This window comes from Heptranchias perlo, chromosome 28 (assembly GCF_035084215.1).
Source record: "Heptranchias perlo isolate sHepPer1 chromosome 28, sHepPer1.hap1, whole genome shotgun sequence".
In the NCBI taxonomy this organism is placed as follows: Eukaryota; Metazoa; Chordata; class Chondrichthyes; order Hexanchiformes; family Hexanchidae; genus Heptranchias; species Heptranchias perlo.
In genome coordinates, this window is record NC_090352.1 from 1,102,169 (window position 1) to 2,016,565 (window position 914,397).

At 45.3% G+C, this 914,397-nt stretch overlaps 3 protein-coding genes across 7 annotated transcripts in view; 2 read left to right on the forward strand and 1 right to left on the reverse strand.

Moving 5' to 3' along the window:
• The window catches only part of LOC137344771 (collagen alpha-1(XXVI) chain), a 579,410-nt gene extending 548,323 nt beyond the window's left edge, over positions 1-31,087 (forward strand). For all 4 annotated transcript variants that reach the window (XM_068007902.1, XM_068007904.1, XM_068007903.1 and 1 more), the window contains 4 exons: positions 3,022-3,066; positions 13,646-13,690; positions 16,674-16,758; positions 21,636-31,087. In XM_068007902.1, coding sequence (XP_067864003.1) covers positions 3,022-3,066; positions 13,646-13,690; positions 16,674-16,758; positions 21,636-21,766 — 306 coding nt within the window. In that variant the 3' untranslated portion in view covers positions 21,767-31,087. The remainder of the gene's footprint in view (positions 1-3,021; positions 3,067-13,645; positions 13,691-16,673; positions 16,759-21,635) is intronic.
• A 54,875-nt stretch (positions 31,088-85,962) lies between these two features.
• On the reverse strand, positions 85,963-108,417 carry LOC137299242 (myosin regulatory light chain 2B, cardiac muscle isoform-like). The gene is made up of 7 exons (XM_067967904.1): positions 108,376-108,417; positions 108,053-108,142; positions 107,633-107,708; positions 107,376-107,480; positions 100,674-100,752; positions 92,169-92,217; positions 85,963-86,335 (listed from the first exon to the last, which is right to left on the reverse strand). The coding sequence occupies exons 1-7, from the start codon at positions 108,376-108,378 to the stop codon at positions 86,231-86,233; spliced, it is 507 nt and encodes a 168-aa protein (XP_067824005.1). The 5' UTR covers positions 108,379-108,417; the 3' UTR covers positions 85,963-86,230.
• A 285,405-nt stretch (positions 108,418-393,822) lies between these two features.
• LOC137344772 (protein CASP-like) lies at positions 393,823-895,111 on the forward strand. Of its 2 annotated transcripts, XM_068007906.1 has the most exons (23): positions 393,959-394,087; positions 501,418-501,528; positions 577,578-577,625; positions 621,753-621,831; positions 635,419-635,556; positions 646,456-646,579; positions 649,648-649,724; positions 652,341-652,407; positions 731,049-731,097; positions 732,587-732,691; positions 741,844-742,032; positions 742,622-742,680; positions 751,357-751,405; positions 754,085-754,181; positions 849,894-850,030; positions 851,207-851,270; positions 855,688-855,800; positions 869,394-869,510; positions 882,989-883,072; positions 885,775-885,831; positions 885,921-886,001; positions 887,825-887,889; positions 893,766-895,111. In XM_068007906.1, the coding sequence occupies exons 1-23, from the start codon at positions 394,025-394,027 to the stop codon at positions 893,824-893,826; spliced, it is 2,034 nt and encodes a 677-aa protein (XP_067864007.1). In that variant the 5' UTR covers positions 393,959-394,024; the 3' UTR covers positions 893,827-895,111. The 2 variants fall into 2 exon arrangements, with proteins under 2 accessions (XP_067864008.1, XP_067864007.1); XM_068007907.1 differs by lacking the exons at positions 849,894-850,030; positions 851,207-851,270; positions 855,688-855,800; ... (4 more) ...; positions 887,825-887,889; positions 893,766-895,111 and adding exons at positions 754,843-755,514; positions 773,242-773,343; positions 775,444-776,258; ... (3 more) ...; positions 823,897-824,161; positions 827,133-839,534 and having other exon boundaries at positions 393,823-394,087.
• The last annotated feature ends 19,286 nt before the right edge of the window (positions 895,112-914,397 follow it).

Sequence of the window (914,397 nt, forward strand, 5' to 3'; positions counted from 1 at the left end):
CTGGCAAGGCCGGCATTTATTGCCCATCCCTAGTTGCCCTGAGGAGGAGTTGGTGGGCCTTCTTATTGCAGTTTGATACAACTGAGCGGTTTGCTAGGTCACTTCAGAGGGCAGTTAAGAGTCAATCACATTGGTGTGAGACGGAGTCGCATATAGGCCCAGACCGGGTAAGGATGGCAGGTTTCCTTCCCTAAAGGACATTAGTGAACCAATTGGGTTTTTATGACAATCCGACAGCTTCATGGTCACTTTTACTGAGCTTTTTATTCCCAGATTTTTAAAACTGAATTCAGTCTCAAACTGCCGTGGTAGGATTTGAAGTCACAGTCTCTCTATTACTAGTCCAATAATATAACCACTTCACTACTGTACAGTACAATGGATAATTTTACTCCAATCTACAAATTTAAGCTACAGGTTTAACGCGACCTGTGCAGAGCCCACTGCCCAATCCCAACCCTGCTTGTTCTGTGTTTTCACCTGTTCTCTTTTGAATGGCTGGGACTCTTGATTTCATGTACTCCTGGATTCCTCTGTCATCAGGACTACACTGGCCGCATGACTCTGCTCTGGCACTCGATCTGGTCAAGTTTTAAGATGTGCCCATTCCCCACCTGCTGCTGTTGCCTACTGACCTTCAGGTCGGTACCTCAGTCCACTGCTGGGTTCTCAGCTTCACTCTGCTGCTGTGATATAGAGTCCTGGACAGGAATCGTCTATCCCCTGGGTTGAATTCTATAGCTCCGTTGGCCTGTAGGCTACTGTGACTGTATTGTCTACTGGACTGTCTCCATTCCAGTACTTGGTTTGCCTCTGTAGACTCAGTTTTCTGCTCCTCCACTGAGTATTTTTCACTGTACACTGACCTAGCTTGGATCTGTACCTGCTGGTTCCCACCCTGCTCTGGATTTTTCTCCCTTGCTGCCGAATGATCTCTGCTTTCCGTTTGCTTTCCGTCCTTCACAACTCCTCCGTCACTGGACTAGTTTAGACTGGCTCTTCAGGTTCCTGCTACTTCCGATCCTGTGTGCTCCACACCTCCCTGCTCCCTGCTCCTCTACTGCTGCACCGGATGCTCTAGTCCACACTGCTAACACCTGAGGACACAACCCACCTCCACTGGGCCTTGGATCAACCTCTGTTGGCCCACGGTTAACTCTCCATTTCTGATTCCACTAGACAACCTCCAGCAGTCCGCCCACTGACATTCTTCAAGTAGAACAGCTTCTGGATACATTCCTCTCCACAATTGTCTCCAAACCCCCTCACTGGTTCACTGGCTCCCAGCTGACTCCTCCCTGTCTACAAGTCAACTTCATCCCACCACAGGACCTTAGATTTTGACTTTGGACTCGACCACATAATCTCCTCCCTGTCTGCTGTTTATGATCAGGACATGTCTCTCCTAATCTTCACTATTTAACCTGTGTTCATTCGTATGTTCACTTTGGCTGTCTCTCCGGATCTGAACCCATTACTTCGACCTCCCTTTTTGTTCTCTTGACCCCTCTTGGGCCCTTCTCCACTGTCCCCTCCCCTCTTGTCACCCACTCATGCCATCTTTTGTTTCTCCCATCTCGGGTACTTTGCCCCCCAAATCCTAATTCCTATCCCAACCCTTGATCACTCCTCTGCCTTCCTAATTGTCTGAATCCCCCTTGAATAAGCCCACAGTTCCCGCTAAACCTCTTAGCATTCTCGACAGTGCCCATTGAGGCACTCGCCGCTGTCTCCTTACAAACCCGACAGCCCCATCCACCTCTCACACCGACTGTCCCACCCTGCACACCCCGCTGGGTTTAAACTCACCAATCTCCACTCCGACACACCCCACCACCCCCCCACCCTCCAGACTCTGCCAGCAGATCAACAATCACCGCTCGTCTCCACATTTCTCTCCGAGATGTCTATTCATTCTTGAATAAGGACCCTTGACATCGATAACCTTATTGTGGTTGATTGAATTGATGTCCTGGCTTTGACTGATGCTTGGATCGTGGGAGGCCACACGCTGCCCTGACCAAACTATTGCAGCCTATCGCACCTTGCTCTCCACCCCTCCAGCTCCGTCCAGCACCTCACCTTGTTCCCTTTCACCTCTCCTATAAAATCCTCATTGTCTACTGTCCCCTCCCCTAAGCATCACCCCAACTTTATCACTGAGACATCCTCCCTGCTTTCCTCCCTCATCTGGTGCACTGAGCGACTCCTTATCCTCAGTGATTTCAATCTTTGCTCCCCTTTCCCTCTTTCCTCTGATTTCCTCCCTACACCTCTCCCTCCATATAAACTCTGCTACCCATTTTCACAGCCACCCCCTCGACTTTGCTCTCTCCCATGGCCTCTCTGCTCCCATGGTCTCAATCACAGATTAAACCACCTCCAACCACTTCCTTGCAACCCTCACCACCCACAGCCTCCTTCCCCCTTCCAATCCCACTTCCTTCTTCATCTGTCCCTGGAAAACCTCTCCCCAAAGTCACTTACTGTAGTACTTGGTGTCGTCAAGTTCAAAATTCTGCTTCTGTCAAACGTCAAATTCAAAGTCTTTCAGATTCTCTCCTGTGGCTTCCACGACACTTCACCTTTAAGACTGCTGCTGCCTTTAAGATCCAGGCATTGGATGGATTTCCTCTCCCTTGCTTTCTTGTGCCCAAGAGTGCAACCCTCACACCCACCCAGTGCATGCTCGGAATATTCGAATTCAGACAGATAGAAAGGTCAGGTGCTGAAATCATTGACCCTTCCGATTGAACAGCAACTCCCAGGATAATCCACCCCATTAACTTTTAAAATGCATCCTTGTTTAAATTGCTGTTTGTTGAAGTTTTCACTATTACAGCTTCACAGAATATCCTCAGTCACATGGGGCACATGGCTGAGTACTTATTGTTACTTCTGCTTATTTTACAATGTTTTGTGGTCTTTAAAAAGATGTAAATTAGTGACCTCTCTTGTCTTTATCTGGTAGCTTTGATAGCAGTGCCGCTTCACAAATCTATTATTCCATCCTATCAACAGGGACAACCAGGCCTGAGAGGCGAGAGTGGTTTCAAAGGTTTAATGGTAAGTTCATCTCTAGTTATAATCACTAACCGATATGAACATGTACTGGTCTTCGGATGATGGCGCCAAGTGGGCAGCAGGTAGAAGAGGAAGAGGAGGGGGCCTAGGTTAGATCCCTGGGGAACTCCAAACGTAACAAAGCAGCGATGGGAAGAAAAGCCATTGCTGGAGACGCTCTGACTACGACTGGATAGGCAAGAGTGGAACCAAGTGAGGGCAATCCCATTGAGCAGGACTTCAGAGGAGAGGCATTGGAGGAGTGTAGTGTGGTCGACCGTGTCAAAGTCTACAGAGAGGATGAGGAGGAATGGTGCACCATGCGGCCAGTCACAGAGGATGTCATTTTGTGACTTTGCTTAGGGCCGTTTCGGTGCTGTGTCGAGGTATTACAAACTCTTCACAGTGGTACAGATGGCCTGGCAAAGCAAGAATGACAGTTGCAAGCTCACGATAGTTTTAATGGCACTGACCAGCCTCCTGGTAAAATAAATAAAACTGATCCCACCATTACCGCTCCAGGTCTAGCAACAGGACGAACATGAAATGTGAGGTTTGACGAACATTAACATAGATTTAACCGGCTCAGGAGTGTGAGTGCCAGATATCGGGACTTTGAGTGTAGATGCCAGCAGGGCTTGCAGGACTTTCCATCGTTAATATTAATGGTTAGAGAATTCTATGGGTCCAGCTGACCTCTGCACCCACTCACAGTTCTCAAAGCTCTGTGCATTCGTTCAATCTTCCCAAATATACCTGGGACGCTGGGCCAGTAGCTGCACAATGCACGACTGTGAGATATAATAAACTACCTGCACTGTCGGTCTGAGAAGCTAATTAGAGTGAAAATACCTCCAGTACAAAGTCAGTGTCTGGTCCCAGTGCTCCAGCCCACCAATAGTCACAGGTATCAAGACTTTCGAAGATTTTACCCTGCCATTGGCCCTGATCTAGTTGATTCTCATCTTTTCTGTGCATTGCATTGAATACTGTCCTTGGGACTTCCAGTGAAGATATGATCCCAATGATCCCAGCAGTGTCTTGAGGAGAAAGAGCTCCAGGTCCTGAAGCCAAGTCTTGTATCAGACCTGGCTTCCCCCATTCACTGCCACAGGAAAAAGGTCAGGCCAGGTATTTGCTCCCAAATCCCAGCCAACAACCCACAGCACACCGCTTCCCTGACTCTGCCACGCCCTTGTCTGAAGTCCACCCCCCTCCTGCCCACCTCTTCAGAAAGACCCACTCCCTTCACCCCCTGCCCCGTCTCCCAAAACCTACTCCCAGCTTCCAGACCTGGACCCAACCACAAACTCTCCAGTCGTGCATCTCATGAAGCCTCCCACCGACTCCCCCACTCAGCCCTCCCACTAGCCAGCAATATCAGCAAACCCTACAACAGCTGATCTGCCGGCTTTAAGTGTTCAATCCCACTCCCCCGGAATAACTGGAAATCTCCCACAGTGTTGGCAGGAATGCTGACTGTAGCACTAATCCAGCCTGCCAACCGGCTCACTGTTCCCTGCTGGTTTACATTAAGGTTTCCAACCAGAGAGTCTGGCTGGAAGTATGCTGTGCAAAGAGAGCATATATCATAAATCCAAGGGTTTGCTATAGACCATCAAATAAACAGGCGGTCAGGTTACTCTATGAAGAGACAAGAAAGGGATGTACAAATGGAAAAGGGGTGCTAATGGGGAACTTATCTAACCTATAAAACTAAGACAAAAGCAAAATACTGCAGATGCTGGAAATCTGAAATAAAAACAGAAAATGCTGGAAATCCTCAGCAAGTCAGGCCGCATCTGTGGAGAAAGAAAGAGTTAACTTTTCAGGTCGATGACCCTTCATCAGAACTGGAAGGAGTAAAGATTTAATAGTTTTTAAGCAAGTATAGAGCCAGGGAAAGGAAGGAGGAGGCGGAGAGGAAAGAACAAAAGGGAAGGTCTGTGAAAGGGTAGAGGGCAGGAGTGATTAAATGACAAAAGGGATGACGGTGCGAGGCGAGGAGGGTGGGAATGGGACAAGTAAAGAAACAAAAGATGGGTCTAGAGGAGCTGAAAATGACAACAGCAGAACCATAACCAGCACCTGCTGACCGAAAAAATGGGAGCAGAGGGAATGATCTGAAGTTATTGAAATCAATGTTAAGTCCGGAAGGTTGTAAAATGCCTAATCGAAAGATGAGGTGCTGCTCCTCGAGCTTCTGTTGAGCTTCATTGGAACAGTGTAAGAGGCCGAGGACAGAGAGGTTAGTGGCAAGCTCAGGAATGTCCAATCAGCCTGAGCTAGTGAATGCAATGCCTGGCTGCTATAGACTCAGTGTATTAGGGATGCCACAAGAAGTAACCACCATCCCTGCCTGGTAATGCCAGGTGACCCAGACATAATGGCATCTCCTGGGCAGCAGTGACCATAATATTTTTTTTATTCATTCATGGGATGTGGGTGTTGTTGGCGAGGCCGGCATTTATTGCCCATCCCTAATTGCCCTTGAGAAGGTGGTGGTGAGCCGCCTTCTTGAACCGCTGCAGTCCGTGTGGTGACGGTTCTCCCACAGTGCTGTTAGGAAGGGAGTTCCAGGATTTTGACCCAGTGACGATGAAGGAACAGCGATATATTTCCAAGTCAGGATGGTGTGTGACTTGGAGGGGAACGTGCAGGTGGTGTTGTTCCCATATGCCTGCTGCTCTTGTCCTTCTAGGTGGTAGAGGTCGCGGGTTTGGGAGGTGCTGTCGAAGAAGCCTTGGCGAGTTGCTGCAGTGCATCCTGTGGATGTTACACACTGCAGCCACTGTGCGCCAGTGGTGAAGGGAGTGAATGTTTAGGGTGGTGGATGGGGTGCCAATCAAGCAGGCTGATTGAATTTGGTACAATCCTCGATAAACCAACATCATAAACCAATAGCTCAGGTATTTGGTTTAAAGGGGGCAACCTGAAGATAATGAGGGAAAAGTCCAAACAAATCAGAGGGTAGTTCTCAAGAAAGCTCCAGTCTTTTTTATTCTCAGGATATGGCAAAGTGATGGTGGGCCTTCTCTTTGACCCACTGCAGTCCTTGTGCAGATGGTGCTCCCACAATAGTCGGGAATCCAGGATATTGACCCAGCGCCGATGAAGGAACGGCGACATATGTCCAAGTCAGGACATTGTGTGATTTGGAGGGGAAGGTGTTCCCACAACTTCTCCTTGGTGGCAGAGGTTGCAGGGGAGGGAGGTGCTGTTGAAGTAGCCTCAGTGAGATCCTGTAGACCGTTTACACGGTACAGGAGGTTAATATTGAGTCCAGTGGCAGGGGCACCAATCAAGTGAACTGCTCCGTCCTGGAGTACAAACAGAATACATTGGAAGATCTCCTTCTCATCATGCAGGAGAAGGACACACTTATAGAACAGAACACAGGAGGTGCTGACTGATGCAGCACGGAGAAACATGAGAAAGAGAAACAAATCAACATGATCTCTTTCAGCAATTCATGGGTTCGATGGTTCATCCTGCTTAAAATCCCAAAGGAGTTGAAGAAACTAAAACATTGACAAGACAGCTTTCAAAATGCAAGTTATCTTCTGTCTGTCTGGTTGAAATTTAGTTCTCTGTGGATTTGAAAGCAAAATACAAATGAATTTGGTAAGCTCACTTCAACCACAGCTGAAGAACCTGAAGGGGCTTTGCCGTATATCTGACCAGCAGCTCACCTGCCCAAGAAGTGCTGGGGATGGCATTGGTTGGGAACATTAAATTATGCAGACTGCCATTCATCATGTGATCTGAATACAAACACAGAGCACAATCTGAGCAGTGATAATGAACCCAGAGCCATCTACCCAGCAGGAAGTTAAGATCATAGATGATAAATTACATATAATTTGTTAATATCAACTGTCCAGACTAGTAACAGTCTGGAAATATATGAACAAGCTATCTCCTGGCATCGCTGTGGTAAATGTGTTTTGTAAAGACAGGAGTGTTATCCCATGTAATGTGCGGCTTATTATTCTGCTGCTCAGTGGAGCTGTGTTTAACCTGCCTGTCTCTTTAATATCACGAAATTCTAATTGCTGTAAATAGATACCCATGAGGTGAATCGGAGGCTGTTGTTGTTGGTCCATTGCTTGCTTTCTTCCTTTTTTATAAGATGTTACTTGTTCAAGTTCTGTACCTGTGATGTGTTACCATTTTATAGAAACAGGGGGCTAGAAATTCGGCTGTCTAGCGCCCGTTGTTTTGATGCTAGGCGGCCTCTTGAAGTTCCAAAGTGGCATCCGGGATGCACGCGCACGCTTCTAACGTGACGTGCACCAGACGCCATCTTGGTAAAGGGGTTTGCGCAGGTGCAGATAACGAACGCCGGCAGCATGTAAAGTAAGGAGAATATGCATTAGATCAGTGTGCAACGCTGATTTAAATGCGTAGACACCATTTTGGCACTTAACGCAACAACCAATGCACTCTCTTAACCATGACCAGCTAAACATGTCCTAGACGGCCTGGAGGACCCCTGACCAGCGCTATTTAAAGGGACCATGCAGGATTTACAGGTTAATTGCTGGATTATTGCTTCTGGCTGCTGAGACATTTGTAACTGTTTTTGGAGGTCTCCTATACTTGAATACTAGGACGCGGGGACATAGCCTAAGATTTAGAGCCAGGACGTGCAGGAGTGAAGTTAGGAAACACTTCTACACGCAAAGGGTGGGAAACGTTTGGAACTCTCTTCTGCAAACGGCGGTTGATGCTAGCTCAATTGTTAATTTTAAGTCTGAGGTTGATAGATTTCTGTGAACCAAGGGTATTAAGGGATATGGGGTTAAGGCGGGTATATGGAGTTAGGTCACAGGTCCACCAGGATCTCATTGAATGGTGGAACAGGCTCGAGGGGCTAAATGCCACTGCCACTTGCTGCCTCCTGTTATGCGCCACCTTCTCCTGCAAGAAAGCAGGACATGTGTCGGTGAGTATCCTGCAGGATGTCTGGGTGATGTACCTGTCATGGTTGAGTAGCTGCCAGTGTGTGTGGCCTGTGAGTTGTGGGTGGGCAGCTTGCAACAGTGTTAATGTGTGAGGGTGAGAGGAAGCATCTGATTGGAAGAGTTGAGTATTGATTGAAAGAGTTTGTTCGTATGTGGGTGATGTGGGGTGTAGTGCATGGAGCAGTGGATGTGGCTAGTGGTGCAGTTGGTAGGAGACACCACATGACATTTGACCTCACTCACCTTGACCACTCATGTCAAAGCATTGAACTTCTTCCTGCACTGCATCCATGTTCATGGTGCTATGCGCCTGGCATTGACTTCATCCCCTACTGCCTCCCACTGCCTCGGGAGCATATGTCTGGAGGGTCTCTTGCCCCTCTGTGGATATAGGATGCCCCTCCACCTTTTGCATGAAGGCTGCTTGTGGGCCATCAGAGAACCTTGGTGCATGCTCTCTCACAGGCCTGGTACAAACTCAGATCGGCAGATTGGTGGGGTCTGGCGTGCAGATTGGAGGATGTGGGATTTAGTAGTGCACAATCTTTATTCAATGTTTTAACATAACTCATCAGTATATAAACATAGGGACAGGACCTGCTTCTGTGTTTTACATGTGCGATGTCTGATCTCTGTTCAGACTCCATCTTATTTTTGCAATTAAGAGATGCAGTCTGCCTTTAAGAGGTGCAGGCTGCCTTTAAGAGGTGCGAGCAACTGACCCGAGATTTGGCCCCCTCCCCCCCATTGGTGAGAAGTGGAGAGAACGGAGAAAATGAAGAGAGATACGCAGCTCAGGCTTCACGCTACGCATCTATCAGGTCAATAAAGTTGCAGCACCAATCCAACATGCTGGTTGCGCAGGATAATCACGCACCGCGATGCCCGCACCCGGATTCGGGTGTTAACACAGCAGGAATCCTTTCGGCCCTTCCTGCCCGTGCTGAATTCTCTCGGGGGCTGATTGCACACGGTCATATTTCATATTTAACAGGATGGATTTCCCTGGCCCCGAGGAGCGCCCAGTTCCCTGGCTGCGATGGGAAGAGACCCTGATTGGCAGACAGTCTGCTCCACAGCTTTGTCATACAAAGAGGCAGACGCACGGTGCAGGTGGCGGAGGAGGGCGAGGATACGCACCCCAGCCAAGAGCGGAGAGAGACGAAGCTGAGCAGCCAGGAGGGGTTCCTGCTGACCTCCATTGCAGGCTGCAGGAGCCGGACGGCAGGGTCCCAATCACGAGACCTAGACCTGAATGCCTCACCCAATGCACGGGGAGTCCTCCACCCGTGCACAGTGCAGTGGCCCAATCACCTGCACTAATATTGGCCTCTTCACTAACTCACCTGCCATTGAGCCCATTCCTCTCATCTGCTGCAGTTTTATTCTTCACCATCGAAGAAAACTCTCTGAATACAACTTAATAATGAAATGCAACTAAATTCATTGCCCATCGCTGATTCAGGTATGTACACGGTGTTTTTTGGTGACAGTGTATGTTGTGTGCAGTCTAGAACCTGCCTTAGTGCACCTTCTAGTCGTTGCTTCCCCAGTAGCAGAAGCTGACCTCTGGGTGTCCCTGGGAGTCTCTTAGGATTGAGGCAGTCGTCTGCCTCCTGGCACTGGGTCATGAGATTCCCCTCCAACTGGTGCTGCCACATCAGCTAAGGTGGTTCTTCCTGCCTGGATTTTCCTGCTTTCTGCCACAGTAGGTGATGGGTGTGGCTTTAGCCTGAGAGGTAACAACAACAACAACTTACATTTATATAGCACCTTTGATGTAGTAAAATGTCCCAAAGTGTTTCACAGGAGCGATTATCAAACAAAATGTGACACCGAGCCACATAAGGAGATATTAGGTCAGGTGACCAAAAGCTTGGTCAAAGAGGTAGGTTTTAAGGAGCGTCTTAAAGGACTGGGGGAGAGAGAGGTAGAGAGGCAGAGAGGTTTAGGGAGGGAATTCCAGAGCTTAGGGCCTAGGCAGCTGAAGGCACGGTCGCCTATGGTGGAGCGATTAAAATCGGGGATGCGCAAGAGGCCAGAATTGGAGGAGCGCAGAGATCTCGGAGGGTTATAGGGCTGGAGGAGGTTACAGAGATAGGGAGAGGCGAGGCCATGGAGGGGTTTGAAAACAAGGATGAGAATTTTAGCAGCAATCCAGCCAGTCATGGCCTTGCTGTGGGTACACCCTCAGTATGGTCTGGGGTCTGCTTGGAAGAAAACCAGACGGCAGTAAAGAGGCCCTGTGTAACAGCACTCTCCGTCCAATCTCCCAGCGTGTTAGTGGCCTCAACAGCAGCAGTTTGAGCATTGTTGACAGATACTGCGAGTGGACTTTGGACCTGTTACAGGAGTGTGTTCTGCCTGAAGTTGCCATATGATCCCTGCTGGACTGCGGTTCTGTTACATGGTCACGCACGACTACACAGATGTGGGAAGTGGCTCCTCTGTATTCTGCTCTAGGCCATGCAGAATGCTTGGTGTACCCTGTAATGACTGAAGAAAAAATGCTGCACAGATAGTTCCATGAGGTCCGGATCCCAGGACTCTACAACTGAGAACAGCATGACGTAGTCCTGCCGAGGTCTGGCATTGCTACAGCATTAATGATGGGATGTCCATTGGATGACGTATTCCTGTCAGTAACACCTAACTTGTGTATTTGGTCAGACCTAATAAACATTCCTTGTCACTTCTGGCAGGAGATCACAGAAATAGCAACAGTGTCCAGGGAGCTGGCAGAGGGCTTTGCCAGTCCATCTCCCATACCAGCCTACACCAGGATCTGGATAACATCCAGGCTAGGGCTGACAAGCAGCAGGTAACATTCGTGGCACATAAGTACCAGAGTAATGGCCCTCACCAACGAGAAAAGGCCCAATCACCTGCCCCCGACTTTAAATAGCACCACGATTCCAAGTCCTCCATCCTGGGAGTGACCTTTGACCAGAAGCTGAACTGGACCAGCTATAAACATAGTAACTACAAGAGTAGGGCAGAGGCTGGGAATTCTGCAATGAGTAGCTCACCTCCTGACCTCTCAAAGTATGTCCGCTATCTACAAGAATCAGGAGTGGATTGGAATACTCATCGCTTGCCTGGATGGGTGCAGCCGCTACAACACTCAAGGAACTTGACACCATCCAGAACAGAGCAGTTCACTTAATTGGCCCCAGCGTCACTGAACTCAACATCCACCCCCTCCAACATTAGCACACTGTGGCTGCACGATATAAGATCTACAGGATACACTGCAGCAACTCACTAACGTTACTCCGACAGCACTTCCCTCCTCTGAAAACCTCCGCCACCGAGAAGTGCAAGAGCAGCAATGTCGTAGCAACACCATCCCCTCCAAATTCCCCTCCAAGGCACACACCATCCTGACTTGGACAGATATCGCTGGTCCTTCAACATCACTGGGTGAGTATCCTGGGATTCCCCACCTAACACCATCGTTAGAGCTCCATCAGCAGCGTTTCAGGAAGATGGTGCGACATCACCGTCTCAGAGCAACTGGACACGGGCAATCAATGGAGCCGTGCCAGGATAACCAACATTCCAAATCAAATAATAAAATGTTAATGAATGCCAAAAGCATCTTTTGGAGCTAAAAGCCAGTAATCGGGTTGGTTTTATTCTGGATTATTATATTTTTTCTTGGACGGTTATTCCCTGACGCCCCTTCCCTGTCCTGTAGCAAAGGCTATGGGCCCTGACAACATCCCGGCTGTAGTGCTGAAGACTTGTGCTCCAGAACTAGCTGCGTCTCCAGCCAAGCTGTTCCAGTACAGCTACAACACTGGCATCCACCCGACAATGTGGAAAATTGCCCAGGTATGTCCTGTCCACAAAAAGCAGGACAAATCCAATCCGGCCAATTACCGCCCCATCAGTCTACTCTCAATCATCAGCAAAGTGATGGAAGGTGTCGTCGACAGTGCTATCAAGAGGCACTTACTCACCAATACCTGCTCATCGATGCTCAGTTTGGGTTAAGCCAGGACCACTCAGCTCCAGACCTCATTACAGCCTTGGTCCAAACATGGATAAAAGAGCTGAATTCCAGAGGTGAGGTGAGAGTGACTGCCCTTGACATCAAGGCAGCATTTGACCGAGTGTGGCACCAAGGAGCCCTCGTAAAATTGAAGTCAACGGGAATCAGGGGTAAAACTCTCCAGTGGCTGGAGCCATACCTGGCACAAAGGAAGATGGTAGTGGTTGTTGGAGGCCAATCATCCTAGCCCAAGGACATTGCTGCAGGAGTTCCTCAAGGCAGTGTCCTAGGCCCAACCATCTTCAGCTGCTTCATCAATGACCTTCCCTCCATCATAAGGTCAGAAATGGGGATGTTCGCTGATGATTGCACAGTGTTCAGTTCCATTCGCAACCCCTCAGATAATGAAGCAGTCCGAGCCCGCATGCAGCAAGACCTGGACAACATCCAGGCTTGGGCTCATAAGTGGCAAGTAACATTTGTGCCAGACAAGTGCCAGGTAATGACCATCTCCAACAAGAGAGAGTCTAACCATCTCCCCTTGACATTCAACGGCATTACCATCGCCAAATCTCCCACCATCAACATCCTGGGGGTCACCATTGACCAGAAACTTAACTGGACCAGCCATATAAATACTGTGGCTACAACAGCCGGTCAGATGCTGGGTATTCTGCAGCAAGTGACTCACCTCCTGACTCCCCAAAGCCTTTCCACCATCCACAAGGCACAAGTCAGGAGTGTGATGGAATACTCTCCACTTGCCTGGATGAGTGCAGCTCCAACAACACTCAAGAAGCTCGACACCATCCAGGACAAAGCAGCCCGCTTGATTGGCACCCCATCCACCACCCTAAACATTCACTCCCTTCACCACCGGCGCACAGTGGCTGCAGTGTGTACCATCTACAGGATGCACTGCAGCAACTCGCCAAGGCTTCTTCAACAGCACCTCCCAAACCCGCGACCTCTACCACCTAGAAGGACAAGAGCAGCAGGCACATGGGAACAACACCACCTGCACGTTCCCCTCCAAGTCACACACCATCCCGACTTGGAAATATATCGTCATTCCTTCATCGTCGCTGGGTCAAAATCCTGGAACTCCCTTCCTAACAGCACTATGGGAGAACCTTCACCACACAGACTGCAGCGGTTCAAGAAGGCGGCTCACCATCACCTTCTCAAGGGCAATTAGGGATGGGCAATAAATGCCGGCCTTGCCAGCGACGCCCACATCCCATGAACGAATAAAAAAAAATTCTCGAATTCACAGTCGTTCAGTCTAATAGTTCCTTAAATGAATGGAATTTCCGTGGGAGTTCTCCCAATTGGCTGCTGTAAAATGGGTGGAAACCCCAGAGAGAGGAGTAAATGGGGCTCTGTTCGATCTCCCACCAACTTTACCGCAGCCGATCAGGAGAACACCCAAGGAAATTCCAGCGGCTGATTGGGAGATTCCCAAGGAAATTCCCTGCAAAACTGCCTTACTATATTTCAATCAGGATTTGATCTCATTGAATGGCCGTATTTATACATCTGGTTGTGGGATCCAAGGATATCTAGATGGCCACAAGCCCTGACTGATTGGTGATTACTATTTCTCTTTGTTTATTAGGGTGAACCAGGACAGAAAGGTGAATCTGGTGACAAAGGATTGGAGGTGAGGCCCTGTTTGTAGGTAAAGGATTGTAACACTCTTAAAATTATCCTCATCCATATCGGTAAAATAAACAAACTGTGCAGGAACAGGAGTCGTATGTGAAAAGCTGTGGGTCTATAGTCCTTGTATTTCACGGTCAGACATGCCTTCTTGGATTAAAATATATGAACTATAATTTGTTTCCAATTTGCTTGCTGCTTTTCTTGGAGCTCGTAACATGCTATGATCCAGTACCGGGTGTAGCCCCCTGGTACCCCACCCAATGGTCCATTGATGAGGCAGCCAGTATCTGCTGGGAGGTCACAGTTGAGTCGAATCCTGTTGTCCCCAGGTAAGTGCTTTCCAGCAGAGGTTCTTTCATAACAACATACCCAGCCGCAGCACTCGACTGCCTCCCTGGCTGAGATCAGCTAACTCAGTCCAGACCAGGTGTACCGGGTTTGAAGAATATGAGACTAAAAATCTGTGCATTGCCGTTCAGCACTCATACCCAGGGTCAGTGAGAGGGCACCCCATTGGCAAGGGGCACATGGGTGCATCTCTGGCATTCACCTGCCCATGGCAGTGGGAAAGTCTGACACCCACCTACACCTGGGCGGGGATTGACCATTCCCACACAACCCTGCCCATTCCCACCCCAACCCAGCCCATTCCCACCTCAAACCTGCCCATTCCCACCCCAACCCTGCCCACTCTCACCCCAACCCTGCCCATTCCCTCCCCAACCCTGCCCATTCCCACCCCAACCCTGCCCATTCCCACTCTGACCCTGCCCATTCCCGCCCCAACCCAGCCCATTCCCACCTCAACCCTGCCCATTCCCACCCCAACCCAGCCCATTCCCATCCTGATTCTACCCATTCCCACCCTGATCCTGCCCATTCCCATCCCGACCCTGACCCTGGCCATTCCCACCCTGACCCTGGCCATTCCCACCCTAACCCTGGCCATTCCCATCCCGATTCTGCCCACTCCCATCCCGACCCTGACCCTGGTCATTCCCACCTTGATCCTGGCCATGTCCGCCTTGGCCCACAGTGTTATAGAGCCGACCTTCCTTATTTAAAAAAAAGTTGGGTGGTATTTCTTCAAGGATCCAAACCATTTCCCTGAACTGATGCCACCGGTAGGGTCCACAACTGTATAGGTTGGAGGCCAGATGCCTGATCTCACTCGGTGCCCCGCTCTCCGCTGATACACCAGGTCCCAACTGAGCCAAAGCAGCAATATTTGCAGAGAATGTAAATCAGAGAGAGAGCGACAACACGAGAGCACAGATTCTCCACACCATGTCCCTCTGAGTGTGGCTCCATGCTGGGAATGTGGGATCGGTGAGATTACCCTCCTAAAGAGAGTCGATGAATAATTGAAATGGAAAAATGTAAAAGGATGTGGGGAAAAGGCAAGGAAATGGGGCTGGAGTAGATAGCTCGAGTTGAAGAGTTAACATCAGCACAGGCCTGGGCCAAATGGGCTCCTTCTACGCTGTACTTTCTATGATTTTTTACTGGGAATGAAGTGCAGAGTTCTCCTGATGTCCTGGCCAACATTCCTCCCTAAGAACAACAACAACTTGCATTTATATAGTGCCTTTAATGTAGTAAAATGTCCCAAGGTGCTTCACAGGAGCGATTATCAAACAAGATTTGATACCGAGCCACATATGGAGATATTAGGACAGGAGCTTGGTCACAGAGATAGGTTTAAAGAAGCGTCTTAAAGGAGAGGTAGAGAGACGGAGAGACAGAGAGACGGAGAGACGGAGAGACAGAGAGGTTATGGGGGGGAGTTCCAGAGCTTGGGGCTAAGGCAGCTGATTGACAGTCATTCATCTTATCGTTGTTGCTGCGCTAGCACAGCTGCCACATAACAGGTCATTGTACTCCAAAGTTACTCTTTGGTCAAATACGTTGATATGTTTCAACATAATAAGACACTATACAGATTAATGTATTGTCCTTAACAGGATTTGTGTTCAAAAGTATAATTTTCACATAATACCAACATTCTGTTCCATAGACTCACTTAAGTTGCTACTAACTGGTATGTTTGGAATATAATTCAGCTTATTTCATGGATATGAGTAATAACTTCACTTCTCTGTAACATAGTAACTCCCTGCTGCTCTTCTTGGCTCATGGGTCAGTTGCAAGAGGCATTAACACTTTCAGATGAATCAACCACAGAGTAAGTGTAGGAAATCAGACCATGTAATAACTTATCATAGACAGTCGTTCACTTGTGAGAGTTTTGGGTCTCTTATGTTCAACAGGTACCGGCTATGATATCCAAAACTTCAAGTGAAACTAAACAAGGAGTACTGGGGGAAGGGTGAGGAGTTGGGTTGACAGTAGATGCCTCCAGCTGAAGAGCTAGCACCGACACAGATACGTGTGGCCAAATAGCCTCCTTCTGATCTATGATCTGTTCAGCCAGGATATAACAGCACCACTTACAAAGCAGAGTTTAAGGAATCTTACAACACCAGGTTATAGTCCAACACCTGACGAAGGAGGTAAACTCTGAAAGCTTGTGATTTTCAAATAAAACTGTTGGACTATAACCTGGTGTTGTAAGATTCCTTATATTTGTCCACCCCAGTCCATCACCGGCATCTCCACATCAAAGCAGAGTTTGTTACAGAGCTCCAGTATCCAGCGCTGTAACAGTTCGGATCCTGAACTGACACCTCTGATAGATGAACAGTTTGTCTCAGCCAATTCACCTGTAATCTATAAATAAAAATAATTGTAACTGGGGCTTCAGAGGTATTCTACTCTGTCAAAAATGTTTCTGCTTAGCTAGAGGCAGTGAGAGACGCCCATCTTCTCAAGCATTAGTATCTAAATACCAACCTAATGACAACTGCACGATTATCAACAAAGCTAACACTACTGCAGAAATGTGGTAAGGGACAACTATCAGAGACTCTAACTCAAAGGCTATTCAGGCATTCCTTTTACAGCTGCACTTTTCTCAACAGGGAGAAGGAGTTCATCAGCTTCGGGAGGCTTTGAAGATATTAGCCGAGCGAGTTTTGATTTTGGAACACATGATCGGAATCCATGGTGAGTGAGGTGGAATGGTGAATGGTTAGAGATGCTGTTTTCCAGCTCAATGTTGGTCCCACTTGGTGCAGTGTAAGAGATCTGCATCTTGTGGGGGGAGTCAGGAGACATCATTTGTCTACAAATTGTAACCTGTTAATCGGATATGGTAGATAGAGAATGACCATAAGTCCAGTTTATTAACTGCGCATCTTGTTAGATCTATCGTAATTGGCCCCATTTCCTGTGCTTTTTCCCACCCATTTTGGGGCGGTTATTGACGAATTAGGTAATCTGCCCCTTTTTTTCCATTCCTGGAGGTTTCATCACATGACCTGCCTCCAATCACCCCACCCCCACACTCTCACCATTGGTCGCCCAACACGTCCGTCCTCATGGTGCACAGCTTCCCGACGTCATTGGAAAGTGAACAGGCTCCTCATTACCCGATTGGATGATTCTTGACTGTCAGTCAAACAACATTTTCTATGTCCAATATTTTTACAGCTAGTAAACAAAAGTGTTCAAAGAAATCTTTTTTAAAACACTTTTTTTATTGCCCCAGCGATTTTTCTCCTGAGTTGCTCGCAGCAGTGTCCTGGAGATTAGACTTTCATTCCTGGAGACCCAGGGCAACCTTGGAAGGTTGACAACCCTACTACACTGGGGTAAGGGTCACAGTGATTCCCTCTCCTCTCACCAGGTGGGACCCGAAATACCAGCGGGGACCTACTACAATTATGATATTTAGCCTTCCCCTGGATAATCCACCAGGGTCAGGGTGGAGAGAGACAGGTGGGTGCAAAGCCCACCTCACCCCCAATCCGACAGTGGTCCTGCCAGGCCAGACGCCCCAGGTCATAATGTTACAAGCAGCTATCCTGTAGCTCAAGTACCTTTGGGTATTGACGACTGGAACACAGCAGCAGCTAATCATCGCAATCAGCATAAAAACAGACTCCACAATGAATCAAAAGTAATGGTTCAGGAAGTAATGATAAATGTTACAAAACCATTTGCTAGACCACAGTTAGAGTACTGTGTGCAGTTTAGTGCACCATTATAGAAAGGACATGAAAGCCATAGAGAGCGTACATAGTAAATTCATCTGGTGATGCCAGGGATGGGAAACTATAGTTAAGTGGAGAGACTTGAGACACTGGGACTATATCCACTGGAGCAATAAAGGCGAAGAGGGGATTCAATAGAGTTTTAAAATTATGATGGGTTTGATCGAGTGAATGGGAAAAGATTGTTTCCTCTGGTTGGGGAGTCAATGACGAGGGTCATCAATTTAAAATGATCACTGAGACTGGGGAGAGGGGTTGGGAGAGATGTCTTCATACTGTGGGTTGTTGGGATGTGGAATGTTTTATCACGGGGAGTGGTTGAGGCAGAGAACATTGCATCTTTTAAGGGAAGATTTGAAAAATATATGAAGCAGAGGACAATTAAGGACTACGGGGAGAGAGCAGAGCATTCATGCTTTTCTTGGTGACACAAAAATCTTCCAGCGCACTACTGGCCCATCCACGCCTCTCCCCCACCCTCACCGCGATAGCCTCCGCCGCCCCCCCCCCCCCCCCCCCGTCTCACCCATCTTCCACCCTCCCGAGCGGCAAGCTGCCTGTGAGGGCTGGTTCTGGGCTCACAGTTCGCTATTGATAATGAAATGAGACCCAGCTCTCAAAATGCTCAGGGCATTCCCCAGTGACTTTGGATGGGCAGTGTGAGTGCACCGCCTGCTTCCTCACCATAGTCAGCCCGCCCAAAGTAAGAACTTTTGAGTACAGGAGCAAGGATGTCTTACTGCAGTTATACAGGGCCTTGGTGAGACCACACCCTGGAGTATTGTGTGCAGTTTTGGTCTCCTTACCTAAGAAAGGATATACTTGCCATAGAGGGAGTGCAGCGAAGGTTCACCAGACTGATTCCTGGGATGGCAGGACTGTCGTACGAGGAGAGATTGGGTCGACTCGGCCTGTATTCACTAGAGTTTAGAAGAATGAGAGGTGATCTCATTGAAATGTATAAAATTCTGACAGGGCTAGACAGACTGGACACAGGGAGGATATTTCCCCTGGCTGGGGGGGGGGGTCCAGAACGAGGGGTCACACTCTCAGGATATTGGGTAGGACATTTAGGACTGAGATGAGGAGAAATTTCTTCACTCAGAGGGTGGTGAACCTGTGGAATTCTCAACCACAGAAGGCTGTGGAGGCCAAGTCACTGAATATATTTAATGATGTGGAGATGCCGGTGATGGACTGGGGTTGACAATTGTAAACAATTTTACAACACCAAGTTATAGTCCAGCAATTTTATTTTAAATTCACAAGCTTTCGGAGATTTTCTCCTTCCTCAGGCAAATGTTTCAAGATCTCCTTGAAGCCTACGCATTTATACATATTGAACAATAAAACATGGTGTTTACAGACTGCCCCTGCAACTGCCCGTTGCCAAGGCAATCACCGTGTTCAGACAGAGAGGTGTTACCTGCAGAACCTCCGAATACACATTCAACAAAAAAACAAACAGGGAAAAAAAACAGAGAGAAAAAAAAAAACACAGAGAGAGGCAGAAACATCCGGAAGGCAGAGAGAGCCAGCAAATGACCCATTATATTAAAAACAGATAACATTTGTTCGCTGGTGGGGTAACGTGTAGCGTGACATGAACCCAAGATCCCGGTTGAGGCCGTCCTCATGGGTGCGGAACTTGGCTATCAATTTCTGCTCGACAATTTTGCGTTGTCGTGTGTCTCGAAGGCCGCCTTGGAGTACGCTTACCCGAAGGTCGGTGGATGAATGTCCATGACTGCTGAAGTGTTCCCCGACTGGGAGGGAACCCTCCTGCAAGCCCACGGACAACCTCACGATGCTCCACTTTTCCAGCTTCCACCCTAACCACGTCAAAGAGGCCATCCCCTATGGACAGGCCCTGCGAATACACAGGGTCTGCTCAGACGAGGAGGAACGCGATGGACACCTACAGACGCTGAAAGACGCCCTAGTAAGAACGGGATATGACGCTCGACTCATCGATCGACAGTTCCGACGGGCCACAGCAAAAAATCGCATAGACCTCCTCAGGAGACTAACACGGGACGCAACCAACAGAGTACCCTTTGTCGTCCAGTACTTCCCCGGAGCGGAGAAACTACGCCATGTTCTCCGCAGCCTTCAACATGTCATCAATGAGGACAAACACCTCGCTATGGCCATCCCCACACCTCCACTACTCGCCTTTAAACAGCCACCCAACCTCAAACAGACCATCGTTCGCAGCAAACTACCTAGCTTTCAAGAGAACAGCGTCCACGACGCCACACAACCCTGCCACGGTAACCTCTGCAAGACATGCCAGATCATCGACACAGATACCACCATCACACGAGATGACACCACCCACCAGGTGCATGGTTCATACTCCTGTGACTCAGCCAACGTTGTCTACCTCATACGTTGCAGGAAAGGATGCCCCAGAGCATGGTACATTGGCGAGACCATGCAGACGCTGCGACAACGGATGAACGGACACCGCGCAACAATCGCCAAACAGGAGGGTTCCCTCCCAGTCGGGGAACACTTCAGCAGTCATGGACATTCATCCACCGACCTTCGGGTAAGCGTACTCCAAGGCGGCCTTCGAGACACACGACAACGCAAAATTGTCGAGCAGAAATTGATAGCCAAGTTCCGCACCCATGAGGACGGCCTCAACCGGGATCTTGGGTTCATGTCACGCTACACGTTACCCCACCAGCGAACAAATGTTATCTGTTTTTAATATAATGGGTCATTTGCTGGCTCTCTCTGCCTTCCGGATGTTTCTGCCTCTCTCTGTGTTTTTTTTTTTCTCTCTGTTTTTTTTCCCTGTTTGTTTTTTTGTTGAATGTGTATTCGGAGGTTCTGCAGGTAACACCTCTCTGTCTGAACACGGTGATTGCCTTGGCAACGGGCAGTTGCAGGGGCAGTCTGTAAACACCATGTTTTATTGTTCAATATGTATAAATGCGTAGGCTTCAAGGAGATCTTGAAACATTTGCCTGAGGAAGGAGAAAATCTCCGAAAGCTTGTGAATTTAAAATAAAATTGCTGGACTATAACTTGGTGTTGTAAAATTGTTTACGAATATATTTAAGAAGGAGCTAAATAGATTTCTAGACAGAAAAGGCATTGAGGGGTATGGGGAGAGAGCGGGAATATGGTATTGAGATAGAGGATCAGCCATGATCATATTGAATGGTGGAGCAGGCTCGAAGGGCCGAATGGCCTACTCCTGCTCCTATTTCCATGTTTCTATGTAATGTGCCAGATGGTGGCAGGACTCAGATTAGTGCCTATAATTCATTCCTTAGGGAGGGAGGAATAAAGAGTAAATTAGTGGCTGAGAGAGCCCAGATTGTCCTTGTATATCTCTGAGAATCTATATAATCTAAAAATTACAGCCAAGTCTTTTAGGAAGCACTTCATCACACAAAGGGTAGTGGAAATCTGGAATTCTCTCCCCTAAAGGCTGTGGATGCTGGAGGTCAATTGAAGCTTTCAGGACTGAGATCAATAAATTTTTGTTAGGTAAGGATATCAAGGGATATGGGTCAAAGGTCGGTAAATGGGGTTAAGGTACAGATCAGCCATGAGTTCATTGAATGGTGGAACAGGCTCGAGGGGCTGAGTGGAAATAGGCTGTTTTTTGTTCAGCTTGGGAAAGGTCCTTTTGCTAAACTCACAATCCGGGAATGAATACCAAGCAGGGAAAAAACCCACAGGAAACCCATAGGATGTCAGATGGGTAATCTGAAATAGAAACAAGAAATGTTGGAAACATGCAGCAGGCCTGTTAACAAGTAAATGATAAGCTTTGTCTCAGAACTTACTCAATGACTTTTTTTCCAGATACTTCCACAGCACTGGAGTCTGGGTCAGGATTCGAAGCATTCCTTCCAAACATAAAGATCAAGAGGGAGGGACACCTACATCATCCACTCTCCGCACTGCTGGCTGGCCAGGAACAGAAGCGGAAGTAGGGACAGACAGTGGTGGGGAGGGAGGCTGGATAAACTATTGGAAGCGTGGTTATCAGATCATTAAAGGTGCAGCATTCATTGGCCTACACTGCCTTGAGACCACAGGACCTCCTACAAGAAAGTGAATTGGTTTCTCGTTGAAGCAAAAAGCCAAAACACAGCAGATGCTGGAAATCTGCAACAAAAGCAGAAAATGCAGGCAACACTCGGTAGATCAGATCCCATCCATGGAGAAATCAGAGCTTTAAGATTTCAGGTGTTGACCTTTCGTCAAACAAAAGTGACTCATGAAGTCATCTGTTCTCTCCACAGACGCTGATTGACCTGCATTTCCTGATTTGCCATTCAGTTTGTTCGCATAAACTCCGCTGTACAGCGGATCTGAAGAAAGCTGTTCCAGAATGATTTGACCTACGTGTAGCATAGTATGTTACAGCACAGAAGGAGGCCATTCAACCCATCATGCCTGTGCTGGCTCTTTGAAAGAGCTATCCAATTAGTCCCACTCTCCTGCTCGTTCCACATAGCCCTATAAATTTTTCCCTTCAAGTATTTATCCAATTCCCTTTTGAAAGTTATTATTGAATCTGCTTCCACCACCCTTTCAGACAGTGCAGGCAACACGTCAATGCGTAAAAAAATGTTTCCTCATCTCACCTCTGGCTCTTTTGCCGATCACCTTAAATCTGTGTCCTCTAGTTACTGACCCGTCTGCCACTAGAAACAGTTTCTCCTTATTTACTCTATCAAAACCGTTCATGATTTTGAACACCTCTATCAAATCTCCCCTTAACCTTCTCTGTTCTAAGGATGACAACTCCAGCTTCTCCAGTCTCTCCACATAACTGGTCCCTTATCCCTGGCACCATTCTAGGAAATCTCCTCTGCACCCTCTCTAAGGCCTTGACATCCTTCCTAAAGTGCCCAGAATTGAACACAATACTCCAGCTGAGGTCTAACCAGTGTTTTATAAAGGTTTAGCATAACTTCCTTGCTTTTGTACTCCTTGCCTCTATTAATAAAGCCCAGGATCCTATATGCTTTTTAACAGCCTTCTGAACTTGTCCTGCCACCTTCAAAGATTTGTGTACATACACCCCCAGATCTCTCTATTCCTGCACCCCCTTCAAAATTGTACCATTTAGTTTATATTGCCTCCCCTCATTCTCCCTACCAAAATGCATCATTTCACACTTCTCTGCTTAAATTTCATCTGCCCATTTCACCAGTCTGTCTGTGTCCTCCTCAATTCTGTTACTATCCTCCACATTGTTTATTACATTCCCGAGTTTCATATCATCAGCAAACTGTGAAATTATACCCTCTATACCCAAGTCCAGGTCATTAATATATGTCAAAAAGAGCAGTGGTCCTAATACTGACCCCTGGGGAACACCACTATATACTTCCCTCCAGTCTGAAAAATAACCGTTCACCACTACTCTCTGCTTTCTGTCCCTTAGCCAATTTTGTATCAACGCTGCCACTGTCCCTTTAATCCCATGGGCTTTAATTTTGCTAACAAGTCTATTATGTGGTACTTTATCAAATGCCCTTCGAAAGTCCATATGCACAACATCAACCACACTATCCTCATCAACCCTCTCCATTACTTCATCAAATAACTCAATCAAGTTAGTCAAACACGATTTTCCTTTAACAAATCCGTGCTGACTTTCATTTATTAGCCCATAGTTTTTCAAGTGCCAATTAATTTTGTCCCGGATTATTGTCTCTAAAAGTTTCCCCACCACCGACGTTAGACTGGCTAGCCTGTAACGTTGGAGCTGAACGTTTCGGGAGGAGGGTAGGAGGTATGTGATTTACGTGTAGCCAGTAAAGTTCTGTGAATGAACAACACTGGAAGCTGGTAAACGTCAATAAAAATTCTCCTGTGTAAGAGTTAAGTATCAATCACAAGTATCGTATCACAGTAACTAGGTTTAGTTATTCGTTAGACACCCTTAGATGATATGGGTGGTAAAAATTGCTCTGCTCATTGCATATACAGTATTAGTGCCATAAATCTGTTATTATTTGTTCCTTTCAGTATACCTAGGGACACCCTAAATTCCATTATTTAGACTGTCGTCATATTTCACTTAAATACCAAAAAAAATCATGAACCTACTTACAAGAAAATTCTTAGCCCATGCTTTGCTGGTGAAAGAGTTAAGACAGTGTGATATATAGCACAGTTGACCAACATCCTGACTTTCCAAGTGTAGGGTTTGGGTTTGAATCTAGCAGCGACTGATTGAATCAAAGTCTCCTTTCTATTGGCTGTATAATTCCCCAGAAATCACCGACACATTGTGTTCCTTTATAAACCTACAGTAGTGACATCACAACCATTAACCTCTTGTGTGGCTGCCTCATCAACAATGGTAGCGAGCAGTGCATCAGTAGTTGGAACCCGCACCACCAGCCCATAAACAGACTAAATTTCAAACCATAGGGATAACGTGCCAGGAACCTTACCCACCACCAATGTTTACTTGAAAAGTTCAGGCTAAAGGGTCCAATTTTCCAATCCCAGCAAAAATGGGCTTGAGCTGCCCCATGCCCGGATTCATTCATGCCCGGAGTGGGGAGCAGGCAATACCCAGTTTTCCAATATAAGCTCCATCCCCTATTTTGACCAGGCTACAGGGGAGCCTGGCATGCAGCAGACTTGGCTAAGGATGCAGGAATCATAGAATCATAGAACTTTATGGCACTGAAGAAGGCCATTCGGCCCATTGTGTCTGTGCCAGCCGAAAAAGAGCTATCCAGCTTAATCCCACTTTCCAGCACTTGGTCTGTAGCCCTGTAGGTTACGGCACTTCAAGTGCACATCCAAGTACTTTTTAAATGAGTTGAGGGTTTCTGCCTCTACCACTCTTTCAGGCAGTGAATTCCAGGCCCCCACAGGAGAGCTCTTCAAGGGGAAGTTGTAGTACAGACAAAAAGGTTGATTTATTATTCACAATGGCACTTTGTAGGTAACACTTCCCTTTGATGCTTAAGATTTAGGAGTCCTGCTGCAGATATACACCAAAGAACTTTGTCACTCCCTCTGGAGTGAAGTGAAGCAGCTATCCTCAGACACTCCAAGCCATGCATGTCTCTTGTAGATAAGGGAGGGTCCAGGCAGTCCCCCTCTGGTGCATTTGGGCCTGGTTTGCATTCTTTTTTCATCCTCTTCCTCCAAATAGTACAGAAATAGAGCAATCCTCATGCAATGGCCATTTTCAAATTATAATTGTACCAGCTGAAAGTGTGGGTCAAAAACCCACAAACGAAAACAGGTAAAAAGTAGAACTGAAAATAACACCTGGCAGAAATTGTAAGAGAAATTCCACTTTCAGATATTCTTTTCAAAAGGTAGCAGGTTCCCCTATCAATACTGACTAGATGCCAGCCCAGAAAGTATCTTCAGCTTATAAAAAACTCTGCTGCCCGTATCCTAACTCGCACCAAATCCCATTCACCCATCACCCCTGTCCACGCTGACCTACACTGGCTCGCGGTCCAGCAACACCTCGATTAAAATTCTCATCTTTGTGTTCAAATCCCTCCATAGCCTCACCCCTCCCTACCTCCTCCAGCCCTACAAACCTCCGAGATCTCTGCGCTCCTCCAATTCTGGCCTCTTGCGCATTGCTGATTTTAATCGCTCCACCATTGGCGGCCCTGCCTTCAGCTGCCTGGGCCCTATGCTCTGGAATTCACTCCCTAAACCTCTCTACCTCTCTCACCTCCTTTAAGATGCTTCTTAAAATCTACCTCTTTGACCAAGCCTGTCCTAATATCTCCTTATGTGGCTCGGTGTCACATTTTGTTTGATGACACTCCTGTGAAGCACCTTGGGATGTTTTACTACGTTAAAGGCGCTATATAAATGCAAGTTGTTGTGTCTGTCAAGACATACACTTCCCTGGTGAGAATCTCTGGAAATTTCCTGTGTGGTCTTAAGCATCTTATTGTAATACATTAACGCACTGATGGGAAGATCGTGCCTGCTCTCACTTAGGGTTCCCAAGGTCCACCTTATGATATGACTAGAAGCTCATGTGTGACGCAGTGTAGGTGGACATCTGACCAGATGGATTTCCATTGGACTTTCCAACTGCGGCAGTGCTCTGCACCTCCAGCAAAGGCAACCGGGAAATATTCCCTAATTTTTTTTAATATCAGGATGAAATTGTGCCCTAATTATTCCCTGTGGATGGGGAATATGAGGTTCTTGATTTACCCAAAGTAGGCCAACATAATCAAAATGCTGCACATTTAAACAGATCTTTCTATTAAAATATGAACATCTAGATGTTTGTAAAGATAATTCCTGATTATTTGGAAGGAAATCTGTAATAGTTCAACATGTTTTGAAGCCTCATGCAGAAAATAAGATTGTTTAAATCTCTCTAATTAAGGCAGGTGTTACATCACCATGAATCCTTATACACAAGTTCATAAATACTGTAACAGCAGCTGTATTTTGTAAATTTAATATATATATAAGACATTTTAGATGTAGGTTTTGCACCAGGCTATTGCATTTTAATTTTCTTTAACATTAGCTCAGATCTTCTGGTTGTAATTTATATGCCAATACAACATTTGCAACTGATATTAAGAAACTTTGATATAACTTGTCTGCCCTTGCATGCTAAAGTATAAGGTTGACACATGGAGATGATGTTGGGCATTGGCTTATCACACAAAACTTACCCTAATTTGGAAGGAATTGGTCATCTCACTTAGAGACACCACAGGGTGGGAAATGGAAAATGTAACAAGGAAGCTTCACTCTGTGTTACCTCACCTGGCATTGCTTGATGCTGACACTGGGTGCCTGGAATGCAAAATGCTTCATTGCCCAGCAAACATCCTTCATGCAAAATTTAACTAAAAGTAGAAACTGATTTTTACAGATATTCATCCACTGGATGTGTTGACCTTTCAACACTGGATGTGTTGACCTTTACCCACTGGATGTGTTGACCTTTACCCACTGGATGTGTTGACCTCTACCCACTGGAGAGGTTGACCTTTACCCACTGGATGTGTTGACCTTTATCCACTGGATGGGTTGACCTTTACCCACTGGAGAGGTTGACCTTTACCCACTGGATGTGTTGACCTTTACCCACTGGATGGTTGGCCTTTACCCTTTACTGTTTGCATTGATATCTCTTTTTTCATATTCCTTTTTGTAGTTCTTCCAGTCCGCTGGATTTCCACTTTTCTTTGCATTTGTGTAAACTTTTTTAGCTTGATACTATATCTTACTTTGTTAGTTGACCATGATTGCTTAACTTCACAAGTGGAGCTTTTGGCTTTTAGGGGCACATACTGATTTTATATTGTACCAAATTGTTCTTTGAATACTTCCCACTGTTTATCTGTAGGTTTAACCATTAACATTTCAGCCCAGTTTACTGCGGTCAATTTATTTCTCATCCCTTCGAAGTTTGCCTTACTTAAATTTAAAACCTTGTGTGACTCTCCCTTCTCCCTCTCAAATCTAATATCAAATTTGATCATATTCTTGTCATTATTCACAAGATGTTCCCTTATAGTCAGATTACAGCCTAATTCAGGCTCATTACTCATCACTAAATGTAGTATGGCCTGTTCCCTTGTCGAGTGAAAAAAAAAATTGGATAAGGGCCGTTTTGGGGCGTAGGTAGCGTGATGTGCAATTACCCCACGCCCAATGACCCCGGCACAGGCAGGACACAAGTTTCAGCCCATCCCAGGACTTACCTGCAATCAGCGTTCCATCCCAGGCCTTGCACATGGAATCAGTGCAATTCACACTTTCCACCACCAGGAGGGAGCTCAATCTCTTAAAGGGAGGATGTTTCTTAGAAATCTCTTAAAGGTAGCTGGTACCTGTTATTTGCTGAAAACAACAGTCTACTGTCTGCACGGAGTCTGAACGGAGATCAGACATCGCACACGTAAAACACAGATGCAGAACCCATTCTTAGATTTACACACTGATGAGTTATGTTAAAACATTGAATAAAGGTTGCGCACTACTAAATCCCACATCCTCCATTCTGCATGCCAGACCTCACCAATCTGCCGAACAGATTGACCTGCGAGAGTGCATGCACCAAGGTTCTCTGCTGATATACTAGAGACCCTGGTTGCAAGAGGTGGACAGAGGAGGGACATCCTATATCCGCGGGGGGAGGGGGGGCAAGAGGCCCTCCAGACATATACCCGGGAGGCAGTAGAGGACGAAGTCAATGCCAGGCGCACAGCATCATGAACATGGATGCAGTGCAGGAAGAAGTTCAATGCTTTGACATGATTGGTCACGGTGAGTGAGGTCAACTGTCAAGTGGCATCTCCTGCCAACTGCACCACACACTACACCCCCATCACCCACATACCAACAAACTCTTTCCATCAGTACTCAACTCTTCCAACCAGATGCTTCCTCCCGCCCTTACATATTACCACTGTTTCAAGCCACCCACCCACAAGTCACAGGCCACACACACTGGCAGCTATTCAACCATGACAGACACATCACCCAGACACACGTCCCGCATTCTTGCAGGAGAAGGTGGCGCATATCAGGAGGCACCAAGTGGCCGTGGCCTTTAGCCCCTCGAGCCTGTTCTACCATTCAATGAGATCGTGGTGGACCTGTGACCTAACTCACACTGATTGAAGCCATTTTCTCCCTACTTTACATGATTCCAGCATTCATTACCTGCGCCAGTGCTAACTCCTATACCATGATGGCGTCCGGCGCATGACACGCTGCAAACATGCATGCGCATCCAAGATGCCATCTTGGATGTCAGGGAGGCCGCATGGCACCGAAACAATGGGCGCTACACAGCCCAATTTAGCGCCCAATGGTCCAGACAACTGTCCCGAATACACTCTAGAAATTCACTGCCTTTACTACTTGAGCTGTTCGGCCTCTCCCAGATCATGTGAAAATTAAAATCTCCCATTATAACCACATTGTTTTTGCTATATGCTTCCCTGATCTCTGTATTTATACACCCCACCGCCTCGCTACATCACTACTATCAGGAGGTCTGTAGACAACTCTTACAAGAGTCTTGCATCCTTTGCTGTTCCATAATTTTACCCAAAGTGTTTCCACTTCCTGGTCACCCTTTTTTCTACTGCTGTGATTGTGTCTTTTATTAATATTGTTACTCCTCTTTCTTTCCCAATTTCCCTATCTTTACTAACAATCCTATAGCCTGGAATATTTAGCTCCCAATCATGTGCAGCTTGTAGCCAGGTCTCTGTAATAGCCACCACATCATACTATTTAAGCTGAATTTGTGCTTCTATCTCTATCAAAACCCTTCATGATTTTGTTTGTTTTATTTCTTCTGTTATGTATATTCGTGAACTGAGCTCTTTTTGGGTAACTGGTCCCACCCTGCCCATATACACTGATGGTGTGTTTCTCACACTTTTTGACCTATCACACCTTTTGTTGCTGATGCTCTGTACATTATCACTGGCAATTTAATATGTTTTTATTTTTCAACACTCCTGCTTTATTTTTAACAGATATTTTATTATTCCATTCTATAACCGTTGCTGTACCCAGAGTATTCATATTATCTTTATCACTTTTTGTACCCCGAACTTTGCTCGCATTCCTTCTTTTTGTTATCTTTAGGTTACTGTTACTTCTACCTGAACCTCCACCCTCCCCCACCCTTTATTGGTTTAAAGTCCTTGCTACAGGCAATTTATCCTTCTCGCTAGGACCTTGGTCCCAGCCTGTTTCAGGTGCAGCCCGTCCCCGTGGCACAGCTCCTTCCTGTCCCAGCACTGGTGTCCATGTCCCATGAAATGGAAGCCCTCTTTCCCACACCAGTCTTTCAGCCATGCATTTAGTTTCCTGATCTGCTTATCCCTCTGTTAATTAGCATGTGGCTCAGGTAGTAATTACCACCTTCTATAATTTAGCTCCTAGCTCCTGATATTCCCTTAGCACACCCTGTGCTGATCTATATCCACTGGATGTGTTGACCTTTACCCATCAGATGTGTTGACCTTTACCCACTGGACGTGTTGACCTTTACCCACTGGACATGTTGACCTTTACCCATTGGACATGTTGACCTTTACCCACTGGACGTGTTGACCTTTACCCATTGGACATGTTGACCTTTACCCACTAGATGTGTTGACCTTTACCCACTGGATGTGTTGACCTTTACCCATTGGACATGTTGACCTTTACCCACTGGATGTGTTGACCTTTACCCACTGGATGTGTTGACCTTTACCTATCCAATATGTTGACCTTTACCCACTGGATGTGTTGACCTTTACCCACTGGATGTGTTGACCTTTACCCATTGGACATGTTGACCTTTACCCACTGGATGTGTTGACCTTTACCTATCCGATATGTTGACCTTTACCCACTGGATGTGTTGACCTTCACCTATCAGATGTGTTGACCTTTACCCACTGGATGTGTTGACCTTTACCCACTGGATGTGTTGACCTTCACCTATCAGATGTGTTGACCTTTACCCACTGGATGTGCTGACTTTTACCCACTGGATGTGTTGACCTTTACCTATCAGATATGTCGACCTTTACCCACTGGATGTGTTGACCGTTACCCACTGGATGTGTTGACCTTTACCTATCAGATATGTTGACCTTTACCCACTGGATGTGTTGACCTTTACCTATCAGATATGTCGACCTTTACCCACTGGATGTGTTGACCGTTACCCACTGGATGTGTTGACCTTTACCTATCAGATATGTTGACCTTTACCCATTGGATGTGTTGACCTTTACCTATCCGATATGTTGACCTTTACCCACTGGATGTGTTGACCTTCACCTATCAGATGTGTTGACCTTTACCCACTGGATGTGTTGACCTTTACCCACTAGATGTGTTGACCTTTACCCACTGGATGTGTTGACCTTTACCCACTGGATGTGTTGATCCATAACCAGTTTTATTTTACTGTATGTACCTTTGTAATGTATCTTAAATGTATCAAATTGATAAGACTAATGCAGCACTCAGTATGCATGTTTTGTATGCCGTTCACTCTCTGTAATTATATAGCAGCATCATTGCATTTATATACACTGTTGCATTTTTATGTTCTTTATGTCTGGGCAGGCAATGTCGGTAGGAGGCCATATCAGCCATTGTGGTTTGCTAAAAGCAATACCCAAATCAGAGAACATGCATTGCACTGAGGTTATTTAAAATGGTGACATTCTGCAGTACAGCCACCATATTCATTATGTACACTTTGTGCTGTCCTTTTTAACTAGGCACATAATTAAAGACATTTCTAACTAGGTTGCTGCTGGTGTTGAAGTTGGTGGTTAAATGCTGTGATTGACTGGACATTTATCTAATTTTCTGTTGTGGGATCTCCCTTTGTACTAATTGGCTGCTAGGTTTACCTACTAACAGCAGCAACTGCACTTCAAAAAGATGTCATCAAAGCTCTTTGGGATGTCTTCAGGATGTGTTAATGTGCGATATAGATCTCTTTGTATTCCCACCAAATGGGAGGGTATTTAAACACAGCATTAAACATACCACATTGCCAAATCTTTTCATGGAAGAAAAAAATGATTGAAAATCCAAAAACTTGAAATGTGCCTTCATTTCTTCAGTTTGGCTCCAACTCCCCCGCACCCACTCTTCGCTGGGGTCTATGAGCGGGCCATAATGTCAGGTTCTGACAAGTAGCCCAATGTTGGGGCGTCCAACAAGCAGATCCTGAGGAAGATAAGGCAGAAAGCCAGGAATGCACCCTGCTGCTCTAGCCCTGCTCCTACTATAGGCCCCTGCCCAATTTCTGTTTGTGGGGAAGTCCCAGGAAATCCCAGAGCAGCGCAATGGAGGTGGAGACCTGATGTAATGGATCTCCACCCCTTTCTGCTCCACCCTGAATAGAGTAGAGGAAAGCCGACTCCAATGTGTCCAGTTTTAGACACCTTATTTTAGGAAGGATGACAAAGCCATGGAGAGGATGCAGGAGAGATTCACTAAGATGGGACCAGGGATGAGAGGCTTTAGTTATGAAGAGAGACTGGAGAAACTGGGGCTCTTTTCATTAGAGCCATTAAGGGAGAGTTAAAATGTGGTATGTCCTGCCAGAAACAGTGCTGGAAGCAGACGGTGCTGGCAGATGTGTTGTACCTGCTGCCACGTCCCAGCTGATGGTCATTCCTTCAGTTTGGCTTTCATTAAGAGTATGAAGACCACCATAAAGATTCTTTCTATTCAATCTGAGATAGATAGATTTTTGGGCTCTAGGGGAATCAAGGAATATGGGGATCGGGCAGGAAAGTGGAGTTGAGGTCGAAGATCAGCCATGATCTGATTGAATGGCGGAGCAGGCTCGAGGGGCCGAATGGCCTACTCCTGCTCCTATTTCTCATGTTCTTATGTTCTAACCCCCAGCTTGTTGAATCCAGAACTTAGAGCCTTCAGTAAATTGGAGCTCCAAGGTCTCCATATTATAAAAAGGATAGAGAGACACTGGAAAAAGTGCACAAAAGAGTCACAAGGATGATACCAGAACTGAGAGGCTATAACTATCAGGAAAGACTAAACAGGCTAGAGATCTTTTTCATAGAATCATAGAAAGTTACGGCACAGAATGTTGATGTTCAAAGGGACCTGTGTGTCCTTGTTCATGAGGCACTGAAAGCTAACATGCAGATGCAACAAACAATTAGGAAGGCAAATGGTATGTTGGCCTTTATTACAAGATGATTTGAGTACAGGAGTAAAGATGTCTTACTGCAGTTATACAGGGCCTTGGTGAGACCACACCTGGGGTATTGTGTGCAGTTTTGGTCTCCTTACCTAAGAGCAGAGGAGGCTGAGGGGGGACATGATTGAGGTGTACAAAATTATGAGGGGCACAGATAGGATGGATACTAAGGAGCTTTTTCCCTTCGTTGAGGGTTCTATAACAAGGGGACATAGATTCAAGGTAAAAGGCGGGAGGTTTAGAGGGGATTTGAGAAAGAACTTTTTCACCCAGAGGGTGGTTGGAGTCTGGAACTCACTGTCTGAAAGGGTTGTGGAGGCAGGAACCCTCACAACATTCAAGAAGCATTTGGATGAGCACTTGAAATGCCATAGCATACAAGGCTACGGACCAAATGCTGGAATATGGGATTAGAGTAGACAGGGCTGATGGCCGGCGCGGACACGATGGGCCGAAGGGCCTCTATCCGTGCTGTATAACTCTATGACTCTATGACTCTAAAGGATATACTTGCCATAGAAGGAGTGCAACGAAGTTTCACCAGACTGATTCCTGGGATGGTGGGACTGTCGTATGAGGAGAGATTGAGTAGACTAGGCCTGTATTCACTAGACTTTAGAAGAATGAGAAGTGATCTCATTGAAACATATAAAATTCTTATGGGGCTCGACAGGGTAGATGCAGGGAGGATGTTTCCCCTGGATGGGGAGTCTAGAACCAGGGGTCAGTCTCAGAATAAGGGGTCGGCCATTTAGGACTGAGATGAGGAGAAATTTCTTCACTCAGAGGGTGGTGAATCTTTGGAATTCTCTACCCCAGAGGGCTGAGTCATTGAGTACATTCAAAACAGAGATCGATAGATTTCTAGATATTAAAGGCATCAAGGGATATGGGGATCATGCAGGAAAATGGCGTTGAGGTAGATGATCAGCCATGATCTTGTTGAATGGCGGAGCAGGATCGAGGGGCCGGATGGCCTACTCCTGCTCCTATTTCTTATGTTCTTATGTTCTTAGAAGCAGGCCATTCGACCCATCATGTCCGTGCTGGGCGGAAAAGAGCTATCCAACTTAATCCCACTTTCTAGCACTTGGTCCGTAGCCCTGTAGGTTATCACTTTCGCTAAAAATGATAAGGCTGAGAAGTGACCTGATAGAGGTCTTTAAAATTATGATAGGATTGACGTAGAGAAGATGTTTCCACTTGTGGGGGAGTCCAAAACTAGGAGCCATGAATACAAGATAGTCACTAATAAATCCAATAAAGAAGTCAGGACAAACTTTTTTACTCAGAGAGGTGTTAAATAAACCATTAACGATAAAGTTTGCACTGTAGTTTCTGAATGTCACATTGAATAAACACAGTCTGATTATTTTTTGTTTCTAAAGAATAATTGTGTTAACATCAAAAAGATTCCAGATTCACTTGTCCATCTTACTGATAAGATCCAGTTGACTGCAATCAGATAGAGGTGTCTGGAAATCCTTCCGAAAGAATTTAATATCCACTTTTTCAGCTTGCTTACCTTTTCAAATCAAATGGCTTCCAACAGTGACTGTCAATTAAGTAAACGTCACAATTTGTATAATTTAAACATGCTTGTTCTAATACTGTCCAAAATACATAACAGGAAAAAATCAATTGCACAGGGGAAATATGCAGATGTACGGTAATGTGACATATTAAATTGAGATAAAAATATAAGTAAATATGTGTAAAAGTATAAAAGATAATTCAGCAGCCCTAGTTTACCCTTTTTTTTCTTGGATTTAATGTACACTTCTCAATTGATCGTGTCTCAGGAAACAAGCCAGAGCCTTGCCTGGTTATAAAGCCCAAAGCATAAATTGGGTTTAAATGGTCTCCCTGGTTGTCATGTGTGTTCTTCACCTCAGTGTGATTCATGGAGAATAACAAAAGCCAATTATCGAGAGGAAATGCTGGTCTGATCAGTGCTGACTGGTGTGGAATATTTTAAAGTCCCTAAGATCAGAATGACAAGAAGTGCAGTATAAAATGAAACACGTTCCAGTACAGCTACAACACTGGCATCTACCCGACAATGTGGAAAATTGCCCAGGTATGTCCTGTCCACAAAAAGCAGGACAAATCCAATCTGACCAATTACCTCCCCATCAGTCTACTCTCAATCATCAGCAAAGTGATGGAAGGTGTCGTCGACAGTGTTATCAAGCGGCACTTACTCACCAATAACCTGCTCACCGATGCTCAGTTTGGGTTCCACCAGGACCACTCGGCTCCAGACCTCATTACAGCCTTGGTCCAAACATGGACAAAAGAGCTGAATTCCAGAGGTGAGGTGAGAGTGACTGCCCTTGACATCAAGGCAGCATTTGACCGAGTGTGGCACCAAGGAGCCCGAGTAAAATTGAAGTCAATGAGAATCAGGGGGAAAACTCTCCAGTGGCTGGAGTCATACCTAGCACAAAGGAAGATGGTAGTGGTTGTTGGAGGCCAATCATCTCAGCCCCAGGACATTACTGCAGGAGTTCCTCAGGGCCGTGTTCTAGGCCCAACCATCTTCAGCTGCTTCATCAATGACCTTCCCTCCATCATAAGGTCAGAAATGGGGATGTTCGCTGATGACTGCACAGTGTTCAGTTCCATTCGCAACCCTCAGATAATGAAGCAGTCCGAGCCCGCATGCAGCAAGACCTGGACAACATCCAGGCTTGAGCTGATAAGTGGCAAGTAACATTCGCGCCAGACAAGTGCCAGGCAATGACTATCTCCAACAAGAGAGAGTCTAACCACCTCCCCTTGACATTCAACGGCATTACCATAGAACCATAGAAACGATACAGCACAGAAGGAGGCCATTCGGCCCATCGTGTCTGCGCCGGCTCAAAGAACAACCAGGTGCCCATTCTAATCCAACCTTCCAGCACCCGGTCCGTAGCCCTGCAGCTTAGGTGCAGGTCCAGGTACTTTTTAAAAGAGTTGAGGGTCCCTGCCTCTGCCACCAATTCGGGCAGTGAATTCCATACACCCACCACCCTCTGGGTAAAAAAGTTTTTCCTCATGTCCCCTCTAATCCTTCCGCCAATCAGCTTAAATCTATGTCCTCTAGTTCTTGAACTCTCCGCAAGGGGAAACAGGTACTTCCTGTCTCCTCTATCTGGGCCCCTCATAATTTTGTACACCTCAATCAAGTCTCCCCTCAGCCTCCTCTGCTCCAAGGAAAACAACCCCAGCCTATCCAATCTCTCCTCGTAGCTGCAATTTTCAAGCCCTGGCAACATTCTTGTAAATCTTCTCTGCACTCTCTCCAGAGCAATTACCTTCTTCCTGTAATGTGGTGACCAGAACTGCGCACAATACTCCAGCTGGGGCCTTACCAGTGTTTTATACAGTTCCATCATTACATCCCTGCTTTTGTATTCTATACCTTGGCTAATAACGGAGAGCATTCCGTATGCCTTCTTCACAACCTTATCTACCTGTACTGCCAACTTCAGGGACCTGTGCACATGCACTCCAAGGTCTCTCACTTCCTCTACCCCTCTCAATATATTCCCGTTTACTGCGTATTCCCTTTTACTGTTTGCCCTCCCTAAGTGCATTACCTCACACTTCTTTGGGTTGAACTCCATTTACCACTTTTCCGCCCACTCCACCAACCCATTGATATCTTCCTGGAGTCTACAGCTATCCTCTTCACTATCAACTACACGGCCAATTTTTGTGTCGTCTGCAAATTTGCCAATCATGCCCCCTACATTCAAGTCCAAATCATTAATACATACCACAAACAGCAAGGGACCCAACACTGAGCCCTGTGGCACACCACTGGAAATGGATTTCCATTCGCAAAGACATCCATTGATTTTTACCCTTTGTTTCCTGTTACTGAGCCAATTTTGGATCCAATTCGCCACATCTCCCATGTGGAGAATTTTTTTTACTCAGCAAGTTGTTACGATCTGGAATGCGCTGCCTGAAAGCAGATTCAATAATAACTTTCAAAAGGGAAAAGGGTGTCTGCTTAAAAAGGAAAAAAATTCAGGGCTATGGGCAAAAGAGCAGAGAGTGGAACTAATTGGACAGCTCTTCCAAAGAGCTGGCACAGGCACGATGGGCCGAATGGCCTCCTCCTGTGCTGTGTGATTCTATGACTCTATGATTCTAAGAGCATTTAATAGAAATGGAGTTTGACTCACGCACTCACTGTGGCCTTGATATTATCACCGATACGACATTAACACTTTATTGCTGGAAAACAGCGACTTCTGCGATTCACAGTGAGGAACCTCAGGGGATGCTAACTAGTTTGTTTTTCTTTTAAAGTTTGCTGTTCATTTAAATCAGTACAGCTGTAACGTCTTTTTTTAAAATTCATTCATGGGATGTGGGCATCGCTGTCGAGGCCGGCATTTATTGCCCATCCCTAATTGCCCTTGAGAAGGTGGTGGTGAGCCGCCTTCTTGAACCACTGCAGTCCGTGTGGTGAAGGTTCTCCCACAGTGCTGTTAGGAAGGGAGTTCCAGGATTTTGACCCAGCGACAATGAAGGAACGGCGATATATTTCCAAGTCGGGATGGTGTGTGACTTGGAGGGGAACGTGCAGGTGGTGTTGTTCCCATGTGCCTGCTGCCCTTGTCCTTCTAGGTGGTAGAGATCGCGGGTTTGGGAGGTGCTGTTGAAGAAGCCTTGGCGAGTTGCTGCAGTGCATCCTGTGGATGGTACACACTGCAGCCACTGTGCGCCGGTGGTGATGGGAGTAAATGTTTAGGGTGGTGGATGGGGTGCCAATCAGCGGGCTGCTTTGTCCTGGATGGTGTTGAGCTTCCTGAGTGTTGTTGGAACTGCACTCATCCAGGCAAGTGGAGAGTATTCCATCACACTCCTGACTCACTGTGGCCTTGATATTATCATCGATATGACATTAACATTTTATTGTTGGAAAACAGCGACTTCTGTGATTCACAGTGAGGAACGTCAGGGGATGCTAACTAGTTTGTTATGTGCCTTGTAGATGGTGGAAAGGCTTTGGGCAGTCAGGAGGTAAGTCACTCGCCACAGAATACCCAGCCTCTGACCTGCTCTTGTAGCCACAGTATTTATGTGACTGGTCCAGTTAAGCTTCAGGTGAATGGTGACCCCCAGGATGCTGATGGTGGGGGATTCGGCGATGATTCTACATGGATTTTAGTAAGGCATTTGACAAGGTCCCACATGGCAGACTGGTCAGAAAGGTAAAAGCTCTGGCTTCCTTCTGGGATTTTTACTGGTGCTTTGGGGATTGAATCCCACAACTCTGTCCATTATTTTGGTGAGAATTGTGAATGAGTGCCCTTTATTATTTTCTGTATATTCCTTTACTTATGTATTTAATTTCTATCCCTTATAATTTTTAATGTTGAGATTACACCAGCAGGATTGGAGGTGAGGAGCGAGGGCCACAAGATCCTCTGCATTATCTGAGTGTGTGGGGGAGACATTTAGGCAACACTCCTTTGCACCAAGTCCCTGCACCTTTTTATGTCTGCTGGACATTCCAGGGGCAGTGGGGACGGGTGCAGGAAGTGCCTGTGAGCATGTGCAGCTCAGGTGCTATTTGCCCACAGGGCAGACACGGGACCAGAGGCCCTATCTTGGTGCTGTGAGCCCCACAGAGACAGGCCGAGAGAGGCACTGTGATATTTCAGCTCCATCATGGTTCTTGCAAGCTTGCAGTTCGGATTACAATCCAGCTTTGCTCTGCTGGGCAAACCTCTTTGGACAACATCTGGAAGCACTGGGAAGCCACGTGACTGGTGGGCGAAGGGGGTTCCGACATAGGTTTCATGTGGACAGAAGATGAGCGGGAAGACGGGGGGGAGGGGGGGAGTGCTATTGGATGCAAACAAGGTAGGCAGCACCAGACTTTTAAGGCCAGTACCTTTAAGGCATTACCCTGATTGCAGATTGTCCAAGGATTTCTCTGCACCTCAGTGAGGAACAATACTTATGTAGGCAGAGGCCCAGCAGGGAAGCAGTGAGAGAGCTGGAGGACCTTTTGGGGACAGCCTACATCCACAATGTACGGGAGCACAGCCAAGGACACCATGGCTGTGAATTTTTTTACTGTGCAGAACCTTTGGTGATTCGTAGCCTGAATTAGCTGGCCGGCAGTGAGTGCTTTCACTAGTGCGAACTTCACCCGGGATAACCAATATATTGATTGCCCACGGAGGACAGGAAGTAGCAACCACGGACACCAGGATACGATCACCTTCCAGCGTTTCCCAGAGTTCATGGTGTCACTGATGATGTGTATCATGCCCTTCAAGCTCCAATCAGAGGAGTGTACCAATATAAACAGAAAGGAGTTGTTCCTCGATCAGGGCCCACCTGCTGCCCGAGTTCATCCCAGTTAATCCTGGAAATCTCACGGTCTCTTCATCTTCAGTCAAACTGTCGCGGTATTTGAAGACAGCTCATAAAGGCCGGGTTATGGGGGAACCTCGATATTGTACACCAGACCCATCCCTCCGTGATACTGTACATCAGACCCATCCCTCCGTGATACTGTACATCAGACCCATCCCCCAGTGATTCTGTACACCAGACCCATCCCTCAGTGATATTGTACATCAAACCCATCCCTCAGTGATATTGTACACCAGACCCATCCCTCCGTGATACTGTACATCAGATCCATCCCCCAGTGATTCTGTACATCAGACCCATCCCTCCGTGATACTGTACATCAGACCCATCCCTCAGTGATATTGTACATCAAACCCATCCCTCAGTGATATTGTACATCAAACCCATCCCTCAGTGATACTGTACATCAGACCCATCCCCCAGTGATACTGTACACCAGACCCTTCCCTCAGTGATACTGTACATCAGACCCATCCCCCAGTGATTCTGTACACCAGACCCATCCCTCAGTGATATTGTACACCAGACCCATCCCTCAGTGATACTGTACATCAGACCCATCCCTCAGTGATATTGTACACCAGACCCATCCCTCAGTGATACTGTACATCAGACCCATCCCCCAGTGATATTGTACACCAGACCCATCCCCCAGTGATATTGTACACCAGACCCATCCCTCAGTGATATTGTACACCAGACCCATCCCTCAGTGATGTTGTACACCAGACCCATCCCCCAGTGATATTGTACACCAGACCCATCCCCCAGTGATATTGTACACCAGACCCATCCCTCAGTGATATTGTACACCAGACCCATCCCCCAGTGATACTGTACATCAGACCCATCCCCCAGTGATATTGTACACCTGACCCATTCCTAAGTGCAGCAGGCAAGATTCCCCACTGCGTGCCACAGCATCGTCCCTTCTGCCTTCTCACCTCAGGTAGTCATGATGTGGAGATGCCGGTGATGGACTGGGGTTGACAATTGTAAACAATTTTACAACACCAAGTTATAGTCCAGCAATTTTATTTTAAATTCACAAGCTTTCGGAGACTTCCTCCTTCCTCAGGTGAACGCCAGACCCATCCCTCGGTTATATTGTACACCAGACCCATCCCTCGGTTATATTGTACACCAGACCCATCCCTCGGTTATATTGTACACCAGACCCATCCCTCGGTTATATTGTACACCAGACCCATCTGGCGTTCACCTGACGAAGGAGGAAGCCTCCGAAAGCTTGTGAATTTAAAATAAAATTGCTGGACTATAACTTGGTGTTGTAAAATTGTTTACAATTGTCACCTCAGGTAGGCCCACTTATCAGTGATGTAAATAGTTCCAGAGCCCCCCCCCCACCCAACCATATGTTAGTAACCTTGACCCTTGGAAATGGTGGGGTCAGGGCAAAAGGCAAAGTGCAAAGGGCAGTTGGAATCGTGCCTTTCCAAATACGGTCCATATCGGAGACTCCTGGAAACTCCAGGCCTGGGCACCTTTGAGTATTTTAGATGTTGCTGACTTACTGTCCACTGTGTGGAGCTCTTGTAAAGGAGCTGATTCTGGAGTGGAACTGAAGGGCTGATTCAGCAGCTCAGCACAGCCTTGCATTCCCAGCATCCTGCCTCTCAGAATTGGCCGAATGGGCCCGTTTCTGCAGCCTGCCTCTCTGAATCATCGGAACATAGGAACAGGAGTAGGCCATTCAGCCCCTCAAGCCTGTTCTGCCATTCAATTAGATCATAATAATTCCCTAACCCATAATACCCTATCCCCGTAGCCCTGCAATTTTTTCCTTTCAAGTACTTACCCAGTTCCCTTTTGAAGGCAATGATTGAATCTGCCTCCACCACCCCCTCGGGCAGTGCATTCCAGATCCTAACCACTCGCTGCGTAAAAACGTTTTTCCTCATGTCACCTTTGGTTCTTTTGCCAATCACCTTAAATCTACATCCTCTGGTTCTTGACCCTTCCACCAATGGGAACAGTTTCTCTCTATCTACTCTGTCTAGACCCTTCATGATTTTGAATATCTCTATCAAATCTCTTTGCAACCTTCCCTGTTCCAAAGAGAACAACCCCAGCTTCTCCAGTCTACCCACGAAACTAATGTCCCTCATCCCTGGAATCATTCTAGTAAATCTCTTCTGCACCCTCTCTAAGGGCTTCGCATCTTTCCCAAAGTTCAGTGCCCAGAACTGGACACAATACTCCAGTTGTGGTCGAAACAGTGTTTTATAAAGTTTCATCATGACCTCCATACTTTTGTACTCTATGCCTCTATTTATAAAGCCCAGGATCCCGTATACTTTTTTAACCGCTTTCTCAACCTGCCCTGCCTCCTTCAACGATTTGTGCACATATACCCCCAGATCTCTCTGTTCCTGCACCCCTTTTAGAATTGTGCCCTCCAGTTTATATAGCCTCTCCTCATTCTTCCTATCGAAATGTATCACTTTGCATTTTTCTGCGTTAAATTTCATCTGCCACGTGTCTGTCCATTCCACCAGCCTGTCTATATCCTCTTGATGTCTATCACTATCCTCTTCACTGTTTACTACCCTTCCAAGTTTTGTGTCATCTGCAAATTTTGAAATTGTGCCCTGTGCACCCAAGTCCAAGTCATTAATATATATCAAGAAAAGCAGTGGTGCCAGCACTGAGGGAACACCACTGTACACCTCCCTCCAGTCCAAAAAACAACCGTTCACCACTACTCTCTGTTTCCTGTCCTTTAACCAATTCTGTATCCATGTTGTTACTGCCCCCTTTATTCCATGAGCCGCAATCTTGATGATAAGGTTATCATGCGGCACTTTATCAAACGCCTTTTGAAAATCCATATGCATCACATCAACTGCATTGCCCTCAACCACCCTCTGTGTTACCGCATCAAAAAACTCTATTGGGTTAGTTAAACATGATTTGCCTTTAACAAATCCATGCTGACTTTCCCTAATCGATCCACACTTGTCCAAGTGACTGTTAATTCTGTCCCGAATTATCGTTTCTAAAAGTTTCCCCACAACTGAGGTTAAACTGACTGGCCTATCACAGGTCCCCGTCCAAAATCAGCCATCATTTTCACAGGGCCGCATTAACGCACGGGACTACGGGACCTGTGCTGAGGGTCCCCTGACAAATAGGACCTCCTGCCAAATAGGTACCACCAAATCGAGTGAAGTACAGGGGCCAATACGAGCCCTACCCCGTGGCCTCGTGGCCAAGGCTCAGCAATCACCCGTCGATAAACACAAACAGCGCTGCCGGCCGGTGCGTTAATTCCGACAAGCAGTGACTGTTATTGGAGCACCGGGGCCCACAGCCTGGGGGACGGGGGCTCTAGTTACCGGACTATGGTTGGTCCGAGAGGCCCACGGGTGATGCCAGCAGCAGGGAGACAGTCCAAAGCCCGGCACTGTCGGTAGAGCAGGAAGGATCAGTGGAATCAGAGAGCAAGTTATTATCTCAATGGCGAGAAACTGGAAAGTACTGCAGTACAAAGGGATCTGGGGGTCCTAGTGCAAGAAGATCAAAAAGTTAGTATGCAGGTGCAGCAGGTGATCAAGAAGGCCAACGGAATGTTGGCTTTTATTGCTAGGGGGATAGAATATAAAAACAGGGAGGTATTGCTGCAGTTATATAAGGTATTGGTGAGACCGCACCTGGAATACTGCATACAGTTTTGGTGTCCATACTTAAGAAAAGACATACTTGCTCTCGAGGCAGTACAAAGAAGGTTCACTCGGTTAATCCCGGGGATGAGGGGGTGGACATATGAGGAGAGGTTGAGTAGATTGGGACTCTACTCATTGGAGTTCAGAAGAATGAGAGGCGATCTTATTGAAACATATAAGATTGTGAAGGGGCTTGATCGGGTGGATGCGGTGAGGATGTTCCCAAAGATGGGTGAGACTAGAACTAGGGGGCATAATCTTAGAATAAGGGGCTGCTCTTTGAAAACTGAGATGAGGAGAAACTTCTTCACTCAGAGGGTAGTAGGTCTGTGGAATTTACTGCCCCAGGAAGCTGTGGAAGCTACATCATTAAATAAATTTAAAACAGAAATAGACAGTTTCCTAGAAGTAAAGGGAATTAGGGGTTACGGGGAGCGGGCAGGAAATTGGACATGATTTTAGATTTGAGGTTAGGATCAGATCAGCCATGATCTTATTGAATGGCGGAGCAGGCTCGAGGGGCCGATTGGCCTACTCCTGCTCCTATTTCTTATGTTCTTATGTTCTTATGAACCGTGGAAGACACCAAATACGATCAGGATTGTGCTGTGAATGGGAAATACCCTGACCGTACAGTGGTGCGACTTTCACCATGGACAATAACTGGATCTCCACAACAACAACTTCCATTTATATCGTGCCTTTAATGTAGTAAAACATCCCAAGGTGCATCACAGGGCCGTTATCAGAAAAAATTTGAGACCGAGCCACATAAGGAGATATTAGAACAGGTGGCCAAAAGCTTGGTCATAGAGTCATAGAGTTATACAGCACGGATAGAGGCCCTTCGGCCCATCGTGTCCGCGCCGGTAAGTTTTAAGGAGCGTCTTAAAGGAGGAGAGAGAGGCGGAGAGGTTTAGGGAGGGAATTCCAGAGCTTAGGGCCTAGGCAGCTGAAGGCACGGCCGCCAATGGTGGAGCGATGAAATCTCAGTGTGCAATTAGATGATAAAAGCACAAAATAATATCAGTGGAGAGAAAATAAAACAGCACGTGGGGCAGCAGCTGCTCTCATATATCACTGAGCCCCTCCCAATAATCACAGGGAAGAATTTAACAAGAGCAAGACATTCCTATTAGTTTAATTGCTTCAAATCTCAGAGACAGCAGCATTAGTCTCAGAGTTTGTGACAAAATTCAGCCATTTCACTTAAGTATATTACATTATATGATTTGCTGTATTATTAATGCAGTGTGTAAATATTCTCTGGGTCTAGATCTTCAAGCATTTTACTACATGTTTGTGTTTTAATGTATCGGAGAGGGGTGTATCTGTGTGCGGGAGGGACCCCCAAATAAGAACAGAAGAACAGAAGAAATAGGAGCAGGAGTGGGCCATTCGGCCCCTCGAGCCTGCTGCACCATTCAATCAGATCATGGCTGATCTTTGACCTCAACTCCACTTTCCTGCTCGATCCCCATATCCCTTGATTCCCCTAGAGTCCAAAAATCTATCGATCTCAGCCTTGGACATACTCAATGGCTCAGTATCCACAGCGCTCTGGGGTAGAGATTTCCAAAGATTCACAACCCTCTGAGTGAAGAAATTCCTCCTCACCTCAGTCTTAAATGGCCGACCCCTTATCCTGAGACTATGCCCCCTAGTTCTAGAATCTCCAGTCAGGGGAAACAACCTCTCCGCATCTACCCTGTCAAACCCACACATAATCTTATATGTTTCAATGATATCACCTCTCATTCTTCTAAACTCCAGAGAATATCGGCCCATTCTACTCAATCACACTTCATAGGACAACCCTCTCATCCTAGGAATCATTCTAATGAAGCTTGGTTGCACCCCCTCCTTCCTTGCATATCCTTCCGTGGATAAGGAAACCAAAACTGTACACAGTACTTCAAGAGAGGTCTCACCAAAGCCCTGTACAACTGTAGTAAGACTTTTACTCTTGTACTCCGACCCCCTTGCAACAAAGGCCAACATGCCATTTGCCTTCCTAATTGCTTGCTGTACCTGCATACTAACTTTTTGTGTTTCTTGTACACCCAAATCTCTCTGGACACTAACATTTAATAGTTTCTCACCATTTAAAAAATATTCTGTTTTTCTATTCTTCCTACCTCATATTTACTCCATCTGCCACCTTCTTGCCCACTCACTTAACCTGTCTATATCCCTTTGCAGACTCTTTGCACCCTCCTCACAGCTTACTTTCCCACCTAGCTTTGTATCGTCAGCAAACTTGGATACATTACACTCAATCCGTTCATCTAAGTTATTAATGTCGATTGTAAATAGCTGAGGCCCAAGCACCGATCCTTGCAGCACCGCTAGTTACAACCTGCCAACCCAAAAATGACTACTCTCTGTTTTCTGTCCTTTAACCAATCCTCAATCCATGCTAATATATTACCCCCAACCCCACGAGTCCTTATCATGCGTAACAGCCTTTTATGTGGCACCTTATCGAATGCCTTTTGAAAATCCAAATATACGACATCCACTGGTTCCCCTTTATCTACCCTGCTAGTTACATCCTCAAAAAACTCCAGTAAATTTGACAAACACGATTTCCCTTTCATAAAACCATGTTGACTCTGCGTAATCATATTATGATTTTCTAAGTGCCTTGTTACCACTTCCTCAATAATAGATTCCAGCATTTTCCTGTAGTTCCCTGTTTTCTCTCTCCCTCCTTTCTTGAATAGCGGGGTTACATTTGCTACCTTCAATCCACTGGGACCTTTTTAGAATCTAGGGAATTTTGGAAGATCACAACCAATATATCCACTATCTCTGCAGCCACCTCTTTTAGAACCCTAGGACGTCAGCCATCAGGCCCAGGGGATTTGTCGGATTTTAGTCCTATTAGTTTGTCCAGTACTTTTTCTCTACTGATATTAATTACTTTAAGTTCCTCACTCTCATTAGACCCCTGGTTCCCCACTATTTCTGGTATGTTTTTTGTGTCTTCCACTGTGAAGACAGATACAAAATATTTATTTAACATTTCTGCCATTTCCTTATTCCCCATTATAATTTCTCCTGTCTCAGTCCCTAAGGGACCCATGTTTACTTTTACTGCTCTCTTCTTTTTTACATATTTGTAGAAGCTCTTACAATCTGTTTTTATATTTCTTGCTAGTTTACTTTCATATTCTATTATCTCGCTTTTTATCAATTTCTTGGTCATCCTTTGATGGTTTTTAAAACTCTCCCAATCCTCAGGCTTACTACTCTTCTTGGCAACATTATAGGCCTCTTCTATTAATTTAATACTATCCTTAACTTCTTCAGTTAGCCACGGATGGATCACTTTACCCGTGGAGTTTTTATTTCTCAATGGAATGTATATTTGTTGAGAATATTGAAATATTTCTTTAAATGTTTGTCATGCTTATCTACCATCATATCTTTTAATCTAATTTCCCAATCAACCTTAGCCAACTCACCCCTTATACCTACGTCAATGGCTTTATTTAAATTTAAGACTCTAGTTTCAGACTTAAGTATGTAACTCTCAATCTCAATGTGAAATTCAATCATATTATGATCACTCTGCCCAGAGGATCCTTTACTGTGAGATTACTAATTAACCCTGTCTCATTATACAATACAAGATCTAAAATAGCCTGTTCCCTGGTTGATTCCATGATGTATTGCTCTAGGAAACTGTCTTGAATGCATTCCACAAACTCGTCCTCCAGACTACCTTTGCCAATTTGATTTGTCCAGTCTGTAAGAAGATGAACGTCTCCTACGATTATCGCATTCCCTTTGTTTTTGGTGCCCAGGGCCACAAGAACTTTTAATGCGGCCATTTGTTTTAATCTGTTGCAGTGCTGCTCGTCCATTTAGAACAGGTGCTGCTGGGAATTCCAGCAGGAGTTTGTTTCTTAAAGGGCTGAGGGACAGATTAATATTGTGGTTAAAAGTTCAGTTCCTTTGTTCTTCTCATACAGCTGGATCAGCATCACCACTGGAGCATTACTCGCTGCTGCTGTTTGCTGCTGCTGCATTTCTGCATTTGCGAGGTTCCTTTTGCAGGTCCCTTCTCCCATAGCACTGTTGCTGCTGGCAGCATCTTCAATAACAGCAAACACGATGTTCAGCGGTGGCAATTCCACTGGGCAACCCCAGAGCGGTCCTGGATTTGGAAAAGGAAGAGGAGTTCAGGCCCCGGGAACAAAGGCAGCTCAGGAATGTGGTGTCACTCAGCCTGATCTCAGGTGCTGAGGCTCCAGACCGAGGCACATGTACGTGGGGGTGTTTGCAGAAACTGCCTTTGCCATTTAAACTTAACAAGAGAGGCTTTTATAGAGTCATTTCATCCACTCAAGCCTGACCTGGAGACAGGATCTTCCACAGGGACATTAACGCAACCGATTCCTTCCACGCCACCTCCGGTGACATTTGCCGAGTGAGTCAGACTTTGATCTACGGATCATAATCACCGGAACAGGTGTTCGACCAGCACACTGCCCCGGCCCGGAGCCCAAAACTCAAAGTTCGTGCTTGACAAAAATGCAACACTGTAATCAGTAAAAAGGGCGGACCTCACTGAATCTGACGAGGTTAGCTCCCCTCTCCACAACGTCCAGCTTGTCTTAGAATCATAGAATCATAGAAAGGTTACAGCACGGCAGGAGGCCATTCGGCCCATCGAGTCCACGCCGGCTCAACGAAAGAGCAATCCAGTTAGTCCCACTCCCCCGCCCTTTCCACATAGCCCTGCAAACTTTTTCCTTTCAAGTACTTATCCAGTTCCCTTTTGAAAGCCATGATTGAATCTGCCTCCACCACCCCCTCGGGCAGTGCATTCCAGATCCTAACCACTCGCTGCGTAAAAAAGTTTCTCCTCATGTCACCTTTGGTTCTTTTGCCAATCACCTTAAATCTATGTCCTCTGGTTCTTGACCCTTCCACCAATGGGAACAGTTTCTCTCTATCTACTCTGTCTAGACCCTTCATGATTTTGAATACCTCTATCAAATCTCCTCGCAACCTTCTCTGTTCCAAAGGGAACAACCCCAGCTTCTCCAGTCTATCCACCGTAACTAAAGTCCCTCATCCCTGAAATCATTCTAGCAAATCTCTTCTGCACCCTCTCTAAGGCCTTCACATCCTTCCTAGAGTGTGGTGCCCAGAACTGGACACAATACTCCAATTGTGGCCGAACCAGTGTTTTATGGCTTTATGAAGGGGAAGTCATTTCTGAAAAATTTGCTTGAGTTCTTTGAGGACATAACGTACAGGGTGGATAAAGGGGAACCAGTGGACGTAGTGTATTTAGACTTCCAGAAGGCATTCGACAAGGTGCCACATAAAAGATTATTGCTCAAGATAAAGAATCACTGGATTGGGGGTAATATTCTGGCATGGGTGGAGGATTGGTTATCTAACAGGAAGCAGAGAGTTGGGATAAATGGTTCATTCTCGGACTGGCAACCTGTAGCCAGTGGTGTTCCGCAGGGGTCGGTGCTGGGTCCCCAACTCTTTACAATCTATATTAACGATTTGGAGGAGGGGACCAAGTGTAACATATCAAAGTTTGCAGATGATACAAAGATGGGAGGGAAAGTAGAGAGTGAGGAGGACATAAAAAACCTACAAGGGGATATCGACAGGCTGGGTGAGTGGGCGGAGATTTGGCAGATGCAATACAATATTGGAAAATGTGAAGTTATGCACTTTGGCAGGAAAAATCAGAGAGCAAGTTATTATCTTAATGGCGAGAAACTGGAAAGTACTGCAGTACAAAGGGATCTGGGGGTCCTAGTGCAAGAAAATCAAAAAGTTAGCATGCAGGTGCAGCAGGTGATCAAGAAGGCCAACGGAATCATAGAATCATAGAATCATAGAAGTTTACAACATGGAAACAGGCCCTTCGGCCCAACATGTCCATGTCGCCCAGTTTATACCACTAAGCTAGTCCCAATTGCCTGCACTTGGCCCATATCCCTCTATACCCATCTTACCCATGTAACTGTCCAAATACTTTTTAAAAGACAAAATTGTACCCGCCTCTACTACTGCCTCTGGCAGCTCGTTCCAGACACTCACCACCCTTTGAGTGAAAAAATTGCCACTCTGGACCCTTTTGTATCTCTCCCCTCTCACCTTAAATCTATGCCCCCTCGTTATAGACTCCCCTACCTTTGGGAAAAGATTTTGACTATCTACCTTATCTATGCCCCTCATTATTTTATAGACTTCTATAAGATCACCCCTAAACCTCCTGCTCTCCAGGGAAAAAAGTCTCAGTCTATCCAATCTCTCCCTATAAGTCAAACCATCAAGTCCCGGTAGCATCCTAGTAAATCTTTTCTGCACTCTTTCTAGTTTAATCATATCCTTTCTAAAATGTTGGCTTTTATTGCGAGGGGGATAGAATATAAAAACAGGGAGGTATTGCTGCAGTTATATAAGGTATTGGTGAGACCGCACCTGGAATACTGCACACAGTTTTGGTGTCCATACTTCAAAAAAGACATACTTGCTCTCGAGGCAGTACTGTCGAAAACTTAATTACCTATTATATACAATGCATTAACTCCAAACACTTATTTTCAGACAAGTAAGAATTTTAATTAAAAGACACTTGATATCAAAGGAAGACGTGTTCTAAACAATGGTCAGAACAACCTCTTCACTGAACAAAGGAAAACAGTTCACATTTATACAGTTTAATTAGTAATGTCTGTCTATCATAGAATATGGGCGTACATGTACATTCTTTATTAGTTCAAGTGGTTAGTCAATCAAAATAGGGAACCCACCCTTTGGTTCCTCGTGACTGCCTCGTGATTTTTTTAAACACTGTCTGGGAAAGTATGTTTCCTTAGTGACAGTTTTTCTTATCAGTGGGTCTGTACCTAGTCTCAAGGCTATATGGTCATTCATTTCTGTTAGTCAGACAATTATCTCATAAGCAGACAATAGCTCTTCTGTGTGTCTTTGGTGAGAACTAAAACATAAGCTTTCTATTATATTCAGCTGGTCAGTTAACATGGTCAACTTATCCATCATGCATTTCTTCTTTTTTTTGGTTTTAAGGGTATTAGGAAATTAATACCATATTAGAAAGTTAACATGGTCAGGCCTCTCTTTATGGTTTAGGTGTATTAGAAAGTTAATATGGTCAGGCATTTCTTTATGGTTTTCCACAGTACAATCCCGGGGATGAGGGGGTGGAGATATGAGGAGAGGTTGAGCAGATTGGGACTCTACTCATTGGAGTTCAGAAGAATGAGAGGCGATCGTATTGAAACATATAAGATTGTGAAGGGGCTTGATCGGGTGGATGCGGTGAGGATGTTCCCAAGGATGGGTGAAACTAGAACTAGGGGGCATAATCTTAGAATAAGGGGCTGCTATTTCAAAACTGAGATGAGGAGAAACTTCTTCACTCAGAGGGTAGTAGGTCTGTGGAATTTACTGCCCCAGGAAGCTGTGGAAGCTACATCATTAAATAAATTTAAAACAGAAATCGACAGTTTCCTAGAAGTAAAGGGAATTAGGGGTTACGGGGAGCGGGCAGGAAATTGGACATGAAGCTGAGTTCGGATCGGTCAAGGCCCTGTGGGTGGCGGAGAGGGCCCAGGGGCTGAGTGGCCGGGTCCTGCTCCTACTTCTTGTGTTCTTTAGATTTGAGGTTAGGATCAGATCAGCCATGATCTTATTGAATGGCGGAGCAGGCTCGAGGGGCCGATTGGCCTACTCCTGCTCCTATTTCTTATGTTCTTATGTTCTTATAAAGGTTCATCATGACTTCCATACTTTTGTACTCTATGCCTCTATTTATAAAGCCCAGGATCCCGTATGCTTTTTTTAATCACTTTCTCAACCTGCCCTGCCACCTTCAATGATTTGTGTGCATATACCCCCAGATCTCTCTGTTCCTGTACCCCTTTTAGAATTGTGCCCTCTAGTTTATATTGCCGCTCCTCGTTCTTCCTATCGAAATGTATCACTTTGCATTTTTCTGTGTTAACTTTCATCTGCCACGTGTCCGCCCATGCCACCAGCCTGTCTATATCCTCTTGAAGTCTATCACTATCCTCCTCACTGTTTACTACCCTTCCAAGTTTGTGTCATCTGCAAATTTTGAAATTGTGCCCTGTACACCTGAGTCCAAGTTATTAATATATATCAAGAAAAGCAGTGGTCCCAGCACCGACCCCTGGGGAACACCACTGTACACCTCTCTCCAGTCCGAAAAACAACCATTCACCACTACTCCCTGTTTCCTGTCCCTTACCCAATTCTGTATCCATGTTGCTACTGCCCCCTTTATTCCATGGGCCGCAATCTCAATGATAAGCCTACCACATGGTGCTTTATCAAATGCCTTTAGAAAGTCCACATACACTACATCAATTGCATTGCCCTCATCTACCCTCCATCAAAAAAACTCTATCAGGTTAGTTAAACACGATTTGCCTTTAACAAATCCGTGCTGGCTTTCCCAAATCAATCTACACTCGTCCAAGTGACTGTTAATTTTGTCCCGGATTATCGTTTCTAAAAGTTTCCCCACCACCGAGGTTAAACTGACTGGCCTGTAGTTGCTGGGTTTATCCTTACACCCTTTTTTGAACAAGGGTGTAACATTTGCAATTCTCCAGTCCTCTGGCACCATCCCCGTATCTACGGATGTTTGGAAGATTATGGCCAGTACCTCCGCAATTTCCACCCTTATTCCCCTCAGCAACCTAGGATGCATCCCATCCGGGCCGGGTGACTTATCTACTTTAAGTACAGCCAGCCTTTCTAGTACCTCTTCTTCATCAATTTTTAGCCCATGCAGTATCTCAACTATATCTTCCTTTACTGAGACTCTGGCAGCATCTTCTTCCTTGTTAAAGACAGATGCAAAGTACTCATTTAGTACCTCAGCCATGCCCTCTGCCTCCATGAGTAGATCTCCTTTATGGTCCCTAATCGGCCCCACCCCTCCTCTTACTACCCATTTACTGTTCACATACCTGTAGAAGACTTTTGGATTCCCTTTTATGTTGGTCGCCAGTCTATTCTCAGACTCTCGATTAAAAAAGAATAAAGGAACCGGCAACGAGCCATGGTGTGAGAGTTAGGAGACTGACCGCAAACTTGGTTGAACACATGGGTTTTGAGAAGAGTCTAGGGGTGAACATCCAGTGGGAATGGTGGGCAGGAGTTTGGGGCGGTTCCTCTTTCGGTCGTGTTTCCCCCTCTTTCGGGCAGCAGTGAAATTTCCGACAGAGTGGAGCAGCCATGAGAGACTTTTGGGGACGGGACTGGTGTACACAGATGTATGTGTGAGGTTGTTTGTATCTGCGGCAGATGTTGGATGGTACTGTGAGGTCAGATGCCGTGTCATGGGGGATAGCCACAGTCTCCCGGCAACCACCCCTTAATTCTAACATTACTCTGAGACTAGTGGGAAGAATGGGCTGCCTGGGCACGAAGGCATCGTGTGAACTATTTACCCACAGGCTTCATACTGGGGCTGCAAACAAGTTACACATTAATTGAACAGAAGCTCTTCCAATTCATATCAATGGCACTCCTCTCCTGGGATATTGCCCCAAGACCTTTGGTGAATCTTACCATCCTGTGGTACCACACAGCTCATACATACTGCTCCTGGGCCTCCATGGGAAGGATCTGTCTGCCTTTGTGAACGGTATATCTGTGATTTGCCTAATGCTTGGTCCCCACAGTGTTGGACAAGTCACTTGTCACCCCCTGAAAACTTCTGGTTGAAAAAAAGTTCAGAGTGATGGTCACTTTAACTGTGACAGGGCGATCAGTTCCCAACCTGCAATCAGGCTCCTGTCATAGAATCATAGAATCATAGAAAGGTTACAGCACGGAATGAGGCCATTCGGGCCATTGAGTCCATGCCGGCTCTATGCATGAGATATCCAGCTAGTCCCATTTCCCCGCCCTATCCCCATAGCCCTGCACATTTTTTTGTTTCAAGTACTTATCCAGTTCCCTTTTGAAGGCCATGATTGAATCTGCCTCCACCACTCCCTCAAAAGCAGTACATTCCAGATCACAACCACTGTCCTCTGTGAGCACGTTGCAGATCTCTCTCACTGCCTCTCTGGTAAGTCAGGTACCTTAGGCACTGTTGCTATCATAGACTACAAGAGCAGGTCAGAGGCTGGGTATTCTGCGACAAGTGACTCACCTCCTGACTCCCCAAAGCCTTTCCACCATCTACAAGGCACAAGTCAGGAGTGTGATGGAATACTCTCCACTTGCCTGGATGAGTGCAGCTTCAACAACACTCAAGAAGCTCGACACCATCCAGGACAAAGCAATTTGCTTGATTGGCACCCCATCCACCACCCTAAACATTCACTCCCTTCACCACCAGCGCACCGTAGCTGCAGTGTGTACCATCCACAGGATGCACTGCAGCAACTCACCAAGGCTTCTTCGACAGCACCTCCCAAACCCGCGACCTCTACCATCTAGAAGGACAAGAGCAGCAGGCGCATGGGAACAACACCACCTGCACGTTCCCCTCCAAGTCACACACCATCCCAACTTGGAAATATATCGGCCGTTCCTTCATCGTCGCTGGGTCAAAATCCTGGAACTCCCTTCCTAACAGCACTGTGGGAGAACCTTCACCACACGGACTGCAGCGGTTCAAGAAGGCGGCTCACCACCACCTTCTCAAGGGCAATTAGGGATGGGCAATAAATGCCGGCCTCGCCAGCGATGCCCACATCCCAAGAATGAATAAAAAAAGGTGTAACTCTGTCCCCCATGGTCAGTATATTGTGTTACTCGCCCTCCTCCACTGATGACCTCCCTGCCATCACCAACAGCTTCCCCTCCATCCTCCTCCTCTACCTCCTTCAGGTTGCACAGGTTGGGGGAAACCTATAATGGTTTTTGGGCTGTCGAAAAGAAAGATTCCCTTCTGCGAACTGCCAACAGCATTTAAGACCAACTGACGTTCAAATAATGGTTCAAGTTTCAAAATCACCAATCGGCAATGACTCCCTCAATGTCGACAACTAACGCTGACTCCACTGGCCAACAGCACACAGCGGAAGTACGGGGAGGATGATGATATCAGGTTCTAATTAGCATAGTGTTTTAATAGCAACATCTCCCTAAGGTGCAACATCTACAGGCCATAATAAATTGGCCCAGAAAATGGCAACAGTGCTAAACAGGCATCGTGGGAAAGCACCTTATTTACAATGGGTTGTGCCGCTAATCAGCATTATACCCGAGAAACTATACCCTTCATAATACAATGTCACTGCCTTTCTCATTACCAATTGGTCATCCCAGCTCCTTTAAAATGATGGTTTATTCCTTTTTCCACTCAGTAATCAGCAGGAGCCAATCCAAATAATGAATCACGATACCAAATGTCACATGGGGGAGGAGGCACATCAACAGGAATCTGCTCGGTTCCAATGGATACTCGACATTATTGATTACTTTTCCTTTAAATACACCTGCACTTCTCTCTCACTCTCACTATCACTCTCACTCTCACTATCACTCTCATTCTCACTATCACTATCACTATCACACTCACTCTCACTCTCACTCTCATTCTCACTCTCACTTTCACTCTCACTCTCATTCTCACTCTTATTATCACTCTCACTCTCATTATCACTATCACTCTCACTCTCATTATCACTCTCACTCTCACTATCACTCTCATTCTCACTATCACACTCACTCTCACTATCACTCTCACTATCACTCTCACTCTCACTCTCACTCTCACTCTCACACTCACTCTCACTATCACTCTCATTCTCACTCTCATTATCACTATCACTCTCACTCTCACTATCATTCTCACTCTCGCTCTCACTCTCACAATCATTCTCACTCTCGCTATCACACTCACTCTCACTCTCACTCTCATTCTCACTCTCACTCTCATTCTCACTCTCGCTCTCACTCTCACAATCATTCTCACTCTCGCTATCACACTCACTCTCACTCTCACTCTCATTCTCACTCTCACTCTCATTCTCACTCTCGCTCTCACTCTCACAATCATTCTCACTCTCGCTATCACACTCACTCTCACTATCACTCTCACTCTCATTATCACTCTCACTCTCACTATCACTCTCACTATCATTCTCACTATCACTCTCACTCTCACTATCATTCTCACTCTCACTATCACTCTCACTCCCTATCCCTTTCTCTCTCTCAGTTTCCCTCTCTGTCTCCCTCCCTTTTTCTTGCTTTCTCAGTCTCACTCTCTATTTTGCCCTCTCACTCTACCCTCTCTCCATCCCTCCCTCTCCCTTTCTCTCTCTCCCACTCCCTCCCTTTTCTTCGCTTTCTCACTCTCACTCATTCTCGCTCTCAGTCTCTCTCCATCAGACACAGGAGCAGCTTTCAGCATCAACAATTTTTACTCATCACAGAAGTACTTTTACTGACACTGATCACATTACAATTATTGAATAAACAGATTGTTCGAAAGTCGGCATTTTCTCTGCGAACAAAATGTCTGATATTAAAAAAATCTGCCTCAAAATTTCTTCTGTGTGTCCTGTGCGGTTAAAGGTATAGAGATATGTCTGGAATTTCTATGGAGATTCTCCTGTTCTCCTGTTGTAATTTCAACAGAACTCCTGGAGAAACAGAGTAAATGGTCATTCCCCCCGGGCTTCTGCTGATCTTCTGCCAAAGTTACAGCGGGAGATCAGAAAAGCCACGTACAGAAATTCTCCTCAATAGTATTCTGAGCAAAACTGATGCAAATTATAATTCACTTCAGAGACAGAAATTGATCCAACAGCCTAATGTGATAGAGGCCAACCGAAGCTGCCTGGAAGGACCTAGTGGCAAAATAAATCAAGGCAGCGGTCACTTTATCTGCTACAGGCAGGACTGGTCTCCTGATGGAAGTGGGGTGCAGGTCTTCAGCCAGCAATTGACATAGTTCCACAATAGATTAGGAGGGGGCATGGGTGAAGGAGTGCAGCCTTCTGAGGCACTGAGCAGCAGAGACATCTAAATAAGACTTTCTAGGTCTGTAAAGCCTGTGGAGTGGCATCAACACATCAGAAACAAACATCTCCTGTGATGCTTGACTCTAAGAGCCTCCAATCTACCACCTTCCATATCCTCAATCTTCTCCTCGTCATAGGAAGAGGGGGATTCCTATCAGGAATCCATGGCCCCAGTCCAGAAATGTAATTTCTCCATTGTCCACAGAACCTGCCCAGAGAAGTTCCAGAGCAAGAACGAACCGAAAATCACGGTGTAGGTAAAGTTCCTGCAAACTTCAGTCACAATGTAAAAATAGCCTCCGCCATGTGAAGATGACGTTCTTTATGTCATCTTCACTGCTTTCAGGTGAGTATTCACACTGACATCCACATCTGTGATAGTTCCATGCACCTGTGCTCCATTCTTCAGCTCGATGGTCACAGTCTCATGGCTCAACTTCATCAAAAATCGGACCAGCTTCATGATGGCGATGGATTGTTCCGGAACCATGGAGCCAGGCCTCTGGGATCCTGCTGTGCTGTTCACATCACTATGGTGGTGTTCTCAGAGGTCGGGTTTGGGGCTCATACTGGGGGGAGTATTGTGGATGTGTTGGCAATGCCCACCTACATTTAGAAGCAGTGGGGCAGGTTCCAGGTTCACGGGACTGCAGCCTGGCAGGTTTCCAGGAGGAGAATCTCGGAGCAACCTTTTGGAGTGTTATTGTGGCGTTTGGTCACCCTGTCCCTTCATATTGACTTTAGTGCCTTAACGCCACCTGGAAACGGGCGACACAAAGAAAGAAAATGCAGCCTGAATGTGGAATGATGCGTCACGAGTGGTGACCTGTGTTAAACTGATTCAAAACAGGTTGTGGATAATTACTTAAAGAAGGAGAATATAAAATTGGCAAAGCAGAAAAATGGGATTAGTTTGACAATATTTAGAGGAGAGATTGTATTTGAGGGACTTAATAGACTTAATAGGCGACGCAGACTTTCCTCACCTCCCTGCTGCTTCTCTGACTCCCACTAGCTTCCCCTCTGTGCCCAGCAGCTCCAGGCCTTTCTTCTCAAACGGAGTGAGAGGCTGGACCCTTGGGGATTTATCAAAAGATCGACTTTTGTTGGGTAAAGGAATCAATGGATATGGATCAAAGACAAGTAAATGGAGTTGAGGGACTGATCAGCCATGATCTAATTGAATGGTGGTGGAGCAGGCTCTATGAGCTGAATGGCTTCCTCCTGTTCCTATGCAACAGGCCCAAGGGGCTGAATGGCCTCCTCCTGTTCCTATGTATAAGGCCCGAGGGGCTGAATGGCCTCCTCCTGTTCCTATACTTTTAAGTTTGCTGCATGTCCACCTCAGACCCTGACTATCACTAAAGATTAAGTCACTGACTAGCCATTGATTTCAATTGATTGAAAAGCAGGCAGGTTCCAGGGGCCCAGGTTAATGCCCAGGTGGTGAAGGAGAAAGTTACCCCCCTTCCTCCCCCTGTGTCCTGGCCAACATTCATCCCTCAATCAATGCCATCAAAACAGATTAACTGCTCATTCATCCTATATGCTGTTTGTGGGACCTTGCCAAACTGGTTGCCACATTTTCCTACCAAACAACAATGATTCTGGAAACACTCAGTGGGTCAGGCAGCATCTGTGGAGAGAGAGACAGAGCTAACGTTTCAGGTCGATGACCTCTTGTCAAGTCAATGACCTTTCACCGACCGTCTCTTTTCTCTTCCAGCAATGCCCACATCGAAGGGCTCCTGCTCTTCTCTCCGACCCGATTTTCATTTCTCTCTTCTATTCCAGTGATTGTAATTCATTGGCTGTGAATCACTTTGGGACATGTAATAATGTGCTGTAAAAATTCAAGTTATTCTCTTTACTGAGGGTTTTTAAGGCCATTGGAGCGAGAGAGAGACTCTTATCACATCAGCATGTGCTGGGTTTGAAACCAGGGCTTAAGAGGATGATGAAGCATCCCACTGTACTGTCCTGCCACTGACTATTCCTGATTTTAAAATTGGTTCAGTTCCCTTTACATTTTATTTTCAGTTTTTAAAAATTCATCTCCCGTGACCCTAAAACAGAAATGTTTGAATGTGCGGCTTGGTGCTACAGTGCTCGTGTGTCCTGATAAAGTGAGCTGTGTCTGAATCCTGCCCTTGTCTATTATTTCCACACAGCCATTCTCTAGGGAATAAATTCCACTCAGATTATTGTAAACAGGGGGAGATGGAGATGAAACATTCCCAGACTGTGCAAACATAGGACCAGGTGAGTCAACCAGAGAGCGGTATTAATGGCATCCAAAACTCTGATTGCACATTGGACACCACTGGGACTGAAGAAGATCAGAGGAGTGGGGGGAGGGGGTGACAGCGGGGGAGAGAAACATCTTATTCCTTTTGTATTGTTTCTGCTTAGTGATCTCAGTTGAATAACTCACCCGTTGCTCTTTAAAGGAGAGTACGTGATAGTTGAAAGCAGCAGACCTTGCAGTTATGACGAATGTGACAAATATATGGCATAGTTTGTGAGCTGGGTCAGTCAGGCTGTATTTCGAATGGTGAGCCTGTCAGTGCTGCATTCTTTCACAGGCTCCACTCTTGTTTTCCACAGCTGTATTTAGTTAAATTTGGGGTCAGTTTGTGACTTGCTGCAGCAGTTGGCTCCAACACAGTGTTAATGAGACCGTTTCAAAGAGCTGCACACTGAGATAAAAACTCACAGGAAATTTAAAGTACTCGATCTGTTTGGGAAAGATGTGTTTGATGGTTTTGATCTCATGCTTCGATGGATGATTGAGGAGCATGTTATCGAGATTTGATGACACAGAGTTTAAATGTCCAAGCAACTGGCCAGCTTTTCTGAGATTTCCTTGAAGTTATTTGATTGATTTTGTCACGGTCTCTCTGTGCCACACACCCGACTGCAGTCAAAGGGACAAGCAGAATGTTGGCCAAGGCATCTGCTGGATTCCCTCTGTAATTGGCTGCTGTTAGGGGGAGTGTGAGAGAGGCCTGTTGGAGGACTTGGACTCACCTGGGGCTTGTGTAACTTCTCCCCACTGCAACATGGCTCAGCACAGGGTCTCAGTGTGTGGAAGAACCACTGCCGATCACAGAGGGTACAGTAATGTAGGGGTTCTGATACTAAACCAGCATCAGGGGTTGTGAGTTCAAATCTCCCCCATGGCAAGTTGTGAAATTGAATTTAATAAATCTAGTGCCAGAAAATGTCCATGAAATATATAGGCCCTGATATTAGCCGGGAGGCGGGGCAGCAGCGGGGAGAGATTGGGCGCTTGGCAACCCGCCCAATAAAATCTATCTGTTCCCCACACGATCGTGGAAAATTGGAGCCACTTAATGTGGCTTCCGGGTTTGCCGTCCGAAAGCTGCGCAGCGGGCGGACTGCGCACCCACATCACAGGCTGTCAGCTGCAGGAGCTCTATTTAAAGGAGCAAACACTCAAATAGAACAATGGAGCAGCACAGGGGAAAGGCTGCTCCTAGATTCAGTGATGCCTCACTCCAGGTGCTACTGGATGGGGTGAGGAGGAGGAGGGATCTGTTTCACCCGGCGGACAGGAGGAAGTGGCCTGCCTCTGACACCAAGAAGGCCTGGCTCGATGTGGCAGGCGAGGTCACCAGAAGCAGCAATGTCTCCCGCACCTGGATCCAGTGCAGGAAGCGTTTCAATGACCTAACTAGGTCAGTCAAAGTGAATAAACTTACTGATTCCCCTACACTCCATCTTCCACATCACCGCCCCCACCCCCCAACTCATTCTGCACTGCCAACACTACTCTATCACATCACTCCTCACACCCACTCAAAGCTCATCCTCAGCTTACCTGCACTTCCTCGCCTCCCCATTAGTCACCCCATCACTACCACTCAACCCAATCCTCATACAATGTCATGGCTCTGTCCTCATACTCACCCTCTGTTGCATCTCTTTCATGGTCAGCCTCACCCAAAACAATGCATTCATCGGTTGGCCACGTCACCATCCCTCACTCACGCCTCTGTACTTTCTCCCCTTATAGGAGAAGGGAGCCCAGAATGCACGGGAGAGGACGAGGACCAGAGGGGGGCCGCAGCAGATAGTCGTCCTCACAGAGACGGAGCAGGAGGCACTGGAGCTGAGCCGCACCCTCGAGTGCCTGTCCGTCGGGGACGCCGAGACTGGCACCCGACAAACGTCTGGTGAAAGAACTGTAACATTCATCACACACAATATGAATTGATGTTAACATGCCTTGCCATCTTCAGCACCTCAACATCTGCGATGTTGCTTAATATTGCCTTCTGTTCTCTTACAGGGCCTTCAGCGACCGCTGTGATGGTGGAGGACAATTCCTCAGAGGACCTGCTGGCCTCTGAGGGGGCACCGTCACATCTGAGCGAGCCATCCACCAGCACAGATACACACACCTCGGTGGGTCCCCGTCCTCAGTTAGTTGGGGTCGCACATGGTGAGTCACCACACACATGTGAGCACGAGCAGACACTGGTGGCAGGGGCAGCTGTGGAGAGTCCGTGTCGGTGGGAGCACTCCTCTCCAGGCTCTGCTCAGCTGGACACAGATGCTGAACCCTGGGGGCCATCCTTTAAAAGGAGAATGATCGAGGGACAGCAGCACATTTGCGAGGTGCTGGAACAGGTGCCACGCGCACTCTCCACAATCGTGCAGAGGATGGAGGAGTCCAACTCCTGCATGAGTGGAATGGTGGCACAGGTACAGGAGGGGATCTCTGAGATACTGTCACAGGGACATGAGGGCATCTCTGAGATAATGTCGTGGGTAAGTGTGGGAATGTCTGCGATGGAGGGAAGGCGAGCCTCCATCGAGCTTCAAGCACAGCTCACAACTGAATACATTCAGGACCTGACAACGGCCCTTCGGACTCAGGGTGAGCAACTTTCTGCAGCCTTAAACAGGAGGCAGATACACTAGCACTGGCCTTACAAGGTTTCACACATGTCCTCCAAACTGTTGTCCAGCAGAGTGGTAGGAGTGGTGTGGACCTGGCCCAGGGGAGGGATGATGGCGAAAGGGGACATGGAAGTGGGGACGCCACTCAAAGCACGCCCACGTCTCACCCATTGCCCCCTCTCAACCAGTACCCGCAATGCTGCCTCCTCTCCAGGTGGCCGAGTCTGCCCCTGCACAGGTGCAGGTGGAGCAGTCTTTGGAGGGGCCCTCACGGGCACCGAAACCCAGAGGGCATAGGCCCAAAGCATATAATCGGTCAGGGCATGAACAAGAGCAACCTGCCACTACCTCTGCTGCAGCCATAGGGGAGGCACCACGTAGAAGTGGTCGGAAGAGAAAGACGAAGGTTTTGTCAGCACAAAGGGGACGCACAACGGTCGTTTGACGGTTGCAGGGTACAACACACGACTATAATGCCCCCACTCTGTCTGGTGCGTATTGAAGCACTCCCCCAGAATTATCAAAGCACCTGAAGTGCATCTTGAGCAGCCCTATAGCTCAATTGTAGACCTGGCAGCGATGTGGCTGTCGTTATATTGACGCTGTTCCTCAGAGGTGTCATGAGCCACGTGTGCAGGGGGTCTCCCTTGTCCCCGGGGAGCCAGCCCTTGCGGGTGTTCGGTGCGTGGAAGAGGGGTGGGATGTTGGATTCCCGGAGGATGAAGGAATCGTGGCAGCTGCCAGGGAATCTGGCGCACACGTGAAGGAATCTCTTGCGGTGGTCACAAACGAGCTGAGTGTTGATGGAGTGATAGCCCTTCCTGTTGAACAGTCCTGGCTCGTGTGGAGGTGCTCCTATTGCTATGTGGGTGCAATCAATTACACCCTGTACCCGTGGGAAGCCAGACACAGCGTGGAATCCCACTGCCCTTTCCGTCTGGCTGAGGTCGTCCATGGGGAAGTTGACGTAGTGCGAGGCCCTGTGAAACAAGCCATCGGTGACCTGCCTTTTGCACTTGTGTGCCGAAAACTGAGAAGCCCTGGCGATGTCCCCAGTGGCACCCTGGAATGATCTGGAGGTGAAGAAGTTGAGGGCAGTGATGACTGACAGCGACAGGTAAGGAGATGCTGCTCGGGCCCAGCCGGGAACAGCTCGGCATGAAGGAGGCTGCAGATGTCTGCGACTACCTGGTGACTCACACTGAGCCTCTGTATGCACTGCTCCTCAGAGAGGTCCAGGAAGCTGAGCCTCGGTCTGTAGACCCTGTGGCGAGGGTAGTGCCTCCTGTGATGTCGCTCTCTCTGTTGTTGCCCTCCGTGCTCTTGTGCAGGTGCCCATGGCGCAGCACTGTGTTGTGGAGCTCCACGTGGCGGAGGTGGACGCCTTGCCTGGCGAGGCTGGTGATGTTGCTCGTCCTCGGATATAGTGGTGAATGCAGTCATGGCGGCCCCCACCCTGACGGTGTGAGTTTGAGGGGGTCCGCAAAGTAGTTAAGTATGTTTGCACAGCAGAGTTTTGGGTGTAAAGTGATAATTTTGAGTGAAAACACAAAGGTGTTGCAGCCAAAACTTTGTCTGAAGTGACAGAGTGCCCTGCTGTAATAAATGAGGTTTTCCCCCACCTGTCAAATAATCCTTTGCATCTCCCACTGGCTGCTGACTGAAACACGTCTGCTCCAACAGGGAGTGTTTCCCACAGCACGAGAAACACACTGAGGATCCTTCAAAATCGCACCCCTGACAAAGTGTCTACTCAATCAGGTATCTCAAGTACTTTAACTGTCTGTCAAAGTATGGAAATTATCATCCCGCCGGCTTTAATTGCCGGTGGAACTCCCACATTCGGAAGGTGGGCACACCCGAATGCAACACTGGGGAACCTGGAAGTCAGCGGGTTGGAGCCGGGCTCCGGACCCACTCCGGATTTCTACAATTTTAGGAGCCCCCCCACCCCCGGCCCCCAACGCACCCACTCCGCCATCTGAAAATTGGCCCGATTATGTGTGAAAACCCAACCGGTTCACTGATATCCTTCAGGGAGAGGACTTTTCCCCCTACCTGATCTGGCCGAAAAGTGACTTTAGTCCCACACGACTCAGTTCACTCTAATGCCCTCGGGGCAACTAACAATGGACAATAAATACTGCCTTGTCAGTGTGGCCCACATCCCAAGGACAAGTTTGAAAAATATTCAATCCTAACCATGTCCTTGGTCTCTCGCAGTGGCTGAAGGTTTGGAGGTGGCTGCCTGGTGCCTTCCAGTCGGAACAGGTTGTAAAGGGCAGGTCCCAGTGGGGGAGAGGGAATTAAATCCAGGCACAGGGTGGGCAAGTCGTGGCTGCCCTTCATGTCCCATAGTCCCCCCATTCCCACCCATAATCCCACCCAACTTCAGGCGAGATCTCGGAGGGAAATCCATCCCATCATGCCAATCTTCCAGTGCTTCCCTGCATGTGCGGCTGTGAGTGGAGGAACACATGGAGGGGAAGGAAGGGGGTGTGAAGGGGATTGTGGGCTCGCCTGCACCTTGCTGGTAAATTGTCTCCTCCTCCTCCACCAAGGCTGCAGGCAAACCTTTGTTTTTATTTATTAATTCTCGGGGTGTGGTTGATGCTGGTAAAGCCGGCATTCATTGCCCTTCCCTAGTTGCCCTGAGAAGGTGGGGTGGGCCTTCTTCTTGAACTTCTCCAGATAACAGCTTGATACAACTGAGTGTCTTGCTAGGCCACTTCAGAGGGCAGTTAAGAGAGGCCAGTGTGGGACTGGAGTCACATATAGGCCCAGACCGCATAAGGACGGCAGGCACCGATAGTGTCAACATTCAGCAGGAGATCAGCAGAACCCTGTTCGTATGTAAACTTCACCAATTGGAAGTTCTACCCTTATAAATCAGCCACAACTAACTGAAGTTACCGTGACTCAGTGGGTAGCACTCTCGCCTCTGAGTCAGAGGTCGTGGGTTCATAGTCTCACTCCAGAGACTTGAGCACAAAGCCCAGGCTGACACTCCCAGTACAATACTGAAGGAGTGCTGCACTGTCAGAGGTGCCGTCTTTCGGATGAGACATTAAACTGAGGCTCCGTCTGCCTTCTCAGGTGGATATAAAAGATCCCATGACACTATTCGAAGAAGAGCAGGAGCATTCTCTCCGGTGTCCTGGAAAATATTTATCCCTCAACCAACACCTAAAAACAGATTATCTGGACGTTATCTGATTGCTATTTGTGTGACTCCATTTGGGATGTCCTGAGAAGATAAATTCAAGTCTTTCTTTTTGAATTCACATTTTGCAGCTTATCTAAAGTCATCTCAAAAATCACCTGCTGCAGGAATGTCCCTGTTTGAAGTATGACACCGTTTGTTTTTGTCACATGGCTCCTCCCCCTCCCTCCGGACGACAGTTACATACGCAACATTTGACAGGACCAGTCTGGAATCTTCCTTGGCCCGGAATCATGCCAACATGTATTCCAGATGATGATCAGCTGTTTAGTGGGAATGGGGTCAAGGGAGCAGGAGGTGCATCTCATGGATGAGATGAGCTTAGAGAGGGAATGAAGAAGATAGGAGAGAAACCCCACAGTGAGACACCCTCCTTCATCCCTGAATGATCTTACCCTCTCTTGCAATAGAGGCATAGAGTACAAAAGCAAGGAAGTCATGAGGAACCTTTATAAAACACTGGTTCGAACACAACTGGAGTATTGTGTCCCGTTCTGGGCACCGCACTTTAGGAAGGATGTGAAGGCCTTAGGGAGGGTTCAGAAGAGATTTACTAGAATGATTCCAGGGATGAGGGACTTTAGTTACATGGATAGACTGGAGAAGCTGGGATTGTTCTCCTTGGAACAGAGAAGGTTGCGAGGAGATTTGATAGAGGTGTTCAAAATCATGAAGGGTCTAGACAGAGTAGATAGAGAGAAACTGTTCCCATTGGCAGAAGGGTCAAGAACCAGAAGGCATAGATTTAAGGTGATTGGCAAAAGAACCAAAGGTGGCATGAGGAAAAACTTTTTTACACAGCGAGTGGTTGTGATCTGGAATGCACTGCCCGAGGGGGTGGTGGAGGCAGATTCAATCATGGCCTTCAAAAGAGAACTGGATAAGTACTTGAAAGGAAAAAATGTGCAGGGCTATGGGGGTAGGGCGGGGGAGTGGGACTAACTGGATTGCTCTTGTATAGAGCCGGAGCGGACTCGATGGGCCAAATGGCCTCCTTCCATGCTGTAACCTTTCTATGATTCTATTCTATGATTATTCTATCACTTTTTATATGCTTATAAAAGTACTCACTGTCTGTTTGTCTTTTTTCATATTCCCTATTAGCCTGTCTAATCTCCCTTTTCACTTCCCCACTATATTTTCTATATTCGGCATGATTTTCTTTTTATTGTTAGTCCTAACTAAATATGTCTCCCTTTTACATTTCAGTTCAGTTTATTCTCTCTAGCCACAGAACTCTACACTTTAATGCATCCCTTTTTCACCTTATTGGAATATATTTTGTATTCTATCCATCTCATATTTGAAGGTTTACCACTGCTGACCCAACGACCAGTTGCTAACTTCTCTGTCTGGTTAATTTGGGCCAAATCTCTTCTCATCTCATTGAACTTTGCCTTTTTCCAGTCCCACGCACTTATCCTTTGACTGTTTATTGTCCTTTTCTAGTCTTATATTGAACCTAACTATGTTGTGGTCACTATTTCCCTGTTGCTCTCCTACTTCTCAAATTGGTTCTTTGCCCTACTTCATTTCCCAGAACTAAATCAAGCAATGCTCTTTCCTTGTTGGATTAGGAACACAATGATCTCGGAATCAGTAATGAATCCATTCTAAGAGTGTTCCCCACTTGACCACATGTGTTACCTTTATTCCAGTCTATCTTGGGATAGTTAAAATCATCCAATATTTATTGCCCAGTTGTCCTTACACGTCTCTCTGAAACAGTAGAATTCCCCCTCTATCTTATCTCCACTTTTTGGTTTGTAATGCACGCTGAGAATTTCTCCATTTCCCTTCCTTTTCCTTGTTCTATCTATATGGATTCTGCCTTAACACAATCCCCTAAGACATCCTTGCGTTCTGGAGCTCTGATAGAATCCTTCACTAACACTGCCATTCCCCCTCCTCCATTCCCCCTCCTCCATTCCCCCTCCGTATCTATCCTGAAAATATTGTAAGCAGGAAGTTCCCAGTCCTGCCCAAACCCTGTTAAAGCGACTGGATTGTATGCTTCCACTTATTGATGCCTCTAACTCTCCTGTTTTATATTCAATGCTTTGTGCAATCAATCCTGACTCCATTTTTTTGGAATGTTGCCCCTATTCCTAGATTTCTTATTTAAGAGGGTGTTTAATCTCTCATTATCTTATAACCTATTTCTTTTCCTCTCTCCTCTGATTGTATTTTCTCACTATACGAAAATAAACAAAAGACCAGCCCTGCCCATTGAGCCTGCCGTACACTGTCCTGGTGTAACGACAGCACATCACAACATCCTCCACACCCCCCCGCCCAACCAACAATCCCCCCCCGCCCCCCCTCCTCACAATGTAAATCTCTGGGGACAGGCAAAAACAGAGGAAAAAACCTTAGGCCAATTCAGGGAAAAACTCAAAGAAATTCCTCTCCAACCCCCCAAAGGAGATCAAATAAGTGACACAGTGACACATCCCCAATGCCCACCAACCTTCTTATCTTGGCCACTCATTATAAATTGTTACCTCACCATTTAATTTAGTGAAGCTGCAACATCTACAACTGCTTTTGGTTTTCTCAGTGTTGAGAACCATTTTTTTCTTGATTTATGCAAAGTTGAAATTTCTCCACATGAAATCTCCCAGGTTTTTCACTGGAAGCAAAATTTACCAAGAATTCAGGTAGTCCAGCCCGGGAAAAATGGCTGGTTCCCAATTGCCTTTGATGTGCTGGTTTCACATTTCTCGACGAGCTTATCAACCATTTAATTAGGTTGCATCTGCAACAAGGTTAACAGCATGGTTAGCAATGAGTTTAACAGCATGGTTAGCAATGAGTTTAACAGCATGGTTAACAATGAGTTTAACAGCATGGTTAGCAATGAGTTTAACAGCATGGTTAACAATGAGTTTAACAGCATGGTTAGCAATGAGTTTAACAGCATGGTTAGCAATGAGTTTAACAGCATGGTTAACAATGAAGTTAACAGCATGGTTAGCAATGAGTTTAACAGTGAGTTTAACAGCGTGGTTAACAGTCAGTTTAACAGTGAGTTTAACAGCTTGGTTAACGGTGAGTTTATCAGTGAGTTTAACAGCGTGGTTAACAATGAAGTTAACAGCATGGTTAGCAATGAGTTTAACAGTGAGTTTAACAGCTTGGTTAACAGTGAGTTTAACAGCGTGGTTAACAGTGAGTTTATCAGTGAGTTTAACAGTGAGTTTAACAGCGTGGTTAACAGTCAGTTTAACAGTGAGTTTAACAGCGTGGTTAACGGTGAGTTTATCAGTGAGTTTAACAGTGAGTTTAACAGCTTGGTTAACAATGAGTTTAACAGTGAGTTTAACGTGAGTTTAACAGTGTGGTTAACAGTGAGTTTATCAGTGAGGTTACCAGTGAGTTTAACAGCGTGGTTAACAGTGAGTTTAACAACAAGTTTAACAGTGAGTTTAACAGCGTGGTTAACAGTGAGTTTAACAGCGTGGTTAACGGTGAGTTTAACAGTGAGGTTATTTTTTTATTTGTTCATGGGATGTGGGCATCGCTGGCGAGGCCGGCATTTATTGCCCATCTCTAATTGCCCTTGAGAAGGTGGTGGTGAGCCGCCTTCTTGAACCGCTGCAGTCCGTGTGGTGAAGGTTCTCCCACAGTGCTGTTAGGAAGGGAGTTCCAGGATTTTGACCCAGCGACGACGAAGGAACGGCGATACATTTCCAAGTCGGGATGGTGTGTGACTTGGAGGGGAACGTGCAGGTGGTGTTATTCCCATGTGCCTGCTGCTCTTGTCCTTCTAGGTAGTAGAGGTCGCGGGTTTGGGAGGTGCTGTCGAAGAAGCCTTGGCGAGTTGCTGCAGTGCATCCTGTGGATGGTGCACACTGCAGCCACTGTGCGCCGGTGGTGAAGGGAGTGAATGTTTAGGGTGGTGGATGGGGTGCCAATCAAGCGGGCTGCTTTGTCCTGGATGGTGTTGAGCTTCTTAAGTGTTGTTGGAGCTGCACTCATCCAGGCAAGTGGAGAGTATTCCATCACACTCCTGACTTGTGCCTTGTAGATGGTGGAAAGGCTTTGGGGAGTCAGGAGGTGAGTCACTCGCCACAGAATACCCAGCCTCTGACCTGCTCTTGTAGCCACAGTATTTATATGGCTGGTCCAGTTAAGTTTCTGGTCAATGGTGACCCCAGGATGTTGATGGTGGGGGATTTGGTGATGGTACTGCCATTGATTGTCAAGGGGAGGTGGTTAGACTCTCTCTTGTTGGAGATGGTCATTGCCTGGCACTTGTCTGGCACGAATGTTACTTGCCACTTATGAGCCCAAGCCTGGATGCAGGGCTCGACACCATCCAGGACAAAGCAGTCCGCTTGATTGGCACCCCATCCACCACCCTAAACATTCATTCCCTTCACCACCGGCGCACTGTGGCTGCAGTGTGTACCATCCACAGGATGCACTGCAGCAACTCACCAAGGCTTCTTCGACAGCACCTCCCAAACCCGCGACCTCTAACACCTAGAAGGACAAGAGCAGCAGGCACATGGGAATAACACCACCTGCACGTTCCCCTCCAAGTCACACACCATCCTGACTTGGAAATATATCGCCGTTCCCTCATCGTCGCAGGGTCAAAATCCTGGAACTCCCTAACAGCATTGTGGGAGAACCTTCACCACACGGACTGCAGCGGTTCAAGAAGGCGGCTCACCACCACCTTCTCAAGGGCAATTAGGGATGGGCAATAAATGCTGGGCTTGCCAGAGACGCCCACATCCCATGAACGAATTTAAAAAAAGATCTAATTGAAGTGTTTTAAATGATGAAAGGGTTTGATAGGGTCAATACAGGATGCTATTTCCTCTGGTGGGGGAATCCAGAACATAGGGGTGTAATCTTAAGATTAGATGCCCGCCCTTTAGGAGTGAGATCAAGAAGCACTTTTTCATACAATGGGGAGTGGAAATCTGGAACTCTCTCCCACACATGGCTGAGGATGCTGGGGGTCAATTGGAATTTTCAAGACTGAGATTGATCGATTTTTATTGGGTAAGGGGTATCAAGGGCTATGGAGCAAAGACGGGTAAATGGAGTTGAGGTACAGATCAGCCATGGCCTAATAGAATGGCAGAATATCTTCGAAGGGCTGAATGGCCTCCTCCTGTTCCTATGTCACCACCTCACAGGTGGCAGTGTTGGCAGATAACTGAACACTGTGCCCCCAATAGTCTATGGGCATGGGATAAGATTCATAAGAGTTAACACCAGATTCAGACAAAGGAAAGATGATAGGTCAGTCAGGGACTGTGGGCGCTAAATTGGGCCGTGTAGCGCCCGTTGTTTCGGCGCTACACGGCCTCTTCGACATCCAAGATGGCGTCTTGGATGCGCACGCACGATTCCAGCGTGACGTGACCAGACACCATCTTGGTATAGGAGTTAGCGCAGGCGCAGATAACGAACGCTGGAATCATGTAAAGTAGGGAGAAAATGGCTTCAATCAGTGTACAACGCTGATTTAAAGTGACAGACACCATTTTGGAACTTAACGCTCAACTCAACGCACAGTCTTAACCCTGACCATCTGAACGTGACTTAGAGTGCCTGGAGGACCCCTCACCAGCGCTATTTAAAGGGACCATGCAGGATTTACAGGTTAGTGGCTGGATTATTGCTTCTGGCTGTCCAGACATTTGTAACTGTTTTTGGAGGTCTCCTATACTTGAATACTAGGACTAGGGGACAACTAACATTTAGAGCCAGGACATGCAGGAGTGAAGTTAGGAAACGCTTCTACACACAAAGGGTAGGAGACGTTTGGGAAGCTCTTCTGCAAATGGCAGTTAATGCTAGCTCACTTGAGAATTCGAAATCTGAGATTGATCGATTTCTGTTGTATTAAGGGATATGGGGCTAAGATGGGTATATGGAGTTAGGTCACAGGTCCACCCTGATCTGATCGAATGGTGAAACAGGCTCAAGGGGCAAAATGCCACTGCCGCTTGCTGCCTCCTGATATGTGCCAGCTTCTCCTGCAAGAAAGCAGGCCATGTGTCTGGATGATGTGCCTATCATGGTTGAATAGCTGCCAGTGTGTGTGGCCTGTGAGTGGTGGGTGGGTAGCTTGCAACAGTGATAATGTGTAAGGGTGTATAGAACCTTAGAATCATAGAAAATTACAGCACAGAATGGGGCCATTCGGCCCATCATGTCCGTGCCGGCTCGAAGAACAACCAGGTGTCTTTTCTAATCCCACCTTCCAGCACCCGGCCCGTAGCCCTGCAGCCCACAGTACTTTAGGTGCAGGACCAGGTAATTTTTAAAAGAGTTGAGGGTCCCTGCCTCTACCACCAATTCGGGCAGCGAATTCCATACACCCACCACCCTCTGGGTAAAAATGTTTTTCCTGATGTCCCCTCTGATCCTTCCGCCAATCAGCTTAAATCTATGTCCTCTAGTTCTTGAACTCTCCGCAAGGGGAAACAGGTACTTCCTGTCTACTCTATCTGGGCCCCTCATAATTTTGTACACCTCAATCAAGTCACCCCTCAGCCTCCTCTGCTCCAAGGATAACAACCCCAGCCTGTCCAATCTCTCCTCGTAGCTGCAATTTTCAAGCCCTGGCAACATTCTTGTAAATCTTCTCTGCACTCTCTCCAGAGCAATTACCTCCTTCCTGTAATGTGGTGACCAGAACTGCGCACAATACTCCAGCTGGGGCCTTACCAGCGTTTTATACAGTTCCATCATTACATCCCTGCTTTTGTATTCTATAGCTCGGCTAATAACGGAGAGCATTCCGTATGCCTTCTTCACAACCTTATCTACCTGTACTGCCACCTTCAGGGACCTGTGCACATGCACTCCAAGGTCTCTCACTTTCTCCACCCCTCTCAATATATCCCCGTTTACTGCGTATTCCCTTTTACTGTTTGCCCTCCCTAAGTGCATTACCTCACACTTCTCCGGGTTGAACTCCATTTGCCATTTTTCCGCCCACTCCGCCAACCCATTGATATCTTCTTGGAGTCTACAGCTATCCTCTTCACTATCAACTACACGGACAATTTGTGTGTCTTCTGCAAATTTGCCAATCATGCCCCTTACATTCAAGTCCAAATCATTAATATATACCACAAACAGCAAGGGACCCAACACTGAGCCCTGTGGCACACCACTGAAAACGGATTTCCATTCGCAAAGACATCCATCGACTTTTACCCTTTGTTTCCTGTTACTGAGCCAATTTTGGATCCAATTCGCCACATTTCCCTGTATCCCATGGGCTTTTATCTTTCTGTCCAGTCTGCCGTGTGGAACCTTGTCAAATGCCTTACTAAAATCCATGTGGACAACATCCACTGCACTACCCTCATCAATCCTCCTTGTCACTTCCCCAAAGAATTTAATCAGATTTGTAAGGCATGACCTTCCCTGAACAAATCCATGCTGACTATCCCTGATTAAACCATGCCTTTCCAAGTGACAGTTTATCCTATCTCTCAGTTTTGATTCTAATAGTTTGACCACCACCGAGGTAAGACTGACCGGTCTATAATTGTTCGGCCTTTCCCTCGTACCCTTTTTAAACAATGGTACTACGTTTGTAGTCTTCCAGTCCTCCGGTACCTCCCCTATATCTAGTGGGGATTGGAAAATGATCCTCAGAGCATCCGCTATTTCCTCCCTGGCTTCCTTCAATAGCCCAGGAAACAATCCATCCGGCCCTGCTGATTTATCAACTTTCAAGGATTCCAGTCCCTCTAGTACTTCCTCTCTCGTTATGTTTACCTTATCCAATATTTCACACCTCTCCTCTTTAACTACTACGTATGGATCATCCCTTTATTTTGTGAATACGGAGACAAAATATTCATTTCAAACCCTACCCACATCCTCTGCTTCTACACACAAGTTACCCTTATCATCCCTGATAGGTCCCACCTTTTCCTTAGCTATCCTCTTGTTCTTAATGTATTGATAAAACATCTTTGGGTTTTCTTTAATCTTACTAGCTAACATTTTTTCATGCCCTCTCTTTGCTTTCCTTATTTCCTTTTTTACATCACCCCTGTACTTTCTAAACTCCTCTAGGCTTTCTGCATTATTTAGTTTTCTGTGACAGCCATAAGCGTTTTGTTTCTGCTTTATCTTGTCCCGTATACTTCTAGACAAACAGAGGCCTCTAAATTTGGCAGTGCCACCCTTTTTCTTTGAGGGGACGTGTCTGCATTGTACCCGTAGAATTTCACTTTTTAGTGCCTCCCACTGGTGTGCCACTGATTTCTCCTCAAGTAGTTGTGTCCAGTCCACTTCTGCCAAATCACCTCTTAGTTCTGTAAAATTTGCCTTCCCCCAATTTAAAACGTTTACTCCTGATTTAACTCTGTCCTTTTCCATAATAATGCTAAAACTAACTGAATTGTGGTCACTATCCCCAATATGGTCACCCACTGTCACTTCACTCACTTGCCCATCTTCATTTCCCAGGACTAAATCTAGAATTGTATCCCCTCTTGTTGGGCTTGTCACGTACTGGCTAAAAAAGTTCTCCTGGACACTGATCAAGAATTTTGGGCCCTCTGTGCCCCTCACACTGTTTGAATCCCAGTTGATGTTAGGGTAGTTGAAATCCCCTACTATTATTGCCCTCTTATTTTTGGACTCAGAAATTTACTACATATTCATTCTTCTATCTCCTTTTCGCTATTCGGGGGTCTATAGTACACTCCTAGTAGTGTGACTGCCCCTTTTTTATTTCTTAGCTCAACCCATATGGCCTTGAATGATGATCCATTTCGCATATCATCCCTTCTCACAACTGTAATTGATTCTTTAACCAATAATGCTACCCACCTCCTTTTTTATCACCCACTCTATCCTGCCTGAAAACTCTATATCCAGGGATATTGAGCTGCCAATTATCCCCCTCTTTAAGCCAGGTTTCCATTATAGCAATGATATCGTGCTGCCATGTGTCTACCTGTGCCCTTAGCTCATCTGCTTTGTTTGTAATACTCCTTGCATTGAAGTATATACCCTTTAACCCCGTCAAATTCCTGTGCTGAACACTATTTAACCTTTGCTTTTTTTGCCTTTCTGAGTTGCTAACTATGCCACTAACTGCTTTTCTACTTTCCATTTCCTGGTCTGAATTTGTCCTATCTGTACCTGCCCTTTGGTTCCCATCCCCCTGCCATACTAGTTTAAACCCTCCCCAACAGAACTAGCAAATGCCCCCGCGAGGATATTGGTCCCAGTTCTGTTGGGTGCAACCCGTCCAGCTTGTACAGGTCCGGCCTTTCCCAGAATCGGTCCCAATGCCTCAGGAATTTAAACCCCTCCCTCCTGCACCATCTCTCAAGCCGCGCAGTCATCTGGTCTATTCTCCTATTTCTGCTCTCACTGGCACGTGGCACTGGGAGTAATCCTGAGATTACTACCTTAGAGGTCCTGCTTTTCAATTTATTTCCTAACTCCCTATATTCTGCTTGCAGGACCTCATTCCTTTTTTTACAATGTTTTAACATAACTCATCAGTATGTAAAAATAAGGATGGGACCTGCATCTGTGCTTTATGTATGCGATGTCAGATCTTCGTTCAGGCTCTGTGCAGACAGCAGGCTGTTATATTCAGCAAATAACAGAGAATTAGCAGAGAATATAAAAACCAGTGTAAACAATGTGTGGAACATACATGATATTCCTTTTATGTATGAAAATTAAAGTTTCAAACCATCATTTATGCGCATTAGGCACAGCGTGTTTAAGAAAATGCAACTGTGGAAGTTTTTCAATTTTTAATGTGACTCATTCCGGTGCCATAAAAATGTATTCGAGGTTCCAGAAAATACAGAGCAGGTCTCAGTGAGGAGGAAGAAAAAAATCAATTGAAAAATTCACCGTAATACACCAGAAATGTGACTTTCAATCCCGCTGGGTGTAAATTTACAACCTATTCAGAATTGGCGTAAATTCAGGAAACTTGTGTTCTCTGGTCTTTCACAATAGGAGGGTGGAGTTTTGTTCATGAGTGGCAGAGGGTTTCGGTGGAGGTTTCGCTGAATCGATGCAAAGGATCGAGGAAACTCGGGCGTAGCATGAAAACCGGGGTAAGTCATTTACCCGCAAATTTCCTCAGACTTTTGCATTGAAAATTGACATTACACCATATTTACACCATTGGTTCAGTACATGTTTTGAGGAAATTCCAGAGCCCTTTGGTGACGGAAGTTTCCAGTAGAATACTGTGTTACCCTGCAAATCACATTTAGTGGAGTTGATCAGGCTTGAGATCATTTTAGTAAGAGGTCTCCTGGAGATAGGTGGGGAGCCTTATGGTGAACGAGGAGTCCCACGGTGAACGAGGAGTCCCACGGTGAACGAGGAGTCCCACGGTGAACGGGGAGTCCCACGGTGAGAGGGGAGTCCCACGGTGAGAGGGGAGTCCCACGGTGAGAGGGGAGTCCCACAGTGAACGAGGAGTCCCACGGTGAGCGAGGAGTCTCACGGTGAGAGGGGAGTCCCACGGTGAGCAGGGAGTCCCACGGTGAGCAGGGAGTCCCATAGTGAGCGGGGAGTCCCACGGTGAGAGGGGAGTCCCACGGTGAACGAGGAGTCCCACGGTGAGCGTGGAGTCCCACGGTGAGCGAGGAGTCCCACGGTGAGAGGGGAGCCCCACGGTGAACGAGGAGTCCCACGGTGAGCAGGGAGTCCCATAGTGAGCGGGGAGTCCCACGGTGAGAGGGGAGTCCCACGGTGAACGAGGAGTCCCACGGTGAGAGGGGAGTCCCACGGTGAGCAGGGAGTCCCACGGTGAACGAGGAGTCCCACGGTGAGCAGGGAGTCCCATAGTGAGCGGGGAGTCCCACGGTGAGAGGGGAGTCCCACGGTGAACGAGGAGTCCCACGGTGAGCGAGGAGTCCCACGGTGAGAGGGGAGTCCCACGGTGAACGAGGAGTCCCACGGTGAACGAGGAGTCCCACGGAGAGAGGAGAGTCCCATAGTGAGCGGGGAGTCCCACGGTGAGAGGGGATTCCCACGGTGAACGAGGAGTCCCACGGTGAGCGAGGAGTCCCACGGTGAGAGGGGAGTCCCACGGTGAACGAGGAGTCCCACGGTGAGAGGGGAGTCCCACGGTGAGAGGGGAGTCCCACGGTGAGCGAGGAGTCCCACGGTGAGCGGGGAGTCCCACAGTGAGAGGGGAGTCCCATAGTGAGAGGGGAGTCCCATTCTGAGTGGGGAGTCCCACGGTGAGAGGGGAGTCCCATGGTGAGCAGGGAGTCCCACAGTGTGAGGGGAGTCCCACAGTGAGAGGGGAGTCCCATAGTGAGCGGGGAGTCCCACGGTGAGAGGGGAGTCCCACGGTGAGCAGGGAGTCCCACAGTGAGAGGGGAGTCCCACGGTGAGAGGGGAGTCCAACGGTGAGCAGGGAGTCCCACAGTGAGAGGGGAGTCCCACAGTGAGAGGGGAGTCCCACGGTGAACGGGAGCCTCACGATGAGTGGGAGCCCCATATGCTGAGAATAGTGTACACGTGGTTAGTGTCACATAGATTAAGGCACTAAGTACTTTCATTGTCACACATTGGCAATGTGCTCTGTCCATTTGACACATTGCCTTCACAGATGAAGCTTTGAGAATTCCAATCCAGTCAGTGAGCCCTTTGAGGGTCATAATGCAGAGCACAGAGAGGAGCACTCTCCTCCTTACAACAACACTACACGCACACATCACCCACTTCAGAGATAAGGGATGTAAAGAGGTTCATCAGGTGAGGGTAAGAGCACTGTTGGTGGCACCAAAAGATTCTTCCAAGTGGCTCAGAGATACTCAGCTGAGGCCCAGCCATTCAGAAGCCTCTCCTGATATGTCTGAGAGAGTCGGTATATCAGGTATATCAGGACCCCTGATACGTGGTGTGTCCGTTGACTCTGTAATGAGAGGTGTGAGTTGCTGCCTGGATCTTCTGAAGGAGTTGGAATCTCGATCAACCTGAATAAGGCAATTGAGGAAAACTCCTCCTGCCTGAGGCCCAATCCCACACGATGAATGAGACACAGTGCGAGTCTCTGGGGACAGGGCTCCACTCTTGAGGAACCACACTGCCGGAGGGATTATAGCAGCTTGTGCTGGTGGACCATTCTGTGCCACAGAAGACCAGTAATACCTCATGAGTCCATGCCCTTGAACAAGGTGAGGTACGAGAGCAGTCAGAGTTTGTTGGTTGACTGTCATGGCATGCAGTCATCCTAGACCAACACCAAGCCCAGCACACGTGTTAGTGGAACACACCTCCGACCTCCTGGATATTAGGATGGCAACATCTCGGGGGGTTCCCAAAACTGATACCGTTGTACCAGGATTCATCATTGCTAAAGACACAGGACCTTCTACATCCTCGGAACTAAACAGCTGCAATTCACGTCCACCAGCAACCAGAGCTGTTATGATACACAAGTTTCAGGAGTATAGGACCAGAGGATCACGATTGTACACACAGACATTGGGTCATTTCACCCACTCGCTTGGCGTGACCCATTCTGTAGATACGGACAGAAATATTAGCGCACTGAATGTACTTGTTCACTGTGTCAGGGGGCAGGACTAGACATTACATGGAGATACTAGTTAAGTAGTGCTGTGGGTGAGATTTTAAACTAATTTGGCAAGAGGAGGGGAACCAGTACGGAGCAGTAGAGGGAAGAGACAAGGTGTATAGAAAACTAGGAGGGCCAAACAGCAACAGAATAAAGAACAGTGCAGAAAGAGCAGGAATTAGATGGAGGGAAGAAGCAAAGCAGACTGGAATGGTGAGGGAATGCATGAGTGTTAATGTGAGGAGTTACAAATAAGGTTGATGAGCTGCAGGCACAAGCTGCCACATGGGGTTATGATCTAGTGGCTGTAACGGAGACCTGGCTCAAACAAGGAGAGGAACGGGAACAAAACATTCCTGGCTACAGTGTATTCAGGAGGGATCAAGAAGGAAAATAGAAAGGAGTGGGGAGGCTGGGTGGGGGGGCAGTGGGGGGGTGACAGTATTGATCAAGGATAAGATTAGAGTTCTACAGAGGGACGATATACTCAATGGTTCAAAGACTGAATCTATTTGGTTCGAGTTAAGGAACAGGAAAGGAGCTGTTACATTGCTGGGTGTTTATTATAGACCCCCAAATAGTGAGAAGGAGAGAGAGGAGCAAATCTGTAGGCAAATTTCATAGAAATGTAAAAATAATAGAACAGTAATAGTCGGGGACTTCAATTACCCGAATATAGACTGGGGAAAAGAACAGCGTAAAGGGTAAGGAGGGTGAAGAATTCCTTTAATGTGTACAGGAGAACTTTCTTAATCAGTGTGTTTCTAGCCCAGCGAGGGAGGAAGCAGTGCTGGATCTAGTTCTGGGGAATGAAGTAGGGCAAGTGGAGTGTGTTTCAGTGGGAGAACAATAGCACTAATACAGATTATCTGATCATTTGTCTCATTGAGAGACCTTGCTATGCACAAATTGTCTGCTGAGTTTGCCTACAAAACAGTGACTGCACTTTAAAAATAATTCAGTGGCTGTAAAGTGCTTTGGGACGTTCCTGAAAGGACATGAAAGTTGCTCTATAAATGCAAGTTATCGTTTTTTAGGTCATAGTGATCATAATATAATTAGTTTTAAAGTAGTTATGGAAAGGGACAAAAAAAAATCAAAGGTGAAAATACCCAGCTGAAGAGAGGCAATTTCAGTGAATTGAGAAGGGATCGAGCACAGGTGGACTGGGAACAAAGATTGGCCGGGAAAACAGTAAATGAGCAATGGGAGGCCTTCAAGGTGGAGATAGTCCAGGTACAAACCAAGGAGGAAAGACGGGACATCCAAAGCTAGAGTTCCCTGGATGGGAAAGGAAATAGAGGTTAAAATAAAACAGGAAAAGGAGGTTTCTGACAAATGTCAGGTACTGAATACAATAGAAAACTAAACAGAATTTCAGAGAGTGCAGGGGAAATTGAAAAAGGATATAAGAAGGGAAAAGAGACAATATGAGAAAAGATTAGTGGGTAATATGAAAGGGAACCCAAAAATCTTTTATAAATATATAAAAAGTAAAAGAATAGTTAACGGAATGGTGGGGCCGATTAGGGACTAAAAAGGAAATCTTCTTGTGGAGGCAGAGGACACGACTGAGATACTGAATGGGAACTTTCCATCTGTCTTCACAAAAAAGGATGAAGTTAATGTCACAGTAGAGGAGGGGGGAGTGGGGATATTGGATAGGATCAAAATAGATAGAAAGGAGGTGCTAAATAGGTTGGCATCACTCAAAGTGAACAAGTCACCTGGTCCAGATGGGATGCATCCTTGGTTGCTGAGGGAAGCAAGGGTGGAGATATCTGAAGCTCTTCCAATCCTGCTTGGATATGGGAGTGGTGCCAGAGGACTGGAGGATTGCAAATGTTACACCCCTATTGAAAAAAGGGGAGAGGATAAACCCAGTAACTACAGGCCAATCAGTCTAATGTCAGTGGTAGGAAAACTACTAGAGACCATTGTCAAGGACAAAATTAATTCTCACTTGGAGAAACTTGGGTTAATAAGGGACAGCCAACTCGGATTTGTTAAAGGCAAATCATGTCTGACTAACTTGATTGAGTTGTTTGATGAAGTAAAAGAGGGTTGATGAGGGTAGTGGAGTGGTTGTGTATATGGACTTTCAAAAGGCATTTGATAAACTACCACATAACAGACTTATTTGGAAAATAGAAGCACATGGGATTAAAGGGACAGTGGTAACTTGGGTATGTAATTGGCTATGGGATAGAAGGCAGAGAGTAGTGGTGAAGGGATGTTTTTCTGACTGGAGTATGCAGTGGGGTCCCCCAGGGATCGCTATTAGGACCATTGCTTTACTTGTTATATAGAAATGACCTGGGACTTGGTTGTAGGGAGTGAAATTTCCAAGTTTGCGGATGATACAAAACTTGGCAATGTAGTAAATAGTGAGGATAGTAGCAGACTTCAGAAGGACATAGACCGACTGGTGAAATGGGCAGACACATGGTAGATACAATTTAATATGGATAAGTGTGAAGTGGGAGTACTTTGGGAGGAACAACGTGGAGAGGCAGTAAAATCTAAATGGTCCTATTTTGAGGAGGGTGCGAGAGCAGAGAGATCTGGGGGTGCATATTCACAAATCTTTGAAGGTGGCAGGGCAAATTGATAAGGCGGTTAAGAAAATATATGGGATACTTGGCCTTGTAAATAGGGGCAATACAAAAACAAGGAAATTATGCAAAACCTTTACAAATCACTGGTTAGGCTTCAGCTGGAGTTTTGTGTTCAATTCTGGGCACCACACTTTAGGAAGGATGTCAAGGCCTTGGAGAGGGTGCAGAGGAGGTTTACCAGGATGATACCAGGGATGAGGGACTTCAGTTACATGGATAGACTGAAGAAGCTGGGGTTGTTCTTCTTAGTGCAGAGAAGGTTAAGGGGAGATTTAATAGAGATATTCAAAATTATGAGGGGCTTTGATAGAGCATGTAGGGAGAAACTGTTTCTTCTGGCAAGTGGATCAGTAACCAAAGGTCACACGGATTTAAAATAATTGGCAAAAGAACTAGAGGGGAGATGAGGAGAAATTTCTCACAAAAAGAGTGTTGTCAAGATCTGGATCGCATTACCTGAAAGAGTGGTGGAAGCAGATTCCATAGGAACTTTCAAATTTCAATTGAATCATAGAATCATAGAAAATTTACCGCACAGAAGGAGGCCATTCGGCCCATCGTGTCCGCGCCGGCTGAGAAACGAGCCACCCAGCCTAATCCCATTTACCCGCATTTGGTCCGTAGCCCTGCAGGTCACGGCTCTTCAGGGGCACATCCAGGTATTTTTTTAATGAATTGAGGGTTTCTGTCTCTACCACCCTCTCAGGCAGTGAGTTCCAGACCCCCACCACCCTCTGGGTGAAAAAAAATTTCCTTATTTCTGCTCTAATCCTTCTACCAATCAATTTAAATCTATGCCCCCTGGTTATTGACCCCTCCACGAAGGGAAACAGGTCCTTCCTATCCACTCTATCTAGGCCCCTCATAATTTTGTACACCTCAATTAAATCTCCCCTCAGCCTCCTCTGTTCTAATGAAAACAACCCCAGCCTATCCAATCTGCCATCATAGCTAAAATTCTCCATTCCTGGCAATATCCTCGTAAATCTCCTCTGCACCCTCTCTAGTGCAATCACATCCTTCCTGTAATGTGGTGACCAGAACTGTGCGCAGTACTCAAGCTGTGGCCTAACTAGTGTTTTATACAGTTCCAGCATAACATCCCTGCTTTCATATTCTATGCCTCGGCTAATAAAGGAAAGTATTTCATTTGCCTTCTTAACCACCTTATCTACCTGTCCTGCTACCTCCAGGGATCTGTGGACATGCACTCCAAGGTCCCTCACTTCCTCTACACCTCTCAGTATCCTCCCATTTATTGTGTACTCCCTTGCCTTTTTTACTCTCCCCAAATGCATTACCTCACACTTCTCCGGATTGAATTCCATTTGCCACTTTTCTGCCTGTCTGACCAGTCCATTGATATCTTCCTGCAGTCTACAGCTTTCCTCCTCACTATCAACCACACGGCCTATCTTTGTGTCATCCGCAAATGTCTTAATCATGCCCCCTACATTTAAATCCAAATCATTAATGTATACCACAAAAAGCAAAGGACCGTGTGAAACACCCTTCCAGTCGCAAAAACACCCATCGACCATTGCCCTTTGTTTCCTGCCTCTGCGCCAATTTTGGATCCAATTTGCCACATTCCCTTGGATCCCATGGGCCTTTACTTTTATGTCCAATCTGCCATGTGGGACCTTGTCAAAAGCCTTGCTAAAATCCATGTAGACTACATCAATTACGCTGCCCTCATCGATCCTCCTTGTCACCGCCTCGAAAATTTCAATCAAATTCAATTGGACATGTACTTGAAGAGGACTAATTTTCAGAGTTATGGGGAAAAAGCTGGAGTGTGGGACTAAATTGGACAGCTCTTTCAAAGAGCTGGCACAGACACGACGAGCCGAATGGCCTCCTTCTCTGCTGTAAGATTCTATGATTCTATGCCTCTATGTGTAAGGGCTTGACTGCCTTGTCATCCTCGACTAAGTCAGGTAATGTAGGAGGATGGGAGGAATCAACATTATTAACTTTAATCAGTGATTAACTTTGACTGTTCCTCTGTTCACACACCTTTCCACATTCTCATGTTGCAGGCAGGTCTTTATGTAAATGTAAAAATAATTTGATCTTTACAAATAGTAATCTTCTAAAGGATATGTTTACAACCTCCAAATGGAGTTCCTTTGTCTTCTGCACAATGGCTAATTAGGGGATGAATAGAATGGAATTCTGTTGAAAGATTTCCTCCCGGTAGCAGCGAAAGGGAAGCTTAAAATAAACCTTTATTCAGCTGAGGCCTGGGCCTGGAATTTCCTATCTAAAACCCTAGGTTTTCAGGCAATCTCATGGGGTTAAAAAGAGAAAAATTCAGACAGTGCGATTGTATTATAACATGTAATAGCCTCCCTCCCATTAACAGAAAGATTAAAACCATAAAATATTTCCCTTGCAATACAATGAACGTTGACATAATTGGATAACAGGTTTGATCTATTTTCAGCTAGGTGTTTGTGAGGAAATGTAATTAACCTTGTCAGATGTATGGCAGACAGCTCCGAAACTGTCACCTCACAACTTCAAGACTCCACTCTCCGCCTGCTATTTATAAAACCGAGCAGTGATGGGTAAGGAACACGCTGCAGAAAATTGAGTCTCAATTGTTTTTATTACATCACCCACTTCAGTAGAAACCAGTTCGCACCGGTCTGTCTTCCGCGCTGGGAGATAACAGAGTGTCCGATTGTATTGGGCGGAAGATGGGCCATTTTCGTGCTCAGGCCTCATTTGAATAATCTTGGCGAGCTGGAGGCACTGAACCGGGGCTGACAGGTAGCTTGCTGATCTGGGGCGGGAATTGGGGGGAAATCCAGTGTTTCCACCATTGCGTCGAGCCAGAAGCGGAGAGAGATTGCCAACTCTGGTTGAATGTAATCCTGGGGGTTTCATCACATGACTCGCCACCACACTCCTGCCATTGGTCACCCAACACGTCCATCCTCGCAATGCTCAGCCTTCCTAGGCCAATTGGAAAGCAAAAAGGCTCTTCATTACCCAATTAGATGATTCTTGACCATCAGTCAAACAGTCTTTCTTCCTATCTCCAATATTTTTATAACTGGCAAACAGAAATGTTCAAAAAAATGAAAAAAACATAATCGTTTTTAATGCCCCTATGATTTTCTCCCCCGGGGTTGCTTACAGCAGTGTCCTGGAGATTAATCTTCAATTTCTGGGGACTCCTGGCCAATCCTGGAGGGTTGGTAACCCTAAAGTGGAGCCTTCAAGGTGAAGAGGATTTACTGGGGTACTTGCATCCCTAGAAAGAAAGAATGAACTTGCATTTATATAGCGCCTTTCACAACCTCAGGACGTCCCAAAGCGCTTTACAGCCAATGAAGTATTTTTGAAGTATGGTAACTGTTGTAATGTAGGAAACGTGGCAGCCATTTTGTGCACAGCAAGATCCCACATACAGCAATGAAATAAATTACCAGATAATCTGTTTTAGGTGTTGGTTGAGAGATAAATATTGGCCAGGACATTGGGGAGAACTCCCCTGCTCTTCTTCGAAATGGTGCCTTGGGATCTTTCATGTCCACCTGAGAGGGCAGATAGGGCCTCAGTTTAACATCTCATCTGAAAGACGGCACTTCTGACAGTGCAGCACTCCCTCAGTACTGCACTGGGAATATCAGCCTAGATTATGTGCTTTTTTTTTATATTCGTTCACGGGATGTGGGCGTCGCTGGCGAGGCCGGCATTTATTGCCCATCCCTAATTGCCCTCGAGAAGGTGGTGGTGAGCCGCCTTCTTGAACCGCTGCAGTCCATGTGGTGAAGGTTCTCCCACAGTGCTGTTAGGAAGGGAGTTCCAGGATTTTGACCCAGCGACAATGAAGGAACGGCGATATATTTCCAAGTCGGGATGGTGTGTGACTTGGAGGGGAACGTGCAGGTGGTGTTGTTCCCATGCGCCTGCTGCCCTTGTCCTTCTAGGTGGTAGAGGTCGCGGGTTTGGGAGGTGCTGTCGAAGAAGCCTTGGTGAGTTGCTGCAGTGCATCCTGTGGATGGTACACACTGCAGCCACAGTGCGCCGGTGGTGAAGGGAGTGAATGTTTAGGGTGGTGGATGGGGTGCCAATCAAGCGGGCTGCTTTATCTTGGATGGTGTCGAGCTTCTTGAGTGTTGTTGGAGCTGCACTCATCCAGGCAAGTGGAGAGTATTCCATCACACTCCTGACTTGTGCCTTGTAGATGGTGGAAAGGCTTTGGGGAGTCAGGAGGTGAGTCACTCGCCGCAGAATACCCAGCCTCTGACCTGCTCTTGTAGCCACAGTATTTATATGGCTGGTCCAGTTCAGTTTCTGGTCAATGGTGACCCCCAGGATGTTGATGGTGGGGGATTCGGCGATGGTAATGCCGTTGAATGTCAAGGGGAGGTGGTTAGACTCTCTCTTGTTGGAGATGGTCATTGCCTGGCACTTATCTGGCGCGAATGTTACTTGCCACTTATGAGCCCAAGCCTGGATGTTGTCCAGGTCTTGCTGCATGCAGGCTCGGACTGCTTCATTATCTGAGGGGTTGCGAATGGAACTGAACACTGTGCAGTCATCAGCGAACATCCCCATTTCTGACCTTATGATGGAGGGAAGGTCATTGATGAAGCAGCTGAAGATGGTTGGGCCTAGGACACTGCCCTGAGGAACTCCTGCAGCAATGCCCTGGGGCTGAGATGATTGGCCTCCAACAACCACTACCATCTTCCTTTGTGCTAGGTATGACTCCAGCCACTGGAGAGTTTTCCCCCTGATTCCCATTGACTTCAATTTTACTAGGGCTCCTTGGTGCCACACTCGGTCAAATGCTGCCTTGATGTCAAGGGCAGTCACTCTCACCTCACCTCTGGAATTCAGCTCTTTTGTCCATGTTTGGACCAAGGCTGTAATGAGGTCTGGAGCCGAGTGGTCCTGGCTCAAGCCTCTGGAGTGATATTTGAACCTGTGGCTCTACTGATAGCTACTGACACCCAGCACCTATCCACCTCACTTCCCTCTCCCACTGGGGAAACACTTTGAAGGAGCTCACAGTTGGGAAACATACACTGTACTATTTCACTAAAGGCAACACAGACCTGAAGCAAACAAAATGAAGAAAATAGCAGTGCCAGCTGTTACTGGAATACCACCTGATAGCTCTTTGTATGTGAAGCACATACAGTTGTTGAGGGGAAATGATGTGTGTTCATAGCTGGTACTCATAGGGGCGATGCTTAATGTGGCAGAGATATTGTGCATGTGTGGAGATGATAGTTATACATGGGACTTTTCAGTCATTTCTTTGAATGTTTGATGTATTACAGCCTGCCTGATGATTCTGAGTGAGTGAGCTGTTGGTGATGCAGACGCGTCTTCGAACTCTGGTCTGGGCCATCTTCTCCCTCTTGCTTGCTACTGCCTTTTTTCTCCTGCCTGCTCCGTTGCTGTACTCGTTTATAGGGCAAAATTGTGCAGGACACGCCAGGCTGCAAGAATCGCCCGCACATTGGCTGCACTGTACTGCAGCCCTCTCCCCGATCTGTCCAGAGATTTTCTCAGCTTGTGGGCAATGCAGCTGTGGCAAGGTGGCAATTCTTGCCCACCCCTAGTTGTCCTGAGAAGGTGATAGTGGGCCTTCTTCTTCAACATCGCAGCCATTATTTTTACAACATTAATAGTCAACCATGTCATATGGAAGTGGAAGCCAGGCTGGGTAGTGGTGGCAAGTTCCCTCTGCTGAAAGGACTTTAGTGAACCAGTTAGGTTTTTATGACAATCTGGCAACTTCATGGTTATTTTGTTCCCTGGTGCCAAATTTATTGACCTCAATTCCTCAGCTCATCCTGGTAGGATTTGAACTCATGATATCTAGGTTGCTAGCTCAGTACCAGGACCATAGGGACATAGAAACAGGAGTAGGCCATTCAGCCCCTTGAGCCTGTTCCGCCATTCAATTGGATCATGACTGATCTGTATCTTAACTCCATCTACCTGCCTTGGTTCCATATCCCTTAATACCCTTAACTAACAAAAATCTATCAATCTCAGTTTTGAAATTTTCAATTGACCCTCAGCCTCAACAGCCTTTTTTGGGGAGAGAGTTCCAGATTTCCACTCCCCTCTGTGTGAAGAAGTGCTTCCTGACATCACCCCTGAACGGCCTAGCTCTAATTTTAAGGTTATGCCCCCTTGTCCTGGACTCCCCCACCAGAGGAAATAGTTTCTATCTACCCTATCAAATCCTTTAATCATCTTCAACACCTCAATTAGATCACCCCTTAATCTTCTATATTCAAGGGAATACAAGCCCAGTCTATGCAACCTAAGCTCGTAATTTAACCCATTTATCCCCGGTATTATTCTGGTGAATCTGCGCTGCACTCCCTCCAAGGCCAATCTATCCTTCCTGAGGTGCGGTGTCCAGAACTGAACCCAGTCTCCAGATGTGGTCTAACCAGAGCTTTATATAACTGGAGCAAAACTTCCACCCCTTTGTATTCCAGCCCTCTCGAGATAAAGGCCAACATTCCATTGGCCTTTTTAATTCTTTTTTGTACCTGTCCACTAGCTTTTAGTGATTTCTGTACTTGGACTCCTAAATCTCTCTGCTCCTCCACAGTTCCTGGCTTGTCAACATTTAGAAAATACTCTGATCGATCTTTCTCGGGTGGATGACCTCACACTTCCCCACGTTGAACTCCATCTGCCCCAGTTTTGTCCACTCACTGAATCTATCAATGTCCCTTTGACCAATGACCAGCACACTCCCATGCCCTATATGAATCAGTGCTTTAGGATGGCAATTATGGGCTCAACTAAACCCCGGCTTTGCATTGTACCTCTCCTCAGCTCTTTCCTCCGATATTATTGTTATATATTCATATTGAATCCACTGACTTGCAGAACATACACCTGCATCAGTCAACTGGATTGAAATAAAATATATTGTAGCAACTTCCAGTTATTTTAATGTAGTTGCACACAACACCCAGGAATAAGTTAATGATCACAATGATGCTAACGGAAGGTATTTGTTTACAGCTGAGTTGGGTCATGATCAGGGTATAATTCTATTTACAACACACATGTTGCACAATCAGAACAGTGAGTCAACATCAGGATATTGCAAGTTAACATTCGAAGGTGGGTTGAGATATAGGTTGAGGTTTCTCAAGTTATCTCTTAACTCCTGAGTTGAATGACATCACTTCTGATCATTCCCGTCACCAGGCAAGAAGAGTTGCATCGCTCACAATCCTAATCTGCATCCTGCACGGTGAGTTCCATCAATCCTGATCCTTCTCTTCACCGTGTGTGATGATATAGCACAGGTTTTTATAGTCGAGATTGCCCGAAACATCAGGAGGGAACGCAGTAAACATCTGCTCACACTAGAGGCAAAAGAGTGAAAAGGACAGGATGAAATTCACAGTAATCACAGACGCAGCAACCAGGACTTTAGTTGGTTGATGGAATTTTAAATCTTTCAAGCCCAGTGTAGTGTAGTTCATTTTACCATGTGGGGATTCTCACTAAGAACTTCTGCCCTGAACATCAGAACCCCCAGACTGGTAAGATTATTACCCCATTGTCCAAAATACTCCAGGCAAGGAATACATGGGAGTATTTATACACCAATGCTACAATCATAATGGGAATGCAATCTAAACCAAAAGTTAGGACCTGACCTGATACCGAAGCAAAGCAGGCTCTTAACTCCAGATTTATATTACACAAGTTTAGTGTCAGTGCAAAACAGCTTCTGACACTAAACTTTTAGTGTAAATGCACATTGCATGCATGCGTGCATTGTGTGTGCATAGTGTGTGCATATGTATATGTGCACATGTAGGAGTGCATATCTGTGTGCATGGTGTGTGCATGTGTACATGTGTGTGGGGGTGTGTGCATGTGTACGTGTATGTGTGGGTGTGTACATGTGTATGTGTATGTGGGGGTGTGTGCATGTGTACGTGTATGTGGGGGGGTGTGCATGTGTACATGTATGTGGGGGTGTGTACGTGTGTATGTGTATGTGTGGGGGTGTGTGCATGTGTATGTGGGGGTGTGTGCATGTGTACATGTATGTGGGGGTGTGCGCATGTGTACGTGTATGTGGGGGGGGTGTATGTGTATGTGGGGGTGTGTATGTGTATGTGGGGTGTGTATGTGTACGTGTATGTGGGGGGGTGTACGTGTATGTGGGGTGTGTATGTGTACGTGTATGTGGGGGGGTGTACGTGTATGTGGGGTGTGTATGTGTACGTGTATGTGGGGGGGTGTACATGTATATGGGGTGTGTATGTTTACGTGTATGTTGGGGGGGTGTACGTGTATATGGGGTGTGTGCATGTGTACGTGTATGTGGGGGGGTGTACATGTATGTGGGGTGTGTATGTGTACGTGTATGTGGGGGTGTGCATGTGTATGTGGGGGTGTGCATGTGTACGTGTATGTGGGGGAGGGTGTACGTGTATGTGGGGTGTGTATGTGTACGTGGGGGTGTGTATGTGTATGTGGGGGTGTGCATGTGTGCGTGTACGTGGGGGGGGGTGTATGTGTATGTGGGGTGTGTATGTGTACGTGTATGTGGGGGGGTACGTGTATATGGGGTGTGTGCATGTGTACGTGTATGTGGGGGAGGGTGTACGTGTATGTGGGGTGTGTATGTGTACGTGGGGGTGTGTATGTGTATGTGGGGGTGTGCATGTGTGCGTGTACGTGGGGGGGGGGGTGTATGTGTATGTGGGGTGTGTATGTGTACGTGTATGTGGGGGGGTACGTGTATATGGGGTGTGTGCATGTGTACGTGATACTAAGAATATCCCAACACTGGACAAACAGGGGGCTCTACGGGGGGAGGAGCTAAATACGATTAAAATCACTCAGGAGATGGTACTCAGTAAAATAATGGGACTCAAAGCGGATAAATCCCCTGGACCTGATGGCTTACATCCTAGGGTCTTGAGGGAAGTGGCAGTAGGGATTGTGGATGCTTTGGTGATAGTTTTCCAAAATTCCCTGGACTCAGGAGAGGTCCCGGCAGATTGGAAAACTGCTAATGTAACACCGTTATTTAAAAAGGGTAGTAGGCAGAAGGCTGGAAATTATAGGCCAGTTAGCTTAACATCTGTGGTGGGTAAAATTTTGGAGTCTATTATTAAGGAGACAGTAACGGAACATTTAGATAAGCATAATTTAATAGGACAAAGTCAGCATGGCTTTATGAAGGGGAAGTCATGTCTGACAAATTTGCTTGAGTTCTTTGAGGACATAACGTACAGGGTGGATAAAGGGGAACCAGTGGACATAGTGTATTTAGACTTCCAGAAGGCATTCGACAAGGTGCCACATAAAAGATTATTACTTAAGATAAAAAATCACGGGATTGGGGGTAATATTCTGGCATGGGTGGAGGATTGGTTATCGAACAGGAAGCAGAGAGTTGGGATAAATGGTTCATTTTCGGACTGGCAACCAGTAACCAGTGGTGTTCCACAGGGGTCGGTGCTGGGTCCCCAACTCTTTACAATCTATATTAACGATTTGGAGGAGGGGACCGAGTGCAACATATCAAAATTTGCAGATGATACAAAGATGGGAGGGAAAGTAGAGAGTGAGGAGGACATAAAAAACCTGCAGGGGGATATAGACAGGCTGGGTGAGTGGGCGGAGATTTGGCAGATGCAATATAATATTGGAAAATGTGAGGTTATGCACTTTGGCAGGAAAAATCAGAGAGCAAGTTATTTTCTTAATGGCGAGAGACTGGAAAGTACTGCAGTACAAAGGGATCTGGGGGTCCTAGTGCAAGAAAATCAAAAAGTTGGTATGCAGGTGCAGCAGGTGATCAAGAAAGCCAACGGAATGTTGGCTTTTATTGCTAGGGGGATAGAATATAAAAACAGGGAGGTATTGCTGCAGTTATACAGGGTATTGGTGAGACCGCACCTGGAATACTGCATACAGTTTTGGTCTCCATACTTAAGAAAAGACATACTTGCTCTCGAGGCAGTACAAAGAAGGTTCACTCAGTTAATCCCGGGGATGAGGGGGCGGACATATGAGGAGAGGTTGAGTAGATTGGGACTCTACTCATTGGAGTTCAGAAGAATGAGAGGCGATCTTATTGAAACATATAAGATTGTGAAGGGGCTTGATCGGGTGGATGCAGTAAGGATGTTCCCAAAGATGGGTGAAACTAGAACTAGGGGGCATTATCTTAGAATAAGGGGCTGCTCATTCAAAATTGAGATGAGGAGAAACTTCTTCACTCAGAGGGTGGTAGGTCTGTGGAATTTGCTGCCCCAGGAAGCTGTGGAAGCTACATCATTAGATAAATTTAAAACAGAAATAGACAGTTTTCTAGAAGTAAAGGGAATTAGGGGTTATGGGGAGCGGGCAGGAAATTGGACATGAAGCTGAGTTCGGATCGGTCAATGCCCTGTGGGTGGCGGAGAGGGCCCAGGGGCTGTGTGGCCGGGTCCTGCTCCTACTTCTTGTGTTCTTTAGATTTGTGGTTGGGATCAGATCAGCCATGATCTTATTGAATGGCGGAGCAGGCTCGAGGGGCCGATTGGCCTACTCCTGCTCCAATTTCTTATGTTCTTATGTTCTTATGTACGTGTATGTGGGGGTGTGTATGTGTATGTGGGGGTTGTGCATGTGTACGTGTATGTGGGGGTGTGTACGTGTATGTGGGGGGGTGTATGAGTATGTGGGGGGGTGTGCATGTGTACGTGTATGTGGGGGGGTGTACGTGTATGTGGGGGTGTGTACGTGTATGTGGGGGGGTGTATGAGTATGTGGGGGGGTGTGCATGTGTACGTGTATGTGGGGGTGTGTATGTGTATGTGGGGGTGTGTACGTGTATGTGGGGGTGTGTATGTGTGTACGTGTATGTGGGGGGGTGTATGTGTATGTGGGGGTGTGAATGTGTATGTGGGGGTGTGAATGTGTATGTGGGGGTGTGCGCATGTGTACGTGTATGTGGGGGTGTGTACGTGTATGTGGGGGTGAGTATGTGTATTATGGGGGGGTGTACGTGTATATGAGGGTGTGTATGTGTATGTGGGGGTGTGTACGTGTATTATGGGGGTGTGTATGTGTATTATGGGGGTGTGTACGTGTATATGGGGGTGTGTATGTGTATTATGGGGGGGTGTACGTGTATATGAGGGTGTGTATGTGTATGTGGGGGTGTGTACGTGTATTATGGGGGTGTGTACTTGTATTATGGGGGTGTGTATGTGTATATGGGGGTGTGTACGTGTATATGGGGGGGTGTATGTGTATATGGGGGTGTGTATGTGTATATGGGGGTGTGTATGTGTATGTGGGGGTGTGCGCACAGTTTCCACCATGGTCAGCTTCACCAAAAGCAAAATATTGCAGATGCTGGAAATCTGAAATAAAAACAGAAAATGCTGGAGAAGCTCAGCGGGTCAGATAGTATCTGTCTTCGACCTGAAACGTTAACTCTGTCTCTTTCTCCACAGATGCCGCCTGACTTGCTGAGTGTTTCCAGCATTTTCTGTTTTTATTTACAGTCGGCTTCACGGTCAGGGCAAAACTATCCTGGTCTGGGATCTAGGTGAAAATTTGGGAAATAAAAGGCTGATCTTGAAGTTCAGAGGGCAGAGGCTGGGACCTTTAACACAGAGGGGTTGATTATAACCTGAAGCAGGATCAGGACAGTGAGGACACATCCAATTGTAACTCCCCGCACACCCCACTCACGCCCAGTGGGGTGAGATAAGGTCGCCCCCAGTATGTCTGTGCAGAAATATGTCCTGTTGCTGGAATGTGAAAATGAGAATACACTTTAATGGTGAATTTTCAGAGGCTCCAACCCTGACACAGCACCTTGCTCAAAAGTGGTTGGCCTTGATTTTAAGTCAGGGTGGGATCGGTCTATGCGGGGGGCCAGAACGAGTGACAAACTCAGCCCCAACCCGGCAAGGAATCGCTGCCTGGCCGGTGGGCGGGTCGGGAATTTGGGCAGCAGGAGGCCGCTGCCAGGGTGCCACGGGAACGGTCCCCGGCAGTCAGGTCAGTGATGGGGGGAGTGCGGAGTGGGACCAGAGGTGATCGCGATCAGGGGGAGTAGAGTAGGGTGGAGCCTGGGACAAGAGAGGCCCATGATTTCCTTGTTGTGCCCAGAGGAGTTCTCCTGCCCCTCCTGGCCCACAAGGAAATTTTTAAGAATTAAAAACTTACCGTGCTGGGCTCTTCAGGCCCTCGATCCAGTTCCCAGCAGGTTTGGCCCAGTGGGGAAGCCACCACTGCTCCCCTATTCGGGCCTTGAGCTAAAATAGCAGATCAGATCCCGATGACAACATCAGAGCTTGATCTGCATAGATAAAGAGGACTTAAAATTGCAGGCGGTCAGATCAGGGCATTAAAGGAGTGAGTAAAGCACGGTTTCTGCCACATGGAGGGAGTTAAAAAAAAGTCCATTAACTTTAATCCCTGGTAAATCAGGAGTACTGTGAATTGGGTGTGTTAGCCTCTGCCCAACTCTCCAGTCTGACTCCCTGCCTGCACCAAGAGCTGAGGCTCTGTGATTAAGTGTAGAAGCAGTTGTGTTACTTGAGCTACATGAGTTCTTAGTTAATTGTCAAATTTTAGTAAGAAATGGCCAATCAAAGAGGATTGATTTCTGCCAGTCCAGGGTCATTTAATGTTATATAGTTAGTGGTTCTGTTCAGGGATTAGATCATGACTGCACAATCTATATTTCATATAAAACCCTTATAGCTCCTGACTGGACTCAAGTCACAAGAGGTGAAAGAGTTCTATCTGGGCTGGGATTGAAGAAATTCAGATTTAGTCATTGCCCTGTGATTCTCTGAGAGGGCAACGTTCTTCAGTCAGTGACATCAGAAGACAATGACGTTGCTTGATTACTTTTGACATCTGCCTTTCCAATGAAACTAATGCCAGCTGCATTACCCACTGAGCTGGCTTAACATGAATTAGGTAAGTGGAATTTCAAATCATTTTGCTCTACTGCAGAATGGCGGCAGGGAAAATGGCCACAGAGTTTGAGAAAAAAAAGATGCTGGTCATAGTTAAGAACTGTTGGGCTCAATAAATTACATTGGAAGTAGTAACTCCTGCCATGTGCCTGTGAGTTTAGAAAATGTTGATGATAATGTATAATGATCAGTGCTAGAATCCAAGTAAAACCTGAGATATAAAGGTTGAACATGAAATCATTACCTCTGCTTCAGAAAATCTGTCAGCTTGGGTCATCAACGTTTTTTTGATGCTACAACAGAAAAGAGATAGTTTAGAATACATAGTGCAGATAGTTAGATAGTTAGATAGATAGTTAGATAGATAGATAGATAGATAGATAGATAGATAGATAATAGATAGATAGATAGTTAGATAGATAGATAGTTAGATAGATAGTTAGATAGATAGTTAGTTAGATAGATAGTTAGATAGTTAGATAGATAGTTAGATAGATAGTTAGTTAGATAGATAGTTAGATAGATAGATAGATAGATAGATAGATAGATAGTTAGTTAGATAGATAGATAGATAGTTAGATAGATAGGTAGATAGATAGTTAGATAGATAGATAGTTAGATAGATAGATAGTTAGATAGATAGATAGATAGTTAGATAGTTAGATAGATAGTTAGATAGATAGATAGTTAGATAGTTAGATAGATAGTTAGATAGATAGATAGATAGATAGATAGATAGTTAGATAGATAGTTAGTTAGATAGATAGTTAGATAGATAGATAGATAGTTAGATAGATAGTTAGATAGATAGATAGATAGTTAGATAGATAGTTAGATAGATAGATAGATAGATAGTTAGATAGATAGATAGATAGTTAGATAGATAGTTAGATAGGTAGATAGATAGATAGATAGATAGATAGATAGTTAGATAGATAGTTAGATAGATAGTTAGTTAGATAGATAGTTAGATAGATAGATAGATAGTTAGATAGATAGATAGATAGATAGATAGATAGATAGATAGATAGATAGATAGATAGTTAGATAGATAGATAGATAGTTAGATAGATAGATAGTTAGATAGATAGTTAGATAGGTAGATAGATAGTTGGATAGTTAGATAGATAGTTAGATAGGTAGATAGATAGTTGGATAGTTAGATAGATAGTTAGATAGGTAGATAGATAGTTGGATAGTTAGATAGTTAGATAGATAGTTAGATAGATAGATAGATAGATAGTTAGATAGATAGTTAGATAGATAGATAGTTAGATAGATAGTTAGATAGGTAGATAGATAGTTGGATAGTTAGATAGTTAGATAGATAGTTAGATAGATAGTTAGATAGGTAGATAGATAGTTGGATAGTTAGATAGTTAGATAGATAGTTAGATAGATAGATAGATAGATAGTTAGATAGATAGTTAGATAGATAGATAGTTAGATAGATAGTTAGATAGATAGATAGATAGTTAGATAGATAGTTAGATAGGTAGATAGATAGATAGATAGATAGATAGATAGTTAGATAGATAGATAGATAGATAGTTAGTTAGATAGATAGTTAGATAGATAGATAGATAGTTAGATAGATAGTTAGATAGATAGATAGATAGATAGATAGATAGATAGATAGATAGATAGTTAGATAGATAGATAGTTAGATAGATAGTTAGATAGGTAGATAGATAGTTGGATAGTTAGATAGATAGTTAGATAGGTAGATAGATAGTTGGATAGTTAGATAGTTAGATAGATAGTTAGATAGATAGATAGATAGATAGTTAGATAGATAGTTAGATAGATAGATAGTTAGATAGATAGTTAGATAGATAGTTAGATAGGTAGATAGATAGTTAGATAGTTAGATAGATAGTTAGATAGATAGTTAGATAGTTAGATAGATAGTTAGATAGATAGATAGATAGATAGTTAGATAGATAGTTAGATAGATAGTTAGATAGATAGTTAGATAGTTGGATAGTTAGATAGTTAGATAGATAGTTAGATAGATAGTTAGATAGTTAGATAGTTAGATAGATAGTTAGATAGTTAGATAGATAGATAAAAAGAAAAGAAAGTCTTGCATTTATATTGCACCTTTCACGACCTCAGGATGGCCCAAAGTGCTTTACAGCCAATGATAGGTAAATAGATAGATAGATTGGTGTTGACTCATTGTTAATATTCAGCAATGTTAGAGGCATTGAATATCTATAAAGAACAAGAGACATCTGGAATGCTCCAGAGAACTATGCTTGAACGGGTTTAGAAAGTATTTTTGAACAATTCATGCCAGGATTGAAACCCTTCCAGTTTGTAGCAACCTTCCAATACACTTCCTACGGGGATAGGGTGGGGGAGTGGGACTGGCTGGATTGTTCGTGCATAGAGCCGGCGCGGACTCGATGGGCCGAATGGCCTCCTTCCACGCTGTAACCTTTCTATGATTCTATGATTCTGATTGTTACTTGCTTGTTATAATATACAAAGATCCCGAAGGTGGTTTTAGAATGTCCTCTTTTCCATGTTTTCCATATTTCTGCCACAATTTATGCACTTTAGGAAGGATGTGAAGGCCTTAGAGAGGGTGCAGAAAAGATTTTCTAGAATGATTCCAGGGATGGGGAACTTCAGTTACATGAATAGACTGGAGAAGCTGGGGTTGTTCTCCTTAGAGCAGAGAAGGTTACGAGGAGATTTGATAGAAGTGTTCAAAATCATGAAGGGTCTAGACAAAGTAGATAGAGAGAAACTGTTCCCATTGGTGGAAGGGTCAAGGACCAGAGACACAGATTTAAGGTGATTGGCAAAGGAACCAAAGGTGACATGAGGAAAAACCTCTTTACACAGCGAGTGGTTATGATCTGGAATGCACTGCCCGTGGTTATGATCTGGAATACACTGCCCGTGGTTATGATCTGGAATACACTGCCCGTGGTTATGATCTGGAATACACTGCCCCTGGTTATGACCTGGAATACACTGCCCGAGGTTATGGTCTGGAATGCACTGCCCGAGGTTATGATCTGGAATACACTGCCCCTGGTTATGATCTGGAATACACTGCCCGAGGTTATGATCTGGAATGCACTGCCCGAGGTTATGACCTGGAATACACTGCCCGAGGTTATGGTCTGGAATGCACTGCCCGAGGTTATGATCTGGAATACACTGCCCCTGGTTATGATCTGGAATACACTGCCCGAGGTTATGATCTGGAATGCACTGCCCGAGGTTATGATCTGGAATACACTGCCCGAGTTTATGGTCTGGAATACACTGCCCGAGGTTATGGTCTGGAATACACTGCCCCTGGTTATGGTCTGGAATACACTGCCCGAGGTTATGGTCTGGAATGCACTGCCCGAGGTTATGATCTGGAATACACTGCCCCTGGTTATGATCTGGAATACACTGCCCGAGGTTATGATCTGGAATGCACTGCCCGAGGTTATGATCTGGAATACACTGCCCGAGGTTATGATCTGGAATACACTGCCCGAGGTTATGATCTGGAATACACTGCCCGAGGTTATGATCTGGAATACACTGCCCCTGGTTATGATCTGGAATACACTGCCCCTGGTTATGGTCTGGAATACACTGCCTGAGGTTATGATCTGGAATACACTGCCCGTGGTTATGATCTGGAATACACTGCCCGAGGTTATGATCTGGAATACACTGCCCCTGGTTATGATCTGGAATACACTGCCCCTGGTTATGGTCTGGAATACACTGCCCCTGGTTATGATCTGGAATACACTGCCCCTGGTTATGATCTGGAATACACTGCCCGAGGTTATGATCTGGAATACACTGCCCGAGGTTATGATCTGGAATACACTGCCCGAGGTTATGGTCTGGAATACACTGCCCCTGGTTATGGTCTGGAATACACTGCCCGAGGTTATGGTCTGGAATACACTGCCCGAGTTTATGGTCTGGAATACACTGCCCGAGGTTATGGTCTGGAATACACTGCCCCTGGTTATGACCTGGAATACACTGCCCGAGGTTATGGTCTGGAATGCACTGCCCGAGGTTATGATCTGGAATACACTGCCCCTGGTTATGATCTGGAATACACTGCCCGAGGTTATGATCTGGAATGCACTGCCCGAGGTTATGATCTGGAATACACTGCCCGAGGTTATGATCTGGAATACACTGCCCGAGGTTATGATCTGGAATACACTGCCCCTGGTTATGGTCTGGAATACACTGCCTGAGGTTATGATCTTGAATACACTGCCCCTGGTTATGATCTGGAATACACTGCCCGAGGTTATGATCTGGAATACACTGCCCGAGGTTATGATCTGGAATACACTGCCCGAGGTTATGGTCTGGAATGCACTGCCCCTGGTTATGGTCTGGAATACACTGCCCGAGGTTATGGTCTGGAATACACTGCCCGTGGTTATGATCTGGAATACACTGCCCGAGGTTATGATCTGGAATACACTGCCCCTGGTTATGGTCTGGAATACACTGCCCGAGGTTATGGTCTGGAATACACTGCCCGAGGTTATGATCTGGAATACACTGCCCGAGGTTATGGTCTGGAATACACTGCCCGAGGTTATGGTCTGGAATACACTGCCCGAGGTTATGGTCTGGAATACACTGCCCGAGGTTATGATCTGGAATACACTGCCCGAGGTTATGATCTGGAATACACTGCCCGAGGTTATGGTCTGGAATACACTGCCCGAGGTTATGGTCTGGAATACACTGCCCGAGGTTATGATCTGGAATACACTGCCCGAGGTTATGATCTGGAATACACTGCCCGAGGGGGCGGTGGAGGCAGGGTCAATTGTGGCTGTGCCATAACCATTCCATGATTCTGTGATTCTATGATTCTGCCCCCATGTAAAATTGGGCCTAAATTCCTGACGGGTGGAGAAAGCACATCTTCCACCTCCTCCCCCTACTTTGGGGTGGGGGGTCTGGGGAGTTCCATTGCTAACCTGGAAATTCCTCCTCTTACATCAACCCTGTCGAACCAATAGCAGCCGGGAACTGGCATGGAGTCCTTTCTGGGCTTTCGGAAGGCCCCAAAACTGCTCTAAACAAAATTAATCATAGAATCGTACAGCACAGAGGTAGGTCATTCAGCCCATCATGGCTGTGCTGGCTCTTTGAAAGAGCTGTCCAATTAGACCCACTAATCATTCACAGATGAGGGCAGTGACCTTCAAACTGATGGCACTTTGCTGCCTTCAGAACTTTCTAAAACTCGCTCCCTTATATCAGTGGGAAATCAAAGATTACAGACCTGAAAACAAATGTTAAAATTGACAATTGCTATTTTCTCATACTAAGAAAAGAGAAAAGGGAAGGGTCGTCCATCACTAATTGTAAGTACACGGTGTCCCAAATATTTTTCATTTATACTGATCCAGTACTCAATATCCCACATTATTCAGGTCAACTATGGTTCGAAGGAAGGGGGTGGGGAAGATGGAATGGTGGAGAGAGGACAATGAAAAATGGGTGGGGACGGGGAGAAGGAAGGAAACGAGGAGAGGAGAGAAGAAGGATGAGGAAAGGGATGGGAGTGGAGAAGGGGTAAGGAATGGTGGATGGGGGTGGTGAGGGAGAGTGACATGGATGGAGGGAAGAGGAGGGGAAGGGGATGGGGAGGTGGTCAGGGAGGGTAAAGAGAATAGGGGAAGAGGAGGACAGGTGGGGCAGAAGGAATGGGGGCTGTTTGGGTGATTATTGATTAGGGAAAATAGTTTCCCAAGGCTCTGTGAAAGAGGGGGGCAATGAGCCCTGATCAGTGGAGAGGGAGTGAGTCAGAGTGTGGAAAGGTTGATTTCCTATCCCAGTGGGAGTGGGTTGAACAATAAAACATTAGCAATTGTCTGTACTTGTGGATGATGGACTGGCAGAAGGACAGGTGGACAGGCCACAGAATTGGATAGTGTGTGAGGACCTGGGGGAGGCAATGGGCAGAGGGAGGGAATGGGCAGGTGGAGGGAGTGAGCAGGCGGAGGGAGTGAGCAGGCGGAGGGAGTGGGCAGGTGGAGGGAACGGGCAGGTGGAGGGAGTGGGCAGATGGAGGAAGCGGGCAAATGGAGGGAGTGGGCAGGTGGAGGGAGTGGGCAGGCGGAGGGAGTGGGCAGGTGGATGGAATGGGCAGGTGGAGGGAGTGGGCAGGCGGAGGAAGTAGGCAGATGGAGGAAGCGGGCAAATGGAGGGAGTGGGCAGGTGGAGGGAGTGGGCAGGCTGAGGGAGTGGGCAGGTGGATGGAATGGGCAGGTGGAGGGAGTGGTCAGACGGAGGGAGAAGGCAGGCAGAGGGAGGGGGCAGGTGGAGGAACAGTTTATTGTGTGAAACCGATAAGGGGAACGATCCGGGGCAAGTGAATGTGCGGATAATAAATTAAAGAGATCTGTGGCATCAATGATTGATTGTGGAGGGACCTGGAGGTGGGAAATCTCTCAGAAAATGCACACAATGGGGTATTGAGGGGGAAGTCTAGTTGAGCTATAAAGGGTCAAAAAGATTCCTGACAGGTTTACATTTAAATGTCAATACTTACCTTCTTTACGTACTTATAGCAACATGAGACAACAAAGGCCCAAAAATTTAGGCAGCTCCACAATGACACTTAAAAGCCTGTAAATTCATGCAGATTATCAGTTTATTTGGCACTTTCAATATGCTATGCAGGAATGTTAGCAGCTAACGTTATGTGACATTTAACATTGAACAACCCTATCACAGGTACCTTGCAGATAAATTTTTGACAATCCATTGAGATAGTATGACACAGGACTTTAGTGCATGGAATGTTGTGACCCACTCAGCAATTTTAGTATATAATAGTTGGTATAAATCTTCACATTGATGGGGGCTCTGGTGTGGATCTTTCTATCTCTACATTTCAGTGGGTGAGCTCAGGCAAGAGAGATCCATTTCTTAGCGGTCCTATCAGTCTGTTTTCAGGTTAACCTGAGTTGACTGTTCCTTTCCGTGGTCCTTAATGAGTTTTTACTGTGTTCATGAGAGTGAGGTCAAACTGCTCTGCACCTTCTCCATGGACATAGATAAATATAGGACTTCACAGAGGAATACAAGGCTTTATTTTATTTTTAATTTTTTTTTATTCGTTCACGGGATGTGGGCGTCGCTGGCAAGGCCGGCATTTATTGCCCATCCCTAATTGCCCTCGAGAAGGTGGTGGTGAGCTGCCTTCTTGAACCGCTGCAGTCCGTGTGGTGACGGTTCTCCCACAATGCTGTTAGGAAGGGAGTTCCAGGATTTTGACCCAGCGACAATGAAGGAACGGCGATATATTTCCAAGTCGGGATGGTGTGTGACTTGGAGGGGAACGTGCAGGTGGTGTTGTTCCCATGCGCCTGCTGCCCTTGTCCTTCTCGGTGGTAGAGGTCGCGGGTTTGGGAGGTGCTGTCGAAGAAGCCTTGGCGAGTTGCTGCAGTGCATCCTGTGGATGGTGCACACTGCAGCCACAGTGCGCCGGTGGTGAAGGGAGTGAATGTTTAGGGTGGTGGATGGGGTGCCAATCAAGCGGGCTGCTTTATCTTGGATGGTGTCGAGCTTCTTGAGTGTTGTTGGAGCTGCACTCATCCAGGCAAGTGGAGAGTATTCCATCACACTCCTGACTTGTGCCTTGTAGATAGTGGAAAGGCTTTGGGGAGTCAGGAGGTGAGTCACTCGTCGCAGAATACCCAGCCTCTGACCTGCTCTCGTAGCCACAGTATTTATATGGCTGGTCCAGTTCAGTTTCTGGTCAATGGTGACCCCCAGGATGTTGATGGTGGGGGATTCGGCGATGGTAATGCCGTTGAATGTCAAGGGGAGGTGGTTAGACTCTCTCTTGTTGGAGATGGTCATTGCCTGGCACTTATCTGGCGCGAATGTTACTTGCCACTTATGAGCCCAAGCCTGGATGTTGTCCAGGTCTTGCTGCATGCAGGCTCGGACTGCTTCATTATCTGAGGGGTTGCGAATGGAACTGAACACTGTGCAGTCATCAGCGAACATCCCCATTTCTGACCTTATGATGGAGGGAAGGTCATTGATGAAGCAGCTGAAGATGGTTGGGCCTAGGACACTGCCCTGAGGAACTCCTGCAGCAATGCCCTGGGGCTGAGATGACTGGCCTCCAACAACCACTACCATCTTCCTTTGTGCCAGGTATGACTCCAGCCACTGGAGAGTTTTCCCCCTGATTCCCATTGACTTCAATTTTACTATGAGGTCATGTATTATAGAGGAATACATGACCTCATAGAGGAATACAGGACCTCATAGAGGAATACATGACCTCATAGAGGAATACAGGACCTCATAGAGGAATACATGACCTCATAGAGGAATACAGGACCTCATAGAGGAATACATGACCTCATAGAGGAATACAGGACCTCATAGAGGAATACATGACCTCATAGAGGAATACATGACCTCATAGAGGAATACAGGACCTCATAGAGGAATACAGGACCTCATAGAGGAATACATATGTTCACACAGGAATACAGATGTTCACACAGGAATACAGATGTTCACAGAGGAATACAGGTATTTATAGAGGCATGCTCTAAAGGTGAACACTCACAACCAAAGAGAATGTTAAAAATATTAGTACTTGGGACACACTGGGGGTAAGTGATTTCCTGCTGTGCTACATGCCCTGAATGATGCCTCTGCTTCAATCTACAACACGTGGAAAGAACAGCAAGTTTGTTTGTTTTACACTTACTCTTCTGCTTTGATGTGTCCATTGGCCTCTGGGTCAAAAATCTTAAAAGCATTTAGAATTGTTTCTTCTGGATCAGTACCTGGAGAAAAGCACAGGAAGAAATCGATCATTAACAGTCACAGTTGGGATTCAGGACACAAAATGTAATGCTGTGGTCACTATCTACAGATACTCTCTCTTTCTGCCTCAGGTACAATCTATGGTTGTAAGATCTGTTCAATATTTTGGGGCTGGTTTTATGATGCCACCTTTCCTCTGCCTTCTTTCAGCACCAGTAAGTAACAATCGTTAATCCACTTTGCACTTCAGTGACGGTTTCACCTCCAGTCCAATACTGGTCATTTTATAGTAGCATTTACTGATAACCCCACTTCTAAACTGAGAGGAATGCAGAGGCAATAATATATTTCTAATTGATTGAATTGACCTGAAATTGACACTAAAGCATCAAGTGAAGAGGAGCTCAACTTCGAAAGAACAGGACGTGTTTTATCATCAGATTCATCAGACTGCGTAATGCTTTGGAAGGAAGTATGTCACTGTAGGCAAATGATGGCCCTCTCAGCATCACTCAACATTGATGGGCTCAGCTAAATAAACACATCGTGGTTTCACCTCTGGGACCTGGCTTTTAGAGACAGTTCATCTCCCTCTGCCAGCTGTACATAATGATAAATTTGTACAAAACATTGGTTGGGCCACAGTTTGAGTTCTGAGTGCAGTTTTTGGCACCCCATTATAGAAAGGACCCGAAAGCCACAGACAGCGTACAGCGTAGATTCACAAGGATGATGTTGGCGATGGGAAACTATAGTTATAAGGAGAGATTTGAGAAACTGGGGCTATTTACACTGAACAAGAGAAAGCTAAGAATCGTAGAATCATAGAATCATACAGCACAGGAGGAGGATATTTGGCCCATTGTGTCTCTGCAGGTTCTTTGAACACCTCTATCAAACCTCCCCTTAACCTTCTCTGCTCTAAGGAGAACAACTCCAGCTTCTCCAGTCTATCCACGGAACTGGTCCCTCATCCCTGGTACCATTCTAGTAAATCTCCTCTGCCCCCTCTCTAGGGCCTTGACATCCTTCCTAAAGTGTGGTGCCCAGAATTGAACACAATACCCCAGCTGAGGCCTAACCAGTGTTTTATAAAGGTTTACAATAACTTCCTTGTGTTTGTACTCTATGCCTCTAGTTATAAAGCCAAGGAAGAGATTAAATAGGGTTTTTTTTTAAATTATGATGGGCTTTAATGGCGTGAATAGAGAAAGACTATTTCCTCTGGTTGGGGACTCAGTGATGAAGGGTCATAAATTTGGAACAGTCACTAAGAGAGTGAGGAGATAGGTTAGGAGAAATTTTAATCAGAGGGTTGTTGGAGCATGGAACAATTTGCCACAGAGAGTGGTTGAGGCAGAAACCACTGCATCTTTTAAGGGAAAATGGGATAAATATTTGAAGCAGAGAAAGATACAAGGCCATGGGGAGAGTGTGGGGCAGTGCACAGACCCATTCGCCTCTTGTGCTGTAAACTTCAATGGTTCCATATGATATAAGTTTGTGCGTCTCAGCTCAGTTTATACTGAGCACAAGAGGACCAACGATTCACAGCAATTTGACACTAGAAATTACTTGCGGCAATATCAGTGGCCCAATGCTTAACATGTTTGTAATGACATCCCACTTCCAACTATTTAAAATAAACAGGTTAACCCGTCCCTTAGAATAATACACAGGAAGGTCACATAAACCAATTGCTAACAGTGATTTTCTGGGTAATATCACTCAGTCAGGATGTCAGGTCCCAGAAATGGAAACATTCACAATCCTGCCCTTGGGATATTCTTCCTGACACTAAGACTATTTATTAGACCAGAAAATAGGAAGCTTCATTCTGAATGGAGTCAAACTGGCAGCGGGTGGCAAATCTTAAAAATGCTTAATTTCCAACACCTTTGAGCAAAAAAAATGAAAAAAACGAGTGAAATGGAGAGTTTGTATCGGGCAGCAGGCGGGTACAGACACAGCTAGTATTATGGAAAGGACAGTTAGTATTATGGAAAGGACAGCTAGTATTATGGAAAGGACAGCTAGTATTATGGAAAGGACAGTTAGTATTATGGAAAGGACAGTTAGTATTATGGAAAGGACAGTTAGTATTATGGAAAGGACAGTTAGTATTATGGAAAGGACAGCTAGTATTATGGAAAGGACAGTTAGTATTATGGAAAGGACAGCTAGTATTATGGAAAGGACAGTTAGTATTATGGAAAGGACAGCTAGTATTATGGAAAGGACAGTTAGTATTATGGAAAGGACAGTTAGTATTATGGAAAGGACAGTTAGTATTATGGAAAGGACAGTTAGTATTATGGAAAGGACAGTTAGTATTATGGAAAGGACAGCTAGTATTATGGAAAGGACAGTTAGTATTATGGAAAGGACAGCTAGTATTATGGAAAGGACAGTTAGTATTATGGAAAGGACAGTTAGTATTATGGAAAGGACAGTTAGTATTATGGAAAGGACAGTTAGTATTATGGAAAGGACAGTTAGTATTATGGAAAGGACAGCTAGTATTATGGAAAGGACAGTTAGTATTATGGAAAGGACAGTTAGTATTATGGAAAGGACAGCTAGTATTATGGAAAGGACAGTTAGTATTATGGAAAGGACAGCTAGTATTATGGAAAGGACAGTTAGTATTATGGAAAGGACAGCTAGTATTATGGAAAGGACAGTTAGTATTATGGAAAGGACAGTTAGTATTATGGAAAGGACAGCTAGTATTATGGAAAGGACAGTTAGTATTATGGAAAGGACAGCTAGTATTATGGAAAGGACAGTTAGCATTATGGAAAGGACAGCTAGTATTATGGAAAGGACAGTTAGTATTATGGAAAGGACAGCTAGTATTATGGAAAGGACAGTTAGTATTATGGAAAGGACAGCTAGTATTATGGAAAGGACAGCTAGTATTATGGAAAGGACAGTTAGTATTATGGAAAGGACAGTTAGTATTATGGAAAGGACAGTTAGTATTATGGAAAGGACAGTTAGTATTATGGAAAGGACAGTTAGTATTATGGAAAGGACAGCTAGTATTATGGAAAGGACAGTTAGTATTATGGAAAGGACAGTTAGTATTATGGAAAGGACAGCTAGTATTATGGAAAGGACAGTTAGTATTATGGAAAGGACAGTTAGTATTATGGAAAGGACAGTTAGTATTATGGAAAGGACAGCTAGTATTATGGAAAGGACAGTTAGTATTATGGAAAGGACAGTTAGTATTATGGAAAGGACAGTTAGTATTATGGAAAGGACAGCTAGTATTATGGAAAGGACAGTTAGTATTATGGAAAGGACAGTTAGTATTATGGAAAGGACAGTTAGTATTATGGAAAGGACAGCTAGTATTATGGAAAGGACAGTTAGTATTATGGAAAGGACAGCTAGTATTATGGAAAGGACAGTTAGTATTATGGAAAGGACAGCTAGTATTATGGAAAGGACAGTTAGTATTATGGAAAGGACAGCTAGTATTATGGAAAGGACAGTTAGTATTATGGAAAGGACAGTTAGTATTATGGAAAGGACAGCTAGTATTATGGAAAGGACAGTTAGTATTATGGAAAGGACAGTTAGTATTATGGAAAGGACAGTTAGTATTATGGAAAGGACAGTTAGTATTATGGAAAGGACAGTTAGTATTATGGAAAGGACAGTTAGTATTATGGAAAGGACAGTTAGTATTATGGAAAGGACAGCTAGTATTATGGAAAGGACAGTTAGTATTATGGAAAGGACAGCTAGTATTATGGAAAGGACAGTTAGTATTATGGAAAGGACAGCTAGTATTATGGAAAGGACAGTTAGTATTATGGAAAGGACAGTTAGTATTATGGAAAGGACAGCTAGTATTATGGAAAGGACAGTTAGTATTATGGAAAGGACAGTTAGTATTATGGAAAGGACAGCTAGTATTATGGAAAGGACAGTTAGCATTATGGAAAGGACAGCTAGTATTATGGAAAGGACAGTTAGTATTATGGAAAGGACAGCTAGTATTATGGAAAGGACAGTTAGTATTATGGAAAGGACAGTTAGTATTATGGAAAGGACAGCTAGTATTATGGAAAGGACAGTTAGTATTATGGAAAGGACAGTTAGTATTATGGAAAGGACAGCTAGTATTATGGAAAGGACAGTTAGTATTATGGAAAGGACAGTTAGTATTATGGAAAGGACAGTTAGTATTATGGAAAGGACAGCTAGTATTATGGAAAGGACAGTTAGTATTATGGAAAGGACAGTTAGTATTATGGAAAGGACAGTTAGTATTATGGAAAGGACAGCTAGTATTATGGAAAGGACAGTTAGTATTATGGAAAGGACAGTTAGTATTATGGAAAGGACAGTTAGTATTATGGAAAGGACAGCTAGTATTATGGAAAGGACAGTTAGTATTATGGAAAGGACAGCTAGTATTATGGAAAGGACAGTTAGTATTATGGAAAGGACAGCTAGTATTATGGAAAGGACAGTTAGTATTATGGAAAGGACAGCTAGTATTATGGAAAGGACAGTTAGTATTATGGAAAGGACAGTTAGTATTATGGAAAGGACAGCTAGTATTATGGAAAGGACAGTTAGTATTATGGAAAGGACAGTTAGTATTATGGAAAGGACAGTTAGTATTATGGAAAGGACAGTTAGTATTATGGAAAGGACAGTTAGTATTATGGAAAGGACAGTTAGTATTATGGAAAGGACAGTTAGTATTATGGAAAGGACAGCTAGTATTATGGAAAGGACAGTTAGTATTATGGAAAGGACAGCTAGTATTATGGAAAGGACAGTTAGTATTATGGAAAGGACAGCTAGTATTATGGAAAGGACAGTTAGTATTATGGAAAGGACAGTTAGTATTATGGAAAGGACAGCTAGTATTATGGAAAGGACAGTTAGTATTATGGAAAGGACAGTTAGTATTATGGAAAGGACAGCTAGTATTATGGAAAGGACAGTTAGCATTATGGAAAGGACAGCTAGTATTATGGAAAGGACAGTTAGTATTATGGAAAGGACAGCTAGTATTATGGAAAGGACAGTTAGTATTATGGAAAGGACAGTTAGTATTATGGAAAGGACAGTTAGTATTATGGAAAGGACAGTTAGTATTATGGAAAGGACAGCTAGTATTATGGAAAGGACAGTTAGTATTATGGAAAGGACAGTTAGTATTATGGAAAGGACAGTTAGTATTATGGAAAGGACAGTTAGTATTATGGAAAGGACAGTTAGTATTATGGAAAGAACAGTTAGTATTATGGAAAGGACAGTTAGTATTATGGAAAGGACAGTTAGTATTATGGAAAGGACAGCTAGTATTATGGAAAGGACAGTTAGTATTATGGAAAGGACAGTTAGTATTATGGAAAGGACAGTTAGTATTATGGAAAGGACAGCTAGTATTATGGAAAGGACAGTTAGTATTATGGAAAGGACAGTTAGTATTATGGAAAGGACAGCTAGTATTATGGAAAGGACAGTTAGTATTATGGAAAGGACAGCTAGTATTATGGAAAGGACAGTTAGTATTATGGAAAGGACAGCTAGTATTATGGAAAGGACAGTTAGTATTATGGAAAGGACAGTTAGTATTATGGAAAGGACAGCTAGTATTATGGAAAGGACAGTTAGTATTATGGAAAGGACAGTTAGTATTATGGAAAGGACAGTTAGTATTATGGAAAGGACAGTTAGTATTATGGAAAGGACAGTTAGTATTATGGAAAGGACAGTTAGTATTATGGAAAGGACAGTTAGTATTATGGAAAGGACAGCTAGTATTATGGAAAGGACAGTTAGTATTATGGAAAGGACAGTTAGTATTATGGAAAGGACAGCTAGTATTATGGAAAGGACAGTTAGTATTATGGAAAGGACAGCTAGTATTATGGAAAGGACAGTTAGTATTATGGAAAGGACAGTTAGTATTATGGAAAGGACAGCTAGTATTATGGAAAGGACAGTTAGTATTATGGAAAGGACAGTTAGTATTATGGAAAGGACAGCTAGTATTATGGAAAGGACAGTTAGCATTATGGAAAGGACAGCTAGTATTATGGAAAGGACAGTTAGTATTATGGAAAGGACAGTTAGTATTATGGAAAGGACAGTTAGTATTATGGAAAGGACAGTTAGTATTATGGAAAGGACAGTTAGTATTATGGAAAGGACAGCTAGTATTATGGAAAGGACAGTTAGTATTATGGAAAGGACAGTTAGTATTATGGAAAGGACAGTTAGTATTATGGAAAGGACAGTTAGTATTATGGAAAGGACAGTTAGTATTATGGAAAGGACAGTTAGTATTATGGAAAGGACAGTTAGTATTATGGAAAGGACAGCTAGTATTATGGAAAGGACAGTTAGTATTATGGAAAGGACAGCTAGTATTATGGAAAGGACAGTTAGTATTATGGAAAGGACAGTTAGTATTATGGAAAGGACAGCTAGTATTATGGAAAGGACAGTTAGTATTATGGAAAGGACAGTTAGTATTATGGAAAGGACAGTTAGTATTGGTGATAAATATACACGATGTCAGCAATTTCATAAACATTTATGCGCGGTTCTTTGTCACATCCTGTAATTTATCTCGCCACCTCCAATCATTTCTTGCTCCTTTTACCTTTCAGTTTCTCACCGAACATGGTGAGGAAGACGGTGAAGTTTATCGCTCCCGGTGCTTCCTGCAGCATCGCTTCCAACTCCTCGCTTTTCACGTTCAGTTGGCCTGAAACCAATTGTAATGCACAAATTATTAAAAACTTTAAAGAATGAATTCACTCCATGTACCCAAAACCCACCCATGTATAAAAACTTCCCTGAAATGCTTCAAACTCTGTGAAGCCTTTCTGAAGTGTAAATGACCAAACGTTTCCCTACCCAGAGCTGCGAAGGTGTCTCTCAGGTCCTCCTTACCGATGAAGCCGTCTCTGTTCTGGTCCATGATAGTGAAAGCCTGGAGGAGAAAGGGTGGATTGGAGTTTGAGCTTTACGTTATGTGCGACCAGATAGCTCCTTCAGGTAACTGATAGATACATTCTTTCTTCGCTGGGTAAGTGTTACGGAGATTGACACTTTTTATATTTTATAGCACCAATATTGTAGCTCAGAGTTTTAGTCTAGTTTTTGTTACAATGTTAAATTTAGTATGTTTATTTTCATGTCTAATGTTTAAGGTAAAAGACTACAGGGCGCTGGTTTCTAGATTCTGGTTGGACACCGTTTGATGTTGGAGGGTAAATTGACTGAGGAAGTTAGTCCCTAGATTTGGGTTCTGGTTCTGGTCAGTGCCACACTCACCTCTTTAAACTCTTGGATCTGAGTTTGGTCAAACATTGAGAAGACATTGGAACTTGCTCCCTCTACCTTCTTCTTCGCCTTCTTTGGGGACTAAAACAGATCAAAAGACGGACAACTTCAAACTCTGAGATAACAGGAAGAGGAGCAAAGTACAGGTCATGGAGAATAGAGAAAAGGCGAGGAGAGAAAAACCAAGGAAAGAAAAAAAATTATGTGCTCTAAAATTATGACTTCCAACAATTGCCATCTTTACTCTAAGGTAGTCACTGTAACTTAAATGAATCCGTGCATTGCTGGAGGACTTCAAGGTCCTGGCTTCCTACCATCTCGATGCTGATTCCTGTATCCCCTCAACAGACAGACAATCCAGACAAAAGAAGGTGTGACCATTCTCTTATATATAGATTCGGCGGGGAGTAAAAATATACATGCTCCAAGTTTAGATACGGGAACTAACCATGGCAAGTGTTCAGATCGGTAATCTGATAGGCTTGCTATCTGAAACACGCCTGACCTTCAGGCCACAGAGGGAGAAGGTTAGAGCCTTTTAGATAATCCAGGAGATCGGGTGGTCCCGGGACACCGGCTCGACATGTGCCTCCAACAGCTTGTGACACCCACCCCAGCCTTTAGGCTGAGCAGACGAGGCGGGGTCAGGATGAGAAGCGCCACAGACTCGGCCATTCACTTACAGGCAGCAATCGCTCTGATTGGTGGGGTGGAGGGGCTAGACTGTAAGCTGCCCCCATGGGCACCGCAGGCTGATGGAGAACACCATTCCTTTATTCATTGAACCTTTCCTCTCTCAGTCCCTTCAATTCCTCTCTCAGATCTCAAGCTGAGACTATGTAAATATCATCACATTCATATTGTGTGGGCCGAGGTTTTATAGTAAATCTGCGACCCCCCGCCTCCATCTATTTCAAATTTAATTTTACAAACATAATATTTATTTCACTTAGCCGAAGAGGGATGATTGTTAGCATCTCCTACTGAGCTGGAAAGAACAACTTGAAGCTTAAAATAGTGCAACAGGAATGAACCGTATGCCGAGCGTGTAACATAATATCTGTTAGGGATTCCATTAGATTGTTCCTGGAAGGATGAGAAGGCTTTTGTTAGCGAGTCCTTGACCTGATCCCCAGGGGAATGGTGCCACGGGCCCCATATCCAACGCCTAATATAGTCAGAATAGGGACGGTCACTGTGTTTGCAAACTAACTATGTCGAGATGATGTGATTGGTATAACATGTAGACAGACTGGCAAAGTCAAGATCTAAATGTGAAGATACATCAACAGCCATCAATTAACTGTGCAGTGCCAAATTATACAGCATTGACCGGGCTTTTAAATCTCTCATACTTTGGCTTGAGATTTCCTGAACAATTCCCTGATTGTCTCCTCGCATAAATCCAGCTCACGGTTTCATTCTGCAATGATGACATCCCATTGCCCGCAGTCTGCTACCCAAGGCTGCTATTAACTGACATTGAGCTAGCGTTTCATTCTTTTGAGACCTTACTATATCCTGTAAAAGTGTCATTTTTCTTCAGGATTTAGATGGTATCCCATAAACTTCCTGGATTTTTGATTTCATAGTTTATGATGTCATCTGACCCTTCAATGAAATTAAAACTTCATTAGTCTCTGTGGACCATTCACAGTTCTATATACTGTTTAATGTAAAGCACAGAGTGCTTCAATGGGTTTTGAATTTAGAATAACAAACGATTTTGCAAGAAATTCATATTTTCTTCTTCCCACTTCCTCATTCTCTCCTCTCTCCAAAGGGGAGGCTTGTTCCCTGGACACTGTCTGACCTCCAGTACCCCAGCCAAGTGCTCATTCTTTAAATCTGAGCCTGCTTAATGGGGCCTCAAACATCTGCATGTGTCATAAGAACATAAGAAATAGGAGCAGGAGTAGGCCATACGGCCCCTCAAGCCTGTTCCCCATTCAATCAGATCATGGCTGATCTTCGACCTCAACTCCACTTTCCCGCCTGATCCCCATATCCCTTGATTCCCCTAGAGTCCAAAAATCTATCGATCTCAGCCTTGAATATATTCAACGACTCAGCATCCACATCCCTCTGGGGGAGAGAATTCCAAAGATTCACAACCCTCTGAGTGAAGAAATTCCTCCTCATCTCAGTCCTAAATGTCCAACCCCTTATCCTGAGACTATGCCCCCTAGTTCTAGACTCTCCAGCCAGGGGAAACAACCTCTCAGCGTTTACCCTGTCAAGCCCTCTTAGAATCTTATATGTTTGAATGAGATCACCTCTCATTCTTCTAAACTCCAGAGTGGATAGGCCCATTCTATGCAACCTCTATTCATGTGACCCTCGCATTCCAGGAATCAATCTAGTGAACCTTCGTTGCACCGCCTCTAAGGCAAGTATATCCTTCCTTAAATAAGGAGACCAAAACCGTACGCAGTACTCCAGGTGAGGTCTCACCAAAGCCCTGTACAACTGTAGTAAGACTTCCTCACTCTTGTACTCCAACCCCCTTGCAATAAAGGCCAACATGCCATTTGCCTTCCTAATTGCTTGCTGTACCTGCATGGTAACTTTTTGTGTTTCTTGTACGAGGACACCCAAGTCTTTCTGAACACCAACTTTCAATAGTTTCTCAACATTTAAAAAATATTCTGTTTTTCTATTCTTCCTACCAAAGTGAATAACCTCACATTTCCCCACATTATACTCCATCTGCCACCTTCTTGCCCACTCACTTAACCTGTCTATATCCCTTTGCAGACTCTTTGTGTCCTCCTCACAGCTTACTTTCCCTCTTAGCTTTGTATCATCAGCAAACTTGGATACATTAGACTCGGTCCCTTCATCTAAGTCATTAATATAGATTGTAAATAGCTAAGGCCCAAGCACCAATCCTTGTGGTACCTCATTAGTTACAGCCTGCCAACCTGAGAATGATCCGTTTATCCCTACTCTCTGTTTTTTGTCCTTTAACCAATCCTCTATCCATGCTAATATGTTACCCCCAACTCATGAGCCCTTATCTTGCGTAACAACCTTTTATGTGACACCTTATCGAATGCCTTTTGAAAATCCAAATACACAACATCCACTGGTTCCCCTTTATCCTCAATTACATCCTCAAAACACTCTAAGATATTTGTCAAACACGATTTCTCTTTCATAAAACCATGTTGACTCTGTCTAACCCTATTATGATTTTCTAAGTGCCCTGTTACCACTTCCTTAATAATGGATTCCAGCATGTTCCCGACGACTGATGTCAGGCTAACTGGCCTGTAGTTCCCTGTTTTCTCTCTCTTTCCCATCTTGAATAGCGGGGTTACATTTGCCACCTTCCAATCCACTGGGACCGTTCCAGAACCTAGAGAATTTTGGAAGATCATAACCAATGCATCCACTATCTCTACAGCCACCTCTTTTAGAACCCTAGGATGTAGGCTATCAGGCCCAGGGGATTTGTCGGCTTTTAGTCCCATTAGTTTGTCCAGTATTTTTTCTCTAGTGATATTAATTGTTTTACGTTCCTCACTCTCATTTACCCCTTGGTTCCCCACTATTTCTGGTATGCTTTTTGTGTCTTCTACTGTGAAGACAGATACAAAATATTTGTTTAACGCATCTGCCATTTCCTGATTCCCTGTTATAATTTCTCCTGTCTCAGCCTCTAAGGGACCAATGTTTACTTTTGCTACTCTCTTCCTTTTTACATTCTGGTAGAAGCTCTTACAATCCATTTTTATAGTTCTTGCTAGTTTACTTTCATATTCTATTTTCTCCCTTTTTATCAATTTTTTTGTTGTCCTTTGCTGGTTTCTAAAACTCTCCCAATCCCCAGGCTTATTACTCTTCTTGGCAACATTATAGGCCTTTTCGTTCAATCTAATACTCTCCCCAACTTCTTTAGTTAGCCACGGGTGGATCACTTTTCCCGTGGAGTTTTTATTTTTAATGGAATGTATATTTGTTGAGAATATTGAAATATTTCTTTAAATGTTTGCCATTGCTTTTCAACTGTCAAACCCTTTAATTTAATTTCCCTTTCTACCTTTAACAACTCACCCCTCATACCTATGTAATTGGCTTTATTTAAGTTTAAGACTCTAGTTTCTGACTTAAGTATGTTACTTTCAAACTCAATGTGAAATTCTATCGTATTATGATCGCTCTTCCCCAGAGGTTCTTGTGAGATTACTAATTAACCCTGTCTCATTGCACAATACAAGATCTAAAATAGCCTGTTCCCTGGTTGTTTCCATGACATATTGTTCTAGGAAACCGTCTCGAATACATTCCATGAACTCGTCTTCCAAACTGCCTTTGCCAATTTGATTTGCCCAGTCTATATGCAGATTAAAGTTCCCCACGATGACTACATTACCTTTGTTACAAGCTCCTATTATTTCGTGATTAATACTCTGTCCAACGGTATAGCGAATATTAGGGGGCCTGTAATCTACTCCCACCAGTGTTTTCTGCCCCTTGTTATTTCTTATTCCCACCCAGACTGATTCTACTTCCTGATCCTCCGAGCCAAGATCCTTTCTCACCACTGTACTTATGACATCCTTTATTATCAGGGCTACCTCCACCCCACCCCCCTCCCCCTTATTAGGGCTCCTTATCCATTTTGCCTGCTTTTCTAAATGTCATGTACCCTGGAATATTTAGTTCCCTTGGTCATTTTGCAACCACGTCTCTGTAATGGCTATTAGATCAAACCCACTTATCTCTATTTGTGCAATTAATTCATCCATCTTGTTATGAATGCTCTGTGCATTCAGATAAAGAGCCTTTAATTTGGACTTTTTACCATTTTTTCCTGCTTTAAGCTTACTTGCTGTTGCACTATTATTGGTAAACTCTCTCTCCCTTCCTGCCACACTGCTTATCTTTACCCAAGTCACTACACTGTTCTATTGTCTTAACCTTTCTCATTAGATTTCTAAATTTTCCCTCACCTGACCCCTCCCCCCCCCCTTTTTGGTTTAAAGCCCCATCTGCCGCCTGAGTTATTCGATTCACCAGGACACTGGTCCCAGCCCGGTTTAAGTGGAGCCCGTCCCAATGGAACAGCTCCCTCTTTCCCCAGTACTGGTGACAGTGCCCCATGAATTGAAACCCCTGTCTCCCACACCACTCTTTGAGCCACACATTTAACTCTCTGATCTGTTTGTCCCTGTGCCAATTTGCACGTGGCTCAGGCAGTAATCCAGAGATTATTACCTTTGAGGTTCTGCTTATTAATTTGGATCCTAGCTCCTCAAACTCCCTCAGCAGAACCTCATTCCTAGTTCCACCTATGTCGTTGGTTCCTACGTGGACCACAACAACTGGATCCTCCCCTTCATGCTCCAAGTTCTTTTCCATCCGTGAGGAGATATTCTTAACCCTGTTACCGGGCAGGCAACACAACCTTCAGGACTCCCGGTCATGGCTGCAGAGAACAGTATCTATCCCCCTGACTATACTATCCTCTACAACTACCACATTCCTTTTCACTCCCCCATTTGAATGGCCTCCTGTATCACAGTGCCATGGTCAGTTTGCCCATCCTCCCTCTCATCCATGCAGGTAGCAAGTACCCCATACCTGTTGGACCAGGTCAAGGGCCGAGGCCCCTCCGTCACTACACCCTGGGTCCCCATACCAGCCTGACCTGCCTGTGTTGTGGCGAGTTCGGAGTGCAACGACAAAGCAACGATGCATTTGAGGGGAAGCTAGATAAATACATGAGAGAGAAAGCAATAGTAGGTTATGCTAATAGGATTAGATGGAGAGGGGTGGGAGGAGGCTCGTGTGGAGCATAAAGACTGGCATAGACCAATTGGGCTGAATGGCCTGTTTTTGTGCTGTAAATTCAATGTTATGTAACACAATTTAGAGGCTCATAACTCCTTGCAAGGTCCTTTTCCTCTATTGTTCCACCTGTTTTGCATTGCCCTGAAGTATCCGGTCCCGGGAGTGGGAGGTCCCGATCTCTAGACCCTCCCCCTTCACTGACACCACATCTAAATGAATTGGTTAGCTCAAGAGTTGGGGTTTCTGGGATGTACACCTTGTCCATTGAAATAAGTTACACAAAGAGGCGACCAGCAGAAGTTAACCACTTAAAGGAGCTGACAGTCGGGAATCCATTTGTCTACTCCTTTTGAGAACTTTTTCTATTGTGGGGACCTGTCAGAGATGGTCACCAGCAGATTTTCACCCCCACCCACGGAAAAGGATACGACACTGCAGCATGGGTTTCCCTATGGGAATTCCCCTATCTGCTCTCTTAATGGAGATGGGGAATAGAAGGAACAAAGGAGTGTGAGGCAGTATTGAAGGAGAATGAAGCTAACCTGCTATTATTACTTCTATCCCTCTCTACAATGAGTATATAAGCCTTACCGATCTTATGAGGGACTGAGTAAGGATCTTTGCCTTTAGGGACTTTGCTTCACTGAGGAAGCCCTGGAGCAGCAATGCCACCTTCTGCACGACGACCTCCAGCTCCAACCAAGTAACAGCTGTCAAAGTCAGCAATGCTCTCAACATTTGCACCACAAGTACCTTCTAAGCTGCAACTAAGAGCATCAACCTGGGAGCCCTGCATTAGGGTTAGGGTTAGGTTTAGTGGTGCAGGGAGCTGTGTTGCCCAGGGAGCCGTGCTGTCCAGGGAGCCGTGCTGTCCAGGGAGCCGTGCTGTCCAGGGAGTTGTGTTGCCCAGGGAGCCATGTTGCCCAGGGAGCCATGCTATCCAGGGAGCCGTGCTGTCCAGGGAGCCGTGCTGTCCAGGGAGCCATGCTATCCAGGGAGCCGTGCTGTCCAGGGAGCCGTGCTGTCTAGGGAGCCGTGCTGTCCAGGGAGTCGTGTTGTCCAGGGAGCCCTGTTGTCCAGGGAGTCGTGTTGTCCAGGGAGTCGTGTTGCCCAGGGAGCCGTGTTGTCCAGGGAGCCCTGTTGTCCAGGGAGCCATGTTGTCCAGGGAGTCGTGTTGTCCAGGGAGCCATGTTATCCAGGGAGTCGTGTTGTCCAGGGAGCCGTGTTGTCCAAGGAGTCGTGTTGTCCAGGGAGTCGTGTTGTCCAGGGAGTCGTGTTGTCCAGGGAGTCGTGTTGTCCAGGGAGCCGTGTTGTCCAGGGAGTCGTGTTGTCCAGGGAGCCGTGCTGTCCAAGGAGCTGTGCTGTCCAGGGTGCTCTGTGGTCCAGGGAGCCGTGCTGTCCAGGGTGCTCTGTGGTCCAGGGAGCCGTGCTGTCCAGGGTGCTCTGTGGTCCAGGGAGCCATGCTGTCCAGGGTGCTCTGTGGTCCAGGGTGCTCTGTGTCTGGGGAGCCTCCCAGCTCTATTCAGGGAAAAGTTTGAGGTGTCAAGATGGCTTATGACCCACTTTGACTGCAGTTTTCACCAGCAGAACATCACTACAATGAGGTTTATGCACCCACTCCCTCCTCCTCTGGTTCTCTTGTACTCATCCCTACTATCTAGGTCCCCCCAGTGTAGGGAACAGGTAAGGCAGGTGATGAAGGTGGAGATGGAGAGGAGACAGGGGCAAAAGAGATGGAAAGACAGGATGGTCTTCATCATCTTCCAAGTCATCAGACAACATTATCATCATCTTCCCTCAACAGGTAAGGACTTCCTTCTTCTCTTCATTATCTTCATCACCATCACCCTCTTCCTCTTCTTCTGCCCCACCCACCCTTACTATGCGAGATCTACTGAAGAAGAGGACATGAGGCAAGTATGGGTGTGCAGTACCCAGGCGTGGTGATGAGATACAGCCAGCCTGGACTTCCATGGCAGTTTGGTCCTTTAAAGTGGTTTGGAGGAGCAGGTACTGCAGAGCACCCACTCACCTGAACCTGGGCCAACAACAACTTTCACAGCCATTGACCTCCCCTGGAACGTGAACGCCTGGTCCTTGAAATCTGTCCTCTCCATATGTCCAGGGACCCCCACCAGTGATATGCCTCTCTCGGGCAGTGTGTGCCAGTTTCTCCTGGAGGAATATTAACAACAGTAGGTGAAGGGAAGCTGCTGAAGAGAATGTCCTAAGTGACAATGGGCAGCTGATGTTACGGGGATGACGAGTGTGAGAAGGACCCTGTAACATGAGAGGATGGGAATGGATGCAAGATATGATTGTGAGGGGCGTTCCAAACAATGGTCCCAGATGGAAGAGCTAGACATTAAACCATGATGCAGTGTGAATGAAGACTTGTCATTCCATTTAAGGAGTGAGAGCGATTAGGGCAGGAACTCTGAAGTGTCGGCCTTGGCTCAGTGGGCAGCACTGTCTCTCACCTCTGAGTCAGAAGGTTGTGGGTTCAAGCCCCACTCCAGAGACATGAGCAGATAATCTAAGTTGACATTCCTGTGCAATTCTGAGGGAGCGTTGCACTGTCAGAGGTGCCGTCTTTTGAATGAGACATTAAACCGAGCCCACTTCTGCCCTTTCTGGTGGTGTAAAAGATCCCACAGCATTATGCAAAGAAGATCGGGGAGTCCTCCCCGGTGTCCTGGCCAATATTTATTCCGCAAACAACATCACTAAAAAACACAGTTTATTTGGTCAATTATCTCACTGCTGTTTGTGGGATCTTGCTGTGCACAAATTGACTGACGCATTTCCTACCTTACAACAGTGACTACACTTCAAAAGTACTTAATTGAATGTAAAGCGCTTTGGGGCATCCTGAGGTCGTGAAAGGCGCTATATAAATGCAAGTCTTTGTTCCAAAGTGACAGTGGGGATAGTGGCAGTTCTCTTACCTTGCCTGCCGAGCACTGTTCTGGTGCCCTGGGGGCGTGAGGTGGCAATCTGCCACTGCCACCACCATGGCTCTGGTGACTGCTTTGAGTGGCCTCCTTCCCAGAAAGCTCAGTAGGTGGTTTCTCCTCTGTCTGATCTCATCAAGGAGGATCTGCAGATTAGCACCTGAAAAATTCTGGCTGCACTCCCTTCTCCTGCCACTTCCTTGTGAGCCAACAGAGCATGAGGTATTCCACGTCTTAGGTAGGCAGGAGGTAGTTAGCAGGTATTGCATGTAGCAGTACTGGGAATGTACAGCTATCTCATTTGGGAGGATGTTCCTGGTGTATTGGGTGGTGGATTGTTGAGCTTGACATTAGTGGATAGGTTTGGGAGCAGTGTGGAGGGGGATCCTTAGTGTGGGACTATTGGGAAATCTGAGCATATTGGGAGCAGTGTGTCAGAGTGTTGAAGTGTTGGGACGGGAGTTCTGAGTTATGGCAGTGCTGCAGTGTGATGTGGGAGTGCTAGGAAGGCGGCCTCAGGGTCTAATTTTAGTGGGGAGGCTGGGGTCTGGAAATATTAGGAGGAGGGTTTATGGACTGTGGGAGCATTGGGAGGATGCAAGGGTCTGGGAACGCTGGGAATCCTGGGAGGGGTGGAGGGCATGGTATTTGGGGGCATGAGGAAGGGGTACCAGTGTCTGGTTGGCGTGTGAGGGCTGTTGGAGCGTGGGACCACCAGAGGGAGCCGTAGGGAGCAGGAGGAGTGTTGGAGAGGGTCCAGTGGTGTCGGGGTAGGCAAACTGGGCAATGGCCATGATAGGTCAGAATATTTTCTAAATGATGAGAGGGTAGGAACTGTGGAGAATCGGAGAGATTTAGGGGTTCAAGTACAGAAATCACTAAAAACTAGTGGATAAGTGCAAAAAATAATGACCATGGCCAAGAAAGCTGGAATACGAAGGGATGGAAATTATGCTTCAGTTGCACAGAGCTCTGGTTAGACCCCATCTGGAGACTGGGTTCAGTTCTGGGCCCCGCACCTCAGGAAGGATAGATTGGCCTTAGAGGGGGTGCAGCGCAGATTCACCAGAATAATATTGAGACTAAATGGGTTAAATTACGAGGACAGGTTGCATGGACTGGGCTTGTATTCCCTTGAATATAGAAGATTAAGGGGTGATCTAATTGAGGTGTTGAAGATGATTAAAGGATTTGATAGGGTCGATAGAGAGAAACTATTTCCTCTGGTGGGGGAGTCCAGAACTAGGGGGCGTAACCTTAAAATTAGAGCTAGGCCGTTCAGGGGTGATGTCAGGAATCACTTCTTCACACAGAGGGGGGTGGAAATCTGGAACTCTCTCCACAAAAAAGCTGTTGAGGCTGAGGGCCAATTGAAAATTTCAAAACTGAGATTGATAGATTTTTGTTGGGTAAGGGTATTGAGGGATATGGAACCAAGGCAGGTAGATGGAGTTAAGAGATAGATCAGTCATGAGCTAATTATAGAATCATAGAATCATAGAAGTTACAACATGGAAACAGGCCCTTCGGCCCAACATGCCATGTCGCCCAGTTTATACCACTAAGCTAGTCCCAATTGCCTGCACTTGGCCCATAATTGAATGGTGGAACGGGCTTGAGGGGTTGAATGGCCTCCTCCTGTTCCTATGTTCCTAAGGATGGGCTTGGAGTGCAGGATGGCTGTGGCAGAATGTGGGTTGTGACAAAAATGGAACATTTTGTCCAAGATTTAGCTTAGTATTGTCTTTTTTAATCTGTCATGGTACAGAACAGGTTAAAAACCAGCTTTTGTTCCAGGACTATGCTCTAGCTTACTTTTTGTTGCAGTAATTAATTAATTTGTCTGAAAAAAAGGCCCATGTGAGGTCTAAGCCATTCAATTCAAATACAAACATTCCATTTGTTTTGTTCAAAACAGTTTTTAAAATTCCCACGGTCTCAATAACAGTTCCAAACATAATTACCAGTCTGTTTTTTTTTCAAGTGAGTTGATCTGGATCTTTCAAAGACAAAGACTTTTTCGGGAAGAGAGCGGGTGGGTAGATTTTTGCGAGGAAAACCCGGAAATAAAGTGACTGCGCGGAATGTGTGATCACAACTCAATTGATTGCAATTAACTTTTGTTCCCGGGTTTCGCGTCTCCAAGCTGCGCAGCGGGCGTACTGCGCACCCGCACAATGCGATCTAAAGGCCACTATTTAAAGGGCCAATGCAAAAATGGATTTTGGAGGAGAAAGGAGGAATACAGGACTTGGTGCAATGCAGGAGGTGGTTCAGGAAATATGAGTATATTTGCTCATTCACCCACATCCAGTGAAGTGCAACACCCCATCTCACTCTGTGTTACCATGCCGACTCCATCACAATACTCCTCACACCCACTTAAGTATCACCAGTAACCATCCTTCACTTTCTGTGCACTTCCTCACTTTCCCATTTGTGCACCAACCACTGCCACTCACCCCAATCCTAATGCAATGTGATACATCTTTCTGATAGTTACCCTCTGATGCATCTGTATGATAGTCAGCCTCACCCAATGCACTGCATCCATCGGGTGAATACATCACCTTCATTTACTCACAGGTCTATACTTTTGCACCTTGTAGGAGAAGAGAGCACAAAACGCAAGGGAGAGGACAAGGACCGGAGGTGGACCACCACAGATAGTCCAGCTCACAGATGCGGAGGAGGAGGCCACGGAGATAATTGGCACATCTGCATCACTATCCATCGGAGATGGAGAGACTGGGAACTCGTAGATGGCTGGTGATGGAACTAAAACATCTTTCACACACATGATGACTTTATTTCATCAATGACTGAACTATGAGAAACCTGAGTATTGTGATTGGCAAGATTGTTACTTTGCCATGACCAATTCACATCGCTTTCTGTTGTCTTCCAAGGCCTTCATGCATACAAGAAGATTTTTTTTTTATTCATTCATGAGATGTGGGCATCACTGGTGACGCCAGCATTTATTGCCCATCCCGAATTGCCCTTGAGAAGGTGGTGGTAAGCCGCCTTCTTGAACCGCTGCAGTCCGTGTGGTGAAGGTTCTCCCACAGTGCTGTTAGGAAGGGAGTTCTAGGATTTTGACCCAGCAACGATGAAGGAACGGCGATATATTTCCAAGTCGGGATGGTGTGTGACTTGGAGGGGAACGTGCAGGTGGTGTTATTCCCATGTGCCTGCTGCCCTTGTCCTTCTAGGTGGTAGAGGTCGCGGGTTTGGGAGGTGCTGTCGAAGAAGCCTTGGCGAGTTGCTGCAGTGCATCCTGTGGCTGGTACACACTGCAGCCACTGTGTGCCGGTGGTGAAGAGAGTGAATGTTTAGGGTGGTGGATGGGGTGCCAATCAAGCGGGTTGCTTTATCTTGGATGGTGTTGAACTTCTTGAGTGTTGTTGGAACTGCACTCATCCAGGCAAGTGGAGAGTATTCCATCACACTCCTGACTTGTGCCTTGTAGATGGTGGAAAGGCTTTGGGGAGTCAGGAGGTGAGTCACTTGCTGCAGAATACCTAGCCTTTAAACTGCTCTTGTAGCCACAGTATTTATGTGGCTGGTCCAGTTAAGTTTCTGGTCAGTGGTAACCCCCAGGATGTTGATGGTGTCAAGGGGAGGTGGTTAGACTCTCTCTTGTTGAAGATGGTCATTGCCTGGCACTTGTCTGGCGTGAATGTTACTTGCCACTTATTAGCCCAAGCCTGGATGTTGTCCATTTCTTGTTGCATGCGGACATGGACTGCTTCATTATCTGAGGGGTTGCGAATGGAACTGAACACTGTGCAATCATCAGCGAACATCCCCATTTCTGACCTTATGATGGAGGGAAGGTCATTGATGAAGCAGCTGAAGATGGTTGGGCCTAGGACACTGCCCTGAGGAACTCCTGCAGCAATGTCCTGGGGCTGAGATGATTGGCCTCCAACAACCACTACCATCTTCCTTTGTGCTAGGAATGACTCCAGCCACTGAAGAGTTTTCCCCCTGATTCCCATTGACTTCAATTTTACTGGGGCTCCTTGGTGCCACACTCGGTCAAATGCTGCCTTGATGTCAAGGGCAGTCACTCTCACCTCACCTCTGGAATTCAGCTCTTTTGTCCATACTGCAAAAAACTAAACCAGTTTGGTACAGAAGTGTCTGGCATTAATGATAATACCTTGTGCTATGAAGTGCTGGGATGTGCAGCAGGAATGTTACGTATAAATCCAGAGACAATAAGCAGGTGTACCGTTTGCTCAGGACATGCCTTCCCAGATTACTTCCTGCACTGGTCACTTTCAGATTGTAGGGATTGATAGTCCTTGCTTATGGGAACAGGCTTTTGTATTAAGTGCAGGAAAAGCACCAATTAAGAGCTCAAGCTTCAAACTCAGTCAATCTAGATTGGAGTAGCTAGATTTATTAAATTTCTATTATATTATTCATATTTAATAAATCCTGATTTATAGCTGCATCAAGATTAGATTGTGGTTTTAAGTTTGATCACGACCCCTTCTACCTTACGTTGTACTGTTTTGCAGTGTATTTCATCATCCTCTTGGTTTTCTTGGTTGCTCCTCTGCATTGGATGGGCATATTTACTGTTGAGTTTACTAAAACTCCTAGATCTCGTTCAACTTCACTCTGAGCTATTTCATGGAGTATGTGTTTTGCCCATTTCCCCTTCCTATGTGCAAAACCTTACACTTGTCTGATTAAATTTCATCTGCCATTGTTCACCCATTTACATATCCCATTCAACTCATTCTATAGTTACTGAGTCTCTCCTTCGATCTCGGTGACCCTCCTCGTTTGGCACCATCTGTAAATTTGACCACTTTACACTGAGTTTCAGATCTAGCTCATTGAGGCCCCCCCACTCTACCTGTTGCAAATGCATCTGTCCATGACAGTATTGGTAGGAGTGACCACCACACAGCATTATCATCGCCGAATCCCCCACCATCAACATCCTGGGGGTCACCATTGACCAAAAGCTTAACTGGATCAGCCATATAAATACTGTGGCTACGAGAGCAGGTCAGAGGCTGGTCATTCTGCAGCGAGTGACTCACCTCCTGATTCCCCAAAGCCTTTCCACCATCTGCAAGGCACAAGGCAGGAGTGTGATGGAATACTCTCCACTTGCCTGGATGAGTGCAGCTCCAACAACACTCAAGAAGCTCGACACCATCCAGGACAAAGCAGCCCGCTTGATTGGCACTCCATCCACCACCCTAAACATTCACTCCCTTCAATACATCCATTGTGCCTCCCCTCTCCCCTCCATCCTGATCTTGTCAGTTTGAGAGGCTCCATAGTTTTCCTAAAGCTGAGTCAACACAAGAACTCTCAGTCAAACATTTGCCTGAGAGAGCTGAGACTAGCTGCAATGCCTGAGCTTTTATTGAGCTGTGTCAATCACAGGTTTAAAGGTCCACATCAACTTCTGTGTGAATCTCGCCTCCGTTTCATTGATGAGATTCAGAAGCCATGGGAAACCCGTGCAGGTGAAGTAGAGTTTGTTTTTGGTTCAGAATCAATAAAAAATGACCTACCTCAAGCATTTCAAGTAGATAAATTGTCCTGTTAACGATCTGCCCGCCGGCATTAATTGGGGATGTCACTTTCGGATTTCAGCTGCACTTGCACATCCAAACGCACCCACGTTAAACCCGAAAGTGGGCGTGTTGAAGCCGGATTACGGTCATGATCTAAAAAGCTGTTATTTTAACCTCCCACCCACCCCCAACCCATCCGTTCTTTTGCGTTAAAATTACCCCCAGTTTGCCTGTAGCCTCCAAAGCGAGCCTGTCTGGAATCTTCGAAGAGAGTTAATTAAGCCATATAATTTACACTAGTAGGTGAAAACAGGAAAAAAAATAAGAACATTATAATTAGCTCGACATTAGTATTATTCTATTATAATGAGGAGCGAGCAAAACTTAATCACTGCTCTAAAAATATATATTATGCTACTATTAACTTGTTTTATTACTATTTAATAAATGCATTCATTGGTTAAAGCCTTAAACAAGGTCCAGTGTAGTGTTAGTCCCTGCCTTTCAAAGACAAGGAAGGCACAAGATTGAACCAATAGCTGAAATAATCTGAAAATGTTCATTACTGGGGCACGTTACAATATTTTACCTTGATATCGGGGCAAGTAAAACAGCGTTCAGGGTGTGGGGAGGTGGGGCTCATCGATGAGGCTAGTCTGAAACACAGAAGCCAAAATATCTATAATAAAAAAAAGGAAAAAGAAATCCAAAGAGATATCAGGAGTGTTTGAGTGTGGGAGTGCTCGAAGGGCTCGAAGGGAGTTTCAAGAGAACAGTGGGAGAGGGATTGCAGGTTGCCATCAAGAAAAGTGATCGTTTGGGGGACTGGGCCTGCAGTTAGAGGGGGGAGGTCGGCAGGCATGGGTTCTTGGAGCGGGGAAGGGGGACAAAAGCAGTAATAGGCAATTCAAGGAAGTGAAGAGCAGCAAGTAGGGAAAAAGTGTAGGCACATCTCCGGGCCTGAGGTGGTGAAGGCTTTTTTTTTTATTCGTTCATGGGATGTGGGCGTCGCTGGCGAGGCCGGCATTTACTGCCCATCCCTAATTGCCCTTGAGAAGGTGGTGGTGAGCCGCCTTCTTGAACCGCTGCAGTCCGTGTGGTGAGGGTTCTCCCACAGTGCTGTTAGGAAGGGAGTTCCAGGATTTTAACCCAGCGACGATGAAGGAACGGCGATATAGGCTGTGTCACTTAAAGTAGATACTGAGATTATATTTATTGTATTATATTATACATTGTTTCATATAATATATATATTGTATATTATGTTATAGTATTGTATTATATATTGTATTATATTATAATATATATAGTATATTGTATTATATATTGTATTATATATTGTGTTATATATTGTATTCTATGTTGTATAATTGGGACTCCCATCTTTGTCTACCCTCAACCCATCACTGAGACAAGTTGCATTCCCACTGTGACTAGCAGCTGCGGTTAAGTTGATTAAGCATTTTCTGAACTTTCAAAAGTCACAAAAGAGGTGTTTTAAAAGTGCTGAGTCCACTTTCACTGAACATGTGCACTCCTGCACCAGTCCCAGCAAACCTCTGCTAGTCTTTAAAAGTTTTATTAATTATGGAAGGAACCATTCCAATTCCTCCGCCTGGAATCGAGCCAGTCCAGGAAGCTGCAGTGAAGTGTTTCCACCCCTAACCTGACCCCATTTCCCTGTCTGTGCACAATACATGAATAGAAGCAACAGACTCATGATTGCTTCTGCACCTCATTCTGTCAGGGCTCATCTCCACAGCTAAAGTGGTAAATTCACTTTTTAAAATCTGAAAGGTACCCTCCATAAGAGTGAAGTTCCACTCCCTCCATCATCGGGACACCGTGGCTGCAGTGAGTACGACCTACAGGCTACACTGCAACAACTCATCAAGGTTACTTCGACAGCATCTCCCTCTCCTGCTAGCTCTATCACCCAGAAGAACAAGAGCAGCAATGTTGTGGGAACACCATCATCTCCAAGTCACACACCATCCTGACTTTGTGTACCTTGACTTGCAAAAGGCTCTTGATAAAGTTCCAAATGAAAGGCTATTTATTAAACTCAAAACTGCGGGCATTCAGGGTAAACTCTGGATAAGAAACTGGCTGAAGGGTAGGAAATGAGAACTCGTTCGAGGAGTTGGGTCAGAATGGGGCAGATGTACTGAGTGGGGGGGCCTCAATGAGCTAGATCTGAAACTCAGTGTAAAGTGGTCAAATTTACAGATGGTGCCAAACGAGGAGGGTCACCGAGATCGAAGGAGAGACTCAGTAACTATAGAATGAGTTGAATGGGATATGTAAATGGGTGAACAATGGCAGATGAAATTTAATCAGACAAGTGTAAGGTTTTGCACTTAGGAAGGGGAAATGGGCAAAACACATACTCCATGAAATAGCTCAGAGTGAAGTTGAACGAGATCTAGGAGTTTTAGTAAACTCAACAGTAAATATGCCCATCCAATGCAGAGGAGCAACCAAGAAAGCCAAGAGGATGATGAAATACACTGCAAAACAGTACAATGTAAGATAGAAGGGGTCGTGATCAAACTTAAAACCACAATCTAATCTTGATGCAGCTATAAATCAGGATTTATTAAATATGAATAATATAATAGAAATTTAATAAATCTAGCTACTCCAATCTAGATTGACTGAGTTTGAAGCTTGAGCTCTTAATTGGTGCTTTTCCTGCACTTAATACAAAAGCCTGTTCCCATAAGCAAGGACTATCAATCCCTACAATCTGAAAGTGACCAGTGCAGGAAGTAATCTGGGAAGGCATGTCCTGAGCAAACGGTACACCTGCTTATTGTCTCTGGATTTATACGTAACATTCCTGCTGCACATCCCAGCACTTCATAGCACAAGGTATTATCATTAATGCCAGACACTTCTGTACCAAACTGGTTTCGTTTTTTGCAGTAGTAAAATGGACAAAAGAGCTGAATTCCAGAAGTAAGGTGAGAGTGACTGCCCTTGATATCAAGGCAGCATTTGACCGAGTGTGGCACCAAGGAGCCCCAGTAAAATTGAAGTCAATGGGAATCAGGGGTAAAACTCTTCAGTGGCTGGTGTCATACCTAGCACAAAGGAAGATGGTAGTGGTTATTGGAGGCCAATCATCTCAGCCCCAGGACATTGCTGCAGGAGTTCCTCAGGGCAGTGTCCTAGGCCCAACCATCTTCAGCTGCTTCATCAATGACCTTCCCTCCATCATAAGGTCAGAAATGGGGATGTTCGCTGATGATTGCACAGTGTTCAGTTCCATTCGCAACCCCTCAGATAATGAAGCAGTTCATGTCCGCATGCAACAAGAAATGGACAACATCCAGGCTTGGGCTAATAAGTGGCAAGTAACATTCATGCCAGACAAGTGCCAGGCAATGACCATCTTCAACAAGAGAGAGTCTAACCACCTCCCCTTGACACCATCAACATCCTGGGGGTTACCACTGACCAGAAACTTAACTGGACCAGCCACATAAATACTGTGGCTACAAGAGCAGTTTAGAGGCTCGGTATTCTGCAGCAAGTGACTCACCTCCTGACTCCCCAAAGCCTTTCCACCATCTACAAGGCACAAGTCAGGAGTGTGATGGAATACTCTCCACTTGCCTGGATGAGTACAGTTCCAACAACACTCAAGAAGTTCAACACCATCCAAGATAAAGCAACCCGCTTGATTGGCACCCCATCCACCACCCTAAACATTCACTCTCTTCACCACCGGCACACAGTGGCTGCAGTGTGTACCATCCACAGGATGCACTGCAGCAACTCGCCAAGGCTTCTTCGACAACACCTCCCAAACCCGTGACTTCTACCACCTAGAAGGACAAGAGCAGCAGGCACATGGGAACAGCACCACCTGCACGTTCCCCTCCAAGTCACACACCATCCCGGCTTGGAAATATATCGCCTTTCCTTCATCGTTGCTGGGTCAAAATCCTGGAACTCCCTCCCTAACAGCACTGTGGGAGAACCTTCACCACACGCACTGCAGCGGTTCAAGATGGCGGCTCACCACCACCTTCTCAAGGGCAATTAGAGATGCGCAATAAATACCGGCCTCGCCAGTGACGCCCACATCCCATGAATGAATTAAAAACAAATTAAAGCCAATTACCAAAGTCAGCTCAATAATACAGTAGTTGAGCCAGTTACTTGAATGAGTTAAACAGACAAACTAGTCAGGTTTGTTCTTTCGAAAGGCTTACTTGGCAACTTTTCATGTTGTAGATGGTAGACTCTTCTCAGCAGTTGAGTCGCATCGTAATCCCTAATGGGGGTTGTGGTCATCTTCAGAATTACACTGGTGTGCCTACATTTGAAGTTCACATTTTCTCTCCACTCTCACTACAGCTCAGTATGAATCATAACTAATGGGAATATCAGAAATGTCCAAAACTTGTATTTCTTGCATTCTTTGAAATCTAGCCTTGTCATTTGAGAAGCCAATCGACCAGTCTAAGGTAATTATTCAAATAATGGTCTCCAATTACATTAAACGGAGATACAAAGGGTCTGGCAAAGCTAAGGTTATCCAGAATAAATTGTGATGTCTACTAATTGTTCTATGATAACAGGCTTCGTGTTTCGAGCACTTGGGCCATAGTTATTCCTCAGATGCTATAGCCTAGGTTTTCCAATTGGACTCAATCCCATTGGGAAGCATGAGCAGAGTTCACCTGACATCTTAATATTCGATGTGGAAGACCTTCACTCTATCCAGCCCACCTGTCAACACTATTTCCTTGGTGCATTTCTAATAACCCTGAATCTCATTTGTTGACAAGAACCTGTCTCGTTCCCTCTTGAAACCCATTAATGTTTCTTGTTCCATCCCCCATGCTGATAATCTGTTCCACATACTCACCACTGTTTTAGTACTCACCACTGCCCTGCGTTTAGTATTTTCTTTTGTTGTCCTTAATTTATGACTATGACTCCTTGTGCTTAAATTCTGTACATGACAGAAAAGATACTTGGATCCAATTTGTCCAAATCTTCTATCATATTCCATCTCGGTCATCTCTTTCCAAGAGAGAATAGACCCAGGGTCATCAATCTTTCCTCATGTATCGTTCCCTTAAGTTCTGGGATCAACATGTAGCCCTTCTCCGGAACCCCTCAAATAACTCAATATCCTTTTAGAACTAGGGAGATCAGAACTGCATGGAGTACTTCAGATGTGGTCCCACCAGGAACAAGCACAATTTTAAAATGACCTCAGTTCTGATGAAAGGTCATTGACCTGAAATGTTAACTCTGTTTCTCTCTCCACAGATACTGCCTGACCTGCTGAGTTTTTCTGTTTTTATTTCAGATTTCCAGCATCCGCAGTATTTTGCTTTTGTTTAATATGACCTCTCTGGATTTATATGTTATATTCCTTGCCATGTATCCCAATATACTGCTTGCTTTTTTAACAGCGTAGGAACATTGTGCTGATTGTTCAGTGACCTGTCCACCAACACCCCGAGATCTCTCACCTGCTCCCATACCTCAAGTACAGTCCCATTTATATAATCCACATCAACCTTCCCTCTGCCAAATCTCATAACCTTATATTTTCCTGCATTAATCTGCATCTGCCATTTCTCCACCCACTGATGGAGCTTCGCAAGGTCCTTTTGAATTTGTGCTCACTGATATTCATCATTTGCCACTGCTCTCAATCTGGTATTGTCTGCAAATTTGGACACTTTGGACATAATTCCTTCCTCTGAGTCAGAAGGTTGTGGGTTCAAGTCCCACTCCAGAGACTTGAGCACAAAATCTAGGCCGACACTCCCAATACAGTACTGAGGGAGTGCTGCACTGTCAGAGGTGCCATCTTTCAGATGAGACGTTAAATCGAGGCCCTGTCTGCCCCATCAGGTGGATGTAAAAGATCCCATGGCTCGATTCAAATGACAGCAGGGGAATTGTCCCCAATGTTCATCCCTCAATCAACATCAATAAAACAGATCATTAATCTCATTGCTGTCTGTGGGATCTTGCTGTGTGCAAACTGGCTGCCACATTTCCTACATTACAATAGTGACTACACTTCAAAAGTACTTAATTGGCTGTAAAGCACTTTGGGACATCCTGAGGCCATGAAAGGCACTATAGAAATGCAAGTGTTTCAATCTTTCAAAAAAGAAACAATTTTTCAAGTATTTCTTCATATTAGTATATCTTCATACCAGGCAGCATCTTAGTGAATCATGTTGTATCCTCTCTAAAGCCTCAATATCCTTCCAATAATGTGCAGCCCAATGCTGCACACAAAATTCCAACTGAGGTCTTAAGATTTTATATAGGCTCAACATTACCTCTTGGCTCAGGCCTCAGGGGTCAAGGCTCAGACTCAGGCCTCAGGGCTCAGGCTCAGGGTAAAGGCCTCAGGCCTCAGGGCTCAGGATCAGGCCTCAGGGCTCAGGCTCAGGCTCAGGCCTCAGGGCTCCGCTCAGGACTCAGGGCTCAGGCTCAGGACTCAGGGCTCAGGCCTCAGGCTCAGGCCTCAGGACTCAGGGCTCAGGGCTCAGGCTCAGGACTCAGGGCTCAGGCTCAGGACTCAGGGCTCAGGCCTCAGGCTCAGGCCTCAGGACTCAGGGCTCAGGGCTCAGGCTCAGGACTCAGGGCTCAGGCTCAGGACTCAGGGCTCAGGCTCAGGACTCAGGGCTCAGGCTCAGGACTCAGGGCTCAGGCTCAGGGCTCAGGCTCAGGGTAAAGGCCTCAGGCCTCAGGACTCAGGATCAGGCCTCAGGGCTCAGGGCTCAGGCTCAGGACTCAGGGCTCAGGCCTCAGGCTCAGGCCTCAGGGCTCAGGCTCAGGACTCAGGGCTCAGGCTCAGGGCTCAGGGCTCAGGCTCAGGGCTCAGGCTCAGGCCTCAGGGCTCCGCTCAGGGCTCAGGCTCAGGACTCAGGGCTCAGGCCTCAGGGCTCAGGCTCAGGCCTCAGGGCTCAGGCTCAGGACTCAGGGCTCAGGCCTCAAGGCTCAGGGCTCAGGCTCAGGCCTCAGGGCTCAGGCTCAGGCCTCAGGACTCAGGGTTCAGCCTCAAGGCTCAGGGCTTAGGCCTCAGGGCTCAGGCCTCAGGGTTCGGCTGAGTTCCCCCCTTCCCCGCTGTGGATGAGCTGAGACTCACTGCCTCAGCTTACACATAAAGTGTGTCCACTGGGATGAGGCAAACCAGTGCCCATGGAATCACACTCCAGGAAAAAGGCAGCACTTCCACAAGAGAAGGAGTGGAAACATTTGACAGAAAAATGGAATAAAGAAAAAAAACTGCCACAAATAGCCACATCTCATCTTCCAGTCGAAGACCCAGGAATTTATCCATAAATGACTAACCTTATGTTGAGCAGTGATTGGAACGTTTCACAGTCCTGGCTGGAAATCCTGACTCTTGAAATGGTGAAACCAGCAAAGACAATGTAAAACAATCCATCCGAATTGCTCAACTATATAATGATGAATAAAGTCAACCCAGAGATGCAGCAGCTACTTGTTGAAACGTTTGCCCACAGCTTCTTCAATGAGTCTGCTGATAAGTTGATTGCCAACATTAGCATCAACACCCCTGGACTACAGAATGGAAAAGGCAGCTTGGGTTCTCACTCCGAACTGTTATCCAGTGAATCCTGCTCGAAACTGGACATCTGGGGACATCTGGTGGCTGTAATGGCCCACCCTCGAACATTGCTATGCCATTCAATTGAGGTGGAAGTGGAGGAGGGGCAGAGGGGAAGGATGGGTGTACATGGAAGATTGAGTCACCCTCTGCTGCTCGCGTGTACTCTCTACAAGCCAGTTACAGAGTGGATTCAGCAAACTCTTGGGCCAGATCACCAGCCACTCTAATTTGTGGAATGGAGCATGCAACAGAAGAACATACAGCAGGGAAAGAAAAAGAAAACTCTTTTAAAAATATATGGAAAAGATGATATATTGTTATTTCAATATTACTGAAAGAAAATTTCCTGGTGTTTGATGCGATAAAATTTCCTGGTGTTTGATGCGATAAAATTTCCTGGTGTTTGATGCCACCCTACATCTCCCCGTAGTCCGGCAGCGAGAGCAGGATGGCCTGTACAGTCGACTTCTCCCATGGATATCATTGTTCCCAGTCTGGTCAATGGCAGTTTTTTATCCAGTGAAATTGCAAAGTCTTTCCTCCATACATGTTTGAATCAGAGAGAAATCTGTTATCAAACCATACTCAAAAACAACTGGGAAAAGCTGATCAAAGTATCACCACCATAATGACAAGAATCAACTACGGGGCTAAATGGTGATAATGAAAAGATTACCACCATGGATGGGAAGATGAATCAAACATCCCCAGGAAGAGAACTGATCCACATCCAGCTATCGATCAAGGGATTCACCTGGACTGTGCAGCAGGATTACAGCCACACAACTAGAAAGATATCAAAGATTTTCTGACTGAAACTTTGAACTTTCCTGTGGATGGTGGAGCTCCAAGTCATGCTGAAATAATCACGTCCAATAACACTAAAGACAAAAAAACACTTTGAAATTATATAAATGTGGTCTGCAGGTGCAATTCAGCATTGGAGGAGTTCAAAGCCATATCCCCTTTGTGTAAATGAGAGTTGTTCATTTTCCTAGTGAGGGAAACGTGATATTTGGAAATGTGCCAGGAAAGTAGGATTTCCTGAGAACATCAAATGTTCCAATTGTTCTGTCAGATACTTTGATCTTGAAATCACTTTTCAATTGCCTCAAGTCCATGATGCAAACCTAATATTCCAACAATTGCTTTATTCAAGCAAATCAAAATTCATGTTACCTGTAAACAGAACCTGCGCTTTTGATTGTAGGAAGCTCCACACTGCTAGTCTTGTTCATGCAAAATAATCCACTAGATGGAACAGGAGATGTTACAATCCCTCTGTACTTCTGTTTTTAATCATTTTAACCATAAAACATAAACATCACAGCCATCTTTCTCACTAGAAAATAAAGACTACTCTTACTGTCCCCTTCCAATTTCAGATGTCTGCTGTAAATGTGGTGAAAGTTCATCATTGTTTTATATGAATAAATAATTGTCTACAGAGCATTATTGTAACTCCCCTGGGTATGCTTTATAGTCATGAAAATGATGGCAATTATGAATGGTCAGTTACTGTCCAACTATTATTAGAACAAATTACAATTGTTAGTAGCAGTCTATTGAAATTGTTTCATTATTTCAATGTGTCTCTCCTGTTAAGTTTCCTGCTTCATTATTTTGCTTCATTTTTCTCAGTATCATTGGTTGAATTCCAGTCCATTTCACTCTAAACAAATGTTCTTTTTTTGTGACAGAGGGAAGGTTGTGGTGTGTTGTAATTAAAGGAATCACACAAAAGGCCAACGTCCACAACTGAGCATGGTGAGTACTGGAGAGAAGGCTTTTCCAGAATCGCAGCAGTGACGAGTGATGTCGTAGCCGCATTGTGCATTCCCATGTGGTTATGGGACACAGTGCACACCCAGGTCCAGAGTTAACATTCTCAGCTAATCTCTGCCCACCCCCTCCTGACGTGTGGCCTCACCAGAGGCGACCTCACCAGATGTGTGACCTCACCGGATGGTGACCTCACCTGACATTTGACCTCACCTGACGTGTGGCCTCACCAGAGGCGACCTCACCAGATGTGTGACCTCACCGGATGTGTGATCTCACCTGACGTGTGACCTCGCCGGACGTGTGACCTCACCGGATGTGTGACCTCACCGGATGGTGACCTCACCTGACATTTGACCTCACCTGACGTGTGGCCTCACCAGAGGCGACCTCACCAGATGTGTGACCTCACCGGATGTGTGACCTCACCGGATGTGTGATCTCACCTGACGTGTGACCTCGCCGGACGCGTGACCTCACCGGATGTGTGACCTCACCGGATGCATGACCTCACCTGATGTGTGACCTCACTGGATGTGTGATGTCACCCAATGTGTGACCTCACCAGATGTGTGATCTCATCTGAAGTATGACCTCACGGATATGTGACCTCACCGGATGTGTGACCTCACCTGACGTGTGACCTCACTGGATGTGTGACCTCACCTGATTGGCCCAGAAGCTGCCCAACTTTATGTTTACAGGACCAAAGAAACGACAACAATCAAAAGCTCCTCAGTCTCCTTTTGAATTCTGTAACGAGCTCATAATCCATCCTGTAAATGAGGAAGTGTCCACACCAGCTTTACTTATTGGGATTCCACACCTGCTTCTTTATCATCAGGTGGCAAGGCACAAAATTAAAAGCACCCAAATTTGTGTTCGGCTCAATCTCTTGAAACATATCCCATGAAAATCACCCAATTTGCAGTCTATTAATCGAAATGAAAGGTGGTTTGAGTGTCCCGGGATTTGGATAGAACTATTGGCAGTCTTTCTGTCACAGCTGTAATTGAAGAATGCTCACTGAGTGAGTCTAACCACAGTCTGAGAACTGTCAACATGCTCTTATCTGCATCCTGCTGTATAATCTCTCAGATCCAGCAGTTATCTGCTCCTTTTTGTTCTAAAGCAAGACTTCCTTGGGCTAAGCAGCCCCTTCAGATAGAAAGCCGCCCAAATTAGGCATTTGTTGCTTCGAGCCCAGTTCCTGGGGGCAGAAAGTCCGGAGCTGTGAAAGCCTCAGTGGAGGAGTATGTAGCTCAAAGGATGAGCATTTAGCAGGGAACTTTCAATATTGTGATCAGAACTGAGTCTTCCTTGTGATCTTAAGTGATTTTAATGGACTGATTCTCGACTGAGGTAAATCAGGATTCTTTGATTATGTGATATTATTAAGAGTTTTTTTAATGCGATTATAATGATAGCTTTATTGCTTTATTCGATTTGAAATCCTTCCATAAGTGCAGAAATCTATGAATACAGAAAGAAATGTATGAATATACATGGATTGCTCTTATGTTTGAATGGAAAACACAAATTGATATCTACACTATCCTGTTTAAGGCAATTTTTTTCAAGACAGTCAACTCAGTTTGCAGAAATGTCACGTATTTTCAAATTTTCCACCTTTTTTTGGATTTGGTACCAATACCAATTTACCCTAATTGAAAGAACCATCGTACTGAGCCGTGAACTGCCAGTGTCAACCATCAATAATTTACACCACACGCATGTAGCTTTAATGAGAAGCAGCAGCTCAGCTCTCCAATATAACTCATTAACGGGTTAGTGACTCCCAGCCCGGCCCAATCACTCCATGCACAGGAGCTGGGCTGTAACACGTGAAAAGATAGAGCAAATGGGGGGTAATTTTAACCCCCAAGTACGGGTGGGTTGGGGGCAGCTGGGAGGTTAAAATAACAGCTTTTTGTAGCGGGACTGTATCCCGGCTCCAACACCCCCGCTCCCGGGTTTGACCCAGGCAGGTTAGGATGCACACACGCAACAGACACCAGGAAGTCCCGCCTCCACTTAATACCCGGAAATGGGTGGCGGGCCAAAACTTAAAAGGACAATGTACCTGATTGAGATGGTCGAGGTGCTTAAACCTTTGTGTATTGCAAAAGTTGAATGAATTTAACCTCACCTGTTGGGGTTTCCCATCGCTTCCGATTCACGCCAGGTGAAAGCAGGTGGGAAGGGCCAGATCCATGAGGTGAGTGAGGGCCTTTATTGCACTGCCTGTGGGCCCGGAGGAGCAGGAGAGCTTCATCCAGACCCAACAAGCTCACCCGGCTGACAGGACCCCATGATCGGCTGATCCCCCCACCGATGCTGGACCCCCCCTGTGCTGGACACCCCTGATCCCCGACACTGGAAACCCCCCAACCCCGCCCCCCGATCCTGATGCTGGCTGGACCCTCCCGATGTCGTCCATGTCCCCCCAACTCCCCCCCCACCCTGATTTGTTCCAAGGCCCATGATCTCTCTCTCCCCCCGCCCCTCACTCCGATTCGCGGCTCCTTTCCCTTCCGACGGGCAGCCAGCCTGTCAATCTGTCTGCCTGCTGTGTGGGAAACTCGGAAGCTCAAATACTCACCTTCAGTTGAGTTGCGATTGCAGATTGCAGCGCAGTCATTCCCCACGGGAATATCCAGGGACTGGCTGGGTTCCCAGCTCCAAGTTAAAATCTTGCCCATTCACTCTCACACACACTCTCCTCTCGCACACACTCACACTCATACACTCTCCTCTCACACACACACACACACACACTCTCCTCTTGCACACACACACACTCACACACTCTCCTCTCGCACACACTCACACTCACACACTCTCCTCTCGCACACACACACACTCACACACTCTCCTCTCGCACACACACACACTCACACACTCTCCTCGCACACAAACACACACAAACACACATGCTCACACATTCACACACACACTCTCCTCTCATGCACACACACACACAAATACACACACACTCACACACTCTCCTCTCATGCACACACACACACACACTTTCCTCTCATGCACACACACACACAAACACACACACACTCACACACTCTCCTCTAATGCACACTCACACAAACACACACACTCACACACTCTCCTCGCACACAAACACACACAAACACACATGCTCACACATTCACACACACACTTTCCTCTCATGCACACACACACGCAAACACACACACACTCACACACTCTCCTCTCATGCACACACACACTCACGCACACAAACACACACACTCTCCTCTCGCACACTCACACACAAACACACACACACACACACTCACACACATTCTCCTCTCATGCACACTCACACACACAAACACACACATTCACACACATTCACACACACCCACACACACCCACACACACATACACAGACTCACTCACACATTCACACGTTCTCACACATACACTCACTCACTCACACACAGACACACACAATTGCACACACACTTGCACATACAAACACACACATGCACATACATACACTCACACACTCCCCCTCATTCACACTCACACACACTCATACACACACACCCCCCCACACCCACACAGATACACACAGATACTCACAGACACTCGCACACACACTCACACACAGAACAACAACTTGTATTTATGCAGTGCCTTTAACGTCGTAAAACGACCCAACACACTTCACAGGAACGATTATCAGATAAAATTTGACACCGAACCACATAAGGAGATATTAGGACAGGTGATCAAGCTTGGTCAGAGAGGTAGGTTTTAAGGAGCGTCTTCAAGGAGGAGAGAGAGGGAGAGGTTTAGGGAGGGAATTCCAGAGCTTAGGGCCCAGGCAGCTGAAGGCACGGCCGCCAATGGTGGAGCGATTAAAATCAGGGATGCGCAAGAAGCCACAATCGGAGGAGCGCAGAGATCTCGGAGGGTTGTTGGGCTGGAGGAGGTTAGAGAGATAGGGAGGGGCGAGGCCATGGAGGGATTTGAAAACAAGGATGAGAATTTAAAAATGGAGGTGTTGCTGGACCGGGAGCCAATGTAGGTCAGTGAGCACAGGGGTGATGGGTGAATGGGACACACACTCAAACACACTCATAATGCTCACACACACGCAAACACACTCAAACACTCACACACACACTCACACACACATACACACATACACATTTTGCATTAAATAAGCAGACATTATAGCTTGCTAGGTTCAATATGTTGAATGCTAAATACCTTGGTACCTGCAGTTAGAATACAGAGCACATTAACATTTCCAGCTCTGTTTGTGTATACAGGATGCACTGCAGCAAATCGCCAAGGCTTCTTCAGCATCACCTCCCAAACGTGCAGCTCCACCACCGAGAAGGACGAGGGCAGTGGGTGCATGGGAACACCATCACCTCCCAGTCTCAGCTAATCTCGGCTTTAATAGATGCTATGGACAGCTTTTGCTGGTCTTTGAAGCAGGCAGCTAGGTAATTTCAAGATAGAAGAACATAAAACATAAGAAATAGGAGCAGGAGTAGGCCACAGGGTCCCTGGAGCCTGCTCCGTCAGAAGTATTCTTGTGTGGTGAGGGGCTGTGAATTTTAGGATGTCCCAGAATGTACAAAGAATCTGACAAGTTATAAATTCAATGAACCGACACATCAAAGTTCCAATCATTTTAAGGTAAGTTTTAGCAGGCTTCAGGCGATCAGACCCCTTTTCTACATTTAAACCTCACTAAATTTGGATCCCACTGTACAGGCTGTTTACATTATGTAAGTCTCAGCAAATACCCAGCACTTTCAGACAGTTAAACAAAATGTTTCTGTGAAATAATATCCCTGCATTTATTTTCACAGACTGGTACGTAACCAACTGGTATCGAATAGACTGGTATCAAAGAGACTGGTAACTAACAGACTGGTATCAAAGAGACTGGTAACTAACAGACTGGTTTCAAAGAGACTGGTAACTAACAGACTGGTAACTAACGGACTGGTATCAAAGAGACTGCTAACTAAAAGACTGGTAATTAACAGACTGGTAACGAACAGACTGGCAACTAACAGACTGGTATCAAAGAGACTGGTAACTAACAGACTGGTATCGAACAGACTGGTAACTAACGGACTGGTAACTAACAGACGGATATCGAACAGACTGGTGACAAACAGACTGGTAACGAACAGACTGGTAACTAACAGACTGATATTGAACAGACTGGTGAATAACAGACTGGTAACTAACAGACTGGTAACTAACAGACTGATATTGAACAGACTGGTGACGAACAGACTGGTAACGAACAGACTAGTAACTAACAGACTGATATTGAACAGACTGGTGAATAACAGACTGGTAACTAACAGACTGGTAACCAACAGACTGATATTGAACAGACTGGTGAATAACAGACTGGTAACTAACAGACTGGTAACTAACAGACTGATATTGAACAGACTGGTGAATAACAGACTGGTAACGAACAGACTAGTAACTAACAGACTGATATTGAACAGACTGGTGAATAACAGACTGGTAACGAACAGACTAGTAACTAACAGACTGATATTGAACAGACTGGTGAATAACAGACTGGTAACGAACAGACTAGTAACTAACAGACTGATATCGAACAGACTGGTGACTAACAGACTGGTAACGAACAGACTGGTGACTAACAGACTGATAACGAGCAGACTGATGTCGAACAGACTGGTGACTAACAGACTGGTAACGAACAGACTGGTATCAAACAGACTGGTGACTAACAGACTGGTAACTAACAGACTGGTGACGAACAGACTGATATCGAACAGACTGGTGACTACCAGACTGGTAACTAACAGACTGGTATCGAACGGACTGCTAACTAACAGACTGATATCAAACAGACTGGTGACTAACAGACTGGTAACAAACAGACTGGTAACTAACAGACTGATATTCAACAACTGGTGAATAACAGACTGGTAACGAACAGACTAGGAACTAACCGACTGATATTGAACAGACTGGTGACGAACAGACTGGTAACTAACAGACTGATAACGAGCAGACTGATATCGAACAGACTGGTGACGAACAGACTGGTAACGAAAAGACTGGTGACCAACAGACTGATAACGAGCAGACTGATGTCGAACAGACTGGTGACTAACAGACTGGTAACTAACAGACTGGTATCAAACAGACTGGTAACTAACAGACTGGTAACTAACAGACTGGTGACTAACAGACTGATATCGAACAGACTGGTGACTAACAGACTGATAACTAACAGAATGATATCGAACAGACTGGTGACTAACAGACTGGTAACAAACAGACTGATATCGAACAGACTGGTGAATAACAGACTGGTAACGAACAGACTGGTAACAAACAGACTGCTGACTAACAGACTGGTAACTAACCGAATGATATCGAACAGACTGGTGACTAACAGACTGGTAACAAACAGACTGATATCGAACAGACTGGTAACTAACAGACTGATAATGAACAGACTGGTGACCAACAGACTGGTGACTAACAGACTGATATCGAACAGACTGGTGACCAACAGACTGGTAACTAACAGACTGGTATCGAACAGACTGGTGACCAACAGACTGGTAACGAACAGACTGATATCGAACAGACTGGTAACTAACAGACTGATATTGAACAGACTGGTGACTAACAGACTGGTATCGAACAGACTGATATCAAACAGACTGGTGACTAACAGACTGGTAACTAACAGACTGGTAACTAACAGACTGATATCGAACAGACTGGTGACTAACAGACTGATAACTAACAGACTGGTATCGAACAGACTGGTGACTAACAGACTGATAACTAACAGACTGGTGACTAACGGACTGATAACTAACAGACTGGTATCGAACAGACTGGTGACTAACAGACTGATAACTAACAGACTGATATCGAACAGACTGATATCAAACAGACTGGTAACTAACAGACTGATATCGAACAGACTGGTGACTAACAGACTGGTAACGAACAGACTGGTATCGAACAGACTGATATCAAACAGACTGGTAACTAACAGACTGATATCGAACAGACTGGTGACTAACAGACTGATATCGAACAGACTGGTGACTAACAGACTGATAATTAACAGACTGGTATCGAACAGACTGATATCAAACAGACTGGTGACTAACAGACTGGTAACTAACAGACTGGTAACTAACAGACTGATATCGAACAGACTGGTGACTAACAGACTGGTAACTAACAGACTGGTATCGAACAGACTGGTGACCAACAGACTGGTAACGAACAGACTGATATCGAACAGACTGGTAACTAACAGACTGATATTGAACAGACTGGTGACTAACAGACTGGTATCGAACAGACTGATATCAAACAGACTGGTAACTAACAGACTGATATCGAACAGACTGGTGACTAACAGACTGGTAACGAACAGACTGGTGACTAACAGACTGATAACTAACAGACTGGTATTGAACAGACTGATATCAAACAGACTGGTGACTAACAGACTGGTAACTAACAGACTGGTGACTAACAGACTGATATCGAACAGACTGGTGACCAACAGACTGGTAACTAACAGACTGGTATCGAACAGACTGGTGACCAACAGACTGGTAACGAACAGACTGATATCGAACAGACTGGTAACTAACAGACTGATATTGAACAGACTGGTGACTAACAGACTGTTATCGAACAGACTGATATCAAACAGACTGGTGACTAACAGACTGGTAACTAACAGACTGGTAACTAACAGACTGATATCGAACAGACTGGTGACTAACGGACTGATAACTAACAGACTGGTATCGAACAGACTGGTGACTAACAGACTGATAACTAACAGACTGATATCGAACAGACTGGTGACTAACAGACTGACAACTAACAGACTGGTATCGAACAGACTGATATCAAACAGACTGGTAACTAACAGACTGATATCGAACAGACTGGTGACTAACAGACTGGTAACGAACAGACTGGTATCGAACAGACTGATATCAAACAGACTGGTAACTAACAGACTGATATCGAACAGACTGGTGACTAACAGACTGATATCGAACAGACTGGTGACGAACAGACTGATAACTAACAGACTGGTAACGAACAGACTGATATCAAACAGACTGGTGACTAACAGACTGGTAACTAACAGACTGGTAACTAACAGACTGATATCGAACAGACTGGTGACTAACAGACTGGTAACTAACAGACTGATATCGAACAGACTGGTGACTAACAGACTGATAACTAACAGACTGGTATCGAACAGACTGATATCAAACAGACTGGTAACGAACAGACTGATATCGAACAGACTGGTGACTAACAGACTGGTAACTAACAGACTGGTAACTAACAGACTGATATCGAACAGACTGGTGACTAACAGACTGGTAACTAACAGACTGATATCGAACAGACTGGTGACTAACAGACTGGTAACTAACAGACTGGTATCGAACAGACTGGTATCGAACAGACTGATATTGAAAAGACTGGTGACTAACAGACTGGTAACTAACAGACTGGTAACTAACAGACTGATATCGAACAGACTGGTAACTAACGGACTGGTAACTAACAGACTGATATCGAACAGACTGGTGACTAACAGACTGGTAACTAACAGACTGGTATCGAACAGACTGGTGACTAACAGACTGATAATTAACAGACTGGTATCGAACAGACTGATATCAAACAGACTGGTGACTAACAGACTGGTAACTAACAGACTGGTAACTAACAGACTGATATCGAACAGACTGGTGACTAACAGACTGGTAACTAACAGACTGGTATCGAACAGACTGGTGACCAACAGACTGGTAACGAACAGACTGATATCGAACAGACTGGTAACTAACAGACTGATATTGAACAGACTGGTGACTAACAGACTGGTATCGAACAGACTGATATCAAACAGACTGGTAACTAACAGACTGATATCGAACAGACTGGTATCAAACAGACTGGTAACTAACAGACTCGTGAATAACAGACTGGTGACGAACAGACTGGTGACGAACAGACTGGTAACTAACAGACTGGTAACTAACAGACTGATATCGAACAGACTGGTGATTAACAGACTGGTAACGAACAGACTGGAGACTAACAGACTGGTATCGAACAGACTGGTGACTAACAGACTGGTAACTAACATACTGATATCGAACAGACTGGTGACTAACAGACTGGTAACTAACAGACTGGTGACTAACAGACTGGTATCGAACAGACTGGTGACTAACAGACTGGTAACTAACAGACTGATGTCGAACATACTGGTGACTAACAGACTGGTAACTAACAGACTGATATCAAACAGACTGGTAACTAACAGACTGGTAACTAACAGACTGTTGACGAACAGACTGGTAACTAACAGACTGATATCGAACAGACTGGTGACTAACAGACTGGTAACTAACAGACTGATATTGAACTGACTGGTGACGAACAGACTGGTAACTAACAGACTGGTGACTAACAGACTTTTAACTAACAGACTGATATCGAACAGACTGGTGACTAACAGACTGGTAACTAACAGACTGATATTGAACTGACTGGTGACTAACATACTGGTATCGAACAGACTGATATCAAACAGACTGGTAACTAACAGACTGATATCGAACAGACTAGTGACTAACAGACTGGTAATTAACAGACTGATATCAAACAGACTGTTGACTAACAGACTGGTAACTAACAGACTGATATCAAACAGACTGGTAACTAACAGACTGATATCGAACAGACTAGTGACTAACAGACTGGTAATTAACAGACTGTTATCAAACAGACTGTTGACTAACAGACTGGTAACGAACAGACTGATATCAAACAGACTGGTATCGAACAGACTGGTGACCAACAGACTGGTAACGAACAGACTGATATCGAACAGACTGGTGACTAACAGACTGGTAACTAACAGACTGATGTCAAACAGTCTGGTGACTAACAGACTGATATCGAACAGACTGGTGACTAACAGACTGGTAACGAACAGACTGGTATCGAACAGACTGGTAACTAACAGACTGGTGACTAACAGACTGGTAACTAACAGACTGGTGAATAACAGACTGGTATCGAACAGACTGGTATCGAACAGACTGGCGACTAACAGACTGGGAACGAACAGACTGATATCGAAAAGACTGGTGACTAACAGACTGGTAACTAACAGACTGGTGAATAACAGACTGGTATCGAACAGACTGGTGACTAACAGACTGGGAACGAACAGACTGATATCGAAAAGACTGGTGACTAACAGACTGGTAACTAACAGACTGGTAACTAACAGACTGATATCGAACAGACTGGTGACTAACAGACTGGTAACGAACAGACTGGTGACTAACAGACTGGTATCGAACAGACTGGTGACTAACAGACTGGTAACTAACAGATTGATGTCGAACAGACTGGTGACTAACAGACTGGTAACTAACAGACTGATATCAAACAGATTGGTATCGAACAGACTGGTGACCAACAGACTGGGGACTAACAGACTTGTAACTAACAGACTGATATCGAACAGACTGATTTCAAACAGACTGGTAACTAACAGACTGATATCGAACAGACTGGTGACTAACAGACTGGTAACGAACAGACTGGTAACTAACAGACTGATATCGAAAAGACTGGTGAATAACAGACTGGTAACTAACAGACTGGTAACTAACAGACTGATATCGAACAGACTGGTGACTAACAGACTGGTAACGAACAGACTGGTGACTAAAAGACTGGTATCGAACAGACTGGTGATTAACAGACTGGTAACTAACAGACTGATGTCGAACAGACTGGTGACTAACAGACTGGTAACTAACAGACTGATATGAAACAGATTGGTATCGAACAGACTGGTGACCAACAGACTGGTGACTAACAGACTGGTAACTAACAGACTGATATCGAACAGACTGGTGATTAACAGACTGGTAACGAACAGACTGGAGACTAACAGACTGGTATCGAACAGACTGGTGACTAACAGACTGGTAACTAACAGACTGATATCGAACAGACTGGTGACTAACAGACTGGTAACTAACAGACTGGTGACTAACAGACTGGTATCGAACAGACTGGTGACTAACAGACTGGTAACTAACAGACTGATGTCGAACATACTGGTGACTAACAGACTGGTAACTAACAGACTGATATCAAACAGACTGGTGACTAACAGACTGGTAACTAACAGACTGATATCAAACAGACTGGTAACTAACAGACTGGTAACTAACAGACTGTTGACGAACAGACTGGTAACTAACAGACTGATATCGAACAGACTGGTGACTAACAGACTGGTAACTAACAGACTGATATTGAACTGACTGGTGACTAACAGACTGGTAACTAACAGACTGGTGACTAACAGACTTTTAACTAACAGACTGATATCGAACAGACTGGTGACTAACAGACTGGTAACTAACAGACTGATATTGAACTGACTGGTGACTAACAGACTGGCATCGAACAGACTGATATCAAACAGACTGGTAACTAACAGACTGATATCGAACAGACTAGTGACTAACAGACTGGTAATTAACAGACTGATATCAAACAGACTGTTGACTAACAGACTGGTAACTAACAGACTGATATCAAACAGACTGGTAACTAACAGACTGATATCGAACAGACTAGTGACTAACAGACTGGTAATTAACAGACTGTTATCGAACAGACTGTTGACTAACAGACTGGTAACTAACAGACTGATATCAAACAGACTGGTATCGAACAGACTGGTGACCAACAGACTGGTAACTAACAGACTGATATCGAACAGACTGGTGACTAACAGACTGGTAACTAACAGACTGGTGACGAACAGACTGGTAACTTACAGACTGATATCGATCAGACTGGTGAGTAACAGACTGGTAACTAACAGACTGGTAACTAACAGACTGATATCGAACAGACTGGTGATTAACAGACTGGTAACGAACAGACTGGTGACGAACAGACTGATATCGAACAGACTGGTATCGAACAGACTGGTGACTAACAGACTGGTAACTAACAGACTGGTGACTAACAGACTGGTATCGAACAGACTGGTGCCTAACAGACTGGGAACGAACAGACTGATATCGAACAGACTGGTGACTAACAGACTGGGAACTAACAGACTGTTGACTAACAGACTGGTAACTAACAGACTGATGTCGAACAGACTGGTGACTAACAGACTGGTAACTAACAGACTGATATCGAAAAGACTGGTGACTAACAGACTGGTAACTAACAGACTGGTGTCTAACAGACTGGTATCGAACAGACTGGTGACTAACAGACTGGTAACTAACAGACTGATATCGAACAGACTGGTGACTAACAGACTGGTAACGAACAGACTGGTGACTAACAGACTGGTATCGAACAGACTGGTGACTAACAGACTGGTAACTAACAGATTGATGTCGAACAGACTGGTGACTAACAGACTGGTAACTAACAGACTGATATCAAACAGATAGGTATCGAACAGACTGGTGACCAACAGACTGGTGACTAACAGACTGGTAACTAACAGACTGATATCAAACAGACTTATTTCAAACAGACTGGTAACTAACAGACTGATATCGAACAGACTGGTAACTAACAGACTGGTAACTAACAGACTGGTAACTAACAGACTGATATCGAACAGACTGGTGACTAACAGACTGGTAACTAACAGACTGGTGACTAACAGACTGGTATCGAACAGACTGGTGACTAACAGACTGGTGAATAACAGACTGGTATCGAACAGACTGGTATCGAACAGACTGGTGACTAACAGACTGGGAACTAACAGACTGATTTCGAAAAGACTGGTGACTAACAGACTGGTAACTAACAGACTGGTAACTAACAGACTGATGTCGAACAGACTGGTGACGAACAGACTGGTAACTAACAGACTGATATCAAACAGACTGGTATCGAACAGACTGGTGAGCAACAGACTGGTGACTGTCAGACTGGTAACTAACAGACTGATATCGAACAGACTGGTGACTAACAGACTGGTAACGAACAGACTGGTGACTAACAGACTGGTATCGAAAAGACTGGTGACTAACAGACTGGTAACTAACAGACTGATATCGAACAGACTGGTGATTAACAGACTGGTAACGAACAGACTGGAGACTAACAGACTGGTATCGAACAGACTGGTGACTAACAGACTGGTAACTAACATACTGATATCGAACAGACTGGTGACTAACAGACTGGTAACTAACAGACTGGTGACTAACAGACTGGTATCGAACAGACTGGTGACTAACAGACTGGTAACTAACAGACTGATGTCGAACATACTGGTGACTAACAGACTGGTAACTAACAGACTGATATCAAACAGACTGGTGACTAACAGACTGGTAACTAACAGACTGATATCAAACAGACTGGTAACTAACAGACTGGTAACTAACAGACTGTTGACGAACAGACTGGTAACTAACAGACTGATATCGAACAGACTGGTGACTAACAGACTGGTAACTAACAGACTGATATTGAACTGACTGGTGACGAACAGACTGGTAACTAACAGACTGGTGACTAACAGACTTTTAACTAACAGACTGATATCGAACAGACTGGTGACTAACAGACTGGTAACTAACAGACTGATATTGAACTGACTGATATCAAACAGACTGGTAACTAACAGACTGATATCGAACAGACTAGTGACTAACAGACTGGTAATTAACAGACTGATATCAAACAGACTGTTGACTAACAGACTGGTAACTAACAGACTGATGTCAAACAGTCTGGTGACTAACAGACTGATATCGAACAGACTGGTGACTAACAGACTGGTAACGAACAGACTGGTATCGAACAGACTGGTAACTAACAGACTGGTGACTAACAGACTGGTAACTAACAGACTGGTGAATAACAGACTGGTATCGAACAGACTGGTATCGAACAGACTGGCGACTAACAGACTGGGAACGAACAGACTGATATCGAAAAGACTGGTGACTAACAGACTGGTAACTAACAGACTGGTGACTAACAGACTGGTATCGAACAGACTGGTGACTAACAGACTGGGAACGAACAGACTGATATCGAAAAGACTGGTGACTAACAGACTGGTAACTAACAGACTGGTAACTTACAGACTGATATCGAACAGACTGGTGACTAACAGACTGGTAACGAACAGACTGGTGACTAACAGACTGGTATCGAACAGACTGGTGACTAACAGACTGGTAACTAACAGATTGATGTCGAACAGACTGGTGACTAACAAACTGGTAACTAACAGACTGATATCAAACAGATTGGTATCGAACAGACTGGTGACCAACAGACTGGGGACTAACAGACTTGTAACTGACAGACTGATATCGAACAGACTGATTTCAAACAGACTGGTAACTAACAGACTGATATCGAACAGACTGGTGACTAACAGACTGGTAACGAACAGACTGGTAACTAACAGACTGATATCGAAAAGACTGGTGAATAACAGACTGGTAACTAACAGACTGGTAACTAACAGACTGATATCGAACAGACTGGTGACTAACAGACTGGTAACGAACAGACTGGTGACTAAAAGACTGGTATCGAACAGACTGGTGATTAACAGACTGGTAACTAACAGACTGATTTCGAACAGACTGGTGACTAACAGACTGGTAACTAACAGACTGATATGAAACAGATTGGTATCGAACAGACTGGTGACCAACAGACTGGTGACTAACAGACTGGTAACTAACAGACTGATATCGAACAGACTGGTGATTAACAGACTGGTAACGAACAGACTGGAGACTAACAGACTGGTATCGAACAGACTGGTGACTAACAGACTGGTAACTAACAGACTGATATCGAACAGACTGGTGACTAACAGACTGGTAACTAACAGACTGGTGACTAACAGACTGGTATCGAACAGACTGGTGACTAACAGACTGGTAACTAACAGACTGATGTCGAACATACTGGTGACTAACAGACTGGTAACTAACAGACTGATATCAAACAGACTGGTGACTAACAGACTGGTAACTAACAGACTGATATCAAACAGACTGGTAACTAACAGACTGGTAACTAACAGACTGTTGACGAACAGACTGGTAACTAACAGACTGATATCGAACAGACTGGTGACTAACAGACTGGTAACTAACAGACTGATATTGAACTGACTGGTGACTAACAGACTGGTAACTAACAGACTGGTGACTAACAGACTTTTAACTAACAGACTGATATCGAACAGACTGGTGACTAACAGACTGGTAACTAACAGACTGATATTGAACTGACTGGTGACTAACAGACTGGTATCGAACAGACTGATATCAAACAGACTGGTAACTAACAGACTGATATCGAACAGACTAGTGACTAACAGACTGGTAATTAACAGACTGATATCAAACAGACTGTTGACTAACAGACTGGTAACTAACAGACTGATATCAAACAGACTGGTAACTAACAGACTGATATCGAACAGACTAGTGACTAACAGACTGGTAATTAACAGACTGTTATCGAACAGACTGTTGACTAACAGACTGGTAACTAACAGACTGATATCAAACAGACTGGTATCGAACAGACTGGTGACCAACAGACTGGTAACTAACAGACTGATATCGAACAGACTGGTGACTAACAGACTGGTAACTAACAGACTGGTGACGAACAGACTGGTAACTTACAGACTGATATCGATCAGACTGGTGAGTAACAGACTGGTAACTAACAGACTGGTAACTAACAGACTGATATCGAACAGACTGGTGATTAACAGACTGGTAACGAACAGACTGGTGACGAACAGACTGATATCGAACAGACTGGTATCGAACAGACTGGTGACTAACAGACTGGTAACTAACAGACTGGTGACTAACAGACTGGTATCGAACAGACTGGTGCCTAACAGACTGGGAACGAACAGACTGATATCGAACAGACTGGTGACTAACAGACTGGGAACTAACAGACTGTTGACTAACAGACTGGTAACTAACAGACTGATGTCGAACAGACTGGTGACTAACAGACTGGTAACTAACAGACTGATATCGAAAAGACTGGTGACTAACAGACTGGTAACTAACAGACTGGTGTCTAACAGACTGGTATCGAACAGACTGGTGACTAACAGACTGGTAACTAACAGACTGATATCGAACAGACTGGTGACTAACAGACTGGTAACGAACAGACTGGTGACTAACAGACTGGTATCGAACAGACTGGTGACTAACAGACTGGTAACTAACAGATTGATGTCGAACAGACTGGTGACTAACAGACTGGTAACTAACAGACTGATATCAAACAGATAGGTATCGAACAGACTGGTGACCAACAGACTGGTGACTAACAGACTGGTAACTAACAGACTGATATCAAACAGACTTATTTCAAACAGACTGGTAACTAACAGACTGATATCGAACAGACTGGTAACTAACAGACTGGTAACTAACAGACTGGTAACTAACAGACTGATATCGAACAGACTGGTATCAAACAGACTGGTAACTAACAGACTGGTGAATAACAGACTGGTATCGAACAGACTGGTATCGAACAGACTGGTGACTAACAGACTGGGAACTAACAGACTGATTTCGAAAAGACTGGTGACTAACAGACTGGTAACTAACAGACTGGTAACTAACAGACTGATGTCGAACAGACTGGTGACGAACAGACTGGTAACTAACAGACTGATATCAAACAGACTGGTATCGAACAGACTGGTGAGCAACAGACTGGTGACTGTCAGACTGGTAACTAACAGACTGATATCGAACAGACTGGTGACTAACAGACTGGTAACGAACAGACTGGTGACTAACAGACTGGTATCGAACAGACTGGTGACTAACAGACTGGTAACTAACAGACTGATATCGAACAGACTGGTGACTAACAGACTGGTAACTAACAGACTGATATCAAACAGACTGGGATCGAACAGACTGGTAACTAACAGACTGGTAACTAACAGACTGGTGACTAACAGACTGGTGACTACCAGACTGGTGACTAACAGACTGGTAACTAACAGACTGATATTGAACTGACTGGTGACTAACAGACTGGTATCGAACAGACTGATATCATACAGACTGGTAACTAACAGACTGATAACGAACAGACTGGTGACTAACAGACTGGTAACTAACAGACTGGTGACTAACAGACTGGTAACTAACAGAATGATATCGAACAGACTGGTATCAAACAGACTGGTAACTAACAGACTGGTGAATAACAGACTGGTATCGAACAGACTGGTATCGAACAGACTGGTGACTAACAGACTGGGAACTAACAGACTGATTTCGAAAAGATTGGTGACTAACAGACTGGTAACTAACAGACTGGTAACTAACAGACTGATATCGAACAGACTGGTGACTAACAGACTGGTAACTAACAGACTGGTGACTAACAGACTGATGTCGAACAGACTGGTGACTAACAGACTGGTAACTAACAGACTGATATCAAACAGACTGGTATCGAACAGACTGGTGACCAACAGACTGGTGACTAACAGACTGGTAACTAACAGACTGATATCGAACAGACTGGTGAATAACAGACTGGTAACGAAGAGACTGGTGACTAACAGACTGGTAACGAACAGACTGGTGACTAACAGACTGGTATCGAACAGACTGGTGACTAACAGACGGGTAACTAACAGACTGATATCGAACAGACTGGTGACTAACAGACTGGTAACTAACAGACTGATATCAAACAGACTGGGATCGAACAGACTGGTGACCAACAGACTGGTAACTAACAGACTGATATCGAACAGACTGGTAACGAACAGACTGGTGACTAACAGACTGGTGACTAACAGACTGGTAACTACCAGACTGGTGACTAACAGACTGGTAACAAACAGACTTATATTGAACTGACTGGTGACTAACAGACTGGTATCGAACAGACTGATTTCAAACAGACTGGTAACTAACAGACTGATATCGAACAGACTAGTGACTAACAGACTGGTAACTAACAGACTGATATCGAACAGACTGGTGACTAACAGACTGGTAACTAACAGACTGGTGACTAACAGACTGGTAACTAACAGACTGATATTGAACAGACTGGTGACTAACAGACTGGTAACTAACAGACTGATATCAAACAGACTGGTAACTAACAGACTGGTAACTAACAGACTGGTGACTAACAGACTGGTAACTAACAGACTGATATTGAACAGACAGGTGACTAACAGACTGGTAACTAACAGACTGATATCGAACAGACTGGTGACTAACAGACTGGTAACTAACAGACTGGTGACTAACAGACTGGTAACTAACAGACTGATATTGAACAGACAGGTGACTAACAGACTGGTATCGAACAGATTGATATCAAACAGACTGGTAACTAACAGACTGATATCGAACAGACTGGTGACTAACAGACTGGTAACTAACAGACTGGTAACTAACAGACTGATATTGAACAGACAGGTGACTAACAGACTGGTATTGAACAGATTGATATCAAACAGACTGGTGAATAACAGACTGGTATCGAACAGACTGGGAACTAACAGACTGATTTCGAACAGACTGGTAACTAACAGACTGGTAACTAACAGACTGATATCGAACATACTGATGTTGAACAGACTGGTGACTAACAGACTGGTAACTAACAGACTGATATCAAACAGATTGGTATCGAACAGACTGGTGACTAACAGACTGGTGACTAACAGACTGATATCGAACAGACTGGTGACTAACAAACTGGTAACGAACAGACTGGTGACAAACAGACTGGTATCGAACAGACTGGTGATTAACAGACGGGTAACTAACAGACTGATGTCGAACAGACTGGTGACTAACAGACTGGTAACTAACAGACTGATATCAAACAGATTGGTATCGAACAGACTGGTGACCAACAGACTGGTGACTAACAGACTGGTAACTTACAGACTGATTTCGATCAGACTGGTGATTAACAGACTGGTAACGAACAGACTGGTGACTAACAGACTGGTATCGAACAGACTGGTGACTAACAGACTGGTAACTAACAGACTGGTGACTAACAGACTGGTATCGAACAGACTGGTGACTAACAGACTGGTAACTAACAGACTGATGTCAAACAGTCTGGTGACTAACAGACTGATATCGAACAGACTGGTGACTAACAGACTGGTAACGAACAGACTGATATCGAACAGACTGGTATCGAACAGACTGGTAACTAACAGACTGGTGACTAACAGACTGGTAACTAACAGACTGGTGAATAACAGACTGGTATCGAACAGACTGGTATCGAACAGACTGGCGACTAACAGACTGGGAACGAACAGACTGATATCGAAAAGACTGGTGACTAACAGACTGGTAACTAACAGACTGGTGAATAACAGACTGGTATCGAACAGACTGGTGACTAACAGACTGGGAACGAACAGACTGATATCGAAAAGACTGGTGACTAACAGACTGGTAACTAACAGACTGGTAACTAACAGACTGATATCGAACAGACTGGTGACTAACAGACTGGTAACGAACAGACTGGTGACTAACAGACTGGTATCGAACAGACTGGTGACTAACAGACTGGTAACTAACAGATTGATGTCGAACAGACTGGTGACTAACAGACTGGTAACTAACAGACTGATATCAAACAGATTGGTATCGAACAGACTGGTGACCAACAGACTGGGGACTAACAGACCTGTAACTAACAGACTGATATCGAACAGACTGATTTCAAACAGACTGGTAACTAACAGACTGATATCGAACAGACTGGTGACTAACAGACTGGTAACTAACAGACTGATATCAAACAGATTGGTATCGAACAGACTGGTGACCAACAGACTGGTGACTAACAGACTGGTAACTTACAGACTGATTTCGATCAGACTGGTGATTAACAGACTGGTAACGAACAGACTGGTGAATAACAGACTGGTATCGAACAGACTGGTGACTAACAGACTGGTAACTAACAGACTGGTGACTAACAGACTGGTATCGAACAGACTGGTGACTAACAGACTGGTAACTAACAGACTGATGTCAAACAGTCTGGTGACTAACAGACTGATATCGAACAGACTGGTGACTAACAGACTGGTAACGAACAGACTGATATCGAACAGACTGGTATCGAACAGACTGGTAACTAACAGACTGGTGACTAACAGACTGGTAACTAACAGACTGGTGAATAACAGACTGGTATCGAACAGACTGGTATCGAACAGACTGGCGACTAACAGACTGGGAACGAACAGACTGATATCGAAAAGACTGGTGACTAACAGACTGGTAACTAACAGACTGGTGAATAACAGACTGGTATCGAACAGACTGGTGACTAACAGACTGGGAACGAACAGACTGATATCGAAAAGACTGGTGACTAACAGACTGGTAACTAACAGACTGGTAACTAACAGACTGATATCGAACAGACTGGTGACTAACAGACTGGTAACGAACAGACTGGTGACTAACAGACTGGTATCGAACAGACTGGTGACTAACAGACTGGTAACTAACAGATTGATGTCGAACAGACTGGTGACTAACAGACTGGTAACTAACAGACTGATATCAAACAGATTGGTATCGAACAGACTGGTGACCAACAGACTGGGGACTAACAGACTTGTAACTAACAGACTGATATCGAACAGACTGATTTCAAACAGACTGGTAACTAACAGACTGATATCGAACAGACTGGTGACTAACAGACTGGTAACGAACAGACTGGTAACTAACAGACTGATATCGAAAAGACTGGTGAATAACAGACTGGTAACTAACAGACTGGTAACTAACAGACTGATATCGAACAGACTGGTGACTAACAGACTGGTAACGAACAGACTGGTGACTAAAAGACTGGTATCGAACAGACTGGTGATTAACAGACTGGTAACTAACAGACTAATGTCGAACAGACTGGTGACTAACAGACTGGTAACTAACAGACTGATATGAAACAGATTGGTATCTAACAGACTGGTGACCAACAGACTGGTGACTAACAGACTGGTAACTAACAGACTGATATCGAACAGACTGGTGATTAACAGACTGGTAACGAACAGACTGGTGACTAACAGACAGGTATCGAACAGACTGGTGACTAACAGACTGGTAACTAACAGACTGATATCGAACAGACTGGTGACTAACAGACTGGTAACTAACAGACTGGTGACTAACAGACTGGTATCGAACAGACTGGTGACTAACAGACTGGTAACTAACAGACTGATGTCGAACAGACTGGTGACTAACAGACTGGTAACTAACAGACTGATATCAAACAGACTGGTGACTAACAGACTGGTAACTAACAGACTGATATCAAACAGACTGGTAACTAACAGACTGGTAACTAACAGACTGTTGACTAACAGACTGGTAACTAACAGACTGATATCGAACAGACTGGTGACGAACAGACTGGTAACTAACAGACTGATATTGAACTGACTGGTGACCAACAGACTGGTAACTAACAGACTGGTGACTAACAGACTTTTAACTAACAGACTGATATCGAACAGACTGGTGACTAACAGACTGGTAACTAACAGACTGATATTGAACTGACTGGTGACTAACAGACTGGTATCGAACAGACTGATATCAAACAGACTGGTAACTAACAGACTGATATCGAACAGACTAGTGACTAACAGACTGGTAATTAACAGACTGATATCAAACAGACTGTTGACTAACAGACTGGAAACTAACAGACTGATATCAAACAGACTGGTAACTAACAGACTGATATCGAACAGACTAGTGACAAACAGACTGGTAATTAACAGACTGTTATCGAACAGACTGTTGACTAACAGACTGGTAACTAACAGACTGATATCAAACAGACTGGTATCGAACAGACTGGTGACCAACAGACTGGTAACTAACAGACTGATATCGAACAGACTGGTAACTAACAGACTGGTAACTAACAGACTGGTGACTAACAGACTGGTAACTTACAGACTGATATCGATCAGACTGGTGAGTAACAGACTGGTAACTAACAGACTGGTAACTAACAGACTGATATCGAACAGACTGGTGATTAACAGACTGGTAACGAACAGGCTGGTGACTAACAGACTGATATCGAACAGACTGGTATCGAACAGACTGGTGACGAACAGACTGGTAACTAACAGAATGGTGACTAACAGACTGGTATCGAACAGAATGGTGCCTAACAGACTGGGAACTAACAGACTGATATCGAACAGACTGGTGACTAACAGACTGGGAACTAACAGACTGTTGACTAACAGACTGGTAACTAACAGACTGATGTCGAACAGACTGGTGACTAACAGACTGGTAACTAACAGACTGATATCAAAAAGACTGGTGACCAACAGACTGGTAACTAACAGACTGGTGTCTAACAGACTGGTATCGAACAGACTGGTGACTAACAGACTGGTAACGAACAGACTGGTGACTAACAGACTGGTATCGAACAGACTGGTGACTAACAGACTGGTAACGAGCAGACTGGTGACTAACAGACTGGTATCGAACAGACTGGTGATTAACAGACTGGTAACTAACAGACTAATGTCGAACAGACTGGTGACTAACAGACTGGTAACTAACAGACTGATATGAAACAGATTGGTATCGAACAGACTGGTGACCAACAGACTGGTGACTAACAGACTGGTAACTAACAGACTGATATCGAACAGACTGGTGATTAACAGACTGGTAACGAACAGACTGGTGACTAACAGACTGGTATCGAACAGACTGGTGACTAACAGACTGGTAACTAACAGACTGATATCGAACAGACTGGTGACTAACAGACTGGTAACTAACAGACTGGTGACTAACAGACTGGTATCGAACAGACTGGTGACTAACAGACTGGTAACTAACAGACTGATGTCGAACAGACTGGTGACTAACAGACTGGTAACTAACAGACTGATATCAAACAGACTGGTGACTAACAGACTGGTAACTAAAAGACTGATATCAAACAGACTGGTAACTAACAGACTGGTAACTAACAGACTGTTGACTCACAGACTGGTAACTAACAGACTGATATCGAACAGACTGGTGACTAACAGACTGGTAACTAACAGACTGATATTGAACTGACTGGTGACTAACAGACTGGTAACTAACAGACTGGTGACTAACAGACTTTTAACTAACAGACTGATATCGAACAGACTGGTGACTAACAGACTGGTAACTAACAGACTGATATTGAACTGACTGGTGACTAACAGACTGGTATCGAACAGACTGATATCAAACAGACTGGTAACTAACAGACTGATATCGAACAGACTAGTGACTAACAGACTGGTAATTAACAGACTGATATCAAACAGACTGTTGACTAACAGACTGGTAACTAACAGACTGATATCAAACAGACTGGTAACTAACAGACTGATATCGAACAGACTAGTGACAAACAGACTGGTAATTAACAGACTGTTATCGAACAGACTGTTGACTAACAGACTGGTAACTAACAGACTGATATCAAACAGACTGGTATCGAACAGACTGGTGACCAACAGACTGGTAACTAACAGACTGATATCGAACAGACTGGTAACTAACAGACTGGTGACTAACAGACTGGTAACTTACAGACTGATATCGATCAGACTGGTGAGTAACAGACTGGTAACTAACAGACTGGTAACTAACAGACTGATATCGAACAGACTGGTGATTAACAGACTGGTAACGAACAGACTGGTGACTAACAGACTGATATCGAACAGACTGGTATCGAACAGACTGGTGACTAACAGACTGGTAACTAACAGACTGGTGACTAACAGACTGGTATCGAACAGAATGGTGCCTAACAGACTGGGAACTAACAGACTGATATCGAACAGACTGGTGACTAAAAGACTGGGAACTAACAGACTGTTGACTAACAGACTGGTAACTAACAGACTGATGTCGAACAGACTGGTGACTAACAGACTGGTAACTAACAGACTGATATCAAAAAGACTGGTGACTAACAGACTGGTAACTAACAGACTGGTGTCTAACAGACTGGTGACTAACAGACTGGTAACGAACAGACTGGTGACTAACAGACTGGTATCGAACAGACTGGTGACTAACAGACTGGTAACGAACAGACTGGTGACTAACAGACTGGTATCGAACAGACTGGTGACTAACAGACTGGTAACTAACAGATTGATGTCGAACAGACTGGTGACTAACAGACTGGTAAATAACAGACTGATATCAAACAGATAGGTATCGAACAGACTGGTGACCAACAGACTGGTGACTAACAGACTGGTAACTAACAGACTGATATCAAACAGACTTATTTCAAACAGACTGGTAACTAACAGACTGATATCGAACAGACTGGTGACTAACAGACTGGTAACGAACAGACTGGTGACTAACAGACTCGTAACGAACAGACTGGTGACTAACAGACTGGTATCGAACAGACTGGTGACTAACAGACTGGTAACTAACAGATTGATGTCGAACAGACTGGTGACTAACAGACTGGTAACTAACAGACTGATATCAAACAGATAGGTATCGAACAGACTGGTGACCAACAGACTGGTGACTAACAGACTGGTAACTAACAGTCTGATATCAAACAGACTTATTTCAAACAGACTGGTAACTAACAGACTGATATCGAACAGACTGGTGACTAACAGACTGGTAACTAAAAGACTGGTAACTAACAGACTGGTGACTAACAGACTGGTAACTAACAGACTGATATCGAACAGACTGGTATCAAACAGACTGGTAACTAACAGACTGGTAACTAACAGACTGATATCGAACAGACTGGTGACTAACAGACTGGTAACTAACAGACTGATATCAAACAGATTGGTATCGAACAGACTGGTGACCAACAGACTGGTGACTAACAGACTGGTAACTAACAGACTGGTAACTAACAGACTGATATCGAACAGACTGGTGATTAACAGACTGGTAACGAACAGACTGGTGACTAACAGACTGGTATCGAACAGACTGGTGACTAACAGACTGGTGACTAACAGACTGGTATCGAACAGACTGGTGACAAACAGACTGGTAACTAACAGACTGATGTCAAACAGACTGGTGACTAACAGACTGATATCGAACAGACTGGTAACTAACAGACTGATATCGAACAGACTGGTGATTAACAGACTGGTAACGAACAGACTGGTGACTAACAGACTGGTATCGAACAGACTGGTGACTAACAGACTGGTGACTAACAGACTGGTATCGAACAGACTGGTGACTAACAGACTGGTAACGAACAGACTGATGTCAAACAGACTGGTGACTAACAGACTGATATCGAACAGACTGGTGACTAACAGACTGGTAACTAACAGACTGATATCGAACAGACTGGTATCGAACAGACTGGTAACTAACAGACTGGTGACTAACAGACTGGTAACTAACAGACTGGTGAATAACAGACTGGTATCGAACAGACTGGTATCGAACAGACTGGTGACTAACAGACTGGGAACGAACAGACTGATATCTAAAAGACTGGTGACTAACAGACTGGTAACTAACAGACTGGTAACTAACAGACTGATATCGAACAGACTGGTGACTAACAGACTGGTAACGAACAGTTTGGTGACTAACAGACTGGTATCGAACAGACTGGTGACTAACAGACTGGTAACTAACAGATTGATGTCGAACAGACTGGTGACTAACAGACTGGTAACTAACAGACTGATATCAAACAGATTGGTATCGAACAGACTGGTGACTAACAGACTTGTCACTAACAGACTGATGTCGAACATACTGATTTCAAACAGACTGGTAACTAACAGACTGATATCGAACAGACTGGTGACCAACAGACTGGTAACTAACAGACTGGTAACTAACAGACTGATATCGAACAGACTGGTAACTAACAGACTGATATCGAACAGACTGGTAACTAACAGACTGGTAACTAACAGACTGATATCGAACAGACTGGTGACTAACAGACTGGTAACTAACAGACTGGTAACTAACAGACTGGTATCGAACAGACTGGTGTCTAACAGACTGGTAACTAACAGACTGATATCGAACAGACTGGTGACTAACAGACTGGTAACTAACAGACTGGTGACTAACAGACTGGTATCGAACAGACTGGTGACTAACAGACTGGTAACTAACAGACTGATGTCAAACAGACTGGTGACTAACAGACTGATATCGAACAGACTGGTGACTAACAGACTGCTAACTAACAGACTGATATCGAACAGACTGGTATCGAACAGACTGGTAACTAACAGACTGGTGACTAACAGACTGGTAACTAACAGACTGGTGAATAACAGACTGGTATCGAACAGACTGGTATCGAACAGACTGGTGACTAACAGACTGGGAACGAACAGACTGATATCAAAAGACTGGTGACTAACAGACTGGTAACTAACAGACTGGTAACTAACAGACTGATATCGAACAGACTGGTGACTAACAGACTGGTAACGAACAGTTTGGTGACTAACAGACTGGTATCGAACAGACTGGTGACTAACAGACTGGTAACTAACAGATTGATGTCGAACAGACTGGTGACTAACAGACTGGTAACTAACAGACTGATATCAAACAGATTGGTATCGAACAGACTGGTGACTAACAGACTTGTAACTAACAGACTGATATCGAACATACTGATTTCAAACAGACTGGTAACTAACAGACTGATATCGAACAGACTGGTGACTAACAGACTGGTAACTAACAGACTGGTAACTAACAGACTGGTGACTGACAGACTGGTAACGAACAGACTGGTGACTAACAGACTGGTAACTAACAGACTGATAACTAACAGACTGGTATCGAACAGACTGGTGACTAACAGACTGATGACTAACAGACGTTTATCGAACAGACTGGTGACTAACAGACTGGTAACTAACAGACTGATGTCAAACAGACTGGTGACTAACAGACTGATATCGAACAGACTGGTGACTAACAGACTGGTAACTAACAGACTGATATCGAACAGACTGGTATCGAACAGACTGGTAACTAACAGACTGGTGACTAACAGACTGGTAACTAACAGACTGGTGAATAACAGACTGGTATCGAACAGACTGGTATCGAACAGACTGGTGACTAACAGACTGGGAACGAACAGACTGATATCTAAAAGACTGGTGACTAACAGACTGGTAACTAACAGACTGGTAACTAACAGACTGATATCGAACAGACTGGTGACTAACAGACTGGTAACGAACAGTTTGGTGACTAACAGACTGGTATCGAACAGACTGGTGACTAACAGACTGGTAACTAACAGATTGATGTCGAACAGACTGGTGACTAAAAGACTGGTAACTAACAGACTGATATCAAACAGATTGGTATCGAACAGACTGTCTGACTAACAGACTTGTAACTAACAGACTGATATCGAACATACTGATTTCAAACAGACTGGTAACGAACAGACTGATATCGAACAGACTGGTGACTAACAGACTGGTAACTAACAGACTGGTGAATAACAGACTGGTATCGAACAGACTGGTATCGAACAGACTGGTGACTAACAGACTGGGAACGAACAGACTGATATCAAAAGACTGGTGACTAACAGACTGGTAACTAACAGACTGGTAACAAACAGACTGGTGACTGACAGACTGGTAACGAACAGACTGGTGACTAACAGACTGGTAACTAACAGACTGATAACTAACAGACTGATATCGAACAGACTGGTGACTAACAGACTGGTAACGAACAGACTGGTGACTAACAGACTGGTATCGAACAGACTGGTGACTAACAGACTGGTAACGAACAGACTGGTGACTAACAGACTGATATCGAAAAGACTGGTGAATAACAGACTGGTAACTAACAGACTGGTAACTAACAGACTGATATCGAACAGACTGGTGACTAACAGACTGGTAACGAACAGACTGGTGACTAACAGACTGATATCGAAAAGACTGGTGAATAACAGACTGGTAACTAACAGACTGGTAACTAACAGACTGATATCGAACAGACTGGTGACTAACAGACTGGTAACGAACAGACTGGTAACTAACAGACTGATATCGAACAGACTGGTGACTAACAGACTGGTAACGAACAGACTGGTGACTAACAGACTGGTAACTAACAGACTGATGTCGAACAGACTGGTGACTAACAGACTGGTAACCAACAGACTGATATGAAACAGACTGGTGACTAACAGACTGGTAACTAACAGACTGATATCGAACACACTGGTGATTAACAGACTGGTAACGAACAGACTGGTGACTAACAGACTGGTGTCGAACAGACTGGTGACTAACAGACTGGTAACTAACAGACTGATATCGAACAGACTGGTGATTAACAGACTGGTGACCAACAGACTGGTGACTAACAGACTGGTAACTAACAGACTGATATCGAACAGACTGGTGATTAACAGACTGGTGACTAACAGACTGGTATCGAACAGACTGGTGACTAACAGACTGGTAACCAACAGACTGATGTCAAACAGACTGGTGACTAACAGACTGATATCAAACAGACTGGTATCGAACAGACTGGTGACCAACAGACTGGTAACTAACAGACTGATATCGAACAGACTGGTAACTAACAGACTGGTAACTAACAGACTGGTGACTAACAGACTGGTAATTAACAGACTAATATCGAACAGACTGGTGATTAACAGACGGGTAACGAACAGACTGGTGACTAACAGAGTGGTATCGAACAGACTGGTGACTAACAGACTGGTAACTAACAGACTGATATCGAACAGACTGGTGACTAACAGACTGGTAACTAACAGACTGGTGACTAACAGACTGGTATCGAACGGACTGGTGACTAACAGACTGGTAACTAACAGACTGATGTCGAACAGACTGGTGACTAACAGACTGGTAACTAACAGACTGATATCAAACAGACTGGTGACTAACAGACTGGTAACTAACAGACTGGTGACTAACAGACTGGTAACTAACAGACTGATATCGAACAGACTGGTGACTAACAGACTGGTAACTAACAGACTGATATTGAACTGACTGGTGACTAACAGACTGGTAACTAACAGACTGGTAACTAACAGACTGATATTGAACTGACTGGTGACTAACAGACTGGTATCGAACAGACTGATATCAAACAGACTGGTAACTAACAGACTGATATCGAACAGACTGGTGACTAACAGACTGGTAACTAACAGACTGATATCGAACAGACTGGTATCGAACAGACTGGTAACTAACAGACTGGTGACTAACAGACTGGTAACTAACAGACTGGTGAATAACAGACTGGTATCGAACAGACTGGTATCGAACAGACTGGTGACTAACAGACTGGGAACGAACACACTGATATCTAAAAGACTGGTGATTAACAGACTGGTAACTAACAGACTGGTAACTAACAGACTGATATCGAACAGACTGGTGACTAACAGACTGGTATCGAACAGACTGGTGACTAACAGACTGGTAACTAACAGATTGATGTCGAACAGACTGGTGACTAACAGACTGGTAACTAACAGACTGATATCAAACAGATTGGTATCGAACAGACTGGTGACTAACAGACTTGTAACTAACAGACTGATATCGAACATACTGATTTCACACAGACTGGTAACTAACAGACTGATATCGAACAGACTGGTGACTAACAGACTGGTAACTAACAGACTGGTAACTAACAGACTGATATCGAACAGACTGGTAACTAACAGACTGATATCGAACAGACTGGTAACTAACAGACTGGTAACTAACAGACTGATATCGAACAGACTGGTGACTAACAGACTGGAAACTAACAGACTGGTAACTAACAGACTGATATCGAACAGACTGGTGACTAACAGACTGGTAACTAACAGACTGATATCAAACAGATTGGTATCGAACAGACTGGTGACCAACAGACTGGTAACTAACAGACTGGTAACTAACAGACTGGTAACTAACAGACTGATATCGAACAGACTGGTGATTAACAGACTGGTAACGAACAGACTGGTGACTAACAGACTGGTATCGAACAGACTGGTGTCTAACAGACTGGTAACTAACAGACTGATATCGAACAGACTGGTGACTAACAGACTGGTAACTAACAGACTGGTGACTAACAGACTGGTATCGAACAGACTGGTGACTAACAGACTGGTAACTAACAGACTGATGTCAAACAGACTGGTGACTAACAGACTGGTATCGAACAGACTGGTGACTAACAGACTGGTAACTAACAGACTGATATCGAACAGACTGATTTCAAACAGACTGGTAACTAACAGACTGATATCGAACAGACTGGTGACTAACAGACTGGTAACTAACAGACTGATATCGAACAGACTGGTGACTAACAGACTGGTAACTAACAGACTGGTAACTAACAGACTGATATCGAACAGACTGGTGACTAACAGACTGGTAACTAACAGACTGATATCGAACAGACTGGTATCGAACAGACTGATGACGAACAGACTGGGAACTAACAGACTGATATCGAACAGACTGGTGACTAACAGACTGGTAACGAACAGACTGGTGACTAACAGACTGATATCGAACAGACTGGTGACTAACAGACTGGTAACGAACAGACTGGTGACTAACAGACTGCTATCGAACAGACTGGTGACTAACAGACTGGTAACGAACAGACTGGTGACTAACAGACTGATATCGAAAAGACTGGTGAATAACAGACTGGTAACTAACAGACTGGTAACTAACAGACTGATATCGAACAGACTGGTGACTAACAGACTGGTAACGAACAGACTGGTGACTAACAGACTGATATCGAAAAGACTGGTGAATAACAGACTGGTAACTAACAGACTGGTAACTAACAGACTGATATCGAACAGACTGGTGACTAACAGACTGGTAACGAACAGACTGGTAACTAACAGACTGATATCGAACAGACTGGTGACTAACAGACTGGTAATGAACAGACTGGTGACTAACAGACTGATATCGAAAAGACTGGTGAATAACAGACTGGTAACTAACAGACTGGTAACTAACAGACTGATATCGAACAGACTGGTGACTAACAGACTGGTAACGAACAGACTGGTGACTAACAGACTGGTATCGAACAGACTGGTGCTTAACAGACTGGTAACTAACAGACTGATGTCGAACAGACTGGTGACTAACAGACTGGTAACCAACAGACTGATATGAAACAGACTGGTGACTAACAGACTGGTAACTAACAGACTGATATCGAACACACTGGTGATTAACAGACTGGTAACGAACAGACTGGTGACTAACAGACTGGTGTCGAACAGACTGGTGACTAACAGACTGGTAACTAACAGACTGATGTCAAACAGACTGGTGACTAACAGACTGGTATCGAACAGACTGGTGACTAACAGACTGGTAACTAACAGACTGATATCGAACAGACTGATTTCAAACAGACTGGTAACTAACAGACTGATATCGAACAGACTGGTGACTAACAGACTGGTAACTAACAGACTGGTAACTAACAGACTGATATCGAACAGACTGGTGACTAACAGACTGGTAACTAACAGACTGATATCGAACAGACTGGTATCGAACAGACTGATGACGAACAGACTGGGAACTAACAGACTGATATCGAACAGACTGGTGACTAACAGACTGGTAACGAACAGACTGGTGACTAACAGACTGATATCGAACAGACTGGTGACTAACAGACTGGTAACGAACAGACTGGTGACTAACAGACTGCTATCGAACAGACTGGTGACTAACAGACTGGTAACGAACAGACTGGTGACTAACAGACTGATATCGAAAAGACTGGTGAATAACAGACTGGTAACTAACAGACTGGTAACTAACAGACTGATATCGAACAGACTGGTGACTAACAGACTGGTAACGAACAGACTGGTGACTAACAGACTGATATCGAAAAGACTGGTGAATAACAGACTGGTAACTAACAGACTGGTAACTAACAGACTGATATCGAACAGACTGGTGACTAACAGACTGGTAACGAACAGACTGGTAACTAACAGACTGATATCGAACAGACTGGTGACTAACAGACTGGTAATGAACAGACTGGTGACTAACAGACTGATATCGAAAAGACTGGTGAATAACAGACTGGTAACTAACAGACTGGTAACTAACAGACTGATATCGAACAGACTGGTGACTAACAGACTGGTAACGAACAGACTGGTGACTAACAGACTGGTATCGAACAGACTGGTGCTTAACAGACTGGTAACTAACAGACTGATGTCGAACAGACTGGTGACTAACAGACTGGTAACCAACAGACTGATATGAAACAGACTGGTGACTAACAGACTGGTAACTAACAGACTGATATCGAACACACTGGTGATTAACAGACTGGTAACGAACAGACTGGTGACTAACAGACTGGTGTCGAACAGACTGGTGACTAACAGACTGGTAACTAACAGACTGATATCAAACAGACTGGTGATTAACAGACTTGTGACCAACAGACTGGTGACTAACAGACTGGTAACTAACAGACTGATATCGAACAGACTGGTGATTAACAGACTGGTGACTAACAGACTGGTATCGAACAGACTGGTGACTAACAGACTGGTAACCAACAGACTGATGTCAAACAGACTGGTGACTAACAGACTGATATCTAACAGACTGGTATCGAACAGACTGGTGACCAACAGACTGGTAACTAACAGACTGATATCGAACAGACTGGTATCGAACAGACTGGTAACTAACAGACTGGTGACTAACAGACTGGTAACTAACAGAATGGTGAATAACAGACTGGTATCGAACAGACTGGTATCGAACAGACTGGTGACTAACAGACTGGGAACGAACAGACTGATATCAAAAGACTGGTGACTAACAGACTGGTAACTAACAGACTGGTAACTAACAGACTGGTGACTAACAGACTGGTAAGGAACAGTTTGGTGACTAACAGACTGGTATCGAACAGACTGGTGACTAACAGACTGGTAACTAACAGATTGATGTCGAACAGACTGGTGACTAACAGACTGGTAACTAACAGACTGATATCAAACAGATTGGTATCGAACAGACTGGTGACTAACAGACTTGTAACTAACAGACTGATATCAAACATACTGATTTCAAACAGACTGGTAACTAACAGACTGATATCGAACAGACTGGTGACTAACAGACTGGTAACTAACAGACTGGTAACTAACAGACTGATATCGAACAGACTGGTGACTAACAGACTGGTAACTAACAGACTGATATCGAACAGACTGGTATCGAACAGACTGATGACGAACAGACTGGGAACTAACAGACTGATATCGAACAGACTGGTGACTAACAGACTGGTAACGAACAGACTGGTGACTAACAGACTGGTAACTAACAGACTGATAACTAACAGACTGATATCGAACAGACTGGTGACTAACAGACTGGTAACGAACAGACTGGTGACTAACAGACTGGTATCGAAGAGACTGGTGACTAACAGACTGGTAACGAACAGACTGGTGACTAACAGACTGGTAACTAACAGACTGGTAACTAACAGACTGATATCGAACAGACTGATGACTAACAGACTGGTAACTAACAGACTGATATCGAACAGACTGATGACTAACAGACTGGTAACTAACAGACTGGTAACTAACAGACTGATATCGAACAGACTGGTAACTAACAGACTGGTAACTTACAGACTGATATCGATCAGACTGGTGAGTAACAGACTGGTAACTAACAGACTGGTATCGAACAGACTGGTGACTAACAGACTGGTATCGAACAGACTGGTAACGTACAGACTGGTGACTAGCAGCCTGGTAACTAAAAGACTGGTATCGAATGGACTGGTAACTAACAGACTGGTAACTAACAGACTGATATCGAACAGACTGGTAACTCACAGACTGGTAACTAACAGACTGGTATCGAACAGATTGGTACTTATCAGCCTGGTAACTAACAGACTGGTAACTAACTGACTGGTACTGAACAGACTGGTAACGAACAGACTGGTGACTAACAGACTGGTGTCGAACAGACTGGTAACTAACAGACTGATACTCAACAGACTGGTAACTAACAGACTGGTAACTAACAGACTGATATCGAACAGACTGGTAACTCACAGACTGGTAACTAACAGACTGATGTCGAACAGACTGGTGACTAACAGACTGGTAACCAACAGACTGATATGAAACAGACTGGTGACTAACAGACAGGTAACTAATAGACTGATATCAAACAGACTGGTATCGAACAGACTGGTAACTAACAGGCTGATATCGAACAGACTGGTGACTAACAGACTGGTAACTAACAGACTGGTAACTAACAGACTGATATCGAACAGACTGATGACTAACAGACTGGTAACTAACAGACTGATATCGAACAGACTGGTGACTAACAGACTGGTAACTAACAGACTGGTAACTAACAGACTGATATCGAACAGACTGGTAACTAACAGACTGGTAACTTACAGACTGATATCGATCAGACTGGTGAGTAACAGACTGGTAACTAACAGACTGGTATCGAACAGACTGGTGACTAACAGACTGGTATCGAACAGACTGGTAACGTACAGACTGGTGACTAGCAGCCTGGTAACTAAAAGACTGGTATCGAATGGACTGGTAACTAACAGACTGGTAACTAACAGACTGATATCGAACAGACTGGTAACTCACAGACTGGTAACTAACAGACTGGTATCGAACAGATTGGTACTTATCAGCCTGGTAACTAAAAGACTGGTAACTAACTGACTGGTACTGAACAGACTGGTAACGAACAGACTGGTGACTAACAGACTGGTGTCGAACAGACTGGTAACTAACAGACTGATACTCAACAGACTGGTAACTAACAGACTGGTATCGAACAGACTGGTATCGAACAGACTGGTAACTAACTGACTGGTATCGAACAGACTGGTATCGAACAGACTGGTAACTAACTGACTGGTGTCGAACAGACTGGTATCGAACAGACTGGTACTGAACAGACTGGTAACTAACAGACTGGTGAATAACAGACTGGTATCGAACAGACTGGTAACTATTAGCCTGGTAACTAACAGACTGGTATCGAACAGACTGGTAACTAACTTACTGGTGACTAACAGACTAGTATCAAACAGACTGGTACTGAACAGCCTGGTAACTAACTGACTGGTGATTAACAGACTGGTAACTAACAGACTGATATCGAACAGACTGGTGATTAACAGACTGGTAACGAACAGACTGGTGACTAACAGACTGGTATCGAACAGACTGGTGTCTAACAGACTGGTAACTAACAGACTGATATCGAACAGACTGGTGTCGAACAGACTGGTAACGTACAGACTGGTGACTAGCAGCCTGGTAACTAAAAGACTGGTATCGAATGGACTGGTAACTAACAGACTGGTAACTAACAGACTGATATCGAACAGACTGGTAACTCACAGACTGGTAACTAACAGACTGGTATCGAACAGATTGGTACTTATCAGACTGGTATCGAACAGACTGGTGACTAACAGACTGGTAACTAACAGACTGATGTCAAACAGACTGGTGACTAACAGACTGGTATCGAACAGACTGGTGACTAACAGACTGGTAACTAACAGACTGATATCGAACAGACTGATTTCAAACAGACTGGTAACTAACAGACTGATATCGAACAGACTGGTGACTAACAGACTGGTAACTAACAGACTGGTAACTAACAGACTGATATCGAACAGACTGGTGACTAACAGACTGGTAACTAACAGACTGATATCGAACAGACTGGTATCGAACAGACTGATGACGAACAGACTGGGAACTAACAGACTGATATCGAACAGACTGGTGACTAACAGACTGGTAACGAACAGACTGGTGACTAACAGACTGATATCGAACAGACTGGTGACTAACAGACTGGTAACGAACAGACTGGTGACTAACAGACTGGTATCGAACAGACTGGTGACTAACAGACTGGTAACGAACAGACTGGTGACTAACAGACTGATATCGAAAAGACTGGTGAATAACAGACTGGTAACTAACAGACTGGTAACTAACAGACTGATATCGAACAGACTGGTGACTAACAGACTGGTAACGAACAGACTGGTGACTAACAGACTGATATCGAAAAGACTGGTGAATAACAGACTGGTAACTAACAGACTGGTAACTAACAGACTGATATCGAACAGACTGGTGACTAACAGACTGGTAACGAACAGACTGGTAACTAACAGACTGATATCGAACAGACTGGTGACTAACAGACTGGTAATGAACAGACTGGTGACTAACAGACTGGTAACGAACAGACTGGTGACTAACAGACTGCTATCGAACAGACTGGTGACTAACAGACTGGTAACGAACAGACTGGTGACTAACAGACTGATATCGAAAAGACTGGTGAATAACAGACTGGTAACTAACAGACTGGTAACTAACAGACTGATATCGAACAGATTGGTGACTAACAGACTGGTAACGAACAGACTGGTGACTAACAGACTGATATCGAAAAGACTGGTGAATAACAGACTGGTAACTAACAGACTGGTAACTAACAGACTGATATCGAACAGACTGGTGACTAACAGACTGGTAACGAACAGACTGGTAACTAACAGACTGATATCGAACAGACTGGTGACTAACAGACTGGTAATGAACAGACTGGTGACTAACAGACTGATATCGAAAAGACTGGTGAATAACAGACTGGTAACTAACAGACTGGTAACTAACAGACTGATATCGAACAGACTGGTGACTAACAGACTGGTAACGAACAGACTGGTGACTAACAGACTGGTATCGAACAGACTGGTGCTTAACAGACTGGTAACTAACAGACTGATGTCGAACAGACTGGTGACTAACAGACTGGTAACCAACAGACTGATATGAAACAGACTGGTGACTAACAGACTGGTAACTAACAGACTGATATCGAACACACTGGTGATTAACAGACTGGTAACGAACAGACTGGTGACTAACAGACTGGTGTCGAACAGACTGGTGACTAACAGACTGGTAACTAACAGACTGATGTCAAACAGACTGGTGACTAACAGACTGGTATCGAACAGACTGGTGACTAACAGACTGGTAACTAACAGACTGATATCGAACAGACTGATTTCAAACAGACTGGTAACTAACAGACTGATATCGAACAGACTGGTGACTAACAGACTGGTAACTAACAGACTGGTAACTAACAGACTGATATCGAACAGACTGGTGACTAACAGACTGGTAACTAACAGACTGATATCGAACAGACTGGTATCGAACAGACTGATGACGAACAGACTGGGAACTAACAGACTGATATCGAACAGACTGGTGACTAACAGACTGGTAACGAACAGACTGGTGACTAACAGACTGATATCGAACAGACTGGTGACTAACAGACTGGTAACGAACAGACTGGTGACTAACAGACTGCTATCGAACAGACTGGTGACTAACAGACTGGTAACGAACAGACTGGTGACTAACAGACTGATATCGAAAAGACTGGTGAATAACAGACTGGTAACTAACAGACTGGTAACTAACAGACTGATATCGAACAGACTGGTGACTAACAGACTGGTAACGAACAGACTGGTGACTAACAGACTGATATCGAAAAGACTGGTGAATAACAGACTGGTAACTAACAGACTGGTAACTAACAGACTGATATCGAACAGACTGGTGACTAACAGACTGGTAATGAACAGACTGGTGACTAACAGACTGATATCGAAAAGACTGGTGAATAACAGACTGGTAACTAACAGACTGGTAACTAACAGACTGATATCGAACAGACTGGTGACTAACAGACTGGTAACGAACAGACTGGTGACTAACAGACTGGTATCGAACAGACTGGTGCTTAACAGACTGGTAACTAACAGACTGATGTCGAACAGACTGGTGACTAACAGACTGGTAACCAACAGACTGATATGAAACAGACTGGTGACTAACAGACTGGTAACTAACAGACTGATATCGAACACACTGGTGATTAACAGACTGGTAACGAACAGACTGGTGACTAACAGACTGGTGTCGAACAGACTGGTGACTAACAGACTGGTAACTAACAGACTGATATCAAACAGACTGGTGATTAACAGACTTGTGACCAACAGACTGGTGACTAACAGACTGGTAACTAACAGACTGATATCGAACAGACTGGTGATTAACAGACTGGTGACTAACAGACTGGTATCGAACAGACTGGTGACTAACAGACTGGTAACCAACAGACTGATGTCAAACAGACTGGTGACTAACAGACTGATATCTAACAGACTGGTATCGAACAGACTGGTGACCAACAGACTGGTAACTAACAGACTGATATCGAACAGACTGGTATCGAACAGACTGGTAACTAACAGACTGGTGACTAACAGACTGGTAACTAACAGAATGGTGAATAACAGACTGGTATCGAACAGACTGGTATCGAACAGACTGGTGACTAACAGACTGGGAACGAACAGACTGATATCAAAAGACTGGTGACTAACAGACTGGTAACTAACAGACTGGTAACTAACAGACTGGTGACTAACAGACTGGTAAGGAACAGTTTGGTGACTAACAGACTGGTATCGAACAGACTGGTGACTAACAGACTGGTAACTAACAGATTGATGTCGAACAGACTGGTGACTAACAGACTGGTAACTAACAGACTGATATCAAACAGATTGGTATCGAACAGACTGGTGACTAACAGACTTGTAACTAACAGACTGATATCAAACATACTGATTTCAAACAGACTGGTAACTAACAGACTGATATCGAACAGACTGGTGACTAACAGACTGGTAACTAACAGACTGGTAACTAACAGACTGATATCGAACAGACTGGTGACTAACAGACTGGTAACTAACAGACTGATATCGAACAGACTGGTATCGAACAGACTGATGACGAACAGACTGGGAACTAACAGACTGATATCGAACAGACTGGTGACTAACAGACTGGTAACGAACAGACTGGTGACTAACAGACTGGTAACTAACAGACTGATAACTAACAGACTGATATCGAACAGACTGGTGACTAACAGACTGGTAACGAACAGACTGGTGACTAACAGACTGGTATCGAAGAGACTGGTGACTAACAGACTGGTAACGAACAGACTGGTGACTAACAGACTGGTAACTAACAGACTGGTAACTAACAGACTGATATCGAACAGACTGATGACTAACAGACTGGTAACTAACAGACTGATATCGAACAGACTGATGACTAACAGACTGGTAACTAACAGACTGGTAACTAACAGACTGATATCGAACAGACTGGTAACTAACAGACTGGTAACTTACAGACTGATATCGATCAGACTGGTGAGTAACAGACTGGTAACTAACAGACTGGTATCGAACAGACTGGTGACTAACAGACTGGTATCGAACAGACTGGTAACGTACAGACTGGTGACTAGCAGCCTGGTAACTAAAAGACTGGTATCGAATGGACTGGTAACTAACAGACTGGTAACTAACAGACTGATATCGAACAGACTGGTAACTCACAGACTGGTAACTAACAGACTGGTATCGAACAGATTGGTACTTATCAGCCTGGTAACTAACAGACTGGTAACTAACTGACTGGTACTGAACAGACTGGTAACGAACAGACTGGTGACTAACAGACTGGTGTCGAACAGACTGGTAACTAACAGACTGATACTCAACAGACTGGTAACTAACAGACTGGTAACTAACAGACTGATATCGAACAGACTGGTAACTCACAGACTGGTAACTAACAGACTGATGTCGAACAGACTGGTGACTAACAGACTGGTAACCAACAGACTGATATGAAACAGACTGGTGACTAACAGACAGGTAACTAATAGACTGATATCAAACAGACTGGTATCGAACAGACTGGTAACTAACAGGCTGATATCGAACAGACTGGTGACTAACAGACTGGTAACTAACAGACTGGTAACTAACAGACTGATATCGAACAGACTGATGACTAACAGACTGGTAACTAACAGACTGATATCGAACAGACTGGTGACTAACAGACTGGTAACTAACAGACTGGTAACTAACAGACTGATATCGAACAGACTGGTAACTAACAGACTGGTAACTTACAGACTGATATCGATCAGACTGGTGAGTAACAGACTGGTAACTAACAGACTGGTATCGAACAGACTGGTGACTAACAGACTGGTATCGAACAGACTGGTAACGTACAGACTGGTGACTAGCAGCCTGGTAACTAAAAGACTGGTATCGAATGGACTGGTAACTAACAGACTGGTAACTAACAGACTGATATCGAACAGACTGGTAACTCACAGACTGGTAACTAACAGACTGGTATCGAACAGATTGGTACTTATCAGCCTGGTAACTAAAAGACTGGTAACTAACTGACTGGTACTGAACAGACTGGTAACGAACAGACTGGTGACTAACAGACTGGTGTCGAACAGACTGGTAACTAACAGACTGATACTCAACAGACTGGTAACTAACAGACTGGTATCGAACAGACTGGTATCGAACAGACTGGTAACTAACTGACTGGTATCGAACAGACTGGTATCGAACAGACTGGTAACTAACTGACTGGTGTCGAACAGACTGGTATCGAACAGACTGGTACTGAACAGACTGGTAACTAACAGACTGGTGAATAACAGACTGGTATCGAACAGACTGGTAACTATTAGCCTGGTAACTAACAGACTGGTATCGAACAGACTGGTAACTAACTTACTGGTGACTAACAGACTAGTATCAAACAGACTGGTACTGAACAGCCTGGTAACTAACTGACTGGTGATTAACAGACTGGTAACTAACAGACTGATATCGAACAGACTGGTGATTAACAGACTGGTAACGAACAGACTGGTGACTAACAGACTGGTATCGAACAGACTGGTGTCTAACAGACTGGTAACTAACAGACTGATATCGAACAGACTGGTGTCGAACAGACTGGTAACGTACAGACTGGTGACTAGCAGCCTGGTAACTAAAAGACTGGTATCGAATGGACTGGTAACTAACAGACTGGTAACTAACAGACTGATATCGAACAGACTGGTAACTCACAGACTGGTAACTAACAGACTGGTATCGAACAGATTGGTACTTATCAGACTGGTATCGAACAGACTGGTGACTAACAGACTGGTAACTAACAGACTGATGTCAAACAGACTGGTGACTAACAGACTGGTATCGAACAGACTGGTGACTAACAGACTGGTAACTAACAGACTGATATCGAACAGACTGATTTCAAACAGACTGGTAACTAACAGACTGATATCGAACAGACTGGTGACTAACAGACTGGTAACTAACAGACTGGTAACTAACAGACTGATATCGAACAGACTGGTGACTAACAGACTGGTAACTAACAGACTGATATCGAACAGACTGGTATCGAACAGACTGATGACGAACAGACTGGGAACTAACAGACTGATATCGAACAGACTGGTGACTAACAGACTGGTAACGAACAGACTGGTGACTAACAGACTGATATCGAACAGACTGGTGACTAACAGACTGGTAACGAACAGACTGGTGACTAACAGACTGGTATCGAACAGACTGGTGACTAACAGACTGGTAACGAACAGACTGGTGACTAACAGACTGATATCGAAAAGACTGGTGAATAACAGACTGGTAACTAACAGACTGGTAACTAACAGACTGATATCGAACAGACTGGTGACTAACAGACTGGTAACGAACAGACTGGTGACTAACAGACTGATATCGAAAAGACTGGTGAATAACAGACTGGTAACTAACAGACTGGTAACTAACAGACTGATATCGAACAGACTGGTGACTAACAGACTGGTAACGAACAGACTGGTAACTAACAGACTGATATCGAACAGACTGGTGACTAACAGACTGGTAATGAACAGACTGGTGACTAACAGACTGATATCGAAAAGACTGGTGAATAACAGACTGGTAACTAACAGACTGGTAACTAACAGACTGATATCGAACAGACTGGTGACTAACAGACTGGTAACGAACAGACTGGTGACTAACAGACTGGTATCGAACAGACTGGTGCTTAACAGACTGGTAACTAACAGACTGATGTCGAACAGACTGGTGACTAACAGACTGGTAACCAACAGACTGATATGAAACAGACTGGTGACTAACAGACTGGTAACTAACAGACTGATATCGAACACACTGGTGATTAACAGACTGGTAACGAACAGACTGGTGACTAACAGACTGGTGTCGAACAGACTGGTGACTAACAGACTGGTAACTAACAGACTGATATCAAACAGACTGGTGATTAACAGACTTGTGACCAACAGACTGGTGACTAACAGACTGGTAACTAACAGACTGATATCGAACAGACTGGTGATTAACAGACTGGTGACTAACAGACTGGTATCGAACAGACTGGTGACTAACAGACTGGTAACCAACAGACTGATGTCAAACAGACTGGTGACTAACAGACTGATATCTAACAGACTGGTATCGAACAGACTGGTGACCAACAGACTGGTAACTAACAGACTGATATCGAACAGACTGGTATCGAACAGACTGGTAACTAACAGACTGGTGACTAACAGACTGGTAACTAACAGAATGGTGAATAACAGACTGGTATCGAACAGACTGGTATCGAACAGACTGGTGACTAACAGACTGGGAACGAACAGACTGATATCAAAAGACTGGTGACTAACAGACTGGTAACTAACAGACTGGTAACTAACAGACTGGTGACTAACAGACTGGTAACGAACAGTTTGGTGACTAACAGACTGGTATCGAACAGACTGGTGACTAACAGACTGGTAACTAACAGATTGATGTCGAACAGACTGGTGACTAACAGACTGGTAACTAACAGACTGATATCAAACAGATTGGTATCGAACAGACTGGTGACTAACAGACTTGTAACTAACAGACTGATATCAAACATACTGATTTCAAACAGACTGGTAACTAACAGACTGATATCGAACAGACTGGTGACTAACAGACTGGTAACTAACAGACTGGTAACTAACAGACTGATATCGAACAGACTGGTGACTAACAGACTGGTAACTAACAGACTGATATCGAACAGACTGGTATCGAACAGACTGATGACGAACAGACTGGGAACTAACAGACTGATAACTAACAGACTGATATCGAACAGACTGGTGACTAACAGACTGGTAACGAACAGACTGGTGACTAACAGACTGGTATCGAAGAGACTGGTGACTAACAGACTGGTAACGAACAGACTGGTGACTAACAGACTGGTAACGAACAGACTGGTGACTAACAGACTGGTATCGAACAGACTGGTGACTAACAGACTGGTAACGAACAGACTGGTGACTAACAGACTGATATCGAAAAGACTGGTGAATAACAGACTGGTAACTAACAGACTGGTAACTAACAGACTGATATCGAACAGACTGGTGACTAACAGACTGGTAACGAACAGACTGGTGACTAACAGACTGATATCGAAAAGACTGGTGAATAACAGACTGGTAACTAACAGACTTGTAACTAACAGACTGATATCGAACAGACTGGTGACTAACAGACTGGTAACGAACAGACTGGTAACTAACAGACTGATATCGAACAGACTGGTGACTAACAGACTGGTAATGAACAGACTGGTGACTAACAGACTGATATCGAAAAGACTGGTGAATAACAGACTGGTAACTAACAGACTGGTAACTAACAGACTGATATCGAACAGACTGGTGACTAACAGACTGGTAACGAACAGACTGGTGACTAACAGACTGGTAACTAACAGACTGGTGACTAACAGACTGGTAATGAACAGACTGGTGACTAGCAGCCTGGTAACTAAAAGACTGGTATCGAATGGACTGGTAACTAACAGACTGGTAACTAACAGACTGATATCGAACAGACTGGTAACTCACAGACTGGTAACTAACAGACTGATGTCGAACAGACTGGTGACTAACAGACTGGTAACCAACAGACTGATATGAAACAGACTGGTGACTAACAGACTGGTAACTAACAGACTGATATCAAACAGACTGGCATCGAACAGACTGGTAACTAACAGGCTGATATCGAACAGACTGGTAACTAACAGACTGGTGACTAACAGACTGGTAACTAACAGACTGGTAACTAACAGACTGATATCGAACAGACTGATGACTAACAGACTGGTAACTAACAGACTGATATCGAACAGACTGATGACTAACAGACTGGTAACTAACAGACTGGTAACTAACAGACTGATATCGAACAGACTGGTAACTAACAGACTGGTAACTTACAGACTGATATCGATCAGACTGGTGAGTAACAGACTGGTAACTAACAGACTGGTATCGAACAGACTGGTGACTAACAGACTGGTATCGAACAGACTGGTAACGTACAGACTGGTGACTAGCAGCCTGGTAACTAAAAGACTGGTATCGAATGGACTGGTAACTAACAGACTGGTAACTAACAGACTGATATCGAACAGACTGGTAACTCACAGACTGGTAACTAACAGACTGGTATCGAACAGATTGGTACTTATCAGCCTGGTAACTAACAGACTGGTAACTAACTGACTGGTACTGAACAGACTGGTAACGAACAGACTGGTGACTAACAGACTGGTGTCGAACAGACTGGTAACTAACAGACTGATACTCAACAGACTGGTAACTAACAGACTGGTAACTAACAGACTGATATCGAACAGACTGGTAACTCACAGACTGGTAACTAACAGACTGATGTCGAACAGACTGGTGACTAACAGACTGGTAACCAACAGACTGATATGAAACAGACTGGTGACTAACAGACTGGTAACTAACAGACTGATATCAAACAGACTGGTATCGAACAGACTGGTAACTAACAGGCTGATATCGAACAGACTGGTGACTAACAGACTGGTAACTAACAGACTGGTAACTAACAGACTGATATCGAACAGACTGATGACTAACAGACTGGTAACTAACAGACTGATATCGAACAGACTGATGACTAACAGACTGGTAACTAACAGACTGGTAACTAACAGACTGATATCGAACAGACTGGTAACTAACAGACTGGTAACTTACAGACTGATATCGATCAGACTGGTGAGTAACAGACTGGTAACTAACAGACTGGTATCGAACAGACTGGTGACTAACAGACTGGTATCGAACAGACTGGTAACGTACAGACTGGTGACTAGCAGCCTGGTAACTAAAAGACTGGTATCGAATGGACTGGTAACTAACAGACTGGTAACTAACAGACTGATATCGAACAGACTGGTAACTCACAGACTGGTAACTAACAGACTGGTATCGAACAGATTGGTACTTATCAGCCTGGTAACTAACAGACTGGTAACTAACTGACTGGTACTGAACAGACTGGTAACGAACAGACTGGTGACTAACAGACTGGTGTCGAACAGACTGGTAACTAACAGACTGATACTCAACAGACTGGTAACTAACAGACTGGTATCGAACAGACTGGTATCGAACAGACTGGTAACTAACTGACTGGTATCGAACAGACTGGTATCGAACAGACTGGTAACTAACTGACTGGTGTCGAACAGACTGGTATCGAACAGACTGGTACTGAACAGACTGGTAACTAACAGACTGGTGAATAACAGACTGGTATCGAACAGACTGGTAACTATTAGCCTGGTAACTAACAGACTGGTATCGAACAGACTGGTAACTAACTTACTGGTGACTAACAGACTAGTATCAAACAGACTGGTACTGAACAGCCTGGTAACTAACTGACTGGTGATTAACAGACTGGTACTGAACAGACTGGTAACTACAGACTGGTATCGAACAGACTGGTAACTATTAGCCTGGTAACTAACAGACTGGTATCGAACAGACTGGTAACTAACTTACTGGTGACTAACAGACTGGTATCGAACAGACTGGTACTGAACAGACTGGTAACTAACAGACTGGTGACTAACAGACTGGTACTGAACAGACTGGTAACCAACAGACTGGTAACCAACAGACTGGTACTGAACAGACTGGTAACTAACAGACTGGTAACCAACAGACTGGTCCTGAACAGACTGGTACTGAACAGACTGGTGACTAACAGACTGGTGACTAACAGACTGGTACTGAACAGACTGGTAACTAACAGACTGGTATTGAAGAGACTGAAATTTTCCAGAAGCTGGGATATTGCCGTGGTCTTCTGATCCCTTCATGTTCAGTCATCACTCCCATGACACATTGCTTCGATATAAAGTATCATTTTTTCTGATGTGCCTGAGATCTTTTGGGTTTTCGAAGTTGAGGCTAAAGCCATTTACCGACAGAGTTTTTTGATGTAAAATGAATCTCAAGATGATTGGAAGACAGAATGAAACAAAACTTGTAAACAACAGCAGCAAAGGTGATCTTGGTGAGGTGCGAGGGGATGTCAGTGCAGACTCTGCTGAATTTAATCCTTATTGATTCCACAGTTACGACAATGTTATTGGAATCTCGATAGTGCTCCACAGGCTCCTTTTCAATCGTAACAAAGTTTTACAACCACCAACAATGGGGTAGCATTGATCCTCTGCAGATCTGAATTATCAGCTCACACTAGGACTAAATGTTTTGGGTTCACACTACGACTAAAGGTTTTGGGGCTCACACCAAGAGTAAAGGCTTTGGGGCTCACACTAAGAGTAAAAGTTTTAGGGCTCACTCTACAACTAAATGTTTTGGGGCTCACACTATGACTAAATGTTTTGGGGCTCACACTATGACTAAATGTTTTGGGGCTCACACTAAGAGTAAAGGTTTTGGGGCTCACACTAAGAGTAAAGGTTTTGGGGCTCACACTAAGAGTAAAGGTTTTGGGGCTGTACAACGAAATGTTTTTTGGCTCACACTATGAGTAAGGGTTTTGGGACTCACACTATGAGTAAAGGTTTTGGGACTCACAGTGTCACAAAGTTTTGGGGCTCACACTATGACTAAATGCTTTGGGACTCACATTAGCTCTAAATGTTTTGGGGTTCACACTGTGACAAAATATTTTGGGGTTTACATTATGACTAAAAGTTTTGGGGCTCATACTACAACCAAAGGCTTTGGGGCTCAAGCAATGACTAAAGCACGGTGTGGAGACAACGCAGTGTGAACTGCTGAGAGTTTGGTACGTGTGGGAGTTCGGTGAAGTGGGGGAAGGAGGTGCTGCTTTGCCTTGCTTTTCCTAACTTTTTCCCCAGAGCGGCAGTGGACCTGAGAGTACAAGACTAAGATTGGGGAATAAAAGCAGCAGCAGACCTGCAAAAAGAGACAACTACTGTGCGACGTCACAGGTGAGGCAGGAGAGTCAGAGAGGTGAGCACAGTATAAAAGGAGAGACCTAAAGCAGGAAGAGAGTCTGAGAGTCCAAGGCAAGTCATGGCAGCACAGCTCGCACCCGTGATATGCTCCTCCTGCACTATGTGGGAAGTCATGGACACCACCAGTGTCCCTGGCGACCATGTGTGCAGGAAGTGTGTCCACCTGCAGCTACTGGCTAACCGTCTTTCGGAGCTGGAGCTGCAGGTGGACTCACTGTGGAGCATCCGCGATGCTGAGACTATCGTGGATAGCACGTTCAGTGAGGTGGTCACACCGCAGGTAAAGATTACGCAGGCAGAAAGGAAATGGGTGACCGCCAGGCAGAGTGAAAGGACTCGGCAGGTAGAGCAGGAGTCCCCTGGGGCCATCTCCCTCTCAAACAGATATTCTGCTTTGGATACTGTTGGGGGAGATGGCTTATCAGGGGAAAGCAGCAAGAGCCAGGTTCGGGGCACCACGGGTGGCTCTGCTGCACAGGAGGGGAGGAAGAAGAGTGGCAGGGCTATAGTGATAGGGGATTCAATTGTAAGGGGAACAGATAGGCGTTTCTGCGGCCGCAAACGTGACTCCAGGATGGTATGTTGCCTCCCTGGTGCTAGGGTCAAGGATGTCACGGAGCGGCTGCAGGGCATTCTGGAGGGGGAGGGTGAACAGCCAGTAGTCGTGGTGCATATTGGTACCAACGACAGAGGTAAAAAAAGGGATGGGGTCCTGCAAGGTGAATTTAAGGAGTTAGGAGATAAATTAAAAAGCAGGACTTCAAAGGTAGTGATCTCAGGATTACTACCGGTGCCACGTGCTAGTGAGTATAGGAACAGGAGAATAGACAGGATGAATGCGTGGCTGCAGGGATGGTGTAGGAGGGAGGGATTTAGATTCCTGGGACATTGGGAACGGTTCTGGGGAAGGTGGGACCTGTACAAGCGGGACGGGTTACACCCGAGCAGGACCGGGACCAATGTCCTCGCGGGGGTGTTTGCTAGTGCTGTTGGGGAAGGTTTAAACTAGAGTGGTAGGGGGATGGGAACCTGAGCGGGGAGTCATAAGGGAATAAAGTTGAGAGCAGCAAGAGAGGGGAAGACCCAGGGGAAATCTACAATACAAATAGTACAAACAGTTGTTCAAGAACAAGTGAAAGGGAAAAGCGTAGAGCAGTGGAAAGAAAGTGTACTTTAGACACGACAGATAAAATAAAAACTAGAAGGCATAAGGCGATTAACCCAGCATCAAAGCTGTGGCAGGGGGTTGGGAACCTGAGCAGGGAGACAGAGGAAAGCGTGTCAGGAAGGGACAGAAGGTATGGAGTAAAAGGTAAAGTGTTAAAAAAGGAAAAAGCAGGAACTAAGTGTCACAAAACATATTTGAAAGTTCTTTATCTGAATGCACGTAGCATTCGTAACAAAATGGACAAGTTAACGGCACAAATAATTACATATGGGTATGATCTTGTGGCCATTACAGAAACATGGCTGCAGGGTGACAACAACTGGGAATTAAATATGCCAGGGAATTTAACAATCAGGAAGGACAGGCAGGAAGGAAGGGGAGGTGGGGTGGCTATGTTAATAAGGGAAGGAATCACTGTAATACAGAGAAAAGATATTGGGACAAAGGATCAGGATAATAAAACAGTTTGGGTAGAGATAAGGAATAATAAGGGGAAAAAAACAGTAGTGGGCATAGTATGAAGACCTCCTAATAGTTGCAACTCTGCTGGAAGAAGTATTAATCAGGAAATAGTCGGGGCATGTAATAAGGGAACAGCTATAATTATGGGGGATTTTAACTATCATATTAACTGGACAAATCAAATTGGGCAGGGCAGCCTTGAGGAAGAGTTTATTGAGTGTATTAGGGATGGATTTCTTGAGCAGTATGTAACTGATCCTACAAGGGGGCAAGCAACCTTGGACCTGGTCCGGTGTAATGAGCCAGGATTAATTAATAATGTCCTAGTTAAGGATTCCCTTGGAATGAGTGACCATAACATGGTTACATTCCATATCCAATTAGAGGGTCATGATGTGGAGATGCCGGTGATGGACTGGGGTTGACAATTGTAAACAATTTTACAACACCAAGTTATAGTCCAGCAATTTTATTTTAAATTCACAAGCTTTCGGAGATTTTCTCCTTCCTCAGGCAAATGTTTCAAGATCTCCTTGAAGCCTACGCATTTATACATATTGAACAATAATACATGGTGTTTACAGACTGCCCCTGCAACTGCCCGTTGCCAAGGCAATCACCGTGTTCAGACAGAGAGGTGTTACCTGCAGAACCTCCGAATACACATTCAACAAAAACACAAACAGGGAAAAAAAACAGAGAAAAAAAAACACAGAGAGAGGCAGAAACATCCGGAAGGCAGAGAGAGCCAGCAAATGACCCATTATATTAAAAACAGATAACATTTGTTCGCTGGTGGGGTAACGTGTAGCGTGACATGAACCCAAGATCCCGGTTGAGGCCGTCCTCATGGGTGCGGAACTTGGCTATCAATTTCTGCTCGACGATTTTGCGTTGTCGTGTGTCTCGAAGGCCGCCTTGGAGTACGCTTACCCGAAGGTCGGTGGATGAATGTCCATGACTGCTGAAGTGTTCCCCGACTGGGAGGGAACCCTCCTGTTTGGCGATTGTTGCGCGGTGTCCGTTCATCCGTTGTCGCAGCGTCTGCATGGTCTCGCCAATGTACCATGCTCTGGGGCATCCTTTCCTGCAACGTATGAGGTAGACAACGTTGGCTGAGTCACAGGAGTATGAACCATGCACCTGGTGGGTGGTGTCATCTCGTGTGATGGTGGTATCTGTGTCGATGATCTGGCATGTCTTGCAGAGGTTACCGTGGCAGGGTTGTGTGGCGTCGTGGACGCTGTTCTCTTGAAAGCTAGGTAGTTTGCTGCGAACGATGGTCTGTTTGAGGTTGTGTGGCTGTTTAAAGGCGAGTAGTGGAGGTGTGGGGATGGCCATAGCGAGGTGTTTGTCCTCATTGATGACATGTTGAAGGCTGCGGAGAACATGGCGTAGTTTCTCCGCTCCGGGGAAGTACTGGACGACAAAGGGTACTCTGTTGGTTGCGTCCCGTGTTAGTCTCCTGAGGAGGTCTATGCGATTTTTTGCTGTGGCCCGTCGGAACTGTCGATCGATGAGTCGAGCGTCATATCCCGTTCTTACTAGGGCGTCTTTCAGCGTCTGTAGGTGTCCATCGCGTTCCTCCTCGTCTGAGCAGACCCTGTGTATTCGCAGGGCCTGTCCATAGGGGATGGCCTCTTTGACGTGGTTAGGGTGGAAGCTGGAAAAGTGGAGCATCGTGAGGTTGTCCGTGGGCTTGCGGTAGAGTGAGAACGGGATATGACGCTCGACTCATCGATCGACAGTTCCGACGGGCCTCAGCCAACGTTGTCTACCTCATACGTTGCAGGAAAGGATGCCCCAGAGCATGGTACATTGGCGAGACCATGCAGACGCTGCGACAACGGATGAACGGACACCGCGCAACAATCGCCAAACAGGAGGGTTCCCTCCCAGTCGGGGAACACTTCAGCAGTCATGGACATTCATCCACCGACCTTCGGGTAAGCGTACTCCAAGGCGGCCTTCGAGACACACGACAACGCAAAATCGTCGAGCAGAAATTGATAGCCAAGTTCCGCACCCATGAGGACGGCCTCAACCGGGATCTTGGGTTCATGTCACGCTACACGTTACCCCACCAGCGAACAAATGTTATCTGTTTTTAATATAATGGGTCATTTGCTGGCTCTCTCTGCCTTCCGGATGTTTCTGCCTCTCTCTGTGTTTTTTTTTCTCTGTTTTTTTTCCCTGTTTGTTTTTTTGTTGAATGTGTATTCGGAGGTTCTGCAGGTAACACCTCTCTGTCTGAACACGGTGATTGCCTTGGCAACGGGCAGTTGCAGGGGCAGTCTGTAAACACCATGTATTATTGTTCAATATGTATAAATGCGTAGGCTTCAAGGAGATCTTGAAACATTTGCCTGAGGAAGGAGAAAATCTCCGAAAGCTTGTGAATTTAAAATAAAATTGCTGGACTATAACTTGGTGTTGTAAAATTGTTTACAATTAGAGGGTGAGAAGGTTGGTTCTCAAAAAAGCGTACTGAGCTTGAATAAAGGAGACTATGATGGTATGAGAGCGGAATTGATTAAAGTGGACTGGGAAAATAGATTAAAGGGTATGACGGTACATGAACAGTGGTGTTCATTTAAGGAGTTATTCTACAACTTTCAAAAAATATATATTCCACTGAGGAAAAAAGGGTGTAAAGAAATGGCTAAGTAAAGAAATTAAGGATAGTATCCGACTAAAAACAAGGATATATAAGGTAGCCAAACTTAGTGGGAGGATAGAAGATTGGGAAGTCTTCAAAAGACAGCAAAAAGTAACAAAAGGATTGATTAAGAAAGGGAAGATAGATTATGAAAATAAATTAGCAAAACATATAAAAACAGATAGCAAGAGTTTCTACAGTTATATAAAAAGAAAAAGGATGGCTAAGGCAAACGTAGGTCCCTCAGAGGATGAGACCGGGAAATTAATGGTGGGAAACATGGAGATGGCAAAAATGCTGAACAAATATTTTGTTTCAGTCTTTACGATAGAGGACACTAATAATATCTCAACAGTGAACAAACAGGGGGCTCTAGTCGGGGAGGAGCTAAATACGATTAAAATCACTGAGGAATTGGTACTCAGTAAATTAATGGGACTCAAGGCGGATAAATCCCCTGGACCTTACATCCTAGGGTCTTGAGGGAAGTGGCAGTAGGGATTGTGGATGCTTTGGTAATAATTTTCCAAAATTCTCTGGACTCAGCAAAGGTCCCGGCAGATTGGAAAACTGCTAATGTAACACCCTTATTTAAAAAGGGTAGTAGGCAGAAGGCTGGAAATTATAGACCAGTTAGCCTAACATCTGTGGTGGGTAAAATTTTGGAGTCTATTATTAAGGAGACAGTAGCGGAACATTTGGATAAACATAATTTAATAGGACAAAGTCAGCATGGCTTTACGAAGGGGAAGTCATGTCTGACAAATTTGCTTGAGTTCTTTGAGGACATAACGTACAGGGTGGATAAAGGGGAACCAGTGGACGTAGTGTATTTAGACTTCCAGAAGGCATTCGACAAGGTGCCACATAAAAGATTATTGCTCAAGATAAAGAATCACTGGATTGGGGGTAATATTCTGGCATGGATGGAGGATTGGTTATCTAACAGGAAGCAGAGAGTTGGGATAAATGGTTCATTCTCAGACTGGCAACCAGTAGCCAGTGGTGTTCCGCAGGGGTCGGTGCTGGGTCCCCAACTCTTTACAATCTATATTAACGATTTGGAGGAGGGGACCGAGTGTAACATATCAAAGTTTGCAGATGATACAAAGATGGGAGGGAAAGTAGAGAGTGAGGAGGACATAAAAAACCTACAAGGGGATATAGACAGGCTGGGTGAGTGGGCGGAGATTTGGCAGATGCAATATAATATTGGAAAATGTGAGGTTATGCACTTTGGCAGGAAAAATCAGAGAGCAAGTTATTATCTTAATGGCGAGAAACTGCAAAGTACTGCAGTACAAAGGGATCTGGGGGTCCCAGTGCAAGAAAATCAAAAAGTTAGTATGCAGGTGCAGCAGGTGATCAAGAAGGCCACCGGAATGTTGGCTTTTATTGCTCGGGGGATAGAATATAAAAACAGGGAGGTATTGCTGCAGTTATATAAGGTATTGGTGAGACCGCACCTGGAATACTGCATACAGTTTTGGTCTCCATTCTTAAGAAAAGACATACTTGCTCTCGAGGCAGTACAAAGAAGGTTCACTCGGTTAATCCCGGGGATGAGGGGGTGGACATATGAGGAGAGGTTGAGTAGATTGGGACTCTACTCATTGGAGTTCAGAAGAATGAGAGGCGATCTTATTGAAACATATAAGATTGTGAAGGGGCTTGATCGGGTGGATGCGGTAAGGATGTTCCCAAGGATGGGTGAATCTAGAACTAGGGGGCATAATCTTAGAATAAGGGGCTGCTCTTTCAAAACTGAGATGAGGAGAAACTTCTTCACTCAGAGGGTGGTGGGTCTGTGGAATTTGCTGCCCCAGGAAGCTGTGGAAGCTACATCATTAAATAAATTTAAAACAGAAATAGACAGTTTCCTAGAAGTAAAGGGAATTAGGGGTTACGGGGAGCGGGCAGGAAATTGGACATGAATTTAGATTTGAGGTTCGGATCAGATCAGCAATGATCTTATTGAATGGCGGAGCAGGCTCAAGGGGCCGATTGGCCTACTCCTGCTCCTATTTCTTAAGTTCTTATGTTCTTATGTTAAGGACTTGCGGGCTCACATTAAGAGAAAAGGTTTTGGGGCTCACACTAAGAGTAAATTTTTTGTGGCTCGCACTAAGAGTAAATGTTTTGGGGCTCACATTATGACTAAAGGTTTTGGGGCTCACATTATGACTAAAGGTTTTGGGGCTCACACGATGACTAAAAGTTTGGGGCTCACGCTATGACTAAATGTTTTGGGGCTCACATTAAGAGTAAATGTTTTTTGGGGCTCACAATATGACTAAAAGTTTTGGCCTTCGCCAAGTGTAATGATTTTGGGAGCTCACACCATAACTAAAAATTTCAGGAGCTCACACTGTATCTAAAATTTTTGGGGCTCACACTATGACTAAAGGCTTTGGTCCTCACACTAAGAGTAAAGGTTTTGGGGCTCGCACTATGACTAAAGGTTTTGGGGCTCGCACTATGACTAAAGGTTTTGGGGCTCACACTGTGACTAAAGGTTTTGGGCCTCACACTGTGACTAAAGGTTTTGGGGCTCACACTATGACTAAAGGTTTTGGGGCTCACACTATGACTAAAGGTTTTGGAGCTCACACTATGACTAAAGGTTTTGGGGCTCACACTATGACTAAAGGTTTTGGGGCTCACACCAAGAGTAAAGGTTTTGGGACTCACACTATGACTAAAGGTTTTGGGGCTCACACTATGACTAAAGGTTTTGGGGCTCACACCAAGAGTAAAGGTTTTGGGACTCACACTATGACTAAAGGTTTTGGGACTTACACTATGACCATAAGTTTTGGGGCTCACTCTATGACAACACTTTGAGGCTCACGTTACGACTATAGGTTTTGAAGCTCACACTGTGACCAAGCATTTTGGGGCTCACACTATAACTAAATGTTTTGGGGCTCACACTATGACTAAAGGTTTTGGGGCTCACAGTACGACTAAAGTTTTCCGGGCTCACACTATAACTAAAGGTTTTGGGGCTCACACTGTGACTAAAGGTTTTGGGGCTCACACTATGACTAAAGGTTTTGGGGCTGACACAAAAACTAAATGTTGTGGGCCTCACAGGAAGAGATGTTTTGGGGCTCACACACGATTAATGCTTTGGGCTCACCTTAGGACTAAATAACACCAGTGGCTGGAGTCTTATCTAGCACAAAGGAAGATGGTAGTGGTTTTTGGAGGTCAATCATCTCAGCCCCAGGACTTCGCTGCAGGAGTTCCTCAGGGCAATGTCCTAGGCCCAACCATCTTCAGCTGCTTCATCAATGACCTTCCCTCCATCATAAGGTCAGAAATGGGGATGTTCGCTGATGATTGCACAGGGTTCAGTTCCATTCGCAACCCCTCAGATAATGAAGCAGTCCGTGCCCGCCTGCAGCAAGACCTGGACAACATCCAGGCTTGGGCTGATAAGTGGCAAGTAACATTCGCACCACACAAGTGCCAGACAATAACCATCTCCAACAAGAGAGAGTCTAACCACCTCCCCTTGACATTCAACGGCATTACCATCGCCAAATCCCCCACCATCAACATCCTGGGGGGGGGTCACCAGTGACCAGAAACTTAACTGGACCAGCCATATAAATACTGTGGCTACAAGAGCAGGTCAGAGGCTGGGTATTCTGTGGCGAGTGACTCACCTCCTGACTCCACAAAGCCTTTCCACCATCTACAAGGCACAAGTCAGGAGTGTGATGGAATACTCTCCACTTGCCTGGATAAGTGCAGTTCCAACAACACTCAAGAAACTCGACACCATCCAGGACAAAGCAGCCCGTTTGATTGGCACCCCATCCACCACCCTAAACATTCACTCCCTTCACCACCAGCGCACTGTGGCTGCAGTGTGTACCATCCACAGGATGCACTGCAGCAACTCGCCAAGGCTTATTCGACAGCACCTCCCAAACCCGCGACCTCTACCACTCAGGAGGACAAAAGCAGCAGGTACATGGGAGCATCACGACCTGCCGTTCCCCTCCAAGCAACACACCATCCCGACTTGGAAATATATCGCCGTTCCTTCATTTTCGCTGGGTCAAAATCCTGGAACTCTTTCCTAACAGCACTGTGAGAGAACCTTCACCACATGGACTGCAGCAGTTCAAGAAGGCGGCTCACCACCACCTTCTCAAAGGCAATTAGGGATGGGCAATAAAGGCTGGCCTCGCCAGCAATGCCCAAATCCCATGAACGAATTTTTTTTTAAATGCTTTCGGGCTTACACTATCACTAAAGGTTTTGGGGCTCACTCTAGGACTAAACGTTTTGGGGCTCACGATCTGGCTAAATGTTTTAGGGCTCACACTATGACTAAAGGTTTTGGGGCTCACATCAGGGCAACATTTTGGGGCTCACACTAGGACTAAATGTTTTGGGGCTCACGATCTGGCTAAATGTTTTAGGGCTCACACAATACTAAAGATTTTGGGGCTCACATTAAGAGTAAAGCTTTTGGGGCTCACCCTAAGAGTAACAGTTTTGGGGCTCACACAATGACAAGGTATTGATGCTCAGACTGTGACTTCGGGTTTTAAGGCTTACACAATGACTAAATGTTTTGGGGTTCACTTTATGAGTAAATGTTTCTCACGCTACAACTAAATGTTTTGAGGCTCAAAGAATGACAAGATGTTTTGGGTCTCACTCTATAGAATCATAGAATCAGTATATCATAGAAAGGTAACAGCATGGAAGGAGGTAATTCGGCCCATCAAGTCCACGCCTGCTCTATGCAACAGCAATCCAGCTGGTCCCACTCCCCCACCCATTCCCTGTAGCCCTGCAAATTTTTTCCTCTCAAGTACTTACCCAGTTTCCTTTTGAAGGCCATGCTTTAATCTGCCTCCACCACCCCCTCGGGCAGTGCATTCCAGATCATAAACACTAGCTGTGTAAAAAAGTTTTCCCTCATATCACCTTTGGTTCTTTTGCCAATCACCTTAAATCTATGTCCTCTGCTCCTTGACCCTTTCGCCAATAGGAACAGTTTCTCTCTATCTACTCTGTCTAGACTCTTCATGATTTTGAACACCTCTATCAAATCTCCTCGCAACCTTCTCTGTTCCAAGGAGAACAACCCTAGCTTCTCCAGTCTATCCACGTAACTAAAGTGCCTCATCCCTGGAATCATTCCAGTAAATCTCTTCTGCACCCTTCCTAAGGGCTTTCACATCTTTCCTGAAGCGCGGTGCCCAGAACTGGACACAATACTCCAGATGTGGCCGAACCAGTGTTTTATAAAGGTTCACCATGACTTCCTTACTTTTGTACTCTAGGCCTCTATTTATAAAGCCCAGAATCCCGAATGCTTTTTTAATCACTTTCTCAACCTGCCCTGTCACCTTCAATGATTTGTGTACATATACCCCCAAATCTCTCTGTTCCTGTACCCCTTTTAGAGTTGTGTCCTCTAGTTTATATTGCCTCTCCTCATTCTTTATACCGAAATGTACCACTTCGCATTTTTCTGTGTTAAATTTCATCTGCCACGTGTCCGCCCATGCCACCAGCCTGTCTCTATCCTCTTGAAGTCTATCACTATCCTCCTCACTGTTTACTACCCTTCCAAGTTTTGTGTCATCTGCGAATTTTGAAATTGTGCCCTGTACACCCAAGTCCAAGTCATTAATATATATCAAGAAAAGCAGTGGTCCCAGCACCGACCCCTGGGGAACACCACTGTACACCTCCCTCCAGTCCGAAAAACAACCGTTCACCACTACTCTCTGTTTCCTGTCCCTTAGCCAATTCTGTATCCATGTTGCTACTGCCCCCTTTATTCCATGGGCTGCAATCTTGATGATAAGCCTACCATGCTGCACTTTATCAAACGCCTTTTGAAAGTCCATATAGATCACATCAACTGCATTGCCCTCATTGACCCTCTCTGTTATCTCATCAAAAATCTCTATCAGGTTAGTTAAACACGATTTGCCTTTAACAAATCCGTGTTGGCTTTCCCTAATCAATCCACCTCATCCAAGTGACTATTAATTCTGTCCCGAATTATCATTTCTAAAAGTTTCTCCACCACCGAGGTTAAACTGACTGGCCTGTAGTTGCTGGGTTTATCCTCACACCCTTTTTTGAACAAGGGTGTAACATTTACAATTCTCCAGTCCTCTGGCACCAAGTTTGGAAGATTATGGCCAGTACCTCCGCAATTTCCACCCTTATTTCCCTCAGCAACCTAGGATGCATCCCATCCGGACTGGGTGACTTATTTACTTTAAGTACAGCTAGCCTTTCAAGTGCCTCTTCTTTATCAATTTTTAGCCCATCCAGTATCTCAACTATATCTTCCTTTACTGAGACTCTGGCAGCATCTTCTTCCTTGTTAAAGACAGATGCAAAGTATACATTTAGTACCTCGGCCATCCCCTCTGTCTCCATGAGTAGATCTCCTTTATGGTCCCTAGTCGGCCCCACCCCTCCTCTTACTACCCGTTTACTGTGTACATGCCTGTAGAAGACTTTTGGATTCCCTTTTATGTTGGCCGCCAGTCTATTCTCATTCTCTCTCTTTGCCCCTCTTATTTCCTTTTTCACTTCCCCTCTGAACTTTCTATATTCTGTCTGGTTCTCACTTCTATTATCAACCTGACATCTGTCATACGCCCCTTTTTTCCGTTTCATCTTACTCACTATCTCTTTTGTCATCCAGGGAGCTCTGCCTTTAGTTGCCCTACCTTTCCCTCTCATGGGAATGTACCTAGACTGTACCCGAACCATCTCCTCTTTAAAGGCCGCCCATTGTTCAATTACAGTTTTGCCTGCCAATCTTTGATTCCAATTTACCCGGGCCAGATCTGTTCTCATCCCATTGAGTATTTTTACTTTAGAGTGGTCCGTGTCCTTTTCCATAGCTATTCTAAACCTTATGATACTATGATCACTGTTCCCTAAATGCTCCCCCACTGACACTTGCTCCACTTGGCCCACCTCATTCCCTAGAACCAAGTGCAGCAATGCCTCCTTCCTCATTGGGCCGGAAATGTACTGGTTAAGAAAGTTATCTTGGACACATTTCAAAAATTCCTCCCCCTCTGTGCCCCTTATATTATAATTGTTATCCCAGTCTATATGAGGATAATTGAAGTCCCCCATTATCACTACTGTAGTTCTTGCACCTCTCTGTAATTTCCCTGCAAATTTGTTCCTCTATATCCTTCCCACTAGTTGGTGATCTATAGAATACACCCAGTAGTGTAATGGCACCTCTATTGTTTCTTAACTCTAACCAAATAGATTCTGACCTTGACCCCTCCAGGACATCCTCTCTCTCCTGCACTGCAATATTCTCCTTAATCAATACTACCACCCCCACCACCCACCCCCTTCTTTCCTTCCCTATCTTTCCTGAACACCTTGTATCTTGTTTTGGGGCTCATATTAATAGTCATATTTTTGGGAGCTCACACTATGTCTAAAGGTTTAGGGGCTCAAACTAACGGCTCAATTTTCGGGTCAAGTAGCGGGTGCGTTGAGGGCGGGGAGGCTCCGAAAATCGCTGAAATCCCGAGCGGGTTCAGAGCCCGGCTCCAGCCCGCTGACATCCGGGTTCCCCAGTGACGCGTCCTGGTGCGAGCGCGCCTCCCGAATGCGGAAATCCCACCGGCAATTAGAGCCGGCGGGATGATCATTGACACAGCTGCTGAGATAGTTGAAGTACTTGAACCACTTAATTTTCTCCACATTTTGTCAGGGGTGCGATTTTGAAGGATCCTCAGTGTGTTTCTCGTGCTGTGGGAAACACTCCCTGTTGCAACAGACATGTTTCAGTCAGCAGCCAGTGGGAGATGCAAAGGATTATTTGACAGTTGAGGGGAAAACCTCATTTATTGCAGCAGGGCATTCTGTCACTTCAGACAAAGTTTTGGCTGCAACACCTTTGTGTTTTCACTCAAAATTCTTACTTTACACCCAAAACTCTGCTGTGCAAACATACTTACCTACTTTGCGGACCCCCTCAAACTCACACCGTCAGGGTGGGGGCCGCCATGGCTGCATTCACCACTATATCCGAGGACGAGCAACATCACCAGCCTCGCCAGGCAAGGCATCCACCTCCGCCACGTGGAGCTCCACAACACAGTGCTGCGCCACAGGGACCGGCACAAGAGCACAGAGGGCAACAACAGAGAGAGCGACGTCGCAGGAGGCACTACCCTCGCCACAGGGTCTACAGACCAAGGCTCAGTTTCCTGGACCTCTCTGAGGAGCAGTGCATACGGAGGCTCAGAGTCAGTCGCCAGGTAGTCGCAGACATCTGCAGCCTCCTTCATGCCGAGCTGTTCCCGGCTGGGCCCGAGCAGCATCTCCTTACCTGTCGCTGTCAAAGTCACCACTGCCCTCAACTTCTTCGCCTCCAGATCATTCCAGGGTGCCACCGGGGACATCGCTGGGGTCTCTCAGTCGTCTGCGCACAAGTGCATAAAGCAGGTTGCCGACAGCTTGTTCTGAAGGGCCTCGCACTACGTCAACTTCCCCATGGACGACCTCAGCCAGACGGAGAGGGCAGTGGGATTCCACGCTGTGGCTGGCTTCCCACAGGTGCAGGGTGTAATCGATTGCACCCACATAGCAATAGGAGCACCTCCACACGAGCCAGGACTGTTCATCAACAGGAAGGGCTATCACTCCATCAACACTCAGCTCATCTGTGACCACCGCAAGAGATTCCTTCACGTGTGCGCCAGATACCCTGGCAGCTGCTACGATTCCTTCATCCTCCGGGAGTCCAACATCCCGCCCCTCTTCCACGCACCGAACACCCGCAAGGGCTGGCTCCCCGGGGACAAGGGAGACCCCCTGCACACGTGGCTCATGACACCTCTGAGGAAACCCATCACCGAGCAACAGCGTTGATATAACGACAGCCACATCGTCACCAGGTCTACAATTGAGCTACAGGGCTGCTCAAGATGCACTTCAGGTGCCTCGATCATTCTGGGGGAGTGCTTCAATTCGCATCAGACCGAGTGGCAGCATTATAGTCGTCTGTTGTGCCCTGCACCAGATGGTACAACAGAGAGGGGTGCCGCTTGAGGAGGCCCCATCCACATCTGCCACCCACATTGAGGAGGAAGAGGCGGAGGATGAGGACAAGGCGGAGGCGGAGGCGGAGGAGGAGGAGGAGGAGCAACCCATGGGCAGAGCAGCGGCTCACCTGGCTGCTCGTGAGGCCAGGGAGTCACTGATATGTGAACGGTTCTCCTAACATCAGACAGTGTGAAGAGTCCAGTCCTCACACCACCTGGACAGAGCAGCGCCCACACCAGCCCCCCCTCCCCCCGCACAAAACAGTCCTGTAACTACACATACACCCACTGTAGAGTGACCCAATGGGTGGCATCAACTGTCACCGTTCATGGTGAACCTCATGAAAGGGCCAGTCAAGAATGGCCAAGACGTGGCAGTAGTGGTGTCAATAATAATATTTAATGTGAGTTTAACAAAAAGCAAATATAAATAAAAAACATGACCAACCGTCAAACACCCTTGTCCATCCCCTTTGTGTTTACAAAACCTTCGCCTTTCGCTTCCGACTACTTCTACGTGGTGCCTCCCCTGTGGCTGCAGCAGAGGTAGTGACAGGTTGCTCTTGTTCATGCCCTGACTGATTAGATGCTTTGGGCCCTATGCCCTCTGGGTTTTGGTGACCGTGAGGGCCCCTCCAAAGACTGCTCCACCTGCACCTGTGCAGGGGCAGACTCGGCCACCTGGAGAGGGGGAAGCATTGTGGGTACTGGTTGAGAGGGGGCAACAGGTAAGATGTGGGGGCGCTTTGCGTGGTGTCCCCCCTTCCATGTCCCCTTTCGCCATCATCCCTCCCCTGGGCCAGGCCCACATCACTCCTACCACCCTGCTGGACGACAGTTTGTGTTGTCGACAGTGCGATCAAGCGACACTTACTCACCAATAACCTGCTCACCGATGCTCAGTTTGGGTTCTGCCAGGACCACTCGGCTCCAGACCTCATTACAGCCTTGGTCCAAACATGGACAAAAGAGCTGAGTTCCAAAGGTGAGGTGAGAGTGACTGCCCTTGACATCAAGGCAGCATTTGACCGAGTGTGGCACCAAGGAGCCCTAGTAAAATTGAAGTCAATGGGAATCAAGGGGAAAACTCTCCAGTGGCTGGAGTCATACCTAGCACAAAGGAAGATGGTAGTGGTTGTTGGAGGCCAATCATCTCAGCCCCAGGACATTGCTGCAGGAGTTCCTCAGGGCAGTGTCCTAGGCCCAACCATCTTCAGCTGCTTCATCAGTGACCTTTCCCTCCATCATAATGTCAGAAATGGGGATGTTCGCTGATGATTGCACGGTGTTCAGTTCCATTCGCAACCCCTCAGATAATGAAGCAGTCAGAGCCCGCATGCAGCAAGACCTGGACAACATCCAGGCTTGGGCTCATAAGTGGCAAGTAACATTCGCGCCAGACAAGTGCCAGGCAATGACCATTTCCAACAAGAGAGAGTCTAACCACCTCCCCTTGATATTCAACGGCATTACCATCGCCAAATCCCCCACCATCAACATCCTGGGGGTCACTATTGACCAGAAACTTAACTGGACCAGCCATATAAATACTGTGGCAACAAGAGCAGGTCAGAGGCTGGGTATTCTGCAGCGAGTGACTCACCTCCTGACTCCCCAAAGCCTTTCCACCATCTACAAGGCACAAGTCAGGAGTGTGATGGAATACTCTCCACTTGCCTGGATGAGTGCAGCTCCAACAACACTCAAGAAGCTCGACACCATCCAAGACAAAGCAGCCCGCTTGATTGGCACCCCATCCACTACCCTAAACATTCACTCCCTTCACCACCGGCGCACAGTGGCTGCAGTGTGTACCATCCACAGGATGCACTGCAGCAACTCGCCAAGGCTTCTCCGACAGCACCTCCCAAACCCGCGACCTCTACTACCTAGAAGGACAAGAGCAGCATGCACATGGGAACAACACCATCTGCACGTTCCCCTCCAAGTCACACACCATCCTGACTTGGAAATATATCGCCGTTCCTTCATCGTCACTGGGTCAAAATCCTGGAACTCCCTTCCTAACAGCACTGTGGGAGAACCTTCACCACACGGACTGCAGCGGTTCAAGAAGGCAGCTCACCACCACCTTCTCAAGGGCAATTAGGGATGGGCAATAAATGCTGGCCTCGCCAGCGACGCCCACATTCCATGAACGAATTTAAAAAAAAGTTTGGAGGACATGAGTGAAGCCTTGTAAGGCCAGTGCGAGTGTATCTGCCTGCCTGTTTAAGGCGGCAGAATGTTGTTCACTGTGAGTCCGAACGACCGTTGTCAGGGCCTCAATGGACTCATTTGTGAGCCGTGCTTGAAGCTCAATGGAGGCTCGCCTTCCCTCCATCACAGACAATCCTGCACTTACCTGTGACAGTATCTCAGAGGTGCCCTCATGTCCCTGTGACACTATCTCAGAGATTCCCTTCTGTACCTGTGCCACCATTCCACTCATGCAGGAGTTGGACTCCTCCATCCTCGGTACTATTGTGGAGAGTGCGCGTGGCACCTGTTCCAGCACCTCGCAAATGTGCTGCTGTCCCTCGATCATTCTCCTTTTAAAGGATGGCCCCCAGGGTTCAGCATCTGTGTCCAGCTGAGCAGAGCCTGGAGAGGAGTGCTCCCACCGAAGCGGACTCTCCACAGCTGCCCCTGCCACCAGTGCTCACATGCATGTAGTAACTCACCATCTGCGACCCCAACCAACTGCGGACCAGGACCCACCAAGGTGTGAGTATCTGCGCTGGTGGATGGCTCACTCAGATGTGACGGTGCCCCCTCAGAGGCCGGCAGGTCCTCTGAGGAATCGCCCTCCACCGTCACAGCGGTCGCTGAAGGCCCTGTAAGAGAACAGAAGGCAATTTTAAGCATGATCACAGATGTGTCATGTTGCGATGAGCATACTGAGGTGCTGAAGATAGCAAGGCATGTTAACATCAATTGATATTGTGTGTGCTGAATGTTAAAGTTCTGTCACCAGATGTTTGTCGGGTGCCAGTCTTGGTGTCCCCGACGGACAGGCACTCGAGGGTACGCCTCAGCTCCAGCGCCTCCTGCTCCGCCTCTGTGAGGACAACGATTTGTTGCGGCCCACCTCCGGTCCTCACCCTCTCCCGTGCATTCTGGGCTCTCTTCTATAAGGGGAGAAAGTGCAGATGCGTGAGTGAGTGATGGTGATGTGGCCAACTGCTGAATGCATTGGTTTGGGTGCGGCTGACCGTGAAAGAGATGCATCAGAGGGTGAGTATGAGACAGAGCCATGAGATTGTATGAGGATTGGGGTGAGTGGTAGTGGTGGGATGACTAATGGGGAGGTGAGTAAGTGCAGGTAAGTTGAGGATGAGCTTTGAGTGGGTGTGAGGAGTGATGTGATAGAGTTGTGTTGGCAGTGCAGAATGAGTTGGGGGATGGGGCGGTGATATGGAAGACGGAGTGTAGGAGAATGAGTAAGTGTACTCACTTTGGCTGACCTAGTTAGGTCATTGAGCACAGGAATTTGACGGGGTTAAAGGATAGATCCTTCAATGCAAGGAGTATTACAAAGCAGATGATCTAAGGGCACAGATAGACACATGGCAGCATGATATCATTGCTATAACGGAAACCTGGCTTAAAGAGGGGGATAATTGGCAGCTCAATATCCCTGGATATAGAGTTTTCAGGCAGGATAGAGTGGGTGTTAAAAATGGAGGAGGGGTAGCATTATTGGTTAAAGAATCAATTACAGTTGTGAGAAGGGATGATATGCTAAATGGATCATCAATCGAGGCCATATGGGTTGAACTAAGAAATATAAAAGGGGCAGTCACACTACTAGGAGTGAACTATAGACCCTCGAATAGCGAAAAGGAGATAGAAGAATGAATATGTAGACAAATTTCTGAGTGCAAAAATAAGAGGGCAATAATAATAGGGGATTTCAACTACCCTAACATCAACTGGGATTCAAACAGTGTGAGGGGCACAGAGGGCCCAAAATTCTTGATCGGTGTCCAGGAGAACTTTTTTTAGCCAGTACGTGACAAGCCCAACAAGAGGGGATGCAATTCTAGATTTAGTCCTGGGAAATGAAGATGGGCAAGTGAGTGAAGTGACAGTGGGGTGACCATATTGGGAATAGTGACCACAATTCAGTTAGTTTTAGCATTATTATGGAAAAGGACAGAGTTAAATCAGGAGTAAATGTTTTAAATTGGGGGAAGGCAAATTTTACAGAACTAAGAGGTGATTTGGCAGAAGTGGACTGGACACAACTACTTGAGGAGAAATCAGTGGCACACCAGTGGGAGGCACTAAAAAGTGAAATTCTACAGGTACAATGCAGACACGTCCCCTCAAAGAAAAAGGGTGGCACTGCCAAATTTAGAGCCCCCTGGTTGTCCAGAAGTAAATGGGGCAAGATAAAGCAGAAACAGAACGCTTATGATTGTCATAGAAAACTAAATAATGCAGAAAGTCTAGAGGAGTTTAGAAAGTACAGGGATGATGTAAAAAAGGAAATAAGGAAAGCAAAGAGAGGGCATGAAAAAATATTAGCTAGTAAGATTAAAGAAAACCCAAAGATGTTTTATCAGTACATTAAGAACAAGAGGATAGCTAAGGAAAAGGTGGGACCTGTCAGGGATGATAAGGGTAACTTGTGTGTAGAAGCAGAGGATGTGGGTAGGGTTTTAAATGAATATTTTGTGTCCGTATTCACAAAATAAAGGGATGATCCATACGTAGTAGTTAAAGAGGAGAGGTGTGAAATATTGGATAAGGTAAACATAACGAGAGAGGAAGTACTAGAGGGACTGGAATCCTTGAAAGTTGATAAATCAGCAGGGCCAGATGGATTGTTTCCTGGGCTATTGAAGGAAGCCAGGAAGGAAATAGCGGATGCTCTGAGGATCATTTTCCAATCCTCACTCAATACAGGGGAGATACCAGAGGACTGGAAGACTACAAACGTAGTACCATTGTTTAAAAGGGTACGAGGGAAAGGCCGAACAATTATAGACCGGTCAGTCTTACCTCAGTGGTGGGCAAACTATTGGAATCAATACTGAGAGATAGGATAAACTGTCACTTGGAAAGGCATGGTTTAATCAGGGATAGTCAGCATGGATTTGTTCAGGGAAGGTCATGCCTTACAAATCTGATTAAATTCTTTGAGGAAGTGACAAGGAAGATTTTAGTAAGGCATTTGACAAGGTCCCACATGGCAGACTGGTCAGATAGGTAAAAGCCCATGGGATACAGGGAAATGTGGCGAATTGGATTCAAAATTGGCTCAGTAACAGGAAACAAAGGGTAAAAGTCGATGGATGTCTTTGTGAATGGAAATCCGTTTCCAGTGGTGTGCCACACGGCTCAGTGTTGGGTCCCTTGCTGTTCGTGGTATATATTAATGATTTGGACTTGAATGTAGGGGGCATGATTGGCAAATTTGCAGACGACACAAAAATTGTCCGTGTAGTTGATAGTGAAGAGGATAGCTGTGGACTCCAAGAAGATATCAATGGGTTGGTGGAGTGGGCGGAAAAGTGGCAAATGGAGTTCAACCCGGAGAAGTGTGAGGTAATGCACTTAGGGAGGGCAAACAGTAAAAGGGAATACGCAGTAAATGGGAATATATTGAGAGGGGTGGAGGAAGTGAGAGACCTTGGAGTGCATGTGCACAGGTCCCTGAAGGTGGCAGTACAGGTAGATAAGGTTGTGAAGAAGGCATACGGAATGCTCTCCGTTATTAGCCAAGGTATAGAATACAAAAGCAGGGATGTAATGATGGAACTGTATAAAACACTGGTAAGGCCACAGCTGGAGTATTATGCGCAGTTCTGGTCACCACATTACAGGAAGAAGGTAATTGCTATGGAGAGGGTGCAGAGAAGATTTACAAGAATGTTGCCAGGGCTTGAAAATTGCAGCTACGAGGAGAGATTGGACAGGCTGGGGTTGTTTTCCTTGGAGCAGAGGAGGCTGAGGGGAGACTTGATTGAGGTGGACAAAATTATGAGGGGCCCAGATAGAGTAGACAGGAAGTACCTGTTTCCCCTAGCGGAGAGTTCAAGAACTTGGGGACATAGATTTAAGCTGATTGGCGAAAGGATTAGAGGGGACATGAGGAAAAACTTTTTTACCCAGAGGGTGGTGGGTGTATGGAATTCGCTGCCCGAATTGGTGGTAGAGGCAGGGACCCTCAACTCTTTTAAAAAGTATCTGGACCTGCACCTAAAGTGCTGTAAGCTGCAGGGCTACGGACCGGGTGCTGGAAGGTGGGATTAGAATGGGCACCTGGTTGTTCTTCGAGCCGGCGCAGACACGATGGGCCGAATGGCCCCCTTCTGTGCTGTATCTTTTCTATGGTGCTATGGTTCTATTGAAGCACTTCCTGCACTGGATCCAGGTGCGGGAGATGTTGCTGCTGTCGGTGACCTCCTCTGCCACCTCGAGCCAGGCCTTCTTGGTGGCAGAGGCAGGCCACTTCCTCCCGTCTGTCGGGTGGAAGACATCCCTCCTCCTCCTCACCCCATCCAGTAGCACCTGGAGTGAGGCATCACTGAATCTTGGAGCAGCTTTTCTCCTGGGCTGCTCCACGGTGCTGTGTGGGTGTTTGCTCCAGGAGCAGCCAATGGGGGACTGCCCCTTTAAATAGAGCTCCTCCAGCTGACAGCCTGTGATGCGGTTGCGCAGTCCGCCCGCTGCGCAGCTTTCGGACGGCAAACCCGGAAGCCACGTTAAGTGGCTCCAATTTACCTGCGATCGCGTGGGAAATGGACAGATTTTATTGGGCGGGTGACCCACGCATCGACTCGCCACCCCTCCCCCGCCGCTATCCTGCCTCCCCGCTAATATCGGGACCTAAACGTTTTGGGCTCACACCATGACTAAATGTTTTGGGGCTTAGAGTATGACAAGATGTTTTGGGACTGACAAAATGACTAAATGTTTTGGGGCTCATGCTACAAAGAAATGTTTGAGGCTCACATTATGACTCGATGTTTTGAAAGTCACACTACACCTAAATGTTTTGGGGCTCACAATAGGTCTGAATGTTTTGGGGCTTATATTATGAGTAACGTTTTTGGGGGCTCACACTATGATTAAAGGTTTGGAGACTCAAACTAAGAGTCGAGTGTTCGGGACTCACACCGTGACTAAAGCTTTTTTTGGCTCACACTATGACTAAAGGTGTTGGGTTCACATTAAGAGTAAAGTTTCTGGGGTTCACCCTAAGAGAAAAGGTTTTGGGGCTTGCATAATGACAAGGTTTTGATGCCCACACTATGACGAAAGGTTTTGGGGCACATACTAAGAGCAAAGAGTTTGGGGGCTCACACCAAGAGTAAAGAGTTTGGGGGCTCAGACGATGACTAAAGTTTTACGGTCTCACACTAAATGTAAAGGTTTTGGGGCACACTAAGAGTAAAGGTTTTGGGGCTCATACTATGACTAAATGATTTGTGGGCTCACACTCTGACTAACGGTTTTGAGGCACACACTAAGAGTAAAGGTTTTGGGGCACACAGTAAGAGCAAAGGTTTTGGGGTTCACACTAAGAGTAAAGGTTTTTGGGCACACAATAAGAGTAAAGGTTTTGGGGCACACACTAAGAGTAAAGGTTTTGGGGCTCACACTAAGAGTAAAGGTTTTGGAGCACACACTAAGACAGCCATTCAGTATGTGGATGGCCCGACTAGAGAGGGGGCAAAACTTGACCTCCTCTTGGGAAATAAGGAAGGGCAGGTGACAGAAGTGTTAGTGAGGGATCACTTTGGGACCAGTGATCATAATTCCATTAGTTTTAAGATAGCTATGGAGAAGGATAGGTCTGGCCCAAAAGTTAAAATTCTAAATTGGGGAAAGGCCAATTTTGATGGTATTAGACAGGAACTTTCAGAAGTTGATTGGGAGAGTCTGTTGGCAGGCAAAGGGACGTCTGGTAAGTGGGAGTCCTTCAAAAATGTGTTAACCAGGGTTCAGGGTAAGCACATTCCTTATAAAGTGAAGGGCAAGGCTGGTAGAAGTAGGGAACCTTGGATGACTCGGGAGATTGAGGCCCTAGTCAGAAAGAAGAAGGAGGCATATGACATGCATAGGCAGCTGGGATCAAGTGGATCCCTTGAAGAGTATAGAGATTGCCGGAGTAGAGTTAAGAGAGAAATCAGGAGGCCAAAAAGGGGACATGAGATTGCTTTGGCAGATAAGGCAAAGGTGAATCCAAAGAGCTTCTACAAATACATAAAGGGCAAAAGAGTAACTAGGGAGAAAGTAGGGCCTCTGAAGGATCAACAAGGTCATCTATGTGCGGAACCACAAGAGATGGGTGAGATCCTAAATGAATATTTCACATCGGTATTTACGGTTGAGAAAGGCATGGATGTTAGGGAACTTGGGGAAATAAATAGTGATGTCTTGAGGAGTGTACATATTACAGAGAGGGAGGTGCTGGAAGTCTTAACGCGCATCAAGGTAGATAAATCTCCGGGACCTGATGAAATGTATCCCAGGACGTTATGGGAGGTTAGGGAGGAAATTGCGGGTCCCCTAGCAGAGATATTTGAATCATCCACCGCTACAGGTGAGGTGCCTGAAGATTGGAGGGTAGCAAATGTTGTGCTTTTATTTAAGAAGGGCGGCAGGGAAAAGCCTGGGAACTACAGACCAGTGAGCCTGACATCTGTAGTGGGTAAGTTGTTAGAGGGTATTCTGAGCGACAGGATCTACGGGCATTTGGAGAGGCAGGGACTGATTAGGAACAGTCAGCATGGTTTTGTGAGAGGAAAATCATGTCTCACGAATTTGATTGAGTTTTTTGAAGGGGTAACCAAGAAGATAGATGAGGGCTGTGCAGTAGACGTGGTCTACATGGACTTTAGCAAAGCCTTTGACAAGGTACCGCATGGTAGGTTGTTACATAAGGTTAAATCTCACGGGATCCAAGGTGAGGTAGCCAATTGGATACAACATTGGCTTGACGACAGAAGACAGAGGGTGGGTGTAGAGGGTTGTTTTTCAAATTGGAGGCCTGTGACCAGCGGTGTGCCTCAGGGATCGGTGCTGGGTCCGCTGTTATTTGTTATTTATATTAATGATTTGGATGAGAATTTAGGAGGCATGGTTAGTAAATTTGCAGATGACACCAAGATTGGTGGCATCGTAGACAGTGAAGAAGGTTATCTAGGATTGCAACGGGATCTTGATAAATTGGGCCAGTGGGCCGATGAATGGCAGATGGAGTTTAATTTAGATAAATGTGAGGTGATGCATTTTGGGAGATCGAATCGGGCCAGGACCTACTCCGTTAATGGTAGGGCGTTGGGGAGAGTTATAGAACAAAGAGATCTGGGAGTACAGATTCATAGCTCCTTGAAAGTGGAGTCACAGGTGGATAGGGTGGTGAAGAAGGCATTCAGCATGCTTGGTTTCATTGGTCAGAACATTGAATACAGGAGTTGGGATGTCTTGTTGAAGTTGTACAAGACATTAGTAAGGCCACACTTGGAATCTGTGTACAGTTCTGGTCACCCTATTATAGAAAGGATATTATTAAACTAGAAAGAGTGCAGAAAAGATTTACTAGGATGCTGCCGGGACTTGATGGTTTGACTTATAGGGAGAGGTTAGATAGACTGGGACTTTTTTCCCTGGAGAGTAGGAGGTTGAGGGGTGATCTTATACAAGTCTATAAAATAATGAGGGGCATAGATAAGGTAGATAGTCAAAATCTTTTCCCAAAGGTAGGGGAGTCTATAACGAGGGTACATAGATTTAAGGTGAGAGGGGAGAGATACAAAAGGGTCCAGAGGGGCAATTTTTTCACTCAAAGGGTGGTGAGTGTCTGGAACGAGCTGCCAGAGGCAGTAGTAGAGGCGGGTACAATTTTGTCTTTTAAAAAGCATTTGGACAGTTACATGGGTAAGATGGGTATAGAGGGATATGGGCCAAGTGCAGGCAATTGGGACTAGCTTAGTGGTATAAACTGGGCGACATGGACATGTTGGGCCGAAGGGCCTGTTTCCATGTTGTAAACTTCTATGATTCTATGATTCTATAAGAGTAAAGGTTTTGGGGCTCACACTAAGAGTAAAGGTTTTGGGGCTCACACTAAGAGTAAAGGTTTTGGGGCTCACACTAAGAGTAAAGGTTTTGGAGCACACACTAAGAGTAAAGGTTTTGGGGCTCACACTAAGAGTAAAGGTTTTGGGGCTCACACTAAGAGTAAAGGTTTTGGGGCTCACACTAAGAATAAAGGTTTTGGGGCTCACACTAAGAGTAAACATTATGTGGCACTTACCATGACTAATGATTTTGGGATCCCTCCAATGGCTCTGTTGGTAATTGCTGAGCCTGGTGTTGTGATAAGCCACAGAGCAGGAAGGCTGGGGTTTTGATTCCTGGGCTGTTCTATGTTAGCTGACCTCAACTGAAGTGCCAATAGATGGAATATAATTGGCCTCATGTCCTTTACTAGGGATCAGCTACAGTTCCCACTCCTGGTGACTATCCAACCAGTCATGCTGGAAGGTTGTGCTTCTGTTGACACCCCATGAGTTTGAGGATTGCTTTCTGCCGTGATGCCCCCATGGTCAAATAGGCTACTGACGATCACTGTCCAGGCTCACATATGAACAGCGCCACTTCACTGCCCATGGCTCTGTACCCTGCTACAAATCAACGCCTCAAGAAAGGAGGGCACGAAACTAAAGGGGCGGGGGAAAAAACAACTGAAAGAAAATGAGAAGTAATCCCGAGTGATAAACACTGAGGCCTTTGAGGGTGGAAACAAGTCTGTGGAGATCGAGCGTTTGTTAGTCGTCATTACTTGCTTCAGTGAGCGTGCAGTGTTTGGGAAGTAAACCGTTCATGGAGCTGCTGTTAATGAGCTCTGGAGGAAGGTTCAATGACAAGTGAAGTACAGACCACTAGGTGGAGATCTTTGAATGGAGGGAAGTGCAGTGATCTACCGTACAGGCAACTTTCTGAATAACAAGAATATATTGCAGTGACCAAACTGTCCGCAGGACAGAGAGGGATAAACTGCTCTTTAGTGCATAACTGTCTTTCCACAATTTGTACACACATAAACAACAAACTTAATGGTCACTTTTAACTGAACTTAAAAGGGAATAACCTGCATTTCTATAGCGCCTTTCACGACCTCAGGACGTCCCAAATCACTTTACAGCCAATTAAGTACTTTTGAAGTGTAATCACCGTTGTAATGTAGGGAAACGTGATATTCGAGTTGCGCACAGCAAGATCCCACAAACAGCAATGAGATGTAAACTGTAATTAATGACCAGATAACCTAGTTTAGTGAGGTTGGTTGACAACAACAACAACTTGCATTTATATAGCGCCTTTAATGTCGTAAAAACATCCCAAGACGCTTCACAGGAGCGATTTTCAGACAAGATTTGACACTGAGCTACATCAGGAGATATTAGGACTGGTGACCAAAAGCTTGATCAAAGAGGTGGTTTTAAGGAGGGTCTTAAAGGAGGAGGAGAGTGCAGAGTCCCAGAGGGTTGTAGGACTGGAGGAGGTTACAGAGTTAGGGAGGGCCGAGGCCACGGAGGGATTTGAACACAAGGATGAGAATATTAATAGAGCTGTTGCCGGATCAGGAGTCAATGTAGGTCAGTGAGCACAGGGGTGATGGGTGAATGGGACTTGGTGTGAGGATACACGCAGCAGATTTTTGGATGACCTCGTGTTTATGGACGGTGTAAGGGGGAGGTTTCAGCAGCAGATGGGCTGACGCAGGGACAGAGACAGGCGATATTACAGAGATGAAATCCTGCTCTTGATTTCTATCCATTATCTCCTGCTGGAAAGTACTCAGTGTGTATATTCAGTGAGGACACGGCCAAGGTTCCCAGTAATAGCCTCCATGGTAGAATAGCTGGTCAACATTCACTGTCTTGTCTCACAGGTGAAGAATTGACCAACACCCCGAGGAATTGACCAGAACCCGAGGAATTGACCAGAACCCGAGGAATTGACCAGAACCCGAGGAATTGACCAGCACCCCGAGGACTGTGCCCCTGCGCCCCGGGGACTGTGCCCCAGCGCCCTGAGGAATGTGCCCCAGCACCCTGAGGACTGTGCCCCTGCGCCCCGGGGACTGTGCCCCAGCACCCTGAGGACTGTGCCCCAGCACCCTGAGGACTGTGCCCCTGCGCCCCGGAGACCGTGCCCCAGCACCCTGAGGACTGTGCCCCAGCGCCCCGGAGACCGTGCCCCAGCACCCTGAGGACTGTGCCCCAGCACCCTGAGGACTGTGCCCCAGCACCCCGGAGACCGTGCCCCAGCACCCCGGGGACTGTGCCCCAGCACCCTGGGAACTGTGCCCCAGCACCCCGGGGACTGTGCCCCTGCGCCCCGGGGACTGTGCCCCAGCACCCTGAGGACTGTGCCCCAGCACCCTGAGGACTGTGCCCCTGCGCCCCGGGGACTGTGCCCCAGCACCCTGAGGACTGTGCCCCAGCACCCTGAGGACTGTGCCCCAGCACCCCGGGGACTGTGCCCCTGCGCCCCGGGGACTGTGCCCCAGCACCCTGAGGACTGTGCCCCAGCACCCTGAGGACTGTGCCCCAGCACCCTGAGGACTGTGCCCCAGCACCCCGGGGACTGTGCCCCAGCGCCCTGAGGAATGTGCCCCAGCACCCTGAGGACTGTGCCCCAGCACCCTGAGGACTGTGCCCCAGCACCCTGAGGACTGTGCCCCAGCGCCCTGAGGACTGTGCCCCAGCGCCCCGGAGACCGTGCCCCAGCGCCCCGGGGACTGTGCCCCAGCGCCCCGGAGACCGTGCCCCAGCACCCTGAGGACTGTGCCCCAGCACCCTGAGGACTGTGCCCCAGCGCCCTGAGGACTGTGCCCCAGCGCCCCGGAGACCGTGCCCCAGCGCCCTGAGGACTGTGCCCCAGCGCCCCGGAGACCGTGCCCCAGCGCCCTGAGGACTGTGCCCCAGCGCCCTGAGGACTGTGCCCCAGCGCCCCGGAGACCGTGCCCCAGCGCCCCGGGGACTGTGCCCCAGCGCCCCGGAGACCGTGCCCCAGCGCCCTGAGGACTGTGCCCCAGCGCCCCGGAGACCGTGCCCCAGCGCCCTGAGGACTGTGCCCCAGCGCCCCGGAGACTGTGCCCCAGCAAAATTCAGAATCTTCAGGGCACAAGTAAAAAAAAAACTTTTAAAAAAATACGACTTTAGTCCAAAACCTGAAACCAAAATATTCTGGTCCAAAGCAAAACCTTCATTGGCTCCTGAAACTCATTAGTGGCTTAAACTTCAGCAAACAAGAATGTACAGAAATGGCTGGAAGGAAGGATCATTTATAAACATGGATCCAATGATCAAACTTCTCAGTGACTTCAGGTGCAGGTTTGTTCCTGTTGTTAAGATGAAAGTTGTTCAGTTGCTCAGGAATGTAGCTCTTTCTATGTCGAGTGCCCAGTGTCAACATCGGGCACAGCTCAGCTTCAACCTCAGAAAGACATCCCATACTGCACCAGCAAAACACTTTCCATTTTGGACACAAACCGGCCTATGGTCTCTCTGGGTGCGATTTAGGGACAGTTTTGTGCTGTGGAGTGTTATCTGTGCCTGTAGAATTGAGACTGTCTCAACTCATCTCCTGTTGGATTCTTCGAGTGAGCAGATTATTTTATATTTGGTGCTTGGCGTGCACAGAAAGTTACCATCGAGCTTCAAGGAGCTTTGGGTGAGCTAGAGCTGTTACCTCTAGGGAACAAAGGCATGGATGAGGGTTTCAGCAGCAGATGGGCCGAGGCAGGGCAGAGATGTGTGCGTTTACGGAGGTGGATGTAGACGGTCTTGGTGATGGAGCGGATATGGGGGCAGAAGCTCAGCTCAGGGTCAAATAGGACACCAAGGTTGTGAACAGTCTGGTTCAGCCTCAGACAGTGGCCAGGGAGAGGGATGGAGTCGGTGCCGAGAGAACGGTATTTGCAGCAGGGCCGAAGACAATGGCTTCGGTCTTCCTAATGTTCAATTGGAGGAAATTTCTGCTCATCCAGCACTGGATGTCAGACAAGCAGTGTGACAAATCAGAGACAGTGGAGGGGGTGAGAGAGGTAGTGGTGAGGTAGAGCTGGGTGTCATCAGCGTACACGTGGATTCTGACGTTTTTGTGGATGATGTCGCCAAGGGGCAGCATGTAGATGGGAAATAGGAGGGGGAGAAGGATAGATCCTCGGGGGACTCCAGAGGTAACGGTGCGTGAGCGGGAAGAGAAGCCATTGCAGGTGATTCTCTGACTATACCTGGATAGATAAGAATGGAACCAGGAGAGCGCAGTCCCACCCAGTGGACGACGGAGGAGAGGTGTTGGAGGAGGATGATGTGGTCAAACATCTGGTTGATGTGGCGAGAGCAGGGAGAGAGCGGTGAGAGCAGGGAGATAGGGCAGTGAGAGCAGGGAGAGCGCGGTGAGAGCAGGGAGAGAGCGGTGAGAGCAGGGAGAGAGTGGCGAGAGCAGGGAGAGAGCGGTGAGAGCAGGGAGAGAGCGGTGAAAGCAGGGAGAGAGTGATGAGAGCAGGGAGAGAGCGGTGAGAGCAGGGAGAGAGCGGTGAGAGAAGGGAGGGAGCGGGGAGAGCAGGGAGAGAGTGGCGAGAACAGGGAGAGAGTGGCGAGAGCAGGGAGAGAGTGGCGAGAGCAGGGAGAGAGCGGCGAGAGCAGGGAGAGAGTGGCGAGAGCAGGGAGAGAGCGGTGAGAGCAGGGAGAGAGTGATGAGAGCAGGGAGAGAGCGGTGAGAGCAGGGAGAGAGCGGTGAGAGAAGGGAGGGAGCGGGGAGAGCAGGGAGAGAGTGGCGAGAACAGGGAGAGAGTGGCGAGAGCAGGGAGAGAGTGGCGAGAGCAGGGAGAGAGCGGCGAGAGCAGGGAGAGAGTGGCGAGAACAGGGAGAGAGTGGCGAGAGCAGGGAGAGAGTGGCGAGAACAGAGAGAGAGTGGCGAGAGCAGGGAGAGAGGGGTGGGAGCAGGGAGAGAGTGGCGAGAACAGGGAGAGAGTGGCGAGAGCAGGGAGAGAGTGGCGAGAGCAGGGAGAGAGTGGCGAAAACAGGGAGAGAGGGTTGGGAGCAGGGAGACAGTGGCGAGAGCAGGGAGAGAGTGGCGAGAACAGAGAGAGAGTGGCGAGAGCAGGGAGAGAGGGGTGGGAGCAGGGAGAGAGTGGCGAGAGCAGGGAGAGAGGGTTGGGAGCAGGGAGAGAGTGGCGAGAGCAGGGAGAGAGTGGCGAGAACAGAGAGAGAGTGGCGAGAGCAGGGAGAGAGGGGAGGGAGCAGGGAGAGAGTGGCAAGAGCAGGGAGAGAGTGGCGAGAACAGAGAGAGAGTGGCGAGAGCAGGGAGAGAGTGGCGAGAGCAGGGAGAGAGCCGCGAGAGCAGGGAGAGAGTGGCGAGAGCAGGGAGAGAGTGGTGGGAGCAGGGAGAGAGTGGCGAGAGCAGGGAGAGAGGGGTGAGAGCAGGGAGAGAGGGGTGGGAGCAGGGAGAGAGTGGCGAGAGCAGGGAGAGAGGGGTGAGAGCAGGGATAGAGCGGTGAGAGCAGGGAGAGAGCGGTGAGAGCAGGGAGAGGGCGGAGAGAGCGGTGAGAGCAGGGAGAGAGCGGTGAGAGAGCGGTGAGAGCAGGGAGAGAGCGGTGAGAGCAGGGAGAGAGCGGTGAGAGCAGGGAGAGAGTGATGAGAGCAGGGAGAGAGTGATGAGAGCAGGGAGAGAGCGGTGAGAGCAGGGAGAGAGTGATGAGAGCAGGGAGAGAGCGGTGAGAGCAGGGAGAGAGCGGTGAGAGAGCGGTGAGAGCAGGGAGAGAGCGGTGAGAGAGCGGTGAGAGCAGGGAGAGAGCAGGGAGAGCAGGGAGAGAGTGGCGAGAGCAGGGAGAGAGGGGTGGGAGCAGGGAGAGAGAGGTGGGAGCAGGGAGAGAGAGGTGGGAGCAGGGAGAGAGTGGCGAGAGCAGGGAGAGAGGGGTGGGAGCAGGGAGAGAGAGGTGGGAGCAGGGAGAGAGGGGTGAGAGCAGGGAGAGAGCGGTGAGAGCAGGGAGAGGGCGGTGAGAGCAGGGAGAGCAGGGAGAGAGCGGTGAGAGCAGGGAGAGGGCGGTGAGAGCAGGGAGAGAGAGGGCAGTGAGAGCAGGGAGAGCGCGGTGAGAGCAGGGAGAGAGCGGTGAGAGCAGGGAGAGAGCGGTAAGAGCAGGGAGAGAGTGATGAGAGCAGGGAGAGAGCGGTGAGAGCAGGGAGAGAGCGGTGAGAGAAGGGAGGGAGCGGGGAGAGCAGGGAGAGAGTGGCGAGAGCAGGGAGAGAGTGGCGAGAGCAGGGAGAGAGCGGCGAGAGCAGGGAGAGAGTGGCGAGAACAGGGAGAGAGTGGCGAGAGCAGGGAGAGAGTGGCGAGAACAGGGAGAGAGTGGCGAGAGCAGGGAGAGAGTGGCGAGAGCAGGGAGAGAGGGTTGGGAGCAGGGAGAGAGTGGCGAGAACAGAGAGAGAGTGGCGAGAGCAGGGAGAGAGGGGTGGGAGCAGGGAGAGAGTGGCGAGAGCAGGGAGAGAGTGGCGAGAGCAGGGAGAGAGCCGCGAGAGCAGGGAGAAGTGGCGAGAGCAGGGAGAGAGTGGTGGGAGCAGGGAGAGAGTGGCGAGAGCAGGGAGAGAGGGGTGAGAGCAGGGAGAGAGGGGTGGGAGCAGAGAGAGAGTGGCGAGAGCAGGGAGAGAGGGGTGAGAGCAGGGAGAGAGGGGTGAGAGCAGGGATAGAGCGGTGAGAGCAGGGAGAGGGCGGTGAGAGCAGGGAGAGAGCGGTGAGAGCAGGGAGAGGGCGGAGAGAGCAGGGAGAGGGTGGTGAGAGCGGTGAGAGCAGGGAGAGAGCGGTGAGAGCAGGGAGAGGGCGGTGAGAGCAGGGAGAGCAGGGAGAGAGCGGTGAGAGCAGGGAGAGAGCGGTGAGAGCAGGGAGAGGGCGGTGAGAGCAGGGAGAGAGCGGTGAGAGCAGGGAGAGGGCGGAGAGAGCAGGGAGAGGGTGGTGAGAGCGGTGAGAGCAGGGAGAGAGCGGTGAGAGCAGGGAGAGGGCGGTGAGAGCAGGGAGAGCAGGGAGAGAGCGGTGAGAGCAGGGAGAGAGCGGTGAGAGCAGGGAGAGTAGGGAGAGAGCGGTGAGAGCAGGGAGAGGGCGGTGAGAGTAGGGAGAGAGCAGGGAGAGAGCGGTGAGAGCAGGGAGAGAGCAGGGAGAGCAGGGAGAGAGTGGCGAGAGCAGGGAGAGAGGGGTGGGAGCAGGGAGAGAGAGGTGGGAGCAGGGAGAGGGGGGTGAGAGCAGGGAGAGAGCGGTGAGAGCAGGGAGAGAGAGGTGGGAGCAGGGAGAGAGTGGCGAGAGCAGGGAGAGAGGGGTGGGAGCAGGGACAGAGAGGTGGGAGCAGGGAGAGAGGGGTGAGAGCAGGGAGAGGGCGGTGAGAGCAGGTAGAGCAGGGAGAGAGCGGTGAGAGCAGGGAGAGGGCGGTGAGAGCAGGGAGAGCAGGGAGAGAGCGGTGAGAGCAGGGAGAGAGCAGGGAGAGAGCAGGGAGAGCAGGGAGAGAGCGGTGAGAGCAGGGAGAGAGCAGGGAGAGAGCAGGGAGAGAGCAGGGAGAGCAGGGAGAGAGCGGTGAGAGCAGGGAGAGGGCGGTGAGAGCAGGGAGAGAGCAGGGAGAGAGCAGGGAGAGAGCAGGGAGAGCAGGGAGAGAGCGGTGAGAGCAGGGAGAGGGCGGTGAGAGCAGGGAGAGCAGGGAGAGAGCGGTGAGAGCAGGGAGAGAGCAGGGAGAGAGCAGGGAGAGCAGGGAGAGAGCGGTGAGAGAGCAGGGAGAGAGCGGTGAGAGCAGGGAGAGAGCAAGGAGAGCAGGGAGAGAGCGGTGAGAGCAGGGAGAGAGCAGGGAGAGCAGGGAGAGGGCGGTGAGAGCAGGGAGAGAGCGGTGAGAGCAGGGAGAGAGCGGTGAGAGCAGGGAGAGAGCGGTGAGAGCAGGGAGAGAGCGGAGAGAGCAGGGAGAGAGCGGTGAGAGCAGGGAGAGGGCGGTGGGAGCAGGGAGAGAGCAGGGAGAGAGAGGTGGGAGCAGGGAGAGAGCGGTCAGAGCAGGGAGAGAGAGGTGGGAGCAGGGAGAGAGCGGTGAGAGCAGGGAGAGAGAGGTGGGAGCAGGGAGAGAACAGGGAGAGCAGGGAGAGGGCGGTGAAAGCAGGGAGAGAGCGGTGAGAGCAGTGAGAGCAGGGAGAGCAGGGAGAGAGCGGTGAGAGCAGGGAGACAGAGGTGGGTGCAGGGAGACAGAGGTGGGAGCAGGGAAAGAGCGGTGAGAGCAGGGAGAGAGCGGTGAGAGCAGGGAGAGAGAGGTGGGAGCAGGGAGAGAGCGGTGAGAGCAGGGAGAGAGCGGTGAGAGCAGGGAGAGAGAGGTGGGAGCAGGGAGAGAGAGGTGGGAGCAGGGAAAGAGCGGTGAGAGCAGGGAGAGAGCGGTGAGAGCAGGGAGTGGGCGGTGGGAGCAGGGAGAGAGCAGGGAGAGAGTGGCGAGAGCAGGGAGGGAGCGGTGAGAGCAGGGAGAGCGCGGTGAGAGCAGGGAGAGAGCGGTGAGAGCAGGGAGAGCGCGGTGAGAGCAGGGAGAGGGCGGTGAGAGCAGTGAGAGGGCGGTGAGAGCATGGAGAGAGAGGTGGGAGCAGGGAAAGAGCGGTGAGAGCAGGGAGAGAGCGGTGAGAGCAGGGAGAGAGCAGGGAGAGAGTGGTGAGAGCAGGGAGAGAGTGGCGAGAGCAGGGAGAGAGTGGTGAGAGCAAGGAGAGAGTGGCGAGAGCAGGGAAAGAGGGGTGGGAGCAGGGAGAGAGAGGTGGGAGAAGGGAGAGAGCGGTGAGAGCAGGGACAGAGATGTGAGAGCAGGGAGAGAGCGGTGGGAGCAGGGAGAGAGCGGTGAGAGCAGGGAGAGAGGGGTGGGAGCAGGGAGAGAGTGGCGAGAGCAGGGAGAGAGGGGTGGGAGCAGGGAGAGAGCAGGGAGAGAGCGGTGAGAGCAGGGAGAGAGCAGGGAGAGGGCGGTGAGAGCAGGGAGAGAGCGGTCAGAGCAGGGAGAGAGCGGTGAGAGCAGGGAGAGCGCGGTGAGCGCAGGGAGAGAGGGGTGGGAGCAGGGAGAGAGCGGTGGGAGCAGGGAGAGAGCGGTGAGAGCAGGGAGAGAGTGGTGAGAGCAGGGAGAGAGGGGTGGGAGCAGGGAGAGAGTGGCGAGAGCAGGGAGAGAGGGGTGGGAGCAGGGAGAGAGTGGCGAGAGCAGGGAGAGAGGGGTGGGAGCAGGGAGAGAGTGGCGAGAGCAGGGAGAGAGAGGTGAGAGCAGGGAGAGGGCGGTGAGAGCATGTAGAGAGCAGGGAGAGCAGGGTGAGAGCAGGGAGAGGGCGGTGAGAGCAGAGAGAGAGCAGGGAGAGCAGGGTGAGAACAGGGATAGAGCAGGGAGAGGGCGGTGAGAGCAGGGAGAGAGCAGGGAGAGAGCAGGGAGAGAGCGGTGAGAGCAGGGAGAGAGCGGTGAGAGAGCAGGGAGAGAGCGGTGAGAGCAGGGAGAGAGCGGTGAGAGAGCAGGGAGAGCAGGGAGAGAGCGGTGAGAGCAGGGAGAGGGCGGTGAGAGCAGGGAGAGGGCGGTGAGAGAGCAGGGAGAGCAGGGAGAGAGCAGGGAGAGCAGGGAGAGGGCGGTGAGAGCAGGGAGAGGGTGGTGAGAGCAGGGAGAGCAGGGAGAGAGCGGTGAGAGCAGGGAGAGGGTGGTGAGAGAGCAGGGAGAGCAGGGAGAGAGCGGTGAGAGCAGGGAGAGAGCGGTGAGAGCAGGGAGAGCAGGGAGAGAGGGGTGAGAGAGCAGGGAGAGCAGGGAGAGAGCAGGGAGAGCAGGGAGAGGGCGGTGAGAGCAGGGAGAGGGTGGTGAGAGAGCAGGGAGAGCAGGGAGAGAGCGGTGAGAGCAGGGAGAGAGTGGTGAGAGCAGGGAGAGGGCGGTGAGAGCAGGGAGAGCAGGGAGAGGGCGGTGAGAGCAGGGAGAGCAGGGAGAGAGCGGTGAGAGCAGGGAGAGGGCGGTGAGAGCAGGGAGAGCAGGGAGAGAGCGGGGAGAGGGCGGTGAGAGCAGGGAGAGCAGGGAGAGAGCGGTGAGAGCAGGGAGAGAGCGGTGAGAGCAGGGAGAGCAGGGAGAGCAGGGAGAGCAGGGAGAGAGCGGTGAGAGCAGGGAGAGGGCGGTGAGAGCAGGGAGAGGGCGGTGAGAGCAGGGAGAGAGCGGTGAGAGCAGGGAGAGGGCAGTGAGAGCAGGGAGAGCAGGGAGAGAGCGGTGAGTGCAGGGAGAGAGCGGTGAGAGCAGGGAGAGGGCGGTGAGAGCAGCGAGAGAGCGGTGAGAGCAGGGAGAGAGCGGTGAGAGCAGGGAGAGAGTGGCGAGAGCTGGGAGAGAGCGGTGAGAGCAGGGAGAGAGTGATGAGAGCAGGGAGAGAGCGGTGAGAGCAGGGAGAGAGCGGTGAGAGAAGGGAGGGAGCGGGGAGAGCAGGGAGAGAGTGACGAGAACAGGGAGAGAGTGGCGAGAGCAGGGAGAGAGTGGCGAGAGCAGGGAGAGAGTGGCGAGAACAGGGAGAGAGTGGCGAGAGCAGGGAGAGAGTGGCGAGAACAGGGAGAGAGTGGCGAGAGCAGGGAGAGAGGGGTGGGAGCAGGGAGAGAGTGGCGAGAACAGGGAGAGAGTGGCGAGAGCAGGGAGAGAGTGGCGAGAGCAGGGAGAGAGTGGCGAAAGCAGGGAGAGAGGGTTGGGAGCAGGGAGAGAGTGGCGAGAGCAGGGAGAGAGTGGCGAGAACAGAGAGAGAGTGGCGAGAGCAGGGAGAGAGGGGTGGGAGCAGGGAGAGAGTGGCGAGAGCAGGGAGAGAGGGTTGGGAGCAGGGAGAGAGTGGCGAGAGCAGGGAGAGAGTGGCGAGAACAGAGAGAGAGTGGCGAGAGCAGGGAGAGAGGGGAGGGAGCAGGGAGAGAGTGGCGAGAGCAGGGAGAGAGTGGCGAGAGCAGGGAGAGAGGGGTGGGAGCAGGGAGAGAGAGGTGGGAGAAGGGAGAGAGCGGTGGGAGCAGGGAGAGAGTGGCGAGAGCAGGGAGATAGTGGCGAGAACAGGGAGAGAGCGGCGAGAGCAGGGAGAGAGTGGCGAGAACAGGGAGAGAGTGGCGAGAGCAGGGAGAGAGTGGCGAGAACAGGGAGAGAGTGGCGAGAGCAGGGAGAGAGGGGTGGGAGCAGGGAGAGAGTGGCGAGAACAGGGAGAGAGTGGCGAGAGCAGGGAGAGAGTGGCGAGAGCAGGGAGAGAGTGGCGAAAACAGGGAGAGAGGGTTGGGAGCAGGGAGAGAGTGGCGAGAGCAGGGAGAGAGTGGCGAGAACAGAGAGAGAGTGGCGAGAGCAGGGAGAGAGTGGCGAGAACAGGGAGAGAGGGGTGGGAGCAGGGAGAGAGTGGCGAGAGCAGGGAGAGAGGGTTGGGAGCAGGGAGAGAGTGGCGAGAGCAGGGAGAGAGTGGCGAGAACAGAGAGAGAGTGGCGAGAGCAGGGAGAGAGGGGAGGGAGCAGGGAGAGAGTGGCGAGAGCAGGGAGAGAGTGGCGAGAGCAGGGAGAGAGCGGTGAGAGCAGGGAGAGAGGGGTGAGAGCAGGGAGAGCAGGGAGAGAGCGGTGAGAGCAGGGAGAGAGTGGCGAGAGCAGGGAGAGAGGGGTGGGAGCAGGGAGAGAGTGGCGAGAGCAGGGAGAGAGAGGTGGGAGAAGGGAGAGAGCGGTGGGAGCAGGGAGAGAGAGGTGGGAGAAGGGAGAGGGCGGTGAGAGCAGGGAGAGGGCGGTGAGAGCAGGGAGAGCAGGGAGAGAGCGGTGAGAGCAGGGAGAGAGCGGTGAGAGCAGGGAGAGGGCGGTGAGAGCAGGGAGAGCAGGGAGAGAGCGGTGAGAGCAGGGAGAGAGCGGTGAGAGCAGGGAGAGGGCGGTGAGAGCAGGGAGAGCAGGGAGAGAGCGGTGAGAGCAGGGAGAGAGCGGTGAGAGCAGGGAGAGGGCGGTGAGAGCAGGGAGAGGGCGGTGAGAGCAGGGAGAGAGCGGTGAGAGCAGGGAGAGCAGGGAGAGCAGGGAGAGCAGGGAGAGAGCGGTGAGAGCAGGGAGAGAGCGGTGAGAGCAGGGAGAGGGCGGTGAGAGCAGGGAGAGGGCGGTGAGAGCAGGGAGAGCAGGGAGAGAGCGGTGAGAGCAGGGAGAGAGCGGTGAGAGCAGGGAGAGGGCGGTGAGAGCAGGGAGAGCAGGGAGAGAGCGGTGAGAGCAGGGAGAGGGCAGTGAGAGCAGGGAGAGCAGGGAGAGAGCGGTGAGAGCAGGGAGAGGGCGGTGAGAGCAGGGAGAGAGCGGTGAGAGCAGGGAGAGAGCGGTGAGAGCAGGGAGAGAGTGGCGAGAGCTGGGAGAGAGCGGTGAGAGCAGGGAGAGAGTGATGAGAGCAGGGAGAGAGCGGTGAGAGCAGGGAGAGAGCGGTGAGAGAAGGGAGGGAGCGGGGAGAGCAGGGAGAGAGTGGCGAGAACAGGGAAAGAGTGGCGAGAGCAGGGAGAGAGTGGCGAGAGCAGGGAGAGAGCGGCGAGAGCAGGGAGAGAGTGGCGAGAACAGGGAGAGAGTGGCGAGAGCAGAGAGAGAGTGGCGAGAACAGGGAGAGAGTGGCGAGAGCAGGGAGAGAGGGGTGGGAGCAGGGAGAGAGTGGCGAGAATAGGGAGAGAGTGGCGAGAGCAGGGAGAGAGTGGCGAGAGCAGGGAGAGAGTGGCGAAAACAGGGAGAGAGGGTTGGGAGCAGGGAGAGAGTGGCGAGAGCAGGGAGAGAGTGGCGAGAACAGAGAGAGAGTGGCGAGAGCAGGGAGAGAGGGGTGGGAGCAGGGAGAGAGTGGCGAGAGCAGGGAGAGAGGGTTGGGAGCAGGGAGAGAGTGGCGAGAGCAGGGAGAGAGTGGCGAGAACAGAGAGAGAGTGGCGAGAGCAGGGAGAGAGGGGAGGGAGCAGGGAGAGAGTGGCGAGAGCAGGGAGAGAGTGGCGAGAACAGAGAGAGAGTGGCGAGAGCAGGGAGAGAGTGGCGAGAGCAGGGAGAGAGTGGTGGGAGCAGGGAGAGAGTGGTGGGAGCAGGGAGAGAGTGGAGAGCAGGGAGAGAGTGGCGAGAGCAGGGAGAGAGGGGTGAGAGCAGGGAGAGAGCGGTGAGAGCAGGGAGAGAGGGGTGAGAGCAGGGATAGAGCGGTGAGAGCAGGGAGAGGGCGGTGAGAGCAGGGAGAGAGCGGTGAGAGCAGGGAGAGGGCGGAGAGAGCGGTGAGAGCAGGGAGAGAGCGGTGAGAGCAGGGAGAGGGCGGTGAGAGCAGGGAGAGCAGGGAGAGAGCGGTGAGAGCAGGGAGAGAGCGGTGAGAGCAGGGAGAGCAGGGAGAGAGCGGTGAGAGCAGGGAGAGGGCGGTGAGAGCAGGGAGAGAGCAGGGAGAGAGCGGTGAGAGCAGGGAGAGAGCAGGGAGAGCAGGGAGAGAGTGGCGAGAGCAGGGAGAGAGGGGTGGGAGCAGGGAGAGAGAGGTGGGAGCAGGGAGAGAGGGGTGGGAGCAGGGAGAGAGAGGTGGGAGCAGGGAGAGAGTGGCGAGAGCAGGGAGAGAGGGGTGGGAGCAGGGAGAGAGAGGTGGGAGCAGGGAGAGGGGGGTGAGAGCAGGGAGAGAGCGGTGAGAGCAGGGAGAGAGAGGTGGGAGCAGGGAGAGAGTGGCGAGAGCAGGGAGAGAGCGGTGAGAGCAGGGAGAGGGCGGTGAGAGCAGGGAGAGCAGGGAGAGAGCGGTGAGAGCAGGGAGAGAGAGGTGGGAGCAGGGAGAGAGTGGCGAGAGCAGGGAGAGAGCGGTGAGAGCAGGGAGAGGGCGGTGAGAGCAGGGAGAGCAGGGAGAGAGCGGTGAGAGCAGGGAGAGAGCGGTGAGAGCAGGGAGAGGGCGGTGAGAGCAGGGAGAGCAGGGAGAGAGCGGTGAGAGCAGGGAGAGCAGGGAGAGAGCAGTGAGAGCAGGGAGAGCGGTGAGAGCAGGGAGGGAGCGGTGAGAGCAGGGAGAGAGCAGGGAGAGAGCAGGGAGAGCAGGGAGAGAGCGGTGAGAGCAGGGAGAGAGCGGTGAGAGCAGGGAGAGAGCAAGGAGAGCAGGGAGAGAGCGGTGAGAGCAGGGAGAGAGCAGGGAGAGCAGGGAGAGGGCGGTGAGAGCAGGGAGAGAGCGGTGAGAGCAGGGAGAGAGCGGTGAGAGCAGGGAGAGAGCGGTGAGAGCAGGGAGAGAGCAGGGAGAGAGAGGTGGGAGCAGGGAGAGAGCGGTGAGAGCAGGGAGAGAGAGGTGGGAGCAGGGAGAGAGCGGTGAGAGCAGGGAGAGAGAGGTGGGAGCAGGGAGAGAGAGGTGGGAGCAGGGAGAGAGCAGGGAGAGCAGGGAGAGGGCGGTGAGAGCAGGGAGAGAGCGGTGAGAGCAGTGAGAGCAGGGAGAGGGCGGTGAGAGCAGGGAGAGCAGGGAGAGAGCGGGGAGAGGGCGGTGAGAGCAGGGAGAGCAGGGAGAGAGCGGTGAGAGCAGGGAGAGAGCGGTGAGAGCAGGGAGAGCAGTGAGAGCAGGGAGAGCAGGGAGAGAGCGGTGAGAGCAGGGAGAGGGCGGTGAGAGCAGGGAGAGGGCGGTGAGAGCAGGGAGAGAGCGGTGAGAGCAGGGAGAGGGCAGTGAGAGCAGGGAGAGCAGGGAGAGAGCGGTGAGTGCAGGGAGAGAGCGGTGAGAGCAGGGAGAGGGCGGTGAGAGCAGCGAGAGAGCGGTGAGAGCAGGGAGAGAGCGGTGAGAGCAGGGAGAGAGTGGCGAGAGCTGGGAGAGAGCGGTGAGAGCAGGGAGAGAGCGGTGAGAGAAGGGAGGGAGCGGGGAGAGCAGGGAGAGAGTGACGAGAACAGGGAGAGAGTGGCGAGAGCAGGGAGAGAGTGATGAGAGCAGGGAGAGAGCGGTGAGAGCAGGGAGAGAGCGGTGAGAGAAGGGAGGGAGCGGGGAGAGCAGGGAGAGAGTGGCGAGAACAGGGAAAGAGTGGCGAGAGCAGGGAGAGAGTGGCGAGAGCAGGGAGAGAGCGGCGAGAGCAGGGAGAGAGTGGCGAGAACAGGGAGAGAGTGGCGAGAGCAGAGAGAGAGTGGCGAGAACAGGGAGAGAGTGGCGAGAGCAGGGAGAGAGGGGTGGGAGCAGGGAGAGAGTGGCGAGAACAGGGAGAGAGTGGCGAGAGCAGGGAGAGAGTGGCGAGAGCAGGGAGAGAGTGGCGAAAACAGGGAGAGAGGGTTGGGAGCAGGGAGAGAGTGGCGAGAGCAGGGAGAGAGTGGCGAGAACAGAGAGAGAGTGGCGAGAGCAGGGAGAGAGGGGTGGGAGCAGGGAGAGAGTGGCGAGAGCAGGGAGAGAGGGTTGGGAGCAGGGAGAGAGTGGCGAGAGCAGGGAGAGAGTGGCGAGAACAGAGAGAGAGTGGCGAGAGCAGGGAGAGAGGGGAGGGAGCAGGGAGAGAGTGGCGAGAGCAGGGAGAGAGTGGCGAGAACAGAGAGAGAGTGGCGAGAGCAGGGAGAGAGTGGCGAGAGCAGGGAGAGAGTGGTGGGAGCAGGGAGAGAGTGGTGGGAGCAGGGAGAGAGTGGAGAGCAGGGAGAGAGTGGCGAGAGCAGGGAGAGAGGGGTGAGAGCAGGGAGAGAGCGGTGAGAGCAGGGAGAGAGGGGTGAGAGCAGGGATAGAGCGGTGAGAGCAGGGAGAGGGCGGTGAGAGCAGGGAGAGAGCGGTGAGAGCAGGGAGAGGGCGGAGAGAGCGGTGAGAGCAGGGAGAGAGCGGTGAGAGCAGGGAGAGGGCGGTGAGAGCAGGGAGAGCAGGGAGAGAGCGGTGAGAGCAGGGAGAGAGCGGTGAGAGCAGGGAGAGCAGGGAGAGAGCGGTGAGAGCAGGGAGAGGGCGGTGAGAGCAGGGAGAGAGCAGGGAGAGAGCGGTGAGAGCAGGGAGAGAGCAGGGAGAGCAGGGAGAGAGCGGTGAGAGCAGGGAGAGAGGGGTGGGAGCAGGGAGAGAGAGGTGGGAGCAGGGAGAGAGCGGTGAGAGCAGGGAGAGAGAGGTGGGAGCAGGGAGAGAGTGGCGAGAGCAGGGAGAGAGGGGTGGGAGCAGGGAGAGAGTGGCGAGAGCAGGGAGAGAGGGGTGGGAGCAGGGAGAGAGTGGCGAGAGCAGGGAGAGAGGGGTGGGAGCAGGGAGAGAGAGGTGGGAGCAGGGAGAGGGGGGTGAGAGCAGGGAGAGAGCGGTGAGAGCAGGGAGAGAGAGGTGGGAGCAGGGAGAGAGTGGCGAGAGCAGGGAGAGAGGGGTAGGAGCAGGGAGAGAGTGGCGAGAGCAGGGAGAGAGAGGTGGGAGCAGGGAGAGAGTGGCGAGAGCAGGGAGAGAGCGGTGGGAGCAGGGAGAGAGCGGTGAGAGCAGGGAGAGCAGGGAGAGAGCGGTGAGAGCAGGGAGAGAGCGGTGAGAGCAGGGAGAGGGCGGTGAGAGCAGGGAGAGCAGGGTGAGAGCGGTGAGAGCAGGGAGAGCAGGGAGAGAGCAGTGAGAGCAGGGAGAGCGGTGAGAGCAGGGAGGGAGCGGTGAGAGCAGGGAGAGAGCAGGGAGAGAGCAGGGAGAGCAGGGAGAGAGCGGTGAGAGCAGGGAGAGAGCAGGGAGAGCAGGGAGAGAGCGGTGAGAGCAGGGAGAGAGCAAGGAGAGCAGGGAGAGAGCGGTGAGAGCAGGGAGAGAGCGGTGAGAGCAGGGAGAGCAGGGAGAGAGCAGTGAGAGCAGGGAGAGCGGTGAGAGCAGGGAGGGAGCGGTGAGAGCAGGGAGAGAGCAGGGAGAGAGCAGGGAGAGCAGGGAGAGAGCGGTGAGAGCAGGGAGAGAGCAGGGAGAGCAGGGAGAGAGCGGTGAGAGCAGGGAGAGAGCAAGGAGAGCAGGGAGAGAGCGGTGAGAGCAGGGAGAGAGCAGGGAGAGCAGGGAGAGGGCGGTGAGAGCAGGGAGAGAGCGGTGAGAGCAGGGAGAGAGCGGTGAGAGCAGGGAGAGAGCGGTGAGAGCAGGGAGAGAGCAGGGAGAGAGAGGTGGGAGCAGGGAGAGAGCGGTGAGAGCAGGGAGAGAGAGGTGGGAGCAGGGAGAGAGCGGTGAGAGCAGGGAGAGAGAGGTGGGAGCAGGGAGAGAGAGGTGGGAGCAGGGAGAGAGCAGGGAGAGCAGGGAGAGGGCGGTGAGAGCAGGGAGAGAGCGGTGAGAGCAGTGAGAGCAGGGAGAGGGCGGTGAGAGCAGGGAGAGCAGGGAGAGAGCGGGGAGAGGGCGGTGAGAGCAGGGAGAGCAGGGAGAGAGCGGTGAGAGCAGGGAGAGAGCGGTGAGAGCAGGGAGAGCAGTGAGAGCAGGGAGAGCAGGGAGAGAGCGGTGAGAGCAGGGAGAGGGCGGTGAGAGCAGGGAGAGGGCGGTGAGAGCAGGGAGAGAGCGGTGAGAGCAGGGAGAGGGCAGTGAGAGCAGGGAGAGCAGGGAGAGAGCGGTGAGAGCAGGGAGAGGGCGGTAAGAGCAGCGAGAGAGCGGTGAGAGCAGGGAGAGAGCGGTGAGAGCAGGGAGAGAGTGGCGAGAGCTGGGAGAGAGCGGTGAGAGCAGGGAGAGAGCGGTGAGAGAAGGGAGGGAGCGGGGAGAGCAGGGAGAGAGTGACGAGAACAGGGAGAGAGTGGCGAGAGCAGGGAGAGAGTGGCGAGAGCAGGGAGAGAGTGGCGAGAACAGGGAGAGAGTGGCGAGAGCAGGGAGAGAGTGGCGAGAACAGGGAGAGAGTGGCGAGAGCAGGGAGAGAGGGGTGGGAGCAGGGAGAGAGTGGCGAGAACAGGGAGAGAGTGGCGAGAGCAGGGAGAGAGTGGCGAGAGCAGGGAGAGAGTGGCGAAAACAGGGAGAGAGGGTTGGGAGCAGGGAGAGAGTGGCGAGAGCAGGGAGAGAGTGGCGAGAACAGAGAGAGAGTGGCGAGAGCAGGGAGAGAGGGGTGGGAGCAGGGAGAGAGTGGCGAGAGCAGGGAGAGAGGGTTGGGAGCAGGGAGAGAGTGTCGAGAGCAGGGAGAGAGTGGCGAGAACAGAGAGAGAGTGGCGAGAGCAGGGAGAGAGGGGAGGGAGCAGGGAGAGAGTGGCGAGAGCAGGGACAGAGATGTGAGAGCAGGGAGAGAGGGGTGGGAGAAGGGAGAGAGCGGTGGGAGCAGGGAGAGAGAGGTGGGAGAAGGGAGAGAGCGGTGGGAGCAGGGAGAGAGTGGCGAGAGCAGGGAGAGAGCGGCGAGAGCAGGGAGAGAGTGGCGAGAACAGGGAGAGAGTGGCGAGAGCAGGGAGAGAGTGGTGGGAGAAGGGAGAGAGCGGTGGGAGCAGGGAGAGAGTGGCGAGAGCAGGGAGAGAGCGGCGAGAGCAGGGAGAGAGTGGCGAGAACAGGGAGAGAGTGGCGAGAGCAGGGAGAGAGTGGCGAGAACAGGGAGAGAGTGGCGAGAGCAGGGAGAGAGGGGTGGGAGCAGGGAGAGAGTGGCGAGAACAGGGAGAGAGGGTTGGGAGCAGGGAGAGAGTGGCGAGAGCAGGGAGAGAGTGGCGAGAACAGAGAGAGAGTGGCGAGAGCAGGGAGAGAGGGGTGGGAGCAGGGAGAGAGTGGCGAGAGCAGGGAGAGAGGGTTGGGAGCAGGGAGAGAGTGGCGAGAGCAGGGAGAGAGTGGCGAGAACAGAGAGAGAGTGGCGAGAGCAGGGAGAGAGGGGAGGGAGCAGGGAGAGAGTGGCGAGAGCAGGGAGAGAGTGGCGAGAGCAGGGAGAGAGCGGTGAGAGCAGGGAGAGAGTGGCGAGAGCAGGGAGAGAGGGGTGAGAGCAGGGAGAGAGAGGTGGGAGAAGGGAGAGAGCGGTGGGAGCAGGGAGAGAGCGTTGAGAGCAGGCAGAGAGCGGTGAGAGCAGGGAGAGAGGGGTGGGAGCAGGGAGAGAGCAGGGAGAGCAGGGTGAGAGCAGGGAGAGGGCGGTGAGAGCAGAGAGAGAGCAGGGAGAGGGCGGTGAGAGCAGGGAGAGGGCGGTGAGAGAGCAGGGAGAGCAGGGAGAGAGCAGGGAGAGCAGGGAGAGAGCGGTGAGAGCAGGGAGAGCAAGGAGAGAGGGGTGAGAGAGCAGGGAGAGCAGGGAGAGAGCAGGGAGAGCAGGGAGAGGGCGGTGAGAGCAGGGAGAGGGTGGTGAGAGAGCAGGGAGAGCAGGGAGAGAGCGGTGAGAGCAGGGAGAGGGCGGTGAGAGCAGGGAGAGCAGGGAGAGGGCGGTGAGAGCAGGGAGAGCAGGGAGAGAGCGGTGAGAGCAGGGAGAGAGCGGTGAGAGCAGGGAGAGGGCGGTGAGAGCAGGGAGAGCAGGGAGAGAGCGGTGAGAGCAGGGAGAGAGCGGTGAGAGCAGGGAGAGCAGGGAGAGCAGGGAGAGAGCGGTGAGAGCAGGGAGAGAGCGGTGAGAGCAGGGAGAGGGCGGTGAGAGCAGGGAGAGGGCGGTGAGAGCAGGGAGAGCAGGGAGAGAGCGGTGAGAGCAGGGAGAGAGCGGTGAGAGCAGGGAGAGGGCGGTGAGAGCAGGGAGAGCAGGGAGAGAGCGGTGAGAGCAGGGAGAGGGCAGTGAGAGCAGGGAGAGCAGGGAGAGAGCGGTGAGAGCAGGGAGAGGGCGGTGAGAGCAGGGAGAGAGCGGTGAGAGCAGGGAGAGAGCGGTGAGAGAAGGGAGGGAGCGGGGAGAGCAGGGAGAGAGTGGCGAGAACAGGGAGAGAGTGGCGAGAGCAGGGAGAGAGTGGCGAGAGCAGGGAGAGAGCGGCGAGAGCAGGGAGAGAGTGGCGAGAACAGGGAGAGAGTGGCGAGAGCAGAGAGAGAGTGGCGAGAACAGGGAGAGAGTGGCGAGAACAGGGAGAGAGTGGCGAGAGCAGGGAGAGAGGGGTGGGAGCAGGGAGAGAGTGGCGAGAACAGGGAGAGAGTGGCGAGAGCAGGGAGAGAGTGGCGAGAGCAGGGAGAGAGTGGCGAAAACAGGGAGAGAGGGTTGGGAGCAGGGAGAGAGTGGCGAGAGCAGGGAGAGAGTGGCGAGAACAGAGAGAGAGTGGCGAGAGCAGGGAGAGAGGGGTGGGAGCAGGGAGAGAGTGGCGAGAGCAGGGAGAGAGGGTTGGGAGCAGGGAGAGAGTGGCGAGAGCAGGGAGAGAGTGGCGAGAGCAGGGAGAGAGCGGCGAGAGCAGGGAGAGAGTGGCGAGAGCAGGGAGAGAGTGGCGAGAACAGAGAGAGAGTGGCGAGAGCAGGGAGAGAGGGGTGGGAGCAGGGAGAGAGTGGCGAGAGCAGGGAGAGAGGGTTGGGAGCAGGGAGAGAGTGGCGAGAGCAGGGAGAGAGTGGCGAGAACAGAGAGAGAGTGGCGAGAGCAGGGAGAGAGGGGAGGGAGCAGGGAGAGAGTGGCGAGAGCAGGGAGAGAGTGGCGAGAACAGAGAGAGAGTGGCGAGAGCAGGGAGAGAGTGGCGAGAGCAGGGAGAGAGTGGCGAGAACAGAGAGAGAGTGGCGAGAGCAGGGAGAGAGGGGAGGGAGCAGGGAGAGAGTGGCGAGAGCAGGGAGAGAGTGGCGAGAGCAGGGAGAGAGTGGCGAGAACAGGGAGAGAGTGGCGAGAGCAGGGAGAGAGGGTTGGGAGCAGGGAGAGAGTGGCGAGAGCAGGGAGAGAGTGGCGAGAACAGAGAGAGAGTGGCGAGAGCAGGGAGAGAGGGGTGGGAGCAGGGAGAGAGTGGCGAGAGCAGGGAGAGAGGGTTGGGAGCAGGGAGAGAGTGGCGAGAGCAGGGAGAGAGTGGCGAGAACAGAGAGAGAGTGGCGAGAGCAGGGAGAGAGGGGAGGGAGCAGGGAGAGAGTGGCGAGAGCAGGGAGAGAGTGGCGAGAGCAGGGAGAGAGCGGTGAGAGCAGGGAGAGAGTGGCAAGAGCAGGGAGAGAGGGGTGGGAGCAGGGAGAGAGAGGTGGGAGAAGGGAGAGAGCGGTGAGAGCAGGGAGAGAGCGTTGAGAGCAGGGAGAGAGGGGTGGGAGCAGGGAGAGAGCAGGGAGAGCAGGGTGAGAGCAGGGAGAGGGCGGTGAGAGCAGAGAGAGAGCAGGGAGAGGGCGGTAGGAGCAGGGAGAGGGCGGTGAGAGAGCAGGGAGAGCAGGGAGAGAGCAGGGAGAGCAGGGAGAGAGCGGTGAGAGCAGGGAGAGCAGGGAGAGAGGGGTGAGAGAGCAGGGAGAGCAGGGAGAGAGCAGGGAGAGCAGGGAGAGGGCGGTGAGAGCAGGGAGAGGGTGGTGAGAGAGCAGGGAGAGCAGGGAGAGAGCGGTGAGAGCAGGGAGAGAGCGGTGAGAGCAGGGAGAGGGCGGTGAGAGCAGGGAGAGCAGGGAGAGGGCGGTGAGAGCAGGGAGAGCAGGGAGAGAGCGGTGAGAGCAGGGAGAGAGCGGTGAGAGCAGGGAGAGGGCGGTGAGAGCAGGGAGAGCAGGGAGAGAGCGGTGAGAGCAGGGAGAGAGCGGTGAGAGCAGGGAGAGGGCGGTGAGAGCAGGGAGAGCAGGGAGAGAGCGGTGAGAGCAGGGAGAGAGCGGTGAGAGCAGGGAGAGCAGGGAGAGCAGGGAGAGCAGGGAGAGAGCGGTGAGAGCAGGGAGAGAGCGGTGAGAGCAGGGAGAGGGCGGTGAGAGCAGTGAGAGGGCGGTGAGAGCAGGGAGAGCAGGGAGAGAGCGGTGAGAGCAGGGAGAGAGCGGTGAGAGCAGGGAGAGGGCGGTGAGAGCAGGGAGAGCAGGGAGAGAGCGGTGAGAGCAGGGAGAGGGCAGTGAGAGCAGGGAGAGCAGGGAGAGAGCGGTGAGAGCAGGGAGAGAGCGGTGAGAGCAGGGAGAGAGCGGTGAGAGCAGGGAGAGAGTGGCGAGAGCAGAGAGAGAGTGGCGAGAACAGGGAGAGAGTGGCGAGAGCAGGGAGAGAGGGGTGGGAGCAGGGAGAGAGTGATGAGAGCAGGGAGAGAGCGGTGAGAGCAGGGAGAGAGCGGTGAGAGAAGGGAGGGAGCGGGGAGAGCAGGGAGAGAGTGGCGAGAACAGGGAGAGAGTGGCGAGAGCAGGGAGAGAGTGGCGAGAACAGGGAGAGAGTGGCGAGAGCAGAGAGAGAGTGGCGAGAACAGGGAGAGAGTGGCGAGAGCAGGGAGAGAGGGGTGGGAGCAGGGAGAGAGTGGCGAGAACAGGGAGAGATTGGCGAGAGCAGGGAGAGAGTGGCGAGAGCAGGGAGAGAGTGGCGAAAACAGGGAGAGAGTGGCGAGAGCAGGGAGAGAGGGGTGGGAGCAGGGAGAGAGTGGCGAGAACAGGGAGAGAGTGGCGAGAGCAGGGAGAGAGTGGCGAAAACAGGGAGAGAGGGTTGGGAGCAGGGAGAGAGTGGCGAGAGCAGGGAGAGAGTGGCGAGAACAGAGAGAGAGTGGCGAGAGCAGGGAGAGAGGGGTGGGAGCAGGGAGAGAGTGGCGAGAGCAGGGAGAGAGGGTTGGGAGCAGGGAGAGAGTGGCGAGAGCAGGGAGAGAGTGGCGAGAACAGAGAGAGAGTGGCGAGAGCAGGGAGAGAGGGGAGGGAGCAGGGAGAGAGTGGCGAGAGCAGGGAGAGAGTGGCGAGAACAGAGAGAGAGTGGCGAGAGCAGGGAGAGAGTGGCGAGAACAGGGAGAGAGTGGCGAGAGCAGGGAGAGAGGGGTGGGAGCAGGGAGAGAGTGGCGAGAACAGGGAGAGAGTGGCGAGAGCAGGGAGAGAGTGGCGAGAGCAGGGAGAGAGTGGCGAAAGCAGGGAGAGAGGGTTGGGAGCAGGGAGAGAGTGGCGAGAGCAGGGAGAGAGTGGCGAGAACAGAGAGAGAGTGGCGAGAGCAGGGAGAGAGGGGTGGGAGCAGGGAGAGAGTGGCGAGAGCAGGGAGAGAGGGTTGGGAGCAGGGAGAGAGTGGCGAGAGCAGGGAGAGAGTGGCGAGAACAGAGAGAGAGTGGCGAGAGCAGGGAGAGAGGGGAGGGAGCAGGGAGAGAGTGGCGAGAGCAGGGAGAGAGTGGCGAGAACAGAGAGAGAGTGGCGAGAGCAGGGAGAGAGTGGCGAGAGCAGGGAGAGAGCCGCGAGAGCAGGGAGAGAGTGGCGAGAGCAGGGAGAGAGTGGTGGGAGCAGGGAGAGAGCGGTGAGAGCAGGGAGAGAGCGGTGAGAGCAGGGAGAGAGGGGTGAGAGCAGGGAGAGAGCGGTGAGAGCAGGGAGAGAGGGGTGAGAGCAGGGATAGAGCGGTGAGAGCAGGGAGAGGGCGGTGAGAGCAGGGAGAGAGCGGTGAGAGCAGGGAGAGGGCGGAGAGAGCGGTGAGAGCAGGGAGAGAGCGGTGAGAGCAGGGAGAGGGCGGTGAGAGCAGGGAGAGCAGGGAGAGAGCGGTGAGAGCAGGGAGAGAGCGGTGAGAGCAGGGAGAGCAGGGAGAGAGCGGTGAGAGCAGGGAGAGAGCAGGGAGAGCAGGGAGAGAGTGGCGAGAGCAGGGAGAGAGGGTTGGGAGCAGGGAGAGAGAGGTGGGAGCAGGGAGAGGGGGGTGAGAGCAGGGAGAGAGCGGTGAGAGCAGGGAGAGAGAGGTGGGAGCAGGGAGAGAGTGGCGAGAGCAGGGAGAGAGGGGTGGGAGCAGGGAGAGAGAGGTGGGAGCAGGGAGAGAGCGGTGAGAGCAGGGAGAGGGCGGTGAGAGCAGGGAGAGCAGGGAGAGAGCGGTGAGAGCAGGGAGAGGGCGGCGAGAACAGAGAGAGAGTGGCGAGAGCAGGGAGAGAGGGGAGGGAGCAGGGAGAGAGTGGCGAGAACAGAGAGAGAGTGGCGAGAGCAGGGAGAGAGGGGAGGGAGCAGGGAGAGAGTGGCGAGAGCAGGGAGAGAGTGGCGAGAACAGAGAGAGAGTGGCGAGAGCAGGGAGAGAGTGGCGAGAGCAGGGAGAGAGCCGCGAGAGCAGGGAGAGAGTGGCGAGAGCAGGGAGAGAGTGGTGGGAGCAGGGAGAGAGTGGCGAGAGCAGGGAGAGAGGGGTGAGAGCAGGGAGAGAGCGGTGAGAGCAGGGAGAGAGGGGTGAGAGCAGGGAGAGAGCGGTGAGAGCAGGGAGAGAGGGGTGAGAGCAGGGATAGAGCGGTGAGAGCAGGGAGAGGGCGGTGAGAGCAGGGAGAGAGCGGTGAGAGCAGGGAGAGGGCAGAGAGAGCGGTGAGAGCAGGGAGAGAGCGGTGAGAGCAGGGAGAGGGCGGTGAGAGCAGGGAGAGCAGGGAGAGAGCGGTGAGAGCAGGGAGAGAGCGGTGAGAGCAGGGAGAGCAGGGAGAGAGCGGTGAGAGAAGGGAGAGGGCAGTGAGAGCAGGGAGAGAGCAGGGAGAGAGCGGTGAGAGCAGGGAGAGAGCAGGGAGAGCAGGGAGAGAGTGGCGAGAGCAGGGAGAGAGGGTTGGGAGCAGGGAGAGAGAGGTGGGAGCAGGGAGAGGGGGGTGAGAGCAGGGAGAGAGCGGTGAGAGCAGGGAGAGAGAGGTGGGAGCAGGGAGAGAGTGGCGAGAGCAGGGAGAGAGGGGTGGGAGCAGGGAGAGAGAGGTGGGAGCAGGGAGAGGGCGGTGAGAGCAGGGAGAGCAGGGAGAGGGCGGTGAGAGCAGGGAGAGCAGGGAGAGAGCGGTGAGAGCAGGGAGAGGGCGGTGAGAGCAGGGAGAGCAGGGAGAGAGCGGTGAGAGCAGGGAGAGGGCGGCGAGAACAGAGAGAGAGTGGCGAGAGCAGGGAGAGAGGGGAGGGAGCAGGGAGAGTGTGGCGAGAGCAGGGAGAGAGTGGCGAGAGCAGGGAGAGAGGGGTGGGAGCAGGGAGAGAGAGGTGGGAGAAGGGAGAGAGCGGTGAGAGCAGGGAGAGGGCGGTGAGAGCAGGGAGAGCAGGGAGAGAGCGGTGAGAGCAGGGAGAGAGCGGTGAGAGCAGGGAGAGGGCGGTGAGAGCAGGGAGAGCAGGGAGAGAGCGGTGAGAGCAGGGAGAGGGCGGTGAGAGCAGGGAGAGCAGGGAGAGAGCGGTGAGAGCAGGGAGAGCAGTGAGAGAGCAGTGAGAGCAGGGAGAGCGGTGAGAGCAGGGAGGGAGCGGTGAGAGCAGGGAGAGAGCAGGGAGAGAGCAGGGAGAGCAGGGAGAGAGCGGTGAGAGCAGGGAGAGAGCAAGGAGAGCAGGGAGAGAGCGGTGAGAGCAGGGAGAGAGCAGGGAGAGCAGGGAGAGGGCGGTGAGAGCAGGGAGAGAGCGGTGAGAGCAGGGAGAGAGCGGTGAGAGCAGGGAGAGAGTGGCGAGAGCAGGGAGAGAGTGGCGAGAGCAGGGAGAGAGTGGCGAAAACAGGGAGAGAGGGTTGGGAGCAGGGAGAGAGTGGCGAGAGCAGGGAGAGAGTGGCGAGAACAGAGAGAGAGTGGCGAGAGCAGGGAGAGAGGGGTGGGAGCAGGGAAAGAGTGGCGAGAGCAGGGAGAGAGGGTTGGGAGCAGGGAGAGAGTGGCGAGAGCAGGGAGAGAGTGGCGAGAACAGAGAGAGAGTGGCGAGAGCAGGGAGAGAGGGGAGGGAGCAGGGAGAGAGTGGCGAGAGCAGGGAGAGAGTGGCGAGAACAGAGAGAGAGTGGCGAGAGCAGGGAGAGAGTGGCGAGAGCAGGGAGAGAGTGGCGAGAGCAGGGAGAGAGTGGCGAAAACAGGGAGAGAGGGTTGGGAGCAGGGAGAGAGTGGCGAGAGCAGGGAGAGAGTGGCGAGAACAGAGAGAGAGTGGCGAGAGCAGGGAGAGAGGGGTGGGAGCAGGGAGAGAGTGGCGAGAGCAGGGAGAGAGGGTTGGGAGCAGAGAGAATGGCGAGAGCAGGGAGAGAGTGGCGAGAACAGAGAGAGAGTGGCGAGAGCAGGGAGAGAGGGGAGGGAGCAGGGAGAGAGTGGCGAGAGCAGGGAGAGAGTGGCGAGAACAGAGAGAGAGTGGCGAGAGCAGGGAGAGAGTGGCGAGAGCAGGGAGAGAGTCGCGAGAGCAGGGAGAGAGTGGCGAGAGCAGGGAGAGAGTGGTGGGAGCAGGGAGAGAGTGGCGAGAGCAGGGAGAGAGGGGTGAGAGCAGGGAGAGAGCGGTGAGAGCAGGGAGAGAGGGGTGAGAGCAGGGAGAGAGTGGCGAGAGCAGGGAGAGAGGGGTGAGAGCAGGGAGAGAGCGGTGAGAGCAGGGAGAGGGCGGTGAGAGCAGGGAGAGAGCGGTGAGAGCAGGGAGAGGGCGGAGAGAGCGGTGAGAGCAGGGAGAGGGCGGTGAGAGCAGGGAGAGCAGGGAGAGAGTGGCGAGAGCAGGGAGAGAGGGTTGGGAGCAGGGAGAGAGAGGTGGGAGCAGGGAGAGGGGGGTGAGAGCAGGGAGAGAGCGGTGAGAGCAGGGAGAGAGAGGTGGGAGCAGGGAGAGAGTGGCGAGAGCAGGGAGAGGGCGGTGAGAGCAGGGAGAGCAGGGAGAGAGCGGTGAGAGCAGGGAGAGAGCGGTGAGAGCAGGGAGAGGGCGGTGAGAGCAGGGAGAGCAGGGAGAGAGCAGTGAGAGCAGGGAGAGCGGTGTGAGCAGGGAGGGAGCGGTGAGAGCAGGGAGAGAGCAGGGAGAGCAGGGAGAGAGCGGTGAGAGCAGGGAGAGAGCAGGGAGAGCAGGGAGAGACCGGTGAGAGCAGGGAGAGAGCAAGGAGAGCAGGGAGAGAGCGGTGAGAGCAGGGAGAGAGCAGGGAGAGCAGGGAGAGGGCGGTGAGAGCAGGGAGAGAGCGGTGAGAGCAGGGAGAGAGCGGTGAGAGCAGGGAGAGAGCGGTGAGAGCAGGGAGAGAGCGGTGAGAGCAGGGAGAGAGAGGTGGGAGCAGGGAGAGAGAGGTGGGAGCAGGGAGAGAGCAGGGAGAGCAGGGAGAGGGCGGTGAGAGCAGGGAGAGAGCGGTGAGAGCAGTGAGAGCAGGGAGAGAGCGGTGAGAGCAGTGAGACAGAGGTGGGTGCAGGGAGAGAGCGGCGAGAGCAGGGAGAGAGAGGCGGGAGCAGGGAGAGAGCGGTGAGAGCAGGGAGAGAGCGGTGAGAGCAGGGAGAGAGCGGTGAGAGCAGGGAGAGAGAAGTGAGAGCAGGGAGATGGCGGTGAGAGCAGGGAGAGGGCGGTGAGAGCAGGGAGAGAGAGGTGGGTGCAGGGAAAGAGCGGTGAGAGCAGGGAGAGAGCGGTGAGAGCAGGGAGAGCGCGGTGAGAGCAGGGAGAGAGTGGTGAGAGCAGGGAGTGGGCGGTGGGAGCAGGGAGAGAGCAGGGAGAGAGTGGCGAGAGCAGGGAGGGAGCGGTGAGAGCAGGGAGAGCGCGGTGAGAGCAGGGAGAGAGCGGTGAGAGCAGGGAGAGCGCGGTGAGAGCAGGGAGAGGGCGGTGAGAGCAGTGAGAGGGCGTTGAGAGCATGGAGAGAGAGGTGGGAGCAGGGAAAGAGCGGTGAGAGCAGGGAGAGAGCGGTGAGAGCAGGGAGAAAGCAGGGAGAGAGTGGCAAGAACAGGGAGAGAGGGGTGAGAGCAGGGAGAGAGTGGCGAGAGCAGGGAGAGAGCGGTGAGAGCAGGGAGAGAGTGGCGAGAGCAGGGAGAGAGGGGTGGGAGCAGGGAGAGAGAGGTGGGAGAAGGGAGAGAGCAGGGAGAGGGCGGTGAGAGCAGGGAGAGCGCGGTGAGAGCAGGGAGAGGGCGGTGAGAGCAGTGAGAGAGCGGTGAGAGCATGGAGAGAGAGGTGGGAGCAGGGAAAGAGCGGTGAGAGCAGGGAGAGAGCGGTGAGAGCAGGGAGAAAGCAGGGAGAGAGTGGCAAGAACAGGGAGAGAGGGGTGAGAGCAGGGAGAGAGTGGCGAGAGCAGGGAGAGAGCGGTGAGAGCAGGGAGAGAGTGGCGAGAGCAGGGAGAGAGGGGTGGGAGCAGGGAGAGAGAGGTGGGAGAAGGGAGAGAGCAGGGAGAGGGCGGTGAGAGCAGGGAGAGAGCGGTCAGAGCAGGGAGAGAGCGGTGAGAGCAGGGACAGAGATGTGGGAGCAGGGAGAGAGAGGTGGGAGAAGGGAGAGAGCGGTGAGAGCAGGGAGAGAGCGGTGAGAGCAGGGATAGAGCGTTGAGAGCAGGCAGAGAGCGGTGAGAGCAGGGAGAGAGGGGTGGGAGCAGGGAGAGAGTGGCGAGAGCAGGGAGAGAGGGGTGGGAGCAGGGAGAGAGCAGGGAGAGCAGGGTGAGAGCAGGGAGAGAGCGGTGAGAGCAGGGAGAGAGCAGGGAGAGGGCGTTGAGAGCAGGGAGAGAGCGGTCAGAGCAGGGAGAGAGCGGTGAGAGCAGGGAGAGCGCGGTGAGCGCAGGGAGAGAGGGGTGGGAGCAGGGAGAGAGCGGTGGGAGCAGGGAGAGAGCGGTGAGAGCAGGGAGAGAGCGGTGAGAGCAGGGAGAGAGGGGTGGGAGCAGGGAGAGAGTGGCGAGAGCAGGGAGAGAGGAGTGGGAGCAGGGAGAGAGTGGCGAGAGCAGGGAGAGAGGGGTGAGAGCAGGGAGAGAGTGGCGAGAGCAGGAAAGAGAGGGGTGGGAGCAGGGAGAGAGAGGTGGGAGCAGGGAGAGAGCGTTGAGAGCAGGCAGAGAGCGGTGAGAGCAGGGAGAGAGGGGTGGGAGCAGGGAGAGAGCAGGGAGAGCAGGGTGAGAGCAGGGAGAGGGCGGTGAGAGCATGGAGAGAGCAGGGAGAGCAGGGTGAGAGCAGGGAGAGGGCGGTGAGAGCAGAGAGAGAGCAGGGAGAGCAGGGTGAGAACAGGGAGAGAGCAGGGAGAGGGCGGTGAGAGCAGGGAGAGAGCAGGGAGAGGGCCGTGAGAACAGGGAGAGAGCGGTGAGAGAGCAGGGAGAGAGCGGTGAGAGCAGGGAGAGAGCGGTGAGAGAGCAGGGAGAGCAGGGAGAGAGCGGTGAGAGCAGGGAGAGGGCGGTGAGAGAGCAGGGAGAGCAGGGAGAGAGCAGGGAGAGCAGGGAGAGGGCGGTGAGAGCAGGGAGAGCAGGGAGAGAGCGGTGAGAGCAGGGAGAGGGTGGTGAGAGAGCAGGGAGAGCAGGGAGAGAGCGGTGAGAGCAGGGAGAGAGCGGTGAGAGCAGGGAGAGCAGGGAGAGAGGGGTGAGAGAGCAGGGAGAGCAGGGAGAGAGCAGGGAGAGCAGGGAGAGGGCGGTGAGAGCAGGGAGAGGGTGGTGAGAGAGCAGGGAGAGCAGGGAGAGAGCGGTGAGAGCAGGGAGAGAGCGGTGAGAGCAGGGAGAGGGCGGTGAGAGCAGGGAGAGCAGGGAGAGGGCGGTGAGAGCAGGGAGAGCAGGGAGAGAGCGGTGAGAGCAGGGAGAGAGCGGTGAGAGCAGGGAGAGGGAGGTGAGAGCAGGGAGAGCAGGGAGAGAGCGGTGAGAGCAGGGAGAGAGCGGTGAGAGCAGGGAGAGGGCGGTGAGAGCAGGGAGAGAGCGGTGAGAGCAGGGAGAGGGCGGTGAGAGCAGGGAGAGCAGGGAGAGAGCGGTGAGAGCAGGGAGAGAGCGGTGAGAGCAGTGAGAGAGCGGTGAGAGCAGGGAGAGGGCGGTGAGAGCAGGGAGAGCAGGGAGAGAGCGGTGAGAGCAGGGAGAGGGCAGTGAGAGCAGGGAGAGCAGGGAGAGAGCGGTGAGAGCAGGGAGAGAGCGGTGAGAGCAGGGAGAGGGCGGTGAGAGCAGGGAGAGAGCGGTGAGAGCAGGGAGAGAGCGGTGAGAGCAGGGAGAGAGAGGTGGGAGCAGGGAGAGCGCGGTGAGAGCAGGGAGAGGGCGGTGAGAGCAGGGAGAGGGCGGTGAGAGCAGGGAGAGAGAGGTGGGAGCAGGGAAAGAGCGGTGAGAGCAGGGAGAGAGCGGTGAGAGCATGGAGAGAGAGGTGGGAGCAGGGAAAGAGCGGTGAGAGCAGGGAGAGAGCGGTGAGAGCAGGGAGAGCAGGGAGAGCAGGGAGAGGGCGGTGAGAGCAGGGAGAGCAGGGAGAGAGCGGTGAGAGCAGTGAGAGAGCGGTGAGAGCAGGGAGAGGGCGGTGAGAGCAGGGAGAGCAGGGAGAGAGCGGTGAGAGCAGGGAGAGGGCAGTGAGAGCAGGGAGAGCAGGGAGAGAGCGGTGAGAGCAGGGAGAGGGCGGTGAGAGCAGGGAGAGCAGGGAGAGAGCAGTGAGAGCAGGGAGAGCGGTGAGAGCAGGGAGAGAGCAGGGAGAGCAGGGAGAGAGCGGTGAGAGCAGGGAGAGAGCAGGGAGAGCAGGGAGAGACCGGTGAGAGCAGGGAGAGAGCAAGGAGAGCAGGGAGAGGGCGGTGAGAGCAGGGAGAGAGCGGTGAGAGCAGGGAGAGAGCGGTGAGAGCAGGGAGAGAGCGGTGAGAGCAGGGAGAGAGCGGTGAGAGCAGGGAGAGGGCGGTGGGAGCAGGGAGAGAGCAGGGAGAGAGAGGTGGGAGCAGGGAGAGAGCGGTGAGAGCAGGGAGAGAGAGGTGGGAGCAGGGAGAGAGCGGTGAGAGCAGGGAGAGAGAGGTGGGAGCAGGGAGAGAGAGGTGGGAGCAGGGAGAGAGCAGGGAGAGCAGGGAGAGGGCGGTGAGAGCAGGGAGAGAGCGGTGAGAGCAGTGAGACAGAGGTGGGTGCAGGGAGAGAGCGGCGAGAGCAGGGAGAGAGCGGTGAGAGCAGGGAGAGAGCGGTGAGAGCAGGGAGAGAGCGGTGAGAGCAGGGAGAGAGAAGTGAGAGCAGGGAGATGGCGGTGAGAGCAGGGAGAGGGCGGTGAGAGCAGGGAGAGAGAGGTGGGAGCAGGGAAAGAGCGGTGAGAGCAGGGAGAGAGCGGTGAGAGCAGGGAGAGCGCGGTGAGAGCAGGGAGAGAGTGGTGAGAGCAGGGAGTGGGCGGTGGGAGCAGGGAGAGAGCAGGGAGAGAGTGGCGAGAGCAGGGAGGGAGCGGTGAGAGCAGGGAGAGCGCGGTGAGAGCAGGGAGAGAGCGGTGAGAGCAGGGAGAGCGCGGTGAGAGCAGGGAGAGGGCGGTGAGAGCAGTGAGAGGGCGTTGAGAGCATGGAGAGAGAGGTGGGAGCAGGGAAAGAGCGGTGAGAGCAGGGAGAGAGCGGTGAGAGCATGGAGAGAGAGGTGGGAGCAGGGAAAGAGCGGTGAGAGCAGGGAGAGAGCGGTGAGAGCAGGGAGAGAGCAGGGAGAGAGTGGCAAGAACAGGGAGAGAGGGGTGAGAGCAGGGAGAGAGTGGCGAGAGCAGGGAGAGAGCGGTGAGAGCAGGGAGAGAGTGGCGAGAGCAGGGAGAGAGGGGTGGGAGCAGGGAGAGAGAGGTGGGAGAAGGGAGAGAGCAGGGAGAGGGCGGTGAGAGCAGGGAGAGAGCGGTCAGAGCAGGGAGAGAGCGGTGAGAGCAGGGACAGAGATGTGAGAGCAGGGAGAGAGAGGTGGGAGAAGGGAGAGAGCGGTGGGAGCAGGGAGAGAGGGGTGGGAGCAGGGAGAGAGCAGGGAGAGCAGGGTGAGAGCAGGGAGAGAGCGGTGAGAGCAGGGAGAGAGCAGGGAGAGGGCGTTGAGAGCAGGGAGAGAGCGGTCAGAGCAGGGAGAGAGCGGTGAGAGCAGGGAGAGCGCGGTGAGCGCAGGGAGAGAGGGGTGGGAGCAGGGAGAGAGCGGTGGGAGCAGGGAGAGAGCGGTGAGAGCAGGGAGAGAGCGGTGAGAGCAGGGTGAGAGGGGTGGGAGCAGGGAGAGAGTGGCGAGAGCAGGGAGAGAGGAGTGGGAGCAGGGAGAGAGTGGCGAGAGCAGGGAGAGAGGGGTGAGAGCAGGGAGAGAGTGGCGAGAGCAGGAAAGAGAGGGGTGGGAGCAGGGAGAGAGAGGTGGGAGAAGGGAGAGAGCAGGGAGAGGGCGGTGAGAGCAGGGACAGAGATGTGAGAGCAGGGAGAGAGAGGTGGGAGAAGGGAGAGAGAGGTGGGAGAAGGGAGAGAGCGGTGAGAGCAGGGAGAGAGCGTTGAGAGCAGGCAGAGAGCAGGGAGAGCAGGGAGAGAGGGGTGGGAGCAGGGAGAGAGTGGCGAGAGCAGGGAGAGAGGGGTGGGAGCAGGGAGAGAGCAGGGAGAGCAGGGTGAGAGCAGGGAGAGAGCGGTGAGAGCAGGGAGAGAGCAGGGAGAGGGCGTTGAGAGCAGGGAGAGAGCGGTCAGAGCAGGGAGAGAGCGGTGAGAGCAGGGAGAGCGCGGTGAGCGCAGGGAGAGAGGGGTGGGAGCAGGGAGAGAGCGGTGGGAGCAGGGAGAGAGCGGTGAGAGCAGGGAGAGAGCGGTGAGAGCAGGGAGAGAGGGGTGGGAGCAGGGAGAGAGTGGCGAGAGCAGGGAGAGAGGAGTGGGAGCAGGGAGAGAGTGGCGAGAGCAGGGAGAGAGGGGTGAGAGCAGGGAGAGAGTGGCGAGAGCAGGGAGAGAGCGTTGAGAGCAGGCAGAGAGCGGTGAGAGCAGGGAGAGAGGGGTGGGAGCAGGGAGAGAGCAGGGAGAGCAGGGTGAGAGCAGGGAGAGGGCGGTGAGAGCATGGAGAGAGCAGGGAGAGCAGGGTGAGAGCAGGGAGAGGGCGGTGAGAGCAGAGAGAGAGCAGGGAGAGCAGGGTGAGAACAGGGAGAGAGCAGGGAGAGGGCGGTGAGAGCAGGGAGAGAGCAGGGAGAGGGCCGTGAGAACAGGGAGAGAGCGGTGAGAGAGCAGGGAGAGAGCGGTGAGAGCAGGGAGAGAGCGGTGAGAGAGCAGGGAGAGCAGGGAGAGAGCGGTGAGAGCAGGGAGAGGGCGGTGAGAGAGCAGGGAGAGCAGGGAGAGGGCGGTGAGAGCAGGGAGAGCAGGGAGAGAGCGGTGAGAGCAGGGAGAGGGTGGTGAGAGAGCAGGGAGAGCAGGGAGAGAGCGGTGAGAGCAGGGAGAGAGCGGTGAGAGCAGGGAGAGCAGGGAGAGAGGGGTGAGAGAGCAGGGAGAGCAGGGAGAGAGCAGGGAGAGCAGGGAGAGGGCGGTGAGAGCAGGGAGAGGGTGGTGAGAGAGCAGGGAGAGCAGGGAGAGAGCGGTGAGAGCAGGGAGAGAGCGGTGAGAGCAGGGAGAGGGCGGTGAGAGCAGGGAGAGCAGGGAGAGGGCGGTGAGAGCAGGGAGAGCAGGGAGAGAGCGGTGAGAGCAGGGAGAGAGCGGTGAGAGCAGGGAGAGGGAGGTGAGAGCAGGGAGAGCAGGGAGAGAGCGGTGAGAGCAGGGAGAGAGCGGTGAGAGCAGGGAGAGGGCGGTGAGAGCAGGGAGAGAGCGGTGAGAGCAGGGAGAGGGCGGTGAGAGCAGGGAGAGCAGGGAGAGAGCGGTGAGAGCAGGGAGAGAGCGGTGAGAGCAGTGAGAGAGCGGTGAGAGCAGGGAGAGGGCGGTGAGAGCAGGGAGAGCAGGGAGAGAGCGGTGAGAGCAGGGAGAGGGCAGTGAGAGCAGGGAGAGCAGGGAGAGAGCGGTGAGAGCAGGGAGAGAGCGGTGAGAGCAGGGAGAGGGCGGTGAGAGCAGGGAGAGAGCGGTGAGAGCAGGGAGAGAGCGGTGAGAGCAGGGAGAGAGAGGTGGGAGCAGGGAGAGCGCGGTGAGAGCAGGGAGAGGGCGGTGAGAGCAGGGAGAGGGCGGTGAGAGCAGGGAGAGAGAGGTGGGAGCAGGGAAAGAGCGGTGAGAGCAGGGAGAGAGCGGTGAGAGCATGGAGAGAGAGGTGGGAGCAGGGAAAGAGCGGTGAGAGCAGGGAGAGAGCGGTGAGAGCAGGGAGAGCAGGGAGAGCAGGGAGAGGGCGGTGAGAGCAGGGAGAGCAGGGAGAGAGCGGTGAGAGCAGTGAGAGAGCGGTGAGAGCAGGGAGAGGGCGGTGAGAGCAGGGAGAGCAGGGAGAGAGCGGTGAGAGCAGGGAGAGGGCAGTGAGAGCAGGGAGAGCAGGGAGAGAGCGGTGAGAGCAGGGAGAGAGCGGTGAGAGCAGGGAGAGAGCGGTGAGAGCAGGGAGAGAGCGGTGAGAGCAGGGAGAGAGCGTTGAGAGCAGGGAGAGAGAGGTGGGAGCAGGGAGAGCGCGGTGAGAGCAGGGAGAGGGCGGTGAGAGCAGGGAGAGGGCGGTGAGAGCAGGGAGAGAGAGGTGGGAGCAGGGAAAGAGCGGTGAGAGCAGGGAGAGAGCGGTGAGAGCATGGAGAGAGAGGTGGGAGCAGGGAAAGAGCGGTGAGAGCAGGGAGAGAGCGGTGAGAGCAGGGAGAGAGCGGTGAGAGCAGGGAGAGCAGGGAGAGAGGGGTGAGAGAGCAGGGAGAGCAGGGAGAGAGCAGGGAGAGCAGGGAGAGGGCGGTGAGAGCAGGGAGAGGGTGGTGAGAGAGCAGGGAGAGCAGGGAGAGAGCGGTGAGAGCAGGGAGAGAGCGGTGAGAGCAGGGAGAGGGCGGTGAGAGCAGGGAGAGCAGGGAGAGGGCGGTGAGAGCAGGGAGAGCAGGGAGAGAGCGGTGAGAGCAGGGAGAGAGCGGTGAGAGCAGGGAGAGGGCGGTGAGAGCAGGGAGAGCAGGGAGAGAGCGGTGAGAGCAGGGAGAGAGCGGTGAGAGCAGGGAGAGGGCGGTGAGAGCAGGGAGAGAGCGGTGAGAGCAGGGAGAGGGCGGTGAGAGCAGGGAGAGCAGGGAGAGAGCGGTGAGAGCAGGGAGAGAGCGGTGAGAGCAGGGAGAGGGCGGTGAGAGCAGGGAGTGCAGGGAGAGAGCGGTGAGAGCAGGGAGAGCAGGGAGAGCAGGGAGAGAGCGGTGAGAGCAGGGAGAGAGCGGTGAGAGCAGGGAGAGGGCGGTGAGAGCAGTGAGAGCAGGGAGAGAGCGGTGAGAGCAGGGAGGGAGCGGTGAGAGCAGGGAGAGGGCGGTGAGAGCAGGGAGAAGGCGGTGAGAGCAGGGAGAGCAGGGAGAGAGCGGTGAGAGCAGGGAGAGAGCGGTGAGAGCAGGGAGAGGGCGGTGAGAGCAGGGAGAGCAGGGAGAGAGCGGTGAGAGCAGGGAGAGGGCAGTGAGAGCAGGGAGAGCAGGGAGAGAGCGGTGAGAGCAGGGAGAGAGCGGTGAGAGCAGGGAGAGGGCGGTGAGAGCAGGGAGAGAGCGGTGAGAGCAGGGAGAGAGCGGTGAGAGCAGGGAGAGAGAGGTGGGAGCAGGGAAAGAGCGGTGAGAGCAGGGAGAGAGCGGTGAGAGCAGGGAGAGAGAGGTGAGAGCAGGGAGAGAGCGGTGAGAGCAGGGAAAGAGCGGTGAGAGCAGGGAGAGAGTGGTGAGAGCATGGAGAGAGAGGTGGGAGCAGGGAAAGAGCGGTGACAGCAGGGAGAGAGCGGTGAGAGCAGGGAGAGAGTGGTGAGAGCAGGGAGTGGGCGGTGGGAGCAGGGAGAGAGCAGGGAGAGAGTGGCGAGAGCAGGGAGGGAGCGGTGAGAGCAGGGAGAGCGCGGTGAGAGCAGGGAGAGAGCGGTGAGAGCAGGGAGAGAGTGGCGAGAGCAGGGAGAGGGCGGTGAGAGCAGGGAGAGAGCGGTGAGAGCAGGGAGAGGGCGGTGAGAGCAGAGAGAGGGCGGTGAGAGCAGTGAGAGGGCGGTGAGAGCATGGAGAGAGAGGTGGGAGCAGGGAAAGAGCGGTGAGAGCAGGGAGAGAGCGGTGAGAGCAGGGAGAGAGCAGGGAGAGAGTGGCGAGAACAGGGAGAGAGGGGTGAGAGCAGGGAGAGAGTGGCGAGAGCAGGGAGAGAGCGGTGAGAGCAGGGAGAGAGTGGCGAGAGCAGGGAGGGAGGGGTGGGAGCAGGGAGAGAGAGGTGGGAGAAGGGAGAGAGCGGTGGGAGCAGGGAGAGAGGGGTGGGAGCAGGGAGAGAGTGGCGAGCGCAGGGAGAGAGGGGTGGGAGCAGGGAGAGGGCGGTGAGAGCAGGGAGAGAGCGGTGAGAGCAGGGAGATCGCGGTGAGAGCAGGGAGAGGGCGGTGAGAGCAGTGAGAGGGCGTTGAGAGCATGGAGAGCGCGGTGAGAGCAGGGAGAGAGCGGTGAGAGCAGGGAGAGAGTGGCGAGAGCAGGGAGAGGGCGGTGAGAGCAGGGAGAGAGCGGTGAGAGCAGGGAGAGCGCGGTGAGAGCAGGGAGAGAGTGGTGAGAGCAGGGAGTGGGCGGTGGGAGCAGGGAGAGAGCAGGGAGAGAGTGGCGAGAGCAGGGAGGGAGCGGTGAGAGCAGGGAGAGCGCGGTGAGAGCAGGGAGAGAGCGGTGAGAGCAGGGAGAGAGTGGCGAGAGCAGGGAGAGGGCGGTGAGAGCAGGGAGAGAGCGGTGAGAGCAGGGAGAGCGCGGTGAGAGCAGGGAGAGGGCGGTGAGAGCAGTGAGAGGGCGTTGAGAGCATGGAGAGAGAGGTGGGAGCAGGGAAAGAGCGGTGAGAGCAGGGAGAGAGCGGTGAGAGCATGGAGAGAGAGGTGGGAGCAGGGAAAGAGCGGTGAGAGCAGGGAGAGAGCGGTGAGAGCAGGGAGAGAGCAGGGAGAGAGTGGCAAGAACAGGGAGAGAGGGGTGAGAGCAGGGAGAGAGTGGCGAGAGCAGGGAGAGAGCGGTGAGAGCAGGGAGAGAGCAGGGAGAGAGTGGCAAGAACAGGGAGAGAGCGGTGAGAGCAGGGAGAGAGTGGCGAGAGCAGGGAGAGAGCGGTGAGAGCAGGGAGAGAGTGGCGAGAGCAGGGAGAGAGGGGTGGGAGAAGGGCGAGAGCAGGGAGAGGGCGGTGAGAGCAGGGAGAGAGCGGTCAGAGCAGGGAGAGAGCGGTGAGAGCAGGGACAGAGATGTGAGAGCAGGGAGAGAGAGGTGGGAGAAGGGAGAGAGCGGTGAGAGCAGGGAGAGAGCGGTGAGAGCAGGGATAGAGCGTTGAGAGCAGGGAGAAAGCGTTGAGAGCAGGCAGAGTGCGGTGAGAGCAGGGAGAGAGCGGTGAGAGCAGGGAGAGAGCGGTGAGAGCAGGGAGAAAGCGTTGAGAGCAGGCAGAGTGCGGTGAGAGCAGGGAGAGAGGGGTGGGAGCAGGGAGAGAGTGGTGAGAGCAGGGAGAGAGCAGGGAGAGCAGGGTGAGAGCAGGGAGAGAGCGGTGAGAGCAGGGAGAGAGCAGGGAGAGGGCGGTGAGAGCAGGGACAGAGATGTGAGAGCAGGGAGAGAGAGGTGGGAGAAGGGAGAGAGCGTTGAGAGCAGGCAGAGAGCAGGGAGAGCAGGGAGAGAGGGGTGGGAGCAGGGAGAGAGGGGTGGGAGCAGGGAGAGAGCAGGGAGAGAGCGGTGAGAGCGGGGAGAGAGCAGGGAGAGGGCGTTGAGAGCAGGGAGAGAGCGGTGAGAGCAGGGAGAGCGCGGTGAGCGCAGGGAGAGAGGGGTGGGAGCAGGGAGAGAGCGGTGGGAGCAGGGAGAGAGCGGTGAGAGCAGGGAGAGAGCGGTGAGAGCAGGGAGAGAGGGGTGGGAGCAGGGAGAGAGTGGCGAGAGCAGGGAGAGAGGAGTGGGAGCAGGGAGAGAGTGGCGAGAGCAGGGAGAGAGGGGTGAGAGCAGGGAGAGAGTGGCGAGAGCAGGAAAGAGAGGGGTGGGAGCAGGGAGAGAGCGGTCAGAGCAGGGAGAGAGCGGTGAGAGCAGGGACAGAGATGTGAGAGCAGGGAGAGAGAGGTGGGAGAAGGGAGAGAGCGGTGAGAGCAGGGAGAGAGCGGTGAGAGCAGGGAGAGAGCGTTGAGAGCAGGCAGAGAGCGGTGAGAGCAGGGAGAGAGGGGTGGGAGCAGGGAGAGAGCAGGGAGAGCAGGGTGAGAGCAGGGAGAGGGCGGTGAGAGCATGGAGAGAGCAGGGAGAGCAGGGAGAGAGCAGGGAGAGGGCGGTGAGAGCAGAGAGAGAGCAGGGAGAGCAGGGTGAGAACAGGGAGAGAGCAGGGAGAGGGCGGTGAGAGCAGGGAGAGAGCAGGGAGAGGGCCGTGAGAACAGGGAGAGAGCGGTGAGAGAGCAGGGAGAGAGCGGTGAGAGCAGGGAGAGAGCGGTGAGAGAGCAGGGAGAGCAGGGAGAGAGCGGTGAGAGCAGGGAGAGGGCGGTGAGAGAGCAGGGAGAGCAGGGAGAGAGCAGGGAGAGCAGGGAGAGGGCGGTGAGAGCAGGGAGAGCAGGGAGAGAGCGGTGAGAGCAGGGAGAGGGTGGTGAGAGAGCAGGGAGAGCAGGGAGAGAGCGGTGAGAGCAGGGAGAGGGCGGTGAGAGCAGGGAGAGCAGGGAGAGGGCGGTGAGAGCAGGGAGAGCAGGGAGAGAGCGGTGAGAGCAGGGAGAGGGTGGTGAGAGAGCATGGAGAGCAGGGAGAGAGCGGTGAGAGCAGGGAGAGAGCGGTGAGAGCAGGGAGAGGGCGGTGAGAGCAGGGAGAGCAGGGAGAGGGCGGTGAGAGCAGGGAGAGCAGGGAGAGAGCGGTGAGAGTAGGGAGAGAGCGGTGAGAGCAGGGAGAGGGCGGTGAGAGCAGGGAGAGCAGGGAGAGAGCGGTGAGAGCAGGGAGAGAGCGGTGAGAGCAGGGAGAGGGCGGTGAGAGCAGGGAGAGAGCGGTGAGAGCAGGGAGAGGGCGGTGAGAGCAGGGAGAGCAGGGAGAGAGCGGTGAGAGCAGGGAGAGAGCGGTGAGAGCAGGGAGAGGGCGGTGAGAGCAGGGAGTGCAGGGAGAGAGCGCTGAGAGCAGGGAGAGCAGGGAGAGCAGGGAGAGAGCGGTGAGAGCAGGGAGAGAGCGGTGAGAGCAGGGAGAGGGCGGTGAGAGCAGGGAGAGGGCGGTGAGAGCAGGGAGAGCAGGGAGAGAGCGGTGAGAGCAGGGAGAGAGCGGTGAGAGCAGGGAGAGGGCGGTGAGAGCAGGGAGAGCAGGGAGAGAGCGGTGAGAGCAGGGAGAGGGCAGTGAGAGCAGGGAGAGCAGGGAGAGAGCGGTGAGAGCAGGGAGAGGGCGGTGAGAGCAGGGAGAGGGCGGTGAGAGCAGGGAGAGAGCGGTGAGAGCAGGGAGAGAGCGGTGAGAGCAGGGAGAGAGAGGTGGGAGCAGGGAGAGCGCGGTGAGAGCAGGGAGAGGGCGGTGAGAGCAGGGAGAGGGCGGTGAGAGCAGGGAGAGAGAGGTGGGAGCAGGGAAAGAGCGGTGAGAGCTGGGAGAGAGCGGTGAGAGCATGGAGAGAGAGGTGGGAGCAGGGAAAGAGCGGTGAGAGCAGGGAGAGAGCGGTGAGAGCAGGGAGAGAGCGGTGAGAGCAGGGAGAGCAGGGAGAGAGGGGTGAGAGAGCAGGGAGAGCAGGGAGAGAGCAGGGAGAGCAGGGAGAGGGCGGTGAGAGCAGGGAGAGGGTGGTGAGAGAGCAGGGAGAGCAGGGAGAGAGCGGTGAGAGCAGGGAGAGAGCGGTGAGAGCAGGGAGAGGGCGGTGAGAGCAGGGAGAGCAGGGAGAGAGCGGTGAGAGCAGGGAGAGAGCGGTGAGAGCAGGGAGAGGGCGGTGAGAGAGAGGTGGGAGCAGGGAGAGAGCGGTGAGAGCAGGGAGAGAGCGGAGAGAGCAGGGAGAGAGAGGTGGGAGCAGGGAGAGAGCGGTGAGAGCAGGGAGAGGGCGGTGGGAGCAGGGAGAGAGCAGGGAGAGAGAGGTGGGAGCAGGGAGAGAGCGGAGAGAGCAGGGAGAGGGCGGTGGGAGCAGGGAGAGAGCAGGGAGAGAGAGGTGGGAGCAGGGAGAGAGAGGTGGGAGCAGGGAGAGAGCGGTGAGAGCAGGGAGAGGGCGGTGGGAGCAGGGAGAGAGCAGGGAGAGAGAGGTGGGAGCAGGGAGAGAGAGGTGGGAGCAGGGAGAGAGCGGTGAGAGCAGGGAGAGAGCGGTGAGAGCAGGGAGAGGGCGGTGGGAGCAGGGAGAGAGCGGCGAGAGCAGGGAGAGAGAGGTGGGAGCAGGGAGAGAGCAGGGAGAGAGAGGTGGGAGCAGGGAGAGAGCGGTGAGAGCTGGGGGAGAGAGGTGGGAGCAGGGAGAGGGTGGTGAGAGCAGGGAGAGGGCGGTGGGAGCAGGGAGAGAGCAGGGAGAGAGAGGTGGGAGCAGGGAGAGAGCAGGGAGAGAGAGGTGGGAGCAGGGAGAGAGCGGTGAGAGCTGGGGGAGAGAGGTGGGAGCAGGGAGAGGGTGGTGAGAGCAGGGAGAGAGCGGTGAGAGCAGGGAGGGAGCGGTGAGAGCAGGGAGAGAGCGGTGAGAGCAGGGAGGGAGCGGTGAGAGCAGGGAGAGGGCGGTGAGAGCAGGGAGAGAGCGGTGAGAGCAGGGAGAGAGAGGGCAGTGAGAGCAGGGAGAGAGTGATGAGAGCAGGGAGAGAGCAGGGAGAGAGCAGGGAGAGAGCGGTGAGAGCAGGGAGAGAGCAGGGAGAGCAGGGAGAGAGCGGTGAGAGAGCAGGGAGAGAGCGGTGAGAGCAGGGAGAGAGCGGTGAGAGCAGGGAGAGAGCGGTGACAGCAGGGAGAGAGAGTGAGAGCAGGGAGAGAGCGGTGAGAGAGCAGGGAGAGCAGGGAGAGGGTGGTGAGAGCAGGGTGAGGGCGGTGAGAGAGCAGGGAGAGGGCGGTGAGAGCAGGTTGAGGGCGGTGAGAGAGCAGGGAGAGCAGGGAGAGGGCGCTGAGAGAGCAGGGAGAGGGCGCTGAGAGCAGGGAGAGGGCGGTGAGAGCAGGGAGAGAGCAGTGAGAGGAGGGAGAGAGCAGGGAGAGCAGGGTGAGAGCGGTGAGAGCAGGGAGAGGGCGGTGAGAGAGCAGGGAGAGCAGGGAGAGGGCGCTGAGAGAGCAGGGAGAGGGCGCTGAGAGCAGGGAGAGGGCGGTGAGAGAGCAGGGAGAGAGCGGTGAGAGCAGGGAGAGAGCAGGGAGAGGGCGGTGGGAGCAGGGAGAGAGCAGGGAGAGAGAGGTGGGAGCAGGGAGAGAGCGGTGAGAGCAGGGAGAGAGCGGAGAGAGCAGGGAGAGAGAGGTGGGAGCAGGGAGAGAGCGGAGAGAGCAGGGAGAGAGCGGAGAGAGCAGGGAGAGAGAGGTGGGAGCAGGGAGAGAGCGGTGAGAGCAGGGAGAGAGCGGAGAGAGCAGGGAGAGAGCGGAGAGAGCAGGGAGAGAGAGGTGGGAGCAGGGAGAGGGCGGTGGGAGCAGGGAGAGAGCAGGGAGAGAGAGGTGGGAGCAGGGAGAGAGAGGTGGGAGCAGGGAGAGAGCGGTGAGAGCAGGGAGAGAGCGGTGAGAGCTGGGGGAGAGAGGTGGGAGCAGGGAGAGGGTGGTGAGAGCAGGGAGAGAGCGGTGAGAGCAGGGAGGGAGCGGTGAGAGCAGGGAGAGAGCGGTGAGAGCAGGGAGGGAGCGGTGAGAGCAGGGAGGGAGCGGTGAGAGCAGGGAGAGGGCGGTGAGAGCAGGGAGAGAGCGGTGAGAGCAGGGAGAGAGAGGGCAGTGAGAGCAGGGAGAGAGTGATGAGAGCAGGGAGAGAGCAGGGAGAGAGCAGGGAGAGAGCGGTGAGAGCAGGGAGAGAGAGGGCAGTGAGAGCAGGGAGAGAGTGATGAGAGCAGGGAGAGAGCAGGGAGAGAGCAGGGAGAGAGCAGGGAGAGCAGGGAGAGAGCGGTGAGAGAGCAGGGAGAGAGCGGTGAGAGCAGGGAGAGAGCGGTGAGAGCAGGGAGAGAGCGGTGAGAGCAGGGAGAGAGCGGTGAGAGCAGGGAGAGAGGGGTGGGAGCAGGGAGAGAGTGGCGAGAGCAGGGAGAGAGGAGTGGGAGCAGGGAGAGAGTGGCGAGAGCAGGGAGAGAGGGGTGAGAGCAGGGAGAGAGTGGCGAGAGCAGGAAAGAGAGGGGTGGGAGCAGGGAGAGAGAGGTGGGAGAAGGGAGAGAGCAGGGAGAGGGCGGTGAGAGCAGGGAGAGAGCGGTCAGAGCAGGGAGAGAGCGGTGAGAGCAGGGACAGAGATGTGAGAGCAGGGAGAGAGAGGTGGGAGAAGGGAGAGAGCGGTGGGAGCAGGGAGAGAGCGTTGAGAGCAGGCAGAGAGCGGTGAGAGCAGGGAGAGAGGGGTGGGAGCAGGGAGAGAGTGGCGAGAGCAGGGAGAGAGGGGTGGGAGCAGGGAGAGAGCAGGGAGAGCAGGGTGAGAGCAGGGAGAGAGCGGTGAGAGCAGGGAGAGAGCGGTGAGAGCAGGGAGAGAGCAGGGAGAGTGCGTTGAGAGCAGGGAGAGAGCGGTCAGAGCAGGGAGAGAGAGGTGGGAGAAGGGAGAGAGCGGTGGGAGCAGGGAGAGAGAGGTGAGAGCAGGGAGAGATGGGTGGGAGCAGGGAGAGAGCAGGGAGAGCAGGGTGAGAGCAGGGAGAGGGCGGTGAGAGCATGGAGAGAGCAGGGAGAGCAGGGTGAGAGCAGGGAGAGGGCGGTGAGAGCAGAGAGAGAGCAGGGAGAGCAGGGTGAGAACAGGGAGAGAGCAGGGAGAGGGCGGTGAGAGCAGGGAGAGAGCAGGGAGAGGGCCGTGAGAACAGGGAGAGAGCGGTGAGAGAGCAGGGAGAGAGCGGTGAGAGCAGGGAGAGAGCGGTGAGAGAGCAGGGAGAGCAGGGAGAGAGCGGTGAGAGCAGGGAGAGGGCGGTGAGAGAGCAGGGAGAGCAGGGAGAGAGCAGGGAGAGCAGGGAGAGGGCGGTGAGAGCAGGGAGAGCAGGGAGAGAGCGGTGAGAGCAGGGAGAGGGTGGTGAGAGAGCAGGGAGAGCAGGGAGAGAGCGGTGAGAGCAGGGAGAGAGCGGTGAGAGCAGGGAGAGCAGGGAGAGAGGGGTGAGAGAGCAGGGAGAGCAGGGAGAGAGCAGGGAGAGCAGGGAGAGGGCGGTGAGAGCAGGGAGAGGGTGGTGAGAGAGCAGGGAGAGCAGGGAGAGAGCGGTGAGAGCAGGGAGAGAGCGGTGAGAGCAGGGAGAGGGCGGTGAGAGCAGGGAGAGCAGGGAGAGGGCGGTGAGAGCAGGGAGAGCAGGGAGAGAGCGGTGAGAGTAGGGAGAGAGCGGTGAGAGCAGGGAGAGGGCGGTGAGAGCAGGGAGAGCAGGGAGAGAGCGGTGAGAGCAGGGAGAGAGCGGTGAGAGCAGGGAGAGGGCGGTGAGAGCAGGGAGAGAGCGGTGAGAGCAGGGAGAGGGCGGTGAGAGCAGGGAGAGCAGGGAGAGAGCGGTGAGAGCAGGGAGAGAGCGGTGAGAGCAGGGAGAGGGCGGTGAGAGCAGGGAGTGCAGGGAGAGAGCGGTGAGAGCAGGGAGAGCAGGGAGAGCAGGGAGAGAGCGGTGAGAGCAGGGAGAGAGCGGTGAGAGCAGGGAGAGGGCGGTGAGAGCAGGGAGAGGGCGGTGAGAGCAGGGAGAGCAGGGAGAGAGCGGTGAGAGCAGGGAGAGGGCAGTGAGAGCAGGGAGAGCAGGGAGAGAGCGGTGAGAGCAGGGAGAGAGCGGTGAGAGCAGGGAGAGGGCGGTGAGAGCAGGGAGAGAGCGGTGAGAGCAGGGAGAGAGCGGTGAGAGCAGGGAGAGAGAGGTGGGAGCAGGGAGAGCGCGGTGAGAGCAGGGAGAGGGCGGTGAGAGCAGGGAGAGGGCGGTGAGAGCAGGGAGAGAGAGGTGGGAGCAGGGAAAGAGCGGTGAGAGCAGGGAGAGAGCGGTGAGAGCATGGAGAGAGAGGTGGGAGCAGGGAAAGAGCGGTGAGAGCAGGGAGAGAGCGGTGAGAGCAGGGAGAGAGCGGTGAGAGCAGGGAGAGGGCGGTGAGAGAGCAGGGAGAGCAGGGAGAGAGCGGTGAGAGCAGGGAGAGCAGGGAGAGAGGGGTGAGAGAGCAGGGAGAGCAGGGAGAGAGCAGGGAGAGCAGGGAGAGGGCGGTGAGAGCAGGGAGAGGGTGGTGAGAGAGCAGGGAGAGCAGGGAGAGAGCGGTGAGAGCAGGGAGAGAGCGGTGAGAGCAGGGAGAGGGCGGTGAGAGCAGGGAGAGCAGGGAGAGGGCGGTGAGAGCAGGGAGAGCAGGGAGAGAGCGGTGAGAGCAGGGAGAGAGCGGTGAGAGCAGGGAGAGGGCGGTGAGAGCAGGGAGAGCAGGGAGAGAGCGGTGAGAGCAGGGAGAGAGCGGTGAGAGCAGGGAGAGGGCGGTGAGAGCAGGGAGAGAGCGGTGAGAGCAGGGAGAGGGCGGTGAGAGCAGGGAGAGCAGGGAGAGAGCGGTGAGAGCAGGGAGAGAGCGGTGAGAGCAGGGAGAGGGCGGTGAGAGCAGGGAGTGCAGGGAGAGAGCGGTGAGAGCAGGGAGAGCAGGGAGAGCAGGGAGAGAGCGGTGAGAGCAGGGAGAGAGCGGTGAGAGCAGGGAGAGGGCGGTGAGAGCAGTGAGAGCAGGGAGAGAGCGGTGAGAGCAGGGAGGGAGCGGTGAGAGCAGGGAGAGGGCGGTGAGAGCAGGGAGAAGGCGGTGAGAGCAGGGAGAGCAGGGAGAGAGCGGTGAGAGCAGGGAGAGAGCGGTGAGAGCAGGGAGAGGGCGGTGAGAGCAGGGAGAGCAGGGAGAGAGCGGTGAGAGCAGGGAGAGGGCAGTGAGAGCAGGGAGAGCAGGGAGAGAGCGGTGAGAGCAGGGAGAGAGCGGTGAGAGCAGGGAGAGGGCGGTGAGAGCAGGGAGAGAGCGGTGAGAGCAGGGAGAGAGCGGTGAGAGCAGGGAGAGAGAGGTGGGAGCAGGGAGAGAGCGGTGAGAGCAGGGAAAGAGCGGTGAGAGCAGGGAGAGAGCGGTGAGAGCAGGGAGAGAGAGGTGAGAGCAGGGAGAGAGCGGTGAGAGCAGGGAAAGAGCGGTGAGAGCAGGGAGAGAGTGGTGAGAGCATGGAGAGAGAGGTGGGAGCAGGGAAAGAGCGGTGACAGCAGGGAGAGAGCGGTGAGAGCAGGGAGAGAGTGGTGAGAGCAGGGAGTGGGCGGTGGGAGCAGGGAGAGAGCAGGGAGAGAGTGGCGAGAGCAGGGAGGGAGCGGTGAGAGCAGGGAGAGCGCGGTGAGAGCAGGGAGAGAGCGGTGAGAGCAGGGAGAGAGTGGCGAGAGCAGGGAGAGGGCGGTGAGAGCAGGGAGAGAGCGGTGAGAGCAGGGAGAGGGCGGTGAGAGCAGAGAGAGGGCGGTGAGAGCAGTGAGAGGGCGGTGAGAGCATGGAGAGAGAGGTGGGAGCAGGGAAAGAGCGGTGAGAGCAGGGAGAGAGCGGTGAGAGCATGGAGAGAGAGGTGGGAGCAGGGAAAGAGCGGTGAGAGCAGGGAGAGAGCGGTGAGAGCAGGGAGAGAGCAGGGAGAGAGTGGCGAGAACAGGGAGAGAGGGGTGAGAGCAGGGAGAGAGTGGCGAGAGCAGGGAGAGAGCGGTGAGAGCAGGGAGAGAGTGGCGAGAGCAGGGAGGGAGGGGTGGGAGCAGGGAGAGAGTGGTGGGAGAAGGGAGAGAGCGGTGAGAGCAGGGACAGAGATGTGAGAGCAGGGAGAGAGAGGTGGGAGCAGGGAGAGAGAGGTGGGAGAAGGGAGAGAGCGTTGAGAGCAGGGAGAGAGCGGTGAGAGCAGGGAGAGAGCGTAGAGAGCAGGCAGAGAGCGGTGAGAGCAGGGAGAGAGGGGTGGGAGCAGGGAGAGAGTGGCGAGAGTAGGGAGAGAGGGGTGGGAGCAGGGAGAGAGCAGGGAGAGCAGGGTGAGAGCAGGGAGAGAGCGGTGAGAGCAGGGAGAGAGCAGGGAGAGGGCGGTGAGAGCAGGGAGAGAGCGGTCAGAGCAGGGAGTGAGCGGTGAGAGCAGGGAGAGCGCGGTGAGCGCAGGGAGAGAGGGGTGGGAGCAGGGAGAGAGTGGCGAGAGCAGGGAGAGAGGGGTGGGAGCAGGGAGAGAGTGGCGAGAGCAGGGAGAGAGAGGTGAGAGCAGGGAGAGAGCGGTGAGAGCAGGGAGAGAGGGGTGGGAGCAGGGAGAGAGTGGCGAGAGCAGGGAGAGAGGGGTGGGAGCAGGGAGAGAGTGGCGAGAGCAGGGAGAGAGAGGTGAGAGCAGGGAGAGGCGGTGAGAGCATGGAGAGAGCAGGGAGAGCAGGGTGAGAGCAGGGAGAGGGCGGTGAGAGCAGAGAGAGAGCAGGGAGAGCAGGGTGAGAACAGGGAGAGGGCCGTGAGAACAGGGAGAGAGCGGTGAGAGAGCAGGGAGAGCAGGGAGAGAGCGGTGAGAGCAGGGAGAGGGCGGTGAGAGCAGGGAGAGGGCGGTGAGAGAGCAGGGAGAGCAGGGAGAGAGGGGTGAGAGAGCAGGGAGAGCAGGGAGAGAGCGGTGAGAGAGCAGGGAGAGCAGGGAGAGAGGGGTGAGAGCAGGGAGAGCAGGGAGAGCGGTGAGAGCAGGGAGAGGGTGGTGAGAGAGCAGGGAGAGCAGGGAGAGCAGGGAGAGGGCGGTGAGAGCAGGGAGAGCAGGGAGAGAGCGGTGAGAGCCGGGAGAGAGCGGTGAGAGCAGGGAGAGGGCGGTGAGAGCAGGGAGAGCAGGGAGAGAGGGGTGAGAGAGCAGGGAGAGAGCAGGGAGAGCAGGGAGAGGGCGGTGAGAGCAGGGAGAGGGTGGTGAGAGAGCAGGGAGAGCAGGGAGAGAGCGGTTAGAGCAGGGAGAGAGCGGTGAGAGCAGGGAGAGGGCGGTGAGAGCAGGGAGAGCAGGGAGAGGGCGGTGAGAGCAGGGAGAGCAGGGAGAGAGCGGTGAGAGCAGTGAGAGAGCGGTGAGAACAGGGAGAGAGCGGTGAGAGAGCAGGGAGAGAGCGGTGAGAGCAGGGAGAGAGCGGTGAGAGAGCAGGGAGAGAAGGGAGAGAGCGGTGAGAGCAGGGAGAGGGCGGTGAGAGCAGGGAGAGGGCGGTGAGAGAGCAGGGAGAGCAGGGAGAGAGGGGTGAGAGAGCAGGGAGAGCAGGGAGAGAGCGGTGAGAGAGCAGGGAGAGCAGGGAGAGAGGGGTGAGAGCAGGGAGAGCAGGGAGAGAGCGGTGAGAGCAGGGAGAGCGTGGTGAGAGAGCAGGGAGAGCAGGGAGAGCAGGGAGAGGGCGGTGAGAGCAGGGAGAGCAGGGAGAGGGCGGTGAGAGCAGGGAGAGCAGGGAGAGAGCGGTGAGAGCAGGGAGAGGGTGGTGAGAGAGCAGGGAGAGCAGGGAGAGAGCGGTGAGAGCAGGGAGAGAGCGGTGAGAGCAGGGAGAGAGCGGTGAGAGCAGGGAGAGGGCGGTGAGAGCAGGGAGAGCAGGGAGAGGGCGGTGAGAGAGCAGGGAGAGCAGGGAGAGAGGGGTGAGAGAGCAGGGAGAGAGCAGGGAGAGCAGGGAGAGGGCGGTGAGAGCAGGGAGAGGGTGGTGAGAGAGCAGGGAGAGCAGGGAGAGAGCGGTGAGAGCAGGGAGAGAGCGGTGAGAGCAGGGAGAGGGCGGTGAGAGCAGAGAGAGCAGGGAGAGGGCGGTGAGAGCAGGGAGAGCAGGGAGAGAGCGGTGAGAGCAGGGAGAGAGCGGTGAGAGCAGGGAGAGGGCGGTGAGAGCAGGGAGAGCAGGGAGAGAGCGGTGAGAGCAGGCAGAGAGCAGGGAGAGCAGGGAGAGCAGGGAGAGCAGGGAGAGAGCGGTGAGAGCAGGGAGAGAGCGGTGAGAGCAGGGAGAGGGCGGTGAGAGCAGGGAGAGCAGGGAGAGAGCGGTGAGAGCAGGGAGAGAGCAGTGAGAGCAGGGAGAGGGCAGTGAGAGCAGGGAGAGCAGGGAGAGAGCGGTGAGAGCAGGGAGAGGGCAGTGAGAGCAGGGAGAGAGCGGTGAGAGCAGGGAGAGAGCGGTGAGAGCAGGGAGAGAGCGGTGAGAGCAGGGAGAGGGCGGTGAGAGAGCAGGGAGAGCAGGGAGAGAGCGGTGAGAGCAGGGAGAGGGCGGTGAGAGAGCAGGGAGAGCAGGGAGAGAGCAGTGAGAGCAGGGAGAGAGCGGTGAGAGCAGGGAGAGCAGGGAGAGCGCGGTGAGAGCAGGGAGAGGGCGGTGAGAGAGCAGGGAGAGCAGGGAGAGGGCGGTGAGAGCAGGGAGAGCAGGGAGAGCGCGGTGAGAGCAGGGAGAGGGCGGTGAGAGAGCAGGGAGAGCAGGGAGAGAGCGGTGAGAGCAGGGAGAGAGCGGTGAGAGCAGGGAGAGCAGGGAGAGGGCGGTGAGAGCAGGGAGGGAGCGGTTAGTGCGTTGAGAGCAGGGAGAGGGCGGTGAGAGAGCAGGGAGAGAGCGGTGAGAGGAGGGAGAGAGCAGGGAGAGCAGGGTGAGAGTGATGAGAGAGCAGGGAGAGAGCGGTGAGAGCAGGGAGAGAGCGGTGAGAGCGTTGAGAGCAGGGAGAGGGCGGTGAGAGCAGGGAGAGAGCGGTGAGAGCAGGGAGAGGGCGGTGAGAGAGCAAGGAGAGAGCGGTGAGAGAGCAGGGAGAGGGCGGTGAGTGCAGGGAGAGAGCGGTGAGAATAGGGAGAGAGCAGGGAGAGAGCGGTGAGAGCAGGGAGAGAGCAGGGAGAGGGTGGTGAGAGAGCAGGGAGAGCAGGGAGAGAGCGGTGAGAGCAGGGAGAGAGCGGTGAGAGAGCAGGGAGAGGGCGGTGAGAGCAGGGAGAGGGCGGTGAGAGAGCAGGGAGAGAGCGGTGAGAATAGGGAGAGAGCAGGGAGAGAGAGGTGGGAGCAGAGAGAGCGGTGAGAGCAGGGAGAGGGCGGTGGTAGCAGGGAGAGAGCAGGGAGAGAGAGGTGGGAGCAGGGAGAGAGCGGTGAGAGCAGGGAGAGAGCGGTGAGAGCAGGGAGAGAGAGGTGGGAGCAGGGAGAGAGCGGTGAGAGCAGGGAGAGAGCAGTGAGAGCAGGGTGAGGGCGGTGAGAGAGCAGGGAGAGCAGGGAGAGAGCGGTGAGAGCAGGGAGAGGGCGGTGAGAGAGCAGGGAGAGCAGGGAGAGAGCGGTGAGAGCAGGGAGAGAGCGGTGAGAGCAGGGAGAGCAGGGTGAGAGCGCTGAGAGCAGGGAGAGAGCGGTGAGAGCAGTGAGAGCAGGGAGAGGGCGGTGAGAGAGCAGGGAGAGCAGGGAGAGAGCGGTGAGAGCAGGGAGAGAGCGGTGAGAGCAGTGAGAGCAGGGAGAGGGCGGTGAGAGAGCAGGGAGAGCAGGGAGAGAGCGGTGAGAGCGGTGAGTGCAGGGAGAGAGCGGTGAGAGCAGGGAGAGCAGGGAGAGAGCGGTGAGAGCAGGGAGAGCGTGGTGAGAGAGCAGGGAGAGCAGGGAGAGCAGGGAGAGGGCGGTGAGAGCAGGGAGAGCAGGGAGAGGGCGGTGAGAGCAGGGAGAGCAGGGAGAGAGCGGTGAGAGCAGGGAGAGGGCGGTGAGAGCAGGGAGAGCAGGGAGAGGGCGGTGAGAGAGCAGGGAGAGCAGGGAGAGAGGGGTGAGAGAGCAGGGAGAGAGCAGGGAGAGCAGGGAGAGGGCGGTGAGAGCAGGGAGAGGGTGGTGAGAGAGCAGGGAGAGCAGGGAGAGAGCGGTGAGAGCAGGGAGAGAGCGGTGAGAGCAGGGAGAGGGCGGTGAGAGCAGAGAGAGCAGGGAGAGGGCGGTGAGAGCAGGGAGAGCAGGGAGAGAGCGGTGAGAGCAGGGAGAGAGCGGTGAGAGCAGGGAGAGGGCGGTGAGAGCAGGGAGAGCAGGGAGAGAGCGGTGAGAGCAGGGAGAGAGCAGGGAGAGCAGGGAGAGCAGGGAGAGCAGGGAGAGAGCGGTGAGAGCAGGGAGAGAGCGGTGAGAGCAGGGAGAGGGCGGTGAGAGCAGGGAGAGCAGGGAGAGAGCGGTGAGAGAAGGGAGAGAGCAGTGAGAGCAGGGAGAGGGCAGTGAGAGCAGGGAGAGCAGGGAGAGAGCGGTGAGAGCAGGGAGAGGGCAGTGAGAGCAGGGAGAGAGCGGTGAGAGCAGGGAGAGAGCGGTGAGAGCAGGGAGAGAGCGGTGAGAGCAGGGAGAGGGCGGTGAGAGAGCAGGGAGAGCAGGGAGAGAGCGGTGAGAGCAGGGAGAGGGCGGTGAGAGAGCAGGGAGAGCAGGGAGAGAGCAGTGAGAGCAGGGAGAGAGCGGTGAGAGCAGGGAGAGCAGGGAGAGCGCGGTGAGAGCAGGGAGAGGGCGGTGAGAGAGCAGGGAGAGCAGGGAGAGGGCGGTGAGAGCAGGGAGAGCAGGGAGAGCGCGGTGAGAGCAGGGAGAGGGCGGTGAGAGAGCAGGGAGAGCAGGGAGAGAGCGGTGAGAGCAGGGAGGGAGCGGTGAGAGCAGGGAGAGCAGGGAGAGGGCGGTGAGAGCAGGGAGGGAGCGGTTAGAGCGTTGAGAGCAGGGAGAGGGCGGTGAGAGAGCAGGGAGAGAGCGGTGAGAGGAGGGAGAGAGCAGGGAGAGCAGGGTGAGAGTGATGAGAGAGCAGGGAGAGAGCGGTGAGAGCAGGGAGAGAGCGGTGAGAGCGTTGAGAGCAGGGAGAGGGCGGTGAGAGCAGGGAGAGAGCGGTGAGAGCAGGGAGAGGGCGGTGAGAGAGCAAGGAGAGAGCGGTGAGAGAGCAGGGAGAGGGCGGTGAGTGCAGGGAGAGAGCGGTGAGAATAGGGAGAGAGCAGGGAGAGAGCGGTGAGAGCAGGGAGAGAGCAGGGAGAGGGTGGTGAGAGAGCAGGGAGAGCAGGGAGAGAGCGGTGAGAGCAGGGAGAGAGCGGTGAGAGAGCAGGGAGAGGGCGGTGAGAGCAGGGAGAGGGCGGTGAGAGAGCAGGGAGAGAGCGGTGAGAATAGGGAGAGAGCAGGGAGAGAGAGGTGGGAGCAGAGAGAGCGGTGAGAGCAGGGAGAGGGCGGTGGTAGCAGGGAGAGAGCAGGGAGAGAGAGGTGGGAGCAGGGAGAGAGCGGTGAGAGCAGGGAGAGAGCGGTGAGAGCAGGGAGAGAGAGGTGGGAGCAGGGAGAGAGCGGTGAGAGCAGGGAGAGAGCAGTGAGAGCAGGGTGAGGGCGGTGAGAGAGCAGGGAGAGCAGGGAGAGAGCGGTGAGAGCAGGGAGAGGGCGGTGAGAGAGCAGGGAGAGCAGGGAGAGAGCGGTGAGAGCAGGGAGAGAGCGGTGAGAGCAGGGAGAGCAGGGTGAGAGCGCTGAGAGCAGGGAGAGAGCGGTGAGAGCAGTGAGAGCAGGGAGAGGGCGGTGAGAGAGCAGGGAGAGCAGGGAGAGAGCGGTGAGAGCAGGGAGAGAGCGGTGAGAGCAGTGAGAGCAGGGAGAGGGCGGTGAGAGAGCAGGGAGTGCAGGGAGAGAGCGGTGAGAGCAGGGAGAGCAGGGAGAGCAGGGAGAGAGCGGTGAGAGCAGGGAGAGAGCGGTGAGAGCAGGGAGAGGGCGGTGAGAGCAGGGAGAGCAGGGAGAGAGCGGTGAGAGCAGGGAGAGGGCGGTGAGAGCAGGGAGAGGGCGGTGAGAGCAGGGAGAGCAGGGAGAGAGCGGTGAGAGCAGGGAGAGAGCGGTGAGAGCAGGGAGAGGGCGGTGAGAGCAGGGAGAGCAGGGAGAGAGCGGTGAGAGCAGGGAGAGGGCAGTGAGAGCAGGGAGAGCAGGGAGAGAGCGGTGAGAGCAGGGAGAGAGCGGTGAGAGCAGGGAGAGGGCGGTGAGAGCAGGGAGAGAGCGGTGAGAGCAGGGAGAGAGCGGTGAGAGCAGGGAGAGAGAGGTGGGAGCAGGGAGAGCGCGGTGAGAGCAGGGAGAGGGCGGTGAGAGCAGGGAGAGGGCGGTGAGAGCAGGGAGAGAGAGGTGGGAGCAGGGAAAGAGCGGTGAGAGCAGGGAGAGAGCGGTGAGAGCATGGAGAGAGAGGTGGGAGCAGGGAAAGAGCGGTGACAGCAGGGAGAGAGCGGTGAGAGCAGGGAGAGAGTGGTGAGAGCAGGGAGAGAGCAGGGAGAGAGTGGCGCGAGCAGGGAGAGAGTGGTGAGAGCAGGGAGTGGGCGGTGGGAGCAGGGAGAGAGCAGGGAGAGAGTGGCGAGAGCAGGGAGGGAGCGGTGAGAGCAGGGAGAGAGTGGTGAGAGCAGGGAGTGGGCGGTGGGAGCAGGGAGAGAGCAGGGAGAGAGTGGCGAGAGCAGGGAGGGAGCGGTGAGAGCAGGGAGAGCGCGGTGAGAGCAGGGAGAGAGCGGTGAGAGCAGGGAGAGAGTGGCGAGAGCAGGGAGAGGGCGGTGAGAGCAGGGAGAGAGCGGTGAGAGCAGGGAGAGGGCGGTGAGAGCAGTGAGAGGGCGGTGAGAGCAGTGAGAGGGCGGTGAGAGCATGGAGAGAGAGGTGGGAGCAGGGAAAGAGCGGTGAGAGCAGGGAGAGAGCGGTGAGAGCATGGAGAGAGAGGTGGGAGCAGGGAAAGAGCGGTGAGAGCAGGGAGAGAGCGGTGAGAGCATGGAGAGAGAGGTGGGAGCAGGGAAAGAGCGGTGAGAGCAGGGAGAGAGCGGTGAGAGCAGGGAGAGAGCAGGGAGAGAGTGGCGTGAACAGGGAGAGAGGGGTGAGAGCAGGGAGAGAGTGGCGAGAGCAGGGAGAGAGCGGTGAGAGCAGGGAGAGAGTGGCGAGAGCAGGGAGAGAGGGGTGGGAGCAGGGAGAGAGAGGTGGGAGAAGGGAGAGAGCGGTGGGAGCAGGGAGAGAGCGTTGAGAGCAGGCAGAGAGCGGTGAGAGCAGGGAGAGAGGGGTGGGAGCAGGGAGAGAGTGGCGAGAGCAGGGAGAGAGGGGTGGGAGCAGGGAGAGAGCAGGGAGAGCAGGGTGAGAGCAGGGAGAGAGCGGTGAGAGCAGGGAGAGAGCAGGGAGAGGGCGGTGAGAGCAGGGAGAGAGCGGTCAGAGCAGGGAGAGAGCGGTGAGAGCAGGGAGAGCGCGGTGAGCGCAGGGAGAGAGGGGTGGGAGCAGGGAGAGAGCGGTGGGAGCAGGGAGAGAGCGGTGGGAGCAGGGAGAGAGGGGTGGGAGCAGGGAGAGAGTGGCGAGAGCAGGGAGAGAGGGGTGGGAGCAGGGAGAGAGTGGCGAGAGCAGGGAGAGAGAGGTGAGAGCAGGGAGAGGGCGGTGAGAGCATGGAGAGAGCAGGGAGAGCAGGGTGAGAGCAGGGAGAGGGCCGTGAGAGCAGAGAGAGAGCAGGGAGAGCAGGGTGAGAACAGGGAGAGAGCAGGGAGAGGGCGGTGAGAGCAGGGAGAGAGCAGGGAGAGGGCCGTGAGAACAGGGAGAGAGCGGTGAGAGAGCAGGGAGAGAGCGGTGAGAGCAGGGAGAGAGCGGTGAGAGAGCAGGGAGAGCAGGGAGAGAGCGGTGAGAGCAGGGAGAGGGCGGTGAGAGCAGGGAGAGGGCGGTGAGAGAGCAGGGAGAGCAGGGAGAGTGGGGTGAGAGAGCAGGGAGAGCAGGGAGAGAGCGGTGAGAGAGCAGGGAGAGCAGGGAGAGAGGGGTGAGAGCAGGGAGAGCTGGGAGAGAGCGGTGAGAGCAGGGAGAGGGTGGTGAGAGAGCAGGGAGAGCAGGGAGAGCAGGGAGAGGGCGGTGAGAGCAGGGAGAGCAGGGAGAGGGCGGTGAGAGCAGGGAGAGCAGGGAGAGAGCGGTGAGAGCAGGGAGAGGGTGGTGAGAGAGCAGGGAGAGCAGGGAGAGAGCGGTGAGAGCCGGGAGAGAGCGGTGAGAGCAGGGAGAGGGCGGTGAGAGCAGGGAGAGCAGGGAGAGAGGGGTGAGAGAGCAGGGAGAGAGCAGGGAGAGCAGGGAGAGGGCGGTGAGAGCAGGGAGAGGGTGGTGAGAGAGCAGGGAGAGCAGGGAGAGAGCGGTGAGAGCAGGGAGAGAGCGGTGAGAGCAGGGAGAGGGCGGTGAGAGCAGGGAGAGCAGGGAGAGGGCGGTGAGAGCAGGGAGAGCAGGGAGAGAGCGGTGAGAGCAGGGAGAGAGCGGTGAGAACAGGGAGAGAGCGGTGAGAGAGCAGGGAGAGAGCGGTGAGAGCAGGGAGAGAGCGGTGAGAGAGCAGGGAGAGCAGGGAGAGAGCGGTGAGAGCAGGGAGAGGGCGGTGAGAGCAGGGAGAGGGCGGTGAGAGAGCAGGGAGAGCAGGGAGAGAGGGGTGAGAGAGCAGGGAGAGCAGGGAGAGAGGGGTGAGAGCAGGGAGAGCAGGGAGAGAGCGGTGAGTGCAGGGAGAGCGTGGTGAGAGAGCAGGGAGAGCAGGGAGAGCAGGGAGAGGGCGGTGAGAGCAGGGAGAGCAGGGAGAGGGCGGTGAGAGCAGGGAGAGCAGGGAGAGAGCGGTGAGAGCAGGGAGAGGGTGGTGAGAGAGCAGGGAGAGCAGGGAGAGAGCGGTGAGAGCAGGGAGAGAGCGGTGAGAGCAGGGAGAGGGCGGTGAGAGCAGGGAGAGCAGGGAGAGGGCGGTGAGAGAGCAGGGAGAGCAGGGAGAGAGGGGTGAGAGAGCAGGGAGAGAGCAGGGAGATCAGGGAGAGGGCGGTGAGAGCAGGGAGAGGGCGGTGAGAGCAGGGAGAGCAGGGAGAGAGCGGTGAGAGCAGAGAGAGAGCGGTGAGAGCAGGGAGAGGGCGGTGAGAGCAGGGAGAGCAGGGAGAGAGCGGTGAGAGCAGGGAGAGAGCGGTGAGAGCAGGGAGAGCAGGGAGAGCAGGGAGAGAGCGGTGAGAGCAGGGAGAGAGCGGTGAGAGCAGGGAGAGGGCGGTGAGAGCAGGGAGAGCAGGGAGAGAGCGGTGAGAGCAGGGAGAGAGCAGTGAGAGCAGGGAGAGGGCAGTGAGAGCAGGGAGAGCAGGGAGAGAGCGGTGAGAGCAGGGAGAGGGCAGTGAGAGCAGGGAGAGAGCGGTGAGAGCAGGGAGAGAGCGGTGAGAGCAGGGAGAGGGCGGTGAGAGAGCAGGGAGAGCAGGGAGAGAGCGGTGAGAGCAGGGAGAGAGCGGTGAGAGCAGGGAGAGCAGGGAGAGCGCGGTGAGAGCAGGGAGAGCAGGGTGAGAGCGGTGAGAGCAGGGAGAGGGCGGTGAGGGAGCAGGGAGAGCAGGGAGAGGGCGGTGAGAGCAGGGAGAGCAGGGAGAGCGCGGTGAGAGCAGGGAGAGGGCGGTGAGAGAGCAGGGAGAGCAGGGAGAGAGCGGTGAGAGCAGGGAGAGAGCGGTGAGAGCAGGGAGAGCAGGGAGAGGGCGGTGAGAGCAGGGAGGGAGCGGTTAGAGCGTTGAGAGCAGGGAGAGGGCGGTGAGAGAGCAGGGAGAGGGCGGTGAGAGCAGGGAGAGAGCGGTGAGAGGAGGGAGAGAGCAGGGAGAGCAGGGTGAGAGTGATGAGAGAGCAGGGAGAGAGCGGTGAGAGCAGGGAGAGAGCGGTGAGAGCGTTGAGAGCAGGGAGAGGGCGGTGAGAGCAGGGAGAGAGCGGTGAGAGCAGGGAGAGGGCGGTGAGAGAGCAGGGAGAGAGCGGTGAGAGAGCAGGGAGAGGGCGGTGAGAGAGCAAGGAGAGAGCGGTGAGAGAGCAGGGAGAGGGCGGTGAGAGCAGGGAGAGAGCGGTGAGAATAGGGAGAGAGCAGGGAGAGAGCGGTGAGAGCAGGGAGAGAGCAGGGAGAGGGTGGTGAGAGAGCAGGGAGAGCAGGGAGAGAGCGGTGAGAGCAGGGAGAGAGCGGTGAGAGAGCAGGGAGAGGGCGGTGAGAGCAGGGAGAGGGCGGTGAGAGAGCAGGGAGAGAGCGGTGAGAATAGGGAGAGAGCAGGGAGAGAGAGGTGGGAGCAGAGAGAGAGCGGTGAGAGCAGGGAGAGGGCGGTGGGAGCAGGGAGAGAGCAGGGAGAGAGAGGTGGGAGCAGGGAGAGAGCGGTGAGAGCAGGGAGAGAGCAGTGAGAGCAGGGTGAGGGCGGTGAGAGAGCAGGGAGAGCAGGGAGAGAGCGGTGAGAGCAGGGAGAGGGCGGTGAGAGAGCAGGGAGAGCAGGGAGAGAGCGGTGAGAGCAGGGAGAGAGCGGTGAGAGCAGGGAGAGCAGGGTGAGAGCGGTGAGAGCAGGGAGAGGGCGGTGAGAGAGCAGGGAGAGCAGGGAGAGGGCGGTGAGAGCAGGGAGAGCAGGGAGAGCGCGGTGAGAGCAGGGAGAGGGCGGTGAGAGAGCTGGGAGAGCAGGGAGAGAGCGGTGAGAGCAGGGAGAGAGCGGTGAGAGAGCAGGGAGAGCAGGGAGAGAGCAGTGAGAGCAGGGAGAGAGCGGTGAGAGCAGGGAGATCAGGGAGAGGGCGGTGAGAGCAGGGAGGGAGCGGTTAGAGCGTTGAGAGCAGGGAGAGGGCGGTGAGAGCAGGGAGAGAGTGGTGAGAGGAGGGAGAGAGCAGGGAGAGCAGGGTGAGAGTGATGAGAGAGCAGGGAGAGAGCGGTGAGAGCAGGGAGAGAGCGGTGAGAGCGTTGAGAGCAGGGAGAGGGCGGTGAGAGCAGGGAGAGAGCGGTGAGAGCAGGGAGAGGGCGGTGAGAGAGCAGGGAGAGAGCGGTGAGAGAGCAGGGAGAGAGCGGTGAGAGAGCAGGGAGAGGGCGGTGAGAGAGCAAGGAGAGAGCGGTGAGAGAGCAGGGAGAGGGCGGTGAGAGCAGGGAGAGAGCGGAGAGAATAGGGAGAGAGCAGGGAGAGAGCGGTGAGAGCAGGGAGAGAGCAGGGAGAGGGTGGTGAGAGAGCAGGGAGAGCAGGGAGAGAGCGGTGAGAGCAGGGAGAGAGCGGTGAGAGAGCAGGGAGAGGGCGGTGAGAGCAGGGAGAGGGCGGTGAGAGAGCAGGGAGAGAGCGGTGAGAATAGGGAGAGAGCAGGGAGAGAGAGGTGGGAGCAGAGAGAGAGCGGTGAGAGCAGGGAGAACATAAGAACATAAGAAATTGGAGCAGGAGTAGGCCAATCGGCCCCTCGAGCCTGCTCCGCCATTCAATAAGATCATGGCTGATCTGATCCCAACCACAAATCTAAAGAACACAAGAAGTCGGAGCAGGACCCGGCCACATAGCCCCTGGGCCCTCTCCGCCACCCACAGGGCATTGACCGATCCGAACTCAGCTTCATGTCCAATTTCCTGCCCGCTCCCCATAACCCCTAATTCCCTTTACTTCTCGGAAACTGTCTATTTCTGTTTTAAATTTATCTAATGATGTAGCTTCCACAGCTTCCTGGGGCAGCAAATTCCACAGACCGACCACCCTCTGAGTGAAGAAGTTTCTCCTCATCTCAGTTTTGAAAGAGCAGCCCCTTATTCTAAGATTATGCCCCCTAGTTCTAGTTTCACCCATCTTTGGGAACATCCTTACTGCATCCACCCGATCAAGACCCTTCACAATCTTATATGTTTCAACAAGATCGCCTCTCATTCTTCTGAACTCCAATGAGTAGAGTCCCAATCTACTCAACCTCTCCTCATATGTCCGCCCCCTCATCCCCGGGATTAACCGAGTGAACCTTCTTTGTACTGCCTCGAGAGCAAGTATGTCTTTTCTTAAGTATGGAGACCAAAACTGTATGCAGTATTCCAGGTGCGGTCTCACCAATACCTTATTTCACTGCAGCAATACCTCCTTGTTTTTATATTCTATCCCCCTAGCAATAAAAGCCAACATTCCGTTGGCTTTCTTGATCACCTGCTGCACCTGCATACCAACTTTTTGATTTTCTTGCACTAGGACCCCCAGATCCCTTTGTACTGCAGTACTTTCCAGTCTCTCGCCATTAAGAAAATAACTTGCTCTCTGATTTTTCCTGCCAAAGTGCATAACCTCACATTTTCCAATATTATATTGCATCTGCCAAATCTCCGCCCACTCACCCAGCCTGTCTATATCCCCTTGCAGGTTTTTTATGTCCTCCTCACTCTCTACTTTCCCTCCCATCTTTGTATCATCTGCAAATTTTGATATGTTGCACTCGGTCCCCTCCTCCAAATCGTTAATATAGATTGTAAAGAGTTGGGGACCCAGCACCGACCCCGTGAGAGCAGCATCGACCCCGAGAGGGCGGTGGGAGCAGGGAGAGAGCAGGGAGAGAGAGGTGGGAGCAGGGAGAGAGCGGTGAGAGCAGGGAGAGAGCGGTGAGAGCAGGGAGAGAGCGGTGAGAGCAGGGAGAGAGCGGTGAGAGCAGGGAGAGAGCGGTGAGAGCAGGGAGAGAGCGGTGAGAGCAGGGAGAGAGCGGTGAGAGCAGGGTGAGGGCGGTGAGAGAGCAGGGAGAGAGCGGTGAGAGCAGGGAGAGAGCGGTGAGAGGAGGGAGAGAGCAGGGAGAGCAGGGTGAGAGTGATGAGAGAGCAGGGAGAGAGCGGTGAGAGCAGGGAGAGGGCGGTGAGAGAGCAGGGAGAGCAGGGAGAGAGCGGTGAGAGCAGGGAGAGAGCAGGGAGAGCAGGGTGAGAGTGATGAGAGCAGGGAGAGGGCGGTGAGAGCAGGGAGAGAGCGGTGAGAGCAGGGAGAGAGCGGTGAGAGCAGGGAGAGGGCGGTGAGAGAGCAGGGAGAGCAGGGAGAGAGCGGTGAGAGCAGGGAGAGAGTGGTGAGAGCAGGGAGAGAGCGGTGAGAGCAGGGAGAGAGGGGTGGGAGAGCAGGGAGAGGGCGGTGAGAGCAGGGAGAGAGCGGTGAGAGCAGGGAGAGAGGGGTGGGAGAGCAGGGAGAGGGGTGGGAGAGCAGGGAGAGGGCGGTGAGAGAGCAGGGAGAGGGCGGTGAGAGAGCAGGGAGAGGGCGGTGAGAGCAGAGTGAGGGCGGTGAGAGAGCAGGGAGAGAGCGGTGAGAGCAGGGAGAGAGCAGTGAGAGGAGGGAGAGAGCAGGGAGAGCAGGGTGAGAGCGGTGAGAGCAGGGAGAGGGCGGTGAGAGAGCAGGGAGAGCAGGGAGAGGGCGCTGAGAGAGCAGGGAGAGGGCGCTGAGAGCAGGGAGAGGGCGGTGAGAGAGCAGGGAGAGAGCGGTGAGAGAGCAGGGAGAGAGCGGTGAGAGAGAGGTGGGAGCAGGGAGAGAGAGGTGGGAGCAGGGAGAGAGAGGTGGGAGCAGGGAGAGAGAGGTGGGAGCAGGGAGAGAGCGGAGAGAGCAGGGAGAGAGCGGTGAGAGCAGGGAGAGAGAGGTGGGAGCAGGGAGAGAGAGGTGGGAGCAGGGAGAGAGCGGAGAGAGCAGGGAGAGAGCGGTGAGAGCAGGGAGAGGGCGGTGGGAGCAGGGAGAGAGCAGGGAGAGAGAGGTGGGAGCAGGGAGAGAGCGGTGAGAGCAGGGAGGGAGCGGTGAGAGCAGGGAGGGAGCGGTGAGAGCAGGGAGAGAGCGGTGAGAGCAGGGAGGGAGCGGTGAGAGCAGGGAGAGAGAGGGCAGTGAGAGCAGGGAGAGAGTGATGAGAGCAGGGAGAGGGCGGTGAGAGCAGGGAGAGAGCGGTGAGAGCAGGGAGAGGGCGGTGAGAGCAGGGAGAGAGCGGTGAGAGCAGGGAGAGAGAGGGCAGTGAGAGCAGGGAGAGAGTGATGAGAGCAGGGAGAGAGCAGGGAGAGAGCAGGGAGAGAGCGGTGAGAGCAGGGAGAGAGCGGTGAGAGCAGGGAGAGAGCGGTGACAGCAGGGAGAGAGAGTGAGAGCAGGGAGAGAGCGGTGAGAGAGCAGGGAGAGCAGGGAGAGGGTGGTGAGAGCAGGGTGAGGGCGGTGAGAGAGCAGGGAGAGGGCGGTGAGAGCAGGTTGAGGGCGGTGAGAGAGCAGGGAGAGAGCGGTGAGAGCAGGGAGAGAGCAGGGAGAGCAGGGTGAGAGCGGTAAGAGCAGGGAGAGGGCGGTGAGAGCAGGGAGAGGGCGGTGAGAGAGCAGGGAGAGAGCGGTGAGAGCAGGGAGAGAGCAGGGAGAGAGAGGTGGGAGCAGGGAGAGGACGGTGGGAGCAGGGAGAGAGCAGGGAGAGCAGGGAGAGGGCGGTGAGAGCAGGGAGAGTGCGGTGAGAGCAGGGAGAGAGCGGTGAGAGCAGGGAGAGAGCGGTGAGAGAGCAGGGAGAGAGCGGTGAGAGCAGGGAGAGAGCGGTGAGAGCAGGGAGAGAGCGGTGAGAGAGCAGGGAGAGAGCAGGGAGAGCAGGGAGAGGGCGGTGAGAGCAGGGAGAGTGCGGTGAGAGCAGGGAGAGAGCAGGGAGAGCAGGGAGAGGGTGGTGAGAGCAGGGAGAGAGCGGTGAGAGCAGGGAGGGAGCGGTGAGAGCAGGGAGAGAGCGGTGAGAGCAGGGAGGGAGCGGTGAGAGCAGGGAGAGGGCGGTGAGAGCAGGGAGGGAGCGGTGAGAGCAGGGAGGGAGCGGTGAGAGCAGGGAGAGGGCGGTGAGAGCAGGGAGAGAGCGGTGAGAGCAGGGAGAGAGAGGGCAGTGAGAGCAGGGAGAGAGTGATGAGAGCAGGGAGAGAGCAGGGAGAGAGCAGGGAGAGAGCGGTGAGAGCAGGGAGAGAGCAGGGAGAGCAGGGAGAGAGCGGTGTGAGAGCAGGGAGAGAGCAGGGAGAGAGCGGTGAGAGCAGGGAGAGAGCAGGGAGAGCAGGGAGAGAGCGGTGTGAGAGCAGGGAGAGAGCGGTGACAGCAGGGTGAGAGCGGTGAGAGCAGGGAGAGAGCGGTGAGAGAGCAGGGAGAGCAGGGAGAGGGTGGTGAGAGCAGGGAGAGAGCGGTGAGAGCAGGGAGAGAGCGGTGAGAGCAGGGAGAGAGCAGTGAGAGAGCAGGGAGAGGGCGGTGAGAGCAGGGAGAGCAGGGAGAGGGCGGTGAGAGCAGGGAGAGAGCAGGGAGAGCAGGGAGAGGGCGGTGAGAGCAGGGAGAGTGCGGTGAGAGCAGGGAGAGAGCGGTGAGAGCAGGGAGAGAGCGGTGAGAGAGCAGGGAGAGAGCGGTGAGAGCAGGGAGAGAGCGGTGAGAGCAGGGAGAGAGCGGTGAGAGAGCAGGGAGAGAGCAGGGAGAGCAGGGAGAGGGCGGTGAGAGCAGGGAGAGTGCGGTGAGAGCAGGGAGAGAGCGGTGAGAGCAGGGAGAGAGCGGTGAGAGAGCAGGGAGAGAGCGGTGAGAGCAGGGAGAGAGGGGTGGGAGAGCAGGGAGAGGGGTGGGAGAGCAGGGAGAGGGCGGTGAGAGAGCAGGGAGAGGGCGGTGAGAGCAGGGTGAGGGCGGTGAGAGAGCAGGGAGAGAGCGGTGAGAGCAGGGAGAGAGCAGTGAGAGGAGGGAGAGAGCAGGGAGAGCAGGGTGAGAGCGGTGAGAGCAGGGAGAGGGCGGTGAGAGAGCAGGGAGAGCAGGGAGAGGGCGCTGAGAGCAGGGAGAGGGCGGTGAGAGAGCAGGGAGAGAGCGGTGAGAGCAGGGAGAGAGCAGGGAGAGGGCGGTGGGAGCAGGGAGAGAGCAGGGAGAGAGAGGTGGGAGCAGGGAGAGAGAGGTGGGAGCAGGGAGAGAGAGGTGGGAGCAGGGAGAGAGAGGTGGGAGCAGGGAGAGAGCGGAGAGAGCAGGGAGAGAGAGGTGGGAGCAGGGAGAGAGCGGTGAGAGCAGGGAGAGAGAGGTGAGAGCAGGGAGAGGGCGGTGGCAGCAGGGAGAGAGCAGGGAGAGAGCGGTGAGAGCAGGGAGAGGGCGGTGGCAGCAGGGAGAGAGCAGGGAGAGAGAGGTGGGAGCAGGGAGAGAGCGGTGAGAGCAGGGAGAGAGAGGTGAGAGCAGGGAGGGAGCGGTGAGAGCAGGGAGGGAGCGGTGAGAGCAGGGAGGGAGCGGTGAGAGCAGGGAGGGAGCGGTGAGAGCAGGGAGGGAGCGGTGAGAGCAGGAAGAGGGCGGTGAGAGCAGGGAGAGAGCGGTGAGAGCAGGGAGAGAGAGGGCAGTGAGAGCAGGGAGAGAGTGATGAGAGCAGGGAGAGAGCAGGGAGAGAGCAGGGAGAGAGCGGTGAGAGCAGGGAGGGAGCGGTGAGAGCAGGGAGGGAGCGGTGAGAGCAGGAAGAGGGCGGTGAGAGCAGGGAGAGAGCGGTGAGAGCAGGGAGAGAGAGGGCAGTGAGAGCAGGGAGAGAGTGATGAGAGCAGGGAGAGAGCAGGGAGAGAGCAGGGAGAGAGCGGTGAGAGCAGGGAGAGAGCAGGGAGAGCAGGGAGAGAGCGGTGAGAGAGCAGGGAGAGAGCGGTGAGAGCAGGGAGAGAGCGGTGAGAGCAGGAAGAGAGCGGTGACAGCAGGGAGAGAGCGGTGAGAGCAGGGAGAGAGCGGTGAGAGAGCAGGGAGAGCAGGGAGAGGGTGGTGAGAGCAGGGAGAGAGCGGTGAGAGCAGGGAGAGAGCGGTGAGAGCAGGGAGAGAGCGGTGAGAGAGCAGGGAGAGGGCGGTGAGAGCAGGGAGAGTGCGGTGAGAGCAGGGAGAGAGCGGTGAGAGCAGGGAGAGAGAGGTGGGAGCAGGGAGAGAGCGGTGAGAGAGCAGGGAGAGGGCGGTGAGAGCAGGGAGAGTGCGGTGAGAGAGCAGGGAGAGGGCGGTTAGAGAGCAGGGAGAGAGCGGTGAGAGCAGGGAGAGAGCGGTGAGAGAGCAGGGAGAGGGCGGTGAGAGCAGGGAGAGTGCGGTGAGAGAGCAGGGAGAGGGCGGTTAGAGAGCAGGGAGAGAGCGGTGAGAGAGCAGGGAGAGGGCGGTGAGAGCAGGGAGAGCAGGGAGAGGGCGGTGAGAGCAGGGAGAGAGCAGGGAGAGCAGGGAGAGGGCGGTGAGAGCAGGGAGAGTGCGGTGAGAGCAGGGAGAGAGCGGTGAGAGCAGGGAGAGAGCGGTGAGAGAGCAGGGAGAGAGCGGTGAGAGCAGGGAGAGAGCGGTGAGAGCAGGGAGAGAGCGGTGAGAGAGCAGGGAGAGGGCGGTGAGAGCAGGGAGAGTGCGGTGAGAGAGCAGGGAGAGGGCGGTTAGAGAGCAGGGAGAGTGCGGTGAGAGAGCAGGGAGAGGGTGGTGAGAGCAGGGAGAGGGCGGTGAGAGCAGGGAGAGAGCAGGGAGAGCAGGGAGAGGGCGGTGAGAGCAGGGAGAGTGCGGTGAGAGCACGGAGAGAGCGGCAAGAGAGGGAGAGTAGGGAAGGAGCGGTGAGATCAGGGAGAGTGAGACCAACTTAACCACAGGTGAAAATTTGAAAACCTGACGTCAGAGTGACGTCAGAATCAGCGCAGAGGGAAAGGAGTGTTGGAACCCGAGGGAATTGAGATAAGTGTTGAGGTTGAGTATCGTATTGAGGATCTGGAATAAGTTTCTCGAATAATCTTTAAAATAAATTTAGTTAAAAAATAAGTTCATGAAAACCTTTTTTTAAAAAAAAATTTAAAAATAAAATAACAAGGCTAAGAAAATAAACAAATATAAATTAGTAATGGCAGTGCAGGTTACGTTACGGGAGTGCAGTATGTGGGAGTCTGTGGGCAGTGAGACTGTCCCAGATTGCCACATCTGTCGGATGTCTCTGCCTTGAGACATTCCGGCTCAGAGTCTTTGAGCTGGAATGCGAGTTGGAGACACTCCGACACATGGAGGGGAAGGAATTTCTGGATCGTTTTCTCCAGAATCCAGTCACACCTCAGAGGAAAGCACAGGTACAGGAGGGGGAGAGTGTCAACAGGGTAGTGGGAACAGAGGAGAGATGGAGGACAATGGTCCTGTCAACAGGTACAATGGACTAGATACCTGTGAGGATGAAGAAAAAGACTATGGGAAGGACAGCCAGAGTGCTGACCAAGGCACCCTGGAGCAGGAGGCTGATCGAGGAGAGGAAGTGCAGACTAGAAAGTGGTAGTTATAGGAGATTAGATCATTAGAATCATAGAATCATAGAATCGTTACAGCACAGGAGGCCATTCGGCCCATCAAGCCCGTGCTGGCTCTTTGTAAGAGCAATCCAGTTAGTCCCATTCCCCCGCTCTTTCCCCATAACCCTGCATAATTTTTCCCCTTCAAGTACTTAACCAATTCCTTTTTGAAAGCCACGATTGAATCTGCTTCCACCGCCCTTTCAGGCAACACATTCCAGATCATAACTACTCTCTATGTAAAGAAGTTTTTCCTCATGTCACCTTTGGTTCTTTTGCCAATCACCTTAAAATCTATGCTCTCTGGTTCTTGACCCTTCTGCCAATGGGAACAGTTTCTCTTTATTACTTTATTTAAATCCTTCATGATTTTAAACACTTTTATCAAATCTCCTCTTAACCTTCTCTGCTCTAAACTTCTCCAGTCTATCCACTATCCAATAATTGAAGTCCCTCATTCCTGGAATCATTCTAGTAAATCTTTTCTGCACCCTCTCTAAGGCCTTCACATCCTTCCTAAAGTGCGGTGCCCAGAACTGGACACAACACTCCAGTTGTGGCCGAACCAGTGTTTTATAAAGGTTCATCATAACCTCCTTGCTTTTGTACTCCATGCCTCTATTTATAAATTAGAGGGATAGATACGATTATTTGCAGTCAGGGTCGAGAATGCCGAAGGGTGTGTTACCGACCTGGTGCCAGGGTAAGGGACATCTCAAAATGGCTGGAAAAGAATCTGGAATGGGAGGGGGAGGGTCCAAGTTGTTGTGATCCATGTCCTGTGCAGGAAGGAGCCGTACCATTGGGACGAGCTGCACCTGAACCAACCTGGTCCAAGCAGAAAGGAAAAATAGGGTGGAGGGAACCAATAAAGGGGGGAGGGCTCAGGCAAAAATATTAGTAAAAAAATAAAACAAGAGTAAGAAAAAGGGACCAGAGTAAAGTCCAGGCGAGAGTTGTCGAAACCATCAATACTCCAGGTCTGGGAAACAATAAAATAACTGAAATAAACAGAGCGGGAATGATAAATAAGAAAAATGATAACGTAAAAAGTGTAAAAGTAAAAGGAACAATGAAAAAGACGATTTAAACTGCCTGGAAAAACTGCCTGTACAGCAACAAACACTGGGCGCTAAATTGGGCCGTGTAACACCCATTGTTTGGGCACTACACGGCCTCTCTGACATCCAAGATGGCGTCTTGAATGCGCACGCACATTTCCTGCGTGAAGTGCGCCAGACGCCATCTTGGTATAGGAGTTAGTGCAGGCGCAGATAACGAACGCCGGAATCATGTAAAGGAGGGAGAAAATGGCTGCAATCAGTGTGCAATGCTGATTTAAAGTGATAGACACCATTTTCAACCTTAACGCTTAACTCAACGCACAGCCTTATCCCCGACCATCCAAACATTACTAACAGTGCCTGAAGGACCTCCCACCAGCACTATTTAAAGGGGCCATGCAGGTGTTGCAGGTTAGTTGCTGGATTATTGCTTCTGGCTGCTGGAGGAGTAGGAAATGTTTTTTGAAGCTCCCTATTCTTACTGAGAGTTCCTAGACCACGTTTGCGAGTGCTTTGGCAGGTACTGCCTTACGGATCGGAAAGTTACAACCCTGGTGGAACAACATTCCTGCCAATCATGGGCGGTCTGCTAGGGTTCCCGCTGGGCATTGAGCACGACTGGGAGCATGCAGAGAGGCCACGTCCAGCAGGTCAAGCTGTGAGGAGACGGAGGATGAGGAGGCGCAGGGCACCAAGCAGGAGGCCCTCCCAATGAGGGCCTTCCGGGATCAATTCTCTTACCTCAACATGACCGAGGAGGATTGCATCCGATGCCTGAGGTTCACCAAGGAAGCAGTCACCGAGATCTGTCAACTGGTGCGGCCACAACTGCAGCCTCAGAGCAGGGCGAGGACAGCATTGCCTGTGACTGTGAAGGTCACCGTGGCACTGAATTTCCAAGGCTCAGGATTATTTCAGGCCTCTGCTGGCGACATGTGCAACATCTCGCAGTGTGCAGTGCACTGCTGTATAAGGGAGGTCACAGACGCACTGTACCAGATGAGGAACAGGTTCATGCCCTTCCCTCTCCACAGAAACAATCAGAACGAGTGCGCACGGGGGTTCACCCGCATTGCTGGCTTCCCCATGGTGCAGGGTGCTATTGACTTCACACACATTGCCCTGCGTGTCCCGCACATCAACTCGGCTCTCTTCGTCAACCGAAAGGGCTTCCACTCCCTCAACGTGCAGCTGGTGTGCGACCACACGCATTGCATCTTGGAGGTCGATGCCCGTTACCCTGGCAGTAGTCACGACGCCTTCATCATGAGGCAGTCCAACGTGCCCACCATCTTTCACCCGACTCAGCAAGTCAAAGGCTGGCTACTGGGCGACAAGGGCTATCCCCTCACGATGTGGCTCATGACACCGGTCAGGAATCCACGCACACATGCACAGCAGGCCTATAATGCAAGCCATGCTGTCACACGCAACACCATGGAGCACACCATAGGCCTCCTCAAACAATGCTTCCGCTGCCTGGACCGGTCTGGAGGAGCCCTGCAGGACTCCCCTGAGTGGGTGGGCAGATTTGTGGTGGTCTGCTGCATGCTGCACAACCTCGCCATCATGAGGGACCAGCCTTTGCCACCAATGATTGGAGAAGACCCTGAGCCAGAGATGGAGGAGGAGGAGGGTAAAGAGGAAGAGGTGGAGGAGGAAGACGCAAGGGTGCAGCAGGAACCACAGGCCTTGTCTACAAGAGCTGTCCGTGCTCACCTGATCCGTGCCCGCTATCAATAATTTGAACTACATCCCCCCAACTCACCAACAGTCCTACATTCCTCACCTTTCCCCTCCCACAAGACAATCAAATCGCTCTCCATCTGATTACACATTGGTGTCCCTCTCAGCTCATTGCATAAATAAAAACCACCAAGTGCAAAATCAAACTCTCATTTATGGATGAATAAATGAAATTATGCAAACATAACAGAACTATTCACCCTTGTGCATTCCCTTAGTGCCTGTTGTCCGTGTGCCTTTACCTATCCTAGTGCTCCTACAAGGTGCTTCCCCAGTGGCTGGAGCATGGGTGGTGGGAGGCTGCTGGCCTTCAATGGAGGAGCGTCCAGATGGCTTTGGAGGACGACCTCGAGCAGCTCTGGGCCTGGAGGGCCCGGCTTCAGACTGCACCATCTCAGCATGGGCTGCAGCAGTCTGGCCTGGCTGGCCGAGAGGCAACAACATGGGCACTAGTGGAGTGGCAGGGGTGGGAGCAGGAAGGCTGTCATCCTGAGAGAGCTATGATGTGGAGATGCCGGTGATGGACTGGGGTTGACAATTATAAACAATTTTACAACACCAAGTTATAGTCCAACGATTTTATTTGAAGTTTACAAGCTTTCGGAGGCTTCCTCCTTCCTCAGGTAAATGTGGGCATACCTGACGAAGGAGGAAGCCTCCGAAAGCTTGTAAATTTCAAATAAAATCGTTGGACTATAACTTGGTGTTGTAAAATTGTTTATAATCCTGAGAGGGGACAGCGGGTTCGACTACTATGGCGCCACTGCCACTCTCCCAGGGCGGCGCCTCAGCAATCCTGATGATCAGCTGGAGAACAGATTGCTGGAGTGCGTGACGCCCTGGAAGCCCCGTTTCACAGTGGTCCCCAGATCCACGAAAGCAGCAGTCTGAGCTGCAAATGCAGCAGTCAGACCTTGGATGGCAGATGTTTGTGCTGCAATGGATGCTGTGACATCATTTATCAGACGCTGCATCATGGTGGGTTCCACAGGTGCGCTGATGGAGGTGACCACCCGTTCCATGTTGGAAAGGATGGGCTCCAAACTCTGTGCGAAGCCCTGGCCAAGTTGGAGCTGGACTCCTCCATGCCCCTTCTCATCGTGCGCAGGCTTTCTGGCAGGCTTTCCAGCGCCTCAAGCATTTGTTGGTGTACGTCCATTAGCCGTCTTCTGTAGCCTGGCCCATCGAAGTCCTCATCTGCCTCCTCTGCAGCAGAACTAGTGAGTGACCTCGCCCTCCGGCAAGCTGGCACCTGGCACCTGTGGTATCCGTTCCCTCCGCCCCGGCTCCTGTGCACTTGTGCTCAGTGTCTCACCACATGAAGACCCCTCCTCTAACCTAACCTCTAAAGGACGCGCAGTGTCAGTCTCGGAGCTGGTGGAAGCAAGTGTCAGATCGAGTGACGGTGTGGCTTCAATGACCTCCTCCTCCTCCTCCTCCTCGGACGGTGCCGCATGTGTTCTTGGGTATCTGCAATGACAAAGGGAAGCAGGTTGAGTTGTGGAGTGGGGAGAGGAACAAGAAAGAGGTGTGTGCATGTGCAGCACGTGGGTCAGAGATGATTATGGGAGGAGAGAGATGTGGAAAAGGAGAAGGAGCATTAGATATGCAGAGACCCCCTTCACCGGGACCTCCAGCGTGGCACGTTGTGATGGCTGCAGCGACGGCCCGCCCAATGATCCACAGCACCGTCTCCCCTAGGGGGGGTGAGGACGCGCAGATGTGCCCGTCCAGCCTCGGGTCCCTCCTGCTGCCGGGTGTTGTACGCCACCTTCTACTGTAAGACAGAGGACAGTGTGTCTGTGAGTGTCTTGCAAAGTGTGTGGATGATGTGCCTGTCATGGTAGAATAGCTGCCAGTTTGTGAGACTTGAGTGGTGGTTGTGTGGCCTGCAAGTGTGGTATTATGTGCGGGTGAGATGCAGCATTGTGTATGGATGGGCAGTGTTTGTTAGTGGGTGGGTGACAGGAGGTGTCATGCATGGAGCATTGGTGCAGTTGGTAGGATCTGCCACTTGACACTTGGATTCATTCACCTTGACCATTCGTGTCAAATCATTAAACTTCTTCCGGCACTGCACCCACGTGCGTGATGCAATGCTCCTAGCAATCACCTCCTGCGCCACAGCTTTCCAATGCCTGCGCAGCTGTAGTCTGGAGGGTCTTCGGCCACCCTGCGGGCACATGCATGCCCTCCTTTGGTCTACGCCTTCCACCAGGGCCTCCAGAGCATCGTCGGAGAATCGTGGAGCCCTCTCTCTTGTCGGTGCAGCTACTCGCAATGCCATTCTCCCTCCTCCTAGTTGGCTGTATACCTGCCATTGGAAATGTGCCTGCACCTTTAAGGAGTGCAGGCTGCTGATGACGTGCGCTGTCCACGCCCCATTTCCAACTTCCTCATTCTCCGTGCAGCCTCTCAGCAGCGAGGGCTGCGCTTGCTGCACGGAGATTTCATGGTAAGTAGCAGGCAGCACGAAGTTCACGTGCTGCCTGCGTAGGATTTGTCGGGCATGGGGTGGCGCGCTACCATCGCCCAGAACGGACCCTTATCCAATTTTTCCCCACAATGTCCAAAATAAAACAGGGGAACTGGAGGCAATAATCCAAAGCGAGGAACCAGATGTAATAGGAATAACTGAAACATGGCTACATAAAGAACAGGACTGGCAACTAAATATTGCAGGTTATAACAATCAGAAAGGATAGGGAAGGAAGAAGGGGGTGGAGTAGTTGTACTAATTAGAGATAACATAATGGGAGTAGAAAAAAGGGACATAACTAAGAGACGGATAGAAACAGAATCCATATGGATTGAAATAAAAGATAAGAAGGGATCGACCACACTAATAGGGGTATAGTTCAGACCACCGAATAGTGGAAAGGCAGTAGAGGGAGAAATATGTAAGCAAATATGTGAAATGAGTAAAGAGTGTAGAATAATAATCATAGGAGATTTTAACGACTCCCAAATAAACTGGCAAGAAGAGGTAGGTGAAGGGGTACAGGGAATGGAGATTTTACAATGTGTGCAGGACTCATTTCTCACCCAGTATGTAAAAAGTCCAACAAGAGAGGAATCACTGTTAGATCTAATAATGGGAAATGAACCAGAACAGATAAGAGAAGTAAGTGTAGGGGAACATCTAGGCAATAGCGATCAAGATTGCAAAGGACAAAGATGTCTTACAAAGATTGTAAGACAAAGACCAAACTAATAAATTGGAATAAAGCTGATTTTAAGAGGATGAGAATGAAACTAGGGAAAATAAACTGGAGAAATTTCCTGACAAACAAAGAAATAGAACAGCAGTGGGAAACATTTAAAACTGTGATCAATAGAGTCCAAGAGAAATATATCCCACTAAAAAGCAAGAACAAACTAGCCAATAATGACACACCATGGATGAATAAAGAAATAAGGACAAAATTGAAATTAAAATAAAGGCATACACTAAGTAGATAGACAATAAAGGAGAGGATGACAAAAGGGAATATGAAGAGGTTAGGAAAGAAGTCAAAAAAACAATTAGGAAAGCAAAAAGAAACCACAAAATCAAATTATTAAGGAATATCAAAAAAAATGGTGAAGTATTCTACAGACACATAAATAACAAAAGAAAAATCAGGATAAGGATAGGGCCACAAAGGGATACAAGCAATGCCAGCGAAATGGCAGAAATATTAAATAATTACTTTGCTTCAGCAGTTACCATAAGAACATAAGAAATAGGAGCAGGAGTAGGCCATATGGTCTCTCGAGCCTGCTACACCATTGAATAAGATCATGGCTGATCTTCGACCTCAACTCCACTTTCTCACCTGATCCCCGTATCCCTTAATTCCCTTACAGTCCAAAAATCTATCAATCTCAGCTTTGAATATACTCAACGACTCATCATCCACAGCCCTCTGGGGTAGAGAATTCTAAAGACTCACAGCCCTCTGAGTGAAGAAACTTCCCCTCATCTCAGTCCTAAATGGCCGGCCCCTTATTCTGAGACTATGCCCCTTAGTACTAGACTCTCCAGCCAGGGGAAACAGCCTCTCAGCGTCTACCCTGTCAAGCCCTCTCTTATACTTCACTGAGATCTCCTCTCATTCTTCTAAACTCCAGCAAGGATAGGCCCATTCTACTCAATCTCTCCTTATAAGACAACACACTCATCCCAGGAATAAATCCAGTGAACCTTCATTGCACTACCTCTAAGGCAAGTATATCCTTCCTTAGGTACGGAGACTAGAACTGTGCACAGTACTCCAGGTGAGGTCTCACCAAAGCCCTGTACAATTGCAGCAAGACTTCCTTACTCTTGTACTCCAACCCCCTTGCAATAAAGGCCAACATACCTTTTGCCATCTTAATTGTTTGCTGTACCTGCATGTTAACTTTCTGTGTTTCGTGTACAAGGACACCCAAATCCCTCTGAACACCAACATTTAATAGTTTCTCACCGTGTAAAAAATATTCTGCTTTTCTATTCTTCCTACCAAAGTGAATAACCTCACATTTCCCCACATTATACTCCATCTGCCACCTTCTTGCCCACTCACTTAACATGTCTATATCTCTTTGCAGACTCTTTGCATCCTCCTCACAGCTTACATTCCCACCTAGCTTTGTATCATCAGCAAACTTGGATACATTACACTCGGTCCCTTCATCTAAGTCATTAATATAGATTATAAATAGCTGAGGCCCAAGCACCGATCCTTGCGGTACCCCGCTAGTTACAGCCTGCCAACCTGAGAATGACCCATTTATTCCTACTCTGTTTTCTGTCCGTTAACCAATCCTCTATCCATATTAATATATTACCCCCAACCCCATGAGCCCTTATCTTGTGTAACAACCTTTCATGTGGCACCTTATCGAATGCCTTTTGAAAATCCAAATATACGACATCCTCTGGTTCCCCTTTTATCTACCCTGCTAGTTACATCCTCAAAAAACTCTAATAGATTTGTCAAACACGATTTCCCTTTCATAAAACCATGTTGATTTTCTAAGTACCCTGTTACTACGTCCTTAATAATGGATTCCAGTATTTTCCCAACGACTGATGTCAGGCTAGCTGGTTTGTAGTTCCCTGTTTTCTCTCTCCCTCCTTTCTTGAATAGCGGGGTTACATTTGCTACCTTCCAATCCCCTGGATCAGGAAGACCAATATGGTGGGCATGACATTAGAAGAAGAGATCAAAAAAATGTAAAGACTTTAAGATAGAAAGGGGGGAGATAATTGATAAACAAATCAAATTAGAGGGGATAAAACCCCTGGTCCGGATGGATTGCATCCGGCCATATTAAAAGAAGTCAGGATGGTGATAGCAGAGGCACTATTATATGTATATAAAGATTCATTATAAAAGGGAATAGTGCCAGAGGACTGGCAGACAGATAATGTTATTCCTATATTTAATAAGGGAGATAGAACCAGTCCAGGGAACTATAGACCAATTAGCCTAACGTCAGTGGTAGGAAAGATAATGGAATCTTTACACAAGGATGTAGAGAAATATCCAGAAACCAAAATATAATAAAGAATAGTCAGCACGGATTTCAGAAGGGAAGGTCATGCTTGACCAACCTTATTGAATTCTTTCAGGAATTAACAGAAAGAGTAGACAAGGGTAATGTAGTAGATGTAATATATTTGGATTTTCAAAAGGCCTTCAATAAGGTTCCGCATTGTAGACTCATGACTAAGGTCAGATCATATGGAGTCAGGGGACAAGTAGCAGAACAGACAGCAAGCTGGCTACAAAACAGAAAACAGAGAGTGGGATTAAAAGTAGTTACTCAAACTGGCACTAGGTGAGAAGTGGGGCTCTATTTTCGCACCCGGGATCGGGTGCGTTCGTGGCGGGGGGGCTGCAAAAATCTGGGATTCCCGGGGCGGGTCTGGAGCCCGGCTCCAACCCGCCCACTTCCGGGTTCCCCAGTGACGCGTTGACATGCGCTCGCAGCCCCCGCATGTGGGACTCCCGCCTGCCACTTAAAGTACTTAAACAGGTACTTCAGGTTGTTTACAGGCCTGATTGACCTGATATTTTAGGAGGGGTGGGATTTTGAAATTAACCGAGACTGTTCCCCGTACTGGGGGGAACACTCACTTGCTTGGATGAGTGCAGCTCCAACAACACTCAAGAAGCTCGACACCATCCAGGACAAAGCAGCCCGCTTGATTGGCACCCCATCCACCACCCTAAACATTTACTCCCATCACCACCGGCGCACAGTGGCTGCAGTGTGTATCATCCACAGGATGCACTGCAGCAACTCACCAAGGCTTCTTCGACAGTACCTCCCAAACCCGTGACCTCTACCACCTAGAAGGACAAGAGCAGCAGGCGCATGGGAACAACACCACCTGCACGTTCCCCTCCAAGTCACACACCATCCCGACTTGGAAATAGATCGCCGTTCCTTCATCGTCGCTGGGTCAAAATCTTGGAACTCCCTTCCTAACAGCACTGTGGGAGAACCTTCACCACACGGACTGCAGCGGTTCAAGAAGGCGGCTCACCACCACCTTCTCAAGGGCAATTAGGAATGGGCAATAAATGCCGGCCTCGCCAGCGACGCCCACATCCCATGAACGAATAAAAAGAAAAGTTCAAATGGACGTGTTGCAGCCATCAGCCTGTGGCAGCTGCAAAGGTCCATTTGACAGGTGAGGAGGGAGACCCTCACTCATTGCAGGAGGCCACTCTGTCACTTTGGACAAAGTTTGGCCTCCACCACCCTCCTCCTAACAATCAAATTCAACAACTTGCACACTTACCCCAGGGTCCAGAGACATGTATCTACCTTGCGGACCCCCTCAAATGTACATCTTCCGGATGGGGGCCGCCGTAGCTGCAGTCATGACCTCCTCGGAGGGCGAACAGCATCACCAGCCTCGCCGGCCACGCCTTCCACCTCTGACACGTGGAGCTCCACAACACAGTGCTGTGACACATCCACCTACACAGCAGGAGGGAGGGCAACCGAGAGAGAGATGCATCGAAGAGGGCACTATCCTCGCCACAGGGTCCACAGACCAAGGCTCAGCTTCCGTGGACATGTAGTCGTGGACATCTGCAGCCTCCTTCATGCCGAGCTGCTCCCGGCTGGCCCGAGCATCATCTTCTTACCTGTCGCTGTCAAAGTCACCACTACCCTCAACAACTTCTCCTCCGCATTCTTCCAGGGTGCCACCGGGGACATCGCCGACGTCTCTCAGCCGTCTGCACAAAAGAGCCCTGCAAATACACCTACACCCGCCCTGCAGTGACACAATGGGTGGCATCAGGTGTGGGTCTTCATTGTGATCCTCAGGAGAGGGCATTATTGCACAAACCAGACAAGATTCGCAAAGATGTGGCAGTAGTGATGACAATATAATATGTTATGTGAGTTGATCAGAAATTAAATATAGGTAAACACCATGACAAACCCTCAAACCCTTCATGCTCACAACACGTTTGCCTTACGCTTCCTACTGCACATATGTGATGCATGCCCTGTGGCTGCAGCACAGGTAGTGGCAGGTTGAGTGAGGGTGACCGTGAAAGAGATGCACGAGAGGGTGAGTATGAGATAGAGCCATGAGATTGTATGAGGATTGGGTTGAGTGGTAGTGGTAGGATGAGTACTGGCGAGGTGAGTAAGTGCAGGTAAGATGAGGATGAGGTTTGAGTGGGTGTGAGGGGTGATGTGACAGAGTAGTGTTGGCAGTGCAGAAGGAGATGTGGGGTGGGGGCGATGATGTGGCAGACGGAGTGTAGGGGAATGAGTAAGTGTGCTCACTTTGGCTGACCTATTTAGGTCATTGCAGCGCCTCCTGCACTGTATGCAGGTGGGCGATATGTTGGTGGTGCAGGTGACCTCCTCTGCCACCTCGAGCCAGGCCTTCCTGGTGGCAGAGGCAGGCCGCTTCCTCCCGCCCGCCGGGGGGAAGATCTCTGTCCTCCCCCTCCTCCTCATCCCATCCAATAATACCTGGAGTGAGGCATCATTAAACCTGGGAGCAGCCTTCCCCCTGGGCTGCTCCATGCTGTAATTTTTTCTATTTGTTGCAGCATCTGTCAGTGGAGGACTGCCCCTTTAAATAGAGCTCCTCCAGCTGACAGACCTTACTGCGCATGCGCAGCCCGCCCGACGCCCAGCTCAGCAGCGGGGAACCCGGAAGCACGGGTAAGTGGATCCAATTAGCCTGTAATTGCGTGCAGAGCGCACTGATTTCACTGGGCGCGTTACCCACGCGCCTAGTCGACCCCCCCCTGAGAACCCGCTGCCCTGCTAATATCGAGCCCGTGGTGTTCCACAGGGAACGGTGATGGGACCACTGTTGTTCACCATTTACATAAACGATTTGGACTCGGAAATCAATTTCAAAATTTGGGAATGACACCAAATTGGGGCTTCTGTTAATACTGAGGAGGGCTGCGACAAAATACAGGCAGACATTAATAAACTTGCAGAACGGGCGTGTAATTGGCAAATGAATTTCAATATAGATAAATGTGAGGTATTACATTTTGATAGGAAGAATAGGGTTAGGGTTAGGCCACATACTCCTTGGAAAATAAGAGTCTAAACGGGGTAGAGGAGCAGTGGGATTTAGGGGTACAGACACACAAATCACTAAAAGTAGCGACGCAGGTTAATAAGACCATTTAAAGAAAGCAAACCAAGCACTGGGTTCATTTCTAGAGGGCTAGAATTGAAAAGCAGAGAGGTTATGTTAAACTTGTTCAGAACCTTGGTTAGACCACAGTTGGAGTATTGTGAACAGTTCTGGTCTCCACACTATAAAAGGATATAGAGGCACTGGAGAAGGTGTAAAAAAGATTTACTAGGATGATACCAGAAGTGAGAGGTTATAACTATCAGGAAAGGCTGAGCAGGCTGGGGCTCTTTTCTCTAGAAAAGAGAAGACTGAGGGGTGACCTGATAGAGGTGTTTAAGATTATGAAAGGGTTTGATAGGGTAGACGGAGAGAAGATGTTTCCACTTGTGGGGGAGACCAGAACTAGAGGCCATAAATATAAAATAGTCACTAATAAATCTGATCGGGAATTCAGGAGAAACTTCTTCACCCAGAGAGTGGTGGGAATGTGGAACTCACTACCACAATGAGTAGCTGAGGCAAATAGAATAGATGATAAACACACGAGGGAGAAAGGAATAGAAGGATATGCTGATAGGGTGAGATGAAGTAGGGAGGGAGGAGGCTCTTGTGGAGCATAAACACCAGCATGGACCAGTTGGACTGAATGGCCTGTCATTTGTAATTCTTTGTAACCGTGTCAGGGGCTGCAGACAGGTGGAGAAGGATGAGGAGGGATAGTTTACCATGGTCACAGTCACATAGGATGTCATTTGTGACTTTGATAAGGACCATTTCAGTACAGTGGCAGGGGCGGAAACCTGATTGGAGGGATTCAAACATGGAGTTGCGGGAAAGATGGGCACGGATTTGGGAGGAGACAACACGGTCAAGGGCTTTGGAGAGGAAAAGGAGGCTGGAGATGGAGCGGTAGTTTTAAAAACAGAGGGGTCAAGGGTGGGTTTTTTGCGGGGGGTGGGTGACGGTAGATTTGAAGGGGGGGGGACAGTACCTGAGGCGAGGGAACCGTTAACAATATCAGCTAACATGGGGGCCAGGAAGGGAAGCTGGGTGGTCAGCAGTTTAGTGGGAATAGAGTCAAGGGAGCAGGAGGTGGGTCTCATGGGCAAGATGAGCACGGAGAGGGCATGAGGGGAGATAGGAGAGAAACTAGAGAAAGATGTGAGCTCAGGGCTAGGCCTGGGGGAAGTATTGGGAGAAGTTTGGCTTGATGGACTAGGGGAAGGGAGGGAAGCAGCTAAAGCAGCTGAATGAATGGTCTCAATCTTACTGACAAAGAATTCCATGAGCTTCTCGCACTTGTTGTTGGAGGTGAGGGTGGAGGAGGCAGGGGAGAGGGGTTTAAGAAGATGGTTTGTAGTGGATCCCTAGTCTAGATATCCTCCCAATGCATTACCAAAAGGACCAATCCAGGTCTCACCCAACATTCAGTCAGCCTTTTTTTAAATTTCAAAATATACTTTATTTCATAGAATTTAAAGATACAGACAGTTCATTGTAAATATCACAATTCCAACAATACAATTCAAACAAATATAATACAGGTCATACACAATGCGATCCCAATATTACAATTCAAGCACAGTACATGTTTTTATGATTCATAGTGTACAATACAAGGTGGGGTGGCCTTATACGGTGGCCTTTCCCCATAGAGCCTTTGCGTAGGCTGCACCTCGCTTCAGTGCGTCCTGCAACACGTATTCCTGGATCTTGGAGTGTGTCAGTCGGCAACACTCGGTCATGGACAGCTCCTTCAGCTGGAAGACCAGCAGGTTTCGGGCAGACCAAAGGGCCTCCCTCACCGAGTTGATGGTCTTCCAGCCACAGGTGATATCTGTCTCGGTGTGCGTCCCGGGGAACAGCCCGTAGAGCACGGCGTCCTGTGTTACTGAACTGTTTGGGATAAACCAGGACAGATACCAACGCATCTCTCTCCACACCCTCTGTGCAAAGGGACAGTCCATCAGGAGGTGGATGACGGTCTCCTCCCCACCACAGCCTCGAGGACAGCTCACAGTGGCGCTGAGATTCTGAGCGTGTTAGAAAGACCACACTGGGAGGGTCCTTCTCACCATCCAGGTTACATCCTGGTGCTTGTTGGTCATTTCTGGCGACGAGACATTCTGCCAAATGGCATCGACCGTCTGGTCAGAGAACTGCCCGATCAGATCCACCTTCTCCTTTCCTTCCTGGACTCTCAGAACGTTCCGTGTCGACCATTGTCTGACGGCCTTGTGGTCGAAGGGGTTCGTCCTCAGGAACTTCTCCACCTGGGATAGGTGGAGGGGGACGGTCCAGCTGGACGGGATGTCCTGCAGCTGCTCGGCCAACGTGGGCCAGACCCAGCCGTCTCAGTGTGTTGGACAGGTAGCACATAGTGACACTTGGGGGAGATTTTAGGGGGTAATTGAGGGTGCGTTGAGGGCGGGGGGGCTCTGAAAATCACGGAAATCCCATTCGTGTTCGGAAGACGGCTTCAACCCGCCGACTTCTGAGTTTCCCAGGGACCCACCTGTGTGCGAGCGGGCGACCCGAAAACAGAAGTCCCGCCGGCAATTAAAGCCGGCAGAATGACAGTTAAAGAGCCAGATGTACCTCATTGAGGTACTTAATGCACTTCACCTGGGACAGATTATGTGGGTAAACAATTTTTAACTTACCTGGGCGGCTTGCCCACCGCTTCTGATTCACGCCTGGTGATACCGGAGGGATCAAGGAAAAAGAAACAAAATAAATTAAATAAAAAACCATAGAAGCAAGTGAAAAAACAAAACGAACCTACCTTTCCACCCTGCTCCCATGTCCGATGTCTCTCTCCCCGATGTCCCCCTCTTCACCCCCGATGTCCCACTCTTCACCCCCCGATGTCCCCCTCTTCACCCCCCGATGTCTCCCTCTTCACCCCCCCCGATGTCCCCCTCTTCACCCCCCCCCCGATGTCCCCCTCTTCACCCCCCCAATGTCCCACTCTTCACCCCCGATGTCCCACTCTTCACCCCCGATGTCCCGCTCTTCGCCCCCGATGTCCCCTTCTTCACCCCCCCCCCGATGTCCCCCTCTTCACCCCCCTGATGTCGCCCTCTTCACCCCCCCCGATGACCCCCTCTTCACCCCCCCGATGACCCCCTCTTCACCCCCCCAATGTCCCCCTCTTCACCTTCCCCAATGTCCCCCTCTTCACCCCCCTGCAATGTCCCCCTCTTCACCCCCGATGTCCCCCTCTTCACCCCCCCCGATGTCCCCCTCTTCACCCCCCCCAATGTCCCCCTCTTCACCCCCCTGCAATGTCCCCCTCTTCACCCCCCCCCGATGTCCCCCTCTTCACCCCCCCCCAATGTCCCCCTCTTCACCCCCCTGCAATGTCCCCCTCTTCACCCCCCCCGATGTCCCCCTCTTCACCCCCGATGTCCCCCTCTTCACCCCTCCCAATGTCCCCCTCTTCACCCCCGATGTCCCCCTCTTCACCCCCCCCCCCCAATGTCCCCCTCTTCACCCCCCCCCTGATGTCCCCCTCTTCACCCCCCGATGTCCTCCTGATGTCCTACTCTTACCCTCCCGATGTCTTCCCGATCTTCCCCTCTCCACCCGCCCCTCCACACCCCGGTCTTCTGTTCCAGGGCCGGATGATGTCTCGCTCTCTCTCTTTCTCTCCCCCCCCCACTCCTGTTGTAGCTCCTGACGACAGTCAGCCTGTCAATCAGACTGGCTGCTGGGCGTGAAACCCGGAGAGGACGTTAATCACCATCAATCAACGTGCGATCGGGTCGGAAACGGTAAGTTTTGTTCATGCGGGTTTGCCACACTCACCTTCACCCCCCCCACCCCCGCTGCCCGCCCGCCACCATTGTAAAATCGAACCCCTGGTGTTTGTGTACTGGGGCTCTCCACACATCCTGAGGCAGCCACACACAAAGGTGACCATCAGGATCAGAGAGGCATTGGGGACGCTCTTCCCCCCTTTGTCTGGGGGCTTGTACATGGTGACCCTGCGGACACGTTCTACTTTGGACCCTCAGACAAAGTGGACGATTTCTCGGGTGACTGTGACGGCGGAGTTGTGAGGGATGGGTCAGACCCTGGCCACGTACAGCAACACCGCGAGTACCTCATACCTTATCATCAGGTTCCTGCCCGTTATGGAGAGGGAGTGACCCACCCACATACCAAGCTTCTGTTTGGCCATGGTGATCCACTCCTCCCAGTTTTTGGTGCAGGCCAGGGGCTACCCCGAACCAGATCCCCAGCACCTTCAAGTAGTTGGATCTGGTGGTGAAGGGGGACAAAGGATCAGCTCTCCCACCTGCCAAAGAACATGGCCTCACGCTTACTTCGGTTCACTCTGGCTCCTGAGGCCAGTTCGAAACGGTCGCAGATGCCGATCAGTGGGTGGACTGACTGCTGATCGGAGCAGATGACGGTGACATCATCCGTGTACAGGGAGGCTTTAACCTGAGAGCCTCCGCTGCCTGGGATGGACGCAGCAAACGGCTCAATACAAATATACGAGCAAGACGTACAGCAGCAAGACGCGGAGAGAGGACAGCCCTGCCTGACTCGAGTTCTGATGGGAAAGCTCTCCGACTCCCACCTGTTGATTAGGACTGCGCTACGGATGTCCGCGTAGAGCAGTGGGATCCAATCGCAGATTCCCTCCCCAAAACCCATCTTGGAGAGCACTTCCTTCAAATACGTGTGGGATATTCTGTCGAAGGCCTTCTCCTGGTCCAGGCTGATGAGGCAGATGTTCACCCCCCTGTCCTGCACGTAGGCAATCATGTCCCTGAGCAGCGAAAGGCTATCAGCCAGTCTGGTTTACTATCGGGGGTCACTGCACAGAGATCGAGCTGCAACACTAGCTGATTAATTCCTCTTCCCTAGTCTAGACACCCACCGATGGACCACAGTGGTCTTTTCCAGTCCTATATCCAGGGATGCTGAGGCCAATTATCATAGAATCAAACAGTACAGGAGGAGGCCATTCAGCCCATCGTGCCTGTGCTGGCTCTTTGAAAGAGCTATCCAATTAGTCCCACTCCCCTGCTCTTTCCCCATAGCCCTGCAAATTTTTCTTTTTCAAGTATTTATCCAATTCCCTTTTGAAAGTTATTATTGAATCTGCTTCCACCGCCCTTTCAGGCAGTGGATTTCACGCTGTGTTATTCACATAATTAATTCTTTCACAAGTAAAATGCTAAAAATATTTCTGACATGAATTATGCAAATGAAATATACTTTTAAAGACATTCATTTCCATGTAACTGAATAATTAATGGCTAAATTTAAGTTTAAAAATTCAACATAAATTCTTAATTTAAATTAGGAGAAATCCAAAACAAATTAATTCCAGATACAACTCTGGGGGATTGCTCCCTGTGGGAGAAAGTTGACCCTGACTTCAATTTCCTGATATGCTGCATTGCTGGGCGTGCGGTAAGGGATTTGAGGACTGCCTCGTGATATTCTGTTTTATTGCATTCATGTAGAAATTTAACTATTGAAAGTATTATTTGATTTTTATCGTTCATTTTTATTGCGAATTCCCACATGTTCATTATTAAACAAAGATGGTCCTTTTTATCCCAGACAATGTCCTCCTCTCAGAATGCACTGCCTCTCACTGGGATGTGGTTCAACAGGAACCAGGCACCTTCCCAAAGCACTTGTTCTTTATTTGTGTAGACAATGATTCAGCAGGATATTGAACTGTGGAGGGCAGCACGGCTAAGCCCAGTCTTGTTTTCACCCAACGTGCAAACACGTGCTTTCGAGCAGGGATCAATGGATCAGGAGCAGGAACCAAGATCAGGTGACGACAGTCCGGAGATTAAACCCGGGCCCTTCTGGTCTGCGTGGGTCAGTATTACTGGGGACAGTGCTTTTACCCACTGGGCCATTGGAACTGGAGAGAAATATCTTCTTGACATTTTTGGAATGGATGCACAGTTCGAGTGTCCCTACACTGTCCGGCAATGCCTCGGATTTAAAATTCTCATTCTTGTTTTCAAATCCCTCCATGGCCTCGCTCCTCCCTATCTCTGTAATCTCATCAAACCCTACAACCCTCCGAGATCTCTGCGCTCCTCCAATTCTGGCCTCTTGTGTATCTCCAAATTCCATCGCTCCACCATTGGCGGCCGTGCCATCAGCTGCCTGGCCCCTAAACTCTGGAATTCCCTCCCGAAACCTCTCCGCCTCTTTGCCTTTCTCTCCTCCTATAAGACTCCCCTTAAAACCTACCTCTTTGACCCTATATAAATGCAAGTTGTTGTTGTATAGTTAACAGATCCTGCTCTGAGTGGATATGCCAGTAAATCTGTAAACAACTGGGCTTGGCAGTGAGTGTGAGAGCAAATGGATGATTTACATATGAGTATTCACTTGTGTGTGAACTGTCAGATGGAGTCATACTGCGTGACTGTCCTGATTTAATCAGGTATCTGACTTTGCAAATGAATTTCAATCCTGTCTCAGCATTGGAGCAGGATTCCTGCATTTGAAGAATATCCTCCAAGCCTTTTGGAGGAGTTGAGGGATAAAGCAAGTCTGTGACGTGGTTAAATTGTTTTTCTCACTCTTCGCAGAGAGATTGATTCTGATTGTATTTCAATGGTCCATAGTCTAAGGCCCACACTATCGAAAGGGATTTAAACCTCTGTTAAGAAATATGCAAAAAAATTAAGCCCATCACAACTTACAACCGTTCCTTAACTTAAGAGAGTTTAAGTTTGCAATGTGTCTGATTTGGAGCTTTTTCAATTTTGCCTGCTCTTCCTGTTATTCTGTTATTGTAACAATGAAAATATAAAGTTATTTAAATATTCAGGAGGAATTGTTTCGTAAACAATTGCCTCCCTTATTTTAAGGGCCTGCCTCCCTGATTTTACCACTGTGTTCCTGAATTATAGATTCCATTTCCATGCTTTTTAAGGCACCGTTCCTTGATTTTTAAGCCCCTGCATCTGATTTTTAGGACTCATGTTGTTCATTTTTAGAGCCAATCTGTGAATTTTCAAACCGCCATACAAACGAAGAACTCTCCCCACTATAGCTCCCAGCAACAAGTATTCATCAACCTGAAGGAATTTACACTTATTCCAATAACAAGCAACTCATTTCGCATTGGCCCATCACCGAGATGACAAATTATTCCTATCTTTTTTCATCTACCTGTTTTGACCCATAACTTGTTCTTTTACGTTTCATCACTTATTTATTTCTGCCAGTCTGCAAATGTGTGCTATATCTTGATAATTATATTTTAAACAAGTTAAGGGGTTTATTTAACCAATCTCAGGATCTGGTGCATGTCTGTACACATGGATCACTTCAGTGTCTCCCTACTCTAGTTCTGCAACCAAATTATACCCCTCCCCCTCCTCCCCATCCCCCTCCCTCTCTCCTTCTCCTCTCTCCCCTCTCCCCCTCTTCCTCTTCCCCCTCCCTCTCTCCTTCTCCTCTCTCCCCTCTCCCCCTCCTCCTCTTCCCCTCCCTCTCTCCTTCTCCTCTCTCCCCTCCTCCCCTTCCCCCTCCCTCTCTCCTTCTCCTCTCTCCCCTCTCCCCCTCCTCCTCTTCCCCTCCCTCTCTCCTTCTCCTCTCTCCCCTCCTCCCCATCCCCTCCCTCTCTCCTTCTCCTCTCTCCCCCCTCCCCCTCCTCCCCTTCCCCCTCCCTCTCTCCTTCACCTATACCCCCCTCTCCTCTCCCTCCACTCCCCCTCCCTCTCTCCTTCTCCTCTCTCCTCTCTCCCCCTCCTCCCCTTCCCCCTCCCTCTCTCCTTCTCCTCTCTCCGCCTCTCCCTCCTCCCCTTCCCCCTCCCTCTCTCCTTCACCTCTCTCCCCCCTCCCCCCTGCCCCTCCTCCCCTTCCCCTCCCTCTCTCCTTCACCTCTCTCCTCCTCTCCCTCCTCCCCTTCCCCTCCCTCTCTCCTTCACCTATACCCCCCTCTCCTCTCCCTCCACTCCCCCTCTCCTAGGGTTGACCACACTGGTTGGATGTATTCCTGGAAGTTTCATCAGGTGACCTCAAGCCTCCACTGCCCCGTCCATGAAACGGATTTTATTCCTAACCAATCTCCAATATTTTTATAACTCAGGAAAGAAAGTGTTCACAGAAACTGAAAAGATACACAATTTTTTTAATGCCGTTATGATTTTTCTCCTGGGTTTCACACAGTGCCCTGGAGAATAATCCTCAATTCCTGGAGACTCCAGGACAATCCTCCCCCCCTCCCTCCCTACCCCCTCTCCCTCTCCTCTCCCTCCCTACCCCTTCTCCCTCTCCTCTCCCTCCATACCCCCTCCCTCTCCTCTCCCTCAATACCCCCTCTCCTTTCTCTCCCTCTTCTCTCCCTCCCTACCCCATCCCCTCTCCTTCCTCTCCCTCACCCTACTTCTCCTCTCCCTCCCCACACCTCCCCTCTCCTTCCTCCCCCTCCCCTCCCTCTCCTCTCCCTCCCCACCCCTCCCCTCTCCTTCCTCCCCTCCCCTCTCCTTCCTCCCCCTCCCCTCCCTCTCCTCTCCCTCCCTACCCCCTCTCCCTCCCCTCTCCCTTGCCTTTCCATCCCTTCGCTGCCCCCTGAGAGGATGTTTCCCCTTGTGGGAGAGACTAGAACTGGGGACCACAGTTTAAAAATAAGGGATCTCCCATTTAAGACAGAGATGAGGAGAATTTTTTTCTCTGAGGGTCGTGAGTCTGTGGAACTCCCTTCCCCAGAGAGCGGTGGAGGCAGGGTCATTGAATATTTATAAGGCTGAGTTAGATAGATTCCTGATTAACAAATTGAAACTGGACATGCTTTTCTGACTGTTATCTATATGCGATATAATACAGATTGTGAATTATTAACTTTTCCTTGTCCTTGCAGTTTCTTCACCCACTTGTCAAAATCCACTAACATTTAAATGAGCAGCACCAATTTGATGTTAATATTGTAAATTCAAACGCGTCACAAATTATATATTTTTTTTAACTATATTGCGTATGTATTTGAAGTGCTATATTTTTAATAATTGTAAACAATTTTACAACACCAAGTTATAGTCCAGCAATTTTATTTTAAATTCACAAGCTTTCGGAGGCTTCCTCCTTCCTCAGGTGAACGATGTGGAAATGAAATCCTCGAAATGAAGTCGCATTTATAATTCACAGAACAATGCTTGGTGATAACAGACAGTTTTTTCAACTGCCTGTTGCCAAGGCAATCAGTGTGCAGACAGACAGGTGTTACCTGCCAGGTCTCAGAATATACAAATCACCAAAAAAAACAACAAACAAAAAAAAACAGAGATAGAGAGGTAGAAACATAGAAAAGACAGCAACTGACCCGTTATATTAAAAACAGATAACATTTGTTCGCTGGTGGGGTAACGTGTAGCGTGACATGAACCCAAGATCCCGGTTGAGGCCGTCCTCATGGGTGCGGAACTTAGCTATAAATTTCTGTTCGACGATTTTGCGTTGTCGTGTGTCTCGAAGGCCGCCTTGGAGTACGCTTACCCGAAGGTCGGTGGCTGAATGTCCTTGACTGCTGAAGTATTCCCCGACTGGGAGGGAACCCTCCTGTTTGGCGATTGTTGCGCGGTGTCCGTTCATCCGTTGTCGCAGTGTCTGCATGGTCTCGCCAATGTACCATGCTCTGGAGCATCCTTTCCTGCAACGTATGAAGTAGACAACGTTGGCCGAGTCACAGGAGTATGAACCATGCACCTGGTGGGTGGTGTCCTCTCGTGTGATGGTGGTATCTGTGTCGATGATCTGGCATGTCTTGCAGAGGTTACCGCGGCAGGGTTGTGTGGTGTCGTGGACGCTGTTCTCTTGAAAGCTAGGTAATTTGCTGCGAGCGATGGTCTGTTTGAGGTTGGGTGGCTGTTTAAAGGCGAGTAGTGGAGGTGTGGGGATGGCCATAGCGAGGTGTTCGTCGTCATTGATGACATGTTGAAGGCTGCGGAGAACATGGCGTAGTTTCTCCGCTCCGGGGAAGTACTGGACGACAAAGGGTACTCTGTTGGTTGCGTCCCGTGTTAGTCTCCTGAGGAGGTCTATGCGATTTTTTGCTGTGGCACTACATATTTTTAATAGGTAGTGTGCACTGACATGATACAACAGTACTTTTTTTAGCAAGGCAAAGAACAAGCAAAGAGGGTCTTACAACTTTTAATAGCGGAAGGATGACAAGATTTGTGTACCACACAGATATGGTAGCTGCTCTCATCGATTGATTCATTGATAGATTCATGGCTACTACCAAAAATAAGAGCTCATGGTATAGAGGGTAACATATTAGCATGGATAAAGGATTGGTTAGCTAACAGGAAACAGAGAGTAGGCATAAATGGGTCATTTTCAGGTTGGCAAGATGTAACGAGTGGAGTACCACAGCGATCAGTGCTGGAGCCTCAACTATTTACAATCTATATCAATGACTTGGATGAAGGGACTGAATGTATGGTTGCTAAATTTGCTGATGACACAAAGGTAGGTAGGAAAGTAAGTTGTGAAGAGGACATAAGGAGTCTGCAAAGAGATATAGATAGGTTAAGTGAGTGGGCAAAAATTTGGCAGATGGAGTATAATGTGGGAAAATGTGAGCTTGTCCACTTTGGCAGGAGGAATAGAAAAGCAGTATATTATTTAAATGGAGAGAGATTGCAGAACTCTGAGATACAGAGGGATCTGGGTGTCCTAGTATATGAATCACAAAAAGTTAATATGCAGGTACAGCAAGTGATTAGGAAGGCAAATGGAATGTTGTCATTTATTGCAAGGGGAATGGAATATAAAAGTCGAGATGTTTTGCTACAGTTGTACAGGGCATTGGTGAGACCACATCTAGAATACTGTGCACAGTTTTGGTCTCCTTATTTAAGAAAGGACATAATTGCTTTGGAGGCGGTTCAGAGAAGGTTCACTCGACTGATTCCTGGGATGAGGGGGTTATCTTATGAGGAAAGGTTGGACAAGTTGGGCCTGTATACATTGGAGTTTAGAAGAATGAGAGGTGATCTTATTGAAACATATAAGATCCTGAGGGGACTTGAAGGGGTAGATGCTGAGAGGATGTTTCCCTTGTGGGAGAGACTAGAACTGGGGGCCACAGTTTAAAAATAAGGGGTCTCCCATTTAAGACGGAAATGAGGAGAATTTTTTTCTCTGAGGGTCGTGAGTCTGTGGAACTCCCTTCCCCAGAGGGCGGTGGAGGCAGGGTCATTGAATATTTTTAAGGCTGAGTTAGATAGAATCCTGATTAACAAGGGAGTCAAAGGTTATAGTAGGTCGATGGGAAAGTAGGGTTGAGGTCACAATCAGATCAGCCATGATCTTATCAAATGGCAGAGCAGGCTTGAGCGGCCGAATGGCCTACTCCTGCTCTTAATTCGTATGTTTGTATGTTCATATTCATGGATTGATTCATCGATTCATTCACCGATTGATTCATCCATTCATTCACCGATTGATTGATCGATTGATTCATTGATTGCAGCAAGACTTCCTTACTCTTGTACTTCAACCCACTTGCAATAAAGGCCAACATACCATTTGCCTTCCTAATTGCTTGCTGTACCTGTATGTTTACTTTCTGTGTTTCTTGTACCAGGACACACAAATCCCTCTGAACACCAGCATTAATAGTTTCTCATCACTTAAAAAATGTTCTGTTTTTCTATTCTTCCTACCAAAGTGAATAACCTCACATTTCCCCACATTATACTCCATCTGCCACCTCCTTGCCCATTCACTTCATAGAGTTAACCTTTCAAAATCCCTTTACAGTCTCTTTGTGTCCTCACAGCTTACTTTCCCACTTAGCTTTGTATCATCAGCAAACTTGGATACATTACACTCGGTCCCTTCATCTAAGTCATTAATATAGATTATAAATAGCTGAGGCCCAAGCACTGATCCTTGCGGCACCCCACTGGTTACAGACTGCCAAAGTGAGAATGACCCGTTTATTCCTACTCTCTGTTTTCTGTCCTTTAACCAATCCTCTATCCATGCTAATATATTACCCCCAACCCCATGAGCCCTAATCTTGTGTAACAACCTTTCATGTGGCACCTTATTGAATGCCTTTTGAAAATCCAAATATACAACATCCACTGGTTCCCCTTTATCTACCCTGATAGTTACATCCTCAAAAAACTCAAATTGATTTGTCAAACACAGATTTCACTTTCATAAAACCTTGTTGACTCTGCTTAATCATATTATGATTTTCTAAGTGACTGTTACCACTTCCTTAATAATGGATTCCAGCATTTTCCTGACTGGTCTGTAGTTCCCTGTTTTCTCTCTCTCCCTTTTCTTGAATAGCGGGGTTACATTTGCTACCTTCCAATCCCCTGGGACCATTCTAGAATCTAGGGAATTTTGTAAGATCACAACCAAAGCATCCACTATCTCTGCAGCCACCTCTTTTAGAACTCTAGGACGTAGGCCATCAGGTCCAGGGGATTTGTTGGCTTTTAGTCCCATTAATTTCTCCAGTAATTTTTCTTTACTAATATTAACTACTTTAAGTTCCTCACTCTCATTTGCCCCTTCGTTCCCCGCTTTTTCTGGAATATTTTTAGTGTCTTCTGATGTGAAGACAAATACAAAATATTTGTTTAGTGCCTCTGCCATTTTCTGATTCCCCATTATAATTTCTTCTGTCTCAGCCTTTAAGGGACCAATGATTACTTTTGCTGCTCTCTTCCTTTTTACATACTTGTAGAAGCTCTTACAATCTGTTTTTATATTTCTTGCTAGTTTACTCTCATATTCTATTTTCTCCCTCTTTATCAATTTTTTGGTCATCCTTTGCTGGTTTCTAAAACTCTCCCAATCCTCAGGCTTACTACTCTTCTTGGCAACATTATAAGTCCCTTCCTTTAATCTAATACTATCCTTAACTTCTTTAGTTAGCCACGGATGGATCACTTTTCCATGAAGTTTTTGTTCCTCATTGGAATGTATAATTGTTGAGATTTATGAAATATTTCTTTAAATGTTCGCCATTGTTTATCTATCATCATATCTTTTAATCTAATTTCCCAATCAAACTTAGCCATCTTGCCCCTCTTACCCATGTAATTGGCTTTGTTTCAGTTTAGGACTTTAATTTTGGACCTAAGTAGGTCACTCTCAAATTCAATATGAAATTCTACCATATTATGATCACTCTGCCCCAAAGGATCCTTTACAAAGCGATTACGAATTAACCCTGTCTCATTACACAGGACAAGATCTAAAATAGCCTGTTCCCTGGTTGGTTCCACAACGTATTGTTATAGGAAACTGTCTTGAATGCATTCCATGAACCCGTCCTCCAAACTACTTTTACCAATTTGATTTGCCCAGTCTACATGAAGATTAAAGTCCCCAATGATTATTGCATCACCTTTGTTACAAGCTCATCTTATCTCTTGATTATTACTCTATCCAATGGTATAACTACTATTGACTACCCACACCTGTGTTTTGTGCCCCTTGTTATTTCTTATCTCCAACCTTACTGATTCTACTTCCTGATCTTCCGAGCCAAGGTCCTTTCTCATTACTCTCCTTATGTCATCCTTTATTGTCAGGGCTACCTCCCCCACCGCCCCCCACCCCACCCCACCCCCACCACTACCTCCTTTTCCATTTTGCCTATCTTTTCCAAAAGTCAAGTACCCTGGAATATTTAGTTCGCAACCTTGGTCACCCTGCAACCACATCTCAGTAATGGCCACTAGGTCAAACCCATTTATCTCTATTCGTGCCATTAATTTGTCTATCTTGTTACGAATGCTTCGTGCATTCAGATAAAGGGCCTTTAATTTTAACTTTTTACTATTTTTCCCTGATGCACTCTTTGGGCACTAAATTGGGCCGTGTAGCGCCCGTTGTTTCAGCTCTACGCGGCCTCCCGAAGTGCCAAGATGGCGTCTTGGCTGCGCAAGCACATTTCCAGCGTGACGTGCGCTGGATGCCATCTTGGTATAGGACTTAGCGCAGGCGCAGGTAACGAACCCTGGAATCGTGTAAAGTAAGGAGAAAATGGCTTCAATCAGTGTGCAACGCTGATTTAAAGTGATAGACACCATTTTGGGACTTAACGCTCAACTCAACGCACAGTCTTAACCCCGACCATCTGGACATGTCTTAAAGTGCCTGGAGGACCCCCCACCAGCGCTATTTAAAGGGACCATGCAGGATTTACGGGTTAGTTGCTGGATTATTGCTTCTGGCTGCTGGAGGAATAGGAAGTGTTTTTTGAAGCTCCCTATTCTTACTGAGAGTTCCTACACTACTTTTGAGAGTGGTTTGGCAGATACTGCCTTACGGTTTGGAAAAAGTGGACAGAAGGAGGGACATCCTATATCTGGAGGGTGGTCGGGGGTGGGGGGGTGGTCAAGAGGTCCCTCCAAGCATATACCCAAAAGGTAGTGGGAGGCTGTGGGGGATGAAGTCAATGCCAGGCACACAGCATCATGAACATGGATGCAGTGCAGGAAGAAGTTCAATGCTTTGACATGAGTGGTCAAGGTGAGTGAGGTCAACTGTCAAGTGGCGTCTCCAACCAACTGTACCACTCACCGCATCCACTGCTCCATGCACTACGCCCCTCATCACCCATCTACCAACAAACTCTTTCCATCAGTACTCAACTCTTCCAATCAGATGCTTCCTCTCTCCCTCGCACATTACCACTGTTGTAAGCCGCCCACCCAGAACTCACAGGCCACTCACACTGGCAGCTATTCAACCATGACAGGCACAGGGGAGCATGATTAAGAAAGTTGCGGATGACATAAAGATAGGCCGTGTGGTTGATAGTGAGGAGGAAAGCTGTAGACTGCAGGAAGATATCAATGGACTGGTCAGGTGGGCAGAAAAGTGACAAATGGAATTCAATCCGGAGAAGTGTGAGGTAATGCATTTGGGGAGGGCAAACAAGGCAAGGGAGTACACAATAAATGGGAGGATACTGAGAGTGTAGAGGAAGTGAGGGACCTTGGAGTGCACGTCCACAGATCCCTGAAGGTAGCAGGACAGGTAGATAAGGTGGTTAAGAAGGCATATGGAATACTTTCCTTTATTAGCCGAGGCACCACCACCTTCTCAAGGGCAATTCGGGATGGGCAATAAATGCTGGCCTCGCCAGCGACGCCCACATCCCATGAATGAATTTTAAAAAATGCATAGTTTTTCTTGACCTGACATTTTTAATTTTATTAGCTAATTAGTTTATCTAGTTTAAGTTATTAATTTAATAAAATAATAGCAAGTTATAGTTTCCCGGCTCTTGGTTTAACCCACTGCCCTAACTTAAAGACCAAAAAAACAGTAATACTCACCAACCAATCACCTACCTGCTGTCCTGGGCTGTCACCCCTTGTTTATTTCTTTGTCACTCTCTCTCTCCGCTGATCCTTTATACCCAAGCCGGGGGGAGATTCCCGGCCGCTGGGGGGGATTCCCGGCCGCTGGGGGGATTCCCGGCTGCTGGGGCGGGGTTCCCGGCCACTGGGGGGGATTCCCAGCTGCTGGGGGGGATTCCCAGCTACTGGGGGGGCTTCCCTGCCGCTGGGGGGATTCCCGGCTGCTGGGGGGGGTTCCCGGCAACTGCGGGGGGTTCCCGCGCTTTCTCTGGGCTGCTCTCTCTCTCTCCGCTGCTCCTTTATACTTGGCCGCTGGGGGCCCCAATTACCCAATAATGAGAATAGAGCAGGTAACCAGGAATGAAATTAGAGCAGATGCCCAGGACTAGGGTTAGAGCAGGTGCCCAAGAACGAAATTAGAGCAGGTGCCGAGGAATGAGATTAGAGCAGGTGTTCTTGAATAAGCTTAAAGTAGGTAACCAAGAATGAGATTAGAGCAGGTGTCCACGAGTATGGTTAGAGCTAACATCCAAGGATGAGATTAGAGCAAGTGTCCGAGAATGAGATTAGAGCAGATAATCAGGAATCAAAATAGAGCACATGTCCAGGAATGAAATTAGAGCAGGCACCGAGGAATGAGACTAGAGCAGGTTTTCAGGAATGAAATTAAAGTAGGTAACAAAGAATGAGTTTAGTGTAGGTGTCCAAGAATGAGATTAGAGCAGGTAACCAGAAATGAGAATAGATTAGAGCAGGTGTCCAAGCATGAGATTGGAGCAGGTACACAGGAATGAAATTAGAGCCAGTACCATGGAGGGTTTTGAAAACAATGATGAGAATTTTAAAATCGAGGCGTTCCCGGACTGAGGACCAACATAGGTCAGCGAGCAAGGGGGTGATGGCTGAATGGGTCTTGGTGCAAGTTAGGATAGGGGCAGCAGAGTTTTGGAGAGTGAAAGATGGGAGGCCAGCAGGGATAGCATTGTAATAATCGAGTCTAGAGGTAACAAAGGCATGGATGAGGGTTTCAGCAGCAGATGAGCTGTGACAGATGCAGAAGACGGGCAATGTTATGGAGGTGAAAGTAGGCGATCTACAGTGAACATGTGGTCGGAAGCTCACCTCAGGGTCAAACAGGACTCCAAGGTTGCAAACGGTCTGGTTCAGCCTCAGACAGTGGCCAGGAAGAGGGATGGTGTCGGTGAATAGGGAACGGAATTTTCAGCCCAAACCTAGAGTCAACCCTGTAGACTTTGACAGTAGACCTTGAAACCTGTACATCTCAAACTCTGCAGAGTCACCACATTAATGAGGATTCGTCTAAAATATTGGGACAAGTGGAATCTTTAACAGCAAAAGACAATGGCGTCGGTCTTCCCAATTATTAGTTGAAGGAAATTTATGCTCATCCAGTACTGGATGTCGGTCAAGCAACTCGCCAAGGCTTCTTCGACAGCAACTCCCAAACCCGCAACCTCTACCACCTAGAAGGACAAGGTCAGCAGGCACATGGGAACAACACCACCTGCACGTTCCTCTCCAACTGACACACCATCCCGACTTGGAAATATATCACCGTTCCTTCATCGTCGCTGGGTCAAAATTTTGGCACTCCCTACTTAACAGTGCTATGGGAGAACCTTCACCACACGGACTGCAGCGGTTCAAGAAGGCGGCTCACCATCACCTTCTCAAGAGCAATTAGGGATGGGTAATAAATGCTGGCCTTGTCAGTGATGCCCACATCCCACGAACGAATAAAAAAAGTGTGACAAATGAAAGGTAGTGGAGGGGTGGAGAGTGGTTGCAATGAGGTAGAACTGGGTATCGTCAGCGTTCATGTGGAATCTGACGTTGTGTTTTATGATGATGTCACTGAGGGTCAGCATGTAGATGAGAAATAGGAGGGGGCCAAGGAAAGGTCCATGGGGGACTCCAGAGGTAAGGGTGCGGGAGCAGGAAGAGAATCCATTGCAGGTGATTCTCTGGCTACAACTGGAGAAAGGAATGGAAGCAGGCGAGGGCAGTCCCACAGAGCTGGACGACGGAGGAGAGGCGTCGGAGAAGGGTGGTGTGGTCGACCGTGTCAGAGGCAGTGGACAGGTTGAGAAGGATGAAGAGGGATCGTTTACCATCGTCACAGTCACATGGGATGTCACTTGTGATTTTGATGAGGGCCGTTTCAATACTGTGGCAGCGGCGGAAAACTGATAGGGGGGATTCAAACATGGAGTTGCAGGATCATAGAACAGGCCTTCCACCCTCCGTAAAATTGAGCTCATCCAAAACTCTGCTGCCCATATCCTAACTCACACCAAGTCCCGTTTACCCATCACCCCTGCGTTCATTGATCTACATTGGCCCCCGGTTTTAATCGCTCCACCATTGGCGACCGTGCCTTCAGCTGCCCGGGCCCTAAGCTCTGGAATTCCCTCCCTAAACCTCTCCCCCTCTCTACCTCTCTCCTCCTTTAAGATGCTCCTTAAAACCTACCTCTTTGACCATGCTTTTGGTCACCTGTCCTAATATCTCCTTGTATGGCTCAGTGTCAAATTTTGTCTGATGACGCTCCTGTGAAACACCTTAGGACATTTTACTACATTAAAGGCGTTATACAAATGTGAGTTGTTGTTGTTGTTGCTGCTGCTGCTGCTGTTGTTGTTGTTGTGCGGGCCCAAGCCTAGAATCGACCCTGTACACTTTGACAGCAGATATTGAAATATGTGCATCTCTATCTGTGCAATGTCACCACATTAATAAGGATTTGTCTAAAATATTTAACAGCAAAATACAATTTGACAATATTGCGGGTACATTCTAATTTAAAATATTGAACATTGCTATTCTTCCATTGACCAGAATCTGTTAGGATTGTTTCACTGCACAGTGTGGTCAATAAAAGCATTTAACAGACATACTCAGGCCCGTAAATTGCTCCGAGCTGTGAACCAGCAGTGCTCGCTGCTCGTTACATTTAAATTCACCCACTAAGTTACCGAGTTCTTTTTGGCGGCAACTTCCTTGAACTACGGCTTCAAATAATATCAGCGTTCATTCCCGGCCTGTGGTGAAAGGGTCTTTAAGGCCCCTCAACCAATCACCTTGAAGCAAGCCACACTGTGAGAACCAGGAAGTGGAGTTCATTCACAAACAGCACAAACTAAAAACCCGGATCTTCCCAATAAAGTATTTTAAAATGACATAAAGTGAAATAAAGAGAGGATAAGATTAAGAGACTGAGATAAAAGAGACAGAAGGAAAAATTAAACAAAAATTTAATTTTTTTAATTATTTTTTTAAATGTCCAAACATTATCAAAATTAGGAGTAATGAGATTCCACATTTTGAAAACTTAATTTTTAATGGCATAGAGGTCGTTTGGCCGTCATTGACACCACACATTTAAAACTTAGTTTAGACCTCAAAAAATGACTGTACCTGTTTTGTTGTGAGATTAGTTCGTTTCAAGCCGGGCAGGAGAGCAAGTTGGCGCTGGTCTGTTGATTCCATTGATTACAGCTGGCGATATCCCTTTAAGGAGAAGTAGTCACGTCGCCGGCAAACCAGGAAGAGCAGGGTCCGGATTTCCATGCTTAACTGCGCAGGTGCGATCGCCCAAACTTGTTCTTCAATTTCACCACTAATAACACTGAGCTCTGTTAGGCTCACCTTTATTCTAAAAGCAACTTCTGGGCCATTCAGAAACATCTCCAAACCAAGGACAATTTAAGCAGACATAATTCTTCATTTATTACTTTTCTTTTCCTGAACATTTCTAAGTTAACAAACAGGTGGTGTGTAATTTTTAAAGAATTTTTTTTTTAAAATAACATGTACACGATGCAACTCTAACTCATGAATATTCATGAGCTGCTCATAATTATAGCTTCCATGGAATCTAGGATTGACACAGCAGTTGTAACATTATGCTGTTTGAATATTGCTTTTAACTCATCTGACTCCCCATCACCGAACTCACTGACAGGGCCTCCCTCTCCCCACCCCACGGACCACTGTCACATCTGACCCAGCCCCTCTTGGATTGGGGACATTTTCTTCAAACAGTAAAATTCCAGTCAGTTTGCAATCCCAATTCAATTGGCCCTGAAATTGCTTTTAAAATAAAGTTGAGTCTAACAGAGCTCACCGTTATTAGTGGTGAAATTGAAGGGGAGGTTCCAGCGATCACACCTGCGCAGTTAAACGTAGAAATCCGGAAATTTGCTCTTCCTGGTTCGCCGGCGATGTGATAGCTTCTCCTTAAAGGGATCTCGCTGGCTACAATCAATGGAATCAACGGACCAGCGCCAATTTGCTCTCCTGCCCGGCTTGAAACGAACTAATCTCACAACAAAACAGGTACGGTCAGTTTTTGAGGTCTAAACTAAGTTTTAAATGTGTGGTAAGTGTCAATGACGACCAAACGACCTCTATGCCATTAAAAATTAAGTTTTCAAAATGTGGAATCTCATTACTCCTAATTTTGATAATGTTTGGACATTTAAAAAAATAATTTAAAAAATTAAATTTTTGTTTAATTTTTCCTTCTGTCTCTTTTATCTCAGTCTCTTAATCTTATCCTCTCTTTATTTCACTTTATGTCATTTTAAAATACTTTATCGGGAAGATCCGGGTTTTTAGTTTGTGCTGTTTGTGAATGAACTCCACTTCCTGGTTCTCACAGTGTGGCTTGCTTCAAGGTGATTGGTTGAGGGGCCTTAAAGACCCTTTCACCACAGGCCGGGAATGAACGCTGATATTATTTGAAGCCGTAGTTCAAGGAAGTTGCCGCCAAAAAGAACTCGGTAACTTAGTGGGTGAATTTAAATGTAACGAGCAGCGAGCACTGCTGGTTCACAGCTCGGAGCAATTTACGGGCCAGTGTTTCAATGACCTGTTCCCTGTAACAGTTCATTTAAAGGGCGAGGTAGTGATGTTCCATTAAGCAGTTACCTCTCTCTAACAGTTATTTGTTGCTCACGGATCCAGTAGAAAAGCATTTTTTTTCATGTGGGGTCAACTGTGAACAAAACGGCCAGCTCCATTCCTGTATTGAAAGCAGCCCGACTTTTAGTCAGCTCAGAGACTATCTTAATGTGGGTTTACATTATTAATACAGTATCAGGGAAATATTTCTGGATGATAGAAATCTGAGTAGCTGGTCTCCTTTTTATTCTTTCCTTGTAGTTTTATTGATTTTCTGTCTCAGTAATGTACACATCTTGATCTATTGTGTAAGAGATCCTTAGAGGAGGCACCCCAAGAGATGGATCTCACTCTTACAGTGATCCAGAAGCCTACGTTAACCCTCTGGGGGTTGTTACATCTGGGTTTCTGAGCTTAACCGCAATTTCTAACTGGTTGCTTGCCATCATTAACCATTCGGTAACTGATTAACAATTTCTCTTCCTGGTTAATGTTATTGCTGAACACTGTGTCTGAGACCTTACATCTCATGAAGTGTGAAAGCAACAACAACCACTTGCATTTATAAAAACTCCTTTAACATTGAAAAACACCACAAAGCGCTTCACAAAATTGACACTGAGTCAAGGGAGATATTAGGAGGGATGATTTGGTCAAAGGTAGATGGGCCCTAAAGAAGGAAAGAGAGGTAGAGAGGTTTAGGAAGTTACCCAGGAATGAGAATAGAGCAGGTGTTCAAGAATGAGATTAGAGCAGCGGCCGAGGAATGAAATTAGAGTCCAGGAATGGGATTAGAGTTGGTGTCCAGGAATGGGATTAGAGTTGGTGTCCAGGAATGGGATTAGAGTTGGTGTCCAGGAATGGGATTAGAGTTGGAGTCCAGGAATGGGATTAGAGTTGGAGTCCAGGAATGGGATTAGAGTTGGAGTCCAGGAATGGGATTAGAGTTGGTGTCCAGGAATGGGATTAGACTTGGTATCCAGGAATGGGATTAGAGTTGGTGTCCAGGAATGGGATTAGACTTGGTATCCAGGAATGGGATTAGAGTTGGTGTCCAGGAATGGGAGTAGACTTGGTGTCCAGGAATGGGATTAGAGTTGGTGTCCAGGAATGGGATTAGAGTTGGTGTCCAGGAATGGGATTAGAGTTGGTGTCCAGGAATGGGATTAGAGTTGGTGTCCAGGAATGGGATTAGAGTTGGTGTCCAGGAATGGGATTAGAGTTGGTGTCCAGGAATGGGATTAGAGTTGGTGTCCAGGAATGGGATTAGAGTTGGAGTCCAGGAATGGGATTAGAGTTGGTGTCCAGGAATGGGATTAGAGCAGTGTGAGATTTTACTCTCAGTTGCCGGTAATTGACGTGACTCCAATTTGGTAAAAAGGTGCTTTGTTGAATTTCAGAACCAACACACGTAGTGTTGGTGCAGTGTTTACAACACAGAGCAAGAGATCAAGTCACCCGTTCCACACTGGGTAGAGTTGTGTCTGTCCAGGAGTCAGTGAAGAAAGTGCTTTCCACCTCGCCTGGGGTACCTTCATCGATTGGTTATCTCTCACGTCTTCTGCTGCACCTGGTGTGACCTCTTGGGCTTCCCGTCCTCAGTCCTGCTCCGCCTGGAGCCACTTCTACTGATCCGGATCGTTTGTTGAAATGTTGAATAGCTGTTTGGCCAGTCTCCAATGTCACCAGTCATTACTCCTGCCCAGTCTCTACAATAATACCAGCACACGGTGCTCCTTTTATGCCACTTTTGGGGGTGGACCCAGGGTCAGCTATTGACATGGGCCCCTGCCCTATTGGGGGTCTCCCAGAAGAGTGAGGTGCCCAATGGTGCCTTGAGTTCTTTCTTTCTTTAATGATAAAGGGTCAGCCTCCCCGTTATCTTCCACCTTTCAGGGGTCTGCAGAAGCAGCTTGTGCCCCACTTCTGATCTTAACCAATCATCACCTTACACAGTAGCTCAAGACTGTTTTGCCTCATCTGTCTTTGTGTCAAGGCTGGGAGTCCATGGTTCTACAGGCCTCCTTTAACTCCTTCATATTCCAGGCCAGCTTTCATGAACCTGTCTTTAAGGCTCCATTGTTTATGGTTACCCAGTATCTGAAAAGGGTCCCAGCTCTAACTAAGTCAGGAATGTTTGTTTGTTTCATCTTTTAGCTTGTTTGTGTAAGCAAGCCAGAAGACGGAATGCTTCGGCTGCCTTTCTTGCAAGTTGATGTGATCTAGGAGCTCCCTGCTCTGATATTAGTCCCACGCGATTCACACATCCAGCACCAGAGTATTCAACTAAACAAAATCATATATATAAGAAAGAGACATAGGTACAGACACATAGAAACATAGAAAATAGGAGCAGGAGTAGGCCATTCGGCCCTTCGAGCCTGCTCTGCCATTCAATATGATCATGGCTGATCCTTTATCTCAATACCATATTCCCGCTCTCTCCCCATACCCCTTGAGTTGTTCTGTGTCTAAAAATCTATCTAGCTCCTTCTTAAATATATTCAGTGACTTGGCCTCCACTGCCTTCTGTGGTAGAGAATTCCACAGGTTCACCACCCTCTGAGTGAAGAAATTTCTCCTCATCTCAGTCCTAAATGTCCTACCCAATATCCTGAGACTGTGACCCCTCGTTCTGGACCCCCCAGCCAGGGGAAACATCCTCCCTGCATCCAGTCTGTCTAGCCCTGTCAGAATTTTATATGTTTCAATGAGATCACCTCTCATTCTTCTAAACTTGAGTGAATACAGGCCGAGTCGACCCAATCTCTCCTCATACGACAGTCCTGCCATCCCAGGAATCAGTCTGGTGAACTTTCGCTGCACTATGGCAAGTATATCCTTTCTTAAGTAAGGAGACCAAAACTGCACACAATACTCCTGGTGTGGTCTCACCAAGGCCCTTTATAACTGCAGTAAGACATCCTTGCTCCTGTACTCAAATCCTCTTGGAATGAAGGCCAACATACCATTATAAGCAAGGGTACAATCTTACTAGGTGTCCAAGAATGAAATTAGAGCAGGTGTCCAGGAATGCGATTACAGCATTTATTTTAGAATAAGAATAGAACAGGTGTCCGGGAATGAGATTAGAGCAGGGTATTCTAGAGTCTAGGGCACGACCACCAATGGTGGGGCGAAGGGAGTGGGGGATGCACAAGAAGTCAGGGTAGGAGGAATGCAGAGTTCTCGGAGGGTTGTCAGGCAGGAGGAGGTTACAGAGATAGGGAGGGGAAAGGCCATGGACGGGTTTGAACACAAGGATAAGAGTTTTAAATTGGAGGCATTGGGGGATTGGAAGCCAATGCAGGTCAGCGAGGACGAGGTAATGGATGAGTAGGACTTAGAGAGTATCATTCTAAAACAGAACTATGCAGGTTCTTGTAGGTGGCAAAAGACAGCTTACTCCCACAATCACTTCAAGAAATGGGGAACCACCAAGGTGAAATGTGTATAATTTATTATGCCTTTTCATAGCGAGATTGTACAACTGAGTGGCTTGCTAGGCCATTTTAGAGGGCAATTAAGAATCAACCACATTGCTGTGGGTCTGGAGTCACATATAGGCCAGACCGGGTAAGGACGGCAGGTTTCCTTCCCTAAAGGACATTAGTGAACCAGGTGGGTTTTTACAACATTCACAGTAGTTTTCATGGCCACCATTACTGATACTAGTTTTTTTTAATTCGGGATTTTTATTTACTTAATTGAATTTAAATCCCCCAACTGCTCTAGTTGGATTTGAACTCATGACTCCAGATTACTAGTCCAGTAACATAACTACAATGCTACCGTACCGAGATTGGAAATATATCGTCGTTCTTTCATTGTCGCTGGGTCAAAATCCTGGAACTCCCTTCCTAACAGCACTGTGGGAGAACCTTCACCACACGGACTGCAGCGGTTCAAGAAGGCGGCTCACCACCACCTTCTCAAGGGCAATTGGGGATGGGCAATAAATGCCGGCCTCGCCAGCGACGCCCACATCCCATGAACGAATAAAAAAAATTTCACACTGTAGACAGTGTATGTGTAATATATTTGGATTTTCAAAAGGCCTTCGATAAGGTATCACATAGTAGACTCATGACTAAGATCAGATCATGTGGAGTCAGGGGACATGTAGCAGAATGGATAGCAAATTGACTACAAAACAAAAAACAGAGAGTAGGGGTTAACAGTAGCTACTGAGACTGGCAAAAGGTGGGAAGTGGTGTTCCACAGGGATCGGTGCTGGGACCACTGTTGTTCACAATTTACATCAATGATTTGGATTCGGAATCGGAAGTAAAATTTCAAAATTTCCGCACGGCACCAAATTGGGGGGTGTAGATAATACAAAGGAAGAAAGTGTCAAAATGCAAGAGAACATTAATTAACTTGCAAAATTGGCGTGTAATTGGCAAATGAATTTCAATATAGATCAGTGTGAGGTGATGCATTTTGGTAGGAGGAATAAGGAGGCCACATACTGCTTGGAAAATAAGGGCATGATTTTGACTCCGAGCCGGGAAGGGGCAGGGGGTCAAATTGCAGACGAGAAACCCGAAAGTACAACTTTCTCGGACGTTCTTACAATTTTGACGTAAGGACATCTTTTATTTTTTTTTGTCCGGCCTGATTGATAGGTTGGTCTCAGTCGGATGGGAGAGCAGCCAGGGAGAGGACGTCGTCAGGAAAGTCTGCAGGTAAGTCTTTGTTTGTATGGATCGGGGGGGTGTGTGTGTATGGGCTGGCACGGGGCATGGGTGGGCATGGGTTGGCACAGGGCCATGGGTTGGCACAGGAATCATGGGGCGGAGTCAGTGATGGGGGGAGAGATTGGGGGTCAGTCATGGGGGGTGTCGGGATGGGGGGTCATCACAGGGGTCCGCCATCGTTGGGTGTGTCAGGGGTCATCGTGGGAGTCCACAATCGTTGGGGGGCATCGGGGATCGGGACAGGATTCCACAATCGTTGGGGGGGGATCGGGAGCTGGGGACCGCGATCATTGTGGGGGGGGAGGGTGTCAGAGGTTGGGTGGGGGGAGGTCTCCGATCGTTGAGGGGTCGCTGCTTGTTGGGCCTGGGGGAAGCACTCCTGCTCCTCCGGGCCCACAGGCTGTGCCAGAAAGGCACTTACCTGTTAGTCTCGGGCCTTCTCACCTCCTCTCACATGGCATGAAAGGCCCGGGAATCCCAGCCCCCCCAGGGTTGAAATCGGGAACTGTGGGAAAATGGAGGCCCGCAGCCTCCATGAAAGGTTTTGATGCCTGACCTGCCTCCTGGGAGCGGGTTGGTCGTCCGTCCCACGTCCACCCCGGAGATGGGCGGGCTGGGGGAGGGTCCAAAATGGATGTAATTTTGAATGCCCCCCCAACCCTGCCCCAACCCACCCGTTTTGCCCTTTTAAAATCGTGCCCTAATAATCTAAATGGGGATCTCAGGATACAGATACACAAATCACTAAAAGTAGCGATGCAGGTTAATAAGGCCATAAAAAGGCAAACCAAGCACTGGGGTTCATTTCTAGAGGAATAGAATTAAAAGCAGAGGTTATGTTAAACTTGTATAGAATCTTGATTAGACCACACTTGGAGCACTGTGCATGGTCTCCATATTATAAAAAGCATATAGAGGCATTGGAGAGGGTGCAAAAAAGATTCACAAGGATGATACCAGAACTGATAGGATATAATTATCAGGAAAGGCTGAACAGGCTGGGGCTCTTTTCTCTATAAAAGGGAAGGCTGAGGGGTGACCTGACAGAGGTCTTTAGGATAATGAAAGGGTTTGATAGGGTAGACCAGAGAAAATGTTACCATTTGTGGGTGAGTCTAAAACTAGAGGTCATAAATATAAGATAGTCACTAATAAATCCAATAGGGAATTCAGGAGAAACTACTTTACCCAAAGAGTGGTTAGAATGTAGAACTCACTACCACAAGGAGTAGTTGAGGCAAATAGCAGAGATGCATTTAAGGGGAAGCTAGATAAGTACATGAGGGAGAAAGGAATAGAAGGATATGCTGATAGGGTGAGATGAAGTAGGGAGGGAGGAGGCTCCTGTGGAGCATGAACACCGGCACAGACCAGTTGGGCTGAATGGCCTGTTTCTGTGCTGTAGACTCGAGGTAACTCGATGTAACTCGGTGTAAACTGTGTATGTGAAATTTTCCATTACATACTGTGGATGTGCAATTTCATTTTGTAAATTGTATATGATTAATTACACGCTGTAAGTTCCATCCCTGTGAAATCCTGGCCACTGTCTAAGGCTGAACCAGACAGTTCACAACACGATGTCCTAATTGACCCTAAGATAAGTTTCCGACCTCATATCCACTCAATCACCAAGACTGCCTACTTCTACCTCTTAACATCTCCCTTCTCTGCCTCAGCTTATCTGCTACTGAAACCCTCATCCATGCCTTTGTTACCGCTAGACTGGACTATTCCAATGCTCTCCTGTCCAGCTTCACACATTGCACCCTTCGTAAACTTGAGCTCATCCAAAACTCTGCTGCCCGTATCCTAACTCACACCAAGCTGACCTACATTGGTTCCCGGTCTGGGAACACCTTGATTTGAAAATTCTCATCCTTGTTTTTAAATCCCTCCATTCCCTCACCCCTCCCTATCTCTGTAACCTCCTCCAGCCCTACAACCCTCCAAGATCTCTGCGTTCCTCTATTTCTGGCCTCTTGCACATCCCCGATTTTAATTGCTCCACCATTGGCAGCCATGCCTTCAGCTGCCTAGGCCCTAAGCACTGGAATTCCCTCCCCAAACCTCTCTACCTCTCTCTCCTTCTTTAAGATGCTCCTTAAAACCTATCTCTTTGCCCAAACCTGTCATAATATCTCCTTACGTGGATCGGTGTCAAATTCTGTTTGATAACATTCCTGTGAAGCACCTTTGGATGTTTTACTATGTTAATGGCGCTATATAAATGCAAATTGATGTTGTTACGGGTAATTTCACACTGTAAACTGTGTGCGTTATTTCATACTGTAAACAGTATGTGTCATTTCCTACTATAAACAGTATATGTCTAATCTCACATTGTAAACTGAGTAAGTGTGATTTCACAATGTAAAATGTGTATGTGTAATCTCATACTGTAAATTGTGTCTGTGTAACTTCACATTGTAAACATTATGTGTAATTTCAACTGTAAACTGTGTATGTACAATTTCTCACTGAAAACTGTGTTGATGCAATCTCACACTGTAAACCGCGTGTGTGAGATTTCACAATATAAACTGTGTGTGTGAGATTTCACACTGTAAACTGTGTGTGTATAATTTCACAATATAAACTGTGTGTGTATAATTTCACACTGTAAACTGTGTGTGTATAATTTCACAATATAAACTGTGTGTGTATAATTTCACACTGTAAACTCTGTATGTGGAATTTCACATTTTAGACACAGTATTTATAACCACACTGTAAACTGCTTTTGTTTAATTTCACACTGTAAACAGTGAATGTATAATTTCACACTGTAAACTGTATACCTGTAATCTCACATTTTAAACTGTATATGTGTAACACACTGCAATCTGTGTATGCTTAATTTCACACTGTAAACTGAGTATGTGTAATTTCATACACATAAACTCTGTGAAATTTCACATTTTAAACAGGGTATTTATAACCACACTGTAACCTGTGTATGTGTAATTTCACACTGTAAACTGTATGTAATTGAACATTGTAAAGTGTGTATGCATAACTTCACAAAGTAAACTGCGTATGTGTAATTTCACAGCGTAATCTGTGTGTATCGAATTACGCATTGTCAACTGAGGAGGTGTAATTTCATACTGTATATTGTGTATGTGTAATGTCACACTGCAAACTGCGTATGTTTAATTTCACACTTTAATCTCAGTATGTGTGATTTCACATTGCAAAATGTGTATGTGTAATCTCACACTGTAAACTCTGTATGTAAAATTTCATGTAAACTGAGTATGTATAACTTCACACTGCAAACTGTGTATGTTCAATTTCACACATTAATCTCAGTATCTGTAATCTCACATTGTAAACTGTGTGGGCGCTAAATTGGGCCATAGAGCGCCATTGTTTCGGTGCCACACGGCCTCTCTGACATCCAAGATGGCATCTTGGATGCACACGCACGTTTCCAGCGTGACGTGCGCCGGACGCCATCTTGGTATAGGAATTAGTGCAGGCGCAGATACCGAACGCCGGAATCATGTAAAGTAGGGAGAAAATGGCTGCAATCAGTGTGCAATGCTGATTTAAAGTGATAGACACCATTTTCGACCTTAACGCTTAACTCAACGCACAATCTTATCCCTGACCATCTAAACGTTTCTTACAGTGCCTGAAGGACCCCCCACCAGTGCTATTTAAAGGGCCATGCAGGTGTTGCAGGTTAGTTGTTGGATTATTGCTTCTGGCTGCTGGAGGAGTAGGAAATGTTTTTTGAAGCTCCCTATTCTTACTGAGAGTTCCTACACCACTTTTGCGAGTGCTTTGGCAGGTACTGCCTTACGGATCGGAAAGTTACAACCCTGGTGGAACAACATTCCTGCCAATCATGGGCGGTCTGCTAGGGTTCCCGCTGGGCATTGAGCATGACTGGGAGCATGCAGAGAGGTCACGCCCAGCAGGTCAAGCTGCGAGGAGACGGAGGATGAGGAGGCGCAGGGCACTGAGCAGGAGGCCCTCCCAATGAGGGCCTTCCGGGATCGATTCTCTTACCTCAACATGACCGAGGAGGATTGCATCCGATGCCTGAGGTTCACCAAGGAAGCAGTCACCGAGATCTGTCAACTGGTGCGGCCACAACTGCAGCCTCAGAGCAGGGCGAGGACAGCATTGCCTGTGACTGTGAAGGTCACCGTGGCACTGAATTTCTACGGCTCAGGATTATTTCAGGCCTCTGCTGGCGACATGTGCAACATCTCGCAGTGTGCAGTGCACTGCTGCATAAGGGAGGTCACAGACGCACTGTACCAGATGAGGAACAGGTTCATGCCCTTCCCTCTCCACAGAAACAATCAGAACGAGTGCGCACGGGGGTTCACCTGCATTGCTGGCTTCCCCATGGTGCAGGGTGTTATTGACTGCACACACATTGCCCTGCGTGTCCCGCACATCAACTTGGCTCTCTTCGTCAACCGAAAGGGCTTCCACTCCCTCAACGTGCAGCTGGTGTGCGACCACACGCATTGCATCTTGGCGGTCGATGCCCGTTACCCTGGCAGTAGTCACGACGCCTTCATCATGCGGCAGTCCAACGTGCCCGCCATCTTTCATCTGACTCGGCAAGTCAAAGGCTGGCTACTGGGCGACAAGGGCTATCCCCTCACGACGTGGCTCATGACACCGGTCAGGAATCCACGCACACGTGCACAGCAGGCCTATAATGCGAGCCATGCTGTCACACGCAACACCGTGGAGCACACCATAGGCCTCCTCAAACAATGCTTCCGCTGCCTGGACCGATCTGGAGGGGCCCTGCAGTACTCCCCTGAGTGGGTGGGCAGATTTGTGGTGGTCTGCTGCATGCTGCACAACCTCGCCATCATGAGGGACCAGCCTTTGCCACCAATGATTGGAGAAGACCCTGAGCCAGAGGTGGTGGAGGAGAAGGGTAAAGAGGAAGAGGTGGAGGAGGAAGAGGCTGAGGAGGAGGGGAGGAGGAAGAGGCTAATGAGGAGGAGGATGAGGAGAAGGAGGCGGAAGAGGCTGAGGAGGAAGAGGCCGAGGAGGAGTAGGCGGAGGAGGAGGAGGAAAAGGCTGAGGAAGAAGAGGCTAAGGAGGAGGAGGAAGAGGCTGAGGAGGAGGAGTGGGTGGAGCCGGAAGAGGAAGTGGAGGAAGACGCAAGGGTGCGACAGGAACCACACGCCTTGTCTGCAAGGGCTGTCCGTGCTCGCCTGATCCGTGCCCGCTATCAATAATTTGAACTACATCCCCCCCCAACTCACCAACAGTCCTACATTCCTCACCTTTCCCCTCCCACAAGACAATCAAATCGCTCTCCATCTGATTACACATTGGTGTCCCTCTCAGCTCATTGCATAAATAAAAACCACCAAGTGCAAAATCAAACTCTCATTTATGGATGAATAAATGAAATTATGCAAACATAACAGAACTATTCCCCCTTGTGCATTCCCTTAGTGCCTGGTGTCCGTGTGCCTTTACCTATCCTAGTGCTCCTACGAGGTGCTTCCCCAGTGTCTGGAGGATGGGTGGTGGAAGGCTGCTGGCCTTCAATGGAGGAGCGTCCAGATGGCTTTGGAGGACGACCTCGAGCAGCTCTGGGCCTGGAGGGCCCGGCTTCAGACTGCACCATCTCAGCAAGGGCTGCAGCAGTCTGGCCTGGCTGGCCGAGAGGCAACAACTTGGGCACTAGTGGAGTGGCAGGGGTGGGAGCAGGAAATCCTGAGAGAGGACAGCAGGTCCGACTGCCATGGCGCCACTGCCACTCTCCCAGGGCGGCGCCTCAGCAGCCCTGGTGATCAGCTGGAGAACAGATTGCTGGAGTGCGTGACGCCCTGGAAGCCCCGTTCCACAGTGGTCCCCAGAGCCACGATAGCAGCAGTCTGAGCTGCAAATGCAGCAGTCAGACCTTGGATGGCAGATGTTTGTGCTGCAATGGATGCTGTGACATCATTCATCAGACGCTGCATCATGGTGGGTTCCACAGGTGCGCTGATGGAGGTGACCACCCGTTCCATGTTGGAAAGGATGGGCTCCAAACTCTGTGCAAAGCCCTGGCCAAGTTGGAGCTGGACTCCTCCATGCCCCTTCTCATTGTGCTCAGGCTTTCCAGCGCCTCAAGCATTTGTTGGTGTACGTCCATTAGCCGTCTTCTGTAGCCTGGCCCATCGAAGTCCTCATCTGCCTCCTCTGCAGCAGAACTAGTGAGTGACCTCGCCCTCCGGCAAGCTGGCACCTGGCACCTGTGGTATCCGTTCCCTCCGCCCCGGCTCCTGTGCACTTGTGCTCAGTGTCTCACCACATGAAGACCCCTCCTCTAACCTAACCTCTAAAGGACGCGCAGTGTCAGTCTCGGAGCTGGTGGAAGCAAGTGTCAGATCGAGTGACGGTGTGGCTTCAATGTCCCCCTCCTCCTCCTCCTCCTCCTCCTCCCCCTCCTCCTCCTCCTCCTCCTCCTCCACCCCCTCCTCCTCCTCCTCCTCCTCCACCCCCTCCTCCTCCTCCTCCTCGGACGGTGCCGCATGTGTTCTTGGGTATCTGCAATGACAAAGGGAAACAGGTTGAGTTCTGGAATGGGGAGAGGAGCACGTAAGAGGTGTGTGCTGACAGCATGTGCAGCACGTGGGTCAGAAATGATTATGGGAAGAGAGAGATGTGGGAAACGAGAAGGAGCATTAAATGTGCAGAGACCCCTTTCATCGGGACCTCCAGCGCGCCATGTTATCATGGCTGCAGTGACGGCCCGCCCAATGATCCAAAGCACTGTCTCCTCGAGGGGGGTGAGGATGTGTAAGGGTTCCCGTCCACCCTCAGGTCCCTCCTGCTGCCGGCTGTTATGCGCCACCTTCTCCTGCAAGACAGGGGACAGTGTGTCAGTGATTATCCTGCAAAGTGTGTGGGTGATGTGTCTGTCGTGGTCGAATAGCTGCCAGTTTGTGTGACCTGTGAGCGGTGGTTGTGGGGTCTGCAAGTGTGGTACTATGTGCGGGTGAGATGCAGCATGTCGAGTGCAGCATTGTGTATGGATGGGCAGTGTTTGTTGGTGGGTGGGTGACGGGGAGTGTGATGCCTGGAGCAGTGGTACAGTTGGTAGGATGTGCCACTTGACACTTGCATTCACTCACCTTGGCCACTCGTGTCAAATCATTGAAATTCTTTCGGCACTGCACCCACGTGCGTGGTGCCATGCTCCTGGCATTTACTTCCTGTGCCACAGCCTGCCAGTGCCTGCGGAGGTGCAGTCTGGAGGGTCGCCAGCCACCCTGCGGGTACATGTTGGCCCTCCTTTCGTCCACCCATCCACCAGGGCCTCCAGTGCATCATCGGAGAATCGTGGGGCCCTCTCTTGTGCCGGTTTTTCCTTTCTCCTATTAAACCTGCCTTTTTTTAATTCATTCATGGGATGTGGGCATCGCTGGCAAGGCCAACATTTATTGCCCATCCCTAATTGCCCTTGAGAAGGTGGTGGTGAGCCGCCTTCTTGAACCGCTGCAGTCCGTGTGGTGAAGGTTCTCCCACAATGCTGTTAGGAATGGAGTTCCAGGATTTTGACCCAGCGACGATGAAGGAATGACGATATATTTCCAAGTCAGGATGGTGTGTGACTTGGAGGGGAACGTGCAGGTGCTGTTGTTCCCATGTGCCTGCTGATCTTGTCCTTCTAGGTGGCAGAGGTCGCGGGTTTGGGAGGTGCTGTCGAAGAAGCCTTGGCAAGTTGCTGCAATGCATCCTGTGGATGGTACACACTGCAGCCACGGTGCGCCGGTGGTGAAGGGAGTGAATGTTTAGGGTGGTGGATGGGGTTGCGGGCTGCTTTGTCCTGGATGGTGTCGAGCATCTTGAGTGTTGTTGGAGCTGCACTCATCCAGGCAAGTGGAGAGTATTCCATCACACTCCTGACTTGTGCCTTGTAGATGGTGGAAAGGCTTTGGGGAGTCAGGAGTTGAGTCACTCACCGCAGAATACCCAGCCTCTGACCTGCTCTTGTAGCCATTGTATTTATTTGGCTGGTCCAGTTAAGTTTCTGGTCAATGGTGACCCCCAGGATGTTGATGGTGGGGGATTCAGCGATGGTAATGCCATTGAATGTCAAGGGTAGGTGGTTAGACTCTCTCTTGTTGGAGATGGTCATTGCCTGGCACTTGTCTGGCACGAATGTTACTTGCCACTTATGAGCCCAAGCCTGGATGTTGTCCAGGTCTTGCTGCATATGGGTACGGACTGCTTCATTATCTGAGTAAATTGTGTATGTCTAATCTCACACTCTAAACTGAGTAGGTATAATTTTACACTTTCAACTGTGTAATTGTAATCTCACTCCACTCGCTGCGTAAAAAAGTTTTTCCTCATGTCACCTTTGGTTCTTTTGCCAATCACCTTAAATCTATGTCCTCTGGTTCTCAACCCTTCCACCAATGGGAAGAGTTTCTTTATTATTTGAAATGTGTACCTGCACCTTTAAGTAGTGCAGGCTGCTGATGACATGCGCTGTGCACGCCCCATTTCCAACTTCCTCATTCTCCTAAATTCTTTCTAAATGGTAAAAAGTTAAAAACTGTGGATGTCCAAAGGGACTTAGGGGTCCAGGTACATAGATCATTGAAGTGTCATGAACAGGTGCAGAAAATAATCAAGAAGGCTAATGGAATACTGGCCTTTATATCTAGAGGACTGGAGTACAAGGGGGCAGAAGTTATGCTGCAGCTATACAAAACCCTGGTTAGACCGCACCTGGAGTACTGTGAGCAGTTCTGGGCACCGCATCTTCGGAAGGACATATTGGCCTTGGAGGGAGTGCAGCGTAGGTTTACTAGAATGATACCCGGACTTCAAGGGTTAAGTTACGAGGAGAGAGTACAGAAATTGGGGTTGTATTCTCTGGAGTTTAGAAGGTTAAGGGGTGATCTGATCAAAGTTTATAAGATATTAAGGGGAACAGATAGGGTGGATAGAGAGAAACTATTTCCGCTGGTTGGGGATTCTAGGAGTAGGGGGCACAGTCTAAAAATTAGAGCCAGACCTTTCAGGAGCGAGATTAGAAAACATTTCTGCACACAAAGGATGGTAGAAGTTTGGAACTCTCTTCCGCAAACGGCAATTGATACTAGCTCAATTGCTAAATTTAAATCTGAGATAGATAGCTTTTTGGCAACCAAAGGTATTAAGGGATATGGGCCAAAGGCAGGTATATGGAGTTAGATCACAGATCAGCCATGATTTTATCAAATGGCGGAGCAGGCACGAGGGGCTGAATGGCCTACTCCTGTTCCTATGTTCCGTGCAGCTTCTCTGCAGCACGGGTAGTGCTGGCTGCACGGAGATATCATGGTAAGCAGCAGGCAGCACAAAGTTCATGTGCTGCCCGCATAGAGTCCATCGGGCAAGGGGTACCAGCGCATCACGCTACCCCCGCCCAAAAATGGCCCTTATTCAATTTATCCCCCCTTATGTGTAATCTCACACTGTAAACTGTATATGTATAATTTCACACAGAAAACTGTTTATGTGTAATTTCACATTGTAAATCATGTATGTGTAATTTCACACTGTAAACTGTGTATGTCTAATCTCAAAATATAAACAGTGTATGTGTAATTTAACATTGTAAACTGTGTATGTATAACTTCACACCATCAACTGTGTATGTGTAATCTCACATTGTAAACCATATAGGTATAATTTCACACTCTAAACTGAGTAGGTATAATTTTACACTTTCAACTGTGTAATTGTAATCTCACTCCACTCGCTGTGTAAAAAAGTTTTTCCTCATGTCACCTTTGGTTCTTTTGCCAATCACCTTAAATCTATGTCCTCTGGTTCTCAACCCTTCCACCAATGGGAACAGTTTCTCTCTATCTATGCTGTCTAGACCCTTCATGATTTTGAATACCTCTATCAAATCTCCTCTCAACCATCTCTGCTCCAAGGAGAACAAATCCAGCTTCTCCAGTCTATCCACATAACTAACGTCCCTCATCCCTGGAATCATTCTAGTAAATCTTACACTGTAAACTCTGTAATCACACACTTTAAACTGTATGTGCATATTTTCACAATGTAAGCTGTGTATGTGTCATTTCACACTAAATTGTGTACGTGTAATTTCACATTGTAAACTGTATGTTTAATCACAGATTGTAAACTATGTGCGTAATTTTGACTATAAACTGTCAATGTGTAATCTCATGTTGTAAATTGTGTATGTGTAATTTTACACTGAAAACTGCGTACGTATAATTTCACATTGTACACTGTGTATGCATAACTTCACACTGTAAAATATGTATGTGTATTTTCACATAGCAAAATATGTATGTGTCATTTCACATTGTAAACTGTGTAATCTCACATGGTAAATTGTATATGTTCAAACTCACACTGTAAATTGCGTAGATGTAATCTCACACTGTAAACTGTGTACGTGGAGGATTATACTGTAAACTCTATATGTATAATCTCACGTTCTAAACTGTGTACGTGTAAATTCACACTGTAAACTGTATGTGTAATTTCACATTGCAAACTGTGTATCTGTTATTTCACATTGTAAACCGTGTGTGTGTGTTTTATCTCACACTGTAAACTGTGTATGTGTAAACTCACACTGTAAACTGAATGTGTAATCACACACTGTACATTATGTATGTGTAATTTCACACCAGAACCTGTGTAAATGCAAACTCACACTGTCAACTGTGTATGTGTAATTTCACACCGTAAACTGTGTAATCTCACATTGTAAATTGTGTACGTATAACTTCACATTGTAAACTGTAAATGTGTCATTTCACACTGTAAACTCTGTAAGTATATTTCACATTGTATACTATGTATGTATATTTTACTTTGTAAATTGTATACGTATAACATCACACTGTAAACTGTGTATGTGTCATTGCACACTGTAAATTGTGCACGTGTAATTTCACACTTTAAACTGTATGTGTAATCTCAGATTATAAACTGTGTATGTGTAATCTCACACTGTAAACTGTGTATGTGTAATCTCACACTGTAAACTGTGTATGTGTAATTTCACATTGTAATCTGTGTGTGTGTAATCTCACACTGTAAACTGTGTGTGTGTAATCTCACACTGTAAACTGTGTATGTGTAATTTCACATTGTAATCTGTGCATGTGTAATTTCAAACTGTAAACTGTGTATGTGTCATCTCCTATTGGAAACTGTGTACATGTAATCTCACACTGTAAACTGTGTATGTGTAATCTCACACTGTAAACTGTGTATGTGTAATCTCACACTGTAAACTGTGTATGTGTAATCTCACACTGTAAACTGTGTATGTGTAATCTCACACTGTAAACTGTGTATGTGTAATTTCACATTGTAATCTGTGCATGTGTAATTTCAAACTGTAAACTGTGTATGTGTCATCTCCTATTGGAAACTGTGTACATGTAATCTCACACTGTAAACTGTGTACATGTAATCTCACACTGTAAACTGTGTACATGTAATCTCACACTGTAAACTGTGTATGTGTAATCTCACACTGTAAACTGTGTATGTGTAATCTCACACTGTAAACTGTGTATCTGTAATTTCACATTGTATACTGTGTATCTGTAACTTCACATTGTATACTGTGTATGCATAATCTCACACTCTGAACTGTGTAATCTCACACTTTAGACAGTGTATGCATATTTTCACATTGTAAACTGTATTTGTACACCATCACACTGGAAGCTGTGTATGGATCATTCACACTGTAAACTGTGCATGTGTAATCTCATCTGTAAACTGTATGTTTAATTTTGCTCCGTAAACTGTCAATGTGTAATCTCGTTGTAAATTGTGAATGTGTAATTTCACACTGTAAACTGTGTACATGTAATTTCACACTGTATACTGTGTATGGGTAATCTCATACTGCGAACTGTGTATGTATAATCTCACACTAAATTATGTATGTGTAATGTCACACCTTAAACTGTGTACATGTCATTGAAGCATGAGAAGAGGCAATATAAACTAAATGGTACAATTCTAAAGCGGGTGCAGGAACAGAGAGACCTGGGAGTACATGTGCACAAATCATTGAAGGTGGCAGGACAGATTGAGAAAGCGGTTAAAAAAGCATATGGGATCCTGGGCTTTATAAATAGAGGCATAGAGTACAAAAGCAAGGAAATTATATTGAATCTTTATAAAACACTGGTTAGGCCACAGCTGGGGTATTGTGTCCAATTCTGGGCACCGCTCTTTGGGAAGGATGTGAAGGTCTTAGAGAGGGTGCAGAAGAGATTTACTAGAATTGTTCCAGGGATGAAGAACTTCAGTTACATGGATAGACTGGAGAAGCTGGGGTTGTTCTCCTTAGAACAGAGAAGGTTAAGAGGAGATTTTAATCGAAGTGTTCAAAATCATGACTGGTTTAGATAAAGTAAATAAAGAGAAACTGTTCCCATTGGCAGAAGGGTCGAGAACCAGAGGACAGAGATTTATGGTGATTGGCAAAAGAATCAAAGGCGACATGTAAACTGTGTGTGTTTAATCTGACACTGTAAACTGTGTATGTTTAATCTCACACTGTAAACTGAGTATGTGTAACCTTACACTGTAAACTGTGTATGTTTAATCTCACACTGTAAACTGTGTATGTTTAATCTCACACTGTAAACTGTGTGTGTAATCTCACACTGTAAACTGTGTATGTTTAATCTCACACTGTAAACTGTGTATGTTTAATCTCACACTGTAAACTGTGTGTGTAATCTCACACTGTAAACTGTGTGTGTTTAATCTCACACTGTAAACTGTGTGTGTGTAATCTCACACTGTAAACTGTGTATGTTTAATTTCACACTGTAAACTATGTGTGTGTAATCTCATACTGTAAACTGTGTGTGTGTAACCTTACACTGTAAACTGTGTGTGTGTAATCTCACACTGTAAACTGTGTGTGTGTAACCTTACACTGTAAACTGTGTGTGTTTAATCTCATACTGTAAGCTGTGTGTGTGTAACCTTACACTGTAAACTGTGTGTGTTTAATTTCACACTGTAAACTGTGTGTGTTTAATCTCACACTGTAAACTGTGTATGTTTAATCTCACACTGTAAACTGTGTGTGTGTAACCTTACACTGTAAACTGTGTATGTGTAACCTTACACTGTAAACTGTGTATGTTTAATCTCACACTGTAAACTGTAAGTGTTTAATCTCACACTGTAAACTGTGTATGTGTAACCTTACACTGTAAACTGTGTATGTTTAATCTCACACTGTAAACTGTGTGTGTTTAATCTCACACTGTAAACTGTGTATGTTTAATCTCACACTGTAAACTGTATGTTTAATCTCACACTGTAAACTGTGTGTGTGTAACCTTACACTGTAAACTGTGTATGTTTAATCTCACACTGTAAACTGTGTATGTTTAATCTCACACTGTAAACTGTGTGTGTGTAACCTTACACTGTAAACTGTGTGTGTTTAATCACACACTGTAAACTGTGTATGTTTAATCTCACACTGTAAACTGTGTATGTTTAATCACACACTGTAAACTGTGTGTGTTTAATCTCACACTATAAACTGTGTATGTTTAATCTCACACTGTAAACTGTGTATGTTTAATTTCACACTGTAAACTGTGTGTGTGTAATCTCACACTGTAAACTGTGTGTGTGTAATCTCACACTGTAAACTGTGTATGTTTAATCTCACACTGTAAACTGTGTGTGTGTAACCTTACACTGTAAACTGTGTATGTGTAACCTTACACTGTAAACTGTGTATGTTTAATCTCACACTGTAAACTGTGTGTGTTTAATCTCACACTGTAAACTGTGTATGTGTAACCTTACACTGTAAACTGTGTATGTTTAATCTCACACTGTAAACTGTGTGTGTTTAATCTCACACTGTAAACTGTGTATGTTTAATCTCACACTGTAAACTGTATGTTTAATCTCACACTGTAAACTGTGTGTGTGTAACCTTACACTGTAAACTGTGTGTGTTTAATCTCACACTGTAAACTGTGTATGTTTAATCTCACACTGTAAACTGAGTATGTGTAACCTTACACTGTAAACTGTGTATATTTAATCTCACACTGTAAACTGTGTATGTTTAATCTCACACTGTAAACTGTGTATGTGTAACCTTACACTGTAAACTGTGTATGTTTAATCACACACTGTAAACTGTGTGTGTTTAATCTCACACTATAAACTGTGTATGTTTAATCTCACACTGCAAACTGTGTATGTTTAATCTCACACTGCAAACTGTGTGTGTTTAATTTCACACTGTAAACTGTGTGTGTGTAATCTCACACTGTAAACTGTGTATGTTTAATTTCACACTGTAAACTGTGTATGTTTAATCTCACACTGTAAACTGTGTGTGTGTAACCTTACACTGTAAACTGTGTGTGTTTAATCACACACTGTAAACTGTGTGTGTTTAATCTCACACTGTAAACTGTGTGTGTGTAACCTTACACTGTAAACTGTGTGTGTTTAATCACACACTGTAAACTGTGTGTGTTTAATCTCACACTGTAAACTGTGTATGTTTAATCTCACACTGTAAACTGAGTATGTGTAACCTTACACTGTAAACTGTGTATGTTTAATCTCACACTGTAAACTGTGTGTGTAATCTCACACTGTAAACTGTGTGTGTTTAATCTCACACTGTAAACTGTGTATGTTTAATTTCACACTGTAAACTGTGTGTGTGTAATCTCACACTGTAAACTGTGTATGTTTAATCTCACACTGCAAACTGTGTATGTTTAATTTCACACTGTAAACTGTGTGTGTTTAATTTCACACTGTAAACTGTGTGTGTGTAATCTCACACTGTAAACTGTGTATGTTTAATTTCACACTGTAAACTGTGTATGTTTAATCTCACACTGTAAACTGTGTGTGTGTAACCTTACACTGTAAACTGTGTGTGTTTAATCACACACTGTAAACTGTGTGTGTTTAATCTCACACTGTAAACTGTGTGTGTGTAACCTTACACTGTAAACTGTGTGTGTTTAATCACACACTGTAAACTGTGTGTGTTTAATCTCACACTGTAAACTGTGTATGTTTAATCTCACACTGTAAACTGAGTATGTGTAACCTTACACTGTAAACTGTGTATGTTTAATCTCACACTGCAAACTGTGTGTGTTTAATTTCACACTGTAAACTGTGTGTGTGTAATCTCACACTGTAAACTGTGTATGTTTAATTTCACACTGTAAACTGTGTGTGTTTAATCACACACTGTAAACTGTGTGTGTTTAATCTCACACTGTAAACTGTGTGTGTGTAACCTTACACTGTAAACTGTGTGTGTTTAATCACACACTGTAAACTGTGTGTGTTTAATCTCACACTGTAAACTGTGTATGTTTAATCTCACACTGTAAACTGAGTATGTGTAACCTTACACTGTAAACTGTGTATGTTTAATCTCACACTGCAAACTGTGTGTGTTTAATTTCACACTGTAAACTGTGTGTGTGTAATCTCACACTGTAAACTGTGTATGTTTAATTTCACACTGTAAACTGTGTGTGTTTAATCACACACTGTAAACTGTGTGTGTTTAATCTCACACTGTAAACTGTGTGTGTGTAACCTTACACTGTAAACTGTGTGTGTTTAATCACACACTGTAAACTGTGTGTGTTTAATCTCACACTGTAAACTGTGTATGTTTAATCTCACACTGTAAACTGAGTATGTGTAACCTTACACTGTAAACTGTGTATGTTTAATCTCACACTGTAAACTGTGTGTGTAATCTCACACTGTAAACTGTGTGTGTTTAATCTCACACTGTAAACTGTGTATGTTTAATTTCACACTGTAAACTGTGTGTGTGTAATCTCACACTGTAAACTGTGTATGTTTAATCTCACACTGCAAACTGTGTATGTTTAATTTCACACTGTAAACTGTGTGTGTTTAATTTCACACTGTAAACTGTGTGTGTGTAATCTCACACTGTAAACTGTGTATGTTTAATTTCACACTGTAAACTGTGTATGTTTAATCTCACACTGTAAACTGTGTGTGTGTAACCTTACACTGTAAACTGTGTGTGTTTAATCACACACTGTAAACTGTGTGTGTTTAATCTCACACTGTAAACTGTGTGTGTGTAACCTTACACTGTAAACTGTGTGTGTTTAATCACACACTGTAAACTGTGTGTGTTTAATCTCACACTGTAAACTGTGTATGTTTAATCTCACACTGTAAACTGAGTATGTGTAACCTTACACTGTAAACTGTGTATGTTTAATCTCACACTGTAAACTGTGTGTGTAATCTCACACTGTAAACTGTGTGTGTTTAATCTCACACTGTAAACTGTGTATGTTTAATTTCACACTGTAAACTGTGTGTGTGTAATCTCACACTGTAAACTGTGTATGTGTAATCTCACACTGTAAACTGTGTGTGTGTAATCTCACACTGTAAACTGTGTATGTTTAATTTCACACTGTAAACTGTGTGTGTGTAATCTCACACTGTAAACTGTGTGTGTGTAATCTCATACTGTAAACTGTGTGTGTGTAACCTTACACTGTAAACTGTGTGTGTTTAATCTCACACTGTAAACTGTGTGTGTGTAACCTTACACTGTAAACTGTGTGTGTGTAACCTTACACTGTAAACTGTGTGTGTGTAACCTTACACTGTAAACTGTGTGTGTTTAATTTCACACTGTAAACTGTGTGTGTGTAATCTCACACTGTAAACTGTGTGTGTGTAACCTTACACTGTAAACTGTGTGTGTTTAATTTCACACTGTAAACTGTGTATGTTTAATTTCACACTGTAAACTGTGTGTGTTTAATCTCACACTGTAAACTGTGTGTGTGTAACCTTACACTGTAAACTGTGTGTGTTTAATCTCACACTGTAAACTGTGTGTGTGTAACCTTACACTGTAAACTGTGTGTGTTTAATTTCACACTGTAAACTGTGTATGTTTAATTTCACACTGTAAACTGTGTGTGTTTAATCTCACACTGTAAACTGTGTGTGTGTAACCTTACACTGTAAACTGTGTGTGTGTAATCTCACACTGTAAACTGTGTGTGTGTAACCTTACACTGTAAACTGTGTGTGTTTAATCTCACACTGTAAACTGTGTGTGTGTAACCTTACACTGTAAACTGTGTGTGTGTAATCTCACACTGTAAACTGTGTATGTTTAATTTCACACTGTAAACTGTGTATGTTTAATCTCACACTGTAAACTGTGTGTGTGTAACCTTACACTGTAAACTGTGTGTGTTTAATCACACACTGTAAACTGTGTGTGTTTAATCTCACACTGTAAACTGTGTGTGTGTAACCTTACACTGTAAACTGTGTGTGTTTAATCACACACTGTAAACTGTGTGTGTTTAATCTCACACTGTAAACTGTGTATGTTTAATCTCACACTGTAAACTGAGTATGTGTAACCTTACACTGTAAACTGTGTATGTTTAATCTCACACTGTAAACTGTGTGTGTAATCTCACACTGTAAACTGTGTGTGTTTAATCTCACACTGTAAACTGTGTATGTTTAATTTCACACTGTAAACTGTGTGTGTGTAATCTCACACTGTAAACTGTGTATGTGTAATCTCACACTGTAAACTGTGTGTGTGTAATCTCACACTGTAAACTGTGTATGTTTAATTTCACACTGTAAACTGTGTGTGTGTAATCTCACACTGTAAACTGTGTGTGTGTAATCTCATACTGTAAACTGTGTGTGTGTAACCTTACACTGTAAACTGTGTGTGTTTAATCTCACACTGTAAACTGTGTGTGTGTAACCTTACACTGTAAACTGTGTGTGTGTAACCTTACACTGTAAACTGTGTGTGTGTAACCTTACACTGTAAACTGTGTGTGTTTAATTTCACACTGTAAACTGTGTGTGTGTAATCTCACACTGTAAACTGTGTGTGTGTAACCTTACACTGTAAACTGTGTGTGTTTAATTTCACACTGTAAACTGTGTATGTTTAATTTCACACTGTAAACTGTGTGTGTTTAATCTCACACTGTAAACTGTGTGTGTGTAACCTTACACTGTAAACTGTGTGTGTTTAATCTCACACTGTAAACTGTGTGTGTGTAACCTTACACTGTAAACTGTGTGTGTTTAATCTCACACTGTAAACTGTGTGTGTGTAACCTTACACTGTAAACTGTGTGTGTTTAATTTCACACTGTAAACTGTGTATGTTTAATTTCACACTGTAAACTGTGTGTGTTTAATCTCACACTGTAAACTGTGTGTGTGTAACCTTACACTGTAAACTGTGTATGTTTAATTTCATACTGTAAACACAATCTGTAATCTTACATCCTTTGAAGTCAGTTTCACAACTCTTCTGCAAGGATTCAAAGAAAAAAAGCCTTCAGTGTAACTGTCACCTTGGCTCACTAGTTGCACTCTCACCTCTGGCTTCAAGCCCCACTCCAAATTGGCTGCTGTGATTCCCTACATTACAACAGTGACTACACACTAAAAGTACTTCATTTTCTGTAAGGCACTTTGGAAGATCCTGAGGATGGGAAAGGGGCTATATAAATATAAGCTCTTCCTTTTTTCTCTTTAAGGGAATGATGATCTCCCTCTAGAAGTTCCTGTTGTACCAAGCAAGGAGCACCAGTCAGCCTCGTATACGGCTGGCTCGTACTCAAAGGCCTTCCCATCCGCAGCCCAGGGAGATCTGGGGCTAACATGATCCCACCACAAAATCCTGCACTCAGCCCAAACGGTGGGAATCACTTCGAAGGTGCAGTAGGTTAAGTGGGGTTGGTGGTCACACAGCAGTCATGCCCCCCACCACCTCACCCACCTTCCCTGCTCGCAATGTTCAATATCAGTCCTTTACTTTTGAATTTGACTGCATCTGGAGAATGCTGTACCAGTTCCTCATTCAGTGTTCAATCAGCAACTTCTCACTCCTTGTGCAGTAATGTTTGTTGGTTTATTTTTATTTTTGCGCTGGGCAGTTCTAAACATGGAGAACAGTCAGTCCATGCCACAAGGAGCTGCCTTTTAAATCAGCTCTACTTCCTTGCTGAAATAAATGACAAAATTCTAACCCTACATGTTCATAGCCTCAGATAGAAACCATTTGACTCTCAAGGCACCTCTGTCACACTGCTGGACAGGATAAAAGATGACGTTTATTGTGTGATAGGTGATTGCCTCTTGTCTCTTGTGTCTCTGTTTGCAACTTTTTCTTTATTGTTGCTCATCTGAAATTTCTTCTGGTGTTCCTTTTTAAGTTTCCACTGCCTCACCCGACTCAACCTTCCTCTCCCCACACCCCCACTGTGTTAAAATCAAGATTTATCACACAGCCTCGTACTAATCTTTCCCAGAGGCTTACACCTGTGGAACTGCTCATCTCCCTCGATCTTTCCTTTCCTGTACAATTAACAGACTTTTAAAACCCATGCTTGCCATCACCTGATCATTACTTCCTGATTGATCTTTTCTTCCCCCCTTCACCTTTGGTGCTGTTTCTGTACTAAAGGCCTCGGCTTCACAACAAAATAATGATTCAGACACTGGACAGTCACTGCTGCCCGACTGCCCAGAACAGAACAGACACACCATGCTCCAAACTCCAAACTCCCGTAGAATTAGATGCCACCTGCACCCATGCTGAAAAATGAATGGTAATCTTTTGAAGTCATTCACAGTGACAGAGGCAGAAATCCACATGTGAATGACGGAAAAAAGCATTGCCACATGGGGTCATTTTCAAAAGGAGCACGTCTAAGGAAGTCCATCAAGTTTCCACAGGTTCAGACTGGGTCATGTCTACGACAGGAATCCAAACTGATACAATTCACACCAGATCAGGGTGCACATTGATTGTGCCGTTCAGCCAGGAACTGAACGCAGTGTAATATTCCATTAGAAACAAGCTGTTGTTTCACACCAATTATTTATTTTGAGGGCTTGGATGTTTTCACTGTACCGTTGTACTGTATCTGAATGGGTTGTCACAATAAGCAGACAGCACAGGCTGTGACAGCATCTGTAATTATAAACAAGGTGAATGACATCAGAGGATGAAAATTACAGGTTTATTCAAGTGCGTATTCTGATGTTAAACTGCAAAATCAACACTTAGGAGCATTGTATCTGATGTATATATTACGGGTGATTGTTTCTGCAGTTCTTAAATAAAGGAAACCTTTTCTCGAGGTGTAATTAGACTATAATGAAGGTGAGACCATGTATTCACTGCATTAGTGATTGTTTAACACTGAGCTTCATCGTGTATTCACCACATTAGTGATTGTTTAACACTGAGTTTCAAGTGAATTACCCACGTTAGTGATTGTTTAACACCAGGCTTCACCGTGTATTCACAGCATTAGTAATTATTTTAACACAAGCTTCACCGTGTAATCACCGTGTTAGTGATAGTTTAACACCAGGCTTCACCGTGTAATCACAGCATTAGTGATAGTTTAACACCAGGCTTCACCGTGTAATCACCGCATTAGTGATTGTTTAACACCAGGCTTCACCGTGTAATCACCGTGTTAGTGATAGTTTAACACCAGGCTTCACCGTGTAATCACCGCATTAGTGATTGTTTAACACCAGGCTTCACCGTGTAATCACCGTGTTAGTGATAGTTTAACACCAGGCTTCACCGTGTAATCACCGTTAGTGATAGTTTAACACCAGGCTTCACCGTGTAATCACCGCGTTAGTGATAGTTTAACACCAGGCTTCACCGTGTAATCACAGCATTAGTGATAGTTTAACACCAGGCTTCACCGTGTAATCACAGCATTAGTGATAGTTTAACACCAGGCTTCACCGTGTAATCACAGCATTAGTGATAGTTTAACACCAGGCTTCACCGTGTAATCACCGCGTTAGTGATAGTTTAACACCAGGCTTCACCGTGTAATCACCGCGTTAGTGATAGTTTAACACCAGGCTTCACCGTGTAATCACCGTGTTAGTGATAGTTTAACACCAGGCTTCACCGTGTAATCACCGTGTTAGTGATAGTTTAACACCAGGCTTCACCGTGTAATCACCGTGTAAGTGATTGTTTAACACCGGGTTTCATCGCGGTTTAGATTAGTCATGGAAAAGGACAAGGAACAATCTAGAGTCAAAATACTTAATTGGAGGAGGGCCAATTTCAGTGGGTTGAGAACAGATCTGGCCCGGGTAAATTGGAATCAAAGATTGGCAGGCAAAACTGTAATCGAACAATGGACAGCCTTTAAAGAGGAGATGGTTCAGGTACAGTCGAGGTACATTCCCATGAGGGGGGAAAGGTAGGGCTACTAAAGCCAGAGCTCCCTGGATGACGAAAGAGATAGAGAGTAAGATGAAGCAGGAAAAGGAGGCGTATGACAGATGTCAGGTTGATAATACAAGTGAGAATCTGGCTAAATATAGAAAGTTCAGAGAAGTGAAAAAGGAAATAAGAAGGGCAAAGAGAGAGTATGAGAATAGACTGGCAGCCAACCTAAAAGGGAATCCAAAAGTATTCTATAGCCATATAAATAGTAAATGGGTAGTAAGAGGAGGGGTGGGGCCGATTAGGGACCAAAAAAGAGATCTACTCATGGAGGCAGAGGGGATGGCCGAGGTACTAAATGAGGACTTTGCATCTGTCTTTACCAAGGAAGATGCTGCCAAAGGCACAGTAAAAGAGGAGGTAGTTGAGATACTGGATGGGCTAAACATTGATAAAGAGGAGGTACTAGAAAGGCTGGCTGTACTTAAAGTAGATAAGTCACCCGGTCCGGATGGGATGCATCCTAGGTTGCTGAGGGAAGTAAGGGTGGAAATTGCAGAGGTACTGGCCATAATCTTCCAAACATCCATAGATACGGGGGTGGTGCCGGAGGACTGGAGAATTGCAAATGTTACACCTTTGCTCAAAAAAGGGTGTAAGGATAAACCCAGCAATGACAGACCAGTCAGTTTAACCTCAGTGGTGGGGAAACTTTTAGAAATGATAATCCGGGACAGAATTAATAGTCACTTGGACAAGTGGGATTAATAAAGGAAAGTCAGCATGGATTTGTTAAAGGCAAATCGTGTTTAACTAATTTAATTAAGTTTTTTGAAGAGGTAACGAGAGGGTTGATGAGGGCAATGCGGTTGATGTTGTGTATATGGACTTCCAAAAGACATTTGATAAAGTGCCACATAATAAGCTTGTCAACAAAATTGAAGCCCATGGAATAAAAGGGGCAGTGGCAGCACGGATATGAAATTGGCTAAGTGAGAGGAAACAGAGAGTAGTGGTGAACGTTTGTTTTTCAGACTGGAGGGAGGTGTACAGTGGTGTTCCCCAGGGGTCGGTGCTGGGACCACTGCTTTTCTTGATATATATTAATGACTTGGACTTGGGTGTACAGGGCACAATTTCAAAATTTGCAGATGACACAAAACTTGGAAGTGTAGTAAACAGTGAGGAGGATAGTGATAGATTCCAAGTGGACATAGACAGGCTGGTGGAATGGGGGGTCACATGGCAGATGAAATTTAATGCCAACATGTGCGAAGTGATACACTTTGGCAGGAAGAATGAGGAGAGGCAATATAAACTAAATGGTACAATTCTAAAGTGGGTGCAGGAACAGAGAGACCTAGGGGTGTATGTGCACAAATCTTTGAAGGTGGCAGGACAGGTTGAGAAAGCGGTTAAAAAAGCACACAGGATCCTGGGCTTTATAAATAGAGCCCTAGATTTCAAAAGCAAGGAACCTTTATAAATCACTGGTTCAGCTACAACTGGAGTGTTGTGTCCAATTCTGGGCACCACACTTTAGGAAGGATGTGAAGGCCTTAGAAAGGGTGCAGAAAAGATTTACTCGACTGGTTCCAGGGATGAGGGACTTCAGTTACGTGGATAGACTGGAGTTGTTCTTCTTAGAGCAGAGAAGGTTAAGGAGAGATTGATCGAAGTGTTCAAAATCATGAAGGTTTTAGATAAAATAAATAAAGAGAAACTGTTCCCTTTGGTGGAAGGGTCGAGAACCAGAGGACACAGATTTAAGGTGATTGGCAAAAGAAGCAAAGGCCACGTGAAGAAAAACTTTTTTACGCAGTGAGTAGTTATGATCTGGAATGCGCTGCCTGAAAAGGTGGTGGAGGAAGATTCAATATTGGCTTTCAAAAAGGAATTGGATAAATACTTGAAGGGAAAAAATGTGCAGGGCTATGGGGAAAGAGCAGGGGAATGGGACTAATTGGATTGCTCCTACAAAGAGTACACATGGTATCGATGGGCCGAATGGCCTTCTTCTGTGCTGTAACAATTCTATGAATCTAAGAATTAACTGTGTAAGTGATTGTTTAACACCAGGCTTCACCATGTATTTACCGCATTAGCGATTGTTTTAACACATAAAAACATAAGAACATATGAATTAGGAGCAGGAGTAGGCCATAAGGTCCCTTGAGCCTGCTCCACCATTCAATCAGATCATGGCTGTTCTCCTACCTTAACTCCACTTTCCTGCCTGATCCCCATATCCCTTGATTCCCATAAAGTCCGAAAATCTATCGATCTCAGCCTTGAATATACTCAATGACTGGGCATCCACAGGCCTCTGGGGTAGAGAATTCCAAAGATTCCCAACCCTCTGAATGAAGTAATTCCTCCTCATCTCAGTCTTAAATGTCCGACCCTTTATCCTGCGACTATGCCCCCTAGTTCTAGACTCTCCAACCAGGGGAAACAATCTCTCAGCATCTACCCTGAGCTTCACCGTGTAATCACCGTGTTAGTGATAGTTTAACACCAGGTTTCACCGTGTAATCACCGTGTTAGTGATAGTTTAACACCAGGCTTCACCGTGTAAACACTGCATTAGTGATAGTTTAACACCAGGTTTCACCGTGTAATCACTGCATTAGTGATAGTTTAACACCAGGTTTCACCGTGTAATCACTGCATTAGTGATAGTTTAACACCAGGCTTCACCGTGTAATCACTGCATTAGTGATAGTTTAACACCAGGTTTCACCGTGTAATCACCGTGTTAGTGATAGTTTAACACCAGGCTTCACCGTGTAATCACTGCATTAGTGATAGTTTAACACCAGGCTTCACCGTGTAATCACCGTGTTAGTGATAGTTTAACACCAGGCTTCACCGTGTAATCACTGCATTAGTGATAGTTTAACACCAGGCTTCACCGTGTAATCACCGTGTTAGTGATAGTTTAACACCAGGCTTCACCGTGTAATCACCGTGTTAGTGATAGATTAACACCAGGCTTCACCGTGTAATCACCGTGTTAGTGATAGTTTAACACCAGGCTTCACCGTGTAATCACCGTGTTAGTGATAGATTAACACCAGGCTTCACCGTGTAATCACCGTGTTAGTGATAGATTAACACCAGGCTTCACCGTGTAATCACTGCATTAGTGATAGTTTAACACCAGGCTTCACCGTGTAATCACCATGTTAGTGATAGTTTAACACCAGGCTTCACCGTGTAATCACTGCATTAGTGATAGTTTAACACCAGGCTTCACCGTGTAATCACCGTGTTAGTGATAGTTTAACACCAGGCTTCACCGTGTAATCACCGTGTTAGTGATTGTTTAACACCTGGCTTCACCATGTAATCACCGTGTTAGTGATAGTTTAACACCAGGCTTCACCATGAAATCACCGTGTTAGTGATAGTTTAACACCAGGCTTCACCGTGCAATCACCGTATTAGTGATAGTTTAACACCAGGCTTCACCGTGTTAGTGATTGTTTAACACCAGGCTTCACCATGTAATCACCGTGTTAGTGATTGTTTAACACCAGGCTTCACCATGTAATCACCGTGTTAGTGATAGTTTAACACCAGGCTTCACCATGAAATCACCGTGTTAGTGATAGTTTAACACCAGGCTTCACCGTGTAATCACCGTGTTAGTGATAGTTTAACACCAGGCTTCACCGTGTAATCACCGTGTTAGTGATAGTTTAACACCAGGCTTCACCATGAAATCACCGTGTTAGTGATAGTTTAACACCAGGCTTCACCATGTAATCACCGTGTTAGTGATTGTTTAACACCAGGCTTCACCATGTAATCACCGTGTTAGTGATAGTTTAACACCAGGCTTCACCATGAAATCACCGTGTTAGTGATAGTTTAACACCAGGCTTCACCGTGTAATCACCGTGTTAGTGATAGTTTAACACCAGGCTTCACCGTGTAATCACCGTGTTAGTGATAGTTTAACACCAGGCTTCACCGTGTAATCACCGTGTTAGTGATAGTTTAACACCAGGCTTCACCATGAAATCACCGTATTAGTGATAGTTTAACACCGGCTCACCTTGCACCAAAACAATCACCAACGTGGGAAAACCATAATTGGACAGGCATCTGCTCGCTCATTATTCATTTTCTGTTTGATCTTGTTAAGAGCAGACTTGCTCTCCTGAAAGGCTCAGTATCTTTCTGGAAAATGATGGGGGGGTGGCGATAACACAGCTCTGAGGAACCATTCACAGGGTCACAGGAAATCGCCCCAATTTCCACATGGATCGTGTTCTATTTCAATGATTCAATCCAGGTGCACAGGAAATCTAATTACAGATTCAGTGGGATGGGGTCAGTGGGGATTTAAAAGCTGCATTAGTCTGTCACAGTGTTGATGTTAATCTCACAGCGATATGGTTCAGAGTTGAGTCACTTAGTCACAAATTGTATCTGCCAACATTGCCCAATTCTCTCCTGAAGTATCATGGGGGACAGCTCCACAAGCCCGTCCCTCCTCTACGGTGAACATAGGTCCCCGTTTGACATTTTCGGACATTATTGGGTGGAGCTTGCACTGTGTGGCATCAGCTGGCCGTCCGGCTGAAGAGGTGCCCGCTGGTAAGTTTTACTGTATTCCTGTGGGGTGAGGAGGAGCAGGGGTGCTCCGCAAAACCAGCTTGGGCCACTCCCACTCCGGGTCCCCCCTCCTGAGCTCAGAACCCCCTCCCCATCCTACCTTCTTCCGCGGAGTCCAGGGGTCGACTGGGTCGCGCGATACTGTGGGGGCCTGGAACCAGCGGCCTGCCCCCGGAGTACTCGTTTTCCACCTGCAGCCCACTGGCTGAATGATAACGAGGCCGGGCCCTCCCACTGGGACTATCAGGCAACCGGCAGACACCCTCCATTGGCTGGCCGTCTGAAGTCCACACCTGGGTGAAAATCTACCCCTTTGTAGATGAGCAGAATACGGTAACAGCAAAGGATGGGCATTGACGGCAATTGAGGACATTGCTAATGGAGGTGCTTTGGGATAATTTACTGTGCTCATGTAGACAGGGGGGTTCCTTGAAGGAACAGTTGAGGTACTTTGCAAAATATACCTGTCTGAGTGCCCGGAGCACCAGTATTCCTGGCTGTACTGGTGCTTCAGGAGCTACACCCTCCTGGTCAGTATCTGCCCCTGCTCTGCTCTTCTTTCCAGCTTGGTCTCCGCATGTCCGTGGTTAGTCCTCTTTGCATGTCAAAGCATGCAACAGGTGATAGTGATCTTGGAGACCAGGGTGGGGGTTAAGGAGTGGGGACGGGAGGGGAGGGAGGCTGTATTGTAAGGTGTGCCCTAATCCATCCGGATATCTGAAGCACTGCTTCACGATGCTGATGGTATGCTCAATACCAATCCTGGTGGCTGCAAGGCTTCATTTCATGGGCGCAGAGGCTCAGTCCATGGCAGAGGCACAAGGGTCAATATCCAGGGTTGGAGAGAGTAGCTTTGCTTTCTGAGAAGCCATCCTGGTGCAGGTGATTGGCACAAAATGAAAGCTTGCAGAATGGGCATTGACCTTCAGGACTCACTGCTGGTCTCACGGAGCTGCCGCACGGTGATGGGGTAGAACCTCTTCCCCTTCATGTGGATCATTACATTCTGGTCATTCTGGTCAGGAGTTAGTGACAGTGGTGCCTTCGATCACCTCCTGTACATTAGGGAAGGTGGCAGTGTGGTGGAAGTAGGTTCCCAGTCGGCTGGTCAGTGGGAAAAGAGAGGATGGTGCTGACCCTCCTTAATCAGTCACCTATTTGATGTATCCATAATTAGCCAATTGGCTGATACTCTGGTGGTCCTTGGGCTAACTGGGAGCAGCCAACGGCACATTAATTGAATGCCATGGTCACCTTGATGGCTACTGGCCCTGCTGGCCGCGCTGTCCCTGTGGGCCAGGCTGCCTGCTGGTCTTCCTGGACCAGTTGGCGAGCTCAGTGACTGCCTTCCTGCTACGGCTCAGCCACTGCGGATTGTGCTCTTCAGCCGAGTCACTGTTCTTCCTCATCAGATGAGGATTCTTTCTGTTGCACTGCCTCCTCCAGCTGTACTCCTCTCTGTATTGCCCTGGTGTGTAACATGCAGCACACTACAGCGATAGGACAGACTTTGTGAGGGGCATGTTGTAGGAAGCCCCTAGACCAATTGAGGCACCTGAACCTTTGCTTTAATAGCCCAATAGTGTGCTCACTCAGGTGGTCCCATCGCTGGGATTGTACCTGAGCTGTTCAGGCGTGGTGGGGTTGCAGAGGGATGTGTCCAGTGGGTGCCTTTGTCCCCAAGCAGCTATCCTCTTACATTCCTGGAAGTGGAGAATGGACGAGTGCTGCAGGATGAATGCATCACCATATCTGCCTGTGAAACTGGTATAAGTCTGGCATAATCCTCCTGCGGTGACCACAGACTCGCTGACATTAATGTTTCTGTTGGCAAAAGCTGCTGGCTCGTCCTCTGGTGCCCTGATGGCTACATGAGTGCAGTCCATAAATCCCTGGACATGAGGGAAGCCAGCCATTGCTGAAAACATAGGAACAGGAGCAGGAGCAGGAGGCCATTCAGCCCTTCAAGCCTGTTCCACCATTCAATGAGATCACGACTGATCTGTATTCTAACTCCATCCACCCACCTTAGCTCCATATCCCATAATACCCTTGGCTAGCAAAAATCTATCGATCTCAGATTTAAAATGATCAATAGAGCAATCATCTACTGCTTTTTGTGGGAGGGAGTTCCACACTTTTACCACCCTTTGTGTGAAGAAGTGTTTTCTAACTTCTCTCCTGAATCACCTGGCTCTGATTTTAAGGTTACGTCCCCTTGTCCTGGACTCCCCCACCAGCAGAAAAAGTTTCTCTCTACCCTATCGATTCCTTTCAAAATCGTAAAAACCTCAATCAAATCACCCCTCAACCTTCTATATTCCAGGGAATACCAGCCTAGTTTATATAATCTCTCCTCATAATCTAACCCTTGGAGCCCTGGTAACATTCTGGTGAATCTGCTCTGCACTCCTTCCAAGGCCAATATATCCTTTCTAGGGTGCGGTGCCCACAGCTGTACACAGTGCTCCAGACGTGGTCTAACCAGGACTTTGTATGGCTGTAGCATAACTGCCTCCCCTTTATATTCTAGCTCTTTAGTTATAAAGGATAACATTCCATTAGCCTTTTTGATTATTTTTTGTACCTGACTACTACATTTTAGTGATCTGTGTACATGGACCCCTAAATCTCTTTGGACCTCCATTGTTCCTAACTTTCCACCATTTAAAAAATATCCTTTTTGGGTCCAAAATGGATGACCTCACACTTACACCAGAGCTCTCTCATTTTGTGTGTTGGCGTCCATGGGAAAGGTGATGTATTGTTTGGCCCTGGCAAATAGGGCATTGGTGACCTGCTTGATGCAGCTGTGCACTGCAGATTGGGAGTTGCAGGTGATTTCCCCTGTAACAGCCTGGGAGGAACCTGATGCAACAAAGTTAAGGGTAGTGATGCCTTAGAGAGCTACTGGCAAAGCTTGGCCGCCCTGGACCAGCAGGCAGCAGGAGGAGTACTGGAGCAGGAGGCAGCATAGGTCAGCCTGGAGAAGCACAGCCTCCCCCTGCACTGCTCCTCATTATTGTCCAGGAAAGTGACTCTTGGCCTATAGACCCTGTGGGCTGGGTAAGGCCTTGTACAGGAAGCATTCCCCTCACCTGCTGGCTTCTAACAGGCCCACCACCTGCTCGGCCTGATCGCTGAGGCCCACCTGCTTCACCGTGTAATCACCATGTTAGTGATAGGTTAACACCAGGCTTCACCGTATAATCACCGCATTAGTGATAGTTTAACACCAGGCTTCACCGTGTAATCACCGCGTTAGTGATAGTTTAACACCAGGCTTCACCGTGTAATCACCGCGTTAGTGATAGTTTAACACCAGGCTTCACCGTGTAATCACCGTGTTAGTGATAGTTTAACACCAGGCTTCACCGTGTAATCACCGTATTAGTGATAGTTTAACACCAGGCTTCACCATGAAATCACCGTGTTAGTGATAGTTTAACACCAGGCTTCACCGTGTAATCACCGTGTTAGTGATTGTTTTAACACCAGCTCACCTTGCACCAAAACAATCACCAACGTGGGAAAACCATAATTGGACAGGCATCTGCTCGCTCATTATTCATTTTCTGTTTGATCTTGTTAAGAGCAGACTTGCTCTCCTGAAAGGCTCAGTATCCTTCTGGAAAATGATGGGGGGGTGGCGATAACACAGCTCTGAGGAACCATTCACAGGGTCACAGGAAATCGCCCCAATTTCCACATGGATCGTGTTCTATTTCAATGATTCAATCCAGGTGCACAGGAAATCTAATTACAGATTCAGTGGGATGGGGTCAGTGGGGATTTAAAAGCTGCATTAGTCTGTCACAGTGTTGATGTTAATCTCACAGCGATATGGTTCAGAGTTGAGTCACTTAGTCACAAATTGTATCTGCCAACATTGCCCAATTCTCTCCTGAAGTATCATGGGGGACAGCTCCACAAGCCCGTCCCTCCTCTACGGTGAACATAGGTCCCCGTTTGACATTTTCGGACATTATTGGGTGGAGCTTGCACTGTGTGGCATCAGCTGGCCGTCCGGCTGAAGAGGTGCCCGCTGGTAAGTTTTACTGTATTCCTGTGGGGTGAGGAGGAGCAGGGGTGCTCCGCAAAACCAGCTTGGGCCACTCCCACTCCGGGTCCCCCCTCCTGAGCTCGGAACCCCCTCCCCATCCTACCTTCTTCCGCGGAGTCCAGGGGTCGACTGGGTCGCGCGATACTGTGGGGGCCTGGAACCAGCGGCCTGCCCCCGGAGTACTCGTTTTCCACCTGCAGCCCACTGGCTGAATGATAACGAGGCCGGGCCCTCCCACTGGGACTATCAGGCAACCGGCAGACACCCTCCATTGGCTGGCCGTCTGAAGTCCACACCTGGGTGAAAATCTACCCCTTTGTAGATGAGCAGAATACGGTAACAGCAAAGGATGGGCATTGACGGCAATTGAGGACATTGCTAATGGAGGTGCTTTGGGATAATTTACTGTGCTCATGTAGACAGGGGGGTTCCTTGAAGGAACAGTTGAGGTACTTTGCAAAATATACCTGTCTGAGTGCCTGGAGCACCAGTATTCCTGGCTGTACTGGTGCTTCAGGAGCTACACCCTCCTGGTCAGTATCTGCCCCTGCTCTGCTCTTCTTTCCAGCTTGGCCTCCCCATGTCCGTGGTTAGTCCTCTTTGCATGTCAAAGCATGCAACAGGTGATGATGATCTTGGAAACCAGGGTGGGGGGTAAGGAGTGGGGACGGGAGGGGAGGGGAGGGAGGCTGTATTGTAAGGTGTGCCCTAATCCATCCGGATATCTGAAGCACTGCTTCACGATGCTGATGGTATGCTCAATACCAATCCTGGTGGCTGCAAGGCTTCATTTCATGGGCGCAGAGGCTCAGTCCATGGCAGAAGCACAAGGGTCAATATCCAGGGTTGGAGAGAGTAGCTTTGCTTTCTGAGAAGCCATCCTGGTGCAGGTGATTGGCACAAAATGAAAGCTTGCAGAATGGGCATTGACCTTCAGGACTCACTGCTGGTCTCACGGAGCTGCCGCACGGTGATGGGGTAGAACCTCTTCCCCTTCATGTGGATCATTACATTCTGGTCATTCTGGTCAGGAGTTAGTGACAGTGGTGCCTTCGATCACCTCCTGTACATTAGGGAAGGTGGCAGTGTGGTGGAAGTAGGTTCCCAGTCGGCTGGTCAGTGGGAAAAGAGAGGATGGTGCTGACCCTCCTTAATCAGTCACCTATTTGATGTATCCATAATTAGCCAATTGGCTGATACTCTGGTGGTCCTTGGGCTAACTGGGAGCAGCCAACGGCACATTAATTGAATGCCATGGTCACCTTGATGGCCACTGGCCCTGCTGGCCGCGCTGTCCCTGTGGGCCAGGCTGCCTGCTGGTCTTCCTGGACCAGTTGGCGAGCTCAGTGACTGCCTTCCTGCTACGGCTCAGCCACTGCGGATTGTGCTCTTCAGCCGAGTCACTGTTCTTCCTCATCAGATGAGGATTCTTTCTGTTGCACTGCCTCCTCCAGCTGTACTCCTCTCTGTATTGCCCTGGTGTGTAACATGCAGCACACTACAGCGATAGGACAGACTTTGTGAGGGGCATGTTGTAGGAAGCCCCTAGACCAATTGAGGCACCTGAACCTTTGCTTTAATAGCCCAATAGTGTGCTCACTCAGGTGGTCCCATCGCTGGGATTGTACCTGAGCTGTTCAGGCGTGGTGGGGTTGCAGGGGGATGTGTCCAGTGGGTGCCTTTGTCCCCAAGCAGCTATCCTCTTACATTCCTGGAAGTGGAGAATGGACGAGTGCTGCAGGATGAATGCATCACCATATCTGCCTGTGAAACTGGTATAAGTCTGGCATAATCCTCCTGCGGTGACCACAGACTCGCTGACATTAATGTTTCTGTTGGCAAAAGCTGCTGGCTCGTCCTCTGGTGCCCTGATGGCTACATGAGTGCAGTCCATAAATCCCTGGACATGAGGGAAGCCAGCCATTGCTGAAAACATAGGAACAGGAGCAGGAGCAGGAGGCCATTCAGCCCTTCAAACCTGTTCCACCATTCAATGAGATCACGACTGATCTGTATTCTAACTCCATCCACCCACCTTAGCTCCATATCCCATAATACCCTTGGCTAGCAAAAACCTATCGATCTCAGAATTAAAATGATCAATAGAGCAATCATCTACTGCTTTTTGTGGGAGGGAGTTCCACACTTTTACCACCCTTTGTGTGAAGAAGTGTTTTCTAACTTCTCTCCTGAATCACCTGGCTCTGATTTTAAGGTTATCTCCCCTTGTCCTGGTCTCCCCCACCAGCAGAAAAAGTTTCTCTCTACCCTATCGATTCCTTTCAAAATCATAAAAACCTCAATCAAATCACCCCTCAACCTTCTATATTCCAGGGAATACAAGCCTAGTTTATATAATCTCTCCTCATAATCTAACCCTTGGAGCCCTGGTAACATCCTGGTGAATCTGCTCTGCACTCCTTCCAAGGCCAATATATCCTTTCTAGGGTGCGGTGCCCACAGCTGTACACAGTGCTCCAGATGTGGTCTAACCAGGACTTTGTATGGCTGTAGCATAACTGCCTCCCCTTTATATTCTAGCTCTTCAGTTATAAAGGATAACATTCCATTAGCCTTTTTGATTATTTTTTGTACCTGACTACTACATTTTAGTGATCTGTGTACATGGACCCCTAAATCTCTTTGGACCTCCATTGTTCCTAACTTTCCACCGTTTAAAAAATATCCTTTTTGGGTCCAAAATGGATGACCTCACACTTACACCAGAGCTCTCTCATTTTGTGTGTTGGCGTCCATGGGAAAGGTGATGTATTGTTTGGCCCTGGCAAATAGGGCATTGGTGACCTGCTTGATGCAGCTGTGCACTGCAGATTGGGAGTTGCAGGTGATTTCCCCTGTAACAGCCTGGGAGGAACCTGATGCAACAAAGTTAAGGGTAGTGATGACTTAGAGAGCTACTGGCAAAGCTTGGCCGCCCTGGACCAGCAGGCAGCAGGAGGAGTACTGGAGCAGGAGGCAGCATAGGTCAGCCTGGAGAAGCACAGCCTCCCCCTGCACTGCTCCTCATTATTGTCCAGGAAAGTGACTCTTGGCCTATAGACCCTGTGGGCTGGGTAAGGCCTTGTACAGGAAGCATTCCCCTCACCTGCTGGCTTCTAACAGGCCCACCACCTGCTCGGCCTGGTCGCTGAGGCCCACCTGCTGCTCCTCTTCCCCCAACTGTTCCTCCCTCCAAAGCAATGAAGCAAAAATAGCTCCCCTGATAAGCTGTGAGAGTAAAGCAAAAAAAAAGACAGAAACAAGCAATCTCCAAGCTCAAAAAATCCCTTGGAAATCCATTAAGCACGACAGCATGCAGATCCTATACTGAGTGCCCCTTTAAATAGTGCCAGTCAGTCAGTCAGCACCTGAAGACAATCACTCAGTGGGGTTGACCACTGAGCTTCTGACCCGCCTGGTTAAAATCGCACTGGGGTCCTAATCACATCACAATAGTCTGATCTGCCACTCGTTTGCTTCCGGCAGGCACCTGAGCCCCTAAATTAAGTGAGCAGTTAAAATGGCGGCCGCTGCGATTACAACAGGAACGGGGCGATAAATCAAATCGCTCGATTTTAGCGCCCCACCCCTCACCCGCCCTGTTCCCACTGAGCGGACGGGTTAAAATCGAGCGGGAGGTAGCTGTCTCCAGCAATGTTAGTTCAAACCGAAGGGTATCGGTAAAAGAAGAAAATACTTGTGCTTTTCGCATCCACAGGACGTCCCAAAGCACTTTGTAGCCAATGAAGTACTTTTTGAAGGGTAGTCACTGTTGTAATGTAAGAAACACGGCAGTCAATTGGCGCACAGCAAGATCCCAAAAAGAGCAATGTGATAATGACCAGATCACCTGTTTGAGGTGTTGATTGAGGGATAAATATTGACCAGGACCCCAGGGAGAACTCCCCCGCTCTTCTCCGAATAGTGCCATGGGATCTTTTACATCCACCGGAGAGGCCGGGCGGTGCTGTCGTGTTGGTTATGTTACTGGACTAATAATCCAGAGGCTGTGAGTTCAAATCCCAACCATGGCAGTTTGAGAATTTGAGTTCAGTTTAAAAAGTCTGGAAATAAAATCCTGTGACTGTAAAAGTGACCATGAAGCTGTCAGGTTGTCATAAAAACCCAATTCGCTCATTAATGTCCTTTAGGGAAGCAAATCTGTCGTCCTTACCCAGTCTGGCCTACAAGTGACTCCAGTCCCCTCACCAACATGGCTAACTCTTAACTCTGAAGTGAACTTTCAAGCCACTCAGTTACACCACTACCTTCTCAGGGCAATAAGTATCAGCCTTGCCAGCAATGCCCACATCCATAAAATGACTTTTAAAAATCTCCTCACACAGTTAATCACAGTAACTTCTCCAAGACAATACCTCAAGTGATGTTACAAGCACTCACTGATTAAAGAAATAAAATTGATAAAACCAACAGAGGTGGACTGAACGAAAGGATATTAATGTTCAATATAATGTCTCTCGAGCGGGTATTTAAATGAGGTGCTGATGGTAAGGCTTCCATGTGAAAATGCCGCTGGGGTGTATCGATGTGAGAACATGTGGCATTTGAAAAAGTGTTCCATTAAAAAAAGTGCACGACACTGGAAATTACTGCAGCTTCCTGTTCTGCACTAGTGCCTGGGTCAGTTTTCTGCTTGCACAATTTCACCTTGCATTCACTTAAGGAAGGAAAAATCACGTAATTCCTAAATGGAATCGATACGAGGTACAGAGAGTGCACCAATTACAAGATTACTCTCAACGGAGGCGACTAACAATAGAAACATTAATGTGGGAACCAATCTTGTTTGAGTCTCGTTCGGCAGGTAACTTTCTATCTGACGGGTTAGGCAATATCTGTGAAGTTTAATGTCATGTTAACACATTGGAAAGATTGTGAGGGCGGCCTTAATGGATCATCGCACCCTTACCGATTGTGGTATCTGCCCTGATAACCTCTGATGCACATTAATACCGGCAGGGGAAGGGTCCCAGTGTCGATGCCGAGTTGAGCCACTGCCCATGCCCGCTGCCAGCCACGCCAAGCGGCAAGGGTTGTGGGAACGTCCACTAATTAACATCGGAATGGGGAGCACTTGGGTTTCGAACTGCTGCCCATTGGTGAGGCCCCGAACTGAGGCTGAAGAGCACACCCGGGAACAGTCGACCGCTGCCCCCACCTGGAGCTCCAGGCTGGCACTGCGGCCCAGAAACCCCCCAGAGAACAGCATACATTAAAAAATAATGTTTGAAGGCGGCTTTCACAGTGCCAGCTTGGAGGTCCAGGTGGGGTCTACTCCCATCTGTTGGTGGGTCCGTCACCCCAACATCGGGTCTAGTCATGGGCCGGAGACACAGGGAATCCTCGTCCGCCAGTCCCGCCCCCTCTTACGCCAATGGCTTTGCCTGCCTAAGGCTTTGGGCCCACATGGCCGATCGGACACTCCAACTCTAGGCCAGGACTAGGGTTCCCAACTCTCCCGGAATGAGCGGGAGTTTCCCGCAGTCGGAGATTTCTATCCCGAGCAGATCAGCGATTTGAATTTCCCGCCTCAGTGCGGCCACATGAACACAGATACTGTGGGCACGATTTTAATAAGATGGTGGGATTGCAGCGTGGGGGGAGGGGGGTCAATGGGAGCCGACAAATAAATCCTTACCGTTCCCCACGCGATCGCGACTTAATTGATAGCCTTTAAAGTGGCTTCCGGGGTTGGCCTCCGAAAGCTGCGCAGCGGGAGGACTGCTGTCAGCTGGAGTGTCTGTATTTAAAGGGACATTGTATCAATGGCTTTTGCTGGACTAAGGAGCAGTAGAGGAGCAAGCCAGCTCCATGATTTAGTGACATCTCATTTGAGGTGCTGCTGGCTGGGGTGAGGAGGAGGAGGGATCTGTTTCTACCCGGTGGACGGGAGGAAGTGGCCTGCCTCGGCCACCAAGAAGGCCTGGCTCGAGGTGGCAGAGGAGGTCACCAGCAGCAGCAACATCTCCCGCACCTGGATCCAGTGCAGGAAGCGTTTCAATGACCTAACTAGGTCAGTCAAAGTGAGTACACGTCCTCATTCTCCTGCATTCCGTCTTCCACATCACCCCCCGCCCACACTCACACACTGCCTTACTCCGTCACATCACTCCTCACACCCACTTAAGGCTCATCGTCAACTTACCTTCACTTCCTCACCACTTCCTCACCTCCCCATTTGTGACCCCACCACTGCCACTCACCCCAATCCTGATCCAATGTGATGTCTCTGTCTCATACTCACCCTCTGATGCATCTCTTTCACGGTCAGCCGCACCCAAACCACTACATTCATCGGTTGGCCACGTCACCATCACTCACTCACACGTCTCTACTTTCTCCCCTTCTAGAAGAGAGTGAAAAATGCAGGTGAGAGGGCGAGGACTGGAGGGGGGCCACAACAAGTAGTGGTCCGCACAGAGGCGGAGGAGGAGGCCCTACAGATCAGCCGCACCCTCGAGCGCCTGTCCGTCGGGGACGCCGAGACTGGCACCCTGCAAACATCTGGTGACACAACTTTAACATTCATCACACACAACATGAATTGATGTTAATGCTTGGCATGTTAAGCACCTCAGTATGCTCATCGCAACATGACACATCTGTGATGATGCTTAATATTGCCTTCTGTTCTCTTCCAGGCCCTTCAGTGACCAAAGTAACAGCAGAGGGTGATTCCTCAGAGGAGCTCCAGGCCTCTGAGGGGGCACCGTTACATCTTAGCAAGTCATCCACCAGCACAGATACTCACACTTCAGTGGGTCCTATTAGTCAGTTAGTTGGGTTGGCACCTGGTGAGTCACCACACACAAGTGAGCACGAGCAGACACTGGTGGCAGGGGCAGCTGTGGAGAGTCCGCGTCGGTGGGAACCTCTGCTCAGCTGGACACAGATGCTGAACCCAGGGGCCATCCTTTAAAAGGAGAACGATCGAGGGACAGAAGCACATTTGCGACGTTTCCCCTCTGTAAATCACTCCCCCACCCTCCGTTTCCCCTCTTCCCCCTCCCTCGGTTTCCCCTCTTCAGTATCCCCCACCCTACTCATGGCCTCCTGGTTCTTGGAACTTCTCGCACAACAGCTGCCAGCGTGAAATCACGAGCAAAAATACTGAGCTACCGGGACCCGACCTTTATTAGGTAAATGCAATAACATTCATAGAAGTCATGTGATCAGACGTCACATGGTCAGATGTCATGTGGTCAGAACATCATGTGATCAAACATCCAGGAATGCCTCCAAACAGAGTTGGCAACCTCATCCGAAGCCCCGCCCAATTTGCAGCCCACCTGATCGGTCCTGCCCAAGTTATACTGTCAGTATATGCATTTTTGGGGCCATTGTATTTATTTTATGGGGGAAGGAGGTTCCGTCCTTTGCAGAGAAAGTCGGAAACTCCTGGAAACAGCAGAGACCCAACACAACGGGCAGGTGTTTGGCAGGAGAGCGATGGAATCCTCGAGAGATTTCAGACCCGTGAAGTTTGGGCTATGAGCTGGGACAGGTGGGGAGAGGCTCTACCAGACAAACCTTAGGCCAAGTGATTGCCGGAACAGTATAGAGGGGCATTTAAGCAAGAATCGGTAGGACGTGGCTTCATTCCTCTCATCCCCTATGTGCTGATTTTCCAGTCTCAGGTGGGGGGGTGGGGCAGAGACACCAGGAACTGCCATCAGAGGGAGGGAGATTGGGTGGGATCAGTGCCCTCTCCTGTACCTGCCTGCGGCTGGTAACAATCCACCATTTCTGGAGGCTTGAGAAGATGTCTTCTTAGCTGAGAATAGTTTGTGGCACCGCGAAGGGGGAGTGACGAAAATACCAGAGGGGAAAAGTCTCACTCCCACCAAAACAAAAGAAAGAGAACGCAGAGAGTACGGGTAATATCTCTAGGGCTGGGCGTATACACGGGGAGTTTGGGCAATATCTCTGGGGCTGGGTGTATACACGGGGAGTTTGGGCAATATCTCTAGGGCTGGGTGTATACATGGGGAGTTTGGGCAATATCTCTGGGGCTGGGTGTATACACGGGGAGTTTGGGCAGTATCCCTAGGGCTCGGTGTATACACTGAGAGTTTGGGCAGTATCTCTGGGGCTGGGTGTATACACAGGGCGATTGGACAGAATCTCTGGGATTCAGTGTATGCACGGGGAGTTTGGGCAGTGCCTCTGGGACTGGGTGTGTACACTGAGAGTTTGGCCAGTATCTCTGGGGCTGGGTGTGTACACTGAGAGTTTGGGCAGTATCTCTGTGGCTGTGTGTATACACTGAGAGTTTGGCCAGTATCTCTGGGGCTGGGTGTGTACACGGGGAGTTTACTGAATTTGATGCACACGGATGGAAGTCACTATCAGCAAACACTTGGGTTCCTATTAAATTCCTCTCACTATTTTGCTGGAGGCTTTAACCAGTTTAAAGTAAACGAGTTAAGACTGCCATTAAATAGTGGAAAGCGGAATTTGATGTATTAAATGTTGGTACAGTAACAGCACATGCAGTCATTTCTATCTAACCCCTAGGGTTTAACTCAATGGGGGTTAAATTGGATAAGCCTTGAAAGCAGGTGTGGGGATGGCTGTACATGATTAACCTGTGTCCATCCATTGTGCTGCATGCAGTACATTAAGTTTGTGCTACCTGCTGATTTTAATGATTACTGCGTGCTGACAGCCCGATATGGGGAGTAGACAACGCTACTTAAAGGTAGCCAGCACCTTTTAAAGATTATTGTGGCTACAATTGGAACTGAAGGCAATCTTTAGTTATATCTTGAAGAATAGCAGTAGCTGACAGAGAATGAGCACCGAAGTTCTCTGACGTGGCACCGGAGGCCTTGGTGCAGGAGGTGGAAAGGAGGAGGGACATCCTCTATTCTCAGGGGGCAGGAAGCCTTCACGGTACATGATGAGGTCTCAGTGAATGGAGGTTGCAAAGGAACTGACTTCGAGGAGCATGGATCCAAGTACCTGGATGCAGTGTCGCAAGAAGTTCAATGAACTAGCAAGAGTTGTCAAGGTAAGATTAATCTTCAAATGGCTTCTCATAATAGCTGCATCACTCATAGCCTCATCAACTGTTGAATTCACACCAACCTCATCCCCCACCCACCTACAATCTCTGTCAATCTGTACTGAACACTTCGATTCATATGCTTAACCTCACCCCCACAGACTAAGCACTATTGCAAACTTCACACCCACAACTCACAGTTCACACACACATTGGTAACTATTCAACCATGACAGCCACCAATACATCACCTATACGTATCGTGGGACCCTCAATAACACACATCCCTCTTTCTTGCAGGATGAGGTGGGGCATAACAGGAGGCAGTGGACTGTAACTGATGGAGGAGCAGCATGGCTTCACGTACTCACCTCCTGGTGGAGACCATCCTCTCAGTCGTGGGAAGGGCCATCGCGGAGGCCGTGGACACTGGCGACAGTGGAGGGATCGCCGATCAGGGTTTCTGCATAGCTAATCCTCCTTCTCACTCCTCCCTCAGCCCACACACTCTGAATGAGAAGCTGCAGATGGTGTCCCCACGCACTTCTTCCTCTCCTCTCCCCACAACCCAACCCCTTGTCCCCTTTCCATTTCAGATCCCCAAGAAGTGGAAGCTCCTCAGCCAGCAGAAGAAGAAGAGAGTGATGATGAAGATGCTCCGTCACTCGATCTCACTCTCGCAGCCACCAGCTCAGAGACTGACACTGCACGGACTTAGAGGCTAGGATAGAGGAGAGATCTGTATGTGGTAAGACACCGAGCACAAATGCACAGGAGCTGGGGCGGGGGGAACGGATATTGCAGGTTCCAGCTCGCCGCAGGGCAAGGTCACTCACTAGTTTTGTTGCAGAGGAGGACTTTGATGGGCCAGGCTACAGAAGGCGGCTGATGGACGTACACAACCAAATGCTTGGTGCACTGGAAAGATTTCTAGAAAGCCTGCGCACAATGTCAAGGAGCATGGAGGAGTCCAGCTCCAACTTGGTGCAGGGCTTTGTGCAGAGCCTGGAGCCCATCCTTTCCCACATGGAACGGGTGGTCACCTCCGTCAGCGCACCTGTGGAACCCACCATGGTGCAGCAATTGGTGACGAATCTGACAGCTTCCATCGCAACACAAACATCTGCAATGGAAACACAGAGTGCTGCCATCGTGCTTCTGGGTTGAACGGGGCTTCCAGAGCATCACAGCACTCCAGCAATCTGTTCTCCAACAGATCACCAGGATTGCTGAGGCCCTGCCCCAGGAGAGTGGCAGTGGCTCCATGAAAGAGGAACCCGCTGTCCTCTCTCAGGTTAACAGTATTCCTGCTCCCACCCCTGCCACTCCACCAGTGCCCTTACCAGTGTCAGCCAACTGGCCTAGACTACATCAGCCTATGCTGAGATGGTGCAGTCTGAAGCCGGGCCCTCCCGGCCCAGAGCTGCTCGAGGTCGTCCTCCAAGGCCATCTACACTTTCCTCAATTGAAGGTCAGCAGCCTCCCACCTCCCAAGCTCCAGCCACTGGGGAAGCACCTCGTAGGAGCACTAGGATAGGTAAAGGCACACGGACAACAGGCACTAAGGGAATGCACAAGGGGATTAGTTTCATTTTATATGCATTATACAATGATTTGTTTGATAAATTTTCAATTGAATTTGCATTTGTTGTTGGTTTTTATATCTGCAGTCAAGTGAGGGAGGGACCAATCAGTGTTGAGAGAGGATGGTCATTGAGAGAGGAGAAGTGAGGAGTGTGGGACTGCTGGTGAATGGGGAGGTGTAGTGAGGTCAGTGGAAACGCTCCTCAATCAGCTGGTGTCAAGAGCTGTCTAGGTTGCAGCCTCTCTTCTTCCTCTTCCTGCTCCTCCTCTTCCTCTTGCTCCTCTTCCACAGATTGTCTGCTGGCATGAGGTGGTAAAGGCTGGTCCCTCATCACAGCCAGGTTGTGGAACATGCAGCAGATGACTACAAATCTTGATACCCGCTCAGCAGAGTACTACAGGGCTCCTCCTGAACCGTCCAGGCAGTGGAACCATTGTTTGAGGACACCAATTGTCTGCTCGATAATGTTCCTTGTGGCAGCCTGGCTCGCGTCGTACTCCTGCTGTGCAGGCATGCACGGGTTCCTGACCAGAGTCAGGAGTTATGTCAGAGAGTGTTATAAACTGGGTAGCCAGGTGGTGAACGATAGAATACTAGAGCCCGGTCTTTAGTTGCTTCAAACCTTTATTCACAGAGATCCACATTACCATCACCGCACCCTAGATCAGCTCTCTTATAAATGGATACAAGAGAGCCCCAATTGATTCGCATCACCTGAACACAATTAACACTAATTGATATAAATTATATGGATACAATTAACAAGGAGGGGATCATCCTTGTCGCCCAATAGCCAGTGTTTAACTTGGAGGGCTGGTTGGAATAGAGGTGGCACTGAGGACTGGTCGTTGTGACTCTGCCAGGAGAGCGGGCACAGACCCGCATGATGCGCTGCCTGTGGTCGCAAACGAGCTGTACGTTGAGGGAGTGGGATCCCCTTCTATTGATGAGGATGCCAGGCCGGTGATGGGAAGCTCACAACGCGATGTGCGTCCTGTCACTGGCACCTTGCACCATGGGGATCGCTGCTATGGGGCTGCAATCTCGTGCTCTCTCCTCCTGCTTCTCTCTGGCAATAGGGGAGTAGATAAAGGTGTTTCTCCAGTACAGAGAGCTTCAGTGACCTCCCTGATACATTTGTGCACTGTGAACTGGGAGATGTTGCTAATATCTTCTATTGTAGTCTGAAATGAGCCCGTCGCGTAGAAGTTTAGAGCAATGGTAACCCTGAGAGCCACAGGCAGTGCTGTCCTTGCCCTGGTTTGAGGCTGCTATTGTGGCTGCAGCAGCTGACATATCTCAGCGACAACCTCCTTGGTGAAGTGAAGGTGCCTCATACACTGCTCCTCACTGAAGTTGAGGCAAGAGAAGTGCTCCCTGAAGACCCTGTGTGGAAATGGCCTCCTGCTGAGTGCCCTGCTCCTCCTCCTCCTCCCTCCTCCCTCTTCTGGAAGCTTGTCCTGCTCTGTGGTGTCTTCCTTCATGATCCCAGTCATGTTCTATTCTGGAAGGCAGCCCTACCAGGCCACCCATGTCTGTAGGCAAATGTTTTGTTGCTAACAGCCACAGGACCTCGCTCTGTAAATTACCGAAACTTTCAACAGCTTTATAACTTAGCAAAAAACCCCTAGAAGTCAAGCAACAGCCAGAAGTAATAATCCAGCAATTTATCTGTGACTCCTGCATGATCCCTTTAAATACCACAGACGGGGGGTCTTTACATCGAAACTACAGCACAGAAACAGGCCATTCAGCCCAACTGGTCTAAGGCGGCATTTATACTCCACATGAGCCTCCTTCCTCCCTACTTCATCTCACCCTATCAGCATATCCTTCTATTCCTTTCTCCCTCATGTACATATCTAGCTTCCCTTTAAATGTTATTCGCCTCAACTACTCCTTGTGGTAGCGAGTTCCACATTCTCACCACTCTTTGGGTAAAGAAGTTTCTCCTGAATTCCCTATTGGATTTATTAGTGATTCTTTTATATTTATGACCTCCAGTTTTAGTCTCCCCCACAAGTGGAAACGTTTTTTCTATGTCTACCCTATCAAACCCCTTCATTATCTTAAACCCCTCTGTCAGGTCACCTCTCAGTCTTCTCTTTTCTAGAGAAAAGAGCCCCAGCCTGTTCAGCCTTTCCTGATAAGTATATCCCCTCAGTTCTGGTATCATCCTTGTGAATCTTTTTTGCACCTTCTCCAGTGCATCTATATCCTTTCTAAAGTACAGAGACCAGAATTGTGCACAGTACTCCAAGGTTCTATACAAGTTTAATGTAACTTCTCTGCTTTTCATTTCTATTCCCTTGGAAATGAATCCCAGTGCTTTGTTTGCCTTTTTATGGCCGTATTAACCTGTGTCACTACTTTTAGTGATTTGTGTATCTGCACCCTTCAATCCCTTTGCTCCTCTATCCCATTTAGACTCTTATTATCCAAGCAGTGTGTGGCCTCCTTATTCTTCCTACCAAAATGCACCACCTCACACTGGTGTATTTTGAAATTAATTTGCCAATTACACGTCCATTCTGCAAGTTTATTAATGTCCACCTTCATTTTGACACGTTCTTCCTTTGGTGTCGTCCACAAATTTTGCAATTGTACCTCCGATTCCTGAGTCCAAATCATTGATGTAAACAGTGAACAACAGTGGTCCCAGCACCGATCCCTGTGGAACACCACTTCCCACCTTTTGCCAGTCTGAGTAGCTACTGTTAACCTCTACTCTCTGTTTACTGTTCTGTAGCCAGCTTGTTATCCATTCTACTACAAGTCCCCTGACTCTATGCTCATGCTCTGAGCTTAGTCTTGAGTCTACAATGCGGTACCTTATCATAGAATCATAGAATCATAGAAGTTACAACATGGAAACAGGCCCTTCGGCCCAACATGTCCATGTCGCCCAGTTTATACCACTAAGCTAGTCCCAATTGCCTGCACTTGGCCCATATCCCTCGATACCCATCTTACCCATGTAACTGTCCAAATGCTTTTTAAAAGACAAAATTGTACCCGCCTCTACTACTGCCTCTGGCAGCTCGTTCCAGACACTCACCACCCTTTGAGTGAAAAAATTGCCCCTCTGGATCCTTTTGTATCTCTCCCCTCTCACCTTAAATCTGTGCCCCCTCGTTATAGACTCCCCTACCTTTGGGAAAAGATTTTGACTATCGACCTTATCTATGCCCCTCATTATTTTATAGACTTCTATAAGATCACCCCTTAACCTCCTACTCTCCAGGGAATAAAGTCCCAGTCTGTCTAACCTCTCCCTGTAAGTCAAACCATCAAGTCCCGGTAGCATCCTAGTAAATCTTTTCTGCACTCTTTCTAGTTTAATAATATCCTTTCTATAATAGGGTGACCAGAACTGTACACAGTACTCCAAGTGTGGCCTCACCAATGCCCTGTACAACTTCAACAAGACATCCCAACTCCTGCATTCAATGTTCTGACCAATGAAACCAAGCATGCTGAATGCCTTCTTCACCACCCTATCCACCTGTGACTCCACTTTCAAGGAGCTATGAATCTGTACTCCTAGATCTCTTTGTTCTATAACTCTCCCCAACGCCCTACCATTAACGGAGTAGGTCCTGGCCCGATTCGATCTACCAAAATGCATCACCTCACATTTATCTAAATTAAACTCCATCTGCCATTCATCGGCCCACTGGCCCAATTTATCAAGATCCCGTTGCAATCCTAGATAACCTTCTTCACTGTCCACAATGCCACCAATCTTGGTGTCATCTGCAAACTTACTAACCATGCCTCCTAAATTCTCATCCAAATCATTAATATAAATAACAAATAACAGCGGACCCAGCACCGATCCCTGAGGCACACCACTGGACACAGGCATCCAGTTTGAAAAACAACCCTCGACAACCACCCTCTGTCTTCTGTCGTCAAGCCAATTTTGTATCCAATTGGCTACCTCACCTTGGATCCCATGAGATTTAACCTTATGTAACAACCTACCATGCGGTACCTTGTCAAATGCTTTGCTGAAGTCCATGTAGACCACGTCTACTGCACAGCCCTCATCTATCTTCTTGGTTACCCCTTCAAAAAACTCAATCAAATTCGTGAGACATGATTTTCCTCTCACAAAACCATGCTGACTGTTCCTAATTAGTCCCTGCCTCTCCAAATGCCTGTAGATTCTGTCCCTCAGAATACCCTCTAACAACTTACCCACTACAGATGTCAGGCTCACTGGTCTGTAGTTCCCAGGCTTTTCCCTGCCGCCCTTCTTAAACAAAGGCACAACATTTGCTACCCTCCAATCTTCAGGCACCTCACCTGTAGCGGTGGATGATTCAAATATCTCTGCTAGGGGACCCGCAATTTCCTCCCTAACCTCCCATAACGTCCTGGGATACATTTCATCAGGTCCCGGAGATTTATCTACCTTGATGCGCGTTAAGACTTCCAAATATTATTATATCTACTGCATTACCCTTGTCTACTCTTTCTGTTACTTCTTCAAAGAATTCAATAAGGTTGGTCAAGGATGACTTTCCCTTTTGAAATCCGTGCTGACTATTCTTCATTATATTTTCATTTTCTAGATGTTTTTCTATTACATCTTTGAGTAAAGATTCCATTACCTGTCCTACCACCGATGTTAAGCTGATTGGTCTATAGTTCCCTGGACTTATTGTATCTTCCTTTTTAAACACAGGAATCACATTATCTGTCTGCCAGTCCTCTGGTTCTATTTCCTTTTCTAATGAATTTTTACAAATATGTAATAGTGCCTCTGCTATCTCCTCCCCAACTTCTTTTTAATATGCACGGATGTAATCCATCCGGACCAGGGGTTTTATCCTCTCTCAGTTTGATTAGTTTATCAATTCTCTCCCCCTTTCTACCTTAAATGTCTTTATATCTTTTTTGTTCTCTTCTTCTAATGTCATAGAATCATAGAAAGGTTACAGCATGGAAGGAGGCCATTCGGCCCATCGTGTCCGTGCCGGCTCTATGCAAGAGCAATCCAGCTAGTCCCACTGCCCTGCCCTATCCCCGGAGCCCTGCACATTTTTTCATTTCAAGTACTTATCCAGTTCCCTTTTGAAGACCATGATTGAATCTGCCTCCACCATGTTAGTCTCCCTGGTAAATACTGAGGCAAAGTAAATATTCAATATTTCTGCCATTTCGCTGTCATTACCTGTGAGTTTATCGTGTGTATCCCTTAGTGGCCCGATCCCTATCCTGATTTTTCTTTTGTTATTTGTGGGTCTGTAGAATACTTTACTATTTCTTTTGATATTCCTTGATAATTTAATTTCACAGTTCCTCTTTGTTCTCCCAATTGTTTTTTTTACTTCTTTCCTAACCTCTTTGTGTTCCCTTTTGTCATCCTCTCCTTTATTGTCTATGATGTATTTAGAGTATTCCTTTTTCTTTAGTTTCAATTTTACCCTTATCTCTTTATTCATCCATGGTGTTTCATTATTGGTTAGTTTGTTCTTGCTTTTTAGAGGAATATATTTCTCCTGAGCTCTATTGATCACCGCGTTAAATATTTCCCACTGCTGTTCTAGCTCTTTCTGTTAATTTTTTTTTCCAGTTTACTTTCCCGAGTTCCATTCTCATCCCCTCAAAATTAGCTTTTTTCCAATCTACTATTTTGGTCTTTGTCTCACTTATGTCATACACAGAAAAATGCGAAGTGATACATTTCGGTAGGAAGAATGAGGAGAGGCAATATAAACTAGAGGGCACAACTCTAAAAGGGGTACAGGAACAGAGAGATCTGGGGGTATATGAGCACAAATCATTGAAGGTGGCAGGGCAGGTGGAGAAAGTGTTTAAAAAAGCATATGGGATCCTGGGCTTTATAATTAGAGGCATAGAGTACAAAAGTAAGGAAGTCATGATGAACCTTTAAAAAACACTGGTTTGACCACAACTGGAGTATTGTGTCCAGTTCTGGGCACCGCACTTTAGGAAAGATGTGAAGGCCTTAGAGAGGGTGCAGAAAAGATTTACTAGAATGATTCCAGGGATGAGGGACTTTAGTTTTGTGGATAGACTGGAGAAGCTGGGGTTGTTCTCCTTGGAACAGGGAAGGTTGTGAGGAGATTTGATAGAGGGGGTTCAAAATCATGAAGGGTCTAGACAGAGTAGATAGAGAGAAACTGTTCCCATTGGCGGAAGGGTCAAGAACCAGAGGGCACAGATTTGAGGTGATTGGCAAAAGAACCAAAGGTGACATGAGGAAAAACTTTTTTACACAGCGAGTGGTTAAGATCTGGAATGCACTGCCCGAGGGGGTGGTGGAGGCAGATTCAATCATGGCCTTCAAAAGGGAACTGGATAAGTACTAGAAAGGAAAACATTTGCAGGGCTACGGGGAAAGGGTGGGGGAGTGAGACTTGTTGGATTGCATAGAGCTGGCACGGACTCATACGAACATACAAACATACGAATTAAGAGCAGGAGTAGGCCATTCGGCCCCTCGAGCCTGCTCTGCCATTTGATAAGATCATGGCTGATCTGATTGCGATCTCAACCCTGCTTTCCTGTCTACCTAATATAACCTTTGACTCCCTTGTTAATTAGGAATCTATCTAACTCAGCCTTAAAAATATTCAATGATCCTGCCTCCACCGCCCTCTGGGGAAAGGAGTTCCACAGACTCACGACCCTCTGAGAGAAAAAAATTCTCCTCATCTCCATCTTAAATGGGAGATCCCTTATTTTTAAACTGAGGCCCCTAGTTCCAGTCTCTCCCACAAGGGGAAACATCCTCTCAGCATCTACCCCTTCTAGTCCCCTCAGGATCTTATATGATCATTCTTCTAAACTCCAATGTATACAGGCCCAACTTGTCCAACCTTTCCTCATAATATAACCCTCTCATCCCAGGAATCAGTCGAGTGAACCTTCTCTGAACCGCCTCTAAAGCTATTATGCCTTTTCTTAAATAAGGAGACCAAAACTGCACACAGTTGATGTGGTCTCACCAATGCCCTGTACAACATGATGGGCCGAATGGCCTCCTTCTATGCTGTAACCTTTTCTATGATTCTATGTCTTTCTCAATCATTATTTTAAACCTTATGATGTTGTGATCGCTACTGCCTAGATGCTCCCCTATGCTTACTTCTCTTATCTGCTCTGGTTCATTTCCTATTACTAGATCCAGCAGTGATTCTTCTGTTGTTGGTCTTCTCACATACTGGATAAGAAAGGAGTCCTGTACACACTGTAAAAAATCCATTTCCCTTTCCCTTTCCCCTTTCCCTACCTCTTCTTGCCAGTTTATTTGGGGGTAGTTGAAACCTCCCATGATTATTTTTCGATATTTTTACTCATTTCCTAGATTTGCCTGCATATTTCAGTCACCACTTCCCTTCCACTTTAGATGGTCTGTAGAATATTCCTATTAACGAGATCGATCCCTTCTTATCCTTTGTGTCAATCCATATGGATTTGGTTTCGATCTTAATGTTGCTTATGTCCCTTTTCTCTATTGCCATTATGTTGTCCCGAATTAGTACAGCTACCCGCACCCCCATACCCCCCACCTTCTTCATTCCCTATCCTCTGTAAATATGTTGGGCTAGAAATTGGGATGTGTAGCGCCTGTTTGTCTCGGCACGGAGCGTCCTTCCAAAGTTCCAAAATGGCGTCCAGAATGCGCACACACACTTCTAGCGTTACATGCACCGGGCGCCGTCTTGGTAAAGGGGTTCATGCAGACACAGATAGCGAACGCCGGCAGCGTGTAAAGTAGGGAGAATATATGCTAGATCAGTGTGCAGCGATGATTTAAAGTGATAGACACCATTTTGGCAATTAATCGCTCCACTCAACGCACGAACACCCGAACATGTCTTAGAGGGCCTGGAGGACTCCCTCACCAGTGCTATTTAAAGGGATCATGCTGGTGTTGCAGGTTAGTTGCTGGAATATTGCTTCTGGCTGCCGGTAGACTAGGACATGTTTGTTGAAGCTTCCTATACTTAGAGAGAGTTCGTAGAGTATATTTGAGAGTGGTTTGGCAGGTATCATAGAATCATAGAAAATTTACGGCACAGAAGGAGGCCATTCAGCCCATCGTGTCCGCCCCGGCTGAGAAACGAGCCACCCAGCCTAATCCCATTTTCCCGCATTTGATCCGTAGCCCTGCAGGTCACGGCTCTTCAGGGGCACATCCAGGTATTTTTTAAATGAGTTGACGGTTTCTGCCTCTCCCACCCTCTCAGGCAGTGAGTTCCAGATCCCCACCACCCTCTGGGTGAAAAAAAGTTTTCCTCAGCTCCCCTCTAATCCTTCTACCAATTACTTTAAATCCATGCCCCCTGGTTATTGACCTCTCCGCTAAGGGAAATATGTCCTTACCCTCATAATTTTGTACACCACAATCAAATCTGCCCTCAGCCTCCTCTGTTCCAAGGAAAACAACCCCAGCCTATCCAACCTGACATCATAGCTAGAATTCTTCAGTCCTGGCAACATCCTCGTAAATCTCCTCTGCATCCTCTCTAGTGCAATCACATCCTTCCTGTAATGTGGTGACCAGAACTGTGCGCAGTACTCAAGCTGTGGCCTAACTAGTGTTTTATACAGTTCCAGCATAACATCCCTGCTTTTATATTCTATCTCTCGGCTAATAAAGGAAAGTATCCCATATGTCTTTTTAACCACCTTATCTACCTGTCCTGCTACCTTCAGGGATCTGTGGACATGCACTCCAAGGTCCCTCACTTCCTCTACACCTCTCAGTATCCTCCCATTTATTGTGTATTCCCTTGCCTTGTTTGCCCTTCCCAAATGCATTACCTCACACTTCTCTGGATTGAATTCCATTTGCCACTTTTCTGCCCACCTGACCAGTCCATTGATATCTTCCTGCAGTCTACAGCTTTCCTCCTCACTATCAACCACACGGCCTATCTTTGTGTCATCCACAAATTTCTTAATCATGCCCCCTACGTTTAAATCCAAATCGTTAATGTATACCACAAAAAGCAAAGGACCTAGTACTGAGCCCTGCGGCAGCCCACTGGAAACAGCCTTCCAGTCACAAAAACACCTGTCGACCATTACCCTTTGTTTCCTGCCACTGAGCCAATTTTGGATCCAATTTGCCACTCTCCCTTGGATCCCATGGGCATTTACTTTTTTGACCAATCTGCCATGTTGGCCTGCCTTACGGTTGGTGTAATTTATAACAGTGTTTGAACAAGATTCCTGGAAACCATAGGTGGCCTGCTAGGGCTCCCACTGGGCATAGAACATGACTGGGAGCATGCAGAGAGGCCACACAGAGCAGGTCAAGCTACGAGGAGAGGGAGAAGGCAGAGGAGGAGGCCCAGGGCACTGAGCAGGAGGCCATATCCCCGGAAGGCCTTCAGGGAACACCACTCTTGCCTCCAGATGAGCGAGGATCAGTGCATCCGACGGCTGAGGTTCACCAAAGAGGTCGTTACTGAGATCTGTCACCTGCTGCAGTCACAACTGCAGCCTCAGAGGAGGTTAACGACAGCACTGCCTATGGCCGTGAAGGTCACTGTGACGCTGAACTTCTAAGGCTCTGGATCTTTCCAGGCCTCTGCTGGCGATCTGTGCAACATCTCACAGTGTGCAGTGCACTGCTGCATAAAGGAGGTCCCGGAGACTCTGTACGAGCTGAGCAACAGGTTCATCACGTTCCCTCTTGATAGAGAGAAACAGAACGAGTGAGCACGAGGGTTTGCAGGTTTCCCCATGGTGCAGGGTGCCAGTGACAGCCCTTCTACATCCGGCTCCTCCCTATGAATTATTGCCTCCAGTTCCCCTGTTTTGTTTCGGATGCTGTGCACATTGCCGTACAGGGAATTTAATTTGTTTTTAATAATTGTTCCCCTCACTTTATTTTTAACAGTCATTTTATACTCATGTTCTATATCTGTATCTGTTCCCTGACCGTTTATGTTACCTTTATTCCTTACCTTAGTCTGACCTTTACTCTCATCTCCTATTTCTTTTATCCTCAGACCTATGTTATCCTCACCAGATCCCTCCCTCCGTCTCACTAGTTTAAAGTCCTATCCTCGGCCCTATTTATCCTCTCCGCGAGGACACTGATCCCACTCTGGTTCAGCTGGAGCCTGTCCCAGTGGTACAGCTCCTTCCTGTCCCAGTACTGGTGCCAGTGTCCCATGAAATGGATCCCCTCCTTCCCAAACCAGTCTCTCAAACACACATTCACCTTCCTGATCTGCCGATCCCTGGGCCAATTAGCACATGGCTCGGGTAGTAATCCCGAGATTACCACCCGTGAGATCCTGCTTTTTAATTTAGTTCCCAGCTTCTGATATTCCCTTAGCAGGACCTCCTCATAGAATCATAGAAGTTACAACATGGAAACAGGCCCTTCGGCCCAACATGTCCATGTCGCCCAGTTTATACCACTAAGCTAGTCCCAATTGCCTGCACTTGGCCCATATCCCTCGATACCCATCTTACCCATGTAACTGTCCAAATGCTTTTTAAAAGACAAAATTGTACCCGCCTCTACTACTGCCTCTGGCAGCTCGTTCCAGACACTCACCACCCTTTGAGTGAAAAAATTGCCCCTCTGGATCCTTTTGTATCTCTCCCCTCTCACCTTAAATCTGTGCCCCCTCGTTATAGACTCCCCTACCTTTGGGAAAAGATTTTGACTATCGACCTTATCTATGCCCCTCATTATTTTATAGACTTCTATAAGATCACCCCTTAACCTCCTACTCTCCAGGGAATAAAGTCCCAGTCTGTCTAACCTCTCCCTGTAAGTCAAACCATCAAGTCCCGGTAGCATCCTAGTAAATCTTTTCTGCACTCTTTCTAGTTTAATAATATCCTTTCTATAATAGGGTGACCAGAACTGTACACAGTACTCCAAGTGTGGCCTCACCAATGCCCTGTACAACTTCAACAAGACATCCCAACTCCTGCATTCAATGTTCTGACCAATGAAACCAAGCATGCTGAATGCCTTCTTCACCACCCTATCCACCTGTGACTCCACTTTCAAGGAGCTATGAATCTGTACTCCTAGATCTCTTTGTTCTATAACTCTCCCCAACGCCCTACCATTAACGGAGTAGGTCCTGGCCCGATTCGATCTACCAAAATGCATCACCTCACATTTATCTAAATTAAACTCCCTATGTCATTGGTCCCAACATGGACAACAACAACTGGATTATCCCCCTCACTCTCCAGTTGCTCCGAGATGTCCTTTACTCGTGCACCAGGTAGGCAACACACCCTCCTGAACTCTCTGTCACGATTGTTGAGGACACTATCCCCCTAATTATCGAATCCCCTATGACTACAACCTTTCTATTTTGCTCCTCTCCCCCTGGGACTGCCCCCTGCTCCATGGTGCCATGGTTCACATTCTGGCTGTCCACCCCGAAGCCTACATCCTCATCCTCACAGATAGCAAGTATATTGTACCTGTTGGACAGGACCAGTGTCTGCAGGACCTCCTTCTCTGCCTCCCCTTGGTTCCCCACACCTGATGAGCTATGAGTCGGAGTGTCTCTAACTCACACTCTAGCTCAGGGACTCTGAGCCGGACTGACTCAAGGCAGAGACATTTCCTACAGATGAGGCAATCGGGACAGTCTCACTGTCCACAAACTCCCACACACTGCAGTCCGACACACAGCCTGCATGGCCATTTATTTATTTAATTGTTAATATCAATTTAGTTCTGGAACCAGTAGAAACACTTACAGTCTAGATTATGTTTAGTGGATGGATTATAGTTTGATTTTAAATTAATTAGTAATTAATTATTCTGAATATTTAATTATTCAACTATTTATTTTTGGTTTATAGTTAAAGATAGAGCGTGTTTAGTAAATTAAAGACTTAGTTTAATTTCCTCGTGTTCTGCTGCTCCCCCTTCTCTGCTGATTATCACGTCCCTTTTGAGATTTTTCCCTGGGTTTGTTTCATTGCTCCAGCTTCCCGCTCTTTTCAACCGTTTGTTTAGTTTTGTAAAACTTTTGTAAAACTATTTAACTAACACTAACACACTAACAATTAAAACCACAACCAACCACTAACGACACTCTCCATTAAACACAATAACCAATAAACAAAATACTCTCTGACTTCCATCGCGCCCTCTGTGACGTCACTTTTTGACTTCTTTTCGATTTTGCTGTGCTCGTCCCCCACACCCAGGTCCGATCCCCCCACTCCCCCTCCTCCCCCCACTCCCCCTCCTCCTCCCACTCCTCCCCCGCTCCCCCTCCTCCTCCCACTCCTCCCCCGCTCCCCCTCCTCCTCCCACTCCTCCCCCGCTCCCCTCCTTCTCCCCCTCCTCCTCCCACTCCTCCCCCGCTCCCCTCCTTCTCCCGGTCCTCCCCCTCCCCCTCTCCTCGCACACCCAGGTCCGCTCCCCCTGCTTCTCCTGCTCCCTCCGCTCCCACTTGCCCCCTGCTCCACCCACTCCCCCTGCTCCTCCCACTCCCCCCGCTCCCCCTGCTCCACCCGCTCCCCCTGCTCCTCCCACTCCCCCCGCTCCCCCTCCTCCTCCCGCTCCTCCAGCTCCCCCTCGCCCGCCATACCCAGGTCCGCTCCCCCTGCTTCTCCTGCTCCCCCCACTCCCCTGTGCCCCCTGCTCCTCCCGCTCCCCCTGCACCCCACACCCCCTGCTCCACCCGCTCCTCCTGCACCCCCTGCCCCACACTCCCCCCACGCCATCACTCCCCCCGCTCCCCCTGCACCCCCTGCTCCTCCCGCTCCCCCTGCACCGCCCGGCCCCCACTCTCCCCGGTACCCCTGCTCCTCCTGCTCCCACTTGCCCCCTGCTCCTCCCACTCCCCCTGCTCCTCCCACTCCCCCTGCGCCCCTTGCTCCTCCCGCTCCCCCTGCTCCTCCCACTCCCACTGCTCCCCCTGCTCCCCCACTCCCCCCACGCCCCCCACTCCCTCATGCTCCGCCTGCGCCCCCTGCTCCTCCCACTCCCCCCACGCCCCCACTCCCCCCGCTCCCCCTGTACCCCCTTCTCCTCCCACTCCCCCTGCTCCCCTTGCTCCTCCCGCTCCCCCTGCTCCTCCCACTCTCCCTGTACCCCCTGCTCCTCCCACTCCCCCTACACCCCCTGCCCCTTCCGCTCCCCCTGTACCCCCTGCTCCTCCCACTCCCCCTGCTCCTTCCACTCTCCCTGCACCCCCTGCTCCTCCCACTCCCACTGTGCCCCCTGCTCCTCCCGCTCCCCCTGTGCTTCCCGCTCCCCCCACTCCCCCCATGCCCTCCACTCCCTCATGCTCCCCCTGCGCCCCCTGCTCCTCCCACTCCCCCCACGCCCCCATTCCCCCCATGCCCCCGCTCCCCCTGCACCCCTGCTCCTCCCACTCCCCCTGCACCCCCTGCTCCTCCCACTCCCCCCACGCCCCCATTCCCCCCATGCCCCCGCTCCCCCTGCACCCCTGCTCCTCCCACTCCCCCTGCACCCCTGCTCCTCCCACTCCCCCTGCACCCCCTGCTCCTCCCACTCCCCCTGCTCCTCCCACTCCCCCTGCACCCCCTGCACCCCCTGCTCCTCCCACTCCTCCCACTCCCCCTGCTCCTCCCACTCCCCCTGCACCCCCTGCTCCTCCCACTCCTCCCACTCCCCCTGCTCCTCCCACTCCCCCTGCACGCCCTGCTCCTCCCACTCCCCCTGCACGCCCTGCTCCTCCCAGTCCTCCCACTCCCCCTGCTCCTCCCACTCCCCCTGCACCCCCTGCTCCTCCCACTCCCCCTGCACCCCCTGCTCCTCCCACTCCCCCTGCACCCCCTGCTCCTCCCACTCCCCCTGCGCCCCCCTGCTCCTCCCACTCCTCCTGCTCCTCCCACTCCCCCTGTGCCCCCCTGCTCCTCCCACTGCTCCTCCCACTCCCTCTGCTCCTCCCACTCCCCCTGCGCCCCCTGCTCCTCCCACTCCTCCTGCTCCTCCCACTCCCCCTGTGCCCCCTGCTCCTCCCACTCCCCCTGCACCCCCCCTGCTCCTCCCACTGCTCCTCCCACTCCCCCTGCTTCTCCCACTCCCCCTGCGCCCCCTGCTCCTCCCACTCCTCCCACTCCCCCTGTGGCCCCTGCTCCCCCCGCTCCCCCCACTCCCCCATGCTCCCCCTTGCTCCTCCCACTCCCCCCACGCCCCCACTCCCCCCACTCCTCCTGCTCCTCCTGCAGTCCCTTTATGGTGTGGCTGGACTTGCCTCACACACCCAGGTCCTTCATGCTGTTTAGCATCATATTCTGCTGAGTGAGGTAAGAACAAGGCGTCCAATTGACTGAGGCCGTTCAAAATGGCAATGGCGGCCTCAGTTCAGCGATGCGCACTGATCCAGGTCATGATCTCCCTCCTCGACATGTTGCCGGCAGTTGTTAGGTGCGCATACGCTCAGCCCTTTACCAAGATGGCGTGCTGTGCACTTCCTGTCGGGAGCGTGCGCGCGCATCTTGGATGCCATTTTCGGACCTTAGTTGGCCGCATAGTGCCTAAAAAACGGGTGTTACTCAGCCCAGTCTAACCCCCACTGTTTCACAGAGCAGTACAAAAGGTACCTCCTTATGAAATTAGGATTCAGGAAAAACAGTGGGAAGAGGTGATAAAAGGAGAATCACTTTCCAACAGTGATAGATTGTGATATTGTACAGATCACGGCCGTGCACACCACGTAACAGCTGGCAGTTCAACATCTGGTGTTTGTTAACTGGGTCAGTTGTACACTGGCCGTTACAGAGCAGCTAATAAATGAGAGCAAATCAAACACTGTTGGAGATTTTAATTTCTCTGGTGTGACAGGTGCATACAGCTGTTGTACAAATCGAGTGTATCTCCTACACTAACAGTACACATCACTCACAGAAATGGCATACGGTTCCCAAGTAACACACAGCAATAGCAGCATTTAGAGGGTCTGCGCGGTTTACTGTATAATGTTGCAAAAGGACAGTTCATAATAATGGAAGCATCCTCATGTTCCTTCATTCCCCCATTAGCCACCGGCTCATACTCTGCTGTCTAGTTGACGCCTCATGTTCCACACTCCCGCTGACTGCCTGCTTGTAACCCAGCGAGCTGAATGCATTAACCCTCTCTTAAGCTTGGCAATCGATACTAAAAAAGCAGTAAAAATGATCAGTCACTCCTGTAGAGTAGCTGATGGCTTTTGACATTTTTACAAACTAGGAACCCATCTAATGTCCTTACGCATCCCAGTTAATGTTTTGGTATTAAGCCTTTCATTCCCCTTTTTTCTGAAATCTAACTTTCCTTCTCATGCACTGTATAAAATAATATTTCCAAATTATGCACTTTTCATTATTGCTGTTCCCTCAATGGCTCAGCTGGTTGATGCACAATCCAATGTTTTAACTGAGGTGTACAGGTGTGAAGCTTCCTAGGTCCAATCCTCGGTCTGCAATGGGTTAACTGATCACAGCCCCAGGGAGCTACAATTCACCTCGCAGGTTCTGGGCTACAGAAAGAAAATAATCAGCCAGAGTCCCCGCCTTTGATTAACTGTCCAGTCACTCAATGCTGGAAGTGCACATTGGGTGAGAACAGAACGAGACTTGGCCCTCTGTGATTGAATAACTTGCCAACACTCACAGACTACACTCAGACATGAAGAATGGCCATGTGGGTGTGTGATAGTGGAAGGGTGGCTAGGATCTGAGGAACTATAATCCATCCAGGAGTCAACACCTTCAGGGGAGGAGGGGAAAAACATAGAAAAAAAAGGGACATGTTTCCGCAGACCCAAAACATTTGGTACAAAATCTACCGTGACCTCATTTTGTGATCAGAAATACCTGGTGAGCTGAGAATGAGCAGTAGGCATTGTGGGGCCAATTCCGTGGTCCTGTGTACCATAGGCATTGGGAGATCGCAGAATTGGGGAAAGCAGATCATGCACCAATTTTCTATTGGGTTACTGCTGCACTTGTTCCCATTTCGTGCCTCATTAAAGCCCCAGTTTCCATGAAGAAATCTTTAAATAAATATCTAGTACAGTTCTGCACTGCTTGCTCTGTTTTCCTTGTATACCCATTCAGAAAGGGAGCAAGGGAAGCACCATGGCGACAGGAGCTCTTAAAGTGGCAAAGGCTTTGTATTGAATGTACAGTGTGTTTTCAACATTTTTTCCAAATTTCTGTAATTTTTATTAATTTTTCTTAGAAAAAATTTTGGGCCCAATATTTCTTAGCCCTTAAGATAAATTTGTTTTTAAAGAACATCAAGTTCAAGATGAAAGAAGCCATGCCAGAGAGATCAGTAGGCACCAGATCACATTTGAAGACTGATGGCCACTGCAGGAAGCCAGTTACAGAGCTTTGCAAAATCCACTCGGTGCACCTGCAGCCAAGTTGCAACATGGGAATGGCAGCTATCAGCTAGTGTGTTGCTCACACACGTATCAAACAGGTGGCTGGTGCATCGGTCAGCACGGCCCACACTTTCATCTCTTTCCTGACTGAATACTATGACCTGGCTGCCCAGCATTGCCACACAAGTGCCTTTTATGAAGTACAGGGGTTCACTGATGGCTGGCATGTGCTCAACCTGAAGTCCATTCTGGGTATCAGTAGGTGACCAAGTTTGTGGTATAATGTGTGAAGCCCATGGAAGATGTGAATGGGGCAAGGCTTTCACTTGTAAGTTGCAGCTTGAATGTGTGCCCTTTCTCTATGGGTACATTAGAGATGCAATGACAGAACTGTAAGGTTATATGAGGGCTTGTCATGCGCAAATGTAAATGTAGATCAGGTTGAAAGTCAACATTTTCTGTCATACAATTTTGAGCCAGCTACTTGGGTGGTCTTATCTTGTTAGGTTCCTTAAAGTATCCCATTCCCATTTCCATTTCCATTTGTTCTATTGCACACCGTGTTATCACCTCCTGTTATCACGTGGGGAGGAAAGGTGAAGGTCCAGGAAAGACCCATCCCACTAGCTCCAAACACTAATCCCCCTCAATCACCCACTCCCTCAAATACCTGAGGTTCAGATTAAGGTATATTGCTGGTCCACAGTGAAGTAATTTCTTTGTCTACATCCAATGTGTGCTAAACCTGGGAGTGCTTGATATGGACACTGGGTACAAACAGTGGGAAACTGTTCTGTGTTCCAGCACTCACCATGAGCAGAACAAAGGTCTGCCCCAACACTTGATATATATAAATAGAACCAACATCCATAAAGTCCATAAAAAATCTTTATTTCTCCCACCCTTTTTGAGGAAGTGGGGTAAAAGTCTGAAATGCATTACATTTAAGTTTATTGAACTTTAAAGTGAAAGCTATTTCTTAGTTTGTACACTATTACCTTTCATTATAATCACACGTTCCATATTGTAATTGTATTTCCCAAATTCATAGTGAATCATGTTCACACTTAATACATTTTTTTTTATTCGTTCACGGGATGTGGGCGTCGCTGGCGAGGCCAGCATTTATTGCCCATCCCTAATTGCCCTCGAGAAGGTGGTGGTGAGCCACATTCTTGAACCGCTGCAGTCCGTGTGGTGACGGTTCTCCCACAGTGCTGTTAGGAAGGGAGTTCCAGGATTTTGACCCAGCGACAATGAAGGAACGGCGATATATTTCCAAGTCGGGATGGTGTGTGACTTGGAGGGGAACGTGCAGGTGGTGTTGTTCCCATGCGCCTGCTGCTCTTGTCCTTCTAGGTGGAAGAGGTCGCGGGTTTGGGAGGTGCTGTCGAAGAAGCCTTGGCGAGTTGCTGCAGTGCATCCTGTGGATGGTACACACTGTAGCCACAGTGCGCCGGTGGTGAAGGGAGTGAATGTTTAGGGTAGTGGATGGGGTGCCAATCAAGCGGGCTGCTTTATCTTGGATGGTGTCGAGCTTCTTGAGTGTTGTTGGAGCTGCACTCATCCAAGCAAGTGGAGAGTATTCCATCAAACTCCTGACTTGTGCCTTGTAGATGGTGGAAAGGCTTTGGGGAGTCAGGAGGTGAGTCACTCGCCGCAGAATACCCAGCCTCTGACCTGCTCTCGTAGCCACAGTATTTATATGGCTGGTCCAGTTCAGTTTCTGGTCAATGGTGACCCCCAGGATGTTGATGGTGGGGGATTCGGCGATGGTAATGCCGTTGAATGTCAAGGGGAGGTGGTTAGACTCTCTCTTGTTGGAGATGGTCATTGCCTGGCACTTATCTGACTCGAATGTTACTTGCCACTTATGAGCCCAAGCCTGGATGTTGTCCAGGTCTTGCTGCATGCAGGCTCGGACTGCTTCATTATCTGAGGGGTTGCGAATGGAACTGAACACTGTGCAGTCATCAGCGAACATCCCCATTTCTGACCTTATGATGGAGGGAAGGTCATTGGTGAAGCAGCTGAAGATGGTTGGGCCTCGGACACTGCCCTGAGGAACTCCTGCAGCAATGCCCTGGGGCTGAGATGATTGGCCTCCAACAACCACTACCATCTTCCTTTGTGCTAGGTGTGACTCCAGCCACTGGAGAGTTTTCCCCCTGATTCCCATGGACTTCAATTTTACTAGGGCTCCTTGGTGCCACACTCGGTCAAATGCTGCCTTGATGTCAAGGGCAGTCACTCTCACCTCACCTCTGGAATTCAGCTCTTTTGTCCATGTTTGGACCAAGGCTGTAATGAGGTCTGGAGCCGAGCGATCCTGGCGGAACCCAAACTGAGCATCGGTGAGCAGGTTATTGGTGAGTAAGTGCCGCTTGATAGCACTGTCGACGACACCTTCCATCACTTTGCTGATGATTGAGAGTAGACTTATGGGGCGGTAATTGGCCGGGTTGGATTTGTCCTGCTTTTTGTGGACAGGGCATACCTGGGCAATTTTCCACATTGTCGGGTAGATGCCAGTGTTGTAGCTGTACTGGAACAGCTTGGCTAGAGGCGCAGCTAGTTCTGGAGCACAAGTCTTCAGCACTACAGCTGGGATGTTGTCGGGGCCCATAGCCTTTGCTGTATCCAGTGCACTCAGCCGTTTCTTGATATCACGTGGAGTGAATCGAATTGGCCGAAGACTGGCTTCCGTGATGGTGGGATATCGGGAGGAGGCTGAGATGGATCATCCACTCGGCACTTCTGGCTGAAGATGGTTGCAAACGCTTCAGCCTTGTCTTTTGCACTCACGTGCTGGACTCCGCCATCATTGAGAATGGGGATGTTTGCAGAGCCTCCTCCTCCCGTTAGTTGTTTAATTGTCCACCACCATTCACGACTGGATGTGGCAGGACTGCAGAGCTTTGATCTGATCCGTTGGTTGTGGAATCGCTTAGCTCTGTCTATAGCATGTTGCTTCCGCTGTTTAGCATGCATGTAGTCCTGAGTTGTAGCTTCACCAGGTTGGCACCTCATTTTTAGGTACGCCTGGTGCTGCTCCTGGCATGCTCTTCTACACTCCTCATTGAACCAGGGTTGATCCCCTGGCTTGTTGGTAATGGTAGAGTGAGGAATATGCCGGGCCATGAGGTTACAGATTGTGCTGGAATACAATTCTGCTGCTGCTGATGGCCCACTGCGCCTCATGGATGCCCAGTTTTGAGCTGCTAGATCTGTTCTGAATCTATCCCATTTAGCACGGTGGTAGTGCCACACAACACGTTGGATGGTGTCCTCAGTGCGAAGACGGGACTTCATCTCCACGAGGACTGTGCGGTGGTCACTCCTACCAATACTGTCATGGACAGATGCATTTGCGACAGGTAGATTGGTGAGGGCGAGGTCAAGTAAGTTTTTTCCTCGTGTTGGTTCGCTCACCACCTGCCGCAGGCCCAGTCTGGCAGCTATGTCCTTCAGGACTCGGCCAGCTCGGTCAGTAGTGGTGCTACCGAGCCACTCTTGGTGATGGACATTGAAGTCTCCCACCCAGAGTACATTTTGTGCCCTTGCTACCCTCAGTGCTTCCTCCAAGTGATGCTCAACATGGAGGAGGACTGATTCATCAGCTGAGGGAGGGCGGTAGGTGGTAATCAGCAGGAGGTTTCCTTGCCCATGTTTGACCTGATGCCATGAGATTTCATGGGGTCCAGAGTCAATGTTGAGGACTCCCAGGGCCACATAGGAACAGAAGTGGGCCATTCAGCCCCTCGAGTCTGTGTTCAATGAGATCATGGTTGATCTGTACCTCAGATCCATTCACCCACTTTGCTCCATATCCCTTGATGCCCTGACCTAACAAAAATCTATCGATCTGTCTTGAAAGCTCCAATTGACCCCTTAGCATCCACAGTCTTTTGGGGTAGACAGTTCCAGATTTCCAGTACCCTTCATGTGAAAAAGTGCTTCCTAATTTCACTCCTGAATGGTCTAGCTCAAATTTTATGGTTGTTCCCTTTTGTTCTGGATTCCTCCACCAGAGGAAATAGTTTTTCTGCAACTACCTCATCAACTTTCTTTATCATTTTAAATGTAAGGAATCTTACAACACCAGGTTATAGTCCAACAATTTTATTTTAAAATGAAACTGTTGGACTATAACCTGGTGTTGTAAGATTCCTTACATTTGTCCACCCCAGTCCATCACCGGCATCTCCACACCATATCGTTTTAAAGACCTCGATTAGATCACTTCTCAATCTTCTAAACTCAAGGTGTACAGGCCAGGTTTCCTGTCCTCATAATTTAATTCTTTTAGCCCTGGTATCAATCTGGTGAATCTGCGCTGGACCCTCTGCAAGGCCTTCCTGAGCTGTGGTGCCCAAAACTGAATGCAGTTCTGCAGGTGAGGTCTGGAAAAGGCTCTGTACAACTGAAGTATAACTTCCTCGCCTTTGTACTCCAGCCCCCTTGAGCTAAAGGACAACATTCCATTCGTCTTTCTGATTGCTTTTTGTACCTGTCCACTAGCCTTTAGTGAATTGTGTACACGGACACCCAAATCCCTTTGCTGCTCCACAGCTCCTAGTCTCTCATTCCGATTTGTCTTTCTCAGATCCAAAGCGGATGACCTCACTCTTCTCCAAACTGAACTCCATCTGCCATAGTTTTGCCCATTCACTTAGTCTGTCTACGTCCGTTTGTAACTTCCTGCTCCCTTCTAACAGTGTCATCTGCAAACTTGGATATGCAACTCTGTTTCTTCATCCGTCATTGATAAATATGGTGAAAAGCTAAGGCCCCAGTACAGTTCCTTGGGGAACACCATTTGTCACATCAGACTTTATCTTTACTCTCTGTCTCCTTCCTTCCAACTAATTACCAACCTATGTCACAAGGTTACTTCCAATTCCGTACACTTTCATTTTTACTAATAACTTCTTGTGCAGAACCTTATCAAATGCCTTCTGGAAGTTCATACAGACAATATCCGTCGGCCCTCCCCTACCCACCATCTCAAAAAATTCAACCAGATTAGTCAGATATGACCCACCTTTTTCAAATCCATGCTGATGCTCTTTGATCAGCTGGTCAGTCTGACCCTGATGACAGATTCCAGTAACATCCCACAATGGATATTAAACTGACAGGTTTGTAGTTTCCTGGTTTCTCCCTCTGTCCCTTCTCCTTAGAGCAGAGAAGCTCGAGAGGAGATTTGATAGAAGTGTTCAAACGCATGAAGGGTTTAGATAAAGTAAACAAAGAGAAACTGTTCCCATTGGTGAAAGAGTCGTGAACCAGAGGTCACAGATTTAAGGTGATTGAACCAAAGGTGACATGAGGAAAAACTTTTTTACACAGTGAGTAGTTATGATCTGGAATGCACTGCCTGAAAGGGTATAGGAGGCAGATTCAATCAGGGCTTTCAAAAAGGAATTGGATAAATACTTGAAGGGAAAAATATTGCAGGGTTATGGGGAAAGAGCGGGGGAATGGGATTAACTGGATTGCTCTTACAAAGAGCCGGCATGGGCTCGAAGGGCCGAATGTCCTCCTTCTGTGCTGTAACGATTCTATGATTCTTTAATAATGGAGTGACATTTGCAATTTTCCAAACCAAAGGCACAATTCCTGAATCTAGAGAGCTTTGGAAAATATGACTAACACATTTGTAATTTCCTCACCTATTTTTTTATACCCTTGCGTGGAAACCACCAGGTCTGAAGATTTGTTTATTTGCGGTCCCATTATTTTCACCATTTTCATTTTTTTCCTTATATTAGATCCACTAAGTTGCTCCCATTGACTTATTTTTCAGTTCCCTTGTACCGCGGTACTTTGTCCTCTTCCTCTCCTGTGAAAACGGATACCAAGTACTCATTTAACAAGTCTGCCATTTCCTTATTATCCATTATAGTAACACCTGCGTCTATCTTTAATGGGCCCACATTCCCCATACCACTCTCTTTCTCTCAAAGTATTTGTAAAAACTTTTGCTGCTAGCTTTGATATCTCTTACAAGTTCTTTTTCATATTCCCTTTTTTCATAGAAACATAGAATATAGGAACAGGAGTAGGCCACTTAGCCCCTCGAGCCATTCAGTGAGATCATGGCTGATCTGTGACCTAACTCCATCGACACGCCTTCGCCCCATATCCCTTAATACTTTTGGTTAACAAAAATCTATCATTCCCAGATTTAAAATTAACAATTGAGCTAGTATCAATTGCCGTTTGCGGAAGAGAGTTCCAAACATCTGCCACCCTTTGTGAGTAGAAATGTTTTCTAATCTCATTCCTGAAAGTCCTGGCTCTAATTTTTAGACCCTGTCCCCTAGTCCTAGAGTCCCCAACCAGCAGAAATAGTTTCTCTCTACTTTCAATTCAGATGCTCAGAAGAGAACTGACGATACCCATCACAGTGACAGAAAGCAGATTCAAGTGACAGGCAGCCCTGCGACCTGAGGAGCGGTGTCAAGAACTGGATACAGCAAAGGCTATGGGCCCCGACAACATCCCGGCTGTAGTGCTGAAAACTCATGCACTAGAACTAGATGCGCCTCTAGCCAAGCTGATCCAGTACAGCTACAACATGGGCATCTACCCGACAATGTGGAAAATTGCCCAGGTATGTCCTGTCCACAAAAAAACAGGACAAATCTAATCCGGCCAATTACCATCCCATCAGTCTACTCTCAATCATCAGTAAAGTGATGGAAGGTGTCATCGACAGTGCTATCAAGCGACACTTACTCACCAATAACCTGCTCACTGATGCTCAGTTTGGGGTCTGCCAGGACCACTTGGCTCCAGACCTCATTACAGCCTTTGTCCAAACATGGACAAAAGAGCTGAATTCAGAGGTGAGGTGAGAGTGACTGCCCTTGACATCAAGGCAGCATTTGACCGAGTGTGGCACCAAGGAGCCCTAGTAAAATTGAAGTAGATGGGAATCAGGGGGAAATCTCTCCAATGGCTGGAGTCATACCAAGCACAAAGGAAGATGGTAGTGGTTGTTGGAGGCCAATCATCTCAGCCCCAAGACATCACTACAGGAGTTTCTCAGGGCAGTGTCCCAGGGTCAACCATCTTCAACTGCTTCATCAATGATCTTCCCTCCATCATAAAGTCAGAAATGGGGATGTTCCCGCATGCAGCAAGATCTGAACAACATCCAGGCTTGGGCTGATAAGTGGCAAGTAACATTCGCGCCAGACAAGTGCCAGGCAATGACCATCTCCAACAAGAGAGAGTCTAACCACCTCCCCTTGACATTCAACGGCATTACCATCGCCGAATCCCCCACCATCAACATCCTGGGGATCACCATTGACCAGAAACTTAACTGGACCAGCCACATAATTACAGTGGCTACAAGAGCAGGTCAAAGGGTGGGTATTCTGCGGTGAGTGACTCACCTCCTCACTCCACAAAGCCTTTCCACCACCTAGAAGGCACAACTTGTTTGACAAATTTATTAGAGTTCTTTGAGGAAGTAACGAGCAGGGTGGATAAAGGGGAACCAGTAGATGTGGTGTATTTGGATTCCGTAAGGCATTCCGTAAGGTGCCACATAACAGGTAAGACCTCATGGTGTTGGGGGTAATATATTAACATGGATAGAGGATTGGCTAACAAACAGAAAACAGAGAGTCGGGATAAAGGGGTCATTCTCAGGATGGCAATCTGTAACCTGTGGGGTGCCGCAGTGATCAGTGCTGGGGCCTTAATTATTTACAATCTATATCAGTGACTTGGATGAAGGAAGCGAGTGTACTGTGGCCAAATTTGCTGATGATACAAAGATAGGTGGAAAAATAAGTTGTGAGGAGGACACAAAGTGTCTGCAAAGGGATATAGATAGGTTAAGCGAGTGGGGAAAAATTTGGCAGATGGAATATAATGTGGGAAAATGTAAAGTCATCCACTTTGGTAGAAAGAATGAAAAAGCAAAATATTATTTGAATGGAGAAATACTACAGAATGCTGCGGTACAGAGGGATCTGGGTGTCCTCGTACATGAAACACAAAAAGTTAGCATACAGATGCAGCAGGTAATTGGAAAGGCAAATGGAATGTTGGCCTTTATTTCGAGGGGGATGGAGTATAAAAGCAGGGAAGTCTTGCTACTGTACAGGGTGCTGGTGAGACCACACCTAGTGTACCATGTACAGTTCTGGTCCCCTTATTTAAGGAAGGATATACTTGCATTGGAGGCGGTTCAGAGAAGGTTCACTGGGTTGATTGCGAATATGGAAGAGTTTTCTTATGAGGAAAGATTGAGCAGGTTGGGCCTATACTCACTGGAGTTTAGAAGAATGAGAGGAGATCTCATTGAAACATAAGATTCTGAGGGAGCTTGACAGGGTAAATGCTGAGAAGATGTTTCCCCTCATAGGGGAATCTCAAACTAGGTGGCATAGTCTCAGAATAAGGGGTCGCCCATTTAAGACAGAAATGAAGAGAAATTTCTTCCCTGAGAGGGTTGTGAACCTTTGGAATTCTTTGCCCCAAAGAGTGGTGGAGGCTGAGTCATTGAATATATTCAAGGTTGAGTTAGACACATTTTTGATCAGCAAGGGAGTCAAAGGATATGGGAAACATGCGGGAAAGTGGAGTTGAGGCCAGAATCGGATCAGCCATGATCTCATTGAATGGCGGAGCAGGCTCGAAGGGCCAAATGGCCTAATCCTGCTCCTATCTCTTATGTTCTCTTATGTTCTTATTTTTCATTCGTTCATGGGATGTGGGCGTCGCTGGCGAGGCCGGCATTTATTGCCCATCCCTAATTGCCCTTGAGAAGGTGGTGGTGAGCCGCCTTTTTGAACCACTGCAGTCCGTGTGGTGAAGGTTCTCCCACAGTGCTGTTAGGAAGGGAGTTCCAGGATTTTGACCCAGCAACGATGAAGGAACGGCGATATATTTCCAAGTCGGGATGGTGTGTGACTTGGAGGGGAACGTGCAGGTGGTGTTGTTCCCATGTGCCTGCTGCCCTTGTCCTTCTAGGTGGTAGAGGTAGTGGGTTTGGGAGGTGCTGTCGAAGAAGCCTTGGCGAGTTGCTGCAGTGCATCCTGTGGATGGTACACACTGCAGCCACAGTGCGCCGGTGGTGAAGGGAGTGAATGTTTAGGGTGGTGGATAGGGTGCCAATCAAGCGGGCTGCTTTGTCCTGGATGGTGTCGAGCTTCTTGAGTGTTGTTGGAGCTGCACTGTAGCTCCTCCACAGTTCCTAACTTGTCACCAAATACTCTGATCTATCTTTCTTAGGTCCAAACTGGATGACCTCACACTTCCCCACATTGAACTCCATCTGCCACGGTTTTACCCACTCACTGAATCTATCAATGTCCATTTGCAACTTTCTGTTCCCATCTACACTATTTACTGTGCCACCTAACTTAGCATCGTCTGCAAACTTAGATATACGGCTCTCTATTCCTTCATCCAAGTGAAAAGCTGAGGCCCCAGTACAGATCCCTGGGGGACACCACTAGTCACATCCTGTCAATTTGAGTACATACCCATTATCCATACTGTCTGCTATTATCCAACTCCTAACCAATTCCTTACCCATGTCAACAGGTTGTCTCCAATTCCATTGTGCTTCCATTTCTCATAACAGTCTCTTGTAACTCTGGTGGGAGTCCCATGGAACCCTAGAGAAACAGCGTGAATGGCAGTTTACACTATTTTCTTGGGAGTTCCGCCAAAAAATATGGCAGGTCACTCGGAGAAGCCCTGCGGAATTTTTGGCCAGTGTGTCCTTAGTGTGGAAAGGCACAGTGTCGGTATGAACTTCCCAGGGGCAAGGCAGTGAGGGTCCGAACTGAAGGCAGGATGAAGTTCCAGGGCTGTTTCTGCAGTGATGTGCTCGGGAGTGGTCGTTTACCAGCAGCCCCCGACCTAGTGAGGTAGGCCTCAGAGCACTCAGTGCTAAAGACCCAATTGTGCTGGAGAAGACTTTAACATTTTTGCGCCGGTGGCTTTGTGCATGCTCAGGACCCATGATAAATTTATCTCAATACTATGCAGTATTACAGTGCAGGCCTTGATTCACTGAGAGTCTGCATAAAAGGGGCATGGGGAGGCCTGCAGGCTGATCTTTGAAGAACTGCACCACTCAGAGCTAGGTTGTCATATTCGTGACCAATGTTTTTGACTGGACTAACTGACCTATTAGGGTCGATTTTCATGCTTTGCACCAGAGAAAGGTTTATTCCCTGGGCACGAAGCACAGGGAAAAGGAGCAGAGTCCCGTGATGCTGGGCCTCGTCCACTTTCCATTGCCCCGGGATTTCCAAGGCTTCCTCCAATGTGGGCCTTAGACCTTGTGTCCAGGCCCTCTCCAACTGAAGGAATGAGGGGACCTGGCAATAAAGACATAGTACCCAAGATAAATCCTTTTCATTATCCAGCATATCATTGGCATCTTAAAGCAGTGCTACACCTGCCTGGACCAATCGGGAGGGGGGCAAATAACATCTCCTTGTGCCTTCTACAGCCATCCCCCTGTGTTGGCACCCCTCTGCATGATTGCTCTGATTATCACGTTATGTTATTATGTAACGTTACATTACATAACGTTATGTTACTTTACTTTGTTACGTTACATTGTGTCACACATCTAGGTCTAAAAAAGATCTTCAAGCCCATACATACCTTATTTTTATGTCAGATCTCAGCCCATTCTTCCCCCATCTCCTGGGAGAGGCAGAAACACAGATCTTTAGTCAATTCAGGAGTTCTCTGTGAAAAATTCCTCTCTGTTCCCTCACAGGAGATCAAGCAACCCCCAGGGGCCTGTTCTTTTTTGGGTGTCTTAATTTTTGCCTCATTTTTGCTTAGCATGTCTTCCTGGCTATTATCCCCACTCACCCACTCATCCAAACTCGGCAAAGACTGGCAAAGATTTCAAATCCATTGCGAAGCTCCATAAAGGCTAGAACAAAGGAGCTGACATTTTGAGTCCGTGTGCCAATGAGGAGACTCTGTGTGTCGTCAGCAAGGTTTGTAAAATGGGGCCAAGGATGTTGTGAGCCCAAGTCCTCATGTGTCCAGTTACGTGAAGCCACGTTTGGAGGTTTTTTCTGAGGCATCTGCATGTTGTTGGATAATAACTTTTGGTGAATGTAGTAGACCAGAATAGAAAGGGTTAATCGGATCAGCAGAGATCCTGTTGCTAGTTTGATAGTGATGGAATCTGCTAGTTTGTACTCTATGCTTTGTTTTTTTTTAGATAATAAGGTTACTGAGCGCATTGTAGCTGTGGAAAATTTGATTTTTCACCTGAGAAAGATGATAATATAGTTTTAAGACTCAATATTTTGAAATAACTAATCAATGTCTGGCATGTTCTGTATGTTTTGAGCAGATGACCCTGCATGGGAAGGGAGTGCGATCTCTGGGATTAGACAAGATTGTGTGCAAATGCCCTTGTGGTAAATTCTGAAAGGTAGGACTGGTAGGGTCTGATGACTTGGGAATCAGCAGCAAACTCCCAAGGCTGAACAGTTAGACACCAGAGTGTTAATTCAGCAAAGGAATGCCATCTGTTCAGACACGTGTAATAAAGTTTATGTAAAAGCTGAGAAACAAAAGGGGAACTGTGGCCAGAGCAGTGATAGGATATAAAGGGAGAGGGTCTACACCTAGGTGGGGAGCTATGGTTGGCTGTGCTCCCAGGTCCTGAAAGGTAGGAGTTGCCCATAGTGGTTTGTGCTGTTGCTGCTATGGTATTGTGTCTGATTCAACAGGCCTATTCCCAAATTATATTTAGAGACACATGCACGATTGGCGAATACTGTTTGCCCACTGCCATTCTCGACTGGTGTGGAGCTTTGCTCTGATCTGTTGGTTGTGACGATCCGGATTCTTTCCCCTCAGTCTGGTTCAGTAATAACTGAAGTCGAATACATTTTAAAGTTCAACACATCTTTAATAGCAGGGTTCTTAGTCTGCAGCATTGATTTGGACTCCTGATAGAGTCCCTCTATGCTGGCAGAGCAAGAACAAAAACATACAGAAATCCACACGTTTTTATACAAATCAATAGGGTTGGAACATACTTAACGAGGGTCAACACCAATCATAAGCCGGGCATAGGTTGCCATGCGAGGTTACATTATTTCCGGCCAATCATAAATAATCATGTGCTGATCATGCTGCTGTTAGACATCAAAGGGGATACTTCCTCATCTTCCAACTTGGAATGTTCTTCCCTGTCCCTTCTGTTCCTTATCTCCCAACCTGGAATGTCTTTCAACTTTGGCTAAGCTCGTTACCTATATTGATCTGCCATAAACATGGAGACATTCAGACCAGTCCTTGACTCACATCAAAGACCTATCATTGATAAGACAATGCAGGCCTGCTGACTAAGCAAACATATGGCCCAGCAGGAGGGCCAGGCCACTTGTATCAATCTCAGTTACTAACTAATTAACCCTTTCTAACCATTTTGCATTCTGCTTCTTTGCCACATAGGCATTTTAATATTTTACCGAAAACTGACCACGTAGGGATTCTCAGTTGTGGGATGCTTAGCTCAGTCTATCACCTGCTGCTTTTAGTGTTTATCATACAGGTAGCCCTGTGTGCTAGCTTCACTAGGTGGGTCCCTCATTCTAGGATATGCCAGCTCCTGGCACAACTTTGTACACTCCGCATTGGATCAGGGCTGGTGTCCTGCCTTGATGGTGATCAAGGAAGGTGGGTTGAGCTGGGCCGTGAAGTTACAGATTATGGAGGTATACAATTCCGCTGCTGATGGAGACCTACATCGTCCCATGGATGACAATGTTTTGGGTTAGGCCTTAGTTTGTCTCACATAGCATGGTGGTAGTGCCACACTATACGATGAAAGATGTCCTCATAGTGGTGTCAAGGCTTTATCTTTACAAAGATTGCGAATGGTCACTTCTACCATCGTGGACTGGCGGTAAGGGTATTAATGGATATGGAGAAAAGGCGGGTAAATGGAGTAGAGATACAGATCAGCCATGATCTAATTGAATGGCGGAACAGGCTCGAGGGGCTGAATGGCCTCCTCCTGTTCCTAATGTTGCTATGACATGTTTGTGACAGGTAGGTTGTTGAGATGACTTCCTTGCATTGATTTCAATAACTTCAGTTCATAACCACTCCTCCCATTTTTTCGGTCAGCAGGTGCTGGTAATGGTTCTGCTGTTGCCATTTACAGCTCCTCTAGACCCATCTTTTGTTTCTTTACTTGTCCCATTCCCACCCTCCTCACCTTGCAACATCATCCCTTTTGTCATTTAATCACTCCTGCCCCCCATCCTATCACAGACCTTCCCTTTTGTTCTTTCCTCCCCTCCCCTTCTTCCCAACCCCACCCCCATGCCCCGGCTCTGTACTTGCTTAAAAACGGTTAAATCTTTACTCCTTCCAGTTCTGACAAAAGGTCATAGACCTGAAACATTAACTCTGTTTCTCTCCCCACAGGTGTTGCCTGACCCGCTGAGTGTTTCCAGCATTTTCTCTTTCTACCTCCTTGTGTTGGTTCCCTCACCATGTGATGCAGGCCCAGGTTTTCAGTCACGTCCTTCAGGACTCAGCCAGCCTGGATGGTGATGGTTTTACCAAACTATTCTTGGTGAGAATGTTTGTATTCCACAATAATTTATATTATTTCTGCAATCTTGTACTTACATAAGAAGCATAATAATTATATTCCCTTAGAATTAAAAGTAGCAAAGAATATGGAACAGAAAACTACAAATATTTCATGTTAAATTCCTGTTGAGTGGGAAATAAAGTGTTCTTCATTTCACAGGAACTGACTACAAAAGCAACAAACCAAAAATTGCTACTTTTGGAAATATTTGTTTTTTAATTGCACTTTTTACATTGCTTACTGTATGCTATAATGCCTCAATACAAAGGGGAAGGAAGAGCTTGACATTGCAGGGACAGGCCAGTTGGGGAATGGTTAAGGCGCTTGGTTTTGCACTCCAGTGTTTATGAGTCTTCAGTCTGTGTGGCAATGGATTGTGAAGACCAATAGCTATTGTGTGTTGAGTGATTCAGCTCTCAGCTGGGGCCATTACATCCAGGGAGGAGGAAGCCCCGGGGAATAACACCCTGCTGTAAACACGCCAGTGCCCATTCTCCTACCCTGCGAGCGGAAAGATAGTTGAGGTCGAGAGCTGTGGAGAAAGCAGTAAAAAATAAAGTGGAAAAATTTACAAAAATAACTTAATTAAAAAAACAAACTAATTAAATTCTGAAGTGTAAAGCAGTTACTTATTAAAATTAATTTTCATTGTTAACTGCTAATCACTTCCAGAAAGCAATAATCTTAAGTGAGTAATGTTAGACAGCAACACAGCAAAATAAATTGCCATCTGCTATCACAAAACTGAGACTCTTGCCCACACAACAGCTCCTAGTGCTGGCTGCCAGTACGATATTAGCCTGCTCATGCATATTTTATATAAGTGACTGTAATCATATGGTGTAATGAAACAAGCAGTGACTGTACTGTTTTGGCAAGAATGCTACAACTGAATATGATGCTGAATTACAAAATAAGCTGCATCGTAAGCGATAACGTGGCAGAAGTGAGTGTCAGCAATGTTAACTGCACAAACACTAAACACACTCACACCAAACTCCTCTCACTTTTTACAGTGGAAGCATTAAACCGTTTGTTTCAAATAGATTAACACTTCCATTAAAATAGCAGACAGAGGAATTTAGTATGAGCATGTAAAGCATTTGTACAACAACATCACTGGGAGTCATTTATGAAATCATAATATCATAGTAGGTACAGCACAGAAGGAGGCCATTCAGCCCATCATGCCTGTGCTGGCTCTTTGAAAGAGCTATCCAATTAGTCACACTCTCCTGCTCTTTCCCCATAGCCCTGTAAATATTTTCCCTTCAAGTATTTATCCAATTCCCTTTTTGAAAGTTACTGTTGAATCTGCTTCCACCACCCTTTCAGGCAGATCATTACAACTCGCTGTGTAAAAAAATGTTTCCTCATGTTGCCTCTGGCTCTTTTGCCAATCTGTGTCCTCTGGTTATCGACCCTCCTGCCACTGGAAACAGTTTCTCCTTGTTTACTCCATCAAAACCCTTCATGATTTTGAACATCTCTATCAAATCTCCTCTTAACCTTCTCTGTTCATTCTCTGTTCTAAGGAGAGCAATCCCAGCTTCTCCAGTCTCTCCACATAACTGAAGTCCCTCATCCCTGGCACCATTCTAGTAAATCTCCACTGCACCCTCTCCAAGGCCTTAACATCGTCCCTAAAGTGTGGTGCCCAGAATTGGACACAATACTCCAGCTGAGGCCTAACCAGTGATTTATAAAGATTTAACATAACTTCCTTGCTTTTGTACTCTATGGCCCCGATATTACCAGGGAGGCGGGATGGCAGCAGGGGGTCGACTGGGCGCGTGGGTAACCCGCCCAGTAAAATCGGTGGGTTCCCCACGCAATCGCAAGTAAATTGAAGCCACTTACCTCGGCTTCCGTTGGAAACCTGTGCAGTGGGCGGATTGCGCACCCGCATCACAGGCTGTCAGGTGGAGGAGCCCTATTTAAAGGGGCAGTCCTCCAAAGCTGCTCCTGCAGCAAACAACCAAAACAGCAGCGTGGAGTAGACCAGGGGGTAGACTGCTCCCAGGTTTAGTGCTGCCTCACTCCAGGTGTTACTGGATGGGGTGAGGAGGAGGAGGGACATATTCTACCCGGCCCACAGGAGGAAGTGGCCTCCCTCTGCCACCAAGAAGGCCTGGCTCGAGGTGGCAGAGGAGGTCACCAGCAGCAGCAACATCTTCCGCACATGGATCCAGTGCAGGAAGCGCTTCAATGACCTAACTAGGTCAGTCAAAGTGAGTACACTTACTCATTCTCCTATCTCCGTCTTCCACATCACCGTCCCCACCCCACAACTCATTCTGCACTGCCCACACTACTCTATCACATCACCCTTCACACCCACTCAAACCTCATCCTCAACTTACCTGCACTTCCTCACCTCCCCATTACTCACCCCACCACTACCACTCAACCCAATCCTCATACAATGTCATGGCTCTGTCTCATACTCACCCTCTGATGCATCTCTTTCACGGTCACCCTCACCCAAACCAATGCATTCATCGGTTGGCCACGTCACCATCCCTCACTCACGCCTCTCTACTTTCTCCCCTTATAGGAGAAGAGAGCCCAGAATGCACGGGAGAGGGCTAATCCCAGAGGGGGGCCGCAACATCAGGTCGTCCTCACGGACGTGGAGCAGGAGGCTCTTGAAGTGAGCCGCACCCTCGGGTGCCTGTCCGTCAGGGACGCCGAGACTGCCACCCGACAAACGTCTGGTGACGGAACTTTAACATTCAGCACTCACAATAGCAAACGATGTTAACATGCCTTGCCATCTTCAGCACCTCAACATCTGTCATCAGGCTTAATATTGTCTTCTGTTCTCTTACAGGGCCTTCAGCAACTGCCATGACGACGGAGGGCGAGTCCTCAGAGGACCTGCCAGCCTCTGAGGGGGCACCGTCACATCTGAGCGAGCCATCCACCAGCGCAGATACTCACACCTCGGTGGGTCCCCGTCCTCAGTTAGTTGGGGTCGCACATGGTGAGTCACCACACACATGTGAGCACGAGCAGACACTGGCAGCAGGGGCAGCTGTGGAGAGTCCGTGTCGGTGGGAGCACTCTTCTCCAGGCTCTGCTCAGCTGGACACAGATGCTGAACCCTGGGAGCCATCCTTTAAAAGGAGAATGATCGAGGGACAGCAGCACATTTGTGAGGTGCTGGAACAGGTGCCACGCGCACTCTCCACAATCGCGCAGAGGATGGAGGAGTCCAACTCCTGCCTGAGTGGAATGGTGGCACAGGTACAGGAGGGAATCTCTGAGATACTGTCACAGGGACATGAGGGCATCTCTGAGATAGTGTTGCAGGTAAGTGCGGGAATGTCTGCGATGGAGGGAAGGCTAGTTTCCATCGAGCTTCAAGTACGGCTCAACAATGAGGCCTTTGAGGCCCTGACAACGGCCGTTCGGACTCAGGGTGAGCAACTTTCTGCCGCCTTAAACAGGCAGGCAGATACACTAGCACTGACCTTACAAGACTTCACACATGTCCTCCAAACTGTCGTCCAGCAGGGTAGTAGGAGTGATGTGGGCCTGGCCCAGGGGACGATGATGGCGAAAGGGGACATGGAAGGGGGGACACCACTCAAAGCGCCCCCACGTCTCACCCGTTGCCCCCTCTCAACCAGTACCCGCAATGCTGCCTCCTCTCCAGGTGGCCGAGTCTGCCAGAGGGCATCGGCCCAAAGCATCTAATCGGTCAGGGCATGAACAAGAGCAACCTGCCACTACCTCTGCTGCAGCCACAGGGGAAGCACCACGTAGAAGTGGTCGGAAGAGAAAGACGAAGGTTTTGTGAGCACAAAAGGGATGGACAAGGGTGTTTGACGCTTTGTCATGTTTTTTATTTATATTTGTTTTGTTTTCCACTCACAATAAATCTTATTATTGTCACTACTACAGCCATGACTTGCCCATTCTTGACTGGCTTGTGCAATAACACCCATTCATGAGGTTCACCATGAGCACCCACACTTGATGCCACCCATTGGGTCACTCTACAGTGGGTGTGTGTGTAGTTGCAGGACTGTTTTGTGCGGGGGGAGGGGGGGGGGGGCTGGTGTGGGCGCTGCTCTATCCAGGTGGTGAGGACTGGACTCTTCACACTGTCTGATGTCAGGAAAACCAATCTCATATCAGTGACTCCCTGGCCTCACGAGCAGCCAGGTGAGCCACTGTTCTGCCCATGAGTTGCTCCTCCTCCTTGACCTCCTCTTCCTCGTCCTCCTCCTCCTCCTCAATGTGGGTGGCAAATGTGGATGGGGCCTCCTCCAGCGGCACCCCTCTCTGTTGTGCCATGTTGTGCAGGGAACAACAGACGACTATAATGTGTCCCACTCGGTCTGATGCGAATTGAAGCACTCCCCCAGAATGATCGAGGCACCTGAAGCGCATCTTGAGTAGCCCTATAGCTCAATTGTAGACCTGGTAGCGATGTGGCTGTCGTTATATTGACGCTGTTGCTCGGTGATGGGGTTCCTCAGAGGTGTCATGAGCCACGTGTGCAGGGGGTATCCCTTGTCCCCGAGGAGCCAGCCCTTGCGGGTGTTTGGTGCGTGGAAGAGTGGTGGGATGTTGGACTCCCGGAGGATGAAGGAATCGTAGCAGCTGCCAGGGTATCTGGCGCACACGTGAAGGAATCTCTTGTGGTGGTCACAAATGAGCTGAGTGTTGATGGAGTGATAGCCCTTCCTGTTGATGAACAGTCCTGGCTCGTGTGGAGGTGCTCGTATTGCTATATGGGTGCAATCGATTACACCCTGCACCTGTGGGAAGCCAGACACAGCATGGAATCCCACTGCCCTCTCCGTCTGGCTGAGGTTGTCCATGGGGACGTTGACGTAGTGCGAGGCCCTGCAAAACTTGCCATCGGTGACCTGCCTTATGCACTTGTATGCAGACGACTGAGAGACCCTGGCGATGTCCCCGGTGACACCCTGGAATGATCCGGAGGCAAAAATGTTGTGGGCAGTGGTGATTTTGACAGTGACAGGTAAGGAGATGCTGCTCAGCCCAGCCAGGAGCAGCTCGGCATGAAGGAGGCTGCAGATGTCCGCGACCACCTGGCAACTGACCCTGAGTCTCCTCAGAGAGGTCCAGGAAGCTGAGCCTTGGTCTGTAGACCCTGTGACGAGGGTAGTGCCTTCTGCGATGACGCTCTCTCTGTTGTTGCCCTCGGTGCTCTTGTGCAGGTGCCTGTGGTGCAGCACTGTGTTGTGGAGCTCCAGGTGGCGGAGGTGGATGCCGTGCCTGGCGAGGCTGGTGATGTTGCTCGTCCTCGGATGAAGTGATGAATGCAGCCATGGTGCCCCCCATCCTGACAGTGTGAGTTTGAGGGGGTCCGCAAAGTAGGTAAGTATGTTTGCACAGCAGAGTTTAGGGTATAAATTAATAATTTTGAGTGGAAAGACAAAGGTGTTGCAGCCAAAACTTTCCTGTCATCTGCAAACTTTGAAATTATACCCTCTATACCCCCAAGTCGAAGTCATTAATATATATCAAAAAGAGCAGTGATCCTAATACTGACCCCTGGGGAACATCACTGTATACTTCCCTCCAATCTGAAAAACAACTGTTCACCACTACTCTCTGCTTTCTGTCCCCGAGCCAATATTGTATCCACACTGCCACTGTCCCTTTAATTCCATGGGCTTTAATTTTGCTAACAAATCTATCATGTGGTACTTTACCAAATGCCTTTTGAAAGTCCATATACACAACATCAACCACACTACCCTCATCAACCCTTTTCATTACTTCATCAAAGAAGTCATGATGTGGAGATGCCGGTGATGGACTGGGGTGGACAAATGTAAGGAGTCGTACAACACCAGGTTATAGTCCAACAGCTTTATTTGAGATCACAAGCTTTCGGAGCTTTGCTCCTTTGTCAGGTGACCTGACGAAGGAGCAAAGCTCCGAAAGCTTGTGCTTTCAAATAAAGTTGTTGGACTATAACCTGGTGTTGTGCGACTCCTTACATTCATCAAAGAACTCAATCAAGTTAGTCAAACACGATTTTCCTTTAACAAATCCGTGCTGACTTTCATTTATTAGCCCAGACTTTTCCAAGTGCCAATTTATTTTGTCCCGGATTATTGTCTCTAAAAGTTTCCCCACCACCGACGTTAGGCTGACTGGCCTGTAATTGCCGGGTTTATCCCTCTCCCCTTTTTTGAACAGGGTGTAACATTTGTAATCCTCCAAACCTCCAGCACCATCCCCATATCTGAGGAGGATTGGAAGATTGTGGCCAGAACCTCCACAATTCCCACCCTTACTTCCCTCAGTAACCGAGGATGCATCCCATCTGGACCGGGTGACTTTTCTGCTTTGAGTACTGCCAATCTTTAAATACCTCCTCTTTATCTATTTTCATCCTATCCAATATCACTCCTACCTCCTCCTTTACTGATACAATGGCAGCATCCTCCTCTCTAGTGAAGACTGATGCGAAGTATGTTCTACAACTATTTGCTTTCTGACCGTTTATGTTACCTTTATTCCTTACCTTGGTCTGACCTTTACTCTCATCTCCTATTTCTTTTATCCTCAGACCTATGTTATCCTCAGCAGATCCCTCCCCCCGTCTCACTAGTTTAAAGTCCTATCCTCGGCCCTATTTATCCTCTCCTCTAGGACACTGATCCCACTCCGGTTCAGCTGGAGCCTGTCCCAGTGGTACAGCTCCTTCCTGTCCCAGTACTGGTGCCAGTGTCCCATGAAATGGATCCCCTCCTTCCCAAACCAGTCTCTCAAACACACATTCACCTTCCTGATCTGCCGATCCCTGGGCCAATTAGCACATGGCTCGGGTAGTAATCCCGAGATTACCACCCGTGAGATCCTGCTTTTTAATTTAGTTCCCAGCTTCTGATATTCCCTTAGCAGGACCTCCTCCCTTCTCTTCCCTATGTCATTGATCCCAACATGGACAACAACAACTGGATTATCCCCCTCACTCTCCAGTTGCTCCGAGATGTCCTTTACTCGTGCACCAGGTAGGCAACACACCCTCCTGGACTCTCTGTCGTGACTGTAGGGGACACTATCTATCCCCCTAATTATCGAATCCCCTATGACTACAACCTTTCTATTTTGCTCCTCTCCCCTGGGACTGCCCCCTGCTCCATGGTGCCATGGTTCGCATTCTGGCTGTCCACCCCGAAGCCTACATCCTCATCCTCACAGATAGCAAGTATATTGTACCTGTTGGACAGGACCAGTGTCTGCAGGACCTCCTTCTCTGCCTCCCCTTGGTTCCCCACACCTGATGAGCTATGAGTCGGAGTGTCTCCAACTCACACTCTAGCTCAGGGACTCTGAGCCGGACTGACTCAAGGCAGAGACATTTCCTACAGATGAGGCAATCGGGACAGTCTCACTGTCCACAAACTCCCACACACTGCAGTCCGACACACAGCCTGCATGGCCATTTATTTATTTAATTGTTAATATCAATGGGAGTGGGTGTTTAAGATGGGGAGGGAGCGGGTATTTAAGGTGAGGAGAGAGTGGGTGTTTAAGGTGGGGGAGGGAGCGGGTGTTTAAGGTGAGGAGAGAGTGGGTGTTTAAGGTGGGGGAGGGAGCGGGTGTTTAAGGTGGGGGAGGGAGTGGGTGTTTAAGGTGGGGGAGGGAGCGGGTGTTTAAGGTGGGGGAGGGAGCGGGTGTTTAAGGTGGGGGAGGGAGCGGGTGTTTAAGGTGGGGGAGGGAGTGGGTGTTTAAGGTGAGGGAGGGAGTGGGTGTTTAAAGTGGGGGAGGGAGTGGGTGTTTAAGGTGAGGGAGGGAGCGGGTGTTTAAGGTGGGGGAGGGAGCAGGTGTTTAAGGTGGGGGAGGGAGCGGGTTTTTAAGGTGGGGGAGGGAGCGGGTGTTTAAGGTGGGGGAGGGAGCGGGTGTTTAAAGTGGGGGAGGGAGTGGGTGTTTAAGGTGGGGGAGGGAGCGGGTGTTTAAGGTGGGGGAGGGAGTGGGTGTTTAAGGTGATGGAGGGAGTGGGTGTTTAAAGTGGGGGAGGGAGTGGGTGTTTAAGGTGAGGGAGGGAGCGGGTGTTTAAGGTGGGGGAGGGAGCAGGTGTTTAAGGTGGGGGAGGGAGCGGGTTTTTAAGGTGGGGGAGGGAGCGGGTGTTTAAGGTGGGGGAGGGAGCGGGTGTTTAAGGTGGGGGAGGGAGCGGGTGTTTAAGGTGGGGGAGGGAGTGGGTGTTTAAGGTGATGGAGGGAGTGGGTGTTTAAAGTGGGGGAGGGAGTGGGTGTTTAAGGTGAGGGAGGGAGCGGGTGTTTAAGGTGGGGGAGGGAGCAGGTGTTTAAGGTGGGGGAGGGAGCGGGTTTTTAAGGTGGGGGAGGGAGCGGGTGTTTAAGGTGGGGGAGGGAGCGGGTGTTTAAAGTGGGGGAGGGAGTGGGTGTTTAAGGTGAGGGAGGGAGTGGGTGTTTAAGGTGGGGAGGGAGAGGGTGTTTAAGATGGGGGAGGGAGCGGGTGTTTAAGGTGAGGGAGGGAGCGGGTGTTTAAGGTGGGGAGGGAGCAGGTGTTTTAGGTGGGGAGGGAGTGGGTGTTTAAGATGGGGGAGTGAGCGGGTGTTTAAGGTGGGGGAGGGAGTGGGTGTTTAAGGTGGGGGAGGGAGTGGGTGTTTAAGGTGGGGGAGGGAGTGGGTGTTTAAGCTACCAATCGAGCAGGGTCCTGTGTGCAGACATTGGTAAGAGCACCATTGGTTCAGCTGCGATAAGTGCCCAACATTCACTGCTCAAATGTGAGTGAGGTACTGGATCACCAGTACTCTGGTGGGACCATCCTTTATCATGTTGCAATGTTCAGGGGAGAGAGAGAGCTGCAGAAGAAAGTCCTGCAGGAATTTAAGTAAAATCTACAAAATCCTGACAGCCCGTTTTGTTCGTGCTGTTGACTGTCTTTGGAGCTACCATAGTATCATAGTGGGTCCAGCACAGGAGGAGGCCATACAGCCCATCGTGCCTGTGCTGGCTCTTTGAAAGAGTTATCCAATTAGTCCCATTCCCCTACTCTTTCCCTATAGCCCTGTAGATTTTTTTCACTATGGAATAATGAAAATTAACACAGAAATAAAATGTCTTCCTAAATGGGCCAGTTCCCAGTTTGACCAGAGTTCTCTGTCAAATTTCTACATCTCTACTTACCTTCAATGTAGAAGATTTAAGTTAACAGCTAGGGCTGGTAGTCATTTTGTTTGAGGCAACAGCTGTCTGAAATTTTATTTCTGAATTTTTTGGGCCAATTTTGTGCTCATCAAGGTGAGGTATGTTATTACTGACAAATAGAACCCTTTCCACTTTGGGCTCCCAGTGTCATCAAGCTTTTCCAGCTCCCCATATTCCCAGAGAAAGGCCAATATCTAACCCACTGCCTCACCCAGTCCCCTATCTCTTTTGAGACAACATCTGTCAGTAACTTTAATGCTACAGTGACAATTTATCTTGTGCCAGTGGCCATTTTTGGACCTGTAGGATAATAAAAATTTTAATAAAAATTCAAACCATAAAAATTATGGTGGAAGCAGCAGGAATGTAATTTAATCTTTTACATGAAGGAAGTGGTCAATTACCATTCTGAGAGTAGAAACTATGAGTGTTTCCTGTTGTGAATCAAATTCAATGCAAGCTGGACCAATTCTCACTACAATTATGGGAATGCCTATTTTAGTTCTGCTGTAAACAAAGCAAGTGAGCAAATAAAATGAGGCATAAAATCTAAAAAGTTCATCAAATTTTCTTCATTCTTTGGTATTGTTTTCATTCATGTGCTGGGAGAAAGGGAAAATGAAGAAAGGAAGGAAAACTGTGATAACCAGGGATTCTATTGGAATTATATGGCCATAGCTTCACACTCACCTTGATTCTGTTACTTGTGGAAATATTTTGGAATCATCATGTGGAATTTTTCAGTATTCCCGTTCTTAGCCTTGTTACCCGTTGAGTGATATTTTGTCATTTTACTTTGTATCAGATAGGTTTGTATACTTTGTATAAGATAGTTTTGTATACTTTGTATAAGATAGGTGATGTACAATATATCCACCCCAATATAGGCAGGGGTATTGCAATCATATTCAATAAAGACTTGCATTTATATAGCGCCATTCACGACCTCTGGATGTCCCCAGGCACTTCACAGCCAATAAAGTTGGCTTTTTGAAGTGTAGTCACTGCTATAATGTAGGCAGCCAATTTTACATAGACTTACAGCACAGAAATGGGCCATTCGGCCCGACTGATCTATGGCGGTGTTTATGCTCCACACGAGCCTCATCCCACCTTACTTCATCTAACCCTATCAAAATTATTGTTCTATTCCTATCTCCCTCATGTTCTTATCTAGCATCTCTGCTATTCGTCTCAATCACTCCATATCGTGGCGAATTCCACATTCTCACCATTTGCACACAACAAGATCCTACAAACAGCAATGAGATAAATGACAAGTTAATCTGTTTTAGTGATGTTGGTTGAGGGATAAATATTAGCCAGGACACTGGGTAGAACTCCCTGCTCTTCTTTGAAATAATGCAATGGGATCTTTTACATCCACCTGAGAGGGCAGGCAGGGCCTCAGTTTAATGTCTTATCTGAAGACAGCACCTCCGATAGTGCGGCACTCCATCAGTACTGCGCTGGAGTGCTAGCTTAGATTTTGTGCTCAAAGTCTCTGGAGGGGGACTGGAACCCACAACCATTCTGACTCAGAGGTGAGAGTGCTACCAACTGAGCTAAGACTGAAACTAAATGATAGGACTATGTCATCTCATGTATTAAGTGTCATCACTTAACCCATTGCAACGTTGGAAGCCAGGGAAGGCTTGGAATGCCTGATGTCCAGCATTGCCATGACAACAAAGGGTGGATTTAACTGTTAAAAGCCCGGGAATCCTGTGCAATAGATTGCAGAGCGACCGATTGAACAGACTGTTGCACAAAAATGAATTTTCTTTTTTTAAATTAAAGATTTACCCACAGTTCTGAAACTACTGACAATGCTGCACCATAACAGGCTTCCAAGGCCGGAACAAATCTCTGCCTTGATGACTGGCAGACCCTACAGCAGAGGCCCGAGACCCCACTCAAAATATTTAAATGACCTGGAAACTGGAAGATTAGCAGGGGGTCAGGGGTGCTTCTATACAACAGGCAGAAATCCCACCACAATTCCTCAAGAGAGGGATATCTGGGCTGGTTTGTAATCAAGTTTATTATTTCATGTAGCCTGGCAAGATGTGTGAGAAACAAAGCAGCTTTTGTGATGTTTTTTCAAACATAAATTTTGGAAAAGGTTCCTAAAAATCTTAGAAGAAAAATAAGGAGAACAAAAACTAAATTCTTGACTACATTTTTTTCCAAAATTAAAATATAATTTAAATTTTGGAACAAAACTAAGTTTCTTATGAAAAGTTACAAATAAAATAAAACTAAAACTCAAGGTCTGGGAACAAGACTAAAAATAAAATGACAACTATTTCCAGGATGAAAACAACACTGGATGGCACTATCTTTCCTTTTAATTTGAGCCGTTCACAGAATCCTTTCTGGCCAAACAATATGTTGCTGAAAAATCCAACTCACAACAATGCATGTTTTCACCACCATTCTCCTTCATACAGTAACTTCCAAGATGACATAATGCTGCCTGTTTGTATTCTGAGGCTGAGTTCAGAAAATGCTTCCAGTGAACTCGTGTCATTAGAGAAACATATTTTATGGATCAACATTTTGTGCAGTGATCTCAGTTATAGAGTTTTATAGCAGAGCTACTGAGCAAAAGCTGCCAGTATCTACAGTCCTGGCCTCCTTTATAAAATGTATTGCAAGAAACATAGGTTGTGGTGTCCTCTGAATGAGGAAGTAATACAACAATAACAGATGGTGATTTAAAACACTACAACACTTGTCAGAGAGCTTTACTCTTGGGAGGTCACTTTGCAGAACCTTCTGATGACTGGTCTCAAAGCAGCATTGGTGGAGTATGAAAGGTGACCAGACCAGCCCTTTCAGCTGAGGATGGTGAATGATGCCGGGTGAGTCAAGGTAAGAGAAAAAGGAAATAATATCTTCCAGAAAAAGAGCTTTTCACCTTGAAAACAAAACAGAAAGAACAAACTTAAATTATATGTTCCCAGGACGTCCCCAAGTGCTTCACAGCCAATGATGTACTTTTGAAGTGTTGTTTTATAGGCAAATGTGGCAGCCAATGTGCACAGCAAGTCCCACAAACAGCAAATGAGATAAATGACCAGTTAATCTCTTTTTGTTGTTGTAGGCTGACAGATAAATGTTGGCCAGGATGCTGGGGGATCTCCTCTGCTCTTCTTCAAATAGTATCATGGGATCTTCCACCTGCACTGGCAACACCTCATCTGAAAGATGGCACCTCTGACAGTACAGCTCTCCCTCAGTACTGCACTGAAGCACCAGCCTAGATCATGTGCTCAAGTGTGGCGTGGGACTCTGAACCTGCAATCTTCTGACTCAGAGGCAAGAGTGTTACCACTGAGCCAAAGGTGTAAATTACTTCTTTGCATTTATTTTTGTGCCACTGTTAAGTGGAAAATATTTCATTTAAAAAGAAATATTTTTTCAGCCTCATTGCATAGCCATTGTGTAATGTGACCATTAATGTCCATGACAGAAACTTGTATGAAAGATGTGTTAATAGCCAATTCATAAAAGGTAAGCACCTGATGTACTATTATTTTTCAATTGCTTGGACTGTAATGTTTAAGTTTTTCTGAATGAGATGTCAGCTATATCATAAATTTTGATTTGGCTTTTAAAAAGGACTGCACTATGTTATGTAGCTGTTCCAATTGAAAACATGCGGCTTGGGAGCAGTGTGTCCTCGCGTGCCAACCGTGACTCAGTCAGAACGATATAAAAGCGAGTTCATTAGGATTCTTGATTAAAAAAAACATTTCTTTCTCCTGAGCGACTTTTTGATGTCGTTACTTAATTCCGTTGCAGCAAATGCAGTTGGAGCTACCTCCAGCCCGGTTTTCGTGCTGTAGTTAAGACACTCTCAGCTGTGGAAGTAAAGTCACCGGCAGCCTGGCTGCAGTTTACTATCAACATAACTAAAGTATCTGGTGACTGGGCACTCGGGTGACCTTTAGGGCATAACACTATCGTGGGATTGTAACAGGAGTTGGAAGGGTTTACTCCCTCTTGGGAGTCATCATCATCATCTGGTTTACATACCAGGACTGTGATCCAATATTTGCAGTTCTCTGCTAAAGAGAGTCAAGAGACTCGGAAAAATAGAATGGAATATCTCAAACTACTACAGCATGAAAAAGTTCTTTAAAGTCTTTTTTTAAATGGAACTATAAAGGTCCTTCATTTTATTACGAGTAAAATATGGCTTTTAAAAACTAATATGTTATATTGAGGATTTCTCCTCCACTTGCTTCCTCAGATATACTTTCTATGATTCGGTGAACTCCGTGTCTGAACATTACTCAACAGTTGTCATCAAGTTGGAACCAGAAGAGGCAGCTGAAGGTTTTGAATGATAGAGGTAGGAGTGGGAGGTTTAGTCAAGAGCAGCTGTAAATGGCCTGAGTGTGTGCTGGGTCCTGTTGTATCTCTGGTTGCTCGGTGCCGTCTGTCCCTCACTGTTCAGAATGTAAATTCTAGGCGTGTTGAGTGGTGTCCTCTCACATTTCAAAACAGTTCTGAATGGTTAAGAATGACACAAACATTTAAAAGACGTACTGTTGTGATCAATTCTTCTAAATGTAGGGGACAACACAACGGATCAGATAGAACACTTTTTTTGCACGTTTCTAGCAAGAATGCTAAAATAATTGTTCTTGCTTCCAAAGGTAAAAGATATCGAGAGTGAAATACCTTACAACAGAGATGTATATTATTGAAGAAATGATCGCGGAACCGTTATACAGATCATTAGATTATGCCGAACAAATGAGAACATTAAGAACTGCCTCTCCATTTAAGATCTGGCTCCAAATCAGTTGACACCCATTGATTTTGTATATTGTACAGCACATGTCCAATGAAAACTTTATGAAAATGTGTAGGAGAGAAAGTTTAAACCTTGACTACCCTAACTTCAGGAAACGGCTAAATACTTTTATTAATTATTATTTGTTTCCAGAGATTGGATAAAATGCACTGTAAAACCATAATTCCCAGGGTGTTTACAGTAAAAGTTTATTTGTGTGGTATTTTACAGAAATCAGATGAACTCTACAAGGAGTAACAACATAGAATCATACAACGCAGGAGGAGGCTATTCAGCCCGTCGAGCCTGTGCCGAGCTATCCAATTAGTCCCACTCCCCAATCGTTCCCCATAGCCCTGCAATTTTTTCCACTTCAAGTATTTATCAAATTCCCCTTTGAAAGTTATTATTGAATCTCCACCGCTCTTTCAGGCAGCACATTCCAGATCAGAACAACTCAATGGGTAAAAAATATTTTCCTCATGTCCCGGCTGGTTCTTTTGCAAATTACCTTAAATCTGTGTCCTCTTGTTACTGATCCTTCTGCCACTGGAAACAGTTTCTCCTTATTTACTCTATCAAACCCCTTCATGATTTTGAACACCTCGATCAAATCTCCCCTTAATCTTCTCTGCTCTAAGGAGAACAATCCCAGATTATCTCCTCTCTGGGCATTGGAGTTAACAGTGATTTAACTGTATCTGCCGTTTCTGTTGGATATTCTCCCTTTTTGCTGTACAATTTATGCCGATGGATAGTTTGTTGGTCACATGAAATTGTTATGAAATTGATAGATGCAACAAAATGATTTGCCATCTGAATATACTACCCGGGCTTCTGGGTCTGAATTCAGAGGAAGCTGCAACGTTGCTTTCAGAAAGCTGTTGAAAATTAAAAAGATGATTTGGACAGTCCAGATCCCAGTGAGCAGGAACAAACAGACTGTTTATAATTTGTGATGTGTGGGTGCAGTCGGAGATCTTTTTCTCAGAATAACGTTTTGCTATATATGCATTGTAGTCTCTGCTTCTAACCCACAACCACACTGGATAGTATTTGAAGATGGACATTGTTACTATGGAGGTACTAATGTTTTAAGGTGAAGATGAACCGATATATTTCAGCGAGCAATGTATATTTAAGCTGCACTAATGCCATTAGCACCTAGGTGACACTCGTACCGTTTTGGAAGCAGTGTGAATGGGCAGAGTGCATTTATACCGTCCTCTCACAACACATGGGGGAGGGGCTGCAAATCACACGTCTCAGAAAGAACCCACGACTGCATTGCTGCACGTACATTAATTAGTTTGGAGTTGATGCCACGTTTGTTGCACTTATCCTGCATTGCGTGTGTTCAGCAATATTAGTATCACACAACCTCATCGGGGTGGTGTCATTTCTGGTGACAATTTCAAATTAGCTGCTTTTGGTGTCGGTTGGCCTGCCCAGCACTACGGTACCAATGTCAGAAGTAGGAACATAGGAACTGCAGTGGGCCATTCAGCCTTTCTGGCCAGGCTCTGCCATTAAATTAGATCATGGCTGATCTGTACCTCAACTCCATTTTTCCACCGTTGATCCATGTCCCTTGACACACTTACCTAATAAAAATCTGTTTTGAAAGGTCCAATTGTCCCCCGGTATCCATAGCCTTTTGGGGGGAAAGAGTTCCAGATTTCCACTACCCTTTGTGTGAGGAAGTGCTTCCTGATTACACTCCTGATTTTAAGATTATGCTGTCTTGTTCTGAATTCCCCCACCAGAGGAAATAGTTTCTCCGTTTCTTCCCTATCAAATCCTTTTCACATTTTAAACACCTCGATCAGATCATCCCTCAATCTTCTATCGGCAAGGGAATACAAGCCAAATTTATGCAACCTGTCCTCATAATGGGGCCTAATCCAGACTCTGAAGCATAACTGCCTCCCCTTTGTATTCCAGCCCCTTTGAGACAAAGGCTATTATTCCATTAACCATTTTGATTGCTTTTTGTACCTGTTTGCTAGCTTTTAATGATTTGTGTACTTGGACTCCCAAATCTTTTTGCTGCTCTACAGTTCCTTGTTTCTCACCATTTAGAAAATACTCTGATCTATCTTTCTTGGGTCCTCACACTTGCCACATTGAACTCTATTTGCCATGGTTTTGCCCATTCAGGTAATCTGTCTATGTCCCTTTGCAACTTCCTGCAGCCATTTGCAGTACTTACTGTCCCTCCTAACTTGGTGTCATCTGCAAACATGGACATACATCTCTCTATTCCTTCATCCAAGTCATTAATAAATATAGTGAGAAGTTGAGGCCCAGCTGGGAGCACCACTTGTCACATCCTGCCAATCATAGTACGTACCCTTTATTCCCCATTCTCTGTCTTCTACCTCCCAACCTATTTCTGACCCAAGTCAAAAGGATACCTCCTTTTATATATATAGTATAGTATAAATAGCATCAATGTTGCAACAACAACAACAACAACAACATGCATTTATTTAGCACCTTTAATGTAGTAAAATGTCTCAAGGCGCTTTGCAGAAACATTATCAAGCAAAATTTGACACTAAGCCACATAAGAAGATATTAGGACAGGTGACCAAATGCTTGGTCAAAGAGGCAGGTTTTAAGGAGCATCTTAAAGGAGGAGAGAAAGGTAGAGAGGTGGAGAGGTTTATGGAGGGAATTCCTGAGCTTAGGGCCTTGGTAACACTGGCTATACTTGGGTATTGAGATTTAATGAAGGACTTGTGAAAGCAGAGGGCCTTTGAAGTTCTTTTCTAGATTGCTAAAGAACTTACATGAAAAGTTAGGCACAGTATGATATGATAACGGATGAAAGGGGGTGTTCTTGACTGAGAGTGAAATCATTGAGAACAGATGGAAGGAATGCTCTTGGGCCCTGTACATGGGCTTTGACTGTCCCCTCTTGCTTTCCTCCATTCTACCCAAATCTAATAGGTTGCACAGGACAGAAAGACCTCACTAAGGAGGAGTTGAAGCTGCAATGGTTTAAATCACACAAAGCCCCTGGTAGCGATGAATTACCAGCCGAGTTGGTAAATAAAGAGGAGAAAATATAACAATCAGAGTTCAGCAAGATCAACAAGAGTGAAATGGAAACAGGAAAATGCCAGGGAATGGAGAAAGTCAGTGTTTGTACCGATAACCAAGATGGAGGAGCATGGATACACTAAAAAACCAAAGTGCTCATCCTACGTGCCTGTAGGCTGCTGCTGGAAGCCATCAGAAGCAGAATCCTGAGCACATGTGGAGAAAGAATTTACCAGCGACCAATCGGCTTTTAGGGCAGGATTAGGAACATACATAAAGAGCAGGAGGATAACTAAGGAAAGAGTAGGGCCTATTAGAGACCAAAAAGGTAACCTGTGTGTGGAGGCGGAAGATGTGGGTCTGGTTCTTAATGATTACTTTGCATCTGTCTTCACAAAAGAGAGGGACGATGCAGAGATTGTAGTTAAGGAGGAGGAGTGTGAAATATTGGATGGGATAAACATAGTGAGAGAGGAAGTATTAAGGGGTTTAGCATCTTCAAAATTAGATAAATCGCTAGACCCAGATGAAATGTATCCCAGGCTGTTAAAAGAAACAAGGGAGGAAATAACGGAGGCTCTGAGCATAATTTTCCAATCCTCACTGGATACAGGTGCGATGCCGGAGGATTGGAGGACTGCCAGCGTTGTACCGTTGTTTAAAAAGAGAGAAAGAGATAGACCGAGTAATTATAGGCCAATCAGTCTAACATCGGAGGTGGGCAAATTGTTGGAATTGACTCTGAGGGACAGCATAAATTGTCATTTAGAAAGGCACGGATTAATCAAGGACAGTCAGCATGGATTTGTTAAGGGAAGGTCATGTCTGACTAACTTGATTGAATTTTTTGAGCAGGTAACAAGAAGGGTCGATGAGGGTAATGCATTTGATGTAGTCTACATAGATTTTAGCAAGGCTTTTAACAAGGTGCCATGTGGCAGACTGGTCAAAAAAGTAAATGTCTGTGGGGTCCAAGGGAAAGTCGCTAGTTGGATCCAAAATTGGCTCAGTGGCAGGAAACAAAGAGTAATGGTTGATGGGTGTTTTTGCAACTGGAAAGCTGTTCCAGTGGGGTCCTGCAAGGCTCAGTACTAGGACGTTTGCTTTTTGTGGTATATATTAATGATTTGGACTTGAATATGGGGGACTTGATCAAGAAATTTGCAGGTGATACAAAAATTGGCCGTGTGGTTGATAGTGAGGAGGAAAGCTGTAGACTGCAGGAAGATATCAATGGACTGGTCAAGTGGGCAGAAAAATGGCAAATGGAATTCAATCCGGAGAAGTGTGAGATAATGCATTTGGGGAGGGCAAACAAGGCAAGGGAATACACAATAAATGGAAGGATATTGAGAGGTGTAGAGGAAGTGAGGGACCTTGGAGTGCATGTCCACAGATCCCTGAAGGTAGCAAGACAGGTAGATAAGGTGGCATATCTACAGGATACTTTCCTTTATTAGCCAAGGCATAGAATATAAGAGCAGGGAGGTTATGCTTGAACTGTATAAAACATTGGTTAGGCCACAGCTTGAGTACTGTGTACAGTTCTGGTCACCACATTACAGGAAAGATGTGATTGCACTAGAGAGGGCACAGAGGAGATTTACGAGGATGTTGCCAGGGCTGGAGAATTTTAGCTATGAGGAAAGATTGGACAGGCTGGGGTTGTTTTCTTTGGAACAAAAGAGGCTGAGGGGAGTTTTAATTGAGGCATATAAAATTATGATGGGACTAGATAGAATGGATAGGGAGGACTTATTTCCCTTAGCAAAGGAGTCAGTGACCAGGGGGCATAGATTTAAACTAATTGGTAGAATGATTAGACGGGAACTGGGGTGAATTTTTTTCACCCAAAGGGTGGTGGGGGTCTGGAACTCACTGCCTGAAAGGGTGGCAGAGGCAGAAACCCTCAACTCATTTAAAAAGTACTTGGATGTGCACTTGAAGTGCCGTAACCTACAGGGCTACGGACTAAGTGCTGGAAAGTGAGATTATGCTGGATAGCTCTTTTTCGGCCGGCAAGGACACGATGGGCCGAATGGCCTCCTTCTGTGCCGTAACTTTCTATGATTCTATGTGAGCAGGCCTCCAACTCAAGACCAATCTTGGAGAAACCCTGCACGTCACAGCTCTACCTCATGGATTTGCGGAAGGTCCTTCATCAGTCAAACACGCAATGATATCAGCCGCAATGGAACTGACCGAACTTTCCAAACACGTTACATGATTCCTTGAGAACAAATGGATTGCAACTCAAAGGACCCTTGTAGAAATCGATATTGGAAAGCTTCCAACAAGGTTGCTTTTATCTCTCTACCTGTTCAGTATCCGTGTTGTGATGATTGTGAAGATAACCCTCCAAGGCTTTCAATGAGGCGGACAAATTGGAAACAGAACAATATGTAATAACCCGAGGAGTGCGGTTGACATTGTTCTTCCTAATAGCGGAAACAAAAGAGAACCACGATGTCTTAACTCGTGGACAGACTGGCCACCGTTAGCAGCTGTTATGGGCTAAAAGTGACCTCCAAGAAAACAAAACGATGGTACTTGTGAGTGGACATACACATAAATGAGAAGAAGATCAAAAGGGTCGGCAAATCCTGGTACTGAGTCAAAGAGCACTAAAAGTTTATAGAAGGTAGCGAGAGGTTGAAGAAGATTTGGAAAGATAGAGGCATATCTCACCAAATGTTGGAAAGTTATATATGGTCAGTAGTGCTCCATGGATGCGAAACACGAACACTGAAAAAGAGGGACACGGAAATGTTGCTAACCTTTGAGATGTGGGAAACTAAAAGATGCTCAGAGTCCCACGGACCACAGCGAGCAGCGATGAGAGAGTGCTTGAAAGGCATGAGGAATCATGATAACAAGTTTCACCAAGTCAAAGAAAGTGAAACTACCACACGTTGGATATGTAAAGAGATGGGGGAGAACGCCACCTCGGCAAGAGGTGAATCCAGGAGGAAATAAAAGGCCAAGAATGAAGAGAAAGACCAAGGAAAAGTTGGGCAGACGATATAAGGATTTGGACAGGAATGCCACTCAGACTGGCAGTAGCAGCAGAACAAGACAGGCAACATAATCTCAGACATGAGATAAATCTGAGAAGAGATTTGGTGGGCAGTTGGTTGATTGACGGGCAAATAAAATACACAATTCCAACATAATTCAGGGATTGGGGACTTTAATATGACGTGTTACTCACACGTGCTGCTTAACAGCATTTTGAAAGATATTAAGCACATTTTGAATTTGGTTAGAATTTTATAACGCGTTTTCAGGGAATCTGAAAAATTCTGAAACTCGGTGGAAATTGTGAAAGTTCTTTCACCTTTTTGAAAAAAAATATTTTGCAATTGCCCCAATTAGATGGTGGCAGTGGGAGAGGTTTTGAGTTGTGAAGTTGAACTGCGAAGTGGTTTGAGATTAATAATTCAGTCTCCTCGATTAAATATTACAGGGAGGGGTTTTTTTTTAGGATCGGTAATTATGTGGCTAATTTGAAAATTTGCAGAAAACGTCAGTATAAAGTGAAGGGAAAGGTATATTTTGGTGTCTGATTAAAAATCAGGGGGAGGAATGTCCCTCCCCTTTTGCCCCCCTCCCCGTTTAGAGCCGTTCCTAAATCCCTCAAAAAAAAAATCGCAGCTTTTGGGTGCAACATAATTCAAAAAGACAGCAGAGTGCAAAATGCAGAGACTCTCCAAAATAAACAAATAAACAATTACAAACAAGCCAGAATATTTTATTTTGCATATTCAAGTGCAACATTTTAATCTTTTTTTTTTAAAAATAAAAGAGCAGCGAGGGCTTTAAAGAATTTTACAAAAAAAAAAGATCCGATGAAGATGCTGCGGGTTTTATTTTCTATTTAACTTGCGCCCGGCCGGCTCTCTGTTTATTTAATTGGCCCGCTGTGCGCAGACCTGGCGGCTGCAATGCTTTGCTTGTTGCTGGCTGTCGGTTGCCTGCTCCGTGCCAGTGCCGGTGTTCGCTGGCTGCCCGTGCCCAGCTCCGTGCTCCGGGGGAGTGGGGAATCCAGGCCGGGTTTTGCGGGATGCCGCCTCCCCCCTCCCCCCTCCCCTCCCCCCCCCCTCTGAACTCCAATCCAGGCTCGCTCTCTATTGCCTCAATATGTCTCAAGATGGCCGCCAATGTGGGATCGATGTTTCAATATTGGAAGAAATTTGATTTACAACTGCTTCAGGTCAGCGGCTCCTCGGGGTCCCCGGGCGGGCGGCAGGGTGCGGGGGGCGGCCCGGGGCTCGGCCCAGGCCGGTCAGCGGCGGCCCCGGCCCGGTTTTTGGGGCCGGAATCCACAGTTTTCTGATTGATCAGGAATTGATCCCTCGGCTGCTTTTGTGTTCAATCATCGATCAGCCGCCAGCAGCCAAGATGGCGCCCGAGATGTTGGGGCGGGCGGCCCGGGCTGAGCCTGGGCCCCCCCGGCCCCCCGGCGGGACAGGCAGGCTGCGGCTAACCGGCGACCCGCTCCCTCCCCGGTAACTTTTCCGAGGGGAGCCCCGGCTGCCGGAGTCGGTGCCCGCGGAGGAGGGAAAGTTTGAGCGGCGCGCCCGGAGCGTGGCCTCTTTCCCCCTCCCCTCCCCTCCCCGTGTACTAAACTCATGACGGAGCGGCTTCGATTTGGAGCTGCGCCGGCAGAGAGCGCTTTCCAGTCGGGCGATGCTGCTCAGAGCGAGCCGGCGGGCTGGAGGATTAGGCCGCACTTGGTCGAGGGGGTGAATGCGGAGCAGCAGTCAGGAAACTGAGGGGGGGTGGGAATAATAAAGTTACCGGCGCGGCGCGGAATCCCACCCCCGGGCCCCGGGCCCGGACTGCGCTGCAAGTTGTGAACTTTCCTGTGTCGGATGTTCCCCTCGGACTGGGACTGTGGCCGGGTCGGTCCCGGTCCCGGTCCCGGTCACCCCCCCCCCCAGTACTCCACCTTCTCCGCCAGGTTCGGGGTGTCAGTAAAAGTGGGAATTTGTGCGGAGTTGGATGTGGGGAGCGGGAGACTCGAATCCACTTCCGCTCCGCACTTTATTCGAGCTTTTGAGATTTTGGGTTTATTTAAACTTTTTAAAGCAGTACGTCAGAATAGTGAAGGAGTGTTAACATGGGAATGGGGTGCATTGATCGGGATCTGGTGCAGTAGTGGAGATCTGGTGCACTAAGGGGATTGTGGCATTCGGGATCGGGTGCAGTAATGGGGATGTGACCCAGTAATGGGGTATAGTAATGGAGATCTGGTACACTGATGGGGTGCAGCAATGGGAAATCTGGTGCAGTAATGGGGATCTGGTATGGTAATGGGTGCAGTAAATGGGATATAGTGCAGAAATGGGGATCTGGTGCACTAATGGGCTTCAGCAATGCCGTTCTGGCATGGTAATGGGGACATGGTGCACTAATGGGGTGCAGTAATGGGGATCTGGTGCACCAAGGGGGTTGCAGAAGTGGGGATCTGGCCCAGTAATGGGGTTCTGGTGCATTAATGGGAATCTGGCATGATAATGGGGTGCAGTAAAGGGGATCTGGCCCAGTAATGGGGTGCAGCAATGGGGACTTGGTGCGGAAGTGGGGACCTGATGTAGTAATGAGGTGCGGCAATGGGGACCTGGTGCGGTAATGGGATGAAGTAATGGGGATCTGGTGCAGTAATGGTAATCTGGCATGAAGAGGGGGTCTGGTGCAGTAACAGGGATCTGGCGCAGTAGTGGGGTGCAGTAATGGGGCTTCGGCACAGTAATGGGGTGCAGCAATGGGGACTTGGTGCGGAAGTGGGGACCTGGTGTAGTAATGAGGTGTGGCGATGGGGACCTGGTGCGGTAATGGGATGAAGTAATGGGGATCTGGTGCAGTAATGGTAATCTGGCATGAAGTGGGGGTCTGGTGCAGTAACAGGGATCTGGCACAGTAATGGGGCTTTGGCACAGTAATGGTGCAAAAACCAGGATTTGGTGCAGTAATGGGATGCGGTAATGAGGCTGGGGCATAGTAAGTGGAATTGGGTACAGTAATGGCGGGATTGGGTGCAGTAATGGGGATTATGTGCTATAATGGGGTTCAGTGATGGGCTCTGGTGTGATAATGGTATACAGTAACAGGGTTCTGGTGTGGTAATGGCGTGCAGTAATGCAGTTTAGTAGTGGAGCACCGGTAAATGGTTGCACCAATGGAACTCTGCAATCTTCCGTGCAATAACTGCTTTGGGAAATAGGTACAGCATGGAGATCAGGTACACTCATGGTTAAGTAAATAAGATCAGTATGCATCAGTGAGTACAGTAATGGGGCTCTGCTACAGGTGATAATTTGGTAAATGGGTACAGTAATGGAGGTGGGGTACAGTATGAGAGGTTGGCTACAGCAATGGGGTCAGGTCAATGGTTATAGTAATAGTGCTCTGATAAACAGGTCCAGTAATAGGGCTCTGGCACTGAGCGATCAAAAGATTGTTTTAGAATATGGGGGAAATTTGGAAGTATTTCTGGTTGCAGAATAGTTGTGAGGTTTTGTTTTTTTTGGAGATAGGAAGGAACGGCTTGGGATATTTTCTTTTTAGTCCAGAAATAATTGGCAATCTATAGTTTACATTTGCACGAATTGTGTTTTAAAGCGCAGTTTGTTTGGTGTGGAGTCACATTGGGGCACTGTTATTTTGGAAAATAATCAATAAAGTGGGTCTAAGGTGTCTTTTAATTGTCCCCATCAACATTATTTGTAATATTTAAGTGAACCAGACAATTGAAATTGTGGAAAAGCTTAAATGTTAGTGTATTTTTGAACTGTTGGTGTTTGCAGTGTATATAATTATATTAAATTTTTATAGTGCTTAGGCGGCAGGCTGAATCACTTCTTTTTCATTAATCCTCCTCTGTTTGTTTACTGAGGCATACTTTGAAGATGAATTCTGACTAAGCGTGTCTGGTATGATAATCACAGTGCGTGTCTATGTATTGTTCCATACATTTTTACAGCTTTAGTGGGGGTTGGGAGACGTAACCCTTTCACCATTCAGATTTGTTTACTGTTATGGAAGCGCTGTACAAATATAGTTAAAGATATGTGAAAATATTTTGCTGAATACAATTCTTTGGGGTTTTGAAGAAAAATCAGCAAAACAAAAAGTGATCTGTGTATCAGGGATCGATGTTTGAGAATGTGCTTTTCAAAATGTTAAATTGTGTATGCTAACTTAGTTTGGATTATGCCAACTGCATTCATTGAGTTTTTAATTTGGTGCTTAAAGACCGTGGGTATGTACTCAAATACAGAATAATTACTAGATGGAGATAACTTGGAGGTAATGTTGCTTTTAGAATATTTTGATTTTATATTAGGTTGTTATGGGGTAATTTCCCCCAGCTACTCTAGAATAATACTACTGCTGAAGGGAACGGTGATTGGAATGGGCATTATTGGGTCAGTGTACATTTTATATAAAATTACTGCAAGCTTATTAGATACTCATACAAATCTGAAATTTCCAGGATTGCTCTGGCTATTTGCCAAATGGTAATACTGACTTTGAGGCGGGGGCAGTGAAAACGGTAAAAATATTGTGCATGTTGGTTTGGGGGTTCTATTTTCTGAAAAGCTAATATTATAAGTATTACTGTAAAAAGAAATGCCCATTTCTGCCCCTGATTCTCTAATGCACTTTTTATGCAAGGAAATTGTAGTCTTAACAGGGAGGGAGAAATGAACCTTTCAGAGTTACTTTGAAAAGCATTGTGATGGTTCAAAGAGTGGTAAAACTCTAATTTCATACTGTAATTACTGTATTTTACATAATAAAAGCACGCTACCATGTTAAAAGCTGAGAACATAATTGCCTGGTGATATAAATATGACCCAAACTGTGAATATAACCCCATACTTTATTCTAAACCACCTATCAAACCTGTAAACATTTTAGCTACAGCTAAATATTGATCGGTGAAAGGGTTAAGTATAGACTGGACAAGGGGACAATCCAGAATTTTTACACATTTTAGCTTTTGAATATAAAGTAGGATAATGCTTGCTCTATAAATACATTTTTATTTATAAACAAGAGTAATTTATACCACAATTACCTTTGACCTGGAATATATACAGTAAATTGATTTGAGTTAATTTTCTAGCTTTTTTTTGTGAGTTAAGTCTCTGCTGAAACAGCTTTTGATGCTTGGTGTGTATTCCTAGATAAGGCAGAATAAGCTTCCTTTGTGTTGCAACATTCTTGAGATGACGAGGCCCCCTGGGCTGTACTTGACACCTAGATGATTGTGAAGTGCTTGGCTGAGGATTGTGGCCATCTTTCTTTTCTCTTTGCTTAGCACAAAATGAACTCAGAATTTTCAGTTTTGAATCTGTGTGTTGTTTGCAGGGTAGATTGTCTGTTAAGCTGTGGTTATTTTAAAAAAGTAATGAAAAATGGTTCAGTAAACTTTCATGTTTTCACTCTGGAGGGCGAGAAATCTTTGGGTTGATTTGAAGCTACATCATCAGACATCAGAGCTTGGTACAGGGTGTTCCACTTAACGTCAGTATTTAACTTTAACCTGCCAACTGGAAAGGTAACAATTTAAAATAAGAAAAATACCATTAGTAGGGAGCTGCCTCTTTTCCATAGCTCTTCCATCATTCCCAGTTTCAAGTCAAATTCAATTTTATCATAACCTTTATGGATTAGAACAAGGGCCACCAGTAAATTGTTGAAATGATTAGGATGAAATAAGTAGAAATTTAAATGTGAGATTTTATTTTTACATTGGTCTATTAAGGTGCTATAGAATCCCTTTCGAAGAGAAGAATTCGTGACGTACATGTACAAAAACAGAATGCAGTCATGCATTTTGTTTTCACTGTTTTCTCCCAACCGCAATTTGAGTTGAGAAATCTTCATTCCATGAACAGGCAGCCAATCTTGGAAATGGGTTCTCTGTACTCTGCAGAAGAATTGTTCCTGCAGATACTAAAATTGTTAACCCAGGAGAGTTTAGTGTAGAATCAAACATAATTTTCTATAGTTCTAAATAGGTAATGTATCTTTCCTTGCATTCTGTATGTACGTTTGGAAGCCTTGGCTGTGGAACTGCTTGAACAAGTTTAGCTCCAGTTGCTTAGTGAGTAACTAATTTTAGCTATTGGTGCTTGCATTTTCTTCCCTTCTCCCCTATTCACCTGATTGGTGACGTGCTGGGGTGAAGTCACGCAGTTCTCTGGTATCACTGTTATTCATGCACAAACCTAAATGGTGAATGTTGGCAACCTGTTCAACAACACCTTGACTTATAATGCACCTTTGACATAGCAAAACATCCAAGGGGCTTTACAAAGGTGGGATTGGACTCCATGCTGAACTTTGGGATGAGAGCTAGGGGATGTGACTGAAGATATCGGCACAGAAGTAGTTTTGGAAAGGTGGAGGGGTTTAAGCAGGGAATTCCAGAGTGCAGGGGCATGATGACTGGAGGCTCTGCCGTGGCTAGTGGAGTAGTTTTTATTTTTCGGGCGAGGGGGTGAAGAAGAGATGCCCACCAGACCAGAGTCGGAATAGCAGAGGGTGTGAGCTGCGATGTAATCCTGGGGAAGTGCAGAAGTAGAGTGGCCATAGATAAATTTTTATAAATGAAGATTTTCACATCAATGCACAAGGCGAATGAGAATATCGTGGAGGTCAGAGAGAATGGGATGATAGGCAAATAGGGTTAAGAATGGGATAGGATACAGGGGGCCGTGTGCCGCGCTCACACCGTCCCTCCCGTGTGCCGCGCTCACACCGTCCCTCCCGTGTGCCGCGCTCACACCGTCCCTCCCGTGTGCCGCGCTCACACCGTCCCTCCCGTGTGCCGCGCTCACACCGTCCCTCCCGTGTGCCGCGCTCACACCGTCCCTCCCGTGTGCCGCGCTCACACCGTCCCTCCCGTGTGCCGCGCTCACACCGTCCCTCCCGTGTGCCGCGCTCACACCGTCCCTCCCGTGTGCCGCGCTCACACCGTCCCTCCCGTGTGCCGCGCTCACACCGTCCCTCCCGTGTGCCGCGCTCACACCGTCCCTCCCGTGTGCCGCGCTCACACCGTCCCTCCCGTGTGCCGCGCTCACACCGTCCCTCCCGTGTGCCGCGCTCACACCGTCCCTCCCGTGTGCCGCGCTCACACCGTCCCTCCCGTGTGCCGCGCTCACACCGTCCCTCCCGTGTGCCGCGCTCACACCGTCCCTCCCGTGTGCCGCGCTCACACCGTCCCTCCCGTGTGCCGCGCTCACACCGTCCCTCCCGTGTGCCGCGCTCACACCGTCCCTCCCGTGTGCCGCGCTCACACCGTCCCTCCCGTGTGCCGCGCTCACACCGTCCCTCCCGTGTGCCGCGCTCACACCGTCCCTCCCGTGTGCCGCGCTCACACCGTCCCTCCCGTGTGCCGCGCTCACACCGTCCCTCCCGTGTGCCGCGCTCACACCGTCCCTCCCGTGTGCCGCGCTCACACCGTCCCTCCCGTGTGCCGCGCTCACACCGTCCCTCCCGTGTCTTCCCCTTGCAGTCTCTCAATCTTCTGGGAGAGTTAAAAACACTAGGCCAATTTAAGGAAAAAAAGACTGGAATTTTTTTTCCTGACCCTTGAAGGTAATAAAAGCAAGCCCTGAGATCATGGTGAATGGTGACGTTGCCCTAATGACCCACCTACCGTCTTTGTGTGGAGATGTTTGTCGTGTGCAGGCGCTCACCTAGCTCCCCTTTGAATGCTTGTAGTGATTGCTGGCAACTTATTTCAGAGGTCGACAACTATGTGATAGGAAGTACCTCCTGGCATGTTATCCTACTTGTATGCTTTCGTAACTTATACTGATGACCCCCAACCCTAACCTATCTAGCTCAAATAATCTATACATGTGGACAGAGTCTAATCCTTTCCATTGAACCACTAGAGGGGAGGGGAGTCTCATGCATCATCTTATGACTGCCGTTAGTTCAAATTGGATATGTGATTTACCACATTTTGAATATGTTTCTGCTATCACAATCTAGCCCAGTTTGAAATGAGCTACAGCTGGAGAAGGTCCATGCCCTGGTGATGCAACAGTGAATGGTTGAGAGTTTTTCCAGTTTTGCCAGATGTTAAGCTATTTATCTCTGCTGGGTCATCTGGGGTGAGATACAACTGAACACACTCCAGTTGCTCTTGTACACCTCCTAATAGCTGGCTGAACCGTGGTGTTGGGTTAAGACTGGAGGAGCAATCAGTTGGCCCTTTTTTTGTGTTTGGAACGGTATCATATGGGCAACCTAGTAAGTAGGAAGTAACTGGAAAATTATTTTATTTGTGCCTATGGTATCCTTAGGCTGGAAGGAAATAATATGTACTGTAGATTTCTGGGCCATTGTTGCCATTGGCACTCTGTTCTGTACACTGGGGGCCATATGTAGGATGAAATAGTTCATGCTAACTCTTTCCCGTCCTCTCGTTTTTTTGCCGAGTGTTTATTGTCTAGTGAAGGGCGTGCACCCATAATATTTCCTGCACTATTTGTAGGTTCAGTGTTTCTGCTGCAAAGAGAGCAGGCAGCATGTTTCCAGATCTGTCGGTGCCTACTTTGGCAAGTCATGGGGTGCTTAACATAGACCTGGTGATCAGACCTACACTGACTTTTAATTTTTTTACTCTCCCTAACATCAGAGTGATGCTGTGCATTCTATTCTGTATGGTTCGGATCAGATTAGGAACTGAACTGGGCAATCAAACATGTGCTATCCTGCTTCAGCGCCTCTGTAAATTGGTGACCAAACATTGTACAGAGCTACTGTGCTAGCTCCTTCTTTACTCTGCTGCTGATAATTCAGTTGTTTTATTGCACTAAAAAAATCAAATTATCCACTGGTTCAACAGAGAAACAGTGAAACAAACATCCATCTAGAGTATAGACAATGACAACAGAGGCTGGGATTGGAATATGCACTCTCTGGTTGTCTGGGGCTGTTTAATGACCACTTTTATTCCAGAGCAGTTCTGTGTTAATACTGTGACATATGCTTCTGATACTTTTTGGTAACATGAAGGTGGAGTTGAAATCATTATCTACAACCCAGCTTTGTCGGTGGTAGCACTCTCTCTCCTTTGGTTCAGGGTTCAAACTCCACTTCAGGGACTGGAGCACGTTGGAGGTGTCTTCTTTCAGATGAGACGTTAAACCCTGCCTATCTGTTTAGGTGGATATAAAAGACCCTATGGCACTATTTGTAGAAGAGGATGGGAATTTGTCTGGTATCCTGGCCAACATTTACCCCTCAGCCAACATCAAATAAATGGATTATCTGGTCATTTATTTCATTGCTGTTTGTGGAACCTTGCTGTGCTCAAATTGGCTGCTGCATTTCTCTATGACTACACTTCAAAAGTACTTCATTGGTTGTGAAGCTCTGAGGATGTGAAAGTGGCTATATAAATGAAACTTTATGTTGTTCTTTTACCTCCTCCTTTGCTGAGATAGCTGTTTTTGCTCTAGTCGTGTGGCCCATTTGCTAGTGCTGCTAATTGCAGTGTGTAACATGGTTAGAAAATATCCCAGCAGCTGTGATCAGTGGCATTGTAATGTGTCCATAACTATGACAAGGCTCATTTGTTCGCTGCAGTGTGGTAGAATGCAGGGGTGGAGGTGCAATGGCAGGGATAATGTGGGAGGAAATTGGCTCTAATTTTGTGGTGATAATTGGGTTGGGTGGCATAATGAAGAATATTGAAAGGTGATTGTGAGATCTAGTGAAAAGAAGATCTGGAACTCTGTGCCATTAGTGAGAGCTTTTGTTCAGCAAATGGCCCCCAATACGAACTTCAACAACGAGTTTGGAAGCACACCACGTGTACAATTTTAAACTTTGCAGCAGCTGCAAGGAATCTTAGCAACAAGCCATAGCAACATTGTGTGTCAGACCGATAGCTTCTGTCCTCGTGTTAAATTTATAAAAATATATACACATGTTGAGATTTTGTCGCACCTTCATTGTATAAATAGTATCCCATTGGTACCGCTGTGATGTCCTGAAGCAACTCCTCCACTCTGTTTTAACGCTCTTGTGACTCATTACTGTAGGGCTTGAAGGTAACAGTGGCTCACTAGACTGAAGCCAGCCTTTGCTCTAATGGACCACCCACACAGCAGACACTGGTTGAGTAAGTGGAATTTAAAAGAGCACGTGTACAGTGGTGCTTTGCTGCCAGTACACACAATGGCTCTTCTTTTCAGGGTAGACTTTTGTGAAATGAAGGGCTTCCACTGAGAACCAGGAGGATGTATGTGCAGCTACTATTTATTTTTGAGTTATCAAGAGATAGCAACTATATAATTAAAGATATAAACTGTGTTGCTTCAGAGAAAGGTTGCGCTGTAGCTGGAGATCTGAGTCCTGGAGAGATGAACATGTAGTGCTGTAAAATTTAAAAGGAAAGAATTTAATAGTTTTGTTCACCTGCATATGAATGTAATTTTTAAAGAGCTGATGGTCACTGTATGCTGTAATGAGTAAGCTAAACTCTTCTGGGACAGTGCTACCAGGTTCAGAAGGATTTTTATTTTTGCACTTGCTAATTTTCTCCCCTCTCCTGAAGGCATTGACTCCTTGCTGGGGAATGATTCCAAGGGCATCGGTCACGTTGCTTAAGTCACCATTATTCATTAATGTTGAGTGTTGACAGGCTTTTTGACTAGAGGGGAAATTACATTGGGCCCAATGCTATCTCACACTTTTAAGTCTACACACATGCACTTCTAACAGATTATTGGATATCAGTTGGAATCCCAGCTGACTTTTATTTTGCTCCTACCCCGAGAGCACTGAGGGCAATTGTACCCCGACTAAAGCCTCAGCTGAGATACGCTAACTGTGCAATTTGCAGGGATTTAACCTAGATTGATCTTGGTCTGTATGGGTCTGCTACTCAATGATAAACTCACTGCACTGTCGGAAGACCACAGCAAGGTTTTTAAAAATTGTAAATTGAGAGGAATTTTCTCTCAATTAGAACAAGCAGTTTGCAAAGAAACTGCACTGCTGAAAAATAACAGAGGCAATATTTATAAGGGGATTTTTTTTGTCCATGCAGTCATTTGGCTGTATGATGCATTTGTTTTGGTTCTGGTCTAGCGGTTTTTGCTGTGGCTAGTGATATTTGTCACTCAGTGTTCCAGCAGACTTAATTTCAAGCTCCCTTGCTCATGTGTTATGCAGTTAGGCCCAGTTGTTGAAAAAGTAGTCCTATTAAAAGGATTTTATGTGTCACGTGAGCTATTGATCCAGTTGGCAACGAAATGACCATTATCATAAATCTTTACATGTAGCATGTTATTGGGATAAATTCTTCATTGTAAAATATTCTTTTAAATTTACAATATAAGCGTGCAGTAAAAATGATTAGAAAATACACGTAATTATGTGCCCATATCCATCCATTTCAAAATAAAGTGTCCAATGTCTGATGGGCATGATGCATGATTAATTGTTCAAAATTCCCATTGACTAATCACCAGCCAACCAACCCATCAGAAACCTCTATGGGTACGGTAGTGTTATGTTACTGGACTAGTAACCCAGACCCTGGACTAATAATCCAGATTACGTGAGTTGAAATCCCACCAAGGCAGTTTGAGAATTTGAATTCGGTTTTTAAAATCTGGAAATAAAAAGCTGGAATCAGTAAAAGTGACCATGAAATTGTCAGATTGTTGTTTTTTTAAAAAAAAAACTCAACTGGTTCACCAATGTCCTGCCGTCCTTACCCAGTCTGGCCTATATGTGACTCCAGTCCCACACCAATGTGGTTGATTTTTAATTGCCCTCTGAAGTGGCTAGCCACACACTTGTATCAAAGTGGCAACTAGGGATGGGCAATAAATGCCTTGCCAGCGACACCCTAATCCCGAAAATGATTAAAACAATCTCTATGCACTAAAACAAACTAATGTAAAACCAGTCTTCTCTTAGAAAATTTCAGCCTCTCTATGTATTCATTTTAAAAACACAATGAACAATCGGCAACCACCACAAAGCAGCTAATTGATTGCTGAAATTTCTTCACCCAAGTCCATTGAGTGGCCTTGTTGATGTACCTCTATGCACCCCAAAAATCAACTTCATGTAGTAAACAGACAAATAAAATTCAACAAAACATAAAATTATCCATCCACTTACCAGTTCCATCTTCTAATTACTCCCCCATAAATATCCCTGACCTTGCGTTCTGTACTGGCCACATACACATTCGCCCCCGCCATGCATGTAATATTAATAAAAAGCCTGTCCCAGGAATTTTACGAAACCACAGTTGTACAATTCACAGGAGCTGCCAATGGGCTACCCTGTGCCATGTTGCAGGTTCAGGTCTCCAGCATAATGCTTGTGCATGTATTTTGAAAAGGTCTCCCGGCCTTAGTACTAATGTGCTGCTTTGCTGTAGAGGCAAATGTTCAATGCTGTGGCTCTGAGAAGCCCAGGGCACCGAGAGGTGCTGGAGAATTCAACAAAAAAAGTAAACTCAGTGGTAGCACAGTGTATGCTGAGGATACACTTATCAAAATACCGCACATTAGCAACCCCCCCACCTCCCCGATTGGGCATTGTGCCGTACCTCTGCTGCATGAGCTCACCAAGTACTCCCAGGGCCTCCCAGTTTTTCCTGACTTGACCTATCTTCTCTTTTCCCCCCTCCCCCATCCAAATCAAAAAATCGATTTGTCCCAGGCCCCAAACTTTGCCTCCTTGTGTAGTGCTACATCTCCAGCTCCCTAAATACTTCCATTTGAGTGCTGTGAAATCCAGACCCCCTCAACTTCCCTACCACAACAGGCTGTTTCTCAATGGCTCTCTTCCCACAAATTGTTCCAGCCCAATATTCTGAAGCTCAAAATGTGACTCTTCCTCCACCTTCTGGAGTGCTCCCAACTGCCTCCAAATCCGATACTCCACTTCCCTCCCTCGGGACTACCAACACCATTCAAGTTGCCTATTCCTTCCCCATCCATAAAGACTACCTCCCAGTTACTAGCATTGCACCACATTCACCAGCTCCATCTTTGTTCCACCGAATATGTGGTCTCTAAGATGTTGTATGCTGATGATGCTGTGATGTTGATTGGAGTGATCTTCTATTATATGATATAATTTCATTTGAATTTTTTCTGGTTAAGCATGTAAACTTCTGCCAACATCAAACAGGTGAGATGGATGACAGAGCTTGGCAGCATACTCGGGTACATCACAGCCTCTAAGGGCTGTAGCTACATGAGAGAAACCCATGAGAAGGTGTTTTAGCCCTCACTACTAAAGCCCTTACTTTTTATCTGGAAGATTAGCTAGTGCTTGAAAATAATCCTGGATAACCAGAAGATCAGGCCCCACTACGGACTTGAGCACATAATCTAGGCTGCCATTGGTGCCGTACTGAGGGAGTGCTGCATTGTTCTTTTAGATGACCTTGTCTGCTTTATCAGGTGGATTTAAAGGTTTCCATCGTGCTATTCAAGAGGAGCGGTGAGGTCTTCCAGTGTCTTGGTCGACAGAGCATCCTGAACCAACAGCAGCAAAAACAGATTATCTCGTCATTTATGTACTGTTTGTGGGACCTTGCTGTGCACAAATTAGTAGCCGAGTTTACCTATGTAACAGTGTCTGCACTTCAAAATGTAATTGATTATAAAATGTTTTGTAAGGATGTGATAAAGTGCTATATAAATGCAATAAAAACAGAAAATGCTGGAAATACTCAGCAAGTCAGGCAGCACCTGTGGAGAAAGAAACAGAGTTAATTTTTCGGGTCGATGACCTTTCGTCAGAACAAATAAATGCAAGTTCTTTTTTATATAAAGCTGTCCTTTGAGGCATTATATAATGTTTTATATCTTAAGTTTCTGGGGAAAATATTTTTTTAAATAATGAGTCATTTTGGAGCAAATGTCAATTCAATGAAATTGCAAGGAGGATAATTACAGATAGAATTGTAATTTTATCCAGATAGGAAGGAAGCAGTTGCAGTGACGTTTCAGGTTGACGTTGAGCCTTTGTCTGCTAATTTGTGCAGGTATTTAATTGTTTCCGGCCACGTGTAATCTCCATCACATGATAGTATAGCTGGAGTTTTGTAAGGTAGATATGATACAAAATTTTGTAACCCAGCATAATTTTGTTATGTCCTGTACTGTTTTAAAAACATATCTGGTTACAGAGGTTGGCACAGTCTCAGCTCTTCCATCAGACAGATGGAAATCGGGTTGTGCACTCTGCTTCCCCAGTGCATTATGTGGAGTGGTACTGAATTGAACAGATCAGAAAAGTCCTGGGTTTGATTCTCCGTCCATGTGATGTTAACTGATATCAGATTTGGCAGTAATGGACCTTCTACAACTTGCTTATGGCCCGATGATCCCAGGCTAGAGAGGGTATAAATTGGATTGCAGTCTATCCCTGCTGGAAGGTGTGTATGTGTGAACAGGATCAGGCTTAGCTGTGATGGCAGTCCAGTCCACCCTGCCCCACCCCTCCAGTTTTGCCAGTACTCAGTGTTCAGGCTCACATGAAGAATGTCTGTTTCCGTTCGGTACTGGAGGGCTGCTAGCATCCATGGTACTGCATCATGGGAGGAATTCTACCTTCAGGAAGGGAGGAAACATAAGGTTGTACTGTGCAGCAGTGATGGGCCCTGTTGCCGGTGAAGGATAAGTAGGAAGTAGTACCTTATGTACCTAAAACAAAAGCAAAATAGTATGGATGCTGCAAACCTGAAATAAAAACAGGGAATGTTGGAAAACGCTCAGCAGGTCAGACTGCATCTGTGGAGGGAGAAATAGTTAACATTTCAGGTCGATGACCTTTCAGAACTGATTAAATGTTACCAACCTGAAATGTTAACTCCTTCTTTCTCCACACGTGCTGCCTGACCTGCTGAGTGTTTCCAGCATTTTCTGTTTTTACCTCATGGACCTAGTTCCCTTTTGGAATGCAATTTCCCTCTCTATTTTGCCTTCTTTCTCTCTGTCCTAAAGGTGCTGACATTTGCTAGGGTATAAGTTCATCAGCTCTGGCAGCCTTCTGGTATCTTTCCCAAGTAGTCATTCTTAATGTCTAGGCAGTCTGTCCCGCCATTCAGGGCATCACAGTCAAGTGGATCCTGTCCCTCTTGACACATTCATGCATTACACTTTTCAGCAGGGCTCACTGGTTAGCAATCTAGAATCAGAACTCTTGCTGATTATTTTTTACCCTTCCTAGCCCAGGGCACTGAGGCCAAAGATAGCACAGAATGTTGGAACTTATTGGCTTGTGTGGCTTAATACCACATTATGTGGTGCATTTACCCAGCAAACCCATCATGGCAGAGCCTTGTTAAATGCTTAAGAATGCTATTACTAGTTATGATGCATCTAAAAAAACTATAAATGGAAGATAATGTCGACATTGGTATGACTGGGTAATACAGTGCATTAGAAAGCTGTCTTTTCTTTGCAGGCAGCTGCAATTGAGCCTCTTTGTTACACAGTTCTTACAGAGCTCTTCAAATTAATTTGGCCCTTAGCTTTTACACAGCATTTGCGCGGAAGACATATATGAGGTACTCTGCAGAAAGCTAATAGCATTCAGATTGTGTGTTTATAAAAGCCTGATTGGACTCCTTTTCTTCAGGTGGCTTGGGAGGGGGGCGGGTGGAGGATGGTGAGAATTTTTATATTGAAGAAACGTTGGTAGGACTCAAAATAAACCCCGGTCTGGTAGAGATAAACTTCACAAGGAGCCAGTGCAGGCGAAAGTGTCCGCTGATCTAGTGAACATGCTTGGATGCAGAACTACAGGCTGAAAATGCGCAGGTTGGTCAACGTTTGAAAGAGACAGAAAGCTTAATGTTTTGGGTATTTGGTGTGAGTGCAAGAAAATGCAGGATTTGTTGCAGGCTGCCAATGTCAGACATCTGTGTACGAAAGTGAAGTTCACTTTTGATTTCTATAATGTTGGATTGATAGTTTATAGTCCAAGCCTTTTGGGTTGGTGTGCATGCGTGCTGAGGGGTGGGGGGGGGGGGGAGGTGGGGGAGGTGGTGGGGGCAATGGACAGAGAAGGTTTGTTGGCAATACCAATGCTTGTTTTTTTAACATGGGGTTCCAGAGACCTTCATATGACTTCACTGATACGTGACTATACATTATCTGTTCAGGACTGTCTGAAGCCAATCTTTTAAGCCAATAAGTAGCTTTGAGTCCTGAATAATGAGACTTCAAAGAATTTGATTTAAGTTTTATGTTTTTGGTTACTTGAAGCTCTGCCTTTTGAAAGTTAATGCGTTTGCAGTTTGGTAGACCTGGAGCTTTAATTTTTGGCCTTCATTGATGTAAAAACAAAATGTTTTTTTTAACCTGAATTTTATTATTTTCTCTCCCTTGTCAGTCTTTCTTTACCACTCACCATTTGAATAGGAAAACATTGTTTTTATCTGAGTTCGGACTGTTTTGTTCTAAAGTGCTCCTGTCCCTCTATTATCCTGCCTGCAATTCAAACTGTCCTCCTTCTACACAAATTATATTTGGTGAAGTGAGAGGGGTTGCAGAAAAATTTTGAAACGAAAAAGTCGAGTCAGAATTTTGGCAAACACAGAGCAGGTTAAGTTTTAGTATCTTGAATCACTGATGTACATTGAAGCACATTTAAGACAAGGAGCTGTAGTGACTTCAGTAGTTCAGCCACCATTCATATCCTGCTGTATAGTGACATCAACTTACTGTAGCAGCTGGTTTCATTGGCATCAGCCCAGTGTACTTCTGCTATAAAATTTCATGTCCAGGAATATTACGGACAGCTTCTTGGCTCTGCTCAAAATCCTCAGAACTTAAATACTGCATGATACTTCCCACTTAACTGGCTGTATGAAGGATCCTGAAAAAGCCACATGCACTTTATTTTCTTGAGAAAAGTATCTGTTTATTGTAGCATCCCCTTAATTCACAAATAATGAATGAACCAACTATTTTACACGTCTTTACTACTCTGGAAGGAAAGTGGAAGTGATGCAGCGACTGAAGTGCATGCCTCGGAGAATACATTTGCAGCAATGTGGCCGGACAGTGACACAGCGCGAACTGCCATGCTGCTGTATTCAAAACTGGGAACTTGGTGGAATAAGGTTACAGATATAGGTGTTTGTGCATTAAATGATGTTGCTGGATCTTAGTTGAATTTGCTTCTAACTTGTTTTAATGGAGGTATTAATGCCTTCGAGATTGTTTATAAATGAGTACAGAATTTCACTGAAATTCAGTTCAACAGATGATTAGAATTCACATAGCTCAATTTTTTGTCATTTTGGGTTGCGTTGAGTGAAGAGCCGGGGCCACATTTACTTCTAGCAAACTGCAAGTGAATATCTGAATATTTTGGAAAAGATGACAACTGATGTAGCAGTAAATGGAGAGCCTAATCTGTATAAACAGTAGTCTCACAAAAGGAAATGAAATGCCAGTCAGTCAGAATTGTCAGATTTGGATGTTGATGTAAATGCCGGCAGAGTAAGCAAATCTGTTCCCATCGTTTTCTGTTCATTTACTGCATTCATATTTTATCTTTGACAATTGGAAGTACAGTTGTCAGTGTCCTTGTACATGTGTACAGATGCTTGACTATGGCTTCTGTTATATGGCTACAGAGGTTTTGTAACCTACCGTGTTGACTGTTGAAAAGGAGCTCAGCCAGCACATATAAGTTAGGATTAAGCACCTAATATCTGAGTGACTAATTTTTTTTTGAATGTATATATATTTTGACCGATCTATCAATTCATAGCTGGCCTTAAAATCGTGCCTCTCTTCAGTACAGTCTGATGTAGTTTGGGATTTTAAGTGTCTCTAGCTTGGTTAGTACTTAAAAAGTGTTGCTATCAAGGCATCACACTTGGCTCAGTGGTAACACTCTAGCTTCTGAGTCATATGGTAGTAGATTCAAGCCCCACCTCAGAGATTTGAACACATAATCTAAGATGACACTTCAGTGCAGTACTAAGAGAGTGCTGCGCTGTCAGAGGTGCCATCTTTCCTTTGCCCTCTCAGGTGGACGTAAAAGATCCCATAGCACTATTCAAAGAAGAGCAGGGGAGTTCTCCCAGTGTCTGGGCCAATATCGATCCCTCAACCAACAACACCAAAAACAGGTTATCTGGTCATTTATTTCATTGTTCTTTGTGGGACCTTGCTGTGCACAAATTGACTGCTATGTTTCCTGCATTACAACAGTGAGTATACTTCAAATGCACTTCAATGGCTGTGAAGTATTTTGGGACATCCCGAGGTTGTGAAAGGAGCTATATAAATACAAGTTCTTTCTTATCTAAGAAAATGGAGCTGCACCTTATTGAAGACTGCATGAAACTTGGTGGGTGGCCTCTATTTGGCACTTGGTTGAAAGAAAGTTGAGCAAAGTGCTAAGGCGTTTAAAACCACTGACAGCTCTTATTTCAGACCTGGTTAGTTATAGGAGCTGCTATATTTTCTCAGTGTACTGTAGTTTGATCTTATTACTAAGTACACCTTTCCTGGAGCACAAATATTGTCTGTATATCAAAGTAGAATCTTGGTTAGGTATCATGGTGGCACTGAACTATGGGCGCCAGCGTCCTGTGTTATAGGGTGGTAGGACGTGGACATAGTCCTTCCATAAATGGAGTTGCTGATCTCAACCTCTGAAAGGGTAGTGGGTGGAGGCTGGACTCCTTTTTCCCCCCCCCCCCCACCTCCCCAAAGGAAGGATAGTAGCTAGTATCTGCTCTTTGGCACTTTCTAGCAGGTGCCACACGTGGGGCTATAGAGTAGTTCCCAAATCCATTGCCTGTGTCTAAGCATGTTTAGTGTTATTGAAATAGCTATGATAGTGTGAGCAGCTTTTAAAATGCAATGTTACATTCACCCATATATAAACAGCAAGGTTTTATGAGTTAAAGGGATTTTAATGGATTGAATTGGGGAGAAAAAAATCTTTTCAAGTCATAGGTGGGTTAGTGTATCAGTGTATTAAGTGGAAGGGTACTGGTTATTGACCATGATTTTCCTTTGTCTTTTTTCTGCCAATTCCGCCCCCCCCCCCCCCCCCCCCCCCCCCCACTCCCGCCGTCTGCTCCTGAGGGCATTAATTCCTTGCGTATGTCAGTCTCCCTCTGGTATGGTTAATGATCATGTGTGAGCCCAGACAGTGAATATTGGCAGGCTGTTCAAGCATGGGGGACAGAGCTTGTTCTCACCTGATCGCAGACATATTAGTAGCAGAGGTTATTGGATAGCAGTTGAAAACGGAAACTCTAGCCCTGTTTTTTTTTATCTCCTCCCACCTCCCAACCTGGGATTGCTGAGACTATTGGAGTGGCCCCACTGTCGGTCCAGCTGAAATCAGCTAACTTAGCATAGATCAGGGATTGAGGCTGAGGTCCTGGTAAGTATGGCTCAGCCACTCGCTGCTTTAACCAGCTGAGCCATCAGGATAGCCTGTGATGATTGTCTATGTGCTGAGTTGCTGATCTTGGTGAGTCACTGGATATAGGTAATTCCTTCTTTCTTCCCAGAGGGAACCCATTCTGCTTTTAAATCCTTGCTAGCTTTTTGAGAGCAACATGGGTAAATCCTCTGAGTAAAATGCCTACACGCATTCTTGGAGCTGAAGGACGTGGGGGAGTGGAATAGATAGAAAATGGGCCAAAAATATTAGCTAGGTGGTTAATACATTCTGCCCATCGAAGATCAGTGTATTGTGTGACACTGACACTGCACTATCAGATCAATGCAGGTGTTCAGTGCATTTGATATGATTGGTATTTTTAGTCTGTCTTTTTACCATTTTACCTTTGATTTCTGGTCATTCATTTTTTTGTAAATCTACAGTGAACTCTGCAGTTTGCATTTTATTTCAGAGTAGTACCTTGCTGTGTTTGATAGGAAAAACTTTCTGTAGAACCACTGCTAACCCAGACATTTGATACTTCAAAGGAGCAGGCAGCAGAGACCCTCAGTGCAGGAATGGAGTCACTGTGAAAGTCTCTCTTCTTTGTGAAGAGTGCAGATTCTGAAATAATTAAGTTTAACTCCAAAAGATTTTTGCTGGGTGGCCTGATAGCTTCCACTTGCCAAAAATTTCAAACTATGTTCTATTCTCAATAGTTAGGCCAAAAAATAAATACTTTTGCCTACTAATAGATTCCAACTTGTGTGAACATGAAGAACACTGATCAGATGCAGTATGCAAATGCATAACCTTTTACTGTGCTGTGAAGATTGCGTGAGGTAGCTTTTAAAGCTGTAGTATCTAATTGCATGTGAAGGTAAGTGTGGCATTCCCTCAGTAACTCATATGGTTAATGGAGCACTGGCAAGGCACTGAATCATATAGCCAAGGAACGTCCCAGCTTTAGTCCCTGGTCTGCGTTATATTTAGCGGATGTAAGCTGAGGCAATGATGTTGGTACTAAACCCCTAAAATAGGAAAGGGAATAAATGAGATAGGGCTCCGGCAGTTGGGAAGTGTTTGTGTCTGTTTGTGTGTTTCTGTGTGCCGCTTGAGTACAGGATCTGGCAGCGCAGTGATACCCCAACATTCAAGTGACCTGTTAACAATTGCTGTTTAGGCTCACAATGTAGAATGGGCATTTGGTGAGTTACCATCAGGTTGCTGTTGCATGTCAGCGTATTCAGAAGAAAAGATGTGTCTTTCAGTGAGAGGGCGCAGAGGTGATTTCTCTTGGATTTTGCGGCATTAGTTGTGGGGAAGTGCGTAGCCTCCACTGTGTATTCACTGCTGACAACATAGCTGATCTTAGTACCCGAGGAAGCGGGGTACAAACCCATATTCTGCCACATTGTTAGGCCGACATATATGCACCCATATCCTTATTAGATTTCTAGTGATTCCTATGCCTCATCCCGAGCAGTCTGAAATTCCAGCTGAAATGATAAAAGTTCTCCGGTGCACATGGACCATTTTACTACTGTCTCTTCCTTCAGTTTCCTTTTTGCGCGCTCTCTCTCTCTCTCTCTCTCTGTCTCTCTCCTCCACCCCCACCCCCTTCCCTTCTGGACTCTCATCTTATTTCCCCTCCTCTCAGTAACTGAAATTTCTAATTTCCAAAATAATGTTTTAGATAAAAGAGAAACATTTCACTAGATCTGCTTTTCTATGGAGCCCTTTAGACAGCAAATGTGTCAGAATGGCTCCTCAAGTTTACGTTGTTAAAATTGGCTGCCTTATCCTGACAGCAGCACTATGACACACGTTATTGTGGGTGTCCAATGTTGTTGATGATACTTGTATAATGCCGAAGTGTTTGCCCAAGCAGTAGAACCTGAGCTAGTAAGTTGGGAGATGTATGAAAATTTTTACCTTGTGTGAGACAGGCTGTGTAGTTTGACTGCAGCAAACCACCCTCTCAAGTAGTGAAAATAGATAGTCCACTTTCATAGAAAAATAGAAACATAGAAAATAGGAGCAGGAGCAGGCCATTCGGCCCTTCGAGCCTGCTTCGCCATTCACTATGATCCTCTATCTCAATACCATATTGCCGCTCTCTCCCCGTAGCCCTTGATGCCTTTTGTGTCTAGAATTCTATCTAGCTCTTTCTTAAATGTATTCAGTGACTTGGCCTCCACAGCCTTCTGTGGTTGAGAATTCCACAGGTTCACCACCCTCTGAGTGAAGAAATTTCTCCTCATCTCAGTCCTAAATGTCCTACCCCGTATCCTGAGAGTGTGACCCCTCGTTCTGGACCCCCCAGCCAGGGGAAACATCCTCCCTGTGTCCAGTCTGTCTAGCCCTGTCAGAATTGTATACGTTTCAATGAGATCCCCTCTCATTTTTCTAAACTCTAGTGAATACAGGCCGAGTCGACCCAATCTCTCCTCGTACGACAGTCCTGCCATCCCAGGAATCAGTCTGGTGAACCTTCGCTGCACTCCTTCTATGGCAAGTATATCCTTTCTTAGGTAAGGAGACCAAAACTGCACACAATACTCCAGGTGTGGTCTCAACAAGGCCCTGTATAACTGCAGTAAGACATCTTTACTCCTGTACTCAAATCCTCTTGCAATGAAGGCAAACATACCATTTGCCTTCTTAACCAGTTGCTACACCTGCACGTTGACTGGTGTACAAGGACACCCAGGTCCCTTTGTACAACAACATTTCCCAATCTTTCACTATTTAAATAATACTCTGCCTTTCTGTTTTTCCTTCCGAAGTGGATAACTTCACATTTATCCGCGTTATACTGCATCTGCCATGTATTTGCCCACTCACTCAACTTGTCTAAATCGCCTTGCAGCCTCTTTGCATCCTCCTCACAATCCTACCTAGTTTTGTGTTGTCAGCAAACTTGGAAATATTACATTTGGTTCCCTCATCCAAATCATTGATTATATATTTTGAATAGCTGGAGCCCAAGCACTGATCCCTGCGGTACCCCACTAGTCTGCCACTCCGAAAAAGACACATTTATTCCTACTCTCTGCTTCCTGTCTGTTAACCAATTTTCAATCCATGCCAGTGTATTACCCCCAATCTCATGACCCTCATCAGTTGTGTGTGTGTGTGCAACTTTAAATAAAACTACAGTATGCACGTAAGCTTGTTGCTGTATCATTCTCTTCCTCCAAAAAAGAACAAATTGTGGTCTTTGATAATTTTTTTTGCTCAGGGATTTGGATGCATGAAATCCCAAATGCTGCATCTGGTAAAACTCAGGTATTAAAGTCCCATGGCCCTGCTGATCTTGATGTTAGGAAAGCATGATGTAATGCTACTGTTTTTAAAAAAAAAATAATTCTGGGACAGGGTGATTGCATTTTCTGATTCTTTGTGTCAGTATAATCAATCCCTTTTTCAGTCTAGTGACTTTGTTTCTATGGACTTTTAGTCTGTTTATTTTTTTTCCAATTCTCTTTCCCCCCCCCTTTCCTGCGCTGAGTGGTCCCTGGTACCTATCCGATATGGTCATTATTTATGTGTGAGACTTGATGGGAAGAAGCCATGGTTCCCACTCCTGATCGCTATTCAGCTGTGATTTTCCCCCCCACCCCCTTGGGGGAGGGGCAGAAATCGCTGCCCTGATGTGCTGGATACTGATCTGTAGTATGTTTTTACTCTTCCCCTCCCTTCCAACCCAGAGGCACTGAGGCCAATTGTAGCACTTCAGTTGCTGAATTGGCTAGGAACTCACTCAGCACAGACTGGGGATTGAATCTGGGATGATCTTAGTCTTTGTGACTCTGGATAATCTTGCTGAGCCAGACGTGCTTTAGAATAACTCTGAATTCAGCTGCAGAGAGCAACACCCCCATGCCTGATCTCGTCCTTGCTTAGCATTCACATCTGCATGCTTCCAGCAGCAGTTACTGGATAACACTCTGCAACAGGAACCCTGGGTGATCTGCTCCCTAACCCAGGGGTGCTGATGCTAATTGTTCTATAGTTCTGCCTGAGATCAGCACAGCCTGGGGACTGAAGCTGGATGTTTTCTGGTCTGCATGGCTCAGCTACTCCCTGAATAAACTTACTGACCCATGAGTGAAGCCATCACAGAGCAAGTTATCCTGCATTACTCGTGTTGTCCGAACCAAGCTGTAGCGAAAGCCTGGTCATGGCCTGTCTTCTGTGGCGTTGAGTGAGTTATAAAAGGCCACCAAACATTCCCTCCCCATTTCTTTTGAAGGGAAACAAATTTGGTTATGTATTAAGGGCAGGGTAATTTCACAGTGTTAAGCAGATTGTTAAGGTGTAGAAAGTCTGAATATATCTTTGGTTCAGATGGATGCCTGTTACATTTTCATTGTTCTGCTAAAAACTCTTTTCTGCTGCACAGGATGGTTGCTTGATATGCTTATACGTAAAAACAGGAGAACAGGTTAAAGCAGTAAAAGTGCATAATGTATGATATTGGCTAGTGTTGTACAGAAAAGCTCCTTCAGATGGCCTGTGAAAATGGCTGACATGCTTTAAGGCCTGGGTGCACTTTGAATTGCAGCTCCTTTTGTAGTCTGTGATCCAAGTTGAGCCTTGATATTTGAAGATTTTCCGGTTTGTGGAATAGAAATATAAAATCCTGTAATTTGCAATAAAACCATTTACCCAGCATATAATCACAGTCTGGATGGATACTCACATGATAGTGTATTGTTATATATAATTTTTGGGCTAGCTGGAGGATTGTTTTGTTTAAATACATTTTTGACAGTGCTGTCTCTTTTGGTGAAAGTATATAGAATGGTGCTCTTTCAAGATATTACATTGCCATATCCTGGTATTTGCCTCCATGATAAAAATATGTACAATACTAGTTAATTGAGAACTGTAGGCAGTTTGAAAAGAGATCATTCCTTGACTTAAAAATGTCAGTACTGAATCCTTTAGAATTTTTCTGAACTGATGAGTCCAGAAATTATATTATTAAATGGTGATTGATTTGGTGTGTGTCTGTGTGCAAGGGTGGCTACTTTTAATTAAATTTATTCGATGTATAAAATGTATTTGTTTGCTGCCTGGTAAATGTTTTATCAAAAAGTGCCAATAGATTGGTCCTAGACTGGGTAGGTAGACAGCGGTGTGTTGATCTATTTACATGATTTTTAAAAAAGTACATTTGGATGTGTTTTGATATGTTTCATGTTGGTATATTGCTATAGGTTTATTTTGTTGGTGCATATTGTGGTGCTGTTCAATTGCTCAAAAGTTAGTCAAATGTGTTGGGCCATTTTTTTTTAAATGCGATATCTGTAACGCATACACTTTTGGAGTAATTAGTAATCTACAGCTTGGAAAACTATTGTCCCAAAAAAGTTGCAGGCATTTCAGTTGAAATCATTTTGTAGTAAACTTGTAGTGAAGAGTTTCAGATCATACTATGGATTATTCCAAAACTGGGTAGTTTGCCCATGAGTAGACAGGAATTTAGTAGGGCTACAAGAATTAACACACAGGAAGTTTTATGAGGGGGGTGGGGAATAAAATTATTTCAGAATGCAGGTGTGATCTTCCATTGTCCAAAACGGAACCGAGAGGTTCCACTACCACTTGAAGTGTACTTGTGAGCATAGCTTCTGTTGTGTGGATTTGATGCAGAGCAAAGGCCAGGAGGATTGTCGATAGCTTGCAGGAGTTGCATGTGAAACAGGATCTTTCTGATGTGCAATGGACTCAAGTGATCTTTAGGCCATAGCATGATGCCCCAGTCAGTGGGAATTCCCTTCATTGATACGGATGATGATCTTTGCCAGAGTTATGTAAACTCTGCTGTCAGGGGTTGGTAATTTCCTATACAGTTTATGTTTAAATTGCTAAAACCTGCTTTACATAGTCATCTTGAGGTGCATTTGCACTGCAGTGGTAGCATCGGAGGAGAGGGTTTCACTCTGCTTCACCCTAGAGTCAGGCCGGTCTCTGACTCTAGATTTGCACTACAAAATAGTTGGCTTCCTCGCAAAGTGGATTTGCTTTGCAGCAACGCTGTGGTTGTGAGAAATGTGTGCTGTAGCATGAGAGGAAGTTTCCAAAACTGATGGACTGTCTGTTAAAGTGAACTTTGAAACTTGAATAAGGGCATATTGCTTAAAGATGGGAGTCTTGCCATCAGAACCAATTTCAAATAGTTACAGATAACTAAAAGTAAAATCTTGTCTATTTTGTCTTCCTTTCTGTCGAGTTCCAGATATTTTTGTTGAACTAGCAAGTGCTGGTGAGCTCACTGAAGTGCTAGTTTGGGCAATTTAGTGAGGGCACCAGTGTTAAAGAACCGAATTAGGTGGTTAATCTAAGGCAATATTTATAGTAGAGAAAGTGGCACTGCACATTGTCAGTTTGGCCTCTTACTGGTAAAACAACCTCTAATAGTGGAGGGGAAAAGTGATATGCCAAAATACATGGCTACTGTCAGCCTTCATTCTGCCCACCATAAGTACTTCTCTTGTCTCTGTTCCTTAGTTGAAGCAGTTTTACAAGCATTTACTGGCATCGTGGCTTCTCACTGGTTAAATCTGGGAATAAAAAATATTAAATGTTTTTTTATTAAATGAGCTTGTAATTGCTGTCCATGCAGGTTATATGCACATTCACGATATATGCTGGTATATACACATTTCAAAACAAAACTTGTGTTTTTTAATTCCCCAGATTATAATGGTTAGTAAGAGGAGTCGTAGCTCTCTTACTCTCATTTGCAATACTGAGGGGGCTGAGGCAGTCAGGCTACTTTTACTGCTACAACAATTTATATTGCTGAGAGTGAAATATAGAAATTACATTTGATGCCAGTGACATTTAGTAATCCATCAAAATGTGTTTTGTTTGTTAGCTGTTTTAATATTTGTGACTTTGATAGTGGCAAATGGGAGTTGGATTCTGAGAACACAAAGTCTGGTGCAAGAAAAAGCCATTTGGCCTGTCGAGCTTGCTCCACCCAAAGTGCCTGTATGATTATTTTATCGTGAATTCCTCGTTCTCACCCCCATCTCCAGCCCCACCACTATAACCACCACTTATTGATCCCTACTTACATTAAGTTCCTTCCACTAGCTTTCTCCCCAAAAAATCAAGTAGTAGTAATGTTAATATTTGCGATAACTCCGTCTTTCTTTTCAACAGATATCGATCCCAGCTCCCATTTAAATGTGTCAGATAACTCCAAATCAGCTTTGTTGAGAAGCCTGCTGTACAAACTCACTATCTTCTAACCACGCTTGACATTTATGCATTTTGAACTTGTATCCTCTAGTATTGTGCTTTATCCTGGTTACTATTCTCTCAATACTTTCTAAAGTATCATATCCTTTTTGATATAGAGTGGCCAAAACTACACACCTAGTTCAAAATTGACATCACTATTGATCTGTACAAAGTCAGTATAACTTGTTCTGACTTCTACATCAAACCTGCCCAGGTGCCCCCAGTACCCAAATTGCCTTATTGATAACTGCTTCACACTGCCCAGATGATTCAGGCTATGATCGTTGATCCCAAATCTTTTTCCTTTTCAGCCTCTCAACCTGTGGCCATTGCATGATACACACATGTACACCTGTGTCTATAATCATTACCATACACATATATCCACATTCAAATTAATCTGTTGTATCTCAGTCCTTTTGCATAATTGGCCCAGGTCCGTCTGAAGATAATCAGTCTTGTGTACATTTGGCTTGTTTGTTGCTATACATGGATGTAAAAGCGTGTTGGCATTAGTTGGGTATGTTAATTTAGTTCTATTTGTTTTTGGTTGGCACTTATGGCAACATCAGAGTAGATAGAGGCAACCAGCATTTCTGTGTGTTGGCTGGTGCAGTGATTGTTGGGCTGTGTAGATCATCTCCAATCATTGGGAAAGGCCCTATCACCAGCAAATTAATTATGAACAGCGACTTTTATGTGCATGTGAGCATTATAATGGGAAACTGATTGCAGTAAAATGTACTCCGTATAAATGGGACAGTTATTACATCAGAGTCCAAAGTTGATTTTCCAGTCTAAATACTCTGCTGTTCCAAGTGAGTACCACTCTGATATCAATCAGCCCTCATTGTTTAAACAAAAATATTTAATCAACTGACAGCAACAGAAAAGGGTCTTGTTATCCCTAGTATTGGTTTGATTTTTAAAAGTAGTCACGATTGCGAGACTTGCATTGTTTGTAAAGTTGTGCAACAGGATCGTGCTGTATGGAATATCTCATGTTGCACAGTGCAGCATTGATTCTGAAGGGCTCCAATAAGTCTAACTACGCTTGTTTCCCCCCTTGTACCTGACTAGGCGCTAGTCTATTCAAATGATGGATTTTTTTTGTGGAATAGAAAGGAAACCATTGAGATTAATGAAGAACAGTGGAATGTGGACCTTCAGAACCAACAGTGGAATATTTTAGATTTTTAATATTTAGAACTCCAACTTATAAAATGGCAGAGACTTGCAGAAGCCAGTTTTTGTGAAAAGAAACTGAGGAAAAGTTGACACTGTGTCGACACGTTTGTGAGCAGGATGATGTCACCCTGTCAGGAAAGCAGGAGATTGATTTTATTTGTCGCCTGAATGCGTGTAGCAGTTTGAACATGAGACTGTATTACGTGACCGAATTCTTGAGATTGTGAAAATGAATTGCGTTATTAATGGTAAAAACAAATTAGATGAATGATTTATGGCCTGACTAAGTAACAAAACACTATAAAACTTGCAGGAAAATGGAGGAAAAAACTATTAGAATTAAAAGTCATCTTGCTGAAAATGTTCAAAATCACTTTTAAATTATTGAGGTCTGGAAGAGAAAGCCTATTTAAACCCTAAAATCTAACATTGCAGCAGTTGTACGGACCAGGAATCTAGTCATGCAAAAATGCACCGAACAGTGAGACCAGATCTAGCTCCATTACATAACCTACAGTATGGGATACTAGTCTAGCCAAATGATAGAAAGAAATGTGTACCAGAGGGCTCTTGCCACCCATGAAGCTGTATTCCAACATAAGTTACTGTCTTCCAGCCATAAATAATCTTATCATTTTTGCCATTCTGGAGAGGAGAAAATTACAAGGATGGGGGAATAAAATGACCTGTTTTCCCAGTGGGTAAATGCACCATGTGATGTGGTGATAAACCATGCATATCAGAAATTTCCCAGGTCTGAATTATAGAAACATAGAAATTTTAGCGCAGAAGAAGGCTATTTGGCTTTTTGTGCCTGCACTGACGTTGGACAGTTTTAGAGTTTCACTGGATATTTTGGCGCAAGCCTTGACTCTAGCTGACAGCAGCCTGAGCATGTGATGTAAAGCTAGAGTACAAATATGAAAGCTTCATTCAGGTAAAGTTTGAAATGAGTGTTGTTTAAAACTGACTGTGTGATGGACTACTTATTACATACCTGTTATAATTGTTGCTATATCCCAGTGGAATAGTCAAATTGTGTCTCTACCCTCATTCTAATTTGAATTCTTTTATTTTTCAAAAAGAAAAGGTTTGAAAGCTTTTCAAACAGGCTCTAATAATTGTAACCTGTGTTTTGTTGATAGTTTGAAAATGTAAACATTTAGTAACAGCTCTGAGAGACAATGGTGCACACCCAGGACCTAATCACAAACCACTGAATTTAGTGTTTGCAGAGATCTTTTAGAAACTTCCAAAAAAGTAAGAATAAATATTAAAGGCATGGGAGAAGGAATCTATAGAAAATAAAGGCCACTCATTCACAGTTTTCACAGCATAACGGACAGCGTTGTGGAATTCAGTCCCCAAAGCACTGGAAAAGTCCCAGAATACCATGTAATAAAAATAGAACTTGATTTATTCAGTCACTGTAAACCAGTAGCTCTAATGCTATGTTCTGCATGGCATAACACCATTATTGTTATAAAACAGCATATCCTCCGAGCCCTGGAGCAATTTAAACACAAGGATGAGAATTTTAAATTTGTGGTTTTAGGAGCGGGGGCCCAAATAGGTTAGCGAAGACGGGGATGATTGGCGAGTGGGACTAGGTGCAGGATAGGATATGAGCAAAAGAGCTTTGGACAAGCTGAACTTTATGGTGGGTGGAGGATGGGGGACCAACCAGAAGATCATTTGATTGGTCGCGCCTGGAGGTGACTGAGGTATGGATGAGGGTTTCAGCATCAACGTGGCTGAGGTAGGGGTGGAGGAGGGTGATGTTATGGAGGTGGACATAGCTGGTCTTTGTGATGGGGTCGGAAGCTCATTTCAGGGTCAAATAGGATGTTGAGGTTGCAATATGTTTGGATCAGTCTGAGGCAGTGTTTGGGGCAGCGAAAATGACGGCTTCGGTCTTCCCATGTTAAGCTGAGGAAATTGTGGCTTATTCCAGATGGGATATTGGACAAGCAGTCTGACAGCATAGAGGCAGTGGAAGGGTTGAGAGAGGTGGTGGAGAGGCAGAGCTGGCTATCATCAGCGTACATGTGCGAGCTGAGCCTATGTCTGTGGATGACGTTCCCAAGAGACCGTGTGTAGCTGAGGAAGAGGTGCAGTCAAGGATAGATCCTTGGGGAAGTCAGGAGGGAAGAAAAGCCATTGCTAGAGCTGCTCTGTTTATGCTGGGATAGGTAAAAGCCTGTTTCTGTTTTTAAAAAGAAACACTCAATGTGTCTTTCACCTGAATAAAGATTTTGAAATTTGTTCTCCAGCGTTTCCTCATAATTTTGGAAAACTTTAGAACAGAATCTGGTGAAATATTCCATCAATACATGTGGCTGGTACCGATGTATCCTGAAAAATTAGATACACTGCACGTGCTCAACTGCTCAATCCAAATTGAGCTCATAGTCACAGGTCTGGGCAAAAATACCCAGTTGAAGCCCAGGTTTGTTTGAGAGGTTGAGGTCTTCAACTAAAAAAATAATAATAAAGGCATTGAAAAACACTGAAGATAATTCAGTGGATAAATTTAATCATGTTATTGTGAAATATAAAATGTTTGTTGTTTATACTCTTCCATATCACGCAGTGCGTTATCAAATGCTTTCTTTAAGTCCATTAAAGCTACACCTACCTCGTCCCTCTTGAACATTCTTTCAATTGTCTCAAAAAAAAATTCCGTCGGGGTCGTCAATCATAATTTTGACGAGAAAAAAATTCTGCAGATGCTGGAAATCTGAAATAAAAACAGAAAATGCTGGGTAACATCTTCCAGCTCTGATGAAGGGTCATAGACCTGAAACGTTAACCCTACCTTCCTTTCCACAGTTGCTGTATGACCGTCACAAATCCATGTTGAATATCTGTGATCAATTCATGCCCTTCTAAGTATTAACATATATTCTCTCTAATTCTGATCTCTAGTAATTTGCCTACTAAGGCTAACTGCTCGATCATTACCTGCCTTATTGCTTTCCCCTTTTAGGACCCAGTGCAACATTTGCCACCCACAGTCTGTTGGCTAGCTCCTGTCTTTAATGAATTTTGAAAAGTCACCATTAGTCTTTCTGTGTACCATCTGGTCTTGGGCTTATGTATTTTTAGTGTCGTTAGCATGTATGCTTTTTAGCCTTTATTTTTAGTCTAATCTGATCCACAGAACTGCGACCTCAGACGCAGCCCCTTTTTTCCTCATTGCAGTGTTTCTGGCCGGTGCTGTTCCTGGTATATTCTGAGTTAGCTGATCTTAACTGCGGCAACAGTTGTAATACAGTTGGCCTCCGCGCCATTGGACTAAGGGGCAGAAAAATCCGCAGAGTTGCTGCTCCTGATTTGCTATTCATTGACTCCTGCTGGAATGTGCCTACATGTGGATATCAAGTGAGGACAGGATAACACTTGACTGTGATGCCCTCCATGTTAGGATTGCCTGATGCTAACTCTTGAAATTGGCTGAGGTGCTGGAGGCTGCTGGCTGTCATGGCTTTGTCCCCTGAAGGAGTTAGCACCTACAGGAAAGGATACATCAAAGTTATGAAAAATTTAGCCGCATGTATGTGCTGAGCTGTGTATGAATTCTAGTCATCAAAGGATGTTTACACTTCCTCATCCTGATTACTTGATGCTGGATCAAGTGGAGATGAGGTGCCTGTAGGAGGGAGATGAAATCAGCAGGGGCATAATCTTTCACCACACTTTATCTCCTCATCAATTGGGCATAGAATGCTATTGGCAGGGCTTTAGAGCTATCTGTTAACCCATGTCACATGGCTTAGTTGCATGGCTGGGAGACAACAAAGGGGAGAAATCAGTGAGCAAAATGTTTTATTAAAAGAATGGACTAGCAATCATTAGAGAACAAAAATAAACATAAATCAAAAAATCTGTCTAGATCACAACACAACAGTACTTGGGGATAAAGTATTTGCATCTCTGGTGGAGGAGGAGTAAGGGAAGAAAGGACAAAGCCTACACAGCTACGTCATGAACTATATATGCAGCATGATGTCATTAATCGGTGTCAGTGAAGCCGAAATTAATTTTCTTCCTGAATGCACGTACTTGTTTTGATATATGTGTTGCATAACATGTTAGAACTTGTGAAAAACTAGTAGTATTATAATCAAAAATTTACAAAAAGAAAACGAGGCCACCGTCTCTTCCCCCCCCCCCCCCCCTCCACAGCTCTGTTACCAAAGTACTGAAAAGAAAATTGCAGTAGTATCACTACCAGATGCTCTTTGTTGCTAGAGGGCATGTTAAATTTAGCTGTATACTTAGTTTTAGTCATTCCTCTTTCTCAATACCCCGACTCCGCACAACCACCAACTTTGTCTTCTCCAACATTAGTCTTCCATATACATGCTATCCTTGGTCCAAAGGCTGTGTAGCATATTTTGGCCCACAGATTTTTCCATGGGCATTGTAAATGCTGGTCCTTGTTTGACCTACCAGAAGGAGACAAGCTCAGCCCTTGAAGGATTATTTAGCTGTGCTGCACCATTTCCTATACTTATGTGGCTTGCAGTGCTTTGGGCATGGTGAAAAAGTTCTACCTCATGTTAAGTGTTAAACTACTTTGTCATTGATTACAGTTTGCTCCCATTAACTGAAGGACTTAAATATTGTGCTGGATTTTCCTGGTGTATGCAAGCTGTCATTTAGTAATGTGAATATTCTGATGATATACCTCATCACAAGTATTTTCCTGCAGTGCCAAAAAAAAGGTCAATTCTACAAAAAAAAGCGATTTAAATGTGCTTGCTCCATTCGTTAGGTGATCTGATTTGTACAGTAATCCTGTCAAATTCTGCAGCTTGATTTAAGGAAATTTCTATTTTTTTCTTGGCCTTACTAAGACTAGTTTGAAACTGAAAAGTGTAAAGCCTCTGCATGTTCTTCACACGTCACTAAATTCTTCAGAGTTGAGCCCCATTTTGGGCTACAGCTGCACATTGGCATTTGTGGGAGAGACTGTAGCCAAATGCTGAATTGTAAATTTAACAATATAAACAGTATGCAGTTATTTATAGTGATCGTAATCTCATTCCATTAGTTGTCTCCCTTTCTTCCTTCTGCTTGCCTCCCTTCGTTGCATACAGGATTGATTTTCCCTTCTCCCCTTCCACTTGTCAGTTATTTCTTCCTGCCTCAAACATTGTTCCTGAGATCAAGAAGTTAGGCGAACAGTCTATTTATGGACCTTTTGGCAATGTCAGTTGCTGAAAGCGTGCAAGGGTGATGCAGGTTGATTTTGATTTTAAAAAAAATGTTATTTATGATATAAATAATTTTTGGTAACCAATTACAAATTATTTTGTCACAGTTGTTGATGCTGAAGTGTGAACATCCTGTGCATTAGCTCCCTAGTGCACCAGCGGTTGCCGTGTGCACTGATGGTTGTTGGCAGCACATAAACAGACCCAGCTTTGAATAAAACAATTCCATCAAATTAATGAAGCACTATATTAGCAGGTCTTCTGTGCTGTTGCTCACAGTGAGTTGTGTGGTTCTACTGCTCTAAATCTAGCAAGCTAATCCCTAGCAATATCTCTTTCCTGCCCCTGCACAGTCACTTTTCAAAAATTTCATCCTTTTCCTTGTTTTACTTGTTACCCCTTATAGACGTTAGCTGTAGACATGAGGCCAGTCACCATATCTGATATGCTGATGACATTCAACTCTTCCTCTGCACCACCCTCAATTGCATGTCTAAGAGCGGCAATATCATGACAACACCATCACCTCCAACTTCCCCTCTGAGTCTCACACCATCCTGACTTGGACGTATATTGCTGTTCCTTCATCATGTGGCCAAAATTCCCCACCTAACACCATCAGCACAAAGACTGCAGCAGTTCAAGAAGAAGGCCCATCAGCACATTCTCAGGGCAACAAGGGATAGGCAGTAAATGGTAGCCATGCCAGCATCACCCACATCCTAAGAACACATTTAAAAACAGAATTGTTCTTGGGCATTCTCTCATTTTTTTTATCTCTAATGAGTTTGGGACCTCATTAAGTGGGGAATTGTAGGAGAGAACAGCCGTGTCTGAACACGGTAAGGCATATTCAAATAGATGCGGTTCCATAATACTCCCGGATCACTTGGTGCCAAACTCTGTGGGGTGGATGCTAGGTACAATACACAGACGTGTTTAACAGTTACAAAGTTGTGTTTGTTACTTCATCACCTTTCCCCACGTTGACCAGAAATATCAAATTGGTAGTAAATGCTGCAAGTGGCAGCCATTTATCTTTGCTGCTGACGGTGCTTTGCCTCTGGAATGTGAAGGGAAGCCCCACTCCCACTGTGTGCGGAGAGGTGTTCCATTGCGTGCCTACAGAGATATGTATGCCATGCGTACAGGGTTGACTCTGCTGTCACGCTTGTTGTTGGAGGCAACCTTGTAAGGTGAATGGCATTATCAGTATTCCATATCGGAATCAGCAACTTTACGTGTGGTTTGAGTGCCCTTTTGGAGTGTTAAACACAGTGAGAATGTTGTGACAGCTCATTCCTTCAGATTACCTTGATTGACCTTAGTGTAGTCCTGTACTTCAAACATAATGAGTCCTAAAGTAAGGGTGACCTGATTTTTTTTTTTTGCAGATAGTGACATTTTTGGCTGCTAAAGTTGATACTGTAACTGTTGTTAAGAAGATGTGGCTTTGGGGAAAAAAGCCACAGGGAACAAGGAAGTCCAACGTACAGGAAAATTATCCTTCATTGCTTGATTATACTCTGAGCTTTCAGCACTTGGAAGCAGAACTTCTGTTGGTGAAACATAGGTTGTAGTACAGGGTGACTTAATCAACAGCAGTGAACAAATGACGCAGTGAACAAATGACTGTCATATTGAATAAACATCTGCTCTTCTCTATTGTCCCCATTCTCTGCTTCAGTTTAATGGGACTTCAGTCAAGTTTCTATCTTGGAAGCCTGAGGGAAGTGGGGAGGGATTGGTTCATTTTATGTTTAAAACTATGCACAGTTTTTTGATGCTTGCTAATTTCCCCACCAAGTTTGAGTGATTTCCTCCCCTTACAGTGACTGAGCAACTCGTGCTGGGGTCGCGTCCTGTGAACAGCAGAAGCTGTCTGGTACCGTGCTCAATTGGCCATGTTTCATGTCTGAGTCTGCATAATGACTGTCACTGGGCTATTCAGTTATAGTGGTATTGGAATTGAGACTCATCCTCTCCTGATGACATTTATACTTGTGTTCTTCCAGCAGGACTCGATAAATAGTGATCAGGAGTTAATTCTTTTCTCCCTCTTTAATCTGGAATCATTGAAGCGAATTATGAGTCCCCACTACTATCCAAACTGAGATTAGCTAACAGTGCAGGTTAGGAATCCGACTTGAAGGATTTTGCCATGTCATGTGGTGCATTTACTGAAGAAGCTATCTGAGGTCACTTTTCTTCTGCTAAAAAGAGCAGCCTCATTGAAGGTAGGTGACATTAAAACTAGGGAGGGTAAGAGGCAGACAGGTTGGCGGTGGCTGTCTGTTTGCTACCATAAAGTTAGTGGTAGAACCTTCCAAGGTAGCGTGTCAGCCCTGGCTTACTCTCTCTTCTGAGTCAGAGGGTCATGGGTTCAAGCCCCACTCCAGAGATTTGAGCAGATAATCTAAGATGACATTTCAGTGCAGTACTGAGGGAGTGCTGAACTGTTGGCTAAACCAAGCGTATCATCCTGAATGAGCAACTCATGTTGGAATAGCGTCCTAAGAGCATCAGCTTGAGAGTTTTCCCTCTCAGGTGGACATAAAAGATCCCGTGACACTACTCGAAGAAGAACAGAGGAGTTCTCCCAGTGACTTAGCCGACTTTTATCCCTCAACCAACACCACTAAAACAGATTATCTTGTCATTTATTTCATTGCTGTTTGTAGAACCTTGCTGTGTGCAAATTGACTGCCGCATTTCCCTACAACAGTGCCTATACTTCAGAAGTACTTCATTGGCTGTGAAGTGCTTTGGAACATCCTGAGGTCGAGAACGGTGCTATAGAAATGCAATATCTTTCCAGTTTTTGTGCTGGTAGGAGCTTTGCATTCAAAGCTGAATAAAGGTTTTGTTTGTTTTGAATGTTTTAATTCATGATATTGATGCTGGCAAATAGCAACTGAATTGGACTTTTTTCTCTTTCTAATTTTGCTTCCATTTGTCATTTTAACCAAAATATTAATCTATGGCATTTGGGTTTGAATTGAATACTGACAGAATTAAGGAATGAACACAAACTGCTATCTGGCTTGGCACAGTTTATGATCCATTGTGGCTCACATAATTAACTTTAATGATCAGGTTGTCCCTCAGGCAATTAGTTTCCAAATTTGACTTGCTGAAGCCCAGAACTTAAATGTATAAATTGTGGACTATCAACTATGGGAATAGAAATCCTTAGTTCCACAGCTGCTACATTACCATTCAATGTAAAAACACTATTTTCCCCATAAGATTCCCTAATCTCCAATAATGAATGTACATTAGCCAAGTACTTGGAATATAAACATAAGAGCCAAGGACGAGAAAAGGCCGTACAACCCATCGAAGCTCATCCATCTAGTAGTACTGTAGCTCTCTTGTTACGGTATCCAACTACATTTTGTATGTCCCCATGTTTCTGTCTCTACTGTTCTGCCTTGCAGACTCTTCTGAACATTTATCACTCATTCAATAAAGTTCTTTGTAATTATCTGTTTTAAATTTAATTTTAACTTCTATTTATATTCTCAGGTGCTACTTTCCGGGCTTACTTTGAACTAATATTGTGGGTTTCCCTTCTCTACGTTATTTAATATTTTATATAAGTCAGTGAGGTTTTCCCCCTTCCTTTAATCGACTTTTTCTAGACTGTATATCATGGATAGCCCATGGTGAGTCAGATGTTACACTATTTTCTGCTGTATGACGTATAATACATGATCAGTGCACTGATAGAACATGATTCCACTTATTCAGTCAGTCACGCTTATACCTGAATATTATACTTATCTCCAAGGCAGTAGAGCCACCCACCTGAGGGTCTGTTTCCCAACAATTTCACCAGCTACAGTACCTCTTTGTTCATTGTCTGAAAGTAAAACCGCAGCAAATCCGAACTACTCAAAAGCAAGGAAAGCTACCAATGAAAAACTATTAATGACTCCTGAAAACCACCAATCCTGACTAACCATTCAAAACAACCAGACCATGTGCCCAACACCCCACAGTGCTCCCAGAACATGGGACCTCCTTCCTCGACCTGCCACCTACCAGTGCTGTCTGACCGCCGGGTTCCAGAACCTGAAATCCCGTTTCTTAGTGATCGCAGATCCAGGGACCCTACTTCTAAGTGCTACCAGATCGTAACATCTCTCCTCCTTCCCACACCCCCAACTGCTGCAAGTCCCTGAGGTGCCCCAGTGCAGCCAGCCCTCTTCCTCCCAGTTCCGACCTATTTAGAACCCCCCTCCCTTAGTGCTCCAGATCGTATTGTTGTCCCCTCTCAGTGCTGTCATATTTTCAGACGCTTTGCCCCACTGCTAATAATTCCCACCACCTTCCTTCTATTTCTAAAGTCCCAGACACCTGTGACCACCTCCCCGTAGTCCTGGCGTTTTCCCCGTTCCATTACTGCCAGACCGCAGTAATCATCCAATAAACCAAAGCCAACATCTCACCCCCAAACAGTGCTAACAAATGTCAGGTACTACAGTACTACCCCAGAATCATCCCCCAGTGCCACTAAAGCAGAGCAAACTGCCCATAAGTGTGTTTAAACCTTACAACTCCCTTCTGTCCACGACTGCTGAACCTTCTAGTCTGCTACATGCTCCCTACTAGCTTCCAGTGTATCCTGGGCTTTAAAAAGGGTGTGGTAAAAATTAATATAGGTAAAGGGACATAAATCAATACTCAAGGCCACTCACTTATGGTTACCTTGGGAAAAATGGATGGAATTGTGGAATTCAATGCCAAAAAAAAGGTTTAAAATCCCAGAATGCTCTAATAAAAATCGAACTTATTCAGCCACCATAGATCAGTGACCCTGATAGTACTGTGTGCATTACATGGTGCAACACTCCATGAACAATGTCATGGGAAATTCACTAGTGTAAAGTTTAGTGTGTGTCTGTCACACTTTGATACAGATTCACAAAAATCTTTTTTTAAAAGAGGAGAAAACAATCAGTCTAATTTGGGGCTTGAATTTTGCAAGATACGTTAGTGTTACATGTTTGTTTTTTGTGTATGATAACCAGATTTGAACTCAATTGAATTGTATTTTACCTTTCTGGCTATATATCCCAATATATTCGATTTTGCAGCATTGAAAGCAAAGCAGTGAGTTTACTACTGCTCCCAGGCCTGTTACTAAATCTCTGCGTGATAATTCAGTTATATTTTTGGTGTACTTATGATAAATATTTTTTGGCCAGTGTGCAATCTTTTACATTTATCTGTGAAATGTAATTTGACTGCCAAGGTGGGTAAACAGTTTAAGTCCTTCTGTAAATCTTTTACTGCATCCTCTGTCTCTACTGCTCTCCTTATTTCAATGTCTTCTGCACATTTGACAAGCTTACATTTGGTTTTGATATTCAGGTCATTCACGTAGATTAGAAAGAACAAGTTCAAATATTGACCCTTTAAGGGATTTCACTCTACACCTTTCCCTATCTGACATTACACCTCTCATGAGAACTTGAAAGAGGAGAGAGGGGTGGAGAGACTGAAAGGTTTACATCTCACAAGAGTACTTGAATGCCAAACACCAGCCTGGTCTTGGGTAACAAAAGTGCTTCCTTATTGTCACGTTTAATTGAAACAAAAACAGCTGATTTTTCTCCTAGAGGTGAGTTTAATGCATCAGGTACACTAAAATTCCCAGATTTTCAGTTCCATTGTTTTGTGTGAGCAGTGCATGTACTGTCTGGTTGTTCTCATCACTGCTTGCCCCACAAAATTCAAAAATTAAGCAAGTAATTTAAAGTGCAGCATTGCTTATCTTTCAATGAATTAAGTAGAATTTGTCATTATTATTCATTGGATATCGGAAGCTCTGATGCAGCATACAGAATGGATAGACGTGTAATAAAAAATAGAATGTCGGTCACAGCAGGTCAACCAGCATCTGAGAAGGAAAAATAGCCCAATCTTTGGGGCGTAACCCTGCACCAGAAAGAAGTTCAACTCTAATGGGCCAGCTATATTGAAGTCAACTTGAATACCCTTAAAACTCTTAAGCAAAAATGTAAATTTCAATATTGTTATAAATAGAGGGCATTCTAGGGTGGGTGAAATACGATTTTAATTTCTTTTTTTAAAAAACTCAACTGGTTTCCATACCATTATCCTCCTTTTACAAAACACATTAACAATTTGTAAAACTGCTGATGAGACAAGTGTCCATATCCATTCATGCTTTCTTGGTGAGGTATTTCAAACTGCTGACTAGACAATTCAGAGTTAAAGAAGAGAGAGCTTGAAGCACAAAAGTGGGCTTCCAGAAGTAAGCCCATGTCCCTGTGAACTGGAAAAGGACGTCCCAAAGAGCTTCACAATTAATGAAATAATTTTGACATGTTGTCACTGTTGTAATGTAAGGAAATATGGCAGCTAGTTTGTGCACAGTAAGGTCCCACAAAAAGAAATGAGTCAGTGACCAGATAATCTGTTTTTAATGATGATGATGTTTCAGGGATAAATATTGACCAGGACACCGGGGAGAACTCCCAAGCTCTTTTTCGAATCATGCCAGGGGATCTCTTGCGTCCACCTGGGAGGGCAGATCAGACCTCGTTTTAGTGTCTCATCCGGAAAACAGCCCCTCCGACAGTGCAGCACTCACTCAGTTATGAGGGATTATGTGCTCAAGTCTCTGAAGTGGGGCTACAAACCTTGACTTTCTGACTCAGAGGTGAGAGTGCTACCAACTGAGCCAAGGCTGACATTGAAGTGAGACCTTCTGAGACGCTCGGGTAAACAATACACTTGTTTATCTCTTGATTTCCATTGCACGCTTATGTCACCTCAGGTGATTAAGATCAGTCACTTCAGAAACCATCGTCACGGGCTAACTCTCAAACGGATTTTTTTCACTGAACAGTCATTTACAGAAACTAGCAGTGATGGTTCGTTCCAATAACACATTAAACTAATTCAGAGTGTTAAACAGACAAACCAGTCAATTGAGTTCCTTGGAATGTCTTTCTTTGCAGATCTTTCAAATAAGCCCATCCTTAGAAGTTGCACCTTGATGTGGTAGGAAGGTTTGTGTGCTCCTATGATCCTGAGAGCAATGCTGGGGGGTGTATAATTCCTGGTAGGGCCACCCATGTCATGTTGGAAGGTAGGAGCCAGACTAAAGGCAGTGCACCGTCCTGATATGGGGTTGTGAGTTATGCTAATGACCTGTCCACATAAAAATGCCTTTCATTACGGAAACAACCCAGAGATAAGGCGAGTCTGTTATAGACTGGCAACTATAAACATCAACTGTGGAGAACCGCTGGATGTGAGGCAAGATGACACTCTGATCGTAGCCAAATAACTTGTATTGGACAGACAGCAGTGGAAGAAAGGGTTGCCTCATGTCACTAGGCGCAGGAGACTCTTAACTAACTAACTTCAAATTAGCAGCAGACGAACACTGCTCGGAATATCCACCCAATCTCAACTGAAATCGCATAGTGTCTGACTCAGAGCCGCAATAGACACGGGCAAAACATGGCTAACTGACACATCCAAAGTAAAACAAAAAAACAAAATGCTGGACATGCGCAGCAGATTACTCAGCATTTTTGGAGAGAACAGACAAATTTTTGTTTGGGGCATGGAGGTTTCTTGTATGGAGTAAGCGTGTCAGTTCTCTCCACAGATGCTGACTGACCTGCAAAGTGTTTCCAACGTTTGCTGTTTTTGTTTCAGATTTCCAGCATCTACAATATTTTGCTTTTACTGATATCCAAAGTCTGATTAATACTGAAAAACCCTTTGGAATGCATTCTTGCCCTTAGAAGATTTGTGAGACAAAGGCACTTCATTCAAAAAAAGATGGCTACACAAAGACAAACTTATGGTCCCCTTTGATGTCGGGACAAATGCTGTCTTTACTAGTGGTATCCTGATTTAATTATGTGATGCAAGTTAATTGTTTCCAGCATTCGGGTGTGATTCGTGATTACTAACAGACATTTGGAAAAACAGTCAACAGTATTAGCTTGACTGCTTTCTTTCTGAGCTTTTGTTCTAATCCTGTGAAGTATAAACCAGTTTCCCAGCATACAGTTGTAGAAGCCATTTTGAGGGTGATATCTTTCCTGTTTTTAAGCTAAGAAATGCAGTGAAGAAAGCAAACTCATTAGCAATGGACTAAAGTAATGTTAAAGATCAGGAACGTGCCACAATAGTTTGAGTCTAATTCTGTAAATCAGAGAAGATTTTTGTAACTGATTCTCTTTAAGAGGACTTGACTGCACTGGTAGAAAGATTCAGTGGTTTCAGTAAAATACTGTGTTCAATTGCTCCTTTTCAAAATATGATATACTGGGTTATATTTCTATTTATTACTAAAGCTGGTTTGAATTGATTATTGATTGGCCTGTTTTTTTTACTTAGGTATTTGTCTTTTGCAATTTGGGAGTAAAGTTTAGAAATGATACAGGCGGTTGGTTAATACAAGCACGATATTGGACTGCAAGACCACTGGACTGGTGCTGTAATAATACCAAGCTCCAAACAGAATACAGGAAAAAATTGTGTGTGTTACAATACAATATATCGATGAACTTTCCCATCCAAAGAGGTTGGGCTGGTTAAGAAGAATGCTATTTGTTTACTATGATTACAATCTAGTTATAGTTTTAAAGGAACAAGCAGGTGGTTAGATAATGTGGATTTGACAGGTTGCCGTCTACCTCTAAGTTAAGTCCTCTTCAGAGAAACACTGGATATGAGAATCTTCCCTGGTTTACAGAATTAGGTACTGAAACTATTTTGACAAGTTTCTGAATATTAATTATTGTAATTACTAACATTTTGGTTAGAAAATCATTGCATCTATTGGAGCCAATTTAATAATTCCCAAATCCAGGATTCACTGCTAAAAATCCTGAGATTTTAGTGTTTTTGGAAGTGATGTAACGGTAAGAATGAAGATGATCTAATCACTGGGAACAGCACTGCCTGCACTGTTCTAGTGACTGGCTCTACAAAGGGAGGCACAGTGGAATAAGAACAGGGAGCATAATAGGAGAGTAGCAAGTGAGAGAGAAAGAGAGGAGCCAAAACTGGAGAGATACTCCAGGGGAGCAAGTGTGGAGAGGCAAAGGTGAAAGACTGACTGAGATCATTATGAAGGTATTTTAGAGAGAAGCACTGGTGAGTTGTAGGAGGAGCTGGAATTTGAAAAGCTGAGATCTGCTGGTAAGTGTGAACCAGTGACACACACCAGGCTTCTGAAGCAAAAAGCACAAACTATTGGAGAAACTCGTTTAAATACTTGTCAGATTGTACTGGCTCAGTTTTACAGGGAGCTGCGAAACGTCTGGTTGGTAATTAAACAAGAAGTTGTAAATATTAAAGGAGGAGGCAGTGAGTCACACAGGTTGTTGATGACATTATAGAAGTGATGGGAAATAGCAATCCTGATCCTTGCCTAGGATTTGCAGGGTTGAATTCCAGAATCCTGGAGTCACAATAGCCATCCAGGATTACAAACACTAATTATGGCTGATGTGTGTATAATTGTGCATTCTACCAGGTGATTTGCACTTGCTGTACAGAACTGGGGCTTGATTTGGTTATACTGTGCTGATTTTACACCAAGCAGATCTGTGGTTGCAGGGATTCCCTGATCTTACTCCAGTTGCACCAGAGCCATCATTCTGTCAGCATTATATGGAGATGAACCTCATCCAAAGGCACTTCAGCTGTTAAAGATTTGGATTTGAAATTAGTCTCACTGTGAGAAAGGATGACTTTTTTTCATTTATAAAATTGCATAAGTATAAACTTCAATTTTCTTTGCTTGGATTCAAAACAAACATTATAGTTCAGTAAAATATAAATGTATGTTAAGTGTGGTTGGCCTGCAATCATAAACCTGCCTAGTTTAAGGTCGTTTGTAGAATTACTCCGTTAAAGGAATTATTCAGAGTAAACTGAGGATGCATTATGTATGTCATGACATTTTATACTAGATCTGGGAGTATTTTATGCTATCACTGCATGGATAATTTTTAGACCTCAGATTTAGTAGGTTAATAGAACAAGATGGGTGTGCAAGATGGGACAGCAGACAAATGTGTTGCAACATGCTGTATTTGAGGCATATATATATATAGATGGATCTCATACAACACGCTATTGAGCCCAGTCCTTCCACTGGACTGTGTAGAATTGCACTGTTATAGTCACTTGCTCAATTTAAAATCCTATAATGACTAATTATAAGTAAAACTGGAGTTCCAAGAGGAGAAAGCTCTGAAGTTTCTCTCTGACCTGCGTATCTAACTTTGCAGTCAACCTTAATTGTAATCTAAAAATGACATTCTTATAGTCCCAACTCTTATATTCCATTAAGTACTTGTTTATTCATCTATATAGGTATGTATCCCAAGATTTTTCAGTCATTTTCATAACCACTCAACCAGCATCTTTTTGAAGAAGTTGACTCATAATGTATGAATTGTTTTAATATGTCTATTACTCTGTGAGAAAACAACTTTCTAATATGCAGACTTGTTTGAAGTGTGCTAACTTTATTCTCATTTTCTCCAGTATGTCTGCCTCTTTACCATTTGTCTGTATATTCTCCTGTCATTGTGTCTGAATTTTTTTCACTTTCCACAATCCCCACTTCCTTTCTATTAATTTTGTATCTGTCGTGCACATCTTTTTCTTATTTCTGTTTCATTGACTTTTATGCCTGTCTTTTTGATTCTGTTTACCTGTTTTCTCTGTCTTTTCTGTTCTCCCCCCATCTCGCCTCCATTTTAATGTGCTTTTGAAGACCTGACCGTGTCTTCCTGCATCCTCAACTCCTGGTCCTTTGACCTTTTAGGTTTTTGCATCAGCTCACTAATGCAACCAGTATCATGTCACTGCTGTTAGTGTTTCCATCACTATGAAAGTATTTTGCGTAGAATTCAAAGTTTATTTTGTATTTCAACTACTAGAATGACTGAGTTGGCAAAATTGCCCAAGATAAAGTACTTAATATACAAGTTATTTGAAAGTATTGCAGGAGTTGATAGATGAACATCCGAGAGGCTTAGCAGAGACTTCTCAAAAAACTAGAGCAAGAAATAAATCACTAAGATCAATACCAAAAAAAATCTAATTTCCTGCAAGGAATTGTTGGCAATAGAGAGTTTATATTTAACTGAAGAGGGAATATAAGATTTATTGTAAAATTGTTTAAGACCACGAACTGCCTAGATGTCAGATACTTAAGTTGTCCAAATTATGATCTAGCCATTTATGGTCTTGCATGTTTTGCCAGTTAGTGCACTAGCAGATAGCATTGACTTGGAGTTCAAGTCTCAAGTGGAGGAGGGTATTCAATAAAATTTTTCTAGAGGATTGGAGAACAAGTACATCTCAGATCTTTGAATATTTCAAAGTAAGGGAGTTCTCTTACTTTCAGGACAAATGACTTCTGTAGATTTTGCCGTTTATATGGTTGGTTCCTGTATCATTTTCTTTGTTTTCACTGGAGTTGGTGAGAACTTCTTCCTGATCTTGCTTACCAATAATGCAGATTTGTAGTATAGAGTGGCACAGACAGGGAAAATCCCAGCTCTGACCACCTCTCAAGCAGATTCAGTCCCATTCCAAGGTCAACAAATCACTTGCAACAAGGGAATGCTGACTTCATTACTGCCTGAGGAAGATGGAATCATAGAAAGGTTACAGCATGGAAGGAGGCCATTTGGCACATCGAGTCTGTGCTGGATCTATGCAAGAGCAATCCAGTTAGACCCACTCCCCCACCTTATCCCTGTAGCCCTGCAATTTTTTTCCTTTCAAGTACTTATCTAGTTCCCTTTTGAAGGCCATGATTGACTCTGCCTCCACCACCCCCTCAGGCAGTGCATTCCAGATCCTGACCACTCGCTGTGTAAAAAGGTTTTTCCTCATGTCACCTTTGTTCTTTTGCCAATCACCTTAAATCTACATCCTCTGGTTCTTGACCCTTCCGCCAATGGGAACAGTTTCTCTCTATCTACTCTGTCTAGACCCGTCATGATTTTGAACACCTCTATCAAATCTCCTCGCAACCTTCTCTGTTCCAAGGAGAACAACCCCAGCTTCTCCAGTCTATCCACGTAACTATAAAATCCCTCATCCCTGGAATCATTCTATTAAATCTCTTCTGCGCTCTCTGAAAGGCCTTCACATCCTTCCTAAAGTGTGGTGCCTAGAACTGTACACAATATTCCAGTTGTGGCTGAACCAGTGTTTTATAAAGGTTCATCATGACTTCCTTACTTTTGTACTCTATGCCTCTATTTATAAAGCCCAGGAGCCTGTGTGCTTTTTTAACTGCTTTCTCAACCTGCTGTGTTACCTTCAACAATTTGCGTACATATGCCCCCAGATCTCTCTGTATATCGACTTTCAAAAGGCAATTTGATAAAGTGCCGCATAATAGGCTTGTCATCAAGATTGAAGCCCATGGAATAAAAGGGGCAGTAGCAGCATGGATACAGAATTGTCTAAGTAACAGGAAGCAGAGAGTAGTGGCGAATGGTTGTTTTTCGGACTGGAGGGAGGTGTACAGTGGTGTTCCCCAGGGGTCGGTACTAGGACCACTGCTTTTCTTGATATATATTGATGACTTGGACTATGCCCTTTAATTTATATTGCCTCTCCTCATTCTTCCTACCGAAATGTATCGCCATGCATTTTTCTGCGTTAAATTTCATCTGCCATGTGTCTGTCCATGCTACCAACCTATCTATATCACTGTCCTCTTCACTGTTCACTACACTTCCAAGTTTTGTGTCATTTGCAATTGTGCCCTGTCCACCCAAGTCCAAGTCATTAATATATATCAAGAAAAGCAGTGGTCCTAGTACCGAGCCCTGGGGAACACCACGGTACACCTCCCTTCAGTCCGAAAAACAACCGTTCACCACTACTCTCTGCTTCCTGTTACTTAGACAATTCTGTATCCATGCTGCTACTGCCCCTTTTATTCCATGGGCTTCAATCTTGATGACATGCCGATTATGCAGCACTTTAATCAAACGCCTTTGAAAGTCCATACACACATCAACTGTATTGCCCTCTAAGATCTAGGGACCTTGTTTGCTTTGGGCAGAAATTACTCTGAAGGGATACTGTTGAGTTCAGGCTAGCAACCTACCAGACATAGCATGTTAATTTATGCTTACCATTTGATGATGAAGTCATAGAACAATGTTCATGAACTGTAAACCACAACCAGTGACACTATTCTCACTATAATTGAGAAAATGCAAGATGTAGCTGCATAATTCTTATGATGCCCTTGATTTGGGCAGTAGCCGTACTGATCACTGGGAGGTCGAGAGTACGATCACAGGCCTCACTTTCGATTGCAAGCTATCAGGAAGAAAATCAAGAACACATTGGTACGGTACAGCGATTCAGGAAACCAGAAGAACATCACAGGGACTTGTGTCCAGGGATCGTAGTGGAGTCAACCCTCATTGGCCTGGTTGTAAGCCCAGGTAGAACCGTTTCTACAATCTACATAAAGCTGTTTTGGACCTAAAATGGTCACTTTGTTGTAAACTTGATGTGTCCCCATTTTGCAGTTCAGTGTGTGTGTGTGTGTGTGTGTGTGTGTGTGTGTAAGATGTCGTTTTGAGAAACGGGGGTGAGGGGAGGTAAGGGCTTCAGTAACAACCAGAACTGCAAGTTTTTTCTTGGCTGGTTAGATTTCTCTACTGATATATTTATATTATGTTTTATTTGCATGCTAAACAGCGGAAGCAACATGCCATAGACAGAGCTAAGCGATTCCACAACCAACGGATCAGATCAAAGCTCTGCAGTCCTGCCACATCCAGTCGTGAATGGTGGTGGACAATTAAACCACTAACGGGAGGAGGAGGCTCTGCAAACATCCCCATTCTCAATGATGGCGGAGTCCAGCACGTGAGTGCAAAAGACAAGGCTGAAGCGTTTGCAACCATCTTCAGCCAGAAGTGCCGAGTGGATAATCCATCTCAGCCTCCTCCCGATATCCCCACCATCACGGAAGCCAGTCTTCGGCCAATTCGATTCACTCCACGTGATATCAAGAAACGGCTGAGTGCACTGGATACAGCAAAGGCTATGGGCCCCGACAACATCCCAGCTGTAGTGCTGAAGACTTGTGCTCCAGAACTAGCTGCGCCTCTAGCCAAGCTGTTCCAGTACAGCTACAACACTGGCATCCACCCGACAATGTGGAAAATTGCCCAGGTATGTCCTGTCCACAAAAAGCAGGACAAATCCAATCCGGCCAATTACCGCCCCATCAGTCTACTCTCAATCATCAGCAAAGTGATGGAAGGTGTCGTCGACAGTGCTATCAAGCGGCACTTACTCACCAATAACCTGCTCACCGATGCTCAGTTTGGGTTCCGCCAGGACCACTCGGCTCCAGACCTCATTACAGCCTTGGTCCAAACATGGACAAAAGAGCTGAATTCCAGAGGTGAGGTGAGAGTGACTGCCCTTGACATCAAGGCAGCATTTGACCGAGTGTGGCACCAAGGAGCCCTAGTAAAATTGAAGTCAATGGGAATCGGGGGGAAAACTCTCCAGTGGCTGGAGTCATACCTAGCACAAAGGAAGATGGTAGTGGTTGTTGGAGGCCCAGGGCATTACTGCAGGAGTTCCTCAGGGCAGTGTCCTAGGCCCAACCATCTTCAGCTGCTTCATCAATGACCTTCCCTCCATCATAAGGTCAGAAATGGGGATGTTCGCTGATGACTGCACAGTGTTCAGTTCCATTCGCAACCCCTCAGATAATGAAGCAGTCCGAGCCTGCATGCAGCAAGACCTGGACAACATCCAGGCTTGGGCTCATAAGTGGCAAGTAACATTCGAGTCAGATAAGTGCCAGGCAATGACCATCTCCAACAAGAGAGAGTCTAACCACCTCCCCTTGACATTCAACGGCATTACCATCGCCGAATCCCCCACCATCAACATCCTGTGGGTCACCATTGACCAGAAACTGAACTGGACCAGCCATATAAATACTGTGGCTACGAGAGCAGGTCAGAGGCTGGGTATTCTGCGGCGAGTGACTCACCTCCTGACTCCCCAAAGCCTTTCCATCATCTACAAGGCACAAGTCAGGAGTGTGATGGAATACTCTCCACTTGCCTGGATGAGTGCAGCTCCAACAACACTGAAGAAGCTCAACACCATCCAAGATAAAGCCGCCCGCTTGATTGGCACCCCATCCACCACCCTAAACATTCACTCCCTTCACCACCGGCGCACTGTGGCTGCAGTGTGTACCATCCACAGGATGCACTGCAGCAACTCGCCAAGGCTTCTTCGACAGCACCTCCCAAACCCGCGACCTCTACCACCTAGAAGGACAAGGGCAGCAGGTGCATGGGAACAACATCAGCTGCACGTTCCCCTCCAAGTCACACACCATCCCGACTTGGAAATATATCGCCGTTCCTTCATTGTCGCTGGGTCAAAATCCTGGAACTCCCTTCCTAACAGCACTGTGGGAGAACCGTCACCACACGGACTGCAGCGGTTCAAGAAGGCGGCTCACCACCACCTTCTCGAGGGCAATTCGGGATGGGCAATAAATGCCGGCCTCGCCAGCGACGCCCACATCCCGTGAACGAATAAAAAAAAAAATTCTGTTGAAATTATTTTTGTTCTTGTCTTGGTGATGTGCCACTGCTACTGTTGAGCTAGCCACAGGGAGCTTTGCAAGAATGACATGACATTACTTGCCCAATAATTCTCTTTTATTTTCTGCCCTTTCTCCTAATGTGAAAGTATCTGTTTAGCATCAGTTCCAGACAGTACGGTTGAGTTTGGGACCCCACTGAAGGATCACAGGTGTAAAACTGTGCCCTACGACCCTGGCCTACCTACACACATGCATCAGTACACTTTGCTGTCCAAGAATGAATAGTTCTTTATATTACACATTAAAATGAATGTTTCTAACCATAAAACCTTTCTCCATCATGATAGTCTCCAAATAAACTAAAATGAGTCTTTTTAAAATTTGGATGCTGAAATCATACTGCAGTTCTCAGTAGGTAAATATGTATTACTGTTGTTGTAGTGCAGTCGTTAAGTCTGATGTTCGGAGCTTCCCTCTAATACTGACTAAAAACAAAGCTGTACAGTATACAGCACTGCTCTTTAATCTTGGGACAGAACATTTAAACTATTAATAAAAACCAGACATTTTGGTTAGTTTTTAATTTAGTTTTATTTTCGTGAACCCAGACTTGATTTTCAATTGCATATTTTTGTCCAGACTGTGTAATTTAGATCAATTAATGACCACAAAACTTGAAAAATATTTCAAGAATGCATAAGTTGAGGAGTTGATAATTATATACAGTATACAACAAACAGGTCAGGCTCTGTTTTTACTGCTTTTGCAAAAAATTGTCACCAGATTAAAGAGGAGCAAATTAATACTTATTTTATGTTTTGTTGAATTAAATAGAAGCTGATGTTTTTTTTGTATTGCAATGTTAATTTCTAAAAGATAAATTGTTTAAAAACATCTTCTAAGAGTTTCATAATAAGCAATTTTTAGATCTCTATTAGTTAACCTCCTAGTTAACCCTTAATCTGGGTTGATGTGTACTTTTAAGGTTACATTGAATTACAGCAGAGAAACAGGCCATTCAGCCCAACTGGTTTATGCTGGTGCTTTTGCTCCACACGAGCCTCCTCCCACTCTACTTCATCTCACCCTATCAACATATCCTTTTATTCCTTTCTCCCTTATGTACTTATTTAGCTTTCCCTTAAATGCATCTATGCAGTTCGTCTCAACTGCTCCTTGTAGTTGAATTATTCCCTGTAGGAATCCAGGTAATTATAGCTGCTTGTGATTTCAGCTTGGCTCAGTTGATAGTGGGTTCAAGCCCTGATCCAGATCTTGGGCGCAATAACCCAGGCTGACACTTCAGTGCAATACTGAGGGACTGCTGCATTATTGCAAGTGAAATATTTTGGATTAAACAGGCTGCTCAGTTGGAGAAAAGCAGGATTTCCCCAGGTGTCTTGGCCAGCTTTCCTCCGTGTCTTGGCCAGGGAGGAACTAGCACCACCAAAAACAGATTAGCTGGTCATTTATCTCATTTGCTGTTTGCTGTGTGCAAATGGTTGCTATGTTTGCCTGCATCATCATAATCACTACACAAAGTAATTTATTGTCTGTGTTACTTCCTGAGGACGTGATAAGGCACTATATAAATGTAGCTACTTATTTTTGAGGTCAATTGGAGGTTAGTGCATTTCTTGTAAATACCAGGCTGCATATCAGAAGAACCCAGGATGAAATGTCTGGCTTTCTTTCTATATTTATTTTAAAGATTATTTTGCATCCCTAACAAAGTGTGATACTTTTTTGGTATATGGTATATACAAATCTCCATGGTGCTGTTTTGTTTCATTCAGAGGATGTGCTATTTTGTTCCCCATGTGAAGTGTAAGTGTGTGTAACTAAGGTTACAAACACATGTTAAGTAAACACTTGGGTTTATATAGAGGTCAGCTAACAGGCTACTGGTGTTAAGTAAACACTAGGTGACGTGACAGGTGTCAATTAAGAGACTGTAGACATCATGGCTCCAGTATTTTGTGTTCCTGGAGGGTTCTTTTGTTTCTTTGAAGTGTGAAACAGAAAGTGTGACAGACAAGAAATGTGAGCTGGCCTTACAGCAGGTGTATATATTTATTTCAACAACAGCATGTTTTGCTTTAGATGTGTTGTCATTTCTAGTTCTGACCTGTTTACTGCCACAAATTTACATTATGATTTAAACAAGTGCTTTCAGGATAGGTTTTGTATAAATTAGTGTTGAAGATTGCAGTCCTTTCTGCTTTACAGGCAGTGAATTGGCTGTGGAATAGTATTTGCCATTTTTTAACAGCATTGCTAAACATTAGCAGAAGTGAGTAATTTAGTGGCAGATGAGCTAGTGTTAAAATCACAGTGCGAAATTACTCATTATGTTAACCTATTTGTTGGTAAATTGATTTATTTTTAAATCAACTGCAAATGTTTTTTAACAGAAGAAATGAAGTGCTTACTGTATATGGTTCTCTCAGTTAGACATTAGAAGAGCTTACATTTGAACAGAACCATATCACATCTCTCTGAAATGTCCCAAAGTACTTCACAGTGAATTGTTTTTTGAAGTGCAGTAACTGTTACGTGGACAAATGCAGAGCAAGATCCCTTAAACAGCAGCCAGTTAATTTGCTTTTGATGGTGGTAGTTGATCTCCCTGCTCTTCTGTGAAAGCTACCATGGGATCTTTAACGTCCCTTTCATCCACTGAAATACTTAGATGGGGCCTTGGTTTAACGTTCCCTTTGAAAGACAGTGCCTCTGACAACGCAGTAGTCTCTCAATACTGAAATGTCTGCGTAAATTTTATGCTTGCATCCAGGAGTCGGCCTTGAACTCACTAAGGTGAATGTGCTACCAACTCAACCAGGCAATAAGAACTGAACAATTAAATATTAAATGGAAACTGCAGGCTCTAAACAGTTCCTGCTTATTACATAGGATAGTCCCCCAAATGTTGATCCAAATGGTAGTTTTTATTTCACCATAAAAGAAAATAATTTTTTTCTACTTACTGATATTAGCCATTTATTGCTTTGGAGAAATGAACAAACTTCCTTCACTAATGAAGAAATCATATTTCTGTATTTTAGACATGGGTTCAGATGCACATAAAAATTGTACTCAAGCCATGAATTCATGTCAGTAAGTAGAGGGTGGTATAATTAGATCAGCCGTTGCCCAATTCTAATGTTGGTAATGTTCTTCACTTGACCTCAGTGTCCCCAGCCTAGGGAGGGTTAAAATCAGCCAGGCTGCTGATGCAGATCCAGCGATCTCTATTGCCAATTGCGAGTGTGTAGACATCTGAGGAGGACAGGATCAGGTTGTGGTTGAATAGCCTGCTGATACTCAATGTCCAGGTTCCCACATGAAGACGACTCACATTGGCGCTCTTAGAACTGTGCTGTTATGTGAGTGCCTTCAGGAGAAGAATGGGAAAATTATTGTGCCGTAAGGCTTGTGAGATTTATGCCACAGTTGTACTGAGGATAGATACTACAAACTGTACTTAATAATAAATCTATGCTTCTGCAATAGTAAAACAGCCTTGGCTGCAATGGGACAGCTCCACGCTCATTTTTTTTTACACCTTTGAGCAGACCTGCATGAGGAAACCTTATATTTAACACACTGCTACATTTTTTCCACAATCCACATTATAAAAAAAATTTCTGGACGACTGGCTAGATGTGTCAGTTGTGGCGATCAATATAGCAAAGGAAAGAGAGATTCTACGGGTTTGAGGGTGATCAGCATGGGTCCCATTCAGTGGGTCTCCTTGACATTAGTTCTGTTTTGGAGTCTATATATTGTCCTGCATGTACTACTCTTTAGAGATTGGATGTCACCTGAGTTTACATCAGATTTGACCTCAGAAATGCAGCGTAGCCTTGGCAACAAGAGATACTTGTGCATTATTCTAAGACTTTCACATTGTGACTAATATTGGTTCTGACTGATTTGCAGTGATACCTATTTCAAGGTTTACAACTTTGATTGAATTGGATGGTTTCATGGAATGATTTTAGTGAGGAGACTAATGGGGACCAGGTTGAAAAATTATGGTGGCAAAGATGTAATGAGTAATTTAAATCTAATTTTAGTGTGCCCTTTAAGAATCCCTAATAAAAATGTTTCAGTAAGAGGGAAAGGGATCTTTTGTACACTACAGTAATGAGATGGATCAAGGCCTCTAAGTCGCCAGTTTTGCAGTAGGATAACCTTATTATCCACATTTCTGAATAAACATACTGCACGTAACTGCTCTTTATAACTGTAATTGCTTTTCAGTTTGTTTCCTTTTTCTCTCTCTTCTGAAGATGTTTTGCTGCCTGCCTTCCAGCATGCTGTTTTTTGCCTCTGAGTTTACAACGAGTGCCAACTTTCTCGGGGAGACATCGCAGCCGACCCTGTTCACACCTGGCGCTCACACGCATGCTTTTCAAGTCAGGGACAGAAAGCCTGAGTGTGAGGTTAATTGTAGCTCCCTGACTGCCATTCCTGCTGTGACTCAATAACTCAGTACAGACCAGAGATTAATTCAGGGACCGTCTAAATGACTGTAGTTAAAGGAGGCCCATAAATAGCTATTACATAGGTGACTGCAGTGAAGTATACAATATGTCCGCCCTCTCAACCCCCCCGAAATTGTAGACAAGGAGGTAACAGTTCCAGTATTATTGAGCGAATTTATGGGCAAAATTTGTTACTGTAACTTTAGGCCTATTTTATGATCCATAACTAACACATTTTCTGTATGCACTGTAATTACTTTTGATTTTCAAATGTTTTTTCAGCCAGGCGTAGTCGTGTTATCACTAATCTTCCTGGGCGAAACCATCCCATTTAGTGCACTCTGTTCCATTCCCAGTTGCAGTTCCCAGACTTTGGAGATCGGTGATGCAGTGAGTGCAGCCAATTGTGTAAAACTTAGTGCTGCACAAATGAGCTAATGAATGTGTTGTAACATCTGGTGTATAAGTTGGCTTGATGCAGAGATGTGCTGCTACTAAATTTATTCTGTGGAGGTGTATGTGAGACTAGTCTGCTGGCTGCCTGGCTACCACTAAAGGAATGAAGGGAAATGGGGATCAGACAGGAAGGTGGAGTTGAGGTTGAAGATCACTTATGATCTGAGTGAATGGCGGAGCAGGCTCGAGGAGCAGTATGGCCTACTCCTGCTCCTATTTGTTATGTTATTCTGGCTGCATGTGGGGCTGAGCTCAGTTCCTCCCCATATAGCCTAGTAATGTGGTTTTCATATTGCTGCTTTATACAGCCCTTATCCCGGTCTCTGGCCAGTAATGTAAAGTTACAAACTGCGTATGCAAGAGAATCACGTACATACAGATGGTAGTTCACATGCATGCAGCTGCTTTAGGGTTGTAATTCCAACTGTCAAGAGTTGTACATGCACAGTCTTCTGTGGGCACGATTCTTTTGATGTTGCAGCCAGTGTTCTGCCTTGCTTCACAGTGTAAACAGGACAAGTTTAGAGCACCCTATTGTCTCACCACATTGCGGGACCACTTCCAGTGGAAGCGGATCTTTGGTACAAACGGGAAATTAAACACCAGTATCATTTACGATTCCTTTAAAGCTAAATCGCAACTGTAAGATAGGAAAGTAGTTTACTCAGAGTCCTCATTTCACTGGATTGGACGACACCTCTACTGTACGCCACACTGCACAAGAAATTTAGCCAATAGATTAGTAGCTCTGGTATTTTGGGGTATTTAAAAGGCAGCATGAGCCTGTATCTGAGCTTTAACATAAATCAATATGTGCTGGATGAAGAGCAACCACAGTGCAGACATTTAGTTATTGAAATGAAATAAAACGTGTTGTGGAATTTAACATGATAGCTGGGCAAGTAGTACATCTATGTTTCTAATGCTTAATATAACTAGGAAATCGATAAATTGAATCATTTTAAAATGAAGAATTACTGCCACTATCATCTCATTTCCACTGTCATCTCATTTCACTGCCACAGCACTGAAGTGGCCCTGATCAAAGTCACAAATGACATCCTCTGCAACTGTGACCACGGTGCATAGACTATCCCTGCTCATCCTTCTCGACCTGCCTGCAGCTGTTAACATGGTTGACCACACCATTCTCCTCTAGTTCCTCTCCTCCATTGTCCAGCTGAGTGGGACTACTCTCGCCTGGTTCCATCCTATTGAATCATAGCCACAGAATCTCCTGCAATAGCTTCTCTTCCTGCGCCCGCGCCGTTACCACTGGAGTCCCCAAAAGATCTATCCTTGTCCCCCTCCTGTTTCTCATCTACATGCTGCCTCTTGGCGATATCATCCGAAGACATGGCATTGGGTTCCACGTGTACGCTCACCTCCACCTCTCTCGACCCCTCCACTTGCCTCTGTGTTGTCAGTCTGTCCAACATCCAATCCCGGATGAGCTGCAAGTTCCTCCAATTAAACATTGGGAAGACCGAAGCCATTGTCTTTGGTTCCCGCCACAAACTCTGTTCCCTCGCCATCGATTCTGTCTCCCCTCCTGGCTACTGTCTCAGGCTGTTCGCAACCTTGGCGTCCTATTTCACTCTGCGCTGTGCTTCCAATCCCATATACTCTCCATAACAAAGACCGCCTACTTCCACATCTGTAATGTCGCCTGTCTCTCCTCCTGCTTCATCTCATCTGCTGCTGAAACCCTAATCCATGCTTTTATTTCCTCCAGAATCGACTATTCCAATGCTGTCCTGGCCGGCCTCCCATCCTTCACCCTCTGTAAACTTCAGCTCATCCAAAACTCTGATGCCTGTATCCTAACTTGCACCAAGTCATGTTCACCCGTCACCCCTGTGCTCACTGACCTACATTGGCTCCTGGTCCACCAATGCCTCAATTTTAAAATTCTCATCCTCTTATTCAAATCACTCCATGGCCTCGTCCCTCCCTGTCTCCGTAACCATCTCCAGTCCAACAACCCTCCGTAAACATTGTGTTCTCACAACTCTGATCCCTTGTGAATCCCCCATTTCCTTCACTCTAGTATTGGCGGCTGTGCCTTCAGCCACCTTGGCTGCCCCTAAGCTTTGGAATTCTCTCCCTAAACCCCTCTCCTCCTTTTAAGATGCTCCTTAAAACCTACTTTTAGTTACCCCTCCTAATATCTTCTTTGGCTCGGTGTCAATGTTTGTCTGATTACACTCCTGTGAACTGCCTCGCGACATTTTTACTATGTTAAAGGCATTATATAAATGCAAGTTGTTGCAGTTAAACTGTTAATTGGACATGCTTATGTGAATTCACAAATTTTGCTGTAACATCACTACTATTGACAAGGGAAAAGGTAGCGGGTTGTCTGAGTCAAATGCAAATCAGTAACAAAATAATACCAATAGCTGATGTGAATTTTTGGCCTATTTTTTTACAGTTAATTGGGATTTGGTTTCCATGTGACAGTTTGAATGTTGTACCTTGCCAATGAAGGAGGTACTGTTTAATTTATAGGCAGTGTCATTTAGGAATTCTGAGTGAGTTAAATGAAATGTAAGTTCATAAAATCCTCTTTGTCTGGTTATAAATAACAGTTTAAAAGTAAATAGCGTCTGCATGCATAGATTTTGTTTCAGGTGGGATACTTGTATTCAATTAAAAAAAAGTACATTTACGAGAATGAAAAGCCTTTGTTAGGTGAGGCAGTAACTTTAATTGAGAGATGAAACCTTCAGATACCAAGCTCAGAACTGATAACTGCTGAGTGTTGCCATTAATTTAGATGCGTTCACTCTACAAGTTTTGTTAAACTTGTGTGGTTTCCTTGGGTGTTAATGCCTATTGTGACTCCAGAGAGAAAAGGAATGCGAAAGAACTCCCTCCTCCATAAAATCTCACTACCCCTTGCTCTCCCTGCAGGCTTCAGGCTGCATTTACACTAAAACGTGTCCATTTGAAGCAAAATCACTTGACAGCGATGCCACAATGGGCATTAACACCCAAGGAAACTACACAAGTTTAACAACTGCATCCTTTGTATGCTGACTATTGCAATCCTATATTTGCTTGAGTCACTTCCCATTCCTGTTTAGTCACTCAACTCTTAAATATCACTTCCTGCTATTAATCTTCCACATCCATGGCACATTCTGGAGGTGTGCTACTTCAAAACTCTTGTGGACCTGACTATAATTTAAAAAAAACACAAACATTTTTATTTGTTATTTGCAAAAGAAGCTGAACATAAATGCCAGGTACATTTTACTTTATCGGAATGGGATCCCAGGGACCTGATATCAATAACCAGTTTGGACATAAGTTTAAAAAGCAGATTTAAATTCTTGATTATTCTCATTACCTTTGTAATCCATCTTTTACTGATTATTTTGGCTTTCATTAAACAGGCAACACTTAAAAATATGCTGGAACCATATTACTAAGTTTTAAAAAATCTGAGCAGAAGCTTGTGACCATTTCAAACCCCCGGGGATGAGTCAGTCCACCACATGGCCATATATCTGCTGGTCATTGTCCACGATGGGTTAATTAAAAAAAATTGTATTTGTATAGCATCTTACTACATTGAAACATCTCAATGCATCACACAATGAATTACTTTTGAAATGTAGTGACTGTTTGAAAATTGCTCCTGTGAAGCGCCTTGGGATGTTTTACTATGTTAAGGGCGCTATATAAATGCAAGTTGTTGTTATGTAGTCAAAAAAAAAAGTTAGCCCGCATGAATAAATCAAATGAACATAGGTGGCACTGTCCAGCCTGGGTTATAAAGAACTGCAGCTCATTAAGAGATTTTAAGGCAGTCTCTACATGTTTTCTTTCTCTTTCCAAGCAGTTAGATTTTCACCAGAGTGCCAAAAGCAGAACATTAAAATATTAGTTTGAGAACTGCAAAGGTAAGGGGCTCTCTGTAATCATTATTTTCACTGAAGAGCAAAGATCAATTAGGGTGGGCTCCATCCATACTTTGTACAATCAATTTTCATTTCATTAGCAGTATGCTTTAGGTGGGATTGAGGATAAACAAAAAGTGGCAGCTGACTTCAAAAAAAGCCAATCAAGTTGTTGTTCAAAACTGTGAAGAAGGTGTCTCACAATGTGATGCCTTTAGTTGTTTGTTAACATTTTTAGATGATATAACATTTTGAATTTATTCTTGTTCAGTTACTTTGTTGAAACATGTGATTCAGAAGATGTTGAGGGATCAGTGCTGTTTGCATTACAAATACCATGCATTAGTTTATATCTCTGTTAAAGTTTTCACCCAGAGCTATCCAGTTGTTTCCTCTAACACTGATTTTTAGATTGCTGCTTAAAGTAATTATTTAGCTGCTATTTCCAATGAAGTAGAGCCATCCCATACCACGAAATCATGGTTTCAAAAACATTAAGGACTTCGCAGAATGTGTGTAATGTATGGATAGATTTCCTCCCCTCCCCACCAAACATTAGCTTTCCAAGGTTAGGCCTCAACACCAAAATAATGTTCACATTCTCAGTTTATTATTTCTTGTTAGAGCACTGCATTAAATTTTCCAAGAACTGTGCCTTTTGTTTCAATTGGTGATCCATTGAATAGGACGGGTCAGAGTTGAAAAGTTTTCCAGTGTTCAGTGACCTGAGCAGCAGCCCCATTTCCTGTGCTGTTGTGATAGTATCACTTTCTTAAAATCAAACATCTCTACAGCAGTTTGGAAGTTAGCTATTTATCACAATTTGTCAGTAAATTTGCTTAAGTCAAATTAAATTAATGTGAAGGTGCCATGATTTTTGAGTTCATAACAGTAATATTGAGTTCTGATTAACATGGATTATGTACACTGCCAAAAATTGTTACATACTTTATGGAGTTAATATAAATATCTGAAATTGTCCTCTAGTACTGTTTGAGTGCTTTTTATTTCAGGGTAAAGTGTATGGTATGTTCAGTTGAAAGTATTGTGGGATCTGGTATTGAACCTCTGAGAATTACTACTTGCAGTAGCTATGTGATATAATTGTGTTATAAAGTGCAGCCATTTCATGTATTGAAATTGTCTTAAATACTTGGAACGCAAACACAGGGAATAGACATTGATACCTTCCAATTGGTTTCATTGGATTAAAACTACCAGTGTCATTGAGTCACTCATGTAACCATTCACTTTCTGTCTCCTGAATAAAACTGAAATACAGTTTGATCTTGCAGTAGTGAATATATAAGTCTCATTAAAGTTTTTAAAAACTGATTTTTATCATAAATTCCTGTATTTTTTTGCATTGGATCAGTGAAATAGAATTCTCTCCTGATTTTAAGAAAATCTTGAATTTTTCCTGTTCAGATGCTGAAAATCAGGTCATGGCACCTACAGCATTCAATGTGTTTGACTCTGTCACAACTAAGATACACAAGCAAATTGGCACCCAATTTTCAGAAACTTGAAGCGTTGCTTCCTGATGGTTTGGAATGATTTACTGTACACTGATGTCTCCAAGAGTTCTTCACAGACAAGTTTTGCTAATACCTGATAGCCTTACCCATCATTTATCTAAAGTACCTGTATATTCCTGAACATAGCAATACTTTGGTTTCAACTACATCTGAAACTTGATCCTAGCAGCCAGCTCAGTCCAAAGGCGTCCCCACCATGAGCATTTAAAAAAAAATTAACACTTGTGCTGAGGGCGAACGGTGTACTTGCACCTCAAGGATAGAACATAGCTGCTTCAAGAAAGAAAAGCAGAGTTGAAGTTGGGTAAAATATTGATGAGCCAGGCATTGAAGTTATTTCTGCAAAGATTGTAAACCGTAAACAATTCTTCTGCCTGTCTTGGTAATAGATTAACATAGAAACATAGAAAATAGGAGCAAGAGCAGGCCATTTGGCCCTTCGGGCCTGCTCCGCCATTCAAAATGATCCTGGCTGATTGTCTAACTCAGTAACCTGTTCCCGCTTTCTCCTCATATCCTTTGATCCCTTTAGCATTAAGAAATATATCTATCTCCTTCTTCAATACATCTAATGACTTGGCCTCCACTGCCTTCTCTGGTAGAGAATTCCTCAGGTTCACCACCCTCTGAGTGAAGAAGTTTCACCTCATCTCGGTTCCAAACGGCATACCCCGTATCCTGAGACTGTGACCCCTGGTTCTGTACTCCCCAGCCATCGGGAACATCCTCCCTGCATCTAGTCTGTCTAGTCCTGTTAGAATTTTATATGTTTTGATGAGATCACCTCTCATTCTTCTAAACGCTAGTGAATGTAGACCTAGTCGACCCAATCTCTCCTCATACATCAGTACTGCCATCCCAGGAATCAATCTGGTAAACCTTTGTTGCACTCCCTCCATGGCAAGGACATCCTTCCTCAGATAAGGAGACCAAAACTGCACACAATACTCCAGATGTGGTCTCACCAAGGCCCTGTATAACTGCAGTAAGACATCCCTGCTCCTGTACTCAAATCCTCTTGCAATGAAGGCCAATATACCATTCACCTTCCTAACTGCTTGCTGCACCTGAATGTTCGCTTTCAGCGACTGGTGTACAAGGACACCCAAGTCTCGTTGCACCTCCCCTTTTCCCAATCTATCACCATTCAGATAATCTGCCTTTCTGTTTTTACAACCAAAGTGGATAACCTCACATTTATCCACGTTATACTGCATCTGCCATGTTCTTGCCCACTCACCCAACTTGTCTAAACCACATTGGAGCCTCTTTGCATCCTCCTCACAGCTCACATTCACCCCAGCTTTGTGTCGTCTGCAAACTTGGAAATGTTACATTTAGTTCCCTCATCCAAATCATTGATATATATTGTGAATAGCTGATCCCTGCGGTGCCCCACTAGTCACCCAGAAAAACCCGTTTATTCCTACTCTCTGTTTCCTGTCTGTCAACCAATTTTCAATCCATGCCAGTATATTCCCTCCAATCCCATGTGCTTTAACTTTGCACACAAACCTCTTGTGTGGGACCTTATCAAAAGCCTTCTGATAATCCAAATACACCACATCCACTGGTTCTCCTCTATCTATTCTACCAGTTACATCCTCAAAAAACTCCAGTAGATTTGTTAAGCATGATTTCCCTTTCATAAACCCATGCTGACTTTGTCCAATCCCGTTAATGCCCTCCAAGTGTTCTGTTATCACATATATTATAATAGACTCTAGCATTTTTCCCTCTACTGATGTTAGGCTAACTGGTCTGTAATTCCCTGTTTTTTCTCTCCCTCCTTTTTTAAATAGTGGGGTTACATTTGCCACCCTCCAATCTGTAGGAACTGTTCCAGAGTCTATCGAATTTTGGAAGATGATCACCAATGCATCCACTATTTCCAGGGCCACTTCCTTTAGTACTCTGGGATGTAGATTATCAGGCCCTGTCAGCCTTTAGCCCCATTAATTTCCCTAGCACTTTTTTTAATGAATACTGGTTTCCTTCAGTTCCTCCCTCTCACTAGACCCTTGGTTCCCTAACATTTCTGGGAGGTTATTTGTGTCCTGCTTTGTGAAGACAGAACCAAAGTATGTGTTTAATTGTCCTGCCATTTCTTTGTTCCCCCATTATAATTTCCCCCATTTCTGACTGTAAGGGACCTACATTTGTCTTCACTAATCTTTTTCTCTTGACATATTTATAGAAGCTTTTACAGTCAGTTTTTATGTTCCCTGCTAGTTTACACTCATACTCTATTTTTCCCCTCTTGATCAATCTCTTTGACCTCCTTTGCTGAATTCTGAACTGCTCCCAATCCTCAGGTTTGCTGCTTTTTCTGGCAATTTTATATGTCTCCTCTTTGGATCTAATACTATCCCTAATTTCTTTTGTAAGCCACGGTTGAGCCACCTTTCCTGTTTTATTTTTGCACCAGACAGGAATGAATAATTGTCTCAAGCATTGGAAAGTCTTTGGTCCCGGGTATTTGGCAGGAATTGTCTGGCATTGGCCCTCCTTTCTGGTTGTGAATATGGAGGTAAAATAGGGACAGAAACTCCCACCGACAGTCAGGCTTTTGCACAGACTCGGAAGGTTAGGATGCCAGAGAGTAGTTAGAAGTTTTTGTTTAAGTCAACCAAAACAACTCACTCATACGGGGGAGCATAATATGTTTGTTATTTTGTAATATTGCATGAAGACAAGTTGTATGTCCGATCATAACTGTTCTGACGTTCACCTGCTGTCAGAAATAAAACAGCTTAAGGTTTTGTCCTGATCCTGTCCCATTGAAGTGTAAAAAGTCTGTCTAAAGAAAGATTGGAGAAGCGTGTGAGGGCACATGCGAATGACATGCTATTCAATTTACATGTTAAGGAGAACAGATTATTATACCCTTTGAGTTCCCCAATTGTATAAATAGATACTGGACAGTGTGAGTTAACTCCAGAACATGAGGAATGTTAGATTTTCTTAAGGGAGTGACAGATGTCACTGAACCCGAGAAAGTAATTTGTAACGTTGAGTTTAATAATCCTTACGTGTATGGTATTACTTTGTGTCTGTCAACATTTCTTCTTTTGGTCAAATCAAGGCTTATAGAAATAGCTATGTCAATCGTCTTTCCACTTGTTATTTTTTCTTTCTGCTAACATCATTCCCTGAGAGCCAATACTTCCATGAGACGTTTATCATTCTCGAGTTATCTACTACTAGAAGGTGTGCAAAAGCAACTCAGATTGACATTCTTTGATATATATCCCTCTCCGTCACCCTATCCATTTCCCTTTCTTCCCCAACCCCACCCCCCCCAACTTTGTGGAAGCGTTCCTCCGCTACCTGATGGTCAGATTAAAATTATAAATGTGCTCGCCTGAACCTACAAACTGTCAGCTTGTGATCACCCTGGTTAGTACACCACTTCCTTATGCCACCACGCCACTGCTATCCTCTTCTGGTCAGTACCAACGTTTTCTTCGTCTCCATTAAAATCCCACACAAAATGAACTGAATATCCACTGTCCTACTGTAGCTGTAGTGTGTACAATCTACAGGAAGCTCTGCAGTAACTCACCAACATTACAGCACATCCAGTGGCTGCAACGTCTGCGACCGAGAAGAACAAGCGCAGCAATGTTGTGCGAACGCAATCATCTCCAAGTCATACACCATCCTGACTTGCACCTGTTTCTTCATCGTGGTTGGGTCAGAATCCTGTAATTCTCTACCTAACAACATTGTGGGAGCATCATCACCACAAGGCCTGCAATGGTTCAAGGAAAAGGCCCATCACCACCACCACCTCAGGGCTGGGATGGGCAGTAAATGCAGCTTTGGCAGTGTCACCCACAACCTGACGAAGGGGATAATCTCTCAAAGCTTGTGATTTTAAAATAAAAATAAAAATAGAATTGTTGGACTATAACCTGGTGTTGTAAGATTCCTTACGTTTGTCCACCCCAGTCCATCACCGGCATCTCCACATCATAACCAATATATAGACAGAGAAAACTTAAGATTTTGGTCACAATGACCCTTCGTAGCATTGTAAATCTAGTTTACTTTGACAATCCATGCAGTTTGAAAGTGATCAGTTGATCTGTACTGAAAAATTTTGAGTGCAAGTTCATTCCATGAGCAGTCATTTCATTCTAACTGTTATATTGATCGTGATATTACTAAGATTTCAATAATGGTGTGTGTATGAAATTTTTGTGCTATCTACTTGAACTGTGGAGATAAACCCCTACCAGTACAGTTACAGATGTTGTCCTTCCAAACTTTTTGGAGTTCAGTGTTTGGAGTTAGCATTTTGAATTGTATAACTGGAGCAGTGGTTTTCACAGGGACTCCCTCTCCTAATTCTGAAAGGTAGTGTCAGTTCCCCTAAAGGAAAACAGTGCTGTCAAATTTAAAAAAAATTTTTGTATGTAGCAAAAGAGTTAATGTCTAACAACACCAACTTGCATTTATATAGTGCCTTTAATGTCCCAAGGTGCTTCACAGAGTGTGAGAAAAATGAACGTCGAGCTAAAGAAAGAGATATTAGTAAGGTGGTCAAAAGCTTAGTGAAAGAAGTTGGTTTTATGGTGGGTCTTGAAGGAGGAGATGGAAGGGGAGGGAAGCACCTCCCAAACAGGTGACCTCTACCACCTAGAAGGACAAGGGCAGCACCACCTGCACCTTCCCCTCCAAGTCACACACCATCCCGACTTGGAAATATATCGCCGTTCCTTCATTGTTGCTGGGTCAAAATCCTGGAACTCCCTTCCTAACAGCACACGGACTGCAGCGGTTCAAGAAGGCGGCTCACCACCACCTTCTCAAGGGCAATTAGGGATGGGCAATAAATGCCAGTGACGCCCACACACCATGAACGAATTTTTAAAAAAATTCCAAAGCATGGGGCTCAGGCGACTGAGGGCATGGAGTGAAGGGGAGGTATAAATGCACAAGAGGTTGGATCAGAGGAATGGAGAGTGCAGGATTGGATTGTAGGGCTGGAGGGGGAGGTTGATATTGCTGAAATTGCAGAGGCTGAGAGAAGAAAGAAGGGAGGATATCTCGGAGAAACTCAGGGTGGGGCTTTGGAAGGCTTCTGATGAAGAGGCTAGTAAGTAAATCAATGCAGAAAAATATACAATACAGAAATCTTGAGACATTGTGCTCACAGGACAGAAAGGGGATGATCTCAAAGACCTACTAAGGCCTGTGAATGTCAGTTTGAAAGCCCATAAACTTGAAGTCTGGGGTGGGAAGAGAAGCCATTGCTGGAGATGCTCTGGCCGTGATCAGATAGTTAACAGTGAAACAATGCAAGGGCAGTCCCACGGAGTTAGACTGCAGCAGAAAGGTATCACAGGAGGTTGGCGTCGTCGACTGCGTTGAAGGCTGCTAAGAGATTGAGGAGGACAAGGAGTAATAATGAATTACAGTTACAGAGAAAGTTTGTGACTTTGGTTAGGGCCGTTTTGGTGCTGTGGGAGGAGTGGAAGCTGGATTGAAGGGATTCAGACATGCACTTGTGGGACAGATTGACAGGGATCTGGGAGATGGCAGCATGTTCCCAGACTTTAGGGAGAAAAATGAGATGGAGAAAGGGTCTGGTTTAACAAGGACAGATGGTTTTTTGAGGAGTGAGCAGGAAAGGAAGGGTGGTCAGGAGTTCAGTGGCAATGATATTGAGGGAGCAGCAGTGTGGGTCCCATGAATGAGATGAACTTAAGATGGCAGAGGAGTGGAGTAACTAGACAAAGACAGCGATTCAGGACTAAAGTGGGAGGGAGTGCTTTGGCCTAGTGGGGAAGGCAGCTGAATGGTTGATCTTTGTCTTGGTGACCAAGAAATCTATGAGCTCACACTTCTTAGAGATGAGGATAGAGGGGCAGAGGAGAGAGATTTAAGGAGGCAGTTAGTTGTAGACACAGGAGTCTCGGGTTACTTTTGCCCTCCAAAGAAGTGGATAGTTTTGGCAGGGGAGAGTTGATAGCCCTTGATGCGGTTGAGCCAAATCTGACAATGGATGGTTAAACCAATTGTGCATCAGATACGTTCTGGCTTGCACCCCTTGGATGAGGGAGTGAAGATTTGGAATGTGCTGGGGAATGATAGGGATGGGAGACATGAAGGTTTTGGTAGGTCAAGGGCATCAAAGTAGAGGTGAGGGAGTAGTAAAACAAATTAACAGCTACAGAAGAATTGTGAATGGAAGGCCAAAGGCTGATGTGAAAGTGCGGTTATCAGCAATTTGGGGGAAGGCTTTCTCCAGGAGTGGATGCTGAATCAAATAGGGCTGAAGGAGTTTGGGGGATGTGGATGGTGAGGGGTACAAGGAAGTTGTCGGAGATTGCCATTGCTATTGCCAACAAGGCAATCTCTGGAGTAGAAAGGCTATGAGAGATGGCAAAACCAAGGGCGTGGCTTGGAATATGGGTAGGAGAATTTGTACGGAGGGAGAAAGTTTATGGAGGTCGCTAGATTTTTGGACTCTTAAGAGAATCGAGGGATATGGGGATCAGGCGGGTAAGTGGAATTGAGGTCGAAGATCAGCCATGATCTTATTGAATGGCGGAGCAGGGCTCGAAGGGCCATGTGGCCTACTCCTGCTCCTATTTCTTATGGAGGTCAGGAGGGCAGTAAATTTGGAGGAGCTGAGGTGAAGATTGAAATTGTGAAGTGAATCAGAATTTCTAAGGGTTCTTGAAATAAAGATCTCATCATTTGATGTGGTCCTCAAGGTACCAAGAGCACGTGTGATTCTGTCTTTCTTCAGTAGAAGAATAAGTTCACTTTTTAATCAAGAAGCCTAGATGGGGAACCCAAGCCAATAGTGTAGTCATCATTGACGTTAAAAAGCATAGGGGAGAGGACGACATGAATCAAGAAGTTGTGATTAGATGATGCCAGGTTTTAAATTTTGAAAACATGAACCCTAGTAGAAAAGGAAGACTGAGGGAGTTGTGGAACTAGGAGTTGCACAGTTTTGAGGTCTTGGGAAAGAAGAAACGTGCCACATTTCTAAAGAGCATTTTGTGCTCCCAGGACGTCCCAAAACGTTTCACAGTCAATGAATTACTTTTGCAGTGCAGTCATTGCTGCTTTGTAGGCTGTTCTTGGGACCTTGCCGTATGCAATTGACTGCTGTATTTGTCTACAAGTAACTGCATTTCAAAAGTATTTCATTGGCTGTGAGGTGCTTTGAGATGTCCTGAGGATGTGAAAGGCACAACATAAATACAAGGTGTTTCTTCCAGGCAAACTCAGCATCCAATTTGCACATAGCAAGGACCCACAAACGGGATGAGATAAATGACAAATTAATTTTTTTTGGTGGTGTTGGTTGAGGGAGGAATGTTGAGGAGAACTCATAGAGCACAGAAGGAGGCCATTCGGCCCATCGTGCCTATGCCGGTTCTTTGAAAGAGCTATCCAATTAGTCCCGTTCTCCATAGCCCTGAAAATTTTTCTCCTTAAAGTATTTATCCAATTCTCCATTGGAAGTTATTATTGAATCTGCTTCCACCGCCCTTTTAGGCAGTGCATTCCAGATCACAACAACTTGCTGTGTAAAAATATTTCTCCTCATCTTGCCTCTGGTTCTTTTGCCAATTACCTTAAATCTGTGTCCTCTGGTTACCAATCCTTCTGCTACTGGAAACAGTTTCTCATTATTTACTCTATCGAAACCCTTCATGATTTTGAACACCGCTATTAAATCTCCCCAATACCTTCTCTGTTCTAAGCAGAACAACCCCAGCTTCTCTAGTCTCTCCATGGAACTCTCCCTGGTACCATTCTAGTAATTCTCCTCTGCACCCTCTCTAAGGCCTTGACATCCTTCCTAAAGTGTGGTGTCCAGAATTGAACACAATATTCCAGCAGGTGCCTTAGCAATGATTTATAAAGGTTTAGCATAATTTGCTTTCTTTTGTTCTCTGTGTCTATTAATAAATGTAAACAATTTTACAACACCAAGTTATAGTCCAGCAATTTTATTTTAAATTCACAAGCTTTCGGAGGCTTCCTCCTTCGTCAGGTAAATGTTCAGGAGCTCCTTGAAGCCTACGCATTTATACATAGGCTTCAAGGAGCTCCTGAACATTTACCTGACGAAGGAGGAAGCCTCCGAAAGCTTGTGAATTTAAAATAAAATTGCTGGACTATAACTTGGTGTTGTAAAATTGTTTACAATTGTCAACCCCAGTCCATCACCGGCATCTCCACATCATCTCTATTAATAAAGGCAAGGATCCCGTATGCCTTTTTAACATCCTTCTCAACTTGTCTTGCCACTGTCAAAGATTTGTGTACGTACATCCCCAGATCTCTCTGATCCTGCACCCCCTTTAAAATTGTACCATTTAGTTTATATTGCCTCTCCTCATTCTTCCTACCAAAATGCATTATTTCACACTTCTCTGCATTAAATTTCATCTTCCATGTGTCTGCCGATTTCACCAGTCTGTCTGTGTCCTTAAGTCTGTTACTATCCTTCTCCCAGTGTACTGCTTTTCAGAGTTCCGTGTCATCTGCAAACTTTGAAATTATACCCTGTATACCCAAGTCCAGGTCATTAATATATATCAAAAAGAGCAGTGGTCCTAATACTGACCCCTAGGGAGCACCACTCTATACTTCCTTCCAGTCTGAAAAATAACCGTTCACCATTACTCTCTGCTTTCTGTCTTTTAGCCAATTTCCTATCCACGCTGCCACTGTCCCTTTTAATCCATGTGCTTCAATTTTGCTAACAGGTTTATTATGTGATACTCTATCAAATGCCTTTTGAAAGTCCATATGCACAACATCAACTGCACTACCCTCATCAGCCCTCTCCGTTACTTCAGATAGTGCCATGGGATCCTTAGCGTCCATCTGAACAAGCAAATGGGGCCATGGTTTAATATCTCACCTGAAGGATGGCATCTCCGAAATTGACGTACTCGCTCAGTACTGCGCTGAAGTGTCGGTCTGTATTATGTGCTCAAGCCCCAGACTGGGGCTTGAACCAACAGCAACAACAACAACTTACATTTATACAGTGCCTTTAACGTAGTAAAACATCCCAAGGCGTTTCACAGGAGCGTTATCAAACAAAATTTGACACTGAGCCACATAAGGAGATATTAGTACAGGTGACCAAGAGCTAGGTCAAAGAGATAGGTTTTAAGAAACGTCTTAAAGGAGGAGAGAGGTAGAGAGGTTTAGGGAGGGAATTCCAGAGCTTAAGGACCTAGGCAGCTGAAGGCATAGCCGCCAGTGGTGGAGCCGATTAAAATCAGGGATGCGCAAGAGGAGGAGCGCAGAGATCTTGGAGGGTTTTAAGGCTGGGGGAGGTTGCAGAGATAGGGAGGGGCGAGGCCATGGAGGGATTTGAAAACAAGAATGAGAATTTTAAAATCGCCGCATTGCCGGATCGGGAGCCAGTGTAGGTTAGCGAGCACATCAGGGGTGATGGGTGAACGGGACTTGGTGCAAGTTAGGATATGGGCAGCAGAGACCCACAGCCGCCTGAATGGAATGTAGGATATGGTGTGTTAGTTTTCATTATAGTACTGTAGCTTCCAAGAACTCGGTATAAAGAACATACATGTAAGTGATAAAGTTGCTAACATTGCAGTTCTGCCAGTAACTATTTTATTTTAAATTTCTAGTCCTCACTTTCTTGCTGAAGCTAGGTGAGGATCAGCTGCGGTGTGACCTTTCCCTCGTACTTACAGACCAATTTAAGTATTTTGTAGACGAAAAAAAAAAGTAAAAAAGTAACTCTGGAAATAAATTTTGTGACTCTTGTGAATATGGTAGCAGTGTTTATAATGTGTTTTGGATGCCAGTATTCAGTGGTTTTGGAGGAGTGCAGTGCAGTGCTAGTAACAAGAATTGTGACATTTTTAAATTATTAAGTGCTATAGTACTGCTGCTTGTGCCAAGCCTTGATGATGGGAAATGTACTCACGTGCAAGATGCAAAGGAAATCCAGTACATGAAAGGGGGCATGCACCATCCCCCCTGACAGCCTGCGATTATTATTAGAAGATATAAATTAGTTCTGACTGGTTGTGGTTTAAGCTCTAGAAAATAGCATTGGCTAATATCAAATTGGTTAGTTATCATACGCAAGTATAAAAATTTTGTTCAGGAGCTTGATATAAACATAAAAGAAGGTTCCTAAATGGAAAATAAGAGAATAGGGTAACCGAGTCTTGTGTCTCACTCCTCCCTTGTGATGGGCTGTTGCATCACCTGCACTGGGCACAAGTCCACACTCATCTCGATTTATTTTTTGACATTTAAAAAAAAAAGTATCTGATGTATAGTTGTGTTCATGATGTTGCAAAAGTTCTATTATGCGTCACATTATGCGAGATGTGATCTTCTCGTCCATGTTGGATGTTTCAGTTACATGTACTTTAACCAGCTTGGCTGTTAATCTATCATGTTCATCACCCTTTACAATTATTTCAATCAGGAAATGAATGATTATCCTGATATTGCCTTCCTATGTCAAGATTTTCCTTGCTTCTTTCCACAAAGCAGAAATTGCCTTGAGTAACTGGGATGTGGAGATGCCGGTGATGGACTGGGGTGGACAAATTTAAGGAATCTTACAACACCAGGTTATAGTCCAACAGTTTTATTTGAAAATCACAAGCTTTCGGAGCTTACCTCCTTCGTCACTCACTCACCTGATGAAGGAGGTAAGCTCCGAAAGCTTGTGATTTTCAAATAAAACTGTTTGAGTAACTGGGGAAGAGGTGGAGTACTTTTGTGTAACAAACTATCTGAATTATTTGAATGAAAATGATTAAAGTTTGCTACATAAGTGATTGTGTCAGGTACGGATGGGACAGGATCCTGGTGTGAGGTGAGCATCCTACCTACTTTGTAACTAAAGAACAAACATCCATTTGTACAGCATACGTCACGTTCAGGATATCCCAAGTGCTTCACAGCTAATGAATTACTTTTGAAGTATAATCATTGTGGTGTTGTTTAAGGGAAAAGTGTTGTCCAGGTGACCAGGGAACTCCTGTGTTCTTTTAGTAGTGCCATGGGATCTTTTATGTCCAATTGAATAGGCAGACTCAGACTCTCGGTTTAGCGTCTCATGGAAATACGGCACCTTTGACAATGTAACACTTCCTCGGTGCTGCACTGAAGTGTCAACCTAGATTACATGCTCAAGTTCTGGGAGTAGAGCTTGAACCCGCAACCTTCAGAGTCAGAGGCAAGAGTGCTACTAACTAAGCCAAGGCTGACACTTCAGTTACTGAAGGGAGAAAACAAGTATCTGTCTAATGAGGCCCAGTTGCCATTAAACTTATGTTTGGTTCAGTGGGTACCCATTGTAGATCAAAGGCCCCAGGTCCTTGATCTGTGCTGATTTAGCTGATACGAGCAGAGCAGCCAGAATGCTCACTACTGGTCACTATCCCATAACTCCATATGTATGTACGTGTTAGGCAACAACAGGATTCGGCTCTGCTGTGATTCCCCTTTTGGTTGAATAGCCTCCTGAAGCTCACTGATGAGGATCACACATGAAGAATGGGCAGTTGGACAAAGTGCCAGTGGAATTGCCTGAAGCCCATGGAACTGCACCCCAGCAATTAATTACTACATTTACTAATAGGCAATAACTTGTGTTATCTATTTTCTTCAGTAACTTAACAATGTTCTTTCTTAAGGTCGATGCTCTGAAGGGATAGAATTGAGGTGTTGAAACAGTAGTAGGTGGTTTGCCTGTGTCCTACAAGGGATAACTGGAAAAATTGGGGATTTCAGACAAACATAATAAGTTCACGGGGTTGATACTTCAGATGATTATGCTGTATCAGATTCCATTCTCCAGATGTTATATTTTTAAATGATGTTTTAGAGGCTGGGTGGGCAGTATTCCCTGAACCGTAACTTCCAATTTCTGTACTATAAAATGGGAATGTAGGTGTTACTGAAGAATGAGAGGTGATTGCATTGAAACACATAAGATTCTGAGGGGGCTTGACAGGATAGATGCTGAGAGGTTGTTTTCCCCTGGCTGGAGAGTCTAGAACTAGGGGGCATAGTTGCAGGATAAGGGGTCGGCCATTCAAGACTGAGATGAGGAGGAATTTCTTCACTCAGAGGTTTCGAATCTGTGGAATTCTCTACACCCGAGGACTGTGGATGCTGAGTCGTTGAGTATATTCAAGGCTGAGGTAGATAGAATTTTGGACTCCAGGGGAATCGAGGGATATGGGGATCAGACAGGAAAGTGGAGTTAAGGTCGAAGGTCAGCCATGATCTTATTAAATAGCGGAGCAGGCTCAAGGGGCCATATGACCTACTCCTGCTTCTATTTCTTATGTACTCAAATCAATGCTTTTATGAAGGAGAATTACTTACGTGCTGATTTTAGTACGAGTCAACTCACTGTTGTGTGTGGAATACATCTTTTGATTATTGCCTTGTTACAAAATACAGTTGAAAATTGTGTTTAACACAGTATCTGATATCTGAATCACAGGCTGTTGGCATTAACACGTAGCTGCATTCTCGCAGTGGAAGGATGCATTTTTAGAAAGTTAACACTCTTTGATGTCCCAATAGGCAGAATCCTCTACAGTGTGCCAGCGATAATATTTTTGTATTGACTTTCTCTGATTGAAAATTTTAGAAATTATTTCAGATGTATGTAGGTGGGATATTGTAACAGTTATGCACAGATAGGAAATTGTTAGGGTACCAGTGCATATTCCAAAGAACTTTGTTTAGTTAAAATTTGCCAGAGGCTTTTGATTCATTGCTTCTTCATTAATTTGTTTTATGCTTGAAGGTTTTGTTCATTTAAGGATCTGAAAAAACCTTCCTCTTTTCTAACCTTGTCTTTTATTTTTTGCCTAATTTCACCATGTTCTATATCCGTCGCCACCCAAAGTACTCTAATTTCATCAGTGCTCCCAAATTTTAATATATAAAAACCCTGCGAATCTTGTGCTGTATTTATGCTCTTATTTCTTTTGCTTAGTCAACCAGCTGCTTACACCATTTGAAAACCCAACCTTTTAATTACTGCAATTAGCTGTAAATCCTGAGGCGTTACCTGCTGGGTGTAGAAACCCATTACTGGAGATTGCAGGGAAAAAATGTCAAATTCATCAACCATACCAGCAGAGTGCACTTATCTACATGGATTATAGTCAGTAAGAAATGTGAAAATTGGCAGATTAAGGCTATGTTAATGGTGAGAAAAGCTTATTACACGTCCTCCATACATTCTATTTCACTACACTCTTATATATTTAATAATTGCTCCTCCTTCACCTTTGTAGAACAGTAGTTCGTCCAGAGCATGAAACTGTTCTAATATGTATAATGCAGCAACATAAAAAAGTAGCCTTTCTCATTAGTTGCTGGCCCACAGTGGAATTTGTTTCGCTGATCACTCGAAATGAATGCGGCATTGTGGATTATTCATCTTCCTTCTCGTCCAGCCTCTGTTTACTTTGTTCTTATTCCCTAAAGTTTCCCTCACTTCCTCCAATTATTCTTTTTGCAATTAGCCTTTCTGGTCTGTTATCTCTGAGTTAATCGTCCAAGATTCTCTTCCTCCCATTTTGCAGTCTTTTCTCTTCAAATTTCCTGGTTTTCCTTTGCCTTTGACCAGTCCTTCACTGCATTCTGTTTAGACGTTCCCTCATTGGCCATGATTTGGCACATGCTTTGAAGCTGCTCTCCCACTGCTAGCTCCCTTTGTATATGCCCCAGTCTTCCCCTTGTACCATCTCAGGTTCCTGGATTATTGAGGGTAACCTCTGAAATGCTCCTTGAGTTGCTCCCATGATCATTAGGAAGTCAGACTCCCACAGTGTTCTCATGCCCATTCCTTTTAGTGCTATTGACTGTGGCAGGTCCTTAAATTTAACGAGTTTTATTGAAAGATTTTGTAATCTCCTGATTCTCACTGTTCCAAAGAATAAGATCATGAATTGAAGAGGACACGGCAAAGTTTCAACTCATGACCACGTTAGTGTCGACAATTCAACAAGAACAAAGGGAAACAGCATAGATTTAATAACAGATTGAATATATGCACAGATTTTCAAACATATTAATATATATTTAACAAGGAACCTGAAAGTTTACCTGCAGTTCACGTTGGAAATTAATTGTAGGTTTTTGCATCGATTTAAAAACAGGTTTCTCTGAAATAATTTTCCCATCTGTATCAATTTTTGGATATGGTTTAATCTTCATTTATAGTTTTGAAATTCAGTCAATATTAACTGGTCATAAAGGTATACTACAGTTTCACATCCATGCACGACTTCTCACCAGGATAGTAGAATCAACAGAACCAGACATTTCCTTTGTACTCTATCCTTCTGTTGGCATCTGGCACAGTAGATTTCTTTAGAGGGTGAGATAATCGGTTCCATCAGCTCTAACTACTGAGCAAATAATTGCAAGAAGCCAAGGAGGATGACTGCCCTCTGTCCACAAAGCATTTCTATAGCGAAATAAATTAAAAGGAATTGCCAGTGTAGGCTGTGCAGTTTTACCGTCCTACCCTCAGTGTAACGGTTTTTGGGTGGTGCTTTGCAGTTCTTTGTTGGAAGGGGCATTTTCATCTTTCAGAGTTGATTTTTTTTTTTGCAATGTTCTTCAAACATTTTAAGCAAAATGCCGAGGGGGTGACACTGTCAGCATGTCATTGATGAGACAAGAAAGATGAGTGATATGAATTGACATGAGTTGGCCTTTTTGATTCTCTTTTTCATTTTAAATTACCATCATATGGTACTTGTGTCATGTGTGAATGTAAGGAAGGAAAGTTTAGCGTTCAGAAAAAGAGGACTTAAAATGTCTGATTTTATTCTAAAATATTTACTCATATTTAAAATATTTTGTGGGTTTGCTATATTTTGTTTGCGTGTGTGTGAAAAAATCAGGTGATCTATCGCAGGTTTTGGGTAAAGGGGAGTACCACAGTTAGGGGGAAAGAAAACCAGTTTATTAGTGAGGGGATACATTATTAGATGAGACGCGTGCGATTATGGGGGTGCAGTGTAGGATGGCATGGAAAATAAGGATTGGCGAGATGGAGAGGAACACGATAGAAGTTGATCCAACCTAGGATCAGCTATCCTTTCAAAAGCAAATTACTGCAGATGCAGGGGTATCTGACATTTCGGAAGGATAGGAAGAAAGGAAAAGGTGGTGGGGTAGTTCTGTTAATAAAGGATGAAATTAGTACAATAGTAAGAAATGATCTGGGCTCAGAAGATCAAGGTGTAGAATCAGTTTGGGTGGAGGTAAGAAATAGCAAGGATAAGAAATCACTGGAGTAGTCTATAGGCCCCCTAACAGTAGCTACGCTGTAGGGCAAAATATAAATCAAGAAATAATGGGGGCTTGTAAAAAAGGTAATTCAATAATCATGGGCGATTTTAACTTTCATATAGATTGGACAAATCAAATTGGCAAAAGTTGCCCTGAGGATGAGTTAATAGTGTATTTGAGACTGTTCCTTAGAACAATACATTGTGGAACCAACCAGGGAACAGGCCATTTTAGATCTGGTAATGGGTAATGAGACAGGATTAATTAATGACCTCAAAGGAAAGGATCCCTTAGGAAACAGTGATCATAATATGATAGAATTTCACATTCAGTTTGAGAGTGAGGATCTTGAATCTGAAACTACTGTATTAAACCTAAATAAGGGCAATTACAATGGCATGAGGACAGAGTTGGCTAAAGTTTACTGGGAAAACAGATTAGAAGGTATGACGGTGGATAAGCAATGGCAGACATTTAAAAAGATATTTGATGACTCTCAACAAAAATATATCCCAGTAAGGAGGAAAGACTCCACGAGAAGGATGTACTAACCGTGGCTAAGGAAGTTAAGGATGGTATCAAGTTAAAAGAAAAGGCATGCAACGTGGCAAAGTTTAGCGGTAAGCCCGAAGATTGGGAAAACTTTAGAAACCAGCAAAGGAGGAGTAAAAAAATAATAGAGGGAGAAAATAGATTATGAGAGTAAACTAGCAAGAAATATAAAAACTGACAGTAAGAGCTTTTACAAGTATATAAAAAGGAAGAGAGTAGCTAAAGTAAGAATAGGTTCCTTAGAGGATGAGACTGGGGAAATAATAATGGAAAACAAGAAAATGGCAGAAGCATTGAACAGATATTTTGTATCTGTCTTCACAGTAGAAGACACTGAAAGCATACCAATAATAGTAAATAATCAAGGGGCAAAGGGGAGGGAGGATCTAAAAACAATCACTATCACTAGAGAAAAAGTACTAGGCAAACTAATGGATTTGCAAGCTGACAAGTCCCCTGGACCTGATGGCTTGCATCCGAGGGTCTCAGAAGTGGCTACTGAGGTAGAGGATGCATTGGTTGTAATCTTCCAAAAGTCACTAGATTCTGGAAAGTTCATAGCGGTTTGGAAAACCTCAAAGATAACGTCCCTATTCAAGAAAGGAGGGAGATGGAAAGCAGGTAACTATAGGCCAATTAGCCTAACATCTGTCATTGGGAAAATGCTAGAATCGATTATTAAGGAAGTAGTAGCAGGACATTTAGAGACTCAAAATAAATTCAAGGAGAGTCAACATGGTTTTCTGAAGGCGCAATGGTGTTTGACAAATTTATTAGAGTTTTTTAAGTAACAAGCAGGGTGGATAAAGGGGAACCAGTAGATGTGGTGTATTTGGATTTCCAAAAGGCATTCCGTAAGGTGCCACATAATAGGTTACTGCACAAGGTAAGACCTCATGGTGTTGGGGGTAATATATTGGCATGGATAGAGGATTGGCTAACTAAGAGAAAACAGAGAGTCGGGATGAAGGGGTCAGTCTCAGGATGGCAATCTGTAACTAGTGGGGTGCCGCAGTGATCAGTGCTGGGGCCTTAATTATTTACAATCTATATCAGTGACTTGGATGAAGGAAGCGAGTGTACTGTGGCCAAATTTGCTGATGATAAAAAGATAGGTGTAAAAGTAAGTTGTGAGGAGGACACAAAGTGTCTGCAAAGGGATATAGATAGGTTAAGCGAGTGGGGAAAAATTTGGCAGATGGAGTATAATGTGGAAAAATGTGAAGTCATCCACTTTGGTAGGAAGAATGAAAAACCAAAATATTATATAAATATAGAAAGACTACAGAATGCTGCAGTACAGATGGATTTGGATGTCCTCGTAAATGAAACACAAAAAGTTAGCATATAGGTGCAGTAGGTAATTGGGAAGGCAAATGGAATATTGGCCTTTATTTCAAGGGGGATGGAGTATAAAAGCAGGGACGTCTTGCTACAACTGTACAGGGTGCTGGTGAGACCACACCTAGAGTACTGTGTACAGTTTTGGTCACCTTATTTAAGGAAGGATATACTTGCATTGGAGACGGTTCAGAGAAGGTTCACTGGGTTGATTCCGGGTATGGAAGGGTTTTCTTATGAGGAAAGATTGAGCAGGTTGGGCCTATACTCACTGGAGTTTAGAAGAATGAGAGGAGATCTTGTTGAAACATATAAGAGGGAGCTTGACAGGGTAAATGCTGAGAAGATGTTTCCCCTCATAGGGGAATCTCAAACTAGGTGGCATAGTCTCAGAATAAGGGGTCGCCCATTTAAGACGGAGATGAGGAGAAATTTCTTCTCTGAGGGTTGTGAACCTTTGGAATTCTTTGCCCCAAAGAGTGGTGGAGGCTGAGTCATTGAATATATTCAAGGTTGAGTTAGACACATTTTTGATCAGCAAGGGAGTCAAAGGATATGGGGAACATGCGGGAAAGTGGAGTTGAGGCCAGAATCAGATCAGCCATGATCTCATTGAATGGCGGAGCAGGCTCGAAGGGCCAAATGGCCTAATCCTGCTCCTATCTCTTATGTTCTTATGCTGGAAATCAGCTATCCATTTCTACTTAACATTAAAGCATGTTGTATCTGAAAAAAGATAAACTAAAATGTTGTCTGCTAGATGTTTCTTTCACTTTACACAGTCGGGTGTTCGTATCTTTGTTTGTATCTGATCATGTAACAGGATTCATATTGCTTACTGTGAACTGATTGAGGGTTTTGAGGCCTCAGGTAGTTCACAGTCTCTAAGAAAAAAAAACCTCTCTTGTACCCAACAGTACTCATCACAGCTATATTAATTCTCCTGACGCCACCAAAACAAGGCTTTTAGTTTAAAACTGAATCATCATTGTATTAAACTTTGACTTTTTTCCTGAATGGCTCTATATTCTGGATCCATGCTCATGGGGGAAGGAAGATGGAAGAAAAGAAAGAATATATTTTAATTTTGACATAGCAGTATAAATGGATTAGGGCTTTAACAAACTCAGGCTTCTCTGCTCAGCACTGAGAAAGTGCTCACCTAAATTTCTGCAGGGGAGGTGGTGAAGAGAATTCATGAAAGCTAAAGCATTCACTCTCCTTTACCTTCCCTCACCCCAAAAAACTGTAGCACTTACCAGCCCCCCCTCCCCCTCACTATACCACCAACATTGTTTTTTGGAGAGGATAATGGAAAGTATACATGGGGGATGAGGAGGATGAGATGTGATAGATGCAGTTTATGTGGACTTCTGGAAAACTTTTAATAGAGTGCCGCGTAAGAAGTTGGTTGAGAAAATTAGGGCCCAGAGCATGAAAGGGAAAATGGTGGTATGGAAAGAGAGATGGCTGGAAGACAGACAGAAAAGGGTGGTGGTACATCGATGTTTTTTTAGAAAGTCAGGGTAGCCTGACAGATAGCTGTTGGGATCACTTATACATGTATTTATGTATGTATGTATGTGTGCATATATGAATGAATGCCATGGACTTCGATATAAAGAGTGGATATCCAGGTTTGCTGACACCAAAATCAGAGGAATAGCAACTGGCAGGCAGAATGCAGGAGGACATAAACAGGACAATGGGCAAACAAGTGGCAGGTGTAGTTTAATACAAAAAAGTGTAAAGTAATACATTTTGGGAAGAAGAATGGAAATATACCATAAATGTTAAATTTCTCAATGCAGTTGAGGAATAAAGGGAACTAGGTGTGCAGATACATAGATGCCTAAAAGTGGATTAATAGGTTAATAAAGTAATTAGGAAGGCAAATGGGATTTGGGATTTTGGATTTATGTCAAGAGGGATTGAATACAAAAGCAAAAAAGCGCTTAACTCACATCTGGAATACTCTGTGAAGTTTTGGGCTCCTAACTATATAATATCTGTAGAAATTGCAGTACAGTTTTATCAAGATGATACCAGGGACGAGGGGGTCTGAAATACATGGAAAGATGAGAGCAACTAGAGGTATATTCTCTCGAACTGAGAATATCGAGGAGGATTATATTGGATGGCAAATCAAAGACAAGAGGCTATGATCTCAAGATGATCACTAGACACGTAAAAGTACAAATTAAAGAAACTTTTACCACACACAGTTATTGCAATGTGGAATAATCAAGATGGTGGCTCACTACCACCTTTTCAAGGGCAACTAGAGATGGGCAATATGGGCCTTGCTGGTGACTCCCATATCCCAAAAATGAATTTTAAAAAAAATGGAATGCTTTGCCACAAATGGTGATATTAATTAAAGATAATTAAAGAATATTAAAATAGAAAGCAGGAAAATGGGATTCGTTTGCAGAGAAAGGAGAGACTTAAATTCACTGCAGGCAAGAAAGGCGGAGTGGCCTTGTCCTGTCCTATATGTACTTTATTTCTGATGTGGAGATGCCGGTGATGGACTGGGGTTGACAATTGTAAACAATTTTACAACACCAAGTTATAGTCCAGCAATTTTATTTTAAATTCACAAGCTTTCGGAGGCTACCTCCTTCCTCAGGTGAACGATGTGGAAATGAAATCCTCGAAATGAAGTCGCATTTATAATTCACAGAACAATGCTTGGTGATAACAGACAGTTTTTTCAACTGCAACGGGCAGTTGAAAAAACTGTCTGTTATCACCAAGCATTGTTCTGTGAATTATAAATGCGACTTCATTTCGAGGATTTCATTTCCACATCGTTCACCTGAGGAAGGAGGTAGCCTCCGAAAGCTTGTGAATTTAAAATAAAATTGCTGGACTATAACTTGGTGTTGTAAAATTGTTTACTTTATTTCTGAGAGACAACTCAAAAACAACAGGAGAGTGACAATTTCCAGCAACCCTGTACCATTATTCAAGTTTGGAGGCAGATTCTCAATAAACTTGAACATGTTTAATTTAGCATTTTTAATTTAGACTTTTACCACTGGGTAATGTGCCAGAGATATTTGGTAAAGAGGGAAAGATGCAACTTTAATCATTCTTAAGTTTTGTATTTCTTTGTCTCTGTAATGGTTCAGGCTCTCACCTGATATATTTTCTCATTCCCAGTGCAAAGGACTGCTTCAGTAGGCAACCTCTTGTTTCCTAGGAACCGATAAATGATCTTACACTTAAACAATCTGATAGTATAGCGTGGTATGCTGCTAACATGCTGACTGAAAATAGTACAAGGTGCCCTGTCATCTCCATCTGAGACAAATGGCACTCTGATGGACTGTATGTCTCAGGCTATGAAACTGCAAATCCAGTTTGTTAACGAGCGCAATTAATCCGAAGCAAGACGAAACAGCAGATTTCAGTAGATTACAGAGAAAGAATATTTGATTTCTCACAACTGTGTAGCCTCCAACTTGTGATGAGCAATGCTACAGGAGATCAGCTAGTATAGATTGTCTGTACAATGTGTTATGTTGGCTAAGTGGGGATCTTGTTGCGATATATTTGGTTCTGGTCTAAGTTTTTCCAGCATTCAGTCACAAAGCATTGGGCTGCACTATAATGCAAGATGTAAAAAGGTAGGGCATTCTTTGCATCCTTCCCAGTGGAATAATGAAAGCACTGGAATTGTTAAGGAGTGAGACATTTCACTCCTCCACTATTTAGCTAGCTTTCCCTGTACTGTAGGGTGTGTTACTGAAATAGATGAACACAGTGGATAATATGGACAACCTGCTAGTAATGTGTCTGTTGTGGAGTGGTTGCTGTAAGACTGGTTGTGCTATTGGTTAGCCATAAATAGATATAGCTTTCGAAAATCATTTGTGATTTAACTGTTAGTAAATTCCCCTGAGAAAATAGGGATGTTGTCCCTAATCAGTATTCACCCAGTTGAAGGAATTTGATTTAGATGCAAGTTTATAATGTAGCAGTCAGAAGCCAAATCAAAAATGTAGGTTAAATATCTGCAACACTAAGATGAAAGTTCGAAAAAAGTTTTGAGGCCAATGCAGAGGGGTTGCCTGTATGAATACTGTCTATGAAGAAACACATCCGTGCAGGTATCCTTCATATCACTAACATTGTACATTGCAGATTTTCTTAAAATGGTAAGTCATTAAAATACTGCATATTGATAACTGCTGGAGACACGGTGATGCTCGTGCACAATTGTCACGTTGTAAAGCGATTGTCACGTAAAGTGATTGTTAATTTGCAATATTGTGGTCACAAGTGCTTAGTAAACTAGAAAAATCGTTACTAGGATATTTTCACCCATTAATGCAACAATGGAAAATGAACCATAACTCTGTGTTACCTTTAATAAGAACATAAGAAATAGGAGCAGGAGTAGGCCAAAAGGCCCCTCGAGCCTGCTCTGCCATTCAATCAGAATCACTTTCCTGCCCAATCCTCATATCCCTTGATTCCCCTAGAGTCCAAAAATCTATCCATCTCAGCCTTGAATATACTCAACGACTCAGCATCCACAGCCCTCTGGGGTAGAGAATTCCAAAGAATCTCAGTCCTCTGAATGAAGAAATTCCTCCTCATCTCAGTTTTAAATGGCCAACCTCTTATCCTGCGACTATGCCCCCTAGTTCTAGACTCTACAACCAGGGGAAACAACCTCTCAGCCTCTACCTTGTTAAGCCCTCTCAGCATCTTTTATGTTTCAATGAGATCACCTCTCATTCTTCTAAACTCCAGAGAGTATAGGTCCATTCTACTCAATCTCTCCTCATAGGACAACCCTCTCATCCCAGGAATTAATCTAGTGAACCTTCGTTGCACCGCCTCTAAGGCAAGTATATCCTTCCTTAGATAAAGAGACCAGAACTGTACACAGGATTCCAGGTGAGGTCTCACCAAAGCCCCGTACAATTGTAGTAAGACTTCCTTACTCTTGGCCTTTATTGCAAGGGGTTTGGAGTATAACATGCCATTTGCCTTCCTAATTGCTTGCTGTACCTGCGTACTAACTTTTTGTGTTTCTTGTATGAGGACACGCAAGCCTCTCTGAACACCAACATTTAATAGTTTCTCACCATTTAAAAAATATTCTGTTTTTCCATTCTCCCTACCAAGCTCACATTATACTCCATCTGCCACCTTCTTGCCCACTCACTTAACCTGTCTATATCCCTTATATTAAGATTTCAGTAAACATATTTTTTAGGATAAACCAGAGTAACATTAATACTGTTTTCAAAGAAAATCTCTCTCTGTTATACTTACTATCATATATGGCATTAGATTTCCTTGCCTGTTGGAACAGCAATGAGATTAATACTGCAGGAGCCAATAAATCTTTTAATTGACTCAACAAAGATGGGGAAGACAGCGCATAGGTACAAGAATATGGGATGTAGTATAAGTAGGATCAGTAACTCATTCTCGATGATAGAATAAAATATTGGCTAAAGAGGGAATGACATGAAGTGGAGGAGAAAAGGGAAAGCTAAAATAACGTACAATATGAGAAGGAGCTATCTATCTGAAATTACAGCATAAAAGAAATTTGTATAGATAAAAGGTGCTTTTACCTTTTCATAGTGCTATTGAGTAAGATGGCACAATTCAAACAGCCAGTGGGAGTGGGGACTCACTTTATCATGGGTCGCCTAATCTACCGTTCGAAAAAATACTTCTTGGCCTTCATTGCAAGAGGATTTGAGTATAGGAGCAAGGATGTCTTATTGCAGTTATACAGGGCCTTAGTGAGACCACACCTGGAGTATTGTGTGCAGTTTTGGTCTCCTTACCTAAGAAAGGATATACTTGTCATAGAGGGAGTGCAGCAAAGGTTCACCAGACTGATCCCTGGGATGGCAGAACTGTTATATGAGAAGAGGTTGGGTCAACTCTGCCTGTATTCACTAGAGTTTAGAAGAATGAGAAGGGATCTCATTGAAACATATAAAATTCTGACAGGGCTAGACAGACCGGATGCAGGAAGGATGTTTCCCCTGGCTGGGGGGGGGTTCCAGAACGACGGGTCACAGTCTCAGGATATGGGGTAGGACATTTAGGACTGAGATGAGGAGAAATTTCTTCACTCAGAGGGTGGTGAACCTGTGGAATTCTCTACCACAGAAGGCAGTGGAGGCCAAGTCACTGAATATATTTAAGAAGGAGCTGGATAGATTTCTAGACACAAAAGGCATCAAGGGATATGGGGAGAGAGCGGGAATATGGTTTTGAGATAGAGGATCAGCCATGATCATATTGAATGGCGGAGCAGGCTCGAATGGCCTACTCCTGCTCCTATTTTCTATGTTTCTATGTTTCCTCATTGGCTTGCTAAACATGCTGATCCAGTTCAGTAAGTTGGTGTCCTGGTGTTCTGATGCACAATAGCATATGAAGTGAGCATGCTGATGCACCTAAGCAATGTTGTGTCAAATTCCCTAGTCTGCAAGCAAATAAACACGAGGTCATGTTCCTCGGAATCGGTCTCCAACAACCCTGACTGGAGACTAGAACAAGGCAGTATAAACATGGACATAGAATCATAGAAAGGTTACAGCACGGAAGGAGGCCATTTGGCCCACTGAGTTCGCGCCGGCTCTATGCAAGAACAATCCAGTCAGTCCCACTCCCTGCCCTATCCCTGTAGCCCTGCAATTTTTTTCCTTTTAATACTTATCCAGTTCCCTTTTGAAGGCCATGATTGAATCTGCCTCCACCACCCCCTCAGGCAGTGCATTCCAGATCCTAACCACTCGCTACGTAAAAAAGTTTTTCCTCATGTCACCTTTGATTCTTTTGCCAATTGCTTTTAAATCTATGTCCTCTGGTCCTTGACCTTTCCACCAATGGGAACAGTTTCTCTCTGTCTAGACCTTTCATGATTTTGAATACCTCTATCAAATATCCTCGGAACTGTCTCTGTTCCAAGGAGAACAACCCCAGCTTCTCCAGTTCATCACGTAACTAAAATCCCTCATCCCTGGAATCATTCTATTAAATCTCTTCTGCACCCTCTCTAAGGCCTTCACATCTTTCCTGAAGTGCGGTGCCCAGAACTGGACACAATATTCCAGTTGTGGCCAAACCAGTATTTTATAAAGGTTCATCATGACTTCCATACTTTTGTACATTATGACTCTATTTATAAAGCCCAAGATCCCGTATGCTTTTTTAACCGCTTTCTCAACCTGCCCTGCCACCTTCAACGATTTGTGTACATATACTCCCAAATCTCTCTGTTCCTGTACCCCTTTTAGAGTTGTGCCCTCCAGTTTATATTGCCTCTCCTCGTTCTTCCTACGAAATGTATTACTTCACATTTTTCTGCGTTAAATTTAATCTGCCACGTGTCCGCTCATGCCACCAGCCTGTCTATATCCTCCAGGTCCAGAGTTGCAGGGTTCCGTCGCATAAATGCCGGAAAGAAAACAGATTGTGTTAAAATAAGAAGTCTCAGTGTTGGGACATCTTTTTAAAAGCAGAAGTTAAAAGAATTATGATTATTCTTTTTGTCCATTTTCTTTGAATTTTTCAGGGTTGCAGGGTCTGTAGGAGACAGATAAGATATTGTTCTAGAATCTTGCACTGAGCTTCATTGGAACAGTGTAAGAGGCCAATGACAGGAGGTCAGAGTGGGAATGGGAGGAGTTGTTTAAGTGGAGAGCAACAAGTAGCTTGGGATCGCACTTGCAGTCAAAATGAAGGTTTTTGGCGAAGTGATCACCAAATCTGCATTTGGTTTCCTCAGTGTGGAAGAGACTGCTGTTGGCTGAAGTGGGTGTCACCTTATGGCAGGCTTGTCCCTTTGCCAAAACCTATTATGTGAGGACTTGTTGCTCTCCACTTAAACTCCCCCTCCCATTCCCACTCTGACATTGGCCTCGTACACTGTTCCAATGAAGCTTAGTGCAAGATTCAAGTAAGATTAGTAGATCTAGAATATGAAGGTGGCTGTAACATTGCTAGCTGCCTCTGTGTAGGATAGTAACCACAAGGAAGTCAGATGTCCATTATATAGCACTTGATGAATCTTGAGATCTGGGACAACAACTATTAGAAGGTTGTAACTATTGGGCAATAAATAATTGGCAAATAAATTTCAATGTAGGTAAGTGTGAGGTGGTCCATTTTGGTGGGAAGAATAAAGAGGCCACATACTGCTTGGATAACAAGTCTAAATGGGGTAGAGAAGCAAAGGGATCTGGGGTACAGATACACAAATCACTAAAAGCAGCGTCGCAGGTTAATGAAGCCATAAAAAAGACAAACCAAGTCTTTATCCTAGAGGATGGGTTGTCCGATGAGGATAGATTGAGTAGAATGGGCCTATATTCTCTGGAGTTTAGAAGAATGAGAGGTGATCTTACTGAAATGTATAAGATTCTGAGGGGGCTTGACAGGTAGATGCTGAGAGACTCTTTCCCCTGGCTGGAGAGTCTAGAACTAGGGGGCATAGTCTCAAGACTGAGGACATGTAGGACTGAGATGTGGAGAAATTTCTTCACTGAGGGTCGTGAATCTTTGGAATTCTCTATCTCAGAGGGCTGTGGATGCTCAATCATTGATCGATCTCAGTCTTGAATATACTCAATGTTTGGACACTAAGGGCATCAAGGGATATGGAGATATGGCAGGGAAGTGGAGTTGAGGTTGAAGATCAGCCATGATCTGATTGAATGACGGAGCAGGCTCAAGGGGCTGTATGGCCTACTCCTGCTCCTATTTCTCATGTTCTTATGTTCTTACTTTCCGACCTAGCTTTGTATCATCAGCAAACTTGAATACATTACACTCGGTCCCCTCATCTGAGTCATTGATATATATTGTAAATAGCTGAGGCCCAAGCGCTGATCCCTGCGGCACCCCACTAGATAACACCTGCCAACCCGAAAATGACCCGTTTATTCCGACTCTCTGTTTTCTGTCCGTTAACCAATCCTCAATCCCTGCTAATATCTTAGCCCCAATTCCATGAGCCCTAATTTTGTGTAACAACCTCGTGTGGCGTCTTATCAAATGCCTTTTGAAAATCCAAATATACTACACCCACTGGTTTCCCCCTTATCTACCCTGCTAGTTACATCCTCAAAAGACTTGTATTAGATTTGTCAAAGACTATTTCCCTTTCATAAAACCGTGTTGACTCTGCCTAATCATATTATGATTTTCTAAGTATCCTGTTACTCCATCCTTAATAGATTCCAGCATTTTCCCTACGACTGAAACCAGGCTAACTGGCCTATAGTTCCCTGTTTTCTCTCTCCCTCCTTTCTTGAATAGTGAGGTTACATTTGCTACCATTCAATCCACGGGGACTATTCTAGAATCTAGGGAATTCTGGAAAATCAAAACCAATGTATCCACTATCTCGGTAGCCATCTCTTAAAACCCTAGGATGTAGGCCATCAGGTCCAGGGGATTTGTCGGCTTTTAGTCCCATTAATTTCTCCAGTACTTTTTCTTTACTAATCTTAATTACTTGAAGTTCCTCACTCGCTAGACCCTTGGTTCCCCACTATTTCTGATTTTTTTTGTGTCTTCTACTGTGAAGACAAATACAAAATATTTGTTTAATGTCTCTGCCATTTCCTTATCCCCCATTATAATTTCTCTTGTCTCTGTCTCTAAGGGACCCAGGTTTACTTTTGCTAATCTGTTCCTTTTCACATACTTGTAGAAGCTCTTACAATCTGATTTTATATTTCTTGCTAGTTTGCTCTCATTCAATTTTTTCCCTCTTTATCAATTTCTTGGCCATTCTTTGCTGATTTCTAAAACCCTCCCAATCCTCAGGCTTACTACTCTTTTTGGCAACATTGTAAACCTTTTCTTTTAATCTAATATCATCCTTAACTTCTCTAGTTAGCCACGGTTGGATCACTTTTCCCGTGGAGTTTTTATTCCTCAAGGGAATGTATATTCATTGAGAATGATGAATTATTTCTTTAAATGTTCGCCATTGCTTATCAACTGACATATCTTTTAATCTAATTTCCCACTCTACCTTAGCCAACTCATCCCTCGTACCTATATAATTGGCTTTATTTAAATTTAAGACCCTAGTTTTGGACTTAACTACATCACTCTCAAACTCAGTATGAAATTCTATATTATGATCACTCTGCCCCAGAGGATCCTTAACTATAACGTTACTAATTAATGCATCTTATTACACACTACTGCATCTAAAATAGCCTGCTCCATTGTTGGTTCCTCGACATATTGTTCTAGAAAACTGTCTCGAATGCATTCCATGAACTCGACCGCCAAACTACTTTTGCCATTTAGTTTGCCCATTCTATATGAAGATTAAAGTCACCCATGATTATTGCATTACCCTTGTTACGTGCTCCTCCAATTTCCTGATTTATACTCTGTCCAACAATATAAATACTGTCAGGGGGCTTGCAAACTACTCCCATCAGTGTTTACTGCCCCTTGTTATTTTTTAGCTCCACCCATACTGATTCTACACCCTGATTTTCTGAGCGAAGATCCTTTCTCATTACTGTCCTTATCTCATCCTTTATTATCAGGGCCCCCACCCCCACCCCCACCCCGGCCGTTTCCATTTTGCCTATCTTTTCTAAAAGTCAAGTACCCTGGGATATTTAGTTCCCAATCTTGGTCACCCTGCAACCACGACTCAGTAATAGCGACTAGATCAAACCCATTTATCTCCATTTGTGCGATTAATTCATCTATCTTGTTACGAATGCTTTGTCCGAGAGCGAGGAGAGTCCGCGAGGTGAACGCAGTGTAAAAGGAGAGTCCGAGAGCGAGAGGAGATTCGGAGAGGTGAGCGCAGTGTAAAAGGAGAGTCCGAGAGGTGAGCGCAGTGTAAAAGGAGAGTCCGAGAGGTGAGCGCAGTGTAAAAGGAGAGTCCGAGAGGTGAGCGCAGTGTAAAAGGAAAGTCTGGAGAGCCGGAAGAGAGTCCGAGAGGTGAGCGCAGTGTAAAAGGAGAGTCCGAGAGGTGAGCGCATTGTAAAAGGAGAGTCCGAGAGGTGAGCGCAGTGTAAAAGGAGAGTCCGAGAGGTGAGCGCAGTGTAAAAGGAGAGTCCGAGAGGTGAGCGCAGTGTAAAAGGAGAGTCCGAGAGGTGAGCGCAGTGTAAAAGGAGAGTCCGAGAGGTGAGCGCAGTGTAAAAGGAGAGTCCGAGAGGTGAGCGCAGTGTAAAAGGAGAGTCCGAGAGGTGAGCGCAGTGTAAAAGGAGAGTCCGAGTGGTGAGCGTAGTGTAAAAGGAGAGTCCGGGAGGTGAACGCATTGTAAATCTAAGGCAAGTCATGGCAGCAGAGCTCGCACCCGTGATATGCTTCTCCTGCACTATGTGGGAAGTCATGGACACTACAGGTGTCCCTGGCGACCACGTGTGCAGGACGTGTGTCCAGCTGCAGCTACTGGCTAACCACATTTCGGAGCTGGAGCTGCGGGTGGATTCACTGTGGCGCATCCGCAATGCTGAGATTATAATGGATAGCACGTTCAGTGAGGTGGTCACACCGCAGGTAAAGATTATGCAGGCAGAAAGGAAATGGGTGACCGCCAGGCAGAGTAAAAGGACTAGGCAGGTAGAGCAGGAGTCCCCTGGGGCCATCTCCCCCTCAAACAGATATACTGCTTTGGATACTGTTGGGGAGATGGCTTATCAGGGGAAAGCAGCAAGAGCCAGGTTCGGGGCACCACGGGTGGCTCTGCTGCACAGGAGGGGAGGAAGAAGAGTGGCAGGGCTATAGTGATAGGGGATTCAATTGTAAGGGGAACAGATAGGCGTTTCTGCAGCCGCAAACGTGACTCCAGGATGGTATGTTGCCTCCCTGGTGCTAGGGTCAAGGATGTCACGGAGCGGCTGCAGGGCATTCTGGAGGGGGAGGGTGAACAGCCAGTAGTCGTGGTCCATATCGGTACCAACGACGTAGGTTTAAAAAAAGGGATGAGGTCCTGCAAGGTGAATTTAAGGAGTTAGGAGATAAATTAAAAAGCAGGACCTCAAAGGTAGTGATCTCAGGATTACTACCAATGCCACATGCTAGTGAGTATAGGAACAGGAGAATAGACCAGATGAATGCGTGGCTGCAGGGATGGTGTAGGAGGGAGGGATTTAGATTCCTGGGACATTGGGACTGGTTCTGGGGAAGGTGGGACCTGTACAAGCGGGATGGGTTACACCTAAGCAGGACCAGGACCGATGTCCTCATGGGGGTGTATGCTGGTGCTGTTGGGGAAGGTTTAAACTAGAATGGCAGGGGGATGGGATCCTGAGCAGGGAGACAGAGGAGGGGGAAACAAGGATAGAAACAAAAGACAGAAAGGGAAGAAGCAATTGTGGAAGGCAGAGAAAACAAGGACGAAAAACAAATCGGGCCATAGTGCAAAATAAAGCTAAGATGACTAGCAATCTTAAAAAGACAAGTCTAAAGGCATTGTGTCCTAATGCGCGGAGCATTCGCAATAAGGTAGATGAATTAACAGCGCAGATAGATAGTAACGGTTATGATATAGTTGCGATTATTGAGACATGGCTGCAGGGTGACCAAGGATGGGAACTGAACATCCAGGGGTATTCAATATTTAGGAAGGACAGGCAAAAAGGGAAAGGAGGTGGGGTAGCATTGTTAGTAAAGGAGGAAATCAATGCAACAGTGAGGAAGGATATTGGCTCAGAAAATCACAATGTGGAGTCTGTATGGGTGGAGCTAAGAAACACCAAGGGGCAGAAAAACTTGGTGGGGGTTGTCTATAGGCCCCCAAACAGTATTGAAGATGTAGGGGAGGGCATTAAACAGGAAATTAGAGACGCATGCAAGAAGGGTACAACTATAATCATAAGTGACTTTAATCTACATATAGATTGGTCAAACCAAATTAGCAGTACTGTGGGGGAGGAATCCCTGGAGTGTGTACATGATGGTTTTCTAGACCAATATGTTGAGGAACCAGCTAGAGAACAGGCAACCCTAGACTGGGTATTGTGCAGTGAGAAAGGATTAATTAACAATCTTGTTGTGCGGGGTCCCTTAGGGAAGAGCGACCATAACATGATAGAATTCCTCATTAAGATGGAGAGTGAAGTAGTCGAATCCGAAACTAGGGTCCTGAATCTAAATAAAGGAAATGACGAAAGTATGAGGTGCGAGTTGGCTATGATAGATTGGGGAACTTTACTAAAAGGGATGACGGTGGATAGGCAATGGCTAATATTTAAAGAACGTGTGCAGGAATTACAACAATTATTCATTCCTGTCTGGCACAAAAATAAAACAGAAAGGTGGCTCAACTGTGGCTTACAAAAGAAATTAGGGATAGTATTAGATCCAAAGAGGAGACATATAAAATTGCCAGAAAAAGCGGCAAACCTGAGGATTGGGAGCAGTTCAGAATTCAGCAAAGGAGGTCAAAGAGATTGATCAAGAGGGGAAAAATAGAGTATGAGTGTAAACTAGCAGGGAACATAAAAACTGACTGTAAAAGCTTCTATAAATATGTCAAGAGAAAAAGATTAGTGAAGACAAATGTAGGTTCCTTACAGTCAGAAATGGGGGAAATTATATTGGGGGAACAAAGAAATGGCAGGACAATTAAACACATACTTTGGTTTTGTCTTCACAAAGCAGGACACAAATAACCTCCCAGAAATGTTAGGGAACCAAGGGTCTAGTGAGAGGGAGGAACTGAAGGAAACCAGTATTCGTAAAAAAATAGTGCTAGGGAAATTAATGGGGCTAAAGGCTGACAGGGCCTGATAATCTACATCCCAGAGTACGAAAGGAAGTGGCCCTGGAAATAGTGGATGCATTGGTGATCATCTTCCAAAATTCGATAGACTCTGGAACAGTTCCTACAGATTGGAGGGTGGCAAATGTAACCCCACTATTTAAAAAAGGAGGGAGAGAAAAAACAGGGAATTACAGGCCAGTTAGCCTAACATCAGTAGAGGGAAAAATGCTGGAGTCTATTATAATATATGTGATAACAGAACACTTGGAGGGCATTAACGGGATTGGACAAAGTCAGCATGGGTTTATGAAAGGGAAATCATGCTTAACAAATCTACTGGAGTTTTTTGAGGATGTAACTGGTAGAATAGATAGGGGAGAACCAGTGGATGTGGTGTATTTGGATTATCAGAAGGCTTTTGATAAGGTCCCACACAAGAGGTTTGTGTGCAAAGTTAAAGCACATGGGATTGAAGGGAATATACTGGCATGGATTGAAAATTGGTTGACAGACAGGAAACAGAGAGTAGGAATAAACGGGTCTTTTTCGGGGTGGCAGGCAGTGACTAGTGGGGTACCGCAGGGATCAGTACTTGGGCCCCAGCTATTCACAATATGTATCAATGATTTGGATGAGGGAACGAAATGTAATATTTCCAAGTTTGTTGACGGCACAAAGCTGGGATGGAATGTGAGCTGTGAGGAGGATGCAAAGAGGCTCCAATGTGATTTAGACAAGTTGGGTGAGTGGGCAAGAACATGGCAGATGCAGTATAACGTGGATAAATGTGAGGTTATCCACTTTGGTTGTAAAAACAGAAAGGCAGATTATTATCTGAATGGTGATAGATTGGGAAATGGGGAGGTGCAACGAGACTTGGGTGTCCTTGTACACCAGTTGCTGAAAGCGAACATTCAGGTGCAGCAAGCAGTTAGGAAGGCGAATGGTATGTTGGCCTTCATTGCAAGAGGATTTGAGTACAGGAGCAGGGATGTCTTACTGCAGTTATACAGGGCCTTGGTGAGATCGCATCTGGAGTATTGTGTGCAGTTTTGGTCTCCTTATCTGAGGAAGGATGTCCTTGCCATGGAGGGAGTGCAACGAAGGTTTACCAGACTGATTCCTGGGATGGCAGGACTGACGTATGAGGAGAGATTGGGTCGACTAGGTCTATATTCACTCGCGTTTAGAAGAATGAGAAGTGATCTCATCGAAACATAAAATTCTAACAGGACTAGACAGACTAGATGCGGGGAGGATGTTCCCGATGGCTGGGGAGTCCAGAACCAAGGGTCACACTCTCAGGATACGGGATATGCCATTTAGAACCGAGATGAGGAGAAATTCCTTCACTCAGAGGGTGGTGAACCTGTGGAATTCTCTACCACAGAAAGCAGTGGAAGCCAAGTATTAGATGTATTGAAGAAGGAGATAGATATATTTCTTAAAGCTAAAGGGCTCAAGGGATATGGGGAAAAAGCGGGAACAGGGTACTGAGTTAGATGATGAGCCGTGATCATTTTGAATGGCGGAGCAGGCCCGTAGGGCCGAATGGCCTACTCTTGCTCATAATTCCTATGTTTCTATGTGCTTTCAGATATAGCATCTTTAATTTTTACTGTTTTTCCCTGATTTGACCTTTGTCACTGATGCCCTATTGCCTTTGTTAAACTCTCTGTTCCTTCCTGACATAATTTGCTTGTTTTTGCCCAAATCGCTACTCTGCTCTGCAGCCTTGACTTTTTTCTTTAGATTTATAAACTTATCCTTACCTGAACCCTGCCCCCCCCCCCCTCCTATTAGTTTAAAGCTGTATCTATCCTCCTTTCCACTCAGCTCCAGATAATCCTGCAAGGCAGGACCCTGACAGGTAGCATAGTCATGGTCAAGCAGCAGGAAGCTCACTACTGCTCTGAGCTGATAAGCTGTGCGGTTGTAGCTGGTTAAAGTCCAACAGCAACCCTTGTGCACACTTGGGGGTCAAGCTGTGTCTGAACTTTCTGGACCTGGATAAGTGGGTTGTGTCCCTGTGTGAACAGAGAGTGCATTCTGTACTGTGCAAACAGAAATTCCAGTAGCTTGGTTTGGTGAAAGGTTTCCACGCATGTCAGACATCCAGCTGACCCAAAAATATTAACAGTTTCGAACGTGAGAATTCACCTCCTCTTCCAATTCTTTCCCCAAGCCCCTACAATGTGGTTAACTCTCGGCTTCTGTCAGTGTTTTAGCTCATCATATGGAGGTACATGAGAGCAGCCTAGGTCACGTGCTGTCCAACTTTTTCCCCTGTATCTACTGTGTGACTGTTTGGATAACACACTTGAAATGTGAGCTCCCTGTGTGGGGAATGGTGTGCTGTGCCCTGTGTGTTGAACTGCTACCACCTTTTTTTTCCACTATGAACAAAATGAGGTACATTGTGAAAATGCATAGTCACACAACTCATGGGTTTGAAAGTCATATTTTGGATGACGGCTTTTCTGCAATAATTCCTCATACAAACAGTCTGAGATCAAGGTGTTCTGTACAAGTTGAAACATAAATCATTTCAATGATGATTTTTCAAAGCCTTTAATAACAAAAGGAAACTATATTGTAACAAAGCCATTATCAAAGGCCTCCAATTTTAACTGACTTTCGTATAATATTTTGTTTCAATATGTTTAAAATAACAGGGTAAGGCTGTGCAATTAACTGGTTCAGGAGATTGACTTTGCTTCTTTGAAACTACAAAGCCTGGGTGAAATTAGATGCGAGTTCGAAGCTGTGTTTACGGTAAAGCGTGTTTGTACCCCAAATGTGCTCTCCTGAAACAAATGCATACTTTCTTTGTCACATAAACATTTTGATTCAAAAACAGATTGTTTTGAAGTCTGCATTATTACAGCTGTTCTTTGAACATGATCTTCAGCTCCAGTTTTCAGCTTTTTAAAAAGACAGAAGCTAAATATATTAATATAAAATGCATGCGATGCTAACACAAAGGCCTGATGACCTCCTTGTTGTTATTGACCCAAAGATCCGGCACAAAATATGTCCCATGTGACTTTCCCATGATTAAGATCTGACTCAAAGGTTTTTATATGGAGGATTGCCAGCGTAACTGTGACTGACACCCTGCTATTTTGACTCAGTGTCATAGCGACTGGGAGGGCTCCCTTTGGGCTGGTTATGTCAGTGATGAAGCGGATTATGTTTAGGATAGTGGAAAGCAAACCTGATAGCAGTGGGCATCCAGCAGTGATCTGCACCTACAATAGAGGCTGTCCTGAGCTACATCTGCACAACCCTCTGGATGCGGGGCCTGGTTACTTGGTTGCAGTGTTCTACCGTCGTCTTAAGTTTTGATGTGTCTAAATTATTTTTGCCCTCTCCCAAAAATGTGGGAAAATGTTATGTTGTAATATAATAATTAAGGCAGCACAAACTTGAATATCATCACAAGAAAAGGAAAAGAGCTCCTATGAACATGTCATCAATACATAATTTTTGAGATACTTATGGTATTAACTATTCAAGCTCTCTACATTGACTTTTCTGCATGAAGATCACTTTCCCCCTCCAGACCTAATTTAAAATGAATTACAAACATTTGGGCCAAAATAGCTGAGTGTTTAATATTGGAATACTTTATTAGGATGCTTAAAACTAAATGAGGTCAAGACCTCAGTGACTTCCTAATTTCTAGTTTTTAGTTGCAGAATAGTGAAATCTTCACACTGTATGTACAACTTTGACATAAGCAACTTCATTGTAATACTTGTATTTTGTCCCAATTTCACATACTGTACTTTCGTGTATAATCTGTTCTGATAAATATACATCCCAATATTTAAAAAGAAAATTTTGCATTTAAAGTAATCTACTATGATTTCATGCATGTCTTTGTATTTTTGCAGAAATTTTTTTTGAGAGAGATTAGTAAAAATACCTGTGTCCTGAAATCTATGAAGATTCAAACCAGAAAGAGTTAATTTCAGAATGCATTATATTGGCATTTTACTTGGGGATTTCTACAGGGATATTCCTAAAATGGTTCATTGTGCTTCCGTATGTAGAATGAGATGCTCACACCAAGTATCACCAATACCAATGTGCTAAACAACCATACAGCCACTGCACTTCAAAGTATTTCATTGTGTGAGACACTTTGATTGACAATATGCTGTATAAATGTAAGTATTTATTATTATTCTAGTAGCAACAAACTTCTGATGTATATGCTGCTTCAACAATATACCTCTGGATTATCTGACTGGCTTAGTTTCACTGTTACTGTTAATGGGCAAAAACAACATACCAAGGTAAACCAGTGCTGCACACCTTCCTGTCCTCAAGTCTATATTAGTTTTCCTCACTTTGATAAAGTGACAGCAGTTTAGAGAAATCTGTGTCAACAAATTCAGCTACAAACCACTGCAGGCATCTCAGTAACATGTACACATCAGCATTTACGGATAATGGCTTGTTTGCTAACCAAGGAACCAGCTACATTCTACTCTTAATTTGAGTCACTTCATTTTAATTATCTGATCATTTGAATTGTTTTTAAACACTAAATTCCCACTTTGATGTGCTATTTATGTTGCGTTATTTGTATTATTGGAATACTTTGAATTCTTTAGCACAAAAAACAATTTTGGATTATCAGGAGTAGGCTCTGGTGCACTGCCTCCCTACTGCTGCACTCTGTGTTTGTTTAATGTGTTATCTGCATGTTTCACCCACAAAAGCAAAACCACACAGTTTCAAAGAAATGCCATGAGAGCTGCCTGCTGTCATTAATTTGGTGGCGGTGACACCACCTTCTGTAGGTGGCCATGTCAAGCTGTTTATTTGCTACTAATTTGTAAATGTTGTCAGCAAAGTTTTTGTGCCTACACTAGTGTGCGTAACAAGCCTGGGGTTCTGAGAAGTTCAGAAGCAGGCAGTTTTTCATTTTTGAAAAACAAGAGTATGAGGAGCTCTACTGAGGTTGGAGCTTAGGTTTTGCAGCATAGAGATACATTACTCTGTATTTTGCTGTGCTATACTTGACACTGGCTGCCTGAAATGGAACACCTGCTATTCACCAGCACTAATGGCCCTCAACTTGATGAGCACGATAAAATGACCATGAGCCATAGACTCTTGTTTTACTATAAGATGTACTGATTCAGAGAAATACTGTAGACCAGTGTACATTTTATAATGCATTAGCTAACATTTCCTAATGAAATAATGAGAATTGAGGACATTACAATCAGCAGCGAGATTGTGATTTTATGATTTTATTTGCTGACTAACAAATTAAGAGTAAATATCATGAGTGAGTTGGCCAAACAAGTGGGGATATGATTATATCTTGCTGCCTTTTAATTTTTACCACACACCCACTACTGTGATGCTGCCTGCTATAGCCCCACCTGCTCTGTACGACTTTACATAACAACATAGGATGCCTTCCTGGGACTAGAAGCTGCTGTGAAAACAACATTCAGTAGTGGTTTTAGCAGTGAATAATTTGACATATTATCTTCTTGTGGTTCCTAAGATGTTTTATACCATGGATTGTAATTTACAGCTCACAAGTTATGAACAGTTTTCGCACAACTATTTTCCATTCCTCAAAACATAAATAGCTGTTTCTGTTCCACCTACATGTTACAGAATATCCTGCACTAAATGTTTTCTTAGCAATCACAGTGTTACCATTGCAGCAGACCTAAACTAAGCAATTTAAATAGTCACAGCAGTAATGTTGTTGTTAATAAAACTAGTGCTTGTGTTTGGTTGTTTGGAGAAAACATTCAGTCATTTGTGACGTTAGTATGCGCTGCATCACCGTAGCCCATGATGGGAGCACTTCACTTTTATTCCTGTTTGCTGGTCTCTTAAGCAGCAAGAAGTATTTTTTTCTTAATGGGTAAAATACCCATAATTTGTGAGTTAAAAGGTCAATTTCTCCCACTGGATAACTATCATACCCAATAGGTCCCTAACCTGTGAGTCCCCCGTATCTCTGATGCTGTGTCAATATGTGCAAGTTATTTTTCAATAAATCTGTAGCTCCAATATTAGATACCAATTGTATGGCAGCCCTTGAGCATGCAGCAGTTCTTCTTAGTGAACTGATCCACATAGTTAACTTATCTTCATGTGATGCTGCAATTTATAATCTACATCTACAAAATAACAGCAGGTCAGAGTACCTGGGTACTTTTGGTCTTGCATATTGCTTGTGTACATAACTCAAAGTCAGTTTGGGTCGATAATGCACTTTTACAAATCACCACTGTCCATCCATCTAGAGTTTAATTCAGTGATCTCCAGTGTGCCAAGACCTACTGCCATACTGGTTGACATTAGCTATCTTAACACAGACTAATAGCGAACTGATGCCCTTTCTGTTGTCTCAGGTGGATGTAAAAGATCCTATGACACTATTCAAAGAAGAGCAGAGGAGTTTGTCTGGTGTCCTGATCAACATTTATCCCTTGACCAACACCTAAAACAGATTATCTGGTCATTTATCTCATTGCTGTTTGTGGGAGCTTGCTATGTACAAACTTGTTGCCACCTTTTCCTGCATTTCACAATGACAGCACTTCAAAAGTAATTCAGTGGCTGTGAAGCACTTTGGGATATTTCGAGGACGCGAAAGATGCTAAATAAATGCAAGTTCTTTTGTTTTTAAAAGTAACAGTAAGCTAAAGCTGGTAAAATTCTCTAATTAAAACAAAAGCTTCAATTCTCATAGTAACTTTAAAAATCCTATTCCGTTCAATCACTGGTAGTACTGAACTTTTTGTATTTATATGTAGAGTTGTTGATGCATCTGATCAGGATCGCAGGGCTCTCAGTAACAAGCATCTTCACATTTTGCTTTAAATGTGAATGTGAAGCCATTAATATGTAGCTGGGCACATGGCCCCTTTAAGTGTTACCTATGTTGTGACACTTGTGAAATTAAAAGACTTTCTTGGAATTAATTCAGAAGATGCTATCAATACACAGCTGGTCCATCAGCATCTGAAAAGAACAGAGACAGGTTAACATTTTGGTAGAGACCCTTCATTGGAACCTGGGTCTCTACCCAAAACATTAACCTATCTTTCTTTTCAAGATGCTAATAGAGCTGTTGTGTGTTTTCAACTTTTTCTTTTTACCTTCTTGGAACGAGTGCCTGCCAGTTGGATCATGTCATTTCAGCTCGTTCATTTCGGAATCGGGGCAAGCTGTGCTGCTGATATTAAGGAACTGAACACAAAATAAGCTGTAGTTTTTTTTCTGCCTGCAATTTGTTAACCTGAATAAGTTAAAGTGCACACAGACCAATCTCTGGTTAATGTTGGTAGTCACGTGTTGATATGGAGCTAAATACAGTAAGTACCAGCCAGCTCTGAATATTTAATTGTTTCTATAATTAATAGAATATGAAATCACATATCATTTTGCCACAGCACTAATCCTAGTCTGTTTGAGAGCAAACTCCTGCACTGGATTCTTTGTAGAAGGTTGCTATTCAGTGACATGGTAAATCACGTTCTCTGTCAGGATGTATGATATTGGAGTGTTCTCCTGAGGGTACTGTGTGCTGTGGTCTTCATTGTTGGTTATTACCATAGCCATTTGCTGAAATAGGCTATTCTGATTATAGTTTGATTAATAATCTTTGCGCTTAGCCTCCGTTCCATGTTTATCACACCCTAATAGTGTTTAAGGAAAGGAAGGAGTTGGGAAAATTAATTTTACATCAAGAGAAAACTTAATTTATTATACCTAAAGTAAAGTTGAAGATTATGTACAAGCGACTCTGTACACTCTAACAACCATCTTTGCGACTGAAAGGAAAAAATTGCAGAAGCTGGAAATTTGAAAGAAAACCAGAAACTGCAGGTCGGGCAGCATCTGGGGAGAGAACAGATGAGTTAACATTTCTGGTGTGGCCCCTGTCAGTTCTGAAGATGAATCCACACCTGAAATGTTAACTCCTCTATTCACTACAAAGATGCTGACCAACCTGCTGAGTGTTTCCAGCATTTTCTACCTTTGGGACTGATTTCAGATTGTCAGGTGATCCCTTACAGTTATAGAGCAGAAGCTTTGGAGGACTGAGGCTCTTCTATGTTGTCAAGTGCTGTATAGCCAATTCGTTGGATTGTGATTTTGATAGAAAAATGGATGGGATCATAGAATGCGATCCCCAAAACACCGGTAAAAACCTCAGAATCCCATCGAAAAAATTAAATTTCACTTATTCATCTGCCATAAACCACCTAAGAAATGTTTAGTTATAAGTCATGACCCAAGACTGGCTTGTAAGACCCACAAAATCTGGTTCTCCAGCGGTCAAGCCCTTTAGATTAAGAGAACTGCAACAAAGCAGACATAAGGAAAATGACAGAAAACCAAAGGAAGGACCTGACAGAAAAAGAAGAGAAATAGCATCTGCTGTGTCGAATGAGGAGAATACAGTCTCCTCATCACAAGCAGAAACGACACAACTGGAACCATAAAATCTCCTACGATAGGGGAGACAGAGCAGACCCACACAGCAAATTAGGAAATGTAATGACTAGGAATCCTAGGATTAAACCCATGGCATAACTATAAAATGGCATGAGAGGATGCCTACCTCAGACATTCCCCCCCTCCAGCACGTCAGGTGGCCAGAGAATTACAGTGAGCTGGTGTAAGAGAGGTCCTGTACATTTCATTGCTTCTCATGCAGACATATAGAAATTCTGGGAATGACCTGGAATGTGTTCTCTGAATCCTAGTTTGAAATGTCTGTCAAAATCAGCACCCCACATCTCTTGAAAGCACATTGAGCTCACTGGGTCCACAAAATCAACACAGAATAGAGCTGTGAAATCAGTTTATTTTGGGAAGCAGACCAGTTAAAAGTGTCTTGAGGGATCTGATGAAAGAAAGACTTGACTTGCATTTATATAGGGCCTTTCACGACCTCAGGGCATCCCAAAGTGCTTTATAGCCTGTGAAGTAGTTTTTGAAATATAGTCCCTGTTGTAGGAAATGCAGCAGCCAATTTGTACACAGCAAGGTCCGACAAACAGCAATGTGATAATGACCAGATAATCTGTTTTAGTGATGTTGGTTGAGGGATAAATATTGGCCAGCACACCAGGAAAAACTCCACTGCTCTTCTTCGAAATAGTGCCATGGGAATCTTTTACATCTACCTGAGAGGGCAGATGGGCCCTTAGGTTTAACGCCTCAGCTGAAAGATGGCATCTCTGACAGTGCAGCACTCCTTAGTACTGCACTAGATTTTGTGCTCAAGTCTCTGGAGTGCAAAATGGCAAACTTGGAGGTGACATTGAAACATAGACACAGAAATTCAGCCCTTCTTGTCTGCGCTGAATTTAGGGTACTTTTGGATGAGAGGAGCTGATGATATCACACAGTCTCATTTGCCCCTTTCTCCCATGAAATAATCCCATTTTCCTTTTTTCTCCATATCCTTTTATAATTTTTTGCTTTAACTAATAATCTGGTACCTTTTTGAATGCAGTAATTGATCACCATTTGTGACAATGCATTCCACATTCTGAAAACTCTGCTTGGGAAAGTATCTTCTCATCTCACCCTAGAATCATAGAATTTTACAGCATGGAAGGAGGCCATTGAGCCCATCACACTGGTGCCAGCTCTCTGAAAGAGCTATTCACGTAGTCCCATTCCGTAGCCTTTCCCTGGGTCCTTTTACATTTTTCTTTTTGAAATATTTATCCACTTACCTTTTAAAAGCTATTATGGATTCTGTTTTCACCACCTTTTCTGGTCGGGCATTCCATGTCCCAACTTTCTGTGTAACCTAAACCCTCCCTTCCTTTTCACAGAATCATACAGCACAGAAGGAGGCCATTTGGCTCATCATGCCTGTGCCGGCTCTTTGAAAGAGCTATCCATTTAGTCCCACTCCCCTGCACTTTCCCATAGCCCTGCAAGATTTTCCTTTTCAAGTATTTATCTAATTCCCTTTTGAAAGTTACTGTTGAATCTGATTCCACCATCCTTTCAGGAAGAGCACTCCAGAACATCATAACTAGCTGTGTGAAAAAAATTCTCTTAATTTCCTCTCTGGTTCTTTTATCTGAAATCTGTGTCCTCTTGTTACCAACCATCCTGCCAGTGGAAACAGTTTCTCCCTAATTACTCTAATAAAACCCCTCAAAATTTTGAAAACCTCTAATAAACCTCCTCTTAACTTTGTTCTAAAGAGAACAATCCCAGCTTCTGTAATCTCCATATAACTGAAGTCCCCCATCGTTCTAGTAAATCTCCTCTGCACCCTTTCTAAGGCCTTGACATCCTTCCTAAAGTGTGGTGCCAGAAGTGGACACTGCACTCCAGCTGAGGCCTAACGAGTGCTTTATAAAGGTTCAGCGTAACTTCCTTGCTTTTGTACTCTATGCCTTTATTTATAAAGCCAAGGATCCTATATGCTTTTTTAACAGCTTTATCAACTTGCCAAGCCACCTTCAAAGATTTGTGTACATAAACCCCCAGGTCTTCTCTGTTCCTGCACCCACTTTGAAATGGTAGCATTTAGTTTATATTGCCTCTCCTCATTCTCCTTTCCAAAATGCATCATTTCACTTCTCTGAATTAAATTTCATCTGCCATGTGTCTGCCCCTTTCACCAGTCTGCCCACGTCCTCCTCATGTTACTATCCTCCTCACTGTTTACTAAATTTTAATGTTTTGTTCAAATGCAAACTTTGAAATTATGCCCTGCATAGCCAAGTCCAGGTCATTAATATATATCAAAAAGAGCAGTGCTTCTAATACCAATCCCTGGGGAACACCACTGTATACTTCCCTCCAGTCTGAAAAACAACCGTTCACCACTACTCTCTGCTTTCTGTCCCCTAACCAATTTTGTATCCATGCAGCCATTGCCCTTTTAATCCCATGGGCTTCAATTTTGCTAACAAGTCTATTATGTGGTACTTTATCAAACGCCTTTTGAAAGTCCATATACACAATATCAATCGCACTACCCTCAAGAACCCTCTCCGTTACTTCATCAAAGAACTTTTGGTGATGATTTTAAATTTATACCCTCTACTGACTCATGGACTGGTGGAAATATTTTTCGTGATTTATCTTTTCAAAACCTCTCAATCTTGACCATGTCTATCGGATTTTCTTTTAACATTCTCTGATCTAATGAAAAGAGCCCCAATTTCTATAGTCTCTCCTCATAACCGAAGCTTCTTATCCCTAGTATCATCTATTCTGCACCCTCTCCGTGACCTTGACATCCCTCCCTAAAGTAAGGTGCCCAAAACTGGACACAATACTCTAACTGCAGCCCAACCAATGATTTGTAAAGGTTTAGCATTATCTCTTTACTTTTGTACTCTATGCTGCTACAGCTAAAACCTGGGATCCTAAATGCTTTTTTTAATGGCTTCATCAACTTGTCCTCCACTTTTAAAGATATATGTCTGAAGCCCTATGTTTCTCTGCTCCTCAACTCCTTTTTAAGTTTTGCTATTTAGTGTGTATTTTCTCTCCTTATACTTCCTCCCAAAATGCATTCATATTTCTTAACATTAAATTTCATCTGACATCATACACTTGTGTACTCTTGAAGTCACTTCAGTTCTCTTCAGTTAACCACATCCTAATTTTGTGTTGTTTACAAATTGTGATCTTGTGCCTTGAGTAACTGGGTCCAGATCATTTATATCCTCCCTTTTATCTGTCTGGTGCTTATCTTCAAAACATGAGCTTCTGTTTTCAATTGACCTACCAGTGGAAATAATCCATTTGTGTTTACTGTGTCTATTTTTATCACTTTGAACACCTGTGTAATCCCCTCTCAATTTTTTCAGTTTGAATGCATCCCTAGTTGCTCTCACCTTTGCTCATAACTCAGAACCTCTCATCCCTGGTATCATACTGATAAATCTGCATTGTTCTTTCTGCAGAGACGTTCAACCCCTCCTATAGTGAGGAGTCCAGAACTGCCCACCATAAATCAAATGTGGTTAACCATCGGTTTGTATACAATCCCTCTCGATATAAACCCAAAATCCCATTTGTTGTCTTAATGACTTTGTGTCCACTATTTTTAGGGATTCGAGTATCTGATACCTAGATCTCTCTGCTGCTGTACTGAATTGAAAAACTTACTTTATAAGTCTGCTTTTATTCTTGTTCTGTGTTAAACTACATTTGCTACGTATCTTCTCTTAAGAAAGAAGGAACTTGCATTTATGTAGCATCTTTCACAATATCCAGAGCACTTTACAGCCAGTGAAGTACATTTGAAGTATTCGCTGTTGTGATGTAGGAAATGCGGCAGTCAATTTGCGTACAGCAAGGTCCCAAGCAATGTGATAATGTCCAGATAATCTGTTTTTTTCAGTGATGATGTTGAGGGATAATTTTTGACCAGGAGACCTCCTTGCTTCTCTTTGAATAGTGCCATGGGATCTTTTATGTTCACTGAGCAACAGGCGGGGCCACGGTTCAACGTCTCATCCGAAAGACAGCACCTCTGACAGTACAGCACTCCCCCAGTACTGCATCGGAGTGCCTAGATTTTGTGCTCGAGTCTCTGGAATGGGGCTTGAACCTGTGACCTTCTGACTCAGAGGCAAGAGTGCTATGACTCAGCCACGTCTGACACATTATCTTCATTCTGTTTGTGCCTTCCTGCAGTCTCCAGGTTTCTTCCAGGCAGTGTGCTACTGCTTTCAATTTGTTGACATCAGCAAAGTTTATTAACCTCTTTATGTCTAAGTCCAGATTGGTCCCAACATCGATCTGTGGGGCACCCCACTAGTGGCTCCTATCAGCCGGAGAAAGATCCATATGCTGCAGCCCTCTGTTGTCTGCCTTTCCGCCTTGTCTTTCTATACTGCCACTTTTCAACTGTTTCTTGGACCATAACTTTATCAACTAATTTTTTATGCAACATTTTATCAAATGCTTTCTGAAACTCCTTGTAAACTGCATCTGCAGCAATCATGAATAGGCCGATTTGGTGGTTAATCATAGAAATTTACCGCACAGAAGGAGGCCATTTGGCCCATTGTGTCTGCCGGCCAAAAAAGAGCTATCCAGCCTAATCCCACTTTCCAGCTTTTAGTCCATAGCCTTGTAGGTTACAGCACTTCAAGTGCGCATCCAAGCACCTTTTAAATGCGATGAGGGTTTATACCTCTACTGCCATTTAAGGCAGTGAGTTCTAGACCCCCACCACCCTCAGCTCCCCTCTAATCCTTCTACCAATTACTTTAAATCTATGCCCCCTGGTTATTGACCCTCTGCTAAGGGAAATAGGTACTTCCTATCCACTATCTAGGCCCCTCATAATTTTATACACCTCAATTAAATCTCCCCTCAGCCTTCTCTGTTCCAAAGAAAACAACCCCAGCCTATCCAATCTTTCCTCATAGCTAAAATTCTCCAGTCCTGGCAACATCCTTGTAAATCTCCTCTGTACCCGCTCTAGTGCAATCACATCTGTCCTGTAATGTGACCAGAACTGTATGCAGTACTCAAGCTGTGGCCTAACTAGTGTTTTATACAGTTCAAGCATAACCTCCCTGCTCTTATATTCAGTGCCTCAGCTAATAAAGGAAAGTATTCCGTATCACTTGCAAACTTCTTAATCATGCCGCCTACATTTAAGTCTAAATCATTAATATATACCACAAAAAGTAAGGGACCTAGTACTGAGCCCTACGGAACCTCACTGGAAACAGCCTTCCAGTCACATAAACACCAGTCGACCATTACCCTTTGCTTCCTGCCACTGAGCCAATTTTGGATCCAACTTGACACTTTCCCTTGATCCAATGGACTTTTACTTTTACAGTATGCCATGTGGGACCTTGTCAAAAGCCTTGCTAAAATCCATGTAGACTATATCTAACGCACTATCCTCATCGACCCTCCTCATTGCCGCCTCAAAAGAATTCAATCAAGTTAGTCAGATATGACCTTCCTTTAACAAATCCATGCTGACAGTCCTTATTTAATTCGTGCCTTTCTAAATGACGATTAATATGGTCCCTCAGAATTGTTTCCAATAATTTGCCCACCACCGAGGTTAGACTGAATGGCCTGTAATTACTCGGTCTATCCCTCGGTCCCTTTTTAAACAACGGTATAACGTTAGCAGTCCTCTGGCCCCACGCCTGTAGCCAGAGAGGATTGGAAAATGATGGTCCGAGTGTCCGCTAATTTCTCTCTTGCTTCTATGAACAGCCTTTGATACGTTTCATCCGGACCTGGCGATATATCTACTTTCAAAGACGCTAAATCCTTTACTGCTTCCTCCCTTACTATGTTTATCCCATCCAATATTTCACACACCTCCTCCTTAACTACAATGTCTGTATCGTCCCCCTCTTTTGTGAAGACAGACGCAAAGTATTCTTTAAGAACCACACCCACATCTTCTGCCTCCACACACAGGTTACCTTTTTGGTTTCTAATAGCCCTACTCTTTCCTTAGTTAATCTCTTGCTCTTTATGTATTTATAAAACATCTTTGGGTGTTCCTTGATTTTACTTGTGAATATTTTTTCATGCCCTCTCTTTGCTTTCCTAATTTCCTTTTTGATTTCATCCTTGCACTTTCTATACTCCTCTAGGCTTCCTGCAGTATTGAGCTTTTGGTGTCTGACATAAGCTTCCCTTTTTTGCCTTATTTTACCGTGTATGCTCCTTGACATTCAGGGGGCTCTAGATTTGGCAGTCCCACCCTTTTTTGAGGGAGCATATTTGCTCTGAACCTCACTATCTCCTTCTTGAACGCCTCCCACTGCTCTGATACTGATTTACTTTCAAGTAGCTGTTTCCAGTCCACTTTTGCTAAATCACTTCTCAGCTTAGTAAAATTGGCCTTTCCCCAATTGAAAGCTTTTACTCCTGTTCTATTTTTGTCCTTTTCCATACTCCATATCTAACTGAATTATGATCACTACCACCAAAATGCTCTCCTACTGACACTCCTTCCACCTGTCCAGCTTCATTCCCTAAAACTAAGTCCAGAACTGCCCCCTCTCTTGTTGGTCTTGCTATGTACTGGCTAAAAAAGTTCTCCTGAATTCATGTTAAGAATTCTGCGCCCTTTATACCGTTTACACTGATTCTATCCCAGTTAATATTAGGGTAGTTGAAATCCCTTACTATCACTGCCCTATTGATTTTGCAATTCTAAGAAATTTGCCTCCATATTTGCTCTTCTATCTCCCTCTGACCCTCTGTTGGGGGTCTATAGTACACTCCCAGTAGTGTGACTGTCCATATTTTGTTCTTTAGCTCAACCCATATGGCCTCATTTGATGATCCTTCTAACATACCATCCCTCCCCACGGCTGTAATTGTTTCTTTAACCAATATTGCCACCCCCTACTTTTTTTATCCCCACTTCTATCTCACCTGAACAACCTGTAACCAGGAATGTAGTAAACTAATAGCCCAGAGGTCATGAGTTCAAATCCCAGCATGGCAAGTTTTGAAATTGAACTCAGTCAATCTGAAATTGAATTACAAACTGCAAGAAGTAAGGGTTGGCCCAAAAGCATAACCTCTGCCTTGGTATAATTGATCTGAGTCCTGACAGATGGCCAATTTGCTGCACACAGTCCAGAACACAGGGCTACAAAGAGTTGTAGGTGAATCTTTTCTCCACATGGGATTTCCGGGCGGCCTTCGGAGATATGGAGGGTGTTGGGACCTGTGCATGTAAGGAAGACCAAATGCCTTATTCTCTCAGTGCTTGTTTGGTTTTTATCAGAGAGGCAGCACTCTGAAGAAGTTCTGTGTATAGGTCCCTATAAAAGGAGAGGCACTCCCACCAGTGAGGCTTGACAAAGGATTCAGTTTACTAAAATGGGAATCAAACCATCATAGCTCTTGGTCCAGGACGATCTACTCAATCGGAGTGAGGCGATAAAGTACAATGTGCTCAGTTGAGGGGCTGACTCGTGAAACAGTTCTGATGAAAGCTTTGCTATAAGTACATTTTGAAGCTATTCTTTGTGCTTTCTGGGCTCCTGAAAATTCAAATATTTCACCTAGATCTGTCCTTTAAATCATTAACATGTTTTGAAAGGAATTCTTCCTACTACTACAGGAGAGTGATTTTCTTCTTGAAGTAGGTAAATTGTTCAGGGCCCTTACCAAAGGTATTCTGGATCTCCCTTGAGGCAGAGTTAAGATGCTCCATCCCAAAGTGGACTCAAGTTTCAGAAGCTGAGAGCTCTGTCTGACCTTAATTTCACTCAGTGTCACTGTAGCAATAGACTGAAGGGGCTGTGTTTCCTGACCAGCTGACATAATGGGGGATCTTTTGGCAAGTATTTGAGCTGGCAACTATCAAACTAACAAACGATTATTGCAGGAGGTTTTAAAGCAGGTTGGCTAAGTTGTGTTTGACACATACTGTGACCCAGAAAATCAAATCAAAGATTGCGATGCCCATACACAAGTGTAAAATTGTGGAAAAATAAATTTATAAATAAAGTATGTGAGTGGGCAGGAGCACAGCTAGCAAGCAGCCATCTTATGGAGCTCACCATCACCAAGAGCTCCTTTTAGTTTCTTACTTTGCCTCTGTGCTCCTGATCTGGTTTTACTCTTTCTTCCTGTGTCTTTCTTCCTTCTCTCATCAACCATTTTATTTCTCTTTCCTTTACTTTCTCGATCTACTTCCCCAATTTTTTTTCTTTTCTCGTACTCTATTTGATTTGTACCTCCCCACTAGCTTTCTTTTTCATGCCTCCTGCCCCCTGTTATATTTCCTCTTGTTCAGTGATCGGCTCGATGTGCTGGGGACAGGGAGTGACCAGATGTTGTTTAATATCTCAAACTCCACTTCCGATTATGGTAGGCAACAGGCACTTTGTCTTTCACTGCCGGAGGAAAAGAAAACAATTGCTGCCAAAATACCTGTTCAATCCTCCAAACCAGATTTACAAAGTACCAAAAGTGTGCATGTGGTCAGATGGTTGCTAATGGAAGCACGATTGTATGACCAACAATGTTATCAGAAGTCCCTCCCACTTTGTATATCTATAACCAGCAGCAATGGCAGGTAGTACTAGCCTCAGAAACAGCAGAGGGAGGGAACATGGAACCATCTTTGAATGTTGGAGAATGTGTTTGAAGATGTGACTCAGGCTCTTTTTTTCTTGTTTATTCTTTACCTACAGAACATGTTTCTCTGCATTACTTCCTCGTGGATTTTTTTTTTGCATTTTTGTGTTTGCGCAGTCTGCTGAGCTACAAACATACTGTTCCTTGATGGACAGGACACCACGAGTATGATGCTTTGTGGTGCAAAATACAGTTAGAAGATTGGATGGAATGAAAGTACTTCACTGTTTCAGTACCTTGGGTTGTTTTCCTTACCTTCTATTAGAAACGATGTGGAGATGCCGGTGATGGACTGGGGTTGACAATTGTAAACAATTTTACAACACCAAGTTATAGTCCAGCAATTTTATTTTAAATTCACAAGTCTCCGAAAGCTTGTGAATTTAAAATAAAATTGCTGGACTATAACTTGGTGTTGTAAAATTGTTTACAATTCTATTAGAAACAGCAGACCAGTTACGGAAATTCAAATATTTGTACTAAGGGAGTGTGATGTTTGATCTTCCATTTATTTCCTTGCAGATTCCCTCAATGAAGATCCTGTTTAGTTACATACAATGCTATCGTCAGCAAGTAATTCAGTACAGGGGATCACCGTACCGCTTTTCCAAATGGTTTAAACCATTTTCTGATGCATATTTGTGAAATGTTCTCTGCAGTGGGTGTAGAAGGAGACAAGCTGAGGGGTTTGCTATCCTTCCTTGTGCTTGATATCTTCTGTATTTTAAGCGCTTTTCTTAATTTTATTTCCCCACTCACCCCTCCTTCCCTAAAGGCATTGACTCATGCTGTGCTGTGGTTCCACAGGAGTAGGTAGTCCATAGGTATCTCACCCATATGACCATTCCTGACATTGGGCCCTACTTCAGGCTGTGTTTGTGACCAGGCCTATTGATTGTGGGTGGTGTCACCAGCAAGCGAATCCTGCCCTCACTAATGTTCATACATGCACACTTTCCGCAGGAGTCACTAGAACAGGAGTGGGAATACTGTCTGACGCCCCCTTACCTAGCCTAGGGAAGCTGATGCAAATTGCAATGCTTCCACTGCCACCCTGATGAGATTAGCCAACTCTCAGCATAATTCAGGGATCACCAGCATTCTGGCCTGTGTAGTTTAGTCGCAGATAGGGTGGGTGAGTGGTACTAGCTGGATTGCTTGTGTGTAGAGCTGGCGCGGACTTGATGGGCCGAGTGGCCTCCTTCCGTGCTATAACCTTTCTATGATTCTACTTAGTTGTTAGACCAACAAAGTCTCCTTCTTAGCCAGTGCCAGTTTCTTTCCCTGACTCATATTCTCTTTTTTTCCCCCTTCTACAGAGAGAACTTGATGCCACTGCTACAGTATTGGCCAATCGACAGGATGAGAGTGAACAGTCCCGAAAACGACTTATTGATGAAAGTCGAGAATTTAAGAAGAACACACCAGAGGTGAGTAAAGGAAAGCTGTTGTACTGTGTGGCCTATGAAACTGGGTGAATTAATGGATTGGTTACCAGATCTGGCTTAGAAAAGGCGGTGCCTTTTGACACATTGGTGATGCCATCGTGTTCTTGTTACCAGAAATGTAATACTTTGTTAGTGCTCTTGCACATTTGAAGCCTGCAAATCCCACGTGATAATGTTTAGTGTATCAGCTCCTTTGAAGATAATCCCGTGCCTACATTTCTGTGACGTCCCCCGCTGTGCTTTGTATAGTTTCCCCATTGCATTCATCAGTTCCTTTTCTTCTGTCATCAGTTACATTAGTGAGAATGGAGCATTCAGTTTTCAGCCTGTGGGCATGAGTGTCTGCAAGTTCTTTTGTTTAAAATTACAGCAAGCTGTAGATGACTTCTTATTTTAGGAAGATGACTCCCCTTTTCTTCCCTTCTCTCCTGAAAGCACTGAATCAAGGTGAGCTGCAGTTCCACAGGCCTCTGGTACCTCGCTCAAGTGTCCGTTTGTAATGTGTGAACCTAGACAGCGAGTGACGGGATGGGGGTTTGCGGAAGAAAGGGAACATTACAGCTCAGCTCATGTTCTTCGATAGTGTCCACACAAAGCACTTTCTGTCAGAGGTCTCTGGATAGTCTTAAAAAGCAGGAGTCCTGGCTAATTTTTCCATCTCTTTCCTCAGAGAAGCTGATGCTAATTGTAGCACAAACCAGGGATTGATTTGTGTGATTTGTATGGCTCAGTACTACACCAGATTGTGTATTTACCAACTGAACCATCCTGGATGGGGGATGGAAGAGGGGAGAAGAGCTCTTTTTAAGGTATTTTCTCCTCCATTTTGGAATCTCTCTTAGAACATGCACTATCCCTGACCAACAGGCAGGTGGATTGGAGATCTCTGCGTTCCTCCAATTCTGGCCTCTTGTGCGTCCCCGATTTCCATCACTCCACCATTGCCGGCCATGCCTCCAGCTGTCTACACACTAAGCTCTGGAATTCCTTCCCTTAATTTCTCTGCCTCAACACTGCTCCCTCCTCCTTTAAGACACTTCTTAAAACCTACCTCTGTGTTCATGTTGGTGTTCAGAGAGATTTGAGTGTCCTTATACACGAAACACAGAAAGTTACAGGTACAGCAAGCGATTTGAAAGGCAAATGGTATGTTGACCTTTATTGCAAAGGGGTTGGAGTACAAGAGTAAGGAAGTCTTGCTACAATTGTACAGAGCTTTGGTGAGACCACACCTGGAATACTGCGTATGGTTTTGGTCTCCTTACCTAATGAAGGATATACTTGCCTTAGAGGCAGTGCAACAAAGGTTCACTAGATTGATTCCTGGGATGAGACTGTTGTCCTGTGAGGAGAGATTGAGTAAAATGGGCCTATACTCTCTGGAGTTTAGAAGAATGAGAGGTGATCTCATTGAAACGTATGCAATCCTTAGAGGGCTTGACAGGGTAGATGCTTGAGAGGCTCTTTCCCCTGGCAGGAGAGTCTAGAATGGGGGCATAGTCTCAGGATAGGGGGTCGGCTATTTAGGACTGAGATGAGGAGGAATTTCTTCACTCAGAGGGTGGGGAATCTTTGGAATTCTCTACCCCAGAGGGCTCAGTCATTGAGTATATTCAAAGCAGAGATCAATAGATTTTTGGACTCTAAGGGAACCAAGAGATATGAGGATCGGGAAAGTGCAGTTGAGGTCAAAGATCAGCCATGATCTTATTGAATGGCAGAGCAGGCTCAAGAGGCCGTATGGCCTACTCCTGCTCCTGTTTCTTATGTTCTTATGTGATCAAGCTTTTGGTCTTCTGTCTCCTGTCCGAATATCTTAGAGAGTTATACAGCACGGATAGAGGCCCTTCGGCCCATCGTGTCCGCGCCGGCCATCAAGCCCTGTCTAATCTAATCCCATATTCCAGCATTTGGTCCGTAGTCTTGTATGCTATGGCATTTCAAGTGCTCATCCAAATGCTTCTTGAATGTTGTGAGGGTTCCTGCCTCCACAACCCTTTCAGGCAGTGAGTTCCAGACTCCAACCACCCTCTGGGTGAAAAAGTTCTTTCTCAAATCCCCTCTAAACCTCCCGCCTTTTACCTTGAATCTATGTCCCCTTGTTATAGAACCCTCAACGAAGGGAAAAAGCTCCTTAGTATCCATCCTATCTGTGCCCCTCATAATTTTGTACACCTCAATCATGTCCCCCCTCAGCCTCCTCTGCTCCAAGGAAAACAAACCCAATCTTCCCAGTCTCTCTTCATAGCTGAAGCGCTCCAGCCCTGGTAACATCCTGGTGAATCTCCTCTGCACCCTCTCCAAAGCGATCACATCCTTCCTGTAGTGTGGCGACCAGAACTGCACACAGTACTCCAGCTGTGGCCTAACCAGTGTTTTATACAGCTCCATCATAACCTCCTTGCTCTTATATTCTATGCCTCGGCTAATAAAGGCAAGTATCCCATATGCCTTCTTTACCACCTTATCTACCTGTTCCGCCGCCTTCAGGGATCTGTGAACTTGCACACCAAGATCCCTCTGACCCTTTGTCTTGCCTAGGGTCCTCCCATTCATTGTGTAGTCCCTTGCCTTGTTAGTCCCTCCAAAGTGCATCACCTCGCACTTTTCCGGGTTAAATTCCATTTGCCACTGTTCCGCCCATCTGACCATCCCATCTATATCGTCCTGCAGACTGAGGCTATCCTCCTTGCTATTTACCACCCTACCAATTTTTGTATCATCAGCGAACTTACTGATCATACCTTTTACATTCATATCCAAGTCGTTAATGTAGACCACAAACAGCAAGGGACCCAGCACCGATCCCTGTGGTACCCCACTGGCCACAGGCTTCCAGTCACAAAAACAACCTTCGACCATCACCCTCTGCCTTCTGCCACTAAGCCAGTTTTGTATCCAAAGTGCCAAGGCACCCTGGATTCCATGGGCTCGTACCTTCTTGACCAGTCTCCTGTGGGGGACTTTATCGAAGCCCTTACTGAAATCCATGTATACCACATCCACTGCGTTACCCTCATCCACACGCCTAGTCACCCCCTCAAAAAATTCAATCAAATTAGTCAGACATGATCTTCCCTTGACAAAGCCATGTTGACTATCCTTGATTAATCCTTGCTTCTCCAAGTGGAGACTAATTTTGTCCTTCAGAATTTTTTCCAATAATTTTCCTACCACTGATGTTAGGCTCACTGGCCTGTAGTTCCCCGGTTTTTCCCTACTCCCCTTCTTGAATAATGGTACTACATTCGCGGTTCTCCAGTCCTCTGGCACTTAGGTGGCTCGGTGTTAAATCTTGCCTGATAACACTCGTGTGAAGTGCCTTGGGACATTTTACTATGTTATAGGTGCTATATAAATGCAAATTATTGTTGAATCACCTTCTCCCAAGCAATTAGTCGTTGAGGAGGACTCAAAAGCCTTTGTTTTCATCTTCCCCACAGTAGCGTTGCTGCGATTTTTGATTGCGGGACTGCATCTGCATCTTTCCAGCTGAGCCTCCGGTACATATTGCCACTGTGCTAAGCAATTCCTGCTGTTAATATTTTTGTAAGCTGTAGTACTCAAATAATGCTTTTCCACTGACTGCATCGCAGACAGAGATTCTGGGGCAGGTTCCAGGAAAGATTGTAGAGTGAGAGAGAGGGGAGAAAGACAGTTGGAGAAGTAATGAATAAAAGTTGGGATGGCTGAAACAACAACCTCTATTGTGGCTAAGACTATAAAGCGCTGGTGCAATTCCATTTGTTTATTTTGCGTCCAATGAAGGGGAATAGCAGTGGCTGATTTGGAACAGTCACATTGATTTAAATGTGATCTGAAGTGTGCAGAAGAAAGCCCGCTCCAGATTGAAGGTTTGTGAAGTGCCCTGCATTGGGAATGTGACTGCTGTTCTGTAAGGAGAAGAAGAAAGGTAGAGCTGTATCATCCATATATCTCGAAGTTCTCTGCGTACCAATTTACCTGCCCTTTGGATCGTGATTGAAATGGAAACTATTTAAAAAAAATATCACGAACTAAACAAAATATGAGTCTGTTTTGGTTGTGGATATGTTGAAAGAGAAACTAGAACAAAACATGGATTCTTAGTAAGCATACAGAATTCTGGTGTGTCAAACTACTTCCCATTTAATTCCATTATATAGAATTCCTGATCCAAGCACAAAATATTCCCCAGTTATCTCGATTTTAATGCTCAGCACATTAAATATAGTTAACTCACTGCCAGCTTGCACCTAGAGTCAGCAGGGTAATATAGAAATCTAATAATTTTCTTGTAAAATATGATTTTGTCAAGTTGTGTACTGTTTTACTTAGATTGAATTGCAGCGCGAATGCTTAACTCGGCTGCAGCATGAAGATTTGCAAATTCTCTGTAAACTGTTTGCGGAAGTCCTGATTCAGTGCGCATTATTAGCATTTAACTATATCGGCAGAAACAAGATATAAAAAGAAGTAAATAACTGATTAGAAGTGGGATGGAGGGATGTTATATGGTAAGGGGGAAAGAGATGTATATGGGATGGGATGGAATGGAATGGAGGGGAGTTAGAGGGTGAATGGGAAAGAGATGTTCTATATGGGATCAGATGGAATGAAGGGGAGCTATATTGAAAGTGGGAAAGGGAAGTTTTACATGGGATGAATCGATGGGCTTTTCATGGGTAAAACTCTTCCTCTGTGGAACTTTGGTTCTTATTGTGAGTGGAGGAGCATGCCACTGAAGAATGGAGAGTTCTGTGTCTTTTTCATTCATTTCAGTAAAAAGCCAGGCTGATTTCAAATTGGTTTTGTATGCTTTTAAGCCTTGAAATGATAGGGATTCTATGTAGCATAAGAAGTCATTATATTTCCAGATCAGCAATAACAGTGTTGTTTTATTCATAAAAATAATTTCAGTTTTAGACTTCATAGGGAATTTAGCTCCAATGTTAATTGAGTTGACAATAATACAATAATCTTAGTCAACAACTCTTCCTTCTCACTTTAGTCAACTAAAGCAGCAACGGTCAGCACGTTATTTTTCCATTTAAATCTATAATTATGATGACTAAATTAATAGTTTTTTGTTGAGATCATCATGGATGCAGAGAATGCCAGCAGTTGTCATTCCCACTGAGTACCACTGCCTACACAGAAACAGGCAGTTAACAGAATAGAACCCTATATAAAGTTGTAACCTTATATCATAAGTAAAGGGGATAGGCAGTGTATGAGAAAGCAAGCAGTGATTTCAAGACTGTACTATCTGGGGGTTCAAATGATTTTTAAAAAAGAAAGAGCTTGCATCTTGCAGGTCCTCAAGATGTCCCGAAACACTTCACAGCCAATCAATTACTTTTGAGTTGCAGTCACTATTATGTAAGCAAATGTGGCAGCCAATTTGTGCTCAGCAAGGGCCCACAAACAGTGAAAGGATAAATGAGCAGTTAATCTCTTGTGATGTTTTATCAGAATAATTGAAGCTTTGGTGACATGGCATACAAGCTCATTTGAGCTTTCCTTTGTTTATACTCCTTCCCACATATCTGTTATTCTGTATTTAACATTCGTTGCAATGTTTCAAACTATCCCAGCTGTTCTGTATAGCTTCCAGTGAGTCTAGCCAATCAGTAATAAGTGAAATGATTGTATTGGTTCTATTTAAACTCAGTGTTGATGTTTTGTATTAAAATTAATGAGATATAAGCCAATTAGTTGGAAAGCATTGGTAAGTAAGTTTCACTGCTACTAAGTGTATAAGTGATTATACATGTTAAGATTTATTCAGAATTAATCTCATCGTCCCAGTAATATGGTAGATTACCTTCAGACACTTCAATTTCTGGACCATTTACAGTGCCGCAGCCAACAGCAGCACGGTGTGGTAAATGAGACTGCGTTGCCTCTGGAGGATTGGCACTTGCCTAAAAAGGTGGTTCTTGTCAGCACCTTTGGTAGCATTGGCATGCCTGGTGGCAACATGCCCCTAACTGGCTCGGCTGCTGGTGTGCTGACTGGCTCAGCTTTGCGCTTGCTGACCCATACGGACCTTCTGGGGCTCTTCTCACAACGATGTGGAAATGCCGGTGATGGACTGGGGTGGACAAATGTAAGGAGTCTTACAACACCAGGTTATAGTCCAACAGCTTTATTTGGAATCACAAGCTTTCGGAGCTTTCCTCCTTCGTCAGGTGAGTGTAGGATTACGTAAATGCACAGCATATATAGTCAGAGAACAATGCCTGGTGATTACAGATAATCTTTCCAACTGCCCATTATCACACCACGGCATAGATATAATCAAAGCAATCAAAGGAGTGGGTGGTGTTCAGACAGAGAAACATTACATCCCAGACGACTGAATACACAAGCGGTCATAACACAAAGACAGAGAGAGAGACACACCCGAAAGGCAGAGAAAGAGAGAGAATGACCAGTTGTATTAAAAACAGATAACGTTTTTTTGCTGGTGGGGTTACATGTAGCGTGACATGAACCCAAGATCTCGGTTGAGGCTGTCCTCATGGGTGCGGAACTTGGCTATCAATTTCTGCTCGCCGATTTTGCGTTGTCGTGTGTCTCGAAGGCTGCCTTGGAGAACGCTTACCCGAAGATCGGAGGCTGAATGTCCTTGACTGCTGAAGTGTTCCTCGACTGGGAGGGAACCCTCCTGTCTGGCGATTGTTGCGCGGTGTCCATTCATCCCTTGTCACAGTGTCTGCATGGTCTCGCCAATGTACCATGCTCCGGGGCATCCTTTCCTGCAACGTATGAGGTAGACAACGTTGGCCGAGTCACAGGAGTATGAACCATGTACCTGGTGGGTGGTGTCCTCTCGTGTGATGGTGGTATCCGTGTTGATGATCTGGCATGTCTTGCAGAGGTTGCTGTGGCAGGGTTGTGTGGTGTCATGGACGCTGTTCTCCTGAAAGCTGGGTAATTTGCTGCGAGCGATGGTCTGTTTGAGGTTAGGTGGCTGTTTGAAGGCGAGTAGTGGAGGCGTGGGGATGGCCTTAGCGAGGTGTTCGTCGTCATCGATGACCTGTTGAAAGCTGCGAAGAACATGGCGTAGTTTCTCCGCTCCGGGGAAGTACTGGACGACGAAGGGTACTCTGTTGGTTGCATCCCGTGTTTGTCTTCTGAGGTCTATGCGATTTTTCGCTGTGGCCCGTCGGAACTGTCGATCGACGAGTCAAGCGTCATATCCCGTTCTTACGAGGGCGTCTTTCAGCGTCTGTAGGTGCCCATTGCGTTCCTCCTCGTCTGAGCAGATCCTGTGTATTCGCAGGGCCTGTCCATAGGGGATGGCCTCTTTGACGTGGTTAGGGTGGAAGCTGGAAAAGTGGAGCATCGTGAGGTTGTCCGTGGGCTTGCGGTAGAGTGAGGTGCTGAGGTGCCCGTCTTTGATGGAGATTCGTGTGTCCAAGAATGAAACCGATTCTGAGGAGTAGTCCATGGTGAGTTTGATGGTGGGATGGAACTTGTTGATGTTATCGTGTAGTCTCTTCAGTGATTCTTCGCCACCAAAATGGACCCAATCGGTCTCGCGGCGGACACAGAGGAATTCATCAGGAGAATGAGGCTCCGGGAATTGTTCCACAAATCCCAAGATTTCAGCAGCGAACCCAATGAGACAATCAACGATCCGGAACAGCGGACAGAGGGATCCGCGGTACAGCAACCGAAGAGGAAAGAGTCAAATTGGACTCCTCCGGAGGGTCGCTGCCCTAAGCTTGACATGTATGCTCAAGCTGTCAGGAGGTGCGTCAACGCCAGATTCATCAGCCGCACTCACAAGACAGTCCAGAATGTCACCCGAGCACAACGCAACGCCATCGACGCTCTTAAGACCAACCGCAACATCATCATCAAACCAGCGGACAAAGGAGGAGCCATCGTCATACAGAACAGAACGGACTATTGCAAAGAAGCATACCGACAACTTGACAACCAGGAACACTACAGACGGTTACCCGCAGATCCGACCAAAGAACACACCCACCAGCTCAACAAACTGATCAAGACCTTCGATCCAGACCTTCAAAGCATCCTACGTGCTCTCATCCCACGTACTCCCCGCGTGGGAGACTTCTACTGTCTCCCAAAGATACACAAAGCCAACACACCTGGACGTCCTATCGTATCAGGCAACGGAACCCTGTGTGAGAGCCTCTCTGGATACGTCGAGGGCATCCTGAAACCCATCGTACAGGGAACCCCCAGCTTCTGTTGTGACACTACAGACTTGCTACAAAAACTCAGCACCCACGGACCTGTTGAACCAGGAACACTTCTCACCACGATGGACGTCTCAGCACTCTACACCAGTATCCCCCACGATGACTGCATCGCTGCAACAGCCTCAGTACTCAACACCCAACAACAGCCAATCTCCAGACGCCATCCTACAACTCATCCGCTTCATCCTGGATCACAATGTCTTCACCTTCGATAACCAGTTCTTTACCCAAACACATGGAACAGCCATGGGGACCAAATTCGCACCCCAATACGCCAACATTTTCATGCACAAGTTCGAGCAGGACTTCTTCACTGCACAGGACCTCCAACCAACGCTATACACCAGATACATCGACGACATTTTCTTCCTATGGACCTATGGCGAAGAATCATTGAAGAGACTACACGATAACATCAAACTCACCATGGACTACTCCTCAGAATCGGTTTCATTCTTGAACACACGAATCTCCATCAAAGACGGGCACCTCAGCACCTCACTCTACCGCAAGCCCACGGACAACCTCACGATGCTCCACTTTTCCAGCTTCCACCCTAACCACGTCAAAGAGGCCATCCCCTATGGACAGTCCCTGCGAATACACAGGATCTGCTCAGACGAGGAGGAACGCAATGGGCACCTACAGACGCTGAAAGACGCCCTCGTAAGAACGGCATATGACGCTTGACTCGTCGATCGACAGTTCCGACGGGCCACAGCGAAAAATCGCATAGACCTCCTCAGAAGACACACACGGGACACAACCAACAGAGTACCCTTCGTCGTCCAGTACTTCCCCGGAGCGGAGAAACTACGCCATGCTCTTCGCAGCCTTCAACATGTCATCGATGACGACGAACACCTCGCTAAGGCCATCCCCACGCCTCCACTACTCGCCTTCAAACAGCCACCTAACCTCAAACAGACCATCGTTCGCAGCAAATTACCCAGCTTTCAGCAGAACAGCGTCCATGACACCACGCAACCCTGCCACGGCAACCTCTGCAAGACATGCCAGATCATCGACACAGACACCACCATCACACGAGAGGACACCACCCACCAGGTGCATGGTTCATACTCCTGTGACTCGGCCAACGTTGTCTACCTCATACGTTGCAGGAAAGGATGCCCCGGAGCATGGTACATCGGCGAGACCATGCAGACACTGCGACAACGGATGAATGGACACCGCACAACAATCGCCAGACAGGAGGGTTCCCTCCCAGTCGGGGAATACTTCAGCAGTCAAGGACATTCAGCCTCCGATCTTCGGGTAAGCGTTCTCCGAGGCGGCCTTCGAGACACACGACAACGCAAAATCGGCGAGCAGAAATTGATAGCCAAGTTCCGCACCCATGAGGACGGCCTCAACCGGGATCTTGGGTTCATGTCACGCTACACGTAACCCCACCAGCAAAAAAACGTTATCTGTTTTTAATACAACTGGTCATTCTCTCTCTTTCTCTGCCTTTCGGGTGTGTCTCTCTCTCTGTCTTTGTGTTCTGACCGCTTGTGTATTCAGTCGTCTGGGATGTAATGTTTCTCTGTCTGAACACCACCCACTCCTTTGATTGCTTTGATTACATCTATGCCGAGGTGTGATAACGGGCAGTTGGAAAGATTATCTGTAATCACCAGGCATTGTTCTCTGACTATATATGCTGTGCATTTACATAATCCTACACTCACCTGACGAAGGAGGAAAGCTCCGAAAGCTTGTGATTCCAAATAAAGCTGTTGGACTATAACCTGGTGTTGTAAGACTCCTTACATCTTTTCACTACCACAGAGAAGATTAACAAGAGACTTCCACCCATTGGTCATCTTCTGGATTCTGTTGACTGGATACTCTCTGGACTTTAATCCATCTGTACATCTCCCACAGTACTCCACATCTTCTGACTTCCTGGCAATGTTTTTCTCCCCTCCTCTGGACTAATAAGTCCCTATGAACACCTTGTATGTAGGTTCCTTCATTTTAATATTGTTACATACTGATTTTGCTTTTCCATATTTCTACTGTGTTCTAACTCCTGTACCACCTGCTTGTGCAGAGTAGTTGCCACTATGGACCTCGCTCACCCATCCTCTTTGTTTTCCTCTTACCTGTCTAGTTCTGGTTTTTCTGCTCCACTTTGCAATAAATAATAGGTCAGGCCATATGTCCCACCTTTGTGGGGTGGTGAGTTTGATCCACTGACACTGCAGTGAACCACCATTAATGTATTCATTCTCTTTTCAACCATTTTCATAAATGCCAGTTTTAAAGGTGGGCAGGTGACCTGGGATGGGTTGACATCTTGAGCAGTGCTGCACTCTGGCTTTTTGGTAGGAAGCTGAAGTGTGACCTGAGGTGGAGTCCCTTCTGATTTTTCAGCCAATTCCATTGCTGCTATTAGTATATTCGGTATTTAAACACAAGCACATATTTTAAACAAGCTGCCAAATATGGTGTGCTAAGGCTAGTCTTTTTATTTTATGTTGATTTTTAAAATGTTTATTGAAGATGAGTTCCTTCAACTCTGGCCTCTTGTGCAACCCCCACTCCCTTTGCTCCACCATTGGCAGCTGTGCTGTTAGTCATCCAGGCCCCATGCTCTGGAATTCTCTCCCCTTCGCCTCTCCACCGTCCTCTCTTCCAAGACCGGCCTTAAAACCTACCTTGACCAAACTTTTAATCAGCCCTCCTAATAGCTCCTTTTTTGGCTTGGCATCAATTTTTTTTGCCTGATTTACACCTCAGGATTTTTTTTACATTAATGGTGCTATATAGATGCAATTTGTTGTTCATGATGGCACCTTACTTATTAAAATGAGAAACTAGTGCTGATGTAGTAAAAATAAAGTGGATGGCCTTGTGACGTAAATCTGCGGTGTCTGGGTTGCAGCAGTATCTGGTTGGTGTCATCACCTGATCCCTGCGGTGTGAGTTGTGCTGTTTGTTTATCATTATTAGTTTAAATTCTCGTTTCCTATGAAAAGAAAAGTTATGGAACTAATTTTTGTTCCTATCAATATGTTGGAGAAGTTTTGAAAATCCCAGGAGTGTAGTAAGCTCTACTTTAAAATGTTTGAGCTTTCAAGAAATATTTCTCTGCCTGAGGTGTAGCTGGAGTGATGATAGAAAAGTGGAAAAGTTGAAGTCTGCTTTTACTCAGCTTCATCTTGCAAAACATAATAAATATAACTGTTTTTCTTCTAAAAGCCTCGTGTAATGATTTATATTTGTATTTTGAAATAGATTGCCACATTAATATTAAAAGTGTTTAATTTGGCAAGGATGGTCTTGGAGGCCAATCCTTTGGAATCCAGCTGTTCTCAGAACATCTTTTTGATTTAAAAAAAAAATTGAGCTTAAATCACCTGTTAAAGCTTACATCAGTTTATCAAACAATAATGAATAGCATGAGTCACCAAGAAAAGACTAGAAGACTAATGCCCGGATACTGCAAATTACCGAGTTACAAATTGCACTAAACCCTTTGCGTTCTCCTGACAATAGTAATGTAAAATGCTGTAGCAGATTTCCATTTGAGTAAAGCCACCTTTCTTTGATCTGACGATTAGTATATTAATATGTGATGACAAACAAAATGCCCTTTAACCCTGTTACTGGAATTAACTTGTGTGTATTTTAAACAAATGCCTTTTAAGTTATATCATAAGAACATAGGAACAGGCCATTCAGCACCTCGAGCTTCTTCCACCATGCACGTAGATCATGGCTAATAAGTACCTCAACTCCACTTACCCGCTTTTGTTCCATATCTCGTGATACCTTTGCCTAACATAAATCTGTTGATCTCAGTCTTGAAAATTTCAATTAACCCAACATCCACAGCCTTTTGGGGGAGAGAATCCCAGATTTCCACTACTCTTCGTGTGAAAAAATTCTTCCTGATTTCACTCCTAATTGACCCAGCTCTAATTTTAAGATTATGCCCCCTTGTTCTGGATTCCCCCATCAGAGGAAAAGTGTCTCAGTGCTAGCTAGTCAGTTTGTAACACTCTTACCTCAGATTCAAATACCTATATTACACAAAGGCATTGCACCCTCTCAACGTGCAGCTTGGTTGCACGCCATAATAGAAGTGAATGCTCTCTTTCCTAGGAGATGTCAAGATGCTTTCATTTGAAGACAATTCACTAAACTAGTAGTCTTTAATCCTAAAGGCAAGACTTCGCGTGCTCCAGGGAGATCAAGGCTACCCTCTACAGCTATGGCTGATGATGCCCATGGACTTTCCCAGAATACCTACTTAGCACACTATAACGAGGTCCTTTCATCATTGAGCACACCATTGGTATGTTGTAGATGGGCTTCAGGGACTTGGATTGATCTGGGTGTGTGCTGCAGTCCAGTTCAGTTAGTGTCTGAAGGATCGTACTTGTATGCTGCATGTTGCACTACTTCGGCTTGCAAAGAAACCTTATCATAGAGGCCCCAAAGGACAAAGGCCCCCATAAACAGCAAGGGGATTATGCAGTGGAAAAGCAACATGTTTCAGAGAATGCTGAGGACAACTTGTGCTGGCTGTAAGACATGTTTGTGCCATACCGATACCTTCTCTTGACTACCACTAGTATGTTATCCATTGATCAGTGTAGTTTGCATTAAAGTTCTAACATTCAAAATATGAATTTTATTTAATGTATGGTATGAACACAATATAAACAGCTGTGGGGTATATCTATAACTCACTTAGGACTTGCAGCATATCGCATCAGCCAACTTGAGGATTCAGATTGCATCACAACTTCACATCATCACTGCTGCTCCTCCCATATATTTGTGCCATAAATTTATCAAAAAACATTTTTTCATTCATATATCCTAGCAAAGGAACATGCATTTAAAGCTGCAGTTATACTGTAAGATTTGTGTCAGTCCCAAGTGGTTTGCACATTGATGCGGAAGTGGCAGTTTAGCTCAGGAGTTGGGGCCCAGTTTAAAGCCAAGAGATCTGACCAGAAGGCCATCTCTCAGAGCATGGCTGGAGTGTAAATCCAGGCTAAACATCTTTCACATCACACCTCTGAAAACTGCATTTTTTAAAGATGTTTTCTGGAAATCTTTTAGAAATGTGAACGATTAAATGGGATGTGGATTTTCCCCCTTCCCTGATGTCTGCATCTGGTAGGCTCTCCATGATCATAAGCAAAGTGCGAATATGTTGTTGAACAGTAGTCTATCAGTAGTGGAGAGACATGGTGGTGAGATTAAATCAGACATTCACTGAGCTGCCACACTTTTAATGTCAGGCACCCACTGTTCTATGCACTGTTCCTATTGGCGATCTTGGATGTGTAATCAACTCACCCTGGCATAATTTCTGATCAAAAATCAAAAATGGAACTCTTGTATATATTAAATAGATAACAGGTGGCAAATGCCAGAATTAGAGATGGTTTTGATTGTATTTGCGCAAGTGGAGCCTGATCCCAAATTAACAGGGCTGGATGCACAAACCTGTAATGTATCTATGATGAGCCATTATATATAGAGATAATAAAATATGAACTTATTGAAGAAAAGCAAATATGAAATAGACAGTTGCTTTACATTGCCCCTCTAAGCTGCTGATCTGCCAAATTTAAATCGATATATTCAAAAGCAACTGTCCAGTTTAAAACTTTTTCTGTGGATGTGTTGAACAGTTCACACTCATTCCCAGTTGCTACTGGGCAGTAGAGTAGGTTGAGCAACTTGTACATGCATGAAAACCAGGCTCCAGCTGAGAGACATTACAGGCTTCTGCTTCTCATTGTACTCCTACTGAGACTTGTGGCAAAAAAAAATTCCTCCTTGCCTGGCAGAGTGAAATCTGATGATGTACTTTTCTGAAGACTCACTTGAAATACAGTTCTGGTGTGAGAGAATGGAACAAAGTACTGGCAATTAATTGGAAGGGTATGTGTAAATTGGAAATGGGCAGACATTAGAACTTGGGTACTCACTCCCTTGTTACTACCACTACCACTGCCAAGCCCTTAGTGCTGAACAGAGGTCTGGCTGTGGGGTGAGATGGTTGGAAGTTCCATTCGACATTCTGTAAATATTGCTGGTGTGTAAGAGACTATAGGATATCAAATAAAAGTACATTTCTGGACTTGGAAAAGCTCAGGAAAAAATCACCAGGGTTAAACAAATTTTATGTCAGGGAAAAGCTAGGAGAAGGTGGAGAATGCGCTCAATGACTGCCTATTCGTAATCACGGTGAGAACTTATAGGTCAACATTTCTCTGCCATCTGAATTCACTGATGCATATGCTCAGTTCATTTGAAGAAACAAACTATGGAGTTTTTACATCTGCAGACATAGGGCCCGATATTAGCACCTGCTATCGGGTGCGTTCCTAGCGGGGGGGCTCTGAAAATCGGGCAAATCCCGGAGTGGGTTGGGAGCCCGGCTCCAATCCGTCCACTTCTGGGTTCCCCACAGACGCGCTGACGTGCGCGCGCAGCCCCCGCATGTGGGACTCCCGCAGGCAATTAAAGCCGGCGGGGTGCCACTTAAAGTATTTATTGTGCTATTTCAGGTCGTTAACAGACCTGATGAAGGGAATATGGCAGGAGGGGTGGGATTTTAGAAACAACTGGGACTGTTTCCCGTACTGGGAGAAACACTCCCAGTTGAAATGGACGTGTTGCAGCCATCAGCCTGTGGCAGCTGCAAAGGTCCATTTGACAGGTGGGGGGGAGACCCTCACTCATTGCAGGAGGCTACTCTGTCACTTTGGACAAAGTTTGGCCTCCACCACCCTCCTCCTAACAATCAAATTCACAAACTTGCACACTTACCCCGGGGTCCAGACACATGTACCTACCTTGCGGACCCCCTCAGATGTACATCTTCCGGATGGGGGCCGCCGTAGCTGCAGTCATGACCTCCTCGGAGGGCGAACAGCATCACCAGCCTCGCCGGCCAAGCCGTCCACCTCTGACACGTGGAGCTCCACAACACAGTGCTGTGACACATCCACCTACACAGCAGGAGGGAGGGCAACTGCGAGAGAGATGCGTCGCAGAGGGCACTACCCTCGCCACAGGGTCCACAGACCGAGGCTCAACTACCTGGACCTCTCTGAGCAGCAGTGCACACGGAGGCTCAAAGTCACTTGACATGTAGTCGTGGACATCTGTAGCCTCCTTCATGCCGAGCTGCTCCCGGTTGGCCCGAGCACCATCTTCTTACCTGTCGCTGTCAAAGTCACCACTGCCCTTAACAACTTCTCCTCCGCATCCTTCCAGGGTGCCACCAGGGACATCGCCGACGTCTCTCAGTCGTCTGCACAAAAGAGCCCTGCAAATACACCTACACTCACTCTGCAGTGACACAATGGGTGGCATCAGGTGTGGGTCTTCATTGTGATCCTCAGGAAAGGGCATTATTGCACAAACCAGACAAGATTCGCAAAGATGTGGCAGTAGTGGTGCCAATATAATATGTGATGTGAGTTGGTCAGAAATTAAATATAAGTAAAAACCATGACAAACCCTCAAACACCCTTGTGCATCCACTTCATGCTCACAACACGTTTGCCTTACGCTTCCTACTGCACATATGTGATGCATGCCCTGTGGCTGCAGCACAGGTAGTGGCAGGTTGAGTGAGGCTGACCGTGAAAGAGATGCATGAGAGGGTGAGTATGAGATAGAGCCATGAGATTGTATGAGGATTGGGTTGAGTGGTAGTGGCGGGATGAGTACTGGAGAGGTGAGTAAGTGCAGGTAAGATGAGGATGAGGTTTGAGTGGGTGTGAGGGGTGATGTGACAGAGTAGTGTTGGCAATGCAGAAGGAGATGTGGGGTGGGGGTGGTGATGTGGCAGACGGTGTGTAGGGGAATGAGTAAGCATACTCACTTTGGCTGACCTACTTAGGTCATTGCAGCGCCTCCTGCACTGTATGCAGGTGGGCGATATGTTGGTGGTGCAGGTGACCTCCTCTGCCACCTCGAGCCAGGCCTTCTTGGTGGCAGAGGCAGGCCACTTCCTCCCGCCCGCCGGGGGGATGATCTCTGTCCTCCCCCTCCTCCTCCTCACCCCATCCAATGATACCTGGAGTGAGGCATCATTAAACCTGGAAGCAGCCTTCCCCCTGGGCTGCTCCATGCTGTACTTTTTCCTATTTCTTGCAGCATTGGTCAGTGGAGGACTGCCCCTTTAAATAGAGCTCCTCCAGCTGACAGACCTTACTGCGCATGCACAGTCAGCCCGACGCCCAGCTCAGCAGTGGGGAACCCGGAAGACTAGGTAAATGGATCCAATTAAGCTGCGATCGCGCGCGGGGCAGACTGATTTCACTGGGCGCGTTACCCACGTGCCCAGTCGCCCCCACCGCCGTGAACCCGCAGCCCTCCTAATATCGAGCCCATAGGGTCAGCTTCTACATGTGTGCTGATGACACCCAACTCCACCACCTCTCTCGACCCCTCCACTGCCTCTGCGTTGTCAAGCTGCTTGTCCGATATGTGGATGAGCTGCAATTTCCTCCAATTGAACATTGGGAATCATAGAATCATAGAAGTTACAACATGGAAACAGGCCCTTCGGCCCAACATGTCCATGTCGCCCAGTTTATACCACGAAGCTAGTCCCAATTGCCTGCACTTGGCCCATATCCCTCGATACCCATCTTACCCATGTAACTGTCCAAATGCTTTTTAAAAGACAAAATTGTACCCGCCTCTACTACTGCCTCTGGCAGCTCGTTCCAGACACTCACCACCCTTTGAGTGAAAAAATTGCCCCTCTGGACCCTTTTGTATCTCTCCCCTCTCACCTTAAATCTGTGCCCCCTCGTTATAGACTCCCCTACCTTTGGGAAAAGATTTTGACTATCGACCTTATCTATGCCCCTCATTATTTTATAGACTTCTATAAGATCACCCCTTAACCTCCTACTCTCCAGGGAAAAAAGTCCCAGTCTATCTAACCTCTCCCTATAAGTCAAACCATCAAATCCCGGTAGCATCCTAGTAAATCTTTTCTGCACTCTTTCTAGTTTAATAATATCCTTTCTATAATAGGGTGACCAGAACTGTACTCAGTACTCCAAGTGTGGCCTCACCAATGCCCTGTACAACTTCAACAAGACATCCCAACTCCTGCATTCAATGTTCTGACCAATGAAACCAAGCATGCTGAATGCCTTCTTCACCACCCTATCCACCTGTGACTCCACTTTCAAGGAGCTATGAATCTGTACTCCCAGATCTCTTTGTTCTATAACTCTCCCCAACGCCCTACCATTAACGGAGTAGGTCCTGGCCCGATTCGATCTACCAAAATGCATCACCTCACATTTATCTAAATTAAACTCCATCTGCCATTCATCGGCCCACTGGCCCAATTTATCAAGATCCCGTTGCAATCCCAGATAACCTTCTTCACTGTCCACAATGCCACCAATCTTGGTGTCATCTGCAAACTTACTAACCATGCCTCCTAAATTCTCATCCAAATCATTAATATAAATAACAAATAACAGCGGACCCAGCACCGATCCCTGAGGCACACCGCTGGACACAGGCATCCAGTTTGAAAAACAACCCTCTACAACCACCCTCTGTCTTCTGTCGTCAAGCCAATTTTGTATCCAATTGGCTACCTCACCTTGGATCCCATGAGATTTAACCTTATGTAACAACCTACCATGCGGTACCTTGTCAAATGCTTTGCTGAAGTCCATGTAGACCACGTCTACTGCACAGCCCTCATCTATCTTCTTGGTTACCCCTTCAAAAAACTCAATCAAATTCGTGAGACATGATTTTCCTCTCACAAAACCATGCTGACTGTTCCTAATTAGTCCCTGCCTCTCCAAATGCCTGTAGATCCTGTCCCTCAGAATACCCTCTAACAACTTACCCACTACAGATGTCAGGCTCACTGGTCTGTAGTTCCCAGGCTTTTCCCTGCCGCCCTTCTTAAACAAAGGCACAACATTTGCTACCCTCCAATCTTCAGGCACCTCACCTGTAGCGGTGGATGATTCAAATATCTCTGCTAGGGGACCCGCAATTTCCTCCCTAACCTCCCATAACGTCCTGGGATACATTTCATCAGGTCCCGGAGATTTATCTACCTTGATGCGCGTTAAGACTTCCAGCACCTCCCTCTCTGTAATATGTACACTCCTCAAGACATCACTATTTATTTCCCCAAGTTCCCTAACATCCATGCCTTTCTCAACCGTAAATACCGATGTGAAATATTCATTCAGGATCTCACCCATCTCTTGTGGTTCCGCACTTAGATGACCTTGTTGATCCTTAAGAGGCCCTACTCTCTCCCTAGTTACCCATTTGCCATTGTTTTTTGCCCCTGCCACAAACTCTATATACTCTCGGCACTGATCCCATCCCCCTCCCCGGCCATTGGCTCAAGCCAAACAAGATTATTTGCAACCTGGGTGTCCTTTTCAACCTCGACCTCGGGCTTGGCTTCTTGGCTCATATACTCTCCACAAGGACCACCAGCTTCCACCTCCGTAACATTGTCCGCCTCTGCCTCAACCCATCTGCCACTGAAACCCTCATCCATGCTTTTGTCCCATTTAGACTTGACTATTCCAATGCTTTCCTGGCCGGCCTTCCATCCTCTATAAACGTCAGCTCACCTAAATCTCTGCTACCCGTATCCTATTCGGCATCAGGTCTCGCTCACCCATCAACCTTGTCCTTGCTGATCTATATTGACTCCTGATCCCCCACTCTTCCAATTTAAAATTCTCATCCTTGTGTTTAAATCCCTTCATGACTTTGCCCCTCCGTCTGTAACCTCCAGCCCCACAACACCCAGAACTTTTTGTTCCTCTGTCTCTGGCCTTTTGTGCATCCTCCCCTCCCTTTGTCGCACCTTTGGCAGCTGTGCCTTCAGCTACTTAGGCCTCAATGTCTGTAGTTCCCGCCATTAATCTCTTCACCTCTCTCTCCTCCTTCAAGAACCTCCTTAAAAGCCACCTTTTTGACCAAACCTTTGGTCACCCCTCCTAATCTCTCCTTGTGAAGCGCCTTGGGACATTTTTCTACGAAAGAGATCCCCAGTCTTGAAAGCTGCAGGGTCATCAGTGGCACCCTTGTGAGCTCAGTGTGTTAAACGCATCACGTGGTTTGAGTACTTGGCCATACAGACCAGTAAGATTCCAGCTTCAGTATTTGGTCTGTGCTTAGTCAGCTGATCTAAGCTCAGTGTCCCTGAGCTAGGGAGAGAGCAAAACAGAAATTTCTTGCTTTTGACTTGACACTGAGTGCCAGGTACAGGCTCTTAGCATGAAGGACAGAAAGGTGGGGCTGTCCATGGGATCATAACTCAGAATGAGTTACTATCTTCAGGAGAAAACGCTGTTCTCTTCAGTGGGATAATTTGGTTGTAGTGAATGCAGCGTTGTGCTATTGCACAATTCTCTTCACCCTGGCAAAAGTGCTTAGAAAGTCTGCAGAAAAAGCATACTGCAGTTGTAAGAGGCCCTTAATAGGAATTGGGGCATTTATTAAAGATGATACTAAGTAAGAAGTAATCTTACAATTGGTAAGTCCAATTAAGTCCCATGGTATTGTGTTCTCATTTTTTTCATGCATAAACAGTCTAGTTAGGCTCTTTCAACTATAAATGGCTTGTTTATGTAATGTGACTTGAGGCCAGTTAATGGAGCAGTTATATAAGTGAACTCAGCCTCTTCAATTGCACATTCATATGAGACATATAACACTGCAGCTAGAAGAGTAAGTCAGCAAATGAGTGAAAGAGACATACAGGAGAGTACGAATATGACGCTTCATTGAGGTGAGGAGGGAATCAGGGAATTGCCATTAGCATGAAGAACATGCTGCAAAATGAGCATAACTGACAGTGTGAATATAGTAATTAGGGCTGATCTACTGGCACCATGCCTGAGCTGGCTGACTAGAATCTAACACAGTTAATTATAACTGTGTTAACACAGAGTGTGGACAGTTATCAGTGAGGCACTTATGTAGCCCAGCATGCAGACCTCACTAATGCATTTACCTACTGATATACGTGGAGTGCGAGCTGAAGGGAACCTTGTTACACTCCTATGGAAGCTTTTTTTTGTATTTATTTTTCATGTGACTGAGGAGTAATGAAGCTCAATGGTGCAGAGTATTTTTCAGCCTTTGTGTAAGTTCATATAGTTTCTGTATAGGAAGCACCATATGTGAAGAACATTAAATATTTTTTGTTTTCAAGAGCATAATTTTCCCCACCTGGTTACTCTTTAGGCCTACGCAAGTAATATTTATTATTGTACATGTAGTTTTGTGTCAGCAGCAAAAGTGCGTAGTAATGCTTATCTAACTGACTACCTACTTCTGGTGCAGTTGAGCAGGGAATGCAAGTAAGATTTGGGGCAGTATGGCATTCATATTATGAGATTATTACACGAGGGATTGTGCACCTAGGTGGGGAGGGGCTCGGTTGGGGTATCCTTGGCCCATTAATTGTAAGATCAGACAAAATAGTCAAGAGAAAAGTTGCCTAAGGGACACCAATTCAACAATAAATCATTGTCAACAAAAAAGCAAATAACTGAAGATGCTGGAAATCTGAAGCAAAAACATAAAATTCTGAAAACACTCAGCAGGTCAGGCAGCGTCTATGGAGAGAACAGACTAGTTAACGTTTCTGTTACGGACCCTTCTTCAAAACTCAAGCAGGGCCTTTTGAAGAAGGATTTGCACCCAAAACATAAACTGGTCTCTTCTCCACAGATACATCCTGACCTGCTGAGTGTTTCCAGCATTTTCTATTTTTGTTTCAATAAATCATTGTCTCTTGTTTGGTCCTCAATTGTTCTCTTCCAGATTATCACGCGTGATGATCAAAAACCAGCAATTCCCATTGTAGACCTCTCCAGAGTCCTGCTCTTTCACTGCACGTTTCATCATGTGATCCTTTTTCCCCATGCTCTATTCAGTAGGCTGGATCATTTCTCTTCATTTTTTGCCCTGCCAGTTTGCATCCAAGAATTTATTTTTCAAAAAAATACACTGCAGATTCCATGTTTGCCCTGTGGGCATAAGTTTCATGAAGATATTTCGTATGTTCCTTTGTTTTTAGGGGAGAGGTAGTTAATTATTTTATGCCATGACTGGTTTTGAAACTGAGCAAGCACCTAGGAGACTTTCCACTGTCGTGAATGATTGTGACCAGTATGTCTGATGTTTTCCTTCTGAAATTACTGTTTGAGGAGAGATCCAAGAAAATATGTTTCAAAAGTTGGAGAAGATGATTAAGGCTGGGAATTTGTGATACTAACTATTGGTGCATCGGTGTTGTCCTATTTATACTCTTCATCCCTATTCTCAAATTGTGAAAAGAGAAAAGCGCTGAAACGATCAGAGAGCTATTGTAACCATCCCATTGGATCTGGAACTCCATGTTGAAGTTGCTAGAGATAGGGTGCAAGCATCAGATGATAATGCTGTTGAGAAGGGACACTTTAGAGATTTATCAACAAGTCGAGTGTGAAAATCGTCATCATATCTAGAGCTCTACAGCATAAGGAAATGGTGACCAACTGTTGATTCTGCAGTTGTGCAGTTTTCCTTCCTGCTCCTGTGTGGTACGTTGGTGCTAATGTTGGTATTGGTAGCAAGGCTTGTGCCAGTTAACTCCGCTTTTGTAGCTTCACTGCTGCTCCTAGGATCTCGGATAGCAAAGTCCAAGATCGTGTCACGTGAAAATTAAAGTTCTAGAGCATCAGCTGGTACACCAGTAGATTTGTGGTCATTTGGGCTAATGACAAACCACTCCTAAGACTCTGTCCCTCTGCACACATGCCTGCTTGAAGGCATATATCATGTCTCAGGAGTAATGTTAAGATCAAATTGAGTGGTTTACCTTTTGATGGAAAACAGCTCTTTGATGAGTAAATAGAGGAAAACGTTGCCAGATTTAGGAATCCCAACAGAGCAGTAGGAGTTTCCCAGAACTCACCTCTTGTCTATTCTTGCAAAAAGGTCAATGCCACAGTTGCTATAGTATAAAGATTCGCTTTTGTTGCCACAAAAGTCCATTTTTGGCAGATTGCAACCATCCTAGTACACTTCAACTTTGGGCAGAACCTCCCAGTCCAGGAAGAGTTTGCCAATCAGAACTTGACCATTCCATGGGTCATAGATGTCTGAAGTGAAGTATATATTCCAATGTGTAAAGTAGCCTCTGCTACTACTCTATGTAGAGTGTATACAACTTTACTCAGCTTTTTGTTTCTCATTAGGATTGGGCAAGCAACCACAAAGGGAAGAAAAGGGAATTTGAAGGGAGAGGTGTCCCCAAGTGCTCGCATGGATCTCCTATAGATTGCCTCCAGTGGTATTGGGAGGGAAGCCTGAGAGCAGGTTGCTTGTGCACCATTTGACTGCATGGTCTGGAGGGAAAAACAGAACGATTTGATAGCCTTACAAAAAAAAGTGGTATCGTCACAAAAAACGAAATAAAATTTGTTTGACTGTCTCCTCCTCACCTGAGTGGAGCAGAGATTGTCCAGCATTTCAAACAAAAGACTTGTTGGCTGATAGTGATTTTGTATATAGAGGTAGATTGTATCAACTGTAAGGTATATGTCACCAGTTTACACACATCACACTCTCAAAACTGAAATGGGCTAGCCAAGACAACTAGCACGCTTTATTTGGTTTGGGCAAAAAGTTTGTTTCCCTGGAATTGTTGGCAAACTTACTAAACTACTCTCCAGAATGGAAAGGGTAATGAGAGAAAATGGCATGTTGCACAAACCACTGGAAGAGAAGATAATATAACAATACAGTGTATTCTCACGTCTGGAACCCAGTCATCGTTGAACATTATTAGGTCAGACGTAGAATAATACTTTTACTCTGTTACATGTTCCTTAACTGAAAGGGAAGAGGAGCTGTCCCTCCTGTACTGTTGGAGCAGTTATGTACTGTGGATTTAAATAATTAGGAACTGGGTGAGCCTTCCTAAACTTATCTTGCATAGAATCCACATGTGCTGCTTTTGAACCTGGGAATCGTACATGAAATGGCATTGTGAATTGATATGATTTAAAGTAGGAGTTGGCTGAGTGAGTCACATATACTTTCTGTAGAAATAGGAAATTGAGAATTGCTGCTGTTGGTGAGTTCAGGGTTCTCTGACATTGCACCTTGCTTATGCTGTCTTTTGAATGCAGGAAAAACTCTGCACTTTGAATGTATTGTGACATGAACAAAAACCTTACATCAAGACTTGGTTTTTGTGTTGAGTTGGTTTGAAAGTAATACAGTTCAAATGGAATGTGGATTTTCCCCTTTCTCTGATGTCTGCTAATGGTTGCCTCTCCAGGGCCATTGGCAAAGTGTAGAAATGTCGGTGAACAGTCTATATCAGCAGTGGAGGGGCATTGTGATGATCTCAGTGTAACCATTGAGATTAGAGAGCAGCCTGTATCCAAACTCCTGTTTCTACAACAAGACCTATTCTAAACAAAGTGCTGAAAGATTGAAATGGAAGGTGTAAGTTAATGATATAGTGTGTCTCCAAATATAATTTGGGTTCAGGCCTGTTGAGTCTGACACGACTACACATATGTATATATATATATATTTAAAAATCAATTTAATTTTTATTTATGACAGACTTCAAGTATACCAGAAAAGCAGTAATATGACCCTAGCAGTAAGAGAACATTGCATTACATTCCTGCTATTGGGCAACTGCACCAACAGGATACAGTGATTATCTCTGTCCTGGGAACTACTTCAATCAAGGTTTTATTTCTTCTGTGGAGGATTCTCTTTAGCTCCCCGTCTAAGTGTAGACCCCCTTCTTTTATACCCTTTGTTATCATTGCTATGTGATGGCCCTGCTGCAGCTCCCTTTCGTTTCTCAGATTTCACATGAACTTTATTACACGTGTCTGAGCAGATGGCGCCCTTTGCTGCTGATGCCCGTGCATTTAGCACCGGTAAACATCAACTACCTTTCACCCAGCATGTTCTTTCCATGCTGATGGCCATTCGACTTTAGGAGTCATCCAGCCTACATGTCCACAGACCCCTTTCACACATCCAACCTCATTGTTTCCCTCACAGGTATTTGCATGCTATCTGATTTGTTTCTATACAGGCTTCATTCCAAACGTCCCAGACGTTGATTAGCTACTTCAAAATATTATGGTTTAAAACTACATCAACTACATTATTATGTTTCAGAAATGAAAAGTTAAACTTTTACATAGTTACAATAATAAAAAGCATAGCGAAACTACGCTAACGGGTCTGTTCGAAGAATCAGTTATGTCTGCTGCCGTATCCCTGATTAACCCTTTTTCCATCTTGATCTCTGACATTCATCCACAGTTATTATCCAACAGATGGTACCCTTTATGAATTAAATGCTTGATTAGATTTATGTAAATCTGCTTTATGTTAATTGTGGAAAAGTTTTTAAATAAAGTTGGAGGATGGGCTTGGGTCAGAATTTGAGACTCCCAGGCATTTTAAGTAAACAGTTTTCTCTGAAGGACTGTTAAGTTTTGGGACCACTAAATCTTATTGTGTCTTATGTTGAATCTTGTCAGCATACCTTTTGGAATTCATCCGAGAATTTCAATACTTTTGCAGCAGGTCCAAAAATAATATGAGATTAACATTTACTGTTTTTCTTCAGAGTACAGTACAATTAGAGACATGTTCCATGTGTTTTGTGGTTTGAAGAGGTGGAGAAAGGGAAATAGAATTTTTAATGTGTATACAGGACTCCTTTCTTACCCAGTATGTGAGAAGAGAGGAATCACTGCTGGATCTAGTAATGGGAAATTAACCGGAGCAGATCAGAGAAGTGAGTGTAGGGGAGCATCTAGGCAATAGCAACCATAACGGTTTAAAATAATGATTGAGAAAGACAGAAGTAAGACAAAAACCAAAGTAATGGATTGGAAAAAAGCTAATTTTGAGGGGATGAGAATGGAACTAGGGAAGGTAAACTGGAAAAAAAAATTAACAGACAAAAAGATAGAACAGCAGTGGGAAATATTTAACGCGGTGATCAATACAGTTTAGGACAAATATATTCCTATTTAAAAAAACAAGAACAAACTAGCCAATAATAAAACACCATGGATGAATAAAGAGATAAGGGTAAAAATGAAACGAAAGAAAAAGGAATACTCTAAATACATCATAGACAATAAAGGAGAGGATGACAAAAGGTAACACAAAGAGGTTAGGAAAGAAGTCAAAAAAACAATTGGGAGAACAAAGAGGAACTATGAAATTAAATTATCAAGGAATATCAAAAGAAATAGTAAAGTATTCTACAGACCCACAAATAACAAAAGAAAAATCAGGATAGGGCCACTAGGGGATGCACACGATAAACTCACAGGTAATGACAGCAAAGTGGCAGAAATATTGAATAGTTACTTTGCCTCAGTATTTACCAGGGAGACTAACAAGGTGGGCATGACATTAGAAGAAAAGATCAAAAAAGGGATAAAGACATTCAAGATTGAAAGGGTGGAGATAATTGATAAACTAATCAAACTGAGAGAGGATAAAACCCCTGGTCCGGATGGATTACATCCGTGCATATTAAAAAGAAGTTAGGGAAGCGTTAGGGAGGCACTATTATATGATTATAAAAATTCATTAGAAAAGGGAATAGTGCCAGAGGACTGTCAGACAGATAATGTTATTCCTGTGTTTAAAAAGGAAGATATAACAAGTCCAGGAAACTATAGACCAGTTAGCTTAATGTTGGTGGTAGGACAGATAATGGAATCTTTACTCAAAGATGTAATAGAAAAACATCTAGAAAATGAAAATATAATAAAGAATAGTCAGCACGGATTTGAGAAGGGAAAGTCATGCTTGACCAACCTTATTGAATTCTTTGAAGAAGTAACAGAAAGAGTAGACAAGGATAATGAAGTAGATATAATATTTGGATTTTCAGAAGGCCTTCGATAAGGTACCGCATTGTAGACTCAAGACTAAGGTCAGAGCATGCAGAGCCAGGGGACAGGTAGCAGAATGGATAGCAAGCTAGGTCCACTATTGTTCACAATTTACATTAACAATTTGGACTCTGGAATCGGAAGTACAATTTCAAAATTTTCGGACTGCGCCAAATTGGGGGTGTAGATAATGCAAAGGAAGAATGCGTCAAAATGCAAGAGGATATTAATAAACTTGCAGAATGGATGTGTAATTGGCAAATTAATTTCAATATAGATAAATACTGAGGTGGTACATTTTGGTAGGAAGAATAAGGAGGCCACATGCTGCTTGGATAATAAGAGTCTAAACGGGATAGAGGAGCAAAGGGATCTCAGGATACAGATACACAAATCACTAAAAGTAGCGATGCAGGTTAATAAGGCCATAAAAAGGCAAACCAAGCACTGGGATTCATTTCTAGTAGAATAGAATTGAAAAGCAGAGAAGTTATGTTAAACTCCTTTGGGTAAAAACCTCCTCGACCATATTTGGAGCACTGTGCACAGTTCTGGTCTCCATATTGTAAAAAGGATATAGAGGCATTGGACAAGGTGCAAAAATGAATGACAAGGATGATACCAGAACTGAGAGGATATGCTTATCAGGAAAGACTAAACAACCTGGGGCTCATTTCTCTAGAAAAGAGAAGGCTGAGGTGTGACCTGTTAGAGATCTTTAAGATAATGAAAGGGTAGAGAAAATGTTTCCACTTGTGTGGGATTCCAAAAACTAGGGGTCATAAATATAAGATAGTCACTAATAAATCCAGTAGGGAATTCAGGAGAAACTTCTTTACACAAAGAGTGGTAAGAATGTGGAAAATGGTACCACAAGGAGTAGTTGAGGCAAATAACTTAGATGCATTTAAGGGGAAGCTAGATAAGCACACGAGGGAGAAAGGAATAGAAGGGTATGCTGATCAGGTGAGATGAAGTAGAGTGGGAGGACGCTTGTGTGGAGCATCAACGCCAGCATAGACCAGTTGGACCGAATGGCCTGTTTCTGTACTGTGCACTCAATGTAACTCAATTTTATGTTCTGATATGCACACTTCCCAGAATGTAATTTTAACCCTTTGACAACCACAGTAGGGTTCCTACTTGAAAATAAAGTATAACAAGGAGACCAATGCTGTAATTTATTTAAAGAAACCAGTGAATTAAAAAAATTTAGCTCCAATTCTGTATTGCTCAAGAAAATCATTTTTGCAGAAGGACGTGTTTATCATTTAAAGACAGATTTAAAAAGCTGAACCCAATCCTCATGTAAAGTCGGTTTTAATATTGTTTGGTGGTTTTGCTCAAATGCTGGTACCCAGTTTCCTATAGGTCCATAAACAAAGGTGGTGACTAATTGTGCAGCATGTATCATCTTCTCATCTGGTGTTCCTCGGGGAATTTTTATTACTGTAATCTCTGAAACTCATAGTAACTTTAATTAAAGTTTAAAACATTGGGAAGACCAAGTGAAAATCAATTAAATTTAATATTTAGGTTGCCAAAGGTTATGAGTAATAATGGGATGCTGCTGTATATACATTTGATTTTCGACTGCCGTTAAATTCTAAGATGAAAAACTGTGTGGAGCACAGTGATTCTGGTATTTGCACGTCTGGAGTGCTCAGTAATGCGGATAAGCTAGCTGTGTACTATTGTGGATCAGTACTCCACATTATCTGCCTTTCTGGGCTGTCACAGTATTATGATATATCACTCATAACGTAAACTCTTCTGATTTTGCTCTGCTCATTGTGGTTATTGTAAGTGAAAAGAATTTTACTGGTTAACACAAAAAGGGTTCCAAAGAAAACATGTTTTACCAGGATAGTCACTATCTTGTATGTGTCATGTATGGTCTTCGACTTGGTCCTGTAAGAGTACATTCCTTCCTTTATTGAGAGTATTATGGATGTTTTGTAATACTGTAAAATGTATATCTTAGTTCTTGAACTAGTTATCATCAGACATAAAAAATATTGTGACATTTTTACTTTGACTGCAGTATGTACAGTTGTTAAGTTGGTTGATCATAGTGATTAAGTTAATGACTTCCTTATTCACCGTATTCAACTCTCTATGTATGGAAAGCTGAATAGTGCTTTTAAAATACAGATATTCTGCACAGCAATAAAGCTCTTTCCACAGCCACAGAACACTCTTTTCCCAAATAAATTCTGGATGTAAATGTAAAGTTTAAGCATCTATTCTCTACTCCATCTTTCACTGATTTCAGAATAATTATACTTTCTAATCAGACATTTCAAAAACATCTTTCTGCAACTTAGTGTTGGATATATGCAGAACCATTGATCAGTTCATAATTCCAAAACTTCTCTGAATATAATGTGTGTTCATTATTAGATTAATTTGCTGTCATAATGTTAATGTGGTATATTTCTACTTCAGTTAAGATGGTAGTGCTATCAGTGGGGGGAGTACAGAGGACAGGGGAACACTTTCAGGAATATACTATTGTCAATATAAAGTAACTATATACCACTAGGTAAGAAGTACAGTAGAGTAAAAAGGAGATTGATATGGACAACAAAGGAAGTAGTACAGAGGGTAAGGGCAAGAATAAGAGCTTTCCTCAAGTATAAATCGGCACATAAACTGGAGGACAATGATCAGTCCATAAAAATAAGGTTAGGGAGGGGACAAAACTGGTTACGAGAGTCAACACAGACTGCAAGATTAGAATAGCAGAGAATATAAAACTCAGAGGGGCCCCTGAAGGACTCAGAAGAGGACATTATAATCAAACAATCAAGGAATGGCAAGTATTCCAAATGTGTCTTTGTGTCTGTGTTCACATAGGAAACCTCATCTATGGTGTAGACATATGGAAACCCTCAGAAAAATAGATGTAGCTGATAAAGAGGTGATGGGAATTGAAGGAAATCGAGGGCTTGAGTCCAGACAGATTGCACTCTAGGGTAGTTGAGGAAGGCGCTCATGAAATTGGGGATGTTCTAGTGGGCATCTTTAGGGAACCTTGGAAACGGGGACAGTGCCTGAGGGTTGGAGAAATGGGTCACCAATCTATAAAAAGGCACAGAGAGCTAACCCAGAGAATTACAGGTCAGTCAGCCTGACATTCACTGTAGGGCAAGTACTGGAGGGTGTTATGATGGAATGAATGAAGAACCTGGAGAAACATAGAACTATAAGATTGAGCCAACATGGATTTATGGGAAGAAAATGAGGCTTGATGAATTCTTTGGAGTTCTTTGAGGTGGTAACAAATCTTGGGGATAGGGGGAAGTTCAGTGGATGTTTTTCTTTCAGATTTCAGCAAAGCTTTTGATCCGATGCCACACAGGAGATTGATCCATACGATTGGAAGACACAACATAGTAGGTGGAGTGCTCCAAAATGGATCGAAAATTGGCTGAAGCAGCGGAAGCAAAGAGTGGTTGTAAATGGAGATGTGTTGTCATGGAAGAGGTAACTAGTGAGGTGACTCAGGGATTAATGCTGGGGTTGTTTAATATGTACAGAAATGACCTGGGACAGAATCAAAACTCCATGCTTGCAGATGATACCAAACTGGGAAGGACTGCAAACAACAGGAAACAGGCTGATCAAATACAGAAGGACCTGGATAGATTGGCGAGTGGGGCTAATGAGGGGAAAATGTCATTCAATGTGGGCAAATGCAAAGTCCTGAGATTGCGAAAAGATAATAAGCAGTGGCAATGTAAGCGAAATGGGATTATTATAGGACATGACACAGGAGAAAGGGATTTAGAATACTGTTGATGTCATTAACACACAGTTTGGCCACGGTAAAAAAACAAATAGGACCTTGGGCTGTAACCAGAGGGGTAGAGGGCAGATCTCAGGAAGTGATTCTACATTTGTCCAGAGCATTGGTTCAGCCCCACCATAGAATCAAAGAAGTTTACAGCACAGAAGGAGGCCAATCGTGTCTCTGCTGGCTCTTTGCTAGATTACTTTATACAATAATGATTTCTATATTATTAGATATCTAGGCACTGGAGAAGATGCAACAAAAGCAACTGAATTGATAGTTGGAATTAGATGCCCGAGTTATGGGGAGAGGCTGCAAAAGCTGGGAATGTTTACACTGGAGAAGAGAAGGCTCAGGGGTGATCTTATAGAAGGATTCAAGATCCTAAAGGGATAAATGTGAATATCTTTAACAGTCACAGAATCCCCAATAAGAGGGCACAGCCTCAAACTTAGAAGAGGGAGGGTGAAAAGACAGTTTAGATATAATTACTGTACACAGAGGGTGGGGAATGCAGAGAATGGGCTGCCCAAGCAGGCAGTGGGATCCGATTGCATCAACAAATTCTAGGGCAAGTTGTATAGGTACCTGGAAAAAAAAGTGGATGGAAGGATATTTCCACTTGTGGGGAAGTCCAAAACTAGGGGTCATAAATATAACTAATAAATCCAATAAAGAATTCAGAATAAACTTCTTTACTCGGAGAGTAGTTAGAACTTGCTACCACATGGAGTGGTTGAGGTGAATAGCATAGACGCGTTTAAGGGAAAGCTAGATAGGTACATGAGGGAGAAAGGAGTAGAAGGATATGCAGATTGGGTTAGATGAAGTAGGGTAGAAGGAAGCTTGTGTGGAGCATAAACACCGACATGGACCAGTTCGGCTGAATGGCCTGTTTCCTAATTCTACGATATTATGGGATATGATATTTCCTAAACATTGGGTCTGGCCAGATGGGCTCTTTCAGCCCTGTGTATTCTTATGTTCAGATACGTTTTCTTGGGGTGAAGGAAGAGTTAATCTGGTATGTCCTGTCCTGGCCCCCTTCCCCTTCCATTCCCTTTCCCTTCCCTTCTGATTATGCCATGGGTATTCTGAAATATTGTCTCGAATGTTTGATGCCCTGGAGTTTGCTACAGCAATAAGAGTTCTCTTGAGATTACAGATTGTAATGCATTAATGAATGGACAGAATCACTCTGGACGCCTAAGGTGAAAAGCTATCGCAGTTTGAAATGAGGCGAGTGTCTGACTCCTGCACTCTGACAGTAGACGGGTACAGCTAAGTGCGGCGGCGATTGGACGCATGAAGATGTGAAAGGGCAAAGACCTTCTTCACACCTGAGAATTGAATGAATAAATAAAGTAGGAAAATTAAAAATGAGAGATAAAAAAGCAACAACTTGGATGAACATGGGAACCATGAAAAAAAGGGTTGCTACGAAATGGAGAAAGTGGCACCTCTCTCACCCCCGACTGATCTCTCAACCAGATCCCCCTTTAATATAATTTTTCTTCTTCCCCAGTGACATCTGTTTGCTGTTCATATAGCTCAATTCTTCAAGTCAAAGCTTTTCCTGTTCAATGACTTGACTATTGCTTTGACCATTGTGTGAGTGTAGATTTAGAATCCCATTAATTTTCAAGGATAGATAATTGAAGTTCCTCCAAATGACTATTAGGAACCAGGAATGTTACATAGGTTGTGTTATTAGAGGATTTATTGAAGTTTTTGGATAGTTTCCAGGACTTTACAGAATGTTCGGCTCCTATAGTTAAAGGGGCTCATAAAAGCATCACAGAACAATTAATTAGAGAAGTTTAATGGTTGACACAGATTGCTCCACTTCAACTTTTTAGTAACCTGTACTTTTAGTGCACAGCACTCACTTTGAACAAATTCTTGGAACAACCCCAGTTTCTACCTTCCAGTGTGCAATGCAATATTGCTGGTGTATACATAAATAAATAAACTTACAATTTATACAAGAGAGACGTTTATTCAATATAGTGTTTGTATTTAATGTACTATTAGGTAGCATGGGCAGACATGTAGCAGATGAAACTTAACGCAGAGAAATGCAAAGTGATACATTTCGATAGGAAGAACGAGGAGAGGCTATATAAACTAGAGGGCACAATTCTAAAAGGGGTAGGAACAGAGAGATCTGGGGGTATTTGTGCACAAATCGTTGAAGGTGGCAGGGCGGGTTGAGAAAGCGGTTCAAAAAGCATACGGGATCCTGGGCTTTATAAATAGAGATATAGAGTACAAAAGTAAGGAAGTCATGATGAACCTTTATGAAACACTGGTTCGGCCACAACTGGACTATTGCGTCCAGTTCTGGGCACCGTACTTCAGGAAAGATCTGAAGGCCTTAGAAAGGGTGCAGTAGAGATTTATTAGAATGATTCCAGGGATGAGGGACTTTAGTTACGTGGATAGACTGGAGAAGCTGGGGTTGTTCTCCTTGGAACAGAGAAGGTTGAGAGGAGATTTGATGGAGGTATTCAAAATCATGAAGGGTCTAGACAGAGTAGATAGAGAGAAACTGTTCCTGTTGGTGTAAGGATCAAGGACCAGAGGACATAGATTGGCAAAAGAACCAAAGGTGACATGAGGAAAAACTTTTTTACACAGCGAGTGGTTAGGATCTGGAATGGACTGCTCGAAGGGGCGGTGGAGGCAGATTCAATCATGGCCTTCAAAAGGGAACTGGATAAGTACTTGAAAGGAAAAAATTTACAGGACTACGGGAAAAGGGTGGGGGAGTGGGACTAGCTGGCGCAGACTCGTTGGGCCGAATGGCATCCTTCCATGCTGTAACCTTTCTATGATTCTATAGGTGGAAAGTACACTTTCAGGCTCACTATATTCTCTTCACTTAGCACCAGTTGTTGAAGAGTTTCTGGAATTTTTTGAGAATGCACTTGTGTATTTATTAAATGTGGATGACACTGTATGACACTCTGTGAGAACTAGCATCACCTATAATTTTCTAATCTTGTTTCTATGGTGAGCTCCCGACAGCTCAGTGGGTGAATACACTATGTGATATACTGGGCCATGCACATCTTTCAAACAGCCTACCAGCACTTGCTGCTAGACTCAACATGAAGAGTGGCCACTTGGGCAAGATTCAAGAGGGGTTGAAGTAGGTAGAGATAGAGAGCTACAGTGGGACACACAAACGAGAAGGGGGAGAGAAGGAATGAGCTCTGCACATGGAGAAAAGAAACACTGCTAGAGAGAGAGAGAGACAAGCCATCCCCCTTTACACACATACTCGTGTGTGTGTGAGACAAAGACACACAGATGAACAGGCAGCTGAAGCGTAAAGCATACAGACAGGGATTGAGAGAGATGGATCGTATGTGAGCGAGATGTATAGACTTACAGGAATGCAAAGAGAGACGTACAGATTAGCAAGTAGAAAGGAGGATGGAGAGAATGAAAGAGACAGACACAGCTCAGCAGGCAGAGACATGTACAGAAACATGGGGAGTAGAGGTAGGGAGTATGACTGACTGGGCAAGAAAGTCTGGCACACAAAACAAGGAGAGAAAGACAGAGTACAAGAGGGAGCAGGAGAAATGCAGATCAATGGACAGGAAGGGAGGGAGAGAGAGATGATAGCAACACACGCACAGGGACACTAATTGACTGCCTTACTCAGCTTATATTTAACCAAATGCAGTGTTGAAATAGAAACAAGTGTTACCCTTTTGTGGGGGGGCTTGCCTGTAAAATGCAGCAGAAATCTGTGAAGCCACTTTTAAGTTATGTTGCTTCTGTCATTTTGCTAGACAGACTGAATAGTACGCCACTATAGTCCCTCTTGCCGTTCAGAAGGAGATAGTAAAAATTGATGAAGCTTAAAATATTGTTTACATTCGTGGTTTTCAAGCTTTCCTGTGTAGGCGACCCCCTGAATATGCTCATGTGCCGTTGTCCTGTCATGGAAAAAAATGGTGCTCAGGTGATAGGAATGAACTGTTTGTACAGATCAGTTTTGGAATGTGAAAAGTCCAAGTACCAGCCCTGCCACCTGCAGAAAGAGTTTCATGCACTTGAGCCGACTGCTGGTGGAATCCTGAGTCAGACATGCTAAAAGTTTTCTTAATTCCTTTTCTGTGTTGTTGACAGTGAGAAATTGTGCCCTACATAGGCAGGAGTGAACCAGTGTAAGAGTCAGCTCAAGCTGGGAAACGTGCAGTGAGGATTGGTAGGTGTGGAATCCAAGGAGCAAAAGCACAGCACAGTAAGCTAGCCAATGAATGTGTGTGCTGGCTCATGTCAGTGCCTGTAGCCATTGCACCATTGGTGTTCCCATTTCAAGTTGGTTGACTGGCCTGTTCCAGTTGTCTCATTGGTTAATGAACAGAATGATGAAACAGAGCGTTAAGTGCGTTCAGCACATGTGCGCATACACTCGGTCAATGGTTAGTCCAACTTTTTGAATTCATATTAAAAATGTTGAAACTGTAACTTGACAATGATCTCCCAGACCCTCTGGAAACCTCTTGAAGACACCAGTTTCTAAAGCACTGCTGTGCCTATTTCAAGTGGAATGTAATCTAAAATGTGAACCAGAATTGATGGGTAGTTAAAGTGTACCTTGTCCGTATTACAAAAGCAGTAGTATAGAAATTTGAAGTTTTTGACCATTAGTGGTAAATTTATATTCTAACTCATTGTAGTAAAAATAATAAGTAGCTTTCGTGAATACGTTAGAAGATGATATATTGGTGGCCAGTATAAGCCTCTACAGAATTGAGACATTATTTGAGACTGACTGTGGTATGTTATCTCTCCTAATCATTCAGGATCTTTCTGCATCCTTCAACATGGTTAACCATAACATCCTGTTCCATTGTCTTTTCTCTGTAGTCCACCTCCCTGACACTGCACTCTTATGGTTCCAGCCTTACCTGTTCCAATATAGCCAGTATATCTCCTGCAATGATTTCATGTCCAGCATTGACATAATCACCTTCACTGCACCACAAGGTTCTAACCCTGGTCCCTTCCTATTCTTCATCTATATGTTGCCCATCAGCAACATTATCTAAGCACAGGTCCAGCTTTAATATGTATCCAGCTTTAACTCTCCAGTATCACCCTTGAGTCCACAATTGTCACTATTCTGTCAGGCTGTTTGTCCAACATCAAGTTATGGACGAACCAGAATTTGTTACAACTCAGCCTTGGCAAGACTGAAACCATCTTGTTTGGCTGATGATGGAAACTCCTTCCTAGTTCCTTTCCCATTTCCCTTCCTACATAACAGTGAATGCATTTGGTAAGTTGGTTGTGAAGCACATTGAAAGTCCTGTGGATGTGATAAAGTGCTGTATAAATGTGAACTCGTCCTTTTGCTTTCCATGCCCGGCCCAAGCTCGGCCATATGGCATGCAAGCTTGGCAGCTGCCAGTGAGCTGAACTTCAAACCCCACATCCACGTCAAGGCTGCCAATTTCGGCCTCTAGAACATCACTCGTCTCAACTCCTTCCTCACCTCCACTGCCACTGAAACCCTCAGCTGCAATTTTGCTACTTTTGGACTCGACTTTCCCAGTGCCTTCCTCGCTGGCCTCTTATCCAGAACTCCACCTATCCTGCACAATGTCCCGCTCACCTATTGATCCGATACTCGCTGACCTCGATTCGCTATCTGTCTCTCAGTGCATTGGTTTTAAAATCCTCTTGTTTATCCTTCCACAGCTGTGCCCTTTGTTACTTCCACAGCCTCCTGCTTGCCCTACCATTGGTGGTAACGCTCTCCACCATCTTTCCCTTGCACTCTGGTGTTCCTTCCCTAAACCCTCTCTGTTTCACCACCTTCGAAACCCTTCTTAAAACCTACCTTTCTGACTATGCTTTCGGTCACCTCTCACCTACTCCTGCACAGGTCTTCCAACTGTCGGGCCATGGAATGTTTCATTGCATTAAAGATGCTATTTGTTGTAATCTTAAACCCAATATCCACTATTGCATTTCCAGCAGGGGTCACTTGATAGCAATCCAGAATGAGGCTCCGGGTGCATTTGTTTTGCTTGACCCATGTTGTAGTCACTTAAAGCATCCCTACTACTGCCCTGGCTGAGATCGGTTGATCAGCACAGGCCAGAGATCAAACTTGAGATCTTACTGGTCTATATGGTTGAACGCACATTACTTTTTCTTTTTAGGGAAAGAGCATTGGCTAGTCCCCCCCATCGTGATAGTGCATGCTAAATTTAAAGTTTCCTTTCTTTGACATGGTATTTCTACATTTTCAGGCTTTTTGTAAAAATGATCATTTACTTTTATTTATTTTAAACATTTCAGTGTGTGTATATATATATGTACTTAAATGTACTAGGAAAGATATAAAATTAAATGGCAATTTTTGCATAGGAGGATGGACTGTAATGAATAGATTCGGATGATAACAGTGTAGTACCTTACAACTGAAAAGTAAACTGGATATTCTACCTTTAATGTAGTCTAGAATTTTAACCTAACTTTAAACTATTTTGTTCCTTTTTGATTCAGTTTTCGCTTGAGAGTTTGATAGTTATACATGCACACATACAGAATACATTTATTCTGCCTTAATTCAGTACTCCAGCTGAAATTTCTGTGCAGTGAATTAGATTGGGAGGTTGAATGCTTTCCCTGTGGAATTCAATCATGTTGAGAGCGCTGAGTGCAGGACATCAGTCATCAGTCACTGTCTAGCGTTGCTGTCTGCAGTCAATCAGTCATAGTGTCAGCTAGTCATGTCTGTGGTAATGTGTCTTTCGTAACATTCAATCAGTTGTGTGTTAACACTGTTATGTGGACGCTTGTGTTTTTGGGATGAAAAAAGAGCTGATGGTTTTAACAGGAAAGGGAAGTAGCCGTGTTTGCTTATCTGTGAAAAAAGTAATTTGTCAGAATCAGTAGCAACACATTCTATCAGCAGTGTGACGACTCTGTACTGGAATTGCAGTACAGTGAGTGATTTCATTCAGTACATTAGTGACCTACATTGAAAATTCTGCATGTTCAGATTCCATGCAGACAAATGGCAGACACCTTTTCTTTTTCTTTTGTTTAAAGCAGACCTCGACTACACTAGTTACTCCTCAGGACGAGCTTGTTGGATGTCATGATTTCTTAATGCAGTTTCATCATTAATAAGATCAATGGCCCATTTTTTAAATATTTGGCTCTATTATACTTTTTAGATATGTAATTATATGAACATGTCAAAACAGTAATTGTAGTTCATAATATTCAAGCATCCTGCAGGTCTCTGAATATCTGGTACAACATAGCAATTTATTCTGCAGAAGAGTTGTATTACAATGCAGTTTTAGGTTTGCTTCACTGATGTGCCTGCCTGAAACTGGTTAGTAACAATCTTGGGAAATTGTTAATCAGAATCTATCAGCTTTTAATCAGTTTTCAATTGTGTGTAGCAATCTTGCTAATCAAATCCTTCAAATAATTTTGAGACCCATCAAGTGAGGTGAAAATTGAAAAGGCGCAGTTAAGTACTTTACGTTTGTAAGATTTATTTGCATCTCAGCACTTTGTGATTGTCTATTTCAAAAACAGCATTCATCCTTTCATGTAATGATATTGAGGTTTTTCTATCCGACTGATATTTGTGCTTGCTTCTAGTTTCATCTATTTCATTCTTACTGCACATTTTGCCCAAAAGATCAGGAATAAATTGCAGTAGAAATACTTGCAGTAGCTGTGTTTATCCTTACCTATGATGCACCCTCAGGAGTTGCTACAGGACTTTCGCTTGGAGGTGTGGATATTGTGAACTCATGCTTTTTAATTTTGCTTGGTTGTGGTAATTACACAGTGTGGTCGTACCAGACCAGAAGATCTAATAATGGCTCCCATGTTGAGTAGGTTGGCAACACTCACTATCAAAGTTTACACATAAACAGAAGGAGGCCATTCAGCCCCTAGAGCCTGTTCTGCCATTGTATTAGATCTTGGATGATCTGCACCTCAACTCCATGATCCACATCCCTTGCTACTCATATCTAACAAATATCTATCTATCTCAGTCTTGGAAATGTTAATTGACCCAGCATCCACAGCCTTTTGGGAGAGAATATTCCAGATTCCCAATACCCTTTATGTGGAAAAAGTGCTTCCTGATTTCACTCCTGGATTTTCCTTTGTTCTGGATTCCCCCACCAGAGAACATCGTTTCTCGGTACCTACCCTATCGAAACCCTTTATCATTTTAAACACCTCGATTAGATAACCCCTTAACCATCTAAACTCAAGGGATTACAACCCAAGTTTATGCAACCTGTTCTCATAATATATAACCCTTTAAACCCCAGTATTGTTCTGATGAATCCAAGGCAAAAATATATTTTGTGAGGTTCGGTACCCAAACCTGAACACAGTATTCCAGATGGGGTTTGACCTCTGTACAACTGAAGCATCAATTCCTTACTTTTGCATCCAGTCCCCTTGAGATAAAGGCCAACATTCCATTTGTCTTTTTGATAACTTTTTGTACACTGGCTCTTAGTGATTTGTGTACCTGGACACCTTTGCTCCTCCACAGCTCCTAGTCTCTCCCCATTAAGAAAATATTACAATTTGTCTTTCTTTTAATGGATGGTGTCACACTTCCTCATATTGAACTCCATCTGGCATAGTTTTACCCACTCCCTTAATCTGTCTATGTCCCTTTGTAATTTCCTGCTCCCATCTACACAACTTACTATGCCTCCTAATTTATTGTTGTCTGCAAACTTGGATATACAACTCTATTCCTTCATCCAAGTCATTGATATATATGATGAAAAGCTGAGGCCCAATATAGATCCTCGGGGAACACCACTTGTCACATCCCACCAATCATACAAATGTGAACATCAGAGAAATTTCCCTTTATCCCTACTTCCCACCTCCCAAACAATTGCCAACCCATGTCACAAGGTCACCTCCAATATCGTGTTCTTTCATTATTGCTGATAACCTCCTGTGTGGAACCCTAACAAATGCCTTCTGAAAGTCCTTATGGACAATATCCGTAGACACTTCCCTTTCCACCATACTAGGATAGAATCATAGAATCATAGAATCATAGAAGTTACAACATGGAAACAGGCCCTTCGGCCCAACATGTCCATGTCGCCCAGTTTATACCACTAAGCTAGTCCCAATTGCCTGCACTTGGCCCATATCCCTCGATACCCATCTTCCCCATGTAACTGTCCAAATGCTTTTTAAAAGACAAAATTGTACCCGCCTCGACTGCTGCCTCTGGCAGCTCGTTCCAGACACTCACCACCCTTTGAGTGAAAAAATTGCCCCTCTGGATCCTTTTGTATCTCTCCCCTCTCACCTTAAATCTGTGCCCCCTCGTTATAGACTCCCCTCCCTTTGGGAAAAGATTTTGACTATCGACCTTATCTATGCCCCTCATTATTTTATAGACTTCGATAAGATCACCCCTTAACCTCCTACTCTCCAGGGAAAAAAGTCCCAGTCTGTCTAACCTCTCCCTGTAAGTCAAACCATCAAGTCCCGGTAGCATCCTAGTAAATCTTTTCTGCACTCTTTCTAGTTTAATAATATCCTTTCTATAATAGGGTGACCAGAACTGTACACAGTACTCCAAGTGTGGCCTCACCAATGCCCTGTACAACTTCAACAAGACATCCCAACTCCTGCATTCAATGTTCTGACCAATGAAACCAAGCATGCTGAATGCCTTCTTCACCACCCTATCCACCTGTGACTCCACTTTCAAGGAGCTATGAATCTGTACTCCTAGATCTCTTTGTTCTATAACTCTCCCCAACGCCCTACCATTAACGGAGTAGGTCCTGGCCTGATTCGATCTACCAAAATGCATCACCTCACATTTATCTAAATTAAACTCCATCTGCCATTCATCGGCCCACTGGCCCAATTTATCAAGATCCCGTTGCAATCCTAGATAACCTTCTTCACTGTCCACAATGCCACCAATCTTGGTGTCATCTGCAAACTTACTAACCATGCCTCCTAAATTCTCATCCAAATCATTAATATAAATAACAAATAACAGCGGACCCAGCACCGATCCCTGAGGCACACCGCTGGACACAGGCATCCAGGTAAAAAAAAACCACACAAATGTATTCTGCTTTTCAGATGGATGATTCTGCCATTTCACCTGTGTATTTCCCCCACCCCCACTTTTGATCTCTGACTCATGTTGGGGTATGATTTCACAGGAGCTGGCTGCCCTTCGATACTTTATTTCAAATGGCCATTTTTTGTATATGAGCCTAAGGGGAAGTCGGGGAAGTCTGTTTAACTGTGGGGGCATCGCAGCTGAGCTTAATCCAATCTTTCCAGTGTCCACATAGGCACACTTCCTAGGAGCATAGTGATCAGGGATGAGGCACCTGGCTGATTCTCCCCCTGCCCCATCCATCTCTCTCTCTCTCTCTCTTTCTCTCTCTAGCCTGGATCACCGAGGCTAATTATAGTACTCATACTACCACCAGTGCAGCCCAGGAATTGAATCTGGGGTCACCCTAGTCTATATGACTCAGTACCACGTTGGTTGATGCTTTTAACCATTGAACCATGGGAGGGTGAAGCTATGGTCATAATTTCCCAGTGCAGAATAAAAATCTTGAGCACTGATGTTGGACCAGGGTTTCCCACAGCAAAGGCTGCATAAATTGACTCAATTGATACCTTCTTTAAACATCTGATAAATACACATTAGAACATTTACTGATGCAGCAAATCAGGATTGCATGCAGACACAACTCCGTGAATGCAAATTGGGCTTCTGATCCATAGTAAAAATCCTCATGCTGCACTGCCAGTTTTGTTTGGAGCTGAGGTGCAGGGCAGTTGCACCAAGATAGTTTACAAGGCTGAGGTGAATCTCCTGTGGGTTTTAGCTGCTAATCAAAAGTCAACGCATGCGCTGGATAGGTAATTTAATACCTCCTGGTGCATGAACCAACATTGGATAGCTCTCTGTATTAGCCCCTGGGGGATTGCATTCAGTTCAGGTTATCCTGACCTGAACTGAATGAGATCTCTGTGGGGCTGAAACCATAAACAGGACTTTAGAGAAAATGTTGATCTTGAGACTTTGAGGTAGAGGGCATCTCTCAGCATTCCATTCAATGGTTGGGGACTTGGGGCCCCTTTTTATTCTATCTCTGCCTGTCACTGATTTTTGTAAACAATTTTACAACACCAAGTTATAGTCCAGCAATTTTATTTTAAATTCACAAGCTTTCGGAGGCTACCTCCTTCCTCAGGTGAACGATGTGGAAAATCATTGTCACTGATTTAGTATTTAGGTATAAAATGGCTCAATCAAAAGTTGATTTTCTTACCACAGAGGGAAGGCCAGCCTGCTGTAGTAATCTTATAAATTATTTGGGATTTGCGAATCATTGTTTTAGGTAGGCAGGCTACTAAAATGTGCAGTCATTATCATCTGGATTTTGATAATTCTGGATTGAAATACTTCCTTGCGTTCTCTTACCGTGAGCACGTTCTAGTGCTAAAGTAAACTCAAATTCTCCATGTTCTCACTTGTAATGTTCAATATTTCCTTGTATTTTACAAGATTTACACAATTTGTTGCAGTTTTACAGCCGGGGGAATAACATTTTGATGTGAACCAGTCTTACTCTCTTTTATGTAAAAGATCACAGTTCACTGAAAATCATTATGTTTCATGCTTTCACTACCGATGGCTTTTGCAGCTGTGTTCCATATTTCTTCTCGACCACAAGCAACAGCTCCTGATTTAGCACAATGACTGTATGTGTGCTGTTCTCTGCTCAGGCAGATTCCATGCACAGAATGAGCTTTTAACTTAATAGATGCTGCGGAGGTGGCAGGCTGCTGACAGTACAGTGCCTGGAATTGTCCTCAGATTTTCTTATAAAATGTTTCTCCAGTTTATCAACTTTGAATTGGGCACAAATTGGTCACTTTTCCAGAAATGAGATAAAAATCAGGCTATACTAATTGTTTCAAGAGGATTCCTTGTGACTCAAACTCTAATGCTTCCAGTTTTTCTTCGTGTAAATGTCTGCATCTGCTTTGTGTTCTTTGTACTAATGCAATAATATGAAAAGCTAAATTTCTACATTAACAAAGAGCAAACTTTGAACAGCTATTTTAAAAAGGAACCATGACATTGGTTTTTAACAAAGCTTCCATCCTGCAGCCTGAGGGAAAGAAAGGGAAATATTTCTGTAACTTTACACCAATTGGTTTTCATCTCAATAACTCAATCACTTGCAGGAAACTTAGTATAATTGTTTACTTTATCATGATAACATTTAAACATACGATAGACAGTAAAATTCAAGTTGGCTGCCTCCATATTTGAAAATATGGTAATTATTATAGGTCCAGCACTAGAAAAATGTTGTAAGGTTAGTCTGCAGTTTTTTTTTAAAAAACCCCATAGATTAGGAATGGCACAGGCCCATTCTGTGTCTCTGCTATGTTAAGCAGTCTCAGCTAGGATGATGGTGAGAGCATAACAGTTGGCCGATGGAGGGAAAAATTGGCCACGATTCAATTTTGTGATTCATGTCCAATGATTCATACTGGAAGTATGTTCGATGAGAGCAATTCTTAATAGATCCTCATTCGAATACTCTGTCAACATCACATGAAGAATGACCACTCAAGTAAGGTATCGGAGAGATCTTGATGCCCATGAACTTGTATTGAAACTTGAGCCACCGCCACCAGAAGAAGAGAGGTGATGCGGGAAAAAGGTTGTCTAAATTTCTTTTACACTTTTTAGAAAGTAATGTGAATTTAAGCAGAGAAAATTAATTCCAAAAAGGAATGAAGTACTTTTGGTTTAATTAAGAAAGTTGTAGCAGGCCACTTGAAAAAGGAAAAAAATAAAATCCCAGAGGATGAAAAGGGTATTAGACCATTAAGGCCAATCAATCCAGAGTCCTTGTACGATTATTCTATAGTGGACTAATCCATCCCTACTTGTACCTACCACCTGCTCATCCCCCACCTTAAAGAATATTAAGTTACTTCCCCACCTACCTTCCTAAAACAAATAGTGTTGTTAATATCTCCATAACCCTCAAGTCTGCTTCACCAACAGATATTGATCCAGCTTTCTTTTAAAGGTGGCAGATGAGGCTGAATCACTACCGTCTCCGGGGGCCTGTTCTACATTTCCACTTTTCCTGTTGGGGGAGTGGGGGAGTTTAATCTCTAAACTTTCTTAAGATGTGTGAGCTTTGTATTGTGTCCTCTAGTCCTACACTTCTTGTCCAAATTAAAGAGATTCTTGCTTCAACTTGATCTGTCATTATTTAAAGACCAGGATCATGTCTCCCCGAGCCTGTTTTTTTCCACTTGATCTTTTCTCTGTAACAGTACTCTAAGGCCTCGAATCAACTTGGACATCTTTCTGTGAACTCTTTTTAATGCATCTATATTGTTTTTGAGGTAGATTGACCAAAACTACACACCATACTCCAGAATTGGTCTCACTATTGATCTGTGCGATATTTTGTAACTTTTCTCTGTGTATTAAGTTGTGTGGCTTAAAAACTGCTTCTTTTAAGAGGTGTGCAATCCTCAATGTGGCTGTAACATTTCATGCTGGAAAATTGGCTATGCTTCTCTGGCCTCGCATGAAGCATATCAGAAAAAAGTGAAGCTGTTCATTATTAATAAACATAGTACCCGAGAAAAATAATATCCTAAGTACAAGGAACACTTAACATGGATCACTGGGCAATTAATCAATGTCGCAGTCTATTCAGGACAACTGTCATGTTTCAAGACTACAGAAAGGATTTGGAAAAGGTGTCACTTTTAATGTTAAATTTTTAAGACAAAATGTATTCTAACAAGCTTATAAAAAGGTACCTAGACGAAAGGTTAATATGCTAAATAAAAGTTGTTTTCCCCTTAACAATAGCTTGTCTAAGTAATTGAAAAACACCTCACACCCATTGTGTTGAAAATCTCTGATCCCTGTTTATCTATGACGAAAGGGATAAATAGAGATACTCTTTTGAAACAGAAAGGTTGTGAAGGGAGTCAGATTTTGTTAAAGAAAAAGATGTGAGGACCTTTGCTGAGGCAAAGAGGTTAGAAATGCTGGAGGATTGTTAGAAGACATCCTATTGTGGGGACCGATGTGGGTAAGCATGGCATATTCTTTATTTTGAGTTTTTACTCAAAGATGAGTTGTACTGATTGCAATAAGTGAATATGATTATAACTTCTGTATGTTCACTCACTGTGAAATAAAGGAGCTTAACAATGCATATCAAGCCTTGCCTCGCCAACTGGGTGCACTATTGAGCTCCACACTTTAGGGAGGATATTGAGGCTTTCCAGAGGATACAACACAATTCATTGGGATGCTGCCTGGTTTGAGGAAATACAAATATAAGGAACGAGGTTTTTATTCATTAGAACAATGCAGATTATGGGTGTTTAAAATTGTAACTAGGTAGATAGAGTAGTTGAGTGGTCAAGAACGAGGGGCCATAGATACAAGATTAAATGTAAGAGATTTAGAACAGAGGGCAGGAGAAACTTTTTCACAGAGAGGGGCTGTGGAATTCACTTCCAGGGACAGTGGCTGAGGCAGAAACTATGTCATAATTCAAGATTAGATTCGATAGGTAGATGAAGGAAAAGGGGTTGAAGGGATTTGGGAACAGGGAGGGTAAATGTGATGAGGACTATTTTTTTATTCGTTCATGGGATGTGGACGTCGCTGGCGAGGCTGGCATTTATTGCCCATCCCTAATTGCCCTTGAGAAGGTGGTGGTGAGCTGCCTTCTTGAACCGCTGCAGTGCGTGTGGTGAAGGTTCTCCCACAGTGCTGTTAGGAAGGGAGTTCCAGGATTTTGACCCAGCGATGATGAAGGAACGGCGATATATTTCCAAGTCGGGGTGGTGTGTGACTTGGAGAGGAACATGCAGGTGGTGTTGTTCCCATGTACCTGCTGCTCTTGTCCTTCTAGGTGGTAGAGGTCACGGGTTTGGGAGGTGCTGTCAAAGAAGCCTTGGCGAGTTGCTGCAGTGCATCCTGTGGATGGTACATACTGCAGCCATTGTGCGCCGGTGGTGAAGGGAGTGAATGTTTTGGGTGGTGGATGGGGTGCCAATCAAGCGGGCTGCTTTGTCCTGGATGGTGTCGAGCTTCTTGAGTGTTGTTGGAGCTGCACTCATCCAAGCAAGTGGAGAGTATTCCATCAAACTCATGACTTGTGCCTTGTAGATGGTGGAAAGGCTTTGGGGAGTCAGGAGGTGAGTCACTCGCCGCAGAATACCCAGCGTCTGACCTGCTCTTGTAGCCACAGTATTTATATGGCTGCTCCAGTTAAGTTTCTGGTCAATGGTGACCCCCAGGATGTTGATGGTGGGGGATTCGGCGATGGTAATGCCGTTGAATGTCAAGGGGAGGTGGTTAGACTCTCTCTTGTTGGAGATGGTCATTGCCTGGCACTTGTCTGGCACGAATGTTACTTGCCACTTATTTTTAAAAAAAATTTGTTCACGGGATGTGGGCGTCGCTGGCAAGGCCGGCATTTATTGCCCATCCCTAATTGCCCTCGAGAAGGTGGTGGTGAGCCGCATTCTTGAACCGCTGCAGTCCGTGTGGTGACGGTTCTCCCACTGTGCTGTTAGGAAGGGAGTTCCAGGATTTTGACCCAGCGACAATGAAGGAACGGCGATATATTTCCAAGTCGGGATGGTGTGTGACTTGGAGGGGAACGTGCAGGTGGTGTTGTTCCCATGCGCCTGCTGCCCTTGTCCTTCTAGGTGGGAGAGGTCGAGGGTTTGGGAGGTGCTGTCGAAGAAGCCTTGGCGAGTTGCTGCAGTGCATCCTGTGGATGGTGCACACTGCAGCCACAGTGCGCCGGTGGTGAAGGGAGTGAATGTTTAGGGTGGTGGATGGGGTGCCAATCAAGCGGGCTGCTTTATCTTGGATGGTGTCGAGCTTCTTGAGTGTTGTTGGAGCTGCACTCATCCAGGCAAGTGGAGAGTATTCCATCACACTCCTGACTTGTGCCTTGTAGATGGTGGAAAGGCTTTGGGGAGTCAGGAGGTGAGTCACTCGCCGCAGAATACCCAGCTTCTGACCTCCTCTCGTAGCCACAGTATTTATGTGGCTGGTCCAGTTAAGTTTCTGGTCAATGGTGACCCCCAGGATGTTGATGGTGGGGGATTCGGCGATGGTAATGCCGTTGAATGTCAAGGGGAGGTGGTTAGACTCTCTCTTGTTGGAGATGGTCATTGCCTGGCACTTATCTGGCGCGAATGTTACTTGCCACTTATCAGCCCAAGCCTGGATGTTGTCCAGGTCTTGCTGCATGCGGGCTCGGACTGCTTCATTATCTGAGGGGTTGCGAATGAAACTGAACACTGTGCAGTCATCAGCGAACATCCCCATTTCTGACCTTATGATGGAGGGAAGGTCATTGATGAAGCAGCTGAAGATGGTTGGGCCTCAGACACTGCCCTGAGGAACTCCTGCAGCAATGCCCTGGGGCTGAGATGCTTGGCCTCCAACAACCACTACCATCTTCCTTTGTGCTAGGTATGACTCCAGCCACTGGAGAGTTTTCCCCCTGATTCCCATTGACTTCAATTTTACTAGGGCTCCTTGGTGCCACACTCGGTCAAATGCTGCCTTGATGTCAAGGGCAGTCACTCTCACCTCACCTCTGGAATTCAGCTCTTTTGTCCATGTTTGGACCAAGGCTGTAATGAGGTCTGGAGCCGAGTGGTCCTGGCGGAACCCAAACTGAGCATCGGTGAGCAGGTTATTGGTGAGTAAGTGCCGCTTGATAGCACTGTCGACGACACCTTCCATCACTTTGCTGATGATTGAGAGTAGACTTATGGGGCAGTAATTGGCCGGATTGGATTTGTCCTGCTTTTTGTGGACAGGACATACCTGGGCAATTTTCCACATTGTCGGGTGGATGCCAGTGTTGTAGCTGTACTGGAACAGTTTGGCTAGAGGCGCAGCTAGTTCTGGAGCACAAGTCTTCAGCACTACAGCTGGGATGTTGTCGGGGCCCATAGCCTTTGCTGTATCCAGTGCACTCAGCTGTTTCTTGATATCACGTGGAGTGAATCGAATTGGCCGAAGACTGGCTTCCGTGATGGTGGGGATATCGGGAGGAGGCTGAGATGGATTATCCACTCGGCACTTCTGGCTGAAGATGGTTGCAAACGCTTCAGCCTTGTCTTTTGCACTCACGTGCTGGACTCCGCCATCATTGAGAATGGGGATGTTTGCAGAGCCTCCTCCTCCCGTTAGTTGTTTAATTGTCCACCACCATTCACGACTGGATGTGGCAGGACTGCAGAGCTTTGATCTGATCCGTTGGTTGTGGAATCGCTTAGCTCTGTCTATAGCATGTTGCTTCCGCTGTTTAGCATGCATGTAGTCCTGAGTTGTAGCTTCACCAGGTTGGCACCTCATTTTTCGGTACGCCTGGTGCTGCTCCTGGCATGCTCTTCTACACTCCTCATTGAACCAGGGTTGATCCCCTGGCTTGTTGGTAATGGTAGAGTGAGGAATATGCCGGGCCATGAGGTTACAGATTGTGCTGGAATACAATTCTGCTGCTGCTGATGGCCCACAGCGCCTCATGGATGCCCAGTTTTGAGCTGCGAGATCTGTTCTGAATCTATCCCATTTAGCACGGTGGTAGTGCCACACAACACGTTGGATGGTGTCCTCAGTGCGAAGACGGGATTTCATCTCCACGAGGACTGTGCGGTGGTCACTCCTACCAATACTGTCATGGACAGATGCATTTGCGACAGGTAGATTGGTGAGGACGAGGTCAAGTAAGTTTTTCCCTCGTGTTGGTTCGCTCACCACCTGCCGCAGGCCCAGTCTAGCAGCTATGTCCTTCAGGTAGTGGTGCTACCGAGCCACTCTTGGTGATGGACATTGAAGTCTCCCACCCAGAGTACATTTTGTGCCCTTGCTACCCTCAGTGCTTCCTCCAAGTGGTGTTCAACATGGAGGAGGACGGTAGGTGGTAATCAGCAGGAGGTTTCCTTGCCCATGTTTGACCTGATGCCATGAGATTTCATGGGGTCCAGAGTCAATGTTGAGGACTCCCAGGGCCACTCCCTCCTGACTGTATATCACTGTACCGCCACCTCTGGTGGGTCTGTCCTGCCGGTGGGACAGGACATACCCAGGGATGGTGATGGAAGAGTCTGGGACGTTGGCTGAAAGATATGATTCTGTGAGTATGGCTATGTCAGGCTGTTGCTTGACTAGTCTGTGGGACAGCTCTCCCAATTTTGGCACAAGTCCCCAGATGTTAGTAAGGAGGACCTTGCAGGGTCGACTGGGCTTGGTGTTTTGCCGTTGTCGTGTCCGGTGCCTAGTGGTCCGTCCGGTTTTATTCTTATTATGACTTTTCGTAGCGAGATTTTACAACTGAGTGGCTTGCTCGGCCATTTCAGAGGGCAATTAAGAATCAACCACATTGCTGTGGGTCTGGAGTCACATATAGGCCAGACCAGGTAAGGACGGCAGGCTTCCTTCCCTAAAGGACATTAGTGAACCAGATGGGTTTTTACGACAATCCGGTAGTTTCATGGCCATCATTACTGATACTAGTATTTTAATTCCAGATTTTATTTTTTAATTAATTGAATTTAATTAATTAATTGAATTTAAATTCGCCAGCTGCTGTGGCGGGATTTGAACTCATGACTCTGGATTTAGTCCAGGCCTCTGGATTACTAGCCCAGTAACATAACCACTATGCTTCCGTACCCCAAGCCTGGATATTGTCCAGGTCTTGCTGCATGCGAGCTCGGACTGCTTCATTTTCTGAGGGGTTGCGAATGGAACTGAACACTGCAATCATCAGTGAACATCCCCATTTCTGACCTTACGTTGGATGGAAAGTCATTGATGAAGCAGCTGAGGATGGTTGGGCCTAGGACACTGCCCTGAGGAACTCCTGCAGCAATGCCCTGGGGCTGAGATGATTGGCCTCCAACAACCACTACCATCTTCCTTTGTGCTAGGTGTGACTCCAGCCACTGGAGTTTTCCCCCTGATTCCCATTGACTTCAATTTTACTTGGGCTCCTTGGTGCCACACTCGGTCAAATGCTGCCTTGATGTCAAGGGCAGTCACTCTCACCTCACCTCTGGAATTCAGCTCTTTTGTCCATGTTTGGACCAAGGCTGTAATGAGGTCTGGAGTCGAGTGGTCCTGGCGGAACTCAAACTGAGCATCGGTGAGCAGGTTATTGGTGAGTAAGTGCCGCTTGATAGCACTGTCGACGACACCTTCCATCACTTTGCTGATGATTGAGAGTAGACTGATGGGGCGGTAATTGGCCGGATTGGATTTGTCCTGCTTTTTGTGGACGGGACATACCTGGGCAATTTTCCACATTGTCGGGTAGATGCCAGTGTTGTAGCTGTACTGGAACAGCTTGGCTAGAGGTGCAGCTAATTCTGGAGCACAAGTCTTCAGCACTACAGCTGGGATGTTGTCAGGCCCATAGCTTTTGCTGTATCCAGTGCACTCAGCCGTTTCTTGATATCACGTGGAGTGAATCGAATTGGCTGAAGACTGGCTTCCGTGATGGTGGGGATGTCGGGAGGAGGCCGAGATGGATCATCCATTGCTTCTGAGGAGGGTAAATGTCGACATGAAGTGGTTGGGCCAAATGGCCTGTTTCCATATTGTAACTTCTATGTATTTCTGTGCTCCACCTTTGTTCAGATTGAAGAAGCACATGTGTGAAAGACATGCATATCTGGTCCAGGTCACAAAGGTATCATTGTTACACTTGTGGGTTACACTATCATACAAGTAGATATAGGGCAGTGTGAATCAAGTCTCATTTAAAAAGTACTGTGCTCAGACTGCTTACGAGCATGACTGACACCACTGGACCCAAGAAGGTGTACCTGAATTTGTAACATCAACTTTAGCTTGGACAGCCCTGTTGACCCTTCAGGTGGTGTATGTGTTAATGTAGCTGGCTGCTCAATGTACTTTTAATTGCCGTGGTCTCACAAAGGCCACAAATCCAAGAGTGCGAGCGGTATTCGTTTTGGACATTGTATCCTAATTTATGATTTTGACCAAGCCTCAATGGGCAGAGGCAAGGCATGAACTCCATGCCTACATTATCCCAAATACGACTACAACCAAGAGGGATTAACATGCCACTGAGCTGTCAAGAATTCTATTAATTGAAAAGTTAGCAAAGAAAAAGCATTGAAAGGAAATCAACCAATTGGTTTGTCTGTTTTAACTTTTTCATGAACTGGGTGAAAACTACTGTTATTTGAGCTCGATCACTTAATAAATCTGATTTGGTAATGCAGCCTGATACAGAAGTGTCTGGTATGACTGTTATTAATCATCCTTGGAAGTGAAGTGGGTCCTTGGTAGAAATCCTGTGTCTAAATCCAGAGACAACAAATGGGTCTTGTTTACCCAGCACATGCTTTTTGTGAATACTTGGTACATTAAGTATCGCTTTGGATAGTAGGGGAAGAATGTGCTTGCCTACAGGAGTGGATTTTTGTGTAAGGCACGAGAAAAGCATCTGGTAACAGCTTGAAGCATAACTGTCAGCGTACTTTATTCTGAATTGTAATCCAATGCTGTCCTAATGCATTTCAAATCCTAATTTGCCTTATTTATGACTAGTTTATACTAACCAGATGGATTCTGAGTCTGATCAATATTCACTCCCAAATCTTTTTTCTTTTCAGCCTTTGCCAGTGGAAATCCTTCTATGTTATTCACAGGTTCAAAATTCATCTGCTATATATCAGCCTATCTACATAATTGATCCAAGTCTTTCTGAAAGTAATCAATCTGCTTTGCAGTCATGGCCTGCCCACATAGCCCTTGACAGTAAATTTAAAAATGTTATACTTCAGGCATTCTGCTTCATATCATTCACAAGTACTGTAAATAAAAGGGAGCCCAGAGCAGATCCCTGGCTTGTTTTCCCCAAGCAGCACGATATTCATTTATCCCCAAATGTTTTTAATGAAGAATTGGAGATGTAGGGATAAGTGCATTATGTTACATGTAAGGTGGTGAATTGCTATGTTTTCACCTGAGGCTGAAAGTAACTTTGCCTCAACCAGTTGGGCAAGTGCACTTTTCTAGCTCTTTTCAAAACTGGGTCATTCTCATAAAACTCAAGGTGGTTGTGTGTTCTGTTTTGGTTTTGGTGTCCTCTTTGATATATTTGCAACAAATCTGCACATAGACAGAGCTAAACGTTCTGCGGATTTGCTTCAAAAGAACTGCTCAATTAAAAATCAGGCTATATTGGTTTTAGTAACCATCAATAGCATGAGAAATTATCATATTTGGACCATATTCAGCAGTTCATGTGTCCTAGCATCTAAGGTTATTGCTGTACCTTGGAGATAAATTTCCTTCAAAGAAATAAAAGGTAATCCCATTGTTTCCCTTCAACGTCATGAAAACAAATTTAATGCATAAAAATAAAACAGGTACATACAAGGTTTTTCACTAAGAACTCTGGGATTTGTTACACATTAATTGCTTTATATGTGCTCATATGGCAAGTCCTTTGACTTCCTTGGCAATGCTGACTTTATAATTTGAGCCTCATACTGTGCTGTTTCAGAACATTTGGAGGCTGAAATGGGAAAAATAAAGATTGGCTGTGAAAAGTGAAGGCTGAAAATGAAAACCCATCTGAAACAGGATTGGATTAAATTTAGTGTTTTCCTTGAAGACCTCTTAAATCATTAGTAAATTAAGAATGAACATAGAAAATAGAAGCAGGAGTATGCCATTCAATATGATCATGGCTGATCCCCTATCTCAATACCATAGTCCCGCTCTCTCCCCATACCCCTTGATGCCTTCTGTGTCTAGAAGCAGTAGGGAATTGGAATACAGAATTTATTTACAAGCAAAGACCTAATAATTTGTAAGTGATAACATTATATATTGCAGTTCCCTGTTGTTTTTTTATTTATACTAATTGTATCACGTAAAATTTTAAATATTTTTTATCCTAATTTCTTTTCAAACATCAATTTTGAGGACTGTAGTAAGCATTCATTTAATTTTTCTTGATGGGTCATTTGAGTTGCTTCCCAATACAGCTGGGAAGCTGCCACCTCATGGCAGAGCATGGGGCCTAGGCAGCTGAAGGCACAGCCGCCTATGCTGGGTCGAATGGAGGGTGGTGCACAAGAGGCCAGAGCCAGACAAAAGGGGTGGGGTGGGGTTGTAGGCCTGGAGGAGGTTACAGAGACAGGGTGTTTGGCCCTAAATGAGGATGAAGAATAAAGTTTACTGCTCCATCTCAATCCCAAGTAGAATGCACTACGGCATTGAAAGAGTGTTGAGGTTAAAAAAAATCTTTACAAAAAATTGGTACTTTAACAAACATGTTGGGGGTTCCCTCGATGTTCAATGAGTTTATCCAGTGAGTAGCTCAGCCAGCCAGTTGAGATCCTTGACCTGTGAAGTTAGCTGATCTGAGCTAGAATATTGGTGGGGGTACTATTATTGGAATGTAATCAGTACACTAGGCTAGGAAGAGGCAAATTGAAAAGGTTCCTGCTCCTGATTGATGTCCATTGACCTCTGCTGGAAGTACACTTGGTTGGACATAGGTGAGGATAGGATTGGTCTTGGCTGCAAAGTCTCCTGCTATTGTGTTAAAATGCTTTTGCGGCCTTGCCTCACCATGTCTGTGTAACCTCCTCCAGGCCTAAACCCCTCCCCCTGCGCTCTCCTTTTGTCTGGCTCTGGCCTCTTGTGCACCACCCTCCATTCGCCCCATCACAGGCATTTGTGCCTTTAGCTGCCTCGGCCCCATGCTTTGGAATTCCCTCCCTAAACCTCTCTGCCTCGCTACCTCCCTCTCCTCCTTTAAAAACCTACTTAAAACCTACCTCTTTGACCAAGCTTTTGCTCTCCTGCCCTAATATCTCCTTCATTGGGTTGGCGTCCATTGTTTTGATTACGCCTCTGTGAAGCACCTTGGAATGTTTTTCTATGTTAAAGGTGCTATATAAATGCAAGTTGTTGTTGTTGAATAGCTTGCCAGCACTGTCATAACCCACATTTGAATAATGGCCACTTGGGTGAGGTACTGGAGGGGCTACCTATACCTGTTGAACAGTGCCCAGCACAGTCAAGGCCTTAAGGGGAGGTATTGAGAAAATCGCAAACATTAGCAAATGAAGCACATTGCAAAACGTTAAGGCATATTGGTTTAACTACGAATTTATGTAGAAAATGCTAAATAACACTTGTGACAATTGACAAGCACACTTGTCCGTTGTGTGTCAATGTAAAGTGACAGTGTAATCAATGAAGTTTTGTGGACTGACCAAGGTTACTAATTTACTGCCAACTGGCATAAAATGGTCAGTTTGTGCAGAGGATATGCATTTACTAGGAACTGGATGGGACTTCTGCAAACTCACTGGAGCTGGCAGAGAGGAGAAGCTTTCATATTGTCAGTCTGGGTTGCATTGAAACCCATGTTCCACAGGTGATAGGATGTACGGATATACAAAAAAGGAGTTCAGGTGAATACTAGTTGGTCTATTGAGTCTGTCGTGACCTGGCTTGGTGTAACTTGTACACGATTACCCCCAGGAGAAAAACCTGAATTTTCTCTCTGGTCCCTGAAAGCGGTAAAGCAAGCTCCATGAAATCAGGGTGACCGGTGACACTATTCCCCCAATGGCCCACCAACTTCTGTATGTCGAGAAGTATCTCCTGACATCTTAGAATCATAGAATTATACAACTCGGAAGGAGGCCATTTGGCCCGTCGTGTCTGTGCCGGCTCTTTGATAGAGCTATCCAATTAGTCTTATTTCCTTGCTTTTTCCCCATAGCCCTGCAAATGTTTCCCCTTCAAGTATTTATCCAATTCCTTGTTAAAAGTTATTTATTGAATCTGCTTCCACCACCCTTTTAGGCAGTGCATTCCAGATCATAACAGCTCTTGCGTAAAACATTTTTTTCCTCATGTCGCCTCTGATCCCTTTGCCAATTACCGTATATCTATGTCTTCTGGTTACCGACCCACTGGAAACCGTTTCTCCTTATCTACTCTATCAAAACCCTTCATGATTTTGAACACCTCTATCAAATCTCCCTGTAACCTTCTCTACGCTAAGGAGAACAGCCCCAGTTTCTCTAGTCTCTCCATGTAACTGAAGTCTTTCATCCTTGGTACCATTCTAGTAAATCTCCTCTGCAGCCTCTCTAAGGCCTTGACATCCTTCCTAAAGTGCGGTTCCCAGAATTGGCTACGATACACCAGCTGGGGCATAACTAGTGTTTTATAAAGGTTTAGCATCACTTCCTTGCTTTTGTACATATAGTCTAGTTCTATGCTTTCATAACATATGTCTCCTGGTCCTCTGTAACCTATCTAGCTCAAATAGCCTATTTACATGGATATAATCTAACCCTTTCATTATTTTAAAGATTTCAATCAAATCTCCTCCAGGCCTATGGTTTTCCAAAGTAAAAAGACCTAATTCTCATAATCTGTCCTGATAACAAAGAGCCTTAAACTTAAACTATTAATTGAGTAGCCCTCTTCTGAACCTTTCCAGGCCTCTATATCTCACACCCATGTGAGGAGACCAAAACTGGACAGGTGAACAAATTGTGCCACGCATCCCTAGAAAATATATACATCTTTTAGTAGCAAAGAGGAATATGAACGAGAAGGAAGGAGTTTGCAATCTCATTAACATTACTGATCAGTTCTGTTTAAATTAATTGGAGCAGTTAGTTAGAAGTATTGCTTTAAGGAGAGAAATGAAGCATTACAAACTTATTTGAACAATCTCTGCTGGAAAGTGCTTCACCCTTTGAGAACCAGATGATTCCAGTTTGTGAGAAATGTTTCTCATCTCCTCATATTTTACTAAACTTAATGCTTCGATGCGCAAAAAGTTAGAATTAAAATAATTAAAGCTTCATTTATTTGATATCAAGATTCTGTCTGAACAAAGTTGTGCCAAAACAGGGTTTGTTCTACTTCCAGTAGTTTTTCGTTTAAAGTATTACATTGATTTACTTTTCTCTAGCATTGCCATTGTACATTTAATGGAACATCTAAGTAATCTATATATTATTTAAAGAAATGGGGTCCCTGCTGTTGTAACATGCTTGTGGTACGATTCCAGCAATACCTTTAGATTAAAAGGCTTTAGTCCAACTTTAAAGCAAATGTCTGTTGTTAACAATTATGAATCACAGTGAGAATAGTAGTTGGAAACAGGTCTTTGTTTTTGCAATGCTCTAATTAGAGTTTTTTTTTACAGGAGTATATTAATGCACTCTTAAACTCACACTAGATCTCTTTCTGTAGTTGGTTAGTCGTATTTTCTGCAGTACTCAGATGATTAATATTTTAGTCAGAATGCAAGGATTCTTATTCAATCAGAGGGTGTAATGGCACCAGGGATGGGCTGTCATTTATTTTACATTCATTTCTGAGAAACTATTTTGTGCAAATTCATGTCCCAGTAGCGTGCCATTTTCAGAGCTCTGCTCCAGGCCGAAACTGCTTTTGTGCTCTAAATAAGAAAAACACTTGCATTTATAAAGCACCTTATCAGGTCTCAGAAACATCCCATAATGTTTCAAATACAATGAATTATGTTTTGCAGTAGCTGTTATGTTGGTGAATAAGGCTCTAAAGAAAGTTTGGATGATGTAGGTGTTAAAGGAAAACTTAGAAATCAGGGACCAGGCTCTGGCCATGTTGTGTGTTGATTGAAGAGATTAGTCCCTGTCATTGGGCTCTCAATACGCACCCCCTCCACCACTGGCGTACTGTGGCTGCCAAATATATTATCTACAGGATGAACTGCAGCAATTCACCAAGCTTACTTCAGCATCTCCCAACCCCAACCTCCACTATCATGAAGGATAAGAGCAGCAACATCATGATAACCAAGTTCCCCTCCAAGTTGCACATCATCCTGACTTCGACGTATTCTGACGTCCCTTCATCGTCGCTGTGTCAATATCCTGGAAATCCCTCCCTAACACCATTGTGGGAGCACCTTCACCTCAAGGACTACAGCGGGTTGAGGCCACCACCGCCTTCTCAGGTGGGCAATAATTGCGGCTTTGCCAGCGTCAGCCCACATCTCAAGAACAAATAAAAAAAGATGAACACCTCCTTTTCAGACCTAATGATGAACTCTGACGAACCTTGGAACACTGAAATGTTGAAGGCCTAATTTAGCAAGTGCTTCCCATTTTTCTAAGTTATCTTTCTCCCTCATTTATCAGTTAGCCAAATAAACATTTAGGAAAACATTTTGCAAATGATTAATTTGAGAACAAGCTTCGATTAATAGTACATTGTTTATTTTGCTTTATTCATCTCTGTCGATTTTTAATTTAGAAAAAAACAGGGACTGCTGATGACATCATTGGGGTACAAGCCTGAAGGAGTTATTGTGCCTGACAGTGCAGTGGAATTGAATCTACGTGCTGAATCATCCCTGTGAAAATTCAGCTCGCTTGCACTGTCACACACACTGACTAATTCAGGCCTGTACCCTGATTATGTCATCAGCAGTCACTGTTTAAACAACTGACAGAAATGAATGCAACAAACGAATGATAATCATAATTCCTTGTAATCATTGGATTTTCAACATTCTGATACTGTGGCTCCTCCTTTAAAGCTGCTTTGCACCATTTAGTATTGTTCACCCGAGAGGTCGGCAGTAAATGACCTCTCTCCCATACCGTTCTTAGTTGGCTGCTACTAGATGTGTGACAGTGGTCTGGCCAATCTATCCTCCATTTCCCCCTTTTCTTTCAGATGTTCTATCAATTTACTTTAATATGTATTTATATTGGGGGTAAATTTAATAGCACCTGTCTAGCTGTATTTAATCTTTTAGTTTTATTTGTCTAATTCTCAGTCACTAGTTGTAATGAGCGTAACAAAATACAGTTTGAAGCATTTTGATAATTCTAAATTCATTACTCTTTATCAATTGTAAAAAGGAGGGAATTGTCTCCACAGCTAGCATATTCCACTGGAGCTTGCTTCCCTTACTCTGCAACACTGACTTTCATTCAGAACAACATTTAAACAGGGGTTCATTTGACTGTGTAAATTTAAGCACAATGTGAAGTCAACCAACTTAAAAAGAATCATGGAGAGGTTACAGCACGGAAGGAGGCCATTTGGCCCATCGAGTCCGTGCTGGCTCTATGCAAGAGCAATCCAGCTAGTCGCACTCCCCTGCCCTATCCCCGTGGCCCTGCAAATTTTTTACTTTTGAGTACTTATCCAGTTCCCTTTTGAAGGCCATGATTGAATCTGCCTCCACCACCCCCTCAGGCAGTGCATTCCAGATCCTAACCACTCGCTGCGTAAAAAAGTTTTTCCTCATGTCACCTTTGGTTCTTTTACCAATCACCTTAAATCTCTGCCCTCTAGTTCTTGACCCTTCTGCCAATGGGTACAGTTTCTCTCTATCTATCTCTGTCAAGACCCTTCATGATTTTGAACACCTCTATCAAATCTCCTCTCAACCTTCTCTGTTTCAAAGAGAACAACCCCAGCTTCTCCAGTCTATCCATGTAACTAAAGTCCCTCATCCCTGGAATCATTCTAGCAAATCTCTTCTGCACCTCTCTAAGGCCATCACATCTTTCCTAAAGAGCGGTGCCCAGAACTGGACACACTACTCCAGTTGTGGCTGAACCAGTGTTTTATAAAAGTTCATCATGACTTCCTTACTTTTGTATTCTATGCCTCCATTTATAAAGCCCAGGATCCCGTATGCTTTTCTAACTGCTTTCTCAACCTGTCCTGTCACCTTCAACAATTTGTGCACTTATACCCCCAGATCTCTCTGTTCCTGTACCCCTTTTAGAATTGTGCCCTCTAGTTTATATTGCCTCTCCCTGTTCTTCCTACTGAAATGTATCACTTCACATTTTTCTGTGTTAAATTTCATCTGCCACATGTCCACCCATGCCACCAATCTGTCTCTATTCTCTTGAAGTCTATCACTGTCCTCCTCACTGTTCACTACCCTTCCAAGTTTAGTGTCATCTGCAAAGTTTGAAACTGTGCCCTGTACACCCAAGCCCAAGTCATTAATTTATATCAAGAAAAGCTGTGGTCCTAGTACCGACCCCTGAGGAACACCACTGTACACCTCCCTCCAGTCTGAAAAACAACCGTGCACCACTACTCTCTGCTTCCTGTCACTTAACCCTGTATCCATGTTGCTTCTGCCCCCTTTAGTCCATGGGCTGCAATCTTGATGACAAGCCTACCATGCGGTACTTTATTAAACGCCTTTTGAAAGTCCATATACACCACATCAACTGCATTGCCCTCATCTACCTTCTCTGTTACCTCATCAAAAAACTCTATCAAGTTAGTTAAACACTTAGGGAAGTTAGGGAAAGCCAGTAACTGTTAATTCTGTCCCAGATTATCGTTTCTAAAAGTTCCCACCACCGGGGTTTAGCTGACTGGCCTGTAGGTGCTGGGTTTATCCGTACACCCTTTTTTGAACAAGGGTGTAACATCTGCAATTCTCTATTTCTGTTGTATTGACCACAGAATTTTTGGTCTAATTTTGAGGGTAAATTGAATATTTCATCAAAGAACATGGGCAGTTGCTGATTCAGTTGAAGTGCCTCATGGCATCACCTGAACGTGGTACAACGTGTACAGTGCCTTCACTGTCTAGATAAAACACTTCTGTAAATTGAAAGGCCAGTTCAATTTTGCACAAGGCAATAGTTGGACAGAACAAAGACAGATGATTTAAGTAATGATGGGAAATCCTTCCATTTTTGGAAGTCATAAGCATTACTGGCAGATCCCCATTATGTTCATAGTGGATACATCACAGGAGGAGGCCATTCAGCCCACCGTGCCTGTGCTGACTCACCTGCTGGCATCTGTTCCCTGGGTGCTCCCCTGTCCGACTGACAGCCAGCCTGTCAACCTGGCTGGCTGTTGGGTGGGAAACCCAAAGGAAAAAATTGAAAGATGTCCTTACGTCAAAATAGTAAGGACATCCAGGAAACCCGTACTTCTGGGTTTCCTGTCACGAATCCCCCCCTTCCCGGCTTCCCATTAAAATTTACCTTTTTATACCTGATATGTTCCTCCGGGATGTGCTAAGGAGTGCATTGTTTAGCTTGTTTGGATGAATACCTTTCTGGGCAGGTTGATGTTCAGATAAATTTTGCTTGTGTAGGCTGTTATATAATGCAGGTCACCCAGGATTCTCTTGCTTATTGCCTGTTAATTCTGACATGAAACTGAATCACATCACTCTGCTTCTAGCATCAGCAGTTCTATTATGGTTCATGATTGGATCTTTTCTGTTTTGAGGTTCCTTACATTCAGAGAAAATGAGCAAAAATATAAAAACATAAAAAAGCTTTGTGAAATGATGTAGATCCAGTTTTAAGCTGCTGAACAGAAAAGTTATTTAACATGCAACCTGAACTTCATATTGATAGAAAGTTAGGAGATAAAGAGGTTATGGCTAATGGGTGTTGCTCAGATTGAAGAGTACCCCATGGCTCGTCAATCCCCATGGGTCAGTGCCAGATTCACTTTTTGTTCTCAATATACAGTGTATAGATGATTTAGACTTGGGTATAGTGAGCACGATATCAGCAAAAAGTGGGGGATTTGGCAAACATGAGGATGATTGTACAAGACTTCAGGAGGACATAGGTTAGTCGAATGGGAATACAGGTGGCAGATGGAATGTAATGTGGAGAAGTGTGAGGTAACACATTTTATGAGGAAAACAAGTAATGGGAGTATACAATTAATGAAAATCTGCTGAAGGATGTGGATGCTCAGTGAGACCCAGGGCTTCAAATACATAATTCCTTGAAAGTGCAAGTGCAGGTAGATAAAGCCAATAACGTTTTGGGTTTCATGAAGAGCAAAGAGATAATACATTTGTATAAGGTTAGGCCTGAGTTTGAGTACCATGTCCAGTTTTGAGAGCCCCATTATCAAAAGGACATTAAAGCCATAGAGAACGTACAGTGTAGATTCACCAGGATGATGCCAGCGATGGAAACTATAGCTATGAGGAGAGACTTGTGATACTGGGATGACTTCCACTGGAGCAATGGCTAAGAGCAAATTTAATAGATTTTTTTTTAGTTATGAAGGGTTTTGAAAGGATGAATAGGAACAGGCTATTTCCTCTGGTGGGTGAGTCAGTGATGAGGGATCATCAACTTATAAAAGTCACAGAGCAAGGAGAGAGATTAGGAGAAATTTCTTAATGTAATGTTATTGCAGCATGGAATGCTTTGATACAGGGAGTATTGAAGTGGAGATCTTTGCATATTTTAAAGGAAAAGTAGATAAATATTTGAAGCAGAAGACGACACAGGGCAGTGTGATGAGTTTTGGATTGGTCTTGCAAAGAGCCGGCACAGACACGATGCATTGAATGACCTCCTTCTGCGCTGTAAACCTCAATCATTCTTAAAAATTCCATTTAAAATTTTGTTTCTGGTTTGTGGTTTATGGCTGGATTTCTTCTACTGCATAACACATGGTGCATTTTAATTCCCGTGAAATTGTGGGATTTATATGCTGGTCACTGAATTGTTACTGTACCTTCTACATGTAAAACTGAAGACAAAATATATTTTGAGGATGGTGAAGTTCAAGTATCCATGTTTCCCCCTTCCACCGCTCCCCCTGCCCACAAAAGTAACCAGACGATTTAGTAGTTCTAACAATGGAAGAGGATTTGTTACAAATAATTCATTGTAGTGTGTCAGGTCCTCTGGCGCCTTCCAGAAGGACCTCACCATAGTTAGTCATTAAAGCTGTTATGCTCTCCTGATCCTGCAATGTCTTATAAATCAGAAACCTTTTGTACTGGATTTTAAGAGTTTTCCTGCTGTAGAAATCCTGGTTACGATTATAGGTGTGCCCAATTATATAAGCCCAAATGGCTGCCTAGTTAATTTTATTTGAACAAATAAAAATAGAATTTCTAAAGGAACTTAAATTTATGGAGCTACAGGATTTTGTTTTTACTGTAAATTGGATACATTATTCATTGACCTTTTCATACAGTGAGTGATTATACTTCAACAGCTAGTTTTGGATTAACTTTTATATAGTGAAGGAAACAAATATTTTTGACACACTTTTAAGCCAGTCTAATGAAGAAAAACCACAAGATGATTCAGTGAATCTGTAATCGAGTCAGTCAAGCAAAGCTCCTTGTGCTGTCACTGCAGAATATTCATGGTTCTCCCACATTTAGAATGTTTCTATATGGATTGTTTTTTGTGAGCTTTGATTGTCATTGCCCAGGACCAACTAAACACGTGGTTGTCTGGCAGCCATTTTAACTACAGAATTTGGCTTATTGTAGTTGGAGCGTAGCAAATTTAAGTCCAAGTTTAAGTGTCCTGTGCTTCTGTAGCTGTTGTGGGCTTTTGGGCAGTTGGATTTTTTTCTCAGCTGGGCCAATTATTTTCCTGATTTTGAATTTCGACTGACTACCTTGTTGCTTTTGTGCAGAATTTAAATATCTGGGCAAAGATTGGTTTGCCAAACAAACATTTTGGTAATGGAACTGACACAGACACGATGGGCCAATGGCCACCTACTGTGTTGCAAAGTTCTACAGTTAACAAGAGCAGTGAATTATTCTTAATTGAGTTTACGATCTTTCTTTTTCCTGGTGGTGATGATGGGGAGGGTGGGGGAGTAGGGATAATTGCAAGGTTGCTTAAGGGCAGAGGGAATAACAGAACACCTGTTCTAAAATTAAAGACAGTTGGAGATAGGGAAGCAGCTTCTTGAAGGACCTTGACCCTTGTCGGCCTGCACCTAAATTCTCTGGGCTTGGGTAATTTGGAAGTGCACTCCATATGAGGCAAACAGAAAGTGAGTACGAAAATGAGTACTTCAGTGAATTTTTCAGTAGTTTGGTTTGAAATCTCTTAAGCATGGTGATGAGTTTCTACATGTGTCAGACTGAATAATAGAAAAAATAATTTGATTGGAGCCATTGGACTGGGATGAACATCTGAGAATTTGGATAAAGGATGAATGGTGCAGCTAGACAGCCTGCAGTATGCCTGTTTAAATAATTTATTACTGGACAGCAATGAAAACTTTTACATGCACTGAGGTGATGCCATCACTTCAGATAAGGCCTCGTGACCCTCAGCCTAACTATATTCAAAATATTTTTATACTCTTAAAAGAAAGACCCCAAACGCCTCATTGCTTAAAAAGATCTTTCTTCCATTGTGTTCATTTGAATCATGCTTGCGATATGACTTGGCTAAACTGTTGATCTTGAGGAGTGGAAGTCCTTTTGAGATTTAGTGCACAGGGTGTACCCCATGACAGATTAGTGTAAGGAATCTTACAACACCAGGTTATAGTCCAACAGTTTTATTTGAAAATCACAAGCTTTCGGAGGCTTTCTCCTTCGTCAGGTGAGTGTGGGATTCCATGAATGGTACCGCATATATAGTCAGAGAACAATGCCTGGTAATTACAGATAATCTTTCCAACTGCCCGTTATCAAGGCAATCAAAGGAGTTGAATAGTGTTCAGACAGAGAGGCATTACATACAGGACTACTGAATATACAAACGGTCAGAACCCAAAGACAGAGAGAGAGAGAGAGAGAGAGAGAGAAACATCCGAAAGGAAGAGAAAGAGAGAGAATGACCAGCTGTATTAAAAACAGGAAGTTAAGATAATGGACCAACCATATTGTACCCTTATGCAGTGATGTGGAAGAGCAGAGGGGTTCGGGAATTAAAAGCAGCAACTTGCGGATAAGGCCATAAAAAAAGCAAATGGAAGAATACTGGGTTTTCTAGAAAGAGGTATGGAACATAAAAGTCAAGATGTAATGGTGAATCTGCACAAAACCTTAGTAAGACCACAGTTGGAGGACTGTATGCAATTTTAGGCTCGACACTATAGGAAGGATGAGGAGGCAATAGAGAGGGTACAGTGCAGATTTACACTGGATGCTGCCTGGTATGAGGAAGTACAAAAATGGAAAATTGGGGCTGTTTTTGTTAGAACAGAGGAGACCACAGGGTGATCTGACAGAGGTATTTAAAATTATGATGGGATGTGACAGGGTAGATAGAAACAGACTGTTTCCAGTGGCTAAGGACAAGGGGACAGAGACATAAGATTAAATGTAAGAGATTTAGGACAGAGAACTGGAGAAATCCTTTTACGCAGAGGGCTGTGAGGCTGTGGAATGCACGACTGGAGTTAGTGATTGAAGCAGAGACCAGGTCAACATTTAAGAGTAGGTTAGATAGGTGGTTGAAGGAAAGGGTGATAAAAGGAGATGGGAACACGGGGTTAGTGTACTGCTCATGTGGAGGATAAACACCAATATGTAATATGTAGTTGCACGTGTTGGATCCCTCATACAATGGAATTGGGGCTGGTATTTAATATACTCTGGGGTCATCCTGAGTTGGTTGAATCCTTTCGTATTCTCACATCATCAGTGAGAATGGTGATTAAAAACCTCTACCTATAGTGCAAATTAAAAAGTGCATTGAACATCTTAAAACTATCATCCATGCAGGTCTTGTCTAGCCAGAAGACTCCATATAGGGTGATCTCCGCGAGTACTTTTCTTAAGTAGCAAATAAGAGAACCTCTCCTAAATAGGGAGACATGCTTCTGTATTTAACTGTTAGAAAAAGGTAAACCAGATTCTAATAGCTGATCTCATACAGATTCTCCTTACGCTCTCACTGGAGCTCTGTTTGCAGCAATGATCAATTGAAGAGGTTTCTGATAGTTGTTGCTAACACTGCATCCTCTTGAACTGGGCACCAGCTGAACCTGCAGGATGACAAATACATTCAAGTGCTTTTTAACATCTAGCATCCTGGTAAAAGGTGAGGCTTGATGGTGGGTGGAGGGGGTGATAAATACTTTAAATACAGGAGCATGTCTCCCTATTTAGGAGAGGTTCTCTTTTTTGCCACTTAAGAAAAATACTCATGGAGATCACCCTATATGGAGTTTTCTGGCTAGACAAGACCTGCGTGGATGACAGATTCATTGGGTTCATCTCTGGCTGCCATTAGTTGAGGAGGAACCGGCATCTCTCCTGGTGATGGATGCCAGTCCCGGTGTTCAAATGTAGCTGAAAAGTTCAGTACCGACTCATAGAAATTACATGCTCAGCTGTGTCCTATGCCCCTAGTAGTTTGTATTCGAAGACTTCTAATTCTGAAAAATATGAAGTAATTTTTGAAGTGAGTATGTCTACATGAGTTGTAGCTGGTTGTCAGGGTAAAGTTGCTGTGTATGACCGGATTTTAGGCAAATGAATAAATATAATTGTAGAGGAAAAACATTTTCTCTTACTCCACATTTACACAGTGTACTTGTTGCAGTATGAGGTTGAAATATGAATTGTCAGTTTAAATTGATAGCCAACATATTGAAAGTTGACTATAATTTGCCCTTTGAGAATAGTAATACAGAGAGGCAGATGGGTTTTCAGAGTAACAAATTACAGTGTATATATAGTTGTGGCTTTTGAACACCTTCACCTTCATTGTAGAACAGCCACCGATATCTGTTATCCAGATTGGAACACCAACACACATAACCATGGTAAAGAACATCCTCACAAAGATTGGTGACAGGCAGGGGAGGAAATACCAGACATGTACGGATGCAGGATAGCGGTGAACAGAATTGTTTGCAGTTGGTCACATTGCAGTTTAAACGTGGCATGTGAGAAATTTGTTGGCCATTTGTGGCCATTCTTTTATGGCGGATCCAGTTTTTGTAAACTTTTTTAAGAGGTAACGAAAATGCAATTTGTGTATTAAATTTATATCAAAATTGAGAAGACAATTGTCTTACCCCTGCTTTTTTTATTCTAAACCTATACATCCTATTACAGTTTAAAAGTAGGACACCATAATTGGCAGTTGTAGGATGTAACTTAGAAGTCTTAACCTATTATAAAAGCAAACGTTTATATTGTGACAACAGCATCAGAAAAAGTGCATCTTCTAGGAGTAGTGCAGCAACAAGACTGTATGTCTTGTTTCTTGATTTTTTGGCATGAGTGGGATTGGAGGTAAAGGTTCACTGGGAATCCAGAGATATAATCTCTACATTTTCTCATGTAGATTGTTTACATCTTGGCTATCTACCTGTCACGTATTGCATCTTAATTCTGAGAGTAGCAGATCAGCGCACCCACAGTAAGGTTAACAGGCTTTTGTTAATGGGGATTGAATGATTTACATTTTGATATTGTACTACTTTATCATAAGCAACAACACGTGCTAGACCATGTTCCTCCTATTTTGTATCCTCATAGATGATGTGCTGCCAGCTCAAGACATTCAGTTTTATAAAGGGAAAGCAGATATACAGTAAACAAAGAGCCGAGACAGCTTGTTGTTATCAGAAACTGGGAGATTACTTGTTACTGCCCACAGCCAAACTGATGGGTGCAATGTTTTCAGTCAATTTGTTTCTCATTTTCACATTAGGGCTGGAATTGTTTGCAAAATGTTGCAACATCAGCAGTTATTCTGATTTTAATTGATTTTATTCTTACAGAAATCATAGCCAACTTCTCAGTCAGTTAGCACACAGTTGAACCTCACAGCAATTTGGTTTTTGCTTTGTGTAAAATGCATCATATCAACATAGTTTTACATTCTCTAACACCCTTTCTAATCATGTTAAAACCGTGCACTTGAAATAAAAGATCCATCTATTTAAAAAAGCAGCTGATTTGTCAGGTTTTTTTGTCCATTAAAGGTGTAAATTAATGAAACTTATCCCAATAATTAATGAGATTAATTATTACAGCAGTGGTTCAGATGCACCTTTACAATCATTTGTGTCTGTCAGATAGACCTCTAACATTAGTACGTGGGTTTTAAATTTAAGACGCAAGTTTACTGCTTTGGTTTGAGCCATGTTCCTGACAATTGAATGAGACTTGCCAATATTTAAGGGTTTGTATTAAAGGAAGTATGGTATTTCCTTGACAGAAACCCTTTATTTGAAACATTGAGCAGCTGTCCTTTATTAAGTGCCTAATCACTTCCTTCTAACAATGTGCTTTAGCCTTCTGCAGGTTGTGATTTTAACTGTTTCAGAACCAACTGCTTATATATCATTCTTAATTTCATTTAAAGCAAAGAATAATTTGTACAATTAACTAACATTTTGGTTACATCAACAATAAAAGCTAATAAGTATCTTAAAAAAACACAAAATTCAAATCCTGTGAAATTGAAGAATTTTTTAATTTTTCTGCATTCTACAGTATGATAAAAAGATCAATCTGTGAATGTTTATTGACAGCGTTATAAAGAATTGGAAGAAATTGTGGATCCACAACAATTCTTCAGTTGCAGTACATAAGAACATATGAGTTAGGAGCAGGATTAGGCCATTTGGCCCTTCAAGCCTGCTCCGCCATTCAACGAGATCATGGCTGATCTGATTCTGGCCTCAACTCCACTTTCCCGCATGTTCCCCATATCCTTTGACTCCCTTGCTGATCAAAAATTTGTCTAACTCAACCTTGAATATATTCAATGACTCAGCCTCCATCGCTCTTCGGGTAGGCAACACAGTCTTCGGGACTAACCGTCTTGGCTGCAGAGAACAGTATCTATCCCCCTAACTATACTGTCGCTACTACTACCACCTTCCTTTTTATTCCCTCCCACTTGAATAGCCTCCTGTACCATGGTGCCGCGGTCAGTTTGCTCATCCTACCTGCAGTCCTTGCTCTCTTCCATATGGCCTGCAAGAACCTCGTAACTGTTAGACAAGTGCAGGGGCCGAGGCTCCTGCAATGCTACCTCCTGGATCCCCGTACCTGCCCCACTTGCAGTCACACTTTCCTGTTCCTGACCACGGGCCAAATCTAAAGTGTCCAGGTAACTTTCTCCCTCCCTAATATATCGCAAAGTCTGCAGACACTTACTGCAGATATGTCCAGTAGCTCCCACATGTTGCAGCTGCAAGACATCTCCTGCCCTGCCATATCTATAGTATTTATTTAATTAATTACATCACTGTCAATCAAATTATTTATAAATTTGATGTAACTAACCTTGTTTAATTTATTTAATTAAGTTTAGTTAATTATAAATTTAGTTTTATACTATACGGTTTAACTGTAACTTAGCCCACAGTCCTAAGAAAAAGAAATACTCACCACCAATCACCCACCTGCTTTACCTGTGACGTCACTCTTCTGCTTTTTATCAGAATGCGGTCGGTCCGCTCTCGCTCTGCGCTGTTTTTATCGCTGTTTCCCGCTGCTCTGGTGAACTCTTGCTCTGCGCTGTTTTTATCCCCGCTCCACGCTGTTTTTATCCCCACTCCACGCTCGCTGTTTCCCGCCGCTCTGGTGAACTCTTGCTCTGCGCTGTTTTTATCCCCGCTCCACTCTCGCTGTTTCCCGCCGCTCTGGTGAACTCTTGCTCTGCGCTGTTTTTATCCCCGCTCCTCTCTCGCTGTTTCCCGCTGCTCTGGTGAACTCTCGCTCTGTGCTATTTTTAATCCCCGCTCCACTCTCACTGTTTCCCGCCACTCCTACCCCATAAAGAATTAATCATCAAGGAATATTTATAATTTTTGCACCCTGTAATCATACCCTATTGCTAGTGGAAGTGCTCAATTTTCCACCTCGCTCCTATCAGTTCACCTCCCATTCACATTCCCACTACCCCAATCTCTTTGAATTACCTGCTCAACCCCTGTGTCTTCCTCTCCCCCTAGCTCTGCTGTCACTTATTTCACCCTTAAACCTTCTATCCATTCCGTCCCTCAATCCCACTCCCTCCATTAAGAGCAGATGATGATACTAGAGGCCCCTCTCACCCTAGGCCTTTTTCCATTCTCCCCTTCCCTCCCTTTCTCTCCCACCCTCCCTTTCTACCCTACCTGTTTCCCTCAGAGACTTTGTTGGCTTTAAAAATTCAAATTTTTTTTTAAACAGAAATCAAATTAGAATGAAGAAAGAAACTATGAGTCTCTCTCTCTCTCTCCTCTTCCTCCCCCCTCTGTCTTATAGGTATTAGAGATTCTGTCTTATAGGTGTAAATGATTGGCTAACTGTCAATACAACACAGGTGAGACGATTAGCTGGCTTCAAAATTCAACTGGTGTTTTGAAAATTGAATTAACATAATGTGAAAAAGTTTCTCTCTTCTTCCCCACCTCCCTCTCTCCTTTCACTGTGTGTGTGTCTCTCTCTCTCTCTCTCTCTCTCTCTCCACAATGTAACACACCGTTTTAAGTTTATAGAACATTAAACAATAGCTATAGTAAGTGTTAAATGTATTTTTTTGCACGTACACATTTAAAAAAAAATCCCTCAATATAAATTTTACTTCAGTAAAGGCTTGTTCTTCAAAATTATTATTGTATGTTGATAGGGTACGATGAAGTAAGGAGGCTTGTGAGGAGCATAAACACCAGCATAGAGCTGTTTGGCCGAATGGCCTGCTTCTGTGCTGTAAATACTATGTAAAAGCTACTGACCAGAAAGTGCTAGAAGCTGAAGAAAAATATTCCAACGGCACTAATACTTCCTGGGAAAGTAGGTACGCTGCACATGCTCAGAGTACACATTCTGCACATACTGAATTTGTAATCTTAGCCACGCCGTTGTTACAAGGCACGAAGGAGATGTGTACCTCTATACGGGGGCAACTTGTCTAGCCTGCTCCTGGGTACCTTACGGTATTAGTAGAGGCTAGGGAGTAGGTTTCCTAGCTGTTCTTTTACAGGGATGGTGCAACACCTACATGCTTCCCCTGAGCGACATCATCCGAAAACACGTCAAGTTCCACATGTACACTGAAAACACCCAGCTCTATCTCACCACCAACTCCTTCAACCCCTTCACTGTCTCTCATTTGTCACACTGCTTATCCAAACAAAAATTTCCTCCAACTGAATTGGGAAGACCGAAGCCATTGTCTTCATTCCCTAGCCACTGACTCCATCCCTCTCTCTGGCCACTGTCTGAGGCTGAACCAGACCGTTCACAACCTTGGCGTCCTATTTGACCCTGAGATGAGCTTCTGACCACACATCCGCTCCATCACCAAGACCGCCTACTTTCACTACCGCAGTATCACCCGTCTCCGCCCTGCCTCAGTTCGTCTGCTGCTGAAATCCTCATCCATGCCTTTGTTACCTTTAGACTTGACTATTCCAATGCTCTCATGGCTGGTCTCCCATCTTCCACCCTCCATAAACTTTTGACCTCATCCAAAATTCTGGTGCCCGTATCCTAACTCGCACCAAGTCCCATTCACCCATCGCCCCTGTGCTCGCTGACCTACATTGGCTCCTGACCCGGGAATGTCTCGATTTTAAAATTCTCATCCTTGTTTTCAAATCTCTCCATAGCCTCACCCCTCCCGATCTCTGTAACCTCCTCCAGCCCTACAACCCTCCGAGATCTCTGCGCTCCTCCAATTCTGGCCTCTTGCACATCCCCAATTTTAATCGCTTCATTGTTGGCGGCCGTGCTGCCTAGGCCCTAAACTCTGGAATTCTCTCCCGAAACCTCTCCGCCTCTCTACCTCTCGCTCCTCCTTTAAGAGGCTCCTTAAAATCTACCTCTTGTCACCTGTCCTAATGTCTCCTAATGTGGCTTGATGAAAATCGCTCCTGTGAAGCGCCTGGGGACATTTTACTATGTTAAAGATGCTATATAAATTGTTGTTGTTGTTTACAGGGATGGTGCAAGATGTAGGAAGACTAAATGGTGGAAAAATAACAACGTTAGCCTCAGGTTAGGGGTCTGCAAAGGTGCTATCTTAGTTTTAAAGGACATGTAAATTAACACTATGTCCAAAGTGGTAAGTTGCGTGCCACTTTTCAACAGTAAGGAGTTGCACAACACCAGGTTATAGTCCAACAGCTTTATTTGAAATCACAAGCTTTCAGAGCTTTGCTCCTTCGTCAGGTGAAGTGAAGAGATGCATAAAGGCACAGCATATATAGTCAGAGAACAATGTCTGGTGATTACAGATAATCTTTCTAACTGCCCTTTAATCACACCTCGGCAGAGAGATAATCACAGCAATCAAAGGAGTGAATGGTGTTCAAACAGGTTAGTCAGGGAAACATTACATCCAAGAATACTGAGGTGGGGTCATAAGGGGTCAAATGTAGCAGATGCTGGGGTTTGTACTGAAAACAGATAACATTTTTTTGCTGGAAATCGCAGCAGGTCCGGCCGCATCTGTGTATGGAGACTCCATACACAGATGCGGCCGGACCTGCTGCGATTTCCAGCAAAAAAATGTTATCTGTTTTCAGTACAAACCCCAGCATCTGCTACATTTGACCCCTTATGACCCCACCTCAGTATTCTTGGATATAATGTTTCCCTGACTAACCTGTTTGAACACCATTCACTCCTTTGATTGCTGTGATTATCTCTCTGCCGAGGTGTGATTAAAGGGCAGTTAGAAAGATTATCTGTAATCACCAGACATTGTTCTCTGACTATATATGCTGTGCCTTTATGCATCTCTTCACTTCACCTGACGAAGGAGCAAAGCTCTGAAAGCTTGTGATTTCAAATAAACCTGGTGTTGTGCGACTCCTTACATTTGTCCACCCCAGTCCATCACCGGCATCTCCACATCATGACTTTTCAACAGGACTGCAAACTGCCTGTGCTGAGGTATTTCCTGCATTTGGTAACTGACAATACATGGGTCTGTTTTGAAAAATAGTATGCAGCTGAAGAATACAAGAAGGAAAAATGATGAGCTGTCTAATTTGGATGAGGTCCAAATCTAATGGGACCCTTTTTGATTGTATGGTCTGCATGGTGGTTAATCTGGCCCTGATAGAAACATTGTTTCATGAAATCTATCTTTAAGAAAGAATTCCTGTGTATCTTAGAAGCCATGGCAAGCAGTATAACATTATCTGGTAGCAATAGATTCAATCACTGAATGCGTCATAAGTGGAAATCTTTCACTTTGATATGGTTTTCTCTGCGTAAATGGAATGTTAAGAATGGGATTGGAGGAGAGAGGTGTTGGCTGGTATTGAGGCAGAGGGAGGGGATACACTTTGTGTTACGAGTCTATTGCTGGTTTATAATGGCAATTGTCTAAATTCTCCTTGGCATGAGACCTAAACTGAGGTGCTTCTGGTTGTGCTCGTGCTTGATTTGAAGCTTGCGAGTTTGTAATGGTAAACAGAGATCGAATTTAAAGATTAATTCACCTTTGTGGCTACGTGTGAGATATTAATGAACAATACATTCCCTTTTATAAGCACTCTTTCCACCAGTCTTACAACACAGTAAGAAGATTTACTGGAAAACTAATTGCACAGTGTTGACTGCATGAAAGCATGTTTATGGTTGAGATGAGCAAGAAAGGTTTGGATAGTCCCTTTTGATGTTTGCCTGTTTTCACTCATGACAGGTCTTGAAATAAGTGGTGTAACAGCCAAGCTGTACACAGTCAGCAACGCCTGCTCACCACTCTACAAGTTTCAGTTTTCATTGTGATTGAAAACTGTGCCACAGTTTTGAAATGAAACTCACTGGTACATACATGTTCCAAAACCTGGTACAAGATTGTACTACAAAGCAGTTTCACAATTTGTTGTCGTTTCTGCCTTGCATATTGGGAAATTAGCAAAAGATTCAGATTTGATGTGTCACTTTTTGGGGTATTTTTGCGGTTTAAATAATTTTTAAAAATGCTTTGCTGTCTGTCTTGATTTTTCCATATCCACAAATGTAAAAAAAATTATAGATTGCTTTAAAACGTATTGCAACTCACAATTTTGTAGTGCACGATTGACTCTGTAGTGAGCACAATGCTATCAGTAGATCATTTTGAACTTTACATGGCTGAGGTGTAGTCTTTCCAATCCCGTGGAGCTTGGGGAGTGAAATTATAAACAACAATTTGTACTGTACAACAGTATGGGCTGAAAGCTGTTCTGCTTCTTTTGCATTTGTTGTTCAGTTTGAGGCTAGCTGAATGAATCCAGAGTGGCACCAGGTGTTGGTCTCTCATTATTCTGTTCAGAATAACAAGGAATGTGGGAATGTAAAAGGGTGAGATGGCAGCAGAGGCCTGTCATTGTGTGTGTGACAGACCACTTCATAAATAGAAAGTGACAGCTGGGCTAATGATGTCACCAAAGAAGGAACAACTGCACTGCATCTCATTATCTCCGCTGTATTGAATCTAGGAACACTTGCTAGCCAGAGTGCATCTGGATAATGAAAAGAACATATTGTCAGCAAAGTCGATCGGAAATGTAGTGGGTAGTTATTACTGATAAACATTTGCCCAATATTTTGGACTATGTACTGGGGAGAAAGCCATCATGTAGGTCAGAGCCAATCAGATAAGAGACACAGATAGGTCAGCCTGTGAACCCTCGACACTGCAGAGACTGAATGTTTTATAGACAGCAATGTAAGGGGTGATTGAAGTATATTGGAAACATACAGGCTGTGCCACGCACTCAAGTAGTCTGGGACAGTACTGACTGGGAGTTTATAGTTTGCTTCCTTGTAAGGCACACTGTGTAACATACCCATGTCACGTTTTCCATTTAAATTGAGAAGCACAAACCTTCAAATTGTGTGTCTCTTCCTCTGACTTGATGTTACCTGCTGTCAGCTGTCATTGGCAATCAATAAAGAGTTTTGTACTGTGTCTGTAAAAAAAAAATAGAAAAAATGCTTAAAAAGAATTATGCAGTGTTTTCATAGGAATAGGAGTAGGCCATTCAACCCCTCGAGCCATTCAGTTAGATCATGACTGATCAGTACCTCAACTCCATTTACCTGCCGTTGATCCATATCCCTTGATATCTTCACCTAATAAATATCTGTCGATCTCAGTTTTGAAAATTTTAATAGACCCGGCATCCATAACCTTTTGGGGAGAGAGTTCCAGATTTCCAGTACCCTTTGAAAAAGTGCTTCCTAATTCACTCCTGAATGGCCTAGCTCTAATTTTTAGATTGTGCCCCTTTGTTCTCGATTCTCCCAGTAGAGGAAATAGTTTCTCTGCATCTATCCTATTGAATCCCTTTATCATTTTAAACACCTCAATTAGATCACCCCTCAACCATCTAAACTCAAGGGAATATATGGCAACTTTATGCAACCTGTCATTTAGAAAATATTCTGATTTTTTTCTTGAATCCGAAGTGGATGACCTCAACTTACCCACATTAAACTCCATCTGCCATAGTTTTGCTCACTCCCATTGTATCTTCCCACTCCCATCTACACAACTTACTATGCCTCCTAACTTATTGTCGTCTGCAAACTTGGATATACAACTCACTACTCCTTCATCCAAGTCATTGATATATATGGTGAACAGCTGAGGTCCCAGTTCAGATCCCTGGGGAACACCACTTGTCACATCCTGCCAATCAAAGTAAATTTATTTTATCCCTACTCTCTGGCTCCTATCATCCAACCAATTACTAACCCATGTCACATGGTTACCTCCAATTCTGTGTGTTCTCATTTTTGCTAATCTCTTGTGCGGAACCTTATCAAATGCCTTCTGGAAGTCCATATAGATAACATCCGTAAACATTCCCCTGTCCACCATGTTAGTGACCTCTTCAAAAAATTAATTAAGACAAGTCCCATTATTTTCTCCATTCCCATTTTTTTTCCTAATATTAAATGCAATAAGTTCCTCGCCTTGACTTTCAGGTTTCCTAGTGTCACTGGTATTCATAGTTCTTCCACTACTGTCAACATCAAATTGTATAATGACCGTTTCTGAAGTTCAATTGCAGAAGAAGTGTAGCAACTATCAACAAAGGATGTTTATTCTGTGTAAGACACCTTGGCATTAAGGACATAAATCTTCTATATTTGTTCCCCGTACAACACTCCCATGTCACTCATTCGTTCTTACATTTCATTGGTGGCATGAGCCATATCTGATATCCTTTTGTGAGAGAAATTCATTGCATTACATAGTGTTAATGTTTGGTCCTCAGGCACTAACTCCTATTAATTCATTCACCTTTTCTCAATTACTTTTGGCAAGTCCTGATTTTAAAATTTGGATAAGCTGCAAGAAAACGTTTCCTTTCACCAGATGGCCATGAATGAGAATTCCCCACAGATATCGACTTTATCATTGAATACACAGCTGGACGAAGGCAAGAAACAGAAAAGTTGAATGGCATGTATTGATCTCTGGAATGGATAGACTTGTAGCGCATTCCATATCCCTCATTTATCTTCCACTCCCATTCCCGTCCACTTCCCACTGCCTTTCCCAATAACTTTTCAATCCTATTCTCATTTAGCTTACTCTCTTGCATTGCAGTAAATAGAGGATGCATGCTGGATTTAAACCACCAGTGACACTGACATGGAGAACGTACAAGCATAATGGGTGCGATATGAGTGGTTTATTTTCCATAAACTGCTAATCCTAAATTGCTTGTTGTTTATACAACGCATCTATTTTAAAAAAAAGTTTTTCAGGAGCTTAAGTTGATTTCTGTTTATTTTTTGCCAATTTCAGGCAGATTTACGAAGGTGAAATTAACAGAGTCAGTGGAGTGAGACACCTGTTGACATTACGTGAATGCCCATGGGTGAAAAACAGCAGTTTGATCCCTTTAAAAATTATATGGTAACAATGCATTATATGGTAGGAATGAGTTGGTTGCATAAAATTAACCTGCTCCTATCCAGATGGTTTGTAAACTAAACTTGATGCAATGCCTGAATAGATTCTTAAGTGATAATCAAATGTAAATAACCAGCATTCATTTACAGTTTGGAATGACACATAGACACAAAAGTAGGCAAAATGGGAAGTGTCAAAATGCTGAGTAACATTTTAGACTAGAAATAGGTGTGTGTGTACATCAAAGGAAAACGTGGGTATTTCTCCCTTTTCCGTTGTCTACCAAATTAAAGTGTGTGTCCTGAGGCACAGTTAACATTCTCCGTAATGTTCTGTTACCAAGAAGTGTATGTTGGGGGAATTGTTGTAAAGCAAAGTCACAGCTGGTTAATGCAAATTCTGTAAATTCCCAAAACAGATGAAAAGCTGTTTCTCTGTTAGTAGCAAGAACATAGAGTGGGAACAAAATACAATACTTGGCTCTTACAGCAGAAGAAAATAGAATCATAGAAAATGTTTTAATTTATTTATTTGAAGATTCTGAAGAAAATTTGCAATGATATGGCACCTTTAACAACTGAAGGAACTGTAGAATGGCAGGGAGGAAAGTATACAATATTAAAATCTAATATTTTCTATGATGGTCTCGACTATCGATCCGAACAGTGATTTTTTGCTTCTCCTTCCAAAAGCATTAACTCAAGCTGGCATTATGGTATTGAGCACCCTCCAAAACTTTATGCAAGCGTCCATTCTTCAAGTGTGAGCCCAGAGTGTTGACAGGTTGTTCCATCATGGAGGGGATCACAGCCAGGCCTGATCCTGTCATGTACATACATGCAGACTTTCAAGCCGAGGCCACCGATCCCTAGCTGGTGTACCCATATCTAGGCCAGGGATACTGAGGACAGTTGTAATGCATTCCTGTTAAGATCGGCTAATTCAACTTAATCAAACCGACAACCTCCCCTTCTGTGTAGCTTAGTCACACACTGCCTTTACCAGCTAAACCGGGGGAGCTCACTAACATGGTTTTAATTTAAAGTTTATGAGACACAAAACTGACAATGAACTTATGTCCCCCCCCCACCCCCCACCAGAGTGTGCAGTTGAAATCACAGTAACATTATTTCAGCCACTAAATTGTTATATAAATTGACAAGTGATGACCTAATACAAGATGAGTAAGACCAATTATGCAGCAGACTAGATTCTCTTCATTACTGTTTTACTAATGAACTGTTTTTCTGTTATCTTTCCTACCCCCTCTGATCCCCCCTTCCTGAATAACTACAGGACTTGAGGAAACTGGTGGCGCCATTACTGAAGAGTTTCCAGGCAGAGGTGAGTCTCAGATTTCAGATTTCATAAGGCCGAACAAGATATAGCATTTTAAAGAGACAGAACCTTTTTTGGTGTTTGTAGGATATAATTTAAAAGTTGTTAACATTTTCTAAATATAGCCATTAAATTGCACCATTTCTAACCCCAAAGGTTTTACAGTCATGTAGTTTGCCCAGAAATTGAATTTGCAAGCTTTAATGTCTTGCTTTTTCATTTGTTTTAAAACCTCGAACTCTCTGGAGCATTGTTGTTATCTTCTGAAATGTGTTTAAAGATGCGGATCTGAAAACAATAATTATCTTTGAGGCTGCAAGAAAGCTTCAAAATGTTTGCTGGTCTCCCAAGTTTAGAACTTGCAATCGACACGATTGCACTGTTTAAATCGAGCTCCCTTCCCTACAGTCATCAGTGAAAAGAGTAGTGCTATGTTTAGATTTAATAGTGATAAGAGGAAGTATTAAGGGGTTTAGCATCTTTGAAAGTGGATAAATCACCAGGGCTGGATGAAATGTATCCCAGGCTGTTAAAAGAAGCCAGGGGGGAAATAGCGGAGGCTTTAACAATCATTTTCCACTCTTCACTGGATACAAATGTAGTGTCGGAGGATTGGAGGACTGCTAACGTTGTACCGTTGTTTAAAAAGGGAATGAAGGATAGACCGAGTAATTACAGGCCAGTCAGCCTAACCTCAGTGGGCAAATTATTGGAATCAATTCTGAGGGACAGGATAAAGTGTCACTTAGAAAGGCATGGACTAATCAAGGACAGTCAGCACGGATTTGTTAAAGGGAGGTCGTGTCCAACTAATTTGATTGAATTTTTCGAGGAGGTGACAAGGAGGATCGATCACGGCAGCGCAATTGATGTAGTCTACGTGGATTTTAGCAAGGCTTTTGACAAGGTCCCACATGGCAGATTGGTCAAAAAAGTAAATGCCCATGGGATCCAAGGGAATGTGGCAAATTGGATCCAAAATTGGCTCAGTGGCAGGAAGCAAAGGGTAATGGTCGATGGGTGTTTTTGCAACTAGAAGGCTATTTCCAGTGGGGTGCCGCAGGGCTCGGTAATGGGTCCTTTGCTTTTTGTGGTATACATTAACGATTTGGACTTAAACGTTAGGGGGCATGATTAAGACATTTGCGGATGACACAAAGATAGGCCGTGTGGTTGAAAGGAGGAAAGCTGTAGACTGCAGGAAGATATCAATGGACTGGTCAGATGGGCAGAAAAATGGCAAATGGAGTTGAATCCAGAGAAGTGTGAGGTAATGCATTTGGGGAGAGCAAACAAGGCAAGGGAATACACAATAAATGGGAGGATACCGAGAGGTGTGGAGGAAGTGAAAGACTTTGGAGTGCATGTCCACAGATCCCTGAAGGTATCAGGAGAGGTGGTTAAGAAGGCATATGGAATGCTTTCCTTTATTAGCCGAGGCATAGAATATGAAAGCAGGGAGGTTATGCTGGAACTGTATAAAACACTAGTTAGGCCACAGCTTGAGTGCTGCGCACAGTTCTGGTCACCACATTACAGGAAGGATGTAATTGCACTAGAGAGGGTGCAGAGGAGATTTACGAGGATGTTGCCAGGAAAGGAGAATTTTAGCTATGATGACAGATTGGATACGCTGGGGTTGTTTTCCTTGGAACAGAGGAGGCTGAGGGATGATTTGATTGAGGTGTACAAAATTATGAGGGGCCTAGATAGAGTGGATAGGAAGGACCTATTTCCCTCAGCGGAGGGGTCAATAACCAGGGGGCATAGATTTAAAGTGATTGATAGAAGGATTTAGAGTGGAAATGAGGAAAAATTTTTTCACCCAGAGGGTGGTGGGGGTCTGGAACTCACTGCCTGAGAGGGTGGTAGAGGCAGAAACCCTCAATTCATTTAAAAAATACCTGGATGTGCCCCTGAAGAGCCGTGACCTCCAGGGCTACGGACCAAATGTGGGAAAGTGGGATTAGGCTGGGTGGCTCGGTTCTCAGCCGGCGCAGACACGATGGGCCGAATGGCCTCCTTCTGTGCGGTAAATTTTCTATGATTCTGTTCTGTTTTCTGTAATAGTGCTGTAATAGTAATCGTGGTGCATTTGCCAGAGTTTTCCGACGTTTTTATTTTAACGTGGAGGCAAAGTAGCTCCAGGTAAAATGACAAAAATGTCACAATGCATTGTTACAGTAAACACAGCACCACTTTTGGTTTGGTTAGCTTAACTTTCTAAATTTCTTAAAATGCCAGCATTCATTCACTGTCAATAATTAATATATAGAATTTATGTAAGTTGTAAGTACTTTATTTGAGTTTATTTCATAATTATTTCTGACATTCAAACTAATGTCTCTCTTTAATTTACATCCTGAGTTCAGTCATGGCTGCTATGACCATTCTCTGATATGATGTAACCTTTTTTTGCTTTTGTAAACACATGTTTAAATTTCAAAAGGGTCAAATTCTTTATGCAAAATGTTTGGAAAGCCCTTTTTCATTTGGTTGTAATTTAGTGACGTAAATCACATTGAAGCATGGCATTGTACAGCAGAACTCACTTGTGCATGGCATCGTTACTACAAAAATCATGCTTGGCTCTTCTCTCTCCTTGATGGCAACAATCTCTCTCTAATATTCTTTCAACAATAGGACTTCCCTTCCTCCTTTCCAGTTTAAAAACAAATTGCTTCAGTTAGTTTTATTTTTGGTTAGATTAAAGGGCTATTTTCTGTGTTCTGGTTGCTTATGGTAAAAGATCATTGCAGAGGATGAATCCAAATGAACAAAACGCTGGAATTCCTTTGCATTTGTATTGAGTCAACCAAAAAATGTATACAGATTTAGACATTTGGAATATCCAATGTTTCTGAAGTAAAAGTGCCTTCTATAGAAAGGCCCTGGGAGAATAATTCAGAGCATACGGTAACTGTATGGAAAAACGTCCTTTAGGTTTAACCACCAGTTATTTACTGTCATTTCATCTCTGTTGTACATTTATACCCGAGGGTGGTTTTTGCATACTTTAAATGTGAAAATTGACTGGAATTGCTTGAATATTTACATAAATCCCAGGTTGAGAGGAACAGCTGGAATGTCGGCAGTAAGCAAGTACCACTTTTTTCTTAAACATTAGCAATGGTAAGGTTAGGAATTTCTTTTTTCATCCAAACACTTTACATAATTGCTTTAAACTGAATTAAATGTTAATACATTTTGAAAAGCTATTTTTGTTCTGTCTCACTGATAGTATTGCATCCTGTTCTGGTTGAAAATTCGACCGAGCTTTTTAATAAAGGAATTACTTGTTACTCAGTTAATTAATATCTAGTTAATGTGATGGGTTATGGTACATAACAAGGCAATTACTTCAGATTCTCTAGATTAACCTGCAGTCAGTGAGGAATCTTTGAAGTTTTCTGTCTCACTGGAAGTGGTTGTAAGTCATGACCGAATGTGCAGTTTTATTTGTGAATATTTTTCTGCAATTATTGCTGCATAACCAATTTACAAATTTTAAACAATTTGTCAGAGTTGAACAACATCATGCTGTTACTGCTAGTGGGCCCAGTACCTGGAGAAGTTTAATATTGAATTCCCGCTTACAAACCTCCAGCTACAATGGACTTATCCATCTGTACAGGCCTCAGTGGGTACATTTTGATGCGTCTTGGTTGGGCTAGTAGTTGGAGTGCCTCGTAGTGGTGGGTTGCTTATTTGTAGGAGGAGATTGGGCAACTCTGTGGCAAATCATGGCTCTTATTAGCTGATTGCTCGGCAGCACCCATTAATGCTGCTCTGCAATCAGTTTATGCTGCAGCAGGACTGCATGTAGTCAATGAGGCTGAAAGTAGGAATATAACAGCAGCGAGGCTTGTGAAATAAATAACTATTTCCAGTGGAAACAGCAAAACATTTGCAAGTTGCTAATAACTAGCTGAACATACGAGGAAAGACAGGAAAAGACCAATTGGTCCATTAAGCCAATGCCATCCAATATGGTGCAGCCTACATGCACCAGCAACCCTAGTCATGCAATCTCCTGGAAGAGGCAAAAAAAACTCTGGGGAATTCCTCTCTGACCCTCAAAGGAAATCGAGCAGGCTTTAGGCGATTGCCGTAACTAATAATAATTACAGCTAATCCATACCTACCTTCTATAACTCTAGATGTCTTCCACAGTGATGACTGTATATATAATTAAACTACCAGTTAAACTCTTGCTTCTTCCACTCTTCATTATCTCCAGCTTGTCCAATAAAAGTCCACTCTTGTCCTTTCTTGCACTCAAGTCTCATTCGCCCATCACCCCTGTCCTCGTTGATTTCCAATGGCTCCTCGTTCTCCAGTTTATTCATTTTAAAATGCTTGTCCTTGTTTAGAAATCCATCCATAGCCTTATCCCAACTCCAGCCCTATAACGCTTCCTGAATGCTACTTTCCTCTGATCTGGCCTTCTTGTCATCCCCTCCCTTCTTCACCCCACCATTGGTCAGAAAGCTTTCAGTTGCATTGGCCCTGCTTTCTGGCACTCTAACCCTGCAACACTTTGCCTTTTCACGTCTATGTCCCCCCCCCAAAGCTTTCCACCACTTCCAAGTTTTCCTCACCTCATGTCTGGGTCTGTCGCACACTAATTGATAGAGATTGATTGACATCATTAGTCAACAATTCCATTATTATATCATGTGACTACCAGGATGATAGACGGTGAATTAGATGGAAAGGGGTCTTTCTTCATCTAGCAATTCCTGTGTTCAAGGCCTTTCATCTAGTATGTTAATGATCTATGCGGTAGCCATTTCAAGTCGCCCCCACTTTTGGTGGACAAGCACCCACAAGTATCTGGATTCTTGAAAGGCACTTGTGATTTATATTAATGATTTGGATGAGAATTTAGGAGGCATGGTTAGTAAGTTTGCAGATGACACCAAGATTGGTGGCATTGTGGACAGTGAAGAAGGTTATCTGGGATTGCAACGGGATCTTGATCAATTGGGCCAGTGGGCCGATGAATGGCAGATGGAGTTTAATTTAGATAAATGTGAGGTGATGCATTTTGGTAGATCGAATCGGGCCAGGACCTACTCCGTTAATGGTAGGGCGTTGGGGAGAGTTATAGAACAAAGAGATCTAGGAGTACAGATTCATAGCTCCTTGAAAGTGGAGTCACAGGTGGATAGGGTAGTGAAGAAGGCATTCGGCATGCTTGGTTTCATTGGTCAGAACATTGAATGCAGGAGTTGGGATGTCTTGTTGAAGTTGTACAGGGCATTGGTGAGGCCACACTTGGAGTACTGTGTACAGTTCTGGTCACCCTATTATAGAAAGGATATTATTAAACTAGAAAGAGTGCAGAAAAGATTTACTAGGATGCTACCGGGACTTGATGGTTTGACTTACAGGGAGAGGTTAGACAGACTGGGACTTTTTTCCCTGGAGAGTAGGAGGTTAAGGGGTGATCTTATAGAAGTCTATAAAATAATGAGAGGCATAGATAAGGTTGATAGTCAAAATCTTTTCCCAAAGGTAGGGGAGTCTATAACGAGGGGGCATAGATTTAAGGTGAGAGGGGAGAGATACAAAAGGGTCCAGAGGGGCAATTTTTTCACTCAAAGGGTGGTGAGTGTCTGGAACGAGCTGCCAGAGGCAGTAGTAGAGGCGGGTACAATTTTGTCTTTTAAAAAGCATTTGGACAGTTACATGGGTAAGATGGGTATAGAGGGATATGGGCCAAGTGCAGGCAATTGAGACTAGCTTAGTGGTATAAACTGGGCGACATGGACATGTTGGGCCGAAGGGCCTGTTTCCATGTTGTAACTTCTATGATTCTATGATTCTATGAACCATAAGCCTTGCTTAGTGACATCTAATTGGGTGGTTCTTCATAAGATCATGCCAATATGCTTGAACCCATCATGATTTTAAGTTCCTCACTTTGTGGACAGGGATGAGAGCCAACCGTGAGGCTAAGGTGGCCAATCACCCCATTTACGGCACTTGGGTTGGACACTGGAGATCACATCTAAAATTTTCTTAACAATGTCTGAGCTTAATTTATTTCAGGTTCTGGTGTATAAATTTTAACCCCACTAAATACTTCGGCTGCGATATTTACGGGGAGGCGATGAAGGAGTGGAGCCGACTGTTAGTGGCTGGGAATACAGGAAAGGCAGAGGTCCTGCTGAATCTAATGGCAGGATCTCATTTAAATTTTGCACTGACTTTCCCACAAGGCAGCCAGCCAGATTGAGAGGGAAAACCCGTGGTACAAGGCTGCAACCGGGGACCGGAGGGAGGGAGGGAGAGATCGGGGTGGGGAGGGGGAGGGGGAGGGGGAGGGAGGTTCTGGAGATCGCTGGGCGAGGGATTGCTGGAGAGAGGGTCTGGTGATCGTGGGAAGAGGGTGTGGAGATCGAAGGTGTGAAGCACTCCTGCTCCTCCGGGCCCCACAAGCAGCGCTATAAAAGCTCTCACCTGCTGGAGCCGGCAGTTCTCGCCTCCCTTTATCTGTCGGGTTTCCCGAGCCCTGCGGAAACCCGGCCCGCAGCTGTTCAATCCAAATGGCTGCGAAAATCTGAGGCAGGCAGCCTCATTAACATATTATTATAGTAACTGACCTGCCTCTCGAGAGCTGGTTACTCACCCGCCCCCCCGCCCCGGTTAAACCGGAAGTAGGCACGTTCACGGTGGGTTGGGATCGGGTTTCACCTTTTTTACAATTTAACCCTCCCCCCCCCCCCCAGTCTTGGGGGATTAAAGTTCCCATTATCTCTGCAAAGTAAATACGACCTTGTTGATGCTGGTCTCTTACCAGTTCAAGTGGTCGAAGTTTGGAACTCTCTTCCGCAAACGGCAATTGATACTAGCTCAATTGCTCAATTTAAATCTGAGATAGATAGCTTTTTGGCAACCAAAGGTATTAAGGGATATGGGCCAAAGGCAGATATATGGAGTTAGATCACAGATAAGCCATGATCATATCAAATGGCGGAGCAGGCACGAGGGGCTGAATGGCCTACTCCTGTTCCTATGTTCACTCTCTTCAGAGAGGCAAATCCAGAATGAAGAAATACGACAGTAATTCAAACTAGGGACGATGCAGCACATCTGTTGATGAAACAATTTAAAGGAAGCATGTTCCGGCTTCCTTGATGTCTCAGTGGGAAAATGAGACGTGCAGTGTTACTAATCTGTGCAGATTAGGAAGATTCCAGCTCCACTGTCCAGTCTGTGCTGAGTTAGCTGATCTCAGCCAGGGCTGCAGTGGGGCTCAGTACCTCAGGGATAAAGAGGGGGAAAACAGACCAGCTCAAGCTCCTGCTCTTGGTGGTCATCAAAATGATGTGAGTGCCATTGGATTAGGATGGAATTCTGTTGTGACAGCTCCCATGGTTGAACAGCTGGATTATGTTCCCTTTCTAGGCGTGTACTTGATGAATAGTCACTTGGGTGGGGCACAGGAGTGCTGCTGGCATCTGTGGGAACTGTGCTCTATCATAAGTCACTGCATTTGGGAGCGGAGAAAAATGGGAGGTTAGGGGAAGGCAAGGGCGAAGCCCCATGATTTGTCCCCTGTTTGGGTAATAGTTTATTCCTTGCTATGTAGAAGGTGAACTACCCTCAATGAAAACCATACCAAAATCATGTGACCCAGTATGCTTACTGCGGCGTTATTGTTAAAGTCTGTTTGTAGGTTTGTGTTGGTTCAAGGGTTAACTGCTGCTTCGTGCTTTAGAATACAATTTTTATAAGTTATAGAACTGTTGACTGCAGGTCTCCACCAAGAAATGAAAATATTTTGTGAAGTTCAACTTTTTATTTTATATTAAACTTAATGCTGGAGATTTTAAATTATATCTCAAGAAACTGATTTAAAAACCACTGCATTAGCTGGATATAGTCAATAGAGTAATTAAAAACTTATCTTTCCTCTTCTTTCCCACAGTTACAGATGGTTAGATTTTTAATGCAGGAAAGGATATAACCATGCTTACAATAGGAAATTAATGGTTGAAAAGGAAGCCAAATTCAATTTCAGCCAGATATCTTGGGGATAAGTTCGTGAGCAGCATGGAAGCAGGGAGTTGAAAAGTTTGCCTATGAGGAAGGAGGATGATTCAGCCTTGTATTATTCACTGCAAGTCTATCAATAGTTTTAATATAGCCAGTCACAGCAAGATTGGGTAGCTGCCAAACACCCAGAATCTTTAATTAGGGAAGGGTGTTTTTGGTTAGTTCATCATTGAGCAATGCTCTTGTTAGTGAAACAATCATGAGAAGTTTAGAGTTGGGATTGGGGCTGATGTTTGTGTGGCATTTGAGCACTTTAGGACCTTTTATGCCTGAAATTTAATTGAAAATTTGACACTTTGCCAGTTTGCCTTTGTGAATATGGAAGCTTTTATCCCTTTTTGTTTACAAAAGAATATTGGAGTTGTTTGTAAATATGACCAATACGATATTCATTTTGTATTCTAAACTTAGTGAGTGCCTAAACCCAGACAAGGCCTGACTCATGGACCGATTTTGAGGAGAAGGTGAATGTGTAATTTCAGTAATCAGATCCTATGCAGCCACCACTGTTCCTCCCAGCGTATTGTTTGCCCCTCTGTGCACTGGTTCTCTGCTTTCATTAGCTGCCATAAAGTGGGAAAAACTGCACGTGTGCAGTATTCTCCTTCCTCCTCACTTCTTTTCTTGAGGTTCTCCCTGGTAGTTCTCATTCAACTGGGGGAAAAACTGCTGAAGATGTTAGCAGATAACACAGTGATGGGGATCTCTGTTCCCCCCCACTTCCCCAGACAGATTGTGAAACTGCCACTCTTGTAACCAGGTTGGTTTAATAAGGGGCTGGGATCATGGACATCAGTTTTAACTGCGTACGAAAGTCCTGGCTATCAAGCCCACTCTATCTACAGTCCACCTAGAGTCAAAGAGGCAGAGGTGATGATCTAACCTTTCAAGCTTATCTTTGCTTTAATTGCAGCTTATCTTGTTCTTGCTTACTACCTTCCCTTCAGGTCCATTATTAACTGTTCCGCTTTCTCGTTCACCTGCTTTCACCTGTCCAATTTAAGTCTTGGGACCCTATCACGTGCCACAACCAAGCCTCTTGTGTGTACCAGGCTTCAAGTTCATCTGCATTTAAATAAAACAATATCGTTACTACTTTCACTAGAGCAACATTGATGAAATGTATAACCTACCCTGAAAGGCCCAATACTAATTATCCTTTTACCTGAAGGTATTCTTTAAGATAATACATATTTAGTCCATGCCCAATATCCAGCCCCTGATCTTGTGCTCATCCTCCTCAAATTCTTGCTAACTGATGATGCTGACTGATACTTGATAAACTACTTGACCAAAGATGCCTCAGGCTCCTAATGGAATTGAAATGTGCCCAAGCTCCCACAGTGTCAAATCTCTGAGCCAGGCAATCCATTTTAGGAAGGCTCTCAGTGCACAATGATGTCACTGACATTTTAATCTTTTAGCAGAAAATATGTCTTGAGATTTCAACTTTTTAAAATATTAATGGAATCTTTTTTCTTAATACCACGAAGAAAGCTTTACAACAAAAAGCCTACTCTGGTTACTGGTCCTTTTGGCTCATACGTATTAACCAAAATATTCATTTAGAATGGTGAAGCACAATAATCTAAAATATAATAACAACAACTTAAATTTAAATACCACCTTCAATGTAGAAAACTGTCCCAAGGCGCTTCATAGGGATGTAATCATACATAAATGATACTGAACCAAATAAGGAGATATAAAGAGGGCTGACCAAAAACTTGCTCAAAGAGTTAGGTTTTAAGGAGGATCTTAAAGCAGGAGAGGAAGGTGGAGAGCAGGTGTTTGGTTTGGTGGACAAGGGGAAAGGGTGAAGTAGGAGAGGCAGCTCTACGCATCATCTCAATCTTAATGACCAAGACGTCCATGAGCTCCTTACATGTTGTTGAAGGGTGCAATGTGCAGGGGAGAGGCGTTAGTGGAGAAAAGAAGCTGGGGGTTATCTTTGCTCTCGTGGATGATCCTGGAAGAGTGGGCGGTTTGGTAGAGAAGAATAAATAATACATATTTGCATTTGAAAGCTCGTTATTCCGTGCAGAGTTCCTATGACTCTTTTCTGTACAACAGATATAATCTTTCTGTACGCTGCAATAGATGAACTCAGATGATGTGATCTGTGGTGTCTGTGCTGGTTATAACCCCTTGATTTAATAGAATGTAGATACATTTGTTTGATAGCAAATATAATCCAATTAATTTTATTTTACAAAAAAGTACTGATTTTGACCAGACATGCACTTTCAAGGTTCTAGAATGCAGTGCAGGTAAAGATGTGCTCTCTGCAACGAGACAATGGCAAAACCTTAAAGTTCACAGACAACACAATGCTGCAAGTGATTTTTGTTCTGTTTAACTGTTGCACATGGCTACTGTACACAGTGAACTTCCTTGAAATGGTCTCTCTTGTAACAAAGTTCTGAATATGATATGACTGATTTGCAGTTCCCTAAATTAAATGCAGAGTTCAGTGTTCCCACTCTTGAGCTGTTTTGTTTTGTGGATAGTGGTGGTGGGAGCCCTGTAATCTATTTAGGATAAAATCAGATATATTTAATCAGTTGATAATCTGATACAATTATCCTTGTCATATAAATTTTGCCCGCCATTTATCTCCCCTCTGCTCATGAAGGTGTGACTTCCTTACTGGGTTATGGTTCAACAGGCAATAGTTGTCCCCAGAACCTTGCCTCAGACATTATTCATTTCTGTGTGCCAGCAGCCACTTTCAATCCTTTACTTATCTGGTGCCCATCCAAATGGAATTCCGTCATGGCTTGCTGTGATAAAGAGCTGTGAGCTGGAACCTTGACTTTTCCATCCTCCAAACCAGGAGAACTGTGGTCTCTTAACTCGGTACACGCAGAGAATTAAACCTGCTCCGCCATTCAATCAGATCATGGCTGATCTTCAACCTCAACTCCACTTTCCTGCCTGATCCCCATATCCCTTGATTCCCCGAGAGTCCAAAAATCTATCGATCTCAGTCTTGAATATACTCAACGACTCAGAATCCACAGCCCTCTGGGGTAGAGAATTCCAAAGATTCACAACCTCCTGAGTGAAGAAATTCCTCCTCACCTCAGTCTTAAATGGCCAACCCCTTATCCTGCGACTATGTCCTCTAGTTTTATACTCTCCAGCCAGGGCAAACAACCTCTCGGCATCAGAAAACTCCTACGTAAACGAGCTGTTATGGGAAATTTCATTATAAAAGTGTTCACTATTTTTGCAACTACCCATGATGCCTTTAGGTGGCCCTGTGATTGGACTTCCAATGTTAAAAGTCTTACACCTTGCCTGCCACATAATATTCACTATTTTAGTGAGTGTTCTGTAGGACATTGATATCTATTTTTATTCTTATACATCACTCAAAATGCTTTCAGGAACAATTTTCATATGCCATTTTTTTTCCCTCAGTAGCTGAAATTTCTGAGATCCAAAATGAGATTGAACAAAATTTTAAAAATCAAAATAATTATATATTTCACAATAACATCATTAAGTTTATCCACTGATTTGTCTTTTTAGTCTTTTAATACCTTCATTAACATTTTCCTTGAAGGCTTCAACCCCTCCCAAATGTCTGAGCTTGGACTAAATGTTTTTGCCCAGATTTATGTTGTTGTTGGCTGAATTCAGATTGTGCAGTTTGTGCTTTCCCACGATGCACCAATATGATTTGGGAGTTTAACTGGCGGAATATTAATCTTTACTTTCTAGCTTGTAGCTGTAAATGAGAAAGAAAGGAGCAGAGAGAAAGAAAGAGACCTTCTTCTTTCTCTTTCTCTATCTCTTATTAACCGCTGTAAGAACATCTAAATATTCTAATTCAGATCAGAAAAACACAGGTGATAATTAGAGCTTACAAAATTCAACACATTTGTTTTTGTGAGTAAAGAACCCATCACAAAACACTAAATTCATTGTTTACAGAGATCCCTTAGAAAGTCACAAACTCCAGCCATGAGATTCCTCCCACTCAGGCTCATGCCCTGCCCCTCTGCTCACTGCTGAGAGACACAGTTCCACTATTGAGCCAAACTTCACATTCTAACCCGAGTTCTGCCAAACCCCAGGTTTCCCCTCCAAGGAATCCCCCCATGTATACAAACCCTCTTACAATCCACCAGTGCTCCAACACTGCAGAACTGCCTTAAAGTGCAGCCAAACCCAATTCCCTCCCCCCAGTACTGCACATATCAGATGTCTATGTCCAATTTGTGCACCTTGAATACCATCAATGTTAAAATGGTATGGGATAAAATTTAAATACATAGGTAAAGGAATATATATAGATTTATAAAAAAGGGGCACGTTTCACAGAATAATGGGTAGAGTTGTGAAATTCAATCCCCAAAGCAGCAATAAAAATCTGAGAATGCCATTTAATATAAACAAATTTGATTTCTTCAGTCTGTAAACACCCTGATGTTATCCCCAGCGTGGTAAAACACCCCTGTTGTTATAAAACAGCCAATCCTCTGACTCGGTATGAGCAGTGCCATGGATAATCTACTAGTTATGAAATACAACTGTTTTCCCCATGCTTTTCCTGGAGAAAGTTCTTTTGAGTTTGAGACTAAACTTTAAAAAGATTGTATTTGTTTATTTTTGGAAATACTCTGTTAAGCTTTAACAATTTCATTATCAATTAATTAGAGTCACTCAGTTGTCACCTCATTTCTGGGCATTTAAAAAGTGCACATTGTTCATTTGTTGAACAGTAGGCTGTTGTACGAAAGGTGTATGTATTGTTGCTATAGTATTATAAGAACACAGGCCCTGGTTAGAGTGCTAGTTACACCAGGATTGCACCCGACGGTGCCCTTCAGTGCTGATCCCACCAGGGTTTGCATGGTCAGTGGTGTTGAGATAGGGTTCCCATTTTGTGGGTACTCAGCCCTCGGTTACCCTTCCAATAATTCACTTGGCAGTTCCAATTGGGTATAATAAGGCTTTATTACAACATCAGCAGAATCATCAATACACACAGCATTTAAGCGACAACAACAGAACACAAGGTTGGTATTACCCGGTATTACCCGGTTTCAAGTCCCCTGTCCCCTGGTAGATCTTGTTCTCTACTGAGTTTAGATCTTTTTTTGCTTTTTCACTTATACCTTTCCTTATACTTTTGTTGGATATGCCTACTTTTTGCATTAGCTGAAACTTATCTAATATGCACGGACTGTGTGTCTTTGCTCGATTTAGCTTCAAATGGCTTGTTTCTTACAAGGATTGCTGTGTCTTTGTTTGCCTCAATTAAGTGTGAATTTCCTCGCATCCACTGATCTTACATTACTGTGTCCTTGTTTAGAGTGAAGTGTGACTTCTCTGTACTTGATTGATCTTTCCCAGATTGATTGTCTTTGTTGTTTATCAAGTAACAATGTCAAAGGCCCCTAAAGTAATTTAACAGTTAACGGGATTATCCTTGTTTTCTTTGTTTGATAAGACAGAGCTGGTCAAACAACTTCTTATACTTTTTCCTGGGTGTTTCGAGTGAAATCATTTGCACCCACACAATAGGAAGTCAATTGCTCTTTGATTTGACAGTTACCTTAAACAGGCATATATTGCTGACAATTGCTTTGTACAGACTGACCATCTTGGTGACATCTGTTCCCTGGTCGATATATCATCAACAGAACTGCCAGTTCTTGTTTTTTTACATTCCATTTTTCTATTTGACCCTTTGTCGCTGGGCACTTTTTAGTATAAGTTAGCTAACTTTTATTCTTTTACATTTTTATCTTATTGTGGGAGAGCACGTCGCTAGTATGGGGCATGTGGACAGAAGCGCCACTATGAATACATCCCTGGTGCCTACCTAACTATGCACACTGTTTACTGGTGCCCACCCACCGTGTGAAGGATCCCTTTGGAATTTCAGCCCCATAGTCTGCAGCAAAGACAGGCCATATCAAGCCAACTCCATCCAAAATTCATGTATCATTATTCTATCATGGACCCCCTTTCAATCCCATCCCTGGGCACCATCATCTGTGAATCTCTACTTTAAGGAACACTAAGTTCCTTTCCCTTCCTCCCTGAAAAAAAATCAGTCAGTGCTGGCAATATCTCTAAACCTGAATGTCCCTTCCCAACTGGTACTGATCTAGCTTCCTATTTAATATCTAATATTGCAAGATTTTTGCTAGGAAATGCTTGAAAATTCCCATCTCATTTTGCTCTGTTTAATTCTTAAAGTTAATATAAATGTATTATTAAGTGAAGCTAATATTTATGGATGTCAGTGAGTTATTTTCTGTACCATCTTCTGACAGGTTTGACAGATTCCTACTTCATGGAAATATCGAAGTGCATGTTGAGTGCTATTTTCTTAATTTAGATGGTCACCTATGAACAGCTCCACTTGGAAGACACTTTTTTACTCCATATCTCAGAGTAGTACACTAGCAGCTACTTGATTAGCAAAAGCAAACCATCCCAATTAGTCAATCATCCCCAGTAAACAGAGCTCATTAATATTAATCTTGACATCTTCAGGATATAATAGCACACAGGCTAATAGTTAAGGAGATTAACTGCTAATGTGGTACCTTCAAGTAAACAAGACTGGATGATTTGCAGCCCTTTACCATTTTGTGTAATTTTTATGTACTGTGTATATCAATCTTAATTATCTATAATTATTAAAAGTTGTGCACATCCCGTATTGCTGTAACCCTTACTTCCTGTAACACTTTTGTTATCACACCTTTCTGCCACACCGTTCCGCCCCTCTTAAACTTACCTGTTTGCTTTGCTTACTTCTGAATCTTCCAAGTTCCATTTCGATTGTGCACATACCTCTGAGACCTCCCATCTTGTCCATAAGATAGGTAGTGCTACATCAATGTGTTCAGCAGGCCACCCACCTGCTTGGAATATCTTGCTGATTTCCCCCTCTCCTCACTGCTCCCCCTCCCGGTACCTTTCCCTCTACCCCCACACCACCCAAAAAAATTGCTGCCTTTTACCTTCTTGCTGTTCTTTCCTTCCATATTGACTGTATACAGTTGCCAAATAATGTAATAGTGTGAACTTTTTGTCCAGTTTTGAATTAGTGGATGTTCCTTTAAATAGTCACAGTACATAAGCTCTTTAAAAACCAAACACAGTTCAGACTCCTGGATCAAGCCTAAATTGATACATATTTGCAACTTTTGTCATTTACAGGCTGTCGAGAGAAATTTAAACTTGAACATTGTATGATTAGCTCAGTTTGTACATGACTAACAGTTTCTTTCCACATATGAGTGGTAGGATATTCAAAGTCTAGATAATCTCAGCAAATCTTTTCTGGTGTATAAAAGAAACAGTATTGATTAATTAGGCGCTCAGTGGCAAGAATTTGAAGAAAAACACTATTGTTTAAAAGTTGTTTATAATAAGTTGACTTAGTTCTTAAGAGTTGCAATCTTTTTATTATTTGTCCACTCACAAAATTAGGTGGAAGGATGTTCACTGTAAATATGCAACTATTATGTTTCTGCTCCTTAGGTCCTTCTTTATCTTTTGTGAAATAAATTTACTTGACATTTTTAATTTAAAATGAGTTCTGATGTATTGCCCTGAGGCTTTTGAATACTGGATTGAGACATTATGGAGGCAGAAGATAAGTCCAGTAGTTACTTAGACAGGGTTTTCCCAGGAACATTCCCGAAAGCTTACCTAGGTCTCAAGGCAAGTGTAGGCATTCTTGAAGGTAAGGAGAGTTGGGACTCACCCATTAGAATGATCTAAGATATGACAGCACAAATAACCTAGGATAAAAAGACTAGAAACAGAACAGCTGCATTTTGTACATTAAACGATCTACTGTTTGCAAGGGACTGAGGGGAACAGCATTGTCATTGAGGGAGGGACCCATTATGTCCCCAAAAGGCTTAGAGAGATGCTGGACCACAGTTCCCCTTGGCCTCCCTCCCTGCCAGTTCTCTTAGTCTTGTACCTTTCCCTCAACACCGACAGACCTCAGGCAATTTTGATTCAGATTTAATTTCTGCGAGCTTCTTTAATTCTGTTAAGTTATATGAGGGCTTTTTTTTATTCGTTCATGGGATGTGGGTGTCGCTGGCAAGGCCAGCAATTATTGCCCATCCCTAATTGCCCTTGAGTTGCCTCAATTTAAATTAAAGCCAGCTCCACTCTGAAAAGATTTCCAGTTCAGTTTTTTTTACATTTTGTTGCAATAATTAGGAGCGATGAGAGAGTATGAAAATAGATTAACGGCTAACATAAAAGGGACCCCAAAAGTCTTTTATGAACATATAAATAGTAAAAGGGTAGTCAAAGGAAGCGTGGGACTGATTATGGACAAAAAAAGAGATCATCTTGTGGAGGCAGAGGGCATGGCTGAGGCACTAAATGAATACTTCACATCGGTTTTCACTAGAGAAAAGGATGCTGCTATTGTAGCCGTGAAGGTAGTAGCGATATTGGATAGGATAAAAATAGATAAAGAGGAAGTACTTAAAAGATTGGCAGGGATGCATCGTAGGTTACTGAGGGAAGTAAGGGTAGAAATTGGCGAGGTTCTGGCCACAATCTTCCAATCCGCCTGAGATATGGTGCTGGAGGATTGCAAATGTTACACCCCTGTTTAAAAAAGGGAAGAGGGATAAACCCAGAAATTACAGGCCAGTCAGCCTAACGTCAGTGTTGGGGAAACTTTTAGAGACAATAATCCGGGACAAAATTAATTGGCACTTGGAAAAGTCTGGGCTAATAAGTGAAAGTCAGCACGGATTTGTTGAAGGAAAATTGTATTTGACCATCTTGATTGAGTTCTTTGATGAAGTAACGGAGAGGGTAGATGAGGATAGTGCGGTTGATGTTGTGCATATGGACTTTCCAAAGGGATTTGATAAAGTACCACATAATAGACTTGTTAGCAAAATTAAAGCCCATGGGATTAAAGGGACAGTGGCAGTGTGAATACAAAATTGGCTAGGGGACAGAAAGCAGAGAGTAGTGGTGAACGGTTGTTTTTCAGACTGGGGGAAGTATATAGTGGTGTTCCCCAGGGGTCAGTATTAGGACAACTACTCTTTTTGACATATATTAATGACCCGGCATTAGATATAGAGGGTATAATTTCAAAGTTTGTAGATGACATGAAACTCGGAAATGTAGTAAACAATGTGGAGGATAGTAACAAACTTCAGGAGGACATAGACAGACTGGTGAAATGGGCAGACACATGGCAGATGAAGTTTAACAGAGACGTGTGAAATGATGCATTTTGGTAGGAAGAATGAGGACAGGCAATATAAACTAAATGGTACAATTTTAAAGAGGGTGCAGGAACAGAGAGACATGGGTGTGCACATATACAAATCTTTGAAGGTGGCAGGATAAGTTGAGAAGGCCGTTAAAAAAAGCATATAGGATCCTGGACTTTATTAATAGAGGCATAGAGTACAAAAGCAAGGAAGTTTTGCTAAACCTTTATAAAACACTGGTTAGGCCTCAGCTGGAGTATTGTGTTCAATTTTGGGTACCACACTTTAGGAAGAATGTCAAGCCTTAGAAAGGGTGCAGAGGAGATTTACTAGAATGGTACCAGGGATGAGGGACCAGTTATGTGGAGAGACTGGAGAAGGTTAAGGGGAGGTTTGATAGAGGTGTTCAAAATCATGAAGGGTTTTGATAAAGTAAATAGGGAGAAACTGTTTCCAATGGAAGAAGGGTTGGTGACCAGAGGACACAGATTTAAGGTGATTGGCAAAAGAGCCAGGGGTGAGATGAGGAAACATTTTTTCACGCATCGACTTGTGATGATCTGGAATGCACTGTCTGAAAGGGCGGTGGAAGCAGATTCAATAGTGACTTTCAAAAGGGAATTGGATAAATACTTGAAGGGAAAATATTCACAGGGCTATGGGGTTATAGCAGGGGTATGGGACCAATCGGATAGCTCTTACAAAGAGCCGGCACTGGCACGATGGGCCAAATGGCCTCCTTCTGTGCTGTACCTATTATGATACCATGATACTATGTGCTTGATTGGCAGTTCATTTTCAATTTAACAGATTTGGATGCACAAGAAACTTTTCAAAGGTGTTTATTAGACTGTGTTTTTCAAATGAGAGAGTCTACCTGAAACATCCGTAGTTCGATAAACCAGATAACATCCATAGTTGGTGAGAAAAAAGAAACACTTTTCCATTGGCAAAAGGGTCATGAACCAGAGGGGACAGATTTAAGGTGATTGGCAAAAGAACCAAAGGCGACATGAGGAAAAATTTCTTTACACAGCGAGTGGTTATGATCTGGAATGCGCTGCCTGAAAGGGCGTTGGAAGCAGTTTCAATCATGGCTTTCAAAAAGTAATTGGATAAATCCTGAAGAGAAAAAATTTGCAGGGCAATGGGGAAGAGCGGGGGGATGGGACTAACTGGATTGCTCTTACAAAGAGCCGGCATGAGCTCGATGGGCCGAATGAACATAAGAACATAAGAAACAGGAGCAGGAGTAGGCCAATCGGCCCCTCGAGCCTGCTCCGCCATTCAACAAGATCATGGCTGATCTGATCCTAACCTCAAATCTAAATTCATGTCCAATTTCCTGCCCGCTCCCCGTAACCCCTAATTCCCATTACTTCTAGGAAACTGTGAATTTCTGTTTTAAATTTATTTAATGATGTAGCTTCCACAGCTTCCTGGGGCAGCAAATTCCACAGACTTACTACCCTCTGAGTGAAGAAGTTTCTCCTCATCTCAGTTTTGAAAGAGCAGCCCCTTATTCGAAGATTATGCCCCCTAGTTCTAGTTTCACCCATCCTTGGGAACATCCTTACCGCATCCACCCGATCAAGCCCCTTCACAATCTTATATGTTTCAATAAGATCGCCTCTCATTCTTCTGAACTCCAATGAGTAGAGTCCCAATCTACTCAACCTCTCCTCATATGTCCGCCCCCTCATCCCCGGGATTAACCGAGTGAACCTTCTTTGTACTGCCTCGAGAGCAAGTATGTCTTTTCTTAAGTATGGACACCAAAACTGTATGCAGTATTCCAGGTGCGGTCTCACTAATACCATCTTCAGCTGCTTCATCAATGACCTTCCCTCCATCATAAGGTCAGAAATGGGGATGTTCGCTGATGATTGCACAGTGTTCAGTTCCATTCGCAACCCCTCAGATAATGAAGCAGTCCGAGCCTGCATGCAGCAAGACCTGGACAACATCCAGGCTTGGGCTGATAAGTGGCAAGTAACATTCGCGCCAGATAAGTGCCAGGCAATGACCATCTCCAACAAGAGAGAGTCTAACCACCTCCCCTTGACATTCAACGGCATTACCATCGCCGAATCCCCCACCATCAACATCCTGGATGTCAGCATTGACCAGAAACTTAACTGGACCAGCCATATAAATACTGTGGCTACGAGAGCAGGTCAGAGGCTGGGTATTCTGCGGCGAGTGACTCACCTTCTGACTCCCCAAAGCCTTTCCACCATCTACAAGGCACAAGTCAGGAGTGTGATGGAATACTCTCCACTTGCCTGGATGAGTGCAGCTCCAACAACACTCAAGAAGCTCGACACCATCCAAGAGAAAGCAGCCTGCTTGATTGGCACCCCATCCACCACCCTAAACATTCACTCCCTTCACCACCGGCGCACAGTGGCTGCAGTGTGCACCATCCACAGGATGCACTGCAGCAACTCGCCAAGGCTTCTTCGACAACACCTCCCAAACCTGCGACCTCTACCACCTAGAAGGACAAGGGCAGCAGGCGCATGGGAACAACACCACCTGCACGTTCCCCTCCAAGTCACACACCATCCCGACTTGGAAATATATCGCCGTTCCTTTATTGTCGCTGGGTCAAAATCCTAGAACTCCCTTCCTAACAGCATTGTGGGAGAACCGTCACCACACGGACTGCAGCGGTTCAAGAAGGCGGCTCACCACCACCTTCTCGAGGGCAATTAGGGATGGGCAATAAATGCCGTCCTTGCCAGCGACGCCCACATCCCATGAACGAATAAAAAAAAACTACAGCAATACCTCCCTGTTTTTATATTCTATCCCCCTAGCAATAAAAGCCACCATTCCGTTGGCCTTCTTGATCACCTGCTGCACCTGTATACCAACTTTTTGATTTTCTTGCACTAGGACCCCCAGATCCCTTTGTACTGCAGTACTTTCCAGTTTCTCGCCATTAAGATAATAACTTGCTCTCCGATTTTTCCTGCCAAAGTGCATAACCTCACATTTTCCAATATTGTATTGCATCTGCCAAATTTCCGCCCACTCACCCAGCCTGTCTATATCCCCATGTAGGTTTTTTATGTCCTCCTAACTCTCCACTTTCCCTCCCATCTTTGTATCATCTGCAAACTTTGATACGTTACACTTGGTCCCCTCCTCCAAATCGTTAATATAGATTGTAAAGAGTTGGGGACCCAGCACCGACCCCTGCGGAACACCACTGGCTACAGGTTGCCAGTCCGAGAATGAACCATTTATCCCAACTCTCTGCTTCCTGTTAGATAACCAATCCTCCACCCATGCCAGAATATTACCCCCAATCCAGTGATTCTTTATCTTGAGCAATAATCTTTTATGTGGCACCTTGTCGAATGCCTTCTGGAAGTCTAAATACACTACGTCCACTGGTTCCCCTTTATCCACCCTGTACGTTATGTACTCAAAGAACTCAAGCAAATTTGTCAGACAAGACTTCCCCTTCGTAAAGCCATGCTGACTTTGTCCTATTAAATTATGTTTATCCAAATGTTCCGCTACTGTCTCCTTAATAATAGACTCCCAAATTTTACCCACCACAGATGTTAGGCTAACTGGTCTATAATTTCCAGCCTTCTGCCTACTACCCTTTTTAAATAAGGGTGTTACATTAGCAGTTTTCCAATCTGCCGGGACCTTTGCCGAGTCCAGAGAATTTTGGAAAATTATTACCAAAGCATCCACAATCCCTACTGCCACTTCCCTCAAGACCCTAGGATGTCAGCCATCAGGTCCAGGGGATTTATCCGCCTTGAGTCCCATTATTTTACTGAGTACCAATTCCTTAGTGATTTTAATCGTATTTAGCTCCTCCCCCCCGAGAGTCCCCTGTTTGTCCAGTGTTGGGATATTCTTAGTGTCCTCTACCGTGAAGACTGAAACAAAATATTTGTTCAGCATTTTTGCCATCTCCATGTTTCCCACCATTAATTTCCCGGTCTCATCCTCTAAGGGACCTATGTTTGCCTTAGCCACCCTTTTTCTTTTTATATAACTGTAGAAACTCTTGCTATCTGTTTTTATATTTTTTGCTAATTTCTTTTCATAATCTGTCTTCCCTTTCTTAATCAATCCTTTAGTTCCTTTTTGCTGTCTTTTGAAGAATTCCCAATCTTCTATCCTCCCACTAAGTTTGGCTACCTTATATGTCCTTGATTTAGTCGGATACTATCCTTAATTTCTTTACTGAGCCACGGATGGTTGTCATTTCTTTTACACCCTTTTTTCCTCAGTGGAATATTTTTTTTTGAAAGTTGTAAAATAACTCCTTAAATGAACACCACTGCTCATGTACCGTCTTACCCTTTAATCTATTTTCCCAGTCCACTTTAATCAATTCCGCTCTCATACCATCATAGTCTCCTTTATTCAAGCTCAGTACGCTTGTTTGAGAACCAACCTTCTCACCCTCTAATTGGATATGGAATGTAACCATGTTATGGTCACTCATTCCAAGGGGATCCTTAACTAGGACATTATTAATTAATCCTGGCTCATTACACAGGACCAGGTCCAAGGTTGCCTGCCCCCTTGTAGGATCAGTTACATACTGCTCAAGAAATCCATCCCTAATACACTCAATAAACTCTTCCTCAAGGCTGCCATGCCCAATTTGATTTGTCCAGTTAATACGATAGTTAAAATCCCCCATAATTAATAGCTGTTCCCTTATTACATGCCCCGACTATTTCCTGATTAATACTTCTTCCAGCAGAGTTGCAACTATTAGGAGGTCTATATACTATGCCCACTAGTGTTTTTTTTCCCCTCATTATTCCTTATCTCTGATCCTTTGTCCCAATATCATTTCTCTGTATTACAGTGATTCCTTCCTTTATTAACATAGCCACCCCACCTCCCCTTCCTTCCTGCCTGTCCTTCCTGATTGTTAAATACCCTGGCATATTTAATTCCCAGTCGTTGTCACCCTGCAGCCATGTTTCTGTAATGGCCACAAGATCATACCCATACGTAGTTATTTGTGCCGTTAACTCGTCCATTTTGTTACGAATGCTACGTGCATTCAGATAAAGAACTTTCAAATATGTTTTGTGACACTTAATTCATGCTTTTTCCTTTTTTAACACTTTACCTTTTACTCCATACCTTCTGTCCCTTCCTGACACGCTTTCCTCTGTCTCCCTGCTCAGGTTCCCAACCCCCTGCCACAGCTTTGATGCTGGGTTAATCGCCTTACGCTTTCTAGTTTTTATTTTATCTGTCGTGCCTAAAGTACACTTTCTTTCCGCTCTTCTACGCTTTTCCCTCTCACTTGTTCTTGAACAACTGTTTGTACAATTGGTATTTTAGATTTCCCCTGGGTCTTCCCCTCTCTTGCTGCTCTCAATTTTATTCCCTTCTGACTCCCCGCTTAGGTTCCCATCCCCCTGCCACTCTAGTTTAAACCTTCCCCAACAGCACTAGCAAACACCCCCGCGAGGACATTGGTCCCGGTCCTGCTCGGGTGTAACCCGTCACGCTTGTACAGGTCCCACCTTCCCCAGAACCGGTCCCAATGTCCCAGGAATCTAAATCCCTCCCTCCTACACCATCCCTGCAGCCACGCATTCATCTGGTCTATTCTCCTGTTCCTATACTCACTAGCACGTGGCACCGGTAGTGATCCTGAGATCACTGCCTTTGAAGTCCTGCTTTTTAATTTATCTGCTAACTCCTTAAATTCGCTTTGCAGGACCTCATCCCTTTTTTTACCTATGTCGTTGGTACCAATATGGACCACGACTACTGGCTGTTCACCCTCCCCCTCCAGAATGCCCTGCAGCCGCTCCGTGACATCCTTCTGTGCTATAACCATTCTATGATTCTGTGTCATAAAATTACAGCATAGTTTAATGTAGAAATTGCAAAGTATGTTCTATGACAATCAGAAGCTAAGTAAGTTTAACAATTACTGTCACGATAGGTTATTTACTTGTGCTGTTGCTTATTAAATTTGATTGACAGTTGAGTTCTAAATCAACATTGAGCATAGTGTTATTCTGCTGCCTTCCAAAGGCAAGGAAGATCTGATGAAGAATGGTACAGAACTAGTAGCTGGGGTAATCTGGAAAAGGGCACTCTGTTTATAATCCCAGGAACAATACAAATTTTATCTCTATCAGTGGAAGTGAAAACACTCTCAAAGACGTAGAGAGATGTACTAATCTGAGAGTAGTCTGAAACACAAAAGAAAAAGGAGGAGAAGGTAGACTGCAGAGCAGAAAGGCAAAGGAACAGGAGAGACACCGACATGCTCTTGAAATGTTGAGAAATGTGTGCAGACAGTGAAGGTACAGTTCATTGAGTTTATAACTTGGTAGGAAATAATTTTGTTAAATCCAGTTTGTTTCAAATTTTAAAGATTATTTATCAGAGCTTTTTTTATTGCTACATTTTTTTCTGCTTATCAAAGTGAAGTATGTTCGTGCTGGCAATTGGAACCCTTCCTGTTCGGGTATTTAACAATCAGGAAGGACAGGCAGGAAGGAAGGGGAGGTGGGGTGGCTATGTTAATAAAGGAAGGAATCACTGTAATACAGAGAAATGATATTGGGACAAAGCATCAAGATAATGAAACAGTTTGGGTGGAGATAAGGAATAATAAGGGAAAAAAAACATTAGTGGGCGTAGTATATAGGCCTCCTAATAGTTGCAACTCTGCTGGAAGAAGTATTAATCAGGAGATAGTCGGGGCATGTAATAAGGGAACAGCCATAATTATGGGGGATTTTAATTATCATATTAACTGGACAAATCAAATTGGGCAGAGCAGCCTTGAGGACGAGTTCATTGAGTGCATCAGGGATGGATTTCTTGAGCAGTATGTAACTGATCCTACAAGGGGGCAGGCAACCTTGGACCTGGTCCTGTGTAATGAGTCAGGATTAATTAATAATGTCCTAGTTAAGGATCCCCTTGGAACGAGCGACCACAACATGGTTGAATTCCATATCCAAGTAGAGGGTGAGAAGGTTGATTCTCAAACAAGCGTACTGAGCTTGAATAAAGGAGACTATGATGGTATGAGAGCGGAATTGATTAAAGTGGACTGGGAAAATAGATTAAAGGGTAAGACGGTACATGAGCAGTGGTGTTCATTTAGGGAGTTATTTTACAACTTTCAAAATAAATATATTCCACTGAGGAAAAAAGGGTGTAAAAGAAATGACAGCCAGCCGTGGCTAAGTAAAGAAATCAAGGATAGTATCCGACTAAAAACAAGGACATATAAGGTAGCCAAACTTAGTGGGAGGATAGAAGATTGGGAATTCTTCAAAAGACAGCAAAAAGTAACTAAAGGATTGATTAAGAAAGGGAAGTTAGATTATGAAAAGAAATTAGCAAAAAATATAAAAACAGATAGCAAGAGTTTCTATAGTTATATAAAAAGAAAAAGGGTGGCTAAGGCAAACATAGGTCCCTTAGAGGATGAGACCGGGAAATTAATGGTGGGAAACATGGAGATGGCAAAAATGCTGAACAAATATTTTGTTTCAGTCTTTACAGTAGAGGACACTAAGAATATCCCAACACTGGACAAACAGGGGACTCTCGGGGGGGGGGAGGAGCTAAATACGATTAAAATCACTCAGGAGATGGTACTCAGTAAAATAATGGGACTCAAGGCGGATAAATCCCCTGGACCTGATGGCTTCCATCCTAGGGTCTTGAGGGAAGTGGCAGTAGGGATTGTGGATGCTTTGGTGATAGTTTTCCAAAATTCCCTGGACTCAGGAGAGGTCCCGGCAGATTGGAAAACTGCTAATGTAACACCGTTATTTAAAAAGGGTAGTAGGCAGAAGGCTGGAAATTATAGGCCAGTTAGCTTAACATCTGTGGTGGGTAAAATTTTGGAGTCTATTATTAAGGAGACAGTAACGGAACATTTAGATAAGCATAATTTAATAGGACAAAGTCAGCATGGCTTTATGAAGGGGAAGTCATGTCTGACAAATTTGCTTGAGTTCTTCGAGGATATAACGTATAGGGTGGATAAAGGGGAACCAGTGGACATAGTGTATTTAGACTTCCAGAAGGCATTCGACAAGGTGCCACATAAAAGATTATTACTTAAGATAAAAAATCACGGGATTGGGGGTAATATTCTGGCATGGGTGGAGGATTGGTTATCGAACAGGAAGCAGAGAGTTGGGATAAATGGTTCATTTTCGGACTGGCAACCAGTAACCAGTGGTGTTCCACAGGGGTCGGTGCTGGGTCCCCAACTCTTTACAATCTATATTAACGATTTGGAGGAGGGGACCGAGTGCAACATATCAAAATTTGCAGATGATACAAAGATGGGAGGGAAAGTAGAGAGTGAGGAGGACATAAAAAACCTGCAAGGGGATATAGACAGGCTGGGTGAGTGGGCGGAGATTTGGCAGATGCAATATAATATTGGAAAATGTGAGGTTATGCACTTTGGCAGGAAAAATCAGAGAGCAAGTTATTTTCTTAATGGCGAGAGACTGGAAAGTACTGCAGTACAAAGGGATCTGGGGGTCCTCGTGCAAGAAAATCAAAAAGTTGGTATGCAGGTGCAGCAGGTGATCAAGAAAGCCAACGGAATGTTGGCTTTTATTGCTAGGGGGATAGAATATAAAAACAAGGAGGTATTGCTGCAGTTATATAAGGTATTGGTGAGACCGCACCTGGAATACTGCATACAGTTTTGGTGTCCATACTTAAGAAAAGACATACTTGCTCTCGAGGCAGTACAAAGAAGGTTCACTCGGTTAATCCCGGGGATGAGGGGGCGGACATATGAGGAGAGGTTGAGTAGATTGGGACTCTACTCATTGGAGTTCAGAAGAATGAGAGGCGATCTTATTGAAACATATAAGATTGTGAAGGGTCTTGATCGGGTGGATGCAGTAAGGATGTTCCCAAAGATGGGTGAAACTAGAACTAGGGGGCATAATCTTAGAATAAGGGGCTGCTCTTTCAAAACTGAGATGAGGAGAAACTTCTTCACTCAGAGGGTGGTAGGTCTGTGGAATTTGCTGCCCCAGGAAGCTGTGGAAGCTACATCATTAAATAAATTTAAAACAGAAATAGACAGTTTCCTAGAAGTAAAGGGAATTAGGGGTTATGGGGAGCGGGCAGGAAATTGGACATGAAGCTGAGTTCGGATCGGTCAATGTCCTGTGGGTGGCGGAGAGGGCCCAGGGGCTATGTGGCCGGGTCCTGCTCCGACTTCTTGTGTTCTTTAGATTTGTGGTTGGGATCAGATCAGCCATGATCTTATTGAATGGCGGAGCAGGCTCGAGAGGCCGATTGGCCTACTCCTGCTCCAATTTCTTATGTTCTTATGTTCTTATGTTCTTAAACACCCAGTATCAGCATCAAGCACTCCCAGGTTCGGTATAGCACAGCCAGATTCAGAGATAACAGGCTCTAATCTCCAACAAAGTTCCTCAACCCCAACCTCAGAAGAGCACCCCCTATGGTACCAGTGTGACATTTTTTGCATTTCCCATCCCTGGCCTCAGATTGAGATTGCCTATTAGAGCTGAATTAGAGACAATTTAGAGGAAGTGGATTGAAACTTGCTAAATTCATTCCACACAGGACCCTTACAGCCTGCGGTCAGAGGAGACGTAAGAACCTAAGAAATAGGAGCAGGAGTAGGCCATCCGGCCCCTCCAGCCTACTCCGCCATTCAACAAAATCATGGCTGATCATCTACCTCAACGCCATTTTCCTGCACCATCCCCATATCCCTTGATGTCTTTAATATCTAGAAATCTATCGATCTCTGTTTTGAATGTACTCAGTGACTGAGCCTCCACAGCCCTCTGGGGTAGAGAATTCCAAAGATTCATCACCCTCCATATGAAGAAATTTCTCCTCATCTCAGTCCTAAATGGCCGACCCCTTATTCTGAGATTGTGACCCCTGGTTCTAGATTCCCCAGCCAGGGGAAACATCCTCCTTGCATCCATCCTGTCGAATCCTGTAAGGATTTTGTATGTTTCAATGAGATCACTTCTCATTCTTCTAAACTCCAGAGAATACAGGCCTAGTCTTCTCAATCTCTCCTCAGACGACAATCCCGCCATCCCAGGAATCAGTCCGGTGAACCTTCGTTGCACTCCCTCTCAATGGCAAGTATATCCTTTCTTAGGTAAGGAGACCAAAATAGTACACAATACTCCAGGTGCGGTCTCACCAAGGCTCTATATAATTGCAGTAAGACATCTTTACTCCTGTACTCAAATCCTCTTGTAATAAAGGCCAACATACCATTTGCTTCCTAATTGCTTGCTGAACCTGCATGCTAGCTTTCAGTGACTCATGTACAAAGACAGACAGGTCCCGTTGAACATCAACATTTCCCAATCTCTCACCATTTTAAAAAATACTCTGCATTTCTGTTTTTCCTACCAAAGTGGATACCTTCACATTTTTCCACATTATGTTCCATCTGCCATGTTCTTGCCCACTCACTTAGCCCATCTATATCCTCTTGAAGCCTCTTTGCATCCTCCTCACAACTCACATTCCCACCCAGTTTTGTGTCAACAGCAAATTTGGAAATATTACATTTGGTCCCCTCATCTAAATCATTGATGTAGATTGTGAATAGCTGGGGCCCAAGCACCGATCCCTGTGGTACCCCACTAGTCACAGTCTGCCGACCTGAAAAAGACCCGTTTAATCCTACTCTCTGTTTTCTGTCTATAAACCAATTCTCAATCCATGCCAGTATATTACCCCCAATTCCATGTGCTCTAATTTTGTTCACCAACCTCCTGTGTGGGACCTTATCGAAAGCCTTCTGAAAATCCAAATACACCACATCCACTGGTTCCCCCTTATCTATTCTACTAGTTACATCCTCAAAGAACTCCAATAGGTTTGTCAAACATGATTTCTCTTTCATAAATCCATGTTGACTGCCAAATCCTATTATTATTTTCTAAGTGTCCTGTTATCACATCCTTTATAATAGATTCTAGCATTTTCCCTGCTACTGATGTCAGGCTAACAGGTCTGTAGTGTCCTGTTTTCTCTCTCCCTCCTTTCTTAAATAGTGGGGTTACATTTGCTACCCTCCAATCTGTAGGAACCGTTCCTGAATCCCTAGAATTTTGGAAGATGACTACCAATGTATCCACGATCTCTACAGCCACCTCTTTCAAAACCCTGGGATGTAGATTATCAGGTCCTTGGAATTTATCGACTTTCAGTCCCATTAATTTCTCTAGTACTATTTTTTTACTAATACTAATTTCCTTCAGTTCCTTATTCTCACCAGACCCTTGGTTCTCTCGTATTTCTGGGAGGTTTTTTGTGTCTTCTTCCGTGAAGACAGATACAAAGTATTTGTTTAATTTCTCTGCCATTTCCTTATTCCCCATTATAAATTCTCCCGTCTCTGTCTGTAAGGGACCCACATTTGCCTTCACCAGTCTTTTCCTTTTTACAAACCAAGAGAAGCTTTTACACTCCATTTTTATGTTTCTCGCTAGTTTACTCTCATTCTATTTTCCCTTTTGTCAATTTCTTGGTCCTCCTTTGCTGAATTCTAAAATGCTCCCAATCCTCAGGCTTACTGCTTTTTCTGGCAACTTTATATGCCTCTTCCTTTGATTTAATACTGTCTTTAATTTCTCTTGTTAGCCACGGTTGGACCACTTTTCCTTTTGGGTTTTTGTGCCTTAAAGGAATGTATATTTGTTGCAAATTATGTATTAATTCTTTAAATGCTAGCCATTGCCTGTCTACCGTCATACCTTTTAATGTAGTTCCCCAATCAAAAAATAGCCACCTTGCGCCTCATACCTTCCTAGTTTCCTTTGTTTAGATTTAAGACCCTAGTTTTGGATTGAACAACATCACTTTCAAACTTAATGAAGAATTCTATCATATTATGGTCACTCTTCCCTAAGGGCTCCTTTACAACAAGATTATTAATGAGCTCTTTCTCATTGCACAATACTAGATCTAAAATAGCCTGTTCCCTAGTTGGTTCCTCAACATACTGATGTGGAAAACCATCTTGTATACATTCCAGGAATTCGTCCTCCACAGCATCAGTGCTAATTTGGTTTGCCCAATCTGTATGTTGATTAAAGTCCCCCATGATTACTGTATTACCCTTGTTACATGCACTTCTAATTTCCTGCTTTATACTGTGCCCTACATTACCACTACTGTTTGGTGGCCTATAAACAACTCCCACCAATGTTTTCTGCCACCCATTCAGCCTGGGCCGCATTTGGACCCAGGCCTCAGAAGTTGAAGATTATCAGGGCTTTTCAACCATGAGCAATCTACATAAATGGAGCAAAGAAGTTTGGGCTAGACTGCCAGTACCATCACTTAATGGTGAAGTACTTACCATGTTTTCTCGCCTTGCTCAGATGGACAACAAGGAAACTGCAAAATATGCTATTCTTACTGCTTACTCAGCATACTGGCAAGATATGAGAAGTTGTGGAAAACTTTGATGGGGTTAAAGGGTATATGCTTCAATGCAAGGAGTATTACAAACAAAGCAGATGAGCTAAGGGCTCAGATAGAGACATTGGAAGCATGATATCATTGCTATAACGGAAACCTGGCTAAAAGAGGGGGATAATTGGCAGCTCAATATCCCTGGATATAGAGTTTTTAGGCAGGATAGAGTGGGTGATAAAAAAGGAGGTGGGGTAGCATTATTGGTTAAAGAATCAAGTACAGTTGTGAGAAGGGATGATATGCTAAATGGATCATCAATCGAGGCCATATGGGTTGAACTAAGAAATATAAAAGGGGCAGTCACACTACTAGGAGTGAACTATAGACCCCCGAATAGTGAAAGGGAGATAGAAGAATGAATATGTAGGCAAATTTCTGAGTGCAAAAATAAGAGGGCAATAATAGTAGGGGATTTCAACTACCCTAACATCAACTGGGATTCAAACAGTGTGAGGGGCACAGAGGGCGCAAAATTCTTGATCGGTGTCCAGGAGAACTTTTTTAGCCAGTACGTGACAAGCCCAACAAGAGGGGATGCAACTCTAGATTTAGTCCTGGGAAATGAAGATGGGCAAGTGAGTGAAGTGACAGTGGGTGACCATATTGGGAATAGTGACCACAATTCAGTTAGTTTTAGCGTTATTATGGAAAAGGACAGAGTTAAATCAGGAGTAAACGTTTTAAATTGGGGGAAGGCAAATTTTACAGAACTAAGAGGTGATTTGGCAGAAGTGGACTGGACACAACTACTTGAGGAGAAATCAGTGGCACACCAGTGGGAGGCACAAAAAAATGAAATTCTACAGGTACAATGCAGACACGTCCCCTCAAAGAAAAAGGGTGGCACTGCCAAATTTAGAGCCCCCTGGTTGTCTAGAAGTATACGGGGCAAGATAAAGCAGAAACAGAACGCTTATGATTGTCATAGAAAACTAAATACTGCAGAAAGCCGAGAGGAGTATAGAAAGTACAGGGGTGATGCAAAAAAGGAATGAGAGTAAAGAGAGGGCATGAAAAAATATTAGCTAGTAAGATTAAAGAAAACCCAAAGATGTTTTATCAATACATTAAGAACAAGAGGATAGCTAAGGAAAAGGTGGGACCTGTCAGGGATGATAAGGGTAACTTGTGTGTAGAAGCAGAGGATGTGGGTAGGGTTTTAAATGAATATTTTGTGTCCGTATTCACAAAAGAAAGGGATGATCCAGACGTAGTAGTTAAAGAGGAACGGTGTGAAATATAAGGTAAACATAACGAGAGAAAAGTACTAGAGGGACTGGAATCCTTGAAAGTTGATAAGTCAGCAGGGCCGGATGGATTGTTTCCTAGGCTATTGAAGGAAGCCAGGGAGGAAATAGCGGATGCTCTGAGGATCATTTTCCAATCCTCACTAGATACAGGGGAGGTACCGGAGGACTGGAAGACTACAAACGTAGTACCATTGTTTAAAAAGGGTACGAGGGAAAGGCCGAACAATTATAGGCTGGTCAGTCTTACCTCGGTGGTGGTCAAACTATTGGAATCAATACTGAGAGATAGGATAAACTGTCACTTGGAAAGGCATAGTTTCATCAGGGATAGTCAGCATGGATTTGTTCAGGGAAGGTCATGCCTTACAAATCTGATTAAGTTCTTTGAGGAAGTGACAAGGAGGATTGATGAGGGTAGTGCAGTGGATGTTGTCTACATGGATTTTAGTAAGACATTTGACAAGGTCCCACATGGCAGACTGGTCAGAAAGATAAAAGCCCATGGGATACAGGGAAATGTGGCGAATTGGATCCAAAATTGGCTCAGTAACAGGAAACAAAGGGTAAAAGTCGATGGATGTCTTTGCGAATGGAAATCCATTTCCAGTGGTGTGCCACAGGGCTCAGTGTTGGGTCCCTTGCTGTTTGTGGTATGTATTAATGATTTGGACTTGGATGTAGGGGGCATGATTGGCAAATTTGCAGACGACACAAAAATTGGCCGTGTAGTTGAGTTCAAGAACTAGGACAGCTGTAGACTCCAAGAAGATATCAATGGGCTGGCGGAGTGGGCGGAAAAATGGCAAATGGAGTTCAACCCGGAGAAGTGTGAGGTAATGCACTTCGGGAGGGCAAACAGTAAAAGGGAATATGCAGTAAACGGGGATATATTGAGAGGGGTGGAGGAAGTGAGAGACCTTGGAGTGCATGTGCACAGGTCCCTGAAGGTGGCAGTACAGGTAGATAAGGTTGTGAAGAAGGCATACGGAGTGCTATCCATTATTAGCCGAGGTATAGAATACAAAAGCAGGGATGCAATAATGGAACTGTATAAAACACTGGTAAAGTCACAGCTGGAGTATTGTGCGCAGTTCTGGTCACCACATTACAGGAAGGAGGTAATTGCTCTGGAGAGAGTGCAGAGAAGATTTACAAGAATGTTGCCAGGGCTTGAAAATTGCAGCTACGAGGAGAGATTGGACAGGCTGTGGTTGTTTTCCTTGGAGCAGAGGAGGCTGAGGGGAGACTTGATTGAGGTGTACAAAATTATGAGGGGCCCAGATAGAGTAGACAGGAAGTACCTGTTTCCCCTAGCGGAGAGTTCAAGAACTAGAGAACATCGATTTTAGCTGATTGGCGGAAGGATTCGAGGGGACATGAGGAAAAACTTTTTTACCCAGAGGGTGGTGGGTGTGTGGAATTCGCTGCCCGAATTGGTGGTAGAGGCAGGGACCCTCAACTTTTTAAAAAGTACCTGGACCTGCATCTAAAGTGCTGTAAGCTGCAGGGCTATGGACCGGGTGCTGGAAGGTGGGAATAGAATGGGCACCTGGCTGTTCTTCGAGCCGGCACGGACACAGTGGGCCGAATGGCCCCCTTCTGTGCTGTATCTTTTCTATGGTTCTACTTTGCATGGTACTTGCAGAAAATTAGTCATAGAGCTAGAAGATACTTGGAAATTGGGCCAGTGGGCCGATGAATGGCAGATGGAGTTTAATTTAGATAAATGTGAGGTGATGCATTTTGGTAGATCGAATCGGGCCAGGACCTACTCCGTTAATGGTAGGGCGTTGGGGAGAGTTATAGAACAAAGAGATCTAGGAGTACAGATTCATAGCTCCTTGAAAGTGGAGTCACAGGTGGATAGGGTGGTGAAGAAGGCATTCAGCATGCTTGGTTTCATTGGTCAGAACATTGAATGCAGGAGTTGGGATGTCTTGTTGAAGTTGTACAGGGCATTGGTGAGGCCACACTTGGAGTACTGTGTACAGTTCTGGTCACCCTATTATAGAAAGGATATTATTAAACTAGAAAGAGTGCAGAAAAGATTTACTAGGATGCTACCGGGACTTGATGGTTTGACTTACAGGGAGAGGTTAGACAGACTGGGACTTTATTCCCTGGAGAGTAGGAGGTTAAGGGGTGATCTTATAGAAGTCTATAAAATAATGAGGGGCATAGATAAGGTCGATAGTCAAAATCTTTTCCCAAAGGTAGGGGAGTCTATAACGAGGGGGCACAGATTTAAGGTGAGAGGGGAGAGATACAAAAGGATCCAGAGGGGCAATTTTTTCACTCAAAGGGTGGTGAGTGTCTGGAACGAGCTGCCAGAGGCAGTAGTAGAGGCGGGTACAATTTTGTCTTTTAAAAAGCATTTGGACAGTTACATGGGGAAGATGGGTATCGAGGGATATGGGCCAAGTGCAGGCAATTGGGACTAGCTTAGTGGTATAAACTGGGCGACATGGACATGTTGGGCCGAAGGGCCTGTTTCCATGTTGTAACTTCTATGATTCTATGATTCTATGAAGGGGAGAATGTAACAATTGCTAGTCGTATGTGTGAACTGCAGTTAGGGATCAATTTCTGGAAGCTGTTACACATGATCTGAGGGTATGGTTAGAGTCATAGAGTCATAGAGTTATACGGCACGGATAGAGGCCCTTCGGCCCATCGTGTCCGCACCGGCCATCAAGCCCTGTCTACTCTAATCCCATATTCCAGCATTTGGTCCGTAGCCTTGTATGCTATGGCATTTCAAGTGCTCATCCAAATGCTTCTTGAATGTTGTGAGGGTTCCTGCCTCCACAACCCTTTCAGGCAGTGAGTTCCAGACTCCAACCACCCTCTGGGTGAAAAAGTTCTTTCTCAAATCCCCTCTAAACCTCCCGCCTTTTACCTTGAATCTATGTCCCCTTGTTATAGAACCCTCAACGAAGGGAAAAAGCTCCTTAGTATCCATCCTATCTGTGCCCCTCATAATTTTGTACACCTCAATCATGTCCCCCCTCAGCCTCCTCTGCTCCAAGGAAAACAAACCCAATCTTCCCAGTCTCTCTTCATAGCTGAAGCGCTCCAGCCCTGGTAACATCCTGGTGAATCTCCTCTGCACCCTCTCCAAAGCGATCACATCCTTCCTGTAGTGTGGCGACCAGAACTGCACACAGTACTCCAGCTGTGGCCTAACCAGTGTTTTATACAGCTCCATCATAACCTCCTTGCTCTTATATTCTATGCCTCGGCTAATAAAGGCAAGTATCCCATATGCCTTCTTTACCACCTTTTCTACCTGTTCCGCCGCCTTCAGGGATCTGTGAACTTGCACACCAAGATCCCTCTGACCCTCTGTCTTGCCTAGGGTCCTCCCATTCATTGTGTATTCCCTTGCTTTGTTAGTCCCTCCAAAGTGCATCACCTCGCACTTTTCCGGGTTAAATTCCATTTGCCACTGTTCCGCCCATCTGACCAACCCATCTATATCGTCCTGCAGACTGAGGCTATCCTCCTTGCTATTTACCACCCTACCAATTTTTGTATCATCAGCGAACTTACTGATCATACCTTTTACATTCATATCCAAATCATTAATGTAGACCACAAACAGCAAGGGACCCAGCACCGATCCCTGTGGTACCCCACTGGCCACAGGCTTCCAGTCACAAAAACAACCTTCGACCATCACCCTCTGCCTTCTGCCACTCAGCCAGTTTTGTATCCAAAGTGCCAAGGCACCCTGGATTCCATGGGCTCGTACCTTCTTGACCAGTCTCCTGTGGGGGACTTTATCGAAGGCCTTACTGAAATCCATGTATACCACATCCACTGCGTTACCCTCATCCACACGCCTAGTCACCCCCTCAAAAAATTCAATCAAATTAGTCAGACATGATCTTCCCTTGACAAAGCCATGTTGACTATCCCTGATTAATCCTTGCTTCTCCAAGTGGAGACTAATTTTGTCCTTCAGAATTTTTTCCAATAATTTTCCTACCACTGATGTTAGGCTCACTGGCCTGTAGTTCCCCGGCTTTTCCCTACTCCCCTTCTTGAATAATGGTACTACATTAGCGGTTCTCCAGTCCTCTGGCACATCCCCTGTGGCCAGAGAGGTTCTGAATATATGTGTCAGAGCCCCCGCAATCTCCTCCTTTGCCTCACACAGTAGCCTGGGATACATTTCGTCCGGGCCTGGGGATTTATCCATTTTTAGGCCTGCTAAAACCGCCAATACCTCCTCCCGCTCGATGTTAACATGTTTGAGTATATCACAGTCCCCCTGCCGTATTTCTATGTCTACATCGTCCTTCTCCATTGTGAAAACAGATGCAAAAAATTAATTTAGAACCCCTCCTACATCTGCCGGCTCCACACACAGATTGCCATTTTTGTCCCTAATGGGCCCTATTTTTTCCCTAGTCATCCTCTTACCCTTAATATACTTATAAAACATCTTAGGATTTTCCTTTATTTTGCTCGCCAGTGTTATTTCATGGCCCCTCCTTGATCTCCTAATTTCTTTTTTAAGTATCCCCCTGCACTTTTTGTACTCCTCTAGGGCTTCCTCCGTCCTTAGCCTTTTGTATCTGCCAAAAGCCCTCCTTTTTTTCCTAATCCATTCTCGTATATCCCCTGACATCCAAGGTTCCCTGGAGTTCTTGGAACCACCCTTGACCTTTACGGGAACATGTTGCCATTGTATGGTCTCAATCTCCCTTCTGAAAGACTCCCATTGCTCTGATTGTTTGAGGAGTGTATGACCCTGAGACAGTTCGGGGGACAAGGGGCCACAGGTTCAAACTAGTGAAAGGTGCACTTAGGACTGATATCAGGAAGTGCTTTTTCATTCAAAGTGTAATCAACACATGGATTGGACTCCCAAATGGAGCTGTGAAGGCAAAATCTAGAATTATTTAAGAAACTATTTGGATTGTGCAATGAAGGGAACTTCAGGGTAATTCCACATAGATGAACTAAGATGAGCCAAAATGGTCTTCCTCATCTATAATTATCATGCGATCTTACAAGTGGTGGGATCCATGTGACCAAATGGGCATCACATTGCTCCTGCTGGGTGTATATCCACAGCCCTAAGTGCCAGAGGTAAGCCATAGACTAAGGTGCCATGGGGTGATGCCAGAGAGCTCAAGTCCTCCAACAAAGGTGAGCACAGTGCAAGTGATTAGTGGTCCAGGAGTCAATCAGGAATACTGAACCCAGGGGTGAGGTTTGAGACTTGGTGGGTGTGCACATGCACCCATTAAAAGGAACATGATGGTATTCTTTAGCCCAGTCTTATTGAAGGAGCAGCCCATTGAAGATTATATAATACAGAATATACTCTAATGAATGACTATCGACATGAGTCCCGCATGGTGTGTTTGTCTCCCTGGTGCCAGGGTGAAGGACATCATGGAGAGGGTACAAAACATTCTCCGGGGGAAGGGTAACAGCCAGATGTTATGGTCTATGTGGGAACCAATGACATAGGAAAGAAAAGGGGTGAGGTCGTGCGGCTAGAGTTTCAGGAACTAGGGAGGAAGTTAAAAACAGGACCTCAAAGGTGGTATCTCTGGATTACTCCCAGTGCCACACACTAGTGAGCACAGAAATAGGAAAGTAAGGCAGGTTAATGCATGGCTAGAGACATGGTGCAAGAGGAAAGGCTTCAGATCCTTGGGGCATTGGGACCAGTTCTGGGGCAGGAGGGACCTGTTCCAGACGGATGGGTTGCACCTCAACGGAACTTGCGGGCAGGGTTTAAACTAATTTGGCAGGGGAATGGGCATGAGGATGTAGCATTCGAAAGGCGAAACAAGGTGCACAAAGGATTGGGAGAGATAGAGTAAGAAATAATACGGAATTAGGTGGAATCAGAGTAAGAGAATACGAGAAGGCCTAAAATAAGATTAGCGTGCATGTGTGTAAACGCATGAAGCGTGGTGAATAAGGTTGGTGAGCTCCAGGCGCAAATAGCCACATGGGACTATGATGTCATGGCGATAATGGAGACCTGGCTCAAAAAAGGGCAGGATTGGGTACTAAATATTCCTGGATACAAGGTGTTCAGGAAAGATAGGGAAGGAGAAAAAGGAGGCGGGGAGGGGGGGTGGCAGTATTGATTAAGGAGAATATTGCAGTGCTGGAGAGAGAGGATGTCCTGGAAGGGTCAAGGACAGAATCTATTTGGTTAGAGTTAAGAAACAATAGAGGTGCCATTACACTACTGGGTGTATTCTATAGATCACCAACTAGTAGGAAGGATATAGAGGAGCAAATTTGCAAGGAAGTTAAAGAGGTGCAAGAACTACAGAGTTGTGATAATGGGGGACTTCAACTATCCTAATAGAAACTGGGATAGTAATAGTGTAAAGGGCAAAGAGGGGGAGGAATTTCTGAAGTGTGTTCAGGAGAACTTTCTTGATCAGTATGTTTCCAGCCAAATGAGGAAGGAGGAATTGCTGGATCTGGTTCTGGGGAATGAGGTGGGTCAAGTGGAGCAAATGTCAGTGGGAGAACATTTACAGAACAGTGATCATAGTATCATAAGGTTTAGATTAGTTATGGAAAAGGACAAGGAGCAATCTAGAGTGAAAATACTTATTGGAGGAGGGCCAATTTCAGTGGGTTGAGAACGGATCTGGCCCGGGTAAATTGGAATCAAAGATTGGCAGGCAATGGGTGGCCTTTAAAGAGGAGATGTTTCGGGTACAGTCTAGGTACATCCCCACAAGGGAGAAAGGTAGGGCAACCAAAGCCAGAGCTCCCTGGATGATGAAAGAGAGAGAGAAAGATGAAGCAGAAAAAGTGGGTGTATGACAGATGTCAGGTGGATAATACAAGTGAGAACCAGGCTGAATATAGAAAGTCCAGAGGAGAAGTGAAAAAGGAAACAAGAGCGGCAAAGACAGAGTATGAGAATAGACTGGCGGCTAACATAAAAAGGGAATCCAAAAGCCTTCTATAGGCAGAGGACATGGCTGAGGTACTAAATGAGTACTTTGCATCTGTCTTTACCAAGGAAGAAGATGCTACCAAAAAAATTGTCACAGTAAAAGAGGATGCAGTTGAGATACTGAGATACCATTGATCAAGAGGAGGTATTAGAAAGGCTGGCTAAGCTTAAAGTAGATAAGTCACCTGGTCCGGAAGGGATGCATCCTAGGTTGCTGAGGGAAGTAAGGGTGGAAATTGCAGAGGTGCTGGCCTTAATCTTCCAATCCTCCTTAGATACGAGATTGGTGCCAGAGGACTGGAATTGCAAATGTTATACCCTTGTTCAAAAAAGGTTGTAAGGATAAACTCGCCAACTACAGGCCAGTCAGTTTAACCTTGGTGGTGGGGAAGCTTTTAGAAATGATAATCTGGAACAAAATTAACAGTCACTTGGACAAGTGTGGATTAATAAAGGAAAGTCAGCATGGGTTTGTTAAAGGCAAATCGTGTTTAACTAACTTGATCGAGTTTTTTGGTGAGGTAACAGAGGGTTGATGAGGGCAATGCAGGTGATGTTATGTATATGGACTTTTAAAAGGCGATTGATAAAGTGCCACATAATAGGCTTGTCAGCAAAATTGGTCATGGAAGCCCATGGAATAAAAGGGGCAGTGGCAGCATGGATACGAAATTGGCTAAGTGCCAGGAAACAGAGTAGTGGTGACCGATTGTTTTTCGGACTGGAGGGAGGTGTACAGTGGTGTTCCCCAGGGGTCGGTACTAGGACCACTGCTTTTTTTTGATATATTAATGATTGGACTTGGCTGTACAGGGCTCAAAATTTAGAAGTGTAGTAAACAGTGAGGATGATAGTAATAGACTTCAAGAGGACATAGAGGACAAGAGCTGGTGGAATGGGCAGACACATGGCAGATGAAATTTAATGCAGAGAAGTGATACATTTTGGCAGGAATGAGGAGAGGCTATATAAATTAAATGGTACAATTGTAAAGGGGGTGCAGGAACAGAGAGACCTGGGGTTATATGTGCACAAATCTTTGAATGTGGCAGGACAAGTTATGAAAGCAGTTAAAAAACCATACGGGATCCTGGGCTTTATAAATAGAGGCATAAAGCAAGGAAGTTATGTTGAACCTATACAAAACACTGGTTTGGCCACAACTCGGGTATTGTGTCCAATTCTGGGCACCACATTTTAGGAGGTATGTGAAGGCCTTAGAGAGGGTACAGAAAAGATTTACTAGAATGGTTCAGTTACATGGATAGACTGGAAAAGCTGGGGTTGCTCTCCTTAGAGCAGAGAAGGTTAAGAGGAGATTTGATAGAAGTGTTCAAAATCTTGACTGGTTTAGATAAAGTAAATAAAAAGAAACTGTTCCCATTGGTAGAAGGGTCGAGAACAAGAGGACACAGATTTATGGTGATTGACAAAAGAACCAAAGGCGACGTGAGGAAAAACTTTTTTACGCAGCAAGTAGTTATGATCTGGAATGCATTCCCTGAAATGGTGGTGGAAGAAGATTCAATTGTGGCTTTCAAAAAGGAATTGGATAAATATTTGAAGAGAAAAAAATTGCAGGGCTACGGGGAAAGAGCGGGTTTTGGGACTAACAGGATAGCTCTTACAAAGATCCGGCACAGGCTTGATAGTCCGAATGACCGCCTCCTGTGCTGTAATGATTCTATGATTCTATGAATGAGCAGCGCATCGAAGATTACATAATACAGAATATACTCTTAACACCTAATCAATGCCTCAAGGGTAGAACGTTGCACATTCATGGTCTCATCGGGTCAGTTGCTGTGTCACTGTTCAGAGTCTGATTAGAATACCACTCGTGGTTGGGGATGAAAGAATTAAGAAGGTTTATACTGTCTGAGATTGTACTGGGGAATGATTTGAATGATGAGGACGTTACAGCTAATATGGTTAAGGAGCAGAAAGCTTTGGTCAGAGTCATGAAAAAGTTTGAGCTGAACCAGACCAAAGTAACAGCACCGGCTGCTGCGGTAAGCTCAGTCCAGATAGGTCCCAGAGTGAGGGACTCCTGCTGTCGCAATGAGTATGGGGGTGGGGGTGGGGGTGGTGGTGGCGAGATCTCCCTTTACATGATCTGACAAAGCACTCACTGAGAATTAGCAGACTCCATGAACTATCTCTACATTTTAGGATGGGTGGGTCCAGGGCATCGGGGACAAACCAGCTGAATCTGCAGCAAGTTATTTTTATGAGAACTGACTTTTGCTCCGAAATTACAACGAAGAACTAGTGAGGGACAGGAACTGTAGAGATGGTGGTACCATGGAAATACTCAAAGATTTACTAAAGGAAGCCCATGATACCTCTCTTGCAGAATATCTGGGTAAAAGGTACAAAGGAAAGACTTCCACTGCTGCAGTTTTCAGGACATGTGACACTCTTCAAAGAACTCCATTTTATGTTCTTTTATTTATTTTTCATACCATCTCCTGCTGCTAACCCCCACAAAATCACAATACCATCAGTTATATTAACAACGCTATTTTGCACCAACGCTCAGCTGAGCAGCCAAAGTTATAGTCACCTCCCCCAAACTGCTTCTCCTGCGCCTCCCCCTTAACACCATTTCTGAACTCTCAGCCTTTTCACTTATTTCACCTTTTCTCCACTCCTCCACTACTTAGCTTCCTCCTCAGTGCTCTTTTGAACTCCCATCGACTTCAAAACCTAGTTCTCCCCTCTTCCACCCCAACCTTTTGTTCCGCTCTCCATTTCTCAATTTCCCTCATCTCTGCTGATAAATAGTTTCTCACCCCTGGTATGTTCTAAGTGTATCCCCTCTGCAATTGTCTCCTTGACATTCATCCTAAAGCAGGATACCCAAAACTGGTTTAACTGTGGCCTAACCAATGAGCTGTAGAGATTTAACAGTCCCTCCGCGACTAGTTTTTTAGAAGTACATTTCAACTGTGTAGGATGAGAAATGTTAATACCATTTTCAAGGGGAAAACATGAAATCTAAAGTAAGCTCTTAGCTGCATTATGATGGAAAAAACATATTAAAAATGTTATGGTATGAATGTGTGACAAGTCTTGTTGCAGATATTTTCAATTTCAGTGGCTGTTCTGAGTAGGGATGGATGAGATCTCTACAGTCTTGTTATTTGTAAGGGACGTGTGATTAGATTTTTATTCAAGAAGTTTTGTGTTTTAGTTTCATATAATACAGGGCCAGGACTTGGGCTTTCCATCACATCGCATGTTTGAATTCTGAAATTAACACTCTGCTCTTGTGTGGTTGGATATTTTCTGTTCTAAGTCTGAATCCTACAATTAATAATTTTTAAGTTAAATGTTATCTATCGAGTAGGTCTTTTATGATTTAATGATAAAATATTTACTTATTTGGAAAAATCTGCTTGGAATTACTTGTGTATGAGAGACACAAGGTATTTTCTTCTGAGAGCAGGGAGTTATTCGTGTGATTGCGTCAAATGGATCTTTTGTTCATTTTTCCTGGCCCACGCAGAGCGGTTTATAATATTTTGTTGACTCCATTAAAGGATTGAGTGGGCGCAATTTCAATTAGTGTCAGTTTTGCTGGCTGCTTTCAAACTTGCTTAGTCCAGGTTCTCAAAAAAAAAAACTTTTTACAGTCTCAGGGCTGAAAGATTCTTGATGAAGCTTTTTCTATTAGGCTCTGTAAATAAAATGTAAATCAGCAACTTTTTAGGGAAACTTCACAGGTACTTGGGCTCTTTAAGGAAAGTTATGGAAGTCAGTGAACCGTTTGTCCGTTGATGAATCTTTCGTTACAGGGTCTGGTTGGCACTGGCGGACTAGTGAAATATTGACATCAGCTTTTCTAATCAGAATCAACATTCTGGATTACAAGGTTTCAGTCGCCATTTGTGAAAAAGATTTCAAAATTGATGATTTCCTAACTGTGACTAAACCGTGGCAGTCTTTTTGTCCCCGTCCAGTTCTTCACCTTCCTGAAGTTGGAGACTGTTATTGCGATATACTTTGATGTGCATCAGTGACCCTCCAATCCCTTACTGAGGTAGCTGTTACTCCTTTGAGCCTGGATAATGTGGTTGGGGTCAGCATAGCTGAGCCTGATTTCCTGATGACTCCTCACTGTTGCACACTTTCCTCCAACAGGGGTACCTGGATAACAATCAGGACTGGGAACCCTGGCCATCTTTCTTTCTTCTGTCTATAGTCCTGTGATCCTGTTGCCAATTCTAACGTCACCAGTATACGGAACATTTGAGATGTGACCAGATAACTCGGCTCAAAGCTTCCTGGTTTGTGCGGCTCAGTATCGCACCACATTTTCTCACTAAGCCATCAGGCGGATGCAGCCTCCATTTTTAATAACTATATATTCTCCATAGGCAGTCATTTTCTTGCTACTAGGCATACAGCAATTTTATATTTTATAGTCGGAGCTGATTTTTTTTTAAACACACCACTGAAGTCAACTTTGTGAGAAGGACAGCAGCAGTTAGATCTGATTAAAATTTAATTCCACAGTATTCTTGCTGCTGACTGTGAAACTATCCTTTGACCCATAGGGTAGGTATAGTGAAAAAGCCCTACATCTCCGCACGGCTGAGCTGTTGGCTGCTAAGCAGAGGGTAATATGTCTGAATCATGGAGAAAGTGAAGGGGATTCTGAGGAAGTACTTTGAGAGGCAAAAAAGAGGGATGAATAGAAAAGTAACTAAAAGGTTTTGGAGTGCTTGGTAAATTCTTTATGATTCCTGTTAGAAAGCAAGTAATGGGTGTCTGAGCAGCTGTGATATTGAATTGTAAACAGTGAGAACTTCTTGGTGTTCCTTTCATATCATGCTTCTCTTTGGTCAGGTTTGTGAGGTAATCATTTCAAAACACCTGCAGTTGACATTGGAAGAAAAATACGAGCCAATAGTGAAAGGACATTGATGGGCGGGGCGTGCCCGTGATTGTCAGGGCGAGCCCTTGATGCCTTGCAGTGTTGTTGAATTATGCTAATCATGAATCGTATAAGTGTGCGGGTTGAGGTCTTAGAGCAGAGCATCATGATGCATGTTCCCTGGAGATGACTATGGGGTAGTGAGCCTCAGACATTGTGGGTTAAGTGATATTTGGTGAGATTGGGAAGAGAATAGAGTGATATTGTGGGGAGAGATTAATGTATTTTAAAAGGCTAGTGAAATTGTCTTAGGAAGTGGTTATATATGGTGGGCTCAGGATGGTTAGTGTCTCCAACAGCTGTTTAATGATTTGCGTGCTGTGTAGCTGTTTCTGGAAGGTGACCAGATGATGGAGCCACAATATGAGTGTCGACTGATTGTTCTTGTTCCTTAATGTTACTGGAACCCACTTATGGCCACTGTTATTTTCATGCGTGTAATGTGATTTTATTTTTGGTTTTGGCCACGTGGTAATAAACTGAGGGAATTGTGAAAATAACACGTGGCAAAAAGCTGTGGATGATGGGGGCCAATTAAATTTTTTAAGACTAAGATCGATAGATTTTTGTTAGGTTGGAGTATCAATGGATATGGAGTAACAGTGGGCAATTGGAGTTGAGGTACAGACAGAGCAGCCATGATCTAATTGAATGATGGAACAGGCTTGTGGGGCTGAATGGCCTACTTCTGTTCCTATCTTCCTATGACAATAAACCTGTCCCAAACACAAATAAAAACAGAAAATGCTGGAAATACTCAACAGGTCAGGCAGCATCTATGGAGAGAGAAACAGTGTTAACATTTCAGGTCGATGACCTTTCATCAGAACTAGGAAGATGCTGGTGATGAACAGCTTTTAAGCAATTACAGAGCCAGGGAATAGGGGGGCAGGGAAAGAACAAAAGGGAAAGGTCTGTGATAGAGCGGAAGGCAAGAGTGATTAAATGACATACTATTGAGACATATTATGTTATGGATCTGGAGAGCAGAACTCTGGTATAAGTAGTTGTAAATGCTCAAAAGCAGCATTTGATTTGGATGCACACAGTTGCTACTTTCCCCTGAAGGTTTGAAGTTCAGGAGTTTTGTAATTAAACTATTAAATTTAGTCAATAACTATGGTTTTAAGGAAAGAAGTGATTTTCTTGTTTTAATGAGAATTTTTGTTGTTTGTGTTTCAGATCGATGCCCTAAGTAAAAGAAGCAAAGAAGCAGAGGCAGCCTTTTTGAATGTTTACAAAAGATTAATTGATGTTCCAGGTATGTTTCCAGATCACAGTGATTCGTGACCTAGGCCAGTGCATTTCTTGTCACTTCCCTAGTTTTAGAAATAGTTTGTTTACCTTTTTTTTTCTCTGGGATTTGATTTCAAAATTAGCCCAGACATAAATTTTGGCAGTCTGAAGCCAGTGGGCACAGTCAGTATAATAAAAAATACTGATTCACTGTATGTAACTGTGATGCGGTCTCAGCGGTCATGGGGATAGGAGATATTGGGAATGTTAGAGTGACATTGTATGGGCAAAGGCAGTGTACTTAGGGCTTTCTATTGTATCCACTAAGTTCCACTCTTGTACTGGAATCCTTTGGTGCTGCTATTGTGTACATAGTGGAAGAGAGATTCTTTTTACCTGGATTTTAACTTTTACATTGACGTAAAATTCTTTTCCTGTTTATACAAAGTACTAACAGGATTATAATTATTCTCAGAACACTTAAGAAACATTTAGTGGTTCTGTAATTTGTTTTAAACATGACATAAAAGCATGTTGTGTATAAAATATGTCTGGAAAAATGTGTACTTTGAAAGCGATAAAGGACATTCATGGTTCCCAAGTGAATGTGTGCACACATAATGGCATCTGTTAAAAACAAGTGTGTCTCTTGATATTTTTTCCACTTTTTTCATGCAGAATCAGCAGATTTTTATGTATATACATATTTATTCAATGTAACTCAGGGTGGTTAGTTTAATTACAACAGTGTCATTGCCATTTTCATTCCATTCCATTCTGCATCATTTTAAAAAGTTTCTATGTTGTATAATCTTCACTGCCTTTCTTCCAAACTATATTGACAAGAACCTAAGGTTTGATGTTTATCTGATGTTACATACATTGTGTTTGTAGCCACCCCGGATCCACTGAGACACATTTCTCTATTCCTTGTTTTCCTGAGTACCCTTTCCAGCCAGCCTCGGTAGGTCAGCCGGGGAACCACTCAGTAAATCATGGCTGCTGTGGTTAGAGGTTCTCATCACGATAACTCACACTGCAAGCTTCTAACGTGCCTTGAAATATGGGCAAAACTGTATTAGTGCCAAAGTGTGCAATGTAAAATATTGTATCGGGGTAGCTCGTGTTGACTGAGATTGAACTTTATCGCTGTGTGACTCCCTAGAAACATATTTCTCAAATTTAAAAGAAATCATGAGCTAAGGATGTATTTCTCATGCTCCTGACCAGCAATGTATTTTAAATAACTGTTGTGTTGGCTGGGATAGTGGACGTCCCTTATCACAATACTAATTGCTGTATGAATAACTGTGCTTAGAATTCCAGCTGATTCTCCTTAATGAGACAGCTGGGTTAATTATGTAATCGTCTAATTACATTAGCCCTGAAACCCCCACCCCCAACAGACAGGAACGCATGTGAAAGTGTGATGCCATCGGATGAGCTGCACACAATATGGAGCTATTCATCTTCCTGATATGTTCCAGTGACGCAGTCACCCACATTATAGTGTCTTCAAACAGCAGTAAAGGTCTTCCAGATGTTTATATGTGGTCTGCGATTGTAATGGCTTTTGAGAAGAAGAAAATATGCTAGCAGTTTCAACTTCTATAAAATAGTCTTGGCAATTTGTTAAGCTTATTTTTTGCCAATATGAAACATTTTTAGAGGATGAAATAACATTGCAACATAATATATGTATGTAAATATATGACAATGTAAAATAAAATATGACTGTTATTGTGCACTCTGGCTAACTTGCTGCATTATACCAGGCCTTTACTAGAACATGTTGCCTGGAAGGTAGCCAACTAGAGCATTATGCAAGGTATCAATTATAAGTATATTCTGTTCCACATGGTTAATGATCAAAAACTAGCAGTACCCATAGGAAACATTTAGGATGCCTGCCCTTTTAAAAGAGCTCTGTGCCACTTTATTATGTGATTTTTCATTATGTGACTTCCCATGCCAATGTTGCATACCGTTTCTCTTTAGTTCTCTTTCTGTGTTCCAGTTCTCATTCCCTTTCGCTCTTTCTATGTTCCACTCTTCCCTTTCCTCTGTTCCCCTCGCTCCCCTTTCCCAGTTTCCTTCTTCCCATTTTTCCATTGCCCTCATTTCCACTTTCACTATTCCCCTCATTTCCCCTTAGATTTCTCCACCCTTTTCTCCTCTCTGTTACCTCCCTTTCCCTTTTTCTCTGTTCCTCTGTTTTCACATTTTTCTATTCTACTCTTACTTTTCACTGTTCTTTTCTCTTCCCAGTTGCCCCCATTTTCCCTTTCTCTTGGCTTTGTTCCTCATTTCCCCCCATTGTTTCTCTCTTCTGCTTTCTCCCACTCCTTTCTGTTTCCTTACCCCCCCCCCCCCTTCCTCTTCTACCACTTTCCTACTGTTTCTTTGCTTACATTTTATTACAGCTTGTTTTTTTGCTCCATTTGGAGTGCCTCACCAGAGGTGCCAACGTCTGCCAAGCAGCAAAATGGAGTAGTTTCCATGTGATCAGCTGTTACTATTTAGATTTAGTTGTAACTTGCACGTTTGATTTGACGGAGCTGCTTTGGTTCCTCCCTTTCAAAGAATGCCATTTACTTGCGGTTTGTGCAGGAGAGCAAGTAGAGAAGAAATCTGAAGTTGTAGCCACCTCGTTCTTTGAATTAAAATGACATCAACTCTCTTCCCCCCGCCCCCTCCCCCACTGTCCCATTCCTCAAGTTCTTCTAATAGCTCTTGCACTTGGGAATATTTTCCCTACCGCCTTGCTCTGGATCCTCAACTTTTTTTAAAAAAGTCTCAGACTAGGACCCTTTCCCAAGTGTTGCCAGACACTGGGATTCCTTACGTACATGCACATCCCAGCACCCTTCAACCCCAGTACCGACACCAGTACCCCAGCTGATCCTACTCCTCCATACACCATCACCCCCTTTCCCCAATGCTGCCACAGCTTGGAAACTTCTACTCCCAGATCTGGCAGACCCCTGTACTTCCCTCCAGCACTCGAAGACCCTCTGATATCCACACCCCATCCTGACAGTTCTGCTATAACCTGTATTCTCTCTAATGCTCCCAGGCACAGGGACCCCTTCTTCCGTGCTCTCAGATCCCAGGCCACACCCTGAGTGCTGCCAGACCTCAGCATCTCCCCCAGTGAAGGCATAGTGCTACCAGAAACTGGTTCTCTGCACCCTGGCATGCTGCCCAATTCTGCCGCTTCGTTTGACTGTTTCTCCTTCAATGAAAATGAAAATCAGACCATTTCTATAATGGACAGCCAATCCGCAACACCAGTTTTATACCTGGCGGCAAGTTTAAAATTTACCCCAAGGATTTTAACATCATAAAAAAAGGAAACATTAAATGTTTAAATTTATACTGTGTGCTTATTAAAGAAGCCATGTGTTTATTTACTGTTCTACAGAAGCAGACATTGAATTTATATATTTGTTAATGCAGCTGGCACTCTCTTAACCTGCTCTCAGAACTGAGGCCCCTCCTCCCAGTGCTCCCAGAACTGGATCCCCTCCTACCAGTGGACCCAAAACTGGATCCCTTCCTCCCAGTGCTCCAAGATATTAGGATTCTCCTCCCTGTATTCCCAGATCCCAGGACCTACTCAGGGTAATACGTACTTGGGAAATCAATCTTCGTTATATGTGGCAGCAGCTAACGCAAGTGGCCCATGTTCACTAGAACTGGATTAAGATTATCCCAATCCATTTCATGTCAGATCCTTATAGCCAGCAAGTGGGGAGATTTTGATTATGTCAGTCTGGGGTTCATTCCAGAGGTGAAACCGGAGTGACAAACAATTCCGTCATTCAATCCCATTATTTTACTAGCCCCTTCTAACAACCGGTAAATTTTAAAATTGGCTTTCTTGAGTTTAAATCAAAAACCACGGTGAACTAAATCTCTATTTTGTTTTCACCATTGATAACTGCCATCGGTTGAAACCAGGTCCCACCCAAAACCCTCCTTCCCAGTTCCCTGCCATCTCATGTAGGTGCTCGTTAATGCTGAAATAGTTTCAGGTATCGGGCCCCTGCCAAGCTGGTCACGTATGAGCCAAATGTGAGTATTGACGAGATATTTAATTATAGAGGCATCGTAGTCAAGCCCAAAACCCACATGTACGTACTTTCCTTCAGTTATCACTGATCAGGAGTGTGAACTCTTGGATAATTTCCCCACTCCACTTAACTCATTGACATCAAGGTCAGTTATAGCACACTTTTCACTGCCTGACATCAGCAGAGACTGGATTGAACTTGGGACCTTCCTATTCTGTATGACTGTATGTGAGGAGAACCATAGAAATGTAAGTTGTTCTAAAGAGGAGAATGTGAAACTTTCTATTAACAGCAATAATTGACTGGGAAATATTGAAATTCTTTTATTCATTGTGAAAGATGTTCAGAATTCACAGGCTGTTCGATGCTCATGAGAGAACTTCCGTTTTCATTCATTTCTATTGATGTATCCTCTATTTCTTCCATGAAAGTTCCCCAGATACTTTTATGTTATAATGAAAGGTGAGATACGTAGCAGGGCACTTCTTTTAAAAGCCAGTTGCTGAAATTACAGTGCATGTGTCAAATACAGAAGAATAAAAAGTTTGTAAAGATGTATAATCCAGCTGACTTGGCATGCAGCATTGATATATGCAAATACCAGCTGTGCTCATGTTTCCCCAGGTCCTGATTCCTTAATATTAACCAAAATATAAATTTGACTATTGAATGAATAATGTAAAACCCATTTGTATGCAAACAGTTCTCCTTATATTGAACACATTAGTGAGACATGCCTTCAGAGTTGCTTACAATTTGTGGTTTTTAATATCCATCCATTCACCTTTATCAAAGGTCCACATCCCCTCAGGAATGTTGCACCTCTGATTGCACTTCCATTTTATCAAGAATGCAGCTATGTGTAAACAGTAACTGCACGAACATCACTAAAATTGTAACATCCATAGAAGCATGAAGAATAGAGGAAAAATCTTTTTAATGCTGAGCTTCAAGTTGTTTTTCTGATCCTGTGGACACTTGGGGGGTGATTTTAGGAGGCAAATGCGGGTGCGATGGGGTGGGGCGGCTCCGAAAATCACGCAAATCCTGTTTGGGTTCGGAAGCCGGCTCCAACCTGCTGACTTCCGAATTTCCCAGGGACCCACCTGTGTGCGAGCGGGCGACCCGAAAACAGAAGTCCCGCCGGCAATTAAAGCCGGCAGAATGACAGTTAAAGAGCCAGATGTACCTCATTGAGGTACTTAAGGCACTTCACCTGTGATAGATGAAGGGATTAGAAAGATTTTTAACTTACCTGGGCGGCTTGCCCACCGCTTCTGATTCGTGCCTGGTGAAACCATGCGTAAAGGGTCGGATCAGGGAAGAAGAAACTAAATAAATTAAATAAAAAACCATGCAAGGAAGTGAAAACACTAAATGCACCTACCTTTTAACATGCTCCGATGTCACCCTCTTCACCCTCCCGATCGTCCCCCGATGCCCTCCCCCCCCCCCCCCCCCGGTCTTCCGTTCCAGCGCCGGATAATGTCTGGCTCTCTCTCTTTTGCTCCCCCTCCCCCCCATTGTTGCAGCTCCTGAAGGCAGCCAGCCTGTAAATCAGACTAGCTGCCGGGTGTGAAACCCGGAGAGGACGTTAACCGTTATCAATCAACGTGCGATTGCGTCGGAAACAAAACAGACTGACTGCCTCGGATGGCAAATGTTGATGTTATTTTCAGTAGCATAGGCGAGCATCACTTCTTTGGGTAAAGTACACCCCTCTCATGACACCAGCAGCACATTGTTACTTTCCTCCTTGGCTGTGCTTAGCAAAGTAAATACAGAAGGCAGTCTTGAAGAATTAATTCTTATTAATGCAGCTACTGATTATGCACAGTCATTGATCTAGAAATGTACCAATGTGCATTGCCCTTTTTTTCCCAGTTGTCTTTCAATTAGAATCTTAAAACACAACATCCATCCTTGTCTGTTGCATTTACCGATCATTATCAGGCCCCAGTTTTGCTCCTTATATATAATAGTAATCTGAAACGCTTTCATACAAGTCATGTTAAAATCAATTGTCTATCTGTCCTGAACTGTTATATATCAAAGAGTTACATTGTAATTCCTAGCACCAAGAATTGCTTCAGGGTCTTCACAAGTAATTTCAAATGCATCTAGGCCTCCAATTCCTACATATTCTCCACTAGGATTGGGTACAGCTCAACATGGCTTTTGGGTTCAGCCACTGTGACCAATGTGCAGATGATTTCCTTGTCCCTCCCTACTCCCCCACTGGAGCAGATGTTGGTATTGGTCAACACAGGTGCCTTGATCTAGATCAAGTTTTGATCCAGGTGAACTCTGGCTCTCATATTTTGAGATTTATTTTGAATATTTTTCCACAGTAAGGATTTAGGAAAAAAAAATTTACTTTTGTGTTGGGTTTTAAAACAAAAATGGATTTGCACTTTAAAAAGGAAGGCCACAGGCTGTATGAATTTGCAGAATGTGTGTTAAGGCCATTTGTGGTTACTGACACCCAAGGCAACGGGGAACAACAGCAGTCATTATCTCATCTCAGTGGCTCCCAATAAACATTCACACCATAGGGGATGGAATGTCCCTTCCTGTTAAGCCTTACCTCAGCAAGTACTTGCTCACTCCTCCTTCAGAAGGATTGAAGAAGTGCACATGTAAACAATGTGAAGATCTGGTTCAGATTACAAGCGCATTAACACTACTGTGCAAGTAGATGTATGTAAGGAATCTTACAACACCAGGTTATAGTCCAACAAATTTATTTTAAAATCACAAGCTTTCGGAGATTATCCCCTTCGTCAGATGAATGAGTGAAAAGGTTCTCAAATCGCATATCTTATACTATGCTGGGACAGCATCACACCAATCAAAAGGTGTCGTTGTTATTCAAACAGGCCAGTCACGGAGAACAGCACGTCCCAGTACACTGGATATACATTGTGTCAATTACACAGACAGGCAGAAAGAAACCCAAAATGGCAGAGAGAGAGAATATTAAAAAACATAATTTTTTTCCCCCTTTTTGCTGGTGGGGTTACGTGTAGCGTGACATGAACCCAAGATCCCGGTTGAGGCCGTCCTCATGGGTGCGGAACTTGGCTGTCAACTTCTGCTCGACGATTTTGCGTTGTCGTGTGTCTCGAAGGCCGCCTTGGAGAACGCTTACCCGAAGATCGGTGGCTGAATGTCCTTGACTGCTAAAGTGTTCCCCGACTGGGAGGGAACCCTCCTGTCTGGCGATTGTTGCGCGGTGTCCGTTCATCCGTTGTCGCAGTGTCTGCATGGTCTCGCCAATGTACCATGCTCCGGGGCATCCTTCCCTGCAACGTATGAGGTAGACAACGTTGGCCGAGTCACAGGAGTATGAACCATGTACCTGGTGGGTGGTGTCCTCTCGTGTGATGGTGGTATCCGTGTCGATGATCTGGCATGTCTTGCAGAGGTTGCCGTGGCAGGGTTGTGTGGTGTCGTGGACGCTGTTCTCCTGAAAACTGGGTAACTTGCTGCGAACGATGGTCTGTTTGAGGTTGGGTGGCTGTTTAAAGGCGAGCAGTGGAGGCGTGGGGATGGCCTTAGCGAGGTGTTCGTCGTCATCGATGACATGTTGAAGGCTGCGGATATGACGCTCGACTTGTCGATCGACAGTTCCGATGGGCCACAGCGAAGAATCGCATAGACCTCCTCAGAAGACAAACATGGGACGCAACCAACAGAGTACCCTTCGTCGTACTTCCCTGGAGCGGAGAAACTACACCATGTTCTCCGCAGCCTTCAACATGTCATCGATGACGACGAACACCTCGCTAAGGCCATCCCCACGCCTCCACTACTCGCCTTTAAACAGCCACCCAACCTCAAACAGACCATCGTTCGCAGCAAGTTACCCAGTTTTCAGGAGAACAGCGTCCAAGACACCACACAACCCTGCCATGGCAACCTCTGCAAGACATGCCAGATCATCGACACGGATACCACCATCACACGAGAGGAAACCACCCACCAGGTACATGGTTCATACTCCTGTGACTCGGCCAACGTTGTCTACCTCATACGTTGCAGGAAAGGATGCCCCGGAGCATGGTACATTGGCGAGACCATGCAGACACTGCGACAACGGATGAACGGACACCGCGCAACAATCGCCAGACAGGAGGGTTCCCTCCCAGTCGGGGAACACTTTAGCAGTCAAGGACATTCAGCCACCGATCTTCGGGTAAGCGTTCTCCAAGGCGGCCTTCGAGACACACGACAACGCAAAATCGTCGAGCAGAAGTTGACAGCCAAGTTCCGCACCCACGAGGACGGCCTCAACCGGGATCTTGGGTTCATGTCACGCTACACGTAACCCCACCGGGAAAAAAATTATGTTTTTTAATATTCTCTCTCTCTCTCTCTCTGCCATTTTGGGTTTCTTTCTGCCTGTCTGTGTAATTGACACAATGTATATCCAGTGTACTGGGATGTGCTGTTCTCCGTGACTGGCCTGTTTGAATAACAACGACACCTTTTGATTGGTGTGACGCTGTCCCAGCATAGTATAAGATATGCGATTTGAGAACCTTTTCACTCATTCATCTGACGAAGGGGATAATCTCCGAAAGCTTGTGATTTTAAAATAAATTTGTTGGACTATAACCTGGTGTAAGATTCTTTACATTTGTCCACCCCAGTCCATCACCGGCATCTCCACATCAAGTAGATGTAGAGCAGTTTGAGTCAACTTCCATAGAAACAAAATGCCCATATCACTGGCAGGAGCGTCTTTTTTTTTTATTCGTTCATGAGATGTGGGCGTCACTGGCAAGGCCAGCATTTATTGCCCATCCCGAATTGCCCTTGAGAAGGTGGTGGTGAGCCGCCGCCTTGAACCGCTGCAGTCTGTGTGGTGACGGTTCTCCCACAGTGCTGTTAGGTAGGGAGTTCCAGGATTTTGACCCAGCGACAATGAAGGAACGGCGATATATTTCCAAGTCGGGATGGTGTGTGACTTGAAGGGGAACGTGCAGGTGGTGTTGTTCCCATGTACCTGCTGCCCTTATCCTTCTAGGTGGTAGAGGTTGTGGGTCTGGTTCTACAGAACCATAGTAGGTTTGGTGGCAGACCTGAAATAGTAACAGGCACCAATATTCTACTTCAAGTAGCTACATCTATCAAAAAAGGTAAAGAAGAGGAATGTAACAAATGTAGAGTTAATAATACAGAAGAAAATCAAGCAGAACATTAAATAGAATTTTACAGCACAGAAACAGGCCATTCAGCCCAACACGCCCATGCTCCACAAGAGCCTCCTCCTACCTTACTTCATCTCACTCTATATCAGCATATCGTTCCATTCCTTTCTCCTTGAGGTACTTATCTAGCTTCCCCTTAAATGCATCTTTGCTAATCGCCTCAACCACTCCATGTGGTAGCAAGTTCCACATTCTAATCACTCTCTGGGTAAAGAAGTTTCTTCCGAATTCCCTGTTGAATTTATTAGTGACCATCTTGTTTTTTCCCCTCAAATTTTGGACTCCCCACAAGTGGAAACATCTTCTTCTCTACGTCTACTCTGTTGAACCCCTTCATAATTTTAAAGACCTCTATCAGGTTACCTCTCAATTTTCTCTTTTCTAGAAAAATGAGCCCCAGCCTGTTCAGTCTATCCTGATAGTTAGAACCTCTCAGTTCTGGTACCATCCTTGCAAATCTTTTTTGCACTTTCTCCAGTGCTTCTATATCCTTTTTGTAATATAGAGACCGGAACTGTGGACTGTACTGTAAGCGTGGTCTAACCAAGGTGCTATATAAGTTTAACATAACTCCTCTGCTTTTGAATTCTAGCCTGCTAGAAATTAACCCCAGTGCATTGTTAACCTGAGTTGCTACTTTTAATGAATTGTGTATCTCCACCCCATGATCCCTTTGCAGCTCTACCTCATTTAGACTCTTATTTCCAAGGAGTATGTGGCCTCCTTATCCCTCCTAACAAAATGCATCGTCTTACACTTATCTGTATTGAAATTCATTTGCCTAACTTCTCCATCATTCTTCAATGGGCTGGTTGCTGCTGCTCTAGATTGTGTGCACTCCTCACCACTCTACAGCTGTTCCTTGGATCTGATTCCTTTGATTTGCCTTTCACTCTTTTCTTGCTCCGTGCTCTTTGTGGCCTCTAGATTAAATTCCCAATACTCCATGCTCCTCTGCTGTTAGGAACATAGGAACAGGAGTAGGCCATTCAGCCCCGCGTGCCTGCTCCGCCATTTAATAAGATCATGGCTGATCTGTGATCTAACTCCATATACCTGCCTTTGGCCCATATCCCTTAATACCTTTGGTTGCCAAAAAGCTATCTATCTCAGATTCAAATTTAGCAATTGAGCTAGTATCAATTGCCGTTTGCGGAAGAGAGTTCCAAACTTCTACCACCCTTTGTGTGTAGAAATGTTTTCTAATCTTGCTCCTGAAAGGTCTGGCTCTAATTTTTAGACTGTGCCCCCTACTCCTAAAATCCCCAACCAGCGGAAATAGTCTCTCTCTATCCACCCTATCTGTTCCCCTTAATATCTTATAAACTTCAATCAGATCACCCCATAACCTTCGAAACTCTCGAGAATACAACCCCAATTTGTGTAATCTCTCCTCGTAACTTAATCCTTGAAGTCCGGGTATCATTCTAGTAAACCTACGCTGCACTCCCTCCAAGGCCAATATGTCCTTCCGAAGGTGCGGTGCCCACAACTGCTCACAGTACTCCAGGTGCGGTCTAACCAGGGTTTTGTATAGCTGCAGCATAATGTCTGCCCCCTTGTACTCTAGTCCTCTAGATATAAAGGCCAACATTCCATTTGCTTTCTTGATTATTTTCTGCACCTGTTCATGACACTTCAATGATCTATGTACCTGAACCCCTAAGTCCCTTTGGACATCCACTGTTTTTAAGTTTTTACCATTTAGAAAGTACCCTGTTCTATCCTTTTTTGATCCAAAGTGGATGACCTTACATTTGTCTACATTGAATTCCATTTGCCACAGTTTTGCCCATTCACCTAATCTATCAATATCGCTTTGTAATTGTGCATTGCAAACACCTGAGGCGACTACACACCTCCCTTGAACCTCAGGATCGATCTCTGCTGCCTCCTGGTCCACTATCCACTCCTGCTTGGTATAGAGGAAAAATTTTTTAAAAAGAAAGGATCCAAGGGAAAATGGTAAGTTGGATCCAAAATTGGCTCAGTGGCAGGAAGCAAAGGGCAATGGGCGATGGGTGTTTTTTGTGACTGGAAGGCTGTTTCCAGTGGGGTTCCACAGGGCTCAGTACTGGGTCCCTTGCTTTTTGTGGTATATATTAATAATTTGGACTTGAATGTGGGGGGCTTGATCAAGAAGTTTGTAGGTGATACTAAAATTGTCCGTGTGGTTGATGGTGAGGAGGAAAGCTGTAGACTGCAGGAAGATATCAATGGACTGGTCAGATGGGCAGAAAAGTGGCAAATGAAATTCATTCCAGAGAAGTGTGAGGTAATGCATTTTTGGAGGGCAAAAAAGACAAGGGAATACACAATAAATGGGAGTAGAGAAACAGAGGGTCCTTGGAGTGGATGTCCACAGATCCCTGAAGGTAGCAGGACAGGTATATAAGGTGGTTAAGAAGGCATACAGGATACTTTCCTTTATTAGCCAAGGCATAGAATATAAGAGCAGGGAGGTTATGCTAGAACTGCATAAAACACTAGTTAGGCCACAGCTTGAGTACTGCGTACAGTTCTGGTCACCACATTACAGGAAAGATGTGATTGCGCTCGAGGGGGTACAGAGGAGATTTACGAGGATGTTGCCAGGACTGGAGAATTTTAGCTATGAGGAAAGATTGGATAGGCTGGGGTTGTTTTCTTTGGAACAAAGGAGGTTGAGGGGAGATTTAATTGAGGTGTATAAAATTATGAGGGGCCTAGATAGTGGATAGGGAGGACCTATTTCCCTTAGCAGAGGGGTCAGTGACCAGGGGATGTGGATTTAAAGTAATTGGTAGAAGGATTAGAGGGGAGCTGAGGATAAATTTTTTTCACCCAGAGGGTGGTGGGTGTCTGGAACTCACTGCCTGAAAGGGTGGTAGAGGCAGAAACCCTCAACTCATTTAAAAAGTACTTGGATGTGCACTTGAAGTGCCGTAACCTACAGGGCTACGGACCAAGTGCTGGAAAGTGGGATTAAACTGGATAGCTCATTTTTGGCCGGCATGGACACGATGGGCCAAAAGGCCTCCTTCTGTGTCGTAACTTTCCACGATTCGAAGAGGGTGTGAAAAAGACTGGCAGACAACCTAAACCTATCGTAAAGGTTTTTTTTTGAAGCATAAAGAATGGGTAGGGCCAATGAGAGATGAATAAATGTACAGTATTTTGCCTCAATTTCCAAAGAAGAGTGTGATAGATAATAAAATTAAGGTGGTCATTATTAAAGGGTGTGTGGCAGCATGAACAGGAAGTTAGACAAAATTGGATTTCTTCATCTTTAGCCTGTGCACAATGTTGTTACAGACTGAAAACAGTATAATATGATTTTACAAGAAAGTCTCGGTTTTTCAATAAACCTGTTATTGGTCAAAAGAAAAACTAAGTTGAACTTTCAGTTAGTTTAGCGGACACAGTGCTGTATAATTACTAATGGTGTGTAACATCACAAAAGGCCACTTTGTTGTACACTGAGGACTCTCCTTGAAGTATTGGTTTCATTACTGTTGAAGCTTCATTACTTCAGGATGCTTTGATATAATATCCTGAGAAATTTAAAAGTTGAGATTTTGACATTCTGATGTGTCAGGATTGGTATGTCTTGATGTCACACCAGGAAAAGTTTAACACAGATTGTTGTCTTCCAAGCTGCTCCTAAGCAACAGTTCAATACGGAAGGGGTGACTGAAAGAAAGCAGTAAATGTACAGATATTTACCTTTATGATATTGAAGATTCTGTGGTCCAGTTTCCCAGAGCAGGCATAACTAGCACTGTGTAGAACACAAAAATAAAGCTGTCTTCATTGCAGTACTTTCCCACTGATACATCAGGTTTTAAAAAAAAAAATTGCAATCCAAACTTGCCATTACAAATTTAAGCTCAGTGTTGTTGTTGTAATCCATATAGGTTTGCCTGATAAGACATTTCTAATCTCACCGTCAAATGTGTATATTAGTCTTATAGTTGCAAAATCAAGGTGACCAGGAAAATAATTCAACTGTTAACACTCCTTCAGCAACAGTGCAGCATTGCAAGAGGCCCGTTTTTATTTTATTTTCCCCTCAGTAACTAGGATTTGAAAAGTGTATCTACTATATGTTACAATTACCTTTGTGCTTCTTTTCAAGAGTTGATCCTACATAAGTAATGAGCGAAGTCTTCCTGGGGGGAAGTTCACGATGTTCAGGAATGTTGTGATAGTTAATGATGGAGTTCCACAAATTAATTAAAGTTGTATTAAGGCTATTTCCGATGAGAATTTACCACAGGAGGATTTTTCTTGCCTAGAGGATTAACTGTACTGATTTACCTCACTATTATTTGTTTGCAGATCCTGTTCCAGCACTAGATCTAGGACAACAACTCCAGCTCAAGGTCCAACGTATGCATGATATTGAAACAGAGAATCAAAAACTGCGGGAAACACTCGAGGAATACAACAAGGAGTTTGCAGAAGTCAAGAACCAGGGTAGGGATTGGAAAATTTCACTTGGTGTGAAATCTATAAATAGTGACTGTTTCAAGGCCGAACGATGATAACATTGCCTCAATAATGTGATTTATATTTGTGTTACAATGTATAAAGCACTCTAAATGTGGTTCATGACCCACATTCAACTCTTTAGGATCTTAAACGTGTTTCTTCTCACACAACTGTTAATGGTCAGGCCCGAACTCTCAATTTATGCATTTACACTATAACTGAAACATTGGTGCAAAGCAAAAGCACTTCATGGTAAAGCTGTAGTTGCAGTGTGAATGATCCTTTGGCAACAGAAGCTTTTCTATCCAAAATGGAAACAAAAGACTGAGCTACAACATGGGGTACCTAGACATGCAAAAAGCATTTGACAAATTTCCATACCAAAGACCACTAGTTAAATTGAAAGCTGTATGTATTCAGGGTAAATCTTGGCAGTTGATAAGGAACTGGCTAAAGGGTAGGTAGAATCCTGACCACAGCAGTAGTGATCAAGCTGTACTGTGCTCTGGCCAGACCTTGAGTACTGGGTCCATGTCTGGTCACCAAGAAACAAGGGAGACATTCAAATGCTGAAGGCCGTGCAGAGAAGAGCCACACGGCTGATGATCCCAGTGTCGGAGGTCTGAGTTATGAGGAAAGACCGGAGAAACCAGGGATGTTCAGCCTTTAAAGGAGGTGTCTGAGTGGTGATCTTATCAAGGTATGTAAGACAGTTAAGGGAATGGAAAAGGTAAATCTGGAATATTACTTTAAATTAAATTGTGAGATTAGAACAAAGGGATCCAGGTTCAAACTAGTTTAAAAAGTATCAGGATTGTTATCAGAAAGTTCTTCCTTACACAATGTATGGAATAGACTCTCATAGAGTAGTGTGAGGCTGGAATTATTTATGAAACAGCTAGATGCTGATATTTGGTGGGGGGAGGGGTGGAGGAGATGGACGGCTGTTCTGGATTAATGATTAAAGATGGACTGAATGGCTTCCTTATCCGTAATCATCTGGTGAGCAAGATATTTTCTATCAAGTCTGTGTTGGGTTTTTTATATTTTGTAACTAAACCCTTTTTGTTTGAATTTGGCTCTTCATGGTTCCACTCAGTTTTCAAGCGACTGTTAACTGGATGAAGGTTGAGCATCACTGATGCAAAGCATAACCTGGGGGAGGAGAATTTCATTTAGTGTCTGTTTAACAAAACTAGACAGCTTTTCCTGTTGCAGTTATGCAGCAAGGAAATTAGCTGAGAAGCGTTCAGGCATATTCTGTGAATACAGCAGGGGTATAAGTGAGTTTCACCAGTGTCTGTAGTTCTTAGTGGCTCACAGCACAGGGCAGGTTGTCACTACTTCATTATCTTTAGATACCGTACCTCACAGGAAGTAAGGAAAACCTTTTTGTGTGTGTCATGTAACTTCTTTTGAACTAGTTCTAACACTCAGATATAATGGGGAAAATAATACTGGGGAATTAATTCCTACTTTAGACTTCTAAATAAAAGCAATTATCGTTGGAGTAAAATTAGGAGCAATTAATTCTCACTAAACTCAAATTAACTGAAAATCAACTTCACTCATTAATAATTCACCATGATTGATGTCTGAAAATAATAGTGTTAGTTGAAAAAGGTTTTTGGCATTTGCTGTCAAGTTACAGTAATGCCTGTTCCCCACGCACTGGTACACTGTTTGACACTGGTATAAGCAGTGCGAACTGCTTATACATTCTGTGCTAACATTGGGAAGTTTGAAAAGTTTGCAGGTGTTCTAACTAACTGCCTGGGAACTTTTTCAATTTTAAATGCAGCCAGTGTAAATTTGAAGTAGTGTAAGCACAGTCTCGATCTTGCCTACTTCACATCTTGATTATACTGCAGATTTTGTGTCAATACAAAAGCTGCGATATAAATGTGCTGTTATGCGCTCAGTCCATGGCTTTAGGCATTGTGTCAGTCTTGTGCACATCAAACAGTATATTAGGACTGTTGATCCATCTACCACTATATATCTGTTAGATATTACTCTGTTTGGAATAAAATAATTTTCTAAAGTGGTTGCCTAAGGGGAGAATTGAGTGCAGAAACACAATGGTCGTGTGAGGTTCGATAGTGAGAGGAGCAGACAGTTGCTTCTGTAAACGTAAACATGAGTCCCAAATGGTGTCTTGCCTCCCAGGTGCCAGGATGAAGTGAAGGACATAACAGAGCAGGTTCACAAACCCTTGAAGATGGCTGCGGATCATCTGGAAGTCATGGTTTATGTCAGAACCAAAGAACCAGGGAGGAAAAGGATTCAGTTTCTGCAAAAAAAAAAGTTCCAATGTTATTTTGAGATTAAGAAACAAGCCCTGAAAGGCCATGTGCTAGCCTGTCCAGGAGTAGCCAGATTAGGGAAGTAAATGCATGGCTAGGGATGTGTCAGGGAGAAAGGTTCAGATTCCTGGGCAGTGGTGCCAGTTCTAAGGCAAGAGGTCCCAGGTCTGTTCAGATGCAGGCTGTATTAATGGGACAGCCTGCATCTGAACAGACCTGGGACCAATTGAATCATCGAATGATTACAATAGGGAAGGAGGCCATTCGGCCCGTCGAATCCATGCCGGCTCTCTGCAAGAGCAGTCCAGCTAGTCTCACTCCCCAGGCCTATCCCTGTAGCCCTGCAAATTTTTTCCCTTCAAGTACTTATTCAATTCCCTTTTGAAAGCCATGATTGAATCTGCCTCCACCACCTCCTCAGGCAGTGCATTCCAGATCACAACCACTCGCTGTGTTTAAAAAAGGGTTTTTTCTCATGTCGCCTTTGGTTCATTTGCCAATCACCTTAAGTCTATGTCCTCTGGGTTTTGACCCTTCCGCCAATGGGAACAGTTTCTCTCTATCTACACTGTCTAGACCCTTCATGATTTTGAAGACTTCTATCAGATCTCCTCTCAACCTTCTCTGTTCCAAGGAGAACAACCCCAGCTTCTCCAGTCTGTCCACATAACTGAAGTCCCTCATCCCTGAAATCATTCTAGTAAATCTCTTCTACACCTTCTCTAAGGCCTTCACATCCTTCCTAAAGTGCAATGCCCAGAACTGAACACAATACTCCAGTTGTGGCCGAACCAGTGTTTTATAAAGGTTCATCATAACCTCCCTGCTTTTGTACTCTCCTCGTTCTTCCTACCGAAATATTTCACTTCACACTTTTCTGCGTTGAATTTCATCTGCCACGTGTCTGCCCATTCCACCAGCCTGTCTATATCCTCTTGAAGTCCATCACTATCCTCCTCACTGTTCACTACGGTTCCAAGTTTTGTGTCATCTGCAGATTTTGAAATTGTGCCCTGTATCCCCAAGTCCAAGTCATTAATATACATCAAAAAAAGCAATGGTCCTAGTACCGACCCCTGGGGAGCACCACTGTACACCTCCCTCCAGTCCGAAAAACAACTGTTCACCATTACTGTCTGTTTTCTGTTACTTAGCCAATTTCGTATCCATGCTGCCACTGCCCCTTTTATTCCATGGGCTTCAACTTTGATGACAAGTAAATTATGTGTCACTTTATTAAACGCCTTTTGGAAGTTCATAGACACAACATCAACCGCATTGCCCTCATCAACCCTCTCTGTTACCTCATCAAAAAACTCAATCAAGTTGGTTACATATGATTTGCCTTTAACAAATCCATGCTGGCTTTCCTTAATTAATCCATACTTGTTTGGCACTCTTAATTTTGTCCCAGATTATTGTTTCTAAAAGTTTTCCCACTACCGAGGTTAAACTGACTGGCCTGTAGTTGCTGGGTTTATCCTTACACCCTTTTTTGAACAAGGATGTAACATTTGCAGTTCTCCAGTCCTCTGGCACCACCCCCGTATCTAAGGATGATTGGAAGATTGTGGCCAGTACCTCCTCAATTTCCACCTTTACTTCCCTCAGCAACCTAGGATGCATCCCATCCGAACTCGATGACTTATCTTCTTTAAGAAAGCTAGCCTTTCTAATACCTCCTCTTCATCAGTTTTTAGCCCATCCAGTATCTCAAGCACCTCCCCTTTTACTGTGACTTTGGCAGCATCTTCTTTCTCAGCCATGTTCTCTGTCTCCATGAGTAGATCTCCTTTTTAGTCCCTAATCGGTCCCACCCCTCCTTACTACCCGTTTACTGTTTACAAGCCTATAGAAAACTTTTGGATTCCCTTTTATGTTGGCCGCCAGTCTATTCTCATACTCTCTCTTTGCCCTTATTTCCTTTTTCACTTCCTCTCTGAATTTCCTATATTCAGCCTGGTTCTCACTTGTATTATCAACCTGACATCTGACATACGCCCCTTTTTTCTGCTTCATCTTGCTCTCTATCTCTTTTGTCATTCAGGGAGCTCTGATTTTAGTTGCCCTACCTTTCCCCCTCGTGGGAATGTACCTAGACTGTACCCGAACCATCTGCTCTTTAAAGGCCGCCCATTGTTCAATAACAGTTTTGCCTGCCAATCTTTGATTCCAATTTACCCGGGCCAGATCTGTTCTCATCCCATTGAGTATTTTTGCTTTAAAATGGTCCATAGATATTCTAAACCTTATGATACTATGATCGCTGTTCCCTAAATGTTCCCCCACTGACACTTGCTCCACTTGGCCCACCTCATTTCCCAGAACCAGTCCAGCAATGCCTCCTTCTTCGTTGAGCCGGAGACGTACTGGTCACGAAAGTTCTTCCCCTCTTTGCCCTTTACACTGTTACTATTCCAGTCTGTATTAGGATAATTGAAGTCCCCCATTATCGCCACTCTATGGTTCTTGCACATCTCTGTAATTTCCCTGCAAATTTGCTCCTCTGTGTCCTTCCCACTAGTTGGTGCCCTATAGAATACACCCAGTAGTGTAATGGCACCTCTATTGTTTCTTAACTCTAACCAAATAGATTCTGTCCTTGACCCCTCCAGGACATCCTCTCTCTCTAGCACTGTGATATTCTCCTTAATCAATACTACCACCGCCTCTCCTTTCTTTCTTGAACACCTTGTATCCAGGAATATTTAGTACCCAATCCGGCCCTTTTTTGAGCCAGGTCTCCATTATCACCACAACATTATATTCCCATGTGGCTAATTGCGCTTGGAGCTCACCGACCTTGTTTACCACGCTTCGTGCATTTACGCATGTGTTAACCTATCCTAGACTTTCTTGTATTCTCTCTTGGTCTGATCCCATCTAATACTGTACTATTTCTTACTCTACTACTATCTGTCTCTCCCAATCTTTTGTGCACCTTGTTTCTCCTTTCCAATGCTAGACCTGGTGCCCAACTCCCTGCCAAATTAGTTTAAACCCTCCCCCACAGATCGAGCGAACCTCCCCGCAAAGATATTGGCCCCGGCTCTGTTGAGGTGCAACCGGTCTGGCCTGTACGGTCTCGCCTCCCCCAGAACTGGTCCCAATGCCCCAGGAATCTAAAGCCCTCCCTCCTGCACTATCTCTCCAGCCATGCATTCATCTGCTCTATTCTCCTATTTCTATACTCACTAGCGCGAGGACCGGGAGTAATCCGGAGATTACTACTGCTTATTAATCTCTTTCCTAACTCCCTAAACTCTTCCTGCAGGACCTCATCCCTCTTGCTATCTATGTTGTTGGTACCAATATGGACCACGACCTCTGGCTGTTCACCCTCCCCCTTCAGAATGTTCTGTAGCCGCTCAGTGACATCCTTGACCCTGGCATCAGGCAGGCAACATACCATCCTGGACTCACGCCTGCAGCCGTAGAAATGCCTGTCTGTTCCCCTAACTATAGAATCCCCGATCACTATCGCTCTCCTGACGTTTCTTCTCCCCTCCCCCCCCCCCCCCCCCCCCCCCAGCATAGCTGAGCCACCCATGGTGCTGTGGACTTGACTCTGACTGCACTCGCCAGAGGAGCCCTCCACCAATTAGAGAGTGAAATGCACTCGGGGGACTCCTGCACTACCTGCCTCGTCCTCCTTGTCTGCCTGGTGGTCACCCAGTCTCTCTCCATCTGCACTGTCTTAAGCTGCGGGATGACCACCTCCTGAAATATGCTATCCATATAGCTCTTAGCCTCGCGGATGCACTGTAGTGACGCCAGCTGCTTCTCAAGCTCTGAAATCCAGAGCTCGAGCTCCTCCACCTGGCGAAACTTCCTGCACATGTGGTTGTCCAGGACACAGGAGGCGCCCTGGAGTTCCCACGTGGCACAGGCCGTGCATTCGATGAGTCTGAGCTGCCCTGCCCTGCCTCTATTTATTAGATTACTAAATAAACTTAACAAAAATAAACTAAAGATTAAAAAAAATTCACCGATCAGCTACTCACCAATCAGTTCCATCCCTTGTGCTGACGTCACTTTAGGTCTTCTTGCTCCCTGGGCCTTGCTCTTTACCTTCTCCGACTCTCCGACGCTCCACCCCCGGTCTCTCGCAGGTCCACCCTCGCTCTGGACTCCGGGCTCCCGATTGATATCTAGTCCCTGGGCCTTGCCTTTTACCTACTCCGATGCTCTGCCCTCCGCCCCTGGTTTCTCGCAGGTCTGCGCTTGCTCTGGACTCCGGGCTCCCACTTCTCATGCGGAAGTTATCTAGAGCTATGGTGGAGAGTTTAAACTAATAAGAGAGGGGTTGAGGAAAAGCCAAAGTGTAGAGAGGTCAGCTTGGAAGGGATGTAAATTTTATGTGTATAGGGAACAAGGGTAAAAAGTTTTAAACAGATTGAACAGGCCAAGATAGTAAAAAAAAGAAAATTGGGATGAGAGAAAACAAAAAAAAAGGAACAATTACCAAACTAAAGGAATCCAAACTTACATGTCTATGTAAGAATTAAAATTGGGGAACTAGAGTAATTGAAAATAGAAAATCTGGATATAATAGCAGTAATTGAAACATGGCTGCAGCTGGGTCAGGATTGGCAATTAAATAATCCTGGGTTAAAACTTTCAGGAGGGATAGAGAAGAAGAAAGGGAGGAGGGTAGCGATATTAATTTGAGGTGATACCATAGCGCTACAATGCAAGAATACAAGAAAGTAAGGATTTAAATCAGAATCCAAACAGAATCCTTTTAGATTGATCTGAGGAATAGTAAGGCTTTGGTCAGATTACAGGTAGTATATTATAAACCATTGAACAGTGGAAAAGAAATAGAAGATGAAATTTATAGACAAATTAGGAAGGCGCGTAATAATAAGAATTATAATTGTAGAAGATATTAATTTTCCAAAAATAAGACTGAGTTAAGGAAAATGAGAGAGGGGGAGGTTTTGCAGTGTGCTCAGGACTACTTTCTTAGTCATTTTGTTGCTACTCCTATGAGGAAGGAAGTGCTACTTGACCTGATTCTGGGTAATGAGGTGGAGCAAGTGGATGGCCTAAAATAGGGGAACATCTGGGAAAAAGTGACTACAAAAATGTAATTAAGTTCAGTGTAAGAATAGCAAAAGAAACATAAATGTCGAGGTCAAGTTGGACTAGAAAAAAGCAAATTACAGTGAGATAAAAGAATGGCCCTGCCCAGATTAAATATAAGGGAAAATTAGCAATTAGCACTGTAGGTCAGCGATGGAAAATATTTATATGGGTGATTATAAGAATACAAACAAATATATTCCATCGAGGGGGAAAAAAAGGACTGTACTGAAGGCTGGGGTTCCATGGCTGGGGATGAATATGGAGATTAGATTAAATTAAAAAGAAGCATTTACTGCTTACAAGGCAGATAATAAAATGAAAACCAGGACAAATTATAAAGAATATAGGAAAGCTACAAAAAAGGGTTGAGGGAATATGAGAGAAAATTAGCAAAGGAAAAACATAAAAGGACATGAAAAGACCTTTTACTACTAATGTGCCTATAGTCAGGATAGGGCCACGAACAGAAAAAGGACAGTTTAGTAGAGAGTGAGGGAAAGGCAGAGATACTAAATGAGTACTTTACCTCCGTTTCACAGAGAAGGTGGATATTGGGACTGCAGAACCATCATAGGTGGGTGTAGAACAGTTGGTGGAGGTTCAGATAGATGGAACTAAAGAAGTTGCTCAAACCTGAGGTAGGCAACTCACAGGGACCTCGTGGTTTACATCGGAAGCAATAATAGAGGCTTTGAATATAATTTTCCACAATTTGTGGAAAATAAAATTGCTCCAGAGGACTGGAGAATGGATTATCCTTGTCATGTATAGGCCAGACCCGGTAAAGGTGGCAAGTTCCCTTCCCTGGATGACATTGGTTAACCAGTTGGGTTTTTATGATAATCCAGCAGTTTTTATGGTAATTTATTTTTCTGGTGCCAGCCTACAAAATTCAATTGAATTCAATTTTACAATTTCCCATAGTGGATTTTGAACTCAAGACCTTTGGGTTGCTAGTCCAGTACCATAACCACTATGATTCGAGAAATCAAAGAGTAGGGTGCAGAGAAATTCCTCAGACTGGAAGGATATGAGTGGTATCCCACAGGGGCCTGTGTTGGAGCTGCTCTTATTTACAATATACATAAATTATCTGGACTTTAGAATTAAGGGAACAATGTCAAAATTTGCCTGTGACACCAAATTTGGAAGTATGGCAAATTGTGGTGAAGATTGTGAAAGACTGAACAAAGTCACAAATAATTTAGTGGGATGGGCAGATAAATGGCAGATACAGTTCAGTGTAGAGACATGTAAAGTAGGCTATTTTGGAAATAAGAATAGGGGATGGAGGTACAACTTAAAACAGTAAGATTATAAATCGAGTAGTGATGCAGAGGGACCTTGATGTGCAGATACATAGGTCATTAAAAGTGGCAGTGCAAGTAGATAAAGCAGATAGAATGATTGGTTTTGTATCTTGAGGCATAGAATACAAAAACAACAAGTAATACTAATTTTCTATAGGACCTTAATTAGGCTGCAATGGAGTTTGGGTAGTTTTGATACCCCATTATAAGAAGGATATGAAAGCAATGTCAAAGGTGCAGTGTAGATTCAGTGGGATGTTAGCAGGGTGAGAGGTTACAGTTAGGGAGAAAGACTTAAGACATTAGGGCTTTTTTCATTGGAACTGAGAACTATTTGATAGAGTTCTTTAAGATTAAGAAGGGTTGTGATAAGGTAATTTTTTCCACTGATGGATGAGACGGTAACAAGTTTACAATAATCACAAAATGAATCAATTAAAGAGATTAGAAAATGTGTCTTTACACAGAGGAGTACAACATAGAATTCTCTGCCACAAACCATTGTTGAAGCAGAGTCCTTAAGTACTTTTGAAAAGAAATTATATAGTTGATTAATAAAGTGAAATATTACAGGATAGAGGAGTGAGGAGGAAAGTGGAATTAGATTAAGTGGCTCTTGTGGAGAAAAGCTGGCACAGATTTCATGCACCAAATGGTCTGTTTATGTGCAGTAACATTCTAGGATTGTAATCTTCAAAAATAATTTACTGTTGTACAATGCTAATATCTATATTAGTATAAAAAATCTGCTGGTACGAACTTAGATTCTTTCTGACTTTTGATGAGGTTTTTTTTAGATGATTTGTTAATATAGGCATAGTTGCAGCTCAATTAGGTAGCCCTGCTACAGTTAACTTCTTATTCTGCTAGTATGAAGTACCTGTGCAGAAGTTACAGCTTTTTCAGTTAAGTTGGTGAATTGTGAAATCTTTATATATATTTTTTGGTTCTTTGTAAAGGAGGATCTTTCTGGAACATGGGACAACCATAACCCTGCTACTGGCTCAGAGTGCAAGTCTTGATAATCAAGAATAACTGCGTACTTTAACTTGAACCTTTAACTGTGAAATGCCCCTTTGATTCAAAATCCACAACTTTCTTCTCTTAAATGTGTCTGTAATGAATCTGTATATTTTAATCCAAATTATGATGAGATTAATTTATTTTTCTTCCTGTTAATGTATTTTAAAAAATTAGACCTGAACTTCTCAAGAAACTTGTTGGAATATTTAAGCCAATTGTGGTTTTAATTTATTTGATTTGTAGAAGTCATTTGTAGCTCTTTACCAAATAAGAGCTGTTATTCTACCTTTATCAAACGAATTGAGACTGTCAGTGACCTCGTATTCTGCTGGTTTGCTTTTATGTGTCTTTACATTCTTCTTCTTTGACGTAGCTTTCTTTATTGGGAAAATTTGATGAGGGATGAAGTAAAGATCCCCCGATGGCTCAGTGAATTTATTCAATCAGTAACTAAACCATACAGACCAGGAAGGTGCCAGGTTTGATCACTGAGTTACTGATGTGAGCTGGGGTACCAGCTTGGACACGATAATTAGTGTCAGTGCTGCTGAGTTAGGGAGGGGAAAAACAGCCAGATGCTGGTAGTAAGTGTGCATGGACATCAGGACAGGATCAGGTTTGGATGTGATGCTCCCTGTAGTCAAATAGCCTGCCAGCAGTCACGGGTGAATAAAAGCCACTTGGACAAGGTAGCAGAGATGCCAGCCACATGAAAAAGTATCACTGCAAGGAATCAATGTATTCAAGAGAAAGGGAAGGTGAGAAAGTTGGTGTTTTGAAAAAAAAGATGAATTGACTGTGTTGATTGGCTTCCTAGACCTAAAATTCCAAGTGACTTTTGTGGTCTTGGGTGAGCAGAAGCTAATTTAAGTCTAGTCAATAAAGTGATATTATATTTTGACACTGATTTTTTGAGTCATTTCATTGAGCCTAGAGTATCGTCTAAAGCAAAACCCATTGATCCTTCTCAACCTAAACATTTGAAGTTCAATTTAACATTTAAGGAGTAATGGGTCTCCTAAGGGACTAGTATCAATTGATTATATGTCAGGATTGAAAAGTTACAGTTTAAATCACAGCAAGCATTCAGAGTACAGGAAACCTCCTCTTGTATAACCGCACAATAACTGTGTAAACACTTCTTGTTCTTGCAGAGGTTACAATAAAGGCACTTAAAGAAAAAATCAAAGAGTATGAGCAGACCTTGAGCAGCAGAGCAGAAATCCTCGCACTTGAGAAAGAACAGAAATTACAGAATGACTTCACAGAAAAAGAAAGGTGGGTTAATACACCTTCTAATGTTGCACTTTTATGTTATTTTTTTTGTTCACTGTTGGAAGCAGGAAAATCCAAAACAACCTCCTGATTGCAGAACTGGACAGATTACAAAGCTATTTCCTCCACTATTCCAGGAATATTGCTCCGTTGATTGGCCACAGGAGGATCAGTTTCCACTCAGTGACGTGTACAGAATGTCCCTCTTCTACTGTGCTGTAAAATCCCACTGAATGGTTTGGTTAAAAACTGACAAAACATGTCAGCATGTGGATGTGACAGCTGCGTCGTTGGTTCAGGGATGTCTTTGCTGGGACTTAATCCTGGGGCTGCACTGTTGTCAAATGAGCCTCTCAATCAAGTATGCTGTCAGCCAACTACAACTGCCAGACTTTTATCACAACTTCCAACACTCTACACTTTGTATTCCTTATATTGATGTCTGTTACCAGAGAGGTGGTTGTTTTTTTTCCGACTATGCAGACAGCATTATTTGTTTCCTGTCCAAATACTGCATTAAAGAGTGTTTCTGGGCACATTGCGTGAGGGTGAGGGCTGCGGATTTGGAGGACAGATTTGAATTCCTTGGTTGGCATTCGTTCTCAGGCACTCAACCAACACCAACTACTGACACCAGTTTTGGTGAGACTGTGCACTGAGTGTAGGTCAGATACCAATCCAAAGGCAGGGGGAGAAAATCTAAATGGATTTCAGATTACTCCCCCAGAGCGACATTATCAAACATTAAGGAGATGTCCATGGTCACCTGCTCCTTCCGTCAGCTAGAATTGAGTCCATGGATGCTGCACGGGTGAAATATACAGCATTAAATACTGCATAGGTAGCATAGAGTGAGCTGGACTGTTCGTACATCAAATGAAATAAATTTATTGCTGGATTTAATTTCTCTAGCAGTTTTTAATCAATTGGTTATAATCATTTTGTTCACCGGCACTGTAACGGGACAGTGTCATTAATTGTTCAGAGGGGATCACGTTTTAGCATGTGTGTGTGTCTAGTTCTCAATATTGGGGTTTACAGGGTTGCTTTGCTTTACTTGGAAAGAATGAATAAAATCAAACCTATAGCTGCACAACAGGCATCTACATTAAAAGTGGTAAGCATGTCGTGCACTCCATTTTAGAAATTGGTAAACATCTCGTAGTATTTTATCATTTCAACAGGTGGGCATCACCATTTCCTGTCCCATCAATAGAAATTCCCATTGTTAAGTGAGCAGCTGTTAGCTGTCATGGCCCTGGTCAGACCAGTAGATCCAGCTGTACCACTAGATGGGATTTCAGAACCTGCAGATTCCCACAGCGCAGCCAGCATTGCAGCTTCAGAACCTGCAGATTCCCACAGCGCAGCCAGCATTGCAGATTGTGTCCGCATCCCAGAACACAGCCAGCATTGCAGCTGCAGACCTTCCACAGCCTAGAGCCCAGACAACATTGCAGTTTCAGAGCCTCCGCAGCCCAGAATAAAAGGTTGTAGATTGAGTTGAGAATGGGTGGATATGGTGCAGGCAGCACTGAATAAAAATTCATAAACGACACACTGCTGTATCTTACAATTGCAGGCAGCACCAAAAGTATGTAGATGTCCTTGTTAAAATCTGCTGTGAAAATAACCTGCTATACAGTATTTAATTTTTGTCTCTTTCATCTCTGGATTGCAGAACACCTGCGGTTTAACTTCTTTGATAGAAAGTACAAAAGTTATGCTGGCAGGCCTGTGAAAACAGGAAGGATTTGCGTGCACTGCGAGTCTTCTACTGTAGCTTTTGTATTTTGTCACAGCCTCAGCTTTATGAAGCAGAAATCAGAGCTCGCGTCTCCTGTGACTAGGAGGTAGTATTACAGCATAGAACTTTGGCTCTCCACTGAAGCCTTTTAAGAGCTGACCAGCACTAGGACTTGGCAGTATACACACGTATTTTTAACTTCAAAATAACTTAGCAAATATCGGAACAGATAATGAATTAAAGAAGGGGAGAAGAACAATAATATCCTTAAAATAGTATAACTCTCCCTTCAGATAATAGTGGACCCGATATGTGTTCCAGTATTTTCTGTCCACCTGTATAAGTTGTGTTCTTCGACACCTCTGTTGTGTCAGTGATTTGTTTTGCAAATCATAAATAACTCCTTAAGAATGAGTAAAATCAAAAATGGCAGTTAGGAGGTGAGCCTCTTAGAGTCATAGATAGATTTAGATTTATACAGCACGGATAGAGGCCCTTCGGCCCATCGTGTCCGCGCCGGCCATCAAGCCCAGTCTAATCTAATCCCATATTCCAGCATTTGGTCCGTAGCCTTGTATGCTATGGCATTTCAAGTGCTCATCCAAATGCTTTTTGAATGTTGTGAGGGTTCCTGCCTCCACAACCCTCTCAGGCAGTGAGTTCCAGACTCCAACCACCCTCTGGGTGAAAAAGTTCTTTCTCAAATCCCCTCTAAACCTCCCGCCTTTTACCTTGAATCTATGCCCCCTTGTTATAGAACCCTCAACGAAGGGAAAAAGCTCCTTAGTATCCATGTGTGATCTTTACAATACGGGAGTAATCTTTTTGGAAGATTTTAAAGGGGCAAGTTATCAAAACTTTGTGGAGAAAGAAGAGTAAAAAGAATAATGTATCATCTTTGTCGTGGTGACCTGCTGGATTGAAGTGCTGATGTCTTTCACTGCTGGTTCTGTCATTGTGTTGTGTGCTTGTAACCAAGTGAAAAAAAATTTTGCCCAGCACCTTTTTTGTAATGAAGGTGTTGCCCCTTTAATAGTGAGATATCATAGGAACTTTATAGAAACTGGAAATAATTCCAACTATGACAGATTTAAATTGCTGCCTTTGTCAAAAGGGTTAAAAAGCAAATATGAGTGCTTTATCAAATTGAAAAATCTTAATATGGAGCTATGAAGATCCAAAGGAAAAAAAAATCAGAATAATAATGTAGGAAGGCCTGGATTGTGCCATAATCTTTCTTGTGTAGAAGATGGTTTGCTGCTGAAATTGTATCAGTTATGGATTCTTTGACATGATAGTTCTTAATATTTAATTTGTCTTGCAGGAAATTGCAGGAGACTCAAACATCTTTGGCCTCCAAATTTGAGGAGGCTGATCACAAGGTTCAGATTTTACAGACAGGTAAGAGGATGACTGATCTTGAGGCTTCAGGGCGACATGTGGCTAGCTGTCTGACTGCTGACACTTCATCTCTCACTGATTGAATATATTAAAACGTTTTCAAAGAAATGCATAAAATATATACAAAATGTAAAAATTAAATTTCGCATTTTTATTTTTTAATTAAAAAAAGTAAACTTCTAGTAGAAATGATAAACAATAAGCAAATTAAGATAGATATAACTGGACAAAACAGCTGCTGTATCCAGCTCGGACTGTACTATTATAAATGAGGTTGTTTCGGATTAGAGTCATTCACGTACAAATCTTTGAAGTTGATAAGGCTGTTAAAAAAAACATACGGGGTCCTGGGCTTTATTAATAGAGGCATCGAGTATAAAAGCAAGGAAATTATGCTAAACCTTTATAAATCACTGATTAGACCTCAGCTGGAGTATTGTGTCCAATTCTGGGCACCACACTTTAGGAAGGATGTCAAGGCCTTAGAGAGGATGCAGAGGAGGTTTACTAGAATGGTACCAGGGATGAGGGACTTCAGTTATGTTGAGAGACTAAAGAAACTGAAGATTAAGGGGAAATTTAACGGGTGTTCAAAATTATGGACGGTTTTGATAGAGCATATAAGGAGAAATTATTTCCGCTGGCAGGAGGGTTGGTAATCAGAGGACACAGATTTAAGGTAACTGGCAAAAGAGCCGGGGGGAGATGAGGAGAATTTTTTTAAGGCAGCGAGTTATTAGGATCTGTAATGCACTGCTTGAAAGGGTGGTGGAAGCAGATTCAGTCGTAACTTTCAAAGGGGAATTAGATGTATACTTGAAAAGGAGAAATTTGCAGGGCTCTGGGGAAAGAGCAAAGGAGTAGGAACATAGGAACAGGAGTAGGCCATTCAGCCCCTCGTGCCTGCTCCGCCATTTGATAAGATCATGGCTGATCTGTGATCTAACTCCATATACCTGCATTTGGCTCATATCCCTTAATAACTTTGGTTGCCAAAAAGCTACCTATCTCAGATTTAAATTTAGCAATTGAGCTAGTATCAATTGCCGTTTGCGGAAGAGAGTTCCAAACTTCTACCACCCTTTGTGTGTAGAAATGTTTTCTAATCTCGCTCCTGAAAGGTCTGGCTCTAATTTTTAGACTGTGCCCCCTACTCCTAAAATCCCCAACCAGCGGAAATAGGTTCTCTCTATCCACCCTATCTGTTCCCCTTAATATCTTATAAACTTCGATCAGATCACCCCTTAACCGTCTAAACTCGCGAGAATACAACCCCAATTTGTGTGATCTCTCCTCGTAACTTAACCCTTGAAGTCCGGGTATCATTCCAGTAAACCTACGCTGCACTCCCTCCAAGGCCAATATGTCCTTCCGAAGGTGCGGTGCCCAGAACTGCTCACAGTACTCCTGGTGTGGTCCAACCAGGGTTTTGTATAGCTGAGTGGGACTAATTGCGTAGCTCTTCAAAGAGCTGGCATAGACACGATGGGCCAAATGGCCTCCTGAACTGTACGATTCTAAATAAAAAGAAAACAATGCGATTGCTGAAAATCTGAAATAAAAAACGGAAAATGCTAGAAATACAGGGTAGGTTAATGATTCAGGTGCAAACCTTTTGATGGGAGTAGTGTTTCAAACATTGACACTAAGTTATATTTCCAGTTCAGAAGAATATATGGAAATGCTGCTTCTTCTGGGTGCTCCATATGGTGATGGTTAAATGTTTGACAATGCAGATGACTGTTAGTTAATAGAATTTTCCTGTAATACTGCATTGGAGAAATATGTTGATTTGATTTTAAAAGCTGCATCCATGTTCAAGAGGGTTATAATTATATTATGTTTGCAGTGATTTAATACTACGAATAGGGGGCTGACTAATGCAATGGGTTAAACCCTATGTCTTTTACTTCTGGAAATGGATTCAAATCAAGCTTTGACTGATTGGATGATGATTTCCTCTGAGTATTGGCTATAAAGTTCCTACATGAAATGAGTTTGCTATTGTCAATCCAGTTCTGAGTTAATATGGGCCCATGGTACAAAACTCAAACTGTACATAGGATAACTGGTATTGTTGGGTACAAAACACAAACTGGTACATAGGATAGGGGTATTGTTGGGCCAGATTAGAGGGAGCTTCACGCTGTTTTTAACCAGCTTATACTTAACCTTTTACATTAGGTGCCCTAAATAGACAGTATTCTATTACCTAGCTCACATGCCCCCCAAAATTGGGGGGAGAAATCATAAGAATGGAAACTATAATTTAACAAAAAGATCTGTAAAACAGATTTATTGTTTAGCTAATCATTTAAGTACCAAAGAAAAATAATTTGAGAATAGGTCTGAATTTTTGTAAGATACGCCAGTTTATTTTGCTGTTGATTTGTTATCTTACCTTTCATTTGGGGCCAGTTACTGTTTCAACTCCACGCAGCCTTCTCCCTAAATTCCGATAGCAGCCTGTCCCAGGATACTTTAAAAATGAGACTTCAAACAACCTGGACAGTGTCTAGATGTAGTCAGGGTTTAACTGAACTGCAAAAGCTGTCGAGTAATTTTCACTGAACTGTTGCACTCTTGGCTCCTCTTGAAAATATTTTTCTTTTGCAGCCCTGGAATCAACTCAGACTGAGTTATTTGATTTGAAAACAAAGTACGATGAAGAATCAACTGCCAAGTAAGTTTCCAAAATTATAACTGTGCAAAAGTGGGTGATGTGTTAAAATCAAAGAAATTGCCATTTTTATTTTTAAAATTGGTTGTTCAGTATACCATATATGCACACATATGGATCTCGTATGCCGTTGCTCATGGTAAGATGGATAATGTGTTGTTTTGTTGAAGGACAGGAGCATTGTGTAATGTAATGCTGCTAAAGTGAAGCTCTGTCCCTCTCAGGCTAATTGCTGTTAAGTAAACACTGGGTGAGTTTATTCAGAGTTTGATTGCTGTTCAGTCTACAAATCAGAATCCTGGCTTTGTTTGTCTTTTATAAAGTCTGTTTGGAAAAGTCCTTTAAGAGACTATAGATATTTTGGCTCTGGCATTGCTGTTCCTGGAAAGTTTTTTTTGTACATTCTGTGTTTTTTGCCCATTTTTTGAAGTGCGACACAAATTTTAGTCATGATGTGGAGATGCCGGTGATGGACTGGGGTTGACAATTGTAAACAATTTTACAACACCAAGTTATAGTCCAACAAATTTATTTTAAATTCCACAAGCTTTCGGAGGCTTCCTCCTTCCTCAGGTGAACGGTGTGGAAATCAATTTCCACACTGTTCACCTGAGGAAGGAGGAAGCCTCCGAAAGCTTGTGGAATTTAAAATAAATTTGTTGGACTATAACTTGGTGTTGTAAAATTGTTTACAAATTTTAGTGCGATAGATGGGAAATGTGTGGTAGCTGTATCATGTTTTATTCTGTTGTATTACTCAGAGATCTGTGCTAGCATTCCTTGCAGTGAGTTGGGCGATGCACTGTTTTATAACACATGGCGTGTTATGCCAGGTAATGTGCTATGTATTATCAGGGCCACTGATTTCCAGTGATCGAATAAAGCAAATTCTGCTTTAATTATATAGCATTATGGGATTTTTACCAGTGTTTTGGGCATAAATTGCATGATTCGTTTTTCCATGAAGACTAGAAATAAACGGCCATGATTATTATTATATGTTCATTTACCTATATATGTAATTTTATCTCTTACCTTTTATAAAGCTCTACATACATGTAGCAGATTGGAGGTAACTACAGTAGTTGGCAGGAGATGTTTCTGGGCTTTAGCAGCAGCTGTGTGGGGAGGTACATTGCTTGCGGATGACTGTGAGCTATGGCAATACTGTGGAGAGGAAGCCTAGGGTATGATAGCACTGTGGAGTGGAATATTGGGTTGGTTAACGGGGTGTATTTTGGGGTTTGGCAAGTGGAGTTGGGAGCATTAGGGTTGGTGCTGAGATCTGGACCACATCGAGGGAACGGGGTCTGGTCACATTGCAAGGAGACCTCAGGGTTTGCAAGTACAGAGAAGAGATATCTGTGTCTGGGAGTGATGAGGGGAAGTACTGGTGTGGAAAATTTATAAAATTCACCTCAGAAGCTATGTTTTATCTTATATGCTTGATCCATTCAACTGATCCCCAATTGCAATGAAATCAACATGAAGAAGGGGAAAGGCTTTCCACTGAGAAAAGTAAATTGATTATTTGACTTTCTAAGTATAAATAACAGAAAGAACTGCTGCTATTCGTCTGCCCCTCTTTTGTCTGACTTTCTCTGAAGTAAAACCTGGACAGTTTAACCCAGCAATCACGGTAGTTAAAAGTAAACATTATCTGATTGAAAAGCTGTTCTCCAGTGTATTTTGGAATCGTTTGGAAGTAGGAAAGTTAGCAATTGTGTTACAGAACAAACAGCAGTGAGACAATTCTACTAACACACGATGAGAGATTGTACACAATGTGCACACTCAGGCTACAGAATTCCCTGAAGCCAGCAGAGTGATACCCCGAGGTCAAAATATAAACTTCAGTACTAGGCTCCTGAGAGAAGCTGAGGCCTTTGTGTAAAAACATTAAGGTTTGTTCCTCAAGCACACAAAAGACAACTTTATAGGTAAGTTTATCACGTTTTGAGGATGTTGTCATTTTTTTTCATGTTCTTATGAAGTTTAAAATCTTATTTTGGATATTACAAATTTTAGTCATGAGGGAAATATGGCGGGTGAATAGAATCATAGAAGGATTTTTTTTGAGTAATTTAATTGCCTTGCTTGGTTAGCCCTCTGCTCTTCTAATAAATTAATATATAAGTGGAACTCAGTGAATACATTTGCATGTCACAAAATCAGCCATAGGAAATTTGCTTGAGGTGAAATAAATGTGTATATCGCTTGATCAACTGCAAGAAATTTGTACAATAAATTTGTAAATTAATGGAGTTGATTATGATTAAGTGTGGGACAGAAGTGTTACAAGAAGTGTGTGATGACGCAAACTATTAATCTTTTCACTATATTACTAGTGGCTCTCTCGTGGCATTGCTTAACGTGAGTCAGGATGTGCTGTGCAGTGGACCATATATTATCTGATTTATGGTGATTGAATAATAGTAAATATGCTCGTACTACATGGTGTCATGGGAGTATTAATGGTATTTTTGGGTTCAAATCTTGATCATGCCTACAGTTTTGTGTAAATTGTAAATCAGTGGTCGTGATTGTTAGCATTAGCAGCAGATCTGCTATAGCCCTGCTTGCATATCGGAGGATATGCTTTTAAACAATATGGGTGCTTAAACCATTTAGAGGATAACATCATGCTGATTTACAGACTGAGTGAATCAAATTCCACTTTTATTAAGTGGTGTTCTGAGATTTTCACTGATACTTTTGAAGATCATAGCTAAGTCCATTCTATAGCTAAGTCCATTATTCTGTGAGTGGCCTTTATTTTCTGTACATTCCTTTACTTATGTATTCACTTTTTATCCAGTACTATTTTTAACCACATAGAATTGTGTAGATTACATAGAATGTACAGCATAAAATAGGCCATTTGGCCCAACAGGTCTATGCCGGTGTTTATGCTCCACACAAGCCTCCTCCCAACCTTCTTCATCTAACCCCCATCAACATATCCTTCTATTCCTTACTCCTTCATGTGTTTATCTAGCTTCCCCATAAATGCATCTATGCTATTCGCATCAACCACTCCTTGTGGTAGCGAGTTCCACATTCTAACAATTGTCTGGGTAATGAAGTCTATCTTGAATTCCCTATTGGATTTATTAGTGACTATCTTACATTTATGGCCCCTAGTTCTGGTCTCCCCTGCAAGTGGAAACATTTTCTTAAAGACCTCTATCAGGTCACTTCTCAGCCTTATCTTTTCTAGAGAAAAGAGCCCCAGCCTGTTCAATCTTTCCTGATAGGCATAATCTCTGAGTTCTGGTATCATCCTAATAAATCTTTTTTGCACTTTCTCCATTGCCTCTATATCCTTTTTATAATATGAAGACCAGAACTGTGCACAGTACTTCAAGTGCAGTCTAACCAAGGTTCTATACAAGTTTAACATAACTTTCCTGCTTTTGAATTCAATCTCTCTAGAAATGAACCCCAGTGCTTTGTATGCTTTTTTAAGACCTTATTAACATGATTCCCGAGACCAAATCGTTTATGTAAATAGTAAACAACAGCTCCTATCCCTGTGGACCACCACTTCCCACCTTTTGCCAGTCTGAGTAACTACCCTTAACCCCTACTCTCTGTTTTCTGTTTTGTAGCCAGTTTGCTATCCATTCTATTACTTGTCCCCTGACTCCATGTGCTCTGACCTTAGTCATGAGTCTACTGTGCGGTACCTTATCGAAGGCCTTTTGAAAATCAAAATATATTACATCTGCTGCAGTACCCTTGTCTACTCTTTCTGTTACTTCTTCAAAGAATTTAATAAGGTTGGTCAAGCATGACCTTCCCTTCTGAAATCCGTGCTGACTATTCTTTTATATTTTCGGTTTCTAGATGTTTTGAGTATGGATTCCATTATCTTTCCTACCGCCGACATTAAGCTAATTGGTCTATAGTTCCCTGAATACACAGCAGGATGGATGCAAAATGCACCAATTGGAGTTAGATATCTGATATTCAGCATTACAGGCAAAGGGGAGCAGGATATCGCTGGACTGGGAGATGGACATGGGCTTTGGTAGCAGTACAACACCAACAACTTGCATTTATATAGCATCTTTAACATAGTAAAAACATTCCAAGGCACTTCACAGGAGCGTTATCAGAAAAAAATTGACACCAAGCCCAAGAAGAAATATTGGGACAGGTGACCAAAAGTTTGGTCATAGAGGTAGGTTTTAAGGAGCAACTTAAAGGACTGGGAGATAGTCCTGGGCTTTGGTAGCACTGGGAGATAGACTTGAGCTTTGATGGCATTGGGTGGTAGTCCTGGGCTTTGGTAACACTGAGAAATAGACCTGGGCAGTGGTAGCATTGGGAGGTAGACCTGGGCTGTGGTAGCTCTTGGAGATAGACCTGGACTTTGGTGGCACTGAGAGATAGACCTGGTTTTGGTGACACTGAGAGATAGACCTGGTTTTGGTAGCTCTTGGAGATAGACCTGGGCTGTGGTAGCCCTTGGAGATAGACCTGGACTTTGGTAGCACTGGGAGATAGACCTGATTTTGGTGGCACTGAGAGATAGACCTGAGCTGTGGTAGCACAGGGTGATAGACCTTGGCTTTGGTAGCAAAGGGAGGTAGACTTGGGCTTGGTAGCATTGAGAAATAGTCCTGGGCTTTGGTAGCACTGGGGTGAGAGACCTGGTGTTTGGCAGCACTGTTGTGCGGCTGCTGGAGTATGACAGCACAGCAGAAATATGGAGTGGGAAGCAGTGGTGCTGGTGTTCACCAGGTACAGAAGGGACTGAAAACTGGGGCTGAGGCTGTGCCCCAAATTTGTTCTTGTCCCAGTTTTTGCGATGGGACTGTGCTGAGGTAACTGTACTGTTACTTGGCATAAGCCTCAGTGGGGCCACTAATTAATTTTATATGTTTTCGTTGCTCTGTAAAATTCGGCACGCCACATCATCACTGAGCGCCTGGAAATTCCCCACCCCGTTTAGGGAGAAGGAAGGTGAAGAGGAATTTTGCAACCAGGAGCAGAGGCAGGTGCACCTAAAGCAGATGAGGGCACAGCAGACCTGTGCCTGCCCTAGGGGCTGTGTCTGTAGATGGTGATACAGTTTCCTGGGCACATTGGAGGACCCGTGTCTACCTGAAAGGGTAGTGGAAGCAGATTTAATCGTCGCTTTCAAAAAGGAATTGTATAAATATTTGAAGGGAAAACATTTGCAGGGCTACGGGAAAAGAGCGGGGGAATGGGACGAACTGGATTGCTCTTACAAAGAGCCAGCAGGGGCTTGATGGGTCGAATGGCCACTTTCAGTATTATAACCATTCTATAATTCTATGTAGATAGTGATACAGTTTCCTGGACTTGTTGGAGGACCCGTTCTATGATTCTGTGTTTCACCGAGGGTGGGGGCGGGGGGGTGTTGGTGACTGAACTTTGACAACTTCTGCAAACCTCCACCATGACTGCCTGGAATTTTTATGCCACTGGCAGCTTTCAGGGAGCCAGACTAAGCAATATGTACTGCTGCATCCAGCAGATCAGTGAAGCATTGTTTGCCAAGTCCAGTAACTTTATCACTTTTCTGATGATGAGGAACATCAGCATGAGAGGCCTTTTCCTTTTTCAGAGTTGCTGGACTCCTCATTATGAAAGTTTTCATCGATGCACCCGTGTAGCATCATGGGGGTTTTTCAACAATGCCATGGCATTTACGAACAGGATGGGGTTCCTTTGTATTAAAGAGAGATTGTACTGGACCATCGGAACTGTATCCTGCAGATAGCTGCCAGGTACTCTGAAGCTGCCATGATTCATTCATCCTGTGCCAGTCTGCAGTCTGCCCCTTGATTCAAGACTGCTCTGCCTTAACTCTCAATCAATGGATTGAGAGTTGAGGACTATCCACTTGAACCCTGGCTGATGACTTCAGCGTGGAATTGCAGAGCAGCAGTTGTAAGAATATATAAAGGGGCTCATCTCTATCAGGAGCCAAAGAACACACTGTTTGATTGGTTTAGCAATGATTACGTTACCTGGATTGGTCCAGGGGATGCTGCTGTACAGCCCCAAAAAGCCAGCGAGAAGAGGAGGTAAATAAAGGGGCCGAAAAGGGTGGGAACAATGAGGTAGAGCATGTGGATTTGCCAGCTCCATGTGAAACAGTTTTCTTTAATTTTCAAGCCACCCCCAATATAAGCATTCCTGCATCAGGTTCCCTATGAACTGTAACCCCAATCCTGCACAATGTCATGACCCCAGACTACACCTCACACATCATGAGTACATATCCTCAAGCAGAAGAGTTTTTAATAACAGGAGAACCCCAGTACCAAGCTTCAAGTGTAACGGTGTGGCATTTATTGACTATTACAGTGCTGTTTATACTTAAACAGGCTCATTGCACAGTGCAGGGGAAAAACCCTTTTGGTAATTCTGCCCTCACATTCCTGGGTGTGACTATGAATAGGCTTTAAGTTGTTTAAGTGCTTTCTGAAATTTTACCATTGTAGCAAATAATTCAAAGCTCATTCCTGGTGATGGCCAGAAGTACAGCCTTGCAGTATGGGGATCAGGAGCAAGTGGCAATATGGAACAGAGAGGGGGAAGGGCAGGAGGAGTATCGTTGTGCAATATGCCTGATTGTATTAGGTCTGAGGTGGTTTGTGTTGTGTAGAGCAGGGCTGCATGCCTCAGAGTCTGAGATGGAGCTGGGAGTACTCATTGGGAGGTAAATATAAGCATGACAGGCAGAGATTACAGACATGCATGACAGAAATAAAAGTGTTACGGAAAGTACGACAGTATGTTATAGACAAGACTTTTAATACATTACTAGCAAATCTCCCATCATAGGATGCACTGATCTATAACAACAGCAACATTATATGGTGTAAAACACACTGTTATTCTGCTAAAGTATAGATGTTTGTCTTATTACACTGGATGAGTTCACACAGTGATCAATTAACAGGCTACAGACATTCTGGCTCCAGTATCTTGTGCTCTTGGAGAATTCCTTTATACTTCAAAAAAAACTGTGGCACAGAAATGTAAAGGTGACACTTTTGAAGTGTGACGGACAGGAGATGTTCACTAGGTGTTCCATTTTAATAGTAATTTAGATATTCTGTTAATGGATAGATACCCATGTATGTGACACATCACACTGCTCAGGTCCTCACTAAAAGTCATCGTGCTGAAATGTATATAAGTGCTGTTCACTCTTCCCTTACACAAATCAGGTCCTTCCAAATTGGAGACTGTGGCTCATTAGCTTAAGGTGCTCTTGGAGCTCAAGGAGTACTGTGTTTAGTTCCGGGCACCGCACCTTAGGAAGGATATTTTGGCCTTGGAGGAAGTGCAGCGTAGATTTACTAGAATGATACCTGGACTCCAAGGGTTAAATTACGAGGAGAGATTACACAAACCAGGGTTGTATTCCCTGGAATTTAAAAGATTAAGGGGTGATTCGATCAAAGTTTTCAAGATATTAAGGGGAACTGATAGGGTAGATAGATAAACTATTTCTGCTGGTTGGGGAGTCTAGGACTAGGGGACAGAGCCTAAAAATTAGAGCAAGAGTGAAGTTGGGAAACACTTCAACATGCAAAGGGTGGTAGAAGTTTGGAACTCTCTTCCACAAACAGCAGTTGATGCTAGCTCAATTATTAATTTTAAACCTGAGATTGATAGATTTTTATTAACCAACTGTATTAAGGGATATGGGGCTAAGGCTATGGAGTTAGGTCACAGATCAGCCATGATCTCATTGAATAGCAGAACAGGCTCGAGGGGCTAATTGGCCTACTCCTAAATGGATTGCAGCGGTTCAAGAATGTGGCTCACCACCACCTTCTCAAGGGCAATTAGGGATGGGCAATAAATGCTGGCCTTGCCAGCGACGCCCACATCCCATGAACAAATAAAAAAAACCCTCCTATTTCTATCTCCCGATGTGCCAATGAACATCTTTAACAACCTTTAAACTCTGTATTTCAATCCATGTTCTAGCTGAGATTCCTGGGATGCAACCCATTTCCATTGAGCTATACTGCATATTCAGAAGAGTGATGTGGTGTACCCCAAAACCCCAACAATAATACACAATCTGTTCCTATTTCAAAGAATTATCTGTTAATTCAAATTGAAATTATACAAAAACCTTTACCATTAAAAAAAAGTATTGAAGTTTCACCTCAAATTGAATGATTGGTTAATTCAAAATTGAAGTTATACCCAAACGAGTCTTGACCAGTGAATTCTGCTACTTAATTTGAATTAATCCTGGTTCAAACAGGCCACAACAATTAACCTTCCTGGGCTATCTGACCTCGTCTTGCTGGAAAAGGCGAATGAATTTGCAGAAGTATTTGGAGTTGACCCTATTTCTGTATTGTGGATCAGCTGCTTCAAAACTTGCCCAGGCCCACAAATGGGGAGGCAAGTGATGCTCCCACAGAAATGATCGGCAACTGGACGCACAGTATAGCACACTAACATTCATCAATGAAAAATGCACGGGTGGGGAAAAAAGCTGAGCAGCAAATTACCATCATGGTTTGCACTGGTGTTACTGGGGGAAAAGAAAGCTGCTGGTGATTGGGAACCCCAAAACCCCTGATATTTTCGTGATGCTGCTCTGACTGTAACCTGCAGCAGCAACAAAAAAAGCCCCAACTAACTGGGGCCCTTTCTGAGGAGCACCTGCGTCACTTCGACAGAAGCATTGCATCACAAGGCAGAAGTCACCTTGATAGTTGACAACTGTGGGGCTCACGTGAAGTACCAGTGTCAAAAAGCAGAATGTGTCTCCAACTGGTCTCGCCACTGAATTCAGCCCACCACTAGAGGACACAGCCGAGGATCCTACACAGGCACTGACAGCCAGCTCTGAAGTTGTCCAGCTCTGAGCATACGAGATCTGTGCTGCGACTGCCAGCAGACACGAGCTTTCAATCCGTCGTTGGTGTCAGAGGACATCTGGATGTCTGGATTGCTGACCATGGTAATCGTCGATATAAAAATCGAAAATGCTGGTATTACACAGCAGGTCAATCAGCATCTGTGACAAGAAAAGTCAGATCAATGTTTTGGGTATAGTTCGTTCATCAGGACAGAAGGCTGAGAGATAAACAGGCACTTTAATAAGGGGTGAAAACTGATCAGAAAAGAAGGATTGGGAATCAACAGATACACCAATCACACAGGCAGTTCATGGGTTAAATGACTTGCTTAATAAAAACTGTTGGATGATGTGAAAAGATCATCAATGAAATGTTGCAGAGATAAATGTGTAAAAAATGAAGAATGAAGCCACACAGAAGTCCTTACGAAAATTAAGGTTCTCATGCTTTTGTTTACAGGAACCTTTCCTGGATCCTTTTACACCGCATCATTTGCATATTTTTATATCTGTGCCTCATCTCATTGATAATCCTGTATATCATCTGACAGTTTTTTGTTAAACACCTTGGAAAATTATTCAACTCATGAACCCCATCACTGTGATTGGTGAATCTTTTGACTCTCTCTCTCCTCCCTTCTTCTCGCCTCTTTTCTTCACTTTTGTCCAGCCTTATTAAAATGCCTGTTTATCTTGTCTTCCGTTTTGAAACATCATAACCTTTTCTCATTACAGCTGCTGACACACCTGTGCAATTCCAGCATTTTCTGTTTTTATTTCAGATTTGCAACATTTGCAGTTTTTCCATTTTATTTTCTGTAAATTCTTGATGCTGTTCAGGAGGATCCTGCTGCCAGTGGGAGGACGAGGCCCAAGTGAGTGGATCCAGCGAGCAGACGGAGGTAGAGGGACAGCCCGTAGTATGGCATCTGATTCCGTGTCATTGTTGAAGAAGCGGTCGACAACTGGGCCTGATGTCCTGATGGAACGTTTCTTTATATAAAATGCTTTGTGGACGAATGTACTGTCGCAGCAAGCAAACCATAATCATTGAATATTTTTGGTTACGTTGATATTTTATGGTGTTTTTTAGTGTCCCTATAATATTGCGTTGTGCTGTTTTATTAAAATTGCTTAATTCAAACAGTTGGAAAATTCAATGTCTTTCAAGCAAAATGACATTGGATGACATAGAATTACCTAGAATCTACAGCACAGAAACAGGCCATTCGGCCAATGACCTTTACCGGTGTTTATACTCCACACGAGCCTCCTCCCACTCTAATTACTTCTCCCCACCCTGGCCCGTATCCCTCTCCTTCTCCCTCATGTATGCATCAAGCCTCCCTCCCCTTAAATGCATCAATGCTCTCTGCTTCACCCTCTCCATGTGGCAGCGCGTTCCACATTCTCACCACTCTCTGTGAAAAGAAATTCCTCCTAAATTCTTTATTTCATCTGTTGGTGGCTATGTTCATCTCTCCTTTAAATATTGCCTGCTTTCTTTGTCAATATTTTTCTCCAGTTTACCTTCCTTCGCTCCATCCTCATTCACTCATAGTTTGCTTTTTCCTTTGGACTTTGTACTATCTATATCTCTCTCAATTATGATTCTAAACTGTATTATATTGTGATCATTACTCCCTAGATGTTCTCCCACACTTACTTCTCTTATCTGCTCTGGTTCATTTCCCATTACAAGGTCTAGCAGTGCTTCCTCCGTTGTTGGTGTTCTTATAAATTGGGTCAGAAAGGCACCTTGTACACACTGTAAAATCTTGACCCCCTTCATCCCTATCACTCTCTCTCTCAGCCAGTTTATTGGGAGGGTTGTTGAAATCCCTCATGGTTATGGTTCTGTATTATTTACTCATATATTTCTCTACTTATTTCTCCCTCCAGTTCCTTTCCACTATTTGGTGGTCCGTAGTATACTGATCTCCTATCCTTTACCACAACCCATATGGATTCTGTTTCTATCTCTTTGTTAGTTATGTCCTTTCTTGCTACTGCCATTATGTTATTTTTGATTAACGCAGCTACCCCACCATCCTTTCTTCCCCATCTTTTCTAAATACATTATAGTCTGCAGTATTTGACTGCCAATCCTGTCCTGTCTGCAGCCATATTTCCATCTATTTCCTCACTCCTAATCATTGTCTCCAATTACCCATTTTGTTGCTGATGCTCTGTACATTGTTATACAGATAATTTAATATGCTCTCACTTTCCATTACTCCTGCTTTATTTTTATCTTATCTCCAATAACCTTTTTTGTTCCCTGAGTATTTGTTACTTCTATCTCTTTTGTACTCTGACCTTTCTCTCATCCTTTTTTTCTTATGTTTAGGTTACTATTATATCCATCCAACCATCCGCATCTTTTACTTGTTTAAAGTCCTTTCTACAATCCTGTTTATCCTTGAATTATCTGGAGTAGATTGCATTAGAAACAGACCTTCACAACACCAACCTTAAGTTAGTACAGTTTGAGTTGTCTTTATATTTTAAGTTCCAGTAAATGGTAATTTGAAGATAATTAATATTTTCTCCCATGTTGTGTAGTACAATAGGTGTGATCTACTTTTTGCATCACATTACTTTGAATGCACACTTTGTAAATGGATGCTAATATAACATTTATTTGGTGATTAAATTTCTGTTTTACATTTATTTCACTCTCTTTGTAAAGTCCTAGATACATTATATTTCTCATAAGTTTTTTGACCTTTTGAGATCCTTATTCACATTTTGCTCCATATCTTTATTCCCATTCTCACTCATTTGCATTTTTGTTTCTCCCAAATTGGTTCCTTATTTATGCTTGTCGTTATTTTGAACACATATTTGAAATATATTTTGCCTTATTCAATGCCTTTCTTTGTCTTCTAACTGACTACTTTCATGTTTTGTCTGGTCTGTCTCAGTGCCTTAATTTGTTAGACGATTCACGAATACGCAATGAAAGCAATGTCCTCAGGAAAAAATGCGATCTCAAATATTTCAGGCTACCAGCCTGTTTCTTGAAATTAAATTATGATTACTTTTCAAATCAAATAAATGCTATAATCCCGTAGGACGTTTTGCAGGTTTCTTATTCTGCCACTGAATGCAATGTAGTTTTAAGGCAAGTTCCTTGAATTTGGTAGTGTTGAGGCAGTCACACAGGTAAGCAATGAATTCAGTAGCACCGGGTGCTTCATAGACAAATACTGAACTTGGTAGCATTAGGACTGTTACATAGGTAAACACAGAACTAATTTGCTGCGGAGCAAAATTAAATCTGCACCTTAGAGGTAGAAGATTTAATTTTGCCACTGAATATTCCCCAGTTTGTAGGAATCATTGTGACTCAATGACCAGGCACTAGTCTCACTTTGTGAGACAGCTGTATGGGTTGACTCGCTATTTTTTCTCTCTCTAATATAGCACCATTCACAGATACCTTAAGTATTGAGATTGGAAACTCCCCAAGTGAGGAATTACAGACATAAAGCCCTGTGCTACATTCATGGCAATGCTCATCATGAGTCTGAGGTTCTATTAGAATGGGGTGTTATAGGAACATAGGAACAGGAGTAGGCCATTCAGCCCCTCGTGCCTGCTCCACCATTTGATAAGATCATGGCTGATCTGTGATCTAACTCCATATACCTGCTTTTGGCCCATATCCCTTAATACCTTTGGTTGCCAAAAAGCTATCTATCTCCGATTTAAATTTAGCAATTGAGCTAGTATCAATTGCCGTTTGTGGAAGAGAGTTCCAAACTTCTACCAACCTTTGTGTGTAGAAATGTTTTCTAATCTCGCTCCTGAAAGGTCTGGCTCTAATTTTTAGACTGTGCCCCCTACTCCTAAAATCCCCAACCAGCGGAAATAGTTTCTCTCTATCCACCCTATCTGTTCCCCTTAATATCTTATAAACTTCGATCAGATCACCTTCGAATCTCTCGAGAATACAACCCCAACTTGTGTAATCTCTCCTCGGAACTTAACCCTTGAAGTCCGGGTATCATTCTAGTAAACCTACGCTGCACTCCCTCCAAGGCCAGTATGTCCTTCCGAAGGTGCGGTGCCCAGAACTGCTCACAGTACTCCAGGTGTGGTCTCACCAGGGTTTTGTATAGCTGCAGCATAACTTCTGCCCCTTGTACTCAAGTCCTCTAGATATAAAGGCCAGTATTCCATTAGCTTTATTGATTATTTTCTGCACCTGTTCATGACACTTCAATGATCTATGTACCTGAACCCCTAAGTCCCTTTGGACATCCACTGTTTTTAACTTTTTACCATTTAGAAAGTACCCAGTTCTATCCTTTTTTGATCCAAAGTGGATGACCTCACATTTGTCTACATTGAATTCCATTTGCCACAGTTTTGCCCATTCACCTAATCCATCAATATCGCTTTGTAATTTTATGTTTTCATCTACACTGCTTACAATGCCAAGTAATATTACCAAGAACACTGATTCATCAAGATTAGGGGCACACCTGGTGGAACTAGAAGGCCTGGAATCTAGCAGTACTAGTATTGGGTCTCAAAGTCTAACATTATTTTGAAAGGGGTCCAAGGATCTGTCACTACATTGAGGTAGGGTGGGGGTGGGGCGGTAATCCCAAGGGCCCAGGAAAACTGGTAAGGGAGATTCCAGAATCACTGGGGTAGGTCTTGGTATCTGGGATCACCGGAATAGTGGTTACAAGATCTAGGAGCATTGGGGAGGGCGGTCTCAGGGTCTAGCTGCACTGGGGATGGTTCTAGGATCTGGGAGCATTGAGAATGCAATCTAGGGGCTTGTGAGCACTGAGAGGAAGTCCCACAATCAGGAGTGGAGCAAGATTTTGTGGTCCATCAGGACTGAGAAGCATGTTGTGGAACATTGTGGGGCAAAATTCTGGCAGTATTTGAGTTACTGGGATCTAGCAGTAATGTGGCAAGCAAGGCCTAGCACCTTTGTAGGGTTCAGGAGAATGGCACCCATACTGCCCGTAGTGTCTTGAACCATCAGGCCCCCACTCCCCAGCGTGTTCGCACCTGTCAGCCTCCTACCCAATCCATCCTCATCCCCTTTTGCAACCTCAGATATTTGCTGCTGTGCCCATTGTCAGATGGTTGCTGTCTTTATGTTCCTGTTTTAAAGCATTTAAGGATAAACTTGCTGCTTCTTGAAGTTAATGGATGGAAAAATGCAAATTTGGAGTGTGTAACTTCCCGATTTGTGCCCCTGGCCTGCACCAGGAACACAGAAGTAGAAAATTTGCTCTTTGTGCACAATTAGTGACTTATACAATGTTCATAGAATCATAGAAAAGGTTACAGCACGGAAGGAAGCCATTGAATCCGCGCCGGCTCTATGCACGAGCAGTCCAGCTAGTCCCACTCCCCTGCCCTATCCCCATAGCCCTGCACATTTTTTCATTTCAAGTACTTATCCAGTTCCCTTTTGAAGGCCATGATTGAATCTGCCTCCACCACTCCCTCGGGCAGTGCATTCCAGATCACAACCACTTCCTGCGTAAAAACGTTTTTCCTCATGTCACCTTTGGTTCTTTTGCCAGTCACCTTAAATCTATGCCTCCTGGTTCTCAACCCTTCCACTCATGGGAACAGTTTCTCTCTATCTACTCTGTCTAGACCCTTCATGATTTTGAACACCTCTATCAAATCTCCTCGCAACCTTCTCTGTTCCAAGGAGAACAACCCCAGCTTCTCCAGTCTATCCACGTAACTATAAAATCCCTCATCCCTGGAACCATTCTAGTAAATCTTTTCTGCACCCTCACTAAGGCCTTCACATCCTTCCTAAAGTGCAGTGCCCAGAACTGGACACAATACTCCAGTTATGGTCGAACCGGTGTTTTATTAAAGTTCGTCATGACGTCCTTGCTTTTGTACTCTTTGCCTCTATTTATAAAGCCCAGGATCCCGTATGCTTTTTTTAACCGCTTTCTCAACCTGCCCTGCCACCTTCAATGATTTGTGCACATATACCCCCAGATCTCTCTGTTCCTGTACCCCTTTTAGAATTGTGCCCTCTAGTTTATATTGCCGCCACTCATTTTTCCTACCGAAATGTATCTCTTCGCATTTTTCCGTGTTAAATTTCATCTGCCACATGTCCGGCTATGTTACCAGCGTGTCTATATCCTCTTGAAGTCTATCACTATCCTCCTCACTGTTGACAATTTTGAAATTGTGCCCTGTACTTCTAAATCATTAATATATATATTAGTAAATATCAATTTCTATAAGCATTATGAAAGGATGGGACAGGGCAGATAGAAGCAGACTGTTTCAAGTAGTTAATGGATCTAGAACGAGGGGCTAGATATAAAAAATTAAATGTAAGAGATTTAGAATAGAGAGCAGGTGATCTTTCTACAGAGTTATGAGGCTCTGAAATTCACTCACGAGGTGGTTGAGGTAGAAACAATGTCGACGTTCAGTATTATATTGCTTAGGTGGATGAAGGAAAAGGGGATGAAGGCATATGGGAGCAAGGTGGGTAAATGTGATGAGGACTTTTGCTCGTGTGGAGGGTACACGCTGACAAAGAATGTTGGGCCGGGTGGCCTGTTTGCATGTTGTAACTACTGTGTATTTCTATGTAACATAATACGAGTAGACATCCTGAGGCATTGCTCATGGTGAGTCAGAGCATTTGCTATTTTATAACACTAAGGGTTTTAATGCCAAGTAGGGGACAACAGCTGGGTCACTACTTTATGGTAAATGAATGTTAAATTAATTTTTATTTAAATGTGTTCTGGAATTTTTACTGGTGCTTAGGAGATTGCGTTGCACAACTCTACTGTTCTGTGAAAACCATACATGAGTGCCCTTTATTTCCTTCATCTAGGTAGTCAATATTTATCTGGTACTAATTTTTAGCCCTTACCAGAACTACTAGACTAATAATCCAGAGAATGTGAGTTCAAATCCCACCATGACAGTTTGAGAATTTGAATTCAGTTTTTAAAAAAAAGTCTGGAAATAAAGAGCTGGTATCAGTAAAAGTGACCATGAAGCTGTTGGATTGTTGAAAAAACCCAACTGGTTCACAAATGCCTTTTATGGAAGGAAACCTGCTGTCCTTACCCGGTCTGGGCCTATATGTGACTCCAGTCCCACACTAATATGGTTGACTCTTAACTGCCCTCTGAAGTGGCCCAGCAAACCACTCAGTTGTATCAAATTATTATGAAGAATTGTGGGAGAACCTTCAACACACGGACTGCAGCAGTTCAAAAAGGCTCACCACCTTTTTCATGCTGAGATTACTGAGCAAGGTGGAATGAAAAATACACCAATTGGAAGCAGTTATCGTCTAACTAGCAGTACTGGGGAGGAGAAATGAGGTTTAACTGCACTTGGGAGCAGCTCTGGGCTTTGAGGGCAGTGGAGGAATAGTATTGGGGTTTGGTAGAACTGGGGGAATGGTTCCAGGGTTTGGTAGCACTGGGGGAATGGTTCCGGGGTTTGGTAGCACTGGGGGAATGGTTCCGTGGTTTGGTAGCACTGGGGGAATGGTTCCAGGGTTTGGTAGCACTGGGCGAATGGTTCCGGGGTTGGTGGCACTGGGGGAATGGTTCCGGGGTTTGGTAGCACTGGGGGAATGGTTCCGGGGTTTGGTAGCACTGAGGGAATGGTTCCGGGGTTTGGTAGCACTGAGGGAATGGTTCCGGGGTTTGGTAGCACTGGGGGAATGGTTCCGGGGTTTGGTAGCATTGGGGGAATAGTGCTGGGTTCGGGCAGAACTGGGATGCGAGTCCTGGAATTTGACCGTATTATAGTAGGGCAGCTGGAGTTTGGCAGCATGTACGTATTCCTAAAAGGCAAAAGATCCAATTGTGCATTTCAGCAGCGATGGTCAACAAATGAGATAAGGGACATTATCAAACTAAAAGGAAAGACTTGTACAAGTGCAAGGAAACGCAGAAATCCAGCGGTCTATGAGAGCTATTAAAAGCAGCAAAGGGATACAAAGAAAGTAATGAAGTGCAAAAAGGGAATATAAAAAAACTTGCAAGGGATTTCAAAGCGAACAGAATTTTTTAAAATAAATATATTAATAGAAAGAGAGTGGTAAGGGGGAATGTGGGCCCATTAAAGACAGATGCAGTTGAGACTATAATGAATAATAAAGAAATGGCAGACTTGTTAAATGAGTACTTTATATCTGTTTTCACAGTAGAGGAAGAGGACAAAATACCAGTGGTACAAGAGAAACTAAAAATAAGTCAATGGGGAAGAACTTAGTCGATTTAGTATAAGTTTAAAAAAATAGCAAGAGAAAAATAATGAGACTTAAGATAGACCTGATGGTTCCTGTCCAGGGTGTTAAAAGGAGTAGGTGGGGAAATTGCAGATGTGTTAGTCCTAATTTTCTAAAGCTTACTAGAATTGGGAATTGTGCTTTTGGATTGGAAAATTACAAATGTCATTCCATTATTTAAGACAGGAGGGAAGGAGAAACCAGCAAACTACAAACCTGTTGGTTTTAACATAGTTGTGGGGAAGCTACTGGAATCTGTGATCAGGGACAGAGTGACTGAGCACTTGAAAAGCATGTGCTGATCTGAGAGAGTCAGCATGGATTTGTGAAGGGCAGATCATGTCTGACTAATCCAGTTGAATTATTTGAGGAGGTCACTAACAAGGTGGATAGGGGAGTGTCTATACATGTTGTCTATATGTACTTCCAGAAGACTTTTATTTAATAAGGTTCCTCATAAGAGATTATTAGGAAAATTAAAAGTGCACAGAATTGGGGGTAACCTTGTGACATGGATTGGTAATTGGTTGGGAGGTAGGAGCCATAGAGTAGGGATAAAGGGAACGGCAGGATGTGACTAGTGGTGTTCCCCAGGGATCTGTAGTGGTGCCTCAGCTTTTCACCATATATATTAATGACTTGAATGAAGTAACAGAGAGTTATATATCCAAGTCAGATCCCATCTAAAGTACTGCATTCAGTTTTGGCCACCAAACCTCAGGAAAGATATATTTGCCTTGGAGGGGGGTACAGCGCAGATTCACCAAAATGATACCAGGGCTTAAAGGGTTAAATTATAAGGATAAGTTGCATAAACTTGGTTTTCCCTTGAGTTGAGAAGGTTGAGGGGTGATCTAATTGAGGTGTTTAAAATGATGATGCAATTCGATTGGTTAGGTACAAAGACGCTATTTCCGCTGGTATGGGAATCCAGAACAAGGGGGCACAATCTTAAAATTAGAGCTCCCCCAAAAGGCTGTGGATGCTGAGTCAATTGAAATTTTAAAGACTGAGAATGATAGATTTTTATTAGGTAAGGGTAACAAGGGATATGGGGTAAAGAAGGGTAAATGGAGTTGGGGTTCAGATCAGGCATGATCTGATTGAATGGTGGAACAGGCTCAAGGGACTGAATAGCCTACTCCTGTTCCTATATTTGAACTATAGATACGTAACTGAGATAATTGCATAAGCTGTGGGAAACTGGATAATATTAAATGAGGTTAAATTGAAAAAAAAAGCACTGTACTCCAGGACTGACCTGAGTGTGTGTTTGAGTTTACACCCTGTCTTCCGACTCTCCATGATGCAGCTACTGTTTAAGAATGTAGAATTTAGCAGCAGAATACAAAATTTAACATCGTGCTTGTTGCTTTCAGAACTGTGGCTGCAACATCTGTGATTTTTTTTATATATGCCAATGATTGCTGCTGCTTTATTGTTCCCAACGGGGGATGCAAAATGGGCCTGTACTCAGTCACAGTGTTCTAAAATATCCCACAGTGAAAGTGATGAAACCGTTTTGATCCCGTTGCATGGAGAACCGTTTGTTTTTTTGTGTGTGTGATTGGATTAGCACTTGACAAGGCTCCTATTATAACTGAATGACACTAATTAAAAACAAAGCTGTTTTCCCCATGCAGCACTAAATAACTCTGTTCTTGCAGTGCCATGATCATAATACTATATACTGTCAGAGTATGAACTTTCGATTCAAACCAGCATCAATACTTATCTCGCCAGCTATGGGTCTCGTTCCAGTTCAGCTGCACAAACCACACATGTTAGGCAGAGGAGGCTGAGGGGGGACATGATTGAGGTGTACAAAATTATGAGGGGCACAGATAGGATGGATACTAAGGAGCTTTTTCCCTTCGTTGAGGGTTCTATAACAAGGGGACATAGATTCAAGGTAAAAGGCGGGAGGTTTAGAGGGGATTTGAGAAAGAACTTTTTCACCCAGAGGGTGGTTGGAGTCTGGAACTCACTGCCTGAAAGGGTTGTGGAGGCAGGAACCCTCACAACATTCAAGAAGCATTTGGATGAGCACTTGAAATGCCATAGCATACAAGGCTACGGACCAAATGCTGGAATATGGGATTAGAGTAGACAGGGCTGATGGCCGGCGCGGACACGATGGGTCGAAGGGCCTCTCTCTGTGCTGTATAACTCTATGACTCTATAACCCCGTATGTCCTTTCTTACTGTGCTCTGTAGCAGTCTGGCAGTGCAGATGTTAACAAGGCAACATCAGCTGCAGTGCACATTAGCAATTTCAGTGGCAGCAATTTAATTACATTAACAATTTAGAGGAACGCACAGTAAGTATCATCTTGCATCCCATCCTACAGGCTGTTCAGTAATTTCACGATAAGCATAAACAAAAAAAAAGCCAAAACTCAGAATAGTAGACATGACTCAGAATTAACAATGGGTGGGTGGAATCTGAAAATCAATTAGAGCAATTTACTGTCCATGCAGAGCCAGAAACGGAATGTCTTGCCAGCGATAATCAGATGAGTAATCATTGACTTTTATGTCTTGTTTAAGATAATGGATTTAAAGTTACTTTCTCAGTGTTAGGTGTCAGGTAGGGTTTTTATCACCCCGAGTGCAAACTTAGAATACTTACAAATAAACAGTATTGCACTGTATTTAAGTTCAATGTGAGAAATTAACCATTGTCAACGGTGGGATATATTTTTTTCATTGAAAGTTAGAATATAGCCAGTTCAAAAACTTTTCACTTTATTTAGAGAACAAAATTCTTTAAAAAAAGGCTAGCTATTTTTTGAGGGGTGAGGGGGGGAGGAGGAGGAGTGTTGAGTGTCAGGAGGAGAAGACTTATAATCCCTTTAATTCCACTCTCGGTGAGTTCTAAGTCCCAACCATGAGGTGATTTACTTAATTACCTTACTTATTTTTCTTTTTTAATTAGCGTGAATATTTCTTACCTGTATCACGTTTCTCGAGTCAAAACACTGTGCTTGCGTCCCCTAAAGTTCAGTATGGTGGTACACATTCAAATATCCATTTCCTAATAATATTATTGAATAATTTGCACATTGGCGAAGATTATTGCATGGAGCACCCCCCCATCCTCTGATTCATTACACTATGTGATCTTGCTCAAAACCCATCCCCATTGCACTTCGAATCCGCCTTAAACATTATGGACTTGCGGGACACGTGTAGATTAAAAATGTCGCGAGGCGGGTGTTGCAGAGAGGCAGTGCCTGATGCAGTCTCCTACTTCTGTGTTATATAAGTGCCATTGTGCCAGTTCGTTTTTTTCATCTATAAAGGTTGCTTGCTTCTTGCATCCACCTGTCTCTGACAAATTGGCAAAAGCCTCCAGTTTCTCCTCCAGAGTAGGTTAGATTAAACAGTCCTTGTACTGTTCTACATGTTCCTTTTCTCAGGAATTGAGGTGTCAGCACTTAGCGGCCAGTAGTTCTGCATAATATGAATCAACAAACAAGAATGTCTTTATTAGGAGATGCAAACAAATCAGGATTGCTGTTAGCCAGTGTACAGGCTTGGTGAAAAGCAATGCTCCGTTACAAATTGTATGCCAAAAACCACTGACCAATCACCAGCTCTCTTGGCCATTTGAAAGAGAGCCGCAAATCAGGTAAAACAAACAGAGCACAAAGTAAAGGAACTAGCACAAATAGGAATTTGCACTGGGCACAGAATGTGCCCCCGCTGGACTGTTACAATTCTGGCACAACCACTGGCCTATTGAGTGCATTGAAATATTTATCTCCTCAGTTGTGACAATGTGTTAGCAACAACCTGTGCCACAGGCATTAATAACTGCAAAATGCGATAACCCATTCATGATCGCTAATGGGCATTGAGTAGGAAGAAGACTGTGATGAAATTGACTAAGGATGCTAGACAAAAGTTCCAGATTTCCAGATTCCACTTCCAAGGGCCAAGATACTAGTACAGCATGTTGCTCGTTGGCACCCAGGGATTTTAAAAAGTGCCTGTACATTGTTGTACAGCATCTCACCATAAGGCATTTGCACATTGCACCTGGACAACTTGCTCATCAGAACCACTTGCCTGAAATCTGTTTGCATTGCTGATGCTCAATACAGAACAAGAGTTGGGCTTCATAACCCTTCTGTAACATATGCAAAATCTAATGTTTTCAGGATATTATTCCAAAGTAACCTCGACTGATTCACAGTACCCAAGGATCACCAAGTAATACTGTGCTCCACCATTTAGCAAGGATGGACAATGTAATGGCAGATGCTCTGGTGCCACCTGACTCAGTGACCTAGAGGTCATGAAATTTTCAGTTTTATGGGTTATCCGAAGATGTAGTTGTTTTTGACAAAAAATAGAACTTTTATATTGACTCATATGTATCTAAATATATTTTAAAAGCAATAGTAATCGGAGACAGTCAGGCTGTGAGAAAAGGCAGATTTATTTTGATTAAGAAGTAGCTAAGAAAAGGATGCTTTGATCTAGCTGTGAACTGAATTGTATATTAGAGAGATTATAGTGTTCACTAGCTGATCTTCTCTGGCATTGCTCATGGATACTTTTGGGCCAGGAGTGTGCTTGTGAAGTTTATCTGCTAACTTGGCCTATCCCTGTTTAAGGCCATTGCTCTAAATAGACAAATGCAGATAATTGCAGCTGGTTGTAGGCTGCTAAGGTCATTTACCGTGCAATTGCTTGTATATTTCAGGCTCCAGATCTGTATCTGGCTTTCTTTCTTTTAAAAAAATGATTGCTTTGCATCTGTAACAAAACATGACATTTTAGGACTTTGTAATTCATTATATATTAATATTGCCTGTATTAATTTTGCTTCCATAAATCCTTCATAGTATAAATAAATTTGGTTAGTAGTTCAGCCTGTGCAAAGTGGTTTAGCATTGTGAATGTTTTCTGCCTTTTACATTGATGTGGACATCCTCTAGTAAGCAGTTGACTCCGATTGTGATTAATTGTTAATCCTGGCCGGTGTAATTCCGCGCAGGTTGTGGGAATAAGGCCTAGCAGCAAATAAAAGGCCATTTTATGTCTCCGTCCTGAGCTTCGTTCAATCAGCTTCTGATTCATAGTATTTGTAAAGCCTTCACAAGTTTAGTAACCATTAATGTTTTGATTTGTCGTTGGCCAGTCTGACCTGGCAGTTGATGTTACAGCTCTTCTGCGGGGGCTGTCCCTCCTCCTAAATCGTACTTCTTTGGTATGGCTTTTGTGATGTGTGTCGGATGGATAATGAAATCCATGCACTGCGATCCCACCTATCCATCTCTTCAGGTCCTGCAGGGGGTGTAGGCTTTTTGGCTTCGGGGGGGAAATTGTTGGATTTAATTTAGCTTCAGGTCAAACAAACTGATGTGGTGGTACAGCCTCTGGAACTTTATATGATTCGGGTGAAGAAGACCATATGTGGCAACGTGAACACCATATCGCCCATGGCAATGTTTTTTATCAGTGGTTCTGGGGAAACAACATGCCTGGCACATTACTCTTCATGGTGTGTGGACGATGCAGATCAATTAACTGGTAATGCAGTGGAGTAACGGTGGGAAATATTTGTGTGTGAGATTGGTATAGCACAGACCAGTGAGCGGAAAAAGGGACTTCATGTAGGGTTATGGTGCTATGGATAAACAGTCAGAATAGATTCAAAATAAAGTCTATGAGGAAGCCTACACCAAAGCCAATGACACAAAAGAGAGTCATGAGAAGTACTGTAATCAACAAATAGAAACAAAAAGTGGTAAGGAGAGCTAAGAGGGACTGGTCGTATCGATAGATGGCTGAATGGACGGATAGCAACGGTTTATTTAAATAGATGAATGTTTGTTGGATTGGCAGGTGGTGGGATCGGTGTCAGGATCAGTTTTCTTCTCCATTTATAAACTATAAATAAATGCTCTGGACGTAGACATAAGGGAGTGCATATCAAAGTGCGTCGATGATACCCAACTGGGAGGAAGAATGCAGGAAAGTACAGGTGGATATAAGCAGGCTAGGCAAATGGGTGGCAGTTTAATGCAGAAAAATGTGAGCTGATGCATTTTTGGGAATAAGAATAAAGAATGAAAATAAAACTTACACTGTAAAATTCTCAATGCACTGCAGGTCAAAGGGAACTAGGTATTTAGATACATAATTCCTTTAAAACTGAGTGCGCAGGTAAAAAAAAGGAAGACAAAATTAAATGAGGTTTTTGCCTTATAATGCAAGAGATTGAATACAAAAGCAAAAGGATCATGATGGTTCCGTACAAACTGATGGTTGGGCCACAACATGAATACCGTGAGCAGTTCTGGGCTCCCTCACTATAGGAGGGATATAATAGCCTTGCAGAAAGAACAATGTAGATTTACCAGGGTAATACCAGAGATGAGGATTCTGAGTTGCAAGGAAAGGCTAGAGTAACTAGGATAATATTTAAACAGACAAGGCTAATGGTAATTATAGGTATGCTCCAAATGATAAAAGGGAAACAGATCATATCGTAGGTAAATCCAAGATATGGCCTTAATCTCAGGGTAAGCACTAAATATGTAAAGGGAGAGATTAGAAGAAACATTTTCATGTACAGAGTAGTGTAAAATGCATTGCTACAAGTGGTGATGGATGCTAAATCGATTACAGACGAGATAATTACTTAAAGAATAATATAAAAGGATATGGGGAACAAGCAGGAAAACGGGATTAGTTTGGAGAGAAAGCAGGAAATTGGGAATGTTTTTAATCAGCCCTCGAGAGGAGTTTAAATTCAGCAAAAGCAGGAAGGGCTTAAGGCCTCCTCCTGTGTTAAAATGGGTGTTTCTCAAAAATGAAGAGCATATGAGGTAGGTAATCTGTTTTTTCCCCTCTTCATACTCCATGACACTATCAAGAAAAGCATGGATTAAACAATCTGGGCTTTCTGTACACTGCCTTAACAGAGTTCTTCAACCCTAAGCACATCTCATCACCCTGCTCTCTAATGGATCAGAATGATATTCTTCTTTCCTAAGGCTATATCCTTAAATCCACTTGGAGAGAATTGCCCAATTAGACATTAATTATGGACAGTGTTGTGCTGTGAAATATTGGAAAGTAGATTAAACATGCCTAGAGAACCATTTCATACAGGACGTAAACACCCATCGAAGACAGACTTTCATTCCATTCTAACGGACTGGATTCAAAGCCAGGATCAAGGAGGGTTGAGATATTGTTCCTACCCCTTGTACAACATGGTTCCCTGGTAAATGACCTAACACACACAAAGTAAAAATTACTCAATAAATATAGATCATCCTGTGTCATAGCAGGTGCACGTTTAATACAAAACATTGTCAGTGGGTAGGAAATTGTATGGGTTATTTTTCACATTATTTCACTGCTTTTTAGAACTACCACACAGTTAACTTAAAGTGTTGAGTTCTTTTGGTGAAGTAAAAGAGGGTTGATGAAGGAAGGGCAGTAGATGTTGTGTATATGGATTTTCAAAAGGCATTTGATAAAGTACCACATCAAAGACTTTTTCGGAAAATAAAAGCACATGGGATTAAAGGGACAGTGGTAACTTGGGTATGTAATTGGCTAAGGGATAGGAGGCAGAGAGTAGTGGTGAACAGATGTTTTTCTGACTGGAGAGAAGTATGCAGTGGGGTCCCCCAGGGATCGCTATTAGGACCATTGCTTTTCTTGTTTTATTTAAATGACCTGGGACTTGGTTATAGGGAGTGAAATTTTGAAGTTTGTGGATGATACAAAACTTGGCAATGTAGTAAATAGTGAGGATAGTAGCAGACTTCAGAAGGACATAGACCGACTGGTGAAATGGGCAGACACATGGCCGATGCAATTTAATATGGATAAGTATGAAGTGATGTACTTTGGGAGGAACAACGTGGAGAGGCAGTAAAATCTAAATGTTACTATTTTGAGGGGGTGCAAGAGCAGAGAGATCTGGGGGTGCATATTCACAAATCTTTGAAGGTGGCAGGGCAAATTAATAAGGCGGTTAAGAAAGCGTGTGGGATATTTGGCTTTGTAAATAGGGACATTGAATACAAAAACAAGGAAGTTATGCAAATCACTGGTTAGGCCTCAGCTGGAGTATTAGGTACAGTTTTGGGCACCACACTTTAGGAAGGATGTCAAGGCCTTGGAGAGGGTGCAGAGGAGATTTACCAGGATGATACCAGGGATGAGGGACTTCAGTTATGTGGAGAGATTGGAAAAGCTGGGATTGTTCTCAGTGCAGAGCACGCTTAGGTGGAGACTAATAGAGTTATTCAAAATTATGAGTGGTTTTGATAGAGCAAGTAGGGAGAAACTGTTTCCTCTGGCAAGTGGGTCAGCAACCAGAGGTCATAGATTTAAAATAATTGGCAAAAGATCTAGAGGGGAAATGAGACATTTTTTCACAGAGGGTTATTAAGATCTGGATCGCACTACCTGAAAGAGTAGTGGAAGCAGATTCTATAGGAGCTTTCAAAAGGCAATTAGACATGTACTTGAGGAGAAATTTGCGTGGTTATGAGGAAAAAGCTAGGGTGTGGGCTAAATTGAACAGCACTTTCAAAGAGCCAGCACAGGCATGATGGGCTGTAAGATTCTATGTCATAATTGAAATCCTTGAAACTGCTTAAATGATTTTTAAAATTTTTATAAACATAAACATTTTCAGCTCCTGTTTTCAGTGCATTTGAAGACACCCAAGTACCACTGTCATGGTTGGTAGCGAACAGCGAGGGGTCATTTCTCATTACAATACTGTACGAACAACACATGAAGGATACAGTGATTGAGATGAAATGACCAAATCAGAATTTCTCTGTTACCTCAGGTATATTCTATATGTCCCTTGTGCGTCAGTCATAGCAGCTGGAAATGGTCTCCATGCAGCTTTTTCAATAGTCCCATACCCCATCTTTTTCAATATAGACTAGTGTGAGGTGGTACATTTTGGTAGGGATAATAAGGCCACATACTCCTTGGAAAATAAGAGTCTAAACGGGGTAGAGGAGCAGAGGGATTTAGGGGTACAGATACACAAATCACTAAAAGTAGCGACGCAGGTTAATAAGACCATTTTTAAAAAAGCAAACCAAGCACTGGGTTCATTTCCAGAGGGATAGAATTGAAAAGCAGGGAATTTATGCTGAACTTGGACAGAACTGTGGTTAGACACCACACTGAACAGTTCTGGCCTTCACACTATAAAATGGACATAGAGGCACTGGAGAAGGTGCAAAAAAGATTTACTAGGATGATATCAGAAATGAGAGGCTATGCCTATCAGGAACGATTGAATAGGCTGGGACTCTTTTCTCTAGGAAAGAAAAGACTGAGGAGTGAACTGATGGAGGTCTTTAAGATTATGAAAGAGTTTGGTAGGGTAGACGTAGAGAAGATGTTTCTACTTGCGGGGGAGACCAGAACTAGGGGCCATAAATATAAGATAGTCACTAACAAATCCAAAAGGGAATTCAGGAGAAACTTCTTCACCCAGAGTGGGAAGAATGTGGAACTCACTACCACAATGAGTAGTTGAGGCGAATAGCGTGGATGCATTTAAGGGGAAGCTAGATAAACACACGAGGGAGAAAGGAATAGAAGGGTATGTTGATAGGGTTAGATGGGAGGAGGCTCGCATGGAGCATAAACACCGGCATGGACCTGTTGGGCTGAATGGCCAGTTTCTGTGCTGTACATTCTTGGTAATACACTTCCTGAGTGGCTGTTGATGGCTTCCAACTGTCACATTTTATTTGATTTGATGCTTTAAAACTAGTTGTGTAGTGGTGTCAACTTCATACCACTGTGTAGTGCAGACTTGATCTTGTTAATTATTATTAAATTTATGAATGGATTTTTGGAGTCCAGAAAGCCATAATGGAAGAACACTAGATGGGAGTTATTTAACAGTACATTAAGCATATTTGTGATAAGTAAGTCAAGGTTAAACAGTTTTTTATTGCAGAATAGTGAAAATGCCATAATTATTGATGATCCTAATAACCAGATTTATATATCTCATTGAAACATCAAAATGTTGAAATGTCAATTCGCTTTTATGAGTGAATAGTTTATCTGTTACTGTGAACGAACATATACAATAACACATTGCTTTGAGGTGGCAATGTTTCATTAGATATTACCGGGTTACACTTGCATCTCTTTCACATAAATACATTTTCATGCCCAGAATAACGCCCTACTTTTAGGTAATAGAAAATATGAAGCAAAGAACATAGAGAAGCAGTAAAGAAATTACAAGAGTTCGAAAGAATTTCCTTCTTTAATACCAAATCTAAAACAACATTGAGTGATGCAATGCCATACAAAACATGCATGCCATACACTGTTGTCAAAGATAGCATAGAAGTACAATTATGAAGGCATGTGAATAAGTAATCATTCTGCACCATAACACACGAAGCAGGGATAAATATCCCGATCGTCGCAACTGTATTACTAATCTAGTAGAAGGAACAGGTATGGAGCTGCGGTCAAGTTATAGAGGCAGGGGTTGAGCATCTAATTATAGAAGAAAAATTCAAATTAATTGCCAATGACCCCACCCCCCTCTCCACAACCAACCTACACAGTTTAGTCACAACAATACCCCAGTCGAAGGACCATTCGGTAGAAATTTGTCCTGTTAGAGATGGGAGTATCATTGAAAGAATTTCTTCAGAAGATATAGGGGAGTGTTTTGCCAAGTATGTGCCCTTGTGTTGCAGTAGTCTATTAACGTTCGTCATTTGAGGTTTTTTATATTTGTATCTTAAATGTCAAAATGATACTAGATGTTAAAGGCAAGCATCAAAAGTATTATTTTGACACTTGGTTTCCGTGAAATTACTTGAGGTGCAGTAAATAACTCTAAACCTGTGGATCATAAAGCAGTGATGCTGACAGTGTCAACTGATGGTGAAAATATTAACCATTATTATTAAAACACGAGATAAGACTGACCGTATACTCCCGGTGCTAATTATATTGATGTATTCTTACTATTTTGTGATAAGCCCAGCCATTTCAATGAGGTTTTCACAGGTGATTGGTTTTCAGCATTTAAGCTGGGCAACAAAGAATCTTTTTAGTTCTCATTTGCATTGCAAATAACACACCGCGTATCATAGCAGTTGATATCTTCGCCTCATATTTCTGTGCTGTTCAGTTTGATTTTCAAAACTGCCTGACACATAGATCTGCTAATCTCGTAATGTGTTTCAGCTGTATATATTCAGGCTTTTCAATAGTTGGTATTTACTGGCACAATCTGAAACACCCACAGTAAAGATTGGCAGTTGCACCTTGTTCATTGACCCCTCTCTTTATATTGTGTTGCAGTGCCATGAAGTACATATATAAGCTGTCAATACCAGATTTTTATCTGGTGTATGAATAATTGAATTAACTTCTCTGTGCCAGAACAGAGAGTGTTGTCCTGATTTTATGTTCCCAGTAAAATCTATGGCAGGAATGTCTAGCTGCCAGTCTAAAGCTAACCCAAAGTGCACTGCGCTGACCGCGTACGATCTAGTGGTGCATAAGCTCCCAGCACAGCTTTGGCCTTAGCTAACAGGGAATGTCTAGAATCTGGCTAGGCAGCTGGAATTTGAAGGGATGTGCACACTTAAAGCTAAGTGGCTGCATATGGGGACAAATATTTTGTCAGCCATTTTAATGGTTTAGAATGGATTTTAAATATTTGTCAGCTTTTGCCACAGGTAGGGGGAGAAGGGAGGAGTATGAAGTGGGCAAAAATGAAGAGAAAGGGAGCTAATAAGGAAGCCCAAAATGGGATCTATAGATAAGCACAGCGTCCGAACCCTGTTTGATGGCTGGCAAAGTGGAGATGCTGCTGCATGAGGGAGGTGCGAGGGGGGTTATCCTGTTACTCCAGGGTAGTGTACTTTACCAGTCAGGAGGTGGTGACGAGGCTCAGTGGTTCGTACACTATATGACTGCCACATATAAAAATCTTCACTTTTATAAACCGTACCATCTGGGAAACGTTTGAAGCTTCGAGCTGATGTTTCTTTTCTGCAGAGGAAGTGATGACTGTGTTGCCTCTTGCAGAGAAGGTCTCCATTACTTGCTTGATGCATCTATGGACATCCAGCTGACTGGCCAATGGTGACATTGGAAGGATCAGGTGGCATAAAAGTATAATGCAGCAGTGACCTTCCTTGCCTTGTGAATAATTGACCTTGTGGTGCAAGTTATTGTAGGTTGGCTACCTGGAGGTGGCATAACTAAATGACAGCCTCCCTTATCAAGCGGAGGCACCAAAGACAGGTTTCCCCTGATATGCCCAGGAAGCACTACCTGGGCCAGTAAGTACAGGCCCTGGGGCCTGGTGCCCATATAATTACAACATGGTGAGGTACAGTTGCACCTGTCTTTCTTTTCCCCTCAAGAACTGCTGATCATCCTCCAAGTCTTGGAGTACCATTGGAACCCCTAAAGGAATTCCCATCTAGTCTACTTTTGGTTGTTGCAAATGAAGAAATGTGGTTGAAAATAAAAATCTTGCGGTACAAAGATTAATGCACCATAAGCAAAAAATAATCTATCTTTCCAACTAACAATTTAAAAGGTGCTACCCACCTTTAAGAAGCCTGCAGCACAAGCCATCTACACACTGTCACGCCTGTTTCATGGGACCAGCAATGCTACTGGTGAGCAAGGAGCGAAACCCAACGTGATCCTTATTTACAGCTTTAATGAGGCTAGCACTGGTCACTAAAAACCCAGGAAAACGCCACCCTCTGCTACTCAGGCTGATATCACGGCCCTTGCTTGCCCTTAGCAAGGTGCTGTGCTGCTAGAAAACTTAATGGAGTTATCTTTAATGTGTTATTTATCTTGAATCTATTGTCGCAGTAACATCAACTTGTGTACTGATTATCCAGCAATGACTATATTAATAGCATAAATCAGAAATGGTGCCACCAAGTAGTATGATGGTAGATTCACTTAGAGATTCATCCAGGTCAGTAAGCGAATGGTTAAAAATCTGGTTCCCATGTTGTGTAAGATTCTTCTCTGTGTTACTACATCATTTGGATTTGAATTTTTAGTTATTACAAGTTCTAAGTAAGGTATATAAACAAACTTTGAATATTTCTGCCAGATATTGGATTGTTTAATACAATTCCTTAGTTTTCTTCATATTTCAGATATTGCTTCATGAAGGTGAAGCCCTAAAGTAGGCTTTTGAACAGAACTACTGCGGTCCTAAGAGTCTTCTGTGTTTCATATATATTTATTCTAAATATATATCATTACACTGAGCTGCAGCCTAATGTATGGGCTGGGCCAGACAGGCTGCAGACGGTGAGATTAGATCATGAGCTTGTCTTCGGGGCTGTGACCTTACCCTGCCGATGAGTGCCTTGGTGATAGTGACAGCATTGTAAGAAGTAGTATGAACGGCAAAGGTTGTTTTGAACTAACTTTTATTTTAACTGAAGAGAGTGTTTAACTTGGTAATTTTTCATAGCCTATTTGCCCTTTCATTCTCTTAGGTTGTGTTTGTTTAGGAATGCCACTGATTGCCAGAAAAGACTGTGGGGTGTCTAATATTTTCCCAGTCAGTGCAGCAATCAGGCAGAGCACAATACCGTGGAATGCCTGGGATATGAATTTTTAATGTACCGCTATAGAACACAGTCCTTGCAGCACAGCTGCATTATTCTCCTGAGCTTACAGATTTTATGCTTTACTGAACAGAACATGTACTGGGGGCTTAGTACTTCAGTTTGTATTAACCCTTAGATTACTGACTGTGCAAAAGTTAATTTCCCTGTGGGCCACAAGTATGTACGAGATGGAAGATCTTAAATAATGCAGTTCTGTTAAGGTTATCATTAGGGAATTACTAGAATAATATGTGACTACTTCTGTATTACTAGCTACTTTTCCCACACTGTAATGTGAAAACCTTTATAAATCCTAAAGAGACCTTAAATAAAGAGTGCATTTATCATTTTTGACTTTTTAGATTTATTTTTGACAGCAAACTTACCTTTCTCTAAATCCTGCAGTTTAAATAATTAGATGTGTATGACTTATTTTCTGGTCAGATAATAAACTGATCCTTTCCTCCTTATTAATAAGGCTTCCTTTGTCCTTGGAATAGACTTAGAAAAAATACGGTTTCGCACAACATCAGTATTATGTGGGAAAGAATATTTGCGTAACCATTTTTGCTGATGTATATATCTAAGGCTCTCCCTTTCTGAGTGCTCTAATTGGCATAATGCATCAATTGACCCTAGAATTTCAGAGTGGGCAGCCGTAATGGGCATTGTGACTTCTTTGAATGTCACAACAGAATGAATATTAATTGTAACAAAAACAAGCTATATGCCTTATTAAAATTGGTTTAGAGTTGCAGTATTGAAGAAGCAAAAGAATACACAAGGTCAAGTTGTGCCATATCATCACATCTAGCAGAATGTCAGCAGTATTACATGTCTCTAATTGATGTCTAACTTTTCCAAGTACACACATATATTTTTTAAATAGTTTTTGAGTTGCTGCTTAGCTATTTGAATGCAGAATGTAGCCTGCTTAGGGCTAGCAGTTGTTTGCAATATTATTCACCAAATGACAGGAAATAAATCTTCTAAGCATGGTTTATTTACCTCAACCGAACATAGGCTAGCATTATTGTAGCTTTTCTTCATATCTACTGATGACAAGAGGCTGAGCAGCACATTATAAACACTTCTATAGTTTTAAAGCTGTAGTTTTGGGTTGGCTAATCTTTTATTCAAGATTTGAATTTATGCTTAATTTGTTTAAGACTGGCCAAAATAGGAACAAATTGGGGCCATCCACTTTTTACTGTACTGACATTAATTTTGACTGATTTTGGATTCATTTCATGTTTGATTTACACAAATGAAGCCTCATACTCCTGAGAAACTGGAAAGAAGTGGAGTGCTGTGACCTCTTGTCCAGTGATTTTTCACATGTGTGTTACACACCTAACAGGAATAAATGTAAAGTGTGATAGCACCAAAAAACGTTTAGAAACCACGTTTTTATATAAATAGTAGGACAGTTTAGTACTGCTCATAGAGCTTAGCTTTACTGACTAGGTTTCAGTAAGATGAACAACTAGTACATCAGTGTGTATAACGGTGAGAATTCTAGGGGTGGCAGTGGAGGACTGAAATCATTGCTTATAATGAGAACATTTTGTTATGCAAGCTTCTGTACGGATGAACATAAGTAACGTTGACTTTTATAAAGGTAGAATCCTAACAGGGATATTTATATATTTACTACAAAATTAGACAATAACAAGCTGTGCGTATATTGAGGTTTTAATCATATCAGGGATTAATTTGATGTCAGATGAGGTTGCGTGATTAAAACCCCCATCAGATTGTCATTCATTAGATTATAAGTTTGATGTCTTGTATAAATGTTAAAAAGGTACTACTGTATGATATTATGTGATTAATATTGAAAGAAACTGACAGACAAAACAGCTGCAAGAAAAGCATGCAAAGAACAACTAGAATTTGAATCGAGCATTCAGAATGAGCATTCTGAGTGAGTATACAACACTGCAGTAACCAGTCATACATTGCTGCTAGTGAACTGATCTGGTTTGTAAAAAGAAACCCAAAATTTTATAGTCGCAGATTTAGTTTAAAAATACAGTTGCACTGACATATGAGCTCCTATTTTTACTGAGGAGTCTCCAAAAGCATGTGGTCCCTAGCATGTGCTCAACCATACTAATAGCCCAAATGCATCCCTGCATCCTCCTGTACATACCATTTGGCAAACCTGTACTGTGATTTCATATGTTTTCTTTGAATTAATGAAAAACACTTTTACAGTATTTTTAAGCTATTATGAGCCATAAATGATGTGGCTGTGAGCTGTTTTAGCCCACTTACCAATTGAGATGAGTTCACAGCATAGCCCTCGTGAATGGCTTGAATGCAGCAGTTTGCTCACATAATGTGGCCATTATATGAGAGTTTATGTGTGAAATCGAGGTACCTAATGTTGTAATAGTAAACTGATTTGATGGTTGAGCTGATGTGTTAGCCTTCATGATAAATCACTATTCTTTGTCACCGGGAATGAAAATTAGGGGTGAGAGGAGGGGGAATGTTTTGTTTCCCTATCTCAATCATTGCTCCCTTTGAATGAGTACAAAGCAGGTGAACTGGCTTCAAACATCTTTGCCATTTTTTGTTTTTCCGGCAGCAATATCTGAAATAGAACTCAAGCTTTTTGGGGAAAAAAGTCATTAAAATCAATTTACATTTATAATCCTGAGGTTGTTTGCACAAAACTGGCAGTGAATATAATAATCTAACATATTAATTAATGATGCATTTATCATCATTCTATTTCATATCAATTTATAATTACATCATAAATGAATTTTGTATTTTTATTCTTAACACAGAAGAAAGCATCTTAGTAAGCACAGAGCTTGCCTAAGCCTGGAGTTATTTGCCGGCAGTCTTTTAAAGGTTAAATAACTGTGGAAACTGAAAGTGAAGTACATCAAATGTAATGTGAAAATAGAAATATAATAGGTTAAATCTGGAAAGTGACATATTAACCTGAGGAGACTCAGAAGGACTAATGCAAGGTGTGACTGTGCAGGATTATTCTAAATATATTCATGTGTACAGCAGTTATACAGCGCACAAACGACCTGCAGGTTAACCTCTAATTTCCGACAGCAATAAATGGAAAAGGTCAACCCTGCAATTTCTGCTTGTACTGTCAGCTCTCATAATTCTGGAGTATTATGAAACTGAGTCAGACAGGTAACTGAGGCTAAATTTTAATGAAGCACATCTTTGTCGGTTTTTACTGAAATCCCTTTTATTTCCATGTTGTAAAACGCATTGAATTTTTTGAACTTCATTCAATGTATTCTTTTAAACCTCCTGGGGCAACTTGCAAAATAATTTTCAGCGTGTGAAATTTATAAATAAGATTCTGCAGCACAACATTGAATATTACAAAGCAAAGAATCAAAAATGGCCACTTTTTAAAATTAAACTTAAATATTAGAGTTTTGTTCTATTCATTATGGTGCAAAAAAAACAGCTACTGTTCTGATCAGACTGAAAGAACTGTACCTGCTCTTGTTGTCGATAGTGGCTAATAAACCATCTTAGCTGGTCTGGGGAAATTCTACTAATCAACATAATCTACATTCAGACACCTGCATGATTGGGATGCATTACAAAGGTGTGTACTATCACAAATTAAATTATGACTGCAGAGGTATTATGATTACGACTGCCCTCCTATCCTCCCTTAATGTCTCCCTCCTTATAAACTCCCCTACCCATATTCATGGCCACCCCCTCGACCTTGCCATCTCACATGTCCTCTCTACTCCCATCGTGTCAATCATGGATAAGGCCATCTCTGATCACTTCCTTGTATCCCTCTCCACCCACATCCCCCTTTCCCCCTCCCAACCCCGCTTCATTCTGTGCTCGCCCCTGGAAAAAAAACTCTTACGACGGCACTTCCAAATCCCCAACTTGGGCCTTTGGCACTCCATTCACCACGACATTTCTGCAACTACCGATCTGCTCAATCACACCCTCACCTCCACCTTTGATGCCCTTGCCCGCATTAAAACAATTACTCTCTCTCACCTTGGTTGTTCCCCTGGTACGGCCCTCAGCTCCGCTCCCTTAAGTCCAAGCGACGCAGACTTGAACATTTATGGCAGACAACTGGTTTAGCCATTCATCGCCAGATCTGGCTGGACCACATAAAGCACTATCGGGTCCTGCTCTCCTCTGCCAAAACTGCTCACTATTCCAAGATCATCCTGGAATGCAAAGATAACCCCCGGCTTCTCCTCCACTACAAACCGTTGTCTTAAACCCCCCTCGCCTGCCCCCCCCCCCCACCTCCCCTCACCTTCAACGAAAAATTCGAGGAGCTCATGGACTTCTTTGTCACTAAGATTGAGACCATCCGTTCAGCTGCCTCTGCCACTTCGCTCCCTTCCCCTAGCCCACCAAGCCAAATTTCCCCAACGGTTCCCCCCTGCCCTAGCCCTGAGCTCGCACCTTTCTCTAGTTTCTCTCCTCTCTCCCCTCATGCCCTCTCCGAGCTCATCTTGACCATGAGACCCAAGACCTTATTCTCACTAAACTGCTGACCACCCAACTTTCCTTCCTGGCCCCCATATTAGCTGATATTGTAAACGGTTCCATCTCCTCAGGTATTGTACCCCTCTCCTTCAAATCTGCCGTCATCACACCCTGCTTCATAAAACCCACCCATAAAACTACTGCCCCATCTCCAGCCTCCCTTTCCTCTCAAGTCCTTGAAAGTGTTGTCGCCTCCCAAATCCGTGCCCATCTTTTCCCATGTTTGAATCCCTCCAATCAGGTTTCCGCCCCTGCCACAGTACTGAAACAGCCCTCATCAAAGTCACAAATGACACCCTATGTAACTTTTTTTTTTACTCGTTCATGGGATGTGGACGTCGCTGGCGAGGCCGGCATTTATTTCCCATCCTTAATTGCCCTTGAGAAGGTGGTGGTGAGCCGCCGCCTTGAACCGCTGCAGTCCGTGTGGTGAAGGTTCTCCCACAGTGCTGTTAGGAAGGGAGTTCCAGGATTTTGACCCAGCGACGATGAAGGAACGGTGATATATTTCCAAGTTGGGATGGTGTGTGACTTGGAGGGGAATGTGCAGGTGGTGTTGTTCCCATGTACCTCCTGCTCTTATCCTTCTAGGTGGTAGAGGTCGTGGGTTTGGGAGGTGCTGTCGAAGAAGCCTTGGCGAGTTGCTGCAGTGCATCCTGTGGATGGTACACACTGCAGCCACAGTGCGCCGGTGGTGAAGGGAGTGAATGTTTAGGGTGGTGGATGGGGTGCCAATCAAGCGGGCTGCTTTGTCCTGGATGGTGTCGAGCTTCTTGAGTGATGTTGGAGCTGCACTCCTCCAGGCAAGTGGAGAGTATTCCATCACACTCCTGACTTGTGCCTTTGGTGGAAAGGCTGTGACTGTGGTAAACTATCCCTCCTCATCCTTCTCGACCTGACTGTAGCCTTTGACATGGTTGACCACACCATCCTCCACCAACGCCTCTCCTCCGTCGTCCAGCTGAGAGGGATTACGCTGATCCCTGGGGAACGCCACTGTACACCTCCCTCCAGTCCGATAAACAACTGTTCACCACTACTCTCTGTTTCCTGTCACTTAACCAATTCTGTATCCATGTTGCTACTGCCCCCTTTATTCAATGGGCAGCAATCTTGATGATAAGCCCACTGTGCGGCACTTTATCAAATGCCTTTTGAAAGTCCATATGCACCAAATCAACTGCATTGCCCTCAACCACCCTCTCTGTTACCTCATCAAAAAACTCTACCAGGTTAGTTAAACACGATTTGCCTTTAACAAATCCGTGCTGGCTTTCCCTAATCAATTCACCAAGTGACTAATTCTGTCTCGGATTATCGTTTCTAAAAGTTTCCCCACTGCTGAGGTTAAACTGACTGGCCTGTAGTTGCTGGGTTTATCCTTACACCCTTTTTTGAACAAGGGTGTAACATTTGCAATTCTCCAGTCCTCTGGCACCACCCCCATATCTAAGGAGGATTAGAAGATTATGGCCAGTACCTTTGCAATTTCCACCCTTACTTCCCTCAGCAACCTAGGATGTATCCCATCCGGACCGGATGACTTATCTACTTTAAGTACAGCTAGCTTTTCAAGTACCTCCTCTTTATCAATTTTTAGCCCAACCAGTATCTCAACTATATCTTCCTTTACTGAGACTGTAGCAGTATCTTCTTCCTTGTTAAAGACAGATGCAAAGAACTCATTTAGTACCTCGGCCATCCCCTCTGCCTCTATGAGTCGATCTCCTTTATGGTCCCTAATCAGCCCCTCCTCTTACTTCCCGTTTACTGTTTACATGCCTGTAGAAGACTTTTGGATTCCCTTTTATGTTTACCACCAGTCTATTCTCATACTCTCTCTTTGCCCCTCTTATTTCCTTTTTCACTTCCCCTCTGAACTTTCTATATTTTGCCTGGTTCTCACTTGTGTTATCATCCTGACATCTGTCATATGCCCCTTTTTTCCGTTTCATCTTACTCACTATCTCTTTTGTCATCCAGGGATTTCTGGCTTTAGTTGCCCTACCTTTCTGTCCGTTCTCCCATCAACCCTGTGCTCCCTGACCTACATTTGGCTCCCGGTCGGGGAATGGTTGGATTTTAAAATTCTCATCTTTGTTTTCAAATCCTTCCATGCCCTGGCCGCTCCCTATCTCTAACCTCCTCCAGCCCGACAACCCTCCGAGATCTCTGCGCTCCTCCAATTCTTGCCTCTTGCGCACTGCTGATTTTAATCGCTTCACCGTTGGCGGCCGTGCATTCAGCTGCCTAGGCCCTAAGCTCTTGAATTCCCTCCCTAAACCTCTCCGCCTCACTACTGCTCTCTTCTCCCTTTAAGACGCTCCTTAAAACCCACCTCTTTGACCAATCTTTTGGTCACCTGCCCTAATACTTCGTTATGTGGCTCGGTGTCGAATTTTGTTTGATAATCGCTCATGTGAAGCGCCTTGGGACGTTTTACTATGTTAAAGGTGCTGTATAAATTCAAGTTGTTGTTGTTGTTCTTCTTGTTGTTGTTGAGGTCTGCATTCAGTAAGAGATCTGTGAGGGCCTACTTTCCTTTATGTCATCAGCCTCCGTTACACCCATTCCTGGTCTATCTGCCCCCTCTCTTTTCCTCCCCTTACCTTTCCTCTCCACTCTTCTGCTCTCCCCTCTCCTTCCTCACTTCTCTCCCCCCCTCCCCTTCCCCTTCCCCTGTCCTCTCCCCCTCTCCCCCTCCCCCTCCCCCTTCCCCTATCCTCTCTCCCTCTCCCCTTCCTCTATCCTCTCTCCCTCTCCCCTTCCTCCATCCTCTCCCCCTCTCCCCTTCCCCTGTCCTCTCCCCCTCTCCCCTTCCTCTATCCTCTCTCCCTCTCCCCTTCCTCCATCCTCTCCCCCTCTCCCCTTCCCCTGTCCTCTCCCCCTCTCCCCTTCCCCTGTCCTCTCCTTTTCCTCTCCTCTTCTCCCTCAATTCCCCCCTCTTCTCCCTTCCTCTCTGTTCTTTTCCATTCAACCCATTTTAATCTTCCCATTTTGATATTGAATTCCTTCGACAGTTACAGTCTGATGTCTCCAGGCCTGCATTAAAAACTAAGATGATGAAGGAACATTGTTCCTATTTGAAAGCTGTTTTATTTGTTTATATTTATATATTTTGTTTAGAAGCTTAATTAAATTTTGTGTGTCCAGGAGTTACATGAGAGGTAATTTCAAATTCTAGTCTCAGCTGACATTCACACTTGGGTTTTTCTGATGCCAGAGGTCCATTAGTCTTGGGTTGTGAGGAAGAAAGGGAAGCTTGATAGAGGTGGTGGGGAGGAGTTTAGCTGTCGGCTACTGCGCCAACAAGATTGCCTCTTGTTGGGCTGAATAAAGAGCTGTCATTGGGACCAGACTTTCCTCCTGAGCAAGAATATGAAGAGAAGAAAAAAATAAATATGCTTTGGAGTTTAATATGGACTACCGTGCCAGTTTTTACAGATTGAAAATACCTTTCTTGGTGTTATTGGCTGAGTATTCTTGGAAATTAACATTTATAATCAGTTTGTTTTTCCAAAACTTGCCTGTTCCATTCTGCTTTCAGTTTTCTAAAATCAGCGTGCCACTTATTTTTCTCAGTTGCATCTTCATTTCGAGCTGTGTCTATATATTGTCTGCTGAATAATAAAAATATAGAAATTAACCATTTCTTTTATACAAACCTAAACAAACCAAAACTGGTAAGTTACTGGATAGCCGTTTGTATTTGCAGTCAGAATATTTTGTGCTCGTTACAGGGCAGCCCGACCCAGGAAAGTATTTTACCATGGCGGGAGGGGCAGAGTGTATTGCATGATTTAAAATTTCCTAAGAATATACCCAAGCCCAGCCCCACAAACTTTTTCATCCACAATTATAAATAGTTCTACAGTATTTTTCTTTTGCACATATATTGAATGGTTGTAGAAAAGATTGTGCAGAATAGAATGAATTGTGTCGACCACAAGGGTGAAAGCACTGTTAATATTAGTGCTAATGGTGACAGTAAATAGTGATAATAAAATTCTACCTGGTGCCTATTATAAGGTTTTGAAATATATCAAGAGCGAGTGTTAGTTTATAAATCTACAGTTTTTTTTAAACCACTTGATAACTTGTTATTTCAAAGCTCCTTGCAGCCAGTAATCTGTAATATGCTGTTTACCCTGTTGGCAACAAGCCCGCTATTTTTTCTCCATCTCTGTGCTGTCATAGAAAGTTGTTGTCTCCTTTTGATGGAGCAATGCCAGTGGTATTCTGAATTGTGTGTCTTTGACAGTTCTGTTTATGGCTTTCTGCAACCACTTCATGAATAAATGCCTTTAATGTGTTTTAGCCTTCAAAAACTTTGCCATGTTTTAATGCAGTTGGTGGCTAAATGTTCTCTGATACACAAGAAACCATTATATTGGACAAAGTAAGAACTTTTTGCTCTGCATCCACTAGAATTTATGCACATGTTTATGCAAATGTATTATCAGAAATAGGAAATTGCTTCTCCTTGAAGAACTGATTATATTCTTCACCACAGGGCTCCGGACATTGCCAGTATCTTAATAGATTTGTGTTAGATTTTACTGGTAATTTTCAAAAAGGAATAACGGGCAATTTTATGTAGACACTTACAGCACTCATATTAATTGTATAAAGATATTGACATACAGAATACATATTGATGCAGTGAAATAAAAGTTCACCTTTAAAAAAAATCAGATAGTAATTCATAGCTAACCTTCTGCAGCCTTCAGTTTGATAAAGTAATTACTGCATTGTATCATTTGGCACTTAGATATTGTGGTTTAGCACGCACACAAGGGGACAGTCTCCTCATAAAGAACTTTGCCCCTTCATTTCTCGGCATCTCCTGCCACTCTGAGTCTATTCAGCATACTGAATGCTTTCCAGCTACCTCAAGAAAAGGTCTTCACGATTAACAAGCCCCTTGCTTCTCAGAATTGTTCAATTGATGACTTATAACTGATTTTAAAAATGTTTTGAACTGATGTAAAAACTTTATATACATATGTTTATGTGTGTGTGAGATTGAATACATCTCCCCCCCCCCCCCCGTGCATTGTTCTAAAATGATTTTTATTTCCACTCATTCTTATGACTGAATTACTCATCAGTTACAAGTTAGTCATCCCATTTATATGGAAATAAAACTCCTATGTTGTACCCTTTCATACATTAACATTGATAAGTTAACTGTTAATGCATGATTGTTAACAGTATAAAGTTCTAACACTGTCAGACCTCTAAACAAAATGCTGCTCATTTTTATTTAGCAAGTGAGAAAGCAAAGTGCAGGTAGCACACCACAACGTATCATTGGGTCTGGTGTATTTTAAAATATGTAATAAAGGATACTTGTGACTCTTTCATGTCTTTGCATTAATGTCTATAGACCTAATTTGATACTGTCTATTTTTGCACTTTCTGAATGAAGAGATTGAGTATTAGATCTGGTTGAGAGCTGCAGGTTGTGCCTTAGACATGTAAGCTGCCTGCTGGAGCCCATTTCTGCAGCCGGTCACACAGTTACAGCCAGATATCTGATACCATATTAGACTTCTTGAGACTAAAAATGCAGCTACTTCATCCTCATGCTTTGCTTTGTACCCCTGAGAGGGATTAAAAGAAGGCCTTTGTTTATTCAGTTGTTATGTGATATGGGAAGCAACAACAAAAGGTTGAACGTAGCAGACAGTTGAGACACATCATTTCTTTTGTTGGCGTACATGGGGAAAGAAACCGTGGCTTATTATTGGTTTGGAACGAAGGTAAAGGTATCTTAATCGTAAATTACATGCAGTCAAACAAGATGATAACGGAATTCCTGGAATATGCTGTGTTCGGGTTCAGCTCCTATGCTCTTTTTGAATCCAAATTAACCTAATTAGGATTGGTTTAGGAATTGGCTTTAGATTTGGTCTATTAGGATGCTACAGGGTTAATCTTATTCAGATATTTGGATAATTTTTACGTGGAATTTACGTAGGATTCGCAAATCCACCCAACTGATCCATATCGGTGTTTATGCTCCACATGAGCCTTTATTGAATTGCCTTTATTCAGCTCTATTTTGTTCTTAAATGGCCTTACATGGACCTAAAAGAATGATTGTGAACTGGTCTGATTTAGATTTCTTGGTATTTAGACAAGCTGCACATTATCGAGTAAGGAATTATAAGTGCAGGTTAGTGGCTCGAATAGGCTTACAGTGATACTGTAGTGAGCTGGTGAACCAATCCCAATTTGGATTTGTATTCACTTGACCTTGTTCATTGTAACTTCTTATCAATATCCACCTGCAACTTCCATTAGTCCATTTACTATGCCTCATATTTTAGTATTGTCTGCAAGTTTGGACACCACTCTCCCTAATTCTATATCCCAAATCATTGATGTGCACAGTGAACAGAAGCAGTCCCAGAACAGAACCCTGTAGGACATTGTTACCCACTTCCTACTTTCCTCCCTTCTAACCAGTTTTAAAACCAATTTTCTATTCTTCCCCTAATTCCATGCCCCTTAATCTTCTCTAATATTCTTCTGTGTAGTACCTTGTCAAAGGCTTTCTGAAAGTCCATGTACACTGCATTCACTGCACTTCCCTCATCCACCACATCCGTCACCTCCTCAAAGAACTCTTACCATCTTAACTTCCGGTTGAAATATATCAAATTTCTTTCATGAAGTTACAATGTTCCATTGGCTTCCTTTGTGAGTAAACCATCAGAACAGTTTGGCCGATCTGAGATCTGTCTTGTTTCTAATCACAAAAGACTTCAAAAAAAGTATAATTATTTCGTTAGGTGGACAACTGGTGATCCCCTTAATTTTTTTTAACTGCATGGTAAGTACATGGAATATGTTTCTCCACATGTGTTAATTTCGCTTCAGGGAAGGGTGGATGAATCACATCTTTCTGGGTAGGTGACAATAGATGTTAATTTAAGTCCACATCGGTGACAAAGGTTTAACATTTTCCTGTCTACAGAAGGAAACTGACTTTAGAAAGTTGAATGGTGATCAAATTGAGGTGTTTAAAATGATAAAAGGATTTGATAGGGTAGATACAGAGAAACTATTCCCTCTGGTGGGGGAATCCAGAACAAGGGGGCACAATCTTAAAATTAGAGCTCGGCCATTTAGGAATGAAATTATCAAGAAACTGTTCACACACAGGGTAGTGGAAATCTGGAACCATCTCCCCTAAAAGGCTGTGGATGCTGGGGGTCAATTGAAATTTTCAAAACTGAGATTGATAGATTTTTATTAGGTAAGGGCATCGAGGGATATGGAGCAAAGGCAGGTAAATGGAGTTGAGGTACAGATCAACCAAGATCTCATTGAATGGCAGAACAGGCTCGAGGGGCTGAATGGACAACTCCTGTTCTTATGTTCCCATCGGGGTCCTCCGAGCAAAGCATTTATTGCTTGGCCTTGTCTTGAATGGGGGTGGATGGCTGGAAGGGGGTTCTAAGAAAACCAGCTTTGGAGCCCTACTGTGAGTGACAGCTGTATTCAAAGCAAAGTCATTTTTTCATATTCCATTGTTTCAGTGCAGCTTCAAAGCAAAAGAATGGGTATAACGGTTGTCTCCTGACTAGGCTGTTACTCAGTGAACCTCCGTTTGCTGGGCAGTTGACTGAGCAGGGGCTGATGGAAATATTGCTCGAACCTTTGAGTTCATATATAAGCTTCATCTCACTATACTGTGTTCCATATTATGAGATGTTAATTATGTTTCAAATGGGTTTAAAAGATTGATGAAAAGTCAAGTTTTTTATGATTTAGTGAAATTTGGTGTGTGTATTCCTGCTTCAAATTAATTTTACTTGATAAAATTAATTTGTAATTACAGTAGGTGATGCATAAGTTGAGAGTTATTTGTCTATCAAAGAGAATAGAGTCTATGAGATATCTCATGCTGTCTTCAGTGAGCTTATCAGCAGAATAATGGGAGTTTATTGTTCCCCCTGGCTACCTTACCTCCCAGACTGCATCCACTATATGGTCAAATACTAAATGTGGCAAGGCTTGTGGAAGATATCTGGGACGCGAAGGAATTGTAATGGTCGCTGTTCATCAATATCATATCTACTACATATCTAAACCATCATCTTTGACCCCTGCCACAAACTTCATACCCTCGCCACTGATTCCTTCCCCAGCCACTGTCATAGACAGAACCTCACCTGTTGCAACCCCAACATCCTATTCGACCTTGAGCTGAGCTTCCGACCCCATATCTTCTCCATTACAAAGACCGTCTATTTCCACCTCTGTAACATCGGCCGCCTCTGCCTCAGCTCATGCTGCTGAAACCCTTATCCATGCCTTTGTCAGCTGCAGACTCAATTATTCCAATCGTCGCCTGGCCGGCCTTCCATCCTGCTCCGTCCTTAAAATTCAGCTCATCCAAAACTGCTGCCTGTATCCTGTCCCCCACCAAGTCCCATTCAGCTATTACCCCTGTCCTTGCTGACCTACATTGGCTCCCAGTCTTAAAACATCTCCAATTTAAAATTTTCATCCTCGTGTTTAAATTCTTTCATGGCATCACCCTATCCCATCTCTATAACCTCCTCCAGATTACAACCATCCCTAAACTCTCTGTTCCTCTGACTATGGCCTTTTGTGTATCCCGCCCTCCTCTCTCCCCACCCATTGGCGGCTGTGCCTGCAGCTGCCTAGGTTAAATGTTCTGGAATTCCCTCCCTATACCCTTCTGCCTCTCCATTTCTCTCTCCTCCTTTAAGACCCTCCTTAAAACCCACCTTGCTGACTAAGCCTTTGGTCACCTCTACCAATATCTCCTCCTTTAGCTTGGCATCCACTTTTGTCTGATTATGCTTTTGTGAAGTGCCTTGGGATGTTTTTGCTCATTAAAGGTGCTATAGAAGTACAAGCTGTTGTTGTTGCAAACAGGTTGTGGTATTCAAAAGGAACTTTGAAAAAGTGTGAAAATGAGTTTTCGACTAGCTTTTCTCTTAAGGTTAATCTCCCCCCCCCCCCCCCCAAAAAAAAAAACTGATTCAACGGCATTCTGTCCTTTATTGTCATTGGTCATTAGATGCAGATAATCAAATCTTGCCCCTTTTCCCTCCAACCCTGTACTTGCATTGGGTTATAATTTCAACACATTTGCTACTAAACAGAAAAAATGTTTTTTCACTGATGAACATTTGACACAGGCTGTTACTGTGCCTTTGTTCCAGGTCACCTGCATTTTGACCTCTCACTAATGTTATGTTATTTCTACATCTTCTGTCTTGTATCGAGGGTGGTGGGAAGCTTCAATACAGATACCAACTTTGACAACACATAATTTATAAATCATGATGCTTTGTATATTCTGTTTACTCTGCAGGATCTGTAATCATGTCTGTGCTGTGTACTACAAACAAATTTAGCATTGCATATGGTAGTGCAGTGATTATGTTACTTGACTAGTGATTCAGAGACATGGACTAAATTCAGAGAATGTGAATTTGGATTTCTTCAGGCAGTTTGAAAATTTGAATTCAGTTTTAAAAATTTGGAAATAAAAAACTTGCTACAATTGTACAGGGCTTTGGTGAGACCACGCCTGGAATACTGTGTACAGTTTTGGTCTCCTTATCTAAGGAAGGATATACTTGCCTTAGAGGAGGTGCAATGAAGGTTCACTAGATTGATTCCTGGGAGGAGAGGGTCCTTTGAGGAGAGGTTAAGTAGAATGGGCCTATACTCTCTGGAGTTTAAAAGAATGAGAGGTGATCTAATTGAAACATATAAGATTCTAAGAGGGCTTGACAGGGTAGATGCTGAGAGGTTGTTTCCCCTGGCTAGAGAGTCTAGAACTAAGGGTCATGGTCTCAGGATAAGGGGTCGACCATTTAAGACTGAGATGAGGAGGAATTTCTTAACTCAGGAGGTTGTGAATCTTTGGAATTCTCTACCCCAGAGGGCTGTGGATGCTGAGTTGTTGAGTATAATCAACGCTGAGGTAGATAGATTTTTGGACTCTGGGGGAATCAAGGGATATGGGGATCGGGCAGGAAAATGGAGTTGAGGCCAAAGATCAGCCATGACTTGGAAATATATCGCCGTTACTTCATCGTCGCTGGGTCAAAATCCTGGAACTCCCTTCCAAACAGCACTGTGGGAGAACTGTCACCACACGGACTGCAGCGATTCAAGAAGGCGGCTCACCACCACCTTCTCAAGGGCAATTAGGGATGGGCAATAAATGCCGGCCTCGCCAGTGACGCCCACATCCCATGAACGAATAAAAAAAAAATCTAATTGAATGGCGGAGCAGGCTCAAGGGGCCATATGGCTTTCTCCTGTTTCTATTTCTTATGTTCTTACGGTATCAGCAAAAGTGACCATGAAGCTGTCGGATTGTCGTAAAAATCCAGCTGGTTCACTAATGTCCTTTAGGGAAGGAAACCTGTCGTCCTTATTTGGTCTGGCCTAGATTGACTGCAGTCTCACATCAACGTGGTTGACTCTCAACTACCCTCTGAAGTTGCCTAGCAAGACATTCAGTTGTATCAAACCACTATAAAGAACTGCAGCGGTTTAACAAAAACCTGTCTCTATAACCTAGCTCATTGAGGTTCAGTGGTAGCTAATGAAGCATGTACACCTCCTACGTCAGGAAATTCAGTTGCTGAATATCCCTTGGTGTTCAGCCTTTTGTGGTGACCGAAAAATCAAAACACCCAGTGAGGATTTGAGTCTTTTGCACAATTTTTTGTCGGACTCATTTGAATCCATGGTTTTGAGTGTTCTAAATTTCTTTTTTTTATTTAGAACATAAGAACATACTGCTCCGCCATTCATCAAGATCATGGCTGATCTTCTACCTCAAAGCCATTTTCCTGCACCATCCCCATATCCCTTGATGCCCTAAATATCTAGAAATCTATCGATCTCTGTTTTGAATGTACTCAATAACTGAGCTTCCACAGTCCTCTGGGGTAGAGAATTCCAAAGATTCACCCTCTGAGTGAAGAAATTTCTCCTCATCTCAGTCCTAAACTGAGACTGTGACCCCTGGTTCTAGACTCCCCAACCAGGGGAAACATCCTCCCTGCATCTACCCTGTCGAGCCCTGTAAGAATTTTGTATGTTTCAATGAGATCACCTCTCATTCTTCTAAACTCTAGAGAATACAGGCCTAATCCACTCAATCTCTCTTCATACGACAATCCCACCATCCCGGGAATCAGTCTGGTGAACCTTCGTTGCGGTCCCTCTATGGCAAGTATATCCTTTCTTAGGTAAGGAGACCAAAATTATACACAATACTCCATTGTTTAAAAAGGGTACGAGGGAAAGGCTGAACAATTATAGGCCGGTCAGTCTTACCTCGGTGGTGGGCAAACTATTAGATTCAATACTGAGAGATAGGATAAACTGTCACTTGGAAAGGCGTAGTTTAATCAGGGATAGTCGGCATGGATTTGTTCAGGGAAGGTCATGCCTTACAAATCTGATTAAATTCTTTGAGGAAGTGACAAGGAGGATTGATGAGGGTAGTGCAGTGGATGTTGTCCACATGGATTTTAGTAAGGCATTTGACAAGGTCCCACATGGCAGACTGGTCAGAAAGATAAAAGCCCATGGGATACAGGGAAATGTGGCGAATTGGATCCAAAATTGGCTCAGTAACAGGAAACAAAGGATAAAAGTCGATGGATGTCTTTGCGAATGGAAATCCGTTTTCAGTGGTGTGCCACAGGGCTCAGTGTTGGGTCCCTTGCTGTTTGTGGTATATATTAATGATTTGGACTTGAATGTAGGGGGCATGATTGGCAAATTTGCAGACGACACAAAAATTGGCCGTGTAGTTGAGTTCAAGAACTAGGATAGCTGTAGACTCCAAGAAGATATCAATGGATTGGTGGAGTGGGCAGAAAAGTGGCAAATGGAGTTCAACCCGGAGAAGTGTGAGGTAGTGCACTTAGGGAGGGCAAGCAGTAAAAGGGAATATATTGAGAGGGGTGGAGGAAGTGAGAGACCTTGGAGTGCATGTGCACAGGTCCCTGAAGGTGGCAGTACAGGTAGATAAGGTTGTGAAGAAGGCATACGGAATGCTTCCGCTATTAGCTGAGGCACAGAATACAAAAGCAGGGATGTAATGATGGAACTGTATAAAACGCTGGTAAGGCCCCAGCTGGAGTATTGTGCGCAGTTCTGGGTCACCACGTCACAGGAAGAAGATAATTGGTCTGGAGAGAATGCAGAGAAGATTTACAAGAATGTTGCCAGGGCTTGAAAATTGCAGCTACGAGGAGAGATTGGACAGGTTGTGGTTGTGTTCCTTGGAGCAGAGGAGGCTGAGGGGTGACTTGATTGAGGTGTACAAAATTATGAGGGGCCCAGATAGAGTAGACAGGAAGTACCTGTTTCCCCTAGTGGAGAGTTCAAGAACTAGAGGACATAGATTTAAGCTGATTGGTGGAAGGATTAGAGGGGACATGAGGAAACACTTTTTTAACCAGAGGGTGGTGGGTGTGTGGAATTTGCTGCCCGAATTGGTGGTAGAGGCAGGGACCCTCAACTCTTTTAAAAAGTACTTGGACCCGCACCTGAAGTGCTGTAAGCTGCAGGGATATGGACCGGATGCTGGAAGGTGGGATTAGAATGGGCACCTGGTTGTTCTTTGTGCCGGCAGGGTCACGATGGGCCGAATGGCCCCCTTCTGTGCTGTATCTTTTCTATGGTTGTAGGTGCGGTCTCACCATGGCCCTATGTAATTACAGTATGACATCTTTACTCCTGTACTCAAATCCTCTTGTAATAAAGGCCAACATACCATTCGCCTTCCGAATTGCTTGCTGCACCTGCATGTTAGCTTTCAGTGACTCATGTACAAGGACAGACAGGTCCCTTTGAACATCAACATTTCCCAATCTCTCACCATTTAAAAAATACTCTCTATTTCTGTTTTTCCTACCAAAGTGGATAACTTTACATTTTTCCACATTATATTCCATCTGCTCTTGCCCACTCACTTAGCCTGTCTATATTCCCTTGAAGCCTCATTGCATCCTCCTCACAACTCACATTCCACCTATTTTTGTGTCATCAACAAACTTGGAAATATTACATTTGGTCCCCTCATCCAAATCATTGATGTAGATTGTGAATAGCTGGGGCCCAAGCACCGATCCCTGCGGTACCCCACTAGTCACAGTCTGCCAACCTGAAAAAGACCTGTTTATTTCTGCTCTCTGTTTTCTGTCTTAACCAATTCTAAATCCATGCCAGTATATTATCCCCAATTCCATGTGCTCTAACTTTGTTCACCGACCCCCTGTGTGGGACCTTATCGAAAGCCTTCTGAAAATCCAAATACACCACATCCACTGGTTCCCCCTTATCTATTCTACTAGAAGAACTCCAATAGATTTGTCAAACATGATTTCCCTTTCATAAATCCATGTTGACTCTGCCAAATACTATTATTATTTTCTCAGTGTCCTGTTATCACATCCTTTATAATAGATTCTAGCATTTTCCCTACTACTGATGTCAGGCTAACAGGTCTGTAGTTCCCTGTTTTCTCTCTCCCTCCTTTCTTATGTAGTGGTGTTATATTTGCTACTCTCCAATCTGCAGGAACTGTTCCAGAATCTATAGAATTTTGGAAGATGACAACCAATGCATCCACTATCTCTATAGCCACCTCTTTCAAAACCATGGGATTTATTGACTTACAGTCCCATTAATTTCTCTAATACTATTCTTTTACTAATACTAATTTCTTTCCGTTCCTCATTCTCACCAGACCCTTGGTTCTCTAGTATTTCTGGGAGGTTTTTTGTGTCGTCTTCCGTGAAGACACACAGTATTTGTTTAATTTCTCTGCCATTTCCTTATTCCCCATTATAAATTCTCCCGTCTCTGTCTGTAAGGGACCCACATTTGCCTTCGCCAGTCTTTTTCTTTTTACATACCTATAGAAGCTTTTACAGTCCGCTTAACCTTTAAGAGTTGTGATGTAGTTACATTATGGGCCAATGTGCAAGTTTTTTAAAACACTTCCTCTGGTGTATCTACATGGGTAATTTTCATGCAATTATGAACTGCTTGATTTGATATTTCAAGCCAACAAGTTCTTTGGCAGAGTCTAGATCCAAATTGGCTGCCGTGTTAAGTCCTTAGATTTTCCTTTTCATTTTCTGTATTGCCTGGCATAATTCATTAATATATGCAGGTTGAATGACTGAAGAATAATGTTAGATCACATGTGTTAGGTTCTCATCCTTCTCTACCTGTCTGCAGCCTTTGACACGGTTGACCACACCATCCTCTTCCAACACCTCTCCTCCATCATCCAGCTAGGTGGGACTGCCCTCGCCTGGTTCCATTCTTATCAATCCAGTCGTAGCCAGAGAATCACCTGCAGTGGCTTCTCTTCCCACTCCCTCACCATTGCCTCTTGAGTCCTCCAAGGATCTATCCTTGACCCCCTCCTATTTCTCATCTATATGCTGCCCCTCGGCGACATCATCCAAAAACACAGTGTCACGCTCCACGTGTACGACTCCCAGCTCTACCCCAGCTCAGCTTCAGACCACATCACCATCACCATCACCTGCTTCCACTTCCGTAACATCGCCTGTCTCTGACCCTGCCTCAGCTCATCTGCTACTGAAACCCTCATCCATGCCTTTGGTACCTCTAGACTTGACTATTCCAATGCTCTCCTGGCCGGCCTCCCATCTTCCACCCTCCATAAACTTGAGCTCATCCAAAATTCTGCTGCCCGTTACCTAACTCGCACCAAGTCCCGTTCTCCTATCACCCCTGTGCTCGCTGACCTACATTGGCTCCCGATCCGGCAACACCTCCATTTTAAAATTCTCATTTTTGTTTTCAAATCCCTCCGTGCCCTCACCCCTCCCTATCTCTGCAACCTCCTCCAGCCCCACAACCCTCCAAGATCGCTACACTGCTCCAATTCTGGCCTCTTGTGCCTCCCTGATTTTAATCGTCCCACCATTTGTTACCGTGCCTTCCGCTGCCTAGGCCCAAAGCTCTGGAATTCCTTCCCTAATCCTCTCCCCCTCTCTGCTCCTTTAAGACGATCCTTAAAACCTACCTCTCTGACCAAGCTTTTGGTCACCTGTCCTTATATCTCCTTATGTGGCTGGGTGTCAAATTTTATTGGATGATGCTCCTGTGAACATCCTTGGGATGTTTTACTACATTAAAGGCGCTATACAAATGCAAGTTGTTGTTGTATTGTATTCCATGTTCTTCGAATGTATTTTTGTTTAAAACCCCCACTCCCCTTCAATTCTCTTTCTGACCTGGTGCATTTGAAGCTCCCAGTGTTGTGTATTTAATTTCATGTTGAACCAGCTTAGGTGCTTTGTTGGCCTACTTTAAAAAGAATGAGGTATATTTTATGAAAGAATGTACAATGGAAATGGGGTGACAACCACACAAATGCTCAAGATCCACTTTTTTTCCTGTCAGTTGGTTGCCTTATGGGCATAGAAACCCATCGCCATCCTTAATCATCTCTAATCCAAATTACTGGAAATCCACATAAATAGAGTTGGCAAGAGTAAAGGTTGGGGACCCCCATGTGTCTATAGGGGTACCGTTAAAAGTTTAATTGCCAAAAAATAATTTGACTTTCCACCATAGATTGTTGCTTGTCCAGTTAGGACCACCATGCCCATGAGATTTGAAGAATCCCGGCATCCTGTAAAAGAAAAGACTTCCATTAATATAGTACTTTATCAGGTCATTGTTGTAATGTACACAAAAGTGGTAGCAAATTTACAAGGTCCCACAAACAGCAAATGAATGAATGGCCAGTTAATCCGGTTTGGATGGTATTGGTTGTGGGAGAAATGTTGGAGAACTCCTTGCTCTTCTTTGCATAGTGCCATGGAATCGTTTGCATTTCCTGAGATGGCTGATGGGTCTGTGGTTTAATGTCGCATTTGAAATGTGCCACCTCCGACAATGCAGAGCTCCCTCAGCACTGAAATATCAGCCTAAACCATGTACTCCAACCTGTAATAAACTTTGACTTTAACCCACAATCTTCTGACTCACAGGTGAGAGTTCTACCAATTAAGCAATGCAGCTCCTATAAGTGAGTGCAGTTGGTTGGTGTTTTTTCAGTACATTGTGGGGTTTTATTTGGAGCTGGTGTACTTGGACACAGCCTTTGCCCCTTCCTTGGCCAACTCCTCGGGCAGCAGCAGGCACATGGCAGTCTGGATCTCCCTGGAATTGATGGTCGAGTGTTTATGGTAATGGACCAGCCGGGGAGCTTCACCCGTGGATGTGCTCAAGTATCGTTCACAAAGGCATTCAAGATGCTCGTGGCCTTGTTGGAGATGCCAGTGCCGGGGTGAACCTGCTTCATCATTTTAGGAACATAGGAACAGGAGTAGGCCATTCAGCCCCTTGTGCCTGCTCCGCCATTTGATAAGATCATGGCTGATCTTTGATCTAGCTCCATATACCTGCCTTTGGCCCATATCCCTTAATACCTTTGGTTGCCAAAAAGCTATCTATCTCAGATTTAAATTTAGCAATTGAGCTAGTGTCAATTGCCGTTTGTGGAAGAGAGTTCCAAACTTCTACCACCCTTTTGCTTGTAGAAATGTTTTCTAATCTCACTCCTGAAAGGTCTGGCTCTAATTTTTAGACTGTGCCCCCTACTCCTAGAATCCCCAACCAGTGGAAATAGTTTCTCTCTATCCACCCTATCTGTTCCCCATAATATCTTATAAACTTCGATCAGATCACCCCATCAACCTTCTAAACTCTCGAGAATACAACCCCAATTTGTGTAATCTCTCCTCGTAACTTAACCCTTGAAGTCCGGGTATCATTCTAGTAAACCTACGCTGCACTCCCTCCAAGGCCAATATGTCCTTCCGAAGGTGCGGTTCCCAGAACTGTTCACAGTACTCCAGGTGCGGTCTAACCAGGGTTTTGTATAGCTGCAGCATAACTTCTGCCCCCTTGTACTCTAGTCTTCTAGATATAAAGGCCAGTATTCCATTAGCCTTATTGATTATTTTCTGCACCTGTTCATGACACTTCAATGATCTATGTACCTGAACCCCTAAGTCCCTTTGGACATCCACTGAACTTTTCACCATTTAGAAAGTACCCTGTTCTATCCTTTTTTGATCCAAAGTGGATGACCTCACATTTGTCTACATTGAATTCCATTTGCCACAGTTTTGCCCATTCACCTAATCTATCAATATCCCTTTGTAATTTTATGTTTTCATCTACACTGCTTATAATGCAATTTTGTAATTGTAGATGGAGTAACTCTCCGTCCTCAACCTTCTCCGCTCTTTGCCACTCTTTGCTGTGTCTTCACTCATGGCAGCTGATTTCTGTTCCTCAGGGATCAGTGTCTGGCTCAGGTATCAGATCGACAAGTCTGCAGCAGAACATCAACTCCGTTTTAATCTCAGCAAATTTAATAAGAACATAAGAAATAGGAGCAGGAGTAGGCCAATCGGCCCCTCGAGCCTGCTCCGCCATTCAATAAGATCATGGCTGATCTGATCCCAACCACAAATCTAAAGAACACAAGAAGTAGGAGCAGGACCCGGCCACTCAGCCCCTGGGCCCGCTCCGCCACCCACAGGGCATTGACCGATCCCAGCTCAGCTTCATGTCCAATTTCCTGCCCGCTCCCCATAACCCCTAATTCCCTTTACTTCTAGGAAACTGTCTATTTCTGTTTTAAATTTATCTAATGATGTAGCTTCCACAGCTTCTTGGGGCAGCAAATTCCACAGACCGACTACCCTCTGAGTGAAGAAGTTTCTCCTCATCTCAGTTTTGAAGGAGCAGCCCCTTATTCTAAGATTATGCCCCCTAGTTCTAGTTTCACCCATCCTTGGGAACATCCTTACTGCATCCACCCGATCAAGCCCCTTCACAATCTTATATGTTTCAATAAGATCGCCTCTCATTCTTCTGAACTCCAATGAGTAGAGTCCCAATCTACTCAACCTCTCCTCATATGTCCACCCCCTCATCCCTGGGATTAACCGAGTGAACCTTCTTTGTACTGCCTCGAGAGCAAGTATGTCTTTTCTTAAGTATGGACACCAAAACTGTATGCAGTATTCCAGGTGCGGTCTCACCAATACCTTATTTCACTGCAGCAATACCTCCCTGTTTTTATATTCTATCCCCCTAGCAATAAAAGCCAACATTCCGTTGGCTTTCTTGATCACCTGCTGCACCTGCATACTAACTTTTTGATTTTCTTGCACTAGGACCCCCAGATCCCTTTGTACTGCAGTACTTTCCAGTTTCTTGCCATTAAGATAATAACTTGCTCTCCGATTTTTCCTGCCAAAGTGCATAACCTCACATTTTCCAATATTATATTGCATCTGCCAAATCTCCGCCCACTCACCCAGCCTGTCTATATCCCCTTGCAGGTTTTTTATGTCCTCCTCACTATCTACTTTCCCTCCCATCTTTGTATCATCTGCAAATTTTGATATGTTGCACTCGGTCCCCTCCTCCAAATCGTTAATATAGATTGTAAAGAGTTGGGAACCCAGCACGGACCCCTGCGGAACACCACTGGCTACTGGTTGCCAGTCCGAGAATGAATCATTTATCCCAACTCTCTGCCTCCTGTTCGATAACCAATCCTCCACCCATGCCAGAATATTACCCCCAATCCCGTGATTTTTTATCTTAAGCAATAATCTTTTATGTGGCACCTTGTCGAATGCCTTCTGGAAGTCTAAATACACTATGTCCACTGGTTCCCCTTTATCCATCCTGTACGTTATATCCTCAAAGAACTCAAGCAAATTTGTCAGACATGACTTCCCCTTCATAAAGCCATGCTGACTTTGTCCTATTAAATTATGCTTATCTAAATGTTCCGTTACTGTCTCCTTAATAATAGACTCCAAAATTTTACCCACCACTGATGTTAGGCTAACTGGCCTCTAATTTCCAGCCTTCTGCCTACTACCCTTTTTAAATAACGGTGTTACATTAGCAGTTTTCCAATCTGCCGGGACCTCTCCTGAGTCCAGGGAATTTTGGAAAACTATCACCAAAGCATCCACAATCCCTACTGCCACTTCCCTCAAGACCTTAGGATGTAAGCCATCAGGTCCAGGGGATTTATCCGCTTTGAGTCCCATTATTTTACTGAGTACCATCTCCTGAGTGATTTCAATCGTATTTAGCTCCTCCCCCCGTAGAGCCCCCTGTTTGTCCAGTGTTGGGATATTCTTACTGTTTCTGCCCTCCAAAAATACCCTGCTTACTACATGACCATGTGTTTTGCACCAGGCGCTTAAAAGGACAGAGTCTGGTGTGTTTTTTCCTTGTTTGGCTAACAGTTTATTCATTTGTGTGCAGAAGTTGAACTCTAGGATTGAAGAAGACAGCATCTAAAACATATAATCGAACATTTCTCTCCTCCTTTCATTCCTCCACAGCTTTCGGATGCAGGAGGGTAGAAAGTGACACACTCCCAAAGCTCTGCTGTTGTCGCATTTTAAGCAACGTCTCGGATAAGTTCTGTTACTGGCTTTCATAGAGTCATAGAGTCATAGAGTTATACAGCACGGATAGAGGCCCTTCGGCCCATCGTGTCCGCGCCGGCCATCAGCCCTGTCTACTCTAATCCCATATTCCAGCATTTGGTCCGTAGCCTTGTATGCTATGGCATTTCAAGTGCTCATCCAAATGCTTCTTGAATGTTGTGAGGGTTCCTGCCTCCACAACCCTTTCAGACAGTGAGTTCCAGACTCCAACCACCCTCTGGGTGAAAAAGTTCTTTCTCAAATCCCCTCTAAACCTCCCGCCTTTTACCTTGAATCTATGTCCCCTTGTTATAGAACCCTCAACGAAGGGAAAAAGCTCCTTAGTATCCATCCTATCTGTGCCCCTCATAATTTCAGGGAAATAGTTATGAAATGAAGCTCTACTTTCATTTAAAAAAACAGAAAAAAGAAGCTTTTCAATTTTACTAAAATAAATGTAATAGATTTGATTGTTGCAGGTTCTAAAATACTACCGTACTTCAAATACTGAGATCTGATACTAAATTGGGAGCTTAAAAATGCTTAATATTTTCACTGAAATTAGTTTATATGGAAGTGGTGAGGCAGGACCATTTGATATAGTTAGCCTCCAGGTTTTCTAAATATGAGTAAAGCACCCACAATATGATCTATGTATAATATATTAAAAATCTTGTAAAGTGCACTTCCTGTCAGCTGTTTCCAATATGAATTCCTTTGTCCACCATTTTAATGAAAACTGGCAATGTAAACGTGTCATGCTGTAATTACACTCCCTCGCCAGTAGGGGCACTGCAGCATCTCCACTGGTGAGAGTATAACTGCACCATGACTGCATTTCAAATGTACTTCATTGGCTGTAAATGCTTTGGGTCGTCATGAGGTTGTGAAAGGCACTGTATAAGTGCAAGTCCGTTCTTTCTTTATAAATTTGAATATAAGAATTCATAGAATCATAGAAAGTTACGGCACAGAAGGAGGCCATTCGGCGCATTGTGTTTGTGCCAGCCAATAAAGTGCTATCCAGTTTAATCCCACTTTCCAGCACTTGGTCTGTCGCCCTGTAGGTTGCAGCACTTCAAGTGCACATCTAAGTACTTTTTAAATGAGTTGAGGGTTTCTGCCTCTACCACCCTTTCAGGCAGTGAGTTCCAGACCCCCACCACACTCTGGGTGAAAAAAATTCTCCTCAGCTCCCCTCTAATCCTTCTACCAATTACTTTAAATCTATGCTCCCTGGTCACTGACCCCTCTGCTAAGGGAAATAGGTCCTCCCTATCCGCTCTATCTAGTCCCCTCATAATTTTATACACCTCAATTAAATCTTCCCTCAGCCTCCTTTGTTCCAAAGAATACAACCTCAGCCGATCCAGTCTTTCCTCATAGCTAAAGTTCTCCAGTCCTGGCAACATCCTCGTAAATCTCCTCTGTGCCCTCTCTAGTGCAATCACATCTTTCTTGTAATGTGGTGACCAGAACTGTTCGCAGTACTCAAGCTTTGGCCTGACCAATGTTTTGTACAGTTCTCGCATAACCTCCCTGCTCTTATATTCTATGCGTCAACTAATAAAGGAAAGTATCCTGTATGCTTTTTAACCACCTTATCTACCTGTCCTGTACCTTCAGGGATCTGTGGACATGCACTCCAAAGTCCCTCACTTCCTCTACAACTCCCAGTATCCTCCCATTTATTGTGTATTCCCTTGTTTTGTTTGCTCTCCCCAAATGCATTACCTCACATTTCTCCGGATTAAATTCCATTTGCCACCTTTCTGCCCACCTGACCAGTCCATTGATATCTTCCTGCAGTCGTAAACAATTTTACAACACCAAGTTATAGTCCAGCAATTTTATTCTGCTGTCATTCCTGCAGTCCACAGCTCTCCTCGTCACTATCAACCACACAGCCAATTTTTGTATGATCTGCAAACTTCTTGATCAAGCCCCCCACATTCATATATACCACAAAAAGCAAGGGACCTAGTACTGAGCTTTGCAGGAACCCACTGGAAACAGTCTTCCAGTCGCAAAAGCACCCGTCAACCATTACCCTTTGCTTGCTGCCACTGAGCTAATTTTGGATCCAATTAACCACTTTCCCTTGGACCCCATGGGCTTTTACTTTTTTGACCACTACTTCAAATGCATTACCCTCATCAACCCTTCTTGTTATCTGCTCAAAAAATTCAATCAAGTTAGTCAGACACGACCCTCCCCTAACAAATCCATGCTGACTGTCCTTGATTAATCCGTGCCTTTCTAAATGACGATTTATGCTGCCCCTCATAATCGATTTCAATAATTTGCCCACCACCGAGGTTAGACTGACTGGCCTATAATTACTCGGTCTATCTCTTTCGGTCTATCTCTTTCTATCTTTTTTAAACAATGGTACAATATTAGCAGTCCTCCAATCCCCCGGCACCATGCCTGTAGCCAAGGAGGATTGGAAAATGATGGTCAGAGCCTCCGCTGTTTCCTTCCGTGCTTCTCTTAGTAGCCTGGGATACATTTCATCCGGGCCTGGTGATTTATCTACTTCCAAAGATGCTAAACCCCTTAATACTTCCTCTCTCACTATATTTATCCCATCCAATATTTCACACTCCTCCTTAACTACAATATCTGCAAAGTCCCCCTCTTTTGTGAAGACAGATGCAAAGTATTCATTAAGAACCATACCCACATCTTCCGCCTCCACACACAGGTTACCTTTTTGGTCTCTAATAGGCCCTAATCTTTCCTCAGTTATCCTCTTGCTCTTTATGTATTTATGAAACATTTTTGGGTTTTCCTTAATTTTACTTGCCAATATTTTTTCATGCCCTCTCTTCGCTTTCCTAATTTCCTTTTTAATGTCACCCCTGCACTTTCTATAGTCCTCTCGGCTTTCTGCAGTATTGAGCTCTTGGTGTCTGACATAACCTTCCCTTTTTTGCCTTATCTTACTCTGTATGCTCCTTGTCATCCAGGGGGCTCTAGATTTGGGAGTCCCGCCCTTTTTCTTTGTGGGAACATGTTTACTCTGCACCCCTTGAATCTCCCCCTTGAATGCCTCCCATTGCTCTAACTGAGTTACCTTCAAGTAGCTGTTTCCAGTCTATTTTTGCTAAATCACTTCTCAGCTTAGTAAAATTGGCCTTTCCCCAATTTAAAACTTTTAGTCCTGTTCTATCTTTGTCCTTTTCCATAATTTTGCTAAATCTAACTGAATTATGATCACTACCACCATAATGCTCTCCCACTGATACTCCTTCCACCTGCCCAGCTTCATTCCCTAAAACTAAATCCAGAACTGCCCCCTCTCTTGTCGGGCTTGCTACGTACTAGCTAAGAAAATTCTCCTGAATGCAATTGAAGAATTCTGCACCCCTCTATACCTTTTACACTGATTGTATCCCAGTTAATATTGGGGTAGTTGAAATCCCCTACTATAACTGCCCTATTGTTTTTGCACTTCATGATGGAAATACAAAATTAAGCACAAAATGTATAATTTTAAAATGGGGACTGAACTGTATCTGCATGCCTGGTCCAATTATCCCTCACCCTCCACCCCCTCTTCAGTTGAAGATTATACTTAGGGGTCGATTTAGCTGTACCCAACTGACGGAAACCGGGCAGGTGAGCAGTTAAAAATAGATAAGTTACTTACTTGCTCAGATCCTGAACATTGCCGACTATTCATGATGTTATCCTGCAAGGTTTTGTCGGCAGGTGAGGCTCCTGAAATTTAGGCCAGTGAGTGCATTGTGCAGTCGCCCTCCCTTCTCCCTGCCTGCCTGAAAACTGCTCTGGATCTTGAGTCCCTATATGTAACACAATAGGAGATCAACAGGTTGAATCTAAAAAATTAATGCAGCATCTCCATTAATGTCATTTATGGATCGAACTTTAAGGGATAATATTCATTATGTATTCTTAAGCTAAATCAACTATTGACACACAAAGTATCAGCAAGCAAGTCCCAATTAATAGAATTTCTTTCTGTGAAACCAGAGTTCTAGATCTTAAACAATTCATGAACTGTGTTTTGAACACTTATCTGTTCCATGCTATGTACTGCAGTTATTCATGGTCAGATTTGTGAACTCTATTGTCAAGTTTCACAAGTTAACCTGACAAAATTAACAGGCTAATGGTCTCTGCATATATTTTGAAGATTCACATTCACATAGGAAGTCCAAACCAGTTTCTCTAGAACGGAGATAATACAGTCTGACTGTTCACTAGTGTAAGGTGCTGGAGTGAGTGGGAAGAGACACGCAGGGTCCCACGCCAAGTGTCACTAGTGGTGTCTGAAAACAAGCTCATCATGAAGGACGGCACAGGTGAATATAGCACGTGCATTGGGGCTGTAAGTGCTTGTGCTATAGATGGAGCAACAGGTGACTGTGATTCAGTGATTTGAATTGTTGATATTTATCAAAGACAGGAGCATTATTTATTTTTAAGAAAAAGAACGATAGGTGTAAGTTTATCTTTTTCAAACACATTACACAGTGAGGTCCTAAGAACAAGCTGGATCAATGCATATGTAATACGTTAGTTCATATAAATTTGGATCTATTTTAAATTAGTATTGAGTCTGTATGTCATTCAGAAGCAGTTCTTTAGATGATAAAATTTGAGGTTCTGAGCCTTGCTGTCCCTATTAGGTCTGACAGTACTAGGACACACGTAGTACTCAGATTGCTGCATGAATGCAGCTAGATTGTGTATGATGGAGGGAGTGATGTTTCAATGAGTGGTGTGCTCATGTATTGAAGTTAAAGTTGATGTGAATGCAGAAGGCTGTACAGCTGTCATGTGATTACAGTAAAGGTCCATGTTAAGGGGTGTATCTGTTAGTGGAATTGAACAGAGGGTGGTGAACTGTAGCAAGGTGCTGTCTCCACCCCACACGAGTTCACTTATGAACGGATTGCTTTGCTGTGTTATTGTGAAACCTTCTAGCAGTCTTCTGACTAAATATAAACTGCAGTAATTGCACCAGGCACGTCCTGTGGAAATTTCTAAACTAGTCATCAGATTGAGTTGTCACAGGTAGTGAGAGGTCTGCTGGGGATAACTTGCAGAAAGTTTACCCCAAATGAAAGAAGTGCAGGTAACAGGTTTTAATAACCTTGTGTTTGTAAATTGTGAACGTTGGTAGCAAGGCAAATGGTACGAAACTTCATCAGAACGAGTTTAAAAATAAATGAACAAAATCCGAGTTCAAACTTTTTCTTCCCAGCAAAGAAAATCAAACTAATGGAAACCAGGTGTTTGATCACAATTAGCACATTTTCTGATTCCCAGTTTGTAAAACAGGTGAAACTGCCAGAAAAAGAACCTTATTAAAGAAAACATCTGTACTGTGTTTGAGATCGTGTGTGCATTTGAAAATAAATTTGCTGTTAGAAAAAAGATGAGACCAAGGGAGAGAAGGAGGGCGAGGCAAACAGAAATAAAAATAAAAAGTTGAAATGTACTTTTTTGAGAGAATTACAGAGAAAGAGGAATAAAAGGGAACTAGTGTGAAAGAAGTGTCTGTAATTAACACTCTGCCAATTCCAATTTATACCCGGTCTGGCCTATATGTGACTCCAGACCCACAGCAATGTGGTTGATTCTTAATTGCCCTCTGAAATGGCCTAGCAAGCCACTCAGTTGTAAAATCTCGCTAAAAAAAGTCAGAATAAGAATAAAACTGGACGGACCACCCGGCATCAGACCACTAGGCACCGGACACGATAAAGGCAAACCAAGCCCAGTCGACCCTGCAAAGTCCTCCTCACTAACATCTGGGGACTTGTGCCAAAATTGGGAGAGCTGTCCCACAGACTAATCAAGCAACAGCCTGACATAGCCATTCTCACAGAATGATACCTTTCAGCCAACGTCCCAGACTCTTCCATCGCCATCCCTGGGTATGTCCTGTCCCACCGGCAGGACAGACCGACCAGAGGTGGCGGTACAGTGATATACAGTCAGGAGAGAGTGACCCTGGGAGTCCTCAATATTGACTCTGGACCCCATGAAATCTCATGGCATCAGGTCAAACATGGGCAAGGAAACCTCCTGCTGATTACCACCTACGGCCCTCCCTCAGCTGATGAATCAGTCCTCCTCCATGTTGAACACCACTTGGAGGAAGCACTGAGGGTAGCAAGGGCACAGAATGTACTCTGGGTGGGGGACTTCAATGTCCACCACCAAGAGTGGCTCGGTAGCTCCACTATTGACCGAGCTGGCCGAGTCCTGAAGGACATGGCTGCCAGACTGGGCCTGCGGCAGGTGGTGAGCGAACCAACACGAGGGAAAAACTTACTTGACCTCGTCCTCACCAATCTACCTGTCGCAAATGCATCTGTCCATGACAGTATTGGTAGGAGTGACCACCACACAGTCCTCGTGGAGATGAAGTCCCGTCTTCGCACTGAGGACACCATCCAACGTGTTGTGTGGCACTACCACCGTGCTAAATGGGATAGATTCAGAACAAATCTAGCAGCTCAAAACTGGGCATCCATGAGGCGCTGTGGGCCATCAGTAGCAGCAGAATTGTATTCCAGCACAATCCGTAACTTCATGGCCTGGCATATTCCTCACTCTACCATTACCAACAAGCCAGGGGATCAACCCTGGTTCAATGAGGAGTGTAGAAGAGCATGCCAGGAGCAGCACCAGGTGTACCTAAAAATGAGGTGCCAACCTGGTGAAGCTACAGCTCAGGACTACATGCATGCTAAACAGCAGAAGCAACATGCTATAGACAGAGCTAAGCGATTCCACAACCAACGGATCAGATCAAAGCTCTGCAGTCCTGCCACATCCAGTCGTAAATGGTGGTGGACAATTAAACAACTAACGGGAGGAGGAGGCTCTGCAAACATCCCCATCCTCAATGATGGCGGGGTCCAGCACGTGAGTGCAAAAGACAAGGCTGAAGCATTTGCAATCACCTTCAGCCAGAAGTGCCGAGTGGATGATCCATCTCGGCCTCCTCCCGATATCCCCACCATCACGGAAGCCAGTCTTCAGCCAATTCGATTCACTCCACGTGATATCAAGAAACGGCTGAGTGCACCGGATACAGCAAAGGCTATGGGCCCCGACAACATCCCGGCTGTAGTGCTGAAGACTTGTGCTCCAGAACTAGCTGCACCTCTAGCCAAGCTGTTCCAGTACAGCTACAACAATGGCATCTACCCGACAATGTGGAAAATTGCCCAGATATGTCCAGTCCACAAAAAGCAGGACAAATCCAATCCGGCCAATTACCGCCCCATCAGTCTACTCTCAATCATCAGCAAAGTGATGGAAGGTGTCATCGACAATGCTATCAAGCGGCACTTACCAATAACCTGCTCACCGATGCTCAGTTTGGGTTCCACCAGGACCACTCGGCTCCAGACCTCGTTACAGCCTTGGTCCAAATATGGACAAAAGAGCTGAATTCCAGAGGTGAGGTGAGAGTGACTGCCCTTGACATCAAGGCAGCATTTGACCGAGTGTGGCACCAAGGAGCCCTAGTAAAATTGAAGTCAATGGGAATCAGGGGGAAAACTCTCCGGTGGCTGGAGTCATACCTAGCACAAAGGAAGATGGTAGTGGTTGTTGGAGGCCAATCATCTCAGCCCCAGGGCATTGGTGCAGGAGTTCCTCAGGGCAGTGTCCTACGCCCAACCATCTTCAACTGCTTCATCAATGACCTTCCCTCCATTATAAGGTCAGAAGTGGGGATGTTTGCTGCTGATTGCACAGTGTTCAGTTCCATTCGCAACCCCTCAAATAATGAAGCAGTGCATGCCCGCATGCAGCAAGACCTGGACAACATCCAGGCTTGGGCTGATAAGTGGCAAGTAACATTCGCGCCAGATAAGTGCCAGGCAATGACCATCTCCAACAAGTGAGAGAGTCTAACCACCTCCCCTTGACATTCAACGGCATTACCATCGCCGAATCCCCCACCATCAACATCCTGGGGGTCACCATTGACCAGAAACTTAACTGGACCAGCCATATAAATACTGTGGCTATAAGAGCAGTTCAGAGGCTGGGTATTCTGCGGCGAGTGACTCACCTCCTGACTCCCCAAAGCCTTTCCACCATCTACAAGGCACAAGTCAGGAGTGTGATGGAATACTCTCCACTTGCTTGGATGAGTGCAGCTCCAACAACACTCAAGAAGCTCGATACCCATCCAGGACAAAGCAGCCCCCTTGATTGGCACCCCTTCCACCACCCTAAACATTCACTCCCTTCACCACCGGCGCACTGTGGCTGCAGTGTGTACCATCCACAGGATGCACTGCAGTAACTCGCCAAGGCTTCTTCGACAGCACCTCCCAAACCCGCAACCTCTGACATCTAGAAGGACAAGAGCAGCAGGCGCATGGGAACAACACCATCTGCACGTTCCCCTCCAACTCACACACCATCCCGGCTTGGAAATATATCGCCGATCCTTCATCGTCACTGGGTCAAAATCCTGGAACTCCCTTCCTAACAGCACTGTGGGAGAACCTTCACCACACAGACTGCAGCGGTTCAAGAAGGCGGCTCACCACCTCCTTCTCAAGGGCAATTAGGGATGGGCAATAAATGCTGGCCTCACCAGCGATGCCCCCATCCCATGAACAAATAAAAAAAAAGCAACTGCTAAACATTTTCTTCCTGTAGAAACAGTATTAAACTTGAACTCTGGCAATCGTGCTTAGAGAAAAGTAGTATTGCTTCAAGAATCCTTGCTTTTGCTTACGACAGAATGGTTTCTTATGTTGCTTTCAGGGATACGACATCTCTCATTCTGTGTACATTTTCGGCTTAATTTTTTTGTATTCATTCTCGGTATTGATTGCCCAACCCTAGTTGCCCATGGTGAAGTCGTGGTGAGGGCCTTGTTCTTGAACCACTGCAGTCCGTGTGATGAAGGTACTCCCACAGTGCTGTTGTGTAGGGATTTTGACCCAGCGACAATGAAGGAAAGACAATGTAAATCCAAGTCAGCATGGTGTGTAACTTGGGGGGGAACCTGGAGGTGATAGCGTTCCCATGCACCTGCTGTTCTTGGAATCACACATTATAAAGAATGGACTAAATCCATCTGAAATGTTTTATTCTTAATTTCCTAAGAACTTCTTCACTGCCCTGGCTCAGTGGGTAGAACTCTCACCTCTGAGCCAGAAGGTTGTAGGTTCAAGTCCTAGTCCAGAGGTTTGAGCACAAAATCTAGGCTGACACTCTAATGCAGTACTGAGGAAGTGCTGCACTGCCAGAGGTGCCGTCCTTTGGATGAGACGTTAAACTGAGGTGAACATAAAAGATCCCATGTCACTATTTCGAAGAAGAGCAAGGGAGTTCTCCCTGGTGTCCTGGCCGAGCTTTGAATGAGCTGAAGTTTACAGAGGACGGAGAACAGGAGGCTGGCCAGGAGACCATCAGAATAATCGAGTGTGGAGGTGACAAAAGCATGGATGAGGGTTTCAGTGGCAAATGGTCTGAGGCAGGGTCAGAGGCGGGTGACGTTACGGAGATGGATATAAGCGATCTTTGTGATGGAGAGGACATGGGTTTGGAAGCTCAGCTTGGGGTCGCATAGAATGCTGAGATTGTGAACAGTGTAGGTAGTGCCGTAACACTGTGTGGACAGCATTAATATGAAATTAAGGACGGAGTTTATAGGAAATTTGTACTGCAATGCTGGTGCCTGTGCTTGAATTTAAAAGAACATTATTACTGAGAATTATATTTTTTTCTGGTCTGTCAGTAAAAGAAGCTATCTTCCTACATTTGGTCTCTAACTCTAAGGCCCATTTAGCCGATGAATACTGCCCAATGTCGCTTTCTTTAAAGACACGAATTCTTGAGTTCAACTGGTGGTTGTGAAATTAGTGAAGAACATAAACCAAATGTTCTGAATATTTTTCAACTAGCACAACTCCATATCCATCATTCGCACACTTCCACATTAAATTTCACTGCGTTTTGTGAATGGTACAAATGATCTACCCATTTGTTTCACCCCAAACTATGGACGCCACTTAGGCTCACAACATGGTTAAAATCAGTTAAGCAGGAACATGGGAGGAAAAATTGGATCAGGCCTATTATTGGGCAGGATTAGCGTGATCCACTATTACCCCGCGCCTGATGGCCCCTGTGTAGACAGGACAAGACTTTTATGAGGCCTGAGGACTTAACTTCAAGCAGCGTTCCGAATCTGCACTGACATGAAGATTCAATACAATTTGCACCTTCCAACAGCAGGGGGAGCCCCAATCTCTTAAAGGCAGGTTGTCCCTTTAAAATCTCTTCAAGGTAGCTGGTACCTGTTATTTGCTGAAAATAACAGTCTGCTGTCTGCACGGAGATCAGACTTCGCACATGTAGCTCCCGTCCCTATGTTTACAAATTGATGAGTTATTTTAAAACATTGAATAAAGGTTGCGCACTACTAAATCCCACATCCTCCAATCTGCGTGCTGGACTTCACCAATCTGCCGATCTGAGTTGGTACCAGGACAGTGAGAGTGCTTGCACCAACATTCTCTGCTGATGCACTAGAGGCCTTGGTGCAAGAGGTGGACAGATGGAGGGACATCCTATATCCGCGAGGGGAGGGCCAAGAGGCCCTGCAGACATATACCCGGGAGGCAGGGGAACAAAGTCAATGCCAGGCGCACAGCATCATGAACAGCAGGAAGAAGTTCATTGCTTCGACATGAATGGTCATGGTCAGTGAGGTCAACTGTCAGTTGGCGTCTCCTACCAACTACACAACTAGCCGCATCCACTGCTCCATTCACTACGCCCCCCATCACCCACATACGAACAAACTCTTTCCATCTGTACTCAACTCTTCCAATCAGATGCTTCCTCTCACCCTTACACAATACCACTGTAGCAAGCTGCCCACCCACAACTCACAGGCCACACACACACGGCAGCTATTCAACCATGACAGGCACATCACCCAGACACACATCCTGCTTTCTTGCAGGAGAAGGTGGCGCATATCAGGAGGCAGCAAGTGGCAGTGGCATTTAGCCACTTGAGCCTGTTCCACCATTCAATGAGATCATGGTGGACCTGTGGCCTAACTCCATATACCTGCCTTAATACCCTTCGTTCACAGAAATCTATCAATCTCTGATTTAGAATTCACAATTGAGCTAGCATCAACTGCCATTTGCAGAAGAGCGTTCCAAACTTCTGCTTTTTGCGTGTAGAAGCGTTTCCTAACTTCACTCCTGCACGTCCTGGCTCTAAATGTTAGACTATGTCCCCGTCCTAGTATTCAAGTCTTGGAGACCTCCAAAAACAGTTTCAAATGTCTCGGTAGCCAGACGCAATAATCCAGCCACTAACCTGTAAATCCTGCATGGTCCCTTTAAATAGCACTGGTGGGGGTCCTCCAGGCACTCTAAGACATGTTCAGATGGTCGGGGTTAAGACTGTGTGTTGAGTTGAGCGTTAATTCCCAAAATGGTGTCTATCACTTTAAATTAGCGTTGCACACTGATTGTACCCATTTTCTCCCTACTTTACATGATTCCGGCATTCGGTATTTGTGCATGTGCTAACTTCTATACCAAGAAGGTACTCGGCTCACATCAAGCTGGAAATGTGCGCGAGCATCCAAGACGCCATCTTGGATGTTGGAGAGGCCATGTTGCGCCGAAACAACAGGCGCTGCATGGCCCAATTTAGCGCCCATGGGGTCATAAGAATCAGTATGATTGATGCTGGTTGGTTTGACAATCAATGTCGACCTGAGCTTCATATTAAAGAACTTTTGCTAACTTCAACAGGTTATTTGAACTACTGAAAATTAAGTTTCTTTTGGCTTAACATTTCGGTTTTCAGACCTGACTGAAGAGATCCAATCCTGTGAAATAATTGGCTTCTAGTAATAACCTGCTCACTGATGCTCAGTTTGGGTTCCGCCAGGAACACTCGGCTCCAGACCTCATTACAGCCTTGGTCCAAACATGGACAAAAGAGCTGAATTCCAGAGGTGAAGTGAGAGTGACTGCCATTGACATCAAGGCAGCATTTGACTGAGTGCAGCATCAAGGAGCCCTAGTAAAATTGAAGTTAATGGTAATCGGGGGAAAACTCTCCAGTGGCTGGAGTCATACCTAGCACAAAGGAAGATGGTAGTGGTTGTTGGAGGCCAATCATCTCAGCCCCCAGACATTGCTGCAGGAGTTCTCCAGGGCAGTGTCCTAGGCCCAACCATCTTCAGCTGCTTCATCAATGACCTTCCCTCCATCATAAGGTCAGATGTGGGGATGTTCGCTGCTGATTGCACAGTGTTCATTTCCATTCGCAACCCCTCAGATAATGAAGCAGTTCGTGTCCGCATGCAGCAAGACCTGGACAACATCCAGGCTTGGGCTGATAAGTGGCAAGTAACATTCGCGCCAGACAAGTGCCAAATCCCCTACCATCAACATAGAAAATAGGAACAAGAGTCGGCCATTCGGCCTTTTGGGCCTGCTCCGCCATTCAAAATGATCATGGCTGATAGTCTAACTCAGTACCCTGTTCCCGCTTTTTCCCCATATCCCTTGATCTATATCCTTCTTGAATATATCTAATGACTTGGCCTCCACTGCCTTCTGTGGTAGAGAATTCCTCAGGTTCACCACCTCTGAGTGAAGAAATTTCTCCTCATCTCGGTTCTAAACGGCATACCCCGTATCCTGAGACTGTGACCCCTGGTTCTGGACTCCCCAGCCATCGGGCACATCTTCCCTGCATCTAGTCTGTTAGAATTTTATACGTTTCGATGAGATCACCTCTCATTCTTCTAAACTCTAGTGAATATAGGCCTAGTCGACCCAATCTCTCCTCATATGTCAGTCCTGCCATCCCAGGAATCAGTCTGGTAAACCTTCGTTGCACTTTCTCCATGGCAAGGATATCCTTCCTCAGATAAGGAGACCAAAACTGCACACATACTCCAAATGTGATCTCACCAAGGCCCTGTATAACTGCAGTAAGATATCCCTGCTCCTGTACTCAAATCTTCTTGCAATGAAGGCCAATATACCATTCGCTTTCCTAAATGCTTGCTGCACCTGAATGCTCGCTTTCAGCGACTGGTGTACAAGGACACCCAGGTCTCATTGCAACTTGTGGAAATGCATAAAGGGATACTTGACCATATTAACACTCTCTAATACACCTAACCCACGAATGTGGAAATGCATGAAGGGATACTTGACCATATTAACTCTTTATTAACCCACATAAAAGGTTAGCTACAGCACACAGAGAAGCACAATTGTGAAATTACGTTTAAGCCTTGGTATGTTGATAATTAAGTTAGCTGAGCAGGTGCTTAGTACCGTCTGGCCCCCCTAGCAGATAAGGGTATTGCTGACTACAAAAATATAATGAGAATACAGTTTCTTGAAAGGCCATGTGGCCTTGAGACTGACTTCAGCCCTACTGATAACCAGGACAGAAATGTGGGGAGGATGGGAATGCTCAGGCCTACGTGCCAAAGTAATAAAGGGCTATGGACGTTCGGGGGGGCAGGCTCACTACTTGATTGACCAACTACCTGAGCCAATAAAGAATGTACGTGTACGCCCATATTCTGTGACAGGTGGGCGTTGTTACTGAGCTGTATAAACGTGAGCTGTTTCTTGAACTCAGCGAAGATGTATCCTCAACCATTGTCTTGAGGTGCTCTTCCACTTGTACAAGTAAAATAATAAATTCTCTCTTGTCCTACTTTTGTTTGGGTGTTACTGCATTGTATAGAATAAGTAATATTAAGTTTCGACAAACTCCCCTTTTCCCAATCTACCACCATTCAGATAATAATCTGCCTTTCTGTTTTTACAACCAAAGTGGATAACCTCACATTTATCCACATTATACTGCATCTGCCATGTTCTTGCCCACTCACCCAACTTGTCCAAATCACATTGGAGCCTCTTTGCATCCTCCTCACAGCTCACATTCCACCCCAGCTTTGTGTCGTCTGCAAACTTGGAAATATTACATTTAGTTCCCTCATCCAAATCATTGATATATATTGTGAATAGCTGGGGCCCAAGCACTGATCCCTGCGGTACCCCACTAGTCACTACCTGCCACCCGGAAAAAGACCCATTTATTCCTACTCTCTGTTTCCTGTCTGTCAACCAATTCTCAATCCATGCCAGTATATTCCCTTCAATCCCATGTGCTTTAATTTTGCACACTAACCTCTTGTGTGGGACCTTATCAAAAGCCTTCTGAAAATCCAAATACTCCACATCCACTGGTTCTCCCCTATCTATTCTACTAGTTACATCCTCAAAAAACTCCAGTAGATTTGTTAAGCATGATTTCCCTTTCATAAACCCATGCTGACTTTGTCCAATCCCGTTAATGCCTTCCAAGTGTTCTGTTATCACATCTTTTATAATAGACTCTAGCATTTTCCCCACTACTGATGTTAGGCTAACTGATCTGTAATTCCCTGTTTTTTCTCTCCCTCCTTTTTTAAATAGTGGGGTTACATTTGCCACCCTCCAATCTGTAGGAACTGTTCCAGAGCCTATAGATCAACATCCTTGGAGTCACCATTGACCAGAAACTTAACTGGACCAGCCACATAAATACTGTGACTACAAGAGCAGGTCAGAGGCTCGGCATTCTGTGGCGATTGACTCATCTTCTGACTCCCCTAAGCCTTTCCACCATTTACAAGGCACAAGTCGGGAGTGTGATAGAATACTTTCCACTTGCCTGGATGAGTGCAACTCCAACAAGAAGCTTGACATCATCCAGGACAAAGCAGCCCGCTTGACTGGCACTCCATCCACCAACTTAATCATTCACTCCCTCCACCACCAGCGCACTGTGGCTGCAGTGTGTACCGTCCACAGGATGCACTGCAGCAATTCGCGCGACCGTTACCACCTAGAAGGACAAGGGCAGCAGGCGCATGGGAACAACACCATCTGCACGTTCCCCTCCAAGTCACACACTACCCCGACTTGGAAATATATCGCCGTTCCTTCATTATTGCTGGGTTAAAATCCTGGAGCTCCCTACCTAACAGCACTGTGGGAGTACTTTCACCACACGGACTGCAGAGGTTCAAGAAGGTGGCTCATCACCACCTTCTCAAGGGCAATAAATGCTGGCGTTGCCATCGACGCCCACATCCCGTGAATGAATATTAAAAAAATCTAATAATAAGCGGACCGGACCAGTGCAGAATCAAAATATGTTACCAGCATTTTTGGTGATTTGGCGCTATATGTGCAGAATGTGACAAAATTTAACACTGATGTAGTCATGGTATCATAATCTAGTAATGTAGTAGGGGATTTCAACTACCCTAATATTAACTGGGATACAATCAGTGCAAAAGGTATAGAGGGCGCAGAATTCTTAAATTGCATTCAGGAGAACTTTTTTAGCCAGTACGTTGCAAGCCGAACAACAGTGGGGGCAGTTCTGGATTTAGTTTTAGGGAATGAAGCTGGGCTGGTGGAAGGAGTATCAGTGGGAGAGCATTTTGGTGGTAGTGATTATAATTCAGTTAGATTTAGCAAAATTATGGAAAAGGACAAAGAAAGAACAGGACTAAAAGTTCTAAATTGGGGAAAGGCCAATTTTACTAAGCTGAGAAGTGATTTAGCAAAAATAGACTGGAAACAGCTACTTGAAGGTAACTCAATTAGAGCAGTGGGAGGCATTCAAGGGGGAGATTCAAGGGGTGCAGAGTAAACATGTTCCCACAAAGAAAAAGGGCGGGACTCCCAAATCTAGAGCCCCCTGGATGACAAGGAGCATACAGGGTAAGATAAGGCAAAAAAGGGAAGGTTATGTCAGACAGCAAGAGCTCAATACTGCAGAAAGCTTAGAGGACTATAGAAAGTGCAGGGGTGAAATCAAAAAGGAAATTAGGAAAGCAAAGAGAGGGCATGAGAAAATACCGGCAAGTAAAATTAAGGTAAACCCAAAAATATTTTCTAAATACATAAAGAGCAAGAGGATAACTAAGGAAAGAGTAGCCAATTAGAGACCAAAAAGGTAACCTTTGTGTGGAGGCGGAAGATGTTGGTATGGTTCTTAATGAATACTTTGCATCTGTCTTCACAAAAGAGGGGGACGATGCAGAGATTGTAGTTGAGGAGGAGGAGTGTGAAATATTGGATGGGATAAACATAGTGGGAGAGGAAGTATTAAGGGGTTTAGCATCTTTGAAAGTAGAAAAATCTCCAGGCCCGAATGAAATGTATCCCAGGCTGTTAAGAGAAGCACGGAAGGAAACAGCGGAGGCTCTGATCATCATTTTCCAATCCTCCTTAGCTACAGGCGTGGTGCCGGAGGATTGGAGGACTGCTAACGTTGTACCGTTGTTTAAAAAAGGAGAAAGATAGACCGAGTAATTATAGGCCAGTAGGTCCAACCTTGGTGGTGGGCAAATTATTGGAATGAATTCTGAGGGACAGCATAAATCGTCATTTAGAAAGGCACTGGTTAATCAAGGACAGTCAGTGTGGATTTGTTAAGGGAAGGTCATGTCTAACTAACTTGATTGAATTTTTTGAGCAGGTGACAAAGAGGGTCAATGAGGGTAACACATTTGATGTAATGGATTTTAGCAAGGCCTTTGACAAGATCCCACATGGCAGACTGGTCAAAAAATTAAAAGCCCATGGAATCGAAGGGAAAGTGGCAAATTGGATCCAAAATTGGCTCAGTGGCAGGAAGCAAAGGGTAATGGTCGCCGGGTGTTTTTGCGACTGGAAGGCTGTTTCCAGTGGGGTTCCACAAGGCTCAGTATTGTATCCCTTGCTTTTTGTGGTATATGTTAATGATTTGGATTTGAATGTGGGGGGTTTGAGCAACAAGTTTGCAGGTGATACAAAAATTGGCCGTGTGATTGATAGAGAGGAGGAAAGCTGTAGACTGCAGGAAGATATCGATGGATTGGTCAGGTGGGCAGAAAGGTGGCAAATGGAATTCAATCCAGAGAAGTGTGAGGTATGCATTTGGGGAGGGCAAACAAGGCAAGGGAGTACACAATAAATGGGAGGATACAGAGAGGTTTAGAGGAACAGAGGGACCTTGGAGTGCATGTCCACAGATCCCTGAATGTTGCAGGACAGGTAGATAAGGTGGTTAAAAAGGCGTACGGGATACTTTCCTTGATTAGCCGAGGCACAGAATATAAGAGCAGGGAGGTTGTGCTCGAACTGTTTAAAAGATTGGTTAGGCTTGAGTACTGTGTACAATTCTGGTCACCGCATTACAGGAAAGATGTGATTGCACTATAGAGGGTACAGAGGAGATTTACGAGGATGTTGCCAGGGCTGGAGAATTTTAGCTATGAGAAAAGATTGGATAGGCTGGGACGGTTTTCTTTGGATGAAGGAGGCTGACTGGAGATTTAATCGAGGTATATAAAGTTAAGACGGGACTAGATAGAGTGGATAGGGAGGACCTATCTCCCTTAGCAGAGGGGTCAGTGACCAGGGGCATAGATTTAAAGTAATTGGTAGAAGGATTAGAGGGGAGCGGAGGAGAAATTTTTTCACTGAGTGGGTGGTGGGGGTCTGGAACTCATCGCCTGATGCAGAAACCCTCAACTCATTTAAAAAGTACTTGGATATGCACTTGGATTGGTGTAACCTCCAGGGCTACGGACCAAGTGTTGGAAAGTGGGATTAAGCTGGATAGCTCTTTTTTGGCCGGCACGGACACGATGAGCCGAATGGCCTCCTTCTGTGCGGTAACTTTCTATGTTTCTATGATCTATGGTGAGTCCATTGATCTATTTCATTTATCTGCAATTACAAAAAAATGGCAGTGTAGGATTCATTAGATAAATAAAAGATAATGGTATTGTCTGGATTCGTTTCCTGCCTTGGGTTCAGCCTGTTCACCGTCTGTTGCTGTGCTCTAAAAGTTTGTCTTTCCTTTGGCTGCCAGTGCCTGACCTGCTGCATTTCCCACACTGGCCTTCCCCACTGGCTCTGCGCCCCCATCCAAAGCTCTACGTTTTCCCGTTTTGCTGTGGTCTTTAAATGCACACACTGCTTCCTGAGTGTGGTGCACTGAGCTCTAGCTGGGATCTGTTATTGGTGAGGAAATTGCAGACTGTAATATCCAGCTGCCCCAAGGGAAAAGAAATAACCAGTGTGTGCAGCTACCAACGTTCGCAATTCCACCCAAACCATGTGCCTTTCATGTTTTGTCGCGTAACACTTGAACACCACCTCCCTCCTGTTGTTATGTTAATTAACAGAATTTTTTGAGACACCTGCAGTAAAACCAACTGCACACAATTAACCGTGGCCTTATCACTACTTTGATTTATATTAGCTCCCGCGGTGCTCTTCCAGAGAAACAGAGCACAGCACATTGCTAAATTGTATGGTCAAATTTTGAAACGGCGTTAAAAAACCATGTTGCAGATCACTGCCACATTTGTGGTTTTGCCTTGCCACATGTGCTGTGGTTGATTTTTATTTAGGTCATTTTTATAAAATTGATTTGACTTTCCTATTGTAATACTACGCTTGTTACATGGTATCTATAACAAATACAAGTTACAAGTTTACTGATTCCTGACTGATGTAAAAGCTTAAAAGCACTCAAAATATTAAACAATTCCTAGGAAATAGCTTAATTGAACCCTGTGTCTTATCTCATGATCAGATTTCAGAATGTCCAGCTGCAGGGTTGACAGATAATAAAGTGGTAACATCAGATACTGAGGGGTTTTGGATTGAGGTGTGTGAGCTGAATGTTTGAGATATGACAGTGATACAAATCTTGGTTTCAGTTTCCATATTTAACTGAAATTCTAGTTTAATTTATTAGCTTGAAGAAATTCTTGCTTATTTTGAAGTATTTTGAGAAGGAACATGAAGTTTTTTTTATTTGTTCTTGGGATGTGGGCGTCATTGGCAAGGCCATCTCTAATTGCTCTGAGAGGGTGATGGGAGACCTTCTCCCTGAACTGCTGCAGTCGTTGTGTTGATGGTGCTCCCACGATGGTGTTAAGTAAGGAATTTTGGGATATTGATCCAGTGATGATGGAGGGACATTGACTTTTGTATTCACAGTGCAGAGACCTTTTACTTAAAGTGTTTGCATGCTTTATTTATTTATTTTTAATGGTATAAACTCCAAAATAACTGCTATAATGTGTTATTTTGCAACAATACTTATGTGAGAAATGGTCCTTGTGTTTACAACACAGGAGGCTACACAGGCCAGCATCTCTGTTGATTTTCTATAGAACAAACATTGAATCTTATTTTTTTAATAGAAATTATTTTTGTATTAGATGCAGGTTTATTTGTAATGCATAGATTCAGCCATTATATATTGGCAGTTAACGGTAAAGGTTTAATTTTTTTGATCAATTTAGGAGAAATACTTTCCAGTTGATAAATTGTCTGTCAGATGTGCGTGTCTGACTGCAAGGATGCTGGAAAGTTCCACTGCGTGTGTTTGAATGTAGCTTGCACGGTGAGGAAAGAGCAGATCTTGGTGAATTAAATGAGGTGAAAATGGGGACTGATAATCGAATATCATAGAATCATAGAAGTTTACAACATGGAAACAGGCCCTTCGGCCCAACATGTCCATGTCGCCCAGTTTATACCACTAAGCTAGTCCCAATTGCCTGCACTTGGCCCATATCCCTCTATACCCATCTTACCCATGTAACTGTCCAAATGCTTTTTAAAAGACAAAATTGTACCCGCCTCTACTACTGCCTCTGGCAGCTCGTTCCAGACACTCACCACCCTTTGAGTGAAAAAATTGCCCCTCTGGACCCTTTTGTATCTCTCCCCTCTCACCTTAAATCTATGTCCCTTCGTTATAGACTCCCCTACCTTTGGGAAAAGATTTTGACTATCGACCTTATCTATGCCCCTCATTATTTTATAGACTTGTATAAGATCACCCCTTAACCTCCTACTCTCCAGGGAAAAAAGTCCCAGTCTATCTAACCTCTCCCTATAAGTCAAACCATCAAATCCCGGTAGCATCCTAGTAAATCTTTTCTGCACTCTTTCTAGTTTAATAATATCCTTTCTATAATAGGGTGACCAGAACTGTACACAGTATTCCAAGTGTGGCCTTACTAATGTCTTGTACAACTTCAACAAGACATCCCAACTCCTGTATTCAATGTTCTGACCAATGAAACCAAGCATGCCGAATGCCTTCTTCACCACCCTATCCACCTGTGACTTCACTTTCAAGGAGCTATGAACCTGTACTCCCAGATCTCTTTGTTCTATAACTCTCCCCAATGCCCTACCATCAACGGAGTAGGTCCTGGCCCGATTCGATCTACCAAAATGCATCACCTCACATTTATCTAAATTAAACTCCATCTGCCATTCATCGACCCACTGGCCCAATTTATCAAGATCCCGTTGCAATCCTAGATAACCTTCTTCACTGTCCACAATGCCACCAATCTTGGTGTCATCTGCAAACTTACTAACCATGCCTCCTAAATTCTCATCCAAATCATTAATATAAATAACAAATAACAGCGGACCCAGCACCGATCCCTGAGGCACATCGCTGGTCACAGGCCTCCAGTTTGAAAAACAACCCTCTACAATCACCCTCTGTCTTCTGTCGTCAATCCAGTTTTGTATCCAATTGGCTACCTCACCTTGGATCCCGTGAGATTTAACCTTATGTAACAACCTACCATGCGGTACCTTGTCAAAGGCTTTGCTAAAGTCCATGTAGACCACGTCTACTGCACAGCCCTCATCTATCTTCTTGGTTACCCCTTCAAAAAACTCAATCAAATTCGTGAGACATGATTTTCCTCTCACAAAACCATGCTGACTGTTCCTAATCAGTCCCTGCCTCTCCAAATGCCTGTAGATCCTGTCTCTCAGAATACCCTCTAACAACTTACCCACTACAGATGTCAGGCTCACCGGTCTGTAGTTCCCAGGCTTTTCCCTGCCGCTCTTCTTAAACAAAGGCACAACATTTGCTACCCTCCAATCTTCAGGCACCTCACCTGTAGCTGTCGATGATTCAAATATCTCTGCTAGGGGACCCGCAATTTCCTCCCTAACCTCCCATAACGTCCTGGGATACATTTCATCAGGTCCCGGAGATTTATCTACCTTGATGCGCGTTAAGACTTCCAGCATCTCCCTCTCTGTAATATGTACACTCCTCAAGACATCACTATTTATATGTTGCTGAATATCCTGTTTGGTAAAAAAAATCAGTGTGAATGACTATTAACTTCTCTTGTTGAAGATCCACTGCTGTGGCCATGACTGAGGCAGCTTCGGTTCTCTGTATTACAAGCAATTGTAAAAGTCAACAACGTGAAAAGTTTTCTTTAACTATAAAATATTTTTCACGGTCCAAAAGGATTATGTTCAGAAATGTGAACACTCAGGTTTAACATTTTTTTGTTCAAAAAATACTAAAAACGAGCCATATCTTTGGGGTTCTTTCACTTCTGTGAGTTGGGATGATGGTGAAATAGATTGGTGAAATTGAATGCCATTTGTAAAAGAATATAGAGGATATCTGACATATTTCTTCAGTGTGCTGCTTTAAAATAATCCTCAATTATACATTCCTGCAGTGTTGATAGGAGAGATTACATTGGTAATTTTACACATAACTATTATGTGGAGAATTACAAACTGGCCCAGTTTGGTTGTCCATTACCAACTTATCCGTCCTGATCCTCTTAGAGTTAACTGGGATGGTTATTTCCAATCATTAACTGATCCGTCACTTTCAGAAATAAGGCAATGCCATTGAATTTTTTGGGGGGCATTTGTTACTAAAGTTATACAAAGTCTACACATTTTAAGTTGTATGCTGTAGTTTTCACGCTACAAAATAATATTCCTATGTATTAAGTCATGATGTGGAGATGCCGGTGATGGACTGGGGTTGACAATTGTAAACAATTTTACAACACCAAGTTATAGTCCAGCAATTTTATTTTAAATTCACAAGCTTTCGGAGGCTTCCTCCTTCGTCAGGTAAATGTTCCATTTACCTGACGAAGGAGGAAGCCTCCGAAAGCTTGTGAATTTAAAATAAAATTGCTGGACTATAACTTGGTGTTGTAAAATTGTTTACAATATGTATTAAGTGGTAATGTTTGGCCTAGTTCATCACTCAACTAGAAATGTGGGATATAAAAGGTGAAGTGGCTGCGGATCAGTCTGAGTCCATTTCAGGAAAGCACTGTTGTAACAGTTACCAAATGGGGAAAAAAATCTGATTATAGTGGGAACCTTTGAAATAAGAAGGCAGCAAGTACAGGATACTGTGAGAAATATTTTGTTGTATAGGATGGTCGGCAGAAGAATACAACGCAGCTGCCAACTCAGAACGGATTTTAGGAGTTTTCAACCACACCAAATTCACATGGATTTACTTTGCCAGCGTGTAACGCCAGGGCAGCATAGAAACTAAAAACAGACAAACCATAATTTGTGGCGCTGACCAGGATTATTCACAAAACATTTAACACCTCGAAAAAAGCTTCAAATTACACCTGTGTGAATGTGGGATTGTATAATTTTGCATTAACTCTAATATTGCTGCCTCACAGTGATATTGGTGAAGGACTAGGCGATATGCTCTGTTGATTGGCCATATGCATTGGGAAATGTTGACTTAAAGGAATCTAGCTGGGGCTGAATATGTGAAGAGGTTGAAGATGCTTTATCTGTCAATCAGGATGAAACGTGCACTTGTCTAACATGTTCAGTTGTGTCAGAAAGTTCAGAATTATAGTAGATAATAAACATCAATCTTAATCTGAGAGCTGATTCTTGAATTTTATGCCATCAAATATCTATATGAAGTATGATTTGACTCGTGCCAAAGAAATGAGATAATGTGATGTTATCATTTGAAGCCTCGTGTGTGCTTTCTGTGAATACCCACGACGTGTATACAGAGTTTCATTGCCGTTTCAACTTGTGCCGACTGAAATTATGTTTTTATGACTGCTTATCAAACCAATGTGGTGGGCTTGCATCTCAAAACTTGAGAATTTAGTTGCCAAACTATTTGAATGCAGATCAGTCATAAGATAACCCAATATGTAAACAGTCATCTGGCCAGCTATACAGGGCTATTGATTTCTATGTTTTCATTTTCAGTTTGACCAAGCTCAGGTTAAGGTGATCCTTGCTTTGACCATAGTTTCCTAACTAGCTGCTACTGTTGGATTTAAACAGTCAGAACTAGAAGAAGTCGTACATAAGCAGTGTTTTTCTTGCACTGAGGTCTCCTGTGATGCACTTTTTTTTTGTTACCTCTCTTGTGTAATGCTATGTTTAGTTCATGGGTCCTCCCTTATGTAATGTACTTTTCAGTCTCTAAAGTTAACTTCTAGCTTGTAGTACATAATCCATACTGGCTGCTGCTAGAACTGCACTGCTGCTGACCTCAAAAGATCTTCTTTATCAATATAATGAAGAAGAGAACTTTGCAAACATAACCTTTGGGAAAAACTGTCAAGTATTGGAGAATGGCTGAAACCACCTTGGTATGCAATTGCAACTTTAATTTGGGCATCTAAGTACAGCTGAATGACATGGACAAAGATGCTAAAGCGTGTTTATATTTGGTATATAACAACAAAACATCTGGATGAAAGGTTTCCTTGCATGTTATATTCAGGATATTTCCATACGAAAAAATCTACCTCAGCAAGGATTTTTTATTGCACAGGCACTGATTATAGGATTTCCATTTACATGCTTTTCTTGAATCTGTTACAGAGCAGATGAAATTGAAATGATCATGACAGACCTGGAACGAGCCAATCAGGTAATACATTTTCAGAAGGTTCTGATTCAATGTTTTGGCTGATGATTTTGTTCCTGCAGCCCCGCCCCCGCCCCCTCTCCCCTCCCCCCTCCCCTCGCCCCCTCCCCCCCGCTTTCCCCCTCCCCCCGCTTTCCCCCTCCCCCCCGCTTTCCCCCTCCCCCCCGCTTTCCCCCTCCCCCCCGCTTTCCCCCTCCCCCCCGCTTCCCCCCTCCCCCCCGCTTTCCCCCCTCCCCCCCGCTTTCCCCCCTCCCCCCCGCTTTCCCCCCTCCCCCCCGCTTTCCCCCCTCCCCCCCGCTTTCCCCCCTCCCCCCCGCTTTCCCCCTCCCCATGCTTTCCCCGTCCCCCCCGCTTTCCCCGTCCCCCCCGCTTTCCCCCTCCCCCCCGCTTTCCCCCTCCCCCCCGCTTTCCCCCTCCCCCCCGCTTTCCCCCTCCCCCCCGCTTTCCCCCTCCCCCCCGCTTTCCCCCTCCCCCCGCTTTCCCCCTCCCCCCCGCTTTCCCCCTCCCCCCCGCTTCCCCCCTCCCCCCCGCTTTCCCCCCTCCCCCCCGCTTTCCCCCCTCCCCCCCGCTTTCCCCTTCTCTTCCCTTCCCTCCCCTCCCCGCCCCTTTCCCTACCCTCTCCGCCCCCTCCCCGCCCCCTTACCTCCCGCCTCCTCTCCTCCTTTTTCCTCCTCCCCTTTCCTTCCCTCTCCTCCCTCCTCCTCCTCCCCTTTCCTTCCCTCTCCTCCCTCCTCCTCCTCCCCTTTCCTTCCCTCTCCTCCCTCCTCCTCCTCCTCCCTTTTCCTTCCCTCTCCTCCCTTTTCCTTCCCTCTCCTCCCTTTTCCTTCCCTCTCCTCCCTTTTCCTTCCCTCCCGCCTCCTCTCCTCCCCCCCGCCTCCTCTCCTCCCCCCCGCCTCCTCTCCTCCCCCCCGCCTCCTCTCCTCCCCCCCGCCTCCTCTCCTCCCCCCCGCCTCCTCTCCCCCCCCGCCTCTTTCTTTCCTCTCCCACCTCTTCCCCTTAACACCCCATCTCTCCCATTCCCCCTCCCCTCATCTCCACTCCTCTCCCACCTCCTCCTCTCCTATTGCTCCCATCATCACCTCTCCCCTCTTTCCTCCCACCTACTCCCCTCCCCTCCCACCTCTTCCTCTCCCATTCCCCCCATACCTAAAAAAAAATACCCTTTGGTCTCATCTGTGGAAAAGTAAATTGAATAAAAGAATCTCGTTCCACTTGTTTTTGTTCTGTCTGAAAAACTCACTGAGCTGCAACATTAATATCAGCAGGGATTCCTTGCTCCTGGCGTTAAATTACTGTCATAATCACTCAATTATTTCCTTCTTGTACTGTTTAAAATGAATATCCATCACTTTCAGTATTTTCTTTTTACATTTATTAGGTTGACTGTTAAGGAAAATCTGTTATAGTCAGTGACGCAGAAATTGATTAATGGGCCTGTATAATTTGTCAGCTGTTGAATGAATACGTTTTGTTTTTCTTCCCTTTTCCTCAGAGGGCAGAGGTGGTTCAGAGAGAGGCAGAGGCCTTACGAGAGCAGCTTTCCTCAGCTAACAAATCCCTGCAGCTGGCTACTCAGATTCAGAAAGCTCCTGATGTGGTAAGGCATTAAAGACCATGAATCAGTTGAAGGGTTGACTGATAAACACATTTTTCACTTCAGAGCTGTCTTATCCACTTTCCAACAGTCTACCTATTAATTTCAGGTCAATTTTCCACATTGAAGATCAATCAACCAGTGATAGTTGTGCTCTTGAACTGATTTGGAAAAGGTGGTAACTAGATTAAGATGTACCTTAAAATGATAAGGCTGAGATAATGACACAAACTTCCACATGGGATAATGTGCCTTTATGTTTTGTTAACATCGATCTGTTAAAGGCACTGTGATAAAGGAATTGAATTGTGGAAGTACTGCTGTGCCACTGCAATCCTTGATCCTGATGCCTGGTTTTCCAATTTTGCACATATACTGACTACACTTCCCACAGTTCCCAAGCACAGTCTGCTTAGTCTGACTTCATTCACTGCAACATTTTTCTAGACCATATAGTATCTGTCCTGCAGCAAATATGAAGGTATACACTTTCCTTCTAAATAGTTCTCTCCCCACTGGCCCACTGACACTGCATTTCTAAGGGATGTCCGGGGGCGTGCACCAAAAGGGGAAAGTTTAATTTTCCCGAACAAAATGGTCAATTCTGGTTCATTTTAAACCTTTGTTTTAACTTCACAATTGATGGACATTTAGTCTTTTTTAAAAAAAATAAGAAATGTAACATTTTTACACACCTAGTAGTTATGATCTGGAATGTGCTGCCTGAAAGGGTGGTGGAAACAGATTTAATGGTAACTTTCAAAAGGGAATTGGCTAAATACTTGAAGGGGAAATTTTTTTAGGGCTATAGGGAAAGGGCAGGTGAATGGGACTAATTGGATAGCTCTTTCAAAGAGCTGGAATGTACGGTGGGCTGAATGGCCTCCTTCTGTACTGTATCATTCTATGATATGAGCTTATCCATATACAACAATCCAACCAAATATCATTGCCCCAAAAACTACCTCCACAGACTTTCTCCTTCACAGAGGCACCTACCCTCCTCCCAGCAGTTCACAGAATCACTCTGTCCCTCCCCCAGTTCACAGAGACACTCTGTCCCCCCGCCCAGTTCACAGAGACACTCTGTCCCTCCCCCAGTTCACAGAGACACTCTGTCCCCCCCACCCAGTTCACAGAGACAGTCTGTCCCTCCCCCAGTTCACAGCGACAGTCTGTCCCCCCGCCCAGTTCACAGAGACACTCTGTCCCCCCGCCCAGTTCACAGAGACACTCTGTCCCTCCCCCAGTTCACAGAGACACTCTGTCCCCCCCCCAGTTCACAGAGACAGTCTGTCCCTCCCCCAGTTCACAGAGACAGTCTGTCCCTCCCCCAGTTCACAGAGACACTCTGTCCCTCCCCCAGTTCACAGAGACAGTCTGTCCCTCCCCCAGTTCACAGAGACAGTCTGTCCCTCCCCCAGTTCACAGAGACACTCTGTCCCTCCCCCAGTTCACAGCGACAGTCTGTCCCCCCGCCCAGTTCACAGAGACACTCTGTCCCCCCGCCCAGTTCACAGAGACACTCTGTCCCTCCCCCAGTTCACAGAGACACTCTGTCCCCCCCCCCAGTTCACAGAGACACTCTGTCCCCCCCCCCAGTTCACAGAGACACTCTGTCCCTCCCCCAGTTCACAGAGACACTCTGTCCCTCCCCCAGTTGCCCCAGGAAAGCTGTAGACTGCAGGAAGATTTCAATGGACTGGTCAGGTGGCCAGAAAAGTGGCAAATGGAATTCAATCCGGAGAAGTGTGAGGTAATTCATTTTGGGAAGGCAAACAAGGCAAGGGAGTACACAATAAATGGGAGGATACTGAGAGGTGTAGAGGAAGTGAGGGACCTTGGAGTGCATGTCCACAGATCCCTGAAGGTAGCAGGACAGATGGATAAGTTGGTTAAAAAGGCATACGGGATACTTTCCTTTATTAACTGAGGCATAGAATAAAAGAGCAGGGATGTTATGCTAGAACTGTATAAAACACTAGTTAGGCCACAGCTTGAGTACTGCGTACAGTTCTGGTCACCACATTACAGGAAAGATGTGATTGCAGTAGAGAGGGTACAGAGGAGATTTACAAGGATGTTGCCGGGACTGGAGAATTTTAGCTATGAGAAAAGATTGGATAGGCTGGGGTTGTTTTCTTTGGAACAAAGGAGGATGAGGGGAGATTTAATTGAGGTGTATAAAATTATGAGGGGCCTAGATAGGGTGGCTAGGAAGGTCCTAATTCCCTTAGCAGAGGGGTCAGTGAGCAGACGGCATAGATTTAAAGTAATTGGTAGATGGATTAGAGGGGAGCTGAGGAGAAATGTTTTCACCCAGAGGGTGGTGGGTGTCTGGAACTCACTGCCTGAGAGGGTGGGAGAGGCAGAAACCCTCAACTCATTTAAAAAGTACTTGGATGTGCACTTGAAGTGCTGCAACCGACAGGGCTACGGACCAAGTGCTGGAAAGTGGGATTAAGCTGGATAGCTCTTTCTTGGCCGGCACGGACACGATGGGCTGAAATGGCCTCCTTCTGTGCCGTAACCTTCCATGATTCTATGAAACTCTGTCCCTCCCCCACTTGAGAGACAATCTGTCCCTCCCCCGGATCACAGAGACACTGTGTTCCACCCCCAGATTACAGAGACACGGCTCCGATATTAATGGGGAGGCGGCAAAAACCTGGCAAGGCTAGGGAAGTGGAGGCAATAATCTGCTGCAGACCCCCGCCCGATGGCTGGCCAAATTGACAGTCTGGCTGGCAGGTGAGGGCACGATTAGGAGGTGGAGGCCGCAGCTGGGGGCCCGTGGGGAAGGTTCCTGGCAGTCAGAAGGTACCAGCAGCTCGGGGCCGCCTTCGAGAAGGGAGGGGGGGGGAATGCAATGCAGGTTCACCAGACTGATTCCTGGGATGGCGGGATTGTCGTATGAAGAGACATTGAGTAGACTAGGCCTGTATTCACTAGAGTTCAGAAAAATGAGAGGTGATCTCAATGAAACATTCAAAATTCTTACAGGGCTCGATAGGGTAGATGCAAGGAGGACGTTTCCCCTGGCTGGGGAGTCTAGAACCAGGGGTCACAGTCTCAGAATAAGGGGTAGGCCATTTAGGACTGAGATGAGGAGGAATTTCTTCACTCAGAAGGTGGTGAATCTTTGGAATTCTGTACCCCAGAGGGCTGTGGCGGCTCAGTCACTGAGTACATTCAAAACAGAGATCAATAGATTTCTAGATATTAAAGGCAACAAGGGATATGGGGATGGTGCAGGAAAATGGCGTTGAGGTAGAAGATCAGCCATGATCTTGGTGAATGGCGGAGCAGGATGGCCTACTCCTGCTCCTATTTCTTATTTCTTATGTTTTTATGTTATCGGGGCCGGGACTGGCTGAAAGCTTCCTTGTGAGGTTTGGGGGGAGAACTACTTCTCCTCTTGGCCCACAAGGAGTGCTAAAAGGAGCTGAATATTTAGCACTTATCTTGGCCATTCGGCACCTCCTGCCTCAGACCTGCTGCCGGGAATAACACAGCGTGGCCTCCCCACCCCCCTCTTCCCCAGATCCACAGACACCAGTGCCCCCCCGGATCACTGACATCGGTGCCCCCCCAGATCACTGACATCGGTGCCCCCCCAGATCACAGACATCGGTGCCCCCCCAGATCACAGACATCGGTGCCCCCCCAGATCACTGACATCGGTGCCCCCCCAGATCACTGACATCGGTGCCCCCCCAGATCACTGACATCGGTGCCCCCCCAGATCACTGACATCGGTCCCCCCCCAGATCACTGACATCGGTCCCCCCCCAGATCACAGAGACACTCGGTCCCCCCCCAGATCACAGAGACACTCGGTCCCCCCCCAGATCACAGAGACACTCGGTCCCCCCCCAGATCACAGAGACACTCGGTCCCCCCCCAGATCACAGAGACACTCGGTCCCCCCCCCAGATCACAGAGACACTCGGTCCCCCCCCCCCAGATCACAGAGACACTCGGTCCCCCCCCAGATCACAGAGACACTCGGTCCCCCCCCCCCAGATCACAGAGACACTCGGTCCCCCCCCCAGATCACAGAGACACTCGGTCCCCCCCCAGATCACAGAGACACTCGGTCCCCCCCCCAGATCACAGAGACACTCGGTCCCCCCCCCAGATCACAGAGACACTCGGTCCCCCCCAGATCACAGAGACACTCGGTCCCCCCCCAGATCACAGAGACACTCGGTCCCCCCCCAGATCACAGAGACACTCGGTCCCCCCCCCCCCAGATCACAGAGACACTCGGTCCCCCCCAGATCACAGAGACACTCGGTCCCCCCCCCAGATCACAGAGACACTCGGCCCCCCCCCCCCCCTGATCAAAGAGACACTCGGTCCCCCCACCGATCAAAGAGACACTCTGTCCCCCCCCCCCAATCAAAGAGACACTCTGTCCCCCCCCCCCCCCCCCGATCAAAGAGACACTCTGTCCCCCCCCCCAATCAAAGAGACACTCTGTCCCCCCCCCCCCCCCCGATCAAAGAGACACTCTGTTTCCCCCCCCCGATCAAAGAGACACTCTGTCCCCCCCCGATCAAAGAGACACTCTGTCCCCCCTCGATCAAAGAGACACTCTGTTCCCCCCCCCCCCGGCCCCGATCAAAGAGACACTCTGTTCCCCCCCCCCCCGCCCGATCAAAGAGACACTCTGTCCACCCCCTCCCCCCCGATCAAAGAGACACTCTGTCCCCCCCCCGATCAAAGAGACACTCTGTTCCCCCCCCCCCCGGCCCCGATCAAAGAGACACTCTGTTCCCCCCCCCCGCCCGATCAAAGAGACACTCTGTCCCCCCCCGATCAAAGAGACACTCTGTTCCCCCCCCCCCCCCCCGCCCCGATCAAAGAGACACTCTGACCCCCCCCCCCCCCCGATCAGAGAGACACTCTGTCCCCCCCCCCCCCCCCCTCCGATCAAAGAGACACTCTGTCCCCCCCCCCCCGATCAAAGAGACATTCGGTTCCCCGACCCCCCCCCCCCGATCAAAGAGACACTCTGTCCCCCCCCCCGATCAAAGAGACACTCTGTCCACCCCCTCCCCCCCGATCAAAGAGACACTCTGTCCCCCCCCGATCAAAGAGACACTCTGTTCCCCCCCCCCCCGGCCCCGATCAAAGAGACACTCTGTTCCCCCCCCCCGCCCGATCAAAGAGACACTCTGTCCCCCCCCGATCAAAGAGACACTCTGTTCCCCCCCCCCCCCCCGCCCCGATCAAAGAGACACTCTGTCCCCCCCCCCGATCAAAGAGACACTCTGTCCCCCCCCCCGATCAAAGAGACACTCTGTCCACCCCCTCCCCCCCGATCAAAGAGACACTCTGTCCCCCCCCCCGATCAAAGAGACACTCTGTCCCTCCCCCCCCCCCCGATCAAAGAGACACTCTTCCTCCTACTCCCAGTTCACTGAAGTACTCTTGTTCCTTTATGTACTCCTGAGTGTTGGTCCTGGCTGTAGCTCCTATCAGAAATTGTTGCTTTGTTTCCAAGATCTGTCTCTGTATTGCAAGTAGAATTTCCTGATTTGCAGTGAGGTGAGAAATTTTTACTTGCAATGCAAAGTTAAGACCTGGAACAAAACAGCAGCATGAAACTGTAGAAAAACACCAGATACATGGTGCTCAACTCACCCTTACCCCCTACATTCCAAAAATAAACCACAGACAACCCATAGGGTCCCCACAAAAATACACATGAAGTCCACAAGGTGTTCAAAACAATCCTCCCATCCCTGAAACCTGCAGGGGAACCTACAGTCCCCACAGGCATAAACAAAAGGCTGAAATTTATCACCTCTGATAGCGCTGAAGCAACATCAGTAAAACAAAAATAAATTCAGACGGTTCTTGAATTATTTTCCTCATGAATTCACAGCCAACCTGCTAAAGTGTCTCTGTCACAGCTTATAGATTTTTACTCTAGATATTCTCTCTGGCTCAGCATCACCAGCCACTCCTGTAAGCAGACCTCGTGTCCTCTACGATCTGGAGTGTCTTGTCCTGCCCAATATCTAGACAAATAATACAACATCTACTGGAATGTACCGTGTGCTGCCATGAAAATTCTCCTTTCTTTACAGATGGTGGACTAGATAAACCTACCAATTTGAGGAACAGGCTTTGAACTTATAACTTTTTATTTGCATAAGATAGATAAATGTACAATACACAGTTTAATAGAGCAAGCTATATATATTTGCTGCACCCCTTGACACACCGAACAACAATGACGCAACTTGTCTTCTCACTAAAGATAAACCCTAAAATAAAAGACCATTTAGTGTAAGCTTACATTGGGTTAACTCTTCCTGTCTGAGCTGGCTCAGGCTTTTAAAACACAGACAGCCATATGGCCATTGGCTATGAAGTTTCAAGTGTTGACTGCACACTGCCTTTTACTGAGTTCTGCTATTATTAATCACAGAAAATTTACGGCACAGAAGGCGGCCATTCGGCCCATCGTGTCCGCACCGGCCGAAAATGCGCCACCCAGCCTAATCCCACTTTTCAGCGCTTGGTCTGTAGCCCTGTAGGTTACGGCACTTCAGGTGCACATCCAAGTATTTTTTAAATGAGTTGAGGGTTTCTGCCTCTACCACCCTTTCAGGTAGTGAGTTCCAGACCCCTACCTCCCTCTGGATGAAAAAAAATTTCCTCAGCTCCCCTCTAATCCTTCTACCAATCGCTTTAAATCTATGTCCCCTGGTTATTGACCTCTTTGCTAAGGGAAATAGGTCCCCTCATAATTTTATACACCTCAATTAAATCTCCCCTCAGCCTCCTCTGTTTCAATGAAAACAACCCCAGCCTATCCAATCTTTCCTCGTAGCTAAAATTTTCAAGTTTTTGCAACATCCCCGTAAATCTCCTCTGTACCCTCTCTAGTGCAATCACATCTTTCCTGTAATGTGGTGACCGGAACTGTACACAGTACTCAAGCTGTGGCCTAACTAGTGTTTTATACAGTTCCAGCATAACCTCCCTGCTCTTATATTCTATGCCTCGGCTAATAAAGGAAAGTATCCCATATGCCTTTTTAACCACCTTATCTACCTGTCCTGCTACCTTCAGGGATCTGTGGACATGCACTCCAAAGTCCCTCACTTCCTCTTCACCTCTCAGTATCCTCCCATTTATTGTGTACTCCCTTGCCTTGTTTGCTCTCCCAAAATTAATTACCTCACACTTCTCTGGATTAAATTCCATTTGTCACTTTTCTGGCCACCTGACCAGTCCATTGATATCTTCCTGCAGTTTACAGCTTTCCTCCTCACTATCAACCACACGGCCAATTTTTCTATCATCTGCAAACTTCTTGATCTTGCCCCCTACATTTAAGTCCAAATCATTAATATATACCACAAAAAGCAAGGGACCTAGTACTGAGCCCTGCGGAACCCCACTGGAAACAGCCTTCCAGTCACAAAAACACCCGTCGACCATTATCCTTTGTTTCCTGCCACTGAGCCAATTTTGGATCCAACTTGCCATTCTCCCTTGGATCCCATGGGCTTGTACTTTTTTGACCAGTCTGCCATGTGGGACCTTGTCAAAAGCCTTGCTAAAATCTGTGGGATGAAGTCTCTGCCCATTGAGCTGTCAATTACAAAGGGCACCAGCCAATCAAAGACCCTATCCTCTTTTCAGAGAAGTCAGAAATAGCTGTTAGTCAAAGAATACAAATTCACTGAGACCAGGAGTTTAGTTTCATGTTGTGTGAATTGAATAGAATGACATCTTAAACAGCCGCAAATTGTATTGGAGCTTCTGTGGGGCAATGGAGGCATCTCCGACAATAGCACAAGATATTTGTAAATGTAAATGACGGTCACCTGAAATGATGAACCAGTAAACACTTCAAACCACCCTTGTGTGGTTATAACAAATTGGCACCCGCCCCCCTCTCCCACAACAGAAGCCTCAAACTTGTGCTTCATGTGCATAATTTTACCCCCTGGATTTAACACCCCAGGCGTCTGAAAAGTGGATACATTTGCAAACACTGTATACACTGCCGACATGTAGCTAGGTTTCAAGCTAACAGTGCCCAATAGCATTGGATATCGCAATACTGAGTCACCACCTAAGTTTCTGAAGAGATATTTCCAGAAGCTCAGTTTCTCAATGCAGTCTGACCACACCATTTTTATTTTTGGGCCCATTTACACTACAACTGAAAAGCCAGTGTGAAACGATTTTGCTTGGCAACGGCGCTGCAGTTATAGAGTAAATCCAGCCTAAATCTGCATCTGACCTGAAGAGGAGGGAGACTCACTGGAGGAAGCAGTGTCAAACTGTTTTCTTCCAGTCAAATTGGGGCCCAGATTCTCTAGATTTACACTGCACCAGTTTAACACCAGTGTGGAGAGGCCAGCAAACTGCCTCAGTGCTAAACTCATAGTAGAATTGCAATTTTCTTGAATTTGTAAAAGCTGGGATTTCTGCAGAATTTTTGCTTGAACTTGTTTATCGTTTTTCTCTGTCTTTTCAGTGATATGCTAAATCTATTTTATTTTTCTTACTTAAGCTTACCAGAGCAGTTGTTTAAATTAGCCAAAAATGATTGGGATCTTGCTTTAAAATGTAATTTTAGAATAGCCATGTGGACTCCTTGATAAAAGCAGAAAATGCTGGAAACACTCAGCAGGTCAGACAGCATCTGTGGAGAGAGAGACAATTAAGGTTTCAGGTTGATGACCTTTCTTCAGAACTGGAAGATGTTTGAAATGAACAGTTTTTAAGCAAGTGCAAAGCCAGGGGTAAGGTGGGTGGGGTGGATGGAGGAGAGAACAAAGGGAAGGGCCTGTGATAGGGTGGAGGGCAGGTAGTGTACAAATAGCTGTAGAGAACTAAAATGCAGAAACATTATCCTAAAGAGTAAATGTTATAAATTCCCACCTCTGAAAATTGACAGTATCTTTGCTAATTCATGGTCGTCTCTGAAACCTGAAGGGTCTATAGCATTAGACAAATCTGTTAAGTATTTCTCCTGCCTGAAATGGTCCTGTTTAATATCAATGAATGAAGTATAAAGAATTGACCTTATCCTCCAAAAGTGCAGTATTTAGTATGATTTAAAAACCACTTCAGAAAAGGAACATACAAAACTGGTGCTCTGGGTTCCTGTTTATTAGGAACAAGCTATCGAAGTGCTAACACGATCAAGTCTGGAGGTTGAATTGGCAGCGAAAGACCGTGAGATAATGCAGTTAGTTGAGGACGTGCAGAGGTTACAGGCAAATCTGACCAAACTCCGTGAGACCTCAGCAAGCCAGGTCTCACAGCTAGAGCAGCAGCTGAGTGCAAAGAACAGCACACTCAAGGTAAGAGAATACTTCTCAATTTCTAGATTATAGGCTTTATAAAATTAATGTACTTATGTGGCAAATTTCAGACCATGCTTTTAAACCTGTAATTTTTGATGTATATATATGATTTCATGCCTCACTTGCAAGTCAACAGATTCCTTTTGCATATTTCTAGCTGTACCAGGGTTGCATTTCTTGTTTAAGTTTGACAGACACTAAATCATTAGAGGGATTGGGGTAAGCTGCTACGTAGCGATGTGGTGTGGAGAGTAGCTGATACAGAGGTTCATTGCTGAACAGGGCAAATAACCTCGGGAATTAAAGAATTTGCAGTTCAGGTAGGGAACTATGTAAGCTATGTGTCATTTCAACTGAACAGATGAGAAATTCTTCTTATCTCATTGAAAGATAGGCTTTTAGAAAATAGGGAATATTTTGCATAAGGTTTTTGAGGTTAATCAAGAAGTGATCTTATCTACCTGATGGTGAGTTTTGCAGCATGTTACTTTTTGTGCTGTTGGGCTGAGCACTAAATGACTGCACTGTTTTTAGCTGACTGTTGTGTTTTTATTACATTTTATAAATCATTCTGTCTCTTTTGAAGCAACTAGAGGAAAAGCTAAAAGGACAGTCTGACTATGAAGAGGTTAAAAAAGAGCTGAGGTGAGTGTTGATTCAAGATGTAGTTTCTGTTTTTTGTATATCTTGTTAAAAGTGATGATCTTGGCAAACCATACAAGAAACTTCAGTTGTCATTCACTTGTATTTCTAGAAAACTACTTGGCTTATTTCCCTCTCCTAAGTTGATGGAATCATCTCCCTGGTGGGGAGAATTGTATAATCCAAACCACAGACATCTCCAATAGTTCTATTCCTCAAAGACCTCCCAAGAGTGCACTTGACAAGTGTGGGATGGAACCCCACCTCCATAGTTTCGCCTGTGACCTTCCACAGATGGCTTGGCTAGGACTTGAACATTGTCCTTCAGGGGAGCCCTGAATGTGAACGTCAGTGGAGGGTGGGATTTGATTTGGGGTGTCGTCATCAGGAGGACAGATTTGCACTGTTTTAGCTGCTGGGTCACCTCCTAGAAAATGTATTTCATTTTCATATCAATAAAACTTTGTTTTTGTGGGCCTTACTCATTCCTTTCTTCGCTCAATAGTTCTATTAGATGTGCACCTTTGCCAGAGGCTCTGATAAGCCAGAATTTGGGTAAGGCAGTTTCCAAAACCTTAAAGCTGTATCACCATATGATTATTTATACTATAGAACCATACAGCACAGAAGGAGGCCATACAGCCCATCTTGACTGTGCTGGCTCTTTGAAAGAACTATCCAATTAGTCCTACTCCCATGATCTTTCCCATAACCTTGCAAATTTTTCCATTTCATATATCCAATTCCATTTTGAATCTGCTTCCACTACACTTTCAGGCAGTGCATTCCATCTAACAGAAAAAATGTAACTGACACATCCACCAGAATAGACCACACTTTTTTTTCTTTTGAAGATTGTTTGCAGTAGTATTTATCTTCCTCTTCAGAAACTATTTTTTCCTCCTCATAATCCATTTATAATCTCACTGAAGAGTTCTAGAACATGAGAGATTTACATTTGTTTAAAAAATGAATCTAAACATAAAAAGTAGCCATTGCTTCTGATTCCCAATGTATAGCGTAGAGGTAGGTAAAGGGGTATAGGGAATGGAGTTTTTACAATGTGTGCAGGACTCCTTTATACCCAGTATGTAAAAAGCCCAACAAGAGAGAAAGCACTGCTGGATCTAGTAATGGGAAATGAACCAGAATAGATAAGAGAAGTAAGCATAGGGGAACATCTAGGCAATAGCGATCACAACATAATAAGGGTTAAGATAAAGATTGAGAAAGACGTAAGTAAGACAAAGCCCAAAGTAATTTGGAAAAAAGCTGATTTTAAAGGGAAGAGAATGGAACTAGGGAAAAGAAACTGGAAAAAATTACTGGTAAACTAAGAGATAGAACAGCAGTGGGAAACATTTAAAACAGTGATCAATAGAGCCCAGGAGAAGTATATTCCTTTAAAAAACAAGAACAAACTAGCCAACAATGAAACACCATGGATGAATAAAGAGATAAGGGCAAAATTGAAAGTAAAAAAAAAAGGAATACTCTAAGTAGATAGACAATAAAGGAGAGGATGACAAAAGGGAATACAAAGAGGTTAGGAAAGAAGTAAAAAAACAATTAGGAAGGCAAAGAGAAACTATGAAATTAAATTATCAAGGAATAGAAAAAGAAACAGTGAAGTATTCTACAGACACATAAATAACAAAAAAAGTCAGGATAGGGATAGGGCCACAAATGGATACACACAATAAATTCACAGGTAATGACAGCGAAATGGCAGAAATATTGAATATTTACTTTGCCTCAGTATTTACCAGGGAGACTAACATGGTGGGCATGACATTAGAATGAGAGGTCAAAAAAGATATAAAAACATTTAAGATGGAAAGGGAGGAGATGATTGATAAACTAATCAAACTGAGAGAGGATAAAACCCCTGGTCCGGATGGATAGCATTCACGCATATTAAAGGAAACTAGGGAAGAGATAGTAGAGGCACTATTACATATGTATATAAATTCATTAGTGCCATTAGGGAATAGTGCCAGAGGACTGGCGGACAGCTAATGTGATTTCTGTATTTAAAAGGGAGATAGAACAAGTCCAGGGAACAATAGACCAATTAGCTTAACGTCAATGGTAGAAGAGATAATGGAATCCTTATTCAAAGATATAATAGAAGAACATCTAGAAACCAAAAATATAATAAAGAATAATTCTTTGAAGAAGTAACAAAAAGGGTTGACAGGGGTAATGCAGTAGATGTAATAAATTTGGATTTTCAAAAGGCCTTTGATAAGGTACCGCATAGTAGACTCATGACTAAGGCCAGAGCATGTGGAGTCAAGGGACAAGTAGTGGTATGGATAGCAAACTGGCTACAAAACAGAAAATAGAGAGTAAGGATAAAAGGTAGTTACTCAGACTGGTAAAAGGTGGGAAGTGGTGTTCCACAGGAATCGGTGTTGGGACCACTGTTGTTCACCATTTACATAAACGATTTGGACTTGGGAATTGGAAGTACTATTTCAAAATTTGAGGATGACACCAAATTGGAAGTATAGTTAATACTGAGGACGACTGCCACAAAATACAGGAAGACATTAGAATCATAGAATGGTTACAGCAGAGAAGGAATGCATTCAGCCCATCGAGCCCGTTCCAGCTCCTTGCAAGAGCAATCCAGTTAGTCCCACTCTCCCGCTCTTTCCCCGTTGCCCTGCACATTTTTTCCCTTCAAGTATTTATCCAATTCCTTTTTGATAGCCACGATTGATTCTACTTCCACTACCCTTTCAGGCAGTGCATTCAAGATCATAACTACCCCCTGCTTAAAAAAGACTTTCTTCATGTCGTCTTGGTTCTTTTGCCAATCACCTTAAATCTGTGTCCTCTGGTTGTTGACCCTTCCACCAATGGGAACAGTTTCTCTTTATTTACTTTATTTAAACCCATCATGATTTTGAACACTTCTATCAAATCTCCTCTTAACCTTCTCTTCTTTAAGGAGAACAACCCCAGCTTCTCCAGTCTATCCACGTAACTGAAGTCCCTTATCCCTGGAAACATTCTAGTAAATCTTTTCTGCACCCTCTCTAAGACCTTCACATCCTTCCTAAAGTGTGGTGCCCAAAATTGGACACAATACTCCAGTTGTGGCTGAACCAGTATTTTATAAAGGTTCAACATAACTTCCTTGCTTCTGTAATTTATGCCTCTATTTATAAAGCCCAGGATCCCATATGCTTTTTTAACCACTTTCTCGACCTGACCACCTTCAAAGACTTGTGCCCATATACCCCCAGGTCTCTCTGTACCTGCACCCACTTTAGAATTGTACCATTTAGTTTATATTGCCTCTCCTTATTCTTCCTGCCAAAATGTGTCATGTCGCACTTCTCTGTGTTAAATTTCATCTGCCATGTGTCCGCCCATTCCACCAGCCTGCCTGTGTCCTTTTGAATTCTACAACTATGCTCCTCACTGTTTACTACACTTCCAAGTTTTGTTTCATCTGCAAAATTTGAAATTGTGCCCTGTACACCCAAGTCCAAGTCGTGAATATATATATCAAACAAAGAAGTGGTCCGAGTACCGACCCCTGGGGAACACCACTGTACACCTCCCTCCAGTCCGAAAAACAGCCATTCATCACTGTTTCCTGGCACTTAGCCAATTTGGTATCCGTGCTGCCACTGCCCCTTTTATTCCATGGGCTTCAGTTTTGCTGACAAGCCTATTACGTGGCACTTCACCAAATGCCTTTTGAATGTCCATATACACCACATCAACCGCATTGCCCTCATCAACCCTCTCTGTTACCTCATTAAAAACGGAATCAGGTTAGTTAAACACGATTTGCCTTTAACAATCCCGTGCTGGCTTTCCTTTATTAATCTGCACTTGTCCAAGTGACTATTAATTTTGTCCCGGATTATCGTTTCTAAAAGCTTCCCCACCACCGAGGTTAAACTGACTGGCCTGTAGTTGCTGGGTTTATCCTTACAGCCTTTTTTGAACAAGGGTGTAACATTTGCATTTCTCCAGTCCTCTGGCAACACCCCTGTATCTACAGATGTGTGGAAGATTATGGACAGCACCTCTGCAATTTCCACCCTTACTTCCCTCAGCAACCTAGGATGCATCCCATCCAGACTGGGTGACTTATCTACTTTATGTACAGCCAGCCTTTCTAGTACCTCCTCTTTATCAATGTTTAGCCCATCCAGTATCTCAACTACCTCCTCTTTTACTGTGATCTTGGCAGCATCTTCTTCCTTGATAAAGACAGATGCAAAGTACTCATTTAGTACCTCGGCCATGCCCTCGGCCTCCATCTTAGATCTCCTTTTTGCTCCCTAATCGGCCCCACCCCTTCTCTTACTACCCTTTTTACATGCCTTTGGGATCCCTTCTATGTTAGCCGCCAGTCTATTCTTATACTCTCTCTTTGCCCCTCTTATTTCCTTTTTCACTTCTCCTCTGTATTTTCTATATTCAGCCTGTTTCTCACGGATTATCAACCTGACATCTGTCAAATGCCCCCTTTTTCTGTCTCATCTCACTGTCCAGCTCTTTCGTCATCCAGGGAGCTCTGGCTTTGGTTACCCTACCTTTCCCCCTTGTGGGACATTAATAAACTTGCAGAATGGGCGTGTAATTGGCAAATGAATTTCAATATTTATAAGTATGAGTTGGTACATTTTGGTAGGAAGAATGAGGCGGCCACATACTCCTTGGAAAATAAGAGTATAAATGGGGTAGAGGAGCACAGGGATCTGAGGGTACAGATACACGAATCACTAAAAGTAGTGACACAGGTTAATAAAACCATAAAAAAAGCAAACCAATTCTAGAGGAATAGAATTGAAAAGCAGAGAAATTATGTTAAACTTGTATAGAATCTTGGTTAGATCACACTTGGAGTAATGTGAACAGATCTGGTCTCTACATTGTAAAAAGTATATAGAGGCATTGGAGAAGACGCAAGAAAGATTTGCTAGGATGATACCAGGACTGAGAGGCTATACATATCAGGAAAGATTGAACAGGCTGGGGCTCTTTTCTCTAGAAAAGAGAAGACTGAGGGGTGACCTGATTATGAAAGGGTTCGATAGGGTAGACGTAGAGAAGATGTTTCCACTTGTGGGGGAGACCAGAACTCGGGGCCATAAATATAAGATAGTCACTAATAAATCCAAAGGGAATTCAGGAGAAATTTCTTTATCCAGGCTGTGGTTAGAATGTGGAACTCGCTACCACAAGAAGTAGTTGAGGTGACTAGCATAGATGCATTTAAGGGGAAGCTAGATAAACACATGCTAATAGGGTTAGATGAAGTAAGGAGAGAGGAGGCACGTGTGGAGCATAAACACCAGCATGGACCAGATGGGCCGAAAGTCCTGTTTCTGCGCTGTACCTTCTATGCAATTCCAAGTAGCGCGAGCCATTGTGATTGACAGACTTGAAGTACAGAAGTAAAAAGTAATAACTTTAAATTCAGTTCAAAGAACTTTACCTTTTAATTCATTACAAATGAAATGAATTGACATCTGACTTTTTATGGATTATTTATTTTGGTTAGTACTGAGGATTTCAACAAAAAGAGTTGTACCCTGTAGATTTGAGCAGTATTCTGACAAGCGCAGCAATATATTATAACTAACACTACTCAGCATTTTACTATTTCCAAGCAACAAAGTCTTGAGATGGACTATGGAAAATTTTGAAAGATTTCAGACTCGAGGTTCAATCTTTCCCTATTATGTTACCTTCCATTTTGTACTTTAGTTTGGTTGCTGAAGTGCAAATGGTGTCGCAGAGAGAGGTCTGCTCCCACTGTGATTATATAGCACCACCTGTCCAATAATTCAACAAAGCTACTCTTCTCTTATTGTAAACAATTTTACAACACCAAGTTATAGTCCAGCAATTTTATTTTAAATTCACAAGGAGGAAGCCTCCGAAAGCTTGTGAATTTAAAATAAAATTGCTGGACTATAACTTGGTGTTGTAAAATTGTTTACAATTGTCAACCCCAGTCCATCACCGGCATCTCCACACTCTTCTCTTACTAACAGTTCACTTTCTTGAAGAAGTTAAAATACTGTCATACATGCCAGTCAATGAAACTGTCATTGTGCTCTTTCATGATGTTACTAATTTAAAACTGGTTGGGAGAAAGTCGAAATGCTTCAATGTTTTATCAATTAAAAAGCAAGCATCCTTTCAAAAACAAGAAGCCCCACTGTTCCTAAACTGCCTGAAATCAACTTTCCCTCTAAACATTTTGGTGAAAGGTTTGGAACAGTTCTTGGTGCCTTTTTAACGAAGCAGTTCCCTCTTTGTTACAACCATCCTGAAATTGGTTCTTTCTTGTAGCTGGTCTAGTGGTCTGCACCAGTCACAACATTTTACTTGGAAATGAAGTGCTGCTGTAAAGTGGTGAGATAAGCTGTTCTTAGTATCTGTTAATAGTCTGTCATGATTCTTATCTCCAGAAACATTAATTATTGTAAGACAATTTAAAATCATTTGGAGCAATTTGGCTACTTAATAGGATCCATATTTTCTGACTATTCGTATGACTAGAATTACACATCCCTGCTCTGCTCAATCGAGTATTAACTTCAGTTGAAATGGATTGAGTGGATTCTTGGTGGAGAGCAATAACTAAAAAATCTTACTGGTCAGGCAAATGGAAAAAAAAACTTTAAAGCAGCAGCATATCCAAGTTGGCCCAGATAATAGTTAGTTCTGAAATGTGTAGTGCTTCCACAGAGAGCAAGGTTGTTTAATGTTCAGGTAACAATACCCTATTTATGAAAACAATAACTCTGTGCGATAAGTATAAAAAATATACAGAACCTTAACTTCTGATCTTTCTTGTTTCGTATGCACACAAAAAGAACTGGAATTCTACATCTCTTATTGAAGGAGCTTGCATTTAATTTCTTTCTCAGTGGAAATTTCAGAGATTCTTTCATCGCAAATATGTTAAGTTAGCTTTGGATGTAGACCCGTACCTCCATATTATAAGGAAAACTTAAATTTATATCAGCGTTTGCTTTGAGCAGTTGTGGAATTTTGTACATGTGCAGCATTAATTTTGAGTAAAATATTTGTGTGGTATAGGTGCAGATCATCGATGCTGCATTGGGCAGTGGGCCAGCCTATTGGAGGTGTATTTTGCATCTTAGAATCATATCTTTCAAGTATTTGAAGGTGACTTTGTTACCTAATTTGAAACAGTGTTGGTATGTCTATGTTCTTTGGATGAAGACATGATTTTTGAATTTGGGTAGAGAATGAAGAGTCCTCATGCTATTTGTTTAGCTAGATAAGAAGGTGGTGCGTTGTGCACATGTGCATGCCGAACCCAAGATTGCATGTGTTTAAATCGTTTCTGGGAGCTAAAAAAGTTTCCCATATAAAACTAAACTTCATTAAAATTAAGTTCTGTAGGTTGGTGTTTGCATTGTTGCTATTGAAGTGAAGATTTAGAATGTGAGGTGCTATTTTTAAGAGTAAATTGCCTTTAAAGAAACTAAGTTGTATGCACACTGTATTTACTGCGAGGAAAGTGTGACAACAGAAAAAATGAGTGAGTCCTTGAACACTTGCCTTATGAAGCTGCAGCACAAGCACACTGGGACACCTTTGTGTTAATCCAGTTATTTTTATTAACCAAACTGTGCAAGATGTACAAGGACTGAGCAGATGTTCCCTTTAATGAATGTCCTCATTAATGGGATGGCAGCTAATAGTGTTGTCTGCTATAATTGCAAGATGGTCGAAAGTGTGTTTATAGAAAAGCTGTCAAGGTGTCAGAGAAAACAGTTAAAACGGGGTAATTTTCATTATCAAAATCTCCTTTTTTATTTTTACCCTGTATCTACGACAGATCAAACCATAAGTTGATGCTTAATGTGCTATAAACCTTTATGGTGAACAATAGCAACTTGCATTTATTTAGTGACTTTAAGCTAGTAAAATGTCCCAAGCTGCTTTACAGGAGCACAGATAGTTCTTTCCCTTTTAAATTGAGACATTTCTAGGAAGCCACATCATGCCACGTTTGAAGCATTCACTCTGGTTTCATGTTTGGTGCATTAAGACTGTTTGTTGCAGATAATAGTTCTGAAATTATGGCAGTGTGAAGATTGGTTCCTTCATTCTCTACTGAGACATGGACAGTATTTGTCATAGTAATGTCCTGATTAGAATACACAGTAATGGTACATTTTTATTTTAACAAATAATTCATTGCAGATTGAGACAGTTCACAGTCGTAACCGATCTGACATGTATAACCCCTAAAGCATTGCAAGCTTCACAATCAGCACGGGGGGTTTGAAAGCTTTTGACAGCTTAAAATGTTACATTCTTATTAACCTTTATATTTGCCCTCTAAAAACCCTTATGGAATTGCATATGCAGCAACCTGGTTGACTTTTTAACATTACTTTGCGGCTCGGATAGTTATGTTGAAATATTTATTGGTGAAACGAAAAGCTTTAGCTATAACATTGTACAGTGATGACATTGCCAGTTTAAGTATTTCTTCTGTGTATTGACACCTGGAAGTGCAGTGTTACTGCTGCTAGTATTCTGGATAAATTGGAATACGTGGAGGTGAATGGGGGAATTTGTTTTGCAGTAATTGCTTGTGCCAATGCAAGAATATTATTAAAGAATAACCCACCCCCTTTTCCCCCCTATTCCCAGTATCTTGAAGTCCATGGAATTTGTACCATCGGAAGGATCTGGATCACAGGTACGTTCTGTTTAAATCTAATAATTTTCTGTACTTGATGATGTATAAATTCCAATTTATCATGAGGAATATTGTAGGATACAATGCAGATAGTATATAAGTGTCATCCATCAATATAATGAATTATGGTAGAGGTTCTGAAATTCCTGGGGGAAGATTTGCACGTAGAAAATGACAAACTCTTTAGTAATAGATTTGAAACTTTAAGGATCAGAGTTTTGGACAAGTAACTCACCCTGCAGTTTTCATAACTGGATTTTGTTTTGCTTTATTAACGATGGCTTTATGTGTACACCAATGTTGCTTGGGTGTAACTCCGTCAATCCCCCAGTACTGTTAAAGCCAGTCAATCCAATGCACTGCAGAGGCATAAACTACAACATATAACAGTTTCCATTAAAGAGTATATGTGTACCAAATAAAAAGTTCATTTGAAACATTTTGTTTTATTTTAGTAATCATTCATGCCTATGACTTACTAATACTTCAGTAATATATTTGTATTGGTATTTAAAAAAAATGCTTTTTAAATTTTACAGAAAAAGCTGCAGCTGGAATAATTTGCAATCATGTATAATGCTGTAACCCTACTTTGTGATGGGACAGCTTGGGAAATTTACAGCAAATTGCTTTAGCAAATATTTGTGCATTTTAAAAGCGGCATAGACACCAAATAATTTTACATTATAGGAATGCAATGCCTTGGCATAGAGTTGCAGAGCATATGTGTACGTAGTATCCTATTACAATAATTTGAAAGCGTAACCAAGTGTGACTTTAGTTTTGCCTTTACATGTCTGGTACCAGTATATGCAGTATCTTTACCATTACTGACACATGCTTTGTACCTATCACTAGTATTTATAATAACTCATTGAAGTGTAATATGAACGTGCTCATCATGTGCTTTGAGTATTCTTTCACTTAATATTAAATCAAAATGACAGGAGGGAATTATAAATCCCACACAAGTTGAATATTATCCTTTTAAATGTTAATGGTAATCTGTTTTGAAAGTATAACTATCTTTTCTTTACAAGTTGTACTTTTACGGATTGATCCCTTGCACCTGAGAAGATGAAAGTCTTTCTTTTACCTCTCGCATGTCTAGAACATAACATGTCATCAGCTGGTGCCTTAATCAGAGAACATAATGTGCCATTTCATTGCTTTGAACAGAATTTCAAGGAAATATAAAAGCTACGCTGGGGACAGGAGCCTATGGGGGGAGCTGGCATCTTTAGAATGGGGGCGGAGTCACTAAGACAGGAGTATCTTTGTTGCTTTACAGTTCATGAGCTACAAACCGTGAGTTAGGATAATGAGGGGTGTGGGTGTGGAGAGAATTAGATCATGGCATTCCAGTTCTCCTTATTTACTGTTCTTACTGGTAACATTGAAATTATAGCAACAGTTTTTGATTGATGGTCAAATTTATGGGGGTTTTGTAGATTTTTTGATAGAATTTATCTTTAGTAAGAAACTACTTTAATTATCATGAATGAGATGTGATAATCTAGAGAACATCTCCTCATCATTTAAAGTAATTTATCAAAAAAGTAGAAAGCACTGGTAAATGTCTACATTAATGCATAATTTATAGTGCAATATAAATAGTCCATAGCATTTTGCCACTACACTAATATTGCAAAGAGTAATCCATTTCTTAATCTAAAAGCCAACATTTTATGATCATACATGTCAGTTTCATCATGCTTAGTGTAAAATTGGTGTTAAATCTAATTATAGTATTAAGTCACGATTGAAATCTTTGATGCAAATCATGTTAGTTTTTTTTTCCAAATCTGAAATTGCCGATTTATGACGGTGTTAAAGTTGACTGTAAACCTTGAGACTGTAGCAGTACTCCTGTATCAAGTCTGTAAAAATAAGCTAATCCTTTGACGGCAGGCTAAAATTACAATGCCCCTTACCCATCTCACACACACAAACTTTTAAACCCCTCTCCTTGCCAGATCCTTGGTGAATAGAATTCAAATAACAGCAAAAACATCAAATCCCACCTAGGAAGAAGACAGAGGGTTGGATTTTAGGGTTAGAAACAAAAGTCATTCTTAGGGTGTAAGGGTGATTATTATGGGACTATATGAGGTGTACTTGGGGCATGGAGGAAAGGGGTAAAAGGGTTCTCCTCCTGGACTGCAGGATTACCTAGCATATCATGTTCTCACTGTGGTTGGTAATACTGAACATTTTTAGAATATTAATTTTTTTGTGTTGTTGGGGGGGGGGCGGGTGTGTGGGGAGAAAGAGAGAGAGAGAGAGAGAGAGAGAGATGGAGCAGAAATCTTGCTTCCTTGCCTGAAACTTTAAAAGATTGAAAGCTTGTACAGGCTTGTAAGCTTGTTTTATAAAACCTTTTTTTATCTGCCAAAGGAGGAGAATGTGCATTTGTTTCATCACAACGAGATAATGCACATTTAAACATGATTTACATCATTTCATCCTGTGTGCTTGTCAATAAACAAAAAGGTTTGTCAGACACTTTATAAAGACGGTGTGCCTTTAAAGGACTTCTGCACTGTAAGAGGTTGCCTTGGGCTACATGTCTGCCGTTAATTTTGATTCCTGATGAATCCTTGATTAAGCAAGATGAGTACTGAAATATCACACGTTTAACATTAAGTAAATCTGACTACATTACTGTTGCTTTATCAGGACACATCCAAAACCCTAGAGGTACTTCTGCTGGAGAAGAACCGCTCATTGCAATCTGAAAATGCAACTCTGCGTATCACCAACAGTGACCTTAGCGGTAGGTCTTTGTGTTTGGAGCTTATATAACTGTGCTTGGGGAGTGTGAGAAACAGATCCTGAGCTCAAAGCCTGCACTAGTGCATGGCATCAAGATTAATGTGTATTACACCCTCCTAAAGCACTAAATTGTGTTTGTGTATTTGTACAGACTGGGTAATAGGAAGAAGCTTTTAGACCTTGGAGACAGTGGTTTAAAAAAAGAACAGATTTTTGCCTGAATTTTATCTCGATGAATTTGGGTACATAAGCTGTGTTTTTTCTCATTGGTTTATGTCTGAGTATATATTCAATAGCGATTACAGTATTTAATTAAATGTAATTAATGTCATTTTGTATTTGCTGCAATTATCTCTCTGGGTAGGGTTTTATATCTTTTAAACTAACACATTGCCTGACTGTGGCACTTATACAAAGTAAATGTTTGGTACGGGCTGCTTAAATGCTTGTCAGGGATTCTCCAGGCTGCCATTTACAAGAAAGGTACAAACAACAAATGCATGACATCTGTCTTTGGGGGCTAGTCTGGCATATTCAAATTTGACCAATCGCGTCAGCAGAAAAGCCCTTTTTAAACCTGCAATTTTGGGCTAAACTTTGCTATTTTTCATGGTTTTACTTTTCACTCCCCCATAATGCATTGTGTTTGACCTTTCTTGTAGGGTCAGCTGGGAGAAATGGGAAAGACCGACCTGAGAGTCTGCGCCCTTCGACCTCACCATCCTCCCCTCCCTCTAAGTTGCTGCGCAACGCGAATGAGCAGGCTTCCAGTGCTAACGGTACGCACCAATTCTCACCGACGGTTTTAGGTCAAGATTTTTACAACTCATCATTGACAAGCTCCCCGTTCCCCCTGGCCTCTGCAGGGAAATTTGCACTAAACTCGCTTCTTCAGCGGCAGCTAATGCAGTCCTTCTACTCCAAGGCAATGCAGGATGCGGGAAGCACAACCATGCTTTTTCCAACAGGTCCCTACAGCACAAACTCCATATCGTCCCCAAGCCCCATCCAGCAGAGCTCTGACCTGAACGGAATGATCCCTTCACCCAGCCAGTCAGAGAGCGCTGGAAGCATATCTGAGGGCGAAGAGCTGGACACAGCGGAAATTGCACGGCAAGTTAAAGAGCAGCTGATCAAGCACAATATTGGCCAACGGATATTTGGACATTATGTACTGGGGTTGTCTCAAGGCTCTGTAAGTGAGATACTGGCCAGGCCCAAACCATGGAATAAGCTGACTGTTCGAGGGAAGGAGCCTTTTCACAAGATGAAGCAGTTCCTGTCAGATGAACAGAACATTCTAGCCCTGCGGAGCATCCAGGGCAGGCAAAGAGGTGGGTGATGGATTTTACCTCCTTCATTATAAATATCTTAAAAGACAGTATTCCTTCAGTTGTCCTATCTCGTCTAGAAAAAATACAACTTAAAAATGATTTTGGCAGTCTGGTATTGGCTGCTCCAAACAGGGGAGATAGAACAAATGAGGGGAGGCCAAACTTGAGGAAGAAATTGTGGGGGAGGGAAATGGAAAAAAAGAAGCAAGAAAGCTAGATTTTTTTACATTAGTTTCTTCTTAATTTCTTATAAATTTTGACAACAGCTCTTCACTATAATCCAACACACCACAGGTCTTCAAGTACTGTGTTGTTTATGGAACTATTGCTAAGAGAGAAATGATATTAACGCCTCTATGGCTGCTCCCCTGATAGGGTTAGTGGTTAACTGTGGTGCCAAGTGTAGTACTGAGTAGTGTGCAAAAGGATGTTCCCTGGTCAGTTCTGAGTTCGCTGATCTCAGCGGGACTGTAACAGGTGACATGAGGAAAAACTTTTTTTTTTACACAGTGAGTGGTTGTGACCTGGAATGCACTGCCCAAGAGTATGGTTGAGGCAGATTCAAACATGGCCTTCAAAAGGGAACTGGATAATTACTTGAAAGGAGAACATTTGCAGGGCTACGGGGATAGGGCAGAGGAGTGGAACTAGCTGGATTGCTCTTGCATAGAGCTGGCATGGACTTGATGGGCCGAATGGCCTCCTTCCGTGCTGTAACCTTTCTATGATTCTAGATGGCCTCACTGGCCTTAGGCTGGGAAAATGGAAAATAACACCCAGGATTCCTGCATATTGCTACCCTCAATGTTGGGTGAGGACAGGATTAAGCCTCCATTGTGTAGGCTCACACATGAGGTCTGCTGGTGCCTGAGAAGTCATACCCACCCATGAGTCAGCACCTACTGTGCTGAGGGAGGGATACATTGGAAGGTACTCTTCTCTGCAAGTTGGCTTGGTGCATTAGAGAAAGGAACCGCTGCACACTTAAATCAAATCAAAACAGACTAGAATGGACAACATGGCTGCTTTTTATTTCCACAATGAATTATCATGTGATACTCTAGCTGAATTTTTCTGAGGACCCAGTACAACTTATTGATAAGCTTTCTGTGACAGCTACAGAAAATAGTTTTTATTTTGAAAATTGCAACTCAAAATTTTAATCGGCCTACTAAAAGGAATACTGTGTCTTTAAGTTACCATATTGATATTGCAATGTGATTGTAGTTTGCAGAGTTATGGAATGCAACACAGCTCTTATTTCCATACATCAGCATAGTCATTTTAATACATTTCCAGAATTAATGTTTTTGGGGAGGGGAATGTTGACTTTTGTCAGTGGTATTTCCTTTCAGTATTGGAAGTATCTGAGAACCTGTCCATTTATATCACCCATAACTTCCTAGCACCATTGAATTAACTGTGATGCATACTCTACAGACCCTACACAGACACCCTGTTATCTTTTCTTGTGATATACCTTTACCTGACACAAGATTTATAAAATTAATTGAAAAAACTCTTACTCCAGTGAAAGCACAGTGATGACTTTATTGTAATACACTATGGCTGAAGCCTCAGGGTGTGTTGTTTATTTGTGGACTAACTAATCCAGGTTCTGCTGATCTCATTGCCACCAAATGTACTCGTATTCACAGGATATTCTGATGCAGTTTCAGATCTTGCAGTTCGTCTGCAAATTAAATCATAGTCTCAACGTGCAGTAACAGGTACAAAATACTGCAGCACTACAGTGCTCCCCCTTGTAAACTTTTCATTCGAAAACAATTACATTAAACAGGGCGAGTAGGCTTCCTGTAGTTCAGCTTGTTTATGCAGTGAGTCGCTGAACCATAAAAGTCCCAGGTTCAATCACCAATGTGGTGAATTAACTGGTCTGAAGCAGAGCAGCGAGGAGCCTTAGTATCCCTGGGTTAGGAAAGGGAAGTGGTCAGGGTTTCTGCTCCTGATTGTTATCCAGCAACACCTGCTGGAAATCTGGGGAATGTGGGTGAAGCAGGTTCAGGCTCAGCTAATGTTTCTCCCTCTGCCATCTCTGTCAAATGCTTATCGACACTTGCTGTCAAAGCTCACACATGAATAATGGTCAATGAGTGAGCTACCCAAGGGCGACAGGTGCCCGTGGAACCGTACCCAGCTACAGGTCATCGCTTTCAGGGGAGGAGAAGGGGTGGGAGATGGGGAGGAAACTGGCAAGGCAAATAGGATAAGGAAGGATTGTTTGCTGTCTGGGGATAGTGTGTGCTGAGCAAAAAGCTGAGGTTTTATTTGTTCTCTGTCAGCGCTGTATAGCACACAGCTTTTGTTATTTTCTCTGCGTCGTTACATCAGGTAGGGGAGCTGAGGCACCATATTCTGTTGACTACCTGCTACTGCTGAGCATCAGGCAGATTAGATTGTAAACCAGCTATACTTCAGTATGTTGAATATATTGTTACCAGTGGTACGGTGTAGGGATTAGTACAGATGATCTTCCTCTCATGGTATGCTTCTCCATAACTGAGTGCCTGTAAAGAATTAAGCAAAAGACCATGACTTTCTGACTGGTACACGATTCCGGCCGTTCTAATACGCCCGATGCCATTTTGATTCTTGCCAATAATCTGCTCCTCTTCCAGCATGCTGTGTAATGTCATACCTTCTCATTCATGCTTAGTTTAAAGTGTCTGACAGAGAGGGAAAAGTATGAATGAAGCACTGACATTGACTTCCAGTCAGTGATGTGTGGACGTAGTTGCTACGTTTATAGTAGGTGTCCTGAGTAATACTAATCTGGAATTAAATTCTTGTCTTGCATTGATTAAAACCAATTAGGAAATACAGATCTGTTTGATGCATTCTCTGAAACCTGATCTCAGTACCAATCCTGGTTTAACTGTGAATGATTTCTTCTCTTGAAAAATTAACACACATTTTAAATATGTAGAAAGCCTGTTCTGCCCCATTTTTTTCTGTTTCACTCCCAAATTGCGCAGTACAATCCTGTTCCTTCGGAAGGTAGCTTTATGTTTCACTAAATCAAAAGCAAAATACGGTGGATGCTGGAAATCTCAATAAAAACAGAAAATGCTGGAAGTACTCAGCAAGTCAGGCAGTGCCTGTGGAGAAAGAAACAGTGTTAATGTTTCAGGTCGATGACCGTAGTTCGTTCAGAATTTCCATCTTCCATTGACATCCCCATCCGGTTATTTCCCGCCTTTCAACTGGTCTTCTGTTCATTTCAAAAAAGTTGCTCTACTTGGTAGCAGCAGCTCTGTAACCATTGATGAAGTGAAAAAGTAAAACATAGACAGATAAAAATAAAAACATTGCAAATTCTGAAAAAATGGAATAAAATCTGGAAGGGTTCTATTTCCCCGTTCCGTAGGCATGTGAAGAGACGAGGCTGTAATGTTTCAGGCAGAAATGCTTCATCGGATAAGACAGTTGAATATAAAATGGCTTAAAACTTTCTTTTTAAAGGGAGGTAAATTTAAAAAAAAAGAAATAAAGCATGTCTTTAAAAGAAGGTAAAACCAAGAAAATACATAAGGAGCTGATAATGAAAAAGCAAATTATAAACAGCAGACAAGAAAAGACAAAGCCTCATGACCAGGGTAGTTGGGTGCAACGAGCCAACGATGGAGGCAGTCCAGATCCCAAGTATTGCAACAATTGTCACAACTAAATCATCTTTAGCAATTGTGGACACTGCACCTTCTGGTTTCTCCTGACTGAAACAGAGATAAATAATTGATTGGATTTATAAATATACGGCCTCTGGTATGTTTCTTCCTCGTCTCATACACAAACACAGCTGTGTGCACTTGACAGTCTTAAAGTTGCTGTGTAGAGAAGCATGGTATTTAATTGTCAAAGACATCAGTAGAGCATTGACTCACAGTAAGGTGCCGTGTGACCTCTGCTGGATTTGTTGTACTTTTCTGAGTTTAGAGTTTTTCTTGTTGAAAGTCGGTACAAGTATTGATATTGATTATAGCAACAGGGGGTTTGTGAATAGAACAAATCCAGAATTGAAAAGACAGAGCTCCTCATTTAGCACAGACACTGTTAACGCTGAGTGCTCTGACTGTACTTCAGGTAATGATTTTCTGATCTAGTATCGAAACGAGCTGCATGATCTGAGAAAGCATTCTTTCACTAAGGAAAAGTGTGTTGAGTCCAAGGAGCATCTGAGAGAAATTCCACCGATCCAATTTATCTACAGAAATGTGTTTGTTTCATCGTCTGTGGCAATGTAGTTAATTTTAACCTAGACTCTTAACACGTTTCTTCAGAAACGTCACCATCTCCTCCCTCCTTTTGTAGATACCATTCTTACCAGTTTATTCTTGGATACAATTATGCTTCACGGGGTTATATATTTTCTTGTCAATTCCTATCAAACATTGAAGTATTTTATTTTCTATAAATGCAGAACTTGTGCTGTGAGGAAGGTCAGTGATGGAGGGAACCTGCCAGAGGCGTATAATAATGTAAAAACATCTTACCAGAAAATTAGTGGATGCACTTGAGTAGTCCACTAATGCAGAAGTGTTACTTTCAGATACAAACACTGGTTGTTACAGAGTGAGGCAACGTTAAGGTAGATGCTGCACAAGGTATTTGAGGGGAAATTTCCATTGTAAAGAGGGCAAAATATAGTGGCATGTACCAAGATATACCAAGGCTTATCTTAGATTATCATGGTAATACTAGGCCATTGCAATTGAGATAAATGATTGGAAAATTTGTTTACACAAATGTAACATGTTTTAAAAATTGAACAACCTTTATACAGGTTAGAAAAAGGTAATGAAAATGAAATCATCGTTTGGAGAATAAGGAGGCTACTGACATCATGATTACTGACGCGCACGCAAGTTTAAGATTTTTGTGCTATCACGAATCCTATAACGACATCTCTGCCGTGTGGCTCAACTGCTCTTTCCCCCCTCCCCCCAGCAAAAGAATCCATTAAAACAATCCAGTGACAGTCTATATTGTGTGTGCTCCATTATATAGCGCGCTAGGTCACTGTAAAGAGGAAAAAAAACACTCCCCCTTGTTTTTTATTCTTATCGAAACTTGTTTTTTAACAGAGGTTCCAGGCCAGAACATACAAAGAATGTTGCAGGAAGTAAAGAAACGAAGATATGGTTCAGAAGGTAGGTCCTAGGACGTTCTGTTAATTACAGCCAATAGGATTCATTTAAACATAGTACCTTTACAAAACACAAGTTATGTGGTCTGATACTGGCCTGGAATCTGCTGCAAAACAGATAATGTAAGTATAAAAACCAAGGCGTTAACACCTTAAAGCTGCAATGAGCAACAATTTGATGCTTGTAATTAAAATTTATTTTTGAGCACATTCATTCTCCCCAAACTGCATTTTAATACACTCCTAATTGCTAGTTGTTTGTTTTAAACACTTCATTTGAACATCATCTGCAACTATTTGTAAATTCAGAAAAAGGGATCATTTTGGTGATGTGACTGAAATAGCTAGTTAAGTGATTCAGTAGCTGCTGGAGGTTACTGTGACTGATGGGGAGTCTGTGTGTGTCCCTTTTGACAAATAGTTGAAATTGAGCACAGTGGAAGCTGCAGGTTTTACCTCTCAAAATCTGGAGTTGTTCAGAGAGAAAGAGAGAGATGAGTGTATTCAAATAAATTAGATTTAAAGGGCATTGCAGCTTTAAGTGATGGCTGACGTACATTGACAGTTTTGACTTAATGAAGCTCATGGTTGTGAATTACTTCTGTGGGTTTGTTACCAGCAATAGTCACAAGACTGGAATGTTCTTTGTTGGCTGACCCACAGGTTGTCTGGAATGTTGTTGACCAATTAAAGTGTTTCTAATTGTTGATCACCCTGGAGGAAATGAGTACAAAGTAGTGTGAGTACTTTCCGCAGAGAAACATGGCCAGTTTGGTCAATGTGAAATATTGGTTGTGTAGCTCGGGAAATTCAGACCATTTTGCACATTCTAGTCAGCTCCCTGATCACAGCATTAGAGTGAAGAGATAGACTGAAATGGAGAATTCAATCCTGTGAAGGCCAAGTGATATCTTTGGAAAACTTCAAACTCAAATATTTATTATAATTGTTCTTAGCCTTAGCAGTAGTTCTGACTTTCTGACTAAGTCACTGGATGTGTTTTTATTAGCAGTAAGGTCTCTATATTTTGTTTAAACAAAAGGTAACAAATTCTCATTGACTTTTACTGAAATATGAGCAGGATAGAACCAACTTGTCTAGGTCAAATTAGTTATGCGTTTATATCAAGTATTTGATTATAACACTATATTTTCCTAATGTAGAAGCAAGGAACTGGACTGTAATTTTCTACAAATCACTGGTTGCCACATTTTCTGAAAAAATAACAGTGACTGCACCTCAAAAGTAATTCATTGTGTATGAAATGCTTCGGAACGTCCCGAGAATGTGAGAAGTGCTATCTAAGTACAAGGTCTTTATACTGAATCCTTAATTTGACTGAAGTTTAGCTCAGATTTCTGGGAAATGAACAGTTTGTGTACCTTCATTGTGGTTTTCCTGGGGCCTGTGCTGTTATTTTTGTCAAATCTACTGTGACATCACAGTCTATGTCAAACTGGAATGGGAATTGGAATGGATCACAGTGTGGACATGGCAATGAGAGCGCTGTATTCAGGATGAAGGAGATCTGTAAGCTGTCGGAGGGAGCAGGTAAAATTCACAAGTAACAAGAAAATCTACATTGGCACAGTATAAATGTTTGTAATTTTCAGTAGTACTTCATGCTGTTTTAGAATGTTGGATAAAAGGATTACAAGGGTCTTGCAACCCTATTATATGGTAGGCATTTGCAGACATGCTCTAAAATTGTATATGATGCTGATTAAACCCATCATAATCATCGTAAAGTTGTAATGAAAGCCCTAGGATCACAGCATCATGAGCAGCTCTAGCAGTAGAACAGAAAACTGCCAACTGGTGACCTAGAATCTCCAGTTGGATGGACAGTGGAGGCCATCTCTTTCTAATGGGTGAACTTCAACAGTTCTTGTTTGGAACCGTGGATGGAAAGCTTGTAGGAGTAGCAGTGTCTTTTAGTGAGAGAGGATGAACAGAGAACGACTACAAAATATACCTCCTTTTAGATAATACCGATGACATGCTGAGTTCTGTGCCTGAGGCTATCTTGTGCCTTCCTGCCCCTCATAGCTCAATGAGGACAACTGGGAGGCAGAAAGTAGTGATTCTTTTTGACAAAGCAGTCTCTTATAGCTGATAAGATTCTTCCACATATATGAGATACATTTTAAATGTTTTCTTTCTCTTTTGATAAAATAACCAAGTTTTGGCTTACAACGGTTGGCTAAAATCACTGAAACACCTGTGAATATGGCCGTATTGCTGCAGTATCCAGATTCTGCGCAGTGAATGTGATATCATTGTTCACTTGATGTGCACATTGCAGACTCTATCCGAAGACCATTCCTTTCAGCAGGACCAACATCTCCTGATTATTATTATTAGTAATGTTCACACGTTTGTAAAGTTCCTCACATACAAAGAAACTCTTGAGTGTTTTACAGGATCTTTAGGAGGCCTTTGAAGGCAGGAAGAGATACTGAGAGAGAGGGAGTTTCACTGGATGGAGACATAGTGATAGCTAGATGGAGAGGAGGGAGCACGGAATGAGAACTAGGCCTTTTTCAGAGGAGCAGAGGGTACGTGCAGGAACATATGACTGGAGGAGATCTCGGGGGGTCGAAAGGCATGAGGCCACGGCAGTGAGGGCAAAATGTTTAGTAATGTCTCTGGGGAACGGGATTGTGGGCTTGGCAAGGATGTGATGCAGATGAGAGCACAGATGAGTGGAGAGTGGAAGTAGGAAGGCTGTAAGGAGAGTCGTGAAGAAGTCCAGCCTTGTTGCTGTTAATTAAAGTTCAGTAAGTCTAGGAAATATAATCCGTCCCCTTAGCACAGAATTACTAATGTTGCTGGTAATTTTGATTATAGTCCAAGCAGTTTGGATTTGTATCAGGAAACCTTTCTATCATCTGTCTAAACAACAAATGTAATCCCATGCTACGCACTCTAAAAATTGACATCTTTTTTTTAAAAAACCCTGTCACAGCCACAAAATGGCAATCCAGACTACTGAAGCCAAATAAAACTGAGATGATAGTAATGTGACATATGAGATGCACAACATTCTATCCCCCTCGTCTCTCAAGTGACACGAGCCCAGTACGTTAATCTCATATTGATTTCCTGCTACTTCTTTTTTTATTTGACATAATTTGATGTGACTCATTGCATTCAATTTTCATTTCTGACACATTTAATTTAGATATACTGTTGTTAGCAGCACTGTAATTCTGTTTAATGGGACACAGTTATGATCCTTTCTCAGTGTAAATCTGTCCTGCTACATGTTTTTTGTTTTCTAACATCTGATGCTAAATCTCTGATACCGAGGTCTATTAAGCTAGTCTCAGCTCAGATTTGCACATTGAACACATCAGTGTGTTCGACTAATACTCCTGCTTTGGTGATAACACGCACTAGCATCTGTGGCCTTGATTGCACCTTTGGTGTACACATGATTTTTATTTTACCGTGCCATCAATATGCTTAAACTGACGTTCGTTCCTCGTTTTACCTTTCATTTCGCTCTGAGAGGGGCCCGTGCGGCTGTTTATGATGCCTCAGAGTGCTGTGTAGGCTCCAGAAAATTTTGGAACCAGTCCACACATCCTCCTTTTGGTGGTCTGCAACTTCTTCATTAGTGAGGAGAAAAGTATATTCGTCAGTGACTAATTCCTGAAAACTGAGCCATGCACACCAAGAAGGTCTCCCGGTGTGATTCCTGGTCTCCCGGTGTGATTCCTGGTCTCCCGGTGTGATTCCTGGTCTCCCGGTGTGATCCCTGGTCTCCCGGTGTGATCCCTGGTCTCCCGGTGTGCTCCCTGGTCTATGCTGAGCTGACCTCTCAGCGGAAACAGCAGTGGGGGAAGTCCAGTTAGTTGCAGTGTCTCTGAGTTAGGGAAGTGTTCCTATGCCCGATCGCTATCCAGTGACCCTTCTGGAGAACGCACTTGTGTGGACATTGCTGGAAGCAATATTGGGCTCAGCTGTGATGCCCCTGTGGGTGAATAGCCTGCCAGTGCTCACTGTGTGAGATCATATGTGAAGTATTGACACGAGTGAGGCATTGAAGAAAGAAAGAAAATAGGGAAAGAGGGCAGCCTAGTAATTTGTGGAGTGACTAAAGTTGGATCTGGGCACCTGAAATTTGAAAAGACCAAATATCACAAGCTTGATAGTACATTATGTCGGTGTATGGAAGAGAGACCCGTGTGCACCTGTACTTTCCCACATGCCAAGCATTCACTATCAAGGAATTAACTTCTTCCCCATATACAGGGACAGAAAATCAGTGTACTCCCTTGATAGAGTGCGTGACATGTAGAAACTGCAGGCGTGAACACGTAACTTAGTAGTGCACACATTGGCACACTGTACCATTGCATTGGTGAGCATCGACAGAGGCCTGGAAGCAGCCTGCTGGGAAATTATATGTGGTACTGGGAGATTTAAAGGAGGACAACAAATACAACAAACATTAGGAGAAAGAAGTTTCATTAATAAAATAAAAATTCAAGACCCAAGCACGACTCATGTTTTGTGAGTTTGTTTGGGTGTGTGGGGAGGTGCTGCTCTTGTGACCGGCAGCTGTTTCAAGGACTGTCGTCAGTATGTGAACCATTGGAATTCAGGTCAATCGGTGTTTGTGATTTTGGACGGAGCTCATTGCTGGTAGGTATAGATCAGACTTCCCAACCAGATGTTAGTAGATTTGAGTCCCAGGGCTGCCTGTCATTGTAGATCAGGCTGCTGCAGTTGCAATGGGTTTTGTCTGCTTTTAGTGGGTCTGCGTGATGGAACTCTTTGTGACAATAGAATGGTCCTCCTCAGGAAAGGGGGGAAAACCACAATGGCTCTCTTGGTGGACTCACTGTAGAGCAGCCCTGGGTAGAGGGACATAAAGAAGCACATGGGTGCCTGTTACAATGACTGAGAAGCAAAGCCTTGAACATTACAAAGAACTGTTCATCTAATTCCCTGGTGTGTTTCAGAGGCATTTTCAGGCATGTGAAAATTATCATTTGTGTAATATCAACCATGTTAATGAAGTGCCCTGTTGATATTGTGGTCATTGAAGTACATCAGTGCTGTCAGTTATTAAATAGTTGCAGTGTGTTATCTTTTTAGTTGTTTTCAGTAAAGAATTACCTGTTACGTGCCCAATACATAACACGTATGCAACAAAATGCTGCATAGTTTATTAGCCAGTATTGTAATGCTGAGAAATCCCCCAAACACATACTGTAGTAGTATGTACTGGGCATGTTCCAGCACATAGTGGTGTCTCAGCATTACAACCTAGCTAGTTTTAGTTGATCCCCTGTTGGTCCCTGACAGAAGTGGGGGAAAAAGTCTCTCTTCCTGTGGGCCTCCCTTCCGCTGTCTGATTCTTTCTGCCTGTCTTTGTCCTTCTCTTTGACAGAGCTCTTTCTTACAGCAGAATGGCCCTCCGCAGAACAGGGGGAAGCTGAGACACCTAACTCTTCCACTCTTTCTGCTTCCCACTTTCTCCATGTCTTTCTTACTTTGACCCTTGCGCATTTTTTCATCTCTGAAGAGAGAGAGCATCCTGACCAATTTCATTTACTGTCCCTGAGCACAGCAGTGCTGCAGCCCAGTGATTTTACTGCCGTTTAATGAAATTAATGCAAAATACAGTGAACAATGCTGAGTGACTCTGATAGGGAGAGGAGAGGGGAGCATTCTCAGATCGTCAGCTTTTGATTTGCTTCCATTGTTTCCTCTGGGGTTTTTTTCAATATGTAATCATCTACCATCTTTTTTTTGCCGTTTTGTTTCCCATTTGCATCGTTTGCTTGAGGTAGGGTAGCGAGTCTTGTTAAATCCTTGGACCAGCGGCAGTCTGGGACAGGAGGTCTCTGTTATTCTGCAGTTGAACTCAGATTCAGGCCTGGGGATAGAGTAAAGGTGGGCCCAGGGTTCTGCCCGACTGATGGAGCAGGACTAGGAGCAAAACCGTGATGCTGTGGGAGGGAGGAAGAAGGAGAACAAAGAGTGCCAGAGGCAGGACATGGTGATCAGGAGGCATGTGCTTTTGGTCTGCTGTGTATGAATCTTAGGCTGCTAAGCCCTAGAGTACAGGCAGAGGCAGAGAACGGAGAGCATGCTGTTTCTGCTAGCAGGAAAGTATGTATCCAGGATTGAGGTTATTGGCTTTATGTTGGGGGAGGAGAATGACTGGGCGATTAGAAAGTAGAATCGGGAAGGTTTAGGGTAAGTTTGTATTTTTTTCTGCGAATTAATGATTGAAATTTTTAGAGCTACATAGTGAGGAACCGTCAACTTGGCTGCATGCCAGAGAAATATTTTTGAATTGTGCTTTTCATGTCTATACCAATTCGAAATTATACTGCAGAGATGGCCCTCGGCTTTGATTGGTTGAAATTCTGAGATGTGATTGGTTGAAGGGACGGGTTGCACAAGCAGTGGTCTTTTGGATTTGATTGGTTGAAGTTGCTTCCTGTGTTGGATTGGCTCAGTTGGTAGCACACTCACCTATGGATCAGAAGATTGTGGGTTCAGGACTTTACATGGAGACATGATGGCAAGCCAATAATGCTGGAATTCTGCAAGGGTGAGATATTCTTCTGAACTGTGATCAGTTGCAGGGAAAGTCATTTCTCCTTGTCTGATTAGTGGAAGGGAGGGGACACAATGACACAACATTTACTTTAGATATACTGTAGAGAACCACAAATAACTGGCAGTGAGATACATGGCTGTAATTCCTGAGGTTGAATTACAATTGTGTAACTCAGTGGCAGTTGTCTATTATTCTGAATTTGCTTTAATTGCTGTAAAATACTGTTTAGTTTGCAGCGGTGTATAAGTCACGTGAAGTTTTGCACTTGCTTGTGGTAATTGCCTACCGAGTTGCACCAATGCACAATTCAAAGCCTTATGTATGCAGTCATTAAACCTGCAGTGAGCTATGAGTTGCACGTCAGATCTATTGGTGCTTGTTATTGTTTTGAGATGAGTATATAACACTGCAGTACTTTACACAGTAAACAGGTCCACAGATGTTCAGGTGCACAATGAAAGGTGCTTTTTAAAATATAAATGATGTAAGTAGTGCAGATACTAATTTCAAACAGACTTTCAAACCCTGGTTTGAATGAGGCAGAATTTGCTGCACTCAGGGGCACCGAACTGGAAAAGTATTCTAGGTCTTATATTATTCTGTTCTGTATAATCTCCTGCACAATTTCTGTTCAAAGTACTTTCCAAACCCTGAATTTAAAAAAAGGAAGAAATACGTAAAATGCTTGGTGGAAGATCGTGTTGAATCTGTGGCCTGCTGAAGAACATCACTTCATCCCTTCCTTTCCCCTCCACCTGTTATATGTTACAGGGTGGGTTGCATTACTGGTGGAGCTCTTCTGTTCACTTCAGTGAGAACCAGTGCTTGGGGCTGGCCTCAGCTAGCCTGGAGCCACCTGACCCAGGACAGCCTTTCACCAACTGAGTATGATAAAACTTGCTGACTATTGCAGTAACTGAAATGTCTTATGTCCAGAACAAGGTTTGCAACATTAAAAAAGACATTCAAAAATTCCATACTTCACAACAAGTTGATTAAACATAACTATAAAATTGTCTTTTGTCTCTTAGAATCATAGAATGGTTACAAAGCACTAAAGGAGGCCATTTGGCCCATCGAGTCCGTGCCGACTCTTTGTAAGAGCAATCCAGTTAGTCCCATTCCCTCGCTCTTTCCCCTAGCCCTGCAAATTTTTTCCCTTCAAATATTTACCCAATTCCTTTTTGAGAGCCCCAGTTGAATCTGCCTCCAGCACCCTTCCAGGCAGTGCATTCCAGATTATAACTGCTCGCTGCGTAAAAAAGTTTTCCCTTATGTTGCCTTTGGTTCTTTTGCCAATCACCTTAAATCTGTGTCCTCTGGTTCTCGACCCCTCCCCCACGGGAACAGTTTCTCTTTATTTACTTTATCTAAACCCTCCATGATTTTGAATACTTCTATCAAATCTCCACTTAACCTTCTCTGCTCTAAGGAGAACAACCCTAGCTTCTCCAGTCAATGCACATAACTGAAGTCCCTCATCCCTGGAACCATTCTAGTAAATCTTTTCTGCACCCTCTCTAAGGCCCTGACATCCTTCCTAAAGTGTGGTGCCCAGAATTGGACACTGTACTCCAGCTGTGGCCGAACCAGTGTTTTATACAGGTTCTTTATGTACCTTCATTAATATTTTACGCTGAAGGTCTCGAGCTCTCTCAAAATGCTGGACTTGATATTTTTGTGTAGAGCTGTTACTTTGTGAACTGAAGGCAGATCCCTGGTTTGATCATATACGGTGTGCACAATTTCCCACACTGCATTAGGAGCATTTTGTTCGTCCAACTGGAAAGAACTTTCTTCTCAGCCTCCAACAGCATCTGTTCCTCTATTCAGGCAAAGTTTAAACAGAGAGAGAGTGAAAAGGAGAAGCAGAAGGAGAAAGAGAGAGTGTATGTGTGTGCGAGAGAGAGAAACAGAAGCAGACAGGGTCCCACTGCAACATGACAGGCAATACTGATTACATGTATGCTGCAGTTTTTACTTGCTTTCCGATTACAAACAAGCAGAGGAAAAGAGAAATGGTGTTTCTGTGTATATCAGTATTTCAGTTTGTGTGTTTTTGAAAATGAAATGAAAACAAATAGGACAATCAGTTTAAGTAGATTTTCAACTAAACTTCTCTATATAAGATATTAATTAATTTTTTTAATCACAGAAAGCATGCCAGTTTGAGAGAAACATTGTTTACATTTATAATTTGAAAACAAATCAATGTTTACATCCATCTACCTATAGATTATAAATCTCATATCTGTATGCATTCCATTATAAATGTGGGCATAGGAATATCTAATGGCAATATCCTATGTAAACTGGTCATACTGTAATTACACCCTCCCACCAGTGGTGGCACCTCATTTTTGTGTTTCCCTGCTTCTCAGCCTATACTGGAGAGAAACCCCAATGCTCTAACTAACTCCACTCTTCTGCTTCTCTAATTGTTGTAACTTTTGCAACTTAATTCTAGTTTAAATTATTTATAGTTATTTTTTAAAAATAAGGACCGATTGTATGACTGTAAAATGGGCACTGAATTACGTCTGCCAATTACATTTGTTCCAGTAACACTCTGCCCTCTAACCCTGCTTCACCTGAGGACCCACACTTAGTCTTTACTCCCTGTGTGCAATGCACACGGGACAGTGATCAGTATCTAAGTAAAAAATCATGTGTATGATTAAACAGCTATTATAGCCTTAGTTACATACACAATAAACATCAGAAAGCCTGTTAGGCTGAGAGAGACACATACAGATAAGACAGACCGTGTGTCTTTCCTCATCCTTACTAGTTTTTAAAAAATCAAATCAGTTGAATTTTGAAAGCTAACAGCCTCTATTATCATCAGATTATCACCTACATGGTGTTGATAGCTAGAAAATGTAAACATTCTAATTACTGACACCTATGAGACGGAGTGAAAAGGGAGAGAATAGTGACAAAGTTACAGAAAGAAGGACACAGATAGAGCAGCACAGATAGGGGAGAGAACACAGGCTCACTTCCAAAAGCTAATCACAAAACACCAAGTTTAATGTTTGCAGAGATCTGTTAGAAAGTTACAAACCAGTGCTGCCAGACCTGGGATGCCCCTGCCCCACCCCGTGTTGGCAGGCCTAGGATGCTGCTCCCCCACACGGTATTTCAGGCCCCTGTTCTCTCACCAGGAATCAACCAGCTAAAATCCCACATTCCACCCCGTTCCACCAAACCTTAAGTTCACTCCACAATTCTGTCAAATCTCAGGGTTCTTCGTCCACAGTGATGTCAGACTGAGGAATTGCCCTCCCCATCCATGCTGCCAAACTATTTCACATTGCAATTAAAGTCCAGGACACTCCCAGTACAACCAAACCCCACTCCCCAACCAGGTACTGTTAAATATTAGATATTTACCTCCAATTGGTGCACCTTGCAGTGCATTGTCAGCTTTAAAACTGGTAAGCGATTCAAAAATTAAGAATGTAGGTAAAGGAACATATATAAAATCGGCTCATTTACAGTTTTCACAGAATAATAGTCATGGCCCCAGTTAAAATCCCAGAATACCATTTAATAAAATTGAATTTGATGTGTTTAGATGCTTTGAATCAGCCGTCCTGACGTTATCCCCTACATGGTATAAACACCCCTATTGTTTTATAAAACAGTAAATCCTGACTCGCTGTGAGCAATGCCTCGGGAGAGCTGCTAGTAACATAGAAACATAGAAAATAGGAGCAAGAGTAGGCCATTCGGCCCTTCGGGCCTGCTCCGCCATTCAAAATGATCATGGCTGATCGTCTAACTCAGTACCCTGTTCCCGCTTTTTCCCCATATCCCTTGATCCCTTCAGCATTAAGAAATATATCTATCTCCTTCTTGAATACATCTAATGACTTGGCCTCCACTGCCTTCTGTGGTAGAGAATTCCACAGGTTCACCACCCTCTGAGTGAAGAAATTTCTCCTCATCTCGGTTCTAAATGGCATACCCCGTATCCTGAGACTGTGACCCCTGGTTCTGGACTCCCCAGCCACCGGGAACATCCTCCCTGCATCTAGTCTGTCTCGTCCTGTTAGAATTTTATATGTTTCGATGAGATCACCTCTCATTCTTCTAAACGCTAGTGAATGTAGACCTAGTCGACCCAATCTCTCCTCATACATCAGTCCTGCCATCCCAGGAATCAGTCTGGTAAACCTTCGTTGCACTCCCTCCATGGCAAGGACATCCTTCCTCAGATAAGGAGACCAAAACTGCACACAATACTCCAAATGTGGTCTCACCAAGGCCCTGTATAACTGCAGTAAGACATCCCTGTTCCTGTACTCACATTCTCTTGCAATGAATGCCAACATACCATTCACCTTCCTAACTTGCTGCACCCGAATGCTCGCTTTCAGCGACTGATGTACGAGGACACCCAGGTCTCATTGCACCTCCCCTTTTCCCAATCTGTCACCATTCAGATTGGTAAGATGTAGTTGCTGTGGGTGTGTGAATCATTAATTGTTTAATGTTGAGCAGAAAACCCCAGAAACTGTGTATGATATTTTTATTTTATATATTACCCCAGTAACAGTGGAAACCATTTTTGTTGTTCTCAGGTTTTTAATCCCAAAAAAATACTGTGAGGCTGTTATTTTAGGTAAATGATGTTTTCTGCAGTAATTGCTGAAATTGCTTATGATTGGCAGGAAGACTGGCCTCTTACAGAGGACTCGTTGCAAACTTCACCTTTCCACTCACTTTTCGAGAACTGTAAAAACTGCTACCTGAAGGTTGCAGGCCTGCGGTTAATATTGCAGCCAGGGTCCTGATGACATCGTCGGGACCCGATCTGCATATTTAAACAAGGACCCCGCTGGCTTTGATCAGGTGTCCTTGGTGCCTGCAATTTCAAATTCCAGTTGGCAGGATCAGGGCAGGAAGCAAGCAGGTAAGTCTCCTGCTCCGTTTTGACTGCCCGCCCCTGACCCGCCCGGTTTCTGCCGGGCGGGAGGGTTAACATTCCCCTCATTGTGTATGGCATGCACCTTGTGTTTGTCACACATACAAATTTCTGTGTAGTTTTTTTTAAAGTCCATTGAAACAAGCCACTCTAATCTCTAAGCAAGGCGCAGAAAATACCTTCCACTGACTTTAGGATAACATTAAACAAAATTGTAAAAAAAAGTCAGATCTCTATAATTGACCTGAGTTTTGTTAACTTTCTTATTTCAAAATATACTTTATTTCATAAAATTTAAGGATACACACAGTTCAATGTAAATGTCACAATTACAATTCAAAATACAGTACATATCTTCTAATACATTCTGTACAATACAAGGTGGGGTGGCCTTACATGGTGGCCTTTCCCCATAGAGCCTTTACGTAGGTCGCACCTCGCTTCAGTGCGTCCCGCAACACGTACTCCTGGACCTTGGAGTGTGCCAGTCGGCAGCACTCGGTCGTGGACAGCTCCTTCAGCTGGAAGGCCAGGTTTCAAGCGGATCCTTCATCGAGTTGATGGTCTTTCAATAGCAGTTGATATCTGTCACGGTGTGCGTCCCTGGAAATAGCCCGTGGAGCACGGCGTCCTGTGTTACTGAGCTGTTGGGGATGAACCGGGACAGATACCAACGCATCTCTCTCCACATCTTCTGTGCGAAGGGGCAGTCCATCTAGGTGGACGATGATCTCGTCTCTGCTGCAGCCTCGAGGCCCGAGGTTCTGTTAACATTTAACTGACTGTTACTATGGATTGTAGCTGTGAGTGCATAATTGAAGAAAAAGTAGGTTAATACAACTTTTCAAAGTTTTTTTTTATATCGTTGGAAAGAATAATGTACTGAGTCAAAATCTATTCTTAAAATATCTTTCACGAGTTAGTTGCTAGAATGTGAAAGCACTGAAAGTTTATAAATACCTGCTTACTCCAGTGTATTATAATCAAATTTCTGCTGACTATAAAGTTCTCCTCAGTCTTAATTTGCACATTTTATGTCTCCAGGCAACATCACAACACGGATCAGAACCCCTGAGACCGGCTCTGATGAAGCCATCAAATCTATTCTAGAACAGGCCAAGAGAGAACTGCAGGTGCAAAAAAACGGTAAGTACATTGAAATCACGGGTACGCAGGCAGATTCCAGGCTGGACTGGATTGTTCCCTTTGATATCGGGGATTGAGGCATCTTTTACGTTGAAATTGAAAAGTGTTTGTGTACAAAGGATACACACAAAACCAAAGCAGGATATAACACCAATCAACTTCCATATCATAACATCCACCCTCTTGCGTAACACAAACCTACAACAGTATTAAAGTTTTGTACCTTGAGCAGAAAATATATATTGGAAAACACTTCTGTAATTGAGATAATTTGATTTTTTTTTTAGTTTTATCATGATATGGAAGTTAATTATCTCAGTTACAGAAGTCACCTCGTCCAGATGGGATGCATCCTTGAAGTTTCCCCACCACCAGCCTAACATCGGTGGTGGGGAAACTTCAAGAGACCATAATCCGGGACAAAATTAATTGTCATTTGGAAGAACAAGGGTTAATAATTGACAGCTAACATAGATTTGTTAAAGACAGATCGTATCTGACAAACTTGATTGAGTTCTTCAATGAAATAACGGCGACGGTTGATGACGGTAGTGCAGTTAGTGTTGTGTATCTGGACTTTCAAGAGGCGTTTGATAAAGTGCCATATAATAGATTTGTTAGCAAAATTGAAGCCCATGTGATTAAAGGGGCAGTGGCAGTGTGGATACAAAATTGGTTGTGAGACAGAAAGCAGCGAGTAGTGGTGAACGGTTGTTTTTCAGACTGGAGAGAAGTAGACAGTGGTGTCCCCGAGGGGTCGCTATTAGGACCATTGCTATTTTTGATGTAAATCAGTGACCTGGACTTGGGTATACAGGGCATAATTTCAAGTTTTCAGATGACACAAAGCTTGGAAATGTAGTAAACAACAAGGAGGATAGTAGCAGACTTCAAGAGGACATATGTGAAATGGGCAGACACATGGCAGATGAAATTTAATGCAGAGGAGTGCGAAGTGATGCATTTTGGAAGGAAAAAAAGAGGAGAGGCAATATAAACTAAATGGTACAATTATGGGAACAAAGAGACCTGGGGCTGTATGTACACAAATCTTCAAAGGTGGCAGAACAAGTTGATAAGGATGTTTAAAAAGGCATACGGGATCCATAGATAGAGCATAGAGTACAAAAGCAGGGAAGTTATGCTAAACCTTTATAAATCACTGGTTAGACCTCAGCTAGAGTATTGTGTCCAATTCTGGGCACCACATTTTAGGAAGGATGTCCAGGCTTTGGAGGGGGTGCAGAGGAGATTTACTAGAATGGTACCAGGGATGAAGGACTTCAGTTATAGTGAGAGACTGGAGAAGCTGGGACTGTTCTCCTTTAGAGCAGTGAAGGTTATGGGGAGATTTAAAGAGATATTCAAAATTATAAGGGTTTTGATGGAGTGGAAATGGAGAAACTGTTTCCACTGGCAGGAGGGTCGGTAACCAGAAGACACAGATTTAAGGTAATTGGCAAAAAAGCAGGGGAGAAATGAGGAAATTTTTTTTACGCAGCAAGTTGTTATGATCTGGAATGCATTGCCTGAAAGGGTGGTAAAACAGATTCAGTAGTAAATTTCAAAAGGAAATTGGATATATACTTAAAAAGGAAAAATTTGCAGGACAATGGAGAAAGAGCACGGGAGTGGGACGAATTGGATAGCTTTTTCAAAGAGCTGGCACATGAACGATGGGCTGAATGGCCTCCAGTGCTGTATGATTCTATGAAGTGCTTTCCAATATATATTTTCTGCTCAAGGTACAAAACTCTTAATACTGTTCTAGGTTTATGTTGCATTAAGAGGCCAGCACACTGAGGTTCTTTGATTGATGTTAAGACATGGAAGATGCCTTTCTGAAATGTTGGAGCTAATTAAGAGTTGCCTTCATGCATTTCTAACGATTAGGAATCAAAAGAAAATTAAGAGGATCTAGATCTTGGGTGCAACTTTCACATTCTTTAGCCCTGGCAGGATTGCTTATAATTCCTTTTATGACCTCACGCCATAACTTGGACACAGTGGCGATGATCTGAGAACAGATCCACTATAAAACTGCCAGTGTTAAAAGAAGTTTTTGAATAACACATTAATTTTCTGTTTTGTATGTTACAGTTGATTCAACTCAGCCACCCTGTACGTCTAGCAGTGGTGGTTCAGATGAAGCAATTTGGTCAATACTGGAACAGGCCCGGCGTGAGATGGAAGCTCAGAAGGCAGGCCTTGAGCCGACACCGAAGCCAACACCAGTTGCTCAAGCTGACCTGACTCTCCGTTCGTCCAAAGTAGCATCATCTTCCTCATCATCATTCTCTTCCTCACTAATAGCCATGAAAAAGCCTCCCTCGGTGGATTCCAGTAACAGTGCGACACAGACTTCTCATGGGTTTAAAAAAGAAGCATTACATGACTCGTGCTCCTCAGAGCATCATGGGATAGCAGACACACCACACAATATGCTTAAGCAAGTTAAAAATGAGCTGGGACGAGGTAGTATATGGAGGGACCAGTGGTGGAACACAGTTTGCCCAGACAGAAGAAATTCAATCTTTTCAGAAGATGGAAGAGCAGAGGAAGCTAGCAGTGGAAGAGAACGGTTTAGTAATCCAAGCAGACTTGAGCGAAACCCACTGCAAGGGCCTGCCTCCTCTGACCACTGGAAGGACTGGCAAAATGCAGAGTCACCGTACTCTCAAGGATCTGATTTAGGCACAGTGGTCGCTAGTAGCAGCGTGACCCCACAGAGCAGCCCCCTGCCTTCTTCACCTCTTATCCCTATCTCAAAACCACATAAGCCCTCTGTACCGCCACTAACACCAGAGCAGTATGAGATCTACATGTACCAGGAGGTGGACACTGCCGAGCTGACGCGACAGGTGAAGGAAAAATTGGCCAAGAATGGGATCTGCCAGAGGATCTTCGGGGAAAAGGTAAACCATTTCTGAAAAGCATCTTGTTTTTAAAGTAGTTTACTCAGGCATCTTACTGGAATCTCATGTGTACTGTTAGGATTTGGACTTCCTTCCAACACTTATAACTTGGGTTCAGAGCACAAAAGCAGTTTCCATAAGCAGACAGAGGCCAGTACAAAATGAGAGATCCAGAATACTGTAGCTGCGTGCATTAAGCAACTTAATGTTCAGCATTATACAGTTTCAGATTTAGCGCAAATTATGAACCTAACTTTTTGACTTGTTCCTCATTGATCTGCGTCCCTCCAATTCTTGCCCCTTGTGTATCCCCCACTTCCTTGGTCACAATATTGCCGGCAATGCCTTCAGCTGTCTAGGCCCTAAGCTTTGGAATTCCTTCTCTAAATATGTTCACCCCTCCATCCCTCTCTTCTCCTTTAAAATACTCCTTAAAACTTACCTCTTTGACCTGTCCTAATGTCTCCTTCTTTGGCTTAGTGTCAATTTTTTGTCTGATTATGTACCTGTGGGACATTTTACTAAATAATGTATAAATGCAAGTTGTTGATATCTCAGACCTTTTCTTTGAAACAAAGTACTTCAGCCGTTACACACTTCAAAGGTAACATTACTCCCATGTTAGTAAGGATTGTTGAAGTTTGTTTTACAATGAGCTCCTAGTAATTTAACCTGGCCCCTGTTTCCCATTGCCTGTTTTCTATGAGATCTACATACCTATGTGTATGTCATTCTGGTGCCAAACCCTTCTTTCAGTTCTCAATTGGTTAATCTCCTTACTGAAAAATTCATCCCAGGATAGCTTCCAAAGAATGAAGCTGTTAACAGTTTAGTTAGAGCAGCCCTATTTATTTGTTAATACTCTCCATCATAACACTGTGAAGATCTGTTTTACACTTGATGTGCGTGCAATCCCAGCCCTGCTTCAGAATGTTTACATCAGTGCCCAAAAATGCCAATGTGGGAACCACATCTAAACTTTGTACAAATGTAGCACTGTTTGGCATTGAAGCCTCTATATTATTGCAGATTGCAGTAAAGATTTACTGTGTTGTGCATCCACATGTCCCACACTTGCTGTAATACATCCTCAAAGACTGTATAGCTAAAACATTGAGGACAGAATATTTATTTTTTTGCAGCAGCACAAACCCTCATTTAGCCACGTCACTGGGACTAGATATGGTTTGAGTTGCCATTAAAAAGAAGGAAACAGCAATGTTATGGTCTTAGTTTAACTGAAATCTAACAGTGGATTGCCACCCATATATATCCGACTTGTTTCTAAGATGTCTGCAGGTTAAATAGAGAATGGGCCATAGCCCATGCTGAGATTTAATATCTGTCTCTACAAATAAGTTGTGCTCAGCAGCCCAAGTGGAAAGTGTTTGGTATATTTCACTGCTGGCCAGGACCTAACCTTTATACCAAGTTTATACCAGATTATAAGTTCTAATTGAGTTTGTTTTTTGTATGACCACATAAGTGTGGAACTGTGACAAACAAACTCACGTGTTCCCACATCAGAAGGTGTGGTTTCCATTATACAATGGTTCTGGCTTCTCAAACAATGTCATAGCACCAGTGTGATAACACTTAGAAGGGAACTATTTATCATTCTAATTGTCATCACTCAGGTGTTACGTCTGACTACACAACCATTCAGCTCCGCACCGGCCACATCAAATGACTACAGTGGAGCATTCTGCACTGGAGCAACACCGGTAAGTCCCTGATTAATTCTTAAGAAAGTCCATCCTCTTGTTAAAAGAAAAGTTGCAGCCCAGAACCATTGTATAAACATTTTTATAATGGTGAAATCAGACCTGGATAACACACTCTTATCTGTTTTGCTTTATGTGGTCAGAGTCTGCCATTGTAAAGTGTTACATCACACCAAATTCAGCACATTATCCTCTGTTTATGCAGTAAATGGAGAGGCTGGGAAAAGATTCAGGCTGTATGCAGTCCGAGATCTTCTGATTTTAGAGGCTTAATAAATAGAACTGTTCCTTTACGGCTTGAGGATCAAGTTGATACTGTTTTACATTATTATATAGATTTTTGTACAATAGAACTAATTTTCTGCCACAAAAACGGAGAACAAAAATGTATTGCCTGGTTTTTTTTAATAAATGACTGAAACACATGAAAGAAAAGAAGGGAAAAGGGAGTTTAAAAAAGGCAAAGAAGGAAGAATCACAAATGGGGCAGAAAAGAAAATGAAATTAGTGAAAGCAATAAAACAGTAAGGAAAATGGAGTGAAGGGAGGGAGTAGGAGATAAATAACACCAGTGGTCCACAAATTGCCGCTAGAAAATTGATGCCTTCCTTCTAGTTGTCTGCATCAGTGACTTTGAAATCTGGATCAGTAACCCTTCGAAATAACTTGTGATCCCTGAAATGACTTTCAACACTTGGATGCATTTTGTATGTTTGTAAATGTAAAACTGTGTAGCATTTATTTTCTATCACCGAAGACAAAAGAAAATTAAGAGAAAACACAATTACTTTGTTTTTCTTTTTCATGCCCTGCTCTTTTTTTTTAGGTCTTGGGTCTGTCACAAGGGAGTGTTAGTGACATGCTGTCTAGGCCCAAGCCCTGGAGTAAACTGACTCAGAAAGGCCGAGAACCCTTCATTCGTATGCAGCTGTGGCTGAATGGTGAGCTGGGACAGAGTGTTCTTCCATCCCAGGTCCAGCAACCGGGGCAAGGTAGGTTGGAGAGACCATGTGTATCTACAGTATTAAAACAAAATAGGTTTCTGCAACTGTGTGAACAGAATTATTGACCAATATCTTGTGGCTGTTCACATAGCCATAGTGATGGGGATAATAATAGCCTACCTTCTGGTTTAAAACGACTTCTTAAAAATGTAACAGTCCCATTTTCCTGCTCTCTCCCCATACCCTTTCATATTTTACAACTTTAAGTAATTAGCTAGTAACGTTTTGAATGTTCTAATAAATTTAGTGCTGATTACCATTAGTAGCAAAGCATTTCAATTACTCTTTGCATGAAAATGTTTCTTCAAACCTTCCCGTCATGTATCTGATGCTTATCTTGATATCATGGCCTCTCGCCTTCGATGTAGCTCCCAGTGGAAATAACTACGTTTACCTTATCTGTCCCTTTTATCATTTTGAATCCCCCTATAATCCTCCTTCAATTTTATCCATTCGAGAGATTACAGCCCTAGCTGCTCTAGCCATTCTTCATATCTCAGACCCTTCCTTCTGCTAAATTGCACATTCTCCAGAGAAGTTATATATCTCTCATAGTGAGCAGCCCACAGCTTGTGTCAGCCTACATAACAGTCATAACAATCCATTTTGTGAAGTGTTTTTTTTAGACATTTTGACCTAAGACATTATATAAACACAAGTATATATTTATGTAATATGCATGCTTAAATTACAGCATCAAAATCTTCAGCACTGCAGAGAATCTCTTCTAACAGTTTGCTAATTTTATCCAGTGAGTAACGGAGTCTTGCACACCAGAAAGATCCTAGGTTTGATCCCCAGTCTATGTTGAGTTAGCTGATCGTAGCCAAAGTAGGTGGTCTGAAGTTGCTGAGGAAGCAAAGAGGCAACGTTGAACTTACAAAGGACTTTAGTTAAGCTGCAGTTGGGATATTGTGGGTGCGCCCATTTTTGGGCACACGGGGGGAGGGAGTGCGCACAGGAATGAATCACTGCGCCTAAATGGTGAGGTCCGAGACACACCCGATATTGGGCCTCAGGTTCTTATTACCATCGAGTCGGCGAGCTGCAGGCAGTGACAGGCAGCTCACCAGTGAAGCGGGATTGAAGATCGGGTTGCTGCGATGCCAGCGATGGGGGGGTGGGTGATTGGGTAGTGAAGGAAGCAGTGGCCAAGGAGACGGTAGGCACAACGATCAGGATGCGGGGTGGGGGGAGACATGGCCAGCAGTGGCCTGCGTTCTTTGAATGTGGGGTCGGGAGGAGCACTCTTCCTCCTCCTCCCGGCTCCACATTCAAGTAAGTATATTTTAAGATCTTACCTCGTTGGTTGCAGCCTGTGGCGGTCTATTTAAGGACTGCTTGTTAGGCCCCATGAAGACGTAGCTTTCCTGAGTGCACTGGCGCCAATTACTACAGGGCAAACCAGGGGGCCTGAAACAGTCGCTGGGCCCTAATTTGCATGTGTAAAGGGTCTAACATCTGTTTCAGGCGTGGACACTGCACGCCGATTTTTTGCCTTTACCGATATGGTGGATGGCGCACCCTCGGCTCGTAATGAGCGCGCGCTTCCTGGCCGCCATATTGGAGGCTTAGGACGTCATTTAACACCAAATTTCTAGTTGCAGTTTTGGGTATCCCACCATAGGAAGATTATCAAAGCAATGGAAAAAGTGTGTTATAGATTCACTAGGATGTTACTGGGGATGAGGAGTTACAGTTAGGAAGAAAAACTTGAGAATTTAGGGAATAAATAAAAAATACTGGAGACGCTAGAAATCGGAAACAAAAACCGGAAAATACTGGAAACATTCTGCAGGTCTGGCAGCATCTGTGGGAAAAAGGAAAAAAGTTAACGTTTCAAGTGTATAATCCTCTATCAGTACTGGCAAAGGGTTACATACCTGAAACGTTAATAGGGCTTTCATCACTTGAGCTGAGAAGTTTAAGAGGTGATTATGAAGTGTTATGATAAGGTAAATAGTGTAGATTGCTTCCACTAATCAATGAGATGGTAACAAGAGGGCACAACTTTAACAAAATCACAAGAATTAAAGAGGAGGTTAGAATAAAATGCTTTATACAGAAGGTGGTTAGATTGGGAAATTCTCTGCCACAAACCATTGTTGAAGCAGTGTCCATAAGTACTTTTAAAAGGGAGTGAGAGATTGTTTGAAAAAGAGGAATACTAAAGAGTATGAGAAGCAAACAGGAGAGTGGGATCAGACTAGGTGGCTCATGGAGACTGGTGCAGACTTGTTGGGCCAAACGGTCTGTCTCTGTACAGTAGCATTTGATTATTCTGTTACAAATGGCTTCAGTGCTCCTGAGTTAGGGAGGAGAAAATCAGCCCGGGTTCCCACGCCTGATTGCTATCCATTGACCTTGCTGGAAGTTTCTGTGTTTGGATGTCGAGTGAGGAGAGGGTTGGGATTGACTGTAATACAGCCCCAGCTGCTCTGGCTGTTCTTTGTAACGCAGAGTAGCCTGCCAGTGCTCATTGTCGAGGCTCACACATGAATTCTGCAGTGGCTGGAGTCATACCTGGCACAAAGGAAGATGGTAATGGTTGTTGGAGGCCAATCATCTCAGCCCCATGACATGGCTGCAGGAGTTTCTCAAGGCAGTGTCCTGGCCCAATCATCTTCAGCTGCTTCATCAATGACCCTCCCTCCATCATAAGTTCAGAAGTGGGGATGTTTGCTGATGATTGCACAGTGTTCAGCTTCATTCGCAACCCCTCAAATAGTGAAGCAGTCCGTGCCCGCATGCAGCAAGACCTGGACAACATCCAGGCTTGGGCTCATAAGTGGCAAGTAACATTCACGCCAGGCAATGACCACCTCCCCATGACATTCAACGGAATTACCATTGCTGAATCTCCCACCATAAACATCCTGGGGTCACCATTGACCAGAAACGTAACTATTCTGCAGCGATTGACTCACCTCCTGACTCCCCAAAGCTTTTCCACCATCACACTCCTGACTGGGACTGACTATGGGGAGAATCCCACCCGGACTGGGACTGACTATAGAGTCATAGAGTTATACAGCACGGATAGAGGCCCTTCGGCCCATCGTGTCCGCGCCGGCCATCAAGCCCTGTCTACTCTAATCCCATATTCCAGCATTTGGTTTGTTCATGGGATGTGGGCGTCGCTGGCAAGTCCAGTATTTATTGCCCATCCTTAGTTGCCCTTGAGAGGGTGGTGGTGAGCCACCTTCTTGAACCGCTGCAGTCCGTATGGTGAAACTATAGGGAGAATCCCATCCGGACTGGCACAAGTCAGGAGTGTGATGGAATACTCTCCACTTGCCTGGATGAGTGCAGCTCCAACAACACTTAAGAAGCTGGACATCATCCAGGACAAAGCAGACCGCTTGATTGGCACCCCATCCACCACCCTAAACATTCACTCCCTTCACCACCGGCGCACTGTGGCTGCAGTGTGTACCATCCACAGGATGCACTGCAGCAACTCGCCAACGCTTCTTCAACAGCACCTCCCAAACCCGCGATCTCTACCACCTAGAAGAACCAGGGCAGCAGGCATATTGGAATAACATCACCTGCACGTTCCCCTCCAAGTCACACACCATCCCGACTTGGAAATATATCGCCGTTCCTTCATCATCGCTGGGTCAAAATCCTGGAACTCCCTTCCTAACAGCACTGTGGGAGAACCTTCACCATACGGACTGCAGCGGTTCAAGAAGGTGGCTCACCACCACCCTCTCAAGGGCAACTAAGGATGGACAATAAATACTGGCCTTGCCAGCGACGCCCACATCCCATGAACGAAAAAAAGAAAAATTGCAGCCACTTGGTGCTGGAGAGTGGAACTGTATCTTGACATGGAGTCAATGTTTTCAGGACAGCAGATAGGATGGGAGAAATAAAAATCTGCTAAGGCATTAGTAGTATGTTAAAGTGGGAGTGCTGCAAGGAAATCTTTTCAGTGACATTTGTCAGTCTTAGAGGTACAGTAGACGTCAGGTTGTCCCCTGCGTGAGACAACATTTCTTGCTAGCTTACCAAAAACTGGCAATTTGGCCATAGAATAAGCGATCTTCCTTTTGAGAAACCTTGGTGACCAGCTAATCGTATATTCAAATTATCAACATGTATCATAGTAGGTATAGCACAGGAGGAGGCCATTCAGCCCATCGTGCCTGTGCCAGCTCTTTGAAAGCTATCCAATTAGTCCCATTTCCCTGCTCTTTCCCCATGGCCCTATAAATTTTTTCCCTTCAAGTAATTATCCAATTCCCTTTTGAAAGTTACTATTAGATCTGCTTCCATCACCCTTTCAGGGAGTGCATTCCAGATCATTACAACTTGCTGCGTTAAAAAAATGTTTCTTCATGTCGCCCCCGGCTCTTTTGCCGATCATCTCAAATCTGTGTCCTCTAGTTACCTATCCTTCTGCTACTGGAAACAGTTTCTCTTTATTTACTCTGTCAAAACCCTTCATGATTTTGAACATCTCCATCAAATCTCCCCTTAACTTTCTCTGCTCTAAGGAGAACAACCCCAGCTTCTCCAGTCTCTCCACATAACTGAAGTTGCTCATCCCTGGCACCATTCTGGTAAATCTCCACTGCACCCTCTCTAAGGCCTTGACATCCTTCCTAAAATGTGGTGCCCAGAATTGAACACAATACTCTAGTTGAGACCTAACCAGTGTTTTATAAAGGTTCAGCATAACTTCCTTGCTTTTGTACTCTATGTCTCGATTAATAAAGTCCAGGATCCCATATTCTTTTTAACAGCCTTCTCAACTTGTCCTGTCACCTTCAAAGATTTGTGTATGTGAATCCCCAGGACTCTGTTCCTGCACCCCCTTTAAAATTGTACCATTTAGTTTATATTGCCTCTCCTCATTCTTTCTACCAAAATGCATCACTTCACACTTCTCTGCGTTAAATTATCTGTTAATTCTAATTTTTTTCAAGCAACAATCGGTCCCTGTACTGTTTCATTAAAACTACTGGATGATTCAAATCTTTTGTGAGCAAAAATCAGCTTTGAATTAACAGGCGTAGACTGTGAACAGCATTTGTGGTTTTCACATAGGGCTAGATTTTCTGCCCATTGACTGAACCTCCACTGGCTCCCTGACCTCCATCACGTTGAGTTCTAAATCCACGCCCTCCATGACTTGCCTCACCCTACCACTGTGGCCTCCTCTCTCCCATCCACCCTGCCGTTGATAACGGAGCCTTCACTTTGGAACTCCTTCCCTAAACCCTTGCTACTTCTTTCCTCATCTTTAAAAGCCTCCTCAACACCTACCTTTTCAGCCATGTCTTTGGTCATCTCACCTAACTCTGCTGCTAATCAGCTTCTGTTTTCTTCTCTGTGACGTACCTTGGGATCTCTGTTGTGTTAAAGACACCATGTAATTGCAAGTCATTGCTGTTCCCAGTTGGAGTGCTGTATGGCAGCAAGGTGTTTGAGGTGGGAGAAGTTGGGAACAAATGCTGACATTGGTTAATCTGGTTTAAGTAACACCTAAATGCTGTGGATTGACACTAATGCCCATTGTGGAGATGTTCACTGCCTCTCCTGCTCTGTCTTCCTGATTGAAGAAACCTGCATGGTGGTCAGAAGATTACATGAGGCGGAAAAAGGGTGTGAGCTTTACTCTAGTTGTTTAGAAATTAAGTGGTATTTTTGACACCACGCTCCTTCTTATGGGTGTAAAAATGAAGATAATTGTTTGATGTTTGGTTGAAGGCATACTACAAAAGACACATTCCACACTTGGTATCAGTTTTCTTGAACACTCATTGATGAGCAGGACAGCAGCATCCTGCTCATCATTCTCAGTAAAACTGCTAAGTCTTTATGTGATCGACCAGGGTGCACCATGTTTAACTGTCTCAAAGGATTAAGTTGGGATAAGCCACAGGTATTTGTTCTCACCCAGTAGGCTTTGGACTCTCAGGTACACTTCCTTGTTTCCCCTGACAATATTGGTAAATGGCAGCTTGCCACAAGAGATGGCGAATGCTCCCCTCAGCCCACTATGCCTCACCTGCTGAATGTTTGTGTTAGAAAATTGATATGACAAAGGTGTGCAGTCATACAGAGCACTGAGACTGGAAATGGGTCAACATAGAGTCTATTTACTTCTTGTTAATCTAGCATCGTTGGCATCCTGCATCAAAGCCATTTGAAGTGTTTGGTCTAACCCTAAAAAATTACATATTATTTTTTTAAAAATGTATCCTGGCTTTAAGACAAGCACATTGCCATGAAGAGAAAGCACTACAATAACATTGGACGGCTTTCTGGTGGTGTCAGTTCATTCTTTAAACACTGTCATGATCGGTTGAATCGTGGGTAGTTTTTCACTTGGAGAGAAGACTAAGATTGTACAAGCTGACATATAATCAATAAAGGGTGTAGGTTATACACAATCATGATGAACTGTTATAGTTTGAAGTCTTTATAATGTTGTTGCCAGCATGATTTGACTCCTTAAGATAGTTTGTCTTATAGTGATGGCCAACATTTTCTGACCTGCCAATGCAACGAGGTTGAGTAACATAATACTCATAAAGAAGCCCTGTCCCTCAAAAGGTAATTGTCCAAATTTCTACTGGCATCCTTTCCCACACTGCTGTTCTCTCTTACTCCTGTGCTCACTGATCTTCATTGGGTCTGTACCCCCATCAATTTCATAATCTTTGTTGTCATCGACAGATGATGACTTGGCCTTGCCCCTGTCCATCCCTACAACCTCAGCCTACTCTATGTTCCTTGTCACACCTCCATTCTTATAACTCTGGTTTCCCTTACATTCCCTCAGCTCTGCTTTCAGTTGCAGAGCCGTCAGCATTCAACCTCTCTGCATTGCTACTTTTCCCCCTTCACTACAACAGTGACTGCATTTCAAAAGCTCTTCATGGACTTTGAAGCACTTTGGGATGACCTGAGGTTGTGAAATGCGCTATATAATAGCAAGTTCTTTCTTTCTATTTTCCCTTCCGTCAAAAGTCTCCTTAAAACCTACCTCTTTCATCTTGTTTTCAGTCACCTAACCCTCACTTCTCGGTGTCTGATCATTTTCACCTCTGTCGAGCACTATAGGCTCTTTTATTACATTCCCTCCCTAAATCCCTCCACCTCTCCACCTTCCTCTCCTCCTTTAAGACCCTCCTTAAAGCCCACCTCTTTAACCACGCTTTTATCCATCCCTCCTAATACCTGCTTCTTTGGCCTGGTGTTCCTCTGTAAAGCCCCTTGGGACAATTTTCTGTTAAAGGTGCTATATAAATGCAAGTTGTTGTGTTTGGTAATATAATGCCCGTGAAGCAGCATTGTTCTTCAAACAGGTATTTATATTGTCTTTGCTTTCAAACTGCTTTTCTGATTTATCTTTATATGTGGAGAGAGGGGTCTGTCCTGACAAATGAATCTGTTTGACATTTTATGTTACACATTTGTTGTAAGGAATCTTGCTCCAAGCCTTTTCATACCCTTTTCAAAAACATTGTGAGAAAGTTGTTAAAAGTAGAGGCCATACCCTTTTCAGGGAAAGCTCCTGAAACTTTAATGGGAGGTACTGAGTATGCTGTAGGCTGCGTCATTGTGTTGGATTGAGGATAGCTGCTTTATGCTTCAATGAATTTAGCAATCCTCAGATGGAACGTAGCACAGGAACTGATAAGCTTTCTTTTTATTTGTTCTTCCTAGTTTCTCAACAGTTAATTATTTCTCTAACCCCCCCCCATTCCATTTTAATTTTGTTTAATAGGAAGTTGTTTTCTTTCCTCTAGTGGCTCTCTGGGATGGATGCTCTCCTCAGTCTCTTCCCAATGCTGCACTGTAGCCAGAGGCAGTAGGCGTGCAAGAGTGTCTCAAAGTGCTTTGCCCTCTGGTTTCTCTCCCCTCCTTGTGGGGATGTTCTAGAAACCTGCCTAGCCTCTGCATCCACACTGTGCCACCCGACCAATGCTTTCAAACAGAGCATCTTTAGAATTCCCTTTTCAGTAAAGCAGAGCTACCTCCCTCGAGGGTTGGGGTAGTCTTGTTGGATAGTGAAATAGCAACATTTGCCATAAAAATGCAAAGATTTAAATATTTTGAGAAATGTTTTCCAAAATAATGACATTTTAATATTTTTAACAGCAAACTGGAGTAGCAGGGCTATTGACTGAGATGTGGTATAACTAGTCTTGTGCAAAAGTGATTTTAAATGCTGATGCGGATCAGTCACACTGACGACTGTTGTATAACATCTGTATTACTAATTCCTTTTCTTACATTTGTTCCAATGTACTCATTGTTAGAGACAGTTTATAAGGAAATGTTTAATCTCTGATAAGGTATATAACTGTGACAATGGAAAAGGCTGCTATTAGCGATATCTAGCACACAATAGCAAGAAGTTATTTCTCAGTCGCCAAGATTCAGCCATGCAGTAAGGTATCTGTGTTATTTAGGCTGTTCTGTGAACTAGATCCTGACCTGCTGAACTCAATTTTAAGATGCAGCTGCAATGACCCACAGGGAGCCTGAATTTTATGTTTGTTTAGTTTGTCCCATGATATCATTCGTCATTCCTCTGTGCGCTAGCACTGCATTGCCTGGTAATGGGAATACCCAGAGGAGCAGTATAAAGTATTAACACAGTGGAAAGTGCCTAATTAGAATTGGTATTGTTAAAGGCATTGGTATTACTCTGAATAATTTGTCTTGCTTTAGGGATTCATAAAACTTAATCCCTTTTTAATAAAAGTATAAGAACCTCAATTTTTTGCTATTTCATATCAGGCAGGACAAAATTAATCTTTAGTTTCTCTTCAGGGTAAAGTAACATGTGAGAAAATCCCTTTAAAAAGCACCACAGTACCAGCATGTAAATGCAAATTATGTGAAGGCAATTAAAAAAAATCCCCTTAAAACAATTGCTTTGCACTAATATTAATAGTGTCTGAAGAATGTGATAGTACTTTATGTTCCATGTATAGATTATTTAAACATTTATTGCAATGGAATAATTGCATCAGTGTCCATCAAAAGCAAATTCTTTCCCACCCTGGACATTTTAAATACAAATCATAATTAATAAAGTACATGACATTTGGTTGATGAAAACGAGTTACATATTTATTTTTTTTAAAAGAGAGAAAACTAAATATTTGCTTTCTTTGGCCATGGTTCAGCGAAGTATTTATTTTTGTGTTTCTCCCCCATTTGAACTCCCCTGGTGTCACATAGCATTTCCCAGTTGCGAAGGTGGGCACCTGCTCAGTAACCATCTGCTGTCTAGTGCACAAGAACAGCTCCATTTGACTCATCATCCAATTTCCCCTCTCTCTTCTCCGCCCACCTCCCCCCACCTTCATGGATTTGCCTTACCTCCCTCTGCTCCCCAAAGATGTGGCTAAGATCAGAAACTTGGATTGTGGAGCACTTTGGGCACATATCCATGTTCTCCCAGTCCTTGGCTTCCACTTTACATTATGTTTGGCTGCCTTAACAATCGTTGTTCTTTTTTCTTTAAGACTGTAAACTGGTACAAAGTGATACCACTAGCAGTTAAAATTATGCAAGTGCAACATTTTCCACTGGTAAATAATTGATGACTAATTTCTCACGTTGCTATTTATAGTGTTGCCATTTTACTGTTTAAAAAAAGTACTCTCTTTTAATACTCATGTATAGAATAGAGACTTTGTTAATGAAAAGGACGTCATTGCTCTCATTCCTTAGTGTCAGCCCGTGTATTTGTATCTTTGTTGTATTGTGAGATTTTAAGTCTGCTGTGCAGTTCCTAGCTCGCTGTAAAGGTCGACGATCCGTTTTTTTGTAACTCATCCTTGTTTGTGTGCTTGAGTGAGGAATATAGACTTGTACTGCTCTGCCTGGAGGTGGGCGAGTTTGAGGACTCCCCAGGGGCAGAGAAAGATGTTGTAATCAATTACCACATCATAACACTGATGCATGATAATTACTGAATGTTCCTCCAGAGATAGCACAGCATTTGGCTGGCATGCAGTCCTTTATGGTCGGATGCCTGATTAATATGCAAATAATCGTCCGATTGTATGATGAATGCAGGAGAAGAGTATACTGATAATGTGATCAGTGAAGCGAAGAGATGATAAATTGCTTTTACCCACTGCTGTTCTTGGTCTGCATAAAGTATCTTCATTTTATAAATGTTTTATCAAAATTAACTACAGGAGTGTTTTATGATGGTCCATGAGGACAACATTGCCAAGAAATTTATGTAAATTATGTGTGTTCAGAAATGTAATATGCCGCGTAATAGACTTAAGAAGGCATCTGGTATTGTACTTACTCTAGACAGGTTGCCTAATGATTTTTTAAATCCGTTGTGCCCAGCACGTTTTTCCTGCAATTTTATAGCCTCCCTTCTTCTCTTGAAGGCAATAACTCCCTCACTGTGCTACCATTCCGTCGATGCCAGATGCTCTCCAGAATCTTACCCGACTGCCTATCGTCCTTGTATGAATCTCGGCAGGCGATGACTGGAGAGGATATTGCAGCCAAGTCATGTCCTGTCCGCACACTTGCACTTCTGGCAGAGGTTCCTGTATTGCACTCAGGAGTGGGAGCCCTGGCCAATCTTTCCTTCCCTAACCCAGGGACAGTGCAGGTCATTGTAGCTTTCTTACCATTGCCACAGCAGAGTTCAGCATACCCTGGAAACAAAAACTAGATGAGAAGTTTGTTATTCTAGGGGAAGTCTGGGTCACACTGTACACAAATTAGTTTAAGGTCAAAGATTGTGGATTTTCATGCGGTGGAATGTGAAAACAATTTCCCTTCACCCTGTTCAAGTAAAAGTATACAAGGGTATGGGAATACCAAAGTCAGTACACCTTGTCTACACACTTTGTGTTCCTTTCTGTCAAATAAACTGGCATATGCATATTTAAGTTTGCTTAACTACTTTAACCTGTATCATAGTTCAAAAAAAAATGTGGTATTTCAATAGAAGCCATAGTGTTCATATTGTGATGATGGCCCTGGACCAGCAACTCAGAGGTTGAGAGTTCAAATCCCACCAAGGCAAATTGGGAAATTGAATTAAATAAATCTGGTAATTAATAAATTGAATTAAATAAATCTGGCTGCCACCTACTGCCCTCCCTCAGCTGATGAACAGTACTCCTCCATGTTGAACATTTCTTGGAGGAAGCTCTGAGGGAAACAGAATGTACTCTGGCTGGGGGCCTTCAGTGTCTACCATCGCTGAATGAGGTGACCGAGTCCTCAAGGACATAGCTGGCACATTGGGCCTGCATCAGGCGATCAGGGAATCAACACAAAGAAGTAACCTGTTTGATCTCATCCTCAACAACCTAGGTTTCGCAGACATTTCTGTCTATGATAGCATTGGTAGGAGACTGTTGCACAAGTCAAAATATTGTCTCCATATTGAAGACACACTCCATCATGAAGTGTGGTGCTACTATAGTGCTAAGTGGGACAGACAAAGGACATATCTAGCAACCCAAAACTGGGTACTCATGAGGCCCTATAAGCCATCAGCAAAAGCAGAATTGTCCACTTGATCACTCCTCAATCACCATCAAGTGGTGAGACCAACTCTGGTTTAATGCTGAATATAGACGGGCGTGCCAGGAGTAGCACTAGGCATACCTTACAATGAGGTACCAGCCTAGTTAAGCTACTACACGGGGGGCAACCTGCTTGCTAAACACCAAAAGCAGCAGGCTGTACACGGCTAAGCAGTGTCGCAACCAACAGATCAGAACAAAGCTCTTTTTTAGGCCTACCACGTCCAGCAAGGTATGGTGGTGGACATCCAAGCAACTAACAGGAGGAAGTAGCTCCACATACATCCCCATCCTCAGTCATAGTGGAGCCCAGCATGTGAGTGTAAGAGGCGAGGTTGAATTATTTGCAAGGGTCTTCAGCCAAAAGTGCACTGAAGCAACTCACCAAGGTTACTTTGACATCACCTCCTTCCCCAGCAACCTCCACCACTGATGAGGGCAAGAGCAGCAATGTCATGGGAACACTATCAACTGCAAGTTCTTTTCCAAGTCACAACCATTTTGACTTGGGAGCATATATCAGGCAAGAAGTGCCCAACCCTAATTCCACTGGAATTTGCAGTGTGAAACAAAGAGGTGGACACTCCATGAGATCAGGTCCCGTCCCACATACCAGTCTGCCTGCCCTGATTTCACTGCAAGTGCATCCCCATCTGACCCAGGAATTTCATTCCCCGTATATTTTAATAGCCTTCCTTTTTTTGTGCAAAACAAAAATATTATTGTACAGCCTTGTGAAAGGTGGGAATTTAAAAAGAAAATTAACTGGGCTTTTTCACATGAGAATTTAGTTTCGTGTCAGCCTTGACTCAGCGATAGCACCCCCATCTCTGAGTCAGAAGGTCGTGGGTTTTAGCCTCACTCCAGGGGCTTGAGCACATAATCTAGGCTGACACTGAGGGAGTGCTGCACTGTCAGAGGTATCGTAGTTTTGAATGAAACGTTAAATCGAGGTGCCAACCCTTTAACCAGCACCACTTAAAGCAGTTAATCCGGTCATTTGTCACATTGCTGTTTGTGGAACTTTGCTGCGTGTAAATTGGCTGCTGCATTTTCCTGTATTATAAAAGTGACTTCAAAATACTCGGCATGGGGATGTTCTGAGGATGTGAAATCCGTTATATAAACACAAGTTCTTTCTTTACAGAGTAGTGTAGACAATGAAGCTCTGTAGGAGATCAGAGCTCGCTTTACCTGAATCATTAACATCTAACTTACATAAAAGAAAGCTAGAATGAAATTATTAACACCTTTTACTATAATAACCTCTTTTACTTAAAATTATAGTTAATGTTTTTGATATGCAGCTAGGTGCTAAAGAAAACAACCTGCTAAAATTCTGTGATAGTTGCTGGAATCATTTCTTTCCTAAGATGCGTTTCTGGCGTGTACAGCTTCTGAACATGCCTGATGACGTCTGCTGTGTGCCAAGAGTTCTGGCTCTGTGACTGGCAGGAACCTGGAGTGAATGGTGACTAATGGGGCGACTGCACAAATCAGGCATTACAGAAAATGATGTGCTATAAATCTTGATTGCTTTCATAACTGGGAAGTGAACAACAGCCTTAACCATTAACACTGCAAAACAATTATTGAAAAGATTGTCAAAAACAGAATAATGTTCTATCTTTGAGCTTGATTGACATTGTCTATTTTGAGAATTTATAGGCAGATGAAGGCTGACGTTTGCAATAGACATTCTCTCTTTTCCCACTACTTCCCCTGCTAAAGGCACCCATTGTTTCAGTGATGGCTTACCTGGAGGCCCCTGGCAGAGGCTGTGATAATTTCCCTGCAGATCCACCATGGAGGTAGTAACCGCTTCCAAGCAGGTACAGGCAATTTCCATGATGAAGGTGTTTTCCTAGCGAACCCCTTTGCCAGTGCCTGTGTCTCTGCATTCTACCCTTTGTGTAGGAGCAGGAGGTGCCTGGTGTTGACTATCTCTGTGGGTCCACGTACCTCTGCAAGTAAACCACAAGTGGAACTTCCTCTATGTAAGTGTGCGAATCAAGTCCCACACTGTCGCTGTGCAGACAATAGTCGACTTGTTTCCACACAGACAGCACTTGCTACTATGGCTGTCTACAGAGAGCTTCTCGTGTTTTCTGCACTGATCTTTACTAGCTGTGAAGTGAAGGAGATTCCTGGAATTTATCCAGTTCACACCACATCATCAGCATTGTTGTGTCCCTTGCAGAAAACTATTTTTTAAGGAAAAGATTCAAAATTCTTTCCACAGATGCAAAACAAAAAGTAATAGCTTTTGTGGTTATAATCAAACGCTGGATTTAAATCTGCGTAACATGATCTTTATCACACAAAAAGGACCTTGTTCACTCATGAAACAGTATTTCTTTAACACCATTTCTTCCCAGTATTCTGGGGTTTTGATTTTGGAGTAGAAATGCTACCACGGTTCTCAAAGGACTGGGAGATGTTCAGTAGCTTTGATTTGTAATAGTATTGACAAACAGCCTAATGCAAGCCAAACAAATGGGTTAAGTTTTGGCAGCCATGACAGATGACAATGGGGTTTACAAAAAGCTCTGTGTTTGCACGTTTCTTCTCTGCCATTTTAGTAACCAGAACAGTGATTATGTCTGGCAGCATATTGCTGAATGCTCTTCTGTTTCTTTATAATAATTCCTTTTTTTCCAAATGCACATTGTGCCTTGTGGCATGCCAGCAGTAAAAATGTCAGTTGCAATAATTATTTCACGGTGAAAAATGCTTGCAGACACCCTCTTCTTCTAGCTGCTCGCACAGTGGTGTAATAATAAGAAATGACTTTATCCTGACTGTTCAAATAGGCAGAAAATTAAGACAGTCAAGTTTATTATAACACACTCATCTGCTGGTTTCTGAGGTTTATTTAAAAAGAAGCAGGGAAAAGATGAAAAGAAACTGCTTTGAAACAGTATCCTGTAAGGCCACTGGTGATGCATCAGAATCTCTGTTTATATAACGGTTGTAAATTCACATCAGATGTGAATCTTCAGCTAAGTCCCTCATATAGATGTTGGGGAGAAATGAAATCTGCGGTCAACGAGCAACAAAAACCTCTTGCTCCATGCCATGGATTTATGGTAGTGGGACCGCGGTTCGATTCATGCTCCGCCTGGGTAGGCACTGCTACAACTCGGAGATTGAAACTGATGCTCCATTTTAATCATATTAGGGTTGTGTTGGCCACCGATAACCTGTTTGAAACTGCAGTCAAACATCCGTGCAGCATCCAGCTTCCGGTAACTGTTAATGATGTGGAACCCAATGGTGGCTCATTCAAGTGACGTAAAGAGATGCACTAGACAGTGCTGAGAGAACAGTGACTCCGGCTTATTGTGCAACCCCTTCCTCCCTTTGCCCCACCATTGGCAGCTATACTTTCATCCGTCTGGACCCCACGCTCTGGAATTCCCTCCCTGAATCCCACTTCCTCTCCTCTAATACCCTTCTTAAAACCCACCTCTTTGACCAAGCTTTTTGTCGCTTCTCCTAATATCTCTGGCTCGCAGTTATTTTATAACAACAACTTGCATTTATATAGCGTCTTCGAAGTTAGTAAATCATCTCTGTGAACCACCTTGAGATGATTTACTAACGTTGAAGACGCTATATAAATGCAAGTTGTTGTTATAAAATAACTGGATCATTGTACCCTAAATATATCCGACTGAATCCTTTACCCTGAGAGAAGGGAGGAAAAGTTAACAGCTAGTCCCACACCCCCTTCACTTCCTGCATATGTTGGGGATTCTAGGAGTAGGGGGCACAGTCTAAAAATTAGAGCCAGACCTTTCAGGAGTGAGATTAGAAAATATTTCTACACACAAAGGGTGGTAGAAGTTTGGAACTCTCTTCCGCAAACGGCAATTGATACTAGCTCAATTGCTAAATTTAAATCTGAGATAGATAGCTTTTTGGCAACCAAAGGTATTAGGGGATATGGGCCAAAGGCTAGATCACAGATCAGCTATGATCTTATCAAATGGCGGAGCAGGCACGAGGGGCTGAATGGCCTACTCCTGTTCCTAGAACTAGGCCCCACTTCCCCATTTCCTCTATGTAACAGTTAATAGAACGAGCCACGCCCTATGTAATAGTGAAAGACCCTTTCCTCTATGTAACAGTAGGACTAGCTTCACCCTTTCCTCCATGTAACAGTTAGTAAAATTAGTTCCCAATTCCTCTACATAACAGTTAGAATTGGCCACCCTCCCAACTTTCTGCATGTAACTGATATTTATTTAGTTGTAACAACAGACAGTATTACATTGCCTGAGTTCTTATTTTTGTTTTAAATGTGAAACTTAGCAAAGGGGTATTGTTTGAACTACGTGGTATGGCCCTTACAGTGCAGCAGCATCGCACACTGAACTACGATACCTGGGTTTAAACCGTCTAGTTACATTCACTCTCCACCACTCCTGGTGCACGGATGGAACACTGAGCAGCAAGGGAGGCACACGCTTGTCAATAGCAGGAATTAGTGGTATCCATGGCGATGTCTAGCCAGGGAGGACAGCATGAATACAAGAAATGTACTTCTAAGGAGGGGGAGAGAATAGATGGAAAGTTAGATTTCTCCAAACTAAAATAGAAGGAAGTAAGTATCTGTATTTTGTTTTAAGATAAATCCCATTAACATCCTGTTTCAATTTTGGAGGAAATCAGCACAGGAATGTCTTATCCCGGTAACCCCAGTTGTTTTAACCCAGCTTTGTTTTGGAGCAAGTCACAATACATTTGTTTAAATTTGTCTAATAAAAATGAGAAACTTATAAAGATAGCATAGAAAACAAGATTAGTGAGATGTAATAATAGTGTACCTCGACAGAGGAATACAGGAACTACACAAGTCAGGAAAAAGCCCCGTCGCATGTCATTAGCCTAGCAATGGTATGTTTGACCTTGGTGTAGGTTAAAGGACACGGACCTCAGTAGAAATATCTTCATCATGCAGGTTGTTTCTGCCATCTTTGACACCATACAGTGAGGAAGATGGATGATCTGCCAAACTGCTCCCTCGCATGGGTGAATTAGGAGCAAATTTGGCACATAATTCTCTGGTTGCTATGATTAAAAAAAATAGTTTTGACCAGAATGGTGCCTTGGATTTGCATTAGGACTTTTAAGGATAAAGGATCTATGTTGAGAGTTTGTATTGTTTTTATTGTTAAGTTGCAATATAATAATTTTGTTATTACCGACTATCTTCCAGTAAGAAGCACATCAAATTTATATTAAAAATATACTTGTTCAGTTTCCCCATCCCCTCAAGTTCAAGCTGCTAATTTATTGTCTTCAGATTTGGGAAAGACAATTAACTGTAGTCATTGTTATTGATTGTTGTCTGGTTTATCAGCCTAATAAATGATATTTTTTGGGGACAGGGGTGGCCAGGCTGAGTTCTTGACTCAGTCCAGGGTATTTACCCAAGTACTGAGTCAAGAACTGCCTAGCACAGTTTCTGTACAGCTGCAGTTATTTCTTTATAGTTCACTCTTTGCTTTGAATCCTCTATTATAATATTCTCCACCTTGTATTTATGAATGAGCGGAAAAATGCATTTCTGTTCTGTAGGGTTCTGAGCAAATTTTGTCCCATTTTCCTGTCAGCGCTAACATTAGATTTTCAATTAATGCGAATTAAAAAACTGCATTTTACAAAATCATTCCTAGCAGGTACTTTAAACAATCCCAGCTATATCCCAGATGTAATAGAAGAATGAGACCTTAAATACCTAAACTACCTTTAGTACAAGCATCAGTTCATCAGTGCAACTAGGTGTTATTCTTATATATTTTCCTGTGCTTTTTGAAGGTCATGATTGTTTTAGATGGAATCTATTCATTTGAATTTATATACTGCAAGCTGTTAAGGTGGTAAAAGTTGAAAAGCTGTCTCCCTTAATCTTTACACTTGCTGTCACAAATGTTTTCAGGGATGTGATATTTCAGCTGCTCTCTTTGACCCTGTTAAAGCCCCTTTCATTCTATAATTCAATTCCCAGTTTCCTGGGGTGATTCAGTCATTTTACTCCAGGACATCCATAAATTTTTTCACTTTGAATGTGAAAAATAATTTGGAAGAAGGCACGGTAACTGGAGTGTTAGAATCGCAATTAGGCGACCTACGTTCCAGTCCCTCCTCACCAAGCATTTACTCGCATGCCTTCTCCAGGGATGAAGCCAGCCTCAGCAGGCCAAAGAGAAAGAGAAGTTATATTTACAAAGTACACAGTATAAAACTCTAATTACAAAATAGAATTCAACATCAAAAGCTCACACTTATACAACAGCAACTTGCATTTATATAGCACCTTTAACATAGTAAAACATCCCAAGGCGCTTCACAGGAGTGTTATCAGACAAACTTTGACACGGAGCCACAAAAGGAGATATAAGGACAGATGACCAAAAGCTTGGTCAAAGAGATAGGTTCTGAGGAGCGTCATAAAGTAGGAGAGAGTAGATAAGCGGAGAGTTTTGGGGAGGGAATTCCAGAGCTTAGGGCCTAGGCAGCTGAAGGCACGGCCGCCAATGGTGGAGCGATTAAAATCGGGGATGCGCAAGAGGCCAGAATTGGTGAAGTGCAGAGATCTCGGAGGGTTGTTGGGCTGGAGGAGGTTACAGAGATAGGGAGGGGCGAGGCCATAGAGGGATTTGAACATAAGGAGGAGAATTTTAAAATCAAGGTGTTGCTGGACCGGGAGCCAATGCAGGTCAGCGAGCAGAGGGGTGATGAGTGAATGGGACTTGGTGCAAGTTAGGATACAGGCTGCAGTGTTTTGGACGGGCTCAAGTTTACGGAGGGTGCAAGGTGGGAGGCCGGCCAGGAGAGCATGGGAATAGTTGTGTCTGGAGGTAACAAAGGCATGGATGAGGGTTTCAGCAGCAGATGGGCTGAGGCAGTGGCGGAGACGGGCGATATTACGGAGGTGGAAGTAGGTGGTCTTGGTGATGGAGAGGATTTGGGGTCAGAAGCTCAGCTAAGGGTCAAATAGGAAGCAGAGGTTGTGAACAGTCTGGTTCAACCTCAGACATTGGCCAGGGAGCAGGTTGGAGTCGGTGCCTAGGGAACAGAGTTTGTGAGGGGGACCGAAGACAATGGCTTTGGTTTTCCCAATGTTTAATTGAAGGGAATTTCTGCTCATCCAATACTGGATGTTGGATAAATAGCGTGACAAATCAGAGACAGTGGAGGGGTCGACAGAGGTGGTGGTGAGGTAGAGCTGCGTGTCATTAGCGTACATGTGGATTCTGACATTGAGTTTTCAGATGATGTCGCTGAGGGGCAGCATCTAGATGAGAAATAGGAGGGGGCCAAGGTTAGATCCTTGGGGGGCTTCAGAGGTAACGGCACAATTAGTGTAATAAAGCATCTCGAAGTGTTTCACAGAAGCAAAAATAATCAGACATCAGGGAGTGGTGGGAGAAGAGTCGGGCTGGTGACTGAAGGCATGGGCAAGCTTTGGAGGAGGCCTTTGAAAGTGGGGAGGGGGGTGGGGGGTGAGGACAATAATTTTGAAATTGATCCCTTGGGAGCTAATGAAGGTTGGCAAGGGCAGGGGTGATTAGGGTGCAGGACCGCATAAGAACATAAGAAATAAGAGCAGGAATAGGCCATACAGCCCCTCTAGCCTGCTCCGCCATTCAACAAGATCATGGCTGATCTTCTACCTCAGCTCCACTTTCCCGTCCGATCCCCGTACAGGTGGCAGTTTTGGATGGGTTGCAAGTTGTGAAGTGTGGGACTGGTAAAGGGGACATTGGAGGATTTGAGTGTAAAGGTGACAAAAGCTTGGATAAAGGTTTCAATGGCAGCGGGGGTGGGAGAGGGGCAGAGATGGGCGAAATTGCAGAAAGTAAATTGAGGGTCTTGGCAGCTAGCAAACTGCATTTAAAGATCGAGGTGGGAACAGATCACTGCACAAGACTCATCTCAGATCTCTTCCAGAATTAGGACTTTAATGGCTGTTTGAATCATGTTTGTATTGCTAATTCTTGAGTACCTCAGTGTGCAGCAAGGTAAGTGTTAAGCCTTCATCCTCAATCACTTCAACATTAACAACACAGAGGGCAATCTGTGCTGTTGCTTTACTAAAATTTAAGGTGACTGTAACTGTTGAAGTCTTGTGCAGCTATTAACAAATTTGGCTCTGAGATGTGATGTGTGAATCCAGGCTGCAGATTTTTTTTTAAAAAGGACTTTTTAAAAAAAGGATCATGCTTGTGACATGATTGAGCAACTTGATACAAAATTGGCAGTGTGAATCTGCAGGAATATGTGCTAACTTCTAGCAAATCAGTTTTGTTTTGAAGTTGTCAGTTTATTTTCAAAAATGTGACCATTTGAAGTAAAATTGTGGGTTACTGAGAGTGCTGTGCATTTTATGAAATGCGGACAGTCTGTATCTGAAAGTCTTGAGTTCAGGAGATCATCGCCAGGACGGGTTTGATCAGAAGGCTGGTGAAATTCCAGAGCCAGCAGTAACCTGTACCTGTCATTGGCTGAAACAGTTGCACACAGCCACTGGTACTTAGAGCTGGTGCCCAGATTTCCCTCTGCCTCTTCCTAACGCACAAGACATTTTTACTTCTTATTATTTTATCCTTTTTCTACAGATTTCCTCCCTTTTTCATCTCTGCTAATTTGACTGCCTGCTGGCTTCCTTGGGTACTAACTACATTCCAGTACCATGGCTGTTCTTCATGTGTGAGCCCACACAAAGTGTCTGCAGACATTTCTGCTAAACGGGCATCACCACTGACTCTGATCCTGCCCTCATGCAGTGTCTGCACACGAGCATTTCCAGTCTGTGGGTCACTGGATAGCTGTCGGAGCAGGAACCCAGTCTGATTTTCCTGCCTCTAGCCTAGAGGTGCTGAAGCCAATCACACAGCTCCTCCCACATCTCAGATAGTTTAGCACAAACCAAGGATTGAACCTTGTACTTTCCTGATCCATTTGGCTTAGCTATTCGCTGATTTAACCACCTGAACTGATGGGGAGCTGTTTTCCTCTTTTTAAACCCTTGAATACATCTCTGATTTTGCAACTGCAATAGATCAAATAAAATTATGATATTCAGTTTTGAATGAAAGCCTAGGACTACCTGCAGTAAAATTTAGGTTATAATGTTTTGTAGCACACTTGGTGGGGAAGGAACAAACTTTTATAATGAAATTGTTTATTCTCTTATTTTAGAGATTACCCCGAAGACCTCGGCTAGTTGCAGCCCAGCCCCTGAATCTCCAGTCAGCTCTGCTGAATCAGTGAAGAGCGTGGCTGAACTATCATCACAGCAACCTGCAGCCACCGAGAGCAGTAAGGACATCAAGCCACCAGAACCATGTGAACAGCCCTCAAACGATCTTCAGGTTCTATCATCACTGCCAATTTCTGGCCAGTCGGCGTTAAGCATACAGGAGGTGGTAGCCATGTCTCCTGAACTCGATACATACGCCATCACAAAGAAAGTCAAAGAGGTGCTGACAGACAACAACTTAGGTAGGTAACAGCACACCTTTAAATGGGCACAAGTGATTCCATTCTGATAACGGGCATCTTGTATAATAAGAAAACAGGATTTTTTCCCCTCATTTATATTCCCCCAAAAATTGTGTGATCTAAATTGTTTATCAAACCATTTTTATTATCCCTATTTTTATATTAACATTACAACTAATTTTAGAACGTGTCCTCACAGCTGGAGTATGCTGTAAACAGACATTTTACTGGAAGCACGCCCTCTGTTTTCTTATACAAGATACTGACAAAATCATGTGATGATTGAACAGATTTTCAACAGTGAGTTGGATCTAAGAGTGGTGCCCCTTAGTTACCAGTACTTTGTTTCGCCTATCTGTGTTTTCCTATTGGCTGCTGAAGTTGGGGTACATCTACCCCACCTCCTCCCCTAGATTTATATTCATTTCTAAAATAATTATGACCCGGTATCGAGATGATGCAAGTGAGCTGATCCAAGAAGGAATGGCAGGTAGAGTTATAGCAGTAAGAGTGGCCTCAAATGACTGACTCATTCGTGGAGGATAGTCAGATCTCACAGGTGTGACATAGCCCTGGTGCGGTGAATGTCACCAAGAAAGTGGTCCTGCTGTAATCATTAGTATTTGCTGTATATTACTTAAAAATAAAATCTTTAAGGTAACAAATCACAGAGCAGAAAATTGTAAAAAGCTTGATTACAGTAAGTATTTTCTGTTTGACTGGGAGGGGATAGTCTGGAACTAAGAGAAGTAAAGAAAGAACTTGCATTTTTGTAGTGCTTTTTACAATCTCATAACACCCTAGTTCAATTGAAAATGTCAAAACTGGGATTGATAGATTTTTGTTAGGCAAGGACACTAAGGGTTACAGAACCAAGGCAGGTAAATGGAATTAAGATACAAATCAGCCATGATCTAATTGAATGGCAGAACAGGCTCGAGGGGCTGAATGGCCGACTCCTGTTCCTATATTCCAAAGCACCCCACAGCCAATGAAGCCCAGTCACTGAGAGGGAAACAGCAAGGTCCCATAAACAGCAATGAGATAAATGACCAGAGAATCTGTTTTATTAGTGATGTTGGTTGGGGATAAATGTTAGCCAGGACACCAGGAGAGCACTCTTCTTCGTAAAGTGCCATGAGATCATTTATGTCCATCTGAGAGAGCAGGTAGGACCCTGTTTTAACGAATCATTGAAAAGACAGCATCTGTGACAGTGCAGCATTCCCTCAATACTGTATTGAAGTGTCAGCCTGGATTATGGGCTTAAGTCCTAGAGTAGGGCTTGAACCCACAACCTCTTGACTCAGAGCTGAGAGTGCTATCACTGAACCAAGGCTAACAGCTAGTAATATAAGGTTGTCCCTGTCAATGCAGATGATGACATCAAACCTGTAAAAGTATGGTTAGTGTTTCTTAAATGTCTGCACTCCTGTGCTGTAAATGTTCCGATGTTTAATCAATGCGCTTGGAGCTGTTTATTGCTGAAGGCAGTACTCAAAAAAAGATTATTACTGATGTGCTGAGACTCCCATTATAGGCATTCCTTGAGTGCAGTAGTGCCATTGGACCCTGTTTATTTAACCTGATGTAACAATAATAAAAATATAAATTGAACAATGTTGCCCTCTCACTATATCCAAATGTTTACAGTGATGCCCGTCAGTCTTACTGTAGCTCTTAACGTGACCTGATCAAGCTCTGCTATTTGTGATTATGATGTTGTAAGGCTTGAGCTGATGATACTTAAATTTAAAAGGCTGTTGGTGTTATCATGATGTCTAGACCTCATAGGATGCAGCTTATACATTGTGATTGGGTGCTGTTTAATCTACAGTGTTTTACCCAAGTATATCACAGAATAACCCTGGAAACACGAGCAAGATGTTTGTTGTGATTGGCCTGCGATTGCATCATGCAGCATAATAAGTGCTAACCTCCATTTATCAGTTTGTCAGACGTCTGCAGGGCAACGAATGGCCTCTGTGCTGTTAAATGCTGAGGCTGCAGAATGAGGTCTTTCATCAAAGCACAGGAGCTCTTTGTTGCCAAGGACATTCCTGACAAATGGAGGTCATACAGAGTGTAATATATACTGTATGTGTTATTCCCCAGTAATTTACTACAGGATCTGTCACATGGTGCTGTCACTCCTCAGCTTAAACATCATCACCAGCTCTTACACTCCTACATTAATACTTAGTAAACTCTTTTTGATGCTAATACTGAAATTATAACATCAAAAAGAGTCATTTTGATTATTAGCACAATGAAAATGCTGTTTAAGATAAGCTTCTAAGAGTCATCAAGTGACTCCCATCGAAGCTTGTGGAGAAAAGTCTCCAGTTTTAACTGGCACTCAGCAATCGAATGCAGTACTGATGAAGTGACCCTCAGACATCCACTACCAGCAGCACTGCTTCCACTCCTGGGTGAGAAAGAGATTTCTTCAATGCCTGATTAACACATCGTGTATAAGGCTGATTAACACAAATAGTGTATATTGTATCAAACCAAAAATACTTGGAGCAACTTGAAAGAGCCCTTTTATTGTAGGTTTCAGAAGATGTTGATTAAGCAGTTGAGGTTTGCTTTTGCTGTTTGTGGCTTTGTCTCAATGGAATTACTGCCTCACTCCCCGTTATCTATTATTCTGTATATTGTGATCATCTGTGTGAAGACCCATTGTGTTCTCAATGAGTACAAGATTAATTCAAATCACATGCTCAGCGGACAAGTAGACAACACAGTGGTAGTCCCAGAGATCAGTTCAAATCTTGTATTGCTCTCAGTCTCCTGATGAGTTGAGAGAATGTTTAAAAGGTGTGTAAGATTTATTCCATAAAATGAGATATATCTATAATGGATTCCAAGCAGTTATTTCTCATAAAGTGGCTATTTCAGCCAGCACTCGTGTGTGTGTGTGTGTGTGTGTGTGTGTGTGTGTGTGTGTGAGAGAGAGAGAGAGGTGGTGGGGGTGTGGGGGAGACTATCTGATAATTACATGATCTAGACTGTGTTACTGTCGGGACTAGCAGCTTCAGCTGTTGAGAGCTAATAATGGACGTGCCGTGTCCTATTGTTGGGGGTTGTATTCAATACTGTGTTTTGCTCCTTTTGGTGATTGCATAGAGCTCAAACAGGATAGAGATTTTTAGCAGTAGAATTGTCTGTATTTTCTTTCTTGTGCCTTAATTTCCTCCCTTACAGTTTTTCGTTTGGTGTTTTGAGTGATTTTGTGTTGGTCTAGGTGAAATATGTCAGTAGAGGCAAATAGAGCAATTTCTCACTTTCTGCAGTATGTCCAAAATCAAGTACTCCCACATCCGTTAGAGCATGAATCAGATGCAAGGTAAAATTCCCTCTGTATTGCCTCATCAGACATTTACAGGTCAGGCATAAGACGGGTATGCACAGAGTTGCTCCAATAGTGTGAATCAACTCCAATCTCAGAACAGTGCCTTCTACTGCAGCACTGTGATATTTCCATTTGTTTTATTTCTGCATTTATTTTATTCTTTCAGTTATTTTTCCATTATAGTGTGAATACAAAACACTTTTTGGGCCAACATTTCTAATGGAAATTAAGTAAATGTTTATAATGGGAAAAGCTATGAAAGGTATGTTAACACTTTACTGAGAAAAGCATACCTGCCTGTCACGCTGTAGCTGCAGGCTACCATCACTGGTGGCGCTGTGGTGCAAGTCATCCAGGTCTGCCCGCCATTTTTTTGCTTTAATGAATAATGGTTTCTCCATTATCTTTTCACTGTTCCCCTGTGGATAAAAAAAATCACTTAAATTTTTATGCTTTGCCTCGTTATCTTTTTTTCTGGCCTCCTATCCTCTGGTGGGGGAAATCAGAACAAGAGGATGTAAACTTAAAATTAGAGCTAGGTCGTTCAGGGATAAAATCAGGAAGCAGTTTTTCACACAAAGGGGAGTGGAAATCTGGAATTCTCCCCCAAAAGGCTGTGGATGCTGGGGGTCAATTGAAATTTTCAAGATTGAGATTGATAGATTTTTATTAGGTAAGAGTATCAAGGAATATGGATCAAAGGCAGATAAATGGATTCAAGTTACAGATCAGCCATGGTTTTCAACGACAGAACAGGGTCAAGGGGCTGAATAGCCTACTTCTGTTCCTATGTTACCACGTCTCCCTCTCAAGTACCTGGCCGCAGCCCCACTCACCTCATCCACCATCAGGTCCATCCCAATCACCTCTCACCCTGCTGTTTTCATTAACCGCTGGGCTGGAAACTACTGCCTTCTATTTTCCAGCTCCGGCCTCCTGGTTGTCACCTTTACTCACCTGCCTTGATGCTGCAATGTGGGGCAGGGGCCTGCTGTTTGCTGCTTCCAGCCTGCCTGTCATCTTCCTAGTGCCTGCGCCCCTGCCCCAGTTCCATGCCTGCTCCAGGCCGCATCCGCTGTGATCTGAAACTATGAGCATTTCTAATGCATCATCAGCACTTGTTACTTTCAGAATTAACCTGGTTTACCAACAAACATCGCAGGTGAGATCTGGGAGCAGGAGCAGGATTGCGGGAGGCACTGGAAAAATGAGAGGCAGTTGACGTTGGCGAACTGCAATCAGCAGCCCCCAGCCTGACACTGGAGCACCAAAGCAGGGAGGATGGGAGATGAGTGGGGAAAAGCCTTTGGCTTCGTAAGAGGCCACAGGGGTAGAGAGGGTGAAACAGTAGGCCAGATACTAGTAGCACATCAATGCCCAAAATACCTTTCTCAAAAGCAAAAAGGCATTGGGAGAGATTGGGCTGAGACATGAGGGGACACCAGACATATGCACAGGTGAAAGGCACTCTAAGGAAGACCAGCCAGCAGCAGAAAGGTCGAGAGAGAGCAGCGGCATCACAGGAGGGTCAGCAGGGAGAGAACACAGGCCTTTACAGCACAGCAGCTCTGCCAAAGATCACAGATCAGGCCTTGAAGCAGCAAAATGAGCAACATATCCTCCAACGTCCCGTTAACAACTCTACAGGGACATACTAGTATATACAAAATTCATTTTCATCTCCTGTGACGTTGCACATGGGGTGTGGAGAACAAGTGTAGTCTTCCAGTGAAGCAGGATTAGGCGCAGAGGATAATTAGACCAGGGTGTGCAGGTGTAACTCAGTCCCCATTTTAAAGTCATACATTCTGTCTTTATTTTTATGAGATACTTTGATTTTATATTATTTATAGTTGAATAGCAAAACCTAAGGCAGTTTGGAAAGCAGAGAAATAGAATTGGTTGGAGCATAGGAGTGCAAGCTGAGACATGCAAAACTGAGGTGCTACAGCACCACCACTGTCAGGAGGGTGTAATGACAGTGTAACGTGTTTACATAGACTATCAGAATTGTGGACATTGGAAAAAGTTTTATAACGTCTTTAAAGTAATAAAAAGTCCAAAAGTGCTTCAGAGTTGCAAAAAGGACCTGGACTGAGAGCTCTGGTAGAAGAAAGGTTAATGTAATCGATGGCACAATTGAAGAGGTAGCTTTTAAGCAAGCTTTAGAAGGAGGGGAGAGAGGTAATAACGTTTAGGGAGACCATTCCAGAATGTGTGCTGAGTTAGACAAAGGTTCTACTGCTAAACATAGAGAATATAATCTCCGAAAGCTTGTGATTTTAAAATAAAATTGTTGGACTATAACCTGGTGTTGTAAGATTCCTTACATTTGTCCACCCCAGTCCATCACCGGCATCTCCATATCATGGCTAAACATAGAGCACAGGGAGGGGGTTACATAAGAAACCAAAGTCAGAAGAGCGAGGGGTGCATGCTGGAACAGAAGGCTGAATGTAGAGAGGGCCACGGCCACGGAGAGACTTGTGGAGGAGGGCAAGGATTTTGAAGTCATTGGGTTGGAGGATGGGGTGCTTATGAAGGTTGCTGAGGACAGGCGATAGAGGTGTGGGATAGGATATGGACGCAAGTATTTTGGATGAGTTGCAATTTGTGAATGGCAGAACTCAGGCCATCAAACTCGGAGGAGTCAAGTCTGAAGGTGGCAATGGGATGAATAAGGATTTCAGCAGCAGTGGGATGAGATAGGGGCAGAGACTGGTAATGTTGCAGAGGTGGAACTAAGTAGTCCTGGTGATGACTAGGATGTGGTGTTTGAAGCGAAACTCAGTGTCAAGTAAGACACGAGGCCATGCACCGTTGGGCTGGGCTTGAGCGGGGTGCCATGGAGAGAGATGGAGTCTAGGCTGGGGTACAGAGTATTGGGAGCTGAACAAGGTTTCTTTGGTCTTACGATGTTGAGCTGAAGAACTAGCTTATCCAGAACTTGATGACAGGGAACTGGTCGAGGAGCCAAGAGTGGTGGTGGAGAAGTAGATCTGGGTGTTGTCAACATACAGCAAATGATGCCATCGAGGGGCAATATGTGAATGGTGAGCTGCAGGCTCAAGTTGCCACATCGGAGTATGATTTAGTGGCAATAACAGAGATCTGGCTCAAAGAAAGGGAGGTTTGGGTACTTAATATTCTTGGCTACAAGGTATTCAGGATAGATAGGGAAGGAAAGAAAGGAGGGGGGGTCGCAGTATTGATTAAAGAAACTATTATACCACTGGAAAGGGATGATGTAGTTGAGGGGTCAAAGACAGAATCTATTTGGTTAGAATTAAGGAACAATAGAGGAGCTATTACACTACTGGGTGTATACTATAGGTCACCAAATAGTGGGAAGGAGATAGAGGAGCAAATTTCAGAAAGATGCAAGAAATATAGAGTAGTGATAACAGGGGACTTCAATTATTCCAATATAGACTGGGACAGGAGCAGTGTAAAGGGCAAAGAGGGGGAGGAATTCCTGCATTGTGCTCAAGAGAATTTTCTGGAACAGTGCGTTTCTGGCCCAACCAGGAACAAAACAGTGCTGGATCTAGTTCTGGGGAATGAAGTGGGGCAGTTAGAGCATGTTTCAGTTGACGAGCATTTGGGGAACAGTGATCATAATACCAATAGGTTTAGAATAGTTAAGAAAAAGGACAAGAAACAATCAAATGTAAAAATGCTTAACTGGAGGAGGGCTAATTTCAGTGAGTTAAAAAGGGATCTTGCCCAGGAATCAAAAATTGGTAGGCTAAACAGTAATTGAACAATGGGAGACCCTCAAGGAGGAGTTGGTTCAGGGACAGAGTAGACACATTCCCACAAGGGGAAGGACATCCAAAGCTGGAGTTCCCTGGGTGACTAAAGATAGAGAATAAAATGAAACAGAAAAAGGAGGATTATAACAAATTTTAGGTTCATAATACAGTAGAGAACCAGGCTGAATACTGAAAATACAGAGGATAACTAAAACAGGGAATTAGAGGGGCAAAGAGAGAAAATGAGAATAGATTAGCGGCTAACATAAAAGGGAACTCAAAAGTCTTTTTTAAACATATAAATAGTAAAAGGGCAGTCAAAGGAAGCGTGGGACCGATTAGGGACAAAAAAGGAGATCATCTTGGGGAGGCAGAGGGCATGACTGAGGCACTAGATGAACACTTCACATCTGTCTTCACTAGAGAGGAGGATGCTGCCACTGTAGCAGTAAAGGAGGAGGTAGGAGCGATATTGGAAAGGATGAAAATAGATAAAGAGGAGGGGCTTAAAAGATTGGCAGTACTCAAAGTAGAAAAGTCACCCGGTCCGGATGGGAGGCATCCTCGGTTACTGAGGGAAGTAAGGGTGGGAATTGCGGAGGTTCTGGCCACAATCTTCCAATTCTCCTTAGACATGGGGATGGTGCTGGAGGACTGCAAATGTTACACCCTGTTCAAAAAAGGGGAGAGGAATAAACCCGGCAATTACAGGCCATTCAGCCTAACGTTGGTGGTGGGGAGACTTTTAGAGACAATAATCCGGGACAAAATAAATTGACACTTGGAAAAGTCTGGGCTAATAAATGAAAGTCAGCACGGATTTGTTAAAGAAAAATCATGTTTGACTAACTTGATTGAGTTCTTTGATGAAGTAACGGTTGATGAGAGGAGTACGGTTGATGTTGTGTATATGGACTTACAAAAGGCATTTGATAAAGTCGATATAGTAGACTTTTTAGCAAAATTAAAGCCCATGGAATTAAAGGGACAGTGACGGTGTGGATACAAAATTGGCTAAGGGACAGAAAGCAGAGAGTAGTGATGAACGGTTATTTTTCAGACTGGAGGGAAGTGTACAGTGATGTTCCCCAGGGGTCAGTATTAGGATCACTGCTCTTTTTGATATATATTAATGACCTGGACTTGGGTATAGAGGGCGTAATTTCAAAGTTTGTCGATGACATGAAACTTGGAAATGTCGTAAACGATGTGGAGGATAGTAACAGACTTCAGGAGGACAGAGACAGACTGGTGAAATGGGCAGACACATGGCAGATGAAATTTAACACAGAGAAGTGTGAAGTGATGCATTTTGGTAGGAAGAATAAGAAGAGACAATATAAACTAAATGGTACAATTTTAAAGGGGGTGCAGGAACAGAGAGACCCGAGGGGACACACACACACACACAAATCTTTGAAGGTGGCAGGACAAGTTGAGAAGGCTGTTAAAAATGTATATAGGATCCTGGGCTTTATTAATGGAGGCATAGAGTACAAAAGCAAGGCAGTTATGCTAAACCTTTATAAAACACTGGTTAGGCCTCAGGTGGAGTATTGTGTCCAATTTTGGGCACCGCACTTTAGGAAGGATGTCAAGGCCTTAGAGAGGGTGCAGGGGAGATTTACTAGAATGGTGTGGAGAGACTGGAGAAGCTGGGGTTGTTCTCCTTAGAACAGAGAAGGTTAAGAGGAGATTTGATAGAGGTGTTCAGAATCATGAATGGTTTTGATAAAGTAAATAAAGAGAAACTGTTTCCAGTGGCAGAAGGGTTGGTGACCAGAGGACACAGATTTAAGGTGATTGGCAAAAGAGCCAGAGGCCACGTGAGGAAACATTTTTTTATTGCAGAGAGTTGTTATGATCTGGAATGTGCTGCCTGAAAGGGCGGTGGAAGCAGATTCAATAGTAACTTTCAAAAGGGAATTGGATAAATACTTGAAGGAAAAAAAATTACAGGGCTATGGGGAAAGAGCGGGGGAGTGGGACTAATTGGATAGTTCTTTCAAAGAGCCGGCACAGGCATGATGGGCCGAAAGGCCTCCTTCTGTGCTGTACCTACTATGATACAATGATACTATGAACAGGCAGATGAGGAAAATAAGGGGACCATGGATGGAGCCTTGGAGCACTGCATGGAGGATGTGACAAGTCATTACAAGAGATGCTGGAGCAGTGCCATGGAGGGGTGACGGTGCAAGAGGCAGGAGTGATCAGTTGTATCGTGTCTAACATGCCTTTTGTCTGTCACACATCTACTATCACATCTGAAAATTTCTGTGTCATAGTTGCACCTGATTGGCTCAAATTTCGCATTCATATAATTGCAAAAAATCACACCTGAACAGCGGGTCAGTAATTACAACTGCTCTGTATATGGATAGTCGTCGTTTGTGTATTTAAAGTGTGTCCAACAATGTTTTCTGTTGGAGGCGTGTCTTTTTCTGAGAAACCTACAGCTTGGGATTATGGGACTTCCTGGAGCTATCACTCAGCTTTCAAGAAAGTAGCAGATGACATACCAAGAATGCATTTATGCCTAAAGCTCCCAAATTTATTTTGCTTGACAGGAAGACTTGCCATTCAGAGTGCGGCAGTACTTTGTAAGCCCTAGCCCTGCTTTGCTCTCTGTTGACGGAGTATTAGTGATTGCTTGCTGAAACAACTTTTTTACAAGCCAATTATAGCATTGCTCCAGCTGAGATCAGCGAAGGACAGCAATCCAGTCTGTGGCCCTCTGAGTCCTTATAGGACAGACGCTCACTGAGTAAACTCGCTGAGCAGTTGTGGTTTATATTATATATTCACTTTGTATCTGAAATACTGTGAGGAGAACTGAGGAGTAAATGATTGAAGTTACATTTTTTGACTCCTTTTTAAAAAGAAGTGAGAATATTGACAGGTGAAGCGAGTGGGAAGAAACTTCTCCAACATTAATATTAATTTCTCAATGATCCCAAAATACTTGTCACTTCCTAATTACCAGTGCTCTTTAAAGCCAGAATCTTCCAGATAGAGCCCATTATAAGCAGTAATTGGGATTGTTGTCTGCAAGAATTGACTCAGGCTGTATAACTAAACACTATCAGCCAGAGTGTTTAACCAGCCTTATCCAAATTTCGATAACATTTTACTTTTCCTTGGTGTGATGCTGAATGCTGCCAGGTAATTTAGATTTGTTTTTATATATGTGTGTATATAACATCGGATAAACAAAGCTATAAGCTGCTTTCTGCAGTTGGGTTGGCATATTCAAAACCAAATTCCATGAAAATAATGAACATACAAAAGGAAATGCTTTAGATTTAACAGTTTTGAAACTCATTCTTGCAAATCAGGGTCCATTTGAAGGCACAGTGTGGTGCACTTTCTGAAAATAAACAAGGAAAACTGCACTTGAATTTCTTTTTTCATTCTGAATATATTTGCTGCCCTTGGAAATGGGGCCATACACAGCCTCAGGCTATGATTAGCAGCAGCTCAAACCACTGCGTTACTGAAATGTGCTTCTGATAGCAATGGGCCCAGGGATTCCACAGCAGATGAATGAAAGATGTGGTGAAAACATGAGAGGCACAAGGGTTTATTCCCCAGGAAATTACAAAGAGAAGGTGCTGTGAGGATTGTTCCAACATTTTTTTTATCTTTGGGAACTTAAAAACAGTTCCTATGGAACCTATCAACATTCAGAACAGATAATATCTAAAATGCAAACTGTGCAATGATTACCGGTCAAAAGAAGTTCACATAGTCATTAACAGGGTACTAAAAATAGTGCCTTCGTTGTCTGATCATTTTTTACTTTACAATAATACGAAGCAAGAATACTGTTAAAGAGATGACGGTGATGAAAAGTAATCCATCTTTGTATCACTGGAGGAACAACAATAAACTTTCTATAATACAGTCAAATCTCATTCCGAATTTGTGAGGAGTAGCAAAGAATTGTAGGCTTTCTCATTAGAGTTTGATCTTCTGGAGTTCTGAGTTTCTTTACTGGCTGTAATGTTGCTTCTAGTGAGGCCAGCAAAGTATTGGCTGTAATGCGAGGTTTGTAATAGCTTTGTACTAAAGCTGCCTTAGAATAGGGCATTGTCAATACTTTTGCTAATTTCACTTTCCCCTTAGTGTTGTTTCTTTGCTGTTTTCCTTTCTCCTCATTTTTTCTGTTCAAGAATTTTTGTTTTTGTCACTTGGCAGTAACCAGTGCTGAAAACAGTAAAATTTAAATACAGATTAAGATCAAAGATCTCTTATAAACAGTTCATGAAAAGTTCACAGCTTTCTGGCTTGCTTCAAGAAATGTGATCTGGTAAACATTCATCCTTATTTGGAACATAAGAATTTTTAGGAATACCAAAAAGACATTAACCCAACAAACCCATTCCTTTTGGACGGATAAACCCCTTCCATTCCGTTTCTCAGTATACCCGATGATCCCCTTTCCCTCTCTAGAAGCACGTCTCATTGCTTCCTGAACCCACTTATACTGCTTGCTTCAATGGCCTATCTTGGCAACTTGTCCCACTTTACTATGGCCCTACGTGTGGAGACGTCCTGGTTGACTGTCCTTCTTAATCCTAATGCCCTAACTTTTACCTTTTGTTTTGAACCTTTCACCATAGTGAACAGTTTCCCTCGATCGACTTTGTCAACTTTCTTTATCACCGTGAAAACTGTAATTAGGTCACCTCACAGTCTCTTGCCAAAAAGAAAATCAACTCAGCCTCCTGAACCTTCCCACATAACTCAAGCGATCAGCAGAAGTGAGTGATCCTGCCACACACACCGGCAATGCTACAAAACCCGTCCTCACGGAGGGGCACAGCTACCAGTTAATGATTGAGAGCTCTTACTGACAGTTACTGAGCTCTGCATTTAGATGGTCATTTCACTGGGCACATTTCCTTTCAAATGAGAAATAAATAAAATAGTATTGGTCTGTTGTTACTTTAGGACCTGGCCAGTTCGACATGTTGAGTTGAGTTGCCTATTTGGGTTGGTTTTGACCCACTGACTGGTACTGGACTATTTATTTTCCTTAAACAATTGAATGATGTGAGAGTTTAAAAATGAGCAGAATATGTACTTTAAAACATTTAAGAGAGGCAGTGGCAAAAATTACAGCCCTTCTGTTGTGCTGTTGTTGGTATGTAAAAGGCAAAATGATGCCTTTTACATAGTTTTGGGATAGTTTTTGGGATAGATTTTTGACTTGCTGCCTGGGTGTAAAACTGGCCTTGTCGGTCGATTGGTCATAGGCACCATCCCATTCTCATTCCCATTGATTTCAGAGAAATGAAAATCAGGCAGCCAATCTGCATTGCCAGTTGAAAACCTACCCCTTTGTGTCTAATTCTAATACCGCTCGAATGTTAGAGTAATATTTAATTAAGATTAAGTGCAAATGGTCAGAATGATATTCAGGAAAGTAATCTTAAAGAAGGAGTGTTATTAATGGGACTCTGATTAAAAATGAAACAGCTACAAAAAGTAAGGTTTGCATCCTTCTGTTAATTTCACTCATCAGCCACATTTTTTTTAAAGTGTCTTTGTTCAGAAAGTGAGCACTAGTGAAACCACTGGGGCTATTTCCTTGGAAGGGTTACTGAGCCTAGCACTGTGAGAGGGCTGAGTTGAACATGCTATCCCTGCACTTCTAACTAAATTCTATTATTGATAATTCCACACCCTAATAGTCAGCCGTCGACCAGCCTACCCCGTAATATCATCCAAACTCACTCAAACAACACAAGAATGTTTATGTTATTTATAACTCTTTGTAACAGTTCCATTTTAAAGAGTTCTGTGGTGAGACTTGCTATTTAGAAATGAACATCCCCATAGATTGTTGCTGTTGTAATTTGGCACAAGACACAGGCGGAATTCTGAATTCTAAAATAAAAATGCAGATTCAGTTCAGTTTAAAAAATATGTAATTAAAAACACAATAGCCCCAATTTTAACCTAACCCACTCAGCGGGAATAGGTCAGATGCCCATTGAAATCGGGGCAAAAATGTCTGGTTTAAATTCAGTAATTTGTCAGATGTTACTTGATCAATCTGTGCCACCTTGCTCCAACCTGACAACTGTTCTTAATTCCTAGCAACACAAGTTACAGAACTCAGTGTTGTAGAAACGCTGTCAGCTCATCTTATAAACCATGTCTCTTATGACTTTAAAGCAATTTATGCTACAATATTGGTACCTAACATGACGCCAGCGGTTTTATTTTGGGCGCCTGTCCAGAGTTTGCAAGTTTACCATGCTGCAGAGCTCAGGCCTTTAAAGTCAAATGGAGCAGGCAGTGGTGGGGTGGTGACATCAGATGATTGCATTGACATTACCCTCGACAAGCTTGCTGCAGAGACTGACCAGCCTGTGTTTATCATATTACCTTGCTGATATCGCACCCAAAGGAAACATAGTGTAGGGGAGGGTTTCAAACTAGTATTTTATTTATTTTGGGGGGAATTAACACTCCCACATTCACTTATTTGTCTATACTGACGGTGTAAATGGGGTGCAACTGACTTAAAAATTACGGTTCCTACAACCTCCTTATTCCCAATTCTGACAAAAGTCCTAGTTTGATTTAAGAATTTTCGATATAAAATTGCTAAATGTTTTTTGTATAATTGGTAAAATGTAGCTTTGTGCCTCAGTAGGCTGATTGTTTTCTGTGTCCCACGAACAGGCCAACGTCTGTTTGGAGAGACCATCCTTGGCCTGACACAAGGTTCCGTGTCTGATCTGCTGGCACGGCCCAAACCCTGGCACAAGCTGAGCCTGAAGGGAAGGGAGCCTTTTGTCCGCATGCAGCTCTGGCTCAATGACCCAAGCAATGTTGAGAAGCTGATGGACATGAAACGAATGGAAAAGAAAGGTAAATGAATCAACATCTTAAAATAAGTCTGAACTTTAGTGGACCGGTCCTTTGTTACAATATTAAGTTGCAGACTGTTTAATATGCTTTTTCCATTCTCCATTGTTTTTGTCCATGAACTGGTAACTTTTTTCATATTTTTGTGAAAATATCCGTTAAATTTTGTCTGCTTCCTTGGGCTTTTAGTTTCGTAAATGCAAACAAATAATTAGCTGATGATGCACAAAGTCAAGATAGTATGGGCCCAAATTGGAATCTACAGTATTCAGGGAGAGGGCACACTCGACCACTACAGTATGTACACCTGCCCCACTCCAAGCCTATCACCAGAAGCTCTGACTATCACATGACACTCCAGCTTTCCCAGGGGTACGGGTGGCAGGAGAGGAGGGAATTGTTGGATATGGGAGTGGTTCCCTGTTTAAATATATATCTTAATTACAACTAACCAGCTTTACTGCTCAGATTTAGTTTTTAATTTGTTGAGGTTTTCAAAACACAAACGTTGAACTCCTAAACTTCAGCCCAAGGATAATGTTTTTTTTGTCAGGAGTGTCTGCAGCAACAATTAGTTTGAGTTTTAAGGCCTGTGGTCTCTTCAGTTAATCGGCATAGCAGCTACTTAGTGATGTCTGTACTCTGAACAAACACAAACAATCATGTCATTGTCAGTGTGTGCATTAAAGGTCCTTTTACAGCGCGGCTTTGAAATTAAGCCCATGCCTTTTATCACCTGGCATCTCCATCAAAGTTTTGCAGGTTTGGAATGCTGAGTATTGAAATAAGAGCATTGATGCCTCTCAATCAGAAACCTGTTCCATTTTCATTGATGCAAAGGTGCTATTATATTTGGCAAGAAGCTAAGAATTCGAATCTAAATTTTAAACAAAGCTTTTGGGAGTGAAAGGGGGATTAGCGATCAGTGTGTTTTCTAAGTCAGTGGATGGCTATAACTGTTCTTTGATTGCCTTTTTTAAACCTGTTACCCGATGAACAGATATATTTGCTTTCAGGTATTTAATGTACATTTTTACCTGAGTCTTCACTGAATCACAGCCTTATTTTGTAAACTATCTGAGTTAAGAAGTGATGGAGCACCACCTACTGGACTGGTTGTGGTAAACATTTGCTGAAAGTTGTTTATCCAGTTGTGCTCAGTTAGTATGTGACAGAGAGGTGGGACTAGATTAACTGGCGGCTGGGGTGCATTAAGGAAAGGTCTAATAGGGGAGAGTTACTTTTTTTTAAATAGAAAGGAGCAAAAGTTTATCATAAATGGACTTGCACATGCAGTAATTCGTGGGAATTAAATTTGACCTTTGTTTTAAAAGTGTCAATTGAAAGATACTCAAAATACATGGTGTTATTGTATGCTATTATTTAGTTTTATGGTGTGGTAGCCTAATGATTATGACACTGAACTATCAACCCAGAGATCGTGAGTTCAAATCCCACCATGGCAACTTGAGAAAGTGAATTCAATAAATCTGGTAATTTGTGGGCTGGCACTAGGATTATAACCATGAAAACTGACAGATTGTCATCAAAACCCGACTGGTTCATTAGTGGAAGGGAACCTGCCATCTCTACCCGGTCTGGCCTACCAGTGACTCCAGTCGATATTGTTGACTCTTAATGACACTGGGGAAGCTAGCGATGGGCAGTGTTAGTAACTTTCCAGTGTCACCCAATCCCAAGAACAAATTAACTAAATGTATATACTATATAATAAATATATAGTATTCACGGGGAAAGAGCAGGGGAATGGGACTAGCTGGATTGTTCTTGCAGAGAGCCGGTACGGGCTGGACAGGCCGAATGGCCTCCTTCTGTGCTGTAAACTTTCTATGATTCTATATCTCTCAAATATTTAGTAATCCTGCAGTCATATTATAATAGAAAAATATATTAAATTGCACTATCTCACAATGAAACTGCAGGACAACCTTTTAAATAACCTTTAAAAGGATAAAAATGTTTAAAATCATAACGACAAACCCTTTGTTATTTCATGTAAACCTGTAATAATGTAGGTTTATTATAGCACACATGTTACAGGTTTTTTGTAGCACCATGTATAGGTTTATTATAGCACAGATGTTTCAAGTTTATTATGGCGCATGTGTATATGTTTATTATACCACACGTTTACGGGTTTATTATAGCACACGTTACAGGTTTATTAGCACGTGTATAGGTTTATTATACCTCACATGCATGGGTTTATTTTAACACGTGTATGTGGTATAACACTCGTGTGAGTTTGTTATACCACACGTGTGTGGGTCTATTGTAACACACGTATGTGCATTTATTATACCACAAGTGAGTGGGTTTATGATAACACACGTATAGGTTTATTATGCCACACGTGTGTGGGTTTATTCTAGCGCCCGGGGTGGGGGGGGTTTATTCTAGCACAGATGTTACATGTTATAGCACGCGGGTCAGGAGTTGATTACAGCACGCGGGTCAGGACTTGATTACAGCACGCGGGTCAGGACTTGATTACAGCACGCGGGTCAGGACTTGATTGTGCACGCGGGTCAGGACTTGATTACAGCACGCGGGTCAGGACTTGATTGTGCACGCGGGTCAGGACTTGATTGTGCACGCGGGTCAGGACTTGATTGTGCACGCGGGTCAGGACTTGATTGTGCACGCGGGTCAGGACTTGATTGTGCACGCGGGTCAGGACTTGATTGTGCACGCGGGTCAGGACTTGATTGTGCACGCGGGTCAGGACTTGATTGTGCACGCGGGTCAGGACTTGATTGTGCACGCGGGTCAGGACTTGATTGTGCACGCGGGTCAGGACTTGATTGTGCACGCGGGTCAGGACTTGATTGTGCACGCGGGTCAGGACTTGATTGTGCACGCGGGTCAGGACTTGATTGTGCACGCGGGTCAGGACTTGATTGTGCACGCGGGTCAGGACTTGATTGTGCACGCGGGTCAGGACTTGATTGTGCACGCGGGTCAGGACTTGATTGTGCACGCGGGTCAGGACTTGATTGTGCACGCGGGTCAGGACTTGATTGTGCACGCGGGTCAGGACTTGATTGTGCACGCGGGTCAGGACTTGATTGTGCACGCGGGTCAGGACTTGATTGTGCACGCGGGTCAGGACTTGATTGTGCACGCGGGTCAGGACTTGATTACAGCACGCGGGTCAGGACTTGATTGTGCACGCGGGTCAGGACTTGATTGTGCACGCGGGTCAGGACTTGATTGTGCACGCGGGTCAGGACTTGATTGTGCACGCGGGTCAGGACTTGATTGTGCACGCGGGTCAGGACTTGATTGTGCACGCGGGTCAGGACTTGATTGTGCACGCGGGTCAGGACTTGATTGTGCACGCGGGTCAGGACTTGATTGTGCACGCGGGTCAGGACTTGATTGTGCACGCGGGTCAGGACTTGATTGTGCACGCGGGTCAGGACTTGATTGTGCACGCGGGTCAGGACTTGATTGTGCACGCGGGTCAGGACTTGATTGTGCACGCGGGTCAGGACTTGATTGTGCACGCGGGTCAGGACTTGATTGTGCACGCGGGTCAGGACTTGATTGTGCACGCGGGTCAGGACTTGATTGTGCACGCGGGTCAGGACTTGATTGTGCACGCGGGTCAGGACTTGATTGTGCACGCGGGTCAGGACTTGATTGTGCACGCGGGTCAGGACTTGATTGTGCACGCGGGTCAGGACTTGATTGTGCACGCGGGTCAGGACTTGATTGTGCACGCGGGTCAGGACTTGATTGTGCACGCGGGTCAGGACTTGATTGTGCACGCGGGTCAGGACTTGATTGTGCACGCGGGTCAGGACTTGATTGTGCACGCGGGTCAGGACTTGATTGTGCACGCGGGTCAGGACTTGATTGTGCACGCGGGTCAGGACTTGATTGTGCACGCGGGTCAGGACTTGATTGTGCACGCGGGTCAGGACTTGATTGTGCACGCGGGTCAGGACTTGATTGTGCACGCGGGTCAGGACTTGATTGTACACGCGGCAGGAGCCAATTATAGCGAGCATGGTGATGACACCAGCGAGGAATATATTTCCGGCTTCATAGAGCTAATGTCACAGCTGGGAACAGACCTCATGGTGAGAAGAAATCACAGTGACAGCTGTGAAGCCTATTTGCAATCTATACATACACGTAGTTTGCGTTTAAGTTTAACCTTCCTGTAACAATCTAATTCCTATAGTTTTAATTATTTAGTTAGTGTGGGATAAATAAGAATACATTTTAAAGAGCTGTGGAATTTAATTTACAGTCATGTGGTGCAACACACAAACCCATCGGGTTATCAGGTAATAGATGGGATATGAATTGTATCCTCTGTATCCTGTACTTACAGCACTTGTGTCAGGGAATACGAGCAGAATTAAAACAGGAAGTGCAGACTGCAATGCGTATTATAAACAAGCAAATAGCTTGTGGTATATTGCCATTTCTTCCTTCAGTTGTTCACTGCATGTTACTTAGTCAGCGCTATCAGTAGAGGAAAATCCAAACACACTGAGGCCATTAGCTATCCTGTTTACAGTGATGTTCACTTGCGTGTAACTAAGCAATTTGTAGGTTTTTGCTTCCAGTATGCTCATCAATGCTCAGGTGGGTTTGGCCAAGACCTCTTGGCACCAGACCTCTTACAGCCTTGGTCCAAACAAGGACAAAAGAGCTGAATTTCTTAGGTGAGTTGAGAGTGGCTGCCCTTGACATCAAGGCTGCATTCTAACAAGTGTGGCATCAAGGAACCCTAGTAAAACTGAAGTCAGTGGAGATCAAGTGGATCAAAGCTGCTTCATCAATGATCTTCCCTCCATCATAAGGCAGAAGTGATGATTCACTGATGATTGCACGGTGTTCAGCTGCATTTGCAATTCCTCAGATAATGAAGCAGTCCATTCCTGCATCCAGCAAGACCTGGATGACACCCAGGTTTGATCTGATAAGTGGCAAGTAATATTTGCGCCATAGAAGTGCCAGGCAATGGTCATCTCCAACAAGAGAGAGCCTAACCACCTCAACATTCAATGGCATTGCCATCGCCGAATCCCCCATCATCAACATCCTGGGGGTCACCATTGACCACAAACTCAACTGAACCAGCCATATAAGTGCTGTGGTTACAAGAGCAGGTCAGAGGCTGGGTATTCTGCGACGAGTGACCCACCTCCTGACTCCCCAAAGTCTCTCCACCATCTACAAGGCACAAGTCAGGAGTGTGATGGAATATTCTCTCCTTGCCTGGATTGGTGCAGCCACAACAACACACAAGAGGCTCGACACCATCCAGGACAAAGCAGCCCGGTTGCTCAGCATCTCATCCACCACCTTAATCATTCACTCCCTTCACCACCGGCGCACTGTGGCTGCAGTGTGTACCATCCACAGGATGCACTGCAGCAACTCACCAAGGCTTCTTCGCCAGCACCTCCCAAACCCGCGACCTCTACCACCTAGAAGGACAAGAGCAGCAGGCACATGGGAACAACACCACCTGCAAGTTCCCCTCCAAGTCACACACCATCCCGACTTGGACATATATTGGCCGTTCCTTCATCGTTGCTGGGTCAAAATTGTGGAACTCCCTTCCTAACAGCACTGTGCGAGAACCTTCACCACACGGACTGCAGCGGTTCAAGAGGAAGGCGGCTCACCACCACCTTCTCAAGGGGCAACTAGGGATGGGCAATAAATGCCAGCCTTGCCAGCGACGCTCACATCCTGAGAATGAATTTTTTTAAGTTTATCTATTTGTATAATAATTATTGGCATGGCCAGAACGCGTCTCAGCATTGATGCATGATAATATTTGCCTTAATATGGCATCTTGCCATGCTGAAACATCTCAAAGCACTTCACGTAATGAATTCCAATTGAAGTGCATTGGTTGATGATATGGCCTTACTGAAGGATTAACAATCACTGCGGTTTATTGAGTGATAGTTTACAGTTGATTACTGTGTTATAATGCACAGGTACCTCTAGTAACTGCCTCCTACACCTTTACATCTAGGCTGTGTATTTTGCACACCTATATGGTCAATCTATGGCTGGAATTATTTTTGAGATTGTACTCGGTAGGCAACCAATAGGCATACATTTCTTCCCATCTCGGTGAGTCTCCTTTTCTCCGTGGTCTCTAGGTATCTTCCGCTATTCCTACATTAAAGCAGAAAATGATGAAAATACTCAGCAGGTCAGGCTGCACCTGTGGAGAGCGAAACAGAGTTAACATTTCAGGTCGATGACCTTTCATCAGAACTGAAAGAAGTAAAGATTTAAGTTGTAATCTCTCACCCTGCTTCTTGAAAGGACTCCTCTATTCCATTCTCCCAGTTTCTCCATCTCCGTCACATCTGTTCTGACGATGCCACCTTCCACACCAGTACTTCCGATGTGTCTTCCTTTTCTCTTAACTGAGGATTCCCCTCCACTGTAGTTGACAGGGTCCTCGACCGTGTCCGTCCTATTTCCCACACTTCTGCCCTCACCCCTTCTCCTTCCTCCCAGAACCATGATAGGGTCCCCCTTGTCCTCACCTTCCACTCCACCAGCCTCCACGTTCAACGTTTCATCCTCCACCATTTCCACCACCTCCAGCGCGATCCCACCACCAAACGCATCTTCCCCTCCCCTTTCAGCATTCCGAAGGGACCCTCTGTCCGTGACACCCTGGTCCACTCTTCCATCACCCCCGACACCCGCTCTCCTCCCCACGGCACCTTCGCGTGTGAGCATAGGAGATGCAACACCTGCCCTTTCACCTCCTCCCTTCCCACCGTCCAGGGCCCCAAACACTCCTTCCAGGTGAAACAGCAATTTACTTGTACTTCTTTCAATTTACTATACTGTATTCGCTGCTCACGATGCGGTCTCCTCTACATTGGGGAGACCAAAAGCAGATTGGGTGATCGCTTTGCTGAACACCTCCGCTCTGTCCGCAGGCATGACCCTGACCTGCTGGTCGCTTGCCATTTTACTTCCCCGTCCCACTCCCACTCTGACCTCTCTGACCTCGGCCTCTTACACTGTTCCAATGAAGCTCAACAGAAGCTCGAGGAACAGCACCTCATCTTTCGATTAGGCATTTTACAACCTCTGGACTCAACACTGATTTCAATAACTTCAGATCTTACCCACTCCTCCCATTTTTTCGGTCAGCAGGTGCTGGTAATGGTTCTGCTGTTGCTATTTTCAGCTCTTCTAGACCCATCTTTTGTTTCTTTACTTGTCCCATTACCACCCTCCATGCCTCGTATTTCCAGCATTTTCTGTTCTTATTTCAGATTTCCAGCATCCGCAGGATTTTGCGCTTTTCCTACGTGTCATTTCTACTGAATATTAGCTATCGAGTGAATATGTGATATGCCTGACTCCACTCTACTCCTGCAATCTTCTCCAGTCCCATGTCTCAGCACACACTGCACCATACATTCTTCCTGCTATGGTCTACTGCACAGTATCCCCTGCCTTGCTCTCTATCCCACAGACTCTTCAGCCATCATGCTCCCATACTTTGGAACTCGCTCTGTTAAAACCATTGTCTGTTTAAACCCTTCACCTCGCTAACTGTCTTTCCACCTTCAAAAACCTACTCAAAACTTCCTCTTTTGTGTAACTTCTCCCCTTTATCTGTTCAGTATTCACAATTCTTCCTATAAAACACCTTGAACATCAAAAGTCACAAGTGTGAGCTGCTGTCTTGTTGCTAGTATCTGCCTTCTCTTACCCAGGTCTCTAGTTATTGTGCCAGCTCACATCTTCATGATTTTTGCGTCTAAAATATAGTGACTTTTTAAAGCATACGGTTTCAGCAAACAGTGGATGAAGGAAATATCTACAATCTGTACACCGAATAAACCAGAGTCGGGCTTTAACATAACTTACATCCGAGGATTATTTTACCACATTATCGATCAGCTTCAGTGCCCATAATGTTTATATTGGGCGGTCGTTACTGTACCATGTACTTCACAGAGATGGTGTTGGACTGTTTTAAACTGTCCATGAGTGACCCAGGCAGCTCAGCACAGGCTGTAGTGATTGCTAATTAAGGAGTAAAGACAGAGTAATGATTATATAGAATACATTTACAAAAAACACAAAAGACGATGAATCTGATGCAGTAGTTTATTGTTGTGACTTCACGGAATGTACAAATAAACCTTTCAAGTTTCTGGAACATTTTGCTGGGAGGTAAATATGATTCCCCACCCAATCGTATTTCTGTCCTAATAAAATATTTCCGAATAAATCCCAGAAATTGTTCTTTGTACGTTTTAATTATCAGCATAATGCCAACCTACTCTATTACACTATTTTTATTTTATATTTGTACATAATCATTAGGCAATGAATTATTTATCCATCTATTCTCTGTTCGTAAGGACCCTGTTTGAAATTACATATTGAAACTAATATCTTAGGGCCAGCGGCACAGACTGGAGTGGTGGCGACATTCAGAGAGACAGGTGGCCTGGGAGTGGAAACACTCCCTTAATGTACAGCAAGGGTTGCTGTTCAGAAGTTGGAGAAAAGCAAATGGATGGGGCAGAATAGGGGGAGCACTATTCAAGACCATGGGGGTCATTTAAACGTCACAGCCTGGCTAAGTGGTTTGCCCACCCCTTTTTGATTGAGGAAAATTGGGTGGGCAAAAGAACCAGAGCGGAGATAAGCAGAATTTTTTTTTACGCAGCGAGTTGTTATGATCTGGAATGCACTGCCTGAAAGGGTGGTGGAAGAAGATTCAATAGTAAATTTCAAAAGGGAATTGGATAAATACATGAAAAGGAAAAATTTGCTGGGTTATGGTGAAAGAGCAGAGGGGAATGGAACTAATTGGAGAGGTCTTTCAAAGAGCTGGCACTGGCATGATGGGCCAAATGGCCACCTGTAAGATTCTATGGAGGGAGTTTTAACCCCCCCAGGACTGGGGTTGGGGGTTTAAATTGTAAACAATGTGAAACCCGACCCCAATCCACTGTGAACACCTACTTCCGTTTTAATCGGGGCGGGGGGGCGGGTGAGTAGCCCGCTGTCGAGAGGCGGGTCAGTAATTATAATATGTTAATGATGCTGCCTGCCTCAGATTTTCGCAGCCATTTGGATTTAACAGCTGTGGGCCGGGTTTCCGCGAGGCTCCGGAAACCTGGCAGTTAGAGGGAGGCGAGAACTGCCGGCTCCATCAAGTAAGAGCTTTTGTGAGCCCGGAGGAGCAGGAGTGCTTCCACCAGCCCCCCAAGCAAACCTGCCGCGATCTGCCTCCCTCCCCGCCATCTGCCAACCTCCTCGTCATCTGCCAAACCTCCTCCCCACAATCCCCCCCCCGTTTCCTGACTGCGGTCTTGTATCACAGGCTTTCTTGCCCGTTAGCAGCCGGCCTCTCAATCTGGCTGGCTGCTGGGCGGGAAGCTGAGTACAAAAATTCTAGTGAGGTCCTGCCATTAAATTCGACAGGACTCCTGTATTTCCGGGTTTCCCGTCCGCTGACAGTCGTCCCCGTTCCTACCCCGCCTCCCTGTAAATATCGAGGCCTATGATTCTTCATCAGTCGGCCCATTCCACCAGGTTACCGCCCGGCAGTGAAGTTGAAGATGACCCTTGTCATGTATCTGATATTGACTCAGTGGTTTTGTATTCATTTATCGATGAGACTCTGCAGGCCCCAGAGCACTGAATCCACTTATTGCTGGGGACATTTGATCAGTGCTTCAATTAGAAAATGTTCTGTTCACCAGCACTAAAAATCACTTTTTTTTCTTTAAATCAAAAGGTAAATATGGCTTTTCTTTAACTCTAAGCTGAACTGGAAGTTTTCCCTTTTTTTCAGCCTACATGAAGCGCCGGCACAGCTCAGTGAGCGATGGTCACGGCAGCGACTCTTCAGTAGCTGGGCTCGACTACAGTCAGAGCGCCAGTCCCCAGCCACAGGTTCATCTGAAGAAGCCCAGAGTGGTGCTGGCCCCCGAGGAGAAGGAAGCTCTGAAGCGAGCTTACCAGCTGAAGCCATATCCATCCCCAAAAACTATTGAGGAGCTTGCTGCTCAGTTGAATCTGAAAACCAGTACTGTCATCAACTGGTTTCATAACTACAGGTGAGTGCCTCTAGGTGCATGGCCCACGGCGTTGGTCACGGTGAGTCAGGGGACATATTGCTTTCAACAAGGGTGTACAACATACCAACGGGAAGTCTCAATGCTCATTGCTCATCTCGGGAAAAGCTGCTGGCAGGTTTTGTGTGTGAGAGAGAGAGCAAGGGCATGCACGTGAGAGATTTGTCGTGAGCATTGCAATTTCCATCCTGCTCTGGCAGAACTACAGCACCCAGATGTACTGTGACAACCAGGCAGAGAAACTTATAAACAGCCAATGGAGTAGAGAAAGAATGATCAAATAAAGAAAGAACTGTTGTAAAGCACCTTTCACATCCCCAGGATGTCCCAGCGCACTTCACAGCTAATAAACTATATCGAAGTGCAGTCACTGATGTTATGTGGCAAACGTGGCAGTCCATATGCTCACATCAAGGTCCCACAAACAGCAAATGAAATAAATGAGCCGTTAATCTGCTTTGGTGGTGTTAGTTGAGAGAGTAGTGTAGGTCAGGACACATCCGAACATACGAAATTGATGGGCAGGAAAAGACCAGCTGATCCATCGAGCCTGCCCCACACCATGATGGCCAGACCATCGTCGTGGCTAAGCACTTCCTCCCTCCTTCCCTCACCCCTACCCACATCCAGGTAATCTCCTGGAGAGGTAAAAAACCAGAGGGCTAATAAGGGAAAAAATACTCTGGAAAATTCCTCTCCAATCCCCCTCAGGCGATCGAAACCAGTCCAGGCGATCACATGGACCGAGTGTTATCTATAAAGACACTCACCTTCTATATGATGCGATCTCTGCCCCAGTCAGGAACCGGTCCAGCTCCCTCTCGAAGGCAGAGAGTCAGCACCCACCACACCAGCCGGCAACGTATTCCAGGGGCTCACAATTCTCTGGGAAAAGAAGAACTGCCCAACATCCAGTCTATTCCTACTCTTCCATAGTTTAAACCCGTGTCCCCTGGTCTGCTTTAATCTGTTAAACTGGAATAATCTATCAATACGGACACTGTCCGGCCCTTTAATTATTTTATAGACCTCTATCGGATGACCTCTAAGTCTAGGCTACTCTAAAGTAAATAGAGCAAGGTCCTTGAGCCTATCAGAGTAGCTGAGGTTCTTTAAGCGAGGAATCATTTTTGTAGCTCTCCTCTGGACCTTTTCCAAGGCCACTGTACCACCCACCATGTGGGGGACCAAAACTGGGCACAGTATTCTAGATGTGCCTGACCAGCGACTTGTATAGTCTCAAAATGCTGTTCTTTGATTTGTACTGAGTGTAACAATACTCTGTTAGCTTTTGCTATTACAGCCAAAGTACGCACCATCTTCTTTTCCAGAGATATCTTGACTAATCTTATGGTTGTTTTTGTCTCCTTCAATTGAATGCAATACTTGTCCCTGCTCTCCTGCAAGTTAAATTCCTTAAGTGTATAGAATACCTTCTGCTCCAATCGGATTTCCAGGAGAACTCCCTGCTCTTAAGCAAGTGCTATAAAGTGGTAGATAAATAATACAAATATTAGATCTGTGGGGCCAGTATCTTTCAGTATCAGCAAAATATATCTGTGTTTTGTGTCAGTCATGTGATGTATTGCTGTCGTAAATTTGCTGTAGTTAGTCTGCAGCAAGACTGCAGTAAACATCAGACACTGCACGTCAGGTCCCAGGATACCTGTGAGTATTACATGGGAGGTTTACCAGGAGAATTTAAATAGCTTTGTTGCAGTGAAGTAATGACCTAGTTTCCTGCTCTGAAGATCAGTCTTGAAAACACAGGCAAATTTGCCTTAAACAGTAACACATTTTTTGATCAGATTTCACAAAATCTGTAGTGCAAATTGTGGGACCCAGTGAAATATTGATTTAATATTTTGCTTTTGTTTCTTGGGAAGTTAAGAAGATAAGCTTAACAGTGAAAATTAAATCATTTAATTTACCATGTCAGCAATACAAATTTTTCCAATGAATATTTCCCTGGCTCAACTTGTATTCTATATATTTCTGATCCTTCCCTTAATCCTAACCCATGCAGGAATCTTCAACATCGTGGTAAGGTGCGCCCATCAGAGACACGAGACAATGACAATTAAATCAGGCTGGGCTGCCTTTATTTGTAGTGAGGATAGCATCCATGATATTTTCAGCCATCTAACGTTATAATCACTGATTTCAAAATTAGGGTCTCTAGACCTGAGACTGCCCTGAACAGCACAGTGGTGAACTGCTATTGTGTATATACACGACTTGCATATCACACCTCCAACTGACCACACTTGGTTGCAGATGTCAGGCAATCTCAAGAGCATAGGGAAGCTACCAATGAACAACTAGCACTTTTTTCAATTTGAGAAAAATAGAAGTCTGGTTCCTTCTGACTTGGAGCCAGGGATTTACAAGCAGCTACCAATCCACAAACGTCCTTCACTCACTACTGCTAATCTCTCTGTGCTTATGTACAGTAATGACATCAGATCCTTAATGGAGGAGGTCAGGTTGAACAGCTCTGCCTCAACAACAGAATATTATACTGTGCCTTACACAGAGCTGCGCCTCTGTCATTTTAAAACAGCAAATCCTCCTACTTACAATGAGTAACACCATGCGAAATCTGCTACATTTCAGTAAAAATCTCATTCCCTTTTAAAAGTACTTATGGGACTCTACATAGAAGATGTTAGAATTTGAAGCAAAGAATTTATTTTCTAACCTCCCCTTTAATTCTTTTTGTGATTAGATTAAACTTGTGCCCTCTTGTTACTGTCTCACTGACTAGTGGAAGTAATCTATCACTATTTAGCTTAACATACCCCATCATAATCTTAAATACCTCTATAGTGTCGCCCTGTTAACCTTGGTTAACCATGTGGGTATGCATACGTTCAGTCTGATATTGATTGAGGGAAATACTCAGGAATAAGTAAGCATGGTCTAAATGATTGGTTTTCTTATTATGTTGCAGGTCCCGCATTCGAAGGGAGCTGTTCATCGAGGAAGTTCAGGCAGGGCCTCATGGTCAGACAGGCTCCAGCGGCTCTCCATCTGTCAGAGGAAGTAGGACGGGTCACAGTTCAGAAGGGGAAAGCTGTGATGGAGGAGACTTGGAAGCAGTGGCTGAAGAAAAGGAAAATGTCATGGGAATGGAAAATTACAGCACTGGGCGCGTAACCCCTCAGGGAGGGCAGGTAGAGTCAGTTTGTGATGAGGATACAGAGTCTGTTATGCAGGGTGACATTAAAAATGCCACGTTGGTTGACACAAAGGAGTCATCCCATTTAGAAGGAGATGCCATGGTCTCTCCAAATGCTGAGAGCGAAGATGAGGGCATTCTGAAGCATCTGGGCCGAAACAAGAGATCTCACCGGGAAGCACATGCGTCAGGAACATCCCTGGAGGAGTTCCAGAAAAGCCAGCCTTCGGCCCAGTCAGTTGTAGAAGAGGACAACTCTACCTCATCCGCCTCCACGTCGGCAACTGTAGCAGAGACCTCCCGAGATCTGAAAGAAGATACCTCTTCGGGACAGCAGGCGAGCAGTGGACAGAGCACAGGCTGTGGGGGCACCCCGTCCTCTTCCACTACAGGCTTTCAGAAAGGCCTGTTCAGCTTTTCTGACACAGCCTCACCTGCCCAAAAAACAAGCCTGCGCGAGAACAGCTTAAGGCGTAAGAAAGCAGCAAACTTGAACAACATTATTCATCGTTTGGAGAAGGCTGCAAGTCGGGAAGAGCCCATTGAATGGGAATTTTGAGATTAAATTATTAATTATGCACAACTCCCGAGAGTTAGGTATTAAGAGACCTTGGACATTCTGTACTCATTTTATCCTATCACGCACTTAATGCCCTGCAGGCCACAGGGCAAAAATGCCATAGGCCAAGGTGCATATAGAAAAGGAGAGCATTAAGTTCCGTTCATCATTGCATTTTCAAAGCGAGAGAGTTGAAACATGCAGTTAAGCTTTTGTACCCTGAAGTGTTTTTGTGTCATGACTGATTTTCAAACTGTCTGGGATTAACTGTTACAGCTTTGCCTTCCCCTCTGCCAAGTGGGCTTCAAGCAGCGACAACCATCGGCTAAAGAGGGGTCTCCTTTGCCATAAAATGGCAGCAGAGCGATATTACACTATTAACTTCTTAACCAGAAAAAAATTGGAGAGTTTTCAAATGACTAGAATTTTGTAGCTGTTCAGTTGCCACTGAGAGATTGCACAGTCATCTGACTCTAAACACACTAGTTTGGTTTCTTAGATATTTTGAGAATTCTTGCTGTTTTAAACTTTGAAAGAGAAAAAAACACATTTAGTCCACTTATTTTTAAAAAAAAAGGTCACGTAAAAAAAGATTTGTCAAAAAGATGTGGTAGGTGAGTTAGTGTTTTCTTGTATGTGAATTTAGAATAATGATATGTAGTGCACATTGTTTCATAGCTTTAACTGACTCTGGTTTCTCTGCGGGCCAGGGTTTGTTTAATACACTCCATTTTAGGCCAAATCAGGACAAGATCTGAACCTAGGTATTTTATAACCTGCTTTTTAACCTCTAAACCACAAAGCACGCTGATCAGACCTCATATTGTCTTTACGTGTGTGTGAGAGAGTGCGTGTGAGAGCAAGTTGTATGCGTGTGAGTTCTTAGGTCTGGCTGATTTCATACGTACCAGTGCACATTTAGAGTGCATTACTGCCACCCTTTTCTCAATAAGCTGTGTCATCAGTAAGGCTTGTATGAGTTAGCTTGTCACAAGTTACATATTTTTTTCTTGCCATATCTTTAATTAAAACTAACAGTAGATGATTTCAGTATACAAGAATATTTTTTGTGCTTATTTATAGGTGCTGTATTTTTTGTTTCTATCCATTGTTAGGAAGGGATGAAAGGGAGCAAGTCTTGTTCTAGAGGGTCAGACTGCCGGCAGTATTTGGGATATTTTACAAGTTTCACTGGATAAATATTGGCTCCTTGACATCTTTCAAGCTCCAGATTATTGATTAGAAGTTGTTTCACGGTGTAAATTGCATCATGATTTTTGTGTTGGTCTTTTAGGTCAGAATCCATTGAAGTAACTGTGTAGCACAATCATAACCTGTCATTTTAATTATAATATATGAATTCTGTTTTCTATAATAATTATGGTTGAGGAGTTATATACCTGATATTGCACCGCAGTGTGTTGTGTGTAGTTTTTGTAGCAGATTATGACTGTTTATAGGGAAAACTACATTACCTGCATGATATGTTAAATAATCATATATTTCATACATAAAACCGTGCATTACATGTAGATTGAGCACTTCGCTGTTAAGTGTACTGGTGGTGCTGATTCAACTCCAGCTAGTCATAGGGAAGGGCTCTAGGAGGCTGCAAGGCAGTGAGTTAGAATGGAATCCTCCAGCATACATGTCCACAAGAGAGCATTCCTCAATATCAAGCAGCATATGCCGAATTTTGTAAGTTGAAAATAAGACGAGGTGAAACTGCCTTTCCCCAAAATAAAGGCTATTAGCCCTAGGCATGGGCGTGAAAAACAAATTGCACCAATACAAATCCCCCTCCCCCAGCGATGGAATGAAGAGCAGCATCGCTGCTAAATGTTTAAATATCGAGAACAAGCTCCAATTATTTTTCTCCCGGGCCCATGCACCAACTGCATCCAAAAGGGTGAGAGAGATGAGCTACTCCCGGGTCTCAGACGAGCTGCTCCAGGGTCTCTGCCGGGCAGTGCTGCAGAATGGTCCAGGAACGATCCTGATTTTTCCCTTCCTCCTGGCAGGGAACCGTTTAAGATCCTCTCCATAAAATGATCGGTCCTAAGATCAGGATCTCAGTGACTTGGAGAATTGCACTTGTGATTTTTTTTCCACCTTCCCCCACTCTGACCTCAGTACTGCCCACAACGCCACACAATTGCCCCAATTAACCAGAGAACAAGAGGTGACGCTCCTCTTTGATGAGAAGATGGTCTCCTGCCCTAGTGGTGCTTTTATCACTAAATCATTGGACTTGGGGGTGGGGGGAATAAAACAGCAATCAAATAGAATATTTCAGAAGAATTGACGCTTACTGTACTTGGTTTTCTATCTCCTGCCCATTCAAATACAAGCATTAAAATGATTGCTGCAGCAGCACTACAACTCCTTATCATTCTGCATGGACATTTGCATATCATTTAAACATAGCTTTGCACAATATCAGGAAGTTGGAAGTTACCCCATAGTTGCCGATGGGCCACATTATTGCCACACTTGGTGCCTGAGTTTGCATCATTGCCAAGAAAAGGAGGGGGAGGGGGACAGACCAGGCCCATGGTCTTGACAATGTTCTCATTTTGCTAACTTTGGCAAAAAAAACATTTTATAAGTAAAATTTCATAACTATTTTTGAGAAATGGTAGTCTGTCCATCTGTTGTCTAATCCTCCTCTCAAGCACTTATGCCCCTTCCCAAAATAGTCCACTTTACAATGTGTGCTTAAGGCTGAACAACTCAGGAAATTAAACCTCAGTTGGAACACGATATAATCGATGTAAATGTAACTTGAAGCTTCAGATTTTGATACTGTTTCTTAGAATGTAATAACTTTATCCGAGGAACATTTACAGTAGTGCGCATTTGTGCTGGGCCCACACTAGGGGTTTGGGAATAGCTGTACAAGTGTCCCCTAGTCATTGTAACACAGTTAGTGATTATTACAAATAATCGGAATAATCTTGAAAGCTGACATCTTGCTGAGATAAATGGGGCAATGTGTGTGCGCATTATTTTGACAGTGTTTGCTGTACAGCCTACGTAGAGCATTGAAAGGAATGCTGTGTGAGCAACAATATTTAGCAGGCAGGGATATCATACGGTTTTATTCATTTTAATCTTCCATTTTGTCCTTTATGTATCCCATTATTAGCCGTGGCCCTCGTCCCTTTGATGTCACTGACGTTTAACTTTAATATCAGGTGGTAATTCATAATGACGTACAGAGTAGCACACATTAGAAATCTTTTAATACTCATGAATAAAAGGAAAGTTCCTGGAAACAGTGCTCCATAATAATTTGTACATTAAGCTGAGTTTAATAACTACAAAGTGCAGATCACGGCCTTAGGAAATGTACAAATCCTAAAAGCAAATACTTTTTTTGATATGCAAAACCTAGCACTTAATAACCAGAGCTGTGTTGAAATTAATTCTGATACTGTTAGAATGAAGTATCCTTAGTAGAAAAGTCTTAAGAGTGTTTTTTTGTAAATAGCTGACATCCTGAGAACAATATAAGCATTTACTTTAGTTCTGTGTTGAGAACACTGGTAATTTATTCATTTGAAATTTAGGTCTGGCAAATCTGAACTTTTTCTTTTGAGAATTATAAAAGTGATCTGACTGTCCCATTCATCCTCCCTGTGATTGAAACCCTGCCTCCCATTCACAATCACTTATACATAGATTGCTTTAACTGAACAAACTCACTATTGCATTTCAGGTGATGTGTTTAGTTTTATTAAGTGAATAAGTGAATATTAATCCGTTAAACATATTGAGATGCTGTGTTTTAATTTACATTTTAGGGGATGGTTTCCAGGCATTTTATATATATATATATATATTTTAAGTTTTAAATTTTTAAAATTTAGTTAGTTTACAGGGAGTGGTAAACTGCATTTCATTTCTAGACATGCACCCTTTTAATCTCACCAGATAGCCTGGTCAGAGTAAGGAGATTTGTAACCCGTGATTTTATAGTGTGTATTTATGGATTCTGTGTTTCATGTAACTTTCCTGCTAAGGAAACTAATAATAACTGTGGGCCCCTCTAATTTTACAAGCTCGAAAAATATTTAAAGTTGTTGATTTTGCTGGCAAACAATTTGAGCAGCAAAGTCTTTCAGTTCTCCAGAATGAAGTAATACAGTTGGAAAATGTCCAAACACATTGCCAACCATAGATCCTTTTAGCAGTAAGAATAGAGGGACCACACACCGAGATACTGCACCCTGTTATAGAAAGATGTTCACTCTTAAATCTGCACAATCATTTTGTGTGTGTCTTTCTTCCACACCCATCCTCCCCAAAAGGCTGGTTGGACCAGGTGACATTTTCCAGCACCAATAAAAGTTAAATTGGTGCCTGTTATATTTGTGCTTCTGCGGTGTTGTAAAATATTTCTAGTTTGAGTAAGTTTTGGTTCTGCAGAAACGCTAGATTCTGTACTGAGTTTTAAATGCTATGCCAAGAGCACTTTGTATGCACCATTTCCATTTACTTCCTGAAACCTAGGCTTGTTACTTGTGAAGGCTAACATCAATTGAGGGAAGGCTTTGTGCTGTAGAGCCCTATCCACTAGATACTAGGCTGAGACTATCAACACACATTCCATTTTTGACCCATAACAGCTATCAGGATATATGATCTTTGTAAATCTCCCTTGCTCACCCTTTCCTGATCTTTTCCTTGGGTGGGATTGCACCCAAGTCTTCTGAGATTACTGTCTGCACTACCTAGCCACCTTAAAAGACAATGGTTAAAACAAATATTCCTGTGAACCCCTGCTCAATTTGTGCATGCCAGCATTTGATGCTAGAATTTCAAGCTAGTGCAAATAACAGGAAACAAAAGAGCAGAACTCTTGTGTGCCTTGAATAGGATAGTACGCTAAGAATGAAGGAGTCAGACTCTATCATACCCATAGATACCTATGATTGCTGTCACTGAACTAGTTGGCATAAATATGTGCAACAGCCAACAAAAATAAAAAATAAAGTAGAATACATTCCCCAAAGCACTTAGAGCATATTTTACTAAGAATATATTTTTAAAATCTGTTGTGATACAGTCACGTAAGCACAAGATTTATAAAATCGGAAGTAGTGGAAGGAGAATAAATTCTGTTCAGAGCCTTAGAAGTATTTTTCTATAAAGCCCTTCTAAATGGTGGCTTCACCAACATATTTCTATGGTGAATATTTTCTCTCAAAAGCACTATTATAAAGAGCAATACTGACATTCCGTGGATTTTTAATTGTAATTTTTGTAAAAATTTCTACTCTGAACTCTTTAAAAGATGCTTTGGAATCATTTGCTGTCCAACAGCAAAAATGCACTCAGCTTTCCATGACTTATTGCAATTGACAAGCACAGCAGCCCAGTCTCTGATAAACCGATTGGTTTTTTACCTGTGCTCAAACTACATATGTAAATAAATCTTTGACCATAATTTCTGGGAATTGCCCGCCTTTTATTGCCAAAACTTTTCTATTGAAGTAACACACAGCGTACACTGCATCACTTTCATACAATATTTATATCTCAAGAAATCCTCAACCAACTATTTCCTTTGGGAGGCCTCCTTAGGAAAGAATACAAATGTCCCTTTTGTTGAATCTCTACATTTCTAACTTGAATTCAGAGTCTTTTTTCAATGACTTCTTGGAGCCATTTCCTTAACCTTATAGTTAGGACTAATTGTTTCTTTAAGTGTAGCCTCTAACTTGTGGACTTGTTCTCCAGTCATCTGATCTGTTCAGTGACCTTTAAAAAGATTGGTAGAATTCCTGAGAATAAACTTTGCAGTTATTGCTCCTAACACATTCATTATACAAACCCCATTATTTGGAGCACTGTTAGAATGCATCATCAAGTAAGATGGTTTCTACTGTTATAAAGATGGCATTCTATATAATGCATCTGGAGAACAGCATTAGTGGCGTAATGAATGTGCACCTATTACCCACTAGCATAGAGTAAGTCTCCCTTATATTTGTTTAATAATTTAATGCGTGAAACAGAAAAATGAGATTTGACTATCACTGGTTAAATAGTATGAAGTAGACTATATTTTTCCTAATTTGCCCATTAAAATATTGGAGAAAATTGGATCTTTTAAGTAAGGAATCGAATGAGATGCTTTGGTATGTAGTTGTTTTTAAGCACTTACCCCAGACCTTGTTTGGGGAATTTGTTTCTATTTTTTAGGTCAAAATTTGTGTTTTTAGCTGTGAAAATGTCATCACCAGCATCATTGATCTGAAGAATATTCTATTAAGATAATCTTCATAGCCAGTAGTTTTGGTGTTTCCTTGTGCTTCCATCTTCAGTGTGACATTACAGACCCTACGGTTTCTCTGGTTAGTGTTGATTAGTTTATCCCCCACAGCCAGGCCAGAATAGCCAGGGCTTTGGCCATATTCACAATTGCTGCTTTTTAATTCACTTCAAAGGCAAGTGGAGTTAGGTTGATAACCACAAGATGGTGAAGTCCCTGTGTCTTTTCTTCTCCCTGGCATGGAACACTCTGCCTTTGCTAAGGCTTCCATCCAGCAGCCTAATGGGAATGGGTGCAACTCCTCATAGTGATGCAAATTTCAACATAGAGCTGAGACACACCTGTAACCTCCCCTCTGGGATTGAAGGGCTACTGTAATATTATTTGTTTAATGGTTGAGTTTTATTCCCTCATTACCCCTTTTTACGTTGTATTCCCTCATTACCCCATTCTGTTCTATAAACGCTGACTCTACCACCTTTTCCTAATGCATCAGAAAAGCAAAAATGTCAATTCCTCCTTAGCCTCTCAGTACAGCTCTTAGGATTGGTAACATTTCTACCACAAACTACTTAAAGGTAAGCCTGGCTTTCTTTCAATGAACAGACTAATTCATCACAATAAGCATGTTTTGTTACAATCGTGTGTCACAGATACAGCTTTCCAGCACCTTTCCCCATCTGTAAATGTGCAACATCTTCTAGGGTAGGGTCAGTGATCATTTTGTTAAAATTAATATGAATAACAGACCTGAGAGAAATATAATAGAATCAAAATGTTTTTAAAACAGAAACTGCTGGAAATACATAAGACGTCAGTCAACATCTGAAAGAGGAAACCTTCCTGTTCCTCTTGGACTCCTCTGCTCCGGCCCCTTGTACATCAGCTCTTTCACCCCAACTGAGGAGTTCAGAATCCTCATCCCGCCGCAGACTTGCCCACTTACCTCCATAACCTCCTTAACTCATGTTGAGTCGCAAGTACTTTGTTCCTCTAACTCTGGATCTCTGTACACCAACCCTCTTCCCCCGCCCCCGTTCTCCAGAGCGTTCTCTTTCGAACTTCACCTGGCTTTCCCTGAATTGGATGCTTTCTCAAAACCTACCTGTTTGCCCAAGCCTTTGGTCATCTCTCCAAACTTCCCCCACCCACATTTGGTATCTGTTTGCTTTGCTCTGTGATGTGCCGTGGAATGTTTTAACAGCTCCATATAAAAGCAAGGTTTTTGTTGTTTTATATTACTTCAGAAAGGCTTGGCTTATGACATTTTGTGAACAGACTTCTGGAATATTTGTTGTGTTAAATGTTCACTGAGCTAAAGATACAATTTAGTGATTGCTGAGTACTAAACTCACATATATGGGTAAGATGGGTATAGAGGGATATGGGCCAAGTGCAGGCAATTGGGACTAGCTTAGTGGTATAAACTGGGCGACATGGACATGTTGGGCCGAAGGGCCTGTTTCCATGTTGTAAACTTCTATGATTCTATATAATCGAGTGCACAAATTTCAAATGTAACTTTTTAATTCAGTCTTGGGATGTGGACATTGCTGGCAAGGCTGACATTTATTGCCCAACCCTAGTTCCCCTGAGAAGGTGGTGATGGGCCTACCTCTTGAACCGCTGCAGTCCGTGTGGTGACCTTTGTAGGGGTTTGATACAACTGAGTGACTTGCTACACCGCTTCAGAGGGCAGTTAAGAGTCAACTATGTTGGTGTGGGATTGGAGACACATAGAGGCCCAGACCGGGTAAGAACGGTGGGTTTCCTTCCCTAAAGGACATTAGTCAGCCAGTTGGGTTTTTACCACAATCTGACAGCTTCAGGGTCACTGATAGCAGATTTTTTTTATTTCCAGATTTTTTAAACTGAATTCAAATTCTCCAACAGCCATGGTGGGATTTGAACTCATGTTCATCTGGATTACTAGTCCAGTAACAACCACTACACTGACATATGTTTATAAGCCTTTTCCAATTTGCTGTATGCATTTGGATATATCAGATTTTCATATCCTGTCCCTTCCAACACTCATGATAGACTCCTGCACAGTTTAACCTGCTGAAACAAAGTCTTCGAAATTTGTGGAAAAGCTGACAGTAGTTAATAAGTTACCGACAGAGTTACGGTCTGCCCCTTATGTTGTTTTGATCATGATGGAGACCAGATGTTAGTTGGTTAGCAATACATTTTAACAGCCAATAACAATGCAGCTGGTTTAAAAATAATTGATAAATAATTGGGAGGTCGGTAATCCCTGATATTTGGAACATAAAGCTGCCTACTTGTCGAGTACTCCACTGTCTAGGCTTATTCTGATCTTATCTACCGTTTAGAATCCATGAAACCCAGACTGAAGAGAGGAGCTACAATTTTAATACATACATATTCATACTTGCATCCAGCATTTATTCTCTTATGTCTGTTTAATGAGATTAGTAACCACGGCATATATTGTCTGTAGCAAAGGTGTTACAGATAGCACTTAAACGGTGTTAGACACAGTCCAGAAGTAAGCCTCATTAGGCAATTCTTAACGTTTTTAATTATAACCAACTTTCACAAAATAAAGCTATTTTATGGTCGGAAAGCTATACTGACACAGTGCTTCCACGTGGAGATGGCCAAACTTAATTTACAATTGTGGGAGTGTATCGGTAATAATGGCTAAGATGTGCTGCATGTCCCATTGGGTCTCTGTTTCCTTGCTTAGCAGATGAATTACTTTCTTGTGTAAAGCCAAACTGGTTTTCACTTTTTAAAAAAATGTTGTCCAAGTTTCACCTCAGGTTTACTGGGTTATGTTTTTTCTAAATATAAGTATTGCAAGGAATCAAAAGCAAAAATGCAAATGATGCTAATTGTTACACATGGCTAGCTGCCATAGCTTTCTGCACTGTCTGATTTTATACCAATTTTCACTGATATTGTGAAAGTTTGAACCTGCTTTTATCAGAAGCCCTAGATAAAGACATAGGAATTTAAAGTCAGTTTTTTTCCCCAGAATCCTTCTTCTTGTGCTTTCCTAGTTTTTTCACAATCCCGCACATCCTTTTTCAACTGGGCAAGAGGATATAAAGGCAGGCCATGAATAAAAGACTAATGTACAATATTCATGTAAAAATGGATGGTATCACATAATTCGATCCCCAAAACACCGGAGAAAATCCGGAAATCCATGTGATAAAGACAGAATTTGACCCTGGTCATGAATTTCTTCACATTGACCACTTGGTGGCAGCTGCACTTCCTGTGGGATGGGATGAGTAAAATGTCCGATGTTTCAGAAGGTGAGCTATTTGGCCATGTTAGGTGGCACATTCTGAGCGACAGCCCAGCTGAGAACCAGCAAAAAATCCTCATAGATGCAGGGAATGGGTTTGACCAACGGTCACTAGTGGCTCAAATCTGCAGCATCAGTCGTGGAAAACCCAACATATTGAATTATAGGCAAAGTTCAGTGCCGTTGAATACAGCCCAAATATTGATTTGTGAGCTACTCTCGTATCATCAAGTTGTGAGGAACTTGGCTCGGTCTCAGGGCTTGGAGAAGAAATTAAAAGTGATAAAATGAAAAATGAGCTGCAGGATGACAGTGTGTCCCAGGTGTAGAAGTGTAGGTACAGCCTGTGCTTATTTATTGATGTTAATATAATGTACCTGCTCTCACTGCTTCACTCCGAGCACTACTTAAATGCTCTGAAAATGTCACCTGAATCCTACGTTCAGATATAGCAAGGCACAGTTATTGCAGGGTCTCCTTATGGACAGATCTGGGACAAATGTTCATCGTTGTTCCCATCAGCAGTGAAAATCACCATGAAAGTAGACATTGCTGAAAGATGTTAAATTTAACAATACATTTTGAAGGAAGGTTGTCATGGACAGTTAGTTCAAAGCCCTGAATGCAGAGTGTTGGTTTATATAAGGGTGATACTCTGGGAGAATATAGCAGTCTTTCAGGACTTACTTTATCCATTCTTACATTGTGGCCAGAGATGGCAACCCATATGTGATATTAACACAAAGTTACGCCTTTGACCCAGAATTAGTCTCATTCTTGTGTGTGGTCCACCCAGGCCTGTTTGCTGGCTGCTATTCCTGAGAGTTGTATTAATATATTGAACTGCTGTGCTCACTGCCAACAGATAGAGAGTTTACCTCAATTATTATGGTTGGTAGCAGCAGAATAAAGTAATATCCATTATTAATGTCCCCAGCGTGAATCGTAAGCCCATGATCCGTGTCTCTTTAGAGAGAACAAACAAGTTAACATTTCAGGTATCACCCTTCAGCCGGCTTCGAATGATAGGCTACACCTGAAATCTTAACTTGTCTCTTCTCTCCTCAGATGCTGACTGACCAGCTGAGTGTTTCTGGCATTTTGTTTTTGATTTCCAGCATTTGCAGTTTTTATCTTTTTAAATTGTACACATCGTACGGTCAGATTTGAGATGGCAAATGAGCGTATTTTCTGTCTGTTGAGCTTGGCGAGTTGACAACACTTGTTACTTTGCATTGTAGTAATTCCTACTCTGTGCATCAGTATCATGGCTTATAAGTTGAAGTGAGACAGTGGTCGTAACTTTTGTTCCAGCCTCCTAGAGCCTCCTACGAGTCAAATTGTTCAATAATGAGTAGAAAGTCTGAAGGTTTTATTTACAAAGCATTTTTCTTTTTGTGGGGGAGGGGGGGAGGGTGGCGGGAATTCATGGAACTGTACATGAATCATCTGTGCAATAATGACTTGCCATTGGCGGAGAGTGTCTGAGCTGCTCCATGTACTACTGCAGCACACGCGTGTGACATACTGACCTGGACAATTTTAATAAGCTTATCGTCTTCGCCCTCCCCCCGAGCATGTTGTGGTGTCTTACAGTTTAGCAGTATTTCATTTTTTTTTGCTATCACGCACTAAATGTCTTAGACGTTTTTAGGATTTGCTATTCACAGGTAGTCACAAAGAAACTTCACAAATAATAAACCCAGTTGACCAAAAAAAAGTGTCATTTTTGTACACACGGCTTTATGCTACCCATTCTTTTCACTGTGATCCACGTTTCGTAACTGTTTTTTCTTGGTATTTGTTAGAAACTGGTCGAAACTTTTCTGTATGGCTGGCAGTAGTGGAATCTGCTCCCTCCATTGGCAGAACTAGGTTTCCTTCTGTCTCTGGTGATTAGCCATACAGCATACATACTCTGTTCTCAGCACTGTAAACAGTCCCTATATGATATGGAGAAGCAATATCACTGTATGAAACTCACATGATGTATTATTCACTAGCACCCTAGGTGTGATAATTGAAGTAAATATCTTTTATACAAACACAGCACTGGCCTGCATTGTCTTTATTTATGCATAAGCCCTTGAAGCAAACATTTACTTTGCGATGTTACAGAGAGGTTAAATGGTCATGTGTTATTTCTGCTATATAAAAATGATTTTTTTTTCAATTCTTTATTTGTCTCAATGAATATCTTTCTTTTCCTTATTTAGGTAATATCAGCATTTACTCTGAGAAACATGAGCATGTAACGTTTTTAGTTTAACCCTGCGTTGGTACCTGGGTCCAATTGTCCTGGCTCGAGCTGACAAACTCCCTGCGTTTAAATTTGACTGCCACAATTCGTTTCATGTTGTGGATAGTATTTGTGTCTCAACTAACCAGGAGCAGATGCTCAGTTGTTCTCTCCCATAGAAAAGGCCGGCGATTCACATTGTCGTTCCACACCAGCCTGTCTTCTGTTCGACAAGTGGGCCTTCTTACTTCCAGTTGTAATCCGGGTAAGCAACTCCAAGCTGCTTATACTTTTTCTGTGAATTTTCAGTAGATGGAAATATCCAGCTTTAGTTAACTTGTTAAATTGGAATCAATTTTGTTCTTCAGTCTAAATCAGCTGCACTGGCCCTAATCTTTGAAACTGTCTCCCTAAATTTCCCACCTTGCTACTTCTCATCCCACCTTCAAAAGCTTTCTCAAAACCATGATGGGTTGAGAATCTGCCTTATTCCTGTTTGAGGCTGAGTAAAACTGAATCCCAAATCATCATTCCTGTATCTACATAAAATCCAGTGTATGAATCCCTCCTCTTTTTAATTTAAAAGTACCTTGAGGTGTTGGTCAAAGCAAAACCTGCTGGAAGATGTGGCTTACACACTGGATTTTACAGTATATAATACACATTTTGAATCCTATTTCTAAGCATGCAGTCATTTGTTCCATAAACATTATCAGCACAACGAAGCCTATAATTTACCAGCAGAATTTATTATATGTAGTGGCATTTGTAGATTTGTCCAGTCTGATTTACACGTCCTCCTTCTGTCCTTCACTTGTGTGTGGAGGGTGGATTGTGCAGTTTTCCGCTGTTATTTATTAGTGCTCCAAATCCAGGTCTGCCCTGAACTAGAAGTACCTCGGATTAAAAATTCAAGTCCCAGCGAAACTCCTGTAAAATGATCAAACCACCGACTTCAAGTGTATTCACTTCAAAGCAAAAATATTGCAGTCAATGACACTGTGACCAAATGAGATTTCAAACTATACTCTCTTAGTTTCACTTCTGATGGTTCCATTTATTTATAAGTGTGGCATTCAATTATTCCTGAGCTCTGTCTGAATATGTTCTTGAGTGTTGTTGACCTGTTTGATACCAAGTTTCAAATCTCTCCTCCTTTCCACAGTGCGATCCCCAGAAAATGAGGTTACAGCACTACTGTAGGTGTATCCTTTATACACATTCATTTTTCTCTCACAATGTTGATACCCCGTATCCCACATTGATCATATTGGAAGACCAAGAATGAATGTACCTCATGCATTAGTCAATGTGAGGTCCCCTATTCCAGCGCACAACCTACTGTACAGCCATTGATAGGTAGGAGAGTTTTAATATTTGTATTAGAATCCGATGTTGCACATTGCATTAAGACCCACACAGTGTGGCAAGCACTTATGTGGCGACCTACTTTTGCTAAGGATAGAAAATAGTATTAAACCAGCCACTCATTCAATAATGTATCCCTTCTCATAAGTTCTCATGTAATAGACTTCACCCAGTTCGGGGGTTTGTGAGCTTTACTGACATTCTAGTTTTAATTAGCAACTGCATACAGAAAGTTCCCAATGGCACTTAAACAGCTGCCTTCCTACCCACAGTACATTAGTGATACAGCAGCACTGCTCCTTTCAAACCCATTTGCTAACAGGCAACAAGAAGTAGGAAGAACTTGCATTCATGTAACACCTTTCACAACATCAGGACAGCCAAGTACTTTTGAAGTTAGTAATGTAGCGAAAATAGACATTATGTTGATTTTCCTATTAGCGAATGTTTGTATACTATGAACAGTGAGTGGAATGCTGGAACTATCAGTTTACGGTATTGGTTATCAGTGCACATATCCTGCATTATCAGTATGCTGCTTAAGCCATACTGTAGAGTCTCTTTTTGTTGTTCATTGTTTCTATCCCTCAAACTGGTTAGGTTTCCCAGTGAGGAAGATGGCCAGATGCCTTGCTTATAAATACCCACATTGTTGCTCTTCAGATCTTACTGGTGAGGCACAAGACACTTACGTTCTGCCTTGCCTCCCCAGATGACCCGCCTGATATTAAGAACTTACCATGTTTGAGTCTATTCCATCACTTCATGGTGCGTAATGTGTTACTACATTGACGTTCATGTCTGCTCGTCAGAGTAAGAAAGGGCAGCACTAGAGAATAGAACATTTTTTGTTGTACGCGACAGAGGTTCAAGTTCATGTAGGTCACCAATCCAATGCTTAGCTCCTCCTCCCCATTAGATTATTCCCACTAAGAGCATTGATCCCAATCTTAAAAGGGGATCTGTACTATTCTGAGATTAGGTTCTTCCACATTGGTCCTTATGGCATCATATGGTGATGCTTAAATAGTGCTAAATTATTAGCATATCTGTGTTCTCCCATTGCTCCCAGACTCACCCCACACATATTCCCATCATTCCCAGACTCTCCCTACACATATTCCCATCGTTCCCAGACTCTCCCTACACATATCCCCATCACTCCCAGACTCTCCCTACACATATTCCCATCGTTCCCAGACTCTCCCTACACATATCCCATTGCTCCCAGACTCTGAAATCACCCTCCCACAGTTCCCACTCCAAAGACATTCCTTCCAGTTATACCCCTCTCGATACTCGTAACACCCTGCAATCTCTCCTCAGTACCCCCTTGGCCCGGGACGACCAATGCTGTACTCCAACACCGCCTCATACCACTCCCATTATTTACAGACCCAGGAACCTCTCCTCTGACTGCTCTGAAATTCACAACTCCCCATTACTCAACACGCCCTGCTCTTCTCACACCCATCACCTGCTCCCCTTCCACTACTCCCAGACCTATGAACCACCCTCCCAACATCACTGAACCAAATCATCTGCTCCCATCCACTTACCAGTACTCCAGTACATCTGTCAGCAACCTGGAGTACTGTGAACCCTGGATTTCAGAAAAGTTAAGACATAAAGCTGAGTGCCCAGCTGAATAATAAAGGCCAATACTTTAAATTTCTATGAAAATGTTGACCAAATGACATAATTTGAACCTGACAATACCACTAACATTCCCACAATGGAAATGCAGTTTCACTCCTTCAATTGCCACAAATCAGTGGCCCTGATACTGTACATTACACAGCATAAAACAGCACATCCTTGGACTGTAATCACCGTAAGATTCACATTGTTAATGGTATCTTAATTGTTCAAGAGACCATTCCATTAATCTTTAAGAGCACATTTTTATTTGGTGAATTGAAATTGATTGTCTCAGGGCAACATTGTTCCATTATTCTGTAACTGGCCCTTCACTAGAACAGACTTCCCAACCTTCAACAGCCCAGTGACTGATCTCACTGTTAATTGTACCTCTGTTAATGATGGTTCAGAGATCAGAGTTGCATGGTTTTGTATATTACCTAACACGTCGTTTCTTTAGTGGCACCTCAGAAAAATCACCTAGTGTTTGTCTAGTCACACGCAGTAGTACATGCCAAAGAAATTAGGCAAGAATTCAAACTCCACCTCCTTCCTGGGCATTTAAAGTTTGAGAGTTAACTTCTGCCCATTAAGTGTCTGGGTGACAGAAAGGTAATTTGTGTAGTAGCCATTCCAAAGTTTCCAACGTTGGTGTCAGGCCTTCGGGAAAGAGTGATGACTGTTGAGGTTTACATGTGAATTCAGTGTAAGCACACATAACCTGAACCAGGGGAAAACCACAGTGTAACATTAGCCCTGAGTTTGGTCCACTTTCTGTGTGAGGTGCTTCAAACACTTTCATAGCAGGACATTGTCAAAACCATGTAGGGAAGCCATAGTCATCCGTAAACAGTAACAGAGCGCAGAGCCCAGGACATTACTTACATCTCTTTGTACTTGTTTTGCTCTGTCTCCTGTACATTGGCGGAGAGTCTGCTAACAGGCGCAAAATATCAGTTTGATATTGCAGCAACTGTTTTGGTACCGTGAGTGCAAGGAAAGTGCAACAGGGACAGAAAATTTCAGTCACTGTTGCAAAGTTACTTAGTAACCTGAAGCAAGTTGGAAAAACTCCCTCATCTTGTTTGAGAGTGAAGTTTATTGAGATGAATCTGTAGGTCATTCCGATCGCTCGGTGATAAACCAAGTGGAAGTGTTCCATACACCTGAATAACCAAGTAATAGATCTAACAACACAGATCCAAATTACAGCTGGTCTTGCTGGCATTATTTGTTTCTTTAGTTTCTCTAGTGACTTAGATGAAGGGACTGAGTGTAATGTATCCAAGTTTGCTGATGATACAAAGCTAGGTGGGAATGTAAGCTGTGAGGAGGACACAAAGAGACTGCAAAGGGATATAGACAGGTTAAGTGAGTGGGCAAGAAGGTGGCAGTTGGAGTATAATGTGGGGAAATATGAGGTTATTCACTTTGGTAGGAAGAATAGAAAAACAGAATATTTTTTATATGGTGAGAAACTATTAAATGTTGGTGTTCAGAGAGATCTGGGTGTCCTCGTACAAGAAACACAGAAAGTAAACATGGAGGTACAGCAAGCAATTAGGAAGGCAAGTGGCATGTTGGCCTTTATTGCAAGGGGTTGAGGACAAGAGTAAGGAAGTCTTGCTACAATTGTACAGGGCTTTGGTGAGACCACAGCTGGAGTACTGCATACAGTTTTGGTCTCCTTATCTAAGGAAGGATGTACTTGCCTTAGAGGCGGTGCAATGAAGTTTCACAAGATTGATTCCTTGGATGAGAGGGTTATCCTATGAGGAGAAATTAAATAGAATGGGCCTACACTCTCTGGAGTTAGAAGAATGAGAGAAGATCTCATTGAAACATATAAGATTCTAAGAGGGGGCTTGACAGGGTAGTTGATGAGAGGTTATTTCCCCTGGCTGGTGAGTCTAGAACTAGGAGGCATAGTCTCAGGACAAGGGGTCAGCCATTTAAGGCTGAGATAAGGTGGAATTTCTTCACTGAGAGGGCTGTGAATCTTTGAAATTCTCTACCCCAGAGGGCTGTGGATGCTGAGTCATTAAGTATATTCAAGACTAAGATCGATAGATTCTTGGACACTAGGGGAATCAAGAGATATGGGGATCGGCCGGGAAAGTGGAGTTGAGGCCAAAGATCAGCCATGATCTGATTGAATGACGGAGCAGGCTTGAGGGGCCATCTGGCCTACTCCTGCTCCTATTTCTTATGTTCTTTACATTCTGACTAAGCCTCATTTTCTTTTTATGAAAGTGCAGTTAGAATCATCTAGCACCCATTGTGCCTTTCCCGGCTCTTTGAAAGAACTATCCAATTAGCCCCACCCCGCCCTTGCTCTTTCCCCATAGCGCTGCAAATGTTTCATTTTCAAGTATTTATCCAGTTCCCTTTTGAAAGTTACCATTGAATCTGCTACCACCGCCCTTTCAGGCAGTGAATTCCAGATCATAATAACTCGCTGTGTAAAAAAATTCTCCTCATCTCCCCTCTGGTTCTTTTGCCAATTACCTTAAATCCATGTCCTCTGGTTACCAACCCTCCTGCCACTGGAAACAGTTTCTCCCTATTTACTCTATCAAAACCCCTGAACACCTCTATTAAATCTGCTTACCATTGCCCCCCTGTCTGATCCCTCCTCCTTCTGGATTACTCTATTATTATGCTGTTTGTCTCTCCCAGCCCTGTATGCACCTTGTTTCTCCTCTCTGATGCTTCATCCTAACTCCCCTCTCCCTGCTAAATTAGTTTAAACCCACCCCCACAGCACTAGTTAATCTCCCCGTGAGGACGTTGGCCCCAGCCTGTTCAGTTGCAACCCGTTCACCTTGTACAGGTCCCTCCTGCCCCAGAACTGAAATTGAACCAAATGAAATGGAGGTTCTGCTGAGCAAGGGATGATAAGTATAGGACGATGGCTCAGTGAGTGACGTGGCAATAATTTTGTTAAATCGTTCTGAGGACGTCATACTTCATAAGAGCAGTTTATCAAAGTCGCCTAAGCTAGGAGGTGATTTACTGCTTTGTGCTTACCAGCAGACTTTGTTGTTCTTTATAATAAATTGTCTTTTTTGGGAATAACTAGAGTTGGGAAACCTACCACACATCATATATTAAACATCCACCGAGCGATAAACTCACTATATCCCCTTAGTTTATTTTAACTCCCTGGTGAATCTCTTAACTCTAAGTAGAATTAGTGCACAATGCACTATATCATTTATCATGCCGCATCCTTTCATTGACAGCATGACCATAAACATATTGCAGTGACATAACATCAATAACAATAACTTTATGAAGCATTAAGGGCAACCAACTGTCTTTCCTCTAACAAAGCAGTGGTGACCTCATTCAGAGGAGCACAACTAATATTTTCTCTCAAATGAAAACCTTGTCTTATTGTATTTGCTATTTAGCCCTAATACTCTGTTCAAATCCAAACATAGCAGGCTGAGGATTGATGATCCAGGAGATTATTGGATTCGTGTGCGACATTCTGCTCAGTCCTGTGTTTTCCTCCATCGGCTGCTTGCCCTTGTCCCGGTTAATATTTGAAAACAATTGTTTTGTATCTTGACCTGCCCAATGCACAGCTAACAGGCAGCTTGAAGTGTATACTGTAGAAATATAACATTGTGTTCCCATTACCGCAGTGATGATTGAACCATTGATCCCCTGCTTATATCTAATAACAGCTGAATGTGGAATTTGGGTATTACTGTGATTAGAGTGAGTAATGAAACCTCGTGGCACTTAGTTGCCTACTGATGAAATCCAGCAATATAGAAAATTGCAGGCACATGTATTAATGATGAGAAGCTTTGTGATGTAGATGTTTTTCAGTAAAGAGAATCAGTGATTTGTGCTGTTGAAATGTTAATTAAATTGTGAATAATTCTAAAAGATTGAGAAATAGTAATGGCCGTAATGAACCAGCAGAATGTTGGATGCGTGTATTGATGATTAAAAGAACATTAGATGCTCAGTGGAGAGAATTAAAAGGGAGCAGTGATAGATTGACTGATATTTGGGCCAGGAGCACTTAGATTTCCAACATGCTAGGCTTTATATTGTATATGTACATTTATATGTCGAGGTGCTGGGGGATATGATTTATATCTCGAGTGGGCTGATTGGATAACTGACTGGCGATGAATTACAGGCGTGTTCTAATCGGCGCCAGACGGTTGGAATAAAGACCCTGTCCCACAGCTCCTTGTCTATTCTGTTTATATCACAGTTCAGGTAACTAATAACATCATAAAAGTTGCATGTAAATTTTAATGCCACTAATTCTGTGCATGGATTTTAGCTGGTTGCATTGGTGCCACATTGGAACTAGTTTTTCTCGCGTTGCTGATTGTTCTCATTCTGATGCCATCACAGTGTAAAGCAGATCAAGGGATAGACTTGACTCCTGATTCTGCAGATTTAAATGGGTCCTGTCCTGTTTTCTCTTAATTAATCATCCTTGACCCACTTTTTGAAACAAATTCAGAGCAGTTCTAATTGGTGCCCATCACCATGCGATAAGTTGCATTGCATCAGTAAGTCATCTCCAACAATGTGGTAGAAGATGTTGAACTCACTTCAGATGCATTTAACTTGGGGGGAAGCTTAACCCTTTTACTTTATCTCATGTTTTGCTCTGTGACTGTTTTATTCTGAGCTTTGAATGATATTTGTAGTGAAATTGTGGGGTAACTTCAACCTTTTTGTATTTGATGTTTTACTCTGTGATTGTTTTATTCTGCAGTGAAACAAAAGCAAGAAATGATGCACCTTATAAAAGTGGTTGGTGCTTCCAGCAGCACACCTCCTGGAGCCCACTGACAGAAGCCTCACTCTGCTTTACCTTCAGTTTCCAGTCTGCATTCGCACTTTCATATTTATTTTATTTAGCTAGTTTAGGTCTCGTTTAGAAGAGTGGCATATAAAGACCTACGCTCTGATACACTTATATTACTAAAGTCATTAATAAAAAGGTTTGTGCTGCCAGTCATGAAGTGGAGCTTTTAATACTCAAAGTAGACCAAAGCTCCTTAATCCTATTTCGAAAATGTAATATCTCTCTTGTCTTTCAGGATTGTAGTTTCAGGTGATCCGCTGCAGAAACGACAAGTAAAAATATTGACGATAAAATCTCTTCTCGTGATTAAGAAAAGATATATATATATATATAATATATATATATATATAATGTTTACCGTGGAAGGGTATTCCAGCAGCGTCTGCTGTTAGTGTCCTACTACCCAGTCTGTACACCATGTTTAAGGAGTCTCTGAATTTTATAACACACTTAATTGTATAGAAAATTATTGTTGATTCAGACACAAAAATAACTGTTATATTAGTCATGGAAGTGACTGTATCCCTTTTTGTTGACTGAGGTAAGATTGATTTTTCTTTTCATAACCCAGAATCTGAAATATTAGTTTAATGACCCCCCATCTTTTCCAAATTTAGTTTCTTGGGTCCTTTCAATTTTTGGCACGTTTTAATATTTCACAGACAGTAAGTTTGAGCAATCATTTCATGCTATTTTCCTCATTCTTTACATTGAATCAGTGAAGAAAATTGAGCTATGGAAATATCAGTTTGTTGTTTTAATCTAGCCAACGAAAGGAAGGGGACTGCAAATCACAAAGAACTGTTGTATAAAGTTTTGTGTTTCAGAGATATATTGATTTAAAATCATATTATTTGATCTGTTAAGTATTGCAGCAATCTCAGTGTGGAGAATTCTGTTATAAATAATTAATTATCTCCAATAAAAGAAAACAGTGCCCCTTGGTCTGCCCAGACTTTAATATATAATTAATAATTTCTGACAGAGGTAAAGAACACAGCATGACTGAAGAAATAAACTTTAAAATTGACTCAGCCTTTAACTTTTTGAGTAGTTAATGGTCTTTGAAAAAGCTTCAAGTAAAGAAGCTGTGCTGTGAATGCTGTTGCAAGGTACAGCTGAAAGTTTAAAACGTGGACACTTCCTCACAGATTGTTGGCTGCAGTAGTTGGTGTATAAATGGTGCACTGGTTCTCTGGTCACAGTTTGCACCTTATTTAACCAACATAAATACAACAGTGTTTTCAATCTTTCATTATTATCTTTCCCCTTACTCAACTAAAAGGGATACAGTGTCTATTTCATTACTAATCTAATAGTTGAGATGACATGCTTAATGATTCCCGTTATAAAGAAAATACTAGAAATGCACAGCAGATCATTCAGCATCTAAAGGGAAAGAAAGGTCAATGTAGAAACCTCAAGGCTGGAAAAGACCATGGGTCCATCTACACCACCTTCCTGCTGTCCTAAGAGTTGTATCTGATGATGTGTTTCTCCTCGAGAGTTTTACCTTAAAGAGATTTAAGCTAATTGTCTCTACAATGTGTTCTAATAACTATCCAACCTGTCAATAAAGTAAATTGTTGATTCCTACCTGAATCTTCCTCTTCTCACCTTAAACTCGTCCTCTCAATCTGCTATCTTTTCCCTTAACGGATCTACATCCCTGAATCTTATTGTTGTCCCCTTAGTCTTCTTTCTAAAGGTAGTCCCAAATCTTTAAGTCTATCACCATATGTTTTATTCTTCAGCCCTCTTTCCATCTTAGTGGCTCTGCTGGTATTACCCCCTTTTCTGTCTCTGCTAGTGGTGCGCCTGGCACATCCCTGAGTCCTTTATAAATCCCTGAATGTATCCTATCTGGCCCACGTGCTTTATTTACTTAGATCTTATTCCCATCATCAATCTATCTCTCTTGGATTATCCATTTTGCGTCTGCCCCATACTGTTCTTTTTTCTATACATATTGATCTAAAGAGCTCCTTTAACTTTCCGGCTACGCCCACGTGTCTAATCTCAGCTCCTGTTTCTGTAGCCAGCGGCCCTACACTCTTGCATGATTCTCTTTTTTCTTCCCGATGTTTATTTCCTCATAAGTTTTCATTTCTTACGCTTGCTTTGCTCTTTTAATGTTTCTCTTCCACTCTCGAATCTCTCCTTACACTGATCATATCAACTCATGAAACTTCCTTACTTTTCTTTATCAGATGCTGACTGACCTGCTAATACATTTTGAGAATGTTATGTTTATTTCAGATTTCCAGTGTTGTTTGTACTAATGACTTCTGTTGCTGGTGTATCACTACAGCTCGCTGTGCTGAGTTGCAGATACAGTTCACTGAGGCTGTGAAGACCACGGGAGGACAGAAGGAGCTGATCACAAAGCTGGAACAGGACCTCAGCACCATCCAGTCAATGTCCTCCCTTCAACGCCCTGACGCTGAGGTACAGTCCTTTTCCATTTGTGCAGGTAGTTCACACGTGTCAGCGACCAGAGGTACCGATGACACCATGGCCCTGAATTTCCTCGATCCGACTTGCGCCGAAATCTACACGTATCTTGCTGTGAAACTTACGCCAAAATTTCCTGCGGACCTCATTTGCACATGCCAGAATGTAAAACTGGCATAACCCAGCACCAATCCAGTGTTACGGTTAGGGGCCCACAGATACACTCTGAGCATACACCACCTTCGTTCTTTAAATCCCCCTTTATCTTGATGTTATGAAAATTAGTTTGAAGCCATCAAACCTTCAGTTGTGGACATTAAGCACGCCATGTTTAAGGAAATGCAATTGTGGAAGCTTTTACACATTTTGATGCCATAAAAAGCATTCAGAGAAATATAAAATGTAGTACAGGTCACAGTGAGAAAACTGGTATCAAACTCCAGGAATGAGTCTCAACCCCCAATATTTTAACTTGTCTGAATTCAGGCTCAGGATGGCTGCCCGCCCCGGAGGAGCAGGGGCTTAATTGCAGCGCATCCGTGGGCCTCCGGTGGCAGCCTGACCCCCACGAATTTTGACTCCCACCCATGGGCAGTGATTTCCTCCAACTTCGGGCAGGAGTCAGTGTCTGAAGATGTTAAAACATCCCGGGCCTCGCACATGAGCGAGCAGTTCGGCAACTATTCCGGTCCCTGATTCCCGCCCCAAGTTTATATCGGGGGATATGGTCTCTGCCTTAGCAGCCCCTTGTGGTAAAGCAGTCCCTGTTCTAATAACCCTCTGTGTGAAAACATTTCTTCAAACTTTCCCCATTCATTCTTCTAATAATTCTGTGTCTGTGCCCCCTTGTTACTGATTCACCAACCAGTGGAAGCAATCTTCCACTATTTACTCTCTTAAAAACCTTTTATAATTTTGAAAACCCCTATCCCCACCTCCCGCCCCAACCTTCTCTGTTCCAGTGGGAAAACCCAGTTTTTGAGCATTTCATCATAACTATAACCTCCCAGTCCTGGTATCGTTCTATTGAATCTTTGCTGTACCCTGTCTATGCCTCCAATTCCCTTCCTATAATAGAGTGCCCAGAGGTGTATACAATACTACTACTGTGACCTAACCAGTGTCTTACTCCTGAACTTACCGTAAATTCTGATTTCTCACTGACATCAGGGAGCAGATCTGAGCAACATGGAGAAGATTCCAGAACCCATCAAAGAAGCTACAGCCCTCTTTGGTAAGAAAGCAACCAGTGAAATATTTTAGTGTCTAAAACCAGCATTTTCAGAAAAGGATTTATTTGTGCCAGGATCTGACAGTGAACCAAGGTGGGCGTAAGGTCGATCAAGAAATCGTGGTCAGTTTAGGACCGTGATAAATTGTTGCTGGTTGTTAAAAGTTCTCAACTATTGTAATTTTAGGAACAACATTAATTTGTATTTAGATAGCACCTTTAATCCCAGAGGAACTGACAACAAACTATAGTGGGAGAGTTGGGAAAAAGTGCGGTTGAATAGATAGATTATAAGAAGTTTTTTCAAGGTGGGAGAGGAAGAGATTTAGTGAGACAGAGGGGTTTAGTGTTGAAGTTCCAGAGATTAGGGCCAATGTGGTTGAATGCTGTGCCACCAATAATGGGATGGAGGGTGGAGGAGATGCGCAGAAGGCCAGAGACAGAGGATCAGGGAGAATGTCAAAGATGCAGGGCTGGGGGGGGGAGCCGGGAGAGGTGGGTGGGGTCACAGAATTATGGTGAAGTGAGGTGAGGAGAGCTCAGCCAGAGATTTGTAGATGAGTACCAGGATTTTGAACTTGATGCACTGGGGAACAGGGAGCCAATGGAAGTTGCTGAGTGGGACAGGATGTGAGCAGTGAGGTTTGCGGTCGGTGGAGTTCAGGAATCCGGTGAGGAGGGCATTGGAGAAACCAATCTAGAGGTAATAAAAATGTGGATAAGGGTTTCAGCAGCCGTGGGAGTGAAGTATGGTTGGGGACAGGCAATGTGGAGAAGGATTTTGGCAGCAGTGGGAGAAAGGTATTGATGGAGGCAGGCAGTCTTCTGGGGGTGGAAATAAACAGTCTTAGTGGATATGGGTTTGAAGGTCAGTTCTAGGTCAGTCAGGACCTCAAGGTTATATACTGCCAGGTTCAACTTGCCCGAACAGCTGTAGAGGGGGCAATTGGAGGCAAAAGTAGAGAGGTTTTGACAGGAGCCAAGTAAGATGGCTTTACTTGTCCCAGTGTTCAACTGGAAGAATTCTAGCTCATCCATGGCTTGATATTGGGCAGGCATTCGGACAACACAGAGGCAGATATGGAGTGAAAGGAAGTGATGGAGAGGTAGAGGTGGATGTCATCAGCATACATTGTGAAACTGACTCCTTGCCTATGGATGATGTCACCAAGAGGCAACATGTAAATGAGAAACGTAGGAAGCCTTGGGATAGACCAGAGATGAACATACAGCGGTGGGAGGAGAAACCATTGATGGAGATGCAGATAGGATTGGAACCATATTAGGGCAATTCTTCAGAGGTGGACGATGGAGGAGGTTGACATTAGTAATCAAGGCAAATGCCACAGAGAGGTCAAAGTGAGATAAGTGCTGTGCAATGACAGACACAGAGGATATTGTTGGTGACCATAGCCTGGGTGGTCTCGCTGTTGCAGGCAGGTCAGAATCCAAACTAGGAATTCCAACAGGGAGAGGTGGACGCAGGGCTGGGCAGCAATAATGTGCTTGAGGATCTTGGAGCAGAGGAGGAGGTTAGAAATTGAATGGTGGTTGGAGGGGGTTGAGGGGCCAAGGGTCGTTTTTTTAAGGAGGATGTTGATGATGAAAGTTTTGAGGGAGGAATAGTTCCTGAGCAAAAGGAAGCATTAACAAAGTCTGTGAGCACTGGGGCAAGGAAAGGAAATGGATTAAGAAAGCTCCTGTCTTTCTATTCCAGTCACAGATAATGAGGGGTAATTTTCACCATCACTGCCTGGGCGGTTGTAGCTGCTACCTGATTTTCATCCCATTGGAGCCAAACCTCACCCCCAGGCCCTTCCACCTTAGCCCTAAACTCCCTTCTCTCTCTAGTTTCTATACCGTCACTCCCCCTTGTCTTTCCAAACACTTCTCGTCCATGAGACCCACTAAACTGCTGACCACCAAATTGCTGATTATCCACCTTCCTTTCCTGGCCCTCATGCTAGCTGCCATTGTAAGGAGTCCCCTTTCCTTAGCCATTGTCCTCTTCCCTTACAAAACTGCCACCATCACCCCCACCCCCCAAAAAGAACACTCTTAAACCTTCTGTCCGTGCAAATTGTCACCCCCTATTTCCAACATTGCGTTCTTCTCCAAAGTCCCAGCTCCGTGCTGATCATTCCCGCAACACCCTGTATGAATGTCTCCGATCACATTACTACTCCTGCCACAGCACTTAAACAGCCCTAACCAAAGTCACCCTCTGCGGCTACCATCATGGTGCATGATTCCTCTTGGACCTCTCTGCCTCCTTTGACACAGTTGACCGCACCATGCTCCTGTAACGCCTCTCCTCCGTTGTGCAGCTCTGTGGGACTGCCCTCGCTAGTTTCTATTCTTACCTATCCAATTGTAGCCAAAGTATCTCTACCAATGGCTTCTCTTCCAACCCCAACACCTTCACCTCAAGAGTTTCCCAAGGATCTATCCTTGGCCTCCTCTTCTTACTCATCTACAAGCTGCCTCTTGCGACATCACTTGCAGACATTGAGTCATGTTCTACCTGTACACTGATGACACCCAGATCCACCTCTTCACCACCTCTTTCATAGGAAGAGGAGAGGCCATTCAGCCCCTCGAATCTATTCTGCAATTCTATTAGATCATGGCTGATCTATACCTCAATGCCATTTACCCATCTTTGATTCATGTCCCTTGATACCCTTACCTAAAAGATCTGTCGATCTCAGTCTTGAAAATTGCAATTGACCCAGCATCCACAGCCTTTTGGGGAAGAGAATTCCAGATTTCCACTATCCTTTATTTGAAAAAGTGAATCCTAATTTCACTCTTGAATGGCCTAGCTCTAATTTTAAGATTGTGCCCCCTTGTTCTGAATTCCCCAAACTCTCGACCCCTCCACTGCCTTGTGTACTTGTGCACGATCCAATCCTGGATAGGCCTCAATTTCCTTCAGCTTAAACAGACTAAAACCATCATATTCGGCTCCGGCCACAAACTGTACACACCCCAACTTCACCTTCCTCCCCCAGCCACTGTCTCAGGCTGAACCAAACTATTCACAGCTTCGGTGTCCAATTTGACCCCAAACTGAGCTTCTGCCCTAGATCATTTCCATCACAAAGATCATCTGCTTCCACCTCCATAACATCACCCACACCAGCCCCTACCTCAGCCCATCTGCTCTTGAATGCTCTTCCAAAACTTTGTCACTTTTCGATTATTCCAATGCTGCCCTGGCCAGCCTCCCATTCTCCACCATTTATAAATTTCAGCTCATCTAAAACCCTGCTGCCTGTTTCCTATCCCGCACCGGGTCTCGCTCACCCATCACACCTGTCCTCGCTGGCCTACGTCGGCCCACTTCCCCACCACCTCCAATTTAAAATTCTCATTCTTGTGTTTTAATCCGTCCATGGCCTCGCCCCTCCCTATCTCTGTAACTTCCTCCAGCGCTACAACCCTCCCTTAACTCTCTCTCTTCTTCTGACTCTGACATCTTGTGCACCCCCTTTACTTGCCTCACCATTAGCGGCCGTGCCTTTGTGCCGAGGCTGCACACTCTGGAATTCCCTCCTTAAACCTTTCTGCCTCTTCAACTCCCTCTCCTCCTTTAAGACGTTCCTTAAATCTCGCCTCTTTGACCCAGGCTTCAGGGAGAATTAGGGAGAAGATTGACAAAAATGATCAGAAGGAATGAGCGGTGGAGAGAGAAACGGAGGTAGAGTGCTGGCATTTCAACATAGCAGGCTAACAGCTCCCTAAAGTTGGAGGGTAGTTACATGGCCTTGACGAGTAGAATGTTCTGGCAAAATGTGTGTAGAATGTTTATAATTCACTTCAAAATAGAATCCAACAAATTCAACCTGAATCATGATGACGGGCAAAACCGCCTCCCTCCCACACAGTGAACCCACATATACCCAGGATAGTATCAGTAGTCTAAGCTACTTGAATTAGATTTATTTTCTGCTCTCTGCACCTGTGGGTAGAGTTGCCAATCCTCCAGGACTCTCTTGGAGTCTCTCGGAAGCAACCCGATAGAAAAAAATCAAAGGGGTATTAAAAAAAATTGTGCATTCTTTTTCATTATCTTGGAACGCTTTTGTTTATTATATAAAAAAATATTGGAGATGGGAAAAAGGCCGTTTGACTGACAGTCAAGAATCATCCAATCAGTAACGAAGAGTCTGTTCACTTTCCAATTGGCTTGGGAAGGCGCTGGGCTGTGAGGATGGATGTACCGGGTGACCAGTGGCGGGAGCGTGGGGGCCGGAGGTCATGTGATGAAACCTCCCAGAATAGGTCCAACCTGAGTGGAAGTCCTAACCCATGGTGAAGGATTTGGTGATGCAGATATTTGATATATTCTGAGCCAGCCCTTTTAGCTAATGTGCTGTTTACAGATATGCTCACGAAATACATTTCTGTGTTGCAGCCTCTAGTCCTTCTCCAACCTCTGAACTTCCCCAGGGACAGATGGACTCTCTGCTCTCCATCATTTCAAGTCAGAGAGAAAGATTCCGTGCCAGAAACCAGGAGCTGGAATCGGTATGTATACTGCAGCAGTTCATTCTCCCAGCTGTGTGGAACCTCTGAAGGGAAATCCATGTTTTCGGATTAATAGGCAAAGCCTCTGAAGAATATTTTATCACATGCATTAGAACCATAGATGCATACAACACCGAAGGAGGCCATTTGGCCCATTGTCTCTGTGCCAGTTCTTTGATAGAACAATCCAAAACTAATCCCACTGCCCTCTTCCCTTCCCGTAGTCCTGTATCTTCCTCTGCTTCAAATATTTATCAAATTTTATTATAAAGTTGCAGTGGTCTCTATCCCAACTTCTCCCTGTGGCAAAACATTCCATGCTCCAACAATCCTCCATAGAACAACATTTTTCCGAACCCCTCTCCTCACTCTTGAATGATAATTTTAAATTGGTGACCGCTCGGCACTGACTCTCCAAAAAGGCAAAATAGTCGTTCACTTTATCAAAACCCTTCAACATTTTATAAACCTCGTGTAAATCTCCTCTTAGCCATCTCTGCTCCAGTGGAAATAGTCCCAGTACCTCAAGTCTCTCCTCATTGCTATAGTTTCCCATCCCTGGCATCCCCTGGTGAACTTACACTGTACACTCTTTATGGCTTCAGTGTCCTTTCTGTAATGGGGTGTCCAAAGCTGCACACACTACTCAAACTCAGACCTAACAATTACCTTGTACAAATTCATCTTTACTCTGCTGTTGTAGTTTACGCCCCTATTTATAAAACCCAAAATGTTTTTGGCTCTTTTTATGGCTTTATCTACCTGCACTTGCAATTTTAGGGAATTATGTATTTGAATAGGTCTCTCTGTTCATGCACACCCTTCAGCATCTTTCCATTATACTCCCATTCCTTGTTTTTCCTCCCAAAATTTATCACCTCACATTTCTCCACGTTAAATTGCATTTCTGTCTGTCGGCCCATTCCACTAACCTGTCTGTTTTCCTGACGTCTACAGTCCTTCTTCACTGTTTGCCAAGCCTACTATTTTTGCATCAGCAGCAAATTTCGACATCTCACAAAGTGGATGCAGCACTGACCCCCGGGGTAAACCACTTCCAACCCTTCTCCAATCCGAGCTACGTCCATTTACCCTAACCCTTTATTTCCTGTCTGTCAAACAACGTTCTATCCACACGGCTACATTTCCTCCTACCATGTGCTTGAATTTTTGTAACAAGCCTCCTGTGCAACACCTTATCATGGAAAGGAATCATAGAAAGGTTACAACACGGAAGGAGGCCATTCGGCCCATCGAGTCCGCGCCGGCTCTATGCAAGAGCAATCCAGCTAGTCCCACTCCCCCGCCCTTTCCCTGTAGCCCTGCAAATTTTTTCCTTTCAAGTATTTATCCAGTTCCCTTTTGAAAGCCATGATTGAATCTGCCTCCAACACCCCCTCCGGGCAGTGCATTCCAGATCTTAACCACTCGCTGTGTAAAAAAGTTTCTCCTCATGTCACCTTTGGTTCTTTTGCCAATCACCTTAAATCTATTTCCTCTGGTCCTTGACTCTTCTGCCAATGGGAACAGTTTCTCTCTATCTACTCTGTCTAGACCCATCATGATTTTGAATACCTCTATCAAATCTCCTCACAACTGTCTCTGTTCCAAGGAGAACAACCCCATATGACCCCATATCAAATACCTCGTTACTAATATTTGATTATCTTCGCTTAAAACACAATGTGAGTTATGCGTTTATCAGGATTCAACTGTCATGCAGTCATAGCAAACAGTGGTGATTGGGTCAGTGTTCTAGCGACTGGAGGATGTAACCCAGGGATAAGAATCCAAAGAGATGTTCACGGATTAATTATAAGCGTTTAACAGTGTTTCACTCAAGTGAGCAGTTTTTCTCTGTGCGCTGTAGGTAGCAGAGCTAAGGTCAGCAAATGCCACGAGGTAAGTCTATCAGAATGTATTTTGTTACTCACCATGTGAGTCTCCCTCCTACACCCAGAATGATATCACATGCCTCATTCTTGTTCTCATGTACTGCTCCAAGAATGGAAAATGGTCATTTGAAAAAACTCTCTGTTAAAAGCATTGTGTGTGATTTGCTCTAGTCCATATTCTAAATCCCCCACTTACCCTTTATGTTCCCTTCGTGGCCTCTTTCATGCCACTCATTATAACCCAGCAGAGAACGTGGGCAGGCAGCTCACAGTTACTTAAGTTCAGGCACCAGCTGGCTTAGGGACCTCGAAGGGATATTGCTGGAGATTAAGCATGCAGCCTACCAGCACAAAGCAATGATGGGCTTCCCACTACTTGGCCGGCCAGATGTCCTTACCCATTAGGGCATTGGCTTCCAGGTTTATCTGGAGCCGAAGGGAAAGGATCTCAGCCTTTGTTAACAGGTCTACCCCTGCAGATGCCTTTAATGAGCCAGACTTGCTATGATCAGCAGTGCCCTGCAGACCTGCCTAGCCCAGGATTACCAAGTCTGGCACAGAGTTGATTAGGTTCTGAGCCTCCATTGGCAGCGGCGTCATCTTGGAGCCACCTCAGACCCACAAAGACCTTGCTTACCTCCCCCCAACTGTGGTCACTGGACTGCTGACTGGTTTGCCCTCGCTAGGCATTCCGCAGGTACCAGGAGCTCAATATGTACAGCATGGCACGGCAAGAGATGTGTGTGCATTACTACCATTCTCCTGACCATAGCGTAGACACATCCATGTCCTATTGAGGAATGGTTCCATCGACTATACAGCTTCAGCAGCTGCTGCTCGCCTTCCTGCAACCCAACCATGGTGGATATTGAGCCTGTTCTCCTACCCGGTGTGACCAGGCAGGCATCTTTCACAGCTCATTGCCATTTAGGTAGTGTACTTTCACACTATTCTTTCAGCAGTCTCACAGCATTTGCTGTAAGTGACCATCAGCTGTCAGTGACTTATGTCCCTTGTGAATCAGAAGCTGTAGCCCTGTAGTTTTCTGTCTCTGGAGAGACCTCGTACCCTTTGGGACTCACATAATCCTAGATCGCTGGTACCCACTGCATTTTATTTCTCTCCGAGCACTCTGGAAGATCCTGTTATTGCCACACCACAGTGGAGCTGCCCTCAGATTCCAAATTAATTAACTGGATCTATTCACAGATATTAAAAAAGGAGGAAACACACACAACAGCACGAGCTTGTGTACAGTGGCTGTAGCAAAGGGACCGATCTCTTAAAGCTGCATTCTTCTCTTCACAGCAGTGAGTGTTGGGGACCAGCTGTCCCTCCTCAGACCACCCTGGTTCCCATGCTTTTTGGTTCAGTCTTTCTACATCTATTAGATGTCTGGTTTGCCCTTGCATGACGTGGAATGCACGGAGAATTCCAGTTGGGCAATAGTGTACATTGATGTTACGGGCTTGGTTCCTATGACAGTCCCACTTCAAGATTGATTGACCCACAGCAGTTGGATCCCACACGTTAATGCTGTTTGGAAGCCGGAGACACAGACCACCTTCTGGAAACCAGACACGCCAGAGCCGGGCGGCCACTTTAGGACTCGCTCAACCTTAGCCTTATATACTGGACACATAAACTTTGCCAATTTAAATCTGGATTTAAAACTTGTAAAGATGGTGTTCTGTATCAGCAGGCCCACTAGTATCCATGTTGGGCACTATGACAGTAGCATTAGACGCCTCTCCTTTTGAGACAGGACACACTGAAAATTCCACTAGCTTTCCAAGCAGAGCAAATTTCTTTGCCTAAACTAGCTAACCTTTCATCCCGGCATGAGTGTCTGTAATACTTATCAGGGGTTTCCCTCATATTACGTATCAGTGCACCGAAACCCCACTCTCGCCCCATCCCTAATGCAGCCCTAACTCTAACTCCAACCGTAACCCTAACTGTAACCCTAACCGTAACCCTAACCGTAACCCTAACCGTAACCCTAACCGTAACCCTAACCGTAACCCTAACCGTAACACTAACCGTAACCCTAACTCTAACTCCAACCGTAACCCTAACTGTAACACTAACGGTAACCCTAACCGTAATCCTAACCCTAAACCTAATCAAAACCCTAAACCTAATCAAAACCCTAACCCTAACCCTAACCCTATCTGTAATCCTAACCCAGCCTGCCTTGATACTTCAGGGAAATATTTGCTCAGTCTTTCCCTACTTCAGAAATGATCCAACTCCTACAGGTAAGGAGTCTCGACGTTGTCAGAACCAAGGTCTTCTTCCTATGTGAACTTCATCATTCAAACAGCTTTAGGAACTTCATACCTCCATTCTGGAGACTCGCTTAGGAAGTCTCGAATTTGCATTCTGCAGAAGATAATTTACTGGGCTCTTAGTGCCATAATCTCAGTGGGTTCAAGTGATACATGGGGCTGGCAAGCTGCAGGACAATTCAGGACCAGAGTGGGGTCCTTTGTGGCACTAGATTGTGCAGAATGTTAAGAAAAGCCTCCTTTTTTGAAAGCAAACAAAGCCTCTTTAAGAGAAACATATGTGGAAGTGAGGTAGGAGGAGGAGGGTAGGAAGGGAAACTCGTTGAGGATGAGGGGGCCTCTGGCTTCTTGTGACTTACCCATGTGGGCATTGGATAGAAAGTTAAGGATGGGGTGAGTGACAGCGGAGCAAGGGGGAGGGGAAATTACAGGGATTGAATGGATGGTTCAAAGGAGGAGTGAGAGGGTAGTAGAAAGAGGAGGTGCACGATGGGAATGAGGATGTGAACCTTGTCAGGCTGTAATTACATCCTACCCCCAGAGGAGGTGCTGTAGTGTCACCATTGACAGGAGGGTATAATTACAGTGTGACAAGTTTACATAGCCAGTTTCCATTATAAACGTGGACATAGGACGGTATAATGGAAATATAAAAATAAGAATAGAAAGTATGACTTTAAAATTAGGACAGAATTATATCTGCGCCTTGTCCAATTACCTCTATTCTCTAATTCTGCTTCACCTGAAGGCTACGCTTGATCTGGACTCCCTGTGTGCAGCATCACGGGAGATTGGCTAGTTATATATAAAAAAAATCCCATATCTGCACACTTCTTCTGTCAACTTCTTTTATTATAAATTCCTATGTCCACACTTACAATGGAAACTGCCTGTGTAAACTCGCCCCACTGTAATTACCTCCTCCCACCAGTGTTACATCTCCCGGCTCCTCAGCCTGTACTCCAGAGAACAACCTCTGCTCCAAACAACTCTACCTTTCATATTGCCATAAGTTTTCTTACTTAGCTATAAATAATATCAAATCAAAATATTATAGAAAAATAAGGACAGAATGTATGGCTTTAAAATGATGATTTATATCTGCACATCTCTGTCCAATTATCCATCTCCCTCCAACCCTGCTTCACCTGAAGACTACACTTGTTCTTGACTCTTTGTGCTATTCCTCTTCGAAAGTTGTTAATTCATATTATTTGATCATACATATGTTGTTAGCACTAAAACTTCCATTTTGCTGTGTTATTTTCCTTGCTTAATTCAAATTATTGGATGATTCAAATTTTTATTAGTGCAAAAAACAGCTTAAATGATCAGTTGTAGACTGAACCAGAAATGCTCCCTTCAGTCTGCAATTTTTATCTAGCGACTCAAAAAGGTTATTCTGTTTAACAAGGCAGTGATACAGCCCTAACTAGTTTACCACCTGAGTTAACCAGGTCAGTGTACTGGGACATTTACCTGGTACTTGTTTGTAATTGGCACACGGACATTTCCTTTAAGACCACCTCCAGGCACAACACAAGCAGCAGAAGAGAAAGATAGTGCTTGCTGCTTACAAAACCAAAGGCCGACGAAGAACCAGCTGATCCGTGAATTAGAGTTTAGCTGATGCAGGGCACGGTGGGACGCTGGTGGAAAAGGGACCTCTGGGAATCCCTTATTGTGCTGGTGTGTGGGCTGCATGTTTCATTTAACCCTTTGAGCACTGCACAGCACCAACATCAAGAAGTCACACAACAGTACAATAAAAATGATGATGGGGCTAAATTTCCTCAGCCGTTCCTGGATTGCACAGGCGCCAGGGTTTGTGGCAGTGTGAGGCAGGTGGGCACCAGAGATGTTCCCGCAGGGGCATGGGTGCCCACCTGCCCCATGCAAATGAGGTGCCCTCCCACTGACCCCTCCTCCAAACTGCAGCACTGTGGGCACGATTCCAGTGTAACTGCTGAGATTGCAGCTCGTGGATTTTCAGTCCTGATAGATTCAGACTCCAGGAATCAGGGAGCAGTTGGTCAACTAGCCATGATGTCATTGCCTACATTAGCTGTCTTAACTGTGCCCCTTCCAAGTAGAAAGTGAAAAGATGTCAAGGCCTTGAAGAGGGCACAGAGGAGATTTACAAGAATGGTGCCAGGGATGAAGGACTTCAGTTATGTGGAGAGACTGGAGAATCTGGGATTGTTCTCCTTAGAGCGGAGAAGGTTAAGAGGAGGTGTTCAAAATTATATGGGGTTTTGATAGAGTAAATAAGGAGAAATTATTTCCACTGGCAGGAAGGCCAGTAACCAGAGGATCCAGATTTAAAACAATTGGCTAAAGAACCAGAGGGAGATGAAAAAAATGTTTACACAGTGAGTTGTAATAGTCTGGAATGCACTGCCTGAAAGGGCGGTGGGAGCAGATTCAATAGTAACTTTCAAAAGGGAATTGGATATATACTTAAAAAGGAAAAATTTGCGGGGCTATGGGGAAGGAGCAAGAGAGTGGGACTAATTAGATAGCTCCTTCAAAGAGCCAGCACAGACCTGAATGGGCTGATGGTCTTCTGCACTGTATGATTCTATAAATGAAATATGAATCTTGTGACTTTTAACCAATTACTTAACTGTTATGAAGTCTGAGTTCATTCTGTGATGAAGCCTTTCCGTCTTAAATCGAAACAAGATTAGTCCTTCACTTTATTATTAATCTGGTCAAATCTGTCTCTTTGCCCAGTACACTTAATCCAGCCAGGCCTACTAAGATATACCGAGGAATAAGAGTGGATATCCCATGTTGACTGGTTAGGAATTCAAAGGGTGAATGGTAAAAGTAAGAGCTGGATTTAGCTTGCGGATCTTAGCATAAATTCCCACGTTCACAGCCTGTTACTAGAACAGAAGTAGTTAATATGTTTTAAGAACATCAATAGGCAGCCATCTTGAGAATCCAAAAGCATTTAACAGTGTTTCAGACCATGTGTTTGGTTCAGAAGACTTCATGCATATCCACTTGCCAAAAGAGTAATCCCACAGGAAACACTTTTACCCACAAAAGATTTGTTTTCAGTCAGTGTTTTACTTTAATTATCAAGTGGCATGCACAGATTTGGGGATGTTTTACAATCTGTGCAATCCTCTGAATGGCTGCAGTATTTCCGAATCTACCTGTGGCCTGGTCCTTGAACAGCATTGTGTTGTGGTCCAGCCCATCAGATGGAGCCCCCTGTGAAGGTGGAATGTTTTGTCCAGGAGTCAGGGGTCAGGAGAGTTATAGGTCACCCTCTGGTATAATGACTGGATTAATTATACAGCACTATTTCTGTAATTAAAGAGTAGAGAACTATCACAGGATAAAAGGAGTTTTCATCAGCATTGTAAAATCTGGTAATGTTTCAAAACCCAGACATGCAATTTATGTAGCGGTGTTAGTGATACTTTACTGTTTACCTTTTCAAGAGGGTTGGAATACAAAGGGGTGGAAGTTATGATATAATTGTATAGACCACTGGTTAGACACCTATCTGGAGACTGCATTCAATTCTGGGCACCGCACCTCAGGAAGGATACATTGACCTTGGGGGGATGCAGCGGAGATTCACCAGAATGATACTGGAGCTAAAAGGGTTAAATTTTGAGGACAGGTTGCATAGACTGGGCTTGTATTCCCTTGAGTATGGAAGTTTAAGAGGTGGTATAATCGAGGTGTTTAAGATGATTGAAGGATTTCATAGGGTAGATATAGAGAAACTATTTCCTCTGGTGGGAGAGTCCAGAACAAGGGGGCATAACCTTAAAGTTAGAGCTAGGCCGTTCAGAGGTGATGTCACACAAAGGGTAGTGGAAATCTGGAACTCTTTTCCCCCCAAAAAGCTGTCAATTGAAAATGTCAGAACTGAGATTGATATGTTTTTCTTAGGCCGTCTTAAGGGATACGAAACGAAGATGGAGTTAAGATACAGAGCAGCCAGGAACAGGCTCCGGGGGCTGAATGGCCTACTCCTGTTCCTATGTTCAGTGTAATTGGATTTTAAGGGGTGTATTTTGCTCAGCCAGACATGTGACATGTAGAAACACATCACCATCACCAGCCTCCAAATGAAAGGACTGATTAATCTACACGTAAGGGTAGATTGAAGCAGAAAGGAAGATCAAGTGGGTGTAAAACAGGCGGCCGATCACCTACCTGAAAGCTAGAATCTACCCCGTAGAGTTTCTGCTTCCTGATATGGAACGCACACAACTCTCCGTACTTACCTTATTTCAGCAAACTTGGGCACATGTTGTAAAAGCTAATCGTTATGAATCCTGAGCTGTCCATGGGAGTGGTTTAACCAGCTAAAACCATGCAGATAACCAGCACAGAGCACTTGTAAACTTCCTGCTGCTTGTCCAGCCAGGGCCCTCAATAGAACATTACCATCCGAGGTTATGTACCGAGCTGCTTTCCTCAATTTTTGTAAGGGAGAGTGGGAAGAATCGCAGCCCCCAGTGACAGGTTTAACCTCCAGGTTCCTTTGGTGAGCTATGGTGGTTCGCCAAATATCAACGGTGCTCTGGTGCACTGTGGCCTACTCCCCTCGTCCCACCATCGGCGGCCGTTCTTTCAACCGCCTAGGCCCCACACTCTGGAATTCTCTCCGGAAACCCCTCCGCCTCTCCACCTCGCCTGCTTTAAGATCGTCCTTAAAACCCACCTCATTGACTAAGCTTTTAGTCACCCCTCCTGATAGCTTCTTTGTCTCAGTGTCATTTTGTCTGATTATGCTCCTGTGAAGTGCCTTGGGATGTTTTTCTCCCCCAAAGACGCTATATAAATGCAAGTTGTTGTTGTGAACCTACCTGCCTTGCGTACTGGATTGTCTGATCTGCCACAGAGAGTTGACTTAGTGCTGTATTTCCATTGTCAGGCACATTGTCTTGGAGCCACCTCAGTCTCAAAGAGACCTCGCTTAGCAACTCCTCGTCCCCAAAGAGATTAGTAACAAGTTGGTTGTTAGCTAAATGACCTGCAGGTTTAACCCTCTCTGTGTTGATACCAGGGCCCCGATATTAGCAGGGAGGCGGGATGGCAGCGGGGGGATGATTGGGCGCGTGGGTAACCCGCCCAATAAAATCTGTCCATTCCCACGCGATCGCGGGTAAATTGGAACCACTTAACGTGGCTTCCGGGTTTGCCGTCCGAAAGCTGCGCAGCGGGCGGACTGCGCACCCGCATCACAGGCTGTCAGCTGGAGGAGCTCTATTTAAAGGGGCAGTCCTCCAATGGCTGCTCCTGGAGCAAACACTCAAATAGAACAATGGAGCAGCACAGGGGAAAGGCTGCTCCAAGATTCAGTGATGCCTCACTCCAGGTGCTACTGGATGGGGTGAGGAGGAGGAGGGATGTCTTCTACCTGGCGGATGGGAGGAAGTGACCTACCTCTGCCACCAAGAAGGCCTGGCTCGAGGAGGCAGAGGAGGTCACCAGCAGCAGCAACATCTCCCGCACCTGGATCCAGTGCAGGAAGCGTTTCAATGACCTAACTAGGTCAGTCAAAGTGAGTAAACTTACTGATTCTCCTACACTCTGTCTTCCACATCACTGCTCCCACCCCCCAACTCATTCTGCACTGCCAACACTACTCCATCACATCACTCCCCACACCCACTCAAAGCTCATCCTCAACTTACCTGCACTTCCTCAGCACTTCCTCACCTCCCCAGTACTCACCCCACCACTACCACTCAACCCAATCCTCATACAATCTCATGGCTCTGTCTCATACTCATCCTCTGATGCATCTCTTTCACGGTTAGCCGCACCCAAACCAATGCATTCATCGGTTGGCCACGTCACCATCACTCACTCACGCGTCTGTACTTTCTCCCCTTATAGGAGAGAGCCCAGAATGCACGGGAGAGAGTGAGGACCGGAGGGGGTCCGCAACAGATAGTCGTCCTCACGGAGGACAGACGTCTGGTGACAGAACTTTAACATTCAGCACCATAATAAGAATTGATGTTAACATGCCTTGCCATCTTCAGCACCTCAGTATGCTCATCGCACATGACACATCTGTGATGATGCTTAATATTGCCTTCTGTTCTCTTACAGGGCCTTCAGCGACCGCTGTGACGGCGGAGGGCGATTCCTCAGAGGACCTGCCGGCCTCTGAGGGGGCACCATCTCATCTGAGCGAGCCATCCACCAGCGCAGATACACACACCTTGTGGGTCCCAGTCCGCAGTTAGTTGGGGCCGCACATTGTGAGTTACCACACATGTGAGCACGAGCAGACACTGGTGGCAGGGGCAGCTGCTGAGAGTCCGTGTCAGTGGGAGCACTCTTCTCCAGGCTCTGCTCAGCTGGACACAGATGCTGAACCCTGGGGGCCATCCTTTAAAAGGAGAATGATCGAGGGACAGCAGCACATTTGTGAGGTGCTGGAACAGGTGCCACGCGCACTCTCCACAATCGCGCAGAGGATGGAGGAGTCCAACTCCTGCATGAGCGAAATGGTGGCACAGGGACAGGAGGGCATCTCTGAGATAGTGTCACAGGGACGTGAGGGCATCTCTGAGATAATGTCACAGGGACGTGAGGGCATCTCTGACATACTGTCGCGGGTAAGTGCGGGAATGTCTGCGATGGAGGGAAGGCTAGCCTCCATGGAACTTCAGGCACGGCTCACAAATGAGTCCATTTAAGCCCTGACAATGGCCGTTCGGGCTGAGGGAGATAAGCATTCTGCCACCTTAAACAGGCAGGCAGAAACTCTAGCACTGGCCTTACAAGGCTTCACACGTGTCCTCCAAACTGTCGTCCAGCAGAGTGGTAGGAGTGGCGTGGGCTTGGCCCAGGAGAGGGACGGTGGCGAAAGGGGACATGGAAGTGGGCAACACCACTCAAAGCGCCCCCACGTCTCACCCGTTGCCCCCTCTCAACCAGTGCCCGCAATGCTGCCTCCTCTCCGGGTGGTCGAGTCTGCCACTGCACAGGTGCAGGTGGAGCAGTCTTTGGAGAGGGGCCCTCACGGGCATCGAAATCCACAGGGCGTAGGGCCCAAAGCATCTAATCAGTCAGGACATGAACAAGAGCAACCTGTCACTACCTCTGCTGCAGCCATAGGGGATGCACCACGTAGGAGTAGTCGGAAGAGAAAGGTGAAGGTTTTGTAAGCACCAAGGGGATGGACAAGGGTGTTTGACGGTTGGTCATGTTTTTAATTTATGTTTGCTTTTTGTTAAACTCACATTAAATATTATTATTGTCACCACTACTGCCACGTCTTGGCCATGCTTGACTCTGCTTCTGTAATAAGGTCCTTTCATGAGGTTCACTATGAACGCCCACACTTGATGCCACCCATTGGGTCACTCTACAGTGGGTGTATGTGTAGTTGCAGGACTGTTTTGTGCGGGGGGAGGGGGGGCTGGTGTGGGCGCTGCTCTATCCAGGTGGTGAGGACTGGACTCTTCACACTGTCTGATGTTAGGAGAACCGTTCACATATCAGTGATTCCCTGGCCTCACGAGGAGCCAGGTGAGCCACTGTTCTGCCCATGAGTTGCTCCTCCTCGGTGATGGGGTTCCTCAGAGGTGTAATGAGCCACGTGTGCAGGGGGTATCCCTTGTCCCCGGGGAGCCAGCCCTTGCGGGTGTTCGGTGCGTGGAAGAGGGGCGGAATGTTGGACTCCCAGAGGATGAAGGAATCGTGGCAGCTGCCAGGGAATCTGGCGCACACGTGAAGGAATCTCTTGCGGTGGTCACAAATGAGCTGAGTGTTGATGGAGTGATAGCCCTTCCTGTTGATGAACAGTCCTGGCTCGTGTGGAGGTGCTCGTATTGCTATATGGGTGCAATCGATTACACCCTGTACCCGTGGGAAGCCAGACACAGCATGGAATCCCACTGCCCTCTCCGTCTGGCTGAGGTCGTCCATGGGGAAGTTGATATAGTGCGAGGCCCTGTGAAACAAGCTGTCGGCGACCTGCCTTTTGCACTTGTGTGCTGACGACTGAGAGACCCCGGCAATGTCCCCGGTGGCACCCTGGAATGATCTGGAGGTGAAGAAGTTGAGGGCAGTGATGACTGACAGCGACAGGTAAGGAGATGCTGCTCGGCCCAGCCGGGAGCAGCTCGGCATGAAGGAGGCTGCAGATGTCCGCGACTACCTGGCGACTGACTCTGAGCCTCCGTATGCACTGCTCCTCAGAGAGGTCCAGGAAGCTGAGCCTCGGTCTGTAGACCCTGTGGCGAGGGTAGTGCCTCCTGTGATGTCACTCTCTCTGTTGTTGCCCTCCGTGCTCTTGTGCAGGTGCCCGTGGCGCAGCACTGTGTTGTGGAGCTCCACGTGGCGGAGGTGGATGCCTTGCCTGGCGAGGCTGGTGATGTTGCTCATCCTCAGATGTCGTGGTGAATGCAGCCATGACACCCCCCACCCTGACGGTGTGAGTTTGAGGGGGTCCGCAAAGTAGGTAAATATGTTTGCACAGCAAAGTTTTGGGCGCAAAGTAAGAATTTTGAGTGAAAACACAAAGGTGTTGCAGCCAAAACTTTGTCTGAAGTGACAGAATGCCCTGCTGCAATAAATGAGGTTTTCCCCCCACCTGTCAAATAATCCTTTGCATCTCCCACTGGCTGCTGACTGAAACACGTCTGCTCCAACAGGGAGTGTTTCCCCCAGCACGGGAAACACCCTGAGGATCCTTCAAAATTGCACCCCTGCCAAAGTGTCTACTCAATCAGGTATCTCAAGTACTTTAACTGTCTGTCAAAGTATGGAAATTATCATCCCGCCGGCTTTATTTGCCGGTGGAACTCCCACATTCGGGAACGCGCGCACATGTCACTGGGAAACCTGGAAGTCAGCGGGTTGGAGCCGGGCTCCGGACCCACTCCGGATTTCTACAATTTTAGGAGTCCCCCCGCCCCAAACGCACCCGCTCCGCCATCCAAAAATTTGCCCCCAGGTGTCAGGATTTCCCCTCCTGGTAACTAGTGGCCACCCAGTGGGGGCTAGAAACTGCACTTGTCAGTTGACCAACTAGTGCCTGTCCGCCTTGGGAGGTGGCCAGCGGAGCCTCTGGCATTGAGGTAGCTTTAGCATGATCCGTCTGGCAATGGAAGTTTGGAACTAAATCAACCCTCTGTGATGGACTAATTCCTGCCTTGTTCCAGGATTTGAGTCGGCCTCAAAACTCTGCTACCTCCTCGATGTGGACATCGTGGGATTGTGTGGACATCAACCCCATTTGGTGCTGAAAATTGAAATGTAAGGCAGTGCAGGTTCCTCTCGATCTACAGGCTATGGTGCCTAATTACACGTGGGAGCTGAGAGGGCTCCCTGCACTCTGCTGAGTTTTGAAGAGCCTGGCCTGCAGTTTGCTGGGGTATACTGACTGAGCCTGTCACTTTCTGTTCCAGGAGAACCGTATGATGCAGCAAACATTGCACGCACTGCAGAGCGAGTTGGACAACCTACGAGCCGACAACATCAAACTGTACGAGAAAATCAAATTCCTCCAGAGCTACCCTGGCAGAGTGAGTACAGCCATCTAAACGTGAGGGCAGTTTGTAATAGTTATTACACTGACAGGTTAACCTAATGCTCCAGCTGTAGAAGGAGTAAGGTTCATCCTGATAGAGAGCTGGGCCTATACTATAACTGGGTGAATGTTCTCTCATATCTTACTTGCACTGTTACCTGTCCCCACAAACTACACAGTCTAAATGTCAGTGCTAGTTTAATTTATATACATGCTCACAGTGAGTCAGGATACCTGTTTTATAACAGTATGGTTGTTTATGACACAGGGGCCATTTAATTACAGTGATTGTAAAAGTCAAATTCCTTTTTTAATAAGTGGTATTCTGGGATTTTTCTGAATTCCAGGACTCTGTCCATTATTCTAGGAATGCCATAAATGAGTGACCTTTATTTTCTGATGCTCGCCCATAAATTACCAGATTTATTGAATTTAATTTCACAACTTGCCATAGTGGGATTTGAACTCACAGCCTCTGGCTTGTTGGCCTAGTATAATAACCATAGCACCCTATATTCATTTACCAGTTTTAAAGTAATTTCAATGTTAAGTGTTGACATAAAAGCATTACCAAAAAATCGTGACAACAGGAAGTAAGATTCTATTACACAGGAAGTGTGTGTATATGCAGGATTTTAAATGAACTAGTAAGTCCATAAATGTAAGTTTTTATTTACAAGGTGGCAACAGAGTTGGAAGAGACTTCAGAAACTCGCTCCACAGTGTCAGCTAGTGGCCAGAACCTGCACCTACATTGTGACAGTTGATAAAGCACAATTGAATGGAAAAGGTTGACATAGCAATTTACAATGGTAAATACTGACAGATAAGTTTGACCAAAAAGCATGACAACAGGAAGCAAAGTTTCTGCATAGGAAGTGAGTGTCCTGTGCAAAATCTTCAATAATCTGCGAATGGCCTCGCTGTATACAGTAAATCTGAGATTATGGTCTCTATCTTATAACCTTTCTCTGTTGTCTTCATATTGCTGTTTCTCTCTCTGTCTTTCCTCCATAGTTATGAGGAGAGACTTTTGATACTGGGACAGTTTGCACTGAAGCAGAGAAGGTTAAGAGATTTAAATGGAGAATTTTAAAATTTTAATAGGAGAGTCAGCGACACAAACATAAATCTTTTGAAATTTGTCCTGAAGCATTTCTTCAAATCATTTTGAAAAACATCTGCACAGACACTGAAGAAAAATGTTCCAGCGATTCAGCTGACTAAGTGGTACTGACACATCTTGAGAAATTGGGTGCACTGCACAGTCTGCATTCAGATAACAGTGACAGCTCTGAGAGATCACAAAGAAAGGGAAAGAAAGTCCTGGGGTAAGAGTGAGAACGGTTAGCAACAGAAGGCTGGAGTGACAACAGCATAGGTTTGAAGAAAAAGGCTTGTCCTGGGAGGGAGCCAGTGGTACAGAGAAGAGAGGTCAGTGCTCATAGGACTCTGTATCCATTTACCCACGTGTTTCATTATTATCTCCAACCAGTTTAAAAGTAATTTCAATGTTAAGTGTTGACTTAAAGGCATTACCAAAAAATCATGATAACAGGAATTAAGGTTTGAAGGCAGGAAGTGCGTGCATATGCAGGATTTTAAATAAACTAGTAAGTCCATAAATATCAGTTTTTATATACAAGGTGAAGGGAAGTGGGTGATCAGTAACAATCATGGGCTGCGAGAGGTAAGCCTGAGGAGTGGGTGAGGTTTATTAAGAGCAGGGAAAAGTGGGAAATGCAGCTAGCAGGAGGCTGAGATTGGGCCAGAGCACGGGATGGGGGAGGAGGGGATGGTGGAAGAAATTCCACAGTCGAACAGTAACGGCTGGATGGGTCAGCAGGACTGAGAGTCGGCTGGAATATCAGCGGGCGGCAGGAGCATGAAATAATAAGTGAAATCCCACTGGAAGTGGGGATGGGATTATTATAAGGGCTATGGAAATGAGAGAAATACTTCTACGTCATTCGTGCCCTAGCAACGCAGGGTGGCAGGAACACCTCTGTGCCTCTGGCATCCAGCTTTGCACAGGACCTCACGAGTATTTAAAGTGTAACAGGCATTGCCGAAACTGGCAGAAGCAGGAAGTCAGCATTTTAAATAAATCTTGGAACCCACTTATTTCCTCCCCCCCCCTCCAACCTGAGATGGGCACCCCATTGGTCCCAACAGCAATCAATAAATACCCTTCACCCTGACATATGGCCCAAAGGCGCCTCCATGGCATGGGTGGAAGTTGAGCCTCCTCCCACATCCATCCCCAAAAGGCCCCCCCCCTGCAGTTTCTGAATGGGCAAGGGCCATGGTTTCTGAGCTCTGTGGTTTAGTAGCATTGAGAGGTGCTAAGTACAGCCCTTTCCAAACCTCTAGGCCCATGAAATTCACACAGGACAAATTAGCAAGTGCAAAATATAATCAGGAAGGTAACTGAGTGGCCTTAGGCATGTGGGGTCAGGTTGTCAGGAATTGGAGGCCAGACTTTGGTCTACAGGCTGTACTGTGGACACCCATTGCCATAAAGGGGAGAAACTGCATTTCAATCAAAGCTATTTTATAATGAAGTTTAAAAAGATTTAATCTCATCAGCTCTATCATTAAACTTTTGTTGTAGCTCGCTCTAAATCTTCAGCAAACTGTGAACTGAATATGGTAATCTTTGTTGATCGTTTCATAAATATGAAAAACAATGTCACTTACAATTATCAAGAGATTCTTTCCTATGAAAAATACTCCTCCCTCTTTAATGACCTAAGTCCAACGATAGATGATAATTCGAGGGTGTAGATTAGAGTATTGACTGTTTCACTGTTTTACTCAATAACCTGCCCTCCTGAGATGAAATCCTGTTGTTCACTAACTCTTTGCGATGCAGTATTATAGAAGAGAGCCAAAAGGGATTCCTCAGTGTGGAAAATCGGAGCTGTCAGACCTGTTCAGGCACGCTCTGGAACATTCTGTCTGTCTCTGTCTGCCACATGTAGATAAGGAATGAATAGAGCATTGCTTGCAGTGAATTGGGCCTTTTATTTGAACATGTTTTTTGGGAGGAAGGGGAGGTGTGGGATGTGAGTGTTGGGGAATGGAACATTTTCACACTTTTGCCACACAGTGTTGTCAGATATTGCATGGTTTAGATAGAGTAACGCTCCCTGTATTTTGCTCCAATTATGTATTTTGGCTACTACAGCTACGTGTTTCTCTATCGGGGGTCACTATAGCCTTTGAGTGGCATTGAGCTTTCAGTGCAATTTACTAATAAGAACTGAGTTTAAACTGTCCAAATGAATTTCACTCAGGCTCCTCGGCACTGTTTGAAATCTTTCAGTCAAAGGTGAAAGGGCAATGCCACTCTGTCCACCCTCCTAAACGGTCATGTTACTGAGTGATGTAGCTGTGGGCTGTTCTTACCATATTTACTGATCAAACTTTGCCTCAAGTAAGTCTCCATCCTCCCTTGCCCCACAGCGATCCCTCGATTGAGATTTCTTCCCTCCTCCTTTCCCCAGCCTTACTCTGAGTGACTCATCCTCAGTGATTTCAACCTTTATCTAAATTCTATTTGTGCCATTCGTCCGACTTCTTTACCTGTCCTCACTCACCCTCACCCTACATATCAACTCCCTCACCCTACATATCAACTCCCTCACCCTACATATCAACACCCTCACCCTACATATCAACTCCCCCACCCACACCCCCGGACAACTCTCACCCTACATATCAACACCCTCACCCTACATATCAACACCCTCACCCTACATATCAACACCCTCACCCTACATATCAACTCCCCCACCCACACCCCCGGACAACTCTCACCCTACATATCAACTCCCCCACCCTCACCTCCTGACAACTCTCACCCTGCATATCAACTCCCCCACCCACACCCTGGACAACTCTCACCCTGCATATCGACTCTCCCGCCCACACCCTGGACAACTCTCACCCTGCATATCGACTCTCCCACCCACACCCTGGACAACTCTCACCCTGCATATCTTGGCTGCTTCTTACCGAGACTGGGACACGTGGTCTACCTTCTCTGTCAAAGTTGAGCCAACTCACCGCAGCAATGGAGGCCGGGCCTTGTCGTTCCTTTTTAAAGGGGTTAAGGTTACTGTCCTTACAGTTTTTCTCCACCATACTCTGGAGTGTACTAATAGCGTCAAGGTGTAGGTTTTGCTCGTCTGGTAGAGGTGGGGCCAAGGGTTCAGATTTCCCTTTCTGCTTGGGTCCCTGGCCATACGCTCCTCCTCCTTTCGCGCAGCCCTGTCCTCTTACATGTCCTGATTTGTCACAGTTGCCACTGACCTTCTGCTGGCTGCATTCTTTTGAAAAATGCCCTTGTTTGCCACAATTATAACAGACTTTTCCCCGTGCGCCCTCATTGGTCACGACGGCTGCCATTCTTTTCTGGGCCGTTTGAGGTTTCAGGTCCTGTTTGGACTCGTACCATGCCAAGAGGGAGATCTTGATGTCCTCCTTGGTTGGGGCTTTGTTGCAGTTAGTTCCATGGCATATTGGCAGAGCATGTGCTTGCATGCCGGGTTGACCGTGTTTTTATACTTCCTGTTCACCAAGCCCCAAAACGTGGGATCGTTCCCATGGAGCTCCGCACGTTGGTTCTGTCCTCGATTCTGATTGTATGCCTCAAAAAAAAAGGCCTCAGGTACTGAGTCGGGTGCTCATCCCATGGTTTGTGGTTTAGCATCTTTCCCACATCTGCCACTACCTGATACCCAACCACTTCACACACCAGCGCTGTCCGGGCGTCATGTGCCGGGATGTCTGGTCCGGTGGCGAAGACATCTGCCAATACCACACTTGGGGGTAATGCGGCTTGGATCAATCGACAATTGTCTTTGTCCGTCAGGGCATGAGTCCACTGCAGCGACCGGACCAGATCAGCTGTGCAGATCCTATATTTATGGTACATACACTTGTTTAAAAAAGAAGTTGTTATCACGATTTTTCCAGTTGTTGCCACGAATCTTGTTCAGTCAGTGGAAGGTGAAGGTCTGTCTCCTGCCTGTGTGGATTAAATGAGAGCTCAGCCCACTCAGAGCCAAAGGAGAGTGGTGGATCTAACAGCTTGTGCCATCCCCAGATACCTTTGACGCCACTGGCACCTTGCCTCTCCAGGCGGAGTGTGAAACCACATGTGAGGTGGCGCTCCATACCATTTCTCTCCTCTGGGGGCAGGGCTGTATTATAAATGGGGCATAAGCCCCATAAGAGACTAGAGAAGCTGGGATTGTTCTATGGGGATTAGGCGGGAAAGTGGAGTTGAGGTAGAAGATCAGCCATGATCCGATTGAATGGCGGAGCAGGCTCGAGGGCCGTATGGCCTACTCCTGTTCCTTTTTCTTATGTTCCTTAGAGCAGAGAAGGTTAAGGGGAGATTTAATAGAGGTGTTCAAAATTATGAGGGCTTTTGATATAGTAAATTGGGAGAAACTGTGTCCACTGGCAGGAGGGTTGGTAGCCAGAGAACACAGATTTAAAATAATTGTCAAAAAAGCCAGGGGGGAGATGGAGGAGAAATTTTTTTAAGCAGTGAGTTGTTATGATCTGGATTGCATTGTGTAAAATTGTGGTGGAAGCAGATTCAATAGCAACTTTCAAAAGGGAATTGGATATAAATTAAAAATATATTTGCAGGGCTGTGGGGAAAGAGCAGGGGAGTGGGACTAATTGTATAGCTCTTTCCAAGAGTCTGCAGAGGCACGACGGGCCGAATGGCCTCCTTCTGTGCTGCATGAGTCTATGATTCTTCAGGAACTACTTATTCCTTTCTCCTCCCCCTCCCCCCTCCCTCCACACCCAACCCTTCTCCTTTAATTCGAAAGAAAGAACTCAAATTTATATAGCGCTTTTCACAACCTTGGGACGCATTGGCCCCTTCCAAAGCCCACCACAAGAGTTGAGTGGATTCCTGATTGCTCGCTTCACAGCTAATTAAGTACTTTTTTGAAGTGTGGTCACTGTTGTAATGTAGGGAATCACAGCAGCCAATTTGCGCACAGCAAGATCCCATAAACAGCAATGTGATAATGACCAGATGGTCTGTTTTTTAGTGATGTTGGTTGAGGGATAAAGTTGGCCAGGACACTGGGAGAACTACCTGCTCTTCTAGTAGTGCCATGTGATATTTTGTGTCCACCTGAGAGGGCAGACGGGTCCTCAGTTTAATGTGTCATCTGTAAAACGGCTCCTCTGACAGTGCAGCACTCCCTCAGTACTGTACTGAAGTGTCAGCCTGGATTAATGTGCTCCAGTCCCTGGAGTGGGCTTGTACCCTTGACCTGCTAACTCAGAGGTGAGAGTGCTATCTTGGTAAAGCATCACCTGAAAATTTCCCTTATTGAGAACCTCACGCAAACTACATGACTACAACTTATCTCTGACACTGGAACAACCTCAGTCTCAATTAGGCTATCCAATATCTTTCACCATTGTTTAGTTACGATGAAATCGCTTGGCAATAGACATCCTATTGCTTCAGTTTTTTTAACAAGCATAAAAGACAATACATACATTTCCTTCTTTTGCCCTCTTCCTACCTCTGCCAGTGTCTCCCTCTTCCCTGCCATCCCCCGAAGGTATTGACTCCTTCCTGAGGTGTGACTTCATGGCGATTGGGCACTCTCTGTTACCTTAATCAGGAGTAGTGCCTTCAGTAGTCAGTGTTACCGTCAGGCAAGTCTAAACACCAGGCCAGGCTATGATTTGATTTTAGGATTCTTTTATTCATTTTCGGGATGTGGGCATCGCTGGCAAGGCCGGCATTTACTGCCCATCCCTATTGATACAACTGAGTGTCTTGCTAGACCACTGCAGAGGGCAATTAAGAGTCAACCACGTTGTTGTGAGACTGGAGTTACATATAGGCCAGACCGGGTAAGGACGACAGGTTTCCTTCCCTAAAGTGAACCACTTGGGTTTTTATGACAATCCGAGAGCTCCACGGTTACTTTTACTGAAACCAGCTTTTTACTTCCAGATTTTTAAACTAAATTCGGATTCTCAAACCACTACGGTTCATGTTCTCTGGATTACTAGTCCAGTCACAACCACTACACTACCGTACCCCTAGTATTTGTGTTGATAAATGGCAGTTTAACACAATTTGGGCAGGAGAAACTCTGTGATTTTACACAACTTCCAACAATCTTGAATTAAACAGGGAGCTGTTCACAATCTCCAGGCATTATTTCCTGGACCCGGAGATTGATTGCCCGGAATAGTGAATAAATGTTATGGCCAGTACCTCAGGGGTTAAAGAGTTGGAGCCAACAGGAAGCAGCATCACCGATCTCCGTGAGGTCCCCTCTACTGGCTCCAATCTGCTCCCAATGAAATCTGCGAATCCATAAACTGCTGTCTGTAACAGTCCATGTTTACAAATCCTTTTAATCTTCATTTCAACAGTGCCTCATTCTAAGCTCTATATCCATTAACAGGAATACCAGATTCTGGGGTAGAATGCCAGTTTTGTGATTATGTGTACAGAGCCTAGTGGTTATAGTCCTGGACTAGTAACCCAGAGGTCATGAGTTAAAATCCCACCACGCCAACCTGTGAAATTGAATTCAGTAAATCTGGTCATGTCGGGTGGCACCAGAAATTGCCAGATTAATGTTCAAAGCCCCACTGATTCACTAAAATCCTTCAAGGAAGGGATTCTGCCTACAAGTGACTCCAGACCCTCACATGTTGTTGACACTTGTTGCCCTCTAGACAACCCAGGATGGGCAAAAAATGCTGCTCGTCAGCATTGTCCACATTCCAAGAACAAATTTAAAAATGTTTTTTTATTGGTAATTTGGTGCCCCACCAGCCCTGATCACACGCCCCTCTCCAGTTTTTCTCCAATCCTCTCAAAGCTTATCTTGTCCATGGGACCTATCTCCTGATCTCATAACCACCCAGCTTCCCTTCCTGGCCCTCATGCTAGCTGACATTTTAAATGGTTTCCTCTCCTCAGGTACTGCCCCCCCTCCCCTTTCAAAACCACCATCATCTCCCCTCCTCAAAAAACCCACCCTCAACTGCTCTCCCTTTGTAAACTATCACCCCATCTCCAACCACCCCAAAGTCCTTGACCGTGTTGTCTCCCCCCAAATCCGTGTCCATCTTTCCCGCAACTCCATGTTTGATTCCCTCCAATCGGGTTTCTGCCCCTGCCACAGCACCGAAACGGCTTTTATCAAAGTCACAAATGACATCCTATGTGACTGTGACCGGGGTAAACTGTCCCTCCTTATCCTTCTCCACCTGTCTGCAGCCTTTGACACGGTTGACCACACCATCCTCCTCCAAAGCCTCTGCTCCATTGACTATCCCTGTCCCCTCTCGTCCTCATCTACACACCGGCCCTTGGTGACACCATCTGAAGAAATGGGGTCAGATTCCACAGGTACGCTGACAACACCCAGCTCCACCTCACCACGACCCTCTGCTGCCTCTCTGTTGTCAGACTGCTTGTCCGATATCCTGTCCTGGATAAGCCCCAATTTCCTCCAGTTAAACTCTGAGAAAAATGAAGATAACGAGTTCGAGGCCCCGCCACAAACTCCGTTCCCTGGCCAGCGATTCCATCCCTCTCCCTGCCCACTGTCTGAGGCTGAACCAGACCTTTCGCAACCTCAGTGTTCTATTTGACCCTGAGATGAGCTTCTGACACCATATTTTCTCCGTTATAAAGACCACCTACTTCCACCCGTCTCCACCCTGTCTCAGCCCATCTGCTGCTGACTCCCTCATCCATTCTTTTGTCACCTCCAGACTCGACTATTCCAATGCTCTCCTGGTCAGCCCCCCATCTTCCACCCTCCATAAACTTGAGCTCATACAAACCCTGCTGCCCGTATCCTAACTCGCACCAAGTCCTGTTCACCCATCACCCCTCTGGCCGCCTATGGCTCGGCATTCTTTTTGTCTGATTATGCCTCTGTGAAGCTCCTTGGGATGCTTTTCTACATTAAAGGTGCTATATAAATGCAAGTTGTTGTTGAAATTCTGTGGCACTGTGAGTTTCAAGTGAAGTCACCAATTATGGAAGTTACTGTTTTTGCTAAATGAAAAAATGAAAATGAAACTTGTACCTCACAGAAATTGCTGACATGGCTGGAGTTGAATTAGAGGAGGCAGAAACCTCTGACTGCAAGCCTGTGTCCAGCCAGCAGAGGGCATCTCGCACATTGTCTCACGGATCAGCCTCAGGCTGTACTTGTGCATCAGAATTACACGTAAGAGTAGAAGTTCCACTCGTTGTAAGCAGCCCCTCCAGTGGTAACTGGGTGAGTGGGTCTGGATGACCGGGGGTTCCCAGCTCACCAGCTCTCCGCAGTGTTCTGAGCCTGGTTTCCTACTGCTGCTGTTCTATGCACGAGCTTTATTTTATACTGAGAGCACGAGAGTGCAGCCTCCATTCCTCACCTTTCGTGCAAAGTTCCTGCCCAGTGTTCAGTCTTCCTAATTTGAATTTGGACCTTAAAGGCCAACAAGGTTATTGCCTGTCTGAAAGAGAGATATTAAATGCGCTGCACCATTTCTTTGGCGAATCAACAGGGTTCGTTTTCAAAGTGCCCATTCAACATTTATCGTAGAAATACATAGACATTACATGGAAACAGGCCATTCGGCCCAACCAGTCCATGTTTACCCTCCACATGAACAAATAGTCCTAATCACATTTACCCACCCTGTTCCCAAATCCCATCAACCCCTTTTCCTTCATCCCCCTCTCCAATCTAATCTTGAATGTTGAGATTGTTTCTGCCTCAACCACTAACCCTGGAAGTGAATTCCACAGCCTCACAACTCTCTGTGTGAAGAAGTTTCTCCTTCCCTCTGTTCTAAATCTCTCACATTTAATCTTGTATCTCTGGCCCGTCGTTCTTAACCCTTCAATTGCTGGAAACAGTTTGCTTCTGTACAGCAAGAGGGTGAAGTTCGAAGAGGGCATACCAGGGAAATCAACTGGTACTAGAGCTGGACCATTCGTACCCAACATTACACCATCAACTGTGACTGCAGGCCCAGGGGGACCAGGTAGTGACCGAGGACAACTGTCTCCATAGGCTGCAGACCAGCAGGGTGGTCCTTGCAGAGCTGTGCCAGCTGCTGAAAACATCTACAGCCAACCTCCATCCTAGGAGTGAGACTGCCAGTGGCAGTCATAGTCACTCCAGCCCTCACCTTTTCTGCCTCCAGCTAATTCCAGGCGAGCACAAGGGGACAACTGCAGCTTCAAGCAGTTTGCTACCCACAGGTGCTCTTGTTTAGCAGGACCAACATTCTCCTCCCCTTTACACTCAATAGCAAATACTTTATCCAATTCCAACACACTGCTGGATTTCTCAAGGTACCAGGAGTAATTGTTGCCATCCGGGCAACGGTACCCTGTGCCTCCTCTGCCACCACCACCTGCTCTTCTCCTGTGCCCCGTTTCCCTCCTTCCTCAAGCTCACTCTCTGCATCTTCTAGGTTGTGTGTAGTTGCAAATATTGGAGACAGTGAGGCAGGGTGCTATGAGGTGCTATGTGATGCTTCTGTGGTTGCGTGAACGTCCGTGTGTCAGTGAATGAGATGGGAAGACTAGACATAATGAGAGCAGGATGATACGAGACTAAGGTTAAGAGGAGGCCTTTGGCTTCACGTTGCACTACCCCTCAACATTCATATCGACGAGGACCTTCAGAATAGTCTCCTCAAAGGGAGTCAATTTTATTTCTGAACCGTAATGCAGTTTGGGTCAGTTTCCTTATATTGTTTGTCACCTTGCACAAGCAGGGATGTTATAAATTTAAGATGCACATACAAATACAACCATCCCCTATCAGTAACTGAATATGTAGCTAGGGGGTGTTGAAAAAAATTGCTGCATTAAGACTTCAGTGTGACAATGGTTTCCAGTGTAAGTTGCACACTGTATACGTGCCAAGCATTCAAAGAGCTTTATGAAAGGGCGAGCAGTACAAGAAGGAACAGGTTCTGAGGGCACACCTTGCAGCAGCATACCTGCTATCAGAACCTGCTGGGTAACATTACCTGGGCACCTTCCCTCAGGTGTGCTGGCACCATCCACGTTTGCAGCCAGACCCTCCAGGTATATCACAGAGCAATCCCCTGCTCAGCTATCTCCTGCCAGGTCTGTCAGTAACTGTTCCCTGGCGAGTGCCACCCTTTGCCTCTCAGCAGGCTCAGCATGACGGGCACTTACTGTTGGTTCCAAATGGTCTGCTCCTTTAAATTCCTTCCCTTTATATGAATGGGAGACTAATTCAGGGTATTTTTGACTCAAATTTCTGTTTCTTACATTGTTTTGAATGCATTTTATTTAAAGGTCAAAGTCTTTTTCTGCAACCTGCTCAGCAATGAATTTTCAGCTTTCCGAGGCTGCTATTCAATAATACCATACAAATTTTAGACTAAAAGGGATTTTGCTTTTCAGTGCAAAATACCGAAAGCAATACACTGAACATTAAGCAAACATTAAAATGAAAAATACCTTTATTCAAGCCTCAGGGTCTGGGCACAGGGTGTGGGCTTTGGGTCTGGGCTCTGGGCTCAGGGTGTGGGCTTTGTGTCTGTGTTCTGGGCTCAGGGTCTGGGCACAGGGTGTGTGCTTTGGGTCTGGGGTCTGGGCTCTGGGCTCAGGGTGTGGGCACAGGGTGTGGGCTTTGGCTCTAGGCTCTAGGCTCTGGACTCAGGGTCTGGACTCAGGGTCTGGGCACAGGGTGTGTGCTTTGGGTCTGGGGTCTGGGCTCTGGGCTTAGGGTGTGGGCACAGGGTGTGGGCTTTGGCTCTAGGCTCTGGACTCAGGGTCTGGACTCAGGGTCTGGACTCAGGGTCTGGGCTCAGGGTCTGGGCACAGGGTGTGGGCACTGGGTCTGGGCTCTGGGCTCTGGGCTCAGGGTGTGGGCACAGGGTGTGGGCTTTGGCTCTAGGCTCTAGGCTCTGGACTCAGGGTCTGGGCTCAGGGTCTGGGCTCAGGGTCTGGGCTCAGGGTCTGGGCTCAGGGTCTGGGCACAGGGTCTGGGCTTTGGCTCTAGGCTCTGGACTCAGGGTGTGGGCTTTGGGTCTGGGCTCTGGGGTCTGGACTCTAGGGTCTGGACTCTAGGGTCTGGGCTCTGGGTCTGGGCTCTGGGTCAGGCTCTGGGCTCTGGGTCTGGCGTAATTCCCTCCACCCCTGGAATAATCTGATGGTGACTCTCACTGTCACACATTAAGGCACTCCCACTTGAGATAGCAGAGGGCTGCTGATAAATGTGGACCTGAACCCCAGTGTGATTTAGCACCTTGAGCAGATGAGGGAAGTGTGAAAATACCCACAGGTATTTAGACTTATCACTCGTACACAATAAAGTGGTGTTTTCTCTGTGTCTATCATATACTCTTGGTGAGCACTGAATGGAACTTGCATTGAGTTGTCTCTTGCTCTGCACCTCTGTCCTTTAGTTTATGACTGATGACTGTTGTATTGTCCCACCTTCCTCAGTGAATTTATTCAATGACTAAACAAGGCCTAGAATGTCTCAGATTCAATCCATGATTTGAGCCGAGTTAGATAATTAGGCCAGTTGGTAAGATATTTAAAGCTGGCTCCCGATCAGTGTCCAGTGACCCCTGACCAGGGCGGATGTCGGCTGAGAACAGGATCTTTGGTGCCCTGCAGTTGGATACTCTCCACACACTCGCTGTCAAGGCTTATACATGGATAAAGAGCTTTTGGACAATCTGCCAGGGTCTCTGAACCCAGGAAGGAGTCTGTGCTTTTAGAGAATTGATGAGGGGAACACAAAGTTCATTCTAGGAAGTTAAAATTAAAATGATGTTTTGTGCATATTACACCAATATTGTTCTTTAAATCAGTGACAGAATTATAACACGTTAAAACACGAAGCCACCGTTATTTGGTTAGGAATATGCCTTGGCCAACTCTTGCGTTATGTGTTCAGCAACGCAACATGGCCTACAATGAAGCCATCAAATAGAAACAATTCCATATATATGTGCGTGTATGTATATATATATATATATATAATATATTATATGAGATCACCAGCTTAGTAAGCATGTAGGGTTCATTATAAACCAGCCACAGCCCAGCTCGTCCATTTTTATATCACCAGGTTCTTGTATTGGGCAGGAGGTGTCCTTATCTGATCGTGGGCCCGGTTACTGTAATGATTGTAACTGGTAGATGGCAGTCAGGGAGGCCGCAGTGGGTGAAGATCACAAAGGGGAAATGATTGATGTAAGAAAGACTGATCTTGCATTTATACAGCTCCTTTCACCACCTCAGGACGTCCCAAAGCGCTTCACAGCCAATTAAATACCATACAATGAAGTAGGCCACTGCATCCTATCTGGATCATTCACTATGTAACTGCAGTTACAGATCAGCACTCGAGTCACTGCTGTGAGTGGGTTTACTGATGTTGACACTTGACTCTGCAGGGCACCAGCAGTGATGACACCGAATTACGTTACTCCTCCCAGTACGAAGAACGCCTGGATCCCTTTGCCTCTTTCAGCAGGAAGGTAGGACTTCCTAACGGCTCAGCCATGCTCAACTTTCCTCTTGCACTTCTAATTCTAAAATTAAAATAGACGTTATCAGTTATATGGGAGAGGGGGGCCCGGAGAGAGAGAGAGAGAGAGGTGGGGGGCGGAGAGAGAGAGAGGAGAAAGGGGCCCGGAGAGAGAGAGCGAGAGAGAGAGGAGAAGGGGGCCCGGAGAGAGAGAGAGGTGGGGGGGCGGAGAGAGAGAGAGAGGAGAAAGGGGCCCGGAGAGAGAGAGAGAGAGGAGAAAGGGGCCCGGAGAGAGAGAGAGAGAGAGAGAGAGGTGGGGGGCGGAGAGAGAGAGAGGAGAAAGGGGCCCGGAGAGAGAGAGAGAGGAGAAAGGGGCCCGGAGAGAGAGAGAGAGGAGAAAGGGGCCCGGAGAGAGAGAGAGAGAGAGAGAGAGAGAGAGGTGGGGGGCGGAGAGAGAGAGAGGAGAAAGGGGCCCGGAGAGAGAGAGAGAGAGAGAGAGAGAGAGAGAGGAGAAAGGGGCCCGGAGAGAGAGAGAGAGGAGAAAGGGGCCCGGAGAGAGAGAGAGAGAGAGAGGAGAAAGGGGGCCCGGAGAGAGAGAGAGAGAGAGAGAGAGGTGGGGGGCGGAGAGAGAGAGAGGAGAAAGGGGCCCGGAGAGAGAGAGAGAGAGAGAGAAGGAGGAGCAGCAGCAGCCCCGGAAAAAAAGAGAGAGAGAGAGGGAAGGGAGGGGCCCCGGAAAGAGAGAGAGGGAAGGGAGGGGCCCCGGAAAGAGAGAGAGGGAAGGGAGGGGCCCCGGAAAGAGAGAGAGGGAAGGGAGGGGCCCCGGAAAGAGAGAGAGGGAAGGGAGGGGCCCCGGAAAGAGAGAGAGGGAAGGGAGGGGCCCCGGAAAGAGAGAGAGGGAAGGGAGGGGCCCCGGAAAGAGAGAGAGGGAAGGGAGGGGCCCCGGAAAGAGAGAGAGGGAAGGGAGGGGCCCCGGAAAGAGAGAGAGGGAAGGGAGGGGCCCCGGAAAGAGAGAGAGGGAAGGGAGGGGCCCCGGAAAGAGAGAGAGGGAAGGGAGGGGCCCCGGAAAGAGAGAGAGGGAAGGGAGGGGCCCCGGAAAGAGAGAGAGGGAAGGGAGGGGCCCCGGAAAGAGAGAGAGGGAAGGGAGGGGCCCCGGAAAGAGAGAGAGGGAAGGGAGGGGCCCCGGAAAGAGAGAGAGGGAAGGGAGGGGCCCCGGAAAGAGAGAGAGGGAAGGGAGGGGCCCCGGAAAGAGAGAGAGGGAAGGGAGGGGCCCCGGAAAGAGAGAGAGGGAAGGGAGGGGCCCCGGAAAGAGAGAGAGGGAAGGGAGGGGCCCCGGAAAGAGAGAGGGAGGTGGGGGGGTGCCCAGAGAGGGAGGGAGGTGGGAGAGGTGCCCAGAGAGGGAGGGAGGTGGGGCCCGGAGAGAGGGGGGGGGCCCAAAAGGTAAGTGATTTTAATGTTCTAAGGGTTTCCTGGTGGTCATGGTGATGCAGGAATGTTCCTTCTGGCCCCACAAGGAAACCTTGGGCCTCTCCCGCCCCTCCCTGATGCACTTGCCCGATTGCCAGGGAAGGTTCCCGCAGGTCCCCAGCGATGTCCTCCATCATTCCCGCCTGGCTCGGGCGGGAGTCAGGCCTGGAGTTTGGTGAAGAGGCCCGAGCCTCACATTGGCGAATCGGAGTGAGCCCCACGCTGACCTCTTACCCCAGGTTCAAATTGGGGCTCTTGAATTCCTGTCCCCCATCTGCCTCCCAGGTGAATCATTTCTCCTCATGTCACAGTGTTCAGAGTGTACGGTTCTCTGGTCAGTCTGGAGAACTGAGCCCACTTCTAGTCACCGAAACACAATGGAAATTCCCAACCGAGAAGCCCCACAGGGCTGATCCCTGGTGTCAGAAGGGACTGAGTTATGAGGAAAGGTTAGAGACCTTGCACTCCTCAGCCTTGAGAGGAGGCGATTGGTCCTTACAGAGGTATACAAGGTACTAAGTGAGACAAAAGATTATATTGGAACAAAGTCAAGTTCAGGAAGCATTTCTTCACAAAGAGTGATCAGTAACTGGAATGGGCAGTGGAGGCAAAAGCCTGGAATCATTGAAGAGGTGTTGTGCGCTGTAATGGTGGGACTGTAGCCGGGGGAGCTGGATGGACTGAATGGCCTCCCTATCTGTACTTATCTTTGTGATCCATTCTGTCGGCTGCTCAGTCCATGATATCATGATTGATGCCCAATAGAATGGGCTCCAGTGTTTTATAGCCGAAGTGCCCTCGAGATGCGAATGGTGACAGGAGCAGCACACACCATAGATTGGAGCGGGAAACCTTGGACTAGACTGAGGGCTGGAGCAGAAGGTCATAAAGGCGGAGCTGAGCTTCGAGCCTTGTAATGAGCACCCTGTGGTAGTGGAGCAAGCAATGAACCTGTAACACAGAGGGGGGTAGGATACAGTATACATACAATCTCAAAACACTGCTACCAGTAAGACATCATGGTCACTGAAAAATTATCCCATTCCGTTTCAAAAAAAAAGGAGCGTGTAATCCTTCAAAGTTCACGGTCCAGGTCATCACCTCCCCACCCAAAGGTGCAAATTAGAAACAAGTCACTTGTTTCCTGATGATGACTCAAACTTGACTGAAAATGGCTTCTTAATATAAAAGAAGACATAAAACGTTTGGTGTCCAGTCTCTAAGTGTTTGTTCTGGTGCTGTGTCTAGGAGCGTCAGCGCAGATACCTGAGTCTCAGCCCCTGGGATAAAGCCACTCTGAGCATGGTGAGTACAATCCACTTCTGCTGCTAAAATGCTTGGACCCTTTGATTTTAAACAATCCATCAGCCTCTTTTCTTACTTTTTTTTTTAAGGGCCGTGTCATCCTGTCAAACAAATTGGCTCGCACAATTGCCTTTTTCTACACGGTGCTGCTGCACTGCATGGTCTTTCTTGTAAGTACTTTTCATCCTCAGTGCGTGTCTGGATACTGATGCTGTGAACAATTCAATATAACTGTGCAATAGAGCAGGGTGCAGACAATGGCACAGAATGTAATAGATCAGAATTCATGTCTTGCTCCAATCCAACCATTTCTATAAGTGTTCCTGCAATTCCAGTGTTGTGCAGCCTCTGCCTTTAAACAGTGATTACAGATTCAGGTGGTGCTGTAGGGACAATAATATATAGGTATTCCTTACTTAAACCTCCCTACTTTCATTGGATCGTGCAGGATTGGGTATCTGTCATCAAACCTTTGTCAACTCCCCTCTATAACCTGCCTACTGCTAAGAAGTTTGTGCCAGTGAGAATAATCTGGGGGTAGTGTTTATTTTCTGTTCTCCTTCCTATTATTCTTTGTTCAGGACTCCCTGCCCATCATACAGAGAGTGCCCTGATCAAAGTCAGCAATAACATTGTGACTATGATCACGCTGCACAATTCCTCCTCCTCCTCATCTTCAACCTGTCACGTGACACGGCCGGCCGGTGTCACTCATTGACCTCCTGTCACGTGACACGGCCGGCCAGTGTCACTCATTGACCTCCAGTCACGTGACACGGCCGGCCGGTGTCACTCATTGACCTCCAGTCACGTGACACGGCCGGCCGGTGTCACTCATTGACCTCCAGTCACGTGACACGGCCGGCCGGTGTCACTCATTGACCTCCAGTCACGTGACATGGCCGGCCGGTGTCACTCATTGACCTCCAGTCACGTGACATGGCCGGCCGGTGTCACTCATTGACCTCCTGTCACGTGACACGGCCGGCCAGTGTCACTCATTGACCTCCTGTCACGTGACCAGCCGGCCAGTGTCACTCATTGACTTCCTGTCACGTGACACGGCTGGCCAGCGTCACTCATTGACCTCCTGTCACGTGACCAGCCGGCCAGTGTCTTGCTCAAGGGCCATATTCAGGGATAGTCCGACACAGACTGAGGTCGGCACAGCCAACCCCACACAGCGAGCACCTGGTTTCAATCGTGCCTTTATGGGAAGGTAACAAATGGAACCAGGACACATTCCCACAGGAGGAGAAAAAAAACTATTGAGTCTAGTTTTCTAAAAGGTTCTATTTCGACAGGGCCCCTCACTTGCTGCATGGAGACTGGGATGGCCCTATCTCTTCCCTTGATTAAAAAGAGGAGGGAAAGCAGCAAGTAGATCTATACGCTGCAGTCCAGGCAGGCTGTTAGCAGGAACCACAGACACATGGAGCAGGAAGACTGCCAAAGATCATAGGTGAACGAGAAGGGGTCAGCAAATCCCTCCTGAGCTCTATTAACATTTAACACTCGCACTGCCCCCAGTGGTTAGCTGCAGTTTATATCTTCATGCTAATCCAGTTCACAGTGCCTCAACATTTGTGATTTATTCGGATAGCTCACTCGGGTAAATCATATCCCACAGCTCCTCATCCTGTTCCTCTGTGTTCAGAATCCTGACTGAAGCTCGTGCTGATTAATCAGGCTTCAGAATGTATTAAAGACGATCAATTTATCACCTAACCTCACCTCAATGGTAGAAGCACTTTGTTAACTTTGTATTGCCCCCTTCAAGGCTCAGTTGCTCGGTGGGTTGAGGCTTGAGGAGAAGGGTACTGAGTGTAGCAATGCTGATCTCAGTGGAAGAGTTCACAGCGGATTCGCCATCTCATTGTCCTGTGGGATGTATAAAGCCTGATTCTCAGAGTGTAATGGGTCCAAAGGTTGGGGTTTTGGTCTCTGGTTGTGCATTAAAGGACACCCATGACTGAATATCTGTAATCCCCAGGTGCTGTATAAGGTGGCTTGGAGCGAGAGTGTCGGCAGAGACTGCGCCGCCTATTGTGCAAAGAAGTGAGTATGAAAATATTTTCTTGCTGCAGATGGCTGGGTGATTTATATCAGTGTGACACACAGTGTTACACTCAGAGCACTCACTGTATGAACTTATTTTTTATTATCCCTCCTTTCTTCATCGTTGGCTATTCCAGATCACCTTCAGACTTTTCCTCCATGTTGCATTTTTCTTGAATTTCCTCTGCAATTTTTTTCCGCCCGTAAGATAGCATCAAGACAGCAGTTTAAATAAACAGCAGGATTCATTTTAAAAATAAGTCGGTTGCAGAAGCAGAAAGATGAAAGGGAGAACGTAAATCACAGCGTAAAAATAATGAGGGTGCTAACCAGCCAGCTACCCCGAGAGGCCACCGGGTCCCAAAAACAGCCTGTCCCTTTTTCATGGATCAACACACTTACCCACCTCCTCACCGTATCCCTCAGTCCCTAGTCTTGTTAGAAATGTATCTAATTGTCTCTTTGCCTCATTTATACTCTCCACTTCACCGGTCTTCCCAGTAATTCCACAATTCTATTATCCTTTAGGTGGAAAAGTACCAGCTGACTTCCCTTCTTATTCCTAACTAAGTTTCAATCATTTCCCCTGGGATTTGAAGTCTTTAGTATAATGACTAATTTTCCGGGATAATCTTCAAAATGTAAATTGGATCACCTCACATTCTCCACTTTTACTAAAAAGAGCCCCCAACTTCCTAAACCAACCCTCATGATGCAAGTTCTTGATACCTTGAATAATTTCTTTGCTTCTAACCTGTGTACTCCCTTGACCCATAATCCTGGGTCAAAATCCTGGTACTTCCCACCCAATAGCCCTGTGGGAGCACCTTCCACAGTGCTGGTAGGCGCAATCTATTATAAAGGATGTGATAACAGGACACTTAGAAAATAATAATAGGATTTGGCAGAGTCAACATGGATTATAAAAGGGAAATCATGTTTGACAAACCTATTGGAGTTCTTTGAGGATGTAACTAGTAGAATAGATAAGGGGGAACCAGTGGATGTGGTGTATTTGGATTTTCAGAAGGCTTTCGATAAGGTCCCACACAGGAGGTTGGTGAACAAAGTTAGAGCACATGGAATTGGGGGTAATATACTGGCATGGATTGAGAATTGGTTAACAGACAGAAAACAGAGAGTAGGAATAAACGGGTCTTTTTCAGGTTGGCAGACTGTGACTAGTGGGGTACCACAGGGATCGGTGCTTGGGCCCCAACTATTCACAATCTACATCAATGATTTGGTGAGGGGACCAAATGTAATATTTCCAAGTTTGCTGATGACACAAAACTAGGTGGGAATGTGAGTTGTGAGGAGGATGCAAAGAGGCTTCAAGGGAATATAGGCAAGCTAAATGAATGGGCAAGAACATGTCAGATGGAATATAATGTGGAAAAATGTAAAGTTATCCACTTTGGTAGGAAAAACAGAAATGCAGAGTATTTTTTAAATGGTGAGAGATTGGGAAATGTTGATGTTCAAAGGGACCTGAATGTTCTTGTACATGAGTTACTGAAAGCTATCATGCAGGTGCAGCAAGCAATTTTTTTTATTCGTTCATGGGATGTGGGCGTCGCTGGCGAGGCCGGCATTTATTGCCCATCCCTAATTGCCCTTGAGAAGGTGGTGGTGAGCCGCCGCCTTGAACCGCTGCAGTCCGTGTGGTGACGGTTCTCCCACAGTGCTGTTAGGAAGGGAGTTCCAGGATTTTGACGCAGCGACGATGAAGGAACGGCGATATATTTCCAAGTCGGGATGGTGTGTGAGTTGGAGGGGAACGTGCAGGTGGTGTTGTTCCCATGTGCCTGCTGCTCTTGTCCTTCTAGGTGGTAAGGGTCGTGGGTTTGGGAGGTGCTGTCGAATAAGCCTTGGCGAGTTGCTGCAGTGCATCCTGTGGATGGTAGACATTGCAGCCACAGTGCACCAGTGGTGAAGGGAGTGAATGTTTAGGGTGGTGGATGGGGTGCCAATCAAGCACGCTGCTTTGTCCGCAAATGGAAGGAAGACAAATGGTATGTTGGCCTTTATTACAAGAGTACAAGAGTAAAGATGTCTTACTGTAATTGTATAGAGCCTTGGTGAGACCGCACCTGGAGTATTGTGTACAGTTTTGGTCTCCTTACCGAAGAAAGGATATACTTGCCGTAGACGGAGTGCAACGAAGGTTCGCCAGACTGATTCCTGGGTTGGTGGGATTGTCGTATGAGGAGAGATTGAGTAGACTAGGCCTGTATTCTCTAGAGTTTAGAAGAATGAGAGGTGATCTCATTGAAACATACAAAATTCTTACAGGGCTCGACAGGGTAGATGCAGGGAGGATGTTTCCCCTGGCTGGGGAGTCCAGAACCAGGGGTCACAGTCTCAGAATAAGGGGTAGGCCATTTAGGACTGAGATGAGGAGAAATTTCTTCACTCAGAGGGTGGTGAATCTTTGGAATTCTCTACCCCAGAGGGCTGTGGAGGCTCAGTCACTGAGTACATTCAAAACCGAGATCGATAGATTTCTAGATATTAAAGGCATCAAGGGATATGGGGATGGTGCAGGAAAATGGCGTTGAGGTAGATGATCAGCCATGATCTTGTTGAATGGCGGAGCAGGATCGAGGGGCCGGATGGCCTACTCCTGCTCCTATTTCTTAGGTTCTTCACCACACGGACTGCAGCGGTTCAAGAAGAAGGCTCACCACCACCTTAAGGGGCAACTCGGGACGGGCAATAAATGCCGGCCTTGCCGGTGACGCCCACATCCTGAAGAATGATTAAAAAAAATATGGTGACCACAACTTCACGCGGTACTTCAGATGTCGCCTGACTATTGTCTTACACAGATACAAGCTCTTGATTTCTTTTTAACCTTTTTCAGAGATGTACCCCCTATAATCCCTCGATCTCTTTCCGAATAAGCACTGTTCTATTTAACACACACGCTCCCTCTTCTGGCTCCTTGTTTGCATGCTAATTATTTTACACTTCACCACATTGAACTGTCTTTGCCACCTGTTGACCAAGTTACCCAAAAGATCCAACTCATTTGGAGTCTGGTTTCAGTGCTCCTCGTTGCGCTCCATCCTTTACTGGTGTCAATCTGGAGATTAATATCTTCCAAATAATATATTTTGTGTCTGTTGTGTCTGTCATGACCATTGAGTTTGTCATCGACAACAAGCATTGGTCAGTTTTTGCTCCCTCATTGGTCAAGCTCCTTGGGACATTTGATTATATCAGAAGCACTGTATAAGTGTGAGTCCCTGTGTGTCTGTGTTTTTCTCTCTTCTAATTTGTCATTTGCCACTTTTGTTTTTTTGGCACTATTATTACTTAAAATTCTTATTCCCTATTTCAACTTTTTCCCCAATAAATCCCAATAAGATAAAAGTCTGAAACTCAGCAGCCTCGATATACCTCATGCACCCACTACATAATCCTTAAATGTTAAAAATAACATTTATAACATAAGCACGTATGAAAAATCAGCAGTTAAGAAAAGGAACTCCAATATTACTCATAAACTTGCCAATTCCAGGTGAAGCTTTTTTTCTGTGTCAGGTGGAGCAGAATTTTAAACAGGTTTATGACTTTACTACAGCTCATACAGAGAGTAAATCATTCCTCCCCCCTCCCCCAGGATATATAGCCTGACCCAGTCCAGGCCTGATGTTCTGAGCCAAACATGGTGCAGCGTGCAGCCCAGCTCTCATCACAGAGAGCAGTTTGTACAATGGACCTGATGTGGGAGGCACAAGCAATGACGTTGCAATTCCCACAAACCATCATGCTTCCCAAAGCTCTCCACCACTGGGGGTTTTCCTTGTGTCATGTCTGGGTCTGTTGGAGACTCATTGATAGAGATTGATTGCTGTGATTAGCCAACAACCCCATTATCGTTGTATCATGTAACTACCAGGATGGTAGAAGGCGAACCAGATGGACCTTGATCTTTTATCATCTAGCAGTTCCTATGTTCCTGGACTTCTCCGTCTCGCACCTCTCAACAGCCCCGATCCTCACCTTTCACCACTCCCTCCCGTAGAGGACAAAACCTTCTCCTGGAATGGGCAAGTTTACGGTCAGATTGGAATTTTTTTTCTCAACTCTGACTGGGCCACTTCCTATTCCCAAGCCTTGATTTGCTGTTCTACTCAAATCGACTCTTTTCCCCACTTTTTCCCCTTCTGATTTGAGCCATTCTCCTGCCCATCTCCCCGGCCTCCCACCCCCCCTGCATCCAGATCCTCTGATGCTCTCCTTTCTCAGGTCTTGTCGTTAGATCTTGCTCTAACCCTGTACATTGTCACTTGCTCCTTCTCTCCCTCCTGGACCCACGCATACCATGAATTCCACTTGCTTCCTCACATCTTGCCCCTTTTTTAAAATCAGCGAAAACATTGATTTAAAAAAAAATAAAAACTCAAAGAAATGGAATGAGATTTCTCACTGTTAGGGGTAAGTGCATCATTTTTTAAACAGGTTGATAAATACAGACAATAGAAGGACCCTGCGCTCTCTCAAACCCTGTTACATTTTTCTTTTTCAAATATTTATCCACTTCCTTTTTAAAAGCTATTGTGGATTCTGCTCCCCTCACTATTTCAGGTCGGGCGTTCCATGTCCTAACAGCTCTCTGCGTAAAAACAATTCTTCTGTCCTCTTCCTTCATTCCTTTATACCCTCTGGTTATCAGCTCACTGACCAGTGGAAGTAGTTATTCCTGATTTGCCTTATTTAAACCCCTCATAATCTTGAACATCTCTATCAGAAAAGAGCCCCAGTTTTTTTAGTCTCTCTGAAGCCTCTTATCCCTGGTCTCATCCTAGTGAATCTATTCTGCATCCTCTCCGTGGTCTTGACATCCTACCTAAAGTAAGGTGCCCAAAACTGGACACAATACTCTAACTGCAGCCCGGCCAATGTTTTGTACAGGTTTAACATTATCTCTTTAATTTATATACCCTATTTATAAAACCGAGGATCTCTTTTTTTTATCATCTTGTTCCCCTGCTTTTAAAGATTTGTATATCTGAACCCTTAAGTCTTTCAGCTGCTCTTGAGGACTCTGTGCTGTCACAGCCTCCCTCTCCAGCACCACTTCCAGATCTCCCATTTCATTCCTAAAACTCCTGGAATTCATGTATTGAACTTTGAGCTATCCCATTACCCCCTCCCTCCGCCCATTGTCTAGACTGATAGGTTTATTTTGTTATTATGGAACTGATTCTAATGGCTAGTTTATACTGCCCTGAGGGGTACTGTACCCAGGGCATGAACAGACAGCTGTGGTTCCTCAATCAGCACCACCAAAAAACAGATTATTTATCTCATTGCTGTTTGTGGGATCTTGCTGTGCACAAATTGGCTGCAGTGTTTCCCTATATTACAACAGTGACTACATTTCAAAAGTACTTCAGTGGTTGTAAAGCGCTTTGGGACGTCCTGAGGTTGTGAAAGACGCTATATAAATGCAAGTTCTTCCCTTATATGCATTTCAGCAATGGGCTGTTCTTTAAAACACCTTTGATGTGTCTATTTCTACTACCTTGGTCATTTCTCTCAAATCTGGTTCTGGGCAGTTTGATTTGACTTGGACTGGCAGTGATATTGACGATGTTGGTTACCCTGGCCTATAAAAATAAATGGGCTTCTTATATATTATTGTCGGTAGAATAAATGACGGGTATTTGTACTTTGTAAATATTCTACATCACCTCTGTCCTATTTCTTCCACCTGTATGTTGTGGTCAGTTTCTGACGGTGATGGTTATGAATGCAGGAGTTGCCTCATGTTTGCACTGACATCCTCAGTCAATGTGTGGCACATTCTGTGTAGTGTTGCTAATAGTTTCCGTGCTAGTGATTCGCTTTGTTTTTTTCTCTAGGTATTCTGATCATCTGCACAAGTTCCATGAAAATGGTGATGCCAGAGATATGTGGCAGTGAAGCAGAGAATTGGGGTCCAGGTGTCCTAAGAGCACTGCTAAATGACTGGACCCCAACAATTCTTTCTGTCTGTCCCCGGATGAAGTCTTGCACAGATGCCTGACCTGGGGCAACACTAGTATAGCTCAGCTTTTTATTTCAGTAAACGGGGAGAATTCTGGGGAAGCATTCCGTTAATGAATCTTTGCATAAGAATGTTGAATATTGTTTTCCTCCATTGGCGGAGAAACTGCATGCCTACAAAACACAACTTGCTTTCCTTTCCCTTTGTTCTGCTCCATTGCCGTTTTATTGCAGATAGCCCAAAATAATTGACGATATTTTCAGACCTGTGTTGCTGAGAGCAAGCTCGTTAAAGTGCAAAAAGCATAGAGACCAGCGGGAGATACTGGGTTTCTCTCTGTTAGCTTTCTGCAGCGATTCTCTAGATCCAGTTCCTATTTTTCACCCCTCAGTTACAATCCTGTCAAATTTCAGACTCTCCAAGAGTTCAAACACCTTTAGTTCTTGTTATTGAAACAAAATTCTGGGAAGTTGCCTCTGGGTTACAACAGTTATATTAGAATGTGGGTCAGAATCAGGTTGTAAAAACAACAATGAGAATTTTGATTTGATTATTAATAATTTTGTGCATGTCAACTCTAAGATTCTGTGTGTAATAACCCACACCGGGAGTGAGTTCCGAGACTGCAGTTTATTTAAGGGTGAGGGGAAAGATGGCGTCAAGCTTAGTAAAAACTCACAGACTTCGTATCAATATCATCCAAACCTGAGACTGATTTATTGCAGCCTTCTCATTACCAGCATTTACTGCATATCACTTATGTTAGTTTATAATTATTTTCTTTATTGTTATACGGAGATATTGGTATATTACTGCTAACTGTGCGATACGGCCTGAAGTTAAACACCATCGTGTGTTTGTGCAGTACAGGATTCCTGGCTTCTCCACTGCCTGGTACATGCTACATAGTAAAGGGCCGGAGGGAATGAAAAAACTCTTTCAACAGGATCCTGGTAGAAATGAGAAAATCTCAACCCAGGGGGACTGACTGCATCATCAGAGAGTGGAGCCAACAGTGTGTTTTTGTTAGGATTCTCTCACAGCAAGGAAACAGTGCAGGTATATTGTGAGATGTTACATTGTAAGTCTGCAACTCCAATCATTAACCTCCAGTGATAGCTGCCTATGTGGGTTTCTACTTTCTGCTAATAAATATACATGTTCTGGGTGAAGGAATGAACACTTTAGCACTGAATAAATCATTTGGCATCAATTATTAAATGTTGCTTCGCTTATTTTCCACACTGGTTTGAGCCTGGGATCGTGCTGATGTCTGAATTAACTTTTATAATGGTACAAAGGTAGATGGAACAGTTTAAATACTTCAATAAGAGCACAAGTGGAATGGGATGCAATGCTCTCACCATCACTTCTCCTCCCCGCCCCCAAAACTTTCAAATCTTTGTAAAGGGGATCTTCACTCATCTTTACACACTACTGAGAGAGAATGTACAGAGGAGGCCTTACAATTCTTTGCTAGAGCAATCCCAAACTAATCCCACTGCCCAGCTCTCTCCCAATAGTCCTACATCAATCCCAACTAATCCCACTTCCCTGCTCTCCCCCATAGCTCTATGTCAATCCCAAACTAATCCCACTGCCCAGCTCTCTCAGTAGCCCTGTATCAATCCCAAACCAATCCCAATGCCCATTCTCTCCCCATAGCCCCAGATCAATCCCAAACCAATCCCAATGCCCACTCTCTCCCCATTGCCCTGTATCAATCCCAAACTAATCCCATTGCCCCTCTCCCTCCTTATAGCCCTGTATCAATCCCAAACTAATCCCATTGCCCCTCTCCCTCCCTATAGCCCTGTATCAATCCCAAACTAATCCCATTGCCCACTCTCTCCCCATTGCCCTGTATCAATCCCAAACTAATCCCACTGCCCAGCTGTCTCCCCATAGCCCTTTAATTCCGTAACTTGCATCTTCTGATTTGCCCTTTTGATCATATGTCTCTATATAACGGGTGCAGTGGCCAGGCAGTGGTTTTTGCTTAAAGGGATGCTGCTCAGGGTGAAATTGCTGTTGCAAACTTCTGGCCAGTTCTTGAGATTGGAGCTATTTGGAAAATCCTTTCACTTTGAATTCAGGATGTCTCCACCCTCCTTCCCCAGTACCTGTGGGGAGCCTTGCAGGTAAAGTTAATTAGTGAACAATTTTCTGAAGGCTGAGAAATGAGCTTCCCAATGGGAATCCCACTTTACCTGCTGGAGGAAGAGGAGCAGCAGGAGGCTGCAAGGGAAGCCAGATTAATCAGGCAGCACAAGAGAAAAAACAGACCATCCCAGCAATACCCACTCAGCAGGCTCTATAAACCTGGGACACTTTCCAAGATCTGCTCTAGGAGCTGTGTCTGGGGCAGCTTGTACTTCAGTACTGATGGTTTAACAGAGCCCTGCTCTTTGCTGCATGATATACTGGGAGTTGTCACAGTGCGTTCATACTTGAAGTCAGCCCAGTGTCCGACCTATTTCAATAGCAAGGGGCAGGATAGCAGCTGGATGACGAGGGGTACCTGTTATTCCCATGGCTCACGATGTCTCTTTGTAAGACCACTAGTGCTGCAGAGACTTGCTGCGATGAAGCATACATGAAGATAAGGGATACGGATGGAGTAAACCATCGGGGTGTTGAAAGAATGGTTCCAGTGCCTGGATGTGTCCTCTGGTGGGGGAATGCAGAACAAGGGGGCACATTCTTCAAATTAGAGCTAGGCCATTCAGGAGTGAAATCAGGAAGCACTTTTTCACACAAAGGGTAGTGGAAATTGGAATTCTGTCCCCTAAAAGGCCGTAGGTGCTGGGGGTCAATTAAAATTTTCAAGATGAATCAATAGATTTTTGTTGGGTAAGGGTATCAAGGGATATGGAACAAAGATGGGTAAATGGAGTTGAGATACAGATCAGTCACGATGTAATAGAATGGCAGAACAGACTCGAGGGGCTGAATGGCCTCCTCCTGTTCCTATGTTCCTACATCTGATGAACTGTGGTAACATGCTGCGCCTTCATAACTTTGCCATCAAGAAAGGACTAATGGTGGGAGTCCAGAGGATGCTGGAGACCAGGCCCATGAATAGTACGAAGTCGGTGCAGTGACTGCTGCTGAGAGACAGCCTCAATCGGGACTCCTTCCTAGGTGCCTAGAGCATGATTTGTTGGAAGTCTCAGCCCATTAAATAGCGACCTTTTCTCCTCTGCTCTCCCACAGCACTGAGCCTATTTCCATTCACAGTATAATCACTGCTGTTATTTTTTAACCAAATATGTCACCTCACACTTTTGCTCCTCTGTTTTAGGTAGTTGCCCTGTTACTCAGAAGAACAGAGTTGCATTTATACACCACTTTTCATGTCTTCTTGTAGTCCCAAAGCACCACATCACCAATGAAGCATAGTTACTTGTAATGTAGGCCCAGAGTAAGTTCCTACAAGCAGCAATGAGATAAATGATCAGATCATCTGTTTTTAGTGATGTTGGTTGAAGGATAAATGTTGGCCCAGGACAACTGCTTTGAATAGTACCATGGGATCCACCTGAAAGGGCAATCAGAGCCTCGGTTTAAGGTATCTATATTTTTACAGTCAACAGGATGAGCAGACAGGCGGACTTGGTACCAGCTGTGGGGAAATTAGCAACAACTGATTTTCCCTTGTCTTGGGTTGAGGTGTCCCGATTGTGCGCACAAACCTCCCTGTAATATCCTGGCTGAGATCGACAGTGGGGGGAGGGCGGGCGAGTTGACGTTCCAGTGCTCTGTGACATGATGAGTTGATTCTACAATGCATAGTGACCACCACATCCTTTCTCAATTAGACTGTTCCAATGGGGGAGCTAGCACAGGTGTGATGGGCTGAACGGTCTCCTCCTGTACCAGAATTGTTCTGGTCCTTTGATAAATTCTTAGTGCTTTCTAAATGTTTGATTAATATTTACTGAACATACAGTAGCCCAAAGGGTCTTTCCAATATATTCATATCTGAACTCACCAAGGATAACCTAGAATTGTGTGCCCTCATTGTCCAAATTTACCCTAGTTGTGGTTAACACTGGCTCTCTCTATAACCAGAATAAAGCCTTGGGAGCAACTCCTAAACATAATATCATTTACCTATTCCTCAGTGCAGTACTGAGGGAGTGCTTCACTGTCTGAGGTGCCGATTTTCAGATGAGACGTTAAACTGAGGTCTCGTCTGCCCTCTCAGTTGGATATAAAAGATCCAATGGCATTATTGATGGAAAAATAAGCAGGGAAGATCTCCAGGTATCATGGCCAATATTTGCCCCACAACCAGCATCACTAAAACAGAATACCTGGTTATCTGTCTTATTACTGTTTGTGGGACCTTGCTGTGCGCAGATTGGCTGCCCTACGCTACAACAGTGACCACACTTCAAAAATACTTCTTTGGCTGTGAAGTGCTTTGGGACGTCCTGAGATCGTGAAAGGTGCTATAGAAATGCAAGTTCCTTTCCTCTCCAAAATCCTTGAATGTGTTGTCGCCTCCCAAATCCATGCCCGTATTTCCCGCAACTCCATGTTTGAATCCCTGCTAATGGGTTTCCGCCCCTGCCACAGTACTGAAACGGCCCTTATCAAAGTCACAAATGACATCCTATGTGACTGTGACCGTGGTAAACTATCCCTCCTCATCCTTCTCCACCTGTCTGCAGCCTTTGACACAGTTGCTCACACCATCTTTTTCCATTGTCCAGCTGAGTGGGACTGCCCTCGCCTGGTTCCATTCTTATCTATCCAGTTGTAGCCAGAGAATCTCCTGCAATGGCTTCTCTTCCTGCTCCCGCACCATTACCTCTGGAGTCCCCCAAGGATCGATTACATCAGGTTCCACTGCCTATGATTTGTCAGACTGCTTGTCCAACATCCAATCCTGGATGAGTTACAGTTTCCTCCAATTAAATATTGGGAAGACTGTAAACATTGTTTTCGGTTCCCGCCACAAACTCCATTCCCTGGCCATCAATTCCATCCCTCTCCCCAGCCACTGTCTGATGCTGAACCAGACCATTCACAACCTTAGCGTCCTATTTAATCCTGAACTGAGCTTCTGACCCCCCATCCTCTCCGTCACAAAGACCACCTACTTACACTTCCGTAATATCGTCCATCTGCTGCTGAAACCCGCATCCATAAACTTGAGCTCATCCAAAGCTCTGCTGCCAGTATTCTAACCTACTCCAAGTCCCATTCACCCATCAACCCCTGTGCTCACTGACCTACATTGGCTCCCGGTCCACCAATGCCTCAATTTAAAATTCTCATCCTTGTATTCGAATCTCTTCTTGCACCTTCCTCTCTGTAACCTCCTCCAGCCCTACATCGCTCCAAGAACTCTGCGATCCTCTAACTCTGGACTCCCAATTCCTTCACCCCACCATTGGCGGTGATGCCTTCAGCCATCTAGGCCCTAAGCTCTGAAATTTCCTCCCTAAACCCCTCCGCCTCTCCACCTCTATCTCCTCCTTTAAGACCCTCCTGAAAACTAACTCTTTGACCAAGCATTTAGTCACCTGTCCTAGTGTCTCCTTCGGCTCAGTGTCAATTTTAATCCGATAACGGCCCTGGGAAGCGCCTTGGGACTATTTACTGTGTTAAAGGCGCTATATAAATGCAAGTTGTTGTCGTTTCTTTCTTACAAAGAACACTGAAACAAGTTTAAAGCAGGTACATTACTGACAGTAGATAGCCAGTAGGGTTTACTGCAGTGGCAATGTAATGCCAAACATAATTAAATTATTAAGCTATGCCTGAACAGTCCTATCACTGGACCCAGTGTGCTACATCACAGACACTCATATCTCCACCAAGAAATTAGGTCACTGTTTAAGCTAATTGGAAATGTGTTTTTAATTGTTAAGACGGAAGACCATTTTTATTCATTTGAATGGTTTTTTGGCATCAAATTAATTTAATTTTTAAAATAACATTATTGAGCACACTGCGGAGGTAACCTGCACAAACTAATTATCCATTTCATTCAGCAAACCATTTTATGCTTGAAAAACTTGAGAAATCATTGCTGTAAAATTAATATGGTTTGCATTTTCATCTCATTAATTGTGAATCACATTTATTGAACACAGTTGGATGATTCGCATTATTTTATGTAGGCCAGCCTTAAAATGAGGCCAGCCTTGTCTTTCTATACATAAAAATCATGATTTGAACATAACACTGAACAAAACTTGGGCAACAAAAATTCAGTACAGTGAATGGCAGATGCCTTTATCGTTATGATCAAATTACTTGTGAGATTATCACATCATTGTGACTAAGGATGTCCTTAAGTTTGGACTGTATCCAAGTAATGCTGTGTAATTAAGGTCAGGGTTCTTTCTCTAGGTAAGTGTTATTTAAAATATGTAATACTTAATTTTAAAGAATACAGTAAGAACAAAGACTACTGTAGATAAAGCAGAGAGATGACTTTATTCACTGCATGTTGTGACACATTGAGCATTCGAACAGGGTGAGTATAAGATGAACAGCCTACTTACTGCAGTCCTCAGAAGATACGGTCGTGTAGTGGTTATGTTACTGGACTAGTGATCCAGAGAACGTGAGTTCAAATCCCACCACAGCAGTTTGAGAATTTGAATTCAGTTTAAAAAAAAACTGGAATAAAAAGCTGATATTAGTAAAAGTGACCATGAAGCTGTCGGATTGTTGTAAAAACCCAACTGGTTCACTAATGTCCTTTAGGGAAGGAAACCTGCCGTCCTTTCCTGGTCTGGGCCTATATGTGACTCCAGTCCCACACCGTGGTTGACTCTTAACTGTCCTCTGAAGTAGCCAAGCAAACCACTCAGTTTTATTAAAACTGCAAGAATGGAAAACAAGAATAAAACTAGACAGACCACTTGGCTGCAACCCAGGCATCGAATCAGGACACGATGAAGGCACATCCAGACCCTGCAAAGTACTCACTAACATCTGGGCACTGGGGCCAAAGTTGGGAGAGCTGTCCTGCACACTACTCCAGCAACAGCCTGACATAATCATACTCACAGAATCATACCCATCAGCCAATGTCCCAGACTCCTCATCACCATCCCTGGGTATGTCCTGTCCCACCGGCAGGACAGATCCACCAGAGGTGAGAACACAGTGGGATACAGTTTGGGGGGGGGTGCGGAGTGGCCATAGGAGTCCTCAACATTGACTCCGGATCCCATGAAGTCTCATGGCTTCAGGTCAAACATGGGCAAGGAAACCTCCTGCTGATTACCACCTACCGCCCTCCCTCAGCCGATGCATCAGTTCTCATCTATGTTGAACACCACTTCAAGGAAACACATGGGAATACATTTATTTTGACCTCTCCCCATCTCATTTGAAGATTCCTCACTGCTAATCTGTTGGACAGCTTTCTATCTTTTCTGCCTAGTTAATTTGGTATGAATCCCTTTTTATTTTGCTCAGTTTTGCCTGTTTTATGGGCTTATCTTTGACTTCTTGTTATTCTCGTCTGTTAAATTTGAGAACTAACGGTGAGTGCTGTTAGCCTCACCGTTACTTTTAGAGCAAAATCCAGCCCAATGAGCGCACAGGAGTATCGGAATCTACAGGAGCAGAAAAGCCTCTGCACTCTATCTGACTGGTCCCAAAGACTCCCCAATCACCCCCTCCCTCATATCTAGCCAATTCTATAAATGTTTTCACACTATCTCCCCCAGATGGTCCTTTCTACATGTTCCTCCCAGCTCAGGCTGATCCTGTCTCATTCAGTGTCCACATGCACAAGTTTTCCAGCAGGATTCCTGGATTAACAATGGGAACATTGCCTCATTTTCTTCTCTCCAGTCCAGGAATGTTGAGGGTTATTGTAGCAGCATCCCTACCACCCTCCCAGCTGGGATCAGCTAACTCAGTGTGGACCAGGATGAACTTCAGACAGTCCTGATCTGCATAGCAAAGTGTGATGCCAATTGATACATTTAAATGACAACGCTAAGATTTCCAAAAATGCTTCACTAATTAGGTATTCAGAATGCTTTGCCAGTGATGTTACACATCTCCTCTCCCCCAGTTCAAGCTGTTCCTATCTTTCATATATCTACATTCAGCTTTCCTTTCTCTTCACTCCCATTCATTCTCCCCATTATATCCTTTTTATTCTCTTTTTTAAAAGTATTTTAAGTAAAGTGCAGGGTGAAAATCCAAATCGATGTGTTTCTAATGAAAAGGCTGCTCGTGCTGTGTGACACATCCCTCAACACTGGAGTAAGTCTCAGTGTAACAGACTCCATGGGAACACCAGCTGGACAATCTCCACCAAGAAACAAAACTGCGATGGCTGTGTTTCTAAGTAACTCCTAGTAAAATGTCATTGCTGATCTGTTATGGTGGTGCTGTAATAATGAGGCCCTTACCTCAGCTAATGGGGCAGTGATTGTAAAACTCATACAGCCATTGCTCACTGATCTGACTCAATGAAACTGGTTAAAATTTGAGCTGTAAGGCAGGTCACCAAACCCACTTCCCAATTTGACCCTTTTCCACCTTTTCATTCTCCTCCCCCTTCCAGATTCTTATTATACATTCACTCAAACTCATGCGTGACTTGTGATGCTAATGAGGTATTTTTACGAAAAAGCTGTGACAAATTAAAAGTTGTTTTTTACCAGAAGGTAAAACAACCTGTGTCTGTAGCTTCTTAATACCAAGCACAGAAGGCTCTGGCTGAAGAAATAAACAGCAACTGTGGAACGAATTGGGTGATGGGATGGGTTAGGCCATGGACCTCTGGGACCTGGGAATGATTCTAGACCAAACTGATGGGCTGAAAATCTCCTCTCTCAGCTGGCTGATGCATGAGTTTATTAAAATTTATTCTCAAGGTGTGAGAAACAACAGCAAAGCTTATTAGAGTCATAGTCATAGAGTTATACAGCACGGATAGAGGCCCTTCGGCCCATCGTGTCCGCGCCGGCCATCAGCCCTGTCTACTCTAATCCCATATTCCAGCATTTGGTCCGTAGCCTTGTATGCTATGGCATTTCAAGTGCTCATCCAAATGCTTCTTGAATGTTGTGAGGGTTCCTGCCTCCACAACCCTTTCAGACAGTGAGTTCCAGACTCCAACCACCCTCTGGGTGAAAAAGTTCTTTCTCAAATCCCCTCTAAACCTCCCGCCTTTTACCTTGAATCTATGTCCCCTTGTTATAGAACCCTCAACGAAGGGAAAAAGCTCCTTAGTATCCATCCTATCTGTGCCCCTCATAATTTTGTACACCTCAATCATGTCCCCCCTCAGCCTCCTCTGCTCCAAGGAAAACAAACCCAATCTTCCCAGTCTCTCTTCATAGCTGAAGCGCTCCAGCCCTGGTAACATCCTGGTGAATCTCCTCTGCACCCTCTCCAAAGCGATCACATCCTTCCTGTAGTGTGGCGACCAGAACTGCACACAGTACTCCAGCTGTGGCCTAACCAGTGTTTTATACAGCTCCATCATAACCTCCTTGCTCTTATATTCTATGCCTCGGCTAATAAAGGCAAGTATCCCATATGCCTTCTTTACCACCTTATCTACCTGTTCCGCCGCCTTCAGGGATCTGTGAACTTGCACACCAAGATCCCTCTGACCCTCTGTCTTGCCTAGGGTCCTCCCATTCATTGTGTATTCCCTTGCCTTGTTAGTCCCTCCAAAGTGCATCACCTCGCACTTTTCCGGGTTAAATTCCATTTGCCACTGTTCCGCCCATCTGACCAACCCATCTATATCGTCCTGCAGACTGAGGCTATCCTCCTCGCTATTTACCACCCTACCAATTTTTGTATCATCAGCGAACTTACTGATCATACCTTTTACATTCATATCCAAGTCATTAATGTAGACCACAAACAGCAAGGGACCCAGCACCGATCCCTGTGGTACCCCACTGGCCACAGGCTTCCAGTCACAAAAACAACCTTCGGCCATCACCCTCTGCCTTCTGCCACTAAGCCAGTTTTGTATCCAAAGTGCCAAGGCACCCTGGATTCCATGGGCTCGTACCTTCTTGACCAGTCTCCTGTGGGGGACTTTATCGAAGGCCTTACTGAAATCCATGTATACCACATCCACTGCGTTACCCTCATCCACACGCCTAGTCACCCCCTCAAAAAATTCAATCAAATTAGTCAGACATGATCTTCCCTTGACAAAGCCATGTTGACTATCCCTGATTAATCCTTGCTTCTCCAAGTGGAGACTAATTTTGTCCTTCAGAATTTTTTCCAATAATTTTCCTACCACTGATGTTAGGCTCACTGGCCTGTAGTTCCCCGGTTTTTCCCTACTCCCCTTCTTGAATAATGGTATTACATTAGCGGTTCTCCAGTCCTCTGCTAACCTTATTGCCCATCCCTGCTTGTCCTGAACATAGTGTGGGACTGGAATCACACGTTGACCAGACCAGGTAGGGAGGCAGGTTCCCTTCCCTGAGGGGCAATGGTGAACCAGTTGGGTCTTTACCACAATCTGGCCGTTTTCATGGTCAATTTTTTGGTGCCAGCCACAAATCACCAGATTTATTCAATTCAGTTTTACTAAGTGTGCTGAACTCATGACCCCTGGGTTACTGGTCCAGGGCCATAATGACCAGCCTCTCACACCCGTTCAAACATTTTGATTCCAGCACCCAATGGAATGACTTCGCAGCACATAAATGCCCATAGTTCATTACTAGTTGACATTATGGAATGTTGTTATCTCCCAGGTGGGAAGCTAACCGGACCAGCTGTGGGAGGCCGGGTCCATTTTAACGGCCCTGGAATCATTCCAGTAAATCTTTTCTGCACCCTCTCTAAGGCCTTTACAGCTCTGCTAAAGTGTGGTGCCCAGAACTGGACACAATACTCCAGTTGTGGTCGACCAGTGTTTTATAAAGGTTCATCATGACTTCCTTGCTTTTGTACTCTATGCCTCTATTTATTAAGCCCAGGATCCCGAATGCTTTTTTAACCGCTTTCTCAACCTGCCCTGCCTCCTTCAATGACTTGTGCACAGATAACCCAAGATCTCTCTGTTCCTGTACCCCTTTTAGAGTTGTTCCCTCTAGTTTATATTGCCTCTCCTCGTTCTTCCTACCGAAATGTATCACTTCGCATTTTTCTGCGTTAAATTTCATCTACCATGTGTCCGCCCATTCCACCAGCCTGTCTATATCCTCGTGAAGTCTATCACTATCCTCCTCACTGTTCACTACACTTCCAAGTTTTATTTCATCTGCAATTTTGAAATTGTGCCCTGTACACCCAAGTCCAAGTCATTAATATATATCAAGAAAAGCAGTGTTCCCAGCACTGACCCCTGGGGAACACCACTGTACACCTCCCTCCAGTCCGAAAAACAAACGTTCACCACTACTCTCTGCTTCCTGTTACTTAGCCAATTTTGTATCCAGGCTGCCACTGCCCCTTTTATTCCATGGGCTTCAATCTTGATGACAAGCCTATCATGCAACACTTTATCAAACGTCTTTTGAAAGTCCATATACACCACATCAACTGCATTGCCCTCATCAAACTTCTCTGTTACCTCATCAAAAAACTCTATCAAGTTAGTTAAACACGACTTGCCTTTAACAAATTTGTGCTGGCTTTCCCTAATCCTGACCCGGATTATCGTTTCTAAAGGTTGCCCCATCACCGAGGTTAAACTGACTGGCCTATAGTTGCTGGGTTTATACTTACAACCTTTTTTGAACAAGGGTGCAACATTTACAATTCTCCAGTCCTCTGGCACCACCCACCGTACAAAAGTAAGGAAGTCTTATTCAAATTGTACAGGGCTTTGGTGAGACAGCTACAGGTGAGGTGCCTGAAGATTGGAGGGTTGCAAATGTTGTGCCTTTGTTTAAGAAGGGCAGCAGGGAAAAGCCTGGGAACTACAGACCGGTGAGCCTGACATCTGTAGTGGGTAAGTTGTTAGAGGTTATTCTGAGAGACAGGATCTACAGGCATTTGGAGAGGCAGGGACTGATTAGGAACAGTCAGCATGGTTTTGTGAGAGGAAAATCATGTCTCACGAATTTGATTGAGTTTTTTGAAGGGGTAACCAAGAAGATAGATGAGGGCTGTGCAGTAGACGTGGTCTACATGGACTTTAGCAAAGCATTTGACAAGGTACCGCATGGTGGGTTGTTACATAAGGTTAAATCTCACGGGATCCAAGGTGAGGTAGCCAATTGGATACAACATTGGCTTGACGACAGAAGACAGAGGGTGGGTGTAGAGGGTTGTTTTTCAAATTGGAGGCCTGTGACCAGCGGTGTGCCTCAGGGATCGGTGCTGGGTCCGCTGTTATTTGTTATTTATATTAATGATTTGGATGAGAATTTAGGAGGCATGGTTAGTAAGTTTGCAGATGACACCAAGATTGGTGGCATTGTGGACAGTGAAGAAGGTTATCTAGGATTGCAACGGGATCTTGATAAATTGGGCCAGTGGGCCGATGAATGGCAGATGGAGTTTAATTTAGATAAATGTGAGGTGATGCATTTTGGTAGATCGAATCGGGCCAGGACCTACTCCGTTAATGGTAGGGCGTTGGGGAGAGTTATAGAACAAAGAGATCTAGGAGTACAGGTTCATAGCTCCTTGAAAGTGGAGTCACAGGTGGATAGGGTGGTGAAGAAGGCATTCAGCTTGCTTGGTTTCATTGGTCAGAACATTGAATACAGGAGTTGGGATGTCTTGTTCAAGTTGTACAAGACATTAGTAAGGCCACACTTGGAATACTGTGTACAGTTCTGGTCACCCTATTATAGAAAGGATATTATTAAACTAGAAAGAGTGCAGAAAAGATTTACTAGGATGCTGCCGGGACTTGATGGTTTGACTTATAGGGAGAGGTTAGATAGACTGGGACTTTTTTCCCTGGAGAGTAGGAGGTTGAGGGGTGATCTTATAGAAGTCTATAAAATAATGAGGGGCATAGATAAGGTAGATAGTCAAAATCTTTTCCCAAAGGTAGGGGAGTCTATAACGAGGGGACATAGATTTAAGGTGAGAGGGGAGAGATACAAAAGGGTCCAGAGGGGCAATTTTTTCACTCAAAGGGTGGTGAGTGTCTGGAACGAGCTGCCAGAGGCAGTAGTAGAGGCGGGTACAATTTTGTCTTTTAAAAAGCATTTGGACAGTTACATGGGTAAGATGGGTATAGAGGGATATGGGCCAAGTGCAGGCAATTGGGACTAGCTTAGTGGTATAAACTGGGTGACATGGACATGTAGGGCCGAAGGGCCTGTATCCATGTTGTAAACTTCTATGATTCTATTCTATGACCTCACCTGGAGTACTGTGTACAGTTTTGGTTTCCTTATCTAAGGAAGGATATACTTGCCTTAGAGGCGGTGCTACGAAGGTTCACTAGATTAATTCCTGGGATGAGAGGGTTGTCCTATGAGGAGAGATTGAGTAGAATGGATCTATACTCTCTGGAGTTTAGAAGAATGAGAGGTGATCTCATTGAAACATATAAGATTCTAAGGGTGCTTGACAGGGTAAACGCTGAGAGGCTGTTTCCCCTGGCTGGAGAGTCTAGAACTAGGGGGCATAGTCTCAGGATAAGGGGTCGGCCATTTAGGACTGAGATGAGGAGGAATCTTTTCACTCAGATGGTTGTGAATCTTTGGAATTCTCTACCCCAGAGGGCTGTGGATGCCGAGTCGTTGAGTGTATTCTTGACTGAGATCGATAGATTTTTGGACTCTAGGGGAATCAAGGGATACGGGGATCGGGCAGGAAAGTGGAGTTGAGGTCAAAGATCAGCCATAATCTTATTGAATCTATTTTTTACGTTCTTATGTAAATATCTGAACGTGGGTATGAGGACAAAAATTTGCAGATGACATAAAAATAGAGAGTGTGGGTAACTGTTAAAAGGACTGAACCTGACTTCAGGAGGACAGAGACAGGTTAGTAGTTTGGGCAGATAGATGACATTTAATGTAGAGAAATATGAGGTGATATATTTTGGGAGGAAGAATAAGGAGAGGTATGTCATTATTTGGGCCCTGAAATTGGTTACTCCACATCACCGTATACTAAATGGTAAAACTTAAAAAGGAGTGGAGGAGCAGGGAGATATCGGGGTTCCAAACACAAATCTTAAAAAGTGGGAGAACTTTAAACATATGGGACCCTGGGTTTTATGGACAGAGGCATGGAGTATCAGAACAAAGAGTTAATGTTAAACCAGGACAAACCATTGGTCAAGCTGCAGTTAGGATATTGTGTCCAGTTTTTGGTAACTGTCTTTAGTCTGCGAGAGGAGGCAAGTAACTGATGAAAAGTAAAGGCCAAAGATGGAGAACTGTGATCCACCCCGGGCAGATCAGAGGGGAATTGGACACACACTGTATCTCAGACTCACAATTCCTGGTAATTTTGCTTCAGGACTGCACTATAATTCCCTTAATGTAACCTCCTGTGAATCAAATGTTATTCTTCAGTTATTGAGCTGCAGGCAGTTTGGTCACTCTCCACATTATTAAACTCTAAAATTGTAAAATCAAATGTACAGCACAGGAATCCACTGCCATAGTATTAACAGTGAGAAATATTGGGAAATACTGTAATGGACATGCAGCCCGATGTATAATATTAAAAAGTAACATCTAAATGAAGAGAAGTAACACAATTACATTTCAGGATCTAAATGAGCTGGACCCTTAGGGTTTAAGACATTATTTGGGCTTTGAAATTGTTTACTGTACCTCACCGTACCTCCTGTACAATATGAAGTATGAATATTAAAAACACAACAAGCAGTAAACACAGTGTTTAGAGAGTCGAATTTTCAGTATTCAGAATGGTCCAAAGAATTATAATCAATATCCTTTTATTTTGGTCGATTCTGTCTCAGACTGAACCAGACTGTTCACAGCCTCGGTCTGCTATTTGACCCTGAGCTGAGCTTCCAACCCCATATCTGCTCCATCACCAAGACCATCTACTTCCACCTCCTTAAATCGCCCGTCTCCGCCCCTGCAACAGCCCATCTGCTGCTGAAACCCTCATCCATGTTTCTGTTACCTCTAAACTTGAAGAGTCAAGTCTGGAGGTGACAAAGGCACTAATGAGGGTTTCAGCAGCAGATAGACTGAGGTAAGGAGGTGATTTTTGTGATCAAGAGGATATGGGGTTAAATCATCAGCTTGGGGTCAAATATACTCCAGTTGCTGAGATTGCAAACAGTCTGGTTTAGCCTGAAACAATGCTCATAGAATCGTAGAATGGTTACAGTAGAGAAGGAGGCCATTCAGCCCATCGACATCATGCCAGCTCTTTGTAACAGCAATCCAGTTGGACCCATTCTCCCTCTCTTTCCCCGTAGACCTGTAAATTTTTTCCCTTTAATATTTATCCAGTCACTTTTTGAAAGCTACAATTGAATCTACTTCCACCACCATTTCAGGCAGAGGATTCATAATAACTCCTCTGCGTAAAAAAGTTTTTCCTCATGTTGCCTTTGGTTCTTTTGCCAATCACCTTAAATCTGTGTCCTCTGATTCTTGACTCTTCCTTCAAATGGGAACAGTTTCTCTTTATTTACTTTAAACCCTTCATGATTTTGAACACTTCTATCAAATCTCCTCTCAACCTTCTCTGCTCTAAGGAGAACAACCCCAGCTTCTCCAGTCTATCCATGTAACTGAAGTCCCTCATCCCTGGAACCATTCTAGTAAATCTTTTCTGCACCCTCTCTAAGGCTTTCACATCCTTCCTAAAGTGTGGTGCCCAGAATTGGACACAACACTCCAGTTGTGGCTGAACCAGTGTTTTATAAAGGTTCATCATAACCTCCTTGCTTTTGTACTCTATGCCTCTATTTATAAAGCCCAGGATCCCAAATGCTTTTTTAATTGCTTTTTCAACCTGTCCTGCCACCTTCAAAGATTTGTGCACATATACCCCCAGGTCTCTCTGTTCCTGCACCCACTTTAGAATTGTACCATTTAGTTTATATTGCCTCTCCTTGTTCTTCCTGCCAAAATGTATCACTTCACACTTCTCTGCATTAAATTTCATCTGCCACGTGTCCGCCCATTCCACCAGCCTGTCTATATCCTCTTGAAGTCTATCACTATCCTCCTCACTGTTCACTACACTTCCAAGTTTTGTGTCATCTGCAAATTTTGAAATTGTGCCCTGTACACCCAAGTCCAAGTCATTAATATATATCAAGAAAAGCAGTGGTCCCAGCACTGACCCATGGGGAACATCACTGTACACCTCCCTCCAGTCCGAAAAACAACCGTTCACCACTACTCTCTGTTTCCTGCCACTTAGCCAATTTCGTATCCATGCTGCCACTGCCACTGGTTGGGAGGGGAGATGGAGTCGGTGGCGAGGGAACAGAAGGGCAATTAGGGATGGGCAATAAATGCCGGCCTCGCCAGCGACGCCCACATCCCATGAACGAATAAAAAAAATGTGATGAAGGGTATGAAGACAATGGCTTCGGTCTTCCCAAAGTTTCACTGGAGGAAATTGTGGCTCCTGTAGGATTGGATGTCGGACAAGTAGTCTGACACAAGTAGTCTGACACTTTGACACAATCGCCAAACAGGAGGGTTCCCTCCCAGTCGGGGAACACTTCAGCAGTCATGGACATTCATCCACCGACCTTCGGGTAAGCGTACTCCAAGGCGGCCTTCGAGACACACGACAACGCAAAATCGTCGAGCAGAAATTGACAGCCAAGTTCCGCACCCATGAGGACGGCCTCAACCGGGATCTTGGGTTCATGTCACGCTACACGTTACCCCACCAGCGAACAAATGTTATCTGTTTTTAATATAATGGGTCATTTGCTGGCTCTCTCTGCCTTCCGGATGTTTCTGCCTCTCTCTGGTTTTTTTTCCTGTTTGTTTTTTTGTTGAATGTGTATTCGGGGGTTCTGCAGGTGACACCTCTCTGTCTGAACACGGTGATTGCCTTGGCAACGGGCAGTTGCAGGGGCAGTCTGTAAACACCATGTATTGTTCTATATGTATAAATGCGTAGGCTTCAAGGAGCTCCTGAACATTTACCTGACGAAGGAGGAAGCCTCCGAAAGCTTGTGAATTTAAAATAAAATTGCTGGACTATAACTTGGTGTTGTAAAATTGTTTACAATTGACACCTTAGAAGCAGTGGAGGGGTGGGGAGAGGTAATGGGGAGAGGTAATGGAGAGAGGTGGTGGAGAGAGGTGGTGGGGAGAGGTAATGGAGAGAGGTGGTGGGGAGAGGTGGTGGGGAGAGGTAATGGGGAGAGGTGGTGGGGAGAGGTAATGGAGAGAGGTGGTGGGGAGAGGTAATGGAGAGAGGTGATGGAGAGAGGTGGTGGAGAGAGGTAATGGAGAGAGGTGGTGGGGAGAGGTAATGGAGAGAGGTAATGGGGAGAGGTGATGGAGAGAGGTGATGGGGAGAGGTAATGGGGAGAGGTGGTGGAGAGAGGTAATGGAGAGAGGTAATGGGGAGAGGTAATGGGGAGAGGTAATGGGGAGAGGTGGTGGAGAGAGGTAATGGGGAGAGGTGGTGGAGAGAGGTAATGGGGAGAGGTGGTGGAGAGAGGTGATGGGGAGAGGTAATGGGGAGAGGTAATGGAGAGAGGTAATGGGGAGAGGTGGTGGAGAGAGGTAATGGGGAGAGGTAATGGGGAGAGGTAATGGAGAGAGGTGATGGGGAGAGGTAATGGGGAGAGGTAATGGAGAGAGGTAATGGGGAGAGGTGGTGGAGAGAGGTGGTGGGGAGAGGTGGTGGAGAGAGGTAATGGGGAGAGGTGGTGGAGAGAGGTGATGGGGAGAGGTAATGGGGAGAGGTAATGGAGAGAGGTAATGGGGAGAGGTGGTGGAGAGAGGTAATGGGGAGAGGTAATGGGGAGAGGTAATGGAGAGAGGTGATGGGGAGAGGTAATGGGGAGAGGTAATGGAGAGAGGTAATGGGGAGAGGTGGTGGAGAGAGGTAATGGAGAGAGGTAATGGGGAGAGGTAATGGAGAGAGGTAATGGGGAGAGGTAATGGAGAGAGGTGATGGGGAGAGGTAATGGGGAGAGGTGGTGGAGAGAGGTAATGGGGAGAGGTGGTGGAGAGAGGTAATGGGGAGAGGTGGTGGAGAGAGGTGATGGGGAGAGGTAATGGGGAGAGGTAATGGAGAGAGGTGATGGGGAGAGGTGGTGGAGAGAGGTAATGGGGAGAGGTAATGGAGAGAGGTGGTGGGGAGAGGTAATGGGGAGAGGTAATGGAGAGAGGTGGTGGAGAGAGGTAATGGGGAGAGGTAATGGAGAGAGGTGGTGGGGAGAGGTAATGGAGAGAGGTAATGGGGAGAGGTAATGGAGAGAGGTGATGGGGAGAGGTAATGGGGAGAGGTGGTGGAGAGAGGTGATGGGGAGAGGTAATGGGGAGAGGTGGTGGAGAGAGGTAATGGGGAGAGGTGGTGGAGAGAGGTAATGGAGAGAGGTAATGGGGAGAGGTAATGGGGAGAGGTGGTGGAGAGAGGTAATGGAGAGAGGTAATGGGGAGAGGTAATGGGGAGAGGTAATGGGGAGAGGTAATGGGGAGAGGTAATGGGGAGAGGTGGTGGAGAGAGGTAATGGGGAGAGGTGGTGGAGAGAGGTGATGGGGAGAGGTAATGGGGAGAGGTAATGGAGAGAGGTGATGGGGAGAGGTAATGGGGAGAGGTGGTGGAGAGAGGTAATGGGGAGAGGTGGTGGAGAGAGGTAATGGAGAGAGGTAATGGGGAGAGGTAATGGAGAGAGGTGATGGGGAGAGGTAATGGGGAGAGGTGGTGGAGAGAGGTAATGGGGAGAGGTAATGGGGAGAGGTGGTGGAGAGAGGTAATGGAGAGAGGTAATGGGGAGAGGTAATGGGGAGAGGTAATGGGGAGAGGTGGTGGAGAGAGGTAATGGAGAGAGGTAATGGGGAGAGGTAATGGGGAGAGGTAATGGGGAGAGGTGGTGGAGAGAGGTGGTGGAGAGAGGTAATGGGGAGAGGTGGTGGAGAGAGGTAATGGGGAGAGGTGGTGGGGAGAGGTGGTGGAGAGAGGTAATGGGGAGAGGTGGTGGAGAGAGGTAATGGGGAGAGGTGGTGGAGAGAGGTGATGGGGAGAGGTAATGGGGAGAGGTAATGGAGAGAGGTGATGGGGAGAGGTAATGGGGAGAGTAATGGAGAGAGGTGGTGGGAGAGTAATGGGGAGAGGTAATGGGAGAGGTGGTGGAGAGAGGTAATGGAGAGAGGTATGGGGAGAGGTAATGGGAGAGGTGATGGGGAGAGGTAATGGGAGAGGTGGTGGAGAGAGGTAATGGGAGAGGTAATGGAGAGAGGTAATGGGGAGAGGTAATGGGGAGAGGTGGTGGAGAGAGGTAATGGGGAGAGGTGGTGGAGAGAGGTAATGGGAGAGGTAATGGGAGTGGTGGAGAGAGGTAATGGAGAGAGGTGGTGGAGAGAGGTAATGGGAGAGAGGTAATGGGGAGAGGATGGAGAATGGGAGAGGTAATGGGGAGAGGTGGTGGAGAGAGGTAATGGAGAGAGGTGGTGGAGAGAGGTAATGGGGAGAGGTAATGGGGAGAGGTGGTGGAGAGAGGTAATGGAGAGATGGGAGGTGGAGAGAGTGGAGAGGTAATGGAGAGGTGGTGGTGAGAGGTAATGGGGAGAGGTAATGGAGAGAGGTGGTGAGAGAGGTAATGGAGAGGTATGGGGAGGTGGTGGAGAGAGGTAATGGGAGAGGTATGGGGGAGGTGGGAGAGAGGTAATGGAGAGAGGTGGTGGAGAGAGGTAATGGGAGAGGATGGAGAGAGGTGGTGAGAGGAGAGAGAGGATGGGGAGAGGTAATGGAGAGAGGTGGTGGAGAGAGTAATGGAGAGAGGTGGTGGAGAGAGGTAATGGAGAGAGGTGGTGAGAGAGGTAATGGGAGAGGTAATGGAGAGTGGGGTGAGTGGAGAGAGGTGGGAGAGGTGGGGAGAGGGGAGGGTGGAGAGTGGTAAGGAGAGAGGTGGTGGGTGAGAGGATGGGGTGAGGGATGGGTGAGAGGGTGGTGGTGAGAGGTAGGGAGAGAGGTGTGGGAGAGGGGTGAGAGGTAATGGAGAGAGGGGGTGGGGAGAGGGTATGGGAGAGTGGGAGTGGTGGGAGTGAGGATGGAGAGGTGGTGGGGAGAGTGTGGGTAGAGGTAGTGGGAGAGAGGTGGTGGTGGAGAGGTAGTGAGATGAGGTGTGAGGAGAGGGTGGTGGAGAGAGGTAGTGGAGAGGAGGTGGTGGGGAGAGGTAAGGGGTGTGGTGGAGTGAGGCAGTGGGAGAGGATGGAGAGAGGTGGTGGAGGAGAGGGTAGTGGGAGGGGTAGAGAGGAGAGGGGTGATGGAGAGAGTGAATGGGAGAGGTAAGGAGAGAAGCGTAATGGAGAGAATGGTAGGAGAGAAAGGTAATGAGGAGATGGAAGGGAGAGGTAATGGGGAATGAGGTAGGAGAAGATGGTAGTGAGAAAGAGAGTAATGGAAGAGAAGGGTTAGAGAGAAGGTAA

What these genes read in the sequence shown, in the direction of transcription:
- LOC137344772 (XM_068007907.1), top strand. Translation starts at nt 393,938, where the DNA reads ATGCCGCCTCCCCCCTCCCCCCTCCCCTCCCCCCCCCCTCTGAACTCC. An exon ending in TGAAGAGTTTCCAGGCAGAG is followed by an intron (nt 577,626 to 621,752) that starts GTGAGTCTCAGA and finishes TTTGTGTTTCAG; the next exon opens with ATCGATGCCCTAAGTAAAAG. An exon ending in ACCTGGAACGAGCCAATCAG is followed by an intron (nt 731,098 to 732,586) that starts GTAATACATTTT and finishes CCTTTTCCTCAG; the next exon opens with AGGGCAGAGGTGGTTCAGAG.
- LOC137299242 (XM_067967904.1), bottom strand. An exon ending in AGACACCTTCGCAGCTCTGG is followed by an intron (nt 107,481 to 107,632) that starts GTAGGGAAACGT and finishes AATTGGTTTCAG; the next exon opens with GCCAACTGAACGTGAAAAGC. An exon ending in GGACACATCAAAGCAGAAGA is followed by an intron (nt 92,218 to 100,673) that starts GTAAGTGTAAAA and finishes TTTCTGTTGTAG; the next exon opens with CATCAAAAAAACGTTGATGA.